The sequence below is a fragment of the Nomascus leucogenys genome, chromosome 13 (genome assembly GCF_006542625.1).
Source record: "Nomascus leucogenys isolate Asia chromosome 13, Asia_NLE_v1, whole genome shotgun sequence".
NCBI lineage: Eukaryota > Metazoa > Chordata > Mammalia > Primates > Hylobatidae > Nomascus > Nomascus leucogenys.
In genome coordinates, this window is record NC_044393.1 from 46,977,967 (window position 1) to 48,131,399 (window position 1,153,433).

General features: G+C 43.9%; 10 protein-coding genes, 4 non-coding genes and 4 pseudogenes across 27 annotated transcripts; 8 read left to right on the top strand and 10 right to left on the bottom strand.

The window, feature by feature from the left end:
• Nucleotides 1-252: 252 nt before the first annotated feature.
• Nucleotides 253-45,526, bottom strand: KAT14 (lysine acetyltransferase 14). Its single transcript, XM_030826136.1, has 10 exons — nucleotides 44,818-45,526; nucleotides 42,418-42,536; nucleotides 36,701-36,822; nucleotides 28,383-28,564; nucleotides 25,409-25,828; nucleotides 24,706-25,274; nucleotides 6,780-6,916; nucleotides 5,327-5,502; nucleotides 3,838-4,028; nucleotides 253-1,340 (listed from the first exon to the last, which is right to left on the bottom strand). Exons 1-10 carry the CDS (start codon nucleotides 45,074-45,076, stop codon nucleotides 1,167-1,169), a joined length of 2,349 nt encoding a protein of 782 aa, XP_030681996.1. The 5' UTR covers nucleotides 45,077-45,526; the 3' UTR covers nucleotides 253-1,166.
• Nucleotides 44,568-49,848, bottom strand: LOC100581935 (protein PET117 homolog, mitochondrial). Its single transcript, XM_003268216.3, has 2 exons — nucleotides 49,654-49,848; nucleotides 44,568-45,542 (listed from the first exon to the last, which is right to left on the bottom strand). The coding sequence occupies exons 1-2, from the start codon at nucleotides 49,747-49,749 to the stop codon at nucleotides 45,393-45,395; spliced, it is 246 nt and encodes an 81-aa protein (XP_003268264.1). The 5' UTR covers nucleotides 49,750-49,848; the 3' UTR covers nucleotides 44,568-45,392.
• Nucleotides 49,849-94,571: 44,723 nt separating this feature from the next.
• On the top strand, nucleotides 94,572-94,635 carry LOC115838121. The gene has a single exon (XR_004033165.1). It is a non-coding gene; the product is annotated as a U7 small nuclear RNA (small nuclear RNA).
• Nucleotides 94,636-96,041: 1,406 nt separating this feature from the next.
• LOC100603436 lies at nucleotides 96,042-100,054 on the top strand (annotated as a pseudogene).
• Nucleotides 100,055-130,972: 30,918 nt separating this feature from the next.
• On the top strand, nucleotides 130,973-166,448 carry OVOL2 (ovo like zinc finger 2). Of its 3 annotated transcripts, none has more exons than XM_030825430.1 (4): nucleotides 130,973-131,271; nucleotides 133,281-133,501; nucleotides 149,220-149,409; nucleotides 165,754-166,444. In XM_030825430.1, exons 3-4 carry the CDS (start codon nucleotides 149,295-149,297, stop codon nucleotides 166,068-166,070), a joined length of 432 nt encoding a protein of 143 aa, XP_030681290.1. In that variant the 5' UTR covers nucleotides 130,973-131,271; nucleotides 133,281-133,501; nucleotides 149,220-149,294; the 3' UTR covers nucleotides 166,071-166,444. The 3 variants fall into 3 exon arrangements, with proteins under 3 accessions (XP_030681290.1, XP_030681291.1, XP_030681289.1); XM_030825429.1 differs by lacking the exon at nucleotides 130,973-131,271 and adding an exon at nucleotides 132,183-132,623 and having other exon boundaries at nucleotides 165,754-166,448; XM_030825431.1 differs by lacking the exon at nucleotides 133,281-133,501 and having other exon boundaries at nucleotides 130,973-131,081.
• Nucleotides 166,449-178,179: 11,731 nt separating this feature from the next.
• LOC105740760 lies at nucleotides 178,180-178,508 on the bottom strand (annotated as a pseudogene).
• A 19,016-nt stretch (nucleotides 178,509-197,524) lies between these two features.
• MGME1 (mitochondrial genome maintenance exonuclease 1) lies at nucleotides 197,525-213,176 on the bottom strand. The gene is made up of 5 exons (XM_003268215.3): nucleotides 212,948-213,176; nucleotides 211,720-212,292; nucleotides 206,170-206,389; nucleotides 200,685-200,817; nucleotides 197,525-198,704 (listed from the first exon to the last, which is right to left on the bottom strand). Exons 2-5 carry the CDS (start codon nucleotides 212,231-212,233, stop codon nucleotides 198,543-198,545), a joined length of 1,029 nt encoding a protein of 342 aa, XP_003268263.1. The 5' UTR covers nucleotides 212,234-212,292; nucleotides 212,948-213,176; the 3' UTR covers nucleotides 197,525-198,542.
• Nucleotides 213,177-213,238: 62 nt separating this feature from the next.
• Nucleotides 213,239-240,917, top strand: SNX5 (sorting nexin 5). The gene is made up of 13 exons (XM_003268213.4): nucleotides 213,239-213,708; nucleotides 225,200-225,304; nucleotides 226,795-226,905; nucleotides 228,151-228,272; nucleotides 229,560-229,683; nucleotides 230,673-230,768; nucleotides 231,850-231,955; nucleotides 232,043-232,118; nucleotides 233,146-233,185; nucleotides 233,273-233,359; nucleotides 234,910-235,069; nucleotides 239,329-239,414; nucleotides 240,114-240,917. Exons 1-13 carry the CDS (start codon nucleotides 213,658-213,660, stop codon nucleotides 240,162-240,164), a joined length of 1,215 nt encoding a protein of 404 aa, XP_003268261.1. The 5' UTR covers nucleotides 213,239-213,657; the 3' UTR covers nucleotides 240,165-240,917.
• Nucleotides 219,249-219,486, top strand: LOC115838135. Its single transcript, XR_004033178.1, has one exon. It is a non-coding gene; the product is annotated as a small nucleolar RNA SNORD17 (small nucleolar RNA).
• A 37,998-nt stretch (nucleotides 240,918-278,915) lies between the features above and the next one.
• On the bottom strand, nucleotides 278,916-279,015 carry LOC115838082 (annotated as a pseudogene).
• Nucleotides 279,016-446,369: 167,354 nt separating this feature from the next.
• Nucleotides 446,370-482,608, bottom strand: BANF2 (barrier to autointegration factor 2). 2 transcript variants are annotated; one of them, XM_003268211.1, is made up of 4 exons: nucleotides 482,501-482,608; nucleotides 459,359-459,521; nucleotides 457,027-457,155; nucleotides 446,370-446,574 (listed from the first exon to the last, which is right to left on the bottom strand). In XM_003268211.1, exons 3-4 carry the CDS (start codon nucleotides 457,150-457,152, stop codon nucleotides 446,428-446,430), a joined length of 273 nt encoding a protein of 90 aa, XP_003268259.1. In that variant the 5' UTR covers nucleotides 457,153-457,155; nucleotides 459,359-459,521; nucleotides 482,501-482,608; the 3' UTR covers nucleotides 446,370-446,427. The 2 variants fall into 2 exon arrangements, with proteins under 2 accessions (XP_003268259.1, XP_003268258.1); XM_003268210.1 differs by lacking the exon at nucleotides 459,359-459,521 and having other exon boundaries at nucleotides 482,501-482,602.
• Nucleotides 482,609-489,350: 6,742 nt separating this feature from the next.
• RRBP1 (ribosome binding protein 1) lies at nucleotides 489,351-569,241 on the top strand. 6 transcript variants are annotated; one of them, XM_030825787.1, is made up of 25 exons: nucleotides 500,447-500,525; nucleotides 502,472-502,548; nucleotides 522,089-524,171; nucleotides 539,714-539,862; nucleotides 541,032-541,154; nucleotides 546,213-546,365; nucleotides 547,290-547,408; nucleotides 549,348-549,501; nucleotides 553,020-553,158; nucleotides 555,205-555,383; nucleotides 555,506-555,540; nucleotides 557,285-557,375; nucleotides 558,212-558,304; nucleotides 561,027-561,119; nucleotides 561,201-561,284; nucleotides 561,427-561,516; nucleotides 562,173-562,265; nucleotides 562,610-562,681; nucleotides 563,249-563,344; nucleotides 564,291-564,374; nucleotides 566,134-566,241; nucleotides 566,955-567,038; nucleotides 567,437-567,535; nucleotides 568,085-568,228; nucleotides 568,697-569,241. In XM_030825787.1, exons 3-25 carry the CDS (start codon nucleotides 522,110-522,112, stop codon nucleotides 568,733-568,735), a joined length of 4,383 nt encoding a protein of 1,460 aa, XP_030681647.1. In that variant the 5' UTR covers nucleotides 500,447-500,525; nucleotides 502,472-502,548; nucleotides 522,089-522,109; the 3' UTR covers nucleotides 568,736-569,241. The 6 variants fall into 6 exon arrangements, with proteins under 6 accessions (XP_030681648.1, XP_030681652.1, XP_030681647.1 ...); XM_030825791.1 differs by lacking the exon at nucleotides 502,472-502,548 and having other exon boundaries at nucleotides 500,449-500,525; nucleotides 522,089-523,132; nucleotides 523,253-524,171; XM_030825788.1 differs by lacking the exons at nucleotides 500,447-500,525; nucleotides 502,472-502,548 and adding an exon at nucleotides 489,351-489,375.
• Nucleotides 569,242-574,667: 5,426 nt separating this feature from the next.
• On the bottom strand, nucleotides 574,668-612,789 carry DSTN (destrin, actin depolymerizing factor). 2 transcript variants are annotated; one of them, XM_003268206.4, is made up of 5 exons: nucleotides 612,426-612,741; nucleotides 590,582-590,723; nucleotides 581,849-582,156; nucleotides 578,284-578,360; nucleotides 574,668-575,882 (listed from the first exon to the last, which is right to left on the bottom strand). In XM_003268206.4, the coding sequence occupies exons 2-5, from the start codon at nucleotides 590,642-590,644 to the stop codon at nucleotides 575,773-575,775; spliced, it is 558 nt and encodes a 185-aa protein (XP_003268254.1). In that variant the 5' UTR covers nucleotides 590,645-590,723; nucleotides 612,426-612,741; the 3' UTR covers nucleotides 574,668-575,772. The 2 variants fall into 2 exon arrangements, with proteins under 2 accessions (XP_003268254.1, XP_030681654.1); XM_030825794.1 differs by lacking the exon at nucleotides 590,582-590,723 and having other exon boundaries at nucleotides 612,426-612,789.
• A 564-nt stretch (nucleotides 612,790-613,353) lies between these two features.
• BFSP1 (beaded filament structural protein 1) lies at nucleotides 613,354-686,166 on the top strand. Of its 5 annotated transcripts, XM_003268208.3 has the most exons (10): nucleotides 613,354-613,522; nucleotides 619,617-619,739; nucleotides 622,075-622,296; nucleotides 657,842-657,902; nucleotides 665,727-665,822; nucleotides 668,482-668,574; nucleotides 671,555-671,662; nucleotides 681,285-681,505; nucleotides 683,048-683,133; nucleotides 685,042-686,166. In XM_003268208.3, the coding sequence occupies exons 4-10, from the start codon at nucleotides 657,882-657,884 to the stop codon at nucleotides 685,995-685,997; spliced, it is 1,581 nt and encodes a 526-aa protein (XP_003268256.1). In that variant the 5' UTR covers nucleotides 613,354-613,522; nucleotides 619,617-619,739; nucleotides 622,075-622,296; nucleotides 657,842-657,881; the 3' UTR covers nucleotides 685,998-686,166. The 5 variants fall into 5 exon arrangements, with proteins under 5 accessions (XP_003268256.1, XP_003268257.1, XP_003268255.1 ...); XM_003268209.3 differs by lacking the exons at nucleotides 613,354-613,522; nucleotides 619,617-619,739; nucleotides 622,075-622,296 and adding exons at nucleotides 623,560-623,954; nucleotides 641,550-641,684; XM_003268207.3 differs by lacking the exons at nucleotides 613,354-613,522; nucleotides 619,617-619,739; nucleotides 622,075-622,296 and adding an exon at nucleotides 623,560-623,954.
• Nucleotides 686,167-697,995: 11,829 nt separating this feature from the next.
• PCSK2 (proprotein convertase subtilisin/kexin type 2) lies at nucleotides 697,996-957,310 on the bottom strand. The gene is made up of 12 exons (XM_003268203.4): nucleotides 956,760-957,310; nucleotides 924,300-924,404; nucleotides 827,788-827,901; nucleotides 825,591-825,699; nucleotides 816,809-816,846; nucleotides 776,543-776,619; nucleotides 756,378-756,466; nucleotides 748,917-749,092; nucleotides 731,678-731,893; nucleotides 729,169-729,269; nucleotides 720,048-720,275; nucleotides 697,996-698,697 (listed from the first exon to the last, which is right to left on the bottom strand). The coding sequence occupies exons 1-12, from the start codon at nucleotides 956,934-956,936 to the stop codon at nucleotides 698,211-698,213; spliced, it is 1,917 nt and encodes a 638-aa protein (XP_003268251.1). The 5' UTR covers nucleotides 956,937-957,310; the 3' UTR covers nucleotides 697,996-698,210.
• On the top strand, nucleotides 700,793-701,154 carry LOC100607022 (annotated as a pseudogene).
• Nucleotides 957,311-975,298: 17,988 nt separating the features above from the next.
• On the bottom strand, nucleotides 975,299-975,462 carry LOC115838170. The gene has a single exon (XR_004033209.1). It is a non-coding gene; the product is annotated as a U1 spliceosomal RNA (small nuclear RNA).
• A 23,946-nt stretch (nucleotides 975,463-999,408) lies between these two features.
• LOC115838191 lies at nucleotides 999,409-999,515 on the bottom strand. The gene has a single exon (XR_004033220.1). It is a non-coding gene; the product is annotated as a U6 spliceosomal RNA (small nuclear RNA).
• Between the last annotated feature and the right edge of the window lie 153,918 nt (nucleotides 999,516-1,153,433).

Below are 1,153,433 nucleotides of genomic sequence, written 5' to 3' on the forward strand. Positions count from 1 at the left end.
GAGCTCAACACATTCTCTCTCACACAAAGGAATCTGAGCTGGCTGCAAGTACAGCTTCTAGAACAGATGTTCTTAATTTGTGGTCGACAGATCCCTGATGCAAAATTTTAAACGTGCATGACAGTTTTCTAGAGAGTATTCAGCTTTCTTTGTATTCTCAAAGTGATCCATGTCCCAAAAAGTTAAGAACCACTGATCTTAATTAAAGAGGGTTTGAAAGCAAACTGACTAGATTGAAGCTCTGGCCATGGGTTGTGCAAAGAAAGCTTTTTATTTGAGAACACCTAGATACTTTTGGAAATGTTCTTGTTGGATCACAAACAACCTGATTGACAGTCTATCTCCAACAGCCACAAACACAGCAAACAGTCCTGTCCTGCAGACCATACAGGGTACATCTAGAGGGTTCTACTTGCATCACCCACACTTCCAGTCCTGTGAAACAACTGTCTTGGGCATGAGAAGGGCCAGGATAGGCCAGGTGAATGTCAGGCTGCCCAGCAACCCCCATCCCAAACCAACCTCCCAGGCCATGGGCCCAAGTCCCTGCAGGAAAATGCTAATAGGTAGAACAGGTAGAACATGTAGACACAAACATCTAGTTTATTTTTTCTGACGGTAACCAAAGTCAGCAAAAGAAACAACAAAACTTCAGTGCCCTAGAAATCCTCCTGGATTCAATGACAACACATCAATGGCCGGGCACAGGGTTGGATTCCTTTTATGAAATCACCTCATAATCTCTCATCATCCCAGGACAGGACAGTGCCTTTTGGGACTGCCTGAATCTTTAATAGCTACACCACATTTTCTCATCCTTTAAGTCATGACAGACAGGTTATCTCTCTCCAAGAGCATCAGGTTAGATGCTCTTTCCCTCTTACAAACTGTCAGGTGGAGCGAGAATCACGACATCGTTCATTTAACTGTGGAGTCTGGGATGCTGGCTGAAGGCATTCCAGGAAGGACTGGAGGGTGATTGTGCTAAAGGGCTGCTCACTGCTCATTTCACTGCATGCCGCTTTTCTCACTTTGGTTGGGAGTCTGAAGGACCATGTAATCACAGAGAAGATTAGAGCCCCCTGTGAAATCAATCACTGCCTTTAGATCTCCACAAAGACCTGTTCTCCAATAGCGCATGCGTTTCTCTGTGAGCTGTATTCACATCAGCGCCGGAGCCTCAGAAAGAATGCGTGTTTACACTCTGTACTCTCCAATGGGTAATATTTATCATAGAAATCTAATACATATTCTTCAGTCTTGAATCCAAACTTCTGGTACAGTAGCATAGCGGGGTTGCTTGCTGAGACGTGAAGGGTTACGTCCTTGCCCATGCAGGTCTGCCAAAAGAGTGGAAAAATACAAGATAAAAATGGAAAGTCCTGAGGGAAAATGAGTAGGTAAAGAAACGCTTTTAAGTGTAGGCAGTTAGTTATGGAAACTGGAGAAATCAGAGACTGAGGCTGAGACATTGCAACACCTAGCAACAGCTGGAAACAGAATGACATTTTGCTGCTGATCAAAACATTCACAAGACCAAGGAAACTGATAGTATTCTGGGTGTTTTTTATTTTTCTTTGAAGCAAAGGGTCAATGGAGATATTGTTATTGTCAGCTTTATTATTTACAACTCAATTACCTTTAAATACGTCAAACATTTCAATACCCAACACTATGAAAACCTTGAATAAATACAGAACAAAATACGTTTTGCTTTTTAAAACTAGATGTTATCTTGTACCTCCCCAAAACCTGTAAAAATTCCTTTACTAGGCCTGCTAAATTACATGCACAAACATGAAATATTAAGAATGTAATTATAAAACCTGAGGCCCTTGTATAGACCTTCTGAATCCCAAAGTCCACCTTCTGTCTCTCTAAAACTGACAGAATTAGCTTCTTAGAACTGAGATTTCTACATTCAGCTTTGACCTAATCTTAGGGGAAAAGAGTAACAATCATTCTATCAACACAAGGCAAGTCCTTAGATTCTTTAATCAGCTACACAGAGTAAGGTGTCCCAAAAGTCATACCATTTAAGAACTTACTTTTTAATAAAGAAGGCACTGAAATACTGAAGTTGATAGAGCCCTTGAGATTTATAACCCATGGTTCTCTCAGGCCTCTAAGAACTCCTCTGTTGACAGTCATCTGATAGCTACCTGCTTTCTCTGCTTAACTTCCATGTGTATCCACAGGCATTTTTAGGACAAGAGAACACTTACCAGTATGCCAGGGACAAGAGCACCTTGTGAGTTTTTAAAGCAAATTTTGTGGGGTCATGTTAGTGTTTGCTAGATTGCAAATATACGTGATCTCACCATGGCCATCATTGAGTGCCAGCGACTGTGTGCCACCTATGTTTGGGCCCTCAGGTGTATGGTCTGGCTGGAGGGGAAGCTGTCCACCTGCAAAGATGAACCACTCCCCCAGTGGCCTCGCAAACACTCAGCAGGGACTGACTCTGTACCAGCCCTCATGTTGGGCACCAAGGACACACACACACAAGGACAGAGTACTATTCCTGCCCTGTCTTCAGGCCCTTACCAGTGACAGGTAAGGCAGCAAATCCTCTAAGTGCTCTCCTAGGTTAAAAAGATGCATACTGAGAGATCAACTCTTGTGCATGAGAATGGGGCAGAGAAAGGGAGTGCTGTAGAAATAACTGAGAAACTCTCAAGAGAAAACCACCACCCAAAGTAGCACATATTAATTACTCAGTGAGTGATTTACATAGTCACTGCCTAAGGAGAGAAGGAAAGCAATTTCTAGGAAAATGGTTCTCAAGGTTCCTGCCAACATTTGGGAATTATTAAGCAAGTTTCATTAAAAATTGGAGAAACAACTTTTATCATCTTCATCTCCTTTTTAAAAGGAATCTTGCCTGCATAACATATAATCCGCCATACCAAATGGTTTCTAAGTAAAAGTTGACTAAAAAAAATTCTAGGGGAAAAAAATCCTTGCATGTTTTTTGATGTTGGTGTATGGTGTATTTTCTTCAAAGGTGATATAAATATATCAAAGGATGAATTATAATTCAATAGTAGAATCAAATCTTAGAAGGTTCATATCAGCCTTATACAGTGATAGTAAAATTAAAAACTATCAGCAAAAATAAAATACGTAGCTAGGCACGGTAGCTCATGACCATAATCCCAGCACTTGGGAGGCTGAGGTGGGAGGATTGCTTGAACCCAGGAGTTCAAGCACAGACCAGGCAACACAGTGAGACCCTGTCCCTACAAAAAATAAGCCAGGCATGGCAGTGTGCACCTGTGGTCCTGGCTACCCAGAAGGCTGAGGTGGGAAAATCACTTGAGCCCAGGAGGTTGAGGCTGCAGTGAGCTATGATTGTGCAACTCCAGCCTGGGTGACAGAATGAGACCCTGTCTCAAAAAAACATACATACATTCTAACTGATACAATTGTGCTAAAATGTTTACAAATATTTAAAAAAATAAAAATAATAGTCCTACCCTCACTTCTCTGAGCTGCGAAGGTGATGATCCTAAGAGCAGTAGCTATTACTAATATGAATAGTCCACCCTAAAGCTCTTGCTTTTGGTATTTTCTCATTTTATTTACTACACATGTTCACAAACTGGTATCTATGAAACCTGAGTCTGAATAATAATCTTATTTTAGAGGGTCGGAGATTTTTGTCTGTGTGCTTTGGTAATCTCATGAATGCTGATGACTGGCTTTCTTCACTTGGTTTCCAAGGAAACCATTCCATTGGGCCATGCTGGGAAGGGCTAGCTCAGCTTCATTCCTCCTCCAGTTGTTCAGGGGAGCCCAGACGCAGGTGATAAATCATAAACACAGACAACTTACCTGAATCAGATGATAGATCATGAAAGTTGCAATCCCTGCTCTTCTCCATTCAGGGTGGACAAACAGAAATGAAATGTAAGCTTCATTGTATTTCACATCAGGAACCATGAAGCCAAAGGCAATGATGACTTTTTTATAAAGAACAACAACACTGAAGTCTGGGTACTGCAGACACTCAGACAGGTCAATGCCTAAAGAAAAGAAACCATCGGAGACTCAAACCACATGCCTTTGAGACTTAAGGAACACCAAGCTGTTCAGCATGTACATATAGCTACACCTGCATGCTAAAAAAAAAAAACCACCAAAACTGGAGGTAACATAGAGACCACACATCCAGATCATAAAAATAAGAGTGAATTTTAGAAAATATTGAAATTACATAGTATTTTCTAAAAGAAGAGTGGCAGAATAGGGTAGGTAGCAGTGCACGGGTTCAGAATTGGACACAGCTGGCTTTGAACTCAGCCTCCTCTACCATGTGTGGCTTGGCACATTTCAAACTGTCTCACAGACTCCGTTTCTGCAATGTGTAAGATGAAGAGCATATCTAGACCTGACAGGGTTAAGTAAAGATCCCCCGAGAGTGTTCTATCACATCCGTTACCCCACACACATATAATTTATAAGCTCTTTTGTACAAATGCTACCTTTCACAATAAATAAGTAAAATACGGTTCTGTGCATAATGTATGGAAGGCACCCAACATAAGGGCAGGAAGCAGGAGATGCTCTCAGAATGTTACTTTTGGCTCAATATGACTCCCAAAAGAATGAGTGCAGCTCTGCCACCACATTCACGGTTTTGGGACTTTGTGACAATAAAGACGACACAGCTCTATCTTGATGAAATCATATCTAACATCTGAAAGACATGTATTATTTCCTTTAGGTTTCAAGGCAGCGTGGGAAAGCAGATCCACAAAGAACAGTTTATATTTAGCAATGAAAATGTGTTCCTTTAATTAATGACTTTGATCTTCAGAGGCAATTTTGTTAAGGCTGATAAAATGACAAATTATATTGGGTTTACCCTTATTCTCACAGTCTGTGATCAGGTTATTTAGCTTTTAAAAAACACCTTCTGGCTGTACTAATACTCTCTAAGGAACAGCTAAATAAACAAAACAAAGAATTATTAAGTCAAAAACAAAAGTGTCCAAACACGCCCAAGCTACCAGTCTGTGTATCTTTGATAGACATTACCTGGTATCTAAATATATGCAGAAGCAAAACAGGATGAATCTTTTACTCTGGAAGCAGAGACAAACAGGGAAGAGAAACAAACAAAAACACTGTTTATTGCTGGCTTCTTCTAGATTTTAGGAAAGCAAGAGGTATTTGTATTTTAATATTTCCATGTTAGCAGAGACAAACTAAATGAAATCATAAATAAAAATCTTAAGGATATCACATAAACTAATTTTAAAAATTGCTAGAATGGACCGTACAGAAAAATGACCTGCCTGGTTTGGGAGGGGGAACATACCAGGCCAAAAAAACTCCTGACACATGGAGTTGATCGTTGGGATGTGATTTGGCCGCACATAACAGTAATCGAGAGGTGCGTCGGGCTCCGGTGTCCAGTGAGGGTCGCTCCTGTGCAGGTGGGAACGAATCTGTGACAGGAGCTGCAGTTTGGGTGGCTTTGTTTCATAATCACGCCTCCGGTACCACAGAAGATAAACAAATTCAAGTCAAGAAAAATACCTGGTATTATTCCTAGCTTTTTGACTCATATAAACTCTTTGATCTGCTTGAAACTTTAAAGTAACCTACACTGTTTTACACGAAGCTGGCTTGATTATGGCTATACTTTTATGTATGAAATCTAAAATTCACTCTGAACATTCATCAGGCCAAAGCCCTCTGTACCCACCAGGGACTGGGCTAGGTGCCTTCATGAACAAAGTGAGGAAACAGATACAGCATCAGATTCACCCCGAGGAGTCAGACATGAGGATGCATCTCCAGTGCCTTGGAGGCCAGAAGAGGGAACACTCAACTTCGTGGGGCATTTGGGGAACACCAGAGACAAAGTGAGCTTGGAGCAGGCTCACAAACTGCTTCTCACTGTGCCTGCCCAGGAATGTGGTGCTGGCATGGAGGGTCAGGGTGATCATGGAGCTGCAGGGCAACTGTAGTGCAATGAGTGCAATAATGTGCTCTCATTTACAGTGCCAGACACTGCTGGGACCTCTCTAGCAAGCTCAGCTTCCATTTCATTGCCTGGACAATGACATTCATTATTGGAAACTGTTTCATATACATCCAGTCCAGATGGAGGCTCAACTGAGATGTCTTTCACATTTTTTCATTTCAGACTACTAAAAATATACATCTTTAGTATTTAAAATAACATAATGAGGGCCAGGCCCAGTGGCTCATGCCTGTAATCCCAGCACTTTGGGAGGCCAAGCTGGGCGGATCACTTGAGGTCAGGAGTTCAAGACCAGCTTGGCCAACATGGTGAAACTCTGTCTCTGCTAAAAATACAAAAATTAGCTGGGCTTGGTGGTGCAGCCTGTAATCCCAGCTACTTGAGAGGCTGAGGCAAGAGAATTCCCTGAACCCCGGAGGCGAAGGTTACAGTGAGCCAAGATTGCACCACTGCACCCCAGCATGGGTGGCAGGGCGAAGAGTCTGTCTCAAAAAATAATAATAATAATAAATAAAATAATGATTATGATCATCACAAAGCAATCTTTCAGTTAATTTATTTTTGCTTTTTAAGTTTCTTTCAAAGGACCATGTTCTCTGCAAAAAAGTAGAGTTGAAACAAGCAAAGGACAAAACTGGAGGTGAAGCACAGAACTCAGTCCTTGCCAATGTTGCTCACAGTTTGTGATCTTTATTCTCTCCAACAGGAGAACAGGGCACAGAAACCACAATCATTATCCCTCATGACACACCTGACATCACACCTCTAGTTCTCCATATACCTGATATAAGGTTTCAAGATCCGAGAGGTATAAGGGCTGACAATACTCTGGTCCACAGCCATATCTTCTGATCCCACCAAGCGATACAAAAATTTGGTGGTCTGGTGTCGAAATCCCTTCCTGGACGGCAAGGAAGTCTATGAGAAAGAAACACTGGTTATATAGAAATACTCAGGCTGGGCACAGTGGCTCATGCCTGTAATCCCAACACTTTGGGAGGCTGAGGCGGGCAGATCATAAGGTCAGAAGATCGAGACCATCCTGGCTAACACGGTAAAACCCCGTCTCTACTAAAAATACAAAAATTAGCCGGCCGTGGTGGCAGGTGCGCCTGTAGTCCCAGCTACTTGGGAGGCTGGGGCAGGAGAATGGCGTGAACCCAGGAGGTGGAGCTTGCAGTGAGCCGAGATCGCACCACTGCACTCCAGCCTGGGCGACAAAACAAGACTCCATCTCAAAAAAAAAAAAAAAGAAAGAAAGAAAGAAAAAGAAAAAAAGAAAGAAAGAAAATTACTCTGAGGATTGGTTAATTTCCATATATAATTAGTATCATATTTTTATGTGTCAAAAAGTAGGTCTTTTTGTATTACTTATTTGGAAAGCTCAAATTTCAATACAAAGTTTGTAGACACCTTTGCATAAAACTAGACACAAAAAACCCCAGCTGTTTAAAATCAAAATAATAATTTTAAAATTATGAAGCCATTAAAAAATTTTTTTAACTCATTAGAGTGAGTGAGAAGCAGGATTGAACACTGGATTTGCAGCTTCTCTAGGCTTCACTTTGTCTATATTATGCCTTCAACCCATTCACTAAATATTAACCAGCACTAGTATCAAGTAGGTAACACACACATGAGTCATATTATATGATCGCTCTGTTATCCAAAGAGCCACTGGGGCCAACTACTACTGTATATAGAATTTTTGAAATACATCTCTGATATGGTTTGGCTCTGTGTTCCCAGACAAATCTCATCTGGAATTGTATTCCCTTAATTGCTTTGTGCTATGGGAGGGACCTCGTGGGAGATAATTTGAATCATGGGGGCAGTTTCCACCATACTGTTCTCACAATAGTCAATAAGTCTCACAAGATCTGATGTGTTTTTTTTAATCAGGGATTTCTGCTTTTGCATCTTCCTCATTTGTTTCTTGCCACTGCCCACTAAGAAGTGTCTTTTGCCTCCTGCCATGATTCTGAGGCCTACCCAGCCATGTGGAACTGTAAGTCCAATTCAACCTCTTTTTCTTCCCAGTCTTGGGTATGTCTTTATTAGCAGCATGAAAATGGGCTAATATAATAAATTGGTACCAGGAGTGGGGTGTTGCTGAAAAGATATCTGAAAATGTGGAAATGACTTTGGAACTGGGTATTAGGCAGAGGCTGAAACAGTTTGTAGGGCTCATAAGAAGACAGGAAAATGTGGGAAAGTTTGGAACTTCCTAGAGACCTGTTGAATGGCTTTGACAAAAATGCTGATAGTGATATGAACAATAAGGTCCAGGCTGAGGTGGTCTCAGATGGAGAAGAGGAACTTGTTGGGAATTGGAGAAAAGGTGACTCTTACTATGTTTTATCAAACAGACTGGCAGCATTTTGCCACTGCCCTAGAGATCTGTGGAACTCTGAAATTGAGAGAGATGATTTAGGGTATCTAGTGGAAGAAATTTCTAAGCAGCAGAGCATTCAAGAGGGGACTTGAAAGCCAGGCATGGTGGCTCATGCCTGTAATCCTAGCACTATGGGAGACTGAGGTGGGCGGATCACCTGAGGTTAGGAGTTCAAGACCAGCCTGGCCCAACATGGTGAAACCCTGTCTCTACTAAAAATACAAAAAGTAGCCAGGCATAGTGGCACACACCTGTAATCCCAGCTACTTGGGAGGCTGAGGCAGGAGAATCACTTGAACCTGGGAGGCAGAGGTTGCAGTGAGCCGAGATCACAACACTGCACTCCAGCCTGGACAACAGAGCAAGACTCTGTCTCAAAAAAAAAAAAAAGTGACTTGGGTGCTATTAAAAGCATTCCATTTTAAAACGGAAACAGAACATAAAAGTTCAGAAAATTTGCAGCCTGACAATGCAGCAGAAAAGAAAAACCTATTTTTTGAGGAGAAATTCAAGCTGGCCACAGAAATTTACATAAGTAACAAGGAGCCGAATGTTAATCCCCAAGACAATCTCCAGGGCATGCTATAGGTATTCATGGCAGCCCCTCCCATCACAGACCTGGAAGCCTAGAAGGCAGCCTGGGGACTTGCTGCCCTGTGCCCCAGCCGCTCCAGTCATTGCTAAAAGGGGCCAAGGTACAGCTTGGCCCATGGTTTCAGAGGGTGCAAGCCCCAAACCTTGGCAGCTTCCACTTTGTGTTAAGCCTGAGGGTGCACAGAAGTCCAGAATTGAGGTTTGGGAACCTCCACCTAGATTTCAGAAGACGTATGGAAACACCTGGATGCCCAGGCAAAAGTTTGCTGTCAGGGCAGGGCCCTCATGGAAAATCTCTGCTAGGGCAGTGCAGAGGGGAAATGTGGGGTTGGAGCCCCCACACAGAGTCCCTACTGGGGCACTGCCTAGTGGAGCTGTGAGAAGAGGGCCACTGTCCTCCAGACCCCAGAATGACAGATCCACCAATAGCTTGCACTGTGCAACTGGAAAAGTTGGACACTCAATGCCAGCCCATGAAAGCAGCCAGGAAGGGGGCTATACCCTGCAAAGCCACAGGGGTGGAGCTGCCTAAGACTTTGGGAACCTACCTCTTGCATCAGTGTGACCTGGATGTAAGATAAGGAGTCAAACAAATTAGTTTGTTTTCAGCAGCGTGAAAACAAACTAATACAATCTCTTTTCCAGTGAATAAATTTGACAAAAATGGGAGTGATGTAGAATATCATCCCTAAAATAAATCTCAGTAGCAGAGAGGTCTCATCAGGGGTTCAATGAGGAAGAGGCCTCTGTTCCCTAGGAAGGTATCCTAACAGACTTGGTAGATTTTATATGTTTCATTTCAAACCCCAAGAGCTGGCCTGGAAATACGTTGTTCTTCAATGACTGCCGCTCCAGGGCTCTCAGTCATGTACTAACAGAACATGTGCAATTAGCGCTTTATAGCAAAGAAATTGGATGGAAGATTAAAGGCACATTTATAAAGTTGTTTGCAAAGGGTTGGATGAAGTTTAAAAACTTGTTTTTGTAGAATCAGTTTGCTCTTAACCTAGAAAATAACTTTGTTAAAAGGAAAGAGCAAGATTCCTTCCATTATAATTTGCTTTCATACCTTCCCAAACTGGACACCAAAATTTTCAAAGGCCAACTTTGAATTCTTCCAAGGCTTAAAGTCAGTTTCAAGGTAAAACTGAAAAGTGTGGTATGTAATTTCTAAATACAGCCACTAACAATTCCTCCACCCCTACTAAGTGGCTCCTCATACCAAAAGGCAGGATAAATTTCCCCACCCCCTGAAGCTGGGTGGACCTTATGAATGGCTCTGACCAATCAGAAAGTAGCAGAAATAACTTTCTGGGACTTTTGAGTCTAGGTCTTAAGACAACTGGTAGCTTGCTTCCACTTTTTCCCTCTTGGAGTCCAGCTAGACCAGTTAATAACTAGAGGCCACAGGGAGATTGACTCTGGAGGAAGAGAGGCTCTCCTGGTCATTCCAATCCCAAACTAGCTCCCAGGTTAATGCAGCACATGAGCGACCCCAGCCTTCAGCCCACTAAGTAAAGAACCACCCAGCAGTGCCCAGTCAATCCACAGAATCAGAAAAAAGATACAGGGATCAAAAGCCACTAAGTTTTGGAGTGGTTTATAATGCAGCAACAAATAACTGAAACACCAGCCACTGAACTACTTACTGCACACAGAATACTCTCATTATCTGGTTAATGTCTCAAGGTAAGTTCTGGGAAGCTCCATCAAAGTTATACAGCTCCCTAACTTCTTCCCACTCTAGTGTAAACCACTCCCAATGCTGCCTGGATCCACTACCTCCCACTGGTCTCTCTGCTCCCACTCTTACACCCATACTATCCACTCTCGACACAGAAGCCAGAGTCTTCTAAAAACATAAATTCACTTCTCTCGATCAAAACTCTGACATGGCTTCCTACCATATGTTCAGAATGCAGTTCAAACTCCTTACTTACAACCTGCAGGATACTGCAGGATCTGGCCCCTGTCACCCTAGCAGCCTCATTAGCCACCAACCCCTTCCCTCTGCCATCACTAGGTTCCAGCCACATACACCAACCCAACTCCTGCCTTAGGGCCTGTGCCTGGGCCTTCCACCCTGGCCCTTCATCACCCTGGCTCCTGTTGTGGACTTAGTTCACGTGCAGCCTCCTCAGAGAGGCCGTCCTGAACCCCCATAGAGCAGTGCTCCTGCCCACTACTCCTCCACTGTCCCCACGTTCACTCTGCATGACGTAATCTTATTTGCCTGGTGAGCTAGTTAATGTCAGCTCCCTGCTCAAGGATGTCCCCTGCCTAAGGACAGGGACCTACTCTGTCTTAGTTCACAGCAGATCCCCTGCTAGAATAGCGCTTGGCACTCTTTTTTTTTTTTGAGACAAAGTCTCACTCTGTTGCCCAAGCTGGAATGCAGAGGTGTCATCTCAGCTCACTGCAACCTCCACCTCCCGGATTCAAGTGATTCTCCTGCCTCAGCCTCTTGAGTAGCTGGGACTACAGGCACGCGCCACCATGCCTGGCTAATTTTTGTATTTTTTTGGTAGAGATGAGGTTTCCTCATGTTGCCCAGGCTGGTCTCAAACTCCTGAGCTCAAGTGATCTGCCTCCCTTGGCCTCCCAAAGTGCTGGGATTACAGGTTTGAGCCATGTTACGGCTCTTGGTGTATGTTATGTACTTGACTTACATTTGCTGAATGGTAAAGTGTGGGAAAAAAAGCATCCCGAGGTCAAATAAGTGAGAAAAAATGTTAAATGAGTTTCTTTAAACTTCTAGTTCTAAACAAAATGGAGAGCTAGGTGGGCTGCTTGGTCCCTTTCCAAGCCCATCTGAAAGATGCTACAGACAGGAGAGGGAAGGCAAAACACAAGGCTGGGAGAAAGCCCGGGGAGGCGACGGGTGGCTGGGTATGAGTGAGGCAGCAGAGTAGAGAGGGCAGAAAAAGACTCTGCCCCGCAGATGGGTCAGGGGCTGCTTGGTTAAGCCATCTCCTCCCCCGAGCACTTCTCTGGGAGAGGTAGATCGCTGCCAATCAACACCAGAGCGGCACTAGAACCTTCCTGGGTGAGGGTGGACACCACTCTGGGCAGCCCCTGAGCATCCCACAGTCCTAGGAAGCAACACCAGAGGGAGATCAAAAGCAGCACCTGGGCGTGAGGTCCTGGGAGGTTCCCTGAGAGAAGAGGGTGGCTGATTGTGGGAAAAAGAGAGGATGAGAAATGGTTTTGCCCAGAATCTCCCATTTTGCTAAACTTGCTGACAGGATCAAAAGCTAGGAACCAGGCTTTTGCTCTCTCCCCCAGGTGTAAACTTCCAGCAAAGGTAGCTGAAAACACTAAGGGGGTATGAGCTCACAGGGGAAAAAAAAATCAACACCCATAAATAAAAAGTGCAAGAAAATCGTCGGGCACGGTGGCTCATGCCTGTAATCCCAACACTCTGGGAGGCCAAGGTTGGTGGATCACCTGAGGTCAGGAGTTCGAGACCAGCCTGGCCAACATGATGAAACCCCCATCTCTAATAAAAATACAAAAATTAGCTGGGTGTGGTGGCGGGCGCCTGTAATCCCAGCTACTTGGGTGTCTGAGGCAGAAGAACTGCTTGAACCCAGGAGGCAGAGGTTGCAGTGAGCCGAGATCGCATCACTATACTCCAGCCTGGGTGACAACAGTAAAAATCCACCTCAAAAAAAAAAAAAAATTCAAGAAAACAAAAGGATAACAAACTAAACAAGCTATTACAGGAAAAGGCACACTTAATTTACCAAACAGACAAGAATTTTAAAGTATAATAGTCATCAAAGAAATGCTAATCAAAACTGCAGTGAGGTACTACACTTCCTACTCACTAGGATGGCTATAATACAAAAGACAGACAACAACAATATGGCAAGCATGTGTGGAGAAATCAGAATCTTCATACCCTGCTTGGTGGGAATGTAAAATGGCACAGCCACTTTGGAAGACAGTCTAGCAATTCTTCAAAAAGTTAAACATAGAGTTACATTTGACCCAGCAATTCCACTCCTAGATCTACACCCAGAGAAATAAAAATGTGTCCACACAAAAACTTGTATACATATGTTCAAAGCAGTATTTATGTTCATAGTCGAAAGGTAGAAACAACCCAAAAGTCCATCAACTGATGAATGGATAAACCAAATGTGGTCTATCCATACAACGGAATATTAAGCCATATTTAGGAATACTAATATATGTTACAATATGGATGAATCTTGAAAACATTATGCTAAGTGAAAGAAAGTGTTCACCAAAGGCCACATATTATATGACTCCATTTATGTGAAATGTCCAGAGTACATAAATCTACAGAGGCAGAAAGTCAATTGATGGGCAGTAGGAATAGGGAGTTTTGGGTAGTAACAGCTAAAGGGTTCAGGGCTTCTTTCTGGGTTAACAAAATGTTCTAAAATTGATTATGGTTCAACTTTGTGAATATATTAGGAACCCGTCAACTGTACACTTTAAATAGGTGAATTGTAAGGTATAAGGTATAAGCTTAATAAAGCTGTTACGGAAGTAAAAGCATAAGAAATAGCCTCCAAGGTAATGGAGGAGCCTGGAAGCAGGAATGAGTAGTTATGAAGCATCTCTTATTCATTACCAGATATTAAACACATGATCACTGAAATAAAGCACTCAACAAATGATGTCAGGGACCGGCTAAGGATTTTGTTTAAAAAGCAAAAGAAAAGAAAAAAAAAAAAAAGAAGTAATGGTGTTAACATCCATATTCAGAGTCCAGAAGAGGAAAAGATAAAGGAGGAACATATTTAAAGAACCAATAATGGGGAATTCCTAGATCACAGCAGCATATCCAAGGACTTCTGGTTTCCAGTCTGGCAGGCAAGAAGCTTAGAAGTCATTCCTCCAGTCTAACAAGTAAACCACTGAACAAAGTGAAAAATCAAGAACTCTTGTAGATCTGTAAAAGACATGAGATAACAAGGCAAACCACTGCCCTCAAATCTGGAGAGAAAGAGAATCACAGCACATGGGAGCAGAGCCTCTGTGGGAACCAGCATCAGGGCGGGAAAGCCCTGAAGAACTGAAAATTGCTGAAGGCTCAATGCGGACAAGTCTAAGGATAAAAACTCCACTCCACAAGGTTTACCTCCAGAAGTTGGACCAGGTTCTCACAGTGAATATCAAAGAAAACTCCCCTCTTGATTCCAGATGGAGAAGGGGAAAAGGAACCATCTTAAAATAAAACACAGCATTGTGTTCTTAGTAACACCTGCCCTCAGGAGAAGTTATTTTTATCAGAGCCTAACCTATTGGGATTTAATCAGAGCCTAACTCACCTGGGGGAAGAGAAATACCTAACTTCACACCCTCTAGCCATCCTGTCCCAGCTGACCAGACAGAAAACTGAGAAGCACTTTTAGTCCACAGCCCAGAGCACAGGCTCAAAAAAGACTGAGAACTACTCACAGAGCTATAGAGGGCTTTCCCTGCCCACACCTCCCACATTTCCAACAGCCTACTTATCACAGCTCCTCTTACCCAGAACATCATCTTTGGCTTTCAACAAAAAATTACAAGGTATAAAGGCAAAAAAACACAGCTTGAAGAAACAGAACAAACATCAGAACCAGACTGAGATATGGCAAAGATGTTACAACTACTGGACTGGGAATTTAAAATATACGCACACCTCAGAGACGTTGCAGGATCAGTGCCAGACCACTGCAGTAAAGTGAATGTCATAATAAAGCAAGCTGCACAAGTTTTTGGTGTCCCAGTGCATATAAAAATTATGTTTAAGGCCGGGTGTGGTGGCTCATGCCTGTAATACCAGCACATTGGGAGGCCGAAGTGGGAGGACTGCATGAGCCCAGGAAGTCAACTGACAGCCACAGTGAGCCATGATTGTGCCACTACACTCCAGTCTGGGTGACAGCGAGACACTGTCTCAAAAAAAAAAAAAAAAAAAAAAAAAAGGGGGCCAGGCGTAGTGGCTCACACCTGTAATCCCAGCACTTTGGGAGGCCGAGGCGGGCGGATCACAAGGTCAGGAGTTCAAGACCAGCCTGGCCAATGTGGTGAAATCCCATCTCTACTAAAAATACAAAAATTAGCTGGGCGTGGTGGCATGCACCTTTAGTCCCAGCTACTCAGGAGGCTGAGGCAGAAGAATCGCTTGAACCCAGGAGGCGGAGGCTGCAGTGAGCCGAGATCACACCACTGCACTCCAGCCTGGGTGACAGAGTGAGACTCTATCTCAAATAAAAAAAAAAAAAGTTGACACTATATTGTTGTTGTGTGCAATAACAGCATTATGTCTAAGAAAAAAATGTATGACTTAATTTTAAATACTTTATTGTTAAAAAATGCCAATTATCATCTGAGCCTTCAGTGAGTCAATCATTTTATTGGTAGAGGCTCTTGCCTCAATATTGATGGTTGCCAACTGATCAGGGTGGTGGTGGCTGCTGAAGGTTGGGATGGCTGGGGTAATTTCTTAAAATAAGACAACAATGAAGTATGCCACATTGACCTGCTCTTCCTTTCACAAAAGATATTGGTTTTTTTTGAGACAGAGTCTTGCCCTGTTGCCTAGGCTGGAGTGCAGGGGTACGATCGCAGCTAACTGAAACCTCCACCTCCCAGATTCAAGCGATTCTCCTGCCTCAGCCTCCCAAGTAGCTGGGACTACAGCCTGGCTAATTTTTGTATTTTCAGTAGAGACAGGGTTTCACTATGTTGGCCAGGCTGGTCTCAAACTCCTGACCTCAGGTGATCTGCCTGCCTCGGCCTCCCAAAGTGCTGGGATTACAGGCGTGAGCCACTGTGCCTGGCCATGTGATACTGTTTGATAGCATTTCACCCACAACATAACTTCTTTCAAAATCTGAGTCACTGTGCCACTAACTTATCAACTAAGTTTATGCAATATTCTAAATCTTTTGTTGTGAAATTTCAACAATTTTCATAGCATCTTTAGCAGGAGTAGATAGCATCTCAAAAAACCACTTCCTTTGCTCATCCATAAGAAGCAACCCTTATCCATTCAAGTTTTATCATGACATTTATCGGTCACATCTTCAGGCTCCACTTCTAATTCTAGTTCTCTTGCTCTTTCCACATCCACAGTGACTTCTTCCACTGAAGTCTTGAACCCCTCAAAAGTCATCCATGAGGCTTGGAATCAACTTCTTCCAAACTCCTGTAAATGTTGAAATTTTGATTCCTCCCATGAATCACAAATGTTCTTAATGCATCTAGAATGGTGAATCCTTTCCAGAAGGTTTTCAATGTCTTTGCCCAGATCCATCAGAGGAATCACTATATCTAAAATAGCAATAGCCTTACAAAAAGTCTTAAGTGGTAAGACTTGAAAGTCAAAATTACTCCTTGATCCATGGGTTACAGAATGGATGTTGTTTTAGCAGGCATGAAAATAATACTAATCTTATACCTCTCCATCAGAACTCTTGGGTGACCAGGTACATTGTCAATGAGCAGTAATTGTTTGAAAATAATCTTTCTCAGGCTGGGCGCAGTGGCTCACGCCTGTAATCCCAGCACTTTGGGAGGCCGAGGCGGGTGGATCACAAGGTCAGGAGATCGAGGCCCTCCTGGCTAACACGGTGAAACCCTGTCTCTACTAAAAAAAATACAAAAAATAAGCTGGGCGTGGTGGCGGGCGCCTGTAGTCCCAGCTACTCGGGAGGCTGAGGCAGGAGAATGGCGTGAACCCGGGAGGTAGAGCTTGCAGTGAGCCGAGATCGCACCACTGCACTCTAGCCTGGGCGACAGAGTGAGACTCCGTCTCAAAAAAAAAAAAAAAAAAAAAAAAAAAAGAAAATAATCTTTTTCTCTGAGTAGTAGCTTTCAATAGTGGGCTTAGAATATTCAGTAAACCATGCTGTAAACAGATATGCTATCATCCAAGCTTTGCTGCTATATTTATAGAGCACAGCCAGGGTAGATTCAGGGTAATTTATAAGGGCCCTAACATTTTTGGAAGAGTAAATAATCATTGGCTCCAACTGAAAGTCACCAGTTGCATTAGCCCCTAACAAGACAGTTGGCTTGCCCTTTGAAGCTCTGAAGCTAGGCACTGACTTCTCTCTAACTACGAAAGTCCTAGGTGGCATCTTCTTCAAATAGAAGGCTGTTTGTTTCATCTACAGTGAACCTCTTGCTTAGTGTAGCCACTTCCATCAATGATCTTAGCTAGGTCTTCTAGATAACGTGTTGCTGCTTCTACATTAGCAAATGCTGCTTTAACTTGCACTCTTTTGTGTTATAGAGCTGACTTCTTTCCTAAACCTCATGAACCAACCTCTGCTAGCTTCCAACTTTTCTTCCGTAGCTTCCTCCCTTCTCCAAGCCTTTACAGAATTCAAGAGTTAAGGCCTTACTCTGGATTAGGCTTTGGCTTAAGGGAATACTGTGGCTGGTTTGATCTTCTATCCAGACCACTCAAACTTTCTCCATATCAGCAATAAGGCTACTTCGATTTTTTATCAGTCGTGCACTCACTGGAGTAGCACCTTTAATGACCTTCAAGAACTTTTCCTTTGCATTCACACCTTGGCTAACTGTTTGGCACAAGAGGCCTAGCTTTCGGCCTACCTCTGCTTTTGAAATGCTTTCCTCCCTAAACTTAATCATTTCTAGTTTTTTATTTAAAGTGAGAGAAGTATAACTCTTCCTTTTACTTGAACACTTAAAGGCCATTATAGGGTTAACTGACCTAATTCCAATATTGTTGTCTCAGGGAACAGGGAGCCCCAAGGAGAGGGAGAAACATGGGGAACAGCTGGTTAGTGCAACAGTCAGAAAACACACATTTACCGTTAAGTTCATTGTCTCATACGGGTGTGGTTCATGGTGCTCCAAAACAATTACAATAGTAACATCAAAGTTCACTGATCACAGATCACCATAAGATATAATAATAATGAAAAAGTTGGGAAGTAATGCAAAAACTACCAAAACGTGAGACACAGAAAGTAAGCACACACTGCTAGAAAAATGGTGCCAACAGACTTGCTCAACATAAGATTGTCACAAACCTTCCATTTGTACAAAATGCAGTATCTGTGAAGTGCAATACAGCAATGTGAATAAAACAAGGTATGCCTATAATATGTTTAATATGTTAAGGGCTTAATGGACAAAGTACACAATATGCAAGAACAGATGGGCAATTAAAGAGATGAAAACTCTGAAAATGAATCAAAAAGAAATGCTGGAGATAAAAAACACTGTAACCAATATAAAGGTTGCCTTTGATGATGGGCTTATTTGTAGACTGGACAAGGCTGAGTAAAGAATCTCTGAACTTGAGGATTTGTCAGTAAAAACTTCCAAAACTGAAAAGCGACGACAAAAAAGATGAAAAAAAGAAAAAACAGACTATCCGAGAACTGTGGAAAACTACAAAAGGTGTAATAAACACACACTGCGAATACCAGAAGACAGAAAGGAACAGAAGAAATATTTGAAGCAATAATGACTGAGAATATCCCCAATTTAATGTCAGACACCAAACCACACATTCAGGAAGCTCAGCAAACACCAAGCAGAATAAATGCCAAGAAGCACATAAAATACCTCTGACCAAAAGAACAAGAGTTGTGAAGTAAGACAAATGAGAACAAACACAATTTCTATGTTTTGGATATGCTGGAAAATAAAAAAATAGAAAAAAGAAAACAAAGCTTTAAAAAGAGAAAATAAAAGACAGTTAACATGCATTAATTAAAGATAAAAAACAAAGAGAAAATTCTGAAAGTTTTAGGAGATGGGAGAATAAAACAAGGAGGCCACTTAATTGATGAGAAACAAATTTTTTTTTTTTTTTTTTTTTTTTTTTTTGAGAGAGAATCTCGCCCAATCACCCAGGCTGGAGTGCAGTGGCATGATCTCAGCTCACTGTAACCTCCACCTCCCTGATTCAAGTGATTCTCAAGCCTCAGCCTCCCAAGCAGCTGGGATTATAGGCATGCGCCATCAGGCCTGGCTAATTTTTTTATTTTTAGTAGAGACTGGGTTTCACCATATTGTCCAGGCTGGTCTCAAATTCCTGGCCTCAAGTGATCTGCCTGCCTCGGCCTCCCAAAGTGCTTACAGGCATGAGCCACTGCGCCCAGTCAAAAATTTCTATTTCTTATCAATACCGGGGTTCTCAGGAGTGACACTGTATGTAAGATGATAATGAAGTCATAATTTCAAAATATCAACGGAAAAAACAAAATAACAATTTTATATGACTGCTATCATTTAAATGAAAAAGTGAAATGAAGATATTCTTAGTCGTATAAGTTTTCAAAATTAACCTCAAAAAGCCCATATTTTTAAAGAACTGTTAGAGAAAGCAGTCCAGCAAGAAATTAACCTAGAAAGAAACAATAGGACGAGTGAATAATTTAGTAAAGATTTATGTTATTTAAATAAGCAATGCAAAAGAAAAAAGAGATGAGTGCATGAAAATGTACTTTTTTGTTTGGGGGGACAACCACATGATATTAAAAAAAGAATAAGGAAAAATAAATGTATCAAGTTAGGACTTGTAAAAAGAATAAAAATAGAATGTATAACTTTCTTTATGGTACAGAATCAACATCACATAGACTATTTTGTCTGATCATAATACAACATTAGAAATCACATCAATTACCAAAACATAGCTTAAAATTCTCATATATCTGAAAACTAAAAAACAGAACTAAATAACCTTTGGGTTATAGAGGAAATAATGAGAAAAATAACAAAATGCCAAGTACTGATTGGAAATAAAATCACATCATTTCAAAAGTCAAGAATCACAGCTAAAGCAGCACTTATTGAGAAATTTATAGCTACGAATACATTCAAAGAATAAATATAAAACAAGAATATGGATTGAATAAATGCATTTACAGCCACTCCCTGTGTAAATACATTAAAATTTATACTAAAATTCCAAGTTAAGACCGGGTTAAAACACAAGCATATAAAGCTTTACTACTTTCCGAAATCCCACTAAAACTACAGAAGCTGACTTAATTAGAATAGTAACTGGTAAACAGATGGACAAATAGTAATTGATTTAACACCAAAATCCCGAAGTGGCTTTGGGTAGGCTAAATGAGAACTAACCCAATCTATACTGCAGAACCCGCTAAAATCCAGGCAGCAGCAGCAGATTCCTCTGGAACTGGGACCAAATGGGACAATAAAATAAGGAGCAGGCAAACACCATGTGGAAAGCAGTATAATCCCCAGATCCTTCCACTCCCTCTTGCCGGGTGGCTGCCCTCCCCCAGAAGCCAGGAGGTCTGATCTCTAGAGAAGTAACAGGAGATCCAGATGGAGGGCTGAGGTGTGAGTGCCTGACAAGCTGAATGCTAAGGTCCCTCTTCCCCAACTTGGCAACCAGCATCCTGAGCCCAGAAGATTATTCTCTGGGGACTCTGACTAGCTTCAAAGAAAAGACCTAAAGGAAGTGCAGTGGTCCTCAACAGAGGTCTCACCTAGACAATGTGGCTGTGTATGGAATTCCAGGTTCAACCTCACTTAATCAAGGTCTTTTCAGTATGTTGGTCTCAAATTTTACTTCCCATGCAGCTTTTCTCAGGAAGCCATTAAGAACAAGGGAATAAACCTATAACAAGGTAAAGATGGGCCACAGGAAACAGGAGATCAAATACAGAGGAGGGCAAAAGAATCTCCAGTGAGGGGAGATCCCAGCACCTCTGCTGAGTTTCACAACAAAAGGGTGAACAAGTGTGACCCAAGGGGCAGACATACTGTAGAAAGTAGAAAGTTTCCTCTTCGAAGTTTTCCTTCTTGTTAAAGAATAAATCATAAGTGTTGAAAATAATAGTTTCTTTTAAAGACTTTCTTCAAGCCTCCTTGCCTTGTGCTAATAACTCTTTGTTAAGCCCTATCCTATGTAACCGTTGGACATGCTCACAGGCACATTCCAGCCCACAGTCTATGCCCCTTCCTTATTTGGAAATGTTATTGCTTCCTTAAACCTTTTGTAAGCAACTTCTTTGTTCTTCCCTGCACTTACCTATTTAGGAAAGTTTTAGGCTGTTAGCAAATCGGGTATCAGTTTAAGATTGTGAGGTCCCGCTCCAGCCAATGGATGCAGGACACAGCAGTAAGGGATAAATATGTCTGCTTTTCCTTTGTTCAAGTGTGCTCTCGCCTTTGTTCCATCTGTGATTGAGCACCCTTTCTACAGAAAGTAAAGATGGCCTTGCTGAGATACCTTTTGTCTCTGTGCTGACTTTTCTTCGCAGCACCGATTATCTATTTCTAACAATTTTGGTATTTCTAACACATACTGAGGCTATCATCCTTAAGTCCTTGCTGCCACTGACCATCTTTTAAACCTAGGGTGTCGTGGCCCAGAATCTTATCTATGCTCAGCTTGTCTTTACCACGTACGGGTGAGCCTCCTGTACACCACCCATGCCCACCCCAAGGACCAGCTGATGATGCTCACTCCACAAATAACTGCTTTGACCTTCTGCAAGCTGGAAGAAAGCTGTCAGCTCAGGCAGGAAATACAGAGGATCCCACTTCCTCTGCCCAGATTCTGCCGCATCTCTGGTATACATCACAGCCCTGGCTGATGCATACACTATGGTGAGCCTCATGTTTCCCAGGATTCCCTAGTGACCTTGGCCAGTGACTTCCCCAGAAGGGGTTCATGGTAGCTGAAGCCAGAACATCACTGTAAGTATTAGTTTCCCAGGGCTGTAGGAACAAAGCACCACAAACTGGGTGGCTTAAAACAACAGGAATTTATTGTCTCACAGTTCTAGAAGTCACAGTGTGGGCAGGGCTATGTTCTCTTGGGTACGCACTAGGGAAGAATTTCTTCTGTGCCCTTCTCTTAGCTCCTGGTGCTGCCGACAATCCTTGGTGGTCCTGGCTAATTATTATCTGTAAAGGGCCTATTTCCAGATAAGGTTGCATTCATAGGTACCAGGGTTGGGACTTCAACATATGCTTTAGGGGGACACAATTCAGTCCACAACAATGACCCAGAATAACCATTTAGCTTATCCTCTCCAGGAAACCTCATCTAATAGTGGCAGTTTCCTTACACAGCTAGATTTATGCTTGCTACTCAGTATTTTTTTAAACTGAAAGTATATCGTTTAGAGACATATACATTTAAAAAGCAAATGAATAATTAACACTATAAGTCAAAGTGGCTTCCTCTGGGGGAACAGAAAGTACACAAGAGACTTCTAAGGAGTTTACAGTACTCTTTATCCAGGAGATGAATACATGGGCATTTATTTTATTAATATCTAAACTATACCATATTTCTATGCTGCCTTCTATCTGTATGACACATCTTACAATTTGAAAAATTAAGTATAGGCACTAAACAGACAGGCCCACAAGAATAAGAACAAAGAACAGGTGAATATTGGCCAGGCGCAGTGGCTCATGCCTGTAATCCCAGCACTTTGGGAGGCTGAGGCGATCACTTGAGCCCAGGAGTTCGAGACCAGTCTGGGCAAGATAGTAAGACCCTGTCTCTACTAAAAATAAAAATTAAAAAAAAAAAAAAAATTAGCCGAGTGTGGTAGTGTGTGCCTACAGTACCAGCTACTTGGGAAGCTGAGGTGGGAGAATTGCTTGAGCCTGAGAGTTCGGGGCTGCAGTGAGCTGTGGTTGTGCCACTACATGCCAACCTGCGTGACAGAGACAGACCATGTCTCAAAAAAAAAAAAAAAAAAAGAACAAGTGAATAGATGACTAACAAAAGCATATGAACAAGCAGCAAATGACTTAACAGACCAAAGAAAGCCAATACCTAAGCCAGTGGTGAAGCTAAGCAGGGTGATTTACAAAACACAGCCTCAGGGAAGTGCAGTCACCTAAGGCATCAGGCTTAGAGCCTGGGGGCTATGACTATGGATTGAGAGGCTCTTTAAGAGGTTAAAGCCTCCAATTATACCCCTATAGTAATTATATTGCCCACATCTAGGAAATGATCTTTCCCTTCACAGGCAGAAGACTGGAGAGGCTCAAGAGGGAGATTCTGGACACAGGAAGCCAAGGGTGGGAGTACTGTACCGAAGACAGGGAGAGTCAGTTTACCTCCTAAACGATGGGCTCCTGGGCCCTCCCGACTTGGCTCCTGGTATGCAGGCCAGTTAATACTGTGCTTCCCAGGAAAGATGGGAATTAGGAGAAAAAAGAAAAGAGGATCTATCTGGAGTAGGGATCTTGGTAAACTATAGCCCCCAGGCTAAATCCAGCCCACTGCCCATTTCAGTAGATAAAGTTTTACTGGAACACAGCCACACTCATTCACTATGGCTCTCCAATCACAACAGCAGAGTTGAGGAGTTCCGAATGAGATTTTGTGGCCGGCAAAGCCTAAAATAATTACTATCTGGCAGAAATAGTTATTTCTTTACAGACAAAGTTTGCCAACTTTTTTTCTACAGGGTCCAATATCCAAATAATGGGGAGTTCTAAAATGAGAGAACAGAAAAAATAGAAGATAGGAAATCAAGACTTTTCCATACTCAGGAAAGAAAGTTTCAAATTGAAAGGGCCCACACACCACATGTCCAGCACAAGGAAAGACATAAGCCCTACATATGGCACATCACTGAATAATACCAGAACACCAGCAAAGAGCAGATCCCACTAGCTTCCAGAGAAGAAGAGAGAAAAACATGCAGACTCCAAACAGGCAATTCACAAAGAAACAACCAGGAAATTTAACCTCACCTGTAACCAAAGAAATGTAAATAAAAAACAAGATTTCACTTTACAGCCAGCCAATTAGCAAAACTTAAAGGCTGGTTAGTGTGAAGTGCTGGCAAAGATATAGGGAAATAAGGCCTCTTGTTCCTCCCAGTGGGAGAGTATATGCAGGTAGTTCTAAGTGGAATTAATTGTTCCCAGAAGCATCCACAAAATTAGAGTTCCACCGACCATCCTTTGAGCAACACTGATACCACGCTGATACCACACTGATCCCTTGGCTGCTATTTCTTCATTTTGTCCTATGCAGATGTCTACACACCTTCAGATCCTGTGCAGCACAGTGTCCGAGACACTGTCATGGCCTCAACAAATTTGTCAAAGCTATGACACAAACCAGGTATAGCTATCCTCAGAGAGAGAGAGAGAGAGGGACGGATGAAGAAAACTTATAGGTTATGTTTGAATGCCCAAAGGAAAAGAAAAACTCAGATGTATTCAGGTGTACTTATAATGAACAATTCTGAAAAATAAAGCCCAGGGATTTTTGTATTTTTTTCCCTTGCACTTTACTTTTCTCTTCCCAAATGACTCAGGATTTAAAAGATCACAGCATAGGCCGGGCGCGGTGGCTCACGCCTGTAATCCCAGCACTTTGGGAGGCCAAGGCGGGCGGATCACGAGGTCAGGAGATCGAGACCATCCTGGCTAACACGGTGAAATCCCATCTCTACTAAAAAATACAAAAAATTAGCTGGGCGAGGTGGCGGGCGCCTGTAGTCCCAGCTACTCCGGAGGCTGAGGCAGGAGAATGGCGTGAAACCCGGGGGGCGGAGCCTGCAGTGAGCCGAGATCGCGCCACTGCACTCCAGCCTGGGCGACAGCTAGACTCTGTCTCAAAAAAAAAAAATTAAAAAAATAAAAAAAATAAAAAAAAAGATCACAGCATAACCATGTCCAATGCCTGGTGCTGCCTGCCCCACCTCCACTCCTGCCCCCCACTGGCTTTACAGCAAGTGCTTGCATTCACCTGGTATCGGTCAAGGATTCTGAAGTCCTGACAGGTAGTTCTGTACGTGGCTTGTCCAGCTGGAAGTCTGGAAACTCCTCCTTCTTTGGCTCCATAAATCCCATCAACTAACAGAAGAGCAGCATTAACAACTTGATCCAAGTCAAAAAGTGGTAATCCCCTATCCCTTTTCGCTTGTCTGACAATCAGTTTGCGTTTCAGTCTCCGAGCTTCCGGAGTCATGGCAACAGCACCGGGACAAGCTTCTAGCCTCTTGAGCAGCAGCTTTTCCTCGTAGATGCTCACGGGAGTATACTTGGGCTCTTTCAGCTTTGTGTCCTTCTCCAGCTGAGGCTTCCTCTTTTCTCTAGCCCTTGTTTGCAAAGACGTGTTTGAATCTGTGTCTTCACTGTCAATATCCATCCTGTCGGGTTTTTCCTCCTCACTCTCTACCTCCTGCTTTATCTGTTCAGGGCCTCTGACCTTCTTTCTGCCCCCAATCACTGGCCCAGAAGCTACTGACCCAGCAGGGGGTGGGACGTACTCCATCCCTGGGTCTATGACTCCATCGCCTTCCATCTCATCATCATCTGTGCAGAGTACAAAACAGTGTCATCAAGACATAGGAAGGAAGAAATGCAGAGCACACAGCCCACGGGGTGAGAACTTGTACATTTATACCATGGCCCATAAAAATAAAAGAGCAAAGCAAACAAAGTCTTACCATGAAACAAGGCTTGTGGGGGCATCACATCTGGAATCAGATCTGCTTCTGAAAGCAAGCTAGGTGTGGCAGAATGAGAGGCAGGTGTCCCAGGGGCAGAGAAATCCAGAGAAGGAGAAGGAGACGGGCTTGTCAGCGGGGTGCGGTCAGAGGAGCTCAAGGAGGAAAAGTCAATCACTTCGCCTTTTTCCAGAATCACATCTGGCCTGCGGCCTCGGCTTATGAATTTTACAGGGGTAGAAGACGTGCTCCTGTCAAGAAAGCCAGCGGCCTCCTTCTGGGCTCTTCTAATGTCTTTTGCTTCCTGAGTTCGAGACCTTTTCTCTTTTAATTCCATGGCAGATTCCACAGGATTCCGACTTGCTCGTTTTCTAAGTCCCTCAACAGTAATGATGGGATCTAAAGTTGGTTTTGAGGCTGCTAAGAAAGAATAAATACAGGCTGAGTATCCCTCATCTGAAATGCTTGGGCACAAGCATGTTTTGGATTTCAGATGTTTTCGGCTTTTGGAATATTTGCATTATACTTATTGGCTGAGTATCCCAAACCCAGAAATCCAAAATCTGAAACGCTGCAAACGAGCATTTCCTTTGAGCGTTATGTCGGTGCTCAAAAAGTTTCAGATTTTGGAGTGTTTTTGATTTTGGATTTTCAGATTTGGATTGCTCAACCCATATCTACATTTTAAAATAACTACTCAACTTTAGTTTCTTTTGCTAATTTATTATTATGAATAATATCATGTTCAATAAAGAGAAATGTTCAATGAATGCCCTAAACTAAAAAAGACTTAGATATCTCTTGAGAAAAAATAAGTTATACTGCAAATTTAAACAAATAAATACTATCTTTCACCTACTGGAACTGGCAAACATTAAAAGTTTAGGCAGGCGTGGTGGTGCACGCCTCTTAATCCCAGCACTTTGGGAGGATGAGGTGGGCAGATTTTGAGCCTGGGAGATGGTGGCTGCAGTGAGCCAAAAAAAGTTTGATAAAGCTCAGTAAATGTATGGGGAAATGGGCATTTTCATGGGCATTTCAATGGGCACTTTTTTTTTTTTTTTGAGACAGGGTCTTGCTCTGTCACCCAGGCTGGAATGTAGTGGTGTCATCTCGGCTCACTGCAACCTCTGCCTCCTGGGTTCAAGCAATTCTCCTGCCTCAGCTTCCTGAGAAGCTGGGATTACAGGCATGGGCCATCACGCCCGGCTGATTTTTGTATTTTTGTACAAATGGGGTTTCATCATGTTGGCCAGGCTGGTCTCGAACTCCTGACCTCAGACGATCCACCTGCCTTGGCTTCCCAAAGTACTGGGATTATAGGCATGAGCGACCATGCCTGGCCTTATTACAGTTTCTTGGAGGATAATTTGGCAATCCTGACTAAAATTTTGACTGAATATGCCTTTTGAATGTAGAAACTCCAGGAATTTATCACATTTTCACATGTACACAAATTTGTAGAATTGTAGCACTGTTTAAAGTAACAAAAGGTCAGGCATGATGGCTCACGCCTGTAATCCCAGCACTTTTGGAGGCAGAGGCTGGAGGATCACTTGAGCCCAACAGTTCAAGACCAGCCCAGGAAACACAGTAAGACCCTATCTCTATTACTTTTTTTAAATGTTTTAATTAAAAAATAAATAAATAACAACAAAAAGGTAGAAACAACCAAAATGTCCATCAACAGGAGAATGGTTTAACAAATTATCACATAATTACATAATGGATGTAATGAAATAAAATAGGGTAAATCTACATGTACTGTCATGGAAAGATGTCCAAGACATACTGGTAAGTGTGGCAAAAATGGAAAACTCGTAATAGTACGAGTCCATTTTACTTTTTTAAAAAAGTAAGAAAATGCTTAAATCTGCAGAGATCATTTCTGAAAGTATTCACAAAAGACAACAGTGGTTACTCTGGGAAGTGAAATTGTAGGCAATAGGCAGGAGGGGGAACTTTCATACTTTACACCCTTAAGTACTATTTGATTTTCTTCCCAATTATATTTTAAAAATTTTAAAAGCTCATCAGCCTGGTCTGGTGGCTCACCCTATAATCCCAGCACTTTGTGAGGCCAAGGCGGGTGGATCGCCTGAGGTCAGGAGTTTGAGACCAGCCTGGCCAACATGGCAAAAACCCGTCTCTAATAAAAATACAAAAATATTAGCTGGGCATGGTGGCATGTTATTTGGGAGGCTGAGGCATAAGAATCATTTGAACCTAGGAGGCAGAGGTTACAGTAAGCCAAGATTGCACCACTGCACTCCAGCCTGGGCAACAAAGCGAGACTGTACCTCAAATAAATAAATAAACAAACAAGCAAACAAATAAATATAAAAATTTAAAAGCTCATTAAAAGCTTTTTAGATTATAAAACCAGATCAATATGTGATAGTAAGAAGTCACTGTTAACATCTTTTTAAATATGAAAATGGCATTATGGTCAGGCTGCAAAAAGGAAAGAATCCTGATCTCTTAGAGATACATACTAAGATACTTAGGAATGAAATGTTGATTCCTGCGATTTGTTTCTAAATAATCCAATTGTAAGAATGGGGAAGGTTGGGGAAAAGTACTGAGGATTTAGATAAAATGAGACTGTCAGGAGTCAATGTCAAAGTGAGGTGGAAGGTACATGGGAATTCATCATGTTATTTATTAATGGGAATTTTAAAACATCTCTTCACCTTTGTGAGAAGTTTAAAAACAAAAACCAGATGGAAAACATTGAACCTTTCAGATATCCTGGGAAATCTATAAAACTGATAACTTGATTAGGAAGTGATAAAATGTTTTTACGTGGCATTTATCTCTAGCACACACACAAGTGTCATCACAGAAGTGTTAAACAGAGTAGCTTCAGAGAGGCCTGAGCGCCATGCCCAGTGGAAGCAGGAGCATCTCCTGGACTCACACCAGCTTGGCTCTGGTCTGACTAGCATCTTTTGGACTGTTCTCACAACAGTACCTTTTATTTTCAAAGTAGAGGCAGACAACTTCTCTCCTTCAGGTTTCATCGTTGGGGGCTTGTTATGAACAAGTTTCCACCATCCCGGCTCTCCAAATTCCTGAGCACCTGAACGGAAGTACATGGGACTTCCCACGCTGAGGCAGCCTGCCACGGTGCTCCACCAGGTAGACGTCTTTTTCCTAAACAGTCCACGAATTTAAAAATGATTGGCACTTCAATTTGCTCATTATATAGAAAAGACAGTCTGTGTATACTGTGACTCCTGGCCTGCAACATGCAATGGCACCTCCGGCTACTGAAGGAGCAGAGCACGAGAGGCAGGAGAGAGGCTCTGGAGTCCGCCTGCTTCAAACTCTGGCGCTACCAACTTCTAGTAGCCTCGGTTTGTTCATCTGTAAAATCAGGATAATAGAACTTACCTCACAGGGTTGCTGTGAGGATTAAATGAAATAATTCAAACAAAGCACGTAAAATACTTCTCATCACAATCATCACGATTATGGAATTCTACAGGCTAATTTTAATTAAGTTGCTTTGTTATGTGAATTAAGCACAGCTCCCAAGAATAAAGCATACAAAAAGCGTAACTGCAAGGCTGGGCATTTTGTGATAGAATTAATAACTGGCTCCAGTAAATAGCTCATTTTACCTGAGGAGTCGCACACATCTCTCAATCTGATCCTATCTGCCTTGATGCACTAGAGTGGTAACAAAACTATGTGGTATACTCCACAAACACAGAGAGCACCTACTGCACAGCAAAATAACAAAACATGCAAAATGTCAACTATCCGGGTTCCCTATTGAAAATTCTTTTAAGGCGACTGTTCTATTTCCACCTTGAAAACATAAATCAATTGCCGGAAATCCTAAAAGACAGTCTTTCACAAGAAGACCAGTCTAACAGTTGGAAGGTATTGCTGGGAAGGCAAAGGAAAAGCATTCTGAGGAACAGAGATGTAATATTAATAGAAAACTCAGAAAATAAAACAAATAAGCTAAGCTATAGTAGGCATAAGCACTATCTGAGGCTGGGCGCAGTGGCTCGCGCCTGTGATCCCAGCACTTTGGGAGGCCGAGGCGGGCGGATCACCTGAGGTCAGGAGTTTGAGACCAGCTTGGCTGACATGGTGAAACCCTGTCTCTACTAAAAATACAAAATTAGCTGGGTGTGGTGGCACATGCCTGTAATCCTAGCTACTCGGGAGGGTAAGGCAGGAGAATCTTTGAACCCGAGAGGCGGAGGTTGCAGTGAGCCAAGACTGCGCCATTGCACTCCAGCCTGGGCGACAAGAATGAAACTGGGTCTCAAAAAAAGCACTGAAATGGAGAGAATGAAACCCCCAAGCTTTTGGTCCCAAAGTACCTCTCCTACATTCTTATCTTTTCCTAATCTTTCCAAACCCTCTCTAATACAAAATGTAGCATAAGCACATACAATAGAATACTATTCAGTCTTAAAAATAAAGGAAATCCTATCATATACTGCAATGTGGATAACACTTGAGGACATTATGCTAAGTGAAATAAGCCAGTTTCAAAAAGACAAATACTGTATGGCTCTACATATATGAAGTATTTAGAGTAGTCGAATTCATAGACACAGAAAGTAGAATGGTGACTGCCTAGAGCTGTGGGGAGGGGAGAATGGAGAGTTATTTAACAGGGATAGAGTTTCAGATCTGCAAGTTGAGAAGAGTTCTGGCCATCTGTGAATCTATATTCAAATATGTGAACATACTTAACACCACTGAACTGTACACTTAGAACTGGTTAAGACGGTAAATTTTCACTGTTTTTACTGCAATAAACAAACAGAAGTCTGGGCAACATAGTGAGACCTCACTTTTACAAAAAAATAAAAATAAAAAATTAGCTGGGTGTGATGGCACGTGCCTGTGGTCCCAGCTACTTGGGAGGCTGAGGTGGGAGGATCACTGGTGCCTGGGAGGTCAAGGCTGCAGTGAGCCATGATTGTGCCACTGCACTCCAGCCTGGGTGACAGGGTGAAACCCTATCTCAAACAAACAAAAACAATAAAAAAGACTGACAAAGACTCAAAAGATTTTAAAAACCAATGTGTTATTTACTGTGTGGAAAACGAGTGCGTACTTGTACATTGGCAGTGGGACTATAAACGGGCATATACTTTCTGGAGGTTACTTTCATAATGTACAGCAAAATTGTGTGTGTCCTCTGACTTCACAAATCTACTTCTAATCACAAAAACACAAAGGATATATATACAAGAATATGCCCCACAAGGATAACTTAAACACAGAAAAGCTGGAAATAACATAAATGTTTATAAAATTATCGGCCAGTGTTACAGATTTCATTGTGTCCTCCCAAAAGATGTTGAAGTCCCAGTACTTGTGAATGTGACCTTATGTGCAAACAGTGATCATGAGGTCATTAAGTTGAACACTAATCCAATATGACTGGTGTCCTTACACAAAGGGGAAACTTGGACACAGAGACAGACGTGTAGAGAGGGAAGATGCATGAAGACACAGGGAGAACATCATCTACAAGCCAAGGAAGGCCTGTGGCTAACAGAAGCTAGGGGAGAGGCATAGAATACTCTCTCCCTCACAGCCTTCAAAAGCAACCAACCCTATCAACACCTGGATTTCAGATTTCCAGCCTCTAGAACTAGAATACATTTCTGTTGTTTAAGCCATCCAGTTTGTGTTACAGCATCATTAGCAAACTAATATAGCCAGCTAAATCACAGCACAACACATAATGAGATATTTGTATGGAATGGAATAAATTTGTTGTCAGGACATATACAAACACAGTATTTATGAATGGCCTCAACAGTTTTCCCCCAAAACTATTATTGTGGTAAAATATACATAACATTTACTATCTTAACAATTTTTAAGACTAGAGTTCAGTGGTATTAAGTACATCCATATGGTACAATCACCACCACCATCTACCTTCAGAACACTTTTCACAGGGCAAAACTGAAGCTCTATATCCGTTAAACAACTCCCAATTCCACCCTCCCCGCCAAGTGCTGACAACCACCGTTCTACGTTCTGTATCTGTGATTTTCACTACCCTAGGTATCTCAGATAAGTAGAACCACACAGTATTTGTTTTCTTGTGATTGGTTTGTTTCACACAGCATAATGTCCTCAAGGTTCATCTACACTGCAGCATGTACCAGAATGTCCTTCCTTTTTAAGATTGAATGATACCCACTGCATGTATATGCCACATTTTGCTTATCCATTTATCTACTGATGGACACTTCAGTTGCTTCCACATCTCAGTTATTGTGAATAATGCTGCTAAAAACATGGATATACAAGTATCTCTGAGACCCTGCTTTCAATCCTTTTGAGTATATACCCAGAAGTGAAATTGCCAGATCATATGATCATTATATTTTTAACTATTTGAGGAAACACCACACCATTTTCCACAATGATTGTACAATTTTACATTCCCACCAACACTGCAAAAGGGTTCTCATTTCTCCACATTCTTGCCCACAGTTGTTGTTTTGTTTCTTTGATAATTGTCATCCTAAGAGGCGTGAGGTGGTATTGTGTTATAGATTTGATTTGCATTTCCCTAATGATTAGTGATGCTGAGCATCTTTTGATGTGCTTATTGGCCATTTTAATATCTTTGAAGAAATGTCTATTAAATTCCTTTACCCATTTTTGCAATGGGGGGAGCTATAACAACAATGGCTGCCATCTCTTTTCACCTCTATGATTAGAAGCAGCAATCAGTGATCAGAGCACAAATACCCAGTATTTGGAAAACAGGCTTATTTTTGCCCACCCTGGATGCTACAAGCTGTGTGTAAGCCACTCCAGGAACACACACACACAGCTTTCTTCCTAGTGGCTGGAGAAGGGGGATGGGTAGCTGCTACTGCATTAAGAACTAAAATTGACCAGTATTAACCGCAATCTACTGTCTATGCCTTCCCTTGGAAACCACAAGCCTTTATTAGACTCCAGAGTTCCAAAATAGTTCCATCAGTCAGATTCTGCCAGTGCAACTGCTGTCCAGGCAGGAAAGCAAATGCTTCCTATCTGCCACCTTCCCAGAAACCTCCTTGTAAAGTTGATTGAAGTATAGATACTACGAATGTGTACTATCATATTTCATCAATTTGAAGATCCATTAACTTTAAGATACACTATTTTATGTACAAATAAGAGCTAACTACCAATTAAATTGACATATCATTAACTATAAGATGTATCTAGCTGTCAGAGATGTCAAAATTTGCAAAATTACGTATCTTAAAATCAGTAAAATATGGTAATAGAAGAAAATATTCAAGCTATTCTTCACTAATCGAAACTAAACCTTCTGGAAGAATTCAAGGTCAGGACTGTAAAAGCAGATTAAATGAACAAATACTAGGCAATTATTCAGTAATAACTAAGTTTTCATATACTTTTTAACTTGTTTCTACAATGGTACATAAAATTATTTAGGTTAGCACTAAAAAAAAAAACCACCTTTCTAAATTTACACTTTAATAACATATTAAAGGCATAAAAGAAAAACCTGTAAACACCTGAAAGAAAATTCAGAACTTCATTACACTGTATAGTATTCTCTTAGATCTTGTAACAAATGAGAAATGGTTACAATTTTCAAGAATTTAAAGTATGTCCTGGCCAGGTGCAGTGGTTCACGCCTACAATCTCAGCATTTTGGGAGGCCAGGCGGGTGGATCACCTGAGGTCAGGAGTTCAAGACCAGCCTGACCAATAAGGTGATACCCTGTCCCTACTAAAAATACAAAAATTAGTCGTGCATGGTGGGGTGTGCCTGTAGTCCCAGCTACTCCGCAGGCTGAGACGGGAGAATTGCTTGAACCTGGGAGGCGGAGGTTGCAGTGAGCTGAGATCGCGCCGCTGCACTCCAGCCTGGACGACAGGGCAGGACTCCGTCTCAAAAAAATAAGTAAGTAAGTAAATCAATAATGTACGTCCTATGGATAGCAGAATGAAAATCTTTAGTAGCTATGAAAAAAGTGTACCTTAAATATAAATGCTCTTTACAGACAGCTTCTCTGGGGTATGGTAATCTTGTTAACATTCACACACAGAAATGTCTGAGCAAGTGGTAACTACCCAGGGGTAGTGGTTTCAGGGGACTTCTCCAATCACTGATGTTTCAAGTGCAGTTCGCAAAGTGAAGAGCAGCACTGTAGCATGAAACCGGGTGGCAAGAATCATAGAGTGATTTCTAATTCTCTTTTGCTTCTTCTGGTTAGATCAAGAGAAAGTTTACTGCTTTAAATTCTCATTAACACTTGTAGCAGCCTCCCTTTTTGACTGGAAAAGAAAGTCATGGCTTGCCATTATATGCCATGGGATCCAGCTACAATTTAACAGCATTGTTTTATTTTTATTGTTACATTCTATTTATGACAATTTATATAGGTTTCCCACTTACTATGGTGATGTTTTCTTTTTAAAATTAAGTGACTTGATTTAAATAGGAAGATCAAATAAATAATAATTCCAGTGATATACCAATATGACCAACACACTAAATAAACTACACAGAAACTGGAGAGTAATTAATGCCTTTCATTGGTATGTTAAAAAGAAATAAGGCTCAGCTGATTCCTCTCAGAACATGCTCTAGAAATGAACAAATGAAGCAATTAAACAACTTCTGTTAAAATCCAGCAATATTCTTAAAAACAGGCCATCTAAATCTAATTTCTTCCAGGAAATAACCCACTAAATAGAACAGCACTCAAAGATCATGAAAACATTCCAAGATCCAATTTTATCAGTTTTTTCCCTTTCTTATCCCTTATAAATGGGGTACATTAAGGTCCATAAATAGTGCTAAATCATTAAACTAAACAACAGATTTCTTTTCCTTATGAGAAAGAACGAGTTATAGTGTCGATTCTTTTCTTAGCACCAATAAATAGCTCAAGAACTAAAATAACCCCTTTTGCAAAAATGTAGGGAGTCTATTCCATTTTCTCACAGCAGCCTGCCGGTCACCCTCCTTCTGACTGCCCTCCTGCACTCTCAGTAATACGAGCAAAGCTGTGATTCCTCAGCGTCTGAAGAAACAGAGGCTGCAGTGAACCCCAAGTGAGGAAAGGCATGAACTCCCTGCCCTGACTTGAAGTGATCAAAGACTTTGTCATGTCTAAACTAACCTCATTATGTAAGATTCATGAATCTCACACAGGACTTCGGACAGCAACTAACAATCAGAATCTCAAACAAAAATTCACCAATGTGGTAGCAAACTCACAAGTACCCAAGAGCAATAAAAGTCTTGACAGATCCACGTGGACATTTAGTGAAAATATATGGTCGCAAGGTCTGTGCATCGGCATCCCTGAGTCTAATGAACCAAAGCAGCCACTGGGGAGAGCACACAGCAGCAAACTCAAAGCTCAATGATAAACACAGTGACCAATGAACAGGCCATATGCAGATGTGCCCAGACTTTGCTAAGCACTATGAAAAATAGTTAAAAATATAAAAGAGTGTCTACTTTACAGAGTTAAAAACAAATACTAGTAATACAAAACTCTATTAACTAAGGGCAACCTAAATAGATGCAGTCAGTAACTGCCATTATTTTTCCTCTCTTGTCCTCCTAGAAGGCACTGCTCTGTTTGGTTTTTTTTTTTTGGTTGGTTGGTTGTTTGAGACAGAGTCTTGCTCAGTCACCCAGGCTGGAGTGAAGTGGCACCATCTCAGCTCACTGTAACCTCCGCCTCCCAGGTTCAAGCGATTCTCCTGCTTCAGCCTCCCGAGTAGCTGGGATTATGGGCACCCGCCACCAAGCCCAGCTAATTTCTGTATTTTTAGTAGAGATGGGGTTTCACCATGTTGGCCAGGCTGGTCTCGAATTCCTGACCTCAGGTGATCCGCCCGCCTCGGCCTCCCAAAATGCTGGGATTACAGGCCTGAGCTACCAGGCCCGGCCTGGTTGGTGTTTTCTAAGAGATGGGGGTCTCACTATACTGTCCAGACTGGCCTCAAACTCCTGGGCTCAAGTGATCCTCCAACCTTGGTCTCCTGAGTAGCTGGGACAACAGGCATGCCCCACCACACACAGCTTAAAAGAATATAATAACCCTATCTCCTCAAGTGAAATATTGACTTATCCAACTCTTGAACAGTCTCATGTAATACAACTCTTATTTTTAAACATTCTAAGAATTTCTTCAAAAAACATCATGTTCAGTTGAAATAAACATCTTTTTTTTGTTTGGTTTTTTTTTGAGACAGAGTCTTACTCTGTTGCCCAGGCTGGAGTGCAATGGCGCAATCTTGACTCACTGCAACCTCCACCTCCTGGGTTCAAGCAATTCTCCTGCCTCAGCCTCCTCAGTAGCTGGGATTATAGTTGCCTGCCACCATGCCCAGCTAATTTTTGTATTTTAGTAGAGATGGGGTTTCACCATGTTGGCGAGGCTGGTTTTGAACTCCTGACCTCAGGTGATCCACCCGCCTTGGCCTCCCAAAGTGCTGGGATTACAGGCGTGAGCCACTGCACCTGGCCAAGTTTTTTTTTTTGGTCAAGTTTTTTTTTTTTAATTTTAAAAAAGTAAAAACATTCTCTGGAATTCAAAAATTTTTGTAATTGCCACAGGTAAACACTCTAAATCTCTAACAAGGTAAGGAACGGTGGCTCACACCCATAATCCCAGCACTTTGGAAGGCTGAGGCAGGAGAGCTGTTTGAGCCCAGGAGTTTGAGACCAGCCTGAGACAACACGAGACCCCAGTCTCTACAAAAAAATAAAAAAATAAGGCCAGGCGCAGTGGCTCACGTCTGTAATCCCAGCACTTTGGGAGGCCGAGGCAGACGGATCACTTGTGGTCAGGAGTTCAAGACCAGCCTGGCCAACATGGTGAAACCCTGTCTCTGCTAAAAACACAAAAATTAGCTGGGCATGGTGGCAGGTGCCTGTAATCCCAGCTACTCAGGAGGCTAAGGCAGGAGAATCGCTCGAACCCGGGAGGTGGAGGTTGCAGTGTGCTGAGATCACGCCACTGCACTCCAGCCTAGGGGATAGAGCAAGACTCTGCCTCCAAAAAATAAATAAATAAATAAGCCAGGCATGTTGGTGCACACCTGTAATCCCAGCTACTCAGGAGGCTGATGCAGGAGGACTACTTGAGCCCAGGAGGTTGAGGATGCAGTGAGCTATGGTCATGCCACTGCACTCAAAAAAATTAAAATAAATCTCTAACAAGTCTACATTAGGCTGCCTCAAATCTTGTATACTTCATTCTTTACATATTCCTTCAAGTATAAGATTTTTTAAAAACACATTACCTATTCCCTAGTAAAAAAGTCCAATGTTTCTCAATAAAAGCACAGATATCTTCTTTCCACCTGAAATAACCTTGACGTCCACTTCCTTCCAGAGACAAGTTGTACATTGCCAACATGACGACCTGAAACACAATTGAAACAAGAGGTGGGAGAACAGCACAGTTAGGGATGTTAATCTTGAGGGGGGAAAAGTTTCTTCTCTTTTATATTCTGAGTAGGAATGGTGGGGAACAGAGGGAACAAAGGAAGGACGGTATCTTGGAATATTCCCAGGGTAGAATTTACTTCCTTTTTTACTTTCAAGATATCACTAATCCACTTAATTATGTGCAGAAACTAGGCATCTAATCCTTAGATGCCACACATGCAGGGCTAATATTGTGGCTGAACTGATGGCTACAACAAAGCTGTCCCTGAATCAGTTGATAAACAGGCATTGTCCCAAGGATCCCGCACCCTACACAGTGTAGTCCTAAATCAAGGGCTACCTTCTGGCCAGCAGGAGGCCTCCAGGTGCCTACTCCAGCCAGCATTTTCTGACCAACGGCACTACCTTTTATCAAATATCTTGAAAATCACCCTTGTATATACTTCTCTAAGCTCTTAGATGGCAAAAACAAGACTCAGAATTTCAGAACTAAAAATAATGCTACATGCCATCTACTCGGTGACTTAGCCGTTTTTACCTGTCAAACTCCTCCTTCAAATGAAATCAGCATTAGGAAAGAAACAGCGAACTGAAAGGCCTGGCCACTCAGCCCATTCTCAGAGGGCTCCAAGACACCTCCAGAGCTCAGGATGCAAACTCCTAATCTAGTCTACTCTTATTTTGCAGATGAGGAATTCATGGCCCCAAATGGGGAGGTATTTTCCAGAAATATAAGTAACATATGTTCATTATAAAACACTCAGTAATACAGTAATACAGAATGTATTACTGCATTCAGTAATACAGAAAAGAGCAAAGGAGGAAGTAAAAATCACTTGAAATCCACCATCAGGAAATAATCCCATCCTTTCAGACATTTTTCTTTGAATCTATACTCAGATACTCATATAGATGTTTTTTTGTGTTTGTTTGTTTGGTTTTTTTGAGACAAAGAGTCCCACTGTGATACCCAGGCTGGAATGTGATGGTGTGATCTCGGCTCACTGCAACCTCCGATTCCTGGGTTCAAGCAATTTTCCTGCCTCAGCCTCCCAAGTAGCTGGGACCTCAGATGCGCACCACCACTCCCGGCTAATTTTTGTATTTTCAGTAGAGACAGGGTTTCAAACTCCTGACCTCAAGTGATCTGCCCGCCTCAGCCTCCAAAAGTGCTGGGATTACAGATGTGAGCCACTGCGCCCAGCCTAACCCTTATTTCTATAAAGAGCATCCTGTGGCTGTAAGGAGTGTAGTAAATTGCAGTTAATGTCCCCAACATCTGTATTCACAGCATTAAATCCCCAACAGTCTTATGGAAAGACCAATATCTACACCACTCAAAGGGGCCCAGTAATTCTGACCCTTCACTAACCAAGTTTCAATTTCCCCCATTCTTAAACTTGCAATACTTGCAGACAGTCTAAAAACAATTAACCCCATGAACAGATTTTTAAAAATGTCTTCCAGTTATATCTGCATCTGGTCTACATCAGCCAACAAATATCTTCCTTTAAACAATCAATATTCATGGGAAGTTAGTGTTTAATGGGCACGGAGTTTCATTTTGTAAAGATAAATTCTGGAGGTAGATGGTGGTGGTGATTATACAGCAATGTCAATGTACTTAATTCCACTGAACTGTACACTAAAAAATGGTAAACTATATGTTATGCATATTTCATCACAATTTTAAAAAATAATTATTGCTCAATAAATAATTTAAGAAAATCATAGAACAAGCTTTGCCCACTCTTAAGAGTATCTCAGAACTATGTATTTGCTGATAATCTCAGTGATAAAGTATTTCTATGACTTTTTTGTATAATTGAGACATTTTATGACCCTAAAAAGTTAAAGTTTACATATTTACTTGAAAATAACCTTTTCTCTTATCACTTAATCTTTACTGGGCAAACTATAAACTAATATATAAAGGACCTGTTTTTCCTTCTCTCCTGGAATTTATGATCTAAAAGAATGAATCCCAGGCCAGGCATGGTGGCTCACGCCTGTAATCCCAGCACTTTGGGAGGCTGAGGTGGATGAATCACCTGAGGTCAGGAGTTCAAGACCAGCCTGGCCAACATGGTGAAACCCCGTCTCTACTAAAAATACAAAAATTAGCCAGGCATGGTGGTGCACACCTGTAGTTCCAGCTACTCGGGAGGCTGAGGCAGGAGAATCGTTTGAACGTGGGAGGCGGTGGTTGCAGTGAGCTGAGATCACGCCATTGCACTCCAGCCTGGGCAACAAGAGTGAAACTCCATCTCAAAAAAAAAACCACAAAAAAATGAACCCCAGTTTAGTTTTCCGCTCTCATGTTACCAGACCAAGCTCATCAGTAACGAAGCTGATCTTGTGGACCAATGTATCCACAGGGCCTAGCTCAGAGCTGGCAGGTACTCAGTATATGCCGAAGAACACTAGAAAAATAACGAGCAAAGATCAATCATGGTATCTTTACTTGTGCCATAAGAATGAGTCTCCAGGAAAAGAATGCAAAAACTTCCCTATCCTTCCCAAATGTTTGATAAAGTTTCTCCTATGTATGGAACTGCTATTCACAGGAGTCACCAAGGAAGAGGAAAGGACACAGAAAGGGAGTGTGGCAGGAAGGGGCTTTTTAATCAGGAGATCAGACCTCTTTACTGTAAGTATTTTATAACACAAACAAAATGCTGTTTGTGTTACAAGCATTTCTACATATTTCTTTGGTAAATCTTTCAAAGTTTAAGATTTAAAGACAGAAAACCCACATTTCAATATACTAAGAATGTGGCTACATCAATGGAGTCTATTCAAGACCAACTGATTCTCTTTCAGGTCTTCAATGAGAGATGGGCTTTTTCAGATGCAACTAGAAATACTGGTCAGTTGTTTGCTAAGAACCAGATATGTGCAACCTAAGTTATCACTTCACCCTACCAGGTTAGTATCCACCATCAATATGTCTTTTGGAAGTGAAAAAATAATCTGCAAGTTATGTTAGTCTAATTAAATATGCAAAGTGGCCGGGCACGGTGGCTCACGCCTGTAATCCCAGCACTTTGGGAGGCCGAGGTGGGTGGATCACCTGAGGTCAGGAGTTCGAGACCAGCCTGGCCAACATGGCAAAACCCCACCTCTACTAAAAATACAAAAAATTAGCCAGGCATGGTGGCACGTGCCTGTAATCCCAGCTACTAGAGGGGCTGAGGCAGGAGGATTGCTTGAACCTGGGAGGCGGAGGTTGCAGTGAGCCAAGATCGTGCCACCGTACTCCAGCCTGAGCAACAGAGTGAGACTGTGCCTCAAAAGATTTAAAAATTTTTTTAAAAAAGAATAAATATGCAAAGTGAGCCAATATTACATATTCTGAGCAAAATAAGCAAAAGCCAGCTTTTCTTTTAAAAAGAACCACTACAAAAAACTCACATTTTTGAAAATAACAAATTACATATATTTGCTCTTCTTCCATTTTACAGCTTTTGAGAAACCACTTGCAGGACAAATACAAATCTACCTGTGTGCACATATCACAATAATCTATTAATAAGATCTTGCCTACACACAGTATCCCATGTACACTTGAGAAAAATGTCCCAATTATAATATTCATAAAGCTCTATCCTCAATACAAACTTCTCTTCATTTTCTACTTACATTTTTTTCAGGCAAGTCAAAGAAAAGACTTCCTAATTCAGCGCTGACAGATTTCATCAGATGTCCTAATAAAGCACTGATAATTAAGATAATAGACGAAGGCTATTAAGGCAACTACAATTTACAAGGAACACCGTAAGTGGCTAAAATGGTGTAATTTAAAATCTTTCTCATCACTCTATTTCCTTCAAAGTAAAAAGTGCTGTGGGTAATTATCTTGTTGATCTGTTTATTATCAAAATTAAGTATAGAAACGTCAGCTGTCTTGGGGCAGAGGCCTTAGCTGTCTCGTTCACCACAGTAGTCTCAGGTCTAGAACAGCACCTAGTTCATAATAGGTACTCAGTATCTGTTGAATGAATGAATGAACATAAAAACTAAGTAATATATAATTTTTTTTTTTTTTTTTTGAGATGGAGTCTCACTCTGTCACCACCCAGGCTGGAGTACAGTGGCTCGATCACAGCTCATTGCAGCCTCAACCTCACAGGCTCAAGCAACCCTCCCACCTCAGTCTCCTGAGAAGCTGGGACCACAAGAGTGCACCACCACCACACTTAGCTAATTTTTGTATTGTTTTGTTTTGTTTTTTTGGTTTTTTTGAGATGGACTTTCACTCTTGTTGCCCAGGCTGTAGTGCAGTGGCGCAATCTCGGCTCACTGCAAACTCCACCTCCTGGGTTCAAGTGATTCTCCTGCCTCAGCCTCCCAAGTAGCTGGGATTACAGGCATGCGCCACCGCGCCCAGCTAATTTTGTATTTTTAGTAGAGACAGTGTTTCTCCATGTTGGTCAGGCTGGTCTCGAACTCCCAACCTCAGGTGATCTGCCTCCCTCAGCCTCCCAGAGTGCTGGGATTACAGGCATGAGCCACCGCGCCTGGCCTGTTTTTTATAGAGACAGGGTTTCACCATGTTGCCCAGGCTTGTCTCCTGAGCTCAGGCGATCTGGCCGCCTCCACCTCCCAAAGTGCTGTGATTACAGATGTGAGCCACCATGTCTGGCTTCATTTGGTTTTTGAACTAAAAAGTATACACTGATGCCTTATTATTATTCATATTATACATTAACATATTGATATAGAAACAAAACCAAAACAATTTAATACAACCTGGAGATCAGTAAAAAGCTACTGTTTAGGATACAGCTGGCTTAGATTAGGGTGTTGGTATTAGAGACGGTTAAAAATGAACAAGTATTTCAGCAAACAAAAATTCAAACATCTCCGAGTTCAAATGCAGAAAAGCTGGGTTATGTTGGTTTTTGCAATCAGTCACCTTCCTTCTTCCAAATCTATTTTCAACATAGCCATCTTTCCACTTTAAAAAAATAGTTTTATTGTTCTTAAAATGGCTGCCAGGAAAATGAGAATTTCATTTTCAATTCTAATCAGAGCTTGGTATGACATATAAATGAAATCATGAGATTCTCAAGCCTCTCAAGCCCAATTCATCAAGTCAGCAGTGAATATTTTTCTTTTCTTTTTTTTTTTTGAAAAGGAGTCACACTTTGTCGCCCAAGCTGGAGTAGGAGTACAGTGGCGCGGTGTGGGCTCACTGCAGCCTCCGCCTCCCAGGTTCAAGCGATTCTCCTGCCTTAGTCTCCCAGGTAGCTGGGATTACAGGGGCCCACCACCATAGCCAGCTAATTTTTGTATTTTCAATAGAGATGGGGTTTCACCATGTTGGCCAGGCTGGTCTCGAAGTCCTGACCTCAGGTGATCTGCCTGCCTTGGCCTCCCAAAGTGCTGGCATTACAGCGAGTATTTTTCACTCCCTTCTCCACATATTTGGTATCTAATTTCATTGCGAAATAAAAAGTGCCCCTCCAAACAACTCAAAAGCTCATCCCTACGTTTCTAGATATTCGTTCCAACAAACTCCTGGGGGAACCACCCTCATGGACTTGGGGAAGGGCTTTTTACTCACTTGCTGCCATGTCAGCTTCAGCCTTTCATACTGCTCCTTGCCATCTGCTGAGCAATCCGAACAAGTAAACCTAAAAAAATTATCACCCTTAAGGTAACTGAGCTGTTCCCTTAGCTGACCTAGGAGAAAAACAAAAAGTCACATCATGGGTTTATCTAGAGCAGCGGTAACCTAAAGGCTTAATCAGTTAATCACCCAGATTTTCCTTTCCCATGTTGTCTTCTTTTCTTCAGCCAACCCACAATTGCAAGATGGGGAAAAGGAAGGGAATAAGAAAGATTTCTATTCTTTTAACACCAAGTATACGCCCACTAAGATCTGTAGGATCCAGTAACTTTTAGGAGAAAGGTACTGGAAAAGCAGGTATTGTTGATGGATTTCCCAACTGTCACATTCCTGACTCCCAGAGGCAGGTCTCTTCACACATTCTTTCAAAAAATATGAGCTCCTGCTGCATACCAGGCACTGGGCTAGGAACTGGGAATACAAAGTCCAAGACAGATAATGGTGCCTGCTGTCACAGGTTTGCACTTCCCTGAGAGCTGCATAGAAAATAGGTGATCACAACAGCACAGTGGTTCTCCACGCTCACAGTGCATTGGAATCACCCAAGTTGTTCTTGGTTTTCTAAATATGCTTGGTTCTAGCCCAGATAAAATGAATCAATTTCTGAAGCAGAGCCTAGGAGTTACATTTCTTAGTCCCTCAGGTGATGCTGATGCTCTGTGACACGTAAGGAATGGAATGTGATGTGTACCACAGGGCAGTGTGAGGGTAAATAAAAGGGGAGCCCAACCTATATTAGGGGGAGGCTTAGGATTAGAAATTGGCCAGGTGAAAAGGGGTGTCTTTGTGTAAAGGGAGAATGGAGGCTGTGGAGATGCATATTCCAGAGGAAAAAAACTGTGCAAAGCCCTAAGGATAAGAATTGATTGTGAAGAGTAAGTTCACCCTAACTGCAAAGTTGTGTGGGGATCAAAGAAGCTACAGTTAGCAGGGTCCTGACCACAAAGGGCAACAGGACAAAGGGAAAGCCACTGAGAATTCAGGCAGAACCTGAAATTAATAAGCAGAGACTGCTCAGAAGCAAAAACCAGCTAACTAGTAAATTCTACGTTTCCTGTGAAAATGTTACTATTAATTTGTTAACAGTGACTAAATTTGAAGTTGAACCCATTTTAAGAAAACCATTTCCACATGCCAGAAAATGACCCTCTTCACAATTATATATGTATTTCTCTGACTTGGTTACAAATTATATTACACAAAGGCATTCCTCAAGTACCTATGTCTTTACTAGTCTCTTGCCTAATGGGAAAATCCTGTTTCGGTATGAACCATAGGATGGCTGGCAAGCCACGCTCCTCAGGTGCCAGGAAGCTGGCCACTGAAAATCTCAAGATCAGGGCCAAGCACAGTGGCACATGCCTGTAATCTCAGCACTTTGGGAGGCTGAGGCGGACGGATCACCTGAGGTCAGGAGTTCGAGACCAGCCTGACCAACATGGAGAAACCTCATCTCTACCAAAAATACAAAATTGGCCAGGCATGGGGGCACATGCCTGTAATCCCAGCTACTCGGGAGCCCAAGGCCGGAGAATCACTTGAACCTGGGAGATGGAGGTTGCAGTGAGCCAAGATCATGCCATTGCACTCCAGCCTGGGCAACAAGAGGAAAACTCCGTCTGCAAAAAAAAAAAAAATTAGCCAGGTGTGCTGGCAAACGCTATAATCCCAGCTACTTGGGAGGCTGAGGCAGGAGAATCACTTGAACCCAGGAGCCAAGATCATGCCACTGCACTCTAGCCTGGGCAACAAAGGCAAAACTCCATCTCAAAAAAAAAGAAAGAAAGAAAAGAAAATCTCAAGATTGAGGCAATCAGGGAGTGTGTATGAGGTATCTCTTGCCAGCAGAAAAAAAGGAAAATGGAAAAAAAGACTGGTCCTAGAAAAAGGGCAAAAAACATCTTCAATCTGCTAATTCTAACCTCTTTTCAGTATACAATAGCAGGAGTTCTCCACGTAAGTTAAATATTAACAAAGTAATTTTTATAAACTTGAACATGAATTCAACACTGGGACTGGAATTTGGCCCTATATCTCTATGATCTTGTTAGAAAAATATGGCTAATTCTTTAAGTAACACAGGATTTCCAATTTTCTCAATTTTATTGAGTTACCACCAAAAGTGTTAATTTAACAATGTGATAGAGGTTGACAGTAAGTTTCATTAGTACAAACATGCCTATGTTTTATATAAATTTATAGCTGATGAACTAGAGAATAAATATAATTATCCTTTTATTTAGGTCTCTTTTACATTCACGTTTCTTTCACAGGTTGGGAAAACAAACCTTCACACAGGAATTGACAAATCAAAGGAATTGAGAAGCTCCTTACTGGCTGGTATCCATTTTTGGCACTTGTCACAGAAGTAGGACAGCTGCTCCTCTATCCACGACACATCTCCTTCATCGCTGTTGAGGGAATCCCCACTCTGGTCGTGCGATAAGTCCACTGATGCCTGATCCTCGGATTCGACAATCAGGAGCGTCTCTCCCTCCACTTCACCTTCCTCCAGTCCTTCTGAGGTCGATGTTCTCGTGGCTTCGTCATCATGCCGACTGATCAGACTACTCAGGTGGATGCTACTATCCATCCCTTCCTTCTCTCCCTTCTCACAAGCTCAGCAGTGCTTCTCAGTAACAACCCTAAGCTCTGGACAGTGACCCTAATGGGGCTTCTACCAGGATCACCCAGACAGAGACTCTTCCAAAGAGTGTCTGCCCACACTCCTTTATTCAGATATAAGGGACCCTGAAAGCAGTAATTTACAATATATGACCCACTGTCCTTTATTTGATCAAGTTTAAAAGGACAGTGACCAAAAAAAAGATGAAGATACTACTAAGCTACTCTCCATCAACACACACACAAACTCGTGTTGTCTGTCCAACAGATATTTCACATTCAAGTCATGATTTTTGAGATCCTTTTGCCAATAACATCTTCTCTCTTTCTGCTTCGAGTTGCTCAGTCAAAATAATCTGTTCTCCCAAAAGACGAATGTTTTCTTTTTTCCGAATTTGCCTCTCAATGTCTCTGATAACTCCGTCACGAAGCCTCTAAAAACGTAAGAAACAGATTTCAGTAACATCCCGAACAGGTGGTCTCCATCCTTGTGCCATTCAAATCCAAATAACAGTGTTACCAAAATACACTTAAAACTTTCAGATTCCAAATATCCAGTTACTATTTTAATTTTCTGTACAAATGTAAAATGTAATAAATGATCAAATAAATTTGGTAGTGTGCTAAATGTTATTACTGAAATGATTTCTTATCATATTTTAAGAAATTCCTGAGTGTTTAGTACAGAAAATTTAATGGGAAATAACAGAAAAAAAAAACTGGCACTATGTTAAATTTTTTTTTTTAATTTATTTTTTGAGACAAGAGTCTCACTCTGTTGCCCAGGCTGGAGTGCAGTAGCGTGACCTCAGCTCACCGCAACCTCCACCTCCTGGGTTCAAGTGATTCTCTGGCCTCAGCCTCTCGAGTAGCTGAGACTACAGGCGCGCACCACCATGCCCAGCTAATTTTTGTATTTTTAGTAGAGACAGGGTTTCACTATGTCATCCAAGCTGGTCTCAAACTCCTGATCTCAAGTAATCCACCTGCCTCGGCCTCCCAAAGTGCTGGATTACAGGTGTGAGCCACTGCACCCGGCCAATGTTAAATTTTTAAAGTTTAATTGATATGTAATGCTTTAAAAACTTGGCGAGTTACTACAGTAACACTCTAAACTACTCTTCTGTTAGCAGTTATCCTAGCTGAACAATAAACATCAAGAGAAAAAAATGCAGATTACTAAATTCTGAACTTGGCTTCTAGCATGTAAAGTTAAAAATGTAAAAATCATGCAGAATTATTATTAATTATATAACAGAGAAAGAAGAAAAAGAAGAATGCTACTACCAGAGGAAAAAATAAGTGCTCATCAATGGTAGTTACCTTAGTAAGCATTAAAAAACCACAGCATTTCAGAACGTGGACCTGGCACCCAAGACGAGACTTTTAAAAACATCAATTCAGTCATTACTAATAACTAACATTTTATAGTTTATTGCTCACAAAATACTCTAAAGGTTTTAGGCCAGGCATGGTGGCTCACTCCTGTAATCCCAGCACTCCTGTAATCTTAGGCCAAGGCAGGCCGACTGCTTGAGCTCAGAAGTTCTAGACCAGCCTGGGCAACATGGCAAAATCCCATCTCTAGCAAAAATACAAAAAAAAAAAAAAAAAAATTGCAGGGAGTGGTGGTGTGTGCCTGTGGTCCCAGCTACTCCGGAGGCTGAGGTGATAGGATCACCTGAGCCTGGGAGGCACAGGCTGCAGTGAGCTGAGATTGTGCCACTTCACTCCCACCTGGGTGACAGAATGAGCCCCCATCTCAAAATAAATAAATAGGGTTTTTTTTTTGAGAAGGAGTCTCATTCTGTCGCCCAGGCTGGAGATCTTGGCTCCATGGCATGATCTTGGCTCACTGCAATCTCCACCTTCTGAGTTCAAGCGATTCTTGTGCCTCAGCCTCCCCAGTAGCTGAGATTACAGGCGTGCGCCACCAGGCCTGGCTAATTTTTTTGTATTTTTAGTAGAGACGGGGTTTCACCACGTTGGCCAGGCTGGTCTCGAACTCCTGACCTCAAATGATCTGCCTGCCTCAGCCCCCCAATCCCTCATGCCTGCTGGGATTACAGGCATGAGCTACCGTGCCTGGCCAATAAATAGTTTTTAATAGTGGCTATATAGAGTAGAATTAATGGGAGTGGGGCCCAGGGCTTGCGTATGTCTGTGGGTTTTTTTCCAAATTATTTTACCTATTTTTAAAACTCACCTAATATAATACCTACTTGCTGGACCTCCTCCAGGCCTACAGCTTCATTACGAGAGATTTGAAGGAGTCCCGGGATTCATATAACTCAAATGAAACACAACTGTCTTGAACCATGCACCCTTGGCAAGATCCCGACTGAGACAAAAACAGAGGTGCTTATTCCACTCCCCCAACCGCAGGTCTTCCTATCCTGTGCTTCTTACACCATGACACACCGATACCCACCCTCCCAAGCCCACACCATTCACCAGAATCATTCCTTCCACACCTGCCTCCCAGATCCTACCCTTCCTTCTCAGAGATGTCATGTGTGCTTATGATCTGGCTCTCCATCCCATCATTTGCTATCTTCCTCTAGGTTTCAAGGTCTATGCTGATTGCCTCACACATCCTTCCTGTGACCCTTACTGAACTACCTTTCTAACCACTTTCCTTACTAACCACTAAAGACCTCTTTATTCTTCCAACCCTAACACCTAGAACTCTGGCTCCTTATGTAGCACTGCTTAATTTTTGCTAGGTTACTGTGAGGATTACAGATGATATACGTAAAGTGCTTAATACACTGCCTGGTATGTGGTAGATGGTCAGGAAACAATATTCATTATTTAATTTCTTGCTTCCTTGAACCTTCCGACACATCCACTGTGCTAATCATTTGTCCTAGTCTTTCCCACTGCTATTAATACAATGTAAGCCCCTAATAAAGAACCGGACGTAAAAGGGAAAAAAAAGAAACACACACACACACGTTATTCTTGTCAACCGTTTCTTCATCTCTAACTTCCAAATAACCACTTTTCCACTCTGTAACATAATGGTGCTTAGCCCTGTGTTAAAATTCTCAGGGTTACTTGCTGAACCAAGTCCCCATCCCCAGGAGATTCTGGTTTAAATGGTCTGGGGTGGGGACCAAACCTTAGTCACATTGTAAAAACTTTCCGGGAACATTTCATGTTCAGCTAGGGTCCAAGGCCAAGCTCTAATCCATCCCTACCCAAACCCTTCAAACATCACTTCACTGACGTCAGAACAACATCTGTCATACTAAATTTTACTCCATCTCAAGTTTTCCCAGGATCAACATCTTTTACTTTTCCTTCTAAGAGGCGGGAGTCTTCTGCCTCTATTCCAAAAGCTAGCCCCTTAGGACCACATTTTAATCCCAAATCTCTGATCTCTCCTGTGCCCTTTCATTGTTAAGTCATCTCATCCCCCTGTCAAAATTCTTGTACCATCACATGCTTCCTCTCTTCTAATTTCCACAGTCTGTGAACACCAAGAACAAAGACCTCATCCACTTCATCTCTGTATATCAAGCACATAGCACAGTCCAAAGCTCTGGGTAGGCAAATCAAGAAAAGACTGTTTACTCTTGATTCATCCAGTCCATTATTTTCACCCTTGGTGAACTAGGTTCAACCCCAATCACTGCCAAGTTGTTTTCTGAAAATTCACCAACGACCCAATTCCCTGTTCTCAGCACGGTCGTGAATCACTGATAGACTCTGGAAGAGCGGAGTTTCCTTATCTTTGTATTCCCAAGGTGCTTAGTGAGGTAAATTCCACAGTTATCAGCCATTAAAGGTCTGTCAACTTGAATAAGAAAGAAAATATGAACTGAGAGGAAAGAATAGATAGTCACTGCTGATCAGCAGGTCACGGATATTTCCTGAAATAAAAGTACCAAAAAGAAAATCTGGAGGCTGTTATCTCTATCGTTCCCAGATTCTAGTTTCCATAGCAAACTGTTCATTTAAACGAGAAGTGCAAATATCTCACCAAATTATCTTGGTCAAAGGCATGGAGAGTGAGTATGGGGAGGGGGGCTCCCTTACCATGGGATAAAATCAATAGCACTTAAAACACATTAGGCTTCAATCCCAACCTTGGGCCAGGAGGGAGGCTGGTAGCTTGCAAAATGCACCCCAAGAAATTCCTTCCCCGCCTTCTATTTTCTAGCGGCCCAAGTGAGATGTGGAAAGGTCCGCACCCTGGGGGCCGGCTGTGACTTGAAAACAGAGCCGCTGCGCACCCCAAAAGCGTGCGTGCCGTGCCTGTGCGGAGCAAGGCCCCTTCAGCGCGGAGCTCCCAAGGCGCTAAGCCTGGCAGCCGGGTCGTCCTGAACCTGCGGGCTGCACACGCCCGCCGGGAGCTGCAGCGCCCGGAGCCCAGTAGGGCGGCCGCCGGCCGCAGCCGCAAACGCGTGGGGTGCAGGGCCGCGCCACCGCGGGGGAAAGACACCAGGAGGAGCTGAGGAACCGAACGGGCAGAGACCACGAGAGGCCCCAGGTCGCCGCCGCGCGCGGGCCCGGAAGAAACGGTCACGTGACACCGACCTGCTGGTCCCACTGCTGCTTCACATGTACGCCGGCCACTGTGGCCGCCGTCAGCAGCACCGAGAGGCCCAGCACCACCTTCGAGCTCCTCGACATCCCCACGCTGGCCGCCGCGGCCTCTCTCTCCCGCCCGCCCGGGGCAAAGAGGCCGCCGCAGAGTGCGCACCTCGGCCTGTTCGGCCCAGGCTCGACCCCTCGAGCGCAGAGCCCCAGCCGTCGCGTGCGCCGCCCGCCGCTGCCAGGCGCGAGCAATCGAGAGCCGAGCATAGAGCGGCGCCCCGGCTCTGCAAACTCTTGGCTTCGCTAGGGGCCTCCTGCACACCCCGCAGGCGACAGCGTTAGACCACCCCCAATTCAAATTCTAGGAGTCCCGGCCCAAACTGGCCCCGGCACCTTACCAGGGTGGAGGGTAGGGGTTCCATGCCTCAGTCAGTTCACTACCAACCTCACCCCGGGTGGAGTCTGGCTACCGTACTGACCCCTCTCCCACAGAAGTCCCTTCTGAGCCCCTGACTGATCCAGAAGCTTTGCCCAATACCGGCTTCGCCTAAACGCAGCCCCTCATTGCTCCTTTGGCAGGGCAGGCGCCACCAGGAGACCGCCTCGTTGGGCAGCTTCAGAGGCGCGGGGTTCCTATCCATGGAGTTTTTGTCTGAGGACCCATTATTAAACGCTGTAGTCGCGGTCACCTGGTTTCACCTTGACGCTGTGGGGCAACTGGTCAGGCTCGGATTTTTATTATTATTATTATTATTATTTTGATACAGAGTCTCTGTCTATCGCCCAGGCTGGAGTGCAGTGGCGCGATCTCGGCTCACTGCAACCTTACCAGATTCAAGCGATTCTCCTGCCTCAGCCTCCTGAGAGGATTACAGGCGTGAGCCACCGCTTCTGGCCCCATGTAATCTTTGTGATCACTTTTACACCCAAGTTTCTGGGCCAGTAATACAGGATTCCTTCTGCCCACATTACTAGGGAAATAAATGATAGAATGAAGTCTTGCGTTGGGAATAGTTAAGCAATTGTGCAAGACGCATTTTCACTTCTTCCTTGGGTAAAAAAGGCAACACCTCCCAGAAACTGTAAGTATCTGATAGAGCAGCCAGTGAAGACGTGTTCATCATTCAATCATTCTTTCCCACTAGAATTCACAGAGAACCAGCTTCTTCCGGTGGACACGGCTATAGGCAGTATTGGTTAAGCCTCACCAGGGACTTTTACAACATTCATCACCGTTCATAGTGCTTTGCTATTCCAGTCTCTTATGTGAGCGTAAATGGCATAAGGGGACTATTGCTCTTAAAGATATCTTTAAAGATACCTTTTTCAAATGTCATTTTGTCCACTGCATTTTTTGCAGCCTAGAGAGAATGTACCACTGAATTAGAAAATGGAGTTCTTGCCGTAATGAACTTTGGAGTGAGAAGAAATTCAATTCATGGTGTATTTGCATATTTCTCTTTAAAAATTATATTAGACTTCTTTTTATTCGTAGTATATCCTAGATATTTTCCCCTTTAAATCAGTGAGCCTTCAACAGAGCTGTATGTCTTTAGAATGTACATCAGGGAATTAGATCAATCGCCTTTCATTTTATTGTGACTAATTTTTCAACTTGTTTTCTCGAAATGTACTCTTTTCTTTATTTTCAGGATACCAGAAGCAAAAAAAAAATTCTACTTTTAAGAAATCATTTATTATTAATTGTGTCAAATAAAAAAGTGGGTTGGGGGACTGAGGGAGGTCTTGCAAAAAAAAAATATGTTTATCTGTTTAAATATTTATAAACCTAAGCAGTATATTTTCCGTGATTATTGTCGCATAAATTACTGATTTGTGAGAGTGACTGCATATCATCAAACTGAGAAGCAACTATTTTTTACTTTTTCTTTTATTTTCTTTTTTCTTTTTAATTGAGACAGGGTCTCGCTCTGTCACCCAGGCTGGAGTGCTGTGACGTGATCTCACTGCAACCTTTGCCTCCCAGATTCAAGTGATTGTTGTGTCTCAGCCTCTGGAGTAGTTGGGGTTACAGGCCTGAGCCACCAGGCTGCGCTAATTTTTGTATTTTTAGTAGAGATGGGGTTTCGCCATGTTGGCTAGGCTGATCTAGAACTCCTGGCCTCAAGTGATCCACCTGCCTCAGCCTCCCAAAGAGCCGACATTATAGGTGTGAGCCACCTTCCTGGCCATGAATACATTTTCAAAAAGAAAAGTTCAGATTTGCTGATCGCCTCTTTTCTGGTGTTGATTACATTCATTCTTTCAACAAATCTTGAATGTGTCAGAACAATGTATTCAAGGTACCCCTCCTGCCATCCCTCAAGCATGTCAGTGCCCGGAAGGAAAAGAGACTGGTATACAAAATTATCACAGCAAAAAAGGGGAGATAGTTGACAAGAAGTAAATGTTACATTTGTGTCCCCTCAAATTCCTATGTTGAAACCCTAACCCCCAAGGGAATCTATTAGGAGGTGGGGTGTTTGGGAAGTAATTAGGGTTAGATGAGGTCATGAAGGTGGAGGCCCCGTGATGGGATTAGCGCCCTTATAAGAAGAGAAAGAGGCTAGTGCTCACTCTCCACCATGTGAGGACACAGCTGGAAGATGGTTGTCTGCAAACCAGGAAGAGGGCCCTCACCAGAACCCAATCATGCCAGTACTGTGATCTTGAACTTTCCAGCCTCCAAAACTGTGAGAAATAAATTGTTGTTTAAACCATGTAGTCTATGGTATTTTTGTTACAGCAGCCCAAACTGACTAAAACAGCAATTAACTGTTTCCCAAAGTTAAGTGTGGGTGTGGGCCTACCCCAACGGAGGAGAAGATTCCAGACTCAGTTCTCTGTCAGAAACTTCCAGCAACTCTCCTTCAGAAACTGAGTCCTGGTTGTCTTGAACTCCTCCCTCACTTCCTCTCTGTGCTGAATCATCACTAATGCCCAGTAAATGAAAAAGTCTTGCTTTGCCATTGATGACTCCTGGTGACAGGGACACCTGAAAAAATCCCAGAGGTAAGTATAGGTAAGACTTCCACTCCAAGGTAGAAGACAAAATTGAGGCCCTCTCCCACACAGGGAGGGTAAAAACATCACTTCATGTTAGCAAACAGCACACTGAGGTGCAGGGCACATTTTAAACTGTTTATTATACCAAATTATTTCATCTTTGAGATGACCCTGTGACGTAGGTGCTGTTATTATCTCCATTTTACAGGTGTGGAAGTGGAAGCACATTTTGTAATGTGTCCACAGCTAGGAAGTTACAGAGCTGGGCAACCTAACTGGCTTTTAGGTTTGTTTTCAAAAGATTAAATTCACTTGGTTTAATAAAAGTTTAAGACACGTAACATGTCTTTAGTTAATAAATACAAGGGGAATGTGTATATATCTAGAATGTTCCAATTCCATATTTTCAAAGAGCTTTGAAATCCTTTTTCAAGTTTTCCATTCCTCCCTTTGAACAGAGGAGCCGCTGTCACCCTCCAGTGACATGTTACTGGAAGCTGGCCTCTGTGAGCAAAGTTCTGCAGCAGAAAGTGGTGGGAAGTAAGGCTCTGCCTTCATGCAGCAGCTCATTTGCTGCGTGACTTGGGGACAGTCTCTTACTTTGCTGGGCCTCAGTTGCCTCCTCTGTACTATTGAGATAATAACATGTCTTCTACCTCATTGGTGTACTATTTGAGAGGATTAGTTAATAGTATGGCTTTGCCAAAGTCAGCTGTGTGGCGATCATACGTGCTGGAGCATTCCACCCAGTGACCTCCAGTGGTCCCCTGTGAGTCCTAAGACTCAGACACTCGGTAGCCCTGAAGGGTGGGAAGGGAAGAAGACCGGGAGGTGCAGAATCCTTGTCTTTAAATATTTGGAAAATGTCTGTTTGCAGCTGAGTGGGCCTTGTGGTGACATCCCAGCTGACAGCAGCACTTCTAACAGTGCTTGCCCAAGCTGTGAATTAGAGCTTCATTGTTTCACAATACTTGGTGTGACTAAGTTATTTAGATTCAGGATTCATTTACATTATCAGGAGGAAAAAAATGTCAATACTGTATTGCCATTATGAATAGAAGAAAAGAGCCGTCAGATCTTTTGAATACTATTTCAGCTGCTACAAATGTATGAATCACTGTTTTTTTGTTTTTTTAATGGCTTTAACTGACAATACCATGTGTTGGCAAAGATGTGGAACAGCTCTGCACTCCTGGTAGGAGCGTCAGCTGGAATCATCTGTACCCCACGACCTGGCAACTTCACCCCCATGTGCATATCCAGCAGAACCGTATGCATATGTGCACAAAGAAACATACGGAAGAGTGTTCACAGCCACACAACCACAACAGAAAAACTGGAAACTACCCAAAGGTCCATCAGCAGGAGTGTGGACAGTAAATTCTGATATTTTCATACAATAAAATCCTATGCAGTCTTGAGAATGAGCGAACTGTTGTCACACTAAGTGATTTGTGGATGAATCTCACAAACATAACATTGAAAGAAAGAAGCCAGGCGCGAAACAAATTATTCATATAAATTCCACATACAGAAGTCAGTATGGTAGTTACCTTATTGGAAGAGAAGGAGTATTTGCTGGGAGAGGCATGAATGGGGCTTCCGGGATGCTGGTACCATTCTGTTTCTTGATCTGGGTGCTGGTACCGGGTGTTTGTGAAAATTGGTCCAGTGGCACACCAAGGCTGTGTGGTCACACATACATGCATGATACATTTCTATACAAAATCTTACATAACTATAGGAACAGAAAAAAAAATGGCTCTTTTTTGTTTCTTTTATTGTCTTTATTTCCTTTTGATTTTTTATTGTTTTTTTTTTTCCATTGGTTCATAGACGATGGCTTTACATTTTATCATCACTTCTTGTATCAAATAGCTTTTTGGCTGGGAACGGTGGTTCATACCTGTAATCCAGGCACTTTGGGAGGCCAAGGCAGGTGGATCAGCTGAGGTCAGGAGTTCAAGACCAGCCTGGTCAACATGGTGAAACCCCGTCTCTACTGAAAATACAAAAATTCGCCAAATGTGGCAGCGCATGCCTGTAATCCCAGCTACTTGGGAGGCTGAGGCAGGAGAATCGCTTGAACCCGAGAGGCGGAGGTTGCAGCGAGCCACTGCACTCCAGCCTCAGTGACAGAGTGAGACTCCAACTAAAAAAAAAAAAAGAAAAAGTTTTTTCTCCATGGTAACTATCAAAAATTAAAGAGATGATCATTTAAAAACATTTTGATGGGCCGGGCGTGGTGGCTCACACCTTTAATCCTAGCACTTTGGGAGGCCAAGGAGGGTGGATCACTTGAGGTCAGGGGTTCGAGACCAGCCTGGCCAACATGGTGAAACCCCGTCTCTACTAAAAATACAAAAATTAGCCAAGTGTGGTGGTGGATGCCTGTAATTCCAGCTACTTGGGAGACTGAGGCAAGAGAATCACTTGAGCCCGGGAGGTGGAGGTTGCAGTGAGCTGAGATTGCACCACTGCACTCCAGCCTGGGTGACAGAGTGAGACTCCATCTCAAAAAAAGAAAAGAAAAAAAGAATCTTGATCAAGAACTATGTGCAGGAACAATGATCAGCAACTATTTTTAACACAAAACTTGATATTTAAAAAAGACTCCAAGAAGAATGTAATCAGGAAATTTTACCCAAAGTTGATATTTAAATCTACCCCAAGATTTGCTTTTATTTTTCTTCTCATAATTATATGTCATTTATTTTTTTGTTTTTTTTTCTTTTTTATAAGAGTACCATATAAAGGAAATGTAAATAATTATTATCCATGAAGCTCCTTTTAGAATTATCCAAGCTCACTCAAGTTGATCCCAGTGAGTTATACAAATATCCTTATTTTTTTATGTTTACCAAGGTGGGACGAAGCTTAGGAAGCATGGCTGATTTAATACAATTTGCTTGTAAGGCCAGAACATCTGAACCTTGTGTATCTGGCTATATTCAGTGTCTCGGCATCCTAACATCACATCAGTTCCTGCCCCTCTCCGCTTTGGATTGACTTAGATGTGCCCAGAATGGCCACTGCTTTCCTGGAGAGGACAGTGGGTGCCTTGCCCTGCCATTGGCTGGCCTTCAGAGTGAACTTATCTCCAAAGACAAAAATATGAAGCTGACCACCTTAAAAACCTCTCAGTGGCTCCCCATGCCTACAGGATAAAGTCCCATACTCTTTAGAACAGCATGCTACCCTGTCCTTCCCTTCAGAATCCTCTAAGCAAGAGGCAGCATCAAAAAAGAAGTACAGTTGGAAGTCAGGGCTTGGAGAAGAATCAACAAATGAAAACTAAGGGGAGGGAATGCAGTCATTTTCCTGTGTTTGAACAACGTGGTCACACAATCTTTGTTCCATCTTCACTCACACGAGGGTGGGGACTTGAAAAAAATGCCTTCCCCACTGAGTGTGTAATTTGGCTTATGTTATTTGGGCTTGAATCATGGCCAGGTCCTGGCAGCTATCCTGGGAGAGCTGGGTTTCAGGTCACTTCTGTCTTAAAGAGTAGTAAATCACTAGTACCCTAGCAGGAGGTATCAGTAGGAGGCATGGGTTTAAACTGGACTTGTTGGTGGGCATGAATGTAATAGGTCAAGGCAGAGGCTTCAGGCAATGATCAGAAGCTTGTAATCACTGGGGCTGAGAGAGAAAGAGGAGGTGGGGAGGAGGAGGTTTGTTTGGGAAGAAGGTGGAGGGTGTCAGCTGAACTGGCACCAGTGACTGATAAATTTATCAGTCTCAGCACTAAATGATTACAGAAACATCACACCACATGACACCACATAAAGCACCATTATGACTATTTTAAATGCAAGCAAGAAGGCTTGCCTTGTGTATGGCCCTGGAGTGGGCTCTATAGGCAGACAAGGCAATGAAATCCCACCTTCTTCAGGCCGAGGCTCTGAAATCAGCATAGAAGGAAAAAATCAAAAACAGTTAAAACTACCCTTGAAAAACGTCTTAGGAAGGTGACATGTTGAAGAAAATAGATATTTTCTCATCCAGTTTTTCTTCTAGCACTGGAATTAATCACCATGAATTCAACACAGTATCTATATAACTAATCTGAAATTCTGCACAGGTTTGTCTCTTCTCTCCCATTTAGTAACTGATTCAATCATTTGTTTATATCAGTGTGGACTGGTGGTATTTTGTACTTTGGGTTATAATCTAATACTACTTTATTTTGTTGCTCAGATGGCTTCAGCTTTGGCCATTGGGAGATCTTTCAGCTCCTCTGCTTCTCTGACAGATCCTCATCAATGTGAGTTTCCCTTGTTTAACACTTGTCTATTTTCTGACACTGCACAATATTCTGAGCTAATCTTGTATATTTCCTGCCCAAGTCTCAGAATCCGCCATTTCTCCAAGAAGCCAAGGTTCTTTTTATTGTAGAATAATATTGGAATCCAAGATATAGGTCCTGGCATGTTTATTGCTACTGGAGCTTTGTTTCTTTTGGGCCCTCTCAGCTGACAAAGCACATAAATATGTGTGTGTATACTTATCTGTATATGTTACATATCTGCAAATATTTCTATATGTAATCACCTGAATCTATATTGACTAAAATGTGAGATATTGCTGATGTCTCCAACACTAGTCCATTACCACATGGATTGTTCTAACCTCCTTTGTTTATTGGTAAATTCCTGCTCCATCAGTGAGAACTCAGGCTCCCATTTTCCGCCATCCACTTGTGCAATTGTTTGATTCCAGTGTACATGTATAGCAGTCTCAGGATTGCTTACCTCACAATTATATGTCATTTATTTTTTTGTGGGAAACAACTTTACCTACTAGAGCACCATGATTTTTTGCAGTTCCTATTGCTTTTGGCTTTATAGATCTCATTTATTCCAAAGTTACCAAATCAGCATCTTTGCCCTCCACCCCTTCAGTGATACCATTTCATATGTTTGCAATACAGTTAGATGCTCTTGTCATGGTTTGCACTTTTTCCTAGGATCTTCCTGAGAGTATTTTTTAACTTCTTTCTTTCTTTCCTTTCTTTTCTTTCCTTCCTTCCTTCTTTTCTTTTCTTTCTTTTTTGTGACAGGATCTCACTCATCCAGGCTGGCGTGCAGTAGCACGATCTTGGCTCACTGCAACTTCTGCCTCCTGGGTTCAAGTGATTATCTCACCTCAACCTCCCGAGTAGCTGGGAGTGCAGGTGCATGCCACCATGCCCGGCTAATTTTTGTATTTTTAGCAGAGACACGGTTTCACCATGTTGGCCAGGCTGGTCTTGAACTCCTGACCTCAAGTGATCCACCTGCCTCAGCCTCCCAAAGAGCATGGATTACATGTGCGCCCGGCCTTTTTTACTCCTTTCCATAAACATGATGGAATCAGCATATATCCTCTCTTCATACCACCCAACTTAGGGATTATATTGTTTTTAAGCTTTACCTTTATGCCTTTAAATATATTTAGACCTCTGTGCTTGATTTACCAGCTTTAAATAATATATTCTGGCCACCAGCTCTAAACATTCAGGAAACCAGCTGTATTAGTTTGTTCTGACATTGCTATAAAGAACTACCTGAGCCTAGGTAGTTTACAAAGAAAAGAGGTTTAACTGACTTACAGTTCCATGGGCTGTACAGGAAGCTTGGTTGGCGAGGCCTCAGGAAACTTACAATCATGGCAGAAGGTGAAGGAGAAGCAAGTACATCTTCACATGGCTGGCAGCAGAGAGAGAGAGAAAGGGGAGGTGTTACACACTTTCAAACAACCAGATCTTGTGAGAACTCTACTATGAGGCAGCACGTGGGGGGTGGTGCTAAACCATTAGAAACCACCCCCATGATCAAATTACCTCTCACGAGGCTCCACCTCCAACACTGGGGACTACAATTCAACATGATATTTGGGTGGGGACACACAGCCAAACTATATCACCAGCATACTTGACCTATTTCCTATCTTCTGCTCTTTCTCATTCAACTTTTGTTGGTTATATCACTCCTTCACTGTCAGAGTTTATAATATATATATTTTTCTCTCTTTTTTTTTTTTGAGACATGGTCTCACTCTGTCACCCAGGCTGGAGTGCAGTGGCTCAATCTCGACTTACCGCAACCTCCATCTCCCAGGTTCAAATGATTCTCCTGCCTCAGCCTCCCAAGTAGCTGGGATTACAGGCATGCCACCATGCCCAGCTAATTTTTGTATTTTTAGTAGAGATGGGCTTTCTCCATGTTGGCCAGGCTGGTCTCGAACTCCTGACCTCATGTGATCCACCTGCCTCAGCCTCCCAAAGTGCTGGGATTACAGGCATGAGCCACCATGCCTGGCCTACATTTTGTTCTTTAACCATAATTGCCATGTTTGTTTTCATCTTAGTTGCATCTTTAAATGGATTTGATGGTCATCACCAGTCCCTTCTGTGTCTTTTCTCCATTTACCCTCTATTAGAATCTTTTAAAAAGTGTTGTAGAAACTATATTTCCTGAATTCTTGCACATTAAAAAACATGTTTGTGTTGCCTTTGTCCCTGAAGTACAGTTCAGCTGAGTAAAAATTTCTTGGGTCACACTTTCTTTGCATGAAGACTATATAGGCTTTACCCATCTGTCCTCAAATATCAAATATAGCTGTGGCAACTTGGAGGCCAGTCTAATTTTCTCCTTTTAGTTAATTACTTTGCATAGTTGCTTAAAGCATACTTTCTTTATCTTTGAAGTCCAATCACTTTACAAGAATATATTTTTGAGTCTATTTTCCTTGGACATGAAGTACCCATTCAATTTTTAGATTCATACTTTTAACTCTGGAAAATTTTTAAAATTACATCTGTAAATACATTTTCTGTTCTATTCAAATTTCTCCTTCAGGGACATGAATTATGTGCCTATTGGATCTCCTGTGCCTGCCTGTCACATTTATTACTTTCTGTCTAATCCTTTTTAAACTCTGGTCATTTTAATTTCATTTGCCTTCCTATCTCTATTCTAATTGATGGGTCTCTCTTACTTCAATGGTATCTAGTCTACTCTGGAAAAGTACACTTGGAAATAATTTTTTAAATGCTTTTTTGAAATTCTACTTATTTACCCAATGCTTTTAACTCATAGTTCATCTTTTTAAAATTGTGTAAAATACACATAGCATAAAATTTACTATGTTAACCATGTTTAAGTGTACAACTCAGGGGTATTAAGTACACTCACACTGTTGTGCAACCAGCACCACTATTCATCTCCATAACTTTTTCATCTATCCAAACAGAAACTGTGTCCGTTAAAACTAACTCCCTATTTCCCCTCCCTCTAGCCCCTGGTAAGCGCTATTCTACTTTCTGCTTCTATGAATTTGCCTATGTTAGGTATAAGTGGAATTATGCAATATTTGTCCTTTCGTGTGTGACTTATTTCACTTAGCAATAATGCCTTTGAGGTTCATTCACGTTGTAGCACATGTCAGAACTTCCTTCCTCTTTAAGGCTTAATAATATTCCATTGTAAGTATATACAACATTTTGTTCATCCATTCATCTGCTGATAGACATTTGAGATGTTTCTACCTTTTGGCATTTGTGAATAATGCTGCTGTGAATCTTGGTGTGCCAGATTCTGATCCTTGCTTTCAATTTTTTCAGATATACAGATAGTTCCAGAGTTATGACGGCTTGACTTATGATTTTTCCACTTTACAATGGTGCGGAAGTGATAGACATTCAGTATGCTTCTCAACTTATGATGGGGCTGTGTCCAGATAAATCCATCATAAGTTGAAAATATCAAAAGTCAAAAACTCTGGCGGGGCACGGTGGCTCATGCCTGTAATTCTAACACTTTGGGAGGCTGAGGCAGGCAGATCACCTGAGGTCAGGAGTTCGAGACCAGCCTGGCCAACATGGTGAAACCCCGTCTCTGTTAAAAATACAAAAATTAGCCAGGCATGATGGAGCGTGCCTGTAATCTCAGCTACCCGGGAGGCTGAGGTAGGAGAATCCCTGGAACCTGGGAGGTGGATGTTGCAGTGAGCCGAGATCGTGCCACTGCACTCCAGCCTGGGTGACAGAACGAGACTCTGTCTCAGAAAAACAAAACAAATTCTGGGCGCAGTGGCTCATGCCTGCAATCCCAGAACCTTGGGAGCCAGAGGCGGGCAGATCACTTGAGGTCAGGGGTTTGAGACCAGCCTGGCCAACATGGTGAAACCCTGTCTCTATTAAAAATACAAAAATTAGCCGGGCACGGTGGCACACGCTTGTAATTCCAGCTACTTAGGAGCCTGAGGCAGGAGAATCGCTTGAACCCGGGAGGCGGAGGTTGCAGTGAGCCGAGATAACACCACTGCACTCTAGCCTGGGCGAAAGAGTGAGACTCTGTCTCAAAAAAAAAAAAGTCAAAAACTCATTTTCAATTTATGATATTGTCAACCTTTTTTCCCTTATGGGTTCACTGGGATGTAAACTGGGGAGTGGAATTGCTAGATCATAAGGAAATTCCATATCTAACTTTTTAAGGAACTGCCATCCTGTTTTCCACAGAGGGTGTATCATTTTACATTCCCACCAGCAAGGCACAAGGGTTCTAATTTCTAGATATCCTTGCTGATATGGTTTAGGTCTGTGTCCCTGCCCAAATCTCATGTCTAGTTGTAATCTCCAGTGTTGGAGGTGGGGCTTGGTGGGAGGTGACTGGATTATTGGGGTGGAGTTCTCATGAATGGCTCAGCACCATCCCCACTTGGTACTGTATAGTGAGTAAGTTCTCATGAGATCTGGTTGTTTAAAAGTGTGTAGCACCACCCCACTTCCTCTCTTCCTCCTGCTCCCACCATGAAAGACATGCTTACTTCCCCCTCCCCTTCTGTCATGATTGTGAGTTTCCTGAGGCCTCCCCAGAAGCAGATGCTGCTATGCTTCCTGTACAGCCCGCAGAACCATGAGCCAATTAAACCTCTTTTCTTCATAAATTACCCGGTCTCAGGTATTTATTTATAGCAGTGCAAGAACGGACTAATACACTTGCCAACGCTATTTTCTTTTTCTTTCATCTTCTTTTTTGTATAAAAGTAGTTATCCCAACAAGTGTGAAATGGTATCACATTGAGGTTTTTATTTGCATTTCCCTAATGATTAGTGGATGTTGAACATCTTTTCATTTGCTTATTGGCCATTCATATATCTTATTTAGAGAATGTTTGAGTTTTTTGCTTTTTTTTTTTTTTGAGGCAGAGTTTTGTTCTTGTTGCCCAGGCTGGAGTGCAATGGCACAATCTTGGCTCACTGCAACCTCCGTTTCCTGGGGTTCAAGCGATTCTCCTGCCTCAGCCTCCCAAGTAGCTGAGATTTCAGGCATGTGCCACCACACCCAGCTAATTTTGTGTTTTTAGTAGAGACCGGGTTTCTCCATGTTGGTCAGCCTGGTCTCAAACTCCCGACCTCAGGTGATCTGCCAACCTCAGCCTCCCAAAGTCCTGGGATTACAGGTGTGAGCCACCGCACCCGGCCTTTTGTTTTTTAAATTGAATTGCTTGATTTTTTGTTGTTGAGTTGTAGGCATTCTTTATATATTCTGGATATTAACCTCTTATCAAATATATGACTTGCAAATATGTTTTCCCATCCCATAGGTTGCATTTTCACTCTACTGATAGAGTCTTTATGTATACAAAAGGTTTTAATTTTGATAAAGTCCAATTTATTTGTTTTTTCCTTTTATTGTCTGTGCTTTTGGCGTCGTACTGAAGAAATTATTGTGTTTTTTTTATTTTACTTCAAGTTCTAGGGTACATGTGCACAATGTGCAGGTTTGTTACATATGTATACATGTGCCATGTTGGTGTGTTGCACCCATTAACTTGTCGTTTAGCATTAGATATATCTCCTAATGCTATCCTCCCCCTTCCTCCCATGACAGGCCCCCAGGTGTGATGTTCCCCACCCTGTGTCCAAGTGTTCTCATTGTTCAATTCCCACCTACAAGAGAACATGTGGTGTTTGGTTTTCCATCCTTGTGATAGTTTGCTCAGAATGATGGTTTCTAGCTTCATCCATGTCTCTACAAAGGACATGAACTCATCCTTTTTCATGGCTGCATAGTATTCCATGGTGTATATGTGCCACATTTTCTTAATCCAGTCTGTCATTGATGGACATTTGGGTTGGTTCCAAGTCTTTGCTATTGTGAATAGCGCCGCTATAAACATACATGTGCGTATGTCTTTATAGCAGCATAGCAGCATGATTTATAATCCTTTGGGTATATGCCCAGTAATGGGATGGCTGGGTCAAATGGTATTTCTAGTTCTAGATCCTTGAGGAATTGCTACACTGTCTTCCACAATGGTTGAACTAGTTTACAGTCCCACCAACTGTGTAAAAGTGTTTCTATTTCTCCACATACTCTCCAGCACCTGTTGTTTCCTGACTTTTTAATGATGGCCATTCTAACTGGTGTGAGATGGTATCTCATTGTGGTTTTGATTTGCATTTCTCTGATGGCCAGTGATGATGAGCATTTTTTCATGTGTCCGTTGGCTGCATAAATGTCTTCTTTTGAGAAGTGCCTGTTCGTATCCTTTGCCCATTTTTTGATGAGGTTGTTTGATTTTTTCTTGTAAATTTGTTTAAGTTCTTTGTAGATTCTGGATATTAGCCCTTTGTCAGATGGGTAAATTGTAAAAATTTTCTCCCATTCTGTAGGTTGCCTGTTCACTCTGATGGTAGTTTCTTTTGCTGTGCAGAAGCTCTTTAGTTTAATTAGATCCCATTTGTCAATTTTGGCTTTTGTTGCCATTGCTTTTGGTGTTTTAGTCATGAAGTCCTTGCCCGTGCCTACGGCCTGCATGGTATTGCCTAGGTTTTCTTCTAGGGTTTTTATGGTTTTAGGTCTGACATTTAAGTCTTTAATCCATCTTGAATTAATTTTTGCATAAGGTGTAAGGAAGGGATCCAGTTTCAGCTTTCTAAGTATGGCTAGCCAGTTTTCCCAGCACCATTTATTAAATAGGGAATCTTTTCCCCATTTCTTGTTTTTGTCAGGTTTGTCAAAGATCAGATGGTTGTAGATGTGTGGTACTATTTCTGAGGGCTCTATTCTGTTCCATTGTCTATATCTCTGTTTTGATACCAGTACCATGCTGTTTTGGTTATTGTAGCCTTGTAGTATAGTTTGAAGTCAGGTAGTGTGATGCCTCCAGCTTTGTTCTTTTGGCTTAGGATTGACTTGGCAATGCAGGCTCTTTTTTGGTTCCATATGAACTTTAAAGTAGTTTTTACCAATTCTGTGAAGAAAGTCATTGGCAGCTTGATGGGGATGGCATTGAACCTATAAATTACTTTGCGCAGTATGGCCATTTTCACAATATTGATTCTTCCTATCCATGAGCATGGAATGTTCTTCCATTTGCTTGTGTCCTCTTTTATTTCACTGAGCAGTAGTTTGTAGTTCTCCTTGAAGAGGTCCTTCACATCTCTTGTAAGTTGGATTCCTAGGTATTTTATTCTGTTTGAAGCAATTGTGAATGGGAGTTCACTCATGATTTGGCTCTCTGTTTGCCTGTTATTGGTGTATAGGAATATTTGTGATTTTTGCATATTGATTTTGTATCCTGAGACTTTGCTGAAGTTGCTTATCAGCTTAAGGAGATTTTGGGCTGAGACGATGGGGTTTTCTAAATATACAATCATGTCATCTGCAAACAGGGACAATTTGACTTCCTCTTTTCCTAATTGAATACCCTTTATTTCCTTCTCCTGCCTGATTGTCCTGGCCAGAACTTCCAACACTATGTTGAATAGGAGTAGTGAGAGAGGGCATCCCTGTCTTGTGCCAGTTTTCAAAGGGAATGCTTCCAGTTTTTGCCCATTCAGTATGATATTGGCTGTGGGTTTGTCATAAATAGCTCTTATTATTTTAAGGTAAGTCCCATCAATACCTAGTTTATTGAGAGTTTTAAGCATGAAGCATTGTTGAATTTTGTCAAAGGCCTTTTCTGCATCTATTGAGATAATCATGTGGTTTTTGTCTTTGGTTCTGTTTATATGCTGGATTACATTTATTGATTTGCATATGTTGAACCAGCCTTGCTTCCCAGGGATGAAGCCAACTTGATCATGTTGGATAAGCTTTTTGATGTGCTGCTGGATTCGGTTTGCCAGTATTTTATTGAGGATTTTTGCATCGATGTTCATCAGGGATATTGGTGTAAAATTCTCTTTTTTTGTTGTGTCTCTGCCAGGCTTTGGTATCAGGATGATGCTGGCCTCATAAAATGAATTAGGGAGGATTCCCTCTTTTTCTATTGATTGGAATAGTTTCAGAAGGAATGGTACCAGCTCCTCCTTGTACCTCTGGTAGAATTCGGCTGTGAAATAAAGATGTTCTTTGAAACCAATGAGAACAAAGACACAACATACCAGAATCTCCAGGACACATTTAAAGCAGTGTGTAGAGGGAAATTTATAGCACTAAATGCCCAGAAGAGAAAGCAGGAGAGATCTAAAATTGACACCCTAACATCACAATTAAAAGAACTAGAGAAGCAAGAGCAAACACATTCAAAAGCAAGCAGAAGGCAAAAAATAACTAAGATCAGAGCAGAACTGAAGGAGATAGAGACACAAAAAGCCCTTCAAAAAATCAATGAATCCAGGAGCTGTTTTTTTGAAAAGATCAACAAAGTTGATAGACCACTAGCAAGACTAGTAAAGAAGAAAAGAGAGAAGAATCAAATAGACACATTAAAAAATGATAAAGAGGATATCACCACCAATCCCACAGAAATACAACTACCATCAGAGAATACTATAAACACCTCTAAGCAAATAAACAGAAAATCTAGAAGAAATGGATAAGTTCCTCGACACATACACCCTCACAAGACTAAACCAGGAAGAAGTTGAATCCCTGAACAAACCAATAACAGGTTCTGAAATTGAGGCAATAATTAATAGCTTACCAACCAAAAAAAGTCCAGGACCAGATGGATTCACAGCCAAATTCTACCAGAAATTATTGTTAAATTGAATGTCATGAGGCTTTTTCCCTGTGTTTTCTTCTAACAGTTTTGTAACTTTAACTCTTTGTTTAGGTCTTTGATCCACTTTGAGTTAATTTGTGTGTATTCTGTAAGGTAAGGTCCAACTTCATTCCTTTGCATTTAGATATACAATTGTCCCCCTGAAAATTTGAAGACTGTCCTTTCCCAATTGAATGATCTTAGTACCCTTGTTGAAAATCAATTAATCATGTATAGGTTTATTTCTACACTTTATTGTCCTGTAGTGACCTATATGTCTGTCCTTATTGCCAGTCAGAACCACACTGTTTTGATTACTACAGCTTTGTAGTAAGTTTTGCAACAAAAAAGCATGAGTCCTCCAACTTTGTTCTTTTTAAGATTGTTTTGGAGGCTGGGTGTGATGGCTGACTCCTGTAATCCCAGCACTTTGGGAGGCTGAGGCAGGTGGACCACTTGAGGTCAAGAGTTCGAGAACAGCCTGACCAACGTGGTCTGTCTCTACTAAAACTGCAAAAATTAGCTGGGCATGGTGGTGCGTGCCTGTAGTCCCAGTTACCCAGGAGGCTGAGGCATGAGAATCACTTGAACCCAGGAGGCAGAGCTTTCAGTGAGCCAAGATTGCGCCACTGCACTCCAGCCTGGGTGACACAGCGAGACTCTATCTCAAAAAAAAAAAGATTGTTTTGGCAATTAAGGGTCACTTAATATTCCCTATCGATTTTATAATGGGTTTTCTTTTTATGAAAAACAATCATGTTGGATTTTGATGGAGATGGAGATTATGCAGAATGTAGATAGCTTTGGATGATATTGTCATGTTGTCAATATTAAGTCTTCCACTCTATGAATTAGAGATGACTTTACATTTAATAATGTCTGTTCAAATTTCTTTCAGAAACGTTGTATAGTTTTCTATGTAAAGTCTTTTTCTTCCTGTGGTAATTTCCAAATATTCTATTTTTTTTTTTTTTTTTTGAGATGGAGTCTCGCTCTGTCACCCAGGCTGGAGTGCAGTGGCGAAATCTCGGCTCACTGCAACCTCTGCCTCCTGGGTTCAAGTGATTCTCCTGTCTCAGCATCCCAAGTAGCTGGGATTACAGGTGCCTGCCACCATATCTGGCTAATTTTTGTATTTTTAGTAGAGATGGATTTTTGCCATGTTGGCCAGGCTGGTCTTGAACTCCTGACCTCAGGTGATCCACCCGCCTTGGCCTCCCAAAGTGCTAGGATTACAAGCATGAGCCACTGAGCCCGGCTCTTTTTTTTTTTTTTTTTTTTTTTTTTTTTTTTTTGAGATGGAGTATCACTCTGTCACCCAGGCTGGACTGCAGTGGCATGATCTCGGCTCACTGCAACCTCTGCCTCTCAGGTTCAAGGGATTCTCCTGCATCAGCCTCCCGAGTAGCTGGGATTACAGGCATGCACAACCATGCTTGGCTAATTTTTGTATTTTTAGTAGAGACAGGGTTTCACCATGTTGCCCAGGCTGGTCTCCACCTCCTGACCTCAAGTGATTCTCCTGCCTCGGCCTCCCAGAGTGTTGGGATTACAGGTGTGAGCCACCGTGCCCAGCCCTGAATGGATTGTTCAGCTCTAAAAGTTTCTTTGAATGAAACCAATCTTTAGAGTTTTCTACATATAAGACCAAGTAATCTTCAAACAGAAATGATTTCATTTCTTCCTTTCCAATTGGTTGCCTCATTTTTTTTTTTTTAATGGGGTCTTGCCCTGTTGCCCAGGCTGGAGTGCAATGGCGTGATCTTGGCTCACTGCAACCTCCACCTCCTGAGTTCAAACAATTCTCCTGCTTCAGCTTCCAGAGTAGCTAGGATTACAGGTGCCCGTCACCATGCCCAACTAATTTTTGTTATTTTTAGTAGAGACGGGGTTTCTCCGTTTTGGCCAGGCTGGTTTCAAACTCCTGACCTCGTGATCCACCTGCCTCAGCCTCGCAAAGTGCTGGGATAACAGGAATGAGCCACTGAGCCCTGCTGGATGCCTCATTTATTTTCCTTGCCTAATTGCTCTGGCTAGAACTTTCAATACGATGTTAAATAGACATGGCAAGAGTGTGGCCGGGCATGGTGGCTTACGCCTCTAATCCCAGCACTTTGGGAGTCCAAGGCAGGTCGATCACTTGAGGTCAGGAGTTCGAGACCAGCCTGGCCAACATGGTGAAACCCCATCTCTACTGAAAATACAAAAATTAGCTGGGCGTGGTGATGCAGCCTATGATCCCGGCTACTTGGGAGGCTGAGGCAGGAGAATCACTTGAACACGGGAAGCAGAGGTTGCAGTTCCAAGATTGCACCACTGCACTCTAGCCTGGGCAACAGCAGAGTTTGACTCTTTTAAGTCTCAAAAAAAAAAAAGTTGCCAAAAGTAGGTATCCTTGTTTTATTGCTGATCTTAGGGGGAAAGTTTTCAATCATCCTCCAATGATGTTAGTCATAGATTTTTCTTATATGGCTGTCTTAGTCCATTTGTGCTGCTATAACAAAATACTTTAGACTGGGTACTTTATAAAGAATAGAAATTTATTTTTTACAGTTCTGGAGCTAGGAAGTCCAAGATCAAGGCACTACCACTGGTGTCTGGTGAGGGCTGCTCTCTCCAAGATAGCATCCTGTTGCTGTATCCTCACATCCTGGAAGGTGGAAAGGCAAGAGACTGCTCCCTTCGTACTTCAGCCCTTTTATAAGGATGCCAGTCTCATTTATGTGGACAGAGCCCTAGTGATTTAGTCACCTTCAAAAAGCTACACCTCTTATAATTGCACTGGGGATTAAGTTTCAACATGAATTTGGGAAGGGACATCATCGTTAAAATCATAGCAATGGTTTTTATCATGTTGTGGTAGTTTCCTTCTATTCTTACTTTGTTAAATGGTTTTATCACAAAAGAGGATTGGATTTTGCCACATGCTTTTTCTGCATCAATTGAGATGACCATGTGTTTTTTTCTTTTTGTCTATTAATGTGTATTCATTTCATCTTCATATATTGAAACATTCTTGTATTTTAGGAATACATTTTACTTGTTAAAGGTATATAATCTTTTTTAAAATGCCACTGATTCCAGTTTGCTATTATTTTATTGAGGATTTGACATCAATATTGATAAGGAATACTTGTCTACTCCTTTTTTGTAGTGTGTTTTCTGGTTTTGGTATTAGGTTGATGCTGGCCTCGTAGAGTGAGTTAGGAAGTACTCCATTCTCTTCAAATTTTTAGAACTGTTTGAGAAAGATCGGTGTTAATTCTCTTTAAAATATTTGGTAGAATCAGTGAGTAAAGAAATGTGGTCCAGGCATTTCTTTGTTTGGGAGATTTTGGATTACCAAATCAATCTCCTTATTAGTTACAGGTTTACTCAGATTCTCTATTTCTTCACGATTCAGTCTTTGTAGATTGTGTGCTTCTAGAAATGTGAGGATTTTGTCTACTTATTTAATTTCTTGACATACAAATGTTCATAGTATTCTCCTTTATTTCTTTAAATTGGTAGTAATGTATATACTTTTATTTCTGATTTTAGTAATTTGAGTCTTCTCTCTTTTTTTACCTCATCAATTTAGCTAATCATTTGTCAATTATATTGATCTTTTTGAAGAGCTAACTTTCAGTTTTGCTAATTTTCTCTTATTTTTCTACTTTTGATTTTATCTTTGTTCTGGTCTTTATTATTTCCTTTCTTCTGCTAGATTTGTGTTTTATTTGCTTTTCCTTAAAGTGTAAAATGCAGTTATTGATTTGAGATCTTTCTTCATTTTCAATCTGTGTAGGTTTTAGCTACAAATTTCTCTCTCTGCACTGCTTTCACTGTATTCCGTAAGTTTTGCTATGTTGTGCTTTTATTTTCATTTGCTTCTTGGCATTTTATAAGTTCCCTTGTGATTTCTTCCTTGGCCTATTGGTTGTTTAAAATTGTATTGTTTAATTTTCATCTATTTCTACATTTCCAGCTTTCCTTCTGTTACTGATTTCTAGCTTTATTCTATTGTGATCTGAAAATACATTTTGTATGACTTCAGTCTTTTAAAATTCATTAAGAATTGCTTTGTGGTCTACACATTGTGTATCCTGGAGAAAGTTCCATGTACACTTGATAAAAAATTCTATTCTGCTGTTGTTGGGTGGAGTGTTTTGAATATGACTTATTTGTTCTACTTGGTTTATTACTTGTTCGAGTCCTCTATTTTCTTATTAATATTCTCTCTGGTTGTTCTATCCATTATTGAAAGTGGTGTTGAAACCTCCAACTATTATTTTAGAACTGTTTCTCCCTTCACTTCTATCAATGTTTCCTTCAAATATTTTGCAGTTCTAATATTTGGTGCACATGTTTATCATTGTTTTATGCCTTGGTGAATTCACCCTATATCTTTATGTAATGTCCCCTTTGATCTCCTGTAGCAGTCGTTTCCTTAATTCTATTTGGTTATATTAGTATAGCCATTTCATCTCTCTTTTGGTCACTATTTGCATAGAATATCTTTTTCCATTACAGGCATACCACAGAGATATTGTGGATATGGTTCCAGACCACTGCAATAAAATGAATATCACAATTTAAAAAGTCACATTTTTTTTTTTTTGAGACGGAGTCTCACTATGTCCACATTTTTTTTAGTTTCCCAGTGCATATAAAACTTCTGCTTTGGGCCAGGTGCAGTGGCTCACTTCTGTAATCCCAGCACTTTGGGAAGCCAAGGCGGGTGGATTACCTGAGGTCAGGAGTTCAAAACCAGCCTGGCCAACATGGCAAAACCCCGTGTCTACTAAAAATACAAAAATTAGCTGGGCATGGTGGCGGGCGCTTGTAATCCCAGCTACTCGGAAGGCTGAGACAGGAGAATCACTTGATCCCGGGAGGCGGAGGTTGCAGTAAGCCAAGATCGCACCATTGCACTCCAGCCTGGGCAACAAGAGTGAAACTCTGTCTCAAAAAAAAAAAAAGTTGTGCTTATACTATACTGTAGTCTTTTAAGTGTACAAAAGCATTATGTCTTTAAAAATGTACATATCTTAATTTAAAAACAAGTTGTAATTTTTTGCCGGTGGGGAGTCTTGCCACAGCATTGATGGCTGCTTACTGATTAGGGTGGTAGTTCCTGAATGTTAGAGCTGCTGTGGCAATTGCTTGAAATAAAATAATAGTGAAGTTTGCTATATCAATTCTTTTTTTAAATTTTTTTTGAGATGGAGTCTCACTCTGTCGCCCAGGCTGGAGTGCTGTTGTGCAGTCTCGGCTCACTGCAATCTTCGCCTCCCACTTTCAAGCAATTCTCCTGCCTCAGCCTCCCAAGTAGCTGGAATTACAGGCACGTGCCCCCATGCTCAGCTAATTTTTGTATTTTTGGTAGAGACGAGGTTTCACCATGTTAGTCAGGATGGTCTCGAACTCCTGACCTCAAGTGATCTGCCTGCCTCAGCCTCCCAAAGTGCTGGGATTACAGATGTGAGCCACCATGCCCAGCCTGATTATTTTATGTATAAAAAATTGGATTTATTCATTTTGTAGGTTGGGGATGTTCTTTTAAATATCCCAGTGTAGGTAAAAGCTGAGCAAACTGAAACATCAACAACTCTTCTTAGATCTGTTAAAAAAAAAAAAAAAGGGAGGTCACAAGGTAAAATGTTGCCCCCCACAACTGGAGAGACAATTAGGTAGGTGAATACAGAGAATCACAATATACTGGGGCAAAAACCTGCACTGGAACCAGTGCTAGGGAAGGAAATCCTGAACCATAATTGATTATTTGCCAGAGGTCGATTGTGGAAAACTCTGAGAGTTAAAAACTCCAGAGTCATGGGGAGGGGAGGGGGGTCCCCACACTTTTGTGAGTGTTACCTCTAGGAGCAGAACCAGGTTCTCACAGTAAATGTATATCAGAGAATATTAGTAAAGAAAACCCCTTCATGCTTCCTGCAGGGGTGGGGAGAAGGAACAATTTTGAAATTCCTCAGAGCACTCTGTTCTTCTTAACAAGATTTGCTCTCAGGAGAAGCTAGTTAACCAGAACAAAGACTGGAAAAAAGCAGAACAGCATATACAAGAACTGTGGAACAGTTATAAAAGATGTCACATATGCATACTGTGAACACTAGAAAGAAAAAAAGAAACAGAAGAAATATTTGAAACAATAATGACTGAGAATTTCCCCAAATCAATGTCAGACACCAAATCACAGATCTAGGAAACTTAGAGAACACCAAGCAGGATAAATCCCAAACAAAAAACAAAAAGACAGAAAAATCCACCAAAAGCCTATACTAGGCATATCATTTTTCAAGCTACAAAAAATAAAAGATAAGGAAAAAATTCTGAAAGAAGCCAGAGGGAAAAAACCACTATCTATAAGGGATCAAAGATAAGAATTACATCCAACTTCTACTCTGAACCCACATAAGCAAGAAGAAAGTAGAGTGAAATATTTAAAGTGAGAGGAAAATACCAACACGTAGAATTCTGCAAAATTGTCCTTTAAAAGTGAAGGAAAAAGACTTTCTCAGACAAAGAAAAATTGGGGTAATCTGTTGTCAGTAGGTCTGCCTCGCAAGAAATAGTCTTTCCCTGTCTCCCTCCCTCCCTCTCTCTCTCTCTCTGTCTGTCTTTCTCTCCTTCTTTCTTTCTTTTGAGACAGAGTCTCTTGCTCTGTCACCCAGGCTGGAGTGCACTGGTGTGATCTCAGCTCACTGCAATTTCTGCTTCCCGGTTGCAAGTGATTCTGGTATCTCAGCCTCCCAAGTAGCTGGGATTGCAGGCGTGCACCACCACACTTGGCTAATTTTTGTATTTTTATTACAGAAGGGGTTTCACCATGTTGGCCAGGCTGGGCTCGAACTCCTGGCCTCAAGCAATCTGGTCTGCCTCAGCCTCCTAAAGTACTGGGATTACAGGTGTTAGCCACCATACTAAAAAAGGTGTCTAGAGACAAAGAAAAAAATATAGGTCAGAAAATCAGCTCTACGTAAAGAAAGGAAGTACATTGAACAAGGAATAAACAAAAGCAAAATGAAAACTTCTATTTTTCCTTTTTTTTTGAGATGGAGTCTCACTCTGTTGCCCAGGCTGGAGTGCAGTGGTATGATCTCGGCTCACTGCAACCTCCGCCTCCCGGGTTCAAGGAATTCGCCTGCCTCAGCCTCCTGAAGAGCTGGGACTATAGGCACCCGCCACCATGCCTGGCTAATTTTTTTGTATATTTAGTAGAGACGGGGTTTCACGATGTTGGCCAGGTTGGTCTCGAATGCCTGACCTCAGATGATCCACCCACCTCAGCTTCCCAAAGTGCTGAGATTACAGGCGTGAGCCACCACACCTGGCTGAAAACTTCTATTTTTCTTATTCTTGATTGTTCTATCAGATAACAGTTCATTCAAAATAATAGCAACAATTGTATTTGATCATGTAGATTTCTGTGTATACCTCGTGTGTGTGTATGTTTATATGTATTTATATAGAAGTATAACGAATGACAGCAATGCTAGAAGGGACAGGAAGGAAGAATTAGGATACTTTGTTTTTTTTTTGAGACGGAGTCTCACTTTGCCACCCAGGCTGGAGTGCTGTGGCATGGGCTTGGCTCGCTGCAACCTCCACCTCCCAGGTTTAAGTGATTCTCTTCCCTCAGCCTCCCCAGTAGCTGGAATGACAGGTGCATGCCACCACACCTGGCTGATTTTTGTATTTTTAATAGAGATGGGGTTCGCCATGTTGGCCAGGCTTGTCTTAAACTCCTGACCTCAGGTGATCCACCCGCCTCAGCCTCTCAAAGGGCTGGGATTACAGGCATGAGCCAGAATTAGGATTATTTTATTACAAGGTACTCACACCACTGGTGAAGTGGTATAGTATTATTTAAAAGTAGGTTTTAATTAGTTGTAAGTGTATATTGCAAACTCTAAGGCAATCACTGAAAAAAGTAAAAAGAAAAAAGAAGTATAACTAATATGCTTAGAAAGGAGAAAAAATTGAAATCATATAAATGCTCAATTAAGACCAGAAAAGGGGGAAAAAAAAAAAAAGAGTGGAGGGCAAAAATAGGGAAAAAGAGCAAGGGCAACATATAGAAAGCAGTAGCAAATTTTGTAGGCAGTAATCCAATTATATCAATAATTACATTGAATGTCAATGGTTCAGATACATCAATTAAAAGAGCTTTGGATGTTGGCCGGGTGCAGTGGCTCACACCTTTAATCCCAGCACTTTGGGATGCTGAGGTGGGCGGATCATCTGAGGTTAGGAGTTCGAGACCAGCCTGGCCAATATGGTGAAACCCCGTTTCTACTAAAAATACAAAAGTTAGCGTGGTGGTGGGCACCTTTAATTCCAGCTACTCAGGAGGCTGAGGCAGGAGAATCACTTGAACCCAGGAGGTGCAGTTTGCAGTGAGCTGAGATTGCACCACTGCAGTCTAGCCTGGGCAACAAGAGCGAAACTCCATCTCAAAAAAAAAAAGAAATGATCATGTGGATCAAAAAACAGGACCCAACTACATGTTGTCTACAAGAAACCCATTTCACATATAAAGACACATACTGATTAAAAAGTAAATAAATGGAGAAAGATATACCACGTTTACATAAATCAAAATAAAGGAGGAGGCCGGGTGTGGTGGCTCACGCTTGTAATCTCAGCACTTTGGGAGGCCGAGGCGGGCGGATCACGAGGTCAGGAGATCGAGACCACGGTGAAACCCTGTCTCTACTAAAAATACAAAAAATTAGCCGGGCGTGGTGGCGGGCGCCTGCAGTCCCAGCTACCCGGAGAGGCTGAGGCAGGAGAATGGCGTGAACCCGGGAGGCGGAGCTTGCAGTGAGCCGAGATTGCGCCACTGCACTCCAGCCTGGGCGACAGAGCAAGACTCCGTCTCAAAAAAAAAATAAATAAATAAAAAAACAAAGGAGGAGTGGCTATGTTAATATCAGACAGAGCAGACTTCAAAGTAAAGAAAGTTATAAAGGATAAAGAGGGGCATTACATAATGATAAATGGATCAGTTATCCAAGAAGACATAACAATCCTTAATGTGTACACACATAACAACAGAGCATCAAACCACATGAGGAAAAATCAGATAGAACTGCAAGAAGAAATAGATAAATCCACTATTACAGTTGGAGATTTCAACACCCCTCTATCAGAAATGGACAGACCTAGCAGGCGGAAAGTCAGTAAAGACATAGTCGGTGATACACAACACCATCAATCAATTGGACATAATTGACATCTATAGACTACTTCACCCAATGACAGCAGAATACACATTCTGTCCACCACATAGAAATTTACTGAGATAGGGACCACATTTGGGGCCATAAAACACACTTTAACAAATTTGAAAGAGTAAACTATGAACTGTAAGAAAACACTGAGGAAAGACTCCAGGACATCAATCTGGGCAAAAATTTCTGGAGCAATGCCCCATAAGCACAGGCAACAAAAGAAAAAATGGACAAATGGGATCATATCAGGCTAAAAGGTTCTGCAGAGCAAAGGAAACAATCAACAAAATGGAGAGACAACCCAGAGAATGGGAGAAAATATTTGCAAACTATCCATCTGACAAGGGATCAACGAGAATATATAAGGATCTCAAACAACTCTATAGGGAAAAAAAATCTAATAATCTCATCAAAAAATGGCCAAAATATTTGAATAGACATTTCTCAAAAGAAGACATACAAGTGGCAAACAGGTATACGAAAAGGTGCTCTACATCATTGATTATCAGATAAATGCAAATTAAAACTACAACGAGGTATCATCTCACCCCAGTTAAAATGGCTTTTATTCAAAAGACAGACAATAACAAATGTTGGCAAGGATGTGGAGAAAGGGGAGCCCTTGTACACTGTTGGTGGGAATGTAAATTAGTACAACCATTATGGAGAAGAGTTTGGAGATTCCTTAACAAACTAAAAATGGAGCTACCGTATGATCCAGCAATCCCACTGCCGGGTATATTTCCAATAGAAAGAAAATCAATATATTGAAGAGATAGCTGCACTCCCTTGTTTGTTGCAGCTCTGTTCACAACAGCCAAGATTTGGAAGCAACCTAAGCGTCCAACAACAGATGACTAGATAAAGAAAATGTGCTACTTATACCCAATGGAGTACTATTCAGCCATAAAGAAAGAACAAGATTCAGTCGTTTATAACGACATGGATGAAACTGGAGGTCATTATGTTAAATGAATTAAGCCAGGCACAGAAAGATAAACATTGTATGTTCTCACTTATTTGTGGGGTCTAAAAATCAAAACAATTGAACCCACGGAGGTAGATAGTAGATGGATGGAAGGGTAGTGGGGGTTATGAGGGGAAGGTAGAGATGATTGATGGGCACGCAAAAAAAGAATGAATGACTAGGGGCTAGTATTTGGTAGCACAACGGGTGACTACCGTCAATAATAATTTAACCGTACTTTTAAAGATAACTAAAGAAGTATAATTGGATTGTAACACAAAGGATAAATGCTTGAGGGGATGGATACGCCATCTTCCATGATGTGACTATTATGCATCACATCCCTGTATCAAAACATCTCATTACCCCATAAATATATACGCTTACCATGTACTCACAAAAATTAAAAATTAAAAAAAAATTTAAAAAGTAGAAAGTATACAATGTCTCTTCTCAGACCACAATGGAATTTAACTAGAAATCAATAACAAAAAAATAACCAGAAAGTCTTCAAATATGTGGAGATTAACTGCTTCTACATAACACATGGCTCAAAGAAGAAATCTCAAAAGAAATTTACTAAATAAAAGTGAAAATATAGCATTAATATTTATGAGATGCAGTGAAAGTAGTACTTACAAGAAAATTTATAGCATTGAATGCATTCATTTGAAAAGAAGAAAGTTAAAAAATCAATCATCTAGGCTGGTCTGAAGGTAGTGAGTTATCTCAATTGATTGTTCACAGTCAGTTACAGATCAAACTCCTTGTTCTACTCTTCCTCCCCTTCTCACCACTGCACTTGACTAGTCTTATAGAAAAAAAAAACGGAATAGAAAAATCAATCATCTAAACTTCCACCTTAGGAAATTAGAAAAAGAAGAGCAAATTAAATTAAAGTAAACAGAGAGAAATAAACAATAAAAATTATAGCTGAGGCTGGGCACGGCAGCTCATGCCTGTAATCTCACCACTTTGGGAGGCTGAGGTGAGTGGATCACCTAAGGTCAGGAGTTGGAGACCAGCCTGACCGACATAGTGAAACCCCATCTCTACAAAAAATACAAAATTAGCCAGCCGTGGTGGTGCATGCCTGTCATCTCAGCTACTTGGGAGGCTGAGGCAGGAGAATTGCTTGAACCTGGGAGACAGAGGTTGCAGTGAGCCAAGATTGCACCATTGCACTCCAGCCTGGGCAACAAGAGCAAAACTCCATCTCAAAAAAAAAAAAAAAAAAAAAAAAAATTACAGCCAAAGTCAAAGAAATTGAAAATAGGAAGTCAGCCAGGTGCGGTGGCTCAAACCTGTAATCCCAACACTTTGGGAGGCCAAAGCAGGTGCATCACCTTAGGTCAGGAGTTCAAGACCAGCTTGGCCAACATGGTGAAACCCTGCCTCTACTAAAAAATTAAAAAATTAGCCAGGTGTGGTGGTGGGTGCCAGTAATCCCTTAAGCTACTTGGGAGGCTGAGGCAGAAGAATCGCTTGAACCCAGGAGGGGGAGGTCGCAGTGAGCCAAGATTGTGTCACTGCACTCCAACCTAGGCAACAGAGTGAGGCTCCATCTCAAAAAATTAAAAAATATATAAGAAAATAAGAAGTCAACAGAAAAAAAATCAATGAAACCAAAAGCTGGTTTTTGGAAAGATAAATAAAATGGATAAGACTCTAACCAGGCTGACCACAGGGAAAAAAAAGAGAAAGAGGACACAAATTGCTAATATCATAATGAAAAAAGGATCATCACTACAGATCCCATAGATAGCAAAAGGATATAAAGGAATACTATGAAAAACTCTATGCCCACAAATCTGATAACTAGATGAAATGGACCAGTTCAATAAAATACACTTCTGCCAAAATTTCCACAAAAAGAAATAGGCAATCTGCACATATATATATATATATATATATATATATATATATGTTCAGATTATATATTCATTCATATATATTCTATATATAAATATATACATTCATATATATATTCATTATATATAATATTAAACTGGATCAGTAATTAACAACTGTCCAAAATTGAAAACACCAGACCCAGATGAGTTGAATGATGGGCTCTACCAAACATTTAAGGGATAAATTTTTATTTTTTGAGACAGAATCTCACTCTGTTGCCCAGGCTGGAGTGCAGTGGCTCGATCTCAGTTCACTGCAACCTCTGCCTCTTGAGTTCAAGTGATTCTCCTGTCCCAGCCTCCTGAGTAGCTGGGATTACAGGCACGCGCCACCACACCTGGCTAATTTTTGTATTTTTAGTAGAGATGAGGTTTCACCATGTTGGCCAGTCTGGTCTTGAACTCCTGACCTCAGGTGATCTGCCCACCTTGGCTTCCCAAAGTCCTGAGATTACAGGAGTGAGCTGCTGTGCAGCCTTAAGGAAGAAATTATATCAATCCTTTATAATCTCTTTCAGAAGCTAGAAGCTGAGGGAATACGTTCTAACTCACCCTATGAGGCCAACATTACCATAATAACAAAACCAGACAAAGACATTATAAGGAAAAGAAACTGGTCGGGTGTGGAGGCTCACACCTGTAATCCCAGCACTTTGGGAGGCCGAGGTGGGCAGATCACTTGAGGTGAGGAGTTCAAGACCAGCCTGGCCAGCATGGGGAAACCCCATCTCTACCAAAAATATAAAAATTAGCTGGGTGTGGTGACACACGCTTGTAATCCCAGCTACTTAGGAGGCCGAGGCATGAGAATCACTTGAACCCAGGAGGAGGAGGTTGCAGGGAGCCGAGATCACGCCACTGCATTCCAGCCTGGGTGACAGAATGAGACTCTGTCTGAAAAAAACAAACAGCAACAACAACAAAAAAAAAATAGGAAAGGAAATTACAGGCCAGTATCTATTATGACTGTAGACACAAAATACTCAACAAAATATTAACAAATCACTCAAATTCAATAATGTATAAAAAAATTATACATCACAATCAAGTGGGATTTATTCTAGGTATTTAAAGCTAGTCCAACATTTGAAAACCAGTTCATGTAATTAACTACATCAACATGCTAAGGAAGAAAAATCACATATCAATAGATGCAGAAAAAGCATTTGACAAAATTCAATATACCTAGTCATAATAATTACTCTCAGTAAACTAACAATAGAGAGAACTTCAACTTGATAAAGAATATCAAGCTAACATTATACTTAATGTTGGGAAACTAGAAGCTTTCTCATTAGGAGCAGGAGCAAGGCAAAAGTGGCCCATTTTACCACTCCTTTTCAACATTATACTGAAAGTCCTAGATAACACTACAAGGCAAGAGAAGAAAATAAAAAGTATACAGATTGTGGAGGAAAAAATAAATCTGTCTTTATTCACAGACGGCATGATTGTTTATACAGAAAATCTGAAAGAATAGACAAAACCAAAACAAACAAACAAAAACAAAAACAACCCTCCTGGAACTAAGAAGCAATTTTAACAAGGTTGCAGGATGTAAGGTTAATATACAAAAGTCAATGCCATTCCTGTATACCAGCAAGGAACAAGTGAAATTTGAAATGAAAAACTCAATACCTTTTATATTAGCAGCCCCCAAAATGAATTAGGTACAAATCTAACAAATTATGTATAAGATCTATATAAGGAATATGACATAACTCTAATGAAATAAATCAAAGAACTAAATAAATAAAGAGAAATTCCATGTTCATTACTAGAAAGACTCAGTATCACCAGGACGCCACTTCTTCGCTGTTTGGCCTATAGATTCAATGCAACCCCAGTCAAGCTCCCAGCAAGTTCTATTTTATAGATATTGATGGCTGTGCACAGTGGTGGCTCACACCTGTAATCCCAGCACTTTGGGAGGCCAAGGTGGGAGGATTGCTTAAGCCCAGGAGTTCAAGACCAACCAGCCTGGGCAACACAGTGAGACTTGTCTCTACAAAAAATAAATAAATAATTAGGTCGGGAGTGGTGGCTTATGCCTGTAATCCCAGCACTTTGGGAGGCCAAGGTGGGTGGATTGCTTGAGGTCAGGAGTTTGAGACCAGCCTGGGCAACATGGCAAAACCCCATCTCTACAAAAAAATACAAAAATTGGCCAGGCATAGTGGCATGCACCTGTAGTCCCAGCTACTCAGGAGGCTGAGGTGAGACAATGGTTTCAGCCCCAGAGGCAGAGATTGCAGTGAGTGACCTAAGATTGTGCCATTGCACTCCAGCCTGAGCAACACAGCCAGACCCTGTCAAAAAAAAAAAAAAAATTAGCTAGGTGTGGTGTCATGCACCTGTAGTCCCAGCTACTTGAGAGGCTGAAGTGGGAGGATCACCTGAGCTTGGGAAGTCAAGGCTGCAGTAAGCCAAGATCGCACCACTGCACTCCAGCCTGGGAAGCAGAGCAAGACCCTGTCTCAAAAAAAAAATTTTTTTTTTTTACAAAAAGATATTGACAAACTGATTCTAAAGTTTACATGGTGAGGCAAAAGACCCAGGAAAGCCAGCTTAATATTGAAGGAGAAAACGAAGTTGGAAGACTGACATGCCTGACTTCAAGACTTACTAAAAGGCTATGCAGTAATCAAGACAGTGTGATATTGGTGAAAGAATAAACAAGTAGATCAATGGGACAGAATAGTAAGCCCAGAAGTAGACCCACATAAACACAGTCAACTGAGCTTTGACAAAGGAGCAAAAATAGTCTCTACAGCAAATGGTGCTGGAACAATTGGACATCCACATGAAAAATAAAAAGAAGAATCTGGACAGACATTAAAAGTTAACTAAAATGCATCATAGACCTGCCAGGTAGGATGGCACCCACCTGTTGTCCCAGCTGCTCAGGAGGCTGAGGTGGGAGGATCCCTTGAACCCAGGAGTTCAAGGTCAGCCTGGATAACACAGCAAGACTCTATCTCTTAAGAAAAGAAAAATCACAGACCTAAATGTAAAATGCAAAACTATAAAATTGCTAGACAATAATATAGAAAAAAATCTAGATGACCTTGGGTTTGGCAATGACTTTTTAGATACAACACTGAAGGTACAATCCATAAAAAAAGAATTGATAAGCTGGACTTCATTAAAATTTAAAACTTCTGATCTGCAAAAGACACTACAAGAGAGTAAAAAGCCAAGTCACAGACTGGGAGAAAACATGTGCGAGAACATGACTGGTAGAAGACTGGTATCCAAAATAGACAAAGAATTCTTAAAACTCAACAGTAAGAAAACAAACAATCCAATTTAAAAATGAGCAAAAGACCTTAACAGACACCTCACCAAAGAAGATATACAGATGGCAAATAAGCATATGAAAAGATGCTCCACATATGTCATCAGGGAAATGCAAATTGAAACAACAATTTACCACTACACATGTATTAGAATGGCCAAAATCCAGAACACTGACAATGCCAAATGCTAACAAGGATGTGGAGAAACAGGAACTCTCATTCATTGCTAGTGAGAATACAAAATCGTACAGCAACTTTGGAAGACAGTTTTACAGTTTCTTACACAGCTAAATATACTCTTACCATTCAATAGAGCAATCATCTTCCTTGGTATTTACCCAAAAGAGTTGAATACTTACATCCACACAAAAATCTGTTTAGTAGGTTTATTCATAATTGTCAAAACTTGGGAGCAACCAAGATATCCTTCAGCAGGTGAATGGATGAATAAACTGTGAGCTAAAAAGAAATGAGCTATCAAGCCATAAAAGATATGAAGGAAACATAAATGCATATTACTAAGTAATAAGCCAATCAGAAAAGGCTGCTTACTCTATGATTCCAACTATATGACATTCTGGAAATGGCAAAACTGTGGCGACTGTAAAAAGATCAGTTGTTGCCTGGACTTAAAGGGAGAGAAGTATAATTATGCAGAGCATAGAGGATTTTTGAAGCAGTGAAAATACTCTGCATAATTCTATAGTGGTGGATATATGTCATTGTGCATTTGTCCACATCCACAAAATGTTCAACATCAAGAGTGAATAGAGGCTGGGTGCAGTGGCTCACGCCTGTAATCCCAGCACTTTGGGAGGCCAAGGCGGGTGGATCACCTGAGGTCAGGAGTTCGAGACCAGCCTGACTGGTATGGTGAAATCCATCTCTACTAAAAGCACAAAAACTAGCTGGGCTTGGTGGCATGCGTCTGTAATCCCAGCTGCTTGGGAGGCTGAAGGCAGGAGAATTGCTTGAACCCAGGAGGCGGAGGTTGCAGTGAGCCAAGATCGCACCACTGTACTCCAGCCTGGGCAACAGAGTGAGACTTCGTCTCAAAAACGAAACAAAACAAAAAAAAGAGTGAATAAACTATGGACTTTGGGTGATGATGAGGTGTCAGTGTAGATCCATCAACTGCAACAAATATACTACTTTGGTAGGGGCTGTTGATAAAGGGGAAGGCAATGTGTGTATATGGACAGGAAATATATAGGATAACTCTGTATCTTCCTCTCGAATTTTGCTGTGAACCTAACACTGCTCTAAAGAAAAACAGTCTTTTTTTATTTTAAGTAACAAACAACAAAAACTGGTGTTGGAGCTGTGTGTGTGCTGTTTCGTGTGTGGTGGTGGCTGACTGGTGGGATTCCCTTTAGTGGACTGGGCAAGGATTGACTGTTTCTTTGGGGAACCCTGCATATTTATATGTGTAAGTCTTTTCTTTCTTTCTTTCTTTCTTTCTTTCTTTCTTTCTTTCTTTCTTTCTTTCTTTCTTTCTTTCTTTCTTTCTTTCTTTCTTTCTTTCTTTCTTTCTCTCTGTCTCTCTCTTTCTTTCTTTCTTTCTTTTTTTTTTACATTTTCTGGAAGCCACATTAAGAAGGAAATAAACAGTCTGGGCATAGTAGCTCACACCTGTAATCCCAGCACTCTGGGAGACCGACGTCAGGAGTTTGAGAACAGCCTGGCCAACATGGTGAAACCCTGTCTCTACTAAAAATATAAAAATTAGCCTAGTGTGGTGGCACACACCTGTAGTCCCAGCTACTTGGGAGGCTGAGGCAGGAGAATTACTTGAACCCAGGAGGCAGAGGTTGCAGTGAGCTGAGATCACGCCACTGCACTCCAGCCTGAACGACAGAGGGAGACTCCATCTCAAAATTAAAAAAAAATATTTTGGCCGGGCACGGTGGTTCAAGCCTGTAATCCTAGCACTTTGGGAGGCCGAGGTGGGCGGATCACGAGGTCAGGAGTTCGAGACCATCCTGGTCAACATAGTCAAACCCTGTCTGTACTAAAAATACAAAAAAATTAGCAGGGCGTGGTGGGGGGCGCCTGTAGTCCCAGCTACTCGGGAGGCTGAGGCAGGAAAATGGCATGAACCTGGGAGGCGGAGCTTGCAGTGAGCCGAGATGGTGCCACTGCACTCCAGCCTGGGGGACAGAGCTAGACTCTGTCTCAAAAAAAAAAAAAAAAAAAAAAAAAAATTTTAAATTAAAAAAAGGTGAAATAATTTCCATATATTTATATGACCCAATATATCCAAAATATTATCCTTTCAGCATGTAATCAATATAAAAATGTATTAATGAGATGTTTTACCCCTTTTGTGTACTGTCTTTAGAATCTGGTGTGTAATTTACACTTACAGTACATTTCAATTCAAACTAGCCACAGTTCAAGTGCTCAGCAGCCACACGTGGTTAATGGCTGCCATGTCAGACATTCAGATAGGGAAAATAATTATTATTGCCCTTGAAGGAACGAAGCTCCAGAAATTTTTTGCCTGTGTTTCTTCTGTTCCAAGTATCAGATTTTCAGGAGGGAGCATCTCGTTGGGTAGGCCCAGTTTTGCCTTGGGCCTGTCCTGGACCAAGGCCAGATGCCATCATATCATATTGAAGGGAGCCATCTTGGGTGTCTGAGAAGTTGGAGCTGTAAATCAGGCAGCCACCCCATGAAGGAGCACATAAACGCTCCTGTCAATATTTAATCACTTCACATGCAATATTATATCAATTGTGGTTTTTATTTTCTGTATTTCTTGATGCTTTAACATCCTGAGGGCCTTGCTGACTTGGAGATGCTGCCCCTCCTAGGGCTAGCCAATTCCTAAAGGTAGTAAGGGGCTCATCTGTGAGTGCACCTTTCCAGTACAAACTAACTGATCTGAAGCCCATACCCCAACCACCTCCTTTATCAGACTCTCATACCTGGCCCAGACTCTCATATTCCCCTGCCCTATTCACTCCAAGGCCAGGTACCGGGAAAGCAGGGACAGCTCCTGTAGCCTAGAGCCCACTGAGATTACTCAAAGTAGCCAATCTCAAGCCCACTTACCCTGCCTCACCCATTCCCTCCCATGGAATCCACAATAAAGACTTCTGCCCACACTCACTCCCTCTGCCTCCTGACCGACTCTGGTGCTGCCCTGCATGGCGCTGCATGGCGTGCTGTGCCTCCAGTTTCTGGTATCTGTGAACATAACAAACTTCTTCCTTCATGATAGTCATTTCCATGTCTGCAGGTCTTCTCATACCTGAATACAACAATGCTGGGTACCGTTTAAAACAGATATTAGACATTTCACAGGGTTTCTAAGGACACGATGGAACTTAGCAAAAACTCTCCTGTCCCTTTGCACAGTTCTTCTCCCATGCCCCATGGATAACCTCTGTCTTGGTTTTTCATGGATCTTTCCAGAGTTTCTTTAAGTGTATTTAGGCAAATACAAACCTTTTCACCAAAAAGGCAGTACAATATACCCACTGCAAATGCTTTTAATCATCTCATGGCCACCAGTATCACTTCTCTTATTCTTGGTATCCTTGTAGTAATTTTTTAAAATTCTTTTTGTTTTGTTTTGTTTCTGTTTTTGTTTTGAAAAGGAGTCTCGCTCTTGTTGCCCAGGCTGGAGTGCAATGGCACCATCTCAGCTTACTGCAACCTCCGCCTCTTGGGTTCAAGCCATTCTCCTGCCTCAGTCTGCCAAGTAGCTGGGATTACAGGTGCCCGCCACCATGCCCAACTAATTTTTGTATTTTCGGTAGACACGGGGTTTCACCATGTTGACCAGTCTAGTCTGGAACTCCTGACCTCAGGTGATCCACCTGCTTCAGCCTCCCAAAGTGCTGGGATTACAGCCGTGAGCCACCTTGCCTGGCCATTTTTACAAATTCTTATATGGTCATATGTGGTTTATATATTCTTGTATTGTTATTTGACAAAAGGTGTGTCTTATCTTTTACAGAGCTTCATCTACTACAGTGCTTCCCATGTTGTCAGTAAAAGTGAGCTAAATTGTAAAAGATAGTGAGCAGATCTTTGTGGAATAAATGAGTTAATATTGGGAAAGTATATGCAGCACCCATTCTTTTCCAATAGTAATTGATTTTATGACTACTGTGCTTCTTAAATCCTATTTTTAAAAAGTATAGTTGTCTCAGTTAATGTTTGGAATTCATTTTGCATTTTAAGGAAAAGCAGATAGTATCTAGGAAGCTTGGAAAAAGCTAAGTGTAGAAATCATATCAGAACTTTATTCAAACCTAACATAGTAAATAACCTCCTCAAATAAATGAGTCAAGGTTCAGTATTTGTCTTACAAGGAATGGACTTAGGTTTTTAATATGGCAACTCTGTCATGAGTTAAGCGTAGGACAAAAGAAGCATAAATCAGACGAAAATGGAGACAAAAGAAGTACAGTATGTTCCCAGAAAGCGCTATGAGAAGTTAAATGGCACATAGAAAAATCCCTGCTCCTCGAATCATTCTGGTATGGATTCTGATCCATGCTTTCTTACAGTTCAAAAGCAAGTATTTCCTTTATAAGGGGCCTGTAGTAAAATCTAAATCCTCTCCCAATCCCAAAGTGGTAGTTTAGGCACTTATGATTATTATTATTTTTTTTTTTTTCGAGACAGGGTCTGATTCTGTTGCCCAGGATGGAGTGCAGTGGCACCATCTCAGCTCTCTGCAACCTCTGCCTCCCAGGCTCAAACTGTCCTCCTACCTCAGCCTCCTGAGTAGCTGGGACCACAGGTGCATAGCACCACTCCTGGCTAATTTGCGTATTTTTGGTAGAGACAGGGCCTTGCCATGTTACCCAGGCTGGTTTCGAACTCCTAGGCTCAAGCAATCCTCCTGCTTCAGCCTCCCAAAGTGCTGGAATTACAGGCATGAGCCACTGTACCCAGCCTAGTTTAGGCACTTTTTTTTTTTAAACGGAGTCTCCCTGTTGCCCAGGTTGGAGTGCAGTGGCACAATCTCGGCTCACTGCAACCTCTGCCTCCAAGGTTCAAACGATTCTCCTGCCTCAGCCTCCCAAGTAACTGGGATTACAGGTGCCCACCACCACGCCTGGCTAATTTTTGTATCTTTAGTAGAGGCAGGGTATACCACATTGGCCAGGCTGGTCTCGAACTCCTGACCTCACGTGATCCACCCACCTCAGCCTCCCAAAGTGCTGGGATTACAGGCATGAGCCACAGCACCCAGCCTAGTTTAGGCACTTTTAAAAAGTGTTCTCCTTTTGAGGAAAATGGTTATTTGTCCTCATATAGCTTCATTTTCACCCAGCAGGAGGAAACATAATCCTGAATTTGATGGATTCCAAATATCATCATCCCCTTTGTTATCGAAAGCAAATATTTATCAAGGGTAGGGACTACTTCTTTGTTCTCCTGTGACCCTGGAGCCAGCACAGTGCCCTGTGTTTGCTGAGTTGAGATAAGGAGTCAGCTGTCAAAGAACTAACAATCGACAATAAATTTTGGCCCCTCGCATAACACCTATAACACCTAGACAGGTATAAATCAGTTGAAAATAATTTACATTTTTAAACACTGAGGTACTATTTTTAAAAGCAAAAGTACAAATCTTTTTTTTTTTTTTTAAGTACAAACCTTAAGTGTATATGGCTGGGTGCAGTGGCTCACACCTGTAATCCCAGCACTTTGGGAGGCTGAGGCGAGTGGATCACTTGAGGCCAGGAGTTTGAGATTAGCCTGGCCAACAGGCAAAACCCCATCTCTACTAAAAATTTAAAAATTAGCTGAGCATGGTGGTGCACGCCTGTACTCCCAGCTACTCAGGAGGCTGAAGCATGAGAATTGCTTGAGCCCGAGAGGTGGAGGTTACAGTGAGCCAAGATCTCGCCACTGCATTCCAGCCTGGGTGACAGAATGAGACTCTGTCTCAAATAATTAATAATAATAATAATAATAATAATAAAATAATTGTAGAGCATGACGAAGTTTAACAAATGAATACTTTCATGAAGTTGCCACCCAGATCACAATATATTTCTAGCACCCCCAGAAGGCTCCTTTATGTCCCCTTCCAGTCCTGTCCTGACTGTATCATCTCAATTTGGCCCATTTTGAACATTATGCAGATGGAATCATACAGTGTGCTCTCTTTTGTGTCTGTCCTCTTTCACTTAATATTACATCTGAGACTCATCTGTGCTATTGCATGTTCCAGTAGTTTGTTCTTTTCCAGTGCTGGGTAGTGTTCCCCAGTGTGAACCAACATACCACAATTTGCATGCCTGCTCTGCTCATAATGGACTTTTGGGAGGCTACCTGTTTAGGCTGTTATAAATACACCTCTATGAACATTCTTATGCATATTTTTTTAAATTATTTTTGTTCATTTGATTGACTTTTTGGTGTGCAGTTCTATGGATTTCAACATGTGTATAGATTTATATAACTACCACAATATCAAGATATAGTTGGTTCTATCACCCCAAAAACTCTCTCCTGCTGTCCCCTTAGAATCACAATCCCCTCCCCTTTCCCCAGTCCCTTACAGCTACTGATCTGTCTTCCATTACTATGGCTTTTGTCTTCTTGAAAATGCCATATAGATGGAATCATAGAGCATGTAACCGTTGGAGACTGGATTCCTTCACCAAGATAATTCCTGTGGTATTCACCAATACAACAGGCGTGCACCACCATAAGGTCGTCTCTGTCAACAACAGATCACATATATGATGGTGGTCCCATAAGATTATAAAACCTTATTTTTCCTGTACCTTCTCTGGTTTAGGTATGTTTAGATATACACAAATACTTATTTATCAGAACCCATCCCTGTCACTACACAGCGCATGGCTGTACATTCCTTTTTATTGCTGACATTACTACAAGTCTTTGATGGACAAATTTCTACTGGTATAGTCAAGGGAGTGGAATTGCTTGATCATAGGGTCTTCATATGTTTCACTTTAGCAGGTACAGCCAAATCGTCTTCCAAAATGGTTGAACCTGCAACGTAAAAGAGTTCTGATTGCTCTCTGCCTTCTTCACCATTTAGGAAGTATTCTGGTCAGTGTGTAGGTAACATTTTAGCTATTTTTGTAGATGTGCATATAAATTATCTTTTAAGATTTGCCATATATCACACAAAGAATTAGCCATCCTCTGCAGCAGATGCTGTTGGTGCCTGCGTGGACCCCCTGGGATCCTTTTTACTGCCCCCAGCTGCTGCAGATGCGCTTGCTAAGGCTCACACCTTCAGCTTTATCCAGTGCTGCTCAGCAGTTGGGGCTGCCACACAATTTTCATCCTACCCCCCCATCTCCCAAACACACACACACACACACACACACACACACACACACACACACGAGGCAGACAGATTCACAATGTTGCAACTTATACTTCAGAGCTCCTGTGGGATCAGGCTGAGACAGGACTTCACCTGAATCCACATGCCTGGCTGGCTTTTCCTCCCGGCCCAGACTGCTTCCCTCACTCCCTTACAACACTTCCCTGTGAGCACTCTCCCAGTAAAGCCTTTGCACAAGCATCCCCATTTTCAGCTCTGTTGCTAGGGAACCTGGCCCAGGACACCTTTGCAGCATCCACTTCTCCATCCTCCTTCTCCAAAGGCCCCATTTTCCACCTACAGACTGTCTAGTTAGAAAAACATTTGACTGCAACTAACAGAAAACCTGATAAGCAATAGCTTAAACAAACAACTGTTTGTTTTTTTTCCCGCAAACAGCTATAGCCTCACCATGACAAGTGCCAATTCAGTTACAGGTTTCCAGGCAGAAGCATGAGATAAATGAAATCACTCTCGATCCTCCCCTTGCCCTTCCAGCACTTGCCGCCCCTGTCAGTCCCTCCTAGTTTCTCCCGCTTCCCAGGCCCCCAGCCCTGAGGCCCAGTGACCTCTGAATGCTCACGCCAGTCATTTCCAAACAGTGTCCCCTGAGAATGTTCAGGTTCCTGGGATGCTTCAATGACTCAGCATGCATAAATTAATATTTTATGCCAAATAGTAGAAAATTTTAAATCCTGACTAGTAATTTTTATCGCTAGTCAAGTTAGTAACTGGGCAGTTAATTTCATTAAATTTTTCTTTTTCTTTCTTTTTTTTTTTTGAGACAGAGTTTCACTCTTGTTGCCCAGGCTGGAGTGCAATGGCGTGGTCTCGGCTCACTGCAACCTCCACCTCCCGGGTTCAAGCTATTCTCCTGCCTCAGCCTCCCGAGTAGCTGGGATTACAGGCATGCGCCACCATGCCCAGCTAATTTTGTATTTTTAGTAGTGACGAGGTTTTCCCATGTTGGTCAGGCTGGTCTCAAACTCCCAACTTCAGGTGATCGCCTGCCCCAGCCTCCAAAGTGCTGGGATTACAGGCGTGAGCTACAGCGCCCGGCCTATTGTCATTAAATTTTTCAAGACATCTTTCTAGTTTTGTCTCCTCATAAGAAATGCTCAGGCCGGCACAATGGCTCTTACCTGTAATCCCAGCACTTTGGGATGCCGAGTTGGGCAGATCACCTGAGGTCGGGAGTTTGAGACCAGCCTGGCCAACATGGTGAAACTCTGTTTCTACTAAAAATACAACAATTAGCTGGGCATGGTGGTGCACACCTGTAATCCCAGCTACTGAGGAGGTTGAGGCAGGAGAGTCACTTGAACCCCGGGGGCAGAGGTTACAGTGAGCCAAAATCGAGCCATTGCACTCCAGCCTGGGCAACAGAGTGAGGCTCCGTGTAAAAAAAAAAAAGAAAAGAAAAGAAAAAGAAAAGAAATGCCCAGATAAACTCATTCATTCTCAGGTATTAATGACATTTACTAATTCTTTGGTTCAATTTGTGTTTATAGAGGGCATGACCTAGGATCTGAATCAGGTGTGGGGTTTACAAATATGGATAATATATTGGCCTCTTTTAAAAGGCCCTGTGTGCACCTGTATACATGCATTTTCCACTCTTTATTGTAGCTGTCAATTTATTTTGTCCAGTAGATTGTAAGCTTCTTGAGGTCAAGAGCTACGTTTTATCTCTGTGCTACTAACTAGCATAGTGCTTGGAACATATCATACATGTTTCTGGAAAACAGCATAGCCAGGCAAGGTGGCTCATGCCTGTAATTCCAGCACTTTGGGAGGCCAAGGTGGGTGGATCACCTGAGGTCAGGAGTTCAAGACCAGCGTGACCAACATAGTGAAATCCCATCTCTACTAAAAATACAAAATTAGCCGGGCATGGTAGCACATGTCTGTAATCCCAGCTACTTGGTAGGCTGAGGCAGGAGAATCATTTGATCCCAGAGTGGGCGGAGGTTGCAGTCAGCAGGGATCAGGCCACTGTACTCCAGCCTGGGCAAAAAGAGTGAAACTGTGTCTCAAAAAAAAAAAAAAAAAAAAAAAACAACCCCAGGATGGCAGGGAGGATAGAAAGGAAAGACAGGCAGAAAGTGGAGAAGCTGCAGTAGATTAAAGATGGCCACCAAGGCTGGGCGTTGTGTTTCATGCCTGTAATCCCAGCACTTTGGGAGGCTGAGGTGGGGAGATCACCTGAGATCTGGAGTTTGAGACCAGACTGACCAACATGGGGAAACCCCATCACTACTAAAAATACAAAAATTAGCTGGATGTGGTGGTGCACGCCTATAATCCCAGCTACTTGGGAGGCTGAGGCAGGAGAATCACTTGAACCCAGGAGGCGGAAGTTACAGTGAGCCGAGATCACGCTATTGCACTCCAGCCTGGGAAACAGGAGTGAAACTCCGTCTCAAAAAAAAAAAAAAGATGGCCACCAATTCCTTGTAGTTTTCTCCACTGAGAAGTGGAGGCTATCTTTGCTCACCTTGAATCTGAGCTTACCTTTTGACTTGCTTTGATAATGAAATACGGTGTGCATGATGATGTGCCAGCTCCAGACCTATGCCTGAAAAAGGTCTGGCAGCCTCAGGGAACTACCCTGAGACTACCATGCTGTGAGGAAGCCCCAGATAATAACCTCGTGGAGAAGCCATGTAGAGAGAACTGAGGAACCCAGACAATAGCAAGGGTGAGGCCTAGACATACCCTAGTAGAATTGTTCCAGCCAGACCTCGGCTATCTGAGCCATTCCAGCTGAGACCCCAGACATCATGGAACAGAGATGAGCTATTCCCACTGTGCTGTGGTCAAGTTACTGACCCACAAAATCATGTTCCAATAAAATGTTGTTTTAAGCCACTGAGTTTTGGGATGGTGTGTTCCACAGGAAAAAAGAAAATCTGAAATTGGAGATATTCACCATCAAAAGAACAACGTACTGTCTCATCATTTCCAGTAGTCTTTATTCTACTTGAGATATGCCTGCAGGAAGAGAGCAATTCTTTTCCTTTCTTTCTTTTTTTTTTTTATTTTGAGATGAAGTTTCGCTCTTGTCACCCAGGCTGGAGTGAAGTGGCGTGGCTCAGCTCACTGCAACCTCTCCCTCCTGGGTTCAAGAGATTCTCCTGCCTCAGCCTCCAGAGTAGCTGGGTCTACAGGCATGCGCCACCACACCCAGCTAATTTTTGTATTTTTAGTAGAGATGAGGTTTCACCATGTTGGTCAGGATGTTCTCAATCTCCTGATCTCGTGATCTGACCACCTCAGCCTCCCAAAGTGCTGGAATTACAGGCGTGAGCCACTGCACCCGGCCAAGAGCAATTCTTAATATAAAGAAAAAGTTGTACTAGTGGAGATATCTGGGGGCAGAGAAAATATTTCCAACACATTTCTCATATCCTACCAAGGGTTGATACCACTACCAACCCTTGGTAGGATATAAGAATTGTATTGGAAATATTTGCTTGGTTATGTTGGGCGTCTTGATCTGGGCTGAAGGAAGGCTGGAGTCCACTGCAGGAAACTCAAGTATCTACTACGGTCTGGGAGCAAAGGTCAATGAGTGAAGTGGATCGGGAAATGGTGACAGTGGATGGACTGGCAGACACCAACACTCAACTCTGGCCATTTATGGTCATGAGGGAACTTGGGCCCTCTATTGCTGGATCCTTCATTTTTTTTTTTCAGAAGTAAAATAGCCAGATTTTTATATAAAATCTCCAAATTTTATATCTGGACCGTTGGGTTGCTCATTTGAGCTCCCTGGTCCAATGAGAGCCCTGGGTGAGGTGTCATACTCGTCGCACATTGCATGTGTGTCTCTCCAGGCAGCCTGTGGCTTTGCAAAATGAAAGTTGTCTATGTGTTTTCTGGCAGAATCCAGCTGGATCAGATCCGGTGCGTGAAGTTCTAAGTGCTGGCAGGGATGTGCAACAACTGGAACTCTCAGACATTGCTAATGAGCCTGTGAATTGGTACATTTTAGAGAAGTTTGGCAATAACTACTAAGGCTGAACATATACCTCCCCTAGCACTATGACCCAGTAGTGCCACTGCAAGGCTTGGTGAACACATAGCTGCAAGAGAAATGCAAATACATGTTCACCAAAAGACATCTATTAAAAAGTTCATAGAAACACTATTAGTACTAGTCAAATACTAGAAATAAATACATCCATCATCTGTAGAATGGATGAACAAAGCATCTATTTATGGAATATTACACAGCAATGCAAAAAAAAAACCACAATAGAAATTTGTTGCATGTTTGCTGCATGCAACAACACAGATAAAACTCACAAACAAACTGTTGAGTGAAAGAATCAGTTACAGGAGAGTCCCTACAGCACGATGTATGGTGCGTGAAAGTTCTGGCTGCATCACATCTGTGTATACCGACGCTTAGTATATAAAGTTCAAAACAGGAAAACTCATCTGTGGCATGATGTTGGTTACCCTTTTTTTAATTTTTAAATTATTTTTTAATATTTTGAGACAGGGTCTCACTGTGTCACTCAGACTGGAGTGCAGTGGCAAGAGCATAGCTCTGTAACCTCAAACCCCTGGCCTCAAGTGATCCTCCAGCCTTGGTGTCCCAAAATGCTGAGATTACAGGTGTGAGCCACTGCACCTGGCCAACAGTAGTATTATAGGAAAGAGGTCATCATCCAGACCCAAGAGAGGATTCTCAGATCTCGTGCAAGAAAGAATTCAGGGAGAGTCTGCAATGCAAAGTGAAAGCAAGTTTATTAAGAAAGTAAAGGAATAAAAGAATGGTTATTCCATAGACAGGGCAGCCCTGAGGGCTGCTGGTTGCCCATTTTTGTGGTTAGTCCTTGATGATCTGCTAAACAAGGGGTGGATTATTCATGCCTCCCCTTTTTAGACCATATAAGGTAACTTCCTGACATTGCCATGGCATTTGTAAACTGTCATGGCGCTGGTGGGAATGCAGCAGTGAGGACAACCAGAGGTCACTGCTGTCGCCATTTTGGTTTTGGTGGGTTATGGCCGGCTCCTTTACTGCAATCTGTTTTATCAGCAAGGTCTTTATGACCCGTATTTTGTGCTGACCTCCTATCTCATCCTGTGACTTAGGATGCCTTAACCATCTGGGAATGCAGCCCAGTAGGTTTCAGCCTCATTTTACCCAGCTCCTATTTAAGATGGAGTTTTCTGGTTTACACACCTCTGACAGTAGCAACCCTTGAAAGTGAGATGGTGACTAGATGGGGGTGAGGGGACTTTTGGCGCAGTGGTCCTGTTCTGTTTCTTGTCTGTGCATTGGTTACATGGGTGTGTTCACTTTGTGAAAGCCACTGAGCTATACACTTCTGATTTCTGCACTTTTCTGTATACATGTTGTATTTCAATACAAAGGTTTTTTTGTTTTTGTTTTTTGTTTTTTTCTTTAGACGGACTCTCACTCTGTTGCCGAGGCTGTAGTGCAGTGGCATGTAGTGCAGTGGTGTGATCTCGGCTCACTGCAACCTCCGCCTCCTGGGTTCAAGTGATCTCCTGCCTCAGCCTCCCAAGTAGCTGGGATTACAGGAGTGCACCACCACATCCAGCAAATTTTTGTATTTTTAGTAGAGACAGGGTTTTATCATGTTGGCCAGGCTGGTCTCGAACTCCTGACATCATGTGATCTGTCTGCCTCGACCTCCCAAAGTGCTGGGATAACAGGTATGAGCCACCGCACCCAGCCAATACAAAATTTTTAAAAGCAGCATTTGAAAAATGTAGCACTTGCTCCTTCAACCTGGGTTGTAAAGTGAGGACAAGAGCAACCTGGAACAAGCCTCTAGCCTCTAGCTTACCTAAGCTGAACATGTAGTAGGAGAGGGAACTAAGCCTTTGTGTGTGTGTGTGTGTGTGTGTGTGTGTGTGTGTGTGTGTGTGTGTGTGTTTTAAGTCCCTAGAAAATAATGCAGCACTCTAGTCCTCCTAGTTGTCCTCTCAAATCTATTTTCCAACTTCCTGGAGACATGGCTGTCTAACCAGAGGCTACATTTCCCAGCCTCTAATATTGGGCTAATGAGAAGTAGGCAGGAGGTAATGACCGGAGCCACTTCTGGCTATTTTGCTTTTGCCCTTTCTCAGGTGCGTCAATGTGGAGATGGCAAGGACAGCAGCAGCAACAGCACCTGGGAGCTCGTTAGAAAGGGAAATTAAGGTTATAGCTCTTTTAGAATTTGTCTAACAGGTTTTCCTGTCTTCACCAGAACTCGCCAACTTCCAACAAAAAAGAAATGGACATTCAGTTGACTCTTGAACAATGAGGGAGGGGCTGGGGCACCACCACCTGCACAGTCCAAAATCTGAATTAACTTTTTTTTTTTTTTTGAGACAGGGACTCACTCTGTTGCCCAGGCTGGAGTGCAGTGGTGCGATCGCGGCTCACTGCAACCTTCACCTCCTAGGTTCAAGCGATCCTCCCATCTCAGCCTCCCAAGTAGCTAGGATTACAAGCATGCACCACCACACCTGGCTAATCCTTGTGTTTTTAGTACAGACAGGGTTTCACCATGTTGGCCAGGCTGGTCTCAAACTCCTGACCTCAAGTGATACACCTGCCTTGGCCTCCCAAAGTGTTCAAATAACAGGCATGAGCCACCGTGCCAGGCCTGCATTAACTTTTGATTCCCCAAATACTTAACTACTAATACCCTACTGTTGACTGGAAGCCTTATAGATAACACAGTTGATTAACACATATTTTGTATATTATATAAATTATTACTATATTCTTACAATAAAGTTAGCTAGAGAAAACAAAATGTTATTAAGAAAATCAAAAGGAAGAGAAAATACATTTACTATTCATTAAGTGGAAGTGGATCACCACAAAGGTCTTCATTCCTCACCATGTTCACATTGAGTAGGCCGAGGAGGAGGAGGAAGGGCTTGGTCTTGCTGTATCAAGGGTGATGGAGGCAAAAGAAATCTATGTATATGTGGATCCGCACAGTTCAAACTCGTGTTGTTCAAGGGTCAACTGTTCTTGGTTCCCACCTGAGACCTAATGAATCAGAGACCCTGCGATGGAGCTCAGCAATTTGTGTGTAAACAAGCCCTTGGGGGGATTCTAACACACTCAAGTTTGAGGACCACTGATTTAGAGGAGTCAACACACGTTTTCTGTAATGGGACAGAGAGCAAATATTTTAGATTGCAGGCCGTACAGTCTCCGAGGCAACTACTTACCTCTGCCATTGTAGTGCACAAGTAGCCAGAAGACAATCTGTAAATGAATGGGTTAGCCGGATTTGGCCTAAGGTGGGACTCAGAGAATCAGGTATATGCTTAGAGTACAAGTAAACACCAGGCAAACCGTTTTCTTATCTTTGAGCAGAAGAATGTCCTCTGAGTCTCCCTCATGCCTTTTATCAGTCTTAACATCTACTCTGAGCATATTGGAGTGACCAGTGCTGAATCCTTTATCCTCTGTGGCTGAGCCCTCCCCTTCAGGTTCCTTACTTCTTGCACCCTGCAAAATCTGCTCTGTGAAATTCTATAATAACCCTGCGTAAGTATTAAAGTCTACTAATAGCCAATAATGCCACTTTGGTTGGAGGCATTGGCATTTTAATTTGGGGCAATCCTCATTGGGCAGGGGGAGGATTGTGTCCCAATACCGTCATGGGCCAACTGGTGGATCTATGGAGTAGGAAGGGCCTCCAATTTCCCCAAAGTCGCTTTCAGGAGAGAGATTGCTTTCGTGTAATTCCTGATTTGTCTGTTTTGAGTTCAGATTTTTGCCGATTTTTTTTTTCTAGACTGAGTCTCGCTCTATTGCCCAGGCTGGAGTGCAGTGGTGCGATCTCAGCTCACTACAACCTCAGCCTCTAGGGCTCAAGCGATTCTCCTACCTCACCCTCCCAAGTAGCTGGAATTACAAGCATGTGCTTCTATTTTTAGTAGAGACGGGGTTTCACCATGTTGGCCAGGCTGGTCTCAAACTCCTGACCTCATGTGCTGTGCCCGCCTCGGCTTCCCAAAGTACTGGGATTACAGGCATGACCCACTGCGCTCGGCCAGATCTGCCAATTTTTAATCCCACCTGGGTTTAGAGTGCGTGCAGTGTTCGTACGGCGCTGTTTGCAGTTTGTTCCGTTCTGGCTTCAGCGTTCCTACAGGGAGCCACAGCTGAACATACCGCCAGTCCCTCTTTCCCCTGGGCCTGACCCCCTGGGCTGGGAATGCCTGGCACCCCCTAGGGACGGGAGCAGCCCAGATGGGTTTCCCTTCCTACGCAAGCAGAGATCACTTCCCACCACGTCTGTCTGAACTGCACCTGCTCGGCCACAGAGCCAAGGCAGCAATCACCTCTCTCTCTGTTTCTCATAAGAGAGACCCAGGAGAAGGCCCTTTCTCTGTCTTGTATCCATTAGGTATCTTAGTCACAACTCAAAATGGGTTTAATAGAGAATTTCCTGACTCGTTTCACTGAAAACTCTCGGGATAATTCTGGCTTGAAGCACAGCTTGATTCAGGGGCTCAAACACTACCACAGGCCTGGTTTCTCACTCCATCCAGCAGCCCTCCTTGTTGGCTCCATCTTCAGACAGGCTGGCAGGTGATGGCGGCGGATCGAGGCTTCATTCTTCCAGGTGCACAGGGAGCAGGGCGGGCCTCTCTACTGGCTAAAGGCTCCTCACACCTCATTGGCTCTGAACCGATCACAAGCTGCCCCTAAGCCATTCTCTGTGGCTGGTAAAAGATCAATGCTGATTGGCTAGGTGTGACCCATGTGCCCTGCCCTGGGGTTGGGATGGAGCCACTGGAAGCACACAGAGGGAAAGTGAACGAGGGGTGTGTCAAGGAAATCAGAACCCAGCGGCCCTTACTGAGAGAGTGGAACTGGATGAACCTTCATGTGAGGTCTCCCAGACTCTGTAGTATTCAATTCCAAGTAGTTTGAGAGATGATTTCAGGGAGTAGGGAAGCAAGAAAAGGAAGAGAGCCAATAAAGAAAGCTGCGTTATCGGCCGGGCGCGGTGGCTCACGCCTGTAATCCCAGCACTTTGGGAGGCCGAGGCGGGCGGATCACGAGGTCAGGAGATCGAGACCGTCCTGTCTAACACGTTGAAACCCCGTCTCTACTGAAAATACAAAAAATTAGCCGGGCGCGGTGGCGGGCGCCTGTAGTCCCAGCTACTCGGAAGCCTGAGGCAGGAGAATGGCGGGAACCCTGGAGGCGGAGCTTGCAGTGAGCCGAGATAGCGCCACTGCAGTCCAGTCTGGGCGACAGAACGAGACTCCGTCTCAAAAAAAAAGAAAAAAGAAAAAAGAAAGCTGCGTTATCAAGCAAGTTATCTCTGTGGGCACCCGGAGCCCACTCCCCCTGGAGAGCTTGGGAGACGGTGTAGAAGATGCTTCAGAGTTCTCCCAACGGAGGGGCGAGAAAGCTGCAGTGCGAATCCGACAGCTCCTTGTCTATCATTGATACAGAACTTTCAGCTTGCCCTATTTGCCAGCCTAGCTTGCTCTAAAGGAGGGGGGTGGGGGGCAGGGAAGAGGAGGGGGTAGAGAGAGGGAGAGAGAGAACCTTCCGGCAGAGGAGGACTTGGAGGTGTTTGCAGTAGGCAGCCCTCATTGTGTAGGGGTGCATGCCACGGGGCTGTGCATGGCATATGGACAGTGTCTGCCGCAGGGTGCAGACAACAAATGTCCCGTTCCTTTCCCGCATTCCATCCACCAGGAGTCTTTTCCCATAGCAAGGACTAGGGCCTTCTCTGGCCCATCTAAGCAAGACGCCATTCCTTCTTCTGATAAATGAAGGAGAATATCAAGCCCATAAACACAGAAATAAAACAGTACCCAAAGCTCTCCTTAACATTAAACATACCCTATTTCACAGGGACGGCTCCTGCAAAAGTAAGAAAGGTTTTGCAGGTGCAGAGTCCTGGGCCAGAGGCTAAAGCTCTTAAACGGCGTGGTTGACTCATTGGGCAGGAACAGATAAGCTGAATCCGAGACAACTCCACCCAGACCATGTGGAACAGGGTTGGGAAAGGGTAGATATCCAAACAGAACTCCGAGCTGTCACTGGGAGTGGAATGGCTGGACGCTGCACGAAAATTCCCCACAGATGTTGGCTGCAATGGCAGCTCTTTTATTTGTTGATGTACAAATATGCAACATCCGTGAGTTCCCCGAGTATGACAATTTAACCTCTTTACATTCCCTACTTCTCTACTCTATTTCTCCCATTATTTTATTCTTAAATTCTATTAGTTACCTTTGTAACTTTAAAAAGAAGACCTTTATTTCTTTTTCTTGATGCATTAACCATATTTTTAAAAATATATTTTATTTTAAGAAGTATTTTATGGTCTATTTGCTTGGCTCTTGATGTCTGGCTCTTCTGATTTTGTTTTCTTTTTCTCTTTCTTTCCTTCTCTCCTTCCTTCCTTTCTTTCCTTCCTTCCTTCCTTCTTTCTTTCTTTCAGACAGAATCTGACTCTGTTACCTGGGCTGAAGTGCAGTAGTGCAATTTTGGCTCACTGCAACCTCCGCCTCCTGGGTTCAAGCGATTCTCTTGCCTCAGCCTCCTGAGTAGCTGCAACTACAGGTGCGTGCCACCACACCCAGCTAATTTTTATATTTTTAGTAGAGACAGGGTTTTGCCATGTTGGCCAGGCTGGTCTGGAACTCCTGACCTCAAGTGATCCACCCGCCTTGGCCTCCCAAAGTGCTGGGATTACAGCCATGAGCCACCGTGCCTGGCTTCTGATTTTGTTTTCTTTCAGAAAATATTTTGGCTGGGTGTGGTGGCTCACGCCTGTAATACTAGCACTTTGGGGAGGCTAAGGTGAGTAGATTGCTTGAGACCAGCCTGTACAACATAGTGAGACCCTGTCTCTACAAAAAATACAAAAATTAGTCAGGCATGGTGGTGCACGCCTGTAGTCCCAGCTACTCGGGAGACTTAGGCTTGAGCCCAGGAGGTCGAGGCTGCAGTGAGCCATGATCACGTCTCTGCACTCCAGCTTGGGCAAAAGAGTGAGACCCCGCCTTTCTGTCTGGCAGCAGCCATCAGGTAAGCCACGGTGGGTGCATACTAGTACATCCAGGAGCTATGGAGGGAGAAGCAGTCTGATCTCATGTGCTTTCTTCTCAGGGTCCGCTGCTGGCAGTACTGCCAGCTCTCTGCTCTCCACAGGGCTCCCCAATCCACTCGGCCCCATAAAGTGCGCCGACCGAACTACAAGGCTACATTATATATAGGATTCGTGTGTGCGGTGATGGCCAAAAACACCCAGTTCCTAAGGGTGCAACTTATGGCAAGCCGGAACATCATGGTGTTAACCAGCTAAACTTTGCTTGAACCCTCAGTCCATTGCAGAGGAGCAAGCTGGACACCACTGTGGGGCTCTAAGGGTCCTGAATTCTTACTGAGTTGAAGATTCCACATACAAATTTTTTGAGGTTATCCTCATTGATGCATTCCATAAAGCTGTCAGAAGAAATCCTGACACCCAGTGGATCACCAATCAGTCTACAAGCCCAGGGAGACACGTGGGCTGACATCTGCAGGCCGAAAGAGCCATGGCCTTGGAAAGGGCCTTAAGTTCCACCACACTATTGGTGGGTCTCGTCATGCAGCTTGGAGAAAATGTGATACTCTCCAGTTCCACTGTTGCCACTGACATAAGTAAAGTTTGTAAAATTCATACCTAATAAACAATTCAGGACAGTCAAAAAATAAAAATAAAAAATAATGAGACCCTGTCTCAAACAAAACAAACATGTTTTGAAAAGTTTTTTATTCTTATTTTATACAGTAGAGATATACACTACATAATAATTAGCTGATCCTTAATAACTTGGACACTTGAAGGAGTTCACTGGTAAACTGGACCTAAATCCTTTTTTTCTGTCTTTTTAAAATTGATGTATCATAGTTACACATATTTTGAGAGTACATGTGATATTTTGATACATACAATGTATAATGATTAAGTTAGGGTAATGAGGATATCCATTACCTGAAACGTTGATCTTTTCTTCGTGTTGGGAATGTTACAATTATCTTCTAGCTATTTTGAGATATACACTAAATTATTGTTAACTATGATTTCCCTACTGTACTATTGGACTAGAACTTATTCCTTCTATCAAATTATATTTTTGTGCATATTATCCAACTTCTCTTCAACCCTACTTCCCCCTCCTAAGTCATTCTTAGAAGGTAATTTTTCAAACTTTGTTTTCACTTTATTTTAGATGTGTCTTTGTGTAAGTTTATCATTGAGTTTTTGTTTGTTTGTTTGTTTGTTTGAGACCGAATCTCACTCTGTTGCCCAGGCTGGAATGCAGTGGTGTGATCTCAGCTGACTGCAACCTCCACCTCCCAGGTTCAAGCAATTCTCAGGCCTCAGCCTCCGGAGTAGCTAGGACTACAGGTATGAGGCACCATGCCTGGCCAATTTTTGTATTTTTATAGAAATGGGGTTTTTCCATGTTGGCCAGGCTAGTCTCAAACTCCCGACCTCAGGTGATCTGCCTGTCTTGTCTTCCCAAAGTGTTGGGATTACAGGCATGAGCCATCGCGCCTGTACTGTTTGTTTTTAGATGAAGTTTTGCTCTTGTTGCCCAGGCTGGAGTGCAATGGCGTGATCTCAGCTCACTGCAACCTCCTCCTCCTGTTTAATCAATTCTCCTGCCTCAACCTCCCAAGTAGTTGGGATTACATGCACGTGAGCCACATCACCCAGCTAATTAACTGATTTTTAAAATAGGGAGATTATCCTGGAATATCCAGGCAGACCGAATGTGTTCATAAGGATTCTTAAAAGTGGAAGACAGCCTGGGCAACATGGCGAGACCCCGTCTCTACAAAAAAATACAAAAATCAGCCAGGGGTGGTGGTACCTGCCTGTAGTCCCAGCTACTTGGGTGGCTGGGGCAGGAGAATCACCTGAACCAGGAGACGGAGGTTGCGGTGAGCCAAGATTGCATCACTACACTCCAGCCTGGGCAACAGAGCAAGAAGAAAGAAAGAAAGAGAGAGAGAGAGAGAGAGAAAGAAGGGAGGGAGGGAGGGAGGGAGGAAGGAAGGAAGGAAGGAAGGAAGGAAGGAAGGAAGGAAGGAAGGAAGGAGAGAGAGAAAGAAAGAAAGAAAGAGAGAAAGAAGGAAAGAAAGAAAGGAAGGAAGGAAGGAGGGAAGGAGAGGAGGGAGAGAAGGAGAGGAGGGAGGGAGGAAGGAAGGAAGGGAGGGAGGGAGGGAGGGAAAGAAGGAAAAAACAAAACAAAACAGGGCTCAGTGGCTCATGCCTGTAATCCTAGCACTTTGGGAGACCTAGGCGGGCGGATCACCTGAGGTCAGGAGTTCAAGACCAGCCTAGACAACATGGTGAAACCCCCTCTCTACTAAAAATACAAAAATTAGCCGGGCATGGTGGTGGGCACCTGTAATCCCAGCTACTCAGGAGGCTGAGGCAGGGAGAATTGCTTGAATCCAGAAGGCAGAGGTTGCAGTGAGCCAAGATTGTGCCACTGCACTGCAACCTGGGCGACAGAGTGAGATTTCTTCTCAAAAAAAAAAAAAAAAAAAAAAAAAAAAGGTGAGAGAGGGAGGCAGAAGAGGAGGTTGGAGTGATGGACATGAGAATTCAACTTGCCATTGCCGACTTTGAAGATGGAAGGGACCATGGGCTGAAGAAAGTGGGCAGCCTCTAAAATCTGGAAAAGAGAAGGGTATGGATCCTCCCTTAGAGCCTGCAGAGAGGAATATAGCCTGCTGACCCTTTGATTTTATCCCACTGAGGCGCGTGTCAGACCTCTGACTCCAGAACTTTAAGATAAGAAGTTTGTATCGTGTTCAGCCGTGACATTTGTGGTAATTTGTTACAGCAGCAATACAAATCTAATAGAAGCAAAGTATCTACATAATATTTTGGATTTCTTCTGCATAGGAAAGTTAGTTGTCTTTTCTCACTCATGTCTTCTGATCTTTAGGAAAGTTGTATTTTTGTTCTGGTGAATATATGTAAATGTATGCAATATACTCAGACTCAATTCTCGATTCCTTTAGACATTAGATTAGATGTTCGCTTCCTGCTATGAACAATGGTAAAATTAGTATGCTTTTCTTCCTTTCCTTTCCTCTATCATCTAATGCTAGCAATAAAATTATCTTTGCAAATCTTAATTTTATACTATAAAATATGCTGTATTGCATTCAACATACATACCTTCCCGACTTGACTGAGCTGTGTATTCCCAGGTCCCCTCCGAGCAACAGCCAGTGATTCTAGAAGTATTCTGGCCTTCCTTGGGCTTCCACCATGTAGTGGACCCCTGGGTCAGCAGCTGCCTCCTGGAAACTGGGTCAATGGTGGCCCCCCACCTTCACCATCAGCCTTAGCTTTCCATCCGAGTTGAGCAACCCCTACTTCTTTGGCCCCTCCCATTGTTAATGGGCTCAGCTGAAGCACAGCCTTGCGGGGCACAGGCTCTGACTTCTCCAGAAGATGCTAGGGGGAACCACAGAGCGTAGCTAACACAACAAAAGTTTACTACAAGTTCCTTGCAAGGGCTTTTGTTAATAAGCTGTCTTGAAGTCATGAAACTCCAGAGTCAAAACTGTATATGGACTCCCCAATGATTTCTCTAAATTGAAAAAGAAAATTAGTGTGAGTAAAGAGGTGTGTTATTAGACCAGAGGTAAGTATGAGATTGTATTAAGCCATCATGGTTCATAGTTATGGGCTAGTGGGAAAGATACTCAATTATAGCTAGGCGGTTTTGGTTCTTTAAAATTGTCTCCATTATGTAATTAGCACCTTTTAGTCAGCTCTCATGGACAATAACAGAAATTGCTGTATTCCTAAATCCTTTCATATGTTATCGTTGGAAATCACTCAATAGATTTTTTTTTCCTAAGTGTTTTATTTTCCTCTTCTGCTTTATTTGTTTGTTGATAGAGACAGAATACAAAAATAGCAAAACATACCTAAATAACTCGTGAGCCAAGGAAAGATTCACAACAGAAATGAAAACTGAATGACAATGAAGATATGACATAGCATAATGTGTGGAATATAGCTAACACAGTACTTACAGGGAAATTTATAGCTTAATAAATACATTAGAAAAGAAGAAATGGTTCTATCTCAAGAAGCTATAGGCCAGGCATGGTGGCTTATGCCTGTAATCCCAGCATTTGAGGAGGCTGAGGCAGCAGGATCATTTGAGGTCAAGTTCAAGAACAGCCTTGGCAACATAGTGAGATCCCATCACTATAAAAATTTTTTCAAAAACATTAACAGGCCAGGCATGGTGGCTCACACCTGTAATCCTAGCACTTTGGGAGGCCAAGGCAGGCAGATCACCTGAGGTCAGGAGTTTGAGACCCGCCTAGCCAACATGGTGAAATCCCGTCTCTACTAAGAATACAAAAATTAGCTGGGCCTGGTGGTGGGTGCCTGTAATCCCAGCTACTCGGGACGCTAAGGCAGGAAAGTCTCTTGAACCCAGGAGGCGGAGGTTTCAGTAAGCTGAGATCACATCACTGCACTCCAGCCTGGGTGACAAAACGAGACCCTATCTCAAAAAAAAAAAAAAAAAAAAACCCAGGCAAAGTGGTGCATGCCTATAGTCCTAGCTACTCAGGAGGCTGAGGTGCTCGAGCCCAGGAGTTACAGGCTGCAGTGACCTATGATGGTGTCACCACACTCTAGCCTGAGCAACAGAGCAAGACCCTGCCTCTTAAAAAAAAAAAAAAAAAAGGAAAAGAAAAGAAACTTTTTTTTTCTTTTTTCTGGTAAAAAGAATACCAGATAAAACCCAAAGAAAGCTGAAGAAAGGACATAATGAAGACAAGAGGCATGGCAGCTGCTGGGTTGAAACCAGCAGCTTGGGGTCCACATATCAAGAGAATCTGAAGAGGCTCTACTAGATGTAGCCAATACACCTTTGTCTTAGTCATTCACGCTGCTGTAACAAAATGCCACAGACTAGGTAATTTTAAAAGAACAGAAATTTATTTCTTTTGGTTCTGGAGGCTTGGGAGTCCAAGGTCTGGGTCAGCACTGGTGTCCAGTGGGGGCTGCTCTTTACTTCCAAGATGGTGCCTTGTTGCTGCATCCTCACCGGGTGGAATAGAGGGGTAAACTCTCTCCGCACCCTTGTTTATAAAGGGATTAATCCATTCATGACAGTGGGGCTCTCCTGACTTAATGACTTAATCATCTCCCAAAATGCCCACCTCTTAATCCCACCACAATGGGCATTATGTCTCAACATGAAATTTGGAGGGGACACCAGGACACCACATTTAAACCATAGCACCTTGTTTCTTTTCTTTTGTTTTTTTTATTTTTTTATTTTTTGAGACAGAGTCTCACTCTGTCTCCCAGATTGGAGTGAAGTGGCGTGATCTCGGCTCACTGCAAACTCTACCTCCCAGGTTCAAGCGATTCTCCTGCCTCAGCCTCCTAAGTAGTTGGGACTACAGGCGTGCGCCATCACACCCTACTAATTTTTGTATTTTTAGCAGAGACGGTGTTTCACCATGTTGAGCAGGCTGGTCTTGAACTCCTGACCTCAGGTGATCCGCCCGCATCGGCCTCCAAAAGTGCTGGGATTACAGGTGTGAGCCACTGTGCCCGGCCCTTGTTTCATCTTTTACCCTGTTTCAGAATTATCTTTCTATTGTAGATATGACCATCTACCCTCCTGCTTAAAGCTTTTCATGGCTTTTTATTGCTCATAGAACGAAGTCCGAGTAATTTTGCATGTTCAGGACTTTCAAAACCTTGCCTACCCTATCTTCCCAGCCATATTTCCTGTCCTTTTATTATCCCTGCAGGTGTCAGAGATGACTGGTGCTCCTCCAAAAATTTGTGCTGCTCATTCCATAGCATGGAGCTGCCTCTTAAAGATGGATTCTCATGCAAGGACTCCATTTCCCACCATCCTCAGGTCTATGTGTGGCCAGATGGCTAATGCTTTGCAATAGAATGAGAACAGAAATGACATGTATCACTTCTAGGCTGGAATTTTTAAAGCGGTTGGAGAATCCTCATTTTTGTTCTTCTGCTTCTTGCTACAGCCAAAGAGAACCAAGGTCCTACAGATGGCAGAGCCACCCAAGGGAAGTAGTCTGGGTCCCCAAGTCATTCCACAAAGAAAAGTTGCCTTGCTCGCCTCTGAGTTGGCTTCCTTTTTACCGTTTTTTTTTTTTTTTCCATGCAGAGACAAAAATAATCTGCTGCAGATTCTAGCTCACATTCTGCTAGTTTATTAACTGCAGCTCAAAGAGAACTCAGGCCAGGCGCCATGGCTCATGCCTGTAATTTCAGCACTTTGGGAGGCTGAGGGGGGCAGATCACTTGAGGCTACGAGTTCGAGACCAGCCTGGCCAACATGATGAAACCCTCTCTCTACTAAAAATACAAAAAAATAGCCAGGCATGGTGGCACACACCTGTAATTCCCAACTACTCAGGAGACTGAGGCAGGAGAATCACTTGAACCCAGGAGGCGGAGGTTGCAGTGAGCCAAGATCACACCACTGCACTCCAGCCTGGGCAACACAGTGAGACTCCATCTCAAAAAAACAAAAACAAACAAAAAAAAAAGAAAAGGAAAAAAGAGAACTAATGTTTATCATGAATCTAGCAAAAGTCATAGGCTTGATTCTCATGGGGATACTTCGGGTCACATGTGAATCCCTGAGCCATTCTCATGTCTCAGATGTTTTGGCCTGGCCTAGGTCACTGACCCACTTCTGCAGTTGAAGGTTGGAAAACACATAGCCTGGGCTTGGAGGAGACGTGTTTCCCCCAATAGCTATCGAGTATGCAAAAAGAAACACACCCATTCAGTGGGCTCAGGACTTAAAGAGAAAGTGTCGTCCTAAGGTTGTCTCAGGCCTTCTTCCAGGCACAGGGGCTAAATCCCCACACCACTCCTCCAGCAAAAGACTGGCTCTTGGCCTGGCGCTGTGGCTCATGCCTGTAATCCCAGCACTTTGGGAGGCCGAGGCGGGTGGATCACGAGGTCAGGAGATCGAGACCATCCTGGCTAAAACGGTGAAACCCCGTCTCTACTAAAAATACAAAAAATTAGCTGGGCGTGGTTGCGGGCTCCTGTAGTCCCAGCTACTCAGAAGGCTGAGGCAGGAGAATGGCGTGAACCTGGGAGGCGGAGCTTGCAGTGAGCCAAGATCGCCACTGCACTCCAGCCTGGGCGACAGAGCAAGACTCCGTCTCAAAAAAAAAAAAAAAAAAAAAAAAGACTGTGGCTCTTTTCTTCTCTGAGGGACAAGGAGAGAATCCATCTCTTGACCACGTACTCTTCATTTTTCCTCGATGCCCTTCTATGGAAATCAATGATGTCAGAGAGAGGTGGCCAGAGTTGCTGCTTCTTCCACCTTCATTTCCCTTCCACACCAGGCTGAGGCCCGACATTCTTCAAGAGGGTGGAAAGAACTCTGCGGCATAACATTTGATCTAAAACCTGAGGGATGACAAAGGAGCCGTGGGGAGACCATTGATAACCAAGGCACCGAGGTGAGAAGAAACACTGGATGTTGGAGGAAGGGAAGGAGGTCATTGTGGATGGATCAAGGGAGGCCAGGGAGTGGTCGGAAGGAGACAGGCTCAGAGAGGGAGGCAGAGGCCTGATCAGCAGGACCTTGTGGGCTGGGGCAGGAGTCTAGATTATTTTCTACTCGTGGTGGAAAGTTGTTGAAGAATTTTTAAATAGCATGATTTATTCTAGCTTTCCAGAAGTTCCCCTTTCTTACTATGGAGAGAATGGATTGGAAGGCACAAGACAGGAGTTAGGAGACCAGCTAGGAGACAAGCAATGCCAGAGGGTGGAGACTAGGATGGTGGCATCGGAGTGAAGACATGGTGGGCTGGCGTGGTTAGAGTTGAGAGCGTGTGACAGCGTGTGGAGGGGTGGTGAGAGAAAGGAAGGATCAAGCGTGACTCGGAGGTTTCTTGCTGCGGCTGCTGAATGAACGCTATTTATTGAAATGGGGAAGCCTGGGGCAGGGACATGGGGAAGGAGAGATTGAGGGGAAACATCCAGGCCTTTTCAGACTTACTGGGCTGTTTGTGAGACATTCAGATGAAGATACCAACAACTGGATCCGTAAGAATCTGGAACTCTAAGAAAATTTTGGGTTGCATTTATGACTTTGAATTCATGGGATTTAACACTAAGAAATGGGTGAGAGCTCCTTGGGACAGAACAAAGATGGAGAAGATGAAAAGGCCAGGGCCAAGCTCTGAGGAGGAGTTGAGGATGAAAATCAAAGGGGGAAGGAGTTCCACAGAAGGAAGAGTAAAGGAAAAAGTGAAAAGCGTGGCACGTATTGTAGAATATATTGAGGCTCTCAAACAAAGATCAGAATCACCTGTTGAGCTTGTAAAGCCCAGATTTCTGGGCCCAGAGTTTCTGACTCAGTGAGTCTGGGGTGGTACCCAGGAATTTGAATTTCTAACTAATTCCCAGGTGATGCTGATGCTGAGAGCCTGAGGACCACACTTTGAGAACCACTGACAGAGTGACACTTTCAGCATGTTTATTTATGAATGGGGACCAGAGAAGTAGAAGGGAGTGGGGATACAGGAGGATTCTTTAAGATGAAAGACAGAACACCTGCTTGCTGATGGAAGTGTTCCAGTAGAGTAGGGGAGATGAATGATGCGGAAGGGAAGGGGATAGGTGAAGGGACAGAGTCCTTGATAATTCAAAAGGGACCTGGGCTTGCATCATCATAAAGGCTTTGGCTTCTATAGGAGGATGGACATTCCTCCACAGTGGCAAGTGTGTACAGGTTTAGAGGAGTTGAGGTTGGAGACTGGGCCAGCTTCCATTAGGAGCTTCTATATTATCAGTAAAGAATGGAGAGCTCACCTGGAAGCTTTTATATTCTTTATTCTCAAGGAAGAATGAAGGAAGAGTGGAGAAAATGGTTGGGGAGATTTAAGGCAAGGGGGAAAGGCTATGAACTGGTTATCTTGGGGAGTGGGAAGTCAAGTTTCCTAACCTAGTGTAACAGAACTTTCTGGAATCATGGAAATGTTCCATAACCTGCATTAGTCACATGGGGCTGCTTGTATTTAACTTAATTAAAATTAAATAAGAATTTAGCAACAAGAATGTAGTTGCTTGGTCTCACTAGTTGCATCTCAAGCAGCTATGGTCTCACAGAGCACACAGTTGGCCCAGGAGCTGTGTTGGGTGTGTGCTGGAGGTCCTTGAAACCAGCCAGCCATGCTTTGCAATTTTCTTCCAGCAGTGCTCACCAGCTCTGCAGCAGGCCCAGAGAAGGTGAGAGATATAGGCCCCTCAGGGTGAGGTTTTTCCAGACAAGCAGGACAAAAGTAGAGAGGCCCAGAGCAGCAAGGGTATTGGGGAAGGAGAGATTATAATGCTGGGCTGGAAAACCTACACTAGGAAAGAACAGTGAGGTTGCAAGGGGTCTATCTCATGTAAGATTATCTTACTTTTATCTTCACTTTTTCTATAAACTCTATCTCAGGGATTAAATTGTTGATAAGGGGGAGTTTCATTTTATGCAAGTATTCCAGCTAGTGAAGAAGGAATGATAGAACCAGAGGATCAACACTCTATAAATTCTGGCCAGGTGTGGTGGCTCACGCCTGTAATCCCAGTACTTTGGGAGGCCGAGGCGGGCAGATCACCTGAGGTTGGGAGTTTGAGAGCAGCCTGACCAACACGGAGAAACCCTGTCTCTAGAAAAATACAAAAATTAGCCGGGCATGTCGGTGCATGCCTGTAATCCCAGCTACTCTGGAAGCTGAGGCAGGAGAATTGCTTGAAACCGGGAGGTGGAGGTTGCGGTGAGCTGAGATCACACCATTGCACTCCAGCCTGGGCAACAAGAGCGAGACTCCATCTCAAAAAAAAAAAAATCAATTTTGGAAAACACAAGGGACTAAGGGACTAAGGAACATGTTAGCATCAGACATATAGAATCAGTAAAATCCAGACTGGAAAATTCTTCTGAATAAACAACCTGCTTTCTTTCTTCCTTCCTTCCTTCCCTTCCCTGCCCTCCCCTCCCCTCTCCTCCCCTCCCCTCCCATTCCCTTTCCTTTCTTTTTTGGATGGAGTCTCACTCTGTTGCCCAGGCTGGAGCGCAGTGGCACGACCTCAGCCCACTGCAACCTTGGACTCCCAGGTTCAAGGGATTCTCCTGCCTCAGCCTCCTGAGTAGCTGGGATTACAGGTGCATACCACCATGCCCGGCTAATGTTTTTTATATTTTTAGTAGAGACAGGGTTTCACCATGTTGGCCAGACTGGTCTTGAACAACCTGCTTTCTTCAACAAATAAGTTGCAATGGAAAAAGAGATGGAGGGGGAACCTAAAAGAGATTCATGACACACATCAACAATAATTGTATTGTGGCTATATATTTTTAGAATACAAACTGAAATAGTAACAGATAAAATTATGCACCTGGGATATACTTCAGGATAATCCCAATGGATGCAGATATTTGCTGACTATCACAGCTGGTGGATGGGTACCTGGGGCTTCATTATACTATTCTACTTTATGTATATTTGAAATTTTTCATAATAAAAAGGTTAAATAGAAATAGCACTTCCTACACTAGATACCGTATCCAGATGGTAGGCTGCCTCTCTCCTTCCTTTCACAACCAAGCTTCCTGAAGGAATGATCTCTGCCACTTTTTCATGTCCTTACCTTCCATTCGGGGCTTTAGCCACTGCAGTCTTGAGTGCCTCCACCAGAACTAAGTTCTCCAGAACCTCTAAGCCAGGGGACACGTTTCTTTTCTTTTCTTTTTTTTTTTTTGAGACGGAGTCTTGCTCTGTTGCCCAGGCTGGAATGCAATGGCACAATCTCAGCTCACTTCAACCTTCGCCTCCCAGGTTCAAACGATTCTTGTGCCTCAGCCTCAGGAATAGCTGGGACTACAAGCACCTGCCATCATGCCTGGCTAATTTTTGTATTTTTGTAGAGATGGGGTTTCACCGTGTTAGTCAGGCTGGTCGTGAACTCCTGACCTCGGATGGTCTGCCCGCCTTGGCCTCCCCGAGTACCAGGATTACAGGCATGAGCCACTGCACCCGGCCCAGGGGACCCTTTTCTAATCTCAACTCCCTCACTACACCTTCCCTTCCAAACGCTCTCCAAACCAGGACAGCTGGAATCGGACAGCATAGGACTCACATGTCAGCTGGCCACACTCTGGCTTGATGTTCTCATTGGAGAGCCTCTCTAAGCCTCCATCTCCCCATTTCTAAAATGATGATAATAACTGTGTTTCCCTGTCCTGAGTATCAATTCCTGTGTAACAATCTACCCCAAAACTTATGGGCCTAAAACACTATTTATGATGATCTTTCATGGTTCTGGGGGTGAATGGTCTCAGCTGGGAAGCTATCCCTTGCCTCATGCAGTTACAGGCAGATGGTGCCAGAGGCTTGTGTCATCTTCACTTACATCCCTGGCCCTAGACTAGGGCGGCTGGAGCAGCTAGAGCTGGTCAGGCATCACTGTCTCCATGAGACCTCTCCCTGCAGCTGGCTTGCGCTTCCTTTCAGGATACTTGGACCTCTTATATGACAACTGGCTTCCCCCAGAGTGAGCACTCAGGGAGACAGGAGGCAGAAACTTCTGATTTTTTATAGCCCACAATGTGGTACAGCATCCCTTTTACTATATTCAGTTGGTCAAAGCTGTCACAGAAACTGCCAAAGTTCAAAAGGAGGGGACAGTGAAGTCCCAGGGAAAAAGTCTCAAAGTCATTCCGCCTTGAAATAAACCCCACCTTCTATTGTAAAAAGCTCTCTCTCTCTTTCTCTCCTCTCTTTCTTTTTTTTTTTTTTTAGATGGAGTCTCACTCTGTCACCCAGGCTAGAGTGCAGTGGCACAATCTCAGCTCACTGCAAGCTCCGCTTCCTGGGTTCACACCATTCTCCTGCCTCAGCCGCCCGAGTAGCTGGGACTACAGGCGCCCACCACCACACCCAACTAATGTTTTGTGTGTTTAGTAGAGACGGGGTTTCACTGTGTTAGCCAGGATGGTCTCGATCTCCTGACCTCGTGATCCACCTGCCTCGGCCTCCCAAAGTGCTGGGATTACAGGCGTGAGCCACTGCACCCGGCTCTCTCCTCTCTTTCACTCACTCTCTCTCTCTGCCAACATCCTTTAGATCAGAGTTTATCAAAATATGAATGTGTTAGATACTCATTTGGCTGCAAGAAGCAGCACTGGCTTAAACAATAGAAGGTATTTTCCCCTCATTATAAGCCTCTCATTATCACACCTCAGCCTCCCAAGTAGCTAGGACTACAGGTGCACACCACCACGCCCTGTTAGTTTTTGTATTTTTGGTAGAGATAGGGTTTCGCCATCTTGCCCAGGCTGCTCTCAAACTCCTGGGCTCAAGCAATCCTCCTGCCTTGGCCTCCTAAAATGTGATTATAGGCATGAGCCACTGCACCCACGTAATGTGATGTTTCAATACAGTATATAATGTGTAATGCTCGCATCAGGTAATTGGCATGCTCGTCATCTCATTTGTCATGTATTTATATTGGGAACATTTAAAATCCACTTTTCTAGCTATTTGAAAATATACGATAAATTATTGTTTATTATAGCCGCTCTATAGTGCTGTAGAACATTGGAACTTATTCCTCTTATCTAGCTGTGGTTTTGTATTCGGCAACCAGCCTCTAGGCATCGCCCCCTTCCTCTGCTTCCCAGCATCTAGTAGCTATTGATCTACCCTCTACTTCTATCAGATCAACTTTTTAAGCCTCCATACATGAGTGACAACATGGAATATTTATCTTTCTGTGCCTGGATTATTTCGCTTTTTTTTGAGACAGAGTTTCATTCTTGTCGCCCAGACTGGAGTGCGATGGCACGGTCTTGGCTCACTGCAACTTCCACCTCCCGGGTTCAAGTGATTCTCCTGACTCAGCCTCCTGAGTAGCTGGGATTACAGGTGCCCACCACCATGCCCGGCTAATTTTTGTATTTTTAGTAGAGACGGGGTTTCACCATGTTGGCCAGGCTGGTCTTGAACTCCTGCCCTCAGGTGATCTGCCAGCCTCAGCCTCTAAAAGTGCTGGGATTACAGATGGGAGCCACCACGCCCAGCCTGGCTTATTTCACTTAACAGAATGTCCTCCAAGCTTACTAATTTGCCACAAATGACAGAATTTTGTTCTTTTTTAATTGCTAAATAGTATTCCATTGTGTATATATACCTGGTCTCTCTCTTATAAGGATATTTATGTTGGCATTTAGAGCATCCCCTCCCAGATGATCCTGGATAATCTCCTCATCTCAAAATCCTTAATCCAATGACATCTGCAAAGACCCTTGTTCCAAATAAGGTAATATTCACAGTTTCCAGGAATCAGTGAATGGATATCTTTTGCCGGGAGAGAATGCATTTTTCAGCCTACCACAGTGGGAGTGAGCAAGGCGGAAGAGGATCAGCCTCTCTCACAGACAAAGCCATCTTCCTTTACAAGATATGTCGTTACAACACAAGAGTGTTGCCCCCAAATCCTTTTTCTGACACCATCTGTAGGATTTTAGCTCCATGGATGTAACTCCCATTCCATCACATGGCGGCCGTGAGAATGTGCCACTCACATCTCTGACTGCAGAAAATGCGATGGACCCAGGGCCTTGGCCACTGCACTCTGAACTGCCTCACTGCAGTGGGGGTGAGGCTGTGCTTTCCACGGGCTCCTCCAGCCAGTGCCTGAGCACAGTAGGGTAGTAAGGTAGGCCCATTATGGGATCCTCTGACAGATGGCCGGCTGAGGACTCCTCAAAGGCCTTGCTGAACCTGTCTTAGAACTGTCCTGCAGACTAAGATGCTGCCACCCAGACTCCCTTCCTTCCTTCCTTCCTGCTCTTCGCTGCTCCCTGGGGTCAGCCCTGAATCCCAGTCTGACCACTCACAAAACCTTCTTCTGGCTCCCTTCTCATTTCTCTCACAGACATTCCCCCTAGTACATTTCTTGCATGTTTAATCCCTTCTTGGCATCTGCTTCTTAGACGATCTACTTATACTTAACTTTTCATTAAATAAATGTATTTAAGAAGGAATTTTATATCGCTACTGTAGATAGGAAGCCAAAATCACTTGCCATAAATAGAGGGAAAGCTGAAAATGCATAGATATAGACCAACAAAATAATGTTATTAAATTTTAGCCAGTTACTCATTGCTTACTTGTCAGAGGGTCAAAGTCCGAGATTGGATTGCTCTTTAAAGGGAGTTTAGCCAGTGTTAGGAAGGTGTTAAAGACCTATTCACAGCTGGGTGCAATGACTCATGCCTGTAATCCCAACATTTCAGGAGGTAGAAGTGGATGGATTGCTTGAGATCAGGAGTTCAAGACCAGCCTGGGCAACATGGCGAAACCCTGTCTCTACTAAAAATACAAAAATTAGCCAGGTGTGGTGGCATGCACCTGTGGTCCCAGCTACTTGGGAGGCTGAGGCAGGAGGGTCACTTGAGCCCAGAAGGTTGAGACTGTAGTGAGCCATGCTCATGCCACTGCCTTTCAGCATGGGTGGCAGAGCAAGGCCCTGTCTCACTCAATAAATAAATAAATAAACCACAAAAAAAAAACCGTATTCACACCAAACTAAGACTTTCCCCCGAATCGAATCAGAAGTATCAACAGAGAATTAAGGAGAGAATAATTTTCTCATTTGGGGTTCCATGTTAACATTTACCATAGACCAGTAAATACTCCTCAAACAGACACATAGCCACACACGTTCAGTAAAGATGAGTTAATTGTTGAGGAAACCTTGTGGCAGGAAAACTATTGAAATATTAATTTGTGTTTTGTTCTAGTAGTAAGTTTTCCTCCATCAGCACCAATCAGGTAGCCGTTCTTCATGCTTTCTTGTCTTTGGGGGTCTGTGTGGAGAGAGCAGGGTCTTTTGAAGGCGCTTCTCTTGCAGTCTTCAAAGCAAGCTAAATTCATGAGTGGGGAAGAGAGGTGTGTGGACACAGGACCATGGAAGGACAGAAGGAGGTTGCTCAAGCTAGGGAGGAGGACAGAGGCTTGGGATCCAGAGAGCAGTGAGGATGCCCATTCCCCTCCTTGGGGACAGAGTCCAAGGTGGAGAGGGAAGAAGGTGGCTGCATGGCAAACCCACCACATCGGGACGGAGCCTTGGAGTAAAATTGAAGAAAACAAAATCAAATGACATTATCCACACACTTGAGTTTGTGCACCTGGATCCCTACATCTTAAATAATTCTTTTCTTCTTTTTTTGGGGGGGATGGAGTCTCCCTGTGTCTCCCAGGCTGGAGTGCAGTGGCGCAATCTCGGCTCACCACAACCTCCTCCTCCTGGGTTCAGGTGATTCTCCTGCCTCAGCCTCCCGAGTAGCTGAGATTAGAGGTATATGCCATGACGCCCAGCTGATTTTTGTATTTTTAGTAGAGACAGAGTTTCACCATGTTGGCCAGGATGATCTTGAACTCCTGACTTTGTGATCCACCCGCCTTGGTCTCCCCAAGTGCTAGGATTACAGGTGTGAGCCACTGCGCCCGGCCAATAATTCTTTCTTTTTCTTTGTTTGAGATGGAGTCTTGCTCTGTTGCCCAAGCAGGAGTGCAATGGCATGATCTTGGCTCACTGCAACCTCCGCCTCCCTGGTTCAAGCGATTCTCCCACCTCAGCCTCCCAAGTAGCTAGGATTACAGGCGTGCGCCACCATGCCCGGCTAATTTTTGTATTTTTAGTAGACATGGGGTTTTCACCATGTTGGCCTGGCTGATCTTGAACTCCTGACCTCAGGTGATCCCCCCCCAGCCTCCCAAAGTGCTGGGATTACAGGCCTGAGCCACTGCACCCGGCCAATAATTCTTATAATGACAATCAACTCACTCCCAAGCCATCTATTTACATTTATATTTTTATGGTGCCCCAAATGATGGCGATCTGTTGTTTTACATGTATATCTTCGATCTACAGAACCATACCCTCTGCCTCATGAGGGTCAGCTAAAACGTTATTGTGGCCTGGTGGCCTTTGGAGAACCAACTTGTGGTTTGTTGGGAAAGGACACACTGTGTTTTCCATGAGTCACTAGGAGAGCAGAGAAATAACAGGCTCCAACACAGTCTTGTGGACCCAGCCTTGCACTCTCCACTTTCCTCTGTTGGCATCATCTGCAGGCAATTGCTGGTGGCAGAGGTGGCTGCCAACCCTAAGCTTATATCACATCCTCTCCTCAACCTCAGAGGGATGGGAGTCTCCACAGCAGCTCACCTACACAACTGGCTCTGTTTGGATATCACATCTGTCCTTGAAACAATCGCCATGGCCAAGATGGTGGAGGGTTCTAATTAGCTGGGTTAAATTCCCACCTCTGCTAGGAGGGGTGGAACCGGCCTGTCCAGAACAGCATGAGAATAGGGAAGAAGCAATTTCCCAAGAAAATGAGAGTTCAGTTACTGGAAGATGAGGGATGAATGCCGGAGGGATGGGAAAACACCAGATATCTTTCTCATGTAAACTTCAGGCCGGTAGACCCTTCCTTTCCCACCCTTCCCCAGAAACAATCGTGCCCAGAGCATGCAGAGCTTGTTCACGTGGAGAAGACACTGATACCTTGTTCTTGGAAAATTCTGAGTGTGTTTACAAATTGAGGAGCCTCAGGAAAGGGGGTCCCCCACCTGGCATGACTGGGGGCCCTGATGGACACGCTGCCAGTTCCTGCTAAACTCAGAATGCACATTCTTAGAATCCTGTGTATTGGCTGGGCGTGGTGGCTCATGTGTGTAATCCCAGCATTTTGGGAAGCTGAGGAGGGAGGATCACTTTAGCTCAGGAGTTCGAGACCAGCCTGGCCAACACGGTGAAACCCCATCTCTACTAAAAATACAAAAGTTAGCCAGGCATAGTGGCCCGAACCTGTAATCCCAGCTAATGGGGAGGCTGAGGTGGGAGAATCACTTGAACCCGAGAGGCAGAGGTTGCAGTAAGCCAAGATCATGCCACTGCACTACAGCCTGGGTGGCAGAGTGAGAGTCTGTCTCAAAATTAATAAATAAATAAAAGATATTTGTATATCTCTAATGAGGGGCTTAAAAGCAGGGGCTCTTGACCTTTCTAAGCCTTTTTTTCTCACTTGTGAAATGGGTATGAAAAGAGTATTTCTCAGGCTGGGAGCGGTGGCTCAAGCCTGTAATCCCAGCACTTTGGGAGGCCAAGGCGGCCGGATCACGAGGTCAGGAGATCGAGACCATCCTGGCTAACACGGTGAAACCCCGTCTCTACTAAAAATACAAAAAATTAGCCGGGCGTGTTGGCGGGCACCTGTAGTCCCAGCTACTCGGAGGCTGAGGCAGGAGAATGGCGTGAACCCGGGAGGCGGAGCTTGCAGTGAGTCTAGATCGCACCACTGCACTCCAGCCTGGGGGACAGAGAAAGAGTCCGTCTCAAAAAAAAAGAAAAAAGAAAAGAGTATTTCTCTCCCACAAGGGCTGCTTAGGGAACAATATGCCCAGAGCATATTACCTAGTAGCTAGGTCACAGGGGCACTTGATTAACATTGGTCATTGTCTTTTTTTCTCTTTTTTGGAGACGGAGGCTTGTTGCAATGGTGCAATCGTGCCATTTCAGCTCACTGCAACCTTCACCTCCTGGGTTCAAGTGATTCTCCTACCTCAGCCCCCTGAGTAGATGGGATTACAGGTGCATGACACCACACCACCACACCTGGCTAATTTTTGTATTTTTAATAGAGACTGGGTCTCACCATGTTGGCCAAGCTGGTCTCAAACTCCTGACCTCAAATGATCCAACTGCCTTGGCCTCCCAAAGTGTTGGGATTACAGGCGTGAGCCACTGCGCCCAGTCTTGTTATCTGACAGTAGCATAATTCTTCATACAAGCACATACACAAATACGATACCATTTGATTTTCCTAGTGTGATGGTTAATATCAGATGTTGGCTTGATTGGATTGAAGGATGCCTAGATGGCTGGTAAAGTACTGTTTCTGGGTGTGTCTGTGAGGAGGTTGCCAGAGGAGACTGACATTGAGTCAGCTGACTGGGAGAGGAAGAACTCACCCTTGGCATGGGTGGGCACCATCTAATGGGCTGCCAGCAGGGCTAAAACAAAGCAGGTGGAGGAAGGTGGGATAAGCTGGCTTGCTGAGGCTTCTGGCTTTCATATTCCTCCCGTGCTGGATCCTCCCTTCCACTCCTCCTGCCCTTGGGCATCAGACTCCAGGTTCCTCGGCCTTTGAACTCTTGGACGTGCACCAGTGATTTGCCAGGGGCTCTCAGGCCTTTGGCCATAGACTGAAGGCTGCACTGTCAGCTTCTCTGCTTTTGAGGCTTTCAGACTGACTGAGCCACTATATCCCTAGAGCTTATCAGTAGCAGAGCCAGGTTTCAAAGCCAAGTCACTGGCCTTTCAATGCAATCTCCTTCTCATCCCCCACTCAATCGAATGCTGATCAGGAATATTGGAGGACTACCTGAAGTGAGCCTTCCAGAACAATACGGGCTCTTCATGCCAGTCTAAATAGTCTAGAACCACTGTCCAGTACAAATACAATGTGAACAGCCAGGCGCAGTGGCTCACACCTGTAACCTCAGCACTTCCGGAGACCAAGGCGGGCGGATGATGAGGTTAGGAGTTTGAGAGCAGCCTGGCCGACATGGTGAAACCCTGTCTCTACTAAAAATACAAAAAATTAGCCTTGGTGGAGGGCGCCTGTAATCCCAGCTAACTGGGAATCTGAGGCCAGAGAATCACTGGAACCCAGGAAGCAGAGGTTGCAGTGAGCTATTGCACCACTGCACTCCAGCCTGGGTGACAGCATGAGACTCCATCTCAAAAGAAAGGAAAAAAGGAAGGAAGGAAGGGAGGAAGGAAGGAAGGAAGGAAGGAAGGAGGGAGGGAGGGAGGGAGGGAGGGAGGGAAGAGAAAAGAAAAAAGAAGGAAGGAAGGAAGGGAGGGAGGGAGGAAGGAAGGAAGGAGGGAGAGAGGGAGGGAGGGAGGAAGGAAGGAAGGGAGGAAGGAAGGAGGGAAGGAGGGAAGGAAGGAAGGAAGGAAGGAAGGAAGGAAGGAAGGAAGGAAGGAAGGGACTATGTGAACCACAGGTGTAATATGAAATTTCCTAGTATCCGCATAAAAAGTTTTTTAAAGAGCCACACATGGTGGCATGGCCCTGTAGTCCCAGCTACTAGAGAGGCTGAAACAAGAGGATCCCTTGAGCCTAGGAGCTCGAGGTTGCAGTGAGCTGTGACTATGCCCGTGAATAGCCACTGGACTCCAACCTGGGCAACATAGTGAGATTCCCATCTCTTAAGAAAATTTAAAATAAATAAAACTTTAAAACATTGATTTTAATAATATATTTTATTTACCCTGATATATCCAAAACACTATCATTTCAACATGTAAATGAATATACAAACAGTTAATGTTTTACATTTTTTTCATATTAAATACTTGGAATCTGGTGTGTATTTTACCCTTATAGCACATCTCATTTCAGACTACCCACCTGTCAAGTGCTCAATAGCCAGTAACCACATATAACCAACTGCAGTTCCTATTTGGACAGTGCAAGACTAGAGGCAGATTAGGCATAAATTTAGGACACCAGAAAAACAGGAGGAAAAGGAGAGGGGCTGAGAAAGAGAGAGAGACAAAGAGAGAGATTCTGCTTTGATGAGTTTAACCAGAACCTTGCAAAATAGCCTAGAAAGTGGAGATTTAAGATAAGCATAGGCTGGGCACAGTGGCTCACATCTGTAATCCCAGCACTTTGGGAGGCTGATGTGGGCAGGTCACCTAAGGTCAGGAGTTCGAGACCAGCCTGGCCAACATGGTGAAACCCTGTGTCTACTAAAAATACAAAAATTAGCCAGGTGTGGTGGCACACGCCTCTGATAGGGGAGACTGAGGCAGGAGAATCGCTTGAACCCAGGAGGTGGAGGTTGCAGTGAGCTGAGATCGCCCAGGCTGGGTGACAAGAGTGAGATTCCATCTAAAAAAAAGACAAGTACATATTTTGTGGTTTAGCATTGTTTTTATTTTGAATTACGATGGGGTAGGGACGATGAGACACCATGATCTTGTCCTCGATCGGAAGACAGCTGAAGGTCTTAATGCTGTCCTAGGACACCAATGGCAGAATCGATGACCCAAGATGTGGCAGCAGAACCCACTGTAGCCAGCTCAATCAGAAAAGGAAGGTGTTAAACACTGCTAGGTAGCTCATGGAATCTCGGGAGATGGAGACTCCATCCTGGAAGGAAGCGTCCTGAATCGATGCTCAAATTAAAGTGCAGGCCACTCCTGCGAGGGCGTCTGTTTCTGCCATCTCTGGCCAGGATGCCTGAGTAACTAACTACCATTCTTGCTGAGTACAGGGCTCGACCACCAGGAACCTGGCCACAGCACCCTCCAAGCTTCGGAGGTCTCTCTCCATCACCCTTGCCCCAGCAGACACTGGCAGCTCATCTTGGTTCATGTTGTTTATGTTGCTTGTTTTTAACTGGAGTCTATGGGAAAATCCCAGTCATAGAACCTGGGTCACGTGCTTGCACTCAGTAGCATGGAGTCTGGGAAAGTAATTTGCAGACTCTGTTGTGAGGAAGTTAACTCATAAGTGGGAAATTGCCCAAGCATAAAGGTGTGCAGCAGGTTCCTATAAGCATGATGCATGCCCACTAGGCTAACTGATTGGGTTTTCTCTTTTAAAAATTATTGTGACAGCCGGGCACAGTGGCTCACGCCTGTAATCCCAGCACTTTGGGAGGCTGAGCTGGGTGGATCACCTGAGGCCAGGAGTTCGAGACCAGCCTGGCCAAAATAGTGAAACCCTGTCTCTACTAAAAATACAAAAATTAACCCGGTGTGGTGGTGGGCGCCTATAATCCCAGCTACTCGGGAGGCTGAGGCAGGAGAATCTCTTGAACCCGGGAGGTGGAAGTTGCAGTGAGCCAAGATCATGCCATTGCACTCCAGCCTGGGCAACAGAGTGAGACCTTGTCTCAAAAAAAAAAAAAAAAAAAATTATTGTGACAATACACAAAAAGAGAAAGTAACCTATGGAATAGGAGAAAATGTTTACAAATCATATATTCAGTATGAGCATACCCAAAATAAATAAGGAAGTCATGCAACTCAATAACAAAAAAACCCCAAATAACCCAATTAAAAAATGGGCAAAGGACATGAATAGACATTTTTCCAAAGAAGACATACAAACTGGCTTGACAGGTACATGAAAATGTAGCCAATATCACTAATCATCAGGTAAATGCAGATCAAAACCACCATGAGATATCACCTCACAACTGTTATGGTGACTATTATCAAAAAGGCAAAAAATAACAAGTGTTGGCAAGGATGTGGAGAAAATTGTTGGTGGGAATGTAAATTGGTACAGCCATTGTGGAAAACAGTAGGGAGGTTTCTCAAAAAAATAAAAATAGAACTACCATATGATCCAGCAGTCTTACTTCTGGGTATATATCCAAAGGAAATGAAATCAGTATCTCGAAGAGATATCCCCACTCCTGTGCTCACTGCAACATTATTCACAGTAGCCAAGATATGGAAACAACTGAAGTGTTCATCCACAGATGAATGGATAAAGAACATGTGTATATATTATATAGTGTATATATATATATATTTTTAATTAATTAATTTTTTTTGAGATGGAGTCTCACTCTATCTCCCAGCCTGGAGTGCAATTGCGTGATCTCCACTCACTGCAACCTCTGCCTCCTGGGTTCAAGCCATTCTCCTGCCTCAGCCTCCCGAGTAGCTGGGATTACAGGCATGAGCCACCACTCCTGGCTATATTGTATTTATTATATATAATATGTATTTCCTTTGGATATATACCTTTCTTTTGTTAATATATAATATATAAATGTAAAATATATATATATATAATATACATATCTAACGGGATGTTATTCAGCCTTAAAAAAGAAGGAAATTCTGCCATTTTCTACAACATGGATGAACCTGGAGGACAAGAAATACAGATATTGCATGATCTCACTTACATGTGGAATCTTAAAAAGTCAAATTCATAGAAGCAGAAAGTAGAAGCGTGGTTACCGGGGGATGGGGTGGGGGAAAAGGGGTGATGTTGGCCAAAGGTTACAAACTTTCAGTAATTAGATGAATAAGCTCTAGAGATCTAATGTACAGCGTAGTGACTATAGTAAATAATACTGTATTGTATACTTGAAATTTGCTAATGGAGGAGATCTTAAGTATTCTCACCACACACATACACACATACACATTTACCTCTGTGAGGTGATGAATATGTTAATTAGCTTGACTAAAGTAATCATTTCACAATGTATATGTATAGCAAAACATCACCTATACCTTGAATATATACAATTTTTGTCAATTATACCTCAATAAAAATTGTCATAAAATATGTCTTACAGACAAGAGTATATATTATATATAGGTATATATTTTATATATATATACATATATATATAGTGAAATAATAATAATTATTCTGGCTGGGCACAGTGGCTCATGCCTGTAATCCCAGCACTTTGGGAGGCTGAGGTGGATGGATCACCTGAGGTCAGGAGTTTGAGACCAGCCTGACCAACCTGGTGAAACCCCGTCTCTACTAAAAATACAAAAAATTAGCCTGTAATCCCAGCTACTTGGGAAGCTGAGGGTAGGAGAATCCCTTGAACATGGGAGGCAGAGGTTTCAGTGAGCTGAGATCACGCCATTGCACTCCAGCCTGGGCAACAAGAGCCAAACTCCATCTCAAAATAATAATATTAATATTAATAATAATAATAATAATTGTTCTTACTTTCCTGGTTTAGAAATCCAACATTATCAGCCTGAAACCATAGCCTCTCTTTTTCTTTCCTTGGGATTTTTGTTGAACTTTTTTGGAAACCCAGCCTGTCTTTGTCTTTCCTTGGGATTTTTGTTGGTTTTTTTTTTTTTTTTTTGTGAAAGTAATGATTCTTATTGTCAAAACAAGAGATCATAATAGAAAACACAAATAAATTAATGGTTTTCATAATTTTAGACTCCAGGTCCTCTCTGTGGAAAGTTCAGCTTCTTATTCAGAGAAGATACTATCCACAACAAAAAACAAGTATTTGAGACAGTGTTCAAGACAATGACTGAACTTATACATGGTAAGGAGAAATAAAAAGGCAGTTTCAGCCAGGCATGGTGGCTCACGCCTGTAATCCCAACACTTTGGGAGACTGAGGCGGGCAGATCTCTTGAACTCAGGAGGTTGGGACCAGCCTGGCCAATATGGTGAAACTCCATCTCTACTAAAAATACAAAAATTAGCTGGGCGTGGTGGTGTGTACCTATAGTCCCAGCTACTTGGGAGGCAGAAGCAGGAGAATTGCTTGAATCCGGGAGACGGAGGTTGCAGTGAGCCAAGATGGCACCACTGCACTCCAGCCTGGGCAACAGAATGAGACTCCATCTCAAAAAATAAATAAATAAAATAAAAAGGCTGTTTCCCTATTTCCTTTAGTGTGTGTGTTTTGCATAAAGGGATGAGGTTCATTTTGGTGAAAAATGCTTTCATACAGAAAATTTTGAATTCTTTCGCCTCCCCCACCGCAGACTTTTCAGGCCCTGAACTGATCAAGGAAGTAAAAATAAGGTAACACTGGTTTCACACAAACCTCAAGACTATAATCTAACTGTACCTACCAACTTCTTTACTTTAAAGGAAGTTTAAAGTCCATTTACCTATATCAAATCAGTAGACTAAATTATCTCCTTTAGGAAGTTTTTAACCGAACTGGAATTAACTTAATCTCACTTTAAAGTGAAAGACAGGCTTTGCAAGACTGACCAGTGTTTGTTCTGTGGCAAAGAAAGAGAAGCATGCCTCCTCCAGGACTGGCCTAACAGGTACCACATGAAGAACTGGCTGCAGAACAGTAATCCATTAGATATACCAAAAAGCAATGGGACTCAAGGTTCAGCCTAGAAAGAGGGGTTGCTGCCAAGTCTGGCTCTTACCAGACAACCCAGGTCCCAAACAGACCTTAGGTCCCCTAACTGAGAAGCCTGGAGCACAGCGTCAGCAGTCAACAGGGCCAGAGTCGTCTCAACGAGTCAGTGAGCTTTGTTGAATTTATTTTTAATTTTTTTTAGTAGAGACAGGGTTTCGCCATGTTGGTGAACTCCTGGCCTCAAGTAATCCACCCACCTTGACCTCCCAAAGTGCTGGGATTACAAGCGTGAGTCACCGCACCTGGCCATTTTGTTGAATTTTTTTATTGACATATGATAGTCGTACATATTTTGGGGATACCTGTGATATTTTGATAGATGTATACAATGTGTGCTGATCAAATCAGGGTAATTGGGAAATTCATCACATCAAACATTTATCTTTTCTTTGTGTTGGGACACTCCTTGTGTATACCCTTTCCTCTCCCCCTGGTGGTCACTACTATCCTGACTTTTGTTATTAGTCATTTTCCTACTGTAACTAATGATGATTTAAATTATTAATTTTGAGATACTACAAATTCATTTGTATTTTTAGTAGAGTTGGGGTTTCACCGTGTTAGCCAGGATGATCTCGATCTCCTCACCTTGTGATCCACCTGCCTCGGCCTCCCAAAGTGCTGGGATTACAGGCGTGAGCCACCATGCCCAGCCTTTTTTTTTTTTTTTTTTTTTTTTTTTTTTTTTTTTTTTGAGATGGAGTCTTGCTCTGTTGCACAGGCTGGAGTGCAGTGGCGGGATCTCGGTTCACTGCAACCTCTGACTCCCGGGTTCAAGCAATTCTCTTGCCTGAGCCTCCTGAGTAGCTGGGATTACAGGTGTGCACCACCATGCCTGGCTAATTTTTGTATTTTTGTAGAAATCGGGTTTCACCATGTTGGCCAGGCTGGTCTTGAACTCCTGATCTTGAGGGATCTGCCCACCTTGACCTCCCTAAGTGCTGGTATTAGAGGCCTGAGCCACCGCGTTTGGCCTGTTGCTTAATGGTTTTAACACATATGTTTGTATTCCTAAATAGCCTATTGTTCACTTTTATGTGTTTAAAAAATAGTTTGAATATTATAATTTTTTTGTAATTTACTTTTTTCATTCAACTATATATTTGATTGTGTGGCTTTATTGATGTGTGTGGCTGTGGGGCCATTTATTTTTATTGCATAAATTTATCACAATGTATTCATCCAATTAGTTATTGACAGATATTTGGGTTGTGTCTTTTATTTTTAGGTTGAGTTTTTATTTTTCAGAATATTATGAATGATGATATTATGAATATTCTTGCCTGTGACTCTTGGTTCACTAATGTATGACTTTTTCTAGATTAAAAATGTGGATTGGAATTTCTGGCTCAATTTTACTAAATAAAATCAAACCTATTGCTTGGTGCCCTCACCAATACTTGGTATTTTCAGACTTCTGGATTTTGTCAGTCTGATATAAAACAGTATTTCATTGTTATTTTAATTTGCATTTTCTTGTTTATGAATGAGATTGAGCATCTTTTATATGTATGTTTATATATTCATGTTTTCCTGGGAATGCCCGTTCATGTCTTTTGCCATTTTTCTATTGAGTTTGTCTTTTTTAAAAAAATTGATTCATAAGAGTTCTTTATATATTCTGGATTCTAATCATTTGTAAGAGAAATGTGTTGAAAAAGTTTTCTCAGCTTATTGTTTAGCATATCATTCCCCTTATTGTGTGTTTTGATAAAGACATTCTTAATTTGTCTACAGTTAAATTTATCAACTTTTTCTTTTCTTTTCTTTTGAGACAGAGTATAGCTCTGTCGCCTAGGCTGGGGTGCAGTGACATTATCTTGGCTCACTGCAGCCTCCGCCTCCCGGGTTCAAGCAATTCGCTTGTCTCAGCCTCCTAAGTAACTGCGACTACTGGTGCGCGCCACCACTCCCGGCTAACTTTTTGTATTTTTAGTAGAGACGGGGTTTCACCATGTTGGCCAGGATGGTCGCGATCTCCTGACGTTGTGATCTGCCCGCCTTGGCCTCCCAAAGTGCTGGGATTACAGGTGTGAGCCACTGTGCCCGGCCCCAAGCTTTTTCTTTTCTTTTTTAAGTTCACAATTCTTCAAGGTGGAAACACTTTTTCTTTTGTGGTTTATTTTTTGGGTCTTATTTAAGAAATTCTTTCTTATCCTGTGGTCATAAACATATTCCTCTACATTGTCTATATACATATATGTGTATATGTATTCACACACATCTAAATGTTTAATCCACCAGAAACTGATATGTGTGTTATTCAGTTTCCTTTATTTTTCCCAAACGGATAACCACTTGTTCCAATTCCATGTATTGAATATGACATCTTTCCCAGCTGCACTGCATACCCTGTCTCATAAATCAATGCACACACATGTGTGGGGCTGTTTCCAGGCTCTCTCTCAGGTACCAGTGGTCCCTCTGTGAATGAAAACCACATCATTTTAATTACTATTGATATCTGATTGATCGAGCCTACACACCTTGTCCTTCAGGAGTGTTTCGACTCTCCTTTCACATAAATTTTGAAAGAAATTTATCGTGTCCCACAAAAAGACTGTCAAGTATTTTTTTTTAATTGTATTACATCTATAGATGAATTTGGAGATTTTGGGCCTCTTTGATTCTGAATCTTCCAATCCATTAATATGGTAAAACTTTCCATTGATTAGTGTCTTCTTTAATGTCTTCCAATAAAGTTTTGTTGTTGTTGTTGTTTGTTTTTTAGATGGGGTCTTCTTTTCCGTGGCCCAGGCTGGAGTGCAGTGGCGCCATATGGGCTCACTGCAACCTCCACGTCCTGGGCTCAGGTGATCCTCCCACCTCTATCTCCCGAGTCTCTGGGACTACAGGTGCACACCGCCATGCCCGGCTACCAATAAAGTTTTCTAATTTTATATACAAAGAGCTTGCACAATATTTTTAAAAAATCAATTGCAAGGGACTTTGTATTTTTGTTGTGTTTTAAATCATTTTTTCATTAGACTTTTTATTTTTCTGACTGTTGCTGGCATGTAGAAATTTAATTGACACTCAAACCTTACACACTCAGATTCTTTCTTTTTTTCTGTTTTTTTGTTTTGAGACCTAGTCTCACTCTATCGCCAGGCTGCAGTGCAGTGGTGTGATCTCAGCTCACTGCAACCTCCACCTCCCAGGTTCAAGTGATTCTCCTGCCTCAGCCTCCCGAGTAGCTGGGACTACAGGCATGCTCCACCACGCTCAGCTAATTTTCGTATTTTTTAGTAGAGACGGGGTTTCGCCATGTTGGCCTGGATGGTCTCGATCTCTTGACTTCGTGATCTGTCCACCTTGGCCTCCCAAAATGCTGGAATTACAAGCATGAGCCACTGTGCCCAGCCCACACTCCCATTTTCTACACTGCAACCTTGCTAAACTCTCTTATTAATCCTAGTAATTTATCTATAGATTCTTTTGGGCTTTCCATAGACAATGATACTGACTATAAACAATAGTAGTTTTGTTGTTTTCCCTTATAATCCTTATACTCTTATTTCTTCTTTTTTGCCTTGCTGTACCTGCAAGGAAGCAATCTAATGTGAGTGGGGTGGTGAGAGCAGGCACCCTTGGCTTGTGCTTGGGTGCTTTTTCCACTGGTGAGTTCAGTGGGTAAAAATACATCATTTTCCTAATATTGTACTATACTTCAATTAAAAGTTTAGGGTGGGCGCGGTGGCTCACGCTTGTAATCCCAGCACTTTGGGAGGCCAAGGCAGGCGGATCATCTGAGGCAGGGAGTTTGAGATCAGCCTGACCAACATGGAGAAACCCCGTCTCTACTAAAAATACAAAAAATTAGCCAGACGTGGTGGTGCATACCTGTAAATCCAGCTACTCGGGAGGCTGAGGCAGGAGAATCGCTTGAACTCAGGAGACAGAGATTGCGGTGTGCCGAGATCGTGCCATTGCACTCCAGCCTGGGGAACAAGAGCAAAACTCTGTCTAAAAAAAAAAAAAAAAAAAGTTTAAATAAAGTTTCCTTAGGAATATTTTCGCAACACCTTACCCTCTCCTTATTGCTGTGTGCTCCAGGGATGCCACTGAGCAGGTTTGTACCTGCCTCCTTTCAACCTGACTATATATTACTGGAGAAAAGAAGTCTTAAGTGAGGGTGCAGATGGCTGCGTTGAAGAATTTGAAGAACTACCAGGGGGAGGGAGTACAGAGGGAGTCTCAGCAGCCCTGGATGACAGAATAAAAGGGGAGATGGAAGGGCAGGAAAGCAGATTTCCACAAGCAGAAAGAAAAGCTTTCTAGCATCACTGTTGTCTAACCGGAGAATAGGTTGCTTTTTGAGGCAGTGAGCTTCCCAGCACTGGAAGTATTCAAGCAGGACTAGATACACACCTACCAATGATGCCGTACAGACCCCTCACCCTCAATATTGGGTGGGATATGGACCACATTATGTCTCTGTCTCTTCCAACTTCAGTCTTGAGATTTGTAAAGAATTGGATTCATTTCTTCTTTTTTTAAAATTGAAATTGTTTTTATTAACATCTTGTGTGTGTTTTTAAGTTCTGATATTCAACTTTGACTATGACCAAAATGTCTATACTTAAAGAGGTAACAAGGTATTTAACACATTGTGTAATATGAGCCAGATAAATTGCTTTCATAATGAGGGCTCCGTCCAAATAAGGCAGAGGCCACGATCCCAGGTGGAAGGAATGGAAATGAATCTATTTCAAGGCCAATAGCTACACCCAGAATTCACTCAACTCTACCAAACGTACCTGCACTGTCTCAGCAACACATCTCTACAGTTTGACAAGACAATCGAAAGTACATTTTGTACTTCATGTAATAAGAGGCTCAGATATAAATGTCTACTTTTATATATTTTTAACTTATGCACATCGTTTGCTATTTAATAAATAGGTTAAACTGACTTTGTTGCAAATGAGATATGAGGATGTGCATATGAAGAATAATTGGGCTGGGAGCAGTGGCTCACACCTGTAATCCCGGCACTTCGGGACGCTGAGGCAGGTGGATCATGAGGTCAGGAATTCGAGACCAGGCTGGCCAACATGGTGAAACCCCGTCTCTACAAAAAATACAAAAATTAGCCAGGTATGGTGGCAGGCGCCTGTAATCCCATCTACTCGGGAGGCTGAGGCAGGACAATCACTTGAATCCAGGAGGCAGAGGTTGCAGTGAGCTGAGATCGTGCCATTGCACTCCAGCCTGGGCAACACAGTGAGACTTTTTTTAGACAGAGTCTTGCTCTGTCACCCAGGCTGGGATGTAGTGGGGCAATCTTGGCTCACTGCAACCTCCGCTTCCTAGGTACAAGTGATTCTTCTGCCTCAGCCTCCCGAGTAGCTGGGATTACAGGCGTGCACCACCATGCCCAGCAAATTTTTGTATTTTTAGTAGAGATGGGGTTTCACCATGTTGGCCAGGCTGGTCTGGAACTCCTGACCTCAGGTGATCCGCCTGCCTCGGCCTCCCAAAGTGCCGGGATTACAGACGTGAGCCACAGCGCCCAGCGGAACTTGAATGGTACTTAGTTTCTCATAGCCTATTTTCCCTCCTTCTTAAAAAATGGGACAAATGATATTACCAAATGAATGTAAATAAAGGTATTTAGGAAATAATGTGAAAAAGCTTTAAAGCATTATTTACTTTTTCTTTTATTTTTTAATTTTAGATTTGGGGGTACATGCTCAGGTTTGTTACATGGGTAAATTGCATGATGCTGAAGTGTGGGCTTCTAATGATCCTATCTCCCGAATAGTGAACACAGGCCGGTTGTGGTGGCTCATGTCTATAATCCCAACACTTTGGGAGGGCGAGGTGGGCGGATCACTTGAGTTCAGGAGTTCGAGGCCAGCCTGGCTAACGTGGCAAAACCCCATCTCTACTAAAAATACAAAAATTAGCCAGGTGTGGTGGTGCATGCCCGTAGTCCTCGCTACTTGGGAGGCTGAGGCACGAGAATTGCTTGAGCCCAGGAGGCAGAGGTTGCAGTGAGCTGAGATCTCACCATTGCACTCCAGCCTGGGGACAGAGGGAAACTCTGTCTCAAAAATAAAATGAAAATAAAAACAAATAGTGAACATAGTACCTGACAGGTAGTTTCTCAAGCCTTTCCCCCTTTCTCCCACCCCACTTTTGAAATCCCCCGTGTTAACTGTTCCCATCTTTGAATCTGTGTGTACCCAATGTTTAGCTCCCACTTCTAATTGAGAACCTACAGTATTAGATTTTCTGTCTCTGAGTTAATTTGCACCAGATAATGGCCTCCAGGTGCATCCATGTTGCTGCAAATATGTGATTTCATTCTTTTTGTGGCAGCATAGTATTCCATGGTGTATATGTACCATATTTTCTTTATTCAGTCCACCACTGATGGGCACCTGGGTTGATACTATGTCTTTCCTACTGTGAATAATGCTGCCATAAACACACAAGTGTTTATTGGTAAAGCGATTTATTTTCCTTTGGTTGTATACCCAGTCACTGGATTGGTGGGTCCAATGGTAATTCTATTCTTAGTTCTTTGAGAAATCTCCAAACTGCTTTCCACAGGGGCTGAATTAATTTGCATTCTCACCAACAGCGTATAAGCTTATAATAGCAGTGCAAGAAAAGGAGAATCGGGTTCATTTCTCATCCTGCTTTCTGGGATACTCTATCAACTCCTCTCATAATACTTAGAAAACCAACCTTACAATGGAGACAAGTTAGCCAAGATAAAAGCTGGTTCTTTGTATATGTTAATAATTTTGATAGACCCCATCACGTCTGATCAAGAAAAAAGAGAGAAATAAAACACATTAAAATTCCTTTCTCCTCAAGAAGCACCCAGCAAATATAGTAGGTGTGCATCCAACGATCATAGAATAAAAGTGTTGTTATCCTGTTAAGTCTTCATCCCCAAACCTATAAAGGTTGCATTGCTTTGGAGGTTTCTAGCCTTATACCTCATCATCCTATAATCTTTTAAAATAATACAAATAGGCAAAGTAGTCAAGGCACTCACTGGTTTGAAATCCAGTGAAAGAAAAAAAAAGCTTTGTTAATGGAGTTGACAGCCTCTTCTGTATAATTGGGAGTGCTGAACGAAGTTCTGAAGATTTTTAAAGACTAGGAATAGTTCTGTAACTTCATAGTTGTACTTTATTTTTACTCTTCCATTCACCCAAGCTCCTTCTTTCTAGCAAATCCCGTTTGTTGGCGGATACAAATACATCTGCAGAGTCTCCCGGAAGCTGCCCCATCAGCCTCATAGACAAGAAGCCTTGTTTTCCTGCACCGCTACAGAAATGTCTTCCTCCTCCTCCTCCTCCCGCTCACCGGGATCAAAGTCTTTTTCGTCCTTAGCTGGTTTTTCTTAGAGAAAAGCTGGAGTTCAGAGTTCAGTCCGGAGAGGGTGACTCCTTGAGGGCAGACCTAGAGGCGCCGCGCACCGGTCCCGCCCGCAGCCCCGGCAGAGCTGCGCCCCGGCTCCCTGCGCCGCGCGAGTCCGCCAGTAGCGCCGAGAAATCCGTTACCAGGCGGTTGTGTCCCCAAGGGCCATTCAGGGCGGAAGGGAACAGGGAACACCGCTGTATTGATTCCCGGGCCCTGTAGGCTGGGAGCTCGGAGGGTCAGGTTACAGACAGGTGAGGCTGGCTGTTGGGTGAGCCGTGGGCTCCAGGGCATCCCTGACCAGACGCGCCCCCGCAGCACCCGGCAGCTGGCACACGTCTGACGACCTCCTGGAGGAGGGCGACCGCAGCGACACAGGAGGCTGTGCCGGTTGTCCTGGGCGCACCCGAACAAGGCCTTGGGAAGGGCAGCGCGCCCCGCAACGTGAGCACAACTGCCTTAGAAACTTGGCATATTTTACCAACTCCCCCTCCTTCTCCCCCCTCCCCTCCAGGCATAAAGGTTGATAGGAACAAACAGATATAATAATAAATGCAAAGCTTTCCTACCTCCCCATTAGGGGCGGCGAGAAGAGGTAGCCAATGTTCACTATGCTAGCTTCCTGGAAAGGTATTTCCCAGTCTCAGAATTTGGGGATCGGGTGGTCAGGGGAGGCAATGGTGGGAGTGGGCGAGGATTGGGGGCTTGTTTTGAAGCTGCATTTGCATAATATGCTCCTGGCTTTTGTTTCTATTGTGTGTTTACTTGGGGTGAGGGGGCTCTCGGGGGTGCAACGTCTTGTGAGGAGAAGCTGCTTTGGCGGGGCAAGCCTTGTTTTTCTTAGATTCTATGATACTAGTCAGAAAAATAGCATGTTCTAAAGATGCCGAATTTTAAAATTTATTTTTACTGCTTATGGGGGGGGTGTTGTAGTTGATGGATAGCTTAAGCCCCTAAGCCCCCAGCCCCCCATTATTAATAATCAGAGTTCTTGGAAGTCTCCCGCCGCCTCCCCCTTCTGACCGCCCAGATTTCATCAAGCCCCAGGAAGGCTCCACAAGGTTCAGAGGAACTGAGCCATTTTCTGGCTCGTCGAAGACAAATCCACCGGGCGGGGGAGGGGGGCAACTCGCGGGAGGCCCCAGCTCACCGGAGGGGTGCCCTGGGAGGCGAACCTGGGGTTTATCTCGAAGAGCTCACCTCGAGGTGCAGGTGATGGGGGAATGGTGCGGGGGTTGATTAAAAAATGTTCTTCCTTTCTTAAAAAGAGGAGGGGGAAGAACAGACTTTAAATTCTTTTGCAAACATTCATGCCTAAGGAAGGGCTGGAACAGGCAGCCCCGGCCGCCGGAACCGGTCGGACAGGTAGCGAGCTTGTTGACACCGTTATGTTGCAGGGCGCATGCTCACTCCCAAGTTTCCTGGTGCCTTTTCTATTCCACCTTATGAAACTTTTTCCCCGGCGTGGTCTCGCTCGCGATTTAAAGCATAGGTGTCGCCGAGCCGGGAGGCTGGGAGTCGCCAGGCGTGCGGGGGAGAGGCCTGGGCCGCGCCGCGGCGGGGGGTGGAGGAAGAGGGCAGGCGAGGCGGGAAGGTGGGCTCTGGCCGCCGGGAGCCGGGGACCGAGCCGCCGCCGTCGCCCCTAGCGGGGAGCAGCCGGGAGGAGGGGGCCGCAGTCGGGAGAGGGGACCCCACCATGCCCAAAGTCTTCCTGGTGAAGAGGAGGAGCCTGGGGGTCTCGGTCCGCAGCTGGGATGAGCTCCCGGATGAGAAAAGGGCAGACACCTACATCCCAGGTGAGCGCGCGCGGGGGCCGGGCCTGGGCGCTGGGCTCCCGGGGTGGGGGAAGGGGTGGCGGGTCTTCTCTGCTCATCGGCAGGGGCGGGCTCCCCACCTCATCCCCCTCTTCCGGGGGGCACGCGGGGGTCTTCTAGGCGGGGTAGGGTGGGCAATGAGGGACTGGGATGCCCTGGACTCTAGGCGCCCCCTTCCCCGTAGTGGGATCCTCTAATTGCCCGGCGGCGGGACCGTTGGCTGCAGCGCGGGCCGAGGTCGCCCAGGAAAGGGATTGAAAGCCAGCAGAGGCTACCCCCAATCTCACGTCCTCATGGGGGTGCACAAAGGCCCGCCAACCCTTCTGGTGCTAGCTGGTGAGAGGTCAGACCCGCCTCCCCCGCCCCGAGAGGAAACTTGGCGCGCGGGGTCCTCCGCCGCGTGTGGCCGCCTGGTTCCTCGTGGGCGCCGGGGCTGGGACCGGGAAGAGGCCCCGAGCACCCCAAGCTAGCTCTATGGGCCGATTCGGGGCTTTCTCGCCACCCCCGCGACGTTGCCCACTTGGCGAGGTGCCCAGGTCCGGGGCGGGGCGGCGGCAACACCGCCCGCAGGTCAAACTGCCGCGGGCGTGGGGGCTGACGCCGAGTGTGTGTGTCGGGGTGCGGCCCCTCCCTCCACAGTGGGCCTGGGCCGCCTGCTCCACGACCCCCCCGAGGACTGCCGCAGCGACGGCGGCAGCAGCAGCGGCAGCGGCAGCAGCAGCGCGGGGGAGCCTGGAGGAGCTGAGAGCAGCTCGTCCCCGCACGCCCCCGAGCGCGAAACCCCCGAGCCCGGCGACGCCGAGGGCCCCGATGGACACCTGGCGGCCAAGCAGCGCCCGGTCGCCAGATCGAAAATCAAGGTACTGTGTCGACTCTGCCCCCGCCGCCACCTGCACCACGCCCTGGCGTCGGGCTCCCGGGGCCGGCGCCCCTCCCTGCCGCGCCCGCCCGCGCAACCCGGCACCCGCGCCCCGAGCGCGCCCGCAGCGCGGATCCTGCACCTGCCCCTGGGCGGCGGCCAGGGCGCCTCGGCGCGTCCTCCCGCCCGCAGGGTAGCTGCTGCGCGGGGGCGGCCGGTTCCCGGAGTGGGGTCCGTCCTCCTGGTGGCCCCGCCTGATGCCGAGTGCTGCCTCTGGAACTGCCGAAAAGGCACAGGCATCGCTGCCTTCCGCCAGCAGCCCGTTCTGTGCGCTAGGCCTGTAGAATAACCAAGGCCGTCGGAGTTCCGGAGGTCGGAAAGGAAGCCTCAGCGCTCTCAGAAATTCCACCCTCTGGGACGGAGTTCCTGGCGCCGCGATTCTGAGAGTTCACCCCCCATGCTTATGTTCTGGACATGGGAGGCAGCTTGACACGTAGTGGGCCTCTCCCAAAATAAGCGGTTCCCAGTGTCTGTCAGACAGGAGGCTTATGCGCGGCACTTTAGATCTGTCATCTTTCCAATCTTGAATTAAATTGATGGGTAAAAGGGTTCAACTACAGACTTCTCGAGCGCCTCTACTCCAGTGGATTGGAGTGTTTCCTCTCATCTATGGTCGCGCTTCGGGGCCCCCTCGAACATTCTGGACGCCCACCTGCGCTTTCGGGCAGAACTTCCATGATGGTCTGCTCAAAGGTATCCGCTACCCACCAAGATTTAGGAATCCCATTCCACTGACTCAGCCAGCTGGAGCTAGGGGCCGGTGATTTATGATCACTTGACCCCACTTTCTAGCCTGGTGGGCCGCAGTGCTACACTGTGCACCCACCCCCTAGACCTCCGGTGCAGGTGGTAATTCCGGGGCTCTCCGGTGCCCTCTCGCCACCCAGACCGGGAGTAGAGGGCAGTGGGGAGGGAGAGCCTGGGCTTTGCTGTGGATTGAGAAAGCAGCCCTCATTTTCCTGGGAGAGGCCACCCCTCCCCTGTGCACATTCCATATTCCCAGGGTTTGACTCCGGGGTGGGCTGAGGCGCATTTGGTTTTGAATTGAGGTTTGAGGCTTCAGCTGGGATCCAAAGGAAAGACCTCTTTAAAGAAGAAGCTGCCGATACCGTGCGGGCCGGCAGCTTTAGCGGTAAGTGTGAGGGTGAGGTTCAAAGTCAGCTGGCCTGAGGCTCTTCCGGGCCAGGTGGGGTTAAGTGGGAGGGAGCAATTTGCCTGAGGCTGGTAGCTCTGCCCTTCGGGAAATTCTACAAAGTGTCCCACTTGCATATTTATCACCAGGCTGGAAGGACAATTGTAACGTTGTTTTGGGAGCCTCTGCAGCTAGTTTGCCCCTCTGTCCCCCAATTGCCCAGATTCCGCTAGAGAGAAAGTGACAGATTCTCATCCAGTCTCTTAACCAATATTTTAGGCAATCTCTTCTGCCTCAGGCACACAGGGCCGTTGGAATCCTGGATTAAAGGAAGACGTAAACCAATCTGATTTCCTAGATTAGTTGCCTGTGCGCTGGGGGAAGGGGGGCGGGGAGGCACAGTTCACTCCTGAACCGTTAAGAGTCTTCTTTCCATAGTTTCCAGGGGAGTTTTTATTTACTGGGGATGTTTAGGTTCCTTCTTTCTGCCTCTACCCCCAGCAAGGAGACATTTTGGTGTTAATATGCTCCAAGCCTCCAGAATTATTATCAGCCATGGCATTGGCGGTTTTCAAATGACTGACCAAATTGCCTGTGACTTCGCATGTTGTATAATTATAAAGCTCTTTCCAAGGCATGCTGAACTCACAGTTTCTCTAAGAATTAGTTTCTTTTCTTTTCTTTTTTTTTTTTTTTTTTTTTGAGGTGGAGTTTCGCTGTTCTTGCCCAGGCTGGAGTGCAATGGCTCAATCTCAGCTCACTGCAACCTCTGCCTCCTGGGTTCGAGTGATTCTCCTGCCTCAGCCTTCCAAGCAGCTGGGATTAGCTGGCTACTAGCCACCACCGCTGGCTAATTTTGTAATTTTGGTAGAGATGGGGTTTCTCCATGTTGGTCAGACTGGTCTTGAACTCCCGACCTCAGGTGATCTGCCCGCCTCGGCCTCCCAAAGTGCTGGGATTACAGGCGTGAGCCACCACGTCTAGCCAAGAATTAGTTTCTTAGGCAGCGGGCTCCCAGGACAACAAGAAGGGCAGGTTTGAGCCATCGCCTGGCACAGAGAAGCAACACTCTGCCCATCTAACACCTGGGGTGTGCAAGGCAGCAAGAGGTAAAAATGCTCCCACCCTGGTGTTCCTTCCAGAATCATCTGGCAGTAGCAGTTAATCATGTAAGCTCTGGTTTTGTCACTTCTTAGATGTGGACCTTGAGTGGCTCACCCACTGGGCTCACTCACCCCTCTGGGCCTCGGCTTCCTTATCTGTAAGATGATAATAATGATACCTACTTGAGAGCATTGTGAGGATAAATGAGTGAAGGGTAGAACATGGTATGTGCCCAATAACCGTAGATAGTATTCAGGTTAATAGGGAGACACAAACATTATTAACTCTGCTGCAGGACAGTGAATGTGAAACCAGAATTCCAAACACAGAGGTGACCGATTTGAGTGAGGAAAGTGTCCTGATATGGATTTGAAGGCCGGGGAGAAGGGAGGGGGTGGGCCTGAGGGCAGTGTGGGCTGAGTCCCGCAGCTGGAGCATAGAAAAGACGAAGCTCTGGTGGCTGAAGATAGGAAACAGGGCTTGCTGGGGTCAGGGAGAGAGCTGGTGGTAAAGAGCTGGAAATGTAACCAGGACAGGGTGAGATGGTGAAGGGGCCAAGCCGAGAAGTGTGGGTGCTCCTGCTGGGCAGAGGAGAAGCTCTGGATGATGTAAGAAGGAAAACCTCAATCGGGTTCCTCTTTATTTATTTATTTTTATTTATTTTTTGAGACAGAGTCTCGCTCTGTCGCCCGGAGCTGGAGTGCAGTGGCGCAATCTCGGCTCACTGCAAACTCTGCCTCCTGGGTTCAAGTGATTCTCCTGCCTCAGCCTCCCAAGTAGCTGGGATTACAGGCACCTACCACAAAGCCTGGCTGATTTTTGTATTTTAAATTGAGACAGAGTTTTGCCCTGTTGTCCAGGCTGGTCTTGAACTCCTGACCTTAGGTGATCCGCCCACCTCAGCCTCTTAATGTGCTGGGATTACAGGTGTGAGCCACCGTGCCCTGCCATTTGGGTCCCTCTTAACAGCTGTGGTCATGGATACATTATCTCCTCTGAGCCTCAGTTCCTTCATCTGTAAAGTGGAGGACTCAAAGAATCAGCCTCCTAGAAGAGTTGCATAGATTAAATGAGATAGTGGGTGTAACGTGTTTAGCTTTCTGCGCATGTGTAAACTGCCCAAGAGGAAGTTAGCTGACAGTGACATACAGCAAGTTTTAATGCCCAACATTTTGGTGGCTGCAGTAAGGACATGGGATTCACTAACCTGATTTTGTTGATGGATGGATCTGGAAAAGGAGTCCGAGGTGCAGATTAGGAAATGTGGCTGGCCCTTCCCAGCCTATCTGCCTTTTGACGGTGTGCCTCAGGGCAGATTGTGAAATTGTCTCTTTACTACTGAGAACTCTGTAATTTGCCAAACAAATAGGGGTGAGAAGATGATGTACATTCCAGAGAGTGTGCATGGCAGGTCTCTTTTCTGCTGGATCCATCTGCAGGTCTTCAGCTGCGGGGTAGAGAAACCCAGGAAATACTAATCACCGTTGTCCTTTGGAGGCTTATTAAAAACTAAGTAACTCTGAAGTTAACCCAGTTGACTGATAGTATTCATTTGTGATTCTCTGGCTGGTAGGATCCAGGTCCAAGTAGGGAGTACCAAGTGAATTTGTCCTCTCACCTTGTCCTATTCTGTTCTTTCTTTTTGCCCTCTCCCGTGGGTTCTTCAAAATAAATAAAATTTAGATTCTTTCAAAAGTATTCTTGGCCTTTTACCTGGCTCTCTAACGAGTCTTGTGGTGGTGGAGATGTGTGTTTATGGGGTAGTCCCCATATCCCCATCACTTTGTATTATTTAGAATCTCAAAAGCATAGTCATATGTATCTGCCACCCAGCCCCAACAACCATTAACCCATGGCCAGTCCTGCCCAGCCACACCCCCACCCCTTGCCCCACACACGATTTTGAAGCAAATCTAGGACATCATACCATTTCAACCATAAATAGTTCAGAATGTGCGTTTAGTGGATAAAGACCAAAATTCATGATCACACCCACATTACCAATTGTGTTCACATTACTAATTGTCTCATAAATTCATACTTTTCCCCTCCAGTTTGCCTAATTAGGTCCACATAATGTCCACACATTGTAATTGATTGGCATGTCTTTTGAGCCTCTTTTAATTTCATACATTTTCCCTCCATCAAGTTAATTGTTGAAGAAATGGGTGATTTGTTTTGTAGAGTTCCCAACAGTCTGGATTTTGCTGAGCACATCACCACGTGCCTAACATTCCTCAGTCCCCTAGGTTTTCTCTAAATGGGTAGTTGGATCTGCAGCTGCAGCATCCAATATCATGTGTGACTATCACAGCCATAGTCAATTAAGAATTAACAATTAGACCAGGCGCCGTGGCTCATGCCTGTAATCCCAGCACTTTGGGAGGCCGAGGCGGGTGGATCACCTGAGGTCAGGAGTTCGAGACCAGCCTGGCCAACATGGTGAAACCCCAACTCTATTAAAAAAATACAAAAAAAATTAGTGGGGCTTGGTGGCATGCGCTTGTAATTCCAGCTACTAAGGGTGCTGAGGCAAGAGAATCGCTTGAACCCAGGAGGCAGAGGTTGCAGTGAGCCAAGATTGCACCACTGCACTCCAACCTGGGTAACAGAGCGAGACCCCATCTCAAAATAACAATTAAGTTCCTCAGTCCCACTAGCAACATTTCAAGTGCTCAGTAGCCATGTGTGACTAGTGGCGAATGTACTGGACAGTACAGAATATAATTTTTCTGTCACCACAGAAAGTTCTATTGGACAATGCAACTCTCCCTGCTTGGTCAGCTCTATTTTATTTTAGCTAGAATATGTCACAGTCAGGGACACCTGTCTTCATCAGGAGGTACTGAATATTTGGTTATCTCTCTTTTTCTGATGTTAGCAGCTGTTGATGCTCAGGACCTAAATATTTTGGCTTTTTAGGTGTTCTAAAACAGCAATAATCTAATTCTCCCCTCTGTTTATTAACTGATGTATTTCTATAGAGACACACTTTGCCTCATCTACTGCTTGGTTTCCCAGTGGCACAGTTCACTTATGAAAGACAGAATAATGCCAGATTCACTTTACCTTTATTTGTAAATGAAGATAATCAGTTGTTAACCAGAATTCTCCTTTGATGGCTAATTAGTTCTTTCTTTTCTTTCTCTTTATTTATTTTTCCTTTTGAGACAGGGCCTCACTATGTTGCCCAAGCTGGTCTCAAACTCCTGGGCTGAAGTGATCCTCCTGTCTCAGCCTTCCAAAGTGCTAGGACTACAGGCACATGCCGCTGAGCCTGGCTCTCAATCCGTTATTTCATTCATTTTGTTGTGAATTATGGATTTAAGCCGTTTTTAAAAAACAATTCATTTGATATTTGGAAGGGAATATAAGTTTCATCCCTGACTCCTTTCCTCTTGTTTTTTGTCTCTCAAGACAGACTTGAATACTCCTCCCCCTGCCCCACTGTAACCTGCTGCCCATTTTCCTGGCTGCACATTTGGCCAACTGACTTCTCTTTTCCACTCTAGATCCATCAGAGCCAGGGAACACTTCCTACTGGGCTCGTATTCCCCAGCAACCAGCGCAGTAGTGCCTGGGTCATAGAAGGACATAAGTCAACACAGAACAAGAATATAGGCAGGGGAAGAAGTCAACAGTTCCCAGACATGAGTGGTAGCATTTGAAGGAAAGCACAGAAAGCAGGAAGAAAAGGGATACTGGAAAAATGCTTGGAATGGATTCTTGATGAAGGTTAAATTAATTAAAAGGGGGAAAAGGAGGAACATGAGAACAATGTGTATTAATTGCCTGGTTTTAAACTTGTATATAGGTGAAGTAGGTTTTTATTGTTGGAAAGGACTACATAGGCTTAGTTACGCACATCAGAATCCACTGTAGCTAGTTTAAGCAGAGAAAGGTATTAAATGGACTAAAGAAGGACCAAGCTGAGCTCCTAGGAATGACTCAGAGCCACAGAGCAGAACTGGGCCATCTAGGAGCTGCGGCTGCTGCCCAATCAGGAAGCTGCCACCTCGATGGCCGCCCCTCCCTGCGTCTGCCATCGCAGAGTGTAAAACAATTGCCTCTTGCCTGCCTCTGTCCAGTTAACTCAGGGCTGAATTCAGATCTCCTGATAGTGCATGTAACTGGTGGAACCCAAGTTACTTCCCAAATCCTCATGGCAAGGGAGTCAGGGAAGCGTAATTTTCACTTCTCTAGCTTCGGCAGTACAGGAAGGCCCACCAGAAGGAGTTGGGATAGATACTGAGTCCTTCCATAGGATCGACTACAGGAACCTTTAAAGCATGTATGGCCCCAAATCTCCTTACTTTCAGGGTGAGAAAAATTAAGCCCAGCAAGTTTTTGTTGAGTTCCTCAAAGTTGTTAGTGGCAAAACTCAACCCAAGGATCCTCAACCTTTCAGCATTGTTCCATTGCATTGTGGGACAACTGCACTGTCCAGTATGTCAGCCGTAGTCAACATGTGGCTTTGATGCTTTAGCCCTTAGTGTTGATAGTCTGCCATTAAGGACTCATGATGATATGAGACAAACAATGGGGTTCATGCCCCCTCCTCCTGCCCCAGAGACCTGCAGGCCTGTCCTGAGGGAACTGTAGGCACAAGTTTTGCAGATGACGGACCACATTCAAAATTCTCAGGGTGGGCCACTACAAGTCACGTGGCCGTGGGCAAGTCAAATCTCTTTGGGCCTCAGTTTCTTCTTCGGTTTTATAAAGATATATATTCCCTTCATCCTCTCTGCATTTGAGAAGGCTCTCCACTCTGCCATGTAGGGGAGTTGTGAAGTCTAAGGAAATGGTACGTAGGACCAGGAGGGGAATCTGAATGCCAAACGAATTGGGGAAATATGCTTAGCATGCTTTTAGCATTCAAGCATCGCAACGTGTCGGTGGAAATTGGTTCAAATGGCCACCAGAAGGTAGCCTTGGGCTCAGAATATCCTCCCATAGGAAACAGGACCATTAACTAAATGAACTTATCTGCTAGAAACATCAACAGAAAATAAAGGTTGTTCTTTTTTTGTTGTTGTTTTCACCTTTAGAAGTTTGACAGGTGAATGATCTGAGCCAGCTTTGAAGCTGGTCAGAGGGCCAGCCGAAGGCCCTGACTCCCTGGATGTTCCTGCAGTTTTCAGCAGTGCGGAGACAATGATTGGTTTGTTCTGCCGCCGAGTCCTGTTTTCTAGAAGAAGAACTTGAGGAGAATTTTGCACATTTTTTGAAATGAAAGCTGAGATCCTGCAGAAAACAGGACAGTGCTCAGAAAAGCGCCAGGCCATGGGGTTGGAGAGCTATTCATTGTCTCTTCGTCTTCGTGCCCTGAATTAATTTCAAGACCAATGTCATTTCCCTCCCTCTATGGTAGTTTCCCCACCTCATTAATAAGCCTTTTGCAAAGTGTTAATTTTGGATTAAGGGTGAGACGATTAAGCTTTTCCAGAAGGTAGCATGGTGTAAAAACCACCCCTGGCAGGCCTGGAGCTGTACCTTATAATTAAATATATTAATAATTTCTGTATTAAAACGTGAATATTGACACTAAATGGGATAAAGTCGGCACATATTTTTAAATCAGCTCAGGTCAGATTTCACTGTCATGGGAGATAGGACAGAATGTTGGTTGGCAGAGCTTTTTGTCATATATTTTATTTTATTTTTTGAGACAAGGTCTGTCTCTGTCACTCAGGCTGGAGTGCAGTGGTGCTATCTTGGCTTACTGTAACCACCGCCCCCTACCTCAGCCTCCTGAGTAGCTGGGATTACAGGTGTGTGCCACCATGCCCAGCTAATTTTTGTATTTTAGTAGAGTCAGGGTTTTACCATGTTGGCCAGGCTCATCTTGAACTCCTGACCTCAAGTGATCCTCCTGCCTACACCTCTCAAAGTGCTGGGATTACAGGCATGAGCCACTATACCCAGCTGTTTTTCAGAGCTTTTTGAATTACAGAGTTGCAGATGAAGGACTGGGGGCTAGTGGCTCCCTTTTTAGTTTAGTTTTTTTTTTTTAGTTCCTCTTTTCTTCCATCAAAGAGAGAAAAATTCAAAAGCAAATTGAGAAACAAATTTTTTTTTCTTTTTTTGAGACAGAGTCTTGCTCTATGGCTGAGGCTGGAATGCAGTGGCATGATCTCGGCTCACTGCAACCTCTGCCTCCCGGGTTCAAGTGATTCTCATGCCTCAGCCTCCTGAGTAGCTGGGACTACAAGCGTGCACCACCACACCCGGCCAATTTTTGTATTTTTAGTAGAGACAGAGTTTCACCATGTTGGCCAGGAAGGTCTCAAACTCCTGAACTTCAGTGATCTGCCTGCCTTAGCCTCCCAAAGTGCTGGGATTACAGGCGGGAGCCACCATACCTGGCCGAGAAACAATAAATTTTGACCAATTACCTTTTGTTTAGGACCACAGAATTTTGGAGTTGGTCTAACTATAATAGGACTTACAAAGCACCAGGTTAATTAAATTAAAATTTAATTTCTTCATTTCTTTCTTTTTTTTTTTTTTTTTTTTTTTTTTTTGAGATGGAGTCTCACTCTGTTGCCCGGGCTGGAGTGCAATGGCACTATCTCAGCTCACTGCAACCTCCACCTCCCGGATTCAAGTGATTCTCCTGCCTCAGCCTCCCAAGTAGTTGGGATTATAGGCACCTACCACCATGCCTGGCTAATTTTTGTATTTTTAATAGAGGTGGGGTTTCACCATGTTGGTCAGGCTGGTCTCGAACTCCTGACCTCAGATGATCCACCGGCCTTGGCCTCCCAAAGTACTAGGATTACAGGTGTGAGCCACTGTGCCCTGCCAATTTCTTCATTTATTTCTAAGAGGCAAATATTATTATTATTATATTTATTTATTTTGTGACAGAGTTATGGTCTTGTTGCCCAGGCTGGAGTGCAATGGCACGATTTCGGCTCACTGCAACCTCCGCCTCCCGGGTTCAAACCATTCTCTTGTCTCAGCCTCCCGAGTAGCTAGGATTATGAGTAGCCACCATGCCCGGCTAATTTTTGTATTTTTAGTAGAGACGGGGTTTCATCATATTGGTCAGGCTGGTCTCGAACTCCTGACCTCAGGTGATCCGCCCACCTTGGCCTCCCGAAGTGCTGGGATTACAGGCATAAGCCACCACGCCCGGCCATGCAAATATTATTATTCACATTTTACAGGTGATGAAATTAAGGCTTAGAGAAGTTAGGTAACTTGCCTACAACTAAGTTAGGTAACTTGCCACAAACTAAGTGGTGGAGCAGGAATTGAAGGAATTTAGGAAACTGGAAAACAGACCCTGCTCTTAGCTTCTTATACTGCTGAAGAGATCATCTAATACCATTTTATTGTTTTACATGTGGGGAAATTGTGACATAGGGATGTTAAATGACATTCCATATCACACCCGTAGCCAGATCTAGGCTTTTTTTTTTTGATCCTTCAGATTTATTGTCTCTCTGTTCCACTATTGTTTTGTAACTAACATGACTAAGATGTAATTAAGTTTAGTCTACTACTTGTAGAGGAACAAGGTAAGATTGATTAACTCTTTTTTAACTTTTAGGAGGTAGAGTGTTAGGTGTAAACCTATGTAAACATAATAAAGGTGCTCCAGTGAGCAGAGCTGTGATCCTGATCCAGGCAGGGTCAACTGGTCCTCTGGCCCATGAGACATCAGTCCAGGAGTCAGATGTGTCTTCTGTACCATGCAGTCCTGGGAGAGACACTTAGAAATGTGGCAGGTCTGGCGTCTGGAGAGAATAATACGTTTATTACTGTTCCAGTTAACCTATTTCTGCTTCACAAGTATCTCCAAATTTAATAGCTGAAATAATGTAGTATTGTATCATCCACCTCTGTGGGATGAATAGGCTTAGCAGGGCAGTTCTTGCCTTGTGGTTGCAGTCAGATGGCGGCTGAGGCTGGAGTCTTCTGGGGGTTTGACTGGGATGGACATCCACAAGGGCTCACTCACATGGCTGGCAGGTGGCACTTGAACTGCTTCTAGCCTCTTACCTTTGTCCAGTGCATTAATTGTAAAGTTCTGCCACCATTTTTTAACAAGTTCCTATTGATAGACATATATTTAGTTTCCAGTCCTTTGCTATTACAAACCAAATTTCAAGCACAAGGCATATTAAATATACTTTTAGGGATAAATTTCATGTTTAGGAATTTACAAAGATCCCTTCCTTTCTGAGAAGTGAAATAGTCTGGCAGAAGCTAGCTTTGTCAGCCATGATTTTTTGCCATTAAATAACCTCACATCTTCTTTCAACAAGGCTCCTGAAGACTTTGAGTGTAATTTGTTAATATCTGATGGCTGGATTGGTCATAAGGGTGGTAAGCAGCACTTAATGGATTGGAGGGTGTGCCACAGGGTGAATTCCCTACATGAGCTACTTCTTGGTGACTCAGCTTTCCATGCTGTGAAATGGGGAGAAATGGAAAAATTGCCTTTGCTGAGGGATACGTGGAGAATTTCCATTTTTGCTCTAAGAAAACCAGAGGAAACGTCCCCTTGAGAATTAGGTGTGCCCTCAGTCTCCAACCCCTTCTCTCCACTCCCATTTTCTCCCCTGTTTTATAAAGCTTCCTGGCAAGTCATGGTGGCTCACGCCTGCAATCCCAGCACTTTGGGAGGCTGAGGCAGGAGAATCCCTTGAGGATAAGAGTTGAAGACCAGCCTGGGCAACATAGTGAGATTCTATCTCTAAAAAAAATTAAAAACAAACAAAAATAAATAAAACACTTTTCTATGTCTTGATCAGATGATCTACTGGCCCTCTACTCCCTTAAATTGTCACTGATCTCCCTTCCCTGTGCCCTTCAAGATCTTATTCTTTTCAAACAAAATAATACCGATGATTTGAGATTTTCATCCTAGACTGCAATAGAAGGCATCTGTATTGCATTCAGAGCATTTTTTTTCTTTTTTTTAAATTATTTATTATTATTATTATTATTATTATACTTTAAGTTTTAGGGTACATGTGCACAATGTGCAGATTTGTTACATATGTATCCATGTGCCATGTTGGTGTGCTGCACCCATTAACTCGTCGTTTAGCATTAGGTGTATCTCCTAATGCTGTCCCTCCCCCCTCCCCCCACCCCACAACAGTCCCCGGGGTGTGATGTTCCCCTTCCTGTGTCCATGTGTTCTCATTGTTCAATTCCCACCTATGAGTGAGAGCATGCGGTGTTTGGTTTTTTGTCCTTGCGATAGTTTGCTGAGAATGATGATTTCCAGTTTCATCCATGTCCCTACAAAGGACATGAACTCATCATTTTTTATGGCTGCATAGTATTCCATGGTGTATGTGTGCCACATTTTCTTAATCCAGTCTGTCGTTGTTGGACATTTGGGTTGGTTCCAAGTCTTTGCTATTTTAAAAATAGGAATTTGTCAAAAAGATTAAACAAGAGTTCATGTTTGAACTATGGTTGGTGAGTCCTTAGGCACATTCTACAAGACTTTAAAAAGACAGTTGCAGGTTTTTACTAATTTTAATTGGAATTACCAGAGTAATTGTCTTTGTTCTATTTCATTAGCCCCTCACTACCACTCAAATGTCTTTGTGCACACTTGATCTTTAGAAGCTCAAAGTACTTAGTGGAGCATATTTAGTCTTTTCAAATCCCTTCAAGGGTGGCAGTGAGCAGGATGGGGACTGCCAGGCAAGGAGGAGAATGTGATCTGCCCGGGTGATAGGAAAGCCTTGGGCAAAGGTGGGCAGCTGCAGTTCTCGGGAGTGAGGTAGTTGATGAGGATCCAGGACAGCCACCCAACTGGGTCATCGAACTCAGCCCCTGTGATGGTCCCCCTTTGTCTTCCAATGGCTCCCTCTTGCCCTTTGACTACATTCCAGCTCCAGTAGGGCCCTCAAGGTAGACTCCTAAGGGGATCTTGCTCTTCTCAGCTACCACTGCTCTCTTCATTAACTGCTCTCCCAGGCTCAGGCTAGCCATGCTGAACCACACACAGTTCCCTCTTTCCCACCGTCCTCTCCTGGAATGTTCTTTGCTGTGCGCCCCTTTTCTTCCTCATCTTTGCCTGGCTAAGGAGCTCACTTCCTCTGGAAGCATCTTCCCTGGTGCTGTAGGTCTGGGGTAGGTGCCCCCTTGGACCCCTGGGCCTCTCAGATGTCAATGGCTGTTGACTTGCCTGCACCCCCACTAGACTCGACAGCTTCCTAGGGACTGGAGATTAAGTCATCTCTAACTGTATTGCCTCCAGCTCTAAGCACAGGGCTTGTCACAGATCAGGGACTTATCAATGTTAGCTGGGGCAAATTAAGCTCCAAGCAAAGGAAAATGAACTAGTGGAGGAGGCTGACTGGAATACCCTGTTCTGGGGTCTTGTGCCTCCTTGAGACTCTCTGCATCCTGCTACCTGCTCCCAGCTGCCAGTCAGCACATACTGATTGTGCACTGGCCCTAGACTAGGCTTGGAGCAGCGGGTAGGGAGGCAGGAGTGGGACTGAATGCTTGCTGACCATCCTCAAGGTGTTGAGTTGAGAAAACCAGATGAACTGTGTGCATAGTGAAACTTGGGAATGAGATGGAATATAGCATGACTTCTTGGGGCTAGTGTGGCGTGTGCACCAGTTGCAGTGGCATCTCCTGGGCTCCAGTTAGAAATGCAGCACATCAGACCCTACCAGACCTCGTGAATCAGAACCTGCATTTTAACAAGACCCCAGGGGAGGCATAGGTATGCTGGAGTCTGACAGGCACTGGTTTAAGTGGGACAGTGAGCAGTTTAGTCATGGGCTGCAGTATTTGGAGAAGGCTGCATTGGCAAAGGAGCAACTGAGCTCCCTTGAGTCCTGGGAGGGCAATACCCAGGGTGGATGAAAGAGGAGAGTATTTGAAGCTGGGAGAGTGTGGAGCCAGGAAAGGACCAGTCTTCTTGCTAGTGATGGATTTTGGCAGACCAATGGGATCCATCTTCTAAAGGATCTCATTTGGTAACATTCACGTCACATGTTCAAAAGTTACCAAATCAGATACTAAAATTGAACACATCATTTTTATCACCCAGATGTAGATTCTATGTTCTTCCTTAGCAGCAGTGAAGGTGGTAGAAAGCACTGGGCAGGGAGTCCAGACCCAGGTCTGGTTGTGGTTTTGCTGATAACAAAGCTGTGGGTACCGACCAAGCTGCTTTACAAAATGATAATTTTATGCGTTTATGATTTTGTGGGTCAAGACAAAAGCCGTAGGCATGGCTCTGCTAGGCAGTTCTACTCTGGGTAGCGTTAGCGGGGGCCATTCATTCAGCTGGTGGCAGCCCTGAGTTGGGCTGGAAAGTCCAATCAGGCTTTATTCATATCTGGCTCCTCCATGCTCCCCCATGTGGCCTTTGGCTGTCCGCATGGCTAGCTTGGGCTTCCTTACAGCATGGTAGCCTCAGGCTTCTTATGTGGCAGCTGGCTTATCAGAGGGAAGAAGTGGAAGCTGCAAGGTCTCTTAAAACCTGGAACTGACACATCTTCATTGCATTCTGTTGATCCAACTGGTCATAAGCCCTGCCCAGATTCAAGGGGAGGGAAAACAGTCTCCGTCTCTTGATAAATGGAGCAGGATGCAGGCACAAGGAGGACAGAATTGAGTGTGGCTTTCTTTGGGTACTGTCTGTAATATAACATACCAGGCTCCATGACGTCATCAGGACCCAGACTGCTTTCTGCTCCTCCATCCTCAGCACGCACTTCCGCCTCATGGTCCAAGGTGGCTGTTGGTGCTCTAGTCAGCAGGAAGGAGCGAAGGAGGAAGAGGGCACCGTTTGCTCCCCTTCAAGGAGATTTCTATTTCATTGGCCAGGTAGTCCATGGCCATGCTGTCTTAGTCCATTTTGTGTTGCCATAAAGAATACCTGGGACTGGCTAATTTATAGAGAAGAGGTTTATGGCTCATGGTTTTGCAGGCTATACAAGAAGCATAGTGCTGGTGTCTTCTTCTGGTGAGGCCCTCAAGAGGCTTCCACTCATAGAAGGCGGAAGGGGAACAAGTGTGTCACGTGGTGAGGGAGGAAGCTCTTTTTTTTTTTTTTTTTCAGACAGAGTTTTGCTCTTGTTGCCCAGGCTGGATGCAATGGCACGATCTTGGCTCACCGCAACCTTTGCCTCCCGGGTTCAAGCAATTCTCCTGCCTCTGCCTCCCGAGTAGCTGGGATTACAGGCATGCACCACCATGCCCGGCTAATTTTATATTTTTAGTAGAGATGAGGTTTCTCCACGTTGGTCACGCTGATCTCAAATTCCCGACCTCAGGTGATCCACCCGCCTCAGCCTCCCAAAGTGCTGGGATTACAGGCATGAGACGCCGCGCCTGGCCGCCAGGCTCTTTTAAACAGCCAGCTCTCCTGTGAACTGAGGAGAGTAAGAACTCGCTCTTTACTACGGGGGCGGCACCAGGCCATTCATGAGGGATCTGCGCCTGTAACCTCCCACCAGGCCCCACTTCCAACTCTGGGGATCACATTTCAACATGACATTTGGAGGGGCCTAACATTCATACCCCATCATATGCCTGTAGGATGCTATAAGACAGTATGCCCAGCTAGAAGTCAGAGGTTTGTTCTAAGGAAGAAGGGGAGAATAAAAAGTGAGAGCAACTGGCCGGGTGCGGTGGCTCATGCCTGTAATCCCAGCACTTTGCGAGGCTGAGGCGGATGGATCACTTGAGGTCAGGAGTTTGAGACCAGCCTGGCCAACATGGTGAAACCCTGTCTCTACTAAAAATACAAAAATTAGCCAGGCGTGGTTGTATGTGCCCCTGTAGTCCCAGCTACTTGGGAAGCTGAGGCAGGAGAATTACTTGAAACCAAGAGGTGGAGGTTACAGTGAGCTGAGATCGAGCCACCGCACTCCAGCCTGGGCAAAAAAGTGAGACTCCATCTCAAATAAAAAAAAAAAAAAAAAGTGGGAGGAACTGCCAGTTGTTACTTCACCTTTCCCAAAGCCAAGACCTGCTTGAAAATTTTAGGGAGGCCGGGCGCCGTGGCTCACGCCTGTAATCCCAGCACTTTGGGAGGCCGAGACGGGCGGATCACGAGGTCAGGAGATCGAGACCATCCTGGCTAACACAGTGAAACCCCGTCTCTACTAAAAATACAAAAAATTAGCCGAGCGTGGTGGCGGGCGCCTGTGGTCCCAGCTACTCGGGAGGCTGAGGAAGGAGAATGGCGTGAACCCAGGAGGCGGAGCTTGCAGTGAGCGGAGATCGCGCCACTGCACTCCAGGCTGGGCAAGAAAAGCAAGACTCTGCCTCAAAAAAAAAAAAAAAAGAAAAAAAAAGAAAATTTTAGGGGCAGAAGCTGCAGACAGGGCAGCCTCAAGACACAGGGAGGTGGGTCTCTTGAGTGAGCCTACTGGATGTGCCTGCCTGCCCGGGGATCCTCATGGCCTCTCTCTGCCCTCAGTTCACCACAGGCACATGCAGCGACTCGGTGGTTCACAGCTGTGACCTGTGTGGCAAGGGCTTCCGTCTGCAGCGCATGCTGAACCGTCACCTCAAGTGCCACAACCAGGTGAAAAGACACCTGTGCACCTTCTGCGGCAAGGGCTTCAACGACACCTTCGACCTGAAGAGGCACGTCCGCACGCACACAGGTGAGCAGGGAGCACGTGCTTTGTTCTCTGTTTTGTTATTCTGGCCAAGAGCTCCTGTTTCTTTCCCACCAAAGAACCAGGTCGAGACCGTGGAACAATGTTGTGTTCCTAGAAAGACCACAAGATGCGGATCACGAGGCTAGGAGTTTGAGACCCGTCTGGCCAACATAGTGAAACCCTGTCTCTATTAAAAATACAAAAAAATTAGCTGGGCGTGGTGGTGGGTGCCTGTAATCCCAGCTACTTGGGAGGCTGAGGCAGGAGAATCACTTGAACCTGGGAGGCGGAGGTTGCAGTGAGCCAAGATCACACCACTGCACTCCAGCCTGGGTGACACTGCAAGACTCCATCTCAAAAAAAGAAAAAAAAAGAAAGATCACAAGATGATGGGGCATTAGGGCCAGCCCTTCTGGGTTCACCTCCTGACTCTGCCACCTGCCAGCTGTGTCACCTTGGGCCAGGTGAACCACCTTTGGTAGCCTGCCTTTCACCCCTGTAAAATGGAGATACTGATGTGAGTTCTAGCGAGGCTCAAAACGGATCCCTGGCTGGAAGTATTCTGAGAATCACGATGCATGGCACACACGCGGGGCCTGCCATAGCTCAGTCCCTTGGTTCTGGCTGCTGGAATGTGGTTCTTGTGGCCCCACAATGAGTATTTTATGCTTGTCTCTTGGGACATAAGCCTGTCTCTGGATAGCGTCGTGTTCCTCCTGAGAGACAAAAAGGAGCTCATTGCCTTTAAAGCTGACCCGAGCCTCGCACTGGAGCCTGGCACGCAGCTTCCTCTTCTGGGACCTGCCTCAGTTTTCTGACTTAGGAAGTGGGAATCCAGGTTCTCCCCAGTTCCAGTTCTTCACAGAGTCCTGGGGGTGCCCTTGGCCTCTTGTCTCGGCCTCACTGCTTCTATCTGAGAAACACCTGGCCTCCATGCTTTCTCGCCTGAGCTCCATTGTCCACACCTCTGCCAGAGTGATCCCTCCAGGAGAATTCTAAGGACTCTACTTCCCTGCTAAGAAATCTCCAACTCTGAACAGAATTGAAATCCAGACTCCTCATCTCTCATCTTGATGGGCTTCTTGTAAAGGCCTGTACAATGTGGGTTCCATCTTCAAATCCCCATCCTATCTCAGCCCATCCCAGCCTATCACATCCTATCCCATCTCATCCTATCACAGCCCACCTCAGATCAGCCCATCTCACTCCAACCCATTTCAGCTCATCCTATCCCATCCCATCTTAACCCATTCAACCCTATCCAGGCTACCACCCACCCTCCCAACAGACTTATAGAATTTACTATCTGCAGGCCGGGTGCAGTGGCTCCTGCTCATAATCCTTGCACTTAAGGAGGCCAAGGTGGGAGGATTGCTTGAGGCCAAGAGTTGGAGACCAGCCTGAGCAACATCGAAAGTCTGTCTCCCCAAGAAAATTTAAAAATTAGCCAGGCGTGGTGGTGCATGCCTATAGTCCTAGCTACTTGGGAGACTGAGGCTGGAGGATCGCTTGAACGTAGGAGTTTGAGGCTGCAGTGAGCTATGATTGTGCCACTGCACTCCAGCCTGGACAAGAGAGCAAGACCCAGGCTCAAGGGAAAAAAAAAAGGGTTTATTATCTATAGTCCTCGAGCCCTTTCAGTCCTTGGTATTTTGGTAGGGAAGGGAAGACACTTTTTCCTCCCTCCAGATGGGGCTCCCAGCTACTCAGCCTTCACACAGGTTCCTTCTTAGGCCTCTGCATCCTATTTTCCAGTTCATATCATGCGTGTTTGCTCTTAGAGGACTGGCCGTGAGCTGCCTACCTGGTCTGGAAAGAGTTTCTGTCACCTTAGAGAGTGGCTGGAATCCTAACATATTTCTTTTCTGTTTTCCTTTTTTAAAACTTTTTCTTTTCTTTCTTTTTTTTTTTTTTTTTTTTGAGACAGCGTCTTGCTCTCACCCAGGCTGGAGTGCAGCCACCAACTCCTGGGCTCAACTGATACTCCCACTTCAGCCCCCCTAGTAGCTGGGACTATAGGTGCATGCCACCACTCCCAGCTAATTTTTTTTGTATTTTGTATTTTTTGTAGAGATGGGATTTCGTCATGTTGCCCAGGCTGGTCTCAAACTCCTGGGCTCAAGCCATCCACCCGCCTTGGCCTCCCAAAATGCTGGAATTACAGACATAAGCCACCACACCCGGCCAAAAACTTTTTCTGAAGAGGCTTTTCATTTCAGTGTAACATACATCTAGAAAAGTGCACAGATCGTAAGTGCGGACCTCAGCGAATTTAGGAAGTTTTACAAAGTGAACACACTTGTGCAACTAGCAGTCAGACCAAGAAACAGATTATTTCCAGCCACTAGAAGTCACTACCCCTCCCAGTCTGCCTCTTTCTCTCCAAGGAAAACCACTGTTGCAAATTCTAACAGCTTAAGTTACTGTTGCCTGTTTTTGAGCTTGATGTAAATGGAATCCCATTGTGTGCTCTTTGGGTCTGGTTATATGGCTTCTTTTCCTAGCACCAGTGAATCAGTAAAAGTTTGACCTCTGTGAGGCTAAGCTGGCCATCGGGTGGGGGTGAGGAGAATGCTTAGGGAGTGGTGGAGGATCCATAGGGCAGTAGAGGGTCTTATAAGAGGCCTAGGGAAGGTCTCGTGGTTGTCAAGGGACCCATCCAGCAGCAGCAAAGCTGGGCTTTCCTCCTGACCCCAGGGGCAGGAAATCGGGACCACTCCTGAAGTCGCTGGCCATTGGTGGCCCTGGAGGGTGTCTCAGCCCCTCCTTGAGGGTGTCTCAAGGACATCATCTCTGAGGATGTCCTTGAGGGCATTCCCTGCCTGGATAGACTCTGTGGTCACTCCCCCAACCCTGGCTTCTAGGACACAGTGCAGGGGGCCCAGGAAGCATGGCTGGCTGTTGGTACCTTCAGCTGGAGTAAACACTGAGCTGATGGCATTGCCTCACCTGTGATTGAGTTAATTCTCCATTGCTGGAGACTAAGGGAAATATTAGGGACTGGCAGCTTCTCAGAGAAGAGTTTACAAGTTGAGGCAGTCACATAGTAGTTAAGAACTCCTGATCTGAGTTAGCTGACTGTGAGACTTGGTCTAAATTATTCATCTTTCACCTTAGTTTTTCCATCTCTAGAATGGGTGTGATCATTTTAATACTTGCCACTTAAAGTGATGGTTGTGAGGTTTTGGGGCCAGAATTACATAAAAGTGCTTTTTACATTGTAAGTGCTTAGTAAATATTAGCTATTATTAGTAGTAAAATTGCAACAGTTGGCAGAGGCTTCCTGAGGACCTGATGTGGAACAGACCCTAGGATTCACCTCTGTGCTCATGGAGCTCTCAGCCAACACAGGGAGGAATGACTCAGACATCTGACTGTGAGACAAGGGAAACAGCAGATATGCCAGACAGAAGAAAAAGTGGCACATGCCAAAGGGAAGTCCTGGGAGGTGCCTTGTTTCTAACTGTATGTCAGGGAGGCGCCTTGTTTCTAACTGTATGTCAGGGAGGCTTCTTAGAAAAGTAGTCTCTCAGCTGGGCCTTGAAGGATGAGCAAGCTTTCTACAGCAGGACAGAAGGAGGAAGAGCGTTGCTGATGAGGAGTGTCTTAGTTTGGGTTGCCCAAGAAGCAGACACTGACACAAGGATTTGGATGTGAGTAGTGTATTTGGGAGGTGAACCCAGAAGACACAGTAGAGGAGGGAGGGGAGGTCAGGGGGGAAGACAGCCAATTAGGGCTCAATAATAATGAGTGGGTTATCACTATGGGCAATGGAGGCTCAATCCCCCTGGAGATCCTCTGAAGAACCATATAGAATGCACCCCAGGTTGCTCAATCAACCCCCATCCCTCCTTGGGTGTCCATCCTGGACCTCCTGACTCCTAGGCAGTTCTCCCTACCCACTGCCCACCTCAGCCCTTTGCAGGCCTGAAGAGCATCCTTAGGCAGAGAGATGCAGGAACCATCTGAGATGCCTGGCGATCTGCTAAGGGGATATGAATGGGGCATCCACCCTGGGAGGCAGAAGATTTAGCAAGTGAGGAGGGTGGCTCGGCAGAGACTGGGAGACCCTTCAGAGAGTAACACAGCTCCTGCAGGCAGAAGCAAGCCACACACGGTCACTCTCCTTCATGCCAGGCCCCCAGCCTTTATCCTGTCATCTCAAATTACCCAAAGCAGTCGGTGCTGTTGTTCCCCACCTCTTGCAGAGGAGGAAACCAGGCTCAGGGAGCTGGCTTCAGGGCCAGCTGGGAACCAGAACTGGCTGGCCCTGAAGTTCATGGTCTTTTATCCTCTGTAGGGTCTCCTTCTCTGCCCTCTTTGCCTCCCAGTGCCTTCCTCAGCATTCTTCTCCCTGAGGCAGGGGCCTCACCAGCCTGCCCTGTTGCAGTTTCTAGAAGCCTGCTTGCTTCTAGAGGAAGGTGAGATAAAGGGAAACTCAGACCCATTAGTAGCACAAACTGCACACTTCAGCTTGGGGTTTAGCAGGTTGTAGAGGAGTCTGTGAGCGTGTGAGTTCAGTCGTGCCAAGATGTCCTCTGCCCACAGAGGAAACAAGAAAGGGGGTACCTGTACCCCCTCGGACTCCCAACCTGAGGTTCTCAGATTTTCTCCACCTCCTACTCTTCTAGTGACTCCTGTGAGGGTGCTGAAAATCATTTAAGTTAGTGAATGAAAATACCTTCCACCTGACGTTTTCCCAAAGGGCTTCACAGTTATCGCCTTAGAGGAAAGGCTAGGGCTTAGGAGGCAGCTAGGAGTGAAAAACCCAGAGGTGTGCTGGCTGGTCCGGCGGCCACTGGCTGTGTGTGGCTCCTGAGTCTCAGAGGAGTGGCTGGTCCAGATTGAGATGTGTTGTATGCGCAAAAGAGACACTAAGTTTCAAGTTGTAATGCAAAAAAAGAAGGTGTAAAAATCTCAATTTTTTTATTTTTTTCTTTTTTGAGACAGAGTTTTGCTCTTGTTGCCGAGGCTGGAGTGCAATGGCTTGATCTTGGCTCACTGCAACCTCTGCCTCCCGGGTTCAAGTGATTCTCCTGCCTCAGCCTCCTGAGTAGCTGGGATTACAGGGATGCACCACCATGCCTGGCTAATTTTGTATTTTTAGTAGAGATGGAGTTTCTCCATGTTGGTCAGTCTGGTTTCGAACTCCTGACCTCAGGTGATCTGCCTGCCTCGGCCTCCCAAAGTGCTGGGATTACAGACGTGAGGCACTGCACTCGGCCAAAAATCTCAATTTTTAATATGGATTTTACATTGAAATGGTAGTAGTTTGGGCATAATAAGTTAAACAAAATATAGCATTAAAATTCATTTCACCTGTTTCTTCCTATTTGTTTGAGGCTTCTACAAAATGTTAACTTATAAAGCAGCTTGCATTTTAATTTCTTAGATGGCACTAAGATAACCTTTAAAAATTTTAATCATCATTTTGACACTTAAAGTGATGAACAAATGGAACTATGGAAGTGTTTTAGACCTATTTACCCCATCCTGACCTATTGTCTGATGAAGGTGTGTCTCCATGTAATAAAAGACCAGAAAGAGCAGCCGGGGGCTTCCTGACACATCTGCTGGTGGCAAGCTCAGAGGAACGGGCTTGCCGAGCCATCTCTTCAGCTCTGTCCAAAGGAGACAGTTGGTACAAAGTGCAAAAATGTGGGTTTCTCAGATGATGTTTTAGTTCATGTGAATAAACTTCACCAGCTCCAAAAGACCTTACTGGAATTCAGTGAGAATTTGGTCTTACCTTTGTTGTTTGTTGGTTGGTTTTGTTTTAGACGGAGTCTTGCTCTGTTGCCCAGGCTGGAGTACAGTGGCTCCCATCTTGGCTCACTGCAGCCTCTGCCTCCTGGGTTCCCGCGATTCTCTTCCCTCAGCCTCCCAGGTAGCTGTAGCTGGGATTACAGGCACATGCCACCACGCCTGGCTAATTTTTGTGTTTTTAGTAGAGATGGGGTTTCACCATGTTGGCCAGACTGGTCTCGACTTCCTGACCTCAGATGATCAGCCTGCCTTACCCTTCCAAAGTGCTAGGATTACAGGCATGAGCCACTGCACCCGCCTGGCCTGGTCTTGCCTTTGATTGAGCTGTGAGTGTTGTATTTTTGCTACTGGTTCTTATAAGTAAATGTTGTATTTAGGCCAGAAACAAAGATATAGACACTTAACATAAATACGACAGATAGTTAAATGAGGGATATGTTTGTTTGCAGTCCAATTAGACCAGGCCATGGCCTAGACCCAGGACCCAGGACCCAGGGCCCAGGACCCTTTGTTGGAGAATTGTAGCTATAATATTGATGAGGTGGGCAAAGACAGTGAGGTAGAGAATTAGGGTTAATCTGCACCATCCCCCACTCCCCCATCTCTTCCTATCCCCTGCAACTACTGAGCAAACAGGATATCTAAGGAAAGACTCAAAACACAAAGAAATATCTTGGAAAAGATCCAGGGAAACTAGAACCTGAAAATGTCTTACATTAATATCCAAGTAGATGAAAGAAAAGATTAGGACTTCTTCTTTGGCTGTGAGTTCACCCAAGAAAGGTAAATCGGAGCAGTGTGTGTGTGTGTGTGTGTGTGTGTGTGGTGTGTGTGTGAGAGAGAGAGAGAGAGAGAGAAAGAGGGGAAGGGAGTGTTAGTTAAATGGTGTCTTACTGAAGACTGGAAGAAAGAAACTGACCTGTGCAGAAAAACTCCGTAATATTTTGTGAAAAGAAGTGGCTATTTTCAATCCAAATTATCTTAGGTGGGGTTTGGAAGCGGCTTCCCATCAAATGGTTTATTGAGGGAGGGCTGTTAAGAGGAGCCTGTGAGGGCAGAGGATGAGCATGGGTTTTGCTGTTAGCTGGAGTGCAGCCTCGACCTCATCCCAGCAGGCATCGGGAGTGGGAATGGACTCCAGGATGGATCTGCTACAGGCAAGGTGGGGGCAGGGACTTTTTTACCCCCATTTCAGTCTGACGTTGGCTGAGGGCTGTGTCTGCCCTGGGCGAGGTCAGGCAGACACTCCTGAGCATCTGGAAGGTCACTTGCCCAGTGCTGATTCCTTAAAGAAGGGGACAGCCAGAAGCCACACGACACCTGGGACATGCACTGACCCAGAAAAGCAGTCTGGATGGGAAGCCAGCAGCAGCCACTATATAACTGAGGGACTTGCTGTACTTCAGTGAAGTTGACAGGATCACTGAGGCCAACATGGGAAATTCTGCCTGCTGACCAGCTCAAAATAGAGAGAGGGGTCATGAGCTTCCAGGAAATGAATGTGTATTCAGTTCACAGCCTGTGAAAAACATGGGCCTTTATATTTATAGGACATATATAGTATTTATAGGATATTCTTTTGGATTTATTTAAGTGTTTTAGGTTGAACAGGCTAGGATGCTTCCTAAGAATGGCTCTCTGTTGAAGTAAACGATTTGCTTTGGGAGGAGAGGGAGGAGATCTGTATTTTAGAGGAAAAAATAATAACCAGCCCTTGCAAGCACAAGACTTTGCACTGAGTGTCCACACCCTCCCTACTCAAAGGGTGGTCCGCGGACCGGCAGTGCCAGAGTCCCCAGGAGCGAGCATGCGGGAAATGCAGACTACTGCTTTGGAAGTGCCCGATGTGCCCGGCCCATCATTTAAGTCCCGCATTTATGGGAAGTGTTTCATTTTGCTCATTTGTAAAATGACTACGTATTCTGTAAAAGATTTCAGACAATATAAAAAGCTGCAGAGAAGACAGTGTAAAGGGCCATAAACAGGTGAGAGGGGCACACACATCCGTGGGGCTCCCGGCTAAGGCTTTGCAGGGAGCCATGTGGCCCAGGGAGGTCATAAACCCGTGCTGGTTATAACTTAACAACGCTAGCTGGAATAAAGGAGGCAGTTCAGGGCTCATGCCATTCCTGGGGAAGCTGCTGAGTTCCACAGGGTGAAGCCGAGGAATTCCAATTCTGAGCTCAGGGAGGTGGAGGGGGGTGGGGGGGCACCGGCCCCACCCTCTAGGGCGCCTTCTGTCCTTATCTTCCATCGGGGGCTACATTCAGAGGGAGGAGAAGGCACACAAATCCCGTCTTGATTAAAGAAGAGAAAACAATGGTGTCTTTGTTTGGAGCCCAAAGGGAAGAATTGACTCGATTGGGAAAAATGCAGATTGGGAGATGTTTGGAGTGGGGCAGATGGAGAAGAAAGAATCAAGTCACCTCCACCCCTAGTGGCCTGAATGCTGTCATGCGGAATTGCCTGGTCCAGTTAACAAACCCTCGCTTCATTGTTTTATTTTTAATTTGTATTTTATCTTAATTTACTTTTTAGCTAAAAAGGTAATATGTTCATTAGGAGATAAAAGGAAAGAAAAAATGTAAACTCCCTTCACATGCCCCAAGCCCCAGTTCCACCATTTAATTTTTTTCCCAAAAGTTTTTAATGTATATTGCTTTTTCATATAATATATATCTTGGAGCCAGGCGCAGTGGCTCACACCTGTAATCCCTGCACTTTGGGAGGCTGAGGGGGGCTAATCACTTGAGGTGAAGAGTTTGAGACCGGCCTGGCCAGCATGGTGAAACCCTGTCTCTACTAAAAACACAAAAATTAGCTGGGCATGTTGGCTGGCACCTGTAATCCCAGCTACTCAGGAGGCTGAGGCAGGAGAATCGCTTGAACTTGAGAGGCAGAGCCTGCAGTGAGCTGAGATGGTGCCACTGCACCCCAGCCTGGGCAACAGAGTGAGACTCCATCTGAAAATAATGATGATGATGATAATAATAATAATAATAATAATAATAATAAAAGAAATCATGACAAAATTTCCAATATTGAGGGACTGTGCTTTTCCTATTCCTCAATTGATGACATTTGTTTCCATTTGCAGATTTCCTTCCTTCCTCCCTTCCTTCCTTCCTCCCTCCCTTCCTTCTTTTTTCTTTTCTTTCCTTTCTCTTTCTTTCTTTCTTTCTTTCTTTCTCTCTTTCTCTCTTTCTCTCTCTCCTTCCTTCCTTCTTTCCTTCCTTCATTTCCTTTCCTTTCCTTTCTTTCTCTCTCTCTCTTCTTTCCTTCCCTTCTTCCTCCCTTCCTTTCTTTCTTCTTTCCTTCCTTCTTTCCTTTCTTTCATTTCAGGCAATCCTACCATGAGTATATCTTGTATATCCTTCGCCTCCCTGTGTGAGTCTTCCTGTAGGATAATTTCCCTGATGTGAAATTGCTGGGCCAAAGGATAGATACACTGTGATTTTTTTTTTTATGGCCATTGCCAAATTGCCTTCCAGGGAGGCTGCCGTAAATGTCCACTCCCACAAGCATGCCTCTAAAAATCTTCTCGCTGAAGTTCACCTTCGGATAAAGTTCAGTAAAGGAGCAGTTGAGCTACAGCAAGGAAAGCAACTAGAAAGTTCCAAAGTGAAGAATTTTCCTTGAGGATGTATGCACGAAGCTTGATTTGCTATTAGGGGTAAAAAAATTGAAAACAACAAACCCTTTTTGATAACCCAATAAACAATATTTTTTGGACTAGGTAGGACAGGCTGATGGTACAAAATTCAAAAGGGCAGACGGGAAAGCAGTCCCCCCTCTCCTCCACCAGCCACATTTAAAAAAATTATCCTTTTGTTGTGAAATAAGTAACACATACGAAAGTATACATATAAGTACAGTTTAAAGACAAATCTGTAAAATACTCATATGCCCAGCAGCCAGCTTATGTTTTTTGTTTTTTTTTTCTGAGACAGAGTCTCACTCTGCTACCCAGGTTGGAGTGCAGTGGCGCCATCTCAGCTCACTGCAACCTCTGCCTCCCGGATTCCAGCGAGTCTCCTGCCTTGGCCTCCCAAGTAGCTGGGATTACAGGCACTCGCCACCATGCCTGGCTAAACTTTTTTTGTATTTTTTAGTAGAGGCGGGGTTTCACCACATTGGCCAGGCTGGTCAGCAGCCAGCTTATGAATGAGGCTTACCTGCATTATGTTGAGCTGTATCCCATTGAGAACTTAGTCTATCTCGGCTAATCCTCACAGCAGCCATGCAAGAGCTATGACACCCCTGTGACAGGTGAGGAAACAGCCTTTTGGGCTGGAGCAGCCTGCCCCTGTTTCAGTTAATGAGCAGCAGATCTGCAGCCTGGCTCTTCAGTGGCCTTGGACTCACAGTCGTGTGGATGTCAGTAGGTTAATGACGTCTAGTGCATGGGTGGTGCTCTTCGGTTCCCATGTCCTGCTTTAGACACAGGCATGGTTGGCCTTTGCATGAGAGCACCAAGATGGGTGAGCCTCAGTGGTGGGAGGGGCCTTGGCATCAGTCCCTCTTGCCCAGGGCTCCTCTCTGGCCACCTTTGTCCCCCTGAATGTGTGGGTGATGGGGGTGCTCTGGGAGGGAGGTGCTTGTTCCCAAGCCTAGAAAGGGTCACCAAGGGGCTGCCGCATGGCAGTGCCTGCACCAGTGAATGAGGGGTGAATGGTGGCATTTACACTAGAAAATGGGGAAGCAGAAGTGCTGGGGCACAGAGCAGTGCATTTGGCAAAAGTCAGAAGTGCCGTAACTGGAGATTTCTGGGCCTATGTCTCCTTCCAATCTCTGCCTGCGAGTCACTCATCTTCCAAGCCAGGCTCTAATTCTACCTGCTCCCTGGAAAAAAAGCCCCCACTGCCATCATCTCTGTTGTTTGCATGATGCAGGGCTTCGGAATCTTCTAGCCTTTGCTATCCAGGCCTTGCTGGGTATTCTGCTAATAGAAGATGCTCAGAGGATGTGTTGACTGAAGAGAGGAAGGAGATGTGGCCCTGTGCACACGGGGCTGAGTGGTGGCCTGGCTGGCCTCTCCTAGGGGGCAGATCACCTTTGAGGATGGGAACCTCCGGGAGTTTGTTGCATCCAGGTTAAAGCCTGATGTAAGTGTGCCAGCTTCCCCATATTTTTAGTTTGGATGTTTTAAAACAGCAGTCGGTTATTTCTACTAACTAGTGAAAGGAGCAACTAACCTCTGGGTGGATTTCTGCTCTGATGAGCTGAAGGTTTGAAATCAGGTTTGCCGCTTGATCTGCTGGGTAGTGGGAGCCAGCTGCTCACTGCTGCATGGGCCCAGAAGGCCGGGAAAACACAAAGTCTGCAGCAAACATGAAAGCTAGAGCGGGCGCATTCCTTAGGAGAGAAGTCTGTAGTCCTTGCCTATGTGGAAAACTAGTCCCAAAGATGTGGCCTTTCTTTCCTGGAACCAACATAGTTCATCCATTCATTCAATATTTTGATTTTTAAAATATTGCCTTAAAACTTTCTTAACCTTGATTGGTGAGGGTTTGTTTGTTTGTTTTTTGTTTTTTTGAGACAAGGTCTCACTCTGTCGCCCAGGCTGGAGTGCAGTGGTGCGATCATGGCTCACTGTAGCCTTGAACTCCTGGGTTCCAGTGATTTCTCCCACCTTAGCCTCCTGAGTAGCTGGGACCACAGGGGCATGCCACCATGCCCAGACAATTTTTTACTTTTTTGTAAAGACGGGGATCTCCCCATGTTCGCCAGGCTAGTCTCGAACTCCTGGACTCAAGAGATCCTCCTGCCTTGGCCTCCCGAAGTGCTGGGATTACAGGTGTGAGCCATGCACCCATCCTAGAATAGTTTTAAGAAAAAAGGTGGGAGATTCATTGTCATTACACTGCCCAGAAGGAACCACAGTTAATACGAAAATTATTATTATTAATACTGGCAGGTGGTTGGAGATGGGAAGTAGTACAGACAGGGATGCAATGGCAAGTGTAAGCCTTCACCACCCTCCAGACCTTCTCTCCAGAACCCCAGGTTTATGTTTCAGAAAAATGTACATCCGTGCATATGCCAGTGTGAATGTGCATTTATTTAGAACTCTCGTTTTCATACTTGGCTGCACACTAGAGCCTCCTGGGGAAGCTTTAAAAAATTCTCCTGCTCAGGCAACACCCAGAGATGACATATATTTATTAATCTTAAAATATATATGTAGGCCGGGCGTGGTGGCTCATGCCTGTAATCCCAGCACTTTGGGAGGCCGAGGCAGGTGGATCTCCGAGGTCAGGAGTTCAAGATCAGCCTGGTCAACATGGTGAAACCCGGTCTCTACTAAAAAAATGCAAAAGTTAGCCAGGCATTGTAGCAGACACCTGTGGTCCCAGCTACTCGGGAGGCTGAGGCAGGATACTCGCTTGAACCCAGGAGGCAGAGGTTGCAGTGAGCCGAGATTGTGCCACTGCACTGCAGCCTGGGAGACAGAGTGAGACTCCTTCTCAAAAAATAAAGTAAAATATAAAATAAAATAAAATAGTACATACATATAATTTGTAGAAAACATGAAGGATCACAAGAAACTTGCAAGTTAGGACTAGGGAAGGAGAGGTGCATGGGGTGACAAAGGGATCTTTTCTGTTTTTTTTTTTAATTTACTGCTGTTTTTCACCATAAAACTGGGGGTATATTACTTTTAAATTTAAACAACTATTAATAGTAACCTTTTGTTATTTATTTTGTTTGTTTGTTTGTTTATTTATTTGCGACAGGGTCTTGCTCTATTGCCCAGGCTGGAGTGCGGTGGCACTATCTCAGCTCACTGCAACCTCTGCCTGCTGGGTTCAAGCAATTTTCGTGCCTCATTATCCCAGGTAGCTGAGATTACAGATGTGGGCCACCACACCAGGCTAATTTTTGTATTTTTAGTAGAGACGGTGTTTCACCGTATTGGCCAGGCAGGTCTCAAACTCCCGACCTCTGGCGATCCACCCAGCTTGGCCTCCCAAAATGCTAGGATTACAGGCGTGAGCCACCGCACCCAGCCTATTTTTTATATTTTAATAAAAGGTAACTATTAGGGCCAGGCGCAGTGGTTCATGCCTGTAATCCCAGTACTTTGAGAGGCCAAGGCAGGTGGATCACCTGAGATTGGGAGTTTGACACCAGCCTGGCCAACACAGTGAAACCCCTGCTCTACTAAAAATACAAAAATTAGACGGCTGTGGTGGCGGGCACCTGTAGTCACAGCTACTCGGGAGGCTGAGGCAGGAGAATTGCTTGAACTAGGGAAGCAGAGGTTGCAGTGAGCCGAGATCATGCCACTGCACTTCAGCCTGAGTGATAGAGCAAGACTCAGTCTCAAAAAAATAAAATATTAAAAATAAAACTGCAGCTTCCTAGTCCCAGCCCCTGATCTAGTGCCTGGGGTCCCTGAGGCAGGCCTGGGAATCTGTACAGGGTCTGCAGGTTTCTCCAGTTGGCATCCCTCCTGTCTCTAGGTTCTAGGATGGTCTCGTGGCTGTGGCAGTGGCCCCTTCATGCTCCATGCACCCCCAGTACCATATTCACCCTCGCTCAGCTTCCATGCTTTTGTGACGTGTCTCCTTCACAGCCATAACCTCTCTTTGAGAGCCTAAGTTAGACCTTACTATGGTGATTTCTTAATTTCATTTATTTATTTATTTACTTATTTATTTTTTTGGAGACAGTCTCGCTCTGTCGCCCAGGCTGGAGTGCAGTGGCACAGTCTCGACTCACTGCAACTTCTGCCTCCTGGGTTCAAGCATTTCTCCTGCCTCAGCCTCCCCAGTAGCTGGGATTACAGGCATGTGCCACCATGCCCAGCTAATTTTTGTATCTTTAGTAGAGACGGGGTTTCGCCATATTGGCCAGGCTGGTCTCAAACTCCTGACCTCAGGTGATCTGCCCACCTCAGCCTCCCAAAGTGCTAGGATCACAGGTGTGAGTCACTGTGCAGCATCCAGCCAATTCGTTTCTTAAAGCCCAGTAAAACTTGCTGATATGACCTACGGGAATTTCCTAGAATCTGTCATGTGAGATTTCTGCTTAGTGTGCTTGCTTCTGTCACATACCAGTCTCAACCTTTTAAAAAAAAAAATTCAACTTTGATTTTAGATTCAGGGGGTGCATGTGCAGGTTTGTTTATACGGGTACATTGCATGACGCTGAGATTTGAGGTCCAGATGATCCCCCCACCCAGGTAGTGCGCGTAGTACCCAATGGGGAGTTTGTCAGCCCTGGCCCCTCCCTCTGTCCGCCCTCTGGTAGTCCCCAGTGTCTGTTGTTCCACCTTTAAGTCCCAACCTTCTTTTTGAGTGTGAGCCTCCTATTCAGCCACTGGCTCGAGGGGTGACCTTTGCCGGTGTAGGGTACTGAGCTGGGTGTGCTCTGAGGTCTTTGCCCTGCCACTACCTTACCTGACCTCAGGCAAGACCACAGCCAGAATCTTAAAGACCCTAATCAGTGGCTCTTGAAAGCCAAGTTGAGGCCGGGCGCGGTGGCTCAAGCCTGTAATCCCAGCACTTTGGGAGGCCGAGGCGGGTGGATCACGAGGTCAGGAGATCGAGACCATCCTGGCTAACACGGTGAAACCCCGTCTCTACTAAAAAATACAAAAAAATTAGCCGGGCGTGTTGGCGGGCGCCTGTGGTCCCAGCTACTCGGGAGGCTGAGGCAGGAGAATGGCATGAACCCAGGAGGTGGAGGTTGCGGTGAGCCGAGATCGTGCCACCGCATTCCAGCCTGGGGGACAGAGAAAGACTCCGTCTCAAAAAAAAAAAAAAAAAAAAAAAAGAAAGCCAAGTTGAACACTGGAATATCCAGCGACGTTTGTTAAAAATAAATTCCTGGGCCCGGCGCGGTGGCTCATGCCTGTAATCCCAGCACTTCGGGAGGCTGAGGCGGGCGGATCACAAGGTCAGGAGATCAAGACCATCCCGGCTAACATGGTGAAACCCCGTCTCTACTAAAGATACAAAAAATTAGCTGGGCGTGGTGGCAGGCCCCTATAGTCCCAGGTACTCGGGAGGCTGAGGCAGGAGAATAGCGTGAACCTGGGAGGTGGAGCTTGCAGTGAGCTGAGATTGCGCCACTGCACTCCAGCCTGGGTGACAGAGCCAGACTCCGTCTCAAAAAAAAAAAAAAAAAAAAAAAAAAAACATAGATTCCTGATTCCTACCCCAGATCCACTGAGTTGGTCTTAGGAGAAGTGAGTTAAGATTTTCAAAAGCTCTCCAGGTGATTCTGAGGCTCTGGCAAGTATGTAAAATACTGTACTGTCCAAGCTCATCTAAATAGTCTGTTACACACACACAGAGTCCATGTTTATATTCTTTATCTGACATTCTGCCATACACATCAGGGTGAGTACCAATCATGGAGGTAGGAGCAGCAGTGCTTTGATGAGGCTGAGCTCACTGCTCTATATTGTACCTGTGATATCTCAGCTAGAAGGCAGGTCCAATGTTAGCCCAGTTCTAACGCCAGCATGAGATCTTGTTTGGAAATGATTTTCATAACTGCCACAAATGCCTCAGTGTCCTGCCAATGGCCTGGGCATCTGCCATTTCTGAGCACACCTATCCAAGTGGCAACGGCCCACCCCTGCACCTCTGCCTGAGGAGTTTCCTGTTGGAGCCCAGTCTGTCTGCACAAGGCAGGCAGAAGTGCTGGGGATGGAGAATCAAAGCTACCCAGGAGCAGCCGGCAGCCAGTGACTGACCTCAGCTCCTGGAGGGGCGGGATGATGCCAAGGTGTGTGCCACATTGCCTGCCTGCATTGCACAGCAGGACTGGACCCTGGTTGTCCACCGCATAACTGGCTGGGTAGCTTCTCCTGTACTGGATCCTACCCCTCCCTGCCTCACATCTTTGTTGCCCTGTAGGTTCTTCCCAGGATCACCTCTCAAATAAACTACTTGTACTGGAGTCTTTGTCCCAGGCTCTGTTTCTGGGAAAACCCAAAATTAATTTTTTTTTTTTAATGGAGTCTCACTCTGTTGCCCAGACTGGAGTGCAGTGGCTCGATCTCAGCTCACTGCAACCTCCACCTCCTGGGTTCCAGTGATTCTCCTTCCTCAGCCTCCCGAGTTGCTGGGACTATGGGTGCGCGCCACCATGCCTGGCTAGTTTTTTGTATTTTCAGTAGAGACGGGGTTTCACTATGTTGGCCAGGCTGGTCTCGAACTCCTGACCTCAAGTCATCTGCCCGCCTTGGCCTCCCAAAGTGCTGGGATTACAGGCATGAGCCACTGCATCTGGCCCGAATTAATTTTTTTTTTAAAGTTTACTTTGCTCACAATAATATGAAAACATTAAGGTATGCGAGTTGGAAGAATAAAAATCTTCCTCCCTAAAGCAGGTGGTGGTTTTGTTTGTTTGTTTGTTTGTTTGTTTTCTATGTTGGCATCTGTTTGTGTTAGGTTTGCTCAGGTGGATGCTATGATTTTTTGAAGACAGTTTTATCTCCTGCTGTAACCATTGTCCTCATGCTGCCATGAATCCTTGGTCAGGATGACTTTTACTGGCTTCATATTGGGTGGTTCTGGCTTGGCCATGACCAGTCGATGCTGTGTCTGTCCCTCGTCCTTGCAGGCATTCGTCCCTACAAATGCAACGTTTGCAATAAAGCCTTCACCCAGCGCTGCTCTCTGGAGTCCCACCTGAAGAAAATCCACGGGGTGCAGCAGCAGTACGCCTATAAGCAGCGGCGGGACAAGCTCTATGTCTGCGAGGATTGCGGCTACACGGGCCCCACCCAGGAGGACCTGTACCTGCACGTGAACAGTGCCCATCCGGGCAGCTCGTTTCTCAAAAAGACATCTAAAAAACTGGCAGCCCTTTTGCAGGGCAAGCTGACATCCACACACCAGGAGAACACCAGCCTGAGTGAGGAGGAGGAGAGGAAGTGAGGAGAAGGAAGGGGAGGACAGACGTTCACACTGCCACGTATGTCTACGTGGATTTTTGGTTTTCAGCGTCCCCCAGCCCACTGGCTCTTCTTAATCAGAAGTGACCAGTTCACCTCTGTGTCCTTTTGAAACATCAGCAGTAGGGTCCATTCCAAGATTGTCAGTTACCGTAGTGACGTCAGGCCGTGTAACCTGTGTCCTGTCTGGCGCGCTTGCTTGCATTCACCAAAGTTTGTTTTCCACGATCCTGATGGCCAAGAACACCGTGTGGGATTTTTTTTTTCCTCAAGGATTTTCACACATGGAACGAGAGGTATTTCTTAGAGAGATCATCATTTTATGGTGCCTTGAAATAAAAATACTTCTACTTGAAATGCTGTTTAAGCAAGGAAAATGAATTTTGTTATTCTGAAAGAGTTTACAGAAATTATTTTAATAAACAAAATGTTCTTGTGAAGCTTTTAAAAGCAAAATGGAATATTGACCTATAGCTTTCTGTTCAGGGCTTATTGTGTGATGTTTAATTTTAGGTTACTGAGGTGGGGAGGTTGATTACTTTGTATTAGTTGTATGGGTTTGAAGAAGCAGATCTTCCTCTCTTTTTTTGTTTCTGAGACAAGTTCTCACTCTGTCGCCCAGGCTGGAGTGCAGTGGCACGATCATAGCTCACTGCAACCTTGACCTCCCAGGCTCAGGTAATCCTCCCACTTCAGCCTCCCGAGTAGCTGGGACTACAGGTGTGTGCCACTATGTCCAGCTAATTTTTGTATTTTTTGTAGAGATGGGGTTTTGCTATGTTGTCCAGGCTGAGAAGCAAATCTTGACTGTTGGGTGGAAGAACAAACAGCCAATTGGAAAAACCTGCATTGAGGGGCTGGCTCACGCAGGCTGGTGGGCAGAGATGCCTGGGGGGTGGCATGGCAGGAAACTCAACTCTTAGATCTCTTTTTATGGGCCTGGTCTCTTTTTCTGCAGAGGTCTTGGCTTTCTGCGGTTAGGATGTGCTGGCCGAAGGCTCTTCTCCCTCCCTTGAATGGGCTCTGGGGCCAACCCTGGAGCATGAGAAATGCTGGCTCCTCACTTGCAGGTGGGATAACAGTGCCAGGAGTTCCCTCAGGGTGTGTGACAGCTGAGTGCAGTGACCTCTGCTACCGCCATCTCCTCACCTTGGAGGCCTGCGTCAGAGCCATCGGAGGTGAGACCCTGATGGGGTAAAACGTGGGCAGCTGGCCATGTGGGGCAGGGGAGGAGGTTTCTTCATCCTGACTGCCTGGGGGGGTATTTGCCTCAGGCTGGGAGCTGTTGCCTGAATTGAGTAGGAAGTTCGGATCACCTACACCCTGATCACCTACACCCCGGTCAGCAACACCCCATCACCTACACCCTGATCACCTACACCCTGGTTGCCAACATCCCATGACCTACACCTCAATCACCTTGACCCCATCACCTACATCCCATCACCTACACCCTGATCACCTACACCCCGATCACCTATACCCTGGTCACCTACACCCCGATGACCTACACCCCAATCACCTACACCCTGATCACCTCCACCCAATCACCAACACCCCATCACCTACACCTCTATCACCTTGACCCCGATCACCTACATCCCATTGCCTACACCCCGATCACCTATACCCCATCACCTACACCTCAATCATCTACACTCCATCGCCTACACCTCACCACCCTATCACCTACCCCATCACCTATACCCCATCACTTACACCCTGATCACCTACACCCCAATCACCAACACCCCATCACCTACACCTTGATCACCTTGACCCCCGTCACCTATACCTCAAATCATCTATACCCCATCACCTACACCCCATCACCTACACCTGATCATCTACACTCCACCACCTATACCCCTTCACTTACACCCTGATCACCTACACCCTGATCATCTATACCCCATCACCTATACCCATCACCTATACCCCATCACCTATACCACGATCATCTACACCCCACCACCTATACCCCATCACTTACACCCTGATCACCTACACCCCAATCACCAACACCCCATCACCGACACCTTGATCACCTTGACCCCCATCACCTACATGCCATCACCTACACCTCGATCATCTATACCCCATCACCTATACCTCGATCATCTATACCCCAATCATCTACACCCCATCACCTACATCCTGATCACCTATACCCCGATCACCTACACCCTATCACCTACATCCCATTGTCTTTTATTACCCACTCCCTGTCCCCTGGGTACCACCTGGGCCACTTCTTGATCTAGGGAAACATCCAGATGAGGAGGCCCTTGTCTTATTTTCTCTCTCCTTGCTTCCTCCCTTCCCTTTCCCCTCCCTCCTTTCCTTCCACCTTCTTCTCTCCTTCTCTCCCACACTGTGCGCCAGGCATTATGCCAAGATCTGGACATTTTAAGTGGCATGTCCTATAGCTTGAGTCAACATTTCTCTTACAATTAAGCGCTTTTGTTTCAGAAGGAAAGGAAATAAACCCTTTTTGGGCAGTGAGCTAGGTAGTCCTCACTGGGCAGATGTTTTCTGGAAGAATCCTCAGAGCACCGCTGGGGTCACAGCCCTGTTTCCATGAGTAGACGAGGCAACTGCAGAGGCTGTCCTCTGGTGGTCAGAGGCAGAGGCCAGGAATCCTAAGTCTGGTTAGAACACCTCTATTTTCCCCCTCTCTCCTCACCCTCCCTACAAAAAAGAAAGCAGGCCGGGTGCGGTGGTTCACGCCTGTAATCCCAGCACTTTGGGAGGCTGGGGTGGGCAGATCACAAGGTCAGGAGATCGAGACCATCCTGGCGAACACGACGAAACCCCATCTCTACTAAAAATACAAAAAAATTAGCCGGGCGTGGTGGCGGGTGCCTGTAGTCCCAGCTACTTGGGAGGCTGAGGCAGGAGAATGGCATGAACCCAGGAGGCGGAGCTTGCAGTGAGCCGAGATTGCGCCACTGTACTCCAGCCTGGGCGACAGAGCGAGACTCCGTCTCCAAAAAAAAAAAGAAAGAAAGAAAGCAAAGGCCTCAGGCTGGACTGGGACCATGCAGAGGCAGGTATGAGACCAGGGCTGACTGGGGGATCCTCACCCCTCCGCTGTTTAAACTGGCAAGTTTCAGGGACCCTGGGGCCCTGCTCTGCCTCGTCTGAAGCTCCAGGTTCCTGGGCTTAGGCTGTAGAACTCAACAGTCTAAATGGCCCCATTCAGGCAGCAGCAGCAGCAGCAGCAGTAGGGGTTGAACCTGGCACTGAAGTGTCACAGGTGCAGCCTCCCAGGACAGCAAGCACTGAGGATCAACCCTGACTCCAGAGGGCAGAGTAGTAACATTGTGTTCCTCTTAGCACCTGCTGCCGAGGAAGGTGCCGCTGGAAGGCAGTTGATTTGCTTTCTCCTTGGTTATCTGGGTCATGTAGACAACAAAAGTGAGCGTTCTTAGAAAGGAATATCCAAATGACAGGCTGTTTTGCACAGGGAATTGTGAACCAGCCAACGTTCTCTTTAGGGTCAGGTTTTTATTTAACAGAGCTCTTGGTTGCAAGAGACAGAAACCCAGTGTAAAACAACTTCAGCAGAAAAGGGAATGTAGTAGCTGAAAAGCCTAGGGTTGTTCCAGTTTCAGGGGTGGCCAGATCTGGTGCTTATGTGATGTCATCCTCTCTTACCTCCCTCTCTGTCTTTTAGCTCGATTTCCCCCATGGTGGCTTCCTTCTCAGGCAGGCGCAAATGGAGGCTGGATGGCCACCCACAGCTCTGGAGTTCTGCCTCACAGTGCAGCCACTCAGTAGGAGGGTTTCTCTTGCAGGCTAAGATCTTGGGCAGATTTGGCTCTGGGACCCGCCCTCAACTAATCACCGTGCCCTGGGCAATGCGCGGCTCTCTTAGCTCAGGCCTAGGCCCCTCCCTCCCCTGAATTGAGTGGAGAGAGCGCAGGTCAGCTACACCCCTGGTCTGGGAGCAGTGGGAAAGGGATTCTCCAGCAGAATCAGGACACCATGGCCAAAAGAAGTGGACGTTGGACGGCTGTGCTAGTTAAGATAAGGCATGGCTGGGCCAGGTGCGGTGGCTCACACCTGTAATCCCAGCACTTTGGGAGACCAAGGCGGGAGGATCACTTGAGGTCAGGAATTCGAAACCAGCCTGACCAACATGGTGAAACTCCGTCTCTACTAAAACTACAAAAATCAGCTGGGCGTGGTGGTGGGTGCCTGTAATCCCAGCTACTTAGGAGGCTGAAGCATGAGAATCACTTGAACCCAGGAGGCAGAGGTTGCAGTGAGCCAAGATCGCACCACTGCACTCCAGCCTGGCGAAAGAGCAAGACTCCATCTCTAAAACAAAACAAAACAAAACAAAAGATCAGGCGTGGCTGCTGTAACAAAGACTCCCAACACACCTATGGCTTAAAGAAGAGAGAGCGTTGTTTCTCATGTAGTAGTTCTGGGTTGGGAGTTCTCCTCCGTGCCATCACTTGGGGGCCCAGAGTTTTCCCTTGTGTTGCTCTGCCATGCCCTAGGATAATGCCATCATATGTGTGGTAGAAGCTGGGTTTCTATGGGTCTCAGCTGATCGGAGAGCTGTCTTGAAGAAGCAAATCTTGAGTGTTGGGTGGAAGAACAAATGACTGATTGGAAAAACCTGCACTGAAGGTCTGGCTCATGCAAGCTGGTGGGCAGAGACACCTGGGGCTGACTTGGCAGGGAGCTCAACAATTTGGGCTCTTTTTAAGGCCCTGGTCTCTCTTTTTTAAATATATTTTTGGTTTCCCCAGAAGCCAATTCTGAGGCAAGGATTAAAGTTCAAGTGGGGCTGGGCACAGCGGCTCACGCCTGTAATCACAGCACTTTGGGAGGCCGAGACGGGTGGATCACAAGGTCAGGAGTTTGAGACCAGCGTGGCCAACGTGGTGAAACCCCATGTCTACTGAAAATACAAAAATTAGCCGGGCGTGGTGGTAGGCTCCTGTAATCCCAGCTACTCAGGAGGCTGAGGCAGGAGAATCGCTTGAACCCAGGAAGCAGAAGTTGCAGTGAGCCAAGATTGTGCCATTGCACTCCAACCTGGGCAACAAGAGCAAGACTCCATCTCAAAAAAAAAAAAAAAAAAAAAAAAAAAAAAAAAAAAAAAGTTCAAGTGGATTGTTTAGGAAGCAATCCCAGAAAGTATCTGCAGGGGATTAGGGAAGCGTGACAGGAAGAAAAATGCCCATGTGGGGAACAGAATCAAGGAAGTTACTGCTGTGGGTAACTGGTGCTTAATCGCCCTGGGCCCTCTGGGAGACAGTACAGCACATGTCTCAGAGTTATCCCACTGCAGATGCATAGGACACTGTCCACAACTTTCCATCCATCATTGGTTGAAGGCTGCTGACATTAGGGCCCTTCCAACTTGCCCTGTGCACTGGCCAAGCATGCTTCCTGTGCCAGGAAAATCTCCAGAGGTTAGCTGTAAGCAGCTTTCAGCACATAGACCTGAAAGCCAGCAAAACCCAGTGAGATGATGAATGTGTCTGGTACAGGTGTGGAAGAGTCACAGCCCCTACCTGAAGACACTGGCCTGGGTATGGCCCTTCCATTCCCATTCCATAGGGAGAATTTAGTCACATTAACTAGAGGGGTGGAGAAAAGCAGGCGTCTCAGCCACAATACTGTGCAGCAGAATGGGGATGGATTACGGTGGATGACTGAAAGTCTCTACCATGACAGGCAAAGTCAACTGACGTCCACTCTAACCTTTTTTGCTCCCTCCTCCTCCCAACTCTATTTACCTGTCCTGCTCTCAGCCAGTTGCTAGGAAATCCAGCCAAAGTGCCCAAAACCATGACTTAGGGTTCTCAGGCTGGCAGCCCTGGAGCCTTGGGTCTGAAGGTGTTGGGGATGGAGACCCATGAGCTATTAACCTGTACCGAGTCCAGCCAGCACTATCTGCTTTGGGTTGGTGTTAGTTTAGCACCATGTGGATATGCTGATGCTTGTGCTAGTCAGAAGTGCCTACTGGTTATTCATTTTGGAGAATGGGATCTGTTTTCAATCAATGTGATTTATTTTGTGAATGTCTTAAGTTGGGTCCTAGAAGCGGAGTCTGAGACAAGGATTCTGGGGTAAGTGATTTATTGAGGGAGGCTCTCAGGAGAAACCAAGAAGGAGGTGAGGGAAGCAAGGGAGGTACAGCAGAGGAAGAAACTCAGCAAAGATGCGGGGTCGGCTGATGTCCAGCCTCAGCCTGATTCCAGGCAGCTCTGGGTATGAATGGCACCACCGAAGTTGTCCCACCTTGAGGCAAGGGGGCCCGTCGTCAGCTGTGAGCTACCCCTGGTCGGGGAAGGCATAACCACCGGGCATTTTCAGCAATAGCAACTGTGAGCTGTTTAGTAGTCAATGCTCTGAGCAGCTGTAGGCTGGCTCTCTAAAGGTCTCCAAGCAGGGGAAGAGAAATCATAGGGATGGATTCTTAGGGGTGAAAAAGACTGTGGCCCACAGAATCTGGCTACATCCCTCTGGAACATTTGCATTTTGATAAAGGACTTGCTTTTGGAGCTAAGGAGTGAATCATTTATTGCAAATTATGTGGCATTTTCAGAAGAAGTAAGATAATATATAGAAATGTACACAAAGGAAAGTCATATCTGCAAACGAGTCCCTTATCTGCCAAGCCTCTCCTCTACCATTGTAATTAACCACTGTTATTAGCTCCTCCTGTAACTTTCCTGAGTTTCTTTACCCATATATAAGCAAACATGAATGTGTGTATTCTTGCTGTTCACTGTTTCTTCTTCTTTTAGCATTTTAATTAGCAGATAGCATATTATACATACTGTTTGGCACTTTGCATTTTTCTTTTTTCTTCTTTTAAATTTTAAATTTTAATTGTTATGGGTACATAGTAGGTGTATATGCATTTTTCTTTTAATAGTACATCTAGTAGTTCTTTCCAAAATAGTACAAAAAAGTGTTCTCATACAAAAAAATTAGCCGGGCATGGTGGTGTGTACCTGTAATCCCAGCTACTCGGGAGGCTGAGGCAAGAGAATCGCTTGAACCTGGGAGGCAGACGTTGCAGTGAGCCAAGATTGTGTCACTGCACTCCAGCCTGGGGGACAGAGTGGACTCCATCTCAAAAAAAAAAAAAAAAAAAGTGTTCTCATTCTTCTTTACAGCTATCTGGTATTGTATTATATGGATGTGCCATAATTTAGGCTATCAGTCTTCTATTGATAGGCAGTAACATTATTTCCAATGTTTTGCTACTATGGAGAATGCTACGATGAGTAACTTTATACATATGTCATTTCATATAGGTGCAAATACATCTGTGGGATAAATTCCCAGAAATGCAATGGTTAGAGCTAACAATTTCATACAATTAAGGGTCATTTGTAGTTCCTTCTTCTGTGAACTGCTTTAATGCCCCTTTTTCCACTGGGGTGTTGGTCTTTTTCTCTGCCTAACTTCTGGAAGTTTTAGGTTTTTTTCAAAATGTATCAGGAAGTTTGGCCCATTATGATGTAAGCTGCTGGTTTTTATAATGTTGATAGATATGGCCCAATTACCCTACCTGAAGGTTGTACTGTTTGTGATGTGTGAGAGTGCCCATGACCTCACCACCCTGCCAGTGTTGTCTTGCTATGGTTTGGGATGTCTGCCAATCTGATATGGAAGAAATAGGTTTTCGGTGTAGTTTTATTTTATATTTTGTTATATTTGAGAGTGAATGTTTTTTCATATGATTAAGGGCCATTTGTACAGTCTCTGTGCGTGGGATTGGTTCCAGGACCCCTACAGATACCAAAATCCACAGATGCTCAAGTCCCTGATGTAAAATTGTGTAGTATTGGCTGGGCACCGTGGCTCACACCTGTAATACCAGCACTTTGGGAGGCCAAGGTTGGTAGATCACTTGAGCTCAGGAGTTCAAGACCAGCCTGGGCAACATGGGAAAACCCTACCTCTACCAAAAATACAAAAAATTTTCCAGGCTGGTGGCACAGGCCTGTCGTCCCAGCTACTCGGGAGGCTGAGGTGGGAGGATCGCTTGAGCCTGGGAGGCAGAGGTTGCAGTGAGCTGAGATCGCTCCACTGTACTCCAGCCTGGGTGACAGAGTGAGACCCCATCTCAAAAAAAAAAAAAAGTATAGTATTTGCATATAACCTATGCACATCCTTCCATATATATATATGTGTGTGTGTATATATATATGTCCATATATATATATATATATATATAAAACTTCTAGGAGTTCTGGGGATCTTTTCAAAATATATCAGGAAGTTTGGCCCATTATGATGTAAGTTGCTGGTTTTTACAATGTTGATAGATATGGCCCGATTATAGATAGATATAGATATAGATATAGATACACACACACACACACACACACACACATATATATGTGTTTTTAAAGATGAGGTCTCACTATGTGGTCCAGGCTTGTCTTAAACTCCTGAACTCAAGTGATCCTCTCGCCCCAGCCTCCCAAAGTGCTAGGATTACAGGCATAAGCCACCACTCCCAGCCATTCCATATACTTTAAATCATCTCTAGATTACTTATAATACCTAATACTATGTAAATGCTATACAAATAGTAGTTATGCTTTGTTGTTTTTTATTTATATTATTTTTATTAGGTTTTTTCCTTTTTTTTTTTTTTTTTTTTTTTTGAGACAGGGTCTCATTCTGTTGTCCAGGCTGGAGTGTAGTGGCGTAATCTTGGCTCACTGCAGCCTTGACCTCCCAGGCTCAGGTGATCCTCCTGCCTCAGCCTCCTGAGAAGTTGGGACTACAAGCATGTGCCATTATGCCCAGTTAATATTTTGTAGAGACAGGGTCTCACTATGTTACCCAGGCTGGTCTCAAGCAGTTCTCCGACCTCAGCCTCCCAAAGTGCTAGGATTACAGGCATAAGCCACTCCTCCTGGCCCCAAATACTTTCAACCTGTCGTTGGTTGAATCCACAATGTAGAACTCTTGGATACAGAGGGCTGACTTTATAGTCCCCTTTTCTGTGAACTGCCTGCCTGAATGTCCATTTTCGCACTGGGTTTCTGCCTAGCTTGGTCTTTTTTTCTGCCTAATCTCCAGAAGTTTTTTGTTTCTTTGGTTTCTCTGTTTTTGTTTTTGTTATGTTTTGTTTTTGAGACAGAGTCTCCTTCTGTCGCCCAGGGTGGAGTGCAATGGCGTGGTCTCAGCTCACTGCAACCTCCGCCTCCCAGGTTCAAGCAATTCTCCTGCCTCTGTCTCCCGAGCAGCTGGGATTACAGGCACCCGCCACCACACCTGGCTAATTTTTGTATTTTTAGTAGAGACGGAGTTTCACCCTGTTGGCCAGGCTGGTCTCAAACTCCTGACCTCGTGATCCGCCCGCCTCGGCCTCCCAAAGTGCTGGGATTACAGGCATGAGCCACCGCACCCAGCCTGATTTTGCTTATTCTGTTTTGTTGTTGTTGTTTTCGTGACCAAGCAGAAGTTTTTGATTTTTATGTACTTTGAGTTGATTCATCTTTCTCTTTCTTTCTTCCTTTTTTTTTTTTTTTTTTTCTTTGAGTAGAGATGAGGGCTTGCTATGTTGCCCAGGTTGGTCTCGAACTCCTGAGCTTGAGCAATCTGCCTGCCTCGGCCTCCCAAAGGGCTGGGGTGACAGGTGTGAGCCACTGCACCCGGCCCATCTTTTTCTTTAATGGCTGCTGGAGACTGAGTCGTAGCTAGAAAGGCTTTCCTACTCCAAGGCGACATCAGAATGCTACGGGGCTTTTTTCTAGGACTTGAATGGCTTCATTTTACCATGTATAAATCTTTGATCCGCTTGGACTATTTCCTGGTGTATAGTGGGAGGTATGGATCCAACTTTATCATTTTCCAGATGGCTGACAAGAGATATTTTTTAGCAGGGAGCTGGTCCAAAACACACCAGAGAACACTTTCTTCAGGAAAAGGTCACATGCCTCAGCAGAAGGTGTTGCGAATTATAGTAAGGAGCAGTTTTCTTTAATTAGCAGTTTTCTTTAATTCATTTGTTCAACAAATATTTTTCAAGTGCCCACTGTGTGCTAGGTACTTTTCTAGATACTGAGGCTAGAAAAAATAGACAAAAGTTTCTGCCTTCAAGGAACTCACGTTCTCTTGGTGGGGGGTGTGGATAGACAATGGAGAAGCAAGTAAATACACATTATGTTAGACACTATAGAGAAAAATTAAATGAGGTGTTCTGGTTACTATGGCTGTGCAACTAAATGGGCCCAAACTTATGGATTCTGTGGGTCAAAGATTTGGACAGGGCCTAGCATAGGGGCACAGGAGCAGCTTTCCCTGCCCCACCATGGCTGGGACCTCAGCTGAAAGACTCAAAGGCTGGGGCCTGGGCTTCATCTGAAGGCCCATTCTCTCGTGCACCTGGTAGTTCATGCTGGTGGTTGGCTAGGGGCCTTGATTCCTCTCCACACGGACCTCTCCTTATGGTCTCCTCTCTGTGTGGGCTGGTTTGGGTTCCAAGGACATGGTAGGTTCCAAAGGAGAAGGTCCTAAGAGGAAGAGTCAGGTGGAGGCTGTGTCACAAATTAAGAGCTGGCCTCAAAAGTCCTGCAGCGTTGCTTCTGTCACAGTTTGCTTATTAGAAGCCAGTTACTAAAGGCCGGTTCATATTCAAGGGGAGAGAAAGAAAACTCTCCTGGCCAGGTGTGGTGGCTCATGCCTGTAATCCCAGCACTTTGGGAGGCCAAGGCAGGTGGATGACTTGAGGCCAGGATTCGAGACCAGCCTGGCCAACATGGTGAAACCTCGTCTCTACTAAAAATACAAAACTTAGCTGGGTGTGGTGGTACGTGCCTGTAGTCCCAGCTACTCAGAAGGCTGAGGCATGAGAATTGCTTGAACCGGAAGGTGGAGGTTGCAGTGAAATGAGATTGTGCCACTGCACTCCAGCCTGGGTGACAGAGTGAGACCCTGTCTCAAAAAAAGAAGAAAAAAAGAAAACTCTCTTGATGGGAGGAGTGGTTCTAGAAGAACTTGTGGGAACATATGTAACTGTTAGAAAATTTAATTTACCACGTAAAAGAAGGAGAACTGGGATGAGGTGGAGGTGATGTCGATAGAGATTGGTGTCATTTTGTTTTGATTGTTTTGAGACGGGGTCTTGCTCTGTTGCCCAGGCTGGAGTGCAGTGGTGCAAACATAGCTCACTGCAGCTTTCAACTCCTGGGCTCAAAGGATCCTCCTGCCTCAGCCTCCCGAGTGGCTAGAACTACAGGTATGCACCACCATGCCCAGCTAATTTGTATGTATTTTTTGGAGAGATGGGGTCTTGATATATAGTCTAGACTGGTCTTGAATTGTTGGCCTCAGGCAATCCTCTTGCCACAGCCTCCTAAAGTGCTGTGATTACAGGCATGGGCCACCACGCCCAGCTGATGTCATTTTTGTTGTTGTTGTTAGAACAACTCAGGAAAATAAAATTCCTGTTTATTGTTGGACAACATTGTTTCACACGTACCTCAAATAGGCAATAAATAAATAAATAAATAAACAGCAACTTCATAGACAAAAAAGGAAGAAAAAGAAACCTTTTATCTTTGGCCCTTTTAACCATCTCATACAAACCAACCACTTATAGTACAGCTAAGCACGTACACAAAAAAGTTACCGGAATGCTCGGAATAAGATTGTTTTTCTGTTGTTGTTTTTGCTTTTCTTACAAGGTTTTTTTTCTCCTTTGAGATTATAACGAACATGGTCACACCACAAGTGAAGTTAGAAGCAGGACAGAGAACGCTGTGAAGGCTGGTTTGGTCATCTGAGATCATTAAAAATGGCTGACCCTAACAATATGTACAAAAATATAAAATGTAAATTAAAAAATACAGACAAATTTCCTTTTTAAAGTATTTTTAATGAAAAAAGCAGGACCTTGGGAAGTTTTGGTTCTTTTTTCCTCCCCTGTTGCAAATTCTCATGGTCTGGGTTGGGTGGTGGAGAGCGCGTGTCATCTGCGGGTGGCAAGGCCCGCGGTGGGTGGGCCTCAATACTCATAGGTGACCACAGGTAGATTCTCAGACGGGAAGTGGAGGGTGAATAGGTCACCCTCCTAACTTTTCCTTTTTTGCTGTCTAGTCATCCTCGTCGGTCTTCTGCTTCTTGGTATCGGCATTGTCATCCTCATCATCTTCAGCTGCCCACTTGACCTAGCAGACTCAGCTTCCTCGTCTTCATCTCCATCCTCTTCCTCACCATCACCTTCTTCTTCCTCCTCGTCTTCCTCCCCACCTTCTTCCTCTTCTTCATCTACTTCATTGTCAGCCTCCTGCTTCCCATTTTCCTCATTGGCCTTCCCATTAGCAGGGGCGTCTCTTCCATTTTCCGCTTCTTCCACAACTTCCTTCTTCTGCAAGTCCTTGGTGGTGATTTTGGAGCTGGTGTCTACGGCTGCGTCTGACATGGTCCGGTACGCCAGTGATCCGATGCAGGGGATTAAAAAGAAAGCGAGAGTTCAGGGACTCTGGCGATAAAGTGGCCGGAGTCCACGGCGGCAAAGGCGGCTGCGGCGAGCAAGGAGCCGTACAAGGAACAATGCAAAGATGGCTTTTCAGAGCAGCCAGTGGGTGATGTCATTTTTTTATACGGGAGTCAGGGACGTGTGACCAGAAAGGAGTGAAAGAAGAAGCCCTGTCGTTATGTGGGGAGCGTTCCAGGCAGAGGGAAGAGCAAAGTCGAAGGCCAGGCTGAAGTGGGAGTGTGCTTGACTTACCTGGAGAGCGTGAGAACTGGTGTAGCTTACGTGGAGTGAGAAGACATGGGGAACATGTGGATGAGGTCACAGCAGTTGCAGGGAACAGATTGCTGCTGTAGGCCATTTTAAAGACTTTAGCTTTTCCTCTGAACGGCCGAGTATTTTCAGCAGAGGAGTAACACGATCTCACTTATTTTTAAAGGGCTTACTCTGGCTGCTGTGAAAACAGATTTAGGGCTAAGAGGCAAGTCTAGAAGTGGGGGATCAACTAGGAGGCCATTGCAAAGATAAAGGCAGGACACGATGAATGCTTGGACCAGGATGATAGTGGAAGAGGTGAGAAATGGCCGGATGCTGGATATGTCTCTTATAATAGAGCTAACTGGATTTGCTGATGGATTGGATGTGGGTTAATGGAGAGACCATACAACTCATTTGTCTGGGGAAGTTCAGGTTTATATAATGAATTATACAGTCACCCTAGTACTGAGAAAAAGAGAGGAGCCAAGAATGACTCCAGACCGGCATGGTGGTTCACACCAGTAATCCCAGCACTTTGGGAGGCCAAGGCAGGAGGATTGCTTGAGGCCAAGAATTTGAGGCCAGCCTGGGCAATATAGCAAGACCCCGTCTCTACAAAATAGTTTTAAAATTAGCCAGGCACCTGTCAATAACCTGTAGTCCCAGCTACTCGGGAGGCTGAGGCTGTAGGATCACTTGAGCCCTGGAGTTCGAGTCTAGCCTGGGCAACATATCAGACCCTGTTTCTTGAAAAAAAAAAAAAAAAAAAGAAAGAAAAGTGCTGTAAGCATTGTTACAGATATCGCCTGTTGTCAGGTGTTTGCTGGCACAGCTTGGAGAGCTGCTGAGGCCCACGGGCCAGCTTGTCCCTGCCATGCAGCCCTAGATGGCTCTGCTCTGAAACATCACCCTGCTGACCCAACCACATTTGCATTTTGAGTTTTCTGTCCTCCCCTCACTGATAGCTGGCATTTTCCTTCTTGTCCCAGGCCTCTCCTCCTTTAATCCAGGGCTCACCAGGCTATGACTGCTTGGTAACTGACTTACCGAGCACACCAGCATCATAGGTGAATGAGAGGCTGTCCTGTGACTGTCGGTCATGGCATGGGCTACTTTGAAGGCTTTTTTTTTCTTCTTCATTTTCCCTGGATAATTGCTTACTTGAAAGCAACTTTTGGGTAAGTTGACTGGATCTATAAAAATTATTTTTTTGGCTGGGCGCGGTGGCTCACGCCTGTAATCTCAGCACTTTGGGAGGCCGAGGGGGGCGGATCACGAGGTCAGGAGATCGAGACCATCCTGGCTAACATGGTGAAACCCCGTCTCTACTAAAAATACAAAAATTAGCTGGGTGTGGTAGCGGGTGCCTGTAGTCCCAGCTACTTGGGAGGCTGAGGCAGGAGAATGGCGTGAATCCAGGAGGCGGAGCTTGCAGTGAGCCGAGATCGCGCCACTGTACTCCAGCCTGGGCGACAAAGAGAGACTCCATCTCTTTAAAAAAAAAAAAAAAATATATATATATATAAATATATTTGTTGTTGTTGTTGCTGTTGTTGCATTAATTCAGTCATGCAGTTTTTGCTACAGGCCCCATATAGTGTTAGCACCAGCTGGGGTTGCAGAGATGGGCTGGTTAGTTCATTGGTACAACAAATACTATTTAATGGTTGTGGGCCTACAGATGAAACAGACAGACATCCCTGTATGTTTCAGGTTTACATTCTAGAGTGAGACGGTAAACAAGACAATAGGGACATCAGCAAAATATCAGGCATTCAGTGGTGCCGAGTGCCACAGAGAGACCATCAGGCAGAGAGGCAGCCGGAGGGTGCTGGGAGCAGGGGCTGCAGTTGAAACAGGGCCATTCTGGGCAGCATGCGAACCCGGCAGTGGGGATGGGGCGGGGATCTGTCCCCGGCTTTGGAACCCACCAGTTATGGATCAAGGCAGGTCCAGTGCTTCTCATCCCACTAGGAATAACTCCTGAATCCCTCTCCGTGGCCTGTAGCTGGGACAGTCTGGCCCCTGGCTGCCTCCTGACCTCGTCGCTTTTCTCTCCTCTCTGCTGTTCAGCTCCCGCCACAGTGGCCTGTTTCTTTCCTTGCTGCTCCCACAGCACAGCCCTGACTCGGGGCCTTTGCGTGTCCCCTCAGCTCTGCAGGGCCCACTCCTTCCTCTGTCCTGGTCTCTGCTTAGCCGGCACACGGTCAGGGAGGCCTGCGTGGCCAGCTCGCAAGGAGCCAGGCCTCCCAGCACCCCTTCCCTTGTGTAGCCTACTCCCACGCAGGATCTCAGCCGGTCCTGGCTTCAACTAAACAGGACGTGGCAGGCGTGATGCCCTGCCAATTCCAGGCCTAAGCCTTGACACAGCCTGGCAGCTTCTGCTTCTGAATTTCAGGAGTCCTGAGCTGTCATGTAAAGAAGTCTGGCTGCTTTGCTGGAAAGGCCAAATGGAGAGACCACGTGAGAGGCCACATAGGCAGGCCTTGTGGAGAGGGAAAGGTGCTGAGACTACCTGGAGAGGGAGCCCAGTTGACCAAACACCCCCACTGAGCCCATCCCCCCAGCCATCCTTGCCAGGACACCAGACATGTAAGTGAGGCATCCCGGCCGCTCCAGCCTGGCCAAGCGCCAGTGGACTGTAGCTGCAGAGAAAATCTGCATAGAATAAAAGAACTGCCGAGCTGAGCCCAGTTAGTCCACAGAATCATGAGAGATAAGCAAATGATTGTTGTTTCAAGTCACTTAGTCTTGAGGTGGCTTAGCATGCAGCAAGAGATGACTGGAACACCTTCCCTGGCCACCCAAACTCAAATACTCAAATTGCATTTTCTTTCCTTTGCTTTTCTTCTTCCTGTTTTTTTTTTTTTTTTTTTTTTTTTTTTTTTTTTTTTTTTTTTTGACAGAGCCTGGCTCTGTTGCCAGGCTGGAGTGCAATGGTGCAATCTTGGCTCACTGCAACCTCCGCCTCCCAGGTTCAAACCATTCTCCTGCCTCACTCTTCCAAGTAGTTGGGACTACAGGCATCCGCCACCATGCTCGGCTAATTTTTATATTTTTTGGTAGAGATGGGGTTTTGCCATGTTGGCCAGGCTGGTCTCGAACTCCTGACCTCAGGTGATCCACCCGCCTTGGCCTCCCAAAGTGCTAGGATTACAGGTGTGAGCTACCGCACCTGGCCCCTGTGCTTTTCTTCACACTTAAAATCTCCTGACATTTGTACATATATTTGTTTACTGTCCAGCCCTCCCACTGGTTTGTAATCTCGACAAGGTGGGGAATTTTGTTGAATTTGCTCACTGCTTTCTTCCTGGAGCTCAAGACAGTGCCTAGATCAACAGAGGCACTCAATAAATATTTGTAGAATTAATGTATAAGTATCCATGGCCATGTGTGGTGGCTCACACCTATAATCTGAGCACTTTTGGAGGCCAAGGCGGGCAGATCATTTGAGCCCAGGAGTATGAGAACAGCCTGGGCAACATAGGGAGACCTTCTCTCTAAAATAAATTAAAAAAAATAGACCGGGCACGGTGGCTCATGCCTGTAATCCTAGCACTTTGGGAGGTCGAGATGGGTGGATCACTTGAGGTCAAAAGTTCGAGACCAGCCTGGCCAACAAAGTGAAACCCCATCTCTACTAAATATACAAAAAATTAGCCACGCATGGTGGCGCACGCCTGTAATCCCAGCTGGTTGGGGAGGCTGAGACAGGAGAATCACTTGAACTGGGGAGGCGGAGGTTGCAGTGAGCTGAGATCATCCCATTGCACTCCAGCCTGGTTGACAGAGCAAGACTTCATCTCAAAAAAAAAAAAAAAAAAAAGAAAGAAAAAAATTTAAATAATAAATAAATATCCAATCTTCTAAGATCCAAACAGTCCTGCTTTTAGAATGACCCCTTTACTCTGAGAAAACAAAACAGAACAAAACACCCAATCCCCAGCTCATAGGGGCACACGCTGTTCTGCGAGGTACATCCTGCAACTGATCTCAGGCATGAAAATCCACACATTTTTCTTGAACTGCACCATAGAAGATTGATTGGAAAACGAACTGAACATTTAAAAATAAACAACGACTTTAAACAAACTGAATTCTAAGTTTGGACAATCCCCTCTGTTCTGGGAGGAAGGGGTGAAGAGTGCTCAGGGCAGAGGGCCCTGCTCCAGCTGCCCCGAGTCCCAGGGCCCCCTCCCTGCAGCCTTCGCCACATACCAGTTCCCCCGTGAGAGGCCTCCTGAGCTCTGGGAGTCCTGCCTTCTACGCAAAGGGGCAGATTTGTGTCGCCACCACCGTCCACACAGTTGCTATTTCAGTTCTCTCCCCTGTTCTGTCAGCCTGACATTTCCCCAGCCGATTCCAAGCCCAGTGCACCATTTTAGCTGACGTGGGTGAGCGTTTCGTGGGGACAGCAGATGGATGGAATGACAAATAGCAGGATGGTGGGGACAGCTGAGAAGTGCTTTTTCCTGTGTCGGATCTGTTGGCTGTGCACGTGCCCCGACGTAGTCTAGACACACTGTGGGGGCAGCGCGTGTGCCAGGGCCCAGCCGGCGCGCGGGCTTCCATTTCTTTCTTTGCTGCTAATCGTGCCCATTCACACAGCCAATCAGCCAACTAGCCAGTTGTCTTGGTTTGAGCTCCACCAGAAGCAGACCCCAAGATAGTAGTTTCTTTGACCCAGAAAGCATGAGATGGTAGAGGGGAAGTGAGACTGGAAGAGAAGGCAGAGTAGTTACGAGCAGTCACTGCTGTGGACAGCCGGGGCTCAGTGCTGCTGGGTCCTGCCTGGTGACTGTGCAGAACCTGCCCCAGGGTTGTCTCGTGCTGGGCTATTCATCCACTAACTTTTGGTTTTCATTGGTTAAGTGTTGCCCCAGGGTGTTAACACCATGGAACTTTGGCCTGATCTGCACCCAGACAAAACCCGCAGGCAGAAATTCTCAGGTTCTTAGTAAGCAGCCATCATTTGGAACAGCGAGTGTGAGGGTATGGTCATTTGTAACGCTGACCTGTGTGTCTGCCACATATCAGGCACTGAGTTAGACCAGGGGCAGAGGAAACATAAAATGGGAGGTTTAGGCCGGGGAACCGTGGCTCATGCATGTAATCTCAGCACTTTGGAAGGCTGAGTCGGATGGATCACTTGAGGTCAAAAGTTCGAGACCAGCCTGGGCAGCATTGCAAGACCCCTGTCTCTACAAAAAATGTTAAAATCAGCCAGGCATAGTAGCACATGCCTACAGTCCCAGCTACTTGAGAGGCTGAGGTGGGAGGATCACTGGAGTCCAGGAGTTCGAGGCTGCAGTGAGCCATGTTGGCACCAGTGTTGCACTCCAGCCTGGGCAACAGAGCAAGTCACTGTCTCAAAAAAATAATTAAAAAATAATAATAATTTAAAAGTTGGAGGCTTGCTCAGAGTCTAGTGTGGAGATGGATATACAAGCAGATGTGGTGAATACCTTGGCAGAGCCCCGTGTCAAATGCAACAGGAGGCAGAACAACCACGGAGCATTCCTGGGAAGCTTCGCAGCGCAGGGAACATGAACTGGGTCTTGTGAGCAAGACTCGAGTTCAGGGTTACGTAAGTGTAGTTCACAGTTCACAGTCTCTCCACACATATGGTGGCTGCCTTCCATGATGAGACAGCTGGGACTCCCTGTCAGTTAGAGAAGTTCTTGGAATTCCTAACCAGGGAGCTGTTTCTTGAGCATTCAGCAAAGAAACCTACCAAAGGAAGGGGCAGAGGCCTCTCGATCAATTCCATGTCCTGGGGTGACACCTGAGCTGCCGTGCAGGGAGTGAGGGCTGCCTGGTCGTCCTGGTGACAAGCTGGAGGTCCTGGAACTGGAAAGCAGTTGGAGAGGTCACCAGTCCTCTCATCTCTAGGCCCTACCACTGGCTGGCTCCTTGATTTTAGAGGCCCCCATGGAGGGGAGGGACGCCATTACACTGTCATTTGTTCCCCTGGTTAATGAGCTGGTTCTCCCTTCTTCACAGCTCACCTCTTCATGCCTAGCCTCAGGGAATAGCCTTACAATCTGCTCTATTTATTCAGCATTTTACAGACTATGAGGCCTTGTGACATGTGGGCTCACAATTGGTTCTTACAAGGACCCTGTGAGGCAGGCAAGCTGTCATTAACTGCGTTTTTCTTGAGAATCCCCAGGCCTCCAAATGTCGACAGGTGAGTTCAAGGTTACACAGCTAGGAGGTGGAAAGTCCCTGAGCCACACCAGGTCTTTGCCCCATGTCCTATACATGTCTCGAGCTTCATGAAGGGGAAAGTTGTTAAACAGGCAGTTTTCTCCCTCTTGTTTCTGGTCTAGCCTCAGCGTTTCCTAAACGACTTGAGACAATTTTATGTACTGTGCTGTGCTGCTCTAAATAACACTGGAGTACACCGTAAAAAAGTGTATCCATTTTCTGTATTTCTGATTATATTTGGAAGAAAATCTCTGTAGATAACACAGCCTTTGTCACCGGCCTTTTGTTCTAATATCTTCTTTTTATAAAAGAGAGAGCAGCCCTCAGATTCTGCTTTTGGAAAGCAGAAGTGAGTTAGAATTAATAGACCTGGTTTGTTGTTGTTTTTGAAACAGAGTCTCACTCTGTTGCCCGGGCTGGAATGCAGTGGCACGATCTCAGCTCACTGCAACCTCCACCTCCTGGGTTCCAGCAATTCTTGTGCCTCAGCCTCCCGAGTAGCTGGGATTATAGGCATGTGCCACCATGCCCGACTAATTTTTGTATTTTTAGTAGAGACCATGTTGGCCAGGCTGGTCTCGAACTCCTGACCTCAAGTGATCCGCCCACCTCGGCCTCCCAAAGTGCTGGGATTACAGGTGTGAGTCATCATGCTCGGCCACTGCTTTGTGTTTACTGTATTTATTTTACAATAAATAAATTTATTTATTGCCTTCTATTTAGGGCAGGTGATAGTCACTTCCCATTGTCGTAGTTAACATGCTTCATGCTTCTTTTTGAAATTAATTTCTTTTTCTTTTTTTTGGTTTTTTTTTTTTGAGACAGTTTCGCCCTTGTTGCCCAGGCTGGAGTGTAATGGTGTGATCTCACCCCATAGCAACCTCCGCCTCCCAGGTTCAAGCAATTCTCCTGCCTCGGCCTCCTGAGTAGCTGGGATTACAGGCATGTGCCACCACTCCCAGCTAATTTTGTATTTTTAGTAGAGACGAGGGTTGTCCATGTTGGTCAGGCTGGTCTCGAACTCCCGACCTCGGGTGATCTGCCCTCCTCGGCCTCCCAAAGTGCTGGGATTACAGGTGTGAGCCACTGCGCCCAGCCTGAAATTAATTTCTTTAAATAAAAAGAGTGGGGCTGGGCATGGTGGCTCACACCTGTAATCCCAGTACTTTGGGAGGCCGAGGCAGGCAGATCATGAGGTCAGGAGATCGAGACCATTCTGGCTAACATGGTGAAACCCCGTCTCTACTAGAAATACAAAAAAATTAGCAGGGCATGGTGGTGTGCACCTACTTAGGAGGCTGAGGCAGGAGAATCGCTTGAAACCAGGAGGCGGAGGTTGCAGTGAGCCGAGATCATGCTACTGCTCTCCAGCCTGGCAACAGAGCAAGACTCTGTCTCAAAAAAAAAAGAAAGTGAACCTGTTTAATAGTCTTAAGTGGTCCTCAGATATGGCAAAAACAAAGTTTTTTTGTGGCACAGGAGTGACTGGAGTTTGGGAAATATGAGTTTGCCCAATAGGGACTGAACTTTTTCATTATGATGATAACAATAAAACAGCTACTATTACGTTATGTGCCAGCTACTTCTAGTCTTTACGAATACCCTATGAAGTAGTTATTATTTTACCCATTTACAGATGAGGACACTGAGGCTCAAAAGCTTTAGATAACTTGCCTGGGTCATGCTGTTAGCGTGGTGGGTTGTAAAAATGGTCCCATTGTTCCCTTTCCTGTCCCATAGCCCTTTGCCATGTGAGTTTTTGACTCCTCTCTGCAAGAGGTGGAATTTATTTCTCCATCCTTTGACTCTTGCCTTGGCCACGTGACCTGCTTTGGCAAACGAGACGTTAGTAAGCACGGCCCAAGCCGAGGCTTGTGAAGTGCTGTGTGCTGGGGCTTGTTCTGCTGCTGTCCGGAATCCTTCTGCTGCTGTTGCATGAACGCGAGCCCAGATTAGCCCTCTGGAGGATGAGAGTCACCAGGCCCAGGCATCTCCATGGCCCCAGCTGACACCAGGCCAACCCTCAGACATCTAAGTGATGACATCCTAAATCATCTAGCCCCACCTGAGCCAGCACAGACCAGAAATGCCCAGCTTGACCTCCGAATCATGAGAAATCAGTTGTAAACCATTGAATTTGGGGGTGATTTTTACTTACTTGTTTTTGAGACAAGGTCTCACTCTGTCACCCAGACTGGAGTGTGGTGACACAAACACGACTCACTGCAACCTCTATCTCCCAGGCTCAAGCGATCCTCCCGCCTCAGCCTCCCAAGTAGCTGGGACCACAGGCCTGTGCCACCACACCTAGCTAGTTGGTTTTGTTTTGTTTTTTTCTGTTTTTTCTAGAGGCGAGTCTCACCATGTTGCCCAGGCTGGGTGATTTATTGCACAGCAAAGGTAACCGATAGTGCTAGTGAGGAGAAGAGCTAGGGTTGGACCTGGATTGTTCTCCCTCCAGCCTTTCCCATGTCAGCAAATAACACGCATGCCCCAAACCTACAACTTACCTTCCATTTATACATCTTCCTCACTCTTCTCATCCAAACCCTCAGGCAAGGCTCCCAAAATACATCTCGAATCTTCCTTCCCAGCACCTCCTCTGCCATTTCTCTAGACCAGCCTACCTCTTCTCTCATCTAGACTGAGAGTCGGCAGACTTACTCTATAGAAGTCCAGATAGTAAATACTTGAGGCTTTGCAGGCCGTACAGCCTCTGTTACCTACTTAACCTGCCGCTACAGAAGGAAAGCAGCCAGAGACAAAAGCAAATGGGTGATGCTGTGTTCCAGGAAACCTTGACTTACAGATACTGGAATTCGAATCTTTATAATTTTATAAAAATTATATATGCCATAAAAGATTCTACTTTTGATTTTTTTTCCAAACATTTAAAAATGTAAAAGCAACTCTTTGCTCACAGGCCATATAAAGACTGTATCAGGCAGCAAGCCGGGTTTGGTGGATGAGCCAGTGTGCTGACTCCTATTATAATAGCTCTGTCTATAATAGTCCAGCCAGGCTGTGCTTCAGCACTTGCCTCCTCCATTCTGCTCTCCAAACAATGCTGAACTGCTTCTGCTGCTTCTCCTCCCCCTCCCCCTCCCCCTCCCCTCCCCCTCCCCCTCCCCTTCCTCTTCCTCTTCTTCTTCCTCTTCTTCTTCCTCTTCTTCTTCTTTCTTCTTCTTCCTCTTCTTCTTCTTTCTTCTCCTTCCTCTTCAATAATTTTAATTAAATTAGGCCAGGTATGGTGGCTCATGCCTGTAATCCCAGCACTTTGGGAGGCGGAGGCAGGTGGATCATTTGAGGTCAGGAGTTCGAGATCAGCCTGGTGAAACCCCATCTCTACTAAAAATACAAAAATTAGCCAGGCATGGTGGCATTGGCATGCACCTGTAATCCCAGCTACTCGGGAGGCTGAGGCAGGAGAATCACTCGAACCTGGGAGGCAGATGTTGCAGTGAGTCGAGGTGGCGCCATTGCATTCCAGCCTGGGCAACAAGAGCGAAACTCCATCTCAAAATAAATAAAATAAAATAGAAAAGATAAAATAAAAAAAAATAGAGGTGGAGGTCTCACTATGTTGCCCAGGCTGGTTTCGAACTCCTGGGCTCAAGTGATCTCCTGCCTTGGCCTCCCAAAGTGCTGAGATTACCAGTGAGAGCCACTCACTCAGCCCCGATCTTCTTAAAAGGCAATGGAATGGCTTTATTCCCCTGCTTATCCCTCCTTTCCATCTCAGAGTAAAATCTAAACTCCTTACCATGGCATATTGAGTTTGACATCACCTGGCTCCCCCGCCCACTTCTGCAGCCTGCAATTCCTTTCCTTTCTCCACTGCCTTCTGGCCACTCCTGTGTTCTTATAGCTCCTGTAACATGTTGTTCTTTCCTATCTTGGGGCCTTTGAACATGCTGATCCTTCTGCTGGAATATTCTTCCTGTGGCTCTCTGCAGTGCTGGCCACGTTTCCTCCTTTCCTCCTTCAAGTATCATGTTATGTGTCACTCCTCAGAGGAGCCCTCTCTGACCACACAATCCAAAGTTGCAATTCCCCTCCTGGCTCAGTGATCCTCCGTTTCTTCATGGCACTGTCAATCTGTAATTTTCATACTAACTTTCTCACTTATTAATTGTTTGCCCCTTCTCTAGACTGTCAACTCCATGCATTTTGCAAAAAACTAGCACAAGGCAGACATGAATATTCAATAAGACATTTGTTGGGTAAAGGAATGAATTACCACCTATGATGGTCAATCTTAGGAGTCAGCGTAACTGGATTAATGATACCCAGAGAGCTGGCGAAGCATTATTTCGAGATGTCTGTGAGGTGTTTCTGGAAGAAACTGGCATTTGAATCAGTGGACTGAGTAAGGAAGATCCATCCTCACTCAATGTCAGGGGGCACCGTCCATCAGCTGAGGGCCAGGATAACAAAAAGGCAGAGGAAAGGAGGATGTACTCTGTTTTCTGGAGCTGGAACACCCTTCTTCTCCTGCCCTTGGACATCAGAACTCCAGCTTCTCCAGCCTTTGGACTCTGGGACACCAGTGGCCTCCTGGATTCTCAGGCTTTCAGCCTAAGACTGAGTGCTCTCAGGTTCTCTGGTTCTGAGGCTCTTGAACTTGGACTGAGCCACGCTACCAGCTTCCTTGGTTTTCCAGCCTGCAGACAGCAGACCGTAGGACTTCTCAGCCTCCATAATTGTGTGAGCCCATTCCCCTAATAAATCCCCTGTCATATACCTATATCTACAAGCCCTATTGGTTTTAGCTCTCTGATTTATACACCATCTAACTACAATCCCATGACTTTCTTCAGCATCACATCCTTATCTGTACTGCCTCATTAATCCTATTTTGCAAGTCTTGTTTCACGCGAGACTCCCCTAGTTCTACACAAAGCTTTCATTTCTTTTTTTTTTCATATACTCAAAACTTTCAAATCACTGAGCTCACAAGTCAATCCACAGCCTCTTATCAAAGGGGTGACCAGCACTAACCAAATTTCTCTGGTGAGCCATTCTGATACCCAGCTCTTTTTCTGCTGCTCTAGGAAATGGCAGTTTCCTCTGTTGTTTGTCTCTTTACTCATCTCTCTCTTAAAACACTATTCTGGGCCAGTCATGGTGGCTCACGCCTATAATCACAGCACTTTGGGAGGCCAAGGTGGATGGATCACCTGAAGTCAGGAGTTTGAGACCAGCCAGCCAACATGATGAAACCCCATCTCTACTAAAAATACAAAAAATGAGCCAGGTGCGGTGGTAATGACCTGTAATCCCAGCTACTCAGGAGGCTGAGGCAAGAGAATCGCTTGAACCCAGGAGGCAGAGGTTGTAGTGAGCCAAGATTGTGCCACTGCACTCCAGTCTCGGCGACAGAATGAGACCCTGTCTCAAAAAAATAAATGAATAAAAAGATGTTTTGGGTTCAGATTTGAGAGGTTTTTTTTTGTTTTGTTTTTCATTTTACTTAAGAAATAGATATAAAATAAGTAGTGTTTTTTTGTTTGTTTGTTTGTTTGTTTGTTTTGAGACGGAGTCTCGCTCTGCTGCCCAGGCTGGAGTGTAGTGGCGCAATCTCTGCTCCCTGCAACCTCCCCCTCCCGGGTTCAAGCGATTCTCCTGCCTCAGCTTCCTGAGTAGCTGGGACTACAGGTAGGTGCCACCACTCCCGGCTAATTTTTTATATTTTTAGTAGAGATGGGGTTTCACTGTGTTTGTTACATATACATCTGAAATAGTGAAGTAACAGAAAAAGGTAGAATATGAACAAGACTCAAAGTGGGTGGTAAAAACAAAGGCATCACAAGAGTTCAGTGAAGGGTAGAGTCGGTTCCAAGGAGGAAGTAGCTGATCTTTGCCCAGTGCCTATTCCTCGTTCAGCATTTGTCACACATTTCCTATGTTAATCCTTCCAGCAACACTGAGGTTAATACTCTTCCCCAAATTACTAGTGAGGAAAAAGGCATGGAGAGCTGAAGTGACTGTTAGCATTGCACAGCAGGATTTGAACTCACCCCTGCCCAATTCTGAGGCTCTTGCTTCCTGCCCTATACCATTTTGTTTCCTGTGGAGCAGGTAAGACTTGGGCAGATCATCAGTGGGATTGCGGTTCAGGCCCAAGCTCTTACGCAAGATATGGCTGAACAAAGGGAGGAAGGGAAGTTATTTTATGCAAAGGTGTCAGCACAAAAAACAGCTTAGAAATGGGTGAGACTGGTGCTGTGGGACAGTCTAGACTTGCCTGAATGAATGCTTCTAATCACAGTTGACCTTAGCTTGCTGTTCTTTAGAATTTGTTTTCTTTTTTTAACTTTTTTTTTTTTGAGACAGGGTCTCACTCTGTCCCCCAGGCTGGAGTGAAGTGGTGTGATCTTGGCTCACTGTAGCCTCTGCCTCCCGGCACAAGTGGTCCTCCCACCTCAGCCTCCTGAGTAGCTGGGCCTGACTACAGGTGTGCACCACCATGCCTGGCTAATTTTTGTATATTTTTGTAGAGACAGGATTTTGCCATGTTGCCCAGGCTGGTCTTAAACTCCTGGGCTCAAGCAATCTGCTGGCCTCAGCCTCCGAAAATGTTGGGATTACATGCACAAGCCACCGCACACGGCTTGTTTTAAAAACTTTTTTTTTTTTTTTTTTTTTTGAGATGGAGTCTCGCTCTTTCACCCAGGCTGGAGTGCAGTGGCGCGATCTCGGCTCACTGCAGGCTCCGCCCCCCGGGGTTCACGCCATTCTCCTGCCTCAGCCTCCCGCGTAGCTGGGACTACAGGCGCCTGCCACCTCGCCCGGCTAATTTTTTGTATTTTTAGTAGAGACGGGGTTTCACGGTGTTAGCCAGGATGGTCTCGATCTCCTGACCTTGTGATCCACCCGCCTCGGCCTCCCAAAGTGCTGGGATTACAGGCGTGAGCCACCGCGCCCGGCCTAAAAACTTTCAATATGCCATTAATTTAGTGACACTCTTACTTAAAGACACATTAGGTTACATTTCAGCAACATTGCTTTTTTTACACTGTTACATTTAATGAACATTTTTGTTCATTACAAAATTGTAGCATGTTACCTAACCTGTTAGATAATATTTGTTATCTAACAGATCTTTAAAACTATATCTATGTCTCTGATGATTAACATCTAATATTTTCATACACTTTTCAATCCTTTTAGAAGTCCTCACAGAGAATGGCTGAGGCTGATTGAGACGCACTAACTGGGGCTCTGGTGAGTCGACTGAGCTGAGTCCCCTGCAGCGCCTGTGTGACCTGCACCAACGTGGGCATTGCCATCTCTCCTGCTGGAAAGTCAGTGCTGCCTGTGGGAAACCCGCCCTGGTTGGAGCTGCAGTTTCCTGTCAGTTTGGTAAATAGCCTCATTTCTAATTTATCTCACTCCACTTTTCTGAACCAGTGACCCAGATGCATTTGGTAGCAAGGGGCCTCACTGGGCTGTGTAGCCAGGCTTCCATATTATTGTAGTAGAAAAAGTGAGAAGAAGTACAAGCTGCCCGAAAATAGAGAGGTAATGGAAGAACGCTCATGTAGTTGATTTTATTCAAAACAGACCTGTGTTGGTGACTAAAATGCCCAAATTACCCAGAGATAGATGTAGGTCCGCCCATTTTTGGCTTCTGCCCCATAATTGCAGTGTACTCCTTTCACCACTAGATGACAGTCGCGTTTTAAAGCAGATTTTATTCCCGCATTAATGCTGTTCCAAAAAAGAAAAAATGGTTTTCATCCCATCAGAAGAGGGGATCACAACTCTTGTGTTAGTGAATATGCGAGAAATCAGGAAATTTCAGACACCACTGGTGGGACGGTAAGTCAATGTCACTGTTTTGGAGAGGAATTTGGTGGTAATGTTCAAGCTTTGACCCAGCAGAGACACATCCAGGTCTGATCATTTGATAGGAGGATGGCTAACATTTTGTTCCCACCATGTGTCAGGCACTTTTCTGAGTGCTTCTCTCATTGAATCCTCACAATTTCAAGAAGCAGGTACTATTATTTCCCCCCAAATTACAGATGAGGAAATCAAGCACAAAAAGGTCAAGTAACAGGCTGGGCGCGGTGGCTCACGCCTGTAATCCCAGCACTTTGGGAGGCCGAGGCGGGCAGATCACGAGGTCAGGAGATCAAGACCATCCTGGCTAACATGGTGAAACCCCATCTCTACTAAAAATACAAAAAAAATTAGCCGGGCATGGTGGCGGGCGCCTGTAGTCCCAGCTACTCAGGAGGCTGAGGCACGAGAAATGGCGTTAACCCTGGAGGCTGAGCTTGCAGTGAGCCGAGATCGCGCCACTGCACTCCAGCCTGGGTGACAGAGCGAGACTCCCTCTCAAAAAAAAAAAAAAAAAAAGTCAAGGTCAAGTAACTAGTCCGAGGTCACAGAGCTAGTAAGTGGCAGAGTCACAATCCATACTGCACTTTCCACTATATTGCATGTGTCTTGTGTGCACCAGAAAACGCGTGCAAAGGTGTTCACTGCTGCATCGCCTGGAGTGGCAAAGCACTGTTAACCGAACAGTCCATTAGCGTGATAATAAAACAGGAGGGAGAACTGCAGAGGAGTCAAAAGCAGTTATGAAAGATCTAGAATTGGTGAACCTGGAGACATCTCAAAAACAAAGTTGAGATAAAGCAAGTAAATCTAAAAACACAGAAAGCAAAACTATATTATACATGGAAACCAGTACACACAGTAAAACTATACAAAAAAAACCCACATCAAATTTATGACGGCATTTGTCTCAGGGGAGAGGGAAATGGGGTTAAGAAAACAAGGCAACAGCTTTTATCTGTAATGCTTTTTTTTTTTTTTTTTTGAAGACTGAGTCTCGCTCGCTCTGTTGCCCAGGCTGGAGTGGAGTGGCATGGTCTTGGCTCACTGCAACCTCTGTCTCCCGGGTTCAAGCAATTCTCGTGCCTTAGCCTCCCGAATGGCTGGAATTACAGGTGCCCACCACCACGCCCGGCTAATTTTTGTATTTTTAGTAGAGACGGGGTTTCACCATGTTGGCCAGGCTGGTCTCGAACTCCTGACCTCAGGAGATCCACCCGCCTCAGCCTCCCAAAGTGCTGGGATTACAGGCATGAGACACCGTGCTGGCCTGGTCTATTTGTTGTTGTTGTTGTTTGTTTTTAGAGACAAGGTCTCACCCAGGCTGGAGTGCAGTGGTGTGATCATAGCTCTCTGCAGCCTTGGACACCTGGACTCAAGTGATCCTCTTGTCTCAGCCTTCCAAGTAGCTAGGACTATCAGCATGACCCCCATGCCCGATGACTTTTTTTTTTTTTTTCCGAGACGGAGTCTCGCTCTGTCGCCCAGGCTGGAGTGCAGTGGCGTGATCTTGGCTCACTGCAAGCTCCGCCTCCCAGGTTCATGCCATTCTCCTGCCTCAGTCTCCCGAGTAGCTTGGACTATAGGCGCCCACCACCACGCCTGGCTAATTTTTTGTATTTTTAGTAGAGACAGGGTTTCACTGTGTTAGCCAGGACGGTCTCAATCTCCTGACCTCGTGATCCGCCTGCCTCGACCTCCCGAAGTGCTGGGATTACACGACTTTCTACTTTTTAGAGATGGGAGTCTTTCTATGTTGCCCAGCCTGGTCTCCAGCTCCTGGCCTCAAGCCATCTTCTAGCCTTGGCCTCCCAAAGCATTGGGTTCAAGGTGTGAACCACTGCACCTGGCCTGTAACAATCTACTTATTTTATATCTATTTCTTAAGTAAAATGGAAAAAAACCCTCAAATCTGAACCCAAAACATTATTTATTTATTTATTTGAGACAGGGTCTCATTCTGTTGCTGAGGCTGGAGTGCAGTGGTACAATCTTGGCTCACTACAACCACCACCTCCTAGGCTCAAGTGATCCTCCCTCAGCCTCCCAAGTAGCTAGGACCACAGGTGCATGCCACCACACCTGGCTACTTTTTTGTATTTTTGGTAGAGACGGGGTTTTGCCATGTTGCCCAGGCTGGTCTCAAACTCCTGAGCTCAAATGATCCGCCTGCCTCAGCCTCCCAAAGTGCTGAGATTACAGTCATGAGCCACTGTGCCTGGCCATCTTTTTATGATCGGATCTTCACAAATGCATTACTCAACCTGACAATTGTTATTGTCATGGCAACATACAAGCCTTTTGCTCATTCAGGGGTCTCTCCCCAGAGATTCTCTCTAGTTCCCTTCAATAGTATAAATAACTGAAGTGGATCAGTAGGTTAGACTTCCAGCAGAAGCACGTATCTGCTTAACTTTTAGGCCTCTGCTGGCTGGAAGGGAGGGACGAAGGAAAAGTCAGTTCTACCTTTTACTTAGCATTGAGTGATTTAACACATAGCTCCAAACAACTTATTGTTTCTTTAAACATGGAAGTTTCAACTATTCTCTATTTTGTTTCTTAATTTTTTTTTCTCCAGTGATTCCCTTCCTTCACTTTTTTGTTGAGGGGTGGGCAGGAACACAGGGTAGGTTATAATCAAATATTTAATTGCTCAGGTGGAAAGCCTCAGTGATTAAAACAAATTACCCTTCTCCAATTCCTTTTAAAGCCAGTAGGCAAACTGGTTACCTAGAAACACACTGACTTATGACTAACCCCCTTCCTATATTTACCAAGGTCAACACATATGAAACCATAGGTCGTACACTGATGAGTTTTCCTAGAATTATAATAGGGTTATAGAGGCTAATGTTCTCAGATTATCAGGCTCCGAGGAAGAGGTCAGGTGTAAGGGGGAAAAAGGCCATGTATGTGTGTGTGTGTATATATATATATATATATATATATTTTTTTTTTTTTTTTTTGAAAAAACAAAATTGGCTTTTGTGTCAGCATGGAACTTCTGTCAGTTGCTGACTGCATTGGTAAGAATGAGTAGAACTGTGGAGGAAAAGGAAATGCAGTTAGCTTTGAAGCCAACGGATTTTCTCAAAACTAACACTGGAAGGCAACATTCCGTACTTCTGAGAAAGCCTCCTCAGAAAAGCAATACACACACACCTCCTTTAAAAAAATGCAAATTATCCTTGAGCGTCTCTCCTTATTTTGAATGCTGTTTCATTTCACTGGAGTTTCATGTGCAGTATATCACTTAGGCAAAGAGATGGCAATCAACAATTCCTAACATACGTGTTAATTCTTTTTTTTTTCTTGAGACAGAGTCTCGCTCTGCTACCCAGGCTGGAGTGCAGTGGCGTGGCCTTAGCTCACTGCGACCTCTGCCTCCTGGGTTCAAACGATTCTCCCGTCTTAGTTTCCCAAGTAGATGGGACTACACCAGGCCCAGCTAGTTTAATTTTTAGTAGAGAAGCAGAGTTTCACCATGTTGGCCAGGCTGGTCTTGAACTCCTGACCTCAAGTGATTCACCCACCTCGGCCTCCCAAAGTGCTGAGTTTACAGGCGTAAGCCACTGCGCCCAGCCTCATACATGTTAATTCTTGAAAAACTGCGACTCATTTAGAAACTCAAATTTGACTTTCTCCTCCTATGCTTTCATAGTAACAATAACTTTTTCCATTGACATTAACATCTCAGGAGATGTGACCCCCAAGTATCATGATTGTCAGGAGAAACTGGTAAGCCCTTGAGCTCAAGAAAACCTGCCCAGGGATTTACCTTCTCTGTTCTTATACCAACCACATCCTCCTGGTCACACTCTTCTGAGGGGCTCCCTCATAGAACTTTTCAGGCCACCATTATCTTGGGAGACTCCTAGTACAAAGTGACAGGTCTGAGACAAATTTCTATTTACATAACAGAACACCTGCATTAAAATGAAATTTTGCAGCTGGCCATAGTGACTCACGCCTGTAATCCCAGCACTTTGGGAGGCTGAGGCAGGCGGATCACCTGAGGTCAGGAGTTCGAGACTAGCCTGGTCAACATGACAAAGCCCTGTCTCTACTAAAAATACAAAACTTAGCAGGGCATGGTGGTGCATGCCTATAATCCCAGCTACTTGGGAAGCTGAGGCAGGAGAATTGCCTAAGCCTGGGAGGCGGAGGCTGCAGTGAGCCCACCACACTCCAGCCTGGCTGACAGAGCCAGACTGTCTCAAAAAAAAAAGAAAAAGAAAAAGAAATTTTGCTAGGTCTAGCCTCCTAAATTCTAGGTTGAGGCTTATTAGAGCAGTGGCAAACTCTGCTGGCACAACTTTTAATTGCCTCACTTCATTTTTGACTGGAAATTACAGGCTACAGAAATATGTATCTGCAGCTTGAGAAAAACCCACATGAATGCAGAAGTGTATAGAGATAATACAAAGGTCCCCCTTGATCCTCCCATCTCCTACCTGAATCTTGCTTTCCTTGCCAGGTGACCATGGCTGAGGGCTTAGTGAGGACGCTTTCTTTTATGCACTTACATAGAACTCTCACCAAAGCTATTAGGCTGGTGGTAAAATTCTGAATTATAAACAAAGTGCAAACAATTTCCAGGTTTATAAAATTATCCTATAAACACACAAAGTAAACAAAACCAAAGCTTCATTACTCATATCTTGTATTTTATTTCTTATGAAAATGGCTACCCAAAGAAGTCACTGTAGCAGGCTACTATTTTAAGGCAGAAACTATAACTTAAATGCTAACAGACTCACTCCATAAGACAGAAAACCCTTCCCCAGGGCTGTAATGGGCATTTAAGTTTCCCAAACCCAGGGACAACTAATTTTTATTACCTGTTGAATAGAAACAAATGGATTTTAATAGTTCCCCTCCCCTATAGCTGAAAAACTCCACAAACAATAATTGACTCTATCTACATGATCTGTTGACTCACGCCAGAAATAGCTACTAAAACACTTACAACTGTGATGTTCATACTGGCCTCTGGCTACTTCTGGGGGTTATTTGGTGTTATGCAATGGCATATTGCCAGCAACATGGTGAATATACTCTGTCTTTATAGTCAGCAATGTTTAGTTGAGGCTAATCATGTATTTATTTTTTTAAAAGGTTAAATGTAAGCTTTTCCCAACTGAAATATATAGAAAACCCCAATGTATGAAACAAGTTTTAGGCATTGGTGCTGGCAGCGGTAGTGGGCTGATGTGTCCTCCCTGCACATAGCTGGGGGCGTGTAGCCCCTTCCCCTCTGGGTGAACCCTGGGGAAATCTTGGCACCCTCAGCCTCACTGCCTTCCAATCTCAGCTCAAAGACTGGGCATCCTGCCTGGGACACCCACCCCCTCCCCGAAAAAAACATCCCTCCAGGGAGTCCAAGAGTCACCAGCGTGACTGCCCATCCTGCGTGTCCTCCTTTCAGGTAAATAAGAGGTAGCATAGCTGGGATTTCGCGTGCCGAAGTCTAGCTCTTTATATCCAGACTTTGGGGCTTTTCAGTCTTTTTGGTAACAATACATTTCAACAAATTAATACTTCTACTTGTGTTCGTGTAGCACTCAGATCCAGTGGCACCTCATTTTTACACTGGAGTAAATGGCAATATATGTTCCCAAACTGTGAGAAGGTGCTGAATGTTCCCAAATAGCATCCTGTTCCCTATTCTGGTTTCTGAATATTCTGGTTCTTTTTCTTTTCCGTATATTCTTCTAGTCGAAGAAGCCACTTGGCCCAGTACTGGGAACAGAGCTCCGCATCCATGAAATGTGGGTGGGCAGGTGATCCGTCTTTGTAGGCCACCACAATTAAGCCACATTGAACCTAGGAAGAAATACAGGGCAATTCTCGTTTCACTACAGTAGGTCCAGAGTTTAGGTTCATTTCCTTCTTACTCCAGGGCAAACTCAGTATAAAACAATCTACAGGATATCTCCAATTTCTAAGGTGGGTTGATCAAAGACTGCACCAGGACACAAGAACACAAAGATGACACATAAAACACTGAAGACTGGGCTGTGATCATTACAGAGCCATTAAAAAAAAAAAAAAAGGCCCAAGAAGAGGGTGGAAAAGTGCTTTGTTTTTTCTTTTTCTTTTTTGAGATAGGATCCCACTCCCATTGTCTAGGCTGGAGTGCAGTGGCACAATCTCGGCTCACCGCACCCTCGAAGCTGAGGCGGGCACCACTTCCGGCTGATTTTTCTATTTTTAGTAGTGATGGGGTTTTGTCACGTTGCCCAGGCTGGTCTTGAACTCCTGGGCTCAAGCAATCCACCCACCTCGGCCTCCTTCAAAGTGCTGGGATTACAGGCATGAGCCACCACACCTGGCCAAAAAGTGCTATTTATTTATTTGGAGAGACAGTCTTGCTCTGTTGCCCAGGCTGGAGTACAGTGGCACAACCTTGGCTCACCGCAACCTCCGCCTCCTGGGTTCAAGCAGTTCTCCTGCCTCAGCCTCCCAAGTAGCTGGGACTAGAGGCACACACCACCACGCCCAGCTAATTTTTGTATTTTTATTTATTTATTTATTTATTTTTGAGACGGAGTCTCGCTCTTTCACCCAGGCTGGAGTGCAGTGGTGCGATCTCGGCTCACTGCAGGCTCCGCCCCCCAGGGTTCACGCCATTCTCCTGCCTCAGCCTCCCGCGTAGCTGGGACTACAGGTGCCCGCCACCTCGCCCGGCTAATTTTTTGTATTTTTAGTAGAGATGGGGTTTCACCGTGTTAGCCAGGATGGTCTCGATCTCCTGACCTCGTGATCCGCCTGCCTCGGCCTCCCAAAGTGCTGAGATCACAGGCGTGAGCCACCGCGCCCAGCCAATTTTTGTATTTTTAGTAGAGACGGGGTTTTGCCACATCAGCCAAGCTGGTCTTGAACTCCTGACATCAGGTGATCTGCCCACCTTGGCCTCCCAAAGTGCTGGGATTACAGGCTTGAGCCACCGCGCCCGGCCTATTTATTTATTTTTGAGACAGGGTTTTGCTCTGTTGGCCAGGCTAGAGTGCAGTGGTACAATCTCAGCTCACTGGAACCTCCACTTCCTGGGCTCAAGCAATCCTCCCACCTCAGCCTCCCAAGTAGCTGGCACCATAAGTGCACGCCACCATGTCCAGCTAATTTTTGTATTTTTTTTGTAGATACGGGGTTTCACTATGTTGCCCAGGCTGGACTCGAACTCCTGAGCTCAAGCAATCTGCCTGCCTTGGCCTCCCAAAGTGCGTGAGCCACTGTGCCCAGCCAAAAAGTGCTTTTTTAAGTGGGAGAGGAACAAGGAAGACATTAAGCAATGGGATAAAAATAGAGATTTAAAAAAAAAAAAAAAAAAAAAAAGGAAAAACCTCAAGGAGTTCTATTTTTTAACTTTTTTTTTTTTTTTTAAATACAATTTTTCTCCTCCTACCCCCCTGACCGAGAAGTTTTTTTTTTTTTTTTTTTTTTTTTTTTGAGACAGATTTGAGATGGAGTCTCACTCTCTTGCCCAGGCTGGAGTGTAGTGGCGTGATCTTGGCTCATTACAACCTCCACCTCCCGGGTTCAAGAAATTCTCCTGCCTCAGCTACTAGAATAGCTGGGATTACAGGCATGAGCCACCATGCCCAGCTAGTTTTTGTATTTTTGGTAAAGATGGGGTTTCACCATATTGGCCAGGCTGGTCTCAAACTCCTGACCTCAAGTGATCCACCAGCCTCGGCCTCCCAAAGTGCTGGGATTACAGGCATGAGCCACTGCACCTGGCCCGGAGTTACAGTTTTAAGTAAGCATTGAGCAAAGCTTTAAGTAGAGGCTCAGTGTCCTGACCTGAAAGCTGTAGTTGGTGTCATGGTTCATGGCACCCATGTATGCCACAACTTGCAGTGGGTTGTCAAATGTACTTTGAATAAAAGGCTTTGGTTTCTCTGATGTCTTCCAATCGATCACACACAGCTTGCCCCTAAAGAGAAACCACAGGAAGACTTTGTAGGTAATAGATCACACTGAAAATCTCTACTAGGTTAACAGTTCTCTTATGTATAGTTTGTTATTTGTCAGCCAACGACCATTGCTCCTATTCACCATTTTTTTCCTTTTTTTAAAAAGAGATGAGGTTTCATATGTTGCCCAGGCTAGACGCATACTCCTGGGCTCAAGTGATCCTCCCACCTCAGCCTCCCAAGTAGCTGGGACTATAAGTGCACCGCACCACTTTTTCCCTTTTTTTTTTTTTTTTTTTTTTGCATCAAATAACCAGTGGATTTCTCCCCCCATCCCCTATCCTGGTGGGGTTTATACTTGCCAAATGCAAATATCAAAAGGATACAGAGAGTGGACCAGTAACTGGTGACTCTCAAAGGACTCTATCGGTTCAATCTGTCTTTCATGACTTCAATTTCAAAATCAGCAGTTTATAGGGAGATTTTGTACAAAGCATGTATATTACTTACATGTCACTATAGCTCTAGACAGAGTTACACCTCATGCAAACTCAGTCTAGAGCAGCACTGGCTAAAAGAAATAAAATGTGAGCCATGTGTCATTTTAAATTTTCTTTTTTTTCTTTTTTTTGAGATGGAGTCTCGCTCTGTCACCCAGGCTAGAGTGCAGTGGCGCAATCTCGGCTCACTGCAAGCTCCGTCTCCCGGGTTCACGCCATTCTCCTGCCTCAGCCTCTCCGAGTAGCTGGGACTACAGGCACCCGCCACCACGCCCGGCTAATTTTTTTGTGTTTTTAGTAGAGACGGGGTTTCACCATGGTCTCGATCTCCTGACCTCATGATCCACCCGCCTCGGCCTCCCAAACTGCTGGGATTACAGGTGTGAGCCACCATGCTATATTTCTGCCACAGACCACTGTTTGCAGCAATGTACTGTAAGTCTAGAATAAATGTAAATTAAAAAAAACCTTAATAGCATTCTGAAAACTATAAAACTGTAAAGAAACTGAAAATGATACAAATAAATGGTAAGATATCCTCTGTTTATGGACTGGAAGAATTAATATTGTTAAAATGTCCATAGTATCCAAAGCAATCTATAGGGTCCACGCAATCTTTATCAAAATTCCAATGGCAGGCCGGGTGTGGTGGCTCACACCTGTAATCCCCAACACTTTGGGAGGCCAAGGCAGGCGGATTGCTTGAGCTCAGGAGCCCGAGACCAGCCTGGGCAACGTGGTGAAACCCTGTCTCTACAAAAAATACCAAAAAATCAGCCAGGTGTTGTGGCTGGAGCCTGTTGTCCCAGCTACTCAGGAGGCTGAGCTCAGGAGGTGGAGTTTGCAGTGAGCCGAGATTGCATCACTGTACAACAGTGTGGGTAACAAAGCCAGCCTCTGTCTCAGGAAAAAAAAAAAGAAAAGAAAAATTCTGCCGTGCACGCTGGCTTACACCTGTAATCCCAGCACTTTGGAAGGCCAAGGTGGGCAGATCACCTGAGGTCAGGAGTTCCAGACCAGCCTGGCCAACATGGTGAAACCTCGTCTCTACTAAAAATACAAAAATTAACCAGGCGTGGTGATGTGCGCCTGTAATCCCAGCTACTCGGGAGTCTGAGGCAGGAGAATTGCTTGAACCTGGGAGGCAGAGGTTGCAGTGAGCTGAGACTGTGCCATTGCACTGCAGCCTGGGTGACATGGGTGAAACTCTGTCTCAAAAACAAACAAACAAAAAATTCCAACATCATTTTTCACAGAAATAGAAAAAAAAAAATCCTAAAATTCACATGGAACCACAAAAGACCCTGAATAGCCAAAGCAATCTTGAGTGAAAAGAACGAAGTCGGAGGCATCACACTGCCTGATTTCAAAGTACAGTCACGTGTAGCTTAATGACAGGGATATGTCCTGAGAAATGTGTGGTTAGGCAATTTTGTCATTGTGCAAACATAGAGTATATTCACAAACCTAGGTAGGATAGCCTACTACACACCCAGATCTTCACTCCTAGGCTACAAACCTGTACAGCATGTTACCGTACTGAATACTGCTGGCAACTGTAACACAACGGTAAGCATTAGTGCATCTAAACACAGAAAAGGTACAGTAAAAATATGGTATAAAAGATAAAAAATGGTATACTTGTATAGGGCACCTACCATGAATGCAGCTTGCAGGACTAGAAGTTGCTCTGGGTGACTGAGTGAGTGAGTGAGTGGTGAGTGAATGTGAGGGCCTGGGACATTACTGTATACTACTAAAGACTTTATAAACACTGTACACTTATGCTACACTAAATTTATAAAAAACGTTTTTCTTTCTTCAATAATACATTAACTTTAGCTTACTGTAACTTTTTTACTGTATAAACTTATTTAATTAATTATTTTGAGATGGCGTTTCACTCTTGTTGCCCAGGCTGGAGTGCAATGGCACAATTTTGGCTCACTGCAACCTCTACCTCCCAGGTTCAAGCGATTCTCCTGCCTCAGCCTCCCAAATAGCTGGGATTACAGGCATGCACCACCATGCTTGGCTAATTTTGTATTTTTAGCAGAGATGGGGTTTCACCATGTTGGCCAGGCTGGTTTCAAACCCCTGACCTCAGGTGATCCACCTACCTTGGCCTCCCAAAGTGCTGGGATTCCAGGTGTAAGCCACCATGCCCGGCCACTTCTTTAATTTATTGACTCTTGTAATAATACTTATCTTAAAACAAACACATTGTACAACTATACAGAAATATTTTCTTTTTTTTTTTGAGACAAACTCTTGCTCTGTCACCCAGGCTGGAGTGCAGTGGCGCAATCTTGGCTCACTGCAACCCCCACCTTCCGGGTTCAAGCCATCTTCCTACCTCAGCCTCCTGACTAGCTGGGATTACAGGCATGTGCCACCACACCCGGGTAATTTTTTGCATTTTTAGCAAAGACGGAGTTTCATCATGTTGCCTAGGCTGGTCTCGAACTCCTGACCTCAAGTGGTCCACCTGTCTCGGTTTCCCAAAGTGCTGGGATTACAGGTGTGAGCCACCATGCCCCAGCCTCTTTTTTGATATCTTTATTCTACATGCTTTTTCTATTATTAAAATTATTTTTTACCCTTTAAACCTTTGTTAAAAACTAAGACACAAACATACACGTTAGCCTAGGCCTACACAGGGTCAGAATCATAGTAAATACATAAGCCAGTAATAGTTGTTTATTGCCATTGTCAATTATATACTGCAGTGTACATAATGGTATGTGTTGTTTTTATATGACTGAATAGGAGGTTAGTTTATACCAGCATAACCACGAACACGAGTAGTACGTTGCACTATAACATAACATCACTAGATGATAGGAGTTTTTCAGCTCCATTACAATCTTATGGGACCACTGTTTACATGCAGTCTGTTGTTGACTGAGATATTGTTATGTGGAACATGGCTGTATAAAGTAAAGCTGTTATAATCAAACAGCATGATAATAGCATAAAAACAGACACCTTAAACCAATGGAACAGGACAGATAGCCCAGAAACAAAACCATGAATTTACAGTCAATTGATTTTCAGTAAAGGTACCAAGAACGAACAATGGGGAATGTCTTGTCAATTTTGTTAGGAAAACTGGGTATCGACTTGCATAAGAATGAAATTGTACCCTATCTCATACCACATACAAAAATCAACTTAAAATTTAAGACCCTTGCAGTAGAGCACATCTCCCCAAGATCTTTTTTTATCTTATATATATGAGCACTATACTTAGGGTGGAAGTGTTCCTCCTCTTACTTTCAGGAACGCCCTGCTGTGTCTATGGAGTAGCTATACTTTCACTACTTTACTTTATTAATAAACCTGCTTTTACTTTGCACTGCAGACTCATCCTGGATGCTTTTTCTTTTCTTTTTTTTTTTTTTTTGAGACAGTCTTGCCTGTTGCTCAGGCTGGAGTGCAGTGGCACCATCTCAGTTCACTGCAACTTCTGCCTCCTGGATTAAAGTGATTCTCCTGCCTCAGCCTCCCGAGTAGCTGGGACTATAGGCGCACACCACTGCGCCTGGCTAATTTTTGTATTTTTAGTAGAGACGGAATTTTGCCATGTTGGCTAGGCTGGTCTCGAACTCCTGACCTCAGGTGATCTGCCCACCTCGGCCTCCCAAAGTGCTGGGATTACAGGTGTGAGCCACTGTTCCTGGCTTCACCCTAAATTCTTCCTTGCCCGAGATCTAAGAACCCTCTCGGGGTCTGGATCCGGACCCCTTTCCTGTAACACTTGGCCTCTGAAGTACCTGAATAAAACAGTAAGACAGCTACGATATAAAAACCACAGGGACCGGGCGTGGTGGCTCACGCCTATAATCCTAGCACTTTGGGGGGCTGAGGCAGGCGGATCACCTAAGGTCAGAAGTTCGAGACCAGCCTGACCAACATGGAGAAACCCCATCTCTACTAAAAATACAAAATTAGCCACGCATGGTGGTGCATGCCTGTAATCTCAGCTACTCAGGAGGCTGAGGCAAGATAATTGCTTGAATCCAGGAGACGGAGGTTGCAGTGAGCTGAGATCGCACCATTGCACTCCAGCCTGGGCAACAAGAGCAAAACTCCGTCTCAAAAAACAAAACGAAACGAAACAAAACAACCACGGGAAGCTTTAGAAAGTTCAGAGCTCCGATCCATGTCAAGCACTGCCTGCAAGCCAGGAAGAGAGTTGATTTTCAGAACCAACAGATCATGGTGCTATCTTTAGGAAAACAGGAAAGAAAACACAGGAATGAAATTGGATCTTATGGCAGGTACCTTGCTTTGGGGGAGGGGAAGGAGAGGCTGGCAAACAGGCCATGTTAGGGATATTGAAAAATCTCGGCCAGGCGTGGCGGCTCACGCCTGTAATCTCAGCACTTTGGGAAACCAAGGTGGATGCATCACTTGAGGTCGGGAGTTTGAGACCAGCCTGGCCAACATGGTGAAACCCTGTCTCTACTAAAAATACAAAAATTATCCTGGTGTGGTGGTGCATGCCTGTAGTCCCAGCTACTCAGGAGGCTGAGGCAGGAGAACCACTTGAACCTGGGAGACGGAGGTTGCAGTGAGCCAAGATTGCGCCACCGCACTCCAGCCTGGGTGACACTCCGTCTCAAAACAAAACAAACAAAGAAAGAGTATACCTTTCTCCAGCAAACAATTTGATTTTGGAGCACTGGATGACAAAGGTTACGTGGCTCTTCTCCTTGTACCTGTTCTCAACCCTGCCCCACCCAATTCTTTTACCTAGCACAAAGGTTTGGACATTAAACAGACAGAGGCAACAGTACCTACAGGCACACCTTTGACAGGCACCATCTGTCCTACCCTGTATTAATTCACCTCCAATCTCATACTTACTGATATTCAGCCACACAGTCTAGCAGACCTATATAGTTTAAGGTTTCATGTTGAACAGCACTTTCAAGAGCTCGCACTCCACTGACATCTTTCAGAATATGCTGGACACTTTCGATGTAACCAGACTTGAGGAGATTTTCATCTCTCTCTTTTAAGGTTTCCTGGGGTGAAAGTATGCTTTCCAAGGCTTCGTGGAACCGTTTCCCTTGTAAAAAGATGTCTGAAAAGAAAATCAGGGAAAAGGGGAGGGGGGAAACACAAAGCTAACACTAAAAAACAAGTACTCTAAAATGCTCTGAAACAATACAATTAAAAATGACATTTTTTTCTTTTTTTTTTTTTTTAGATGGAGTCTCCCTCTGTTGCCCAGGCTGGAGTGCAGTGGGCGATACTGGCTCACTGCAACCTCTGCCTCCTGGGGTCAAGCGATTCTCCTGCCTCAGCCTCCCGAATAGCTGGGATTACAGGCGCCCGCGACCGTGCCTGGCTAATTTTTGTATTTTTAGTAGAGATGGGGTTTCACCATGTTGGTGAGGCTGGTCTTGAACTCCTGACCTCGTGATCTGCCCGCCTTGGCCTCCCAAAGTGCTGGGACTACAGGCATGAGCCACCGTGCCCAGCCAAAAATTACATTAGTTATTTTTAAGTGACAACCCCTAAGACCAAATTTCAGCCTCTTGTGAAACCTAAGAATATACTTTGAAACCAACGGGATTATTAATAGAACGTTAGGCAATAAAATGAATTAAAATTAAGTACTTCTAGGAAAATTGGGCCAAAGTCAAAACTGAAGATCTGGCAGCTACAGGACCACACCCAGTTTACGGTACTATCTGTTTAAGTATCCAATTTAATAAGTTAACTGGCTGTGATAAAATTAAAAAAAATTAGAAATCTAGGGAACCGTGCTTCTGTTTATAGTTCTTTTTAGACCAAAACTTAATTATGAACATAGGTGGGGGAATCCTTTTACTAACAGTATTAGTGACAAACAACGAAAGGAAAATAAGGCACGCACAAATGAAAAGTAATGAATTCGATATGGAATCTGGAGGGGGAGGAAGAGGAAAATATGTGACATTCTTCTCCTGTATTTTTTTTTTTAGTGCTGGAACAGCCTGAAAAATTCAGCTGTGTCTGAATTTTTTTCCCTCATATATTTTTCTATTCTGATATTTAATATTTAACATGTAATATTTTTCTAATTAGCTTTAGATTATTAGAATTCTGATTCATGGCTTGTAGGAGGATACATTTTCCCTCTTCCTAACATTTTATAACGTGAATACTAGAGAAATTTCATTAGGACACATTATTTTTCCTGTAAGTTCATTTTCTGAGGTCAAAGCCTTACTTTTCATCCCCAGGTTTCTCTGAAAGAACTGTAGTGTCTGGATTTGTTGGTGTATCCCAGATCTAACTTGATTTTTGAACTCTCTCCTCATTTTCAGTGCTCCTTGGCCTCCAAGTGCTTGCATAGTAAGCCACTTCCTCATACACATTTTAAAAAAGGGAACATGGCCAGGCATGGTGGCTTATGCCTATAATCCCAGCACTTTAGGCAGCCGAGGCAGGTGGATTACCTGAGGTCGAGAGTTCAAGACCAGCCTGGCCAACATGGTGAAACCCAGTCTCTACTCAAAATACAAAAATTAGCCAGGTGTGGTGGCGCACACCTGTAATTCCAGCTACTCTGGAGGCTGAGGCAGGAGAATTGCTTGATCCCAGGAGGCAGAGGTTGCAGTGAGCCAAGATCGTGCCACTGCACTCCAGCCTGGGTGACAGAGCAAGACTGTATCTCAAAAAAAAAACCAAAAAACAACAAAAAAAACCACAGAGACTCAACAAACACAAGAAATATTGTATATTCACTTGTTTCTTAGTAAGAGGAGAGAAAGAGGGGGGACTGTTATGCTAAGCAATGGCCTTGGGGCTTTCAAAACATTATTTAATTTTCAAACCCAACAACCCAGCAAAATAAGCATCGTAAGTTACCCCCATTTTAATGAATGAGGCCCTGTCCCACTAGGCAGTGCTGTTAATTTGCCCCAAAGCAAAAAGCTGGGGACAGGCAGCCTGGCACCAGAATCTGTGTTTCCAATCTACCACACAGTAGAGCAAAGGAGGCAATCCTGGAAATCACCAATTAGATACTCAGAGAAACAGAGCAGGAAATACACGTGCTTGGAACATGCTTGCAGAGAGACCCACAGAAAAGGAGGAAAACAACTTTACATTTGTCAAGTTTTTTGGTTTTTTTTTTTGAGACAGGGTCTCACTTGTCACCCAGGATGGAGTGTACTGGCTCGATCACTGCTCACTGTAACCTCGAACACCTGGCCTTAAGCAATCCTCCTGTCTCAGCTTCCTTTACAGGCATGTGCCACCACACCTGGCTAATTCAAAAAAAAATTTTTTTTTTGTAGAGATGCAATCTCTCTATGTTGCCTAGGCTGGTCTTAAACACCTGGCCTCAAGCAATCCTCCCACCTTGGTCTCCCAAAGTGCTGGGATTACAGGCATGAGCCACCGCATTGGGCCTTCAACTATTTTTTACAAAGATGGAAATTTACAAAGATGGAAATGTCAATTTTTTTTTTTTTCCAGGCTGGAGTGCAGTGGTGTGATCTCGGCTCACTGCAATCTCCACCTCCCAGGTTCAAGTGATTCTCCTGCCTCAGCCTCCCTAGTAGCTGGGATTACAAGCGATCGCTGTGCCCAGCTGATGTTTTTGTATTTTTAGTAGAGATGGGGTTTCGCCATGTTGGCCAGGCTGGTTTTGAACTCCTGACCTCAAGTGATCCACCCGATTCAGCCTCCCAAAGTGCTAGGATTACAGGCATGAGCCACCACGCCTGGCTGGAAATGTCAATTCTATCATTAGCAAAAAATGGAATCCCTTCTGAAAAATTATTTGGAGAGTTAAATGAAATTCAACTTAGGAACTAAGTTATTCTACTCCAAATTTACTTGGCTCAATTGGAATTATTAACACGTGAAAGACCTACAAGAAATTTATGACTGATGGAATTAAAGCCTAGGAAAAAGAAGTGTAGCATTCATCTACACACTAGGTTAATGAAGCAGAAGACAAACATGTTAAAAACGGGAAGAAAAAAACTTAGCAAATGCCATGCCAATCGACCATACATTTCTCGCTGCAAACTTACCCCTGGCTAGGTTCTTCACATACACATGATCACAAACATGAAAACCTAGATTACAGGATCCTTTAGATACTTAAGGCTCAGAACGTTCAACATGATTCAATTTATAAAAATAAAAAATGATCCAAGAATATTTACTGCATGTAGCATCAAGTCTGCTTATTCACTCAAAGTAATAAAAGTGAAATGTTTTCAAGTCCTTGTATATGAAGTGCACTAAAAACACCTTCATGCATCTCCAGTATTCTCATGATGGAACTGGCAGGATGGCTAATACTTCAGGATTAAATCAGCATAGCAAAAACAAAAAAAAAACTAAAACCTAAACCCCAGCCCTTTGTGTGTACTTATACACAAAATATAAATCAGAGTAAGTCAGACTTTCTCATTCCTGCCAGTCTTCAAAAGGTGAACTGATGCTTGGGAAACTGCTCAGGTATTTGGAAGAATGCCAGACACATTTCTATGCTCTCACCTTTGAGAAGACTGGGTAGAAATTATTGATCCAATATTTCTCATTAAAAACATCTTTTTAATTTTTAAAATGTAATTCTTCTTGGGTGCCACCTTCTTGGGTTTGGGATCCAGTATCCTCCAGACCCATTAATCAATTTAGTGAGCCCTTTTTCTTTTATTCACCATGACACTAATTGTCCCTTTATTTCAGAACCCACTACTTACTAATACTTATTTTCTAAAAAGAGTGATTCTGCCTGGGCGCAGTGGGTCACACCTGTAATCTCAATATTTTGGGAGGCCTAGGTGGGAGCACCGCTTGAAGACAGGAGTTGGAGACTAGCCTGGGCAACATAGGGAGACCCTTGTCTCTACAAAAAATAAAAAAATTAGCCAGGCATGGTGGTGCACGCCTGTGGTCTCAGCTACTCAGCAGGCTGAGATGGGAGAATCACTTGGGTCCAAGCGGTCAAGTCTGGGCGGGGTGCGGGGGGAAGCGATTCTGCTCATTTCTTAAGGTTGCTACTGAGTTAACTGAGAAACACAGCTGAGTGCTAATCTAGATCAACAAAGCTGACTCTATGAAAAAAAAAAAAAAACAACCAGTCTTCTCTCTGCCTGGGCTATTGGGGCTCATTCACATTCCAAACAGAAATTCCTCTCTGGTGCACTTCCTTACTTTGTGCCAAGAGCTACAAGCCCTAGGGTCCCACGTGTTCCAGCAGGTTTCTGCCTTTTAATAATATATTTCTTATTAGTAATTTCAGCTGTGACATACCTGGTTTAAGGAAAGTAACTTCTCATGAGAAAACTATCAATTCTAAATTTTAGTGATACAAATACAAAACTGTAAGATGCCATTAGAAGATTTTTATGTTGCTTGCTTGGAAAGCAGACAATAGTTTGGTGGTTGCTACTAATTATCTTAGGAAGGCAGTTAGCTCTTGCATATATAATCCTAGCCCCACACAGCTGAGGAATGTTATAAGGAGCTAAGGCCTTGACCATTTGGTACATATCCAGTACCACCTATATATACTTAGTATTTTTCTTTAGAACATGTGACATGTTTAATGTGTTACACACATAGTTTTTAGCGTCTGGATTAGGGAAAAGACGACTTAAATAGAAGCCCAGGCTACAGCAAGGGTCAATACACTATTCTTAAAATAAAAGTGAAAGAGTCTGTGTACTACTAAGAGTACATGTACTGCACTTTGGGAAGCTTGGATAAAGGAATGATTGATGTAAAACTTTCCTTTAACAAAAGACCCCTATATAATTTATGGGACTAGCTAATTCACCAGTGCCAATGGTCTTTGTTTTTGAATGGAATATTAAATTTAAGGAAGCTATTCTCCTCACTTGTCCAAGTTAGTAAATTAGAAGTTGAAGGTTAAAGTGTATTTATTCTCAGATCCTTATGAAGAACCTCTGATTATCTCAGTTTACCAAGGTCTAAATATAGGTCATGGGTTCTGGTCTGCTTCAGGGTCTTTAACTTTACGAGTCAGTTTACACTAATAAGTAGGGCAGTGGGTATTTACTGGATTCTGAACAGAATATCTAGCAAACAACTAGAATTCTGTTACCAGGTGACTTTTTTCCATAATCAAAGAAAACAAGCAATTCTAATATTGTTGGTAGCTCATAAAACAAGTGAATTTTATGTATTATTTAGTTAAATTATTTGATCTACTTTAGTTTCATCTGTAAAATGTGGATAACAGTATCTATACTTCACAGGACTACCATGAGGATCAAGTGAGTTAATACACACTAAGTGCTATTTAATGTTAATTACTATTGGAAGGGAGTTCCTTGCTAGTAAGTTAAAAAAACAAAACCAAACCTCATTCTTTTGACACCATTGCTCTCTATTATAGAAAACATAGCAAACATATAGAACCAGAATTAAGATAATTACTTGAAGTATATTCTTTAAAGCCATCTTCTCCCAGTTCCAGAATCATCCGCTGTTTCCACCTCTCTAACCAGAAAACCTGTTGTTTTGTCATGGTCTGCTGAAGGACTCGGGTCACACTTGGTATCACATTCCTTTGCAAGGGGATTTTCAAAGGAACTGAAGGATCACTTGCATTTGGTTTATCACTTCTCTCTGGATTGAAGATAGGAAACCAGTTTTGTGGCACTCGTCTGTCCTCATCTTGGTTTGGCGGCTTATGCTTGCTCGCAGGTCCACAGGGCAAAGCATCTTCCTCCACCGATCCTGGGGTGTGGGCGACGCCTCTGGATGACAAGACAGACTGAACTAAATTAGAGTATTTTTCTTGGTCCACTTCTTCATATGGGTTCACTTTTTTCTTCCGACCACATGAGTAAGAGGAAGTAGAGAAAGCCACAAGGGCGGCTGATTCCACAGAAAACCCCTTTGAACTCCTGAGCTGCCTGCAAATGGTCTGAAATAACTTCATCTTCATTCAGATTTGTTTTCACTTTAGTCTATTTGCAACGGTCGAGGGCCTTTATGTTTGTATTCCTATTAGAGAGAAAACAACCACCAAAGCGAAAGCTGCATCAGAATGATATTGCACATCAAAATTGTGAACTTTTTCGACATGTTTGGACAGAGCCCTTTCTTAAGAAAGTCGACAGAGCCAGACCCTGCCTTCAAAAAAAAATTTATAAATTAAGACTCTCAATACCCGAAGGACCCACACATACTAAACGCGAATTAACAGACAGCTTGGGGCAAGACGTCCCAGTCTCTAATCTGCAGGAATGTGACGCTCAGGAAGGGAGGCGTGTGCAAGACACGGAAAAACACAAAGATGGAGCCCGTCCCATGGCGGCCACACAGTCCTAGGTGACAGACAACGACTAATTCCTAGACACCAGGCTCTCTGCTAAGTGTTCTGTGTGGATACTTCTCATTGGTTCTCACACCCTCTACCGTGGATCTAGAATGAACCCGTCGCACAGACGTGGAAATCGGGTTGGAGGGTCCCGTCGCTCGCTGGTCAGAGCTGGTGGCGGCGCTGAGGTCCCATTACTGGGACCGCAAAAAGGCGCCTCCCGCTCTGCCGTGGGTGCGGACCACTGGCGGGGCCGGGACGGCGGTGGCCCCTGTGGCAGGAGTCTGGATTAGAGAAAAGACGACTTAAATAAAAGCCTACTACGGCAAGTGTCGGTACCTTGGAAGCCACCACACTTCGCTTAACTCTCAAGGCGCGAACAACCTCTCGCGACCCGTACTTTCATCCGTCCCGCGCTTTGGTTTCGAATTAGGCACAGCCTAAGGCAAAGCAGGTCCAGAATGCCCCGCGGCGCTCACGCCCCACCCGAGGCTCTCGTCGGCCCCCGCCGACGCGCCACCAGTTAGAGGCAAGGAGTACCTCTCCGAGCGGAAGGGCCGTCGTCTCCGAAGCGCGGGAGCCTCCAAATCGCGCCCTTCTGCTCTCACGAGATTTGGTGACGTCAGCGCTCGCCGCCATCTTGGACTGGGGCTGAGTAATAAATTCCTCCCGCGCCGAAACGCAGTCTTTTTCTAGACGCGTCTTGCTGAGACAGTGTCCGTAGCTTCGCGTCAGTGTCGCGGCCCTGCGGTCGGCGGCCTCCTTGTGGAGCGGAGCAAGGGTAGGCCCCGCGTGGCGTCTTTGCCCGGCTCCAAGATGGACGGCAGCGGGGACTGGGAGGCCGCTCTGGGGGAGCACGTGGCGTCCTGCTCGCCTGCTCCTGGGGCAGCTGGGATGGTGGCGGACTCCGGAGGCCTCCTGCCGCTGTCGGGCAGGGAGGCCGGCGGAGGCGGGGCCGTGGCCGCCCCCGAGAGGCGCCCAGGCGGCGGCGGCCCAGTCTCTTCTTTCCTCGCACAGCCAGGCGGCCCCTGCTCGAGTCCCGCGTCGCCATGGCCGCGGTTCCCGAGTTGCTGCAGCAGCAGGAGGAGGACCGCAGCAAGGTGAGGTCCTTCCCGGCTCAGATTCCTGGGCGGGCGGCCCTGCGAGTTCTGGGGTTGCTGCATTCTTTGCGCGTCCATAGGCCCCGGCTGCTCGCCGCCATCCCCAGCGCGGGAAGCACCCGTGAGACCCGGGCAGCCCCTCTCCCTCGTCTTCCCTGAAGGCTGCCCCGGGGAATCCCTGTGGATATCCCGGATTCTATCAGAACAGAACCAGAGACGCGGGATCTTAGCCCCGGCTCAGGTGCCGGTGCCCAGCGGACTTGGAGAGATGATCTCTGGAGACCCCGGAATGTTCTTTTTAAAACTTTCCTCGGCTTCGTGGTGACCAGTAGGTGAACGTGAAATTGACTTAACATGCGACAGACCAGTTTGGTTTGTGCCCCTAAAATGCCCCCCTTTTCCTCCCCCGCTTTTTCTGAGAAGACCTGTTTTTTTGGGGGGGGGGGCCCAAACAACTGGGGAAATTCCATTAAGCGTCCTAACATGCTTCTTACAACTTTAGAGACGCAAAATGCGTTGTTATGGGAGTTGTGTAATTTTTAGTAGGTGCTCAAATACTTGATGAACTTGGTGTCTATTTTTAAGTCTTGTCCATTGATGTAAACTGTTCCTAGGTCACGTGTATCTTGAGGTCTAAAAGATTATTAATGCAATAAATTGAGATTCCCATAGCCAATTAAAGATTCAGACGAGCCTCCACTCTTTTTCATTGGTTCTTTAAATTTGCCTCGTTAGCTTTGCGATGCATGGTTTGTGAGCAACCTTGCATGCAGAATCGTCAACGTAAGTTTTTCTGACCGATGAAAAAGAACCTCTAAAAATACAAGGCTCTCTTAAAATGTAACTTGGAGCCGTCTTAACTTACACATCTCTTGAGAAGTTAAAGGCACCTCCATAGAGAAACTTGCTCATCTAGTAAGTAAATACCAGAGTTTCAAAGCGGCTGGATTGTTCCAACAAGGGTATCATTGCATTAATTATTGAAATAGAGCTTTGTATACAGGAGGGTGTTGTTTAGAGTGTTTTTTTTTTTTTTTTTGAAAGTTCTTTATTACTAAAACAGTGGAAACTTGAGACCACGATTCTTTGTAAAACATTATAAAGGTAACTTTTCTCCATAAAGGGTAGATACTGGATTGGGATTTTGGTAGCATTTTATTTTTTCTTTTTTTCTGGTGCATTCTTTTAGCTGTGTTGATTCAGAGTCAGCTAGGTAAAAGGACTCCGTTGCTTCACCCCACTCTCTGATAGTACAGTATATTGCAACTGGTTTTTAAAATGATTTTTCCACCACCCTGATCCTCCAGCAAAATTGGAGAATGGTTATGAAGGCCATTTCCTGCCTGTTTTAGAGGCTACAGAAACTGTCCGTATCTGTGAAGAGAGTTACATGACATTGTTTTCCTTTTTACATTACAGGAATAAAGAGACAATAAAACTAAATAATTACCCTGACGCGTGGCTTTATTTTTGTTTTCTGATCTCTGCTGATACTGATAACCTGCTGTGGTCTGGCCTAGATGGTGTTATAGTTAACTGAAAGGGAGTTTGCGGCAAGTATGAAATAATGAGAAACTAAGTCTTGGGCAACTTCTTGCCATAATACAATTTCAGTAATCAACTGAAATGTTTTGTGTGTTAGCTAAATTGTGTGTTACTTAAAATGTTTAAAATGCCCCCCTGATAATTTACTTTGGTTTGGAATTCCCCTGAGGGTGGAGTTAAGACCCACTAAGGTAGGGGGACATACTTGATTCTTCAGGATTTTGAATTATAGCCTAATACTCATTTTGGCCAATTCAGCAAAACTGAAAGGGAATACTGTGTCAGTCGTGTCTGGTAGCCAGACACTGGCATTTTGTTACATTATTTAGCCGAGGGTGTTGGGGTTTGCCTTCTTCCTCAGAAAATAGTTCAGGGGAAGAGATGCATGGTTACTTTGGTTTCCTAACTGGTCCTCTACTAATTGGTTTTTGATTTTCTTTTTTTTCTTTTTTTTTTTGAGACGGAGTCTCGCTCTGTTGTCCAGGCTGGAGCGCAATGGCGCGATCTCAGCTCACTGCAACCTCCGCTTTCTGGGTTCAAGCGATTCTCCTGCCTCAGCCTCTCGAGTAGCTGGGATTACAGTCGCTCACCACCATGCCCGGCTAATTTTTGTATTTTTGTGGAGACCGGGTTTCACCATGTTGGCCAGGCTGGTATTTGAACTCGACCTCCCCAGCCTAGTGCTATTTTTAACTAGGGGGTTCTCGACAGTAACAACTTGGCCTTAACTTACTGCTTGGTTACAGGGACGTTGGTGAATGATATCTGTCCTCTTACCTAGTCAAGAGTGTAGACTAAGTACTGCTGCTCTGGTTTCGTGTTTAACTGGTATGGAAGCTGCCTCTAGGGATATTTTTGTTCTCCATTAGCTAGGATGGAGTGCAGTTTGTTAGTTTAGGAACAATCCTGAACTTTGACCAATACCATAGCAAATCCAAACTTACAAACTTCGTGGACTGAAGCTTTATGCTACCCTTGCAACTATTTCCTAAGTTGAGGAAGTATAACATATCAAGCTGCCCACGCCTTAGTTCTAGTTCAGTAACTTGTACTCGGTGTCCTAAGATCCCCATTTGTGAATACTCTAAAAGGTCATTATCTGTTCACATTATTTTGGCCATAGGTAGAAATGGCCAAGAGGCTTTTTTTTTTTTTTTTGAAACAGGGTCTGGCTCTGTCACCCAGGCGGGAGTGCAGTGTGCAGTGGCACCATCACAACTCACTGCAGCCTCGACCTGGGGAGCTCAGGTGATCGCCCCCACTTCAGCCTCCTGAGTAGCTGGGGCTACAGGCATGCACCACCATGCCCGCTTAATTTTTGTATTTTTTGGTAGACGGGGTTTCACCATCCAGTTCAACATGCCGGGATTACAGGCATGAGCCATTGTGCCTGGCCAAGGCTGTTTTCTAGGTTTGTTTCTGAGCTGTAAACTCATTCGGTGAGACTTAGTGGTCATCTAAACTAGAGGTTTAGTTTAAAATTCAGTTTCTCAACCTGGGGAGCACTGTTGACATTTTAGCCTGATCACTTTTGTTGAAGAGTGCCCTCTGTGTTATGGGATGTTAAGCAACTGTTCTTGGCCTCTGCTAGGACGCGGCCTCCTCCCTCCCATGGTGATAGTAAGAAGTCAAAATTGCCTGTTTGAGAATCACTGGTTTAAACGGACTTCCTTCTAAAATGGTGTGATATGAGTGGGGTCAGGTTGTGTTACAGAAGCTAGTCTTTGTGTGCTTGTTGCGAATTTTTCAGGTTTTCTATTAATCTTGCCCAAGGAAATAACATGCCATGTAAAAATTAGCATTGTTGGATATCTTTGTGAGAATTAAGCTTTTCCACTAATACTGAGGAACCTTATCAAAAGGTGGTGAAAGATGGTTTTCTTCAGCAGGTTCTGGGTACTTGAGGGTTACAAAGGGAGGACTTCGTGTTTGTGTTTGTGAGTGCAGGCTTTGGACACTGGAAACTTACCTGAGTTTCTTGTGCTGCAGAGGGGAACTTGGTTTAAAATCCTGCTGTTTCAACATTTTGCTGTCTTTATTATCAGGGTCTTGATGCTTGAGCAAATTAGGTGAGAACAGATCTATAGGTTAGTACCCTGAATGTCTTAGCCCGTGGTCACAACAGTGTGTAGTGAAGTTAAATAGTATTTAAGGAAACAATCTAACTTTTAATGATCCCAATAGTGAGAAATGACTATTTCAGAGCTTGGTAAGTTCTGTCTTGTCTTACTGAAATTGTAAAGGAAGATGGCCATAGGATAGCTCTCATCTCACGTGAATGTGGTAAATTTGATTTTTTAAAGTGTAAATTAAGTTTCTCTGCATGATTTAACTTTCCAAAAAGTGGCTTCTTCACCCTTAATACCTGCTTTCTGATTGGCCATTGAGGTACTCTGACAAGATCTCCTAAAAGAGATCTTCACACCTTCACATGCTGCCTAAAGGCAAACCATAGTACCCCAGGAGGAGTGTGTAAGTTGCAGTTTGAGGGGCAGCCAAGACTTCAGTTTAGAAATGGGGGTCCTTGGCTTGACTCTTCGCCTTTTTACATTTTGGCATAACTTTTTAAGGCACTCCTATATGGTCTGGAGAGAAAAGTATAATTTTCTGCCTGAAAAGCTCAGTTTCTGAAGGGCACACGCCTAAGCATTCTAGTCATGGTAAATGATGAGGAATGCAAATCCAGATGGCTCCCTTTGCAGGGTTTTCACTTTTTCTTCCAAGAGCACCGCAAAGCTAGGACGTTGTGCTGTTAGATACTTGGTAGCTGGTGGGTGATAAAATGTTGGACTTCTTCCCTCACCCTTCCTATATCTTTCATGAATTTTGTTTTGAATTCTTGTTTTTATTTTGCTTAGAATTCTTTTTCTCAAGACAGTCTTGCTGTGTTGCCCAAGCTGGTATTGAACTCCTGGGCTCAGGCCATCTTCCCGCACTCAGCCTCCCGAATGGGCCCCTGGCTTGAGTATTGGAATATTTACATCTGAATGATTTGGGAAATTTGTTGTACCTCAAACTCAGTGAAAGAAATGTCCAACCAAAAAGCGGGCAGCCTGCTCTCCATGCTGCCATTTGTGTTTCAAAGTGAGATGACCAAGTTTAAGTTCACACAGGCAGCTCTACCACTGTTGCTGAATCGTCTTTCTTGGTAAAGGTAAATTGTCAAACCTATTTCCTGTGCATCTTGGTTTGATCATGAAGTGAGACCATGAAGGAAGGCAGTAAATGTCCTTCAACACCCTCATCCACATGAGTAATATGGACCATCTTAGCTTTGTTGAAGAGGGCTTGTTCCAGCCTTGGCAACAGAGTGAGACCCTGCTACAAAAAAAAGGGGGCTTACTGACTGGATATGGTATGCCAGTGAACTTTTGGGAGGGAGCCTTGATGGGACTGGGTAGTAGGTGAAGGCCTTTAGCTCTGAATAAAGGAAATTGGCATTTCTTTTTTTTACATTTTGAGACAGGGTCTCAGGGTCTCAGCCTGCTCCCAGGCTGCAGTTCAGTGGTCTGATCATAGTTCACTGTAGACTCAAAATCCTGAGCTCAAGTGATCTTCCCACCTTAACCTCCCAGAGTCTTGGGAGTACAGGCATAGGCCCCTGAGCCTAGCTGATTTTTTTTTTTTTTTTTTAAGGCTTTGCTGTGTTGCCCAGGCTTGTCTCAAACTCCTGGCCGCGGGCGATCCTCCTGCCTCAGCCTCCCAAAGTGCTGGGATTACAGACAAGAACCTCTCTGCCTGGCTGGGTTTCTGTTATTCATTTGTTGGAACTGTTTTCTTGGTAGCAATGGTGTATTGATTCCCAGTAGGATTTATCTGCCAGGAGATCTTACAGATCATGTAGTTCAACCGTTTTGCTTTGTGAATTCATTTGAAAGTATTATAATTTTGGTACTTAGTAATTAGATGGATTTCTTGACATGCATTAGATATTTAAGGCAGTAATTTAACTCTGGTTCCATGTTGATTCCATTAGTACATGGGCTTGCAGCCTTGTGAAATGATGATTCAGTTTATCCATTCGCTGAGCACGCTGCACTGACCTCCTTCCAAGCCTCAGTTCCTGTTCTAGGAACTTGAGGCTATGTAGCCTGCAAATGCCCTGCAGTCTGCAGTGTTCTACTGTGAACTGCCTGTGTGTTGGCAGGCTACCGGTAAGAATGGTTGGTGTCAGCAGGGATGGGGGCCCTCTGAGACCCATCTCACAAAGATGAGTGGTGAAAATCTGATCACTTGCTGCAGCCCTTTAGTTTTTTATTAAGCCGATGCCTGAGTAGCTTTAATAGCTATTAGCTATGTTAGTAGACTGAGATCTTCTATTAGAAGTCTTTAGTTCTGTTTTCCTTGGGGGACTAAGAAATTATATTGCAGGCCTGAATTACACGAAGGGGAGAACCAGTGGCTAGGGAATGAGAGCCAATACCTGTGAAAGCAGAGTTGGGCTGGGCGCGGTGGCTCACACCTGTAATCCCATGACTTTGGGAGGCTGAGGCGGGCAGATCACGAGGTCAGGAGTTAGAGACCAGCCTGACTAACATGGTGAAACCCCGTCTCTACTAAAAATACAAAAATTAGCTGGGTGGGGTGGCGTGCGCCTGTAATCCCAGCTACTCAGAAGGCTGAGGCCAGGAGTATCTGGGAGAATTTAACCCGGGGGGGCGGAGGTTGCGGTGAGCTGAGACCGTGCCACTGCACTCCAGCCTGGGCAACAGAGTGAGACTCCGTCTCAAAAAAAAAAAAAAAAAAAAGCAAAGTTAATATATTGCTTATATATTATATATTATATAATATATTGCTTATATAGTTGAACCAGTTGTTTTTCACACACCAGTGCCATAATCTAAAGCTGAGATTGAACACAGATAGGTAGGTATTAGTTATCTTCAGGATGGAAAAGAATAGTAACAATTTGGAGCACCAATGGGAACATTGTTTCCTGAGAGTTCAAACAGTAACAAAGTAGCATATGTTTCCTAAATATGTATCATGTGAATCTTTAATGTTTGTGGATATTAATACAAATCTAGAGTGTGACAGAACATCTTCGAATTTTATGTTCTCACTTAACGAATATTGGACTAGGCAAGGTGTGGATACCTTTCCAGCTGAAAATCTGATCAAGGAGGCAGGCTTCTTGGGTCCATGCTAAGAATCATGGATGATTTGTCACATTGGCCCACTTCCTGGCAAAATCTTAGTTTCTTAGGCAGTGGAATGAAGCATAACAAAACAAAATCCCTAGAGGCTAGGAACAAAGAGTTTGAAAGAGAAGACACTGTAGCATGTGCTGCTTAAGTACGTATCTTCTGCTTTTGGAATGGAAACTAGGAAGTCATTTAAATAGATATGTGTCTTTTTTATTCTATCTGTAGTAATTTATGTGGGATATTCAAATAGGAAGATACGGGCTAGCACTGCATATTGTATCCATGTCTTACATTGTATACAAATGACTATTAGATTTAGATGACTAATTAGATTTAAATGACTGTTCAACTAGCCCCAATCTAACAGATCAGGGATTGTGGAGTTTCACTTCTTTGGACTGTGTCTTTTTCATTTTGGCGCTGAGTCTGCACTCACCATAACCACTTAGAAAAAACTGTATTTTTTCTGTTCTCCTCGTGGGTTCTGAGTTTTAGAGTCTTGCCTTTTGTGTTGTTCAGTCATCCAGGTGCCCTTTGCCCTCTGTAAGCCATTAAACCTTTTGAAGAGGCAGCTTTGCTGGTAGAGTCGTAAGTGAAATTTGGACCCAAAGTGAGTAGTCTATGAAGACTGGTGGCAGGAGCTCAAGAGCTGCAGGGTTGTCTTGCAGGCAGTGTCTGATGTGCCCCAGCTGGGAAGCTGATGAATAGGTGAGGAAATGCACAGGGATTCCGTAACTACTTTTCTCCTTTTAGAAAAGTGCCTTGGTTCTCTTACCAAAAGCATTGCAATTTTTTAAAACAGTTGAAAATGTGCTTTCCAAATGAAGCTGTGCTTGTTTACCATGAAGGCTGATTATAATCCATATTGTAAGGATTGACCTGGTAGGGAAGTACATCATGAACTGAAACTTCACCTAAAACTTCGAATACGTGAGCCATTAGTTTCAAGGGAAATCTACAAAAATAAGGTTTTTAAAAATTCTGAAATAGAGATGAGGTCTCACCATATTGCTCAGGCTGGGTTGTTGGGTTTGTTTTGTGTGTGTGTGTGTGTGTGTGTGTGTGTGTGTGTGTGTGTTTGAAGGCTCGCTCTGTTGTCCAGGCTGAAGTGCAGTGGTGTGATCTCGGCTCACTGCAACCTGTGTCTCCCGGGTTCAAGCAGTTCTGCCTCAGCCTCCTGAGTAGCTGGGATTACAGGCGCACGCCACCATGCCAGGCTAATTTGTGTGTGTTTTTTTTGTTTGTTTGTTTTTTAAGACATAGTTTCGCTCTCATTGCCCAGGCTGGAGTGCAATGGTGTGATGTCGGCTCACTGCAACCTCTGCCTCCTGGGTTCAAGCGATTCTCCTACCTCAGCCTCCTGAGTAACTGGGATTACAGATGCGTGCTACCACGGCCAGCTAATTTTTGTACTTTTGGTAGAGACGGGGTTTCACCATGTTGGCCAAGATGTTCTCGATCTCCTGACCTTGTGATCCACCTGCCTCCACCTCCCAAAGTGCTGGGATTACAGGCGTGAGCCACCGTGCCTGGTCACTTTTTGTATTTTTAGTAGAGATGGGGTTTCACCATGTTGGTCAGGCTGGTCTCGATCTCCTGACCTCAAGTGATCTGCCTGTCTTGGCCTCCCAAAGTGCTGGGATTACAGGCGTGAGCCACCACACCCAGCCAGAAGTCAGTTTTAAAACTTAAATTATTCGAGAGTAGGTATGTTTTCAATTTGATTCTTATAAGTGACCTAAGGGATCTGGAAAAGAGGTAAAACTTTGCATGGTAAAGGTCCAGCATGCCCAAGGCCGGACTTGGTTCTGAAGCCTGCTTTGTCAACTGTTGTAAACGGCCACTGTAAGCATTGTAACATCTGTGGGCTAAGGAGTACTCTGAGCGCTTCAAGCTTAGGGGGATGGAGGCAGAGGCAAATGAGAGGGGAAGAGTGGACCCTGGCAATTATTTAGCAAGTTCTGTAGCACTGTGGAGTGGGTTTGTTGACTAAGCAGAAGGAGTGCTGAACTTTTAGTCACACTTGATGCTACCCGAGTGAGAGTACAAATGCTGACTTGGAAGCTCTAGTCATTTCACAAGTTTCTACCCATGTTTGTCTCATCTGGAGGGTTATATGCTATAATATGAGAAAGTTCATTTAACTTGTGCCTGGGGGACATTGAGTTAGTGATGGCCTGGATGCTGAGGGATTTTGCCAATACTCTCTTTTTGACAGTTCTTTAAGGCCCAAATACAACATTGCATTATTTGCTTATTTGGTGGTTAGGGCTATCATGTCAAGTGATTGGATTTTTGCTTGAATCCCTTCCTAGGGCGAAATGTCTGGGCAAAAATGGCTGCTAGTGAAGCTTGAATGTTTGATATGCTATGGTTGCAGTCACTTATAACCTAGTGGTTTTCTTCTTCTTGTCTTCATCACGTTCTGAAACAAAAGATACCTTTCTATACTAACCAGAAAGGAAGACAGGTATAGTCGGGGGTATTACCTCTACATGGGAAAAGGGACGAAAACAGAAGATAATTACTCAGTGGAACGAAAAGCAGCGAAAGCAGCTGGTAGCATCCATTGTAGCTTTAACTGTGGTGCATAAATGAGCTCCATTTACTTGATTACATCCCCCTTGGGTCCTCCTATTCTAATTCCAAGGGTATCCCATGTGGAGTTCACAGGCTCACTGAGTTTGCTGGGCTTGTGAGCGAAAATGGAACTGCCAGCATATTCATTTGAGCAGTGCTAGAAGTCAGGGTTTGTGACTTTAGGAAATGGAATCTTAGGAAATGTGGCAGTTTTTGAGCTCTGGGAAAAGCACCTTAGACCTGTCCTGTCAGCTGTCCTATGTCTCCTCCAGAGATCATGGCTACTACTTATGCCTGGCTCTGTTTATTCCTGTTCTTGGGCCTGCCTGACCTTGACAGATAAGCCTAAGATCAGTAGAGTCATTGGTATTCCTCTGCAATCACATCTCAGTTAATGGTTTGAGGTATTTTTAAAGGCTGTATTTGCCCAGTGTTAACTTAGCAGAAGGAAGTAAGCTCTTATCAGAAAATATGCCAGAGCTGGAGTCACAGTTATGATCAAATGAAGTCTCTGACCTTGAAGCTTTATTTTTCTTTGCAGAGATCTCACAAATGGACGTGTGAAAATTAAGCCAGACACAAGCAGGTATTTCATAGGAGTTATCAAGAATTCATTTGGAAGAAAAGTACTTAGGTTGAGATGTGAGGACTCAAAAGTATCTGTTTTGATCTTACTAATAGTTGATGTTAAAATCAACTTCTGGTGACTACTTGAGCTTAATTTCTTGGAGGAAAGCCATTGTAATAGGCTCCCTCTGGCTTTCAGAATTATAAATATACAGTGCTTAAGGAAAAAGGGAAGTACTTGAAACTTTTAAGTAATCCATGTGCTTTTAGTGAATATATTTAGTCTTTTTGTAGCTGATTGACCAGCTTTTCACGTTTTAGAGGTTAAGTACATAAGTTTTTAGTCTTGAACTTTTTATTTTGAAGAAAGGGACCCAAAGGGAAATTTGGAGCGAAATACCTCATCTTAATTCTAGTCTTCACTTGGCATTCCCTGCTTTGGATAATCCAGTGTTATGACAACTTTACTGTAGCACTCCTTACAGTAAAAGGAATGGGGCAATGAGATGCTTACTCTATGAGTTCCTCGTGCCTTGTGTGTCAGGTTTTCAGATTGACCACCACCTTGTCTGCTTTAATTTATCTTTATTTAAGTCACTTTTCCCTAATAGGCCAGTTCCTATTAGTGCTGCCACTGTTCTCTCCTCTCTCTTTTTTTTTTTTTTTTGACGGGCAGAAATGGAGTTAGTTTTTTCCTCTCAATTTCCAGCTCACAAAATCAGTTAATTGAGTATTCAGAGTGGTGCTCACACTTGTTGCTCATGTGTAACCACAGTGGGATTGTGCTAATTAAGGCCTTGATTGGTTTTTCTAATTCACCCCTCCTGTCTAGATTCCTTGGCTATTTGAAACAGTCCCAGGTTTACTCTGAACTCTCCACCCAGGATCCTATTCCACATGACTGTTCTCTGTGCCATCTCCCAGGTTTTCCTTTCAGATCTTTGTGTGGCCTGGTTAATGCCTCTTGAATGTTCATTGTACTTTGGCATTTATGTAAGAATTCAAGATTTTGTTCTGTTTAGTTCAGGCCTTAGTGTACAGTCAGGTATTTGGCCAAATGTATTGTACATGACATATGTAATGTACATGACATTGTAGCAGTTGTTTTGTTTATATTACAGGAATACTTTGGATATATTCACATGCTTGTGAAGAATGGGTTTCCCCTCAGTTTCAAATAAACTTAGAAATGTCTCAACTGACATTTTTTCTTTTTTTTTTTAATTTTTAATTTTTAATTTTTAATTTTTTTTTTTTGAGACAGTTTCGCTCTGTCACCCAGGCTAGAGTGCAGTGGCGTGATCTCAGCTCACTGCAAGTTCCGCCTTCTGAGTTCACGCCATTCTCCTGCCTCAGCCTCCCGAGTAGCTGGGACTACAGGTGCCCGCCACCACGCCCAGCTAATTTTTTGTATTTTTAGTAGAGACGGGGTTTCACCGTGTTAGCCAGGATGGTCTCCATCTCCTGACCCTGTGAACCACCTGCCTCGGCCTCCCAAAGTGCTGGGATTACAGGGGTGAGCCGCCGCACCCGGCTTAACTGACATTCCTAAATGATCTATGTATAAACTGCTTTTTAGTAACTACTCATTTTTGGAATAATTTTTTAGGGCCAAATGAGTTTGAAATTAATATGCAAAAAATGTATTTCAGCTGAGATCTGTATCTGTGGACCTGAATGTTGATCCCTCGCTTCAGATTGACATACCTGATGCGCTCAGTGAGAGAGATAAAGTCAAATTTACCGTGCACACAAAGGTAAGTAACATGCAGGGGTAATACATACAGTGCTAGGTTGCAGCCTTGTTATTCACAGTGGATGTGAGAAGAGATTCCCTGGGCTTCAAACAGTTGCTATTCATAGGGTAGCACTATTAAGTGAGAACCTCCCCAATCTATCTCACAGTAAGCATCAGGTGAGTGCCACTGTGGCAGCAGCATTCTGCTGTGGCAGAGCCCTGGGCTGTGGGGCATTTTTTTTTTCCTTTTTTTTTTTTTGAGACAGTCTCATTGTGTTGCCCAGGCTGGAATGAAGTGGTGCCATCTTGGCTCACTGCAACCCCCGCCTCCCGGGTTCAAGCAATTCTAGTACCTCAGCCACCAGAGTATCTGGGATTATGGGCCTGAGCCACCACACCCGGCTAATTTTTATATTTTTAGTAGAGATAGAGTTTCACTGTGTTAGCCAGGCTGGTCTCAAACTCTTGACTACAGGTGATGCACATGCCTCAGCTTCCCAAAGTGCTGGGATTCAAGGCGTGAGCCAGAGCCATCACACTGGACCCCACCTTTGTTTTTAATTTGCATCCAAGAGAAGTTTCTCTCTGTAGCTTGCTTTTTTTCAGCATTTACTAAATTGGGAAAGACCTTTCCCATGTGGTTTTTTCTTAATGCCTGGGCGGCTTGAATAGCACACTTCAGTTATTCCGGAGGCAGTGTAAAAAGACTGGTGACATAATTCTCTGCCTGAGCTTACCAGATCAAAGGAGGTAAAATCAGCATTCACTGGAGTGAAAAGGAAGGAAGCCAGGGACAATTTTTAGAACCATAGTAAGTTACAGCTAAGAGGTTTTTTTAAAATTTATTTTTCTTTTTTGTCATAAGTTGGGTGTGGGGGGTAAATTCAGACTTACAAAGGTAGAATTTGGGGTTGGATTGGGTGGCTCACATCTGTAATCCTAGCACTTCGGGAGGACAAGATGGGCAGATCGCTTGAGCCTGGGCAACATGGCAAAAACCTGTCTCTTCCAAAAATATAAAAATTAGCCAGATGTGGTAGCACACACCTGTAGTTCCAGTTACTCAGGAGGCTGAGGTGGGAGGATGGCGTAAGAGCCTGGAAGGCAGAGGTTGCAGTGAGCCAAGAAGCCAAGATCAGTCCACTGCACTCCAGCCTGGGTGACAGCCAGACCCTGTCCCAAAAATGTATATAAACAAAAAAAAAGTACACAGAAACAAAAAAAAATAGAATTAGGGTTGTGGCTTCTTGGAACTGAACTTCTACCAGTAGATTCTGATTGGGTATTCATTACAGGCTTCAGAAAGGTGGAGTTTGGGGAGAAATCCTTAGAGTTCAGGTTGAATCTTAGCTATGACTTTCATGACAGGAGATCATGTGTTACTGCTTTGTTCTTTACTGGATCATATTATGATGTATTATGCAGAATTTTCCCACTGCGTAGCCTAGGAAACCCAAATCACTTATCTAAAAGTTGTGGTTACCAGTTAACTTCTTTCTTTCTTTACAGACCACACTGCCCACGTTTCAGAGCCCAGAGTTTTCTGTTACAAGGCAACATGAAGACTTTGTGTGGCTACATGATACTCTTATTGAAACAACAGACTATGCTGGGCTTATTGTGAGTCTTTTAGAAAATCAAATAAGCTAGTTCTTTCTGCCTTGCTATGCATTAGTTTAAAAGAGACTTATATCCACTTTTTGTAATGGATTGTGAAAAGTTAGATTTCATCTACCTACTGGAGTATTTGCTAACTGTCAAGTGGAAAGTATGTGAAGGAATAGTGTTACAGCTTTGAGGTGGTGCATACAGGCTTACATTATTTACATTGTAAAGGGGTGTGAACAGTGTAATGACTTTAGTCTTACCTACCTTTAGATTTGTTTTTTCTCTGGTATGTTTTTTCCAATGTCAGTAGAATTGATTTCTAGGAAACATTAGTATTGGTAATAGTTTGTGATAAGATTTCTCAAAAGTTGCTGAAGGAGGCCATGCCTGTAATCCTAGCACTTTGGGAGGCTGAGGTGGGTGGATCATCCGAGCTTAGAATTTTAAGACGTGCCTGGGCAACATGATGAGACCCTGTCTCTACTAAAAATACAAAAAATTTGCTGGGCGTGGTGGTGCATACCTGTAGTCCCAGCCACTGGGGAGGCTGAGGCATGAGAATCGCTTGAACTTGGGAGGCAGAGGTTGCGGTAAGCTGAGGCCATGCCACGTCGCTCCAGCCTGGGTGACAGAGCGAGACTCTTTCTCCCAAAAACAAAGTGCTCAAGGATGCAGTTTTCAGCCCTTGATTGTTATTTCTTGGCTGCAGGAACAGACTTAACTGATTTTAAAGGAGATTTCCATGCATTTTGTCCTGCCAGGCAGACTGAAGAAGCTCTCCAAATGATGATTTCTTAATCATTAAACAAAATTAGTACCGAAGCTTATATTTAGATAGGTCTGTTCATTCAAAATTAAGAGTCCTTGATTATCCCTTGGGATTAGGAAAAAATTCCTTTGGAATACTGGACACTTTATAATCTTGATGGCTAATCGTTGGTGTTTAGCATTCGTTGTACTAGTTTTAGGCCAACATTGAAGCAGTATAGACACTGTTGTGCTCTGAACAATTGTCTATAATGGATAAACTGAACAAATGATTGCCATCAAAGTGAATATGCAACTCTCAGGAAGACACCTCATTTTAAATGTCCAGAAGAGTTAAGGAAGGTTAAGAAAAAACAGGAGTTGACTTTTAAATAGCCCCACAGGAGTGGAGTGGTTGTCTCCTGTGGACCAGCAAGAGTAGAATGAGGCACCAACTAGAAAACATCGCTGCTGGGACAAGAGGCTCATGAGTTCCTGCCTCTGCTGCAGATTCCACCTGCTCCTACGAAGCCCGACTTTGATGGTCCTCGAGAGAAGATGCAGAAACTGGGAGAAGGTGAAGGGTCTATGACCAAAGAAGAATTTGCCAAGATGAAACAAGAACTGGAAGCGTAAGTGGATTTTCCTGGTGGGCTCTGTCTTTTGAGAAGTAGAAAAGTGGTGCTGTGTACAAAAATAAGTAGAAGAACCTGACTTAATTTTGTTTTAAGTGCAGCTGTTTAATTAGGTCCCTAGCGTCGTTTTCTAAAACTAGTAATACATCTTGCATAGTGTGGGACGTGGTCTTTGTACTTCACACATTGATTCATTGGAGGCCATTGACACTAATACCCGATAGACTAGTTGTTTTTTCCCATATGTAGAGCATACTTATTAGGGATGCTGGTCTGGCACAGTGAGGAAATAAACTTCTGTGCCTTTATAAATTGCTCATAATGTACAAAGCTTTTCTTTCGGAAGCTTGGTTACTAGATGTTGAGAAGAAATTAGAGAGATGGGGTTTCGTCATGTTGCCCAGGCTGGTCTCGAACTCCTGAGCTCAGGTGATCAGCTCACCTTTGCCTCCCATAGTGCTGAGATTATAGTGAGCCGCCCCGGGGCCAGGCCAAATAATGAGTGCTGTTATAGAGTAGCATTCTCAGTAACCATCACATTGATGATTTGAAAGAGGAAGTCCAGGTCTACAGGCAGCAAGTATACTTTAATCTGGTTGTCATTTAATTTTTTCAAACAAAAATAGATTTTTGGAAAGTTTCTTACGAATCCATCCTTGCACTTCCTCATCTTAGCTGAAAAGTACTCATTCCTCCCCTCTTCCCCCATCAGCTCCCCCTCTCCAAACCCCTGTGTCATCTAGGGCAGCACTCAAACCTCCAGGCCCTGAAAGCATTTAGCACACACTTGAGTGGCTCTCGGGACCAGCTCTGGGGAATGAGGCACTGAACACAACAGACCCAAGTTTCTACCATTAGGAGTTTTAAGGTGACCTTTAATGTCTACGTTGAGATAAAGCTGCTTTGTAATTTTTGTTAACTTTTAGCTTCATTAGACTCATGCTGTATACTCGGGCTGCGGAGTTAAAGGTTCTCATTGCTTCAAAGAAACAAATGTTCTGTGGCTACTAAGTAACAGTAATTGCATGTAGATTTAGGAGCTCATGGACTTGATCCATCAAATCCAATTACAACATTGCTTTCCTCCATGGGCTTATTCCACAGATTCAAAAATGGCAACTGCCTTATTATCTAACTAGACACCAGTTTATACTGAAACACTGTTTGGTCCAGTTGCAGTGTTTTATGTGGTGGCATGAGCAGAGCCATAGAATTAATCAGGAGTGGTACTGGTCAGGTAGTTGAGCTGTGTCAACTGAATGCCATGTGTGCATCTCTTTTCAGTGAGTATCTCGCTGTTTTTAAGAAGACTGTGTCCTCCCATGAAGTCTTCCTTCAGCGGCTTTCTTCTCACCCTGTTCTCAGTAAAGATCGCAACTTTCATGTTTTCCTGGAATATGATCAGGATGTAAGGCATTTTTATTCCGTTTTGATAATCCACTTCAAATGTTTATACTTTCAAAATGTACTTGATAGTTTCTACTGCTTTAAAATTTTGAATTTCTTACACAGTGGAAACCTTTTTAGATGCTGCTTTTCCTTCATTGTTTAAGTCATTTTTTGTAAAACTCTGCTTAAAGGAAATTTTGACTCTTTCCCCTTCCAAAACCTAGGTTTCTTTTTAAGAAACTAACAGTCCCAAACATCCCTTAGTTAATTTATTAACAATTCCAAACTTAACTAAGTTCATTTTAAGGAAATTAAAATTTGTGTAATTTATTTTCTTCCCAGCTACCCTTTTTGTTGAATTATGCCTTTTTTCTTTCCCTTTTTGAGGCGGAGTCTTGCTCTGTTGCCCAGGCTGGAGTGCAGTGGCGCGATCTCGGCTCACTGCAAGCTCCACCTTCTGGGTTCACACCATTCTGCCTCAGCCTCTTGAGTAGCTGGGATTACAGGCGCCCACCACGACACCCGGCTTATTTTTTGTATTTTTCGTAGAGACGGGGTTTCACCGCGTTAGCCAAGATGGTCTTGATCTCCTGACCTCGTGATCCGCCTGCCTTGGCCTCCCAAAGTGCTGGGATTACAGGCGTGAGCCACTGTGCCTGGCCGCGAATTATGACTTTTATGCTATTTTTCTTTTTAACATGTTTTGGTTTTTGCTACTTAATATGGATAGAAGAGAACAGTAATTTTCCCAAGGATTTCAGAGCCACTAAGACTTAGCTTCTAGTCCGTCTTTCAAAATCTCTTAAGCTTTTTAGAATGAGATGACCTACCTATGTTTGGGTTTAGCCATTAGGTGTTTTAAGCTTGGAGGTTAAGGCAGAATTAAAGATACTTTATGCATTTGCCTGTACTGATAAAGAGGATTACTTATAATGTTACTCAGAACTTTAAGAGAATCTAGAAAAATACATACCATATAAATTGTTCTTTGGAATTTTCTTCTTTTAGCTAAGTGTTAGGCGGAAAAATACTAAAGAGATGTTTGGTGGCTTCTTCAAAAGTGTGGTGAAAAGCGCTGATGAAGTCCTTTTTACTGGAGTTAAGGTAAGTGGCCTTTGGCTGTTGGAGAAAATTTTTGATTTCATCGGGAATAGGTGACCTTTTGTTTCTTTGAAAGAGATACTTGTGAAACAAATGGTTAACTTTTAAGAAATGTAAGTTTTCTTCAAATTTTGGTAATTTTCATCTACTTACTCAATTTTCACTTATTTCCCAAAGCACCTTGTTCTCTCCCAGGAGAAGCAACTTGAACCTTTCCACACTTGGCTTCATTTTCTCCTTTTCTGTAAGGAGGGAGATTACTCAGTTAATTTCTAAAATAAAGTACAAGATCAGTATTTTATCCCACTCTCAGAACTACACTGTCCAGTTTGGTCACCAACTACAGGTGATAGAGAAGCACTTGACATGTAACCTAGCTGGCACAACTAAGGAACCAAACTTTAGATTTTATTTACATACTGGATTTCAAGGCGTTAGCACAAAGATAAGAATACAAAATAACATTTCCATTACCCTTAGAGGTATAATTTACTTTCCTACTTCTCAGGCCTCATTCCTTTGTAACTGAGTTAACCTTACAGTTACTATCTGGTGTCTGGCTTTGCCGCTCCAGGGAGCCCAGAATACAGGTGCTAAGTAGAGAGGGCATCATCAGGAATTAGGAAACTCGGACTTGGTCCTGTTTAAAGTGTATGGGACTGTCCTATATCCACGCATTATGGGATATTTGGCATTGGCATCCTTGGCCAATGCCTACCAGATACCAGGATTTCCTCCCAGTCTGAAACCAATCAAGAGAAAAAAAAAACCTCATTGACACACAGATAGGTATTCAAACCATTGTACTAGTGTAAAATTGCTGGGTCTTCGGATGCCAGTTTTACTGGTGGTTGTTAAGTGATTCTTCTGTAGACATTTTCTGCCAGCCCTTGATTTTTGCCAGCCTTGGTTAAGAAATAGTATCGTAAATTTGTAATTCCCTGATGTGAAGAGGTTAAACTTTACTCATATTTATTTGCCATGTTCTAAGCAATATATTTTTATATTGATAAATACAAAAGGCTGCAGGGATAGTATATTTTCACATTCATGAAATGTCTGGTTCTTTTTTTCTTCCTTCTAGGAGGTAGATGACTTCTTTGAGCAAGAGAAGAACTTCCTTATTAACTATTACAATAGGATCAAAGATTCTTGTGTGAAAGCTGACAAAATGACCAGATCTCATAAAAGTAAATATCATTTACCACTAGTCACTTACAGCTTTGCTGATGAGCCTGGCTGTGTTTGGATAAAAAGACATGTCCTTGTTTCTGCAGATGTTGCCGATGACTATATCCACACTGCAGCCTGCTTACATAGCCTGGCTTTAGAAGAGCCCACAGTCATCAAAAAGTAAGGTTTTTTTGGAAAAGCATTTCCCCTAACCCAATTGAAGAGTGCTGAGTGGTATAATTAAAAGCATAAATGAGTAGTGACTACATGGTCCTGCTCTGGAATTACAAGCTCAGTAAGACAAGTCTCCAGCACTCATCTTACATGTTCTCTGGACATAAGACACTTGTAAGACAATTGTAGGGGACTGGGGCTCTTCTATATGTAAACAAATACAGTAAATGTCAAAGCAGTAGTTTCTGTCACACTTAAAAGCCTATTTTCTTTAGTTTTGGAGTTTGTGAGAGTTTATCTTGAATCTTCCCCTGGCAATTGGTGCTTGCCATTTTGCCTGGTAATGCCCTAGACCTTCTTTTTTTTTGGCCTGTGATGCAGCCCCAGGAGATCCTAAGAACATGTGCCCCTGCCCTGGACCTTGAAGAGATTTGGTTATAGTGGTCATGAGAATAATTTAATGACCCCAGTCTGACAGACAGCTGTTTTGATGTACAGTTTTCTGAAATTACCTTCATTCATTGAATTAAAAACCCTTCCATTTTCACTCTGCACTTATGTATGTGTTTCAGTTTCTCCATCCTGGGCATTTCTGGTGTAAGACAATATTTTACTTAACATCCAGGCTTGGCAAAACAGGTGATTCTACTTCTGACTTGAAATTGAAAGGCTAATGGCAGAACCATGACGAATTAAGTAGCATATTTACTGCTTTGTGATGCCCATAGCAGAGCTCATTAGAACCCGACCTTGGTTAACAGAGCATTGGCATTTAATAAGAATATTTGAGCGCATGGCAGGATGACTGAAGGGTCACCAAGAGGCTGAGTGTGGTGCTGTACATGTGTGTAATTTTGTGACCATTTTCTCTACTATTTGGGGTCAGTTGAAGTGAGAGCACTACTTTTAAATTAATGCTAAATCACCAAAGGCTAGGACTCCTGAGTTGACCCATTCCTGTCTTGCACACTGGTAAGATCATGTTTTATAGATGATTTAAGACCTTAAACCAAAATTATACGTACATTTCCAGGTACCTATTGAAGGTTGCTGAGCTATTTGAAAAACTAAGGGTAAGGATTTTTGTGTTGGTCTTCATAATATATATTTCATAATCTGTAGCTTTCTGCCTTGATGGTGACCTTTCCTTTTCTATATAGAAAGTAGAGGGTCGAGTTTCATCAGATGAAGATTTGAAGCTAACAGAGCTCCTCCGATACTACATGCTCAACATTGAAGCTGCTAAGGTAGGAAGAGAGTTGCTCAGCTTCTCAGAGCAGTGCAGGACCAGAAGTCTGTTTAAAAAGTTTCTTTATACAAAGAGGCAGAATAAGAATTTATCAGACTTGTTTTTATAAATGACATGCCTTTCTGGCATTGTATCCATAAAGCTTGTGTATCTGACAGCACTGTAGGGGTTGTGTGAAGTAGACAGGTAATAGTTTGGGGAATTATAGGTCATTGATGTGGGACATAACATGCAGAAAGGGCTGTTTCTGGGGCAGAGAAGATTTGGGAGTTTTTATTGAATTGCAAGTATCCCTGCAGCCTTTGAGCCGTAAAGCATTATATGTATATGTGGACAAAATGGTAAGCATATTTCATTCCTTTGGGAACGAAACATGCGTTGTCTGCATTGCCCTGAACAAATATGTTTTAATTTTATGTGAAATGTATTAAATCGGGCAAAATAAAATTAGATAGGATTGTATGCCCTCTAAGGCTGAAATGTCATCAGAAAGTAAAAGGGTAAAAATTTTTTCCCCCATCATGTAATTTTATTTTAGTTAATTTGCCCTTTGGCATGTTTTCTGAATCTGGGAGTTTTTAAAAACATACTTTTTTAATAGCCTATTTTTTGCTTTCATGTAATTAAGAGCTCATTTAACGATTATTTGAGTATATACAAAAATAGGCCGAGTAGTTTCACCCATCAGTTATTATTTCACCTAGTTTTAAATGTGTAATCTATACATCATAATTGCTGATTTCAGATACTAAAGTAACTTCTACTCTGTTGTAAGATTGCAAAGAACCTTTATATCTGACTAAGTGGATCTCCAGGGTAGATTACCAGAAGCAGGATTTGCAGGGTAGGGTTATGTTTCTTACTACTTCATTGCCCAGTTGTATTTTAGCAGCACTGGACTTACCCAGCAGTGACTGTATATTTCAAGTTATCTCTGATAACACAATAGTTAATTTTTTTTTTTTTTTTTTTTTTTTTTTGAGACAGAGTCTCGCTCTGCCACCCAGGCTGGAGTGCACTGGCGCAATCTTGGCTCAGTGCATGCTCCGCCTCCCGGGTTCACGCCATTCTCCTGCCTCGGCCTCTCCGAGTAGCTGGGACTACAGGCGCCCGCCACCATGCCCGGCTAATTTTTTGTATTTTTAGTAGAGACGGGGTTTCACCGTGGTCTCGATCTCCTGACCTCGTGATCCGCCCGCCTCGGCCTCCCAAAGTACTGGGATTACAAGCGTGAGCCACCGCGCCCGGCCCCACAATAGTTAATTTTTAAAGTTAACCTTATTTACTGAATTACTGGGGAAAAAAAAAGTCCGGTTTTCACTCTTGAGTAATCACTTGATTCGTATAAGGAATTCTAAAAAAAGCTCTCAACAAAGCTATCAGCATTGCTCATCCCTGCTGAAGCTGGATATTTAAAAATACTCTGGGAGAGGGAAGGTGTAGAGACAAATTATTGCCACTAATATCTCAGGTGGTACATTGGCACTTGGGCTATTTTTTAGACTGGTTTAGATATTTAGTATGTATACCTGTTAATTTTTTTCCCAGGATCTCTTATACAGACGCACCAAAGCCCTCATTGACTATGAGAACTCAAACAAAGCTCTGGATAAGGCCCGGTTAAAGAGCAGAGACGTCAAGTTGGCTGAGGCACACCAGCAGGAGTGCTGCCAGAAATTTGAACAACTTTCTGAATCTGCAAAAGAAGGTTGAGCAGGGACATTCTTCTTTCTATAATTTGAAAATAATTTCAAACTTAGAAAAGTTCCACAAATAGTGCAAAAAACACCCATGTGTCCTTCACCCAGTGTCAGCACTTCACCCCCTCTGCCTTATCACTTGCACATGCACAGTCCCCCTCATGGCTTTGTGTGCTTACAAACGTTACACACCTGGTTTTTGTGTACCATTGGAGATTAAGTTGCATACGTCATGCTCCTTTTAGCCCTAAAAACGTTGTGCTTTGTTTCCTAAGACTGAAGACATTCTCTTGTGTGGTTACAATATGGTTGTTTGCTATGATAAACTTAACTTTGGGACTACAATCTGCTGTCTGTATTCTCATGTTTGTCTTGATGTCCTCTACAAGATCCAGTCTAGGATTGCATCTGGTTGTCTTAGCTGTTAGTCTCCTTTACTCTGGAATAGTTCTTAGTTTTTAACGATATCAGTCTTTTTAGAGAATCTCTTTACAAATCCTGTATTTCTGACTTTTGGTAGGTTTCCTCATGTTTAGATCTGGTTATGGGCTCCTGGCAGAATAGAAGTAATATGCCCTTATTGGGGTGTCACTTCTGATTGGACAGTGTGTCTCTCCTTCATTTGTGGTGGTAATTTTGATTACTCAATTAGATAGTATCCAAATCCAATTTCTCTACTGTGTAGTTACTATTTTAACCCCCATCAATCTGTGGTGAGGCTATTTAAGACCACGCAAATACCTTGGTCTTCATCAAACTTCCTCCCTAGGTTTAGCATGTATTAATGATTCTTGCCTAAACCAGCTGTTACTCTGATGATTGCAGAAAGACGATTTCCCTCATCTCCAGCTCTAGCTTTCCTACCCAAGTTGGCACTTGTCATCCTACTACAAAAAAGCCTTCCATTTTCTCAGAAATTTCCTTTATCTTTATTAGAGTCATGGACTCCCAGTTTTTAAAATGGTTTAGAATTCATTATTGTATTACCAAGTTACTTTTGATGCTTGTCCAGACTTTTCCAATAGGAGCACCTTTAAGCTGGCATGTGGTTGTAACACCCTAACCCCTCTTTTTTAGAGCAACAGGCCATGCTAATCTTACTCTCTACTCCAGCCTTGAAACTGGCCATTTCTTCAAGGAGCCAGGATTCTTTCTCTTTGGGAACAGTTACCAGCATCTGAGTATGCTCATTGTTTCGGGGTATCTCTGCTTCTGTGCACTTCAGTGGACTGAGCTAGGAAATGTATGTGTGTATGCACAAGCATGCCGTTGGACACACATGCAGTTTTCAGGGATCACAAGTCCGGTCCATGTCCACGTCCACAGGGTTCTTTCTTGCCTTATCTATTTCACCTCTTAGAGCAGAGGACTTTCACCATTTCCATTGAACATGAGTGTAATATGTAGTCCTTACCTAAGAGGATTATGTGGATCTTCTCTGGGGTTCTCAGGGGCCATGGAACATGCCAGAGCAAATGTTGGAATGGATTACCCAGAATGTGAGTGGTTGTAGTGGGGCACTGTTGGACTCAATCCCAACCCCCTAACGCATGTTTCCATGAAAAATTCATGTTTCCCAGTGGTAGTGTAATCTAGACATAGGGAAATGATCTGTTCATCAGCATGCTTGAAGCTACCTGGGGGAAACCTAAACTTTATAGATTTCTAATCATTTGTCTGTTTGTCTATTCAGGATTATAATACAATGCCTTAACTGTAAGGCACAAAGGCACAGAGCTTCCTGGCAAATGTCATGTAGACAGACTTTGAGGCTGTCCTGGGTTCTTCCAAAATAACCTTCATGCTACCCTGTTCCTGAAACAGCTTTTTTTTTTTTTTTTTTTTTTTTAACTAAAATTTTCAAGGAAACGTACACACTTCAAAACTACTGAGTTGAAATCTTATAGGCCAGTTTCATGGCTCTGGAAATTTTAGAGGAGATTGAAGAAAAAACAAAACTTCAAAAATGATGCCAATTCAGGTCTACCTTTACTGCCTGAAGTTTTTGCCCACATTGATTATATCCTATATTCAAAATGCAAGACAGGTACACTATCTAAAAATACAGTATTCTGTGGAATGGTGAGATTGGTGGGTCTTAACCTGTTTGCCTTTGGTCTAAGTGCTTTCTGAGACTTGCAGCTGAGCTGACAACTAGAGTTGAGTCAGTGGCTAAGGGCTGGTTTCACAGGAGGTGAATAGTTAGCGTATGGACCCCTGGTACTGTGTGTAGGTCCAGAGGAAGGCAGAGAGCTTATCTTCACCCAGGATATCCAAGGGACTGATAAATATCACCTTGTAGTGCAAGCACTATAGACTTGACATATCACTATGAAATTTGTGACTTTTTAACTTGGATGTGGCTGCTTGTATTGTTCTTTTGGACAGCACTGCAGAGACAGGAGGGAGGGTGAGTCTGCTCTGAACACTTGAGCACCAGCAGAAGGTTGGGTGATGGTCAAAGTTTTACCCAAGTAAAACTGCAAGACAGAACTTGATGTCACAAATTCAATGAAGGAATTAGGGCGAGAGATGCATATTCTTGGTTTGATGACCCAATTTCCAATGGGTCATTAATGCTGAATTCTGATGGCAATAGGAGTAGATGAAAAAGGGCCAGGCATGGTGGCTTACGCCTGTAATCCCAGCACTTTGGGAGGCTGAGGCAGGTGGATCATGAGGTCAGGAGATCAAGACCATCCTGGCTAACACGGGGAAACCCTGTCTCTACTAAAAATACAAAAAATTAGCTGGGCGTGGTGGTGGGCTCCTGTGGTCCCAGCTACTCGGGAGGCTGAGGCAGGAGAATGGCATGAACCCAGGAGTCGGAGCTTGCAGTGAGCTGAGATCCCGCCACTGCACTCTAGCCTGGGCAACAGAGCAAGACTCTGTCTCAAGAAAAAAAAAAAAAGAAAAAGCAGTAGATGAAAAGGAAGCATGCCCTAAAGATCATCAAGTAAACCTGTCTTGAATGCATGTAGCAGTTTTCACTGTTTTGGATTTAAAAATGTTTTAAGTTTTATTTTTAATCGACAAGTCATTGTATTGCATTTATGGAATACAGTGTGATGCTTTGATACAGGTATATAATGTGAAATTATTAGATCAAGCTAATTAACATCTTTCATTTTTTTCAGTGGTAATACATTTGAAATTTGCTGTTTCAATATATATTATTGACTGTAGTCACCCTGTCGCGCAGTAGATCTCAAAATTTATTCCTTGAGTTTAGCTGCAACCTTCTACCCATTCTTACTCCCACCTTCCCCAGCACCCCACCGTCATCCTCTGATAACCATCATTCTGTTCTCTGCTTCTAGGAGTTCAACTTAAGATTTTACCTATAAGTGAGATCATGTAATGTTTGTCTTTCTGTGCCTGGTTTATTTTCTTTGGCATAGTGTCCTCTAGGATCCATCCACCTTGTCCCATATGACAGAATTTGGTTCTTTTTAAAGGCCAGATAGTATTATGTGTCTATACTACATTGTCTTCATCCACTGATGGATACTTCTCAACTGATTTTGTATTTTGGCTCTTGTAAATAATGCTGCAGTGAACATGGAAGTACAGATATCCCATTGAGATACTGATTTCAGTTCCTTTTGTTATATTCCCAGAAGTGGGTTTGCTGGATCATATGGTAATTCTATTTTTAGTTATTTGAGGAACCTCTATACCATTTTCCATGGTGGCTGTACTAATTTACATTCCCAGCAACGGTGTAGAAGAGTTCCCTTTTCTCTGCATTGTTGCCAACACTGATCTTTCATTTATTTGAGAAAATCCATTCTAGCAGGTGTGAGGTAATCTCATTGTGGTTTTAATTTGTATTTCCCTAATGGTTAGTGATGCTGAACATTGTTTGCACGAACCTGGTATGTCTTCTTTTGAGAAGCATTTTCGCAAGCCATTGGTGAAGTACGTGGCTCACCACCACCCATACTCCAGCCCTGTTCCCAGTCACTGGCACCTAGAGGGTGAGAGTGAGGCTGCTCATCACATGTTCTCCAAGTCATAAGCTGCTGCTCTCCCACTCACGATGCTTGGTGATTCAGTGATGTTTTCCACTTAAAGACAGTGATAGCTGTATCACCACAGTTAATAGATGTCTGGTGTGTCCCAGTCACAGCGATAATACAAATGTGAGGAAATAATGCTGGTGCATGAAAGCATTGGAGACCATTTGTAAGAATGCCATTTGGTAAAGTGAACATGAAAATTGTTTAGTTTTTCTTGGTTTCATAAACATTTTTTCTTCCTGTAGAACTGATAAATTTCAAACGGAAGAGAGTGGCAGCATTTAGAAAGAATCTAATTGAAATGTCTGAACTGGAAATAAAACATGCCAGGGTAAGTGTTTTCTACAAATGAAGCCAACATCTTTTATGGTTTTTTTCAAAGTTATTTCCCAATTTACTAACCCATTGTCATCAGGCAGTTGGGGTGGCCTTGTGGTATTAATCCTCTGTAGTACTTAGTTGATGGGAGCCACTCATTGTTTATTTGTAGTCTTGTTTATAATGTCACCCATGACTAATTTTTAGCAACTTTTTTTTTTTTTTAATAGAGATGGGGTTTCACCATTTTGGCCAGGCTGGACTTGAACTCCTGACCTCAGGCGATCCACCTGCCTTGGCCTCCCAAAGTGCTGGGATTACAGGTGTGAGCTACGGCTCCCAGCCCCAATTTCTAGCAACTTTTATTCAATCTTTCCAAGGCCCTCGCCTTCATAGAACAATGCACCGATAGTGTCTAAGAAGTTACAGTAAGCAGGATCACATTTAGGAGCAAGCAGGTGAGGGCAGAGGTGCTGGGGTGAACGTCAGCTCTTTGGCTGGTAGCCTTGCCCACTGAGGGAGAGGAGCTGAAACATGAAATTGGGATGCATGGTACGTTGCAGTTCACCTGGGATTTAATGAAGAGAAGGGCCAGCTTGTTCTGGCTGACTTTAAATCTCCCGTGAGAAGCTATGTTGGTGGACTTGAGTCATTACAGGTATATGGCAAGTTTTAATAATTCATTGGTCTGCCTTGACTTTTTTCCCCACAGAACAATGTCTCCCTTTTGCAGAGCTGTATTGACTTGTTCAAGAATAACTGATATGCCTTCACTCAGAAGAAAAGAAAAGAATGTGAAAGAAAGCCAAGCATCACTTGCACTTAAATCATTACCACGGAAGATATATTAGCTTCAACCTTAGTTTAAAATTATGTGAATAAATATTTTGATTTCTACAAATCTTAACATTTAACCATGTTGGTTTAAAAATATTGCTTGCTATTTGGACATAACTAATTTTTCCTTGCGCATTTAATACCTCTGGGCAGAATCTAAATACTGGATTCTCCCGTAGTTTGTCTTCAGTTACTAAGAAAGGGTGTAGGAGACATTTGCCTTCTGGAAACAAGTAGAAGCAATCACCTGGCCCATGTCCCTACAAACCCATGATTGTCAGGGAGGTGCCAGTTACAGCAGGTGATTCAGCTATTTGAGGCCGGTAACAGACCTTCTATTCCTCGCTGAAGGTGGGGTTTGTGTTTTTGTTTTGCTTGATTACTCCACTGATAGTCATCTGGTGTTTGTACTACAACAACAGCAAGAAAATCTCATTTATCTTTATATACTCTTTGCACCTCCTTTTTTTAGTTGAGATATAAATATTTGAGGGGAGAGAAATATCTACGGGTATATATGGAAACAAATAATGTGGTCTGCTTTATAAGATGGCCAGGTCTACATTAGGAAAAGTATGAGCCCCCTCCCTAGTGGCCGTTGGGGGGCGAGGGGGTTGTGTTGTATGTCTTTGGGCATTTGTTTTTTATAAAGCATATAATAAAATAATCATGCTACTAATGTACGGCCTGTTTTTGTGGAAACCAAAGCCAGGGTGTGTCCCAGGAATGCAGGTGGTGCTAGGCTTTGCCTGTGGTTACAGGGTTTTCAGGGTCTGCCCAGAGTCCTGGGGGTGGTCAGGGGAAATTTGTCCTAGTCTTTTTTTTTTTTTCTTTTTTTTGAGACAGAGTCTCCCTCTGTCGCCCAGGCTGGAGTGCAGTGGCGCAATCTCGGCTCACTACAAGCTCCGCCTCCCGGGTTCACGCCATTCTCCTGCCTCAGCCTCTCTGAGTAGCTGGGACTACAGGCACCCGCCACCACGCCCAGCTCATTTTTTATATTTTTAGTAGAGACGGGGTTTCACCGTGGTCTCGATCTCCTGACCTCGTGATCCACCCGCCTCGGCCTCCCAAAGTGCTGGGATTACAAGGGTGAGCCACTGCGCCCGGCCTGTCCTAGTCTTAACATTCTTAAATACTCCAGGCCTTTTTTTTTAGATGGTCTCTAAATCTGGGTTTGTCTGTTTGCTCCTGACCTGATGGAGGTTTGCATTTTGGCTAGGGGCTTTACCACAGGGCAGTGGTCCCCAACCTTAGGTCCATGGCTTGTTAGGAAGAGGTGAGCTAGCGTCGCTGTCTGAGCTTCACCTCCTGTCAGATGAGCAGCAGCATTAGATTCTCATGGGAGTGCAAACCAGTATTGTGAACTGGGCATGCAACAGGTCTAGGTTGTGCGCTCTTTAGGAGAATCAAATGCCTGATGATCTGATGTGGGATGGTTTCATCTGGAAGCCATCCTTTTCCACGCCCCACCTTGTCCATGGAAAAATTGTCTTCCACGAAACCACTCCCTGGTGCCAATGCCATGTCTTCAGGAGGTGTGTGTCTATTCCTTTGTTGATGACTGAGCACTTAGGGTGGTAATCTGCTTTACCTTTCTAATAAGTAATTCATGGAAAGACCATGAGGCTAAAAACATTTTACCCACCACATTTAGCATCTGTTACAACCAACTGGTATGAGGGTTGCAAAACTGATTTCAATACATACAGGGAGCATGTTTCTTAACATTCATCTGGTCTTCATGTCTTGCATTCCCAGCTGTTTACAGGTGGCCACAGTGCCTTCTGCCTTCACAGTACATACTTGGGAAACGGTGCACAAAATGAGTGAATTTAAACTTGGCAGTTGTAATGTAACTTCAGTCTGGGCTCCTAACCACATCTGTCCTTCCTACCCATCTCCCCCATAATGTCCACAGCAGCCACCCACACATGCCCAGCATTCTGTTAGTGTAGAGCCAGCACTCTGCAGTCAGGTTCCTGGGCCGCAGTGCTTGAGCACCAGTGTGATCAGCCCTGATTGGAGGAGCTCTGGCTGTTGGCCTTGGGGCCTTGGTGCATTTTCTTCAGACTAAACCTTGTGAAATGGCCAGTGGAGGCATGAATCTGAGTCCTGGGTCTGCTGCTCACCAAGTGATCTGGGCTTCCTTTCTCAGCTGACTGATCTGTGAGCTGGAGTCAGCACTTAAGAGGCCCCTCAAATTAGTTTCATGCCAGCAATCTATAATACAGCCTTAATCGATGGCATGATTGTAGATGTTTTTACCTGCTGTATTTGTTTCAAGGCTTTTCATTAAATTGCACCTGACAGTCACTTAGGAAGTTTGAGGCACTCTGGGTCAGGGATGTAGTCAACCTTTCCCCTTCTGTCAGTCACCTGATGAGTTGCTACCTTTACCTGTATGTGAGGGTGCATTCATAGTGGTCTGGGGTGGGGGGATGGGTTTAGATGCTGACTGCAACCTACGTGATGTGCTGAGACCTGGAAAGGCAGGCAGGCACTTGTCAGCAGGAGGAACAGCACCAGATCAGAATCCACAGCTATCTTGCTGGAGTGCAGGAGAGCGTAAGTCCCACACTGAGAAATGGGAATTTGGGTCACTTCAGGGTGATGTGTGGAGAGGCTTTTGCTGTGCTTGTATGGTTTGTTTTGAGAACTAGTGATCCTCCAGGAAAACCCATGTGGGTGCACAATTCATATTGAGCCCTTGAGGGTTTCTAGGAATGATGGGAATGGGAAGTGGTTTCAGATGGGCTGCCGTAAGGCATCCAGGCGGAAAAGGCTGTGACTTGCCCAAGTCACAGCTGAGAAAGTTGCCTTGTGGGCCGGGCGCGGTGGCTTACTCTTGTAATCCCAGCACTTTGGGAGGCCGAGGCGGGCGGATCACGAGGTCAGGAGATGGAGACTATCTTGGCTACATGGTGAAACCCCGTCTCTACTAAAAATACAAAAAATTAGCCGAGCGTGGTGGCGGGCTCCTGTAGTCCCAGCTACAGGACTGCTGAGGCTGAGGCAGGAGAATGGCGTGAACCTGGGAGGCGGAGCTTGCAGTGAGCCGAGATCGTGCCACTGCACTCTAGCCTGGGTGAGAACGCGAGACTCCGTCTAAAAAAAAAAAAAAAAAAAATTTGCCTTGTGGCACACGCAAAACTGCACAGTTCACAGTTTTTTATACGATTTCATTAATCGTATGATTAATGAAACCGCAACCCTGTCTATAAAAAATGTTAACCTAGAGTGGTGGCATACACCTGGAGGGCTGAGGTGGGAGGACTGCTTGTGCCCAGGAGTTCAAGGCTGTAGTAAGTTATGATCGCACCACTGTACTCCAGACTAGACAACAGGGACAACTGCCATCCACCTCCCCTCTCCCCACCCTCCCCCACTCTGAAAAACAAAATGAGATAGTCACCAGGAAGGAAAGCACACCCCTGGTCTGTGAAGCCGTTGAGGTCATGTCAGACCACTGGGGTCGTTTGTGGTGACAGCACAAGCATTTGGCCAGTTCACCACCCAACACATTCACTTGTGCCATCTCAGGGTTTGGGGTCTGTTTTTCTGAACGTTTGCCTTGCGCGCCTTTTATTTACAGCTGTGAGCTTTCTTTGTGGTAATTCCCAGGTTCAGCTCTGTGAAGGGCGATTTCCGTTTGGAAGGAAACCTTGCACCATCCGCTTTCTGCCTGTAGGCGGCAGGGGCGACCCAGCACAGCCACCTGCCCACCCGCAGCTGAGCAGGAGCCTGGCATCCCTGCAGAGCTGCTCAGATTATCAGTTTATAGCTAAGGTAGCAGGAAGAGAAATGTCAGGCTACCTGAGAGTTAAGTAGTTCTGGATGGTGTCTTCCCAGACCAGCAGTCCCCTCCAGGATTCCTGCGGGCGTCAGGTTTCTGGTTACCCAAGACACAACCTCCATTCCTGAGGCCATTCTGTTCCAGGAACTCCCCATCTGAGCCTGGTGTCAAAACAGTTCTGACGTTGATGGGGGTTCACAGCCGAGCCACGTGATGTGCCTGGAAGGAAGTTGTTGGGGGTGGTGGACAACATTTGGGCAGTGACCAGTTATGTCCTTTAGACACAGCTGGTCTGCAAGTTCCAGGGGACCCCCTTCCCCATCCACTCCACACACACACACGAGGTGCCCCTTGCCTGGGTGAGCTGCCCACAGTGATTTCTTATTGGAGGTTTGGTTTGTCACCATTCAAAACCATTGACTCTTTTGGTTTTAATCTTTATTTCTAACTTTATTACATGTAGGGATTTAATGAAGTCCCCACATCTTGTAAAACTAAAAATAACAGTAAAATACCACATCTCATGAATAAGTTATTAAATGTTTCTAGATTTTTTTCCTATCCGAATAGGAATTGTTTACAAAAAATGATTCAGGATGCCAGCATTGGGGTTGGATTCTGGAGGTTTTCTGCTGTTGGTTCTCTCCGTGGAGATCCATGGAGGAGTTTTCCTGAGGCCCCAAAACAGCTCTTTTGCATCTTTGTCCTTCCACTGCCTGCTTCCCATGAGGAAGAGGTGAGGGCCCCCTGCAGACAAGCATGGAGGCCCTGACCCTCCCAGCCTCTTCCCTGCCTTCAGCAACCACCCCACCCAACCAAAGTCTTCATTAGCTAGAAGGCGTGAATGGTTTAGGTAGCTGTTTAGTAGGATTTTAATTTTTAATTGAGCCTTTCTTTTTTTTTGATTGGTTGTTTCTGAGACAGGGTCTCACTCTTGCCCAGGCTGGAGTGCAGTGGTGCAGTCATGGCTCATGACAGCCTCCAGCTCCTGGGCTGAAGCCATCTTCCCACCTCAGCCTCCCAGGTAGCTGGGATTACAGGCACTCACCACCATGCCTGAGTAATTTTTTAAAAAAATCTTTGTAGAGATGGGTCTTGTTATATTGCCCTGGCTGGTCTTGAACTGCGGGCCTCAAACTGCCCTCCCACCTCAGCCTCCCAAAACGGGATTACAGGCATGAGCCACTGCCCAACTGGGCCTGCCTTATTTTTTAATACATGCTTTACAAAACTCCTTTTAAAGCTTCTTAAGTTGTGGGACCTGTAATATTCAGGTCAGGAAAATAATAGCCTGTAATCCTAGTCCACAGCCACTTCTGATAGTTGCCTTCCAGCTCTTATCCACATTCATTAATTCATTTGGTGTGTCCTCAGCTAAAGGAACAGTGGCCTATTTGGGGGGATTTTTAGCATCAGTCAAAGGGTAGGGATTTGGGGGTTTGGGGTATAAGAGTTTCCACTGAAACTTGCTGCAAGGATAATGTAGCAGGAGACTGGCCAGCTGCTTAGGTTTCAGGAACTGTTTATGAATGGCCTTACTTTCTAACTGTTACATTGCAGATCCTTTCCAGTCATTCTGATGGGGTTTGGAGAGGGAATGGAGGTCATGTGTTTGTTGTTTACCCCATCCTCTCTACGTTGCAAAAAGACAGGGAGGGGATGACCCATGCTCTGGACGGTCAACCTAAGACAGGGCAAAGCCAAGGAACAGTTAATAAGAACAGTGCTGTGTGGGTGTTAGACTGTGTATCAGTTACCCCTAAATCAGGCCAGATACCCACAGCAATTCTTGACATAGCTTCCCATTGCTCTGCCCTGCTGAAGTTAGGAGGTTTCTGCGAAGCAGTTGGTGCACTTCGCATGAGGGTGGAAACCTGTAGCTAGAGCCAGCCTTCAAGATTCCAGCTGGATCCAGCTGCAGCTCCTGGGGCCTCTCAGCTCCTTGGATTTGTTGATTGTATCATGATACCATGATTCAGTCCTGTTGGGAGGCAGGTGGCCGGACATTTATCTGGGGGCAGAAAAAGTGTCAGAAATAGGAGAAAGAATACACAAAAAAGACCCCAAGGGGAGGAGAGGAAAGGAGCCAGAGAGCGCCTGCAGACAGCAATGTAGGAAGCCCCATTCCTGCCTTCCCGTGAAGCTGATCTTGGCCTGCTCAGCGAATGCCTCAGAAGACAGGAAATCCCTAGCTTGCAGTCTGGAGAAAAACATTGGAAAGGCCTGCTGCGAATCCCAACAGGGCTCGCACTATGTGGTTTTCTAAAGTCTGGTTCGTGTCTGCAGTGCTTCTGACCCCTTTTGCACTCTGTTAAAGCACTTGTCGCCGTAGGAGGGGGCGGGGGAGTGAAACTGACCAGATGTGACTTGCCTCAGAATTAGGGGCAAGAGGTGAAGCTGGTGTGAGGGGAGGGGCTACTTGCAAGGGTCCTTGTTGCGGGGAAGAGGGAAGTAGGGTCCAGAAGCTGGGATTGTCATGCCAACTCCACCACCAAGTACTGGGCTGCGGTCTGATTTCAGTTTAGTTTAGGGCTAGGTACAACCTAAGGAAACTCCCAGACTCTGCCTTCACCCCCTACATTTTATTCACTTGCAACAGCCAAAGGGATCTTCCTAGCACGTGAGTCATTGTGACCCTGCTCTGCAAATACCCTTCATGACTCCCTGTTTGACTCAAAGCCCCAGTCCTTCCAACAACTACAAAGCCCGACATGATTTGATGTCCCCAACTCCAACATCGTATTTTCCAACAATATTTCCAGTCCCGTATACTCTTCTGTAATGTGATCTTGCAGCTTTCCCTGCAGAAGGAATCGGATACCCCTCCTCTCGAACCTGGGTTGGCTGGAATGGCACATGTGTAACCCGCAGAACAGGACAGAAGTGACGCTGGCGGGTAACCTCCAGGTACAGAGCGGAGGAAGCCTTGCTCTTGGGCCACTCTCCTGGAATGTGGTTGCCATCTGTGAGGACCCATGCAGATACAGAGGTCCCACATCCCAGTGAAGCCCCGTCTTCACGTCCTCCCAGTCCGGGAAGCAGACGGATGAGTGAAGACCTCTCCAGAGCAGGAGTGTCCATAAGGACTTTCTGTGTGACGGGAATGTTCGGTATCTGTGCTGTCCAGCCTAGTGGTCGTTAGCCACATGTTAGCTGGGATTTAGATAAAACATGGAACACTGCCAAATTTGAATTCCAGACAACAAATAATATAGTGTAATACATACCATGCAATGTTTGGGACATAGTTATTCTAAAAAAAAAATTTATTGATTATTTAAAATTCAAATTTCACTGGGGGTCCTGTATTTTTATCTGCCAAGTATGGCAATTCTCTCTTTTGGAAAAATTATTTTAATTTTTTATTTTTTACAGAGACGGGGTCTACCTATATTGCCCAGGCTGGTCTCGAACTCCTGAGCTCAAGGGATCTTCTCACCTCGGCCTCCCAAAGTGCTGGGATTGCAGGCATGAGCCACTGCGCCCAGCCAAGTCTGGCATTTCTCTGTTAAGCACCTGGAATGTGGCTGGTGCAATTGAGGAAGCTAAGTTTTTAATTTTGCTTAATTTTAATTAATTTCTGTTTAAATAGTCACATGAGCCTAGAGGCTACTGTATTAGACAGTTGTCTCCGCAAGACATTCACGTCTTCCTAGCTGAAGCCCCAGACGAGTCATTCCCACTAAGGCCTGTCCAGACTCTAGCCCCCCAGAAGCCCAAGCACAATAAAATGGCGGTGGGTTTATTGTGGTTGTTTCCTGCATGAAATGTGGGGTGGTTTGTGATCTGCAAGTGTAGCTGAGTTCCCCTAACCTCTGTGAACTTCCCTCCTGTGCCATCCCTCTCCTTCATCCCTGTCCAGCCACACCTGTTCCAGGACACCCCAGGCTCTCCCGCGCAGGCCCTCTGTTCCAATTGTCCCTGTGCTTGGGATGTTCCCACCCAACCCTCCCCACCCCCCACCAAAGATTCTGATATCAATAGTACAGGGTACAGCCTAAATATTGGAGGTTTAACACGTCTTCACCTGGTGGTCCTGATGTACAGCTAGGGTTGAGAACCAACTACTTGTTTAATTCAGTCACAGTTGCATCCTGTGAGCCGGGGCTGTTTTACAGATGAGGAGAATGAGACTCCAGGAGATTCAGCCAGGCCCCAAAGTCAAAGGGTGAGAAATGGTGCATCCTGGTAAAATGTTGGGTCCTCCCCCTATTGTGCAAGGACAGGTTTGACCTGAAGGCAGAAGCCTGGGCTGAGGCCCCTGAACTTTGGAGGGGCAATCCCCCAGGAGGTAGCCGGCGACCTCCCCCGGCCTTCCTCCCCCATGGCTGGGCCTCTTTCCTTAGCTGATCAGGCTGATGAAAGGCTCTGCTGCCCGCCCACTCCCTCTCTGTAATTTGCTCGTCCTTCTCTCTAATTTTATTGCCTCCTCAGCAGTTTCCCAAGGATCAAGGGCTCAGTTTCCACTGGAAGCCCCTCCCTGGCTTAATGAAAGGGGCTGCTTTGCAGCCACTGACTGGCTAAGGGTGGGGGTCATTCGCAAAGCCCTAGGGGATGGGAAGATGTGTTGGCAAATGTTTTAGAGCAGGGGCCAACAACCCCTTTTGTCCACCAAGTGCTATCCTAAGTCCCTTTTTAGCAACTTCTTGAGAAAGGCCCTTATGAGAAGAAGCGGCTGGGAGGCGGTGAGGCCGACTGCTGGGTGTGGAATGTCCGGCTCTGGGTGGTAGCCTCCTTGTATTATTGCCTTGTGTTGCGGTTTAACTTCTCTTGCTCATTTTCCTCAGGATCTTATTTCCCCAGCTGGATTGCGGCTCCCTTAGGGTAAGGACTCTGTGATGTGTTTGAATCACCCAGGCCTCCCAGGGTTCTGCCTCTGTCTCACTCCCTGGCACCAGTGACTATGGCCAAGCTCCTGAAGCCCATCCCTTTCCACATTAGTAAAATGGGAGGGGGGTTACTCTGAGCACAAAAGGAGAGTCCAGTTAGTGAAGGGGCTGCCACCCCTGCCTGCCCTGGAGAGGTGTTTGGAATACCAGTCCTACCTCAGAGGAGAGTCATAGTTGCCACTAGGAGGAGGGGCTGTGAGCGCTGAGGGAGGCCATGCATAGCCTCAGTCAATGCTTAATGAACGTGACCTTGGTGTTCTCTTATGGGCCCCTGCCCATCTCCTGGCTGCAGCTATGCATACAGTAGGCTTTCAGTCTATGCTGTCTGTGCCTTTGCATGCAGAGCCATTGGTCTGGGGACTAATTCTAGGGGTTTCATTTCTGTAAAAGAGCTCCTGTCTTAGGGCTTCCCTGGTGTAGCCAGGCCGGGCTAGCAGCTCTCCTGCGGCAGTGCAGAGCCTGCTCTCCTGGCTCTGGCTGGGGCTGGCCCTTTGCTCAAGTGCCTCTGGGGGCAAAGCCCTTAGCCAGGTGGGCTTGGAAAATTCAATACCCAGCCTGAAGATGGAGGGTCCTCCCCTTCTCATTGGTCTCCTCTGCTGAAATGCCTCCCTAGAGTCACTCTTTGCTCTCCATCCCCTCCCCTGGGATCAGCAATGCTGTTCTCAGTTTTCCCCAGGGCCCTGGACCCCCAAAGTCACCTGCAGTTCCTTCCTGCACACCCAGTGGCGTCCTGCCTCAGGACCTGCCTGCCTGTCTGCTCAAGGGCACCCCTGATGGCAGGGGCACACTCCACCAAGCTGGGAATGCCCAGAGTTAGCACACGCTCCTACTGGAGCTTCCTGGGGCCACCTCCCCACAAAATGCTTCTGCTTGAATCTTCCTTTTGGGTCAGCTCTTGGGGAAAGCTGGGCTAAGGCAACAATTCCAAGCAGTCACATGTGAATTCCAGAGACTCTCGCTCTGTGGTTTTCATCCCAAGTTGCAGAGGATTTCCCCTGAGTGCCCAGGAGGGCGGGAGGGCTTCTGACCAGGGCAGGAGGTGCCGTGGGAGACGGCTGGGTGAGGCTAGCCAGAGGCTGCCGGGGACCCTCCCCCTCACCCCTCTTCCTCAGCCTTCCCGACACTCTGAGAGTTGAGGGGACCCCTGGCCAAGGTCTGACAGCCCCTGATGTTTTCTTTCCTTTGGTAGCTTTACATGAAATGATGAAAGTCTATTTAATGAGGTGCTGGGATTGTCAGAGGCTTCGCACTGTAGAGAAGTTTTTTTGTCTCCCTGTTAGGGGCCGTTCAGGTCTCAACGCAAGTTAGGAGAAGAAAAGGCTCAGACCAGGGGTCCCTGATGCCTGGCCCAGCTCTTGGTGGCGGGAGGAGGTGCCTCTGTCCAGTGGCCTGAGGGAGCACCAGGCAAGATGTGCCACAAGATATCTGTGTCCCTACACCTGCACTAGTCTCTCTGTCTGTTATCTCACCTGAAAAATAGGGCTGGAGAGGGGTCTGCAGACCCCACTAGTGGGTTGCAGGAAAGGAGGACCAAGTAGGTAAGGGTGGAAGTCCCTTTACACTCTAGAGGGTTATTCAAGTGCAGTGACCACTGTCATTCAGGGATCGAGGGCCCAGAGCCAGGCCGGCAGCTGGGAGGTGCCCAGAATACGTCTTCTTAGTGAGAGCGCCGTGGCCAGCTGGATGGGAGCCCCTAAGGCAAAAGATGAACTTGTTTATTCCACAAATATCTGAACCCCTACCAGGTGCTGGGTGCTAATAGTAGTAGACAAAATAGAGAATCTCCTTGCCCCCATGGCACTCATATTCCATGGTGTGTGGTTGGGGGAAGAGATACAATAAACAAATAAACAAGGAAATACATAAAGAAGCGAGGTGGTAAGTGCTATGGCAAGATATATATGAGGGAGAGTGATGGGAGAGAGGCTGTTATTTTATATGGACTGGCCAGGGGAGACCTCACTGAGCAGAGACCTGAAGGCAGTGAGAGAGAAAAGGCCCACGGAATTTGCAGGGAGTGGGGTTTCAGGCAGAGGAAAGAGCAAGGGCAAAGGTCATAAGTTAGGGGCATGTTCAGTGTGTTTGTCAGTTAGCTGTTGTTAGCTACATAACAAACTACCCCCAAACTGTTTATTTTATTTATTTATTTGTTTTTGAGAAGGAGTTTCACTCTGTTGCCCAGGCTGCAGTGCAGTGGCATGATCTTGGCTCACTGCAAGCTCCGCCTTCTGGGTTCACACCATTCCCACCTCAGCCTCCCGAGTAGCTGGGACTACAGGTGCCCACTCCATGCCCGGCTAATTTTTTTTTTTTTTTTAGTAGAGATGGGGTTTCACCATTCACAGGATGGTCTTGGTCTCCTGACCTTGTGATCCACCTGCCTCGGCCTCCCAAAGTGCTGAGATTACAGGCATGAGCCACCACACCCGGCCCAAACTGTTTATTTTTAATGGCTGTGCTCAGCTGGGCAGTTCTTCTGGTAGCTGGGCTCACTCAGTTGTCAGAGGTCAACTTCCAGGTCTGCTGGGGCCAGCTGGCTGGCTCAGAATGGGGTCAACTGAGATAGCTGGTCTCAGTTCGGTGTGGGCTGTCATCCTCCAGTGGGCTAGCCCAGGCTGTTCTCATGGCAGCTGGGTGGGGTTCCGAGAGAGTTAGTAGAAGCTGCAAGGCCCTTGAGGTCTGCTTGGAACAAGCACACCATCCCTTCTCCTGCATTTCACTAACCAAAACAACTTACAAGGGCAGCCTAGATTCAGGGGGAGGGAAAACAAACTATCTTTTGATGGGAGAAGTGGCAAAGATTACAGCCACTTTTGCCATTTACTATATAATCCCCCATTTTGGGGGGTGAGAAACCAGGGTTCAGAGAGGCAAAGGCACAAGCCACTTGCCCAAGACCACACACTGCTGAGATTCACATCCATGCCTATGGGTTTACCTTCATGATTTGTGCCTTTTCCAATATCGACTGTCTTTTGTTTATCCATTAAGTTTCTTAAATTGATTTTTTAATTTCCCCTAAATTACATGTTAAGGTAGAAAATACAGAAAAGCAAATAAATCACTGCAATGGCAAGACCCAGAGGTGAGGTGCCAAAGCAACCCTCCAGGCTTGTTTCCCACACGCATGTGTGACTCCATACTCCAGCTACACACACACACACACACACACACACTCAAATACTTTCTCAGGTGGTGTCTTTATCTCATGTGAAAATAAAGTAAGAGTGGCCACAGGCTTGGTGCCATGTCTCACACCTGTAGTCACAGCATTTTGGGAGGCTAAGGCAGGAGGATAGCTTGAGGCCAGGAGTTCAAGCTCAGCCTGGGCAGCATGGAGAGACTCCATCTCAAAAAAAAAAAAAAAAAAGAACAGCAGCCACAGGGAGATTTCATCTCTAGGAGGGTCAGAGAATTTGGAGATATTTACGTTTTTAAAATCATGCAGCCTGGGCAACACAGGGAGACCCTGTCTCTACCAAAAAATAAAAAAATTAGCTGGGCATGGTGGTGTGTGCCTGTGGTCCCAGCTACTTGGGAGGCTGAGGTGGGAGGATCATCTGAGCCCAGAAAATCAAGGCTGCAGTGAGCTGTGATTGCACCATTGCACTCCAGCCTGGGTGACAGAGCAAGACCCTGTCTCAAATAAAATAAAATAACAAATAATCAGAAAAGGCTTATGGAATAGTGCCTAAATGCCAGTAGCATTTTGGGGTCCAGGTTTAGATGAGTCTTCAACACCAGAGTGACTTTTTGGATGACGGGTGATGAGGATTGGGCAGGTGGCGGCCCAGGCGTGGGGAGGTACCCACGGCAGGTGTTCTTGGCTGGACAGGCAGCCAGCAGGGCCGGGGTCTGGAATCCACGACATGAAGACTGAGCATAGATGAGAAGGTGAGGGGGAACCAGGGATACCCCGAGGGCAGGGGAGTAGGGTTTGGGGTGGTTGGTGGGGAACGTGACAGCAGCCAGCCAGCCTTTCAGGGCCACTAAGGGAACAAAGGAAGAGGCAGAGCCAGGTGTGTGGGGTAGGAGAAACAGATTTAACTGGCTTCTGAAGAACCTTCTGGTCATCAGAGCAGCCATTGTGGGAGGTCAGGAGGGCAGGTGGGCTGGAGTGGATGGTGCTGGTTTCCGCCTGCCCAGCCTCCTGCCCTTGGTAGAGCCCCGGTTTTCCTGTGGGGCGCCTCCCCACTTCCCAGTCTTGCCCTTTCTGGTGGGCTGCCCCCACCCTGCATGCAGCTGTGGCCAGAGCACTGGGGCCTCATCTCCCTGCCTCCAGTCACAGAGACTGGCTCACACACTGGCACCCGACCCCTGGCAGGCCAAGGACAGGGAGTCCCGGGACTGTGGCTGGGCTGATAGTTGGGAATGCACTCCCATTCTGTTGGAGCTGCAGGGCAAACTGGGGTTAGTGGGGACTGCAGGGGGCCATAGAAGGGAAGGCAGGACTGAGATGATGGGAGAGATTCCTGATGGCATGGCTCAAGCACCTGCATCCCGGCCGCATCCACTACATGCCAGGCACCATGCTGGTGGGGGCATTCAAGGGTCGGTGGTCATTTGCATTCCAGTGTGCCCAGTGCCAGGGGAGCAGGAAGCCCAGGGGCTGAGGAGCCCAGGGGACAGGCAGGGGCACCTCCCTGGACTGGAGGTGAGGGGTCAGAGAAGCCTTCTGGCGGGAAGTGATTTGAGCTCCCATGGCCCAGGGGGTCATCTGGACAATTAGGCCGTTTCCAGCCAAGGGACAGAGCAACTGTGACCATTTCACTCTGCCCTGGATGCTCCTCCCTCGCTGCCCCTCACTCCCTGTGCTGCCAAAGAGTGCTGCTCCCTCTCTGAGACTTCGCTTCCTCTTCTGTTAGGTGGCTCTAATGAGCCCTCTGCCTAAAATCACTAGGGAAGGTGGTGAACATGCACATTCCTGAGCTTCGACCTGCAGTGTCCTGGAGGGGTAGGTGTGGGCTCAGGAATGTGCCTCTTACCCAGTGCCCAGGGGCCTCTATTGAGAGCCCTGCACCCACACTTTGAGAGGCTCACTGAAGAACGCCAGCAGGCCCTTTGGTTTGGGGGATCCGCTGAGTGCACTGTTGAAGTGGGACAGGTGTTTGGCCAGGGCCTTCCAGCCGTGGCACCGTCAGAGGCTATGGGTGGCCCCTCTGGGACACACCTTTGGCAAACACGAGCAACTGAGCCCGTGGCTTGGCTCCTCATCCTGACAGCCTGAGTCCAAGCCCTCAAGGTGCCGCAGCATCTGCCGAGACACGGGAAGGACCTCTGTAGAGGCAGCCTCACCAAGGTCCCCTGGGGAGGGGGGCTCGGGGCTGAGGCTTCCTCACAGTCATCCCAGGAGACCCTATCTAGGCCACGCTCCCTCTGGGGCCTCGGCCACCTGGCCTTCCTGCCGCTCCGCACCTTTGTCAATATTTATTTCTTCTCTGGCCTCGAACAGCCTGGTATTTGTTTAAAGGGCAGGAGCAGATGTGGCTGTTCCTGCCTCCTTGCCTTGCGCCCTGCTTCCTGGCACCTCCCCAGGGCTGCCTCTTCCCTGCAGGTGGGCTCACCAGGCAGGCCCACCTCTGTCCCTGGCCCTGCCACTGGGGCCAAAGGTCTCACAAGAGCTTTCTCACTTCACCATCGACTCCAATTTCCCTCGAGACACCTTGACCTGGGCCTCTGGCCCAACGCACATCATATGTGGCCTACAGGCGTAGAACTGAGATGCTCAGAGCATTAGCAATGTTCCGAAAATACTCCTGGCTTCTGATCCAATAGAACAAGCCACAAGGAGGTTGTGGCAAAAGGTCATGTGGTTTGAAACAGATGTGCGCATCATTTTCTGAGAAATCAGATTCTGTCCTGGGCTGAAGCTAGGGCGTGGGAGACTTGCACAGGGAATGTGGAGCTGCTAATACTCCTGGTAAATGTGTGACTGGCCCTCGGACAGGTCATTGGACGTTTTTCTGCCAAACAGATTCAGATGTGATTTGTCATTTTTGCCTCCTCCCAGCCTCGGGGGCATGCTTCAGAGGAGGCTTCAGCCTTTACCTCCCCACTCCCACATGTCAAAATATTTTGAGATCTGTTGCCTCAGTTTTGAGTACTGCTCACATCAACACAATGTGGGGATTGTTCCTTTTCTAATAAAGATACTGCTGAAAAACTGGACATTTGATGCTTTTTTAAAAAACCTTTGTATTTTGACCTACTTTTAGAAAACTAGTAGTAAAAGTAGCAGAAAATTTGCAAGCCTGGTGCAGGGAACTTCTGTATGTCCCTCCAGCAGTTGACCCCAATCTTGCAAAACCATAGCACAATTTGCAAAGCCATAGCACAGTAATCAGAACCAGGAAATTAACCTCAGTACAACAGCCTTAATCGAACCAAAAATCCCGTGTGAACTTCACTGGTTTTCCCATTAACATCTTTTTCTTGCTCCAGAATCCCATTCAGGATCCCGCATTTGCATATAGTTGTTTTTTTCTCTCCAGTATTCTGGACTCTACAACAGTTCCTTGGTCATTCCTTGTCTTTCAGGACCTAGATACCCATGAAGAGTATTGATCAGTTACTTTGCAGAAGTCTCTTAGTTCAGGCCTGTCTGAACCTGGGCTCAGGTTGTGCATCCCAGGCAAGAGCGCCAGAGGCCTGGGGCTGCATCCTGCTCAGTGCACGTGTCACGGGGGCGTGGCGTTGACGGCTTACGTCTGTGATGATGGCCCTGATCACCTGGTCAAGTGGTCTCTGGTGGGCTTTTCCTCGGTAATGTTTTTTCTGTCCCCAAACCCCACCCTTGTCAACAAACCTCCTGGAAGAGATACTTAAGGCTTTGCAAACCCCTCTTTTCCTCAAACCTTCCACCTCTTCTGTTATCTATTAGCAGCTCTTGTCTGCAACAGTTGCCACTGTGGTGTTGACCTAATGCTGATTTCTCCTTTGCTCCTTCCTTCCGCATGGATTGACTGGATTTTCATTGCAAGGAAGAGCCGTCACTTCTCTATTGATTTATTTAATCAAATATTTATATCAGTGTGGACTCGTGGACATTTATTTAACTCTATGGGTTATTGTCCTAAACTATCATTATTTTTCTTATTGTTTAAATTCTTCCAACCTTGACCATTTAGAGCTCCTTCAGGGCTCCTGTGTTCTTTCAACAAACCACCATCTTCTTCTAGTTCCACACGATGTTCCAGGATTTGATGCTGGTTTTGCTCAGTTAATTGTTACATATTCTCTTTGGGTTCTGCATAGATTGTGAGCTATGAGAACCACAGATCACATCTTCTGCTTGATAATCAACTACGGGCCAGATTATGCTCAAAACATATTTCTGAGTCGTTGGCAGAGCCAGTTCTTTGGAACTTGGAGATTGGCAGTTGTGATTGTTGTGTTGGGAGCGGTTAAAACCAGGCGGAGCCCAGTAGGCTCCAACTCTGCTGTCTTTTACGGCTTGTGTTCATCCTACCTTAAAGTCTCCATGTGACCAGCTAGAGTTCAAACGCCCCAGAATACCCCACTCAGACTAACCTGTGGCTCCCTTTGCCTGGCACACCGAATAGTGCCACGGTTTCACGCTAATAACCTTGATCTTTGTCCGAGAGCTGCACCTGATCTTACCAACAACACTGTGAGAAAGTTGGAAAGTTTCTTAATTTGGGTTCCCCCAGAAGCTGACTCTGTTGCATGGATTCCTGTGCAAGTGTTTTATATGGAGAGTGATCCCAAGGGGGTGTAGGGAAGTGAAAGAGGGAGAGGAAGGCGACTGATTTAGGGTATATTGTCAAGCACCTCATTGCTATGGGTAGCTGGAGCTTGATCTCATGGGGGATCCCTGGGAGACAGTGTAGAACTCATACCTAAGAATGATTCTGCCCCTCAGGAGTTGGGGTGTTAGGCTATTTTGGGGGGTTGCTCCTGGGAGTGTGAATTCTCTAACACTTCTAAGCACATAGGCAAAGTTGTACACAGGGATGACCAGGGTCTGTGGGATACAGGTGCAGCCCCAACGTCACCCACTGCAGGCAGAGCCCCATTTTACAGATGAGTAAACTGAGGTTCAGGGAAGCTAAGTAATGTCTAGAAATGGTGCAGAGACCTGGTACTTGAACCTATGAATGTGGGTAAGGATTAGGTTAGATGGTTCTAAGTCTCCACCCAACTCTGAGATCTTCTCTCTTTGCACCCACTTCTCATGGCATGTTCCTTCTCTGCTACCTGCTTGCCTGCCATGAGGCAGACCGGCCATTATAACCCGCCACCTGTGGTTTCTGGAAATGGCCTCCCAGACTTGGCAGGGTGAGTATTTGCACAAAGTCACGCCTGAGCAAAATGAGTGATGGTTTGGCCTGATGTCTTAGTAGTTGCAAGTTCATTGCTTGAGTTGGACAGGATAAGCCCCATGTTGTTTTAGGAGGTTTGAGTTACATCGACCCCACCGATAAGCAGTGTTAAAAGATTAGGTGAATTGACAGAAAGAACTCCTGGCTTCTTCTTTGCTTAGACTGTTGGGCTGACAGATAATCTACTTATCTCCTCGCACAGCGCCAGAAGATAGACATTCCCAGCACTGAGATATACGCTGTGCTGTGTCCCAGTTTCTCACTGTTTCTCCTTTCCCTCCCTGACCTCCCAGATCTAATTCTTGGCCCTAATTCTGACTCCCCCCTTCCCCCATCATGTAGCCTCAGCCTGTCCTCCTGGTGAACTTTTGGACCCGGGCCATGGGTGTTAGTGTTTGGACTCTCATGAATCTTTGGAGGGAATTCTAGGCTAGGAGACCTGGTCTCCGGCCCAGCCTTGCCAATAAATACATATGCATGTGGCCTGGGTGCAGCCTCAGCCTCAATGTCCCACAGGAGGAACTGGAATGTTTAAAGAGCAAATTATCCCTGCCTGGTCCACCTCCTAGGACTTCTGGGAAGTTCAAACCAGATGAGGCTGCAGGAGGATTATCACAACCCAGGATTTGGCTGACTTCCTGGACTTGAGGCTGGCTTCAAAAGACATATATATGGATAATACACATGTAAAAAGAAGCTCCGTCTCACTGGTATTCAGGAACATGTGAGTTACAACAAGATACCAATGGTGACGGGGATCTAGCCTTTTGAGGGGCAAGTTGCCGCTCTCGATTACAATAAATGACGTCTAAATCCTGTGCCCCAGAGAATCACTTCTTTAGATTTATGGCAGAGAGATGCTGACGTGAGAATAAGAAGGTAGGCATGCATTAAGCTGTCCACAAAAGCAGCTCTTCTCAATAATCTGGGAATCTGGGGGCAAGGTCTATTGTTTTGTTTTGTTTTGTTTTGTTATGTTTTTCTTGAGATGGAGTCTTGCTCTGTCGCCCAGGCTGGAGTGCAGTGATGTGATCTCGGCTCACTGCAACCTCCACCTCCCGGGTTCAAGCGATTCTCGTGCCTCAGCTTCCCAAGTAGCTGGGACTACAGGTGTATGCCACCACGCCTGGCTAATTTTTGTATTTTTTGTAGAGACGGGGTTTCACCATGTTGGCCACGCTGGTCTTGAACTCCTAATCTTAAGTGATCACCCGCCTCGGCCTCCCAAAGTGCTGGGATTATAGGCTTGAGCCACTGTGCTCGGAGTGTGGTCTAGTTTTTATTTCCGATCTGTCATAAACACATACATTTTTACTTTTGTAGTAAAAATGAATTACTAGAGAAGTGAAAATTTAAAAAATAAAGACTTAGAAAATATAAGCCTCCAATTTTTACTGGGAGATTCAATATAACATTACCTTGCCAAGTTGCTATAAAAGTTTCTCAACACCTATCCCAAATTTCTGTTCTTATCTTGTGGTAGACGGCTAATAAACTGCACCTATGGGCCAGCACGGGGCTTTGGACCACAGACTGTGAGTAGCACTGTGCAGCCCCATCACTTGCAAAAATCCTGGAAAAAACAGAAACATCTATCACAAGCAGAATGGCTATAAAATGTGTCATCCTTACTATAAACTCCATGTAATAGTAAAATATAAAGATGGGAGATTTGTAAGTCCTGACGTGGGAAGGTGGCTGACATACATTATTGAGTGAAAAAGAAAAAAAAAGCAAACTGCAATATGACATACAGTTTTCTCATGTGTTAAAGGGAAAAAAAATCCACACTAAAGCAGCACAATATATTTCTTATGGATACATAAACATCTAGGAAAATGTATACAAAAAGGACTGGAAATTTATGCCTCTGGTATTGGAAATGGCAAGTATAGGAGGAATCTTTTGTAATGGTTTAATTTTTGTGATATTATTCAAATATTATTTGTGTAATTAAAAAAATAACATCTTAGCAAGGTTGATCTAAGTCAGGCAAAAGCCTCTCCCCACCCCTCGAGTTGCAGTAGGAACTAATTTTCTCAGCATCCATCTATCTCCTAACAGAGGGACACCATCACCCACTTGCTAAACAGGTGACATATGGACTTAGATGAACAACGTGCATCAAGGGCAAAGTCATGTGAAAAGAGCCGCCCTGGCCAGGTTGCAGCCTGAGAGGCAGGGGAGGCATCGCCGATGCTTGGTTGCACGTGAGTCCCTTGTGAGGTGGCCAGAGGCAGAAGCAAAAATTTGGATTTCAGAATCTAACGTAGGGTAACATTCTAGCGCCCGACTTCTGAGTTGAGAGGGTAGACTGAGCCCAGGTATTAGGCTCAGCTCTCTCCTGAATCTTGGCTAAACTGACAGTAAGATGAGGCAAGCCCCCCAGAGACTGGAGCTGGGAGGCAGATGGAGGAGTGGTCATTGACTTCACAGATGGGGGACTACTGCATCCTCAGTCAGCGGTGGGGGGCGGGGGCGGGGGCGGGCGGGGGAGCGAAAAGTGATATGGCTTATACCACAGAACCCCCAGAAGACGCTTTTCCTTTTTCCTCTCTGTGTTCTTTGACCCTAGAGTTCTGACATTTTGTGATGATTTACCTTTATATGGATCTTGCAATGTGGGAAATAAGTTGCTTTCATTCTGGTGGTTTTTTTGTATTAGTTCCTTGATAATCTCCTTCCCCACTGTTTTCTCTGTTCTTTCTTGGAACTCTTCTTAGTTGGATGTCTGTATTGTATTAGTCAGGGTTCTCCAGAGAAAAAGAACCAACGTGACATTCATGCTCTCTTGCTCTCTGAGAGAGAGAAAGATTAAGGTTTCTTTTGTTGTTGTGTTTCTTTTTTTGAGACGGAGTCTCGCCCTGTTGCCAGGGCTGGAGTGCAGTGGCACGATCTCGGCTCACTGCAACTTCTGCCTCCCAGGTTCAAGCAATTCTCCTGCCTCAGCCTCCCAAGTAGCTGGGATTATAGGCGTGTGCCACCACACCCGGCTAATTGTATTTTTAGTAGAGACAGGGTTTCACCATGTTGGCCAGGCTGATCTTGAACTCCTGACCTCAGGTGATCCATCTGCCTCAGCCTCCCAAAGTGCTGAGATTACAGGCATGAGCCACCGTGCCCGGCTGAGATTTCTTATGGAATTCACTTGTGTGGTTATGGAAGCTGAGGAATCCCATGATCTGCCATCTGCAAGCTGAGACCCAGGAAAGCTGGTGGTGGAGATCAGTGGAAGTCAGAAGGCCTGAGAATCAGGAGGCTGGTGGCATCCTAGCTTGAGTATAAAAGCATGAGAACCAGGGGTGCTGATGTCCAACAGCAGGAGAAGATGGATGTTTCAGCTCAAACAGAGCAAATTTGTTCTTTTTTGCTGTTTTGTTTTATTCAGGTTCTCAATGAATTGGAGGATGGCCACCCACATGAGGGAGGCCATTCGCTTTATTCACTTCACCAAATCCAATGTGGATCTCCTCTGGAACAGCCTCACAGACATGCTCAGAAATAATGTTTAGCCATGGGCATCCCTCAGCCCAGTCAAGTTGACATAAAATTAGCCTTCACAATTTCAGACCACCTGAATGAATGCCGTCTCTTTCTCGTGGTTTGTTTCCTACTTTCCATCTTATTTTTTATTGCTGTTCTACTTTTGGAAAACGTCACTGACCCTATCTTTTAATGTATCTGTTTGATTGTTTTCAATTAAACTTCCTATTTTGAGATAAATATACTAGATTCACGTGTAACTGTACAAAATAATCTAGAGGTCCTGTGTATCCTTGGCTGCTATGGTAACATCTTGCAAAACTACAGGACAATATTACAACCAGGATGTGGACATCGACATAACACATCAGATACACATATTTCTGTCCCTACCAGGATCTTGCATGTTGCTGTCTTATAGCCACACCCACTTGCCTCCTGCAGCCACTCCCTCCTTAACCCATTTCTCTAACTTTCCCATTTCAAGAACGGAATCATATAATATACAACCTTTTATAACTGGCTTTCTTTCACTTAGCATAATTTTCTGCCAGTTCTACCAGGTTATTATTTGTATCAATAGTTTATTCCATTTATTTATTTATTTATTTATTTATTTTTGAGACAGTGTCTCACTCTGTCACCCAGGCTGGAGTGCAGTGGTGCGATCATGCAGCCTCACTACAGCCTCAACTTCCCAAGTTCAAGCGACCCTCCCATCTCAGCCTCTGGAGTAGCTGGAACTGTAGGCTGCATTACCATGCCCAGCTAATTTTTTTTTTTTTTTAAATAGAGACAGGGTCTCACTATGTTGCCTAGGCTGGTCTCGAACTCCTGGGTTCAGTGATTCTCCTGCTTCAGCCTCCCAAAGTGCTGGGATTACAGGTGTGAGCCACTGTGCCTGGCCAGTTTATTCCTTTTTAGTGCTGAATAGTAGTCCATGATATAAAAGTACTATCTTTTTTAGAACCATTTCCCATTAAAGGAATTAGGTTTCTTTCTAGTTTGGGCTGTTGAGAATAAGGCTGCTATAATCATTCATGTATAAGTTCATATCTGAACTTAAGTTTTTATTCTCTGGGATAATTACCCAAGAGTGAAATTGTTGGGTCATATTGGAGTTGCATGTTTAAGATTTTTTTTTTTTTTCAAGAAACTGTCAAACTGTTTTCCAGGGGGCTATTTCATTTTACATTCCCACCTGCAATGTTTGAGGGATCCGTTTTTTCCACATCCTCACCAGTATTTGATGTTGTCCCTATTCTATTTTGTATTTTAGCCATTCTGATAGATGTGTATAATATCGCATAGTGGTTTCAATTTGCATCTCCCTGATGGCTGACAGTGTTGAGCATCTTTTCATATATTTATTTGTTATCTGTACATCCTCTTCAGAGAAATAGCTCTTCATATTTTTTGCCCATTTTATTCTAACTGGATTGCTTATTTTCATACCGTTGAGTTTTAGGGATTCCTTTTTTTTTTTTTTTTTTTTTTTTTGAGACGGAGTCTTGCTCTGTCACCCAGGCTGGAGTGCAGTGGCCCGATCTCGGCTCACTGCAAGCTCCGCCTCCCGGGTTCACGCCATTCTCCTGCCTCAGCCTCTCCGAGTAGCTGGGACTACAGGCGCCCGCCACCACGCCCGGCTAATTTTTTTGTATTTTTAGTAGAGACAGGGTTTCACTGTGGTCTCGATCTCCTGACCTCGTGATCCGCCCGCCTCGGCCTCCCAAAGTGCTGGGATTACAAGCGTGAGCCACCGCGCCCGGCCCGGGATTCCTTATGTTTTCTAAATACTTGTCCTTTGTTGAACAAGTGATTCACAAATATTATCTCCTAGTTTATAGTTTGGCCTTTCACCCTCTCAACAGTGTCTTTCACAGAGCAAAATAACAATAATAATAATAATAATAATAATGGTTTTCTGAGACAGGGTCTCACTTTACCACCCAGACTGGAGTGCAGTGGTGTGATCACCGCTCACTGCAGCCTCAGACTCCTGGGATCAGGCGATCCACCCACCTCGGCTTTCCATGTAGTTGGGGCTACAGGCACATGCCAGCATGCCTGGTTAATTTTAAAATTTTTTGTAGAGATGGGATTTTGCCATGTTGCCCAGGCTGGTCTTGAACTCCTAGCCTCAAGTGATCCCCCTGCTTTGGCCTCCCAAAGTGCTGGGATACAGGTATAAGCCACTGCACCCAGCCCAGAGCAAAAAGTTTAAATTTTGATAAAGTTCAATCTACAGTTTTTTTCCTTTTACAGATAGTGCTTTTGCTATCAAGTGTAAGCCCTAAACTCTAGAGATGTTCTTTGTTTACTTCTAAAAGTATTATAGTTTTACATTTTTCATTTAGGTCTGCAATTCATTTTGAGTTAATTTTTGTAGAAGGTGTGGGGTTTAGGTGGGTCATTTTTTGCCTCTGGCTATCCAGTTGTCCCAGTATCACTTGATGAAAAGGCCAATTTTTCTTCATTGAATTGTTTCTGTGACTTTGTCAAAAATCAGTCGTGCATATTTTTGTGCATCTAATTCTGGATACTCTACTCTGTTCCATTGATCTATGTGTCTCATCCTCCACCAGCACAACACAGTCTTGATTACTGTGGCTGTATTGTAAGTCTTGAAATTGGGTCGGCTGATTACTCCCATTTTATTTCTCTTTCTCAAAATTGTATTAGCTATTCTAGTTCTTTTGCCTTTCTGGATACATTTTAAAATAATATTGTCTATATCTACAAAAAACTCTGCTGGGATTTTGATGGGTATTTCTTTAAACCTATGCAATTTTTATGGAGACTTGACATCTTTTCTGTGATGAGTCTTCCAATTCATGAACATGTGATGACTCTCCACTTATTTAGATCTTTGATTTCTTTCACTGGCATTTTGTAGTTTCAGCATACAGATCCTGTGCAAGTTTTTCAAAATTTCTCCTTTGAGACAGGGTCTTGCTCTGTTGCCTAGGCCGGAGTGCAGTGGCACGAACACGGCTCACAGAGCCACCGTGGCAGCCAGAAAGTTTTGATAGATGCACATCTGAGTATTTTACTTTCTTTTTGTGCGATCTGTGTTATCAAGTTTATATGTGTAGAGCTGTTTGTAATATTTTCTTGTTATTCTTTCGATGTCTGCAATGTCTACTGATAGCCTCTGTTTTATTCCCGATATTGGTAATTTGTGTTTTCCTTTTTTCTTTCTCAGTCTTGGTAAAGTTTTGACAATTTTGTTGATTTTCTCCAAGAATCAATTCCTTGTTTTATTGGCTTTAGTTTTTTTGGTTTTGTTTCCATTAAGTTCTGCTTTTATTATTTTCTTTCCTCTATTTGCTTTGAGTTTATTTTGCTCTTCTTTTTTTAAGTTCTTGAGGTGGGAGCTTACATTGTTCCTTTGAGACTTTTGATCTTTTTTTTTTTTTTTTTTTTTGAGACAGAGTCTCACTCTGTCGCCCAGGCTGGAGTGCAGTGGTGCGATCTCGGCTCACTGCAAGCTCCGCCTCCCAGGTTCACGCCATTCTCCTGCCTCAGCCTCCCGAGTAGCTGGGACTACAGGCACCCGCCAACACGCCCAGCTAATTTTTTGTATTTTTAGTAGAGACAGGGTTTCACCATGTTAGCCAGGATGGTCTCGATTTCTTGACCTCGTGATCCGCCTGCCTCGGCCTCCCAAAGTGCTGGGATTACAGGCGTGAGCCACCGCGCCTGTCATGATCTTTTTTTAAGAACACTTTTTTTTTTTTTTTAACAGTTTAGACAAAACTGAAGGGAAAGTACAGCTACTATATACCTCCTTCCTCCAACCCGCAACACGCAGTCTCCTGCATCAGCAATACCCTGTACCAGGGTGGTAGATTTGTGACAATTGTTGAACCTACGTTGACACATCATTATCACCCAAAGTCCAAGTTTACATTAGGGCTCACTGTTGGTATTATACATTCTTTGGGCTTTGACAAATGTATAATGACATACATTCATCATTATAGTATCACACAGAATAGCTTCACTGCCCTAAAAATCCTCTATGCTCTGCCTGTTTCCCCCTCCCTAGCCTTCCCAAACCCTGGAGACCATTGAACTTTCTAGTGTCTCCATAGTTTGGCCTTTTTCTGAATGCCATATAGTTAGAATCATATAGTATGTGGCCTTTTCGGGTTGGCTTATTTCACTAAATAATAAGCATTGAAGATTCCCCTATGTATTTTCAGAGCTGGAGAGTACATTTCTTTTTAGTCCTGAATAATATTCCATTCTCTGGATGTACCGGTTTATTTACCCATTCACCTACTGAAGAACATCTTGGTTGCTTCCAACTTTTGGCAATTATAAATAAAGCTGCTATAAACGTCAATATGCAGGTTTTTGCACGGACATATTTTCAACTCCTTTGAGTAAATACTAAGGAGTGTGATTGATGAAAATGGTATGGTAGGAGAATGGTTAGCTTTGTAAGAAACTGCATAAGGGGGTTTTTCTCCAGTCTTTACTGTGAGAAACCAGTAGAACTCCTGAAGGTAAAACTCACGAAAGTATGGCATGTGGCTGGGCATGGTGGCTCATGCCTGTAATCCTGGCACTTTGGGAGGCCGAGGTGGGTGGATCACTTGAGATCAGGAGTTTGAAACCAGCCTGATCAACATGGTGAAACCCCATCTCTACTAAACATACAAAAATTGGCTGGGCGTGGTGGCACACGCCTGTTATCCCAGCTACTCAGGAGGTTGAGATGAGAGGATCGCTTGAACCTGGGAGGTGGAGGTTGCAGTGAGCCGAGATTGTGCCACCGCACTCCAGCCTGGGTAACAGGGGGAGACCCTGTCTCAAAACAAACAAACAAAAAAAACCCCAAGAAACCCAAAGTATGGGCATGCCCTTCAAGACTGGCCCCATCCCTGGAGTTTTAAACTCTTAGACTTGTCCACACTGAGCCTCCAGCAATTTGTAAATTGCAGTTCAGGCTTTCCTTTCCCTGTACTTGTTCCTGGCGAGGTCTCTGCACCTGTGACTCTGCAGTGATAAGTTGTGATTCTCTGTACGATCTGTCTTGTTACTCCAATTTTGGAGGCAGTGGTTTGCCCTGTGACCTCAATTCTGTGACAGATCTAAGAAGTTTTTTTTTTTTTTTTTGAGACAGTCTCACTCTGTCACCCAGTCAATCTCGGCTTATTGCAGGTTTGACCCCCTCAGACTCAAGCAATCTTCCCACTTCAGCCTCCTGAGTAGCTGGGACTACAGGCAGACGTCACCACACCCAGCTTATTTTTATTTTTTATTTTTGTAGAGACGGGGGTCTCCCTATGTTTCCCAGGCTGGTCTCGAACTCCTGGGCTCAAGCAATCTTTCCACCTCAGCCTCCCAAAGTGCTGGGATTACAGGCATGAACCACTGCAACCGGCCAAGAGTTGTTGATTTTTAGTTTGTTCAGTTTTTTTAACTTATTAAGATGGAGGCATGACTTCCAAGTCCCTCATATGTCGGACTGAAAACTGGAAGGAAGTTTCTTTTCCTGTTTTTAAAGTTTTGGTTCCTGTATTGGTTATCTACTGGCACAATGACGCTGCCTAATACACAACTACAAAGTCTTAGTGACATAAAAGTATCATCTGTTTTTAGTCACAAGTCTACCAGTTGGTTGGTTGGTTGATTTGTTCTGCTGATTTATATTGGGCTCTGCTGACTTTGCCTGGGATCATTCACTTGTAGAAAGGCAGCTGGTGGTTAGTTTGGGCTGGTGGAGCTTTTAGGACTCAGCTGGTATTACTTGGCTCTGCTTCATGTGGTCTCTTACCCTCCATCAGGCAGGCCAGATTGGGCTGTTCTCAGGATGGCTGGGCAGGGTTCTGCAACACAGCAGAAACCCCAGGCCTCCTGAGACCCAGGATCAGAACTGTATCATGTCACTTCTGCCTCATTTTGTTGGACAAAGCATGTCACAAGATCATCTCAGTGGTGGTGAAATTATTATTATTATTTTGAGACAGAGTCTCACTTTGTCACCCAGGCTGGAGTGCAGTGGCATGATCTCAGCTGCTCACTACAACCTCTGCCTCCCATGTTCAAGGGATTCTTGTGCTTCAGCCTCACCAAGTAGCTGGGATTACAGGTGCATGCCACCACGCCCAGCTGAATTTTGTATTTTTTTTTTTTTTTTTTTTAGTAGAGACGGGGTTTCGCCATGTTGGCCAGGCTGGTCTTGAACTCTTGACCTCAAGTGATCTGCCTGCCTCGACCTCCCAAAGTGCTGGGATTACAGGCATCAGCCACTCTACCCGGCTGTGGTGAAATTATTAATTCAACCTCCTGGTAGAAGAAACTGGGGTTATCTTAGCAATACCTCACAGTTTCTGTCCTTGATTTTTAGAGGCTTTGTTCAAATAGCCACTAATCTTTTGTTATTTTTTGTTTGATTTTTAAAATCCATATGCATATCGTGCTGGGGTCAAAATACAAATTTAAAAGTATTTATACCTTGTATTTGGAATTTATATACAATATTTCCTGCAATGTTATTTCATTTTATTTCCTGCAATACAATGAAAACATGGAAAATTCTAAGTGTCCCAATAATGAAAGAACCATTCAGTAAATTATGTTATTTATTAAATAGAATATTCAGCCATCGAGAATAATATCCTTGAAGTTCTAAATGCTCAAGCTCTCTCTCTCTGTCTCTCTTTTTTTTTTTTTTTTTTGAGATGGAGTCTTGCTCTGTTGCCCAGGCTGGAGTGCAATGGCACGATCTCAGTTCACTGCAACCTCTGCCTCCTGGTTGAAGTGATTCTCCTGCCTCAGCCTCCCAAGTAGCTGGAATTACAGGCGCCCGCCACCACACCCGGCTAATTTTTTATATTTTTAGTAGAGATGGGGTTTCACCATGTTGGCCAGGCTGGTCTGAAACTCCTGACCTCAAGTGACCTGCCAGCCTCGGCCTCCCAGAGTGCTGGGATTACAGGTGTGAGGCACTGCGCCTGGCCGAATGCTCAAGATCTCTTGTCGAGGGAGAGAAACAGGGTACAAAACTCCATACACAGTGAAATCCATCTGACGAAGCCCCCAAATCTCAGTGGCTTACCCAGCACAGCGTCCTTCCTACCAAGAGTCCCACTGGTCTGGTGCTCAACAACTGGGCTTGGTGCTCGGAGGTCTGTTATTCTAGGACTGCAGTGAAGGAGCCGTGGCTGGCTGGGGCAAACTCTTTCCATGGCAGATGGCAGGAGCATGAGAGAAGGAGGGGAACATGCAAGACTTCCTAAGGCCCAGCTTTGGGACAGGCACCCTGACACTTCTGCCAGCCTATTGGTCAAAACAAGTCACATGGTCAAGCCCAAGGGCAATGTGGGCAGGGAACCCTTTTGCATACCCTGGGTTGGGGTCAGGGAAGGCAGGAGGAGAAAATACTTATTGGACAGTAAGACAATCTACCACACTTCTTCACAAACTCCTTCAGCTCCCTGGCCCCTCTCTCTTTGTAGAACCCAATCCTGAATGAACACAAATATTTCCCTTCTCTACCTACATACCTGAGCAGCAGAATATTGCAGGAGAAAAGTTTGCAACTTAGCTAATCGGCTGATTTCTCTATAAATGAATTATCTCAAGCATCAACTGGATACTAAACACAGCCTGCCTAACTTCTTTTCCCTCCGTGGGTGTATGTATATTTGTGCGTGTTTGTTTGTTTATGGTGGCAAGAAAACATACAACACAAATTTTACCTGAGCCAGTTCTAAGTGTACAATTCAGTAGTGTTAAGTACATTCACATTGTTGTTCGACCAAGCTGCAGAATTTTTTCATCTTTCCAAGCCGAAACTCTATTCCCATTAAAAAACTCCCCATTGCCCACTCCTCCACAAAGCCCCTGCTAATCACCATTCTACTTTCTTCTTCTATGAATTTTATTACTCTAGAGATGTCACATACATGGAACCATACAGTATTTGTCTTTTTGTGGCTGGCTAATATCACTTAGCATAATGTCCTCAAAGTTCATTCATGATAGAGCATGTGTCAGAATGTCTTTCCTTTTTTTCCTTTTTCTTTCTTTCTTTCTTTTTTTTTTTGAGATGGGGTCTCATCTGTCATCTAGGCTGGAGTGTGTTGGCACAATCTCGGCTCACTGCAACCTCCACCTCCCAGGTTCAAGTGATTCTCCTGTCTTAGCCTCCTGAGTAGCTGGGATTAAAGGCATGCACCACCACGCCTGGCTAATTTTTGTATTTTTAGTAGAGACAGGGTTTTACCATGTTGGCCAGGCTGGTCTTGAACTCCTGACCTCAGGTGATCCGCCTGCCTCAGCCTTGCAAAGTGCTGGGATAACAGGCGTGAGCCACCACACCCGACCGTCCTTCCTTTTTAAGGCTGAATAATATTCCATTGTGTATTCTATATTTTGTTTATTCGTCCATCAACAGACAATTGAGTTGCTTCCAGCTCTTGGCTATTGTGAATAGTGCTGCTGTGAACCAGGGTGTATGAATGTCTCTTAAAAGTTCTGATTTCAATTCTTTTGAGTATAAACCCAGAAGTGAACTTGGTGGATCATATGGTAATTCTATTTTAATTTTTTGAGGAACCACAATACTGTTTTCCACAGTTTACATTCCCACTAACAGTGTGCCTAGCTTTTTCTATTTCTCCAGGAAGCCTACTTTGCCACTGCCACCAATGACTTTGTCATACTTTCTCTTCCTCTAAACTCCCCTCCACTCTTCTACTCTTACAGTCAGTTTCACCTGCAGATGCTGCCTTATTCTACTGAGAAGAAGACCAACCATCAAATCCAAAAAGAAGCCATCAAATCCAAACACACTCCTTCTCCCGATTTCAGACCATATTCATTGTCACCATCTTTTCCTTCTTGTCTGTTATGACCAACGAAATGCATCTGCTCCCCATCAGGGCAAATCCCTTTGCCTGTGCTCTGACTCCACCTCTCTTGCCAACTCAAGACTTCATTACTTCATTCATTTTTCTAATTTCCTTCCCCGTCATCCAAATTTCCTTCCAATTTCTATCACCCATCTACTGGATCATTTTTGTCAGTATTTAAGTAGGCTGAGTGTTGTCCACCTTTAACAGAGATTCACCCTTAAGAATTCACATCATCTCTGTGATATTCTTGCCAAGAATGTTTAACCTGAATCCAATCATGACAAAAAAATCAGGACAATCCAGAATGTGGGACATGCTACGTGACAACCAGCCCAAACTCTCCAATGTCAGTGGCATGAAAGACAGAAAAATACAGGGGACTGTTTCTGATTAAAGGAGACTACAGAGATGTGGCAACCAAATGGAATGCATGACTCTTGATCAGATCCTGGACCAGAAAAAAAGCTACAAAGGACATTTTTAAACAGTTGGGGAAATGTGAATATGGTCTGTTTGTTTATTAGATAACTTTGATGCTAAATTTCTTTAGTGGGATATATATATGAGGTCATGTGGGAGAATGAGCTCATTCTTAAGAAAAGCATGCTGATATACAGGGGGGTCTGCAACTTTATTTCCAATGATTTACCCCAAAGCGAGTACATGTATGTGCATGGGAATTAAATGTGACAAAGGGTTGACAAATGATTAGTTAAAGTGAAGGGTACAGAAGTGTTCATTGTTCTATCCTTTCAACTTTTCTGCAGGTTTTTCATTTTTCAAAATAAAAAGTTGAGCAAAAAACGTTTCTTTTCTTTCTTCTTCTTTTTTTTTTTTTTTTAAGATGGAGTCTCGTTCTGTCACCCAGGCTGGAGTGCAGTGGCACGATCTCGGCTTACTGCAAGCTCTGCCTCCCAGGTTCAAGCAATTTTGTATTTTTAGTAGAGACAGGGTTTCACCACGTTGGCCAGGATGGTCTCAAACTCCTGACCTCAGGTAATCTGCTCCCCTCGGCCTTCCAAAGTGTTAGGATTACAGGTGTGAGCCACTGCGCCTGGCTAAGAACTTTTCTTTGACCTATATCTGCCTATAGCTACATCCAATTTATCTGCTGGTCTTCTCAGTTAAACTTCTGAAGTCATTGACACTCAGTGCTCCCACTGCCTCACCTCCCATCCACCAGTGGTTTCTGCCCCCACCGCTGCCTTGAAACTGCTCTCATCAGGGCCCAGACAATCTCCACGCTGGCAATTCCAATGGTGGTGTTCCACATAGGTGGCTGCTTCCTCATTCTTGAGACAGTTTTGTCTCTTAGCCTCTGGGATAACTTATCTCTTGGATTTCCTTCTAACTCACTGATCTCTTTCACTCTTTGCTTGTTCCCTTTTCTCCACCAAACCTGTAAATTTTGGGCTCCTTGGAACTCAGACTCTTCCTTCTTTAAATTCTCCTTTGCTAATGTCATCAATTTTTATCAATTTTAAAAAAACGGAGTTTGTTCCAGTAATACCCAAATATGTACCTCTAGGTTGGATCTTTCCCACACTTGACTACTTGACAACTCTCTTCTTGACACCACTCCTTGGATATTTCACAGACATCTCAAGTTTAACTTTTAGTCATTTTTTCATTAACTGAGCCTATATTGATTGAACACCTGCTGTGTACTGAGTAACTGTTCTAAACACTGGGGACATAGGGAGAAAAAAACAATATGACTGTACCGTGAGAACACATTCCAGCTGGAAGAGAAGGATGATAAGCAAATAAGTAAGAATTCGTTTGTGGTCAGTGCTATGAAGAGAATAAAATAGGAAATATGTTAGATACACTGGATGGACAGTATATTTTGGATGATCAGAGAAGGCCTCTTTGAGCCTGATGCAGGTGAACCCCAAAATTGGGGCTTAGCCTAGGGGGGTTATTGGCTTTGCTCAAGAAAGAATTCAAGAGTGAGCTGACAGTGAAAGAAAGCAAGTTTATTAGAGCAATAGTGTATAGCAAAATGGTGGCTCCATAGACAGGGCAGGGCTATCCCACAGACAGAGTAGCCCAGAGGAGCCCAGCGGAGCAGCGTACAGCAAAGTGGCTGCTCCACAGAGCAGTCCTGAGCAACAGCAGCAATGTGAGGCAGCCATAGCAATGTGGAGGAGGAGTCAGAGCAGGAGCTGCTGCTTGGATTGCTGGAGTTCTATTTATACCCACTCTTAATTATATGCGAATTAAGGGGTGAGAATTTTCTAGAAAAAGGGTGGAGAGTTCCTGGAACCATATAAGGTAACTTCTGGGTCATTGCCACGGTACATTGCCATGGTATTTGTAAACTGTCATGGCACTGGTGGGAGTCTATTTAGTAATGAAAAATGAGGGCAGCCAGAGGTCACTTTGGCGGCCATGTACTGGTTTCAGCTGGCTTCTTTACTGCATCCTGTTTTTGTGTGTGCGAGTGTGTGCACGTATGACGGAGTCTCTTTCTTTCACTCAGGCTCACTGCAAACTCCTCCTCCTGGGTTCAAGCAATTCTCCAGCCTCAGCCTCCTGAGTAGCTGGGATTACAGGCATGCGCATTGCACCTGGCTAATTTTTGTATTTTTAGTAGAGATGGGGTTTCGCTATGTTGGCCGGGCTGGTCTGGAACTCCTGACCTCAAGTGATCCACCCGCCTTGGCCTCCCAAAGTGCTGGGATCACAGATGAGAGCCACCACGCCTGGCCCTGCATCCTGGTTTTGATCAGCAGGGGCCTTACAGGTGCTCAGAAAATAAGTCCTATTGATTTTCTACCTCAAAGAGACCAAGATGAGACCAAGATGAGAAGACAGGGCCAGAATAAGCAGGTTTAGAGAGGAGGGCTCTAGGCTGAGGGGAAGCTAGTTTCGACATGCTGAGGGAGGAATTGCTTGGCTCCAGAACTGAGATGTGTCCAGATCTAGTTTTTAATGTGTCCCCAGGACAAGAGCTTTGATGTCTTCTTTCTCTGGTTTGTATCTTTGAATTTCAGGCCATCTAAGACCTGCTCACCAACTCTGTCTGAAAAACCTTTGGTTGACCTTGAATTTCTATTCTGGAATCTTCTTCAAATTAGCAGCAGCTTTTTCTCTGAGCTAGAAAGCACTTTGATTCTTTTATTGGAAACAAGTCAGGAATTTTAGAACAAGATGCAGGCATTTGTCAGAGTTTTATAGTCCTTCTTTTCCACATGCAAAGTGCAAATAATAATCCTGACGTCTGCTTGAAGGGGAAAGGTTTCCATTGTCCAGTGAGTCTTGGGTCCCACCCCCAGCCCATCCTCTACCCTCCACAGCTGCCTTTGTTTTTCTGGAGGCTGGAGAAGATTGGGGAGACAGAGGTCTTGGGACTGACAGCTGACACACGCTGTAAGCATCCCTCCAAGCAAAGTAGAAAGGGCAACCTGACCCTGTTCTGTAACCTTCTCTGTAAAAAGTGCAGTGATGCTGACAAAGATGATGATAAAATCTCCTGCACCTCCCTCAGGGCTGAATCCCACTAGGCCTTGCTAATGAGGCATGATCCATCTTTTCCTAAATAGGAGGAACCACTCCTTAAATAAATTAGAATCACTCTTAGAACCTAGGGTTTTTTGTTTGTTTTTGAATGGGCAATATATTCATATCTTTCTAAAATTTAAAAAATAAAGATAAAAACATTTCTAAAAACATCTTCCCAAGTCCCTGTTCACAACTCGGTTTTCATTCACCTCTATCCCCTGCCCTCCAAATGTGTAACCACTATTATCAGTTTCTCGTGTATCCTTGTGTGCGGCCCACTTGGAACTGAAGACTGCCATACATTCTGACTTTGGGGCAGCTTCCACTTCCAGGAGAGGGATCAAGAATATACCTACCACAAATCTTCTATTCAGGGGAGTTTCATGTCCATGAAGAAGACACAGAGACTATTTGCACCTGCATAAATAAACCTCATCACAAACTTCTAAAATATCCTGTTTCTTCTCCTAAAAACCCATTTGTAAACCTATTTGTTCTTCCCATGGTAGCCCTCCTATTCTCCTTCTAAGGCATATAAGTCCCCGGTTCTAACCACTCCGTCATGAGCACTTCTATGTGTCTGTGCATTGCCTGGGTAATTAAACTCTTTTTTCTTGCTAATCTGTCTTTTCACAGTTTAATTTGCAGTCCCCCAGTATTGAACCTGAGAGTAAAGTTTTTTAAATTATTTATTTATTTATTTATTTATTTATTTATTTATTTATTTATTTTGAGACGGAGTCTCGCTCTGTTGCCCAGGCTGGAATGCAGTGGCATCATCTCGGCTCACTGCAAGCTCCACCTCCTGGGTTCACTCCCCAACACCTGCAAAGACTTTATGGGGGAGGGTGTATATAAACAAATATATTCTTTTACACCCTACCCCATACACCTTTTTAAAAATTTTGAGACAAGATATTGCTCTGTCGCCTGTGCTGGAACACAGTGGCACAATGACAGCTCACTGCAGCCTCAACCTCCTGGGCTCAAGCGACCTGCACACCTCGGCCTCCTGAGTAGCTGGGACTGCAGGCACGCACCACCACACCTGACTTGTTTTTGTATTTTTCGTAGAGATGGGATTTCGCCATGTTGGCCAGGCTGGTCTCAAACTCCTGAGCTCAAGCAATACTCCTGCCTCGGCCTCCCAAAGTGCTGGGAGGTGTAAGCCTCCCACATCTAGCTTCCATACACTTACCTTGAAAAAAAACCCCACAAATGATTTTGTACTGTAGGCCAGGTGCGGTGGCTAACACCTGTAATCCCAGTACTTTGGGAGGCCAAGGCAGGAAGATCACTTGAGGTCAGGAGTTTGAGACCAGCCTGGCCAACATGGCAAAACCCTGTCTCTACTAAAAATACAAAAATTAGCCGGGTGTGATGGTGCGTGCCTATAGTCCCAGCTGCTTGGGAGGCTGAGGCACGAGAATCACTTACACCTGGGAGGCAGAGATTGCAGTGAGCCAAGATTGTGTCGCCGTACTCCAGCCTGGGTGACAGAGCGAGACTCTGTCTCAAAAAAAAAAAAAAAAAAAAAGAAAAAGGAAAAAGATTTCGTACTATATAACTGTTATGCATCTTTCTTTTCTTTTCACTTGATAACTTGGAAGACTTTTGATGTCTGTATATAGAGAGAATCCTGTTTTTCATGCCTGAATAGTATCCATTGCATGCATGTGGCTATAATTTTTAAAATAAATATTAAATTATGCATAAAGTACAATAAATATGCAATCCCCTCCAAAATTCCTGTTGAAATGAAATCCCCAATGTACCAGTAGTAAGAGGTATAGCCTTTGGGAGGTGATTAAGTCATGAGAGCTCTGCTCTTATGACTGGGATTAACAGCCTTGTGAAAGGGCTGGAGGTTGAAGGGAGCAGTCTCTCATCCTTGCACCTTCTGCCATGTGAGCACACGGTGGCAAGGTGCCATCTTGGAAGCAAAGAGCATCCCTCACCAGGCAGCAATGATGGAGCCTCAATCTTGGACTTCCCAGTCAACAGAGCTGTAATAAATACAATGAGTTTCAAGGCTGGGCCCGGTGGCTCATGCCTGTAACCCCAGCACTTTGGGAGGCCGAGGCAGGCAGATCACCTGAGCTCAGCAGTTTGAGACCAACCTGGGCAACATGGTGAAACCCTCTTTACCAAAAACACAAAAAATTAGCTGGGTGTGGTGGTGCTCGCCTGTGGTCCCAGCTATTTGGGAGGCTGAGGTGGGAGGATTGCCTGAGCCTGGAAGATGAAGGTAGCAGTGAGACCCTGTCTCTAAATAAATAAATAAATTTCAAAATACCCAGTCTAAGGTATTTTCTTATAGCAACACAAATGGACTAAGATGAATATACATACTTAATACATATTAAGGCCGGGCATGGTGGCTTATGCCTGTACTCCCAGCACTTTGGGATGCTGAGGCCGATCACCTGAGGTCGGGAGTTCGAGACCAGCCTGGCCAACATGGTGAAGCCCCATCTCTACTGAAAATACAAAAATTAGCTGGGCACAGTGGTGCACGTCTGTAATCCCAGCTACTTGGGAGGCTGAGACACGAGAATTGCTTGAACCCGGGAGGTGGAGGTCACAGTGGGCCGAGATTGTGCCACTGCACTTCAACTTGGGTGACAGAACAAGACTCTGTCTCAAAAAAAAAAAAAAAAAAAATATGGCCAGGTGAGGTGGCTCACGCCTGTAATTTCAGCACGTCAGGAGGCCGAGGTGGGTGGTGGATCACCTGAGGTGAGGAGCTCAAGATCAGCCTGGCCAACATGGCGAAACCCTGTCTCTATTAAAAATACAAAAATTAGCTGGGTGTTGTGATGGGCGCCTGTAATCCCAGCTACTCGAGAGGCTGAGGCAGGAGAACCACTTGAACCTAGGAGGCAGAGGTTGCAGTGAGCCGAGATCACACCATTGCCCTCCAGCCTGGGCAAAAAGACTGAAACCCCACTTCAAACAAAACAAAACAAAACAAAACATGTTAGTATTTATCTAATGGCCTTGTTGGGGGCATTTGGGTCTGTTTTGATCAAACAGCATCACAACGAGGCAACAAATAACCAAGTACATACATGGTTTCATCCGTGTGCAAGTTTATCTGTAGAATAAATATCTCCTGTTGTATTTGTACCTCCAGTGTGCATTTGTAGTTTTGATAGTTTTTGCCAAACCGACTCCTATGCAAGTTGAACCAAAGTACATTCCCACCAGCGATGCAGGCAGGTGGGAAAGACCGATTTGGTGGGGCAAGCCAGCGGCATCCCTAGGAATTTGGGGTGGGGAATTCACCTAGCTTATTTAGCTTTCCTCAGTGCAAACATACAATACACTTCTTATGGGAAAGGGGCATGGGGACTTTTGGCACACCTTGTGCAGGGGCAGTGGTCAAATAGCAATATCTATCCCCGTGTAGGAATGAAGACGTGAAAGACAGTGTCAGGAGATTCAGGCCACCAGGTGGGTTTTCCCGGGGGTTCTCCTAGCAGCCTCCTGTTGGAGCCCACTCTCCTTCCCCAAGCTCCCTGACAAAGCTGCCGAAGGCTTCCTCTCTGCTCCCTCAGCCCAAGTTATCATCCCTCAACCCACCTTCAGAACTGGCCTCTCAGGAGTGACTTCTCCACTTGGACCCCATCCTACAGCCCTCTCCAGGCGTTAATCTTACTGGCTGGCCCCCTTGGCTCTTTTGACTCTCTGCTGTCTGTGGCCGCCAAGCTTCTTACTTCTTTGACTCCCAGGGGACTTCATTCTGACCTCTGCCTGTGCATCTCTACTCATTCTTCCTTTTCTATTCTTCAAGTTCGACAGCTCTTCACGGTTTTCACCTTGGTCCAGTTCTCTTCCCATTCTGTGTGCTCTTCCTATTTTACTGTTTTATTATTTTTACCACAAAGTCTCTTATTTTTTCTTTATTTTTATTTTATTCTTGTCCTTTTTTTCCTTTTTGCTATTTTTTTATATTTTTATTTTTGATTCATTTTATTTATTTATTTTTGAGACAGAATCTTGCCCTGTTGCTCAGGCTGGAGTGCAATGGCACGATCTCGGCTCACTGTAACCTCCGCCTCCTGGGTTCAAGCGATTCTCCTTCCTCAGCCTCCCGAGTAGCTGGGATTACAGGTGCCTGCCACCACGCCTAGCTAATTTTTTTTTTTTTTTTTGTATTTTTAGTAGAGACAGGGTTTCACCATGTTGGCCAGGCTGGTCTCGAACTCCTGACCTCAGGTGATCCACCCGCCTCAGCGTCCCAAAGTGCTGTTCTGGGGTTGCAGATGTAAGCCCGTGCCGGCCAATTCATTTTAAATAAACGTTATTGAGGTATTATTTACATGCAATAAAACTCATTCATACATTTTAAGTATTCAGTCAGATGACTTTTGACAAAGGCATGCACCTAAACAAGATATAACACCTGTCCATCACCCCAGAAAGTGTTTTAGTCCCCCACTTGCAGTCCCCTCAGTCCCAGTTCATCATTGATCTGCTTTCTGTAACTATAAATTAGTTCTCTTTCTTTAAAAATTTTATATAAATGAATCATATGGTAGTCACTCTTGCATCCAGCTTTTATTTTACACAGTAATTTTAAGACTCATCCATGTTGTTGCATCTATTAGTAATTTCAATCTTTTTATTACTATCCCTTTCTATGAAGAGACCAAATTTTGTTTACCCATTTCCTAGTTGATGGATTACTTGAATTGTTTCCAATTTTTAGCAATCGTGAATAAAGCTGTTATGCACATTTGGATACAAGCCTTTTAAAAAGACAACCTATTATTCCAATGTAGACTTCCACAAGCTTTTAGGCAATCAAATCAAACAGCACTATGGCGGCCACTAGCTACTTATGCCTATTCACATTTGTGTACAAGTCTTTTTGTGGGCCTGTTTTTACAGCACTTCAGTAAATATATAACAGTAGAATTGCTGGGTCAAATGGTGGGTATTTGTTTAGATTTAAAATAAACTCCAGTAGTTCTCCCAAGCAGTTGTACTATTTTATTTTATTTGTATTTGTATTTTTTTGAGACAGGGCCTCACTCTATCACCCAGGCTGGAGAGCAGTAGCGTGATCATGGCTCACTGCAGCCTTGACCTCCCTGGATCAGGTGATTCTCCCACCTCAGCCTTCTGGGGTAGTTGGTATTACAGATGCGTGCCATCACACCCAGCTAATTTTTTGTATTTTTAGTAGAGATGGGGTTTTGCCACGTTGCCCAGGCTGGTCTCAAACTCCTGGGCTCAAGCAGTCTGCCCGGCTTGGCCTCCCAAAGTGCTGGGATTACAGACGTGAGCCACTGCATCCAACCTGTACTATTTTAAGTTCTTGCCAGTGAGCTAGGAGAGTTTCAGCTGCCCTACATTCTAACTAACACTGGTATTACACATCTTTTTAATTTCAGCCACGCTTGTGGGTGTGAGGTAGCATCTTACTGTGGTTTTATTCTGCATCTCCCTGAAGACTACTGAGGATGAGCATCTCTTCCTGTGCGTGCTGGCCGTTTGCATGTCCTTTGTGAAGTGTCTGTTCATGTCTTTTGCTCAGTTTTCACTGTTTGCCTTCCCATTAGTGAGTTGTATGGGTTCTTTATGTATCTGGAATGCAAATCCTCTTTCAGATACAGGTGCTGTGAACATTTTCTCCCAGTCTGTAGTGTGGCTTTTCAGAGCAGGAAGTTCTCACCCTGATGAAGTCTGACTCTCTGCCATGGTGGGCCTGGACTCCAGCCCCGCTCACTCCTTTGGGTCTCCTTTAACTCATTCTTTTAAAAAAATTTTAAAATAATTTTTATTGATATGGAACTTTTAATGAATTTGCATGTCATCCTTTCAGGGGCCATGCTAATCTTCTCTGTATTGTTCCAGTTTTATTTATTTATTTAGAGACAGAGTGTCACTCTGTTACCCAGGCTGGAGTACAGTGGCGTGATCTCGGCTCATTGAAACCTGTGCCTCCTGGGTTCCTGCTTCAGCCTCCCGGGTAGCTGGAATTACAGGCATGTACCACCACGCCCGGCTAGTTTTCATAGTTTTAGTAGAAACGGGTTTCATCATGTTGGCCAGACTGGTCTCGAACTCCTGGCCTCAAGTGATCCGCCCACTACAGCCTCTCAAAGTGCTGGGATTACAGACATGAGCCACGGTGCCCGGCCTTCATTCCAATTTTATACATGTGCTGCCAAAGAGAGCACTTTGACTGCTTTCAATCCTTTGCTTTCCTGCTTTGCACATCAGCTTGCCCAGCTCTTGCACCCAGTCTTGCATAAAAGCCTTCTCAGTGCTCAATTTAAAAAAAAAGAGAGGAGGTGGATGCTCCTTGGAAAGGAGAGACGATCTTTCACTCCTCCTCTCACAGTTCTTTCTCTTCCCCGCCATTTGCTCTCTCCTCCCCAGCCCGGCACATCATCTCTTCTTTTCATTCTCTTTACTCCTCCTTTACTTCCTCTCCCCTTCTAAATCTCATCTATCTTGGGCAAAAAATTAACTTTTTAAGGTAAAATCAGGTCCCCCTCCCCATAGAGGCTTTTATGCAAAGTGTTCTAACAAAAACAATCTCCAGCTTCAATATTGCCAGAACAAATTCTCACGGCTAGGCACCTAGAACCTAAATTCTGCTGTACCAGGAACCCCAAATTGCAGTGTTATAGAAATGAAAAGAGACCCCAGACAGGTCAAATTGTTCTCCTGTAACACTCTCACCTGTGTGAGCTCCCTCTCCAGGTGTGTACCTCTTGTCAGATGTGATGATGAGAGTCTATGGCAATGCTAATTACTCTCACCTGCATCAGAGCCACTCACCTGGGTAGCTTTTAATTTCCCCCACTCTCTCCCAGAGCTTGGCTCTACCCATTAGACAGTTAGACTCTGGTGGTTTTCAGAGTGTAGTCCCCAGAGCAGCCACATCTGCACTGCCTGGAAACTTTCTAGAAATGCAGTTTCTAATTAGGTCCCACACTTCCACATGCATCAGAACCCCTGGCAGGGACTGTTAGAACAGTCAGAACAAAGATTGCTGGGGCTGGCCACAGAATTCAGTGGGTCTGAAGTGGGGCCTGAGAATGTGCATTTCTAACAGGTTCCCAGGTGATGATGTTGCTGTGGCTCCAGGGGGCCCTCTGAGAAACACTGCATTAAAGATTCTGATTCAGTCGGTGTGGGTCAGACGGTCCGGGCATCCCATGTTCCACTGCTCCCCCGTGCTGTGCAGCTGAGGTTGGGAGCTCCTGGTCCGTGGTCTGTGTTGCAGCATGGCTAGAGCTGCACATCTGCAGGAGACAAGAAAGACCCTCCTAAAGGGCTTCTTCCTTCATCTAAGTTTTCATCACAGGCAAACTCTGTGTGTCCAGTGTACTTGGGGCTTGTAATTTTCCTCGAAGGACCTGTAGGACCCTCTCCAAGTTTGAGCAGGTCTAGCATCCCAGGGTGCTGGGGCCTGCTGGCAGCTCACGTGCTTGGCCCCAGGTGCTCTGGGAGCCGTGGGAGTTCGACCCAGAAAGGTAGATCCCTTGAGAGCTCTGGGCAGGGCCACAGCCCCCTTGGTTGGAAAGGGACACGTCCCTTTTGGTGCTGGTGAGCGGTAAGCAACAAAGCTGTTGCCAAGGGCCTCTGGAATATGACTGTTTCTGAGGCTGTTACAAAATTATATTAAATTCCCAAGTGACTGTATTCATTGTAATATATGCAAGCTTTTTATGTATCAGCCATGCTTATATCAGGTGTGGTCACCTAAGAGTTTTGATTGTTTTTACTCTTTTATTGATGCATAATTTGCATGTAGTAAAATGCACAAATCTTAACTGGATGCTCAGTGAATTTTTACCTATGTGTACACCCATGTAACCACCACCAAGATCAGGACAGAGAACATTTCCATCATTCTAGTAAGTTCCTTCAGGCCCTTTCTCACTCAATCCCCATCTCCCACTGCCCTAAACAAGTAGACACTATTCTGACTTCTCTCATCATATGTAGATAAGTTTTGCCTTTTTTTTTTAATTTTTAATTTTTATTTTTTAAAAAGGGGTCTTGCTCTTCTGTCACTCAGGCTGGAGTGCATTGGTGTGACCATAGCTCACTGCAGCCTTGAACTCCTGGGTTCAAGCAGTGCCCCCACTCCAGCCTCCCGAGGAACTGGGACTACAGGTGCACACTACCACACCCAGCTAATTTTTAAAAAAATTGTTGTAAAGATGGGGTTACCCTATGTTGCCCAGGCTGGTCTTAAATTCCTAGACTCAAGGGATCCTCTGGCCTCAGCCTCTCAAGGTTCTGGGATTACAGGTGTGAGCCACTGTGCCTGGCTTATTTGATATCTTGTGATCAATATTGTGTTTTTGAGATTCACTCATATTTCATGTAAGAGCAACTCATTCATTTTTCTTGCTGTGCTGTACACCACAATGTATTTATCTATTCTTCTATTGATGGGCATTTGGGTTGTATTTAGTTTTTGGCTGTTATCAATTTAGCGGCAATGTGTATTTTTGTACATGTTTTTTGGTGTGCGTATGCACTCATTTCTTTCACGGTATATACCCAGGAGTGGAACTGCTTGGTCACATGGTGAGTGTATGTTTAATTTTAGAAGAAACTGCCAAATGGTTCTCCAAAGTGCTTGTACTGGTTTATACTTCCACCAGCAGCATATTAAGAGTTCACTTCCTCCACATCCTCACCAATGCTTGATATTTTCAGAGATTTAATTTTAGCCATTCTAGTGAGTGTATAGTCACAGCATATTGTGGGTCTAATTTGCATTTCCCTGTAACCATTGAGGTTGAGGATCTTTTTTTTTTTTTTTTTTTTTTTGAGACGGAGTCTCACTCTGTTGCCTAGGCTGGAGTGTGCTGGCGCAATCTCGGCTCTCTGCATCCTTCGCTTCCTGGGTTCAAGGGATTCTCCTGCCTCAGCCTCCCAAGTAGCTGGGATTGCAGGCATGTGCTACCATGTCTGCCTAATTTTTTGTGTTTTTAGTAGAGACAGGGTTTCACCATGTTGGCCAAGCTGGTCTCAAGCTCCTGACCTCAAGTGATCCACTCACCTCGACCTCCCAAAGTTCTGGAATTACAGGCATGAGCCACCGCGCCTGGCTGATGTTGAACATCTTTTTATAAACTTACTGGCCATTTTGATATCCTTTTGTGTGAATGCCTTTTAAATTCATTTGCGCGTTTTTTTTCCTATTGGATACCCGACACCTTTAATAAAGGTAAAAGGGTTATGAAATAGCACCTTACTCATGCCAGGAGTTAAGAGGAAACAGAAGTGGGTTTGTGAAGAAAGTGATGAGGGAGAGAAGGACCCTACCTCTCAGGTCTCTGAAGCTTATTGGTCTCTGTCTCCCCAGAACCTAGCACACAGCTCGGCACAAGACAGGAACCCAACAAAAGTTCATCAAATAAGGGGAACGTCCTTGTTTTGGGGGGCTGTTGTGGACTTTGCAATGCATGATCCTCTTTACTATTCCATCTCTCTGAAGCTACACCAGACCCTGGGACCCCTCCAATTCTGGACAGGTGGCCCATAAGTAGCCTAAGGCCACGGCTCACTGAGACAGCCCAGATTCAGTCTTGCTGACTAGCCTGCTTGAATCCCATGGAAAACCTCTCCAGTCACTGGAGTACTCCATGAGCCCCAGAGAGTGCATCATTATTTACATCCCAATTTCTTTAAATTCAAGATTTGTATCCAATAGCATTGGTCTCCCTGAACCTGGATCCCCAGGTTCTCAGAAGAGTCAGGGACCACAAGCTGCCCTCACCAGCCCAGATCTCTGCTGAGCACTTGTTCTACCCAGGATGAGTTCCTGGAGATAAACCTTGTGTGCATTGTGTTATTTTGTGTACACAATTCAGCTAAGCGGCCTCCAGCGCTACTCATCATCCCGCCACCTGGCTACCAAGAGGCCCAATCAGTATCTGTGGAACGAGTGGATAAAGAATGATTTAGGGTCCAATCCATTTCCCAATCCAGTAAGCCATTTTTCATTTCTACCATCTTGGGCCAAAGGAAAAAAAAATGGGAACATCTTTCTTTCTTTTTTTTTTTTTTTAGACAGAGTCTCACTCTGTCGCCCAGGCTGGAGTGCAGTGGGATGATCTCAGCTCACTGCAACCTCTGCATCCCAGGTTCAAGCGATTCTCGTGCGTCAGCCTCTCGAGTAGCTGAGATCACAGATGTACACCACAATGCCTGGCTACTTTTTTGTATTTTTAGTAGAGACGGGGTTTCACCATGTTGGTCAGGCTGGTCTCAAACTCCTGGACTCAAGCGATCTGTCCTCCTTGGCCTCCCAAAGTTCTGGGATTACAGGTGTGAGCCACCGTGCCTAGCCAGGAACATCTTTTTATGCTTTACCAGAAACTCAAACATCTTGATGTTTTCTTGTTCTTGATGATTTTGTTAAAGTCCAGACGTTCCTTGATCATTGAACACTTCTGTGTCAGCTAAGTTGTTTGAAGCAGTAAATCCCAGCTCTACATTACCTTCATAATATGTGTCCAACTGAAAAAGAATGTTAAAGAAGACAATAAAATGCTCAATGGTAGAGTTCTGAAATAATCAGAATTAATCAATCAATCATTTATTCAAATGACTGACACTTATTATTATGTATCTCCGTGCAGCCATGCATGGCTTGAGGGATGTGACACTGGAGATTTATGTCTGATGGTGGATGGGCTTTTGTCTCGAACTCCTGACCTCAAGTGATCTGCTCGCCTCGGCCTCCGAAAGTGCTAGGATTACAGGCGTGAGCCACTGTGCTCGGCCTTGGATGGGCTTTTGTAACCTAGTATGTCTTCCTGGTGCCTTATCCATGATTGTTTCTTGGTATGGGATTTTTCTCCCACTCTTGTGAATCCCCTGGTATTCCACCAATGGCTGCTGAAACCCAGTCCCTGGCTGGTTCGTGTCTGATTGTGCTAGGTTGTAATTCCATGTGCTGCCAGGAGGTGTCTCTCTCTAACACCTGATGCTGCCGAGGCTGAAAAGTTGGTTTCTGTGTGACAAGTGAGAACAGTGTTAAAGTCAATTTTGTGTTTGAAGTTTTATCTTAAAAATAAGTTAACTTTGAATAAAAAGTTGTCTTGGTCAGTGAAGGGCATGTAAATTTTTTTTGTTTATTTTTCATTTTTTGTATCTTCATGAACACGTGTAAAAGTTTTTGGAACGGCATTGTCCAATAGAACTTTTTGCTGTGTTAGAAATGTTTTACAATCTGCGCTGTCCAATAATTGTAGCCACAAGCCACATGGAGCTAATCAGCAGTTGAAATGTGGCTAGTGAGACTGAGGAACTGAATTCCAGATTTTACTTAATTCTAATTAATTAATTAACTGATTAACTTTTAGAGACAGAGCTCAGCTTGGTTGCCCAGGCTGGAGTGCAGTGGCACGCCATAGCTCACTGCAGCTTCAAACTCCCAGTCAAGCTAGGACTATAGGCAAGCATTACCACGCCCAGCTAATTTTAAAATAATTTTTTCTAGGGATGGATCTCACTGTGTTGCCCAGGCTGGTCTTGAACACATGGCCTCAGGCAATTCTCTGCTTTGATTTCCCAAAGTGCTGGGATAGCAGGCATGAGCCATCATGCCCAGCTGTATTAAATTTAAACAGCTACATGTGGTCACTCTATGGAGCAGCATAGCTTTATAATAATTTTTAAAAATTAATTAGTTTAAATAATTGACACATTACCATTGTACATAGGTATGGGGTGCAGTTTGATATTTTAATACATATATTGTATAATGGTCAAATCAGGGTAGTTAGCATATCAATCACCTTATGCATTTATCATTTCCTTGTGGTGAGAACGTTCAAAAGCCTCTCTTCTAGCTATTTTGTAATATACAATATCTTACTGTTAACCATAGCCACCCTACTGTGTAACAGAACCCTAGAATTTATGCCTCCCATCTAATTGTAATTTGTACCTGTCGACCGACCTCTCCTGGTCCTCCCCTCTCCCCTGCCCTTGCCAGGCTCTGGTAACCACTGTTGGACTCTCTGACTCTTCTTCTATGAGATCAATTTTTTTTTTTTTTTAGATTCCACATATGAGTGAGATCATGCAGTATTTGTCTCTCTGTGTCTGGCTTATTTCACTTAATATTATGTCCTCCAAGTTCATCCATGTTGTTGAAAATGACAGGATTTCATTTTTTTATGGCTGATACAATCATTTTTGTTTCTATTATTTCAGCAAAGGAGAATCAAGAGAGAAAATGTCAGAACAGAGTACAGCCAGTCAGTCTCCTTACCAGTGTCAGGGCAGATTAGTATAAGACTGTGGAGTTCTAGAGATTTGTGGGTCAATTCTGGCCTTGCCACTTAATAGCTGCTGTGATGTTAGGTAGGTGAGTTCATCTCTCTGAGCCTCAGTTTCTTCATCTGTAGATTGGGGATTGTAATGTCAACCTCAGAAGACTACTGTGAGGACTGAGTGAAGTACTGTGTACAGCACTCAGGGTATGGGAGCATTGACTTACATAGTGAGGGCTCAGCAAAAGTCCCTCTGCCCCTGCTGGTGGTGATGGTGGCAGTGACAGCGGATTTATTATTCACCAAACTGGTCTTCCTGCTTACTGTCTCTACAGGGGCTAAATCGGGGGAGGACACAGTCCAAGGTCAAGAGCATCAGGCAAAGAATTAGTCAGCAGTCAGCCTAGGAGTCAGGCTGTTGGGTCAACTGCATTAACCCAGAGGTCAGAAGCAAAGGGGCTTACAGAAAAATTCTAAGAACAGAACAAAGGGATTTTTTTTTTTAAACTCTTCATCAGGATTCCCCAAATATTAACATTTTACCACATTTGGCTTACTGTTTTCTCTGTCTATGTGTACAAATATATATATGTTTTCCGAATCACAGGAGAGTAAATTGCAGATGTGATGCCCTCTATCTCCCAAAGCTTCAGTGTATAATTCCTAAAAAGTAAAAGACATTCTGCTACACAGCCACAGTGCAATGACTAAGTCAGGAAATGAACACTGATTCAATACAATTAGCTAATCTACAGACCGTATTCAGATTTAGATGTCACCAACTGTCCCAGTAATGTCCTTTATAGCAACACAATATCCCAGATCACGTGCTGCAGTTAGTTGCCCTGTCTCTAATCTCCTCCAATTGGCGACAGTTCCTTGGGCTTTCTTTGTTTTTCCTGACATTGACATTTTTGAAGAGTCCACACAGTTTTCTTGCAGAATGTCCCTCCGTTTGGGTCTGCCTGATGTTTCCTCATGATAAGACTCAGGTTGTGTATTTTTGGCAAGAATACTGGGAAAATGATGGTGTGTTCAGATCAGCGGGGACATGAGGTCCCTTTCTTAGTTTGGGAGAATAAATTCTGATGAAAAATATTCCCAGTGAGAAGGAAAATCGAGAGGACCTAAGGAGGCTAGTGTGGTTTGCACAAGCAACTGTGCTTCGCTCGCATTTTCAAAGGACAGAAGCAAAGGGTGGAAGGCAGAGAACCCCACTCAGAGAGCGAGAGAATGGAGAGAAGAGCGGCTGAAAAGTGGGCTCCAGAAACGAGCTGAGGCCCTGAAAAATGCTGAAGGCAACCAAACAGGCTCCTAAATTGCTTACTTAAAAAACACTCATTTGTGGCCGGGCGCGGTGGCTCACGCTTGTAATCCCAGCACTTTGGGAGGCCAAGGCGGGTGGATCACAAGGTCAGGAGATCGACACCACGGTGAAACCCCGTCGCTACTAAAAGTACAAAAAAAAAATTAGCCGGGCGTGGTGGTGGGCGCCTGTAGTCCCAGCTACGCGGGAGGCTGAGGCAGGAGAATGGCGTGAACCCGGGAGGCGGAGCTTGCAGTGAGCCGAGATCACGCCACTGCACTCCAGCCTGGGCGACAGAGGGAGACTCCGCCTCAAAAAAAAAAAAACAAAAAAACCCACTCATTTGTTTTCCTGACGATAAAAAATAGAATGTGGTCATTGTGGAAAATACAAACGTATAAAGAAGGAAATAGTAACTTCCTAAATCCTACACCCAGCTGTAGCCACGGCTAATATTTTGGGTATTTTCCCTCCCCACCTCCGGGAAAGGTTTTTAAAGCTGCGCTTGGAGCATAAAAAAAATGAGAGACTTCAGCTTCTCTGCGTGGGGAAGGTGATGACATGCCAGCGGGGGCGGCGGAAAGGGCTGCCTGTGCTTCCCCTTCACTCTCGGGACGCGGCTGTGGGCTGGGCAGGAGGAAGCCAAGTCTAGGGTGCATTGGGGAGCCCAGAACCACTGCTATGCTCTGCAGAACTCTGAGGTGCTTCCAAAAGTTTGGAGCTGGGCACGTATTTTACTGATTTCTAAAAATCGTAAGCAGTTGTTGGTGGGGGAGGAGAAGGGTGTTGGGGTGACGGGGTGTCCGCGCTGGAGACTCAGCTGTGTGCGCCCTGATTCAGACGAGGGAGGCCTTCCAGGTGGGGGTGGGCAGGGAGCTTCTGGGGAAAAATGCATCCTGAGGATGGAGAGCTACAGGGTAAGGGGGCCAGGCTCTCGGCATTAGAGGGGTGTCTGTCTGCGTTTGATTGCAGCCCAGCCCCCAGGCTCCACAGTCTGGGAGCCGCGAAGGAGCCGCCCTTCTATCAGGCAGTAGGGAGAGCTGCCCCAGGGGACAGTCTCCGTGCTGGGGGCATTCCTCGGCCTGGGTCGTGGCGCCTACTAGCAGGGGCTTCCAGGATTCCCAGGGCAGATCTGTCTGGTGTGAGGTGTCCAGCTGGCTTGAGGCCTGTGGCCCTGAAGGCCGGGGAGGCTGAGAGGCAGCCATCTTTAGAGGGAGCCAGAGCAGGGAGGGAAACGGAGCTCTTCCCCTGCCGTCCCGGAGCTGTTCCTGCCAACAGACAAGGCAGACGTGTACAATGATTATAGTCTTTTTGTTTGTTTTAAGAGACAGCCTTGCTGTGTTGCCCAGGCTGGAGTGAGTGCAGTGGCTTGTTCATAGCTCACTGCAGCCTCGAACTCCTGGGCTTAGGGGATCCTCCCACTTCAGCTTCCCAAGTAACTGGGACTACAGGTGTGTGCCACCATGACCTAATTTTTTTGTTTTTTTGAAACGGAGTTTCGCTCTTGTTGCCCAGGCCGGAGTGCCATGGCGCGATCTCAGCTCACCGCAATCTCTGCCTCTCGGGTTCAAGCAATTCTCCTGCCTCTTGGCCTCCCGAGTAGCTGGGATTACAGGCATGTGCCACCATTCCTGGCTAATTTTGTATTTTTAGTAAAGACGGGGTTTCTCCATGTTGGTCAGGCTGGTCTTGAACTCCCGACCTCAGGTGATCCGCCTGTCTCGGCCTCCCAAAGTGCTGGGATTACAGGTGTTAGCCACTGTGCCCAGCCGCCCCACTAATTTTTAAATTATTTATTTATTTAGAGACAGAATCTCACTCTGTCACCCAGGTTGGAGTGCAGTGGCACCATCATAGCTCACTGCAGCCTCAACCTCCAGGGTTCCAGGGATTCTCCTGCTTCAGCCTCCCAAGCAGCTGGGACTATAGGCACGGGCCAGCCCATCAGACTAATTTTTTTTTCAAGTCCTCACATCTCAGATGAACGTCCAGCTAATTTTAAAAAGTTTTGTAGAGATGGGGTCTTGCTATGTTGACCAGGCTGGTCTCGAACTCCTGGGCTCAAGCAACTCTCCTACCTTAGCCTCCCAAAGTGTTAGGATTACAGGTGGGAGCCATCACACCACCCAGCCTGATTATAACATTTTAACTGTGGGTCAGGCACTGTGCTAAGTCTAAGTCTGCATATGTTCAAAAAGTGCTATCGAGGTAGGTATTTATCATCCCTGTTTTACAGAGGACTTAAAGGTAAATGATATTGCAGATGTGGTCAGTGCCCCAGTGTCCCCTGGGCACTGGGAGGTGACCTCAGACCATTCCGTGTGTGCCTGTGGCTCCCTGTGTCTCTCTACAGGGCATGCTCTATGGCCCTTGGAGTGTGGGGAGTTAACACCTCAAGAGCGATTCTCAGCTGGTGGGCGAGGGATGGGAGTCGTATGAAAACCCCAGGGTGCTTGCTCCTTGATGAGACAGTTTTATTTTTAATTGTGGTAAAAAAACACATAGCATAAAATTTACCATCTGAACCATTTATAAGTGTATAGTACAGTAGTATTAACTGTTTGCACCTTGTTGTGTAATAGAACTTTTCATCTTGCAAAACTGAAACTCTATACCCAATAAACAACTCCCCATTCCCTCTCTCTGCAGGCCCTGGCAACCACATTCTACTTTCTGTCTGTGAATTTGACACTTTAGGTACCTTGTATGCAGTATGTGTCCTTCTGTGACTGGCTTATTTCACTGAGCATAATAATGTCCTCAAGGTTCATCCATGTTGTAGCGTGTGTCTGAATTTTCCTTTTTTTTTTTTTTAATTGAGGTGGAGTCTCACTCTGTTGCCCAGGCTGGAGTGCAGTGGTGCAATCTTGGCTCACTGCAACCGCAGCCTCCTAGGTTCAAGTAATTCTCCTGCCTTAGCTTCCCAGACAGCTGGGATTACAGGCGTCTGCCACCACACCTGGCTATTTTTTTTTTTTTTTTTGTATTTTTTAGTAGAGATGGGGTTTCACCATGTTGGCCAGGCTGGTCTCAAACTCTTGACCTCAGGTGATCTACCTGCCTTGGCCGCCCCAAGTGTTGGGATTACAGGCATGAGCCACTGCACCCAGTCAAGTTCCTTCTTTTTAAGTCTGAAAAATGTTCCATTGTATGTGTATACCACATTTTCTTTAATCATCTGTTGATGGATATATTTTTTAATTTTTAATTTTCATGGGTACATAGTAGGTGTATATATTTATGGGGTACATGAGATATTTTGATGCTAGCATACAATGCATAATGATCACATCAGGGTAAATGGGGTATCCATCACTTGAAGCATTTATCTTTTTTTTTTATTTTGAGACAGAGTCTCGCACTGTTGCCCAGGCTGGAGTGCTGTGGCACGATGTCGGCTCACTGCAACCTCTACCTCCCAGGTTCAAGGGATTCTCCTGCCTCAGCCTCCCAAGTAGCTGGGATTACAAGCATGCGCCACCATGCCCGGCTAATTTTTTTTTTTTTTTTGTATTTTTAGTAGAGATGGGGTTTCACTATGTTGGCCAGGCTGGTCTTGAACACCTGACCTCATGATCCACCCACCTCAGCCTCCCAAAGTGCTGGGATTACAGGCATGAGCCACCATGTCCAGCCAGCATTTATCCTTTCTTTGTGTTACAAACAATCCAATTATACTCTTAGTTGTCTTTAAATGTATAATAAACTATTGTTGACTGTTGTCACTTTGTTGTGCTATCAAATATTAGATCTTATTTATTCTATCTAACTATATTTTTGTACCCATTAACCATCCCCACTCTACCCCCACCCCACTACTCTTCCCAGCCTCTGGTAACCATCCTTCTACTCTCTATCACCATGATTTCAATTGTAATATTTAGCTCCCACAAATAAGTGAGGACATGTGAAGTTTGTCTTTCTGTGCATGGCTTATTTCACTTAACACAAGAACCTCCAGTTCCATTCATGGTGTTGCAAATGACAGGATCTCATTCTTTTTTATGGCAGAATAGTACTCCATTGTGTATATGTACCACATTTTCTTTATCCATTCATCTGTTGATGGATACTTAGGTTGCTTCCAAATCTTGGCTATTGTGAACAGAGCTGCAACAAACATGGAAGTGCAGATATCCTTTCATTATGCTGATTTCCTTTTTTGGGGGTATATTTTTAGCAGTGGAATTGCTGGATCATATGGTAGTTCTATTTTTAGTTTTTTGAGGAACCTCCAAGCTGTTCTCCCTAAGTGGCTGTATTAATTTACATTCCCACCAACAGTGTACAAGGGTTCCCTTTTCTCCACATCCCTGACAGCATTTGTTATTGCCTGTCCAAAAGACAAAAGCCATTTTAACTGGGGTGAGATGACCTCTCATTGTAGTTTTGATTTGCATCTCTCTGATGACCGATGATGTTGAGCACTTTTTCATATGCCTGTTTGCCATCCGTATGTTTTCTTTTGAGAAATGTCTATTCAGATCTTTTGCCCATTTTTGGTTGGATTATTAGATTTTTTTCTATAGACTGGTTTGAGCTCCTTATATGTCCTGGCTATTAATTCCTTGTCAGAGGGATAGTTTGCAGATATTTTCTCCTATTCTGTGGGTTGTTTCTTTACTTCGTTGATTGTTTCCTTTGCTGTGCAGAAGCTTTTTAACTTGATATGATTTGTCCATGTTTGCTTTAGTTGTCTGTGCTTGTGGGGTATTATTCAAGAAATCTTTGCTCAGTCCAATGGCCTGGAGAGATTTTTTCCCAATGTTTTCTTTTAATAGTGTCATAGTTTCAGGTCTTAGATTTAAGTCTTTAATACGTTTTGATTTGATTGTTGTATATGGCAAGAGATAGGGGTCTAGTTTCATTCTGCATATGGATATCCAGTTTTCCCAGCACCATTTATTGAAGAGACTGTCCTTTCCTCAAATGTATGTTCTTGGTACCTTTGTAAAAAATGAGTTCACTGTAGATGTATGGGTTTATTCCTGGGTTCTCCATTGTTTTCCGTTGGTCTATGTGTCAGTTTTTATGCCAGTGCTGTGCTGTTTTGGTTACTATAGCTCTGTAATATAACTGGAAGTCAGGTTATGTGATTCCTCCAGTTTTGTTCTTTTTGCTCAGGATATCTTTGGCTACTCTGGGTCTTTGTGGTTCCATATACATTTTAGGATTTTTTTTTCTATTTCTGTGAAGAATGTCATTGGTATTTTGATAGGGATTGTATTGAATCTGTAGATTGCTTGGGATAGTATGAACATTTTAACAATATTGGTTATTTCAATTCATGAACATGTAATATCTTTTCATTTTTTGGTGTCTTCTTCAATTTCTTTCATTAAGATTTTGTAGTTTTCATTGTAGAGCTCTTTTACTTCTTTGGTTAAGTTATTTCCTAGGTATTTTATTTCATTGGTAACTATTGTAAATGGAATTACTCTCTGGATTTCTTCTACAGATTGTTTGCTGTTGGCATATAGAAATGCTACTGATTTTTGTATGTTGATTTTGTATCCTGCAACTTTACTGAATTTATCAATTCTAATAGTTTTTGTTGATGGTTATTTTTTGTTTGTTTGTTTCTTGTTTTTTGTTTGAGACAGAGTTTTGCTCTTGTTGCCCAGGCTGGAGTGCAATAGCGCCATATTGGCTCACTGCAACCTCCGCCTCCAGGTTCAAGCAATTCTCCTGCCTCAGCCTCTCAAGCAGCTGGGATTACAGGCACCCGCCACCACACCCAGCCCATTCTTTGTATGTTTAGTAGAGATGGGGTTTCACCATGTTGGCCAGACTGGTCTTGAACTCCTGATCTCAGGTGATCCACCCACCTCATCCTCTCAAAATGCTGGGATTACAGGTGTGAGCCACCATGCCTGGCCGGTATTTATTTTTTTAAACATTTAATTATTATTATTTTTTAAATAGAGATGGGGTCTCACTGTATTGCCCAGGCTGGTCTTCAATTCCTGAGCTAGAGTGATCCTCCAGCCTTGGCCTCCCAAAGTGCTGGGATTACAGGTGTGAGCCACCACATCTGACCTGTTGATGGATATTTAGTTTGCTTTCACCTCGTGACTATTGTGAATAATGCTGCAGTGAACATAGGTATGGAAATATCTCTTCAAAATCCTATTTTTAATTCTTTTAGTTATATACCTAGAAATGGGATTGCTGGATCATACAGTAGTTTCAGTTTTAATCCCCTACCTGTATTTCCTGGAATCACCACCCAAATAAACTATATGCACCAAGCCTTGGTCTCAGTATGTGCTTCTGGCAGGAACCTAAGCTTAAGCTTGTCACTTGCTTCAGGTTACTCAGTCAATAAGTGGCTTTTCTGAATATCTATTGCTGTAAAATGAACTGCCCCCAAATCCAGTGGCTTAAAACAACACTTTGCAATTACTTCTGCTTCTGTGAATTGCCTGGGCTCAGCTGGGTGGCTTTCACTTGGGGTCTGCCATGGCTGCAGTCAGGTGTTGGCTGGGGCTGGAGGGTCTGAAGGCTCGACTGGTCTGGAGGCCTACAGTGGCTCACTTGCACACTGGCCATTGATGGCAGGAAGCTCAGCTGAGGCAGTCTGCCAGAACTTCTGTAAGGGGCCTCTTCATGTGGTGAGGGCTTCCTCACAACATGGTGGCTGAGTTCTGAGTGTAGAGTCTCAAGAACAAACATTCCAAGAGACAGGAACAGGAAACTGTTAAGGGCCTTGTCTTTAAATGGCAGTGTCACTTGTGCCATATGCATTTTAGAGGGGGGTGAAGAAATGGACCCCCTGGTGGGGTGCAGCAAGGCCATGCTGCAGAAGAGCATGTGGGAAGGGAGAGATTTTTGTGGCCATCTTTGGAAAACACAGTTGGCCATGGTAACAGAGGCAGTATTCAGACCCAGGCAGTCTGACTTGAGAAGCTGACTGCAACCTCTATGCTGCCTCCACTTAAGAACACATTCTGAGAATTCTTGACATTTCGAAGGGATTGGAGAGCCAGCAATAATGGCAAACCTAAGAAATGCTATTTTTGTTTATTATGACCTCTTTTTAATGTCCAGACTGATGTGGCTGGGTGAATTACAGGTCTCAAGCAGATTCCAAAATGTAGAGACAGTAACCTTGATGTTGACTTTTGGAAAATTATAGAGCAGAGCATGACATAAACTCATTTGTGAACAGCAGGGAAAAAAAATGCAGTGATGGTGAGGTGGGAGAGTTTGGTGGGGATGAGCTGTGCCCAGCTGTGGTGGGTGGCATAATGGCCCCCTAGAGATATCAGGTCCTAACCCTTGGAGACTATAAATGTTACCCTGTAAGGAAAATGGGTCTCTGCAGAAGTGAATAAGAATCTTGAGATGAGAGATTATCCTGGACTGTCCAGTGGGCCCTAAATGCCATCACAAGTGTCCATATAAGACAGAGGTAGACTTGACTCACGCTCAGAGAAGAAAGCCATGTGAATACAGAGCAGAGAAGGATTTGAAGACACTGGATGTGAGAATTAGAGTGATGTGGCCATAAGCCAAGGAATGCTGTAGCTCCCAGAAGCTGGAAGAGGCAAGGAACAGTTTCTCTCCTAAAGCCTCCAGAGGAAGCACAGTCCCACTGATGGATTGATTTCAGTTAGGTGGCACTGATTTCAGACTTCTGGTCTCCAGGACTGTGAGATAATAAATTTATGTTGTTTTAAGACCAAAAGTTCATGGTAATTATAGCAACCACAGGAAACGAATACACAAACCAACTTTCTTTTTAGACAGTACTGGATAATGGGGTAAATAAATTTGTGTTCGGCCAGCATTTTATGTTACTGTTTTGGTTTTTTTGTGAGACAGGGTCTTGCTATGTTGTTTATGCCGATCTCGAACACCTGGGCCCCAGTGACCCTCCAGTCTCAGCCTCCTGAGTAGCTGGGACTACAGGCATAGGCCACCACCCCCGGCCAGCATTTTAATAAAGGATTGGCAACTCACTGGTAATGATGGTGTTTTCTGGTGGGATTTATGGCAGGTTGCACATCTATCTGCAAAGTATTTGCCATCAAGGAGTCTGTTGCCCTGGTGGTCATGGAGTACCAAAGGGCTCTGTGGTGAGCTCTGCCCTAGCCAATCAATATTCAGTCCACTTTCTGGATGAAGATGGCAGAAAGTACAGCATCAGATGTGCAAGTGACACATACTGGAGGGAACAGTGAAAGTGACAGTCAAGGGCGGGAGCGGTGGCTCACGCTTGTAATCCCAGCACTTTGGGAGGCCAAGGCGGGCGGATCACGAGGTCAGGAGATTGAGACCATGGTGAAACCCCGTCTCTACTAAAAATAAAAAAAAAAAATTAGCCGGGCGTGGTGGCGGGTGCCTGTAGTCCCAGCTACTCAGAGAGGCTGAGGCAGGAGAATGGCGTGAACCCGGGAGGCGGAGCTTGCAGTGAGCTGAGATTGCGCCACTGCACTCCAGCCTGGGTGACAGAGTGAGACTCCGTCTCAAAAAAAAAAAAAAAAAAAGGAAAGTGACAGTCAAACGGAGATGAAAGTGATTTTGATAGATTGGAACTTTGGAGTAAGGCCAAGATCAATTGATATCAGAGAAAGTTAGGTTTTAAAGAGAAATCTGGTGCCCAAGCATAGAACCAGTTGAGGAGGTCTGGGCGGTCTGGGCGGTGTGTGTGGTCTGAGTGGTCTGGGTGGTCTGGGCGGTCTGGGTGGTCTGGGCGGTGTGTGTGAAAAGCAGCTTAGGGTTTCAGTTGTCACCAGCGTGGTGCTGTTTTTGTAAGGGGAACCTAATTTGGGGCACTGTGAGACGATAGTGTCCAGTTCATAGAAGCAGATGGTCCCGGGGTGATCACGGCTGGTTGGAGCATACTGAACTACTTTGCTTCATTGTTAGTACCCCTCCCCTTTTTGAAAATGTGTAGCAGGACAATATGGGATCAGGAAGCCAAGTGTTCTGACTCTGTCGTTGGCTGCCCCTCCGTGTTCATTCTCTGACCTCCTCTACTCTGACCCCAGGAGGCTGACCTCTCTGGACATGATCACCCAGAATATTAGCTAGCGAATGCTGTGGAACAAATCATCCTGTGGAAGAAAACATAGTGGCCTAAAGCAACAATAACCATTTAATGTCTCACAGTTTCTGTGGGTTGGGAATCCAGGAGTGGCTTCTGACTCATGAGGTTGGCATCAAGATGCAGCTGGGTTTGTAGTCACCTGAAGGCGTGGCTGGGGCTGGAGATGGCTCCCCACCATGGATGATGAGTTCGTGTGGCTGTTGGCAGGAGGCCTCAGTTTTTCACCTTCTGGACCCCTGCACAGGGCTGCTTAAGCAGCCTCACAACATGGCAGCTGACTCTCCCCATAGTGAGTGATTCAAGAGAGAGCAAGATGGAAGCCACAATATCTATTATGACCTGGTCACAGTCTGTCGTTTCCACAGCTGATGACACAGGTCAGCCCTATTTAATCTGGGAGGGGACTACATGAGGGCAGGATTGCCAGGAAGTGGGGTGCATCTGGAAGGCTGGCTGCCACAGGAACAGTGGGAGGGGATGTGCTGTAGCCAGAAGAAAATCAGGACAGACCAGAGCTGGAGGGTGTGATCTGCCCCAACTCAGGTTGTCCAAGTTCAAGCCTCAGTTCCGGGATGGGGAGCTCCATGCCTTGGCCCTGCCAGTGGGACTTCTGCATGTGCTGGGAGAGAAGAAAGGTTTCCTTTGAGCCCTGCCAGGATCTTGTTACAGTCTCCACAGAGCAAGACTTCAGGGTCAGGGTGATGCATTATGAAGACAGGAGCCGTGGAGCCTCCAGCAGGAGACAATGGCTTCCATTGAGATAATATGACATAACGAGGCCACAAGTCCACAGCCACCACTCAGGAAACAATAACCATTTCAAGAGGGCACAGGAGGTGTTACGGAGAGGCGCGGAGACACACCCTATCCACCGTGGCCTCAGAGATGGTGCTAAGAGAGAAAGTTTGCTGGGATTTGTCTGAAAAGGTCAGTTATTAAAAACAGCTTCTGGCTGGGCGCGGTGGCTCACGCCTATAATCCTACCACTTTGGGAGGCCAAGGTGGGCGGATCACTTGTGGCCAGGAGTTCAAGACCACGCTGGCCAACATGGTGAAACCCTGTTTCTAATAAAAATACAAAAATTAGCTGGGTGTGGTGGCATGTGCCTGTAATCCCAGCTACTCAGGAGGCTGAGGCAGGAGAATCGCTTGAACCCGGAAGGCAGAGGTTGCGGTGAGCCAAGATCATACCACTGCACTCCAGCCTGGGCGAAAGGGCAAGACTCTGTCTATAAATAAATAAATAAATAAATAAATAAATAAATAAAACAGCTTCTTAAAAACACAGCAGCTTCTGACCTTCATGCACTTTGTTACTGCTCAGGCCAGGGTGATGCTTTCCTGATCCCTTTTCTGAGTTTATAAAGGCACCGTTACTGCTTAGCATCAGGTGAGAAGAGAGGGGTATATTAGGAATTAGAAGCAGATTTGAGCATGACTTGTTTGAAACAGTCATGTGGGTCTCTGTTTCCATGATGTCTGTCTTTGAGATGTTGTATCCAGCAGAGCGCTGGCTGACATCCTGTCCCAGGAGCAGAGAGCGCTATGTGTGGGTCCAGCCATTTGTCTGCTGGCAGGGGACTGGGGATGGGCTTGGGCCTTGCAGTTGAGCAGAATCCCACCCTCCACCACTGGGCCCTGGGGCTGGGCTTCTTGGTGTCATACCTGGAATTATTATCAGTGAAGTACTACTCTGCCACGATGTCTCACAGCCAGGACGTGGAGAGCACAGAAAAATCCCCAAAGAAGGACCTCCCTTGGAAGATGCTTGCCAACTACCAGGTCCCCCAAGACAGAAGGCACACGTGGGTAGACCTGGGTGTTCCTGATGGGAGTGCCCAGAAAGAACCTCTCTTGGAAAGAAGGACCCAGCTGAACCAGGGCTTACAGATCATAGTTCCATGTGGAAGGCCCTCTGGAATATTTGTGAAGGCCATTGGGGAGGACAGGCTGGAATTTCCACCTGAGCTTAGCCACTTACAGATGGTATGACCTTTGTGAATTAATGCGTGTCTTCGTGGAATGGCTGTCTAGCATTCTGTGGCCTTCCAGTGCCTCTTTCCCCTTCCAGCAGCCCTCCAATTTTCTTTTGGGGAACTACTTGTCCTCTCCCTGGCTTGGACGTCATCAAGGAGGTTGCTGGAGGGGATGTCTGTTGGAGATGCAGTTGACTCAAAGCCAACACAAGCTTGCTCCATACCTTTATTTACCTGAATGTCTGGGGTCTGGAACAGCTCTGAGTGAGTAGAATTTCATGTAAGTGAAATCATATTTTAATTGCAGGGGGATGTTTGCTTTTTAAAGGGAACTTGTTGAAAATATTTATAAAACAACAACAAAAAAATTTAGCTGTGCATGTAGTTGCTCCCCAATTTCTGCAGTAAATTCGTACTTTCTAATTGGGTTGTAAACTCTCAAAGCATCTGCACTGGGCTTGCCTTCGGTTTGCTTCTCCTCCCTGCTCCCCTCCCAGCCTTGCCTGTTCCCTGTCTGCTCTGTGTCCTGGGATTCAGGGCTCTGGAGCCTGGAGCAGTGGGCTCCCATGATGTCTAGTTTCCAGCTGAGTTCACTCCATGGGATAGTGTGTGGAAGACAGGAAGGGGAGGGAGTCTGGGTATCCACCTCCCCAGCCCTTCCTTGTGGATTCCCTGTGGGTCGAGTACTTCCTCTTCCTAAAGGTCCTGGCTTCTGTCCAGGGAGCTCTCATTGCCACTACCCTCTTGGCTTCCTGTAATTAATTCTTCACTTTTAGGAATTGTCCCCTGATGTTGCTGGCCACAGGATTCTGAATTCGCCTGCACTGATTTCCTAAATCCTATCTGCGCCTTTGTAAATAGTCTCTTTATTAAACTCCCCTCAAACTGCCCGGTCTGGGTGTGCCATCTGCATCTCCAGGGACCCTGGAAGATGTGATATTCAAAATTTGATTTTGTACAATATTTTTAAAAGCTCCGTGGTGTTCTCTTTCTCTTTTGAAGGCCTCAGGAAAGATTTAGAATCTGTGTATTCAATTGAATTGCTATTGTTTGAACTTAAAAACCAGAGCTGACCTTTGGAGAAGAGGAGAAGGGTAGCTTTGTGTCTTTCTTCAGTGCAAGACTCAACTGAGTTTTAAAAGTCACGGCTGCTGGACCAAATTGAAGATGGTTTCATCCCCAAGGGGGATAGCTCCGGAAAGCTCAGAGTAAGTTACAACAGGACTGGAGAGAGATGGCGCCATGTCTGCTGCTGTTTTCACTACTGTGAGCCTTACATGAAAGCCAGATCAAGGGTTGGGGGCTGGAGGAAAGAAATCAGGACAGTAGGATAGCAAGCTCCCTGCTTTCAGAGGGGTCCTGGGATAGGGTTCTGAAGAGGGGAATGCATTCCAGAATCCACTGATAGTTACTAAGAAAAGACACAAGTCAATAAGATAAATATTGATAGAACATCCAGTGGGTTTTTCGTGGCTGCTCATTGGGACGCTGTCATCCTCAGTGTAGAAGGTATGCAGGGACGGGAAGAGGTTCCTGAGGATGGGTGGATAGCAGTGGGTTGCGGTACAGTATGCAAGTATGAGCTTGCCTTTGTGGAAGGGGGAATGGAGTCTGTATCTATTTAGAGCATGTAAACTCATGAGCTGGAGGGGAGCTGTATACCTCACATGCGAGGTATAGCAGAGAGCAGGGACAAGGGAGAGAAGAAGAGAGCAGGGACAAGGGAGAGAAGCAGATACCTAGAGACAAAGAGAACCAGTCATGATAACCTGCATGGAGTCCGTTGTTCTCATCAGGGGTCCCACAGCCCTTCGGTAAATCCCTCTTTGTCTCCTGGGCTGGCCCGAAGTGGGGTCAGTTATTTGCCACATTGAGAATTCTGAGACATTTAGCACTGCTGTGATCACGCCCATTTTCCAGATGCAGAAACAAAGGCTGAGAGAAGCCACGCAACTTGGAAGTAAATGGTGAAGTTGAGATTCAAACCCAGGTCATCTGAGCTGAATACTGATATTTGCCACGTTGCTGGAGCCAGGTGCTTCCAGGATTTACTTGGAGGTGACTCTGAGGCACCTGACTCTGTCAGGGCATCAACAGGAAACAGTGGTACCTCAAGGGATTTCAAAAGAGATTTTCTTAATGGAGGGTCTGCTCCTGGTCTGAGTTTAGGGAAACAAGGGATGTTGAGGCACGCAGGCACTAGCAGCAGTGGGCAGCTGTTATGCCTTCCAATGGAAGGCCATGGAAGAGTGTTTCCAGCTGCTGGGGAGAAGGGCAGCGTGGAGGAGGGCCACTGACTGGAGCCCCTGCCAGAACCATGGGGAGGGAGGGAGAGAGAATGTGGGGGATAAATATCCTACACTTTGCCTCCCCACTGCCCCGCACCCCACCAACCCCCATCTCCTGCCACTGTCGGCTAGTGGCTGGATCAACCAGGAAGTGGAGGACCAGGGATCCCAGACAGTGCGGTCCCTAGGGCTCAGCCTTCTAGGGGGCAGGGCCAGGCAGGGAATGTTCGGGAAGCAGATGGAAATACCCTAACCAGCACACCACTCACCCTGTGGAGTCCAGCTGAGTCCTAAATGCCTTTGTGAGCAGGACTCAGGGGAGCCAGGTTGGATAAAGGGGCTTCCTGGAGAAGCAGCTGAGTGGAGGGAGGGAGGGGCTGCCCCAAGGGAGGTGTCCTCCTGGCTTGTCCCCTGGAGGTGGTGTCCCTCTATGCTACCCACCCCTTCTCCCTCCCCTTGCCCCTTTCTCCCATTTTTTCATCTCCATAGATTCTACTTTCTTTCTCTTTTCCCATAAAATGAAACCCACGGAGGAAAAGGGCAGCAGGGGCCATTGCAGGGATCTCCCTTCACCCAAATTCCCCCTCCACACACACCTAACAGGCATGGGACACATGTGCGTTGCAGCTATGATTATTTATTTATTTATTTTTGGAGACAGGGTCTTGCTCTGTCACCCAGGCTGGAGTGCAGTGGCACAGTCATAGCTCACTGCAGCCTTGAACTCCTGTGCTCTGCCTCAGCCTCCTGATTAGCTGGGACTACAAGTGTATGCCACTGCACCTGGTTAATTTGTCTATTTTATTGTAGAGACAGGGTTTCGCGATGTTGTCTAGGCTGGTGTTGAACTCCTGGGCTCAAGTGGTTCTTCTGCCTCAGTCTGCCAAAGCGCTGCGATTACAGGCATGAGCCACCATGCCCAGCCTTTGCACATATGAGTGAAGCAGGGGGGTGAGATCAAGGCTGGGAGAGACTTGGAATGGCAGTTCTGAGACAAGGATCTGGATGCAGGAGGTTTATGTGTCAGGTGATTCCCAGAGGCACAAGGGAGGGGAGGGGGAAGGGGGACAGGAGATGGGGAGCCAACAGTGGCTGCATTAAAAGCCTGCTACTAGTGTGGGCGCCTGGATTCCATTCTGTTGGAATCATCTGAGGACATAAACCAAACTCTTATTGGTGAGGTTTGCTGTGGACAGCATTAAACCCTCATCAGTTCTGGGCTGTTCTACAGACAATGGGAGTGATGGCACCTCTTTGTACCCATCACTGGTGGGTTGCAGGGTGGGGAAAGGCTGGTGGCAGGGGCCCTGATTAGGGGAGAGCCTGAATAAGCCCTTCAGCTGAACTTAGAGGGGTGAGGAGCCTTCAGAGAGGCTGGAGGCTGTGCACACATCGCCAGTGAGTGCCCGTGAGCCTGGAAGTGGCTGCCGCTTGCTGGACACATTGGAGTCTGGCAGGGTCAGCTGCGCAGCTCTTGTCTTCTCGGCTGTCCAGCCAGCCTGGCAGTCTCCTGGGACCTTTGATGACTTGATCCCAGTGCCTGGTGGAGGAAGGGAGGCGGTGGGCCCTCCAGGCCAGGCCACACAGACCAGCCTTTGTGCCATGTGGCCTACGGGAGGTGTAGGCTGTCTGCACGCTCAGCGCGGCTGGGCCTCAACACAGGCTCTCTTTGTGGTGCCCAGGAACCAGGAGGTGCGGGGGTGGGACATGGTGGTTGGAGGCGCAGGAGCAGGTTTCCCCGGGAGCAGCCACGTTGTGACGTGTTGGGGTGACCACCCCAACAGAGACTTGGGGGAAGGTAGCAGGCTGGGCCAAGGGGCACCAGCAGCTTCCGGGGGGTGGAGGTAGAAGGTTCCTGGAGGAGGTTCCCTCTGGCCAGCCCCAGGATTCTACACAGCAGGCAGAAGCCACCTCCTGCAAGCAGCCCTCCAGGCCAACCTGCCTGGCCTGAGCTTAAGCCCCTCCTGACTCTAATTCTTGCTAATTAAAGCTGCCCAATGACTCAAGGCCCTTGGAACCTGCCACTGGGCCTTTAACATCGCAGGAGCCAGGGTTTCAAATGCACAAGCATGAATGTTTATAAGGTTTGTTCTAGCAAGATTCCTGGTCAACTGAAAGAGTCTGTGTGGGTCCATGGCGTCTTAAGGCCCAGACCAGCTCCTCCTTGACCATTTTCCTGGCCTCATCCCCTGCTGTGTAATTTGCTTACATGGTCCTGCCAGGAGGGCCAGCCTCATGGGCTTGTGACCTGTGGAGTCACACGGGGTCCCATGCCCAGATGAGCCCTTGCACTTGGCTTCATACTCTGCTGTCACTGTCTTGGAATTCTTAATACCTTTTGAACAAGGGGCCCACATTTTCATTTTGCACTGAACCCCACAAAAATATAGCCAGTCCTGCCTCAGGGCTCAGGGAGGGGACAGGAGAGCTCTCAGTCATAGCTCAAGAGAGTCCTTAGCCCACCTCGCCAACCTCTCCCTGACTCAGGCTTCCACCACCATGCGGGGGCTAAGTGACAATCTCTCTTTTTTTTTGAGACAGAGTCTCACTCTTTTTGCCCAGGCTGGAGTGCAATGGTGCAATCTCGGCTCACTCTAACCTCCACCTCCCAGGTTCAAGTAATTTTCCTGCCTCAGCCTCCCGAGTAGCTAAGATTACAGGTTCTCACCACCATGCCCAGCTAATTTTTGTATTTTTAGTAGAGATGGGGGTTCACCATGTTGGCCAGGCTGGTCTCAAACTCCTGACCTCAGGTGATCCTCCTGCCTTGGCCTCCCAAAGTGCTGGGATTACAGGCATGAGCCACTGTGCCTGGCCAAAGTGACAGTCTCTTAAGCACTTTGTGGACATCAACTTACACTGAAACCTCTTGCACAATTATTTTTTTTTAAATAATTGCTTCATTAAAATTATATACGCTTATTGTAAAATTTTAAACAATGTAGAAAAATACCAAGAAGAAAGTGAAGAAAAAATGATTCAAATTCCATTATGAAGAGATCACTGTTATTAGCATTTTGGTGGACTTTATTATGGTGCTCTGTGTGTGTATTTATATATATTTATATTCACACCCATATATATGTATCTATACACATTTACCTACATATAGTTTTATGTAAATGGGATCATAATGTATATATTATATGTCTGTGTGTGTATATATATTTTATTTAACAATATATTAAGTTTTGGGCAGTTCAAAGTCAGGACCTATAGATTTATTTCACTAATTCTGACAGTTGCATGGAGTTCCATTGCACTTTAAACCATCATAAATGACTGACCCAGTCCCCTGTAGCTGCATGTGGCAGCGGCTGCCACATGTTCACTCTTAAAAACAAGGCCATGGTGTCTGGGCGTGGTGGCTCACGCCTGTAATCCTAGCACTATGAGAGGCTGAGACAGGCATATCACCTGAGGTCAGGAGTTCCAGACCAGCCTGGCCAAGATGTCAAAACCCCATCTCTACTAAAAATACAAAAATTAGCCAAGTGTCGTGGCGGACACCTGTAATCCCAGCTACTCAAGAGGCTGAGGCTGGAGAATCGCTTGAACCCGAGAGACAGAGGTTTTAGTGAGCCAAGATTGTGCCACTGCACTCCAGCCTGGGTGACAGAGAGAGACTCTGTCTCAAAAACAAAACAAACCAACAAAAAAACAACAAAAAAAAACAAGGCTATGGTGAACATTCCTACAGATACAGCTTTGGTGGGGAGGGCAGTCCTGGGTTTCCTGTTCCCTTGTTTATAATGGAGGGGCTGAAACGTTCAGAAGCCCCAAGCAGTGGGCAGTTAGATGGGGGCATATTTCAACCCCTGGGGCTGAAGTGGTTGTTCCCAAACCCGACTGTGTTTTCACTATCCGAGGCATGTGTTGAATATCCCAACCCAAATCTCCAGGGGCCCAGTCTCCCTGCTGCCCTCTACACAGGCCCCAGAGACTTGTTCTTTTTTTTTTAATTTTTTTTGTAGAGATAGGGTCTTGCCGTGCTGCCCAGGCTGGCCTTGAACTCCTGGGCTCGTGATCCTCCTGCCTTGGCCTCCCAAAGTGCTGGGAGTATAGGTGTGAGCCACCTAGCCCAGCTGACTTGCTTCTTTAAATTAGTTCCTAGCAGACCTACTTGTGCTTTCCTCCTTCGCCTCTGGCCCTGGGTGTCCTCTCTGAGAAGGGACAATGACAGTGCTCTGCTCTGAGGAGCTGGCTCAGTTGCCTGTCACTTGGATGACGCCTCGTGCCGTAGCTTTGGACATCTCCATCAGCATTGCGTCCCCTGCCTTGCAGCATCTGACATAATGGTAGGTGCCCAACAAGTATCTTTGCATTGGATGAAAAGTCGTCTTGGCCAGGCGCCGTGGCTCACACCTGTAATCCCAGCACTTTGGGAGGCCGAGGTGGGCAGTTCACCTGAGGTCAGGAGTTCAAGACCAGCCTGGCCAACATGGCGAAACCCTGTCTCTACTAAAAATACAAAAATTAGCTGGGTGTGGTGGTGGGTGCCTGTAATCCCAGCTACTTGGGAAGCTGAGACAGGAGAATCGCTTGAACCCAGGAGGCGGAGGTTTTAGTGAGCCGAGATCATGCCACTGCACTCCAGCCTGGGCAAGAAAGAGCGAAACTCTGTCTCAAAAAAAAAAAAAAAGAAAAGAAAAGAGAAGAAAAGTAGTTTCACATCTTTTTTTTCTTTATTTCCCCTCAACATTTTATTATAAACATTTTCGAACACACAGAAAAGTTGAATGCATTTTCCAGTGAACACCCACATATGCACCCCCTGGATGGCATTTTACTGTATCTCTTCATCACACAGCTCTCCATCTACCCATTACTTCATCTTATTGTTTTCCACCTTTCAAGGGGAGCCGCAAACCTCAGTACACTTCACTCCCAAAGGCTTCCACATGTATATCATTAAGTAGCATTCAGGAATGCCTTTATAGTTCATTTTAGGTAAAATTTACATAGAGTGAAATGTTCCAATCTTAAGTGCACCATTTGCTGGATTGTGACAAATGCAGACATCTGTCAAATCAGACGCCTCCCAAGGGAAAGATGTTCCCGTCCCCCCAGAAGTTTCCTTCGTGTCCCTTGCCAGTCAGGCCACCCCCACACTGCCCCCTGCGGCAACCCCTGTTCAGGTTTTTATTTCATTATAGATGAGTGTTTCCTGTTCTAAAACTTCTTAGAACTGATTTGTACTGCAGGTGCCCTTCTGAGTTCTGGCTTCTTTCCCTCCCTGTAGTGATTCTGAAATCTGTCCTCATTGCCGTGGGTTTCAGTAGCTTGTCCCCTGCTGTTGCTGAGCGGGGCTCCCCTGTGTGCATGTACCTACCATGGGGTGTTCATCCCTCCCACTCTGTATCACTCAACACACATTAAAACACCCTTATATACTATCTCTCACTTGACTCAATTTGCCTGAGGTCCCACTGCCAATTCAAGGGCAGTCAGGATTTGTCTCTATGTTTCCAGGCAGGGAACCCATCCAAAGGTCACCGATGGAGACCTGCCCAATCTCACTGGCCCTCCAGTGGCCTCTGCTCCATCCGCCCCCAGCCCCAGCCAGCACTGCAGGACTTCCTGACGGTGGTGGGTACGTTGGCTGCCTCGGCTTCCTCTCCTCATGTTCCCCATTCAATTCACTGCAGGCTGGCTTTGGCAGCCCCTTCCCGTCTTATCAGTCCTCCTAGTAACATCTAACGCAATCACCCCCGCTCCTCACAGAAACCTCCCCTCTGTTGCCCTCTGTGCCCACCCGCCTGCCTCCACAGCTGCTGCGACTCAGTTTCCTTGGCTGTCCCTCCTCTTGGTGACCTTCAGCATTGAGGAGTCTTCAAGGCCTAGTTCTGGACAGTCGTCTCTGCTCTCTGAACTCTCACTTCCTACAAGATTGCATCCAGAACCATGGCTTTAAATTTCACCCAGGTGCTGGTAACGCCACAGCCAGACCTTCCCTTAATACCGGAATCTCCAGGCTTGCATAACCGTAATCTCCATTTCGGGCTCAAATAATCCTCCCAAATTTAACAGCACCAGAAATGGAAGGCTTGGTTCCCCCCTCTAATCTGATCCTGCCCTGCTCTCCCATCCCCAGTAAGTGGTCCCATGAACCCAGAGGTAGCTGAAACCTGAAGCCTGGGGGTTGTTCTTGATTTCTCCCATGTCCTTGTCTCCTACATCCAATTTATTACCAATCCACAGAGCATCCATCTCCAAATCACATGTTTTTTTAAAACCATATTATGGAGGTATATACGATTGACACACAAAAAGCTGCAGGTTTTTTTTTTTTTTTTTGAGACAGAATTTCGCTCTGTCTTCCAGGCTGGAGTGCAGTGGTGCAATCTCAGCTCACTGCAACCTCTGCCTCCCAAGTTCAAGTGATTCTCATACCTCAGCCTCCCGAGTAGCTGGGATTACAGGCATGAGCCAACATGCCTGGCTAATTTTTGCATTTTTAGTAGAGATGGGGTTTTACCATGTTGCCCAGGTGGTCTCAAACTCCTGACCTCAAGTGAGCCACCCGCCATGGCCTCCCAAAGTGCTGGGATTACAGGCATGGGCCACCACGCCCGGCCTGTAGATATTTAATGTATACAACCTGATGTAATGGAGATATGTACACACCTGCGAAAACATTCATCAAGGCCATAAACTTATCCATCACTGTAAGTGACCTTCCGTCTCCTCTGTTTCTTTTTCATTTCCTTATGTGGTAAGAGGACTAAACATGAGATCTACTCTCTTAGCAAATTTGTAAGTGTACAGTACAGTATTGTTAATCACAGGCCCTAGTTGTACGGTAGATCTCCAGAGTGTATTCATCCTGCGTAACTGAGACATTGTACCCTTTGACCAACATCACCCTGTTTCCCCTGCTTCCCAGTCCCTGGCAACCATCATTCTACCTTCTGCTTCTATCAGTTTGGCTGTTTTCCGTTCCATGTATAAGAGAGAAAGTGCAGTATTTGATTTTCTCTGTCTGAGTTGCTTTAGTATCTCATCACGTCCTCCAGGTCCATCCATGTTGTCACAAATGGCAGGATTGATCCCTCCCTCCCTTCCTTCCTTCCCTCCTTTCTTCTTTCTTTCTCCTTTTTTAGAGACAAGGTCTCGCTCTGTTGCCAGGCTGGAATGCAACAGTGCTGTCATAGCTCAGTGCAGCCTCCAGCTCCTGGGCTCAAGTGATCCTCATGCATCATCCTCCTGAGCAGCTGAAACTCCAGGCATGCGCTGTGATACCCGACTAAGTTTTAAATTTTTTGTAGAGACAGGATCTTGCTTTGTTGCCCAGGCTGGTCTCAAACTTCTGGTTTCAAGTGATTGATTCTCCTGCCTTCGTCTCCCAAAGTGCTGTGATTACAGGTGTGACCAACCACCCTGGCCCTGGATTTCCTTCTTTTTAAATGTTGAATAATATTCCCTCATGGGTGTATACCACAATTTCTTTATCCATTTTTCCACTGACGGACATTTAGGTTGTTTCCAGATCTTGGCCATTGTGAATAACACCACCATGAACCTGGGTGCTCAGATATCATCTCTTCAAGATCCTGATTTCAGTTCCTTCAAATACAACCTTAAACCTGTCCCCTTCTTTACCCCCATTGCCACTGCCCTAGTCCATGGGCCATGCTTAAACTACAAGTATTTCTGATTTTATCTGTAATTCAAATGTAACTGGCTGCCCTGCCTGTGAGGGGCCGCAGCCGGCCAGCACCTCCTACTCTAACCTCGTCCCCACTAAGGAGTTCCTGTTCCTGCTACCCGGGCCAGGTGGGCTCAGAGTGAGCCAGGACAGCCCTCTGCCTCCCCTTCTTTCCCCCTGCAGCATCTGAGGGGGAAGCAGTTCCTCTGCCACCCCGAGATCTGAGATGTCTCCGCTGCTCAGGCAGAGCTGGGTCTCTGTCCTACTGCTCAGACACAGGCGCTCCACTTGGCTTGCTGTCAAGAGACTGACTCCAGTGCTCTGATTTTAAGGATCAAGGAGACTGACATCTGTGAGGATCCGAGCAGAGGGCGTGGCTCACTCGGGGCCAGTACATGGCTGTGCCCCCTTGGTCCTCCTCATGCCTGCTTCCCCCTGGGCACAGACAGGGGCTGGGCTGGTGAGGAAGCCATTCTCCAGGGGGAGCAGATCTGACAAGACTCGTGTCTCCTCTCCCTGAGCAGGCTTCTTTTAAAACCACTGCATATTTGGCCAGGTACCGTGGTTCATGCCTGTAATCTCAGAACTTTGGGAGGCTGAGGCGGGTGGATCAGCCTGGGCAATATGGTAAAACCCCGTCTTTACAAAAAATATGGAAAAAATTAGCCTGGCATGGTGGCAAGTGCCTGTAGTCTCAGCTACTCAGGATGCTGAGATGGGAGGATCACCTGAGCCCGGGAGGTTGAGGCTGTGGTGAGCCATGATCATGCCACTGTACTCCAGCCTGGGTGACAGAGTGAGACCCCGTATCAAAACAAACGAAAAAACTTCCCAAAACCCCCCACTGCATTTTAAACCACGCACAGTAGTGAGCAGTCCTGTTTCAGGGCAGTTCTGGGAATTACAAGGACAAAATCTGGCCTTGTGCCTGGTGGAGCAACGTGGGGGTGTGGACGCCTGTGTGTGAACGCCCCTCACCCACGCGGGACAAAGTCCATCCTCCATGCCAGGCCCTGGGCAAGCCAGCCCGGCTGATCCACCTTGCTCCTCCCCCTCTCTTCTTTGTCTTCCCTGCAAACTCCTGCCAAGTTTGGAAGCAGAAAGAGCTGACGGTTTGGGGTTGTGGAGAACATTCCTTTCTAGAATAGAAGTCAGCTGGTGGGGAAGCAGATGCCCCTTACTCTCGGTGCCTCGACTTCCTCATTGGCCTAATTGGGCTTAGGAATTCTGCCTGCTTCTCCTGGACAGCACATGGGACCCACCAGGCCCCCAGTGTTCAGTAAGAGCAGTGCCTTCTGTCCATGCAAGTGGCCCTCCTTTGAGACCCAGCACCCGACTGCCCAACAACTTGGAGCTGTTTCCTCCTTGTTCATAGCACTTTCTGGCCTCTTCCCTTGCTGTCTTCTGTGTGTGGCATGGTGGCCCTTTCTCTTTAATCTTTTTCTGGCACTAGAATCAGAGCTCCTTGATCTGCAGGGATTGTGGTTTCCCCACACAGTGCCTGGCACACAGATAGTGCTCAATAAATGCTCACCATGGCAGAATTTAACTGTCTTTGAGGTATCCAGAATATAGAGACAGGTTCCTCCAGCCTCCTCCTCCCTCAGGCTTATTCTAAAATAAAACCTTAATTTCTGTCCCTGAAGGCAGGTCCTCCTTCAGCCAACTGCAGGTCTCCTTAGGCAGAGTAAGATTCCAAGTCCTAATTCGTCCTTTTTATACCTAACATGGACCAGCCCTGATTATATGCTGGGCCCTTTACTTGTACTATTTTATTTAATCCTCATGATAGCCCTATGAAGTAGGTACTGTTAATATCGTCCCCATTTTACAGATGCAAAAACTGAGGACCAGAGAGATTAAGCAACTTGCCCAAAGTCACACAGCCAGCAAGCAGTGCACAAGGGATTTGAACCCAGACCCTTCTGATGCCAGAGCGAATGCCACTGAACCTCTGGGTTACACTGCCTGAGGGCTGCAGGGCTCTAAAGGGATAAGGAAGGAAGCTTGGAGGGACTCAGTGCCGGGGGAGTGAGAGGGGTGTGTGTATGAGTGTGTGGGTGAGTGGGGCTGTCCAGGGAGGCGGTTGCTATAGAGGGACAGGGGAGGGGGGTGCTGGGAAGGTAGGGGAGGTAGAGAGAGGAGCCCCAGAAGTCGTCAGCTGTGCTGACGATTGATGGGGCAGGAGAAGAGAAACCCCAGGCAAGGGAGGTGAAGCTCTGTGAGCGGTCACACCAAGCTCTCCCTCCTGCCCAGGGCACAGCGCCAGGCCTCACTTTTGAAGCTAACGAGAAGCAGATGGAGGAGTGGGATGGGCTAGAGGCGGAGACTGCCTCTGCTACGTGGCACCCCTCAGCAAGCCTGGAGCTTCTGCCAGCGGCCAAGAGTGGGGCAGGGCCTTGCAGCTGGACTGTGGGTCTCCCTCAGGGTTTACTACAGCTTGGACTTGCCCGTTCAAGAGGTGGATCTTATTCAAAGATAGGTTCAAACATTAGCAGCCTCAGTGAATGATGCAGCCTGGGCTCGATGGAGTTGCTACCACCCATAAGAGGGTGCCCCTCCTGCTATGGGCTTCCCTTTCCTTCCCTGACACATGGACTATCCGGCCCACAGGTCTGAGCTCCCAGAGCAGCTGGCTCCCAGGCTGCGCCATCCCTTCCAGGGAGGGGTGGGAGTGGGTAGCGCAGGTGCTTGGAAGCCAGAGGGGTGGCTTGGAAGGGATAGCTAGGAATCAGGCTCCAGGGAGAGCACTGGGGGCTGGGGTGGCAGCCCCATGTGGGCCAGGACTGGGTGTGCTGGTGACAGCAGCATCCCCAGCACCTTGCATGGTGTGCCTAGTAGATGCATAATCAATACTTTGATTACGTCACATAACGGCTCTGTAAACAGGATCTGGAATCAGCCATGGGCTTGAACCTCAGTCCCACTATTACTAGCTCAGGAGAGGGCTTGACCCCCTCCCCAACTTTTTTAGTGACAGGGTCTTGCTCTGTCACCCAGGCTGGAGTGCAGTGGCATGATCATAGCTCACTGCAGCCTTGAACTCGTGGGCTCAGGGGATATTCCAGCTTCAGCCTCTGGAGTAGCTGGGATTATAGGCGTGTGCCACCACACCTGGCTAATTTTTAAATGTTTTGTAGAAATGAGGTTTCACTTTGTTGCCCAGGCTAGTCTTGAACTTCTGGGCCCACGTGATCCTCCCGCCTTGGCCTCCCAAAGTGCTGGGATTCCAGGCATGAGCTACTGTGCTTGGCCAGGGCTTAACCTCTTTAAGCTTCCGTTTTCCTATGCGAGGCTTCCAACTCAGGCAGCTCTGAGCCAGCTCTGAACCAGTCACCACTTGCTGCCTCTTAAAGGTGCAGAGCTCAGCGCAGTGCCTGGCACATAGTGAGTGCTTAGTAAAAGCCATCATTGACATTTAATTCACAAACAGGTGGAGGATGCAGCAGAGTATCCTGGGTCTTCCTGAAAGAAGTGAAGTGATGGCATTTTGTACTTTTCATCATTCATTCATTCAATCTTCATTCAACTCTCCTACAAACCTGGCCTAAAACGCAGGTAGAGTTGGTGTTGGGGAAGGAGATGGCTCTGGGTCCATTATACTCCATGAAGCCTGTTTGAGGGAAAGAAACAGAGAGCCCTTCAAGTGAACTGGAGGGAGACGGGTTCCTATTAGGAAACGCTGGACTCAGGGAACCGATTACCAGAGGAGCCTCACAGCAGCCTCCTGGGAACAGAAGTTTACCAGGCAACCTGGGGCTGGGTCACTTCTCTGCCGACCTGTGCTAGTCTCCCTGCGGACTGACTATCCCCCCGAGACTCTTCTGCTCCCCTAAACTCAGCATGCAACAGACTACGGGTTGCCGTGGTAACAACCAGGGCTCCAGTTTTATATGTTCTTACCACTTCCGGGTCAATACCACTTCCGGGTCAATACCACTCCCGGGTCAATACTACCTGAATGTGATTGGGTCTTTCTCAGTTCAAATTCTGTCCCCCTCTCATAAGTGGGGGGGCTATCTGTCTCAAACCTGATTGTTTGCTTCTTCCTCCTCAGCAAGAAGGGGGATCACACTTCCAAAAAAGGTAGGGTCACTAGGAAGGCACCCAAAATTGTGTACTATGAACAGAACAAAAGACCAGCACCTCCCAGCAGCCTTTTCAGATAATTATCTTCACACCATTTACACCATCTTTATTTGTCCTCTTACCTCTCTTTCTCCAGGACTGTTAAGAAGCTGAGAGCCACAGTAAAAAACCACAAGGATGTCCCAATTTACATTTCCAACCTTGTCACCTGCTTCCTTCACAAACCCACTTTTCTGGGCAGACAAGTGCACCCTGCCAGCAGAACATGCCTGGTTCCTTCCTCCCTCTGAACTTCCACCCACACTCGCCTCTGTAGCCTCTGTAGCCAGATGTGCTCCTCTTCATATCTTTCTTTCTTTTTTTTTTCTTGAGAAAGTTTCTTGCTGTGTTGCTCAGGCTGGAGTACAGTGACATGATCATGGCTCACTGCCACCTTGACCTCCTGGGCTCAGGCGATTCTCCCACTTCAGTCTCTGGAGTAGCTGGGACCACAGGTGCACACCACCATGCCCAACTAATTAAAAAAATTTTTTTTTTGTACAGACAAGCCCTCACCATGTTTCCCAGACTGGTCTAGAATGCCTAGGTTCAAGTGATCCTCCCTCCTCAGCCTCCCAAAGTGGTGATATTACAGGCGTGATACCTAATTCAAGAGTTAAATAACATGAAAGAATAATTTGGAGGCTCCCTCCCAGCCTCCAAATCTTCACCAGCCCTCAAAATTAAGCTCAACTTCTGTCTCCTCCAAGAATTTTCCACAGGATTCCAATCTGGAGGAACCAGTTTCCTCCAAATGTAGCCTTTATTGACTCTTCCACCATTTGGTCTCCTATATTACCATCAGGAAAAATTAGTGAAAGACTTTCAAATAGACAAAAAAGAGCAAATGTCACTGAATGTCCAGCCTAGAGCACTCTTCCAGTTTATCACTGCCTTCCATTGCCTTTGAGCCATTTACAACTCTGTAAGTCTTAGAGAACTGATAATAGTGCAAATGACTTGAGTTCATAGAAATGCAAATTCCTTGTGTCCCGTGGAATGCACTCGATGGTTGCCCTGTGGATAAACTTCCTCTGCAAGTTCATTTCAGCCTCCTGTTGACTTACATGTGTGTGGTTCTTGGAATTCTCCTTTTAACCAGTTAGAACATCTTAACTACTTCCCATTAATTAATGAGTTAAATAAAATCTTTATATTTTAATGAGAGTCATAGTTTTGTCTTTTTTCCAAAAATTGTTCTTTAATGTTATCTGACTCTTGAATTAGAAAAGATAATGGCTTGGCACCCTGTATGCGTCACTGTTTTGGGGAGTAGGCAATAGAAAGGGGAAAGGGGCTGCCAAAAAATAACTGTCTACCCATCTTTCCTTGACAACTAAATTGTGCACTCTGGGCGGGGTGTAGTGGCTCACACCTGTTATCCCAGCACTTTGGGAGGCCATGGTGGAAGGATTGCTTGAGGCCAGTAGTTCAAGACCAGCCTGGACTCTGTCTCTACAAAAAAATAATAATACCTAAGAAATTAGCCAGCTGTGGTGGTGCACACCTGTATTCCCAGTTACTCAGGAGGCTGAGGTAGAAGGATCGCTTGAACTCAGGAGTTTGAGGCTGCCGTGAGCTATGACTGCACCACTGCACTCCAGCCTGGGTGACAGAGCAAGACCCTGTTGCTGAATTTTTTTAAATTGTGAGTTGTATGAGTGCTGTATCTAGAAAGTTCACATATTCCTTTTCTTTCTTTTTTACATAATGAGGGATTACTAAGGGGACTAGTGTACTAGACTCTGTGGAATTATTCTAAAGGAGGTCCAGGGAAAATACGAAATCAGAGAATGTCTGAACTGGAGAGAAGCCGCCTTGAGCAAGTCTCTCATTTTTCTCCTGAGGACCCCGGGCTGCCTGAGCTGGGGGGCCTGTGTGGCCCGTCAGAGAGTAGGATTTGGGGATTCTCTGACAACTGTTCATGAAATGGGGCATGCTCACTTACCCCAAATCTGGTTATGGTAACGAGTTGGGGGGAACGGCCACCAGCTAATTGGAAACAGATCCTCCCGAGGCGCACTGGGCTTCCGGGCTGTTTCCCAGCCTCCTTGGCAGCGGACTCCTCTCCTGAGGTATGTTTTGCTGACGTGGCTGGCCGCGGGAAGCTGGGAGGCACACTTTTCTGAAGATCCATTTGCGAAATTGAAACCCTGCCTTTGAGAACCCTTCACAGTTCGCAGCTGTGAAGAGATGGGAGCGCGAGGCCAGGCGCAGCCTTCCAGCAGCTCTGAGACCCACCAGCGTAACCCAGGATGCTCTCGGCTTGGTCTGGGCCTTCAGCAGCCCTGTCTCCAGCGTGTGCCCCTCAGGGGCCCTTTTGGGGAGAACACCCCGTCTTCTCTTTGCTGGGGCTGTTGACCTCTCTTCTCCCGCTCGGTTTCCTCCACTTTAGCTCCCATACCTGGTTTCTGGAAGGCAGGGATGCAGCTGCAGCTATGGGGCTTCCATCCACTCACCTCACCTTGGGGAGACGAGGGTCCCAAACACGGCTGTGGCCACAGGCAGGACTGGGGTGGTCTGGGGTTGGGTGGAGGGCTTTCTGGCAGACAGGCTGCGTGGTCTTCTCCCAGTGGGAAGAGGTGCCTGAGAAAGGCAAGAGCAGGAAGCCAGGCATCCAGGTCTCCACTCCTCGTTATGGTAACTCTCTCTCCCAATTCCAGAGGGACCCAGTCTGTCCCATTGTAGCACCCCCACCCCTATAACCTGTCTAGAAACAGAAGAGGAAAGGAGGGACGGTGCAGGATGGGATTGACACTATCGATTTCTGACTTATGTTGACTGCTGCATTCTACTTAATCTCCATCACCATCACTGCACTGCGAGGTAGGGATTATTACCCATCTTACAGGTGGTGAAACTGAGGCTGAGAGAGCCTGAAGGCAGTGAGATCAGTCCTGCCAGCTCCCAAAGCCCAGTCTCCCTATGATACCAGGCTGAATCTTCTCCCTCACAGCCCTCGCCAGTTCTTCAGTTCTGTTAATCAGTAAATACCCAAAGTGTCATGGACGGATTAGCAAGAGAGACAAGAAAGGGGGAGTCAAGATTTTTCCATTTTGTCTTGTTTTAAAAACTCTTGCACACTTTTGCTTTCCTATTTGAAATGGTCTTGGGTGTAGGTTTTGGAAGCAACTCCAGATCCCTAAGAGGGGACTTTTCTTTGCATTTTCTTGCAGAGGTTTTCAGCAGGAAGGGTGAAAGTTGCCCTTTTCTTTCCTTACTCAGGAAAGTGGAGGGAACTGAGTGAGGACCTCACCATGGCTGCTGGGCCAGCTGGGGCTTTTTGCTCCTTAGGGTTTGCTGGTTGGCCCAGGAGTCTACCAGGTACGCCCATGGGCACAGCTCTCCCCCATCAGGGGTGGCCATATGGTGGGGGAAGGTGTGCATATCCCCAAGTAACATCCACCACTGTCACTCCACTGCTTATTGAGCCACTCAGGCCTCAATTTCTCCAGTTGTTAAATGGGAATAATGATAGAACCCACCTCCTGGGGTGGTTGTGAAGATTAAGGTGGGTTTATGCAAGTGACTGTCAAAACCACTATCAGAATTGGATACTCACCAAAGATCCCCCCTCCCCAGATGATCTCTGGAATGAGACTTTCTATTTTCAAGGAAGACTCACACAGTCTTTCATGTTGTGGGGTGCTCCAAACTACGTTACTTTAAACAACCAAGTGCTGTTTAGGCGAGATGTTATCTGAAACAACCTCGATTGGTGGTTTTTTTTGGCTATTTACTAAGGTTATCATGAAGGAGTTGCTAAAAAGGAAGCTAGGAAATGTAACCCAGATTTGGAACAAATTTCCAAGGGTGTGGCATCACAGTGTTGCACTGTGAGAGTGAGCGAGTCCTTTAAGGACACTTAAGAAAGCCATACCATCCGTGGTTACATTATGGAGAGCACGCATTGGCACCTCCGAGATGAATGGAACAGCCAGCTGCCCTAATGTTATGCAAATAGGTGCTCAAGGCTTGGGATAAAAATTTCAGTGAAAGCATCCTACAGATTCCAAAAATGCTGTATCGCCAAGAACCCAGAGGGGAGGAAAGAAGATGTGCTTGGGAAACTAAGATGATTCAAAAGGTGGCTTTGATGATGAGAAAGACCATGAGAGCAATGACGAATTGGAAGAGCTGGAATAAAACTGAGTCATGGAATGAGGGCAGAGATAGCAACTTTTCTAAATTAATATATCATTAACATATAATATGTGATTATGAGCATGTAGGGTAAATTAAATGGTATAAATAGATATTTAACTCTTTTATCTACTTATAAAAAAATTATATATTCAATTAGGTCACAAATCCCCTGGGTCTTTTGAGTGGAGAAGTGGGCAGTGATCATATTTTGGGGTTGTGTCATATTTGGGTGCTGGAGGGATGCTGCTGGTACCTTTGCAGAAGGCCTGACTTGTGGCTCCTTTGCCCCAGGGCCCCGTTCTTTGGGCTGCCTGCAGTGGGGATGGCTGGAAGTGCCAGGGAATTAATACAGCCTAGGAACAGCCCTCAACCAATGGCTGATGGGATCTGGGGCATAAATTCCCCAGTGCCCTCATCCCTGGATGAGATGATGATGAAGTGTGCGTGCTGCACTGGCTCCCAGAGTCCCCAGGGGGCTTGAGCTCCAGCGGCCCCAGCCATAACTTGCTTCCCTGGCTGTCTTCCATTCTCTGTCTTTCTTCCTTGTGCTTCCAGGATTCCCTCCAAAGAAAGTCAATGGACTCAAATCCTTGTCTCAGAGTTCACTTTTGGGGAATTCCAACCTACAAGCACATATGATAAAGGACAGCGATTGTTATGATCACTCTTGTTATTATTTTGATAAAGATCAGGAAAATGAAGTGAATGCTTCGTGCTCTCTGTCCGCAGAGCTTGTGGGAGTCAGGCTAGGAGAATCTTTGAGATCTGGTCAGGAGCGGGGATGTCTGACTGTATATTCATCTCAAAGCAATCTCAAAGTGATATTCTTTTTCCCTCTCATTCAATTATATGCTTGAGCAGCTAAGCCAAAAATCGGTCCATCCAGAGCAATTAAAAGCTTCCTCTGCCAGACCTTGGGGATTTCTCTCTGATCAATGGGAAAAACACTGCAGCTGGAAAACAGCTGAAACCAAGAACAGAGCAGTCAGGTCTTAGCTGTTCAGACGGGCTAAAATTTGTTTTTAAAAGATCCACTAAAATTTGTTTTTAAAAGATCCTTTTATATTTTCAATATGGGATGGTGGGAGGAGGGATGTTATATAAATGATCAGATATTTCGTAGTTTTCCAGCCCTGTTGCCTCCAAACTGGACTTTATTTGTGAAAATTTCTATGGGGCCCCACATACCAGCTCATGAGCCACAGTAAGGTAGCTGTTATTGTATTTACGCTTAATAATAAAATAACAGCAGGAATCATGTAACATGTAGTTACAATGTGCTGGTCTCTGTGCTAAGAACTTCACTTGCATTATCTCAGCTGACTGATGATACTATAGAGTGGTCACTGTTATTATCTCTGTCGTATACATGCAGCTACTCAGGCTCAGAGAGGTTGAGTAACTTGTCTGAGATCACACAGCCAGGAAGTCACAGAATGGGGTTACAATCCCAGGCAGTTTGGCTTTAAAGCCTAGGTTCTTTGATATCTGACTTTTTCTAACCCAGTGGAAGGAATGTCTTGGCTGACTTCATTGCCCAAGGCTGGACTCACCCTGAGCTGCCTTCCTTAAGGAGTTGAAACAAGGTGGGTTTTAGTTCTCATGCTATTTCTCCCTGCCACTGTCACTTATCTAGATGTCAGAGAGTTTTGTAAACTGGGTTTCCCTGGGTCTCGGCTGCCTGTAGCTGCAGAAGGTGGCACAGCCTAATGGTGGTGGACGTTTCCTGGGCCTGTGGTGTGCAGCTGCGGATGCGACCCTCCAGCCCCTAGGAGACACCTGTGTGCAGCCACTGTGGTGTTTGGAAACAGTGGAGTGATTCTTTATCTGGAAATACAGGGTAAATGCAGAAAATATACGATGCTAGTCATGAGCCATCTTAGGTGACCCCCTTTCAAGAAGCGGGCACCAGGAGACTTGGGGGTGTCCATGGAGCCAGGGAGTGGATAAAGAACAAGGAAAGTCTCCCAGGACGTGTTGGGATGCTACAGGGAATAGAGCCGTCCCAGCTTCTCCTAGCCGTCATTCACTCTGTGACTGGGGCCACATCACCTGTCTGCTCCACCTCCTTCTCTGTGAAATGGGCAGATGTGGGCCAGGTGCATTGGCTCACGCCTGTAATCCCAGCACTTTGGGAGGCTGAGGCAGGCAGATCACAAGTTCAGGAGATTGAGACCATCCTGGCTAACACGGTGAAACCCCATCTCTAAAAATACAAAAAATTAGCCTGGCGTGGTGGTGGGTGTCTGTAGTCCCAGCTACTCAGGGGGCTGAGGCAGGAGAATGGCGTGAACCCAGGAGGTGGAGCTTGCAGTCAGCCGAGACTGCGCCACTGCACTGTACTCCAGCCTGGGCGACAGAGCGAGACTCAAAAAAAAGAAATGAGCAGATGTTTTAGGGGAGCCCAAGAGGCCCCTTTCTATGCTCAGTAATCTGTGGGCAACGTTTCCTGCAGGAGACATTCTCCCCCTACCCTTGGCTCCATGCAGTGTCTGCTGTCTCCGTGTCCTTAGTCCTTTGGCCCAGGGCATGGCCTGTCTGTGGGTCCGTGTCTCCCTGAGGATCCAGCTGGGCCATAGGTCCCTGAGGTCAGTGAGTGGGGACTTCTTTGTGTTTAGATTTTCATAGAGTAAATCTAGCACGGTGGTTCCCAACCAGGGATGTTTTTGCTCCCCATAGGACATCTGGAAATGTCTGGAGATATTTTGGGTTGTTGAAATGGGGAAGACAGTGCCACTGGCATCTGGGGAGGGAGAGGCCAGGATGCTGCTGAACATCCTGTAATGTATATGATGGTCCCTGCAGGAAAGAACCGACTGGGCCACCATGCACTGGTGCCAGGCGGGGACACTCTGGTGTAGAGGAAGACTAGGTGGATTCAGGACTGTGGGTCCCAGGTACTGTGGCAGGCCCTTGCTTTTCCTCCTCTTTAAATTCCTTCCCCCAGCAATCAAGAGAAGACCACTAAATAATTATGGCTCAGTCAAGTCACAGTTATTCTTTTCTAAAAATAAGTAATACATGCACTTCATAAGAGACTCTACAAAATGCCCTTCCTCACAAGGGCACACAAGGAAAACTAATGGTTTTGCATACCCATGCACACTGGCCTCCTAGTCCCTGCAATAGGGGTGTTCACTATGAACTCGTTTCTTCTGTATCCTTTTAGAGTTTCTTAATCTCAGTACGAATGACACTTTGGACCAGAGAAGTCTTTGCTGTATTGCAGGGGCTGTCCTGTGTATTGCAGGATGTTTTGTGGCATCCCTGGCCTCTCCCCACTCGATTTTAGTAGCACCTTCCTAGTTGTGACAGCTAAAAATGCCTCCAGATATTGACAATCGTTCCCTGGCAGCCCTGGTTCAGAACCACTATTCTAGAGACATCCTTTGCATATTCATGCACGTATGTATTTATGAAAATATATCTATGGTGCTGGGCACATCATAGGTGCTCAAGAAATATTTATTAAGATAAATTGAGAATAAGACAATAAAGCAGGTCTTACTTTAAATGCTCCAGAGGTACAGATTATGTGTATCTTTTTTTTTTTTTTTTTTGGAGTTTTGCTCTTGTTGCCTAGGCTGGAGTGCAATGGCGCGATCTTGGCTCACCGCAACCTCCGCCTCCCGGGTTCAAGCAATTCTCCTGCCTCAGCTTCCCAAGTAGCTGGGATTACAGGCATGTGCCACCACGCGTGGCTAATTTTGTATTTTTAGTAGACAGGGTTTCTCCATGTTGGTAAGGTTGTTCTCGAACTTCCGACCCTCAGGTGATCCGCCCGCCTCGGCCTCCCAACGTGCTGGGATTACAGGCATGAGCCACCATGCCCAGCCACAGATTACATGTATCCTAACACAAATACAAGATAGGAAATAATTCTTCCCTGATTTGTACTTATATGTTTTGCTTTCAGGGAGCACAGCTTGTTGTGCCCCCCAACCTCGATTTTTCCCCATTGCTAAAGGCAGGGATGAGGGGGCTGAATCCCAGGGGCCTCGGAGGTCCACCTTCAGGAGCAGTCAGCTGCCTGTAGTAATAGGGTGATGATAATCCTTACACATGGGGTCTCCTTCACTCCCTGCACCCTGCCTGCCTGGGCTGATAGGGTGCGAGAGGCATCAAGTGTGTGCCTCCTACACCCTGGCAACCCCTCCCACCTGGCATGTCCTGCTCTACTGACATCTGGCTTTTGTTCCAGGCTATGGCCTTGGTTCCGGAAAGAGTGCCCTTTCTAAGAAGGTGGGGGCAGTAGTCCAGCTTGGGCAATCGGCCCAAAGTCCATTGTGTGTAATTCTTGGCAGCACGCCTGGTTTCTTCCTGGAGCTCAGCTGGGCCTGGGATGGTCCCTGGATTTTCCATGTTTCTGGAGTAGGGTGGGTGTGGAGCTGGGAGCTGGGCAGGTGACCTGTGCAGACACTGTTAAGGCCTGCTCAGGAGGTGCTGTACCCAGGGCCTGTTTGTTGATCCCCGCTGGGCCCAGGTAGGTGTATGGGGGGGCAGTGAAGCTAGCCTTCCCAGGGAGCACACAGCAGGGATGGGGAGCAGGGCCTTGGGGAACCCTAGAGAGCAAGGCAGATTGTGGCCATCATGAGTGCTGTGGCCTGGATGTGATTTGCTAGGAGCTCAGGTGGGGCTAGGGGCTGGGGCTGGTGGCCTCAGTTTCTCTCCATATGGGCCTCTCTGTGTGGTGGCTTTGGGATAACTTATTACATGATGGCTCAGGGCTTCGAAGGCACATGTGCCAAGAAAGAGAAACCTGCAGAAGCTGTGTGGCCTTGTCCAACCGTGAGGATGAGGTTACCTGACATGGTTTATGGTGGACTCCACCAGCCAAGGAGGTCACAGAGGCCTGCCCAGGCTCGAGATGAAGGATCACTGACTTTACCCCTCAATAGGGGTGTGCCAAGGTCACTTGTATAAGAGCAAGTGGGATGGGAGATACTGTGGTGGCTGTTTTTAGAAAATGCCGTCTGCCACAGGCTGTAAGGGGTTCCAGTCCAGGAGAACAATGAGAACCAGGATCTGCCATGTGCAACAGAGTAGCCCCCAGGGCTCCCCTAAGTTCCCACTGAGTACCTCCTTGCAAGTTTTTCTTGGTAGCTAGGACAAGCCCAAGGTTGGAGCAGGTTCAACGGACCCAGATGTTCTTGAGCGTGTGCTCAAGTCTCTCTTCTGTTTCTCCCACATCCCACTGACAGGAGGGCGGGGCACAGCAGGGGAGGGGATACTCAGGGTGAGTTTGCTGAGCTGCTTATTTAGGCTAGCACCTTCTGTCCATCCCAGAATCTCCTTCTCTCACTCCTGGATCCATCCTCTTCCCTCCCTCCTTCCTTCCTCTCTTCCTCACCATAAAATCTGTTCTTTTTTTTTTTTTTTTTTTTTTTTTTTTGAGACAGAGTCTCGCTCTGTCGCCCAGGCTGGAGTGCAGTGGCACAATCTCGGCTCACTGCAAGCTCCGCCTCCCGGGTTCACGCCATTCTCCTGCCTCAGCCTCTCCGAGTAGCTGGGACTACAGGCGCCCACCACTACGCCCGGCTAATTTTTTGTATTTTTAGTAGTGACGGGGTTTCACTGTGGTCTCGATCTCCTGACCTCGTGATCCGCCCGCCTTGGCCTCCCAAAGTGCTGGGATTACAAGCGTGAGCCACCGCGCCTGGCCATAAAATCTGTTCTTGCCACTGCCTCGTGTTCCTTCTTTCTCAGCCTCTCACTGACCCGGAAGCCTCCACTTCTCTGAGATTCTCTCCCTGTGGTCACCAGTCACCCTCTAATCACCAAATCCTTTCACATCTCACCTTGTTTGCTTGCCCTCTCCGTAGTTTGAACAGGACCTGCCTTCCTTCTTGGAACTCTTTCTTGGGGACCCGAGAGTCTCCTCCTACCTTGCAGACTGGCTGCTTCTTTCCCAGCATATGTCCTTGGTTCTCCTCTCTCTTATTGAACCCCACGACTTCATCTGTTAGCACTGACTACATAATCTACTCCCTTCTCTCCTACTTACCCCATGAGCTCTGGATCTCACATTTCTAACACCCCCCTTTCTCTCCTGACCTGGCTGCTACCTGGATGTCTCAGGTCCACTAGACCAAAGTTCAATCCAGATCTGCTTCCCACTGTGACCTATTTCTTCCCATGTCACCGAGCATCACCTTCCAATCTGTCAAGGCAGAAAGCTTAGAGCATCACTAATGGCTTACTTCTTCCTCTACCGCCTTTTAATTATGGGAAATTCTAGCAAGTCTACTGCCAGAAGATCTTTTGAATACATACATTCATTCATTCGTTTAGTTGGCAAATATTGATTGAGTAGGTACAATACCCCAGGCACTGTTGCAGTGGCTGGAGATATAGCAGTCAGCCAAACAAACTCCTTCTATTCTACAAGGGAGAGAAAGACAATAAACAGATAAAGAAGCAAACACATGGTATGACACGTGCTGGTAAGCTGTGAGACAGTAAGGCTGGGTGAGGGTTTGAGAGAGGAGGTGGGCGGGTGTTTTATGTCGGGTGGACAGGGAGAGCCTTACTGATCAGGTGACACTTGCATAGAGACCAAGAGGAAATGCAGGTCAGTGAGGTAGACACTGGGTCTTTCTTCACCATCCCATGGCCATGGCTCCTCATCCTTTCCCCTACCAACCATAAAAAGTACCTTCAGGCTGGGCGCTGTGGCTCACGCTTTTAATCCCAGCACTTTGGGAGGCCAAGGCAGGCAGATCACCTGAAGTCAGGAGTTTGAGACCAGCCTGACCAACATGGCAAAATCCCGTCTCTGCTAAAAATACAAAAATTAGTTGGGCATGGTGGCATGCACCAGTAATCACAGCTACTCAGGAGGCTGAGGTGGGAGAATTGCTTGAACCCAGGAGGCAGAGGTTGCAGTGAGGCGAGATTGCACCACTACACTACAGCCTGGGCAACAGAGAAAGACTCTGTCAAAAAAAAAAAAAAAGAAAGAAAGAAAAAGAAGAAAAGAAGAAAAGAAAAGAAAAAAGATAAGAAACTACTTTCCCCTTGAACTTTTGGTCTCTAATCCCATCCTTCCCTCCTCATCCCCTTTCTGTGACTCCCTGTCTCCCATACATTTCAAACCGGCATGCAAGGACATTCAGAACTCTCTCCAAGCCTCTTTTCCAGCAAAGTCTTCCCTCAGCCGACAGAACTTGAAATGGCCCTGTGAGCTCCACTCTTCGCTGTTACGCCCCATAGAATCCCCACTTCTTGAGTGCAGGTAAAACCTGTGACTTGCTCCTAGCAAGAAGCAAGAATATGGGCTATCACTCTTTATGTGATAGAAGGTTTGGTCTTAGCAGACTTTATAGAGATTCTGCTGGCCTTGAAAAGGCAGCAGCTGTGTTGGGAGCTGCCCATGGAGAGGGCCCATAGCAGGGAACTGTGGTGGCTTCTAGGAGCTGAGGGCAGCTTCCAGTCGCCAGCCAGTAGGAAGGTGGGGCTCTCAGTTCTAGAGTCACAGGAGATGAATCCTGCTAAAATCCTGAATGAACTCAGGTGCAGATTCCTTCCTGTCCAGGTCCCTGTGACCCCTGGCACAGCCTGGAGAGCCCCCGAGCAGAGGACCTACCCTAGCTGGGTGGACCCCTGGCCCGCAGAAGCTGAGATAATAAGTGTGTGTTGTGCCTAGCCTCTCAGTTTGTGGTAGACTGTTACACAGCAACAGAAAATGAATCCACTCAGCCTGCGTATCCCCTGCAAACCCTCAGGCCTGCCCTGCTTCCAAACAGGTTTTTTCTTTTTCATGCCCTGCTAGGAGCACAAATTCTATGTACACAAATTCTCTAACCCTACAGTTTCTCCCTGGTAAGATCACGTTTGTCCTTCAAAGCCCCATTCAAATGCACCCTTTTCTCCATATTCTAGTTACACCCTGGTCCATCTTCCCCCCCGCCCCACCCCCGCAGCCCTGAGGCCCTGGTTCTCACCTGTCTTTAAACATGCCCATAACATTGGTGGCATTTGCATGCCTGGCAGTTCCCCCACTTCCTCATCTCTAAGTCTCAGGGTCTAGCTCAGTGCCTGGCTTCCAGCAAATCAAGCGTTCTGAACTCAGAGTGTGCGCATGTGTGGATGGGGTTCATGATGTCCATTTCCCCAAAACCCAGTTCCCTAAAATTGCTTGGCAATTGCTGCTTAGGAGCATTTTTTTTTTTTCTGACTCCCTGTCTTTCTTCAGACTCTCAAAGAGGCTTGAGGTCCTGGAAAGATTAAGGCCTATAGAAGCAGGGTGTCAATGCACATTTCTTGAATTTAAGAAATTCACAAACTGGGTTGTGGCCCACTAAAAGGATTTTCATTTTCAGCTTTACGGCGAATGGTAGCTTCGCTGGAGGAATTGGAAGCATTCTCGGTGTTTTGCGGGAGAGCTGCTGTTTTGACATCTGCAAAAGCGCAGTCACGTAGGCAGCCCCAGGCTCCAACCAGGGATGCAGATGGCCCAGCCGGGGGAAACAGTGGGCAGGGGTGGAGCAGGGTGCAGGGAAGCCCGGACTCGGCTGCAGGAAGAGTGAACTGAGTGCAGAGTAAGGACGACGGGCGCAGGCAGGGCCCAGGGGGTTGGCTAATCCTGCGATGCTCCTTTAATAGTGCCAGGTGTTAGGATAGCTATTCCCCACTGCCAACTCCCCTGGGCTCTCAAGGACTGCCTTTGGCTGTGCCAGTGTATTTTTAGCCCTCCAGCAAGTGGAACAAAGTGCTCGGAGAGGCGCTGTTTCCCTCTCGGCTGCAGGCAACGCTCCGCACCTTTCTGAGCCGGTGCAAGGCCCCCCTCCAGCCGCAGAGGGGATGTGGGTCTGACTCCCACCTTCCTCCCATGCCCTCCCTCAGGGGCCAGGGAGAGGGACGTCCTTATCTGTTGGAGAGAGGCGAGGTATGTGTGCCCCCGGTTGTTTGGGGGAGAGCGAGTGGGCTGGCCTTTCCCTAGGAGAGGACCCAGCACAGGGCAGGAGGCTCCCCTGGTGAGATCTGGCCTCTGACAACCACTCACTCTGAGGAAAAAATGATGTGTCCCAAACCACCTCCAGTTAGGTGGGTAAGGCAGGGCGCTCTAGGCCAGGGGGCTAGGTGGACGGGTGAGCGCCTGACCACAGCCAGAAAAGGCCCCATCCCTGAAGGCTGCCATGAGGGGAGGCGTGGGTGAGAGTGGCAAGAAGCCACTTCCTGGTGACCCAGTGGTAAACACTTGAGGTCAACCTTGAGCATTGATCTGCCAAATATTTGCCTGGGTCACTGACCTAACATACTTCCTGCCTTCACCTCCTCCCCAGCAGCAACCCGACTGCCCTACCCCTTGATCCTGGAGGGGTAGACAGCATTTCCCAGAGAGGCCCTTTCCAGGCACAGTCCCCTCTCATGGGGCGTGGGCTGTGGGTGAGGGTGGATGGCCTGGGGACTGGGGCAGGCATCCTCACGGGCCCTTTGAAGTGGCTACCTCAGTGAAGCTGGTCTGAAGTGGTCAAGGTTCACGCAGCTGCCCACGCAGAACCAAACTCCACAAGGGCCAGGCTGCCAGGGCTCCGTCCCCAACAGCTCCATCACTCAAGCCTGGGAAAAAGAGAGACCTTGCCTCTCCCAGCAGGCAGGAGGAGGCCAAGGGGTCTCTGGCCAGGGCCTGGAGAGGCTCTCTGTCTCTCTTTCATCATACACATACACACACACACACACACACACGCACGCACACACACACACACACACACCCTACTTCCCCTGAGTGCCCACCCTGGGTCGGCCACCATGCTAAGTTCTGCACAGACACTATACCCCACATTGTTGTAACCCTCTGTGAGTTACGTTGCTCCATTTTACCGAGTTGGAAACCAGGATTCAGAAACGTTAGGCAACCTTTCTGAGCTCACACAGCTGCGAGTGGGGAAATTGGATTCAGATCCCAGGCTGCCGGATGGCCTGCAGCACCCAAGAAGGAGAGAGAAGGACAAGAAGACCATGCACCTGTTCTGGGAGATTCTGGGACAAGAGGAGATGTGAGGGCTGGTCGGAGGCAGAGCCGCTGTGCCTGCAGAGCACCGATCATTCACGATCATTTCCCAAAATCGCTTATAGGAAGAGAATTAAACCAACTTGCTTAAGTTATTGTTGTTTGGGATTTTCTGTCACTTGAAGCAAAAGTGGTACTAAATAAAACACCTGTGGTCTAAGCCCCTTCCACTAGGCTGGCTGCCTGCTCTCTGAAGGCACCTCTGCCTGTGCCTGGCTGTTCTGCAGGCTGCAGCCTTCCCTCTGGCTGTGGCTATATCTGTATTTCCTTCAAGGCCCAGCTGAAAAGACCACCTCCTCCATGATGCCTTACGTAATTTCTACACTCCAGAAATGATGAGTTCCTTTCCCTGCTGCCTCCAGTCTCTCAGTTTATTTCTTGTATTGAAGTCATCATGCCTGATTGGCATGTGATAATCTTTCATTGTGTATCTGTCTTACTCCTTAGGTTGGAAGAGACAGTATTTCCTTCAGCTTAACGGGGATGGTGTGTGGGTAAACCAGCTCTCCAGGAGAAAAAGCACCCTGATTTGTAGTGCTAGCCAATTCCCATGGTGTAAATGCTCCCACCATGGTCAGTTTCAAGCTATGATGGTTTAACAACTGGCTCACAAAGTTCCTGAGCATTTAACAGTTGGCTTTCATGAGTCAGTGCTAGCAGGCTCCAGCTTGCTACTGCTTAGGGTCTGCCCACTGCAGAGGCTTAAGGTTTGCACTTAGTAGGTGTACAACAGGCTGGTGCCACAAACTCTTACTTGGGTGTATTATTTGATTCAACACTTTTTCTTTTCCTGAAACTCCTACTTTGTTCCTAGAAGAATTTTGAATGGATATAGGGGAAGATCATTTGCAAACATGGTGACAATCCTTCTCCCTCCCTAAATCTATGCCCCTTTTCAATGTGACTTTGTAGCTTCTGGGGCTGATTTCCAGTCCTTGAGTCAGGGATGGCCTTTTGACTTGACTTAGCCATTGGTATATGTTGGGAGTCACCTTATGACAGTTCCAAGCCTGGGCCTCAAGAGGCCCTGAGTACTGCTGCTCTTGTCTTGGGAGCCTGTTGGTTACCATGGATAAAGCCCAGTCAACTGTGCATAAAGCTCAGGCTATGCTGCTGAGGATGAGACCACGTGGAGCAGAGGCATACCGTCTCAGCTGAGCCATCTCAGATCCCACAGGCCCAGCAAACCCAGCAGCTGGCCAAAGACATACGAATGAGCCCGGCTGGGCACAACCCAAATGGCTAATATGAGGACTCATGAGCTAAATAAACAATAGTTATTTTAACCACTACATTTTGGAGTGGTTTGTTATGCAGCAAAAGCTGATACACCATCTTTGCATTCAGAAGTAGCTTAGCTTTTGACTGGAATGTCCATCTCTATCTCAGTCAGATATAGATAGCTTCATGTTCCCTGTTATCCATCAACCAAGAGCAAGAAGACCATGATGTCAGCACTGTTGGCCCTCCCAACACATAAGTTCCAGTAGAGTCTTACATCTCTCCCTAAACACAGCCTACAGGAACCCGGAAGATGTGGACGTTCTGGCTCCCTGATGGAAGAGTTGGACAAGAGGCATGGAGTCTGTGTCTACACACCAGAGTTAAGGTGAACTCTCCTCGCCTTTGACTTTGCCTGTGCCGTGAAGTCACGGGGCTGAAGCTGCCGTTTTCCTATTAGTCATTTGTGGGAAATGTCCAGCCAAGAATGGGAAACTCACAAATTCTTCTCTTTTCTGCCGCATAGAATTATTATTATTACTTTTTTTTTTTGATAGGACAAGAGGATCCTAATATATCTGGGTTGGGGAAGAGAGAAAGAGTCGTGTGTTAAAGCTAACAATAGTTTTCTACTTTCAGTTCAGGAGTAAAATCTCACCTGTAATCTGTGAAGGAGTGTGTGAAAAACCAAACAAAACCCAACCTGCCCTCCAGGTTTGAACTGTAGAAACTCTGTGGTAGAAAAAAAAGGCATTCTAGGGAAGAAGAGAGGAAGCAGGCCATGAAACAGATTTGCAGCTGCACGCGGTGATGGTGTGTGGTTCCCCTCTAACCAGCTGTGTGACCTTGAGCAAATCTCCTGGCCCCACTGGGACTGCTTATCACATGGGGCTGGACTAGAGAACCCCACTCCCTAGAGGATACAGTATTTTTTATGAGGGAGAGCTGGAGACGATCCTGACTTTTGACTGTTCACCCCTGGAGGTGTGTACAACCACATGCCATTGACAAACAATGTACCCATTGTATGACAGGGAGGTAGTGGTGACTTCCCCAAGTTATAACTGGCCTTGGGACACAGTCAGTACATACACACCCAACATTAGACATTCCATCACTGAGCAACTCAGTGCCTCTCATTGACAAGCTGTGTGATCCTAGGCAGGTTACTCCACTTCTCTGATCTTCCATTTCTTTCTGTCCCTCCCTCCCTCCCTGTCTCTCTCTTTCTTTCTTTTTCTTTCTTTCTCTCTCTCTTTCTTTTCCTTTTCTTTCTTTCTTTTCTCTCTTTCTCTCTTTCTTTCAACAGGGTCTCACTCTGTCACCCAGGCTGGAGTGCAGTGGCATGATCTCATTACATCCTCAACTTCCTGGGCTCAAGCGACCCTCCCACCTCAGCCTCCGGAGTATCTGGGACTACAGGCGTGCGCCACCGTGCTTGGATAATTTTTTTTTATTATTTGTAGAAGTGGGGTTTCACCATGTTGCCCAGGCTGGTCTTAAACTCCTGGGCTCAAGGGATCCTCTCGCCTTGGCCTCCCAAAGTGCTGGGATTACAAGCATGAGCCACCACATCCAACCTGATCTTTCATTTCTTCCTCTAAAGTGTTATGTCATGTGAAACTTTTACAACGCTGGATTGTAAGAAATATTGAATGAAAAAACATATATAGTGATACCGTATGATTCAGTACATAGAACATATACAGAAGCTTGTTTTTATCTATTCACTTACAGGAAATCATGTTGACCAGAAGGTCTAATTTGGCCTCAAGCAGCCACACTACACTCAGACCTTCTGGGATTTTTCATTTTTCAGTTTCAGGACTTTTTTGTTCAGTTATATGTGGACTGGAACAATCTTTTTTTTTTTGGCTATAATTTTTTCTAGGTTTTATGGAACACTCTTGGTGCTTATCTCAAAGGGTTATTAAAAGGATTACATGAGGCCAGGCACAGTGGCTCACGCCTGTAATCCCAGCACTTTGGGAGGCCGAGGTGGGCGGATCACGAGGTCAGGAGATCGAGACCATCCTGGCTAACATGGTGAAACCCCATCTCTACTAAAAATACAAAAAATTAGCCGGGCATGGTGGCAGGCGCCTGTAGTCCCAGCTACTTGGGAGGCTGAGGCAGGAGAATGGCGTGAATGTGGGAGGAGGAGCTTGCAGTGAGCCGAGATGGTGCCACTGCACTCCAGCCTGGGTGAAACAGCGAGACTCCGTCTCAAATAAATAAATAAATAAATAAAATAAAAAAGGATTACATGAAATAATCCACCTAAAGCATGAAGGTTAGTTCCTGGACCAGTGGATGCTTCATCTATGGCAGCTACTATAGTGACTTCCCCACAGTGCTGGATGTTTGCTCCTGCTAATACGGGGATTGATCTCCGGCTCTGGCCGGCAGGGCCACTCAAGAACCCAGCCATCCTGGTTCCCCAGACCACAGGTCATCTCCCCACCTAAGATCATTCTCCCACAGTCCCCTCCTGTTGGGGGCAGGGTGACAAAGACTTCTCCCTTGCTGCTCATGCTTTCCATTTCTGTAGGAATCAGAAAAGATGCAAAGCTGTCAGCTGAGGCAATCTCCTGCCTTCAGGTAGGCACAGGGCCCTTCTCATCCCCATCACACAGCTCAGGCAGTGGAGACTGTCACTTTCCTGTTTGTCCTCAGATCCATCCCTCATCCTTCTCTGCTGTGCTGTGTTGCATGGCCCTGACCTCTGTGGACTACATTTCCCAGGCTCCCCTGCACCCTGGCTTCCTGACAAGTTCAGTCAATGGGAAGCAGTGGCAGGAGATTGAGCTTGGTAGGAAGAGAGAAGCCAGGATAATTCTCTCTCCAGCCCTTTCTGTTTCAGGTGATGCCTCCAGCAGTGGCCAAGTCTCCTCTGTAACTTCAGCTCCTAATAATACCCTCTCTTCCCTTGTCCCTCCAGCCCTGGGGAAGTAGCAGTTTCTACTTTCTGGGTTGTTCTACCCTCCCGTTCAGGTTTTCAGCTTTTCCATCACCTTTGCAACTACAGGTGACCCTTGAACAACATGGGTTTGAACTGCACAGGTCCACTTCTACATGGATTTTTTCAATAAACATTTTTTGGAGATTGGTGATAATTTTAAAAAGCTTGCAGCATGGTCTAGAAATATTAAGAAAATTCAGGAAAAGTTAGGTATGTCATGAATGCATAAAATATATGTAGATATGAGTCTATTTTATCATTTACTACCATAAAATACACACAAATCTATTCTAAAAAGTTAAAATTTATCAAAACTTACACATACGAACACAGACCATACATGGTGATTTTCAGTCAAGATAAATGGAAACAAATGAAGATACAGTATTAAATCATAACTGCATCAAATTAACTGTACTGATATCATACTACTGTCCTAATTTCATAGCCACCTCTTGTTGCTATTGTGGCAAGCTCCTGTTGCAAGTATCCACTTAAACACCATATGATGCTGATCATCTCCCTGTGAGCAGTTTGTCTCTAATGATACACTGCATATTGCAGTGAAAAGTGATCTCTTCTGGTTCTTGTGTATTTTTCTTTGTGTTCAGTGCAATACCATAAACCTTGAATAGCACCATGGGACCCACATGAAGTGCCACTAGTGGTGCTGGGGGTGCTCCCAAGAAGCAGAAGAAAGCCGTGACATTATAAGAAAGTTGAATTGCTTGATGTTTACCATAGATTGAGGTCTGCAGCTGAGGTTGCCTGCTATTTTAAAAACAAATGAACCAGCCTAACAACCGTTGTAAAAAGCAAAAGGAAATTTGTGAGGCCATTGCTGGGCCAGCAGGCACAAAAACTTTGCACTTTTTTTGCAAAATTCCTTTCATATTGAAAATGCAGCTTTCATGTGGGTGCAGGATTGCATACCTAGAGACTCTAATATGATTTACGAAAAAGCAGTCATTTTATGACAACTTAAAGCAAAAGCGTGCTGGAGGATCTAAAGCTGGAGCATTTAATGATAGCAAAGGATGGTTTGATAATTTTAGAAAGAGGTTTGGCTTAAAAAATGTCAAGATAACAGGAGAAGCAGCTCCTGCTGACCAAGAGGCAGCAGATGAGTTCCCAGATGCCATTAAGAAATGATTTAAGGGCCGGGCATGGTGGCTCATGCCTGTAATCCCAGCACTTTGGGAGGTCAAGGCAGGCGGATCACGAGGTCAGGAGATCGAGACTGCGGTGAAACCCCATCTCTACCAAAAATACAAAAAATTAGCCAGGCGCGGTGGCGGGTGCCTGTAGTCCCAGCTACTTGGGAGGCTGAGGTAGGAGAATGGCTGAACCCGGAAGGCGGAGCTTGCAGTGAGCCGAGATCACACCATTGCACTCTAGCCTGGGCGACAGAGCGAGACTCCATCTCAAAATAAAAAAAAAAAGAAATGATTTAAGAAAATCATTGAGGAGAAAGGATGTCTACCTGAACAGGTTTTTAAATGCAGATGAAGGTACTCAATTCTGGAAATAAAAATGGACAAAGAACATCTATTAGTAAGGAAGAGAAGTAAGCACCAGGATTTAAGGCAAGAAGGGATGGGCTAACTCTATTGTTTTGTGCAAATGCAGTAGGTTTGTGATTGGGACTGCTCTTATCTATAAAGCTGCTAAACCCTGATCCTTGAAGGGAAAAGATAAGCACCAGTTGCCAGTCTTTTGGTTGTGCAAGAAGGCCTGGATAAGGAGAGCTCTTTTTCTATACTGGTTCCTTCGATGCTTTGTTCCTGAAGTCAGAAAGTACCTTGTGAGGTAGGGACTGCCTTTTAAAGTTCTCTTGACCCTGGACCATGCCCCTCGCCACCCAGAACCCCATGAGTTCAACAGCGAAGGTGTCAAAGTGGTCTCCTTTCCCCCAAACACAATGTCTTCAATTCAGCCTCTAGATCAGGGTCATAAGGACCTTTAAGGTTCAATACACTCAGTATTCCATGGAAAGAATTGTCAGTGCTATGAGAGAGAACCCCAACAGAGAAAACATCATGAAAGTCTGGTGGGATTACACCATCGAAGATGCCGTTGTTGTTATAGAAAAAGCTGTGAAAACCATCAAGTCTGAAACATTAAATTCCTGCTAGAGAAAACTGTGTCTAGATGTGCATGACTTCACAGGATTTATGACAGAGCCAATCAAGAAAAGAGATTGTGAATATGGCAACAAGGTCAGGGAGTGACGGGTTTCAAGATACGGATTTTGGAGAAATTCAAGAGCTAACAGACACCACACAAAGGAATTAACAGAAGACAACTTGATAGAGATAAATGCTTCTGAACCAGAGCCAGACAATGAGAAACAAGACATGGTAGTGGATTATCAGAACTTATTAACGTTAGTGTCACTGAAGTTGGTATACAACCCCCACTGCTAAATTTGTCTGGCTTAGAAGAAAAAAGAACATAGAAGAGGCAGCGTGAGAAAAGAGACTGACATTAGACAATCTGGCAGAAGGGTTCCAATGACTTAAGACTGTTGACCAGGCGCAGTGGCTCACACCTGTAATCCTAGCACTTTGGGAGGCTGAGGCAGGTGGATCACCTGAGGTCAGGAGTTCGAGACCAGCCTGACCATTATGGTGAAACTCCATCTCTACTAAAAGTACAAAAATTAGCCAGGCTTGGTGACATTGCCTGTAGTCCTAGCTAGTTGTGAGGTTGAGACAGGAGAATTGCTTGAACCTGGGAGGTGGAGGTTGCAGTGAGCCAAGGTCGCGCCACTTCACTCCAGCCTGGGTGACAGCAGGACTCCATCCCAAAAAAAAAAAAAGTAAGTTTTGACTTCTTTTACCACATGGACCCTTCTATGGTTTGGGCACTGAAACTAAAGCAAATGGTGGAAGAAGAATTGGTGCTGCACAGAAACATTTTCAGAGAAATGAGAAAGGGAAAAAGTCAGACAGAAATTATGATATATTTCCATAAAGTTACACCGAGTGTGCCTGCCTCTCCCGCTGGCCCTTCCACCTTCTCATCCTCTTCTGCCTCTGCCACGCTGAGACAGCAGGACCAATCCCTCCCCTTCCTCCTCCTCCTCAGCCTACTCAACATAGAGACAATGAGGATGAAGATCTTTATGATGATCCACTTCCACTTAATGAGTAATAAATTTATTTTTTCTTCATATGATTTTCTTAATAACATTTTCTTTTCTCTAGCTTACTTTATTGTAAGAATACAGTAATAATATTTATAACATATAAAATATGCATTAGTCAACTGTTTGTGTTATCAATAAGCCTTCCGGTCAACAGTAGGCTATTACTAAACTTTTTGGGGAGTCGAAAGTTATATGTGGATTTTCAATTACGCGAGGAGTTGATGACCCTGACTTCCTCATTGTTCAAAGGTCAAGCTGTAGTTTCTAGTACTAATTCCTGTTGAACTACTTGGCTGGGGCTCTCTTTCTGGTGGGGCCCTGAGTGCTGCAGCTACCATGGTCAGATATCTACATATATCTGAATGTTCTCACCACGTAACCTCCAAATGGCCATAAGTTTGCATAAGAATTTTCATAGGAATTTTTCCAGGGCAGCTTGCATGCTGACTCTGTGCTGGAAGACAAATGGCCACACTTCCTGTAGTAGGCTGTTTGTAAGCAAAAATAGCCATAGTTATTCCCTCCCCTATCATATCCCTTCACGATGTGCCTTTGTTGCTCCTCCCATGAACAGATGGAGTCTATTTCTCCACCCCTTGAATCCACGCTGGTCTTGCGACTTGGCCAATAGAATGTGGTGCAACCAAGTCCAGGCCTCAAGAGGCCCAGCACACTTCCATTGCTCCCTTGGAAACCCATCCAACCTGTGCTGTGAGCGTGCCTGGGCCAGCCTCCCAGAGGAGGTGAGAATGCAAAGCAGAAGGAGCCGTTCCCGCTGAGACCATCGGGACCAGCTCGTGCCCAGATGAGCCAGCAGCTCACTCCAGATGCAGGGGTGAGGCCCATTTGAGGCTAGCTGAGCCCAGTCCAGATCCAAAGAACCATTCAGACCATCCACAGACTTGTGAGTTAGAGTAAACTGTTGTTATCTTTAACTACTACATTCTTGGGATGATTTGTTATACAGCAGTAGTGGATACGCCCCACGTGTGGGTGACAGCAGGAAGTAGAGAATTCCACATTTGCTTCTGACTCATAACACATTCTGTGTCCAGGAGTCTCCAGTGCCAACAGGGATCTCCAGGGCAGCAGCAGGAAGTCCGGTCTGGCTGGCTCTGACTTCAGTGGCTGGCTGAGGAAAATGTGAGTGGATGGTTGAGTAATTGCATCTGGTCAAGTTTAAGGTGTGGGTGCTGGATATAGTCCTCAGCTCCTGGAGTGATCCTGGGTGCTAAGGGGGTCTGCTCTGTGGTAGGGACTCTCTGGGGTGGGGCTACCCTCTCCCCTCTGCTGCATTTAGTAGAAAAGTGAAGCACAGAAGGGCTGCCAGCTGCCTGCCCTCAATCGTCTTTCCTGATCTTACCAGTTACAGAGCCTCTATTATTAAGCATAGCACAGTCACCTTTCCTGGCCTCCTTTATGACAAGGGTGGCCAGTCTAAGCAGAAATCACTGGGTGGGGATTTTAGCCTGGGTAGGAGGCCTCCCTTTTCCCTCTCCTTCCCTTCCCACCTCCCAGTCCCCTTCACGCTGAGGTGCCCTGGGCACACACATCTGGCCAACCACACTCTATCATTCTCTTGCAGACAGCGGCCCCTTGGCCACCCTCAGGACAAGGGGTACCTTCTAGAAGGGGGTGTGTGTGATCATCTAGCTGGGCATGTCCCCTGGCCTCACCAGCTCCTTACTCTGGGGAGGACTATGGCCCAGAAGAGCCAGGATGGAGCTCGGCAGGGCCTGAAGCCCGGGGCAGGGGCCTCACCCAGCAGGTCAAAGCCCAGCACGATTGCAGGGCTTCCTGGTGTCATTGCAGACCTGGCTCTCTGGGGACACCAGAGTTACCCTGCTTCCCAGTGGACTCATTCCTGATTCCTTGGACCATTGGAAGCTCATTGCCCTTTTCCAAGGAATGACAATTCATGTCTTTCCAAGTTAACTTCCTATTCCCACCCATTCTGTGATGTAGCTGAAAATGTCTTTCTCTAAAGAAGCAAAAACCCTAAGTTGGATCTCTGCTAGGCACCCCCTTTGGAAGGTGACAGAGGGACATTTCAGCCCATCCTGAGCATGTCCCCCTCTTTGGTCCTCAAAAGTCACAGGCCCACGACTTGCCTACCTGATTCATGCGACCCTGTCCCCGCACCTGCAGGCATAGCGCCTGCCATCCCTTCCTGTTTGAGACCATCCTGGAGGCCCTCAGCTCCCAGCTGCCCCTCCCATCCTGGGCCTCTGCTGCTCAGTATGTTATCCCGGAAGCATGGGGCAGATGTTTTTGCCAAACCACTGGGCTGTGGCTAACCTGTGGGGGTGGTGGGGGTGACTGCACAGGTGTGTGCGGTTCCCCTCGTCCTCCCAGCCATCTGGGCTCTCTGGGGGGAGCAAGTTACGTATATATTTATACCAGCAGGGACTGTGGAACCCCCAGCAATAAACACTGATGGCTAAGGACTTTGGGTGCATGTTATTCTCTGAATTAAACTCCTTTCCAGTTGCCTTGAAGGTTGAGAGGCTCGGTCAATAGTATTAGCTACAAGCCCTTGATGAGAGCTCAAAGGTCTGTTCCATTACTGATGAGAAAACCAAGCCTCAGAGAGGAGCAGGGACTGCGTCCAAGCATTCTGACTCCAGGGGCCTTTCTGAGGGCCCAGGTGGGTCTGGCTTCATAGGCTTCCTCCAGGGAAGTGTGAACTCTGCAAACTGCAGCCTCTCCTTAGGGTGTGGAGCTGCTTCTGAGGTTTTGAAGGGAGCTTCTGGAAGCCTTCCTGAGTGCTGAGCTCCTCCTGGGTGCTGACGGGTTGCCCAGTGCTCAAGGGGATGGGCTGGGCCTCCCAGCCTGTGGTTACACAGGAAAATGCTCTCTGGAGCCCACCCTGAGACGACACCTGCAATGCATGTTCTGGGGCCCAGAGAGAAGGCACCCCTGCTCCTGGAAAGCATTATCGGGAGCTGCTCAGAGGAGGAGGCCAGAGACACCCTTGTGAGATGGTTGTGCCAGGAAAGTTTTGCCAAATCCCATTTTCAAAGTGAAGCAGTGAGCCTGTGTGTATGATGTGCATAATAGTTGTGTGTGTACATACACGTATGTGATGTGTACATGTGTAGGTGCACGTGTGGATATGTGAGTGTGTGTGCATGAGAGGTGTGTTTATATGTGTGTGAATGTGTGAGCAAATATGTGTGTGTATGTATGCACGTGCATCATGGGCAGGCATGCTTGTGAGGGCATGTGTGTGTGTTTGTGTGTGTATATTTATGTGTGTCATATTGTGTAAGTGCATGTGTCTATTTTTGCACCTGAGGTTTGTGTGCATATGTGTGAGCGTATGCTAAGAATAGCCCAGACCATGGCATGTGAATGGTGCCTGGTTTTGTCCCCTTCCAGGGAAGGAGGGAGCAGGACGGTGACACGCCATCTGTATTGGCCAGTCCTCTTTCCTGCCACCATTCTTTTGCCCCAACTTTCTTTCTGCTAAGCCTTCATCTGGGGCCTGCTACCATGTAATATTGCCTAAAGATGGTCTGTCCTTCCCAGTAACAAAGCAGTGCATGCTCCTTGTAAAAACTGGAAAATAGGCCAGGTGCAGTGGCTCATACCTGTAATCCCAGCACTTTGGGAGGCCAAGGCAGGAGGATCGCTTGAGTCCAGGAGTTCCAGACCAGCCTGGGCAACGTGGCGAAACAAAAAATACAAAATTAGCTAGTGGGATGGCATGCACCTGTAGTCCCAGCTACTCAGGAGGCTGAAGTGGGAGGATGGTTTGAGCCCCGGAAGCGGAGGTTACAGTGAGCCAAGATCACATCACTGCACTCCAGCCTGGGCGACAGAGCCAGACCCTGTCTCAAAACAAGCAAACAAAAACCCCTCAAAAATGACAACAATAAAACCTTTTGAAAAATAGAGAAGAGCACAAAGAAGGAAATAAAAATTGCCTTTAGTCCCCAAAACCAGAGTGCTGGCTGTGGCTTAATAGAATGTTCTTCTGCAGCTGGGACTTAGGGAGCTGAGGAGGAGAGGGAAACATGAGCACCATCGTCATCCGAGGGTGCTTGACCCCTGGCCCCACACGGGCTAAGCCTTTGGAACTTCAAGGCTCCTTACATCGTTATGTTGTTGTTGTTGTTGCTGTTGTTTTGTTGTTGGATTCTTCATGATTCACAAAGTCCTGGAGGTGACCAGTTTGGCCTGAGCTGTGAAAACTGATATAGTGACCTGGGTTTAAATTAGGTCTCCACCAACCTAAAAGTTGCCTCATCTTGGTTGGCTCAGTCATTTAACCTCTTCAAAATGAAGCAGTGAGCCTGTGTGTATGATGTGCATAATGGTTGTGTGTGTACGTATGTGTATGTGATGTGTACATGTGTAGGTGCACCTGTGGAGATGTGAGTGTTTCCTCAGTTTCCTCATCTCTACAATAGGGTAAAAACAATGACCTTGAAGGGCAGTTGCTGGGGTAGACATTGTGCCTGGCCTCCTCCTGTTTTCTCTCAGACCCTTTTCTCTCCTTTCCGCTTTCTGTTCTACAGTGTGGAGACGGTCCCTTCCAGGGCCCCTGCCCTCGGGCTTCAGATAGGCTTGGACAAATGAATAGAAGCCTGGAGGGCAGAGGCGGGGAGAGGTCAGGGTGTGTCTCCCCGCTCTGCTTCTGGGGGTGTGTCAGGCAGTGTCTGCCTCTCTGCTGTGGCTCCAGCTCCTGCCAGAGGCCCCAGAACCATCAACTCTGATGACCCCACCTTGTCCCTTTGTCCTTTCCTGTCCTAGCCTTAGTGATGGTAGCAGTGGCTTCCTGTTGTTACTAAACTCTGGGTGACCGCGACATCCTCATACGGCTGTTCATCAATTCAAAGCTGCAAAACAAGTTGCCTCTATTAAACTCCCTGGGTTGGAAGATCTAGCATGGTTTTGGTTTTGTGCTGGGACCCTGATCCATACAGAAACGACAAGCAGGGCAGTGTCTGGTGCCAAGAGGAGGGTCAAAGTGTAACACTCAGGTCTACAGCTGTGGCCCCTCCTGGGCTTATGACAACATCACCAGCTAACCCCTTCTCTCAAGCGAAGAGCTCAACCCTGTCTTCTCCCCTCTCTTGATCAAAGCCCTGACTTAGCTCTTTGGCAGTTTTTTTTTTTTTTTTTTTTTTTTTTTGAGATAGAGTCTTGCTCTGTCATCAGGCTGGAGTGCAATGGTGCGATTTTGGCTCACTACAATCTCCACCTCCTGGATTCAAGCAATTCTTCTGCTTCAGCCTCCCGAGTAGCTGGGACTATAGGCCCGTGCCACCACACCCAGCTAATTTTTATATTTTTTGTTTGTTTGTTTGTTTTCTGGTTTTTTTTGAGACGGAGTCTCGCTCTGTCACCCAGGCTGGAGTGCAGTGGCATGATCTTGGCTCACTGCAAGCTCTGCCTCCCAGGTTCACGCCATTCTCCTGCCTCAGCCTCCCGAGTAGCTGGGACTACAGGCACCCGCCACCACGCCTGGCTAATTTTTTGTATTTTTAGTACAGACAGGGTTTCACCATGTGGGCCAGGACGGTCTTGATCTCTTGACCTTGTGATCCACTCGTCTTGGCCTCCCTAAGTGCTGGGATTACATGCATGAGCCACTGCGCCCGGCTTCTTTTGGCATTTTTAGTAACATGACCCAGTGTAAGGGAATGGGCTCTGGCAGCCCTGGGTTTGAACCTAGATTCTCTACTAGTAGCTGGGTGACCTTCAGCAGGCCGCGTCAACTCAGCTGCATTATCTAAGCTCAGGGGATAAGAATACCTAATTCACAGAGTTGGTGTTTGTAAAGTACTCAATAGAGAGGAAACAGTCAGGTGTGAGGGCTCATGCCTGTAATCCTAACACTTTGGGAGAATGAAGCGGGAAGATTGCTTGAGCCCAGGAGTTAGAGACCAGCCTGGGCAACATAGCAAGATCCCATCCCTAAAGAAAGAGGGAAAGAGAGACAGAGAGAAGGAAGGAAGGAAGGAAGGAAAGGAGGAAGGGAGGGAAGAAAGAAAGAAAGAGAGAGAAAGAAAGAGAGAGAGAAAGAAAGAGAGAGAGAGAGAAAGAAAGAAAGAGGGAGAGAAAGAAAGAAAGAAAAGAAAAGAAAAGAAAGAAAAGAAAAAATTAGCCAGGTGTGGTGGTGCATGCTTGTCCTGCTCAAGGTCACCCAGCTAGTAATAGTGAATCTAGGTTCAAACCCAGGGCTGCCCTACTGCAGAGCCCAGTAATCCCAGCTACTTCGGAGGCTGAGGTGGGAAGATGGCTGTAGCCTAGAAGTTGGAGGCTGCAGTGAGCTGTGATTGCACAATTGTACTCCAGCCTGGGCAAGAGAGTGAGACCCTGTTCTCAAAAAAGAAAAAAGGAAAAGAAAAAAAAGGAAGGTGTCATGTTTGTTGACGGTTATGATCAATGTTATCACCACAGACCCTTCCTTCAAGAACGCGGGATTGTTTCACCTGGTTGTGCGCCAGTGGACGTTGAAATGGCTCACTCCTGGTCTTTCTAATATCTCTTGATATGAAGAGTGCAAAGACTGCTGGGAAAGGTGGGAACATTTGCACAGGGGCTAAGAATCATGGGAAAAAAAGGGTAGAGACCCAGAACCTTCCCTTTCAATGTTGGCTTGAAAACATCTTGAGGAGATTGAGATCATCACCAAAAGGCTGGGGACCATGATGGAGAGCTGAGCCTGGTCGAGTTGAATTTGCCCACACTGGGCCCACAGGTTTGCTTCTACCTGGCATGTCTTTTCATTTCTTGTCCATCCAGCAAACTTCTATACATCCTTCAAGACCCAGCTGAGTTAAGGCCTATGGTGACCTTTGGTGACATCTCCAGTAGAATTAAACCCCATCACTCCTTGTGCTCTCAGCATTTGCACATACTTCAGTGGTGGTGCCTACACATCCTCTTCTGTGAACTCTTAACGGCTCACACATCCTCCTGTCACCATGCCTGTCACATCCCTGCAGGAGTAGGAGGAGCCATGAGGGTAGTTGGTAACTGCTGAGCACTCACTGCATGTCAGGCACTGTGCTGTGTGTGTGATGTGTGTCACCCCACTGGCCCTCACCACTTCCTATGGGGTGTCACCACTTTACAGATGAGGGGACAGACAGGTGTACAGACCCATCGCTACCTGGCTCTGGAAGCTGCATTCTCAACGTCCCTCATTTTGCTTGTGAACCCCAGAGAAAAGGGATCGGCTTATACCCTCCTTTGTGTACCCAGTAGCTGGCAGGATGCCTGTCACCAAGTGGTCACTTAAATGTCGGGTGAAATAAAGGAACATTCCACGGTGCTGACATGCCAAGGTTTGTGAAACCACTTCCCTTATGTTGCTGTGAATACTTCTGAGCACAGCTCTCTTTCTTGGGCTGGATTATTTTCTTTGGGTCAGTTCCTGGGAGTGGAATGACTGGGCCACATCATCTTCCACCTCCCAGAGCCACTGGCAGTGAAGGAGTGAAGCTGTTCTTTGCTGCCTTGCAGGCCAGGCCCTCTTCTCACCTTGACGTGGCTCCAATGCAGGCGTCTTGGCAGGCCTGAGACAGCTACACTGAGTCCTCTGGAGCCAGCAGTGGGGCCCTGTGCGGTCAGCGAGCCAGGATCCCCAGCACCACCCAGCACCCACAGCCCCTCCTCCAAACCCTCCCCAGCTGCCTCGTTGGCAACTGGATTCTGCCTGGGGGCGGGGACCAGACCTGCAGGCATCCTCCCTGACCACGCCACTGCCTCTGGCTTCCTTATTTGGAGGGTAAGAGATGAGGAGGGAGGAGAAGAGAAGAGGGTGGATGGAGGCAGCACAGGGAGGAAAGGATTGGGCAAAGGAGGGCAGGCCATGGGGAAGGGGTGGCCCCGAGTACGTGCATGGGGGTTAAACCTCCAGCGCCCCATCTCATTTCTCCAGGGCTGGGGCAGACAGCCCTCCCGATTTCTGCAGAACTTCCTCCAAATCCTCAGCTCACAGAGGGAAAGGCGGATTCTCACTCTTGACAGGGACTCTGACCTCAGGTCCCTCAGCTATGCTGAGAGCTCAGGGGCGGGAGAAAGCAGGCAGAGGGATGCTGGTGCCCCTGCCCTTCCCGTGAAGACCCCCTTTTTCTCTGTCTCCTCTCCTTTCCATCTATTTATTTCCTTATCTTCCTTTATGGGTATTTCCACTACAGTTACAAATGGGAGAAGGCCAGGGATGCCCAGTTAAGACCAGAGACATCTCCTTTAGCACAGAGGCACCCAATTTAACTCAGAGACACCTGGTTAAGGGTGTCCTGACCAGTTGAGACCAATTTTTGTATGTTTTAGGGTTGCCAGATAAAATCCAGGATGCCCAGTTCAATTTGAATTTCAGATGGGCAATGAATAATATTTTTAGTGTAAGTATGTCCCAAATATTGCACAGGACACACACTAAAAAAAAATTCATTGTTTATCTGAAATTCAAATTGAACTAGGCATCCCATATTTTTATTTGCTAAATCTGGCAAAGACAGTGCATTTCTCTTCTTTTCCTGAATTTTAAACTCTTGGGATTCGGCATCTGCCTCCCATCCTACTCCACCAACTAGCTTCCCTCTTCCACCTTTTTGGTGGAGATTTGACTTCTCTTAAACCCATGCTCTTTTTAATTTCTCTCCTTCCCTGGGTTTTATTTACTTGAGCAAAGTCACACTGGGTCTCCATTTCAAAGTGTTTGATGTTATTACTGGAGACTGGGGTTGAGGCAGTCTAATCTTTTCGAAAGGTTTCTTCAGGACATTGGAGGGAAATTAAACCTCGGAAAATATGCTTGACATTTTTTTTTTCTTTCTAAAAAGAAAGTCTGTGCGTTGAGTTCCCTTATGGTCACGGGAGCACAAACAGTGGAGTTAAGGCCAAAAAGCTCATTTCTCAAGCCGCCACCAGCTGCAGCCCCGGCCAATGAATGATTTATCTCCAGCTGCACGGGCCACTTTCTCAGGGTTTCCATCCTCAGCTGAGCTTGTTCAAAGAGGCCTTGAACTTGTAGGCTCAGAGGGATCTGAGGAACCGGCTAGACCAGAGCTTCCCAAACTACCACGTCCAACAGGTCATTGGGGGAGCTTTCACCAGTCCCATGCTCAGGCTGACACAGCCTCATCAACTCAAAATCACTGGAGGTGAGACCCAGGCATCACAAAACAAAACAAAAACAAAAACAAAAACAAAAAAACACAAAACTTGGCCAGGCGCAGTGACTCATAATCCTAGAACTTTGGGAGGCCGAGGCAGGTGGATCACTTGAGGTCAGGAGTTCCGAGATCAGCCTGGCCAACATGGTGAACCCCCATCTCTACTAAAAGTACAAAATTTAACCGAGCGTGGTGGCACACACCTGTAATCCAAGCTACTCTGGAGGCAGAGGTAGGAAAATTGTTGAACCTGGGAGGTGAAGGTAGGTTGCAGTGAGCCAAGATCACGCCACTGCACTCCAGCCTGGGTGACAGAGTGAGACACTGTCTCAACAACAACAGCAACAACAACAACAACAGCAACAACAACAACAACGACAACAAACTCCCAGATGATTTTAGATTGAGACCCAGTGAACCAGACTGGTGCTTCTCAATGGCTCCTGGAAGTTGATGGACAAGGACCCCAGCTCCCTGCCTGTTGGTTGCAGCAACTCTGAAGTGTGTGACCCTCTTCTGTTGGTCACCCCTGTTCTCAATAGCCCATCCTCCCACAGCAGTAACTGGCTCCAGTAAGCCCCCTTTCTTGGCTTCTCTTCCCTGTTTCTCTTCCACATTTTTCTATGGTGCTTCTTGAGATCACCTCCCAAATCACCTACTTGTACTCAAATCCTTCTCTCTGATTTTGACCATGGTTTATGATAGGTCACTGTTGCCCACAGATGGATGGTTTAAAATGCAAATTCTCAATTTAACAGGCTGCCTAGAATGGCAGAAGACCCCAGTTTTTGGAGCCAGGCAGACAAGGCACAAATCTTAGTTTGGCGGCTTAGACATTCTAAATTACTGTGGCATTTTCCGAGCCTGGGTTTTTAAAATCTCTACATTGGGGTTAATAATGGCTGCCTGTTGGGGTTGTTGAAGAGGATAGAATAAAACAGCTTCTGTAGAAGGTAGAATAATAATTTCCTCTTTTCACTTCCCTGTAGTAGCATTAATATTAGATGTCCACACTCTTGCTATGGCCTCGGGTGGCAGAGTATACTTAATGTCCCTTAGCTTTGGTCTTAGCCACGTGACTTGCTATGGTCAAGGATGTTGACAGACATGATGTAAGTGAAGGCTTGAATGGGCTTTTGCTGTTAAGCTGGCTCCTGCACTTTTTTACCATCATTGTAGAAAATAATTTTTTAGGTAGCTGCTGGTTCCAGAAGTATAAGAAACATACTAAGCGGAATTGAACCCATCCCACGGCCAGGAGTCAGGTCCAGCTGAGCCCCGCTTAGACCAGCCAAATTCCATGTAACCTGAAGATGTTGTATGCTGTGAATTTTGTTACACAGCTTTATTGTGGGAATAGCTGACAGATACACTATTTATAAAAAGACCTACACAGGGCCTGGTACATTGTAGAGGTCCAGTAAATGTCAGTTCCTGTCTCTTTTCATCACATACACTAACGTGGGAGCCAAGACATTTCCCCGATTCTTATCCCTCAAATCAGACTTCTGGGTAAAGACCTTGGAATGAAAGCCATGTTGGGATTGAAGCTCAAATTGGTGATGGAATCCTGCCCATGCACACCCTCTTTCCTCATGTGGCTCCCACCACTTCTCTGATCAGAGGTGGAGACCCTTGTAACAGCATTAGTTCCCCCACCCCCTCTTTTAAAGCAGGCACAAGCCTGTCTCTTCCTAAGCTTTCCTAGAAAGACCTCCCCCCTTGTCTGTGTCTCTCAGGGCACAGCATAAGCTGTTTCTTACCATTTCACTTTTCACCTGCCTTCATTAATGATAACTCTAATATAATAGTCAATATTTTAAAATATTAATTGCTCATCAGGCATGATGCTGGGTACTTGACATAAATATGTTTAAAAGTCAGCACATCTAAGGAAGATCAAATTAATGCTTCATTTACAAAATGTCTAATGATTTTGAATTATATGCGAGTCAAGGTTTCAAAGCCTGATTAATTATAAAAATATATTTTTCAAAAGTCAACACATCCTTATGGTGTAGATAATGGTATTATCTCTCATTTACGTATAAGGAACTTGAGGCCCACAGAGATTTGGTGCTACCCAGACCCAAGTCCATCTGATCCCCAAACCATGCCCTTACCCCCACCCTATGCAGCCAATGTGGTCCCTCTAACTAGATTGCAAGGTCCTTGAATTCACAAGCTGTATCGGATGCACTTGGTGAGCCCATCATGCACAGTAGTCACATGGCTGTCATTTAGTGACTGGCTGGAGCTGCAGGGATCAGGCAAGGAGTTTTCATGTTTGTGGCAGGGCTGGCCCTTCTGCAGAAGCACCCAACACCCTGGGCAGATCCTGTGCTTCCCACCGTCAGCATCTACCAGCCACACTGGACCAGTGTCTACCTCCTCTGTATTTCTGCCCAGTCTTAGGTGCTCTGTGAATTTCCAAAACACACAACAAGTCTCTGGCAGTCCTGGGAATTGTCACAGTGCTTTTGTTGGCAAGCAACAGAAGCCAGGTTTGGGCTCTGGTGTCCTTTCCTTTCATTTTTCTTGTCTGCCCATTTCTGTAGATCCACTTGATTTTCTGCTGGCTTTCCCCATGTTCCAAGCCTGTACACCCTTGAGACTGAATTTGTGTTCCCAGCCTCTGGGCCACTCCCTGTGGTGTTCCATGGGAATCTCATATGCGAAGTGACTTCAGTCTGCGTTATTTGTACCAACCACTATGACAAGGTAGCTAGGACTTACTCCAGTCAGGACTCTGGAGCTGGGGCAGGGTCAGACACACACCATCTTCGTGGTAGCCAGGGCAGCGGGAGGGGTGGAAGGATGCTTGGCAGCAACGACATATCTATATGCAGGGGTGATGTATGGAGGAAGGGGTGGGGTGGGAGAGCAGAGAGGCTGCAGGAGGGGCCCCAGCATGCTACTTGGTTCTCAGAGAAAGCAATGTCCTTTTATAACCTATGTCCCCCAAGGCTCTCAAACAATTGTACCAGCCCCTGGCAGGGTGATTCTTTCTCTCCTGTAAGGGGAGTTGCCCACTAGCCTTGGCTGTGCTTAAGTGTGGATTTTTCCAGAACAGATCTGGGACAAGGACTCGTGTGCCTGTGATTTATTAAGGAAGTGCTCCCAGGGCAAACTGGGAAGGGGCTGAAGGAAGCAGGTTGGGGTAGAGAGGAAGCCAAGCCAGGGGTGATCACAGGTGACGTCCTACAGATGACGGCTTTTCAGCCTGATCCTGAGGGGGAGCTCTGAGTGCAGGGGACACTTCAGTTATCTTAACCCAAGTCAAGGGAGCTGGACTTTCAAATTCTTGTGCCCACTAGTCATTGGACAAGGATTGCAGGTGTGGGAGGAGAATGCAAATTTCTAGGCACCTTGGGCTCTCTGTCCCTCCAAGCAAGGTGAAGGGAGCCCTCTGAAGAAGACCCCCAGGAAATGCTGCTTATAAGCTGTGGTCAGATGTTTTTGGGCCTCACTTTCCTTATACATAAAATGTGAATAGGCCGGGCGCGGTGGCTCACACCTGTAATCCCAGCACTTTGGGAAGCTGAGGCAGGTGGATCACGAGATCAGGAGTTCAAGACCAGCCTGGTCAACATAGTGAAACGCAGTCTCTACTGAAAATACAAAAAATTAGCCGGGTATGGTGACAGGCACCTATAATCCTAGCTATTCGGGAGGCTGAGGCAGGAGAATCGCTTGAACCTAGGAGGCAGAGATTGCAGTGAGCCAAGATCGCGCCATTACCCTCCAGCCTGGGTGACAGTGCCAGACTCCGTCTGAAAAAAAAAAAAAAAGTGAATAATCCCATTACCTGCATCATAAGGATGTGGATATGTTAACTTTATATATATATAAATTGATTAGGCTTTTGAAACCTTGCCTTACAACTCAAAAACCATTAGACATTTAGTAAATGAAGCATTAATGTGACCTCCCTTAGATGTGTTGATTTTAAACAAATATTTATGTCAAGCACCGAGCATCGTGCCTGATAAGCCACTGATATTTTAAAATACTCTTATGATAGGCTGGGCACAGTGGCTCACACCTGTAATCTCAGCACTTTGGGAGGCCAAGGCAGGCGAATCACTTGAGGTCAGGAGTTCAAAACTAGCCTGGCCAACATGGCAAAACCCCATTTCTACTAAAAATACAAAACATTAGCTGGGTGTAGTGGTGGGCGCCTTAGTCCCAGTTACTCGGGAGGCTGAGGCAGGAGAATTGCTTGAACCCAGGAGGTGGAGGTTGCAGCAAGCTGAGATCGTAGCACTGCACTCCAGCCTGGGCGACAGTGAGACTCTGTCTCAACAAACAAACAAACAAACAAACAAAAAACAACTATTATATTAGAGTTATCATTGAGGAAGCAGGTGAAAAGTGGAATGGTAAGAAACAGGTTATACCATGAGGTAAGTCAGGTGCATACTGCAGGAAGCGAAAGCCCTTCGGAGCTGGACACAAAAAAGGGAGGAAGGGATTTGGGGGATGGGTAGAGTGCCGACAATGCCTGCTCCTGGCTGGGGTACACGTGTCAGTTCTCACCCATAAAGGAGGATTCAAACTCCAGCCCTCAGCCCCAACTCTACCCACAGACATGTTTTGCTTGGCCCACAATGTACTACTGACTGCTCAACACTGTAAAGCTTCTGAATTAGTTGCCAATTATTAAATCTCAGGTAATTTTTACATAAAAATCCAGATCCCTGGCTCCTCTTGAAAAATCATAGTTGTTATCAGAGGCCCACATAGCCACATGGCCACAGTTGCAAGATGCCACAGAGTCCACCCAACCTGAGCAATTTTACCTGGAGGCCTTGATGCCACAGGCCCCACCACTCTCTATTGTATCCCAAGCACATGCACTATAATTATTCTTATAGGAGAACTAAGGGGAAAGAGAAATCTTTTTTTTTTTTTTTTTTTTTTTTTGTGCCTACCTCTCTAAAATGGAGAAAATCTCTACAGCCCTAGGATGGTTAATGTGGACACCAGATGTGACTATATCTGAAGAATATGGCGCAAGGTGCCATTGGCAAGCAAGCCCTTGAGCTGCTGCCGCTGGGCCCCTCTAGGTGTGTGTGTTTGTCTCTCCTGCTGTGAGCTGTACGTTCCCACCAGATTCTGGCTTTCCCACCAAGAACCAGCTGTGCTGCTCCCCTTCCCCCGCCCTAGCCCATTTTGTGAAAAGCAGCTGTTTTCCCTTTCCGGCTCTCCAAGTGCTGATTTCATCTCTTTCCCGACAAAAGTTTGAAGCCAGGAGGGAAATGGTTTGGCAGAAAGTCAGAGTGCAGAGGGAGCAAGAAGACTACGTGGAGGAGGCTGATGGCGGGTAGCGGTCCAGGATGAGGGGTCTGGACGCCAGCTCTGCAGACTCCATGAGACAAGAAGCCCCAGGAATCTAGGCTGGGCATAGGGCTCTGTGGAATTCACTCCTCTGAGCTGTTTTCAGCAACTTTAGCTAGAAGTGATGTCAAAGAGTTCTATTTCTCAATAGCTTTTCTGGAAGAGGGGTGGAGACAGCCATGGGGAAACCGTGATGAGACACCAGGGCTCACCGGGGCTGACAGCCCCTCAACTCAGTGCTACAGGCCAACTTTTGAGCACTTACATTGTGTGTGGACTGTGCTGGGGATGGAAGGAGGCTCGAGAGAACATGCGATGGTTAGGGGGTGAACAGGGACTGAAAACCGGTCACCAAGGCAACCAGGCTCAAAACTCATGGCACTGGGGAGGGACGGCCAGGTCAGGAGGAGCCAGAACTGCCCACCCCAGTGCCGTGTGCGGTCCCACTTCCTGGGGGGGGTGTCACACATTGTCCCCACCACCACCCCCAGCCTTATTAAAATCACCCTTCCCTCCCAATCAAGCTGAGCCAACATCTTTGACTGAGTCTGGAAAAATTCCTTTCTCCTTAACTAGGCCAAGAAAAGGTTGAACATTTCCCAAAGGAACACTGAGGCACAAAGGGAAACCCCAGTCACGGAGAAACTGGTGAGTTTACACAGTGCAGATATCTGAGCCCAGTGTGACCAAACGTCTCACGGAAACCCTGGAAGGTCGGCTTGGTGGGCATGGGAAGAGGTGGCTGTTCCTTGGAATTCCTTGACTCAGCTGGGCCTGAGGTGGAGGCCAGCAAATGCCAGCAAACTGTGGTTGTGGCCAGGGCAGGGGCAGGAAGGGCTCTGCTTCCAGCCTGGTGGGTGCCTCAGTGCTTCTCAGGGACTAGGCCCAGGTGTTTGTCTGGGAAGGGGCTCTCCATGCTCCTGCCAGGCCCCTCAGCCAGGCCCCCCAGCCAGGCCCCTTCAGCATCCCCCTGGCCTCCTTGAATGTTGTCCCGGCTCTGCCTCCTTTCATGAGGAAAGCGTTGAATTTTCTCCTCACTCTTCTCCTGGAAGTCACTGGCTCCCTGGCTCAGGGTGTCCCCCACCCCCACCCCATCTCACTCTGACCGTCTGGTTGGCCTAAAGCACGTTCACAGGGTTTCAGGCTGGCTCTGCCTTGGAGCTGCCACGTTCCACTCGGTCCTCCAATGGGTCAGCACAGATTCCTGCGGGCTGTTTCCAAACCTGAATCACGGTTGGAGTCCCTTTGGCATTTGGCTCCTGAATCAAGGGACTAACCTTATCCTTAGGGAAGCCATGGCCGACCTACCCAAGTGTAATAACTATAGAAATGTTATTTTTAAAAATAGGTAATACATGTGCATGTTAATGCAATCAAACATGAACATAAGTGGCCTCTCTGCCTGCCTCCATTTCCCCCCCTGCAGAGGCAACCAGTGCCCTGTGCATTTTCCAGAGATATTTTATGCAAGCAAGAGCATATATATATGTTAATATATTTTGAAGATAATTTCATATCAGCACATAAAGTACTGCTTCATTTTAAAAAATGGTTGCTAGTATTCCCTTGCAGGATGGTACACTTATTTAACCAATTTCTTATTGCCAAGCACTTGGGTTGCTTCCAATGTTGCTATCTCAGAAAGCTTTGTCACTAGATTGTTTGGCATGTGTGCCCACGTGTCTGTAGGATAAATCCCAGAAGTGGGATTGCTTAGCCAAAAGATATGTTTATTTTAAATTTTTATAAATATTGTCAAAATGCCCTCTCGAGTAATAGTACTACTTTTTTACTCCCGGTAATAATATTTGAGAATGTCTGTCTCTCTATACTCTCATCAACACACGGTGCTATGAAACTTTTTGCCAGTCTATTAGCTAAAAGTAATTGGTATACCATCATAATTATAATTTTTGCTTTTAATACTAGTGTGGTCAAGCATCTTCTCCTATGTTTAAAAGTCAGTTGTGGGGCCGGGCAAGGTGGCTCACTCCTATAATCCCAGCACTTTGAGAGGCCCAGGTGGGCGGATCACCTGAGGTCAAGAGTTCGAGACCAGCCTGGCCAACATGATGAAACCCGTCTACTAAAATACAAAAATTAGCCGGGTGTGGTGGCGTGCACCTCTAATCCCAGCTACTCGGGAGGCTGAGGCAGGAGAATTGCTTGAGCCCAGGAGGTGGAGGTTGCAGCGAGCCAAGATTGTGCCATTGCACTCCAGCCTGGGCAACAGAGTGAGACTCGATCTCAAAAAAAAAAAAAAAAAATGGTCAGTTGTGGGTCAATTTCTATGAGCTTTGCTCTATCCTTTGCCATTTCTTTCCTATTGGGTTGTTGTTCTTTTTCTTATTATTCTAAAAGCGCTTTATATATTAAGGAAACTGGCCTTTGCCAACTGCATATGTTGTAAACACTTTTTTTGCTTTGTTGGTTGTGTTTCGACTTTTATTTGACATTTGAATTACATTTTTTTATATAATCAAATTTATTATTATCTTTTAAAATGTATTCCAGATTTTGTGTTATGTTAAGAAAGATCTTTCTCACTTTGAGGTTTTTTTTTTAAAGTATTCTATTTTTAATGCTTTTATGGTTTTAGTTTTAGGGATTAAATTTCTGATCCATCTGGAATTTATTTTTCCCAGATGACCACTTGGTTATCCCAGTCAATTGGGATCTTTTATTTGTTTGTTTGTTTTGAGATGGAGTCTCACTCTGTTGCCCAGGCTGGAGTGCAGTGGTGCGATCTCAGCTCACTGCGACCTCCACCTCCCGGGTTCAAGTGACTCTCCTGTCTCACCCTCCCAAGTAGCTGGGATTGCAGGTATGTGCCACCACATCTGGCTAATTTTTGTATTTTTAGTAAAGATGGGATTTCACCATGTTGGTCAGGCTGGTCTTGAACTCTTGGCCTCAAGTGATTCTCTTGCCTCGGCCTCCTAAAGTGCTGGGATTACAGGCGTGAGCCACTGCACCTGGCTGAATTGGGATCTTTTGAATACTCATTCTTTTCTCCACTGATGTAAATTTTGAAGTGGATGCTCCTTAAATGTTTCCTTGGCATGTACAGTCATGTGTCCCTTTAATGGGGGGATGTGTTCTGGGAAATGCATTATTAGGCAATTTCCTTGTTGTGTGAACATCACAGAGTGACTTACACAAACCTAGATTGTACAGCCTGCTACACACCTAGGCTGTGTGGTGTAGTCTGTTGCTCTCAGGTTACAAACTTGCACAGTATGTCTTTGTCCTGAATACTGCAAGCAGTTGTAACACAATGTAAGTGTTTTTATATCTACACAGAGAAAAGGTGCGGTGAGAATATGGTATAAAAGATAAAAAGTGTCCACTTCTATGGAGCACTTACCACGAATGGAGCTCGCAGGACTGGAAGTTGCTCTGGGTGAGTCAGTGGTGAGTGAATGTGAAGGCCTCGGACACTGCTGTACACCACTATAGACTTCAGAAACACTGTACACTGAGGCTAATTTAGAAAATATGTTTTTCTTTTGTCAATAATAAATTAACCTTAGCTTACTGTAACTTTTTCATTTTATAAACTTTTTAATTTGCTTTAACTTTTTGGCTCTTTTGTAATAACCCTTACCTTAAAACACAAGCACATGCATACAGCTGTACAAAAGTACTTTCTTTACATCCTTATTCTATGAGTTTTTTCTGTTTTTAATTGTTTTAACTGTTTGAACTTTTTTGTTAAAAACAAAGACAAAAACGCACACATTAGCCTAGGTCTAGGGTCAGGGTTGTCAATATCACTGTCTTCCACCTCCACATCTTGTCCCACTGGAAGGGCTTCCGGTGCAGTAACATGCATGGAGCTGTCATCTCCTAGGATAACAATGCCTTCCTTCTTCTGGAACAACTCCCAAAGGACCTGCCTGAGGCTGTTTTACAATTAACTTTTTTTTTTTTTAATTAGTGGAAGGTATATGCTCTAAAATAATGATTAAAATTATAGCAAATACATAAACCAGTAACATAGTAGTTTATTAATCATTATCAAGTATCATGCACCGCACATACAGTATTTATATGTGCTAGACTTTTATATGACTGGCAGTGCAGTAGGTTTGTTTACACCAGCATCCCCACAAACACACAAGTAATGCATTGTACAACATGATGACAGCTATGACGTCACCAGGCAACAGGAATTTTTTTTTTTTTTTTTTTTTTTTTTGAGACAGGGTCTCGCCCTGTTGCTCAGGCTGGAGTGCAGGGATGCAAACATGGCTGACTGCAGCCTCGACTTCCTTGGCAGGAATTTTTCAGCTCCATGGTCATCTTATGGGACCACCATAGTGTATGCAGCGCCTGATGTTATTTAGAAGGGAGGCGGAGAGGAGGGGAACGGCTGGATGCGCCTTTGCCTCAGCATTATCTTCTCAGATGGTTCAGTTCAGAATCCAAACTTGGAAACTCTACTCAGAAAAGGAAGGGCCCTCCATTTACAGAGTCCTTCTTTCCCCAGAAGGCAGCCTAGTGATGCTCGGTACTACTCCGCCCCACCTTCATCCCCACAGATGGACAAAGTGCTCCTTCCAATCTCTGGGGAGTGTGATTTGCTCCATCTTGTCATATTTCCAGGTTGCTGCCCTGGTCAGCTTCCTGGCTGGGCTACCACCTGTGGGGCACCCGCTGGGGGCTCCGATCTGCACCATGTATGAGAGTAAGAAGCTTCATCTCGTTTAATCATCAGCGCACTCCTCCTTCTACCCCATCTCAGGGATGAGGAAGACAGGCTTGGAGAAGTTCAGCCTTCCCAAGTCCCAGTCTGCAGGTAACAAGTGTAGAATTTGAACCAGCTCTCAACTCCAGAGCCTGAGCTCTTGGCTCCCTAGGATGCTGTCATCAGAAAGCAGAACGTGCACGTGTCTCAGATGCTCCGGCAGCACTAAGAGCAGTCGGGTGGCCTGAGAGGGTGGGATCAAGAGCATTGTCAGTGTCCCCCATTCTCATTGCATCTCAGGGCTCCCCTGGAAGCCATGGCTGCGTGCACACCCACTGCAGGCCCTATCAGCCAACCAGAACGCCACTCCCTGGGCCACTGTCTTCCTTTGGGTTCTTAGGAGCACCGTCAAAATGCTCCTCTCCCAAGACCCATGCCCACATGGCACACTCGATGTTGGGCACCTACAGATGTAATGAGTTCTAGTTTTCATTATCTCCAGTTCTAAGAGTAAAGGCAACACAGTGGCCGGTCCAGGCTCTGATTCCCGGATGAGGCTGACTGCTGCTGCACGTGACGGGAGCAGCATCATTGGAGCCCATGTGACCCAGGCCACCAGCCCTCACCTTGGCCCCCAGCCCCAGTGCGGGGAATGCCCTTTATAACATTCACTCTTTAAAGGCCACCGGGATCATTGTTTTCTTTTTCTAAATCTCAGCTTATTCAAAGAAAAATGACTTTAGCTTGGCATGTGAGAAAGGTCAGGACATGACACTGTTGGAAATGTCTATGTGCTTGAACAGAGCCGAGAGTCCTCTGAATATGTAGCTCCCCCAGCCTCTTCACAGTGGGGTGTTTCACCCATTTTGTGGAGTCCAAAGTAAGTGATTTTTACATCCTGTCATCCGTAGGGGTGGGGATAGATCACCCAGCCATGAGGCTAAATGGGAGAGATTTGTTTTTTCTTAAAATATGAAGAGTTGCAGTGGTCCTGGAATCTGTCAACAGTCAGATTCTTTTTTTCCAATCATAGACAATTGTTTAAAAAGTGTTTTTATTTTATGTTCGTCTTAATTTTCCCAGACTTTTCATCTTGAAAAATTTTAAGCCATAGAAAACTTGCAAGAATAATAACTATGAAATTTACCAGCAGTTAATATTTTGCCACATTTGCTATATCTCTCTCTATATAAACATATTCATTGGTCAAAAAAAATCAGTATCTTTCCTTCCCTTCTCTCCTTTCCCCCATTACTCTTCTTCTCTTTCTTTTTTTATTTCCTTTCTTCTTTCTCTTTCTCTCCCTACCCCACCTTCTTTCTTTCCTTTTTTTATCATTTCCCTCTCTTTTTATTTATTTATATTTTTAGAGACAGGGTCTCACTCTTTCCCAGGCTGGAGTATGGTGGCATGATCATAGCTCACTGCAACCTTGAACTCCTGGCTCAAGTGATCCTCCTGCCTCAGCCTCCTGAGTAGCCGGGACTACAGATGTGCACTACCACCGCTGGCTAATTTTTTTATTCTTTATAGAGACGGGGTCTCACTATGTTGCCTATGCTGGTCTCAAACTCCTGGCCTCAAGCAATCGCCCTGTCTTGGCCTCCCAAAGCGCTGGGATGACATGTGTGAGCCCCTGCACCAGGCCTTTTTGTTTCTTTATATATTTGAGAATAGTTGCAGAGATATCTTGAGATTTTATCCAGATATTTCCACATGTCTCTTCTAAGACAGTGAGCGTTTTCTCACATAAGAACAAAACCATGACCACCCTCAATGAATTTAATGTAGATACAAGCCTGGTCTCTTTACATGGCCCATGTCCAAATGTTGCAAGTTGTCCTTGTCATGTCCATGTCCCTTTTTATCCAGCCAAGGCCCGCCTCCCTCCATTGTGCCTCCGCTCAACCTCCTCTCGCCTGGAGCCACCTTTGGGCCTGTCTTGTCTTTCATGACCCTGATATTTCAAAGCATTCAGTCATTTGTTTGGCAGACGGTGCCTCAATTTGGATTTGACTGATTGCTCTTCAGGAAGAGATTCGGGCTTGTATTAGTCTGTTTTCTGTTGCTATAACTGAATATCTGAGACTGGGTAATTTGTAAAGAAATGAAATTTATTTCTTACAGTTCTGGAGCTGGGAAGTTCAAGGCTGAGAAGCTGCATCTGGTGAGGGCCTTCTTGCTGGTGGCCTTCTTCTGCAGAGTCCTGAGGTGCTGCAGGGGATCTTGTGGCAGAGGTAGGAGCAAGAGTCAAGCTGGCTTTCTAATGACCGACCGCCATGATAACCCAAGAACCTATTAATACACGAATGGCCCTCATGATCCAGTCCCTTTTTAAAGGCCCCACCTCTCAGTGCTGCCATATTAGGAATTAAGTTTTAAGATGAATTTCAAAGGAGACAAACCTTCAAACTATAGCAAATTTAAGCGTTTTTGAAGGGACAGGATTAATCATAATTTTTATTCTATTTGTGTGCATGTGTGTCCTTTTTAGAGATGGGTCTCACTCTGTCCTCTAGGCTGGAGTGCAGTAGCTCAATCATAGTTCACTGCAGCCTTGAATTCCTGGGCTCAAGTGATCCTCTTACCTCAGCCTCCTGAGTACCTGGGAGTACAGATGTGTGCCAATGCACTCAGCTAATTGTTTTTTATTTTTTTAGAGGTGGGATCTCACTATGTTGCCCAGGCTAGTTTTGAACTCCTGGCCTCAAGCAATCCTTCTATCTCAGCCACTCAAAGCAGTGGAATTACAGGAGTAAGCCACCATGCCTGGCCAAGAAGCTGTACAAACATACACATACTAGAGTCTTTCTTCTTCTCTTGCCCCCCAGTGGGTGACCCAGTTCCCACCCTGGTAGGCAAATCACATTCCCAGTGTCTGTCTCCTTCCACAGATGATACAAGGGGAGTGTTTAATGGTGGCTCCTGCATCTGTAGCTGGATAGTTTGGTCGGTGCGTGTGTCTGATTGTGTCACCCTCTTGCCTAGAACCCGTGGAAGGGTCTTGGAAGGCCAGCTAAGTTCTTGCTTGGCCCACAGGATCTGGTGCTCTGGCCTGGCCACCTCACAGCCTCACCGGGTTCTACTCTCTGGCTTGGGGAGACCCCACCACGATGGCCTCCCTCCAGCCTCCACACGGACCCTCAGATGTGCCATTCCCTCTCTCTGGAAGGCTTTTGCTCCCTTACCCCATCAGCTTCTCATCATCCTGCATGTCTCAGCTCCCAGCCCCTTTTCCTCTGGGAAGCGGTCTCCGAATCCCAGGCAGGGTCCTATCACCTGGTAACGCCCCTCTCAGGGACAATGTATTCGCTGTCTGCTCCAGGAGGGAGGAACCTCTTCTAATGTGGGCACCAAGTGCCATGCCTCGTGCATAATTGGCTTTCAGTAAACATTTGTGGAGAGAGCAAATGCACTCGAGAATCCCTCACATCACAGAAGGTGGGGCCAGAGCCAGGGTGGAGGTGGGAGTAGAGGAACCCCAGGGCTGGCTGCTGAGGAAGATTTTCTCTGATGGTGCAGCAATAGCAGGTCAAGCCCAGGGTCAAGATAAGGAGCCAAATGTCCCAAAGGTGGTAGGTGGTCAGCGATGGGGCCAGCTGGATGTTGCCAGTGGGTAACGCTCCTGCTCTGCCAGGTCTGAGGCTCAGAGTTCCCAAAGGAGCAAGCAAGTTCCTAGGAGAGGAAGAGGAGAACCAGACCAGGCATCCGGTCAGGAACAAGGGACCCAACCAAATGAGGTGGGAGACCTGGGGCTGGGGTGCGGGCAGTTGCTCCAGATAATGACAGAATGGATGTGCAGCGGCCTGGCCATCAGCCAGGGTCCTGCACTGGAGATGCCCCATGGAGAGGGCAGGGCCGAGGCCCAGCAAGGCTAATACAATTCTCTCTCCAATGTCCGGAGCCAGCTTAGGCCACAGAAGCTATAGACCATGACATTGACCCAACTAAGTCCTACAGTGTCCGTTGGGCCAGGAAAGATTGTTTAAGGGAGGAACAGGACAATCTCTGCAAACAAAAAAGTTTCATATTTTTGGCCTAAGGCCAGAGGGAAAAGCAAAGTTCACCAACAACAGCCCCACGCTCCCTCCCTACTTCCCACCTGAAGTGAGAGGTAGGGTGAAGCCCAGCAAAGCTTTCTGCACTGTGTGACTGCAGGGGGCAAAGGATATTCACAGAGAAAAGAAAGAAAAACCCCAACAGGGTTTTTCTTCAGTGCATGGAACTGGTTTTGTTTTATTTTGTTTTTTAGAGTTTCCTGCAACTTTCTATTTTTTTTTCTATACATGAATGCCAATTATTTTTACACTTTTACCAAAGACAAAACCCTTTTCAAGGATTCTGTATGCATCCCCTGAGAGTACTGGTTCTAAACCTTGACTACATGTTAAAATCACCTAGGGAACTTTAAACACGCCGATGCCTGGGTCCCACCATGAGGTGATTCAGATTTAAGTGCTTGGCAGTGTGGCCTGCCCAGGTGATTATAATGTGCAGATTGAGAGCCACTGCCCTAAAATGAGTATGCATTAGAGAGGTGGAATAAAAGATATGCTCTTACCAAACATCCATATCCAGGAAGGCCATGTTCAGTTGTATGAGCTGCGTACTGCATACCTCCAGGGGACACCATTTGCATAGCCTATAACATAAAAGTGCCTCCCTGGAGTTATGCAATGTGGCAGCCTTGTAAGTATGGATATATAAATTACATATTCATAGATACATAATTTAAACATTGATTGCATCTGTTCACTATAATTCTCAGTGGGAGGGATGGAAATGATGTTCACTAGGATATACAGAGTATTTTAGAAGACTTAGTTTATATCATCTGGGATTTTAAAATCTGGTGACTCATTCTCAAAGAAGATGATTATAAATTAAAAAAAATAAATAAATAATAAAATCTGATGAAGGCTAAGATAACAACAAAAACACCGAAAGCCAAGGTGACCATATCAGTCTAGAACCATGGGTTGCACTGGACAGAGAAGACTGAGAGAGAGGATGCGTCTGAGAGGGCTGGGACGTGTGCAGAAGCACAAGTTTGGATGGGAAGTCTCCAGTAGGCAGTCCGTGGAGGTGTGGCTGGTGGGAAAATTGTTGGAGCAATGGGAGGGTCATGTGGAGTATTTTCCCTCTGCCATGAAGCCTTCCTGTTTCTGCCACTGCTGTCATTCAGAGATTGAATCTAATTCCCTGCTCTTGGACCTGAGGTGACCCTTGACTTCTTTTGATGAGTAGAATGCAGTGCAAGTGATGCTATGTAAGTATCACAGTTTCAGTCATTTTCAACTTCTGCCTTTACTTCTTTAATGGCTCCTTCTTGGACCCTCACTGCCATTCTGTGAGGAAGCCCAAGCAGCCAAGTGGAGAGGCCCACACAGAGAGGAACCAAGGCTGCCAGTCAACAGCTCCGCAATTCCCCAGCCAGTAGCCCGGAGGAGCCATGTGAGTGAGGCCATTCTGTAACCTTCCAGCCATCCCAGGGTCCCAGCTGACACTAGGCAAAGCAAAGGAACCACCTGGTCAACCCACAGAATGGAGAGAAATGATACATTTTTGTTGTTTTGAGTCACCAAGTTTCAGGGTATTTTGTGACTCAGAAATAGGTGGCTGAAGCAGGGCCACTTCTGCTCTGCAGGTGGGCACAGGCCAGTCTGCTGGAAGGGTATGTGGGTTGAACTGGCTCTGAGGCCTTGTGAGGTTAGACGTGCTGGAAGATCCTAATAGGGAAAGGTTTCTTTACAAAAATTATACTTATCAAAGTTATATATATATACACGCACAGACACGTGTGTGTGTGTGTGTGTGTGTGTGTGTGTGTGTGTGTTATATAGTGATAAAAACTCAGTTACATCAGAAAGGCTTACAATGAAAAGCAATCGTGTCTCTCCTGCTGTACTTGCCCCTGTTTACTCCCAGTCCTACTCCCCCAAGACATCTTTTGCCAGTTGCTGTTTATGGATTTTCTCCACACTCCAAATCACATACGTATACCTCCATCCCTCAGTTACCATCTTTAGACAACAGCTATTCACTCCCCAATATCTAAGATGAGCATTTAGCTCACTACTCCCAATGTCTGAACTTTCATGACTATTTTTGACTCCTGCATGAGCATTTCCTCTTCTGACAGCAGTTGCTGATTCCCAGCTCTGTAAGATGAGGACATCAGTGCCCCTCCCTTTCTGTTTTTCTCTTCCCTTCAATCACCTATGTTTTGTGCCTCTGCTTCTACCACTTCATAGCACTGCGGTGTTTAATCTCAGGTGCCTGGGCTTCCTGGGAGAGCAGCCATGAATTCCTTAAAATTAAGTGTAAAATTGTGTGTGTGTATTTATGATCCATTTCCTGGGGAGAGTCCAGAGCTTTCATCAGATACTCCCAGAGGGGTCAAGCTCGGGTGCTGTATGGGACTCTGTACTGAGGTCTTCTGTCCACCACCAGAGCCACCCTCATCCTTCTTCAGACTTTCAGCTGGGTGTGGCCAATGGCGGGCCCAGGCAGGAGTGGCGGGAAGGGGATGAGGAGAGTGAGGAAAGGCATTTGTTTATTCCTGTGGCTCCGTCTCTGCTGGGTCATCTGGGGCTGGCTGAGTCTCAGCTGAAGGATCTTACTCCACCAATGGTTGCCTTCTCCACGCGGCTATCTCCTTTGGTAAAGGCTTAATTGTTCTTAGCCCCAGGTCACTGCATCGTTCTTGGTGGTCTTACTACACCCCGCCCATACCTTTGTAGACAGTCCTTTTAATAAGTCATCTGGAATGCTCTTAATTTGATTGTGACATTTGTTTCCGCTGGGACTCTGTAATGACCATGTTCCTCGGACACAAACTCTGAGACAGAGGTTATGTGCAGGAAGTTTTCGGAGAGTGCTCTTGGGCAGAGGGGGGAGTTGAACTGCGATGTTGTCACCATGAGGGCTGGAGCTGGCCCTGTGGGAGATCTGAAGCTGGGATAGTCTTTGGAGTTATTCCAGTCCAGGCAAGGGGACCCAACTGACATTGGATGCCAGGAGGGGACACAAGCTTGGTCAAAGTGGGTCTCTTCAGGTGAGGGCAGTTCTCAGAAAGGGCCCCCTGGCAGCAGTGACAGCCTGGCCTCTAGGGCAAGGAGAGCCTGGGTCTCAAAGCAGGAGGGATTAGGGGTTATGGGGAGGCCCCTGGAATGCACTGCAGACCCAACCTTGGTCTGGTCGCTAGGCCGGGCCTTTTGTTCCCTGCATCCTGACACCTAGCACAGTGTCCCATACAGGGCAGGCGCTCAGCCAGTATTTGTTGAATGAATGAATGGAGTAACAACAAGCTCCTTTAATTGATTAAAATTCATAAAACTCAGAGCGCTTATGTATTGCTGCTTTTTTCAATTTTTATTTTTTAACTTTTTGTTTTGAAATACTTTCACACTTAGAAAAAGACTTACAAAAACGAGACAAAAATCATCCAGATTTCCCAACTTGTAACATTTGCCTCTCTCTCATATATGTGTATATATACACACATTCACATATATATACGCAAACTGTTACTAATTTCTGAAACACTTTAGAAAGTTGGAGACCTCCTGCCCCTTTATCGTTAAATATTTCAGCATCTATCTCCTAAACATGAAGGCATCTTCTTACATACCCGCGGAGCAATTTATCAAATTCAAGAGATAGAACACTGACTCATAGCTACTATCTGATGTACAATCCCTTATAGAAACTCCCTCCCCAAGTCAAGGATTCGATCCCAGATTACACCTTGCCCTCCACTGTCTTGTCTCTTGGTCTTTCTTCTTTGTCCTTCATGACCCTGGCATTTTAAAGGACCCATTGTTTCGGGAAATGCTCTCAAGTTCAGGTCTGTTTGTTTCCTTATGATCAGATTAAGGCTGTGCCATTGGCAGGAACCACTTTTCATCTCCAAACCCAGGGGGTTCAAAGTTCACAGCGTCTGTCTTCCCTGTACTCTCCTTAGGGAGGAGCCACTATACCCAGTTTCTATTCTTAGGTCCAAGGGTGAAATCACCTACTCAAGGTGGCACACTTAATGACTGAGCTAAGTCCAGGTACCCTTAGCTGCCGCTCAGCATCTTTTTCACCACACCTGGTAAAAGAAGGGACTTCCACAAACACTTCCTCTCTCCCTTGGCCTCTGGAGGACTCTGCACCCACTTCCTAACCCAGCCCTTCGTTGTGCTAACTGGGGTAATGGGCTACCTCGATTTTCAAAATAAAGCCTCTAGAGCTGCTCTCAGAAGGGAAACCTCTGGAAGAGGGCTTGTAGTGGGGGAGGAGGGAGAAGGGGGAGTGAGACAGGACACTAGCAGGGCAGAGAGTTTGAGGGTGAGAGGGAGGGCTGGGCGAGCCCCTGCCCTGTGGCGCGGGCTTTGGAGACAGAGACGGACAGGACTCTGTAAGAAGTTTGCAGTGGGCAGCGTTGGGTTTGGCACATGGCTCCCCACCCGCAACTCTTTCCTCTCCTGCTATGTTTGCCTGCTCAAGAGACTTGAGAAAAAAAAGGTTTTCAGGGCTTTGGGAGAGATCTGTGTTTATTCAAAGGCCGCTGTGTTTAGATGGGCCCCAGCATGGCCCAGTTATATCCTAGTTACATATGAATGGCAGTGATTTCATTTGGATCAAGGATAAGAGATATGTTTGTGTAATGAACACTTATAGATGAAACAGGTTGTCCTGGCAGGGTTCCCCAAGGGGCTTTTCTAGAGCCAGGGTTGTCAGGGTTGTTGAGTTGGAAAAGACCCCAGAAAGAGTTCTTCTTTATTTCCCTCCAGTTATTTTGTGAGTGCAAGTTTTGTGTCCCCAGATAGGCTGAACCTTCTGAGGCACAAGCGTTAGGCCCTGTGAGCCCTCGTTCTGCCACATACTGCCTGTTGAAGTCCCTCACCTCTTTGGGCCTCAGCTCCTTCACCTATGAAATGGGCTTCTAAATAGCGACTCTCAGACAGGATGTGCATGGATTAAATGGGATGCTGCCTCCCGACGCACTAGATGGGCTGTAGAGCATGGCATGTGTGTAAGGAACACACATGTCATTCAGGACAGTGCCAGGGGGTGGTGGAATACTACAGGATGGGGGAACAAAGCACTGATCTGCCAGCCCCAGCCACCTCAATTTCAAACTCACCCTCAGCTTTCCCTGTCCTGGCTTCCCCTTGTCACAGTGCAGACGGGCCCAAGAGGGACCTGAGGCCTGAGGGGGTCTGTGCGGTGGCTGCAGGGGGCTGCTTACTGGAAAGAAGGCCTTGGGGAAGTCCCCAGCTTCCAGATTCTCCCCAGTAGCTGCCACTGGAAACCTTTGTCTGGAGACCAAAATTTTTCAAGACTTGACCATGAAGATTTCTGATTTCCCTGGAGAACAGCTCCTCGGGGCAAATCATCCCCTATCCTGGCTTTCAGCCTCGCAGCCCACACCTTTGACATCTCCATGGTAGAGCCAATCTATGCAGCTGGGCCCACTCTCCCCTGCTCCATCGGCAGTCCCATCTCCTTGTCTCCTCTCAGGAGGTCCCACTTTCCAAGTTCACCCCACTTCCAATGCACCCTCCAGATCATGTCAATCCCTGCTCAAAAGCCTTCTGACACCCTCCCTAGTAAATGAAGTATGTTAGGTTTGGCCTAAAGCAGCATCTTGTAAGTTGGGCCTAAAGGTTTCTCCAGACACAGTCAACTGTAACCTAGCTGGATGTGTAAACAGACTGCAACCTACTCTTGTGTCAATCACCCAGCTTCAGCCAATCACAAGTGGCCAACTGTTAAATAGGGCAAACTCCCAGTTGTAACCAGTCCAGCTGTTTCTGTACCACACTTCCTTCTTCTGGCTACAGCTTTCTTTTTTCTGTCCACAAATCCTTTCTGACCATGTGGCAGCACTGGAGTCACTCTGAACCTATTCTGGTTTGGGGGCTGCCCAATTCAACAATTCTTCCTTGCTCAATTAAACTTTGTTAAATGTGTCTAAAGTTTTTCTTTTAACCATGTTAACCCCCCAGCTTTGCTCTCAAGTCCCTTCATCATTAGAGCCCACCTCACCTTTTCCAGCAAGATCTTTTTTTCTTCCCCCTCTGTCACCCAGGCTGGAGTGCAGTGGCAAGATCTCAGCTCACTACAACCTCTGCCTCTTGGTTCAAGTGATTCTCCTGCCTCAGCCTCCTTAGTAGCTGAGATTACAGGTGCCTGCCATGACACCAGCTAATTTTTTGTATTTTTAGTAGAGCCAGGTTTTGCCATGTTGGCCAGGCTGGTCTAGAACTCCTGGCCTCAAGTGATTTGCTCGCCTTGGCCTCCCACAGTGCTGGGATTACAGGCGTGAGCCACGACGCCTGGCCTTCTACCCAGATCTTTAACCATCCTTCATGTGCTGTCCACTACAAACCCTGCCCCTCGATGTTCTTTGGTATACCTTGGGTTTTCCTGCCTCTGGGTCTGTTTTTTTTTTTCTTTTTTCTTTTCTTTTTTTTTTTTCTGAGATGGAGACTTGCTCTGTCACCGAGGCTGGAGTGCAGTGGTGCGATCTTGGCTCACTGCAACCTCTGCCTCCCAGGTTCAAGCGATTCTCCTGCCTCAGCCTCCCAAGTAGCTGGGACTACAGGCACACACCACCACGCCCAGCTAATTTTTTGTATTTTTAGTAGAGACAAGATTTCACCTTGTTAGCCAGGATGGTCTCAATCTCCTGACCTCATGATCTGCCCGCATTGGCCTCCCAAAGTGCTGGGAATACAGGCGTGAGCCACCGTGCCCAGCCCCCTTTAGATCTTTTTTAAAGCTGTTCCTCCTGCTTGGAATTTCCTCCTTCAGTCATTTCTACCCATTCTCCAAGCCTCATCCCGAATGCCTCATCCCCGTCATCCTACCCCCAACTGGACCTGCTCTTTCCTGCAGTTTATGCTTGGCATTCACCAGACCCTGCGTTGTTTCCGTCTTTGGAACAAGCACGCATCAGCTTGCAAGAGCCAGTTTTGGGAATCTCTTCTCAACTCTGGGTTCATCAAAGTCATTTTGGCAGTTTGAAATCAGTCCTGGTTTACTTATGCTAGGGAAATCAGCAAATGTTACAAGTCAGGGTCCTCCCATCCCCTAGAAAGCTGACTACCAGCATAGCACTGCTTATCTTCCTATTCCCTGGGCTGGATGCGAGCTTCATGAGGGAGGGCGGGGCAGCTCTGCAAGCCCATGTGTCTCCCACCAGCAGCTCTTGACAGGCACCACACTCAACAGGAACTTTAAGTTGAAGTTTAACTCGTGTGATGCAAGGGTCCCTGAAACTGGACGTGAGATGGGTAAGGTAGTGGAGTCATGAGAGAGGGGAGAGGCTCTGAACATTAAAAGTACCAAAAACTAACCCTTTTCTATTCCAGGTGTCAAAGACCACCAAGGACTCCACCACTCTTGTGGCCTCCCGTTTTTTACCTTCCATGTTTGAAAAATGATAATAGTTAATACTTCCTGGATGCTGTGGTAGGTTAAAGATGGCCACACGTTCTTTACTACTCTTCTTGTTGGGATGTGGGGTCTGTGTCCCTTCTTTTTGAATTTGGAGAGGCTCTGTGGGCACTTGGCCAGTAGAAAATGGTGGAAGTGCTGCCATACTAGTTTCTGGGCTCAGGCCTTAGGTGTCTATGTCTGGCAGCTTCCACTTCCACTGTTGGGACTCCTGCTCTGGGAGCCTTGACCTTTGTAAGAAGTTTGACCACCCTGGGCTGGTCATCCTGAAGAGGCCACGTGTGGGTACTCTGATCAATATCCCAGCTAAGATCAGCCTTCCAGCTGTCCCCACCAATGCACCAGACATGTAAGTGAAGCTCCTTCAAACCAGCCGACTTACTTTCTAGACACAAAGGGACTGTCCTACAAACATGAGGAGCAGAACAGTTGCCCAACCCAGCCCTGCCCAGATTCCTAATCCATAAAATTGTGAGAGATAGTAGAATGGGGGTTGTCTTGGGTCACTAAGCCTTGGAGTCATTTGTTACACAGCAGTGCTTACTTAACTTACTATGTTTCAGAGACTGGGCTGGGCATTTTACTTGCTTTATTCCAATTAATCTTTATACCATCTTCATGGAGCAAGCCTTATTATCATCTCCTTTTTACAGATGAGGCAACTAAGGCTTAGAGAATTTGAGTGCTATGGAATGAATTGTGTCTCCCCCAGAATATGTATGCTGGAGCCCTCACCCCCAAATATGACTATATTTAGAGGTAAGGTCTTTAAAGAAGTAATTAAGGTTAAATGAGTCATAGGCCATAAGGGTGGGGCCCTAATCTGATATAATTAGTGTCCTTAGAAGAAGAGGAAAAGAGCAGAAGTTCATATGCACAGAGAAAAGGCCATGAAGACAGTAAGAAGGCAAGCCAAAGAGAGAGGGCGCAGGATAAACCAGCCCTGCTGACACCTTGATCTTGAACTTCCAGCCTCCAGAACTATGAGAATACATTTCTGTTTAAGCCGCCCAGTCTGTGATGTTTGTGATGGCAGCCTGAGCAGACTCACACACTGAGAGCATCCCAAGGTCATACCAATACAGCCCTAGACCCTCACAAGTAGGGGGCCCTACCCTGTACCCAGTACTGTAGAGGGCCCTTCTCTGGCCCTCCTCTGGCCTTGTCCCTCCCTACAGACTGAGGAGTCTGGTTGCTGTGGGATCATGTCTACTCAGGGCCTGAGACCTTCTGGGCTATATTTCATGTACCTGGGGCCCTAGATTTTTTTTTTTTTTTAAGACACAGTCTTGTTCTGTTGCCTGTGCTGGAGTGCAGTGGTGTGATCATAGCTCACTTCAGCCTTGACCTCCTGGGCTCAGGCGATCCTCCCACTTCAACCTCCTGAGTAGCTGGGACCACGGGCACATGTCACCACGCCCAGCTAATTTAAAAGAATTTTTTTGTAGAGATAAGGTCCTGTTATGTTGCCCAGGCTGGTCTGGAACCCCTGGACTAAAGTAATCCTCCTGCCTTGGCCTCACAAAGCTCTGGGATTATAGTCAGGAGCCTCCACGCCCAGCCCGACCCTGGATTTTCTGCCCAAATGGTATGGAGCCTCCTCCCAGGACCCATGTTGGTCTCGTTTCTAGGTGTGTCCCCCGAAAAGTGACCTGAGACTAAAGCATGTAGGTGCAGGAGCTATCAAGTGGTAGCTCTTCGTGGACGTGTGGATGGGACTTGGATTTCGGCCTGAGTATCTGTGTGCATGCACACAAGACCCCCTGCGATGCCAGACAGAATTGTTGTGGGACAGGCAAGAGGCCAGGCCATGGTCAGGTGAACTCTTCTTAGACTGCTACACCCTGGAGTAGAACTGTGCAGAGTCCTAGAATCCTGAACTCAAATCCAGCCTCATGGGTCATATATGTCAAAGTAGGAGCATGGAATATATTTTATGGAACAGTTTGTTTGCTTGATTTAGTGTCTAAATACTCAGACATATGGTACATGGGCCACCATTTGGACCCGTGAGCTAGGCCTGCCTGCACAGCTGCCATGACTGAGCCAGGGCTGGAGCCCAGGGCCACCACACGGGATCCCTCCAAGCTTATTGCCCAGAGAAGAGTAGGGATAGTGGGGTGGATGGGCTAAGAGGAGATGCAAATACTAGTGCTTTTAAGTCCACTATTGGCCAGGCGTGGTGGTGCACACCTGTATTCCCAGCTACTTGGGAGGCTGAAGCAGGAGGATCACTTGAGTCCAGGAGTTCCAGGCTACAGTGAGCTATGATTGCACCACTGCAGAGTGAGACCCTGTCTCAAAACAAAAAATAGAAAAATAAGAGTTCTGCTACCAGTGCTGTAGTATCTCAAACTCATTTCTAACTTGGACCTAAGACAAGTGGCTGCAGAGCCTGGAGACCGCTAGGATGCTGGATTTAGGGACTCCAGCTGCTCATGGGACCATCCAGGTGGGAGAGAGCGTGCCTTCAGGGCCCCCTCCTGACCTCCTTCATGAGGAGCCACTGACAGGTTGCGACAAGTGACAGGAGGAGGAGACGAGATGCCTGCCTTGGGCATATCCATGACTTTCTCTGATCCAAGAACCACATCTCACACCGCAGGCTGCAGCTTCAAGTCCATGCCTGGGGGATCTATTTGCCCCCTTGCTGGCTGACAAAGGGTGTGGATGGCACTGGCTGGGGCACAGGCCAGGGGGCCGGATATTGGTGGGTGCTTCCCTGGGAGGCACGTGTCTCCCAGTCAAATAATAAATGCAAAAGATATTTGGTTAAAGTGTAAAGAATCAAAGAGAGACAGAAACTCTGGGGATAGGAAATTCTTTTCAAAATCAGTGGGGTTTTGATTTTTGTTTTCAGGTGGGGGCTGTGGATTTAGAGCCCAGAGTTTCCCTTGCCTCCTGGGGACCACATGGCAGGAGCCTGGTCCTCTCAGACTGTTGCCTCTGTGGCCAGAGATCATGTTTCCTGAGATGGGCTTGGGATGACTTTTTCCTCTTCATAGGAAATGCTGGGCGCATGAGGTAACCGCGTCTGGGCAAGAAGGAATGTGTGGCGTCGCCAAGGCATCATCCCACCAGGAGGTTGGGGAAAGGGCCTGTTGTTTGCCCATTTGTTTGTGGACAGGGCCTCCTTGGGGAGTGGAGAATGGGGCATTTGTGAGCAGTTTGGGGTTCATTCTTCCTGATTTTCTGGTCATTGTGAGTATCCAATTAGACGTGGGCCCTGGGGCCCTTTCTAATTCAGAGGGGGCGGTTCAGCTGGATTAGCCTGGAGAAGACCAATCCCGCGTTGGCTTAGCTGTGGAGACCCTGGTTCGTGCCTGGAGGAGGGCAGAGACTGGCAGGATGCTGGGGAGACCTGCTGGCACTGCAGCCAAGAGCGGCAGAGAGCAGTGCTGGACTTCTTGCTCTTGGCCTTGGAGGGAAGCCTCTGTTAGACCCCAGCCGGGCAGGGCAGGGCCGCTCATTTCAGCAGGGCAAATCCTGTTTCCTGCAGGGGAGCTGGGGTGTCCCTTACTGCCATCACTTGACTTCCATTTGGGTTGGGTGGGCCAGTGGAGGCAGGACTTCACCCCACTGTGATCGCACAGGAATTCTGTAGGATTTTCCACTCTTTTTCCTGTGGGTGTCACGGAGCCCACCCAGGGTGGGTTGGGGATTTCAGCTTCAGCCTCTTAGGGGCCTGGGGTGGTATATATGGGGCAGCTGCTTGGAGGTAAGAGTCGTGCTCCCTGCTGGCTTTCCAGCGAGCCATGTGGAGGTCGAGTCAAGTGACTTGGGGGCGAAGGTTTGGAGGAGTGTCAAGATGACACCCTGGGAATACAGTGACTCTCTTGCCATTGTTGGAGAGGCCAGCTTTGGTTTGAGAAGCCCAGACAGGATGAGTCTATTTCCATAGTACTTGCCATCTCCACCAGCACCTTCCAGTACCAGCAACATCAGTACCTCCTGGGTGCTTGTTAGAAAAGCAGATTTTCTGTGCCCACCCCCTACCCACTGAATCAGAGATGAGGGTGAGGTGTGGTGGCTGTTTCACAGCCCTCCCGGGATTCTGATCCATGCTAAAGAGTGGGAAGCACTGCTCCGGATCTGCAGAGAAATCCTGCTTTCAAAGAACTCACCAACGCCCCTACAAAACTACAATTTTTATGACTAGAAGCTCTGTGAATACCTAAAACAAGGAAGCTGACAGATTTAGTAAGATCGTGTAGGTCATGATTGCAAATGGGCTGCCCAAGGGCACGTCTTTCCCTTGGGTTTGTGCGTTTGTCCTGCACACATTTAAAAACATTTAACTAGTTGACAATATTAAAGAAATAGAAACTTTCACCTAGAAATTCAGATTTTGGCATTATTTGAAATAATACTGTCCGGCAGTCCTGATATGTCTTGGCCTAGGTCCAAGCATGGGCCACCATGACTTGATGCAGGGACTGCCAGGCAGTCCAAGTCCCCCTGTGCCCCAAGGCAAGTACGCCTGGTAAGCCCATCCCCCCTCCCCATTTTTATCTGCACTGACTGCTGTAGGGCTTTCCAGTTGTCAACCTCTGTATGCAAAGGGGGACCACAAACTGTAGCCCTCTGTGATGGTTAATGTTATATGTCAGCTTGGCTAGGCCACGGCATCCAAAATATTTGGTCAAACACTAGTCTAGATGTTGTGAAGGTTCTTTTAGGTGAGAGTAACAGTTATATCAGTGGACTTTGATGAAAGCAGATTGCCCTCCATAATGTGGGTGGGCCTCATCCAATCAGTTGAAGGCCTTCAGAGAAAAGAGACTGACTCCCTGCAGAAAGAGGGAGTTCTGCCAGCCTCCACAGTCACATGAGCCAATTCCGTAAAACAAGCCCCTCTCTCTCTCTCCTCCTCCTCTCTCCACACATGCATACACACACACACACACACAAATGGTTCTATGTCTCTGTAGAATCCTGACGAACACCCCATGCTGTGAATATTATTATTTGTTGGTGACCCTGGACCATTCAGGTACCAAGAGGTGTAGGGACTATTCTTCTGTTTGCTGGCAGCTCTTAGGATACATGCTCATTCAAACCATGCCCTCAGAGATGGAGGCTGCAAAGCTAATGAGCAGTATTATAATATTAATAACAAGAAATAAATAATCCACAAAAGTCAACAATGATGTTTATTTATTTATTTATTTATTTATTTTTGAGATGGAGTTTCACTCTTGTTGCCCAGGTTGGAGTGCAATGGCGCAATCTCGGCTCACTGCAACCTCCGCCTCCCAGGTTCAAGTGATTCTCCTGCCTCAGACTCCCGAGTAGCTGGGATTATAGGCCTGCGCCACCATGCCCAGCTAATTTTGTGTTTTTAGTAGAGATGGAGTTTCTCCATGTTGGTCAAGTTGGTCTCGAACTGCTGACCTCAGGTGATCCGCCTGCCTCGGCCTCCCAAAGTGCTGGGATTATAGCCATGAGCCACCGTGCCTGGCCAACAATGATGTTTATTAGCAATAACGCTATTAACATGTTGAGTGTTTATTCTATGCCAGACACCATGCTAAATGCTTTCTTTCTTTCTTTCTTTCTTTTTTTGAGATGGAGTCTTGCTCTGTCGCCCAGACTGGAGTGCAATGGCGCAATCTCGGCTCACTGCAACCTCCACCTCCGAGGTTCAAGCAATTCTCCTGCCTCAGCCTCCTGAGTAGCTAGGATTACAGGTGCCTGCCACCACGTCCAGCTATTTTTGTATTTTTAGTAGAGCTGGGGTTTCACCATGTTGGCCAGGCTGGTCTCAAACTCCTGACCTTGGGTGATCCACCTGCCTCAGCCTCCCAAAGTGCTGGGATTACAGGCATGAGCCACTGAACCTGGCCAAGGCTTTTTTAAAATTAAATTAAATTTAATCCTTGGAGTAGCCTATGGCACAGGGACTATCATCACTAAACCTATTTTACTGACGGAACAGTCACAGAGAGGAAGTAACTTGCTCAAGGTCACCTAGCTCATGAGTGGCAAGAACAAGATTTGAACCCAGAGCCAGACTTCAGGGCTCATGTTCATTAACCACTTTACCATGCTGCCATGCTAGAATGTGGACTTTACCCTGAGTTTCCCAAATGACGGCATGCAATAGGATCAATTCTCTGGGGGTAAAGAAATCTGAGAACTTGCATTGTGATTCAGGCAGTCCTTGGATTCCAGCTTGCCGTGTTTAGCTGCACTCGTTGTGCACCATATAATTGTACTCAGTGGTACCAATGCGAATACTGCTGTAGGCAATGGAGAGAAAGATGCTGATGTTCCTCACCTGTGCTGGAGGTGAGAGAGGTGCTGGTATAGTCACACAATGGAACACTTTACAGCAATAAAAAGGAACAAACAATACACGCAACATTATGGATGAATGAATCTAAAAACTATTATTGAGAAAAAAGGCACCAAACAGTACATATTATATTAGTCCATTTATAGTGGAGAAACCTGGTAGATACCAAGTTAGCCACACGATCGGGTTAACATCATTAGTAACAAGACATATTAACATAGTGAGCTCTTTGATATAAGGACATACGTCATTTTAATGGTATTCTTGCCAAAAATGCATACTCTCACTCCAATCATGAGAAAACATTGAACAAACCCAAACTGAGGGATATTCTACAAAATTACTGACCAGTACTCTTCAAAAGTGTCAAAGTCATTAGAGACAAGAAAAGACTGAGGAACTGTCACAGACCACAGGAGACAAAGAAAAAATAACAACGAATGCAGTATGGGATCATGAATAAAATTCTGCAACAGAAAAAGGACATTTTTAGAACAATTGGTAAAATTTAAGTAAGGCCTGCTATTTAGTTAACTAACATTAACTTCAATTCACTGGTGATAATTTTCTTGTAATCATGCTGTGGTTATATGTCAGATGCTAGGGGAAGCAGGCTGGAGAATATAAGGGAACTCTCTGTACTATTTTTTGCAGCTTTTCTCTAAATCTAAAATTAAACTAATTTAAACTTAAAAGTTAAAAGCCAAAACAACACAATAAGCCAGGCAACGAGCTACCTGGCTCCATTTCCTCTGTGCTCAGTGGACTCTGGAAAGGCGGGAGCAGGGTCCGGGGCCAGGCAGGCAAACACAGGTAGGACTTGCTTCTCTGACCACACCTAGCCCCTTTCCCAGACACCAAGCAACTCACCTGACTCTTCCAGCTCAAAGACAGTCGGTGCTGTCAGCCAGCTGCCTCCCACGGGCCGCCAGTGCCACCACACTGAAGGAGCCGCGGAGCCACCTGGAAAAGTCAACCGAGAATTAGACATAACAATTTGGTTCTGCAAGGAGAGGAAAGAAACCCTTGGTCCTGGGATTCAGGCTTCAGGCTGTTATTAGCATTTTTGGATGAAAGCTTCCTCTCAAGCATGAGTTGGTTGTGAATACTTTTCCAGAGACATTGAAATGCAGCCAATGAGGACATTTTTAAGTTCTCACTTTTCCACCAGAGGACGGCTGCGCTCCCTGGTTTCAGGAGGGCACTGGGCTGGGGTGTGGATGTGCCCAGGAGCTGTGGCCTCTTTGTGAGTTGCCTTCCTGGTATGCTGTAGGGATGAAGGGATGTGGGGGGGTGCTCTGACTGAGCCCAGGGAGGGTGTCAGCCTCGCCAAAAAGAGGAAGAAGGCAGAAAGAGGACCATCTCTCTGTGGCGAAGAGATGGGGTGATGGCAGCCTGCTGTCTCCTCCTGCACAGGGACTAGTGATGGACTTGATGCACCTGCCTCTTCCCTCCCTGTGACCCCCATTCCCCCATCCCCACCTGGGACCACAGTGTCTTGTGTTTGGCGCCCAAGCCTTCTGGTTTCCAGTGAGTTCTGGGTGCTCACTAGGCCTCTGGCCTCCCTTGCTTGACACAAGGCAGAGGAGCAATGACTGGACCTGGGGCCCAAGGGCTGGGCACTCCCCTGGGCCGGGCACCCCTGTTGGCTGGGCACCCCTGTCAGCTTGGCACCCCCCTGGGCTTGGCACCACTGTGAGCTGAGCCTCTGCTAGGAGTCCAGGCCTCTCTTAGGTGAGGGCTTGAAACTGACCTCACAGGGGAGAAGTCTGTGCCCCTTTCTTGTTCCTTTCAACCCCCCAGGACTATTATTTGGAAGAAGTATAGGCAGATTCCACTACATGGTTACCAGTCTGAGTGTCTAGAAGAGCATATTTGAAACTTGGGGATCCTCTTGAATCTTCGGGATCCCTGGATAAGCGGCTCCAAACTCCACAGAGAAGCAGCTGGTCTCCTTCACTGAGAAATCCCTCAGATCCTCTTCTCTGTGGATTTCAAAAGACAGGTCATCTCCTCCCATTTCAATCACGCATTTCTCACTTGATTCTAGAACTTTCTTGTGCACTTCAGTCTTAGCTTCTCCCAGAACCCAACCTAAGGTTAATTGGAGCTTTAGTGGTCGGTGAGGTTTTCCCAGAAGCAGGCCCTACAAGAATGTTGAAGATAAACATTTGATTTGGGAAGTGATCCCAGGAAGTAATGGTATAAAGACCGGGATTGATCACGTGACCACCGTGGGCGACTAAGGCTCCAGTGCTGCGGACTCTGGGGCAATGCCTGAGTTATTCCTCTAAGGGGTGACAGGGTAGCCACATGTGTTATCATCCACGGTTGCACACAATTTGGACACCCCTGGATGGCCACATCTGCTTGTGGGTGAGGTGAGCTCAGGAGAAGAGACACAGGTGCTGGCAGCCAAGGTGAGTTCATGCTCCCTGAAGTGGCATGGCCTGAGGGCATGGGTAGGCACTGCCGGCAGCCCCTACACCTCCTGGGGGAGGAACACAGCCCATCTAAGGCTGGAATAGATTGTTCAAACTGTTCCATGTGGCAGGAGCCAGGGCTGCAATCGAAAAGAAGATTCCAAAAGGCTCTCTAGAGAAGGCTGGGCAAGCAGAGCTGGATGCGAAGTGAGAGAAGGTTTATTATAACTCAGCGCAAGCCCGTCCCATCCACATTCCAGACAAATCCACCCCGTGGAGACAGGTTGTCCTGCCACGCGGCCAAGCCACAGCAGGCCTCTGGGCGCCAAGAGCCTGGGCTGGAGCGTAGAGGATGTGGAGCCCCACTCTGTAGGTTCTGGGGCTCCTGAGTTTGTTTCGGCCCCCACAGAGCTGTCCTGGCTATGGTTCCCAGAGAGCCTCACTGCATAAGGCTGCCCTTTTTCTTTCCTTCCTGTGAATAGCACCAAGCCATTTTGAAACAAGAATTCCTTAAAATAGTTTTTGTTTAAAGAAACAAGAAGCACCATCTCTTTATCGACTGTATTTTAACAGCAGTCAGCCAGTGAGCAGAAGCTTCTTTCAGCTTCAGGGCCTGAGGCTTGCAGGGGGACCCCCAGACCTCACCCACCCAGGGAGCTGCTTTCTCATAGGCACATCCCCCGCAAATACTCCAAACACTAGATGACATTTTTATAGGTTTCTGTTTCCCTATATAGTGAAGTTGTTATTGCAGAAATGAGAGGACACTTTTGCAAATGACCAGAAGTCTGCACTTTCTAGGGGTGTCTTCTGGAGCTGCACTGAGCCATTGAGCAGCGCTGTCTGATAGAACCTTCTGCAACGATGGCAATGTTCTTGCACATCTACACTGTTCACTACAGCAGCCACGTGTGGTCGCTGAGCACGCAACATGTGGGTACTGTGACCGATAAATTAAATGTTTAATTTCATTTAAATCAAATTAATTTAAATATTGACACATAGCCACATATGGCTACTGACCTGGGCAGTGCAGCTTATGAGCAAAGGACACCCTGAACTTGGGCTGCCTCTGGTTGGGGCTGAGTTTGGGACGTAGGTATATGCACAGTTACATGGGTGCCCCTGGTGTGTGTCACACACGGCTGGAGTCCAGAAAGAAAGCAGCAATGGTTTCTTCTCCAGCCGGTCTTTTCTAGGATTGAGCCCAAGTTGCAGAGGTTTATGCCCTGCCCTTGGCCTGGGGTGATGACCTTGACCCTGGTCATCAGAGCAGCCAGGAAGAGCTCATGATTTAATGTCTGCTAGTGTCGAGAGCTTTCATGCAAGCAGTCTTCTTCACCTCTGGGACACTCGGCTTGGGGGTTGTGTGTTTACCACCCCCCAACCTTATCTTGAGGAGGAAACTGAGGCTCAGCAAATGTCAGTGCTCTGCCTCAGCTTCTCAGTGAAAAAGTGGTCAAGCCAGGATTCGAACCCAGGTCCACTGAGGCCCATGATCCCCAGCACTCAGAGTTGTGCTTTTTCCTTGGCAGTAAGTGCTGCTGCCGTGAACTTTCTCCCACACTTTTTCTCGCAGTTCCTGAATAAACGGACATATACTGGGCTCTGGTTGCTGGGACACCAGAGTTGAAAGGTCAGCGTAGGAGGCTCTGCTCGCTTTGGTCCCGTGATGATGGACCCATGACCATTCATGACATCTCCAGCCTTGATCCCCCCACCCCCACTACTGCCCATGAGTCTTGTGTTAAAAATAACAATGAATGACAAGAACTGGGGTTCTGCAGTCAGAAGGACAACATATGTTTTCCATTTTCTTCTTTCTCTTCCCTGCTTCTCTAAAAGTGGATTAAATATGAAAAAACACTTCCCGAACGCTTGGGAGACACTGGGAAGGATTGTCCAATGGAGAAATTATTCTCCAGAGAATTTCTTAAAAGCCACTTATTTTTAAGAAAACACATAAAACTCTTAATTATAAAATTCGCACATATTCCCTAAAGAAAACTTGGAAAACACAGATGAACATAAAGAAAGAAAAATGCATTGACATTCTACTCAAAGAATATTCACTAAACGTTTGCTATAGTCCTTTTCAATTCTTTTTTCCTATGCACAAAAAAATGTATATTTTTGTTTGCCTGCTGTAGTTATAACTATATATTTTAGGGTGATTGTATGATCGTGGTGGGAATATTCAAACCCTCTCTGGGGTCAAAGGAATGATTTGAGATCCCTACTTTTCAAACCTTCTGGGATAAAGGACCTGTTTTTTAAAATTTCCAGCCCATCACTGACCACATATGAAGCAGCATGCTATGTGTCACTGACCTTGTGGGTTCACTGTCGCCCCACCTGGGTCATGTTGAGTCCAGCAGACACTTGATTGGGTGCCAGAGCAATTTCAGATTGCTCTAAAAGTTTCTAAGCAATCACTCTGCTTCCACACTGATTTCTTTATGGCAGAACTGGCCTGATCATAATCACCAAAGTACAGCCCTTGGGCCAAATCCTGCCTACCACTAGATGTGAGCTAAGGATGGTTTTTATGTTTTAAATGGTTGGGGGAAAAAAATCCGAACAATGTTTAATGACATGAAAATTCCAAGAAATTCAAATTTAAAAAATTCAAATTTCAAAAATCGATGAAATTCAATTTTGAAAAGTTTCTGCGAGATAGAGCCATGCTCATTCGTTTGCACATATGTGGCTGCTTTCTTAGTACAACGACGGAATCAAGTCGCCAAGACAGGGACCGACCATCCTGGCCTGCAATGCCTGAAATATTTACCATCTGGCTCTTTACAGAAAAGTTTTGCTGACCCTGATCCAGTTCAATGGTTCCCACATTTGCTGCTTTTTATAATCATTGGAAACTTAAAAAAACAGTACAGCTCGCCAGTCCCCTCTCCGCCCCAGGTGACTGTGACGTCAGCAGCTCTGGGACGCAGCAGCCAGGTGTGCCCTCAAGCGGCTTTCCCAGGACGGGGCCCGCGGCTCTGTTCAGAGTCTCCTTTGGGACAAAACCCCTTGTGTCCCGAGCTGCTCCAAATGTGGTCCCCGCCACAACATTCCCCGTGGGTCCAGCCCTTTCCGGGCACCCTGTAGCTGGGGTTCACTTCCTCCTCAGCCCTCTGCACCATGACCTCGGCCTCCTTCTTCCTCGCAGCCTGCAGCAGGCCCCCTGGGCTTTCCCGATGTCACCCCAGCCAGGGCCTCCTCGGGCTCTCCCCAGCAGAGGGTTTCTAGAATTCTTGGCCTGCACCCCGGGGCGGCTGGGAGGAGCAGCCTGGCCCCATGTCCTGAGGGCCCAGCCACAGGGCTCGCCTCGTCTGGGCCCCACGCAGCTCCCACCCTCTGGTTTATGCTTCTGGCACCAGAGCTGGAGTCCTGAGCCAAATGCACACATGGCCTGAGCAGTTCTGTGGGGGAGTGGAGAGGAGTGAGCTGGAAGGGAGAGAGCTGATAAAGCCGCGTCTCTGCCTATGCCGATTCCTTGTCTTTCCTGAATTCCTTCCTCACTCCTCCATTTTTATATTTCTCATTCCTTTCCTCCTCCCTCCATCCCCTCTTCTCTCTTTCTTTCTCCTCCTTACCCTGCTACTTCTGTCTCTGGCATTCTTACCCCTCCTGCCTTGAGTTTTTGAGTCAGATCTGCTACTTCTAGGCCAACCCTCTCTTTCTGAATGGGATGTGGAACAGCGGCTCAGGCTTTGGGGCTGGAAATGTGCTCACTTTATTCAGGGAAAATGTGTTCAGGTCCTGTCCTCAGAGAGCTCACAGTTTATGAGAGAGCCAGACAAGCCGCAGGCAATTTTATGGGTACATATGTGCTATTTGTTTGTTTGTTTGAGACAGGGTCTTGCTCTGTCACTCAGGCTGGAGTGCAGTGGCAATCTTAGCTCACTGTAGCCTCGACATCCTGGGCTCAAGCGACCCTCCTGCTTCAGCCTCTCAAGTAGCTGGGACAACAGGCACCCCTCACCACACCCAGCTAATTTCTAAAATTTTTTTGTTGAGATGGGGTCTCGCTATGTTGCCCAGGCAGGTTTTGAACTCCTGGCCTTGAGCAGTCTCCCTGCTTCGGCCTCCCATAGTGCTAGGATTACAGGTGTGAGCCCCTGCACCTGGCCATGTGTTGTTTTTAAAATTTTTCTTTAATTGAAAAACAATAATTGTATATATTTATGGATTGTGATGTGATGTTTTGATATGTGTATACACTGTGGAATGATTATATCGAGCTAATTAGCATATCTATCACCTCACATATTTATCATTTTTTTGTAGTGAAAACATTTAAAATCTATTATTTTAGCAATTTTGAAACACACAATCCTTTATTATTAACTGTGGTCATCATGCTGTGCAATAGCTCTTAAAAACTTATTCCTGGCCGGGCGCGGTGGCTCACGCCTATAATCCCAGCACTTTGGGAGGCCGAGGCGGGTGGATCACGAGGTCAGGAGATCGAGACCATCGTGGCTGACACAGTGAAACCCCGTCTCTACTAAAAATACAAAAAATTAGCTGGGCATGATGGTGGGCACCTGTAGTCCCAGCTACTCGGGAGGCTGAGGCAGGAGAATGGCATAAGCCCGGGAGGCGGAGCTAGCAGTGACCCGAGATCGCGCCACTGCACTCCAGCCTGGGTGACAGAGCAAGACTCCATCTCAAAAAAACAAAACAAAACAGAACAAAAAACTTATTCCTTCAGTCTAACTAGAAATTCATATTATTTGGTCAACACCCTCCCGCCTTGTCCCCAGCTCCTGGTAACCACCATTCCATGCTCTACTGTTATAAATTCAACCTTTTTAGATCCTCAGATGAGTGAAATCTTGTGCTATTTGTCTCCCTGTGCCTGGCTTATTTCACTAAGCACAGTGTCTTCCAGGTTCACTCATGTTGTCACAAATAACAGGATTTTATTCTATTTAAAGGGTTAATAGTGCTCCATTGTGCATATAAACACCTTTTCTTTATCTCTTCCTCTGTCGATAGACACAGGTTGGTTCCATATATTGGCTATTGGGAATAGTGCTCAATGAGCATGGGAGCGCAGACATCTCAGACACACTGACTTCATTTCCTTTGGCTATATGCTCAGTGGTGGGACTGCTGGATATGGTAATTCTATCTTTCAGTGTTTTTTTTTTGGTTTGTTTGTTTTGAGACAGAGTCTTGCTCTTTCAGCCAGGCTGGAGTGCAGTGGCACGAACTCGGCTCACTGCAAGCTCCACCTCCCAGGTTCATGCCATTCTCCTGCCTCAGCCTCCCGAGTAGCTGGGACTACAGGCACCCACCACCATGCCCGGGTAACTTTTTTTTTTTTTTTTGCATTTTTAGTAGAGACGGGGTTTCACCGTGTTAGCCAGGATGCTCTTGATCTCCTGACCTCATCATCCGCCCGCCTCGGCCTCCCAAAGTGCTGGGATTACAGGCGTGAGCCACCACGCCCGGCCTTTCAGTTTTTTAAGCAACCTTCAGACTGTTCTCTGTAATGACTGTCCTAATTTAATTCCCACCAATAGAACCATAGGCTATTTAAATAGTGCCCTAAGGGGCGGCCTAGGGGTAAGAACAGGGCACTTGGTCAGGTAGCACCCAGCAAGAGCCCATCCCGGCTGTGTGTTATATAAGGGGGAAAAGGTGATCAACTCGGTGCAGGGAATGCTGGAGCTAAGTCATGTTCAGGGTGGAGAGTGGCATCTGCCCATGGAAGCCGTGGACATGCCCCTTCTTAAGACCCATGGACGCTCCCCTCACTGAAACCCACAACATGGTCTTAAGTAAGGGAGGCTCAGGATCAGATTTATACTTCAGAAAACTCATCCTGGCTACAGTGGGGAAAGTAGAACTGGGGGGTACCAGTCTAAAGTCAGGAAGGCCATTCTAATCCAGAGAGATGAGGCAGGCCTGAACTCGAGCTGGAGAGGAGGGAGCGGCTTTGAGGGATATTTAGGATTTGGGGGTTGGAAGTGAGGCATGAGAGAAAGTCATGACGAGGAAAGGATGACATCCAGTTTCTAGTGTGGTTCTCTCAATGGATGGTGTTCTGTCAGTTACCTCTGTGATGATGCTGCATAACCAATAAGCCCACAGTCTCAGTGGTTCACATCAACAAAGATTTTATTTCACATCCATGAGACTGAAGGCTGGCTGCCGTTGGCTGGTCTTGAATGGACTTATCTGGGCTTGTCTGGGCCAGACTTCTGATTGGGTTCAGGATGTTCCACATGACCTCATTCTGGAGCCTAAGCCAAAGGGCAGTAACTATCTGGTGGAAAATCACGGGAGGGAAGATCATGAAAGCATCTTTAAAATCTCGTCTTGCATCACATCCAGGACAGAGGTAAATCAAGGCCACCAGAGGAAAGAGGAGATAAGGTCACTAGGGGCTGAGGGCTGGGGCTGCTGGCTGGAATATCTGTCTGGGTTTCCTCTTATCCCTAGGCCAACTGAGGTCACAGTTGTGATGTATTTCTCAAGTCTTTAAAAGGATGCCAGGGAACAGAAATGTGGTTATCAGAAATAGGTACAATAAAAGTCTTTGTCCCTCCAATAAATATTGGATGCACATCCACTATGTGCCAGATGAACCATTTCCTCCTGTGAGGTAGGCATGGCAGCTGGAATCAAGGCCTAAGTTTAAAGCTGTGTCATGGAAAATAGGTTTCTGGTGTCCTAAGGGTTAGTTGTACCATCAAATAGAATTTCCATGGGAATTTCAGAATAATCAATTATGTACACTTTATGAATTTAAAATTGTAGTTGGCTAAAATAGAGACCTGAAAAATAGTGGCTTAAATCCCCAAGTATTTATTCTCTAATTTGTTAGGAAGTTTGGAAATAGGCAATCCAGGGCAGGACCCAAGCTTGTTATGTCTTTCTGCTCCATTGTCTGCAGCTTGTAGCTTCTACCCTCAGACTGACCTTGTGGTCCAATATAGCTGCTGGAGCTCCAGCCATTCGATGAGATATAGGCTAGAAGAAGGAGGTAAGGCAAAAGGGGTATTTTTCTCAATTGAGACAGGTTTCTCTAAAGCAGGCTTCCTGGCAACCCCACACAACATTAAGACTTACATCTCACTAGTCACATGCCCACACTAGCTGCAAGAGAGATTGGGAAAATTGGTTTTAGCTAGATACATTGCTTCCCTGAGTAAAGTCAACTTTCTGTTATCAAGCCACAAAGGGAAAATAAATATTAAGGGGCAGCCAGTAGTTTCTACCACACCCTCTGTGTGTGAGTGTGTGTGTGTGTGTGTGTGTGTCTGTGTGTGTTCCCTCAGAGGGACAGAATTTAGCAGAAAGAACCCTGTATTAAACTCAAGACCCATGGACTTATTTTCCTATTTCTCTATTACTGGCAACATCAACAGGGCAAAGTCATATAATCTCTCTGAGGCTTCAGGTTCCTCTTCTGCAAAATGTACTATTGATCATCTTTCTTTCCAGTGTTATCAAAATAACCAAATAGGACCAAGAACTCTATGAATTTTAACATGATATTAAAAAATTAATAATAAATACCTGTTTGGACTAGAAGAGCCCTTTGACCCACTGCTGTCCCCACCAAGCAGGCTGTTGTGCTCTCCCGGAGCATAGCTGGAGGGTAGGAGTGGGGCAAGACTAAGTATGTGGATGGAGTTGGCCCTGTTGAGGCAGATGGTATCCTAATTCCTTATGGACAGTAAGTACCTTAGGAGAATGTTTACTTGTGGATGGTTAGTCTTGATCCAGTGGTTTCCAACTGCTCCAGTTGACTATGCTGTATAATAGGCACTAACCCCAAAGCCTACTGGCTTAAAACAATGATTTGTCATCTTTCTGGTTGACTGGGCTCAGCAGGGCAGTTTTCACTTAGAGTCTCTCATATATTTACCGTTGGATGTCAGTGGGGGTTGCAGTCATCTGAAGGCTCAACTGGGCTGGACCTTCAGGGAGGGCCTCCCAACATGGTCAGCAGTTGATGCTAGGAGAGTAGCTGAGCTATACACTCAACCCCTCTTCATGTGGTCTCTGCACATGGCTTTGGCTTCATTGCATAACAGCTGGGGTCTGAGCAGGAATGTTCCAAGAGCAAATCTTTCAAAAGGAAGAGAGCAGAAACTGTCTCTTCTCTTATAAGCTAGACTAGAACTGGCACTTGTCACTTCTGCCCAGATTCAAGAAGGTAGAAAACACACTCCCTTTCTTTATGGGGCAATAGCATGCCTGTTGGGAAGGGTGGGAACTGATGGCAACATCTTAGAGACTGGCTACCACATCTACCTTGGCTGAACATTGAAATCCCCTGAGTGATTTCACCTGAGTGATAAAACAAAGGCCAGGTGCATCCCCAGAGACTGCAGCGATTGATGATCTGGAGTGTGGCCTGGTTATTATGATGTCTCAAAGCTCCAAAGGTGATTCCAATGTGCAGTCAAGGTTTAGATCCACTGGCTTACCCCAATACCACCCTCTCCCCCGCCCCCTGCAAAAAAGACCCAGACCCAGGAAGGGAAAGAACTCAAGGCTTAGTCCATGAGACCCAGGAGGTTCTTAATCAGACATTCAGTATGCTCTGCTCCACCCCGTCCCCTTGCTGGTTTGGTCCCATGGGACTTTCTGCATCTAGATAGCTCCTGTGGTTGGGGAATAGAACAACGTGGAAGCCAAGGTGGAAAGAGTTATTAAATGTGGGTGGGGACGGTAGAGTTCATAAAACTGCCTGGATGTCTCCTTAATCCCAGGCTTTTGATCTGTAGTTGCTAGTTTGGCCAGTTTTTCCCATTGCTTTGACCAGGAATTTTGTGTCAGAACACAAGTTCCAACAAAAATGCCAGAAATCCCATTTTAAGAGCATTTTGAATCAATCAGACTACAAATAGTTAACATACCTTTCCCCCAAATGGGCAATACCTAAAGGAAGGTTTCAAATACCTTCATTTCAGGAGCATGCTTATGAATATTCATGTTCTGCCTGCTGGCGGTTTCACACATTAGAAAATACTATTTATTCCTAAGGCTAATGAGCTCTTAAATTTCCTTTGTGCTGGGGAAAGAGGTTTTATTTTTCTGGGTAGTTTATTTTCGGTGTCTGTCCATTTTCTGGAAGGGCCCTTTCCTTTAAAACTCTGGGCACATTTCAAGAGCAGAGTGGAATTGTAAATAATTTCCCACACAGAGAAGCCCATCAGCCTGGTGATAACATTAACGAAGGCTGCACAAAGTGGTTGGGAGGCAAGAGGATGAGAAGTTAGCTGTGAGCTCAGTTCCCAGGAAGATTCATGTCTAATGGGGCAACATAATCAACACCCCTGTGAAATGCATAAAACCATGCAACGAAAGACAGTTGCAGAAAAGTGAATGTGGACAGTACATAATTGTCATCTAAGGCTCTCGGGCATTAAATGAACCTTATAAAATATCTTGTCTAGTTACCTATCATACATTGGAGCTTCCCTGTTACACTTCTGCTGAAATGGCTCAGAAGAGGGGAACTGTTTCCTCTCTCTCATCTTTGTCCAGTCTGGTGGTTTGATAGGCCTTCCTTACATTTCCATCCACATACTCTCTCTACACCTGCCACCCTGTACCATGAACAACTCACTCATTGGCTTTTGGCTCCATTCCTGTCCTCAGCGATCTGCTCTCCACCAAAGGGGCTGGAACCCTGCATTTCCCAGGTTATCTTGCCAGCTGGCTTCTGCTTAGGCTTAGCCAATGGGAGGCACTGGAGAGATACTGGAAGGCAGAAGAAGGGGAAGCTAATCTTGTTCTCTCTGTTTCAGACTGACCCTCCAGCAGAAGCAGCAATGAATACAAGTCCCTGGGTTCCTGCTCTGGCAGCTCCAGCAGTCTAGTGACTGATGGCTCTGCATATTCTATTTTTCCTGTTGCTCTTCTAGCCCCAAGGTTCACTGTGACTTCCTACAGTTATTAATCTTTGGGTATCCTTACCTTTCCAACTCTCTCAATACTTTTGTAACCAGTTCCCTACATTCAATTCCTTCTATTTGAGGTATCTAAGAGGTTCCTATTTCCCTGACGGGACACTGATTGACATACTATTAGGGAATTTCTAGAGTTGTATAAAGATTTATATATCTTCCAGGTAACAGCAAATATTTGAGCATGGCTATACTGTTCTCTTCCAGTTTTATCTTTATCACATCACATTTCCTCAGCCCTGCATCAAATGTCTCTTCTCTTATCTTGTGGCTTCCAGGTCTGCCTCCATCCCAGCTACTTTCTTCTGAGCTCACTTCATCTGGCTACTGCTTGTTTCAAGTGGCACCCACAGTTGGATGGGCCCCAGCCATGATCGATCCAGGATAAGGACAAGGGAACTTTCACCTTCCTCCACCTTCACACTAGCCTTCTGGGATTAACCTATTGTCTTAGTTCATTTGGGACTTCCATGCCATGGGCTAGGTGGCTTAAACCACAGACATTTATTTTTTTGTGGTTCTGGAGGATGGGAAGTCCAAGATCAAGCTGCCAGTCAACTTGGTTGAGGGCTCCCTTAGTTTACAGAGGGACCACCTTCTTGCTGTGTCCTCACATGGTGGAGAGAGAGATCTCTTGTCTCCTCTTCTTTTTATAATGGTATGACCTAATCTAACCCAAATGACTTCCTAAAGGCCTTACCTCCAAGTATCATTGCATTGGGGATTAGGAATCAACATATGAATTTGGAGGGACACAGATATTTAGTACATAGCACCTGTGATGCTGCTGGAAGTCAGCAGGCACACCACATTGCTGACACTTGAAGCTACCCCATATGTCTTTGTCAGTGTTTTTTGTTGTTGTTGTTTTGTTTTGTTTTGTTTTGAGAAAGAGTTTTGCTCTGTCACCCAAGTTGGGGTGCAGTGGCGCCATCTTGGCTCATGAGTAGTTGGGATTACAGGTGCCTGCCACCACGCTTGGCTAATTTTTGTATTTTCAGTAGAGATGGGGTTTCACCATGTTGGCCAGGCTGGTCTCAGACTCTTGACCTCAAGCAATCTGCCTGCCTTGGCTTCCCAAAGTGCTGGGATTACAGGCGTTAGCCACTAATCCAGCCCATCAGTGTGTCAGTGTGTTCTTGATAAGCCTTTGCTTGTCCATCTTATGCTTGTGTTGTTGTTTTTGTTTTCCTTTTGGGCCCTAGCTCCAGGCTGTTACACTAACTCCCACTGGCCTGCAGCAGGATCCTTCAGTTCACTGCTCTGCAGAGTTTATTGAGGCTCTTCATTCTGTTGCTCAGCACACTTGCTACTCTCCGTGGTTTCCTGTCTACTGCATATTTGCCGAGAACGACCTTTACCTTATTATCTCAGTCACTGATTTAAAATGATTGAACAGAACCTGGCATTCCATAAGTTGCCCACTCAACATTCATTGCCCATTTCATTCACTTCGCTGACTAAACCCTGATTTGGGGGTGGGGGAGTGGGCAGTGAGCTCAACTTCCAAAGATGTAACTGCCCTGCTGCACTTTGCAGATGCTCACTGTTTCAACTCCTCCAGGGCAGCTGGAGGCAGGGGTGGGGCAGGTAACTCAGGTGTGGTCAAGAGGAAGTCTCCTGGGGAATTTCTGGCAAGATTTTCCCTCCTTGATAAAAAGAAGAGCTGTCTTACTTTGTACCCACCCAAGCATTCCCTGAAACAAGAATTATAGGGTAAGTAGTTTTCTGGGAACATAATCCCAGGAAAACACTAGCAAGGGAGTAGGGAAGTGAGACAGGGAAGGAAAAATATTTAACAAAGCGTGCATTATAGAGCAGGTTTTACTGTGGAGAACTAATCTTAATAATGCAGGGACATTTTTGGAAAAGGTGTAAGTCACATGCCTTGTGGTTATCCCTTGGAGCAATGACGGAACTAAGGTACTTTTATAGCTACTCCCCCTCAATCATTGGTTAGGACTTTCCCTGGAGGGATATGAATTTTGGGGGACACTTCTGACCTGATGTTCATGGGCAGAGCAGTTTTCTGAGGTTTTAGGGAAAAGCCCTCAGGTTAAGGCAGTTTGGAATTGACTGGAGCCTACTGAAATAATAAAATGGAGGGATAGGGGATGAGCTCCAATAGTGTCTGCTATAATGCCCCTGCCCCACTATGCTTCCTGACCTTCTATGTGGTTGTGATGTCGGGGGCTGCAGCAGCCATCTTGTGACCAGAATGTGATAAGCAAGAGGCTGACAAACCAACACACTGAGGTTGGCAGTGGAGAAATGATGGAAAAACCCAGGGTCCTTTCCCTTGTCGTTGGGCTGCTACTACAAAATCTCCTCCCACAGCCTTCTTATTTTATGAAAGAATTGTGTTTTCATTTTTTTTCAGCCAGTGTTACTTGGGCGTCCTGTTCTTTGTAGTTAAGTAAATTTCATCTGGAACAGCTCTACGGGATGAATGGATGAGAAGGTCCCAGGCAGAGTCTGCCTGAGCAGCTCACTACTCTCATAACTGAATCCTTGCACCAGGGTTTGTTTTGAGGGAACACAAATTAAAACACACGCTTGATAAGACCTTTAAATAAGAAACAGATGGATGGGTCCCTGAATGGAAACCCGGATGGGTAAAGCTTCAATCTCTCCATGTTAAGTAATTGATTAAATTCTTATCCCTTGAGGCTAGTATCTATTTTGGGTTTTCCTAGATTCCCTTCTTTTACCTTCTGACTCCACATTAGAAAGCCACTTGACACTAATTGTTGACTTCTCAGCTCTTCTGTCTGCTGTTCTGCAAATGTTCAAAGGTCACTAATACAGTCTGGGCTAATTTATTAATAGTTGTAGCTATTTTTGCTTCTACTAGCTGCTGCTTAGCTCTGTGCAGTCCTGGAAATTAAGTGACATTGTTTTCCTTTCCTGCCCATCAGTAGAGAGCTGGTGCAGGACGAAAGCAGTTATGCCGAACAGCGTGGCTTTTTCAGGAAAAGAAATAATTCCAAGTAGGCACAACTGAAATGTCTTTTTTTGGTCAGGACCCTTTTGGTTGCAAGTGACAGAAATGCAACTCAAATAAGCATAAAGGGAATGTGTTTGTGTTGACTCTAGTAACCCACCAGATTCCAAAGTCATAGCTGGATTCAGTGGCTCTGGTGATATGGGCTCTCTCTCTCATCTCATCTTACCTCTATTTACCTTCATTCTGCATGCAAGCTCTGTTCACGTGGCAGACAAAATGCCAGGCATTCGCACTCCCACCCTCCCAGTGAATAACCCAGGTGTACAAGCTTCATTTACGGTCTCTCCCATATCGACATCAGTGTTTGATGTGGTGGAGTTGGGTGTCATGATTTTCAAACCCACCAGGACTGTGTCATGAATGGGAGCTCCCCAGAGGAACCAGCAGAAGAGGAATAGAAAAGCAGCCTGGAAAGACAGTTGCTTGGCTGCTATTAGCCCTGTCAGCTTCCTGCTCATTGACAGGGATAGTTCCTGTATTGCATTATTGGATGCCCCGTAGCTGCTGGCAGCTTTAACCTTCTCATCCTCTTCCATGGTGTTGGGATGGGGGACACACGCATGTTCTTGCTTCCTTTCCAGCCACTCCCTTTCCTAAATCTAAATGTATCTCTGACCTAGATGCAGTGGTACATGCCTGTGATCCCAGCAACTTGAGAGGCTGACGCAAGAAGATCACTGGAGGCTAGGAATTCAAGACCTGACAGGGCAACATAGTGAGGCCCCATCTCTAAAAAATAAAAATTACAATTAAACGTATCTCAGGATGCCCCTGACACAAAGACTTGAGCTGAGGTCATTTATTTGAGAGATGACCCCAGGATGCACTGGGAGGGAAGAAGTGGGGCAGGGAAGGAAAGAAAATCAAGAAAGGGGTGTGTTAGTGAGAGAGGAAATAGGGCTCAGGTATCCCTGTGGGCCTTCTAAGACACTGTATAAAGTTTTATCAAACCAAACTATCCCTCAAAACTGCACACAGAAAGGCAAGGACACAAGAGTCCTTTTCACCACTTCCTAGCAGCCCTCCTTGCTTGGAGCATGACCCTAGGAGCAGTCTTGGCCTGGTTTCTCTAGCCTGTGCTGAGTGTGAGCTGAACACTCTGGGGTGGGAGGTACTGGGGCAGGGGCATAGAGAACACCTAAGAGATAGATGTAGGTGCTGGAAAGAGCCCTTGGCATGGCCTGGACTGCCAACTGCAGCTGTAAGTGACCTCCAGAGTGGGCCTGGGCATGTGGGCTTTGGCTGTCATCTGTTATTTAACTGAGTGTTGCAACAGCCCATGAGGTAAGCATTACTCCATTTAAGAGCTAAGTAACTGACGCCCAAGCAATTTCAAAGCTCTGCTACCAGACGTACTCTAACAGTAGAAAGTCTGATTTTTTAAAATGACCTAGTTTACAGAGTCCAGGGTTTTAAAAGTTTCTTCCAAAACCTCAACCTGCATCCTGTTTTCAGAGTTGTTACTGCAGTTGCTTATTAACCAAGATTAATAAAGACCATGGCAGTTATTATCTGATAGTCACAACTGTTGAGAATCTTAGGAAATAGACACATGGGTGAGAAATACCAGAGCTTGATGCTTGATTGGCATTAGCCTTATGGGGCTCATGAGATAGTGACCGTGGTGTTTGCAAAGCATTTCTTGCTGAAAAAGGGAAGCTAGAGCTTAATGCTGGGGCTACTTCATGCCCGACCATGACCAGGATCTGTCAGGCAGTTCTCTCTGAAGCCAGTCTCCTAATTTTTCAGACATCACAAATGTGACCTTTTTTTTTTTTATAGTTGTGAAAGCCCCCAAAACATCAGTTCTCCCAGATCAAGGACTGGCTGGGGCCCTGGCTTCTGGTCCTTTGCTCTCCAGGGACCATGGTGAATTATTTGGCTTAGATGTGTGGCGATGAGGCAATGGAATAAATGCAACTTTCCATTTTGCCGCAGAGTATCATGAACAAGCCAGCTGACAAGCAACTCCCTGGCCAGTTCTGTGGCCTTGGGCAAATCGCTTAACCTCTCTGGGATCCAGCTGTTTGTATGTGAAATGAAAGTGTTTGGTTAATCAAGCAGGTAATCTGGGGCACTGGTGCTGCCACTCCTCTCTCCCTGCCCACGGCATAGGGTACTATTATGGCACTTCCCGTCCAAACTAGACGTTGGCCTCAGAATCCTCAGCACAGCAAATCAGGGAATCATCACTGAGCACTCAGAGTTGGCAGGTGGGTTTGAAACCTGTCTGCCCTCCCTGGCCTGGATGATCTCTGAAGTTCCTTTAATTCTAACTTGTTGGATTCTGGGAACATGTAAACCAGGGGTCTGCAAACTACACCCAAAGGTCAAAGCTGGCCCTCTGCCTGTTTGTGTAAATAAAGTTTTATTAGAACACTGCCATTCAAAGGCCCATTCATTTATGCATTGTCTATGGCTGCTTTCATGCTGCAATGGTGGAATTGGGTAGTTGTAATAGAGACCATATGGCCTGTAAGGTCTAAAATATTTTCTTTCAGGTCCTTAATAGAAAAGGTTTTGCCACCTTGTGATTAAATTTCCCTCCTTCCCTCCGTCTTGTCTTCCAGGTCATGAGGGAAATTCCTCTTTGTCCCTGAGGGGCCTGTGTGGCTGAGCAATGCTCCAAGTGCCTGTGGGCCTTCTGCATCCCTAAGTCAGGAGAAAAGCAGGAGAAAAGCCAGTAGGAAAATACAAGGAATGAAGACATTGTGACAGAGATAGAGGTAGGGGGAGGCAGACGGGTGGGGAGCCAGGGTTCTCAAAGAAAAGGTCAAGGGGCACCCAGAGGAGAGGACCAAGGCATCCTTTTGTGCTGTCACTGAATGGCCACAGTGGTACTTAGAGACCTCCGCCAGCCAGCCTATCCTGGCATCCAGTTGGGGGCTGAGCCACCTTGTTTGGTTCTGTGCTCCAAGAACCCTGGCATGGCTGGCTGCCTGCTGGCTTCCACCAGTAGTTTGGCATGAAAAGTGCTGGCTTGGGGCCTTTTTTCGTGAAGAACAATTGCCTTTTCCTGGTCTGTGGACAACCACTGCTGCCTGCCTGGACATTGGCAGGAATGTTAAATTGCACCCTTGATGGCTGCCCTAGAAGCTGGGGTCTAGGCAATGTCCCTACAGCTATGTATGCTGGGCTACCACATCCATTTTCTCTCTGTGGGGTCAAAATCCAGTGCCTCAGCAATGAATGCTGCAGTGTCTTATATGAATTATTGGTGAATGTAATGAACTGTACACCCTCATCTCTTCTCCCACTTCCAGGTCCACTGGGGTCTTTTTCCAAGGTCTGTGTGCTTTGCTGTGAATGGCTCACCCCCGAGACCTTCAGGGACCTGCCCTTGGGCACTGGGGCTTCCGGGCAGCCCGTGGCCACAACTAGTGGTCATGTGGACAAAGGCCCAGCTCCTTTGCTGTCACGCCCTCCAGGGCTCCCTGCAGGATTAGGCACTGGGACTTTGTCAAGCTCAGGTGCATATAATTCAGGGCAACTCCAAGCCCTGATTCAGGGGCTTTATTTATAATAGATTCAGACTGTGTATTACTTACATAGACAATGACGAGTAAGCCAAAGGTACCAGTGCCCCAGGTCCTCATTGGGCATATCAGAAAGGAGGGCACCCAAACAAGAGAGGCCGGGTGACTGTCATGTGAGCTGGGGGATGCCACTTGGCTGAGATGCCAATTCTAGACAGGCTGAGTGGAGGCGGGACAGGGAGCCCCATCACTCAGCAGAACCCAGAAGGGATGACAAACAGACCCACGGCGGCTCTCTAGGGGCTGGGAGGCGATGGGGAGATGGCCTGGAACTCTGCAGCCTCTGCCTCTCACCCACTTCTGATCCAGGAGGACCACAAAGCATTCCTCCAGCACTCAGCGTATTCAATTCCTGTTGCTGCTGCAACCAACCATCACAGATTAGTGGCTTAACACAAAGTTATCTTACAGTGCTGGAGGTCAGAAGTCCAAAATGGGCTTCCCTGGGCTAAAATCAACGTGTCAGCAAGGCTGGTTCCTTCTGAAGGCTCTAGGGGAGAATCCTTTTTTTGCCTTTTCCAGTTTCTAGAGGACGCCTGCATTCCTTGGCTCATGGCCCCAGCAAGCGCGTCCCTCCAACCTCTGCTTCTGTCTTCACATCTCCCTCTCACTGCCCCTTGTGATTATATTGGGCCCATCTGGGAAATCCAGGAAAATCTCCCCATCTCAACATCTTTAATTTACTCACATCCTTTTTGCTTATAAGGTAACATATTCACAGATTCCATGGATTAAGACACAGATGTAGGGGTGAGGGGCATTATTTCACTCACCACATTCAGATTGGCCGTGGGTCAAGCTCAGCTGAAACGGACGCCTCTTTAACCCCTTCCCTCTCCCCGTCCTGCTTCTCTCCTGCCCAAACTGGTTTCCCTTGAGGGTGCTTCCTTCATAAACATCCGCATGGAGTCTTAGGAACCTGCCCTGAGACAGTGGGGGTCCCCATGTGCAGGAAAGGATAACTTAAGTGGCTGGTGCTTCCTCTACGCCCCTTACCTAGGATTGCAGGCTACGAGTCCAGCTCCTCCCTTAATTACGGAGAAGCCTGGATGAAATTTCTGAGGGTTTAGGTAAGGCTGACTCTGAGGGAGGGGAGGTTGAGTGGAAGTGTCTCAGACCCCTGTGCAGTCTAAGGAAGACTCAGCAGGGCTTTCGGGGAGCTCCATGTCTCCCAGAAGTGAGCCTGCCTTAGTATCCCCACCATGTTTGGTCACTGGCAGGTGCAGCATGTGGCACAGCCTCTGTGCAAATGTGGTGTCCTTACACTCCCTGAACTTGGAAGCCTCATGGCTTCTGCAGAATGGTGGGGTAAATAGGACATAGAATTTGAACTTCATCACTGGTAGGCTGGGAAACTCCTAAGAGGATTTAAGCAGAGGGATGACATGACACAGCCGGATTGACCATATTGAATGGTCACTCTGGTTGCAGAGGGGAGAATGGATGTGGTGGGGCCTGAGAGGGGGCAGGAAGGCCAGAGGGGAGGCTAAGCCATTGTCCAGGGGACAGGTGAAGGTAATGGGCCTGCACCACTCGTGTTCTCAGGATCCCAGAAGGAATGCTCTCGGGGAGCAGAGCAGAGATCTCAGCTCAGCTGCCCGCCTCACCTCCTGGGTTCCCAAATCCCACAGGGTCTGCCGTTTCCTACCCCTCCCACCTCCTTCCCCATGTCCTTCCCCCTTGACCACGCCCTTCATGCTTCACCCGAGGCACACCCTGCCCTGGCATTTCCTAAATCCTTCCATACTCTGCGTTTCTACTCCCAGTTCTCTCCCCAAAGAACAGATTGCCCCTGTTTTCCAAAACTCTCCTGCATCACTTGTTAGAAGTGCAGATTCTGTTAGCCAGGCATGGTGGTGCATACCTGTAGTTTCACTTACTCCAGAAGCTGAGGTGAGAGAATCACTTAGCCCAGGAGTTGGAGGCTGCAGTGAGCTGTCACCATGCCACTGCAATCCAGCCTGGGCAACAGAGTGGGACATTGTCTCTTAAAAACACACACACACAGAAAAACCCCAAAGCATGGATTCTGGAGTCCCACTGCTGATCTACTGAATCAGATACTCTGGGCAGAGGTTGGAGGAGCAGCAATTTGTGTTTTAAAAAGCCCCTCCTCCACCTCCCGCCGGGCCCAAGGGATCCTGATGCGGCTCAAGTTTGAGAACTCCTGTTGTACACATCCTGGAATCATCTGGGTAATTCTTCTAAAAATCTCATTACCTGGGTCCCAACCCAGACCAATCCAATCAGGATCTCTGGTAGGACCCGGCTTCAATGCTTTTTCGAGCTTCTCAAGTGATTCCGATGTGCAGCCAAGATTGAGAGCTGCTGTATCTGTGGCGAGTGGCCCGTGTGTGTGGCCCACACACAATCCATTCCACAGACATCCGTCGAGCCCTGACAACATGCTCCACATGGAGTCAGGTGGGCCATGCGAATGCAGAGCTGTGCCTCCCTGGGGTTTTGGTGTGCAGACAAGGGACTGCAACTCTGTGTGCATTGCCATCTGTGCGGAGGGAGAAAAGGTGTGGGAGGAGAACAGTACCCAAGACAGGCTTTTAAGAGAAGCCATTAAAAGTTGAGGAAGTTGGGCTGGGCGAGGTGGTTCATGCCTGTAATCCCAGCACTTTGGGAGGCCGAGGCCGGCAGATCAAGAGGTCAGGAGTTCGAGACTAGCCTGACCAACATGGTGAAACCCCTTCTCTACTAAAAATACAAAAAATTAGCCGGGCATGGTGTCACTCCCCTGTAATACCAGCTACTCAAGAGACTGAGGCAGAAGAATCGCTTGAACCTGGGAGGCGGAGGTTGCAGTGAGCTGAGATTGTGCCATTGCACTCCAGCTTGGGTGACAGAGTGACACTCCATCTAAAAGAAAAAAAAAAATTGAGGAAGTTGCAGCTTCTGAGAGGTCGGCATCCTCACGTCCTGCCTTCCCATTTGGGAATGCAGGATGTCAGCCTGACTCTGAGTGCTTAGGATGGGTCCAGTAACTATCTGGATAACCCCAAATCATGAACCTGAATGTGGCTCTCTGGTTCATAACCTACAATCACACTGTCCCCTGACCACTTGCATGCTGAGCACACTTCTAAGAGTTGGGGATTAGGGCCTGGGAGATACGTCAGGAATTTGCTATCATGCCCACTAGAGGGGAATCCCCTGTGCCCTGTGCCACTGGCAGAGAGGGGAGCATGGTGGGTGACCACTCACATCTCCAGGCTATCGGAAGGCTGCTGTGGGACTCTCCTGATTTCTGGAGGCAGAGCTCAGAGTAGTCTCTTTGTCCAAGTCCCTCTATTAGGAAAGGTCATTTATATCTGGAAAAACTGTGAGGCAATGAAACTCTGGAACAAAAATTATGCAGGCCCCTGGGCACTTGTGTTCTCCCAGTTCCTTCCTAATGGCTTCGTTTTTGCCAGGAGGCTTTTCCAGGGAGGGTGCCGGGTGGCCGAATCTTGAGTGCTGAGAGCTATGATTTTGTGGGGAAGCCCAGCTGTGCATGTGTTCTTGAAAAAAGAAGCGCGTTGAGGCAGAATTCTTGTTTGGGTTTTGGCAACATCAGCCCAAACAGGATTTGCATCCTTTCTTGTAGAGGAGCTCAGAGCTGTGGTAAAATTACTCCTTGTGGCCTCCAGGTCAGATATGGCGTCAGCAGGAGCTGTGGCCTGGGCTGGGCAACAGAGGCCTCCTGTTTGGTGGCCAGGCTGAGGCTTGGAGTGCTCTGATGGAAGGGGAGTTGGCAAGGGTCGGAGGCCTTTCCTGCAAATTTGGGTGGGTACCTTAGTTGGATTCCTCAAAAGCGGAGCTGAGCAAGAACTTAGATGCAGGTGGTTTATCTGGGTGGGATCCCAGAAGGCAAGGGTGCGGTGTGGGAAGGCTGAGAGGGGGAGGATGCTTCCTTGAGATGCTTCATGAGGTGGGCATGGCAGCTCCATCCACAGAGGAATCATGTAGAATTCTCCCACTAGAAGGGTGTCACCTCCCAGAATTGTGCCTGTGTGTGGACTTTGCTGCCTCTCAAGGCTGCAGGAAAACCCCACAATGGGAGAGCAGAGAGATGCTCCAGCACAGCTGAGAAGGGATGTGGGCCGTGCACACGCACTCACCCCCCACAGCCAGGCCGAAATCAGGGGGTGAAAGGGCCAGGGCCAGGTGCCAGAGCATCAATCACAATGGTCAGATATGCTGGTTCTTACTCAGGCCCAAGACCAAATCTCAGTGGTACCATGTGCTATCTCTGTGGCTCTGGGCAGCTTTTTTACCTTGGAAAACCTCAGTTTCCCCATCTGTAAAATGGAGTTGATAACACTGCTTCTCTCCTGGGGTTGATGTGGGAAGTCAAAGAGAATATTCAGACAGTTGTATATCTACATACAAAAGAATAAAGCTGCACCCCTACCTCACACCATGTGCAAAAAAAATTTACTCAAAATGAACCAACCATAAGACTCTCAGAAGAAAACATAGGAAATCTTTGACCTTAGATTTAGCAATAAATTCTTAGATATGACACTAAAGCACGTGTGACAAAAGAAAAGCTGGATAAATTGGGCTTCAAAATTAAACATTTTTGTGCATCAAAGGACATTCTCTAGAAATTGAAAAGACAGCTTACAACATAAGAGAGAGTATTTGCAAGTCATATTTTTGATAAGAGTCTGGTATTCAGAATACGTAAAGAATTCTTTTTTTTTTTCTTTTTTCTTTTGAGACAGAGTCTCTCTCACTCTGTTGCCCAGGCTGGAGTGCAGTGGCATGATCTTGGCTCACAGCAACCTCCGCCTCCCGGGTTCACGCCATTCTCCTGCCTCAGCCTCCCGAGTAGCTGGAACTACAGGTGCACACCACCACGCCCAGCTAATTTTTTTTTGTTGTTGTATTTTTAGTAGAGACGGGGTTTCACCATGTTAGCCAGGTTGATATCCTGACCTCGTGATCCACCTGCCTCGGCCCCCCAAAGTGCTGGGATTGCAGGCATGAGCCACTGTACCCAGCCCAGAATATGTAAAGAACTCTTACAACTCAATAACAAAAGGACAAACAGCCTGATTTCGAAAAGGGCTTAGGTAAACTAATCAAATAGACATTTCTCCAGAGAAGATATAGAAATGGCCAGCAAGCACATGAAAAGATGCTCAAGATTATTCATTATTAGGGAAATCCAAATCAAAACCACAGTAAGTTAGCACTTCACACCCACTAAAATGATGTTTAAAAAAAAACAGAAAACAACAAGTGTTAGCAAGGGTGTGGAGAAATTGGACCTTTTGTGTATCACTGGGGGGAGTATAGGTTAGGGCTAGTTGGAACCCAGCCTCATGGTTCCTCAAAAAGTTAAACATAGAATTATCATATGACCCAGTGATTCCAGCCTTGCGTATATACTCGAAAGAATTGAAAACTGGTGCTCAAACAAATACACCCACATGTGTGCTTATAGCAGGACTACTCACAATAGCTAAAAGGTAGAAATAGCCTAAATGTCCCTCAGTGGATGATTGGATAAACTAATTGTGGTATATCTAGAATGTTATTCAGTCATGAAAAAGAAATGAAGTACTGATACGTGCTAACATGGATGAACCTTGAAAACATTATGCTCAGTGAAAGAAGCCAGTCACATATCATACAACTTTATTTACCAAAAAAAAAAAAAAAAATGCAGAATAGGTAAAATCCATAGAGACAGAAGGCAGATTGGTGGGTCCCAGGGGCTGGAAGAGGGGGGATGGGGAAGAACTGCTTTATGGGGTACAGGGTTCCAACTAGCCCTAACTTGCTGGGAAGGCACACAGAATTGCACATTTGCCAAGCCTTACGAAAATATGAGGGTGGGGAGGGGGCAAGGTGGAGTTCTGGAATGGGGAACTTCCGGAGGGCAATGTCCCAGCTGGATGGAGATCACCTGCCGGGTTGGAATTCCTGAGAGAAAAAGTGGCAGCTTGCACCATCCCAGGGTCCTGCATTCTTCAGAAATCAGGGGAGAGTAGAAACCAGTAGGCAGCCTTCATGTGGGCTCTTAAGGGCAATGAAAATGGATTCCTAATGCCACCACTGATCGGCATTTTACGGGGAAGAGAGAGGAGCTTCTTCCCTCTTCCTGAGCTTTCTGTGCTCCTGCTGTGTGTCAGACACGGTGTCAGGCCACAGGCCCACGGAACAATACTTGTTCCTGCCAACAAGAAGTTTCCTAGAGGAGAAAAAAACATAAAGAAATGTGAACCCAATGTGTTCTGTGCAGTGATGGAGAGAAGCCAAGGACATTGGGTGTGGAGGGAGGCAAGCAGGTGTCAGTGAGAAGCATCGCAGGTTAAGGGAGCCTCGGTGGGGTGGGGTGGAGGGAAGAGGCCCTGGAAGCAGGTGGAGAGTGCGGCCCCAGGAGCAGGAGGAGAAGCCCAGGAGCTGGCTGTCATGGAGGCCATGTCCAGAAGACAGGCTGGTCTCATCCTCAGGGCCACACCGGCTGCAGCTGCGGTATGGACCGTTCCTGTGCACACGGATGGCTTCCCACCTTAAGCACCCCTGTGGCTGTCTGTTTTTCTGCCTCAGGAGTTAATATCCCTGGGAAGTGACCTTTAACTCATGGGCTCCAGACCAGTGCCTCTGCCCTGCAGCCTTTGGAGGGACAGTTCTAAGGTGCACTCTATACAGCCCCTCGGAGGGTCCCAGCAGGCTTCCAACCCCGGATGCCCACAGCAGTGCCCAGCCCAGTAACACACACTTTTTCCTGGGCTCGCTTTCCTGGCATCTTCCCAGGATCACCTCCTAAATACACTGGCTGCATGCAGGGCTTTGTCTCAGGTCTCTGCTTTAGGAGAATACAATACAAATACAAATACATCATGAAAGTAGAGGGTTTTAAGTGAAAGAGAGTGAGGGGTTGTTTCCTACAGGATGGAGCAGACGGTGAGATCAGTTCTGGAACATGGCCATTGAATTGAGTGGTGAAGAGGCCCTCAGTGGAAATTTGTTGGAGTGCTTGTGGGGTGGGCAGCCCCAGAGGGCCGAGGTGCCAGTGCAGACCCAAGAGGTGTTTTGAGAACCTTAAAGGAGAAGGGGAGGAGAGGGTCCCTGCAGTATCAGATTGTCCCTTCCCCCATGTCCCCATACCAGTTCCCATCACACACTGCCTCCTCCCCTCCACTGAGCTCTCAAGTCTCCTTTGGGGGATGCTGTTGCTTTGTACTTTTTTCCTGGAATTTTCCACGATGAGTGTTCTAGCACCCCAGAGTCTGGCATCCTGGAGAGGCTGGGTCTCTGCCTTTCTGTCGGTGCTATGGAACCATGGGCCACGGGCCCAGCTCTGTGTTTGGAAAGATTGTTGGCCCCTTTTCGAGGCCGTCTCAGACATCCACTCAGCCATCCCCAGCAGTGAAGTTTGCAGCAGCTGATGGTGGAAAAAGAGGCACAGAAAAAAAAAACAAAACTGTTTGTCCAAGGTCAGCCAGGAAGTCTGTGGTGGCCTTGAGTCTGGGATGCAGAAAACAGATCTCCCTAACTAAGCCCCACTGTGATGATCTAAGCCCACTCGCTTTCAGACAAGGAGGAGGAAAAGGAAACTCTCATTCCTTTCTGTCTGCAGGGAAATCGCATGTGGGTGCTGGCAGGGCCTGTGGAGACACCTGCGAGGAGCCAGCAGCTGCTCTGTCACGAGAGGGTGGGAAGTATCTCTGACCAGGCCTGGGCCCACTGTCAAGAGCAGACCCTGAGAACCTCTGTTCCAGGTCCCAGGGCCTCACCAATCAGCTGCAAGTTCTGGTTTTCTCCTCACCCAATGCCCATTTCAATTCCAAGTCAGGGCAGGCCATGGATTTGAAAGGAGAAGGGGAAAGGGAAGAAGAGGGATGGGAGAGGAGGAGGCCTTCCACCTGGAGGACTAGTGCCAGACTTGACACAGGGCCACACTGACTTGAGAAGGGCTGCGTGCGCACGCGTATGTGTGTGTGTGTGGAGCGTGATGTAAAAATCCCAGAGGACCAACGAGATACATCTTCCAGAAGTTATGAAGGTAAAATTTTATATTTTGAGTGTATGAGGAAGCAAGACACGCAGGCACATTAAGGTGTAGAAGGTTAAATTAACTGTAGATTTAAAAACTACAATAGGAGATTTTTTTTCTTTTTTCTTTTTTTTTTTGAGATAGAGTGTTGCTCTGTCACCCAGCCTCAAGTACAGTGATCCAATCTCAGCTCACTGCAAACTCTGCCTCCCGGGTTCAGGGGATTCTCATGCCTCAGCCTCCTGAGTAGCTGAGATTACAAGCGTGTGCCACCACATCTGGTTAATTTTTGTATTTTTAGTAGAGATGGGATTTCACCATATTGGCCAGGCTGGTCTTGAACTTCTGACCTCCAGTGATCCGCCTGCCTTGACTGGGATTATAGGCGTGAGTCACTGTGCCTGACCTACAGTAGGAGAGTCTAAGGAAGATTCTAAAATGCTGAGATCCCAGGCCTCTGGGGTTATGTATCAGCTGTCCTCTGCCACTAGGAAACGTTAGCAAAAGCGTTTGAGAAGCACCCATCTAGTCCAGTGGTGTGCTGGTAAATATTTAGCAACTAACTCTCAAAAAAAAAAAACAAAATTTCGGATTGGTGGCATTTGCCACTTCCCATAGTATAACTGCTTCCACTATGGCCAGTTTCCACCTACCAAGGTGACATCACCAAATATGGAGCTGGGAGGAGACACGCACAGTCTGCTGTCACAGGCTGGGGTGTGCCGGTCCAGCCTGTCATTGATTCCGCCCAACCTCTGCATCCTGCAGCAGGAAACACAGAGGCCCAGGGAGAGAAAACAGCCACTCCAAGGTCACTTGGGGGAACTGGTGGCAAAGTTGAGCTCCTAACTGATGCCCTACAGTTTATTCCATGTTCTCATATTGTTTGTTTTATTTGCTCTGCTCTAGAATATGAATATGTGCACATGTGTGTTTCTACTTCTTTTAGCTTTTCATTTGGCCACCCCTCTGTCAGGAGGACACTTTCTCATCTGCCCAAAGCTGGCATCTTTCTGTTTTTCAGGTCTCATTCACACATTCCCATATCATCTCCTAAAGAGGACTTCCTTGGCCTCCCTATACATCCAGTCACTCCCCATCACAGAGCCCTGTTCATTCACGGCACTTAGTGTCTAAAGTCATCTGAATGGCTTGCTTATTGCCGTCTCCTCCCTAAAGAGCAATCTCCTCCCTACCCCCCCGCCAACCCCACCATGAACAAGGAACTGTGTCTGCTTCATTGTCCTGTCAGCTCCTAGGACGGCCTGGAATAACTTCCTTTATTTCCCAAAGATTTATTGAGCACCTATTGTATGCCAGGCACTACCTTGAAACCTGGCTCCCAGAGAGGGGCTGGGTTCCACTGCTCTGGAAAGGGATGCATTTAGAGTTTCTTTCTGTAACTGTGTGTGGAGCTTGGATTGCGCTGCCTGATTCAGGAACAAGGCAGAGCAGAGAGAAGGAGCAGAGCAGAGCGAAGGGGCAGACCTGGGATAGAGAACCGCATCTATCTGGCTGCGGAGATGCCTGGGGCAGGTTACCTGGTGTTCCAATTATCTATTGTTGTGCAGCAAATCATCCCCAAAACCTGGTGGCTTAAAACCCTGCATTGTTATTTTATTTATTTTTAATATTATCTCTTGCTGTTCTGGAAAGTATTATCTGCCACACTAAGCCTGTCAGTTTTCAGCTTCTCCATAGAATTATTGTGAGGATTATATGTATGTGTGAAAGTGTGAATTTTAAAAGATGAGCTAAAGTGACGAGCTGGTTGTCTGACAGGCAGGAGGCCCCAGAGGGTGGCCATCTTCTTCCCACCCTACACACCCAAAGGCTGATAGCTTTTGCTTCCTTTTTTAACTGTTCATAAAGATCTCAGAATAAAAAAATGTTCAGGAAGTGATTGCCAAGCTTTTTTGTTAAAGTCGAGTTTTATTGAGGTGTAATTTACATATGGTAATTGCATAGTTCTGTGAGTTTTGACAAATGCTGACAGTCATGTAACCACTGCCACTATCAGGATATGAAACATCCCTGTTAACACAGAACCCCGCGACCCTTTATGGTCAACTCTTCCTTCCCAGATCCTGGCAACTGCTGAGCTGCTTTCTGTCCCCATAGTTTTGTCTTTGCTAGAATATTGCGTCGATGGAATCACATAGTATGTAGCCTTTCGGGCCTGGCATCTTTCATTTAGCATTACCCATTTTGGATTCATCCGTGTTGTTGCTGAGTAGTATTCCATGCATTCTGAACAATGCATTTATCCCAAGCTTGCTTTTCAGATATGGAAAAGCAATGATATCCAGTGTGGAACCTCAAAACATAAAACAGATGAGGACTGAGATCTGGTGAGGCCAGGAGGAGTGGAGGTCAGGTGGGGAAACATGGCCCCATGTCACAGCTCCAGAAACCTCTATAAGTCATTCAGGGGATTCCTTGAAATGTAGTTTGAAGTCCCTTGGTCTAGCCACTTGTGAATAAAGCAGGCTGTTCTCCAGCCTCTCTCAAGTTTTGAGGCCTGGTTGAGTTTTATTTTGCTGAAAGTTGTTTTCCATCCTAAGGAGACAGAGCTCAGTGAGTGAGGGAGTGTGAGGCAATGGGAGGACACGAGCATGGAGGTCAGATTGCCTTGACCTAAGCATGACATGGGCAGGTTCTGGCTCCCTTTGGGTCTCTATCTCCCCATGTGCAGAATGAGGGTTGCATTAAACTAGACTCATGTGGGGAACCCTAGGGATGGGGTGAGAAGTTGAGGACGCTGACTCTAGACCCCCATCCCATACCTCGTTTCATCCAGCCATGAGAAGGGCTCAGTCTTGTTGTCTCCAGAGCCACCATCTTGTCTAGCAATGCTGGACCAGATAAAGGACAGGGATGAGTAGCAAACAGAATGCAGGTGTGGTGCAGAAGTGAGAGGAGAGGCTATTTTTACCTTCTCCGACTGCTTAGAAGTGAAACCACCTCTGGGCCTTGCCCACTCTGGCCAGGACAATTGGAGATCATCTTATTTATTGAGTCCGGGAGTCATAACTTGTTCATCTTGCCGATGCCCCACACACGCCTATGCCTGTGAGGGCCACCAAGCAATACCGCCTTGTCCCCTGCACTTGGCAGAGTCTCTAACTGTTGAGTTTCTGTTCTTGGCCCTGGTCAGGGACGTTTGTGCATATAAAACATAGGTGTCTGGTAAGGGTGATAGCGTTCTTACTGGAATAAATAATAAATAGTGACGCCGTACAATTTAATAGCCAGTAGTATCATTTTCTCTAAAGCCCAGGGACTATCAGATTTACATCCTGTTCAGTGAGAGAAGGAACATTTAAGTTGATCTCAGACTTTTCTTGTTCGGATATCTTTTAAAAATACTCCCCACGTCATACATACTTGACACACTTGGGGTTGGGACTGCCTTCAACAAATTGTCTTCTCCTATTGTCACCCTAACCACTGATAATAACGCAATTGTCATTATACTTCCAGGTTATCCAGGTAAGAAAAACGGTGCCCTCTCTCCCTGGCTCCCACCCTGCTCAGCCCATCTCCAGATTCAAGAGCTGCAGCGTGTTTAATGCCATTCAGTGGGGCTGGTCCTGACCTCCTCATGCACTAGGCTGGTGACCCACCAGGGAAGCCTGGCTTGGTGCGGCCCCCAGAATCTCTGCCACAGATGAGAGGTTTCCACTGCTGCTGAGACATCTACCCATGCAAGACAACCCACATGACCCTTCCAGGGCCCTTCTCTGGGAAAGGCCTTTGGTCAAGTCTCATGAAGAGACATGAAGAAAGCACTTAGATGCAGCAATTCCAATAAGCGACAAAAACCCACCTGAAAAGCTGCTTTGTTTTCCCTGGATACATCTGAGATCTTCATGCTGTCATTTAGCACTGACAGTTCCCTATGCCTGGGACACTTTCCCCCCAGATTTCAGCAGGGGTCACTCCCTCAGCTCCTTCACATCTTTGCTGAGCTTCACCTCCTCATGGGGCTGACCCCGACCCCCCTATGTAATACTGCAAACTGACCACCCTTCACTTCCAATCCCCCTTACCCTGGTCTATTTATTTTCTTATAGCATGGAGCCCTTCTTTTTTTTTTTTTTTTTTTGAGACGGAGTCTCGCTCTGTCACCCAGGCTGGAGTACAGTGGCGCGATCTCGGCTCACTGCAAGCTCCGCCTCCCATGTTCACGCCATTCTCCTGCCTCAGCCTCTCCTAGTAGCTGGGACTACAGGCGCCCGCCACCACGCCTGGCTAATTTTTTGTATTTTTAGTAGAGACAGGGTTTCACTGTGATCTCGATCTCCTGACCTCGTGATCTGCCCTCCTCGGCCTCCCAAAGTGCTGGGATTACAAGCGTGAGCCACCGCGCCCGGCCAGCATGGAGCCTTTCTAACATACCAAAAGAAGTACCTATTCATTATGTTTATTATTTAATGTCTGTCTTTCCCTGCTGTAATGTAAGCTCCACAAGGCAGGGATCTGTGTTTGGTTTATCTACCTAACTGAAATGCTGAGAGCAGTGCCTGGCAAACTGTAGGTGCTCAATAAATCATGTTAAATGAACAAATGAGCAATGGAAATGTCATCCACACAACCAGCAGGTTCAGTTGCTTGGCAGATATCAACCCAATGACTACAACCAAGGAGGACTTAGCAAGGGGATGTTATTACTTGTAAGAAGTAAGGAGAACACCAGGGATAGTTCCCAAAGCAGCATCTCCCTGAGTTAGGGGCTGGGTAAGGTTTTATAAGCATAGAGTAATGAGGTGAGATCTGATTGGATCCTGCAAAGAGGTGATGCCAGGAGGCGTGATATGACTGGGTCCTGCCACGGGGTGACGCCAGAGCTCGATCTGATTGGATCCTCCATCCCAGCACTTAGGATCCCCCCTCTTCCTGAAGCCATCTGGGCATGCTCATGTTACGTGACCTGAGGGTCCCTGGCTACTGAAAAACACCTCACAACTTTGTTACATAAAAGTGAAACCAATAGGTTGGATGCAGTTCCAGAAAGAACACGGAGGTCTGAAGAGGGGTGTCTGAATTTGTATCTGTCTCCTGGGGTCTTTGTCACCTTTACACGCACCATTTGGCCTCTCTGAGTCTTGGCTTCCTCCTCTGGAAAGAGGAAATCATGGTGTGTGTACTTCACGAGGTTCTGGTAGCCACGTTAAATAAGTAAAACGAAACAGGGTATGTTCCTTTCCTAGGGCTGCTGTCACAATATGCCACAAAGCGGGTGGCCTAAGACCACAGACGTTTATGGTCTCGCAGCTCTGGAGACCAGAAGGACAAAAATCAGGGCGCCCGCAGAGCCGTGGCCTGTGTGATGCCTGTAGAGGAGAATCCTTTCCTGCCTCTCCCCGCACACGGTGCTTGCTGGCAATCGTGGGATTCCTTGGCTGGCAGCTGCATCACTCCAATCTCTGTCTCCATCGCCACATGGCTATGTTTTTGCTGTGTCTGTATCTTCTTTTTTTTATAAGAACACCAATCATATTGGATCGAGGGCCCACCCTATTCCAGTATGACCTTTGTATGAGTCTGCCTTCACACTGCTATAAAGAAATACCTGAGACTGGGTAATTTATAAAGACAAGATGTCTCATTGGCTCACAGTTCTGCAGGCTGTACGGGAAGCATGGTGGCTTCTGCTTCTGGGGAGGCCTCAGGAAACTTATAATTATAGCAGAAAGTGAAGGGGAAGCAGGCCCATCTTATGTGGCCAGAGGGAAGAGAAGAAGGGGAGAGGTGCTACACACTTTTAAACAACCAGATCTCATGATAACTCATTCACTCACTATCACAAGAGCAGCACCAAAGGGATGATGCTAAACCATTCATAAGAAACCACCCTCATGATCCAGTCACCTCCCACCAGGCCCAACCTCCTACATCGGGGATTCCAATTAGACATGATATTTGGGCAGGAACACAGACCAAACCATATCAACCTTATCTCAACTAATTGCATCTGCAACAACCCTATTTTCAAATAAGGTAGCATTCTGAGGTACTAGCGGTTAGCACTCCAACATATCTTTTTGGGGACCACAATTCAACCATAAAACAGTGAGATAAATTTTAATAATATATTTCATTTAACCCAATCTATCTGAAATATCATTTCAATGTGCAATTGATATAAAACTATTAATAAGATACTGTATCTTTTTTTTCCTTCCAGGTCTTGTAGTCAGTGTGTGTTCCACCCTCACAGCACATGGCAGTTGGACCAGCTGCATTTCACATGCCCACTGGTCACATGTGTATTGGATGGCACCGGTATCAATGGAGTTAATACAGCCATGCAAATCGGTGCAAGCTAAGACCAGTTAACAGCAGCCCAAAGAGCTACCTCAAAGCAGATGTTTCCAATCTCTGACCCTAGGCACCCCTCTACTCTCCTCAGTAGTTTCTCTGCCCACCTCTTCTCCATACTTAGGGATTTCTTTTGGGGTCCAGGGCAGTGTAAATATCCGGCCAATTCAACGTGACTTGTAGTTAGTTATTTAAATAGATGTCTGGAAAGCCCAACTGAAGGGTCACCAGACCTATGACTGAACCAGGGACGCTGAGCCAATGGGGTGAGCGCAGATCCCACTCTGGTCTCCTAAGGCCTCATTCAGGGCTTGGGCCCAAATCCTGTAGCCTGTGGGTGTGGGGAAGGCATGCTAGAAGGACATGCTTCTTAGACTCCCAGCCTCCATTGCTGGTATTCCTGGTGCCCACCTCTCATCCTCATCAGCCATACATGCCCACCCACCCACCTCTGATGCCAGGGGGCATCTTTAACTTGGGATCCCAGATGTGCAAGTTCAGACCTTGGTCCCATCTTCAAATAGAGGTGGCCCGCTGGCTGTCGGAAGCTTGGATCCTCCAGCTGGGAACCTGGGAAGGTCCACCCAGGGTCCCTTATCCCTTATACATCTCTATCAAGTCTCTCAGGGCTTCTAGTGCTTTCTAGGGCATTGCTTCATGCTTTACTGGCACCTCGTAGGATTCCTGGGCCTTCAGAGGCTGGAATGGAGGGAGGTACACAGGCAGTGAGCTTCACTTAACCTACAGAACCCAGGGCAGAAGCCCAGTCCCCTCCAGGCACACATGGAGCCTCTGTTGAAGGTGTTGCATTTCCAACCTTAATTTCTGTGTCAGCCACTCTTTACCGTGTCCCTGTGGCCTCCTATTTTCCTTTATCCCCAGCATCCTGGCTGCTCCTCTCAGTTTGGCAGGCACTGCCTTTCCTTTCCCAAGTCCTCACTGGCCTGTGTCCATCTGATCCCCGCCCTGTGTGTGCTGTAGAGGATGCCCGGCAAGGGGCCTGGGCCAAAATGCCCACATGCAGCTTAGGGCCAGATAGGGAATGGACAAGGGAAGCCTTCTATTGGATACAGGGCCCCAGAAGTGGTTCCTGAAGCAAGGATTCAAGGGCAAGGTGTTTATTTGGGATGTGGCCCTCGGAGATATTGATAGGAGTGAGACGAGGAAGGGAAAGAGGTGTCTTAGGAAGTAGGTGTTGGGGCTCAGAAACCAGTACCCCAAAATACGGCATTTTGACATGCTCAACTGAATGTTGGAAATAATGTTTAAAATTTTAAGGAAATGAACATTTATTTATTTATTTATTTTGAGACGGACTCTCGCTCTGTCTCCCAGGCTGGAGTGCAGTGGCACGATTTCTGCTCACTGCAAGCTCCGCCTCCCGCGTTCACGCCATTCTCCTGCCTCAGCCTCTCCGAGTAGCTGGGACTACAGGCGCCCGCCACTATGCCCGGCTAATTTTTTCTTTTTTTGAATTTTTTAGTAGAGACGAGGTTTCACCGTGTTAGCCAGAATGGTCTCTATCTCCTGACCTCGTGATCTGCCCGCCTCGGCCTCCCAAAGTGCTGGGGATACAGGCGTGAGCCACCGCGCCCGGCGGAAATTGAACATTTAAAACAATATGAAGAAGCCTCAAGTTCTCTCTGACCTTCCCCCTACGCCCACTGTCTCTCAAAGAAGCTGAAGTCCGTTTATCTGCCTAAGACCCAGACCCACCAATGAGAACAATTATTTTTTCCTTCCCCTCCCTCTGAGGCTTGTTCATTCTCCCTAGAAATCTCCTCAGAAGAATTCCCCATTGCCCCTCCCGCTCTGGCAGGACAGCGTATAAGCCTCTGAGCCGCCGTGGGGCTGGGGTCTCATTCTGAAGGCTCTCGTGTATATGTGTTAAATCATTTTGTCTTTTTTTTTTTTTTTTTGGAGACAGAGTCTCACACTGTTGCCCAGGCTGAAGTGCAGTGGTGTCATCTCGGCTCACTGCAGCCTCTGCCACCCGGGTTCAAGTGATCCTCTCCTGAGTAGCTGGGATTTCAGGCACACGCCACCACGCCCTGCTAATTTTTTTGTATTTTTTATAGAAACAGGGTTCTGCCATGTTGGCCAGGCTGATCTCAAACTCCTAACCTCAAGTGATCAGCCCACCTCACCCTCCCAAAGTGTTGGGCTTACAGGCATGAGCCACAGTGCCTGGCCCCTGTTCTATTATTAATCAATCTGCCTCGTGTCAGTGATTTTTCAGCAAAAAAAATCTTCAGCAAGCCTTTCGGGGGCCCAGGGTCGTGGTCCCCACACAGGTTACCACTGTGTCAAGCAGAGCTCAACTGCAGGGTAAACTCAGGGAAGCAGTGGAGCCCTCCCTCAGAATTACCCCCAAGGAGAGGGAGCTGAGGTGTTTATACACCAACTCCCATCAGTCGTGGGCTGAGGGTTGGGGGTGCAGAGCTTGATTCCCCGGCCCTTTCACTGTGCCTTGGGCATGGGCAGAGCAGCCTTCTGAGGCTTCAAAGAAAGCTTTTATGTAAAAAGACACAGACCCCAGTAGATGGAGTGCCACACCTGCCATAGCCACCTTCCAAGGAGCTCTACACACCCATCCATTGTGACCACATGTTGGGTATATCCTTGTGTTGGACCGAGTGCTAGTGGCTGGGGCTCTGATGGTGAGCAAGACAGGCAGTCCCTGCCTTCTTGGGGCTAGATCTGGCAGGAGATGAAGATACTTATACAGGTGATTGCACAACAGCACCATGGATGCTCTGAGGAGGGTGCTAGAGGAGCACCCAGGTGGAAGCAGGAAAGGCTTCTCAGAGGAAGAGATGTTGCAGCTGAGAGGTGAAGGGTGAGCTGGGAGAAGTGACGGGCAGTTGCAGGGGTTGGCTGGTGTGTTGGGAAGAGTACTGTTCCCGGTAGGGGAAATGATCTATGCAAAGGTGAGAGAGATCCCACGTGACCTATTTAGGGACCTGAAGTGGATTCTATTGGGGAGAGTGAGGTGTGGAAAAGAGGAAGGGTGGTGACAGAGGAGGCTGCAGTCAGCTCCGGAGAGGTCCTGTAAACCCTATTAAAGCATTGAGATTTTTAGCCTGAGGACAAAGGTAAGATGTTGAAGAATCCATCATGTGGGTGGCTTCCCCAGATTCATGTGTTGGAAAGATCTCTCTAATGGCCATGTAGACACTGAGGTGGGTAGGGGATGGGTGCAACAGGGGTAGTGGGGAGACCCAGCAGGAGCTGGAGGTGATGGTGGCTTGGATTGGGGACGGTAGCAGAGGCTGGAGAAAAAACGACCTTTGCCTCTCGATGGCATTTAGGGGATCCCTAATAGAGCGAGAAAAGCAGGCAGCTCTGGGCTACCTCTTCCCCTTTTCCAACCTTTACTTTTATGTTGTTTTGTTTGTTTGTTTGTTTTTTGAGACGGAGTCTCGCTCTGTCGTCAGGCTGGACTGCAGTGGTGTGATTTTGGCTCACTGCAACCTCCGCCTCCCGGGTTCAAGCAATTCTCCTGCCTCAGCCTCCCGAGTAGCTGGGATTACAGGCACACGCCACCACACCAGGCTAATTTTTGTATTTCTAGTAGAGACAGGGTTTCACCTTGTTGGCCAGGATGGACTCAATCTCTTGACCTTGTGATCCGCCCACCTCAGCCTCCCAAAGTGTACTTTTATGAGTGTACTTTTATGTTTTTACTTAACTTGTTGACTTCTTTATTGGCATATAACTTAGGGTAAAGGGCATGAATTATAAGTGGGCAGCTTGCTGGATTTTTGCATATTTTCAGCTTCCAGCAGGTTCTCTCGCGCTGCCCCCTAAACTAGCCATCGTTCTGACCTTTGTCATCATGGGGCAGTCTTGCTCGTCTTTGACCTTCAAACAAAGGAATCCCTTTGTTTGAAGGTTCCTCCGTGCTGCTGTGTGTGGCGGTAGTTTATGCTTTTTCTCATTGTGTTGTGTTCCATTGTATGAACACACACACATAATTTATGTCTCCTCCTGCTGATGGATATTTGGGTTGTTTCCTGTTTGGGGGCATGATGAGCAGTGCTGCCATGTGTATTCTTGTACATGTCTTAGGAAGCTTCTGTGCAGCACAAGCACTGGTTTCTGGTAGGCATATACCTAGGAAGAGAATTTCCAGGCTTCATTTCTAGGAAGTTCTCTTTCACCTTCCCCTATTCTTAGGCAATAGGGAAGGTTTAGGGGCAGTGGGGGATGGGCCATTCTTACGCTGAATGTGGTCTCACAGCTGGACAGTTGCCCACTTACCGGGCACGGGGTCTGTCCACAGCTGAGATGCCCACTCGCTGTCCATAAGGGGACACAGGCATTCCACTGAACTGGAAATAGCACGCTCTTGTTATTTTTAAGGCTTACCTTCTTTTTGGTTTTTCCTTTTTTCTTTTTTGGGTAACAGTCTTGAAAGAGATTCTTACAGGGAAAATAACAGAAAGCAAAGACTTCTGTTTTTGATTCATAAAATGATTTCTCCAGGGATGAATCCACTGAAACCTCCTAATTCAATGTCACTCAGAGGAGTTCATGGACATTTGTGTCCAGGAATATTAATAGCAGTAACTTAAAAAAAAAAAGCTTCTTTCATCAGGGAAGTTTGGGAGACACCCAGTTCAACAAAGTGAGTTAGGTTTTCTTACTCAGGACTTGTTGGAGCTTCGGTCAGTCTCCAAGAGGCCCCCTAGAAGCCACTTTCTCTCGGCACAGCGTTTCGTGGGCTGGAAAACCCACACTGGGAAAGCCCGTGAGGAGGAATATTTTTGAAGCATTCTTGGAACATGTATTATTGTTTTAGTCTCTGGGGCCTATTTCCTCCAAACCTGAGCCTGCAGTGGAGGTCGGGCCGGCGGGGCGTTGTTCTCTGCATGAGCTACGCAGCCCTGGGTCTCTTTTTGCATTTGGCTCCACCTGATTCCGAGCATGGGGCTGACTGATCCAAGTTCAGAGAAACCAAGTTCATACAAAACCAGGCCTCAGGGGAGTTCCCAGGAGCTGCTGGGCACCCAGACCCCTCTACAAACTGTGGAGGAGCTTCGTCCCTGCACTTGCTGTCCTTCCAGCTCCTCCCCCAGATATCTCCAGAGCCACTGCCTCACCTCCTCAGGCCTTGACCTTCTCTGTGAGGATTCTGCTGACCACCTTGAAGTCACGGCCTTGCCCCCACCCCCACCACTTTGAATTCACTTTCCCTGCTGTTTCCCCTCCTGAGCCCTTACCTGGATTTAACATACTCCATCTACTTATTTATTTATTTATTTATTTGTTTATTTATTTATTTATTTACTTGAGACAGGGTCTCACTCTGTCACTCAGGCTGGCATGCAGTGGCATGATCACGGCTCACACACAGCCTGGACCTCCCAGGCTCAGGTGATCCTCCTACCTCAGCCTCCTGAGTGGCTAGGACTACAGGTGCCCCCAACCACGCCCAGCTCAGTTTTGTATTTTTTGTAGAGATGGGGTTTTGCCATGTTGCCCAGGCTGGTCTCGAACTCCTGGGCTCAAGACATCCACCTGCCTTGGCCTCCCAAAGTGCTGGGATTACAGGCGTGAGCCACCGCGCCCAGCCTCCGTCTATTTACTTAACTTGTTGATTGCCCCCTCCTCCTCCAGCTAGAAGGCAAGAAGGGCAGGGTTTTTATCCGTCTTGCTCTGTCATACCCCAGAGCCTGGAACACTGTGCGGCACACAGTAGGTGCTCAGCAGATGCATCCAGTGTGAACGAAGTTGTGTCCACTGTGCTCTTGTGAGAATGCTTTCTTCTAATTTGTGATATTTCTGCCTAAAGAAGGTCAAGTTGCCAGCCTGACTTTGGTAGATGGGAACCACTGGTGAGGACTCCACCTGCTTCACTCAAGACAGACCTATCTGTTATGTATTCTGAGGCAGGCACTTTGCTGGGGGTGCACACAGGAAAACCACTGTGAAAATGCACACCCCAGTGAGTGCATTCAGACTGGAAAGCAGACTCTTTTATCTTTCTTTTTATTGATATTGCATTTGAAAAATACATACATACAATCAATAAAATATACAAAGTGAAGTTTCTTTCTCACCTCGAACCCCTACATTCCACTTCTCCTCTCCAGAAGCAACCTCTATTAGTTTCTTTTTTAGCTTTCCTGAGGTATTTCATGCATTTGTAAGCATTTTTTTCTTTTTTCACAGGTGATAACACACCATACATGCTCTTCAGCATGTGGCTTCTTTCGCTTAACAATATGTCTGGGAGGCACCTCCACCTCAGAGCATAAAGAGCTCTCTTTGAAAAGGCCACAGAATATTCCATTAGGTGGATATACAAGACTTAACCTGCCATTGTCCATGGGCACAAAGGTTGAATCCAGTTTTTTGTGTATTACAAGCAATGACATGTGTATACTTTTGAAAGGAGGGAAAGAAAGGAAGGAAGGAGGGAAGGCAAAGAGAAGGGAAGAAAGACAGGAAGGAAGAAAGAGAAAAAGAAGGAAGGAAGGGAAAGAAAAAAAGAGATAGAAAAGGGAGGAGGGAGGGAGGGAAAGCAAGCCACCAACGTGGTTCAGAATTTGACAAATGTTTATTGGCACATATTTTAAGTGCCAGGCCTGTGGTTAAACTCTGGGCAGCTCCTGCCCTTGGAGCCAGTCTGACAGTGAATCTCGAAGTCCTGCCGCTTTTTTCTCTCCACAGAAATTCCTCATGGCTTCTCCTGGGGAGGGGGGCGGCGAAGGGGAAAGTAGGGAAGAGGCTCTGCTTAGCTTTGAACTGCACTCAGGGCACGGTTTTATGTGGACGCACTCAACCGCAAGCACGGTGGCTGACTATCACAAATGTACATTCGGGCAGCCTGAGGGTTATGAGTTTGTCATGATGTATTTAGAACGAGCCCTTTAGTGGTGCCCCGAGCCAGAGAGTAAATAGCTGCTTACACGGGCATTTAAAGCCAACATAGAAAGAGGCTGTAATTGCAGTGCTCAGGAAATGCCATACTTGAGAGCTTTTCTAAAATGACATGCTATTTGACCCAATATTTTCCAGAATGCAGAGGCTTCTTTGATCTTTACAGTACTGCTCCCTTGTACAATGACTGGCTCACAGCAGCACTCCGGATGAACACGCCCTGCCAGGGATAGAGCTGGTAACTGGGAGGACTTGGGCTGAGAGCTGGTGGACCAGATCTTGGGTTGAATTCTCCCAGAAGTAGAGAAGGATGGAGTTCAGAAGACTGTTTGGAAACCCACTTCTGAAAGCTCCCCTGGGGAGTGGGGAAGGGAGACAAACCTGTTCAGAGTATTGATGGGCAGTTAGCACCATGGACAAGCAGGACTCAACACTGTGGGGGCCCTGGGAGACGGCAGGGACATGCGTCACTGCAGCCCACCTGAGGGGCAAGGAAGCTGGAGTATTTATTCCACCAACATCCATTCCTCATTGGCCAGAGTTGTCTTGGGAGGGAGTAGGGGGTTGAGTCTCCAGTCAGCCCTGCTTAAAGCTGGGGAGAGAAGCTGTTGGGTTGGCCTCCACAGAATTTCTATAGAAAAATCTCCCAATTGCTAAGTGTTGGCAGATGATCCCCAATTTTCTTTTCCTTTTTTTTTTTTTTCTTTTTTTTTGAGCTCACTCTGTCACCCAGGCTGGAGTGCAGTGGTGTGATCATGGCTCACTGCAGCCTCAACTTCCTGGCCCAAGCAATCCTCCTGCCTCAGCCTCCTAAGTAGCTGGGACCACAGGCATACACCACCACGCCCAGCTAATTTTTAAATTTTTTGTTGAGATGGGGTCTCCATATGTTGCCCAGGCTGGTCTCTAATTCCTGGACTCAATCAAGCACTCCTCCTGCCGTGGCCAAGGTGGGCAGATCGCTTGAGGCCAGGAGTTCGAGACTAGCCTAGCTAACATGTCAAAGTCTCTTATCTACTAAAGACACAAAATATTAACTAGGTGTGGTGGCGCACGCCTGTAATCCCAGCTACTCGGGAGACTGAGGCATAAGAGTTGCTTGAAACCAGGAGGCAGAGGTTGCAGTGAGCAGAAACCAAGCCACTGCATTCCAGCCTAGGTGACAGAGTGAGACTCTGTCTCAAAAATAAAAATAAAAACTCCACGAAGTCAGAGAGAGCTGACAATTTACTCCTCCTCAGGTGATTATACCTTAGCTTACTTTTTTCTTTTTTTTATTATACTGAAAAGTTGCAAAATACCTCAGTTTATATGAGTTTTCCAAATTAAAATATTACTGCTTTTTAGTGAAATCTTTATAGATGAAATGATGTTTGGGATTTGTTTCAAGGTAATATAGGAGGTGAAAAGTGGGTCAACTATAGATATGGAAAGATTGGTCATGGATTGATAAGAATTAAATTGGGTCACAATAGTCGTATACTATTTTTTATTATTTTTTATTTTTTGAGATGGAGTGTCACTCTGTTGCCCAGGCTGGAGTGTAGTGGCACGACCTCGGCTCAGTGCAACCTCTGCCTCCTGGGTTCAAGCAATTCTTGTGCTTCAGCCTCCTGAGTAGCTGGGATTACAGGCGTGGGCCACCACACCCAGCTAATTTTCGTATTTTTTGTAGAGACGAGATTTCGCCATGTTAGCCAGGCTGATCTTAGACTCCTGACCTCAAGTCATCCGCCCATCTCAGCCTCCCAAAGTGCTGGGATTACAGGCATGAGCCACCATGCCCAGCCTAGTCATATACTATTTTTATAAATGCTAAACATTTTCTGTAATAAAATTCTGAGGGAAAGCTTTGAAAGTTGTTATTGTCAATGAGTGGACTGAATGTGCACAACAGAATAAGAGCGGAACCGAGTGGCGTGCTGAAGGCAGGCAATACCTGGAAGTAAATTTTACAATGTCAGGTGACATCTCTTCCTGCACATTTCACTCTAGAGCCTGAAGTAGCATTAATCTTGATTTTGGAAGTGGCTCTAAGTTCTAGAAGAGAATTTAGGTTTCTGTCTTGGATTGTCAGCAAGTGTTCTTGAGTGACTTGGTAAAACAATCTTGAAGAAAATTCTGATGTGGTTCTAGGGTCACATGGGAAACAAAATGTACTCGAAGGCTGTGTCGTGCTGGAGCCAGCTCATGTCAGGTCTCAAGAGCCAATTATGTGCATCTTTTCTCAACTCTGCTTTTATCGAGATCAGGTTGATAGTTTGAAACCAACCATGGTAGGAGCACGTACATCATGGAAATTGGCAGATGCTATAAATAGAACTTTTTGTTTTTTTTTTGAGAGCTGCTTGTTGCACATGTACCACCACAACATGGCTGTAAGGTCTTCCCTGGGACTCTGAGGGTACAGAGACAGCTGCCATTTTAAACGTGTGCAAACATACTCTTGAAACAGATGCTGTCAACACTTATCAGAGCTTAGGCAAAGGTAAGATTGACAGGGAAAGGGATGCAGTGGCAAATAGCTTTCCATTAGAAAGCTGATGGTGTTCAAATGTGCCTGTCACAGGGTGTGGACCATGGTGGATACCTTGTCCGTGTCAACAAGCTTTTGTTGAGCACTTGCTAGGGGACTGGGGCAGGTTCTGAGGGGAGGTGATGCGTTTGAAAAGGATGGCAGTTAGTTTCATCTAGAGTGCTGTGTTGAGAAGGATTCTGAGGCTGGTCCGGACTCAGCAGGGAAGAGAACAGCTATCTCCTGGTCATATCTTCCATGTGAATGGCAGGCATTAGTTGCCCTGGATCTGATATCGTGCCAAGCCCTGGGCTAGGCCCTGGAAAATGCATCCCTCTGGCTCTCAAGTAGCTTAAAATATTGTGACCAATAAATATTTGTTCCCTTTTTCATCTATTTATTTATTGATCCATCCATTCTTCTTAGGCTGCCTGAAATGATTTATCAGCAACTTTCCTGAAAGGAAAGCATAAGACCACCTGATATTTTGTTTTTTTCTAGCCACCTCTTTCACACCATATTTTTATTTACTTATTTATTTTTAATTTTTAAAATCTGCTGTTTTGGGCTGTTCATTTACCACTTCTCCTTTGTCTGGAAACAGCACCCAGTTTCCTTTGGGGGAACCCCTCCTTCTCTCTTAGTGCACCCTCTGACTACCGGGTGGCAACTCAGCACATCACTGCCCTCAGCCACAGTGATTGTCTCAGGCTGAGCATACAACCCAGGTTAGACTAAGGGAAGCCACTCCTGGGAACTGCTTGGGAAAGAAGCCCTTCCCTTTCCACCGGTATTAATAAGCAGGCAAGACATACTTGTACTGTTGGTGGCCATGCCTTTTATCACATGGAGAAAAGTAGCTTGAAAGTGTAGCCAAAAGAGATAAAAGAAGAGATGAAAATGAAGAGAGTAGGAGCTTTCTGATATTTTTGAGGACCTGGAGCCTGCTATTCCTGAAGCCCACACCCCTGGGTTTCCTGGGTATAGAAACCAACACATTTATTGTGTTGCTGTTTACACCAGTTAGAACTGGATTTCTGGCCCTCTCATAGAAAGCCCTGATAATACCCTGCACTGACAGCTCCAGAGGATCCAAAGGGTAAGAAAGAACAAGACACATAGAAAGACATTCCTACTACGTAATGAGCAGTAAAGGCAGTCCATTTCCATATTGGTCTCTATGTTAGGAGGATTTTGACCAGGCCCTAGAGGAAGCCCACATGTTGTTGGACTCCCAGGCTCTGTGCATTGAGGACAGAGGAGGACTACCCTGCCCCACCCTACACCTGGCTGCTCACAGGTGCCAGAAAAGAACCCAGGAGATGGCCTCCCTTCCCAGTGTGCAGCACGTGCCCTTGGTGCACAGTGTGAACAGCACTTAAGGAAACCATGAGTGTTTGCTACTGGGATCCCAACCCCAGAGAGAGCCCAGGGGCAGCCAAGGAGATGGGGCATTTTGGGAGCTGAGCAGGGGCTATCCGTAAATGTGTAAAGCTGAGTGCGGTGCCTCATACCTATAAACACAGCACTTATGGAGTCCGAGGCGGGTGGATCACTTGAGATCAGGAGTTCAAGACCAGCCTGGCCAACTTCGCAAAACCCTGTCTCTTACTGAAAATACAAAAATTAGCCGGCTGTAGTGGCAGGCGCCTGTAATCCCAGGTACTCAGGCGGCTGAGGCAGGAGAATTGCTTGAATCTGGGAGGTCGAGGCTGCAGTGAGCCAGATAGCGCCACTGTACTCCGTCCTGGGTGAGGGAGCAAGACTTTGTCTCAAAAGAAAAAATGTGTAAAAACAAGTGGACTTTCAAGTGACTTCCAGGCTTGGGGGGAAAGAGAGGTTTGCTTGTCTCCAGTAGGTCTTTTATTCTCTCTGAAGCTTCCTATACCAGCTCTGTGAGCCCTGGGGGCTGCCATCCCATAGTTAAAAGAGTTTTAGAGAGGAGACAGGACCCTGAACCCAAGAGAGACCTGTGGAGAGGAATGCTGGGTTATGCTAGAATCCCTGGGTTCAAGGACTGGTTTTGTGCTCGGCCTTGTGGGCAAGTGAGCTTATCCCTATGTCCTTCTTATTGAAGGGCAGGTGACATCTTTTCTTCCTTTCATTGCTACCAACCACGGTTGTGCCTCCATCATGGCTTACCCAGACCCTTTCATCACCTCCTAGCTGGTCCTCACCTCCACTCTGATCGCCTTGCAGCTCTTCTCTACCAAGTGCCAAGCTGATCTTCCCTAAATATAAATCAAGTCATACCAGGCTCCCACTGGGAACTCTCCATCAAATTCTCAAACCACTCTGGAATACTCTTTAGCAGAATCTACTAAGGTCACTGTAAATCTATGGCCTAGCAGTTCCACTCCTGGCTATATACCCCACAGAGACGGCACTGTGACCACCCGCAGACTTATCCAAGAATACTCATAGCCACGTCTTTCACTATGGCCCCCAACTGGGAACAACCCAACCGCCTATCAACAGGAGATTGGATAAATACATTGGGATATATTCACACAACAGGATGTATACATAGCACTTAAGAGATATGACATGTACATTTCCATGATGTACATGCTGCTACATGTGGTAAAATGGGTGACTTACAGATACTATGTTGAGAGAAAGAAGCCAGATGTAAGAGAGCACATAGCCACATGTTTCCATTTATACAAAGGCTAAAAACAGGCAAAGCAAGCCTTCGATGATAGATACTGGAATAGTGGTTACACTAGAGGCGTGTAACCACTATTCCACTAAGAGGGGGCATAGGGAGCCCTTGGGGGGACTGAAGATGTTCTGTCTTGCTCTGGTGGTGCTTTCATGGGTGTATACATATGTAAAATGTGTTGATCTGCACACTTAAGTCTGGTGCATTTTATTGTGTGTTAATTATACCTCAATATGGAAGAAACCAAAACCCATCCAGTAGGACCCCACTTCTCTGAAAATAAAACCTTCGTTTCTCTAAGAACTGCATAATCTTCCCTGCTTACCCCACTGTGCTCCAGCCACACTGGCCGTCTTTCTATAAACTCCATCCTGCCTCAGGGTCTTGGCACCTGCCATTTCATCCTCTTGGAATGTTCTTCCTCTGGGTCTTTGCATAGCTGGCACCTACCTGGCATTTCTCCTCCCCCAGGTAGTCCCTATCCTAGTTAATATAATCATTTCTGCCATTAAAACCACGAGCCCTACTCCTGCCCTCTCGGCCATTCCCTTCCCCACCAGGGAAGGAACAAATGGGGCTGATGGGAGATTTTCACCCAGATCCCATGCTCCATCTGGTCACAGCCTGGAGACCTGGGACCCTAACTTGACCCAGACCACCCAGCCCTGCCCGCAGGGCTGCACAGGGCTTTTTTCTCTGGGTCTGTTCTCCCATGGGCAGATTGCAACACAGGCATGTGTGCCTGTGGAAGGGAGGGTGGTGGGAGGTGGCTCTGTACTTGGGTTGTATTAAAGCCCCTTCAGACACAGTTCGGAGCATAGAAGGGGTGTGGGCTTTGGACCAGTAACCTCCATTGGATCTCTTGTCTATCACCCACAGATATTAGGGGTGTATCTATTATTATCCTGTTAAATTGTCACAACTTGTCATCGTCTTATTTATTCATTTGCTTTTTATATGTCAGCACTGTGAGGAGAGGGGTGGATTGCAGCATCTGGTACAGTTTCTGGGACCTACTGGCCTCTCCGGAGGCTGTGAGGACTGTGGCATGGAGAAACAGGGCTGAGCTGAGCCAGTCAGAGGAGTGACATTGGCCTCAGAGCATGGCAGCCCTGGCAGGCTGGTGACAGCCGGCCTGTCTCAGCTCCTCCTCAGGGACCTATGACCCATTCCCTGGAGGGGCAGGGCTCACCCACCCCGCCTTGGCTGGGCCTGGCCTAGAGTCCAGTGCAGCATGTGCCTGGGCTAGACTGTGGCTGGGGAAATGTTTGAGTCCTGGAGACAAGAACAGTGCCCCATCGGATGTGACTCAGCTACTCTGGTATGGGACAGGTCAGGGAGGTGGGTCATCTTCGAGGCTGCCCCTGCCCTGGGGGACATTCAGGAGGCTTGGGGGTTGCTGTAGAGCCTGATGGACCTGCACTCTTCCCACACCTTCTCACCTTTCATGACGTCCAAGAGGCCAGGCAGTAGCTGCTATGGTTTGGATTGGTGTTGTTTGGCCCCACCAAGTCTCATGTTGAAATGTGATCCCCAGTGTTGGAGCTGGGGCCTGGTGGAAGATGATTGGGTCATGGGGGCAGATCCCTCATGAATGGCTTGGTGAGATTGAGTGAGTTCTTACTCTTAGTTCCCAAGAGAGAGCTGGTTGTTGAAAAGAGCCTGGCATGTCCTCCTCCCCTCTCTTGCCCCCTCTCGCCACGTGATCTGCACACGCCAGCTCCCCTTCACCTTCTGCTACGATTGGAAGCAGCCTGAAGCATATGCATGCCATAGTATAAAGCTTGACAGATTCTCACCAACTGAACACACTTAGGTAACCAGGACCTGGGTCAAGAACCACTGTGATCCCAGCCCCCAGAAGCCCATCACGCCCTGTCTGGTCTGTGCCCTGCTGAGGCAGTGCCGCCATTGGACAGCAGAGATTCACTTTGCCTTTTGCACTTTATAAATGTGGCAGCACCCAGCAAATGCGCTCTGTGTTTGGCTTCCTTTGCTCATCACGATGTCTTTGTGTAGAGTTTTAGGTTGTTTATTCTCATTACTGGAGAACATTCCATCAAATGAGATGGATTACCTGTTTATTTATTATGATTATGATTATTTTTTGAGATGGAGTCTCGTTCTGTTGCCCAGGCTGGAGTGCAGTGGTGCGATCTCAGCTCACTGAAACCTCCACCCCTCCAGGGTTCAAGAGATTCTCCTGCCTCAGCCTCCCGAGTAACTGGGATTACAGGCACCTGCCACCACACCCGGCTAATTTTTGTATTTTTAGTAGAGACGGGGTTTTACCATCTTGGCCAGGCTGGTCTTGAACTCTTGATCACATGATCTACCTGTCTTAGCCTCCCAAAGTGCTGGGATTATGGGCGTGAGCCACTGCGCCCAGCCAAAATGCTTTCCCCTTAATTATGTCCAGAAGAGAAGTGCAGGGGCATGGGGTAAGTGCATGTGGTAGGTCAACTTCCATTAACTCATAGAACATGGTTTGTTTTTTCTGGGGGAAAGGGCAGCCTGTGGTTTTCTAAGGCTTTCGGTCCTTCTCATTTGGGGTACAAGGTGTATGGTTTGGTTGGAAAATGTTTTTATTTTCAAATTAAAGAAAGTTGCCACTTCCTCTTCTCCCCATGACCTTCACAGATTGGACTGCCAGAGCCTGGATCCTGCAGGACCACATTCCTTCTTCCTCCCTGGCGCTGTAAGGAGGGGAAGGAAATGGGATCATGGTGGTGGGAGGAGACAGAACCCTGAGGTCCTACTTGGTGCCTTGTTGTCTGCACCACCCAAACTTAGCAAGAGAGATAGACAGAGAGAGGCAGAGACAGAGATGAAAGAGCGAGACCGAGAGAGAGGCCAAGACAGAGATGAAAGATGGAGAAGGTGGAGAGAGATAATGGCTGTTAGAAATGCAGAATGAGAGAAAGAAAGGGAAGAGGAAGAGAAGGAGGGAGGGAGAAAGATAAAGAGGGAGAGAGGAGAGTAAAGACTGGGAGAGAGATTAAGAGAGGAGCAGACATACTGCGAAAGACAAAGACAGAAAGAGGGAGAGAGAGAGAACCACAGAGACAAATTCAGCTACAAAGCAAAAAGGAATGAAACCTGGGGCCTGCGAAGTGAAACCAAATAGCTCTGGGAAAAAATCTGTATCTTCAAATAGGTGACAATTGTGTTTTTCTACCAAATAACTGTGAGATGTGACTTCAATTTGAAAGGTTCACAGAGCTCAACTCAACATAACTCCAAGGAAATGAGATAAGTGAGGCCTCTGGCTACTCAGAGGCAGCAGGAGCCTTGGAAGGAGGAGGGAGGCCTCCTAGGAGCCAACCAGGACCTTTCCACTGCAGTCCTCAAACAGCCAAGGCCTTCTGGTCCTGCTGGCCAAGCGCAGTGAAGGGACTGGGTGAAAGGAGGCTACAGGAGAGTAATTCTTCTCCAGAACAAGCAACAGGCCCATGGTGGGTTTCTCAGCAGCCTCTGGCCCAGCCCCTCCCCTCAGGCACCTGCCCTGCACCTGTGATGGCCTGTGCCCTCCTCCTGCTTGTAAAGCAGCAGACTCTTTTTACTGCACCAGCCTCACTCAGACAGAGCTGGGCACATTTCCAAATGCCAGGCATTCAGAGTAGGAAACCGTGATGGGAGGGTGAAGCCAGGACTGGGTAAGGCAAGAGGCCTTGGTGCAGCATTGAATGGGGCACCAAGAAACTTGGTAATCAAGATAAATAACATTTTTAGTAATATTTTAAAAAATCAAAATGAATGCAAAAAATAAATCCATAATGAGCAAAATGTTAAAATTTTAAATAAAGATGGGATTGGATCCTGTACTGGCCTGACCCTGCCTCACTCACCTCACCCTCATCTTCGCCCTGGTTCCAATAAATCCTAATTTACAAAACTAAGCAGCTGGCCTGCAGGCCGTAGCTTGCCAATTTGGTTTTTAAAAGGTATTGGGTTAGGCCAATCATCTTCTTTCTTGAATCCATTGGCCTGCTGGGTCTCTGGGTATGACAAGAGGCAAAGACTCCGGGTGTCTTGGACACTGAGACTAGCAGGCAGGGACAGAGGTCCAGGCACTTCTCCATCCAGAGTGACTGTTGGACAACCTTGGGGAGTGGTAGAACCAAGGAAGGTCTATCTCAGGAGGTGATATTTGGGCTGAAACTTTAAGATCTTCTCCATCTCTTGCTTTCTCGTCCATGGATAGCTGACTGTGTGGGCAGGAGTTAGGGTGGCAAGTCAGCCAACAGTCCACCAAAACATACATTCCTCCTTATGTGGTATAACATCATGGCTGGGAAGCAGTTGTGCACCAGGAACTACATTTCCCATCACCCCTTGCACCCTGCATGGCCATGTGACCAGCTCCCACCAATAGAATGTGAATGGGAGTGAGGTGGTTAAGAAAGGGTCTTCTCCACTGTCTTTCCCCATTTTCCTTGCTAAATGCAGAAGCCTCTGAGATGGGGAAATGTGGAGCCACAAGGTCAGAGGAGAATTTTCATCCCTGGATTAACTTCAAACACACATGTCAGACTTTTAAGTGAGTCAGGAAAATACTTGCATTGCATTAACCCACTGCAAGGGAGGGGCTTATTTGTTACAGCAGATAGTGTTATTCTGATTCACAGAGGACGTTATGGAGAGTTAGACCCCAGGAAGGGGGTCACAGAGGAGGCTGACCTGAATGGCTCCTTGAAACTTGGGTAAGATTTGGGCTGGAGTCAAGCAGACTTTCCAGATTGGGAGAGAGCTTCATGTGCCTTCCAAGGGTCTCACTGGAACCTTCAATGTTTGCAGTAAACTCGGAGCCAACAGCTGTGGTTGAGTCTGCAAGGCCTGCCCACTTTGAGGACCTCTTGCTCTCCCACCCCCACTATTTGATAAACTGTCCATCATGGTGCCTCACCCCTTTGCCACTACTGAGCCTGTCCTTGCTCTCCCCAGGACTTTAAATACTGGAACAGGGTCCGGCCCTCTGTTTCTGGGAGGCTCCAGGGCTGGTGGCACCATGTTCCTTGCATTGTGGAATTGGCAATCTGCAGTCACAGAGCATAAAAGCTGATGAGCAGAGGACAGAGATGAGAAACAGAGAGAGTAGCGGCTGGGTTGGATTGCAGATTCCAGCTGCCTGAGACCCAGGCTTGCTCCTGTCCTTCCCACACTGACTTAATATATCTCAGAAATGACTCTTTCTGACAAATTCTGCCTCTGGACCAGGCAACCTCCAACTGGATTTCTGTGATACCACACCAAGAATTCCAACTAAACTCTATCCACCAAACCCAAATATTTATGGAGAATCTACTATGTGCAATACAATGGGGTCAGCTTTTGTGACTTTGAGAGGGGCTGTGGGAAAGGATGCCCAAGGAAGATATTGAAGGGATGGGAACCAACAACTGGGCTAGGAGCCTCTGTTTACCATCAGAAAATGAGGAATGGCATAGAGAGAGAGAGAGAGAGAGGATAAATCTTATCCACAGGCCTCTGCTTAAGGACACCAGAAAGTCTTCCTGCTCTCTCTTCTCTTCCTGGCCATCCTCACTGACCTGAGGGTGATTTAGACTCAAAATCATCTCCTGAACCCTAGGGCAAAATGCCCTGACTGTGGCAGCCTCACTGGAAGAAGACAGAGAGACTACAAATGTGAAGGTTTGTAGGATACATATCTATTAGAATTGTATATGTTGTTTTCCTTTACAAAAACAAAGCTCAGAAACTAACAGACACTTAACCAAAGAGGATATACAGATGGCAAATGAGCACATGAAAAAATGCTCAATATTTTTAGCTATTAGACAAATGCAAATTAAAGTCATGAGAAGATATCATTACACACCTATAAGAAAGGCTAAAACAGAAATTAGTAACAAACACCAAATGTTGGTGAGGATACAAGAAACTGGATCACTCATTCATGATTGGCCGTCTTTACAATGGTACAACCACTCTGGAAAATAATTTGGCAATTTCTTTAAAAAACCAAGCATGCAACTACCATGTGACTCAGCAATTGCACTCCTAGGTATTTATTCCAGAGAAATGAAAACTTATGCTCACCCAAAAACCTGGACACGAATGTTCATGGCAGCTTTATTTATAGTAGCCAAAAGCTGAAGTCAGCCCAGAGGGACTTCATCCAGTGAATGGTTAAACTGTGGCACATCCATGCCATGAAATAAAGGAAAGAACCATTGATACATGCAACTTCAATGAATCTCCAGAAAATTATGCTAAGAAAAAAGCAACCACGAAAATTCCCCAAAAGGTTACATACTGTATGATTCCATTTATATAACATTTTTGAAATAATAAAACTTTAGAAATGGATAACATATTAGTGGTTACAAGGAGTTAAAGGAAGAGTAATGTGGGAGGAAAGTGGGTGTGGCTGTGTAAGGGCAACATGAGGGGTCCCTGTGGAGATGGAAGTGTTCTGTATCTGGACTACGTCAGTGTCAATATCCTGTGGTGATGTTGTACTATAGTTTGGCAAGATGTTGCCACTGGGCGAAACTGAATTAAGAGTGCAGGGAGTATCTCTGTGTTATTTCTTACAATTGCATGTGATTATGTAATTATCTCAAAATAAACATAACAACTGCCCAAAGGCATTACAGAGTGAACAAAAGCAGGCAGAAACAGGAGGAGGCTCTGCACTTGGAAGAAAGGAATGGCATAGAAAGAGATTGCTGGTTTTGTTTTTATGACTTTTAGCCTAAAAGCAGTTCTCAGCCTGAACTATGCAGGGTGGTTAAAATTCCAAGAGAAAACCTGCCGTCTGTTGGGCTCAGTGACTCACATCTGTAATCCCAGTACTTTGAGATGCTGAGGCCAGCAGACCACTTGAGGTCAGGAGTTCAAGACCAGCCTGGCCAACATGGTGAAACTCCGTCTCTACTAAAAATTTGAAAATTGGCCGGGCATGGTGGTGGGCGCCTGTAATCCCAGCTACTTGGGAGGCTGAGGCAGGATGTGGAGTTTGCAGTGAGCCAAGACCATGCCATTGCACTCCAGCCTGAGCAACAAGAACAAAACTCCATCTCCAAAAAAAAAGAAAAGAAAAAAGAAAACCTGCCATCTTTCTGGCTCGGAGAGCCAAAAGTTAGAGTCTGGGCAACAACAGCTGCTAGAAAGTGAGAAGGGAGCCCCAGAAAGGTGAGGACCAGTGAGGAGAAGCCCTGAATTCTGTGTGTTTTCTCTTTCCAAATCTCTGGCTGATCCCTCAACTGTGTATGTGTGTGGAAGACTTCCAATAGCCCGGCCAAGACTGGGCTGAGCTGAGGTTCAGTTTGCTGCCTGAGAGGCAGGGTTGGCAGCTGGAGTGGAGAGAACAAAGTTTATGGCTTTATAAAACAAGTAAACAGACAAACAAATATCAGTGCTCTTCAGAAATATAATAGAATCCAGAGTCACTGCAAAATAGCATCCACAATGCCCAGAATACAATCCAAAATTATTAGACATAGGAAAACCTAGGAGCTGTCCTTGATTCTTCTCCGTCTCTTGCTTTCTGCAGTCAATCCATTCATGAGAGCTGTCAGCTCCACCTGAACACAGTGTCACTTCATCATTTTCCTGTCTCTACTGTGACCTCGTCCCAGCCACCACTGTCTGTGACCTGGATTACTATCCGAGGCTCCTTACCAGTGTCCCTGCTTCCACCCTCACTCATCCTCCGCACATCAGCCAGGACCATCTCTTTAAAGTACAGGCCTCCTTGCCTGGCCCACAGGCCCTGCAGGGTATCCCACCTGCCTCTCCAGCTTCATCTCATTTCACTCAGGCCCTTCCTCACCACTCTCCACTTTCCCCAACTGCTGTCTGCTCCTCCAGCGTCCTTAGCACCTTTGTTCTTGCTGTTCTGTCTGATCCTCCTGCTCTTGTTAAGGTTTCAGCCCAAATATCACCTCCTGAGATAGACCTTCCTTGATTCTATCACTCCCCGAGGTTGTCCAACAGTCACTCTCATGGTCTCTGGTTTTATTTTTCTAAAGCATTGAGTCACTGCTTCCATGTTTGTTTTCATTATCTGTCTTCCCCAGTGAGAGTGTTAGCCCCACACAGGGAGGGACTGTGCTACCTTGCTTATTGCTTATCTGCAGGGCCTGGAGTAGCACCTAATGACAGTAGGTCCTTATTTCAGCCATCTATTATGCATAATGGCCTTTTCAAATGTAGAGGCCTAAAACAACAAGCATTTTATTATGCCTGCAGATTCAGGCAGGGCCCAGGAGGAATAGCACGTTTCTGTTTCATGATGTCTGAGACCTCATGAAAACTGGACTGGCTGGAGGTGACTTGAAGAGCTGGGCCTGGAGGGTCTACTTCCAAGAAGTCTACCTCCCTCTCTTGGCTGGGCCCTGGGCTGGAATGGTTGAGACACTGGGCTCAGTTGGGAATGTGGACTGGGACCTGTAGGTGGCCCCAGCCTGACAACCTCAGGATAGTCAGATGGCTTACAACGTGGCGTAACCTCTCAGGGAACTAGGCTAAAGCTGTGTAGCCCTGGACACAAAGCAGAACTTCCACAATCCTCTGTTGGCCACAGTAGTTACTAGGGAATCTATACCTCAGTTACTTATGGGAAGAGTCAAATAATTTGTAGCCACTGAAAAAAGTCTGCGATAGATCTCAACAAAGGTTTGTTGGAGGAATGAATGAATCTGTATGAAGATATCCCTAGACAATTGGTTTAAAGTGTCAGCTACTGAGGTACTGAGGACTATCCTAAAAGGAAGGACTTAGATAAATCCACCTTCCCCCATACCAGCCCGATTATAGGGTCCCGCCTGTCATCGGCTCTACTTCTTGTTTTTCCTGCACTCATGAACAAAACAGCAAATGACAGCAGTCACTGCATTACATTTTCTAACACCTTAGCTTCCTTCTCAAGCCAATGACAGTGGCTGCTGGGTCAGGCATGAGCAGTGCAGCAGGTGGCAGCAGCCTTTCCCAGGCCGGATGTGCAGGTGTCCTGCCAATCTCGTGAGGCAGTCTACGATGGAGGATGGCAAGGCTCCATGACTCTAGCAGGTGGGTACTGATGATCAGTGCATATGTGCCACTCTAGATTACTTACCTGAAGGGAGAAGCAGAAAGATACAGGTCCTACCCACCCCCGTCATCTCTAATGAAGGTTTAAAATCATCTAAGGACTCAAAGGGATCAAGAGCGGACACTCACTTCCTAAGCAGGTGTAAGCACTTTCCAAGAGAGAGAAAGTCAAAGAAGAGTAAAAGGAGAGAAGGTGTTCTCCCAAAACTTAGCCAAGCAAAGGAAGTGTTGACACACAAACACAAATTTTCTTTTCTTTTTTTTTTTTTGTTTACCTACTGGAATTAGAAAGCAGAAATACATGTTTTTAAATACCCATTGCACACGCAACATTGCACAAGTGAACTGAAGCCTGAACGGCCTTGGAGCCTGCCTAGGTCTCTCCCTGGGTGAGGCGGCCTGTAGAATCATTTCTACTCTCACCGTCTCCACACCCCTGCCTCCTATTCACTCCTTACCTCACCCCAATCTGCCTCTGTCCCCACTGAAGTAACCCTTGCTAAGGTCACCAATGGCTTCCTTGTTGCCAAATCTCATGGACACTTTCAGCCATTTTCTTGCTTGATCTTGGAAGAATTTGATGCTGCCTTTTGGGAACTCTCCTCTCTCAGTGGCCCATGGAACTGCTCTCTTCTGGTCCCCTTCTGCTTCTCTGGCTGTTACTTTTTGGTGTTCTTTGCGCATTTTTCTACATCCTTTCACCCTGAAACCTTGCAACTCCCCAGGATTCTGTCTCAGCGACTTTTCACTTCCCACCTTCCTTGATGGAAACATCACCCACAGCCATGTCTTCTGCCTGTGTCCTGATGACTCCGAGTCCCTTCCTGCCTTCTAGACCCATAGAACCATCTGCTTACAGAGAGTTGACCCTGAGATGCTGCAGAGCTACCTCCAGCTCGATGTGTCCAAAATAGAACATATTAGCATCCCCTGCACCTGAACCTCTCTCCTTGATTTCATTCCCCAATACTGACTTAGCTGAGACCCCACCATTTCTGACCTTGATTCATGCAATCGCCCCCCAGTTCTGCCTCCCACCCTCTGCCTTCCCCCTGCTGTGGTCATAGTGATATTACCCTCCCTGCTTAAATTCTCCAGGGTCTCCCTGCCATGGTTGGAATAAAATTTGAAGATCTGAGAGTAATACATGAGGTGTTGAATGCTCTGGCCCTATTCCACCTAAGCATAAGAAGGCTCTGATCCAGCCCAGGTTCCTCCATTGACTGACTGTGTGACCTTGAGCAAATAACCTCTCTATGTCTCAGTTTTTCCATATGTAAAGTGAACAATAATAATTTCAACTCCTGTTAGGAAGATGCAATGAAAAATGCACGTAAGTGCTTAATACCATGCCTGGCATCTAGTGGACTGTTACTCATCTCTCTCATCTTTCTGGACAATCCATGGTCTCTCTCCTCATCCCTCAGAGCTCCGAGCCCCTTTTTAATTCTCCACATGTTGCTCATGCCATTTTCTCTTCCCTGTCTATGTTCCCTTCCTGCCCTTTCCCATCTTATTCCCCTAGCTATCTCCTTCTCAAGACCCCACTCAAATATCAAACCCTTCAGGAAGCTTCCCCTACCTACTCTCTTGCTGGGTAAGTCTGGGTTGGAGTCACCATGATCCCTCTACACATCTTGATTGAGCTCACCAGGGGCAGCAAATTTATGGTCTGTATGGCAGATTATAGCTATTGATGTGCTTTCTTTGCCCTGTATAGTATTTTGAATTTATTTTGACATTAAAAAGTTGAGAGATACCACGTGAAAATCTGGATGCAACTCTTGAAAAACTGAAGGAGATGGCAACCTGGCCACCACCAGCCAGGAGCTGAGTGTCAGCTGCTACCTTTCAGGGAGCACAGAAGTTCACCACAGTCCCCACCATTCCCTATTGTATGACACCCAGCTGCTTCACACTGCCTTAGTGTGAATTCCTCCCAAACCAGACCCTGAGATGAGAACTTGGCTGCAAGTAGTTTATTTGGGAGGTGAATCCAGGAAGCACAAGGGAGGGGTTGGAGAAGTGAGACAGGGAGGAGAGAAAGCCCGTAAACAGGATGCTAATGGACCAGTTACCCCATAGGCAAGTGGGGCTCAATGCTACTGGGCACCTCTGAGAAACATCATAGAACATGCCTCACAATGGTCCCACTGGGGTGGGGGGCTGGGGTATTTATCGCCAGCTGCCATCTCTTGTTGGCTGCAGGCCACCCCTGGGGTCATCCATCCTTGGTCCTCTCAGCTTGCCAACTGTGCAAGTACAGCAAGCCCTTAGAGAAGCGGAGAGCTGCAGTGCATCTGAGGATGTTCACTGCATCCTCAGGCGAGCCCTGAGATGGGTGAGGGGACACAGCACCTGCCTGGCTCCCGCAGACACTCACGTTTGCAACCTCTGAACCCAATAGCATTGCCCTTGTCTGGTTATTTTTCTTCCCCAACCCTAAACTGTGAGCATCTTCAGGATAGGGATTGTGAACTTTCTCTCTTTAACTCTGGTGCCTAGCACTGTGCCTGGCACGTAGGCACTCAATTTTTTTTTTTTTTTAAAGTGTGTGTGCCTCAGTTTGCTTATATCAACACAAAGGCAGTTCAGCTTTGTGATGGACACAGATCCACACCCTCTGCAGGAGTGGAACAGATCCCCTCAATTCGCTGCCCAAATATGTGAGTAGGGACAGCTCACCTTCCTGGTACTGCTACAGCTGAGGTAGGAAAAGCTAGTGGCTTGCGAGCCATGGTATGGATTCAACCACAAGTTGTTGGAACCAGAGAAAGGGAGGAGACCCGTAGGATCAGCCCCTGCCGCTACTGGAAGCATGTTAGAATTCATCCAGCAAATACCTATGGGTTTCCTGCAGAATGCTGGCCAAACTTAAGGGTGCTGGGGATATACCACTTTACGTTCTAGAGATGGGGAAACAGACATTTTAGAAGCAAATCAAGATCTTTTTAGAGGGTGATAAGCACTTGAAGAAAATAAAGAGGGTGATATGACAGAGTAGCCAGAGGAGGAGATGACTGGAGGTTGAGTGGTCAGGAAGGGCCTTTTTGAAGAGACAACATTTGAACTTTATGCAGATACCAGTGGAAAAGGCATTGCAGGTGGAGAGAACAGAATGTGCAAAGACCCCGAGGCAGGAATTAACTGGCTACCTCAAGGATCAGAAAGAAGTCTTGAAGATGAGGGGACAGGCGTAAAAGACAAGGTCTGAGAAAGAGACAGGCACAGGTCACATGGGACCCAGGGAAGCCCCAGAGAGCTTGAATTTTACTCCAAGTGCAATGAAAGGGCATTGCAGTTTTAAAGATGTGACTGCATCATCTAATTTGGTTTTTAAATAATTCTTCTGGCTGCTGGGCAGCGGACCAAAGGCCTAGGGTAGGGAGGGGAATAGAAGGGAAAGTGTGGAAAGAGGGCTGGTGGAGAAGAGTTGTCCTCTTCCAACTAGAAGTAGTGTGTGGCATGAGCTATGGAAGTGGGAAGATGGTCGGTACCTTCTGGAGTTGGTGTGGACAGGACTAATGTTGAACAGGACATGGGTGGGAGAGGAGGGGAGACTACACCTTTAGGGTTGACAAACATAATCACTTCGGGGCTGAGCTATTGGTAATTCTCCAAAAAGGGGCTGTCACTTGTCACCACTTCATCCTCCATGGCCTGCCTGGGATATTAGGACAGTGCCTTGAGACCTTCCTGGGGAGGCAGCACCCTCACCATCACACAGACTTTTTGGAACAGGGGCCAAGCTTCTCTCCACGGGCACCCCAGATTCTTGAGTTTGAGGGAGAGATAGGTAGTGTGAGAGATTATTTCTGGGGATTCTGTGTGCCTGCATGAGCAGAGTACTCCATGGTCCCTCCCCAGTCCCCAGCCCCTGGAGAAGCACTGCATTCTGCAGCCCAGGTGTCTGCAAATCCTGGGAAAGGGAACTTCAACAGACCTCAGAATTGTCCTTTTTTTGTATGTCTCTGAAAGCCCCTGGATGATTGGAATTTTTGAAGCAAGCTTAGATGGTACAGGACTGATGTATTAGTAGTGATATCAGACCTTCTGCTCCCAGGTGAGTGGACCAGTTGGGCACTTACTGGCATAGTGCTGCCCTGATTCCAGGTACTGGGGCTATCTTCAGAGCCCCATTACAAACCCAACATGGTAAGTAAGTACCCCCATTTTTCTAAGAGATGGCTTAAGTATTTTTTTTCTCTGTCTTTTCTCATTCCCCTGGTTCCCCGCTTCCTACTTAGCCCTTTAGAAATGCAAATATATCCTTTTTCCTCCCCTTCACCAGACTCCCTACAGGGCAAATTCATCTACATGCGTCAAGACAGAACTCTTGAGAGTTAACAGTCAATTTACAAACCAAAACATGCCCCTTAAGAAACTCTCACCCTCCAGGAGGTTGCCTCAAAAGAGAACAGCCTGCCCATTAGGGCACCAGCAGTCACCAGCTCAACCACCTGGTACCACGACCAGCTCAACCACCTAGACACCAAGCTAACACTCGGACCCCTCACCTTGCCTGCTTCCTCCTCTGCCTTTAAAATAATTTTTTTTTTTTTTTTGAGACAGGGTCTCACTCTGTCACCCAGGCTGGAGTGCCCTGGTGCAATCTCCACTTACTGCAACCTCCACCTCCTAGGCTCAAGCAATCTTGCAACCTCAACCTTGCAAATAGCTGGGACTACAGGTGCACGCCACCACACTCGGCTAATTTTTTGTATTTTTTGTAGAGATGGGGTTCCATCATGTTGCCCAGGCTGGTCTCAAACTCCTGAGCTCAAGCAATCTGCCTGCTTCAGCATCCCAAAGTGCTGGGATTACAGGTGTGAGCCACCATGCCCAGCCCCTCCCCTGCCTTTTAAAAGTGCCCACTTTCTGCTCCAAAAATGAAGTGATACATTCAAAGGCAAGGTGGACACCAGTGCTTCTTCCCGTAAGCTAGCTTTGAAAATAAATCAATTTCTTTATAGCGGACCTCGCTCTTATTCAGTGGACTCTGCAGGCAGTAAGCGACTGTCCCACCAGCCTTTTAGTTACAATGTGGTCGTCCCTTTCCTTCTTTTACAGCCACACGCTAAGATTTTTAACAACGAAGACCATATTTCTAAATGCAAATTAAAACTGAAAAATGTGGGTGTGGTGGCACACACCTATAATCCCGGCTACTCTAGAGGCTGAGGCGGAAGGATCACTTGAGCCCAGGAGTTTGAAGCTGCAGTGAGCCATGATTGCATCACTGAGCCTGGGGTCACAGAGCAAGACTCTGCCTCTAAAAACATTAAAATGTAACTTTAAAAATACTGAAAAATTTAATGCTATTACACCTCCCCCAGAATTGATAAGACTAAAAAACTGACCCACCAAGTGTCGGCGAGTTGGGGCAAGCAGACTTCCCGTACATGGCTGGCAGGAGTATAAATCGGTCCAACCATATTGGGCATCTGTTTGGCAGTGTCCAATAAAATTAACATACATATGCTTTGTTACCCAGCAATCCCACTTTGAAGTATGCCCAAGAGAAACGAGAGCATACGTTTACCAAAAGACACATACAAGAATATGCTTAGCAGCACTATCTGTCCTAGCCAATAAGTAGTCTATTCATACAATGGAATACTATACAGCCACGAGAAAGAATGAATTATTACTGCACACACTATCATGGATGAATCACACCAACATAACACTGAAAGGAGCCAGACACAGAACTGCACATATTTTACGCACCCATTTATATAAAGTTCAAAAATAGACTAAACTGTCTCTGCTGCTAGATGTCAGCTGTGGGAAGGTGGACCTGTCTGAGACGGGGCACGAGGGGCCTGCCAGTAATGTCCTGTTCTTTACCTGGGTGGTAGTTAAGTGGCTGTGTTCACTTCTGAAAATTAATCGCACTGTTCGCCAATAATTTGTGCATCTTCCTGTGGGTATTACACTTCAACAGAGTTTTGTAAGAGACCATATTCCATAACTCAGTCACTCAAATGGATCTTCAGAAGACTCGTTGAGAATGGATCAAATGGGTCGTCACCATGTTGAGAATAGTATAGAGAACCACTTGGGGCTCTAGTGGCCATTCCAAAGGAGGAAATCCAGAATGTTCTGAGCCAGGAGTGGATAACCTCAGCAGTGGCTGGGTCCCCCAGGGGACTGGGTGGACAACATCCTTATGGGGAATGAGAGAGAAGCCCTTTGGCTCTAAGGAGGGGCCTGCTTGCCAGCGGGTGACCCAGAGCAGCTCTGATTTTGCTTCCTTTGCTGAGGGCCCAACCCTGAGGCCATTAGTTATGGGGCATTGTTTGTCCATTGACTTATGGACACTTTAAAAGCATCACTGTATTAGGTTTGGGAATTTTGATCCTGTGCCTGCCCTGGAAGCCCAAGGAGACAGGCCGGAAGTGTTACACAATGGGGAGGTTCCCGAGAGGTCCCTGCGGCTTTGCCAGACTCAGCCAGCCAAGGGATTTCCCTGCTTCCCGTGGGTTCTTCCTCTCCCGCCACGTTGCCTGGGTCACATTGTGGCTGTTCAGGAAACTGCCTGCTTTCAGGAGCACCAGGGGGCTGCTGTCCTCGTTTGGTCATGAGAGTTTGATCCCTGGCAGGTCCTGGTGAGGTCACAGCACCTGAGTCTGTCCCATGGGCAGTCAGGGTCTGGAAGTTGGGTGGGCCACTGGGGGTCCCCGGAGGGCTCCACTCTGTGTGAGCCTTGGGAAGCTTTGCACGCCTCCCAGAAACAAACTTTTGCTCACCCCAGTCACGAGCGAATTTTTCTCTCAGGGTCAACCTCTTCCAGGTTTCACCACAAGGCAGAACAAACAACCCTTGAGGCAGTTGTCTTTCTAGTTTGCTCCAGAGCTGAGTCAAGAAAGAACAGCTGACGAGGACTTAGTAGAAGAGCAGAGCTCCCACTGATGGCCGGGGAAGAGGGTCGGATGGCTGGGCAGTAGAGGCCCCCAGCTCTCAGCGCTGGCCATTGGCTTGATTCAACACTTACTTATTGGGTGCCTACTCATACTAGGCACAGGGCCAGGCCCTACTGATTAATATGAATGGGTTGACATAATGAAATAACTACATTTTAAAATTATATTAGAAGATGATAGGGGCTACTGTGAAGAAAAAAACAAAAAGCTGGTAGAGGAGATAGGGTGGTGTTTTTAATGAGAGGGCCTCCTGAGAAAGTGTAAGCAGGGTCTTAAAGAGGTGAGTGAGCTGGGTGGAGGCTGGGAAAGGCTGTTCCAGGCACAGGAGGAGCCGTGCAGAGGCTGGGAGGCCTCCCTGCCAACAAGCGGGTCTGGTGTGGTTAAGGACCAACAAGGGGCCGGTATGGCCAGGCTGGAGAGGAGATGAGAGAAGGAATAGGCCCAGATCGTGCAGGGTCTTCCAGGCCATCTTAAGAAATTTGGTTTTACTCTGAGATGGGGTAGGATGTCATCAGACTAACATGAAGCCAGTCCCCAGGTTGGTGACTAGAAAAACCAGCTGCAGTAAGAATCAAAAGTCTTAAAAATGTCTCTGCCTTTTTATTCAGTTAAATGCATTCTTAGGCATCTTCCTTAAAAGAAGAATGGGAAATATTGCAAAGATTTCTATTTAAGAATTCATTCATTCATATTTTAAAGAATACATATATAGCGGCTCATAAAAGCTTTGATTGTAATGGTGAAAAAACTGAAAGCCTAAAAGTCAAAAATAGAAGGCACAAATCAACCCATTATTGCACGCAAATTTGATGGATTGTTATACATATAGCTGTTAAAAACCATTTTTCAGGCTGGGTGAGGTGGCTCATGCCTGTAATCCCAGCACTTTGGGAGGCCGAGGTGGGCAGATCACCTGAGGTCAGGAGTTCAAGATCAGCCTGGCCAAATGGTGAAACCTCGTCTATACTAAAAATACAAAAATAAGCCTGGCATGGTGGTGTGTGCCTGAAGTCCCAGCTACTCGGGAAGCTGAGGCAGGAGTATCACTTGAACTCTGGAGGCAGAAGTTGCAGTGAGCCGAGATTAGGCCACTGCACTCCAGCCTGGGTGACAGAGGGAGACTCCGTCTTAAAAACAAAACGAAACAAAACAAAACAAAACAAAACACCTTTTTTCCAAAAAGATTTAATGATGAGGGAAAATGTTTAAAGCATACAAATGAAAGAAACAGGATAACTTATGTTTGATATGATCATTTTTAAAATTTTAAAATTTTATTTATTTATTAAATTATTTTTTTGAGACATCTCTCTGTCCCCCAGGCTGGAGTGCTTCCGGTGTTTCTTCCTCTCCCACCCCTTTGCCTGGGTCACATTGTGACTGTTCAGGAAACTGCCTGCTTTCAGGAGCACCAGGGGGCTGCTGTCCTTGTTTGGGCATGAGAGTTTGATCCCTGGTAGGTCCTGGCAGGGATGCATGATCTTGGCTCACTGCATCCTCTGCCTCCTGGGTTCAAGCGATTCTCCTGCCTCAGCCTCCTAAACAGCTGGGATTACAGGCATGTGCCACCATGCCCAGCTAATTTTTTTTTGCATTTTTTAGTAGAGACAGGATTTCACCATATTGGCCAGGCTGGTCTGGAACTCCTAGCTTCAAGTGATCCGCCCGCCTTGGCCTCCCAAGTGTTGGGATTACAGGCATGAGCCACCGCGCCCAGCCTTTCAATTTGCTTTTGAAAATATACAGCATACATGTGACATTGATTTGCCTTGAAAACATGATGCTAAGTGAAAGAAGCCAGTCACAGAAGACTACACAGCATGTGATTCCATTTACATGAAAGGTCCAGAACAGGCAAATCCATAGAAACACAAAGTCAATTTGTGATCGCCAGGGGCTGGGTGGGGCTGGGGGAGGGGAGCAACTGCTAGGGGGATATCTTTTTGGGGTGATGTAAATATTCTAAAATCAAATAGTGGCGAGAGTTGTATCGACTCTGTGAATATACTAAAAACCACCAAGTTGTACACTTTAGAAGAATAAATTTTATGGTATACAAATTTTATTGAAATAAAGCTATTATTTAAAAATGTTCCTATAGGCAATTGAAAAAAGCCTGGAAAGAAATCCCGTAAAATATTAGATGGTAGGGTTTATTTCCTAACTTACTCATTTTCTTCTATACATTCCCCTATATTTTCCGAAGTTTTCACAATGTAAATCCACTATTTATTCATCATACCCACACACATTGGTTAAGAAACTCAGTCACTGTTATAAATCTGTAAAAAGACAAAAAAAGGGCAAACATTGCCTATAACAGAGCCTTCTCAGGGACTTCCTGTGACTCTCACCCCCACTCCCAAGATAGGTTCACATGGTAGTGATTTGTGATGTTCACCCCAATTTTCCATTCTCTCCTCTCCCAGCAGACAGCACTACCTGGTCCCCTTGGGGCTGGATGGGGCCATTTGACTGGTGCTGACCAGTCGTTTGTTAGTGAAAGTGACATGTCACTTCTGAGCCAGAGCATTTAATGACTAGTGTGAGACACTTCTTTCTGCTGAAGTATCCTGCATACATTCAAGATGAGGTTGCTGTGTCAGCTCAGGTTGTGGAGACAGGACAACACAGAGCTGTCCCATGGGCACGGAATGGGCATGAGATAGAAAGCTTTGCTGTCCTAAGCCACTGAGCTCCTGGGGGTGGTTGTTGCTATCACAGCACAGCGTAGCCTGCACTGTCTCATGCACACAGACGGTGAGGTCTGAGGAGCTGCCACCGATGTTAGTCATCTGCAGCTGCTGTCCAAAGTAAAATATATCAATAAGTGCATGTTCCATTGCTGCACAGCACCTCACTTCCTTTGCTTTTTTGTTGTTGTTGTTTTGTTTTGTTTTGAGACGGAGTCTTGCTCTGTCATCCAGGCTGGAGTACGGTGGTGCGATCTTGGCTCACTGCAACCTCTTCCTCCTGGGTTCAAGCAATTATCCTGTCTCAGCCTCCTGAATAGCTGGGATTACAGGCACGTGCCACCATGCCCAGCTAATTTTTGTCTTTTTAGTAGAGATGGGGTTTCACCTGTTGGTCAGGCTGGTCTCGAACTCCTGACCTTGTGATCCACCCACCTCAGCCTCTCAAAGTGCTGGGATTACAGGTGTGAGCCACAGGACTTGGCCACCTCATTTCCTTTTCTATTTAAAGTGTCTTCATGTCTACTTTTGAGCTTTCTTCAAAACAAAGCTAGGAGGTAAGAAAATCAGATATTTTTCTCATTTAACAGTCCAAGAAACAGCAACTCAGGCAAATTACGTGTTTTGTTTTTGCCCCCACCCACTTAGTGGCATTATCCGGCCCTCTAACTTTCTGCCCAGTGCCCTGGCTACAGTGGCTTCTCAATCTGGTCCAAGAAGAATCAATCACCAGGCCAAGCACTAAAGCAGTATAGTTTATGCAGTTAAAGATTATCCTTAAAATAAACCAGAGACTTTACTATTAAGGGGGCACCAGTGCACAGCTATGAAGAATCTGCTGGAAACAGGCACAAAGAAATGAGTCAAGAAAGAAAGACAGCCACCCTGCATTTCTCCAAGGTGACCTTGGCCTTGGGAAAGTAAGCAGAGAATTAAAATTGGAAGGTGTAAGGAGATCCAAAAGTCTCCAAGACAGAGAAATGTAGAAGGCGCTCTCTTCGGCTTAGAAAGAGAGCTCCTGATATGAGACAGTGACACAGAGGGAGAAGGGTGGGTGTGGGCCCATAGAACGCTGTCCCAGGACCTCGTCCCCCTGCTCTCTACAGCTCCAATGCTTTGTGTTCCAAAATGGAAATGTCTGTCTTGCTTTTTTCTGATCTGTAAAAGCAATACTTATTGCAAAAATTTAAATACTGGACTACTGCATAGAGTGGAGCGTGAAAGGGCCCTTTAATCACATCCCTCAAGGATAACCACTGCTGACAGTTCAGTATCTCTCTTTCCACAGTTTTTTTCTATGCATGTATCATAGAATAGCCAGGATCTATGCTATGGATAATGGATATCTATCTATCTATCCATCTATCATCCAATCCATCTATATCTGTCATCTATCTATCTATCTATCTATCATCTATCTATCTATCATCTATTATCTATTTATCTACTTGGCTAATCTATATTATTTATACTGTACTGTTATAGTATATATATATATATGTCTATATTGTTATACCTTCTCTTTATAAAAATGCATCCACCTTTCCACTGTCCTAGACAACTAGCTCACACTTCATCTTTACTCCCTATTCGCATTCATAGCCTGCCATCTTGCTTCCTGTTGCACTGAGAAAACAGAAGCCACCAGAAGAGAAATTCCTTAAACTCCCACTACCACAACACCTTCTTCTCTGCGTCAGAGCTGCCTGCTCTGCCTTCCCTCCTATGACCCACTGTGGGTGTCCTCCTAGTCAATGCCAGTCTTTCCTTCTGTTTGGATCCCAAACCTGTTGTCTACTCGAGGACACGCTGCAGCAGCTCTTCCGTCTCTCTCCCACATCTCCAAAGTTCCCCTCCTCACTCCCCGCACCCCCACCCTGGGATCTTTTGCACAGCATCCAAAAACACTGTCCTTCATCGATTCTCAGTCCTCCCCTCATCTGACCCATCGGCAGCATTTGACACAGTTGCTCACTCCCTCCTCCTGGAAACACCTTCTTCGCACGGCATTTAGGAACCCCCGCTCCTCCTCGGTCATCTCTCTGCCCTCTAAACATTGGTATGTGCAGGACTCAGGCCTTGACCTCTACTTTTTTCTTCCTACACTCACTCCAGGGCCCTACCTTCAAAATAGATGCAGAATCTGAGGACCTTCACCAGGACATCACTCTCATCCTGGCCTAACCCAGCCTCACCTCTGCCCTGGGTTCATGCTGTAGCCTCCTAACTGGTCTCTCTTCTCATGCTTGCTCCTCCAGAGTGTTCTAAACACCATAGAGTAATACTTCAAAAATGTGTGTCTGACCTTGTGGCCCTCCAGTGGATTTCAGGCTCAGCTGGAGTAAAAGCCAATGTCTTGTTGATGACCCTCAAGGCCCCATGCAATCTGATCCCACCCATTTTCTCTTCGACTGGCTCACTCCACTCCTTGGGCCCATCCCACCCCAGAGCCTTCGTGTGAGCTGCTCCCTCAGCCTGGAATGGTCTTCTCCCAGCTGCCCCACTGCTCTCAGCCTCACTGCTTACTTGACTCTAATTAACCCTGGCAGTGAGGCCTTCTGTGACTACTCTACTTAAAATCCCCACTCTCCTTAGCCTTCTTGACCTCCTTCCTTTGCTTTATTTTCCTCATAGCACTCTTCATGAAACTAACATAGTATCATGTTGAACCATATGAAATTGCCTATATTCAGCTATTTTCCTTTTTTTTTTTTTTTTGAGATGGAGTTTCGGTCTTGTTGCCCAGGCTAGAGTGCAATGGCGTGATCTCGGCTCACCACAACCTCCACCTCCCGGGTTCAAGCGATTCTCATGCCTCAGCCTCCCTAGTAGCTGGGATTACAGGCATGCACCACCACACCCAGCTAATTTTGTATTTTTAGTAGAGATGGGGTTTCTCCATGTTGGTCAGGCTAGTCTTGAACTTCAGACCTCAGGTAATCCGCCTGCCTTGGCCTCCCAAAGTGTTGGGATTACAGGCATGAGCCACCAGACCCGGCCCTATTCAGCTACTTTCAACCAAAAAAGTGCCAATTTCATGATTCATATTAATACTTATTTTATTTAACCCTTCTTTTCTGCCTCATCCATAGAATGTCAGCTCCTAAGGAATGATGGTTTTGTCTGCCCTGTTCTCTGTTGCACCTAGAACTGTGCCAGGTGCATAGTAGGTGCTCAGTAAACATTTGCAGATTGATTCTTTTTTAGTGAATTGCTTCCCCCTTAATGCATCATGGTCCTCTTTCCATGACCATTCCAACAAGTCTTCCTCATCCCTGTGATGCCTGTCTGTCCTTGGTCAGTGCTCCCTTCGAGATCCTGAGAGCATCTCGGAATCACCAGATCTGCTCCCCACCACCAATGGGGGTTCTGCAGACAGCAGGCACAGCTTCAGCGCCAGACAGACTTAGAGTGAAATCACCAGCCAAATCACTGTGGCTGTGTTAACCTCTTTGGTTAAGTTTCTCCGCTTTTGAGACAGAGAAAATACCCCTCATCTCAGTCCTGGGAGGCTTTGGGGGTGTTAGTAAAGTGTTAGCACCCCCAAAGCCTCCTGGGGCTAAAGTGAATTAACCATGGTGCAGAATAAAACATTCACATTCATGTAGAACACCAAACATTCAAAACTTATATATCTATTTCCAGACACACTTGCTAAAGGTTTATCTCCATGAGCCAGCTTTCTTTCCGAGGTTTCCAGGAATAAATCACCCAGGCCACCCACAGCTGGTCACACCATTGATAAGTCTTGTGTCACCTTCTGAGATTCAGTCACGGTTTTGTCCTACCTCCTTCTCAGAGTTGCGCTTTTTAAAAATGACTCTGTTCAGTGCTTAGCTTTTATTGCTCCCCCCACTCCATGCCCATTATAGTCGCTTGGTTTCTGCATGTGAGTGGTGGTGATCCTTCTATTATCATATGCCTGGATACCACTCAGGGTGCTCTCTAAAAGATAAAATAGGAGGTTCCTTTTGATATCAGGAGATACTCCACACTCTAAGACTTCACATGGGACTTGTATCAGTTAGCTCTAGCTGTATAACAAAACACCCCCAAAATGTAGTGGCTTAAAACATTGGTTCGTGTATGAGTGTGTGGGTTAGTTAGATGGTTTTTCTGGTCTGAGCCAGGTATGGCTGATCTTGGCTGGGTTCTTTCATGGATCTGAGGTCAGCTGATGTGTTGGCTAGTCTAGAATGTTCTCACTCACATATCTGGAGGTTGGCTAACTGCTGACACAGGCCATGGAGACAACTGGGCTATGTGTCTCCCATCCTCCAGCAAGCTGGCCCCGGCTTGTTCACATGGTGGTTGCAGGGGTACAAGAGCACAAGCAGGACCCCAGGTTGACAACTGTCACAGCATCTCACCCGCCATATTCTTTTGGACAAAGCAAGTTGCAAGGTTAGTCCAGGTTCAATAATAGGGAGTTAGACTCCCAGATTCAATAGTAGGGAGTTAGACTCCACTTCTTGGCTTGAGGAGCTGAGAAGTTGGGTAAAGGGTGTGGTCAAGGAGGATTGAAGGATTGTATTTTTAGGATCCGTTACTACAGGATCTTCCTCAGGCACGAGGAGCAGGTCTGCCATGTTCTGGGTTGTCAGCACAGATGGAATCTCTGATCCCCTCTGACAGCTGATAGCTACAGAACACGAACATTTCCCCAGGATGGCAATCCTGCAATGACTGACTTCTCAGACTGGGCCGGCTACCAGCTCACCTGCCACTTCTGTCAGGGGGATGTGGGAGGAAGCCTCTTGGCCCTACAGGATTCAGCCCCACCCCTAACCTGTTCCTCGGTTCCCGCAACTCACTCCCTCTAGGCCCGTTGGGTTTGTCTTCCCTCTCACAGACCCTTCTCTGTCCCTTCTCCCCCTCCTTCTTCTCTATCTGCAGCTTATTCAACCCTGACCTCTCCTTGCTATGTTGCCTAGGCTGGTCTCAAATTCCTGGCCTTAAGCAATAACCCTGCCTTGGCCTCCCATAGTGCTGGCATTACAGGCATGAGCCGTCACCCGGCCCCTGAGCTCCCCTTTTAACAGCAAGCTTAAATGTCATTTCCAACAAGGAGCCTCCCCTGACCATTCTAGTCTGCATCAACCTCTCCTTTCTTTAAATAACAATACACAATCAGTGCCGCACATGTTTAAAGATTATTTTTTATTGACACATAATAGACATACACATTTTCAGGGCATATGTGATATTTTGATACATTCATATAATGTATAATAATCAAATCCCCTGATTGATTACCCTTAATTGAAATATCCTTTTTTTTTTTTTTTTTTTTTTTTTTTTGAGACGGAGTCTCGCTCTGTCGCCCAGGCTGGAGTGCAGTGGTGCAATCTCGGCTCACTGCAAGCTCCGCCTCCCGGGTTCACGCCATTCTCCTGCCTCAGCCTCTCCGAGTAGCTGGGACTACAGGCACCCGCCACCACGCCCGGCTAATTTTTTTGTATTTTTAGTAGAGACGGGGTTTCACCGTGGTCTCGATCTCCTGACCTCGTGATCCGCCCGCCTCGGCCTCCCAAAGTGCTGGGATTACAAGCGTGAGCCACCGCGCCCGGCCGAAATATCCTTAAACATTTGTCTTTTTCTATGCTGGGAACATTTGAATTCTTCACTACCAGCTACCTTGAAATATACAGAAGATTATTGTTTACTGTATTCACTCTACTGACTTAGGTCTCATTCCTTCTAACTGTATTTTTGTACTCATGCATCAACCTCTTTTCATCCCCACCACCCCACATCCCTTTCCCAGCCTCTGGTAACCATCATTCTATTCTCCCCCTCTATGAGATCCATGTTCTTAGCTCCCACATATGAGTGAGAATGTGCAATATTTGTCATTCTGTGCTTGGCTTATTTCACTTAGCATAATGACCTCCGTTTCCATCCATGTTGCTGCAGTGACAGGATTTCATCCTTTTTGACGACTGAATAATATTTCGTGGTGTATCTATACCACGTTTTCTCCATTCATCCACTAGTGGGCACTAAAGTTGGTCCCATATTTGGCTAAAAGTAGTGCGTCACCTTTTAATACATAGGTTTTTAGATATACTGTGCATAAAGATTTTACTGGTGCAAGATTTTAATCTGCCTAACACTTGAGCAGGAACTATTATAACCATTCTACAGTTGCATAGCTGGGCTGAGAAGGTGGCTTTCCAAAGGTCTTATCATGGGAGGGAAGGAGTGGATTCTGTTTTCAAAGCCAGGCCTGTCCTATTCCAAAACCCATCTGTGGCAGGGGCTGGCAGTGCCTGCCCCGTCCCTCAGAGCCCCTTGCTACTTCAGGACAGGGGCCGGTCCACCTTCCGCTGCCAGGGCCTGCATTTCTTTGCCTGAGCACTTGCTCACAGGTTCATTTCCCAGGTAGTAGGCTCAGGAGCTGAGGAATAAACTTCCTGCAGGAGCACCCTTCCACAAATGACTGATAAGACTGGTGCTTAGACACCCAAGGGTGGGGTAGCTTCAAATGCTTGTTCTACACTGGCTCCCAGGACTGCCAGCAGGACTGGGCGCCAGTTGCCTGCTGTGATGAGTGGTGATATCACCTTTCTTGGCTGCCTCCCCTCTCTGCCATGCTCCCCTGCCTGCCCTTTCCTGGAAGCAGCTCCCAAATCAACCACCTTCACTCAGATCTTTGTCTCAGGGTCTGCTTCTGGGAAAGCCCAAAGGAAGACACACCTCTCAACACCTTTGCCATGTGACCCTGCATTCTCACAATCAATCACCCCTGGAAGCCAGAGACTCATACTTATTACCCCTCCCTCTCCCACAGCACCTGTGGATACTTACACATTCCATAAATCCTAATCAAAATCATTTATTGATTCATGGATACCTCAGAACTACAGAGAGCAGACAAGGAAGAGGCATCCAATCCCTCTTCCTTGTAGACATTTCACCTATAGTTTAAGAAGCTGGTTAAATCTGTGACAATCAAGAAATGTTTTCAGGCACTAACCCTTTCCCAAATAATCGATGGCCCTGAGAAGCAGAAGAGGTGCCACTGCAGGACTGGGGGTGTACATGCAAGCCCACTCCTCTTGTGCACACTTTAAAATGTATTTGGGGATCAGTGGGCTAGTGGGACCCTACAAGACCACAGTCAAAATCTGAGATAACTTGATTTTCATCTGTTATTTCTTACCTACCCATTAAAGAGTGTGTAATCTCTAAGTTATACAGTGTCCAGTACTCATATGGTGGGACAAAATTGGACTAGTTTGGATAAGTTGATATCTCGGCTCCCTTTCAACTCGCAGCTGTGAATTCTCTCCCAAGGGCCATGAGACAGACCAAGAGTGCAAGAGGCAAGGACTGGAAGGAGAGCTCTAAGAAAACAGCCATCATTCATCATGTTCCTATTCACCTCATCCTTTACATGTGCTTTCTTTTTCTTTCTCTCTTTCTTTCTTTCTTCTTTCTTCTTTCTTTCTTTCTTTCTTTCTTTCTTTCTTTCTTTCTTTCTTTTCTTTCTTCTTTCTTTCTTTCTTTTTCTTTCTTTCTCTTTCTTTCTTTGTTTTTCTTTCTTTCTCTTTCTTTCTTTCTCTCTCTTTCTTTCTCTCTCTCTCTTTCTTTCTTTCTTTCCTTCTTTTTTTTTTTTTGAGACAGAGTCTTGCTTTGTCACCCAGGCTGGAATGCAGTGGCATGATTTCGGCTCCCTGCAACCTCCATCTCCTGGGTTCAAGCGATTCTCCTGCCTCAGCCTCCTGAGTAGCTGGGATTACAGGCACGTGCCACCACACTCGGCTAATTTTTGTATTTTTAGTAGAGACAGGGTTTTGCCACATTGGCCAGGCTGGTCTCGAACTCCTGGCCTCAAGTGATTCACCCGCCTCGGCCTCCCAAAGTGCTGGGATTATAGGTGTGAGCCACTGTGCCCAGCCTACATGTGCATTTTCATTGATCTACCCTGCAAGGCAGGGTTGTTACCTTCTTGACTCATTTTACAGGTGAGAAGACAGAGGCTCAGCAAGGTTGAAGTAGCTCACCCGGGATAAGGTAGGGACTGGCAGAATTGGAATTCACACCCATGCCTGGCTGGCTCCAGCAGCAAAGTTTTTCACCCCACCCTAGGCTGCTTCTCCCTAGGCTGCTTCTCCATCTAAAGGTGGGTTGGCCTTCATTGTGGCACACTTTGGCAGGGTAAGGACATTTTAGACTACAAAGAATGTATCAGTTAGATATTGTTGCATAACCAACTGTCCCAAACATCAGTGGCTTTAAATAGCAAACCTTTGTTCTCCTTCACAAACCTATGAGTTGGCTGGGGGTTGGCTGATGTAGGCTGGGCTCAGTTGGGCGGCTTTGCATCAAGCTGCAGGGCTGGCTGGCCTTGGGTCCCGGCAGCAGGTTGGCTCAGGTCAGTTTCACCCGGTTTCATTCTGAAGCCCAGGCTGAAGGGGCAGCAGTTATACAAGGGAGTAGCTCTCCTCTTGGAGGCACAAGAGAGCAAGTAGAAATGAGTGATGTGGCTCAGAACTAGCACACTTTCACTTCGGCCACATACCATTGGCCAAAGCAAGTCCTATGGCCAAGTCTAAGTCAAGGAGCTGGGAATTACACTCTGCCTCTAGTGGGAGGAACTGCAAAGTCACATGACAAACATGGGGAATGCAGGGAGAAGGGAAGAATTTAGACCAATAATTTTATCTACAAGGATGACAAAAATCAACACCAGGGAATGAATGACTGATGGGGAAAGTTCCTAGTGCCTTTGGGAAGATTTTTACACTAAATAGGGAACAGCTACTCTTGTCTTCAATATCTGTGATAGGGTCCCTCTTATAAAGGCTTTTCAGTCTTGGGGGCCCCATGTCTTCCAGGTTTCTCAGCTCCCTGGCCCTCCTACATGATCCTGGACATCAACCCAGCTAGAAGGATGAATTTCAACAATGTTGGAGGCATGTGGAAACAGACTGAGAGATGAAGGTACCTCTCTCTTTCCTTTCCCTAGAGCCATCCAGCTCCTGTCTTAGAAAATTAGTTACCTCTAAATACCATGACTGTTTCAGTGAAGAATTAGTCCAAGGGTGGGCCATGCAAGAAGGAGGAAAGGAAAGCTTCTGGCTATTGAGCCCTGGAGCTCTCAGAAGATGAAGCTATTTAAATCTTTGGGCCAACCCACTGGCTCTCCTGGAATTCTTGATTGTTTGGTTTCTCCTTGGAGAGAGCAAGAAAAGCAGAGCTAGAAAGAGCTAACAGACTCCAGCAGAAATATTCCAATCACTTTACAAATTTAGGAAATATTCATCACCTTAAACGTAATACCTGCAAGGCTTTCAGGGGAAAAATAATAAACTTTGGTTGGTTTCTGTTTTTTCAAGAAAGCATTAGCAAGTAAAAAAGTTATAAACTTAATTGATGACAGTGGTCTTGATTAGTGCTGCCACTAAATGTTCCCACTTCTGCATTCAGAAGGGACCTTGCCCATTTGGAGTTAGGTGTGGCCATATGATTTCCTTTGACCAATGAAACGTGAGTGCAAATAGAATGTATTACTTTGAGAAAGAGGCTTTTACAGACAGTATGTAATTCAGCATGGCTCCTTCCCACCATCGTGGTAATCATGGAAGTGTGTGTTGAGAGGGTGTCTCCATTAACCAAAACACCTCAGAGTGACTACAAGAGACATAGCTCCCTGATGACATGTACTGGACACGTAGCAAGACAGAGAAGTCAATCTGTGTTGGATAAATCACTGAGATGTGGGAAGGATGTTTGTTATAGAAGCAGAACCTGGCCTATTCTGACAGATAGATACACTGATGCAAGTCAACCAATAAAGACATTTTCAAAATAAATAATTCAGGAATGACAAAGATATGATCTTTAAAATAATGATACTAACAAGGATTAGTGATAAGCTCTTAGATACACAACTAGGACTAACCAATTGTGGGAAGAATGTAAATGCTATAAACCTTGACAAATTAAAATAATAAAGCCAATAAAAGTGGGAGGGAAGTAGAGAAGAATCATGAATATCAATTTCTTTTTAGTTTTATAGCAGGAATTCATACCATCTGTATTAGTCAGGGTTCTCTAGAGGGACAGAAAGGGGAGTTTATTAAGTATTAACTCACATCATCACAAGGTCCCACAATAAACTGTCTGCAAGCTGAGGAGCAAGGAGAATCAGTCTGAGTCCCAAAACTGAAGAACTTGGAATCCGATGTTCGAGGGCAGGAAGCCAGCATGGGAGAAAGATGTAGGCTGGGAGCCTAAGCCAGTCTAGCCTTTTCAAGTTTTTCTGCCTGCTTTATATTCTAGCCGCGCTGGCAGCTGATTAGATGGTGCCCACCCAAATTAAGGGTGGGTCTGCCTTTCCCAGCCCACTGACTCAAATGTAATTTCCTTTGGCAATGCCCTCACAAACACACACAGGATCAATACTTTGCACCCTTCAATCCAATCAAGTTGACACTCAGTATTAGCCATCACACCATCTTTCACTGAAAACCTGAGTTTAAAATAAACCTAATGATATTAACCTCTTACTCTTTTCCTCCATATTATTCTGAAATTCAGAGGAAATTGAATTAATAATTTATGACTATATCCAGAGATGAAGAAAAAATTCATCAAATTTCAGCAATTCTTTACATTTCAATTTTTTCTTTCATTAAAATAAAACTAAATTCCAACACTTTTGTCTTAGGTTGGGTTCTCCCAGAAGCAGAACCTGAATCTAAAATTGGAGTATTTTCTAGGGAGTAGGAGTAGGGGGATGATCCCAGGAAACACTGGTAGTGGAGTGGGGAAACAAGACAAGGAAGGGGAGAAGTATGAGCTGTTCAAGAGCAGGTGACCACTGTGGGAAACTAGGGCTGAATACCACTAGGGAGCTCAAACAGACTGTCTCAGAGTTTGTCCTATCTGCAGGGTAAGCTAGGACATTTATCCATCACTGTTCACCCATCACTGTGGGCCCTACTAGGCATTAACTGCTTGCCACTTCCCCTCTGCCCTGTGTGTGGGCTGATCCCACTCTTATAGCCAGAGAGACCCTCAGGCAGAAGACATTCAAGTGTTTGCTAGGAGAAGTCACTGGGCTCTACTAGAACAGCAAATACCGACAGGATGTGGGCTGGGCACCAATAGCATCTAATAAACCTTTTTTTGAGTTTAAAAAGCCTGTATAATAGACTAATCTCAGATGAATTATGCTAAGTGAAAGAAGCCCACCTGAAAAGGCTACATATTATACAATTCCATTTATATGACTTTCTGGAAAAATCTAAGCTATAAGGATGGAAAACAGATTCATGGTTGCCAGGGGTTGGGAAGGCAGAAGTGATGACTACAGAGATGCATGAGGGAACTCCCTGGGGTAATGAAAGTGTCTTACATCTTGATTATGCTGGTGAATTTGTCAAAATTTATAGAATGCACACCTGAAAAGGGTAAGTTTTACTATATGTAAATCAGGCCTCAAGAAACTGACTGTGATTTTTAAAATGTGTATGCATATCGTTTCAAGAATGTTTCATTATCCTCCCTTGAGAACTTAGTGACTTGCTTCTAACAAATAGAGTAAGGCAGAAGTGATATTGCATGTGTCAGAGATGAGGTCATAAAAGGCACCGTGGCTTCCTGCTTGCTCGCTCTCTCTCGGGTCACCAGCTTTGGGGGAAGCCAGATGCCATGCCACGAGGAGCCCGATGGGAAGGCCCATGTGGTGAGGAACCAAGGTGTCTTGCCAGCAGCCATGCGAGGCAGCCATCTTGGAGGTGGGTCCTCCAGCCCTGGTCCAGCCTTCAGATGACTGCTGCTGGGCCAACAGTGAGTAATCTCATGAGAGACCCTGAGACAGAACCAGCTGGCTAAACAACTCTCAGGTTCCTGACCCTCAGAAACCCTGTGAGATAGCATCATTTTTTGTTTTGAGAAGCTGCTACATGTTGGGACTATTTGTTATGCAGCAATAGATCACTAATACACTGACTTAAAATTCAATTCCTGTTTTTAAATAAAATTATCCATTCTTTCATATAAATTGTTTGCTGAGAGATATCTGACATGGTATTCATCTAAGGGGAGTGACTATGGTTTCTGGGTGGTGGGTTTGGGAGTCATTTCTCTTGTGTTTTTCCTGTTTTATGTTCTTGAACTGCTGTTTATAATGGGCGTGTATCGTTAAAATTAAAAACACACATGAGGACTCGGAGCCTGGGCATAGGTGGAGAGGGTGTCATTTTCCCCAGGGGGTGGGGAGCAGCGATGAGGTTTGTGTCTACAGGAAGCAGGCACACCACTCCTTCAGGCAGTGAGAACTCTGCTGGGCCTCACACTCAGTGGCACCAAAACAGCAAATGAGCCACCTCTGAAACTCGGCTTCATTCTTGTGCATCAGAAGGAACTGTCCCAGCAGGATGTAGGCCTGGGGAGGGGATGAGACAGGGAGGAAAGTGGGAAAGGTTATCATAAGCCAGCTCAGATGCGCTCTTCCTCCCCAACCACCAGGGCTCACGTGACAATCAAAGGAGGGGGAGCAGAGCCGATTCAAGGGAGCCTGTCAGTCCTTGAAGACCTGACATGGGTCTTAGCCCTGGTGAGAGCTAAGGCCAAGTTAAAAGCCCATCTCTCAGGGCTGGTTTGAGGGCCATCCACCCTGGAATGAATCAGACCCTGCCCTCTTCAAACTTTAACAAGCACATGAATCATGTGGGAGCTTGTTAAAATGCAGGTTCTGAAAGTCTAAGTCCAGGGAGAGGCCTGCATTTCTAACATGCTCCCGGCTGCTGCTGATCCAGGGACAACAGTTTGAGTAGCCGGGGCCTAGCACACTCCTGAAGCTCGCTTCAGACTTCCAGTGAAGCATTTCTCTTGGAAACACACACATAGCCTAGACAGAGTAAGAGACATTCCCGCCCCAATACTTCTGCAATTGTTGTAGCACGGGATTTTTCTTTTCTTCTCTTTTCTTTTCTTTCTTTTATTGATTTTTTTTTTGAGACAGAATCTTGCTCTGTCGCCCAGGCTGGAGTGCAATGGCGAGATCTCGGCTCACTGCAACCTCCACCTCAAGCGATTCTCCTGCCTCAGCTTCCCAAGTAGCTGGGATTACAGGTGCCTGCCACCATGCCTGGCTAATTTTCATATTTTTAGTAGAGATGGGGTTTTGCCATGTTGTCCAGGCTGGTCTCGAACTCCTGACCTTGGGTGATCCACCTGCCTTGGCCTCCCAAAGTGCTGGGATTACAGGCGTGAGCCACTGTGCCCATAGCACGGGGTTTCTAAACCTCGGCACTATTGATATTTTGGACAATGCTTGAAATGTTATGGGGGGCTGTCCTGCACATTGCAGGATGTTCAGCAGCACCCCTGATCTCTACCCATGCCAGTGGCACCCTCCCTCCCCGACCCAAGCAGTGACAATCATAACCATCTCCAAACGTAGCCAAATGTCCCCTTGGGGGCAAAATCTCCCTGGGCTGAGAACCACTGCACATGGGGCTGACAGATAAATGGCATCTTAGCATTTATTTGTTTTTGCAAACCACCCGTGTGATCTCAGGCAACTCATGTAACCTGAAGTAAGAACCCACAGAACCTGGATCTCAGTTTCTGCACCTTCCTAAGGCACATGGTGTGCTCTGCAAATTAAATTAAGTGAATTAAGTGGGAAGGTATTCAAAAAATGTAAATTCCTCTCTCGTACTGGGAGCTGTAGTCCTGTAGGAGGAGCATAGAAGGTTTAAAACATGCTAAACCTTGTCCACATTCCCCTTCCTCAGTTTCTGTGGATAAAAAATACATGGAAGATAAGCACTCAGTGCACCATGATTTATATTTCTATGGCATTCTCAAGCTTTCTAGCTATTAATACTTGCCTCGAGGCTTTTAATTCATCGTTTATAGTTTTATTACACCCTTATTGACAAGGCACAAGGACTACATCGAGGAAGGGAATTCCCAAGGCCACATAGCCAGAAACTAGCCAAGCCACTAAATGGTGGAGGCTGGAGATCTCAGGTCACATTAAACGCCCATCTCTCAGGGCTGGTTTTGGGGGCTCTCCAGCCTGGAACCAATAAGAACCAGCATCCACCCATGCCTCAAGTTCTGGGCCCTTTCCAGGAAAACCTGATGGTGTCTGTTTACTTTTAGTTATGTAAAATAAAGCAAACTTCATCTTAACCAAAGACAGCATACTTTTTAAGAAGAGAAATCAAATAAAAGCTGAATCCCAGTCATAAAATATACCCAAGCATTGAATTTTGGGGGTTTTATTTTTAGTTATGGTCCAGTTGTTGACAAGAGAAAAAAGCCAGGATTTTGTGGTGATTCTGAACTGCTACTTTAATCTTTTTTTAAAAAAGCAATTTAGTTGCTTGGTGTGATCTCATCTTACTTTATCAGTATCTTCCCATTTTGAATGGTGGATTTTACTGAGATGTATTTAAATTAATGTTTTTGAAAAATAACATTTATTAAGTGTTAATTGAGCCAGTAGACGTAGGTGTGGGAGGTGCCAAGGTGAAGGTAACAGAAACAAGAGACACAGAGCTGTGTCCAAGGAGAGAGAACATTAATAATAATTAACAATAATTAATAGTAAGTGGCTTACACAAAGCTTTCTCCATAAAGAGAAATGTTCATGATAATACTTAATAATAATGATTAATGCTAAGTAGCACTTTTTAGCACTTCTGTCGGCCACGTGCTGCTAGACACCTGACACGTTTTAATCCACCTGATCCTCACATGTACTCACCCCTCCCGTTCCCCAGGTGGAGGTACTAAGTCTCCTGTTTTCCTCTGCACTATTCCTGCACGTCCCAACTGTCTGCAGTCTGGCCTGGAGGCTAATACATCCCCTGCCTGTTTTAGAAGTGGCATTGCCGGCATCAGCTGGCCTGTTAGTGAAAGCCTCCACATACCCACAGGCTCAGCAGCCAGGATGCCTGGGAACATGTGGACCCTGGGCAAACTTTCCAGGAATGCTACAGGAAGCCCCATCTTGCAGCCTCTGGAGCCAAGTGGCAACCTGACACTCCCTCCTCAGTTTTCCCTCCTGTCTCCCTGTGGCATCTTCCAGGAGGGAAAGTTGGCTTCCCTTCTCCCTTCATCTCTGAGCACTTCACCCTGCTCCCCAGGGAAGCTGAAGTCGTGGGATCCCATCACGGCCCTGCCAGATGCCTGCTTGGTTTCTCCCCCGGCTCCAGAAAGCCCCCTAATCAAGGAGAAAAGATGCTGCCCCTTTCCCTCCTTGGGCCAGAGCTCCCCAGAATTCAGCTACTGGGGTGGGAGGGGTGACACAGAAACACAGAAACCCTGAGCAGATGTCCCTGTCCTCCTACCACCCTGGACAGTGGCTGTGGCTGTGGCCATGGCCATGGCCAAGCCAGGGAATTACATTCCTTCCTGCAGCAGTAAGAGCGGGGCTCGGCCAGGTGTGGTGGCTCACGCCTGTAATCCCAGCACTTTGGGAGGCTGAGCGGGCAGATCACCTGAGGTCAGGAGTTCGAGACCAGCCTGGCCAACATAGTGAAACCCCGTCTCTACTAAAAATACAAAAATTAGCCTGGTATGGTGGCAGGCGCCTGTAATCCCAGCTACCTGGGAGGCTGAGGCAGGAGAACTCAGGAGGTGGAGGTTGCAGCGAGCCGAGATTGTGCCACTGCACTCCAGCCTGGGCAAGAGTGTGACTCTGTCTCGAAACAAACAAACAAACAAAAGGATGGGGGCTCAAGGGCAGAATGCCCCTCAACTCCAAGTGCAAACAGTGAGGTTCCTCCAGGGGCCGGCCCCCAAGCAGGGGAGGAATCACCCTCCAGTTTGCGGTGCCCACTTCTTGCTAAACAGCGGCAGTTTGAGCCTATGCCAGGGTTGGGTTCCCTTGCATCTGAGCCGTGTTTTCACACAGTGCCTGGTGCTAAGAGCACCCTGAGCTGGTTTAACATTCGGCTCTTGTCATCTGGAAATTCTTACTAAATATCTTTTTTTTTTTTATTACTTTTTCTTTTTTTCTTTTTTTTTTGACGACATCTCCCTCTGTCGCCCAGGCTGGAGTGCAGTGGCACGGTCTTGGCTCACTGCAACCTCTGCCTCCCAGGTTCAGGCGATTCTCCTGCCTCAGCCTCCCAAGTAGCTGGGACTACGGGTGCGTGCCACTACACTTGGATAATTTTTTGTAGAGACAGGGTTTCACCATGTTAGCCAGGATGGTCTCGATCCCCTGACCTCGTGATCTGCCCGCCTCAGCCTCCCAAAGTGCTGGGATTACAGGCATGAGCCACCGCGCCCGGCCTACTTTTTAATTTTTTTCTAAGAGACGGGATCTCATTCCGTCACCCAGGCTAGAGTTCAGTAGCAGGCAGTAGCTCTTTGCAACCATAAATTCCTGGGCTCAAATGATCCTCCCACCTCAGCCTCCTGAGTAGCTGGAACTACAAGCTCGTGCCATCACACCCCCTAATAAATTTGAACTAGAGGTCTCGCATTTTCCTTTTACAGTGGGCTCCAAAAATTAAATGGCTGGCTGAGATCCACCCTCATTAAAATGCTCAGTCCTCACCATAATGCCAGGCCTTGTAAAGCAGAGATAAGCTGTCTCGGCCCTCTCTTATTCTCTGGCTGCTTACAGTGCTCTCTGCCCAAGTCCGCAGGTCCTGAGCACCTGTGCTGAACGGACTTCAAACACCACAAGACTCCGTGGTGCAGTGACACGACTTTCTCTGATTCTCTCTCGCCAGTTGCCTAAGTCTTCATGTCATTTCAGATTTAAACTTGTGGGTTTTTTTTTTTTCTTCTTCTTCTTTTTTGAGATGGAGTCTTACTCTATAGCCCAGGCTGGAGTGCAGTGGCACAATTGCGGCTCACTGCAACCTCCACCTTCCGGGTTCAAGTGATTCTCCCGCCTCAGCCTCCCAAGTAGCTGGGACTACAGGCAGGTACCACCACACCCAGTTAATTTCTGTAGTTTTAGTGGAGATGGGGTTTCACCACCTTGGCCAGGCTGGTCTCGAACTCCTAACCTCAAGTGATCCTCCCAAAGTGCTGGGATTACAGGCAAGAGCTACCACGCCCGGCTTAAACTCTGTGTGTTTGGTGTGAATCCTCACTTCAGGGAATGTTTACCCCTTCTTCCTCCTCCCTGTCTTTTAATTTTACACTAAGAAAATTATTTGCTTATCTGAAACGTAAATTGTGATCTGGCAACCCTAGGCAGAAAAACCCCAAACTTAGGTGACTGGCCCCTTGTGGGGCTCGGGCATCAGGCAGTGGAGCGCAGCGTCTCACCGCCCACCCAGCAGAGTGGACAGAGACGAGTTGGAGCTTTCAGAGGCTTCGCTGTGGAGACCTGGGGACATGATGGAGGCAGGGCCTGGCCACACTGGGGCCTTCTGGTCCTGAACTCAGTCTCGCTCCTGTCCACCAATGGCCACGAAGTAACGGAGGGAGGAGATGGGAAACCCCGAGCATGGAGAGTCTAGAGGTAGGGCTATGGTTGGCTGCAGGCAGACATGCGAGAGAGAGCAGAGCCGCGCCTGTAAGGAGGGAGCAGAACCTCGCGGTAAGGAGGTGAGGGCGAGGGAGAGCAGAGCGAGCCTCGCCGGTAAGGAGGTAAGAGCAGCCACGCGAGAAGCACCTTCCTCACAGCTTCAGTTTTAGGGGCAGACGGCACAATGGCTTAGTTTCCAGACCCTGCAGCCTATCCGCCCAGATTCAAATTTCATCTCTGTCACCCCACGTGATCTTGAGCAATTCACACGTGGTCTCTATGCGCCTCCACTTTCCAATCAGGAAAATGGAAATGAAATAGTGTACTTTGTAGGACTGTTTTTTACAATTAAATGAGATAAATATACGTAATGCACTTAGAGGTGCTTGACATGAAGCAAATGCCAAGTGTTGCTTCTATTTCCTCCAGTCCTATCCTCCAGGCAGCTCTTAGGAGGAATATTTAGGCTCAAGGATATGGCTTTATGGCATCTGCAAAGGGCATTGAACCGAACCAGATTCTCTGCAATGCTAAACTTACTTTTGCACTGTGGGAGAACTCAAGCACACCCACCCCACAGGGCCCTGCCCCCACAGTTCTGCATTCAGGGAATGTCTGGAAATTCACCTACCACTAGGCGGGGTTTTCACAGGGAGAAGAGAACAAAGAACACAGACCTATCCCCTGCCTCCAAGCAACTTAGGGAGAAAAGCACAGGCAAGCCGTGCGTCTAACATTGTGAGTGTGGACTCTTGGGGCACGTGCAGAAAAACTAGAGTCAACCTTTTTTTTTTTTTTTTTTGAGACGGAGTCTCCCTCTGTCACCCAGACTGGAGTTCAGTGGTGCAATCTTGGCTCACTGCAACCTCTGCGTCCCGGGTTCAAGTGATCCTCCCACCTCAGCCTCCCAAGTAGCTGGGACTACAGGCATGTACCACCACACCCAGTTAATTTCTGTAGTTTTAGTGGAGATGGGGTTTCACCACCTTGGCCAGGCTGGTCTCGAACTCCTAACCTCAAGTGATCTGCCGGACTTGGCCTCCAAAGTGCTGGGATTACAGGCGTGAGCCACCATGTCCAGCTAGAGTCGACCTTTTGTCAGATATCACAACACGGGGCTCCCACCAAAAACCCAAACTGCTCAGAAAAAGGAGCCTGTTGGGTGGGGTGGCAGAAAGAAGGCTTCCCAGGGGAGGTGGGCTGTGAGTAGGGTCTTGAAGGGGGATCAAAACTCGTTTCAAGAGAGGCTCCAGGTTGGCAGGAGGGTAGTTGGCGGACAGTCTGGCTGTAGTATAGGGGTCAGGGATGGGGCGGGGGTCAGAGAAGACAAGACAGAGCCAGAGCGAAGCACAGAGAGCCTCACTGGCATGTGCACCACGAATTTTCTGTTTCCACAGTTCCTTTCTCCCTTACAGCTCTTTCGCCCTTACATCTAGACCAGTGCTGTCCAGCAGAAATAAGTGAGCTAGCCACATATGTGATTTTGATTTTCCTAGTAGCCACAGTAAAAAAGGGGGAAGGAAACAGGTGAAATTCATTCTAATAATATATTTTATCTCATAGTTCCAAAATATTATCATTTCAACATGTAATCAATAAAATAATTACGGATGAGCTATTTTACGTTCCTTTTTTGGGCGAAGTCTTTAACACTGCAGGGTGTGTTTTATATTTCTAGTACGTCTCAGTTCGGACAAGGGCACAGGTACCTGCGGCCGCTGTCTGGATCTAGATCCTCAGGCCATAGCTGACGCTGATTGCTCCTGGGAAGGGCAGATAAAAAACACCCAGAAGACGGCTATCACATATGGCTTTTAAGCTCCCGCAGAGACTTAGGCAGATCCATGGCAGAATCAATAGTTTTGAAAGTCCTGACTTAAACCAGGAGCCGGAGACCAGTTCACACCAAAAGCCAAAGCTCTGGGGAAAATGGGGACAGGCAATAAGAACAATCCCCTCCCAGCACCCCACATCTTCCATTAAAAAAAGCTGAAAGACCTGTGTGAGAGGAGGAATGGAGGAGAAGGTACTCGATGTAGGGGCTGGTAAGAGTTTGAGAAGGGGACTCCCAGAGAGGTAATAGAACATCCAGATAAACCGGCAGGGTGGAGTGGGGGGTGCTGGTGTCTCATCTCCCCCAGGGCATCCAGCATCCTGGGGTCTCTATAGAGAGAGCCGATAGCTGAGTGCGGAGCCCAGGGAGGTAAGTGTGAGGGTGGCCCACAGGCCTGCATTCCAGCAGGTGCACAGAGAGGGTGCAGAAAGGGCTGAGAGAGCAGAGCCCATGGGACGAGGCCAGGAACGCTATCACAAGCAAGGGTGGAACCCAACGTGGCTTTGTGCACAGCAAAGAAACTGAAGCTGAGCCCCAGCCTGGGGTGGGACAGGGAGCAGGGGAGGGTGATGGCTGCACCTTGGCAGAAGCCAGCAAAGACAGGAGGTCGCATGAGGTCCAGAAAGATGTCCCTCCCTGTGCCAGGATTAGGTATCCTGCAGGCAAGGTATGAAAATACAAGAGGCTGGCGTGGTGGCTCATGCCTGTAATCCCAGCACTTTGGGAGGATCACTTGAGCCCAGGAGCTGAGACCAGCCTGGACAACATGGCAAAACCGTGTCTCTACAAAAAAACCACAAAAGATTAGCTGGGCATAGTGGTGCATGCCTCTAGTCCTAGCTACTCGGGAGGCTGAGGTGGAGGCTGCGCTCAGGATGAGGAGGTTGCAGTGAGCTGAGATCATGTCACTGCACCCCAGTCTGGGCAGTATGATGAGACTGTCTTAAAACAAAAACAAAACCAAAAACAAAACAAAATAAAAACCACCAAGAGTCGGCATCTTTATTGGCTAAATCTGAGAACCCTGTCCTGCCAGGATCTGCCCGCCCGGGATGCTGTCATTGCTGACCCTGACTTCAGATGGGTCGTCACCCTGAAGCACTTGCCCATCTTGGAGAGGCCGCATCTGGGTCTCCTCCTGGGTCTCACTACAGGCCCAACTAGACTCCAGACCCTGATACAGGGTCTCACCGCCAAATTTAGCCTAAGCCTCCTCCCTGCCGGGCATAACCGCCTGGCCATAGATCTTCTTGTGCAATTTGTGACAGTACAATCCACGGCTGCTCCAGTCCTCACCTGGGAGCGGACAAGGCACTACTCCTCGGAGCCCTTGTCTCCTCATTGGTAAAGTGGAGAGAATGACCCTCATCTCAATCACAAGTGTGGGCGGCTCAAAGCAAAGGATACAGGTGACAGCCCCAGTGCCAGTGCCTAAAATTAGCAGCTCTAGGAAAGTGCTCACTGCACTGGCCAGGAGGTCATGGACACAAGAGGAGCACATCTCCAGGGACCTGGCTGCACACAGACAAACCGTCCCCGCAGCCCTGACTCAACAGGCAAGTTTTCAGATGCCTGACATTTTTCCATTATTCATTCATTTTTTGTTCTAAAACCCACCCACCTATAATCCTCATTTAAAACACAGTTAAGCTGTTCAAACACACAGACTTAAACTGGAAAAGGCAACACTACAGAGACAGAAAATAAATCAGTGGTTGCCAGGGACTGAGGCTGGCGAATATGAAGAGCACAAGGAAATATTTTGAGTAATGGGATTGCTCTGTGGCTTGACTATGGTAGCGGCTGCATCACTGCATGCATGTGTCAAAACTCATAGAACTACGTACTAAAAAGGGTGAAATTTACTGTATGTATGTCAATTCTACCTTAATAAAAACATTTTTAAAATAATGAGTATAGCTGAACAACAACCACAAAACCCCACAATTATGGACACATTTAATCAATGGTGTTCGACATCAGGAGAGTGGTTACCTCTAAGGGTAGGGGATAGTCTTGGCCAAGAAGAGGCACAAGAGAACCATTTGGAATTTTGGAGACATCTGATTGCTGGATCTGGGTAGTGGGTACGTAGGTGTACATATGTGTGTAAAAATTCATTGATCTGTACCCTTTATATCAACACATATTCTCCTAGGTATGTTACATCACAATAGGAAAGTAAAAGGAAGAATGATTTCTTTTTTTAAAAAAGGAATTTTTTGTCAGGTGTGATGGCTTGCACCTATAATCCCAGCACTTTGGGAGGCTGAGGTACGTGGATCACTTGAGTCCAGGAGTTTGAGACCATCCTGAGCAACATGCCAAAACCCTGTCTCTACAAAAAATATGAAAAATTAACCAGGCGTGGTGGCATACACCTGTAGTCCCAGCTACACGGGAGGCTGAGGTGAGAGGATCGCTTGAGCCTGGGAGGCAGAGGTTGCAGTGAGCCGAGATGGCACCACTGCACTCCAGCCTGAGCAACAGAGTGAGACCCTGTCTCAAATAAATAAATAAATAATAAAAGTACAAAAATTTTTTCATTTAAAATTTGTTCCCTAGAGAATGGTTCTCCCTCCTTCATCTGGGAGGAAAGAATCCAATCTACCCAATGGGGCGCTTCTGTTTCTGACGATACATCTACCAGACATTAAACTGGCTCACAGATTGGGGTGTTATTCTGAATATTTACCGGCTAGTGCAGAGCAATGGGGTAATCAGAAAACCACGGCTCTCATGGTTCAGATGTAGATGCAAGCCAAACTAGTCATCAGCCATGTGTGCAGCAGTTCCCAGCCTCTTTGGGTGTTTCTGTAACACTGTCTCGCCTGGTAGACTGACTTGGGGCACTGAGGAGAATGAACAGCAGCAGCTCTAGCTGGTGCCTCTCCTGACTGGGCGTGCCATGTTCTGTGAGCTCACAGTCTGCCTTGTCTGTGCTCACTCTCTTTGCATTGTCTTTGGGACTATCTCATCCTCTCCTGAGGCCCTAAGCAGCTTTTTAAAAGCCCCATAAAAACAAACAATGACATAGAAAAGAATATTCCAATTCCACTGGATATCCTTGAGGTCATTCTTGGGCTGAGAGTGACATCATAGAAAAACTCGCTCTGGTGTAGACCCCAGGCTCCTGTTTCTTCACCTGCCATTGCCAGGCTGGTGCCCTGGCAGTGGCAAGCGAGATGCCATGGGTCCCTTCATGGGGGCGTGGAGTGCACCTAAATCATCCATCCTGACAGCTCCTCTCAGACCCCGGCGGCTGAGCTACTTCTGTTGACCCCTGAGTGTTTGAACACCAAGTAAATCATGCCCAGCCCAGCTGCTCTGAACTGAAGCCATTCCACGTGTATGTGCCCATCATCTGCAGGCCCTTGAGGCTGCCTGAGCACGTGGGGTCAATAGCACAAAAGCATGTGGCACCCCGCCAAGTGGCAGCTTTGCTCTCTGATGGCCCTTCACAGGGACACGTGGCAGGAACTGCCATCTGGCAGGACTGGGGGAAGAAAGGTAGGGAAGAGAAGTCAGAGAAGTAAGAAAAAATGAATTACCTTGTTGATACCTTTGGTGGCCAAATTGATCGCGAGCTCATGGCTGACGCCATCCACCCAGCAGACATCCTTTTCTCCAATGGGTTCGGAGAGGAAGGCTCTCAGCCTGGGAGACATGTGGTCCATCTCCTGTGACAGCAGTGGGGAGAGAGGAGGATTAGCAGATATCTGACTGCTCCCAGTGTGCATGGACACTGGGGAACTCCCTCAGCCCACGAAGGGACTGGGGCAACAGATGGCAGAATTCCTTCCATCATCCAGCATTTCCTGGGGTCTGCTAAATGCAGGTGCACTGGCCTCCACTAAGGCCTTCACACATCCATTCCTACCTGGATGGACCAAGAGAAGCCTAATGATGGCCACAGATGAGTCGAATAAATTTCCACGACCACAGATGAGTCGAATAAATTTCCACGAAAAGAGTGTGCTTAATATTAAGAACTGCAGTGGGTTCTTTCCAACTCACCCCATTCTAAATGCCTAAAGCAACAACTTACTTCTCTTAGCTAATTAACCCACCTTCTCTCTTAACCACCCAACACTTTAGTCATACTTTTATTTCAGTGTTCATCACACTGTATAATAGTGTAAACTCTCTAGAAACCCTTCAAACTGGCTCAAATCATAAAGAACACATTATAGAAATCCAAAGCTTGCAGGTGGGAATGGGTCACAGCGCCATTCCTTGGGGATTGTCCAGCTTTCCCTCTTTGTGTTGGCTTTATTCTTGCTTGGCTTCCCTCACGGTAGTGAAAGGGCTGCTCCAGCACTCGTCGGCCTCACCAACTCCACCTCAAAAGAAGGAAGAGAAGGTGGCTTTTGCTTAAGTCACCTCATTTGTTGCCTGTGCTCCAACTTTAGCCAGATAAATCAGCTCTCCCAAACAGCAGGACTTGCTCATCAATTTCCTGCAACTTTAGATTGCAGGCCCCAGGCAAAAAGACTCTCTCTTAGCAGAACTATTTTCATCCCTCTCCACTTTTTAATGAACCACCATCTCCCAGGAGTTGGGTCTCCTAGGACCTTAATGAAGACTGCCAGAGGTAGCCAACATCCTGAATATTTCCTGGAAGATCTCGAAATATCATGGGCTCCATAAGCATTAGGTCTGCATCCCAGCAAAACTGGCCGTTTTGTTAAATGAGGGTTGCCATCTTCCAGTTTTTTGTTTTGTTTTGTTTTGTTTTGTTTTGTTTTGTTTTGTTTTTGTGATGAAGTTTCGCTCTTGTTGCCCAGGCTGGAGTGCAATGGCATGATCTCGGCTCACTGCAACCACTGCCTCCTGGGTTCAAGCGATTCTCCTGCCTCAGCCTCCCGAGTAGCTGGGATTACAGGTGTACGCCACCATGCCAAGCTAATTTTTGTATTTTTAGTAGAGATGAGGTTTCACCATGTTGACCAGGCTGGTCCTGAACTCCTGATCTCAAGTGATCCACCCACCTCAGTCTCCCAAAGTGCTGGGATTACAGGCATGAGCCGCTGCGCCCGGCCGCCATCTTCCAAGTTTGATAGAGACATCTTTGCTGCTCTCCGCCTGAATGTCTCTTCTCAACCAATCCACATTTAAGGTTTGTTCATTGTAGCATTCCCTTCCTGGTACAAAATTCTGTGCCAGTTTGGACAGTTTATGACGAAAGTAACAGAAAACTCAGTGTAAATCAGTTTACACAATAAGGAGGTGTTATTAGCACATGCTACTGAAAAGTCCAGAGGTAGATCAGACGTAGGTTGAGCAAGGCTTCAGCTTGATTTCCTGGCAGCTCTGTCGACTCAGTCTTTCTTTGTGAATGGGCTCAATCCTCAGCTTAACTCCTTTGTGGAAGAACTGGGCTGCAGCATTGCTTTTGCAAGCCACAGCCCTCTCCCCCAAAGAAACACAAAGTTGTCTTTTCCTAGAGGCCCCCAACAAATGCCCTCTCTGGTTCAAACTGTAATATGCCAACCCCTAAAACAAAAATTATGGCCTGATATGTGTGTTCTACCTCTGGACTCAGCAAGGAAGTCAGTGTCCCTCAAAGCCCATGGGCTGCAGGGGTGGGGCTGGGGGGACCAAAATCAAGATAGTTACCCTGTTCCTGGGGATGGTTACCCCTTACAATATGGGACTATGTTACAGGAATGACCCAATGTCCTCCACACATTCCCCAGTAGATCATGAAGCCCCGAAGGGCTGCAGCTGCCTCCTAATGGCCTTTGCTCCCCACTCCACACCAGCCCCTCTGCCGAGGACATGGTAAGCATTCGATGACGTAAATGATCAGGTGCATCCAACGCCTCCCTTTCACAGCCCCATCCCCTCTCCTGTCCCCATCCTCCCCATTCTCCTCCAGACCTTTCTATAAAGTTGAGCTCTGCGTGTCCGCCTTCTTGCCCCGAAGGACGTTTTGTAACACTTCAGAAGACACTGAACTCTCCTGGAAGAGATGAATCCAAAGGCACTGATTTGGGAAGTCAGGAGGCTCCTAAGAAAAGTGGCCTTGATGTGTTAGCAGATTCTAGGAAGGGGAGCAAAAGACATGAGAGGTTGTTCAGGGTCCCCTGACTCTGTGGCTCTTATATCCACAGATGTGTGAGCTGAGGGCATCGACCTCTCTTTAGCAGCTAAATAGGAATCTCACTCTTCATCTGTGAAAATATGTTTCGTAAGTACAAGATGGTGTTTAATGCAGGTGTTAACAGGAGAACGCCTCAGCACCCATAGCTTTATGGGATGATGAATTGGGATTGAGAATTGGGATTGATGAATTGGGTGAGAATCCAGAATTTCTGAGCAAGGAAAAGCCTGAAAGTCTCATGAGCCGCTCTGCCTTTGCTGAGGGAAAATTCCATTCACTATCCATGCTGGCCATCTGTTAAGTTAAACATCTCTGCCTATGAAATCTAAGAATAAATGGAAACTACAACATTGCTATCAATGCATCAGCAGCATCAAAGACGGGTAATGGTTAGTAACACCTTGTGTGTGTTTGCTTTTCTCACACACCTGAGCTCACTTTGATCCTTGCAACACCCCTGGGGCGGGGACATAGGCAGTGATTTTTGCCCTCCTGGGGCTCTCCAGCAACGTTGGAGGTCAGAATCAAAAGGTCTTCACATTCTTTACAACACCTTCGGCTGCAACAGTGGTGCTCAACTGGGGGCCATTGGCCCCCCTCCCCAGGGAACACTGGTAATGTCCAGAGACACTCAAGTTGTCACACCTGGGAGAGGGGGAAGGACCATTGGCTCTAGTGGGCAGAGGCCAGAGACGCTGCTAAGCATCCTGCCATGCACACGACTGCCCCACAGCAAAGAATTATCTGGCCCTCGCTGTCGATAGCATCGAGGTTAAGAAACCCTGGGCTATAAGTAATGAAAAATCCTGCCTCATGTGGTCTGAAACAATAAATACATTTCTAATCTCATATAACAAGAAATCCTTTGATGAGGTGGACCCAGGATCTTATCAGTCAATGACTCTGTGTGAACAAGGGTCCAGAATTTGCTCGGGTCCTATTCCAATATGCAAACTTCCAAAGGTGCCGGGTGTGGTGGCTCACACCTGTAATCGCAGCACTTTGGGAGGCTGAGGCAGGCAGATCACTTGAGGTCAGGAGTGGGAGACCAGCCTGGCCAACATGGTGAAACCTTGTCTCTACTAAAAACACAAAAATTAGCCAGGTGTAGTGGCGTGCACCTGTAATCCCAACTACTCGGGAGGCTGAGGCAGGAGAATTGCTTGAACCTGGGAGGTGGAGGGTGCAGTGAGCCAAGATTGCCACCACTGCACTCCAGCCTGGGCAACAGAGTGAGACTCCATCTCAAAAAAAAAAAAAAAAAAAAAAAAAAAAAAAAAAAAAAAAAAAAGAAAAGGAAAGAAAAGAAAAAGAAAAAAAACTTCCAAACGAAGGAGAGGCCTTTTCTTCTTGGGTGTCCTTAAGGGAGGCAACCTCCCGCAGAAACTCTCCAGTGGAACTTCCTTTAGTTTCATTGGCCAGAACCAGGCAACATGCCAACCTGTAAAGCAGCCACTGGCCAGGGGAGTGGGACCGCTATGGGGCTATGGGGGTGTGGATGAGATGAGCCCCCTCTGAAACATGAGGCTACTCAGAGAATGTCAGTTTCTGTAAGAAGGAAAGAAGGGAGGAAGAGAGGAAATGAATGCTGGGTAGGCAAACAACAATGTCTGCTACATCTTCTGACCTTCTAAACCCTGGTCTAATGTTTGGTTCATACAACTAGCACTTCTCAAAGTTGAGTGAGTGCACGAACCACCTGGGGGTTTTTTGTTAAAAAATGCAGGTGCTGACTCAGCAGGTCCGGGACGGGCCTCAGATACTGCATGTGTGACCAGCTCCAAGCAGATGTGACGCTGCTGGCCCACAGACCTCACTTCTACCAGCAAGACATTCATGATGCCACTTACTCTTTTTATGTTATCGCATTAATTGTGGTAAAATATACCTAACATAAAATGTCCCATTACAATCATTTTTAAGTGCATGGTTCAGTAATGTTAAGTGCATTCCCATTGTTGTGCAACCTATCTCCAGAACTCTTTTCAACTTGCAAAATTGAAACTCCATACCCATTGAACAGCAAGTCTCCATCTTTCCCTGCAACCCCTGGCAACCACTATTCTACTTTCTGTTTCTATTAAAATGACTTCTCTAGATACCTCATGTAAGTGGAAGTTACATATAAGTGGAACTGTGTAGAACTTGCCTTGCAGAGAATCTAAAAAGAAAAAAAATTTTAAGTGGAATTATATAATATCTGTCTTTTTGTGTCTGGCTTATTTCACTTAGCATAATGTTCTCAAGGTTTATCCCTGCTGCAGCATGTCTCAGAATGTCCTGCCTCTTTAAGGCTGAACTATATTCTATTGTATGTACACAACACATTCTGTTTATTCTTCATCTATTGATAGACGTTTGGGTTGCTCCCACCTTATGGCTATTGTGAATAATACTGCTATGAACATGGGTACACAAATATCTCTTTGAGAACGTGTATTCAATTCTTTTGGGTATATACCCAGAAGTGAAATTGCTGGATCATATGGTAATTCTATTTTTAATTTTTTGAGGAATCGCCATACTGTTTTCCAAGCGGCTGTACCAGTGGCACTTATTCTTAAACTTGACAGCACATTAGGCCTCACATGGGGCGAGTTACAAATTACCGATGCTTGGATCCCACCTCCAGAGTTTGATTTCGTTAGCATAGGGTATGCCCTGGACATAGAAGTTTTAAAAACTCACCAAGTGACTCAAGTATGTTGCAAAATTGGAGAATCACGTCTTGTCCTTTGCTTCTATCTGATAAAATTCCAAGCAGATTTGCTGGGATGATGGGGTTCCAGCTAAATGGACCGTTGTGGTGGGATCTGCAGCGTCTGTGCTGCCATATGGCGCACGCTCGCAGCTCCCAGGCAGCGTCTACCCCCAAATCACCAGGCGTACCATGTCCTCATTAGCCATCAATAGGAAGACAACTATGACCCCAATGGCTTTGAAGTCAGAGAACTTCAGAGCAGACAGACCTCAATAACAAGCTGCTCCTCTTTTTTTTTTTTTAATTAAAAAAAGGATCTTTACTTAAAGGAAATTTTACCTGGAATTCCTTTATATAAAATAGATCAAAGCAGAATTACTCTCTGTTGGCTTGGGAATGAGAAGAGGACACTAGAGCCCCCCAGTACATGATGCCATCCCCATGCCCTTCTTGGGCTGCCCGAAATCCTTCTCTAATCTAGCCTAAACCCCTCATTTCTCCCATAAGAAAACCAAGGCCCAAGAATATAAGTGACCTTCTCAAGACGATGCACCTGGCCCAGGTGTGGTGGTTCACACCTATAATCCCAGCACTTTGGGAGGCTGAAGCAGGCAGATCACCTGAGGTCAGGAGTTCAAGATCAGCCTGGCCAACATGGTGAAACCCTGTCTCTACTAAAAATACAAAAAAAAAAAAAAAAAAAATTAGCTGGGCGTGGGGGTGGGCACCTGTAATTCCAGCTACTCAGAAGGCTGAGATGGGAGACTCACTTGAACCCGGGAGGCGGAGGTTGCAGTGAGCTGAGATCAAGCCATTGCACTCCAGCCTGGGTGACAAGAGTGAAACTCCATCTCAAAAAACAAAACAAAACAGAACAACAACAACATCCATGCACCTGGCAAAGCACACCAGCTCTCCATCTTCCAGGGGAGCGCTCTTCTTCTAAGGCATCCCTCTTGTAACCCCGGGCGAGCTGCAGCATTGGGTCCATTATGGACAGCTTAAGCACTTGGCCATCATACAACAGAACTAAGCAGATGCCTCAACATAATCCTGCCCTGTAAAAGTCCTTGTATTACAGGGTGTTCTGTCAATGACCCTACTGTATTTTGAACCACAAAGTCCTGTTTGGGGAGGACACAATGCAGGGAATGACCACAAACAATTCTGGTTTTAGATGCTTAGAGCGTCACCTTTTTAAATAAGGAATAAAGGAATCAGTAGAATTTAATCTCACTTCCCAAAGGAATGACCTCCCAGTTGCAAATGTTTGACATCCTTTAAGGTTATTTTTAAAAGCTGTATGACAGGTCTTCATAAGGAGGTGATCACAAATATGCCCCCTCTATCAGATAAATGGGGATGGGGAACTGCTCCAATGCCATACAAATGGCTATTTGGGGCTTGGGATACAATTTCCGGTGGGGACACTATACATGGATTCAAAAAGGGACATCTCTTCCACCATTGGCTGGAAGTGAAGTTGTTATTCTCTAAAAATTCTACAATGCAGGCCGGGCACGGTAGCTCATGCCTGTAATCCCAGCACTTCGGGAGGCTGAGGCGGGTGGATCACCTTAGGTCAGCAGCCATGCCTCTACTAAAAATACAAAAATTAGCCAGGCGTGGTGGAGGGCGTCTGTAATCCCAGCTACTCGGGAGGCTGAGGCAGGAGAACTGCTTGAACCTGGGAGGCAGAGGTTGCAGTGAGCTGAGATCTCACCATTGCACTTCAGCCTGGGCAACAGAGCAAGACTCCACCTCGAAAAAATAAAAACAAAAACAAACAAACAAAAACCTCTACAACACAAAAAGTGACTCCCATTAGAATACCATTGTTTTTGCAAAAGGTCAATGGGAAAAGTGCGATATTTTCATGTATTATTTTGCCATTAACAGATTGCTACATGAATATTTATAAATATTATTTTATGTAATATGTGATTTCAATTGTATGTAATTAAATTATGAAATCAAATGGTACCCGTAAGACTATTTTATCTATATCCCTAAAAGTTTATATATTCAAGTGGCCAAAAAGCATTTTTGGAATTTTCTTGCTGAGAAACTGAGATTATCTTATTTTCCATGTTTGCTTTATATTTAGACACATGTGATATTGCCTACCCCAGGGAAGTGGGATGTTAATACTTAAAATTAGTGTTTTTCCCTCACCTATTATAGAGGGTAGTCACAAGGTATATTACAGGGGTTGGGCAGGGGAATCTGCATCTGTGGGAATGTGGTTGAGACTGTTGCTGCTCACATTTTGTTTTATCAATTAGCCCACATGATATATTTCTTTTGGAACTTAATGCCAAGAAAAAAGTATGCCTTTCAAAATTGGTATATTTCTACCTTTACGAGAAAAAGAATTTGTAAAGATCTTGTTTCCTTTTTTACTTGGCCTACTAGGAAGCTCTGAGCTAACCCTAATGACCGTATAGGGAAACTAGCCTAGATGAATAGCTCTTTCACTTTGTAGTTAAATTTGCTTCTTTTGCTCAGTGCCTTCATTTTCTGTTTCTACTTTTATTTTAAAATGTAGATTCGTATATTCAAAGCACTGACATCCTTCGTTAAAAGCTACTTTATTACATAGTTAACACCTCACAGATATGGAGAATATAAGTATCTCCCAAACCAAGCAGATTTATAGGAAAACAGAGCATCCACCCCTATGCCCTGAGAACATTCCAGTCTTGTAGCACCAAGCAGCGGGGAGAGCATGAGGGTGAGAATGACGCCAGGGTTGTTCCTTGGAGGCCTGCTGTGCCTTCGGCCTACAGTGAGAGGATGATGGGACCTCCGCACTGATGGAGTCAAGCCCGAGGGAGCCCGGATGCTCACCCCTCAGAATCTGAGGGAATACTGTCAATGCTGCTTCCTGGCTCTCTGTACCTCTACCCACACTCCCCAGAGCTGCAGTTTCTCCCTTCAAATGACCAGTGTTTCGTAGAGAAAGAATGAAAATGAGGGTGGCTGGCCTGGTGCTGTCACTCACTCCTGTAATCCCAACAATTTGGGAGGCCAAGGCAGGAGGATGATCACTTGAGGCCAGGAGTTCAAGACCAGCCTGGGCAACCGAGTGAGAACCCGTCTCTCTTTTCTTCTTCTTTTTTCTTTCTTTTTTTTTTTTTTTTTTGAGATGGGGTCTTGCTCTGTCACTCAAGCTGAAGTGCAGTGTCGCAATCTTGGCTCACTGCAACCTCTGCCTCCTGGGCTCAAGAGATTCTCCCGCCTCAGCCTCTTGAATAGCTGGGACCACAGATGCGTGCCACACCACCTGGCTAATTTTTGGTAGAGACAGGGTTTCACCATGTTGCCCAGGCTGACCTTGACCTCCTGAGCTCGAGTGGTCCACCCTCCTCGGCCTCCCAAAGTGCTGGGATTACAGGTGTGAGCCACTGCACCTGACCTGTCTCTTTCTTTACAAAAAAAAAAGAAAGGAAAGACGGGTGAGCCTGGGCAACATGCCACAACCTTGTCTTTACAAAAATTAGCCAGGAATGGTGGCACACACCTGTGGTCCCAGCTACTTGGGCGGCTGAGGTGGGAGAATTGCTTGGGCCTGGAGAGGTCGAGGCTGCAGTGAGCCGTGATCGTACCACTGCACTCCAGCCTGGGGGAGACCCTGTCTCAAAAAAGAAAAGAAAAGAAGGGGGGTAACCTTCCTATAACACTAAAGGTCAGACTCTGAGGAGCCCTCTCCCACCTAGGCTGTTTAGGGTCTGAGGAGACCCTGTCAGGCTGTACTCATACACTGGAGGGAGAAATGCCTCCATTTTGGATGGAAGCTCATGGCCTCAAGAGCTTCCACAGGGCTCCATTTTGTACAGTCCACTCAGGAGCTACTTTCCAGGGTGTAACACGCTCACCACAGTATCCTGGGGCGGGCAAGTGACCACCCCTCACCTTCTTGGGCCACATGAGTCACTTTCTGTGAGGGCTGCTCGGCGGGTGGGACCTGAGCCTGCTGTGGTCATGGTCACCACACTTGTGGAGAGCTCACCTGAGAAAGAAGCCAGGGTGGAGGAAAGCAGCTCTGAGAGAAGGGAAGAGACAGATTCCCCAATAATCATTTGCAGGCCTGGATTTAGACATGCCTGAAGGCGCCTACCCTTGGAATTTTCAATTATGTCGGGCAAAAATAAACAAAATAGGCATTTTTGCTTACTTCAGTTTAAGTTAGAATTGTGCCTTTTATAACAGAGTTCTAACTGATGACCCCGATACTCATTCACTCACTCACTCATCCAACAAGTGTTTGTGGCGCACCTTTTGTGTACTGAGCACTGTGCTGGGCACAAAGGCCTCCCCGTTCCACCTAGAGGGCTGGGGCGGGGTCAGACCCATGGCTTAGGCATCAGGACTGAAAGAAATCAGTTTCTAATGACCATTAATGCTCGTTGTTCAAAAATAAAGTAATATTTGCCTTCCTTGCCGTTAGCTCCGATTCTGCAATGGGGAGCAAGATCTTTTCTTTCTCTGCTCCTTGTTGGCTGTCTTACATATGGCCCTTTGATTATACATCCTTATCTTGATGGGTCTACAGGTGATGAATAACCAAATACATTCAACAGTTCCTCAGACATTCACTGAGTGCCATCTGTATGCAAGGCCTTGAGCTAAGTGCATGAACCCTCAGGACGATGTCTTCTGCAGATACCTCTCCCAGAGAAAACAGAACCAGCACACGGCAGGGCACACCACACACGGTGTACTACCCATAAGGAGGCATTCCCAAAGTTAGGGCTCACCTTTTCAGGGAACTAGGAAGGAGGGGGTGGCTCAGCTTCATGGACCCTGGGTCTGGAGGTTCCTGTTAACTCCTGCTGGAGGAGCTGGGCTGAGGGTAGGAGATCCTTGCCTGACCTTAGCTCCACCAATGACCAGCAGAGCAACATTGGGCCTGTCACCTCCATTTCTTATTTATAAGATCAGCGTTAAATTCACTGACCTCATCCTTCTGGTTCCTTCCTATGTTTTATCTCTGTTCATTTACAGTCTCTAGATAGTATAAAATTCATACAGGTCCACAATCCCTAAGCTACCATTTTCATATCCAAATGGCTCTGAAATCCAGAAATTCTTTTTGGGGGCACAGGGCGGGGAGACTTACTTGGCAGCAAATGCTGGCCTGAACTGACATGAGGCTATTTATAGTCTATTATCCCAGTTAGTGTGAATATTTATACACTCCACCACAGGAATATTAATGGGTTTACAGGGTGCTGAGCCAGGCTCCACTAGGAATGTTCTGTAATATACAAAAGAGGCATTACATTGCCCATTTTTTAAAAAAAATTTTTGAATTCCCTAGAACTTCCGGCCCCAGCAATTCTAAGTAAGGTTTCATGGATGTGTGCTAAGATCACCATGCCTGCAGCCAAGGCAAACTGCAAGGATCCATGAAGAAGCCAGCTTGTCTCCCAGCTTGTCCAGCCTCCACTTTTCTTGTCCCATGACTCTGTCTCCCAACCTTTGTGAATAGAATTGTCCCTTGTCTATAAAATTCCATGTAGGCTGGACATACTTGTCTGGTAGTGGTTCTAGCTAGGACTATTTCTGGTTGCATTTTTCCCTCATGAAAATATTCCCTTCCCTTTGGGGTCCTGTTATCTGCAAAGGATCAGGAGCTGATGAAATAGAATAAAGAATGGACAAGCATATTAGTTCACCCTCCATGGATGAGATATCTGCATTTGTAATAGATGTATTTTTTTCACCTTTTATTCTTCTTTTTTCTTTCTTTCTTTTTTTTTTTTTTTTTTTTTTGACAGAGTCTCACTCTGTCGCCCAGGCTGCTGGAGTGCAGTGGTACCATCTCGGCTCACTGCAATCTCTGCCTCCCGGGTTCTTGTACCTAAGCCTCCCGAGTAGCTAGGATTATAGGCACCTGTCACCATGCCTGGCTAATTTTTTGTAGAGACGGGCTTTCACCATGTTGGCCAGGCTGGTCTTGAACTCCTGACCTCAGGTGATCTGCCTGCCTCGGCCTCCCAAAATGTTGGGATTACAGGCATGAGCCACTGCGCCCAGACTGCTTTTTATTCTTAATTGTGGTAAAATACACAACTTAAATTTTTACCATCTTAACATTTATTTATTTATTTATTTATTTATTTACTTATTTTTGAGATGGAATCTCACTCTGTCACCCAGGCTGGAGTGCAGTGGCCTGATTACAGCTCACTGCAGTCTCGAACTCCCAGGTTCAAGCAATCCTGTTGCTTCAGCCTGGTGAGTAGCTGGGACTACAGGCACAAGCCACCACACCCGGGTAATTTTTTAATATTTTTGTAAAGATGAGGTCTTGCTATGTTGCCCAGGCTGGTCTGAAACTCCTGGCCTCAAGCAATCCTCCTGCCTCTGCCTTCCAAAGTGCTGGGATTATTACAGCCATAAGCCACTGCGCCTGGACTGTCTTAGTCATCTGTAAGTGTACGGTGCAGTAGTGTTCAATGTATTCACGTTGTCGTGCCAATCTTCAGAACATTCTCATACCCAATAAACAACTCCTAATTTCCCCCTCCTCATTTCCCCCTCCTCATAGTCCCTGACAAACACCATTCTACTTTCTGTCTTTATGAAGCTGACTACTCTAGATGCCTCATGGAAGTGGAATCACACAGGAGTTGTCTTTTGGTGACTGGCCTATTTTACTCAGCTTGATGTCCTTGAGGTGCATCCATGCAACAGGATCTCTCTCTCTCTCTCTCTCTCATTTTTTCTTTTTAAAATGGAGTCTTGCTCGTCACCAGGCTGGAGTGCAATCATAGCTCACTGCAGCCTTGAACTCCGGGGTCAAGTGATCCTCCATCCTCCCGCCTCAGCCTCCTGAATAGCTGGGTCTACAAATGTACACCACCATGTTCAGCTAATTTTTAAATTTTTTTGTAGAGATTGGGGGTCTCCCTAAGTTGCCAGGCTGGTCTTGAACTCCTTTCCTCAAGAAATCCTCCCTCCTTGATCTCCCAAAATATTAGGATTACAGGCATGAGCCACCGTGCTCAGCCAGGATTTTTCCTCTTTCTAAGACTAAACAACATTCCACTGTATACACTACATTTTGCTCCTCCATTCATCCATCATGGGAACCTGGGGTGCTTCCACCATCTGGCCATTGTGACTAATGCTGCTATAAACATAGGGGCACTGTAACATATTTCTAAACCTCTCAATGTACACCCCCTTATGAGTAGAACATTTTGATCCCACCTCTCTCTGCCATTATTACCCCACAGAGAAGGGGAAAGCAATGTTGTCTCGGGAGGGAGAAGGAGTTTCCCCAGAAGACAGGAAGGGAGAATCTACCTTCTCCGCCCCATGGATTCTAGAAAGAGGAAGAAGGGTCACCTCATTATCCGCACTACCCTCCCAGGGAAGGTGGAAGAGAAAAGAAAGATGAAGTTTCATGGGCACGGGGCTTGAACTCCCCTACCTGAACAAACATCCAGAAGTGGGCAGACTCTTTAGATTCCAGGAAGGTTGTCGGGCTGTGGGAATGGTGCATGGGACTTGGTGGCTTGCCTTCCAGGAGTTGGCAAGAGATGACAATAACGGTCACTTCTGAAGTGTCTTGGGCAGCAGTGTAGCAGCAGTAAACAGTGGCTGGGAAGATAAGCTTGAGGCAGTGCCCTTGGCTTTTTGCAGCAAAAAGTTCAGGGCAAGATAGGGCAGAAGATGCTTTAAGGCCTGATGGGTGAACTGAAGCCTGGAGTCAGGAGGAAGAAGTCCCCTGCATGGGGACCTCACAACCATGGGCAAATGTCCAGGCCACAGGCTGCAGCAGTGGAAACTAAGATAGCCCTAAAAGACAAAATGGGGCTGGTCACCCCTCCACGGCAAGGAGCAGATTCCAGCAGCCACACTGCCACAGGCTCAGGCCATCATCCTGCAGATTCCATGGGTATTCAAAGTCCCCTCTCCCCACTGCCTTGAAGACACAGTCAGCACCTGTCTCCACACACACCTGGCAGCCATCACTCTTTAGGAAGGACGGAGGAGGGGCAGAGCAGTCCCTAAGGAGACCGCACCTCCCAACAGGGACTCTCTAACACGGCCTGGAGAGAATCTGACTTTTCCATTGCGAGGAGACAGAGCGTAGTAGGTGTCGTTGGTGCCATTCCCAGGTCTCCTTGACCAGCTGGTGCACCCAGCTGCTACAAGTGTTGCAGGGAACTTCAATGCGTGGTCATGGCTTTCTCTGGACTGTCACCTCTGCCATGGAAGCTGCTACACCTGGAGACACCTGGGAGGTTGCAAGGCCCAGCCCTCTGCCTGAGGGCAACTAATGGCCTGAGGATGCGGAAGCACAAAACCCTAACCCCCTTGTCTCAAGGTGGAGCCAACTCCCTGGTACCATTCCTGCTCCAGAGCCCCCCAGGGGGTCAGGTAGAAGCTGAGTGCCCCTGGTGCACACCTCTCAGCTCCTCCCCTGCCCTCTCCTGCTTCCTTCACCAGGTCAGGGGCACCGGAACCCGGGTCTCAGGCTCTGCTTCCAGGGAACCCCACCCGACACATACACAATTTGCAGCTACTCTGTTCTTACCACATTGTGTGGATATATCTAAGAATAAAGAATCATATTTTCTTTATACGGGTAAGTGTGGTGAGAGTGAATCTGTAACTGACTCCACTGTGTAGTTAAACAATGTCTTCAGGCAAAAGTGACTCTCATGAGGGCTTTACAGGCCCTGGAGGGGGCCCCGGGGGAGGCCATCTGGGGGCAGGCAGTGGCTCCACACTGGCCTTTGCCTGCAGGAGGATTGCTGTGCTCATCTCTAACCCAGACCTCCCAGGAGGTTTGTTCTCCATTCCCACCAGAGTAATGTTGCCACATTTAGGTAATAAAAATGTCAGAGGCCCAGTGAAATTTGAATTTCAGATAAACACTACATAACTTTTTAGTATAAGTATGGCCCAAGTATTTCACAGACTGCACTTATACAGAAGGGGCTTTTTCTTGTTTATCTGAAATGTAAATTTCACTGGGCATCCTGATTTCATCTGGCGGCGCCCCCGCCCCCGCCCCAACACTCCCACACGGTCTGACTCAGCAGAAGCCCCCAGATCTGCCCACACACCCAGCCCTGGGCTGCCGCGGGAGCTGCAAGGGTCCGAAGTTCTTCCTGCTGGGATTCCACTCCTGGCTCAGCCGCCGTTAGGCCGGCCAGTTATTCTACCCTCTGGATATGATGAAAGCCACAGACTGACGAGGCTTGAAGCTAAAGGGGAAACAAGATGATAATACACAGCTTGGGAGATCACTGCAGCAGCCTGTCACTCAGAAGTCACCTCGGAGGCAAGCGCTAGTCTGGATGTCAGCTTGTCCCTGCTCACATGGAAAGAAGGTCTGGTGCCAGCCTGGGCTCACTCCGGGACTAGAAACAGAATAAGGATCACAGGCAAGCGGGAGAAATGGAACCAAATCGAGCTGGCGAGTAAGGGGGCTCATGGTGGCCAAGCACCTACTACGTGCCTGCCTCTGTATGGCCATTGTCACACATAGTCCTCAAAACGAATTCTGCAACATTAGAGAATTGTTCCTATTTTAAGAGATGTGAAAATGGAGCCCCAAAGAGGCAAAGGGGGCCACCTACCTAGTAAAAGGCAGCGATGAGCTACAGGCTGAGGTCTGGGTAGTTCCAAAGACCAGCTCTTCCCTCTCCAGGACAGGAGTCAGAACAACAAGGACAGTTTTAGCAGATGCTGTCCCTGCCCTGCCCATGTCCCCCCAGGGCTCTTCACGGTTTCCATGGTGGCTCTTCGCCCTGCAAGTGGGCAGGGCTGGGGACGAGACACCCTGGGAGCAGCCCTTGGCCAGGATGTGAGTAGGTGGGTAAGTATCCAGCCCCACACCCCTCAGGTGGCACAGCTCTGGGGCCTGTCCCACATTAGGTGATATCCAGACATCCCTAGTGGGAGGGAGCCCCCAGTGCTCATGGCAGTAACTGCTCAAGGCCACCTTCCCTTCCGGTCTCACATCCTCATTCCCTTCCTCATGGGACCAGGAACCCTTTCCATATCAACTACTTGCACTGCAATTAGATGATCAGGTCAGCAGCTGGGAAACCCACCCAAGACAGCAGCTCATGCTTATCCAGGCTTCCCAAGGCACCGTGCTAAGCTCCACACCAAGATCATCTCATTTCATCCGCCCACCCGCCTTTGGGATGAGATAGGTTCTATGATTATCCTGTTTCACAGATAAGATAAATTAACTGACCTAGGACATTGCCAGGCCTCAAACCGAGTGGGCCTCAGCCTAATATCTGTGTTCTCAACAACTGAGGTATTAAGCAAGGATTCCATTGAGCTTCTGGGCAATCATTTTCTCTCCTTCTAGCTTTGGACTGACTTCCCCTGCTTGGGTGCAAATATAAACAGGAGATGCAGCAGTTGGCTGCCCCAAAACAAGGGGGCATCTTGTGTACAGGTGTAGCTGTGCAGTGGTGCAGTGTTTTAAGCATTGCCTTCATTCTACTCATAGGATATTGAAGGCCCACGTGCCATGTATTTACCTCCCGTTCTTTGCTGGACAGAATGCCTCACCCAAGATTTAATTTTCCTTCGTTCCTCTGCTCTCACATTTTGTGTGTCCTGCCCTTGCCTGCTAGGCCTCAGCACGGTGGTTCTGGATCCTTCTAAGGACCAAGGCGTTCTGAGTTCCTCCAGCCCTCCAAGTCCACATGTCTCCGGATACGAGGGTGTGAGTATGTGCATCTGTGAGTCTCAGTTCAGAAATCGGCTCTAAGTGACTTGCCTGGTCTTCCCAAATGCAAAGACCTACTTAAGACCCTTTCAAAAGAAAATCACTAGGCTTGCTGGCTCTGGCTTCAGAAAAGGGGCCTGAGCAAGAGTTCTATCTGTTTGATTTGTCTCCATTCAAAGCCAAATTCTCAAGGTTATAAAGAAAGGATTTCCCAGATTGTCATTGCTTTCATTGATTGCATTATCACCTGAGCAGTATCTTGCAGAGACTATAGATAGGAGTTTCAGTAATTTCTAAATAGCTTTTGGTGTTTTATAACATCAGCAGATAAGCTTGCCATTTGTAAACATGCCCTTGGACAAACAGCATACACGCATTCCTTAGGAGGAAAAGAATCTGTTTCTGGGCCTGGGAAGGGTGGTATTCTGCCTCTACTAAGGGTCAGTTTCAACACTGGATTGTTGGGAAAGAGTTTAAGCTGGAAAAAAGATCTCAGTTTCAATGATCTTCTTAACATCAGCCACCCTTTGAGCATCTATTAAAAGTTCAAATCACGGGCTGCAAATGAAAAAGCCAGAGGGACAAGGCAAATTAAAAAAATAAAGCAGTGAAGAAAACAGTGCAAGGGTGCTGACAAAAGAGGACCAACATTGGACATCCACTGGGGAGGTCACAAAAGTGCTATGGACTGTGTAGCTGACTGGGGTCCCACACCCCATCTAAAGGAGGCCACCTCTTTCTGGAATGTGGGTCCCATGTGACTGGATCTTGTGAGTCTTTTCAAGAGAAGCCCAACATTAAGATTTTTATGTAGTAGTACCCAATTTTTGAATGTTGGGAAATCATTCAAATATTCATAATGCTATGTGGACCCAACAAAACAAAGCCATGCCACAGTTTGCCTCTCCTGCTATGGACCTTCCTTCAAGAAAAATGCCCCCGTGCACATATAAATACAATTTGACATCATATTTCAGGCTTTTGTGGATCAGGGATCTCAGGTTTTTTTCTGTTTGTTTTTGTTTTTTTTCGAGACATATCACTTTGTTGCCCAGGCTGGAGTGCAGTGGCATGATCTCAGCTCACCACAACCTCCGCATCCTGGGTTCAAGTGATTCTTGTGTCTCAGCCTCCCGAGTAGCTGGGATTACAGGCATGCACCGCAACACCTGGCTAATTCTTTTTTTTTTTTTTTTTTTTTTTTTTGTATTTTTAGTAGAGACAGGGTTTCACCATGTTGGCCAGGCTGGTCTCAGACTCCTGACCTCAAGTGATCCACCTGTCTTGGCCTCCCAAAATGCTAGGATTACAGGTGTGAGACACCATGTCCAGCCTGTAGTCAAGTTTTGATTCTTAGAAAACAATCTTGGCTGGGGCTGGGTGCAGTGGCACACACCTATAATCCCAGCACTTTGGGAGGCCAAGGTGGGTGGATCATCTGAGGTCAGAAGTTCTAGACCAGCCTGACCAACATGGTGAAACTTCATCTCTACTAAATACAAAAACATTAGCTGGGTGTGGTGGCGCCTGCCTGTAATCCCAGCTACTCGGGAAGCTGAGGCAGGAGAATCACGGAAACCCAGGAGGTGGATGTGGCAGTGAGCCGAGATCATGCCATTGCACTCCAGCCTGGGCAATAAGAGCAAAACTCCATCTCAAAAAAAAAAAAAAAAAAAAAAAAAAATAATATATATATATATATAGGATCAGGTCATTCTCATCCTGAATCTTGGACGTGGTTTCCCTGGGACATGTTCTGACCTTCCCTGTGAAAAATATCTACAAACAGGGACTGCCATTCTTGCCTCTGCTGTACTTCCATCTTCCTACTCAGGGGCCACATGCTACTCCCAGCATCTTCCCTTAAATCCCTACTGGGATTTTCATCTTTTTTTTTTTTTTTTCTTTTGAGACAGAGTCTCGCTCTGTTGCCCAGGCTAGAGTGCAGTGGTGCAATCTCGGCTCACTGCAAGCTCCGCCTCCTGGGTTCACACCATTCTCCTGCCTCAGCCTCAGTAGCTGGGACTGCACCCACCACCATGCCCGGTTAATTTTTTGTATATATTTTTTTTTATTAGAGACAGGGTTTCACCATGTTAGCCAGGATGGTCTCAATCTCCTGACCTCGTGATCCGCCCACCTCGGCCGCCCAAAGTGCTGGGATTACAGGCGTGAGCCACTACGCCTGGCCAGGATTTTCATCTTTAAAGCATCCCTGGTGAAGCTTTGATTTCCAGTGCTTGCAAACCCATCTGAAAGTGCCAAGATGTGGTTCCCAGTCTCTTCCCTCTGCATGGCCCTTGGGTGTTGGTGGCATTTAGATGTTGATCAAGTCATGCCTAGCCCTGGCTCTGCTCTAGAGGTTTGGATCTGTATATTCCATCCTGCTCACAGCCTCTACTTTCCTGCACGGACTTTGGATAGAGTCACCTGGAAATGACCAAAGATACACATATGCCACCCCTCCATCTTTGCAGTGAAGACGAGAAAGCCCTTTGCACTGATCTGCACTCTGAGCCACTGCCATCTGCTCATCGAATGCTAACCCTCTCTTAGTGGCAGTGAAGAGGCAGAAGGAGCCACAGCTGGCTGGACCTGTGTTTGATCTTGGCTTTACCCTTTACTTGGTGGATCTGTTTCTACCTCTCCATTCCTCCATTCCCGCCATCATTTAAGGATCCCCTACTACGGATGGGCTAAGTGTCTTGCTAATTCACAGACATCTTATTTAATCCTCACAACAAAGCTATGATGTGGGAACGTATCTGAGCCCCATTTGCCAGATGAGGCAATGGAGGCTTAGACAGTTTAGTAACATGCCCAAGATCATATGCTTGGCGAGGAGAAGAGCCAGAGCTTGAATCTTTCATGTTAACCTCATACCTGTGAGTTCAGTCAACTAACCAACAGCTACTTTTTTCTTCTTGATCTATATGGGTCATGATAATCCCCAAGCCGGATCACTGAGTGGCTTAGAATGAGCTCATATGAAGTGTCCAGATGAACGAGGGTCTCAAAGGTGATGTTGCTATAACAGTCGCCCTCACGTCAGCACACCCCAGCCCTGACCCACAATCTCTCCCTGGATTTAAAGTGTGCACTTGGCTCTAGGAACCTTCCTTTCCCTTCACCCTTCAGCCTGGCACACTTGGTGTCTGTCTGTGCTGACTCTCTGGATTTGGCCAACCTTCAAGCCCCTTCAACCTCATCTATGCCATCACCTTGCCAGTTGGGTGGCTGTGTTTTCCTAAGTACAGACCCATGTGGTTTTCTGCACCTCTCAATAGTTCCCTCAGGCATGCAGCAATGAAGGGCATGTCCCAGGCAGGGGTTGGGCACTCTGGGTGCCCATGGGCCCTCACAGGAGCAGTGCCATAGAAGCCCATAAACCCTTATGCACAGACTCCAGACAGCAGGAACACAACCAGGAGGACAGGGCTACCCTGAGGTACAAAGAGATGCTTCTGCACAGCATGAAGTATGTCTCAACACCGCATCTGGGGTAATCCCAGCATGAACTAGTTGCATAACCTTGCCCAAATCACTTTCCCTTCTTGGCCTTAGTTGCTTCATCTATGAAATGGGGAGGAACAGAGTTAGGTTACTAGTTTTCCAAACAATAGTTCCTAGGCCTCCCCCCATTCTCGGGGATTCACAATGTACACCAGCCTATTTACGGCTTTGAAAAGTCCTGTAAAGCAAGGAAACTGCTGACCTGGCCTAGCCCATTATATTTTACCTTTCCTAGACCAGACAGCCTTTCAAGTAACATCGTTTAGCTTCCCTTGAACCAGTGTCCTGTGGAACATGCGTTGGCTAATTTTCAAGATTCTTCTGGTGCTAAAGATCTTTAATTCGACAGCCTCTGAGTCTGTGCTAGGGGTTGGGAGGCCTGGTTAGCTGTGGGCCCTCTGGAATTCATGAGGCTCCTGCCCTCTGTTTTCTCAGCCATCACACAAGGACTCCAACACCTGTTCTCATGATCAGTTGGGACAATTTTTTAGCTTCCTAACTGCTCTCCCTTCTCTCCAATTTTACATGGACAATCACCTCTTCCTGCTTTCATCCAATGTGGCTTGGGTGGGGCCAGTCTCCCACCCGGCTCCAGGGACACATACATGACCAGGCCTGGCCAATGAGGTAACAACACACATGACCAGGCCTGGCCAGTGAGGTAACAACACACATGACCAGGCCTGGCCAATGAGGTAACACGTCCTCCTGGCCACAGTGACTGCATCATTGTGGACACACGACCTCAGCTGGGCCAGCCAGAGAGAATCCTGGCACTTTTGCCAGAAAGATTAGGCAAGAAGTGGTGCCCCCTTCTTGCTGGGGTTGCTAAGTGAGAGTTCGTCTCTTCTTCCACTTGTGGGGGATCCTGTCAGAGAGATCTTGGTGATGCAGAACTGGAGATGGTGACAAATAGTTTCTTGCCAACATCATTTGAGGGCCTAGATACAGCTAGTCCTGAAGCCATACGTGCTCCAATCAATCCTTTGCCTTTTAACTAGTTTGAGTTTAGTTTCTAATCCTAACCGAAAGAGCCCCATTCCACCAATTTTACAAGGGACACAATGATAATTAAATGTTAAAGAAGGAAGGGGCCTTAAAGGCTGGTAAAGCAATGCATGAGAAGTGCTTGGGAGGTAGGATGGGACAGTTACCCCATGTGGGCACAAGCCCAGATGCCAGGGAAGAAGGGACCGATCATGTAGACCTCAGCAACAGTGGGTAATGCTTAACCCAAAGAAGTGATGTCCACTCTAGAAGTGGAATTGTCAAATCTTAGCACAGGCTCAGTCCTGATAGGATGCGTTCTAATACAGCCTTGCTACTCCACGTGCAGCCTGTGGGCCTGCAGCTTTGATGTCTCTTGGAGTCTGTTAGGAATGCAGAATCTCAGGCTCCACTCCAGACCTGCTAAATCTGCATCTTAACCAGACCCCAGATGGCCCATGTGCATGATCAAAGTTGAGAAGCCCCACCACAGCATTGTTGAAGTGACTGTGTAGCGTGTCCATAGATCCCTTCCTGCTGGTATGAACATCCTGCCCGCCCACCAGGAAGTAGACAGTTTTCCCTCCCCTTTTAACTGGGCTTTCGCCCTATGGCTTAGTTAGCCCGGTAGAAGGTGATGAAAATGGTGCTGCCAGTTCTGGGCCTGGCAGCCTCTGCTTCCTCTCTCAGAAGCCAGCTGGGTACGGTGGCTCACACCTGTAATCCCAGCACTTTGTGAGGCCGAGGCAGAGGCTTGAGGTCAGGAGTTCGAGATCAGCCTGGCCAACATGGTGAAATCCCATCTCTACTAAAAACACAAAAACTAGCTGGGCATTGTGGCGGGCACCTGCAATCCCAGCTACTCAGGAGGCGGAGGCAGGAGAATTGCTCGAACCCAGGATTGGGAGGCGGAGGTAGTGGTGAGCCAAGATCTCACCACTGCACTCCAGCCTGGGCAACAGAGCAAGACACTGTCTGAAAAAAAAAAAAAATCAGGCTACTTGCCCTGAGACCTCCATGCTGTAAGAAAATCCAGACAAATCACATAGAGATGTTTCCTGGAGAGCCCAAAAGTCCCAGCTGTGTGAGTGAGGCCTTCTTAGGCCACCCTGTCCAGCCTAGCCCCTAGCTGAGTGACCCTCACTGACACAATGTGGAACTGAGTCCTGCTCACATTCCAGACCCAGAGAATTGGAAGAAATACGAATCTTTGCTGTTCTAGGCCACTATGCTCATGTTATTTTGTCACACAGCAGAAGTTACTGGGGCCATGACTGCCTTTCCTCCTCACTGAAGGAGGGGGCTGTCCTGCAGAATGTTCACGCACTCTCAACGCCACACTGAGCACTTTCTGCCTGTCAGGCGCTGTTCCAGGCACAGAGATGGAGTGGGAGAGGGCAGACCACATCCCTGCTCTGGTGAAACTGGGATTTTTATCCAGGGAGAGGGCAGTAGACAAGAAAACACACAAACGTAACTTCAGAGAGATAAGGAGCAATTGGAATGGGGCCGGGGACACAATTAGATAGAATAGGGAAGGCCTTTCTGAAGACACACACTTGATCCGCGGCCCCCCTGTTGAACAGGGGCAAACCATAAAATGATCAGAAGAAGAAGTGATGCTGGCAGAGAGAACAGCAAATGCAAAAATCAAAAAGTGCAGGAGGCCTGGGAGTGAAGGCAGAGGGAAAGGGAAAGCCAGGAGAGGGGAATGAGATCAGAGATGAAGTCACAAAAGTCAGCAGGGGCCAGAGCAGCAGCATCTAGCACACCAGCCACCAGCCACCCACGGCTACGTAATCTAAGCTTCCATTTAAACAACAAGCGCAGCTCCTCAGTCCCACTGGCCACATCACAAGTGCCCAGTGGCCCTGTGTGGCTAGTGGCTATCATATCAGACAACACAGAGATAGAATATTCCCAGGATGGTTCTGTTGGCTGAGATGGCTACAGAATAACTCAGAAGCACATCAGAACCAGAGTTCAAGGTCAGACCGTGTGTTCTTGGGCTTAGTATTCCATTAAATTTCTGAAGGTTCCCGTTTTCCCCAGGGTTAAATGAGGCTTTTCCAGCCCAATAGCGAGTCCAAATTATCCACAGCAAGAAGCCAAGTCCACAAACAGTTGCACACGGGTCCTATCCAAGGAGCATCAGCAAGGCCTCATCCATGGAAACTGGCAGCAGAGGTCTGTGTAACTGACTTCTTTGCAACCTCATTTAAGTTGCCAATTGGGGCTCCCTGATGTGAAAAAAGAACAGAGCGTGGCTACTATTTCAGGGCACCACGCAGAAAGGAAAGTGCCACAATTAGCTGAAGCTGCTTTCGATTAGCAGATTTTCTTCCTTGGCGCATAACATCTGTCCGTGTATAGACATCGCTCCATCTTGCTCCATCAGAGCGAGTAGCCAGGCCAGTGAAACAGGTGGGCCCACAGGGAGTTCAGCATCCATCAGGGCAACGTCCAAGAGGGGCTGGAAATAGGCACTGCAGAACTTGACATATCGATGGCAGTTTGTCTTAGGGAAAAGCTAAGAAAGGAGACCCTGCTTCCTCACACAAGCTGGGAGGTGGCAGATGGAGGCATAAGTTTTCCTTGGGGTTAGAAAGACCTGCTTCGTCATTTAGTATTTATGACATCTCCACAAGTACCTGAACCTCTGCTGTGGTTACCTAACCATGCTCATCTGAGAAATGGGGCCGATGACACCCACCTCGTGGAGTTGGGGAGGAGAAGGTGAAATAATTTCTGGAAACACACTTGGCATGCGGCAGGCATTCTGTAAATGGTGGCTGAATCATTATCTTGATAGGAAAGAACCAGGTGAACGAGAGAGATGGGCATGGGGACGTTGGATCAGCACTCAGAACTGGCTCCTCCATTTGTTCAGTCAACACAGGTTAACTCTGCAAATTGGCTCTGGAGCCTTGGAAAACTCCCTCAACCGGCCGGGCGCGGTGGCTCACGCTTGTAATCCCAGCACTTTGGGAGGCCGAGGCGGGTGGATCACGAGGTCAGGAGATCGAGACCACAGTGAAACCCCGTCTCTACTAAAAATACAAAAAAATTAGCCGGGCATGGTGGCGGGCGCCTGTAGTCCCAGCTACTCGGGGAGGCTGAGGCAGGAGAATGGCGTGAACCCGGGAGGCGGAGCTTGCAGTGAGCCGAGATTGCGCCACTGCACTCCAGCCTGGGCAACACAGCGAGACTCCGTCTCAAAAAAAAAGAAAAAAGAAAAAAGAAAAAGGAAAACTCCCTCAACCAGCCTGGGTTCCTCTTTCCTACCTGGGGCCCGTAGCTGATCTCTATGGTTCTTCCCAGTTCTCCTTGCCTAACAGAAAGTTTGCAGCCGCCCTTAAGGCGTGACCCACCTGAGTTCAATCACAGAGGGTGGGCAAAGTACTAAGACCCAGAATCCTACAATCTTGGATTTGGAAACAGCCTTTAAAGATCTTTTGGTCCAGCTCCCAGCTGATCACAAGAATCCCGTTTCCTTCCATGCTGACGGAAGAGCCGTGGCCTGCACACTCTTGCTGCCTTGCAAAGCAGCCCATTCTCTTTTCAGAGAGCTCTAATGTTGAGGATAGTCGATAGAGAGTGAATGCATGCTCCAGGTTAATGGCCCTCTTTAGACGTGGCACCAGCACAGAACAGTCTTCAGTTTCTGTGTCTATAGAATGAACCTGAGAACACCTGCTTCACAGAGGTCAGAATTAAGAGCAATAACATAGGTGGCGGGTCTGGCACGGGAGGTTCAGCGTTTGCTCCCTTTCTCCTCTCCAAATTAAACCTGCTGCAGCACGGGGACCACAGGTTGCTCTAGCGCTGGCCCCTCTACTCTCTTTTTTCCTTTTCCAGTGGGGCCTAACATTGGCTAAAATGTTCTTAGCATGCTTGGTGAACCATTGGCATCTTGGACTTGTGTGTGAAGCAGAGGTTGGCTTCCGCCCATCACATATAAAACGAAGGAGGGACGGCAAAGCCTAAGGGTAAAATATTTCTCTGATCCACCCCCCACCACCTCCCTTTCTACCTTACACAGTCAGGGAGAGCCAGGAGCCTTCTCAAAATCATGGGGTCCCTATAGAAGTCACTCCTTCATGGGAGAAGGGACGCAGCTGCAGCTGTGTGGACGTGTTGGCACTCACAGATGGTGAATGGACCGTGGACAGACTGTGGGAAAACACGAATGGGCCATGGTAGGGAAGGCGGCTGTGCCTCCTGGGGCCCAGAATGGGTCGCCACTGTTTGTTGTAGAAGGCCTTGGGTCTCAAACCACCCTCGACCGAGTGCAGGTGGCCCGTATGGAAAGAGCCAGCATCCTCTTTGAGAGATGGCTTTGGCCTCTGTCCCCGTCCCCCCTACCTTAGATTTTGCCTACTTTCCTGGTGTTCTAATCCATCTTCTCATTTTCCGTCACCATCCTAAAGCTCTCTTACTGTCCCAAAAGGAAAGGAAGCGATTTGATATACCAGCAGGTCACCAGGAGGTGGATTTAAAAACAGCCAAAGCAGGAAGGCCTCTTACAGAAAGGAAGGACCATCGTACACATTTTGGACGGGAGGTGGCTGTGTCAGCTACCTCTGCTCATCCTGCTATGTGGTGTGTCATTTGGCCAATGGCTGTCCCTGACCTCAATTAGGGCTGGAAGTGATGATGCTCTAGTGAATTTGCCATCTAAAAGCCTGGCCTCTCTGCTCTGTCTATTAAGAACACAGGTGACCTTTGCCCAGGGAGCTGGTGCAGATGGCAAGCCGAGTCTTAGGGGAGACTAGAGTGCCACCTCCCACAGATGGTGACACAGCAGGAAGAGGCTGGGAAGGGGTGTGTGCATCAGGTGAGTCAGCTTTCCTAGGAAGAGTTTGGGGCTTACCTGGTGAACTCCCGTCCACCGGTTTGGCCCATTTAAACCTGTGTGAGAATGAGACCCTAAAGTGCTAAGACAGCCAGCTGTTGGCTGTATCTCCTTCCATGCTGCTTGGGGAAGTTCTGAATACTCACCAGGTGCTCCTGATAAGCCAGTGGCAGCTGGCAGTTTGTCTCAGTCACCTTGGATCTGGAACTGCAGGCCAGAGGTTCAGCTTCTGTCTTAGGCCCATGGGGCAAATCAGTCTCAAGATCCTGAATGGACTATATTGTGATGTCACACCACAGGTCGGGGGTGAGCACAGAAAGGGCTGCAGTGGCTGCTGGCATCAGGGCACAGGGCAGGGCAGGAGCAAGAGCCTCAGGCCTCTCCAGAAGAAATCGGCATGTCTAGGTGCTGTTCTCACCTGGGGTTGCTGGGAAGGAGTGAGGGATGTCTGCTGTACAGAAAACATCAGCCTGGAAGACTGCTTATGAATCCACCTGATGCCACTTGCTGCCACGGTTCTTATTCTCATCTGGCCTGGGTCAATTCAGTTAAACCAGGTCCATCCTTCATACAGTTTTCCTGCACAAAGTGACTTCCGTGGGTATCCCCAGCTCCTTGCACATCTTCTGTGGTGGACTTAAAATTCCAGAGCAGCTTTTTCTTCTACTGGTATACCCGTGACTTTCCCCCTACTGCCTACCTGGTAGGGACTCAAGGAAAGAGAAGTAACTTAAATATTAGCTCAGGAAAACAAGCAGAAATATAAATCCTCCCACCTTCAAGTTAAATTCAACACAGGTGTCTTTTAGGTTATCTTCTATAGCATATATGCCTGGGCTACTTTCCGTTGTTGGTAATTGGTAACTTGGTACAATGTATATTTACTAAGCCTAGAAAGAAAAGAAAAACTCAAAAAAGGGGGCAAAGTATAAAATGTTTCTGGAGGTTCCATTCCCTTTTGCCGCTGGTGCTTGGGATTGGGGGTGGAGGAGTTCTAACCAAGAGCAAACGGCTTTGCTTTGGAAACTGTTGGGTGGCCCTAAATTTTAGAGTCCAAAACAGTGGGTCTTAAACTTTAGGTTGCATTAGAATGACCTGGAAGACTTGTTAAAATACAGATTCCTGGGCCCCACTCCCAGAGTTTCTGACTCAGTAGTTCTGGGGGAGAACCCAATAATTCACATTTCTTACACGTTCCCACATGACATTGAGGCTGCTTGCTCTGAGACTACACACTTTAAGAACATGTAAGGGTGCTGGCATCTTAGGTTTGATCCTGAAATAGTATTGCCAGCTGCTGGCAGTATTCAGGGGTTGCTGGAGAATAATCAGGAGCTGTAGCTTTGGGGCCAAAGCTGGCTGAGCTCTCTGGGTTCAACCAGCACGCTTTATTGAGGATCTATTCATTGCCAGAACTGAGCCATGTTTTGGGGAAGCACAACTGACATTGTCAGTGCCCTGCCCATAGCCTCTTGGCCTTACAACTTCATTGGACAAAGGTAGTCTGACTCTCAGCTGCCAGCACCTGCATATCTTTGCTTGGGGGCTTTTGCCAGCTGCTGGAGTCCACCCTGCCTACAAGCGGGCAGCTGCAAGTTCCAGAATGTCCTCATTCAATGACTATTATCAGTTGGTAGATAAATACCCCAGCTCCCTCCCTGCTCAGGTGGAATAACTTGGAGTCATGTTCTGTACCATATCCCAGAGGACCCACAGGACCCACCCGTAGGTACCTATGCTAGGCCATTCTCTTGCTATAAAGAAATATCTGAGCCTGGGTAATTTCCAAAGAAAAGAGGTTTAATTGGCTCACAGTTCTGCAGGCTGTTCAAGAAGCATGGTGCCAGCACCTGCTTTGCTTCCAGTGAGGCCTTAAGGAGCTGACAATTATGTCTGAAGGCAAACAGGGAGCCAGTGTATTACATGGCAAGAGTGGGAACAAGGCAAGGGAGGTACCACACACTTTTTTTATTATTTTTTTTTATTTTTGAGACAGAGTCTCACTCTTGTTGCCCAGGTTGGAATTCGATGGCGTGATCTCGGCTCACTGCAACCTCCGCCTCCCGGGTTCAAGCAATTCTCCTGCCTCAACCTCCAAAGTAACTGAGATTACAGGCACCCACCACCACTCCCAGCTAATTTTTTTGTATTTTTAGTAGAGATGGGGTTTCACTTTTTTGGCCAGGTTGGTCTCAAACTCCTGACCTCAGATGATCCGCCCATCCCAGCCTCCCAAAGTGCTGGGATTACAGGCATGAGCCACCATACCCGGCCGGGTACCACACACTTTTAAACAACCAGTTCTCACAATAACTCACTATCATGAGTACAGCACCAAGATATTCACAAGGGATCTGCCCCCAGGACCCAAACACTGCCCACCAGGCCCCACTTCCAACATTGCAATCACTTTTCTACGTGAGATTTGGAGGGGATGAATATTCAAACCATATCAATGCCCACAGTGGCAACTGGCTTGCTAATGTACCCCACATTGCTGCCCCCATCCCCTGCCTCACTTCCCCACTCCCCTACCTATGTTTCCTGGGATCAAATTGCAAATAAACTACTTCCACTCAAATCCTTGTTTCAGGGTCTGCTTCAGGGGGATCCCAAACTAAGACTTTATAAATAAGAAATGGTGTCTGTTCTTTATAAGTTCACACTTAGATGGAGAAACTACATAAATTGGCTTGGTACAATTCAGAATGTCTGGGAACTGGTGAATGTCAGGTCTCAGGGCAGATGGAGGTGTTCTGCTGGTTGGCCTTTGGAGTATCATTAGGAATGTCTTGAGGAAACACATGAGCTGATATGCTCAGGGGGAGGCCTGGCAACCTGGCCCAAAGGTCTTTTCTTCTGCACAGGGAGGCCTGAATGTGCTACCCCCAGGGGACTGATTTGCTATACAAATTCCACCTGCTTTCCACCTCCCTGGACAATTCCTCCTGGAATAAGAATATGGAGGTGGAGTTAGCACCATATAGAATATGGCTCTTGTTCATGCTTTTGGGGGAGTTTCAGGTGCTTAGAGAAGGCTCGCTCAGGATATCTGCTGGCCTGTTAGGATTAATATGCTCTCCTAGGTGCTCTGCTCAATACCATGCTATGCCCAGCCTCACACCTGCACTATTGTAGGATTAATCCAACTCTGCCATTGCTTTTGCAGGGGGCCTTAGTTTCCACCCTAACTCCTTCCATATTCTCCTCCCCATCATCGTCATCATCACCATCATCATCATCACCATCAGATCTCTTAGAGATCCTGCTAACACACTACAATCCAAATGAAAACACCATATGGCAAGAAAGTACTCTTCAAGTCCAGTTCTCATTCTTCAAATCAGACATGGCATGTACTAAAATTCTGGAATTGCCACTGAAAAGATCCAGTCGCGGCTTGGCTGGTCATTCACACAAATCATTCTTGGGCAACATGGCAACCAGAGTTATTTTCCTCCACATTTCAACTTGGCTAGAGGAAGAATGAAGCCTACTGTACCAGAGCATTGCATCAATAACAATATCGATATTTTCAGCATTACCCAGGACTCAAAAAATATCCTCAAACAGTCTTTAGCTCTGCCTCCAGACAAAGAATTACAACTATAAAAACACCTGTGAAAAAATGTTCAACATTATTAGCGATAACGGAAATGAAAATTAAAACCTCTACATGCCCACCAGAATGGCTAATATTAAAAACAGCAACAATACTAACTGTTGAGAAAGATGTGGGGCAACTGGAACTCTCACATAATGTAATATAATATAACCACTTTGGAAAATTGTCTGGTAGTTTCCTGTAAAATTAAACATAAAGACCTACCCTATGAGCTAGGATTCTACTCCTGGGTATTTACCCAAGACAAATGAAAACACATCTACAAGCTGGGTGTGGTGGCTCATGCCTGTAATCTCTGTACTTTGGGAGGCCAAAGTAGGAGGATCATTTGAGGCCAGGAGCTCAAGACCAGCCTGGGCAATATAGAAAGACCCTATCTCTACAATAAAGAAGAAAAAAGAAAACATGTCCACAAAAAGATTTGTGCAGGAATGGTCATAACCACTTTACTCATCATAGCCCCAAACCAAAAACACCCAAATGTCCATTAACAGGTGAATGTCTATTAACAGGCGAATGTATATTCTTATAATGAAATATTAATCAGCAACAAAAGGACAAGCTATTGATGCATATATGATAACATGATAAACCTTGAAAATATTATGCTGAGCAACAGAGGCCAGACATAAAAGAGTACACACATGGTTCCCCTTACATGAAGTCCTGGAATAGACAAAACTGATCTGAGGCTACAGAGATAAGGTCAATGATTGCCTGGAGTGGGGGATGGGGGAACAGGCTAAACGGCACAGGTGACTCCGTGGGATGAAGGGAATATTCCAGATCTCCATCATGGCAATGATTACTCGAGTGTACACATTTGTCAAAATTCATCAACTTGTACAATTAATGTGTGAATTTTAGAGCATGTAAATTACACCTAAATAAAGGTGACTATATACACATATATGTATGTGTGGTGTGTGTATATGTAATGTGTAATACACACACACACACACACACACACACCCTAGGTTTTCCTAGGGGAAAAAACCAGAAAGAATACACTAAAATGTGCAAGTTGTTATGTTTCACAGATGAGATTATAGGTAATTTTTGTATCTTCTTAAATTCACCAGAATTTTACCTATGCAATTCTACTTTTTTTTTTTTTTTTTTTTTTTTTGAGACAGGGTCTTGCTCTGTACTCCAGGCTGGAGTGCAGGGTTGTGAACATGGCTTATTGCAGCCTTGACCTCCCAGGCTCAAGCAATCCTCCTGCCTCAGCCTCCCGAGTAATTACAGGCATGCACCACCATGCCCAGCTAATTTTTTTTTAAATTATTGTTTGTAGAGGTGGGGTCTTCCCTTTGTTGACCAGGCTGGTCTCAAACCCCTGGGCTCAAGCAATCCTCTGGTCTCAGCCTCCCAAAGTGCTGGCATTACACCACCACACCCAGCCTTACTTTTTAAATAACAGAATGAAAAATGTTCATTTTTTTTAAATTTCAAGCTGCTAAAGGCAAGTGCTTATGGTGGTCTATAACAACTCTGGAGTTGTGCAAACAGAGTCCTTGGTCAAAGTCCCTGTCCCACTACTTCCTCGTTTTATGACCTAAAGGAAGTTACTTCCTGAGCCTCAGTTTTCTTATCTATATAATCGGTTTGTTGGGATGATTGAATTAGGATAGTGTATGTTCAAAGCCCTCTGCAGGCAGGGTGCGGTGGCTCATACCATAAGCCCAGCACTTTGGGAGGCTGAGGCAGGAAGATTGCTTGAGTCCAGGAGTTCAAGACCAACCTGGACAACCAAGTGAGACCCTGTCTCTACAGAAAAATTTTAAAAAATTATCCAGGCCTGGTGGCACGAACCTCTATTTCTAGCTACTTGGGAGTCTAAGGGAGGAGAATCACTTGAGCCTGGGAAGTCAAGGCTACAGTGAGCTGTGATGGCATGACTGCACTCCAGCCTGGGCAACAAAGCAAGACCCTGTCTCAAAAAAAAAAAAAAAAAAAAAAAGAGAGAGAAAAGAAAAATAGCCCTCTGCAAACTATAAAACACTACAATGTTAGATGTAATGTTTCACACAATATATTAATAAATCCAGGCCTTACCTTTGTTTCTGACCTCTTAACTCCTTGCTCATGAGCACTACTTCCTCACCAGCTTCCACTCAGTTCCTAAGATTGTCGAACACCCTCCTGCCTCAGGGCCTTTGCACATGCTGATCCCTGCACCTAGAAGACCTCTGCTCCTGCATCTTCGACAGCTGGTTCCCTCAGGTGATTCAGATTTCAGCTCCAGTGTCTCTTGGGGCTTTACCTAACCATCCCAAAATAGCCTCCTCCCACTCTGTCCCATCACTCTGTTTTGTGAGTGCTTGAAATTGTCTTGGTTTTGTGCTGACTGTCCATCTCCCATCCCATACCTCCTTGTGGAGAGGGTTTGCATTGGCTTTGTTCACTGCTGTATGTCCAGCCCCTGGAGCACAGTAGGTGCTCAAAAATCATTTACTGAATGAACGAACAAGTACTTATTGACAATTAGGCCACACGTTGTATGTATTCAGTTCAATCTGCCAATTCATTGCAACAAGGAGAGACTGTGAGGCAAACGCTGCTTGTTCCCACCCCAGTGGCTGAAGGAATCCATCCAAGACGTGCCCGTCGGCCACAGATCTGAACGCTTGCCACTGCCCGTCAGGCTGCAAGTCAGCCACCGTGGTGTGAAGATGGGTGAATAAGGAGGGCATTGTGCTGCCTGCAGAGACACGTTCCGAAAAGAATTCAGAATTCGGGAAAGCACCTCCTCCAACTGCACACACCTCTCCTAGCCAGGTGATTTGTCCTTGCCTCCTTCCCCCCCACCCCCTGCCGCCCCCCGTCTCTTCCCCACTGTGAGCAAGGAAGTCAGACCAATCTGCCTTACCTTTGTTCTCGCAGCGTTCAGTGCAGGGTTGCTTTAAAGTTCTGGTGCTGCATAAACCCTGCCAATGTCACAGTGGAATTTTCTAGCCCATGCCAAAGACGGAGCTCATTAATTTTCGTGCCTGAAAGAAAGAAAACACTTCTTTAGAAATTGGCGTGTTTAGCGCTCTGCTGAAGGAGGGTGAAGCCTCCCTGCGAGGAAGATTAATCTAGGTTTGTAGGTAGGTCATTCAGGGAAACACCAGCACACTGCAAAAGACCTTGTCCATGCCAATGACTGCCCGCTGCCTGTGGGTGACTTGAGCAAAGGCAGGAAAGCACCCACTCCTCTCAAAAGTGCCCATCCAGTACATTTCCAGAAAGTTCTTCTGCTCTGTCTCTTCCCCCTCTTCTGAAATGTCCGTGGTTCCTGGAGAGATCACACCTGAGTGCCAGCTTTTCAAAGTGGAAATCAGGCTGGGCCAACTCCCCAGGGCCTGGACCTGATGCTACCACAAAGATAAGCCAGAATCTCTTCATGCAGTGGTAAGTAATTTAAAACTTTTTTTATATTAAAACAAGGAATGTGTCTTAGAAAATAGTGTAGAAGGGAAAAAAATTAAACTATGACATCAGGGGGTTGGGACTTCTGGTGATTTTTACATTATTCTTGATATCTTGCCCTGTATTATCTGTATTATGCATTCAAATGTATTACTCTTATGTCATAAAAAAACACTGATACTATTTCCATTTTTAGAAAACCAGCTTATGTGGAAATAGCTTGAAGAAGAGTAAAAAATCACATAGGGCCGGACACAGTGGCTCACACCTGTAATCCCGGCACTTTGGGGGGCTGAGGCGGGTGATCACTTGATGTCAGGAGTTTGAGGCCAGCCCAGCCAACATGGTGAAACCCCGCCTCTACTAATAATACAAAAGTTAGCAGGGCGTGGTGGCGCATCCCTGTAATCCCAGCTACTCGGGAGGCTGAGGCACAAGAATTGCTTGAATCCAGGAAGCAGAGGTTGCAGTGAGCTGAGATCGCACCACTGCACTCCACGCTGGGCGACAGTGAAACTGTGTCTCAGAAAAAGGGAAAAAAATCATATGGGTGTTTAATGGTAACTTCAACGTCTTCTTGGACAGACGGCTTAAAGGCCACGCCCCTCCTTGGTGTCCACATTCACTCTTGTGTGACATTAGAGGTATTATGGCAAAAATGCTTGAAAGGCATTGCATGGTAAGTCAGTAAAACTTTAGTGCAAATTAGTCTATCTGAGGTAATCTCTCTCTCTCTCTCTCTCACACACACACACACACACATACACACACACACACACACACACAGAAACACACACACAGAGCACCTAAAATTTCATGAGAATCTGCGGATTCACCAGGAAATGGCACTGAAAGGAAGAATGAAAAGTTGCCTAAATTCAACCACCTAAGTAAGTTTTGCCCTGGCCTGGAGTTTTCTGACCACAGTGACGAGTAGCATTCTGAAGAAGAGTACCAATGGGGCTGCAGGCTATGCTCTCATCTCTCCAAATCTAGTTTTTCTGCAGTGCACATTCAGATCAGAGGCTGGGACGATTGTGCTGAGCTGGGACAGTTGGCCTGATCTATTAGCTGGCAGAAGGGCCTGCAGGGCTAAAGACAGGGAGCTGAATTCAATTGCCCTGGTAGACCCTTTCCGAATTCTACTATATTTTCTTTTTTTGCCCCTGGTTTAAGGGCCTTCTTTAAAACTCTCACTAATCATTTAAAAATAAAGAAAAAAATGCTGATTAACAGAATTTGAGAAGTGTCACATGATGATTAAGTGGCTGGGGAAGAAAGGTTTAAGAAGCTGCAGATTTTAAGTCTGGAGGGAAGAACCTGGAGAAGGGAATCAAATAATGATTTTTAAGTACCAGGCACTTACTAATCAAGTGACAGGCACTTTGTGAACACTTAGCAGAGACCCAGCATTGAGCAGAGTGCCAAAGCTCTGCCCTAAAGCCATGAAGAATAAGACTTTAAGAAATAAGTGCACAGTGATGTAGAAGTGATTTAAGGTAGACATAAGAAAGGACTTCCTGAAGCTAAAACTAACTCATTGCAGAACTGAAATCACAGGGAGTTCAGAAGGAAAAAACAAGGATGACTCAGGCCTTTTATAAGCTTTTTTGCTGAAGAGTCAGGATTGCTATGTACAGAATCTAGCAGTGAACTCAGGTGCCCAGTTGTGTTGTGGTGGTCTCCAAAGGGAGTTGGTGGGGCAGAGGAAAAGAGTGGTAGCTATGTATTCAGGAGTCCTGTGGAGGAATCAGCTCCATAGGCTCTTCAAGGGCAGAGAATAACCAAGTTCAATCCAACTTTGCACCCCTATCAACAGGAGGGTCTCCATTCTGTTTTAAAACCTGGCAAACTTAGCACCAACTACAGGATGAATGACCAAAGACAGCTCTTGAAAGATGAGAGGGCAAGAATGGCATGCAAGGCTACAGGGAGTGTGCTTTGGGCAGGGGCACATGGGGTACAAACGGGAAGAGGAGGAGCTTGGTGAATGTCAGGGGCACTGGTATATGGAGGTCCACAAAAGTCAGGCAGAGAAACAGAGACTTGACATGGTGGGTACAATTTTAGGCTCCTGAAGGGGAGACAAGAATAGATAGAAGTAGTGGTTTTGGAATGTTAAGTTTCCTAAATGTGAGCAGGATGGATTGGAAAGAGAAAGCAGGGGGGAAAAAGACAGCTGGGTCCTTCACAGTTTCCATATACCACTTCACCCTGTGAATTTACTTTGGAGCGCTTACCACAAATTAAGCATCCATCTATTGAAATACTGATTGCCTCCCCCCATCCCCCATCACCACTAGACTATCAACCCACTGAGGGTAGGGGTCCTATTTGTCTTGTTCTCTGCTGAATTCTTAGCAGCTCATATAGACTGTAGTGTGCAGCAGTGCTCTATAAATATTTATTGAATGAATGAGTTTACTAAACCAGGAATGGTAGATGAAGTTCTAGACTACACGTCAAAGTCCTGAGCTCTTCATCTCTGGTAATCTTAGAGAAGAGCCAAGTTGTCCAACTAGCTGGACTAGTTAAGAATGCCTTCTGCTCAGGGATGGATAGATGAAGCCCTATTGTGCCTTCCAACTCAGTGGACCTTGGATTTTATCCCAAGATGTCCAATGTGAGGCACCTAGTCAAGCCAGGCACACCTCAGGGCCATGAAATGTTTCTTCCAACTGGTACTTCCCATCTGAGATAGGGAGTTGTGAATCCAGAATTCTTAAGGCACCATAGCTGGACAGCACAGCTAGACAGTGTCATTGGTTCAATGAAAACATTTTTGACAGCTTACTAAGTGCTTGCTACTATTCAATGAGTGCACTGAAGGGAAGATGCATGGCGTCCTAGAAGGACAATAGAAAGGAGAAAGGTTTCGTTAACTCACGTAGGGTCTGTTATACCTGCTCATTTCTCCATTGGCATTTCTGTGGGAGAGGCAGAGAGATGTATCCTACAAAGGTGCCATTTCTGGAGTCTTCAGGGCTTATTTAACTTTGTTATCTATCAATGTGAAGGCTTCAGCAAGCAACTGTACTTCTCTAAACCTCAACTCCTCACCTGTGAAGTGAGGGTAATAATAATAATGGTTATAGTAACAATTATTACAAAGCACTTTACAAACAGAAAAGTGTCAGATAAATATCATTCATCTATTATTTTGGTTTTTCTTGTTTTCTCTGGGGACTCACCACCAGCCACTAAGTCAATCATTGTCATTTTTTGCAAAAACTCCTATCTGTAAGCTCACTTCTAACATCACTCACAGAACAAACCAAATATTCTTCTCCCAAGTTCTCCTTTACTACCACTTTCAGCCACAAAAATTGGCAACTTGGGTTCACACTTACATCTATTTCCTTTGAGTATACTTTATTTTTGTTTTAACAATTGCTATAGTCTATAGAGATTTTTGTTGTGTAACTACATTGCTCCGGTTTTGAGTAAAACTATTGCAGAATTTTAATTGTCTGGGATATCACATAGGTCCTCTGATCTAAATTTTGCAAAAGTGCATGATACATGTGCTGACTATGGAATGGAAGGCTCTCCATTCTGGTTTTTGCTTTTTGGGTTTTTTTAGACGGAGTCTCACTCTGTTGCCTAGGCTGGAGTACAATGGTGCGATCTCAGATCACTGCAACCTCTGCCTCCCGAGTTCAAGTTATTCTCCTGCCTCAGCCTCCTGAGTAGCTGAGATTACAGGCTCCCGCCACAATGCCTAGCTAATTTTCTGTATTTTTAGTAGAGAGGGGGTTTCACCATATTGGCCAGGCCAGTCTGGAGCTCCTAACCTCAGGTGATCCGCCCACCTTGACCCCCCAAAGTGCTGGGATTACAGGGGTGAGTCACCATGCCCAGCCTCCATTCTGTTTTAAAACTCTAAGTCAGTGTTTAAAGAAGCTCAAACGGTCCTACACTCATTCATTTATTTGTTCATTCATTAAATAAATATTTATGAGTTTTGGAGCAGACACTGTTGGCACCTTGCCCACATCCCCTCTGCCATTCTTGTGCATATCAACAGCCTGTGATTGCAAACACCAGCAACCTTCTTCCTAAGTGCTTTCTCTGAGGTGTGGGCTGGAAATACCAGAGAGCTAATGCCTCCAGGAGCAGCCTTCAACCAGTGATGAATAGGAATTGGTGAATAAGTACTCTGCTTCCTTCCTTCTCAGTTTGGAAGCAAGAGAGTTCCTCAATGGGATTACACGTCAGCTGTTCACAGTGGTAACTTGCTGTTGATGCACTGTTCACTGACTTTCTTACATTCCCTGTCTTTCTTCCCCACTTCTCTACTGGTGATTCCTGGGATCACCTTCCAACTGCTTTCACTCCAACCCTTTTTCTCAGGGTCCGCTTCTGGGGAGACCTAAACTAGGTAGGGCGAATTCTTACCAGGACAAAGGCATTGGACTAGGTGTTCATAATTAAACACTGGGTAGAGCCACTGACCCTAATGAATCCACAGTTCAGACAGGGAGATGATATGTGTGCAGAAATGCCAACATGAACATGCACATCTCATTTTTCTAACATTTAAAAATCCTGCTGGGTCTCTCTCTCTCTTTCTCATGCACTCAGGCGTGCATGTGTGCATGCACACACACACACACACACAGATACACACACACACACACATTCCACTCTGATCCACATGACTATTGTATTTAGTGGTATGGTAGAGCCAGCCTGCTTATGACAGCTGATTGTTACATTTTTAGGAATTTTTCCAGCAGTTGGTTAAACATGGTCATTATTAAAAATTAAATTATATAAACTTAAAATGAAATAGATCATATTAAAAACAAAGGTAATAAATACTCAAAACCATCACTTCCTAATTACTACATTTTACTATTATCTATACTCTTGGAATGATTTGTGTCTCTCATATTTTTATGGTAGAAATAGTAGACAGTGGTGTACTACTGCAAATTTCTTCCCATCTTTGCCTTCAATGACTCCATAGCTTGAAATCAATTGGCTCTGATGGGAATATTTACACCACAGAAATTGGCAGATGCTGTAAATCAGGGAGTGCCCTCATCCCCATCTGCACCCAAGAGCCAGTTGTTAAATATTTACCAGCACATCATCAACCATGTCTTGCCTGGAATCTTGGAACAGTCTCCTAATTTGAGTCCTGAATCCTCCATTACACTGTCCAACCTATCCTGCATATTGCTGCTAAAGTGATCTTTGAAAATGCACATCAGATTGCATCATTCTTCTGCTTAAAGCTCCCACCCAACCTCAGCTTCCCATGGTATCCTTAGGCCTCCACGGTCTGGGACCTTCCTGCCTGCAGACCCCCTTCCTTTCTCTCCCTTCCACTTGCCCATGAGCTCCAGCCACACAACCTTCTTTCTGTTCCCTGAACCAGCTGCTAAGATCCTTCCTGACCCAGGATTTTTCAACTTACCCTTCCTTTTCCCAAGACAAGATCAGCTTCTTTTCATCATTTAAGTCTCAGCTCAACCATCACCTCCTCAGAGAGGCTTTCTCTGTCCATCTTCTTCACATCCACTGCACTCCCCCTCTCCAAATCCCCGTCCCTCTCCATCACCTGAGCCCATTCTCATTTCCTTGTAGCCCATTGCACCACTTCAATTCATCTTACTTATTTATTGGTTGCTTTGTCTACTGTCTCTCTTTCCACTAGAATGTGAGCTCCGTGAGAGAAGACCCTTCCTTTGTTCGTGGCTCTTTCCCCAGCACCTAGAACAGTGACTGACATGGAGTGGGTCCTCAGCTGGATTCATCTGTCAGATGAATGGATGTACACTCCTTCTATCTTCTCCACTCCCATTCATTTCTTAGCCCTCCACGATCTGGTGGTATGCTTACCAAACACCCCTCCTCTAAAGCTGTTTCCCCAAGGTCCCTGGTGACTCCTGAGTTGCCATATGCCCCGGTCTTCATCTTGCTGGATTTTCAGGCTACATTTAACAGTGCTTACCATCCCCCATTCTTGAAACTCTCTTCCTTTGCTGAGGCCATCCTCACCTGATTTACCTTTCCCATCTCTCCTTCTTGGACTCAGTAGTTGACTGCATCACTGGTGCCATTGCTTTACCCTTCCCTGTATTTCCCCACCCCTTGAATCTGGGCTTACCCATCCAATACACCTTGTGTATTTATTTCTGCTTATTTTCTTTTCCTTCAACCATCACCATGAGAAGGGAATGCCCCTTACAGCTTGCTGATCACAGGAAGAGGGGGTGAGCCAGGTACAGCAGAGCTTGTAAGGTGCCCCAGCCAAGCCCAGGCTGGAGGTGAGCTCCCAGGCCACCCAGAGACCTATGAGTGAGCCGACCAAGATCAGCCAAGCCTCAGCTGACCCACAGATGTGTGAGCTCTAATAAGAAACCACACTTGTTTTAAGCCACTGAGTTTGGGAGTGGTTTGTTACATAGCAAAAGCTGATTGATACATACTCTTTTGTGGGTTTTTTCCTTTCTCTATTCAGGAGTCAAGCATTTTCTCCTGTTCCCATCCACATGCAACTCCCACCCTATCCACTGGTTATGGTCATTGCTGTCCTTGGGTCTGAACCACCAAGGGTATGCTTAGGTTTCCTAATTGCATCACTGACCCTGACATCAACCCCTGAGCCTCAGACCTACGGAAACACTGTCTCCACCTGGACTTTCTTCAGGCTCCTGAAATCCAACATGTCAAAATACAATACAACATTTCCCCCAGCTTCTGTCCCTGACCTGCTCATTCTTTTGTGTGCCTTGCCCCAGCAGTGACACCACCATGCTCCCTATCACTCAGGCCAGAAACAGGGGCTCATGGGTAACCCCTCTCTCCTTCACACCTGCTGATCTCCAAGCCTCACTTGCTACTACTTCATGTCCTAATACCCCTCCTGAAGGACCTTGCACCTCCTACCCCTGCCACTGCCCCATTCCAGCCCTTGTCACCTCTCACCTGAGCTATTGTGGGTCTTACAACCTTGTGGGCCCCAAACCTAGCATCCACCCAAAATATAGAATGTCAAAGGAGTCATCGCAGCTGTCATCAGTCACAAACCCTTCCTTGAGTTGCCACTCTCAAAGGATTAGGCTCAAACCTTGCCCCTTCTACAGGCACAGCACACCTTCCATGACCTGGCACTGAATGCAAAAGTTATGCCATGAGCCTTGGGGATCAACGTTCCTCCTCCGACGAGCCCTGTGACATGGGCAGGTTCCTTGCTCTCTCTGTGCCTCAGTTTCCTCATCTCTAAAATGGAAATAATAACTCTAACTCCCTTATAGGGTTGTACTGAGGGTTAAATAACTTTACATATTTGTAGCGTGTCTCAAATGGTACCTGGCACAAGAGACCTAAACATGTTCTGTATTATCACAGCGGCTTTTACTTTCACATGATATTTTATTGTACTTGTCATTTGTCATCCTTTCATAGTTGTTTGACAAGGCAAAATCTCTTTTTAAACTGTAAGATATAATATATTCCCATCTTCCTGTCTACTCTTTCAGATAATATTTGCAATTTATTGTCATGAGTTAATGGACCATATTAGGTAATTATTCTTGTATGTTTAATTTTTTTCTAATAATAATGCTTTATTTGTTTTTAATACACAACTAAAACCAAATACATCCTTTTTTTGAGTCAGGTTGATTGAAGCATAATTTGCTTCCAAACCAAATGTACCCTTTTTAAGAGTGTACAATCTGATGAGTTTTACCACAGCCATGTAACTATCACTATAATCAAGATATGAAACATCTGCACCACCCCAGGGAAGTTCCCTGTTTCCCTTATGATCACCTGTGTAGAATCAGCTCTTCCCAGCCTGTCCCTCACCCTTCAGGCTTTGCCAACAACTGAGTTGTTCAACAGATAAACTGAGATGATGTGATCTCAGATCATCCTCTCCCCCCGCCCCTTCTCCTTCTCCTTCTCTTTCTCCTTCTCCTTCTTTTCTTCTTCTTCCAACCTGGAACTCCTGGGCTCAAGCAATCCTGCTGCTAGCTGGAGCTGCAGGTGCACACCACCACACCTGGCTAACATCATGCCTTATTTGCCCATGCTGTTCCACGCCAGTGTGCCCTTTTTGGCCTGGCTACCTCCCACTTCTTCACACCTCTGCCGTCAGCCTCTGCTCCCCTCAGGGTGGGGTAACTCCCCCCACTTGGGGGTTCCCAGACTGCTGACTTTGCGTTGAAATGACCTGTTCCCATCTGAGAGCCCCAGCCTGGAGGCTGGACTGTGGGATGGGCTTTCTCGTGCTGCTGGCGTGCTGCATGATTTAGCAGAAGACTTGAGCCTAGGGGGATGCCTCTCACTCCCACCACAGGAAACCCTTGTCCATCTAGTCCTAGGGATGGATCTGGTTTTTCCCAGATATGCCTTGGGAGAGCTGAGGAGGCTGCACGGGGTTAAAGATGGGTGTCCACAGGCACAGCAGTGGTTGTCAAAGTCGTGCCACCCTGAGGGTGGGCAGATCAGCCCTGACAGAGCCCGGTGCAGTGGGACTGATTTCTTTGCTCACCGGGCATGAGGATGATGAGGCTGGAAGTCTTCACAGCACGTTGGGGCTGGCTGTGGGCAGATGAGGGGCAGGGAGAGAGGAAATGCAAAGGCTCAGACAGAGCTGCTCTTCCATCCCGAAACAAATGTTGTGTTGAGGCCAAATCAAATGTTAAGTTATGTAAGGGAACAAACAGGGAGCCCCTTTTCTGTAAACACTCCTCACTCCTAAGGACTTTGTAATGTTATTGCTCATGGGACAGTATTTGCAGAACACATATATACACAAGCCTCTCTTCTGTGCAGGTGCTGTGTCGGACGCTGGTTCACAGTGTGGCAGACACTGCCGTGGCCCCCGACATGCCTCCGGGCACTCTTCTGCCAAGGGCTTCTTGCTGCAAGGCTTTCTCCAGCCTGATGTGACGCGGGGGTTAAAGTCCCCCCAGAAGTGCCATTAACCACTGAGGACTAGGAGTGGGTGGATAACCAGGTCCTCACCCCTCAGCTGGGACGTCTCTGGGGCGTGTTCTACACAGTTTCACAGCATCCCCAGAGATGCCGAGCCCTGTGTGCCCACACCAGTCACAGGCTTGATATTGGTCCCCTTATTGGCTCTGGCTCATCCCACTTCTCCACCAATGTTTCTTATGATTATCCCCCAAATGAATGATTGAACAAACCCTACTGCCAGGATCTGCTTCTGGAAAAAGATAAACAGTGAACAGGATAAAGGAGGTCCCTGCCCCTGGACAGGCCCTTGAGGGCAGCTGGGTCTTCTCTGGACCTATGTGTCATTCTAGGCTGCTTGTCCAGCTTAGCACTGTATACCGGGCATTCCATAAACACTGGTGAATGAACGAATGAATGAATGAATGAATGAATTTCCTCCCTAAAACCCAGAGGAAGGAGTGATTGTCCTAAGGGAGTATACCCATGTTCAGAAAGGTTAGATGGCCCAGCCCTGGTCAAGTAGGACTCACTGGTAGCAATTGCCAGCCAGAAGCTGGGATTCTTGACTTTCATCTGAAGCAGGGTCTCACTGCTGGAAAATGACTGAGTGTTCCAGAGTTAATCCAGGTTAATTCCTGTTGATTAATCATTAATGGGCTAAGAAACCGCCAAGATTAAAAATAGGAATGAACGGTTTAATTTCAACCCAATCCCTCTTTATTCCCCATGAAGGCTTGTATTTTTCACATCTTTCTAACAACAGCTAGTACACTACCAGTGACAAATGGGGGCAGGGAAGATTGAAAATTGTCCGAGAAATAGATGTTAAGCACAGGATTCTGCAGCAACGGGAGCTAGGGAAGTGATGTGGTGCAGTCTAGGCAGCCTTTGGTCACTCAGAATCCAAAATTCCAAAGAAGCTGGCTTTGGCTCAAGTTCAAAGGGTTGGCTTTAAGAGACGCTGACATAATGGTTAAAAATCAAGCCTAAAATTATTTTAATTTAAAGACTTGATTGATTATGAAGACTGAGTGTCGGCTGATATTGGGGAGAAAGTCAGGGAATGAGGAAGTACCAGTTGCTCCGTTTTGTGGGACACGATGGGTTTTCTTAGGTCAGAACCTCTCACCTTCCCCATCCCATGGAATAAAACGCCACAGAGTGGATTGTAATTATTGCTCTGCCGGCTGCGATTTGGTTGAGTATCTTAAATAGACCGTGCCTCAGTTGTACCCTCCCTAACAACGAGGGCGATGACATCCGCTTCAATTCCTCGTGCACCTTCTGGCTCTTCCACCCCAATTCCTCCATTTACTCAAGGAAATTCTGGTGCTAATTGCAATCTCTTTGATGTTAAGAACTTGCTCTTCCTGGGCTGACCCCCAGCAGAGCTTGTCCTCATACCCGGCGGCCCGAGAGGGCGCTGCTTCGGGCGAAGTTAGTTGGGTTTAAATAAAGCAGCTTCCTTGGCTGTTCGCGGTTGCGCAACCCTGTTCAGCCACCGCCATGTCAGCCCAGCGGTATCCAGAGGCGCAGGCCCGGGGCCGCCGGGACCCGAACCTTGTGCTTCCCGCCTAGGCAGAGCCGGATCCTAGTCAGAGACTGCTGGGAGCTCCGCGGGCCCATTGTGGGCGGAGCTGGCCGGAGACCCCCTCCCCTCGGCGGGCGGGGCGTTCCTGCTCCGCCCCGCCCCGCGCACGGCCGAGCGCCGCGCCGCTCGGCCCCGCCCCTCCCCGGCCCTGCCCCCTTCACCTCCCCGCAGCTCCTCCCCTCTCCCATTGGCCGAGGTGGAGACCCTCCTCTCTGCCCAATGGCCGCCGCCGCGGCTCGGCCGCCCGCGTCCTGACTGGCCAGCGACCGGCAGAGTGGCGGGGTGCGGACCAATGGGAAGAGGCGGCTCGATGAATGGCTGGCCCGGGTGGGGAAGGCAGGAGGCGGCGATCCCGGCGGAGGGGGCCGTTCGCCAGCTCCCAGGCAGAAAGTGCCACGACTCCACACGCGCGCACGCAGCCAGCGAGCGGCCGGAGCGGACGGCAGACGGGGCGGGCGGCGTCAGGGTCGCGGCGTCTACAGCTGCTCGGGGGCGGTTTCTTGGCGGAGGCTTGGCCGGCTCCTCTCTCCCGGCTCCGCGGCGGCGGCGAAGGCGGCGGCTCCTGCCCTCTCTCTTTCCCTCTCGCGTCTCTGGCTGCCAGGTAAGAAACTTGGCCGGGCCCTGCAGCGGCCGCGCGCGGGCCAGGCCGTCGGGGGGCCGGGGCCGGCCGCGCTGCGAGTGACACGTCTCCTCTGCGGCCCCTCCCCCGGCCCGCCCGCCGCCCGCCGCCGCGGCGGTGCACCATCGGGGTCGGGGTCGGACTCGGGGCGGGGGTGCCGGGTGAGTGCAGTGTAGGGGCGTAGGCAGGGCGCGCCCCGTGGTGTGGACCCCGCGGCCCTCGCCGTCGGGGGACCTGCGGCGGCCGGCGGGCGCGACGTGGCGACCGCTCCCTGCCTTCCTCCCTCCCGGCAGGGCCGTCGGGCCGGCCAGCGCGCTCCGAAGTTGGGCGAAGAAAGTTGGCGGCGGGGCGGGGCGGCGCACAGCTGGCGGAGGAAGGGGTTAAGTTTCGGGAAGCCGCCGGATGACGTTGCCGGGCTGGAGTCCGGGCCGGAGGGGTGGGGGTGCGGGCGGAAGGCGGCGGAGGCCGGCCGAGGGGAGGAGGGCGGGATTGAATGGGGGCCCACGGGCCGAGCGCGCCGGTCCCGGGCCGCGGCCCGCTGGCTCTTCGCGGGGCTGGGACGGCCCCCGACGGGGCGGGCCGGGGCCGCAGGGCTCGCGGCGCAGGGACCGGGTCTGTCCACTGCACGGACGCCGGGCGGCCGCGGTGGCAACTTCCCGGAGTGCGGGAGGCGGCTCCCTGCTCCCCCTGGCGGCGGGGCCGGGGCCACCGTTTCCCCAGCTGGGCTGCGCGGAGCCTGGCTCGAGGGCTCCCGGCGGGGGGACGAGGGCGCCCGGGGCCCGGCCCGCCCCGCCCGCGGCCACGATGAATGGGCCGGCGGTGCCAGCCCCGGGCGGAAGCGGACACCTCCGGGCCGGCCAAGCGCGCTGGCACCCGGCCTGGTGCCCGCCCCGGCCCGCCCGGCTCTCCAGGCTCTCCCGCTGCGCTCTGATTAGGGGAGGCAGGCCGGGGTCTGCGCTTCCAGTGGGGCGCCCGCGATGCTTCAGGGACCCCTCCCCTAATAATAAGTCGCGAGTTTTAGCTCTAGAGTGTCCTGGCCGGCGAGGGTGACCCCGATCAAGTTGTTTCGTTCGGGGTCTCCATTTCCCTATCTGCAAATCGGGGCTCCTGTTAGCTTCGATTTGCGAGAAAAGCTGTGGAGACCCAGCACTTGTAGGAAGGAGCCACAAGTGTTGGCTGTTCAATTGGGATGCGTTTGTAGGGGCGTGCGGGACACGGGAGGACGGTGGGGCCTGGCTCCGGCACTGCGGCGGGCGCGGGGCTGCAGAAGTTGCACAGCCAGGGTTCTACACCCCGGGCCACGTACTTGCCGCCTACTCGCAGGTCCCATAGCCCCTCTGAACCCTAGTTTCTTATCTGCGGCCTGGAGACAGCACCACCCACTCACAGGGTCGGGAGCCACGCCGGGAAATGCTGGGACCTTGTACAAACAGAAGGCAATTTGGCAATTACTCTGGGAGGTCAGAGGTTAGGAGAGACTGGGAAGCACCAAGGAAATGAAACTCTGAGGGACCTGAGGAGCCTCCCACGTCACTGCTCAGCTGTTCACTCTGCGTGCTGGAACCTTCAGGGTAGGGGCCATCTGGATGGCATTTTCAGGAATTTGGAGACATGGGCCTGGTAGGGCCTTATATCTCACATTAGATACCTCTTCAGAACTGGGTGTCCCCAGAGACCCAGGACGTCTGTCTGGCACTCCCAGGAAGAACAACTGCGAATGTTAGCCCTCCCTGTGCAGCTGGGGGGCATTCTCCCACTGCCCCTGCCTCCTTCCTCACACTCCATGTTTGATTTAACTTCCTGTTAATCCGACACCTAGAGAAATCTGTGACCCTGCAGCATGTCACTTACTGTGTGATGTCTTGACTCGTTTATGAACTTGCCAAAGGTCACTCCCACTATGATCTGCCAACCACTTTCCCTTCCAGAAAGAAGCTTCCGGTTCTGAGGTCCTGGAGGTGCCATTTCCCTCTCTGTTGAAGCAAAGGCCGGGGCAGACCTCCTAGTAGGTGAAGTTTTCCTTTTGCATGGAGCACCGCAAAGCCGGCTTGCAGGGATCTTGGGCCAGTGGAGGCCTGGAGGAGGCTAAGGTTGGGGGAGGGGAAATCAAAAAGGGATCTTGGGGTTTAGAAGCAGAGGGTTTAGAGCTCTAGGCACTATAACAACTCTTACCTTTCATACTTAGGAATCTGCCTCTGAACATTTACAGAGAGATTAAGAAGTTACAGTGGTATCATGGTGTATGAATATTTTTTGGTGATGGGAGAGTTTTAAATAAATCTTAAATTAAGTCACATTTGAGCAATTATGCTCTTTAATGCAATGAGCCCTAACTCAACAGGCTGCAATAATTACATAGCAGCAAACTCAGTTTAAATGGTTGAATGCCAGTGATTGAATTGGAGTATTGGTTTATTATGTAGCAGGGACACCTTTTAAAAGTGTCGGGACTCCAGACTCTTCTTGTCTTTTTAGCCCTGGGAATTTTAACTAATAGATGAATGACACATAGAGGATCAACAGTTCTGTTGAGACAGCAAGTTTTTCTTTGCTAAAATCTTGTTTCAGGAGAAACAAAAATAATGGTCAAGTCAGAATGATGAAGGCAGGGACTGTGCTGTCCGTCTGTGCATGCTGGGCCTGCAGTGGTTAAGGCCTGGCCTATAACATGATAAATACTGGTTACACCAGGCGGACAGCCCCCACATACTTGTTAAAACTATTCCCAGCTGTCGCATTGGATAAATGAAGCTGAGCCCAACTTGGTTTTTAAGGTTCACTTTTTAGAATCAGATTCCACAACTGTGGTTTACATTTAGGCCTTAAAATAGCCCTGTTGTAGAGGGTGGGAATGGTTGTCACCCATTCAGTGGATGAGAACGTGGAGGTCCAGCTGGTCAGAAGGTTGTCAGGCCAGTTCCTGTTGACCAGTTGCTAGGCGATGCGGGCCAGGCCTTCCAAGTGTTCCCTCCTGGCCATATACCTCCACCTTCCTGGGGCAGTAATTACCCAAGGGAGGACACAGAACTTGAAGATCAAAATTAAGAGCTTCAGTGGCAGGAAGGTGGGGAGACATTTTGAAAATCTGGCAGTGCTGAAGGTATTTTTCATTTCATTTTTTTCACCAAGGGTCTCCTGTGTGATGGGCCTTCAAACACTGCAAGTGAGACCTAGTTCTTGCCTGAAAAAGCCGCTGTCTAGAACTGTGTTGTCCAATACAGTAGCCACAAGTAGCAATTTAAGTTTAAAACAATTCAAATTAAGTAAAATTAAAAATTCAATTTCCGAGTCAAATTAGCCACATTTCAGGTGCTCCGTAGTCGCAAGTTGGTCAGCGTGGCTGTAGATGGTTTCCACCATCACAGAAGGTTCTGGACAGTGCTGATCTAGAGGCAGCTGGTGTTCTCTAAACATTCATGTCCCTGTTCCTGTTGATCATGTGGTAATATGTTGAACCACATGAAATTGCCCTCTGTAGGTCAAAACCAGTTGACTAGTGGCAGTTGATACACTTCACCTGATAAGATCTCACCCTGAGAAAGCATTAGTCCCGCCTCTTTGTGTGCATTGTAAACTGCATTCCAAGAAAAAGGAGTGGGAGGGGGGCCGCACAGATAGTGGCCCTGTCCTGGAGAGATTTTTTACCCAATGCCCTCAGCATCAAAATAGTGACTTGTAACAAAGACAGAAAATAAATAGATATTAGGTAGAAAGTGATGGCTTGTAAGGGAAGGTAAATATTTAATTTTATGTAACAGTGCCTAGGCAAGGAGGCACTCTCACTTAGCATATAGAAAATTAGTTCATGGGCCTCCTAGGAGAATGTTCTCTTAGGCAGACAAATTCTGGCTGAGTCTCCTGAAGCAGACAACCAGACTCCCCCCAAAACCAGACATATCTGTGTGTCCTTTATGTGCATTCAGTAACATATGTCTTCCACCTGTCAACAATGGGCAGTAAATTTAACTTACCAAGAACATTTTGTGATTTCTAACTTAGATTTTTTTTGGCAAGACTAGAATACCTGCCCAGTCCCGAAACCTTTTGAGTTCCGAAGTATTGGAGTTCCAGTGTTCTTGGGTGGCATAAATTGGTTCCTATACCGGTGACTATTTACACAGCTCTGTTATTCTCCATATAACTTTTTTTTCTTTTTTCTTTTTTTTTTTTTTTTTTTTTTTTTTTGAGACAAAGTTTCATCTTGTTGCCCGGGCTGGAGTCCAGTGGCGTGATCTCGGTTTACCACAACCTCTACCTCCTGGGTTCAAGCGATTCTCCTGCCTCAGCCTCCCAAGTAGCTGGGATTACAGGCATGCGCCACCACGCCTGGCTAATTTTGTATTTTTAGTAGAGATGGGGTTTCACCATGTTAGTCAGGCTGGTCTAGAAGTCTGACCTCAGGTGATCTGCCTTCCTCAGCCTCCCAAAGTGCTGGGATTATAGGCATGAGCCACCGTGCCTGGCCTCCATATAACTTTGAAAGGATCATTGGGCAGTACTGGGGAAGAATTTTTGAATTCTTGGTAGTACTTGTGGGCTCCTCTTAGTATTAGTACTCTGTAAAGAATAACATAAAACCAAAGTTTAACTTTAAAGGAAGAAGCTGAATGATGGACAGCTACTTGATCTCTTTCTGGTCAGAAAGGAGGCCCACTAAGACTACTGGAAGTTACAGACTATTTATAGTGATAATGAATATCATCTGCTGACTCAAAAGTTGGAATGAAAGACCATCTTGAATTCAAATCTTTAATTCTGTATCCTGGGCAAGGTATAAGCAAACAAGGTCTGTTAGGCTGTCTTGAGAGGAATTCCAAACTGGTGCCTTGTGTGAACTGAACCTGGCCTTCACATGGAATTTGTTTCACTGACCTCATGTTATTAAGCAATTGAGTCACCTTTTAAAAATGGAAATTTTTTTTTTTTCATTAAAATCTAGATTTTTTGGGCTGGGCACAGTGGCTAATCCCTGTAATCCCAGCACTTTGGGAGGCCAAGGCGGGTGGATCGCTTGAGCCCAGGAGTTTGAGACCAGCCTGGGCAACATGGCAAAACCCCATCTCTATAAAGCATACAAAAACTAGCCAGGCATGGTGGCATGTGCCTGTAGTCCTGGCTATTCAGGTGGCTGAGGTGGGAGGATCATTTGAACCTGGAAGGTGGAGGTTGCAGTGAGCCAAGATCACACTACTACATTCCAGCCTAGGCGACAGAGTGAGACTCTGTCTCATAATAAAAAACAAAAACAAAATCTAGATTTTTGGGTTCTCTAGGGGAAAATGGGAATTTCCGGCTACACCAGGTTGACTTTCTTGTGTGGCAGCCGTGTACTGTGGTTGTCCTCTCTGGGCGGGGCCTGTGCTGTCAGTACCCAGCATCCTACCCCAATTTATGTTATGTGCTTGGGTATTGGCAGTCCCTCAGGGTGCTGGGGGCTGTCCGGTGTGACCGGACTAGTCATCAGCATGTCCCATGGAGCTGCTGTGTGGAGCAGTGGGGGAAGTACTGGTTGGGTGTTCTAATCCCTGGAATAAGTGAGTAACTTTGGACATGACTTCTCCTCCCTGGGCTTCAGTTTCCTCCTCTTATAAAATGAAACTAGGCCAGCTAGCTCCACCTTTCAGGCCACAAACCTCAGTTTATCCTTAACTCCTCGCCGTCTCATACCTGTACCCTGTACGCAGCAGGTCCCATGAGCCCTACCTTCCAGACAGAGCCAGAGTGACCGTTCTCACCACTTCTGCCTTCTCCCTGGTCCAAATAGCTCTTACCTTTTGATTTTTTATTTCTGAGAGGGTCTTGTTCTATCACCCAGGCTGGAGTACAGTGGCGCAATCCCTGCTCACTGCAGTTACAACATTGCAGGCTCAGTTAATCCTCCTGCCTCAGCCTCCTGGGTAGCTGGTACCACAAGTGCCTGCTACCACACCCAGTGAATTTTTAAGTTTTTTTGTAGAAATGGTGTCTCGCCACGTTGCCCAGGCTAGTCTTGAACTCCTGGGCTAAAGGAGTCCTCCTGCCTTGGCCTCCCAAAGTGTCAGGGTTGTAGGCGTGAGCCAGCATGCCCAGCCTGCTCTCACCTCTGCCTTGGGTTATTTCCCCAGCCTCCGGTGGGCTCCCTGCCTTTGCCTATACCCCGTGCCTTCTAGTCTGTTGCCAGAGCAGACCATGTCACTCCTCTGTTCAAGACCCTCCTTGGCCAAGGTCTCCAGTGGCCTGTCAGGGCACTTTTGCTCTGGCTTCACTCCTACCGTCTCCCTGTCCTCTGCTGCAGCCACGGTGGCCTCTGTTCCTCAGGCGTGCTTCTGCCTCAGGGCCTTTGCGTCTACTTTGGCCTGTCCCTAAGAGCTTTTCCTTAGGTGGCACATGGCTGGCTCCCTCGTCTCCTTCAGGCCTGTTGGCTACCCTGTGTGGAGTGACAGCCTCTGATGCTCCCCCACCCCCACTCCCTGCCGCACTTCTCTGCATCACTTTCTCTTCATCACCCCCTGACATGTCCCGTATTTGACTGACTTTGTCATCTCCCCCTCTGAAGCGTAAGCTCTACCAGTGCAGGGATGTAGCTTTTGTTTCCTGAGGTATATCCAGTGTCGAGGGCAGTGACTAGCACGCGGTAGGTGCCCATTCTTGCTCAGCTGATGGAGATGATTTTGTAGCGCCGGCGTTCTGTGAGTATATCATGTAGCCCGAAGGAGTCTGGATTCCTAGAGCATCACATATAAATACAAAAACATATTCCAGAGCCAAATGCAAGTGAAGTTGGGATTACCTCCAGCCTGCCTCCAGTTGAGAAATTGACAGTCACATGCAGAGGGCACTGTTAAATGTGGACATCCTGCCCTGCCAGCGGAGGCTGGGGTTTGAAGTGAACCTTAGGAGACAATGTGGATGCTGGCTGTCTCCTGGGAGCCCTCAGTCTCCAGCCTGGTTAGATTCATCCCAGTGTCTCTGGGAGTCCATCATGCATGGCACCTTGACAGAACTGGGCCCTTCCCAGGTGCTTGCACCAGTTCTGGGGAGGAGACTTGGCTGTGAGCATCCTTTAATTCCTTGTATAACCAACGAGTGTGAGTTGGGCCTTGCAGAGTCACTGAGCATTTCAGTGACAACACACTCACCAGGAAACAGAACGTTTGTTTTGGGTGTGAACAGTGTGCTGGCTTGCTCTGAAAAGAGGTAGATTTTGTGTTTAGTGGGCAAAAGTGTTCCTTAGGTTCCTTAGGGGGAGAAGGGAGAAATCTGTTTCTTTTTTTTTTTTTTTGAGAGGGAGTCTCACTCTGTCTCCCAGGCTGGAGTGCAGTGGCGCATCTCAGCTCACTGCAAGCTCTGCCCTCAGGTTCACGCCATTCTCCTGCCTCAGCCTTGTGCCGGACTACAGGCGCCCACCACCACGCCCAGCTAATTTTTTGTATTTTTTTTAGTAGAGACGGGGTTTCACCATGTTAGCCAGGATGGTCTCGATCTCCTGACCTCGTGATCCGCCCGCCTCGGCCTCCCAAAGTGCTGGGATTACAGGCGTGCGCCACCCAGCCCAGCCGGGAGAATTCTCATAGTTGGCATTACATTTTATTTCCTCTTGGTCAGTCCTCATCCTGCTAGGAAGTGAGGGAGGGAACAAGGTTCCTCGAGAGCTGCCTCATCTCATGGTGTTTTTCTTTTCTCAGAGGAGTTTTGTGTGGCAGTCTGCTAAGTAGGAGGAGCAATGGCTGAGGCAGGGTGGTCTGGTTGGGAAGAGGCAATACTAGGTCCAGCCCCATCCTTTGTTTCTCCTCTCCTGTTGATTTTAGGTGAAGAAGAGTAGATACTAGATTTCTAGCCCTTTCTAATGGGAATGTCTGACCTACTCATTTTACTTGGAAAGGTGAAAGACCCTTGTTCAAACCCAGGTGGTGTTTTTTTTGAAGTTCTCATTCAGTGATTAAAGTGTACAACTCAACTGCATTAAATTGGTTTTTAATTAAGTCTGATCCTGAATAGGAATTAGATGTAGCTTTAGTTTTATGAATGCATTTTTATTTCCTTGGTAGTTCTAGGTATTTGTAGTAATTAGAAAGGAAAGTCTTAATTTTCAGAATAGTAATCACAGTGATTGAGGGGAGGAAGGAGTCAAGGCTGAAGAATAAATGAATTATTGAAACTCTTAATGAAAAGTCTTATTGGTGATGTGTCAAAGGACTCTTAAAAGGTCAACTTTAGCCACTGCTCTGAAGCTCAGTCTTTTCTGTCTTAAGTCATATCCCTCTTAAGTTGGAAGATCTGGAGACTTATTCTATACAGTTTGATTTTAAAAAGACTGCAGGTGGGCTGGGCATGGTGGCTCAGCCTGTAGTCCCAGCATTTTGGGGGGCTAAGGCAGGCAGATCACCTGAGGTCAGGAGTTCGAGACCAGCCTGGCCAACATGGTGAAACCCTGTCTCTACTAAAAATACAAAAACTAGCTGGGCATGGTGGTGCATGCCTGTAATCCCAGCTACTCGGGAGGCTGAGGCAGGAGAATTGCTTGAACCTGAGAGGCGGAGGTTGCAGTGAGCCGAGATCACACCACTGCACTCCAACCTGGGCGACAGAGTGAGACTCCATCTCAAAAAAAAAAAAAAAGAAAAAGAAAAGAAAAAAGAAAGACTTAAGGACAGCAAGGTGGCATGGCCTCAGGACTATAAAGGGCTGTGGGTCCCACTGAGTCACTGCCCTGTCAGGTCAGGAGGTGACTGCCTGCCTTGACCCTGGCCTCAGTTACTTCCTGTCTGTGAAGGGAGCAATTATGTGTGGGTGTGAGCACTGGGAAGTGGTAGTAGTAACAGGGCTCCGTAACAGATTCTTCAGGCCTTAAAGATGCTCTTCCTGCAGGATCTGTGGGGCACGTTTTCTAAGGAAATATGACACACATTTTAAACTCTTTATTAAAGTAAAATATATACAGAAAAATGCACTATCATGAGTCTACACAATAAGTATCCACAAGCTAAACACGCTTGTTTAACCAGCAGATCAAGAAATAGATTATTCCCGACCTCCCCAACCTCCTTTTGTGCCCCCCTTCCAGCTGCTGCCCATCCGTGGGCAGGGAATACCTGCTCTCTTCTTAATAATACCAGTGATTGATTTTGCTTGTGTTTGAACTTGATGTAAATGGACTCCAACGGCATATGCTCTTTTGTGTCTTTCACTCACCGTTACGTGTAAGACTTGTCAGGTTGTTGGGGTAATTGTAGTTTGTTCATTTTCATTGTTCACTATTCCAGCATGTGAATATATGAGTTTATTCACATTACTGTAGGTGGGTACTTGGAGAGTTTCCAGTTTGGGGCTATTAATGCCGCAGACTTTTGGTGAATATCTATACACATTTTCATTGGGTCTGTACACCTAGGAGTGGAATTGCAGGACCAGAAGGAGGTAGGTGCTTGGCTTTAAAAGAAAGTGCCAGACTTTTTGTCTGAAGTGCTTGTACTAATTTATACTCCCACCAACAGTATATGAATGAGACCTTGGAATATATTATAAAGTGGCTGATTCTAAAAGGAACCAAAATGAATTTTGAGTTACCGGTGATAATAAATAAGAAATGACTCACTCAGGCTGAAGTTCTCTGCTATCACAGAGATAGGATGTTTGGTTGGCAGTATTTGTTAATCAAAGGTGGGCCTTGGGAAAAGAGCTTGTGAGAGGGTCAGATTTTATTGCCGATGAGCAGGTGATATTTCCTAATATAAACCTGAGTGGAAATGCAGCTCTTCTCGAAGGAGTTAATGGAAGGGAGTTCAGCAAAGCTCATATCTTGAGATTGAATTCTTCATCGGAACTCTTCCCCCACAGAGTGAATTTCTTAAAAACAAAAGAACCAATAGTTGGGTACCAGACCTCGTTTAGCTCTGGCCCACGCGTTTCTAATTAGAAGCTCTGCCCACCTCCAGGGGTTGGCGGTGTCGGGATACTCCTGCAGGAGCCCTTCCTCCCTGGCCCACCTAGTAATGAAGGATGGTATATCCAGGTCCAGAGTTGGTAATAGTCTCCCTGGCACAGCCAGCCTCCTGGCACATGGCAGCCACGTGCTCCCTTTTCTTTGAAGAGCATGGTTGGCTGGGATTTGGTTCGGCTGTTGGGGGCGACAACACTGGGTTTCTGGTGATAGAATAGGCTGGGTGGCCTGAACCAGTCTTCTAACTTGCTGGATGGCCTGGACAAGAGGTAAGTGACATTAAAAATACCTTCTGACAAACCTAGAATGGAAGACACTGAGGCAGGCCGTGAAAGGAGTGACCCAAGAGGATAAGGACAACCCTGGGGGCCTTTGGCAAAATGGGCAAACTCTCAAGTTCTGATAGCATCTCCAGGCACAGGGGGCAGAGATTAATGCTGGCAGCATGATAGGACACAGGCTCCCTGAGTTGGAACCACAAGGGGCCATGACACCTTCATGGAGAAGGGGTGTCAGAGGTAAGCCCATTCTCACCCTACAGGCAGGGTAGGGAGGGGCATATTCTGAGAAGTGGGTATCACAAGTTGTCCCTCATACGGATCCCATGACCTGAGTAGTGGGAGACTCCAAACTGATTTGAAGATTCTTTATTTGAGAGTGGACCTGCACAGCTAGTGTTCCTGGGCCAGTCCAGGGGCGAGCAGATCTTTGAAGGACTGCACCTTTATCCTAGGCTCACCGAATTCCCAGGTGTAATTATCAAACGAAAGAGAACAGTCCATAGTTAGGAACAACTAAATGCAAAGGATGAAAGCACTGAATGAGGACCAGCAGGAACAGATCTCAGAAAACATAAGATAATGGACTTGTTGACATAGATTTTAAAGGCCTTACTCAAACTAATAGGCAAGATTGAAAATACCTGTGAGGAAGAGGAACCTATACAATGACCTAGCAAATTTGAAAAAGGAGCCAGGAACAACTTGTAGACATGAAAAGTTCATGTCTTTATAATAAAAATCTAACAGATGGGTTTACTAGCAGATTACATACAACTGAAGAGAGTGAATGACCTGGAAAGTAGAGAAGAAGAAATGTCATTTAGAGAACCACATAGATGAATAATTTGTAAGACCGATTAAGATTCAGGAAGAGTAGATTCAGAAGTGTCTCTAATTGGGGTTCCAGGAGAGGAGCGAGGGAGGACGGTGCCAGTACTTGAAAAGCTAATGACTGAGAATTTTGCGGAATGCGTAAGACACCCAACCAAAACCCAAGCAGGGTAAATAAAAATAAATCCACATGTAGACATTTAGTGATACAGCAACTCAAGGGAAAAATTCAACAATGAGAGTGAAAAGATCGTTTTAAGACAAAAACCCAAGATAGCTACTGACATATCTTTGCTAAAGGAACTTCTGAAGGAAATTCTTGGAAGGAAGGTGATGGCAAGTGGAAAAAGACATAACAAGCAGTGATGAGTAAAGAAAGTGGTAAATATTTGGACAGTTCTAAATACATGTAAAAGAATAATGTTGGAGAGGCTGGAACAAGGATAAGATTAAATACATGAAAACAGTAATGTCTAAGTTGGAAGGGATAATAGAATTAATTTGGGGGGTAAAGATTTGTTTAAGTTTGAATTTTGTGAGTGCTGTGTTACGTTTTTTTGTTTTAAAGGTAATTGCTAAAGAGTAGAAACAATGAAAAAAAAAAAAGAAAAGAATCCTACACTACTCATTTTGATGCCAGCCAACCTTGTTACAAAACTTGACAAGAATGGTAGGAGGGAAGAAAACCATCAGTCAGATCTCACACCTGAAAAGATAAACCAAATCCAGCAGTATGTATGACTAAATCGTTTTATCCTAGGAATTCAAACTTGGTTTAACGTTTAAAAATAAATTTATATTCACCTTCCACACCTACGGGTTATAGGAGTAGAACAGTATGATTATCTTAATAGATATGAAGTATTTGATAAAATTCAACATCTATTTATGTAAACTAGGAATAAGAAAGCAACCTCTTTAGCCTGATAAAGGATGTCTACAAACAGGCTTTAGCAAATCTCACACTAAAGAGAGACACCTAAATCTTTCCCTTTGATATGAGAAAAACAGAATACTTGCTGTCATTCCTTCTCTTTAGCATTGTGTTGAAGGTCCTGCCCTGTGCAGAAATTCAAGAAAAATTAAGCAGATGATAGGAAATTGGGAAGAAAGAAACAAAACTGTGATTCATATGCTTATATATGTAGAATTTTTTTTTTTTTTAATCGACAGATGTGTTACTAGAATTAGGCAAGTTGCTGTGGGGGAAAAAATCACCCTACCGTAATCAGTTACGTTTCCGTATACCAGCAACAAGCAGAAAACGAAACTTCGGAGCTACCGTTTGTAAGAGTGTGAAAACTATGAAAAACTAAGAAGTAACTCTGAAAACGTGTAAGACTCCATCGTGTGTATTATGTTCCATCTGATACTTGGGTTGTTCTGTTTAGATTTGATCCTTATAATCGTATGCATTAGCACATATGATCCTGATATGATATTGAGTAGACGATTGATTCATCACTTACCATATTTGATGTGGTGAGGTTTGATTTGATACAGTATAGATGAAACTGACCCCTGCTTTGGGGAGACAAATGTTTACCCCACTAAGAACTCCCTTGTGGGCTCTAGTTTATCTTAACTGTTCGTGTCCATTTTGAGACATCAGTTCTTGATTCTTACCGCGTAGGCATGCTGTCTTCCTCAGTAAGGTGAAGCCTGTAGGCTTCTTGGAAGTTCATAGAAGATTTAGGTCTGTTTAAATACCTACTTTCCAAAGACTGTTATTTGGAGAGACACCAAAAATTGTCAATTCTTTATTTTTTTTCCCCCCTCAGGCAGAGAAATTGAATCTGAAATGGCTGATGAATAAGCAAAGGCTTATAATAGAGTACATTTCTATTTTTAGTGTTTCAATTCTTCTTTAAAATGAGTAACATTGTTTCTTTAAAATAGGAAGTCCATTATATGTATCCTCTTAGAAATTAAATAAATTTTTTCAGACTCTTTGTTACTGCATTTTCTCTTAGTTTCTTTGGGTTAAAAAAAAATCAGAGATTGCACTTAAAATTTTAGGTCAACTGATGTGAAACCCACTTCTGCAACACTTAGAAACATTACATAGTTAGTAAGCAGTCTTTAAAATGCGTAGTAGTGCATTCACAAGGTAGGGAAAGAGATGACCAGAGTTCATAAGCCAAGGTTGCAGCGAGTGACTGGGACCTGCAGTGAGCTGACCCTGGGACAGGGGTAGGGGTGCGGTATTATCGGTCGAAGTCATCTGAGTCTTTAGCTTTAATGTCCAGGGGGAATGGGATTTTATCTGAGACCAGGAATGGGAACTGAGCCTTCTCTCACATCCCCCTGTAAGACTTGAACCCTTGAAGGGCTGTACCCTCCATGGGAGGACAGACTAGAAAGAACACCTGCCCAGCAGTAGCAAGGGGAGATGACAGGTAAGAATTTATCTGTTTTGTCCTGGGCAAGGGAGACACAGTCTCCTGATAATTTGTAAGAGGAGACCATGCCTCTTGTAAAAGTTAGTCCCTGGCTGGTCTTCCCTGAGGGCCTAGTTGAAGCAAAGATAAAACAGCTCATTAGAGGCAGGCCCACAACTCAGCCCATTAAGGGTTACCAGTGATAAAGCCCCACCAAAGATATAATATAAAATCACTATTAAAGGTAGAAAAGAAGACAATGAAAAATAGAAAAGCCAGTCAGACTTAAAAAACAAATGGAATAACTCGAAGGACTGATTATAGAGCTGGTGAGATCCAGCTGAAGATTGGAGTGTAGGTCTAACGAGTTCTCCAAATGGTAGCACAGAGAGATTGAGGTCTCAGTAGGAGCTCTACCAGGAAGGAATAGGGAGCAGACCATTTTCAAAGAACTGAGTGGCCAAGGATTTTCCAGAATTGAAGAATAACATAACTCCTCACATTCAGCACAGTGAGCCTGAATAAGTTAAATATACACTTAAAAACATTTTGCTGAATCCTTAGAACCCCAGAAATGGATCTTAAAAGTAATGAGAGATTAAAAAGATAAAGGAATGACAAATAGACTGACAGTGTCTTTCTAAACGTCTCATCAAGAAAAGGCCGGAAGACAAGTGAAATAACATCTTCAACATGGTGAGAGAAAACTGTCAGCATGGAATTCTGTCCTCAGTTAATCCATGAAGGTGAAGTAAATTTTCTCAGGGCTTTAAGGACTGAGAAAGTTTATGAAGGAGAGATCCTTGCTGAAAGAACTACTCAAGGGTGTACTTTGGCAAGACCATAAAAAAAGGAATGAGATGCATGTAGCAGTGATGAGCAGATGGCCAGCATTTGGGTCAACAAGCAACTATCAGCTGTCCGCAACCGAACAACACTGACCAGTCCAAATGTGTGTGTGATGGGGGCTTGTCATGGGGAAGGGCAGCAGACCTAAGACCTTGTAGGTAGTTTGACCACTGTGGAAGCAGCTGGAGACATTCATGAAATTCGGTCATGTATGGATGTTAGGAAGATGTGTTAGCATCACAGCTTGTAGGATGAAGCCATAGCAGTACTTAGGGGGAAATTTATTGCCTTAAATATTTGCTGCAAGAAAAGAGAAAGGACTGGAAGTTGATACATGGCCATGTCAGGAAGTTAGAAAAGACAGAATAAACCAGTGGAAGATGGAGGAAGGAATAATGAATATTAATTTTATAGATTGGATCACAAACCCAGCAGCTGGTCCTAGAATCATCATTGAAATTGACGTTGTTAAATTGTATTGAAATTGTTAAAAATCAGCACTCTAGCCACCGTTCCCCCTTTAAGAAAAGATCTCAGAACACTAATCCTGACGGTTTTATGGGCAAGTTCTTCCAGATCTACAAAGAACAGAAAACCCTACCTTTACACAAGCTATCCCAAAGAATAGGGGAAAAGGAATGATTTTTAGCTCATTCTATGAGACTCAGGAGACCCTAATACCAAGATCAGAGAACAGTCTGAGAATCACCTCTGATTTTTCTCATTTTAAAATACACGTAGAAATCTCACATAAAAATATGAACAAATCACATCTAGTGATGTGTTAGAAAAGAATCTCCATCGAGAAACATTTATACCATAGAAACTTTCTGTGAACTGGCATTATTAGACTGTGCGTTACTGTAATTCCACATATTTCAGATTAAAGGAGAAAATATCAACTGGTAAAGACAAAGCAATTGGTAAAATCCAATACTCAATTATATTAAAAAGATAACTAGGAATATAAGACATGCTACTTAACCTGAGGAAAGATTTCTGCCAGAAACCTGCAGTTGGTACGACACTGGTAGTAAAACATTAGAAGTAGTAACTTGTGAATGCTACGAGGCAGCTTATTGCACAGACTCTGCTCAGCACTGCATCAGAGTTCTCAGCCAGCTCTGTTAAGCCAAGAAAAAGAAATGAGATCATATGGTTTTGAAAGCAAGAAACAATACTGTCTTTTTTTCCACAGCTTACTTTTTATTAAAAAAAATCGGAAAGAATCTACGAACTCCTAGATTTGACAAGAACATAGATGATAGCTGGGTAAATGATACATGTGCAGAAATGAATTACTTTGCTGGTTGTCTGTAGCTGAGGAGTAGAAGAAGTAATTTACAAAAGATATTCTAACCATCAGCAAAACAACATGTAAGACATTTATGGAGAAAATCATTAAAATCTTATAGAAGTATGGAAGAAAAGTTTTTTGTTTTTTTTTTTTTTTAAGAGACAGGGTCTTGCTGTGATGCTCAGGCTGGTGTTCACCTCCAAGGCTCAAGTGATCTCCTGCCTCAGCCCCCCAAGTAGCTCGGACTAGAGACATGAACCACTGTGCCTGGCTTCGAAGAAAACATTTAAATCAGTGCAGTGCTCTAGCATACCATATTCATTGACAGATAGCTTCTATAGTTAGAAATATCAATCCTTCCTAGGTTCATGTATAAACTCAGTGTGATTCAAATACAAATTCCAGTAGAAATTTTGTAGGGGATGCTTAAGCTGAAAATGTGGCATTGATGCAGGGCATAAATATAACAGTGGAACAAAGTGTAGAATCTAGAAACAGATCCACTGAATGGCACAGAGATGGCCATCTGAGTCTGTGGGGGAAGGAAAAGACCAGTCAGGAAATGGTGCTGGGTAATTAAACTGATGGGGAAAGTTTTATCACTGTTTCCTGTCACATACCAAAGTAAATTCCTGGTGATTGAAAACCTGACTTTGAAATGCATTATCAAAGTCTTTTGAAGAAAATAACTTATAAACAGTAAAACGACTTCTGTCACAATGGTTGTCTCCAGGAAGTGACCCTGGATGGCTGGCTTCAGGGGTATAAAGGAGATTTTTCACTCTGTATGGTAGACATGTCACACTACAATTTTGTGTGATAGCATAAATTTTTAAAACCTAAAAGCATAGGAGTATGGATAATAATTTGTGGTTCAGCTATGTAATATAGGAGTGAAAATAAATAAGCCCCAGCCTGGCCAATATGGTGAGACCCCGTCTCTACTAAAAACTACAAAAATTAGCTGGGCATGGTGGCACACGCCTGTAATCCCATCTACTCAGGAGGCTGAGGCACAAGAATGGCTTGAACCTGAGAGGCAGAGGTTGCAGTGAGCCAGGATCATGCCACTGAGCTCCAGCCTGGGCAACAGAGAGAGACTTTGTCTCAAAAAAACAAAAAGAATAAACCAAGGCTATGTGTATCTATATGAATATTCTCACAAAGTTTAGTCAAAAAATGTTACCAAATAGCACCCAGAACAATGTCACTTACACAGCAATTACCAACACACAAAGCAACGGCTGTATTTTGTTTGTAGAAATACATGTAATAGAAGCAAAAGCAGGTGGAAGTGGTAAGTGACCCATTCAGGGTGTTGTACCCCTCTAGAAGGGAGATGACATATATATACATAGACACGTGTGTCCCTCCCCCCCCCACATATATATATATATATATATATATATATATATATATATATATACACACACACAGGCACATACATATATATATAAATATCTGAAGTACATATGGCAAAATGTTAGGGTTTGGTAAACCTGGGTGGTAGGCTAATGGATGTTCATATTTTTCTTCTTAGTCTTTTGTATGAGTCATTTCATAATATTTTAAAAATTAGGAGCTGTTGATTCTGATGTAGCCATGTCTACTAGGCATTTTATTGTCGTTCTGTTTTAGTTCTGTACCTTCCTAGCAGGTCACCTTATGCCCAGGAAATGGATCTGGGGGTTTGTTTTCTTTGTCCACCCCTACCCCACAGCTTCTCCAAGCTTCCACACACGGTCCCCCATGGAGCTGCTGCTTAGTAATGAGACAGAGTCCTGGGAGCTGTTGAGGGTCTTTTCACAAAACCTACCAAAATCCCAGCTGCCAAATTGGACCCAACTGGCTTGGCTGGGCCATGTGAATTAGCAAATATCTTCTGTGTCTAAAGAGTTTGGGGCTTCCTCTTACTTTTGTTCCCCGAATCTTAAGAACAGAGGAAGAGCCATTCTCTTGAGATCTTAGAGGCGGGCCAGTGAGTTCAGTCTGTCCAGCCTCTGCGCAGCCTCCTACATCCTTCCCTCTTGGGGCCTTCATCTTTTTGTCTTACAGTCTGAGTGTGTTAGCAATATCGTAGTCGCCCTTTATCTATGGTTTCACTCTTTGTGGTTTCAGTTACCAGCAGAAAGCTGTGGTCTGAAAATATTAAATGGAAAATTTCAGAAAGAAACTCTTCCTGAGTTTTAAGTTGCATGCCATTCTGAGTAGCGTCTTGCCCGGGATGTGAACCATCCCGTGTGCAGTGGATTCACGCTGTCTATGTTACCTGCCTGTGCGTCACTTGGTGGCCCTCCCGGCTTTCAGATCCACTGTCTGGTATCACAGTGCGTATGTTTGAGTCACCCTTACTTTACTTAATCGTGGCCCCAAAGTGCAAGCGTGGTGATGCTAGCATAATGTTATAATTGTTCTATTTTATTATTGTTAATCTCGTACTGTGGCTAATTTCTAAATTAAATTTTATCATAGGTATGTAGGTATAGGAAAAAAAATAGTGTATATAGGGTTCAGTATTACTGCAGTTTCAGACCCACTGGGGGTGTTGGGAAGTTTCCCAGAGGATAAGGGAGGACTACTGCAGTGAGTAAAAGTACATATTTGACAGAAGTTTCTGGAATTGACAGAATATAGATCACTGTGGTCAGACCCTACAAGGTATGGGTGGGCACACATCTGCCCTAACTCTTTGGTGCAGTGGAGGAAGCCCTAGAAGAGGTTTCTGTTGGGGGCCTCTTATCACGGTGTGGATTTCAGGAGCAAAGCTCCCGGAATGCTGATTGTGAGAACCGAATTTGAGAGGCATCCCTGGCTTCATCATTTCTGTGAATCAGGGATCTCCCAGCATGATGTTTATGCCCCACTGAAGCTGACTCTGCAAAGCAGCAGAAAGGTTGTTTTTCATTTCGATTTCTTTGCTGTCTGTGGTGGTATTGCCTTAGCCTTAAATGTTTCAGTGTATTACTACTTAAGACTAGGGCTTTTCATTTTCTTGTGAAAGATTTCTTTTAAAAAATTCTAACTTGGGAATTAGTGGTGGGGATGTAATTTCTTTTTCTGCAAAAGTTGGGAAGACACATTTGTGCTGCTATAAAACATACATTTGTGTGCGTTGCAAAGGGAAAATATTCTCCCGAGTTTGCTTTTCTCGATTCTGGGTTCCAACAGAGAATATATTTTTGTATTCTTTGTTTGCCTATGTTGAGTAAGATTAAAAGTTCATTTTCCAGCCTTGGCTTTTCTGCCGGAGTTTAGAAGTTGGAAACCACAAGGCTGCACAGAGCCCCACAGTCCTCGGCTGTGAACAGGCCCCGCTTTGTGCATGGCTGTTCACTGTGTCACGGTCTGCAACCCGTGCCAATCGCGACTCGGTGGAGACCACCACCCCTCGAGCACATGGTTGTTGGGAAACCATTCGGGGTTTATGGAGCCTTGGTGAGGGTGACCCAGGCCCCAAATGTTCGTTTCTCTAGAGAAGGGGAGTGTTTTAGAGGATTTTTTTTTTTTTTTTTAAATAGAGATGTGGTCTCACTATGTTGCCTGGGTTGGCCTTGAACTCCAGATCTCAAGTGATCCTCCTGCCTCAGCTTCCCAAAGTGCTAGGATCACAGGCTTGTACCACCATGCCTGGCCGTAGGATTTTTGAATGTAGTGATTATAATGTGGTGTCCATTTTGGCAGAGTTCTGAGAAATCTTGTAAGTACCCAGAGGAGTTTCAGTTGGTGGGTACCTGCCAAAAAGTGAGGGTTGACTGTACCATGTTCCAGACCTTCTTGTCCCCATCCTCCTACCCACTGAATCCATCCATGGCTGAGCAGGGTGCGATTCCCTTTTTAACACCCAGCTTGAGAGTGTGTTCTCAGAAGTACAGTTCCTGGTACCCTCCCTCAATGATCAAACGTGAGAGTGCCCTGGCTGTGGATCACGCTGTCACTGCCCACGGCCAGAGGTCAGAACCCATTTGGAAATATAAATGCTGCCTTACCCAGGATTCAAAGGCCTCCATGAGCTTCCCTAAGACTTTGTAGAGGTTAAGACTGGAATGAAAAGTGTGACTCAGTCCCACTCAACGCAGAGTGACAGTGTGGGAGAAGTGTGTTGCCACAGCAGCTGATAGAGTTGTCCCCAGGGAGAGCATATGCTGGGAAGTTTTTTTGTCATGAGTGTTTTAAACCCTTTTCCTGCAAAGGTCTTAGAAAGGCTAAAGTAATGTGTTTCTTCTGTGATGAGAGTGATTTTTTTTTTTTGAAAATTTTTTTTTGAGACGGAGTCTCGCTCTGTCGCCCACGCTAGAGTACAGTGGTGCGATCTTGGCTCACTGCAAGCTCCGCCTCCCGGGTTCACCCCATTCTCATGCCTCAGCCTCCCAAGTAGCCTGGACTACAGGCGCCCGCCACCATGCCTGGCTAAGTTTTTTGTGTTTTTAGTAGAGTCAGGGTTTCACCGTGTTAGCCAGGATGGTCTCGATCTCCTGACCTCGTGATCTGCCTGCCTCGGCCTCCCAAAGTGCTGGGATTACAGGTGTCAGCCACTGTGCCTGGCCAAGAGTGATTTTTCTTAGAACACAATGCCAAGACATTGAAAACAGTCTCCCTTCTCAGTCCCTTCTTTAAAATGCCCTCATGTCAAAATTTATATTTGATTCCTACTGTATTTCCCTCCTCTGTATCCACTCAAGAGGAGTGGGGATCTCAATTTCTTAGGAGAAGAATCTCAGTATCTGAGCCTCTAAGCAGCCTGGACCCAGCCTCCCACAGCATGTAGAGGTTTTGCAGGGCAGTGTTGGGGGATGCCTGTCTACTTCCCCTCCTCTCTTCTTCCACCTCCTTCTATCTCCTCTTACCCACCCCTTCTTACCCTTGTGTTCTCTTTGCTCATTCCATCGATCTTCTTCAGAGAGACTCAGGACTGGGTTGAATGTATCCAAATAAGTACACCTCCTGGAGTTCCTCAGTGAAGTCAAACTTAGCCTGGGCTATGGCAGGAAGGTGTATGAACCTGGTTGCCTCTGACCCATTGGACTTTGGTCCATAGGCAGTGAGGACGGTGTTGTTCATCCTCATGGTTTGGGGAGCATTGTCTGACAGAGGGGCCTGCTGACACTGTCTCCTCACCCTCTGTGCAGCTTCTGGATGTGAAATTCCAAACCCAGCATCTTCTGGGCCTCCCAAGACCGATTCTTCCTGTTTCCCAACATGCAAATTGCAGGCTCCATAACTCCTCAGGAGCTATTGCTGGCAAAAGGCTATTTTCTCTCACTGAATTTTTGAACACGTTTCAGGATTGTAATGCAGTTTTTATCTCTGATCCTGGGTAGCGGCATTTATTGGCACTGGGGAAGAGGGAAGCAACAGAGTGGAGATGGCACACTGTGGGCCTGCTGGCCAAAATGCTTGTGGCTGAAAGCCTGCAGATGTGTTTGGTTTGGTTCACATGTTTTTGAAATCAGTCAATTTCACGTTGAGAGAAAAATTTTTTTAAAGTGTCTGGCCTAACATGAAAAATCAAAACATCTTCCAACTTAGCAATCACATTTCTAGGGCAGTCGGCCATGACAGAGTGTCACTGCCTAATTTTAGGTGGGGACGGGTGTTTTTGCTACAGTCTCCACCGCTCCCCACGGTCTCACACCTGGCCTGCGTTTGAGCTCCTGTGCATCTTTGACCTTGTGGTGGGGAATATCTTGCATCGGGGTCATGGCTGCTGAGGCTCCTGGGCGTGTGTGCTCCAGAGATAGGCCTGCACTCTGCTCTGACTCTACTGTTGCTTTGTATGGGGACTGCTCATGCCTTGGGTACGAATCACTCACTCCTACAGAGGAGCAGGTGAGAATGTGGGACATCAGAGAGTGCCTGGGTTTGTTTCTTCTCTGAATTTATTAACCTGAAGAAACAATTAGTGAAACCTGAAGTTTGGTGGTGGGGTAGAGAAAGAAACTGTTGAAGCCTCGATTTCTGTAAATAGTAACTCCATGTATGTTTGACAGGTGAAAGGAAAGCAAGCCAGGATGGATATTTACGACACTCAAACCTTGGGGGTTGTGGTCTTTGGAGGATTCATGGTTGTTTCTGCCATTGGCATCTTCCTGGTGTCGACTTTCTCCATGAAGGAAACGTCATATGAAGAAGCCCTAGCCAACCAGCGCAAGGAGATGGCGAAAACTCACCACCAGAAAGTAGAGAAGAAAAAGAAGGAGAAAACAGTGGAGAAGAAAGGAAAGACCAAGAAAAAGGAAGAGAAACCTAATGGGAAGATACCTGATCACGATCCGGCCCCCAATGTGACTGTCCTCCTCCGAGAACCAGTGCGGGCTCCTGCTGTGGCTGTGGCTCCAACCCCAGTCCAGCCCCCCATTATCGTTGCTCCTGTTGCCACAGTTCCAGCCGTGCCCCAGGAGAAGCTGGCCTCCTCCCCCAAGGACAAAAAGAAGAAGGAGAAAAAAGTGGCAAAAGTGGAACCAGCTGTCAGCTCTGTAGTGAATTCCATCCAGGTTCTCACTTCCAAGGCTGCCATCTTGGAAACTGCTCCCAAGGAGGTGCCGATGGTGGTGGTGCCCCCAGTGGGTGCCAAGGGCAACACACCAGCCACTGGCACTGCTCAGGGCAAAAAGGCGGAGGGGACTCAGAATCAAAGCAAAAAGGCTGAAGGAGCCCCAAACCAGGGCAGAAAGGCAGAGGGAACCCCAAACCAAGGCAAAAAGGCAGAGGGAACCCCAAACCAAGGCAAAAAGGCAGAGGGAACCCCAAACCAAGGCAAAAAGGCGGAGGGGGCCCAGAACCAGGGTAAAAAGGTAGATACAACCCCAAACCAGGGGAAAAAGGTGGAGGGGGCCCCAACCCAGGGCAGAAAGGCCGAGGGGGCTCAGAACCAGGCCAAAAAGGTAGAAGGGGCCCAGAACCAGGGCAAAAAGGCAGAGGGGGCCCAGAATCAGGGCAAAAAGGGAGAGGGGGCCCAGAACCAGGGCAAGAAGGCTGAGGGGGCCCAGAATCAGGGCAAAAAGGCAGAGGGGGCCCAGAACCAGGGCAAGAAGGCCGAGGGGGCCCAGAATCAGGGCAAAAAGGCCGAGGGGGCCCAGAACCAGGGCAAAAAAGCAGAGGGGTCCCAGAACCAGGGCAAAAAAGCAGAGGGGTCCCAGAACCAGGGCAAGAAGGCCGAGGGTGCCCAGAACCAGGGCAAAAAGGCTGAGGGGGCTCAGAACCAGGGCAGGAAGGCCGAGGGGGCTCAGAACCAGGGCAAGAAGGCCGAGGGGGCTCAGAACCAGGGCAAGAAGGCCGAGGGGGCTCAGAACCAGGGCAAGAAGGCCGAGGGGGCCCAGAACCAGGGCAAGAAGGCCGAGGGGGCCCAGAACCAGGGCAAGAAGGCCGAGGGGGCTCAGAACCAGGGCAAGAAGGCCGAAGGTGCTCAGAACCAGGGCAAAAAAGTAGAAGGGGCCCAGAACCAGGGCAAAAAGGCTGAGGGGGCCCAAAACCAGGGCAAAAAGGCTGAGGGGGCTCAGAACCAGGGCAAAAAGGCTGAGGGAGCCCAGAACCAGGGCAAAAAGGCTGAGGGAGCCCAGAACCAGGGCAAAAAGGCTGAGGGAGCCCAGAACCAGGGCAAAAAGGCTGAGGGAGCCCAGAACCAGGGCAAAAAGGCTGAGGGAGCCCAGAACCAGGGCAAAAAGGCTGAGGGAGCCCAGAACCAGGGCCAAAAAGGAGAGGGAGCCCAGAATCAGGGTAAAAAGACAGAAGGGGCCCAGGGCAAAAAGGCAGAAGGGAGTCTCAACCAAGGCAAAAAAGGAGAGGGAGCTCCCAACCAGGGCAAAAAAGCAGATTCGGTTGCTAATCAGGGCACAAAGGTAGAGGGTGTTACACACCAGGGGAAAAAAGCAGAAAGGTCACCCAGTCAAGGCAAAAAGGCAGAAGGGTCCCCCAACCAGGGCAAAAAGGCAGACGCAGCTGCCAATCAGGGTAAAAAGACAGAGTCAGCTTCTGTCCAGGGCAGAAGTACAGATGTGGCCCAGAGCCCAGAGGCACCAAAGCAAGAGGCTCCTGCCAAGAAGAAGTCTGGTTCAAAGAAAAAAGGTGAGCCTGGTAAGTAACTGATTTCTTTATGAACTTAGAAGGAAAGGCTGTGTTTAAATGACTTATGGATATTCTCGGGGCTTGCCACCTGTATCAGTCAGCTATTGTCATAATAAGGCTGCGTAACAAACATTCAAAAAGAATTCAGTGGCCCTCAGCAGCAGTCATTTAGTGTTGCTCGTGCTTCTGGAGGTTGGCAGATGTGAGCATTCTCGGTTGGTGGCTCCGCCTCAATGTGGTTTTAACTGGGTTGGTGACTCTTTGCTACAGGTTGAGCTCAGGTCAGTTCCATGTGTGGTCCTTCTGGCGCCCTCCAGGGCAGAGGCCCTTCATGGTTACAACAGAGGCACAAAAGGGCATTTCAAGCCAGCATTTCATTGACCAGAACGAGTGATGTGTCTGAGCCTGAGTCAAGGGGCAGGGAGTCCACTGTGTCCAGGGAGAAGGGGCTGCAAGGTGATGTGAGAAAGGAGAGGTGAGGAGTGAGCAATAGGTCCGCGTCTTGGCATGTCTTAAACATATGGGAGCACAAGGAGAGGTGAGGAATTAGAAGCAGTAATTCCATCCACCACACAGTGTAGAAGACTTCTGCGTGTTGGCGAGTCTTTCTTAACTGTCTGGCTGTGTTCCGTCAGCCTGTTCTATGTTCTTGCCTCACCTGATGCTTTTGTGCAGCCTGACTCGTGTATCTGTGCTTGTTGAGTGAATGACGGTAGGAAGGTGTTTTTAAGGAGCAGTTGCATTCTTTCCTCTTCTGCCTTCTCCTTCCCCCTGCGCCACCCTAGTCATTTAGTAAAGCATTATAGAGCATTAACATAGACACTGGATTACATAGATAGATATGTGATCATATGAAGCACTGGTTTACCTTTATCTTTTTAGCGTATATTACTGTAGAAATTGGTCCAGGGAGTTCCTGTTTCATGTTTGTCATTCATTCGGTTTCACTTATGTTTTCTTTCTCTCCTCTCCCTTCCCTTCCCTTCCCTTTCCTTTCCTTTCCTTTCCTTTCCTTTCCTTTCCTTTCCTTTCCTTTTTTCCTTTCTTTTCTTTTCTTGTTTTTAAATAGCCATTAGCTGATTTGGAAAAATAATTGCATTTGTGTTGACAAAGGGTATCTTAGGAGGTGTGAAATGTTTGGACCTGTGTCGGGTTGCACAGGGCCTGTGTCTTTAGCTGGGCTTCCCTATCTTGCCTCTGTCAGGCTATTACCTTCGTGGGGTTTCCTCCTTCTCCTGCTGTTTTTGATGGGCCATTTGCTAGGGCAGCAGCCCCCTGCTCCGTGTGAGAGGCCCTGTCCCTTGGGAGCGGCTGCAGGCTCCTGTGGGAAGCCAGGGACCAGCTGCCCAGCCCAGATCAGGTGGCCTCGAAAGCCCTTTGAAAACCCAGATGCTCTGGCCTCAGCCCTACTTCCAGAGGCTGGCAGGCGACACACTGCCCTTTCTTTAACATGATGTTCCACTTGATTCAAAGCTGGGGATGGAGCTGAGAATCGGCTTTTACTTGGTTCTTCCACATCAGGCATGTCCACAGCTTCCTGCATCCCATAGTCATTGTTATTTCGTGTGGTTTTAGAGATTTGAAACGAGATACGAAACAGAAGTGTGATGATAATATTGGAAAGGAAGACAGAATTGTTCTAATTTGCAGGTAATAAAGAACGTTGTTAGGGATGAGACCTATGTGTGACCTCTGTGAACCTAACACAACAGCTTAAGTGGGGTGATAAAGTTGGAACCAAGAAAACAAACCCCATATTCCAGGAGAAGAAGATGAAATAGTATCCATGAAAGGATAGTAATTGTCAAGTTAATTTAGTGGTCCACCATTATTCCAGCCAAACTTTCTTGAGAAGATTTTCCCCCTAACTTGACGGATTATTCCAAAAGTCCCATCTGAGGGAAAAATAGGTGAGAATAATTTAACAGATTTTTTTACAGTGGATTTTAGAAGGCCAGTCCTGTCAATGTGTGAATGTCTCCCAACTGTTGTAATTACAAGTAGGGGAATAGAAGGCTCTGAAACTGACTGAGAACTTGAATGAGAGAAGCATCATATTGCAGTAGGGAAGGAAACGTTCAGCAGATGATCTAGGGCAGTGTGTTCATATATTCATAATTTGGAAAAGTCTACTTAGACCCGCCAAGCACTTGCCTCTATAAAAATTTAAGGTTTGGATGAAATATATTTAATTTGAAAAGAAATGAATATGGATTAGCGCAGATGGTGGAAGATGGCCACTCTGACATTGTCATGAGAAGAAGTCACCAAGGCTGACATGGGGGAGCTTGACACACAGCCACGCACGGCTGTGCAACCACAAGGAAGAGGCAGAGGCAGGGCCACACGTGCCACCGACACGCCGCCCGCAAGGTGGTTTCTTTCTTCTTCACAGTGTCGGGAGTCTGGAAAACATGGGGAAAGTTCTTTCTTGGACTTTATATTTTCGTTTCTTGAATTAGCACTGAGGAATCTCAGGCCTGTTTTCCCATGGTTGATGTACAAAGGCATCTTCAGGGCCATCTGCGGTGGATTTGGGCCACTCCCCAGACACCGTGAGGATCCTGGAGACGTCCCCTCCTGAAGTGCTTCTTAAACTTTGGTATGCAGATGAATCACCCAGCATCTTGCTACGATAGTGACGGTGACTCAGCAGCTCCCAGGTGGGGCCTGAGATTCTGCATTTCTAAGCAGTTCCTGGGAGCCGCTGATGCTGTGGGTCCTAGGTCTCACACGTGGGGCCAGTCAGGATCCAGGAGACATCATCATTTAACTAGCAATTTTGAAAACTCACATTAAAGCCAGTAAGCTTTATTTAAAAACTGTTAATATAAATACATAATGTATATTTTTAAATGCTGGCATTGTAAATTGTGTGACCATTTTGAAAAGCAATTTTGTGAAATGTATCAAGAGCCTCAAAGGGGCTAGTAGTTTTTCTTCTCCTGGACTCCCCTCAGGAAACAGTGTAAACTGTGGCAGCCAGGTCTGTGGGTTAGTGGCCGGAGTGTCCCTCGGACCACCCCGAGGGCCTCGGTGCATGCAGCTCACCCAGACACAGTGCAGCCACTAACAGTGGTGCCTGTGAAGATCCCATGGTAACCGGCAAAGACGTGGTCACGTGGTACAGTGTGACTTTTCATTGGAGAAGTCGGGTGCCAAATTCTTTAGATGCCTCAAGAACAATGGAAGGTGGAGACATTAAATAAGTGATAACAAGATAAACCAGAACTGTAGGAAATACAGTACAATTCCTTTCTGATTTTTTTCTTCAATGTAGTAGTTGTTTTCTCTTCAAAAGTCAAAAAGCAGCTGGGTGTGGTGGCCCACTCCTGTTAATCCTCAGACCCTGGGAGACCGAGGCGGGAAGATCACTTGAGCTCAGGAGTTCCAGCCTGGGCAACATAGTGAGACCTGGTTTCTACATGAAATTTTAAAAAGAAAAAAATAAAAGTCAAAAAGCAATGCTGAAGACCCTAGATCTTGTGTTTGTGACAGCGCCCCCTGGAGCTGGGAACGCCCTTTGGAAAGCCTTCAGTAATGCTACTGGGACAGGAATTCCAATGAACTGATGAAGCGAAGAATTTCCTATTAAAACTTTACTGATATAATGCCCTTCAGAAATTATTTTAGGGAGATAAAATTGGGTCTTGATATATTATCTTAAATACTCTCTTTGCCATTGCGAAAAATAAAGGAATAATGATACTTCCTTAATTCCAGATGTTAAAACAACTGAGAAAGATCCCTGGAAGGCAGGGGCTGCTGGAACTGCTGCTCCTGCGTGCTGTCTCTGGACGTAGCTCAGCACCGCAGGCCTCTGCCTGTGGGTTCATCTCAGTAGTTTGGGGGTGAAGTGCAGAGAAGGACCCGAGAGCCACAGTGGACAGACCTTAGGGGCTGAGGGTGGTTTATATAATGGCAGAGGCTATAGAGTCACCCAGGATTGTTGATAGGGGAGCGTGGACTTGGTGACGGGTCCAGAGCTCCAGCCACAGTGAACAGACCCTCCATGATTCCATGACGCTCAAGCAGCAAAAGCTCAGGACAGATGAAAGGAGGCATTTATGAACATGGAAGGGAGTCACTAGCAAACACACATGTGATTGAGTGGTAAGGCCCGAAATTCAAGGTATTTGAAATCCCAGTTAACAAGCAATGTATTCAGTCTACTTCTTTTCCACAGAATCAGTAGTGCATATTGGTAAGGCTCCAAGTTTATCCACAGAAAACCCGTAAGTCCTTAGTGTGTCTGGAGTTCCGTGGTCCCAGGTGGAGATCTTCTCACTGGGGGAGCAGCATCTGTACAAGAAGAAGCATTTAGAACTCCGGCTTAAGATGATTCAGACTCAGCACCGGCTGCCACCAGTTCCATGATGGGGTCACACTCAGGATGTAGGGGACATTTGAGTCCTGGAATGACAAAGGCTCTCCTGCAGGGAGATGGTGAAGGGAGGGTGCCTGCCCTGGGATGTGAGGAGGTCAGGTCTATGTTACGTGGACGGCCCACGCCAGTCTGCGCAGCTAGCGATTGGGGTGGAGAGCCCTGTCCTTTTGTTGTGTCCTTTAGTGCAGTGGTCAGACCCTGCATGGCCATTATCAAACCAAAACAAACAAAAACGGGTTCATGCATTACTGTTAACCGTACAGTGTGCTTTTCTCTAGTCTGTGCTGGTGGGTATCTAATATTAATGTCCTGATCAGCATAGGCCTTTGGTGGCTGGGGGTTGTGAGGCATGCATGTGTGGCTCTTTCTGTCCACCTTGGGACCAGGAGGCTGTTCTTTTTTTTTCTTTTTTTGAGACAGAGTCTCGCCGTGTCACCCAGGCTGGCAAGTAATGGCATGATCTCAGCTCACTGCAACCTCTGCCTCTTGGGTTTAAGCGATTCTCCTGCCTCAGCCTCTCAAGTAGCCGGGATTACAGGCACCCACCACCACGCCCAGCTGATTTTTGTATTTTTAGTAGAGATTCGGTTTCACCATGTTGGCAGCTGGTCTTGAACTTCTGACCTCAGGTGATCCACCCACCTCGGCCTCCCAAAGTGCTGGGATTACAGGCGTGAGCCACCGCGCCTGGCCAGGGCCAGGCTGTTCTTGGCCTGTGATCTGTGTGTATTGGTCTCCTCTGGACTCTGTCACAGTCTGCTTGTTCGTTAGCACACGTGTATTTTCTGCTCTTTGCAGCTGACGGGCTCCAGGGACATTCTTTGATTCATTTGTGGCTACCATCTTCTTGCTAACAAACCCCTAAGCCACTGCCAGGTGGCATGTGCAAGAAGGTCTGTCTGCATAGCGCCCAGCTCCCAGCTGCTTTGCAGCTCTGACTGTAAAAGAGAGAGGCCCTGGGTGGGCTCAGTGAAGTGTGCACCTCTCCTCACAGTTAGTCTGCTTTTCCCACACACGAATAACACGAACACAGGGGAGAGCCCGAGGGTGCACTGGGCATGGTGGGCATGTTGCTGCATCTGGCAGAATTCCCACCACTGCAGAGTCAGTTGTCGGTGGCGCTCTCTGGATGCTTGGCCGTTTTGCCTTGCAAAGGCCCTTCTCTGCTCCAGGCACGCGCCATCACTCGCAGCGATTTCCCACCTTGTCTCTGCGCCCTCGGACGATTTTCTTGGCTTTCAGTTAGCCATGAGCTGGGGTGCCCGAGGCTATGAGGCAGAAATCTGTGAGTCCACAACATGGGTTTTCACCAGTGGCTTATGGAATTGGTTTCACCCTTGCTACGTCTTATATGTGGAGTTTTCATGTTCCAGAATTATTTGGATTTCCACTTAACATTGGCGGCTGTGACCATGTTGCCGGGTGAGCAGGCCCGGATGAGACATGTTAGACCGTGGGTTCCTCCCTTTGTTGGAAAGGCTGCAGTGGCCCCCACTGGCCGCCCTGCACCTCGTTGCCCCTCTGCTGGGGCTGAGTTTCCTGTCAGTCTGGGGCTTGCCCACTCCAGCTTCTCTGGGGGTCATGTGTGCTCAACCTGAGGCAACCGTAGGCAGAACTCTGGGTGGGCTGACTGTCCCTGGGCATCTAGAAACACAGGGACCTGTGGGTGTGAGTGTGTTGGGTGGGAGGGGTGAGGTGGCATGAGGGCTGTGCTGCGGGGATCTGGGAGGTGCTTGGCAGTGGGTTCTGGATCACCGGTGTGGAGCAGGCCGGGACGGGAGCTCCTCCCGTGAGTCCAGGAGGCCTTGACTTGGGCAGGGGAGGTGTAGGGCCTAGGGCTGTGCTGTCCCATATGGGAGGCACTGGTCACATGGGCGCATTTAAATTATTAGCTAAATCAGTCAGAAGTAAAGAAAGATTCCATTCCTCAGTCACACTAGCCACATTCCAAGTGCCTGCTAGTCACACGTGGCTAGTGGCTCCCCTTACACAGTGCAGAGACAGATCATCTCTGCCAGAGCAAAAAGTTTTGCACAGCAGTGCTCTAAACAGGACCATCTGAAAGGAGGTGGCCTCTTGAATCACTGGCCGGTCTTTGCAGACCTGTGTTGGTGTTGCACACTGCTCCTTCCTGCTTTGTTCTGGCTGCTGTGTCCTGAGTACAGGGCGGGGTGAGCTGTCTGACCTCTATATCGCAGTAGGATGCTGCGAGGGGTCACGGAGGCTGTGGCTGGCCCATAGCACAGGACAGATCAGCAGCAAAACCAGTACTGGAGCTGGGCTCCACCAGAGACTTGAATTGCTTCTTCAGTCTTCCTGGCCTTACCTGTTACCTGGTTGGTCCAGCAGGGCCCCCTGCTGACAGGTGCCCCAGAGGGAGACCCAGCAGGAGTGGTAGGCCCAGGACATGCTTTTGCAGACCCAGGCTGGAGCTCTTCCAGAACTTCTGCTCTGATTTTCCTCCAAGAGCAGATGGGGGCCCTGCAGCAGGTTTTTACCACTTGTCCATGGCTGTATTTGACAGAGAACACCTGCCTTCCTAATCCTTGCCTTTTACAATTTATTATTATATAAATATGTGTTTCCAGCAAACAAAATTCACAGTATGGAAGCATGGAAGGTGAAAATAGAAAGTCTTTTTGCTCCATCCCAATCACCATCCACTTCCTGGGGGAGGGGGGCAAATTCACTGTGCTCTTCACATGGGCACCCACAAACGGGAGCTGCAATGCACACTGCTATCTGCTTAACAGTGTGTTGGTGACATCTTTCCGTATTGCACCTGAGAAGCTGCCACATTCAGCTGCATAATATTCCCTAGCATGAATATATTGTAATTTATTTAAATGACATTTAAGTAGTATGCAGTGCAGCTAAAATTAATGCTGCAATGATGTACATACACTGTTGTGTGTCTCTACAAAGTAAAGTCCTAGATAAGTAATTATCAAGTCAAAAGGTGAGTAAGTTTTTAATTTAGGAAGACAGTGCTGCATTGCTTTCCAGAAACGTTTCACAATTTATGATGAGAGGTCCACAAGATTGTTTTCTGACTCAGCACTCCTCACACAGTGCTGCTGTGCTACTCTGGGAATGACTCTAACTTCAGGAAGTTTGGGTGGGGGGAGCATTATAAACCCAGACGTGGGATAAGGAGAAAACCTCTTTCTTTGGAAATGAAAGGCACAAATTATTTACTACATGTTTGGAGAGGAGGAAATTGATGGGATCCTGGAGAAGTGGAAATTCCCCGGAACGGAAGCTTCCCCATGTTCCGGGTACTGTCAGCTGACGCACGTGTCCAGGCTTTAGCTGGTTTGTTCTCTGATAGTTAACTGAGCACTTATGCACGGTGTCTATTAGGAAAGTCAAGTTTCTAGCACAAGACGTATGTGTATGCAGTGGTGTTGGTTTTTTAAAAAAATCTATTTTTATCCTCAGATTGAGTCTTTGTTTGCAGGATTATGCTGGTTTGCCTCCCACCCTGGGCTGCGCTGATCTTGTAGTAATCACCATCTGGGTGTTACACTGGCAGGAGAGCTGTCCCACCCAGCACCTGGAATCGAGTCTGGATCCTGCAGTGTGGGCGTAGATTGAGGAAGTACATATGTACATTCTGAAGACCCCACAGTTAGCGTGAGCTCCAGAACAGTGTGCTTTTAACTGGAGCTTGCTTCATTCATTGTTGCTGCTGGGTGGAAACAGGTGTTTCCTCCTTACCTCTGCTAGCACGTCACTCAGGGGATGCGGGGATGCAGGGTACTTGTTGCACTCTTGGGGAGTCTGGAGCTCACCCAAGGACCTGTAACCTTTCTGCCTAATGGAAGGGGGTGGGTAATCCTGGGGGCATGGCACTTCTCTCTTGGCTGTGGGCCTGCTTTCTGCGGGGCCCTCTTTCCCCAGCCTGCTGATGCAAGCCAGTTTTACTCTGTGGCCAGAGGGACCATTGTTTCATGGCCCAGGAGAACCCACCCAACCTCCATGAGGTGGCAAACACTCAAACAGGCATTTCGGAGGCCCATTCTTGCCACGTTGTCAGATAAGTCCATATGGGAAAAAGAGGCCACTGCTGGGAGGTAGGATTATGGGTAAATGTTAGTATCTCCCTTTCACCCTGCTGCGTTTTCCAATAACTTTTTTTTTTTTTTAATGGAGAAGAAACAACTCCATTATTTGTCTCTAAGTCAAATAAACAGGCCCTCATTATACCAAAGCTGATGGAACTCTCATCCTTCTGGGTGTTTTGAGGCAGCCCTGTGTCCTCTGAGGAGCAGCAAGGAGCACCTTGCTCCTTTTGGGGTCTGGAATGAGGAAAGATAGTGCCAGCTCTTCTGAGGCCTCCAGAAGGAGGCCAGTTCCTGTCCCAGCCCTGGCACACAGGTGCCCGGGAGGCATTCATGAACTGAGGCAAGGTGGAAAGTTAAAGGCAGTTCCCACATTCTGGAGCCTGGCAGTTCCCTGGTGGGAGGGGGCCTGTGAGCTCCGTGTCATGTGCAGTCTCGCTGAGCCCCCATTCTACCTCCACGATAGGAAATGCAACCTAAAATCCCAAGTCGTGTTCTGTAATCTAATGGGGCTGGGGTCACAGGTCAGGGGGTATGGGGAAGAGTTGTCAAGCCCCCAGGAAACGGTATTCAAGGTGTCTAGAGTAGCGGGGCCCTCATCTTAAACAATTTGACTTGGTGATGGGAACACCCCTTGCTCCCAGCTCCTCACCCACCCACGCCTGTTCTCCCCATGTGTGGCCTGCTGTGCTCCAGACCCAGCGCTGCTTAGCATAGCAGGTGTGACGCCACTGCGCTCCCCAGCCAGGTGTTTGTTCAGATGTGCAGTTTAGGAGGCTGGTTTCCATGCCTTTATCCCTCGTGCAATTCTCTAAGGTGGATTTGAATTTTTACCTGTTTGACAGAAGCAGAAAGCAAAGCTCAGACTTCCCAGAAGTCATGCAGATGACCAGCAGATGGCAGAGCAGCCGGTGTGGGCAGCCCCTCCCGAGGCCCCCGCCCTGCCCCGCAGGTGCCCCTGTGCCCTTCTCGCCGGCAGTTGCACAGAGAGGTGTACACGGAGATCAAGTCAGATACTTTTTCTTTTTGAACTTAACTCAGTTTCTCAGGGTCTGAAGCTCTGAAGAAAACTCTCTGGGGCTTATGAGCCTTTATTCACTTTCTGTGGAAGTTCTTCAAACCCAACTTTTTCTTTTCTTCTTCTTTTTTTAAAGAAGAACAAAAACATCCCCTAGGGAAGCGAGCCAAGTATCAGTGTGAGAAGCTGCTAGATGATACTCTTCCAGAAATCTCTTTTCAGCCACTTGAAAACATGGTGAGGCTGGGACTCCAGTCACTGCCCCCAGACGGCTGTGGTCAGACAGCCTGGGATTAAAAATCCCCTGCTGTTTTCTGCAGGCATTAGGTAGAGTCCTAACTGCTGTTTAAACTGTATCCCCCTTGGGCCAGCCTGTGTGCCTTGGGAAGGGCCTTGCCCAGAGGTCCTCCAGGATTGTCCTTCTTTTAAAAATATTGTGATGTGAGTTTTTTTTAACTCCAGGTATAAAATAGGTTTTGTTGAAATTTGGAGAAAAAAACAAAACTTTAAAGAGGAAAACAGTTCTTCAATCCATAGGATATTTTAAATTCCATTAGATACCATTAAATATACAACTCCCTAAGTTTGTAGCTGATTATGTTTTTCTCCAACCAAAGGAAAAGGACTAAAGGAAAAGGGCTGATTAAAAGGCCCTGAATTGGGTTGTTCTTGACATTATTTGTATTTAGCTCCATTGCCCTTCAAGCTACAGATGTGACTGTTCATGGCATTCGGGGTCAAGTGCAGCTGTGCCTCCTTGGCCTGCTTCCTGTCAGGAGCGCTGACCAGCGCTTGGGCAAGGCTGGGCTCTGTGGCCTGAGCTGGGCCTGGAGTCCACTGTTGGTGCACTGCCCAGGGCCTGCCTCAGCTGTGGGCAGATGAGCAATGAGTGAGAGCAGGAGTTGCAGTTTGCCTCCAGGAGCATTTGGTAGATCTTCATTTCCTCCAGGGTTTTATAAAGCTCACTTCCCCCACAGGCTCAGGAGGAGCCTTCACGGCCACAGTCCAGGAAGGAGCAGTTAGAGAGAGGCCAGCAGTGATGTTGGCTGGAGCTCCTCCCTAGAGCGTGTCTTGCGTCCCACCTCGGGGTGGGACCCTGAACGGAGCCGGCTCCTCAGGTTGAGCGAGCGAGAGATGCCCTGGACTTTGGGTCAGCAGGAATGGGGAGCTTGTCCTCAGCCTCTGAGTCTTGGTCTGCAGAGGCTGATGACTGCTTGTGTGGTGCTGGGCTTCCAGGAGGCACGTGGGAGCCCTTTCCTGGGGCCCCAGGGTCTTCACCTTCTTACAGCAGACCTGAGTTTGGGTTGGGTGACTGGGGACTGCAGGGCGTGGAAGGCACGCCAAGATTGTGATCTGGCTTGGGCAGCCATGCTGGGTCCCTTGGTCTGCACTGTCTGGAGTTGCCCCTGTGCAGGCCCGGAGGCAGCAGCTATTCAGACTGCATCTGTGTGTCTGAGGGAGGCACCCTCAGAACTGATCTGGACAGTCTCTTAGGAAATGAGAGTTTTTGCCAATGGAGTTCTTCCAAGCCCTCAAGTCCATGCTGTTTCAGGTTCCACTGTCAGAGTCCCTGGGTTGACACCTGGGCCTCTCCCACCAGCTCAGCTTCCTGAATACTCGGGCCTGGATCCTGGTCCTGGGCTCTTAGGACCAGGATCCAGGCAGCTGGTCTGCCTGCTTCTAGCCGCATCCCCCTGGGCATCCTGAAATCTTTTTCTCAAATTCAAACATTCCTTTCTAGGCATCGCTTGTTGCCTACAGAATAAAATCCAGATTCCCAGGGCCTATGAAGACTTGGAGCTAGTCCAAGCTCGGGTGCAAGTCTGACACGCTAGGGCCCAAAGCCCCTCACCGTGTCCTTACCCAGCTATGCTTGGCCCAAGGCCTTAAAGCCTTTCTCGGCATTGCTGCCACAGTCGTTCTCCAGGTCCCCCTTGTGTCACTCTTCTGCCTTATGGCCCTGTGTCCTCTGCTTCTGTTGGCCACAGCCCAACCTATAACTTAACTTTCCAGGCCCAGCAATTTACAAACTGCTGGGTATGCAGGTGGTACATACTTTGTGTCTAGAGACCACCTGGCCCTGCCTGCCCTGGTCAGGGCTGCTGGGCTGTAGCAGCAGCTGGAGCTGAGCTGGAGCCTTTTGTGGGGCCCATCCCAGGGCCGAGGCGATAATCCCCTCCTATTAACCACCAGCTGTTGCCAGGGCTTAGGCGGCAGTTCCTGGAGTGGTTCTGATACCCTCCCCGTGGACTGAGAGAGCCAGGCGTGCACAGTGCAGGGGTGCTCCAGCAGCTGATGTGGGGGGCTGGCCGCTGAGTCTCATGAGGCCCCTTAGGGCTGAGATCCTCCTTCTATGCCTGAGCCCTGGCCATGGGGGATCCTGGAAATTATACAGAGAGAAAAGCCTCATCCAAGAACGCCACAGTTGACAGTGAGAGAGAACACTAAGTGCCTCTTTGCCAGATGAGTTTAATTTTAGGTGCCTGAGCCTCCCAGCGTGGTTGCAGAAGGGAGAGTCGTTTTGAAATTTGGGTTGTGAGGTGCATTATCTGAGCTGCTGTGAGCTGCTTGAAGGCCGGCCATGCTGATTTATTTTGCTGTGCGTTACCCTGTGCCAGGCATGGTTCCAAGCATGTTGCAACTTACTCTTTCCAGCCACGCTGTGAGGGGAACAATGATCATCCCGATTTTGTAGGCAAGGAAACAGAAGCAAAGGAAGATTAAGCCACTTGTCCAAGAACACAGGTGGGAAGGAGCTGAGCTGGGATTCGACCCCAGGCCACCTGGTCCCAGAGGCCTTGCTCTAACCTTGGTGCCCCACTGCCCAAGGACAGAGGTGACCTGCAGGCTGGACGTGGCCCACGGATGTGTTTGTTCACTTGTACAGTGGTTTCATTCATTTATTTATTTTTTATTGAGTTAGCTGTCAGCAGTAAAGATGAGAAGATAGCACTTAAAAATCTCGTTTCCAGGCTCTCGGGCAGGCCTGTGGCTCAGGGTTCTGGCTCAGATTCCCCTATTGCAGCCATCACCTGGAGGTGAAGTGCCGTGCCCAGGGCCACCCAGCTCAGGAGAGGCCACCCCCCTGAGCCCAGGCCTGTGTGGTTGTCACAGTACCTGTCCCATTCCTGCAGGGCCTGGCACCTGGAGTGTTGCTGTGTCCCCTGCCAGACAGAGGTCTGGATTATCCATCAAAGTGAGACACTGACCTGCGTCTCTACTTTTGGGTCTCCTGCTCCCTGGTCACTCTCCAGGCCTCCTGGCCTGTCCTTTCCTGGTATTTCAGACCCACCAAGATGGGCAAAGCGTTAGCCACAGGAGCAAGCCCTCAGTGAGCCGAGCTGTTCCAGCGTTCACTGCACCCTGGGCCTTTTGAAGTCTGTGATTTCACAGACTAGGTGTTGAGTCTGACAGACTTAGTTTAGTGTGTTAAGATTTCACAATTTGGAAGGTTACTGGTGTCTTCAAGTATTTGCTGGAGCCCTAAGTGATGTGCTGGGCACGCCTTAGGCTCCCGTTAGTACGTTATCTAAATGCAACTCATCTGGAGGCCCAGAAATCCTGCCTCTGCTTCCGAAGGCTTTCCTTTCTTCTTTCAGTTGTGCTGCCCTTGATGTGGGGACAATTGAGACAGCACAGTTTTTACCTAAAAGATTTAATGAAAAATGTTTTGTAAGGTTATAGCTCTCTAAAAACAGTATAAAAGGTGGTGTTTGTATGAGTGTGGCAAAGGCTGTGAAAGTTTCTGGGGGGCCATGAGGGATGGCAGAGGAAAACGTTAAATTTTGCTGTATGAAGCTTTGCGTTTGTTTTACTTGCTGCAAGTTTTTATTTTTCTGTTAAAACATCTAATAGAATGGAATTACATTTGAAAGTTTTAATAAAGATTTATGAGAATGCCGCTCCGAGAACACTCTCGGGAGCACTCTGTGGACTGAGCCTGTGGGGGGTGAGCATGTGGCCACGCTGACCCCTGTGCAGGAAGCGGCGTCCTAGAGCGTGTGCTCTCCAGCGGCCTTATCCAGATGTTTCCCCACCCGGCAGTGCAGTAGGGGCCGTGGGGCCTGGAAAGGTGGTCTTTCAGGAGAGAGTTCAAGAGAGGCCAGAGCTCTTGGGTCACTCTGGAACCTCTGCAGGACCAGGGGCTGCGAGGAATTCAGCAGGGGGTGCTCTGGGGGTCCCCAGTTCTAGAAAGGAATAGGCCAGCCAGTCCAGGAGAAACAGAACGTGAGCCACACACGTGTGAGCCATGGATGTGATGTAAATGTCCTTAGCCACATTTAAAAAGGCAAGCAAGAAACAAATGGACTGAATGATAACGATACATTTTATTTGACCCAGTTTATCCAAAATGTTTATTTCAACATATAATCCATATATAAAATTATTACAGATACTTCACATTCTTTTTTTTTTCATACCAAATCTTCTAAATTCCATGTGTACTTTCCACTCATAGCACATCTCGAGTCAGGCCAGCCACGTTGCAGGTGCCCAGTAGCCACACGTGGCTGGTGCCCAGCACATCGGACGGCGCAGGAGACTTTTCTGAGTCAGGAGGGGGAAATGTCTTTGCAGCCAGCAGCTAGACGCCGGCTGAAGCAGCTGCCCTGCCCAGTCTGTAACTACAGAGGTGTCTTTGAAACAAGTGGCCTCTGTCTCCTGAAAAGTGCTGGCAGTAGACACGCACCTGCAGGCTGTGGGGGAAGACAGGAAGGCTGGGAACCGAAATGTGAACTAACACGGGGGTTTCTCCCGAGAGTGAGCCATGCATGTTTTTATTTTCTTTTGGCTTTTGGGTTAGAATTTTCTCTTGTGTGTGCATTAAAATTACGTTATATACATACACATACTTCAGTAAAAAGAAGGTTGAAAGGGCATGCTTTTGCCAGGACCCGTTTTCATGGCACCCATGACCTCTTAGGCCTTTGTGTCAACATGGTTATTTTTAAACTCCCGAGCCTCACCAGGGTAAGAAGTTATGAAATAAAGGTGCTCATAGCAACCAGCTCGCCCACATCCCATGTTCCCCTCATTAAGGTATCGTGCCAAATGCTTTGACTTGTAATGAAAATATTGTGACTAGTAAGTGAAAATATTGTGACAAGCCAGAGAATTGAGGGTTGCTATGGAAACCAGCCCTCTCCTTTGTCCTCCCAAGGTGGGCTCAGCTGAGGGGGCTGCTGTAGGCCGGTCCGCTCTCTGATTTGGCTCATTTTTAGTGCTGTCATTTGGCTGTGGAAGAGTCCAGGCACTCAGGCGTGGCATCTTGGTTCACCCTTTCTTGCTTCCAAGGCTGCATTCAAGCCCCAATGAGAGCAAAACCGTGTGTGTGTGGTGGGGGGTGGGGGGTGTCGGCAGTTTTCGTTTTTCAGAAGTGACGGTTGTTGGCAGGTGGCTCCCTGCCCTCCAGGCAGTCACTCATGGACTGGCGAATGGACAGGCCCTTTCTGTAAGAACCCAGCCAGCCTTCCCGCTCCCGAACCCTGTTGCTGCCTAAGCTTCATCCAGGGAGCTAGAAATAGAGGGTTTGCACTGATGTGTGGAAGCAGCCTCTCCTTGCCTTCTGTGCTCCTCCCGTGGCTGCAGGAGTGTGGCTCTGGGTGTCTGTGTGTGGTGGACGGTGGATTCGCTGCCCAGTCAGGTCCCACAAGGCCGTGGGGCTCAGTCACGGCCAGTGGGGAGAACCTTGGTGAGCCATGCAGGTTGAGAACAGGACCGGTGCATTTGCGAGAAAAAAAGGAAGGGAGAAAAGCCTATGGGAAAAGTACGCCTTGCTTAATTTTGTTGCAGGCCATCTTGATGGTAGAAAAAAAAAAAAAGAGGAGCTCTACTTCCACCCCAGGCTGGGACTTCCTATGGGCGAGTTAGGACGGTGCAGGGACCCATCGTTGAGTCAGTTTCTCGGTGTCCTGAAAGAGCAGGAGACACTGGAGCAGACCCACCATGCTCAGCCTGCCGACCCCAGGCAGTCGGAGAGCTCTTCTTGGCTGTGAATGGAACCTTGGTGTGATGGGCTTTGTGGCCACGTGTGTTGTGGCGTATGGGCCTAAGTCTCAGCTCTTTCCCTCTCTCTGCACAGGGCCCCCAGATGCCGACGGCCCTCTCTACCTCCCCTACAAGACACTGGTCTCCACGGTTGGGAGCATGGTATTCAACGAGGGCGAGGCCCAGCGGCTCATCGAGATCCTGTCTGAAAAGGCTGGCATCATTCAGGACACCTGGCACAAGGTGGGCCCACCCTCCTGCTGGCCATGCTCAGAGGCCACTGCAGCTGGCTAGGGCGGTTTCGCCCTTCCCTCTGCCTCTCCCCGTCAGGGGCCAGTGAGTTGCAGTGGTTACCTGGGTTCTGGGGCCCCCATGCCTCCCACCACCCGAGATGCCCGTCAGGATGGCCACATGCACCCTGCCACGCCACAGAGAGGACATTCATAGAACAGCCTCCACTTCTCTTTCCTGGCAGAATTCTGCCACCCCGAGGGATCGCTTGCAGGTGCTTTGGCTTCTGTCAAGCCACCCATGGCCTGGCTCCTGAGATGGTTAGGGCTGGGGCAGAGCTCTGTATTGGCAGGGGATGGGATCTAGGGAGCAGGGGCCTAGCCAGTTTGTGGCCACAGCTCAGGGTGCAGAAAGGAAGGTATAGGGACACACTGTGTGGGGCCCTGTGAGGTTCCCCATCTCAGAAGCGCCTCTGGTTTCCGTCGTGCTGCCAGGGGCAGGTTCAGAGGCTAAGAGCTCTGAGCTATCTCGTGCCTCTGGCCAAGAGGTGTCCCCAAGAAGTGCTGCATGGCACATTCCTTCACTGGAGTCAGAGTTCAGGGTAACTTTGCTGGAGAATTTAGTGGTTAGAGATGCTCAGGTGTGCCCTGAGGCCAGTAGGGTCACTCCCTTCCTGGCCATACACATCCTGCAGTCTCAGTGGCACCGAGAGCTTGTCACTCGTCACTGGGGGCTCTACTGGGTATGAGTGGCCAGAGGAGATTCAGATGACCAGGGAGAGGCCTGGCTCTGCTCAGGTCACTGTCCCCAGAGTACCCGGCCCCCATACTGCACCCAGAGGCCTACGGGCTGCACGCCTGGCTCGGGTAGGCTCCAGGCCAGAAATGGTGGCCAGCTGCCCCTCAGAGGAGCTGGCAACACCACACTCCTCAATGCCACTCCAGGGATCCAAAGCCTTTGGCCTTGACAGTCCCAACACACACTGGGTCAGGGGCCCCGGCAGGCTGATGGCTGAGGCAGGGCCGCCTTTCCCCACAAGTATCTAGAGTCCCAGTGGAACCCTTGACTCGAAGCCCCTGCTCCACTTCATCAAGCCCTCAGGCCTCTGCTCTTGTCCGGGGTCGGGGGATGAGCCAAGTCCCATTTGTCCCCTCTGTTAACGCATCTCTGGGTACTTCTAGGCCACTCAGAAGGGTGACCCTGTGGCGATTCTGAAGCGCCAGCTGGAAGAGAAGGAAAAACTGCTGGCCACAGAACAGGAAGATGCGGCTGTTGCCAAGAGCAAACTGAGGGAGCTTAACAAGGTACAGCCTGAGTGGGCTCAGAGATGGCTTGTTCTCTCCCGTCCTCAGAGGACCCCCGCCCCATCCACGGTGGATCCCGGGCTCCGAGATGCTGGGGCCTGCCTGGAACGTAGCTGGCTGTCAGGCCACTGAGTAGGGACTGCTGCTTATCTGCTGCCTAAAGAGCCGAGGGCCGGCGGCTCACCCTTGGCAGTGCTCATGGCTCTACGGTGTGGTGGCTTCCTTCGTGGCTGTAAGAACGCAGGGAAGTGAAGCAAGGGTTTAGAAGTTAAGCAGCATCAGTTTGTGATGGGGATGGACCAGACCTGGCTTTCACTAGACAGGTCCTGCAGTCACAGGCCACCTTTCTAGGGGCTGTGCCTGGAAAGGAGGGTGGCCACAGTAGATCCAAGGTTGTTTTCTTGAGAATTATGCAAAACCTTGTGAGGAGGGGACTGGAGGGGCTGCTCTTCTCCCTTCTTCTGATGTCAGAGGAGGGACGTGCAGGGAAACCCTGGCTCCCCGCATCAGCAGATGGCGTGGCAGGTAGCATTTGCACTCTGAACAGCAGTCAGTGGTGGGTTGGTGCTGCCGTAGGACGGGGCTGGTGGCACGTTGAGATTGTGTTGGGATCCATGGCATAGGGGCTGTTCTTCCCACTGCAGAATTCACCGGGGTCTTTCCCCACCTCTGCTTCTGAGAGTGAGCCCTGGTGCCCCAGCCTTCCTGGAGGAAGGGCAGAGTGAGGGGCCCCCTGGCCCTCTGGGAGTGTTCAGGCCCTGTTGAAAGCCGTCTTTGCCCCATGCAGCACTACAGGCTTGCTCTTGCCCTCTCCCTGCCTCCCTGCCTTCTCCGTCCTGGGCAGCGGGCGCAGGGAGAGGGCCTGGATGGTGGACTGTCCGACAGTGTCTGGGCTACAGCCCTTCCTCCGGGTGGCTTTGTCTGCTCGAGCACAAAGAATTGGAAGTAAGGCAGCCTTACTTTTTGTCACAAATTCAGGGTCACAGCTCTGAGCCAGATGGGAAGTTCACTGGGTGGGGGATGGGGCAGGACCAGAAGACACACCTTAGATGGCCGCTCTTTGATGCTGCCCCCCACCCTGCTGGGGTGGTAGAATATCTCCCTGGCTGCATACTCAGGGCAGCCTGTGGTCCTCATTCAGTACCCAGCCTCCTCGGAGACCACCGGCCTTGCCTCTTAGGTGAGGAGAAGGTTAACGGTGCATGGCCTCCCTCCCACCCACACTCTGCTCCCTAAGCCTGAAGAGGTCCTGTTGGGCTCCCAAATGCTCATCTGTGAGGACCCCCTTCAAGCTCTGCCAGAGGCCCCTAATCTTCAGACCTAAGTCTGCCCCCCAAGCCCCAGCTCAGCCACTCACCCTGCCTCTGGCCTCACCTCTTCCCTTTCCCTACCTGTGCGCAGACATGCTGTGCCCTTTCGTGACTCCTCTGGGGCTCTCCTCTTGCTCTTCCCTTGGCCTATAATGACCTTCCGTGCTTGCATGTCTGGACATTGTCTTCTTACTCTGGAAGACTCAATTTGGTTTCTCTCCCTCAGGAGCCTTCTGGAGCTCCCATGTTCCTATTCTGCACGGAGGTCATTGGTACAGTTAGGCATCACCCGGCTGCATCTGGCTCCTGCCAGACCTCAAGCCTGGCAGCGCAGATGCACTCTGCTGGTCTCGCCTGGCTCAGCCTAGCAGGCCGCCAGTGAACAAGTGGCCACCGAGGGCCAGGCCACCTCGCAGCTGAGGGGAAGCCCGGAAGCATTTCTGAGTATTTTACATTGTCTTCTTGTAAATAGTTAAATGTTTGTAGTCGATGCCTTTGGCCGTTTCTCTCCCTGTGCTTGTGCTGTCTGTTGAGAGTCCTGAGCAGAGCCTATGTGTTTACCTTATTCTTTTTTTTTTTTTTTTTTTGAGACTGGAGTTTCACTGTTGTTGCCCAGGCTGGAGTGCAATGGCATGATCTTGGCTCACTGCAACCTCCGCCTCCCGGGTTCAAGCGATTCTCCCGTCTCAGCCTCCCGAGTAGCTGGGATTACAGGCAAGCGCCACCATACCTGGCTAATTTTGTATTTTTAGTAGAGATGGGGTTTCTCCATGTTGGTCGGGCTGGTCTCAAACTCCCGACCTCAGGTGATCTGCCCACCTCGGCCTCCCAAAGTGCTGGAATTGCAGCCATGAGCCACCGTCCCTGGCCTGTTTACCTCATTCTTACAGTAACACTGCAACTTCCCAGCACTGCTGAGGGAAATGTTACGAGACAGTAAATTCCAGAGAGTGTGGCAGTTCCTCTTACCTTAATCCCCCTCAGGAGCTGGGGAGATGGATGGAACCTATGTTTCTTGTTCTAGTCCCTTCGATATGTTTTCTTTGTCCTTGTAGAGAAGTTTTTATAGTTGAAAAGGGTTTTCATTAATTCTGTTTCTTGGGGTCTGATGCTGAAGGCATGATCTGGACACACTGAGAAAGAAAATTTGGATCATCTGCTGTATCCAGGTCTCCCAAATGTGCGAAGTCCCAGCAGAGTTGGGTACAAGGACCAGTCCACATGCCGTCTGCAGGAGTTGATGGGCTCAGATGCCCTTGAGAACTCTGTCCTGGCTGTCTGAGAATCTTTGGGGGGTTTGAGGAGTCCAGGCAGAGCTCCAGTGATGTAACCAAGAAGGCACAACCTTCTGGAAAAACATTCCAGCTGTCATCTTCCCGGGCACCAGAACCTCTGTCCTGAAGCCACGCCTCGGACTGGTCCCGTCCTGGGCTTGGTCCCGTGTTCTGGCTTTAGGGCCCAGAAGGAGATGGGGCTGTGAAACAGAAGGAGCCCCAAGGCCCTCTGGGACCCTCAGAGGGTTTACCTGGGGGTGGGATCATGGGAGGAGTTCTGTTACCAGGCCTTCTTGGTGGAGGTTGCTTCCTTGCTTGGCTGGGGAAGCAGGTTGGAGGGCTCTCTACAGTCCTCGAAGCTTACACCATGAGGGGCCCCACTACTCCTGGGGAACAGTGCCCGGAAGAAGTAGGGACAGAGAGTCACTTCTGAGCCGATGCTGGTGATGGTGCCAAGCCTTGTCTTCTTGTGTGCCGGAACCCCCCGCCACCATCAGGAATGCTTTTCAAGAAAATAAATCTGACTCTTGCAACTGAATTAAGAATTTGACAAGCAGTAGGAACCCTGGGACTCTGAGCTCTTTGAAGAAAAAGAAACCATAGAGAGCTAAACAGCTGCACTGAGGACAAGTGACTTTTCTCTGCTCTTTAAAAAGCCTAGAGGCAAAGGAGGGGGAAGATCCCATTGAATCCTGGCGGCCCTGGGACCCTGACCCCCAGGAGATAGGGGTCTGCAGACCCTGAGCGGGGTGGACCTTGGAACTGCATGAGGCCTGCCCAGGGCTGGGAAGGGTGTCTTCAGGTGGCAGAGGAGGGCTGAGGATGACCCAAGTGTGGCTTCCCAACCTGCCATCCATGTGGCTGTGGGAATGCCTGGTCTCCCTGAGCTTTGGTTTCTTTGCAAGGCTGGACCATCTACTTGGAAGGGCTGTTGTGTGGGAAACTCAGCAAAGAGAGCGGCCTCCTCTCTGCTGAGTTTAGAGGCTTCTAGCCATCCCCACCACACCCGTCTGCCAGCAGAGGGCCGGTGGGGCCACGTGTGTTAGAGGAGGAGGTGCGGAGGGGTCCTTCAATCACCGCTGAGCTGCCCTCCCTTTACCCAGGGGCTTCCCAGCCCACACAGAAGGGCAGGTGTCCTCATTCCTCCCCTTTCTGGGAACCCCTTGGTCTTGTACAGTCCTAGGTTCGGGCCCCACTCCTGCCTCTTAGAGCTGCTCCCCAACCTTGAACAAGTGTGTCCTCTCCAAGGCTCTGTGACCTCAGCTTGGATGGGGATTGTAATCCTCGTCTTCCAGAGAAAATTGAATGGGACAGTGCTGGGGCGCAGTGTCAGCTCCTCCCACCCCCAACTTCTGTAGCTAATCAGTGAAGCAGACCTGCAGGCTCCTGTGGGCCTCTCACCCCGGGCAGAGCCAAAAAGGTGATTGTCTTTGAAAAGTGAGGCCAAGAGTCCCAGGAGGTCCCAGAGAGTGCCAGGAGCACGGAACAGCACCAGCACCCAGTGGCTCCTCCTCAGGATTCTTTCCCATCTTAGTCAAGAGGGACACTCTGGCCTTTGGGATGGGCCTCCCTACAGCCCTGGTCTGGGGAGGGGGTGGACTTCCCCACTCCTGGCCCACTGCCCACGGAGCAGCCTTGACGCTCGTGGGATGCTTGTGCCCTGGTCACCCAGGCCTGCTGTGTTTATGATATGTATTCACATCACATCAGTGCTGGTCTGTCCAGGCCTGCTAGACAGGGAGCACCCCCACCCCAGGGGCTCATTGTGTCAACCTTTCCTTGAGTTGTCATCCTGCCTCCCTGTGGCTTCTGGTTGAGGCTGTCCCTCTGGGATGACACAGACCATGACCAGCCTTCCCATCCTGCTCTGTCCCTGCTGGAGACTCCAGACCCCCCAGACTCGGCATTCATGTTCACCTGTGGGTATCTGGCACTGATTGGAGCCGATGTCCCGCTGGGTGGAGGACAGAGTGACTGCCTGCAGAGACCCATGCCCTACCCCCAGCCACGGCAGAACTGGCAGCTGGCCCCACCCCCACCTTAGCCATCAGGGCTTGCCGCCTTTCAGTCCTGACGAAGGCACTTGAGTAGAAGTAGGTGTCCCAGGGGCCTGGATGTTGGTGACTGAGTCAAGCTGGGGTGTTTTCATCACAGCAGGGCCGAGCCAGTGCCCTGGAGAGCCAGGGACAGCACCGCATGTCTCTGCTGTTCCTGTCGCATCTGCCACCTCCACTGTGGCCAAGGCCTGACATTGAGCCCACAACCAGCCAGGGCCAGCAGGGTTTCCAGGGATCCCTTGTTGTCTGTTGGTGTTCCCGCTGCCGCTGGCTTGAGTCTAGCTCAGAACTCGGCCAGCAGGAGGGGTCTGTGCTCTGCTCTCCAGCCTCCCAGCCCGGGTGATGCTCTTGCTCCCTTCTGATAGGCTCCTGCCCTGCAAGGCTCACCAGCCCCTCTCTCTGCTACTTTCCCCCCAGGAGATGGCAGCGGAAAAGGCCAAAGCAGCAGCCGGGGAGGCCAAAGTGAAAAAGCAGCTGGTGGCCCGCGAGCAGGAGATCACGGCTGTGCAGGCGCGCATGCAGGCCAGCTACCGGGAGCACGTGAAGGAGGTGCAGCAGCTGCAGGGCAAGGTGGGCAGTGGCTGGCGGCATGGGAAGGGACAGGACCCAGTCCCAGTCCAGGACGGAGGGAGCCAGAGAGGCCCAAAGGGCGAGGCACGAGGAGGGGGTTGAGGATGCCCACAGGGGTCTGTAAGGTCTGGTCAGGTTTAGGGGTCCAGGGGCTGTTGCATTTGGCTGGACAGGGTCTGGCAGTCCAAGTGTGTGTATAATGTTAAAAGCCACGGAGGTATGAAATACATTTTAAAGAACACTTTTCAAAACAGTCTAGTCTCAGGTGGCCAGCCCTGTTTCCCTACCTCCTGGGTGTCTGTGAAGTTCTCACCCTTCGTGTGAACCTGGAGAAACGCTGGCTCTATCTTCTTTCCACATGGTTGGGAGGATCCCGTAATACCAGAGGCCTGAAAATCACACAGCTCCAGCGCGGGGCTCCAGGCCAGCCCTGGGCGGCTGCCCAGACTGGCCTCGTAGTCAAAGTCTGAAGCCTGCACCCTGCTCATAGTGGGCTGCGACCTCCTCCCTGCTGCATGTCTGAGGACGTGCTGAAGGTCAGAGGGCAGGAATCGAGGCTTCCTCAGGGGGGTTAGAGGTGGTGGCCACGTGCTTTGTCTTAGAACAGTCAACCATGTGACCTTGGAGGCAGATGTTCATGGCGCGTGTCAGAGACCCTGGGCTGAGTGTTCAGCCTCGGGCAGGCCGTGAGCAGTGAGGAGGGAGAGAGGTGTCACTGGGTGTGGGGGTCATGCTTGGCCGCTTCAGCCTCGCAATTTTCAGGCCTGTTGTTTTATGGGATCCCCTTAACTTCCACGTGGAAAAGGTGGTGGAGGCTTTTGGGAGTTTTCTTTTGTGGGCTGTGTCTTCACTAACCACGGCTCAGAAGTCAGTTCTGTGTGTGAGGCCGAGCTGCCTCTGATGCCCTTGCCCGTGACTTTCCAGATCCGGACTCTTCAGGAGCAGCTGGAGAATGGCCCCAACACGCAGCTGGCCCGCCTGCAGCAGGAGAACTCCATCCTGCGGGATGCCTTGAACCAGGCCACGAGCCAGGTGGAGAGCAAGTAAGCTGAGCTTTCCTGCCTCAGCACCTCCCCAAGGGCTCTGGAGCGAGGAAGGCTTCACGAGGCTGTGGCCAGGGCAGCTGGCACAAGAGCCAGGCATGGGCCCTACTTGTGTGTGGAGCCGTCCTGACCTTCCATCTCCCATCTGGGTTCTGGGCCCCTGAGTCTTCTAACAGGTGGCCCAGCATCCCTGCGGTGGCTGGTGGTGGGTCTTGACGGTGCCCTGGAGCACAGCCTCCTGCTCTGCAACACCCTTGCTTCAGATGCACTGGTACTAGGGAGGGTTTCCAGCACACAGGCCCCACCTGCCTAGCGGGGTTCTCATCTCAGTGTTGTCTCTGAGTTGCTGAAGCACTGCAGCCCACAGCAAGTGGGCCGGAGGGTGCACTTCCCCTCCGGAGTTAAGTATAGCCGCACTTCTGCTTCCCTGATTTGAGCATTACACCCTCAGCAGCGGCCCTCGAGAAACCCACTGCAGTGTCTTTAGTTGCACATTTCTTTGCCTTCTCTGGTCCGAAGTGTCCTGCAGGGACTTGGCAGAGCTCTGTGTTATCCCCAAAGCCTCTGCTCTCACCAAGGCAGGGGCTGACCACAGCAGAGCACGCTGGCACCCTTAGTCCTTGTGCTGGGAGTCGGGTCAGGGGAAGTCCAGTGTGGGAGCTGGACAGGGAGGGGAGCCGGGCCAAGTGTCTGTTTTGACTGTGGCTCCCTCTGACATGGAGTGAGACCCAGCAGCTGCCTTCCCCTCTGCCTGTCCCCTCTGGGTCCCCTTCCTGAGCCATTGGCTGGTTGGAGGTTTGTGGCTGCTATTTCCTCAAAAGCCACAGCAGAAGGCAAATGTGGGGCTGAGAAATTCTCTGGCGTCTCCCTACATAGGATCTGCTGTGGCCTCCTTACTGGGTAGGGCTCTAAAGCCAGGAGACTTGTCAGGCTGAGGCAGTGGCCCTGCCAGTCCAGAAGCTCTGGCTGGTGGGTGGCTCTCAGCAGCGGGATGTGTTTTCCCAGGCCCACTTCAGAGCTCCCAGTCCATCTTGAGGGCACCACACGATCTTCCGCCTCCCTCCCAGGTCTCTTGAACTTTGGCCTTGTGAAGCATGCAGCTGATGGCCCTATAGTGGGCTTTGGTGTGGCCTCCCCAGTACAGACGAGGCAGCCCCCAAGTCAGAGAGGTGGGACCTGCCACCCCGCAGGCAGCAGAGCAAAGCTAGCCTCAGCCCAGTTTCCCAGCTCCACCTGGCCTGGTCCTGCGTCCCAGGGTTTGGGACAGTCTTGTCTGGTGGTGTCCCTTGGCTGGACAGTCAGTCCTTGGCCTTGAGGCAGCGTCTGCTAGTGAGGGAGTGGTATCCTGATCACATGCCTCGCGCTGGAAGGGCAGGCCTCCAGCTGCCCTCTTTTCCTTTAAGTCTCCTTCTGTAACTCCGGAACATTCCTCCCAGCTCCTGAGACCCAGCTTTTGAAGTGCAGTCCTGAAGGGTCTGTTTTGTAAGCACCTCAGGCTCTGGCTTTGGGCAGCCTCCCCAGCCTGGCCCTGGTCCAGCTGGCCAGTGAGGGGGCGCATGGACTCCGTGGGCTCCTGCCCACAGGCCTACAGGGGGTCAAGGCGGGCGGATCTTCATCTCAGGGCTGGTTTGCACCCAGAACTGTGTTGCCGTTTTCTGTGAATTGCTGGCTGTTTTTGGGAGGGGCTCCCGTGGGGTGCTTTAGTGCACATTTCCTCTATGCTGTCTCTGGTTCATGCACTATATGGGTAAAACAATGTCTTCAGCAAAACACATGCTGAACCCCACACAGCTGATAATGGAGAAGTGTCTTTGGTAATGGCTTCACGACTTGGGCAACTGCTTACTTACAAGAGAGCTGGAGTCCTGGAGGGAGGGCTTGGACCACCGATCCCATCACCCTTTTCTTTCCGTTAGTCGGGCTGGTGACTGTCTTGCAGGCAGAACGCAGAGCTGGCCAAGCTCCGGCAGGAACTCAGCAAGGTCAGCAAAGAGCTGGTGGAGAAGTCAGAGGCTGCGCGGCAAGATGAGCAGCAGCGGAAAGCTCTGGAAGCCAAGGCAGCTGCCTTCGAGAAGCAGGTCCTGCAGCTGCAGGTGAGTCGGGGTGGTGGCCGCCTCAGTGCCCTGTTCACTGCCCAGCAAGACTGTCTGCATAGCAGGGATGGGCCCAGGCTGGCCCTGCCACACTGGGCACCTGTTTCTAGCCTTGACTGGGACAGATGATGGTGTCTGCAGGGCTGGGGCTCAAACTCTTCACCTTAGTCTCCTTGGTAGTAGTAGTGATAGCTGGCATCAAGCGGGAGCTTTCTGTATACCAAGCACTGTTCTGAGCATTTTCAAGCATTAACCACTTTTCCTTGTAACCCTATGAGGTAGGCATTGGTAGTGTCTGCATTTTTACCCATAAGGGAGTTTGAGGTGCAGAGAAGTTCAGCAACTACCTCAAGTGCACCCAGCCAGGACATGGCAGAAGCAGAATTTGAACCCCGAGTCTCGCTCTGGAGCCGTGTTTTTCCTCCCATGCTTGCCCCCACTGTGGTACTGCAGCTCTGGGGCAGCCAGATGAGCCCACAGGCTGTGGACGCAGCCTCTGGCTTCAAGGCCAGTTGGGGTTTCTTCTTTCTCAGCCTCTGGGTGTGGCCTGGAGGTCTGTTTTCCCAGGAGGGTGCCTGTTCTCCTTCAGAGGGAGGAAGATTGTCCCCCTGTTCCCAGGGGAACACGGGCAGCATGCAGCGTGTTTTCCCAGCTCAGAGGCCTTGCGTGATGAATTCCCATCCCTCTGCTGGCCTGTGTTGGGCAGGTGGACCCCGCATAGGGCTGTTACCCAAGGCATGAGGCAGCTTGATGTCATGCCCACTTGGGTTTAACTTTTCTGGATAATGAGACCCCAGTGACCCCAGGGGCTTAGGGCCCTTTTTCTGTCCCATCATTGAAACCAGGCTGTAGTGCGTGGGGGCATTAGTGCTGCCTCTTGGAAGGAACTAGAACAGACACGAAATTTTAAGAGTGATGTTTGAGCGTGTACAAGGACTAAAAGAGAACGTGGACAAAGAAACAGTTTGAATTGGGGTGGAATTGAGATGGATAATTTGGTGTTTTCTGATGTTCATGTGAAGCAGACCCACTCAGAACAGTGAGTTGAGAAGCTGTGGGGTGGGCCTGCCTATGGTTGTGTTTTAAAGGCTCCCGGATGGTTGTGGTCCATCTGGGCCTGGAACTGGACTTGGTTTGTCACCATCACGTGTCATTCCTACAAAGGATCTAGCCAGGGCCCACAGGCTCCCAGTATCTCCTGTCCTCTCCAGACTCAGGGTCCTTGTCCACAGCCTGGGGCTGGGCAGAGGATTCCCCGCTCTCCAGTCTGACACCAAAGATTCTGTGCCTGTCAAGTCTGTGATTGACAGTGAGGCCTTTGGTGCCAGCTGTTGGGTTCATGTCCTGGCTCTGCCACCTCCTAGCAAGTTATTTCAGAGCCTCAGTTTCCCCATCTGTACTATGGGCAGGATAGTAGGAGCTGTCCTGCAGGGTGACTGTGGGAGATAACCATGCTGTTACACCCAGAATGCCTAGGACTAGATCAGTGCTTTTCAGAAAAAGAGCTCAATGTGAACTCTACAAAATTTCATTCAAGGTATCTCCAAGTCAGACTGGCGGTTGAGGTTGTAGAAAGTGTCTCTTTTTTGCTGAGGTGAAAATGGGGCTCTTTCCATATTGTGACTGTCCTTCCTTCACCTGAGGCCCCTTCGCCGCCAGCCAGCTCTGCAGGAATGAGGGCGGGGGTGGCCTGTGCTGACCTTCGGTCCTGGAGCACTGGCATCAGGGAGATGCCCTGCCCCTCATTGCCTGTCTCTCCCCGGACGGCCTCTTGGGGCCTGCTTAGAAGAAAGTACCCACTGAAGGTGCTGATGACATCCTTCTAGAAGAATTGAATTTTAGAAATCCGGGAGGGTCTTATGAAAGTCCCCAGCTGGCCCGCCCAGCCGTGGGACCCGCTTCTGAAATTGTTGGGTGTGATTGGCTGTGCTAACAACATTCTCTTCAAGGCAGAGACAGTTGTCATCTCAGGTCTTAAGATGGAGGCCCGTGGTTTCCATGAAAGATTTTAAGTTTAGGGTTCCTGAAGGTGGGTTGGTTTTTGTTTGCTTGTTGCTGGAATCAGAGTTCTAATCAATGTTGGTAACAAACCGAAAAACATGTGCGGTCAGTCTCCCTGCAGTCTGAGCTGGAGTCCCTTTTCTTAAAGAAAAAAGGCAGCAGCAGCTGGTGTGTTTTCTTCCAGTCGTGCAGTGACCCTGCCCTATGTATCTTGGTCGAGGCAGAGGTGTGAGGGTGTTGGAGCCGGTGGGTGCAAGGCAGGCTCCTTCCCGGGACGCTTGGCAGAGGAGAAGCAGGTGTGCATTCTGGGAGCAGCTTGCAGTCACTCCTTTCTTTCGTTTCCTCCCTAGGAGTTGGTACTGAGTAATCCCCTGCTACGTTCTAATGCAGAAAGCACTGCCCATCCTAAAGCTGCCCCCAGTTTTCACTGCACAGTACACGTGAACCACGGCCTAGTGGCCACATCCTCGGCAATGGCTTCACTGGCTCCAGCCACGCCTCTGCCCGGATGGTGCTCATCTGAGCAGTTACCTCAGCTCCAGGCTGTGCAGCCATTGCCCTAAAAGAAAATGAAAACAGATGTGGATGGGATCAGCTTGGTAAAGGCATTGACGAGGGATAACTCACAGCCTGTTATTCAAACAGCAGTCATCTGTTGATGACCTTCTTACCTGGTTCTGCCCCCAGACAAGCTTGTTAATGAATAATCAGTGGTCGGGCTCTTTGGAGAACTGAGTTCTCCAAAGGGCTGGTTAAATGGAGGCCTTGGCCAGCACTTCTGCTCCAGTGTGTGGGAATCCTTTACAGGTGAACGAGGGTGTCCTTGGAGCACCGATTGGGACTGCCAGAGCCTGCCTGACGCTGAGCCGGGAACTGGGCAAACACTGAAGCTCTGTGTGGCTCCGTGTGGCTCCTAAACAAGGGTGTGGTGGGCCTGTCTGTCCTGAGTGAGGAAATGTCTCTGAGATACTTTTGAACCGTGTGAAATTGCCATTTTTATAGGCAAAAATCGTCAAACACTGACAATTTCATGTGGTTCAACCTAATATTAAGAACTAAGAGCACTTCCCTGTAGCGTGATCGCAGTGGTGCACCGTGCGTGTGTGTGTGTAATGCATGGAGCTGCAGGTGGGAGATCTGCCAAGCTGTCCCCCACCCGGGAGAGGAATCGAGGACTGGATTGGGAAATGTCACTAGTTTACTCTGAATCAGTATCTTTGGACTCTTGCAGTAACCATGTCTTCATGAACCACTTGAGAATGTAAAAATAGGGACTCAGAAAAGAACTGGGAAGTGAGTGTGGGTCCCTGGCAGCTGCCTTCTCCCCATGAAAGGGTTCTGGCCGAAGTGAAGCCTGTGCGGGTTCTAGAGCCTTGAGGGATGCATTTCCTTCCCGCATGGACCAGAGACTGCACGGGGCTTTGGTGGGGTAAAGAGCTCTGTCCGCCTCCACCGCAGAGCCGCTGAGGGCCCGGTCCTTCCACGTCCTCACTGCCCTATCCCCTGCCTGTCCCCAGGCGTCCCACAGGGAGAGTGAGGAGGCCCTGCAAAAGCGCCTGGACGAGGTCAGCCGGGAGCTGTGCCGCGCGCAGAGCAGCCACGCCAGCCTCCGGGCGGATGCCGAGAAGGCCCAGGAGCAACAGCAGCAGATGGCCGGTGAGGGCGGCCGCAGTGGGGCTGGGGATTTAGTGCAGGGTGCTGGGTCTGCATGTCGGCCCAGCCCCACTGCCAGTGCCAGAACTCAGTGGGTTAGGCCTGCTGGAGTGAGAGCAGCACAGATCCCTTGACTGCCCCTCAGAAAGTCTAAGAGCGGGGGATTATGCCCAGTCAGGGGCTGGCAGGGGGCACAGTCAGCCTATAGGCGCAGTCTAGAGGTGCGGGGGTGGAGCTGCGAGGATGGGACCTACAGGGGCTAGAAGTAGGGGGCAAGGCCTGTAAGGGCCTGGTGTGCATGGGGGCAGGGCATATGGGGGCAGAGGGCACTGCTTCCCTCCTAAGCCTGGGTCCACAGTGGCTGTGGGTGAGCCAGGGAGATCCTGAGGCGTCTCGGCTAAATGTGTGTTCTGGGCCTTTCTACCCTCCCAGCTCAGTCAGCCCAGGAGGCCAGGCGGCATTTACAAGCCCGTGGTTCCCTTGCTCCAGTCGATCATGGAAAGGGTGACAGGGATGGAGGGCCAAGAGCCCTTGGAGAAAGGGAGCTGAAGGTGCAGTGAGAGGCCCGTGGCCCTTGGCTCACTGGTGCTTCCCGAGCCACTCCCCAGGCCGAGCACTGCCGCGGGTGCCGGGCTGGGCTGGGCTGGGGGTTACACGGCAGAGTCACCTGCAACGACGGGGTTGCACAGCAGGGCCCTCTACACAGGGACTTTGTTCAGGGCAGGGTTGGCAACTGTTGCTGTGAGGGCTGGATGGTGAATGCTTCTGGCCAGTCTCTGTCACAACTGCTCAGCTCTGCCACAGTGGGCAAAAGTGCCCATTAATATCGGGTGAACAGAGGCGCCCAGCTGTGTTCGAAGAAAGCTTCATTGATATCACTTGGAAAAATGGAGATTGGGAGGCACGGCCCCAGCTTGCCGGCCCCTGCTCCAGAGGGCTGGGCATGGCTTTAGATTGCGTGGTCCTGGAGACTCTCTCAGGCAGGAGGGGATGCATGGCAGAGGCCAGCACAGGGCCCGGAGTTGGGAATGAACTGACTTGGCCTGTGTGAGAAATGAGCTAACAAGTGTAGCTGGAAGGAGAAGGCTGGTGGCAGGGCAGGGCCAGGTCACCCTCCCTCTGAGGAGCATGGGCACTGTGGAAAGTGTGACAGAAGTGCTTGGGGCAGGAGATGAAGTGGTCTCATTGGCGCTTCTGGACGCTGGCACCAGGTGGAGAACAGACCAGAGGGGCAGGAGTGGCCCATGGAGACCAGGGATGAGGCCTTGCAGTTGTCGAGGCCCAAGGCAACAGGGCAGGGCCCAGGTGGCCGCAGAGGTGCTAGTGAAGAGGGCAGCTTGACAGATGGCGGGTGTGGGCTCGTAGGCTTCGGCAGTGGGCGAGGGAGGAAGATGAGGAGTCCTGGGAGGTCAGGATGTGGGGTTTGCGTTGTCTAACTAGAGCTTCATTTAGAAGTGGCAGATGGCAGAGCCTGGGGTTGGGGAGAGTGCAGCCTCACAGGCACGAAGATGACACTTAGACCCACGGGACTGTCGGAGGTCACCTGGGGAGGAGGACGCCTCAAGGGGAGAAAGGGGCCCAGGGCAGAAAAGTCACCTCCTGGCCTTTTTCGACTGTGAAGAGGTCTTGGGGGTTGGGGGAGACCCAGCCAGGGAGGTGGGGGAGGTGTGGCAGTGGGGTCCACTTAGCCACTTTCTAAGGAACTTCTGGTCTCAGTAAGAAAAAGAGTCTTCTAGAAGATGAATCTTTAAAAGCCTCAGCTGGAGTCCATTTCCACTCTCTATCATTTTCTCATGAGTGTCCTGAGAGCATTGTATTCTACCCTGACGGTTCTCAGAAGTGATTGATGCCAGAGTGGCACTTTCCTCAACAGCTAACAAGAGGCCCCAGTGGTCAGTAGTATGTCTTAAGAGCCCCAGACACGCAGAGGAGGCAGGAGGAAGCCCTCGGTGCCCCACGTGTGCTAAGAGGGCAGCAGTGAGGGCATCCTCCCCACCCCCCGGGGTTTGCAGTCTCTTAACTTCTCTCGTTTCCCTTCCTCTGCACCAGAGCTGCACAGCAAATTACAGTCCTCCGAGGCGGAGGTGCGCAGCAAATGCGAGGAGCTGAGTGGTCTCCGCGGGCAGCTCCAGGAGGCCAAGGCGGAGAACTCCCAGCTCACAGAGAGAATCCGTTCCATCGAGGCCCTGCTGGAGGCGGGCCAGGCGCGGGACGCCCAGGACGCCCAGGTCAGCCTCCTGCCTGGGGCCACGGGGAGGAAAGGGAACTCCATCCAGCAGGTGGGTGGACTAGCCCCGCTGCGTGAGATGAGTCTCCTGGAGACCAAGGAGCTTTTTGTCTCTCATTCCAGGCCAGCCAGGCAGAGGCTGACCAGCAGCAGACTCGGTAAGCTGGGGAAGCACCCTGCCTACTCACTTGAGCCTCAGCCCGGGGGACCAAAGACCCTTGGGGGCCAGGGTTTTCAGGAGGGTGCTCAGGTCCTCTGCAGAAGAGCCCCTTTCAGAGGCTCCCTTCCCTCCCCCATCCTCCGGTGATTTAGAGGACGGGGGACAGGCCTGGGCGGGAAAGAAGGCGGCTTTGCAGAGAGCTTCATGATCACATCATTCGAGTGGCCTCAGCCAGGCGGGAGCACCCCCTGCCGCCTGCCGTCCGTCCATCCACCCGTCCATCTCTCTGTGGGAAGGGACTGACTGGTCAGAGGTTCTGTGTGTACGAGTAAGGGATTTTAGGGGCTGAGGTCAGGAACTCTTAACAGGAAAAATGGTTGCACAACCCAGAATGGCGAACCCAGGCTTGATGCTGGAGCACAGGTTCGAGGCGTCGGGGCAGAGCTGGCAGCATCTCAGGGTTGTTTTCCTCCATCTGTGAGGTGACTTCACTGCTGGCCAGACCTTGTTTTCCCTCCGTGTCAGCAGCACCAGCGCCAGGCCATGCGCGGGGAGTGTTTGTTTGCTGTTGCTAAGGCCGGAGCCAACACCTGGGTGGGGTGGCTCGAGTCGGGGCCGGGGTCCTTGTGACCGTCACTTCTGGGGCTCGCCTCCTGTAGCACAATGCCCACAGTCTCGGGAGACAGGTCCTGGCCGCCATGGCTAGGGGTCCATGCAGCAGCAGGTGGGGGAGGCATGGAGGGTGTCCTGCATTCCCTCGCACACAGTCAGATGCCATCAGTTCACAAAGTTCCCTTGTCCTGGCCCTCGTCACCAAAGAAGCACCGCCCCTGTGTGCCTCTCAGCAGAGTCAGCTCCCCAGGCCACAGTCCATGTCCCCTGGCACTGGGCTCTGCGGCTTGGGGACTGGGAAAGGAAGCCAGCCACCCTGAGGGCCCAGAATGACCCACAACCAAACCTTGTCCACCTTCCCTTCCCAAAAAGCATGGGCAAACTTTGTTTCTCCTGGTGGTGTTTGTTGGGGTAGAGAGGTTATTGTTTTGCTCTTGTGTTTCAAGATCAGATTCTTGGGCCACACAGCATATTACTAGGATAATTAACTCATGTTGTAGTTAGGATCAATTTGAATTTTCTTGCATCATGTTGATGTGTCTGGCAGAAATTGGTGCTTTTATTTCCTTCTCAAACAGTTGATCTGAAACTTGTGTGTAGGCTGGGCCATGCTGCTCTGGAGTAGAGAGGAGTGATTCAGCCCCAGATATTCTGGAACTCGGGCAGTGGCTGCCAAGGGCGTGATTGTCAGTGTGTCCTTGCCACTGGCCTGCTGACGCCTCTTCCTTGGGGTCTCATTCTTTTGGGGACGCTCTTGGGGTGATTTGCTGGCGGAGGCTGTCACATGATGTGGGGATTGGAGGGAAAAGCTGTGAGGGCCCCAGGAGAGCTCTGAGGGCAGGGTCACGATTCCACCTCTCCTGAAAACCCAACTCTCCGGTGTCACCAACTGGGACTCTGATGACAGCTCTGGGGTCAGTGCTCTGGATCGGGGGGAGGGGAGGGGGTTGGGGGCTGCTCAGGCTTCCCTGGGAGCTCACACTGCGTGAGGTGGGGGCAGCCAGAGGGGACTGTCCCTGGCCAGATGGTTCAGCCTCAAAGGTGCTCCTCCCTGGATGGGGCCTCAGGTGGGATCTGTGGGGGCTGTAGCCCCTTGGAGCCTGGGCGGTGACCTCTCTGTGTCCCTTCAGCCTCAAAGAGCTGGAGTCCCAGGTGTCGGGTCTGGAGAAGGAGGCCACCGAGCTCAGGGAGGCCGTCGAGCAGCAGAAAGTGAAGAACAATGTGAGTGCGGCAGGCACAGGCGGGGACGGACGGGCCAGGGCAGCATAGGTGGGGCCGGGAAAGGTTCTGCTGTGTGGCATCCACCCCGGACTCGGGAAGGCCAAGCTTGTGTTTCTACACCCCATTGTGCTGTGGGGGTCCAGGGTCTGGGGGGTGCTTCTGCTCACCCCGGAGTTCCACCAAAGACCCAGGGCTGACTGCCTGTGGATCAGCCTGTGCCACTCGCTCAAGCGTAGAGTCATCCCTGGGGTGGGGACAGTGTGCCGTTGGCCTAGCCTGAGTCACAGGGTCACCCTAAGTGGGGATCCTGGTCCCAGGAGAAGGGGATGTAGAAGCTGGGCAGGTGGCATGACTGCTGTCCTGGTGTGGCCTCGGCCACACCCTGCTGCCCCCTTCTCACAGAACCGGGCTTGCTGGCTGGCCCGGTTGCTCCCTGCAGAGGCTGCAGCTTCCCAAGGCAGGCCCTGACCTTGGCCTCCCTGTGCCAGGCTCCGCCAGAGCTGGCCCGAGGGATCAGCACTAACCATTTGGTGGCAGGAACCTCTTCCCTCTGAGGACGCAGGCTGGCCCTCCCTCCTCCCTCTGGCTGGTGGTGTCTTCACCCTGTGCCATGCTGCCCACCTCTGGCTACGGCACCCAGGCCTTATGTGCAGGCACCATGGTCATGGGCCAAGGAAAGGGCCTTTTGTCCCGTGGCGGGTCCTCTGTGGGCCAGGGTGGCATCAGGGAGCGTCTCTGGGCCCTGTCCTTTCTGACACCAGCTTAGGCAGCTCGTGGGGGATGTGTCAGCGACTGACCAGCTCAGGCTGCTGACCTTTCACCTGTGTCCCCTCCAGGACCTCCGGGAGAAGAACTGGAAGGCCATGGAGGCACTGGCCACGGCCGAGCAGGCCTGCAAGGAGAAGCTGCACTCCCTGACCCAGGCCAAGGTCAGAGCCCAACCACACTCACACCCTTACCATGCAAAGTGCACTAGGATGCACAAATGCACTAAGACGTACAGACGCACTAGGACACCAGATGCACTAGGACGCACAGATGCACTAGGACAAACACACAGAGGCACTGGGAACGCATAGAAGCACTAGGACGCACAGACGCACTAGGACTCACAGATGCACTAGGACACACAGGCACTAGGACAGACACAGGCACTAGGACGTACAGACGCACTAGGACGCACAGACGCACTAGGATGCACAGAAGCACTAGGACGCACAGACGCACTAGGACTCACAGATGCACTAGGACAGACACAGGCACTAGGACGTACAGACGCACTAGGACACACAGATGCACAGGTGCACTAGGACGTACAAAGTGCACTAAGTGCACACAGAGTGGCCTTGACCTCAGAGCTCCTGAGTCCACACCAGACCACGGCTCTACATCTGCCTCCCGCTCCCACCTCTTTCCCTGCCCTCCTTCCCTTCTTCACTTGCTCCTTTCCGAGAGAGGGATGGGGGTGCCCCCTTGATGGGCTTCTCCATGCCGGTCCCTCTGGCGGAGGGTACAGAGCTGCTTGGGTGGGACTGGAGGCAGTGAGCCTGAGGCTGCACTCTTTGTGACCTTTTTTGGTGTTATTTCTGTTGTGTGTCCTTTTGTCGGGGTAATCCTGCTGCTTGGGCCTCTGAAGTCATGGCTGGGGGGCTCTGTGAAGAGTCTTCTTTTTGGGACGGCGTCTTGCTCTGTCGCCCAGGCTGGAGTGCAGTGGCGTGATCTCAGGTCACTCCAACCCCTGCCTCCTGGGTTCAAGCGATTCTCCTGCCTCAGCCTCTCAAGCAGCTGGGATTACAGGTGTGCACCACCACGCCCGGCTAAGTTTTGCATGTTTTGTAGAGATGGGGTTTTGCCATGTTGGCCAGGTTGGTCTCCAACTCCTGACCTCAAGGGATCTGCCTGCCTTGGCCTCCCAAAGTGTGGGGATTACAGGCGTGAGCCACCACTCCCAGTCCCATGAGGAGTCTGTAAGTCACAGAGGGGAGGACATTGTTTGCAGCGAGCACTCGGGGAACAGAGGCTGCATTGGCCCCGCGCTCCGTGCTGTCCAGGTGGGGCATGTGCAGGCGTCTCCCAGTGTCTGAGCCCACGGGTTGCCTCTGGGGTGCTGGGCTGTCCAGGAGCCAGTGAGGAGGCTCTGGCCAGGGGACATGGCCAGCAGCAGCTGCGACTAAAGGCCCTGCCCACACTTTGAGGTCACACACATTTTCCTACCTCATGAAAGGGCCTCCCCTCCCAGCCTCCCTCACAGAGAGTATCTGCCCCAATGGCAGGAGCTTTGCAGTGACTCCCCGGAAGCCTGAGGGTTGCATCAGATGAGGACCACTAGCTAGGGCAGGAGGTGAAGGATGGCTTGAGGCCGCCCTGTGAGAGCTATGGTTAGACTCCTAGAATCTTGGCCTTGTAGCCCCCAGTGACCTCAGAGACTGTCTGGCTACCATGTGGTAAATGAAGCTGTGACCAGAGATGTCACCTGACTTGATTGTGGTCACACATCCAGATAGAAGGTGGCCTCTGGGTCTCCAGCTTGCCTCACAACTAGAGGCCTCGGTGGTCATGAGGTCAAGGGTCCGCATGGGTCACAGGCCCTACCTGTGGATAACTTGGCCAGCCAGGAAGGGCCCGCTTCTCAGGTGTGCGTCAGGCCAGAGGGCGCTGCGCTCAGGCTGGGTGTCCGATGGTCAGCATCCTTCACGCACATTCCAGGACTCTGCTTGGGGGAGTTACACTCCATCGGCTCTGATCCAGATGGAGTTCCTGGGGCCTCCCTGGGTCTTAGGCCAGGTCTGTCCAGGTGGTGGCAGGGCCAGACACAGGCTGTTACTCCAGCAGCCATCCCCTCGGGGTGTGGGAGGGCCCAGCTCTCTCCCCGGGGACACTGGTCCTAGGCTTTGCTTCATGATTCCCTCGGGCCCCCTTTGTTTCCTTTTGTTTCCTTTTCTTTGCTGTGCTTTGAATGGGGGCCGCTGGCTCTTCGCTGAGGACCGAGGGGGTGTCCGACCCAGCATGGCACAAGGTGCAAAGTCCCTGTCTCCTCTGAATGAGTGGGCTTCTCCCTCTGCAGAGGGGGAATGCTGATCCTCCCTCTCCAGGGTGGCTGGAGATGAGCCTCTCTGGGTTGCCCCTTCCTGGCTGCCACTAGCCCCTAACCATGGTGCCGCCAGCAGACGCACCGCTTCCCTGCCTTCACCCCCATCCCCATCACAGCTCTGGATTCCAAAACACTGGGGGCCATGAGTGTCCTCCCATCCCTTCTTCCTCCCCTGGTGCCCACATATCAACTGGGGCCCCCCCAAATTCCCCCACACATGCACACATGCCCAGAGAGCTCGGGAAGTGAGAGCTGGTGGAGACTGTCCCTGCTGGGAGATGTCCCGGGAGCTGGCACCTGCCATCTTGGCCTGACCCAGTATGCTCCTTTCATCAGAGCTTAGTCTGTTTGAAAATGGACCAGACACAGGCTGGGTAACCCCTCTGCTTACAGTCAGCCCCATGGAGCCTCATCTTCTCCTTTGATTCTTGTCGCTTCCCTGAAGAGCTGAGGATGTGCCCTTTCTGGGGCAGAGACCTGGGCATATCAGTAAAGACCTGGGGAGGTGCCCCACACCTCCACAGCTGAACACCTTCCGCTCTTCCCCACCCACCCACTAGGAGGAATCAGAGAAGCAGCTCAGTCTGATGGAGGCGCAGACCATGGAGGCCCTGCTGGCTCTGCTCCCAGAACTCTCTGTCTTGGCACAACAGGTAGGAGGGGAGGGTGGTTCCCGGGGACCTCACAGTTCCCAGGGAACGTCCCCGGGTCTCACCGAATGTGTTTCGTTGCAGAATTACACCGAGTGGCTACAGGATCTCAAAGAGAAAGGCCCCACGCTGCTGAAGCACCCGCCAGCTCCCACGGAGCCCTCCTTGGTAAGTGTGGCTGCCTGGCAAGGGTCCTCTGTCGGGCTCCCGTGTCCCCAGGAAGAGGGGCTGCCCCAAGTCATTTCAATGGGAAGCCAAGAGAAGAACCTTTGTGTGTGGCTAACTAAATGCCTGTTCTTCCCTCTCTCAGGACCTGGCCTCCAAGTTGAGGGAGGCCGAGGAGACGCAGAGCACACTGCAGGCCGAGTGTGACCAGTACCGCAGCATCCTGGCGGAGACGGTGAGCACTGGGAACCTGTCAGCTGGGCATCCCGGGAGGCTGCAGGGAAGGAGAGCTTCGGGGCCTATGGGGCAGGAGGTGGCCTGGTGTTTTGGAAAAGCCCACTGGCCTTGTGACTCTGGGCCCCGTTCTTCGGCTGCATGGTAAAGGGAATGGATGGTGCCCTCTGAGGTCGTCATTGTGTCTAAGCTGAAGAGAGGGCCAAGGTGAAGGTTTTGGGCCGGTCTCTAAGCTGGGGAAGGGGAAGGACGGGGTAAGCAGCTGGTGACTGCCAGGTTGAACCCCCTTTGTGACTCTAAGAGCAATGCCAGGTCCAGCCCTGCCATTCTCTGGCCGGCCCATCCTGTGCTCCTCATCCTGGGCTGCTGGCACACTTGGTGCTGATGGCAAACCCCGGCAGTAACAAGCGTCCTAGTGGTCCTGTGCAGGTCACAGACCTCATTTCCTTGCGTGGCACTGCAGCCACACTGGCCCACTGGCCAGAGGACCTCCCTCCCAGGACAGTGGCTGCCTTCCCTCCCCACCTAATGCTGGCGCTCATGAAGTCAGCAGGGGGAGCATGGCAGGTCACCAGGGCTGCAGGGACAGGAAGATGCAGTTGTGTGGTGCGGGTCCCGGGAGGGAGAGGGCCCTGCCTCACCTCGGTTTCCCCCCAGGAGGGCATGCTCAGAGACCTGCAGAAGAGCGTGGAGGAGGAGGAGCAGGTGTGGAGGGCCAAGGTGGGCGCCGCAGAGGAGGAGCTCCAGAAGGTATATGCAGCCCTGCCTGCCTCCTGGCGCCATGGAGCACATGAAGCCCAGGGGAGAGTTGACAGGATTGTCTCTGTCACCTGTGAGACTCGTGTGTCTCGGTGGGGCTTTTCCACGACACCCTATGAAGCACAGTTGCGGGATGACAGCTCAGTCTGTCCTCCAGGAGGCCCCCGCCTAGGAAGACACTGCCAGATGGCGCCAGGGTGACCGTCCCAGCTGGGCGGAGTGGGCATCCCTGGGGCTTCCTAAGTTGGGTCAGTCCTGTTCGGGTCCCAATATGGCCTCGGAAGGAGGCACCCCCAGGTGCTCGTGTCTGACGGAGCCTTTCCCTTGCTTTGTAGTCACGGGTCACAGTGAAACATCTCGAAGAGATTGTAGAGAAGCTAAAGGGAGAACTTGAAAGTTCGGACCAGGTCTGTGCTCTGCTCAGAGAACTCTGTCTCTTGTCCCGGGAGCCTATTTGGAAGTGACATTAATGCAGAGGGCACTTCACTTATTTCTTCCTCATGGACCGTGTGCCTTAAGAGAGGCATTCTCTCTCAAGCCAAGGGATCTTGTCCTTCCTGTTTTTCCTTAATGAGACATTTACTACCTCAGAGGACCCTGAGACCCAGCCACGGGCCCTGTGCAGACCTGCCCAGCCCTGGTGAACAGGGCTCCTGCCACGGCCTTCACAGTCAAGGTGGCCCCACTGCCCCCTTCAGACGCCACAGGGAGCCCTGGAGAAGGTACCCTTGGTACCTACCTTTGCAAGTAAATCTAAGAGCATGTCAGTCCCCAGGAGTGCCCGGGTGCAGCCTGCCACTTTCAGTAAGGGGCTCCCTTGCCGCGAACTAGTTTCTCGTTGCTTGGTAGCTGGTGGGCCTCAGGGATCTCCCGAGAGCCCTCACCTATCCCAGGGCCATCCTGCTCCCTGAGGTTAGTGCCCTTTGAGCAGAGGCTGCTGGCGCATGCGTGTGCATGTCTGTGTGTCTGTCCAGGTGAGGGAGCACACGTCACATTTGGAGGCAGAGCTGGAAAAGCACATGGCAGCCGCCAGCGCCGAGTGCCAGAACTACGCCAAGGAGGTGGCAGGGGTGAGTCTGCCCCGCAAGGAGTGCAGCCCCTGCCCAGCAGAGCTGCGGTCCTCCCTTAGCTGCTCCTCAGCCCTGTGCTAGCAGCTGTCGTTGACATAAGCCTTGAAGTCCGAGTCCTCAGGCATTTGCCCAAAGCCTCGCAGGCCCCTCATTGGGCTGGCAGGCCTGAGGTGTGTCTCAGGGCAGGTTTCAAAAAGGCAGCCTCCCAGCCAGGACAGGGGCAGAGCCAGGCAGCCCTGCCCTGAGGGAGGCGTTTGACATTCTAGGCTATTCCTCCGCAAGGGGACTCTCTGCCTGGCTTGCTGATGTCATATCTGGTGGGGAGTGGATTTAGATCTGATACTTTTTCTGCTCTTCAGAAGCAGAAGCACAAGCCCAGTATCCCAATTCTGGTTTAATCTCAAACTTTTGGGCCAGGCACAGCAGCTCATGCCTGTAATCCCAGCACTTTGAAAGGCTGAGGTGGATTGCTCGAGGCCAGAAATTCGAGACCGGCCTGGGCAACATAGCAAGACCCTATCTCTACCAAAAAAAAAAAAAAAAAAAAAGCCAAGCACAGTGGTGGGCACCTCCAGTCCCAGCTGCTTAGGAGGCTGACGCAGGAGGATTGCCCAAGAGTTCAAGACCGGCATGAACGACAGATTGAGACCATCTCTGAAAAAAAAATCATCTCAAACTTTTGGCCCTTTTTTGCCGGAGATAATCAGTAAACATTTGTGAAGGCCTAAAAGAGATATGCAGTGAACACCATTCTTCCTAAGTCCTCAAAAAAGAAATTGTAGCTGTAGGAAGCCTGGCGAGCCCTGTGCCGGCCTGATGCTGTGACCCTCCTCAGGGTTTTGGTTAAGTGGATGTATTAGGTTCTGTTTTGGCGCTAACTCATGGTGACTGGTTTTCTCCTTTTCTCTCCTTTTTTCCCATCACCTGCCTCTGTTTTCTCCCCAAGCTGAGGCAGCTTCTCCTAGAATCTCAATCTCAGCTCGATGCCGCCAAGAGCGAAGCCCAGAAACAGAGCGATGAGCTTGCCCTGGTAGGTGGCCTCCATGTCCCCATGCCAGGAGTGGGACCTGGGGCGTTGCATGTGTGAGATGCATTTGCCAGTCATGCATTTGTGTCCACTCAAAGATAAACAAAGCCTAGGGAAGGGACAGTGTCACCCGTTGAGAAGCATGGGGCCAGCTTCTGTGGGCCTTCCTGCACATTTGCCCAAAACTCTGAGCTGGGCCTGTGGCTGTTGGGACCAGGGTGCTCCCACTCCATCTCTCGTCCCCTGGCCATCTGGTCCCTTGTTGAAGGTAGTGAGAGCTCTGGGCGTCTGCATTCCCCGTGAGCCCATTGTAGTCACCTGGGGGCATCAGGGACATTGCAGTCCGTGGCATCACAAGACCGAGAAGCCTGGGGGTTCCTCCTGGCTTGGCCACCCATCGCCCTGGGGCTCTCAGCAAGTCCCGTGCCTTCTGTGGGTTTTCTCACCTCAGTGACAGCTCAGATCAATTCAGTCACAGGCATGCAGGGAAGACCTGCTCCACGCCCGGCCCCTGTACCAGCTGCCGGCTGCAGAGAGCAGCCCCATTGGCAGACCACAGGAGCTCTGCCTGTGCAGGCGGCCTCTTGAGTCCCTCCTGGTGTTTAGCTCAGGTGTCTGATGCCAAGTCCCAGCTCCTTGGCAGGTTCCACCCAGCCTCACCAGATCTGGTACCGCCCCAAGGCTGGTGTTGTGAGCAGCACCCTGTGAGGCCGCAGACATGTTCTGTTTGATCTGCGGTGTTTTTTTAAATCTTGAATTAGTTGTCAACAGGGAGAAATTGGGAAATTTTAAATAAAAATGGGCTGGCATTCCCCCTGCAGCAGCCAGTGAGTCTGGCACACACTCCCAACACCCTCGGTCCCCCTTGGTCATTCAGGTCTTCCCCGGGCCAGAACACCAGAGGGCAGTGCTGCCCAGGCAGGTCTCCTCCTGTGTCTAGGGGCCACTCACTGAAGCCTTGGCTGAGCGAAGTCTGGGTAACAGGCCCCGGGGGCGTGGCCCGGGCGGGGGCGTGCAGAGCAAACCTCCTGGAGTTTCTGTTGTCTTCCAGCTGTGCAGTTTGGCATTTGCATTGGGAGGGGCTGTTCAGAGGGAGGGAAGAATGTCTGGGGTTCCCATGTACCTGGGGTGGCCCCTCAGCACAGGCTCTGAGACCACCCATGTTCCCTGGAGGGCTTATGCCAAGGGCCCCACCCAGGTCTCCAATTGGAACCTCTCCCTGAGCCTCTCGAGTGACACCTGCCTTTCAAATTGCAGGCCCAGTGGTTTGGGGGCAACCAGATATGTCACCCACCCCCAGTGATGGAGCTCAGGGGTGGGGGACCTTGTTAGGCAAGAATGTCATCTCATAATCTTTTCTAGACCCCAGAAAGGGCTCTGAGCAGTGGACTGTGTCCTTGAAGGAGAAACGAGGGGTGTAGACAGGGTGGCGGCCACCCCCTCGTTCCATTCGGATTCATTTACTCTGTGGGCCATGCCCATCAGGGGTCACCTCACTCCCAGGGAGGGCTCCCCTCCAGTTGGGCTTGGAGCAGAGCACATGGGTCTCATTAGCCCAGATGCTTGGTGGCCTTGGTTTGGCTCAGGTTGGCGGGGGGCCGGGAGGGGACCCAGCCATAGGTCACAATTACCAAGCCAGGTCCCCTGAAGGGACTTTGGCTGTTGAGAGCAGCCATGGTCCTCCGAGGGGGTCCCTGCAGGAGTGAGCATGGTGGGTGTGCGACTGGCCGTGCATTTGCAAACACACCCCTTCCTGTTCCAGGTCAGGCAGCAGTTGAGTGAAATGAAGAGCCACGTAGAGGATGGTGACATAGCTGGGGCCCCAGCTTCCTCCCCAGAGGCCCCCCAAGCCGAGCAGGACCCCGTTCAGGTTAGGGTGGTGAGCTGGTCCCCAGACACATCGCTAACCCTAGGAAGAGTGCAGGCCCTGCTGCCTCTGTTCTGACTAAACCCCGCACCGGCTGCTCCAGCCTCCACTGCTTCCCCACCCCACCCTGCTTTGCCCCATGTGGGTCGTCCAGGTTCGGAGAAAGCCCCAGAGCACGGGGCAGGAAGGTGGCCAGGTGGAGAGCCTGGAGGAGTGGGGGGAGGTGGGACTCGAAGAGGGAGTCGGCAATTTGGGGTCTGCACCTACAGGGCTGGGGAGCAGCCCTGGGCAGGGTCTGCCGCCACCAAAGGGGATTGTCTCCCACTGCAACCCCAGCTGGGACATCGTTAGCAGGATATTCGCTCTTTAGAGAGGCGATAGCCACCAAGAGCCCTCACCAAGAGGCAGGGCCTGTCCCTAGGGTGGCCATGGTGTGGCTGCTAAGGGGATTGTCGTGGGGCCAGGGCTCGGAGGCATCTTTCTTGTCCTGTGAGTCTCATTAAAGGCCCCTGAGGTTGTAGAGGCCCCATCAGCTGCTCCTGAGCCACACCCAAGTCTGTACCAGAGGCTGAGGTTCCCTCTCCCCAGCAAGGGGAGCGTTGGGGCAGGGAAAGGGGAAGCTAGAAGCAGCTAGAGAGTGGGGCCTGTGCTGGATCCCTGGGCCCCTGGAGGGTTCCTCACCGGGCTGCCGGGTTATGTTTGTGGTGTTTGCACAGCTGAAGACGCAGCTGGAGCGGACAGAAGCCATCCTGGAGGATGAGCAGACGCAGCGGCAGAAGCTCACGGCCGAGTTTGAGGAGGTCAGGCCCTGCCTGGTGGCTCTCAGCCCCCATCAGCCCCTGGGCCCTGAGTCTCCAGGGAATGAGTGGGTCAGCCCTGCCCCGCTCGGCTGTGCCCAGCAGCACCTGGGCTGGACCTGGGCCTTCTGGGCAGCAGTGGGTGGGGCCCGGGCAGGTGGAGCACAGGCTGGAGGCACCTTGGGAGCCCTGTGGGTGGTCTGTATCCCTAAGGAGCCTTGAGGGCCTGGGGCTGGGTCAGAACTTGTGGGTCCGGCCCACTCATTCCATCCAGCTACAGGATGGAGCTGTTGCTCCATCAGGCTGGGGGTGCCCCGGTCCCCAGGCGTGCTCGGTAGGGTCTTGACAGCACAGCCATTTATAAGACGTCTCACCCAGACCCCACTTCCCTCTCTGGCAAGGCTCAGACCTCGGCATGTCGGTTACAAGAAGAATTGGAGAAACTCCGCACAGCCGGCCCCCTAGAGTCTTCAGAAACAGAGGAGGCCTTACAGCTGAAGGCAGGCAGGGGCTGGGGTGGGGGTCACCCTGTAGGGTCGGCTCTGGGGCTGGGGCCACTCTTGGCCTTGGAAAGGGGCCAGGAAGGGGAGAGCTGACCCCACCGGGGCCTGCCCTCGGCACTGGTTCCCCTTGTCACTACCCGGGGCTGGGTTGGGGACTGCTAGCCCTGCAGTGTCACATGGTCACATGGCAGCCATTGGTCCTGGTGGCTGTTGAAATGTGAATCATGTAGAACGTGAAGTGTGTTCCTCAGCCACATGTCTGGCGCTCAGTAGTCAGGTGTGTCTCCTGTGCTGCCTTGGACAGTGCGGAGTAGAATGCTCCTGCCCCAGGAAGTTCTGGCAGTGCTGAGAACACAGGACCCAGCCCTCACGGTCAGCATGGGCGGTTTCCTCCCTGTTGTCACCACCTGTCTCCGGGTGACCAGGAGTTGCCTTCCTTGTGTCCCCACAGGGCTCCAGCCCCTGGCATGAGGGTCCTGTGGGCATAGCTGGGGTGGCCCTCCTGCTGGTGCAAGGGCTGACGCCCGTCAACCTTCTGACCATCAGGAAAGACTAGAAAAAGAGAAGAAGTTAACAAGTGACCTGGGGTGTGCTGCCACAAAACTGCAGGAGCTTCTGAAGACAACCCAGGAGCAGCTGGCAAGGGAGAAGGACACGGTGAAGAAGCTGCAGGAACAGCTGGAAAAGACAGTGCGTGCCTGGCGCCAAAGCAGGGCGGGAGGAGTCGAGCTGCCGGGAGCGCTGGGCCGGGAGCCCCGGGGAGGCAGGACCGGGAGAGGTAGAGCTGGGCGGAGGTAGTGGGGACGGAGACTTCTTAACGGCTTTAGCCCACCCTGCCCAGCACCCACCCTTCTGGGGCTCCCTTGCTGGGAAGCGAGTGTCTGATCCCCCTGCTGGCCCAGGTCCTCACTTTGCACCTGCGTGGGCCCCTTAGCCAGTGCCCCAGCCCCTGGGCTGCAGGCTGATGGTTTCCCTCAGCTCCCACCAAGTCCTTCCTGTCCCCCAGCCCCAGGGGTCTGTGGCTCCTTTTCTCTGGGGGACTGGAGTGACTTGAGGGGGTCAATCCAGGGAGGGACCGAAGGCCCAGGGTGGAGGGCAGGTGGTTCTGCCGTGGCTCATGGCCCAGCCCCCCCTCACGCCACCTGCCTTCGTTCACAGGAGGACGGCTGCAGCTCGAAGGAGGGCACCTCTGTCTGAGTCTCCTCTGTGGAAAAAGAAGTTACTGTTCAACTTACCAAAATGCCTTACACATTCCTTACAAATCAACCAACCAACCTACACAGCGTTACCCAGGCCCAACTTCCGGTAGCTCCGAGAGAAGCCATGAGAGACAAGAGTCTCTTAGAGCCACAGAAGTAGACCTTCCAGAGCCCCAGTTTGTAAATGAACCTGTGTCACATTTGATAAACACTATCCTGGGCGCAGCCCCGGGCCACCGCCGAGTGACGCCAAAGCCCTGGTTGACTCTGACAGCCCCGTGGGGGTGTGGGAGGCCGGGCGCTCTGGGGTCTGTCTGCCAGTGCAATCGTTTCGTGTTTTTTCAGTGGGGCGGGGCGGGAAGCGGGTGGGACCGGGCAGCCAGTTCTCAAAGGCTGTGGGGCCAACTGGAGGCCACAGCCCCTCACCCCTAGACATTGCCAACCAGAACTGACGTGCGACCTCCTGGGTGTTGATGCCATTAAAACCAATGTTGGTGCCCGGTGCTGCGGTCTCGTCTGGTCTTCTGCTGGGGCTCCCCCACCCACTGCTGAGCCCAAGATGAAGAACCAAGGGGTGGGGGCGCACTCGGGAAGAGAGCAAGCATGGGCCTCGGCTGCTTTGAAGGCAGAGGCTCTGCAGCTCCGCATAGCGTGGGGCTGAGACTCGCTGCTTCCGGGGCCCCCAGCAGTTTTCCTTGTCACCTCCCAGACCTCAGTGCCTTCCAGGCAGGATAAGGGAGCAGGGCCTCAGACACCTGAGAGCCAGACACATTGACTGCTGCTGCGCATCCCAGAGGGGCTGAGGTTTGTGAGCGCGGCTGGTGGCCTGGGTTATTGTGTGATGGAGGTCCGGGAATGAACAAGGGGTCTCTGTCCTGGCTGGGGCTTGAACAGATACCCACACCCCAGGAGGGTGGGCCAGGGCTGGAGCAGCCCACTGCCCGCCCTCGGGAGGTGGAGTTTTCAGTTGCAGAAGCCAGCTGAGGTTTGCCACGACCCTCAGACCCAGTGTCCTCAGCGGCCCCTGGCAGCATGGTCTTTGGCCCCAAGAAGTGTGTCTCTTCGAGTGTAAACAATAGGAACCTGGAGCTTAGTCCGCAAAGAGACGTTCAGAGGCTCAGAGTCACAGTAGGGCCCCGACCAAGCCCGGAATGGAAGGCGGGTCTGCCTTGACCAAGGACTGTTGACTCTTATCTCCCTGCCAAGCCTCAGAATCTTGGGAGAGGGTCTGCATGGCCGAACTTGGCTGAGGGACAACTGGGCTCTTGGATGGCAGGTCCTGCAGGACGACATTGTGAGAAGGGTGCTGTCAAGGACAGTGGCAGCAAGAACGAGGGTCTCCACAGGCCTATGAGCATGGCAGGTGGCCTGCTCTGGGATCTCTGTCATGCATGGCCCCTTCAGGTGGTGGCAGTGACTTAGGTGGTTTTCACAACCTCAAGACCTAGGGAAGCCCTGCGGGGTGCGTCTGTCTGCCTCCCTTCCTCAGCCCCCCACACGGCCTCTGCCTGCAGCCTTGAACTGCTTAGCCTCAAACTGCTCGGCCCAGCCCTGGTGTCAGCTCCCAGGAAGTGCCTGTGGGCCACCCAGCCGTGGTGTGTGGCACGGTGCATCATGGCTGTTCTGGGTGCTGGGAGTCCTGGGAAGGCCCCTGGAGAAGTGGGCTTAAGCTGAGCTCCCAGGAAGAGCAGATGTGTGTGAGGTGAGGGGGGCTGGCACTCGGGCAGCAGCGTAGAGGCGTGGAGGGTGGGGTGAGGCACGGCCTGTTGTGGAGCCAGGTTACCAAGGCTGGAGGGTGCTGGACTGAGGAGGCAGTACAGCCACTGAGGTTTCTGAGCAGGGAGAGCCAAGCCTGCCTGTTTTAGAATTCTCTAGAGGCGGCTGAAGCAGAAAAGGATCCCGTGGTCTTGGGACACTGACATCCTGGCTTCTGGCTGGGAGACTGAGTAGCAGGAAGTGCCCGCAAGGACACCTGATGGCTGCCCGTTTCCAGCCCTGTGCCTGGCAGTCAGCGAGCCCTTGGTCCTCCCGGTGAGGTGCATCCCGCCCCATGGAAGTGAAGGTACGCCCCCAGGCTAAAGGCTGGGCAGGTTCAAACCCACCTCTGACACGTGGCTAGGCCCCACAGCCTGGGAGGTCAGTGCTTGCGGGGCAAGGCTGGGCTCTGGAATGTGGGGAGCCCGGGGAAGAGCACCCTGGGCTGAGCGCCCCACAACAGCCACTGGGCCCCCTGCATCTGTGCCCCATGCATCTGGTACAGGGGTCTGAGTGGGAGCACAGGTTCTGGGTGAGGGAGGTCGCCTGCAGGAGGCAGAACTCTGCACGTGGGTGGCCGTAGGTCAGGTCAGTGGTGTGGGCCCTGGTGAGTGTGGGGAACGGGCAGACCTGTGCCAGGGCTGCCACCGAATTGCCCCCTTGACCTGCCACACTGCGAGACTGAGCGCCCCATGCTGGGTTGATGCCCTCTGAAGGCACAGGAATGGGGCAGGGGTACCCATTTTGAGCAAAGGGGAGACCTTGGGGAAAGAGACAAGGGATGCTGGGGCGCCACGCTGCTGCCTCTGGGTTGTGAGGGGCAGTGGCCGCCTCCTGGACTCTGGCTAAAAGCCTGCTCCCTCAGGCCACCTGCTGGGAGCCCCAGGTCTGTGCATGCAGAAGGGAGGAAGCCGAAGGCAGGTAGCACAGGGTGTGGGACTCCTGTGCAGCTGGCCTGGGAGTTCAGGAAAATGCCACTTGGGAGCTTTTCTCCTGCAGCTCCAGTTCTAAGGGCCCATCATCTGTTGTCCCCACCTGCCCCAGCAGGGCCAGAGCAGTCCTCAGGCCCGGCAGTGGTACCTCCCAGGTGGGCAGAGGGAGCATGAGTCTGCCAGGCCGCCAGCTGGGCCCTGCCTCAGGTGGGCCAGGCCTCCTCAGCTGTCCCAGGCCAGGTTCCATGTCAGAATCCAGGGAAGCCAGCTGAGGCGCAGCCCTCGCAAACTTCCTGCAGAAGGGGCTAGCAGCCCTCCCCAGCCCCACAGCATTCCCCAGCGTGGCACAGGTCACTGGCCTGGCCATTCGCAGCCCCGTCCTCCAGCTGTAGCCGAACTCAGGCAGCACCAGAGGACGGGCTTGTGCTGTTCTTGGAATGAAGTTCACTGTGGAGGCAGGACTCACCCAGCTGCCGCCCGACAGAGGAACCACTGCTCCTCCCTGGCCCAGCTTCACAAAGCCAGACCCTGGGTTTGGGCCGCTGGGTGAGGATGACCAGAGCCCACAGAGTAGATGTGAAGTTCCAGGTTAACGTGGCTCATAGACAGCACGAGACCTGAAGCCCCTCACAGACAGCTGCGCCCTGACGAGCCTCCTCAGGTGTCTCCATGTGATATTCTGGAACACGCAGGCACCACAATGCTGCGCCTGCAGGCCGCACCTACGGCACCCGGACAAGGAAGCGGTGCAGTGAAGGCAGGGAGCCAGCGAGGCCTGAGGGACAGGTGTGGGGAAAGCAAGGTTTTGTTCTAGAAGCCACTCCACACCCTCCACAGATGCCATCACTGCACTTCCTTCAGGGCTGGGTCTGACGAGAGCTCCGAGCCCAAAAGAAATGCTTTCCTTCTTGGCCCTTTCAAATCCCACCCCTAGCACTGAACAAGGTCTAACCTTTGAATTTCAGATGTTAGAAATGTGGAAAGATGATCCAATTATAATAAGACAAATGAATTGAATTCTCCTGAGGTGGTGGAAATAGCTCAGGAACAGAAATCAAGAGGTCTGAGTTTTTGTCCCAGTTCTGCCACTCCGTGAGTCGATTAACCTTAGGCAAGTTACTTCACGTCTGGGCTGGTTACTGAGGGTACTGGCCAGAGGCTCCATAAGTCCCTTCCCCAGTGCCCTTTTGGGACTGTGCAGAGCCCAGAGAGCCCTCAATAACAAAACAGGGTACTCAAGCCTTCCTTCCCCTGAAACCCTGGCTCCTGGAATACTCCCCTCACCAGCCATAATGCCATTACTGTCCCTTCCAGCTGCAGTCCAGCTGGAACCCAGTCTAGAGCCCGTTCTCAATTTCAGAAATGCCCCAAATCACTAAGAAGTGATGCGTGTTGGGCATATTCAGTCTCTGGTGGTCCGAAGGGCAATTCTAGTCAAGAAACAAGTTGCACTTGCTGTGCCTGCAGCAGCCAGTACTCTGCAGAAAGGAAACCACCAAACCAAACCTATTATCCAAGTCACTGTGTCCGCTCTTTTTGCAGAGTGATATTATCTGAGATAACTTAAGTCAAGCTCTGAATTCTGTTAGCAATGGCTTTATTTGCTGCTTTGTCAGGGCAAGATAGTAACCGCTAGATGAGACTAAGTCAGCTTTCCACAAATATATTTTTGCAGTGTGTTAGCATTTGTGAAGAGGTAAACGTATTTTCTGGAAACAGAGTATACTTGCAGTTTTGTTCCTGACCAACAGCAGACCGATCAGCTGAGGTCTGAACCCCAGTTATGTACCAGAATTGCCCTGAGTGCTTGTTAGCACAATTCTTGGGCCTCAGGAATCCACTAAGACTTTCTCAAAAGTTCCCCTAGAGACTAACTACTAGCATTTTATTCAATTTCTGGAATGAGTTCTAGATGCTTACATCACATCTCTTTATACTGTTCGAAATCCTTCCCACAGAACGCACCTCACACATGCACAACAGTGCTACACTTAAGCCGACACCACAGGAAAAATTTCCTCCTTCTAAAACTCTTTGACCAAATATCTTGCTTTACCTACATGGCTGACTTTTGAGTACGGCAATCTTGGGCTTATGTATGGCACTTCTCTGGAGGCCTGTTAATCACAATCACTAGCAGGACACAGTGGCTCACACCTGTAATCACAGCACTTTAGGAGGCCAAGGCAGGAGGCTTGCTGGAGCCCAAGAGTTCAAGGATGCAGTGAGTTATGACTACACCACTGCACTCTAGCCTGGGGGAAAGAGACCCTGTCTCAAAAAACAAAACCCACACTAAAAGCACTGCTACACAGTAAAGAAACAAGAAATTCAGGATGAATGACAAGCAGCCAGCACTATTTTCTAGACAATTCCGAAATATTTTGATTAAAGCATAACCTTGTCTCACAAAAACCTGGCACGTGGATCAACATTAAAATGTTCCCCACCCTAGAATGCACTTAAACCTAGATGGCATAGCCGACTACACACCCAGGCTGTATGGTAGAGCCTATTACTCCTAGACTACAAACCTGGACAGCATGTTACTATACTGAATGCTGTCGGCAACTGCAACACAATGGTATTTGTGTATCCAATTACAGTAGAAAATACATTGTAATTGTATGGGACCACCACAGTATATGCGGTCTTTGACATGTAATAATGCACAGCTGGGTATCAAAATGCTAACCATGTGATGGTGTGTGGTAGGACAATGTATAATTTCCCTTTTCTCTATTTTCTAAATTTTAAATGTGAATTTATAATTTTGTATAATATTTATTACTTACAGTGTAATAAACATTAAAAAAGTTCCCAACTTTTACACCAACTTTCTTCTTCACCAGAGGGAGTTGTGACTTTTTTTTTTGAGACAAGGTCTTGCTCTGTCATCCAGGCTGGAGTACAGTGGCAGGATCTCAGCTCACTTCCTGGGCTCAAGTGATCCTCCCACCTCAGCATCCAAAGTAGCTGGGACTACTGACATGCACCACCACACCCAGCTAATTTTGTTTATTTTTAGTAGATGAGATCCCACTATGTTGCCCACACTGATTGTCAAACTCATGGCCTCAAACTATCCTCTTGCCTCGGCCTCCCAAAATGCTGGGATTACAGGAGTGAGCCACCACACTCAGCCAACCTTAATTACTGGAAATACCCAAACCTCAATGACTTACCCCATATGAAAGGCAAAATCCTATATTCCCAACTCACACAGGAAAAGTACACGAGAGATAAGTCAAAAATGCTTCGTTTATTACATAAAGCCAAAACTGCTACTTCTAAGTTCAACTGTTTGTGCATCTCTATATTGTTCAAAGTGTTACTTACGCCCGTGATATTAACAATGACCGCTTCCAAGTGCCAGTGAACAGTGGCTCCCTGTGTCATCATGGTACCTCTTCCCATTGCACACAAGTCAACAAACTGCTCTAGAAAATTAAGTTCTCCCAGGCCCAGAGTAAACATATACTCAATATTCTTCCATACTTTATTATACCGTAAGAAGCAAACTTCTGAAGGAGATACAATTAAAGATACCACAGGTGTCCTAGCTTGTCAATATTGTTTTATCATTTTCATTAACAAAGCAGATTACAATGTAGCCCTAATTTGCATTATAATTAGTTGTTACAAGATGCTGCACATTCTCCTGAAGACACACAATGATTTCCAAGATGCCAGGTCACTCTTCCAATCAGTGAATGGCGAGCTCACCGGCAGGTGCAGCGCTACTTCCTGTATTCCAATGATGTGCTTGAAATAGCGCTTTGCAAGATCAGCGTGGATTATGTGGACACAATTTTGAGGCAATCTCCATTACACATTTGGTAGGAGTAGAAGACTGCCTGACTTAATCTTACTATTAGTGTATTAGTGTTGTTATATTATGAAGACATATTATATTCCATTATTCTGCTTAGCTCAAGAAAGAATAAAGAATTTGGACCAAAACTATAACCAGATTATGAGCAATTTTCTAGGCAAAAGAAACAAAGTAAATACTGAGGTTAATAAAGATGTAATAATTCTCTTCACATGGCCTTTACTGTTTTGTGAACTGCGTAATTTAAAATCCTGAGCTTAACAAAAATCTTCATAAATCAACTCATCAAAACAGGCATTTGGCCAATAAGAATTTAATTTCACATGAATAAAACTTTAGACGTTAGATTTATTTAGGGCTGTTTGCATATGTTTATAGAATATTTAGTTTACTCTAAAAGATGACAAGACAGCTCCCCCTCAGTGAGACCCTGGCCTAAATATATTTGCTGTATTTATATAGCAAGAGGATAACATTAAACATGGAAGCTTTCAATTTGTGGCACTGAATAATCTACACAGGGCATCCTTCAAAGGCTACAATTAAGGATCCACCTAACTTTTCAGCAATACAAGCCCGATTGAGATCTTCTGGTCCATTTGCTTGACATTCATGTTTTATGCCTAGAGAGGAAAAACAACACTTCTATTTAGAATTATGGCAGCAGTTTACCTCTTTCTCTAAGATACCAAACTTTTAAAAGACCAGTTCTAATCTGGATAAACTGGGGTATATACAAACACGGAATACTACACAGTAACGAGAATAAATAATTGTAACTACATGCAACAAGATAGATGGGCCTCACAAACAGCATTCACTGGAAGAATCCAGATTTAAAATGCATATATTCTATTATATATATAGGTATAGCATACAAAATCAGCCCACGCTAACTTATGCTGTTAGAAGCCAGGGTGCTGGCTACCTTGAGGAGGAAGGGGCAGGCAGAAGTGCTAGGAATTGAAGGGAACAGCACCAGGGAGGCTTCTGGGGTGCTGGTCATTAGATTAAGAAATAACCATTATGTTCACTCTGAAAAATTCAACACATTCTACAATAATTTGTGACATACACTTTTCTAAAGATATGTTGTACTTTGCTAAAAAGCTAAAAGGCAGGTCTAGCAAAAAAATTTGCTTAGTTTTTAAGACATAAAAATACAAATAATTTTTGATTGCACAGTTGATTTTGTCAACTGTATTGAAAAGTAAACAGCTGGCTCTTCAATGGTATTACACTACACATTTATGAAATCGATCACAATGAAAACTATGTGAAATACGTTACTGATTGCTTTCTTAGAACAATTACACTACCACAATGCAAAAACGAGCTCAATTATGGATTACATAGAGTAGCTTCTCTGTAAATGGCCACTGTCTTTTAAATAGCTGCATGGTTATTCCCATCATTTAAAGACCATTATTTCTCAAGCTGCTGAAAGCACAGCAGGTCAGCTTTTGAGCTACTCAGGACTGATCTAAGAAAGCCAGTGGATGCTTTCATTAGAAAAAATGTAGCATGGTCACTTTTTTTTTTTTTTTTTAGACAGAGTTTTGCTCTTGTTGCCCTGGCTGGAGTGCAATGGTGCGATCTCAGCTCACTGCAACCTCTGCCTCTTGGGTTCAAGCATTCTTCCTGCCTCAGCCTCCCAAGCAGCTGGGATCACAGGCACGTGCCACCACGCCCGGCTAAATTTTTTTTGGATTTTTAGTAGAGACAGGGTTTCACCATGTTGGTCAGGCTGGTCTTGAACTCCTGACCTCAGGTGATCCACATGCCTTGGCCTCCCAAAGTGCTGGGATTACAGGCATGAGCCACCACACCCGGCCGGCCACAATCTTTTCGTATCACCAAATCAAGTGTGCAAAACAATTCCCTTTACTGAAAGGCAATGCAGAATAAAGATAATAAGGAATCCACTGTGAACCTTTTGGTCGGGCTGGGAAAGTGTTGAAGCTAAAGGATTTAAAAGTGTCAGTTAGCAACCCAGTGACACACTTCTGGGGGGTGCCAAACATCAAACCAAATGCACGAAGAACCTGACCCGGCAATAAACTATGCAGCAGCAAGGCTCGGGAAAGGAAGCAAGAATTTTTTTTTTCCGAACTAAGTAAAACAGGCTAGGGCAAACCTGTTCTACCATGAGAATATAAAAACCAGTGACAGTAAAACAAACAAAACAAAATCAACATCAGGCCAAGCCCTTGTGACCTTGGCTCACTCAGCTGTTTGGAAATAGCCATGGCAGGAAGGTGGCAGGGCAAACTCTTAAACTAAAACTCACACATGAGACCAAGTCTCCCCTTCTACAGCTGAGAGAATCAAGGCCCATGGAGGTTAAGCAGTTCTGGCCAAGGCCACACAGCAGTTAGACAGGCTTCGCCCTCAGTGCAGGCCTTTGGGCACTTGCCCCATGCACATTCTTTCCATCATACCAACATTTTCTCCTGGCTGAAGTCTGGCCAGGCCATCTCATCAGGATCCCAATCACCCAGTGGCAAGTCAAATACAACTGACCAGCTCAGGAGTGGGTGCACTTTCCTTGGGACACAGATGAATTAATTACCTAAAATCATGCCATTCAACAGTAAAGTTGGAGAAAAGAGCATCCTTTCTCATTTAGGTACATTTCCTTTTTGCAACTTTATTATAACAACTACATTCAAAGGCAAGAGCAAATTTACTATCATGTCCGATGTTAAACAATCAGTCTCCACCTCCTACATGAGAAAAATGGCAGCACCTCAAACCAGTTGAAAACCAGCCTGAATAAACGATGTATGTAGACAATGTCAAGGTAGAGTTATTAAACACAGGCTGGGCAGACCCAGAGCAACCAGCACAAAGCAGAAGATACATGGAAAGCCAAATTCAGTCTTCTGCTTTTCTCAAAACAAGTAACACTTCTCCCTTGTACCCGAAGCTCTGCAAAAAAATAAGGTGCTTCTCAGAAAAGGTGCTGCCCCATTCTGAGTGTTCACCATACCTCTACATATTCGGAGGTCATCTAGAACATACCTTGAAATTTCTTTTTAATTGCATCCTTGGAGCTTGCATAGATCATTTTACTTTTCAGAGGTGCTAGTTCTGGTGCCCTAGATAGAAAGATGCCAAAAATGAAAAAAGCGGTTTAGAGAAAGTACAAGTTGCAACTTGTTAAACATTTGCTTGTGTCAAGGGGAGAATCCTCAGACTCTCCTATTTTTTCTTAACTGCACATTTTTTCTACCTCCCCAGCAGCTCAGAGAGGAAATGCTACAGACAGGCGTATGCAGAATCACTCAGGTTGACCAGGGTGGGGAAAAAAGAAGAGAACCACTGGTGGCAAAAGACAATCACCAATTAAAAATCAGATTACAGTGGCCATAATGAAAGAACCAACACTGAGTACTTCACTGTATAACCCAATTCTTTTTCTTCAGAATATTTTTCATTATTATTAATAAAGGATTGGATTCAGGCTAATATTTACACAAGGTTTTTGACAGTTTTTCTAGTTGGAAAAAAGTTTTAAAATACATAAAAATACAGAGAATAATCTGTAAGTACATGTGACCCAGAATTAAATGCTAATATTTTGGCACCTTTGCTTCAGACTGTTTTCTAAAAAAGAATAAATCAAAAATTAAAAAAAAGGAAAAAAAAGAATAAATTACAAATAAAAGTCCTTTTCTTAGACTTCCCCAGTCCCTTCATCTATTCCAATAGCAGATTTTGATCCCACAGGTACTTGTTTTCTTAGTCTAACATAACAATACATGTTTAATTATAGATCTGGGTGTCCATGTTTCAATAATTCTCTGGAAAAAAATATTAAATCCACTTGTATAATCTCATGATTCTAAAGATTTCTAAATGGCAACTCACCAATAATTATGTCTTAAGTGTCAATATTATTACTATCTTTTTATATTTATAAAATTTGAGCACGTTCTCCCTCTTGAAGGGAAGCGTGTTAGAGGCACAGCATATGCGTCACAACACCTTCAGCAGCAACACTGAAGAATAAGTATGATTAGTAATGGACAGAAACCCCTGTCCCACTCAGACTGCTTGCACGTGAGTCCTTCTTTCCTCTGTACGCCAACCCATAGGCCCACCTCCATGCCACACTGCTAAAATACCACAGAGATGATGCAGTACAGTAAGTCCACACTTAACATTGTCAATCGGTTCTTGGAGCCTGTGACTTAAAACAAAATGACATATACCAAAACCAGTATTTTTCTTCTCAATGTTGTAACAAAACTACATTGAAAGAAATGAAGTTATTTGAGGACCTGGTGTATGTTGTTTTGCTTAAAGTTGCAGTTTCCAAGAGCCTACTGGGAGGTCATTAAGATACTACTGTATAGCTAAATACTTCTCAGCATTTAATAATTCCATTTAGCTGCCATATTTCCAGGACATTCAACAGCCATGAGCACTGGCATGTGGACCTCACCTAGTGTACCCCTTACCCTACTGAGCAGAGATTCCATTCTTGGGAAAAAGGGCAGTCTGTCTCTCAGAGGCTTATTCCTCCCAATCCTAAGGTCCAGTGAAGGAGGCAAAGCCATCACAACCTCAGGACTGGCAGATGTTTGAGCTACAGAGTGGGTACTTTTTTTTTTTTTTTTGGGAGAGAGTCTCGCTCTTTCGCCCGGGCTGGAGTGCAGTGGCGCGATCTCAGCTCACTGCAACCTCTGCCTCCCAGGTTCAAGCGATTCTCCTGCCTCAGCCTCCTGAGTAGCTGGGACTACAGGCGTGTGCCACTATGCCCAGTTAATTTTAGTAGAGATGGGGTTTCACCATGTTGGTTGGCCAGGATGGTCTCGATCTCTTGCTCTCATGATCCGCCCACCTCCACCTCCCAAACTGCTGAGATTACAGGCATGAGTCACTGTGCCCAGCAGAGTGGGTACTTTTCTTATGAAAATAGGTCAGAAACATAAAAAAGCATCAGCTGTTCTGATTTTATTCTAACCAAATTGTTAAACTACTTTAAAAGCTGCTCCCTGGGCCCTGGGCGGAGCTTGTTATAGAAAATACCTTTAATAAGGTTCTACCTTTTCTTAAGTAATAGTGTAATAGTGCAAAATAAACCACTGCACTAACACTAAATTTCCTTTTCTTCTATTATTTTCCACATTTAAAAAAATAAGAATGTATACTTTTCATAATTACAAAATACATAAAAAGCATAAAAAAATACCTGCAAATTAAGGAAATACCGACCAATTTAAAGGCTAAACCATTAGCTGGCCTATCTGCCACTCAGCTGTGAATGCCAGAAGAGCAGGGACTTAACCTGTTTTATTCACAGCTGTTTTCCCAGGCCCCTAACACAATAGCTGGATGTATTAGAAATAAAATTCAGTAAATGCACCTTCATTCAAATCCTTGTTAATTTTCAGTCTTATGTACCAGCTTCAATGGACTCTAAGCTGCCTGAATACGTGCACCCTGACCTCATATTTGCATTCCTCACAGTAACTTGGTTTAATCAAGTGCAGTAAAAGCTTACTGAAATAGAAGTGAGGTGTGACCTCGAGTTATCTTCCTTGTTAAACCTCAATCCTCTGCATCTCCTACTCCCATATCCCTTACACTCCAAGCTATTGATGGCACACAGCTAAAAGCTAAGTCCCTCCCTGCCTTGCCCTTACTCAGGCCAAAGTATCAAGAGAATCCCTGCCCCTCTAAAAAAAAAAAAAAAAAAAAAATCAGGTTGGTGTTACCATTTCTCCCTCCCCTTGGAAACTAAAGAATTCTATTCCTGGCCATATCAAGGAATGTAGTATAATATTCAATAAATGAGGGATCCAGGTGTAACTTTTTTCTAAAGCTTCATCTCGAATACCGACTTGCCTGAAAAGACCAGAATAACTAAACAACATTTCAAGAAAAAGGCCATAAAAATAACTTTATAGCACTGTTTCACTATCTAGAGTAACACTGCCCAACAGTTTTCTGCAATGATGGAAATGTTCTGTATCTGTGCTACTCAATAAGGTGGCCACTAGTCAGATGTGGCTACTGAGCATTTGAAATGTGGTAATTCGTTCAGCTAACAAACTGAATGTTTAATTTTAAATAAATAGCCACATGTGGCTAGTGACTACACTACTAAACAGTGCAATTGTACAGCAAATTACAGCAGGAAGGGAATGGTACCAATTTCTTCAAAAGTAGCAGACCACAGGGGCACAAGTAAGGGGTGTATCTTTAAAAGAGTAGAAGGCTGGTTCCTGGCATGGCTTGTTGGAAAAGTAGGGTTTTGGCTTATAAGTAAGAAAGTTAAAAGAAGTAGGAAATTTTGGCTTATAAAAGCAGTACATTCAGAGGATGCCTCCTGTCCTTTCCCCATAAAAAAAAAAAAAATCAATTACTGAGAGTCACATAACAAGTAGATAGAAAATAGTCACAATTTAGTTTTGGTCCCATAAACATCAGCCCTGGTAACATTATGAAACCTGTAAATAAAAATTAAATGACAACAACTGCAAATAGTCTGAATAAAAATTACTTTGGTGCTGAACTGGTTTTCCCGAGTGCTAACAAAATGAGTTTTACAGAGGCTCAATATTTCTCACACGCTTACCACAAAAAAAACATCAACTCTTCTTTTCTGGATTCTTTTGTTTCAAAGCTTGCATCATACAAAGCATAGCGACAATCTTTTTCAGGAAGCATTCCCACAAAATGCTTGAAAGGATCAGTTATGGTTACACCAACATCTCCAACCAAGATCTCTTTGCCTTCTTCTACAATGATGCACTTTTTGTCTGCACTGAGACAAAAAATGACAGCCTTCTTTCTTTTCTTGATTTCTTCTGGTGTGGAGCATTTACGAACTTTCATGTCATAAAAAATGCGACATACTTCATCAGCTACTTGCACTCCTGAGGCCTATGATGAGAAAATACATGAGAAAAAGACACAATTTTTATTGTGCCAAACATAAAATAATAAATTCTGCTTATAGATTGGCATATATTTAACATTTTAAAGGTATATCATCTAATTAAAAAACTAGAAATTTGAGCTGTAATCACTACTAATTTTGGACATGAAACTTTTTAAAAGATCACAAATATATGCCATTCCTCACTACTGCACAGGGGTAAGGAAACATCCAACTATAGCAGCCTCTCCTACCCTAGAACCTTAAAAGAAGTGTTTCCTAAGGTGCTGGGTTATTTTCTTCTTATACAGGTTGCTTAGAGTCTTGACCACAGGCAGATCATCTTCCCAGTCTGTATATTCACGATACCTAAAATTCCTTTTGCAATACACAGTAGCTGGTCATAGCTGCTAGATTGGGAAATTTTCATCCCTACAGCATCTCTTTCTCTAATAAAAAAAAAGATTAAGAGGTCTTTGCTCTACTCACATTTCAAAATTATGTGATCAATATTCAGTATTAGTCACTTGCTATTAAAATTTCACTTAAAAATTCCAAATTTTAAACTAAGATTAGAATAAATAAGAAAATGTCTACTGCTATAATAAAGAGGGTAGCTTAATTAGGGATTATACTGACCAGAAAAATAACCTTTCACTATGTTATACTTGCTATTCTGGGCTAAAGGACAGTTAAACAAAATCTTGATAGCACAAGATCTTAAACCAGTTTTTAATTTTTTCACCTTGAGGAATGTGCTATTTATTTTATTAACTTTACTATACCCATAATTTTTAATGCCTCATTAACTGCTTTGTTTTGCATGTTAGCTTTTCTAAAGCAAGAATTATAAAGCCCAACAAGAGATGCCCAGGAGGCTCTGCCAGTCATGGTTGAACAGCACTGGAGGATGATCAGACTAAGGGAAGAATGTAGACAATCAAATGTGTGATTGTAGGAGATGTGCCTGTAGGCAAAGCCTGCCTCCCCATCAGTTATACAACAAATGCCTTTCCTAAGGAGTATATGCCTAATGTCTTTGACAACTACAGCACCCAGACATCTGCAGATGGCCAAATCATCAGCCTGAACCTGTGGGACACCACTGGCCAAGAGGGGGAATATGACCAACTGCGACTGTTCTATCCCCAGACCAATATCTTTGTCATTTGTTTTTCCATTGGCAACCCATCCTCTTATGCCAATGTGAGGCATAAGTGGTACCCAAAGGTCTCCCATCATTGCCTCAATGTATCTGTTATGCTGGTAGGCATCAAAAGGGACCTGTGGAGTGACCGTGAGACAGTGAAGAAGCTGAAGGAGCAGAGCCGAGTGCCAATGACTCCTCAGCAAGGCCCTTCCCTGGCTAAGCAGGTGGGAGCTGTGAAGTATGTGGAATGTTCAGCCGTGATGCAAGATGCGGTGCATGAGAAATGGGGTCTCGTTATGTTGCCCAGGCTGGTGCCTAGTGGCTATTAACAGGAATGATCATAGCACACTACAGCCTTGAACTCCTAAAATTGGGCAGTCCTCCTGCCTTGGCCTCCCAGATAGCCAGGGCTGCAGGTGCATGACAAAGCGCCTGGTTACTTCATTCTTTTTACCGTTGAATAATGTTCCATTGTTTGGATATCCCACATTTTCCTTATCTATTCATCAGCTGATAGACATTTGGGTTGTTTCCACTTTTTGACTATTAACACTGCTATAAACACTCACGTACAAGGTTTTGTGTGGACATGTTTTTAATTCTCTTGGGTAGAAAACTAGGAGTGGAATTGTTGGGTCATATGGTCAATTTATGTAAAACCATGCTTTGGGTCAAGAATGGTATCTTTAGGCTGGGTAGTGGCTATGCCTGTAGTCTCAGCAGTTTAGAGGGAGAGGGCAGGAAGATCACTTGAGTTCAGGGATTTGAGACCAGTGTGGGCAACATAGGGAGACCGTGCCTCTAAAATTTTTTTAATAAAAAGGGAAAAATGAATCATAAGCAATAGAATTTAAATACTAAACAATAGAAAAATATTAATGATATCCAAATTAATGTCAAATCATTTAAGAAATAAAAATGCACATAAGATGAAGGTAACCAACAGAATGAGAGAAAACATCCGAAAATCCTACAAGGAACTTGTCAGAATAAAGAACTCTTACAACTCAATTATAAAAAAAGGCAAATACTTCAATTAAAAAACAGTTTTAAAGGATTTAAATAGACAGTTCTCCAAAGATGTATAAATGGTTAATAAGGACATGGAAAAAATGCTCAACATCAGTAGTGATTAGGGAAAAGCAAATCAAAACCATAATGAGATACCTCTTCACTTCAAAACATAATGAGTCACCCACTAGGAGGGCTAAAATAAAAAAGATGGACAATAGCAAATGTTTGTGGGGCCATGGAGAGCTTGGAATCCTGATATGCTACTACAGAACTGTAAAATGGTACAGCCGCTTTGGCAAACAGTTTGGCAGTTTTTCAAAAAGTTAAACATACAGTTAACACCTGACCTAGGAATTCCACTCTTAGGTACATATACTCAAGAGAAATGAAAATGTGTCCATACCAACACTTGTACACAAATGTTCATAGCAACATTATTCAAAATAGACCAAAAGTGAAAACGATCCTAAAGTCCATTTAGTGATGAATAGATGTTTAAGATGTAGTATATCCACACAATGGAATTGTTTCTTGGCCATTAAAAAAATGAGGTACTGATACATGCTACAATAAGGATAAACCTTGACAAACACTGTGCTAAGTGAAAGAAGCCAGACAGAAAAGGGCACCTATTGCATGATTCTATTTATATGCAATGTTCAAATTGGGTAAAATCAACAAATGGAAGGTAGATTAGTGGTTTCCTGGGGTTGAGAAAAAAGAGGAATGGCGAGTGACTGCTAATGAGTATGGGGTTCCTAATGGGGGGAGAAATTAATGGGCAGAATCTATGTCATTTGGGTGATGGATACCTAAAAGATCTGGCTTCACTACTACCATCCATGCATGTAGCAAAATTACACTTGTGCCCCCATAAATTTATACAAACAAATAAAAATAAAGTTGTCACTTTAAAACACATGCAAGAATTCTGGGAGAAAGATACACTAAGATCCTAGCATTTACTTAATATTAAGGTAACTGGGCTATTTCATCATCTCATTCATTAAAGATCTCTAAATAACATACTCCAATGCCATCTACTCCACATTTTCTGTTCATAAATGAACATTCACTCTAATAAAGTGGCAGAAACAGAAAATTAGGACTAGAAAACTCGTAAGTACACAATATTATCACATTCCTCATTTTAAAAAGCACTTTTCTTAAACCTTTTACTGCTTTAGGAGTAGTATATTTCTGATCTTTACAACGTATCTTATGTTAAGCAAGTTAAGAATCTTCATTTTGCAACGGATGAATAAAATGTTCAAAGCAACAAAAATTGAAGAACTAGAAACAGACCCCAATCCCTCTTAACTCCCTAGTCCATAATGTTGAAGTCACATTTGACCAAACAAGCAATTTCTAAAAGCATGAAGGCAACATCTAAAGCCTTATATTCAATCAACCAATCTTTAAATACATCAATCAATATCTAAGCATCTCAAACATTCTAAATTCTGATTTGTAAATTAGCTCAATGATGTACTAGTAATCAAAAACAAAGTAAATGTGTATTCTGCAATTATAAAACAGATAAATCTCAGCCAAATCTGGCTGTAATTTACAAGCTCCTTAAAAGCCTCAGTAAGGAAGAATTTTGTCTTTTTTTTTTTTTTTATCAGAAATGATGTCTGGAGGTTTCTTATACCATTAGACACTTGTGCTTGAGGAAATTAACACTGAATACTGTGAAGAAGAAACTGGCACAGAAACTGGAAGCAGAAAAGCAATTTTGAGACAATTACAAATATTCAGAGAAGAAAGCTCTGAACTACAGCAGTGAGGTTAAAAACAGAAAAATTCAAGGACATGTCAAAGTCAAACCAGTATAGCTGAATGAGACACAAAAGAGTGGTATCAGAGAAGCCCTGGGATTCTCTTGATTAGTGACTAGACTGCGATATATGAACAGAAAAGGAAATATGGCACAGTACGACACATCCACTCTGATGACTGTGCAAGACATCTAGGTGGAGATGACCAGGCAGCGGCAGAAATATGAGCACGGATCTCGCTGGAAGGCTTCACCTAATCCATATTTTGGACTAGCCGACATCATGGGGTCACCAACATTAAACAGCAAAAGAAAAACCAATCTAGTTTCTCACCATTGAGTATGTAAAAATTAAAAAGAGAAACACATCAAGGACACTAAAAAGAGGTAATCAGAAAACTAAGAAGAAAAAGTAAGAAGGAAGAAAGCATCTTAGAAGCAAGGGAGAATATTTTGAGGAGGAAAGTCATCAACATCCAATTCTGCAGTATTTGAGAGAATGAAAACAGACCGCTGGGCTTGGCAATTGGGCCTCTGAACATTTCAACAGATGGGAGAAATGGGGCAGAAGTCAACCATAATGGACTGGGGACCCATGGGGAATTGAAGAGATAAAGACAGAAAACGTAAGATGGTTAACAATGAAGAAAAAAGGGAAGACTGAATGCTACTTCATGCAAGTTGTCTTATGAATGGGGAGATGTTAACTGTTCTAGATATTTAAGAACTTGAAGGAATAAGAGGAAGAGCCAAAACGTTAAAAAAAAAATTAAAACACACACTGAGTACTATTGCTGACACTTCTAAATCAAAACAATTCTATGAGACAGCTACTATCACTACTTGCATCTTAAAGATGCAAATTTTTACTGAAGCATAGCAAAATTAAATAACTTGCTCAGGGTCACAGAGTAAACAATAGAGGAACTGGGATTTGAACTCTGGTAATTTGGCTCCAGAGGAGATACTTTTTTTTTTTTTTGAGACGGACATTTGCTCTTGTCACCCAGGCTGGAGTGCAATGGCACAATCTCGGCTCACTGCAACCTCTGCCTCCTGGGTTCAAGCAATTCCAGAGGAGATAATCTTAATCACTCATACAATTAACAGTATCAGAGATCTAAAGAAATAGGTAAGATCCACAGCACAGATGGGAGAGTTAGCCTAAGAAAAAGATACACATTTTTTTCTCTGAAATAGGGAGGAAGGGAAAATGACAGTTTTGAGGTGGAAGATACACTGCCAAAAATTGAGTCTGAAAGATTCTATTTTCTCTGTGAAGTATAAGGCAGGAGGAGTAGGATGGGTTTGAGGGCACTCCTCCAATCTACTACTACTAACAATTCAGAATAGCTATGACAGGGAGTTCCAAAAGGAACTACCTAAGGACACGAAAAAGGGCTCTGGGGACCTCCAAAAGGTCAGCTGCGGTCAAGGGGTGGGGGTGGTAGGACAAAGCGGCAGAAAGCAGAGGCTGATGGCAGTGTGGAAGGAAAGGACCAACTCTGCATTCTTCCTCAGAGAGTTTACCCAAGCTCAAGCTTTCAATCATCTAAGCCAAAACTTACATGTTGTTCAGATTTCTGCTCTTCTGAGCTTCTAGTCTTTACATTCAATTTTCTATCTCACATCTCCAGTTGTGTGTCTCAAAGGCATGTGATGCACAACATGTCTAAAATAAAAAACAAGCTGGTCCATTTCTAACCAGTCTTCCTTTCTCAGTAGCTGTCATCACTCTTCTAGTCACATAAGGCTCCAAGCCTAAGAGATGTTCTTAGCAACTCCTCCATTATCTTACTCTTTGGATTTTCATCTTTCTCTGATACATTCATCTCATTTCACCCTAAGTCCAAGCTCCCATTGCGTCTTACCTGGACTGCAGTAACTTCTCAAGTGGCTGCAGAGGAGGGAGATTAGGATATGCATACATCATACTGTTTTCTCTTCTTGGCTGAACAGGAAAGACTGCATTCCCCAGCGTTCCTGGCAAACTGAGTTGGCTATATGACTGAGTTCTGCACAGCCAAGCTGGGCCCAGTTATGTAAACTACTTCCAGTCCTGGCCCTTTAAAAGTGATCTTTAAATACACTAAATACAGCTTTTTAGATGTGAATCCTACCACAATAAAATGATTTTTAAAACATCAAAAATTAAATAAAACTTAAATAAAAATGATCTTAAAGCTCTGTTTTCTCCCACCAAGATGACCTTGGTAGGCATACTTCATGATAGGAGAAGGCTGCCCAACCCTTCTGGACTCTGCGTGACAGAGACAAATCTTTACTGTGTTAAGTCACTGAGATTTTGAATTTAATTTGTTATTGCGGTTCTAATACAACAAGACTGCTGATACCAACTGCCCATCACTTTTACCCTCCAATTCATCCTCTACATAAACATGAATCTGATCACCATACTTAAAACAGTCCAGTGGCTTTCCATTGATCTGAAGGTAAAAAATAGCTATTTATTTATTTATTTATTTTTGAGATAGGGTGTCACTTTGTCACCCAGGCTGGACTGCAGTGGCATGATCATAGCAAACTGCAGCCTTGCACTCCTGGGCTCAAGTGATCCTCCCACCTCAGCTTCCTGAGTACTGGGACTATAAGCACATGCCACCATGCCCAGCTAATTTTTAAAATTTTTTTTGTAGAGACAAGGTCCCACTATGTTGTCCAAGCTGGTCTCAAACTTCTGGCCTCAAACTATTGTCCAGCCTTGGCCTCCCAAAGTGCTAAGATTACAGGTATTAGCCACCACCCCCAGCCCAATAATGGGCTCCATTTGGCTGTACCTATCTCTTTAGCCTTATCTTGCAGACCACACACTCTACAATTTCACTACCCTGGCTTTCTTTCAGTCATTTGTATTTGCCATACTCCGGCCCACTTCAGGGCCTTTGCTCATACTATACACCCTGCCTAGATAGCACTTCCCTACAGTTCTTTGGCTAATACTCTTTAGATGTCAGATCAATTCTCACTATGCAGAAAAGTCTTCCGCATCAAAACCAGTATCACATGCTCCCATAAGATCATGTATGTCTACCACACAACACCTCCTACCACTTCAATGCTCTATCTTTAAAATTACTTAATATCCTCTCCTTAAGGCTACAAGTTCTTAAAGACTGTAAGTTCCTTAAGATAAACTGTGTCTGTCTTATTCATTATTGTGTTACCCTGGAAAAAAAAAAATCAAAGATCAGTCAGATGAATCATTAGTTTGACTTATGGTGAAGATAAGGACAGCACATACAAAGCTTCAATACTTGGTAGAATATACATTATTCCTTGACAAACTCCAGTAGAAGGGAATTTAAAGAAAGTGGCTTAAACAGAAAGACAGGTCATCAGGTAGAGTTTCACGCTGACTTAAAAGCACTCTAAAACAAGGGGACTGAAAGGATGAAAAGACTGCTCCTGACAAAGAGAACCCAGCAAATACAACATGAGAGGAGGATAAGGGAGAAGGAAACTGGAGACTCGCACCAGGCTGAGATGGAAATGGCCTCCAACAGAAGGTTCAGGGGTTTGGAGACTGGATATTTTTAAAAAGAGTAAGAGGAACAGAGTTGTGCTTTGGGAAAATATATGAAGCCATGCATAAGAGAACAAGAAAAGGAAGAGAATTATAGTAGGCACTCCAGCTAAAAGACTAATTCAGCAACCAAGGCAAGAGGTGCAAAAGGCTTCACTAGGGTAGTGGCAGCAGTACTAAGGAGGAAGTGATGGGTGCTGACACTGCATAGGTGCAATCAATTGTAGTTGACAATCATTGGACTGGGAAAGGGGAGGTGGAAAGGAAGGAGTCGGTATGGTGATCAGGAGGCTAATTAATAATGCCAAATGCTCACTTTCCTTAATTTCTCCACTGTGGTGGCTTTGATATTAGAGTAGTATGGCTCTTCATGACTAGTAACACTATATACTAAATTTTGCCTGCAAAAATAATAAACCCACAAGGTATAGTATATGTTAGATTTAGTGAATATACTTAAATTTATTATACCATGGTTTACTTACCACATCCTTGAAATATGGTGAATATTAAAACTGAGATAAAAGAAATAAAGATTAAATAACCGGTTCCCAGATTCTTTTTTTTTTTTTTTTTTTTGAGGCAAGGTCTCTCTGTCACCCAGGCTGGAGTGCAGTGATGTGATCATGGCTCACTGCAGCCCTGACCTCCTGAGCTCAAGCGATCCTCCCACCTCAGCCTCCTGAGTAGCTGGGACTAGAGGTGCATGCCACCACACCCAGCTAATTTTTGTATTTTTTTATAAAGATGGGGTTTTGCCATGTTGCCCAGACTGGTCTCGAACTCCTGGGCTCAAGTCATCTGCCTGCCTTGGCCTCCCAAAGTGCTGGGATTACAGGCATGAGCCACCATGCCTGGCTGTAGTTCCTAAGTTCTTGATAATGATTTTTATACAATAAAACTAAAACCATGAGGCAGACTGAGAGAGCATGGAATACTAACCCTAAAGCCTGCCCAGGGCCTGTCCAACACTGCCCAGGGCTCTGACCTTCTTCTAAACTCCATTCTCGTAGTGCCTGTGTATCTCCTCTCAATAAGCTGGTAGCTCTGTTACGTCTTTGCCTCTAGTGGGTAAACTGAAAATCTGGGGTAAAGATTAGTAGGATGGAAAGAAGATAATGATTAAAGTAACTGCAATTTATTAACATCTCAGAGACCAAAAGAAGATATCTTAAAGCACTAAAATCATAAGAGTAACAATTCATCTCCATTCCTCTGCTAACTAGCTATGTCACCTTAGGCAAGTCATTATCTCTGAATTATGTTCCTTTAACTGTACTTAGGGGAGTGGACTAGATCAGTTGTTATCTAACTTTAATGTGCACAGGAATCACCTGTAGATTTTAAAGATTCTGATTCAGAATATCTGGGGTAGAGTCTGAATTTACACTAAGCTTCAGGTGATGACCACTAAGATTGCTCTGAAATTTCATGAAATAGAATAAAATTGTAGCTCATTGCTATATGGGCTTCTTTGCCTACAGGCATAATTTTTATAATGAAGCAGTAGTGATAAGAGTACTTTATTTTACCAATATTAGTAGGTCCAAAGTCAAAGCATTTTTTGGGTGTGCCACGGACTCCTGGCAAAGCCTATGGGCCCTTTCTGGAAATAGTGTTTCAAATAAAATAAAATATACAAGATTGCCTAAAAAAAAAAAAAAAGCCAATTATACTAAATAATAGTTTATGATAATAGTTGAGAGTTCTTGTACTAATTTTGGATGATTTGTTATCACAAAGCAACATCATGGTGAATATTAAAACAAAAGTGGTTGTAACACCAATATACAGAATTATCTGCTTTACAGTATTTATCTTTTTACCTAAAAGAGCCTTTCCCATCAGTCTCATTCTTTTAGTATTTCTGTGTTTTTTTTTTTTTTTTTTTTTTGGGAAGGGGGACAGGGTCTTGCTCTGTTGCCCTAGCTGGAGTGCAGAGGCACAATCATGGCTCACTGCAGCCACAATCTCCTGGGCTCAAGCGATCCTCTTACCTCAGCATCCAGAGTAGCTGGGACTACAGGCAAACACCACCACACCTGGCTAATTTTTAAATTTTTTTGTAGAAACAGGGGCTCATTATGTTGGGCAGGTTGGTCTCGACCTCCTGGCCTCAAGTGACCCTCCTGCCTCAGCCTCCCAAAGTGTTGGGATTACAGGTGTGAGCCACCATGCCCAGCCCTAGTATTTCTCTAAAATGTTAGGTTATTAGATTTAATTGCTCATTTGTCAAGAAACCTAAACTTTATTTTTAAAAAAGCAAAATCAAATTGTTTTTACTTAAAAATTTTTCTAAGAGTTACTGATACTCAAGTACACAGTTTTAACAATAAAGACCATTAAAGGATACTCTGAACATAGCACCAAGTTTGCTGCACAAATGGGAAGGAAAATCTTGAGAGCAAAAATAGACTGCTATCATAACAAGAGCTTTGTGATTACCTTAAAAAGATATGTTATCCACAACTTCAGTTTCTCCATGTACCAGTGACCACTGGAGAACAGTTGCTCTTAGAGCTCCACCCCCATGTCAAAAAGTAGCTGTTAAAAATATACTTCACTGCATTTGATCTCGCTTGACTACCAGTTTTTAACTTGTTCTCAAACCTGTCTGAGTCTCCTCTGGCACAGCTTTTGTGAAATAATGATTCAGAGATTAAATCAATACATCTGAGGCCCTGCCTGTATACTTAAGAATCACTCAGTGTAAGCTTCTTTAAAAATGTTACTACTCACTCACAGAGGGAAGTAAATGTTACAAAGAATATGGAACACTGGGTATTTTACAGTTGCAAAGTACAGAACACAACTTAAAATAACAATGCTCTCAATTCTAGCATAAGCATAGTAACCTTTGAAACGTGAGCATTAAATTTTTCTAATTTGATTTTTGTAAACAACTGAACCAGTCCAAAAGCTAAATGCAATGATAGCTTACAGCAGTCCCTCCTAAACCAAAAAAAATCAAAAACGGTGGTCTTTTTCCATACTACTAAACTCAAGACAGACACCTGACCTTGGCTACACAACTAATGCCAACTAAACTTCACATGATCCTTATTAATAGAGAAAACAGGATGAAAGCTATTTTAACTACCTCAGAAAATTATTAATTAAAAAATATTTTTCTAAGGTAAAGTCTGAAATATTTGAATGTAAGATACTGCAGACAAATACAAATTTTCAAACTGGCAAAAATGTCATCAGCGTCTTAATCTACCTACTTCTACCAACTTCTCAAAGGAGTTAGGGAGTTAAAAACTGGGTTCACGATTCTACTTTATTTATACCATGCCTTGCACAAGGGCCAATAGAAACAGAATGAATACTGACAAAATATTTGGGCTTTTGGCTGCTATAACTGATGCCTCTGAACAATAACGCTGAGACAACAAACAAAATGAGAGTGACAAGTTCTTCAGCACATTTCTGCTTCATACAAGTGTTCAGGGCCTCACAGGTCCTATATTAAGATGCGGAACTTGGCTAGGTGCTGCGGCTCATGCCTGTAATCCCAAAACTTTGAGAGCCTGAGGTAGGCAGATCACCTGAGGTCAGGAGAGCAGCCTGGCTAACATGGTGAAACCCCGTGTCTACTAAAAATACAAAAATTAGCCGGGCATGGTGGTGTGTGCCTGTAATCCCAGCTACTCAGGAGGCAGAGGCAGGAGAATCACTTGAACCTGGGAGGCGAAGGTTGCAGTGAGCAGAGAGCACCCCACTGCACTCCAGCCTGGGCGACAGAGCAAGACTGCCTCAAAAAAAAGTAGGGGGAGGGAGGTTTGGGGGTTGAATATATACATCTCCCTACCAAAACTCTACTTAAAGTATAAAAATGGGATGAAAAAGAACATAAATCCACCAGGACAAGAAGAGAAGAAATATGGAAGTTCAAATAAGGAAGAATGAGTGAAATTGGTCTGAGAAGCAGAGATCCCTAGACTCCCTCCTGAATGCCATCCTGCTGGCAGCCCCTTACCCCTGGAATTCTGGAGTTTATTCTCTGGAGAGGGTAAACAGTAGTTCTGGACTAGTCACTATACTGAAAAAGAGGATACAGGTGACCATATGTAAATGAGTGCTAAAACACTCTCCCCACCACCACATCTTGAAGTCATGCCTTACTAAATCCTCCGTCCCACTGTTCCAGAGAGCCGTGCTGTCCAACAGGACTTTCTGTGATGATACAAATGTTCCTTTTTTTTGAGACAGAGTCTTGCTCTGTTGCCCAGGCTGGAGTGCAGCGGCGTGATCTCGGCTCACTGCAAGCTCCGCCTCCCAGGTTCACGCCATTCTCCCGCCTCAGCCTCCCAAGTAGCTGGGACTACAGGCGCCCGCCACCACGCCCGGCTAATTTTTTTTGTATTTTTGGTAGAGACGGGGTTTCACCATGTTAGCCAGAATGGTCTTGATCTCCTGACCTTGTGATCCGCCCGCCTCAGCCTCCCAAAGTGCTGGGATTACAGGCGTGAGCAACCGCGCCCGGCCAAATGTTCCTTTTTACTCCCCTCAATTTAGAGTTTATTTTGCCAAGCTTAAGGACATGCTGATGACATAGCCTTAGGCAGTCCTGAGAACATGTGCCCAAGGTGGTTGTGTGACAGACTGATTTCACACATTTTAGAGGGGGCAGAAGTTACAAGCAGACATCAATCAATAGAGGTAAAGTGTACATTGGTTAAGTCTGGAAAGGTGGGATAACTCACAGGGGATTCCAGGACATAGGTGAATTCTGTAAACCAAAAGTATCTGAGGTCTCAATCAAGTTAGAAATTTATTTTGCCAAGGTTTAGGACATGCCTAGAAGAAAAGAACCCAGAAGCACAGAAACAGTATGTGGCCTATGCCTTTCTCCAAAGATGATTTTGAGGTCTTCAATATCGAAAGGGGAAATGTGGCTGGAGGGGAAAGAAGGACGGTATGGTCATACACAGTGTGAGAGAAAAAAAGCAAGTAGGGAACAGTACATTATGTACTACTGGTCTCGTGCTCAGTAAATCAGCATTTTACATAACGTGAAGATGTCCCTTTTCTGCACTGTCTAATATGGTAATCACTACCAACTGTGGCTACTGAATACTTGATGTGTGGCTAATAAAGCTGAAGAAATTTTAAATTTTATTTTAAATAGTTTGATATAAAGTAACACATAAAATTAACTCAATACCAAAGTAGTATGTCTGGAGTAAACAAATTTATTGACCATATTTCATAGTTTTCTGCCTCAGAAAACAATATATTATTTAGCTTTACTGATGCCTGCTGTCATTAGGAAACTCAGTTATCACGTACACAATGACAGACTAATGCCTCTAATATCAAAGTCACCAGAGGAAAAAAGAAAAAAAAAAAAGAATAATGCCTCCAAAGGTAAAGACTTCAATTCTAGTTTACTACAATTAACTATAGTTAACTATTTCTGAGGGCAAGGAAGAAATCTTGGGAGAAATTCAGATAAAATCTTTTTTTTTTTTAAAGTACCTATTCTGAGTGTCAATTTGGAAAGAGTCAAAACAACCAAAATGAAGGATCATCATAAAGTTTCATACAAGAGGGCTTGACTTAATCAGGTGTGGTGGCACATGCCTGTAGTCCCAGCTACTCAGGTGATGAGGGAGGATCACTTGGGCCCAGGAGGTGGAGAATGCAGTGAGCCAAGATCACACCACTGCACTCCAGCCTGGGCAACAGAGCAAGACCCTGTCTCAAAAAAATAAAAAGGACTTGACTTTAAGCAAAGACCTTAATTCTTACAGATGGCATAACAAGAGTTTTTTTTTATTATTATTATTCCTTGAGAAACAAAAGCCTAGTTATTGGGGAAGAAGTGAAATAATGGATTTAAAATATAAGGTTTATGTAACAGCAATAAAGATAACTTCATTGTATGTAACAATACTACACACAGGGCTATTTCTGATTTTACAATTAACTGGGAAAACTGAGCAAGTCAAATACTGAATATATATATATTTTTAAACTGGCTGTGTTCTTCTCAAAAACAGAATTTGGAACATTTAACCTTAGAAGACCTTTTTAACTAGAGGAGAAAGTGTACCACAGGGTTGAATCAGACTTACTAAAATCTTGTAACTTGGGCAAGTCAGCTAACTTCTTTAATCCTCAGCTTCATCATCTGTAAAATGTGAATTATCATACTGCCAACTCAAGAGGACTGATTAAAACAACACACATAAGGCCTTCCAGGCACTAAGCAAAGACTCTTACATTATTAACCAGAAAATCTGGTTAGAGCTTCTTCGACTCTTTCTAGTTACCAATGTGGCCAATTTTTATTGAAATCTTTGGGTAACAGAATGTTATGGATAAAGAAACCAGATGGCTTAAGACTGATTTGAAACAGTAATTTCCATTTGTTCTCTGATAATCAAAACTACGAATTAAAAACAAACCTAACAATTTAATGTATATCTCTTCTTTCTCCACATGACTATTAAGTGGTTAAACAGCAAAGCCATACCAACAGCAAAGAGAAGGGTAACAGTTCTCTTAAGATGGTAAGATTCAATTACAATACCTCGTACCATTCTCCTAGGCACAACCATCACCTGCAGCCATAAATCAAAACCTGCAGTGATGAAACTGGGGCCTATGAGGCAACCCGTAGGTTTCGTCCTAAAATATGTCCCTTTTCCTAGTATATACAGGCATACCTTGGAGACACTGCAAGTTCAATTCTAGACCATAGCAATAAAGCAAGTCACACAAATTTTTTGGTTTCCCCGTGCAAATAAAGGTTATGTTTATACTATACTGTAGTCTATCAAGTGTGCAATAGTAAGTTGTATCTATTAGTTTTATCTAAGGTAGAGAAAGTGACTGTTTCAAGGATTTATGAGCATTAGAAGGAGGAAAAAAATCCTTCTAATATTCTGCCCCATCCTTCACTGAGACAAGAAAAAATTAAAATATACCTCTCCAGGGAGACCCTCTCTTGGGCAACCTGTTTTCTCAGCATAAGGAAGCTTTCTCTCTCTCTTGTCTATTAAGCTTTCTGCTCCTTAACTCAGAAAAATAAATACATAAATAAATAATAAAATAAAATATACCTCTCCATTGGGGAATGGAATAAAATTCAGCAATAAAATAGAATTGCTGAGGCACAAATGCCTTATGCTGAGTGAAAAGAAGCTAGACTCAAAGTGTATCAATGTACAGTTCCATTTACATGGCAAAGGTAAAACTACAGAGACAAAAAACAGATCAGTGGTTGTTGGGGACAGGAGGAGGGATTAATGAGGAATTTTTTTGTGTGAAGGAATTATTCTATATTTTGACTGTGGCTGTAGTTACACAACCATGTATGTGTGTGTATATATTTGTGTGTGTGTATATATGTGTGTGTACATATATATATGTGTCAAAGCTTCCAGAACTTACACCAGAAAGGGTGAATTTCACTTTAGGTAAATTATACTAAATTATATATCTAATTTTTATTTCAAGGTGAAGAATACTTTTAGTATTCTACTCTTTGAGAAACAGCATATTAACCAAACAATAAGCTAAATGTGAAAAATTTCTCCTTGGTTTAACAAGCTGTCTTAGTTCTTTCTGGATGGTTAACTGGCAAATCAATGAATATGAAACAGATTTGATATTGCTGGTTAACTGATCTACCTGTTTCTCAGTCACACCTAGTTTTCTAAGCCCTGCCAATTCCTCCTTAAATGTGTATTTCAAATCTATTCCCTCTCATTTACTCTCAAAATCTCCACTACTCCCAAGATGAAGTCTTTAACAATTCCCAAGCACCCACAAGATAAAGTCCTTATTTATTAACAGAGCATAAAAAGCCCTTTATTGTCTAAACCAACCTACTTTTCCAGATTTGTCTTCCACCACAGGCAACCCTATTTATTACTCATTAATACCTTTTAGAAAGCAATTTGGCCATTTATATCACACAGCCTTACAATAATCCATACCCACTGACCCTTTAACCCAGTAACCTCACTTCTAGGAATTTATTCTAGGAAAATAATCTACATAATACTAAAAAAACAGACAGCCCAAATAAATAAAAACAGGAGAACTGCAAAGTAAATGATAGCATATCCACAGGATAGTTCCTGATGCAGCTGTTAAAATCATGTTTATGCAAAGTTTTTAATAGCATGTGGGAAATACTTATGACTTACTTTCAGTGAATGAAGAAGCTGGATATAAAGTTACAAGTACAGTATAATCTCAATTATGAAAAACAGTACAGAAGAAGAAGAAGTTCCACAATTTTATCTCTAAAAGTGAGACTATAACAGATTTTTATCTTCTCTCTAGTTTTCTTTATTTTCTAAGTTTTCTCTGGTAAGCCTTTTTTTTTTTTTTTTTTGAGACAGAGTTTCGTTCTTGTTGCCCAGGCTGGAGTGCAATGGCGCGACCTCGGCTCACTGCAACTTTCGCCTCCTGGGTTCAGGCGGTTCTCCTGCCTCAGCCTCTTGAGTAGCTGGGATTACAGGCATGCGCCAACACGCCCGGCTAATTTTTTTGTATTTTTAGTAGAGATGGGGTTTCTCCATGTTGGTCAGGCTGGTCTCGGACTCCCAACCTCAGGTGATCCGCCTGCCTCAGCCTCCCAAAGTGCAGGGATTACAGGAGTGAGCCACTGTGCCCTGCAGGTAAGCGTATTTTTTTATATTAGAAATACACACACCTTTTTGATTCAGTGATTTCATACCTAGGACTCTCTTTTGAAGAAATGCAAGATTTATGCACAAGATGACAGAGTATTTCTTATAAAAATAAATTTAACGTGAGGGTGATGTACATGCATGATATTATTAAACAATTTAAATAGTTTTTACAGATATATTTTATATACCATGAAATTTACCCGTTTAAAGTGTAGTAAATTCAGTGGGTTTTCAGTATAGTCACAAAGTTGTGCATCCATCACCACCACTTCCTAATCTTAGACCATTTTGAACACCACAAAAAGAAACCCTGGGCTGGGTGTAATGGCTCATGCCTGTAATCTCAGCAATTTCGGAAGTTGAGGCAGGAGGATCACTTGAGTCCAGGAGTTCCAGACCAACCTCGGCAAAATAGTGAGACGTCATCTTGACAAAAAAACTTTTTAAAATTGCCAGGGATGGTGGTATGGGCCTGTAGTTCCAGCTATTCAGGAGGCTGAAGTGGGAGGATCGCTTGAGCCAGGGTGGTAGAGGCTGCAGTGCACTATGCTCATGCCACTGCACTCCAACCTGGGTGACAGAGACCTTGTCTCAAAAAAAAAAAAAAAGAAACTCCAAACCCATTAGCAGTCATTCCTCATTCCCACTCCCACCCAACCCAGTCCTTGCTAACCACTAATGTACTTTCTGTCTCTATGGATCAGTGTATTCTGGACATTTTGTATAAATGGAATCACACAATATGTCATTTTTTGGGACTGGCTTCTTTCACTTAGCATATTTTCAATGTTCATCCACGCTGTAGCATGTATCAGTATTTCATTTCTTTTTATTGCCAAATAATATTCCCTTCCCTTGTATGGATATACTACATTTATCCATCTATCCATCAACTGATGAACACTGGGTTATTTTCACTTTTGACAACTATGAATAATACTGCTATGCACATTTGTGTACAAGTTTTTGTGTGAACATACATTTTCATTTTGCTTGGATGTGTAGGTAGGAGTAAAACTGCTGAGTCACACGGTAGCTCCCAAGTTTAATTTTTTCAGGCACTGCCAAACTATTTTCCAAAATTACTGCACCATTTTACATTCCCACCAGCAATGTATGGGTGCTCCAACTTCATAGCCTGGCCATTTGCTACAATAATCTTTTCATTATAGCTGTCTTAGCAGGTACGAAGCAGTATATCGTTGCGGTTTTGATCTGCATTTCCCTAATGGCTAATGATGTTCCGCATTTTTTTCCATTGGCTTATTAGTTATTTGTACATCTTTAGAGAAACATCTATTCAAATCCTTTGCCCAACGAGTGGGTTTTTTATTGTTGAGTTGCAAGTCCTTTAATATATTCTATACACAAGCTCCTTGTCAGGTATATGATTTGCAAACATCTTTTCCTATTCTGTGGGTTGTGTTTTCATTTCCTTGATGGTGTTCTTTGATGAACATTTTTTAATACAGTGAGGTCCAATGTATCTATTTTTGTCACTTGTGCTCTTGGTGTCATTGCCTAGAAAGGCCAGGAAAACTACCGACAAAAATTGCCTAACACAAGTTCACAGAGATTTATACCTATGTGTTCTTCTAGGAGTTCATAGCTTTAGTGCTCACATTTAGATTTATGATCCATTTTAAGTTAAATACAAAATACAGTATGAAGCAGGGATCCAAATATGTTGTTTTGCATGTGGATATCCAATTGTCCCAGCACTATTTGTTGAAAACACTATTTTCCCCGCAGCTGAATTATCCTGGCACTCATGTCACAGTGGGAAATGGGAAATACAGTTTTATCCTTTATAGATTAACTCAAGTGTGTGAGAAAAATCTATATTGGCAGTCTCCAGATAGTCACTCTCTCATTCCCTTATTTTCATCATAATATCTATAAAATCTATAATTATCTTATTTGTTTACTTATTTCTTAACTGTCTCTCCCATTAGAATGTATACTTCAGGGCCGAGTGCGGTGGTTCACACCTGTAATCCCAGCACTTTGGGAGGCTGAGGCAGGCAGATCATGAGGTCAGGAGTTCGAGACCAGCCTGGCCAACATGGTTGAAAACCCATCTCTACTAAAGATATAAAAAATTAGCCAGGCGTGGTGGCATGCACCTGTAATCCTAGTAGTCAGGAGACTGAGGCAGGAGAATCGCTTGAACGTGGGAGGCAGAGGTTGCAGTGAGCTCAGATCGCGCTATTGCACTCCAGCGGCAACAGGGTGAGACTCAGTCTCAAAAAAAAAAAAAAAAAAAAAAAACAAAAAAAAAAAAAAAGAATGTATACTTCGTAGAGACAGGGACTTTTTCTTGTATATTATTGAATCTCTAGAGCCTACAACAACAGTGCAGGTTCCTAGAAGGTAGCTAATAATTACTTCTTGAAAAAATGAGAATATATATTAAATGGCTTAAAAGAAAATGTCCCAAATGTTAATACTTTGGTTGGAACTATCATTACAGCTAAATTTTTCTTAAGGTTCTACAATGAACATATACTACTTTTATATAATCAACTATGAAATTATGGTATTTTAAAGATTTATAAAACTTTTGAATCAATTTTTTTATTCCTCAAAATTCTAAGAACCTCAATTTTTGCTAAACTATTTTGTTTTAGCTTCTTTTATAGGACCTCAAGCATAATGACACCATCAAATATCTGTTAGATCAGGTTTAAGCCTTACGAGCCATCTTTGATAGTCTTCTTTCCCTTATGCCACACATCCAAATTATCATTAAGTCCTTTCAGCTCTACTCCCAAAATATATATCCAATCTTACCACCTCTCATTAACTCCACTATTAACAAATTTTAATTCAAGCTACCACCATCTACCATCTGAATAAAGCAATAGTTGGTTGTGGTGTTGTTTGTTTGTTTACGGACAGGGTCTCGCTTTGTCCCCCAGGCTGGAGGGCAATGGCGTGAACTTGGCTCACCATAGCCTCGACCTCCTGGGGTCAAGTAATCTTCCTGCTTCAGCTTCCTAAGTAGCTAGGACTACAGGTACGTGCCACCATGCCTGGTTATTTATGTTTTATTTTTTGGTAGAGACAGGGTCTCTCTATGTTGCCCAGGGTAGTCTTTAACTCCTGGCCTCAAGTGATCCTCTCACCTTGGCCCCCCAAAGCACTGGGATTACAAGCATGGGTCACCATACCCAGCCAGCAATAGTTTCTTAATTGGTCTTTGTCCCTATTTGTATGTCTCTACACATCAACCACAGGGATAAATCATATCTCACTCCACTACACTACTTAACACCTCCCACCATCACACACCCAATGGCTTCCTGGTGCCATCAGAATAAAATTCAAATTCCTCACCTTTGACCTAATGGCCCTTTCTGGTGTAGTTCTTGCCTATAATCTATTTCTTACTTATTTCCCCCTTGTTGACTGAATGCTAACCACACAAGCCTTTTTTCTGTCCCTGGCAAATGTCAAGCTCATTCTCTTCTACAGGCCCTTCTACTTGAGTTCCTTCTGCCCTAAATGCTCTTCACATAGCTAGCTCTTTATTGCCATGTAAGTCTCACCTCAAAAGAGGCCTTCTCTAAATTCTAGCTAAAGTAGCCCATCTCTTCTAGTACTTCCCCCCCCACTTTTTTTTTTGAGACCGAGTTTCACTCTGGTCCCCCACGCTGGAGTGCAGTGGCGTAATCTCAGCTCACTGCAACCTCTGCTTCCCAGGTTCAAGTGATTCTCCTGCCTCAGCCTCCCAGAGTAGCTGGGATTACAGGTGCGCGCCATCACGCCTGGCTAATTTTTCTATTTTTAGTAGAGACAGGGTTTCACCATGTTGGCCAGGCTGGTCTCAAACTCCTGACCTCAGGTGATCCACCCACCTCAGCCTCTCAAAGTGCTGGATTACAAGCGTGAGTCACCATGCCTGGCTTTAGTACTCCCTATTCATTACCTTATTTTCTTCATACTATTTATCACCAGCTGAAATGATCTTGTCTTTTCTATCTCTTCCTCTATATTAGATTGTAACTTCCATGAGGAAAGAACTTGTTTCCCTAGTGCTTGGACCAGTTCTTGACATACAACAATCTCTCAAATATTTGTTGAATAAATGATTGTTATTCTAAACATTGAGGGCAATGCAAAACTGATTAGTTCTCCATTAATTACTCCAGGAAAAATATAACTAAGAGTGTAAAATGGTATTTTTACATCAAGAATCAAGTCACCTCAAAATTCAAATTAAAAAGTTGATTATATATAATGATTCCAAGTAAAATAATATTAAAGAAATAATGAAACTATTGAAACATATTCTAATGCACTCCTCCAACTCTTTCCATTTGCTCTACAACTACTGAGGCACACACTGGTGCCATTAGAATATAAAGACGAATACAGGATATAAAGATGAATAAAACTTTGAACGATTCTAAAGATATATCCAGTTGGGTAGAGAGAACAGATATAAGAAAGAATCCTATATATGATTAATGCTGCACCAGCAGCAAGCTCCCCATGCACTGACAACCCAGGAAATGAGTGATCCTGTACGAGACATGATGACAAGAGGGATGTGTCGTGTCAGGCAGGTCTCCCTAGAGCTGGCCCTTGAAGGATAAACTGCCTTTTGATTAGTCAGGCAGGAATCCCTTTTTAATGAGTTAAATAAATGATTCTGGCTTCTTCCACTTAGATAGCAAGTAATAACAAAAGACTATGAACCTAATTAGGTCTAAGGTTGCCACTATTTATTTTAGCTAACACTGATAAATTGATAAGCACTTTACTACGTGCCACTGCTTTTTTTTTGGGATCAGGGTCTTGCTCTGTCGTCCAGGCTGAGGTGCAGTGGTGCAATATTGGTTCACTGCAGCCTGAAGCTCCTGGGCTCAAGCAATCCTCTCACCTCAGCCTCCCAAGTAGCTGGGACCACAGGCATGCGCTGCCGCACCCAGCTTTCCCTTTTTTTTTTTTTTTTTTTGTATTTTATGTAGAGACTGGGTTTTGTCATGTTGCTCACGAACTCATAAGCTCAAGTGATCTGCCTGCTTTGGCCTCCCAATGTGCTAGGATTACAGGCATGAGCCTCCACACCTGGCCTGTGCCACTGCTTTAAACTAGTTATATGCATCATTCATACTGTTGTGGTGGTAGGTGCTATTATTATTCCCACTTGAAAGAATGGTGAAATTGAGGCACAGAATGCGTCAGGAACTTACCAAAGGTCATATAGTTAGTGCAAGTGGCAAAGTCAAGATTTAAAAAAACCCAGCAGCCAGACACTGAGCACATGCTTTTAACGTGGCAGTATAGTTTAACACAAATAATATCTATCTCAATGAGTTGCTATAAGGGTTGAATGAGATAAGGTAAATACTTGTAAGTTATGTAAGACAGCATTACTTCTTGCTTATTTTTTTTTTTTTTTTTTTTTTTTTTTTTTTTGAGATAGAGTTTTGCTCTTGTTGTCCAGGCTGGAGTGCAATGGTGGGATCTTGGCTCACTGCAACCTCCACCTCCCAGGTCCAAGTGATTCTCCTGCCTCAGCCTCCCAAGTAGCTGGGATTACAGGCATGCACCACCATGCCTGGCTAATTTTTTATTTTTAGTAGAGGAGGGATTTCACCACATTGGTCAGGCTGGTCTCGAACTCCTGACCTCAAGCGAACCACCCACCTTGGCCTCCCGAAGTGCTGGGATAACAGGCGTGAGCCACTGCGCCCGGGCACTTCTTGCTCTTTCATTTGTTAGGCTTTTGAGTGCTTTTCTATGGTTCAGGATGCCTCAATGAGCATCAAATTCCACTGTTTCATTTTTAAGGAAAGAAAGGAAACTGGCATTTATTGAGGACTTTCCATATGCCACGATCACTTTGAAGGTATTACTCTAATAACAGCCTTATTTTGAAGGATTTTTACTTCTAAGACTCAAAGTAAATTGTCATGCAGTATACAAAGGGGAGGTACTATTCAATTAATTCCATACTTAAAACCCAATTTCCATTGCATTAAAAAAGGTATGTGGGAATAGAAGGTATAAAAATTAAAGGAACCCACCTCCATGGGAACCTGTCCTTTGTCATAATTAAGAATACCCTCTTCCATTCACTCATTCATGTTCATTCAGTAACATCTATGTGGGCCTACTATGAGAGTGGTATCTTGCTACTGGAATGTACGATCCCCAACTTAAAAGAGCTCAACAGTCTAGTTTCATAAAACATCTTAAGTCCTATAAAGAAATTCATATGCTACCTCAGCATTGTTTCTTGGACATGTGCAGAAATGCAGAGAATTTAGTTGGTACGCATACTAACTAACTTTCCATTACAAATTAAGTAGGCCAACTCACAAAGTCTTAGGTTGGTCCAATAAAGTGGCCACTAGCCACGTGTGACTTAATGAGTCCTTTAAATGTGGCTAGTGTGACTGAGGAACTGTATTTTCATTTAATTTTAATTAACTTAAATTCTAAAAATTTATTCTTATCCATTACTGGAAAACTTTTAAGTAGGTCTGGAGCAACTTGAGTATATGAATCTACTTTTTCAAATGTAAATTTTATCATATCTAAATACAGATCAAATATTTCCAATGACAATTTAGCATCTGAATTGAGACATGCTTTCAGTGTAAAATATATACTGGATTTCAAACAATTTATATGTAAAATTTCTCAATTTTTATACTGATTAAAAATATTACTAGAAAAGTTAAAAGTATATACATAGCTTGTATTTTCTTTCCATTTGACAACACTGGCCTAAAAATGAAATATTCTTATAACTAGAGTATTCCTCTAAAGATTTTTTTTCTTTGAGACAGAGTCTTGCTTTGTTGCCCAGGCTGGAGTGCAGTGGCGCGATCTCGGTTCACCACAACCTCCGCCTCCCAGGTTCAAGCAATTCTCCTGCCTCAACCTCTCAAGTAGCTGGGACTACATGCGCCTGCCACCACGCCTGGCTAATTTTGTATTTTTAGTAGAGATGGGGTTTCTCCATGTTGGTCAGGCTGCAGATTCTTACGTGATTTGAGAATTCCTCAAAACTCCTGAGCTTCAACAACTGACTTCAAAGATTGCTCCAGAGCAAGTTGGAGAAGCCTTACCTGTATTTGCCTGTGCTGTGCTTTAACGTTAGTTCTATTACTACAGGTTAAGTACCTTCTGGTACCAAGCATTTCAGATTTCAGATATTTTCAAATTTTGGAATATTTGCATATACATAATGAGATAGCTTGGGAATAGGACCCAAGTCCAAACACACCTGTGTTTCATATACGCTTTATACCCATAGCCTGAAAATTATTTTATATGATAGTTTAAATAATTCTGTGTGTGAAAGTTTTGTCTGCATTTTGACTTGACTTGTCACATGAGGTGAGATGTAGAATTTTCCACTTGTGGCAATATGTTGGTGTTCAAAAAGTTTGGGATTTTAGAGAATTTTGGATTTTTAGATTAGGGATGCTCCACCTGTACATGAAAATAGCAACAGAAAAGTTGTGAAACCATTTTAAAATACACACTAATTACATTTACAAGCTATTTTCTGAAAGCAAGCCAAGATAGAAACAAGGGTAGGAAATTCATCTTTGCTTTTCTGTGATAAGGCAAACAGAAATAACAACCTATGAAGTAATGTAAAAATGTTCAAAGGAGTAAACAATCTTCCTTTGATGTGATCCAAAAGCACAAATACAATGACAAATGACCTTCCAGGTGTAGTATGAACTTAAGTTTCTATCTTTCAAGCACTCATCTATGCCTTGCTGCAACAGACGTTCTCAGTCTTTTCACACCTTCAACTAGAGATTACATTAATTTTAAAACTTTAATTGCATTTTTTACTGAAATCAATTTTTTAAAAAAAATCTACGTAGGATGTGAGTGCGATCTGGCTGCAACATCTGTCACCCTATTGATCACCAGGGTTGATTCGGCTGATCTGGCTGGCTAGGCAGGTGTCCCCTTCCTCCCTCACCACTCCATGTGCGTCCCTCTCAAAGCTATGCACTCAGTCGAAGAGGATGACCATTCCCGATAGAGGAGAACCGGTCTTTGGTCAAGGTTATATAGCAGCTGCGCTCCCCTGCTAGAACCTCCAAACAAAAAATCTACGTAAAACATAACAAAGCAAAACATGGAATAGTGTTGGCAGCATGTAAGCATTACAGTATCAGCTACTAGAAGACTAATCTTGGAGCTAAGAATCACTCTAAATATTCACCTCAATGGGGGTCTTAGTACAGCAGATTCAACGATGAATATAACATTTTGGCCCAAAGTATTACTGAGATGAATAAACCCGATGTTTATTTGTCTAAGTCTATGCCTCTCCCAATTGTAAAATTTCAAGAAAAATGAGCAGGAGGTAATTCAGAAGCACAATTCCAAGTGAAAACTTCTCACTTCGAACATCAATGAAAGGAGGCATGAACAGAAGAAAAGCTGTGGTTACAATATCGCTGAAGTGTTAGGTGTAAATCTTTGTGTATGACTTTCATGGACAATCTAGACAGAAATGTTATGCCACAAGGGAAGTAAGCTCAAGATACTTTCACGGCTGGGCGCAGTGGCTAATGCCTGCAATCCCAGCACTTTGGGAGGCCAAAGTGGGTGGATCACTTGAGCCCAGGAGTTCATGACCAGCCTGGGCAACATGGTGAAACCCCATCTTTATAAACCCCGTCTTTATATACAAATTTATATTTATAAATCCCATCTTTATATATATAAAGCTTTTAAAATACAAAGCTTAGCTGGGAGTGGTTGTGCGTGCCTATAGTCCCAGCTACTCAGGAGGCTGAGGTAGAGGAGTGACTGAGCGTGAGGGTGGACGATGCAGTGAGTTGTGTTCACGCCCCTGCACTCCAGCCTGGGTAACAGAATGAGACCCTGCCTCCAAAAAAAAAAAAAGAAAACATGCTTTCACAATATTCTACTTATTTATTATGCTCTGTGGTTTACATATGCAAATGACAGTACAATGAAGAGACTAGCTCTAGTTACTCAGAGACTAGAGTGTTGTTCTGTGGACAAAAACAACGCATTTATATGTTAAAATCAGTTTTTCAAGACTTGCAAGTTTTTTTTTTCAAATTTCAAATATAGTGTGCTTCATCTCAAAGTATTACTGAAAGAAAATATAAAGTTATATTAACATAAAAACTCAAAAGTTTGAAGTCTTCCTGTATACTAAGTTAAACACAATTTTGATTTAAACAAATTCTATTTATGAAAAACAGTCACTAGGCACGATGGCTCATGACTGTAATCCCAACACTTTGGGAGGCCAAAGCGGGAAGACTGTTTGAGACCAGTCTGGGCAACGTAGCAAAATCTCATTTCTATAAAAAATTTTAAAAAGTTAGCTGGGTGTGGTGGTGCACATCTGTAGTCCCAGCTACTCCGCAGGCTGAGGTGGGAGGATCATTTGAACCCAGGAGATCAAGGCTGCAGTGAGCTCCAGCCTGGGTGGCTGCAAGAGAGTCTGTCTCAAAAAAAAAAAAAGAAAAAGAAAAGAAAGAAAAAAGAAAGGAAAAAAAGGAAAGGAGAAAGAAGGAAAGTCAGTCATGTTTACTTGTTTTGCATGTTTGTTTTTTAGACTTCTTTTTCTTTTTTTTTTTTTTTTTGAGACGGAGTCTCGCTGTCACCCAGGCTGGGGTGCAATGGTGTGATCTTAGCTCACTGCAATCTCCACCTCCCAGGTTTAAGCGATTCTCCTGCCTCAGCCTCCTGAGTAGCTGGGATTACAGGCACGTGCCACCACATCCGGCTATAGACTTTTAATTTTTTAGAGAAGTTTTAGGTACACAGCAAATTTTAGCAGAAAGTGCACTGTTCCCATATATCTACTGTGTGTGTTTTTACGTTTTGGCTAGAGGAACTGCCAGGAAAGAGAGGGCTAAGTGTAAAGAGAAGGATGTTAATCTCCACAGCCCTTGGCAAAGAAGGAAAGAACTCTGTCCTAAGTCACTCTACATTCTACCACTACCAGGGGGCCTAAAAATGGCAGGTGGATAGAATTAAGAGAGAGTATTGAACTTCTGGTAATTAGCTGGGTAAGGGGCCCGGAAAGAAATTTATGTGCCAGAAGAGAGAAATATTACTCCTCAGTATGAGGTTCTGGTATTGACAATCATGTTCTTGTTTTTTGAGACAGGGTCTCCCTCTGTGGCCAGGCTGGAGTGCAGTAGTACAATCATAGCTCACAGAAGCCCCTAACACTCAGGCTCAAGCAATCCTCCCACCTCAGCCTCCCGAATAGCTAGGAGTATAGGCACATGCCAGCATGCCCAGTTAATTTTTATTTAATTTTTTTCTTCAGACGAGGTCTCACTATATTGCCCAGGCTGGTCTCCAACTCCTGGCTTCAAGCAATCCTCCTGCCTCAACCTCCCAAAGTGCTGGGATGACAGGTATGGGCCACTGTGTCCAGCTGAATTTTTTTTTTTTTTTTTTTTTTTTAACTGCTACATTTACTTTACGGCTCTGCAAATAAGCTTAGGTGAAGATGATACGTATTTACAGAATGGTCAGATTTGCAGGATGCAGCATGCGTGTAAAAACCTAAGATGCAATAAACATACGAAAAGAATCAGCTCACTAGTAATCAGAGAAATGCAAAATAAAATAATGAGAAACCATTTCACAACCATCAGACTGGCAAAGGTTTCAAGTCTCTTCTTAAGTGGTGAAAGGCAATGTAGAAACAAGCTGTTGATGATGAGATACAACCAGAACGAACCAGTAGTAGAGTAGAAAATATGTATGTTCCAATCCAGGGCTTCCACTTCTAGATATATACCATGGAGAGATACACACTGGGGCTAGAGAAGTAATATATAGCAATATATGACATGGAAATTGCCTATTATAAAAACTTTAAATAGACCAAAAAAAAAAGGCAAAAAATTAGGAAATGGCTGAATGTCTATCAACAGGGGAATGGATAAACTTGCACAATCATACAAAAGAACACAATTCAGCAGTTGAAGAACCAAAGCTACAAATAAATCCAAAAGCTGCCCTCCCCTGCAAAAAAAAAAAACACCCCACAAAGTTTAATTTTTTCTCACAGAGCTGCAAAAGGATACATGAAGCACAGTAAAAGCACATCGAGGCAATACATATGAATGATTAAGTAGCTAAAAGTATGGAACTATCAATGAATATCAATTTCAGGTGACTACTGTGAACTTTACCTGAGTTCTGTGTTCTCAGAAAGCAGTGATGGTTAGTCCACCCCATCGTTTTGTGTTCTGGGAAACAGGTAACTGCAAAGAACTGGCCTGTTGCATATTTTCAAATAAGGCAATCAGGAATGCTCTCCTAATTGCAATAGCCTGAATAAAATCATCTCCTTAACCAGCCAGGATATTATGTCTTTGACACAGGAATGGTTATAACTCTAGGGAGGGAAGGGAGTGGGATGAGGAAGATGATGCATATTTAGCTGTAATGGTAACATAAAAACCTGAAATACGGCAATAAGATAGCCCTTTTTCTTTCCGTACAAAAGGATCTGTTATTCTGTGTGCTTTTCTGCTTAAAATGTTTCAAAATTATTATTTTAAAACTTATTTTAAAAGGTGATTTGTCTCAAGTCAATTAATCCTTTACAATCTGTTTTCTCATATGTTAAACAGGCATGTGAATACATGCCCAACCTATTTCACTGGGTTGTAGTGTTTTTGCTAATCACCAAGTATTAGAATACTTGAATACTGCGCCAATTAGTTCAGTCTGTGAGACCACAGTTCAGATTAGGATAAGGTTAAGGGTTAGATTATCGTGCAAACCTTTTAACTCTACTTCAGGGGCAAGACTACACTCTTAACTTTCCAAGAAGCATAAAAGATACTCTTTGGTTACAAGAGGAGCTAGGCAAGTCTAGGTGTGATGTCTCAATCCATATCCAGTAGAACTACTGAGCAAATAACTTTAGTAACTTGATGAGGGGCTACTAAACAATCTCTGTATAAGGAGGCTGGCACACTCAGTACACACACACACACGTTTTGTTTGGGGTCTGTAATTGTGGTTCATGTGGAGGCAGACGTTGTTTTTTTTTTGTTGGGGGAGACATCTGAAAACATCTCATCTCATCCTGAAGTGCCCAGCTGGTTTCAAACTGCTTTATTTCAGGTGCTTCTAAAAGACTTGGTGAGTACAAGGAAGTGATTCTGCTAATTTAGAACAAACCCATCGGTAGTTAAAATTTAATCTTAAAAGAAACTTGGAACCAAGCATCTAACCAAAAGAGCTAAAAGGCAAGTGTTAGACTCTGGGATAATACCCACAATATTCTCTAATCACTGAACTAAACAAAGATGCTCCTGCACTCATAAGGCTAAAAACAAAAATAACCTTTAAAAATGGGGGGTCTATAATCTGAACTCTAAGAGTAACTTCTAAGGTCTTCTTGATCTCCCTAAAGCCAACAATTTTGAAGCGTATTTGGAAATCGCTCATTTCTAATTTTTATTTCTCCCACTCCTCACAAGAACCAGGAAATATAACTCTTCCTTCCTTGAATTTAGTTAAGCTTTAACTAAAACTAAGCATTTAACTTAAGCATTTAACTAAAAGTAAAATGTTTGGTCTCTTATTTTCAAACAGAAAAATAAAGTCTGTATTAGCCATTCAATAAAAAAGTATAATGTCAAATCACAAGTCTCTAGAGCAGACCCTAGTCAGCTTCAAAGCACTTTAACAGAGTGAATGCTCTTAAGCGTACCACAACTCAAAGCCCCTAGATTAAGTCTTTTAGTATAAAGTGCATATACATTTAAAATGTTATTAAATTTTTAATAATTAGATATTAAAAAGACTCAAGATGCTGATACTTTGTAGCTTACAGCATTAAACCAAAGAACCAAAAACTGAACAGTATCAAATCCCTATTACATACATATCTACAGTCATCAAGAAACTACCGGTTAATCTTTTCTTTCACTAAGGGGCCGCCTGCATGTTCACGGAAGTTGCAATAACTTAAGAAAACCAAAACTGTTACACAGTGAAAACAGTTTGTATGCAGATAAGCTGGTACCAACTGCTTCTAGACAGATGCAATTACAGTGTAATATTTCTAGCAAAGTCTGGTAAGGCTATGCCTGCAAATCACTGACCAAAAATGGTAACAGTGTGTGCAGACTAACGAAAATGACAAAATGTTCCATCTGATAGTTCAGTTGAGAATACGTTTTTAAATAGCTAATTAGAGTGACAGTGTAAAGGGGGAAATACGTAAATTAAGCAAAATGTCCATCATATAGAATATACTAATGAGCACCTGTTTACTTTTTGATGACTCCAGTATTTTAATGGTTTTTAAAGCTCTTAAATTTGGTTGTATCAGCATCCCAGCATCATGCCCACACCTTGCGCACCAAGTTCTGGCAGAGTCCAACTGTCTACAGGTCAGAAAAAAAATTCTAACCATACATGGACAGATCGGGCAGGGAAGGGTTAAAATACACACTGCCAAGCTTGACAAGCACGACGAGAGTGCTGCTGGAAGCCGATTGCCAGATAAAAAGAAAAAAACAAAGGGGCTGCAAGGCCACCCCGTTCTAAATCATGCCAGGATCCTGCTCGTTAGCGATCATTCCGTGCTCTAGGACTGTTCCATAAAGGCTTTATCTTCCTTACTGAGATAGACCTCAAGGGCTGCTCGAACGCGCACAAGTCACCAAGCGCCTCAGCGCCAGCTCTGGGGAAACCCACGCCAACAAGGACGGTGGCTGGATTCCGACGCCCCCCGCCCCCCACTCCCCGGCCTCGACGTGCAGACCCCCGGATGGATTTCACAGAGCGGGTGGGGGCGCTCAACCCCGGCCAGTTGTTGCAAGGCCGGGTCCGGAGGCACCTCAGAGGCCACGCTCAGGGCGGCGACCTCGCCCCAGCTGGGAGCTGCGCAACGGCCGCGGATCCGCCCCGGGGCGCGGGGGCCCAGCCAGGACGGCGGGCGACGGAGGCCCAGAGACACCCGCCCCCGGCCCTGCGGCCCGGATACTGCAGCCGGACCGGGTCCCTCCCCGGGCTGAGGCACGGCTCACCCCCTTAGCCCCGACTCCGCGGCGCCCCAGAGATGCACTGCTCCCGGCCGCCTCGGCCCACGCCTCGGCCTCCCTCCCACTCACCATCTTCGCCGCGGCGGTCGCAGGGACGCGGGGGAGGGAGCCGGCGGGCAGCGAGTCTGCAGAGCGTCCTCCTCGCGGCTGCGGGACCGAGAGACCGAGCGCTGAGCTGACGCGGCGGCGCGAGCCTACCCTGGGGCGGGCGCGCCTCGGGACGGAACGCGGCTGCGCACGTCACGCAGCGCCCGCCGTTGCTACGCAACCAGCCCGCCCGGCAACGCCCCGCCCGGCAGCTATCCAGACTGTCGGAGGGGAGCTTCCCTCATCTGCTTAAGGCTGCGGGGCAGGGTCCCCCTAAACCAGAAAGTGTTTAGGGGTGGGGGTGCGTCCTCTCTCGTCTGCAGGAGGCTAGAAGGCGGACTGGGCTGGCTCCTGATGGCAAGGGGCGGGCAAAAGATGATGGGGGATGGGTGGCCTTCCTTCGCCTCCTCGGCGGGTCCACCTGACGCCCCACCCACCGCGCAGGCACGGCCCGCGCGGGGAGGCAGCCACCTGGCCAGGTGTGCCTGCCGCAGGGGGAGGGGCGAGGCCGTGGAGGGGAAAAGGAGGGGAGAGCCGGGGGAGAGGGGGACAGTGTGGGAAGGAGGGGGATTTGGAGGGGAGAGGCGAGGGGCACATAGTTGGGGAAGGAGGGAGATGGAGAGGGGAGGGAAGAGGTGAGGGAGAGGGGACAGAGTGGGGAGAGGAGGAGTATGTGGGGGGAGGGGGGAGGGGCGAGGAGGCACTTAGTGGGGGAAGGGTGAGGGAAGGGGAGAGGTGAGGGAGAGGGGACAGAGTGGGGAGAGGAGGGGGATCTGGGAGAGGTGAGGGAGAGGGACACAATAGTGGAAGGAGAGAGATGTTGGGGGTGGGGAGGGCAGGGCCCGAGGAGGGGGAACGCGCTGGGGGAGGACCCACGGGAGCGGAGTCGCGGGCTGCGGCAGCGGGGACGCCTCCCGCATTTTTTACCTACTTTGGTGCGATTCCCGCCGCCCTCCCCTGATTGGCCCAGTCTGGCTTGTCCTGCCCTCGCATGAGGGGAAAAAAGTCTGCACATTTTTCCTCCTTCCCGAGGCGACCGTGGCCATGCAGAGTGCTCTGTGAGTCACCGTTAATTTCAGGTCTGGAAAAACAAGGAGGATTTATTTATCTTTGGGAACTGCCGGGGAAGGAGGCAGGCGGCGCGCAGGGGTGTGGCTGGGAAAGCCCGCGCTGTCCCAGGACAGTGGCGCCAGTCCCGCCGCTCAGTTCTCCGGGTTTTTAATTTGGAATTGTGTTTTTCTAATGGGCGGTTGCGTCGGAAACACGGTTTTCAGAGGGCCCAGATGAATCCCAGCGTTTTTGCTGCGGATGTTTTTGTGGGAAATACAGGGAACAGGAAGAATTTTATAAATTAATTTAGGTTACCGAGATCATGGCCTCGACCAAAACTATTTTAATTCTCCAAATATGAGACTTTTGGACAAGATGGTATTTTTTTTTTCTGGCACTATGTAAAATCTAGGTTGTATGTGGCTTTTGTTCTGCCTCACTCAACATAGAAACCCATTTCTCATTACCCTCGTTCTTTTTAGAAAAGACAGTAAGCAAGTTGTGCAGTTTTAAGCCTTTACCACCTGATACATGATTTTTGGCGGGCTAGAGCAGTGGTTCTTAACTTTAGCATGCATCAGAATCACCTGGAAAAGTTGTTCAAAGCTAGACTTGTGTGCCCCATCCCCAAGGTTCCCTCACTGCTTCTAAGATGATGCTTGAGAATGGGCATTTCTAACAACAACTAGGTGATGCTGAAGATGCCAGTCCGAGACCACACTCCTGGGCTGAGAAGGAACCCCCCTCTATCCTCCTGCAGCTGGAACCCACTGCTTTTCTGTCTGCCTAGGACCCTGTGGCCCCCACACTTCTTAATATTCAGACTTCCTTTCTAGTCCAAAAGTGAATGGTGCTCATTTAAGGATACATGCCTGCCTGCCTGCTCCAGCCTCTCCTGCATTTCGTCCTCCACTCTGCCACCAGAGTTAGGTCCAAACATAAGACTGGTCTTGTTACGTTCTTGCTTAAAATTTGCTGTGGCTTCCTCCATAATCCTCAGCGGGTCAGTCTGGCCCGTCTGCCTCTGGCCTCAGCCTACTTTTTCTGCCCTATCTCCCATATCTTCCTAAGTGCCCACTGCCCCCCCCAGACGAAACTTCTCATTCCAGAACACCTCTTACTAGTTCTAACTACCTTGATCATGGGCCTGCTTATTTTTTCAGCCTGGAATGTTCCTATCACCCTTCGCATCTGAAGACTTCTCTTACCACTTCCCAAGGATCAATAGTAGTTCCTTCTTTTTTTTTTTCCTGCCCCCTACCCCTTCCAACTCCTTCACCCCCCTAGTTCCTTCTGTAATCCCAGAGTTCATCACTTCTCAAATCTTTTTTTTTTTTTTTTTTTTTTTTTGAGACTGAGTTTTACTCTTGTTGCCCAGACTGGAATGCAATGGTGTGATCTCGGCTCACTGCAACCTCCGCCTCTCAGGTTCAAGCGATTCTCCTGCTTCAGCCTCCCAAGTAGCTGGGATTACAGGTATGCGCCACCACACCCGGCTAATTTTGTATTTTTAGTAGAGATAGGGTGTCTCCGTGTTGGTCAGGCTGGTCTCGAACTCCCAACCTCAGGTGATCCGGCCACCTTGGCCTCCCAAAGTGCTGAGATTACAGGAGTGAGACACCGAGTGCCTGGCCACTTCTCAAATCTTAATAAAGATCCAAATCACCTGGGATCCTTGTTAAACTGCAGATTCTGGAGTTGAGGGGTGGAGTCTTAGATGGCCCCAGGAGATGCAGATGCTATACTTTGAGTTAGGAGGTTTTATGGTTTTTCCCTATAATTACTGTAGCTCTGTAATTATGTGCATTTGCCATTACTACCAGATTAGCTGGGAGTTCCTTGAGGTCATGGGATATTTAAGATGCATATGTATGAACTGGCATAGCCCATGATACATAGTAGGTGTTTAATAAGTGTTGAGTAAGTGAACCAGTATCTGAAGATGTTTTACAATTTATCAAACTTCTGTATCAGTTTATCACAACTTAAGATGGGCCCCCATTTTTTTTAGGTCCCACTGAACTTCAGCCTCTGCGTTTAACACCCAGGTTTTCTAGACATTGACATTCCTCCTCCCCACACAGAGGGAAAGAGTTTTCATACAATGCTATAGACTAATAAAGATTTATGCCCTCCGGAAGTTGAAAGGTAATCCCCAATGTGATGGTATTTGAAGTTGGGGCCTTTGGACAGTGATTAGGGCATGAGGGCAGAGCCCCCTTTAATAGGATTAGTGCCCTTATAAAAGAGGTCCTAGGCTGGGCGCCGTGGCTCATACCTGTAATCCCAGCACTTTGCAGGGCCAAAGCAGGTGGATCACGAGGTCAGGAGTTCAAGACCAGCCTGGCCAAGATGGTGAAACCCCGTCTCTACCAAAAATACAAAAATTAGCCAGGCGTGGTGGCAGGCATCTGTAATCTCAGCTACTCAGGAGGCTGAGGCAGGGAATTGCTTGAACCGAGGAGGCAGAGGTTGCAGTGAGCTGAGATTGTGCCACTGCACTCCATCCTGGGCAACAGAGCTAGATTCTGTCTCAAAAAAAAAAAAAAAAAAAAAAAAAGAGGTCCTAGACTGCTGCTTGCCACTTCCACCATTGTGAGAACACAGCTAAAATGTTCATCTATGAACCAGGAAGTGGGCTCTCACCAGACACTGAATCTGCTGGTGACTTGGTTTTGGACTTCACAGCCTTTAGAACTATGAGAAGTAAATTGTTGTTGTTTGTTTATGGTATTCTGCTATAGCAGCCTGAACAGACTAAGACACATAAGGTCTCTCCTTAAATATGAGATTGGTATATTTCAATTTTCGTTTAGAAAACATTTTGCATGCTTAATCTGTGAACATATAGGCACTTTCATTTAAAACCATTAATATAAGTGGCAGGGAAGAAGAAGTGATACATTAACGAGGAGCCTGAAGAGAGATGTGTATTAATAGATAGGCTGGGGAAAGCTCCTTTGCTAGGAGACATAGCACTGTCAATATACAGCATAGAAAAAAACTTTAGTTTCTCTCCTCCCTCTCCACAAATTCACCTATTTCCTATCTCCTATCCCTATTTATGTCAGTAGTCTTTTTTTTTTTTTTTTTTTTTTTTTTGAGACGGAGTCTTGCTCTGTCACCCAGGCTGGAGTCAGCTCACTGCAACCTCCGCCTCCTGAGTTCAAGCGATTCTCTTGCCTCAGCCTCCCGAGTAGCTGGGATTACAGGCACCCGCCACCATGCGCAACTAATTTTTGTACTTTTAGTAGAGATGGGGGTTTCACCATATTGGCCAGGCTGGTCTCGAACTCCTGACCTCAAGTGATCCGTCCGCCTCGGCCTCCCACAGTGCTGGGATTACAGGCGTGAACCACCATGCCCGGCCGTCAGTAGTCTTTTTTTAAAAATAACTTAATCCTCTAAGACACAAGTGTAGTTTTATTGTAAAAGATTCAAACAATACAACAAAGGAAAAACCCTTCTCTCTTTTACCATAATTCCAGTCCTCTCCTCAGAGGTAACCACTGATGTCAGTTTGCTGTGTGGACTAACAGAAATACACCTTGGGCATATGTTTTGTGTTTCGTTTTGTTTTCATTGGTGTTCTGTGTAATGGTTTTATGTTGGGTATGTAGCATCTTGTAACTTGCTTTTGTGCACTTAATGATTGTCTTGGCAATCTTGCCATTATCAGTAAATCATTTCTTATAATTGCTGCAAGGTGTGACTGTTCATTCATTTAACTTTTCCCCTACTGATGGGCATTTAGGTTATTTCCAATCCTTTGCTTTCACAAACAGTTCTTCAGTGAATAGCCTTGGGACTGGCTTCTTTGCATACATGAGCTGGTAGACTTCTCAGAAAATTCCTCCCATAAAATTACTAAGTCAAAAGGAATGCATAAATTTTATTTTACTAATTACATATTACCAGATAGCCTTCTAAAAAGGATATACCAATTTATAATCCCTCCTACAGTAATTAAGAATATCTGCTTACTCTCCACTGACAGTTTATTAAAAGTTTGAGGAATTTTAGAACAGGCAAAACTACAGTGAAAAAAATCAGAATAAGTGTTAAATAGGGTGGGAGTGGAGATTGACTGCAGAGGGGTCTGACAGAGCTTTCAGGGGTGATGGTCATTTTTTTTTCTTACTTTGTTAGGGGTTCAAGTTACATGGGTATACAGGAGGCAGAGGTTGCAGTGAGCCAAGATCACACCACTGCACTCCAGCCTGGGCAACAAAGTGAGACTCCATCTCAAAAAAAAAAAAAGTTATATGGGTATATACATTTGTCAAAACTTAAGATTTGTGCATTTTGCTGGACATGGTGGCTCACACCTGTAATCCCAGCACTTTGGGAGGCTGAGATGGGCGGATCGCCTAAGGTCAGGAGTTCAGGACCAGCCTGACTAACATGGTGAAACCCTGTCTCTACTAAAAATACAAAAATCAGCCAGACGCAGTAGTGGGTGCCTATAATTCCAGCTACTCAGGTAGCTGAGTCAGATGAATCGCTTGAACCCGGGAGGCGGAGGTTGCAGTGAGCCAAGATGGCGCCACTGCACTCTAGCCTAGGTGACAGAGCAAGACTCCTTCTCAAAAAAAAAAAAAAAGAAGTAGTAGTTTAAATGAATCAAATAAGGGGTAGTTTAATAAGGGTTGTGTTTGGTTACAAGTAACAAAGACTTAAAGAATAATGGCTTAAGGCTTTATTACATTTGTGTGTGTATATGTGTATATGGTTTACTTCACACATAGAAGTACAGTGGCAAACAATTCAGATTTGTTATATTGACTTGGTGGTGCTCAAAACCCAATTTCTTCTTTCATTTTTTAATTTTTTATTTTTTATTTTTTAGCCAGGGTCTCACTCTCACCCAGGCTGGAGTGCAGTTGTACAAACATGGCTCACTGCAGCCTTGAGCTCCTGGGCTCAAGCAATCCTCCAATCTCAGCCTCTTGAGTAGCTGGGACCACAAGCTCACACCGCCACCATGCCCAGCTAATTTGTGTGTCTGTGTGTGTCTGTGTGTGTGTGTGTCTGTGTATGTAAAGAGAGTCTTGCCATGTTGCCCAGCCTGGTCTGGAACGCTTGGACTCAAGTGATCCTCCTGCCTCCGCCTCCCAAAGTATTGGAATTACAGGCATGAGCCACCACACCTGGCCCCAATTTCTATGCTGTTGCTTTGTTGTGCATAGATTGTCTTCTTAAGATTACCTCATAGTCCAGGATAACTGCTAGAGTACCAGCTATTACTTCCACATTTTAGGCAGTAAGAAGGAGGAAAAAAAGATAAAAAGGGTATCCTTTTTTTTTTTGGAGACACGGTCTCACTCTATCACCCAGGCTGGAGTACAGTGGCACAATCATGGCTCACTTCAGCCTCAACCTCCCAGGCTCAAGCAGTCTTCCCACCTCAGCCTCTCAAGTAGCTAGAACCACAGGTGCACACCACTGCCCCCAACTAATTTTTAAACGTTTTGTGTGTAGAAACAAGATCTCCCTATGTTGCCCAGCATAAGCATCCCCTTTTTTATAGAAAGATCCCAGAAACTGGTGGGGTGGTGGGGAGGAGGTGACTCACACCTATAATTCCAGCACTTTGGGAGGCTGAGGAGGGTGGATCACCTGAGGTCAGAAGTTTGAGACCAGCCTGTCCAACATGGTGAAACCCTCTCTAGTAAAAATACAAAAATTAGCCGGGCATGTGCCTGTAGTCCTAGCTACTCAGGAGGCTGAGGCAGGAAAATTGTTTGACCCGGGAGGCAACAGAACGAGACTCTGTCAGGAAGGAAGGAAGGGAGGGAGGGAAGGAGGGAGGAAGGAAAGGTAGGAAGGAAGGAAGGGAGGGAGGGAGGGAGGGTTCCAGAAACTTATATCATAGAAACTTTTATACCATATTTCTAGACCACATACCCTGTACTATATGGGATTTCTCCTTTTATCTCATTGACCAGAACTTAGTCATATGGCTGCAAGGGAAGCTGGGAAACATGGTCTGTTCTCTGACTAGCAGTGTGCTCAGCTAAGACACTGTTGTTCCTTTACTAAGGAAGAAGGGGAAAATGGATATTGGGAGATAACCAGTAGTGACTGCCACAGGTAGATATTATCACTGGCCTCATCCCACAGATGGGGTAAGGTGAAGAGATGTTCCTTGGGAGCCCAGAGGGAGTATAGGATCTGATCCCAAGCCCTTTACCATCAGGCCGCTTGACACAGCACTTGTGAATAAGGCTGAACAAGAGAAATGAGGTATGTCTTGTTGCTTGCTTAACACCACAGAGGAGGTTAATTGGCAAAGTAAAACAAATAGAAGCTGTAGAAAATACATTCTGAACATTCCTTACTGCCCATAGCCTGGTGCTGATGGGTCAGACAGCCCCAAGGGCCCTGGCATCTATTTTAGGAAAAGGCTAAATATGTTTAAGTATATTCGTGGGAAGGATACAGTACCACATGCTAACATTATTGATTTCTCTATTAGTCCTTATGGTAGAGTAAAAATCATATACCACTATTTTATAACATTAAAGATTGACCAATTATGTATGTTTTTCGGATAATAGCATGCTTAAGTAGTACAATTGTCTCGACCAGTGGTTCTTAGTCCCTCTTAGGCCATATATATACCCTTTGGGATTCTTTTTTTTTGGAGACAGAGTCTCGCTCTGTTGCCCAGGCTGGAGTGCAGTGGCACGATCTCAGCTCACTGCAACCTCCACCTCCCGGGCTTAAGTAATTCTCTTGCCTCAGCCTCCCGAGTAGCTGGGATTACAGGCATGCACCACTCCGCCTGGCTAAGTTTTTGTATTTTTTAGTAGAGATGGGGTTTCACCATGCTGGCCAGGCTGGTCTCAAACTCCTGACCTTGTGACTCACCTGCCTTGGCCTCCCAAAGTGCTGGGATTACAGGTGTGAGCCATCGCTCCTGGTCTGGGATTCTTATAAAAAGTATAAATCCTCCGGGCGCGGTGGCTCATGCCTGTAATCCCAGCACTTTGGGAGACCGAGGTGGACTGATCACGAGGTTAGGAGCTCGAGACCAGTATGGCCAACATAGTGAAACTCCGTCTCTACTAAAAATACAAAAAATTAGCCAGATGTGGTAGTGTGCGCTTGTAATCCCAGCTACCTGGGAAGCTGAGGCAGGATAATTGCATGAACCCAGGAGGCAGAGGTTGCAGTGAGCCGAGATCACACCATTATACTCCAGCCTGGGTGACAGTGCGAGACTCCATCTCAAAAAAAAAAAAAAAAAAAAGTATAAACCTTCTCTCTAGAAAGACGGACATTTGTTTCTACTCACAAAGCTTGGCCTATAACCTTAGGGAGCTCATGAACTGCCCTGAAGCCTATCTAATAAATATTTCAAGAAAGTTTTTGGGAAATGTTCTAAAAAGCAAATCCAGTGCAAGGATAAATGAACAATCCCACAGTTCCTTGCATACATACATCAAGGTCAGAGTGGGCATCACAGCTCTCATCAACACAGCCTTTCAGAACTTTATAATATAGAGCATTTTATAAAATACAAACGATCTGAACAATACGTGCAGGAATGCAGCTTGTTTTTATTCATTCGTTCAGCACTCTATCCTGGGGATCTCTCCAAGTTGTCTTCCATTTTTCATAAGCTTGATACATTCTTTTTTTTTTTTTTTTTTTTGAGGCGGAGTTTCGCTCTGTTGCCTGGGCTGGAGTGCAGTGCTGCGATCTGGGCTCACTGCAACCTCTACCTCCCAGGTCCAAGCGATTCTCCTGCCTCAGCCTCCCGAGTAGCTGGGATTACAGGCACCTGCCACCATGCCTGGCTAATTTTTTTGTATTTTTAGTACAGATGGGGTTTCACTGTGTTAGCCAGGATGGCCTCCATCTCCTCACCTCGTGATCCGCCTGCCTCGGCCTCCCAAAGTCCTGGGATTACAGGCATGAGCCACCATGCCCAGCCTCCATGATACATTCTTTTTACACTTCTGATCTGGTTGTTGTATTTCCAGAGAAAGAAAAATGAACCACAAAATATTCAGAAAGGGGCAAACAAGGAAATCAAGCATTTTTTTAAGGATAGATGAAATGAGTTCAGACTCTTCAGCATGTAGGATTGAGTGTAATCACAAGTCATAAAATCATGAAGGATAGGAATGAAGAGACTAGAAATTTCACAGTAAACCTTAACATATAAAAACAAGAGAGCTTTTCTAAAAGCTCAGAATAAGTCACTTTAGAAAAAATGAAAGGACTGTTTCACATGGTGGTTAAGAAAAGGAGGAAAGTGACAGTCAGAGGAGGAAAAAGCATGTCACAGACAGCAATGGGCTGGTCGTGGCAAGCTCTCTGGTTGGGACTCATTTTTCCCCAGCTCGTCCCATTATTCCCTGCAGACTGCTGCCTCACCCATTGGTACTGCAGGGCAGGAAAAACTCAGAACCAGCAAAGCGCCCACCCCAGAGGCTGCCAGGTAATGTCAGGGCAGTGCTGAAGCCCTGCTGGGATATGGAGGTGATACCAACACATGCACGTGGGCATCTTGTTTATATTCACAATGAGAAGCCACTGTCAAATCTAACTGAACATTTTTTTCATTTAGATTTGAGGATGTTTCCTGAGGTCCTACTGTGTGCCAGCTGTGGCCATGTTCGCTACCAGGAATATGAAGATGAATAAGGAGATCACAAGCAAAAACAGAAATGCCAAGATAAACTTGGCCCAGGTTCCCTTGGGAATTCTCAGGATCCTACCTGGTGCAGCAGATTACACCAGGAAGAAGTTACTGGATCTTTGATGAGTGGAGCATCCACAGAGGAAGGAAGTGAGTGTTTGTTAATGACATCATTCCTCACTTATGTTGGCAAATATGAATATGGAAGAGATGGCTGGAGGGTTTATTCAAAGTTGGATATTTGGAGGAAGAGAATGCCTGATGTTCCTACCAAAAAAAATTAGACCCTATGGACCAAGATACATAAGATAGATGTAGATATGTAATGGGTTTCCTTTCTGTTTTTTAATTTTCTTTGGAGTCTGCTCTGGCTTACCTCCCAATTTTCCTGTCTTCTGGGGGGTAGGAGGAGGGATGTCAAATGATGGTTCAGCCAAAGAAACCCAGCTCTTCCTGATGAGGGAACTCTGAGTTGTATTCAAGGAAAACAAACACCAAAAACAGATAGCCAAAGGCCAATGGTCATGATTTGAAATTTGAGTGCCTTTTACTGTAACAGTTTTGCTCCAATATTTCCATTACCAGTCCTTGGGTGAGGTATTTGACTCTACATCAGAGGTCCCCAACATTTTTGGCATCAGGGACTGGTTTTGTGGAAGACAATTTTTCCACAGACAGGGCAGCAGGGGGATGGTGTGGGGGGGTGGTTTCAGGATGAAACTGTTCCATCTCAGATCATCTGGCATTAGTTAGATTCTCAGAAGGAGCGTGCAACCTAGATTCATTGCATGCATGGTCCACAATAGGGTTCCCACTCCTATGAAAATCTAGTGCCGCTGCTGATCTGACAGGAGGTGAAGCTCAGGTGGTCATGCTCACTCGCCGCATTCCTAACAGGCCACGGACCAATACTGGTTCATGGCCCAGGGTTTGGGGACCCCTGCTCTAGATGACACAAATTCTAGTCTTGCCTAGCCCTACTGTTGACTAGCCATAGGACCTCTGCAAGGTGCACCCCTTTGGGACTCCTTGTCCCCACCTGTAAACTCAAGATGTTGACTAATTTGACCCTTTTAACTCTAAAAGGTGATGCTTGCACTCCACAGAAGAGATACTGAGTGCCTGGCACAGTCTTAGCAATTTGTGAAGTATCCTGTTCTAGTAATACTAAGGCAGGCTCTTAAATTTTGATTTCTAAACTCTAGGCCGTGGGCTCTAGATAAAACAGGGCTCTAGAGGGCTTTTTTTTTTTTTTTTTTTTTAAATGGCAAAAGCAATAAATTGCTGTAGTTTTCTAGATTGTAGACTTAATGTGGTTCTCCCAGCTATCCATGTCTGGGGAAAGGAAGCTGATTGACACAAGAGATCAAACAGCATTAGCTTCAACATCCTTATGTGTAAATGAGGCAAACACGTCACATCTTGCAATTGGTCCTGCTTTTTTTTTTTTTCTTTACTTTTCTTTTTGGAAGGGGGAGTGGAGGTGAGTGGTCACTAAATTCAGGCCCAGTCATTAAGAGGTGGTCCCTTACTAAAATTTTCCACGCTGGAGGTGGAAGGAATTGCTTGCTCATTTATATTCTCTATCCTGTGGAAAGCCTTCCCTCCCACCCCCTGAGCCAGTGAGTCACTTCCTCTCTGCAAACCTCTAAAGCCTCCTTTCTTTCTCAGCCCAGACCTGGCCCTCTGGAGAGGGTTTTGGAGTCCTGGGGAGTCAGGGTATCTCAGGCAGCAGGCAGCACACCTTGGATGTGAGCTGAATGGATTTTCAAATTTCAGAGAAGGAGCCTCCACGCAGGAGAAAGTGTGTAAGTGTTCTGATAAACGCCAAGTGTTGGATTCTAGGTTCAGCATTTTTTCTTTTTACTTTAAACAACTCTAGGAAAGAAACACCCGTAGAAGGTACAGCAAGCGGGTTGCAGGTTTGTTTTATGACTCATGGAAATTTCTAAAATGATAAATATTGGCTCAGCAGTAGTCTGACATAAGATACACTCAACTAAAGCACCATGGTTACAAGAAACAAGAAGTGCATATTCGGTAAATAAAGTGTGGCTCCACTTCCAAAAGCTTTCAGAGAAAAAAGAGCAGCACGCAAGGCCTGGATTCTTGAGGTTCCCTTCTTGAACGGCCAAAGTTCCATTTGTTTTTCCCAAGGCCAGAAACTTCCCTGAGATGACTGCAGTGTCTTCCCAGCCAGGAAGCCATTTTAAATGGTTTGGGTGCTATACTTTATTCAGTCCAGAGTCTTTTTGGCTAATATAATGAAAAAATTTTATGCATCATAAAAATTAATGAGGTTGAAGAGACAAGTATTTTTCTCCTAAAAAGAAAAAGGAAAGTAAATATTTTTCTTGCTGAGTAAAACCGCCCCCATCTTTGTGTGTATAAGATGCTAGGCATCTTGGAGAGATGTAAGCAATCTGGAATATCAACTTTTCAGATGAAATTTAGAGAATGTGAGCCACAAATAATGGCTGGGGTCCTCCTGAGTCGAGTTTTTATTTTTTATGAAACAAAGTCAGCATTACTTTAACTTCTCATCAGCTCATTTTAGTTTCTAAAGAAAATATAATAGACTAAAATTCATACCCAATGAAAGGCCATTGTATCCACTTACTGACAGCTGGGAGTGAGCAGCTCGGATCTGCCTTTCAGCTGGGTTTTCCTGCATAACAGGTTTATTAACAGAGCAGCGTGACTCACAAGCAGTGTTCTTTAGAATCACCCCCCAACACACACACTGGAACCACGATAAACACTTGGTAAGGAGGATCAATCACAAAATAAACTGAGGAAAGACTCAGGCTACAATTCTATGCTTCAAATAAAGCAGCAAAAGAGACTGTTAGGCGCATGAAGGTCCCAGACAAGAGACCTGGAAGAAGGCACCAAATCTGAAAAGGTGATTCAGTAAGTTGGCTGCGTCATGCTAGCGACCCTCCTACAACCACTCATCGATATATGGACTTCCCTTGAGCCAGGAGGGCCCAGGACTGAGTCACTAGAATACGTCGTAGAGGACATGGAGGGCAGAGAAAGCTAAAGCCATTCTGTAAGCTCCTGCAGAGAAGCCCCCTTGAGGTAGGGGAGAGATGAGGTGCCCCGCATGGTCTGCAACACCAGTGCAGGTGGGAAGGGATATGCAATGAGGCGCTGTATCCAAAGGCCCTTTGACCCAGCTGCTGGGAAACGTATCTCAAATTTCTCCAAAGAGAAACTGCGAGGGCCAGATTATTCAGAGAGATTCTCTCTGGAACCTGGTATCAATGCTGCAGAAACGGACTTCTCCTTAGCACGGCCTGGCCCTCTGTATTTGCCCTCCCTTTGCTTTTCCACTCATCTTATATTAATCAGTGTTGCAATAGAGGGAGGGAGCTCTCCTCACCAGCGAGGCAGTGGCAGGAGTGTCTCTGCAGGTAGCCAAGGTGATGCTGGCAGCCAGGGAGCAGCAGTTGGGATAGCTCTGGCAAGATCACCTCGCTGGCTGCCAGGGAGAGAGCCTGGGCCCTGAGCCAGGACATGGATGGGCCTGGATCATTCTGCTGGTTGAGCCAAACACCATTAAAAATAATTTCAGAAGGGAAACCACTTTGGTGCATTTTTTCTGGCTATTAAAAAAAATACAGATTTAGGCCGGGCGCGGTGGCTCAAGCCTGTAATCCCAGCACTTTGGGAGGCTGAGGCGGGTGGATCACGAGGTCAGGAGATCGAGACCATCCTGGCTAACACGGTGAAACCCCATCTCTACTAAAAATACAAAAAATTAGCTGGCCGCGGTGGTGGGCGCCTGTAGTCCCAGCTACTCAGGAGGCTGGGGCAGGAGAATGGCGTGAACCCTGGGAGGCGGAGCTTGCAGTGAGCCAAGATCACGCCACTGCACTCCAGCCTGGGGGACAGAGCAAGACTCCGTCTCAGAAAAAACAAACAAACAAAAAAAAAACAGATTTATCAGGGGAAAAAAAATGCTGAAAATGTCTAAGAAAGAAAATAAATGTTCTCTATTAATTTTCCTGCCACATATTTATATAATAATAAAGAGGTCATTTTAAAAAATTTAATTATATAAATTATCTGGGAATGTCTTCTTATTAAAAAAAAACTCTGGATAGAAAAATGTCACCTTCACTCCCCTGCAATTCTTTTCCCCCTCACCAAATTTAAGCTCTACTATTGGTCTAAAATGTACAGAACAAAGTCTGTCCTTCCAGGTTTTGCTTATTTACACACACGATAGATAGATAGATCAATAGATATTAATAGATAATTTTGTGTTCCTGTGATTTTTTTAAATTATTTTAATTTTTTTCTTTTTTAGAGACAGGCTGTCAGTCTGTCACCCAAGCTGGAGTGCAGTGGTGTGATCATAACTCACTGCATCCTCAAACTCCTGGGTTCAAGAGATTCTCCCACCTCAGTCTCCCACATAGATGGGAGTACAGGCACACACCACCATGCCCAGCTAACTATTGTATTTTTTTGTAGAGTCTTGCTATGTTGCCCAGGCTGGTCTCAAACTCCTGGGCTCAAGCAGTCCTCCTGCCTCGGCCTCCGAAAGTGCTGGGGTTACAGGCATGAGCCACTGCACCCAGCTGATGATTGTATTTTAAATTCTGCTTAAGAAAGTCTTTCTACCACCAAGATTTCATTTGGAATTAGTTTTATATATTGTGAGACACCTAGCTTTATTTTTTCTCAAATATATATCCATTTTCCCCAAAACTTTTTGTCTAACTAGCCTATCCTTTCCCATTGGTAGAAAATGTCATTTTTATCATCTATTCCATTCCCATGTAGAAATGGACCAACATGGGTCTGTTGCTTGCTCTATTCTTTCTACTGATTTCTTCATTCTTATACAAATATCACCTTTTTCATTACTCTGGCTTTATTGTGTATTTTAAATATTTGATGGGCCCTTGTTCTTCTTGTAAAAACTGTCCTTAGTTATCCTTATACATTTTCTCTCATATGAATTTGACAATCTTCTTGTGAAGTTCTATTTAAAAATCTTGATGGTATTTGATTGGTATTGCACAGTTTTTAATCATCAATTTGTGGGGAATCCATTATCTTTACAATATTGATTCTTTTCACCTGTGAACATGGCATGTTTCTGTAATTATTATTTTGTTTGTTTATTTTGTTTTGTTTTTTGAGACAGGGTCTCGTTCTGTCGCCCAGGCTGGAGTGCAGTGGCACAATCTCAGCTCACTGCAACCTCTGCCTCTGGGGTTCAAGCGATTCTCATGCCTCAGCCTCCCAAGTAGCTGGGATTACTGGTGTGGGCCACCATGCCTGGCTAATTTTTCTATTTTTAGTAGAGACAGGACATCACAATGTTGGTCAGGCTGGTCTCCAACTCCTGACCTCAGGTGATCTGCCCGCCTCGGCCTCCTACAGTGCTGGGATTACAGGCGTGAACCACCACTGCCGACCATGTTTCTGTAATTGTTTAGGCATTCCTTTGTGACTGTCAGTAAAACTTTGTACTATTCTTTTTTTTTTTTTTTTTTTTTGAGACAGGATCTCACTCTGTCACACAGGCTGGAGCGCAACGGCACGAACACAGCTCACTGCCGCCTCAAGCGATCCTCCTGCTGCAGCCTCCCATGTAGCTGGGACCACAGTCATGCACCACCATGCCTGGCTAATTTGTTTCATTTTTTTGTAGAGACAGGGTCTCACTTTGTTGCCCAGGCTGGTTTTGAACTCCTGGGCTGATGTGATTCTTCCACCTCAGCCTCCCAAAGTGCTGGGATTACAGGCATGACCCACTGCACCTGGCCTACTTTTCTTCATGTAGAGTCTATGCATGGCTTAATTGGATTATTTCAAGGTATTTGTGATTTTAATTAATTATATTTTATAATTCATTATTGTTTATTAAAGATAAACATTTGATTTTTGTTTATTAGTCTTATAGCCAGCCATCTTACTGAGCCCTCATTAATTCTAATACTTTTCCACTTAATTTTCTTAGACGTTTTCGGAATGAGATATAAGCAACAAACGAGAGTTCTATTTCTTTGTTTCTAATTTTTATAACTAATTTCTAATTCTTGTCATTGCATGGGTTAGGTTTGGAAGCATAATGCTGACTGGTGGCGATCCTTATCTTGTTCCTGACTTAGGTGGAAAAGCTTCTAATAGTCCATCATCTCTTCTGCTCTTTCTGTTAGGCTTCTGGCAGATATCCTTTAATATGTCAAATAAATTTCTTGTCTTATTTTTGTAAGAGTTTTCGTCAGTGGTGGGTGTTTAGTTTCATTAACTAGGTGTTCCCCTCCTTTAATTTGTTAATGTAGTAAATTATATTAATGGATTTGCTAATGCCAAACCATTGTGGCCTTCTATGATACGTTGTGCTCGGGCTTGAGGTATGTTCTCTGGAACTGCTGCTAGATATGGTTTATTAGTCATTTACTTAGGATCTTTACATTTATTTTCACGAAGAAGGCCTATGTTTTATTTTGGTTTTGTGTTTGTGAAAACACAAAATAAAGAATAAATTGGGACTATTTCCTTCTTTGCCTTTTCTCTGAACAAGTTATATAAGGCAAGACTTACCTGTACCTTAAAGCTTTGATAGTATTGGCCTGAGAAACCAGCAGGTCCTTAGACCTGATCTTAAACATAAATCTAACAAACTCAGCCTTAAACTAATTTTTATATTTTCTTTTGTTCTTCTCAAGTTTTCTATTTCTTGAGTCAACTTTGGCACTTTGTCTTTTTTTCTAGAAAATCATGCATTTTATGTAGATTTTAAATTTGGGGGACATAATACTGTACATAATAGTTTCTATTCCCTAATGCTAAAAATATGCCATCTGCAACTGTAGTTTAATTATTTTTCTGCCAAAGATAATTAAATTGTGACTTCTCTTGTATTTACTCAGACTTGCCATCAGAAATATATATATATATATTTATATATTTTTAACAAGTCTTTTCAAAGATCCCAATTCTAACTGATATAAGATGAGCTCTCTACTAATAAATCCAAAAGGCCTTGATGATCACCTTATCTAAAGTAGTTTGCTGCCTCCACTGTCTATCCTCTTTCTGTTCTGTATGATTTTTGAAGCACTTATCAGCAACTGACACATTGTATATTTGTTTAGTTGTTTATTGTCTCTTTAACCCTTAATAGAATATCTGCTCCATAAGTGTAGGTACTTTGTTTTCTTCATCACTGAATTGCCAATGAAGTTTTCCAATATCACTTGGCACATAGATGATAAACACTAAATATTTGTTGAAGTTGTTGATTAAAGTAATTGTTCTTTCATTGAGGATTTTTGTTTTTGTTTTTGTTTTTTGTCTACCCTGTGAATTTTATTCCATAGATTTTAGTTGTTCTTGTTGAGTTTGGCATTTCATCCTCATAGTTTCTTCCCCACCACTTTCCTGAAACTGCTTTTACCCACGTGACCATGGAACCTCACACTGCTAAATCCAATGGCCAATTCTTAGTCCTCATCTCATACAACATAGTCAGTCATATCTTCCCTTCACTTTGAAACACCTTACTTACTTGGCTTCTAGAATCCCACACACTCTTCCTGATTTTCCACCTACCTATCTGGTCCTTTTCAGGCCCCTTTGCTGGTTCCTCTTAATCTCCTGACCGCTGATCTCCAGAGTCCCCATGTATACTAAGTTCTTAGACTTCTTCTCTTTACTCTCTGCAGAGAGTTTTCTGATTCAGTTTCATGACTTTAAATATCTTCTCTCTGCTGTTGGTTCCCAAATTTATGTCTATCCTTGACCTCTCTCCAGATTTCTGACTTGTAGATGCAACTGTCTATTCAACACTTGCCCTTGGATGTTTCGTAGACATCTCAACTTCTCATAATTAAAACAGAAATCTTGATATTTTTCCCCAAAATCTGCTTCACCTCCAGTCTTCTCCATCTTGTAAATGTCAGTTTCATCCTTCCAGCTTCAGATTTATCCTTGTCTCTTCCCTTTCATATCCCACATCAGTAAATTCTGTTGGTTCTGCCCTCAAAATATACCCAGAATTCTATCACTCCTCATTACCTCCATTGCTGTCACCCTGGTCTAACTCACCATCACCTCTAAACTGGATTATTGCAATGGTCTCTTGGCTGGTCTCTCTGCTTCTGCTATTCTCAGCACAGCCATGAAAGCCATTCTGTTAAGCTGTAGGTCAGTTTATGCCACTTCCTTGCCAAAATTCTCAAAGGCTTCCCTTTACTTTCACAGTGAACCCAAATCCTTATGGAGGATTTGTAGAAATCCTGTGGGGTCTGTCCTCTGGTTGCCCTTCCTGACCTCATCTGACCTGCACTGTATCCTCACCTGCTCCACTCTTGCCATGATGGCCTCTGCACCCTTCTTTGAACAAACCAGGCACATCCTATTACATTTATTCTTCCCCATGTTTAGAACACTCTTTCTTCAAGAATCCAAATGGCTTTCCCATCACTTCCTTCAGTTCTCTACTCAGACGTAACCTCCTCAGTGAGGTCTTCTCTGACCACCCTGTCTAAAATTACCAGATGCCCCACCATCCTCCCAGTTCCCTTTTCTTTATTTTTCTCTGTAACACTTATCACCACTTATCATACTCTATTTTTCAGTTGTTTGTCTTATTTACTTTCTGTTTTCTCCAATTGAATATAAGCTCCACAAGAACAGGGATCAGGGATTTTTATTTTCTCCTTTTTTTTTCTTTTTGCAACAGTCTTGCTGTTGTCTCCCAGGCTGGAGTGCAATGGTGTGATCTCAGCTCACTACAACCTCTGCCTCCTGGGTTCAAACAATTCTCCTGCCTCAGCCTCCTGAATAGCTGGGATTACAGGTGCCCGCCACCATGCCGAGCTAATGTTTTTGTATTTTTAGTAGAGATGGGGTTTCACCATGTTGGTCAGGCTGGTCTTGAACTCCCGACCTCAGGTGATCTGCCTGCCTCAGCCTCTCAAAGTGCTGGGATTACAGGTGTGAGCCATCACACCCAGCCTTATTTTATTTTTTTCGCTTCTGTATTCCAAGGCCCAGAAGAGTGTTGGCACAGAGTAGGTTGTCAATACATATTTGTTGAATAAATAAATGAATAATATTGGTGGTGTAGATGTACAAGTGATTTCAGGTACAGATGTGATGCCTAAGGGTAGCAGCCATCTGTGAGCTTGAGCATTGATATAGTTTGGATGTTGTCACCTCTAAATTTCAAGTTGAATTGTAATCCCAATGTTAGAAGAGGGGCCTGGTTGGAGGTGATTGGATCGTGGGTGTGGATCACTCATTAATGGCTTAGCACCATCTCCCTGGTGCTGTCTTTGTGACAGTGAATGAACTCTTGCGAGATCTGGTCATTTAAAAGTGTGTGGCACCTCCCTGCCTTCCTCCCACTCTCACCGTGTGACCTGACAGCTCCCCCTTTGCCTTCTACCATGAGTAAAAACTCTCTGAGGCCTCCCCAGAAGCCGAGCAGATGCTGGTGCCATGCTTCCTGTACAGCCTGCAGAACCGTGAGCCAAATAAACCTCTTTTCTTTATAAATTACCCAGTCTAAGGTATTTACAGCAATGCAAGTATGGCCTAATAACAGGCGCTAAGCCACATACTAAAGCCAGCAGAGTGAAGAGTTGGAATGAACCTGGGACTGAAGGCTCCACCATACTCGCCCTGAACTGCCTACTTCTGGACTGCATGTCATCATGTTAGGGAAGCAGGAGCATAGGAGAGCCAGAGTGGCACCATTTTAAAATCAACTCCATCTTAAAACTGGCAAGGCACATTTCTTGTCTATCATGACCTGTGGTTATATGATGTTTACAGCTGAGGAAACAGCTTAACAATGCCTGCAAGGATAAACTATGACAGAAAAAATGTCCAAATGTCCTGTTATTGCATAATAATACATGCTTTTAAAATGATTATAGTTGGCCAGGTGCAGTGGCTCACGCCTGTAATCCCAGCACTTTGGGAGGCTGAGGCGGATGGATCACCTGAGGTCAGGAGTTTAAGACCAGCCTGGCCAACATGGTGAAACCCCATCTCTACTAAAAATACAAAAATTAGCCGGGTGTGGTGGTGGGCAGATGGGCACCTGTAATTCCATCTACCCAGGAAGCTGAGGCAGGAGAATAGCTTGAACCCAGGTGGCAGACGTTGCAGTGAGCTGAGATCACGCCATTGCTCTCTAGCCTGGGAGATGAGAGCAAAACTCCATCTCAAAAAAAAAAAAAAAAAAAAAAGATTGTAGTCATGCTTTGATGTACTTATGCACTAAAATGCCAAGAATAGTTTTCTTTAAGTCAACAAACTAATAAATTTTGTGACACTGTCAGCCCCCCAACAGGTAGATATAGCTTAACTTTTATATAGGTAAGACCCTATATAAGAAAAATGTAAAACAAAGATGAGACATTTCTCCTCTTGCTTTCTGAGGACACCCTACTCTGTAACTAAGTAGCTTTTAATAAACTTTCTCTTCTCACTGTACTCTGTGACTTGCCTTGACTTCTTTCCTGCACAAAGTCCAGGAACCCACTCTTGGTGTCTGGGTCAGGACCCCTTTTCTGGCAACAATTAGAGAAAAATAATCCTTATGTGGTTAAGCCTGTTGTGTGCATCTGAAAGCAATCCTGAGTGGTACTACCTCATGGCCTGGAGAGGTTGAGAACTATTCTGAGGGTAAATAGAGAAGTGGGCTTGGGACAGATCACATAGTGATATGGTTTGGATCTATGTCCCCACCCAAATTTCATGTCTAATTGTAATCCCCAGTGTTGCAGATGGGACCTGGTGAGAGGTGATTGGATCATAAGGGTAGATCCTTTATGAGTGGTTTACTTTTTATTTAATTAATTAATTTATTTTTGAGACAGGGTCTTGCCCTCTTTCCCAGGCTGGAGTGCAGTGGCACGATCGTGGCTCACTGCAACTTCTGCCCCCCGGATTTAAGTGATTCTCGTGCCTCAGCCTCCTGAGTAGCTGGGATTACAGGTGTGTGCTACCACACCTGGCTAGTTTTTGTATTTTTAGTAGAGACGGGGTTTCACCATGTTTCCCAGGCTGGTCTCGAACTTCCGACCTCAAGTGATTCACCCTCCTTGGCCTCCCAAAGTGCTGGGATTACAGGCATGAGCCACTGTGCCTGGACTGTGAATGGTTTAGCACCATCCCTTTGGTGCTGTTCTCATGATAGAGTTCTCGTGAGATCTGCTTGTTTCAAAGTGTGAAGCACCTCCCCACTCTCTCTCTTGCTCCTGCCCTGGTGATATAAAACGTGCTTGCCCCTGCTTGCCTTCTGCCATGATTGTGAGTTTCTTGAGGCTTCCCCAGAAGCAGAACCTGCCATGCTTCTTGTACAGCCTATGGAACCATGAGCCAATTAAACCTCTGTTCTTTATAGATTACTCAGTCTTGGTATTTCTTTATAGCAGTGCAAGTGCAGACTAATACAACCAGGAACCCCAGTAATTCAAAGATGTGATATTTAAGAGGATCCTTTCTAGCAGCTGAGAAGGAATAACAAACATGACAAAACACAGAAGCAACTGGATTCATGAAGCCAAGATCAAGTGCTGCAAAAGGGAAATATGGGCCTGGCATAGTGGCTCACACCTATAATCCCAACACTTTGGAAGGCGAAGGCAGGAGAATCACTTGAGACAAAGAGTTTGAGACCAGCCTGGGCAGCATAGTGAGACTCTATCTCTACAAAAAATAATTTAAAAATTAGCCTGATGTGGTGGCATGTGCTTGTAGTCCCAGCTATTTGGGAGGCAAGGGCAGGAGGACCCCTTGAGCCCAGGAGTTTGAGGCTATAGTGAGCTATGATCACACCACTGCACTCCAGCCTGGGTGACAGAGCAAGACCTCATCTAAAAACAAACAAAACCACCACCACCAAAAAACAATAAGTATAAGAATCTGTTTTCATTTGTAACAATACACGGTTGGAGGCTGATTATTTTACCAAGGCTTTGACTGAAATGTTATGCTTTTAGACTGATTTTTAAAAAATTGAGGCTGACTCCAAGAACTGATAAAAGCCCCTTGGGGAAGACTGGCATCAGACTCAGTCTATGCAGTCTCCATACCTGGTAAGAAAAGAATGTCACTTTCTAATGGCCCAAGAACCCCAAGTTATCTTGGGACCTCCAGAGGAGAGGAATTCACCCAATTCATACAGGTATTTGCAGGAACAGATAAATTTGTGGCTGGGCTTGAGTCTTTAAAAAGTCTGAATCTGAGATTCCTTATGTAAAAGGTTTCAGCAAAGCCAGTTTAAGAGAGCCTATAAGGCAAATAATTATTATTGGTGAGCTTTATGCAAATAATCAGGCCAAGAATAGTAAGACTAGAACTTATTTTGTAAATAAATTGATCCTACCATAATTTGTTTTTAATGAAAACGAGAGACTAGAGAGAAAAACATTATCATACACCTGCTATTAGATTCTAGCCTTGTCTGTCGTTTTTGAGGGTTTTTCTTTTTTTTGCATTATTTTCTGCAATTTGGACTAGAGATCTTAAATTCTTTCCAGGCTACAACTCCAAACTAACATTCTCTGGATAGATTATGCCCACTATTAATATTTGTTTTTCCCCCGTTTCCATAAAAATGCCTCTATTGGCTGGGTGCAGTGGCTCACACTTGTAATCCCAGCACTGTGGGAGGCTGAGGCAGGCAGATCCCCTGAGGTCAGGAGTTTGAGACCAGCCTGGCTAAGATGGTGAAACCTCTGTCTCTACTAAAAAAAAAAAAAAAAAATTGGCAGGGCATGGTGGCATAAGCCTGTAATCCCAGCTACTTGAGAGGCTGAGGCAGAAGAATTGATTGAGCCTGTGAGGCAGAGGTTGCAGTGAGCTGAGATTGGGCCACTGCACTCCAGCCTGGGCAACAGAATGAGACCTTGTTTCAAAAAAAAAAAAAAAGAAAAAGAAAAAGAAAAAAACATGTCTCTTATTAAAAATCCACTTGCTTTATGTTTTAGACAGCAGGAGGCTGGTTTTCCAACCAATTCACTTAGATTCCAAATGCCATCAAATTTCTTTTTACAAGCATTGTTAAACTGGGCTTAAGCATTTTATTAATTATCATTGGGTGCTGTTTGATTTTTAAAATAATTATTTGTTATATTCAACGGGGGTGCAGATGGTTAAAGTTTATGTCTTCTAGGCTTCAACAGTTCTGAATCAAGCTAATAATGGCCCAAATATTCCAATCCACACCATCCCAGGAGAAGCCCAGTTTTTACAGGTCTTTAAAACAGTAAGCGAGAGATTTCAATGCCCTCAAAATTAGGCAAGGATGACAACCCTGTTCAGCAGGAAGCAGCTTCGGAAGATGAGATCTTTGGCCCTGTCTCCTTAAGAATAAGAAGGATGAAATCTCTCTGGGGGAATCGAGATACAATAGGAATGGGACAGAATTCCTCCCTCATATATATCTTACTATTTTTTCCTTAATTATATTTAATTTTTTACAGAGAGAAAGTCTTACCATGTTTCCCTGACTAGTCTCAAACTCCCGGACTCAAGGAATACTCCTGCCTCTGTTACTGGAAAAAGGAGTTGATATGGTTTGGCTCTGTGTCCTCACCCAAATCTTTTTTTTTTTTTTTTTGAGATGGAGTCTTGCTCTGTCACACAGGCTGGAGTGCAGCAGTGGCATGATCTCAGCTCACTGCAACCTCTGCCTCCTGGGTTCAAGCAATTCTCCTGCCTCAGCCTCCCAAGTAGCTGGAACTACAGGTACCTGCCACCACACCCGGCTAATTTTTGTATTTTTAGTAGAGACAAGGTTTCACCGTGTTGGCCAGGCTGGTCTCAAACTCCTGACCTCGTGATCCACCCACCTCGGCCTCCCAAAGTATTGGGATTACAGGTGTGAGCCACTGCTCCTAGCTGAAACAAAGAGCTGCTTTCTTCTTTGTTTTTTTTTGTTTTTTAAATGGAGTCTCACTCTGTCGCCCAGGCTGGAATGCACTGTGGCGTGATCTTGGCTCACTGCAACCTCCACCTCCTGGGTTCAAGGGATCCTCCTGCCTCAGCCTCCAGAGTAGCGGGGACTACAGGTGTGTGCCACCACACCCAGCTAATTTTTATATTTTTAGTAGAAACGGGGTTTCACCATGTTGGCCCAGGCTGGTCTCAAACTCCTGTCCTCAGGTGATCCACCTGCCTTGGCCTCACAGAATGCTGGGATTACAGGCATGAGCCACTTCGCCCAGCCCCAAATCTTATCTTTAATTGTAATTTCCACATGTTGAGAGAGGGACCTGTAATCCCCACGTGATTGGATTATGGGGGCAGTTTCTCCCATGCTGTTCTCATGATAGTGAGTGAATTCTCATCAGATTTGATGGTTTTATAAATGGTAGTTCTTCCCGCAGTCTCACGTGCTCTCCCTCTCTCTCACCTGTCACAATGTAAGACATGCCTGCTTCCCCTTCTGCCATGATTGTAAGTTTTCTTAGGCCTCCCCAGCCATGCGAAGCTGAAAATCAATTAAGCCTCTTTCCTTTATAAATTACCCAGCCTTGGGAAGTTCTTTATAGCAGTGTGAAAATGGACTAATACAGGGGTCTTGATCCAGACCCCAGGAGGGGATTCTTGGATCTCGCACAGGAAAGAATTCAAGGTAAGTGGTAAAGTGTGATGAAAGACGAGTTAGTTTATTGGAAGCCACTCTGTCACAGAGTAGCACATTTTCAGAAACAAGAGGAAGAACACACCATTTTTGTTTCAAGTTTTTCTCATATGGGGTCTTGTCTATGTAAAGACTAAACTAAGCTGTGCCAATGTGCAGGTGGGCTGACAGCATAACAAAATTTATTACTCTGTTGATTTAAAGAAAACTATCTTTGGCATTTTAGTGTGCAAGTACATCAAAGCACAAGTATAATGATCTTGAAAGCATATCTTATTGTTGGTATTGGGACATCTAGGCTTTCTGTTGTTGTAGGAGTTTGCCCTTGCAGGCATTACCAAGTTGCCTCCTAGGTTGTAAACACCTTAGGACCATGGGTTGTGACTGGAAAAGAGTGTGCCTTGCTAGTTTTGAGATGGAGTTGATTTTAAAATGTTTTGACTCTGGCTGTCTTAGGCTCCTGCTTCCCTAACACCTTGGCCTTTCAAAGTGTTGGGATTACAGGCATGAGCCACCGTGCCCGGCCCCCTCCTTCATAATGTTTAACCATGCCTTTTACTTAAAGAAATCCAGGAACTGGCCTTAGGAAATCTAAATATCAAACCAAGGAAGGAATGCTGAACAATTGATTTACAGCCTTGTTGATGCTGGCCGGACCATCAGATGGCCCATTACTCAAGATAACCATCACAACCAGTTACGCCACCTGCATACCCTACCTCTCTTGTGCTTCGTCCAGCCCAGCCCACAAACCCTACTCCCGGTGTCAATGCTCATGCTTTGCCTAATAAAAAAGCCCTACCTGCTCTTTTTGGAAAGTCAGGCAATTCTCGTTTTCTCTTGTGCTATCTCCCTTTTGCCTGGGCATAAGCTCCATTGAAGCCTCGCCTGGGAAAACTCTTTTGTCCTCATGTCAATTTCTATTGCATTGAGAGCCCAAGAATGAAAGGTTAGTAAAATATTGACTTTCCCCTTTTCACATGACAAGAACACAAACGATCAGATTATGTAACAGATACATTTCTCAGCTTGAGAATGCAGTTTGTAGGTGTTAATGATCACTTTAGTATTTGAACATTTGTCTGGATGCATGAGAAAGTCTTAAAATGTTATTTGTCCTAAAAATTTGATTGGTTTCAGTTACTGGGGAAGCCTGTTATCACAGCTGCTAAAAGCTTGGTGATTTTTGGAAAAAGAGGGATGTTTTACTTTTTTCATGAAGGCTTGGCTATTCCACAGCACTGTGAAAAATATCAGATACATCTGTATCTTAAGTGATGGATATTGAGGAAGTGGTAAGAGGTTCAAAACAGAATTGTGGTTTTAACTCCATATATTATTCCTAACTCTGTGTTGATTTAATGGGAACTCTCATACTGATTTTTTTAAGTTAGGTAATTTATTTCTTGTCTTAGTACTTCCATTAAAACTAACATAGAATAGACACAGCTCTTTTGTTTTGTTACATTATTATCTCTAGAGAGCTGATCTATTAAAATAACTATGTAGAGGTACTTCAGCTAATTTGATTACCTGAAAACAATAATGTGGGGCTGTAGCAGTGGCTGTGTGGCACCCCTGTACCCCCTCAGCACTCACCTCTATGTGCTAAAGGCTGCTTACTCTAAACCATCTGCCACTTTCTGTTCCACAAGTGCTGCACAATTGGGAGTTGGGGCTGTGTAGGGAGCAGCCCTCAACCAATGATGGATAGGGGATTGGTGGATAAGTACACAGCTTCGCATCCCTTGCCTGGGATATCTCTGTGATGCATTCTACTCTGTCTCCTAGAACCCTTAGATACATTGAGATCCAGTTGCCCCCATGGTGATGGTGGTAGCCCTGCCATCACTGGCTTCTTTCCCTTCCCCATCTCACTTCCCCACTCTTCTACTGGTGTCCTGGGATCATGTCCAAAATACACTACTTGTATTCAAATCCTTGCCACGGAGTTGGCTTCTGGGGGACTTCAAGCTAAGACAGATGCTTAAAATAAACACAGACCATGGGCAAAAAATAAAGGCAGATATTTGTTAAGCACTTACCATATGCCAGACAACACTTAAGTCTCACAACAACTCTTTTGGGAACTTCTATCACCTCCAGTTTATATATGAAGCATGTGAGGCTTAGAGAGGTTCAGTGTCTTGTGTAAGTCATGTAGCTAATGGGTCATGAAGGATTTAAATCCAGGCTGTTTAACTTAAGCGGACATAGTTTTCATGACCACATGTCCTACAACAGCATATCAAGTTGCTTCACATATCTTCATGGTACATATTTCATAAGCTTTTGAGGGCATTTTGCTGGTGGATTTTTCTGATAGATGAGCTGATAGATTTTTTTGTAACCTATCAACAATAATAATGTTGCATAACTTGGATGAGTCTGCATTCACCCAGTGGAAATCCGAGTCACATGCCAGAAGGTTTTTTTTTTTCAGCCACATCAAGAAGTTCAATAATGTTTTATTTTCTCCTGGCTCTTCTAAAATGTTTTTGCAGCTAACCACTGTTCCTGCTGCTTTTCTTAAAACTGGCTGCCCAGCTTAAAATTCATTGTGTGATAAATAAAGGTCACTATTTATGCCCTAATAACAAGCTAGATTGATCCAGGGTTTTAGTTGGTTGTGACGCTGTGTGAGACATATTCATTCCTGATGTGAAAGACAACATTTCATGGGCTCTGGATGACCCTTCTTTGAACTGAAATGCTCTTCTGGTTACTGACTTTATCAAGTTTTTTCTTTGTTACACGGCAAAATACACTCTGCTTACCGCCACTATTGGTCTTCAGAAAGAGTAAAACAAATGATTTGTGGTTCCTAGAAAATGTTATAAAATTGTTTCCCAAGTTAGGTCACTGCAGTTACAAAATTTTTGTTTCAGTAGAGGAGCTGGCCAAAAACAACAGAGCCAATGGTCAGCCATTATTCCAGGGGAAAAAAAATATTGAGATTAGCTAGGAGTAACTGCCTCCTTTTCCACTGAAACAGAGACAGATTCCTCTAGTGGTGCCAAAAATATTTTGAGATAAATCTCTTTCTCTATTTACTGGCTGACTTCCCTAGTTTTTGAAATTGACTTATAAAATTTTGGAAGGCATTTTAACTTTATAAGGCAATTTATTATAAATTATTTTTCAGAAACATCTTGAGCCAACTAGAAATGAAAACAAACCATGTTCTCAGGCTATATACTCTAATTCTAGTCTAATTTTTTTAAACTTAGCATTTAAATTTAGGGTTCCATATTAAACAATACACTTAGGAAGACTCTCTTTGAGCTTAATGAGACTGAGGAAGGAATGCCAAAATTTCCATCACCAGAGATATGGTATTATTCATAGGTAATGTGAGGTTAGTAAATGTTTAACAGCTGACTTTTTTTTTTTTAAGACACCACAGCGGGCATGCAATGGTGCGATCACAGCTTACTGCAGCCCTGACCTTTTGGGCTCTAGTGGTCCTCCCACCTCAGCCTCCTGAGTAGCACAGACTACAGGCGCATGGCACCGCACCTGGTGAATTTTTTTTTTTTTGGTAGAGATGAGGTCTCTCTATGTTGCCTAGGCTGGTCTCGAATTCCTGGGCTCAAGCAGTCCTCCCATCTCGGCCTCCTAAAGTGCAGGGATTATAGGCATGAGCCACGATGCTTGGCCAACAGCTGACTTTCTAGGAGAGAAATGTCTTCATTTGTAGTGTTTATCATTCCTGTGGTGTAGATACTCTCACCGTTTCCAACTTCAAGCTACCGATGAGGTGTCAACCAGCTTGCAAAATTCCTGAAAATTTAGCAGCTGGTTCTCATGAGCTCCTAAGAGGCAACTCCAGAACACTCCTTCAGGTGACTCAGCCAGCAAGTGCCGCAAATGCAGGCAGGAGAACATTGATGTGTTGACTCTGCAATGCCCTGAAATTGATTTTGGAGGTTCCGAGGACATCAGTTAGCAAACCCTCACAAAGTGGCACTTTTGGTTACGCTGTGTGTGTCACCCCAAAACTCAGGTTACCTTGAAAAAATAATGTATTCTGAGAGAATTTGGTCCAAAATATCCTATTTAATTGTTGTTCTTGCCAAGTCATACAATTAGGGTCACTGAGGACAGTCCAAGTGCATTTTAGAGACAAGGACCACTCACAGCTCTGTGGCTCTGGTTTAGACTGCTGTGTTCAGCAAAGGCTGACCACAGAACAAAATAAGCAACCCATATCCAACTTGGATGCTACCCTTTGTAATGGATTTTGTTTTCGGTTGACATCTGAAAAGCCACAGCCATTGAGGGTGCCTGGGAAGTGTCTTCATTAGCTATCACTTAAAGACATCTCTTATTTTGTTCATCTTCTTAAAATAGAAAGCTCTTTTCCAAGGAATTAATTTTTTCTTTTCATATGTCTTATAACTATAGTCTTTCTGCTAACTGGTGCACTGTTCTCTTTCTTAATAAATGTATTTTTGTTCTGTCCCTATATATTTCCTCTAATGATGAAAGACAATGTAAACCTAGCCATCATAGCAGAGAGCAAAGTAAATTTCAATTTTGGACTGCTACTAAATTTGACCATGCCCCTTGACACAGCCCAGTCAGCGAATGTGGAATGAGAGGGCCTGGAACTGCTGGTAAGATCCCTTGTAATGATCCATCTTTGGCCAAGCACTATTCAGCTTTCCCATTTAAGAGTTTCAAGACAAACCTCCCAACATGCAAAAACTTTATCTTTTATTTCAAGTTTCTACCTAATATTTACTAATTATTATTATTTTTTTAGAGACAGGGTCTCACTATGTTGCCCAGAATGGGGTGCAGTGGCTATTCACAGGAATGATCATTGCTCACTGCAGCCTTGAACTCCCTGTCTCCAGTGATCTTCCTGCTTCAGCCTCTCAAGTAGCTGGGATTACAGGTGCGTGCTACAGCTCCTGGCTCTAATATTCACTCACTCTTTAATTCATTTTATTGGGCATCCACTTTGTGTCAGAAGCTTTAACTAGTTGTTGAATGAGATTTTGTAGCTCTCAGGGTTCCTAGTATCTAACCAGCCAAATGAATCAACAAAGCATGGTGAAGTGCCCATGGTGTAGTAGCAATAGTGGGAAACTATTAGTACCTGTAGGCTTTAAGGGAGCAGGAGGAAAGGATCTTGGAGGAGAGATTATGCTCAGAGCAGAAGGGAAGCAGGAAGAGAGTCTTTTTGATCTCCTGACAGCGACTCCCATTTGCCAAACCCTACAGGAAGCTAGAGGACATGAGAGGCACCCGGAGGTGATGCAGTCTGGGAGGGCCAGGCTTTCAGTGTTTTAGAGAGGCATGGAGAAGGATGGAGGGTGGGCCCCTGGGGGGATCCTCAGGTGGAGAATGGCCACTGAGGAATGCCCAGCATTGCTATCAGCCCTGCCCTCAAAGAGCTGCAGTCTAGTGAAGATACTCATACAGCAGGTCTGCCAGGTAAACAGCGGGGGACCTTAACTGGAATGGTGTCTTGGGGTATGGGGGTGTGGGTGTGTAGAACTGAAGACCACTTTAGACATCTTCCTGCATACATTAATATACAAGAGGGGTTGGGTGGGAGGTGTAAAGGAGTAGGGAAGATGTTGGTGTCAAAGCTGAGGGTGACAGGCAAATGGAGAAAAGGATGATGTATGCTGGGTGAGAAGTAAAGCCTGATGACATAAATTTCAAATAAATGAAGGCATGGAAGTCAGTAGGAGTTGATCATGAGCAGGCAGGTGGTAGAGGGTGGAATAGCAGGAAATATTCACATCACTTGTAGCTCCTTACCAAATGAACTAACAAGTCAGATGGTTGGAATAGGTCATTCTTCGAATTTTGGGCAGACCCTGCTAAACAATGGCGATCTTCTGTAAACCGACTATTTTTAGAATTTCATTAGAAAACTTCATGTGGAGTTTAGGTCTGAGGGGGCATTGAGGGGCTTAAAATGTATAGTATACTCCTAAACTGTACCTTACTATACTCCTAAACTGTATGCACAATATGAAAATAGTTCATAAACTAGCTTGCACTATTGTCCCCCCTAATTTCAGGTCAACGCTGGGAAGCTAGTAAACTTTGGAAGATAGAACATGTTCTCTTGTGTTCAATCAGTCCCTACTGATATCAATAGGAAAGTAGACCTGGACCTACAAAACAATGGACAGCCCACATGTATGTTTCTTTTTTTTTCTTTTTGTATTTTTTTTTTGAGATAGAGTTCTGCTCTGTGGCCCATGCTGGAGTGTGGTGACACAATCATGGCTCACTGCAGCCTTGACCTGCCAGGCTTAGTTTATCCTCCCACCCCAGCCTCCTGAGTAGCTAGGACTACAGGGGCACACCACCATGCTCAGCTAATTTTTTGTATTATTATTATTATTTTTTGTATATAGCAACAGGGTTTCACCATGTTGCCCAGCCTGGTTTCAAATTCTTGTGCTCAATCAATCCACCTGCCTCAGCCTCCCAAAGTGCTGGGCGAGAGCCCATGCCCAGCTCCCAAATGTATGTTTCAATCTATGACTATATGAATGTATATTTCTATCAGAAATATATTCATGGGCTGGGCATGGCGTCTCACACGTGTAATCCCAATACTTGGGGAGGCTGAGTCAGGAGGATCACTTGAGGCCAGGAGTTTAAAAATTAGCTGCGCATGGTAGTGTGCACCTGTAGTCCCAGCTAGTTTGGCAGCTGAGGTGGGAGGGTCGCTTGAGCCCAGGAGGTTGAGGCTGCAGTGAGCTGAGATTGTACCACTGCACTTCAGCCTGGGCTGAGCAAGACCCCACTGCAAAAAAAAAAAAAAAAAAAAAAAAAAAAAAAAAAAAAAAAAAGAAGAAATATATTCATGGATGCATGTGCCCAATTCCTTGGGATCTATCTCCTAACTGATACAAAGCAGGGCTGGAACATCCTTCTTTTTAGGATAGAGTGGGCATGCCAGTTGGACAACTGTGGCTTGGTAATATATGAAACCACTTGACAATCTATTCCCAGAAGGAAACGGGCTGTGGTTCAGATGTAGACTGACCCAACTTGAAAGTGGTGGTAGGTTTGTTTAATGATATCTTAGAGAGAAATATAGAGCAGAAATATGAATACCATGGCAGAAATATGAATACCATGGCTAGATTTATAGCCACAGAAATTATAACCGTAAAAGACACTTCTCCAAACTCAGTCCTGAGGATGGCACCCGCTGGGACAATGACTCATTTCTGCATTTCTGAGGTCATGGGAAGGGCTGCTTTTCCTGCATAACCAGAATGACGATGAGTTGGTACGACATTCTGAGACTGTGCAGAGAAGGCAAGTCCAGATGTGTCTGAAAATCTGTACCATCATTTCGGTAGGTGTAAAACTCCTGCTGTGGTTGTCAGTGAAATTCTGGTTGCTGAGATCATGATACCATTTGGTGAGTCAAAGGAAGATTTTTGCGTTTTCTTGCTATCATTAAGAAACACCGGCTCTCAGCACAATTTTCCTGGAGGTGTTGGGATTTTGAGAGGTAAATTTTTCTTTTGTTACAATTTCAAACTTATGGAAAAGTTGCAGGAGGAGTAAAAGGAACTTCTATACCTCTTACCTAAATCCACCAATCATTTTCTTTATTATTTTATGTATTTATTTATATATGTTTATATCAACATAAATGCATATCTATTATTTATTTTTTGAACCATTGAGAGTAAGTTGGACATCATGCCTCCTATCCGCAAACCAGTTTCCTATGAATGAGGTCATTTTCTTTCCTTCCTTCCCTTCCCTTTCTTCCTCCTTTCCTTTCCTTTCCTTTCCTTTCCTTTCCTTTCCTTTCCTTTCCTTTCCTTTCCTTTCCTTTCTCTCTTTCTTTCTCTCTCTCTTTTTCTTTTTTCTTTTGAGACAGAGTGTCCTTCTGTCACCCAGGCTGGAGTGCAGTGGCACAGTCTTGGCTCACGGCAACCTCTGCCTCCCAGGCTCAAGTGATTCTCTCATCTCAGCCTCCCAAGTAGCTGGAACTACAGACGTGTGCCACCATGCCCGGCCAATTTTTGTATTTTTGGGGCTAGAGATGGGGTCTCATTATATTGCCCAGGCTGGTCTTGGATTCCTGGGCTCAAGTAATCCTCCTGCCTCGACCTCCCAAAGTGCTGGGATTACAGGGGTGAGCCACAGCACCCAGCCAAGGTCATTTTCTTATATGTTATAATACAATGTTTAAAATTAGACATTTTAACTCTGTTACAATATTTTTATCAATCCCCATTCCACATTCAAATTTCATCAATTGTCATAACAATGTCCCTTATAGATTTTATTTTTGCAGTCTAGGGTCCAGTTTAGGATCCTGCATTACATTTGGTAATCCTGCCTTTTGTTGGTGCCTGTCAGTCAAAGCACCAGGCATACACTTGCTGTCACACAAATTTTTTTTTTTTTTTTTTTTTTTGGTGCTTCAGTTTTTGAATTAGACCCTGAGAAAAGCAGGTTGGATGCTTAGTGCTCTCTTTGATAGTGTTTGAATCTCGGGCTTCATTTTCCAGCAACTCTTCAGAGTCAACTGTGTGTGTGCAGTTGGAGAGAGAGCCTTGCTTCTGAGTGTGTTTCTCCATCTGCTGTGACCCTTCCTGCAGACTCATCACTTCCAGGAGCAGTGAGCATACTTCACAGGGTCGTCTTTAGAGACTGGGGCCTCATGGAGAGGCCTGGCTACAGGGAGCAGGGATAGCAGGGATCCGGGAGCCAGGTGTCTGCCTGCCCTTTTACTCCTGGGCTGTCACTTTCCATGGCTGACTTACCTTTTGAGTTGGTCCAGTTTGGTGGAAAGGCTTCAAGCTGTGCACCCTGGTGGGACCATGTGGCAGGGCATTCAATTTTAGTACAGGGTGTCCCTCTTGTGGCAGACATTTGCATGTTCTGGGAAAAGGACGGATGGTAAAAGGTGCAGAGTCAGTGTTAGAGCAGTGTATTCGTTTGCTAGGGCTTCCAGAACAAAGCACCACAGACAGGTCCACCCTAACAGCCTCAATTTACTTTAATTACCTCTTTACAGGCCCCATCTCTGAAGGCAGCCACATTTTGAGGGAGTTAGGACTTCAACATGTGAGATTTGGAGGAAGACAATTCTGTTCATAATAAGCAGAAAGGAACCTTAGATATTCTTTAGCTTAAGTCCATCATTTGAGAAAACAGATTGACCTGTTCAAGGTCACACAATAGTAGACAGCAGAGACCTAACCCACCTCTAAGGAATATATGATTACCTCCATTACCTTTTGTTTCTGTAAAATGTCCAAAGCAAACTCAGAACGTATCTTAACTGAAAGGGATGGCTCAAAATGCTAGAGTATGAAATTGACTAAAAGGCAAAGCATCTAAGCCTATTTTAATCAGGCTTTTAGATATTTGTTAGTGAAGAAAAATGTTAATTAAAAAATTTTAAAACTTTATTTTACATTTAAATAACTTCATTTTGTTTATTTTTTGAGACAGAGTCTCATTCTGTCACCTAGACTGGAGAGCAGTGGTGCAATCCCAGCTCACTGCAGTCTCTGCCTCCCAGGCTCCAGCGATCCTCCTACCTCAGCCTCCTGAGTATCTGAGACTACAAACATGCTCCTGTATTTTTTGTAGACATGGGGTTTCACGATGTTGCCCAGGCTGGTCTTGAACTTCCGGGCTCAAGCAGTCCACCCGCCTTGGCCTCCCAAAGTGCTGGGATTGTAGGTATAAGCCACTTCACCCAGCCTTAAACAACTTTAAATGGAATAAAAGATATGATGAACATTAAACCTGGCATATTTCAGTACTTTTTGATATTTTTACACTGCTAAAATCACCATGCATCTGGTATTTTGCTTTTCTTTTCTCCTTCAAGTTTGTTATAAGCATTTTTATTTATATCATAGTATATTCCACAAGGATAAAATTGTTCGGTGGGGCCGGGTGTGCTAACTGACACCTGTGATAACAGCACTTTGGGAGGCTGCGGCAGGAGGATTGCTTGAGGGCAGGGAGTTTGAGACCAGTGTGGGTAACATAGCAAGACCCTGTTTTTTAAAAAAATAAGTACATAAATAAAATAAATAAGTAAAATTGTTCAATGGTTATAGCCCATTTTCTCCTATTGTTACTGCAGTTTGCTAAGCCATTCTCCTCTCTGCACCTCTCCCTCTCTTAGCCATTATACATATATATAGTTGTAACATAAAGCAAGTAATATTTATTAAATGTCTATACTGCAAAGGTGATCACACTTTTTGCAGGTGTTTTGGAAAATAATTTCAAACTTTCTAGGAAAAATGGCAAGAATAGTACTAACAACCCAGATTCACCTCTTAATATTTTGTCTAATTTCCTTTCTATCTCTCATATTTATGTTTATATTTATACATGTCATTTTATTCAGAATCATTTGGGAATAAGTTGCATACATCATGGGTCTTTGCTCCTAGATAGTTCAGAGTATATTTTCCTTTTTTTTGAGATGAAGTCTCGCTCTGTTGCCAGGCTGGAGTGCATTGGCATTATCTTGACTCACTGCAACCTCTACCTCCTGCGTTCAAGTGATTCTCCTGCCTCAGCCTCCCAAGTAGCTGGGACTACAGGTGTGCACCACCACGCCCTGCTAATTTTTTTGTATTTTTAGTAGAGATGAGGTTTCACCATGTTGGCCAGGATGGTCTTGAACTCCTGACCTCGTGATCCACCCACCTTGGCCTCCCAAAGTGCTGGGATTACAGGCGTGAGCCACCGTGCCCAGCCTGAGCCCTCAGAGTATATTTTCTAAGAATAATGATATTATTTTACATAACTGTAACATAGTCATAAACTTCAGTAAATTTAATCTTGATACAATTTTATGGTCTAATCTACTATTTATATTCTAATTTTGTTAATGAACCTAGTGATAACCTTTATAGCAGTTTTTCTCCTCCAATACAAGATCCAGTCTAGGATCTGTATTGCATTTATTTATTTTTATTTTTGAGATGGAGTTTCACTCTGTCACCTAGGCTGGAGTGCAGTGGCGTGATATTGGCTTACTGCAACCTCTGCCCCCCCGGATTCGAGGAATTCTCATGTCTCAGCCTCCCAAGTAGCTGGGACTACAGGCACAAGCCATGACGTCCGGCTAATTTTTTGTATTATTAGTAGAGACGGGGTTTCGCCATGTTGGCCAGGCTGGTCTCGAACTCCTGACCTCAGATGATCCACCCACCTCAGCCTCCAAAGTGCTAGGATTACAGGCATGAGCCACCACACTCGGCCCTATATTGCATTTAGATGTCCTGTCTCTTCAGTTTCCTTTAATCTGGAACATTTTCATAGCTTCTCTTTGTCTTTTATGATGTTAACATTTTTATAGAATACCATCCCCCTTCTGTTTTTATTAATAGAATGTTCCTTCTTTGGGATTTATCTGGATGATTCCTTATGATCAGATATAGGCTATATATTCAGGTTATGCAGGCCAGATAAAAGACGTGTATTTCTCAGACAAACCAAGATATCCTTGAGAGTGAAAGATGATGCTTGCTATATTTACGCTGAGATAGTGGGTGTAAATGTGTCTTAGGCAAACTGGGATGTGTGGTTACCCTACTTATATAAGTGATTATTCTCATTTTACCAGTCTCCATACTGGGAATAGATAGGTTAAATCACTTACTGAAGTGATGGGACCAGAACTTAACCTCAGATCTTTCTTATTCTAAAACATCCATTTCCTGTCCCTGCCCCCAAACTAGTGCCATTCAACTGTATTTAGAGTAACTCTTCCATAGGTGACCTTTCATCAAGTCCTGTGGAATCTATCTCTACAAACATGTCTCTTGAATTAACAAATTCATTCAGCAATGATTTCTTCCTTATGCATATGATCTCTACTCCTACTGAATAGTCTCCCACCAGTGATGTGGTCTTTAGGGCTGTTGACAAATATTGCACACTCCTTCTAAGCACATAGCAGGATGGCATTTCCCAGCGCACCTGAAGTTAGACAATGCAACCACAGCATTTTGCTAAGATCTTTATTTTAGAAGTTGTCCAGATTATCTTGTGTTTTCATTAGTCAGTATGGATTTGCCTCCTGCACCCTGAGGGCAGAGACTTGATTTTGTGCAATATTTAACTCTGAGGCTACGCTTTGTGAGGAGATATTTTCTGAGTGTTTATTTCACTGGATTAAATTGAAATAATTTTTTGTTATGTTTCTAGAATATATTTTTCTCAAATGGTATTCCCATGTGTGGTCGATTGAGTTGTGGGTCCTGATTCTCCACTCCAGCATGATGGGATTATCCACCCACACCCTTGCCAGGGCCTCAGGCTGAGCACCGCCTCCTCCTTGCTTCCTCTTGGCTTTATTTGTGGCCATGTGATTTGCTTTGACCAATGGGATGTCAGCAGACATGATGCAAACAAAGGCCTGGGATGAGCTTGTGTGGCTGGGCTTGCTCTTGTGCTTTTGTCATTGCTAGTTCAGAAGCTTGAGGGACATTGGGAGCAGAGCTGCCCCCGCTGAAAGGAGACCTACAGCTGGAAGACAGCTGAGCTCCCAGCCCCAGGAAATGCAATGATAAATACTTCTATTTTGTTCTGTAGCAATATCTGACTGATACATGGTATCAAAGGGAACAAATGATTTTATAACTCTTGCTATATGTTGGTTTTGCTCTTGTGAGGAAGCCTGAAGTCAATTTACCATGCTATCAGCATGGTATATGTGCACCTACAAAAATATTCATGTGGTTATCCTCAATTTGACCATACAATTACATTTTATGTATTTTTATTTATTATTTTTATTTTTATAAATAAAATAAATGGGGGTCTCACTATGTTGCCAAGGCTTGTCTTGAACTCCTGGCCTCAAGAGATCCTCCCACTTTGGCCTCCCAAAGTTCTGGATTAGAGGTGTGGTCCACTGCACCTGGCCAAATCTAATTTTAAATGGTTTAAGAAAATAGAACAATAACCATGCCACCAGCACAGTTTAGGGCCTTACAGAGCTTTATTCCAGATGGAATCTATTATCTTAAGGTAATAATTTGGGGTAATAATAAACTCCACAAAGATCTGTGTAATTTTCTTTCTCTATCTTTGATAACTATGACTTTAATTTGTAGTATAATCACACACAATCCATATAGTTAGTAATTATATGGTACTACTAATCCTTTTAAGAAAACAACCCTTTTGATAATTATTTTTAAAGTTGGAGATATGACAAAATATTTATATTCAGAAACATTCTCATCAAGTGGTATTAATTTCTTTCAACACCCACAATTTACTTTTAAATTTGTCAAAGTCTAGCTATTAATTATTTATATGTTTCAAAACTTGTCCTTAAAATCCAACTATTAGTTCCATAATAAAAATTAAAATGAAACATAATGGCACAAAATCCTTTATTATTCTCGAATTGAGGGTTGGCCAATTAATGGCGGATCACTTGAGCCCAGGAGTTTGAGTCCTGCCTGGGCAACATAGCAAGACCCAGTCTCATTTTTTATTAAAATTTTTTGTATTAAATTTTATGTTAAAAAAAGAAAAGAAAAAAGCAATCTTTTTTTCTTTTCTTTTTCTTTTCTTTTCTTTTGAGACGGAGTCTCACTCTGTCACCCAGGCTGGAGTGCAGTGGGGCGATCTCGGCTCACTGCAGCCTCCACCCAGGTTCCAGCGATTCTCCTGCCTCAGCCTCCCGGGTAGCTGGGATTACTGGCACACGCCACCACGCCCGGCTAATTTTGGTATTTTTGGCAGAGATGGAGTTTCACCATGTTGGCCAGGCTGGCCTCGAACTCCTGACCTCAGGTGATCCGCCCGCCTCGGCCTCCCAAAGTGCTAGGATTACAGGCGTGAACCACCTGTTACAGCCCCATGGGTGGGGCTCTATTTGTTTTTTCCATTCAAGAAAGCATGTCAAACTCCATCAGAGCATGGGTGAATTATAAAAACATAACCGTGCATGTCTCCTAAGTTATTGTAGGCTTTTCACAAATATGCACGGGTATTACTAAGACATTACTTGCGCCACAACTCACTACTTAATGGACACATGCCATTTTATTTTGCATCCATGGTTAAGAAACTCTGCTATAGAGAAGGCTCCTAAACGTCATGTTATGATTATGAAAAAGAATTGCTGCATGCATAACCGAGCAATTGGAAATAAAAAAGACCAAAAGAAAAAAAAAAAGAATTGCTTAAGTAATCAGAAAAAAAATGGCATTGTTAAAGAGTTCTACAATTGAGTTTGAATGAGAGAGGAGACAAAGTGACAAGCCCTGGGCTCTTGAGCTAGTCCAAGTTTAAAGAGTTCGCCTGGGGATTCCTTCACAGTCCCCAGTGGAACCAGTCAAAAGAGCGTCATGCCTCCCGTGTCCCCTGACCCTCCATTCAATCAAAAGCAACAGGCCTGAACAATCACGGAACAAAAACCTCATTGCCCAGCGTAACCTTCCAACCCCGGAGCTGTATGGGCCGCTAATCCGCCGCACAAAGCCGGCCGCTGCTCTTTTCTTCTCCCGCGCTCGGGCCCAGCGTGGCGCCCAACTGCTGATCGGCTCTGGAACGTCCCAGCAGCGCGCCGGGGGCCTCCGGTGTTTATTTAGCGGGCTGCGGGCTGCGCCGGGGGCCTCCTGGAGAGCCGGCTCGGCGCCGCCCGCGCGCCCGCGCCAGAGCAGCCATGTACCGGCGCAGCTACGTCTTCCAGACCCGCAAGGAGCAGTACGAGCACGCCGACGAGGCTTCGCGCGCCGCCGAGCCCGAGCGCCCGGCCGACGAGGGCTGGGCTGGGGCCACGAGCCTGGCGGCGCTGCAGGGGCTCGGCGAGCGCGTGGCCGCCCACGTCCAGCGGGCCCGCGCGCTCGAGCAGCGCCACGCCGGGCTCCGGAGGCAGCTGGATGCCTTCCAGCGCCTGGGCGAGCTGGCCGGGCCCGAGGACGCCCTTGCCCGCCAAGTCGAGAGCAACCGCCAGCGCGTCCGGGACCTGGCAGCCGAGCGCGCCCGGCTGGAGCGCCAGGGCACCGAGGCGCAGCGCGCGCTCGACGAGTTCCGGAGCAAGTAAGCGGCGGCCATCGGGGGAAACCGAGGCAGGGCGTGGGCCGTCCCGGCGGCGTGGGGCTGGGAGCACGCTGCTACCACGCAGGGGTGGAGCGTCGTCTCTGGTCCCCTGTCGATCGATGACCTAATCCCTGCACGCAGGTGGCACATTTCCTTAAGCTAAGACTAGCTTCTATTTTGATGGCACGTCACAGTTTACACGAAGTTGTATCATTTACTTTTCATCTATTTTAAATTTAGGTATAACTTACATGTTATAAAATGCACAGATTTGAAGTGCATAGTTCAGTGAGTTTTGACAAATGTATATACCCGTGTTACCACGAAAACAAGTGAGATATTTCCACTACCCCTGAAAGTTCCCTCCTCCCCTTTCCCAGTCAGTCCCCTTTGCCCCAGACCAGAGGCACCTGTTCTGATTTCTATCACCATAGATTGACTTTGCCTATTCTACAGTTCCACAAAAATAGAATCTTACGGGATGTACTCTATTGTCTGGCTTCTTTTGCTCAGCACATTGTTTTTGAGATGTACCGATGTTATTTAATCCTTACAGACTTATCTTTACCGCACCTGTTTTACAGATGAGGCGACTGAGGCTCAGAAAATGTAGGGATTTGGGGCAAGGCCCCTCAGCTGGCGAATTGCTGTCCTGGGACTGGAATTTAGGTCCCGGGCGTGCTAAGTCTAATCGCCTTCATGGCATAGCAGCTGACACCTGGGAATTATGCTCAGTATGTGTCCTCTAGTGTCTTGATACTCAAAGTGCGGTCCATGGACCAGCAGTATTGGCATCACCCGGGAGCTTGCTAGAAATACAGATTCTTGGGCCCACCCTGGAACTCCAGAATCAGAATCTGCATTTTAACAAGCTCCCCAGGTGATTTGCAGTTTAAAAAGTTAAATGTTGAAGACTAAGAAGCACTGGTCCAGGGCATGGTCTTCCCTCCCACAGATTGAGTGATGCGTTAAAATCACATACGAGCTGTTAAAAAAAAGATGCAATTTGTCAACATTTTTTCAAGTTATAAATGTGTGTGCTCTTTGACTCAGAAGGCCACTTCGAGGAATTTATTATAGGATGCACTCTAGCAGGTATGAAATGGCATGCCTGCACAGATACTCACTGCAGCAGGTACACTCCAGCAGGTGTGCAATGGCATGCCTGCAAATATACTCACTGCAGCAGGATCTGCAATAAGCCTGGAACCAAATAAATGCCCATTAAAAGGAGACAGGTGCTTCTTCCATGTAATGGAATACTGTGCAGTGGAAAAAAGTATGTTATTGTCATTTAGTCTTTTAAAAGGGGAGAAGAGTAGAGTTTTTTTTGCTTGCATTAAAAGAATTTCAGGACACACACAAAGACACACACACACACAGACACACACACAGACACACACACAGGCACATGCCCCAATGACACTGGCTACCTGAGGGGGACAAGTGAGTATGTACTGGGCAATTGGGAGACAGAGGTGGGAAGGAGACTTTTAACAGAACACCTTTTTATATCTTTAAAAAAATTATTTAACTATGGGCTGGGTGCAGTGGCTCACGCCTGTAATCCCAGCACTTTGGGAGGCCAAGGCAGGCAGAACACTTGAGGTCAGGAGTTCCAGACCAGCCTGGCCAACACTGTGAAACCCTGTGTCTACTTAAAAAAATACAAAAATTAGCTAGGTGTAGTGGCACGCACCTGTAGTTCCAGCTACTCAGGAGGCTGAGGCAGGAGAATCACTTGAATCTGGGCGGCGGAGGCTGCAGTGAGCTGAGATTACGCCACTGCACTCCAGCCTGGGTGACAGAGCGAGACTCTGTCACACACACACACACACACACACACACACACACACACAATTATTTAACCATGTAAGAGATTCATCCATTTAAAATTACATAAATGAATTTTAAAATACAGATGTCCAGGCCCTACCCTGGACCTCAAGTGGGGCCCAGAAGCTTAAACATTTTTAATGAGTGCCACTGGTCATTCCAGCCAGATTTGGGAACCTTTGGCATAGGGTAGTCAGAGGATTTCTCTAAACCTGCTCTCTGTTTGAGTTCCAGTTTCTCAATCTGAATCTTGGGCAGGTTATTCAATGTTGTGTTCTGAACACATTTATCAAATCACATTTATTGATTCAATTCCTGTCAGCTCTTTTGTCTTGGGGTGTCATCTGTAGAAACAGACTTGGAGCTGGTAGAAGGGATCTGAAAATCCACTTGTTACAGAACTTCATGGGGAAACTGAGCCTGGGAGAGGGCCTGTGGGTGGCAGAACTTGAACCTGGGTTTTCTTACCCTGGGCCTGTGCTCTTTCGGGAACACTGTATCTTGAGAGAATCCGTTCTTGGACTCCTGAAGCGTAAGGCCCAGAAATAGGACCTCATTCAGATGAAGCTCAATGTTCTCCAAAGCAAAGGGAGAAAGTGCCCTGTGGCTCAGACATCCAGGGCAGCTTGATGGACCATCAGGATTCCCTGGATGGCCTTTGTGTTGGCATTAGACCATAGTCTACTGTACTTTGGCTGGTAAGCATGACATCCATGAGTCCTAGTTGAAGGAAATGCTGTGTTGGGTTTTCCTGGTCTTTACTGATTGCACTTGGTTCTGAGTTATATGCCCATCATGAAGCAGTTCCTTCAGGCTCTGTGTTTTATTTAAAATTCATATTAATTTATTCCCTCCCTTTGCCCCCTTGGAGAAGTTTTGACATTTGGATTGTGGTAGTGGGAACTGAAAATCATTACAGAAATCATGCTTATCCACATCAATAGGCACACACACATACACATACACGCCAGACTGGAGTTTACATTCCAGAGGTGAGTTGATGGCTACCTAAAGCCAGGAGAAAATAATGCAGCAATGGGTTAGTATGTGCAGGCTTGGTTCCATGCCAGCGCGAGGCATAGTCTCTACCTGGCAGTTGAATAATTTCAAAATCAGGTCTTTAACAGGTCAAAGACTAAACAAAACACTAAATAAAACAAGAACGAAATAAAAACAAAACTATCAAAATACAACGACAGAGTCAATTATCCAAATTGTTGAAAACTAAAAATAATTTATGTAAAATAATCAGTTAATTGAAGCCAGTTTTTTCACTTTATGAATATACTTATATGAATATACACATTATCATGAATTCTTTGTAGTGAAATCACTCTCTCTCTCTCTCTCTTATTTTTTTTATATGGAGTCTCGCTCTGTCACCCAGGCTGGAGTTCAGTGGCGCGATCTCAGCTTACTGCAAGCTCCGCCTCCTGGGTTCATGCCATTCTCCTGCCTCAGCCTCCCAAGTAGCTGGGACTACAGGCGCCCGCTACCACATCCTGCTAATTTTTTTGTATTTTTAGTAGAGACAGGGTTTCACCGTGTTAGCCAGGATGGTCTCAATCTCCTGACCTCGTGATCCGCCCGCCTCGGCCTCCTAAAGTGCTGGGATTACAGGCGTGAGCCACCGCGCCCGGAAATCACTTCTCTTTAATATGATATCTAGACTTGTCTTTACAGCATGAAAATTACTCACAATATCAGGTTAATATGTTGATCCTCAAACATGTTCTTAAGCTATGGAAACTCTTAGATATTTCCAGCAGGAAGGAGCAATAAGAAAATTAGATTTTATTAACAGTTTTATTCTCAAAGCTAATTATACATTTAAAAACTAATTTCTGGCTCTGTTAGGGCAACACACAAAATAAACTACTAAATATAACATCCTGGTATGAAATGTAAAACTTATGCAGAGATGTTTAGTTTCCTAGATAGAACTTAGCTTCGCAGATGGTTTTAGATCTGGGAATGCGTGTACACTGCACATACTCATAATTGTTCTTCCTTCAGTTCACGACTTTTCCTTCTGAGAACATGGTGGTGTGGTTTTCTAGCACCTTTCATGGTTGCAGAATACTTGACTTGAACCCATGGCATGGGCATGCAAGGGCACAGAAAACTGTGCTTTGTGGATTGGGCTCAGTGTTAATTAGGATTGCTTTCAACTATAAATGACATAAACTCCAAACTGACATTGGCCCACTTCAGACCAATTAGGATGGCAACTATAAACAACAACAACAAAAAAAAACAACAGAAAATAAGTGTTTGTTAGGATGTGGAGAAATTATGGACTGTTGATGGGACCATAAAATGGTACAGCCATTGTGGAAAACAGTATGGCAGTTCCTCAAAAAATTAAAAAATAGAGTTACCATATGATGCAACAATTCCATTTCTGTGCATATACCCAAAAGAATTGAAAGAGGGTTTTGAATAGCTACTTGTATATACATGTTCATAACAGCACTGTTCACAATAGCTAAAATGTAGAAGCAACCCAAGTGTCCACTGACAAAGGAATACGTAAACAAAATGTGGTAGATACACAGAATATTATACACCCTTAAAAAGGAAGGTAATTCTGACATATGCTACAATATGGTTGAAACTTGAAGACATTATGCTAAGTGAAACAAGCCAGTCTCAAAAAGAAAAATATTGTATGATTCTACTTACATAAGGTAGTTGGGCTTGTCAAATTCATAGAGACAGAAAGTACAATGGTGGTTGTCAGGGCTGGGGATGGGGAGAATGGGGAGTTAGTATTTAATGGGTACGGAGTTTCCACTTTGCAAGATGAGGAGTTACAGAGATGGATGTTGGTGGTGATTTCACAGCATTATGAATGTATTTACTATCACAAACTGTATACTTAAAATGGTTAAGATGGTAAATTTTATGTTATGCATATTTTACCACCCCCCCCACACACACACATACATACAGAAAAAAACAGAAAAAGTGATATTGGCTTATCCAAAATGTCATTGGCTTATCCAAAATGTTTCTCGCTTGTGTAAGGTCTGGTTAAGCAGTTTGGTATGATACTGTACGGTATTTGGGACACAGAAGATTCTGTGTGGCCTTCAGGAAGGCAGCATTCATATTTCTGGCTGGCGGATGGAGGGAGGGATGGAAAATGAGAAGCAAAGGGCACACATACACCATTACTTACTAAAGGTATCTGAAAACTGCCATGCAGACTTATGCTTCCATCCCATTGGTCAGGACTTAGTCACATGGCCACACCTGGCTGCAAGGAATGCTGGAAAATGTAGTCTCCCTTCTAGGCAGTCCTGTGCTTGCCAAGCATCAAGGGCTCTAACTCCTGAAGATGGCAGGAATGGGCATTTGGGGGTCACCTTATAGGGAACAAGGGGAGGGGTCATTTAGGAAGGAATCTTCTCTCTTCAGGGTTAAAATTCCCCCAGAGGGACGTGCCTCAGTTGTCCCAGCTGAGCAGAAAAGGAGCTGGGGTACTTATGCTCCAATTTGCCTCCTTCAGAGTTTGGGGGCTGCTCCCAGAGGCCCTGACTCCCTGGTACATCCAGCCTGCCCCACCCACTTTCCCAGAGGAGGCCGTCGCTGTGTGGGGAGTGATGCTGCTGGGAGGAGGGCGAAGCATTGGGAGCATCTGCCTGAGTTTCCTCATCTTTAATGCAGCACTAACAATAGCTGCTTTCTTCTAGGGTGATGTAAGGACTAAATGACATAATCCAGAAAAACTGACAAATTACATGTGTCAGCAAATAAAATAGTGTAGGAAATCCAAGTATGGTCAGGTTAATGGTGGTGTAGATTGTGCAGGGCAGTCTCGCATCTCTGCCACTGCTGCACTTGGGTTATAGATATGCCAGGGTATAATTCCCTCATCCTTGGGGTGGCTGGGAATAAGGCTGTAGGGGCTGGGTTTGGGGCCTTCAGGCTGGGAGACTCCCATTCCGCTAACTGCCCCTGGTTACCCCACGCAGTGTGCAAATGTTACCACTTTCTGACTGGGAGGCAGTCAGCTAGGAAATGCTAGCATTCATTAGCTGCTACTTTAAAATTAAGACCCTCTCCTTAAAGGAGAGGGCATCGTACCCAGGTTGAATTTAATGCTGATTATGTGATCCATACATATGAAAGCATGGTAGTTACCCAACTCTCACTTATGTGTCCAATTTGCAGGTATGAAAATGAGTGCGAATGTCAACTCCTGCTAAAAGAAATGCTTGAACGGCTTAACAAGGTGAGCGGAACACATCTTTGGGTTTATGTAGCTTAATTACAGTGTTGAATGGAATGGTGGAAGTGTAGGTTTTACATGCTTCCTCTTTGTGTTACTTTAGTGGTCACTACTTCTTTTGCAGTCACTCTCTCTCTTGACTTGTTAATTTCAACTGAGTCTTTGTGAGTGAACTCACACACCCAAACACACACCCCTCTCTCATGAGAGAAACACAGACTATGAAGCTTGTTGGTTATGCTAGGCTAGCAAAACCTGCCGGCATTACAATGACAAGCTGCTGTTTTACTTGTCAGACATACTGATCCCCAACACCAAATTTAGGAAGGACCTTGCTTTGGGCAGTGGTTATTTGGACACAGTGATACCTCTGTCCTGTTGGCTAAGAGTTTTGAGATTGCTGCTCCACAGGAGAAGTCTCAAGAGAACAGAGGAAGAAATTTCTACTTCCTCTAGAGTTCCCTCTTATAGCGTGACCAATAGCCCCAGGGGAGATGCCAGGGGTTCTTAGCCACTTGACTTTCCTGCAGGGTTATGTGGAGTTGCTCTTTACAGAACAGTGGTGATTTCCTTCTTGGGATTCTTCATCATCATTCTAACTAACTGATTGGATTTTCTGCTTTTGCTGGGAGAATCCCACCACCAAAAAGCAGAATGATTCTGGACCACCAGGGTTGTACAGAACCAGGGATGGCAGACAGCTTTAAGCATGGCCCTTTTCTGATTGTTTTTGAGCTCAAATGACAGAGCAGAACAACCCATGGAGACTATATAGTGGGAGGGCTGCTTGATTAGGGCACATGGGCTGCCCTTCCTCGCCCCTTCCATGCCTACAACTCATCAAAATTGCTGACAAAACCGCAGACTCTTCCCTGCCATGACCAGGTATGCTTTAGGCTTCTTGGCCACATGGAACTCCAGGCAGCCTCTTTGGACAGTCAGGGTTAGCGCCGGATGTTTGCCATCCCTTCACTTTGTCCAGCCTTTGCTGTCTAGGATTACTCTGCTTGTTGAGGGGAAAATCAGAACTAGAATCTAGGGAAACCCAATTTTGCTTTGTCTATGTTACCTGGCCCTCTGCGTGTGAGCACGTATGATATATTCACACCAGGACAGTGTGCAAAAGAGGGTGCAGTTTGTAATTACACAGGTCAGTCAGTGTAGGCTGGGACTCTCAGGCCAGCTAGTAGGACACTTGGGCACTCTAGATAGAAACACAGAGATGACAGTGAGAATGCGCTTCAGGAAGGCCCTGAGGACACACGCTCAATAGTTGGCCTGGAGAACGATGGCCTCGAGCCTGTTGGACGTCTGAGCTGGGAGTTGGGCCTTATTAGTGTTTGACATCACTCTGCTATTCTGCTGACACCTGTAGCTCATCCCCATTCTTCTGTTTGGTGGCAACCTCGGACCGCCAGAACATGGCCTTCAGACACGGGGACCCAGCACCCTTTACAGCACCCCTCAGGCCCTCCCAGGCCCTCTCCCCAACACTTCCACATGTTGCTTTGTGAGCATCTGTCCTCACTTGTCACTCACGCAGTGCCATCCTGGGTACTCTTCAAATAAAGGGGAGAAAGAATGGGGTTCCTCTTTTACCCTTGATGGAAAATGACAGTGAATTTAAAAAACAAGCTTAAACTTTGTTGTTTTTCTCTTTTTACAAAAGCAATCCGTATTCTCAATAGAAAAAATAAGGCAACATAGATAACGAAAAATAAGGAAAAGGCATCACCTAATACACCTTCATGTATATTGTGACATAGAGTGTGGACATTTGAAATATCAGCCCTGTAAGAATATTATGAAGGTTCTGGGGAAAGATGCTACCAAGAATGTGGGCGAGGCCAGCACAGGGAATTGGCATGACTGGCCCCTGGGTCCAGCTAAGACAGTACTGCCCACAGGTGAGCTGCAGAGCCCCAGCGAGGAGTGTAGCCTGTGACTAGGAACCTCCTGCTATGGCTGAGCATCTGTGAGACTGTGCGCCAATTGCCTCGTCCCTCTTAGCCTTGGTTTCTTCATCTGTGAAATGGAATCACAATACTCCTCACCCACCATAGGAGTGAAAGTCAATGTGCCTAGTGAGAACTAAATGATGTAATAATGTATATGACTTGCCCATCACCTGGTGACGCTCAATCCCTGATCACTGTTATTACAGAGCACTTGATGTGACAGACACCAGCTTGATTTTCCCCACAGCGTGAGTGCAGAACTCTGGTGAAATGAGAGGCGACTTTAGAAAGTGCATAGAGGAGTGATATTTAATAGTTGTGAATTTTTTATGATTACCTGTTATTTACAGCAGATGACATAAAATATTCCTTTCCAAATAAATCTATGTAAAAATGAGTACATTTAAAGACACATACAGAGTGAGTAAGATGCAGGTAGTCCTTGGATAATAGTAGAAATCATAAACACAGCAGGCAGATGCAGGGAGCTGGGGAGGGCCTTGTGCAAGCCTGTGGAGCCTCAGAACAGCCTGTGGTTATTGGAGTGGGCAGGTTTTATTCTCAGAAATGACCTAGTCCAAATCCTTCTCTGGGCCAGTGAGGAAACTCACCCTTGGTGAGGTTAAATGACTTCAGAGCCTCCCAGCTCAGCCATGGTAAGTGTAGACAGGAGTTGGGGTCTTTTGTATTTGTGGTTCATTCTCTACCTCCAAAGAATAGTCAGGGAACTGGTGTTACTCAGAGGCCAGACACGAAGCCAGAGAGTTCTCGGCTATAGGTGGCCCCATGGACCTTGATGTTGGTGTCCTGTCCACACACCCTGGGCCATCCCAGTGGTCACTCAGACACGCTGAACACCCTGATCACTGCCTGCATCTTGGGCTCTGGGAACATGCATGGCCCACATAAGTATAGTCTAGAAGCGCTGGGTGTTAACACCCCAGGAACAACCCTCAGTTGCTGTGGACCGGGATAGTTGGATAAGTTCCTCACCCCTCATAGCGACGGTTCAGAGCCACGTTCCACATGGTCCCTTAGAGGGACCCCAGCAGGACTGAGCTGTCTACAATGGCAACCTGCTCGTCACACTCCTTCACTGGTTTTGTTCCTTTCTCTGGCTCACTTCCCTCCCTTACCTGTGCTTCCTGGGATCACCTCCCAAATAAGCCACAGGTACCCAGTCTTTGCCTTGGGGTCCACTTCTGGAGAACCCAAATAGTCCCTCAAGGGCAGAGCCAGGTGAACACTGGACCTTTTTGTTCTCTGCTGAGATCATGACATGAAAGAGGCTAAAATTCACATCGCATCAGCTGGTCGTGTGAGTGATTTTGGCCTGCAGGTTTTGGGTATTTTCTTACATCAGATCAATGAGGTTTTAGCTCAGTCTCAGTGGCCATTTCCTTTGGTCTCACTTGTGGAAGGGATTCATCCCTGGGTGTGGCCGTGGGACATCACTGACCCAGTCTTTGCATCCTACTTGGAAGATATCGCAGTCTATGTGAAAGGACTGATGGCCCCTGCCTTCACAAAACCACCATGCATTTCTTCATGCTGCCCGTGTAATCAAGCCTACGGAAAGAGCTCCTGTAGTTTTATCAGCCAGATAAGCTATAGCAGGCCACTCTTTGCTGTGCACTTGGAAGTGAAATAAACTCCTCAACACGTTACCTACAACTTGTGGCCAAAGTTATTCAACTTCTCAGCCTTTTGATGTAGTAGGAATTCCAGGCGACTTTAAAATATTTGGGTTTGCTAACTTCTAGAATTCATGGTCACCAAATATATACACATGAGGTTACTGGTCTGCTATGATGCCTGATGTGCTTATCTTAAGGAAACTGTAAGCAGCAGACTTTAAAATCTCCCTCTCCTTTTCTCTTTAAAATTCCCAGAATTTTAAAATGATGTGGCTTCTAGTCAAATGCTTTCACTTAAAAACAATTTTAAAAATATTTAAAGGCTGACATATGTGCTTTTTCATGTAATTCATGTGTCTCTTAAACGTGCCTGCAGAAAGCAGCAAGAGGCCAGGGAGTTTAGGGGATAAAATGGTGCAGGCATGAAGCCCTACCTTCAGGACTATACCTTTATATGCCCAAGAATTCCTCTAAGCCCGGAAATGAACTTCCAGAGAAGAGAAGGAGAGGAAACTGGGAAGGAAGAGGAGGAGTCTGGGGGTGGAGAGGCAAGAGGAGCGGAGGAAGAGTCAGGATGAATGCAAAGGGAGAGAGAGCAAAGTTGAGGAGACTGAGACAGAGGCAAGAGAGAGGGTGGAGAGATATAGAACTTGCCCAGTGCCCTCCTTCAGGCCAGCATTAGCACCTGGAAGAACAACCTTAACATTTTTGGAAAGGTTTTTGACATCCAGAGTTGGAGAAAAAGTGTTTTTTAATTAAATTCCAGCTAACTAGAAATCTTAATGAACTTAAATACCCATTCTTTAGCAGTCGGGGTTTTAATGGAGTTTCTGGGATCCCTGTGAATAGGTCAGCAAGGCTGTTTTTTTTTCCCCCTTTTTAATCCCAGCCATTTGAGTTAAAAAGGGCTGATTTTCAATAATGCTCCAAATTCTAGCTATTTCTCCAGCTCCTTTCTAAAAACATGGCTGTAAATAGTCTAGATTAGTGGTTCTAAAACTTCAGTGTGCATCAGTGTTATCTGGGGTGGGGGGTGGGGGGCGAGGGCACGTTAAAACCCAGACTCCTGGGCCCCAGCCCCAGAAATTCTAAGCCAGTAGGTCTGGCATCTGCTGGAGTATTTGCATTTCTGATCCGTTCCCAGGTGTTGTGATCCAGGGACCACACTTTGAGGACCACTGGTCTAGATCTAGGACACAGGCAATATCAGAGTTGGAATGTTTTGTAAAATTAGACTATTGACCCATAATCTCAATTCAGAAAAATCTAGATGATTCTGCTGGTGAAGCTTTTGAAAATTCAGCTGACAATATCCACAGCATAATAGAAACACAAGCGTCTACACATTTCTGAGTTCTGGCGCAAACAAAAGAAAACACTTCCAAAACAAATTTTCCTCAACGTATCAGCAGCTGTACATTCCAGTGGGCCCTACTCACCTTTGGGGATTTTGGGGTCAGCTTATCGGGTGATTATCTTCAAAGCAGGACAGTGTGCTTGCAGAAACATCTGCTTAATCCCTATTTTAAGAATAAATATTGACTGGCCTTTTACTACCACTATGAGCAGTTTTAAAGATTTAACTGATGGGACCCAGTGCTGGTGGTTTTGGCACAATCCTAGGAGGGAGGTGGGAAAGAATGACAGGCACCTCGAAGGATGGAGTCAGGGCTTAGCACTCAGCTCTTGGCTAGTAGAAGCCCATGGCAGGTTCCAGGCCCGTTATCTTCCACTAACTTCCATTCACGAGCTCAATGACGCAATGCATCAGTCTGGCCTCAACCCCGCATACATGGAGGGAGGCTCTGGACTTCAGGGTGCATTTGGCAGAGCCCTCATGTTGCATGGAGTTGCTTGAAGGGTCCCTGAGAGAAGAGGGCAGCTGAGCAAGGGGGATGCCTGTGGCCCCTTGGCTTTGCTTCAGTATGGTGGCTTCCATGGACTGCTTTGTTCGAAGGATGGCACATGTGGCTTAACAAATATTTGAGGAACAGTGACCCCAGGGTCCCTTCTATTTCTAAAATTTGGAATGTTTGATTCCTTATAAATAATCACACAAAGGGTTCTTGAAGCGCTTTTTCCAGTCATTCAGCTTTGTGGCTCAATCATGGATACATTTTGGGAAGAGTGATTGAGAATTCTGTGCCCCGCCCCATCCTCAGCAGTCTTAAGAAGGGCAGAGGGAAGATAGAACAACATCCACCCAATAGTCCTGTACCTCCGGCCCAGATTTAGCCAGGCCTCTCTGAGAGTGTGGTCCCATCCCCGGGGCTGAGAATCACTCCACAAGGAACCACTGCCTTTGAAGGGAGTGGGGATGTGTCCGGGAACACTGATTTTCCTTCCCATCGTGTGGTCCAGCTGTCATTCAAGATGGTGGTCATGTGACCCGTGCTGGCCAATCACAGCTCTCCTGAGGGAGGGCTGCAGGGATGAACTGATTCAGAGCTGGGTCACTCTGAGGACAGGTCCTTGACTCCTGCTACTTAGATTCCTGGGACTGCCTTGGTTTCCGTCTTCCCTGAGGTCTGGCTGGTATTTTACAAATTAACCAGGGTTTTTCTGACTCCTCCACCCTTTTCTGTTGCTGGAAAGATTCAGGCTTCCCTTTCCACTATTTCTCTTATGAAAGGGCTTCACAGGCTTGTGAAATACTTCTGGGTATTTCAGAAGACCAGACACCAGGATCTCCAAGGGGCCTGCCCACTTCCCCTGGGGTAGGAATTCCTTGATTTGCAGGAGTGCATCAGTCAGGGTCTGATCGCCCCGGGCTGGGTAGCGCACGCCTTCTGGAAGAAGAAACGCTGCAGCTGAGTTTTCATTAGACCCTCCCTGACTGTCCCTGGGTCGCAGGATGTGAGGACTCATCATTAAGGGCCCAGAATGGTAACCCCCTGAAGGCAGAGCTCGTTAAAGGTCAATGGCTAATTAATTAAACACATGAATGAGCTCAGAAGCTAAGTCCCTTAGTTAGATTTCATATTCGTGTAGTTTGGACAGTTCAGTGTCCCAGATCTGGAAAAATGTGACCCTTTTTGTAATTTGGTTCATTCTTTTATTTCTGATTTAAAACGAAAAACCCCCAAAACTTCAGACCATGTGTAGATTTATTGAAGGGAGCGGAGCAGTTTTCCCAGGAGCTCTTGCTTCTTCCAGTGGGCAGCAGTGCTGGTGGCAGCAGGAGCCTGGTGCCAGGGCCAGGAGTCAGGAGGAGCCTTGGAGAGAGTAGGCAGGAGAGTCCAGGGGCCGGGGTGAGGAATGACTCTGGACACTGGTATCCTTCCCTCTTCTGTCCAGGGTTCCTTACCTGGGGATTCACCCTGGAGCAGAAACCCGGAGGAGCACTGCGGAGGAACAAGATGTTCCATTGCCGAAAATTGCTCCCATAGAGCCGTGCCATGCAGTGTGGCAGCCACCAGCCACATGTGGCTGTGGAGCACCTGCAATGTGGGGAGTTCAAATTGAGATGTGTTATGAGTGTAAAATACACAGCAGTTTCAAAGACCTCATCTGAAAACAAGAATGGAAGATATCTCACTACTAACTTATTGATTACCTGATGACATGATAATATTTTGGGTATACTGTGTAAAATAAATTATTAAAATGAATTTCACCTGTTTCTTTTTATTTTATTTAATGTGGCTACTTCTAGAAAGTTTAAAGTTGGCCAGGCACGGTGGCTCACGCCTGTAATCCCAGCACTTTGGGAGGCCAAGGTGGGTGGGTCACCTGAGGTCAGGAGTTCAAGACCAGCCTGACCAGTATGGTATGTAAATATACCTAGCGCTCTGATCTTTCTAGATCAAGGTTACTTAACCCTGGCCATATTGACCCTTTAGGCAGGAGAATTCCTTGTGTGCAGGGTTGTGGGGGGATGCTGTCCTGTGTATTGTAGGGTATTTAGCAGCATCCCTGGCCTCTACCCACTAGTTGCCAATAGAAGGACCCTACCACTAAAGTGGTGACAACTAAAAATGTCTCTAGACACTGTCAAATGTCCCCTTGGGGGCAAAATCAACCTCTGTTGAGAACTGCTCTTCTAGAACAGGTTCAATGGGCTAAGCCATTGCCTTGCTAGAATGCATAATCTCAGACCCCTCCCAGACCTACTGAACCACAGTCTGCATTTCAGTAAGCTCCCAGGTGGTCTGTGTGCTCATATACCTGGCCAGCTTTACCCCTTATGCTCCATGGTGCCTGTGGCCAGGGATATGTGGCTCTCATTGCAGGAAGCTGATGAAGCCTTGCTGCATAACCTACGCCTTCAGCTGGAAGCCCAATTTCTGCAAGATGATATCAGTGCGGCAAAGGACAGGCACAAGAAGGTAACCATGACCCCTTGAAGCCCTTCCTCTAGAAAACCCAGTTTGGGTTTGATCAGGTAAGCCCAGGGCACTGTGGCTGAAAACAGATTGCTAGAGTGGCATACCTTTGTGCATGTTCCCTCAACCAAATAGGGGTGAATTGGTCACTGGACAGTGCTTAATGAGCCAGACATGCTTTTAAGAGTGGGCAGTAGTGGGTGTGTTTTGAGGGCCCTGGTGTTGGGAACTAGTATCTGTATTGTACAGTATAATTTACAAGTGATTGTATATAGATCTGTCTTCACTAAGCTACAGTCCATCAACTGTTTCTGCTCAGAAAATACATTAGAAAGTCTTGTTTTTAGCTCTGCTTCTGAGCCCGTTAACTGCAGCAGCATATTACTCAGGAGCTTCCTCTCCTGCAGTGCTCAGACTCCCCCAGCCTCCAACAGTTCCTCACAGGCCTGATTCTGGGGGGCCCTGGCATAATTGAAAGATCAGATCCTGAAGCTGTTTGACCATGGGTGAGTGGCCTAACCTCTCTGAGCTGCTTTTTCATCTTCAAAATGCAAATGCTGGCTCTCCTTCCCAGCAGTGGTGTGGGTGAAGTAGTGTAGCCGACCCATGGGTGCCTCAGGGCTTCCCTCTCCAGGGGCTCTGGCCTCCTCCCACTGCCATCCCTGCAGCTTTGCCTAAGCACTTTCTCCAAGCAGCTGGAGGCTGCTCCGCCTGTAGTGGGGTGTTGGGGAACTTCTGTCCCCAGGAGCAGGGAGCAGCCTCAACCAGAACTGATGGGAGTTGGTGTATAAACACCCCAGCTCCCTCTCGCCTTTGTAGACCAACTCTGAGGCTTTTGTTCTGCACTGGCACCCAGAGATACTCACCAGGATTGAGCTCCAGGTGCCCACAGTGGTGATCCATTGGTAATAGCCCTCGCTGACTGCCCTCCCTTCCTCCCTCACTTTCCCACTCCACCCGTCATGTTTCCTGGCATCATTGCCCAGTCAACTGTTTGCACTCAGATCCCTCTCTCAGGGTCTGCTTCTGGGGAAACTCAAACTAAGGCAATGTGCTAACATGCATACAACCTGGAGCTTGGCAAGTGCTCAGTGAACCTCCAGTTCCCTTCCCACCTCAGTGTGTACCTGCATCAGTACACCAGGCCTGTCTGCTCCAATCAGGGTCCCTCCAACTTTCCATCAGGCCCAGCCATTTCCTCCTCCCCACCTACCTCCTTGCTTCTGCTCTACTTGATGGAATCCTGGGAACAATGCCTGGGCCAGTTTTGAATCAGCTCAAAGAATTCTTCCAGGCCATTTAGGATGATGATGATGATGATGACAGTGATGATGATAGCTCACACTGTGAGGCTTCCCTGCAGTATCTCACTGGATCCCAAGAGCAGCCTTGTGAAATAGTGCTCAGGTCAGGCAGGCTCCCTCTAAGCAGAGCTCTAGGTAGTGATTTTTTGTCACTGATGTCTTAGTGGAGGGCTCTGAGGAGGAGGGGAGGAAAAGGGCAGGACAGGGCAGGGAGCAGAGCAAGGATGTGTCCTCAGCCGGAGTCCAGCTGTGGCCTTCTCATGATCCCACAGGAAGCTCTGGAGTGTGAATGTGAATTACACCACAGCCGGGTCCCTCAAGGAGTCGAGAGAGTTGGTCTTTTGTACTCCTGTGCTGTCAGTCATTGGCCTGGGTTGGGGATGAGGCAGGGCCTGGTAGCTTCCTGGACAAGATGACCATTTGTTGGCCAAGGGCTGCTTTCTGGAGAGGGCCGTGTTATCTGTTGTTACTCACAGAGCTGGGGATGGGCACTGGCCGGTAAAGGGGATCAGGCATCCCTACAGATAGTTATCCCAGTTTTATAGAAGATCTTGCATTTTAGGAGGTTTAAATAGCTTGCCTGAGGTCACACATAGCCAGTAAGTCTTTTAGTCCAGGCCTGATTGACCAAAGCCCATTCTTTGAAACACTGCTGGTGTTGGAAAGGGTCCTTTGTGCCCTCCAGGGCCTTTTAACTTATTTATTTTTGACACAGGGTCTCATTCTGTCACTCAGGCTGGAGTACCGTGGGGTGATCACAGCTTGCTGCAGCCTCCACCCATCCCCAGGTTCAAGTGATCCTTCTACCTCAGCCTCCTAAGTAGCTGGGACCACAGGTGCACACCACAACACATAGCTAATTTTCAAACTTTTTGTAGAAATGGGGTCTTACTATGTTTCCCAGGCTGGTCTGCAACTCCTGGGCTCAAGCAATCCACCTGCCTTGGCCTCCCAAAGTGCTGGGATTACAGGTGTGAGCCACCATGTCTGGTGAGGGCTGGTTTTTTTCTCTTTTTTTTTTTGTGCCTCCACCACCCAGGGCTTTGTGAAGACCAATGCACCAATGTAACTGAAGAGAAACGGTGAAATAAAGCAAGTCTTAGTTTATTCATCTGCCCCATTGTTCTTATAAAGATAAAGGAGACTGAGGGGCCAGGAATGAGCATGGTGCACATGTGGGCAGGCCCACCCATGGCAGCAAATGCATCAGTCTCTTCTTCCTCCTGAACCTGGTCATGGTCTATACTGTCTGTGATGAGGGAGCATGTGGAAGTGTCCATTCCTGTGCTCATCTAGTACTAGAAGGAAAACCCAGTGCAGCTCAACTTATAATGAGAATGCTTTCCCTCCCCCAACAGAATCTTCTGGAAGTTCAGACCTATATCAGCATCCTGCAGCAGATCATCCACACCGCTCCTCCAGCATCCATTGTGACGAGTGGGATGAGGGAGGTAAGAATTGGAGCAGGAAAAGGCAAACCAGCCCTGGAGGAAAGCCATACCTGGAGACTCTCAGGGAAGGGCTCACAGGTTGGACTGTGAGGGTGGCCACCAGGGTCCACTCCCCACTCTTGCCTTGTATCCTTATCTGAAGTTTGTTCTTCTGATATTTTACTTGTACTGTAAATGCCAATATTTAGACATGTGAGGATGTAAACCGTGTCCTTGACCGTTTTCTTCGGTATTTTTCTCTTGAGAATTATGAGCTGTTCTTCCTTGCATACTTTATAAGAAATGACCAAGCTGCTTTCCAAAGCAATGTGCCATTGTTGCATCTCCACCCACAATGCGCGAGGGTTTCTGTGGCTCCCTGTCCTTGCCAGCACTTGGTATGTCAGCTTCTTAGTGTGTCTTCGCTCTTCTAATGGTGGTGGTTTTAATTTGCATCCCCTAATGACTAAGGAAGCTGAGCATCCTTTTGTGCACTCATCTGCCATCCAGATAGCTTCTTTGTGCAAGTATCTGCTCAAGCCTCTTGCCCATTTAAAAAATTGGTTTGTTTCCTTATTCTCCCTGTCAATCTGATAATGAATTTCAAATACAGAGAATCTCAGATAATTAGTGAATATATTTTCAAGACGGAGCTCTGCTAATGATTATGTGAGCCTGTGGCGTGGAAACTAGTGGGAAAGGATAGAGATTGTTGAAGCCGATTTGTAAAAACTAAAGATTTGGATATGAAAAATTATTTCCGATATTATGTTCCAAACTCCTTCTTCATTTAGCTCTCTAGCTGCTCAACAGGATAGTAATGTTTTTTCCTAATATGCTTTATGGAATTTTGTGATGCATAGCATGATACATATATATAGACTGGTGCCGAGTGAGGTGGCTCATGCTTGTAATCCCAGCTACTCAGGATGCTGAGGTGGGAGGATCATTTGAGGCTAGGAGTTTAATACCAGCTTGAACAACATAGCAAGACCCCGTCTCTAAACAAACAAAGAAACAAGAAACAAACAAACCCCACAAACACTGGAAATGATGCAAATTAAAATAAAAATGTTACAGTGTCCCTTCTCCAGAGGTTGTGGTAGGCTAGTACAAGGTTTGGTGGATTGGTCAAGAGAGTTTCTGGGTCTTTTTGCAAGGATGACCTGGGATGGTGTCTCTCAACCCTGGTGACACTTGCAATTGCCTAGATGTGTGCTCAGGCCATGCTCTGAGTCAATGAATGGGCTGCCCAGGAGGTGGGGCTTGCCCAGGACCAGCATGCAGACAAGCTGCTGCAGAACCCATGGGCTGGGGTCACTGGCTGCCTGAACTTTTTCATCTGAATTATTTTATACAAAGCTAAAGAAATCCCCAAATTTGCTTTAGAAGACACTTTTAAACCCTGCAAAGTATCATCTAAGAGACAGGAAAGTTACTTTTTTTGGCATTCATGAGGATAGTCTTGTCCGAATTGCCCACCAGTTACCATTTCAGGACCCTGTTCTCCTTAGTGGATGTAACTGAGGTTGCTACAAAGGCCTAAAAAAGCTTTTCCTGAAGCCTTAATTTTCTTTCCCAGAGATTCCTTTCCAGAGATGTTACTTTTATTTTTCAAACCCAACTCTATCTCAAAGGTGTTTTACATCTGAGCATACCTTTTGAATTGTATCATCTATTCCCTTGTAATAAGACCCTTCTAAGTCATAAGTATACAGACACTAAACTGACTTTGATGTCATCCATCAGCATCATCTGGGCTTGTGAGACGTGCAGAGTGTCCAGTCCAGCCTCAGACCCACTGAGGCAGAATCTGCATCTTAGCCAGATCTGCAGGGATTCGTGTACATGCTCAGGATGGAGAAGCACCGATTGAGAAAGCATCACATCTTTATGAGTCTTAGCTTAGCAATTCTACAATCAAGTTAGACAGTCACTTTCCTGTATGTCTGTGTCATTGCTGCAGCCACTTTGTAAGGTGTTTGAAGCAGAGTCTGCCTTCCATGCAGCCTCTGGACACAGAAACCCTCGGTGTAGACTTGGTGTTTGATTTTGTGTGGCTTCGAGTCAATGTGCTCTGTGTCAGAATGCATGGCTCTTGAGCAGTCAGGTCTTTGTGAAACAATTTGAATATTTTTGAATAGATGTGGAAAGGCAGGTCAGGAGAGAAGCACCTGCTTGGCAGAGTGTGGAAAGGTCGGAGGATTTCCTTCCAGCCATTCCCTGAAGCATCACTTCCCTTTCACCCACTGGGACTGATGGCTCCTGCTTTGTGCTGCGCTGACATCCGAGCACAGCGTGTGGCTCGCGGCTCCAACCAACCTTCATTTTCTTAGAGAGTGTGCATTCCAGGTTTTCCTTTTCACAGAAGGGAAAACAGAGGTTTTGAGAGTCAAATGCCTTTTCTAGAGTCTCTTAGTAGGTTCATGGCACAGCCAGGTCTAAGCTCTGGTCTCCTGGTACTTGGTCCCGGCGTTTCACACTCCCAAGGAGGTTCAGACTTTGAAGACAAAGCAAAAGGCATTGACGGCTGCGCTGTGGGCCTGGCTTAGTCTTCTCAGGCTACTATAACAGGACACTATAGATGGGAGGGCTGACAGGCAGACATTTACTTCTCACTGTCCTGGGTGCTGGAAGTCCAAGATCAAGGTGCCAGCAGAATTGGTGTCTGGCGAGGGCTCTCTTTCTGGCTTGAAGACGGCTGCCTTCTTGCTGTGTCTCACATGACAGACAGACAGGGGCTGGGGGTGGGGGCTCTGGGGTCTCTTCTTGTTCTTACAAAGACCCTAATCACATCATGGGGCCCCCCATCCTCATGACCTCATCTAACCCTAACACCTTCCAAAGGTCCCACCTCCTAAAACCTTCATCTTGGGAGTTAGGGCTTCAACACAGAATTCAGGGGGACACGGATATTCCATCCATACCGAGGCCCCACACCTTCTCTGCCCTTTTCCTCTCTGCATGTCCTGTGAGTCTGACTCTGGCCTTCTCTGTGCAGGAGAAGCTCCTGACGGAGCGGGAGGTGGCCGCCCTGCGGAGCCAGCTGGAGGAGGGCCGGGAGGTGCTCTCCCACCTGCAGGCACAGAGAGTGGAGCTGCAGTCCCAGGTACGCTCGAGTCTGCCGCGTGTGCATTGGGGCTTCCCACATGTTTTATGGAGGCGTTATACGCAGGCACATGCATGCAGCTTGAGGAGCTGTCACACGCTGAACATATCCTATGTTCCTGGCAGAAACGGGGTTTTCTGAGTGGGTGACCAAGTGCTCTGCTCTGCCCTGGACTGAGGAGTTTTCCAGGACACAGGGAGAGTCCTGAGCCAGAGGACACAGGCGCCACGCTCATTCCTGGCCCCTCAGAGGTGCCCCTTGGGACTCCTTCGAGTCATGCCCTCCCCACCGAGGCTTAGGGTTAGGCTGCCCCAGTGTCTACATCATGCATTCATTTTGCCCAGGTCAGGCTTCGTAAGAATAAGGAGAAACGGACACCCCTTTTGGGTGAAGCTTAATTTGAAAACAAAACAGAAAAGCCCCACGCTGTCCTGTGGCCTGTGCCTTCTTGGCTACTTCCCGGCTCATCTTCCTTTGTTCCTTCCAGTTCTGTCTCTTTCTCATTACCCTACAGCAGGTCATTCAACAGGGACGGTTGGGTTAAAATACTGCACCTTTGTATGGCTCTCTAACCACATTTCCCAAACCAAAAAGTAAGTTGACATTTGGTTTGACAAGTACACATGGGGACAAGAGAGCAAAACGTGTAAAAATCGGACGTTTCAGAAAGCCTGGACCATTTGGATGTTATGTGTTACTCTGTCTAAAAATGTGAAGCCACAACTAGATGTAGCGCTTTTTATTGATTTCCAGTGCCCCCATGTCTGCTCAGGATTTCATTTTGGGACCTTCGAGTTCACATCCTAATTCCCATCCCAGCATGCACCACACAAAACTCACAGTGCAGCAGCTCTCAGGGGCTGCTGGAAAGCAAACCCAGGTCTGTGGTGGTCCCCTGAGCTGACGATCGCAGCAGGAGAAACCAGCTGAGGCCCTTAAAACTCCTCCTCCTTGCGAGACAAACCCTGGCTCAGGGACCATATGCCTCATCCTGGTGACTGGGGCTTGTGTGGTTTCTTCTGAGGCTCTGACAGGATAGAATAAGGGTTGTATGTGTTTGTGTATGTGGGATGTGTGTGTGTGATATACATGGTATGTGTGATATATGTGGGATGTGTATGTGAAGTATGTGTGGTGTGTGTGTGTCATGTGTATGTGTGTGTGTGCTGTATATGTGAATAGGGATGTGGATACAAGCCCAGTTGTGGTCCTAGAGACCAGCGTTTCCCAAATGGCTAGTGACAACTCATTTTTGGATGTAAAATGAACTCAGTAGAATTGATTGGCATGTAAAAGGAAGTCAACAAAATGCTAGACTAAAATATAATAAGAAAAACAGAACGTACAGCAAGCGAAAGGGAGGATTTGTTTTGTGAAGCCCTTGTTTTATCTCTCTATATCCATATGGATATGTTAAAATACACACACACACACACACACATCTATCTGATGTGTATGGCTCGCAATGAGAAATGTGGTTTTTCCTGGGGCGGTGGTGATAAAGTTGAAAACCACCATAGAGATACTGAGAAAGATGAAGGAGCCCAGCCGAGATGGCAAATTCCAGTTCCAGGACAAAAAGAATGTTCCTCTCTTTATGTACAGATATGTATTTGTTGAATATCAAAATAAGAAATTTCACAACAGATTAACCTGGTTTCTGAGAACATGAAATGAAACCTCTGGTTGGCTGCCTGTTTCTATCCTGAGTGGCTGCAGGAGGACCTCCTGGCTTTTCCCTGATGCCCTCGTCTCTAAAGCAGGGTCTCAAACACCTCTTCTGTGCTGGCTCCTCCACTCCCACCCTTGGCAGTCTGATGGAGACCCCTTCTCAGAAAAATGATGGTAAAGGCATAAAATAAAGTACAGATAATTTAAAGGAAACCAGGCTGGGTGTAGTGGCTCACGCCTGTAATGCCAGCACTTTGGGAGGCCAAGGTGAGTGGATTGCTTGAGTCCAGGAATTTGAGACCAGCCTGGGCCACATGATGAAACCCCACCTCTACAAAAAATACAAAAATTAGCTGGGCGTGGTGGTGCATGCCTGTGGTTCCAGCTCCTCAGGAAGCTGACATGGGAGGACTGCCTGAGCCTGGGGAGGTTGAGGCTGCAGTGAGCTGAGATTGAGCCACTGCACTCCAGCCTGGGCAACAGAATGAGACCCCGTTTCCAAAAAAAAAAAAAAAAGAAAGAAACTAATTATATTAAAACAGTTATCAAAATATTACTGAATCATTTTAAATAAAATGACAGATGTGCTTATACTCACTCAGTAACAAGCTGTAGCATGGAGCTGATGACACATGGCTGTGTCCATTTTCTGTTGCTGCCTTGATGAGTCACCACTAACAGGGGCTTTGAACAGCACCCGTCTCATCGCAGTTGTGTAGGTGGGAAGTCTGGGTGGGTCCTATCAGTTTCTCTGCTCTGGGTCTCAAAAGGTAGAAAGAAGGATGTTGGCCAGCCTGGGCCCTTGTCCAGAGGCTGTTAGGGAAGAATTTGCTTCCAGTCTCATTCAAGTTCTTGGCAGGAGTGAGGACCCTGTTTCTTTGCCGCTGCTGGCCAGGAGTGGCTGTCAGGGCTGCCCATGCTCCTTGGCTTCAGGCCCCTCCACGTTCAGAGCCGGCAGCGAACTCTGAACCCTCTTCCTGTGTCTCATCTCATTGACTTGGACTTATGCGTTTCTCTGACTTCTGTTTTTAGGGGATAATCTTGAATAAACTCCTTTCCTTAAAAAAGGGTAACTGGTTAAGAACTTTAATTATATCTGCAAAGTCCCTTTTTGCCATGTAACATATTCAAGGGTGTAGCACCAAGGGGAAAAGGTCATGGGCGCCAAAATTCTGCCTCCTTAGCTCTGATGAAAACCCAGATGTGGCTGGGCACACCCGGGAGCTCCTGACTTAGTGGGTCTGGGGTGTGTCCCGGGATGCTGCATGTTCAGGTGTCCCGGTGATGGTACTGCTGCCGGTCCAGGAGCCACACTGAGAACCACAGGGTAGGGGCGGGTCCCAGGGAGGGGGCGAATGTTCCACCCGGTCCCCCTATGTCCCAGGCTTGGGCCTTATTTCAAATATTTGTGGCTGGGTTTTTGCTGGTTTTAAAGGTTTTAGTGGCTTCCCAATGTAGCAGCGAAGCTAGAGCTGAAGGAAGATGTGGCCGCACACCTCCGGGCAGGGCCCGCACTGTGGCCGAACTCGGTGGAGGGCGAGCCAAGGGAGAGCGTCTGGTAGCCCCAGGGCCGTGGCAGCGGGTTCCCCCTATGGTTAGGACGTCCGAAGCTTCCCGAACTCTCCACAGCAGGGGTCCTCAGGGTGAGGTCCCCGTCCCAGCAGCGGGGGCACCACCTGGGAACTTGTCAGAAATGCAAATTCACAGGCACCCCAGACCACTGACCCAGGAGCTCTGGGGCGGGCCGGTGCGCCTTGTTTTCACAAGCCCTCCACGTGGCTCTGCGGGCTCAGTCTGGGAGACGCTGGGCGGAGGATGGGACAATAGTGCCTGGGCTTGGAGCTGGAAGCCTCTCCTTCAAATAAGTGCACATATACCCGTAAGAGCCCTGGAGGAAGCACTTCGGACAGGTGGAGAGGAAAGGACAGGTAATTTTAGTTCCCTAAATTGCATGGACTGAGAGTTTCTGTGAAAGGGAAGTAAAGAAAGTCACTTTTTAAAATTGCAAAGTGGGAACCGCCCATGTCTCATTTCTCATTAAAGTCACTTAGCACCATCTAGTGGTTTAGTTTGTGTAAGCCAGTATGTAATGAGTTTCCTTTTTTTTTTTTTAAGGGGGGAAAAAAAAAGACCTTGCACCTGAAGTTGTCTGGGGTCCTAAGGACTGAGGTGGGAGCTCGCCCCTCCAGATGGGGCTCGCGTCAGGCTCCTGCCTGTGTCCTGCCCTCAGCAGCTCACAGCCCAGTGGTGAGACAGATATAAACCAGGCAATCTAACGGTCCAGGCAGAAATAGCAGTCACCTGGCTCCGGATAAAGTTCAGGTTGCCGCATGGCCCCACCCTTGGAGGAACCCTGGGCCAACCTCTCTTCGTCTCCTGACACCTCCTGCAGTTTCTGGGGCCTCCCCTTTGTTCATTCCTTCTCTCCTTTCTGGAAGTCCCTTTCCTTCCTCGGTTCCCAGGACTGGTCCTGCCTCCTCTGGAAGCCTCTTTCTCCCTCCGAGATGCCCTGGGCGTGCCTCCTCTGCTAGACTTCGGCCTTCTAGAGGAGGGTCTGTGTCTCCTTCTCCTCGGCCAGGCTGGTGCTGGGTGGCAGTGGATGCCATGCCACAGTGGCTCTCGTCACAGGCATCTCCATTCGTGTTGAGCTCCTGAGACAGGAGCTCTTACTGGTTTTCCTGAACACCCTTCCTTCTGATGAAAGGTTTAAATTATGGAGCTATAAAAACCACGTCGATATAGACATCAGTCCAGTTTTATAAACCAAGTCATCACTTCACTGGACTCAGCAGAATCCCGTAGAGCATCTGCGACCAGTGCGGGGTTGGAGGGCTCAGGGCCTCATGGTCCAGTGGGGGATGGGGGCTGTGGGGGCGCCCAGGACAGGAGCTCCTCCCGCAGTGCTGCAGCAGAGGATCTCCAACCTTTAAAACATGCAGCCTTCTTCAAACAAACACAAATGCACACCCAAGAAAACACCCCATCCCTCCACCCCCTACCACTACCACAAAAACAACAATCACCACTTCATGAGACATAAAAAGATTGCACTCCACTCGTAGGGTAGAAAGATCACAGGTGACTTTCCTGGGCTCTCATTTCCCATTTTGTGACGCTTTGTGATTCTATTTACAGTTTAAAACTTTGCTAATTGAAAACCTGCAAAGAGAGGTCTCTGCATGGCTCACACTGACTTTCCCACGTCTTCAGAGAGAACAGGCTGGTGTTGGCCTGTTGCTGTGTGGGAATGGGGAGTTTGCAGGGGCCCTGGAGAGAGAGTGTGTGTGTAGGCGCGCACGTGTGTGCTTGCATATTGTTGCCTGCAGCAGGGAGGAGGCTGAGGTGCGGGGCAAGGGTGGCCTGGCTCTGGGAGGTGTTTCAGACCGTGTACAGGTAGATTCAAATCCTGCTGTGGTATTTATGGGCAAGCCACTTTGCCAGTGTGCCTCAGTTTCCTCATCTGTAAAGTGGAAAGAATGACAGCCCTTCCCTGATAAGGCTGACCCAGCTTAGGACTTATCAGCATGAGCCACTACCCCCACTCTGGGCTGGGGAACCCACACCCAAAAGGGACGGCCACCCCAGAGCTCCTGGGTCAGTGATCTGGGGTACATTCTCTTCATATGTAATTTTTTCTTTTACTCTTTATTATGGAAGATTTCAAACATAGAAAAGGTGCTATAGGTGCTATGGCTCACGCCTGTAATCCCAGTACTTTGGGAGGCCAAGGTGGGAGGATCACTTCAGCCCAGAAGTTCAAGACCAGCCTAGGCAACATAATTAGACCTTGTCTCTACAATTTTTTTTTTTTTTAAATTGGCTGGATATGGTGGCATTCACCTGTGATCTCAGCTACTGAGGAGACAAAGGTGTGGGGATTGCTTGAGCCCAGGATGTGAAGGCTTCAGTGAGCCCTGATGGCAGCACTGCACTCCAGCCTGGGCAATAGAGTGAGACCCTGTCTCAAAAGATAAAAGTGAGAATAGCCTGTCTCATGAGCCCTCCCGCCCCATCCCCCAACACATGGCCCCTCTATGTTCTCTACAGCCCCACACACTTCCCTCACCATGTAATTCCAATGCTTCTTTGAGATTTGGGCCTCAAAGGGGTCTTTTAAATCCCCATATTCCTTGGAAGTGTTTCTTAGAGTGTCTGAACACTCTGGTGTGGGTGAGGTTTGGCTGCACCAGGCATTAGTGTGTCTGACTTGTATTTGCTATTACAGGTGACTGTTTGAATCCAGATTTCTTGGGAGAAACAGAAACTGGATCACACTAGCTGAAACAGGAAGGGGACTCTTGTTTTATTCAGAAGTAATTTTAGATTTTTGAAAAGTTGCAAAAACAGCACGGTAGTTTCCACTACATACCCCTCACCCAGCTTCCACAAAACCACGGGCCAATGATAAAAACCTGGAAATTAACAATGATCTTGTCCTATTAATAGAGTGCACTAAAATCTCACCAGTTTCTCCACTCATGTTTTTTCCTGGTCTAGATCCTACTCACATTTAGGTGTCATGTCTTGTTTGTCTCCCCCAGACTGGGATGGTCCCCAGTCTTTCTCTGTCTTCCATGACCGTGATGCTTTGGAAGAACCCAGGCCAGTGGCTTTGTGGCACATCTCTCCTTTTGGGTTTCCCTGATGTTTTCTCAGGATTAGATGGAGGTTCTGCATTCTTGGCAAGACCCCCATGGAGTGACGCTGTGTCCTGAGTATTTCATTATGTGGCTGTGTCCTCATACAGGTGACATTAACCTGATCACTTGGTTCAGGTGCTGTCTGCCAGGTTTCTCCACTGGAAAGGTACTATTTTTTTTTTTTTTTCAAAGGAGCAGGGTATAAAAGGCAGGGCATGAAATCTGAGAACAGGTGTGCATCAGGGATTAGGAACCAGGAACTGGGAGCTGAGGCAGCTGATCTCTGTCTCCTTTTCTATCTCTTCCTTCTCTTGCCATGGCTCTCTAATTTTTGTTTGTCTTTGCCTTTCGGCTTCATTTCTTTTCCTCTCCAAATAATTACCTTTCTCAACTTTGCCATGCATGTGAAAGCTCGCCACTCCAGAGCGGCAGCCTCAGACCTGTTCATGTGTCCCTGTTGTCTAGAACCTGCCACCAACTCTGAGATTTCTGAGACCCCTTTCCAGATTCCCAGGAGAGAAGGCATGTGACAGGCCAGCCTGGGTCAGGCCCACCCCTGGTCCTATAACTCTGTACAGGAGAGTGGGGTCACCTTGTTGCTGGGACCCTGCCTGTGGATGGGTGGGGCTGACATGAGACACAGGGACAACGTGGACTGGACAGACATCTCCCCAGAGTGCTTAGCATGTGTACCTTTTCTTCCCTTCCTCCTCCCTCCTGATGCAACAGATCTATGGCTGCTTTTTTTTTTTTTTTTTTTTTTTGGACAGAGTCTTGCTCTGTTACCCAGTCTGGGGTGCAGTGGCACGATCTCGGCTCACTGCAACCTCCGCCTCCTGGGTTCAAGTGCCTCAGCCTCCCGAGTAGCTGGGATTACAGGCACCAGCCACCACGCCCGGCTAATTTTTGTATTTTTAGTAGAGATGGGGTTTCACCATGTTGGCCAGGCTGGTCTTGAACTCCTGACCTCAAGTGATCTTCCCGCCTTGGCCTCCCTAAGTGCTGGGATTACAGATGTGAGCCACCACACCCAGCCATTTGCCGAACACCTTTGAAAGCTACACTTTCACCTAAGGAATTTCATGATCCAAGGGCATAAAGTGTATAAAGTGAAGAATTGGGTTTTGATGGCAATGATCATCTTCCAGGGTGTCCAGTAGGTACATTTAGGTCTGGATGTAGGAAATGCCTGTAGTGGACATAATGAAGTTGAATATAGATGCGTGTCTCACCCCTCGTGGCTCGAAGTGTGGCCCATGGACCGGCAGCATCAACATCACGTGGGAGCTGGTGAGCAAGGCGGAGTCTCCGGCCCCCATCCCTGCTGAGTCAGACTCTTAACACCCGCAGGTGGTTCCAGTGCACACTGAGTTCCAGAAGGGCTGCGTGAGGTAGAAGTGTGGTTTTGTTTGTTTTGTTTTGTTTTTGAGGACCATGCGTGTCAAATTCTTTCCTACTCAAGAACGAGATTGGAAAAGAATCACGACCATCTCGGCCTCTACTTTATAAAGTTTAAATATTTTTTTAAGCTTCTTGACTCTTTTGTAATAACACTTGATCAAGCACAAGAGAAAATATTGCAATCAAGAGATGTGGGAAACGTGAGCTGCAGGAGGCTGCGGCTGGGGTAACGCGGCGTCACTGTCTTATCAGAAACATCTCGTTAAAAGTAGGACTACACGCCAAAATAATGAGACAAAGTGTAGTATCAAAAATACATAAACCAGTAACATAGTTGTTTATTATCGTTGTCAAGTATTATGTGTTGTACATAATTGCATGTGCTAGACTTTTTTTATGCAACTGGCAGCACGTCTGTTTACGCCGGCGTCCCCACAGACATGTGAGTGAACGTGTGGCTCCACGGCCCTAGGATGGCTGTGGTTGTCACTAGGCAACAAGAGTTGTCCAGCTCCATTATACGCTTATGGGACCACCATCCTACATGCAGTCCATTGTTGACGGCAGTACTGTTATGTGGCCCATGACTGAGCATTTATGGGTCTTTATGTATCATCACAAGCTCTTACACTGAATATAAACCTATCTCTTTCTATTTTCCGGCCTTAATTTTTACTTGCTCTGATTAATGTACTGTATTTCTCTGACATTATTTTATGTGTACACAAGGGCACACACACACACCTTAGCTACCAAAACATAAATGTAACTCTGCTGATCCAAACTCGGGAGAAAATCAAAGCTGAATGAGAACAAGGAAACTTTTCTCCCACTCAGTATTTCAAGAAAGGTAGCATCTTATCTATTCAGTATGCTCTTCTTTTTACTTATTTTTTTGCTATCAGATTTATGCTAATTCATTAAAGTCTGAAGAACGTACTTTATTTGAATTATAAATATTATTCCACCAATAGCAGGTTTTTTTTCTTTTTTAGACAGAGTCTCGCTCTGTTGCCCAGGCTGGAGTGCAGTGGTTTGATCTCGGCTCACTGCAGCCTCTGCCTCCCAGGTTCAAGTGATTCTCCTGCCTCAGCCTCCCAAGTATCTGGGATTACGGCGTGTGCCACCACACCTGGCTAATTTTTGTATTTTTAGTAGAGATGGGGTTTCACTATGTTGGCCAGGCTGGTCTCAAACTCCTGACCTCAAGTGATCTGCTGGCCTCGGCCTCCCAAAGTTCTGGGATTACAGGTGTGAGCCACCTGGTCTAGTTTTCATCTTATTTTCTAGGTTTGTCTTCAGACTGCCTTTGGGATGGGCCTCCTTATGGGCTAATTGCAGAGGGTGCTGATATTAGTGCAAGAAGGGCTAGGTGCAGTGACTCATGCCTGTAATTCCAGCACTTTGGGAGGCTGAGGTGGGAGGATCACTTGAAGCCAGGAGTTTGAAATCAACCTGGGCAACAAGGTGGGACCCTATCTCTACCAAAAAAACAAAAACAAAAACAAAAACAAAAAACAGCCCAGCGTGTTGGTGCTTGCCTATAGTCACAGCTACTCAGGAGGCTGAGGTGGAAGGATCACTTTAGCCTGAGAGGTCGAGGATGCAGTGAGCCGTGATTGCATCCCTGCATTCCAGCCTGGTGACAAAGTGAGATCCTCTATCAAAAAAAAAAAAAAAAAAAAAAAAAAAAAAAAAAAAAAAAAAATTGTGTAAGGACACAGGAGCTCAGTTTTCACATTGCTTTTTAGCTTAAGGATTCCAAAGTGATTCATTGCTAATCTCGAATGGACAGAGAAACACACAAACAAAATAAAACATTCACCGAGTCCAGGTTCCTTTTCCTGGTGAGGTCTGTCTCTTAGGGAAGAAGGGGGATGGATTTTCTTACAGCGTGTCCTTGCCCGCAGACAGCAACTCTGGAACAAGCTATTAAAAGTGCCCATGAGTGTTATGACGATGAGATTCAGCTTTATAACGAGCAGATTGAGACACTGCGCAAGGAGATTGAGGAGACAGAGCGGGTCCTAGAGAAGTCTTCTTACGACTGCCGGCAGCTGGCGGTCGCCCAGCAAACCCTGAAGAATGAGCTGGACCGGTATCATCGTATCATCGAGATTGAAGGCAACAGGTGAGCGTGTGCCCTCCCCATCCAGGCCACTTATTCCTTCCAGAACTCTTCATTGAGTGCCTATTGTGTGCCAGGCACAGTTTTAGGCAGTGGGCATGTGTCAGGGAAGGAAACACAACAATTCCTGACCCCATGGGTGCTGGATAACTAGTAGGGGAGACAGAGGATGAAGGTACGACCAGTGCTGAGGAGGAAGTTCTAGCAGGGAGGAGGGTGGTGGTGATAGGGGTGATGGGGGAATGCTTGAAGTTTTAAGTAGGGTGGTCAGAAGAGGCCTCACTGAGAAGCCTGTGTTTTGCTCATAGGCCTCTGGGGACATGTGTCCCAGCAGGTGGGATGCCCAGGAGTATTTAATGAGGTGCTGCAGGTGAGCTACCTGGCACGGAGCCTGGCACTTGAGGGCACTCAGAGGTGTTGGTGATGCTCCTGCTGCCATCCTTACAATTCTTAGCACCTCGCTGGGTTAGTCTGTTGCTGTCACTATGTGTCTGTCTGGTCTCCTCCATAATGGAGCTGTGACTCGATCCCTACTCACTTTAAGAAAGCTGGGAAATTCTCTCTTTCTCTCCAGCTATGCCAGTATTCATAGCTACCATGATTTTCCAGAGAACAGGTTGGGAATTAATTTGTGATTCTTCACTTCAGTCTTGCTAAATTCCTGGGTTTTGACTGAATGAAAAGAGAAGCCCCCCACAACTGAGGTCCCTACCAGGAGCAGCTCCACCCTTCGCGCTGGGTGCTCTGTCTTGGCTGTGAGCACTCGAATGCTTGGCAGGAGAAGCAGGATTTTATTTTTCTTTCTCCAGTGCTGGTCAGTGTATCTGGCATGATTCCACATATTTGTGTCACAGTGAACACTTTGTGCACACATCTGCAAGAATAAGTCTGGAGCTGGCATTTCAGTGACTTTGTAAACATTTTTGTTTTGGGACAGGTCTTCACAGAAAGGTGACTGGATACCTCTTTTATTTATCTATAAGTTCTGATTTTGGTCTAATTTTAAATTGATAGAAATGTTGCAAGAATAGAACAAGGAACTCCTGAATACTCCAGATTCACCAGTTGTTTATATTTTATCTCAATTGCTTTATCATTTTTTCTCTATTTATATATGATATGTGTGTGTGTATATATATATGTATATATACATATATCTTAAGTAGGAGATATCATACCCTGTTTGCCCTAAATACTTCAGCCTGGGTTGGCTACTCTAATTAAAAAAATCAAAAAGGCAAAAAAATCAAAAAGGCACTGTCTCATGGAGAAGTGGCATTTTTAGGTTATAAACAATCCCCACTTTACAATTTTTTATAGGTATGTTTCACAATTTATGACTCTTGAGCTCAAAGAAATGATCACTTTCTTTATGTCCTCATCCAGTATGTAAATGTGTGTATGGCTGTCTGTTTAAAACGATATCTAATTTGTGAGCAATTTGGTCTAGAGAAAGCTTTTTTTTCATTTTTGCTCAACATTAACGAGAGTCACTCTTGCCCCTGACCATCTGTTTGGCTTGTTCTTTCTGGTTCTTTCTGCCAGGCTGAGCTCTGCCTTCATTGAAACTCCCATTCCCCTGTTCACCCAGAGCCATGGAGTCTGTCTCAGCACTGGATCCGGTGGGAAAGGTAACGCTCCCCAACCCTGGACTTCTGTTTTTTTCTGTCTTGAAAAAAACCAAGCGGCTCTCTTCCTGACTTTAACATTCATGCTTGCTTCAGATCCATCTGGAAATTAAATGCTTTTTTGTGAGGGAGGACTCCTTCCCACCCTCTGCCCTCTCTGGCTTGCTAAGTGACTGAGCTGAGAAGTTTATAAGGAGAAAAATCGACTAGGGGGCTAGGCTACCCTGGGCATGCCATCCCTAATGTGAGGCATTTATTTTGTATTTTTATGTTTGTTTTATGGTTTGACAGCAATAACTTTTGCAACACAAGGCATTTAATTGGGTGAAAAGTACAACTCAATATTCACTTCTTGCTCCCTCCGCTCAGCAGTAAGTGAACACTGGATCACATCCCACCGGCTCCCCACATTGAATCAAAGGGTTTGTGCCAACGCATGTCACATGGTGTCCAGTGCAGAGTAGCTGCTCAGTCATCGCTCATTCTCCCCTCCCTCAAACCAGGCAGAAACAGCTTGGCTGGTAAATGTGGCATCTGCTTTCAACATTTGGTCTATAAGACCTCACCTCACATCGAAATCTCCCAGTTCTGAACAAGCCCAGCATTTGGGGAGAAAAGAGAAGGTGGTAATATGGATGCTCATGCATATAGGGCCTTTAAATCCTTATTTCCAGATAGCTCAGAGGGTTTTGTGGAAATGGCATTCCAGAGTCAACATGGTTGGAAAGGGAACAGCCTTGCAGCCGGACACCCAGGGACAGGTCGGCAGGCGTGCGGCCCTGCGCGCATGCGGCCCTCAGGGTCCCAGCTTGGCTGAATGCTCTGCTAATACTGTTCTGAAATTCTTAATAATTTGAAACAAGGGGTCTTGTGGGTTTTTTTGGCACCAGGCCCTGAGATTCTGTGTAGTCCTGTAAGCACCTCCTCCTCGCATACCAGCTCCCAGCAGTTTTCCTGTGCCCTGTCCCTCTCTGCATCCCTTGCACCTGTAGCTTTGTGACCCATGTCTGCTGTTGCCGGCTCACCTGGCTCTCTGTTTATTGTGAATCAGCCATGCTTGATGCCAGTGCTTGGTCGGTCTTGCCCTGTGGTTACCAGTGGGAAGGGATGCAGGGGGTGACTTTTGGGCTGAAAAAGCTCAAAATTCACTATGTGGATGGAGGCATGAAGCCTCATAGATTATACCAGGTGAGAATTTTGTGTGTTTTCTTCAACTTTTAGTTTTTCCTTTCAGCTAGTCTGGAAGCAGGAGGGTGGACTTGGGGCAGGGGATTCCTGTCATTTCTGAATTTCATAGCATCACTTCCTCTCTTGGCCTGGGAGGAAGGGGAGGCTGATCACAGCTGGGTGGCATTTATCTAGCTTGAGCTAAATATGGAATGAGGCAAATCCACCATGAACGGGTTCCATCTCCAGGCCCAAGGCCATCTGGGCATGTCAGAAGCCCCCAGGTAGCTCTGTCATCTCTCCTTTGAGGAAGTCAGAGGAGAGAATAACTTTGAGGAATGGGCTTCTGTGGATCCAAGTGTCTGCTGTGAGCTCAGTGGGGCTGCAGTGGGAACAGGGGCTAGGGCTCCCATTGAGTGTCAGGACAATGGCCTTGCATACCTTTGTAGGTTCTGCCTGGTGTGGTGGTGAACTGTGGGTGTCAGAACAGGGAGCACCTTCCCTCTGGAAGCCCGAAGGCATCCAGTGACTTGTCCAGAGTTGCCCAGCTGGACCTCAGCCTGGGCCATGGAGCAACAAAGCCAAGGCCTTTCTTCCATTGCTTCTGCTCCAGATGAAGGAAGCCCCACCCTAGTACTATAGGTATAGGCGTTTGTTTCCAAGTTAGCCTATTTTCCAACCAGCATATTTTCTTTCTCTCTCAATGACAATTATACTTAAATTTCTGCCTGTGTGTTTTTCCAGATCTTACCAGGGCTCTGCAGGATATAACAGCAGCAAAACCAAGACAAAAAGGCCTCCCCAAGAATGTTCCAAGGAGAAAAGAGATTATAGCAAAAGACAAAACGAACGCAGCTCTGGAAGATGCACCATTAAAAGGTTTGGAAGACACAAAGCTGGTACAGGTGGTACTTAAAGAGGAAAGTGAATCTAAATTTGAATCAGAAAGTAAAGAAGTAAGTCCCCTGACACAAGAAGGGGCTTCAGAGGATGTGCCAGATGGAGGGCAGATAAGCAAAGGCTTTGGGAAACTATACAGGAAGGTCAAGGAGAAAGTGAGAAGCCCCAAAGAGCCTGAGACCCCCACTGAGCTCTACACCAAAGAGCGGCACGTGCTGGTCACAGGGGATGCTAATTATGTGGACCCTAGGTTCTATGTCTCCTCCATCACAGCCAAAGGTGGGGTGGCTGTTTCTGTTGAAGAAGACTCTGTGCTTTATGATGGCCAGGTGGAGCCCTCTCCTGAGTTACCCAAGCCCCCTTTAGAGAATGGGCAGGTAGGTCTGCAGGAGAAAGAAGATGAACAACCAATTGACCAGCAGCCTATAGACAAGGAGATTGAGCCAGATGGCGCAGAGCTGGAAGGCCCTGAGGAGAAACGTGAGGGTGAGGAGCAGGACGAGGGGTCCGGGAGACCCTGTCCCACAGTCACACCTGGTGCAGAGGAACCATCTATACCCGAGCCTCCAAAGCCTGCGGCTGGTGAGGATGGAGCTGAGGTGCTTGGGATTAGGAGCAGAAGCCTGCCAGAAAAAGGCCCTCCCAAGGCTTTGGCCTATAAGACAGTGGAAGTGGTGGAATCTATCGAGAAGATTTCCACGGAGAGCATTCAGACGTATGAAGAAACCGCTGTGATCGTGGAGACCATGATTGGAAAGACAAAGTCAGACAAGAAGAAATCAGGAGAGAAGAGCTCTTAAAATGCCCAGGCTTAATGGGATAAAATGTCTTTGGGGCCACTGTAGGTGTAATGCTTTGATATTTTAGAGCAAATGATAAAAGGGTGAGGGTTCCTGTTTGGATTAGACCATAGTTGACCCATCTGGCATTGCCAACGAAGCCTTCATTAAAATGTTTTCTTTGCTTGCACATCCTTTGTCTAATTAATAGGGACCTTGGGAATGTAGGTGGGTCAGCTTCATGAGGACAAGGATGCTCTGTTAAATGGCCACCACACCATCCTCATTTAGGAAAGAGACATGCTCTTCGTCCTGGTTCATAAGTCTCATTAGAGACTCAGATAGCATCTGAATTTCACACAGAAACATGCTGGTTGATGACATCGGCTCATCTTCATTCCATTTCAAGCACAAGTGCATGCTTATGTGGATGAGTGTTTTGCTAGAGGTGAAATTATTAAAGGCATCTCTCTTAGCGTGGATTCCCCCAGAAGCTGATCCCAAAGCAGAGAATGTGAAGTTTCATTGGAAGATGAATTTAGGATGCACAAGTAGGAGAGTGGAGAAGGCAGGGAAGAGAAGGGAACCAATAAGGAGGACGTTACCACCAAATCAGCTCACACCAGGGGCCACTGAGGAGCTCTGGGAGACAGCATAGATCACGTGCCTCAGAGTCAGCCTCCCTGAGGGGTGAGGGAGCTGGGGTATTAATCCACCAGCTCCTGGCAGTCAGTGGGAGGTGTGCTCTCTGGGGGCCAAGAAAGCTCTCAGGCAAAGATGTCTAGGTGCTGGCATTTGGAAGTCAGGCCTGGAAATACAAGGAAGTACTAAGGGTCAAGGGGTCATAGGCAGTGCACCAGTGTCATCTGCCACCATATGTGTACCAAATGTACTTGGTATGAGATACTTAAAATTTTCTCACTCAGAGATTGCAACCTAGGTCAGGTTTCAAGAAGTAAAGTCAAGTGTCACTGTGTAAGTTGCTTGTTTAGAAGTGAGTTAATTAGTGCAGCAAGCATTTATTGAACATGTACAATGTGCCTGGCAGTGTGCTGTGCCATTAAGGGGCGATTTTTCAGACTTATCAATGCTCTCAATTACCATAATATAGCACTGGCCATGTGAGTGTGCATGTTCTTGCGTGTGTACACACACACATGCACACAGGTACTTACTGTATCACATCCTAAAACACAGAAATCACTCAAAATCAGAATCTTTACACAAATGTCTATGTTGCCCTCCAGTATCTATCTTTGTACTCACAGTCCAAAAATAAGTTATGCCAATTAAAAAAAGTCTCCTTCCCTGTGTAGCTTCTCCAAAGTACATTAAGGGAACTGAGTAAATGTGTTTAAATGGGTTATAGTATCGGCCTACAAAAAGCATCTGGTGAGACAAGTACACATTATTAGAAGAAATTGACAGAATCACAAATTACATTCTGTTATTTCTTGGTTACAGATAATAGAATACTAAATGGAGTCACCTTTCCTTTCTATTTAGAGCTTGATGAACAATCTTGTTCCAAATTCATTTGAGGTTTGGATTTCAAGAAAGAATTAGGCTTTTGTTGTTTTTTCTAAAAGATGAATGGGGAACCCATTCCACTGAGTTTTCAAATATTTATAACTTAAAAGCTTAAGGGAGAATGACAGAAACCATTAGCTGGAGCCCAGGATGTACTAGGCCTTGGGCCTGTGTGTCTATTATCTTCAGCTTCAACAGCCACTGCAAAGCCTTTCTTTGCCTCCTTGGGTCTTTTTATTTTCTGAACTATGTGTTGAGTTTATATTATTTTAAAAGGCAGGGAGTATTGCTTTGGAAAGGTCATTTTTATATTATATTCAATCAGTCAAGAAAAATGGATTGGGATCTCTTCTGTGCTAGGCATGGTCCTGGTCACTGGGAGACAGCAAGGAACAGTGGGACATGGTCCTGCTCTCACAGACATGATGTTCTAGTGGGGGAGGAAGGAAACACCATGCAAGCAGGTAGCGAAGAGAAAGTCAGAGACTGTACCATGAAGGGACTCAACTAGCATGACCTGCTAGAATGACTGGGGGTCTAGTTTGGATTGGGTGGTAAGGGAAGACCCTGTGTAGGGGTGACGTGGGACCTGAATGACAACACGGGGTATCACATACAGAGCTGAGGGCAGAGCATTTCAGACAGAGAGAGCTGCAAGTGTAAAGGCCCTGGGGCAGGAGTGAACTCGGCCTGTTCAAGGAGACATAAAGGGGACTGCAGGGGGACAATGGAAGGAGGTGAGGTGAGGGTGGGAGGCAGGGACCAGGTAAGCACCATTTCCTGGCAGATGCACCTCAGCCTGAAGGTTGAGTCCATACTGTGAAATGCGGGGCTGGCTGCGTGCACACTTTGGAGCCTAGTCGGGCTCTGATTGTGCAAGGGTCCCAGGGATTTGACTCACTTGCTCATTTTCTTGACACTCTACTGTCCCAATATGGTTCTGTTTTCTCCTGTAGAGCTGCAGAATGGGTTCATTTCTGGGCTTTCTCTCTTCCCAGGGTCTCTGAAACATGCACGAAATCTTCGGTTTCATAAAGAGTTTCTTGTTAGTAACCTGGAGTCAGAGCAGGCCTCCCGATGGCGTCCATGCAGGGTCTCGGTCTCCTCTTCCCTGAGGCAGCTTTGGGTCTGTTGGGAGCAAGACTCTCCCAGAGTGCCTGCTCCATACAGCAGCTGTGTGGGAGCCCCTGTCCCACTCATCTTCCCAGCACTTGAGTCAATGACCCATCACTGCTGTTGTATCAGCCACCTGGGGTGTCTAGCCAGATCCCCCAACTCTCCCTGTTCTGGTTCATGACTGCACTCAAGCTTCTCACGGCAGGCACATGTGACTCTGCCTTAGAGTTTCCTGTGGCCACAGGCACATGCTTGGTCCATATGCTGGGCAGATTGGTTGTCCTGGGGAGTTCATGCTCCTGGGAGCAGCCCTCAATAAGGGTGGACGGGACCTGGAGGAGCAGGTCTCTTCTGCCCAGCCCTCTCACTCTGCTGTTAGGGTAACTTTTAGGCATATTCTACATAGTCTCTTGGAGCTCCCCAGTGGGTTTGAGCCTCAGATGCCTATGAAGAAATGCACTGATCAGTGCCTCCAGTATTGGCCTCCTCCTTTTCCTGTCTCACTTTCCTTCTCAAGATATAGATGCTTCCTTTCACATAAATGACTTGCCCTTCACTCCTTGTCTCAGGGTTGCCTTCTGGGAGGACCCAACCTGAGACAGCGGACTAACATCTGCCATTCCTACCTCCCGTCCCTCAGGTGACAGCCCCGATTTTGTATTGAGTAGCTGCTCCTCCCGCACTGGATACAGCCCTAATGTATCAAGATATTCTGCCTTCCTCTGGCCTCAGGGTGGGCCAGTGACCCAGACCAGCCCAATCAGATTCACCCTCAATGAAATTAGAAATCTGAGTCCAGCATAGCTCAGGCTGCAAGGCTGGCACTTGACCCCTGAGACCCCGGCAAGGTTGCCTGCCAATCCTTGCTGTGTTTCTGGGTCCCCAGCCTTGCTCCAATCACTGTCTTTTTTTCTAGGATGGTGTTGGCTGGTTCTTCAGGCCTGAGGGCTACGCCACATGTTTTTGACATACTACTTACTTGTTTCCGCTAGTTAGAGTTGGTTTTCTTTGCTTGTAACCCCAAAGATAACTGCTAAGTAATAAGGCTAGGTATCAACAGATAAGGAGGTTTAGATTAAGTTGGGTTGCCCCCAAAGCAGACCCGAGAAAGGTCTTGGATGCAGGCCGTTTGTTAGGGTGGTGTTGCAGGAAGGGTAGTAAGCTCCTGTCTCTTGCTTCAAACCTGCCCCTCTCTACCCAGTGTTGCTGGGGCTGGGACTCTGCAGCCAGGTCCTGCTTAGCCAGTTGCTCCCTGGGAGGTGCTGTTAGAGGGGAGCTGGGGGAAGACTGGAAATCTGGAGGAGGGAGAAGGCACTCACTGGCTTTTGTTTGCTTTCTGCTCTTGTCCACACCACTCCAGCAATCCTTCTGTGGTCTGAATGTTTATGTACCCTGCAAATTCATATGTTGAAGGCCTTACCCCAAGGTGAAGGTATTAGGAAGTGGGGCCTTTGGGAGGTGATTAGGTCATAGGGCAGAGCCCTCATGAACCAGATTAGTGCCCTTATGAAAGAGACCTCAGAGACCCCCTCATCCCTTCTAGCATGTGAGTTCGGAGTGAGGAGGTGCCATCTATGAACCAGGAAGTGGGCCTTTGCCAGACACTGAATTTGCTAGCACCTTGATCTTGGATCTCCCAGCCCCCAGAACAGTGAGAAATAAATTTGTGTTGTTTATAAGGTACCCAGTCTATGACATTCTGTTACAGCAGCCCAAATGGACTGAGAGAGCTTCTTCGCCCTGGCAGTGGCAGTTCCTTCCTGTAGCAGCAGCTGAGTCCAGTTCTCCATTTTCCCAGCATTTGCAGGACCAGCCTCATTGCAGTCTCTGCGGAGATACCTGCACTAACCTGCTGATGTCCCTCCTTGGTCTGGGTCCCAGCACACTCCCACCTCTGAGACTTCCAAGTTGTATTAATTCCAACCTCTCCTCTTAGGTGGTAGCTAGCTGCTTCTTGAAGTTCTGCTGAAAAGAAGTGGCCCCCTAGGCACTTGTATTCCATAACCAGCCCCATACCACCTGCTGGGCTTCTCCCTAAGGCCTGTAAGCGTTGGTTTTACAAGAAAAAATCTGCATGGGTTTCTGTGAGAGAGTGCCAGTGGTCCTGAGGGAAATCTTGGCGTGAACCAGCTGCTGGGTGGTTTCTCTAGTCTTTTGCCCTCATGCACCTGTACCCAGGTCAGATGACCAATTTGCACATTGGGACCACTACAGACTTCCACCTGAGCTTCCTCCGGCTTCACTCTGCCAGGTCTAACTCCCCATCTTTCAGGTCCTAACACGTGCACTTGTGCTCCACCTCCGGGCACTGTGGGTGGGTAAGGCAGGCTGGGGTGCCACGGATGCTTTAGGATCCTGCCCGGGCCAGGAGGGCATCTTCATTGTGTGAGCCCCTGACTCCCACAAATGTTGGACTTTTTGGTCCATATGATACTTGTGTTTTCTTTTGCTTTTTGAGTTAACTAGGTAACAATTCACTATACTAATTGTATGGTACTTTGTATTAAATTCTCTCTGTTAAAACCACTGGTGTGGTTTCTGTCTCCTGACCGGAGAAAGAGGAGGCATGAGATGGGGAATGGATGTGTCCACGCAGGGGGCATTAATGAGGTGGCCACCATTGTGGGCAGCTGGGGCTCCATCCCACTGGGGACCCTTCAAGAGAGTGGGTAGAACGTCTTCAAATTGTCCCAAGCAGGAGGTGAGGAAGCTGAGCTATCTGTCCACCAGCTCTCCATCCCATTTCTCCTCAGGAGAGGGTGGCCCTAGGGCACTGATGCCTTATTACCTCTGGCTTGCTCCACACAAGGTCTGGTGCATCTCTGCAGCTGGGCAGAGAGATAGAATGGCCTTTGGCATGCATGGAAACTGTCTACAGATAACCTTTAGGTGGGCCAAGGAAATATAGGGCAGAGGTTGGCAAACCTTTTCTGTAAAGGGCCAGATTGTAGGCCGCACAGCCTCTGCTGTAACTGCTCAGCTCTCTTGTGGTAGCATGAAATCAGCCACAGACAATACAACAACAAACAAGCACAGTTGTCTCCAACAAAACTGTATTTACAAAAGCAGGCCATGTACTGGGTTTGGCTATAGTTTGCAGACTCCCTGATACAGAGGATGCACCAACAGTCTGCCGCAAAATTCAGTTAACATCTCAGAAGACACTTCTAAACCTGGCATTGGAACCTGTCTCTTCCTTCCACTTTCATGTTGGGAAATTCCATTTAGTTCTCTCCTCGACTTGAAGCTTGTATTATAAGAAAGATCTGGCCGGTCATGGTGGCTTACTCCTGTAGTCCCAGCACTTTGGGAGGCTGAGGCAGGTGGATTACCTGAGGTCAGGAGTTCGACACCAGCCTGGCCAACATGGTGAAACCCCATCTCTACTAAAAATATTTTAAAAATTAGCCAGGCATGGTCGCACACGCCTGTAATCCCAGGGGAGGCCGAGGCAGGAGAGTCGCTTGAACCTGGGAGGCGGAGGTTGCAGTGAGCCTGAGATCATGCCACTGCACTCCAGCCTGGGAGACAGAACAAGACTGTCTCAAAAACAAACAAACAAACAAACAAAACCCAAATGAAAAAAAAAAAACGAAAAAACAAAATCTTCAAGCAGCCATTACTATCAAGTTTATCCTAAGATTTTTCTAACATATATTTGTGGTTAGGACACTGCTGGTGAGTGAAGTCACCCCAAAACTCACATGGCATTTGGCACATTGATGATTGGTATCTTGACTGGTACAATACCTGACTCCATTTACTCAGGCATGGATAAAAGCAAGCAAACAACATAAAAAGCCACACTGACTTATGTTGTATTCAAACAAACAGAGTTTTTGAGTTGAAACTTATTTTATCAGAAGATACATTCCTGGTCAATGACTCCACTGGGCTGGTACCCTCACCAGCCGTACCTGCCCCTTTACCCTCATGCTTGCATCCTTGTGACCAGGAGCTTGCCTGTCACCTGTGGCCCATCAGTGGTCCTGGGACACGGCGCCAGAAAAGAAAAAGACAAATTTTAGCTTCTTCCCTCCATCCAGTTTGAGTAGCTCATGGGATGTCCTCTCGGATTCAGAGGGACATCTTTGAGGGTGTTGTGAGGTGGCACACCCCATCTTGGGATGGGGAAGGCAGGTTGGCCCAAAGCCTCCTGGGTGGAAATCAGTAACAGTGACCTTAGGCCTAAGGAATTGCCAGCCTCATTTGACTCTTCTGGCACCTGAAACTCTGAGCTGAGATTTCTAGTTGCCTTCCCACCGCATCCCACCCCAAACCATGCATGGATGAGCATTAAAAATTTAGCAACACAGAATCTTCATCTTTTTAGGCTGAGTGCATCCCTCACCTGAGATTCTGTTCCCAGGTTCACAAACGTGAGTCTCAGTTCTGAGAGAAACATGAAGCCAGGACATTGGCTTGGAGAATTTACCCCAGGTTCTCAGACTTTGATTCCAGGTCCCTTGTACTTCTTCTTCTTCTTTTTTTTTGAGACGGAGTCTCGCTCTGTCACCCAGGCTGGAGTGCAGTGGCGCAATCTTGGCTCACTGCAAGCTCCGCCTCCCGGGTTCACGCCATTCTCCTGCTTCAGCCTCTCCGAGTAGCTGGGACTCTGGGACTACAGGCGCCCGCCACCACACCTGGCTAATTTTTTGTATTTTTAGTAGAGACGGGGTTTCACCATGGTCTGGATCTCCTGACCTCGTGATCTGCCCACCTCGGCCTCCCAAAGTGCTGGGATTACAAGCGTGAGCCACCGCGCCCGGCCCCTTATACTTCTTAAACCAAATTTGATCAGGGTTTTTTGAAGCCAAGGAAAGGGTTCAACTAAATGCACAAGAGACTAATGGAAAAACTCAAGTACTAGCTGATAAGTTTACAATGCAAAGAGAGGGTGTTGTTTTCTATAGATCTAGCTGCTTGTATCGTTTATGCTGGTGTTAATATTCTTGGGAAGCTGCATAAGGCATGAGGAGGCTGTGGGTGAGCATGCAATGGGACCATTGGCAAGTGATGGTGTTTTAATGCAGTCTCTCTGAGGTGGCTTTGCCAACGTATTGGCCTGTATCCCTCGATAGACTTCAGCTCTTCAGGGACCGGAATTCTCCCTTATGTCAGGCTTCATGTTTCCCTACCCTGAATGCTGCCAGACACTGTCTTCCAGCTTTGGTCACCCTGACTCTCGTTTATTCTAAGCTCCCATGTGCTGAGTGCCCTCCATCCTCCTACCCTTTCTCTTGACTTATTCTTTGGAGACAAAGAACCACCCTGCTGGCCACAACTGAACCACCTACGTTAGCCTAGGAGACATTTTGTCTCTGGCATTTCACACTACCAGAGTTTTAAGGATCCCCTAACTCTCTTCCACAACCGCTGTCCTTTATCTTTGCATTTTGCTTTTTAGAAATTTCTACCAAATTAGACGCTTTGCATCTAAACACTTTAACTGTGACATCACCATTTCCCCTACTTCAGCACTTCTTTCTGTAACTATAAAATACTTACGTGTCCTGAAGGTCTTACACTGTGTGGTTTTCATATAATCACTCCAAGCAAATGCGCTGATCACACGAAAGCCGTGCATTAACTTATAAGTGATAGGAATGAAGACACAGAGTAGTAACTCTATCAGAGTTTTTAAAAATCATTTTTTAAACTTAATCTTTTGGAAATCAATCTTTAAACCTAAGTATTGAAAAGGAGTGTCTCAGGATCACAAGATCAAACCTTGGACCTTATATCCGCCAATATCTATTTTTAGTAACAGACTCTGTTTATATTTATTTATTTATTTTTGGGACAGTGTCTTGCTCTTCACCTAGGTTGGAGTGCAGTGGTGTGATCACGGCTCACTGCAGCTTCCACCTCCTGAGCTGAAGCTATCCTCCCACCTCAGCCTCCTGAGTAGCTGATACTACAGGCACATGCCACCATGCCCAGCTAATAAGATTTTAATAATTGAGTTTAAGTGTTATATCAGAGGACAGAATTATAAATTGTTTTTATAATTAACTTTGGTAAATATAGTATATTAATATTTTATGAATAATTATTAAAATCCTTTTCTAGAATAGTCTGTGGTCTATGGGGTAAGATGCAGCCAGTTTGTAATGTTCGTGGTACCATCCATGAAGAGTGATTGCCATGTTAAATCGGTTCTTAAGAACATGTTTTAAGGGAATGTCAAGCACTCTCTGTGGTAGAGACTCTAATGCTCACCAAATATTCCCTTAGTTGTCACACATTTCCCAGTTGCTTTGCATTTAGCCAGGGCTATTGCCCAATACTGGCCAGTGGGCAATGGGCAGAAGCGATGCATGTGTCTCCTTCAGGCTAAACACAGAAGAGCGGATGAATGTCCTCCTTGGGTTCTCTTCTGCATGGTGATTGTAGCAGCCTTGTGTTACGATTACAAACCATACGGTGAAGCAGCCTGGATCCTGAGTCACTGCATGGAGGTCTGTGGCCTTGGGGAGTCACCCGAACCTTCACTGGAATTTGTGTGGATGATAAATAAACCTTTGTTGTATTAAACCACTGAGATTTTGAGATTGTCTCTTACTATAGCATAACTTAGTCTAGCCTGATTAATATATTTTAGAATAGTGTTTCTAAAAGATTTTTGACCATCACTCACAACAAAAAATATGTTTTCCACTGTGATCCAGTACACACACTCAGACACACACACGTGTGCACACACACATCTGAAACAAATATTTCAGGAAACAATACTTATCCTTATTATGCATGATTATTCTATTCTATTCTATTCTATTCTATTCTATTCTATTCTATTCTATTCTATCCTATCCTATCCTATCCTATGATTTTCTTCTCTCCTACTGTATTCTAAATTATTCTATTTTATTAAAAACTGACTTCCTAAATTGATTTTACAACCCACTAATGGATGTAACTAGAGTTTGAAAAATACTGCTGTAGATAATAATTTGTGTATGATTTCTATGCTAATTATAAGTGTTTCATGCATTCTTATTAAAGCAGGCTCTTTAGATCGTTCTTTGGCAATTTTTAAATTATCTGTTCCTAGAATGGATGAAAGTATTTTCATGTATGATATAGCACATCTCACATAATTTCTGGAATGTAATGTTTTATTGTTGAGCCTCCTAATTTACAACATGTCTTTTGAAATTTACTTATAAAATTTTGTCACAGGGAGCAACAATGTTAACCTAATCATTATTCGTTTATTTTCATTTTTTAAAATAAACGAGTATAAATAACTGTCTCTTGAGTTAGGATCAGGGATATCATAAAAACATCACTAGTGAGACATATTTTAGTATTAATACTGATGCAAAAATGAAATAAGAGACCAAATATTTATATATAGCACTATATATATTTTTATATATTGTATACTCATATCAAAACTTGCCATTTCTCTTAAGAAGCTGATAAGTTGCTTTCTAATTTTATAAATTACACCACACCTGTGAAAATATGGACAACTATTTTATATTTTTGCTGCTATATAAGACATTTAATGTTTATACAGAGAGCTGAAAAATTACAGAGGTGATGCAATGGGAATTGATGAACATTTTCACCTGAATTTCCACTGGCCTTTTTCAGCCAGAATCATCTTGATATTCTCTGAATATTCTTTTAGAAATGAATATGGTATCTGTTTCTTCAATAAATACACATACACACATTATAGGTATATGTGTATATACATTTATACAAGTGTATGTATATATACACATATATACACACATGTATATAGTCTACATATGTATATATATTTCTGTGTGCACTTATACACACATGCACACATAATGTCCTTTGGTTTATTTTTAGACCATTAATGTGAAATTAATTTTCAATGATTTCCATTTATTTTTTCTTGAAATCTAAACTGGTTTAAAAAGACCTTTGCAACAAGTAATAAATTTCTTTTAAAAAATCATATTATTACACTTTAAAGCATGATATAGAGAAGGTCACAATGTGTTAGAGAAGACAGAAATCCATGCCAATATGGGAGAAAAGAAAGCAAATGGGGTTTTCAGATTTCTCTCTTAAAGTGGCCACCTTCAGGGACTTGAACCTAGTGCTCTGTGTTGCTGGCTTGAAGGAAAGGTGCTCCAGGCTAAGCTCTGTGCTCCCACAGGAAGGGAGATGGTGCCTGGAGAGGCTGAAGACAAAGCATTTCTTGGGAATGGATGTGCATTGGGACTGGGGATGAGAAGCCAATTCTGGGTAGGTCACTTTGGTAATGTCTAGTTGGGAATGGAGTGGTGACTTTTGGGATTGACTGTAACCTCTGGGTTGCATGTTAAACGGTCTCAGGGACTGCTTAGTTGCCGAGAAGGTAACTGTGTACTTTCCTAACAGAGGTCTTCTCTCACCTCCTTCGGCCTCAGGTTCCTCTGGGATGAATTGCTTGGTCCTCTCTTGGCAGAAGAGGCTCCATACAACTGGAGAACTATGTGAAGATAGCGCTCGCATCTTTTTTTTTCCCAACACATTAATGACATCAAACTGTGGGGGAGTATGAGATTTCTCTTCCATTATATTACTTGGAAATCAAAGCCCACATCTATGTGTGTAAAGCTGTAAAAAAAAAAAAAATACTCCTGTCGCCTCTCACTCAGATCAGATTGAGAAACCTCAAAGTGACTTAGGAAAAGGGACATTCTTGTTCTAAAAGCTAGTAAACTACTCCTCACCAGATGTGTTGCCAGGCTTCTCTTAATTCTTTTTCTCTTTTGCATAGCTATGTGAGGAGCCCTAGACAATTGGGGCTGGGATGAACTCTATACAAACTGAGAAAAATTTGGGCTGCTCTAGCGGATTTTAACATAACTCAGAGCAGCAGCTGGTGAGAGCACAGCCACGCTCTAAGTTTTATATTTGCCACGCTGGCTGAGTAGAGTGAATTATCTTGGCATTGGTAGTAAAATATCCAGCACTCATGCTTCCTGGATCTCTTTCCCCATGCAGTAACTAGGGCTGTCTATGAATGGCATCTTTTGAATCACACCACCTTAATCTACATCCCTGGCAAATCTTGCTAAATTCAAAACATTGCTCCCCAAAGGATTTACAGCACAGTGTCTCCTGTGCTTTCAGAGATGTGGTGCTCACCCCCTGTCCTCAGCTTTGATTTTCTTGTTAGGTAACAGCCCCTCGTTTGAGACCGTGGACAATTGTTCTTGGAGTCACTCTATGTGGCTTTTAAAATACGTTCTTTTCTCTTCTCAGAAATAAAAAAAAACAACTGAGGCGAAAGCTGTCCCAGTTTTGTTTTTTGTTTTTTGTTTTGTTTTGTTTTGTTTTGCAGGATATCACCCATTTGAATGACAGAAATAAAGAATTTAGAGTCACACATAGGACATGGATGTTGTTGGGAACGCTATATTTGGGGCATAGAGTAAAAAAGGTTGTTTCCATTGTAATGAAAATAATCATTGACAGTGAGCAAAGCTTCAGATTAAGAAGACGGAATTGCCTGTACAGGTGATGGAATTGCTAGGTGCCTGCCTGAAACGTGGAGCGAGGACAGAGGCGGAGCCGGGGAGGGAGGGCGGCGGGGAAGGCGGATGTGCAGCGCTAGTTCTTGTTAAGGATGCTTTTCAGGCTTCTCTCCACGGCTTCATCCAGCTCTTCCTCCAGCTCCTCTTTCTTGGACATGGCCAGCTTGGACTGGTAATCCCGCACCACTTGGTCGATGTACGGGGCGCTCTGAGTGCCATGCAGCATCAGGGTCCACTCCTTCAGCACCCCCTTCTGCTGGGCGCTGCCGACAAATCCCAGCTCCAGGGTCCAGGTGCCTCGGGCGTCTTCCCCCCACGTGTGAGTGGTCATGAAAGGCCACTTGTCAAAGCCCACCTTGGAGTCGTCATCCCTTGGACGCCGGCTCAGCAAAATGGACTTGGTGCCCATAGGGGAAGTCATGTTGATGTTCAGATCTCCTCTCCTGGTTGCGTTGACCGTGATGACAGCCTGGACATGCTCCAGGTAGCGGACAAAATTTTCCTTCCCCTCACAGGCGTCGGTTGTGAGTGTCAGCACCAACTTGCCAGTGGATGGTATTTTCCTGAGGGCAGAGTGAAGAGGAGATAGGATAAGCAGTGGTGGCTGCACCTTACAGGGGATTTTGAGGGCAGCTTCAGGTAGCAGAAAGGGCAAGCGCTTTGGGGTTGATCAGACAGACCTGGATTTAGTCCCACACTGGCTGTGGGAGCCTGAGTAAGTTACTTATCTCTTTTTTTTTGTCTTTTGAGACAGGGTCCCACTCTGTTGCCCAGGCTGGAGTGCAGTGGTGTGATCTCAGCTCACTGCAACCTCCAGCTCCTGGGTTCAAGTGATTCTCATGCCTCAGCCTCCCCAGTAGCCAGGGTTACAGGCATGTGCCACCAAGCCTGGCTAATTTTTTGTATTTTTAGTAGAGACAGAGTTTCACCATGTTGGCCAGGCTGGTCTTGAACTCCTGGCCTCAAGTGATCCAGCTGCCTTGGCCTCCCAAAATGCTGGGATTACAGGTGTGAGCCACCATGCCTGGCTGTGAGCAAGTTACTTATGCTTAGAACCTTCCGTGTGGAAGGAGAAAGTAGCAGATGCTGTGACGTCCCTCCTGAGTCTCCTAAGTCCCTTCTGAGTTCACCTGCAGCTGACGCTCCCTTGCACCTCCACTGCTTCCCACCCCAGACACGAGAATCTCCCCGCGTTCCCCTGGGCTTCCTCCCACCTCCACGGAAGCCTGCACAGCCTGTGTGCAGGGTGGCCCAAAGGTGGCAGGGTTTTAACCTTTGAGGGGTAACGCTCTCCCAATGACTGACAGGTTTTTACCTCGCCTTCTCTATTCCTCAGCGTGACAACTCAGTGTCCCTAGTGGGACTGAGCTCAGCTGCCCACAGTGGCAACTCGCTCATTAATGCACTCTTCATTGGCTTTTCTCCCCTTCCTTATTTTACATCCCCACTTCCTCACTTGTGTTACCTGGGATCATTTCTCAAAAAACTGTCAGCACCCAAGTCTTGTCTCAGGTTGGACTTTTGGGACAACCCAGACTGAGGCAGGAACTCATAATGCCTTTCTTTCAAAGTACTTTGATAAATAGAAGCTGTTGCTAATATGACTGCCATTACTACCATTAAGAAAAGCTGGGCCGGGCGCGGTGGCTCACGCCTGTAATCCCAGCACTTTGGGAGGCTGAGGCGGGTGGATCACGAGGTCAGGAAATCGAGACCATCATGGCTAACATGGTGAAACCCCGTCTCTACTAAAAATACGAAAAATTAGCCAGGCTTGGTGGTGGGCGCCTGTAGTCCCAGCTACTCGGGAGGCTGAGGCAGGAGAATGGCGTGAACCTGGCAGGCGGAGCTTGCAGTGAGCCGAGATCGCGCCACTACACTCCAGCCTGGGTGACAGAGCGAGACTCCGCCTCAAAAAAAAAAAAGAAAAGAAAAGCTGAAAATGGGTAAATTAATTCCAGCGAAAGCCAGTCCAATGAACGATCAGGAGACTTTGGGGCACTCTGGCGAGAGTTGGAGCGAGGTTAAGCCTAAGTACTCTCTAGGCTGTCCTTACAGGCAATCTCCTTTCTGGAGATGGCCTTCTTGGAGTGGGAGAAGCTCAAAGGTTCTTGCACTAGAAGGAAGGAAAAAACGAAACCGCATTTGAGGATTGCATGGTGTAACAGAAAGACTTCAGACTTTGAGAATAAACCCATTTAGATTAGAAGTCTGCTTCTATGTTTACTGCTCCTGAGAGCTTGGGCAGGTTATTTAATTATTCGAAGTTTCACTGTCATTGTGGATGTTTCTTTTTTTTTTTTGAGACGGAGTCTTGCTCTGTCGCCCAGGCCGGACTGCAGTGGCGCCATCTCGGCTCACTGCAAGCTCCGCCTCCCGGGTTCACGCCATTCTCCTGCCTCAGCCTCCCGAGTAGCTGGGACTACAGGCGCCCTCCACCGTGCCTGGCTAATTTTTTATGTTTTTAGTAGACACGGGGTTTCACTGTGTTAGCCATGATGGTCTCAATCTCCTGACCTTGTGATCCACCCGCCTCGGCCTCCCAAAGTGCTGGGATTACAAGCGTGAGCCACGGCGCATGGCCGGATGGTTCTTGTGTGGTTAAATAAGACCATGTATAAAATACCAGGCACAGGGGTCACTCCGCCCCCAGGGAGAGCAGGCGCTACCATGGAGGAGTACCATCGCCACTGCGACGAGGTTGGCGTCAATGCTGAGGAAGCCCACAATATTGTCAAAGAGTGTGCAGATGGGGTTTTAGGTGGTGAAGATTATAATTACAACAACATCAACCAGTGGACCGCAAGCATAGTGGAATAATCGTTAACACATCTGGTTAAGTTGGGAAAAGCTTATAAATGTATTGCGAACTGTGCAGTGGTCCAGAAGAGCGCATATGGCTTTTGCACAGCAGCTCCTGTTTTTGGGATACCACATCTGATGGAACCTGTACCGTAAGATGGGAGAACTGGACCATGAACTGTATTGTCAATGTTTTTGCCATTGCTGTTGTTCTTTAACTGACTAAAAATGTTGGGTTAAAGCCATTAAACATTTATCAGGTGCCTATTATAGGCATATGTCTCTGCTAAGCATTATAGTTATCAATGTGCTGTGCAAATGCTAAGTTCCTTTTAGCAATTGTTCAGTTGGAAGACAAGCATTAATATTTGGGGAAGGAAAAAAAAACAGTTGTTTTACAAGGGAGGAAAAAAGTGAGTCTGGTTACACATATAGAAGTAAGCAAAATGAAAAGCACTTATTGCTTTCTGACAGAATGATAGATGTAATTTTAAGAGTTGCTCCTAGCAAGTTAAAAGTACATATAAAATATGCAACTGTTAGTTAAAGGCCTTATTATCAGTCTTATCTATACAAGTAGTAAATTTTGTCATTGCTTTAATTACAACCATCTGTAAATAATTTTGAAAACTTATTATGTGGGGTTCAAATTGAGTGGAATAAAGTATAGATTAAAAGTATACAATCATTAGCAGGTTATCTCAGGGCTTATGAAATGTAACTAAATTTATTAAGAAAATAGATAAAAATTAGGGTACACAGCTGGCCACCAAATGCGAAGTCAATCTGCTACTTAACCCTGCAAACAAAATCAGTTTTGCATATTACCACTAACACTAATATGTACAGAGCGTGGAACCATAACTCATTGAATTTTGGAGAGGAATAAATTTAGTGTTAATATTGACGATATTAAGGCAATATTCTTGTAGGAATACCATGTACATGTTTGATATTTTGCCAAATAACAATAATTAATACCTGTTAAATGTTTAATAATAATATTAACAAAATAAAGGAGTTTAATGCAGTGATCTTTGTTTTTAGCACATCAAAACTTCTCAGTCATTATTCATGTTTCTTTATGCTGCTGGCTTTTGTGCCCTTGAAGATTATAATAGTGACCAACATATATATACAGACTTGTTTTTTATTAATGTTGTTTAAGCCTGATTTAAGAAAAAAAAATTCATACCTCATGAACTTGCTATCTGCTCTGTTTCTAGTTAAAATATAATAAATATTATCTTCCTATGCTGAAAAATAAATAAATAAATAAATAAAACAAAATGCCAGGCACAATGCTTGGCACATGTACTGGCCCATTGCCTATGCAAATATCCTTCTGGGAGGAGCCAAGATGGCCGAATAGGAGCAGCTCTGGTCTACAGCTCCCAGCGTGAGCGACGCAGAAGACAAGTGATTTCTGCATTTCCAACTGAGGTACCGGGTTCATCTCGCTGGGGAGTGCCAGTCAGTAGGTGCAAGACAGTGGGTGCAGTGCACCGTGCGTGAGCCGAAGCAGGGCGAGGCATCGCCTCACCTGGGAAGCGCAAGGGGTCACAGAATTCCCTTTCCTGGTCAAAGACAGTGGTGACAGATGGCACCTGGAAAATTGGGTCACTCCTATCCTAATACTGTGCTTTTCCAATGGGCTTAAAACACAGCACACCAGGAGATTATATCCTGCCCCTGGCTCAGAGGGTCCTACGCCCACGGAGTCTTGCTCATTGCTAGCACAGTAGTCCAAGATCAAACTGCAAGGTGGCAGTGAGGCTGGGGGAGGGGTGCCCACCATTGCCGAGTTAGTTGTTTGATTAGGTAAACAAAGCAGCCGGGAAGCTCGAACTAGGTGGAGCCCATCACAGCTCAAGGAGGCCTGCCTGCCTCTGTAGGCTCCACCTCTGGGGGCAGGGCACAGTCAAACAAAAAGACAGCAGTAACCTCTGCAGACTTAAATGTCCCTCTCTGACAGCTTTGAAGAGAGTAGTGGTCCTCCCAGCATGCAGCTTGAGATCTGAGATCCAGCAGACTGCCTCCTCAAGTGGGTCCCTGACCCCCGAGTAGCTGAACTGGGAGGCACCCCTGAGTAGGGGGGCACTGACACCTCACACGGCTGGGTACTCATCTGAGACAAAACTTTCAGAGGAATGATCAGGCAGCAGCATCTGCGGTTCACCAATATCCGTTGTTCTGCAGCCACCACTGCTGATACCCAGGCAAACAGGGTCTGGAGTGGACCTCTAGCAATCTCCAACAGACCTGCAGCTGAGGGTCCTATCTGTTAGAAGGAAAACTAACAAACAGAAAGGATATCCATACCAAAAACCCATCTGTACGTCACCATCATCAAAGACCAAAGGTAGATAAAACCACAAAGATGGGAAAAAAACAGAGCAGAAAAACTGGAAACTCTAAAAATCAGAGTGCCTCTCCTCCTCCAAAGGAACGCAGCTCCTCACCAGCAATGGAACACAGCTGGATGGAGAATGACTTTGACGAGTTGAGAGAAGAAGGCTTCAGACGATCAAACTACTCTGAGCTACAGGCGGAAATTCGAACCAATGGCAAAGAAGTTAAAAGCTTTGAAAAATAATTAGACGAATGGATAACTACAATAACCAATGCAGAGAAGTCCTTAAAAGACCTGATGGAGCTGAACACCAAGGCACAAGAGCTACGTGACGAATGCAGAAGCCTCAGTAGCCAATGCAATCAACTGGAAGAAAGGGTATTAGTGATGGAAGATGAAATGAAGCGAGAAGAGAAGTTTAGAGAAAAAAGAATAAAAAGAAACGAACAAAGCCTCCAAGAAATATGGGACTATGTAAAAAGACCAAATCTACATCTGATTGATGTACGTGAAAGTGACGGGGAGAATGGAACCAAGTTGGAAACCACTCTGCAGGTTATTATCCAGGAGAACTTCCCCAATCTAGCAAGGCAGGCCAACATTCAAATTCAGGAAATACAGAGAACACCACAAAGATACTCCTCAAGAGAAGCAACTCCAAGACACATAATTGTCAGATTCACCAAAGCTGAAATGAAGGAAAAAATGTTAAGGGCAGCCAGAGAGAAAGGTTGGGTTACCCACAAAGGGAAGCCCATCAGACTAACAGCTGATCTCTCAGCAGAAACTCTACAAGCCAGAAGAAAGTGGGGACCAATATTCAACATTCTTAAAGAAAAGAATTTTCAACCCAGAATCTCATATCTAGCCAAACTAAGCTTCATGAGTGAAGGAGAAATAAAATACTTTACAGACAAGCAAATTCTGAGAGATTTTGTCACCACCAGGCCTGCCCTAAAAGAGCTCCTGAAGGAAGCACTAAACATGGAAAGGAAAAACCGGTACCAGCCACTGCAAAATCATGCCAAATTGTAAAGACCATCAAGGCTAGGAAGAAACTGCATCAACTAATGAGCAAAATAACCAGCTAACATCATAATGACAGGATCAAATTCACACATAACAATATTAACTTTAAATGTAAATGGGCTAAATGCTCCAATTAAAAGACACAGACAGGCAAATTGGATAAAGAGTCAAGACTCATCAGTGTGCTGTATTCAGGAAACCCATCTCACGTGCAGAGACACACATAGGCTCAAAATAAAGGGATGGAGGAAGATCTACCAAGCAAATGGAAAACAAAAAAAGGCAGGGGTTGCAATCCTAGTCTCTGATAAAACAGACTTTAAACCAACAAAGATCAAAAGAGACAAAGAAGGCCATTACATAATGGTAAAGGTATCAATTCAACAAGAAGACCTAACTATCCTAAATATATATGCACCCAATACAGGAGCACCCAGATTCATAAAGCAAGTCCTTAGTGACCTACAAAGAGACTTAGACTCCCCCACAATAATAATGGGAGACTTTAACACCCCACTGTCAACATTGGACAGATGAACGAGACAGAAAGTTAACAGGGATACCCAGGAATTGAACTCAGCTCTGCACCAAGCGGACCTAATAGACATCTGTAGAACTCTTCACCCCAAATCAACAGAATATACATTCTTTTCAGCACCACACCACACCTACTCCAAAACTGACCACATAGTTGGAAGTAAAGCTCTCCTCAGCAAATGTAAAAGAACAGAAATTATAATAAACTGTCTCTCAGACCACAGTGCAATCAAACTAGAACTCAGGATTCAGAAACTCACTCAAAACCACTCAACTACATGGAAACTGAACAACCTGCTCCTGAATGACTACTGGGTACATAATGAAATGAAGGCGAAAATAAAGATGTTCTTTGAAGCCAACGAGAACAAAGACACAGCATACCAGAATCTCTGGGACACATTCAAAGCAGTGTGGAGAGGGAAATTTATATAGAGGGAAATGCCCACAAGAGAAAGCAGGAAAGATCCAAAATTGACACCCTAACATCACAATTAAAAGAACAAGAAAAGCAAGAGCAAACACATTCAAAAGCTAGCAGAAGACAAGAAATAGCCAAGATCAGAGCAGAACTGAAGGAAACAGAGACACAAAAAACCCTTCAAAAAATTAATGAATCCAGGAGCTGGTTTTTTGAAAAGATCAACAAAATTGATAGACTGCTAGCAAGACTAATAAAGAAGAAAAGAGAGAAGAATCAAATAGATGCAATAAAAAATGATAAAGGGGATATCACCACTGATCCCACAGAAATACAAACTACCGTCAGAGAATACTATAAACACCTCTACACAAATAAACTAGAAAATCTAGAAGAAATGGATAAATTCCTCAACACGTACATCCTTCCAAGACTAAACCAGGAAGAAGTTGAATCTCTGAATAGACCAATAACAGGCTCTGAAATTGAGGCAATAATCAATAGCTTACCAACCAAAAAAAATCCAGGACCAGATGGATTCACAGCCGAATTCTATCAGAGGTACAAAGAGGAGCTGGTACCATTCCTTCTGAAATTATTCCAATCAATAGAAAAAGAGGGAACCCTCCCTAACTCATTTTATGAGGCCAGCATCATCCTGATACCAAAGTCTGGCAGAGACACAATCAAAAAAGAGAATTTTAGACCAATATCCTTGATGAACATCGATGCAAAAATCCTCAGTAAAATACTGGCAAACTGAATCCAGCAGCACATCAAAAAGCTTATCCACCATGATCAAGTGGGCTTCATCCCTGGGATGCAAGGCTGGTTCAACATACTCAAATCAATAAATGTAATCCAACACATAAACAGAACCAAAGACAAAAACCACATGATTTCTCAATAGATGCGGAAAAGGCCTTTGACAAAATTCAACAACCCTTCATGCTAAAAACTCTCAATAGATTAGGTATTGATGGGATGTATCTCAAAATAATAAGCGCTATCTATAACAAACCCACAGCCAATATCATACTGAATGGGCAAAAACTGGAAGCATTCCCTTTGAAAACGGGCACAAGACAGGGATGCCCTCTCTCACCACTCCTATTCAACATAGTGTTGGAAGTGCTGGCCAGGGCAATCAGGCAGGAGAAAGAAATAAAGGGTATTCAATTAGGAAAAGAAGAAGTCAAATTGTCCCTGTTTGCAGATGACATGATTGTATATCTAGAAAACCCCATCATCTCAGCCCAAAATCTCCTCAAGCTGATAAGCAACTTCAGCAAAATCTCAGGATACAAAATCAATATACAAAAATCACAAGCATTCTTATACACCAATAACAGACAAACAGAGAGCCAAATCATGAGTGAACTCCCATTCACAATTGCTTCAAAGAGAATAAAATACCTAGGAATCCAACTTACAAGGGATGTGAAGGACCTCTTCAAGGAGAACTACAAACCACTGCTCAATGAAATAAAAGAGGATACAAACAAATGGAAGAACATTCCATGCTCATGGGTTGGAAGAATCAATATCGTGAAAATGGCCATACTGCCCAAGGTAATTTATAGATTCAATGCCATCCCCATCAAGCTACCAATGACTTTCTTCACAGAATTGGAAAAAAACTCCTTTAAAGTTCATATGGAACCAAAAAAGAGCCTGCATCGCCAAGTCAATCCTAAGCCAAAAGAACAAAGCTGGAGGCATCACGCTACCTGACTTCAAACTATACTACAAGGCTACAGTAACCAAAACAGTGTGGTACTGGTACCAAAACAGAGATATAGACCAATGGAACAGAACAGAGCCCTCAGAAATAATACCACAAATCTACAACCATCTGATCTTTGACAAACCTGACAAAAACAAGCAATGGGGAAAGGATTCCCTATTTAATAAATGGTGCTGGGAAAACTGGCTAGCCATATGTAGAAAGCTGAAAGTGGATCCCTTCCTTACACCTTATACAAAAATTAATTCAAGATGATTAAAGACTTAAATGTTAGACCTAAAACCATAAAAACCCTAGAAGAAAACCTAGGCAATACCATTCAGGACATAGGCATGGGCAAGGACTTCATGTCTAAAACACCAAAAGCAATGGCAACAAAAGCCAAAATTGACAAATGGGATCTAATTAAACTAAAGAGCTTCTGCACAGCAAAAGAAACTACCATCAGAGTGAACAGGCAACCTACAGAATGGGAGAAAATTTTTGCAACATACTCATCTGACAAAGGGCTAATATCCAGAATCTACAATGAACACAAACAAATTTACAAGAAAAAAACAAACAACCCCATCAAAAAGAGGGCAAAGGATATGAACAGACACTTCTCAAAAGAAGACGTTTATGCAGCCAAAAAACACATGAAAAAATGCTCATCATCACTGACCATCAGAGAAATGCAAATCAAAACCACCACAATGAGATACCATCTCACACCAGTTAGAATGGCCATCATTAAAAAGTCAGGAAACAACAGGTGCTGGAGAGGATGTGGAGAAATAGGAACACTTTTACCCTGTTGGTGGGACTGTAAACTAGTTCAACCATTGTGGAAGACAGTGTGGCAATTCCTCAGGGATCTAGAACTAGAAATACCATTTGATCCAGCCATCCCATTACTAGGTATATACCCAAAAGATTATAAATCATGCTGCTATAAAGACACATGCACACGTATGTTTATTGCGGCACTATTCACAATCGCAAAGACTTGGAACCAACCTAAATGTCCAACAACGATAGACTGGATTAAGAAAATGTGGCACATACACACCATGGAATACTATGCAGCCATAAAAAATGATGAGTTCATGTCCTTTGTAGAGACATGGATGAAACTGGAAACCATCATTCTCAGCAAACTATCGCAAGGACAAAAAACCAAACACCACATGTTCTCACTCATAGGTGGGAATTGAACAATGAGAACACATGGACACAGGAAGGGGAACATCACACACGGGGGACTGTTGTGGGGTGGGGGGAGGGGGAGGGATAGCATTAGGAGATATACCTTATGCTAAATCATGAGTTAATGGGTGCAGCACACCAACATGGCACATGGATACATATGTAACAAACCTGCACATTGTGCACATGTACCCTAAAACTTAAAGTATAATAATAATAAAATTAAAAAAAAATCCTCCCTCAACATGGCTTTTATTTGGGAGTATAAATAAAATATTTTTAAACACACATCTTGTAAAGCACATTTATAAAAAGACAGTGGTCGCACGCCCAATTGGAGTCAAGCCTTGGTTCTGCATTGCCCTAGGAACCAAGGCCATGAACCTGGGAGGGCTTGCTGAAACATACAGTGCAGTTCATTAATACTCTCTGGAGGAACTTCACAAATATAGACTTAAATGTTTTCATGGAGTACTGCTGTGTTCCCCTCTCCCACCCCCGGATACTGATGCTGAATTATGTATGGAGTGTCCATCAGCTATGGGGATCCAGTGACGGTGGGGGTGGTCTTTCTGTTCCCAGGATCTGGGGAAACCATCCATTTGGTGGAAAGCAGGCACTAAGCCAACTTTGGAGGCCGGGGTAATGAGGGCCATAACCTGGATTTCTCAAAGAAGGTGCTATTTATTCAGAACAAGATCAGAAACACAACAGGTAAGGTGATAAATAACTAAAGATTGGGCTCTAGCCCAGCAGTGGACAGCTGTGTAGGGTAGCACAAAGAGTCTCAGAGTACAAGTCCAGTTGTGGGCAAGTATTTGCACTATCTGAGCTATTAATTCCTGCCCTGAACAGTTGCTGGCAAGATAAATTATCCTACATATACATTATATACGTACATATATATAATGTGTCTATATGTGTATATACATGTATACTCATATACATAGTATATTTACAAATGTCTAGACCACCACTGGCCAATGGACACTCTACGATGATGGAAATATTCTATATATATAATCTCTAGTATGGTAGCCACTGGCTACATGTGGCTAGTGAGCAATTGAAACATAGATCATGTGAGTGCAGAAATGAATGTTCAATTTATTTTATTCAATTTTAGTTAATCTAATATGTTATTATATAACCACGTGTGGCTGGTTGCTTCTGTACTGGACAGTGCGGGTCTAAATTGTTTATGTATGTTGAATTTGAATCTGATAAGAAGAACAACAACAACAGGCAGAGAGTCTCTTGGCCTTCTGGTTCAAGGGCATTCAGTTTTTTTTCCTGGCTCACAGGCTCTAGGAAAAGCAGTTGGGGAAACTGCAGCTTTGTTTTGCAGGTTTTCTGGCCATCTCTCTGGAGGTCTCTGAAATATTCATCCAGAACCTCAAGGTATGAGGGAAATGACACATTCTATTACAGGGTTTCTATGCAGACAAGCAGTCAGGCCCAGAATCGGGCTTTCCTTCTAGAGTTGAGCCAGAGGGGCTTTGGGAATCTTTGAAAAGCACAGTTGCAGGAAGCAGAGAATGATAACAGGAAGAGAGACCCTGGCTCTGAGTTCTGTGTTGAATTTGAGCTCTCTTTTCTACCCTGTAGTCTAGCGCTTCTTGAAAAGTTTCAAGAAGGAAATTCACAAGCCAACAACCAAAGACTGTAACTGAGTGGCAATCATTATAGATATTATAAAACATCACTTATCGTTTGTCAAGTGCAGTAGTCACTATTATCTTAAGAATTCAGAACACCAGCTGAATTCTAAGAAAATTTGTTTTCTGTCCCAATTTGCACCCAGGACCCTCGTGGACTGGAGTCATAGTGATAGACCCTTTACAAGTCAATTTGTAGAAACTCTGGCAGAAAAATGGCGTTGCTTCCCTTGTGGAAAACTGAAAATATTTCTTCAATTGGCTAAGAATCAGAGGTGAAACAGCCACTTTTGCTAGAAATAAGACCACAGCCCACCATACACAAAGTTTCTGTGAATTAACTATAAGGTCCTTCACTACGTGAAAAGAGTTGTTCTAGTGCTGGGATGACCTCTTATGATGGAAGGAGAGAAATATGGATTAGACTAAACCTGAGATGACCTTCAGGCACACCATAGCTAAGGGTGTTTTGGTAGATGGTGATAGTGCTTGTTCAGATCCCCTCCCCTGGGCTGTGCACCACCCCAGCTGCTGTGGGCATTGGCTGCTAACTGTGGTCTTCTGCCTGGGTCTCTGAAGAATCACCCTCAGGAGCTATGGAAACCTGGCTGAAATAAGAATACATAAAACCAGTGCTCCTGCCCCCAAGCGGGACAACTGTGTGGTGGCGTTGGTGCTCCAAAGCCCCCCATGGATCAGGCCATGTGCATATACCTGGTTCCACATCCTTTCTTGGCTACTTCTGCCCCTCCCAAATCCCTCACTCTCTTACAGTTCTCCCTGAAAAGCCCTCCCTCAATAAACCACATGTACTCAAACCCAATCTCAGGCTCTGCTTCCAGGCAACCCAACCTAAAACAGGTGTTATCTGTCTCTAGAGAAGAGCAATTGGAAACTGATTACCACATCCCTCTGCACAGTGTCTGAGGCCTATTGACTATATTCATGTCATCGTTGGTTTACAGAATATGGGCTTCATTCCATCTGTGGGCTCAGTCACTCTCACTTCTTTTTCTTTCTTTAAAAAGCCCTTAAGAAATTACTGTAAAGATAGTTCTAGGCTGGGGACCACTTTGATATTAAGGGCATGTCAGAGGAGCCTGGAATTTGAGTCCCAAGAAGGAGCCTCACTGGCAGAACAGCAAGGGCTGGTGTGTTCCTGTCTGTGTGAATCTTCCATGGCAGCTGTCATATCTGTTTCTCCCGGGAGCCCCACGCTCATGGGGAAGGCCTTAGTGACTAAGACCAAGGGAGGGAAAATGACAGCGAGGCCGAGAAGGGGAAACTAGAACACAGGCCACTGATTGTCCAGGCTAAAGGTCTTATTTGAGAGTGAGTGGTGTGCATTCATGATAGCGGGTGCAAGGGAGAGATGGAGGGAAACTGAAAGACATATTCCATGCACCTTGGAAAGCCAAAAGACAGGTGGGAGTAGGGACAAACACACAAACTTGTGTTAAGAATCACACATTTTCCTAGAAGCCCTGGACACTGGGGTGTGCCTGGGGGTCACAGGCCATGCTGGCTTTGGAGCATCAACGCCACCACGCAGTTGTCCCGCTTGGGGGCAGGAGCACTGGTTTTATGTATTCTTATTTCAGCCAGGTTTCCATAGCTCCTGAGGGTCATTCTTCAGAGACACGGGCAGAAGACCACAGTTAGCAGCCAATGCCCACAGCAGCTGGGGTGGTGCACAGCCCAGTGAAGGGGACCTGAATGAGAGGCACTGTCGCCATCTACCGAAACCCCCTTAGCCATGGTGTGCCTGAAGGTCATCTCAGGTTTGGTCCAATCTATATTTCTCTCCTTCCATCATAAGAGATCATCCCAGCACTAGAACAATTCTTTTCATGTTGGTTGGGGAATCTGGCTTTTTTAGCACCACGGAGAGACTGCCAGCTAGAAAAACTCCCCGATCCTGCCCTGCCATGTGAACTGCTTCCTGCACAGGAGCTGGGTCCCCTAAGAGAGGAGACATGTGGCTGGACTCTTCTGAGAATGTTAAGTTACTATGAAATTAAATTAAAAGCATGCTGTGAATTCCAGAGGCAGCGAACTTGGTAGGGAAAGAACACCATTCTCCCCTCACAGGTCAGGTTTTTGGCTGGCATTGTGGCACTGGGAGAGCCTAGGAACGGTATTTTCCAGATGTTTCTTATTTCTCTCTTTTTTTGCTCACTCGTGTTTTCTGATTTTCTTACAGTGACCATGTATTGCTTTTGTGAGAAGAAAAGGAATAAAACATTCTTATTTTAAAGCAAAAAGGAGATATATGCTCAGGAATTGTCAATTTATAAGAAGGTTAAATAGGAAGAGGTTGGTGGTGGAACAAAAAGAGGCTCTGCAGAAATATCTTAAATAGTCACAGGGTGTTAGTTTCCAGGCCATGATCTGCAGCTCATTTGCTGCAGAAAATGAAGCATGTTTTCTGGAGGTTTAAGAGTTCTTAGGTCGGGTGTGGTGGCTCACGCCTGTAATCCCAGCACTCTGGGAGGCCGAGGCGGGTGGATCATGAGGTCAGGAGTTCAAGACCAGCCTGATCAACATGGAGAAACCGCGTCTCTACTAAAAATACAAAAATTAGTCAGGCATGGTGGTGTGTACCTGTAATCCCAGCTACTCAGGAGGTTGAGGCAGGAGAATCGCTTGAACGTGGGAAGCGGAGGTTGCAGTGAGCTGAGATCACGCTACTGCACTCCAGCCTGGGCAACACAGCAAGACTCAATCTCAAAAAAAAAAAAAAAAGAGTTCTTCTTTGACCTATTAGAGATAATATGTGCAAAAGCCTAGTGTTCAAGTCCTATAAAAGACAAACTTGGTGGTGTGGGGGTGGCTTGTATCCTTATTTTATTGCATATCGTTGCAAGTAAGTGTTTAAACTGCCTTGTGTCAAGAAATAGGTGTTGCTTCCCAGGAGGCCCTGGGGAATGCTTCTTGTGTTATGAATCTTCAACTGCATGATAAAGTCATGAAGCTGTGGCCTGGTGTGGTGACTCATGCCTGAAATCCCAACACTTTGGGAGGCCAAGGCAGGCAGATCACCTGAGGTCAGGAGTTCAACACCAGCCTGGCCAACATGGTGAAACCCCGGCTCTACTAAACATACAAAAATTAGCCGAGTGTGGCGGTGGGTGCCTGTAGTCCCAGCTACTCGGGAGGCTGAGGCAGGAGAATCGCTTGAACCTGGGCAGTGGCGGTTGCAGTGAGCCAAGATCGTGCCACTGCACTCCAGCCTGGGTGACAGAGCAAGACTCTGTCTCAAAAAAAAAAAGTTATAAAGCTGTGATTGTTTCCATAGAATAATCATAATAGTAACAATGACAGCCACTCTTTCTCAAGTGCCCAAGATGCCTGCTTTTGTGGCAGTCACATGAGGACATTCAGCAGGTGGCCACGGTGAGGTTTTCTCCTCCCCCTGTAGCAGAGTCAGGTGGGCATGAACTTGTGCAGGAAGCCTCTGCAGCTCGGGAGTGCTGGTCCACAGTCCCCCAGGTGGCGCAGGGCCGAGCACACGCTGACCTCTCACTCCCATGCTGCGTCCGGCATTGATACCAGGTTTTAACACTTATTTCCAAATTCACTTAAACTTCAGAGCTAGATCACATATTCTGGCACGGCCTTAAAGGAGCTCAGTGAACAGTCCCCTCAGAGTGCCCAGAGGGGCTATGGGCAGCTGTGTTGGACAGGTCACTCCGAGCTGGCTGATGGGGCCGGCCTGGGCTGGCTCCACTCATTCCACACACAGCTGGTGCAGCTGGTCACAGCCAGGTGTATTTTCCCCTTTGATTGTAGCTGAGCATCCTTCACTGACTCTCTTGATAAAGCCTCTTTAGAAAATTGCTTTTCAAATTGACTCCATCTCTGGGAAGATTAATGCCGAGGAAACCCACAAACCTGACAATCACCACTCACTCTACCTTGGAAGCTGTTTCTGTGCAGCCCTGCACATTATGGAGAGTGGCGATTGCCACGGCAGTTGATTCCTCTACCCCACCGCTCCACGAGTGTGCTTCGTGGTCATAAGGGCCTCTTCTGCCAAGCGGCGCAGCCAGCCCTGGGGCTGCTCTCCAAATCTCCCTGTGTAGCCTCTGCATTCTTCAACAAGTGTATTTGCCCTAGACCTAACTCATCTGCATCTGATAATAAGTTCCAGTGAGGGGGTGGACGAGGGACCGGAGGGCAGTGAGAGGAGGCAGAGCCCTTCCAACCAAGGCAGAACCTCCTTCCCACGTTTGCCTTGCTGGCCCGCCGGTCCTATTGCCACCAGCCAGACATCTCCCTTGTGTCCAGCTGATGCTGGCTGAATATTTTCATTCCCTCATTCATTTAAAAAATATTTATCACCTGTCTGTTAAATGCCCGGTACTATTGTAGGCACTAGGGGTACACCAGTGAATACGACAGATGAGGGCCCAGTCCTTTGGGAGGACCCAACTGAGTTAGTGCTGAAATATAATGCTCTCCCATTTCTCTTCATTGAAAACACTGCATTGATCTTGCATAAAGTTCCTGGATAGTTGTGAGATGTTGGGATGATCACGTCTCCAGACCTCAGATTCCTTACAGGGACTTGGACAACATTATTTCCAGTGTCGCCTCTGGCCTTAAATTCCACATGTATGCAGATTATGATGGAATGCTAAGCATATTCAGAAACTGGGAGATAAACTGCCATTCATCTCAGCATGCACCCTCATTCCCTCTCTCTCCTTCTCTCCTGCGGTGCTCCCCTCCTGCCCTCTCTCATAATCACATGGTGCTTGACGATCATTAGAGGTCTGTCCTGCTTATCCAGTGCAATCTCAGAAAATAAAGCCTGGTATTGACACGTAGCTTGACTAAGAGGGCCGCAGTATATTCCAAGCTAACTCTTCCCCTAAATACTGCAATGGTGCCGCCTTTTTGTTAATTGTAAATATTGCTTATATGCAACTAAGTGTAGATATTGTGCCAGTTGCACTGTCTGTGGGGGACATTCCAGCCCCCAGCCACTGCTTGCAGAGTGTCTGTAAAGGAACAGACATTGTAAGTCTTTCTACTTTTGCAATAAGGGAATGCGGAACCAGGCCCCAGGGCCTTGTGGAATGGATAAGGACATTGGAGCTAAGGCCATTTGCTTTATTTGTCTGACCCTGTTTTCTCACCTAAATTAAGACTAGGGATGCCAACCTCCTGTAATTAAATGAGATAGTGGAAGTAAAGTGCTATCCCAGTGACTTTCCAAGAGAAGTTCTTAGCAGCAGTTCTTACTAGCACCCTCCCAAGGCCGCCTTTAGGCTTCTAGGATGCTGCAATTGGATGTCATGCTGGCAGAAGGCATGAGGCTATAAAATGGACCAGCAAGCCTTTCTTGCAGTCTCATCTTCTTGACACCCCTTCATAGAGTTTATGTTATTACATCTCCACTTCCCATTCGGTTTGCACAATTCAGCATCCCTCCTGCTAAGATGTAACTACCAGATGTGCCTTAGACATGGCTGTCCAAGTTGGTAGCCACTAGCCACATGTTGCTATTTAAATTTAAATTAATTAGAATGAAATAAAATGAAAACTTTTGTTTCTTAATCACAGTCATCCACTTTCTTTCTAGCACTCAGTAGCCACAAGCTATTGTATTGGACCGTGCAGAACATTTTCACCACTGCAGAAAGTCACTGCACTTCCAAATTTCTCAAGAAATTATTCTGAACTCTAACAAGGGAAACACTTGTCAAGGCCCATTTAATGTTGACTTTGGGTAAAGTTAGTTATGATGAGTAAGGTTTAGCCTTAAATCCCCCATTTGGACAGTGGTTCCCAGTCTTGTCTCTTTGTTCATTCCCAAAAGACACTGTAAACCTTGGCACTGTAGACCAGTGAGAGGGCCTCTGGAATGCCAGTGATGGGGTTTGGGAGATGGGAGCACCCACTAGGTGGGTGTTTCAGAATCCCCAGGTGAATGTTTACTGAAACTCCCTCCCCCAGCCAAGCCTCACCTTCTCCAGGGGGAGTCACTGAGATACCTGAGAGCCCACCGTGAGGGGTCAAAGTGACTGGGCTCAGATCCCAGTTTGGCTGCTTAGTAGCTGGATGACATTTGGCATGCCCTTGACCTTTCTCAACCTTGTCTTATCAGTAATGGCACTGTGAGCTCACAGCAGGGCTGCTCTCACATACGGCCTAATGTAGGACCTGTGTGCATGGGAGCTGGTTAAGGTCAAGGTCATGTAGTGAAAACAGCCTGGGGTTTGGGTTTAGATGGGCTTTGCTTCAAGTCCTGCTCCGCCTTTTGTGACTCTGAGCACATTTTTTTTTTTATCCTTTCTGGATCTCAGCTTCCTTGTGTATAAAAAGAAATAATGATAGGACACACCTCTTGGGCTTACAAGGATTAAATACAGTAATGCAAATGGGCCTAGCATATACCACATCTAGTCGGTGCTTCACCCTGACACACAGCATGGGACCAGTTTGTTGTTAAGGCTGCAACATATTCACTCCCGCTCCCACCTGGACTGTGTGAGTGTAAGGCACACCCTCAACAATAGGGTGGCTGTGAAGCCACCTATTATGTATGAAAGCACATAGCATGCAGTTGGCACTCAATAAAAGTGACTTCCAGTCTTCACTTACACTTACAGCCTCTGTGGCCTTGACTGTGTCAATCAACTTGTTTAGAGCTCAGAGAAGTCTGTCTTGCCAAGAGGAGGGATACGGGAGTGAACAGAGATGATGTGTGGACACAGCAGTTTGGAAAATGGTGAGGAACTGTGCAGAGTAGCTATTTTTATTATAGGACATTTATAACATCACTAGGGACTTGGGCAGCTCTGTGTTTTTAGATTATTATAGGGCTTGGGCTGAAGCTTTATTTTTTCCATGTGGTGCTGATTAGAGTGAGGCCTTCTTAAATCATGGACTGTTTCATGGAAAAAAATACTCAGCTTGGCAGTAATCCACTTGGTGCCACTTTCTAGGGGCTCAATGAGTAAACAATGAGGATGCTCACTCATGGGAAGATGCTTGTCCATGGGAGGATGCTGGCCTGTGGGAGGATGCTGACCTATGGTGGGCTGCCCATCTAAGAGAGGACACTGGCCGGTGGAGGATGCTCACCTATGGTGGCTGCCCATTCATAGCAGGATGCTGGTCCATGTGAGGATGCTGACCTATGGTGGGCTGCCTGTCTACAGCAGGACGCTGGCCCATGGAGAGTGCTGACCTATGGTGGGCTGCCAATCTACAGGATGACACTGGCCCATGGGAGGATGCTCATCTATGGTGGGCTGCCCTTCTACGGGAGGACACTGGCCCGTGGGAGGGTGCTGACCTATGGTAGGCTGCCCGTCTACAGCAGGACGCTGGCCTGTGGGCGGATGTTGGCCTATGGCGGGCTGCCCGTCTACAGCAGGACGCTGGCCCGTGGGAGGATGATGGCCTATGGTGGGCTGCCCGTCTACGGCAGGATGCTGGCCTGTGGGAGGATGCTGACCTATGGTTGGCTGCCTGTCTACGGCAGGATGCTGGCCTGTGGGAGGATGCTGACCTATGGTTGGCTGCCTGTCTACGGCAGGATGCTGGCCTGTGGGAGGATGCTCACCTATGGTGGGCTGCCCATCTATGGGAGGACACTGGCCCATGGGAGGATGCTCACCTATGGTGGGCTGCCCATCTATGGGAGGACACTGGCCCATGGGAGGATGCTCACCTATGGTAGGCTGCCTGTCTATGGCAGGCTGCTGGCCCATGGGAGAATGGGCATCCCAGGGCACAAGCTTGTCCATTGGAGGATATTTTAGGCTGAAAGGATACATGATTTGGAATTTGCATAAAAATCAGACAATTATTTCACCAAAAATTCTAGGAGATTACTATCTTTTTTATTCTACAGGTGTGAGCTAGAAGTGTTCACGTCTAGTCATGAATGAGAAGGAGAGGCAACGTTACATTTACTGTGTGCCTGCTGTAGACTTGTGTGTTGCTAAAGTCTCCCAGCAGCATGCGGAGGAAAGATATTAGCTCCATTTTACTGGTGAGGAAGGAGAAAAAAGTCTCTTATTTTGGGGCCCATTAGTATAGAATTCAGGGGGTCTAATAATTTCAATGGAAAAAACCCCACATCTTAATTTTCACTAGATTATAACAGAAACTTTTCTTCTCTTTCGATTACAAATGCAGGCCACAAAGCAGAGTGGCATTAGCTCCTCCTCAGACTTTATCATCAAAGAGCTGGCAGATTTTCATGTCCCACCACAGCCACTGCATGGATCTTGCAGCAGCAATTAGTCATCACTGCTGCTCTGAAATTATTGTGGCCATTAGACTTGCCACTAGGGCTTTTTACTTAATGTGCTGACAAGGGGACATATATTTCAGCATGAATTTGTTTTCTAATTGGTTTCAACATAATTGCTTTCCTTTGCAATCCCGTGTATTTTATCTAATGAATTTGGAAAACATTAGACTGAGATGGGGCCCATAGACGTCACCATGCTCTCAAAGGGAGAGGGGCACAAAGGTTGAGAATTGCTAAAGCAGAGGGTCAGAAATGTCAAAAGTAGTGTCTAAGTTGGTGAAGTCAAGATCAGAATTCAGGTCTGGGTAACTGAGTAGAAGAGATGCAGCGAGTCTAGGACCAATGAAGAGTGGCGAGGAGGATAAAGTCTGTGAGGGGTTGGACTCTGGCCAGGCTTGATGGTCCTCAGAAATCTGGCCCTGGCAGGGAATGAATTTTACCACCATTTAAATGACGTAAGCCATGGAGGTGTATTCTCAAGATAGAATGAGAATGAATGAGCTACAGCTACACACGGTGACCTGGACGAATCTCACAAGCCTCATGCTGAGAAAAAGAAACTGGACACAGTCCAGTCTGAAAACTGGTGAAACGAATCTACAGAGAAAGAAGCAAAAACAAAGGGTGCCTGTGGAGCGTGTGGACGAGCTGGAAGCAGGTATGAGGAATCTTCCTGGGTTGATGGAATGTCTCATCTCTTGATTCAGTGGTAGTTACCAGGGTGTATACATTTATCAACACTCGAATGATACACTTAAGTTCTGTGTATTTGATGATATGTAAATAATACCTCAGTGATAATAATAAAAATTACCATCTTCATTTTAGTAATGCATCAAGGAGGACAGAGAGAAATTAAGTATCCTTACTGACCAATCCACTTGCCAAGGTGGGGCGGTTGGAAGGGAAGTGGGTGCAGTTGACTAACGCTGTGGTTTCTGTGTAGGGAACCCCTTACACAAATCCCTCCAAGTGGCAAAATCCACCTCGCTCAGAGGAAAATCAAGTCCTTAGATTGTCCCACAGGTAGAATGAATAAATAAATTGTGTTATAGTCATACACTGGAACACTCTTCAGCAATGAGTAAAAGCTATAAGTACACATTAAACATGATTGGATCTCACAAACGTAACTCCAAGCGAAATAATCTAGTTGTAAAACAGGACATAGTGTATGATTCTAGTAAGTGTGGAACAGGCAAATTAAGCTATGGAGTTAGAAGTAAGAATATGGCTACGCTGGCATGGGGATGTTAATGGCAGTGGTCATGGGGGGCCTTTGGGGATGTTGGTCATGTTCTCCTTATTGAGCTGAGTGATGCTTATAGTGGTTGATTTGTGCCCTTAGAAATAATGGCATACATCACTGAAACAGTTAAGGCTCACAACCAAAAGCAGGGGTTCTGTGTTCTATGTAAATGGTGCCTCCTGGATTTATGCAAACCTGCAGCTTTGCTTGGAAGCTGGTTGTCCCTGAGTCAAATCCAGGCTGAGGATTGTGGCTCACACCTGTAATCCCAGTACTTTGGGAGGCCAGGGCAGAAGGATCACTTGAACCCAGGAGTTTGAGACCAGCTTGGACAACATAGTGAGGCTTTGTCTCTACAAAAAATAAAAAAAAATTAGCCGGGTGTGGTGGCGCATGCCTGTGGCCCTAGCTACTTGGAAGTCTGAGGCAGGAGGATTATTGAGACCAGGAGTTCAAGGCTGCAGTGAGCTGTGATCATGCCACTGTACTCCAGCCTGGGTGACAAAGTGAGGCCTTGTCTCAAAAAAACAAACAAACAAACAAAAAATATAGTTGACCCAAACATGAAGAGGGAATGTGATATTACACCAATGCCATGGAGCCATCTCAGGGGCACTTTCCACATGCAGCAGATGGACCACTGCCCCCACTTACTCAGGGTCCTGCGCGGAGCCTCCCACACAGTGGAATCTCTCAGGCACGGTTCTCCAGTCTTTAGCCATTTTCACCATGGCGCCTGCATCAAGGACCCCGTAGCCAAAGAGGTGATTAAATTCCAGGCCGACCCCGTTGCGCCGCCACTGATGGACCTCGTCGTGAAGCTGGTTCCGTTTGGAGGTGAGCACAGTCAGATGCTGCATGTCCCGCCAGGTCAGACCCAGGCTGGATACAGGAAGCAGAGAGCAAGAGGGCAAGGGCAAAAGGCAGGGTGAGAGAGGGAGAGAGGCACAATGATTAAGAGAAATATCACTCAGGACACAGACCTCTCATACGATTTTGGAATCTCTGTGAACTCTCAAATTCAAGGGAGGGTGTCCATGCACTATTCAGAACCATTATATAAGTCAATTAAAGAAATATTCTTGCTTTTCTTGCTTAAATAAATTGATTTCAAAAGTCTATTCTAACACACACACCGGAATGGCTAAAATGAAAAAAACTGACAATGTTAAGTGTTGAAGATGTGGAGCAACTGGAACACATGTACTTTGTGGATGAGTGTACAAGTAATTCCAACCAAACTGGAAAACTGTTTGGCTGTATCTTCTAAAGTTAAGCTTAAGCTATGGCCTGGAAATTCTTTTCTTAGGCATATACCTGACCAAATGTGTACATATTCACCAGACCTGTGTACAGGAATGCCCCTTGCCCCAAACTGTGAAACCCCTACATGCCATCCAAAAAACAGTGAGTAAACTAACTGAGGTGTAACTTACAGAATGTGGGGTACTATACAGGAGTGAGAATGAATGAACTCCACGTACTCTGAACAATATGGAAAAATCTCACAAATACCATGTTGGCCTAAAGAAGCCAGGCAGAAAAGAGAACATAAAGTATGATTCCATCTGTTTAAAATACGAAAACAAGAATGACTAATCTATGCTGTTGGAGGTCATATTAGTGGTCAGTCTCGTGGGGCAGTGACTGGAAGGGGATACAGGGAGCTTCTGAGTGCTGGTCTTGCTGTCCCTTCATCTGGGAACTGGCACGTGGGTGTGTTCCATTTTTGAAAAGGAGGGTACCAGTTCTTCAAGGGTAGAGAAATTATATTCAGCATATTTATATCCTTAGTGTCCAGGATGGTCCTTGGCACATTGTTTGTTCAGTGAATAAACTAGTCTTCTCGTAAATTTATTGTTTTTGGAAATTAGTGTCTATTACTACTCATTGTCTATGCTTTTCAAATTGCAAATCAAGATTTGTTTTTGGGCCAGGTTATCGCACAGGTTGTCTATCTGGACTGCACATGAACATTTTCTCCTAGGGCCATTGAAAATCTCACGGCGAGGGCCTCACCCCAAACCAAGTAAATTAGAATCTCTGGGAGTGAGACCCAGGCATTGGAAACTGTTAAAACTTCTCAGACCATTCCAACAGGCAGCCAATGTTGAGAACCAGTGATTTAATGGTTGGTGTTATTATTTAAAAAAATGAATGGAACAAAATAGAAAAGAATAGCAGTGTGCACTGCACATAATACAGGAAGCTATTTTTTCATGAAATAGTTGGAGGGTAGGTGTGTGTGTGTGCTGACCTGCAGTGCAAAATTTATTACTCACTGAGGGTTCTGGTCAAAAAGTTGGCAAAACCTTGCACTACAGTTCTCTTCAGAAGTCAAACAATTCAAAGGACCAGGAGCAACATAACTCATTTGATAAAATTTTAACATATGCAAAGTTCATTGGTTGGAAGATCTGAATCAGAACCAATAGTTCAAATGATCCATGTGCTCTTGAATGCAGACCTTCTTCTATTAACAAGCAAGTTCCACACTTGGACACAGGGAGGGGAACATCACACACCGGGGCCTGCCGTGGGGTGGGGGAATGGGGGAGGGATAGCATTAGGAGAAATACCTCATGTAAATGATGAGTTATTGGGTGCAGCACACCAACATGGCACATGTATACATATGTAACAAACCTGCACATTGTGCACATGTACCCTAGAACGTAAAAGTATAATTAAAAAAAAGAAGAAAAAAAGAAAAGAAGCAAGTTCCAAGGAAGGTCAATGCTTATTTGAGGAGATTCAGAACATGTCTTGGACATATGGTGTAAAATGATGTAAATGGTGTAAAATGGTGTAAATGATGTAAAATGGTGTAAAAGTTCCTTAAATTGATTATGGCTAAAAACTGAGTGTTTTGCTGGAAGGGGATTCTGAGTTTACTAATCTCAGAAGTGTTGACAAACGAGGAACTAAATGACCAGAGGGCTGGCTAGCACGTTTCTCGTTTCTCGTCTTTGCTGTAAAAATGTGCTGTACTTGTGATGCCTGGAGAAGGGCTCCCTTAAATGTTTCTCTACAGATTTATTCTCATGGGGTGCATTTTAGAAAGAGAGAGAGAGAGTGAGAGAGAGAGAAATAATGTTTCAGAACAAGGAACTTTTCACTTTTGAGATAAATCAGAGTATAGTCCACTCCCCAGTGTAATTGAGTCTGTGACACTGTTTGACCTGCTATTTGCATATGTCTGAAGAGTAAAACCAGGTTCCTTCTAGTATCCCTTCTGAACGATTTAGGAATTGACAGACTACAATATTCTGTAAAGTAGGTATTTATTTCATCAACCTGCTTTAATTGTACCATAGCAGCCCAAGAATTACAGGTGATAGTTATTAAATAATTAAAAAATAAATTTATGGAGTATCTGCAATATACACGTCACTGTTTTGGAGACTGTAGGACAAGAAATGTGACATGTTCTTCCCTGTTCTCAAATGTTTTATATGAATTGGGAAAATAAGATGCAGATATATGAGAAGGTACTGCGCAATGAAGTGATTTTATGGATGTCTGTTGAGTGTCTGCCACATTCAGGCATCGTGCTAACTCTGGGCATGTCGGATGGATGTCCCTGTCCCCACAAGCTGATAGCCTCGGGGGACAGAGGGACAACTCAGTATTGAAAATGTGAGGGCTGCCATGACAGGGGGAGCTCAGGATGCTGAGGCAGCCATCAGTGGAGCCCCCGTGTTATCCTAGTCAGGAGTTCTCATTGTGATCCTCAATCCCTCTGTGTCACGACCCTTAGGGACATATGTGAATTTCCAACTCTGCTGAATCAGCATCTTGGAGGTTGTGGGCCTGAGAATTTGCATTGAACCCAAATGATTCTTCTGTACGGTGATGTTTGAGAACATTGGTAGTCTGGGACAGTGGTTCTCAACCTTGTCTGCACATTGGAATCATCTGGGGATGATTTTTTAAAAAAATGATGTCCAGCCTCAGAGGTTTTGATTCCATGGATTCCTCAAAACATTCAGTATTTTCAGTATGCAGCAAACCTCGTTCAGGGGAGAGCTTCCTAACTTCCTGGACAGCACCAGTCGGGGTGGGGGCGCTCGTGAAAAATACAACTTTCCAGGGGCTCCCCTGGAGATTCTGATTCTATGGATCTCCAGTGGGCTTAGGGTATCTGTGTTTTTAACCAGCACTCCAGGATTCTGATCATCAGGAAATTTGAGAAGCTTGGGTCCAGGGGTCAGCAAGGATCTCTTAGGAAGTGGCTGACCAGGAGACTGACTTTTTGTTTAATGTTTAATTTTTAATTTTTGTGCGTACACAGTGGATGTATATATTTATGGGGTACATGAGATATTTGGATACAGGCATGCAATGCATAATAATCACATCAGGGTAAATGGGGTATCCATCACCTCAAGCATTTATCCTTTGTAGGAACCTGACTTATAACAGAATGGATTGTTTTTCTCATGTGCAAGGCTGTTCCCTCACCATTCTCTTTCAGAGCATAGTACTTCTATTTACAGCATCAAGTTCCCCTGAACCCAATTAACATTTTCCTCCTAATGATCAAGGCAGCAAAAGTAATTTAAAGTCAGCACATGCATCTCTAGAGAAATTGAAAATGGAAATGTTTTAAAGATGATGCTGTAGTCTTAAGGTTGGAGGAATCACTTCTACTAACATCTGGTAAATTCTGAAAGTCAACAGGAGAATTTTAATCCCTTTACTTGTTGGATCTGATGTTTATCTGAACAATGTAAACTGTGTGACCTGGAGTAAGTTGTTTCACTTCTCTGGGTCTTGTTCTCTTCATCCATAAGAAATGTTTGGAGTTGTGAAAGATCCAATCATTTTCTTTCATTTTTAAAATTCTGAGTCTATCCTCTAAATTTTGATAGGATTAAAAAATAATTTCAAAGGTTGCATTATTTCCAGTCTGAGAAAAATAATGCATTTGTGAGTCAAGCTGGCATTTTCTCCATAGCCTTTGTTTGCTCACCTCCTACGAACGTGAGAGAAAATTCAGTTTTCATGACTCCCTGGTGTAGTTGTGGTGTGGAAAATCTCATCTCAAAGAAAGTGAAACCTGATTTTGTGCGTCATGTTTGAGGAAGAGCTAACTCATTCACTGCAGCCCATTGCCATGGCAGAATGAGTGGTGAGCCCCACAGGCAAGACAGTGTCAGGGCCTTTTCTATGTTCCATAGAGAGCCCAGTGGAACAGGCATCCTAAAGCTTAAAGCCAACTGTGTGAACTTGGATAAGTTACTTCAACAATTCGAGCTCTAGCCTTTACATCTTTAAAATGGGCATAAGGCCTTATAGGTTTGTTGCAGGATGTAAATGTAAATTATGTATGTAAAGTACCTAGCACAGTGCTGGACACTGAATAAAAAGACTTCACTATTATTAATGATAACATATATCACACGTATCAGAAGTTAAAGTAAGTTAGATTACTATTTCCTAAGTATTGACCACAATATTTAAAAGTATGTAAATGAACGTTTTTCAGCTTTAAGGCATATTCAACCTTAAAAATCACCAGATATCCAATTAAAATATAAACTTCCCTATTTCAGAAGCAGAGCTAAAATATTCCAGGAAGTCATTTGAACCTGATTTATGATCTAACTTGCTACCTTTTGTTGATAAGACAACAGAGATCCAGAGATGAGTGATTGTCCACTTAGATGTCAGAAGACATTAGCAGTTGTCTTTCCCTCCATATCTATCTTTTCTCCTTCCTTATTAAGAAAACTTCAGTTTTATTCAGAACAGCAATGCATTCAGCCATAAAATTACATTTCCCAGCTTGCCTTGAAGTGTGTTGGTGGTCACGTGACAGTTCTAGCCAATGAGAAATAAGCAGAAGCCACTGGGTGGGGCTCCTTGGAAAACCCCTTCAACATGGCTGACTCAGCTGGTTTCTTTCTTTTCTTTCTTTCTTTCTTTTTTTTATTTTTTGCTTTCTTTCTGTCTCTCCTTCTCTCTCTCTCTTTTATTTACTTATTTATTTTTTGCCCTTTGTGCTTCTCCTTTTCCTGCCTGAAATGTAAACATGATGGCTGGAGTTCCAGCACATCTAGAGAACATGGAAGTGGCAGAGCAAAGGAGCAGAAAGCTAGAAAGAGCTGGATTCCCTGATTCACAGTGGTACCCCGGTACCCTAAACCAGCCCTGGGTTCCTTATCTCTGTATTTTCTTTCACATGACAGAAAAATAAACCCTTGTCTGTGTTATTATTTGGATATTATTATTTGGATTTGTTGTTTCATGCAGAAACATTAAGTCTTGACTGAATACCAACACCTAATCAGAGGCAGAAGCCAGCTACCCACACTCTGCACCCAGAGTCATACATTCACAGAGCTATTGCCTTACTGATCATCCTCACACCCTAGTCCACAGATCAGCGACAGGCTGGCGGTTTAAGTATTCCCGGGGAACAGGCATTGAAAAGTCAGGTTCCTGGGCCACCCACCCCTAGGGATTTGTATTCTATGAGGCTTGGGTGGGGCTTGGGAGTGTATTTTTTAAAAAACTTTACCCAGTGTGCTCAATTTCACTAGCTATGAGGGAAATGCAAATTAAAACTACAATGTGACTCTACTGCACATCCATAAGAATGCTAAAATGTAGAAGACTAATAATACCACATTTTGGCAAGGATGTGGAGCAACTGTAATTCTCATATACTGCTCAAGGTAGGGTCAGTGGGTACACCTGCTTCAGGAAACTATTTGACGGTATCTACTAGAATTGCACATATGTATATTAATGACCCAACATTTTGACTCCCTAGTAGACGCTCAACAGAAATGCATCTGTATGTTCACCAAAAGGCATGTACAAGAATGTTTTAACAATATCACTCATAGTAGCCCCAAATGGAAACAATCCAAATATCCATTTATACAATGGAGTGATATTCAACAATGAGAATGAACGACCTATAACTACATGCAGCAACATAGAGGAAACTCTTGCTCTGCTGAGCAACAGGGCACATAAATAGTCTGTTTCTTGATTTGGGTGCTGGTTACATGGGTGTGTTCATTTAGTTAAAATGTCATGGAGCCACACCTAATGAATTTCTTTGTAGACACTATACTTGTTAAAGAGTTTACATTAAAAATCCATCCCCTGGAAGGTCAGTTTTGGAAACATTGTTCCAGTCCGGCATGCGGACCACTTTACTCCAGATGATTTTCTTGAGTCAAAAATTGATCTTATGACATCTCCCCCTCGAGCCTAGCTCACCCTCTAGGACCACAGAGAAAGCACCAGGTCATATGAGAGAAACCTAAATATTCGAAGGTGGCAGTCATCCCCCACTAAAATTCTTTGAAATTTCTCTGATATTGGTGATACTGGGAGATGGGAGCAATATTTCCTGTGACTCCAGTAGGCATTTTCAAGCATTCGGCCGAAGAGTACATTATGATATTAAACTACAAAGTGACAGCTGGTTAGGAGAGAGATGGTTTTCTTTTTCTCCCCTACAGTCATGATGGGGGAAGTGTTATTCTCTCTCTTTCAAGGTCCTGATGGACATGCATTTAGATAATTTGTTGTTATGCATGAGGACTTCCTGTAACCTTATCTCACGATAAGAGAGAGATGAGCTGTGGGACTGCTCTGTGGAGGCCCTATTCCTCATCCCTCTGGGCTCTCATTTGGAGTATCTCATCCTGACCAGTGGTTTTCACTTTTGGCTATTGGAGCCGCTTTGCCTAAAGCTAGAGATGCCTTGGAGTTTACTTCTCCAGAGTAGCTCTTAGCCGATGACTGACTCATATAAGAATTGACCGTCCTGCTTCCTTGCCTGGAGGTAGAACAAACTCTGAGGCCTACTTTACACTCGGGATTAGACTGAGGCCAGAACTTTTGAAGTTGAACCTTTGCTTGGATTCTTCCCCATCCCTAACTTGCTTCCCCTACTCCCTTACTGTCATTCCTGGGATCTCTTCCTTAATAAATCACTTGCACCAAAATCTCATCTCAGGGTCTGCTTCCAACCTCAGAAAGTTGGTATTTTGAAGAATTTTAGGACGGGCTCCCGTGATGGACTTACCCACAAGCTGCCAGGTGTTATATTTTTTTCCTCGTTATGCCAGCAGAGAATATTAAGTTCATGATCATTGCTTCAAAACAAAGCATGCCTAAATGGTGACTGCCTTCTTTTCTGTAGGGTATCTGGACGTACGTGCTAAAAGAATGGTGACTAATCAAGGCAGAGCCATGAATCTCTAGGAGTCCAGCAGCCTCACTCCTCCACTTTGATTTATTTAGGTCTTCCATTTGTGTGCCTATGGATCTAGGCATAGGTATAGGATTTTGTTTGTCAAAAATCCCAGAAGACTGTGTGTCTTAAGTCCTGACCTCTGAGGTTGAAAGGGCAACCGGAAACCCTTCTCGCTTTTGGAGCACTCCTGTTCCCTGGCCCTGCGCAACTCAGCTACAAGCAGCAGGCTCTGCTAATTGTCTCCTTGCAGATGCAGTGAGCAAAGCCGGCTCAGGCTCCAGGGCCCACTCAGACCCTGAGATGAACAGTTTTATCTTCAGGAAATGTACATTGGATATGAGTAAATTTTGGTTTCTGTGCCTGATAGGGCAGAGGTCTCTGTGCCTAATAGTTGAGCTTTGACCAGTGTCTTGGCATCATAAATTTTCTACCTGACTTTTGTTAGAAGAGTCAAAGTTTAGACTTGTCCAAAAAGAGGAGTCACTCTCAATTTGGGGTCTTATCTGTAAAGGGAGGATAATTATGCCTTTTCTTGTGAAGGTAGAGGGTTGAACTAGGTAATCTGTTGAAGCCTCTTTCTATTCTAGGAACCAACTCCTGCCTCCTTTGCAAATCAGAACATGCACTGCATATGTGGAGAGAGACAAGCAGGGCTGCCTAGAGATTGATGCTGGGAGCCCTGGTTGCCTAGCAACTCTACTCTCCTTCCCCAGGAGACTGAATCCAACTTCTCACAAGTTGCTGGGAACTGCATTCTCTGACAATTCCCTACACAGCCGGCACTTACACTCATACTATGTGTGTGGTGTCTGAAGCCCATGTGTTCATTCTGTGAACATAAGGCCAGTCTCAGGTATCATTAAAAGAATGCAGAGTAGCAGGTGGGCAGGTACCTCCACTGCTACTCAAATGCAAGGTGTGTCCAGCAGTAGCAATATGTGGCCTCTCTATAGGATGGTGAGGACATAGGAGATGGTCTCCTCTTACCTTTAGCTTGGAAGGTTTCCCAGGAAAGCCCATATCTTGGTCTACACTGCGTGACTTTGCCTATCTTGTTTCAGTGTTAAAAAGGGAATCCACTTCACAAATTAACAAATCTTGAGTGGGACCACCTTGTTTGCCACATGTTCTGAAACACCAGCTTGGCAATTTGATTTGTCTTCAAGTAGCTGATTGTGAATATCATTAGAGTAGAAGAGCCCAGGGATACACAGAGGATAGAGGGGTAAACTTGATGAAGAAAGAAATATCTCTATGCCCTCACGGGGTATCTGAGTAAGTTGCTGATATGTGCTGCTGGGTGTTGTGCGCTCCCAGGAATGTGGTTTTATGGTGTGTGCGTGTGTGTGTGTGTGTGTGTGTGTGTATGCACACGCAGTGTGCTGGTGGGCACATGGGCCACTTAGAAATGCACAGCAGAGTTCACTGGCCCTGACTATTCATAGCCTCTCACGTCCACTTTTCCTTCCATGGACACCTGGCATGTGGGCAGAGAGACACGTGTTAGTCCACCCTGCAGAGCTGGCCCTGGACCCAGAGCTATGAACATACTTAGCCTCCAGAGCCAGTGCAAACACGCCAGCTGCTTCGGGGGCAGCTGCAGATGTCCCAGAATGCCTCAGAGTGCAGTTGCCATACAAATCTGTGGTTGCCTGAAAGGGAAGATAATGAGTAATGAGTGAATAAATCACGCTATTTTGAACCCCCGCACAATGTGGAGCAGGGGATTATCTACTCCTTTTATTTATTTATTTATTTATTTATTGAGACAGCCTGACTCTGTTGCCCAGGCTGGAGTGCAGTGGCATGATCTCGGCTCGTGGCAACCTCCGCCTCTCAGGTTCAAGCAATTCTCCTGCCTCAGCCTCCCAAATAGCTGGGATTACAGGCACGTGCCACCATGCCCGGCTAATTTTTGTAATTTTAGTAGACACAGGGTTTCGCCATGTTGACCAAGCTGGTCTCGAACTCCTGACCTCAGGTGATCCACCTGCCTCGGCCTTCCAAAGTGCTGGGATTACAGGCATGAGTCACTGCCCCCAGCCTACTCCTTTTATTTAACCTACGCTTTGTTCCCAAGAAGATTAAGATGAAACTAAGGATAAACTTGGCATCCATATGCCTCTCTTTTGCCCTAGGTTTTATCTGAGCTTCCTAGTAGCCCATGTAAAATGGACACATAGTCAGTTATAGCTACAGTGTCCGCAAGATAAATGAGTTGTTCAAAGAAGCATATCTGTGGCTATTCCAGAGACTACAGACAGATTTATTTCCTGAAACCTAAAAGGAAACATTATGAAGTGGAAAGTGATGTCAATACCGCCACCCTTGTTTTGTTGCATCGGGACTGGCCCTTGGAAAGGCCAAAGGCCATTTCATCAGCATTTCTTTTTCCCTCATGGGGGAAAGAAGGCATTCCCGAAGAGGAAAGAATCAACATGCTCAGCTAAAGTCTCTCTAGAAGGGCAGGCTATTAAAACATGTTTCTCTACATCTAAAATCCATGGAGAGATTCTGAGACGTGTTGAGTCAAGGCAACCCAATATGTGGGTATCACCCCCACAACTCTTATTTAGAGGGGAGACTGGTAAACAGATTTTTAAAGGACTTTCACAAAGTGAAAAACCTCATTTTCAATGTTTGTGAGAGCCAAGGTGTTCATTAAAATCACGTATAAACGACAGGAATTCTTCCTCTGTCTGTAGGATCCTCAAGAAAGCCTATTATTTTGAGGAAGAAATTACCAGGGAGGTTTAAGGGCATCTATTGAGCAAAATTATAGTACTCAGAGGAAACTCAATGCCTTTAGCCAGCCCAAGTAGAAAGAGTCATAAATACGGGTTGAGGATGAAGTTACACCACTGAGAGGCCGTTGGGGTAGGGAGTGGAGCTTTCAGGCATGACAGTGAAATGTCACCTCACCTGTCCCTGTCTGCCCTGCCCTTCTCCCTTTCTGTCCATACAGCTTACAGGATAAGAGGGGTCAAAGCCCCCTTCTGTTTGGGAGGAGCTGGCACATTCTTCATCCTCCCCAAGATGAAGGGGGAATGCAGGAGGGCTTATGGGCTCATGGGAAGGACAGGCTTTTAAAGTCTGCATCCCTTCCAGGTAAAGGGCTTCTCCTGGCTCACACAGGGGCATGGCCATCTTGCCAAGTTGGGATCCCACGTGGGAGCATGGGATCGAAACACTGGATGGTGCTAATGATTTTGTCCTGAGCTCTTGTCCTCCTCTCTCGAGAAGCCTCCGTGGAGATGGGTGCAGCCAGTCAGGATATAACTCATGTATGACTACTGAACCACCTACTAAATCCTGGTTTGGAGGTGTGAGAAAAGGCTGATCTGTGAGCAAAATCTCCAGAGAGGAAAAGATCCAAAAAGGCTTATTATGCTTTACAGATTACGTATTTCCCAGGGGCTTGGAAAATTCACCGTTATATCTAGTTGCCAAGAAAGGAAGATTTTTTTTTCTTTGCTCAGAAAAGAGCAACAAACAATAAATCTACGATTATTAATCTTTTTTGTTCTAAAAATCATGTCTCCATTTTAAAATATGATGAAAATCACAACTCTTTCCCTGAGAAAATAACAGATGTGTGTGCAATTTTAGGGGGTTTATGGATCCAGGAAAGTCCATCCGTGAATGTTGTTTTTTAGATTGCTATAAATAAACAGATGGGTTCTTGTTTCGGACAGGGTTACAGTGTGATGCCTTGGTTCTTACAATGAGTTAGTTATTCTTGTAAGTGATGGAATGGGGCAACTGATTGGTAAACCAGACTTCATCATTACTTGTAAGCCAGAAACACTAAACAAGAAAATCTATGGAAAATGATCCAGAAAGGAGTCGTCACTGATCATGCTACTAGCTCGCAGATGGGAGGTCTGTGCTTTGTTAGAAAGCAGGGCTGGGCATAGAGAAAAGGGGTCTTCCCCTCAGAGCCTTAGTTCAGGCTCTGAGGGAGGGGACAGGAAGGGAACAAGCCAGTGTCCCAGCATCCCACCCTGACACAGAGGTGCAGTGGCCCTCAGGAAACAAGGACAGAAGGGGACGCACTCACCACACCGGCCTCGGGGTTCCTTTTCCTCCCGTTGCTGAAGGTGGAAGCCAGGGTGGAAGAGCAGCTCTCGTCGTACAGGGCGGTCCTGCCATCGTTGATGGCTGAGTTAATGGAGATGGTCCACATGCTGGAGGCGTAGCCGTCGCAGTTGCAGTCGTCATAGCTGCCGCCGTCCCCGGAGGCCCACACGTAGATGCTGCCTTTGCCGCCGCGGCCCTGGGGAGAGCGGGGGAGACGCTGCTGCTACCCACAGCCTGGGCTGCGAGGGGGCAGGGGAGGTCTCCAGCCCAGGGGTTGGGCTTCTTCAGCGGTTGAACCTAAAGACTGGGTGTACTTTTTAAACTGGGTTGGACACCATATCCTTCTGGCAGGGCATCGTGGGAAACTTTTTTTTTCCAGGAAGAAGTCAATCTAAAAAGTCAACTGAATTTACAATTTAAGCTGGGGATAATGAGGTAAGAAAAGTGGGAAGAATTGTCTTAAAATTTACAAATAAACTGCTTTTTAAAAAAGCTATAAAGGTGGTACATGCTCACGATGAAAAGTCTAACTGTATGGAAAGGAAAATTTAAAAAAACTCTCTAGAGGTAATTATTATCTCATTCTTACATCTCCTTATGTATTAGACATTTTTCAGTGAAAATGCAAGTATATGGACGTATAATTTTTCTTAGCTACATAAGCTATACAAAACATTTATAGAAGATATATACCTTTTATTTTAAATAGCTATATGTCAATATACAAATTTAAATATGATATGTAAACATTATAAATATAAAGCATACATTTACTCCACAATATATAAAAATCTTACGTGTATGTGTGCATATGTATATATTTTTTCTTTTTTATTCAATTGGATACTAGAATCCTTTTAAACACATAATATATGACATTTTACTTGCGCAAGGGAACTCCAAATGTAGGAGGAAAGTCTAATATGATCAAGTAAAACACACAGTGAATAAAACCTTAAACACACAGTAGTATGCCCAGTATTATTGCCACATGCTAATTAGTTTAAATGGCAAACTTTGCATAAATCCCTACAGTTAGCATGGCTCTTCTCCTCAAACCATGTTTTAGAGGTTCTTAAAAATCCTTTTCCTTGTCTTCTGAGTATTTTCCTCTCTACCTAAACAACCCAGGATTGGACCATTAGTTTCTTGCTTCCCACTTTCTTACCCCAAGGCAATGGGGCTTGGGGCTGCTAAGTGTTCACCTGTGGGCTGGGAGGGTGGATAGGAGTGCAGCCGTGCAGTGCGGGAGGCAAGGGGCAGGTGCACCCTCCAGCCACTCCACAGCCTGGCCCAGGGTGGCTTGGTTACCCTCTAGAGGGAGAAGACAGAAGAGATTATCAGGGAAAGTCTCTCCCTGTGTGGTCACCAGGTGTCCATGGTCCTTACGCTTGAAACTGACACAGAATCAGTGGTTTAAGGGTGGAGAAGCCAGAAGGAAGAGAGATGACTGGATTACCTCCAAGCTCTCTCTGCCCCCTGACAATCAGACGTGACATTTTCAATTGCTTCTAACAGCACTGGGAATTAATTAGCCTGTGATTGATTGAATTGACAAGTGAACAAATATTTATTTAACCACTAGCTGGGAACTATTCTCAGCATCTTGGTAAATCTATGCTGGAAAACTCCAACCAAAACAAGGAACTGCTCTCAGAAACCAGGACAGCGAGGGAAATAGATGATCCCTACAGTTGGTGTGGAGGATCACACTCTCAAACAGACTCAGATTTGGGCTCGGTATCAAGAAATAGCAAAAGTGAGGCCGGGCGTGGTGGTTCACGCCTGTAATCCCAGAACTTTGGGAGGCTTGAGGTGGGTGAATCACCTGGGGTCGGGAGTTCGAGACCAGCCTGACCAACATGGTGAAACCCTGTCTCTACTAAAGATACAAAAATTAACTGGGTGTGGTGATGCATGTCTGTAATCCCAGCTATTCGGGAGGTGCAGTGAGCCGAGATTGCGCCACTGCACTACAGCCTGGGTGACAGAGCGAGACCCCATCTGAAAAAAAAAGCAAAGTGCAACTGATGTGTTTCACAATAAATGGGTGAGTGAGGTTGACCATCTGCAGAACTTTCTCTTGAATCAGTCCATATGTAGACTGCTAGTGAGATGAAGCAATGTTTGCTAAAATGAAGGAAATCGATGCTAAATATTCTCTTCTTGGTGTGGGGAGTGTGGTAGATTGATTGTGACCCTAATTATTCATGATTCCCTGTATTTATGCCCTGTGCACTATGCCTTTGCAGCCCCATCCATCAAGAGGAGGGGTCTATTTCCTACCCCTAGAATCCAAGCTGGCTTTATGTCTTGCTTTGGCCAATAGAATGTAGGGGAAAGTGATTCTGTATCAGTTCCAAGCATCATTACCAAGAACGCCTATGTTCTCTGATCTCTCCCAGAACTCCGTTGCACTGTGAAGATAAGCCTAGGTTAGCCTCCTGATTGATAAGAGACAAGTATTCCAGTCAAATTCACTGCCCCTGCTGCCAGCTGCCAGACACAGGAGGAAAGCCATCCTCGATCCGCCAGTCTTTAGCTCACTCTCCTGAGATTAGCCTAGCCTTGTCCAGATCAGCAGAACAACGCAGCTGACCTGTAGACCCAAGAGCAAAATTAAATGATTGTTATTTTAAGCTACTGAGTTTTGGGGCAGTTTGTTATGCAGCCAGCTCACTGTTACACAGACAGCAACTGTCAGCCTGTTTCTGAACAGTGAACAGTAAACAGCAAATGTTAATTTTGTTTTAAACCATCAGACTTGCCCACAAGAATGCTTTGTTTTCTAGGAATACTAAACTTTGTTTTCTTAAGCTAGATAGGACACATGAAGCAATAATAATTGTGTCCTTGCTTCTGGTGATTGGGTTTCAGCACCAAATAGTCCCTGGCTTCTGGGGAAGATGGGCCAGTGAGGAAAAAACTCTAGTTCTGGGGGCAGAAATGAGTGGAGAAGGGACCTCCATAAGAGGACTGAGAGCTGGTTATGGGATGGGGCTGTTGCTGGCATGCCACCCTACTTCGGCTTGAACTTATATGTCCCCACCAAATTCATATGTTAGAACCTAAGACACAAAGTGATAGTCTTAAGAGGTGGGACCTTTAGGAGCTAGTTAAGTCATGAGAGTTCGGTCCTCATGAATGGGATTACTGCCCTTATAAAAGGGCTCCAGGGAAATAGCTAGGCCCCTTTTGGCCCTTCCACCATGGGAAGACCTAGTGTTTGTCCCCTCTACGAGATACAGCAACAAGGCACCATCTTGGAAGCAGAGAGTGAGCCTTGGCAAGACACTGAACCTGCCAGTGCCTTGATCTTGGGCACCTGCTTAAGGCTTGATCCATTTCTGCCTCTCAGCTTCAGCTGAACAGGAGCTAGGCAGAAATCGAGACAGAACAACTATGGCTCACATCTAAACCATAACCCGTTAGAGGAAGAAGTGCAGAAAACAAAGGTTGACTATCACAGCAAGCATTTCTATAGCACTTACTGCATGCCAGGGACTTGTTAAGTACTTTACATATTATCCTGTTCAGTCCGCACAACCACCCTACAGGCAGCCCCATTTGCACTGGCCACACAAAGGATAAAATACTTAGGAAGAAATTCAACAAACTTAAAAAAAAGAAAGCTAAGGAAGTGCTAAATAAGGCTTTGAAACTCTCTGAACTCTATGGAAGGAGGGACGAAGATGAAGATTTGATCCCATGGAAAGATATTGGCCATATTCTCGAATAGAAAGACAGGATCACAGAGATGTCAATTTTCCCTATATTAATATATAAATGTGCCAGGTGCAGTGGCTCATACCTGTAATCCCAGCATTTTGGGAGGCCAAGGCAGGTGGACCCCCTGAGGTCGGGAGTCCAAGACTAGCCTGACCAACATGGAGAAACTGTGTCTCTATTAAAAACACAAAATTAGCTGAGCGTGGTGGCGCATGCCTGTAATCCCAGCTACTTGGGAGGCTGAGTCAGAATTGCTTGAACCCGGGAGGCGGAGGTTGCGGTGAGCTGAGATTGTGCCATTGCACTCCAGCCTGGGCAACAAGAGTAAAACTCAGTCTCAAATATACATATATATATAAAATATATATTATATATATTATAATATATATTATATATAATTATATATTTAATTATATATTATATTTAATTATATTATATTTAATTATATATAATTTTATATATATAATTATATTATATAATATATATTATATATATTATATATTATAATATTATATATAATATATATATAATGTATATATTATAATATATATTATAATATGATATAATATATATATTATATTATATATTATATATTATATATTATAATTATATATTATATATAATATATATATTATATTATATATATGATATAATATATATTATATATTATAATTATATATGATATATAATATATTGTATGTATTATATAATATATGATATATATTATATAATATATTATATATTATATATATTATATATTATATATTATATTATAATTATATATATAATATATATTATATTATTATTATATATATATAATTATATATATATATATAATATATATTATAATTATATATTATATATTATATTATAATTATATATATAATATATAATATATATTATATTATATTATAATTATATAATATATAATATATATGTAACATTATCCCAAAAAATATACAATATATCAATTGAGATTCAGCCAGGCAAATATTGCCACACTTGGCAGGTCAACAGAGGGAATTTTATCCAGGGAATAGGTGTTAAAGGAAAGCCTAAAACCCAAAAGGGAAATGGGAAGTCACCCATGGATTAGAGGATGACCCTGGAGCTGGAGGACAAAGGGAGGCCATGACTCAAGAGCCAGCACTGTGGGTGGGGCATCTGCTGGAGGGCAGGGTCTCCACCCTAATCCTGCAGCTCATGCTCAGTGAGTGGAATGGCTGTTAGCTGCCTGAGCCAAGTAGGCCAGCCTGGTGGCTCATGCCTGTAATCCCAGTGCTCTGGGAAGTGGAGGCTTGAGGAGAGAGGAGCATTTGAGGCCAAGAGTTTGAGGCCTGCCTGGGCAAAGTAGCAAGAGGCCCACTCACCCCCATCTGCACAAAATGAAAAATTAGCTTGGCGTGGTGGGGCACACCTGTAGTCTTAGCTACTCGGGAGGAGCCCAGGAGTTTGAGGAGTTGGGTCTGCAGTGAGCTGTAATCACACCACTGCACTCCAGCCTGGGTGACAGAAAAAAAAAAAAAAAAAAGGCAAGTGCATTTAGGTGAAATTAAATGAGTGGTGCAACTCCACTTTGAATTCTGCCAGTCTTTTGGAGTTTAGTGAGATTACAGTGTTTCTCAAAAGTTTTTACCAAATGGAAACTTTTAACCTAGGCACTATGGAGTGTACTTAACCACCCTGGTTCTCAACTAATGTGGACTTTTGCTCCAGGATGCAGTGATGGACACATTTTTGGTGGTCACAACCATGTGTGTTTTACTAGCATCTAGTTGATAAAGGCCAGGGAGACTACTAAACTTCTATGCAAAGGATAACCTACTCACCACGGACAAAACAGTATTTTGCCCACAATGTCCGTATGTCCAGGCTGAGAAACCCTGCTCAGTGAGGGCAGTGAGTTGGAACTTGCTGGGCCTTAAGTAGCCTCTCACAAGCCCAAAATTTCTGAAACGTTCAAGCAAATTTTTGATGTTGCTCATAATATAAAAAGAATGTTACAAATTGCTTACCGTCAGCTAAGGTGACATTCCAGCTAGAGACTGGTGCAGTGGCTTGCTGTGTACCCAGGGCATTGCCTACGTTTGAGGAGGTGGAAATCTCACTTTGAGAAACTTGTGGCTAAAGTGAGTCAGTCCCTCCACCCTAACCAATGGGTAGCCACTGGGGTTAATGACCAGAATAGGTGCTGGTCTGGGGTTGGTATGGGTGCAGGGTGCAGACCCCTGGTGAGGCAAGCCTGGGAGAGATTATCTTTTTGTAAACAATTATAGTAATTTTTATTTTCCAGTCACCTTGATTTCTTAATACAACATTAGCACACCTTGGAAAAAGTTATTGTATTTTTTACTATGAAAATAATATTTATTATAGAATAATTGGAATATAGAAGATGAAGGAAATAAAAATCCTTTGTAATCTTACATGAATAGATAATCACTGGTGATATTTTGTGGATTCTTGCCAACTTTACATATAAATGCAAAGTATAAGAATGGGCTTGAAAGTGAAATTGGGATAATAAAAATTGATCAACTTTCTTGGCCTGCTTAAAATGTATTCCTCACAATTTATATAATTAACATTTTTTATGTGATTAAATACTCTTCTACACCATAATTTTTTATTAGTTTTATGAAATAGCCATTCCGCAATTTATTTACACCTCTTCTTGAATGTACATGGAATGTTGTCTCTAGTTTTTAAAAAAGTACTTCATGTTTAAAATGAACATAATCTCATATATGTCTTTGTATGTTTATTTTCTTAGGCAGTGTTTCTAAAAGAGGAAATTTTGGGTGAAAAAAATGAATGACGATTCTTAGTCCATCTGCCATATTATTACTCTTGATAAAGTTTGTTAGCAGTTTATATGTTTACCAGCAGTGCATGAGAACTCTATATTCAGCTCATATGCGTCATAATTTAGAATTGTCATTTCTTAAAAATAGTTTTGCCAATTTGGTGGGTAAAAATAGTACCTCATTGTTTTGAGTTATATATTTTTTCACTAAAGTTGAATTTATCTTTTTGTGTCTTTCCTGCTCATTTGTATTCTTGTTTTATTATTTAGCAAAGCCCCAAGCCCCAAATGATAATATCCTTTGCCTATTTTTTTTTCTTTCATAGAATTTTTTTTTTTTTTTTTTGAGACGGAGGATAGCTCTGTCACCCAGGCTGGAGTGCAATGGTGTGATCTCGACTCATTGCAGTCTTTGCCTCCTGGCTTCAAGATATTCTCCTGCCTCAGCCTCCTGAGTAGCTGGGATTACAGGCACATAGCACTGTGCCCGGCCAATTTTTATTTTTATTTATTTATTTTTTTTAGTAGAGACGACGGAGTTTCACCCTGTTGGCCAGGCTGGTCCCAAACTCCTGACCTCGAGGGATCTGCCCACTGCAGCCCCCCAAAGTGCTGGGATTACAGGTGTGAGCCACCTCGCCTGACCTCATAATATTCTTTTTATTGGTTTGTAAGAGCTCTTCCTGTATTAAGAAACTGAGCTAGATTTTTATTATCTATATGCATATATATTTACTCAGTTTTTCCTTTTTCTTTGATGTGTTGGATTTAGACTTGCAGACACTTTTTCATTATATTACTTTAATCTGTTATTAAAATATGAATTTTAAAACAAACACATATTTTAAATTGCACATGAAACCATGTATTGATTTATGAATATTGCCTTTCTGCACTCATGGTTCACGAAAAATTTTATTCAAATTATTCATGAACATCTTTGGCAAATTGTATTCAAACAATTCACAAACATCTTCGACATTTGCACATTTGTCCTCACTAGGTCAACTGGTTACCTCTTGAGTTACCTGTTTCAGTGCACACCGTGGTAGTCATTGCTACTGCTTGCTAAATATTGCAAACTGTCCATGGTCTGAGCCCATGACCAGGCCTCTTTGTGGTTGGGTGAGGTCTTATAAGCCATTTAAATCAATGAGTTGTGAGTAGGAGTGATGACAGATGGTATCCTTTGTAGTTTGGAACTTTTACTGGTCAGTTCGAGACTCTGCAGAGCCCCTGTGGGTTCTGTGGTAGTTCAACGGGAGTAGGGTATCAAGTTCTCTGGAAAAGCCAAGCTAAGGATGATGCAGTTGCCCTGGCCTCTGATTCAAATCCTCACCTCGATTCAGTGTTTGATGGCGCCTTTGGTTGTCTTTAGTTATTGTGTGGTTTTCGTGTAACCACCCTGGAGGTCAGAATCCTGTGTTATTCTGTCTCACTGCTCAAAGGATCCAGCCACTGTAGTGATGAATCTTTCTGATGTCAGAGGTGCTGCTGAGTTCACATTCATGTCAGCTTCTAACCTCGGGTGAATTTCTCACTGGGCCCAGGTGGGCCAACGCTACTAATAATGCCAAAGGGTGGGTGACCAACTCTCTTGGTTTGCCCAGGATTGAGGGGTTTCCTGAGATGTAGGACTTTTCAGTGCTAAAAACAGGAAAGTTGCTGGCAAAACGAGACGGCTAGTCACAAGGATCACCCGAAACCCACCAGACTTTTCTCGTAGTTCTCTTTGAAAGGAGGGACGGTAACGGCACCAGCTAAGTTTCCAAGGCTGAGCTACAGATTCCTCGCTGCAGCAGTTCTGCTCAGTTGCGACCTTCATCTGGCTGCAGAGCATAAATCTGGGCTCAAGGAGTATTCGTGAGAGCTCCTTGGCAGGAGGCATTCATCGTCTGCCAGAGGCCCTGGCACTCACTGCCACGGTGTACGACCCATGGCTCTGATTAAATTTCAGCAGGCGGCACTGTGGCCTCCCCTCGCCCATGCCTAATTTATCACTGTCTCCCCAGGCAGCTTTCTGTCCCCTGCTTTCCTGGCTGGTGGTTTTCTTGTAAGTGGTCCCAGTCCATACATTCCAGCTAGAAGAAGAGCTGAGATCTGTGCTTTGCCCTTTGCAGCCCCTTAGGGAGTAAACAATCAATGCGCTGTCTCATCTGTACCTTAGAGAATTTTTGTGGCCTTGTCTTTAAATATTCCTAAAATATTCCCTCCAGCAGCAACTCTGAAGAGTGATTAAGAAGAAGTTGGGATGTAGTCATCAGAGCCAGCAATAGGTGTACCAGGGTTGCCCTGGGTGGCTGCATTTCCTCAAGTTGTGGAAAGAAGTTCATGAATCAGTTGTCACTTTCAAGACCTTCTAGCGTCACCCGAATTCCCCTTCTGGTTGTCAGAGCAAAATAAGATGCTGTGTCCCACAATGGCTGGTTTTTGTAGCTCCCTCTTTGTAAGGGCTACCTCCTTTTCCTGAACAGTAAACACATCACCTTGCCAGTGCTTTATTTATCCAGAGAGTGATGACTCTAAGTCTCAGGTTAGGTTTTGCTTAAGCTGCACTTTGGGAGTTGTGTGTGAGCCCATATGCCTTGGACTTTAGAATTCCCTGTGCCTGGGAGTTTCCAAATGTCAACATATGCATCTTTTGGTCTAAGGGCTTCCTCCCAAGAGGCTGAAAGGCTGCTCTGTGCATCTGTTCTCAGGCTGAAAGCACTGGGGCATTTACAAGTTTTGGGAACAAACCTCATCAATGGGTTTTATTCCAGCTCCTTTCCCACAGGGTGGGATACCTTTGGAGTGTGTTCTCAAGTTTCGGTGTGGTTTTCTGAAGTTTCCCAGTGGCCTTAAGCTCCAGTTGCTGACAGTAATGACTGGCAGGGTAACATACCCTTAACCGGTCCTGTCTCTTTCCTGCCACACTTCCCGTTCATCACTGGTATTCTCTTTACCTCCCCAATAAACTACTTGATCCCAAATCTTGCGTCAGGATCTGCTTCCAGGAGATCGAAAACTAAGACAGAAGTCAATTATTGAACCCTCTGGTAATTCAGGGGTCTCTGACTGTCACCCTCTTCCCATATACAGTGTGAAAAATGCTGTAACTGTAAACCCAACACATAGACTACAAAGCTAAAGATTAAAATAAGCAAAAGAAAAAGAGGATTTCCTTCTTGCCCACTCCTCACTGCTTCTCTCAAGTATTTACTAAGCAAATGTAGGAGGTGCAAACTTCAAATCCCTAAGGAGCCAGGTAGGTGATGTTCGTGCGAAGCAGCCATCAGACAACTGGGAATGGTGGGATCTATGGCAAACAGTGTGTGCCCCGATAAAAGTCTCTTATCCATCTCCTCTTTGTTCTCTTCCTTTTAATCATTACTATGTTGGTCAAACAAAACACACGTACAGGATGATAAAATTGAAAGACAAACATGAGAAGTGCCTTGTGTAACAGGTAATTCTCTGATTCCTTTGTTTATGTGAAGATTGCCTTTCAGAAGTGGATTTTCCCTTAGAGTAGACCAGGCAGTGGAAGTCACTGGGAGAGAAACTTCGCTAATGCACAATGCACCCTCACTTCCAAAACGCGACAATGTTGTCCAAAAAATGTCACCTTGAGACGAGGAAAGATTTATTCCCACTGCTTGGGGAAATTTATTCCCATTGCTTGGGGAAAAGTCAAATGAGAAATCATATATTTTTCATCATACTCACTCCACTTTCTAAAAGATGTACATGCTGTCATCTGAAGATCGGTCATAACAATTTTTCTCTTAAGCTTCAGCGGGCTCGGCATGCTTTGCAGGACAATCATACTTGAAAGGGCCTTTTCACCTGCAGCCAGGGAGGCTACAGATGGAGGAGAGAGAAATATCCTGCTTTGAGAGGCAGTGGAGCAGTGCAGAAGTCCGTGGAAAATGACAGGGGCACCCAGGGATGACAGTCTGGAGAGAGGGCAGACATCGCCTACCTTCCCGACTCTCTTTTGGCCTCAGGTGTTAAAAAAAGTGCCTCTCAGGGAAAATCCATGTCTGCTGAGGAAAGGGGGAATCTGCCAACGGTTCCCCTGGGCACCTGCTGTCACCTGGTCTGGGGCTTGGATGTGTAACCATTTCTCTCCAGTCACACAACGAATAATGCAATAAGGAAACAGGCTGTTTGTGCATCAAAAATTTCATCCTAAATGCTTCTTAAGGAGACCAGGCATTGAAACAGGGTAGGGACGTCACTTTCCTGCCACCCGATCCTGTTGGCAGACATTCTCTGTAAGCCGCACTGTGTCACTCAAATGTCGGGCTCCCGTTGCTGTTTCAGATGGGTTGAATTTCCACAGCAGACTGCCATAACCTTGTAATAAAGCATCTTCACTATTTCCTAAACAGTGTAGCAATGGACATTTAGCTGCTGTCACCGTGATGTTCACTTCGAGGACTCTGTTTCCCATCTCATAATTGTGTTTCTGGGATCCTTGTATTTAATGTAAAAGTGATGAATTCGTTAAAGTGTGAGATCTTTCCTTGACTTAGAAAAGTTGTCCTCCACAGTCTTGGGGTAACTTAGGACTCTGGTTGGGAAACTTGTCGTTTTGGGGAAACGTAAAACCTTGGGGTTTCAGGTGTTTTTCCTCCAGTTTTTCCACTTCCCAAAGGGAACTTCCAGACTCATGAAGGCAAGGGTGGCTGTTACTTGCAGGGAGAACACATAGGTATGTAAGTGCTATAATTTAAGGGAAGTCAGAAGAGTCCTCTAACGAAGGGTGTGCTGTTGAATGTTTAACAACCAGCTCTCTGAAGGGGGCATAAAAGGGCTTTATTTTTAGTGTTTGTCAATTTCCATGTTGAATTTCAAGCTCCCAGTGTGATGTTATTGGGAGCATTTCAGCACAGCACTGTCCCTAACTTGGAAACATGTTTCTCTCCTAGGACTGCATCGTGAGCATTTTCGCATGCTCATTCCTTTGAGGAAGCTATGTCAGAGAAGGGAGGGAGGGAGACTTCTCAAGGTCCTGAACTAGAAGAAAAAAGTCACAATTGGATCAACTATTGACCATCTTGGCTGTAAAGGAGAGGGCCAGGTGACATCAAGGTGACCTTGAACAGTGACCAGGTCATTCCCACACTGCCAAACCTCTTTTTTGATGATCCATTCTAAGACTGGAAGGCGCATGAGTTTGCCAGGGCTGCTACCAAAGGACCACAACCAAAGGACCAAAGTAACAACCAAAAGACCACAAACTGGGTGGGTTAAACAACAGAAATTTCTTGCCTAGAAGTCCTGGAGACAGAAATGTCAGCCAACGCTGCTGACACTTCCATCTCCAGAACTTCTAGGAATAGAATCCATCTCTAGAAGTTCTGGAGACATAATAGATTCAGTTCCATTCCTGGAAGTTCTGGAGACGGAATCTATCCCATTTCTCTCTCAGCTCCCGGTGGGCTGTTGGCCATCTCTGGCTTTCCTGGGCTTGTGGATGCATCCCCAGCCCCTCTGCCTTCATCTTCACACACTGTTCTCCCTGTGTGCATATCTGTGCCCAGATGTTCCTGTTCTTTTTTTTGTCTTTTAAATAAGGACACCAATCATATTGGATTAGAGGCCCATCCTACTCCAATATGACCTCATCTTAATTAATTATATCTGCAATGACCCTATTTCCAAATAAGGTCACATTATGAGGTATTGGGGATTAGGACCCCAACATATGAATATTTGGGGACACAATTGAACCCACAACAGAAGAGGTGCTGATAGGGTTTGGCTGTGTCCCCACCCAAATCTCATCTTGAATTTCCACATGTTGTAGGAAGGACCCAGTGGGAGGTAAGTGAATCATGGGGGCGGGCCTTCCCCATGCTGTTCTCTTGATAGTGAATAAGTCTCATGAGATCCGATGGTTTTAAAAAGGGGAGTTTCCCTACAGAAGCTCTCTTCTCTTGTCTGCCACCATGTAAGACATGCCTTTCACCTTCCACCATGATTATGAGGTCTCCCCAGCTATGTGGAACTGTAAGACCAATAAACCTCTTTCTTTTATAAATTGCCCAGCCTTAGGTATGTCTTTACCAACAGCATGAAAACAGATTAATACAGGTGCATACAGTCTTATATTTCTGTTCAGACCTTTGAAAGAATTCAACAGCTCAGAAGAAACTACTCCATCAGATGCCTAAGAAGACTGTGAATATAGACAACTACGCTTTGATATCCTCACAGGAGAAAGAAAGGGGTTTTGTTAGAAACCTTCTGACTGGCCTCTGACCCTGCAAGTTCTGAACCTTCCCAACAGAACATTTCTTGGTTTTGGAGGCTCATCTTGGGGTGTTTCCCCTAATTTTTAACCAAAATTTCCCTGAAAGCATCGAGGGCAGGTGTCAGCTGGAGCAGAGGCTGACAGGTTCTAACAAGCAAGGGTGCCAATGGGGTGGTGTCCAAGTGGAAACACCTCTAAGCATAAGCCTCAAGGAAGGGGAAGGGTTAGTTGGAGAGTGGGAGCCACGGAGCCGGGCAGAAGCAGACAGGGTGAGTGTGGCCTAGCCCCATGACTGCAGAGCCCTCCTGTGGCTCTCCACACATTCTTGGGGCTGGCATCCTGCAGCCACCTTGGATCAGGATATCTGTCTGTTCCCAGGCACTATGAGGTCTTGCCTGAATCTATCTCATTGCCCTGATCCCTCTTGGCGCTTTTTTTTCTTTTTTTTTTTTGAGATGAGAGTTTTACTCTTGATGCCCAGGCTGGAGTGCAATGGCATGATCTCAGCTCACTGCAACGTCTGCCTCCCGGGTTCAAGTGATTCTCTTGCCTCAGCCTCTTGAGTAACTGAGATTACAGGTGTCCACCACTACACATGGCTAATTTTTTGTATCTTTAGTAGAGACGGGGTTTCACCATGTTGGTCAGGCTGGTCTTGAACTCCTGACCTCAGGTGATCCACCCGCCTCAGCCCCACAAAGTGTTGGAATTACAGGCATGAGCCACTATGCCCAGCCCCTCCTGGTGCATTCTTACGAGAAACCAATTTATTTGGGCTACCTAGGTCTCTGTTCCTTCAACACAGAGACAAATGGTGTGTGGCTCAGTCATCACACAGCCCACCCGTCCAACCCATCGTCCTGATGAGGAAATACAGGGCTGTTCCTTTCTGGAAATGCGTCACCCCTGCTGCCCTTTTCTATTCATTGTAGGTTTTAAGAAACCATATGTTAGGGTCTTAGGATCTCAGGGTTAGATGATTTGGATCCTCAAGATCATGTAGAGCAACACTTTGCAAACTTCAATGAGATCTTGTTAAAATGCGGCATCTGTGGGAGGGGAGGAGGCACTGAGGTTTTGCATTTTTCACTCTCCCAGGTGGGCTGTGGCCACACTTTAAGAAGCACTGACTCAGACCATTTTGCAGAAAGTGAGGAATGGAGACACCAACTAGTCAGTCTGAAGTTCCCCAGCCAATGAGGGGCAGGACTGAGGTTAAAACTCAGCTCTCACCACTGTCAAGAGGAGCTCTCCACCTGCTGAAATATCCCTGCAACAGGACGGACCTGCTGCTGTGCAGTGTTGGCTCTCCAGTGAAGACAAAGATGTTGACCAGCACCAGAAAAGCCTGATTCTGAGAGATGAGCCCCTTCATTTGGTAGCCTATGTGCTTCCTTCCCCTGGGGCCTGTGACAGCTGTGGTTGGAGGTGCCCAGAGTGTCACAAAGGCCTGGAAGGGCCTGGCTGTGTCCCAAGGAAATTGTCTTTGCAAAGCCAGTCTGGGGGTTAGATCCAGCCTGTGTGCCAAAGTTGGCCACCCACTGCGCTGAAGGGTTCCACTTTGTTTGAAATATTGTTTACTATTGTTTAGGGCTGAGACTCTGGGGAAGTTACATGTGAACTTGCCAATTTTTGTCCAGCGAGATGCTTTAGTCTGGTAAGACTAGGAATGTGTGTAAGCAAGCAACAATTTAGTAAGGATCCAAAGTTAGATTTCTCATGGCTAAATATAATCTAATCAGACTGAGCTCATTTCATCAATTCTTTTACAAATTTTACATTGCCTAGCATTCAGAGGCTTAGACTCACTAGGAATACAAACACGGACACAGGGACAGAAGCTAAGGGATGATTTTGGAGGCTGTGAGTGGTGAAGAGATGGAGAAAAACGGAGTGGAAGAGGCCGGGTGTGGTGGCGCATGCTTGTAATCCAAGGCCAAGGTGGGAGGATCTCTTGAGTCCCAGAGTTTGAAACCAGCCTGGGCAACATGGTGAAACATGTCTACAAAAAGTTAGCTGGGCATGGTATCATGCGCCTGTAGTCCCAGCCACTCTGGAGGCTGAGGCAGGAGAATCACTTGAGCCCAGGAGGTTGAGGCTGCAGTGAGCTGAGATTGTGCACTGCGTTCCAGCCTGGGTGATGCAGTGAGACCCTATCTCAAAAGAAAAAAAAAGAAAGAAGGTAGAAGAAAACCTAATCTAAAAAACCACTGGTAATAGGCACACACTTAGTTCTAAGCTTCCTGGCAGCCAAAGGAAAAAGGGAAACCTAGTGGGGTAAATTTTGAGGTAGTGTTTGTGGGAGGCGTTCCCTAGAAGCAGAGCCTGAGAGAGAGATTCAGCTGCCCCAGACTCATTGAGGGAGAGCTCTCAGGAGCAACCTGTGAGCAAGGGAGTGAAGGAAGATACAGAGGGGAAGGAACCCCAAAGCTATGTAGCCTTGGGTAAAGCCTACCCTTGGCCTGGCCCACAGGGGGCTCTGGACCATAAATGACATTGAAGACTCCTCCCTGTTGGAGGCAAGCAGGCTCCTGCGTTAGTCATCGGCTGTGGGCTGTGCCCTGGGTGTGGGGGGCATAACTTTCTGGGAGAGATTCTATCTGTCAGGGCAATGCTTCGTGAGAGGGGCTGCTGTGAGCCATCAGCAGCCAACACTCACAGCAGCTGGGGTGGCCCCCAGGCCTGCCTGGTAAAGGGGATTTTGGTGGGCACCAATGGCATCCATTGTAGTCATAGATTTCAATGAGACTTTCAGCCTCTCCACCATAACATTTCGTGTCTGCATTAATTCCATATCCACCCCCTGAACAGCTCATCCACTATGTTCTCAAGCCCCGGGCCAGTTCCTGAGGATGGTCTGGGCAGGAAAACACATGTTTTCTGACCTCAAAAAATGTATGGAAAAGCAGCCTTCAATTGCCCACTCTTATTTTCTTCAATGTTCTCTTTTTCATGCCCTCGTTAAACATACAGTGTTCTGTACATTCACTTATATTAGTGTTATCTACGTATAAGTAATGAATTTATGCATTTTCCATAAACAGACTGTATATAACTTAAATGTGTACGTGGAACGGATGCATTTTATAATTTATTTATAATAGTGCTGGTTCCTATAGCCATTTCATCTATTTGAAATTTACCAAAATCTAAGAAGCAAATTTAAAAATATTCCCAAAATGGAGTTCCAAAAGCCACACCCAAAATCTCACGCACTGTCCTTTCCGTCACTTAGCACCACACCATTTACTCCACACACGGCAGTGACCTTGCGGTGTGAGTCCCACATCCAGGCTGATTACAGAGAGTCCTCTGGGAGCACAGGGAGGGGACCACTGCTGGCCTGGCAGCCAGAACAGGCCTGAAAGACTGCATAAGCCAAGGGATGGGAGGTGCGCCACGCATGACAAGTAGATGGATGCATCGGAACAGCTCATGAAGACACAAGTTTGGTAACAGATGCTCAAGTAACGAATCTATTGGCCGAGGCCCCAGGAATCGTGGAGGAGAGACGAGCCATCCCCAGTGTGCCCGGTCCAAATTCCTGACCGAGAGCATCCCAAGCATAGTAAAGGAGTTGTGTTCTGTGCTATGAAGTTTTGGGGTGGTTGCTTAAGTGGCAGTCAAGACTGGGACAAATGCTGACCCTTTGCAGGCACTTCTCAGTGCCCAGCAGTTGCATCTTTTATCTCATTTACACATCACAGTGACCCCGTGACCCCTCATTATCACCGTTTTATAGGCGAGGCGAAGTCACTTCCTGATAGACTGGAGCCCAGAAATCCTCTGGTCCCTGAGGCTGGGGTCGTGTCTCTTCTGGGGTGGCTCCAGCCCCAGCGTCTCAGAGAAGGGGCCCCCTTCCCCTCCCTATGCAGCACTGACCTGCATCTCATCCCTTTGGAGGCTCTGCCCGGCTTCCTTCTCCTCGGCTCTGTCCAAGCCTGGGCTAATCTTGAAGGAGCGGCTGTGAGGATGCATGCTCAGACCCCCTGCCCCACGAGCGTCATGGTCATAGTCCTGGCTGCTGCCTCCTGGATCTATCGCCCCATGTACGCGGAGACCCCACATCCTGTGTGCTACTGCCAGCCAACGACTGAGTGGGTGGTGGGGGTGCCGGTGCAGGCCCCTTTCTGACTGTGATGGGCAGCTTTGGCGTGGGGACTGCTGTCTGAGACCCTCCCTCCCCAGCCCCTTCCTTCCCACTGTTGTTTGCAGGAGCCAGGTAGGCATCGTGTCTGAGGCTCTTCTGCCCTCTCTCCTTATCCTTCACAGGCCTCCCCGCAGTCAGCCTCCTGCATGGCTAAGCCCCTGTGCTGTCTGATTCCTGCGGGACCTGGACTCACACACAGGGTGACAGTGGTTCACCCAGTTGCCTCTACCCCTCCACCCACTTTGTCCCACCTTGTGAGTGGCCAGGGCCTAGGGGGCCGGCCCCCTTACCTTGTTCACGCCATCGGCCATGGCCTGCAGCGTGAGCTCCCGGGGCCCATCCACTGTCTTGCCGTTGTCTGTGGGGCCCCAGCTGGCGCTGTAGATGTCGATCAGCTGCGGCATATGGCTGATGGAGGAGGCCTCGATGATGTCCGTCATGAATGGCTGGTCCAGCATCCGGATGCCTGTGGACACGTTGAGCAGAGGACACCAGGTTTGGGTTCCCCAGTTCGCAGGAGACAAGGAGGTGGAGGAGGGCTTGGGCCCTGGGTACTTGGAAGGGTTGGAGATCTCAGGTGCTCTGGGGCCACTGTGCAGTCCAGGGATCAAGGAGGAGGCACAGACGGTCCTACTGGCTCCTTTCTGCATCCCACCCACATCTTTGCTGATGTAATGATTTAAAGACAATTTTATTCCCCTAGCAAAACTTACTAGAATTCATAATGGGAGAGACCACCTTTGCTGAAGCGATTCTTTGATAAGCTTATTTCTAAGTAGAAGCTCGGCCTCAGAGAACTGGGTGTCGGCTGCAGCCAAGTTTTAAGGGAGAAAAAAAGCTACTACACATGATAAATGGGGGAGGCAATCGATATTTGGGGAGAAATTCCAGCAGGCAGAGGGCAGGGGACAGAGAGAGGGGCAGGGGCAGTGCAGGAGTGGGTGGGGTCAGGAAAGAGGAACTCCCATTTGCACTGTAGCTGAGAGGGACTTTGGAGAGGACAGAAAGGCAGAGATGGCCATTCTAAACTGTATCAGTGATTCTGTGTCAGACGGCCGCCTCTCCTTTCTTCCCTATAGCATCGCTGTAAAGTTTGTGTTCCTCTCTGATGCTTCCTGGGAGTGATTTCTTGCAGGATGTTGGGAAGGAGCAAAGTCCTGCAGTCCAGGATAGTGTGGTACACACAATCCTAAGACACAGGGGCACAGGGTGAAGGTGCCTGCGCTGCCCCTGCTGAGCTGGCGCTCCTAGGTCTCCAGTCCCCGTCTGGCCATCCACAAAGGCCTCTCCAGGGGGGAACTCAGCAGCCACCATTGGGTTGGGTGTGCTGTCTCCCCATCACTACCCTCAAAACTTCGCTGACAGGGTCACATGCCTCTCTCCAGGCTTTGTCATCTGGACGGTCAGTGGGTTCACGATCCTGTGGCATGGAGCTTAGAGTGCTAGTGAAGCTGACCTAAGTCTTTCCACCCACTGTGATTATGGAATGAAGGGGTTGAGCCGTGCACAGGCAAAACCTGGGCCCCAGAACTCCTTCCTTGTCCCCGGTGGCCAATGGACGTTGTGCCTCAAGGACACTATTTCACAAGCCTCACTCTCTAACATGGCGAGCACGTCAATAGAATTAAAAGCCACCCAGGTTCTTGCCAGACACCTGAAATGGACATGAAATTGCTTTCTTTGCTGAGGGTCTACTACTTTCAGGCCCCAGGAGACTCAACGATCTCACTTTCCTTTTCAGTGCTCATAGCCCTCTTCTTGTGTACCTTTAATCTTCTATTGCAACAGCTTATTTGTGTGTTTCATACACCACCAGAAGGCATGGTCTTTGAGTATAGGGCATGTGTCTATTTTGTTCACTTCCGTGTCCTTGAGGATCAACATGATACTTGGTATTTATTTTAAGCTTGACAAATATTTGGTGAATAAATATCTGGCATTATTACCTTATTTAGTTGATTTCCTCCCCAACACAAATAACAGGTCCAGAAGAATGAATAACAGGCTCTGCTCATCCATCTTCTACTGTTAACTCATAAGTGTAATCACCATTTTTGCCAACAAACATCCAGTTATCAGTTAGCATTCTTTCCCCTGGAGGAAGCTTATCTAGAATAAGCCTAGTCTTTGGTTTGAACTTTCCAGATGTTAAATTTTATGGTTCATTTTATAAGGAGATGGGAAATTTAAGACTGTATTTTGCTTTTGACCAACCTATATTTTTATTTATTTAAAAACTTGATTTAATGCAGGTGATCAATAAGCCATCGAATAAACTGGTCAGTGCAGCTTCTTCTTGTGCAAAGTCACGCCCACTCTGTGGGTGGGAAATAAACAGAGAGAGGCTGGTATTCACTTGCTCAGATGCTCTTGAACTTGCCTAGTGCCCAGATGACCAGAACCGAATGGCCCACTCAACTGGAAGGTGAGAAATTCAACCCTGGCCAAAGCAGGCTTCTGCTGCCCCACACACCAACCAATGTCAGCCCTGGATTTTGCCAGGGCTGGTGCATGGCACTTCCAGCTGTGCCTTGAACCCTCTTCCTCTTTGCAGCTCTTATCACCTTCATGGGCTCCCTCTGTGCTGCACAAGAACCTCAGAGAGGATGTGTATTAATCTTCTGACTGTTTTAACATTATAGGGTGGCCACAGGCTGAGAGCAAGTCTCTCATTCATATTCAGGGACCAGGCGCCCGACATTCTTTTAATCTTGTTAAGCTCAAGAGGAATGAGGCATGCATTAATTGAATGAGATACAGTATTAATTTTGCAAGCAACTGCACCATTAGCAGCCGAGACAGAGGCTCAGCGTGACCCAAGGGTTTTTAGGGAGGGCCTCTCCTCTGCCCCTGGATGCTCTAGGAGCTACAGGGGAATGTGGGGTGGAGACAGAGAGTAGACTGAGTGAGAGAGAGGGAGAGAAGGAGAGAGAGAGAGAGAGAGGCAGACAGACTGTGAGAGAGTGAGAGAGGGTAGATAGAGTGAGAGAGAGAATGGGAGAGAGAGAGGCAGAGGGAGAACAGGTAGAGAGAAAGGGAGAGGAGAAGGAGAGAGTGGGAGAGAGAGAAGGTAGAGAGAGAAGGAGAGGACAGAGAGGAGAGGGAGAGAGGGAGAGTGTGGGAGAGAGGGAGAGTGTAGGAGAGAGAGAGAAGGTAGGGAGAGAAGGAGAGGACAGAGAGAGAGAGGAGAGGGAGAGAGGGAGAGTGTAGGAGAGAGAAGGTAGAGAGAGAGGGAGAGGACAGAGAGAGAGGAGAGGGAGAGAGTGAGAGTGTAGGAGAGGGTAGAGAGAGAGGGAGAGGAGAGGGAGAGAGAGGGAGAGGAGAGGGAAAGGAGAGGAAAGGGAGAGAAGTAGGAAGGGGGGAGGAGGAGGAGGGGAGGAAGGGAGGAAGGGAGGGAGAGAGAGAGAGGAGAGGGAGAGGGGGAGAAGGGGGGAGGAGGAGAGGAGGAAGAGAGGGAGGGAGGGAGAGGGGGAGAGAGAGAGAGAGAGAAATCAAAGGAGTCAGTGTCTTCACATCCCTAACAATGCTGATGTGTGTATTTGATGGGCAAGAACAGACACAGGCACACATCAAGTGTTTCTATCTGACCCCAGGCAGGCCTGCACAGCACATTAATGAGTAGAGGTGACTCTGTGGGTCTCTTCCATTCATTTAGAGCCTTCCCCGTCTGCCTGTGCAGCATGCACTGTGGCTAGCCCTAGTGCCCTGGGGGCTGCATGTCCAGGGGATTTGAGCTGCACCCTCTCTGCCTCTGCTCCTGTTGCACACGGTGTGCCTGTCCCTGCCTCCAGTAAATGCTACATCTGCCGACAAACTTTGGTGCTCATCAATGCCACTTTTTGTGCTCATGAATATTAGCTCTGGATGGTAAGGAGGAAGTTCATGCTCATCCAGGTTTTAGGTTCTGAAAACTCATGTTAGTCATTGTACTTACAGTGATTTTTACTTGTTTATTGAAAAGCTCAGATAAAATATGTTTATCTGCAGTGTTATGAGATTCATTGGCCAATAATAATAATGATAATAATATGTGAAAGCAATTCATAGCTGGTAGAGAAATTTCACAGCATTTTCACAATGGTCAACAGTGTGGTTTTTAAATATTTTTCAAAATCTTCAATCAAAGGTGATCTCATCCCGAAGCCCAGTGTATAAATCTGTGTCCTTTGGTTTAAAAAGGAAGGTGAATAGGACCAAACCCACCTGGCCTGGCCCCTTCTTGGGGCTGCTCTGAGAGTCTCTGCAGAAATCCAGAACAGTGAGGAACTGTAGAGCCCCACCCTCAGGCGCCTCTTGTCCCTGAGCCCTGGTTACTCTCTCTGTCCTCTTTCATGGGTTGCTATCTGATTTTTTTTATTTGCTCCCTGTCTTTGTCTCCTCCTAGACTGTGAGCTATACGGGGCAGGGGACCTGTCCGCCAGCTTCCATCCCCTGCAACGGGAAGGTGCCCACAGTAACTACGGACCACACGAAAGGCCTGAAGGCAGGAGACAGTGTTATGACTCCTTGATGCAGTCTCAGAAATATACATTTGACCAGTTTGCAAAAACCATCATTTGGAAGGTCATTGTTTGTGGTACATTTGCTTGGTTTTGTGGATTTTGAATAACACATTTAATTTTAATTTTTGACTCAATCTTTTTGATTGACGATGTTGTTTACTTAAAAATTAAAATGAAAACAGAAAGGAGGAAAGAATGGGGTCCTTTTTAAAAAGACAGTTACTTGAATAAAGGCATTTTCAAAATAAAAAAATGTAATATTTTTCTTCAAAATTTATACAATTAAATCAGTGAAAATGGAAATGTAAATAAACTTTCAAATAATGTTTCTGGGTTATTAAAGCTTGAAGACTGCAGGATGACTTTTGGGACATCCCGTATGTGCAGGTCTACACGTCACAGAATTTGAAATGAAGACAGACACGAAGAGAAATGAAGGAGAAGATCTTTGCACTGATTAAAATGGGTTAGGGGCTAACCTCTGGGACACACCAAGAATGCCTACAAATCAACGAGAAAAAGACAGGCGCCTTGATGGAAAAATGAGAAAAATTTATGAACAGAAAAGGAACTCAGGCAGATGCAGAGATGCTCAATGCTCTTTTCTGTTCAGAGGACTCAAATTACAATCTCATCTCCACTCTTCTTTTTTGAATCCTTGGGTTAAGATTCAACCACATTTTAACTTTGGGCTTTTTCTGGAGACAGCGTGGAGGGGTGCTGGGGAAGGACCTCAGACATCACAGGGGCGCCCCCCTAACCTGCAATGAACGAACACCTCGACTTTGAGACCAGCAACGATCCGAGTTGGCCACCAGGTGGCGCTTTAGACCTCCTTAGCCCAGAAGGCTCCCGAATGGGAAGATTCTCTGGAGGGTTTGGCTCATTTTTAGCAAATAATTAAAAACCAGCCAACTTTTGGAATTGCCAGCCAGGATGAATAAAATGTTTTCCTTAAATTTGTAAGATAAACTCTGCTGTTTTTGCAATCCATGAGTAATTCCCCAGTGCTTCCTAGAGAATTCATGCTGACGCCCCAGAGAGCCAGAGGACACTGGGTTCCCTAAGGCACAGGCATGGGACTGGAGCCTCGCAGCCCTTGTAGTTAGAACCAGAGCACGTGGTCACAGGGGAGCCAACCTGGGGCTAAGGGAGTGGGAAAAGAAAGAAGGGAGCCTCCCTTGCTCAAAATCTTTGGGTGGCCGTTCTTGGTTTCTGGAACCTCAAAGCGTTGCTGTGATGCCCTAGCTGTCCTTGGGCTTCACAGAAGCCCAGTCGCGTCTTTGAGGTGTCAGGCTGCCTTCAGCAGGCGAGGCAGAGGCTGCTGCACCTGCCGGGTCCTCTGGCCTGCTCCCTGGCTTTTTGCCTGGGGGCGTCCTCTGCTCAAGGAGCTCCACTCGGTTCAAGCGAGCTGGGCAGGCTGGACAGGCCCGACGGCACCCCCAAACAATGAACAATGGGAACGGTGAGATTAATGCCACAGCCTCCTCAGGTTAGCGGGGTCAATTCTGAGGGGTGTTCTCCACACTCCTTCAGAGAATTACCTGCAGGACGGGGTCCCTGTTGTCCATGAGACTCACTTTGTTGGCCTTCATTCCTTTCCTTTCTTCTTCCCCCACTCCCTCACTCTGGCTTCCGGGGACCACCTCCCACATTAACTGCTTGCCCGGAATCCTTGTCTCAGGTTTTGCTTTTAGGAAGAGCAAACTAAGACAGCAGGAGAATTAGATACATTTGATGAGCACTCAATGCTCAGATGTTTTCAGAGTGCAAAAAATAAGAGAAGAGGAAAAAAGGAAAAGAAGGAGATGGAAAATGAAGCTCCCAGGAACCTCCAGAAAGCTGTGAGCTCCCCCTAACTCTTTTAACTTTTGCAGGTGGTCATTGTACTTTGTTCAAAAAACCAGTTACCTTGGGTGTGTGAATAAGAAATTCAGGTCTGAATTTTTCAGTTGCTTCCAGTTCTGTCCTGTGAGTAGAGAACCCGCCTCCCTTCGATTCCATCCCAGGTCTGAGCCTGGCTTATAAAATATTAACCGAGTGATATTCTTTCCCCTGAGCTCATAATGGCTCCTGACATTTTAATGCCAGCATTTTGGATGCACACAAAGTAAAGAAAGCTGAAACCCAGGGGCTAAGCCTCCTCTATTTACATTTTAGAAACCTCCAGATGTATTCTTTTGTGACATTCAGCACCCAGTTCAGGCAAGCCTCTTAGCAAACAGTGTTGAAAAGAGGTTAATAGTCGGTTTGTATAGGTTACTTTTGCTTTATTTAGTTCCACGGAAATGGGGTGTCAGCAGAAAGTAGGTTTATGGTTCCATTAAATTGCCAGGAAAAGAAAATATCAGGACAGTTGTAAACAAAAAAAAGAAAAGAAAAAAGAAAAACAAGGTTGGGTGACTAAGCCTGAATAAATTAAGAACCAATTTGATGCAAAACTTGGAACAAGACTGGAGCCACTCCATTCTCAGACATCTCGTTGGAAGCTTATGAATCTCTCAGTCTCTGTCTCTGTCTGTCTCTCTCTCTCTTTTTTTTTTTTTCTGAGAGGGGAGGGGTGTTGGTTTCTAAATTTCCAGTGACTTGCCACTCTTATTTCTAAAGGCTCCATAAAAAGGAAATTGTTAAATATCCTACCCTACCCAATGAAATGTAAGAAAAAGGTTCTAGGTAGAATTTCTCTTTTTAAAGATGAGTTCCATTGTGCAAAACATTTTGAAGAGCTCTGAGTATGTTTACAAATAATTTGTACACACCACCTTGTATTCTATAGTCTATATTTGAGTCTCATTAAAATGTTATTGACACTGATACAGAAGAGTAGTGACTGACAATTCTATTTATATAAAGTTCAAAAACTGGCAATAACCATTTTTTTTTGCTGTTAAAAAACAGGATCATGGTTATTCTTGAGTGTCTGAGTAGTAACTGGAAGGTGACATGAAGGGCTTTGGGGTGCTGGTTACGTTTTGTTTCCTGATCACTATATGGGTATGGCCAGTTTGGGAAAAGTCATTAGCTTATTTATGATTTCTTAACTTTTTTGAATTTATATTATGTTTAAATTAAAAATGTAAAACTATATTGATATTGCTATGCAGGTTAAAAGAAAAAAATTTTTTTCACTTGTGCCAAATCTGTGGATCCTAGCTTTTCTGCACCAGTGGGATTTTTTGCTGGGCCATGGTCAGCCTTGAGATCAGTGTGATACCTAGTGGGGGCCTCTGTTTGGCAGGGATGACTTACCTGCTACCTTGGAGTTGTATGCTACTCCAACTCCACAGATATTGTTGTTGGCGGCAGCAGAAACTTCTCCTGCACATCGGGTCCCATGGCTTTGGAAAAATATAAAGACACATTAGATACACAGTGAAACGAATTTGGCTACATCTCTTATGGGCTCAAAATTCTCTTTGGAACAAGAATGAAATCTGTGTATCATATACAAGTAAACCCTGTGTCACTGAAGAGGTCAGCCCTTGTGTTAAAGTTCTGTGAAGACTTAAAGTGCTGAGCAAACCATTATCTACCTGTCTTTTAGTTTTCTGTAAAGTGCCCCATTTTGGGGTGGTTTGTAAAGCCGCAATAGTGAAATAAAACAAGTATAACCTGAATCACTCAGAAGGCTGTGTTTTCAGACTCAAACAGCATTCAAGATGCAAAAGATTCCAATGGTACAAATCATCTGGAACTACCAGATCCAGCCATGAAAAGTCCACTTTATATATATTTATTTATTCATTTATTTTTTTTTTGAGACAGAGTCTCCTCGGTCACCCAGGCTGGAGTGCAGTGGTGCAATCTTGGCTTACTGCAGCTTCGACTTCCTGGGCTCAGGTGATTCTCTTGCCTCAGCCTCTTGAGTAGCTGGGACCACAGGTGGGTTCATCACGCCTGGCTAATTTTTTTGTATTTTTTGTAGAGAAGGGAGTTTCCCATGTTGCCCAGGCTGGTCTCAAACTCCTGGGCTCAAGCGATCCTCCCATCTAAGCCTCCCACATTGCTGGGATTACAGCTGTGAGCCGCTGCGCCTGGCTAGAAAAGTCCATTTTAATGATGGGTGAATCAAATGGGCACATATCCAGGTCTGCTGGGATAGTGCGAGTATGGCCTGCCGAATTCACAAGGTCTTTCCACTCACTGTTCAAACTGTGGCAATCAGGAAATGTGGGTGAAGGGGTTCATTGGCTACATATCCCTAGGAATTTTCCATTTCTGCAGCATCAACTAGTGCACTGTCCGGGACATCCTCTTGGGGCAAGCAAAGCTGTCACACCAGCCCTTAGAAAAAAATCACATCCAAGGGTTGAAAACACACACACACACACACACACACACACACACACACACATTTTCTTTCTCTATATGAGTCAAAGTAAATCCTGCTTCCATAAAGGCTACATATTTCATGCCTCAAAATTCTCTTTGGAACAAGAATGAAACCTGCCTATCATGTACCCAGATATGTAAACCCAGTGTCACTGCAGAGGTCCGCCCTTGTGTTAAACCTGTCCCTGTCCTGAAACAGTTCACCAAAGGCTGGAGGACAAGTGCATGTGAACCAGCTTGAACAAAGCAAAGATATTAAATAAGTCTTCTGTGTCCTTAATTTTGGCCCTTCAGCGGGGGAGAGGAATGCCATGGGCTCTCCAGAGGAACATATGGGAAGAAACATTTCATTGCCAAATTAGGCGACACTAATTAGGAATCAGCCATAAATAGAGGTTTCTTACCATTGTTCCTAACATCAAGCCTTCTCACAACCCTGGGCTTTTGAATCTGGACTTCTCTTGTCATTTATTTTGACTGAAAGAATGTGGCAGAAGTGATGAGCCTGGGGCTCAGGAGACCATGTGGCTTTTCTGCTTTCTCTTGCCACCCTGTCTAGGCTCCATGTGAGCAAGCCCAGGCTAGCCTATTGGATGATGAAAGACACATAACCTGTAATGCCTGACACCCCAGCCAACAGTAACCCATTGACATGTGACTGAGGTCATCCTAAACCGATCAGCCCCCAGCAACCTGCCAGCTGACCAGGGAGACAAGGGTGAGCTCAGCCAAGACAAGCCTAGCCTGGTCCAGATCAATAGAACTTTCCAGCCAACCTATAGACTTGGGAGCAATAATCAATGCTTATTGTTTCAAGCTACTGAATTCTGGAATAATTCGTTATGCAGCATTATCGTGGCAGTAGATTACTGGTACAATGAATGAACAAGGCTAGAGGGACACCATGGCTCACGTGTGGGGAGTCAGGGTTCACACCTGGACTGTCACGATGACTGTATTGCGGCTTTTGTGAGTAGCCTGTATTGAGGGGATGCTGGGGTGTCCAAATGAAAACCTGAGGTCCTGTGCCCAACCTTGTGGATTTCCTGAGAGAAAGAACAGGCACATCCTTTCCATCCACACTGCTGGCTTTTGCACCGGATCATCTCACTTAGCTTTTCCAGCCAAAAGCATGTATTTATATATGTACTACACTTAGGAAATAGTGTTAGATATATACAGCAATATGAATAAAACAACCTCTTTTACCAACACCTACTATGAGATGGGCCCTGTGCTGAGAGTGTTACATGTATTATTCTATTAAATCCTCACAACAGCCTATTATTATCCCCATTTTAAAGATGAGAAAACTGAAGCTTAGAAAGATGTGAAGTCACTTCTCAAACAGGAGGCAGGACAAGAATTCAAACTCAGGTCTGCTGCTTCCAAAGCCCTGCCCTTAACCATGATCTTTAACTATCATGTAATCCTATCAGAAACATGCAGATTAAAATTGTAATGGTTAATTTCACTTGTCAATATGGCTGGGCCACGAGGTCTCCAGATATTCGGTCAGACATTATTCTAGGTGTTTCTGCAAGGGTATTTTGGATGAGACATTTCAATTTGTGGACATTGACTAGAGCAGCTTGTCCTCTATAATGTGCGTGGGCCTCACCCAATCACTTGAAGGTTTAAATAGACAAAAGATCTGGCCTCCTCTGAGAAGAGAGAATTCTCTGGAAGACTGTCTTTGGACTTCACCTGTAACGTTGGATCTTCCTGGTTCTATAGCAGGCTACCGTTGGACTTGAGCTGGACCATTGGCTCTCAGGGTCTCCAGCCTGCTGGCTTACCCTGCAGATTTTGGACTTGCCAGTCTCCAGACTTAGGTGAGCCAATTCCTTATAATGAACCTCTTTTTATATGTATACGCATTCTACTGGTTCTGTTCTCTGGAGAACCATGACTAAAACAAAAAGTAACTAAGTAATTAAATCTGCTTTTGCTGGTTTCTTAGTTCAGTCATTTGCTAATACCCATATTAGTCTGTTTTCACACTGCTATGAAGAAATACCAGAGACTGGGTAATTTATAAAGGAAAGAGGTTTAATTGACTCACAGTTCAGCATTGCTTGGGAGGCCTTAGGAAACTTACTATCATGGTGGAAGGCACCTCTTCACAGGGTGGCAGGAAGGAGAAAATGAGTGCCAGCAGGGGAAATGCCAGATGCTTATAAAACCATCAGATCTTGTGAGACTCACTAATTATCATGAGAACAGCACGGGGGAAACTGACCCCATGATTCAATTACCTCCACCTGGTCTTGCCCTTGACACGTGGGGATTATGGCAATTACAATTCAAGGTGAGATTTCGGTGGGGACACAGAGTCAAACCATATCACCATTCACCTAGGTATTCTGGTACAGTATTGTCTCTCACTCTGTAACATGGTTTTTGTTGGTGGCACAAAATGCTAAATGGTCACCAGTCATTCTCTTTTCTCCCCAGGCTGCAGTAAGGCTCCCATCCTCCCTTGCACTTGTATGTGGCCATGTGACAGAGTTATGGCAAATATGTGAGCAGACGGGTAAATGTATTTGTAAACCTGGCCCATAAAAATTATCCTTGGGCAATTAATTATTCATGCTCTTTCCCCTCAAGCAGTTTGATGCAAAAAAGCCCAGGAACACTGGAAACCTATGCCAAAGATGAAAGGAGCCTGCATCCCCGAATCACGGCTTAGAGGAGAGCTGCTCCACCAGGAACACAGAGATGGACTGGTGGGTGAGTGATAAATACACTTTTTTTGTGGTGCTAAGCCACTAAACCACTAATATTTCAGGGCCAAGATTTATTTGTTACAGCTACTAGGATAACCTGAACTAGCACATTTTAATCTTATTTCTATTGATTATTCCTATAATTTTATTAGCTGCTACTCGATAAACTGTTTTGGAAGGATAAATTCTAATAATAAGTGACATAAACTAATTTGAAGGAGCCCACAAAAAGAGATGTTGAGTGACAAGGATCAGTACAAAGCAGTCTTTGATGAACAGAAAAAAAATGGCTGCGTCTAGTGGTCGAATTCCCCTGCCCTCTCACTAGGTGTGTGCAGGGTGCATGATGGACTTTTGGCATTCCTTTATTTAATGCACACTTTGAGGCTGGTGTGTAGAAGTGGGTCTTTTAATGGTGAATGGGCCTGTCTGACACTTTGGGGTTTCCATTTTGGCTCAGGCTTATTATTTAAATATGTGAAATTGTGAAATATTTTAAAAATATAGACTATTTCAGTGAATAGTACGATGACTCTCATATAGCCACCATCCAAGTCTATCAAAGCCAAACATTTTTCATACTTTGGATTATTTTTAGAAAAACATAATTCTTTACAGGCTGGGTGTGGTGGCTCACTCCTGTAATCCCAGCACTTTGGGAGGCCAAGGTGGGCATATCGCTTGAGGTCAGGAGTTCAAGACCAGCCTGGAAACCCCGTCTCTACTAAAAATACAAAAAAATTAGCCAGGCATGGTGGCCTGTGTCTGTAGTTCTAGCTATTTGGGAGGCTGAGACATGAGAATTGCTTGAACCTAGGAGTTGGAGGTTGCAGTGTGCCAAGATTACGCCACTGCACTCCAGCCTGGGTGACAGAATGAGACTGTCTCAAATAAAAAAAAGGCTGGGCGCTGCGGCTCATGCCTGTAATCCCAGCACTTTGGGAGGCTGAGGCGGGTAGAACACGAGGTCAGGAGTTTGAGATCAGCCTGACCAACATGGTGAAACCCCATCTCTACTAAAAATACAAAAATTAGCCAGGCGTGGTGGTGCGTGCCTGTAATCCCAGCTACTCAGGAGGCTGAGGCAGGAGAATTGCATGAACCAGAGAGGCGGAGGTTTCAGTGAGCTGAGACGGAGCCACTGCACTCCAGCCTGGGTGACAGAGCGAGACTCTGTCTCAAAAACAAAAAACAAACCCCTGCCCAAGAAACAACATAAATCTTTACAGATGCAATTGAGGCCCTCTCTGATGCCATTCCTTCCCCTCTTTGCTTCCTCAGAGGTAACAACTGTACTAAGTTTGCTGTTCAGAATGTTTTTATGAACTTAGGTATGCATAAGCATATATGCCACTCTTTACATGTTTCACACTCTATATAAAAATTTCCTAGTATATGATCTACGTAAAATTGGCTTTATTTGCTACACTTTCTAAAGTTAACTTGTGAATTCTGGTTCATCCATTTTTAGTGCTGTGTAGTAGTCCATTATAAATATGCTGTGATTTATTTATTTATACTTCTAATGATAGGTATTTAATTTGTTTGCAATTTGCTTGCTATTACAAATAATTTGAAAAGAAACATTCTTGTTTATTATTTCCATGTACACATAAGGAAGAGTTTCTCTGAGGTCTTCTTGTAGGACTTAAAGCAGGTTATATGGCTATGTAGTACCTCCTTCAAGGTGCGAGCAATCCTGTTGCTCGATCCTTTTCAACATTGATCATTGTCGAATGTTACCATTTTTGCTAGTCCAGTTGGTGTGAAATGGTATGTTATTGTTTCATTTTGCATTTCCTCGTCACTAGCAAGGTAATCTTTTCATAGGTTATTTGGCTTAGATTTTCTTTTCTGTGAATTGCCTGTTAATAACCTTGGCCCATTTCCTCGATTAAGGTATTTATTTATTTTTCATTGATTTGTAGCTGTTCTTTACAAATTTTGTATATTAAGCCTTTTTTCCATAAAATTTGCTGCACGTCTTCTAGTCTGTGGCTTGTCTTCCAAATTTATTTATTGTGACTTTTTTTTTGAAGAAAAGTGTTTAATTTTAATGTAGCCAGCTTTATCAATCATTTATTTTTCCAAGTGGTTTAGTGGCTTGTTTAAGAATTCCATCCCTAATTTACATTCTGTAGAGAATCCTCTGCCCTTTCCAGATCTTTTTACAATCCTGAAGAGATTAGCTGAGAGTCTAGCACCTTTTAAAGGTCTGAACAGGAATCATCTGTCATCTATTGCCTCTAAGAGTGGCCACTTAGGAGATTTCATCTACATAAAAAGAACCCCAGTCTCCAAAAACCCTTATCTTAACCCAGACACAACTTTCTATTGATTCCAGGTCTTTAGGTAACAATTCTTTCAACCAATTGCCAATCAGAAAATCTTTGAATCTACCTATAACCTGGAAGCCCCTGCTTCAAGATGTCCTGCCTTTCCAGACCAAGCCAATGTCTGCTTCACATGTATTGACTAAGGTCTTATGTCTCCCTAACACATATAAAATCAAGCTCTAACTCAACCACCTTGGGCACCTGTTCTCAGGACCTCCTGAGGCTGTGTCATGGGTCATCACCCTTAACTTTGGCAAAATAAACTTCTAAATCAATTGGGGAAAAAAGGAAAGAAATCAATCCCTATGTCATGATCATAAAGATGTTTTTCTTTATTTTTTCTAAAAGATTTATATTCATTTAGGTCTTTAATTCTCCTGGAATTTATTTACGCTCAGTATGTGGTGTGGGTGCCTATTTCTCCCCATGTGCATAGTTATCACATTTATTGAATACCTTCACTCCATCCTTTCCTTATTGTTTTTAATCATATATTAGGGTTCCTTTTATGTGGTGTCTGTTTTTGCCCTCTGTATTCTATTTCTTGATCTTTTTGTCTCTCTCTATGCTAATCGTGCAATCTCATATTATTATGGTTGTGTAATGTTTTGGTATCCAGTCGGCAAAGCTTCCCATCTTGCTGTTGTTCTGTTGTTGTTGAACTTCTACCTCATCATCTTCTTCTTTATCTTCATTCTCTTCCTCTTTTTTCTCCTTTTTTCCTCCTCCTTGTTTGTCTTCTTCTATTTTGGCCACTTGTTTTTCCATATCAATTTTAAAACAATTTTGTCTAGTTCCACTGAATAATCTATTGAAACTTTAATTGAAATTGCAATGAATTAATATATTAATTTGATATGATATCTTTATATTGTTCCATCTTCTTATCCATGAACTTAGTATGCCACTCTATTTATTTAGGACTCCTTTAAGTCTTTTGTAAATTTTGTAATTTTCTTCTTAATGATCTCACACCTTTTCTTAGATTTATAACTATTTGATTGGCTATGAAATGTAGCATAGTGTTGAATTAAAGAGATGACAGGGAGAACCCACATCTTGTCCCAGACTTGGAGAATGCTATCAAAGCTTCACCATGAAGAATAATGTTTGCTGTAGGTTTTTGATAAACAGGCTGTTATCTTCAGTTCGATAATTATCTCCTCAAGTGCATCCAGGCTAGATTTTATCCCATTTATTGAGATTTTATTCCACAGGCTGTATTTTTCAGCTGCAATTGGTTCTTTTCATGTCCATGCTTTTGTTTTTGCCTATGTTTCCACCATCATTTAGTTTTCTTTAAAATAGATGTCATCCATGCGTTTATCACTCTGAACAAACTAAAAATAACTTATTATAAAGTCTTTTTCAAGACTGCTTCATAGAACCGATTTCATATAGTACAAATTAATATCCTGATTTTTAGTTTTTTTAGGTGTATTTTTTTCAGATATTTTGGAATATTGGATTTTAGGATAACTTTGATGTGGAGATATTTTTTCCTCTTTTTTTTTTTTTTATATCTCTTTCTTTCCTGGCTACTGGTCCTATGGTTGTTTCAACTGACTCCTTAGTTCTGTTTCTGACAGCCAGTTTCTACAACAGTGTTTCAGGGATCTGCATTCACAGAGATGAGGAGATAAGACAGATTAGTCAGCAAGCCAGTGTGCAACTTGGCCAAGTTCATGCACATGAAGCTGTCTTTGTCTTCTGGTCTCCAGTCTCTCTGCATTTACAGATTCTTAGACAACAGAAGACCCATGGTGGCCAGCTGCAGTCTTTTCACCCTTGGATTTGGAGAAAGAAGCTCCAGTGTTAGACATATTAGAACTGAAATGCAGAGACTTCCTGGCTGGTTTGGCATCGACCACGTTTGGTGGCTAATGTCCAATGAGCTCTACAGGGTAAGACTTTGGGGTTTCAAGAGCCTACTTGATAGAATAGATGAGAAATGAATAGCTCAGGCAGAATAGGTTAGAATAGGTGATAGGTGAGAATGAGCAAAGCCGCCTCTGGGGAAGTCCCTGAGTCTGCTGGCAAGCACCCATTGCTCTCTGGAGAAGTGAGCAGACTCTTCGTCTTTCTGAAGCCAGATGCTAGACATTTCAATTTTCCTAAGAGATCAACTTTGTCTCATGCATACAAGGTATCTTTGGCTATAACTCCTTTTTCAACCAGCAATACAGAAACACAGGCACTAGAATCTTGACAGAAAGTTTAACCTTGAGCTGACTGTTATCTAGTTTCTGTCAAAAGCTTAAATGAGACAGCAGATGTCTGAGAAAGGTGGGTGAATGGCGGAGCCATCCATTTACTCTTGTAGCATAAATTCTCCTACTTTTCTTTGTCGTTGAATAATCTTTGACTTAGCTCCTGTAGGAATCCCTTTGCTGAATTTCACAACTCTATTGGTTGCCGGTTAGGGAGTGCGTACCATGTGCCATGCTCTGTACCAAGCACTCTATACCTGTTTTGAATCCCCAGTACAAGCCTTCAAGGTGGGAGCTTTAGTCCCTGTTTATAGATAAGGGAACTGATTCAGGGATCACTCATTCCATACCAAGCAATTAACATAATATTACATTTGTCTACATAATGTGCTGTATTTCTCTCTCTTAAGAAAAGAGTTATTGCCGTCTGAGGACCGTAAAATCTCTATATGGCTCTACACATTAGCTTACAAAGTAGAACTAATTATACCCAAATATAGGTCTTTCTTTTACAATCTTTATAATTTTCTCCATAACCCCTAAATCTATATTACATCTATCCTTTTAGCTGAAGGAAAAATTTAAATAATAAATACTTTTCTAATCCAGGTAGGGGACTAGAAATTTACAAATTAAATGCTGTTGGATTGCACTGTGCTCTGGTTTGGATGTAGAAAGGGTTAGTTACAAGCAGTCACGTTTGAGCTAATATAGACTGATGAGGTAGTCCTAAAGCTCACATGAAAAAGACTGTCTTTGAAAACAGTTTGCATTTTATTATCCAGGAGGTGTTTCAGAATTAGTTCAAAAAGACATAAGGGAAAGATGTTCATCTACTCCGAAACTGTTAAGTATCACCAGGGTAAGGTATCAGCTTACATCAGTGTGAAAATAGCCAACCAGAGAGGGCCTTTTTTCTCACACTGTTTTGTGGCCTGTTGCTTGGTGTTCTTCAGAATGAAGTATGACTTTTAATAAGAAAATAAAAGTTAATCCCAGAAAACCTTTCTTATTTGAAGGTTTAACTAATGCTATCAATCACATTGGCTCACAAAGAGATAAATGTTCTTCAGCCTCAATTTATCCATCTTCCTTCCCTCCATTTTGTTTGCTTGAGTAATAAATGTCTTGTCTCTTCCTGAATTTATAGTCAACTTTTTGCAGCCAAGAATTGCATCTAACCCAGAATCTCTCACTATTTAGGGTTTAATAGATAGAGTATGCTGCATCCCTTGATGCTTCATAAATATCGTCAATGGCAGGGATGACATTTCAGTGGTGAACGCCTGTCAAAGAAATGCTATGCAAGAGAGATTTTTATGGACAACAGCACAGTAATGGAATACAGATCTGCAATGCATCACCAAACATTGACCTAAAACGAGCAGGGCTGCAAGATTATTGACAAAACGTGGGCTGCAGACCTTGAGAGCAGCGGGTAGCTTGAAAATGGACAGATGTCAAGGCCACTCAACATCTTGGCATGGTTGAAAAGGTATGTCACTCATCCATCAACCAGCCAGTCAATATTTTTTGAGTGCCAGCAAGGAAAAAAATGTAATGCTAAATCCTGATACCTCCCAGCAAATCAATTATATCTGTTTTGCACATTACCGATGCTCATTAAATGTGTATTTTCTACCTTTTTGCAATTTGAGTTACTATTATTATTATTTTGTTTGGTCAAATGTATTTTCCTCATTGCAAGCTAAGAGAAAATTACAATCTTTTTGAAAATGTCTTAACTGTGTTTCAAGTACATCCCTGGAGCTCAGATACTGCATGTAATTATTAAATGGTTCACAGTAGAATAAATACAGTTGCTCTGCTTAAACAGGAATAATCCAACAAAAGCAAATCAAGCACAAGGCAAGCTATTCTAATATACACATTCCCTAAAAGCAGTTCTGCATATGTATGAAGTTTGTTTTCCTAAAGCACCCTTGGCTTGGAGTTTAATAAAGGAAAACAATGAGTATGTGCAGCGGGTATGAGATGATGGTTTAAAGTGTCAAGAAAACCTAGGAGAGATGTGTTGCGATTGAACTCAGTCTCCCAACCAAGGGGAACATTTTACTTCTTTGTTTGAGTGTCCCTTATAGTGCATTTTATTTTCTACTTGCACAGCAGTGAGAATCTCGTGCTGGACAGCCACTGCCTTTTCCTGTGAAGCAATTGCTCCTGCATTGTAACTAGCCTTTGTGGCAGTCAGTGTGGCTGGAATAGTTAATAGCAACAAGCCTATCGCTGGTCAGCATGTCAGCCCTATACTGGAGTTTCAGGGCATGATGACACCAGCATTTCTCAAGAGCACCAAGTCTGCTGAACAGAGATGGGGCATCGGATTTGGTGCCTATGCCCAGAAAACACCTGAAGAACCTGTGGGATGCCTTGGTGTCTGCACAGCTGGTGGGAGGCTCATGCTGGGTCCTGTGCCAGCCAAGAACAAGTGCCAGGCTCCAGGCTATTGGGGCTTCTGAGAGTAGCAGCATATCTTGAGTGTAATGAGAGAAGGAGCCTCATCTATGCCCCTGGCCCAGTTTCTGACCTAACCACAAAATTTATTTTTTTCTCCTAGCAACTTTTCCAACCCTTTTATGCGCCACCTCACTTGCGGATCCTTCTTAGAAGGCTGGCTTCTGCACCAGCCTCCAAATCCCACAGCAGTTATCCAGACCACCTCCTGAACATATCCTGCACCTCCCCGCCAGCCTATCTTTGTCCAGATTGTATCCTTGCCCTGGGATACGTTTGTTCCCTACTCCCAACTCTACCTATTGCCTTAGATAAAATCCCAGACCAATGACCCACTGGCATCAAATCCTGCCTCCACTTCTTATTAGCCCTGTAAACTTGCACAAGTAACTTAACTTCTCTGTGCCTCAGTTTCCAAAATGGGGAAATCATAATACCTATTTCAGAGGGTTATGACGAGAATTAGTTGAAAGAATACATGCAAAACACAGAACAGTGCCTTAAATACAGTAACTGTTCACCTTGCATTAGCTCTCCTTGTGTTAGTTTAGTCTGGGCTACATTTTTGCATTGTAGTAACTTGGGCATCTGTTGCCCGATCATTTGACATTGCAAGCTCCTTGGAAGCTTGCATACCAAAACAGTTTCATGATACCAAACTGAAGTCCTCGTTCTGTTATTATCTCTTTTTATGCCCTATGCTAGTTAAATTTACTTCTTGTTATTAGAAAAAATCAAAAACATACAAAGATAGAGTAAAATCCCATGTACTCATCACAGAGCTTTAACAATGATTAACTCATAACCAATTTTATTGCCTCTATACTCCAATCATTCTCTTCCCTCCTGCCTCAAACCATAAGTAATATTGAAGAAAACATCAGATATAATATCATTTCATCCCAGAGGGGTTTTTAAATAAACATATCCTACACTCATGGAAGGGACACTTTATTCAAATTCTCCTTCACTCAAGGAGGAATCATCTCCAGGATAATGGTGATGTTTTGAACTAAGGATTTTCCTGGTGCTGTGGACTTGAGCTTCACCTCGCCAGCCTCCCATAATCATTTACAATGGTAGTTATGTATTGAAAGTAGTTGTGATTTGAGTGGTGGCATCATCCAGTCTTTGTAATAACAAGCCATAGTGGGTGAGGATCTTTGAAAATGACTTGATAATTGAAAAGAACCCATTTACTGGTCAAAGTGGACACTCTGTCTTAGTCATTGGCTCCCTAAGGCATGGGGATCATGCTTGCCTGAGTCACTATGACTGTGTCTCGGGTAATAGGACACTTGGGAATTCTTACTGCTGACAATGATGAGTTTTATTGCCCTAAGCACTAATTAGTCCTAATTGGAGGTTTTTAGCTGGTTTAAAATTATACTTTTGAGAACAAGTTTGCAAATGAAATATTTAAGAGAGAAGACATTTCCTTAGTGTTTATAGTTTTTTTTAAACTTTCTTTTTTTTACACTTTTAAGTTCTAGGGTACACGTGCACAACATGCAGGTTTCTTACATGGGTATACATGTGCCATGTTGATTTGCTGCACCCATCAACTTGTCATTTACATGAGGTATTTCTCCTAATGCTATCCCTTCCCCAGTCCCCCATCCCCCTGACAGGCCCTGGTGTGTGATGTTCCCCGCCCTGTGTCCAAGTGTTCTCATTATTCAGCTCCCACCTATGAGTGAGAACATGCAGTGTTTGGTTTTCTGTCCTTGTGATGGTGTGCTGAGAATGATGATTTCCAGCTTCATCCATGTCCCTGCAAAGGACATGAACTCATCCTTTTTTATGGCTGCATAGTATTCTATGATGTATATGTGCCACATTTTCTTAATCCAGTCTATCATTGGTGGACATTTGGGTTGGTTCCAAGTCTTTGCTATTGTCAATAGTGCCGCAATAAACATATGTGTGCATGTGTCTTTATAGTAGCATGATTTATAATCCTTTGAGTATATATCCAGTAATGGGATTGCTGGGTCAAATGATATTTCTAGTTCTAGATCCTTGAGGAATTGCCATACTGTCTTCCACAATGGTTGAACCAATTTACACTCCCACCAACAGTGTAAAAGTGTTCCTATTTCTCCACATCCTCTCCAGCATTTGTTGTTTCCTGACTTTTTAATGATCACCATTCTAACTGGCGTGAGATGGTATCTCATTGTGGTTTTGATTTGCATTTCTCTGTTGACCAATGATGATGAGTATTTTTTCATGTGTCTGTTGGCTGCATAAATGTCTTCTTTTGAGAAGTGTCTGTTCATATCCTTTGCCCACTTTTTGATGGGGTTGTTTTTTTCTTGTAAATTTGTTTAAGTTCTTTGTAGATTCTGGATATTAGCCCTTTGTCAGATGGGTAGATTGCAAAAATTTTCTCCCATTCTGTAGGCTGCGTGTTCACTCTGATGGTAGTTTCTTTTGCCACGCAGAAGCTGTTTAGTTTAATTAGATCCCATTTGTCTATTTTGGCTTTTGTTGCCATTGCTTTTGGTGTTTTAGTCATGAAGTCCTTGCCCATGCCTATGTCCTGAGTGGTATTGCCAAGATTTTCTTCTAGGGTTTTTATGGTTTTAGGTCTAACATGTAAGTCTTTAATCCATCTTGAATTAATTTTTGTATAAGGTGTAAGGAAGGGATCCAGTTTCAGCTTTCTACATATGACTAGCCACTTTGCCCAGCACCATTTATTAAATAGGGAATCCTTTCCCCATTTCTTGTTCTTGTCAGGTTTGTCAAAGATCAGGTGGTTGTAGATGTGTGGTGTTATTTCTGAGGCCTCTGTTATGTTCTATGAATCTGTTGTGGTATTGGTACCATGCTGTTTTGGTTACTGTAGCCTTGTAGTATAGTTTGAAGTCAGGTAGCGTGATGCTTCCAGCTTTGTTCTTTTGGCTTAGGATTGTTTTGGCAATGCAGGCTCTTTTTTGGTTCCATATGAACTTTAAAGTAGTTTTTTTCTAATTCTGTAAAGAAAGTCATTGGTAGCTTGATGGGAATGGCATTGAATCTATAAATTACCTTGGGCAGTATGGCCATTTCCATGATATTCATTCTTCCTATCCATGAGCATGGAGTGTTCTTCCATTTGTTTGAGTCATCTTTTGTTGAGCAGCAGTTTGTTGGTCCCCTTGAAGAGGTCCTTCACATCCCTTGTAAGTTGGATTCCTAGGTATTTTATTCTCTTTGTAGCAATTGTGAATGGGAGTTCACTCATGATTTGACTTTCTGTTTGTCTGTTATTGGTGTATAGAAATGCTTGTGATTTTTGCACATTGATTTTTGTATCCTGAGACTTTGCTGAAGTTGCTTATCAGCTTAAGGAGATTTTGGGCTGAGATGATGGGGTTTTCTAAATATACAATCATGTCATCTGAAAACAGGGACAATTTGACTTCCTCTTTTCCTATTTGAATACCGTTATTTCTTTTTCTTGCCTGATTGCCCTGGCCAGAACCTCCAACACTATGTTGAACAGGAGTGGTGACAGAGGGCATCCTCGTCTTGTGCTGGTTTTCAAAGGGAATGCTTCCAGTTTTTGCCCATTCAGTATGATATTGGCTGTGGGTTCATCATAAATAGCTCTTATTATTTTGAGATACATTCCATCAATACCTAGTTTATTGAGAGTTTTTAGCATGAAGCGCTGTTGAATTTTGCCGAAGGCCTTTTCTGCATCTGTTGAGATAATCATGTGGTTTTTGTCATTGGTTCTGTTTATGTGATGGATTACATTTACTGATTTGCATATGTTGAACCAGCCTTTCATTCCAGGGATGAAGCCCACTTGATCATGGTGGATAAGCTTTTTGATGTGCTGCTAGATTTGGTTTGCCAGTATTTTATTGAGGATTTTTGCATCGATGTTCATCAGGGACAGTGGTCTAAAATTCTCTTTTTTTGTTGTGTCTCTGCCAGGCTTTGGTATCAGGATGATGCTGGCCTCATAAAATGAGTTAGGGAGGATTCCCTCTTTTTCTATTGACTGGAATAGTTTCACAAGGAATGGTACCAGCTCCTCTTTGTACCTCTGGTAGAATTTGGCTGTGAATCCATCTGGTCCTGGACTTTTTTTGGTTGGTAAGCTATTAATTATTGCCTCAATTTCAGAGCCTGTTATTGGTCTATTCAGAGATTCAACTTCTTCCTGGTTAGTCTTGGGAGGGTGTTTGTGTTCAGGAATTTATCCATTTCTTCTAGATTTTCTAGTTTATTTGCGTAGAGGTGTTTATAGCATTCTCTGATGGTAGTTTGTATTTCTGTGGGATCAGTGGTGATATCCCCTTTATCATTTTTTAATGTGTCTATTTGATTTTTCTCTCTTTTCATCTTTATTGGTCTTGCTAGTGGTCTATCAATTTTGTTGATCTTTTCAAAAAACCAGCTCCTGGATTCACTGATTTTTTTTGAAGAGTTTTTTTTTGTCTCTGTCTCCTTCAGTTCTGCTCTGATCTTAGTTATTTCTTGCCTTCTACTAGCTTTTGAATTTGTTCACTTTTGCTTCTCTAGTTCTTTTAATTGTGATGTTAGGGTGTCAATTTTAGATCTCTCCTGCTTTCTCTTGTGGGCATTTAGTGCTATAAGTTTCCATCTACACATTGCTTTAAATATGTCCCAGAGATTCTGGTATGTTGTGTCTTTGTTTGCATTGGTTTCAAAGAACGCCTTTATTTCTGTCTTCATTTCGTTATGTACCCAGTAGTCATTCAGGAGCAGGTTGTTCAGTTTCCATGTAGTTGTGTGGTTTTGAGTGAGTTTCTTAATCCTGAGTTCTAATTTGATTGCACTGTGGTCTGAGAGACAGTTTGTTGTGATTTCTGTTCTTTTACATTTGCTGAGGAGTGCTTTACTTCCAATTATGTGGTCAATTTTGGAATAAGTGCGATGTGATGCTGAGAAGAATGTATATTCTGTTGATTTGGGGTGGAGAGTTCTGTAGATGTCTGTTAGGTCCGCTTGGTCCGGAGCTGAGTTCAAGCCCTGGATATCCTTGTTAACCTTCTGTCTTGTTGATCTGTCTAATATTGACAGTGGGGTGTTAAAGTCACCCATTATTATTGTGTGGGAGTCTAAGTCTCTTTGTAGGTCTCTAAGGACTTGCTTTATGAATCTGGGTGCTCCTGTATTGGGTGTATATCTATTTAGGATAGTTAGCTCTTCTTGCTGAATTGATCCCTTTACCATTATGTAATGGCCTTCTTTGTCTCTTTTGATCTGTGTTGGTTTAAAATCTGTTTTATCAGAGACTAGGATTGCAACCCTTGCTTTTTTTTGCTTTCCATTTGCTTGGTAGATCTTCCTCCATCCCTTTATTTTGACCCTATGTGTGTCTCTGCACATGAGATGGGTCTCCTGAATACAGCACACTGATGGGTCTTAACTCTTTATCCAATTTGCCAGTCTGCATCTTTAAATGGGGCATTTAGCCCATTTACATTTAAGGTTAATATTTTTATGTGTGAATTTGATTCTGTCATTATGATGTTAGCTGGTTATTTTGCCTTTTAGTTGATGCAGTTTCTTCCTAGCATTGATGGTCTTTACAATTTGGCATGTTTTTGCAGTGGCTGGTACCAGTTGTTCCTTTCCATGTTTAGTGCTTCCTTCAGGAGTTCTTTTAAGGCAGGCCTGGTGGTGACAAAATCTCTCAGCATTTGCTTGTCTGTAAAGGATTTTATTTCTCCTTCACTTATGAAGCTTAGTTTGGCTGGATATGAAATTTGGGATTGAAAATTCTTTTCTTTAAGAATGTTGAATATTGGCCCCCACTCTCTTCTGGCTCGTAGGGTTTCTGCTGAGATATCCACTGTTAGTCTGATGGGCTTCCCTTTGTGGGTAACCCGACCTTTCTCTCTGGCTGCCCTTAACATTTTTTCCTTCATTTCAACTTTGGTGAATCTGACAATTATGTGTCTTGGGGTTCCTCTTCTTGAGGAGTATCTTTGTGGTGTTCTCTGTATTTCCTGAATTTGAATGTTGGCCTGCCTTGCTAGGTAGGGGAAGTTCTCCTGGATAATATCCTGAAGAGTGTTTTCCAACTTGGTTCCATTCTCTCTGTCACTTTCAGGTACACTAATCAAATGTAGATTTGATCTTTTCACATAGTCCCATATTTCTTGGAGGGTTTGTTCATTTCTTTTTACTCTTTTTTCTCTAACCTTGTCTTCTTGCTTTATTTCATTAGTTTGATCTTCAATCACTGTTACCCTTTCTTCCACTTGATCAAATTGGCTATTGAAGCTTTTGCATGCGTCATGAAGTTCTCATGCCATGGTTTTCAGCTCCATCAGGTCATTTAAGGTCTTCTCTACACTGTTTATTCTAGTTAGCCATTCATCTAACCTTTTTTCAAGGTTTTTAGCTTCCTTGCAATGGGTTAGAATATGCTCCTTTAGCTTGGAGAAGTTTGTTATTACTGACCTTCTGAAGCCTAGTTCTGTCAACTCGTCAAAGTCATTTTCCATGCAGCTTTGTTCTGTTGCTGGTGAGGAGCTGCGATCCTTTGGAGGAGAAGAGGCATTCATTTTTTAGAATTTTCAGCTTTACTGCTCTGGTTTCTCCCCATATTTGTGGTTTTATCTACCTTTGGTCTTTGATGTTGGTGACCTACAGGTGGGGTTTTTGTGTGGATGTCCTTTTTGTTGATGTTGATGCTATTCCTTTCTGTTTGTTAGTTTTCCTTCTAACAGTCAGGTCCCTCAGCTGCAGGTCTGTTGGAGTTTGCTGGAGGTCCACTCCAGACCCTGTTTGTCTGGGTATCACCAGCAGAGGCTGCAGAACAGCAAATATTGCAGAACAGCAAATATTGCTGCCTTATCCTTCCTCTTGAAGCTTTGTCCTAGAGGGGCACCCATCTGTATGAGCTGTCTGTTGGCCCCTACTGGGAGGTGTCTCCCAGTTAGGCTACAATGGGGGTCAGGGACCCACTTGAGGAGGCAGTCTGTCCATTCTCAGAGCTCAAATGCCATGCTGGGAGAACCACTGCTCTCTTCAGAGCTGTCAGACAGGGATGTTTAAGTCTGCAGAAGCTTCTGCTCCTTTTGTCCAGCTATGCCCTGCCCACAGAGGTGGAGTCTATAGAGGCAGTAGACCTTGCTGAGCTGTGGTGGGCTCTGCCCAGTTTGAGCTTCCCGGCTGCTTTGTTTACCTACTCAAGCCTCAGCAATGGCGGACACCCCTCCCTCCACCAGGCTGCTGCCTCACAGATCAATCTCAGACTGCTGCACTAGCAGTGAGCAAAGCTCCATGGGTGTGGGACCCGTCAAGCTAGACATGGGAGAGAATCTCCTGGTGTGCTGTTTGCTAAGACCATGGGAAAAGCGCAGTATTTGGACAGAAGTGTCCCATTTTTCCAGGTACAGTCTGTCATGGCTTCCCTTGGCTAGGAAAGGGAAATCCCCTGACCCCTTGCACCCACTGTCCAACCAGTCCCAATGAGATGAACCAGGAACCTCAGTTGGAAATACAGAAATTGCCTGTCTTCTGCATCAATCATGCTGGGAGCTGCAGACGAGAGCTGTTCTTATTTGGCCATCTTGGAGTGGAAGCTTTTAGTTTTTTTAAGGAGTGTTTTTACAGCACATTGCCTAGGAAGATTTGACTAGGGGAGATTTTGTTTGGGTGCAGAAAATGAGATTGGGGGAAAATCTTTCCATTGGTTATATTTTTGTGCTTATATCAGTCCATCAAAGACTAATTTAGTACCTACTAGCTACAGAAAGACAGCAAGTATCCAGTGGATATGTTGCCACTGTGCTTTCTGATATTCATGCGGACAGTTGATAATCAATCCTGCTGAAGCCAGACCCTCTCATGGCCCTTCTCAGCACCATGCCCTGGAGGGCCATTGCCAATTCTGTCTAAACCCCAGCTTAATGTCACACATTTGGTAACTTCACATTCTTGTGTCTGAAATGGTTTATTTGCTAAATATATGCTAAGACCTAGGGTTAGAAGTCACAGAGGTAAAACACACTTCATACCGAAAGTTTTCAGACCTTTTTTTATACATTCTCATCCTCCAAACACACACTTCCAAGCATTGCATGTCATTTGCAGGTTGCAGGTGATGTGGATAGAGAACGAATTGTGCTATCCGACATCAGCAATGATCTTTACAAAATATTACAAAATTAAATTTTATTTATTTTTTCTTATTTTCTGCATTTGTACTCAGAACCTGTGTACCCTGTGTCAACCCTTGATGAGACTGAGGGGTCTCCGGGCAACTTGCTAACTTTAGAGACAGAATCTAAGCTTCCTGTCCACCGAGGCTGTACCCTTGAACATATTCTGGTCATCATGCTTCCTGTATCACATAATACAAATGATACTCAGCAAAGAATAGTACAAATGTGGATTTGGAAACAATTTGAAGCATGGGGCTAATCTTGGCTTTCACTTGAATTTTAATTGTTTGACCAAAGAAGCCCTTCAACCCTTCTGAGCCTGTTTCCTTATCACTAAACTGAAAATGACAACATTTGTTTTATCTACTACTTAAAGTGCCATGAGAAATAATAAAAAAAATGGATAAAGTGCTCTGCACATCATGTATTTTTATACAACTAATTGAAGTTCATATGTTTTTATTAACTTCACCCAAGGACATCAATAACAGGGAAACACTAGGTTTAAAAATTATAGTATTCTTTCATTGAGCAAGCCACACATCTTTATTTCTTCATATCTCTTATACGTAATTAACCATTTAAGCAAAATGTTTACTTGAAGAAAAAAGAGACCACATTTCCATGTTTAGTGGCAAAACAAGCTGAAAGAAAATTACACTCTTGGAAGGACTGTTTGGGTAGTTTGACATGATAGGATCTTTGTCCCAAGCAATACTTCAAACCTCTGACAATCACACTTACTGTTTTGCTGAAAGGGACTCCATGAGCTGTTATGGGGTTATAGCAGAAAACGTACAGAATGCTTTTCAAAAACACATAGACACAGACCCATGGGGCAAAATATTCTCTACAATAGTTTCAACACATAAAGCAAAATCAGCATGTTTTAAATCACCTCATAATGGGTTGAGAAAGAACTTCTTATTTCTATTTCCTTTTCTCTTTAATGGATTAAAGTAGCAAATAATTTCAAGTTCAGCAGAACAAAACAGTCAAAAGATTATTCTAGAGGAAGATTGTAATATTAAAAATTTCACTTTAGAGAATGTAGCCACCAAGAAGAAAAATCACATTATAATTTAATGAAGCATGGGGATTATTTTGCTGGTGGTAGTCAAGCCTGAAACAAAGTAAAATAAAACCCCAAAGCCTAAAGTCAAAGAGACCTTCCAAGGCCCAGTTTACCTGTTAAACCAGTCATCTGTGTACCGAGGGTAAGGATAAGGGTCGTTGCTGCTGAAGTCGTAACTTGCTTCGGCATTCTGAAAAACACAAGGCATCTCATTAGGTCCGCACAGCCAGAGGTGCAGTAAAGGGAAAGTGCTGGGAGACGTTAAATGCTTCTAGTCTTCCCTGGAGTGCTGGGTTAGTGTGCTGCACTGGACCAACCCTTACAAAATTGTGTTGGAGCCAAAGCATGTCTTTGGAGTTTTCTATCCTCTCTTGATATTCTCTTTCAGGCTTCCCCATTTCATCCTATTTCAAGCCTTCAAGGGGTTAGCAAATTTAAGCCCTGTGTTCTCCAGGACTGTCTTCCTTTCAAGTTGATGTATCCCATGTGGGTTAATGGATTTCACCTGGAACCCAGGGTGTAGGGTAAGCTTCCTTGATGCTTCCTTGGACAGATGGCCAGATGTTCTAGTTCTCACATCACGAGTGAGATGGCCTCTAGAGTTTCTTTGCTTTACAGAGAAGGCTCACATCCAGCTTCTTCCTTTAGAATAGCATAGGCTGGTTTCCTTTCCCCTTATGGGTTTTAAACCCCTGCCCAAGGCCCTGACGTTGTCCACAATTGACCTTATTTATTCACTCAACAAATATCATTAAGAGTCCAATATATGTCAGAGACTTTGCTAAGTATGGGAATATAATGGTGGCATTCCTGCCCTTATGTAACTTATAGCCTAGTTGTGGGAACAGACATCAATCGAAAGATCAAACAAAGAAATATACCATTACAAACTTCAATAAGTATCTGTATGAACTCTTATGCCCTACAGCATATGGTCAAAAGTGTACTATTCTCTGTCATCCAGCACCTTCCTTTTTCCCATTGAGAATCTTTTCCCCCACATAAATCAATTATGTAGCCACTAAAACTGTCTAAGCAATTTTGTGGGTTTTTTTTTTTTTTTTAACAGGTCTTTAGTTGGTCTGCCTTTTATTCTGGTCTATGACGGGAGATGACCCACCATTGTTTAGTGAATAACCCATTCCTTCCCCATTCCCTTCTCTGCTTGCCTGGAGAAGCTGATCTCTCTCGAGTTCCTTTTTTCCTCATCTCATTCTCCTCTCCATTGTTTTGGGGGTCTGAAATGAAGACCCCAAATGGCTTCTTGGTTCACAGTATACATTGGGCCAGGAAACACTGGGTTAGAGGCACATTCCAGCTTTGGCATTTCTTGATGTTATGGGTCCTGAGACATATTTAGGAACTGTGCTTTATCATAAGGTGACACTAGTTTTGTGACACACTTGAGTTTGTGACACACACTTGAGTTTGTGACACACACTTGAGTTTGTGACACACACTTGAGTTTGTGACACACACTTGAGTTTGTGACACACTTGAGTTTGTGACACACACTTGAGTTTGTGACACACTGGAGTTTGTGACACACCGGAGTTTGTGACACACACTTGAGTTTGTGACACACACTTGAGTTTGGGACACACTGGAGTTTGTGACACACACTTGAGTTTGGGACACACTTGAGTTTGTGACACACTGGAGTTTGTGACACACACTGGAGTTTGTGACACACTGGAGTTTGTGACAAGCCTAATGTAGTGGCATAATGCTTTTAAGAGCAACTCCACTAATTCCATTAATTTTTGTTTTATTGTTTAGATGACAAAATCACCTATAGTTGTAATAATCAGAATTGTAATGCTAATTTATTGAAACCACTGCTGTACTTGGGCAGGAGTCACCCTGAAATTTGGCCCAGTCATTTGCCTGGAGTCTTAAGCATGTCGATCCTTTATTCCAGGATCTAGGTCTTCATTCAACATTTGGCTTTCAGAGAGGAGGAAGTCTTCTCATCTCCACTGACCATAATTACTAGCAAGTCGCCAGTTTTTCGACTTCTTCCCCGCTTAGACCCCAGATTGCTTTCATTCACTTTTAAAGTTTAATTCTGTATCTGGCCCACAATCCTTGTTCCTGGGAGACCCTTGTTCCTGGGAGAAAGTGGCCTTTCTCCCACTGACTTCCCATGTGATATTTGGATTTCCGTTTTCTTCAGAGATACTATTTTGAAATAGTAACTTGTCTTCCCCAAGTGTGTTCTGTTCTCCTAACCTCTGAATTTTTCAGAGATAAGAGCATTCTTAGGTATAGTTAGTGGGGTAGGAATATCGAGAGAAACACAAGTTAATACTTTTTTTTCTGGGCTTCAAAGCTGAGATTGAAACTTAAGCAGTAGATTTGGAAGAGTATCTGCCCAATCTGGTTTGTTTCTCTTTAGAAAAAATTAAAATTCCCTAAGGTGAGGTGGGTGGAAATCCAGCACGAGTGGCCACTCAGCAGGCCCCTGAGGCTGCCTCTTCCTTCTGAGCTGTGCTGTTGGAGTGGGAAGGGGCACGCTGGGATGTCCAACCTCAGAGTGGCCTGGGACTCAGCTCACAATAGGGGCATAGTGTTGCAGATCAGAAATGCTCCTGTGAAGCATCTGAGCTACAGGCTTGGGGCAGCTCCACCCTGCATTCCCTTGATCCCCAGTGCAGAGCAGGGAGTGGAGGTTGGTGAGGATGTGACACTGAGAACTAGCTGGCCTAGGACATTTGGGTGGTCAGGACAATAAGCATCCAGGGTTTAGGTAGGATCTGGGTGAACTGACCGCTGAGGCCAATGGGAATGTTGTTATTGCAGAAGCTGGAGTGGACAGATGATGAAAACCAGCACTAGGCCCCCGTCTCCCTCTCTGGAAGGCTGTATGAATCTTTTGAAGCTTGAGAGCGCTTCTGGAGACAGGGAGGACAGGGGCAAAACATGAGCAGACTGAGACCATGTTTCTGTCAGGCTGGCAGAGGGAAATGAAGTCAGTGAGGGAAAACTAGAGAGTGTCTATCCCTTTGTAGCTGCTGCCTGAGTGACTGGCTTCTCAAACTTTCCACTCGGGCTTATCTTTTGGGCTGATAATTATCACTGGGTTCTGTCTGGGTGAGGCTCTTGGCTCTGCTCCTGACTCTGGGAAGATAGTTTGGCTGGACATGGCAGGGGTTGGAAGGAGGACCTGGAGAGTTCTGAGAGCAGAGCTCACAGCAGAGAACCCTCAGAACTCCGCAACCACTTTTATAACAAGAAGAAAGACCGTGTATTCTCTGGTGTCAAATTGGCCTCTGAATGTTGAAATGGATGATAACTCAGGAACCCCAATTATTTTGTTGCCTTTGCAATTAAGTTTTGATGACTAATGCTTAATTCCTTGGGTAACAGTCTACACTGAACATTAAGGAAGGCAAACAGTTGTTATTCTTGTTTGGCTGTGGGTTTTCTGGCTAAAAATCAAATGGTTTCTAGCAAGGAGGAACAATAATTTGCAAGAGTTCTGTTTACGCTTTTACAGCCAAACCGAGTCATTTATTGATTTGAATTACAATGCTGTCTCCCATAAAGTTATTTGTGTACTGAGTAAGTTAAACTGGCCTTGAATGATACTGGAGTTTTCTATAATTGCCATTAACATGGACATTTGGAGCAGGTGGTGTTTGGTGAATTTAATGTTCTGGTCACTGAGGCTTGCCAGATGCTCGCTTTGTTTGGACTTCTCTAACTTTTTACTGAAATCCTTTAATCGATTTTCCTGCTTTAGAAAATACTAGCTGTTTGGTGAAAATAATTTAATCTCTGATGATTCAGGATAGAGATGATTCAGAGTCATCATTAAGAACTTGAATTATCATTGTACCATCACACTGAAAGTGAGAAGGTTGGGTTGATTCCAAGCTGACCTCAGGGCTTCTCTGGGAGTTATTTCTGGGAGAAACTTCTGATGATGGCTCATGTTCTCTTCTAAAAGTTTAATGCGTGGGGGGAAAAATCCCATCCCTGATATATAATAATTCTAAGGCTTAATTTCTGAATATTTGAATATACAATTAGAAAGAAAGATGAGACTTGCTCTCAGCTAGAAAGCTTAATAATTACAACTTGGCATTTTTTGCAGTGTGTACTTTTCAAACAGATGGACTGCACCACGCTAAGAAAGGACAGTCACTTATTATATTCACAGATTCCTCTGGCTTTTTATATATGAGGTGCTGTAATTGCCTGGCTATCAAAGACGCAGGCCCACAGATGACACCTTTCAGATTTGGGGCTTGTCTATCTGAACGGCTGGTGATGAGAGAGGTGAGAGCTCCTGCAGTCAATGGTGGCTATGCCTATTGCTTTTACATCCACAGAGAAGCTTCTGAGGCTCCTGAGATTGCACCTGGCCCTGGCACTGCCCATCCATACCCCAAATCTGGAATTTAATGCCTCTGTGATCAGTGGGCTTCCCTGGCTGGGCTGCCCTAGACAAATAGGTCTGTAGGTACCAGCTTGATGTAGGGGAAGGAAGAGAGGCATTCAAGTCAAACAGACTTGGTTTTGAAATAAGGCTGTTTTTGACCTTGGAAATTTTCCTATTTTTTAGAAACTGCAGTTTCCTCATCTTCAAAATGTAGGTGGTAAAACTGTTACTAGTTGGTTGCTGTGAGGATAAAATGGAACAAGGGATGTAAGGTGGCAAGCACGTTGCCCCACGCAGTATGGGCAATGCCTCACCTGACTTCTCCTGTTGTGTCCTCTTTCTTTGATCACCTACAGCAAAGGTCACAAAATATGGCCCACCAGCTAAATCAGCCCATGGCCTGTTTTTGTGAGTAAAGTTGTATCGGAACACAGCCACATCCATTTATTTATGAATTGCCAGTCGCTGCTTTTGCACTCTAACAGCAGAGATAAGTCGTTGTGACAAAACCCCACAAAGCCTAAAGTATTTACCAAGTGGCCTTTTATCAGAAAGAGTTTGCCAATCCCTGACCAATGTCCTAGGCCTATTGGGCTCCCAGGTTGCCCTCTGATAGCCCACACTACAGCATCTCATTCAGTCTTTGTCTTTCTGGGCAGATCTCTTTGCTCTGAGACGTACATGCCCCGTACCTCGTTCTCTCCTGGGCTACAGCCACTGAATCTGGTATGAACTAGTCTGACTACCTTGTTGGGAGTTTGAAGCTTGCTCCTCCTGTGTCTTATGCTAGTCAAAGGTGGGTTATCAGGCAGATACTCAGCCTCAGCTCACCGGGTACTGATGGAGGCTGAGGAGAGCACTACACTGCGACGGTGAAGAGGTGCCACCATGGTTTCCACCACTCCACTGCCCACCATTGGTCAAGCCCCTAGGGGTCACCCTCCTCTAGTTCTTCTGTTTCTCCACCTACGAGTGTCCTGTTTGTTTCCCAGGTTAGAGCACTGCCCTTGGCAGAGAGTGGCAGTGCCATAAGAAAGAAGGCTAATGTATTTAATATGGACATCCACTGATGTGATTGAACAGATATTTTTAGAGTACTGAGGGGCAAACTCTGTGGTCCAACTACAAAATTGTGAAAATGGATTTTGTAATCAGGGCTGTCGTGTACAGTTGTGCAGGCTGTGCACCAGGGGTTCCTGCCCACAGGGAGCAACTAGGGTCTGCATTGGACTTACCAAGCCATGTGCGCCACCCCCACACCCCAAGGTGGAGGAGGCTTTAAAAAAGAACTGGTCAGCCCGGAGGGGCTGCTTTTTGCTCATTTGTCCACCCAGAAGGGGACATCTTTTCTAATTTGCCCAGAGAGAGGGTGCTGTTTCCCAGTTCACCCACCAGTAGGGAATGTCATTTTCAATTTCACACAAGTGGCACTATATACCTACTAGCATGTCCATGAACCACAAGAAACAGGTCTCTATAGTTATAGTTGTGCACAAACCCGACCTCGAGGAAACTGCGCCACAGAAGACAAGATGTTTCTTGTGAGACTTGAATAACATCTTAAATAATAGGAGTTTATGATCACGAATACAACGTGGCAATGATTAACTGCCAATGTAATTCCACAGCTACAGGAACTCAGAACAAGAAACCACATCGCATTTGTCCTTTTATTCTGTCTTGCTACTTTCCCTGAAGGCGTTTAACCAAATAACCCAGCTAGGAGCTGTGTAACAGTATTAGCTGAAATTGCACTGTGCTCATGGACTAATGAAAGAGAAATGAGCTCCTCCAGATAGACTCTCAAACTGCAACCATATTGCCCCAGAACAAAGCTCATCTGTATGGAAACTGAGAAGCAAAATAGCCCAGTCCATTAGCGCCTAAACAATTTTGCTATTGCGCCTACTTGCATCTAACATGGCCATGGCTTAATGTTCCCGACTGTACCTATTTTGATTTTCCTCAAATAATTCTCCCACATGCACTGGTTTAATGATAATGTTCAGCTCACTTTTGACTGAAACAAACATTAAAGGGATTTATGTCTATATTAAACCTGGTTGTAAAACTTAATGAAATTTAACATTTCTTCAGCATTCAAAAAATTTAGAAAAAGACACATAGTCAGAAATTTGTTTGAAATCTTTCTTCCATAATCCTAAGGTTGCCAGGGTCATATAATTTTCTAGTGGCACAGGGTTCTTCCACTGTGGATTTGACACTTTTTCCCATCACTCTCTTCTTGCTTCTGGAAATTCTAGCAACTTCTGTAGTCACTGGAGCACTTTCCAGATAAGAGGTGTGATACAATTGAACCGTCAGGCCACACAGTTGTGTCCTGGGTGGCTGGACATTTTACGTTTTCTTTTCTTCTTTTCTTTTTTTTTGAGACGGAGTCTCACTCTGTTGCCCAGGCTGGAGTGCAGTGGCGTGATCTTGGCTCACTGCAAGCTCTGCCTCCCAGGTTCATGCCATTCTACCGCCTCAGCCTCCTGAGTAGCTGGGACTACAGGAGCCCACCACCACGCCCGGCCAATTTTGTTTTTGTACTTTTAGTAGAGACAGGGTTCACCGTGTTAGCCAGGATGGTCTTGATCTCCTAACCTCGTGTTCCACCTGCCTTGGCCTCCCAAAGTGCTGGGATTACAGGCATGAGCCACCATGCCCGGCCTTTTCTTTCTTTCTTTTTTTTTCCTGAGACAGCGTCTCATTCTGTTGCCCAGGCTTGAGTGCGGGGGCATAATCTCAGCTCACTGCAACCTCTGTCCCTAGGGTTCAAGTGATTCTCCCGCCTCAGCCTCCTGAGTAGCTGGGATTACAGGTGTGCCACCATGCCTGGCTAATTTTTGTATTTTTTTAGTAGAGATGGGGTTTTGCCATGTTGGCCAGGCCAGGCTGGTCTCGAACTCCAGACCTCAAGTGATCTGCCTGCCTCAGCCTCCCAAAGTGCTGGGATTACAGGCATGAGCCTCTGTGCCTGGCCAGTATTTTCCAGAGCTAAGCAGCTCCATCCTTTGGCCCTCATTGACACCATTATCAGCAGACTTGGGTGAGGTTCTAAGCACTAAAGAGACAAGGAGATAATAACATTAATTCTTAATGGCTAATAGGGTGCCCCAAATTAAAAAGATCCCTTTATCTTTTTCAAAGTTGTTTAAAATATATTATTTAATTGATGTTTTCCAAAACCCTGTGGTGGAGGAGCGCAGCTGTATTGCAGGAAGGAGCGAACAGTTGCTCTAAGTAACAGCCGAGGCAGACACCTCCGGAGGGCGTCTTTAGAGTGGCCTTTGCCTATCTATGTCTTCTTGCTTGGCTTGCTATTTTAGAAGGCCAGTGAAGCATGTATTAGGCTAGATGGAGGCTGATTCCCACACATGAATTTTAAGAGCTTCCCTAAAAGCGTACATTCCTGGAGCTGACCTGATATATTAAAAATAAGCTGCCATTCATTGGAATGAAGCTCTAAGAGCTGGCTCCAAGATAGGCTCTAAAACTTGGGTGGAAAAATTTACATCATTATTTGCACTAGCCACCACCTCAAATCAAGCATTTCCTTCAGTTATGAATGGGAAGTACAAACAACAGTATTATTAGCAGTACCTGTGAGCATATCATCAATATGTATCTTCATTCCACATTAGGGTTGTTGCCAGTATGCTAAAAAGTATCTTTTCAGCACACCCCTACCTGCCACTAGATGTTGTTATTTGATGCATTAATAAAGGGCATATGTTAGCATTTCACAGATGTGTAATTTCAATCTTTTGATAACTGTTTCAATATAATAGCATTCCTCGGTGCCATAGTCTGAATGTTGGTGTCCCTCCAAAATTCATATGTTGAAATATAACCCCCTGTGTGTTTGTATTAAGAGGTGGGGTCCTTGGGAGGTAATTAGGTCATGAGGGTGGAGCCCTCATGAATGGGATTAGTGCCCTTATAAAAGAGGCCTGAGGGAGCCTGTTTAACCTTTCCACTATGTGAAGATGTGGCAGGAAGTTCTTGTGTATGAGGAACAGGCCTTCACCAGACACCAAATCTGCTGGCACTTTGGTCTGGAATTCTGGTCTCCAGAACTGTAGCCAATAGATTTCTGTTGCTTATAAATTACTCAGTCTAAGATATTTTGTTATATCAGCTCAAGCAGACTAAAAAACTTGATTATCTTGTATATCTTGTTAATGTATTTAAAATATTATTTTGAGAATGAGGGGACACAAATATTTCTGTATGTGGTTGGTTGGTGTGGAAGTTGGCACAATCTCTTTGAAGAGAAACTTGGCAATATCTATCAAAATAAACATGAATGGACTGTTTGACCGAGCAATTCCACCTCTAAGACTCTACCCTAAAGACATACTTCCATATAAATGAAAGATGTATATTTAAATATATTCATTCTGGCGGTGACTGTAATAATGAAATATTAGAAACAACCTAAATCTCCAACACTGGGGATGAGTTAAAGAAATTCTGGTGCACCCATATGATGCAAAACTCTGCAGCTCTGGCAAAGAATGAGATATGAAACTGGCAATGAACTCCTTCCCAAGGAATGTTGTTAAGCAAAAAAGGCAGTATGTAGAATACAGTGTATAGTGGGCTCCCATTTGCATAGAAGAGAGGGATGAACTTGATGGTAAGTACAGGTAGCTCTGAGAAGCACAACAGTCTTTTTATAGTGCTTTGCCTGGGGAGAGGCGTGGGGTCTAGGGTGGAAGGAAGACTTAGTTTTCATTGTATAACATTTTGTGTAATTTTTTTTTTTACCATAATGATATCAGGTAGCACATATTGAGTGCATATTTTGTATAGGGGACTCTTAGATATTTTGTATGCATTACTCATCCTCATGATGTCCTTATGTGGGTAATACCCTTATTGTCATCCTCATCCCATAAGCAGGGCAGTGTAGGCACAGAGAGATTGAATAATTTGCCCAAGGTCACACAGATGATGAAGGGCAGAGCAGGGATTTAGACCAGGCAGTCAGGCTCCAGAGGCCTCTCTCCTAAGTGTGCAATCTTGCTTTTCTGCATCAGAATTATATGAATCATATTCTACTGCATGCATTGTTTAAAAGAAAAACAAATACCTGGCAAATAAAAAAGAATAAGTTAGTGCATTTACTTCCTAGAACATCAGTGGATCATTCTGTTTAAATCCAAGTATACACATTTAGCTAACAATTTAACCTCCCACAGAGGGCCATACTTCACTAAAGGGCTAGGGGAGCACATGAAATGTATTATTTTGTATGGTCCATTCATTTTTTTAATAACATGGTTTTATTTAGTAAATTGTCTCATCCAAGGTTGATGTAATGCCTTTGAGGCCTAAACCAGCAAGTATGCCTCCAATGAGAAGGTTAATTCTCCTGATTTCAACAGCAGGGTTCAACCTGTTTCTTTGTTCTCTGTTGATTATGCTGTTCCTTATAGAAGTAGGATTTTTTTTAAAAAATAAAAATCATACTCTCTATAAGACAATTAACACTGATGAATGAATTCCTCAGAATCTGAAATACTTCCTCTTTTTTCTAGAGCCTCTTCAACACTACCTGGTGGCCCCTGGGTTTCTGAGTACAACTTGACAATCATTGACTGAAAATGCCATGAGATGCTTACACGTGGTGCCTGCTTTCCATGTTAAATAACATGGCATCGCACGGCAGGACTGTGGCTCCTTGCAAAACGCTCCTGCTATCCTTCTTATTACACCGTGACAAAGTCTCTGCTAAGTGCCCCCATGGCTTTAACACCTCCCTATACTTGTTAATCCTTCTTCTTATCTGACAGAGGCAAGCATTGGCAGGCAGAAACACCCTGCTTCAGTTGCTTACATTGCATTTATTTTGACAGTCAATTTTACTGATGTCATGGAATATTAGTTGCTTTTCTATTTGAAATAGTGATTCATAGTTTCCCTTTAAAATACACTTGTTTATGTTAAAAAGTGAGTCAATTTAAAGAAACATACTAGGTAAATAATAACACCAGTAGCAAAAGTGTATAGTGACTGTTGGTTGGTTTGGGAAACACTGGAATAAAGTAATGGCATGGAAAATTTGTGGCTTTGACTCCTCCAATTATTAACAAAGTCAGGCTTAAAAGTGGGCCAAGATTTAAGTACTTCTATGGGGTATTTGAAAGAGTGATGGAAAAGATGATCTGTCTTTAAATACTCATCCTGCCACTTGTCATTTTGATAATAGGACTGTAATCCTTTTCATTCTATAGACTGTTGACTTCAAACATTTCCATTCATTCATGCATTCAGCCAATCACTTATTTTTTTCATTGAACAAATTTATTGAGCACCAACTGTTTGCCCCCATTGTACAATAGCAAGTTGCTATTGCAGAGGAAGATGCCCTTAGCTGGGGTGTCTCATTAGCCTTCATGAGCTAATATATTATTATGGAATTTTTAATGGCACCTTCAGTTATCAACTAACAGTGGTTCCTAACTCAAGCTGCACAAGAGAATCACCTGGAGAGCTTTTAGAAATACAAATACTTGAGCAATTCCTAGATTCTGATTTAATTAATCTGGGGTGGGGCTTGAGCATCAGGAGCTTAAAAAAAAAAACAAAAACCACCAACAAACCCAACAAAACCTCTTTTGGTGGTTCTGATGTATAGTCCAGGTTGAGAACCACTGAGCTAACACCTTTGTTCATACCTCATATCCTAGCCTTCTTGTGGCTTAAAATGTGATATGTGTACCAGCAGCACTGACATTACTTGAGAACTTGTCAGAAATCCAGAATCTCAGGCCCCAGCCCAGACTGACTGAATCTGCATTTTTTTTTTTTTTTTTTTGGAGACAGGATCTCACTCTGTAACCCAGGCTGGAGTGCAGTGGCACAATCATTCCTCCCTGCAGCCTCCAACTCCTGGGCTCAAGTGATCTTCCTGCCTCAGTCTTCTGAGTAGCTGAAACTACAGGTGTGTGCCATCATGCCTGGCTAATTAAAAAAAATTGTAAAGACAGAGTTTCACTGTGTTGCCCAGGCTGGTCTTGAACTCCTGGCCTCAAGCGACCCTCCCACCTTGGCCTCCTAAAGTATTGGGATTACAGGCATGAGACACTGCATCCAGCCCATACTGATTCTTTTATTTGTGAAATGGGTGGCAGGTTTGCCTTTGATTCCCTGCTTTTCCTTTCTGCATCCATAGCCTCCCTGTTATAATCGTCTCTCGATTTCTCTCCTCCCCTTCCACCTAAACTCTTCCACAGGAAGAAATTGATTTTGATAAACCATTCACATCTTGGCCGAAATACATTCAGACATTGCCTTTCCCAATATTATCTGCTTTAACAGAAGAGAATGGGCATTGAAACAAGTTAATCTCTAATAGTAAAGACAGAAAGGTGTTAATTTTGGGAGCGTCAAGAACTTCTTGGCATGTCTCAGACTGAAGTTCTTTCTATGGAAAAAGTCAGCTCTGAGAACAGAGTTGTCACAATGGATTTCTTTGGTTCTGAAGGAGAGTTCTAATGAGCCAAAGAAAGCAAAAGAAAACAAGAGAAAGTGTGTGAGTACTAAGCATAATATTATTGAATTTGGCCGGGGGCAGTGGCTCACGCCTGTAATCCCAGCACTTTGGGAGGCCGAGGCGGGTGGATCATGAGGTCAGGAGTTCAAGACCAGCCTGGCCAAGATGGTGAAACCCTGTCTCTACTAAAAATACAAAAATTAGCTGGGCATGGTGGCGGGCACCTGTAATCTCAGCTACTTGGGAGGCTGAAGCAGAGAATTGCTTGAACCTAGGAGGTGGAGGTTGCAGTGAGCCGAGATCATGCCACTGCACTCCAGCCTGGGCGACAGAGTGAGACTCCATCTCAAAAAAAAAAAATTGAATTTTTGTGCTTCTGGTAGTTGAGGGCTGCTGGAGGGATTGATTCTGCAAGAAAGAGGAGTAAAACTTCAGAGTGGAGGGTTTCCTGCTATTAAACAAGTTTTGATGAATATTACGGTCTGAATTATTTTTGACTCCTGCCGCTTAAAGTTTCTTTCAAATTGGGTGTATTTAAAAATTAAAAATTTTAAATACACCCAATTATAGACAAACTCAATGCCAAGCTGCAGGAACGAGAATAGGAGCTAATTTTTTTTTAATGTGCTTATATTTCAATACACACTTATTTTTATACCCTGACTTTTTCCTGGAAAGAAACAATGTATGTTTTCTAGATTCTAACAAATGATATAGACAAATAAAAGTTAACAGTATGGTAAGGTGTAATTTGGATTTAGCAAAAATGGAGATGCACATAGGTAACTCTAAGTGTGCTTTGATTCTGTGCTCAAGTCTTTGCTTGGCCTCATTGTCCAAATTTGACCTGAGTATCGCTTGAAGCAGATCCGAATTCATGACCCATTCTACTTAGGCAACTGCCCTAGAACTGGCCGATTCTCCCAGCCTTGTTCCAGCCTGGTTCGATTTCTCCCATTTCCTAGTGGCCTTCACTGCTGAGGTCTCTCTGTGCCCCCCATGATGACAAAATTGACCTTGACGCAGCCTGGGCAACATGGCAAGACCCCATGTCTAAAAAAGTATAAAAAATATTAACCAGGCATGGTGGTACGCACCTGTAGTCCCAGCTACTCAGGAGGCTGAGGTGGGAGGATCTCTTGAACCTGGGAGTTGAGGCTGCAGCAAGCTATGATTGTGCAACTGTATCATCCTAGCTTGGGCAACACAGTGAGACCCTGTTTCAAAAAAAAAAAAATAAGTTGACTTTGAGTGAGCTTCTTGTAAAAGCAGCCCCAACAGTGCTGTGAGCCATCATCACTTCATTCCCTATCATGTCATGAGAAGATGGTGTGGAAACAATGGCTAATTTGAAGTTGAAGGAAATAGAAAATACGTGGGTTTAAGAAAAGCAGTGGAATGTAGCTTTGATAGCTTAATGAGAGGTTAAGGCCAGCGATCACACAGGGATGCCCTCCGGGATTCAGGACAGGAGGAGGGCAGCCTGCAGATGGGCTTACCACAGCTGCAGTTACGGACTTGCCTGGAGAGAAGGCTGAGGGTTGAAGGGGCCCAGTGTAGCTGGCTCAAAGGACAATTGAAGCCTGATTCTTGGAGTTTCACAAAGACTGGGTGTACAGTCAAGGGTCTACAATAGCAACCGTGTGAATCAGCCCAAGGAGAGCAGCTCTGGAAAAGGAACCAGAAGATAATGTAGCAACCAGAGTCTAAATTTGTGTTGTCAAGGTGACGAGGTACAAGTCAATTTGTGTTTCCCTCTCTTTTGACTGGGTGTTCTCTGATGCTGTGGAGATGCTCAAAGCTTCTCCGCCCTTGCCTCCTCTGTGAGCGTTCTGCTTGTCTTTGAATGGCTGGTGAGGTTGAGGCCACTACCTTTGAGTCCAGATGTCCTGAGAGAGACAGAGACACTAGTTTATAGCCCTCCCCCTGAGACTGATTACACAACTTCAGTATCACCTGCTTCTCCTTTTTCAGCTCTAAAAATAGCAAAGATGAGTTCACTGATAGCTGAGTCACCTCATCGAAGGGGTTGTTGTGTCCAAATATCATTGATTGGAAACACTGTCTTAAACACATCTTAGATGATGTTTTTTCCTTCCGTCAAAAGGACAGGTATATGAATAATAAATACTGTATCAGGGGTCTGTTGCTATTATACGTATACATATAAGTTTCATGTATAAATTACAAATATGTGTAATTCAGCACAAATTAATTTTATGTGAGCCCCACAGCAGTTTTGAGAATTAAATATTATAACCCCCATTCTACAGATAAGAAAACTGAGTCTCCATGAGTTTATGTAATTTGCTCAAGCTTTTCCAGCTATAAGTGGTTGAGTACAAAAAATGTGACCTTCTGACTCAGAAAGCATTCTCGTCTCTCTGCACTGCATGACATCTGCAGCTCATTTTTATGATAAAAAGTAAAGAAAAAAATGTACAAGACTGTGAACACCTTGCTTATCCCAGCACACTCAGCACTGAGTGAGAACATTAAGACTTACGTTGTATTAAATGATAGCAAGATCAGGACTATCGTCATGAAAGGTGGACTCAGGGACTTGAGTTTCTACTCATTTTTGCATCCATAATAAACCAACCCCCAAAACTTGTCAGCAATCTTCTCGCTTATTTGTTTTTTCTTGTAACAGTTAATCTTAGCTTTGATGATTCTTTTTAGGATAACATTGCTAAGAGGAGAAGATGGAAATAGAGTGTCGTGACCTTAGGAGATAAGCAGAAAGGAAGTACAAGGCACTTTGTGTTTATAATAGCTGGGGAAAAAAAAGTTAAGTAGATTGGTTCTCTTTCATGAAGAAGTAGTTTGAATCTTACCTTTGAACAAGACCAATTTTATGTTCCCAGCTAATGTGAAATGTGACAAAAAAGGACTGATCCCCAACTGTTCTGAAGAAAGATTAAATGCACTTCTGGTTCTTTTCACAGCGATTCATCATTTTAATTGGTTTTGAAGCCAAAAAACTTGGACGGCATTTGGGATGGGAATCCAACTTCATAATTCATAAACTATGGAAAAATGATTATAGCCTTCATTTGGAAGCTGGGCACATACCTTATTAAGTTGCTACAAGATGAAACACCAAAGTCTACATTAATCACACAATCCCTTTGTGCACAGGGGTTCCAGCAGGTGAATTATGGGACACTGGTTTCTTGGGAAGGAAATACTCTGCCCTAGACCTTTTGGAGATGACACGTCCCTAACTCATGGTGCTCTTTGCCATTCCTGCTACCACCATCATTCATGGCACTTTCAAGAACCAGGAAGAGAGCTCATCCAACCCCCGTGCCTCCCTGTTCCTTGTCCTCACATGACACTCTGCAGTGAATAGATGTCCCTCACTTTTCCATCCCCTCCAGTTCACTCCAAGTGGTTCAAGGACATGTCCTCTCCCCACATGACACTCTGCTGTGAACAGATGTCCCTCGCTTTTCCATCCCCTCCAGTTCACTCCAAGTGGTTCAAGGATACGCACTGGGTTTTTTACTTGATACCATTTGCACATAATAGACTCTCAACAAATGTATCAGATAAACAAATAAGCAAATTTCAAGAATTGTCTAAGTTGTTTTGCTGACATCAGTATCATTTGACATTATAAGAGTTGTCAGGTGGAGCTCACTCATGCTCTGAACATTAACAAAATTATTATTATTTTGTTATTATTATAGACAAAACTATAGGTACAAAAAACAGATTCGGGGTCTTGCTATGTTGCCCAGGCTGGATTCAAGTTCCTGGGCTCAAGTGATCCTCCTGTCTCCACCTCCCAAGTTGTTGGGACTACAGACACATGTCACCATGCCCAGCTAACAAAATTATTAAAATAAAACTGTTTGCCTTTGGAATTCGGTAGAGCAACATAAGCATGCTTCCAAGAGTTTCCAAATCTTTAAACATTCAGCTTTCCATTACTGTACTTGTACTTTTTTATATTAAATGTTGATATTTCAAGCCTCCTTTTTTAATGTGCTAGTGCCACTTTTATTTATACCACATTTAGCTATGGAGGTGTTGTAAGCAGCATTATTTACACATTTTAATTGCATTTTGTTTTTATTTTAGGAAAACAAGTGGAAAATGGAAATGAAATAAACTGACACTAGAGATAAAATAGAGGTCTCATAAATTTAATACAATTGAAACAAGAGAGAAATCATTACGTGTGCTTTGAACAGAAAATCTTTAGCCCCAACAGAATACTTACTGGATTTAACTCAACTGTGCTCAATAGTGATTGAAAAAAAAGAAAAAAAATTTAAAAATATTCATCTTTTTGAAGTTAAATGATTAAAAATTATGTGTAAGAGTTGAAGTATAATAAGGATTATGTAATTATGATAATTCTAACTTTTTTTTAGCTTTCTGGGAGCATAATCTTACATTATAAATGCACATTTATTGTTCAAATTTGGGAACTGCATATATTTTCCAAAAAATCAAATGGAAAAATACTCAGAATTTTATTTAAATTTATTTCATTCAGTTAAAAATCTCGAGATATACTTGCTTATATATCTTTTTGAAACTTTTAAGATACAAAATTTGATGGGAAAAGAAAAAGGAATGAAGTATCTTAGCTTAGCTTGACACGAGACCTAAAATAAAAATGGGCAAGTGATATTTTGGTCTCATTGGACTGAAGGCATCAGAGTTCACAGCCTGAGTCCTTATATGATTCTGGGGACAGAGCTAGGATGAATGGCTACACAATGCCTATCATAGCCCATTTACTCACAGACCAAGGCTATCCAAGTAAGAATGATATTTACAGAGTAAAGCATTCTGAACTCCAGGGACAACCGCACTGTTTCTAGGCTCCATGACTCTGAGGACTGTCACATTTTCTAGACATTAAATAGCAGTTGGTTTACCATAGAGCCCCTCAATCCCAAGACAGAGGACATCTAAATTCTATACAAAAATCTGTGTGTGGATGTATATAACAATTTTATTTATAATTGTCCAAACTGAAAGTTATCCAAATGTTCCCAGACTGGAAAACAGATAAACACATTGTGGTACATCACACAAGGGAGTGCTATGCAACAATAAAAAAGAACATGTTATTGATATACGCAACCACATTAATAAAGAATAAATGCTTGAAAAAGCCAAACTCAAAGGCTGTATACTGTATGATTCCATTTGTATAACATTCTAGAAGAGACAAAACTGTAGGAATAAAAAGCAGATCTGTGGTTGCCAGGACTGCGAGTGGGAAAAGGGGCAGCAGGAGGAAAGTTTTTTGGGTGATGGGGATTTTCTGCCTCTTGACTGTATGAACTTTTGTCAAAACTCATGGAACAGTGCACCAAAAGGAATACATTGTACTTCCTGTAAATAAAAGTTAACATAAAATATAGCAATTGGCTATTGGACTAGAGTAATTTTAAGTAATAATAAAGTGCTCTTCTCCTGGTAGAGAATTACAGATGATTTCTAATCACAGCTTTGGAATGTACTAACTTTTCTTTCAAGCCTTTTTTAGGGGGTCTGTTCAAAAGAACTGTTTCCCCCTAAAATTGACTAAAATGACCACTGGGCGGGTTGTGAGTTCTTCCTGACTTGTCAGCAAGATGCCGAGTGCTTTTCCTGTTAGGTCATTTCATCACAGGAACAGGCGTAGTTTCTTTCAGGGCCATATTCTCTAGAGTTTGGAAAGAGTTTGACTCCATTCAAGGAAAAACATAATACCTTGGGGGATATAGCCTAACTGTGTTAGTTGGAAGGTGTCCTATTTCCTGAAGGATGAGCTACATGAGACAGGGGATATTTGGGACTACTTGATAGGATGGCTTCTCTTTCCATTCCTTCCTTTCCTTCCTTCCCTTCCTTCCCTTCCCTTCCTTCCTTTCCTTCCTTTCTTCCCTTCCCTTCCCTTCCTTTCCCTCCTCCTTCCTTCCTTCCTTCCTTCCTTCCTTCCTTCCTTCCTTCCTTCCTTCCTTCCTTTCTTCCTTCCTTCCTCTCCCTCTCTCTTTCTTTTTTTCTTTCTTTCACATGGTATCGCTCTGTCACTCAGGCTGGAGTGCAGTGGTGCAATCATAGCTCACTGCAGCCTTAATCCCCGGGCTCAACTAATCCTCTTACCTCAGTCTCCTGAGTAGCGGGGACTACAGACACCTGTCACCATACATAGCTAATGTTTAAATTTTTATTTTTGTAGAGAAGGGGTCCCTCTGTCTCTGTTTCTGAGCACCAAGCACACATTTGGGAGAATAAGAGCTACTTCCTTTTCCCAGCACTAGCCCAGGTCTTGGCCTTCCAGCCTCCACCAGTAGCTCATGACTCAGCATTTAAGTTGAAGCTTGGCCGGCAGAAGAGGCTCCCTTCCATTCGTCTTCATTTCTGGTTAATTACAGTAATTGGCACAACACTGTTTCCATCCCTACATCTATTAACCAGCAAATGTTCAAGTCATAGGCTCTCAACTCTCATTAATCTCACTGATGAGTTTTTTTATTTTTTTAAAATCATGCGTTTTATTTCCTCATTATGGAAGTTTCAAGTCAGCAGTGAAAATAAGGCCATGTTGATGTCAGCTCTGCTTCTGCTTTTCGAGGGCATCAGAGAATCTTTGAATATTTCAACATTCTCTCAACTTTATTTTTCCTGTCTTTGAGATCAAAATGAGAAGGGATTCTCCTGGGAGGACTATGCATTGATTCAATCTTTTCAGAGAATAATTTGATAAGGTTTATTAAATTTAATATTGCATGTACTACTTGACTCAGAAATTCCACTTCTAAGAACTTATTCTAAAGGGATATTCACACAAGGATTTGAAGAAGATCAAGGAAACACATTCATCTTGTAGTTTATAATAGCAAAACTTTAGGGGAAACCCAAAATGTCAATCATTAGGGGCTTAGTTAAATAAATGACGGCGTATCCACACTGTTGGAGAGAATATGTTGTTAAATAAAAGAGCAGGTTGCATGATACGGTGTACTGTATGATTGCAGTTGGGGGAGAAAAAAAATCTGGAAAGATCCACGCAGAACTGCCACGTCACCAAAATTGGAAAGTGAGTGGGTTGTATAGAGGAGGAAAAGGAGAGGAGAGAGAAGGGAAATTGCAGTTTTTATTTTATCTACGCTTCTGCAATGTTTGAATCTTTTTCATGATGAGCAAGCCTTGATTCTATATTAAAAAGGCAAATAAGGAAAAAAAGTGATGCATTTCTAAGAAATTGGTACAAATGATTAAACTATACCCCTTTTAGAGTGTACAGCGATTGGATAATTTCTAAGTGCCTTGACATCTATCATCTTCATTTACGCTTGAGACAACCAAGGGAGGTGAGCAGGTGGGCAGTGAAAATTCTGAGGCAAGACATGGGTAGGCTTCTGCACTCATTCTTCCCACATTCGCAGGGCATTTTTGGTGGTAACCGATTTCTAAACTGGCTCTTTTGCTTATAGGTTGTGCTTTAAATCATGTTTTTTAATTGAGGTATAATTTACAGTAGCATATGTGATCTTAAGCATGCATGCTGCATCTTAGCAGGATGTAAACCTGAGTCACCATCATACCAATCAAGATAGTGGACACTGTCATCACCCTGGGGAGTTGTCTCACCATACGATGCCCTTCTCAGTTAATCTTCACCTACCTTAGGCAACCACTGTTCTGATCTCTATCCCTATATCTTAATTCTGCCAGCTTTACAGCTTCATGTAAATGGAACCAGAGAGTATGTACTCTTGCATTTGTCTTTGTTGGTAGCTAACAACATTTGGAGATTTGCCTATTGTACTGCATGCAGCAGCAGTTTGTTTTGTTGTGGGATAGTATTCCACTATAGAAACACATCACAGTTTTATTTATCCATTCACTTGTTGACGGGCATTGGAATTATTTCCAAGTTTTGCAAATACAAAGCTGCTATGTGTATGCCATTTTATAAACACATGTTTTTGTTTCTCTTGAGTACATACTTAGGAGTGGGATTACTGGTTGTGTGCTAAGTGTGTGTTTAACATTACAAGAAACTGCCAAACTTTTTCCAAAGGGATTGCACCATTTGACATTTGCACTAACAGTGTAAGAGGTTGCAGGTAGGTTTCACCCTCACAAATACCTATCTTTAGGTATATCCATAGGATTTTCCTATAAAGGAAATGCTACAGGGACCTTTCAGCAGCTGTAAACCCTGTACTGAACCCTTACCCATTCTAGTCCTTACAGCTCCCCAGATTAGAGACAGAAGCTAAATGAGCCCTGGTCCCCACCCCAGGCAGTAAGTCCAGAAGACAAGTCTCTTAGCTGATGGTCCCTGAAGCTGCAAAGTCTGAGCAGTGTTCAGGCCTGAGCATCTGTTCACACCCTTTCCATGAACCAAAGAGCATCTGTTTCTTCAGGATCAGTCGATATTCATTGTTGTTAATTTGAGAGATCTCCCTTTCTCTCTCCACCATTCTCTCCCTATATTGATATTGAAATGTGTGGACATATACCCTATATCATATATGCCCTATGTCACATAAGGGCATATTCCCTGTATCCTGGCTGTGTGAACTGATGACCATGGCTGTTCCTTCCAAGACCCTTGACTACAAGCACATCCAGGTCCAGCAGTTCTCAGGGTGTGCTGTGCCCATCCTGAGCTGTACATGGCGGATTTTAGGGGTGGACAGTATCTATTTTTATGATTGTCTTATTTATATGGCAAGTGAGATTTTCCATTTATGGTGGTAATGTACAGTTAACTTTTAAAACTACCTATTAAAGTAGTGAATCACTTAAGTAAAAATGATTAAATACATAAAAGCACAGTGGGTCATGAGAATCGCAGTTTGATTTCATATTTAGAAAACCCCAACTCTGGTACAATTTCTCATTATCTATTAAAGACACTCTGAGTGACTTAGTTGATCATCATAATCAAAGGAGTTTTACTAAGCACCCGTTGTCACTCAGAATATAATGAGCCCCAGAGTAGATACAGGCCCCTGCTTGAGACTGAACATCAGTGATACTGTTACTAAATATATTCCTGTCAAAATCTTTGTAACATCTAACTCTCCATGATGTGCGAAAAATCCGAGCATCCAATTAATTTCCAGATCAACGCTGCATGCTTTCTGATTAAGCATCGTAAATGCTATTCAGCGCTCTCTGTGGGTCAGTCCGGGTTCCTGCTGGTGGTGGAGCGAGGCTTTAAGCTCACTGCTGACTCCCTTCCTGAATTTCCTGTGCACAAGACTCCTTCAGGACCCCAGTGCCTGAACTTATGAGGTGCCTAATGAGGCCCGTGCTAAGTGATTGTGTTTTTGTCTGCTTTTTTTAGAGACATATGTTTTGCAGATGTCATCTTATTTTAGGTGTCCCTGAAGGTTTCTGTTTTAAGAGGAAGAGAGAAAGACTATTTTGGGAGCACCTCTGAAGTTCAGGGTGCTTTAACTACATTCTCTCTCTCTCTCTCTGTCTTTCTTTTAATCATAACAGCTCTTTGGCAAATAATCTTTCTCCTAGAAAAGCCCCCATCTGCTCTCACTGCCTCCTTTCTTGTTCACTCCCAATCTGTCTCCCTAGCAGGCAAATCTTTGAAAAATGCCAAATCCAGGCATGTTATTCCCCCTCCCCGCCACCCTGAAGCTTCCGTTTGCTCCTAGGATGAAATTATGAATCCTCATGGCTCATTAAGTTTATACAGTCGGTTCTCTTTCTACTTCTCCAATGTCATCTCATGCCATATTTTTCCTTCCCATACTGATATACTTCTTTCCCCCAGCACACACACACTGGCCTTCTTCAGATCCTTGAAAGGGCTGAGCATGTTCCTGCCTCAGGGCCTTTGCACAAGTTGTTCCTTCTGCTTCCAGATTCCTGGCTAACTCCTCCTCATTCTTAAGGTATCAGCATAGGGATAGCTTCTCTAGGGAAACCTTCCCTTAACTGGCAGCTCCGATCTGGTTCTCCATATTAAACACATTTATAGCACCAAGTACTCTTCCACTGTAGCAAAGCACCTAGATCATAACTATTTCTGTAGTTATTTCTTTGGAGTCTATTTTACCTTCTAGTTGCTAAGGTCCTTGAGGGTAGAAATTTTGTCTGCTCTATTCAGCCACTTGTCCCCGCCTCCCAGTTGGGATCCTAGTGATTCTTGCTTCCTGATATTCATGACCTTGTATACAGTCCCCTACAATGAACAAGGCTGACCCATATAACCAATAGGACATTTCAAAATTGTGGTGTGTGACTTCTGAGGCTAGATTGTAAACGATATTGTAGCTTCCATTTTGGTCCCTCTCTGAGATTGCTTGCTCTGGGTGAAGTCAGCTGTCATGTCGTGAGGATGCTCAAGCAGTTTGTGGAGAGCCACGTGCAAGGAGGAACAGAGGCCTCCTGCCAACAGCCACCACGTGAATCATCTTGGAAGTGGATCCTCCAGCCCTGGTTGAGCCTTCAGTTGACTGCAGTCATGGCCAACATGCTGACTGCAACCTCACGAGAAACACGGTGCCACCCAGCCAAACTGCCCTTGACTTTCTGACCCATAAAAACGGTGTGAAACTATATATATTTTGTTTTATGCTGCCATGTTTTTGGGGTAATCTGCGATGCAGCAATAGGTAACATACTATAGTTCCTGGTGCAGCATAGCACTCAATAACTAGGTGTTGAATGAAAACATGAAGGCATATTTCTATCCTTCTTTTATATCTCAGGAATGTACAACGTGTACAACAGAGAGGTTAACTAGTTTCAAATCACAGTAACTAAATATAGAGGCAGGATTGGACCCAGATCTACCTGTCTGCGTGATCCTTATTGGTGCCATTCCTATTATTCTGTTTTATCTCCCTTAAAGACAGAAATCTTAACATCTAGCTGGACAGAGGATTTTATGTTTTAATACAGAATCTTTTGCCGATTACACTGAGGACAGGGCTACAGATTAAGTATTTAGTGCAAAGCTCTCAAAAGTGGATTGTGCTCACTTGGGAGGATGTGCTGGATGATCCACTGGAATGTTGGGAGGAAATATTTTAAGCCTTGTTTTGCCTTGATTTAAAAAACGATGTATTCATTGTAATAGTGGTAAAAAATATGTAACATAAAATTCATCATCTAAGCCATTTTTAACTGTAAGTTCAGTAATGTTAAGTACCTGTGCAAACAATCTCCAGAACTTTTTCATCTTGCAAAACTAAAACTCTGTACCCATTAAACAATAACTCCCTAATTTCCCCCTCAACCCAGACCCTGGCAACCACCTTTCCACCTTTTGTCTCTATGAGTCTGATTACTCTAGATAACTCATATAAGTGGGATCAGAAGAATATTTGTCTTTTTATGACTAGCTTATATCATTTAGTGTAATGTCCTCAAAGTTCATCCCTGTTGCTGCAAGTAACAGAATTTCCCTCCTGAAATTCTGAATAAATAATCTTAGGACCTTAGGATCTTAAGGTGATAAAAAGGCTGAATAATATTCCATTATATGTATGTAATACATTTTGCTTCTCCATTCATTCATCCATTGATTGATTGATATTTGGGTTGCTTATACTTCTTGGCTATTGTGAATAATGCCACCATGAACATGAGTGTGCATTTTAACTTTTAATATTTATTTATATTTTATCCTTTAAAATTTTCTTTCTTGGATATGCTTTATAATGTACATAGCCCATTGATAGTAGTAAATACATATACTGTCTGAATAAATAGCTATACAAGTATTAGGAGAGCCAACTTAAAATTTTTTTTACAAATAGGGATGTGTGATTGGAGACCTCTGATTTTGTAAGTGTCCTAGATGCTATTAGATGTCCCATCAATAATAACTCCTTGCTTTGAGCATGTCAATGCACACTGACACAACTTCCATCTGTCAGCATTTTATCTCTTTATCTCTGGAGTCAAATTCACCAATGATATGGCAGCTTAGAAGTATAGGAAATTGTTCCTCTCTCCATCCTAACATTAATCATCAACCAATGATGGATAGGAGTTGGTGTGTTCATACTCGTACTCTTTCTCTCTCATGTGTTCTAACTCATGTTCTAGGGGTGCTTAGCAGAACTGAGCTCCTGTTGCCCACAGTGGGACTCACTTGTGCACACCCTGTATTGACTTCCTTCCCTTTTTCACTCCCCTGCTCCCCTACCTGTGCTTCCTGGGACCAAATTCCAAATAAAAGGCTGGTTTGTAGATCCATGTCTCACAGTCAGCTTTTGGAGGAATCCCAGCTAAGATAGTAAATGAATGCAACACTCTTTGAAATCACTCAGCCCCAGTGATTAGTGTATACAGCATCATGCATGGAAAAGGAGCATCACTTTGACTGAATGTCTGTCATTCTCAAAAGCAAATTAACTAGATTCAAACTACTTGACGATTCCATTTCCTTAACAAAACTAGTTCAGCTTTTGTTTCTTAATCAGGGATTTTATTGGAAGGGAGGAGAGTGTCATAAGAATTTAGAGTTACAACAGACAAGAGTTCAATTTTCTCAGCTCTCAAATGAGGGTGATATGCCCCCAAGACATTTAGCAGTTTTCCAGATGTCACACAGCTAGAAGGTGCTACAGCGGTCACTGGAGTCTTTTTTGAAGCTCTCTGGACTTAAGTTTCTAACAAAACCATTTTCCTCCATCTTGATACACAACTAATTAGGCCAGGGGATTTCAGCAGACCTATCCGTAAAGGATCAAATAGTAAAAATTTTAGGCTTTGCAGGCCATATGGTCTTTGTTACAACTACTCCACCCTTCCCTTAGAGCACGCAGGCAACCATAGATATCAAGTAAAAAAGTGAATGTGGCTGCGTTCTGATAAAACTTTATTTACAAAAACAGGTGGCCGGAACCTGTGCAGTTAGCCAACCCTTACGTTAAGTACAGAGGAGAAAAAGGTCCTCTTTGCCTTTGCATTTAAGAGAAATATTTTTTCTTATTTTTTTGAGTCAGGGTCGCGCTCTGTCACCCAGGCTGGAGCGCAGTGGTGTGCTTGTGGCTCACTGTTGCTTCGACTTAAGCTCAATAGATCCTCCTGTCTCAGTCTCCTGAGTAAGTGGGACTACAGATGCACCACCATGCCCAGATAATTTTTCATTTTTTTGTAGTGACAGGGTTTTGCCATGTTACTCAGTCTCCTGGCTCAAGCAATAATCCCACCCTAGTCTCCCAAAGTGCTGGGATTATAGAGATGGGCCGCTGTGTTCGGCCTATGAAAAATATTTTAATTTTTAACACTCAAATTGTTGATTGATTGATTGATTGAGACAGAGTTTCACTCTTGTTGTGGAGGCTGGACTGCAATGGCACGATCTCGGCTCACTGCAACCTCCACCTCCTGGGTTCAAGCAGTTCTCCTGCCTCAGCCTCCCAAGTAGCTGGGATTACAGGTATGTGACACCATGCCTGGCTAATTTTGTATTTTTTTTTTTTTTAAGTAGATATGGAGTTTCACCATGTTGGTCAGGCTGGTCTCAAACTCCTGACTTCAGGTGATCCACCCACCTCGGCCTCCCAAAGTGCTGGAATTACAGGTGTGAGCCACCAGGCTCGGCCTCAAATAGTTTACTTTTAAATAGTGTGTAGTCACTTAAATACAGATTTAAGTGCTTTTCCTCAGACCCAAAGAATAGATTACTGGATCCTAAGATGTATCATTGCCATTTGTCCTCCCTCTCAGATTTTTGCTGTGTTAATCCTGCATGATTACTAGCCCTGAGGGTATTGTGTTCTAGTTGTTGCTTATAGGACACAACGGCACATGCACAGACAAGACTTTCTTCCCCAGATATCAAAATGAGTGTGTATACTTTTCACTGTGTCAATATTAATTACTTGTAATTTTGTGTTCGATGTTATTTTCTATATTAATTTCAACACAATGGGATGAGTCTAATTTGGAATGATAAGATCCATTTGCATTTAAATTGATATTTTAAGAATTCCCTGTGAGGAACAGATAGAATCCATGATTATAATTATAAGCATTGTTTCCAGGGCAGGTTTGTTTCCCTTTGGAAGGATTTGTAAATATGGTGCATCAAGTTTAATATTAATAATGGTGACACTATAACACCACGTTTCTCAAGAGAGACTTGTGAATAGAGTGTCCATATTTTGAAAATTCTCTTCTAGTGGAACAGTGGATAAGCACAGCTCATTAGTTAAGATCATGCTCATGTTGGTTTTTTTCCTCTTTCTTTTTCTCTTTTTTTATTTTTCAAAATCTTTTTGATAACTGAGTGGAAAATAACCTAGATTAATTTTTCAGCTTGAAACTGCATGCTTTGAGAAATCAGATGGCCTATTGTTAATTGCATATAACACAAATGAATGAATTAAAAGCATCAAGGGAATCATTCCTGCTGCTTTCTGTAGTTCTCTGTTTTCTTGGGATGGACAAGGCAGTCTTGGATAGAGAGGCTTTCTGTTTTTTGGTTGTGGCTATGAAGAAATATAGCATTTCTCCCCAGAAGCTACTAAAGAAGTACTGAAGTGTTCATTTCCTGAGGAAATTGTCTTCTCTGTGGCACTGACCTATAGCTTTTCTTTCATAACAAAATGCTGGTGTTGACTGAGGTATAAATAAGGAGAAGCATAGCAAAAAGACAGAGATAGGAGCTATATGAGGGGAAAGCATGGCTAGAAGAAATTAAAGGGTGAAGGCAAAAGAAAAGGAGGAAAGCCAAGTGTTCAATCCTCAGCCAGTCAGCCATCTCACAGATACCTACTGACTACTTACTCTGTTCCAGCCATGGTGCTGTGCTGAGGATAAAGAGGCGAACAAGACAGGTCAGATCCCCGTGGCCTCATCCTCCTGGGGCTGACATTCTAATGGGGGAACACATGCAACAAAACAAAAATACAGAACCACAGACTATCTTAAGAACTGGGAAGTGGCTACACAGGGTGTGCAATATAAGTTGAGATGGACTCAATTGTGGGAAGAGCCAGTGTAACAGTCTTCTAAGCCTTTAATTAGGGAGAATCCTGGATTGTAGAGTCTGGCTCATCATGAGCAAGCAGGACAAAGGCAAGACATGCTAAGTCTCACAGGGAAAGGGGAGAGCCACCTGTTGGTTTTAAGCATGGAAGTGATATGGCTTCCACTACTTTGTTCTTTGTAACAACCTTTCTGCTTGTTTTGGGGAGAATGCATTGCAGAGGGTAAGAGTGGAAGCAGGAAACTTCTCTGGGGTCCAGGAGGGAAGTGATGCTGGCTTCGTCCAGGATGCTAGTGGTGGGAACAGAGAGGCAGATGTGTTGCCTAGCAGAGCTGGCAGATGGGGTGGCCGAGGGGAAAAAGAAGGGAGGAGCAGTCAAGGATGGTAACGTTTAGCATATTAGTCATTGTGACCATGGCGATGCCATTTGGCGAGATGTGGGAGACTGGAGGGTGCCAGGTGAAATGAAGGCAGCATGACAGATGGTGAACTTCACATTTTGCTACCCACTGTCTGTGTGAGCTAAGGCAAATCACTAGCCTCTCTGATCTTCAGTTTCCCATCTGTGACAGGTGGGTAAGAAAGTACCCACTTCACTGGCTTAACATGCTCATTAAATGTGATCATGCATATAAAATACAAGGCCAAGCACACAGTAAATACTCAACAAATTCTGGGAACTAACACTCCTGCTATTCCGCAGAAATCAATGGAGAAATATCAGAACCACGGCAGGGAGAAGAGGTGGGAGACAACACATGGTTCTCATACATCGTTAGCCAACAATCAACTCTCTATGGGAGGAGAGATGGATTTGCGAGTTATTAATAATCAAGCAAGCAACAAATCAAAACTCCCCAATAAAGCTGCCATGTAGTATAGGATCATTGTGACCGCTTGTGAGTGATTAATTGAAGTGGTTATGAGCCTTGGCCATGGTTTTATTCACAGATAATATATTTTTTGTTGGTAAAGTGCCTGGTAAGAATTCCTGCAAGGTGCTGACGGTATCAAATGACTCAGTGCCCATCTGTCACCACACAGGCCTCTACACAGGGACTGGCTCCTTTCCACCGAGTGTTCTGGAACATTCTTTACATGTTAGAGAAAGAATATGTGTGTGTATGCTTGTGGGGTCTTATGGAGAAAAAGAGGGAGGGTGGTCCAACATCCATACCAGAATAGCTTCAACGCCTTGAACACTCTCAGAAGTTCCATTTAATTTCTATTTTTTGATTGATCAACAAAGACCCAGTGTTCATATCAGCCATATGAATAATCATTATACCCCTTTGATTCTGGAGAAAATGAGAATCTTGTTGTGGATGACAATTATAGATGGGGAAACTGAGGACCATAAAGATCAAACAACGCATTTTTTTTTTGGCTTGCAGTACCTCAATGGGAGTCCGTGAACTAGTGCTCTTTGAGTAGCTTAGATTTACACTGAACTCCTTATTTAAAAAATTGGCAATGCTTGAGTTATAAAACATAATCCATCTCTTTCCATGCTTTAATGAAAACATCTCCTACACACTGTAATACATCTTATTCTCCTGCCTAGCAGAACATTTATTGTGGAGAGGTTGTGTGCATGCCACATGGAAAGTGCAGACCTCACCATAATACTCCCGGTGATGTTAAGGAACATTGCTAAGAGCGAAAGTCTGGCTTCCTGTTCTTGGCTTCAGGTTTTAATTATTGGTTAGTAATTAAGGATTCTTTCTTTGTGAAAAATAATTTCCCGTAGGTTGGGAGTCAGCAGCAGGGTTACCATGGTGGAGAAGCTAATCTTATTTCTATGTCAGAGATTCTCTCTGCCTTGGCCACGTAGGATGGAAAATTCTGCTTTGCCTAAAGCTCCAGACTGCTCTAATGTAAGATCAGGATTCCTGGGAGCCAACCCTGTGATGAAAGCTTGTAGCAAGTGATTTGTTAAGGATGTGCTCCCAGGGGAATCCAGTAAAGTATTCTGGGAGGCAGGACATGGAGGGCTGGGGAAGGAAGAAAGTGGAAAGAAAACTTAGAATAACACACTAATTGTTAGCAGGAACGTGGAAAGAAAACTTAGAATAACACAATAATTGCCCCTTTTAATTTCATTTAAAAAATGCTTTCGGCAAATTCATATGTGTCCTTAAGGCAGGAAGGGAGGGGGAGGCTAAGAGAACGGACTTTGAGGTCTGACCACCTTAGGCTTGTGTTCTTCCCTGCTGAATTCTAGCTGTGCAATCTTGGGCAGGGGGCTTAACAACATCGAATGTTTATTGAGGGTGTCCTATGAGCCAGAGGCAGTTCTAAGGGCCTTGTGTGCACTATTGAATTGAATTATCACAATCACCAGTAAGATCAGTATTATTATTAACCCATTTTACAGATGAGGAAATTGAGACACAGAGAGATTAACTTGCCTAGGGCACATAGTGAAGAAGCAGTTGGACATGAGATTTGAATTCAGCGAGGCTGGCCCAAAAGCTCTTCTTAACTTTCTCACTAAATTTCTCTGAGCCTCTCGTTGCAGCAGAATTATTATTTATGAAAGGGCCCCATGTGGCTGGCAATAGGCAGAGTATACTTATTTTTGAGATAAAAGCAAACATATTAAGAAAAAGTAAAAACTGAAGAGCCGTCTATTTTTATTAATCCAGAGAGGCAGCAAGTCATTCAGTTTGTGCTCAAATATCCACTATAATCAAGAGGGTTGTATTAGTTTTTTATTGCTATATAGCAAATTACTACAAACATAGTGGCTTAAAACAACACAAATTTATCTCAGAGTTTCTGGACATGGGTTAACTGGGGCTTTTGCTCAAGGTCTCACCTGGCTGAAATCAAGGTGTCACTGGAGCTATCTCATCTAGGGCTTGGGGTCCTCTTTCAAGTTCATTCAGTTGTTTGTGGCTGTAGGAGTGAGGCCTCAGCTCCCAGGGAGTCCACCATTCCTTGCCATGTGGCCCTGTTCACATTATGGCAGTGGCGTCTTCAAGGCCCACAGGTGAAAGCCTCCACTGCTTAGAATCTGTCTGACTTCTTCCTTCTCTGACCTGTAGATTACCTTTTAAAGGGCTCACCTGATTAGTTCAGGCCCACCCAGGATAATCTTTCCTTTGATTAGCTTAAAGTCAACTGATTAGGAGCCTTGATGACATCTGAAAAAAATCTCTAACTCTGCCCTACAATGCAATCTAATAATCTAATTGTAAGAGTGATATCTCATCATATTCACAGGTCCTGCCATAATCAGGAGAGGGACTATACAGAGTGTTTACAGCAGAGGGTGGAAATCTTAGGGGGGCATTTTACAATTCTGCCTACCATCAAGTCTTTGTCTTCAAGGAAAAATGATTAAGAGCTTCTAAAGGTAAGAATGGGCTCTAGCCAAAATGAAAGTTATAGTGCTCATGATTCTTTGACACAACCACCAAATTTATCTTCTATCATATTTTAGAAGACTCCATGGCTTCAGAGTCTGATCCTTCTTAATTGAGGCCTGGGCATTGTTTCTTGGTCTTTGTTGCTGCTTCAGAAAACTGGAATTGGATGATGGATCAGACGTTTGGTCTGCATCAGATCCACATTTGCCCAGGTAATGATCCCATGTAGGTGTGGCTCCAGTGGACACACCCGCTTGGGCTCTGTTCCTTGGCAACAAGATACGGGCAAGCAGTGTGGATGACTGCCCACTTTGCTGTGGCATCAACCCACTACTCCCCTCCTGGGTGGGGGACATGGGTTCAGAAATCTGGTCAGGCCCACCTCAGACACCCAGAACTGTGGCTTTAAGACAGTATGATTGGGAAACAGGCACATGAGGAGAGGGACAATGTGAAAACGGATGTCAGCTCAGCAGGAGCAGCATTTTGAATCACAGCTGCAGCCAGGGGTTATTGCCAAGTTAATTATTTGTAAGGCTTGGTCACCTAAAGGTTTTTGGTTCTATGAGATAGAAACCCGAATAAAAAAACCAGTAAAATATTTCACATTTTAGGAATTCAGTGTGTAATACTGATAGTGAAGACAAAGAGAGGAACAAAGGCAGTTGAGAATAGTAATCTTTCAATTTTCTTATATTTGCGTAAATGACTTTCTTGTGGTTTATCAGTAAACATTGCTACACTTTTTCTGAACAGGTGTGTTTAGTGATAAATGGAATAAAATCCCAATAGTCTCATTAGCATCCTCCCATCTTTTCATCCATCCATTCCATCCAACTATCCATCCATCTATCCATCCATCCATCCATTCATCCATCCATCCATCTATCCATCCATAATTCAGTCTTTTATTTATGAAGTCTCTCTTAATGATCTCTGTGGGGAATGAGGCCTCCAGTTCATTCTCTCATGAGTAAAAGAGTTGGAAGACATTACCCTGGTCTTTAAGCCACTTAAATTTAGTCAAAGAGATGAGAATCTGTCAAAGGGCTTTAGGGAATTTGGGGTAAGGAAATGATGTGGGCTACTTTTTAAGTCTAGGCTTCTAGGTGGAAGCAAACCTCCAGATGAAATCCAATTACCCATTCGTCTAGTATCATATTGATGAAGCTTCTAGATGAATTCATATGCTGTATCGACCCAAGAAAACAAGTTCATCCCCCGTGTGGTGAGCTGCATTCTTTAAATGCATTTAAGTATCTTTCTTTCTCTAATTTTTTAGGGCCGACTTGCTTTTTCTAGCTGTTGCATTCCTATGTGGGTGGTGTTTTATTTCCAGGCTAGCACTAAGCATATTATAATGTAATTATATACTTACATGTGAACCCCCCCCAGGTCAGGGACTGGATTTTTCACACTTCATAATTCAGGCCCCTAGTATAGCATTTTGCACACAGTGGGAACAATACAGATTTCTTGAATGCTGACTAAATTCAATAAAACAAATATTAGTCAATTGAACAATTAAAAAAAATAGAATGACCAGATATTTTCTTTGCTTTCAGCTATAGCTGCAAGTTTAGGTCCATACAAGTAGTTTCATTTTGTTAAACAAGGTTTCATTTCTTCCCCATTTTTAAAGCAAAGTATGTTCCTGTAAAAATAAATAGTTTCCTCTAGTACATGAGTTGCATTAAGTGATAGTCATTTGACTGACGGTCTATCAAAGTGATTTTTAAAAAGTCCCCATTCTCAGTATTCAGTGATAAAGTGCTCATCATGATCCAGCCAGCATTCAAGAGCACATTGAAAATGCCAGCCCTTCCTTTCAATAAGAAACAAAGGTTATTTAAGCCTCAATTTCATATGCAATATTAATGTGCTTATTTAAATATTCATAAGCCTAAAAGCCAGAAGCAATGTATGTGATCAATACTTCATAACATCTGAGTCATTCGGGGCTGAGTACTGTGCCGGTTTCTTGCTGCCGCCCTTTTATCATGGAGGCCACATGCCCCCTGGGGCCCAATGTGCACACTTCTGTCAAGCTCAAGGTACTTCCTGTGCTGGCAGCTCTTCTGAGCTCTCAGCAGGCACCCACTTCAGAGACAGTCACCTGTCAGGACCCATCTAAAGAATGGAAAAGTGCAGGAATGTAGGGGTGGGCATTTTTCTCTCACAATCACTTCTGTTGGTGAAATAGCAACCCTGGAGCATAAATAGTGTTCCAAATTTTGAACCGAACCAAAAAACATAATCTGTTCTCTCCTATCTAGGAACCTAATTGCATTTCCAGCAACCTGAGGGATTCTAGACAGTAAAGAAAAGAAACAGCTTGTAGTTATTTGCATGTGGATTATTCACCTCTCGAATCATATTCTCTCCAGGCTTGCAGCCATAGGACCTCAGTTAGGTTCCAGGGTCCTCTCTTTCCTTAGTATCATGCATGATGAAGGATGCAATGGTGGCATCCACCTATGAGGTGGTTAAGAACTAGGAATTACATAGAGGGTTGTGCATGCTACAGTTTCTGATCATCATCGATAGAGGGTCATCATATAATTTAGTTCCTGGTATAACTTGCAATAATATTGGTGAGTTAACATTTAATGCAATTTAACAAATATGTATTAAATGCTTGCTTAACACTGTGATAAGTGTTAAGAGGGACACAAAACACATACAAAGTACACACTTCCTTACAAAGAGCTTATGATCTAGCTGTGATGTAGTCAAACATTATAGGTGAACTGCACTGTTGAATGAATGAATGATTGAATGCATGAATGAAGTGCCAAAATGAATGAGTAGGTTAACCATCAGAATCTTGGAGTGCTTTAAAAGAAATACACACTATGAGGCTTATCCCTAAAGATTTTGATTCAGCAGGTCTAGGATAGGCCTAGAAGCCAATATTCTAAAAGAAATACACACTATGAGGCTTATCTCTAAAGATTTTGATTCAGTAGGTCTAGGATAGGCCTAGAAGCCAATATTCTCTCCAGACTGGGGTACACGTCAAGTACTATAGGAGGATGGAGAAGGGGGTCTAGCATGGGCAGCTGTAACAGTTACTGCATAAAAACAGCTGTAATATGTCAGCAGCATATAACAGCAGGTGTTTATATAGCTTACGAGTCCACAGTTCAGCTGGCAGCCAGGTGCTCTGGGCTGGGCTCAGCTAGGCAGCTCTGTTGAGCTTGGCTGGCTTGCTTGTTTCTGTGGGTTGGCTGAGGTTTGGTGATTTTGGTGGGGCTCAGCTAGGCAGCTCTGCTTCTTACTGCAGCTCTGTAGGCCAATGTGGGTGGTGGTGCTTCAGGCTGTGGCAGCAGGGCAGCTCTTCTCCATGTCTCTCCTCTCCTCTAGGGTACAGCAGGTGAGCCTGGGAATGTCCTTCTAATGGTGATGGCAGAGGCGTGGGAAGGCAGTTTGGAGCACACAAGGCCTCTTCAGGCCTAGGCTCCAAACAGGCACAGTCAGTTCTAGATTATTCTATTGCTCAAAACACGTCACAGGGCCCAATCCAAAGTCAAGGGGTAGGAAATACACTTCACCTATTTAAAGGGAGATTCTGCAGAGTCCCATGGCAGAAGCAGTGGTCTAGGGAAGTTGGAGTCAATGCAAACTTCTGTATTTGTTGCACTCAAGAATTCTTGGAAAAGCTCATGAAGTGTCATGAATCTGGACAGATTCTCAGCACAGTATCTTGGAGCTGCTCAGAGCATGACTCACAGGTTCCAAGCTAGAAGATGCAGTACAAGAAGTGGCCCATCCTCCCAGCCATCAGAACAGGAGCTGATGTCCCACCCTGCAATGGCTTAAATACCTGGAGATTTCCCTGGCTTGGAGAAAACCTCACTTGGGGTAGTTGCTACCTTATAATCCCTTTGCCCACCTTAGGGATTAACCGTCCCTTATGACTTTCCTTGAATATTCATCTAGTTCTAAGGTATGTGACAGGGAAGAAGATGCAGGTCAGAAATGCCGCTTCCTCGGGGGCATCCTTCATTACATCCCTCGCCACGAGCAATGGATCTTCTCCCTGCCTTTACCTTCTCTTTTCTGGGATGTTGTTTTTCAAAGCCTTTGAGATATATGTTGGTATCCTCTGCTTTTTGCCCTTAACTTTGCAAGCCTCACAATCTTATACTTAGCCTGGATCAGTTGCCCTTTCTTCTTTTAATGACCCTAAGCTCACTGGGAGGTCCAATGAACAACTGCACTGGTTTCTTGAGGCACACCCTTGCTTCTCCATCAGGACAACTCGAAATTGTGCAAAGTTGTAACCTCAACTCTTCTGAGATGGAAGGAAATGAATGCTTATTGAGCATCTATTATGTGCCAGGCCTGATATGCATATTATCTCAACGATACCTTGCAACAAACCTGACAAGACATCCATTTTGTCCATTTCATGGATGAAAAAATTAAGGTTCAAAGATGTTTGATATGCTCCTCTAAGGCTGCACCATGAGGTAAGGAGCCAGGAGTCATCTCAGCTTTGACTCAGTTTCCACTACTGCCAACTGTCAGAACCCTACCCTTGCAAGCTGGCTGTTTTCCAACTGTCAGCGCATGCAACTCTGCTGAAGACTCTGCCTGCAGGGCCCTATTTTTCTTGTCTAGAGTGAATCCTTCTATCTCCCCACCTCATCTCTACTCCTGGGTAGTGGCCTTCACCCAGTGGTCAACAGGAGTTGGTGGGTAACTCTGAGGCCCTCTTGGTCCACACTGTTTCCCAGAGTTCCCCAGGGAGATTGAGCTCCCATTGCCCTAAGGGGTAATTTGCTCTCTGGGCCACTCTCCCTTTCTGGCATCAATTTCCTCCTTCCCAGCTGGTGCTTCCTGGGATCTCCTCTCAAATGAATGACTTGCTTTCAAATCCTTGCTTCAGGGTCTGCTTCTGAGAAAACCCAGTACACAGCAAGAAGGCTCTCCTTGGATTCTACAGACCCACCAGCCATTTCTTCACCTTTGTAGCTTCAGCAAAGCTACAAAGCAGGAGACGTTCTACCCCACCCACCTCCACGCCCTGAAAGCTGCCACCTAAGTCACACTCCATATGTTCTTGAAGAAGTCTTCCTTTGTTCCATAGACCTAACAGAACCTCTGAGCTTGGGCCAGTACTGTGAATCCAGCCTGCAATCCTCACTGGATTGGGAGCTCAGAGGAAAGAGACCGTGACCTCCCTGTCTGCCTGCCCCTCACCTGACAGTCACGTCTCACGTGCCTGCATCTTTACTGACCTGCCGACTTCTCTAGAGAGTGCCTGTGTCTTACTTATCTCTCTTCCTCTGGGGCTTGCACATAGCAGGTTCAATCCACAGCCATTGTATTGACTTAGAGAAAATACCCAGTTAGCATAGCGAAGAAGGGTAAAGGAGGTTGTAATTTTAACTTGGTCTAAAATAATCTCTTGGCTAATACTCATTTCGTGTCATGACTATTGGGATAGAAAAAGAAAAATTTTAATTATTTGGGATAGTGAACTTTTACCAGTGGCACTGGATCCCTCCGATGAAATTTAATCATAGAACAATAGAGTAATAATCCAAGTGGCCGTTATTATCCTTTACTCCCAACACTCAGCAGGCTCCGTGTAGATTTTTTGAATTAGATTAACACTAACAACTTACATTTATATATTGATTTGCAATTTTCCAAGTATTTTATTCTTAGTTTAATGGAAATAAGCTGGACTACCAGCATACACTGTTTCCTCTCTTAATATACAGAATAACCAAGCGTTGAAAATAATTCCGCTTTCAGAAACATTTTGGCTGGTTTGATTATAAAGTAATTTTTTTGAAGAGCCTTGGGTAGAGTTTTCAGTTGTCATTGAAAATAAATCAGTAACCACAAGTTTTTTCAACATAGAACGTGTCTATTTATTTTAACCTTTAATGAATTTCCAAGGCATCTCTGGGGCAGACGTTGCTACATCCCCCTTCAGCCTGACACCCTCATGTCCCTGGTGAGCTGCAGCTGTCTGTACCCACACCTTTGCCCAGGGCTTTTCCCCAGGCTGTGGGGAGGTAGGAACATCTTTTGGGACAAGCCCTCAACCAATGACTGATGAAGTTGGCACATAAATACCCCAGCTTCTTGAAGCATCACATCCCAAGGGGGATCACTCTGGTTCACATATTCTGTACTGTCTCCCAGAGTTCCCCAGTGAGATTAAGCCTCAGTGCCCACAGTGCTGTCCTGTTTGATAACTGTCCTGTTTACGAGCTACCTTTCCTTCCCGGACTCATTCCCTCTCCTCTACCCCTGCTTCCTAGAATCCTCTTCTAAATAACCTACTTGTACTCAAACCCTTGCTTCAGAGTCTGCTTCTAGGGAAACCCAAGCAAAGACTCCACCAAGTACCTCTCTCTCAAAGGGCACACCAGGCTGGCTCATCCCTCCAAGCCATTAGGTCACTTAACAAGGTGTGAAGCTGCCTGTTAATTCTCTGCTCAAACAATTTTCGAGCCTATCGCTGTCTACTGGTTTCATTGCTCTCCTGGGCTGGTCTACTCTATTTGCTGTCCTCATTGTGTTAATGAGAGTGTAAAATTTTTAATTAAAAATAAAGAAGATTAATGTGGTTAGTAGCTCCGAAGTTGCCACTCTGAACTCTACACAGGGTGAGAGAGACACTGTGCTGTTAAAATCCAGCCAGGTTGGGCCCTCTGCTGAGGAATCAAGCATGAGATATTTAGGTGTTCAGTTTTCTCATCTATACCAAAGAGGCAGAACATTTTCACAGTCATATGTAAATATATATAATTTCATTGTCAGCTTCCAAGTGTTTGATACAAGTTGAAGACTCAGATTTGCTCTGAATGAAAGTTATCAAGATGTGCAGTTTTGTACAGAAATCACATTTTCTGTTCAATTCTTAGGTCTCATCTAGTTTAAGTTCAGCACAGACATTGTCATCTCTTCAATAACATCCCACCAGTGGCCATCAATCTTCCTCTTGAATATTTTCAGGTATGAAGAATTTGTTACTTTCATTAATTTACTAATCTTTTATATTTATTTATTTATTTATTACTATTTTTTGAGACGGAGTCTCCCTCTGTCGCCCAGGCGGGAGTGCAGTGGCACGATCTCAGCTCACTGCAACCTCCACCTCCCAGGTTCAAGCGGTTCTCCTGCCTCAGCCTCCCGAGTAGCTGGGACTATAGGCACGTGCCACCACGCCCGGCTAATTTCTTGTATTTTTAGTAGAGACGGGGTTTCACCATGTTAGCCAGTATGGTCTCGATCCCCTGACCTCGTGATCTGCCCGCCTTGGGCTCCCAATAATTTACTAATCTTAATCACTAGACAGTTCTTCCTTTGACTGAATTAAAATCTTCCTTCTGTGGTTACCACCCATTGGTGGGAATTTTCTTGGGAGAAATTACTGAACAAGTGGAATGCCTCATTCTACCAGGAGAATTTGAAATATTTGAAAACATACTCAATGTGCCTGTTTTCTTTTTTCCAGGAAAAGCTTTTCCAGTTCTTTCAGTTCTCCTTAGCATGGCATGGCTTGGAGTCCACCCATGTTACCGTCTGCCATCTCATCTCCCTCTTACAGTGAAACACCGATTGGAAACAACCTAACTGTTCAGCAATTGGAGATCAGAATGTTTAAATAAATTACAACATGAGCTAATGCCATGTAGCCCTTAAAATTATATTTTGGAGAATATTTAATAACATAAACATGTTTATGGTACATCAAGCAGAAGGGAAGAATATGCAATAAGAGCCCAATTTCATTAAAAATAGACACATAGAAATTAAAGGCCCAAAACATGTCAAAATATTAAGAATGGTGGTATTATGGCTAGTTTTGAATCTGTTTTATGCTTTTTCATATTTTTTGACAGATAACATGCATTGATTTTTTAATCAGAAAAAATGTTCTTAAGAAAGAAAAGAAGAAAAAAGAACTTGAGACTCACAGAACCGATGGAGTTCTTCAGTTATATTCTGGTATTGCAGATCTCAGAGGAGCTGACACGGCTCAATACGGAGGCTTCGCATTCCAATTTCAGATGAAGGTTTTGGCAGATGGATCACACCATCCACTAACATTGTACTTGCAGCTCACCGGAACCCCAGAGGATTCTTGCCCCAAATGAATGACTATCTTTTTCGAATCTGGCAGCTGGAGTTGGGAACAGCCTGACAGGAACTGCCTGGGCTAGGCAGGGAGAAGGGAAGGATGCAGAGGTCGGTCTCCATGTCTTAGGCCTTTGTGGGGTTATGCTATGCACAAGAGACAGGCCATGTGCCCTCAGCTCTGCAGCCCAATGGGTGCCACCCCACCTTGAAGTCCTCCAAGTGGCAAGATGATTGTTTTCCCAAGCATGGTTTGGGAAAGTGAGCAGAACTCCACGTGGCTGCCCTGTGAGGCACTGGGTCCTGGAGATGGAGGGAACCGTGGAGAATATCAATGCTTCTGTCTGCAGAGGGTGGAGTGGGGACAGCCCTCGGAGGGAGGACCACCGACCCTGCAGGCCATGATCCCTGCCACACTTGCTCTCTGTAAGGAACAGCCCCACATACATCAAAGCCTTGGAGAAAATGCAATGCAGCTCTTCTCAATCCCCTGCCTGACACATCTCCAGGGCCCTGCAGTTATGGAGGAGGCAGGGAAAGGTGGAGGCACTAGCGGAGTCAGCCAAAGTCAGGCGGAGGAAGCAAGGACTGTGTCCAGGGCAGTCCATTTAAGGATGTACATGAGAAGACCAGCAGACAGCTCCACTCGTGTTCAGTAGGGAAGGCACCATGAGGAGACAGGGAGAAGGGCTGTTTCCTTAGACTCCATACACAGGACCGCTGGCACAGGCAGTTTACAATGGTCTTCTCCGTAGACATGGATTATTATCATTGCTGGGAATATAGCTTTGGTTTAATTTCTGTCATTTCTCTCTGGGGCCACATTGGCTGGACTCTGTCAATGATTCATTTAATAGTTTTTCCAAATATTAAAAAAGATGCTCCTTTCAATTTATGCTCTTCTAGATTTATAAGATCCCTTCAATGCCCTGTTTCTTGTTGCCCAGTGCACGAAACACATGGAATATTCCCACTTTTTTTGCGCAACATAGATACACTTGCCTTCCAGGACAAATGACCCAGACTGGTGACCTCTAAACACTTTTTGCTGGGTAACCATCCTTTCTCTTATGCAAGCCCTTGTTCTCTAAATATGAGTCTCTTCAATGACTAAGATAACATTTTTTACACCTAGATCTGGAGGTCTCAGACGTATAGCTTGGAAATAGTTTGGATAATTTTAAGTGAACACACCAATGCTTGAATCTTGTACTCCCTGGGGTTAAAATAACTGATCGATTCTGTTTAAAGGGCTTGTGGGCTTCATCAGGAAAGCAGCGTGTGACTTGCGGAGTTAAAAATTAGAGTGTGTGGTTCTAGCCCAGCAGGGCTTTCGGTGATTCTCTGCTAACATTGCTTGTTTGTCAAGGGATAGAAATGCTCAATGTTATGGGGGAAAGTCAGTGGAGTGGTCATAAGTGACACAAATAATCGAAAAGGATAATGTCTTACTTTCATAAAGCTAGGGCTGCAATGTGAGTCACTGCAGTTTTTGGCTTTTTGCCTTTGGTTTTGTCCAACAAGAACCCAAATGGCTCATTTCCACCCTTCAATTCAATATCATCAGGTAGAGTTGATTTAAACCTTGCCAAGTCTCTCTCTTCTTCCCCCTCCCCGTACCTACTTTCTTGGCACTCTGCTCTTTCAGACGTCAGGTTTCTTTCTTCTCTCGAAGCCACTGCTATTGCCTGTTGCCAGGCCACATGCCTTGTCCATTTGCTTGTGGCCTGAGCTGTGCCTCCAATGGGATGGACAGTTCCCGCGTGGCTGCCCATGTGGCTGGCTGTGTGTGCATGCGTGTGTGCCTATGAGTGCACGTGCATCTTCTTTTATGCTTATGCATGTGTGGGTATGTTCCTGTGTGTGTGTGTTCCTCCATGTGTGTGTGCATATGTTCCGGCAGGTGTACTCCTGTGTGTGTGTGTGTGTGCGTGTGTGTGTGTGTGCATGTTCCTCTACTTGCATGCATGTGTATAGACACGTAGACACATGCATGTTCCTAATAGCCAGGGACCCCAGGACATTTAAGATGCATCTGTTTCCCCACCAAAGTTTGCTTGTACTTACGTAGTTGGAGGCCAGGTCCGGGTGGAGATAGTCAATCCCTGTGAAAAGACAACAATAACACAGGAACCAAAGGTTAATACCTGCCACTGTGTCCTCAGGAAAGCTGCCCAAGAAAGTGCCCTCTTTAAGGGGCTGGTGCCAGAAGGCTTGCCATGGGGGTGAGTGCCCCGTCACGAAGCTCGCAGCCTTGCACCTCCCTTCTGTGTGGAGGTGTGAAGGTGGGCTGCACTGCCAGCCTGGAGAGACAGCTGCCCCAGACACACTTGGGAGTGAAGCCAATTAGAGTCTGAGGCCCAAGGATAACACTTCTGACATAAACGTCAGCACTAAGGGGCTTTGTGACAGTGAGATGGATGGCTCATCAGAGCACTAATCTAAAAGAGATTTGTAGAAATCTTGACATTTTTAAAGCATCAACTGGCATTTCTCTGAAATGAAACTGGCCCTGGGGAGGAAAAGTGATTATTATTTAACAGGGCATGGACAGCAATGGATTAGGAGAATGTACTCTGGCATGGAAATAATAACAGAACATGGCTGGGCGAGAAAAGCCATTAGGTAAAGGGCAAATGGTTTCCAGCGAGGTGTTGCTGGTTGGGAGCTGAGGCTTGTCTCCTCAGAATGTGGCTTTCCAGGAAGCTTGAGCCTTGAATGTCTCAGCAGGAGCCCTGCTTTCTCCTGAATGGTGGCCTGTCTTGTTGCCCAGTGGTCGTTCCAAGGGTAAAATCATGGGCTATGAGCACTGCTGAGTTCCATCAGACCCTTGGACCTCAGAAAGCATCAAGAAACTTCGAGGGCAATTGAAAAGCTCTCATTTGGGTTTGCAAAACCACATAATCTTTGCAGCATTTACACCTGAGCATCTAGCCCTCCAAGAAACAGGGCAGGTTCTTGACACCATCTAGCATAATGGTTACAAACATAGGTTTTTGGAGTCAAAGACAGGCATTTGAGTCTCAACCACCCTGATAACTGCCTGCAAGACTTCAGGCAAGTTGCCTGGACTCTCTGTGCTAGTTTTCCTTTTTGACCAACTGGGGGTGAGAACAATGTAAGGACTAAAGAAATGAATGCATGTGGTGTGCTTGGCCCAGCAGCTGGTGCATTTAATAACTATGTGGGGATGCAATATCTAAAAGCCAGAAGTATCATTAAATCTGTCCCAAGGCTGCTATCTTCACTGCATGCTTACTAAGGCTAGGCCGCCATTAGAGATTTGCCTTCCCCAAAAGAGCTTGTATTAGGATGCATATTTCTAAAAAGAAATTTTTCTTTTTTTTTTCTGGTCATACAATTAGTAACTGGACTGAGAGTCACTAATCTACAGTACGTGTGTTAGGTTTTACTGTTGATTTTGATGAGTGAAGCAATTGCTGTCACTATGGCTGCTTTCTATAGCTTGGGAGACTATAGTCCCCACCCCAAATCATTATGCCTTCTCCTCCCACTTGCCTCCCGAGGTCTTCAGAGGGAAAGGCATCAGAATACTTAAAGACAAATATTTTTAAAAGTTGTTAACCCTTGTTCTGGATTCTAATTCAAAGATGGTCAATTTTGGTCAGGCATGGTAGCTCACGCCTGTAATCCCGGTGCTTTGGGAGGCTGAGGCAGGAGGATTGCTTGAGGCCAGGAGTTCAAGACCAGCCTGGGCAACATAGTGAGACCCTGTCTCTACAAAAAATAGGGACATCACTGCACACTAACCTGGGAGACACAGCAAGACCCTGTCTCTAAAAGAAAACAACAAACAAATCTCAAAAAGCAAACCAAGAAACATCCTCCCAGCAAAATGGTCAGTTTAGGCTGTAGGGTGAAGTTGGGGATGAGCATAGGCTTTGAAATCAGCAGATCCAGTTCCACTCCGGTCTCAGACACTAACACTTGTGTGGCTTTAGCCAAGTGACACAATCTCTCCGAGCTTTGGTTTTTCCTGTATTTGAAATGGGACTATTATTTACTTTGCAAAGCAGTTTTCAAGATTAGAGACAATTCATTCAATTCATTGAAAGTCTTCAGCTTACAGTAAACACTCAATACATTCTATTTCTTATCATCATTAGTCCTATCATCTACCACATCTCTGGAGTAGTGTGCATATGCAGAAGAACAGAAACATTAAAAAATATCCACTTGGTTTCAGCATATTGTGTTGAAATTAAATTGCTTCTATTTGTTAAGATAGCTTAAATTTTGTGAACTCGTTGGGTGAAAAATTTTGATAATTTGTACCTAAATATAAATTATCAAAACTATAATTTATATTTTAAATATTTATATTTTAAAATATATTCTCTGGGTGTGTCTTTTTTACACTTAGCTAGATCAAACAAACTTATCTAAATAAGTGTAAAAAAAGACAACCCAGAGAATATATTTTCCAACAGGAAGTCAATTTTTAAAACATGGCTTCACGTTCTGAGAATGGAAGCTGTTTAGGAGAAAAATGTTCCAATAAATAGCAGTGTCTTCTCTGTCAAGGGAAAATACTGGAGCAAGGAGATAATTTGAGACCAGAAGGAAATTAGAATTAAAACAAGATAAATTTAGCCTAATTAAAATAAACGATCTTAAATTAGGTTAAGAGGAATACTAAGTGTTAAGTTAGAACAGATACAGACTTTGGTCTGAGAAAGAGAATGATTGATATGACTGTGAAGGACAACAAACACGATTCAGAAAAAGTAATAATGGACTGAAGAATGGAAAATAGTAATTTGGTAACTAGATAGTACTTTTATATTTTTGTATATTTGATTATCTTTTAAGGTGGGAGGTACTGAACACATCTTCTTAATTGGCTTATTTTTAATTCTTACAATATTCTCATATTCATTCTTATACTTCATGCTTTTGTTTATTTCTCAGCAGTGAATGCTAGGCACAGTGTCAGTCCTGGAAAACTGCAGGTGATTTAGACGTAGAACCTGAGCTGTACAACTATCTATGGCTCACACCCTATGGGGGTACCGACTGGTCACCAGCCAATCATAATAAATGTGGCACAGAAATGACAAATACTTGGTTATAATTTTGTTCATAAATCATTAGTATCCTATCATCAATTTGAAACTTTTTGGAAAGTCTAATCCACAATAGTCCCAATTCTCAGGAAGCGGTGACAGTCCTGGAGACCTCAAGGAACTAGGAAGGAGTTCCATGTGCATATTCCTAGGTAGAATGTTAATAGTTCACTTGAGATGTGTAGCATGTCAGAATCCTGGCCCTGAGCTCCAGTTCTTTAACTGTAACCCTAACCCTAACCCTACAGCCTCGGGGCCCAGGCAGATAACTGCCATGGGCTGGGGCTACCATAGAAAACCCCCACTAAGACAATGCCCAGTGGAGCTGTGGGGGTGGGACTGCCCTGAGACCCCAGAACTACAGACCCACTAACATGTGATTCCAGTGTGGGAGAATGGCAGGCATGAGACTCCGCCCCATGAGAGCTGCTGCATGGGCTGTGCCCAGTGAAGCCATGGGGGAGGGGTCATTAGGAGCCTTGGAGGCCCAGCTCCCACCCCAGTGTGTTCAGAAGGTGGGACATAGAGTCAGAAAAGATTACTCTCAAGCCTCAGAATTTATGTTTGCCTTTTTGGATTTTGGACTTACTTGAGACCTGTTACTCCTTTCTTCTTTCCTATTTCTCCCTTTGGGAATGGGAATGTATGTTCTATGCCTGTCTCACCATTGTATTTTGGAAACACGTAACTTGTTTGATTTTACAAGTTCACAGCTGGAGAGCAATTTGCCTCAGGATGAATCGTACCTTGAGTTTCACTGATCTCTGATTCAGATGATATTTAGATGAGACTCTGGGCTTTAGACTTTGATGTTGGTGCTGGAACAAATCAAGACTTTTGGGGCTACTGGGCTAGAATAAGTGTATTTGTATGTGAAGGACACAAATTTTCGGCGGGGGGGCTTGCGGGCAGGGTGAAATGCTGAGATTTGAGTGTTTGTGTCCCTCTAAAATATATGTTGAAACTTAATCACTAGTTGCAATAGTATTTTGAAGTGGGGCCTTTAGGAGGTGATTAGGTCTTGAGGGCTGTGCCTTCATGAATGGGGTTCGTGCTCTTATAAAAGTTCTTGAGGGAGAGAGTTCATCCTTTTGTTACCCCTTCTGCCAGGGCAGGATGCAGTGTTTGTCCCCTCCACAGGATGCAGCAACAAAGGGCCATCTTGGAAGCAGACAGCAAGCCTTTATCAGATACTGAATTTGCTATTTCTCAGCCTCCAGAAGTGTGAGAAATACATTTCTGTGATTTATAAATGACCTAGTCTAAGGTATTTTGTTATAGCATCAGGAACGGACTAAGACAGGCACATTGTAAACATCTACAGCCAATTCCCTGGCGTCCTGTTGGGGCAGGATAGTTTATAGCCACTGTGGTGAGTAAGACCTCAAGACCAAATTATAGTAAAGCACAACATGTGGGCACTCTTTTTGATGGTCCCAGATGAGCTCCAGTGGCAGCCAACAACAACCCCCAGCCATGGGAATGCACCGTCATGGATATGCAGCCCAGCGGGGCCTTCAGAAGACTGCAGCCTAGCTAACATCGTAACTGCATGAGCCACGCTGAGTGAGCAGTGCCCAGCCAGGCTCTTCCCAGATTCCTGTGCCACAAAATCGTGATTAAAGATAAATAGCAACTTTAAGCTGCTAAGTGTTGGGGTTGGATAGGGTTTGGCTGTGTCCTCCCCCAAATCTCATCTTGAATTGTAGCTCCCATAATGCCCACGTGTTGTTGGGGGGACCCGGTGGGGGATAATTAAATCATGGGGGCGGGTTCCCCCATACTGTTTTCATGGTAGTGAATAAGTCTCATGAGATCTGATGGTTTTATAAAGGGAAAACTCCTTTCACCTGGCTCTCACTCTCTCTCCTGCCTGCTGCTATGTAAGACATGCTTTTCATCTCCTGCCATGATCGTGGGGCCTCCCCAGCCAATGGAACTGTGAGTCCATTAAACCTCTTTTTCTTTATAAATTACCCAGTCTGAGTATGTCTTTATCAGCAACGTGAAAATGGACTAATACAAGATTATTTGTTATGCAGCAAAAGTAACTGGAGCAGTCACCCTGCTGGACCTTCCTACTGCTTTTCTATGTGACGCAGAGTTCTAAATCTCTCAGAAGGGTGTGGGTGACTATCTGGTCCTCAGGCTTGAATCTTTTATTTATTTATTTATTTGAGTTTATTGAAAAAACTATGTCTTTCGTCCTGGAGAATTTCCACATCCTGGTGATGTCATTTTTTTTTTTTTATACTTTAAGTTTTAGGGTACATGTGCACAACGTGCAGGTTAGTTACATATGTATACATGTGCCATGTTGGTGTGCTGCACCCATTAACTCATCATTTAACATTAGGTATATCTCCTAATGCTATTTTGAATGAGGCCCCCATTCACAAAGTCTCACCAGGAAGGCAGAGCAAAGGATTAGGTTTCAAGTACCAAGAATGGTGGTTAGAATTAGTTGTGAGACTTTGGGCAGTTTCTTGCCTCCCTAAACCTCAGTTTCTTCATCTGTAAAATGGGGATTATATTAATACCAACCTTAGGGAATAACTGTGGTTGTATTTCCAAAATGCTAAGCAGTGTCTAGCACATAGTGATTACTCAATAAATGTTAGTCGTTTTTACTGTTAGTTGTTTATTCTTACTTCAGCTTGAAGCTCCCTCTGACCTTACCTCACTGGCCTTCCATCTCACTTCCTTGGCTCCATCTGATAATGGCTAAGGGCCTTGACCCATGCCTTCTCTGATCTTGTGTGATCTTGAGAACCAGCCATCTTCCCTGAATTATTCTTGGCCTGGATGACTCTTGTCCATCACTGTATCTTGTCATGATCACATTCCATTTTCCAGGTCAAGTTCCCAACTCTAAACAATTCCATTACAGTAAAAGGGATGATGTTGTCATCATTAAGTGGGGTTCTTGCTAACATCTACATAAGTGAAATATCCTAGTAGACCCTTAAGAAATAATTTCTGCCCCTTTGGACAGCAGCTAACCATGGAGGTCCTCTCCTAGTGATTTGTATCATGTGGAAATGACATTGCTTTGTACCTAAGTGAAGACAGCAGATATTTATTGAGCATCCATTGAGTCACTGGATCCAGCAGGGGGGATGATGGCTGAGTTTGGAGTTGGGCAACCAGAGATGGGAGGGCAGTGATTAAACCTGGCTGTCCACAAATTGAAACTTCTGCACACAGATGATTGAACATTTGCCACACAGGCCAACATATGGAGAGACAGCGTTGATAGAATATGACATTAGTTTTGCCCTTAGGTATCAGGTTTGGCATCTGTGTCTGTCTTTAACCTTATTTTGGAATATCTTGCCAAGAAAATATCTGGGACATGGCACCATACCATTCATGCGTGCAGGACATTAAGAGAGAGAATGCAGTACTGGTGTTGCCAGCCTTCCCGGTTCTAGCTGTGAGGGCAGAGATGGCCAATTACATGTCAAGAGCATCTGTCCTCGTCCTCACCATGTGGGGAGCTGCCCTTGTCCCAAATGTGCTCATTTTGCTATTCAACAGTGGACTTGGAGAATGGCTTGGTCATCATACTTTTCTTCAGTTATCATATGGAATAGCATGTGATGCATTAAAAATGGCCACAAATTCAGAGTTTATTTCCTTTCCACTTGAATCTGGATTGGCCCTGGGACCATTCATCCAACATAAGTGGCAGAGTTACCGGTGCCCATTCCAGGTCTAGCCTTTAAGAGGACTGGCAGCTTCTGCTTCGTCTCTTTTGGAATGCCTACTCTTGGGAGTCCTGAGCCACCTATAAGAAATCCATCTACCTTGCTGGGGGCCTTATGTGAGAGGAGAGGTCCTCAGACTCCATGGAAAGGGAGGGAGGCTGAGCCATTTCAGCCTCCCAGTGGAGCCTCTAGTTGAATCCAGCCTCAACTGCCTTCTGACTCCACCTGCATGATAGACCCCAGTGGAACTTGCAGAACTGTCCAGCTGAACTCCAACAACCCACAGAACTGTGAGAGATAGTAACATGGTTTTTTTTTTTTAATCCACTCAATGTTGGGATGCTTCGTTCTGCAGCAGTAATTGACTAAAACAAAGAAGAAACCAGGAATTGTAATTGGGGGTCAGAGTTTACTTTTTTGGGAACCCAAAGGCCACTAATCAGCTGAAGAAAGACCATCAAATGAGAAATTCTGCTGAGACTTTCTAAAGGGCTTGCCTCTCCATGTGGAAATGAGTCAGGAGCCAATGACTTTAGGAGTCAGTCAAGGAGCTTTCAGTTGAAGTATTCTGAAATGAGCATCTACAGTACTCTTGGAGGTTTCCTAAGAGCAGAGCAATGTGCATCTGTTGGCACTTTAGTGCCACTTTTAGGGTGGCTTCTCTGATCCCCAGCTGGGGATACCCAGTAGGATATGCTGTTAGAAATGGTCATTACAATATCTCTAGGTAGGTTTCCCCCAAACCCTGATGCATTGTTTTCCTGGGTGAGCTGGCCTGAACCCCTTTGGAACAGTTTCCAAGAACAAGTGTGAGAAAAGAAGAAACATTTATAAACTCCTGACATCTGAGCACACACACTCTCATGCAGGGCTCCTTTCTTCTTGTGAGAGCCCTTGGCCTTTGGAGGAAGGTTTTACATCCACTTAAAAATGTCTCACACATCAAAAAACATTGAGGCATTGTTTTTATGTTGATATTTAATGAGCCCACACAAGACAACTCAGGTTTTAAGCAGGCTGGCTCCTCTTGGTTTCCTCTGTCATTTCTGCTTCAAAGCCTTACTTTAAGGAACATAGTGTTCTGTTCTTTGAGGATCTTCAGATGGGAAAGGCTCAACTGTTTCATCTCTGTGTAGCCTTTGTATATAATTGGGTCAATAATGCACAGTGGAGCTTTTTGCTGGCAGACCCAGATGGGTGATGGAGGGCAACAACACGTCCCCAGTGAAACAACCACAGGCGGTGATTCTCCACAGTCTTGGCAGGGCCAAGGACGTGTGTAGTTGGAAAAATGCCAATTCGTCAAGCCCATTGGTTTTCATATCACAAACTACAGAAAATGAAGCTCTGCTAAGTCTTTGGTAGGCACGCAGGATGAATAACATGTAAGGGATGTCTGTAATAAAAGGTTATCAAAGGCTACTTTACAAGGGTTTATTCTGAAAGCAGCAATAAAGTCAAATTTCCCCAAGCCCCAATCCTGTTACTGAAAAGCTGTTTTATGGATGTAGAGTCACGCTAATGTAACTTTCTGTGATGATGAAAATGGAATTGAATTTCAGCAGCTGCTAGCCCCATGTGGATATCAAGAACTTGAGGCTAGTGTGATTGAGGAATTGAAATAAAATTTTACATTTTATTTAACTTTAATTAATTAAAATGTAAAGTTAAATAGGCACATATGGCTAGTGGTGACTACATTGGATAGTGTGGGTCTAGAGAAATTGTTGGTAAATACAAAGAGGTTTAGAAGACATTTTAAGGTAAAGTGTAAACAGTAAGAAATTATGGTTGAGTGACAGGCAGCTTTCATTTATTCATGTTTAGCTTATTATTTATTAACTCAAAAAATATTTGTTAAGTGCAACCTCAAGTTTGAGGACCACTGATTGGAAGAAAGGTGAAGATTTGGGCACAGTGTAGTGTGGCCATCAGGCCCAGTATCTTGCTGTTCCATCTCTGGTTAGCATCTCCAAAACAATACAACTTTTATCGAAAGGCAAGCAAAGGCACGCTTATTTCCAAATGAGGCACAGGCTTCAAAATACTCACCATCATCCATAATTCCAATGGTAACACCTTTCCCTGTGTATCCCAGCTCCCAGGCTTCAGCCACATTCAAATCAAGGCCAGGAGTGCCATCAGCTTGCCCAGTATTGATCTGGTACAGGAATTTCAAAGCAGATAATGGTATTAGTTTGGTGTTGTAAAGCACTGATGTACAGATTTACTTGACATGCTCTATAGCCATCTAATATTTCAGGACCAGCTCAAAGGCCACATCTTCCATGAAACAGTACTTTTGGGTGTCCCTCCCAACCTACCTATAGTGTTTCCTCTCCATTTTTTTTTTGGTATAAACACTTTGTGTTTTCTGTTTTCTGTAAATATGCAAACATAGTTTCAATCCCCTAATATCTTATAACTAGATCACTATCTTTAAACTTTTTCTATAAAAGAGCTGCTATTGCAGGAAACCCTCCCTGATTTAGAATTAAATGCTCACTTTCATATCTCTTTGTTTATACCTCATGTTTTGGATTTATAGCATATTGTTTTGGATTATTCTTATTTGAATATAACTTCTTACTAAATAACAATATCTTTTGCAGGAGGTAACATGTCCTAGTTAATCTTTGTAATTTCAGTGCCACCACACTAAGTCTTGTTCAAAAGTATTTGTTGAACTGAATTAAAGAAAACTGGCTCACCTTTAGTGCATGTTCTAATGCAGAAAAATAAATCCTAAGGCCCCTCATCCTGGTCCCCAAAAATATTTCAGAAAAGAAAGAAAGGAAAACAAAGAACAATTCCACAGTAATATGTCCACTCCCATCTTTTCATGCATCTTTGTACTATGTAGGTTCTCTCCAGGATGGATTGTAAAAAAAATAATGAAGTCAGAGCTTGTACTGGCGAAAGCCTGCAGTGATCAGTGGCTGTTACGATATTGCTAAAACATTGTGTGATTGTCATTAGGGCTCTTTAAAAAATTTACTATGCTCTTTCTTCTAGAGATGTGTTAAGACTACATTCCTCTCCACCTACTCTGAAGTTAGAATGGCGGATGACTGATTTTGGCCAATGACATGTGATCTCATGTGCCATTTTTTCACATCCAGCAGAAGCTTTAAGAGTTTCTTTTAAAAATTCTACAATTTGCCCCTTTTCCTTGCTGAGGGGCTTATGAAAGCCGTGTGGGAATGGAGCTCAGATGGAGGTTGGTCAGCCTGTGTTTTTGAGCAATTATGAAGCATTAGTCATGTAGCAAAAGTGAGAAACAAGCCTTGATTTTGATAAGCTACTGTGATCTGAGGGTTGTTCATTATTGCAACAAACCTGGCCTATCCTGACTAACACAAATACACTCATTCAATTACCCATATTGGATTTTCGGACTTCCATGCCAAAAAGCATAAGTCAGAGTCAAGCTCTGAAGCCCTAGAAGGGAAATTGTGATGAATTCCTGTAATGTAGCTGTTCACAAGGCTGTAATTTAGTTCTCTCTCTTGTTCATCACTTTTTTATCTTAAATAAAATAAAGCTTCATTCACATTTACAAATTAGTCACTCCCTTTCTGTCAATATGCCCTGCAGTTCAGGTTGGTTTGGAGTCACTGATCCCTTTTTAAACATAGCTTGGCCAATCCAAATGGATCATGATGAACTGTTGGTGACCCACAAAATGCTCACTTCACCAGACAAAATGGGTTTTAGTGCCTCCAGGCCTGCATCAGTTAAGCCCCATGGAATTGATTTCCTGCCATTGTTTTAGGAAGCATTAATAGATGCTCTTTTTGCTACTTTAGTCTCCAAGCTTTCTTGATAGCCCCTTGCGAAGTCATTGCATCCTTTCTTTTAGGCCTCTGACTTCATTATGTCCCCTGTTACTGTGTCTGTTGAGACCCCTGCATTACTGTTCCCAGACCTCTGATTTGACTTTTATATAGTTTTGCAAGTCTTCAGTCATACACTGGTACACTTTTTCAGAACTGAAGAGAATTCTGTCAGTTGTTGGTCATAGCCTCCACCTTAGGAGACCAGGGCTACTTAGCAGTTCCAGAAGAAAGCAGATTAGAGAACTAGATGCACAGGTGGTGACAGAAAATCAATACATATGGAAGGGGACAGAGAGGGTCACTGAGTTGGATACTGGCTAACATCCTAGTGAATAATGAGGATGCAGGAATACATCTTTTATCCAGAGTCTCAAGATGAGAAATGTCCAAAAGGACATAACGACACTCACCAGATACCATTGCTTTGTAAAAAGAGGATCGTTCATGTTGATGTCAATCTCATTGATGTCTCTGTAACCTCGCTTTTTTCGGTCAAATCCTTCCTGCTGCAAAGCCATCTTTACCTGGAATGACAATGCTGACATATTACCTGAATATAATCTGAACATTCCCTCTTCTGGAATTTGTTTCCATGAATCCAAATTTCATTTGTATATCAGGTGCATTTTTTTCTTTGGCAAAAGCAAGTTCATCTCATATACGTGCTCACCTTACCATTATTATTATTATTATTTTGTATTTTTTTGTAGAGATGGGGGGTGGTCTCACTATGTTTCCCAGGCTGGTCTCGAACTCCCGAGCTCAAGCCATCTGCCTGCCTCGGCCTCCAAAAGAGCTGGGATTACAGGCATGAGCCACTGTGCCTGACCCGTTACCATTATTTTATGAGAGCATTTACTTATGGTTGCACTGAACAGATAGGCTTTGGTGATGGCTCAAAATGAGTTTCCCTAAAGTAAGAATTAGATAGAAAAAGTATTCCTTTTTTTTTTTTTTGAGACAGAGTTTTGCTCTTGTTGCCCAGGCCAGAGGGCAATGGCGTGATCTTGGCTCACTGCAACCTTGGCCTCCCAGGTTCAAGTGATTCTCCTGCCTCAGGCTCCTGAGTAGCTAGGATTACAGGCATGAGCCACCACACCCAGCTAATTTTGTATTTTTAGTGGAGACAGGGCTTCTCCATGTTGGTCAATCTGGTCTTGAACTCCCAACCTCAGGAGATCCACCAGCCTTGGCCTCCCAAAATGCTGGGATTACAGGCATGAGCCACCGCAGCTGGCTGAGTAAAGTATTCTTAAAGAAGGTAATGTAGTAGGGGTCATTAAGTGAAATAAAACAATGGAACATTTCTATTAAGGAGAGAGGATTGATGTGGATTCAGAAAGGGAGAGAGTGAAAACAGCATGGATAATTTTTCTGGATGGCTTCCCAGTCTTTAATTTGTTGACAGTGCTATCACATTTGAGAATCTGCTGAAAAAGAAAACTTCCCCAAGACAAGAACAAACAGACAAACAATGAAGCCTGCCTGGAGAGCCAACAAAAGTCATAGCAAAGTCCTAGAAGGTAAGAGAGGAACCTCTGACAAGAAATTGATGGATGGTGTTGTGTCCTTGCACTGACAACATTTCAATTTTGGACAGTCAGAAAGAACCCCAAGCTCTCGGATGGAAATGCAACTTAGGAGCTGAGTTAGTTCAAGTGGGCTTCTGGCAATGGCTAGGCTTTGTCTTAATCAGGAAACTTGCTTTCACTTGGACAAAGACTAATTCATCATGCAACAGTTGTGGCCAGTCCCCAAACAAGTACAAACTCAAGGATTATGCACATATATAAAAGGGTGCTGCTGGATATTACTATTATATTTTGTAGCCCAACATTTGTTTTTCCTCTTCCCAAATCTCCCCAGTGTATTTGGGGGAATTACTTCCCATCCATCAGGTTCTGTGTTGGTGGAGTGAAGTGCTAGGTGCCCCCCTGCTACAGGCACTAGAGTCTCCCTCTGCCTTAGAGGTGCCTCTGTGGGTATCTCTCTCCCAGGATTTGAATCTTGGGAAGGTGAAGCAAGGACCAGGATCCCCTGGAGCCCATTTATCATGGAGGTTCACTCACCAGGCTCTCCTAGTAAAAGATCCTCGCTATGTTCCTGCAACCCAGCCCCAGAGCTTTCAAGACTGATCCTCCAGCCGCCCATTGATTGTGAGCCCCCGATATCTTCCTGACAACTTCTCTCTGGTTGAAGTGAAGCAGAATCCATTTCTGTTGCTTGTAATCGAGAACTCTAATGGATACCAGATGAGAGAAGGACAGCAGGGCCCAGGTCAAGAATGACGGCAGGAAGAGAAGAACGAAGAGACCACAGACATGGCAGAAAACCCTTCCCCTCCTTACTGCACTGCCTTGCAGAGGATCCTGTGAAAGGCTAGTTCCTCACTTCTTTACTCTACACACCGACACGAGAAGGCCTGAAGCTCATTTGCCAGAGAAATCGTAGCCACACCAGAAAATCTATACATGTGGAAAACAAGTGTTAAGTGTGGCATTGGCTCTGGGAGTTCTTTGGAGGTATTCCAACAAAGGACAGTCACAGTCACTGTGGCAAGCTTAAAAAAATCTCCCCAAAGAAATGTGAAATAATTAGAAAAATGGGATAGATGGGTATTTTTATAATGGCAAAAATTTGGACCTTACTAATGCCCATCAAATGGAGATAAATTGTGATTCAAAGGTACATATACATATATATATATACTTATGCACATGTATGTGTGTACATATGTGTGTGTCATACTGTCACATATGTACATGTATATGCACACACATGTATATCATCTAGGAAGCCATTGCCAAGATGGTATTAAATGTGCAAGTATTTTATGAGAGAAAAATACAAGAAACTGTGATGTAAGTCTGAACCTAAGTAAAGAACAGTGAACAAAGTTGGGCGAAACCAATTCCCCTGTAATCTAAGGATGGTTTGGTAAAACTGTTGGGGATTAAATTTGAGGAGCCCTGTGTCTCCCAGAAATGGGCCTGCCTGAGTTCCCCTGCTGCTCGCAGTCACTGGGGGGAGTGTGGCCTTGTTGGCACAGTGACAGATTTCAGAGTGCAGCAGCTGGGGGCCTTGGTCAATTATTTTCCCTGAAGTCAGAGATTTGTGCAGCATATTCCCATAGCTCTGTGTGTGTGTGTGTGTGTGTGTGCGTGCGTGTGCACGTGTGCATATTCATTAACAGAATGTTTAAAATGTTGAAGTAAATGTATAGTTCTCCACCTGGAAACATAACCATCAGATACACCCATCTCGTAACCTTCTTTTACTATGGAAGCAAGAATGCCTCTTGCACTTGGGAAAGAAGGTGTCTCACTTTGGCCATTGCCTCTTCCCATTTTGGTCCCACAATGAGAGGCCTTTATCTGCTCTACTCATTGATCAGAGGCCTTGGTTGACTTTCACTGAGGGATTCCCATTCTATTGGACTACTTGTCATAAATAACTTCCCTGAGAGGATCTTCGGGGAGCAAGAGCAACTATCACATGGAAGTTTGAAAACTCTAAGCAATATGTTGTTTCTCGGTAGCGTAAGAACAAAAATACTCACATCAGATTTCACCTTTATAAATAACAGTGCAGGAATGGCTATTACCATCACTCCAAACTCATTTAGACGAAGTGCGCTTTAATGAAAAGACTGCTCAAATTCATTTCCATGAAATTAATTTTTAATTCCATAAATTAGGTTTTAATGGAAGCTAGTGATGCTTAGGAATGCTGGGCACTGCCTCCTTGCAACTCAGAAATTTAGGAGTCTTGAGACTGAAGGGGGCTTTCTGAATCTGTCAGTTTATCTTCTTGTCCACAGTTACACTTTGAAAGAGATGAACACCTTTAACAGTATATGCTTTCACTTGTTACACACAAATAACTGGAAAACTTTTTTCCCCCCAATGATACCGTGTAACCCTATTAATCATGTTTATTGTTCTGGGTTCTCATTCAATCTTAATTCATATTCATGCCTAATTTTTAAAGAGTAGTAATCATACTATAAAGTTGTGGGTTCTTTTTTCACTGAGTGTCCTACCATAAGAATTGTAATATGCTGCTACTTAGCTATCAGATTTTAATTACTAATGGCTACCTAAATGTTCCAGAGTCATATACCACAATTTATCCATTTCCCTCTTATTAGTCATTTAGATTGTTTTCCATTATAAATAAAATTACCATGACCAGACAGATTAGGTTATAAACTATTTTAGAAGACCTCTGGGAAAGACTGCAGTGTTACAATTCCATGTATGATAAAGCCCTTAATGTCAGAGAAATATTTCCGAGTGTCTAAACTGTATTTTCACATTATTACTAAAAGGTCACTGACTTATTCTCTCTTCCTCCTTCTCTGAATTTTAACCTTCCACACACTATACCTTTTATTACCATTTAGATGTGATACCAATAACATGCATACAACTTAATTATTCCCTTTCTCAGAAAATAATGTATAGTTCACTTCTGTATTTAGTTTTAGAATGCTTCCTCAAATAGGACCTTTGGCCTACACGTTTTTGTACAAATAAAAATCATAAGAAAGTAGAAGTCTTTGTTACTGGGTATCGTTATTATTTCTATGAGAATATCTTTTAAACATTTTAAAAAAATTTTTGTTGTAATTTCAACTTTATTTTAGATTCAAGGGGCACATGGATATATGGCATGATGCTCGAGTTTGGGGTATGAATGATCCCATCACCCAGACAGTACGCATAGTACCCAATAGGCAGTTTTTCAGTCCTTGTATTCCCTGCTTTCTCTCTTTTCTAGTAGTCCCCATTGTCTACTTTTCCCATCTTTATACCCATGTGTACCTAATGTTTAGTTCCCACTTATAAGTGAGGACATCTGGTATTTGGCTTTCTGTTCAGGTGTTAATTTGCTTAGGATAATGGACTCCATCTGCCTCCAAGTTGCTGGAAAGGACATGATTTTGGTCTTCTTTATGGCTGCATAGCATTCTATGGTGTATATGAGGTGTACCACATTTTCTTTATCCAGTCCACCTTTGGTGGGTACCTAGGTTGATTTCATGTCTTTGCAATTGTGAATAGTGTAGTAATGAACAGAAAAGTGCATGTGTCTTTTTGGTAGAATGATTTATTTTTCTTTGGGTATATAGCCAGTAATAGTATTGCTGGACTGAATGATAATTTTGTTTTAGGTTCTTTGAGAAATCTCCAAAATGCTTTTCACAGTGGCTGAATTAATTTACATTCTGATCAACAGCATATAAGTGTTCTTTTCTCCACAGTCTCGCCAACATTTACTATTTTTTGACTTTCTTTTTTGTGTGTGATGGAGTCTTGCTCTGTCACCAGGCTGGAGTGCAATGGCATGATCTTGGCTCACTGCAACCTCCACCTCCTGGGTTCAAGCGATTCTCCTGCCTCAGCCTCCCGAGTAGCTGGGACTACAGGCATGCACCACCACACCCAGCTAGTCTTTTTTTGTATTTTTTGAGAGACAGGGTTTCACAATGTTGGCCAGGATGGTCTCAATCTCCTGACCTCGTGATCTGCTTACCTTGGCCTCCCAAAGTGCTGGGATTACAGGCATGAGCCACAGCGCCCAGGCTATTTTTTGACTTTTAATCATAGCAATTCTGACTGTTGTGAGGTGGTATCTCATTGTGGTTTTTGATTTGCATTTCTGTGATGATTAGTGATGCTGAATATTTTTCATATGTTTGTTGGCCACTTGTATGTCTTCTTTTGAGAAGTATCTGTTGATGTCCTTCGCCCATTTTAAAATGGGGATTTTTTTTTTTGTTGATTTGTTTAAGTTTCTTATAGATTCTAGGTATTAGACTTTTGTCAGATGCATAGTTTGCAATTTTTTTCTCCCTTTCTCTATGTTGCCTGTTTACTCTGTTGATAGTTTCTTTTGCTATGCAGAAGCACCTTAATTAGGTCAGCTTGTCAATTCTTGTTCTGTTGTGATTGCTTTTGGTGTCTTCATCATGAAATCTTTACCAAGACCTATGTCCGGAATGGTATTTCCTAGGTTTTCTTCTAGGGTTTTTATTGTTTGATGTCTTACTTTCAAATCTTCAATCCGTATTGAGTTCATTCTTGTATATGGTGAAAGAAAGGGGTCCAGTTTTTTTCTTCTGCATATGGCTAGACAGTTATCCTAGCATCATTTATTGAATAAAAAGCCCTTTTCCTATTGCTTACTTTTGTTGACTTTCTTGAAGATCAGATGGTTGTAGGTGTGTGGCTTTATTTCTGAGTTCTCTTTTCTGTTCCATTGTTCTATGTGTCTGTTTTTGTACCACTACCATGCTGCTTTGATTACTGTAGGCTTATAATAGAATATGACATTGGGTAATGCAATGCCTCCAGCTTTGTTCTTTTTGCTTAGGATTGCTTTGGCTATTCAGGCTCTTTTTGGTTTCATAGAATTTTAGAATTGTTTCTTCTAATTCTATGAAAAATGACATTGGTAGTCTGATAGGAAAAGTGTTGAATCTGTAGATTGCTTTGGGCAGCATGACCATTTTAATGATACTGATTCTTCAAATCCATGAGCATAGACTGCTTTCCCACTTGTTTGTGTCATCTATGACTTTTTTCAGCAGTGTTTTGTAGTTCTCCTTGTAGAGATCTTTTTTACCTCTTTCGTTAGATGTATTCTTAGGTATTTATTCTTCTTATAGCATTATATGTGGGATTGTGTTCTTGATTTGGCTCTCAGCTTGAACGTTATTGGTGTGTAGAAATGCTACTGATTTTTGCACATTGATTTTGTAAACTAAATGTTACTGAAGTTTTTTTTATTGGTTCTAGGAGCCTTTTGGTTGAGTCTTTAGGGTTTTCTAGGTATAGAATCATATCATAAATGAAGAGATATAATTTGACTTCTTCTTTTCCTACCTGGATGCCTTTTATTTCTTTCTCTTGCCCGATTCCTGTGGCTGGGACTTCCAGTACTATGTTGAATAGGGATGGTGAGAGTAGGCAACTTTGTCTTGTTCCTGTCCTTAAGGGGAATCCTTCCAGCTTTTGCCCATTCAGTATGATGCTGACTATGGGTTTGTCATAGCTGGCTCTTATTATTATTTTGAGGTATGTTTCTTCAATGCCTAGTTTGTTGAGGGTTTTTTTCTTGAAGTCATGATGGATTTTATTAAAAGTTTTTTCTGCATTTATTGAGATGATAATATGGTTTTTGTTTTTCATTCTGTTTATGTGATGATCACATATATTGATTTGCATATGTTGAACTAACTGCATCCTAGGAATAAAGCCTACTTAATTGTGATGAATTGACTTTTTGATGTGCTGCTGGATTTGGTTTGCTAGTATTTTGTTGAGAATTTTTACATCTATGTTCATCAGGGATATTGGCCTGTAGTTTTCATTTTTCACTGTGTCTTCACCAGATTTTGGTATTGTGGTGATGCTGGCTTTGTAGAATAAGTTAGAGAGGAGTCTCCTTGATTTTTTGGAATAGTTTCAGTAGAATTGGTACTAGTTAATGTTTTATTTAAAATGAACAGATGGCTATTTCACAATTCCAGTTCCACTTTTGAACCTTAATTTGACATTTGTGCACAAATGTTACCCAAGCAACTCTACCCATCCCTTACCCGCCTCTAGTCTCTCTACGATGTGCCAGTTATGACCAAGCTAGGATGAAGCAGAAAACATCCCTGTGCACTTGCACATGATTCTACAATTAACAAGGTACTTTTACTACATTAGTCTTTTTTTTTTTTTGAGATGAAGTCTTGCTGTGTCACCCAGGCTGTAGTGCAGTGGCACCATCTTGGCTTACCTCAACCTGACTCCCAGGTTCAAGCGATTCTCCTACCTCAGCCTCCCGAGTAGTTGGGATTATGGGCATTCGCCACCATGCCTGGCTAATTTTTATTTTAATAGAGACAGGGTTTCACCATCTTGGCCAGGCTGGTCTCAAATTCCTGACCTCAGGTGACCTACCCGCCTTGGCCTCCCAAAGTGCTGGGATTACAGGCATAAGCCACCACGCCCGGCCTTAATCTTCCCAACAAAACTGTGGGGTAGGTATTGTTACAGTTGAGGAAAAGAAGGTTTGGAAGCCATTGTCCAACAGTTAAAACATGGCAGAGTCATCAGGTTGATGGATTCTCAATGCTATGAACTTTCGACTAAGCCACATTACCTCTCCCTGTGGGCACATAACACAGTCAACCTTCCAGTATCTGGGACAACTTAACCGTGCATATAACTCTCTGAGTACCTGGGCCATGATCACTTTCCTGCTGGGCTGATAATTAAACAGCTGTTAATTAGCATTGACTGTGCTGGGGAGGGAGGGGCCAGGAGAAAGGGGAGCAAAGGGGAGACCTGCCTCCAAAGATGGTGAGGGACGTCTTTGCTTGAATTGAGAGCAAGAAAAGGAGCATAAAACACTAAACTAACATGTTGCTGAAAATACTGGTTTATTAATCTATGATGTCCTTGATTGTGTAAAATTATTTCTTATGCCACTGAGAATTATTTTATTTACCACTGTGATGGGTTGGATTGTGCTGTCCTGAAAGATATATTAAGGAGCTAACCTCCAGTACCTCAGAATGTGACCTTATTTGGAAATAGGGTCACTGCAGGTGTAATTAGTTAAGATGAGGTCATGCTAGATTAGGATGGGTTCTCAATCCAATACAACTGGTGTCATTATACTAAGAGGGTCTAGAAACAAGGAGAATGCCATGTGAAGACATACAGACACACAGAGTGAAGGCATGTGGAGATGGAGGAGGCAGAGACTGGAGTTAACATCACCACAAGACAACAAGGTGTCCTCGCGAAGCAGAGGTCCCCAGCATTGACTGCACAGTGCAATCACCTGGGAAGGTGGCAAAAGCCCTATGCTCAGGCCAACCACCAGAGCAGCGAAATGAGAGTTGCTAGGGATGGGCCTTGGGCTCAGCGGTGTTTAAAACTTTCCAGGTAATTCATATGAGCAGCTAGTGTAGTAAGCCAGTGTGCTGGGGGAAGTATTAAAAATGTAGCAAAAGTACCCAAAGAGCATGAATCTTTTATTTATTAAAAACCTCTTAATTTGCATGGTAAGTTACCTTGCCTTTATTATAGGCTGAGGATTTTTTTTTTTTTTTCTTGATAGGTTAAAACACTTTAGCTCTAATACCCATTGATGGGCCTGAGGACACATCCATATGGGACACAGGATTAGGGCTGAAGGTAGAAATTACCTCTGGGCCCTGGTCTGGCCATCCTTGGCATTGTTATCTTCCTGGGGAGGATAGAGGATCTGAGGCATTTCTGGGGTGTGCTCACAGAGCTGGGCACCAGATAGGGAGAGGGTAAGTTCTTCCTCCCACAAGGTGTTAGAGGCAGGGCTGGGAACTTTTGTTTCATGCTTTGGGAAGCTGGTAAGAATTGAAGTGGATTGGGTTGTGTATCCTTCATTTCACAGAAAGGGGAACATAGCTTGACTTCTTTGTAGGCACACAGCCGCCTTCTGTGTAATATTGTGAAGCAGGCAGCATAGGATTGTGGATGACAGCTTGGTCTTGGGGACAGGCAGACATGAGTTACAGGCCCTGCTGTACCTGTTGTTCTCTGGCTGTGGGATCTCCAGCAAGCTGTGGAGCTCATTTAAGACTCAGTTTGCTCACCTGTAAAATAAGGATAAGCCCTAGTGATGGCTGACATTTACTGAGGGCTGACTGTTGCACTGGGCAGTGCCCTGAGTACTCATGTACATTGTCTCAGTTATTTTCCCTGACAGCCACATGAGAGGTTAGGAATGAAGGCATGAAGACACCAAGTGGCTGGTTAAAGGTCCTATGGTTAGCCAAGGGCAGAGCCGCAGGTCATGCCTGTTGTGGGCTGGACTCTGTTCCCTCTAAGTTCAAATGTTGAAGTCCTTACCCCTAGTACCTCAGAATGGGATTGTATTTGAAGATAGTGTCTTTAAAGAGGTCATTAATTAAAGCCATTAGGGTGGGGTCTCATCCAATATAACTGGTGTCATCATAGTCAGGCACTGTTACCAACAGAGGGAACGGTGTGAGGACACAGGGAAAAGACGGCCATCTACAAGCCAAGGAAAGAGCCTGGAACAGGTCCTTCCCTCATGGCCCTGATGAAACCAACCCTGATGACACCTTCATCTCAGACTTTTACCTCCATACATTTCTGTTGTTTAAGCCACCCTGGTTGTGGACCCCCATATGAGAGCCTTCACAAACTGACATGACACTGCAGCAGTCTAGCTATGCACCTCTCTAGCATACTGTGTTGCTCCTCTGCTCCCACATGTACTTTGGTTGTGGTGAGGATCAAAAGTAATGGTGCATGTAAGCACCTGGCCCACAGTGTGAACTCAAGAAATGCCAGCACTTACTTCTATAATCTTTGCTAAATGTTTTTGTAATGTAGAAAGGCAGTGGAGTAGTGACTTCCCTTGTTCCAAAATACCTCAAGCCAGGCTCATCTCACTCCAAAGTGGCCCAGATGCCTGGACTTTAATCTTCTTGCTCTTAGCTAACTGAAGACAAAGCAAATCAAATGTGGGAAGAGAAGCCAGCTGGAGTCCATTCCTAAGTGTGTCCTAAATGCAACACAAGTCCCCAACTTCACGAGGGGCATGTCTCCACATCTTTTTGGTAGACTTTCTTTTCTTCTTTTCTTTTCTTTTCTTTTCTTTTTTCTTTCTTTTTCTTTCTTTCTTTCTTTCTTTCTTTTCTTTCTTTCTTCCTTTTTTCCTTTCTTTCTCTCTCTCTCTTTCTTTCTTTCTTTCATCTGTGTGTCTTTCAGCAGTTTTAGGTTCACAGCAAATTGAGAGGAAGGCACAGAGAGTTCCACATATCCTCTGTCTCCTCACATGCACGGCCTTCCCACTATTATCAACATCCCTGCTGGAGCACAGCATGCATTTGTTACACGTGCTGAACTGACACTGACACATCGTCATCACCCATGGTCCATGGTTTACATGAGGGTTCACTGTTGCTGCTCTAGCTTTTCTGCCTTTGCCTTTGCAACGTGGTGTGTTATCTCAGAGTTTGAACTGATGAGCTGGACACAGCTCATCAAGCGAGAAACCCCCAAAAGCCATTGCTGGAAGTGATGTGGGAGATTATGGAAGAAAAAGGCCTCTCCAAGACTCAGATGTTCTAGTTCATCTGCTTTGCCACCAACTGCTGGCTTCGGTTCTTGAGATCCAAACAGGGATCTGGAGAGGGGAGAGGGCTGTGGAGGGAAGACTTGACCCATGGCAGTCAGATGCCAGGAGGGAGGCAGCAGGCAGCAGACAGGGAGTCTGCCGGCTTAATTGCCTCCTTGAGCAGGAGGTATGACTTTTTGGAAAGCCCAATTAGAGGCAAATTACACAGCTTAAGTTTTCAAAGAATACCAAGTTAAGCCACGATTATGGCTGAATGCACAGTATTGATTGCCCTCATTTAGAGAGGTTGGCCCATCTTGCAAGAATAAAGGTGATCAATTGAGGAGGGAGGATACGGCTGCATGCCTCTGACCACAGTTCCAGTCACTGAGTCTTAGTGACAGGTATTAATGAATTGCTATCTATCATCTAAAGCTCTGGATGCAAGGTATACCATGAGATAAATCAATGTAATTAGGGAGGGATTGAAGATGTTTCTCGTGGAGCGAGGTGCCAACACAGCCAATGAGAACCCTGAGAAAGTGAAATCTCAGCTTCTATGTTGGTTGGAACATGTGCATTGCAGCCAGGGCTGTGCTTGTTCCCAGGGTGGTGGGGGAATGTTAGGAGATGGATTTAGGAAATTATATTAAGGAAAATGATATTAAAAGATGGAGGCTGTATGCCAGATGTTAAGGCAGGGATGGTTAGATTGGGGTGTGCTTGACAGGACAATTTTCCAGAGAAGCTAGAAAGTCCCTAAATGCTGTTCTTGGCCAAAATGACATGTTCCTCTCAATGAGTGTCTCCTGAGATGTGAGTGCAGTAAAGAAGCAAAGCTAGCTAAGCCTCTTTAATACATGAATGGCTTTGGCCGTGCACATTGTAGCACCCCAAAGAGCCTGCCTGGTCCAGGTGAATGGCTCTGTTTCCCATTGCAGGTGGGCTAAAGGGCCACAGTCTAACAAGGAGAGATCCTGGGAGGACAAATGGGAGGAGGAACAGAAGGATGGTAAGGGGGATGAGAAGAAGTCTCTGTCCCTCTTCACTCCAGGTGTGACCAGTCAGTGTCCCCACATCTGAACAGTGCACTCAGCACTACACCTCCCTGGAAAGGCATTTGGGGATGAGAGGTTAAGGGGAGCCAACAGGACCCACAGAGAAAGTGCTCATGGCAACTGGCTAGGAATGAATGGCTCCAGCATCACCCAGGAATACAGGTTCCAAAAGCTTTTTCTTGCAAACCTCCTTCATTTTGTTGATTCATGATCCAGTTCTGCTAGTGAACCAGAAAGAGATGCTGGGTGGGGACGTGTCTGGATTGCCTAGTTCCCATTCTGTGCCAGAGGGAGGCCTCATTAATGTGCTTCTGGAAGGCACAGGTGGATCTGACAGAAGAAGTTCTGCAGTTTCATTCAATTATGCTATATATGTCCAGCAAGCTTGAATGGAAAGAGCTAATAGCATCAAGGTCATGTGTCTTGGTCCTGTGGGTCAGTTACCTTGACTCTGTTTCCGTGGCCACAGGCTAATGATGGTACCCCAGCCCCAGCTGCTGTCTTACAGGTGTGTGTGATGAAAACGGGGGAGGTGGGTGGGTGGAGGGTATTGTTGATTTGATCCAAAGTCATGACTCTCCTGAATGCTAAAGACTATGCCCCATATAGTGTGGTTCAGTGAACGAGCACTGAATTTCAAGTAAGAAAGAACTGGGTTTGGGTTCTGAGGTGGTTTGCTTCTGATTTGTGCATGTTCTGAGGTAGGTCCTCAAATTCTCCAAGTTCTGCTTTCTTCATCCAGACCATGGGTTTGGCAAGTGTAGTCTGCTGACTGCTTTTGTAAATAAACTTTTTTGGAACACAGCTCTGCCCATTTGTTTATACACTGCCTATGGCTGCTTTCGCACTGCAGCCGTAGAGTTGAGTAATTGCAACAGAGACCATATGGCCTCAAAACCTGAAATATTTGCTCTCTGGCCCTTTACAGAAAGTTTGTTGATTTCTGGTGTATAGCATGGAGATGATGGAATTCTTGACCTCACAGGCTTACTGGTGAGGATGACATGAAATAAACTTTTCTTGTTGAGAATAATGAAACATACTATAAATGTCACTGGCTATAATTATAATGGTCAATATGTTCATGAAATAATTTCATCGTCAGGGTGGAAGCAGGGGCAGCATTTGGGTAGTGGTACAATCATGTGATTTGGGGGGTACAAAGAAAGCCTCCAATGACCCATATCATGTCCCCTGAGCACACGCACACTGACCGCACTCCTGCCAAGAAGGGTTAAGCTTTAATTTTGAGCACTCATTATCCAGGCTGATTATGTCTCTATTTGAAAAGATTTGGAAAACAAGTCCTCTGGGAAGGGCAACACATCCAGGTGTTATCACTTACCCACACTTGTGCATGAAGTCATTAATTAGGCAGCTTTTTGCAAAGATGCTGGTTCAGATTGGTTCGAGGAAGGAACAGGAGTTTATGGAAAAGGTAATTTTGAAAGCCTTGGGCAGTTTCCTGCAAGTCAGGGAGAAATGCTACTGAAATCAACAGCAAAGGATCCAGGGCTTAGGTTGGGCACCATCACAAAAAGAAGGACTAAGACAAAGGAAGTAAGAAGGCACTTGGAAAAGAGCCTTCCAAAGTTATTTGTTTTTCTAGGCACGTTTTTTATGCTTGGCATGTCTTTGGCATGGAGGGATACACCCACCAGTTATTTGCTGTAACAAAGGTTGCAGTATTGTTTCTTGTAAGTTTTCAATGGGGAACAAACAAACAAGCTGTCTGCTACAGAATACAAATGAATTCTTGAAAATTTCTGATCTCCTTAAACCTTCTTCAGAGTGTGTTAGTTTAATTTTTGGATGACAACAATGAACTAAAGAGTTAAGAGGAGAGAAGATTCACTTCCTCAGTTCTTTCTTCTTCAAGGACATCTGTTTTTAATCTTCCTCAAAGGTTAGCCCCTTAGTCAACAGCGGTGCCTTGTCAATTATTTCCTCTTATTCATATTTCATGCGTTGCCAATGGAACAGTTCCAGGGTGACGGTAGAAAGAAAATGTGTGTTGAAATTGCAATTGGCATATGTCTGAAATATTTGGGGGCTGGTGACTGTGCCTCCCCAGCACCAGGCAGCTGGAGAGTAATTCATATGTCAAGCCAAGCAGCCCACGAATGACAAAACACCAACAGGGAATAAAGGTCAGAGCGATTGATTCTTAACACACTTCTGCTTACGCACAGAGCACCCGATGACAGGGCGTTAATGAGCCCCAGCATGGTGATGTGGAACAAATGAAAAAAGTAATGAATCGACTTTGCAATAGTGCTCCTGGAAGGTACAGAACAATCCATGCTCTTAGATTAGTCTTTGAGAAATACCAGGAGAAAGTGGCTTTTCATCCTGCGGTGGGCAGTTTTCTGTGGCTGCTGTAATAGATGGTCACCAACTTAGTGGCTTAAAACAACATAAATTCATTCTCTTACAGTTCTAGAAATCAGAGGTCTAAAATCAGGGTGTCAGCAGGACTGTGCTCCCTCTAGAGGCTCTTGTGGGGGGAGGGGATTCTTTTTTTGCCTTTTCCAGCTTCTGGAGTCTTCCTCATTCCTTGGCTCGTGATCCCATTTCTCCATCATCAACGGCCGCAACAGTGGATGAAATATTTCTTGTATGATATCACCTTGACTTTCTCTTCTGCCTTCCTCTTGTAAGGATACTTGTGATTACATTGGGGCTATTCAGATAATCCAGGATAATCTCCCTGTCTCAAAGCCAGCTTATTAGCAAGTTTAATTTCGTCTACAACCTTAACCCCACCTTGCCATGTGGCATAACATATTCACAAGTTCTAGGGCTTAGAATGTGGGCATCTTTGAGAAGGTCATTATTCTGCCTCCCACATGCAGAAAGAGAGCTAATATTCATGCTGGAGAAGTGAGGTTGATTGCTCACAAGTTCTACTGAAGATATCTGTGCAGGGATGAAGGAGCCCTGTTTCATGGCTGGCAGATAGTGAAAACAGAGGCCACCCTCTATACTATTTTCTTAGATGAGTCAAATTGAAACTACTAAAACCATCTAATTCCATTCATTTCCACAAACATTTAAGATGGGCTTATTAACTATCAGATGTTGTGGTGGCCACCGGGAATTTGTAAATAAATGAATCTGTCTCCCAAATGTAGTTGGTGTGAGTTGTATGAAGTTCAGCTACAGATGCAACATGTATTTTTTCTCATGCAATACAGAGAATATATCCCTGAATAAAGGGATAGTGAGAGTCAGTCTCTGGAGAAGGACCGTCTAGGCCTGTATACTGAATCTACCACTTGCTAGTTGTTTGGCCTTAGTCAAGTTTTTTAAGCTTTCTGTACATTTGTTTTCTCACCTGTAAAATTGGGATAATTATAGCAGGAACCTCACTGTGTTGTGATAAAAAATAAATGTTTGCAAGGTGCATGGCTTATGCCTGTAGTTCCAGCACCTTTGGAGGTTGAGGTGGAAGGATCCCTTGAAGCCAGGAGTTCAAGACCAGCCTGGGCAATAGAGCAAGACCCTATCTCTACCAAAAAAAAAGAAAAAAAAAGAAAAGAAAAAGAAAACAATTAGCCAGGTGTGGTGGTGCACACCTGTAGTCCCAGGTGCTCAAGAGGCTGAGGTGGGGATCACTAGAGCTCAGGAGGTCAAGGTTGCAGTGAGCCATGATCGTGCCACTGTACTCCAGTCTGAGCAACAGAGCACAACCCTGTCTCAAAAAAAAAAAGTTTATTAACGAGCTGTATAGGCTAGGCCTAGTGGCTCATGCCTGTAATCCCAGCACTTTGGAAGGCTGAGGCAGGTGGAACACTTGAGTCCAGGAGTTGAGACCAGCCTGGGCAACATGGTGAAACCCCGTCTCTGCAAAAAAATACACAATTTAGCCAGGCATGTTGACACATGCCTGTAGTCCCAGCTACCGGGGAGGCTGAGGTAGGAGGATTGGGTGACCTCAGTGGGGTGGAGGGTGCAGTGAGCGGAGATTATGCCACTGCACTCCAGTCTGGATGACAGAGCAGGACTCTGTCACAAACAAACAAACAAGCAAACAAACAAACAAGAGCTTTATAGGTTGCTTAACACTAAATGCATTCTAAATAAGTAAGCATGGAATAATAACACCATCCCAACAATGTTTCTTGGAATGTGTGGGAAGAACTTCTGAACGATGCTAATTTTGCTGTATGTGTGTGTATGTGTAATTTGCTGGTGCTGGGTGTGACACACGGCTTATCACTCAAGAACATTTACAGTATATAGTCCACTCCTTAAACTGTCTACTCCAATTCTCCTTCTTGTAAAATGGGACTGGATAGTGCTTTATACAAACAAATCAAAGAAAATCAATTACCCCTATGGCCAGGCTAAACTTACACTTTTAGGAACACATGGTTCTCACCGAACAGCAGCTGAAGCAGGCTGGACGGGATTGGAAAGATGCAAAAATGCATATTGCACATGTGAGTGTTGAGAGGTGGCCCTGGAGCATGTTCATGGAACACTGTGAAAAAACAGTTGTGGAGATAGGTTTTTCTGTAAACAAGTCTCACTTTTGAGAGCACATGTGGTTATTCTACTCTTGTGTCTGTCCCTCTTAAAAACAGTTTTCTGCCAGAATCATTTGTCTAAAAGAGGCTTCTGGATACTAACTCCTTGCCTAGTGCTCTTGAGTTTCTCACTGAAGTACTCAAGACATGCCATGAAAAGCAGAACTCATAGTCCATCTGCTGCTAGAATTCAAAAGAATTGCTGCTAAGTAGTGTAGCTATTCAGTGCAGCTGAATAGATAAACATATTTGACGGTCCATCTCTGTAGGGTTCCTGAAAACAAGAGAATTTTTCAGCAAGAACCCTTCTTTGAAAGGGTAAACATAAAATAATATGTAGACACATACATTTCCAAAATACACAATTTATGGAAAGGAGGTAAATACTTGTGGCGGCCCGCTTCACTTCGGGAGCTGTAAATCACAACTTTCAAGTGTGTGAGTGGAAACATAAGAACCCTGGTGGATTGTCATTTTTTAATCACTTCTTTGTTCAGAATGTCAGAGAAATACGCAGTAAGGGTAGGAAGAGATTCAATTTAAACCCTGCAATCTTTTATTTTATTTATTTATTTTTGAGACAGTCCTGCTCTGCCTTCCAGGCTGGAGTACAGTGGTGCAGTCTCGGCTCACTGCAACCTCTGTCTCCTGGGTTCAAGTGATTCCGCTGCTTCAGCCTCCCAAGTTGCCGAGATTATAGGCATGCACCACCATACCCAGCTAATTTTTGTATTTTTAGTAGAGACATGTTGGCCAGGTTGCTCTCGAACTCCTAACCTCAAAGTGATCCACCCTCCTCAGCCTCCCAAAGTGCTGGGATTACAGGTGTGAGCCACTGTGCCCGGCCAATCCTTTAAACATTGGGAATTTGGCAAAGAACTGTGCTGTTTCAATGCTATCCCTCAGGAGGTGACTTAGTTAATGGACAGATCAGGGACAACCCAGCAGTGAGTCTGGTGGTGAATTCTGGGTTTGGGTAAAGCTTATCTCATTTAAAAACAAGTAAGCCAGAAAAAAGAAGCCCGCATAGGAGAGCTGGAATGAAAAATGCAAAGAACAGGGGAGGGGAACATTCTGCTGAAGATTCAGGGAAAAACACTGCACTGCAAAATAACTAAGCGTAAGAACCAGAAGAAATTCCTTGGTGTATTAATTAGGATGTACATCAAGATTTTAACAAAATAGGAGCCCAAATCCGTAAGATGGAGAGGAAAAAAACACAAGATAAGCAGTAAAATTGAAGAATTTTACCTTTTTAAACAAAAGATACAGAAGGTAAAAAGGAACAAAAGGTAAACTGAAGAATCATAGACACAAGAAGAGGATGCCCAGCACAAAAGCCAAATTAAATCTGGTTTGAAAGCAGCAAAGAGCAGAATTCACAATGCAGAAATGGACTGGTAATGACAGGTGAATTTTAGCAGTTTTACCAGAAAGAGATAGAAATGTTGAAAGGGAAAATTATGGGTGTGTAGGACACAGAACAGAGAAACAGAGATTCAACAATAAAGTTATAGTTAGTTTGGGGGATGGGAATACTTCTGAATGCTTTCTCAACAGCAAATGCTACTGCTATCAAATGAGAGTGATCTCAAGTCAGATATCTTTTCATGGGGACCTGCATGACTCTTCCTCCATGCTGCCTGTGTGTTTACTCTAGAAGCGTCAATATCTCCTTACTGAGGAGCCTCCGGAGGTGGAAATAAAGGGTGGGTTTTCTTGTCCCATTTGTTCGTATTGGTCCCAGCATTTGGGGTAGACCCCATGCTTAGGGATTTATAGCCAGAGAGTTATATAAACTTAGACCTGAGCGGGGGAATGCATCACATAACAGGCAGGGGTGGGTTGCATGGATGTTATAAAAGGCAAATGTTGAGCCTTAGGTCCTAAAATCCCAAGGTCAAAGCATTAACTCATGACATGTCCATTGCTAGTGTTCACTGCAACCTACAGTAAACTGAGCCCACAGTCTATGCATAGTTAGGAGGCCACTCTACTCTTTTCCATTGCTGGTCCTTAGACCGGGGCAGCAATGACAGGGGAGCTGGGCAGTAGAAGGGCACAGCTTGAATTCAAAGTTCCAGATTTATCAGTGTGTACCAGCTCCTCAGCTTGGGAATGTTCCTGACAATATTCCTGGAAAACAAACAAACAAATAAACGGAACCATTGGAAAAGCCACGAAGCAAAACACTTCAGTGTAGAGACTGAAAGGCTCACTTCACTCTAGGCAAGATTAATAACGTGAGATCTATATTTAGCCATATTCCAGGGAATATTTAAATTGCAGTGATAGAGACAAAATTCCAGAAGCCTTCAAGCAGAAACAACAACAACAAAAACAACCAAAACATTTTAACTGTAAAGGAATAAAAAAATCAAACTGGGCTGGGCCTGCAATGCTAAATGGCCAAAGCCAATAGGAAATGTCGGCGGATCACGAGCTCAATGTTTGTGTTCCAGCTACTGTTGCTGCAAAACAAAGAAACTCAGGACGTGGTGGCTCACAGCAGCTTGTGAACAAGCCTACCATGGTTCTCTGACGGAGTTCACTGATTTCTGTTCACTTTGTTCACTTGTCTCCTCCACTTCAAAACATGCTCAGGTCATACTGTGGTCAAAAAGCAAATGAAAGCCACCAGCTTGTTCATGCCTCACCAGCATTTTAAAAAGCTGCACTGTGTCTCGTTTCACAATGTGAAATTTGATCACTTTTATGGAACTATTGTATGGGGTCTGAAAAGTGCTGTGTATCCCTAAGAAGCTTTCTAGGGGAGGGTCTTGTTATAGTAATTGTTGAATAAATCTCCCTAAAAATGTGTGCTGTTCTTAATGAAAACTAGACGGGATTCCTTGATGAGGCCACAAAAGCAAGATGCTATGTGAACATTCCTGTATCCTTTCTAAGAGTTCTATCTTGAATTTTAAGGAGGGTCGATATGCTGGAAGTTCTGTTATCAATTTGGACTCACCCATCGCACTAGTGTGTTGAGATTGTCTTCCCTTTGAATTGCCAGTGTCTCCTAATCATTCCAGGAATGACATGTATTTGTTTGCCCTCCCAATAGCACTCAGAGCTCTAGGAAGGTCCCAGTCCTGTCTCATCTCCTAGTACCATCCCTCTCCTTGGGAATGAGCCCTCTCTCACTCTGTGTCTGAGTTCCCGGAAGTGCCAGGTGCAAAGCAGTAACTCACTAAGTATTTATTTAATTTTTTAAAAATAAGTTTTATGTCAAAGAAAAAGAGAGTTTTCTTTGGGGTTGCTACTCTCCTGAAATGATCCTGGCAGAACAGGCAAAAAGTTCACTTGAAAACAAAACCAGCAACAACAATTTTAAAAACATAAGGTTAGCTGGGCACCGTGGCTCACGACGGTAATCTCAGCACTTTGGGAGGCCGAGGTGGGTGGATCACAAGGTCAGGAGTTCAAGACCAGCCTGACTAACATGATGAAACCCCGTCTCTACTAAAAATACAAAAAGTAGCCAGGCTTGGTGGTGCCCACCTGTAATCCCAGCTACTCAGGAGGCTGAGGCAGGAGAACTGCTTGAACCCGGGAGGCGGAGGTTGCAGTGAGCTGAGATGGAGCCACTGCACTCCGGCCTGGGCGACAGAGTGAGACTCCGTCTCAAAAAAACAAAAAACAAAAAACAAAAAACAAAAACACAACTCCCCCCCCAAAAAAAATGTAAGATTTCTTCTCAGAAGAAAGAACCTGAGTCTGGAGGGAACGCAGGTGTGGAAGTACCTGAGCTCAGGGACAGATAAGAGCAACTGGCCCAAGTTCCAGTGCCTGCCTGACCTGAACCCAGGCACATTGTATGCAGAAAGGGGACATTTAGACCTTATTTCCCTCTTTCTCTTTTCCTAATGCTTTTTTTTTTTTGAGATGGGTTTTTGCTTTGTCACCCAGGCTGGAATACAGTGGCATGATCACAGCTCACTGCAGCCTCAACCTCCCAGGCTCAAGAAATTCTCCTGCCTCAGCCTCCTGAGTAGCAGGGACTATAGGCATGCACCACCATACCCAGCTAATTAAAAAAACATTTTTTTTTAAAAAGAGTCAGCTCTCCCTATATTGCCCAGGCTAGTCTCCAACTCCTGAGCTCAAGTGATCCTGCTGCATCGGACTCCCAAAGTGTTGTGATACGGGCCTGAGCCACCGCACACCTCTCCCAGTGCTTTTAAATGATTATTATTTATTTCAGGGAAAACAAAAGAATTATCTTTATAAGGTGAGATAAGGCAGATTTTTCTTTATTTCCTTCTTGGATAGAAAAGCCAATTTTATTTTCTGGTTTGCAGTAAAATTGCTGCATCCTGTTCTCATCTACAGCTGAGGGTTAAATGAATGTTCTTCCAACCAAGTGCTGAAAATGTGCTCCAAGGACAGAGCCTGGCAAACCTGACCCAGTAAGGCCTTTTCCCTAAGAACATCGCAAAAACTGAAAAACAAGCCCAAGAATGCCCCACTGTGGTTTTCATCATGTTCTGTTGAAAGCAGTAATCTACTTAAATTCACAGTATCTGACAAAATCATGAAAAAGTATCACTCTCCGGGGATTCTCCTTTGTTGTTCTTTAAGGCAAGTTCTCTGGAACTGTATCCTTTAGGAAACACATATTGGAAACAGGGCTCTTCTCCATCCTCCATCATTGCTTTCCTTCCAATGGTGTGAATTGAAAGTGATTTCCAATCTGCTGCCCTTTGGCTCCCTGAGGGAACCCCTGGCTTTTTCTTTGGGAGAAGTTAACCACACATCAGTTTCCTTGGGTGTCAATAGCAACCTAATGTTGATGCGTGGTTTCTTGGATGTCCTCTATATCAAAGAAACCCAGAAATTTCTTAACCTGTGTTTATCTGTCATCTCTGACATAGACTAAGACAGGACATTGTTGTCATTTCCAAGGGTATAACCGATTTTGCACATGGACACCTAGGATGCAGACCCCAGCCTCTGAAATGCACCGCATTACCCTGTCACTGGCCCTCAGTTCATCTCAGCTTTCAGTCAACCCTCTTCAGACAGGGATGGAGCTGTTTCCATAGATTGGTTGGAAATATTTTCCACTATGCTACCTAGTGCCACATGGGTGAGCTGCATTATCAATTAGCAAATGACAAAGTGTGAACAATGATGTGTAGTTTTGAATCTAAAACCATAGTGTGTAGTGGGGGCACCTGCTGCTTAACCAGCTTCACATTCAGAAGCCATAACTGCCACTGTTGCTCCTCACATCATCTATTTCTATGTGGGTTGCCATTTGCCTGATGTTTGCTCAGCACCTGGTACGCAAAGAGCTTTCAAAAAGGTAGAAAAGAAAATCAATATTTCTACCCATTTAAACAGCCTCCCACCATTCAGTGACATTCTCACAGTGCTGGGGAGGAAAGCAGGAGATCAATGCATCTTAGGGACCCAGAGAAAGTATTTGGTTAATTCGTCTAAGCAATCAATGGCATTCGACTAGTTGCTAGCCTGGGTTCGAGTGACTAGGTTTTTATAAAGCTGTGGCTTAAAGAAAGGATGGCATATACCTGTGTTTGTCTCTTAAAACCTGCATCTTTCCAGCTCAGAGGCAGCAACCTGTTTCCCTGCTATATGCAAATATAAAAATCTTAACAATAGCACCAAATTCAAAACACTTTACAATGATTATAGATCTAATTCTTTCAACAATACTATAAGGTGGTATTATAATTGTGACAGTGTTAAAACATATCTGTAAGTTCTTTGATATTCTTCTCATCAAGAGGCAGAACCTATGTTCCTCTCTTTGACCTGGATGAGCATGTCAACCACTGATTTATTGTGAAATAAGTGATGCTGTGATGAGCAGCACAATTCAAAATTGCAAAAATATGGAACCAGCCCAAATGTCCATCAATCAATGCGTGGATAAAGAAAATATGATACACACACACGCACACACACCATGGACTACTACTCAGCCAGAAAAAGGAAAAAAATAATGGCATTTACAGCAACGCAGATGCGACTGGAGACCGTTATTCTAAGTAAAGCAACTCAGGAATGGAACACCAAACATCGTATGTTCTCACTTATATGTGGGAGCTAAGCTATGAGGACACAAAGGCACACAAACGATACAATGGACTTTGGGGGACTTAGGGGGAAGGATGGGAGGGGGCAAGAGATAAAAGACTACACACTGGGGACAATGTACAATGCTCGGGTGATGGGGGGGCCAAATCTCAGAAATCACCATTAAAGAACTTCTTCATGTAAACAAACACCACCTGTTTCCCCAAAACCTATTGAAATAAATAAAAGAGCCCACAAGCAAACAAAAACTAGACAAGGAAAACACACACACATACACACACACACACACACACGAAGTGATGCTATGATGCTGTCTGACTTCCAAGAATATGTCAGAAAAGGACATCTTGCGTTTTGACCTAGGGAAAGCCAGTCAGCCTGTAAAGAAGTCTGAGCCCCCTGATGGTTCTGGAGAGGCTGAGCTTTGGTCCTATGGTTGATCCTCAGCTGGGCTCCCAGCCTGTAACCATGTGGTGGGACATCTTGGACTTCCAGCCCTGTTGAGTCTTCAGACAACCCTCTCAACCTCCGCTGCCGTCTGACTGCAAGTATATGGCATCCCAAGTGGAAACCGCAAGCCCTTCCCAAATTCCTGAACCACAAAATTGTGAGCCAAAAAACTGTGGTTTCCTTTCTTCTCTAGGCTCTGGGGTAATTTGCTACACAGCAATAGTAACTGAACAATTATCCTCCATTCTACGAATGAAGAAATTGAGCTTCATAAACTCTGAGTAACTGCCCAAAGTCACACAATTTCCAAGTTGCCGGTTTTACACCAGATTTGCCTCAGTCTGAAACCAATGCCTTTGGTTGTATATGATAACGCCTTTGTAAAGAGCCAGTTAATTGCAGGGGAAACCCAACATGACTGAGAGAATGTGTAATTAGAAATGAAATACCACTATTTTATGTGCTTGCTTGAAGATTCAGTTGGTGGCGCAGGTCTCCATCCCAGGCCCATACAATAGATGTGTGGGTGAGAAGTACTGGTCCTGTGGTTCCAAGTCCTCTACTTCTCTCAGAGCAGGAACATTTTCTTCCAGGTGTTGTTCTCCACCCCTCATGGCCCCTTCCTGTTGGCCCTCCCCAGCCTCAACTTTACCACCAGTTTCTCTGCCCCAAAGTCAGCCATCACCTTTTTTGAAGCAAAGAACACTTTTTGGCCATCCATGGCCCTGGACTCATTGCCCCCCGTAAGAATCCGGTCTGATCGCTGTCACCACACTGAGAGAGAAGCACCACTAACTGCACTTTGTGGATGCAGAGAATGCGGCTTGTGGGAATTATGTGGCATACCCAAGTTAATTGGTAAATTTTAACTCACTGTTTTCTGATTCTCATTGTACCATGCTCATTTCCAGTGTCCTCAACTTACCACACATTTGAAAAATAAAGTACAATTCAGTGTGCCTGTGGTACCCGGTAATTTCTCATTCCAGTGACTCTGATGACTCTAGTGAGAGGCATTCCTACTTCAGGAGGTTTCTGGCTTCCTCCAGGCAAAACTGTTTTCTATATAAAGACCTTCTCTGGAAAATCAGAGTGCCCACACCACTGCTCTTTCAGATCCCCAATCTGGAGAGTATGCTGGGAGAAATGATTCCAGGCACAAGTGACTTGAGCTGGTAAGTAACACTGACAAGCTGTGTTACTTGGACAAGTTACTTAACCTTTCTGGGTCTCCGTTTCTTCAGGTGTGAAGTGAGAGAATGGGCCAGATGAACTGAACATGTTGTGAACAAACTATGAATACACAACTATCTAGATTTGAAACCATATATATATATATATATATATATACATATATATATATGCACAGTGACTTAGAAGGAAGAAATGTATGGAAATAATAGCAACAGTGAAGACTTACTGAATAACTTCCATGTGCTAGCATGGTTCTTAGCCCTTTACACTTATTTAATCCTTGTTACAATTATCATCTCCATTTTACAGATGAGGACACAGGGGCTTGCCTGAAGTCGCACAGGTAGAAAGTGGATGAGGCAGAATTTGAACCCTGACTGTTTGAAGCCATAAATACATGAAGTGGCCCCAGAGGCTGCTCTCTTAAACTACTTCTTGGTACTAACAAATGAGCAATAATATCCCAGGGCAGATAATACTGTCAGAGAAATTCTGAAGGAAGGGGGACATTCCCAGCTGTGAAGATCATCAGGTTGGGAGGCCTCAAGAAGCTTGTGTTCCTATGCTGCTCCGTGCCTGGTGACCACTCTCGCTCCATCAGCATTTCCATAGGTGTCTGTTGTTTCCTTTGGAGGGAGGAAAGTTATGCTCCAAAACAGGATAGAGTATGAAGCATGAGATTCTGCAAAGTCAGTTGCATACATTTGGAGCAAAGTCATGGTGGATCTACTTGCTTTTTCTTTGTAAACTTTTAATTTGGAAATAATATACAAAATTTGGGAAAAGAGTATTTAGAATTCCTACATACTCCTCATTTAGATTTTCTAAATATAACATTTTACAATATTTGCTTTATCATTCTTTTTCTACACATACGACACATGCAAAATCATTGTTTTCTGAACTGTTTGAAAGTTGCAAACAGTATGCTCCCTGAAGTTAAAAAACTTCAATATATGTTTCTTAGAAACAGTCACTTTCTCTTACATAGCCACACTTGAGTTGTGAACATTGGGAAATTAACATTGATACAATACTATTATCTAATCTATACCTTATTCAAATTTGATCAATTGTCCCAGTGATGTTCTTTATGCCCCCATCAAAAAACAACCCAGGATCCAATCTAGGGTGACTTGTGTGCTTTTCAAAACTTTTCATTTTTAGAGCAGCCAAAGCCCAAAATAAGGTAGGATTCTCTTGGTATGACAGGGACTTCAAAGACTATATTGCATACATAGTAGAATAAAGGCAGGGTGCATACAACCAAGATTACGAATGCTACGGTGAAAACCATCCATCTTCTAGCAGGTCAGCAATGGTGAATGCTGTGCACAGCTCAGTTTCTTGGTGTCCTTCTAGAGCAGTGGTGCTCACATTTAGAAGCAGCATCAGAATCCTCTGGAAAGCTTATTAAAACAAAAATTGCTGGGCCCCACTTTCAGAGTTTGTGATTCAGTAAGTCTGGAGTGGGGTCTTGGAAAATCCTAACCAATTCCCAAGTGACACTGGTGCTGCTGGTTCAGGGGACACAATTTGAGAACTGTTGCCCTAGAGAAACCTGTGCTTGATGGTGTCCCTCCCAGATTTCAGGTGACGGCTTCATCAGTGACCTCTTTCTTATCAAATCCAATGCCCTATTTTCAACTCCACTTGGCTTTTTGATAGAGGTGGCTATCAGGGCATTTCTCTACTTGTCAGAATCCTCCCATTTCCACCAAGACCCTCCAACTCCCAGTCAGGAGGACTAAGAAAATAGTATTTGTGTGTGAGGTCCATTGAGTGAAATTTACAAGCAAGTTATTATTTGTATTAATCAGAAGTAAACTTTAACACAGTCCTTGGGCTCAAAGCCATCCCAAGCTGAGTCCACCCTAGATCAGCCAAACCTCAACTAGTCATTTAGTAGATGTTAATGAGAAGTAACTGTCTATATTGCTGTGAATGCCTGCAAGTTTCATTAGTTTGTTATGAAGACATAGCACTGATGCACAACTTTATAGGATTCTTGTGAAATTAAATAAGTTAACAAATGTAAAAGGTTCAGAAGAGTGCTTAGCATGTAATAAATGCTCTGTAAGTGTGAGCTATAATTATTATTATAACCAGTGCCTAAACCACTGAGAAAGTTTTGATAATAGAAGAGCCTCTAATGACTTCTGATATCCATTTTTCTCATAGTTCCTAGCATCCAAGACCAGGGTCCTAGCCTACAGGTTTGATTTTGACCCAATTACTTTACTTTTCTGAGTCTTAGTTACCATTTATCAAATAAGTTTGCACACTTCTGCCAACCTCAGAGGTTTTTTTTTTTTCATCACATGAGATGATGGGCATAAAAATACTTTGAAGATGATGAACCACCATTGCTATCATTATTTTAACCTTCTCTTCAAGAATAAAAGCAATTCTGAGTGGTTCACAGTAGAGAGATCATTTAAGTGCCCCAAGATCTGTTTTTCTGGTGGTCAGTCACAGACTGGGTGTTTGGATTTTTATAAATGCTAGAGCTTATCCTGGGAAGGGACTTACATTGGGTTTTCAAACTTGTCATAAAATTCAACTTGAGATTCTTTAATTACACTTTCAATTTTCATGAAGTATTCTTTACTTGTCAGGTGGATTGCAGCTGAGAATGGAAAAAGCAGTGAGTTTGTAGACAGAAGGCCTGGGTTTAATGGATGGTTCGTGACTCAGGGTCTTCTTGGCTGTGATCTCAGAAAGTTATTTAACTTCTGGTTAAAATGAAGGTGATACTCATGAAAGTGTAAACTGTACAGGGTTATTTGAGAATCTAATAATGTCCAACGTGCTGCAGATGTGCTGAAACATTCTTTTACATACTTTATGAAGGAGGTGTGATCAGCACGGCCCACATGGAGTGTGTTGGAAGAATCCATCCTGCTCTGAAGTAGGAACGCTGTTTGAGTCAGGAACGCTACCCTTAGATCTACCCATGTCAGTTCTTTGGGTGCTTACCTTTTAAACATTCTCAGTCCCCATTTTCTATGACTGCTTCTCACTGTGGAGACTAAAAGAGCCAGACACCTGCTTACCCAGCTTCCCTTGTAACCTGGGAAGGCCATGTGATCTGTTCTGAGCAAAAGCTATAAAGGGGGCATCTGACAAAGATTTTTTCCCGTTCATGAATGAAGAAAGAGCTCTTTCTCATTTTCTCAGCTATGCTTCTGCTTCCTGTCTTTGGAAGCTGGAGTAGGAAGATGTGCTCTCTGGACCCGCAGTAACCATCTTACAACCACAGCAGATGGTTGAGACAATTGCAGAGAGCAGCCTGAGGCCTGGATTGTTAGCTGCTGGTCCAGCCTCAGACCTGGCCACTTGTAGACTTCCTGTTACATAGGCTGATTGAAGCCTTTATTATTTAAGTCATTGTTACTTCTGTTCTTGGCAGCAAAAGAATTCTTTATTTTATTTTAATTTATGTATTTTTATTTGAGATGAAGTCTCACTCTGTCGCCCAGGCTGGAGTGCAGTGGTGCGATCTCGGCTCACTGCAACCTCTGCCTCCCTGATTCTGCAATCTCTACCTCCCTGGTTCAAGCGATTCTCCTGCCTCAGCCTCCTGAGTAGCTGGGATTAAAGACACGCGCCACCATGCCTGACTAATTTTTTTTATTTTTAGTAGAGACAGGGTTTCGCCATGTTGGTCAGGCTGGTCTTGAACTCCTGACCTCGTAATCCGCCCTCCTCGGCCTCCCAAAGTGCTGGGACTACAGGTGTGAGCCACTGTGCCCGGCCAAGAATTCTTAGGTGATATACTATCTCACAGTCTCTCTCTCACATAGAAAGGAAGGTCTAGAGCTGTATTGTCCCATAGGTAGTCACTGCCCTGTGTGGCTGCTGAGTACTTGAAACTGGGCAGTCTGAATTGATTTGTGCTCTAAGTATAACACACACACTGGTGTTTGAAGACTTAGCACAAGAAAACAACGTAAAATATCTCATTATAATTTTATACTGATTACATGTTGAAATGGTAATACTTTGGATATACTATATTACATAAATATATTATTATTAAATTAATTTCTCTCATTTCCTTTGCTTTTATTATAGAAATGTGGCTACTTCATATTATGTACACAGTTGTGGCTCACATTACATTTCTATTGGCCAGTACTGTTATAAAAAGATAGATACCAAACTAATGATAATAATGATTACCTCTGGGGTGTGGAGATGAAAGAGGGGCTCAATATAGAGGGAGATTTCTTTTTTTCCTTCATATACTTCTTGAATTTTCTACACTGACCATATATTTACATAACAGATTATCTTCTGTGACTTTTAGGAACATAGGACAAGATCAAAATAAATGAGTTAATACGTGCAAACATGCTTCACTTTGTCAATTGTTTTTCTTTTTTAATTTTCATTTTGTGTAACAATCCTGCATATGTAATTTGTCAATTGTTAAAGATATGCACTTGTTAACTGAGAGAGCAAAGTTTTTAAACTTGGTAGCCGTCTATTTTGGAACATTATATGCACTTCAATATGTGTAATAAGTCTTTCAATTTAAATATTAGACAAAGCATATGGAGAAACACGTAGGGTTTGCAGTAATAAAACAGAGTTTTTAACAGTAGAACTCTATATAAAATGATCTTGCTTCTGAATAATTGGGAACATTTTTATAAGTTTAAAAATAAAAGGTGACTTGTAAGGAAATTAAGATGTTTTGAGGTTAGCTCATATATAACTAACAATATTTATGATAACCCTCTTTTTAGTGGTAGAACACAGCAGCTTGTAAAACAGCCCAGACTTATTTTGGCTCCTGCCTTTTTGTGATGCACTGCTAGGTTTCTTTCTCTCCAAAAACTCTCGAGTCATTAAATTTTGGATTTAACATTGATTTACTCCTTTTGAAGTTTTGCCAAATACAAAGATAAATTACTAAGCCTAAGTGATTAAGGAAGAATAACGGTTTGTTTTTAGTCAATACTGTGTTTAGTATTTTAATTATTATTATTTTTAATTAAAAAGCCAGCGTGCCATTCCCAACCTGCTAATGAAGCTGGAGAAGAAAATAGCAACCATGTCCTGAAAACCAAAGAACTCTAATTCATCAGGTCAGGCTGCGGGGAGGGAAGATCACCCACAGGATGTCTTAGCTCTGCTGTTTGCTGTGTTCTGGCAAAGTTTAGATACTAATTGACATTTAGTTGAATGCACTGGAGTCTTTGAGTGTAATTTCATGACTGTCGACAACTCCCATGCAGAAATCCAAGCGATTTTGCTTCAGTTTCATCATTTAACTCACAGCTCAGCCACAAGTTGACTGTGTGTTGTTAGACAAGTCGGTTTTTCCTCTGGTCCTCATCTTCTAGGCCAGTAAAATAGGGCATTAGGTTGGAAGATAATCTCCAAAACCTTTTTCAGCTTTGAACTTGCCTCCTCTCCTCTTCTGTTTACCATACATAGCACCCTTTCTCAGCAAACATACAGTGTATCAGTAAAACTGACATTTAAAGCTGCAGGTAATTATCTGCATTACAAATATCCCCACTGCTAATAAATATGTACTAAATTATGGTTGTCTATGTATTTTAATCTATATAAAATTATATATGATTCTATAATTATATATAATTCTACAATATATAAAATTATGTATAATTTTATAATATATGTAATTGCATAATATATAATTATGTAATATATGTTAGGTAATATTTATATATTACATATGATATGTGTAACATACAATTATATATATATTAAAATACACACACACATACATGGGAAGGAAACCTCATTGTGGAAAACCTACACATAAAATTCCCAAATCCCAAAAACTTTTCTGGGAGAAGTCAGAGAAAAAAAAATATATTTCCAAATCTTTAATGAAACTTAAATTTAAAAATGCTTTGTAACTACTGTTTGGAAATTTAACATTGGTGAATGCATGATGAGCTTGCTTCCTTTTATCCTCTTTGTTCATTTTCCTACCACTCTTTAAAGGAGGAAGTAAGAAATCTTTGCAAGCATTCATTTCATTTCATGGTGAGATTGTTCTAGGTGCAGAGGCAGGCTCAGGATTCAACAAACACAGCCGCTTAGCAAATTTCTTCTCAACATGGGCATCGCGTGCGTGTATAAAAGCATGATTTACTTGGGTTTTTTGAGGCAGCAGTAAATAAATTTGGAAGCACTGAATTGTATTAGAAAAACATGACTGAGCATTTAAAGCTTTTTCTCAGTGAAATTAATGGTATGTTTGCTGGCAATCTCTTTCCCATGCATTAACAGGGAAAAAGTGATTTACCAAAAAATGGTAATAGAAACCAGCAAATACCTTAATTTGTTGTATTATCCTGGCCAATTTAAAATTCGAGGAAGCAGAAATGGCACTGGTGGAGACACAGCGGTAGCAGCTGCTCCGTGACTTCGTGGAGCTTGGACGGTCTATGGGAAGGAGCGCCGCGTTGCCATGACAGCGAGCAGGTCCGGGCGCCGCTCTGCCCCAGGGAGGAGAGGGGAAGGGGCAGAGAGCGTCTTCCTTCCTTGGTATTTGCAGGTGGGGTCGGGGTAGGGCACACGACCTAGCATTTTGCTAAATCTTCGGAGGATACAGGATGTATTCATGTTGGCCCCTGCCTTCAGGAGACTTACAGTTAGGCTGGGCGCCCTCGCAAAATGCATCTGCTTATGTCCTGTGTCCTGAGGACTTCAGGGGTGAGCCAAAGTTGACACAGCTCCAACCCACAGGGAGCTGACATCTTGGGAGGAATGTGATTAACACAGCAATTACAAGGGAGATGGATTTCTCAAAGGAAAGCTGTTGTGCATGCATTTGTGGGGGATCTGATCTGTTTGTGGTCTCAGGATACCTTCCTTGAGGTGAACAGTGCTTTCTTTGAATGGAGCTGTGACTTCAATTAGATTTTGAAAAATAAACGATCTTGTTGCTGTGGACTTTTAAGTTAGCCTGTTTACATTGTGTTACTGCAAACGTATAGAAGCTTAGAGTTGGATTTAGAATTCATCCAGTCTTTTTACACAGATGAGGAGACAGAAGAAGGGGGAGGATGAGAAGACGACAGATATGCTGAGAAGAGTAAGATCACAGTGGAGTGAGGCTGGAAGGAGCCCAAAGGGAGGCCGCATAGGGACTAAGGGCAGGCAGCCCCACATCCTAGGCAGCTGGCCTCCCCCGGACTGAAGATTCTGACAGGAGCCCTCTCCGTGCACCTCCAGTCCCTCTCTGAGCACATGTGTCAGGTGGGTACAAATAAATCCTTGGTCTCAGAGTCCCAGAAGAGGGCTGTTTCTTCCCTAGATAACAAATCAGTCATTTGTAAGACTGTAATAAGGTTAAGAACTTGTTGAGTCTAGACAAGCAATAATTCTTGCTGTCATAAACCACATCCAATCTGACTGCTGCATTTGTTAAAATCATTTTATTTTTATTTTGGAATAGTTTCAGATTTATAAAAAAGTTGAAGGCCGGGCGCGGTGGTACACGCTTGTAATCCCAGCACTTTGGGAGGCCGAGGCAGGCGGATCACAAGGTAAGGAGATCAAGACCATGGTGAAACCCCGTCTCTACTAAAAATACAAAAAATTAGCCGGACGTGGTGGCGGGCGCCTGCAGTCCCAGCTACTCGGAGAGGCTGAGGCAGGAGAATGGCGTGAACCCAGGAGGCGGAGCTTGCAGTGAGCCGAGATTGCACCACTGCACTCCAGCCTGGGTGACAGAGCGAGACTCCGTCTCAAATAAAAACAAAGAAATGTTGAAAGTACAGAGTCGTCATATACTCCTTACCCAATTTCCGGTTATTAACATCTGCCATTAGTATGGTACGTTTCTCACAACTAATGACCTGATGCTGATATATTATTATTAAAACCCATATGTTATTCAGATTTAATTAGTTTTTAACTAATGTCTTATTTCTGACCTATAATCTCATCTAGGATTCCATATTACTTTTATTCATCATAGTTCCTTAGGTTCTTCTTGGCTGTGACAATTTGCAGACTTTTCTTGCTTTTGATGACTTTGACAGTTTTGACGAGTACTGTCTCTGAGAGCTTTTCAAAGGCATACAAACATACACCCTGATGGAGGACTTGATTGCCATTTGGCCATTTGCTTTTCTAAATGCTTCTTATCATTTACCTGACCTCTAATACTGAGGTAGATTGCTTGTTGGCTTTGAATTTTCATGCAATTTACAGCAAATGGCTTTGCTGTACCCATTGTGGGTGGAGGTACTAATCTACTCTTGACTTTGGACTTGATCATGTTGAGTTGTGTTGGCCAATGGCATGGGGCAGAAGAGACAGTGGGCCATGACTAAGCCTAGGCCTTAAGACGACTCCTGTGATTCCACTTGACCTCTTTTGCTTCTGTCATTGCAGTGAGAGGAATATGCCTGGGCTAGGCCCTTCGTGGCTTGAGAAAAACATACTTGGGCTAGCCCACTGGTGGCTTGAGAAGAATATGCCTGGGCTAGCCCACTGGTGGCTTGAGAATAATACGTCTGGGATAGCCCACTGGTGGCTTGAGAAGAACAAGCCTGGGATAGCCCATTAGTAGTTAAGAAAGATGAGAGGCACGTGGAGCATAGTCACTTTCTGCTGAGCCTCATCTAGAACAGTTCACCCCAGCCCACCTCTAGATGAATGGACAATAACCAGTGATTGTTGTTTTTAGCCTCTGAGCTTTGGAGACACTTGTTACACTTGTTATGTAGCAATAGTTAATTGAGATATGACCTACCATTGAGTAGATGGAACGCTTTGTAAAAACTTTGAAAAATATTTGGTATTAAAAAAGTATTTCTTTGGGAACATGTAATCAAGGTGATCACATGCCCCATTGGGTTATTTTAGTGTCTGTCATGAGAGAACATGTTTCTTATTGAAAATATGAGCTGCCTCACCTCTGAGCCAAAAAGACAATGTCTTTTGCTATTTACAGACTGTGTAGTGATTTGTGAAAAATCAAAATTGAGCTGCTTATAAATGTATTCATTCACTTATTCATCTCTTCAACAGCTATTTATTTGGTACCTAATATGTGCTGGGCCTTCTGCTTGGTGCTGAGCACATGGGGTGAGTAAAAGTGGAGACAGCCTGGACCCACAGGGAGCTGACTTCTTGGGAGGGAGGCAAATGACATGCAATTACAAGGGAAATGAATTTCTCAAAGGAAAGCTGTTGTGCATGCATTTGTGGGGGATCTGACCTGTTTGTGGTCTCAGGAAATCTTCCATGAGGAAGGCTGACCTGAATTCTGCAGCCAAGGGGAGTTGACTGGGCAGAAGAGGGGAGCCTTCTATGCACACTGTGCAGCAAGGAGAAGCATGGTGGCCTCGTGACACTGCACAAAGCCTGGTAGGGCTGGACTTCAGGATGAGGAGGGGGCTGTGAGGCAGTAGGAGGTCTGTCTTCTGGCAACCCAGTATTTGAACACCCTGATGATTTGGGTGGAGTCCATTTCCTTCTGCAGATGCTGAAGTAGGGGAAGAGACCTTTCTCCATGCACTGTGGGAGCATGCTTTTTAAGCATATCAGGCCCACAGCTCCTTCTCAGGCTGTAACTCTTTCGGGAGGGCCAGGAAGGTACACACTGGTTAGAGACTTCCATGGGGGCTACTGGTAGCTGAACATTCAGCAGTAGGGGGAGTATCTGGGTTGTGGAATCTGGCAGCAGGAAGAGGGTGATCAGGACCAAGGTGGGCTAGGGTCTGCAGGAGTGTCCTAAGTCGATGGTTCTTATGGTAGGGCCTTGGCTACTCATCTCAAAATCAGCCTGGTTCCCATCTTGCTAATCTGATTCTGTGAGAGATGCCCTTCTAATAAATTCATTTTCTGCATTAGTTACCCAGATTCTACTTCTGTTGTTAAACCTAAGAACCCTGATAAGAATAGGTAGGTAGGTGCCAGATCATCCCAGCTCTTCCAGGTCATGTTAAAGAAAGTGGCCTCTTGCTTAAGAAACGTAGATATCCATACAGAGGTGTTGGAGATGGGAGGTGACTGTCAGATTGGAGCCAGTGGTTATAGCCTGGTGTCATTTGAGCTTCTCCAGAAGACCCCAAGACAAGGACTTGAGTATAGTTTATCTAAGAGGCAATCCCAAAAAGCACCAATGGGGAGAAAAGGCAGCCAATACAAGGTATGTTATCAGGCTTGTTACTACTGTCCACAACTAGGCATCAATCCCACTGGGGAATTCTGGGAATAGTACAGAAAACATGTCTCAGAGTCATCCCATTGTGAGGGAGGTGGGAACTGGGGTATTTGTCCACCAACTGCCATCAATCATTGGTTGAGGGCTTCTCTGGTGGGGAGCATTCACTACTCAGAACTTCCAATCTGCCCTGAACAAGGGCCAAGTGGGAACTGCCTAAGATGAAGACTTGCAGGTATTGGCAGTTGGAAATCACAGAATCTCTGCTCCCAGAAATGGTCAGGCCTGAGGACAGTGGGTGGGACACAAGAGTGTCAGCTCACCTGGATAAAACACTAGCTGGCTTTTATACCTTATAAACTAAAAATGCTGTCCCAGGCTGGAGGCTGTAGAAACGAAACAGCAATGAGTGCCCTGTGCTGCCCATGGAAAACTGAGCAATTGAAGAAAGATTATAACAAAGCTTTAGTTACTTTCTATTTAGTCCCTATTTATAATTTGTTTCTGCTTCAGAGGAAAGTTTAAAATATGCAGAACTTGGTTTTGCAGTTCAGTAGACTGAAGTTAGAACCCTGGCTCCACATTAATAGCTTTGTAATCTTGGGTATGTTACTTAATCTCCTGTTCCTGGAAGTACCAACAAGATGACTGTGAACCAATTATATTAGTTTGCTAGGGCTGTGAGAACAGGTGGCTATAAATAACAGAAATTTATTTGCCCACAGTTCTGGAGGCTGGAAGTCCGAGATCAAGGTGTTGGCATGTTTTGTTTCCTCTGAGGCACCTCTCCTTGGCTTGCAGATGGCTGTCTTCTCCCTGTGTTTCCACACATGGTCATCCCTCTGTGTGTGTCTGTGTCCTAATCTCCTCTTCTTACAAGGACACTATTTGCTATGGTCTGAATGTCCCTCAGAATTCATGTGTTGTAACTTAATTCCCATTATGGTGGTATTAAGAAGTGGGGCCTTGGCCAGGTGTGGTGGCTCACACCTGTAATCCCAGCATTTTGGGAGGCCAAGGTGGGCAGATCACCTAAGGTCAGGAGTTTGGCACCAGCCTGGCCAACATGGTGAAGCCCAGTCTCTACTAATAATACAAAAATTAGCCAGGCGTGGTGCACCCACCTCTAATCCCAGCTACTCTGGGAGAGTGAGGCAGGAGAATCACTTGAACCCAGGAGGCGGAGATTGTAGTGAGCCGAGATCGTGCCATTGGACTCCAGCCTGGGCGACAGAGCGAACTCCATCTCAAAAAAAAAAAAAAAAAAAAAAAAACCAAACCAAAACAAAAAAGAACTGGGCCCTTTTGGAAAGTGATTAAGTCATGAAGGTGCCACTTCCATGAATAAATTAATGCCCTTATAAAGAAGCATCAGAGAGAGTTCACCTTTCTTGTCCTTCCATCACTTCTACCATGTGAGGACACAGTGTTCCTTCCCTCTGGAAGATGCAGCAACAAGGTGCCATCTTGGAAGGAGAGACTGGGCTCCTGACAGACCCCATAACTGCTGGCCTTGATCTTAGACCTACCAGCCTCCAGAACTGTGAGAAATACATTTCTGTTCTTTATAAATTATTCAGTTGATGGCATTTTGTTATAGCACCACAAATGAACTAAGACACAAGTCTTATTGGATCAGGGCTCAACCATATGACATTGTTTAACCTTAATTACCCCCCTTAAAGGCCTATCTCCAAATACAGTCTCATTCTGAGGAAGGGGAGTTGGGCCTTCAACCTATGAATTTTAGAGGCGCACAGTTTATCCCATAACACCAATGAAACAGCTTACTTATCAAGATTGATGGCTTACTCATCAATACTCCTTTCAAGACACTTACCTCCATATGCTTACCAACCCAAAGAAACTTTTCATAAACTTTTCCAGTCCCAACAAGTGCCCTGCCTTGCAAGACCAACTTCAGAATCACCCAGCTCAGGCCCTAAAACCATTCTCCATTAAGACAATGTTCTCTCTTATTGCAGTAAGTATGATAAGCTTTGCTTGATCAACAGGTTTCTTTTGTGGGCTTTGAAGAGTAGATAAGATTGAATAAAACAGTGAATGAGGACTCTGTTATAGTACCTGGCATTTAGAGGTGTTTAACCTGTGTTAGTTTTCTTCCCTAACATTGGTTAAACACCTCTAAATGCCAGGTACTGTAACAGAGAGTTACATCACAAGACAGATTTTCAAAGCACGAACAATAATTTTTATTTTTCTTCCTGTGTCATGCCCAATTGACAAAACAATCTCACTTCAAAAACCTTCTGTCTCTCTGTTTTGTCTGAATAAATCTATGCCTGATACAAGTCAGCAGTTTCTAGATTATTTTCAACTCTTTTTAATAGTTCTTGGAATGTCGGAATCAATTAGAGGTTAGTCAAAGGTTTTTTCATGTGTAATACAATTCTGTTGAAGATGGCAGTTGGTAGGAATCTTGCAGACTCTAGCAGTTGAGTGTGAATTATGGAATCAACTACTGTTATGTAAATTACAAGAAAATAGAAGATAATTTGTTTCTCCCTGTAGGATCAGAGCATGATGCTCTTGACATTGAAAGAAGTACTTATCATTACCTGATTTTGTTAGAGCTTTATATGCCTGTCTTTCCCCAAAATGGAAAGCTATTAGAAAGAAAGGGTTATTAGCTCTATACTTGCTATGTAATCCAAGACAGAGTCTACACACAGTAAAACTTCAACATAAATTGATTAAGTAGAATTGAATTTAGTCCTCAGCAGTGAGGAGAGTATTGGAGAGTGGGGAAGAAGGAGGACAACATTTGTGTGCCTTTCATGGATGGGCTGCTTACATACTTCTTTCACTGCAATCCTATGTGGTCAGAATTGCTATTGTCTTTTAACAGATAAGGAAACTGAAGTTGAGAGAGGATAACTTGGCCAAGGTCACAGTTTTGAGAGACGACAGGGACAGAATGAAATCCAAATCTAACTAATATTGCTTCCTAATGGAAAACAAGGAAAAAATCTTTGCTTTCCTGTTGAGTAACTTGGGTGAATAATGTTGAAAACAAATACTTTATTTAAGGCAGCTGAGACATTATTGGTTGGCATAACAACAACAACATAACCCAACCAGTCAATAGAAGGGGGAAAAAGCAGAAATAATCTGTTTTTCAAACCCCTGTTAGGGCTGTTTGATGCCTAACATTTTTCTTGTTTTCATAATGTGTTGCTTTTCGTGTGCTTGCCTTGGTTTTAGTCACAGCCATTACACATTTAAGCTAGTCCTGACTTTCTAGTTAGTTCTCCCAGGATGGTTAAGGCAGAGGACTCTAGCCTTGCCCATATTCCTTCTGCATTCTCCTCTACAAACTGGAAGCTGCCTTTAGAAACCCCAAAAGACTCTCTGCCTGAAGGCTTTTCTCTGACTCACTAGCTGTGTGCCTAAGGAAGAGTGATGTGCTGGAGAACTAATCCTCCCCAAGCACCCTCCAGCGGTCTCTGACAGGGAGTTCGTGGATAAACACCCAACTTTCTTCCCATTGGGTGGATGACTGAGTCATATTCTCCACAGTTTCCCAGAGGTGCTCAGCAAGCCTGAGCCCCAGCTGTCCACACTGGTAATTTCCTTGAAAACACACACTTTATGGTGTTTCTTCCCTTTCCTGTCTCACTTCCTCACTCTCACATTGGTGCTTCCTGAGGAACTTGACCTGGGTACAAAACACTTTTAGACCTAGTGGGCTGGCTAGGGAGGGGAGACATGAGAATTCAGCTCTTCTCTGCTGCAGTGGATAACTGCAGTTATGAAAAGAAGACACTGATTCCAGGAGGATGTGTCTTCGGACCGAGAGAAGGAGTCTCCCTAAGGTGCACTGTAGGAGGAGGAATTCAAGTTTCAGAATATGTCCTATGAGTTCTATATGATTTCTTGGAACAACATGGATGAGAGCTAAGTGTCTCCTGAGCATATACCTTTTGCAGTAGGAGAGCTGTCTCTGGAAAGGCAGTTCATACACACATTGAAGTTTGAGAAGTACTGCCTTATGAATCTGAAAACAATATGAGAAAAACATAACACCTTGAGCTTCAGTTGGTTTTCCCTCATTACATCTGTTTGTTTACTTGCCCACCTGACCTCTGTCTTTTCTTTCCGAAAATATTTCCTAGACTCTTTAGTCCTGATAGATTGTTCCCCTTATAAATAAATTTTCCTATCCTAAAAATTAAGTGAAATTACTATATCAGTGATTCCAGATGCTTGCCAATACCTTCATAATTAATGTAGTAGCAAGTTAGTCATGTGACTTTGGGCCCAAAAAAGTCACCTTTCTGAATTTAAGTTGTCCAAACAAGGGTTTGAAGATAGCTGAGGTCCATTTTGGCACATGCTTACATGATTCAAAGTCCCTAGAGTTTTGGTCTGGTGATACGGATAAAAGCATTTTCAAGAATACGTCTGTGGTAGGTTGTTGCAGTAAACCTCCCTCCCAGTGTTCACCCTCTTGAGATTTCCTGCCCATACTGGCCCTAGGCCTGGCCATGTGATTTGCTTTTGCCAGTGGAATATAGTAAACATGCTATAAGCAGATGCTTGAAAAATATTTCTGCACTGGGGCTTGTTCTGTCTTGCTGCATCTTGGAACACTGTGACCACCAGCATGTGAATAAACTTGGGCTACCCTGTTGGAGACATACAGGGCCCACTCCCTTGCACCTCCCACACAACAGCCAGCATTAAAACCAGAAATGTGAGTGAGGCCGTTCAAGACCAATCAGCTCCTACTTACACCATCAGCTGATTGCCTCTACATGAGGAACCCCAGGCAAGACAAGCAGAAGATCCACCCAGCGGAACTCATCCTAAATGCCTGACCCAGATTATAGTGAACTAATAAATACTTTTTGTGGTAATCTATTATGTCTTAATGGTTTGTTACATAGCCAAAGCTAACTTATTGCAACTTTTTTGTCTTTATCTTGTTGGGACGTAGCTTGGTAACTATTTAAAATGGGGAATTATAGGAGCCCAGGTATTTAAAAAAAGTCATTTTAATAATCAGAAATTAGTTACAATTTACAATTAATTATTTAATGACTCACTAATGATTAATTCTTGGTTGATTACATCCTATCTGATGAAAAAAATACGTTTTTCTCACAAAGCATGCTCTGTCTTCAAACACTGGCTCAGAAATGAGCATTACACATAACGAGACGGGGCTCTTCTTCTCTCTCTTATTCCCCCATTTCTGATTGCAGCTGAATTGAGTAATCCTGCTCTGGCTGTTCTGATTGTGTGTGTACTCTTCCCATGGGCTTCTTGTCTAAAGTGGCAGATGTATTTCTCTCTATCCCCCTGAAGAAATGACAATAGAAGTAAATTGTGGCCCTGTAGCTTATTCAAAGCTGCTGAAAGCAGAAGCAGGCTTCAGAGAAACCTAGCAGAACTTTGACATTCATAGGCGTCCCTGGCAGATGGTTGTTGTTGGGTGGAATGCCCCGTGGAGATGAAAGACCACCAGCCACAAGTGGTTTTGGACCATATTGTTTGGAAAATGACAAATATACTTATTGTTTCCTGACTTAAGTCAAAATAAAACAGACCAAAACAACTCCCACGCTGCAATCACAGACACTTGACATTACCCAACTCATATACAATGCAGAATGCATTTTGCCTTTGAAACAGGGGCTGGTGATGTTGTTTTTCATCTATATGAAATGATGAAAAACATCATTTTTTTTTTTTGGATATAGGACTTGGGCAAATGGAAAACGTGATGACAACTCGACCTCAATACATTTTGGATCTCAAATGTCCATTCATCAGGAGCCTGTAGCATCCTTCATCTCTCATAGAGGGCAGGCATAAAGCCCCTGCAGAATCTCTAAACAGTGCATAAAAGACTAGAACACAAGTTCAAGGACTGGAGTTTTCTTTGACCACTTTATAGATGGAAATTGAGCTGGAAATGTTCTGTCTTTGGTTTTCTTTGGCATTCAGAACTATGTTCCAGCTAGGAGCTCACTGTAAGCAAGTAAATCAGAATATAACCTGCATGGCAGATCTTAAAACACATCCAGTCGTGCAACTAAGTAGCATCCAAAGCCCAGGATGAATGCTGGAGATGACTGACACATCAAAACAAATTTGAATGACACATACATTTTAAGAGACTGTCTGTAAAATACAGTTGGGCAAACGTTTTTTCTATTCTGATTTATTCTCTTCATCTCTGCTGCAGGCAACCCTCAAGCTATTTGGTTATTATTAATCTTTCCAGCCATTCCATAATTGTCCTTCTTGCGTCTACATCTTTTTTAAAAAAATTATTTTCTTTGTTATTTTCCAACCTTTCATGTGTTGTTTATGTGTTCCCTTTTGAAAAAAGAAACTCTTCCCATGTCTCTTTTATTTTGGGGGTAGTACTTTATTATTATTTCTATTTTCTGTTACTTCTTATTTCTACTCTTTCAAAAACTGTCTGGCAATTGAATGTGCACATGAATAAAGAGGAACTGGAATGAAAATGTCCAAAAAGGATGCTGGAGGGATTGGGGGAGTTGTATTGAGGTGGAGAGGAACAGATGGCAGCTGTTAGTAAAAGAAAAACACGTCTAATAAATGAAGATTTAGTTGCCCATTTTTCAAATCCAAGTTTGTCAAGAGGGACACTAATGGACACAGCCAGAATTGGCGGCAGCACAGTAGGAAATGGCAGGAAATTATGCCCACTCCAGTGAGAAAAGGAAAGAAAAGATGGGTCAACTGGGTCTGGAAGGAGCTTTGGATAATTCAAATGAATATCTGACTATGAATATCTTTGTGAATCTGCAGAATTCACAAAGATGTTCCAAGGAATAAAGTTTAATAGGGGGAAAATTATGTATAAGTAATTCACATTTCTCTCCCTCATGCCCACCACTTTGTACTGGGGGACAGTTGACTCAACTCTCAAGTTCTTGTTTATTAGGGAGAGTTTGGGAGCTGAGAGATAATTAGTGCATTTAGAGAGGCTAAGTTGATTTACCTAACTAAGAGCTAGCAGGAGCATCTGTTGGGAGAGAAGAAAAGACTGAGTCAGAAAGTTTGGGAAGCTGGGAGATGTCAGGGCAAGAAGAGAGAATGTGACATGCTCAAAAAGCTGAGAAAACAAGGAAGGAAAGAAAAGTGAACTTTAGGACATGCTCCCATTAGCATTCTCTGAGAGAGAAAATACTAGCATTAATTTTTAATGACTTTTGGCTGCTGAACCAGATTTTTTTAAAGCCTGCACTTCATAGGGCCTGAGAATTACTTATGTCACAGGAAATCTCCTGGCGCATTCAACTCTTATAATCTATCTGCCACATCACAATATTACATTTCACAACCACAACATCACACATCACACTATCAGAAACATGGGGGTGGTGGAGAAAGGAGGCATTATTAGCTTAATGATCAAGCACAAATTGATGCTGCATTATTATTCTAACTTTTTATAGGACTGTGTATCCCCTGTAAGATTCCATCCTGAATCCTGGAAAAGGATGCTCGGCTGCCAGCACTCTACATTCACTTAGAATCAGACTCTGACACTGGGATTTGAGAGCAAGTAGTTTATTTGGAGATGGTCCAGAAAGCTCTGGTAGGGGAGAAAGGAAGGGAGACAAGGAAGGGAAGGAAACCAGTAGAGGCTGTGTTTTCAAGCTCGTTATCTGAAGAAAATTGTACAAGTGCTTGCTGACATGGTATTTCACCTCTATGTGCCCAGAGGCTGGTATATATATTCATATGTACATAGACATAGAATTTTAAAGCATTTGCATGACTTAGATAACAGACGGCACCCGTGGTGTTTTTCACTTGTATCAGCCAACCCTGGGTCAGTAACAATGGAGAAGGAAACGAGAACAGAAACGTGTGAGGGCAGCAAAAAGAGAGGCATGTCCCGTGAGTCGGCAGTTAATATTTACTGAGCAGGCACAACTTGCCCACACCAGGTGCCGTGTGCCTTCCATGCCTGAGCAACCCTTTGCGATCAGGACGACTCACAGCCATCTGACCTATGAAGAACGAGCCTTAAAGAGGGTAAGGCTTAGGAGTAGAACCCAGGCGGCCTGACTTGAGAGGCAGAGTTAATCTCTGTGGCGCACTCGCTCCCAGCAGGAATGATCGCGTTAACAGAGATGCCAGCGAGGCCGGGCGGTTAATCCTTAACCCTAGGGAGTGGACGCAGCTAGAGCCCCTTGCTCCTGTGCCTGCCTGGCAGGTGTGTCCGCGCGGACCATGGATTCACACCGGCCGGGGATGAAGCACCGGGACAGAATGACAGCCACAGGCCAGGACGCCACAGCCCTGCAGGAGGCCGTGTCGGTGATTCACATTCACCCAGCGCCAGACTCATCCCCAAGCCAAGCTTCTCTTTTTCTCACTTAATCACTGCCTAGAGAACGGGAGCCTGTCGTGTGCGAAAGGATGGGTGCGCCCCTGGCTGCAGGCACCTCTCTCATTCTCTGCCCCGTTTGGGGCGGAGGGAGCTGTGTGGGCCCCTCAGCTCCGCCCCTGCCCGTGGAGGGCGTGGAGGGCACCAGAAAGGCGCCGGGAGTCGCGGGCCCGACGGAGACCCTGGAGCTGCGCGCTATGCATCCCGCTGCTTTCCGAGCAGGAGGGAGGCCCCCTCTGGAGGGCCAGAGAATGATCGGCCCCCCGCGGGTTCCCTTCTAGCGCAGAAAAGCATCCAGGGTCAACCAAGTTCACGGTTCATCTCTGTGAATAAGTGTTCAAATCCTTGGTTGTGCAGTTCTGAAAAATCTAATTCCTTTTTTTTTTCCTCCTCTTTGTTCAACTCTCTGGCCCAACCCCTCCCAGCACATCCCCAACCAACACACTCAGGAAGACACACACCGTCATCACCACCACACTACACTGAGAGAGTCAGGCAGTTAGGATAAATTCATGCTGGGCGTTAGAGCGGGAATTAGCCCTGGGAGGGACTCCAGAAGTCCCAGGCCCTGGCTCCGGGGTGTTGGGCTGGAGGAATCCACAGAGAAGGCCGCAGGGTCTTTTCAGGGAGACTTCGACAGAGTGGGCTAAGTGCTTGTGGCCCTGGCTTATTTCAGAAAGGAATTGAAAGCCTTTTCAGCATTTAATATCCTGTATTGTAGGGAAGTCCTTCATTATGTCTATCCTAAATCTCTATTTCTGCAAGTTAGCCATCAGCACATTCCCAAAGAGCAATTGTGCTAACACAAAAATAACATTAGACACAGCAAGCATAAAAGGAGTCATACTTCTATTAGTAAACATTCAAGAAGCTTCTGATAATGTTAAGTGGCAAAGACAACATGTGAAAATTCAATTTTCAAGGGCAGTGACTAGCAGACACTAAAGAATTAGAAAGGATCTTAAAAAATCAATAAAATAAATCAATATTCCCTACTAGAGATGTAATTTTTAAAATCATTCAAAAGTAACAACTTGTGTCTTTGGGTTCATCTGGCTTAATGTGTAGTAAAAGCAGAAAAAACAAACCCAGTTTCACAGACAAGCTAGGCACCAGCTCACACCTCACTTTAGGCCACTGCACAGACTTGTCCCTCCCCAAATCGTTCACATCCGAGGCAGTAACTGTAAGCTATTCAGAGCATAACTCAGGCCATACCCTATTAGCTCACAATTGCCAAACCAATGAGGTTTCTACATGGGTGATAAACATTGCCTGGAGCAGAAGAATTTCACTTCCTGTAGATTTGGAAAAATCCGCCCGGCTTGATTCATTCCCACTTGTGTCCCGGGTTTGAGTCTAGATGTCTCAGCATTATTTTCAAGCCTGGCTCTGGTTTTTCCTGATATTGCAAAGTTGATGCCTGCTGAAACACAAAATAAAAAGCTACCTAGAGAGGAAATCAAAGCAGGTTGGAAATCCTGAAAATTGCTAAATGGTAGGTCCATTTATCCAGTGAGTTGCTATTTCAAGACAGGGTTTAAATGGCTAACATTGCTCAGTTTTTGGTCGCCTGCCTATTTGTTTGACAATGTATATTAATACTCAGGGTAATGCAATCTCTTTGGGGCGGGGGTAGGGACGTGGCGGGTGGGGAGGTGAGGTTGAGGTCTATTTTCTCCTGGAAAGGAGCACTTAGTCTTTGGGAGAAACAAAGCGCATCATTAATGGAGTGCTATCCTGGCTGAGAAATGGAGTTTTTAGAGTTTGCTTTGTGCATATGAGCTATTCATTCACAGTCAGGTACACATGATTTGTGTCTCATTATCTGTTAGGAAATGTTCTTCAAATGGGTTTGGGGCTGGATTTTTCAATGGGCTGAGGGAACAAACAACTACTCTTATCTTCCAGCCTGTCAGCCTCAACATTCATGTCGTCCTGCCATTAGCAAGAGTTGACTTGCAGAGAAAAACCTTGTAAATTATAGCCTATTGTTGGGTGAATCACCCCGCAGTGACCCAGAAAGCAACTTTGGAGGCCTCTGCCCTCTTCAGGATGCAAACAAGTTGGGGAATGAGGTTGATGAGGGGGAGAAAAATGAGCTTATGTTTTTCTTGTTTGCCAGCCTCTCTCTGCTTTTCCTACGAAGTGAGTCACTCGAAGGTCTTAAATCAACTGCTTCCTCCTGGGTTTTAGTGTTGTCAGTGGGCCCTCTTGGAAACCAAAATATGATTTGCTCTTGGGGTCTCTTCTGGTGATAGAGGTCAGGAGCAGCAAGAGTGGGAGAGGGAAGGTGAGCACAACCCTGAAGAGAGAGTTTTATAAAATCTGAGGACTAGCTTACTCATAGGAGCTAGACCGTCAGCTTCTGGCCAGGTGTGGACTTTGAGGCCCTGGAAACGTGGCTGGTCTGAGTTGAGGTGTGCTGTGAGTGGAAAATACACACTGGATTTTGAAGACTAAGGATGAAAATAGGAGTGTAACTATCTCACTAATGTAGTTTAGAATATTGATCATGTGTTGAAATGGTAATATTTTGGATATGTTGGGTTAAGTGAAATATATTATTAAAATTATATTTTAATTGCCTTGTCTTTCTTTTTAAAATGTGCCCACTAGAAAATGTAAGATCACCTATGTGGCTTCCTTTATATTTCTAGTGGATAGCATTCGTCTTGATGGTGAATTCAGAGGGGAAGATGCTTTCACTAGATTAGTGACCCAAATTCTCCTCTTCAGAAGTAATGTCAGTACTTGTGGGAACAGCCTGAAAAGAGACGGGAAAGACTTGGGTTTAGGACATATAAATCTAAGAAGTTTAGAATTCTAGACACAGAGTTTATCTGCTCTATTTCCTAGTTTAATTGTAGTTTCTTTAGGGCTAACTTGGTGGCTATACCTAAAATATTCTTGGGAACACACACACTCGCTGCTCCACCACTACGGCACCTCTCTTCTCATAGTCTAGAAGAGAAGAATGTTATCAGGATAACAAAAAAATCACCTGACCTGACCCCTAATTGGGAAATTTCCTACTGTATGCAGAACAGTGCATAGGACAGTGGGAAATTTCCCAATTGGGGGTCAGGTCAGGTGATTTTTTTGTTATCCTGATAATATCCAGGGTTTCAGTTTGTTGTCGGGTTAAGTTTTTTGAACATTTCGTGCTTGGCTTTCTTGTTTGCTACAAATATTAATATTTGGCCTACTGACTTCATAGAATTGATACATGGATCAAATGAGTTAATGGTTTTGGAAGTATTTTTGGAAAATGTTAAATGGTTCTTAATGAGTAGGTTGTTATTGGCCCTCAAAAAAGAAGAGTGCCAGTCAAGGAAAAGAGGATTTACTTCTTGAGAAATTACAAGGAATCAGAAGTCCCTTGTTTCTCTGACTCTGAGATGGATGTCACCCCCTGATTGCTCCCACACTGATTTCAGAATTTGGGCTTGGCAGGAGGACTATGCCAGAATGGTGAGCTGACTTCCAAGTTTCGAAGTCCATAAAAATCTAGTCTCTAAACCTAAAAAATGTGAGGCTGCTTTTCAATGTCATCTGCTTTGTAAAGAAACTTTGGTGAAATGATGTGTTCGCAGTCAAAATAGATAATTCTCAATAATTAGAAGTTGCAGAGTAAAGCAGTCAGGCTATAAAATCTGAATGGAATATCTTCTATTTATTTGGTCCCTGTGTTCAGTTAGGCCTGACAGGGGGCACATACTGAATGAGGGAGAGCGAGAAATACTATCCCTACAGATCTTTAGAGCAAGCTGGGTCTAATGGCATTTAGAGTATATACCAATTACAGAGGGAGGGAAAGGGAAAGAGAATTATTCCCTGGAGATATTACTAAACCTGTAAAATCAAGTTTGCAGCCATTGTTTGATGTCTTGTAAAACTCACAGCCTCCTATTTCACTCCAGTGTAGGCTCCTTGTAGGGTCATCTATGGGGGTTGTGCTTCCTAAAAATGTACTGTACTAGGATCACAAGATGTAGGTTCTTGGCCCAGCCCTGATCTATCCATAATAAACTACATAATGAAGACACATCCATCATTGTCAACGTGCACGTTATTGGCCTAAGTTACATCCTAAAAACTGAGAACTTCTTCACGTTCTCCCAGAATGACATGATAAATCACCCACTTTTGGATTCAGTCATCTGCTTGCTGGGTCACCTTGGAAGGCCAACAGCTTACTACTTCACTCAAAGGTGATACCACCACCTGCCCCTTCATTGCTTCTATTGGGATAAGAATAAGGTTATAGGTGCCTAAATTTTTAAAGAAATATATACATATGAGATATTCCTGTAATATTTATCAGGAAATAAATTAGTCAACTTAAGTGAACTTTTTTCAGAAACAGGAACTTACAAATTTAGCACCAAATGTTAAAAAGTAGATGTTTTCAATGGAAATCTTTCTAAAATCTACTACAGTGCAGAATAGAAACTAACATTTTTTCTTATAAGCAGCAGGTTTCATTATCTTGTTCAGCTAATACACAGTCATGAAAATGGACGGTGTCCAAGGCGGTTTGCTCTATGTTTAATGGGCTCAAACTACTCTAGTTGTTGATCTTTCTAATTAAAAAAATTTTTTTACCCTTTCTATCCCTGAGGAAGACCATTTATTCACTTTTTCCATGATTTTTTTTTTTTTTTTTGAGATGGAGTCTCGCTCTGTAGCCCAGGCTGGAGTGCAGTGGCACAATCTCGGCTCACTGCAACCTCCGCCCCTCCAGGTTTAAGCAATTCTCTGCCTCAGCCTCCAGAGTAGCTGGGATTACAGGTGTGTGCCACCATGCCCATAATACAAAAATAAAAATTTTTGTATTTTTAGTAGAGATGGGGTTTCACCATCTTGGCCGGGCCGGTCTTGAACTCCCGACCTCGTGATCTACCCACATTGGCCTCCCAAAGTGCTGGGATTACAGGTGTCAGCCACTGTGCCCAGCCTCCAGGAATATTTTTTGGTGGCCTACTTGGTGCAGGATGCTATATGACCTACTAGGTACATAAAGATAAATGAAACCTACTCTCAAATCTCAAGGAAATCAATCTGTGGTGAGGGAACAGACTGGTTTTAAGACTTACATTTCAATTCAAGAAAATATAGCTTGAATAACTGCACATGCATGGATTGGCAACATTCATTTTTGGCATCTCAGAGGTCAAGATAAGAGGAACAAGGAAAGTTCTCAACCCGTGTTGGCTATTAATATATTATTATTTTCATTAGCTCTTTTAAATGTTGCAAATACCAGGTAATAAAATTTCCACATAAGAAAATATTATCACGTTTGTTTATTATCATCAATGTTTTTTACCTTGTGATAGCAACCCAACCTCCAGACAGAACCTGGGGGAAAGGGTCAAATTTCATCTTTAGAGGTGTACTTTTGCATTTCCAAGCCAATTAGGTATCAGCAAATGTCTCAGCAAGTCTTATCAAGGGGACAGTGTGGTGGTTGGAATGACTCGTGTATGGAAATGGCACTCCTTGGTGCCATTTTCATGATAGTGAGTGAGTTCTCATGTGATATGATTGTTTAAAAGTGTGTTTTAGCACCTCCCTCCTTGCTCTTTCTCTTGCTCCTGCTCCTGATTTGGAAGATGCCTGCTCCTCCTTTGCCTTCCATCATGATTGGAAGCTTCCAGAGGCCTCCCCAGAAGCAGAAACCACTATGCTTCCTGTATAGCCTGCAAAACTATGAGCCAATTAAACCTCTCTCCTCCTCCTCCTCCTTTCCCTTCCCCTTCTTCTTCCCCTTCCCCTTCCCCTTCCCCTCCTTCTCCTTCTCCTTCTCCTTCTCCTTCTCCTTCTCCTTCTTCTTCTTCTTCTCTCCTTTTGATGGGGTCTCCCTCTGTCACCCAGGCTGGAGTGTAGTGGCATGATATTGGCTCACTGCAACCTCCTCCTCCCAAGTTCAAGTGATGCTCCTGCCTCATCCTCCTGAGTAGCTGGGATTACAGGCACCTGCCACCAGGCCTGGCTAATTTTTGTATTTTTAGTAGAGATGGGGTTTCACCATGTTGGCCAGGCTGGTCTTGAACTCCTAACCTCAAGTGACCTGCCCACTTTGGTGACCCAAAGTGCTGGGATTACAGGCATGAGCCACCATGACCAGCATCTCTTTTCTTTATAATGTACCCAGTCTCAGGTATTTCCTTATAGCAATGTGAGAACACACTAATATACTATGGTTTAGTAGTCTGCAGAGTATTTATTATTTCTTGACATATATATTTTTATTCATTGCTTTTAAAATAAATTTTGGAGACTGTTTTTGAATTTCAGCTTTTCTATTAACTTTCAGGAACACAGTAAGGATGAGAAGATTGCATTTGGATCAACAAAGTCTCTCCCAGCTCATCAATTGTCTAACACTCATCACTACAGCTTTTGTTTCCTCTTTGCTGTCATAGCCCTCACTATTATTTTATGGCCGTGTGAAAAGAGAAACTCTCTTCATTGACTCACTTCTCTTCTGATCCATGGCTTCATCAATACAGATTGTCAAGCCCTCCATGATCTGTCTCTGGTCAATCTTTTCAATTTTATGGTGGACTGTGCAAAAATGGCCACAATACTTCACTGCTCCCTGTCTATTTCATTCACTCCCTCTGCAATGTGACTTTTCAGATTCTTCCATCAAGAGTCAGAGTCTGTTTCCCCTCCCCTTAAATCTGGGCTGGCCTTTGATTTCCTTTGATATTTACTCTGTGATAGAGTTTGGCAGAAGTGGTGGTGTGTGAGTTCTGAGATTAGGCCTCAAGAAGCCTGGGAGCCTCTGCTCTCCTTGGGATCCTACGTAGTCACCAAGCTGGGCTAGCCTCCTGGAAGATGGGAGACCACATGGGGCAGAGTTGAGTCAGTTCAAATGCCCCAACGAAAATCCCAGAAATGCTAGAGGTCCTGGCTAAGATCAGCAAAGTTGCCTCCATGACCCACAGCTGTCCATAGACGTATGAGACAGCCACCTAGCTGAACTTCGTTTAAATTAATGACATGCAAGAATACTTAGCTAAATAAACCATTGTTGTTTTAAGCCATTAAGTTGTGCAATGGCTTACTATGCAACAATAGCTACTTGATACATGTACAAAACTCCCTTCACTACAGCCACTCAGCTTTCTTTCTAGTCCTAAAACACAGGGAATTTGTTCTGTCCTCGGGACCTTTGCATTTCCGCCTGGAATTCTCTTCCCTCAGATCTTTGCATGTTTAGTTCCTTTTTGGGGGGATTCAAGTCTTAGCCCAAATGTAGGCTCTTTGGAGAGGCCTCCTCTAACCATCTTTTCTAATTGTATCACCTATTTATCTTCTATCACATTATCATGTAATATGATTTGGATCTGTGTCGCCACCCAAATCTCATGTGGAATTGTAATCCCCAATGTTGGAGGTGGGGCCTGGTGGGAGGTGGTTGGGTCAAGGGGGTGGATTTCCCATGAATAGTTTAGCACCATCCCCTTGGTGCCATTCTCTTGACAGTGAGTGAGTTCTTGTGAGATCTGGTTGTTGGAAAGTGTGTAGCACCTTCGCCCTCCCTCTTTCTTTTGCTTCTGCTCCTGCCATGGAAGATGCCTCCTCCCCTTTTACCTTCTGCCATGATTGGAATCTTCCAGAAGCCTCCCCAGAAGCAGAAGCCACTATGCTTCCTGTACAGCCTGCAGAACCATGAGCCAATTAAACCTCTTTTCTTTATAATTTACCCAGTCTGAGGTGTTTTTATAGCAAAATGAGAAAAGACTAATATTCCATGCTTTAGTACTCTGCAGAGTATTTATTTCTTGATATATAGATTTTTATTTATTGCTTTTTAAATTAATTATGTCATACCTAATTAGAATGTAAACTCTATGAAATCAGGGAGTGTGTTGAATCCTCAGAGCCTAGAACACTGCTGGTAGGTATATGGAAGCGGATTCAATACAATCTTGGTGAAGGGATAGAAGGCATTCATCAGCTCACTCAAATTTACCAAAGCAACATGTAAAAACGTGGATAGTTGAAGCCCATCTGTATTAATAGAAATCCTAATGGCTCCTGTTCTGGCCCTAGCCATCTCTCAGGATGCTTCTCTTCTGCCACTGCCACCGCCACCCTTTGGCCACACCAGGCTGTGTGTCATACTCCCTATGGCTCATTCTTATGACCTTGTTATTCACTTCAGAATGGGCTTTGACAAACTCTCTTTCATCCCTCTAGGGCTCTCAGCTCAAATTCAACTCTTCTTTCTATTTATCTCTGGTCACAAAGGAGAATTAATTATTCTTCATCTATGATTTTAGAGCTCATAACAACTGTTTCTACGATAGACTTTTCCATTAGTCTGAAAATTGATTGAGATTAGAGACTATTCCTTATCCAACTTTATATTCTCAGTGCTTGGCAAGTAAGGTCTCTAAAAAATCGGCCAAATTAAAAAGATAAAGTCTGTGAAATAACTCTGCATGGTATAGGGAATTATAATCTATAAATTGGATAATCTTACAATTTAACATGGTTGACACTCTTATTTCTAGGTTGACCTGGCTGATAAGACATTAACATATCATTCCACTTTTAGTGGAATGAATGAATGAGCCAATAGCATCCAGACTATTTTCCCTAACAAATTATCTACCTAAATGAGAGATGCATGACATTTAGATTCAAAGCTTTTTCTAAATACCAATATAGTTTCAAGAGAAACTTTCCCCTAAGACTTATGGCAAGAGAGTTGTGATTAGGTCTGACATCTATTTCCTCAGGAAAATTATCAAGGCCGAAAGAGTTTGTGTGCAGTTCATCATGTATTGCTCTGAACTCTTTACATAGGGCATTAAAATGATTCTGGAGTCATTGGAAGTTCTTCTGTTAGTGAACCCAGTGGTTTAACCCAATCTTGCATAGATGGAGCAATAATGAGAAATCAGGGAAGGGTACTGCTAGGCACTGTGTCACTGTTCCTATGAGAACAGTGTCTTCCCTTCAGTGAGTCCTCCCATTTCTCATTAGCACTCCACTTGTGCAAGGCCTGGTCAAACATTTACATGTTATACTTTTAAACTTGGAGAAAAACAGTTTCACTTTATAAATCTAACGCCCACTAGACACAAGCAGTTATTGCCTGCCTGGGGCCATCTTCTGTTTGAGAATTCAAACAGTCCTCTGTGGGAAGCTTCAGCCTTTTGTCTGTATGCAGGTTCAGTCACCAAAGGGCTTATTTTTATGCATTTTTTGGGGGGGCATAATTTACTTGTTTGGTGTCAAGTAAACAAGTAAGAAAACAAATCAAAATGCCAAGTTGAAAACAAAGAATCTACTTAACATAATAATTTATCTACAAACCAAGAAACAACTGAGGAACTACCACATAAACTTTGCACAAATTGCATTGCCAATACTCTTTGACTAAAGGGAGATAAGATTGTATTGTCCATCTTTATGTCCATATACTTGTGTTTTAGAAAGCCCTATAAAAACAGTTCATCCTAATAAATACAGTGTTTAGTACCAAAACGTTATTCATGCAAATTCTGCCCTCATTTTGGAAGTAACACATTTGCAGAAAAATGTCAGGCTAAGAAAAGACTGTAGCACTCACAATGTGAATGCCTAACAGTAGCAAAATGCATCCTGTTCAACTTAATTACAATGATAATATTTTGTTTAGTTTTTGTGTATATGGCATAGTGCTAAACCTGCAAAGATTTGATTAATTACCTATTCAGTGAATTGATAAAGCTTTTTTGGTCATTTATTTATTCAGCAAAAGTTTAATGAGTGCCTACTATGATTGATGCCATTGCAAATGCTAGGAATGCAAATAATACATAAGGAAAATAAGACATTTTTCTGTGTTTATGTTTTTTCTTGTCTTGAAAGCATACTTACTAGGCTATGTGCTTCATTTTTCTAATTAAATTCTCATAATGACCTTTTGAGAGATGTAGTATTATACCCATTTAAAAAATGAGAAAACAGCTTGTAAAAGAATTAAAGTGACCAGTTTCAATCACATGGCTGGGAAGTGGCAGAGAGCTGAGATTTGCGGCCAAGCCTGGGGTTTTGATGGTGTTGCTCTTGTCACCAGATTACACATGATTCCTTCCCTTCTTCCCTCCAATCCTCCCTCTTGTCTTACTATCCTCTTTGGATTTAGCTCCAACAGAACTTTTCCCAACATGTGCCTTTCATAAAAGTAGTTCTCCAGATGCCTCAAAAAAACATTTTCATGTCGCAAGTGACTTACCCTGTCCCCTTTTTCAGAAATGCGACAGAATCTTCTGATATTTAAAATGCCAAATAGTCAAGATAAAGACATCTCTTTAATATTATTTATACAAGTGTTTCCCTAAATTCCTGGGCCATAGAAACATTTTCTTGCTTAACATTTATTAGTAAACATATTTTGGAAAATGCTGCTTTGTCATAATTATTTTTCAATGGAGCAGAAACTGAACTCCCTTTTAAAACGTCCTGAATCTCAACCTGTAAGAAACAAAAAAATGGTAACAGGAGGAGGCAATGGAAGTGTTACTAGGCTTGTGAAATGAGATTGAAAGGAGAGAGAGCTGGGAGGAGCTGCAGCCTGCTGAGGCGGGCTTCACCGTAGCAGATGATTCAGTCAGAAACAAAACAAAATAAAACACAATAGGAGGCCAGGTGGAATTGCTTTTAACTATATTCTTGTCATAGCTTCTGGGTACTGCAAATTCTCTCCCAACTATGGCTTCTTTTTGAAAACAATAAGCAAAAACTTTTGCTGTCTATTATTATCTGCATTTTACATGTGGGGAGACTGAATCATAAGCTCAATTGTACATGGTCACACAATTAAGAATTGAGCTGCAATGAAAACTCAGAAGGAGTGACTTCAAAATCAATTGTCCCATCAGGCTCACAGATTTAAAAAAAATGCGCAAGTTGCCTTATGGAAATTACACAACACAGAATAGTTTCTAAGTAGAGAAAATAGGTAAACAAGAAAAAGTGAGGAAAAGTTAATCTTCTACCCAGATTGCTAGTCCAGTGTCCCTACAATAGCTTCCAGTGCTTCGTTTCAGAAAATTCTATTTATTAACCAGTAATTGGCTCTTAAAAAGATAAGAAATCATGGATTGAAAAGCTGATTAAAGAATGTTAGCTGAAATTCCATCTCCCCAACTCAAAATATACTGTTATTTTCTCTTTTTTAGGCTTTTGAGCTGTTGCTGCTATTAATTCCTTCATAAGTATTTAGCGAATGACTATTATGTGGCAGAAATATATCTAGACACTAGGAGCATAATGTGAATAAAAACACAAAAACTTACAATAGGTCATAATAAAATAACTAATGTTTATTTAGTGTTCACTTTGTGCTAAGCACTTTCCTTACCAAGTATCATTAATTCTCCAAAACCACCTTAAGAAATTGTTATGCTTATTATCTCCATTTTGTAGATGAAAAACCTGAGGCTTAGAGAGGTGAAGTAACTTTCCCAAAAGACTCCCAGTTGGATAATCATGAATTGAGAGGTCTCATTCCAGAACCATATATAGATATGTAATAGCTATATATGGTTATAATATATATTTTATATATAATATAATATACATTATATATAAAATATATATTATATATTAAATATATAATATATATTATGTATATTTTATATATATTATATATTAAATATATAATATATATTATGTATATTTTATATATATTATATATTAAATATATAATATATATTATGTATATTTTATATATATTATATATTAAATATATAATATATATTATGTATATTTTATATATTATATATTAAATATATAATATATATTATGTATATTTTATATATATTATATATTAAATATATAATATATATTATGTATATTTTATATATATTATATATTATGTATATTATATATATATAATATATATATGGTTCTGGAATGAGACCTCCAATACATATAGTCATAAATTGAGAGGTCTCATTTAAAAATATATATATAGGCCAGGCATTGTGGTTCACACCTGTAATCCCAGCACTTTGGGAGGGCGGGGGGGGGTGGATCACCTGAGGTCAGGAGTTCAAGACCAACCTGGACAACATGGCGAAAACTCCTCTCAACTAAAAATACAAAAATTAGGTGGGTGAGGTGGCATGCGCCTGTAGTCCCAGCTATTCAGGAAGCTGAGGCAAGGGAATCTCTTGAGCTCGGGAGGCAGAGGTTGGAGTGAGCTGAGATGGCACCACTGCACTCCAGCTTGGGTGACAGAGTGAGACTCCATCTCAAAAAAAAAAATATATATATTTATATTATTATATTATAACCTTATATTATAAATATATAACCATACATATCTATTACATATATTACATATTATATTAATATATAATCATATATCATATATTGTATGTTTATATTATATATTATATGTAATAGATATATATGGTTATAATATAGTAATATAATATATAATATACATGTAATAGATATATATGGTTATACTAATATATATTATATATGGTTATATATAATATATGAAATAGATATATGATTATATTATAATAATATAAATATATATGTTATATATATATATTTTTAAATCACTGAGCTATACCCATCCCTTTGCCTGGCAAGAGACTGAACAATATAGGAAAAAGCAACTTGACATTAGAGATGTGGGGAAATTCAAATGAGAAAACATGAGAATTTATAGAAAAAAGTTTAGGAGAAAAATGGATTATAGATTTATTAAATTTTTTCAAGTTCTCTGGTTCAAGATGTCACAGTGAGCTCACACTGAGCCTTCTTCTCATTCCAAACATAGATCAAATACAAAAGGGTAATATTAAATATATCTCCATGTTCAAAAACAAGGAAGGGAGATCTTCTTCAACCAGAAACAGGAGACAAGAATAACAACACCAACAACATATTGGGAAAAGGGTGAGATCTGAAGCTTTCCATGCTATTTGTAACCAGTACTGAATAACAACATCATAGTGGGTTCCTCAAAGCTTTTCTGATAACTGGGGTCAAACAAATCTCATCCACAGCACAGGCTGGATCCTGGTTCTCTGTGTGAATTCAAGAGTTGAAACAGGGCTCTCTACGCATGAAGATAAAGAGAATAGCTCCACTGTTTCTTGAGGTAAAGGAGGTGAACTTAGAATTTTATTACCAACTAATACATTAATCAAGAGTGAACATGATGTGAAGAACATTTTTGGACATAAAGGGCTCCAAAAGTGTTTTCAGTACAGATCCTTACTGAAAGAACTACCAAAGGGGGTGCTTCAGTAAGAAGAAAAATGAGGCCTGGAGGTGAGGAATGGGACCCAAGAAGCAATAGTAAACAACAGCAACAAAACAACCTGAAAAAATTGTTGGTAAATTTAAACATGCTTAGGGCAAATGATAAAGAATAATTGATAGAAACTGACATGGGTTGGTGGAGGGAGTTGTTGAGTGGATATAGGGTCATGGAATTCAAAGATTAAGAAAAATTTAGTATCAGCTGTTTTGACTTGAGCACAAAACTCCTACTGTAACCCAATAAGAATATTCTTGTTTTCTCAAGGCCTGGGTTTGCCCGAAGTTCTGGGTTAGGCAGGGATAGCCTATGGACAGACATTAGACAAAACGTGTGATTTTTTTACTTGCCTACATCCTAAACCTTGGTATTTCTGGGTTCACACTTTGACTTGGTGTGAAGGTCAAGGCTGCTGTACCAAGTATGTAAATTGTAGAGGAGAAAAAAATATAATAATATAATATATATACATATATATATAAAATATAATAATATATACATATATATATATATTTGAGATGGAGTCTTGCTCTGTCGCCAGGCTGAAGTGCAATGGCATGATCTCAGCTCACTTCAACCTCTGCCTCCCTGTTTCAAGCAATTCTCCTGCCTCAGCCTCCTGAGAAGCTGGGATTACAGGTGTGTGCCACCATGTCTGGTTAATTTTTGAATTTTTAGTAGACACTGGGTTTCACCATGTTGGCCAGGCTGGTCTTGAATTCCTGACCTCATGATCTGCCTGCCTTGGACTCCCAAAGTGCTGGGATTACAGGCATGAGCCACCGTGCCTGGTCATAATATATGTATTTTTATATAAATAAAAATCCAAGTAAAAGGTGATCTCCAATCTCTAATATAAGGTGATATCCCATTTTCTCCAAGAAGACTATCCAAAAAATATTTTATAGGCAACTTAAATATCAAAGTTCTTTGGACTGTAGATGAATCAGTCAAATGTCTCCTTATGGAAATTAATTTATTTGTTTACTCACACACATTTAAAATTATGTATATGGAATATTGATTTCAAACCACTGCTTTTTCACTCTCACAGTTCTTGACACTATTTTATCCTAACTCCTCCAGGGGGCCTTTGACATCAGAGCCCTCCTCCACCTCCAGCTGCTTTTTGAGTCTCACACAGAGTTGTCAGAGCAGAGCTGTTAGCAATGTCTCCTCCACCAAAATGATGAGATACAGAACTCTTGGCATCCACATCCAGCCAGTGCTGGAAATTTTATCCTAAGACCTAAGTTCACATTCCCAAATTTCTAACGTCAAATACATTTGCTCTCTTTGCTTATCCTGTAGATGATGGTCTGCAATCTTAGTGTCTTGCTTTCTAAATTGATTTTAGAAGGCTTTTTAACAACGACACCCCACTCTTGAAGTGCAAGGCCCTTTCCCAAGCAATAGTCACTACGTCTTCATTAAGTTTCTTTTCATCCTTTTTATACTTATTTCATTGGGTCATTTCTCTAAGAGCTCAATTAGCATTGATTAAGGTTAAGGCAAATTATGCCTCTCCTAAATACAAATTTATTTTATAAGTAATATAATTTTGAGAGCACTTACTAATACATACTATTATAAGAGGCTTTGTGAGGACTTCGCCTGAAGGCAACTTGCTCTTTTTGAGGGTAATTTTGGTAAAACCTCAACTCACATTAGGAAAAATTCAGTATTTTAGGAATTATCTTGGACTTTATTGTTTAAAACCTTTCTATTTTTATTAACTAAAAAATATGAAAATGAGAAATGAGAAAAAGAAAAATATTCTCACTGTAAAAACGGAGACATAAATAAAGTTCAACTTTCCCTTGACCACCTTTCTACTTCTTAAATATCCAGAGAGACAGTGGGTTGGACACAGATGTCACTGTCATCCTCCTAAACTGCAGAAGGAACTAAAAGGGATGCAAAAACTGAAACCGATACCCGGGCTGTAAATCAGACAACATGCATAATTTAAGTTAGCTAGCATTTCTTCCATATTTCATGCAGATAGGCTGGGCAAGGACCTCTGGGGAATGGGCAAGGATCTCTGGGGAACCCATCTATGCCCCGTCACTCAGCCGGCCAGGCCTTGGGGAGATGCATTTTAATTCCATCAATGCCACTGGGTAACAGGCGCCCACTGCAGTGCACACACTGGGTTCAATAGACACAGATAGCTCTGTTGGGAGGGCAGGGCTGTGGACTTCTAATGAGGGCAGGTGTAGCCAGTGAACTGTGGAGACTCTGCTGGGGCTAACTCATGGCTGCCTCAGCAAAAGGGGTGGGAGTCAGGCTGGATGCTGTGACCATCCCTTGAGCTCTGACACTTTCCCCTGGGTCTCTGAACAGGTGAAATAAAACCAGAGCAAATCTCAGCATTTCACTCCTTCCTTTTCTGGGCCTGAAGTATGTGGACAGCAATCTCTCAACTGTGAGCAAGGGGGCTAAATACAGACCTGCCTCTGTGAGGAAAAACAGAGGCATCCCTAGACTCTAAGAAGGCTAGGTTGTTCATTCCAAAGAGTTAGTCAATGCTTTTCACCAAAACAGATACAGCAAGGGATAGGGGAAAGAGTGTTTTTCTACTTCCCAAAGTTATGAAAATAGACCTGAAAGTCCCCAAAATGAAATGATTTGATATCAGTAAGGATCACATAAAGAACAGAAATAGGATTACTAAATTCAAAACCCCTGCACCAGAAGAATGGCAGATTATGTGAAAAATTGGATTAGTGAAGGAAAAGGTAAACTTAAGAAAAGTTTCCAGAAATCAGAGGAAACAATAAAGAAATAAAAATCATAGAAGAAAAGAGAAATGGAAGATGGGCTGAGGATATCTAGTATTGCAATAATTCTTCCGGTATTTGGAAATGTAATACAATTCTAACCAAAAGTCCCAAGGGCTATTTTTTGAAACTGGATTAAATTGCTCCAGAATTCTTCTGAAAGAATAAATGGGCAAGGAAAATTAAAAATATGGTTGTTAAAAGTAATTGTAATGAAGGAAAACTGGCAAATATAGAAACATTATACAGCCAAAATAATTGCCATAAAATTTAGGGTAAGAAAAGATAGATTTGATGAAACATGACAGAAACTCCAGAAACAGGCCCTTGTGTTTGGTACACGATAAAAGTAGCATTTCAAATTAGAGAGGAAAGGATGAATTATTTAATAAACCAAATTGTGAGAATTGCTTAACAATTTGAGGGTATTTTCAAACACCAAAATAAATCCTTATGGCTTAAAATGATCGCATGTGAAAACTAATAAATGAGGCACTTAGGAAAATGTTGATCTCAGAATAGACAAGACCTTTCTAGCAAAAAAGTGAAGGAAGAGACAGTGAGGTAAATTAAAAAAAATAAACTTTTAAACTTTCTGTACATTAAACATTAGAAATATTAAGTATCAGTGATATCTTAAATATTATAGGTTAAATATTTGTAACACATATATTATGCAAGAGCTAAAATGCATAAAAGTACTGCATCATAGACTATAGGAATAGGTAAACAGGTAAGATAAGGACAGGCGATTAACAAATGGAAGTGTAAAATGTGCAAATACATAAGGGAAAACATCTACAAGAAAAATATTCCTTCTCAGAGGCTGGGGAATGACTGACTAATAGCTTCATCTGCTTCCAGTGAGTATGTCTGAGAGTGTTAGAAAGATTTGCTTGAATACTGGCAGCTTAGGGAAGTATAATTCCTCCTTTCTATAGAGTCTACTTGAAAAAAAAATTACCTAAAAATATTTTCTAGCCCGTCAAGGGATAAACAGGAATTTAAAAATTTAGGAGCGAGGATATGAAAGTACTGGTGGTAAAAATAATTTAAATACAATTAGTAACATTAACTTACAATTATCATAAGAGCCACAAAACCTCTAAAATGGAATTTTCCTGTCTCAACACTATTGGCATTTTGGGCTGGATAATTCTTTGTTATGGACTCTGTCCTGTGCATTGTAGAATGTTGAACAGCGTTCCTGGTCTCTTCCCTCTAAATGCCAGTAACAAACACCCACCCCACCAGTGACAATCATAACTGTCTTCCAACATTGCCAAGTGTCCCCTGGGGCCAAAATCACCCCGTTTCTATGTGGTGAGAACCGTTCCTTTCAAGCTGAGTCATAAAATGTAGACTGTGGAGGAGGGCGGCTGAAAGCAAAGTATAAAACCGCCACCTCTATCAATTAAAACTGAAAAGTAGTCAAGTAGAGAGGAAGTAACAGTGTGCTAAAATTTAGTATCTTACTCAGGATTGATACAATAAATATTGTTTGATAGTTGACATTTTATAATTAGAGAAAATGGGTTAAAATATGTTTACATTTTATGACAACCATGAGAAGAATAAAAAGATAGATTACAGTTTTCAAAGCATAAGAAGGAAAAGAGCAATAAAAATATAATGCATAAAATAAAAGGCAGAAAAAGGAGCTAGTCTAGAAGTTATAACAGCAAATGTATTTGTTTTGATAATAAATAAAAAATATCTTAAAGAGCTTTACTAAAGGAAAAATACTTTTAGTTTAAATCAAAACGCAAAATCCAACTGTATGTTATTTTTAAAAATTAGCTTAAAAATAACTGACATAGGAAGGCAAAAAATGAAGGAATTAGCAAAGGTGTATCAGGCTGATGAAATAATAAGATAGCAAGGGTGGCAGTATTTATCAGTATTTATACTGGACGAAGTAGACTCAAAGGCAAAAAGCATTAAATGATATGATTTTATATTGATAAGGAAGGACATTCACAAAGAGGACAACCCTGATGACTCTGAACCAAATAATATCCTGTCAAAGTATATACTCTTGCCATTGCCATGTAATGAGCAAGCTCCAGGGAGGGGCTAGTCCTGAAAAGAGACCCATGGCAACCCCCTGAGCCTGAAGTGCACAGTCCAGTCAACCTGAGCTAGTGCTGCTTCAGACCACAGTGTTGAATCTGGATCCATTCATGATAAGTCCATTCCCAGTTTCCCCAGACGATGCTCGAGGATGCATAGCTCTCTCTGCCCAGGCAACTCCACCATAGCACCTGACACTCACCAACACCACCTCAATGGAGTCACCAAACTACTCTCCCAAATCCCAAATCTTCTCACTTCCCTCTTCAAAGGAAATGCGAGCTTACTGCCACGGCTTACAAGGCCCAACAGGATCTGGACTCCACATCTCTGTCTGGCACTGTTCTGTATCGCTCTCTGCTTCCCTCCCCTCTTGCTACCTGGGACTCTTTGCTATTTCTCTAATGTAAACAGCTCCTTTTTTGACTTTGAACTTGGCTGTCCCCACTGCATACAATACCCTGTTTACTAACTTCTCTGCTTAAATGTCAGCTCTTTTAATTAATGAAGGTTATACAATTATAATTGTATTCTTATGTCATGGATACATTAATCCTTTTAAATGCCCTTAAAAATAAATATATAAAGGGGCCACTCTGAAGCTCATTTAACCTTAGCTTACTCTCTAGATATGCTGCTCTCTGGTCTGCAATGAAATATGATATTTAACAAAAATAAATATCTTTGAGTTCAACGAATGGAGGATCTTTAGACATACATTGTCTTACTGTGAAGAGCTGTCATAAGTGGGCTTGTGGCTTACCTTTCACAGTAGCAGTGAATTCACCCAAACTTTAAGGGTTGAAGTGACTTCACCGAGAAAAATCCTTCTCACACTTTCTTCTGATAAAAAAATTATGATAATTAATTTAAAAATATGCAGCATAAAATCTGCCAGAAATACAAGACTCATTTTTAAGGTGATTTGAGCTCAGGTGCTCTCTTTCCCTCCCTACCAAACTTCTGCTGAAATAACCGAAGGGATGTTCGTTTAGGATAAAATATGCAACAGAGCTGGAAAACCCAGAAGGCTGAGTTTGACAGGCCAGGTTGGAAGAATTTCTGGAAGACAGGAAACAGATGGCGTCAAGGTGAGCACAGGTGAAGTGCTGAGGGGGGCGCGAGTGTTTTGGCAGTGTCAGCAGTAGGGATGTCTACAAAAGGTCATCTTATTTAATGTTTATCTTTAAAAACTGGTAATTCTTTATAATTTTAGACAACTTATTTTTCATGATTTATGTAGCTAATTAACTCAATTTATGTAGCTGATTAACTCTGTCTTGTTCTGGGATGTTGGGAGTTTTTGAGACGCTGAGCTGTGCAGCGGACCCTGTCTGCGTCCTGCTCAGAGGCCCTTGGCACTCACCATTGCCAAGCCACCTCTCTGGCCCAAGGGAGCCTGCTTTGCTTAGGCTGTCTTGTTGCTTTACACTGGCAGTCACATTTCTGCTCACTGGCCATCAGAGGCTGGAGCAGTAAAATCGGACAGACACCAGATTCTGGGGCTTTGAAACACATCAGAGTCCTGCACCCTCTGAGGTTATGGGATTATAACTTTGTGTACCCTTAGAAGTTGGCATGGCTTGAACCCCAGGTCTGTGCCTCCCCTCACACAAGCACTTTTGTGGTTGCCCTGCTATCAGCTTGCTTGAGGAGGGGCTGGGTGCAGGCCACAGTGGTTATCAATATGGATACATTATTTTTATTTATAAAAGTGAGAGGCCAGACACAGCGGCTCACACATGTAATCCCAGCACTTTGAAATCCCAGCACTTCTCTGCCACCCTGGGGCAGAAAGATCACTTGAGGCCAAGAGTTCCAGAACAGCCTGGGCAACATAGTAAGACCCCCATCTCTACAAAAATAAAGTTAAAAACATTAACTGGGCATGGTGGCACACACCTGTAGTCCCAGCTACTTGGAAGGCTGAGGCAGGAGGGTGGCTTGAGCCCAGGAGTTGGGCTGCAGTGAGCCATGATCACACCACTGCGCTCCACCCTTGGTGACAGAGCAAGACTCTGTCTCTAAAATAAAAAATATAGTGAGGCAGGTAGAAAAATTATGGACAAATCTGTAGAAGTAGCAGCTTGAAATAGGAGACCCAGCTGAGCGTAAAGAACAAATGCTGGTATTGCACGGTGGTAGAGTGTTCCTGGCTCTGAATCAGACTGTCTGGGTTGGCTTCCAGGCTCTGCCCAGTCTCCTTGCTTGGGAAGTGGTAGTAATGGCATTTAAAACAATATCTGGCGTGCATTAAACTCTTGAGAGAGATGTGTGTGTGTGTGTGTGTGTGTGTGTGTGTATGTGTTAACTGGATATAAATGCAGACCTCACTGAAACAACTGAAAATGCAGGGAAGATTATTACAATTTTGAATGTCAGTGAAATGTGAGGGATGCTTCTATCACTATGATATGAACAATTTGCTATGAGAAAAACAAGAGATAGGAAAAAGAGAGCTCTCCAAGCAATTAAAAACTATTAAAATTCCAGATTTAATTTAGCAATAAAATGGACATTGCTAAACACCAAACTAATAAATAAGAAAATGAATTCAAGGAATTATCCCAGAGAACAGAGCAAAGAGAAAGAAGTAAAGGGAGGGAAGGTAAGAAGTGTTGAGAGACCTAGAGTGTCTTATACCTATGTAATAAGAGTTTGAGAAGAAGAGAACAGAGGTGATGGAGGAAAACAGGCAAACATATTTTTGATTTGCAGAAAAGTTTCAGTGTTCAGATTGTTAACTGTCACTGAATGACAGACAAGATTATTGAAAATAAATCACATCTAGTGAAATTTCTGAATTTATAGGATAAAGGAAAAGTCCTATAAACTTTTAGACAAGGGGGAAAAACATTATGAAGGAAGGAGGATCAAATGGAGCTTCCCAGGTACCAGACTTTCCAATGGAAACAACAAATGCTAAGAGAACATGTAATATGTTTTACAGAGTTCAGAGGAAAATGGATTGTGACTTCTGAATTCAATTTGAAACTGTCTAACCTTCCTGTGAGGGCAGGAGAAATAAAGTAAAGTTGGTTATTCCAGCAGAAGACTGGAAAGGGAAAAAGGAAAGCACTGGAGAAGTATAAAATACGCAGGCCTCAAAATGAGGACTATAAGGGACACGTAATCAGTGACACATTCCTACTGAATGTGAATGACTTGGATGCCTCATAAAAGGCAAGTGTCGTCAAACTCAATAAACCAAAGCAAGCGCCTGTTATAAATTGTTAACCCAGACACACCTATGAGAGAAAGGATGAATAGGAATGGGTGATGGAAAGTCTGCTAAATAAATAGAAAACAACAACCAACTCAGAAACAGGGCTGGTAATGTTAACATTAGGAGAAACAGAGCAACATGAAAAGTACTCAAAGCAACAAAGAGAAATATTTCACACTGTTAAAAGGAGTATCTACTAAGAGAAGCAACAGTCACTAACCTTTAAGTGGTCAACATACCTTTAGAATACATAACGCAACACTTTTAGAAATAAAAGGAGAAATCAACTGGACTTCAATTATAGTGGAGACATTACCTACTTTTTTAGAAACTGGCAGACCAGGAAAAGCAAAAAACATAAGGATATAGAGGATTTATGCAGCACAACGAATGTGCTGGATTAATAGTTATGTGGAAAACTGCAATTGCCAAGCAGATACCCATTTTCTTTAAATACTCATCTTAAAAATAATTATAGACTACTTAGAGAGAAATAAAAATGAAAGACTTTATTTCAAAGCTTGTGAGGTGAATCCAAACCTTGACTCAAAAAGAGAAATTTTTAATAAACATTATTTATTAAGAAAACATATATAGCTCTTATTACAAATAAAACAACAATAGCATTAACTCAAGAAACAACAAAAATTTCAAAGGAAATAATAATTTCACAGAAAAGAGGTATTTTGAAGATAAAAGCAGAAACACAATCTACCCCACCCCACCCCAAAGAGACTAATATTGGTTAATAAAGCCAAGTTTTGATTTTTTGAAAAGGCAAATATAATAGACCCATGTCTATTAAAGCTATAATCAGAAAGAGAGAGAGAAAATAGCAGTACATTACATTAGGAATGAAAGCATATAAGTACGGATACTGAAACAATTTTTTAATAAGAAAATACTTTATACAAGTTTACAACAACAAATTTCATAATTGAGGTGAATAAGTACCTTCAAGGAACATGTAAATTACCAAAAATGACTAACAAAATGGTAGAAACCTAAATAGACAGTAAGCTTAAAAGAAATTGCAACCCCAAAGATACACTTCCAAAAAGGGACTGGACCAGCCCAGTTTAAAAATGAGTTATATTGACCATCAAGAGGCATGTTTTCTTTGCCATTGAAACTGTCTAGAAGCACAGAAAAACACGGAGGTTCCAGTTCATTTGTTGGGCTGAACAATTCCTGAGAAGAAGGCTGCCAGAAGAGGAAACTACAGACAAATACATCTTAGGAATATAGATTTTTAAAGTTCTAAATAAAATATCAACAAATCGAATTCAAAGAACAATAAAAGATAATCTCATGACAAAGTAAAATCTAATCTAGTCATTTCAAAATGATTTTATATTAAGAAATCTATTCATATAATACACTTTATTAAATTAATTCGTTAAAAGAAAATGCAATGTGATCATGTGTATACATGTTTCAAGTATACTTGGTATAGTTCATAACATTTCCATGTCTGGTTAATCTCTGTATAAATTGAAAACATAAAAAATGTTTTGAAACATGATAATGGGAATTTGTTAGAAACCAAAGGACATAAAAACAAAATAGAGGCATTCTTATTAAAATCTTAAACAAGACAAGGATGGCCACACTGACAGCTGTTATTCATTTGCCTGGAGGTTGTAGCCAAAACAATGGCAAGAAAGATGTGTGAGATATAAATATTATAAAACACAAGTTAAATAATTATTATTTATTCTTTATGTGAGTTTCTTCTTAGAAAATTTGAGAGAATCATTTTATAGGCTGCCTTAATTAGTAAGAGTTCAGCAAGCTGGAGAAAATCAACATGTAAAAACTTCATAGCTTTTCTATGTACTAACAACAGAGTTTTAGGAAATGCAATAAGGGCTGGGTGTGGTGGCTCATGCCTGTAATTCCAGCACTTGAGAGGCCGAGGCGGGTGGATCCTTTAAAGCTAGGAGTTCAAGACCAGTCTGGCCAACATGGAGAAACCCTGTCTCTACTAAAAATACAAAAATTAGCCAGGCGTGATGGTGCACGCCTGTAGTCCCAGCTACTCAGGAGGCTGAGGCAGAAGAATTGCTTGAACCCAGGAGGCAGGGGCTGCAGTGAGCTGAGATAGCACCACTGCACTCCAGCCTGGGCCCCAAAGCTAGACACTCTCAAACAAAAATAAAAAAAGAACACCCTAGAAAACTTAATAAGAAAAAGTATTCACAATAATAACCCAGCTATAAAAGCCTTGAGAATAGACCTACAGGAAATATATAAGACCTAAATAAAGAAAATGATGATATTCTGCTGAAGAACCCACCAGATGTGAATAAATTGAGATATGCCATATTCTTGAAGGGTATGACCCAACATTGTAAAGGTATCAATTTCTCCTCTTCCTAATAATCAATAAGCTTAATGGAAACTGAATCCAAATATTTGATTTTAAACCACTTGTATATAATAAATTCAAACAATCAGGTATAGATAAATTAATCAGTAAGTGATATTGAGTCAATTAGCTAACTACAAAAGAAATTCCTGTATCACACCATACACAAAAATAAATTCCAAATAGATTAACCATGTAGATGCATATTGTTAATTAATTTGCCTAATAATTTTATCTTATAAATATAGAAGTATTTTTTCTTACTTTCTTTTGGAAATCTGGGGGCAGATCTTTCTATAAGGCCTTTCTTTTCTTTCTAAAACAAGAAAAAACGCTTTAAAATACTACATACTAAAATAAATTCAAAATGAATTAGAGTTAAAATTGAGGCCATGAAAAAAATAAAAAGAAATGCAGGTAATATGTATTTGATTTTGGAATGAGGACTCTATGAATAAAAAGATCAAGATATGGGACACATTTAGAGGTTGCTGCTTATCTACTCAATATCCATATGCTGTATTCGACCTTCCTAATATAACCCTTATATTATTGAGGACCACAATGTGCTCAGTCACAAAATTATACTTCCCAGTATTTCTTGCCAAAAGGCGTGGGCAATGATATTTTTGGACTCCTATGAAAGGCACTTTTTACCCCTAGATTTTTCTTGATTTTCTTGTCTGGAACAGGGATGTGACAGTAGAGTTTCAGCAGCCATTTTATGATCTTGAGATTGGAAGTTATATGTTCAGAATGACAGAGCCAAAAAAAATAAAGGAGCCTAGGTTCCTTATGACTTTGTGGAACTCTCATATCAGCTCTATACTGCCTGCCTCCAGATTCCATTTCCGTGAGAAAATAAAGCTCTTATCTGTTTATGCTGCTGTGGTTAGGTCTCTATTCCTAGCAGCCAAACACAATTTCTAACTGATAAAATCAAAATCTTCTATACTTCAGAAGTACCACAAATATAAGTACTGCAATTGCTGTGGAGGACAATTGGTAGCATCTATCAAAATTACAAATATATATACCCTTTGCTGTAACCATTCTATTTCTGGGAATTTATCTTACAGATATATCTGCATATGTGGTCAACAATAAAGGTAACACTGTGTGTTATACCAAAAGATTGATAGAACCCAAATGTTAAGTAACATTTGAACTGGTTAGCTAAAATGTAATCAATTCATACAATGAAATATCATTTATCTGTAAACAAAAAAACAAAACAAAACCAAAAACAAAATAAAACAAAAACAAGGAAGCTGCTCATGTACTAATAAGAAAGGTCTAAACAGCAGATACACAATGGTGTTTATAGTGTGCTGCCATCTGTGTAAAAAGAGGGGAGAAGAATATATATGCATATTTTGCATATACATAAAAGAGTCTCAAGAAGGTTGTGTGTACAACATTAGTAATAGTGGTTATTTAAAGTAAGTAGGGGTAAAAATGAGCAAATGAGGGAAGGAGTTTTTTTCTTTTTAAGCTTTACACCTATATATGTTATTTTTGATGCAGGTGAATATATTATTGCTATGGTTTGAGTGTCCCCTCCTAAACTCAGGTTGAAATTTAATTGCCACTGTAACAATATTAAGAGGTGGGAACTTTAAGAGGTGATTGGGTCATGAGGGTGGAGCCTTCATGAATAGATAAATGTCATTATTGAGGGCATGGTTTAGGTACCGTGGGGGTGGGCTCCTCAAGAAAGGATAGTTTGGCCCCCGTTTCCTCTCACTATCTCACATGCTTGCTTGCCCTTCCACCATGGGTTAATGCAAGAAGGTCCTCAACAGATGCCAGCACCATGCTCTTGGACTTCCAAGCCTCCAGAGCTGTAGGCCAAACAAACTTCTTTTCTTTGTTTTCTTTATTACATAGTCTTTGATATTCTGCCATAGTAGCAGAAAATAGACAAAGACAATTACATCCTTCAAAAATCCCACATAAATATAATTGAAAAGGAAGTAATATAGCACTATAGGTGAAGGCTTATGGAATATCAGACAGAACTAGGCGCTACCGTTTCTTGAGAGTATGACCAGGGCCAGTTATTTAACCTCTAGGAGTAGTCTTAATATTTCCATTAGTAAACAGGATGATAACATCCACCTCCTAGGGTGGTGGTAAGAATTAAACAAGATAAAATATGTAGAGTACACACTCCAGGCTGGGCACATGGTGATAATTAGCAGGGACAAATATGATTATTAGAAGTTTAAATGAGAAAAGAGAACAAACCATTTTCCATATGAATGGTAGAAAATGGGCTAATATTCTTATGACAAAATGGGATCATACAGATCCTTAAGGAAAAATGGAGCACTTCCCAAAAGATGACAAGAACACAAAGGTACTTCAGTCACTAATTGAAGACCTACTGTGTGCCAGGCAGTGATCTGTGATAGATGCTGTAAACCATACACTCAAGGTACCTGTCTTCTCACCAAAGAAAACTATAAATGATTGAGAAATATGTGGAAAAAAATCGCTTTCACTAAAAATCAAGTACATGCAAATTAAAATAAAATAAGATGCCATCTCTGGCCTGCCAAATTGATGACAGAGGAAAAATGGTAATAATACCCTCTTGACAGAGATGTATTAAAAAACCCAAACAATGAGCAAACTGATGAATGCACCAATTCTACTTCTAGAAATTTATCTTCTGCAAATAGTCAGATGTACATTAAAGAGTACAAAAGAGAATTTATTTTGACACTGTTTTTTGAAGCTCATTTACTAAAAAAATTAGAAATGGCCATTTATCCAAAATAGAGGAATTGTCAAATAAATGATGCTATAACCATACAATGAAAAACATTGCAGCTTTCAAAAGCTATATTATAAAGGAAAGTAAAACAAACATTGATTTTACAATAGAATGTCACCTTTGTAAAATAAAAAAAATAGAGAGCTACAAAACACTGAAAGGATATAAACAAAAAACGTTAAGAGATGTTTAGCTTTGGGTGTGGGTAATTTTTATTTTTAAAATGATACTCTCTAAAAATATATATTGATAGATACAGACTAATTGATGTGTTGGTTTTTTGAATAGTAAAAGTATTTTTAAATAGCTACTATTCTCAGTTTTTAAAAATTAATAAACTATATTTTTTAGAATAGTTTTAGGTTTACAGCAAAAACGAGTGGAAAGTACAGAGGGTTCTCATATACCCCTTCTCCACACAACCTCTCCCATTACTGACACTCAGAACCACAGTGGCGCAATTATTAAAATCAGTGTTAGTTGTTAAACCAGGAGCTTCATAGTGACCCTCAAATATGCATATGTGACTTGCTTTTTTTTTTTTAATGCAAAACTAATTTGGCTTGTTTTAGGTACACAAATCTGACTTTGAAAAGGCCATTTCCAACTCTCACTTTGCTCTTCAACCTAGATATTGACTAATCTAACAAGGCTAAGTGATTGAGCAAAGTTTGAGAGGTAATATCACTGCATTGATTTATATCCATAATGATAAGATATTTGATCACTTGCTTATTCAGCACCGTCTGGGCCTTTGCTGCTGTCCTTCGGGTTGAGAGAAAGGAAATGTTTCCTTCTAGGCACAAGGTGGTTTCCAGTAACATCTGTCATCCTTATTTCCTTCTATAATCTATTAATAGTACTGCGCAAGAATGCAGCTTTCCTTTGCCGATAGCCTTTTGGGATAGCTTCACGCAGTCGTTTGAAATTGCTGACTACAAGTTGATTTAGATTGAAGCCAGTATATTTGTTTGCTACGGCTGCTGTAACAAAGTACCATAGACTGGAGGGCTTAAACAACAGAAATTTATTTTCTCGTGATTCTGGAGACTAGAAGTTCAAGATCAAGGTGTCATCTGGGTTGGTTTCTTCTCACACTGCTGTCTGTGGCTTGCAGATGGCCTTCCTCTCCTATGTCTTCACGTGGTCTTTCTTCTGTGTGTCTGTGTCCAAATTTGCCCTTCTCATAAAAACACCCATTATATTGGATTAAGACTCACCCTAGTGACTTCATTTTAGTTATCCTTTTAAAGGCCCAATCTCCAATTACAGTCTAATTTTGAGGTACTGGGGTTTAGGACTTCAACACATGAATCTGGGGGGAAACAATTCAGCCCAGAACTGCTGCAGCCATTAGTGGTGGAGCAGGTGAGTAGGGACTCACTGCCATTGCCTTTCTCCAGCATCCAGAGCTGTCTTTGCACCCTTGGAATTGCACCTGCTCTGGTCTTGCTATTGCTGTCCATCGAAGCCACCCTCCTCTGTGACAGACCATGTTGCGGAATCCCTGGCCTCTCCCCTTCTTGAAGTGCTGTCCTGGATTTCTGCTGGTTTTGGGAGCATCCTCATGTGCCCTAGGGTAGCAGACACCTACTGAGGTGGAGGTTAGATGGAAGCTGCATGAAAGGACATGCCGAGTCATCCTCCACGAGAAGGGATCTCCTCAGAGCAGAGTTGTCCGTTCCTGGAAGGGCCTGGTGAAGGAGTCAAGCTTGATCAGGTGGATTTAGAATAGGAAGTGGGGAAGGACACATACAGCTGCATGATCCAGCCTGCAAAGCCAGCCCTTGGGTGAGAGCTCATCACCTTGCATGAGGAAGACAGGGAGTTCTGGGACAGAAAGGAAAAACACCCCAACCCCAGATTCCCAGTCAGGCTGCTCTTTCAGGGTGAGCTGGGGAAGGGTACATCAAGGTCAGGTGCAACGAGGCCCCCAGAGTAAAGCTATCTGGAGCATAAAGGCAGGTAAGCCTTATGGCCAGGTGTGACACAAAGCCCAGGGGCTTAGGAAGGCTCCCCAGGCCTCCCACTAGGATGGCTTGTGGGAATACTGGCTGGCCAGGGTTATAATCTTAACCGAAGGAGTTGTAGGATTGGTGCTCTCCTGAGAAAGGACAGTGCCACCTATGGCTGCTAATGGCACTGCTGACTCTGAAGCACCAGGGTTCTTGGAGAATTGACGACCTCCTTCCGTAAGGTAAGTGGATGCTTAAGCCACTAGTTATAAAATAAAGTTGCATGACCCCACTTGCTCCTATGCTTGAGCAGACAAGAAAGAATCCACCCTCCCCTCCTTGAACTGTTTACTTCCTCAGCTTCATTTGTATCATTCTCTTATTTCCTCCCCATTTTAACACACACACACATACACACACACACAGACATGCATACGCTGGTGCAAGATCCTTGAAATGCCTCCTGACCTCATGAATAAATATTTGCAAGTATTTTTCACTGTGCTTTCCTCTCCTTCACCCTTGTAGACTCCCTACTTTCTCTTAGTCCCCCCCAATAGCCTTCTATGTCTATTGTGACTTTGTCTGTCTTGCCCACTGGATGTGTGGCTAATTTTATGTATCAACTTGGCTAGGCCATGAGGCTTAGATGTTTGGTCGAACACCAGTTTAGATGTTGCTGTGAAGGTATTTTTTTTTTTTTTAGATGTGATTAACATGTAAGTGAGCAGAGCTGAGTAAAGCAGATTGCCCTCAAAATATGGGTGGGTCTCATCTTATGGTTTTAGGAGAAAAGACTATGGTCCCCTTAAAGAAGAGGGAATTCTGCCTTCACACAGCCGTGGACTCAAGCTGCAGCATCAATTCTTGCTGGCATTTCCAAACTGCCGGCCTGCCCTGCAGATTTTGGACTTGCCAGCCTTCACAATTACATAAGCCAATTCCTTAAAATAAATCTCTCTCTTTATACATACAACCTGTGTATACACACCCTATTGCCTCTGTTTCTCTGGAGAACCCTGACTGATTCTGATGCAGACTGTGAGTACAACCCCTTTCACTGGGATGGAGACCAGGGCAGAGGGTGCTGTGGAGGGAGGCATGAGCTGTTCTGCAATTCATGAGCAAAGTAGGTGGGCTTTTAAAAACACTGCAAATTCTTACTGGATTCCTGACCAAACCAGGATTTATATATAAACATCTACCAAAATATGGCAGAAAGGTAATATCCAAAGCATTGCATTGCAAGAATTGCTACATTTTTCTTCCTCCAAGTACATCTTAATAGATTGTACTCTGAAGATTAAGCTCCTGGAAAAGTATTTAGTGCCTTTCTTATAAAGCATCTGACACATTCTAGGTGTTAAAGAAAAGTTTAATTTCCTAAAAAAAAAAAAAAAAAAGAGATCCTGTGCAGAGAGCTTGCTCTTCCAAGTCATACAGAGGCTGCACCTAATTTCTTCATTTATCTCTAACATTCTTCCTCCTGCCTTTGAAACTCTTTCGTTTAACATTAGCATTTGATTAACCTTTTATTCAAGAGACATCTGGGTTTTGTTATACACTATTATGTTGATTCTGGCTTGTTTTTATTTCAGATAATTTTCAAGTAGCCACATGTGTTAGGTAGTAAGGTCTTCCTTTATTGCTAGTTTTTGGCAATGGGGCTCCAGGAAGAGCTGTTACTTCATTACCCAAACCTTGTTCATGTGGAGAAAACAAGAACAATCCAGTAATGACAGCAAGATTTTGTTTCCCAGGCAGAGTTATTTGGAGGAATGTCCTGGCCATTTCTGCCTTACATTTATGCATTTTTTGCAGGCTTTGAAAATTATATTTTGTGTCAATTAAAACTCACATAAAATACAATTTAACTGAAAAAAACTAAAGGTAACTCTGTAGTTAGGGTTACATAGGATCATCTCAGCAGTTCTGGTGGGGTCTGGTAAGTAAGAATTTTTCTTCAAGTGTCCTTTGAGGCCACCAGTACTGCCATTAGTACTGACTCATAGGTGGGTTTGTGATGTGCTGGGGCCTGGATGTAGTTGATTGTGGCCTTGAAATCTGGAGCAAGGAAAATTCCACTACTCCACTCCTAATTCCTTAACAGTAATGATGGATCATGATTGCCAGGGCCAGAATCCATCCAGGGTTTGTACGTGTTTTGGCACTTCCTCTGAGCTTTGGTCTGAAGGTTACTGCTCTTGTGTGGCCAATCTGTCTGCAGTTGTCTGTAGCAGGAGCTCAAAATACAGTCTACTGAAGAATTCAGGGCTATTGAGAGATTTACAGTGTTAAAAATTATAGGAGGTGGTTGTTTTGGACTAAACTCTTGCACTAGACTTCAACAGACCAGACTAAAAATCAAAATGGAGTCACCCATGCTAAAGTTCTACATCACAAACCTAAACTATGATGTTATCCAGCCTTCTGAGAAATCAGGAGAGAGAAATAACAGCCAATTTCCAAGCAGGTCAGTTTTAATTGTCAATCGACATGGTAATAAAGTTCCCTCTGCTGTATTCCTTGCACAAAAGAAGTAGCCTGACGTGACCTGATGTTAACTAATCAGTTATTTTTCTATTGTTCTATTTCCCTGTCCCCACCCTACAAGAAAAAGAAACTTTGAAAAATAATGAATACATCCTTTGTTCTTTGTTTCTGGTTTCTTAGACCCTTCTTGAAGCCATCCTCACAGGGTTAAGAAGAATTCTGGATGGAAATATAGTTATAAATAAGAGTAAATAATCAGCCTGCACTTTTACCCACTTCCTTGAACCTGATAGTCACACAGCACTGATACCACTGGCATCCCCATTGTTCCTATAGATAGGATCTCTGACATTGGAATCACAAGACTTTTGTTTAAGAATTGCTTAAGGTGTTTTCCAGATCCTGAATTCCAGCAAAACAGCTGATGCCAACCAGTTTGAAATCCCCCACAGAGTAATGAAATCAGCGTGAGAATACAGTTTCTTTATCTCCCTGTCCCATGACTTCACTCTGTACTCTTCACCCCGTCGACAATCTCCATACTTCAGCCCACTCCATAACCCTTAAAAACTCTATCCCCAAACTCCTTGGGGAGACAGATTTGATTTTCCCTCCCTTTTCCTCATTTGGTGGCCCTATGATTAAATCTCTTCTCTGTCTCAATCCAGTGTCTTGGCATATTGACTTGCCATGCACATCGGGCAACAAACCTAGTACATTACATTCTCTGTCTAGAAAGCCAACCTCTTCTGCTAGGCTCATTGGAACACTTATTCTATTTTATGGAATTAAGTGTTGACCAATTCTAAAACTGCTATAAAGCCCAGCGAGATCTTTAAACTAAATTTGTTGTAATTTGTCCTTTGACAATAGCTTGTGCATGTCTGCTCTCCCTCACAAGGAAACAACAGGGAAAATGGAGCAGATAACTCCTGCAAAGTAGAGCCAGTGGTGATGGTGGATGGAGTGGATGAAAGGCATTTCTAATAGTGTGCTGTATCTCACAGTTAGCAAAGCACAAGGCGCAGTTCCAGATTAGATGAGCCTTGTTAGTGACAGAGCAGTCAGAGTTCATGTATACGAAGCCAAGCCTGGTGCTGCTGAAGACATGGATGTGACTGTTACTCTTTGACTGTTAGCTCCATAAACCTCTATCTCTCCATTTAGTGGGAACAATGTTCCCAAGTGAGAACAATGATATCTTTCTGGGCCATCTCACACAGGACTCAGAAGATGACAGAGCTTTGTTAACTCCCAAACCAGGTGAGATGGCAATGGTGGGGGTGGAGTTGATATAACAGAATGCCCACGAGAGTCAGGGCTACATGGATTCCTGTCAACAATATAAATGTAAATGAAGAACATGGCTGAAGTCACACTCATTAGATACGGGAAACGTGGATTCTGGCCATGGCTCCTGCAATGATAAACTGTCATTTGGCAGGCTTGTTTTCCTTATCTGTACTCATAAAGAGAGGTTTGTGTAGAAGAGAAGTGGATAAGTAATTCCTACCCTAGCTGATCTGGGGCTGAGCAAGCGTGCTAGTTGGATTTAGGCAGGGTAAGCAACGTGAAGTGATGACACCTGACATGGAATTGTCCCCTGCCTCTTTCTCTAGCATGACAAGTTGCCAGTGACTTAGTTCTTTAGTGCAGGAAACTGAAGTCTTAACTGCCTTTCAAAAAAATGCTCACTCTTGAACTCATACAGTGGCCATATGCTGGCTTGAGTGAGAGATGATTAGAAATTAGGCCTGGCCTAAGAAATCTTTTAATCACTCACATGAGTCATAGGTACTTAAGGTATGGAAGCCCAGCCTCAGCGCCCCATCCACTTGCTCTAGCTCTATGTGTACTCATCAAATTCGACAGTTCCTTCTGGAGAGTCTGAGGCCGTTTCTGTGTGTAACCTTCATTATGCGGTGTTGGTAAAATGTGCTCCAAGTAAGATCCCAGTTTACCATGCAAATCCTAGACATCACTCCATGTCTCTTTGAAATCTCCTTAAAGATTCAAACTCACCCTGAGTGCCCCCACTTGTGAATATCTTTTTTCCTTTTAGGTCTTTCTACAGAATTTAGCTAATTATTCTGTAGTCTCTTTACCTACCTATTCGTTTATCTACATATTTATTTATATCTCTGTCTATCATCTTTCCATCATGTTTGTTTATCTGTGTATCCACCTATCTCTCCATCTAGCTATTACAGCATCTTTTGCCTTTCTGTTTGAATGTAGTATTTGAGGTGATGGAGTTCCCTGCCCAGTTGCTAAATGGAGCATGACCTACCAAAGGTGTTCACGGCGAATGGTTCATCAGTTAACTGGGATAATGGAGTCTAAGCCATCGCTCTTAAGCCTAACTCCCTAAGATCCCCAATCCTAACCATTCTTTAGACAAGGCCATGAACAATGAAGAAAAGTCTTACCCCAGAAGATAGAGAAATAAGAAACTCAAGATCTGATTAATCTTCAAATCATGCCAGCTTATCTACAAGCCTCCCTCAGACTCATTCTCCCCAGCCTGTGTTATTAAAAGAAAAAAGATAAAAGGTGTCACTTTATTTAAAAAGAGAAAAGCCTGGCATAACCCTTTCTTTCTTTCTTTTTTTTTTTTTTTCACAGCGTGTGTGCCCTTTCAAACAAAATACTTCCACTAATGAGTCTCCTTTGCTTGTCTGTTAGTTATTAGGCACTTCTTAGGAAAAAAAAAAATCTCTTTCCTTTAATTAATGTGGCTGTTTTTTAGGCCTCCTTTGGAGATTATCTTTTTATCCTGAGCTACAGAAATAAGATGAGGAGGAGGTATTATGTTGGCATGAACTTATCTGTATTCGACGTGACAATGGGGAGCTTTCCTCTTTCTTTGCTTGAGTAAGCTTGTCTTAGAAAAGATCAGGCCATGGGCTAAAGTGAACATTTGGGTCAAAAACAAGCGCAGCCAATGAAATAAATTGATATTTCTTCTTAAAGCTACTTAGGACTCAGTGCAAATGGCAGACTAAGAGCCACTTCCCGTATCTTCTCCCGTCTTCGAATCCTTTGATATTACATATATATGTATCATCCTATAATATGATATACAGAATATACATATACATACATATGTGTGTATGTGTGTGTGTGTGTGTGTTTATGTGTATGTGCATGGAGAGAGAGGTAGGGATTTTCTGTCTGCCATTTGTGCAGACACACAGCTATATAAACATAAATCCATATATATATATGTAAATATATACATGCCTATATAGACATCCTTAACTGCATTAGAAAGCAAAAAGGGTGCCCCCAGTGGAGCATACACCATGAGAAATTCCTGAAAGGTGGAGTCAGACTAATAGAGAATATTCCAGGGTAGGAGATAACTGTTATGGATTGCATGAATGGCACTGGGAAGGTCAAAGATTAAGAATAATATGGGGAAGGGGAGGTACCTAAGGGCAACAGTCAAGTGGCTTACTGGGACATCATATTAGGAATGGCAGCTTCCCTGCAATTCCCAGAGAGAATCTTTATCCACAGGTGGGAGCAGTAAGCATGAGAATCAGGTGAGAGTGGCAGGGCAATGTCCAGAGGGTTCAGAAACATTCCCATTCCTACAAGAAAAGGTATTAGAACACCTGGCTTGCTGCATAGGCTGGCCATGGCCTGCAATTGCTTGGCTAACATACAGCATTCACTGGCATTCACAGCAACCAACAGGGGGCAGCAAACATAAAGGTGAGACTATGATAAAAGGTGGGCCAGGGATGAGAAACCGTACCGGCCAAGTTAAGTGGGCAGATTAATTAGAATAAAGAGAAACAAAACATTTATATATGGTCATTGGCATGCCCAGACCAAGCAGCCTGAACTGATACAACAGCTGAGTGAAAGGTCCTTGAGACATTCGCAGCATCACCATGGGAACATTGGTAACATAGTAAAGGGTGGAACTAGTTGTATATAGCACCCACATTCGGGATCTAGTCTTTACTGAGGTTGCTCCCAAGGGACAGGAGCACCTGACCTCAAAGTTCACTGGCTTTCCTTCTGGACTGCATTCTTCTTCAGGACCAGGAGAAGTGTTCAGATAAAAAGGGAGTTCCAGGAAGGCTGAAGTTAGGTATGGGGTCATTGTAGATAAGGGAGAAGCCTCATTCCATTGCGCAGTTAGGAGGACAAAGAGGTTGCCTCCAAAATCTGCCTAATAGATGGGTAGTCAACGTGCATGGTAAATCAGCTGAGAAGTGTCACACGCCCAGTTTGACCTCAGATGGAGAGTCTTGAAGGTGAACCTCACCTGGGTTACTATACTTTCAAGTAAAAATATTTGCTTTTAAAGGGAGAGGAGAGAAGTCTCCAGGAAAAAGAAGGAGAAAGCAAAGATGGCAGGAGATCAGATTTGCTTGCAAATTATAGTCATATTGCTTGAAAGACCTTCCAGACAAGGGAAAATGCACGGGATATAAAGGAACAATCCACTGAGGTTGCTGAAAAGCAAATCGGAACAACCTATTTTTGCAGCAGATACAGGCCTCCAAATGGTTGGTGTGGGAGTTTATCACTTGCCACACACTGGCAGATATGCTTATTTGGCCAGCTAGAAAGCCAAAAGGCATACGGAAAGTGCCAATTAATTACTCAGGTATCATTTTGATCTTAAACACCCAGGCACTAGGTATACCTCATTATCACTTCCTGACTTGGGGAATTAATGGAGAATCATCTTCTATTTGTCTTAGGTAGAGCTAATAGACGTTAGAGCATTTTCCTACCTAAAGAATTCTGGAACAAAACTACCTTCTTATTAGACATGGCCCACTATATGTAGCCATAGGTCCCTTCTGACTTTTATAACTTCCTCTGGGTGACTCTGAAGTTGAGAAGGCTCTGCCACACTTTCTAAAACACAAGGGCCTGTGTCTAACTTCCACATGGCATCATTCTGGGATAAGGCATAATTCCAAGACCAAAACACAACTTTGACCCACCAATTTCACTTCTGACAGCTATCCTTAAGAAACAAATATATTTGTGCACAAAGAAGCATGCAATGTTGTTTATGTAGTGAAAAGTTTGAAAGAAATTTCCACCATAGAATAGCTACATTTTGGAATCTTATGCAGTCATTAACAAGAAAAATTCAGTATGTGTGTACTTATAAGTCAAATTCTCTAAGATATACTACTAAATGGAAAAAGGGAATTTGCAAAATAGTGTATACAATACGATTCAATTTTGGTTAAAAAATTCTTACCACAAAAATTAAACTCTCTATTTCCACATGTGCATGTATAACTGTGTTGATATATAATAAAATGTCTGAAAGCTACACATTAAACTGATAATAGTGTTCTCTTCTGAGGAGGATATGAGCTTGATTTGGAACAAGTGTGTTTTTTTCTTTATCTTCTACATTTGTTTGGATGTTTAGCATAAAAATGCATTTATGCATTACTTTCGTAATTAAAAATAACAAAATAACAAAATAAAAAAGTATTGTTTAAAAACACTTATTGAATCAACACTTCAAGAATAGAATCAGCAATTTTATCAGAGAAACAAGGATATTTGCATGTGGATGGGCCACACACATTTGTTTTTGTTTTTTTTTTTTGTTTTTTTAATTTTTTTTTTGAGGTGGAGTTTTGCTCTTGTTGCCCAGGCTGGAGTGCAGTGGTGCGATCTCGGCTCACAGCAACCACCACCTCCCGGGTTCAAGCCATTCTCCTGCCTCAGCCTCCGGAGTAGCTGGGATTACAGGCATGCATCACCATGCCTGGATAATTTTGTATTTTTAGTAAAGACGGGGTTTCTCTGTGTTGGTCAGGCTGGTCTCGAACTCCGGACCTCAGGTGATCTGCCCGCCTTGGCCTCCCAAAGTGCTGGGATTACAGGCATGAGCCACGGCACCTGGCCGGGCCACACACATTTTAAAGCTTTGCAATGAATATTCAAATGTCATGTCAATAGAAACATAGCTTTCATGGAAAAAATGAACTTAAAACAAATGAAAAAATCAAATAAGAGAAACAAATTTCACTACAAAATGCAGAGAACTAAGAGCAAATTCTAGAGAGAAAGAGGAATACCAGGAAATGGGAATTAGAATGATCTTGACCTCCCAATGGCACCATTGTAGGCAAAGATAACAGAGAAACACTTGCAAATTTCTGAGAGATGTTTATTCCCAACCTAATAATTGATAATCTGTCAAACTATTAATTGATTTGAACGCAGGTTAAAAATCCAAAAAGTCACCTCTCATGAAGGACATTCTCCATCGGAATGAGGAAATAATCTGAGATAGGGTAATGAAGGGGTTCCAGGAAAGAGGAATCCAACACTATCTAGCCAACAGGGAATTCCTGGGATAATAGTGAAGGAAGTGCTAGGGTAAGAGGTGTGAGCTGGTCCAGAAAGCAACCACTACATCGTGAAGCCAAAGGATGGTGGCTCTAGGATGGATGACAACCACATAAAGCAATGAATCGTTTAGGGGATGCGTTTGACCATACTGAAAAAATTTAGGAAACTATTAGACAATGTAGGGGGAAAAATTAGACATAAGGAGATAGGAAAGTGAGCAAATTTAAAAAAAAAAAGGCAACAGAGGTCTTGCTCTGTTGCCCAGGCTGGTCTTGAACTCCTAGACTCAAGCAATCTACATCTCGGCCTCCCAAAGTGTTGGGATTACAGGGCCATTATTAACTACAGGGAAACAAAAAAGCTGTTTGAGAGAGGAGGGGATGTTATTGGTATAAGTGGCTCAACTGTAAATAGTACTTAAGGACTCACAATAATATGAACACTGAATATTAACTTAGCCCCATCTTGTGATACATCTATATTCAAAAGCCAGAAAAAATATAAACATGGTATATATGTGTGTGTGTGTGTGTGGGTGTTGCATTTAAAAGTTAAATACTCATCTTCCATAGAAGAAAGCCAATAGACAACATCTGAAATGAAGTAAATCCACACGTTTCAGCATACACATATTATTTTAAAATGTGGAGTTAATTAGCACAAGGAACACTTAAAGAATTGGTGAATAATGCCTCTGAGGGATTTGGGAAAGCTGGAGCAAAATGCTTCTGTTTTTAATTATAAGCCTTGCATTTGATTTTTAAAACTGTAAACTATCATTTTGGTAAAATGAAAATAAAACCACCATGCATAACTAATGTTTTTATGATATGTAAAATTGCTAAAGGACAGCAGTGAACAAAAATGCTACTACATAGGCAAGTTTCAGAGATCAGTATCAGTCACCACGTAATCAAATGCTGAGAACAAAATATTATTGGTCATGGCTATCATCTTTTGAACGTTTACCCTAGCATCATTTCATTTAATGCTCACATCAACCCTTGAAATAAGTAATATTATTATTACCCACACTTTATAGATGTGGTTGTGAGATGTTAAATAACAATGTAAACTTATGTAACTGGCAAGTGAGTGGGTGGTGGACCTGAGATTAACACTAGAATTTATCCAAAGCTCAAAATCTTGGCCACAAGTTTACACTCCAGAGAGACTAGGAGGTTACAGGAATTTAGAGAGGAACAAGAGTTCTGAATTCACCCTCTTCTTTTTCCAGACCAAGCAGTGTGATGGATCCCAGCAGACTGCACGTTTCCTTATACTTCAAAGAAAAATGTAAATCCAATGTATTTCCTACTTAATCTTACACTGGTTTGAATTTTTAAAGATAATTTTATTTGAGGTTCTTTTAAATTCAGCTGCTACACATTTTTAGTCAGGCTACTTTTAGATTTGTCAGCACAAAACTTAAGACTCTGGCCTGAATCTCTATGAACAATAGTAAAAGTCCACAGTTTTCAGAGAACCTTTCTTTCTATCATATTTGATTGCCAGAGTAACCCCATGAAATAAGCACAGATAATGTCATTAATCATTTCACAGAAGGGGACATTGAGGACCATAAAAGCTAAATGGTTACCTGGAGCCCACATAGACAATAAATGGCTGAGCTGTGATTAGAACTCGCAATTCCTGATTCTTCCTTTGATTCTCCTCTCACTACGTATGCTGTTACCTGCTGATATCACTGCACCAAAAGGGATGCATTGCTTTTGTTTCATGCCAAAGTTTATACTTTGGAAAAGCCTACTTCTTTTAGATCTTTTTCAAATGCATTGATTGCTTAAACTCGAATAAACTTAAACAAGAAATGGACTCTTTTATAAGGAAAACCATTTTTCATTAGTCTTCCAACATTATATATGTATATATATATATAATATGCACAAAATAAAATAGAGTAACAACTCCTAATGATTTTGTTTCCTATACAACTATAAAACTAAGACAAGTTTACAAGTTAAATATAAACACCACAAAAACAATAATAGCCAAAGAAACAATACTGATTAAAACACAATGTGACTACGCTGTAGACTGCTGGGGTGTAGTGTCTCGGGGTTCATTTTAATGTGCTCTATGCCATGACTCAGTTCTCCACCACTCATCCCCTCTGCACTGGTGGGAAAATTCGTTTGTCTTCTTGTTATCTCTTGCTGCATAATAAATTACACCACACATTAATGGCTTAAAACAACCAGTTTATTTGGCTCAAGATTTTTTGGGTCAGGAATTCAGGAAAGACATGACTGGGTAGTTCGTCTCCAGGTAGCAGCAGTTGGGACTGGGGCTAAAAGATCCACTTCTGAGATGGCTTCTTCACTCATAGGTCTGGTATCTTGGTGCTCCTTGGCCTCTCTCTCTCTCCCCACGGTATATCAATCTCTCCACCTGGCTTGGCCTACTCACAGCATGGAGTTCTCAGGGTAGTCACACTTCTTTAGCTTCCGAGAGGAAGGAGTGGAAGCTACCAGGTCAAGTAGGGGCTGGCTATGCCCAGAATTGGCCCAGTATCACTCCCACCGCGTTCTACCAGATAAAATGTTACAGAGCCTTCACATGGGTGAAGAAATAGACTCTACCTATTGATAGAGGAGGAGCCAGGCCCTATTGCAGAAGGTCACACATGAAGAGAGATGTTCCAATCATTTTAGGACAATAGAAGCATCCCAGGGTGTATCCCACCCTTTCTCAATAGTTGGAGACTGGAGGGTAGTATTGCTGCCAATACAATTATAAACATGAGTGCTGAACTTATGGGAAAGTCTCAATCCCAAGGATCACCCAGAGTAATAGAATATGGGCTTTTATTCGCATGTTTATTATTGTTTTGAATAAAAAATACACTATGCAAGGGACTTCTACTGCTCCCCAAATCCAGTTTGTCTCTCCTTCCTGAGCACATGGGAGAACCACACTTCTTAGCTTCTTTTCATTAAGACATTCATTGTGCCTAGTTCTGGCTAATGGGTGGTGAGCAGAGTGATATGTAACATTTTCAAGCTAAGGCATTTACAAGTGGGTAGAGCTTATTATGCTTTCACTTCCTCTTTCTCTTCCAGTGTCCCGAAAGTCATGTGCTAGGATAGTGGCATTTCAAGATGGTGAAACTTTCAACAGCATTATATTAATCAAAGCCTTGATCCAGCTCATGCTGGACTTGTGACTTATAGCATAGTGAAAAGGAAACATTTGTATATTAAACCATTGGGAGTTAAAAGTTAATTTGTTACTGCAGCATAATCTAGTTTATCCTAACTAATATCTTTATTATTCACAACGTTCTGGTAGAAAACCCAAGGACTCCAGCATAACACAGTTTAAGGAACACTGTTTTAATTCACACCCATATTTTTCATGGAGTAGGGGCAGGCAAGGAAAACAAGTAGAGAACTAAGAAGATGCGAAAGGAGTAGATGACGCTATCACTTTTTCTGCTTTGGCAAAGTTATAATGTATTTGTGAAATTAACATGTACTTTAGATGGAGTCATATTTCCAGCTTTGAAGTCTTTGGCATGTATCGGCAGACATTTGCACTTTCATTGTAATTCCATGATAGGGATTAAAAATTAAGGCAATTTATTTCCAGACATTTGGACTTCCATTGTTATTTAATGGTAGAGATGATAAAATGAAGACAATTAGTGAAGGTTAAATGACTTGCCCATGTCACATGAATAAGTGTTAGAATAATTATTTTGGAAGCACTGATAGGAGTTCAATGATAGTTAATATTTCAGCTGTGCAGAATACGATCCTTAGCTGAATTAGTCTATGTCTGAGGTATCTTGACTTACTCATTTAAAGGAAATCACTTTATTAAGTTTTATAAAAATTTGGTTTGGTTGACACTTGAGTGCCACCTGGCACCCTTGAACTTAACAATCACCCATTGATTTTGGTTCTCTGATTAAAATTTTCATGATGAAACATCAATCAGTAGCAGGTGTGTGGACAAGTTATCAACAGAATTCAAATTGCCTCAAGGGACTGGATTGAAAACATGTTGGTCTGGTACTTTTGGTCATGTGAATGACCAAATTAGATTGTTCCATGGCAAATAAACTGATTTCTCAGAGAGCCATATACACACACAAATCAACCAGATTCAGAGTGATGGAGTTAAGCTGTATAAACAGTCTTCAAATAGCCTCCCTGGTGAGACACTGTTTTTTCGTTTAACTTGAATGATTTTTTGGAACTTTGGGTGCTTTAGAATATTAAAAGATATGGGGTCAGTGTGAAATACTCCTTAGAGTCTTTATTAATAGATTCATATCACCTTGGACAGAGGGTTCTGAACTTTGTCATTTTTCTTTGTACTATTTAACTTTTTTCTTAAGAGCTGTTGAAGATATTGATGCTGATCAAAATCGTAGATGACAAGAAAGTGGAAAGGAGACTGAATCCAAATCTAATAAAATCTTGACAGGTCAGAATGAACTCTAATAAGATGAAAATTCAAAAAATAAATCCTTTTTAAAGGTGCCTTGTTTTAGAACCAATACCTCGATCCTTCAAGGATGGATTATGAGTGTACTTTAGAAGAACCTAGAAATTTTAGCTAATTGTAGGTTCACTATTAATGAATGTGAGATCTGTGACTTCCAAAAAATGCTAAAATGATTTTAAGATGTGCTAATAGAAGAATAGCTTTTGAAGTATGGGAGATATGGGAAGTGAGCATGCAATACTACTCTGAAATAATCAGAGCAGACCTGGATGTTATAATGTATTGTTCTCCACTAATGTTCAGAGAGGTGTAATCAGGATGGCATGGGAAAGAAGTGCCAAATTCAATGAAAACATCTGAAAGGTCTGAAAGAACTAAGAATGCTTACTCTAGGAAGGTCCAGGGGACATAATAACTATTTTCAAATGTTTGAAGGGTTCTCACATGGAAGATAGATTAATTTGGCCTCAGAAAGGAGAACGTGGATTATGAACCAACGCTACAAGGAAGTGGCTTTGGAATTCCCTTAAGGAAGGACTTTTATGGGGACTACCTTGGCAAATAGTGAAGTCAAGGGCTAGTCATAGAGGTGTTCTATCAGGGGTCATCCTGTCCTGGGGTGTTGTAGAGTAGGGACTGCAAAATGGTAGTGCATGGAAAAATTTGTTCTGCTGATGTATTTTCTTTAGACTGGACAGTGTGTTAAGAAATTTTAATTTAATCACTAATATTTTTTAAAGATAAAAGAATTTTTACAAAGATTGGTAGTTGCTACTTTTCTTCAAAATTGTAGATGTGGCAACCAGGGCATCCATTATTGGAGGTAACAATTAGCTGAGAATAAGAATCCGCTTCCTCCTTTTAAGAGGGTGTGTACACTCAGGTTCACCACAGTCCCCACCACTCTCTGTTGTGTTCCTCACACAGAGGAGAAGATCATTTTGTCGTTTATTCTCTTGCTTGAGTAGCTGTTTTGCTTACAACTGACCCACCTCAATTTGTAATTTATTTGCATGGCCTGTCTAGGCATCCAGCTTGTTATCCCTGTTGGACACACTGATTGACTAGGCTAAAGAATCGAACTTGTTTGGTGATTAAAGATAAAAATTTTCAAACATTATTTTTTATTTTAAGGACCCCCACTCCTTCACACCCATGATACCAGGGAAATCTTAAACCAAATCCAATTTATAAAACATGATAGAGGAGCTATTATCTTTGAAGTGGATGAATAACCTCTATCTCATAATCTAGTATTTCCCCCAAGACAAGAAATGGAATTTTAGGGTACTATTGAATTGGTTTGAACAGTACAGGATTTGAAATTGTCTTCTATAAGTTGAGGATACCAACGTATAAATGCTAGTTCTTGCAAACACTTTAGAGCATTGGTTTAAAGAAAAAGCCCTATTTCTCAGACGAAAAGAAAGACGTAAAGGAAGGATCACAAACTGGTTAGAATTGCTGGGTTTTTAGTCTTGGCTTTGATATTAACTAGCTGGAGAGGCTTCAGGTTTGTCCCTGGAATCTCAGATTTAGGACCTCAGAGGGCATTTTAAAGACTAACTAGTCGACACTCCTCATTGTATAGACAAGAGAACTGAAGACTGGGGGAAACAACGGTTTGTTCAAGGAGAGCACAGTTAATTGGTGTCAGTGTAAGTCCTGGAACTCAAGAATGACCTCAGATTGGACTCTATCATGTTCCTTTTCTCCCTCATAGACAATTATCTGGGTCTCTTTCCACACAATAGGTTTTAACTGCTTTGCTTTGCTTCTGCTGGGAGAAGAAACTTTCTCATGTTGATTCTCCAAGGTGTCCTTAAAAATTAACATCCATTAAACTATTCTTTACTTTGGATGGGCTGCTCTCCCTTTTCAGGGGGAATGGAAAATGGTTTTGTCTTACCTGTTTTCTCTCAGGCAATAAGTTCTTTATTGCTAAATGGGACATGCTCATCATAGAGAAGATGAAAAACACAATGTTTTCGGTACAGATAATGGCAAACCAATTAGATAAACTCCAGCAACTGGGTTGTTATTCAGACATGAATCTCTTTGCCTAACTGCTGTTTACTCATTTCTAGACCTGGCTGCACTGTTATCCTCTCCTGAACCCATAAGGCTTTGAAATTACTGGAAATGGCAGGAATTCAATTCCACTCATTTTCAAAATTCCCTTGGTTTGGCTTTAAGATCGCGAAACCCGTTTATAGATGGAGATGTGATCACAAACATGTCAATAGGCGTCAAAAAGGAAAAATAGCGAAACCAATTTTAAAATACCCAGAGAGAGTTCTAAAGAATATTAAAACAATTTTTTTGAGGCATCTCCAACTTCAAACCAATTTTGCCTCACAAAACATTATCTTAGAAATATTCAGTAGCTAGATAGACATACGATTATAACTGTTCATTTATGTCACCATTAAGGAACTTTATGGTCTCCTTAAGCTAAATATTGAATAAAATTTATTTTGAAGCAGAGGTTTGAGGAGTGAGAAATTATATTCTAGAAAAATTTTTGAATCTTAACAGGAAATTCTTTTAAAAACTCTTTCCAAAATCTATGAAAATATGATCAGAATTAAATCAACAACAACTTAGAATTTTATTTTCCTTAATTGGAGGGTAAGGCTTTTTCTTTTTGGTTTACAGTCAAACGTGATCTTTCTCATGGCTTTTATAGTTTCTCAAAATTAAAAAGAGGTGCCCAATTCAGGTTCTTCCCTTGACATGTCAAACAGAGGCTGTTTCCTGGTAAGTTCACCTGGCAGCTTGCAGAATGAGGTCTTGGCTCTGAGTTAGTGCCTAGTTGGGATTGCAGGTTTAAGAGCTAGATTCTCATCATTCTGAGTCAAATGTGACCTCCTGCTGCTTTAAAGCACACTACCCAGCCCAGACGCATCAGTATCCTTTAATTTCATAAGTTCATGTGTGAACCATATATTTCAATATCCGTTGAGAAAGCATTTGCAAAATAGATCAGAGAGGGGAAAAGTGAAGAAACATTGATACCTTTAATAAGAAATAATTATAGAGATGGCCAATGTACTATGGTAAAATGTAGACAAGCTAGAACACAATGGCTAAAGTTGGTCTTCTCTTGACCTCTGATCCTCTTTCTAGATTACTTGCTGCTTTTCTGTCTCCTTTGCTGGTCCCCAGTTATCTCCTTGACTTCTAAATCTTAGAGTACCCTAGGGCTCAGTCCCACAAATCTTCTCTTCTATGTCTATACTCATTTCGTAGGTAAGCTCAACTAGTCTCCTGGCATTGAACGCTAACAATAGATGGATGCCTCTCAATTTGTATCTCCAACTCTGACCTCTCTCCTAGATCCTTAAGTCCATCTGTTCATTTCACATCATCTCCACTTGCTTACTTAATACAAATCTCAAATGTTAACGTGCTTAAAACTAAACTCTTAATTCCCTAACCACTCCCCATCAACCTCCTCCTCTTACCATCTTGTCCATGTGCATAAGTGCCATTTCATTCCATAGTAACGCAGGCCAACAACTTAGGAGTCATCTTTGCCTTCTCGCTTCCTCTCCCATTCCTCATCTAATCCATCAGCAAATGCATCAACGAATTTGAAGACTACCTTCACAACATACTCCCAGATCTGATTTGTTTCTCACTGCCTCCACCACTTCTACCCTGGCCTATGCCACTGGCTTTTCTCTTCTGGAATATTGCAATCACCTTGCATGGATCTCTCTAGTCCAATTGTCCCTCATCCACACCTCTACCCCATTGTCTATTATTTGCCCATAGGCAGAGAAGCCACATCTCATTCAGTGTCAATTCAAAGTTCTTTCCCTGGCTTATTGTGTCACCCATGCTCTTGCTTTCTTTTTCCTCTCTGACTTCATCTCCTTCCCCACTGTCCTTGGCTCATTGCTTTGCAGCTTTCCTCGCATTCTTGCTGTTCCTGGAACACACTGTGTCCTGGATTCCAGGCCTTTTTCCTTGGTGGTTCCTCTGTCTGGGGTGCCCTTTCTCCAGATATCCACATGAATACCTTCCTCATCTCCTTCAGGTCTATATTTAAATGCCACTTTCCCAGACTAGCCAACCCTGGATGCTTTTTATAAAACAGAAACACCCCTCTATGGCTCTCTCTCTTCCCATACTCTGCTGTACTCATTCTCATAGCATTTTGACCACCAGTCATACAATTGCTTGGTCATCTGTTTTTTGTTTCTCTCCTTCATCACCACTAGCATACAAGCCCCCTGGGAGGAGGACTTTGTCTTGTTCACTGTTATATTTCAGCATGCAGAAAAGTGCCCAGTATATAGTTTAGGCTTGATAACTATTTGCTGAATGAATGCTGGTTTGCTAGCCAACAACTAGAAAAGAGAGTTACATTGTGAATTTAATAAGCATACACATATAATCATTTTTAGAAGATATAATAGAGGTATTTTGGATATATAAATGCATTTCCTTTTGCATCTTGGGGAAGGTTGGGGAGGGAATCAGGTGAGGCAGATCAGGAGAATTTTGCCCTTCAAATCTAAGATTTTCCCAGAAGTCCTAAAGGTTTGCTAGCCCACCATTAGAGACTCTTCACCTTTTGAATTGTAAAGATGATGCGGAGCCATCAATTTTCTCCCTGTTAACTTTTCTCTATACCAAGGCTTGTAAGAATTCTCCCAAAGAAAGTTAAAACTCCCAAGAGATCTCTGGCTTTGCTAGCATGATGCCTCCCAGAGAGTTCCTGCTTTTCCTTTAGGAAGCATGACAGCACGAACAGTACCCATCATTTAAAAATGAACATCTAGAAAAAAACAGCATCTAGAAAAAAACCAGGCTTACTCATTAGCAGCTTTCCCTGTGCCTTTCTGTAGCTGTAGTAAATAATTCTCCCCTGTTCCCCACAAATAGTTAATTATAGCACCAGCAGCAGCTCTTTGAGGCGGGAAGCCAGGCATATCTGCAATGCCCAGAGGAGATGCTGGAAGTCCTCCCTGCTGCATTCTGAAAGCAGAGGATTAGAACAGATGAATTTTTCCCACAGGTTGGGGCACCCATGAAGATACCTCTGCCCTGCTTCTTATGCATACCTCCCCCATTGCATTTCTCCTTTTCCTGATGCTGTCAAGTAACTCTCAACATGCATCACTCATGAATGGTTTACACCCGCTGACCTCTTGGCATGTTATCTAGAAAATGAATTTGGCCACAGATGGGAGGCTAAGTCAGAAACTGCTTTACTTGGGTCTCTTGGATTCACTATTTGGGTTCAAAATATGGTCCAGCTCACGTGCCTACAGATTCATGTTTTCTCCTCTTAGTTCAGTGCAATCTCTGGAAAAGGGCAGCAGGGGTGGGTAGGGAGCTGGATTGTGCAGGGAGAGCTCCTGATCTGGGAAGCCATGTCCACTCTTCCAGAAAGGTCAAAGATCCCAGAAAATGCCTCTTGAATCAAAAGTGAATTTACAGACAAGTTGAGTGAAGTGGGTATGGCAGGTGTAATGAAAACTGTGGTGCACTCCCCATATTTCCTCTTTAGGGCCCTCACAGATTTCCTCCAGCTGCTAAATGTGGCTCTGAGTTTCTTTCACTGAGAATTGCCTTTGGTAGCAGGACGTGATTTACCTAAGACTATGTTTCCTTTGAGGGAGTGCCCATGCCAATAACTGGTCATTACAGGGGCACAAAAGCCTGATCCCTTTGCCTCATGCTGGGGTAACTCTGAAGGGCCACCCCTGTTTCTGAGTTTCCTGTAAAATTGATTGAGGCCCCTGTTGCAAGCACATTTGCTCAGCTTCTCCCTTTGCCCAATGTCCTGTTCCTTGTTCTCCAAGAAGTCTCTGGCACACAACTCTGCATCTCAGGGTCTGTTTCTGGGAAATCCAAAATGAAGACCCCATCTTTGTTTAATTTTTCCTAGAAGAATCACACCTTAGGGAGTGAATTCTAAAGTGTGCAAAGTGGAACTTATGCATGGCTAAAATTAACTTTGAAAACTCCTTAAGGGTTAGAAACTGATGCTGTGTCTCAATACATCACAAGGGTGGAACTTCCCTTTCACAATGGAACCTGGTAGTGTCCCATTGTTCTCACAGCAGATGAAGAAGTCAGCTTGTGTTTAGGAAATATTTTGTATCAAAAGTATTATCTTTAAATGCTACAGGCTCGCCCCCAGAAAGGTAAAATGCTTCCACTGTGAGGGTCACCAGGGAACCGAGGCCAACTGCATACTCAGCTGCCTTCAGTTCAAGGCCACTCCGGGGCATAAGCAAATTGAGCAGAACAGTGAGCTCAAGTGCCACCCTTTTTATTTCCCTCTTCTTTTTCACTTTTCCATTTGTAGCTGAGCTCATTGAATTCACATAAGTGACATAAACTCAGGATGTAACTTCACTTCTTTTCACCACATTATTTTTAATTGAGAAAATTCAGTGACTAATTAGTGCAAACAATTGTTTAAAGAACGAAAAGTTCATAAGCAATATCAATTCTCACTTAGTTTTTACTTAAATCAGATTTCATATTGAGAGGAGTCACGAGTTTTATTTTCTTCCTATCAGTTATAGCTGTATGGCTCCAGGGATGTCACCTGCTCTCTCTCTGGGTCTATTTTGCCTCAATAGTAAAATTATATTTTAATGCTTCAAGGTCAAGGGCTGAATCAGTGTTTCCTTAAGACTCTTCCTCCTCTATAATTCTCTTTGTGCAGAGGAGCAGGGAAAATTATGGAATACAAATCAGTGTAGAGCAGCACCATGGAGTGGTTAAGTCTCCTTACAAACCATGAGAATTTGGGGAACTCAGAATCCACCCTTTGTCCAATTTATGCTACGAGGAAATGAGAATATGAAGAAATAGCAGCCACAAATGCCCTCTAGAATAAAAAGTTCCAGAAAAATACAAAATGCTATTTTCCCTTTTGTGTTTCTCATAACATTAATAAACTTACCATGACTAAGTTTCTTAATAAGTAAAATATAATCAAATGTATATGCTTTATTTTTTTCTTTCAATAAAACATTTCGAAGATAAATTGGAAAATTTCTATATGTTTCTCAGAGCAGCACCTCACAACCTCAGACCTCATGATCTTAGAGTTAACAAGTATAAGGATAGAAAACAGCCTATTCTTTGGGTATAAATCCCTTAAAAAGGCACTAAAACTATCTAATTTCTATTTTTACCCAGCCCCCAGGCTGTGAGGCTTTCATGCAGTCATGGTGATGGTAAGTAGAGGTCACCTCAAATTCCATTAGTTATCCACTGGAGGAAGGTGTGGTCAGGACAAAAGAGGGGGAGGAGATTTTTCTCCATGACATTTTCAATTTGAAAGTAGACTTTCCAGCACTTTGGGAGGCCAAGGTGGGTGGATCACCCGATGTCAGGAGTTCAAGACCAGCCTGGCCAACATGTTGAAACCGTGTCTCTACTAAAAATACAAAAATTAGCCAGGTGTGGTGTCGCGCACCTGTAATCCCAGCTACTCAGGAGGCTGAGGCACGAGAATCACTTGAACCCAGGACGCAGAGCTTGCAGTGAGCCAAGATCATGCCACTGCACTCCAGCCTGGGCAACAGAATGAGACTCTGTCTCAGGAAAAAAAAAAAAGAAAGAAAAGAAAATAGACTTTCCAAAAGGTAACAGCATTTTCCCTTCTCTTCCCTTTTAATTTATAATAAATAATCAAATAGTTAAGTACTATAATTGAAAGGAAAGAGTTTGGCCACAATACACACAAATCATATAAATCATGTCCAGTTAATTTTAAAGAATAGGGAACTTTTCTTTTGCTCCAGTGGTACTATGAGATTTCTGAAGTGATTATATTATCCAGTGAAGCTAACTTTTGTGGGTTATTGGCAGTATCTTGAAAACTCCACAGATATATTCAAGAATAGACCCTTAAAGACCAAAAACAGATCACTACCAGAACGTGTGGCTGCCTTTTATGGTTATTAAACATGTGGATACATTTGGATAAGAAAGAAGCTAGAAAGATACAGCTTCCAAATATAGAACACAAAGGAAATATCATCCATCCTTTGAGATGAGGGAAGCAAGGAAAATTTTTATTGGACTGATAGAAGTTGCTGACTTGTAAAACTGAAACATGTTTAAAAATGAGGAATAATTGTATGGTCTAGTAAAATTGCTTAGTAAAGGAAATAAATGTTTTTAATTCTCAAATCAAATATAACCTCTCTCAAGAAATGAAGCTCAGGTTATTTTTTTATTAAATTATTTTGCTTCCATAAGACTAGTGTGTGTTACTCATAGAATTATGAGTCCTCCATGTTTTTAAAATATATTTCACTTTACTGTTCTATTTCAGATGTGCGAGTATGGTTTGACAGAGCTGGGAAGCAAATATTATCTTAAATAAATCTACTCTTCAGAAGCTTTTCAAGTACTTGTAGAATTTACGAGGTTTTGATATGTTGACCAGGGGCTGAAGATAGGTTTGGCTTTAAGATTTGTTGGTGTTGTTCTAGCTAATGTTTAACAGATCTTACAGAGCTTTTGGGCATAAAATATTTGTTTTTGACCCTGATGTTGAGAAGGTATTTTTAGTTTCATTATTTCATTCCAGTGTTGAATTGATTTATTACCTTTTCAAATTATTTTCATTATCAAAACCTTCCAGATACATTGTCCTGCTTTGGTGCCTGTACCACGACTGTGAATATGATTAGGAAGAAGGTAGATTGGGCTTTGGAAATTAAGAACTGGTGCTTCATGGGATTCTTTGTGATAAAACTTGGAAGTAATGAAACAGTCATTGGTTTCTGTTACCCACAATTAAGAATGTATGTAAAAGAGGTGCTAGGGAGAAGACTATATAGTACTTTTATTTCCTGATGGAGACAAATTTTGGGATATGGAGGAAAATATAAGATGAGAAAGGCAATACTATTCCATGGATTAAAACCCTGAAGAAAAAATAATAATCATTCATTTGACATGCTCAGTCATTTCCTGAACATCTAATATATACTCAGAACTGCACTGTGCAAAGATATTACAGAAATAAACAAGACACAACTTTTGCTTTTTAGCATCTAAATGATGATACTCAGCAGTCAGCTAATCTTTTAGCAGGAAGAATTGGGAACAGAAGAGAACATCTTTAACACAGTCTACATCAGAATCTGTTTTCTTAGCTATTGTCTGCATATTGATGAACAAAGATGAACACATGGAAAGTAGCATTTTAGCTCTTTCTAGACTTTATTTCTGTTTTCCTTTAAACATAAAAATTAGTTGTTACATGAGAGACAAACATCATTGAAATTTCTGGTCTGAAGTCAAAAAAACCCAAAAAGCACCTTGGGTTTCTACCTTTTTCTTTTTTATTTCTTGGGTTGGTAGCAGAGCTTGGAGGTTTCTTTGGTCAAAAAGCTACCTCAGTAGATGAAGCCTGAAAGTGCGTAGCAGCTCAGACCAACCTCCCTGGGCTTTGTGTTCCTTACCACAAGCCTGTAGACAGTGAGTGAGAGAGGCTGGGAAGTGGTGCAGGGACAGGAAGCAGAAGGAAGCTGGGGGCTGGGGCTGCAACCGTAGTTAACGTTAGCAGTTCTAGGAGACAGTACATTTCAGGGAATGAAAAAACAACTTACTCTTAAATTCTGTGTTTATAAAGCGTAACTTGCAACATCTGTGTAGGACATAAAAGCCTGGACCTCCTTCTGGCTACTTGGTCTCTCCCTTTTTCTTTCATTTACTTTTCTTTTTGCAACCTGTTTGAATGTGTTTGAGAACCCCCAAATTGGGGTATTCCTACACTAGACTTATTTACCCTTTTGTTTAACAGCTATAAACCCACAAGGCAGAAGCTTCAGTTTACTATCCTTGCGCTGTTCATAGTCAATGATTTTTTTTTTCAGAATAGTTGCCACTCTATTTTTCTATCAGCAGATGCCAAAATTAGACAACTACAAGAACATCATGCAGGAAAGACTCAGACCTTAATCTAATATTTCGGAAAAAGGCATTCATCATTAGCAGTTTTCTTTTCGTTTTGAAAAAATTATGAGATTTTTGTGCTTTATTTCTTCTCCTAGAATGAGTTTATTATTGACAACATCCCCAGAATTTAACCTTGATGAGAAGATAGGGAAAAGATATAGGAAACTTGATCTTCTTTAGTTTTTCTGCTATTTTCTGTTGGTCTTCATGGGCAGGGCAGATGGTTACAACTACCAGAGGGAATTGGCTACCTGGATCCTTATAATAGATAATGAAGGGGAAATAGACACCCCTTTTGGTGATAATAGATAATATTTTTGAAGAGAAAGACAAACGATTAGAATCACCAGTGCCTGATCTCTTCTTTTTATTACCCAATTAGTCCCATGTTATATTTTAAAAGTGTCACTGTACACTTCAAGAATCAGCATTTCCGAGATCATATGTGTTAGAATGGGAAAAGCTCAGGTCAGTGGTGCTAAATACTCTCTGACCAAACAGGGACTTTTTAGTTCTACTGCGCCTCAGTTCTCTTTCCCAGTCCAAGCCTTTTAAATATCTCTTTCATTCTGCCCCCAGTTTATATGTTTCTGAGTAATCTTGGAGCAATGCCTTTAATCATGGAAGAAGAGTAGCCAATGGGACTTTTAAGAAAATACATAACTAAAAGGAAAATAACTGGCCATAAATGGCAAGGTTATGGCACAGGGTTGAAGTGTAGGGAAGACTAATGTCACGGTGCACCAGGGTGATCTTTGTCTGCTAGTGCCCACCTTGGGTTCAGGGCAAGATCCCTGTCCATATGGCTGCCCAAGGGTATCCCCAGGCAATGAATTGGTATAGCCAAGGCCAAGGTTGTTATCACATAGAGTAGAGAGCTTCTGCCTTAGGTCTTGGTGCCAGCTTCTATGACAGATCCTTTAAGAATACTTGACCTTGGCTGGCAGCACAGGCAGCTTAATTGTTACTGCAAAAGTAAAGTTAAAGTGGCTTCCTAGAGCAGAAAGTCCTCTTTAGGGAAGGTGGGAACTCTTGAGAAGTTAAAGAAAAAATTGCCTGTGGCCTGTCATTTGGTGATCTGCTGAGAGACTGTTTTATCTGAATTCCTAATTGAAGCCCAAATTAAACCCAGGGAAATGTTCACATGAAAAGCCCCACAAGAATGAGTTTTCAGATTCTATCAGCTCAAAAGAAATCTCCTGTGAAAATCCTTAACTCAAACATCTGACACGCTTTTCATCAGCTGGTCCTTGAGAGTCCTGAGAAAGAGGTTACGCTGCCTTCAATGTACAGAGAGCAACTTGTCTGAGTTATTACATACTTTCCTTCTTAGTGATTCATGTAACAGAAATCAGAATCTACCCAACTGGATGAGTGTGTAGGTACGGGGGACGGTGGAAAATATGATTACTAAAGGTCCTATTCTGAGAGGCAAGAAATGGGAACACTGGGAGAGAAGCCACTTTGTTGCTAAGATGATATGTTTCATTGGGGGAAAGTTGAATTTGAGCCATCACAGGGAGTAGAAAATGGGGCCTGGAGTCCAAGAGTAAGGTAAAGACTGAAGATTAAAAAAATGGGGGTGATGAACATCAAGTAACAGCTGAGACATGAAGGCAAATTAGATCAGTGCTAGAAGATATAGGATAAAAAGAAAGGCTGAGATAGTCTCATGGCCACAGTCATGCATGGATACTGAGAAGTCCACTGCCTGCTGTGAGCTACTCACTGACTGGCTCCCTCATTCTTTCCGTTCACAACGTGGGGCATGGCAACCTCCTCTGAGCATGTGGATTCACCAGTAGAAAACTTCCATAAAATGACTCACTAAACTGCTTGTTGTCTTCCCATCCATCACAGGCCAAAACATGTTCCCACGCAACCCGAAGTCCTCACCCAATAATAACTCAGGAGAAGATAGCCAGTAAAAGGGTGGTATCACAATTTCCTCTTCCTCCAGCCATACAAAGGGGCCTGTGATTATTTATTATGCAGAGATAGAGGAGCAGAGAGTCCCTGGTATGACTCTGCAAAGCATTCATTTGCCCTATCATAGTACATTAAGTGCCTTTACTTCAAAATCCCCTGCCAGCCCCTCCACACCCCCTCGGTGGGCTCAGCCATGGCAGCAGAGATTAGGAGGCAGGTGTCTGGGGAAAACTCACCCTGGGGTCTCTCTCCAGCTGCTGCTTGTGGTGTAGGCTGCGTCTTCTCTTGGCCTTTGCAAGGCCATTGTGATAAAAGTGGTACAGACCTTCAGCAAAGGGAAGCTGTGGAAATTCAAGCAGACACAGTCATAGTTAACTTCTAGGGTTGGCCCAGGAACAGGGACACCAAAGCTGGGGCTGCTTGCAGGGGCTCCATGGGGTAGGGAAGTATGCAAGGAAAGCACTGGCAAACCTCCTGTCAGACCTGGTCCTCTATTTCCCTATCAATGTCCTCCTTTCCTTCTCCTTGCCTTTGTTCATGTGGTGTCCACTCTCCTCCTGCTCCCCAAATACTTTCTATTCTTTCCCCCATTTTTTAACTTTCTGCACATCCTTTGATTCCCTTTCCTTTTCCATGGAGCCTTGCCTTTGCATTCACACCCGCATCAGATTCTCCTTGCCTTCCTTGGTCTAGTGTGCATACTCCAGGTATCACCTGGTTGCTCCAGAATTATGCCATGATGTTTTGTAGTCATGTCTTCATAGCTGTCTGTGACAGACCTTCAACTGTCTGTCTCTGTCTTGGGCTTTTTCTGTGACCCCTTGGTGCCTTTTATCAGGCTGAGCACAGTGTGAACATCTAAATTTAGTAAATACCAGTTAGATGGCAGGTCTGGTTTCCCTCTACCTTCCTATCTCAATGATCCTTGAAATCAGGTCAGAACCAGTCAGAGAAGTCACAGTAATGAGAGGTTGTCTTTGGCACAGGGCCTCTAAGAGTCTTGGAGAACCTAAACAGGCCAGTCATTCGTTCTATGATTCAAGGTAACTTGGTGGGAAGAGCCTTGACCTGGGAGTTTGGAGGCCTCGATGTGGCTCATGTCTGTTACTATCAGTATGATTGTGGGCAAGTGGTTTCCTCTCTGGGCATCTTTTTCTCTTCTGTATAAATATAGGGCCTTGAAGTTCCCAGATCTCTCCCTTTTCTCCACATGTCTTCACATTGATGAAGACATGGTGTTTGCAATTCTTAACCTGATTAATTAATTTAATTGAATGCTTACAAATTATAGACAAATAATGTAAATACGTACTTTTTTTGGAAATAGGACACATGATTTCATCAGATTCTCAAAAGAGTCCCTAAATCAGAAAGCATTCCACTACTCAAAGTATTTGCTATTGAAAGTTTTGGTGTGTGTGTTGCCATCCAGTGTTTGGAACAAAAGGGAAGCAGATGTGGTTGATTTGATAGAAAAATTTTCTAACATAGATGGGGCCAATCTGAGATTTTTAGATCACATAGAACCTCAGTGTGGCTCAAATATTTCTTAAAGAATATTTATTATTATTATTTTATTTTTAATATAAAGGAAATATAGAGTAAATTTAGAAAACCGAAAAACACAAATAACAAAGTAAAAATTCTTCATGTTTTCTTTTTTGGCAGTATTGGAGTTAGGTTACCTTTTTGTTTTTTCCCTCTAGGCCTACCTACTTGTAAGAGCAAATGATTATTTCCTTAATAGTCAAATGAGTGAGTTTTAGATCTTCTTCTTTGCTTAAACACACACACACACACACACTCCATATTATGCAAAGTGGTTCTTCTCTTGTCACTCAGATGCTATCACAGACTTCTACTTACTACCTCCTTTTTTCAAATTTTTATTTTGGGTTTGGGGGTACATGTGAAGGTTTGTTACATACGTAAACACGTGTCATGGGGTTTATGGTACATATTACTTTGTCACCCAGACTACTTCCTTCTTTTGAATGGCTGCATATTATTCCATTACATGGGATATACCATGACTTATTTAGCCTTTCCATTATTAATGCATATTAAGATGCTTCCATTTTTTTTACATTCAAAGATAATGCTGTGCGTTGGGGTGGGGGAACTTCAGGTATGATAGAATAAGAACCTTCAAAAATCTACTTTTATAGAAAAGCAAACAGAACTCTGAAAAAAATTGCCAAATCAACTTATTCAGAACACAGGAAATTAACAAGAGGTTTGCAGCAACCCAAAGGGTGTTTGTTCAATAAAAAAGTTGAATCTCAGTGATAATGGCAAACTCTGTGCTGTTTTAGACTGCCCTATGACCATCCTCTTCTTCATAGCTCTGCAGCATCTTTGAACATGAACATCCTCACAATACAGCAGCTGTGAAAACCAGTAGCCAAATAGATACTAGAGGGTGCAGACTGGGTTTAGAGTTATTTAAAAAGCTCCATCCCTAAATAATTGCCTGGAAGCTATCTGGAAAAGTTCCATTTATAGGATTTGTTGTTATTTGATCTGTCCCAGGGTTTGCTCAGTTGGAAAAGCCCTACTCCCCAGGGAATTTGTCAAAAATAATCAGTGGAAAATTTTTAAGGTTGCAATTTCCTGAAGTAGCAATATGAACTGGGGCAAATAAAAGGCTGGACAAAAACCTTTGTAAAAGAATCTAGGGAATAAGATGTCCACAGAAGGCTTTACAAAGCTCTAATATATCCCTGGACACTTAGAAGGCCCTACACATGGGCAGAGCTGTACACACAACCAGGAAATATCTAAGAAGGCCCTAAGTGCTCACCTTTAGTTGACTTGATGTCTCTTTAAAAACAAGAGGTGAAGGCCATAGCAGAGTTTCAAACTGCCTGCTTGAGAATTGAGGATATGTCCCAATATACACAACAGAGCCCCTCAGCAAAGGGTAAAAACAAAAACAAAGCCTTATTGATTCAAGGTCTTTAAGGAAACCTCTGTCCTATCATTGGCTAGCTATTAAGTTAACCAAGCAGATTCAATGGCACATTATAGAAATTACAGACTTTACAGAATTAGTCCAGAAAGACATTAAATAAACAAATAGCAATAAACATATGTGTACATGTGTCTTTAGAGTAGAATGATTTATAATCCTTTGGGTATATACCCAGTAATGGGATTGCTGGGTCAAATGGTATTTCTGGTTCTAGATCCTTGAGGAATTGCCACACCATCTTCCACAATGGTTGAACTAATTTACACTCCCACCAACAGTGTAAAAGCATTCCTATTTCTCCACATCCTCTCCAGCATCTGTTGTTTCCTGGCTTTTTAATGATCGCTGTTCTCACTGGCGTGAGATGGTATCTCATTGTGGTTTTGATTTGCACTTCTCTAATGACCAGTGATGGTGCACTTTTTTTCATATGTTTGTTGGCTGCGTAAGTATCTTCCTTTGAGAAGTGTCTGTTCATATCCTTTGCCCACTCTTCGATGGGTTTTTTTCTCTTGTGAATTTATTTAAGTTCCACAATAGCAAAGACTTGGAACCAACTCAAATGCCCATCAATGATAGACTGGATAAAGAAAATGTGGCATATATACACCAAGGAATACTGTGCAGCCATCAAAAAGGATGAGTTCATGTCCTTTGCAGGGACATGGATGAAGCAGGAAAACTTCATTCTCAGTCAACTAACACAGGAACAAAAAGCCAAGCACTTCATGTTTTTACTCATAAGTGGGCATTGAACAATGAGAACACATGGAAACAGAAAGGGGAATATCACACACTGGGGCCTGTGGGGTTGCAGAGCTAGGGGAGAGATAGCATTAGGAGAAATACCTAATGTAGATCATGGGTTGATGGGTGCAGCAAACCACCATGGCATGTGTATACCTATGTAACAAACCTCCACGTTTTGCACATGTATCGCAGAACTTAAAGTGTAATTAAAAAAAAAAAAAGAAAGAAAAAAAAACGTGGGTGGGGGTGCAGGAAAACAAATAGCAATAGTAAAGACAACAAAACCTAGAAACAACAACAAACAACCTGGGGAGAGGTAACTCTGGTTTCCAAACTGTCATATCACAGTATTTAAAATGTCAAATTTTCAAGAAAAATTGTGACACAAAAAGAAATAAGTACATATGCTCCACACATAGAGGAAAAAATAATAAAATCTCTCTGAGGAAGCCCAGATGTTGGACTTAATAGACAAAAACTAAACTACATAACTATAAATATTCACGTTATATTATATATAGATATAACTATATCCAGACATATGTTCAAAGAAATCATATCTAAAGAACTAAAGGAAAGCATGAGAATGGTGAATCATCAAATAAAGAATATCAATAAAGAGATAAAAATAATAAGAAGAAAGAACCAAACAGAAATTCTGGAGCTAAAAAGTACAATAACAGAATTTAAAAATTTACCAGAGAGCCTCAATAGCAGTAAAGAGATTGAATTAGTAATTTTAAAAATTTCTGCAAAATAAATACTGATGAATTCTACTAATCCTGATTGATTCTACTAATGTTTAAATAAATAATTCCAGTCCTTCAGAAACTCTTCCAAAAAATGGAAGATGAAGAATCACTTCCCAACTCATTCACTGAGGCCTGTGTCACCCTGACATGAAGAAAAGACAGAGATACCACAGGAAAAGAAAACTACAGACTATGATCCCTTACAGATATGGCAACAAAATGCTCATCAAAATAGTAGCAAACTGAATCCAGTCACATATAAAAAGGATTTTTATCATAACCAAGTAGGATTTTCCCCAGGAATGCAAAGTTGTTTTAACATCTGAAAATCAATTACTATAATAACTACATCAATAGAATAAATAACAAAAACCACATGAACATCCCAATGCAGAAAAACATGTGACAAAATACAACATTCTTTTATAATAAATATGTTTTAAAAAATTAGGAATGAAGGCTGGGTGCGGTGGCTCATGCCTGTAATCCCAGTACTTTGGGAGGCTGAGGTGGGCAGATATCAAGGTCAGGAGATCAAGACCTTCCTGGCTATCATGGTGAAACCTCGTCTCTACTAAAAATACAAAAAATTAGCTGGGCGTGGTGGCGGGCTCCTGTAGTCCCAGCTACTCAGGAGGCTGAGGCAGGAGAATGGCATGAACCTGGGAGGCGGAGCTTGCAGTGAGCCGAGATTGTGCCACTGCACTCCAGCCTGGACTACAGAGCGAGACTCCGTCTCAAAAAAAAAAAAAAAAATCAGGAATGAAAGGGAACTTTCTCAATCTGATAAATCTATCTATGAAAAACCCACAGCTAACACCATACTTAATGGTGAAAGGCTGAATGCTTTTCTTAAGATCAGAACAAGACAAAGTTTTCTGCTCTTGCCGCTTCTATTCAAGAGTGTACTGGAGATTTTAGCTAATGCCATCAGGCAAGATAAAGAAATAAAGACATCAAGATTGGAAAGAAAGAAGAAAAACTATCTCTATTTGCAGAAGACATATCTTGTACATAGAAATTTATAATGAATCCAGAAAAATTATTAGAATTGATAAAAGAGTCAGCAAGGTTGCAGAATATAAGATTAACATGCAAAATCAATTATATTTCTATACACAAGCAATGAACAATCCAAGCATAAAGTTAAGAATGCAAGTCGATTTAAAATAATATCAAATAAGTAAAATACTGGAGAATAAATTTAACAACAGAAGTGCAAGATGTATACACTGAAAAGTACAAAACATCACTGAAAGAAATTAAAGATCTAAATAAATGGAAAAGCATCTCATGTTCACGGATTTTTTAAAATGGCAATGCTTCCTAACTTATTTGTAAATTCTATACAATTACTTTCAAAATGTCAGCTGTCATTTTTGCTTATCCTAAAGTTCAAATGTAAACTCGAAAGACCAAGAATAGCCAAAATAATCTTAATAAAGAAGAACAAAGTTGGAAGACTCACATTTTTCAATTTCAACACTTCTTCAAAGCTAAAGTCATCAAAGTAGTATGGTACTGGCATAGGAGAGACATATAGTAGTTTAATAGAATAAAACTGAACCCAGAAATAATTTATGATAATCACCTTATGGTCAATTGATTTTCAACACGGATGCTAGAACAATGCAATGAGAATGAATAGTCTGTTCAAGCACAGTTTTGTGCTCGGACAGTTAGATATTCACATGAAAAAAATGAATTTGGATTCCTATCTCATACCACATTCAAAATTTAACTTAAAATGATTTGTAGTCCCAAATGTAAGAGCTAATATTATACAACTCTTAGAATAAAACATATAAATAAACCTCCATGGCTTTAGGTTAGGCAATGTTTTCTTAGATACAACACCAAAAGTATAAGAACATAAATTGTACTTCATTAAAGTTAAGAATGTTTGTACTTCAAAAGAAATAATGAAGGAAACAAAAAGACAACCCACAGATTGGAGAAAAATTTTGAAAATCATATCTCTGATAAGGATCTTGCCCAGGAATGTTTTAAAAATATTTACTATTTAACAATAAATTCAAGAAATCCAATTAAAAAATGTGCAGATTTGAGGAACCATTTCTTCAAAGAAGAAGTAAAAATGGTCTAAAACATACAGAAAGATGTTCAACATTATTAGACATCAGAGAATGCAAGTTAAATCCATGAGATATCACTTTACACACACTAGAATGGGTAAAAGCAAACAACCCCTGCCCAACTGCACCCAAACCAGCAAGTGTTGACCTGGATAGGGAGAAATTTGAATCCTCATTCATACACTGTTGGTGGGATAGTAAAATGGTACAGCCTATTTGGAAAGCTCTTTGGCAGTTACTTAAAATGTTAAACATACAGACTTGTCATATGACGCAGCAATTCCATGTATGGGTGCATATAAGAGAAATGAAAACATACATTTACACAAATTCTTGTATATAAATGTTCATAGCAACATTATTCATGATAGTCAAAAACTAGAAACAACCCACATTTCTATCAATTGATAAAACAGTAAACAAAATGATGTATATGTACAATGGAATATTATTTTTAAATGGAGAGGAATTAAGCAATGATACGTGGTAAAACACGGATGAACCTTGAAAACTTAATGCTAAGTTGAAGAAGCCAGACAGCAAGGTCATATAGTGTATCACTTCCTTTATATGAAATGTCCAGAACAGACAAATCTGTAGAGCTGGAAATTAGATTAGTGGTTGCCTGGGGCTGAGAGGGGACAGAAATGAAGAGTGATTGTTAATGGTCCCGGATTTATTTTAAGGGTGGTAAAAATATTCTAAAATTAGATATTGGTAATGATTGCACAACTTTGCAACTATACCAAAGATCACTGAATTGCAAATTTTTAGAGGATAAATTTTATGGCATGTGAACTGTATCTTAATCAATTGGCTATTAAAAATGCTATGATGAATAGCTTTGTGATTATCACTATTTGTATAGATGAGAGTTTTCCTGTAGGATATATCCTAGGAATTCAATCTCTAAGTCATAGATTATGAACATTTATCATTTTGATAAATACTTCAGAAAAGTTTCCCTATAAGGTTGTATATTCCAAAATCCACCAAAAAGTAAATAAGAATAAAAATATACATTTTCCCATTCTCTAAGTAACACTGGATTGATATTTATTAATGATATTTTAACTTTAGCCAATTTATAGGCAAAATATCATCTTATTTGAATATTTTTAATTATTTTGAAAGTTTGAGCATCTCTTCATATGTTTATTGACATTTTAGTGTCTTCTCTTTTGTGCATTTTTCTATTGTGTATTTTTGTGATCCTTGTCATAAGCCAGGCACTGTGTTTGGTGCTGGAGAGACAAAGGTAATGATGATATGGTCTCAGCCTACAAATAGCTCACAAAATTTACAGGGAAGGAAGATTTGCACACAGGAATCTATTAACAGTACTCTGTGGTGGAGTGGTTTCAGAACGTGAGTTCTGAAGCCAGATTGCCTTGGTTTAAATTCTCGCTCTTCCTCATAATAGCAATATGACCTTTGGCAAGTTAGTTAACCCTTGTGGGCCTCAGGTTTTTTACTTATAATATGTTTTTGTTATGGGAATTAAGTGAGGTAATGCATGAAAAGTGCCTGGAATAATATCTTGCACTCAAGCATAAGTTACTCCTTTTATTGTTAGAGTAGAATGTGCTGTAGCAGAGTTAATTGACAAGCTGCTATGGGAACCCAAAGGAGAGATTATTTCAGTCAAAGGGATACTTGGGAAATGTTTCTTAGACTTTTTGGAGAAAGGGAAGGGCATTCAGCTTAAGAGACTCTTTTCCACTTTTGTTAAAAATTATGTTTTCTAGTGTTTTAATTTTGAAGAGTGTGGCTGTTCAAAGCCACACCTTTTTTAAAACACTCCTCATATCAAGAAATGAGGTCCATGATTCCAGCGCTTGCATCTGGGGAACATGATCGCTTTAATTAGGAGTATGGTGGAACTGATGCCATGTGACTTCTGAATCTAAGTCGTAAGAGGCCATTTGACTTGTGCCTTGTTCCCTGGAACACACTTGCTCTTAAAGTCCTGAGTACAATTTAAGAAGTCCAACTCCTCTCAGGCTGCCATGTTATGAGGAAGCCTAGGCAACATTGAGAAGCGTGTGTAGTGCTTTGCATGACAATCCTGGAAGAGTGCAGCTTTCAAGTCATCCCATTTAGGGTGTTAAATACACACATTAAGAAGCTTTCAGATGATTCTAACTCCAGCCATACCAGTCATCCTCTAGCTGTTGAGTCTTCCCAACTGAGCCTCCACACATCGTGGACCACAGACAAACCATTTCCACTGTGCCCTGCCTGGATTACAAGTTCCCACATTCATGAGTACAATAAAATTGTTGTTTTATACCACCAAATTTTGGGTTGGTTTGTTAAGCAGCAATGGACTACAGAAACAAGTAGCTAGCTGAAAAAACAGCTTTATTTCTTCCGCTTTCATGGCTGTGTTAACATAAAACTCTACAACAGTATTGGTTCTGTCTGTCAGCTGATGACACCGTCTTGGAGCAGCTCAGATAAATGCTGTCAAGGGACATGCCTGGCACAGGGGGACAGGCCTGGACTCAGAGCAGCAGATACTGGATGATCTTCAAGGCATAGCCAACTTAACCAGGGGTCTTTTCTGTGAATAAAAATTTTTTAGAACATGGTAGCTTTTGTGATTTAGTTCCTGTTCATTAAAAACCACATTCCCCATGGCAAATTTAACATAAATATTTCGTGTGATAATTCCAGGCTCAATGGTTCTTAAATGTTTTCTCTACTTAACCCTACTGTTATACTCTGGATAATATTAAGATTTAATAAAATAAAAAAAATGAGGGGAGAGGAAGAAAATGTATGTGTGCTGTATTTTGCTTTCCAAAAACTTTCTACTTTGAACACTATCAGGTAGTATGAACTTGACCTTTTGTTTCTTATTGCAGGAAGCATTATGGATCTGATAATTTTTTTTTTTACTTTTAATTTTTTGGAGTCTCACTCTTTTGTCCAGGCTGGGGTGCAGTGGTGCGATCTTGGCTCACTGCAACCTCCACCTCTTGGATTCAAGCAATTCCCCTGCCTCAGCCTCCCGAGTAGCTGGGATTACAGGCACCTACTTCCACACCTGGCTAATTTTTGTATTTTTAGTAGAGATCAGGTTTTGCTGTTTTGGCCAGGCTGAGCTTGAACTCCTGACCCCAAGTGATCTGCCCTCCTTGACCTCCTAAAGTGCTGGGATTACAGGTGTGAGCCACTGCATCTGGCCTAGAACTTAGAATTTTTAACACTAGAAATAAAATTTGGAGTTGTTAAGTGCAAGTGGGTATCAGAGGAACATATCTTACCATGATTCTGACTTGTTTTAGTGTTTTTTTTTAAATAAGAAATTAAATGTAAATTGAGGTGCAGGGAAAACTCTTCCTTACAGTGGAATTCCCATTAATAAATGTAGAAGAAATGATGGCCGTTGAATATCATCATTCAGAAAATGTCATAGTAATAGTAATTGTGGCCGGCAAACATCTCCAATAGGTGCTAAAATTAATAGGTGAGATACAATAATAAACAATGGGAAATGTATCTTTATAGTGGAGAAACCTGGCAGAGACCACTTTACCCAAGCGATCTAAGTTAACTTCACCAGTGATGAGTCATGCTATGATGCACTAAGAAGGGCACATTGTTCATGTGATTTTCTCGCCAAAAATACATAACGTGTATTCAATCAGGTAGAACCATCAGACAAACTCATAACTGGCCAGTACTCTTTAAAGTCATCATGTTCATAAACGACAAAGAAGAGCTGCAGAACTTTTCCAAATTAGAGGAAACTAAGGAGCCATAACTATTAAATATAATCATATTTTAGATTGAATCCTGGATCAGAAAAAAGGACACTAGTGGGACAGCTGGAACATTTTGAATAAGGCCTGTAGATTAGCTAATAGTATTATATCAATGTTTATTTCCTGCCTTTGGTAATTTTGCTATGTTTACCTAAGACATTAATTTTGGGGAAGCTGAAGAAAGAAGGGTATATGGAAACTCTGCTTTTTTAAAAAGTAATGTTTTTATTGTGATAAATATATATAACATCAACTTTTCAGTTTTAATGATTTTTAAGTGAATATTCAGTGATATTAAGTACACTCACATTGTGCAACTATCACTATTATCCATTACCAGAACTTTTTAATCATCTCAAACTGAAACTCTGTACCTACTGCACAGTAACTCTCCAGTCCCCACTCCCCAGCCCTGGAATCCACCTTTCTACTTTCTGTCTTTATGAATTTGATTTCTCGAATTAGGTTATATAAGTGGAATCATACAGTATTTGACTGTTTGTGCCTGGCTTATTTTACTTAAGCACAATGTCTTCAAGGTTCATCATGTTGTGGCATGTGTCAGAATTTCCTTCCTTTTTAAGATTAAATATCCCACCCTGTATACCACATTTTGTTTATCCATTCATCTGTTGATGGACACTTGATTTGCTTCCACCTTTTGGCTATTGTGAACAATGCCGCCATGAACATACGTGTACCTGTGTGCTATTTATGCAACATTTTTAAAGTCTAAATTTATTTCCAAGATGCAAGTTAAAAGTGTAAAAATATTTTAAAATTTAAATTTGAATGACCTCAGAAGGGTCATGTATTTCCTAGTTTCAAATCAGAACCTACCTACCCCTCCAATTCCTATGGTCACCCACTAAGCTCCCTTTCCATGGTTGTGTTACCTTAGGCAACTGAGTTGCATACCTGGCTTGGTCTAGCTGCCTCACTTTTTTAGAGAAGACACTGTGGCTCAGGGGGTGCCAGGGCCTGACCAGATGAATAGGAGCTCTCTGCAGAAATCCCAGCTCTCCTGAGTGTAAATCCAGCATCCTTCCTACCACACTGCTTGTGTTGTGGTCCTACTCTACATCCCAGCCCCTTTGTAACCATGACTAGGAATCCATGAGATTTTGGGCTGGAATTCCTGTTGGAGATGAGTGGGACTCAAGGACAGCCAGGCTGATGGGTGACATCCCCACTGCTGTGATCTTGGGACCCACGATTCTGGATTCTTTGGGATTCTTTCTTGGCTATGAAAGAAAATGAAGCTAATTGGTCTCATAAAGCTAAAATTTGAACCTCTGACGAGCTTACTGTTATGCAATAAACAGGTAAATTGGCTGATCATGAACCTAACAAAAGACTAGCCTGTAGGCATTGGTTATTTTTCTGGGCCTTTTTTTGTCTCTTGCTTTTGGAGTGCAGACCCAAGATCCACTGTCTTCTGAGCATCTGAGAAGCAGCTGCTTAAGAGCTTTGTGCAAGCATAAGCTCCACCGCAGGGAGAGAAAGACAGATGCTATGTGACTTACAGTAGTATAAGGTACTTGCTGCCCACACAGACCTCAAGGATGTAAGGCTGATTGTTGCATTCCTGAGATTCTTAAGTAGACTGCAAATCTCGCAAATAGCAAAGACATATTGAACACAGTGGTAGATTCCCAAACATTCACCTGAGTTACCTAGTAAGAAGCCTCTCACACTGCGGGCATTTAGTATGTTTTGAAATGTTTTCTTCATTGAAACACACACACACACACACACACCCTTTTTTATATAATCACTTTGTTCCCTTAAGGCGAAATAAGCATGGTTCTAGAAGGAAGGAGAAAAAGAAGTGAAAGAACTCGCAGCAAATTGTCAGCTTGAAGATTCAGGCTGGGTGACAGTATAATAATGCTGCTAAGTCAGACTTGCAGAGTTTTTAGAAATTCTCATTATGCCTTAAAAATGTATGGATCTCAGCAACACTTCTCATTGTCTTCTTTCTTTTCCTCTTACTTCCTTTTTCCCACTGAAAACTATGGCTCCAAGCTATAGCACCTCTCTGAACCCACACACTCCACTTTCCCAGCAGTAGGGAACTCCAGGGAACTGGCAACCAATTGTGAACAGATAAAAAGAAGTGTTAAATTCTCATGGAGCCTATTTCCTGCTTCTTTTAAACACCAGAGTTCTCTTCCCTTAGGGAATCTGTAGATGCTCCAGAGGGTCTGTGACCTTGGCATGGCTTCCATTCCAAATTTTGTGCATCTGTGCATTCGCTTGTTCTCAGGAGAGTCTATTGCTTATTACAGATTCTCAAATGGATTCAGAACCCTCAGAACAGTTAAGACTTCCCGGATCAGACTCTTCGCTTTACCTTTGGCTGCCTTCTTTGTGTTTATCCACTGTGCTGGTTTTCATGGTCCTCAGTCAGGCTTGGTCGGGATCTAGTTTGGTAGAACACTGGACATCATTTGCTATATAGGATTTTTATAATTTTATTTGTAAGAGGGACTGCTGTCAAGAGGTTTAAGAAACAAAAACTGGCAGACAAAACAATCATCAAGGATTGAAAACTGGCTCAGCTGATAATTGCTTGTTCATTTCATTTGGGGACCTGAATTTTACCAACAGGGATAAGCTCTGCATTTTACTGACTTTCTCAGAGACCGTTCTTTATTTCCTTCAATTGCATGCAATCTCTTATAGGCAGAACATGATGCCCAGCAGTAGGGATGGGAAAGAAAGGGAAGCTCGTTTGAATTTAGGTCTGGGGTAGGCTGCTGGAGGATGAGAGACCATGTGGAGAAGAACTGATGTGCTCTTTTTCCCATTCATTTTTCACTCTTCCTAACATTTCTTTTTCCTTCCAAGTCAAGTAGGAAATGGGTTTTGCACATTACTGATATCTTCCCAGAGATGATTACTGATTTCCCTGGATTGTGTGCAAGGTAAACTGATCTCAGTGAGAATTCTGAAGGTACCTAATAGACAGGCCTGAGTTTCAACTTCAGAGCAAAGGGAGAGAGAAGAATAACTTCCAGAGTGATTTTATTTCTTAATTATCAACAACATAAGAGTGACTGTGTCTAATCTAAAGCACAAAGTAAGTATCTATTTCCATCACTAAAGAGAAACCACTTTTTTTTTTTCAAGCAGAATTATTTATCATCAGTGAAACCACAGCTGCTGCCCCAGGCAAGGATGGGATAGTCTGATTGACAGCCTAGGACCACTAGGGGACAGACCACACTCTTCATGTCCACTTTGGACCACGTCCCCCGTGGAATGCATTGGACCCAACTAACTTCCATAGCACAGAGTAGAGGGACCATTCATTCAGGCATTTTCTCGAGGATATACTGCATTTACTATTCCACTGTTAAACCAGGAACATGAAACCTCTCTTAGTTCATACTTTTACATTCTCCTTTTTAAGTTTGTGACTTACATTCTCCTTTTTAATTTTGTGACTTACTATCGAAGACTGATTGTGAGTAATTACTGTAATTTCTCTAATCATCTGCCTTGTCGTGTTCTCATTGTCAACCTCCAACTGAATATCCCCAGTCAATTCTAATAGAGCTGCTCCAACCCACAGCCAAGTGGATTGTACACACTTTACAGTAAGGAAATGCTTCTTGCTTATAGGAAGAGCCATCCACTACGCTGGTTTTGAATATAGTAATAGGGAACAGAAGAATCTTAAATGAAAAAGAAAATTGAGGTACTGACATGTTGCCTAAATATTCATCTTTCAAAATTATCTTGGTATGCTGGAAAGAATTATCTCTCAGAACAGAGTCCTCGGAATGTCTGGATTGCAAGCTTTATGGGGACAACACCTGTTTTGCTCATGTCCTAGGTGCAGAGTATCATGTCATACATACCTATTGAGTAAATTAAAAGATCAGGAGGTTCTAGATTCTAGAAAGAGTTATTAAGTAGTTGTGTTATTCAGTGTGGATGACTAAGATTATGGAGTTCTTTGGGCATTGGTAAGACATTTAATATATTGGGGGTCAAGCAGGTCATCTAACTAAGCTAATCAGGTAAAAGACAATAGAAAGTGGTGAGGATTGTGGTAAACTGGAGGGTACATGCTCCTCCACAAGTCAAACAGATTGAAAGCATTGTGCTGGCCAAACTCAATTTGTGATCCAATGAGTGATGCACATTGCACTTGTTAGCTCTGAGCTGTCTAGGACTCTACTAAGCACAAGACAGAAGGCACATCATAAGAGATATGGAATGAAAAGAAACTCATGAGATTGAATATGAGGTAAAAATACTCTTAGGTATTCTAGCAAAAAAAAAAATCCTATCAATTACAGATGAGGCTAGCATTCTCTGTTACTTTGGTCTGTAGTCAGGTTCAAGCTCTTTGGAGCAGCCATAGAAGACAAGAGAAGAAGTTAACTACTCCCAAACATCAGCTTTGGGGTCAGAGTTATTTCTAAATAAAGGAGAAAAAGGGGTGAAAAGTAGATGTCTAAGCTAGAAAATTACATGCTAGTATCTTCACAAGCAAGATATCCCTTTAAAAGCTGGAATAACCCACAAGAATGCTTCATTTGGCAAGGTCAGTATAAAATATAATTTGTTAGTGAAACTTTATTGGCACCCTATTAAATTCCACATAGATAACAAGGATAGAGGAAAGGAACTTGTGTTTGATATCTGTCTGCTTGAAAAAGTAATTTCCATTTTGTCAAATTAAAGCAGGTGCACTTCATAGAATCTCAGCATATTTACACTGGAGATGACCTCCACGAGTACCTAGCACTATGTCTCACTTTACAGAGACTCTGAGGGTGAGAATGTAATCATCTGAGCTCCTCTCAGGGAAGAAACTGCATTTGGGATAATTCTGTAATGGTTGGTGGGTACCTGAGGTCATGGGTGCCTAGAGAGCAAGGAGATCTGACCTGCTCTCCCTGGGAAGAATCTGCCCACACCCATGAGAGGAGGAGATACTAAAGAAACCAAGGGGCAGATAAAAGAAAGTGGGGAGGATCTGGCAAGAAATGTGAGGCTGGGCAGGAAGAGGCCACTGCTCATGCCCAGTGATGAGGGGATGAAACGACTCTTCAAAGCAGGTGCTTACTTTAAAGTTCTTTGTGTTTTCAACATAAATCCCCTCCTGGCACCTGTGACATCTTCAGGAAAATACATTCTGGTCACAGATGCCTTGGGTGAATGATAAGAGTTTTTTGGTGAAGGGAAATCAAGGGAGTTGGCTGAATTTCACACTTGAGTCACCATTGTGAAGAATGATTGTTTGGGTAGGAAGGAGACATAATTTATTAACTGGAAAGTTTTGGTGGAAGTAGAAAACTGTATCCAGAAGTAAAATGAAAATCTAGCTCCACTCCCAGAATTTATAGGAATATTGGGAAGGGTTAAGACTTCTACAGGGCACATTATGGGGATTTGAGTGGATCTTATCTACATCTCAAGGGTCCAGGTATTTCTAGTTGACACCTGCATTACATAGATGAGAAAAATGAGGTTCAAAAATTTGAATGATGTGGATATGGTCACTCCGCTCTATAGTAGCAGAGCTGGGACAGAAACCCATTGTTGGTGACAAAGTTTAACCCAGCTCAATTTCATAGAGGGAGAGACCTCAATGTTAGTTTTGCATCAACGTACACATTTTTTCTTTTAGCAGTAATTTTTTACTTTTGAAGTAAGTTCAGACTTATAGAAAAGTTGCAAGAATAGTGAAAATAACTCATACAGCCATGTCACCCAGAGTCCCCAATTGTTAACGTTTTACTGCATTTAAAAAATTATTTTCCTACATATGCATATTACTTTGGTGAATCATTTGAGAATAAGCTGTAGATGGTGTGTGTATGTTTTCTGAGAACAAGGCAATATAAGTGTTAACATCAGAAAGTTAACTCTAATATGATATCATTTTCTAATTTACAGACATCGTCGATATGTTGCCAACTGTCTTAATAATATCCTTTATAGCAAAAAAATAAAAAATCTGGCCCAAAGTTCAATCCATGATCACATGTTGCATGTGGTTGTCATTTCCTGTTTTAATTTGGAAGAGTTTCTTAGTCTATCTGTCTTTGTCTTTTATGACATTAATACTTTTGAAGAGTACAGGCCAGTTATTTTGCAGACTGTCTCTCAATTGGGATCATCTGCTTTCTCATCATTAGATTGAAGTGATGCATCATGGCAGGGGCATTACACATGTCGTGGTGTGTGCTTCTTGATGCACTGTTCACAGTCTTAAATGCAGTTACCTCAACTTCAGAGTAACTGCTCTGGTCTCACCTACCTAATAGTGACTTACAAACTGAGCACAAGACATAATTGTGGGTACATTCAGTGCTATTTACTCACATGTTTCTGAGCATCCAAGTGTGAGAATGCCAAATAACTAAAAAACACAACTTATTTCGGTGGACTCCTATTGCTATAGTTATCCAGACAAGGCCAGGTATGGTGGCCTGTAATTCCAGCACTTTGGGAGGCTGAGACAGGAGGATCATTTGAGCCCAGGAGTTCGAGACCAGCCTGGGAAACATTGCCAGGCCTTGTCTTTAGAAAAAATAAAAACCTAGTCAGATATGGTGGTGTGTGCTTGTAGTCTTAGCTACTTGGGAGGCTGAGGTGAGAGGATCACTAGAGCCCAGGAGTTGGAGGCTGCTGTGAACTATGATCATACCACTGTACTCCAGCCTGGGTGACAGAGTGAGACCCTGTCTCTAATACAACAAAAAATTACCCGAACAAGAAGCAACTCATTGGAAATGAAATACAGAGTACATGACTTTTATTTATTTATTTTTATTATTCCTTTTTAAAAATTTTTCAGGGGGGCATGGCTGGGCCATAGAGAAAAAAATGAGAATGAGGAGCTGGACATTTTGAGTAAACCCAATGACTCATAAACTATAAAGGGCTATAATAATCAAAACTACTGAACAAGAAGCCATTCCATTCCCAGAGGTACAGTGGCATATGGATGCACAGAAAATCATATGCTGTCCCATAAAACCCACCAATGAGAAACAGTGCAAGACAATTTCACACAGAAGGCAAACAAGCCACATTATTTAGATGAATAAAGCAAATATGATTTCACTAGAGAAGTGGACAGCTTGACAGCTCCTTAAACAGATGCTTTTCATGCAGTGGAGGAGCCTAAATTACTTATGTGTGACTTCAGCTCCTCTCTCAACAGCACAAGGCCTGTGGAGTGAGGACATCATGTCTTTGAGTAACCGGATGTGACAAAAGATCTCATTCAGCCTCAACTTATTAGGGTGTGTCACCAGGTTAGCATGGTCTGAGAACGTCCTTTGCATTTAGAACGAGAGACCAATTGCTAAAACAGTTTGCCACACCCAAACACATAAAGTAGGCATTTGCAAGAGCAAAATAGAGACCTCAGATTATATGAATTCTTATAAACTAGACTACAGAACTATAGAACTATAAGTATGCTTTTCCTTGGGCGTAAACTTGAACATGTTATCTTTCTGTCTGTAGAATCAACCCCTTTCAATGTGCCTCATCTTCATAGGGCTCAACACACACTTGTTAATAAAATAAGAACTCATGTATGAATGTTATTCTGTAATTAGCTGATTTGTAAGAGGCTGTGTGGAAGGGAAACTAGGGGAGAGAGGGGGTAAGTCATTGACTTAGCACTCAGTACACTTGGCTGTAAGCCAGCCCTGCCTACTCCTATGCCATTCCTAAGCATTTGTTCTCCACGGATAAGGCTCATTCTCTTCTGTAATTCCAGGATCCACTCTTCCCCATAAGCATGAGCACAGTATGAAGCAGCTTGTGTTGTCCATGGTTATTCACTATTCTAGGGCTGAGCTTACAGTCCATAGTGGGATTCAAACTATGATGTACCCCCTAAGAACTGAACAACTAATTTATATCAAGTCTAGAATGACACCCAGGTAATGAGACAGGTGGTGGTTATCTGACATACAGCCTCACTCACAAACTTTCTTTCTAGCCTCAGGCAACATTTCCATATATCATCCCAGAAAGAAAAAATTAAAAATGAGCATTATTTCTTTGGAATATCAGGGAGTAATGTGCCTATTAGGTGAGCTAGGATCATGGTGATACACCACTGTTTTTCTTTTCTTCTTGGCTTCTAAGTTAGGGGATTTGTTCTGCACTCATATATTTTGTATGTCAGGGGAGGTGCATTTAATTGTTTTGTTCTTAGCTGGACTAAACTTCATGGATAGAACTGGCTGCTGTACTAGCTGTTCAGTGTGACTACAAGGACAATAATTAATCAAGCCATTAGTATCACTGATGCCATCATCCAGTGGCAATGGGATCAAAGACATATAACCTGACTTCCTAGTGGCATCATCTATTAAATGATGTGCTACTTGTTGCCAGAATGAGTGATTCCATAGGACAAAGAAACCAGGCAGAGATCAAGGCTTCTCCAAGTCACTATTAGCTCAACTTGTTATCCTAGGATGTCCTGTATGTGGCCATCCTGCCACACTTCACAGGTACCCTTCGATGCCTCCTTCCACCTACCTGCAAAATCCAAATTCCTCAGCATAGTATGGGTGACTGGTCATGAACTTGCCCCAGGTCACTTCTTTGGCCTCATCTCCCAGTCTCTTGTCATCTAGACAGACAAAACTACTTGCAATCCTCCTAAAAACCATGCCCATTTCATTACACAGCCTGTGGTTTTCTTTATAAACCTCTTCCTTTAAACCTCTTGAAATTATAAACCTCATTGTAAATTTACCTCAATGTATTATTGCCTGCTTTGTGAAGACTTTCCTTCTGCTGACAGTCATGGCCTCACATGCACTACATATTCAATCTATCACAAAAACTTTCCAGACTTGTTTACATGGAGCACTCCCATTTGTCTGTAATCAGTGCGAATGGATCCTAGAAAGACATTCGTTTAACCCTTCATTTTATACATGAGGGAAAGCAGATCAAACACTACGTTTATGTGCCTAACAACTATTGCAAAAAGCATTTGAGCCTTGTTGCTTACTGGCTGTGGTTTAGACAATGCATTGTTGATACAATTGAACCAGCTTTCCAGACTGAATGAGACAGACAACTAGATTGTGTGACACTCCTATGAGGGATTAGCCACAAACACTAACTATTCTAGGGCTGGGCTAACAGTCCACAGTGGGATTCAAACTATGATGTACCCCCTAAAGACTGAACAACTGATTTATATCAAGTCTAGAATGACACCTAGGTAATGAGACAGGTAGAGGGTATCTGACATACAGCCTCACTCACAAACTGTTTCTTTCTAGCCTTTGACGAACCTGAATTTTATGTAACTTTAGGTCCTCTGTGTAGCACATGATATTGATGCACTGCCTGCCTTCCCTTGGTCCACCCTGGAGGTCACCTGTAGAGAGTACCTACAGATGCCAATGTCCTTCAGGCACCGCTCTCCTAAGGGTGTTCTCTGGCAGGGGAAGCATGCTTGGTCTACATACAGCAGGCAGAAGTATCAGAGATTTGATGTTCTCCAGGAACAACCATCAACCAAGAAGAAATGGTAGCCGGAGGTTAAACATCCCAGCCTCCTCACCCTTTGATGGGACAACACAGATAAGTTGTAACTGTCAGAGGGGCCTGTAGTAGGAAATTGGATCCACGTTTTTTTCATATCTCCCTGTATCCATTCCCTTGGTTAGTCTCCTCCCACACTGACTCTAAATTTGGCCATGTGACTTGCTTTGGCCAATGATACTTAGTAAATGCAACACAAGCAGAGACTTCAAAAGTGTTTTCATGGGCCAGGTGCAGTGGCTCATGCCTGTAATCCCAGCACTTTGAGAGGCCGAGGCAGGTGGATCACGAGGTCAAGAGATCGAGACCATCCTGGCCAACATGGTAAAACCCCGTCTCTACTAAAAATACAAAATTTAACTGGGTATGGTGGTGTGCGCCTGCACTCCCAGCTACTTGGGAGGCTGAGGCAGGAGAATCACTTCAACCTGGGAGGCAGAGGTTGCAGTGAGCCGAGATCGTGCCATTGCACTCCAGCCTGGCAACAGAGTGAGACTGTCTCACAAAAAAAAAAAAGAGTTTTCACCTCGGGGTTTGATTTTTTTGTCTATCTATTGGAATCATCTTAGGCCAGTAAGATTGAATCCCAGTTGCTTACTTGTTCCCAAATCCATGTTTTAGTGTGTTGCATTATGTTTGTTTACTGAACTTACTCAGTATATGTTTGTTGAATGACCTTAAAAATCTTCTCCTTCTATATGTCCCTGTGGTATGACTGTAGCTCTTGTGAATTTCTTGGTCCATTGGTTTGAAACTCTCATAACTCTTCTTTGGTCCTTTCCTCATTTTCTAGTTTATGGCCAGAATGGTTTGTTTCTGGCTTCAGCTGCTGGGTCCAAATTTGGGTTAATGACAAACCTCATTTAAGACACAACTCTCCAAGGATCCCTGTCCCTTCTCCTCTGCCTAAAGTGCTGCTACTGGACTTCAAGAGATCACAAATGGCTTGTTTCCCATCCTTCTTCCCACATTTTCGGTTCTTCAAGGTCTCTCTTGGTCTCCCATTCTTGGCTGACAGTTCCTAGAAACATAGTCAGCTGGAACTGACTAGAATTGACTCTTGGATGTCAACTACCTTCTTGTGTTTGAGCTTCCATCATCACTGAAGAGAATTGGTGGTGACCTGATAAAACTGATATATTGTTTTTCTTCCCACAGAAGTAGAGGAGAAGCTAAAGGCAAAGAGGAATAGGATTTGTGGATCACCTTATTCTCCTCTGTCACTGGATTCTTAATGATTAAGTCACAAAATTTTAGGCTATTAAGGGCAATTAATGAAATCCACTTAACACGGGCACTAAATAGGATGATGCTAAGCCTTTAAATTTTTTTCTCATTATTTATTTTGGTATTTATTGAGTGCTTACTAAATATATAGCACTGTCTAGTCACTAAGGGAGTAGTCAAGGAAGTATAAATTCCTATTCTGTCTTTTACAAAGTGTACACCCAATAGTTGTTGGTGTGGAATCCTTGAGTCTATGAATAGCTTTGTTTGGAAAATCAGAATGTATAAAAATTCTAGGGATAAAATGGTAAAAAAACAAACATAAAAGCAGATCAGGAGGACCTGAAATGAATTAGTATGGTCAGACCAAGTTGGTGTATGTGGCTAATCACTTATAGGAGTCTCACCCCGTCTAGTTGTCTGTCTCATCCAGTCTGGAAAGGTGTTTCAGTGGTATCAGTAATGCATTGTCTAAACCACCACCAATGAGCAACAAGGCTCAAATGCTTTTTGGAATAGTTAAGCATACAAACATAGTGTTTGATACCCTTTCCCTCATTTATTTCCTTCATTTATTAAATGAAGGGTTAAATTAACGTCTTTCTAGGGTCCCTTCTTGTTCTGAAAGGCTATAATTTCGTAATTATAATTATCATTTGTAAAAATGTAAATGACTGGAAAAACCAGTTAGAGTAATGCAGACTTGATTGGCTAGGTATGTCACAATATTCTGGTGGGATAGCAATCTCCAAGTGGTCTGACAAGTGCTAAGAAATCATTAATTCATAAATACCTTTAAAACCACATCAAGTGACTGTAACACTACTTTTCTATTTTAACCACTATACCTCTTGAAGGGATGGTCTATATTTGGTACCTCCACTTCATCACACTTGATGCTTCCCTTCATGATTGGGCTTTTTTCCTGTAACAGACATGGTTACTTTCATGCTCAGATCCTCTTGGATAGGCCTTACCATTTCGTGGGTGCCAGCCTCTGCATCTGTTTGTGAGTTTTTTTCTGGATGGCCAAATTCTGCTCTGTCTGAGCATATGCCAGGACAAAATGCTGGAGTGTTAACATCAGCCTGGAGTAACTCTCAATCATCAATTAATATGTCAATGCAATGGGTGTATAAATACCCCAACTTCCTCACCCCTCAGGCAGGATAACTCTGAAGCACATATTCTATACCAGCTCCCAGTTTTCCAGTGGGATTGAGTTCCAATTACCCACAGTGACAACTTGCTTTATGATGTACCCTTTATTCCTGCCTTCCTTTCCTTATCTCAATTCCCCACTCTTCTACCAGTATTTTGTAGAATCACTCTTTGAGTAAACTACTTGCATTTAAATCCTTATGCCAGGGCCTACATCTGGGGACCCAAATTAACACTTGTCTCCTCTTCCACTGTGCCAGGGTGACTCCTCCTATTTCAACAATGACTTTGTCTCTAAAACCAGTAGCTAAGGTTGCTTCATTCTTTCCTTCTTAACTCTCTCCTCCTTTCCTTTCACAGGCCTGTGTGCTCTTGATTCTCTTTCTGTATCGCCAACAGTCCAAATTCTGACTCCTCATTCCTCTTTCTCCTTTCATGTCCAAAGTTCTCCAACATTTTGTCCTAGGACTTCACTTTGTTTTCTCTCAACAGTCTTCCTTGACAATCCTATTTCTTGCCATGGCATGAATGAGGTGTATGTGAACAAATCCTTGTGCATGTTACTTTTAGTGTCTTGATCACCTTCATCTCCTTTTTACTTTGATAACTCACTTCCATGAACTTCATCATTATCTGGAAGTGCTCAATTTTTGGAGCCTTGAGCTTCAATATCCCACTCACCAACCATAGCTCTCTCCCTTTCATCTCTCTCACTGTTATTTCCAATTTACCTATTCTTCTATTTCATTGACACTCTATTCTTTGGAAGATTCCATTTCTCTCACCTCTGAACCGTAATCTGAATGTTGCTTAAGACATTCTTAAGATGTCTGCTGGTGCCACCATAAATCCGTTCTTTCCCACTTGCCTCTGCAGTACTGCCCAGAAATCATGATCTGTCCTCTGTCCACTCCCTCTCTCATGTCTACTAGCAGTGTCCGAACTTCCATCTCCTTGAAGCCCCCATCCTAACACCTCCTCCCTCCCTCTGAACATTGACCTTGCCTCTTAATCCTCCGAAACAATTGTGACTCCTAAGTGGATATTATCACCACATTCTCCTCTGTGACCTACAAACAGGACTTCCCCTGCCAATTTTTTCCCCTTTAATCTGAAATTGAGATAGCTCCTTTTTCATGCTTAGGCTAATTTCTTCATTTTTCAGTAAAACCTAGCTACTCAAAAGATGAATAAAAATGAATTTGTAATTGAAGTTCTGATAAAAGTACTTGTGGTAACATTAGAATTTTAAGAAAGAACTAATATAAGCAATACTATAAATTATGCTTATTAGTAGAAGGTTAATATTTATATGCAACATGATTCAAAAATAATGATATACCTAACAAACATTGGAATGTGGAAGTGGGGAAGTTGAGAGAAAATGTCAGGATGCTAATTTCCCCATTTTACAAAGCACTGAGTCCATAACTCACAAAAGTTTAAATATGTGATTAAATAAGTAAACATGTAATTAAATATGTGTAATCTATCTACCATGTATGTATAAAATATGTAACTACAAACTCCTAAATATTAGACACAATAATTTCTTATTAATTTTAGGGAGGTATATTAGGAAATAATATCTCCTTTGTATAAGATATTTATCTGAAGTTTAACAATTTCCATAGTTTTCTTTTGATTTTCTCTTCTGTTACATTTTATAATAATTAAATTGAATGATTTAAAACTTAAGATAGCACATATGATGAGATCTCAGCTCTATAAAACAATTTATATATCTCTCTTCTCTCTATACTTATTCATACAGAAGTATCTGCAACAGAGTTTATCTAATGCTGGTGATGGTTATTTCTGAATAATGAGATTTGAGATAATTAAAAAAGACCTTCTTGTATTTTTTTATTACTTGGAATTTTTTAAAATAATGATGATGTGTGATTCTGACAAAAATATCAAAGTTATTACATTTTTCATATTATCGAGGTTCTTAACTTATCTCGTGATTTAATTTGATTATGTCCACTCATGGTATTCATGAATACTGCAATGTGTAAAAATATTGTCTTGACATTGAGATGTTTACCATCTCGCAAACGGAAGGATTCACTTTTTTGTTTGTGTGTGTGATTATTTAAATCTTAAGAGGAAAGATACTCAATTGTCTACTACATCTAATACCAACATTAATTAAGTCATTCATTCAACAAATATTTCTTGTAGACTTAGTTTTGCCAGACACTGTGTTTACACAGAAAGCAAGGCTGACAATCTCTTTGCCCTCTACTTAAAACTTTAGAAGAGTGAAACCCAAATATTCCAGGTCAAAACGTTTTTCTCTAATGACTTACAACACTTTGCAAATGTTTTAAACCTAAGTTATTATCTTTATGTTCTTGATGCTTCCAATAGTGATTCTGTATATTGTTCACTTTTCTTTGGACTCTTTTGCCTTTGATACAAAATGAGCATGAAATGAATCTATTTAGGAAAAACTAGGAGAACAATTGGATATTTATGGAAGTTAATGTCAAATTTAAAGTTATAAACAAAGAGAGACCCCAGGATCCTACAGTTTTCTTCCCATTCTTGTCAATTTTCTAATGGAGAAACTGCCAGTACCCTATAACAGTCTTAAGTCTACTTCACTCTATGTCAGGAAATTAAGAGTGTGTCATTGTTCTACTTTCAATGTAAGAACTTGTTTTATTCAATTATTTTTATCAGACAATCTCAGCATATCACAACAATTTCCAAAAAGTTGTGGTCAAATTAGCTTCAGTGACAAAAAATTGTTAAGGTAGTTAAATTATTTTCATATGTGTCTCGCATAGAAACCATCCATTAATACACAACTATATATTTCAGACTGAAGTGTTGACTCAGATGTAATTTCTTGGCTTCTTAATCACTTGTGGACTTTAGCTAAATAAATACACCTTAATAAGGAAAGTCAAACAGAAATGTCAGTTTTTGAGCTGTCCTGTGATTATTTGTATCTCAAATAATAATTCACAAATTCAGCACAGAGTTTCTTTTTGAAACGTTGGATCTGAACTGAATGAAAAATTGAACTTCAGATTTCATGTTTTATTCTTAAAGCCAGACCTCTTTGAGCAGTTAGTTTGAGCGGAATATATAATTATTGTGAACTTAACTATAGCATCACTCTCTGATGTGCTATAACATTATGATCTATAGCTAATAAGATCTTCTGAAATAGAAATTGATTTCCAGATATTCATTCAATTGAGAAAAAAAGGTGTATTTCCCCTCTTTCCCTTCTTTTGTATTTTGATCAGGTTGTAACTGCAGACTTTACTTTCTTTGTTCAAAGAGCTCATCTGTTCTACTACTGATAATATTGAAGTTGGGGAATTTTAGAGAAACAAAGAAGCATGCCAGTTGCCCACTTGCTGGTTGCCACTTAATTCTATTTCCTAGCTGAATGGCTGCCTATAGAGAAATGGATTCTACAGGAATAGTTTCTTAAAAAATAGTTTTTCCAGCACCTTCGACCTGAGATTATGGACAAATCACCACCTTGTGGTCCAACTGTAGTCGTAGTGAAGGGGCACATATTAAACACCTATTATGAGTAAGGCACATTGGTTGCCAGCAGGAAGAACAGTGTGTAGAATGGGTTCTATTTCTTGCTGGAGAAGACAAATCACAAATATTTGAAAAGTTGTTTGGTAATATATGGTGAAAATATGTGTGCTGTCACAAAACTTTGGAACAGTTTTTATTGTGATTTGGCTCGGTTTGCCTTCAAGGTTTAGAGATTCACTCTAGCAACTTAAGCAAAGGGATATTTACTGACAGCATATTAGTTTGGGCAGTATTCCCAAATCTCAGTGCCTTAATGTAATAGCAGTTTATTTCTCACTCATATAAGGTCTTCTAATTCACAGACCAGGGACCTGGGCTCCTTTCATCTTGTGATGCTGCTTTGGCATTTGGTGTCGAAATTTACTGTTCTCAATTACATCAAGCCCCAGAGGAGAGCAGAACACAGAGAAACAATCGATAGAGAATTCTTACGCATCAGGCATGGAAGAAGTACACGTGACTTCTGCTTGCATTACACAGGCTGGAATTGTCACATGATCATGCTTATTTACAAGGCAGGCTGGGAAATGCGGTCTTGCTGCAGCCCATGAAGAAGGAGCAATGAATTTGGTGCTTAGCTCTTCAGCCTGTTACAGGTGCCTTTTGCTGGAAACTGTGGTTGGAAAGCTATTAGAAACTTAGATAAAATGTCTGAGTTTCCCATGGCCTGAATGGGCTTTCTCATGGTAATTGTACTGCATTCTCCTCTCTAGAGCAACTAGCCAGTCAGATTTCCTGAGGAATCTAGTATAATTGGCTGAGATAATTACCATGGTCTATAATGAATTACATTTACTGAATTTGGGCCAGGTCATCTCATGGGTCATGACTAGCCCATGGATGGATTGCTGCTGGGCTGGGTTCCTATTCCTCACTTAGTCAGTTGTCACTCCCTCACAAGTATAACCCACAGCTACTTTTTTGAGGAAAATAGTGTCACTAGGGCACAACCTGCTGATTGTTACTACTTCAGTAATAGCTATTTTATCCTATGCACTCAGTGCTGTGCCCAGAACTTTACATGCACTAACTACATTATTTATTTTTCACCACCACCATGTTTTATTAACCACTTTCAGAAGACAATGAGCCTCTGAGAGATTTAGTAATCTAGCCAAGTTTCCAGTGCTACCTGACTCCAAATCCTGTCATCTTTACCTTTCAACATTATTGTTCCTGGTTTTCTTCGGCCACAAGAGGGGTATTGGGGACGTTGAGTGTTCTGATGGCTATGACTGGTATCAGGGAAAGGAATTGATTATACGTCATCAAAGCTCCAAATGGATAGAGAACACCGTGGTCTAGGTCAACCAGAGAGGTCTTGAGGGATGAGCTTGGATTCGATCTAAGGCACAACATGAATGGCAGCCATGTCTAGGGAAGCAAGGTTACAGGTTGCTATTTTCCCTTAGCTACTGTGGTAAATCTTTTAGTTCCAGAAGAACTGTCCCTTAAAGTCTTCTTAGATTGAAATCTTTTAGGGAATGCTTAGGATCAAATCCATATGCTGTTTTTATTTTTTTCCTCCAAATATTGTCAATTTTGATCTAAAGAACTTTGGGATAGGGGATGTGGAAATACTGCAAGATAATTCTTCCTTTGACTTACAATTGGTTGCATGATGAAGTAGAAGTAAAAGCGTATAATCTGGATTCAGCATTGTTGTGACATTAAGATACCATTAATTGGGTGGTATCAAATATTCAAAATACGTATATCTGACCAAAAATTTCTATCCATAACAGGTAAAGAAATCCCACAAATAAAAAGTGAAGATGGACAACCCAAAAGAAAAACTTTTCAGGGCAAAGCATTTGAAACAAATGTGTTTAAAAGAGGATATCCAAATCATCAATAAGCACATGAAGAGGTGTTTAACTTTAGTTGATAATCAGGGAAATTCAAATTAAAGTCACAATGAGACAGTACTACATACCACCAGAATGGCTGAAAGAAAACAGATGTAAAATATCTAGTGTTGGTGAGAATGTGGAGCGGCTGGAACTCTCACATACTGCGGGTGGGAATGTAAATTGGTATAACTACTTAGGAAAGCCATGTGGCTGTTTGTCTGTAGCCGGCAGAATTCTGAGGTGGCCCCCAAGATTTCTGCTCCCTGGTGTACGTGCCCTATGTAATCATCTTCCTTTTGAGTGTGGACAGCCTAGGTGGGACAGTGAAGATGATAGATTTCACTTCTGTGATTAGATTACACAAAGGTGAAGAGATTTATCAAATGTTATTAAAGTCCTAAATCAGTTGACTCTGAGTTCATCAGAAGAATCAAAAGGAAAACAATCCTGGTGGGCTTGAATGAATCAGGTTAACCTTGTAAGGAGAGTGGGCTCTTCCTGAAGGCAGATGTTTGAAGGGTGAGGTGTGAGAGGGCTATGGGAGGTCTCCAGGGGATGAGAGTGGTCCTGGCTCAGCAGCCAGCAAGAAAATAAAGACTTCAGGCCTAAAACCACAAGAAACTCAATTCCTCTAAAGGCGTGAATATGCTCAGAAGAGGGTTGTTTCTTGGTCATGACTCTAGATGGGACACGGCAGGATATACCTTGATTTCAGCCTGTGAAGACTTGAGCAGAGGACCCAACCAAAATGTGCCAGACTCCTTACCCATGCAAACTGTGAAATAACAAACTTGTGTGGTTTCAGGCCACTAAACTTTTTAGTGGTACACAGCAATAGAAAACCGATGGTCTCGTAAAGCTGTATGTATGCGTATCCTTTTACTCAACAATTCCATTTCTAGGAATTCCCAGTAGAAGGCCATATATGTGTTTGCCAAAATACATAGACTTTAATATCCACAAAAGCTATATTTATAATAGCCAAAACCTGAAAACAAAGCAAGTGAGTGAGAAAAGGACTTAGGGATACTGGTAATATTTTGTTTCTTGATTTGGGTGCTGGTTACACATGTGTGCTCAGTTTGTGAAAATTCCCTAAGCTGTGTTCTTTCCTAAATTATACTTCAATAAAAGTGAAGTGACCAGAAATTTATTAATTTTTTACTGCCTGGCAGCATAATGATTATTAGGTTGTTTTTAAAATTAAAAAAACTCACACATTATAAAAATGGTCACATGATTTTACTTGTGTAATCATTTCAGCATCTGTCCTCTGTGGATAAAACATAAAACACACCATAATAAAATGAAACCCCTAGGATAATATCAGGTTCTTTTTAAACCCTAACTCTCACTTGATTTTTGGTTAATCTTCAACAGATTGCTTCAATAAATAATTTTTGTTTTCTGTTTCAAATGAATTAAAATTAGTACCATTTTGAGAATTTTAAGGCACTCTTTGGAATAACGCCTTTGTCATTACTGTAAACTCATTCACTCTCCTAGACATAGTATCTTTTCTGATGGACATAGGTCTTTGGGCCAGGGCCAGGTCATGATAAAATAGAAAGCTTTAATCTCCATAACCTTTTCAGAGGTAAAGTTATAGGTGTTTTTATTTCATTTTAGAGAGAAAACAAATGTTTGTTCGTGGTCTTATAAGAATCAATCAAATAATTGACAAACAATTAAATATTCATATATAGGCCACCATGCTAGATATGGAGACTATATAAAGATATAGTATATCATTTCTCCTCTTGGAAGATTTATTGTCTACCTGAAGACATAAATACATGTACCCATTAGTTAATGACATATGTTCATGTGTTAATAGAAAATAAATGATAAATATAAAAAAAGTAAAAAGAAAAGGGAAAATATCAGAACTCTAAAACTGTGTCTCAAGGGAAGAGTTCTTGGCAGTCAGGGAAGGCTTCCTGGAGGCAGCATGATGTAGAAAAGCAATTATTTTTCAGTTGAGCAAATTTGGTTTTAAGTCTGAGTTCTTTTACTTCTCAGATATAAGCAGATACTTAACTTCTCAACGCCTTAAGGTTTTCATCTGAGAATTACAGCTGATGCCAGTAATTTCTCTCATAGATTTGTGAGGTTAGAATGAGATAATTTAATAAGAAAGCATGTTCTTCTAGTCTCCATTGCTGACCTTTCATATGGATGAATAAATAACCACTGAGAATCTTCTGTGTCTGTCACTGAGCCTCGGAGCAGAGAGCAGTAGGGAGTAGGGAAGCATGCTAAGCGTCAGAGCAAGGAAGGAGAAGGACATAAGGGCCTCTAAGATGCACAATAACAAATGTTGGCAAAAGTACAAAACAGTATGATGAAAGCAAGATAGGATGGTGTCTGGGAAACCTGGGATAACAAATACAGCCAAGGAAGTTTCCTTCAAGGCTGGCAAAACAGTAATGTGCTGGTTACAGGGAGGAAATGAGAAATATAGGAGGTATCATCCCTGAATATTTACCTTTTAAGTAGAAATACAACAACTAAACCCATATTTACTTATATACATGAAATAATGAGGACAAGTGATGGCATTTATTAGCTTATGTAGTGCAGTATTTGCCTATCAGTTGCATAAAAATTTGGAGGAGGGAAAGCTCACTGTGGTCTGTAGCATCAGGAAAGGTTTGAATTTAGGTCTTGAAGAATGGACAAGACATGGATCCAAAAGGAGGTTTATTCTAGGCAGATGTTGCACCAGGCAGTCCCTGTTACTTAAATGTGTAAAAGAGAAAAAAAAATCACTGGATTTGGTTGTGGGGTACTACCTGAGAGGCTATGGAGAAGTAAGGAGAGAGGTCTCTCAGATGGGAACTGCAGGTTTCAGGTTGTGACGCAAAATCAGTGCGCTCCTCTCCAAGAAAGAATGAAGGACAAAGAGGCCTAGTTATCTGATCTCTGATCCTAAGGGCACATTTTCAAAGGGAGCAGCAAAGAGAAGAGAAAACCACTGAGAGCAATGGTTTTCAGAAACCTATGGCTCCCTCCCACTCCCCTGCACCCATGAAAAGGTGTGGGGGAGGGGGAGGGAGCCACAGGTTTCCGCAGCAAGATCACACTCAAGAATTAAAATCCCTTTTCAGCTTATCTCAGTGCCCCACATCCCCTGAAAGCACCTAGCTTGCTTGGGTGGGTACTAAGGAGTAAAGAGCATGGGTTCACTTCTGAAAGATCTGGATTGAAGCCCTCGCGTGTTTTTATCTCGCACCCCTTTCTGAACCAATTTCCTCAACGGGGCCATAGGCTCAATACTGATAGCAGCCTCCTCAGAGATGTTGAGAAGATTAAGTGAAAATCTATGTAAGGACTCCAGCACGTAAGCTTCCGTATAACTGATAATAATCACTATTATATTTTATAATGGCGTTTGGGTCCTGGGTCTTGCCAAGTTTGGGGTGGGGGGGTGTGTGAAGAAGGAAGGTCGGCTTCTTTATTGTGTTGGTGTCTCTCAAAACAGCCGGCAGGCCACGGGCCAAAATCACAGCGGGGTGCTCCCCCGGCCGGCGCCTTCTTTCCCCTGCTCCACCCACGCTTTCCAGTGCAACAAGTTCCTTCCCGCAAGACCCGCCCGCGCGCCACCGGCGGACCCGGAGCCTCTTCCCAGACCTCTGTCAAACTCGTCGCCAGACCCATCTGGGGTCGAAATCTCGGTACTGCCTACGCCATTAGGAGGAGGGAGAGCCCCCCATACCTGGAGGAGCCCTGGCGGTGGCTGGGAGAGAGGCGGGAGGCTTGGGAAGTCAGGACAGAAGAGACTAATAAGAGCTTCGGTCTGCGCGGTCCTTCAAGGCAAAACCAGTAACCAAAAGCACCCACCGCTCATCTCACTCCTCTCTCTTCCTGGGATCAGGAGCGAGATGGAGCCCAAAATCTCACTGACCTCCACCCAGCCCTCTGGTAGCCACATCTCTGTCCTTTGGGTTCCCCTCGCCCCAGCTTCTGTCTGCACCCACACTCCACCCCAGCCTGCGCCAGGTCCCCTAAGGACACTGGAGAACCCTGATACATCTTTTGCAGGAGAGACACGCAGGTCAGCCACAGCCCCCACCCAGCGCCCTTCTCTCTTCTGTCCTCCCAGGATGAGTACCCTGGAGTCTCCAAAGGAGATCCAAGGTGTCCAAAGCTGGGAGGCTCACCTATATGCCCAAACTGTCCAACTCTGGCAACTTCTTGGAATGGGGATCCCCACGCTCTAGTGGGAAAGCCAGGCTGGCCGCCCACGCATCAGGAGAGGACACCTCGACTTCTCCGTAGGGAATCCCCCTCAAAATCCACCTCTCCAGCTCCTGTAGCCGGGAGTTGAGAACTAGGGAGCCAACCAGAAGTGCGCTCCAAGGGTGGGCGGTCGTGGGCGGGGGTGAGGGCGCAGAAGTTCCGCCCCGATTTTAGAGACCAGTTTCTTTCCAAATCTCCTAGAGTCAGGAAGCCGTTGTTCCCAGAGAGGAGCAGGGACTGAAGTCACTGGGAGGGAAGTCCTCCCGGTGCGGGGTGGGAGAAACACCGAGGTGAATTGCAGTGTCCAAACGTCCAGCCCCGTCTGTAGGAAACTATTCTTTCTCCGGGGGATGGGGGTGGGGGAGACGTCCCTGGCCAAGCAGCCAACGCCAGGCTCAGCTGTTCAGGGCTTCATCCCTCCATCCCCAGGCAGCCTAGAGAACTTGGTACCTCGGACAGCATCCCGGGAGCATGGCATCCTGTGAAAGGTGTTATCCTATTTTCGCCATCAAGTCAAAGAGCAGTAAATTATTTTGATGACCTTACTAGTACAGATGAAGGACATTTTAATTACATAACCGGTGAAAGATCACCGGAGGCAATATCGTGTTAAAGAGCCCATGGCGGAATATCTGCATCGCACGAGAAAGAGAGAAAACTTGCAAATCTGCAATGAGATTGCGCAGGGCTGCCCCCCCCGTTTTGAAACAACATGCGAAATGCATGGGAGAGCTTACCTTTCGGACTCCAAAGCCGTGTTCTGCTGCAACTTGGCGAGCTGCGTCCTCTCCCCCTTTATGCAACTCCACAAGAAAATGATTCGTGAAGACCGGTCGCTCAGCAGATGCAAAAACCATGACACAGAAGAGGAACCCAGCGGCCGCCTTCCACTGGGAGACACAACCACCCTTCATCCTTCTTTGGGAGTGAAAAGTGGTGCTAGGAGGCGCGCAGGCTGGCGGAGCAGGGGACTCGGAGGGAGGGTGCAAAAAAAAATTTTATATATAGTTTTTAAAAAAATCTTTGTATAGAGAAAGAGACTGAATAGGGTCTTGGAAAGCAGCGAATCAGTGTGTGTTCTCCAGCATCTGGCTGGAGGGGAAGCCGTGCAGTCAGGCGGCCCGGCGCGCGGGCAGGGGTGCGAATGTGGGGTGCTGTGTGTACCGGAGAGAAAGAGCGAGTGTAGGTCTGTGCTTGATGCTAAATCTGCATTTTCAGCTCCTCCTCAGCTCCAATTCCCCAGGGGCTGGAGGAGAGCACCAGCTCGGGTGACGTGAGTCCGCCAGCGGCCAATGAGGGCGGGGGAAGCGGCGGGCCCCGCCCTGGGCCGCCCCGGGCCCGCCCCCGCCCACCCCCGGCCCGGCCCGGCCCGGCCGCCTCCGCCTTCTGGGGGCGCAGCACAGCGCAGCGAGCCGGCGCCCCGGCCCCTTTCAGCACCGGAGAGCTCCCCCATCTCAGCCTGGCCCGCCGCGCGCCCAGGAAAATCCCCCCAGCTGTAATCAGGGCAGCGGCGGCGGAGTGATGTCATTGTTTGTGGGAATCTGTAGGCTCTGGGAAGGGAATTACGGTGTGTGCCGCTCTCGGAGGCCCTGAGGGGAGCTGGGGCGCCGGCTTCTGTGCCTCTTCCTGCTTGTTTCCCGCTGCAGAAACACCTCTCTTTCTCTCTTTCTCTCTCTCTCAAACACACACACAAACACACCCAAGGCATACTTGCCTCCCCTTATCCCAATAACAAAGCAAATATTAACCGTCCTCCCACCACTTTGGGCAAATCCCCGGGGAGGTTTGCTCTCCTTGGCAGCAGGAGGGTTGGGGAAAGCACCTTCTAGGGGTGATCCATGGGGGGCGAGAGTGCAAGGACGAGCCCTTGTTTTTTGTAGGCTCCAGGCAGGTCCGGAGCGAAGCGGCTGGGAAGCCTAGAAGGAGACCGGGCTCGCCCCACCCGCGATGGTGACTGGAGGAGGCTCCTCTAGAAGTCCTGGCTGCACCTCCAAGATCTGCCTTCAGGAGAGACGCGGCCGGGGTGGACACGCCGGGAGGTGCATTCTCAGACCTGGGGACGTTCCACTGCACAAGGACAGCGAGGGTGCTAGTTGGGGAACGCATAGCCACCGATCCCAGGCGCCGGGCCAAGTCGCCCGCTGAACGTCTTCTTCTGGAGGCAAATTCAGGCACAGCGACGGGGGGCGGGGGCAACTAAGTTATCCAGTTAAGAAACGTGCACTCGCACTGGACTCTGCTAACTGCTGACGACGGACTCCGCTTCTTGCCTGAGAGGGAGGAAGAACGAACGTTCTGTATGTAACGAAATGAGGACGACTGTTTCAAAGCAACTTAAATATTGTTGTATTAAAGAGTATTTACACTGATCTCGTTGTATCATTTAGCTTCAAAGCTCAAAATTCTGCTTTACTTAGATAAGAGGTAAGAGATCTTTTCTTAGGGGCTTAAGTGCATGCAATTCAGAGAGGAAGAGACTATTTATACCATCGACACGTTACACACACTCTCTCATGTATATACAGATTCCTCTCTTTTTATTTTAGCATGAGGTCCAAATCTACACAAGTCAGAACCTACGCAAGAAAAGCACCATCGGTAGAAATGAATACACTTTGAATGCCATGGACCACCCTGTCTTCAGAGAGTGTCTGTTTGCTGACATAGTTGGCTCCCTCAGAGCCCTTTAAAAAATTGTCAAATAAAAATGTGGGCATTGCTGAAGGTTTCTATTAAAACATTAGAAGTCTGTATGACATTATTTATTATTGTTATTTGAATTCCTCTAAGAAAATTAAGCTATCTGTTAGGACTTACGGCCGTGGTGGAGGCAAGGTTTCTGGAGAAGTATTAAGATGGTGAAAGTATTAATAATGGGAAACAGATCAACTCTGGGCCCCTCAGCTCACTACTGCTCAGAGGCTCGTTTCTGCCTTTGTTCCCCCTTTCTATCACTCTATCTTGTTTAACAGCTTACCCCCTCATAGTCCATCCATTTGAGTATAACACAAGGTTTTCATATTTCACTGTGTTAGCCAGGATGGTCTCTATCTCCTGACCTTGTGATCCACCCCCCTTGGCCTCCCAAAGTGCTGGGATTACAGGCGTGAGCCACTGCGCCTGGCCACTTCATTTCTTAAATAATTTCCAAATATGAAATGCGGGTAAATGTTGAATCTCACATAGCTACATTTTAAGTAACTAAAACTGTGTAAAATTGGCCACAAATGATATAAAACCTGAATGGCTAATTAAAATAAGTCCTCTTTAGTGGTTTACATAAAATACAGCTCATCATAATGTTGTCAGGACAGAATAGCAAATGGAAAGATAATTTTTTTGGTTATTCAAATACTAAATTTCCATACACAACAATGTAGTAAGCAAGTGGAAGAGGAAATGTATTTATCCTTTGGATATCTATTGATACATTGTTTTTTGAAATGCTAATACACACCCATGTGTGCACACAAATTGCTTTTTTGACAACTATTTCTCAAACTCCTTTTTCCAATAACAAGAGTCAAGGTGAACAGTAGAGAGAATGGCAGCAGCACGTTTTGAGGATAGACCTAGAAGCCTGTTGCCAGGAACCCTATTGCAGGCTCTGCTAGTACTAGGTATGTATACCACTTGGCTGTGGGCCAACCTATTGCACCTCTCAAAGCTTCTATCTTTTATCTGTAAAAAGAGACTGTTGGATTAGATACCTCAGAGCCAAAAGTCTATAATTTCAAAGAGTTGTGAAAACATGCGCTGTAATGTAGGAAGCATCATCAATAGTTTGAGAAATGCTGAGGACTACAATACTATTTAATAATATATTGTGGCCGACAGGCATACTTATTTTTGTGTAACCTCCCCCAAATGGTCTCATATTTATCAGTTTTGTGTACTTGAAAAAATAATGACACAAACAGATTGACAGCATGAGATATAAAAATCACTGATACCTGGAGCTGCTTTTCATTTATTTACTTTTGTATCTGTAGCAATGACGTTGGGTGTTTGGTTCTGGCTCAGATGTGCCACAGACCCTTATAGTCTCTTTGAAGATGTTGTCCTGCAAAACAAGACTAGAATGCTCCCATTTATGGCTTAATACTAGAAATCAAGAGATCTTGGGTGATTTTTTAAAAAACCGAAACCACCTGAGGCATGATTGGGATACTCACATTTACATGTACTTCTAAAAGGAGAACTTTGGATTCACAGAGCATCATACCAAGGAAAACCTACCACTGAGGGGACAGAGCAAGCCAGAATCAGCCATAGGAGAGTCCCCCAAACCTTTGAATATTCTTTGGACTACTGGAGAAAGATCTAATTTTTCTGTTGATTTCTCTTCAATTGTGTGGGGTGTGTAATCTGGAGAGAAATAGGGTATATACCACTGAAAATCACAATTTAAAATACAGCCTTGTTAAAATTCAGGTTGGGCTTTGCTATTTTTGCTGCATTCATTGCAAACATTTTAAATGCAGTAATGGTACATTAATCAGGTAGGAACAATTCTCTACTGTCATATTGTACTGTTGTATTCGTTTGTTTTCACATTGCTGATAAAGACATACGTGAGACTGGGCAATTTATAACAGAAAGAGGTTTATTGGACTTACAGTTCCACATGGCTAGGGAGGCTTCACAATCATGGCAGAAAGCAAGGAGTGGCAAGTCAGGTCTTACATGGATGGCAGCAGGCAAAAAAAGAGAGCTTGTGCAGGAAAAGTCCCCCTTATAATAACCATCAGATCTCATGAGACGTATTCATTATCACGAGAACAGTATGGGGAAACTGCCCTCATGATTCAATTATCTCCCACTTGGTCCCTCCCACAACATGTGGGAATTATGGGAGTAGAATTCAAGATGAGATTTGGGTGGGGACACAGAGCCAAACCATATCAACTCTCAACTCTTTCAGTGGATTATTCCTAAAGACCCTGCCCTGTCTGTTCCCTCCATTCCAGCCCATACTCAGGCTTTCTGAAATATCGTTACCACTTTACAGATCATTGCCCAATTTTGAACTCAGCATTGATCAAGTCTTTTTTTTCCTCCAGAATATTCTTATTTTCCAAGATCTCACCTCATTTTCCTCTAGTATTTACATATACTCTCACATTTGCTATAACTAAAAATTCAGATACTTGGGAAATTTTAGTTTCTCAGTATACACCCACTTCTAAATCACTGTGATTCAGTTGGTCCTACCTCCAATTCCTATAGCTTTCACCAACTTGTATCTTTTCCTTAAATAACCTATCTCTGTTTTTCCTTCAGTTGAAAATGCTCAGCTGTCTTTTATTATTTAAGCCGTCTTAAATTAATATAGTGAAGAGAATTCATACGGCTTCAAGGATTTATTATCATCAAAGCATTGAATCTACAGTGCTTTGGGTTATATTCCTTTTGTAATTTCATCAAAGTCATCTAATTTATTCAGACCAATCAACTCTTCACAAACAAAAGCTACTTCTTGCTTCCTTATTTTCCAGGACAGTGAAAATTTGCTTCTTTTGCTAATTTAGGTTCTATTATTTTGATAGGATTTGAAGGAGCTAAACAATGAGGACTAAGGGCCCTTTTAATCTCCTTTTGAAAATTAGGAACACATTGCTATTCACTATATTTAGATTCCTTTTCAGGTCTACGGGACTACAGAATAATGTTTGCTCACTTGGAAAAGTAATTAGTTATTTCTCAGGGTTTATTGGAACATTGCTTATTGTCTGCAGAAAGTGATTACCTATTCATGAATTCTCTACCTTGTGTTATTTCTCTTTCCTTTTTGATGATCCTTTAAAAACCATAGTAAATCTTTCTCAATTTACTTTTTAAATAATTATGGAAATTATCTTCAACAAGGAGTTTTTTTGTACTTCTCAAACTACTTATAATTCAGAAATAATTCAGAGAGAACAAAGTATATGCCTTGTTAGCAAATATAAACAGGAATTTTAAAAGATAAAAATTTTATGTGTAAAATAAAATTTAACACATTCAAAGGTGTACACTAATTTTATAAGGTAAACTCTGCCCATTATAATGAAACATAAGATTCTAGGAAACTACTTACTTTGATCTGAATGCTTTGGATAATTATACATTATTTAGTATCAGTTTGCACAACCTACCCCAAGCAGATAAATTGATGTATAATATTACTTAACATGCTAGAGGAACAGTTATAAATTTATGGCTGTGCTCTCAGATATTTTCCACTCTTCTGAAAATATTCTATCCTTTCATAGATGTTTTGGCAAAATATGGCATTGTCTATTTTTAGGGAATTTCACTATACGATATTTACTTTATTGTCTTATGATACGGGAGTGAGCCAAAAAGTACACCCTTACAAACAGATATTTCTAGAATTAGTCACTCAATCCTAGTTTGTAGATTTATTTTCTCTTTTAAAATCCTACAATCCAGATATTATAATTAATATAGGCCGTAGTTAGGTTATTTTAAAGTTCTAATAACACATTCACTATGCATTTATTTCTTTTTAATTTTTCAAAACAGCTTTGTTAAGGTATAATTAACATAGAGTAAACTGTGAAGTTTGACTAGTTTTGCAATTTGGCTAGTTTTGATACATGTATGCACCTGTGAAATAATCCCTGCAGTCGGATAATGAATATATCCATCTTCTCCAAAAGATTTCTCATGCCGCTTTCCTATGCCTCCCTCCAACACTTCTCCCACCCCTTCACACCACCCATCCTCAGTCTGCCACTGCTTTGCTTTATACCAGTATAGATGAGGTTGCATATTTCTTGAGTGTTATATAAAGGGAATAACATAATGTGTACTTGTTTTTGGTCTAGATTCTGTCACTCAGCACAGTTATTTTGAAATTTTCCATGGTGTAATGTGTAACAATATTTTATTCCTTTTTATTGTTGGTTAGTATTCATCGCATGACCGATAGCACTAACGGTTTGCTTGTCCACTAACCTGTTGATGGACATAAAACAGACACAAAGACCAATGGAACAGAATACAGAACCCACAAATAAATTCATGCACTCATAGCCAAACCGTTTTTTATAAAGGTGCCAAGAACACATGTTGGGGAAAGGATAGTTTCTTCAATAAACGATGCTGGGAAAACTGGATATCCACATGTAGAAGAATGAAACTAGTCTCCAATCTCTCAGCATCTAAAAAAATCAACTCTAAATGTATTAAAGATGTAATTCTAAGACCTGAAACTACTAGAAGAAAATATAGGTGGAATGCATCTTGAAATTGGGCTAGACAAGAATTTTTTAAATAAAAACTCAAAAGCACAGGCAAGAAAAGCAAAAACAGACAAAAGAAATTACATTGAACTAAAAAGCTTCTGCACAGCAAAAGAAACAATAGAGTGAAGAAACAACCTATAGAATGGGAGAAAATATTTTCAAACTGTGTCTGACAAAGGGTTAATATTCTGAATATATAAGGAACTCAATTGCAAAAAATCAAATAAACTAATTTAAAAATGGACAAAAGGACTGAACAGGCATTTCTCAAAAGAAGACATATATATGGCCAACAGATGTAGGAAAAAATGCTCAACATCACTAACATCACAGAAATGCAAATTAAAACCATGGTAAAATACCATCTTATCCCAGTGAGAATGGTAAATGTTAAAAAGACAAAAAATAGGCCGGGCGCGGTGGCTCACGCTTGTAATCCCAGCACTTTGGGAGGCCGAGGCAGGCGGATCACGAGGTCAGGAGATCGAGACCACGGTGAAACCCCGTCTCTACTAAAAATACAAAAAAAAATTAGCTGGGTGTGGTGGCGGGCGCCTGTAGTCCCAGCTACTCGGAGAGGCTGAGGCAGGAGAATGGCGTGAACCCAGGAGGCGGAGCTTGCAGTGAGCCGAGATTGCGCCACTGCACTCCAGCCTGGGCGACAGAGCGAGACTCTGTCTCAAAAAAAAAAAAAAAACAAAGACAAAAAATAACAATTGCTAGCAAGGATGTAGAGAAACAAGTATTCATACACATTGTTGGTAGGAATGTAAATTAGTACAGGTATTATGGAAAACAGTATGGACACTCCCCAAAATATTAAAAATATACATTGTTGGCAGGAATGTAAATTAGTACAGCTATTATGGAAAACAATATGCAGGTTCCCCAAAATATTAAAAATAAAACGTCCCTGTGATCCAGCAATCCAATTACTGGGTATATATATTCAAAGAAAATGAAACTAGTATGTTGAGGAGACATCTGAACATCCATGTTTATTGCAGTGCTATTCCCTGTACATTAATTTATGCCAGAAGTTACATACCAGTGACATCCAGTTCACAGGTATGTTTTATAGGAAATGTAGTGTCAATAAAAATGGTCACAATCCTTTAAAAATTTATTATTTCCTATAAAAATTCAGAGATGTGACTTCTTTTGGAATAACCAAAGATTTGGCAACTTGGTCACAATTAGCTAGTTAGTAGCTGTTGTTTTCCCCACCCCATGTAACAGGGCCTGATATGCTCAGTTCACAAGAATCCTCATCCCGCCTCCTGACTCACGTGTTTTACTTTTCTCACCCTAAAGTCATCTGAGTTTATGACTTCTGGTTTCAACAGTCTACAGTGTCTCAGTTCATTTTGCTATAGAGATTTTTTTTTCACCCTAAAGTCATCTGAGTTTATGACTTCCGGTTTAAACAATCTACAGGGTCTCAGCTCATTTTGCTATAGAGATTTTTTTCAATTATTGTTATTATTTTATTTTAACTTTTATTTCAGGTTCGGGGTACATGTGAAAGTTTGTTGTATAGGTAAACTAGTGTCATGGAGGTTTGCTGTACAGATTATTTCATCACCAAGGTATTAAACCTAGTACCCAATAGTTCTTTTTTCTTCTAAAAATAATGTATTTAATAGAACACATTCAAAAAGATGAAAATAGAAGTATATTCTCTAAATAATTATTAGCATAGATGTAAAAAAATAAACTCAGACATTCAGAATACAGGCTGGCAAGAAATGGAAGCGGTCTTCGCCAAAGCTACTCTTTGCCTACCGCTGAGGACAAGGAATAGACAAATTGGCATTACCTCCCTTCTCTGGTAGTGAAAATCTTTGCAAACGTCCAATATCATTAGTTTTTATGTTCTGTATTTTGCTATAAACTAGTCCTTAGAGGAACCAGCATTATCAATGCAAGGACAGTGAGATGTTAAAGTAGAGCAGGAATTTATCTATACATGCCCAAGAGAGGTTAGAGTGGCATTATGGGAAGATCGTCAGGCTGGAAGTAAAGATTCTTTTGTGTGACGTCAGATCTATGTCATTTTAGTCATGTAACCTGAGGGAAGTCATTTTACCCTCTTGGTCTCAATGTAAATTGGGATGGGGATTATTTGCTTAGACTGTGTCCAAGATCAAATTAAGGGCTGACATTCAATGATAATATTTTAGATCAAGTGCATCAAGGAGATCTTGTGCATCTCCTATCTCTTAAGGAATACTGGCTGCATGAGCTATACAACAGCACATGAAGCATGGAAGTGCATTTATACGAAGTATAGCAGTCAAATAGTGCCCCTGTAGTGCTGTGGAAAAAATCATCCCAACTGTAATAGCTTACAATAAGTATTTTATTCTCACATTACAGTTTTCTGTGGTTTGGCTGATCTAGAATGGGATTGGCTGAGTAGTTTTACTTCATGCTACAGGTTGGCTCAGCTAGGTTCCAGGCTGTGTTTGGTTTTTGTCTGTTCCACACGTATTTTTTTCTGTAACCCAGGCTAAAGTGGTAGCAGCTACCTACCCAAGATGTGCTCTTATCATGGCTTAATACTGGAGCTTAAAATCCAAGCCAAGCCATGCAAAAACAATAAGGCTTTTATTGCATCATGTTTACTAATGTATTGGCCAAAGCAAATCACATGGCCAAGCATAACACTGTTTATAGGGAGGGTGAAGGAAGAGAATATTTGCTGAATAGTAATCTAAACAACATACCAAGCAAGGTCCACTATCTACAGATATTTTTATTAAAAAGGGTATTTTCACAAGTTAGTATAATTTAAACAATTGGCTCAGGAACCATTTTAAAGGGTTGATTTTTTTAAGATTAATATCTATAATACATGTGGTGATTGTTGTTCTAAAATGTTGAGAAAAAACTTTTAGTAATCTCATTTGTGCATGGAAAAATGAACCACTCTCCCCCTAGAGAACTGGAGGATTAGAGTGGGCATGCTTTTGGATATTTTCTTAAGAATGGCTAAGTAAGCATTGCTGGGGGCTGAATCTGACACAGATGGCAATGTTCAAGGTGATGACAACAGAAGTAAGGCTTATCTTTTTCAAAATTGGATCAGCTCAGACTCAACTATAATAGAAATGTATGAAACCCTGAGTATAAGTAACGAAATTTAGTTATGTTATCCTTAGATTTTTGGACACATTCCAGATTGTAGTTTTCCGCTTGCATTAATCAGAATTCTTTCTTTTGGTTATCAGGGATAGAACTACAACTCTAACTGGCTTTAGCAATGAAGAAAATTTCTGGTTTCACATCCTTCAAGTGTCCAGAGGTGGCTACAGATTCAGGTATGGCTGGATGCAGAGATTTCACCATCTTCACTTGTACGGTCCATTACCCTCTTTGATGGCTTAACCCCAAAGGAAAGTTTCTTTTCCCCTGTAATGTTTATAAAATTTTGGAATAGCAGTTCACTAATTTGGCTTGTAGCATGTCACCAATTCTTTCCCAATTGGGTTCAAGTATTGAAATCAGCTACCTGGCCAGGCCTGTGTGTTGTGCCTTCTGGAGCTGACATGGGATGTTAGACCAAGCTAAACCACGTGGACTAAGAAAGGAGAAGTTTTTATTAGACAGAGGAAAATACGGGGGCTCTTTTCTAGAGAAAGGTGCGAGGATGTTGGACAGATAAAAACAACAGATGTCTATTACAATATCTGTTCATCAAAATGAACAATGCGTTAGGGTGAGGGACAATTTTTGAAGCAGGAGTATATTGAAAGGTGTTAACTAAAAAGCTAAAATGTTGTAAATGGTATGGTGCTACACTAACATATCCTCTAAATGCCAGGTGGAGAGAGTGACATTTGATGAATTGGTTACTTATTTGTAGATGTTAAGAAGGACCTTTCATCCATTTGGGCCCAACAGCAATGTTAACTATTAGCCAATAGCATAAACATGTCACTAATTTGTATCTGGTGACTTGTTGATGATGGGTTGACTCAGCTTATTAGAGTATGGGGGTGACATAGCCAAATCACGGGTTCAGCCTTCATGAGGGAAGTCAGTCATTTTACCATGTAGCTGTATATAAATGCCAGGATTAAAATGGTGATTAAAAGTAAATATTTAAAAAGATACATATCTATGCCAGAATGTGTCTTCATATCTTTTTTCCACTGTCAGGGAAAGGAGGGCTCTTGTTCTTAGTTCCACATGAGATGGCAAAATCATCTAAACTTTCATCATTGCCTACAGTACTTTATGTATAATTACATTGTTTCTTCAAGGTGTCCTTATTATTTCTCCTCTCATTTTTCCCAGGAGACATGCACCAGGAGGAGCTGGCAAGCTTCCTTGGCAAGAACAGATGAATAAATAAGAAGCATGAGCTTGCGACTTTTAGCTGGGGTGATTCGTCAAAAACCACAGCACTGTGGCTGTTTTCACATTTTAAGGGTTATGTTCAACCTCAATCAAGGGGAGTTTTGAAAGCTGTTATAAATCATCGAATAAATTGAGGAAAAGATTTTGGTAGAACATGATGTTACTTGTTCACGTATGGCTGAATATATTCACCTGAAGGTTTTTCCAAGCTATGCTAGTGTTAGACAATGATGATTACCTATTCATGTTTGTCTAATGTTTTGAGTGGTGAGTGGCATTGAGTGAGGAATCTCATGATGAATAATTGGCTTTAATACTCAAGAGAGGACAAAGTATCTGAGCAAGATACCCCTGAAGATCAGTCACTTGTTATAAGTAACAAGTGGTCAATATGGATAAATTTGGTTCTACAATATAGATCATATCGGGTTTATAATGCCTCTGCAATTTTTCAACATTATTTTGTAGATCCAGCAATGCATACTATATGTGTCTGGTTATTTCTGTTTTCCCTTCAGATCTCCTCTCCATGGTTCTCCACTCTGTGTTGTGCCTGGAAATTGGCTTTTATGGACCACATCAATGAGATTCATTGCTTTATGGCCTCCCACTGGATTAGGCCAACAGGAAGTGCTGTTTAAAAACTTGAAGAGTTGGGTGGGAGAGTCATCTCAGGATTTTCACTTTCCAGGCTCCCTTCCTGCTGGCTCATTGCATACTAACTTCATTCCTGTCCCAAATGCTGTATCTCCCATTAGAAAGCCCTCTCCAGATTCCATTAACCTCGCCACTCCCTTGTCTCTTTAGGCCTAACAGGATAATGACTCCAGTCTGTTGCTAGTCCCAGGGACTTCACTATGCTTCATTTGCTTTATTCTTCCATACATTTATAAGTAGTCCCTCAATAAACTCCTCAATTACTCCATCTGTGTAAACCACCTCTTTCGTGCTGACATCCAGACTGACATATCACCTATGTAAAATATGACACATGCTATACATGGAATACATTTACTTTCAAATTATGACATATTTAAGTATAGCATTTGTGATGAATATAACGAAAACAGCCTTCTGAGAGGCTGGCTGGGTGAACACAGTAGCCAACATTAATAAAACAAAACAAAAGAATACAACTTAGAAGAACAAAAATGTGACATATATTTGGGCAAAAGAAATAATACAAAGAAAAGTCATATTAAGAGGCAAGGAAAAAATTGCAAAATCTTTTAGCAATTTTGGGAAAAGTCCTCAGGGCCAAACGACTAGAATTCAAATTGTAAACAACCAGGAAATCCTAACATCTAAGGGCTAGGAAATTACAAAAAAGGAAAAGGTGGAAGAGGAGGAGGAGGAGAACAAGGAGGAGGAGGAAGAGGAGAAGGACTTACTGAAGGAGAAAAATATAAAGACTTAGGAAGGCAGGATAGAGGTTTCAGGACCCTTCTCCATGACAGTACTCTCAGAACCACCATCTGGTACAGTAGTATGGAGGATCTGTCCATGGTTTTGGCCAATTCACAGAGATGAACCTTCCTGCCTCTGCAGATCAGGTGGGCTGAAAGAATTCTTAGTGCCTAACTGATGTGTTTTCAGACTTCCCAGGAAATTACTTTGTAGTAAAGACATCTTTCAGAAGAGCAAATTGTACCTGGCTAAAAGAAGAAGGGGAGGTGGATCTCATTTGTCTCCCAGCTATTACGTGTTTGTACATGATTGATACTAACATTACTACCACCGGCAATTGATCTGAGAATATTGCTATGCTAAAAATAATTCACCATGAAGACAGGCACAAACGTGATGACTCTGAGAAGCAATTTCAAAATAAGAGGCCAGGGTGAAAATAAATCTGAAGTTCACAAGACGGAAAGACTCCAAATGTTTGTGCATAAATTTTGGGCTAAGTTTCTTCTAATTCTTTTATTACTTTATCCTGGGCAAAAGATGATTATTTTATGTAATGACGTGTTCCAAGTATGAGAAAAAATTATTAAAATGAATAGGATGAGAATAAATTAGCTGATACCACAAAGAATATTTTTTTGCTTGTGGAAGAAATCACAACTTAAAAATAAGGTTTTACTTTGTTATTATAAGAACACTAACCAAAGAAATAGGTCTTCAAAATGTCTTATTTTTTATTTTCATGGATTCAGGGGTACATGTGCAAGTTTGTTACATGAATGTATTGCATAGTGGTGGAATTTGGGCTTTTTTTTCTTTAAGCTATCTTCAATCCAATCATTCTTAACAGAAATAAACATGTAGTTTCTCGTAAAATTATTAAATATATAATCAATAAGAAAAATCTATCCATTTGGCAGTTTCACAGCTTTGATATTAAATATCTTAAATTTAAAGTGTAAGATTTAATACTAATGGGAGCATTGCAGTGGTTTTTGAAATCTTTTCCCTGCATTGGAATGAATGGTGTGAAGATAGGAAAGGGAAACTGGAATACATTGCCAACATTGAGGAGAATGGTAATCTAATGAGACCACCAAGCAGAGGCAGGAAGTGTCTTTCCAGCTTCACAATCAAGTTATTAAAAAGCACAGTACAGACTTACAGTCACATTTCCAACCATCATCACTTGTAAATGCAAGCACTTGAAAGTCACCTTGTGTTCTACCTCTTGTTTTTCATATTCTGATTTTGGAAAAGTCTCTGGGTTTGATGACAAGAATATTAAAGGATCTTGGGACACAGATTGTCACCCTTATCAAAATGGTGATAGATGAACTGCATAACCTTTTGGTACTCAGGTTTTTATCGAAAATAATACATGAGCTATCTGGTCCACAGGATTATTTTGGGTTTCAAATAAGCATGCATGAATATATATATATATATATATATATATATATAAATAAAAAGAACCCAGAGATCAGAAGATTTTATTGAAGTCCTTGGGACCTGAATTGAGTTGTTCCAAACGCTAATTGGGCTTGGCCTGGAGAAACCTTAATCCTCCCCGTGGCATCTGAAAGTTTCTGGAGATTAGTCATTTTTACTTGCCTTCATTGCTGGGCTTTCTGTGTGCTAATTGGCTAGTCTGGAAAGAATTTCATTAACTGAGACATGGAACTCAAGACCCCCTCAAATTTCCAGTCCCAAACCTACATATCAAACCCATAAAGATACTCAGGAGTACTTTTGCTCTGGAGTTAGTAGGAGGCACTCTTTAGGGAAAGCAGGTGAGTTAGTTATAAAAAGTAAAAATACTTTTCCAGCTACATTGGTTTTAATGAGCATCAATAAATTGACCACACAACAATGGAACTACGGAAATTTCCTTAAAGTGGTCCCAGAATAAATACTTATAATACACAGACCACACTCAAATAATGTGGTATAAATATTAATTGGTACAGTTTAGTGAAATGCTAGAGGGAAAAAACATGGAAGACTAGAGATAGAATTATTCCATCTCTGTGATGGTTTGTTCATGTAGTAGAGGTGAATTAGAACAAACCTGTGATGTAGCCATCCTTAAATATTCACCAGATATTTTAAAGCAAAGGTAGGTTCAAAGTACTTGGCACAGGCTTTGGACTTAACACATATGTTGCTTTTAGCCAACAGATGCCCCTCCCCTACCAGAAGTTTGACTTATTAGATGCTTCTTTACTCACACACAAAATAAAGCAAAATGCATCTGACAGATTTTATTTTGAAAATTGATCTGTCTTTAGGAGTTCTTGGAATCTTTGCTAAGGGTCTATTTTGATGATTTTGGTCATCATTTTTGGATAATGGTGCTATGGAGGATGCAAAACAAAAACTATGCCTCTTTTAACCTGCTTCAGACCAGATCATTGGTAGTTTGAACCTATTAGTAGAAAAAGAGGCTATACTTTCACAATCAGGAAAAAATTCTAGGCTGAGAGTAGTGGCTCATGGCTGTAATCCCAGTACTTTGGGAGGCCAAGGTGGGCAGATCATGAGGTCAGGAGTTCGAGACCAGCCTGACCAACATGGTGAAACCCTGTCTCTGCTAAAAATACAAAAATTAGCTGGGCATGGTGGCACACGCCTATAATCCCAGCTACTCAGGAGGCTGAGGCAGGAGAATCGCTTGAACACAGGAGGCGGAGGTTGCAGTGAGCCAGGATTGTGCCATTTCACTTCAGCCTGGGTGACAGAGCGAGACTCCATCTCAAAAAAAAAAAAAAAAAAAATCTACCTGTTCACCAGAGCCTAATACATGAACAATGAAACACAGACCTTAAGGTACAAAATTTTAGTTAGATAGGAGGAATAAGTTCAGGAGATCTATTGTATAATATGGTGACTATAATTAATCATGTTGTATCCTTTTTTTAAACTTTTAAGTTCAGGGGTACATGTGCAAGTTTGTTATATAGGCAAACTCCTGTCATGGGGGTTCGTTGTACAAATTATTTGATCACCTAGGTATTAAGCCTAATACCCATTAGTTATGTTTCCTGATCCTCTCCCTCCTGTCACCCTCCACCCTCCAATAGGTCCCAGTGTGTGTAGTTCCCCTCTGTGTCATGTGTTCTCTTTAGCTCCCACTTGTAAGTGAGAACATGTGACATTTGGATTTCTTTTCCGGCATTAGTTTGCTAAAGATAATGGCCTCCAGCTCCCTCTAGCAGCTCCATCCATGTTCCTGCAAAGGACATAATCTTTTTTGTTGTCGTTGTTGTTTTTGATTTTGTGGTTTTATCTTTGGCTGCTTGTATTCCTTGGTGTATATATACCACATTTTCTTTGTCCTGTCTATCATTGATGGGCATTTAGGTTGAGTCCATGTTTTTACTATGGTGAATAGTGCTGCAATTAACATACACATGCATGTGTCCTCATAATAGAATGATTTATATTCCTTTGGGTATATACCCAGTAATGAGATTACTGGGTCCAATGGTAGTTCTGTTTTTAGGTCTTTGAGGAATTGCCACACTGTCTTCCACAATGGTTCAACTCATTTACACTCCCACCAACAGTGTATAAGTGTTCCTTTTTCTGCACAACCTCACCAGCCTCTGTTATTTAAAAATTTTGTAGTCATAGTCATTCTGACTGGTGTGAGATCGTACCTCTTTGTGGTTTTGACTTGCATTTCTCTAACAATCAATGATATTGAGCTTTTTTATATGCTCAATGGCTGCATGTATGTTTTGTTTTGAAAAGTATCTGTTCATGTCCTTTGTGAAAATTGTTAAATGAGTAGATTTTAAGCACTCTCAACACATGCAAAAATGGTAATTATGTGAAATAATGCATCTGTTAAATAGCTAGATTTAATTATTCTACATTACACACATATTTCAAAAATGATATAAAATATATAGCATTTTAATTTGTCAATTAAAGTTTCAATTTGTCTATTGAAATAATAAATAAATAAACAATTGAAAAACAAAGACCGCAATTACCCAACAGTATTAGGAACAATATATTAACAAAGATGTCTTTAAGTGGCTAGCTCAATAGGTATATAAGGTCCTGGCCAAAAGACCAGCTCTCATGGACTGGGTTTATGGTTTATGTGACTTTGAAGGAGGAGCACTTCAAGTGTTCAGCCTCACAGGCAAACTGACATGAATTCTGAAACTCAGGATGTTATTTGCAACATGTGTGGGAGCTCCAAGCAAATTACTCATCTTACTATTATGCAACCCTGGAAGAGTGAGGAAGTGGGGAGGGTGATGTCACCTGCATTAGCTGAGAGCTGTTGCTGATGGCTGGAGCCAGAGCAGAAATCTTGAACCATGAGATAATCTCTGGAATGGAGTTAATACACAACTTGCACATTATAGCTACACACCAGGTAAAAGCCAGTATTGATGATATAGTTGGGCAAATTGCGAATACCTTTAAGAGTTAAAATTTGCATAATACCTCTCCTTCATGCTAAGCACTTTGCTCTGTTGCTTTTCTAAATATCATTGTGGGAGGAGACAAGGAAAATGAGGGTAGGTGTGATAGAGTCAGACAGGTCAGAGTTCAAGACCCAGATTGGTCCTTGTTAGCAATCTAAGTGTGACTTAGAGCAAGATTTTAAACTTATGGTGCCTCCATATAGTCTTTTGTGAACCTTTTAGTATTGTGGGAATTAAATAGGATAAAACATCCACAGTGCCTTGTATAGAGTAAATCTTCAGTAAAATTATCATGTTATTATAAGCATAATCATATTACTGACTAGAAGACCAAGTATTTCAGCCCCACCTAGTATTATCACCCTCTCATTAGAAGCCTCATTTTGGGCTGGGTTGCCATTGTGTTAGTCACTTTTATTCAAGTATATTTTTTGACTTGGCTAGATCCAGACAGGCCACGGAAGGTGAATCAGTTTCAATGCAGTCCAGAGGTTTTGGTTAGGTCAAGCATTAAAGCATGCAGTTATCTGGGGCTTCTTTGCCACGTCCTGGAATTTTACCTGAAAACCAGGATGATATATGGTCACAGAATGATTTAACTGCTGGCCATTGAAATGAGAGAAGAAATGCCATGAGCAGCTTCCAAAAACCATCCTATGAGAAAGGAGGAAGGCACCCTTAGATCATTACTTCACTTTTTTCTCTTTATTCCTTTTCGCTGGCTGGAATGTAGTTCTGTATGGCTTTTGTTCAGGAAACACTTGGCTCATCTGTTACTAAGTTTGCCAGAATCCTTTTCTTTGTGTGTTTCTAGACTGCAGTTGGCCAAAGAGAACTTTGTGGTGGTTTGGAGAAGCAATGCGAGGACACAGCCACAATGTCTGAAGGTCATGGTTGTCATTTGCAGAGAGAGACAGGTGCACAGGTGGGTTCTGGTTTACCACTGCCTCTCCCAACCTCATGTCCAACTCTCCCTATTAATTCCTAGCCCTGTTGACCAAGAGCAACTCCAGGCTGACCACTGGATTCTTGGCTGCAAACTCACAAAGGCGCTATCTGTGAAGTGGCAAGAGCTTCCATGAACTCTTCCACCAGCCTGGCTAGGGGCCCACTCTGGTTGTTAGGCATGCTTGGCTTCTAAGTTCTCCTGGAACCTCTGACGTGTCCATTGGTGTCAGTGCTCCAGGAGGCCTGGCTGATGACTTTCCCCTGATTCTCCAACTCCTGTTTTTCTCTAGCACCTTCCACAATTGTGTAAAGTTGAATTCCCATAATAAATTTCTTATTCCATAGCACTCAGAGTGGTTATGCTTTCCTGATTCTGCACTTGTATTATGTTTGATTACTGTCAGGCATCATTCTGAGACCATATCAGCTTAATCCCCTCCAGAATCACTTGAACTGAAATGGATTTTGATGTTAACCTCTCAGTTGTTATCCAAGTTCCTTATTAAAGCATCCAAGTAAAAATCTGGCCTGCATTTTTTAAATGAAACTGATGTCAGAAGACCTATCTATCATGGCACTCAATGTTACCCTTATAAGGTTTTACATGAGAAATATTTCGTTATCTGTTGTCAGTTTAGACTTTATTTCTTTTGAAGCATTGGTATACTTCTTCCTTTTGGAGAAACTCTTTTATTTCCATTTTTGCCCTCACTTCCAGGAGGCTCAGAGTCATGAATATTGCCTAATTATAGGAACTAGCTTAGCTCTCAAAGTATTTCGTTATTCCTCTCTTTTGTGCATTTAGTTAATTCTATTCTACTTTTCTGAATTGTGCTTGTCTTCTTTTTTTAAAATTAGGGGAAAGTGCAAATGCAGTCCCCCATGACAACAAATGATGCAGTCGAGTTTCCCATATTTGGGGAAATTGCAAGAGTTTGTACATCCAGAGTGCAATGGATAAGCCTTACCCTGGGAAAACCACCTTTGTGATGATGGTGTTTGCCCTGCCAGGTAAGCATCACGTTTGTCTTTTATTGTAACTTGTGCCAAATTAGAAATGGTTGGGTCACAGTAAGGGACTAGAGCCTTCTGAGCTAGATATGCTACCTACATTTTCTATTTTTTAAAATTCTATTTTACATATGAGCAAACTGAGGTTCAGTGATATTATGGGATGCTAAGTGGTCAGTGACAAGACCTGCAGGTGGATGCATTTGACCTTTGACTCGTGCTTTCTCCATGTGTCAGGCTGTCTCCCTGGTTGAAAGAATCACGTATAAACACATAGACAGTGAAATAAGCATCTCTGTCCATCTTAACCTGATTTGAGGATGTAGATCTCAACATGGGTCCCTTTCTTGTCTATCAAAGAAGTTTGTGACTGTAAGTGAGACATGAAGCAAATGTGTTATGAAATGGAATTGGTGGTGAAGCTAATGAAAATGAGGTGGTGATGGAGATGATGGGAACGCATCATTCTTGTGCAAAAGAAGATCGTGATGATTTTCAGTCACTGTCCTCTACTCTCTCATTGTGCATTATATTTTCAAGAGATCCAGCACGTAACAACTTATAATGTAAATTGAAGGTTTTATTACTGGATGAAATATATTCCCTGACTCCAATAATCATGTAAAATAGCTAAAGTGATCCACTGAGTGCTCAATATGTATCAGGCACTGTTTTAGTTCCTTACACATGTTAACTCCTTTAATACTTGAAATGAGGCTTTGAAGTAGATACTTTTCTTATCCCCATTTTACATATGCTAAAATTAAGGCACAAAGAGATTGGGTTGTTTTCTTGAGCAAGATCACTGAGCTACTAAGTTGTGAACCCAGAATTCAAACGCATGGAGTCTGCCACACCGAAACTTCCCTTGAGCCCGTGCTCTTAACCATGATATTGTGCCCCTATTAGTCCTATCTCCACAATCAGGAGAAAGAGCGTGTGCTTCTTAAACACATGTGGATTCAAACCTGGATTCCATAACTTCCCAGCTATATGCCCTTGAGATGGTTACTTAACCTCTTTAAGCATCAGTTTCTCTGAGAGTTCTTTTAAGTCCAAGTGGTACGATTCTTTTGAATTAATCATTTACTTATTTTTTGAGTGCCTATGAGCTTAGAATTAAGCTAGGTGCTATTAATTAAAACACCTATGGGCAGAGAATTTTACCACCATTCAAAGGTTTTGCTCGCAGACATAAGCATAAAGATGCTAAAAAAGACTTGCTTAATTGGAATAAATTTTCCTGCAGCTGGCCCTGAGGCATTCCAGCTTCCCTTAAGAAGACAAGAAAGGCTGTTATTGGAGAAACCCATCTTTTTTGCTTTTCACTTTTTCTCTGTGTCCCATTGTATCCTTTTTAAATGGAATTTTCTTTATTATATTTCTTTGGCAAAGGCAACTCCTTTGAAAATCTGCCATCCGGAGTTACCTCTGCAAATCACGAATGTACCACATGACACTCCCTGAAACCTAGACACTGAATATTCAGTGGCCTAGTGGATTACTAATGCATGGCAGGGCAGGAAATTTGCTTTTTCATATCACTACATTGGTACCACTGGGAAAAGAGCATTCTGATGATACCTATGGGCTGGACAAGGTCCCCAGATGTCAGTGCAACCTCAACCTTAGCTGGTGTCCAGGCTCTTAGTTGAGAAGGAGTTCAAGATAACGCCTGAAAATAGTGAAAGAACTGAGATTAATAGCAAAGCAAAAAGTACACACCCAATAAAGGGGAGCACGCACTTGAATATCAAGAGAGTGAGTCACGCTGCAGGGTTTGGGGCTTGTATCTTTATGGCACTGGTGGGTTTGTGATTCAATATGTTCACGAGCATATAATGAGGTCCTATATCAAATCCAGTGCCATGGTGCGTCCAGTTGGTCTTAGCCGGTTTGGCCCACACCCTGGTTTTTCAGGGTCTTATCAGTCCCTAGCTTCTGAACCTATTTCAATAGTTTCCTTTTGCTAGTCATGTGAAACTGCTGCCTGGAGTTTTCTATTCTCCTGCATCCACCCTGCATTATTCCTGTCTCATTGGCTGTGAGTTGGTTGCCTGTGTTAGCATGGAAGACCAATTCCTGGAAGACGGGAGAAGCTATGTGCTGGCTCTGGGCAAGGGAAAGGCAACAGTTCCAACAGACAGATTGTGACTGTTCTTTTTTCTGTCGTCCTTGAGTTTGATGGTAATAAAGCACATGACATGCATCACCCACTCAGATCACATTCTCAGGTTGCTAAACAATCTTTGGGATTTATAAAGGCAACACACACATCTAATGAAGAGAAGCCACAGAACAAAGAACACAATTCTTTCTGGTGACAAAATTCTGTCTCAATCTGTGTAATCACCAAAGCTTTTCAGATCAAGGGAGGGAAAATTGAAAAAGAGAGGCTTAAACAAATATGCAGTCTGAGGCTTCTGGGTTCATGATCAGTGGACACAAACTGAACAGCAGAAAGTTTGCATTGAGGCTGAACATCCTTCAGCATGGCTTAAATCAAGGCCGGTTGCTTTTCCTTTAAATAACAAACCATTTTTTCAATACTATGGTTTCCATCCTTCTGTTTTTCCAGCAGTGGAAACTCCTCTCTACTATGTGGGTGGAATCCTCATAATGGAATCTGAAAATTGAGGAAAGTCAACTTTAACTCCCTTCTTCCCCTTAAAGCTTCTTCTCTCCCATCCACATCGCCCCTGCCTTTGCATGAGGTTTAACATAGACCACGTGGTGGTCTGGACTGGATTGGCACTTCCATCGGATGCTGTAGGAGGAAAACAGGAGGACCTAGTAATGCCTTCAGAGGAGGTCAAGCCCAAAAGCTGGTGTTAATTGGCAGGTAGAAAAGCAAGTACTTTAATCGAATGTGGGGTAGAATTTAAAGGGAGGCAGAGGAGAGAGTGTGGGTTGCCTGGTTTGGGGGAGAGGCGAAGGCAAAAACCAGTGATTTCTAAATTTTGTAATTGCTAGACAAATGATTGTAGAATTGGATTGAGACCCTAAACTTCATTTTTCTCATTAGAATACAAAAGCGACTAACTAAGGGGCATAAGGGACTTATGGTTTACTTTTCATAGTGACAGAGGGAACTTCTCTCTGCAACCATTTAGGTCTGCTGGACACCAAAGTAGAATTGCTCTCTAATCTCCAGGAAATTCATATAATGCAAACCATTGTTATCTTGAGTTTTGGTTAAAGGTTGGTAACAGAAGCTGCTTTGGAGATGAACATAGAGTAACAACAAAGACCTATTAAGCATCTTTATTATATTTTTTTTTTCATTTAATCCTTACAACTGCATGCGTTGGTCATTATTATCTCATTTGTTGGTGAGAAAACAGGCTTTGTGGACTTTAACAGCAGCAGACTATGACTCAAAACAAGGTCTCCAGATCTCCAAACTCTTATATTATGTTTTGCCTTAAAGCCCCAATTTCCGTAGGGTGTAGTTAGCAATACACACATGGGAAAAGTGAAGGATGAGGCCCATTACATCCTCTGGATAAACTGACCACAAGCCGGTTTTTCATTAACGAATATTTATTTACGGTTCTATAGTGTGTCCCTTTCCGCATGGGGGAAGCACTCAGAAGGGCAGCAGCCATGGTCTGTCCATACCCCTGGGAGCTCAATATTTAGTTGGGAGGACAAAGTTTGGATACATGACAAGGTAACCATTGGCTGAAATTTGAAAGTGCTGTAGATTAAATCAGTGTAGAGAGGACATTGCTTTTGCAATCATGAATCATACCTTTGCAAATCACGAATGTACCATAAGACCCTCCCTGGAACCTAGACACTGAATATTCAGTGGCCTAGTGGGTTACTAATGCATGGCAGGGCAAGGAGGGCTTCGTGAGGGAGGGAAACCTTGATAGGAGCCAGGAAGGGAAGAAAGGCCCCAGACGTGAGAAGATTGATGCAGGGAATATCAATGCAGGGGTAATGATAAGATGCCCAAGGAGATGTCTCAGTTAGAACTGAGGTGTCAGTGAATGAAAAAGATGGTCATCAGGCTGGAAATGGATTTTTGGCCAGAATATGAAGGGGCTCTAAATGCCAAGGAGAGAAAGGTGGCCTTTATCCTGTACACTACATTTTCTTGCTCACATATTCTATCTGTAAAATACTTTGACTTGCGCCTACGGTGTGTGTATATGAGATATATGTAGTAATACATTATATATATTATGAAACATACCCCAAGATAATAGTTGAAAGTAACAAATTAAGATGAAATAGTTTTAAATGTCTTGAAAATCAAGGTGACCACCACATACTTCAGCTAAGGCTCATTGTTATGAAATAAAGGATTTAAATGCCTATGTCAAATAGTCTTGTATTTGAACCTTTTTTCTTTTTTAAAAATAATTTTAATGCTATGCTATTGATTTGAAAATGCAACACTATTTTTATTCTTTAGGGGCTTTCTCCTAACATGTTAAGACTAACCAAGCTGATTTGTCTCTATCAGTGTCTGAAGCTTGTCAATAACTGTGTCATTGCTCTGGAGGAAAAAAGAACACTGACTTCCACAATGGTTGAACTAGTTTACAGTCCCACCAACTACCATTTGACCCAGCCATCCCATTACTGGGTATATACCCAAAGGATTATAAATCATGCTGCTATAAAGACACATGCACACGTATGTTTATTGCGGCACTATTCACAATAGCAAAGAGTTGGAACCAACCCAAATGTCCAACAACGATAGACTGGATTAAGAAAATGTGGCACATATACACCATGGAATACTATGCAGCCATAAAAAATGATGAGTTCATGTCATTTGTAGGGACATGGATGAAACTGGAAAACATCATTCTCAGTAAACTATTGCAAGGACAAAAAATCAAACACAGCATGTTCTCACTCATAGGTGGGAATTGAACAATGAGAACTCATGGACACAGGAAGGGGAACATCACACTCCGGGGACTGTTGTGGGGTGGGGGGAGGGGGGAGGGACAGCATTAGGAGATATACCTAATGCTAAATGATGAGTTAATGGGTGCAGGAAATCAACATGGCACATGGATGCATATGTAACAAACCTGCACATTGTGCACATGTACCCTAAAACCTAAAGTATAATAAAAAATAAAAATAAATAAAAAAAAAGAACAATAGTAATTTCTTGTTTTGTTCCTCACTTCACCTCCAGCCACATTGGGATTATTTGAAGTTTTGATTGAATATTCTTATAGATATACTCATTTATTACCTTTTAGTTAGAAATAAACATTGCACACTCTTTCTTCCCATAGACCGTTGCCTTCTGTTGGATTAATTTCTCTCTTCTGGAGAATGTCTCAGTGCTTTTGTAGCATGCTATTCTCCCTGAGACCTCATGTACCTGAGAATATTGATATTTTGTTTTGCAATTAAATTTTAGTTTTAGTGGATATAAGCATCTAGGTTTTAAGTTTCAAAATGATATTTCATCTTCTTACTAGATTTTTAGGCAAAATTTTTCTATGATACAAAACTTGGGCTCATATTTACCAAATTACTTGTATTTTAAAAACGGCCTTAGAAAATCAGTTGTTTACCATAATTGAGGGAAGTTACTTATAATATGACTTGCCAAAGTCTTTCAGCATACTAAGATATTCTTCAACAGCCTAAGACAATTTTCACTTTTCGATATTCTTCCTGTTTCTATTCTCTTCGAATAAAAAAGACTTAAAATTATATTATCTGTGAGAATACTGTTTTCAGTTCTGATATACCTCCAACTGAACAGATCACTAAAATAAAACAAATAGCCCACAGCGCTTAAGCACAAAGTAGAAACTCCTGAGATTTAATTTACTTACTGATTTTTGCAGTCATTACCAAATGTATCTGAAATATCACTGGATATAAAGAACTCAACTAAGTTATTTTTGAAAAATGTGTTATGATTTTACTACTGTTTCTGTTACGAGTAGCTTCATAAATATCTGTTAGCCCAATTATGTATCTCTGCATTTGTAAATTACAGTGGAATTTGTTAATTGATGTAGCTTGTGATGTTAAAGAATTTTTTTTATTTTGGGATATGGGAAAATAACACAATTGTAAACGTGACCCTATTTATCTCTTTGTTTGTAAGAAGTAACATATCTGATCCCCAAATCCAAGAAATGATAGATCCTGATTTACATAGTAACATCTCACCTCTAATGTCTTCGTTAAAATGGTTTTTGTTCTGTTTTGTCTCTTGGCCGTTATATCCTGTCTAATGCCTAAATATAGCTAGTTGCATAGTGAGATTTACACCACTCATTACTGTTTAGTTGGATATGTCATGAAGGATGCACACACACACACCAAAACCTTCTCAGCTCTGAAACAAAAGTTTGTTTTACTTGTAAAAATGTGTTAAATTTTTGCAGGAAAAATGTAGCTTTTTCTTTTTTTTTGTTGCTTACAGTAGACATTATTTTTTAATGGAAACATATAGCTCTTAATAAAGTAAGCCAGTTCCGATAAATGTGTGGATGTTTTAGTACAGACTCTTAGAAGTAGACCAAAAGAGAAGGATTCACATGTGATTTATGAATGAGTGCTCCCAGAAACTCTAAGGGAGTGGAGAAAGCAGGACAAGGAAAGGAAAGAAGCAAAGCAATTGTGTGATTTCGGGAAAAATCCTCACTTCAGCCTGGTCCTGCAGGGCGGCTCTGGAGTGTCAATTACATCCTAGAATTTGCCTCTCAGGGAGCTGCCATTGGCTGAGGACCAAATCACGGGAGTACAAACCCCAGGTTCGCTGTATAAGCAAAGCAGCTCTAATACCCTTGGGGCAGTCACTGTAAGCGGCACCACTGCAGCTTTTAGAAGTAAAAGAACACAAAAGCTGGGAAGCGGCACACAGAAATGATAAAAACGGATTCCCGAGGGCTCTGGGCAGAAAGCACAGACATTGTCCACTTCACCATTCCTTAGCATTCTTATTTCCATCCCCTACGCCTTTGTGTTTCTTCTCAGAATGCACACAAGTTCTAATTCCTTCTGAATTTTGGACCTCAGTTCTGGAGGGGATCAGGATGTGAATTCTCTTACGCACTTCTGTAATGAAACTTTTATTTTTATTTCCTGTTCACTGTCTATTATGATAAAGCTGTGGTTCAGGTAAATCAGGTATTTTTTAATCTAAAATTCACAAATGAGAAAGACTCTCCAAGAGAGGTTGAGCAATTCACTTAGGTTTCTATAGTTTAACTAGTGGCAACTCCAATCTGATTCCCCTATCATTGTTCATCCCACTGACTGTAGCATTCTCTTCAGAACCTGCAATCAGATGTTGACCTCTCTGTTTCTGATGTAAATTCATTCTTCCATATGACACATACCTCTGAAATCAGTGACCATTTGCTCACTGGTAAGTGGAAACTGTTAAGAGAAACTACAGGTGTCCCTGAAACTGGTAACCTTCCATGGTTTACCCTTTCCTGTTTATTAAACCCTAAAGTGGTTTTTCATTCTTAGTTAAAGCTCTCACATTAGCGGCCCCAGATGTGTTTCCATGATTTTGAGTTGTCAAATTTATAAATTTATAATTTGCATCAATTTTTGGATTTCTGGCATCTCTGCAGAAGTGAGTTGAGCTAGTTATATTATGTCTTCATTCTCCCCTGCCCCCAGCTTGTAAGAGCTAGGCAGAGGCTATTTCCTTTCCATATACTTCACAATTTGCCAGTCTCTACTGAATCCATATTGCTCATTTCTGTTATCTGCTTGGCCTTGCAAGACTTAAACTGTTGGAGGAAAGACAGGTAATTTTGAGGGCCTTGCACTTTAGTTAGTACTGTTAATGAACTTAAACTGATGAATAACTTTATGAACTAAGCAAGGATTGGAGAAATCTTTGTTGTCAGTTCATGAAACTGTCCTGAATTCTCCATTATGCAAAGTGGGCTCCTTGCTTGATGACTACCTTGTATAACCGAATGAGTTTTTTTCTGCCACTCCTTTGGCCTACATATTTCTTAAGCATTTCATTGCCAGTTAGCATACTCTATGAGAGATGGAAGAGAACCACACAACAAAAAAAAATTTTGTCTAGAAGTAAATCTGAAACTAACTACAGACAGTCCCTGACTTACGATGGTTGAATTTATAATGTTGAGAAAGTGATATGCTTTCAGCAGAAATCATACTTCAAGTACTCATTCAACAATTCTGTTTTTACTTTCAGCACTGTGTTCAATAAATTACATGAGATATATGATACTTTATTAAATAGGCTTTTTGTTCAATGATTTTGCTCAACTATAGGCTAATGTAAGTGTTCTGAGCGTGTTTAAGTCTAGTGAAGCTATGATGTTTGGAAGGTTACGTGTGTTAAACGCATTTTCAACTTGAGATGGATTTATCTGGCTATAACCCCATCATAAGTCATGAAGCATCTATAGTTAAATCAAATCTTCACTTTGTAACATTTGTTTTTTCCTGTCATTCTTCCATTTTATTAGCACATATTAAGAGTTTATTCTCTGAGTATTAACTATTTTTATGAAAACACACACATACACAAACACATCAGATTTTTCCATGTCCCATGCTCAGTGTGGGTGTAGTCCTTGTATTTTCTCTGTGATGAAACAAGAAGAAACCCTAATTAAATATCTAGAGAACGACTACATTGCCTTTAAACCTGTGACCATGACTCACTAAATTTCCCAAGGTTTTGGTTTCTTATTTGATAAAATAACTAGTGTAGGAAGTTGGGCAAGATTCTTAGTTAAGTTCTTCCTGGATTTAAAAACTATTGCCCAATTCTTCCAGGATCACTTGAAAACTTAGCAATTTATCTATGCATTTTTTTCTATATCTTGTTGTTAAGATGCTCAGATTCCAGGCAGCTAACTCCGACTGAGAGCATCCTTTAGTGTAGCTTGTTGTAGTTTTGGCAATAGTCTCAAAGAGGGGCTACAAAGGACTAGAAATTCTATTCCATGACTGTACCTTTAGTAGATACCTTCTTGTGGTGTAGCTTCTTCAACAAGATCCCATGTTATCATGGTGTTATCACATGAAGAAGGATTAAAATGTCACTTAAATATATGCATCATACTCTAAAATATCAACTTCATCCTCAGGCTCTTCCTAATTCAGGTATGGATCTTGTATATTGTGTCATGAGACATCCACACATTTGCCATGCCAAATTCAGTTCATCAATCTCATCTAACCAGAGCATAAGCAAAAAGAAAAAAGAATAACTTAACTGCAAAAAATAATGAATCTAAAATGATGTTTTAAAAGAGGAAAATAAAATCAATTTGGTGTTGCTTTAATTTTTGATGATTTACAGTGGGAGTTCTAATGCCCAGCAGGTACCTTTTGACATTTTCATCTCCAGTGCTGTGAAGAGATTAGCACTTACTGCTATTGGTTTAAACTAGGATTTATACCAGGGCTGTCATTTTTATGGAAAGCACAATAAAAGAGATTAGAAAGAAATTGCCAGGCAGCCTGGGTCTAATCAATTGTAGAATGCTTTCATTGGGAATTTGCAATTTTACCAAGCAGAAAGTTAATACGCACAGGATAAGCAATAGGAAATGAAAATCACGTCAAGCCTTAAGAATTGTGGCCAGGCCAAAACCAGACCACATCACACAATTGGTAGCATCACTCTGCTAACTTTCCATGAAACTTCCAAGGCGAAATATCTGTGAAAGACAGCATTTTGGTGCCCACTGAAATAGAACAAGCCCCTGCTGAAGGACCGAAGGGAAACACATGATGTATTTCAAGACAGAACATGTAAGGCTGCATTTGGTGAGATTTTCTTAAGGCTGCAGTCAAGTCGACTCATCTAGGGTATATAACTTTTATTTGGTTTTGATTGAGAGGGAGGAGTTACTCTATGATTGACTGGAGGTCAAGAAGTCTGATGTCAGAGAACTCAAAGTTCACTACTCGAATTGAACTCAAAGCCCAGAAGAGACAGACTGTGGAGAGAAAAGTAATGTGAGGAGCATTTATAGCTAAATTCAGAATCAGAGCTCACGTAGCAACTGGCAGTTGACACATGAACATTGAGATAAAAGTATCAAAAGAGATGTCAACAGACATTTTTGACATCCTAGCAAAGACGTAGCAAACAACCTGAGGTAATCTGCTTTACTTGAAAAAATTAACCAGAAAGAAGATTCTATTTACTATTGCATTAAATTAGTTACAAGTTAAACACATACCCTATGCCAGTTATTGTGCAAAAGGCCCAAGATAGAAAAACTTAAAATCTGGGAGTACTGCACATAAGAATGCTCACAACCTACAGGATGAAAGGTTGGAAATGAAGGTGGTTCATTACAGGACACAGTGATAATTGTGATAATAGTTTTATGGCATAGAGGGCAGAGACAGCTCAGAGGAGAAAGCAGTTCAGTCTTTTGGGAAGAGCAGAGAGAATGGGATCAAGGATGGCTTCTAAGGGGAGCTCAAAGAAGAGTAGAGTTTTGAAGAATAGGTGGAAAGACAAGGGAGGGAAGAGCATTCCAGGTGGAGGGAACAGAGGTGTGAAGGCACAGAATCATGACTGAATGTAGGACATGAGTTAGGAGAGGGGTCCAGAGTCTGGACTTTATTCCACAGGCCAGGGAAAACTCTGGCTGGTTTTAAGTGTGTGTGTGTGTGTGTTGTGTGCATGGGCCAGGTAGGGAGAGCGACCTGATCAGAATCGTGTCTTAGAATGACCACCTGTTACCATCCTAGTCTTCACTACCTGGACCCACGCGATGCTCTTTTACCTGGTCTTTTTGCTTTCAATCTTGCCTCCAGAGAGTGATGCTCCAAAAATGTCACCTTTCTGCTGAAACCTGTCAATGGCTCCTCATGGAACCCAGAGAAGGCCTGTTACATAGAACCACATCTCCTAGTACTCAACAAGGATTCTCTGCTTCCTTTCTGGTCCTCAAACTCATCGGTCTCAGGGCCTTTGTGCACATCATTTTCTCTTCCTAGAATAGTTTTTCTCTGGAAATCTCCATGCTTGTTCCTTCAGCTGATCCAGGTGCTCAGATGTCACCTCTTCCAAGAAGTCTTCTCCAGCTACTCTGCACTCAATATAATAGTGGGGGAAGGAACGAATCGATGGATGAGTAAATAGAGGGGACAGTAAAGGCGGTAAGTGTCCCACAAGAGGTTTGGGAGATTCTGAGGAGAGCTAATACAAATATGTGTGAGTAAAGGTTCTTGGATGGGACTTGGTGGATAGGGCAGAGATGGGTGTGGGGAGTCTGAAGGATTAGAAGGTGCAGAGGGTCACTCCTGGGGTCTGAACTGGAGGACTGAATGGATGCAGGACATATTTTCGGAGGGAAGCAGGAATGGTCAGAGAATAAATAATAAGAGCATTATCTAATGTTTCAGGCACTGTGCATTAAGTGTGTTTCTCACTTCATTCTATATGATAGATACTTACCCTTATCATTATCATCATCACTTTTTTCCAGGATGAAGAATATGAGGCTCAAGGAGGTTAAGCAACTTGCTGAAGCTCACACATCAGTAAAAGACAGAGTCTCAACCTAAACCTAGATCTATCTAATGCAGTTTATGTAAACATAAGTTACTGTGGTTACTGCTATTAGATTTAAGTGTGAAAATCAACTCCAACAATCTGTATGGAAGTTTAGGAGGTACATGAATCAGATGTAGCTTTGCATTATGAACAGCACTGCAAATGCCCTGCTCCTTCTTTTTAGAGCAAGAAGTTAATTTGTTGTTTAACTGGAATCCTCTATGCAATGGACTTAACCCATTCCCTTTTACCCTAAACCCGTAGAAATCTGAATCCCAACTCCTTCAAGCAGTGCTGGCCAGGCTGCTGCCTGTGTTATATGCGTTGGGCACTCCACAACTAGAAGAAGTTGCCATGATGTGAATGCCCCTGCTGGAGCTGTGCAATATGGCAGCTCCACAATTTTTGTGACACATGTTCTAAAAAATTGTCATTCGCTATACTTATCACTTGTTAGGGAAGAAAAGGTAAGTGGAATATTTTCAGAGAAAAAGAGGAGATAGAAAAAGAATGAAAGCCTTGACAACCATGGAAAAAAGGCTCAATTCTTTGGGAGAGGATGTGGTGAAAATACCCCTGAAAGGCACTAAGACCAGCATGGGCAAGGTAGGTCATTAACACATTGCAAGGTGGGGTGTCTGGGCACAGGTGGGGAAACAAAGAAAGAAAAGCCACGGCTACTTTCATAAATATTTTATTCACAGCAAGAATGTTGACCTTTTCTTTAAGCCAAGTCCTTTAAAAACATACAAATGGGCAGTCTGTTCCTGTAAAATTACCTATCGAATCAAGAGGTCATTGAAAATATTGCTTAACATTTTTTACTTTTCATTTAGATGAAGAACATAGATCTTGCCTGGTGGACCAAATTTTACAGAACTTCTTCCCCTCCCCTCCCCTTTCTCCCTCCCTCCCCTCCTCCCCTCCCACCCTCCCTTCTCCCCTCCTCCCCTCCTCCCCCTCCCTCGTCCTCTCTCCCCTCCTCCCTCCCTCCCTTTCTTCCTTCTTTCCTTCCCACCCTCCCTCCTCCTGCCCTCCCTCCTCCCTCCTTCCCTTCTTCCCTCCTTCCTTCCCTCCTTTCCTCCACTTTTAAAAAAATTGGATAAAGTTTAACTTTTAAACCCCTCTTATTTTGAAATGGAATACAGATACAGAAAGAATGCACAAAATATAAATATACATTTTAAAAAATTATTGTAAGCACTGAAGTAACAGCCATGCAGATTAAAGCATAGATCATTGCCACTACTCTAAAGCTCACTTCCCCACCTGCCCCTTCCCCAATTACATTCCCTTCTCTCACCTAGATGTGTCGTTCTCCTGATATTTATGGTAACCATTTCCTTGTTTTCTTTAATACTTTCACCACCAAAGAGTGGATCCTCAAACTATAACTTTGTCTGCTTTCAAAACTTATGCCAGTGGAATCATACTGGAGATTTTTCTTTTGGTTTTGCTCTTTTTGGCTTAGTGATATGTGTGGAAGATCCAACCGTGTTGTTGTTGTGTGTCGTTGCAGTTCATTCATTGTCATTTCTCCGTAGCAAGGGCCACACTTACTCTGTAAAGGACCAGAAAGTAAATGCATATGTCTTTACAGAACATATAAAGTCTATCGCATATTTTTCTTTCCCTTTTTTGTAAAATAAGCCTTGAAAAATGTAAAAAACACACACTCTTAGATTGCTTGACATAAAAAAGAGCAAGCCACAGGCCAGACGTGGCTCATGGGCCGTGGCTGGCTGCCCCTTGGTCCTGTAGTATCTACCATATGATTCAACACTTAACTCTAGAGTTGAAGGACATTTTCATTGCTCTCAATTTATTCTTTGTGATGTACATAATATTATTACAATAATATTATCATCATTACTGCCTTATACAGTCAATTGTTACTTAGAATTACCCACATATTGATCGCTTTCTTCAATATTCATGTATTTTTGCTTATTCCTGTTTATTGTTTCTGCTGATCCTTACTTGTAGTGTCTTGTCTTTTTGTGTATTTGTTTATCTGTCTTTGACTATGTGCTGGATATTGCATTTTAAAAATTATTTGTAGAAATAACTTGCAGTATAGGATTTATTTTTTTTCTCCAAAGATTTTCCATGGATTTTTCTAGGTACTTATAGGTACTAGCAATCAGGGATAATCTTAATCGTTTTAGGGGCTGGAATTTCCTGGATTACCCAGAAGAGTTACAGCCAGTCTGCAGTCTATGTAAGAGCTAGTTTACTTTCATTTCACCTTGACTCCTGGAATCTTAGACCGAAACCAAGGGGGTTACCTTGACAGGCCCAGGACCTTGGCATGTGTTCTCCTAACCTGATGAGGTTGTCATCAGCTCTGTTTTCAGGATTGGCAATTGCCTTCAGGATGTAAGTGGCCTGGGAGGCAGGACTCACAAGTTACCCTCTTTGAGCCCCAATTTCCTCATCTATAAAGTGGAGATAATGAGTCCTATCCTATAGGGCTGCTTTTGGAATTACAGAGGTTATTTCTGAAAGATTAGGATGGGACGTGACTCAAGTAAGCCTAAGATACACACAACAGTTGCTGTAGTTGTTGTTATTGTTCATGTCATTATATTATTATTTAGGCACTTGAACCAGAAGTATAACAATCAAAATAAGACAATGAATGTAGATGCTTGAGGAGAAGTACAGAAGAAAGATGGCATCTGAGACCAGAACTGTCTTTATCCATACAGCTTAAGGAATTCCTCAATGTGACTTCACTATTCCACTATCTTCAACAATATGCCATCACTCTTCTAGGCAACTCTTGCCAGGAAGTTGCAAATAACTTGATTAGTCATTCCAGAAACTTCCTGAAAGATCTATCACCTCTTCAGTAGAAAGCACCACCTTACAGTTTATACCCCAAGTCTTTGAACATGTCATCACAAATTCACCTATCCCAAGTGATTTTGACATGATTATTACCCATTCCTAACCAAGCCCACAACCCCCAACCCCACTGAAAGACGCACCTTAAACCAGACTTCAAAATCTCCTAAGTATCCCTATTTTGCCTTGCCCCTCTGTGAAGTGCTAGTATGACTCTCAAAGTAGTGCTTTCACTTACTGCAGAAGGGTAAACTGAGGTTTATCTTTTCAACAGATTGTTTTGGAGATATTTTCAGGAACCAGCATTCTACTCAGTGGAAGAGAAAATGGGGAGAGAAATGATTATTGTATTTGTAACAGTGAGCACTGTCTTATTCCTGGGAAGTGCTCAGTAATGACTGCATGAACACTTGAGATGACTGCACACTTGAGGGTATCCTTAGAGCACACCTTCCCCAGATGAACTTAAAGTGTAACTCGAGTCATTTTAAATATTAATACAATTAATGTAGTAAGAGCTAATATTTATTATTTATTACTGGCCAAGCACATTTAAATTTCCTGTTAAGGAATAATTTTAAAAAAGGATAAAATGATCCTTATACAGATAAAAATGAGCACCTGTCAAAAATTTAACTCACTAATTATTGAGGATCTGGTAACATGTTACAACTAGTTCAAACACATTTATAGTTACATGAAAAATACTGAAATAAATTTACAACCAAATGCAAAACTGGCCAATATTGCTTACATTCCCAGGGCAATAATCAGTTACATTCCCTGGAACTCAATTTGTATTTCATGGGTAAAAACGATTCACATTATTGTCAGTTTTCTACAACTTCAGAATTGTGAAATAACTCAAAGATCAGGAAAGTTGGAGATTAACCCAGATAAATAAGGAAGTCAGGATCCCACTAATCCTTTTACTCATTTTAAAGTCTTTTATACATCAAGTATTGACGATTAAAAACACACAAACAAACAAAAACACTAAGCAAAGTAGCAATAGAGGAAACTTCTTTAATCAGAGACGTATCTATACCAAAAACCTGCAGCAGAAATCAGCCTGTCTGGCGAAGGACTGGAAATTTTCCTTTCGAGATGAAGATCAGAACATGGATGTTCACATTTGCTGCTTTCACTTACTATTGTAGTAAGAGAGGTCTTAAGTGGATACGGCAGAAAGAAAGAATGAATGAATGAAAAATAAAAAGGAATGAACTACTGATGCATGAAACAGCTTGGATATATCTCAAATCATTATGCTAAGTGAAAAGAGCTAGACAAAAAAGGCTCCATAATGTGTGATTTCATTTTTATGGCACCCCTGGAGAAAGCAAAAGTGTGAGAACAGAAACCAGATTAGTGGTTCCAGGGACTGGTGTGGGGAAAGGAGCTGATTACAGAGGGGGACAAGAGAATTTATGGGGTCATGAGCTTTTAAAAATCTCCACTGTGGTGATAGTTATATGATGTTATGCATTTGCCAAAACTCGTAAAACTGTACACCAACAGAGGTGAATTTTACTGTATTTAAATTATATGTCAATAAATATGACTAAAAGCAAGGGCCTAATCCAGGAGGTATGTATGTGAATGCTCTGTGAACTAGGGTAAAGGAGAAATGAAAGTCAGCTGCAGGTGTGGTCAGAAAATTTCAGGATTTCAGGGAGGCCTAGAATTAATAAGATACCATAGAAACAGAGGTATAAAACAGGCAGAGAGTGAGAAGCTGGATGTCATCGATGCCTACTGCCGTGAGAATTTAGGCCAAGTGACATCATCATGGTGGGGCGGGGAGACTTGATGCTACGAAAGCATCCACTAAAATCGTGAAAGTTAGAGACATGCTTAACGAAAAAGAGAAAATCCCTTCCTCACCAAGAGAATGAAGAAAAATGGAGAATGAAGAAAACTTGAGAAGGTGCAGAGGAAGCAAACTCTCTACCATAGCTATTTTATGTTAACATTTTTTCAACTACTACTTTTTTTTTTTTAGGGTTTTTTTGTCTGTTTGTTTGTTTTTAGTAGAGATGGGGTCTCTTCATATTGCCCAGGCTGGTCTTGAATTCCTGGGCTCAAGCAATCATCCTGTCTCAGCCTTACAAAGTATTGGAACTACAGGTGTGAGCCACTGAGCTGGGTCTCAACTAATATACTGAGGTATAAATGCCATACAACAAAATATTTAAAGTGCACAATTTCATAAATTTTGATAGAAGTGTACACTGTGAAACTGTCACCACAATCAAGGGACATATCTGTAAATCCAAAACATTTCTTCATGTCCCTTGGTAATACTTTCTTCCCTTCCTGGGCAACCACCAATCGGTATAATAAGTTTGCATTTTCTAGAATATTATATAAATTGAATTATACTTTATGTGATTTTTTTTGTCTAGCTTCTTTCACTCAGTATAATTATTTTGATCCATCCATGTTGCTGCATGTATCAATAGTTCTTTGCTTTTTATTGATGTATTTTTTCAATGAATATTTGATGTAATTCACTGGGGAAACTATCTGGGCCTGGAGTTTCATTTGTGAGAACAGTTTTATTTTATTTTTACAGACAGGGCCCTGTCATCCAGACTGGAGTGCGGTGGCGCGATCACAGCTCACTGCAGAGTCAAACTCCTGGGCTCAGGTGATCCCCCTGTTTCAGCTTTCCGAGCAGCTGGGACCACAGGCACCTGTCACTATGCCGAGCTAATTTTTAAAAATTATTTGTACAGACAGGGTCTTGCAACATTGCCCAGGCTGGTCTCAAACTCCTGGTCTGAAGCCATCCCCCTGCCTCAGCCTCCCAAAGTGCTGGGATTACAGACATGAGCACCATGTCCAGCTGAGAATGGTTTTTAAATATAAACTCAATTTGTTTGATAGATCATAGTGCTATTCAGGTTATCTACTTCTCTTTGAGTGAGACTTGGTGGTTTGTGCCATTCAAAGAATTTGTCCTTTTCAACTAAGTTTTCTAATTTATTGGCATAACATTTTTCATATTACTTTTCTTTTTAATATTCATTGACTAAATGTGCCTCAGCTGCAGTATCTGTGGTCTAGGTCTAGCTTCTCTCATTGCTGTATGATGCCACTTCACTCATTTCTGACGTTAATCGACTTTATTGATCTTATTATCAATGAACCAACTTTTGGTTTCATCGATTTTCTTTATTGTTTAGATTTCAAATATTTAAGTATTTTTCTCAATATCTTTCTCTTATTGATTTCTAATTTATTTCTTTGGACAGAGAATATACTTTCCATGACTTAGTATTTTTGTTTGTTTTTCCTATCAAGTATTAAGAAAGAAGTATTGAAATCTCTATAATTGTGGATTTGCCTGTTTCTTTTTGCAGTTCTATCATTTTTTGCTCCGTGCATTTTGAAGCTTTCTTACTAAGTGCGTAAATATATAGGATTGTTATATCTCTTTGACGAATTGATCCTCTTGACATTATGAACTGACCATTTTTATCTCTGATAATATTCTTGGCTTTGAGATCTACTTTGTCTTATATTAATCAGGCCACATCTGTTTTTTTTGTTTGTTTGTTTTGTTTTGTTTTTTTGAGAAGGAGTCTCTCTCTGTCGTCCATGCTGGAGTGCAGTGGCACGATCTCTGCTCACTGCAAGCTCCGCCTCCCGGGTTCATGCCATTCTCCTGCCTCAGCCTCCCGAGTAGCTGGGACTACAGGCACCCGCCACCACGCCTGGCTAATTTTTTGTATTTTTAGTAGAGACAGGTTTCACCGTGTTAGCCAGGATGGTCTCGATCTCCTGACCTCGTGATCCGCCCACCTCTGCCTCTCAAAGTGCTGGGATTACAGGCGTGAGCCACCATGCCTGGCCCACATCTGTTTTTTTAAATAGTGTGATTGACCCACCCAAGGAGATCCCCATTGTCATGCCCTTGTATGATGCCATCCCATGAGTGCAGGTGAAACTTATGACTTGCTTCTACCCAACAGAATATGAGAAAGTTGATTTTTTCTTTGTTTTATTTTGGATAGCTTCTATTGCTATGTTTTCAAGTTTATCAATCTTTTCTTCTGCAAGGTCTAATCTGCCATTAATTCCACCCAGTGTATTTTTTATCTCAGATATTATAGTTTTTGTCCCCAGAAAATTGGACTGGGATTAAAAAAAACTTCTATGTCTTTACTTAACTTCTGAACATATGAAATACCATTATAATAATTATTTCGTTGTTCTCGAATGCTGATTTTAGCATTGGGTCAGGTCTGGGTCACTTTCAATTGATTGATTTTTCTCTCTTTGTTGTAGATTATATTTTCCAGGATTTATCCATGGCTTGTTATCAATGATTGAATGTCAGGCATTATCTGGTTTTATGATAGATATTTTTTATTTCTACAAATTTTCTTGAGCTGCTTTTTCTAGGATGCAGTTCATTTACTCGGAAATACTTTTATTCTTTTGGATCTTACTTTTAAAATTTGTTAGGCAAGACAAGAACAGTTAATTTTTCTCCATGACCAATGCAGAATCCTCCTGAACACACTACAGAATGATTTTCTTTATTGTTTAGATTCCAAATATTTAAGTATTTTATCAATATCTTTCTCTTTTGATTTCTAATTTATTATCATTGATTTTCTTTATTATTTACATTCCAAATATTTAAGTATTTTTCTCAATATCTTTCTCTTATTGATTTCTAATTTATTTCTTTGTGGACAGAAAACACATAAATTATGAGGTACTTGTAAATTACGAGACTGCAAAGTCTGGCTGGGGGAAAGGCACTATTCCTGGCTTCTGAGTCCTTTTCCCTTTTCTCCTTTTGGAATGCTTCTTTCCCTGGCCTCAGGAAATCTCATGTATGTGCTTATCGGTACTTTGCTGAATATTTGAGTGGGACCCTCTGCAGATCTCTCCCCTCTTTGGTGTTCTGTCCTGAGAACTCTGTTGCCTTGTCCTTCCCAGGCCCTCAACTCCATCCTTTAAACTGAGGAAGGCTGCTGGCCTCTACCTTGGTTCTTTATTACTGTGCCAAGGATGGGAACTCTCTCAAGGTAGTAGCTGAGGTTACTGTAGATGTGACTTTTTTTTTTTCCTCATCTCTCAGGGGTCACTGTCCTTCATTGCCTGATGTCCAATATCTTGAAAATCATTGTTCTACAAATTTTACTTTTTGGGGGTTGTTTTAAGCAGAAAAATAAATCCAGTACCTGTTATTTCATCTTTACCTCTTGCAGTTTTAACATGTGATGCTTAAAAGAGAGATCAGTAAATAAAAGCAAATTGCATTGTGTCTGGTAATACAGCTAGATAAGAAGGAATCTGTATCAATGAGAAACACTTAGTAAGCTTCTTTGTTTCTCTGTTACCTTGATCATTTTTCCTAATAATCAAAGTCTGCAAGATTGAATGTGTAGATGTATCAGTGCTTTGGGCACTTTATTATGCTTTGATGTTATCTTCACACTTTTTTCTTCATCTTCCTGTGAAAGCATATGACTTATCTTTGCTCTAATAAAAGAAAAGAAGGCCGGACAGCTCGGAATTCTTATATGGAACGGATTGTAATTGCAAAGTACTCTCCAACTCAATCAGTTCTTGATTATGCAAGATACAGAGTGGAGAAAAGGTACTCTCCATGTATGCACATGTACATGTAGGAACACATCACTAGGACTGTGTATTTTCAGATTACAAGTTGTAGAGTTTCCCATCTTGCCTGCAGCTTTTATTCCAGATGTCCAAAGCCCTCCGGCTCACATTCCTCACATCTTTATCAAAACCTATATAATCTCTTAAAGGAAGAGTTACTAGCTCAGTGTGAAGTGCTGTCAGGGATGAAAAATGTTGCTATGGGAAGTTGCTCTTTCTAGGTCTGAGACTTGACTGAATGAGCCTCAGCTGCAGCATCTGTGGTCTCGATCTAGCTTCTCTCATTGCTTTCTTCTTCCTCCCTCAGCCAGCCACAGGCAGCCCTTCCTGTCACGCAGTTCCCTGGGAGCTGTACCATTCCGAATCCAGTGGATAATTCATTCTGCTTTAAAGAGGGAGAAGGAGGAAAAGTTTATCTTTTGTTTCCTTCTTAGCTAATTTTAATTTTAATAAGGCTTTCTGCTGCTGGGGCTCCCCTTGAGATGGGGGCCCATCTAGAATAACTAGAAGGGTGATGACTTTCTGCTCATGAGCTCTGAAGGTTTATCTTTCAGCCTGCACAGGTCCTGCAATACCTGGGTGTCTCCGTGTGGAGCCTCTAGTGTCTGAGGCAATGCTGAAGACTGATGCTATCACAATGTTGACTGACAGGAACTTCTTCTACCACGAATATGATGAGAGAAAAGCTGGCCTCTCTGGCCTTTCTGCTCTTGCCTGCCACTGGCATCTACTTCACTGACTTTATTTTACTTTTTAGAACCGGAAGACCTGCTGGTGGTGCATTTAAAAAGGCTTAAAGAAATGAATAAACAAAGATGAAAATACTTTAAGAGAGCTGCACACAGCATGCAAATGTGGCAAAATCTGTGAATAATCACAGGAAAGGGATATGTCAGATAAAATTCTTTACATCTCCTCTCTCACGTTTGGATCTGTGGGAAGCAGGGGGCAGTGCGTCTGCTGCTGTTCTGAACACAATTCCTGTCTTTGATGCTGGGTGCTCGTGACCCTATGTGCCAGCTTATTTTTCACTCCCTGGATGGCTTCAGAGATTTCACGGTTTCTGTGACGGGAAGCTTAGAGGATTCCTGAGACATCCTGCAGCTCTGCTTGTTCTGGGTCACCAGCCCAAACTGTAACTTTGCATCTACGTAACCATTTTGGCAAAAACGTGATGGTTTTTATTCATTTCCATCACAAGTGCCCTGCATTGTCCTGACATATCTTCCTCCTGAGCCCTTCAATGGCAGTCTTTTTCCCTGGTTCTAGTGGGGTGTCTTTTAGTTGCCCCCACTAACAGGCCCGCCAGTTGTGTTTTACCCTCACGTGGAAGACAGGCAGGAGCAGGAGATGGGTGTTAGGCTGTAGTGTGGGGATTCTGTTGTGGGGTTCCAAGGCTATAGTTCCCACAGTGTCCTTTACATCTGGCCTGGAGTCAGGAGACTCAGTGGACACAAGAACCAGATTTACTTTTTATTTTGTATAGTTATGCAATTTTTATTTATCAGAAGAATCATATCACACAAACACAGATGTACAGTAGGTCCTCACCTGATGTTCAAAAGAGGTTCTTGAAAACTGCAACTTTAAATGAAACAATATTGCTATACACTAAACGTAACTCTTGTTTGTATCAATTAAACTCCGGTAAAACTAGTTTACTTTTTTCTTTTTTTCTTTTTTTGTTTTTTTTGAGACGGAGTCTCACTCTTCGCCCAGACTGGAGTGCAATGGTGCGATCTTGGCTCACTGCAACCTCTACTCCCCTGCTGAAGTTGTAATTAAACTATTCCCTGCATTCTTTTCCACACACACTTTACTTACTATGTCAGTATTGGGGTTCAAGTGATTCTTCTGCATCGGTCTCCCGAGTAGCTGGATTACAGGTACCCACCACCATGCCCAGCTAATTTTTTGTATTTTTAGTAGGGACAGGGTTTTGCCATGTTGGCCAGGCTGGTCTCGAACTCCTGACCTCCTGATCCACCCACTTTGGGCTCCCAAAGTGCTGGGATTACAGGCGTGAGCCACCCTGCCCAGCCCTAAAATTAATTTTCTTAAATTATATATTGCTTCACTTATAGTATCCAAGAATCTATCAACAATGTTAAGAATTTACTATACACATATATAACTTATATAGATGTGTGTGTGTGTGTGTGTGACAGCCATTTTATACAGATATAGGTAGATATATCTCGATGACAGAATCTCAGTTAGTCTTCCTACTAAATAAGACAAAATTATAAGATAATAGTTATTAAGAAATAAGGTAACGATTGAGAGCATAATATACACTTAGCAATGTTCTAAGCTGGTTAACGACATAGTGCACTTAAGAAATCTCGAAGGTGAGTAGATACTTTAATCCGGTGACCAACCCTTTGAATGCAAGGACTTTTTTGCTTATCTATGGTGGTGTATATCACAAAAATTATCCATGAACCTTCGTTTTAAGCTTATCAGCTATTATTAGTGTTAGTGTATTTTATGTGTGGCTCAAGACAATTCTTCCCATGTGGCCCAGGGAAGCCAAAACGTTGGAAACCTGTGCTTTATGCTATATTTAATGTGAGAATTTGCACCTATAGAGTTTAAATCACAAATCTGTTTATACTAAAACAATAACATTTTGAAATAACAGTACATTTTTTAATATTTAGAAAAACGTTTATTGCTCTGATAAAATTGCTGAGTAAGAATTTTTGTAGAATTATATTTGTAACCTCTATAGGATTAAAAATCACTAAGCAGAAGAGATGCAACATCTGTCCGTAGTGTTCCTGGGATTTCTGAACTAAATTCCAATATGTCCACTACTCACCTTACACATTTTAGACATCATCCAAAACGAATATTTGAAGAAAATACTTCGACATAGAGCTCCTCAATATACAAATATTCCTGTGTCTCCAAAAGCAATGGAACCGCAGTCAGATCATGCAGCCCCGTACAAATGATAAAGTGGACATTGGTTTTCCCTGTAAACTTGAAGGGAGATCACTAAAGAAAAAAGAGGATACTTAGAAGATTTAACAGCATGAGACAGAAGATGCCCCGTGGGTGTATATGAGAAAAAAAATGCAGCCTTTTCAGAAATTATTTTCATTGGAGCAGAGCTTCTCAAACTACATTTTAAGGCCTGGCTTCCTCCTTGACCTTAGTCCCCTTGCCTGTGTCCTCTATTTCATTCACTGTCACCTACCTGGGGATTTGGCTACTGTCTCATGTATCTTCACATTGTAGGGCTCTTTTCTTTGCTCCAGGCAGGTGATCAGGTCTGGGTTACAGATAGCAACACCCAGGTTTCTGTAGTTCTGCAACATCACATCTCTATATCAATTCTGCTGGGCAGGGTCCAGGCATTTCCATTCTTCTGCAGAGAATTCTATGGCCACATCCTTGAATGCTAATAGTTCCTCTCATTAAAGTATCTGGAAGTCCTCATGCTTGACCTTGGCCTCACTGTAATATGCGAGGAACTTAATTTAAAAAACAGAAGTGTTTCCACCCAGAACAATAAACAGGATCTGTGGGGAGGGCACAGGTGATGATTTATCTTCAAATTGTCCATGTGATCCTATTGGACGACTGGGCTGACAGTCACTTAGCTAAGCTCTGCCTCTCAAGCTTCAATGTGCATATAAATTGTTTGATATTCTAGGCCTCACTGTAATAAAATTTTGCAGGTTTGAAAAGAGTCCATGAATTGGCTTCTTATAGCAAGTCTCCTGTTAATGCTGATGTTTTTCCTCCTAGACTCATTATAGAACCACTCAGCTAGAGAAAAGGCACAGCACACAGAGTCCCTTACCCCAACACCCTTATCACAACACAAATACTTTTCATCTGAAGACAAGATCACCAATCATCATCCAGAAGCATGGCATTCTCTGCAGGCCCTTTAAAGTTTACAGAGGCTGGAGATGATGTCAAAAATATGGAACACTTCACGAATTTGCACGTCGTCCTTGCGCAGGGGCCATGCTAATCTTCTCTGCAACGTTCCAATTTTAGTATATGTGCTGCCGAGGGGAGCACCAGATTCACTTTTTAAAAAAACACTTTTATTTTAGGTTCAGAGGTGCATGTGCAGGTAGGTTTGTTATGTAGGTAAATTGCGGATCACGGGGGTTTGGTGTACAGATCATTTAATCACCAAGGTGATAAGCATAGTACCTGATAGGTAGTTTTTGATCGTCTCCCTCCTCTCACCCTCCACCCTCAAGTAGATCCAGATGTCTGTTGTTCTCTTCTTTGTGTCCATGTGTACTCAGTGTTTAGCTCCAACTCACAAGTGAGAACATGCAGTGTTTGATTTCCTGCTCCTATGTTAGTTGACTTAGGATTATGATCTCCAGCTCCATCCATGCGTCTTCAAAGGTCATGATCTCATTCATTTTTATGGCTGTGTAGTATTCCATGATGTATATGTGCCACATATTCTTTATCCAGTCTACCCTTGATGGGCATTTAGGTTGATTCCCTGACTTTGCTATTGTGTAGTGCTGTGATGAACACATACATGCATGTGTCTTTATGGTAGAATGATTTATACTCCTCTGATTATATTCTCAGTAATGGGCTTGCTGGGTAGAGTGGTACTTCTGTTTTTTTAATTTTTATTAATTTATTTTTATTATTATACTTTAAGTTCTAGGGTACATGTGCAGTACTTACAGGTTTGTTACATATGTATACCTGTGCCATGTTGGTTTGCTGCACCCATTAACTCGTCATTTACATTAGGTGTTTCTCCAATGCTATCTCTCCCCCTTCACCCCACCCCACAGCAGGCTCCAGTGTGTGATGTTCCCTGCCCTGTGTCCAAGTGTTCTCATTGTTCAATTCCCACCTATGAGTGAGAACATGCGGTGTTTGTTTTTCTTGTGATAGTTTGCTGAGAATGATGGTTTCCAGCTTCATCCACGTCCCTACAAAGGACATGAATCATCCTTTTTTATGGCTGCATAGTATTCCATGGTGTGTATGCACCACATTTTCTTAATCCAGTCTATCATTGATGGACACTTGAGTTGGTTGCAAGTCTTTACTATTGTGAATAGTGCTGCAATAAACATAGGTGTGCATGTGTCTTTGTAGGAGCATGATTTATAATCCTTTGGGTATATACCCAGTAATGGGATTGCTGGGTCAAATGGTATTTCTAGTTCTAGATCCCTGAGGAATCACCACACTGTTTTCCACAATGGTTGAACTAGTTTACACTCCCACCAACAGTGTAAAAGTGTTCCTATTTCTCCACATCCTCTCCAGCGCCTGTTGTTTCCTGACTTTTTAATGATCGCCATTCTAACTGGCGTGAGATGGTATCTCATTGTGGTTTTGATTTGCATTTCTCTGATGGCCAGTGATGATGAGTATTTTTTGATGTGTTTGTTGGCTGCATAAATGTCTTCTTTTGAGAAGTGTCTGTTTATATCCTTTGCCCACTTTTTGATGGGGTTGTTTGATTTTTTCTTGTATATTTGTTCAAGTTCTTTGTAGATTCTGGATATTAGCCCTTTGTCAGATGTGTAGACTGCACAAATTTTCTTCCATTATGTAGGTTGCCTGTTCACTCTGATGGCAGTTTCTTTTGCTGTGCAGAAGCTGTTTAGTTTAATTAGATCCCATTTGTCTATTTTGGCCTTTGTTGCCATTGCTTTTGGTGTTTTAGTCATGAAGTCCTTGCCCATGCCTATGTCCTGAATGGTTTTGCCTAGGTTTTCTTCTAGGGTTTTGATGATTTGAGGTCTAACATTTACATTTTTAATCCAGCTTGAATTAATTTTTGTATAAGGCATAAGGAAGGGATCCAATTTCAGCTTTCTATGTATGACTAGCCAGTTTCCCCAGCACCATTTATTAAATAGGGAATCCTTCCCCTATTTCTTGTTTTTGTCAGGTTTGTCAGAGATTGGATGGTTGTAGATGTGTGGTGTTACTTCTGAGGCCTCTGTTCTGTTCCATTTGTTTATATCTCTGTTTTGGTACTAGTACCATGCTGTTTTGGTTACTGCAGCCTTGTAGTATAGTTTGAAGTCAGGAGGTGTGATGCCTCCAGTTTTGTTCTTTTTGCTTAGGATTGTCTTGGCAATGTGGGCTGTTTTTTGGTTCCATGTGAACTTTAAAGTAGTATTTTCCAATTCTGTGAAGAAAGTCAATGGTAGCTTGATGGGGATGGCATTGAATCTATAAATTACCTTGGACAGTATGGACATTTTCACAATATTGATTCTTCCTATCCATGAGCGTGGAATGTTCTTCCATTTGTTTGTGTCCTCTTTTATTTTGTTGAGCAGTGGTTTGTAGTTCTCTTGAAGAGGTCCTTCACATCCCTTGTAAGTTGGATTCCTACGTATTTTATTCTCTTTGTAGCAATTGTGAATGGGAGTTCACTCATGATTTGGCTCTCTGTTTGTCTGTTATTGGTGTATAGGAATGCTTGTGATTTTTGCACATTGATTTTGTATCCTGAGACTTTGCTGAAGTTGCTTATTAGCTTAAGGACATTTTGGGCTGAGATGATGGGGTTTTCTAAATATACAATCATGTCATCTGCAAACAGGGGCAATTTGACTTCCTCTTTTCCTAACTGAATACGCTTTATTTCTTTCTCTTGCCTGATTGCCCTGGCCAGAACTTCCAACACTATGTTGAATATGAGTTATGAGAGAGACCATCCTTGTCTTGTGCCCATTTTCAAAGGGAATGCTTCCATTTTTTGCGCATTAAGTATGATTTTGGCTGTGGGTTTGTCATAAATAGCTCTTATTATTTTAAGATACATCCCATCAATACCTAGTTTATTAAGAGTTTTTAGCATGGAGGTCTGTTGAATTTTGTTGAAGGCCTTTTCTGCATCTATTGAGATAATCATGTGGTTTTTATCTTTGGTTCTGTTTATGTGATGGATTACGTTTATTGATTTGTGTATGTTGAACCAGCCTTTCATCCCAGGGATGAAGCCAACTTAATCGTGGTGGATAAGCTTTTTGATGTGCTGCTGGCTTCAGTTTGCCAGTATTTATTGAAGATTTTCACATCGATGTTCATCAGGGATATTGGTCTAAAATTCTCTTTTTTTGTTGTGTCTCTGCCAGGCTTTGGTATCAGGATGATGCTGGCCTCATAAAATGCATTATGGAGGATTCCCTCTTTTTCTATTGATTGGAATAGTTGCACAAGGAATGGTACCAGCTCCTCTTTATATCTGTGGTAGAATTTGGCTATGAATCCGTCTGGTCCTGGACTTTTTTTGGTTGGTAGGCTATTAATTATTGCCTCAATTTCAGAGCCTGTTAGTAGTCTATTCAGGAATTCAGCATCTTCCTGGTTCAGTCTTGGAAGGGTGTATGTGTCCAGGAATTTATCCATTTCTTCTAGATTTTCTAGTTTATTTGCATAGAGGTGTTTATGGTATTCTCTGATGGTAGTTTGTATTTCTCTGGGATCAGTGATGATATCTCCTTTATCATTTTTTATTGCATCTATTTGATTCTTCGCTCTTTACTTCTGTATTAGCCTTGCCAGTGGACTACCTATTTTGTTGATCATTTCAAAAAACCAGCTCCTGGATTCATTGATTTTTTGAAGGGTTTTTTGTGTCTCTATCTCCTTCAGTTCTGCTCTGATCTTAGTTATTTCTGCCCTTCTGTGAGCTTTTGAATTTGTTTGCTTTTGCTTCTCTAGTTCTTTTAATTGTGATGTTAGGGTGTCGATTTTAGATCTTTCCTGCTTTCTCTTGTGGGCACTTAGTGCTATAAATTTCCCTCTACACACTGCTTTAAATGTGTCCCAGAGATTCTGGTGTGTTGTGTCTTTGTTCTCATTGTTTTCAAAGAACATCTTTATTTCTGCCTTCATTTCATTATTTACCCAGTAGTCATTCAGGAGCAGATTGTTCAATTTCCATAGTTGTGTGGTTTTGAGTGAGTTTCTTAATCCTGAGTTCTAATTTGATTGCACTGTGGTCTGAGAGACAGTTTGTTATAATTTCTGTTCTTTTACATTTGCTGAGGAGTGCTTTACTTCCAACTATGTGGTCAATTTTGGAATAAGTGTGATGTGGTGCTGAGAAGAATGTATATTCTGTTGATTTGGGGTGGAGAGTTCTGTAGATGTCTATTAGATCTGCTTGGTGGAGAGCTGAGTTCAAGTCCTGGATATCATTGTTAACTTTCTGTCTCAGTGATCTGTCTAATATTGATAGTAGGGTGTTAAAGTCTCCCATTATTATTGTCTGAGAGTCTAAGTCTCCTTGTAGGTCTCTAAGGACTTGCTTTATGACTCTGGGTGCTCCTGTATTGGGTGTATATTTATTTAGGATAGTTAGCTCTTCTTGTTGAATTGATCCCTTTACCATTTTGTAATGATTTTCTTTGTCTCTTTTGATCTTTGTTGGTTTAAAGTCTGTTTTATCAGAGACTAGGATTGCAACCCCTGCTTTTTTTTTGCTTTCCATTCACTTGGTAGATCTTCCTCCATCCCTTAATTTTGAGCCTATGTGTGTTTGTGTACATGAGATGGGTCTCCTGAATACAGCACACTGATAGGTCTTGACTCTTTATCCAGTTTGCCCATCTATGTCTTTTAATTGGGGCACTTAGCTGATTTACATTTAAGGTTAATATTGTTATGTGTGAATTTGATCCTGTCATTATGATGTTAGCTGGTTATTTTGCCCATTAGTTGATGCAGTTTCTTCCTAGCATCGAAAGTCTTTACAATTTGGCAGGTTTTTGTAGTGGCTGGTACCAGTTGCTCCTTTCCATGTTTAGTGCTTCCTTTAGGAGCTCTTGTAAGGGAAGCCTGGTGGTGACAAAATCTCTTTGCATTTTCTTGTCTATCTCTTCTGCCTTGTAGAGTTTCTGCTGAGAGATCCACTGTTAGTCTGATGGGCTTCCCTTTGTGGGTAACTTGACCTTTCTTGCTGGCTGCGATTAACATTTTTTCCTTCATTTCAACCTTGGTAAACCTGACACTTATGTGTCTTGGGGTTGCTCTTCTCAAGGAGTATCTTTGTGGTGTCCTCTGTATTTCCTGATTTTGAATGTGGGCCTGCCTTGCTAGGTTGGGAAAGTTCTTCTGCATGATATCTTGAAGAGTGTTTTCCAGCTTGGTTCCATTCTCCCCGTCACTTTCAGGTACACCAATCAAATGTAGATTTGGTCTTTTCACATAATCCCATATTTCTTGAAGGCTTTGTCCTCTTTTTTCTCTAAACTTCTCTTCTTGCTTCATTTCATTAATTTGATCCACAGTCACTGATACCCTTTCTTCCACTTGATCAAATCGGCTACTGAAGCTCGTGCATGTGTCACATCATTCTCCTGCCATGGTTTTCAACTCCATCAGGTCACTTAAGGTCTTCTCTACGCTATTGATTCTAGTTAGCCATTCATCTAATCTTTTTTCAAGGTTTTTAGCTTCCTTGCAATGGGTTCAAACATCCTCCTTTAGCTCAGAGAAGTTTGTTATTACTGACCTTCTGAAGCCTACTTGGGTCAACTCGTCAAAATCAGTCTCCTTCCAGCTTTGTAACATTGCTGGCAATGAGCTGCAATCCTTTGGAGAAGAGGTGCTCTGGTTTTTAGAATTTTCAGCTTTTCTGCTCTGGTTTCGCCCCATCTTTGTGGTTTTATCTACCTTTGGTCTTTGATGATGGTGACCTACAGATGGGGTTTTGGTGTGGATGTCCTTTTTGTTGATGTTGATGCTATTCCTTTCTGCTTGTTAGTTTTCCTTCTAACAGTCAGATCCCTCAGCTGCAGGTCTACTGAAGTTTGCTGGAGGTCCACTCCAGACCCTGTTTGCCTGGGTAACACCAGTGGAGGCTGCAGAACAGCAGATATTGCAGAACAGCAATTATTGCTGCCTGATCCTTCCTCTGGTTGCTTTGTCTCAGAGGGGCACCTGCCGCTATGAGGTGTCAGTCGGCCCCTACTGGGAGGTGTCTTCCAGTTAGACTACACGGGAGTCAGGGACCCACTTGAGAAGGCACCCTGTCCGTTCTCAGAGCTCAAACACCGTGTAGGGAGAACCACTGCTCTCTTCAGAACTGTCAGACAGGGACGTTTAAGTCTGCAGAAGTTTCTGCTGCCTTTTGTTCAGCTATGCCCTGCCCCCAGAGGTAGAGTCTATAGAGGCAGGAAGGCCTCCTTGAGCTGCGGTGGGCTGCACCCAGTTGGAGCTTCACAGCAGCTTTGTTTACCTACTCAAGCCTGAGCAATGGCAGACGCCCCTCCCCCAGCCTGGTTGCTGCCTCACAGTTTGATCTTGGACTGCTGTGCTAGCAGTGAGCAAGGCTCCATGGATGTGGGACCTGCTGAGCCAGGCATGGGATATAATCTTCTGCTGTGCTAAGACCATTGGAAAAGCACAGTATTAAGGTGGGAGTGTCCCGATTTTCCCAGTACCGTCTGTCTTGGCTTCCCTTGGCTAGGAAAGGGAAATCCCCTGACCCCTTGCACTTCTCAGTTGAGGTGATGCCCTGCCCTGCTTTGGCTCACCCTCTGTGGGCTGCACCCACTGTCCAACCGGTCCAAATGAGATGAACCACCTACCTCAGTTGGAAATGCAGAAATCAGCCGTCTTCTGCGTCGATCATGCTGGGAGCTGCAGACTGGAGCTGTTCCTATTCAGCCATCTTGGAATGGACCCGGTTCTTCTGTTTTAAGATCTTTAAGAAATTGCCACACTGCTTTCCATAATGGTTGAACTAATTTACATTCCTTACCAGCAGTGTATAAGCATTCCCTTTTTTCCACAACTTTGACAGCATCTGTTATTTTTTGACTTTTTAGTAATAGCCATTCTGACTGGTGTGAGATGGCATCTCATTTTGGTTTTGATTTGGATTTCTCTAATGATTAGTGATGTTGATAATTTTTTCATATGCTTGTTAGCCATGTGTGTGTTTTCTTTCCTTCCTTCCTTCCTTCCTTCCTTCCTTCCTTCCTTCCTTCCTCTCTTTCTTTCTTTCTTTCTTTCTTTCTTTCTTTCTTTTTTTCTTTTCTTTCCTCTCTGTCTCTCTCTCTCTTTTTTTCTTTCTTTCTTCCTTTTTTTTTTTCTGACACAGAGTCTCGCTTTGTCACTCAGGCTAGAGTGGAGTGGTGTGATCTTGGCTCACTGTAACCTCCACTTACCAGTTCAAGCGATTCTCCTGCCTCAGCCTCCTGAGTAGCTGGGATTACAGGCACATGCCACCATGCCTGGTAAAATTTTGTATTTTTAGTAGAGACAGGGTTTCAGCATGTTGGTCAGGCTGGTCTTGAACTCCTGACCTTGTGATCTGCCAACCCCAGCCTCCCAAAGTGTTGGGATTGCAGGCATGAGCCACTGCATCTGGCCTGTTTTCTTTTGAAAATTGTGTGTTCATGTGCTTTGCCCCCTTTTTAATGGGGTTGTTTGTTTTTTGCTTGTTAATTTGTTTAAGTTCCTTATAGATACTGGATATTAGACCTTTGTCAGATGCAGTTTGTGAATGTTTTCTCCCATTCTGTGTGTTGTCTGTTTATTTTGTTGATAGTTTCTTTTGCTGTTCAGAAGTGCTTTAGTTTAATTAGTTGTTTATCACTTCTAGGAGCTTTCAGGCAGAAAGTCAACTTTTGTCTCTGTCATAACTGCTTTTGGTGTATTTGTCATTAAATCTTTGCCAGGCTCCTAGGTTATCTTCCAGGGTTTTATAGTTTTAGGTTTTACACTTAAGTCTTTACTTGATCTTGAGTTAGTTTTTATACAGGGTGTAAGGAAGAAGTCTAGCTTCAATCTTCTGCATATGGCTAACTTCTTACCCCAGCACCATTTGTTGAATAGAAAATCATTTCCCCATTGCTCTTTTTGGTTAACTTTGACAAAGATCAGAAGGTTGTAGGTGTGTAGGTTTATTTCTGGGTTCTCTATTCTGTTCCATTGGTCTATGTGACTGTTTTTGCACCAGCACTATGCTGTTTTGATTACTGTAGCCTTGTAATATAGTTTGAAGTTGGGTAACATGATTCTTCCAGCTTTTTTTGTTGTTGTTGTTAGAATTACCTTAACTATTCAAGCCTTTTTTGGTTTCCTGTGAATTTTAAAATAGTTTTTTTTTTCTAATTCTGCGAGGAATGTCTTTGGTAGTTTGATAGGAATAGCACTAAATCTGTAAATTGCTTTGAGCAATGTGGTCATTTTAAAAATACTGATTCTTCCTATCTGTGAGCATGAAATATTTTTCTATTTGTTGTGCCATCTCTGATTTCTTTCAGCAGTGTTTTACGGTTCTTGTTGTAGAGATCTTTAACCTCCCTGGTTAGCTATATTCCTAGTTATTTTATTCTTTTTGTGGCTATTGTGAAAGGGATTGAATTGTGAAAGGGATTGAATTGTGAAAGGGATTGAACGTCAGCTGGAATGTTGTTAATATATAGAAATGCTACTGTTTTTTGTGCATTGACTTTGTATCCTGAAACCTTAAGTTGTTTATCACTTCTAGGAGCCTTCAGGCAGAGACTATGGGGTTTTCTAGGTACAGAATCATATCATATGCAAATAGAGATAGTTCGACTTCCTCCCTTCCTATTTGGATTCTTTTCATTTCTTCTTTTATTTCTCTCTCTTACCTGGTTGCTCTGGTTAAGACTCCCAGTACTATGTTAAATAGGAGTGGTGAGAGTGGGCATCCTTGTCTTATTCCTGTTCTCAAGGGGAATGCTTCCAGATTTTGTCCATTCAGTATGATGTTGGCTGTAGATTTTTCATTGATTGCTCTTATTATTTTGAAGCATGTTCCTTCAATGCCTAGTTTGTTGAGGATTTTTAATATGAAGAGATGTTGAATTTTATCGAAAGCTTTTTCTGAATCTATTGAGACGGTTATTGGCTTTTGGTTTTAGTTCTGTTTATGTGGTGAATCACATTTATTGATTTGCGTATGTTGAACCAAACTTGCATCCCAGTGATAAAGCCTACTTGATGGTGGTGGATTAGCTTTTCAATGTATTGCTGGATTTAATTTGCTAGTGTTTTTTGAGGATTTTTGCATCTACGTTCATCAAGGATATTGGCCTGAAGCTTTCTTTTTTTCTTGTGTCTCTGCCAGGTTTTGGTATCAGGATGATGCTGGTCTTATATAGTAAGTTAGGGAGGAGATTCTGCTCCTTAATTTTTGGGAATGGTTTCAGTAGAAATTGTACCAACTCCTTTTTATATATCTGGTAAAATATGGCTGTAAATCTCTCTGGTTCTGGGCTTTTTCTGTCTGGCAGGCTTTTTATTACTGATTCAATTTCAGAACTTGTTATTGGTCTGTTCAGGTATTCAGTTTTTTCTGGTTCAATCTTGAAAGACTGTATGTTTCCAGGAATTTATCCATTTTTTCTGGGTTTTCCAGTTTGTGTGCATAAGGTGTTCATAGTAGTTTCTGAAGACTTTTTTTTTATTTCTATGGTGTCAATAGTAATGTCCCCTTTGTTGTTTCTGAATGTGTTTATTTGGATCTTCTCTCTTTTATTGTTTGTTTGTTTGTTTTTGAGACAGATTCTTGCTCTGTCACCCAGGATGGTGCGTAGTAGTGCAATCTTGGCACACTGCAACCTCTGCCTCCCGCTTTCAAGTGATTCTCCTTCCTCAGCCTTCCAAGTACCTGGGACTACAGGCATGTGCCACCACATCCAGCTAATTTTTGTATTTTTAGTAGAGATGGGGTTTCACCATATTGGCTAGACTGGTCTTGAACTCCTGATCTTGTGATCCACCCACCTCGGGCTCCCAAAGTGCTGGGATTACAGGCATGAGCCACCATGCCCAGCCTCTTTTATTTTTTATTAGTCTAGCTAGGACCCTGTCAATCTTATTTATTCTTTAAAATAATCATCTCCTGGATTTGTTGATCTTTTGTATGGTTTTTGACATCTCAATTTCCTTCAGTTAAGCTTTGATTTTTGTTATTTCTTTTCTTCTACTAGCTTTCAGTTGGTTTGCTCTTATTTTTCTAGTTCCTCTAGATGTGACATTAGGTTGTTAAATTGAGACCTTTCTAACTTTTTGATGTGGGCTTTTAGCACTATGAACTTTACTCATAACTTGCTTTATCTGTGTCCCAGAGATTCTGGTATGTTGTATCATCATTATTCTTATCAGTTTCAAAGAATTTCTTGATTTCTACCTTAATTTTATTGCTTACCCAAAAGTCATTCAGGAGCAGGTTGTTTAATTTTCATTTACTTGTATGGTTTTGAGTGCTTTTCTTAGTATTGATTTCTATTTGTGTTGCACTGTGTTCTGAGAGTGTTTAGTATGATTTCAGTTTTTTGGAGTTTGCTGAGGATTGTTTTATGGCCGATTTTGTGGTCTATTTTATAGCACGTGCCATGTACAGATGAGAAGAATGTATACTCTGTTGTTTTTGGCTGGAGAGTTCTGTAGATATCTGTTGGGCTCATTTGGTCAAATGTTGAGCTCATGTCCTGAATATCTTCATCAGTTTTCTGCCTTGATGATCTGCCTCATATTATCAGTGGGTTGCTGAAGTCTCTCACTATTATTATGTAGTTATCTAATTCTCTTTGTAGGTCTCTTAAGAATTTGCTTTCTGAATCTGAGTGCTGTAGTGTTGGGTGGATATATATTTAGGATAGTTAGATCTTCTTGTTGAATTGAACTCTTTACCATTATGTAATGCCATTCTTTGTCTGTATCAATCATTTTGGCTTGAAGTCTGTTTTGTCTGAAATTAGAAGAGAAAACCCTGCTTCTTTTTGATTTCCATTTACTTGGTAGATTTTTCTCCATCTCTTTACTTTGAGCCTATGGATATCATTGTGTGTGAGATGAGTCTCTTTAGAGAGCATACAGTTGGGTCTTGCTTCTTTATCAAACTTGCCACTCTGTGCCTTTTAATTGGGGGAATTTAGCCCATTTACATTCAAGGTTAATATTGATATGTGTGGGTTTGATCCTGTCTTCATGTTGTTAGCTGGTTATTCGGCCGATTTTATTGTGTGTTTGTGTGTGTTTATGGTGTCAATGCTGTATGTATTTAAGTATGTTTTTGCAGTTACTGGTATCAATCATTCCTTTCCACATTTAGCACTCCCTTAAGGACTTCTTGTCAGGCAGTCTGCTGGTAACAAATTCTCTTAGCATTTACTTGTCTAAAAAGAATTTTATTACTCATTTGCTTATGAAGCTTAGTTTGTCTAGATATGAAATTCTTGGTTGGAATTTCTTTTCCTTAGAAATACTGAATATAGGCCCCAAATTTCTTCCAGCTTGTAGAGTTTCTGCTGAAAGATCTGCTGTTAGTCTGATGAGGTTCCTTTTGTAGGTGACCTAACCCTTCTCTCTAGCTGCCTTTAACAATTTTTCTTTCGTTTTGACCTTGGAGGATCTGAGGACTATTTGTCTTGGGGATGGTCATCTTGTGTAGTATCTTACAGGGGTTCTCTGCATTTCTTGAATTTAAATGTTGGCTTCTCTAGTGAGATTGGGGAAATTTTCATGTATAATATCTTCAAATATGCTTTCCAAGTTGCTTGCTTTCTCTCCCTCTCAAAGACACCAGTGAGTCATAAATTTGGTCTCTTCACATAATCCCATATTTCTCAGAGGTTTTGTTCATTCTTCTTTATTATTTTATTTTATTTTTCTGACTTAGTTATTTTGGAGACCAATCTTCAAGCTCTGAGATTCTTTCCTCAGCTTGGCCAATTTTGCTGTTAATACTTGCAATGTGTTATGAAACTCTTACAGTGAATTTTTCAACTCTCTCAGTCAATTTTTCAGCTCTCTGGGTTTAATCTGGTTCTTTCTTAAAATGGCCATTTTATCTTTTATCTCTTGTATCATTTTATTTTACCCCTTAGATTTCTTGGATTAGGTTTCAACTTTCTCTTGAATGTTAATGATCTTTATTCCTATCCATAATCTGAATTCTGTTTCTAACATTTCAGCTTGGTTAAGAACCATTGCTGGGAACAAGTGCGGTTGTTTGGAAATAAGAAGAGTCTCTGGCTTTTTGAATTCCTTGACTTCTTGCACTGGTTATTTCTCATCTGTGTGGGCTGATGTTCCTTCAGTCTTTGAAGTTGCTGTCTTTTGGATTTTTTTTTGTTTTTATTGTTTTCGATGTCCTTGGGGATTTGATTGTGGTATAAGGTGGGACTCAATTGGCTTTTATTACATATAAATATAATTAAAAAAGCCACTCAACTGGCTTTTATTCTAGTCTGCTCCTGGGTCTTGAAGGTGCTCCATTCAATTACTGTCTCTGTACCCATGTTTCTTTTGTTGGGTGTTCTGGGCCACAGGGCTTCCTCAGGCAAGGACTGTAGTTGGCAGACAGGCTGTATCTTAGCCAGGTTGGTCCTAATCTACTGTCTGAATGCTTCCCAAGGGAACACGGGGTTGCACCTGCTGCAGAGTTCAGGCAGAAGTGGGACCCCTGGGCTTAAGGCTCTAGTAGGTGTTGCCTATCTGGCTAAGAGAGGTGGGGTGGGTGGGGTTACCTGCCCTGCCATCCTGGTGTTTCTGGGGCAACAGGAGGCTGCATCCCTTAGCAAACTCAGGAAGAAACAGGACTGCTGGGCTGGAAGCTCTAGCAGGCATTGGGCTCCTGGCTGCCAGTGCTGAGGTTGGGTGTGGTGGTCTTTCCTGCTGTCTGGGTGTTTCCCAGAACAACAGAGGCTGTGCCTGCCAGTTGAGTTCAGGTAGAAGTGGGACTGCTGGACCAGCAATGCTAGCAGGCATGCCCATCTGGGTATCAGTGACAGGGGTGGGTGGAGTCACCTGCTTTGCCATCCAGATACTTCCCAGGACAGCAGGAAGCTGCAGCTGCTGGTTGAGTTCAGGCAGAAGCAGGATTGCTGGACCAGAAGCCTGGCAGTAAGCCCTGTTCAGTGAGGGGTGGTAGAGCAACCCTACTGATCCCGGGTACCATGACTGTGGCCTCTATTGGGGCTTGGTGCTGGTGCTGGTCTGCTGTGGGGCCCAAGGCTTGTAGAGGTCCCCTTTGTCTTGAGAGTTGCCCCTGCACAATGTCTAGGTGGCTCTCTGCCTCAGTCTAGAAGCGCGTGTGGTGGTGGGGGCTGTGGAAGGGCCAGGGGATTCTCCCATTCCCAGTCTTGCACTAGTCCCCGTGGAGAGCGCGAATCCCCCAGGGGCACTCACTCACTCAGTCACTCACTCACTCACTCGGAGAAGTTCTTTTCACTCTGTGCTGAGCTCAGACAAGCTGCTCCCAGGCTTGGCTCCTCTCTGCTGTGGCCCCCACTGCCTTGATGGATCCCGACATGGTTTCTCAGATGATCGGCTGCAGAGTCAGTGTTCACCAGTTCTTTTGTTTCCTTTCCGTGAGAGTAGCACACAGGAACTCAGAATTCATGTTTTACAGCATGATTTATTTTATTATTTGAAAACGTGTAGACAGAAAGATCTCTTTGGCTGAAGAGAAAGTTTAGAAATAGATCCAAATACATATATGAATTTCATACATAAAAAGGTAAAAAAGATGAATCATTTTGAATAGTATTAGGATACCAGGATAGATGTGTGGAAAAACAATTACATTTAATTCACCTCTTACATCTTACACCAAAATGAATTTTCAAAGCATCAAAGGTTTAGATATGAAAACTGAGGCTGGGCGCAGTGGCTCACGCTTGTAATCCCACACTTTGGGAGGCTGAGGCGGGCGGATCACGAGGTCAGGAGATCGAGACCACGGTGAAACCCCGTCTCCACTAAAAATACAAAAAATTAGCCGGGCGTGGTGGCGGGCGCCTGTAGTCCCAGCTATTCGGAGAGGCTGAGGCAGGAGAATGGCGTGAACCCGGGAGGCGGAGCTTGCAGTGAGCAGAGATCGTGCCACTGCACTCCAGCCTGGGTGACAGAGCAAGACTCCATCGCCAAAAAAAAAAAAAAAAAAGAAAAAGAAAACTGAAAACATGAATAATTAGAAAAAAATACTTAAAATCTTGATGTAGGGAAGACTTTCAAATCATGACCCCACAGCTAGCACTATGAACTATTAATTTAACTACATAAAAATTTTAAAATCTTGTGTGGTAAAAATTATGACAAGCAAAGTCAAAAGACAAATGATAAATAAAAACAAATTGTCCTGTAATCCCAGCACTTTGGGAGGCCGAGGTGGGTGGATCACCTGTGGTCAGGAGTTCGAGACCAGCCTGGCCAACATGGTGAAACCCCGTTTCTACTAAAAATACAAAAAGTTTGCTGGCTTGGTGGTGGATGCCTGTAATCCCAGCTACTCGAGAGGCTGAGGCAGGTGAATCTCTTGAACCCAGGAGGTGGAGGTTGTGGTGAGCCGAGATCATGCCACTGCATTCCAGCTTGGGAAATGAGAGGAAAACTTCGTCTCAAAAAAAAAAAAAAAAAAAAAAAGACACAAAACAAACAACAAAAAAATTGCAACTAAGATGCAAAGAGTTAGTTACCCGAACATATGACCATTCCTATAAATTGATTAGACAAAGTATCAAAACCACAACAGACAAATGGCAATGGATGCAAGTGGATATTTGAATGAAATGGAATCAATGAAATGGAATCAATGAAACGGAAGTCTGAAACTAGCATCACTGGGTCAAAACCAAGGTGTCAGCATGGCCACGTGTCATCTGGAGACTCTGGGGGAGAATCTGTGCCTTGCCTCTTCCCACTTCTGGGGGTTTCTGGCATCTGTGGCCTTGAGGCAATAGCATCGTCAAATCTCTTCTCACTCTGCTCCCACATCTCCTTCTCCCATGTATTCCCCTCTGTCTCTCTCTTATAAGGATACATGTGATTGCATAGGGCCAACCTGGGTAATACAGAGTAATTGCCTCCTCAAGAACTTCAATTTAATCACAGCTGCAAAATCTTTGTCATATCCAGTAACATTCATACGATCCAGGGATCGGGACTATTATCTGCGGGGGATCATTTTTCAGCCTATCACATCAAGGTTATACATGGCAGCATTGCTTGTCATAATTCAAGACTGGAAATGACCCAAATACCCATCAATGGAGAGCTGATTAAATAAATTATGGCATAACCATAAAATGGGATATTATGTATTTTCTGATACATAAAGGTTGACAAGATGTTGCTGTAAATGAAAAATGCGAAGTACTAAACGTGTGAGGTATGCTACCACTGGTAAAAAGTACAGACTCCCTCATATCTCACATACTTACTTATATTATGCATATGCCTGAGGATATTTTGAATATTTCTGAAAAGATGCACAAGAAGTTAGTGACAGTATTTGCCTATTGAAAGGGGACTTGGGGAACTGGATGGTTGGGGATGGGGTAGAAGGCAGGACTTATTTTTCATACTATTCCCTTTATAAACTTTTAAATTTAAAACCATGTAGATTTGTTTCTTATTTAAAAACAAAGGGTTTGAAGATCTCAGTAAAAAAGTCAGTGCGTGTTCAAGGAAAAATACTTCTGCTGCTAGTACTGACTGGCTCTTGTCCACCGCATGGTCTACGTCTCCCCTGCTGTGTTGTCCTTCACAGAGGGCTCCCTGCCCGGCTCAGTTTCTCTGTACCTGCTCAGATCTTGCCACTGGTAGCCGTACACTGCAGGCGGCAGCCTTCTTGTAGACCAGTTACTTTCTTTACTGTCCACTTGACTGTTAGGAAATCTGCTTCTTGCTGACACAGCAACCAGTGGGAGGGAGACTGCCCTTCTGTCCTCTCATCTCTCTCCAATTCTGTTCTTTCCCAGCTCTAGTAAGTAAGTGACAGATCTGCTACACAACCAGACTGCAACTCAGGCATGCAATGCCATCTCCCTGAATCTTGAGAGAAGCTCACACCCCTGCCTTGCCTTGGGGCAGGAGGAACAGAGCCCCCTTGGAATGGGAAGGGATCCCCGTCACTGCCCGCACTGTCCTCTCCACAAAGCTGAAACTCTAAGGGCTATGGACTAACATCCCTTCTTCAGGCATGGAGGTGCATGTAAGGAACTGCTTGTCTGGAATATTCTTTTATAGATCATTGCACTTCATGGCAAATCCTTAGTAGTACAGCGATCACGTACCTCACACCTTCTAGCTAGAACACAGTTGGAAACTTGTAATGAGCATACAAAAGGCATTTTGAATATACACAGTAGATATGAGAATGTTTATTATCTAAATCTCCTGCCTTTAATTTACAAGAGAACACAGATTTCCTAATTCTGAGTCTTTTATCCCTCACTTTATTCATGTTTATAACAGTCCCTATGACCTAACTTCCACACTTAGCAGATTAGAAGCAGCAAGTTATAACTGGGAAGAGGCAAATCTAGTAACTGTATAAAGACAATGAAAGCAGCAAGAAAGTTACAACTCCCAGCAAAAGGAAAGGCACAGAAACCATTTTAAAAAGAACAATAATAACAACAAACCCAGTGAAGGAGCAAATTCTTTATTTCCCTTGAGGTCATCATTTTAATTTAGCAAGGTACAATTTTTTGCACATTGACTCTCAGTTTTCAAATATTTAATGTGTCATGTTTTAGAAGGCAGAGAAGTGTATAAGACATATTTGAGATGTCTTTATCCTCATGTGTTTAGACTTCTTTTAATGAAAAATTGATATAAACATCATTTTTCTATAGCAGCCCACTCGTCTCTGCAGTTAGGCATTTGATATAGTGATACTGGGAACAGCTATACACTATTCAAATATGCAGCTTGGTGGTCTCATAACATAGAAACGGAACCAACTAATATGCCTGAAAACAAAATTTCCATTATGCACTATATACATGTAACAAAATTTCTCATGTACACCATAAATATTACAAATTAAAAAAAAGAAAAAGGAGTTTTTACATTGGACCTCCTCAAGTCTGCTTCTAGATTCAGTGTTAACACTGACATGCACTTATTGTACATAATTCTCCCAGTTCACTTTTTTGTAGTACCAAACGTGTTTGTTCCATGACCTCATGTCACTTCCCGCCTTGTGTAACTCCACAGGATTTCATGGCAGGGTCCAGGTCTATGTAATTTTTTTGTTGAGATTAATATACCTTGAATAAATGCTCATTTTATGTATGAATGAATGATCGTTGACTGAATTAAATATTCAAGTTTGCATGGCTTCTAACAAACAGCGTTTTAAGGGATTTTGTTAAACATGCCCATAGACACAGATAATTGACTAGGGATGGAGACAGACACAAGGAAGGACCAGGCTTGGTCTTCCCATAATTGGATTAGAAAACACAGAGGGAAATTTGATTGATGCCAGGTGTCGGACCTGAAGAGTTGTGTAGAGTTGGCCAGGTGGTCACACTGGACTATGTTCAAAACAATTAAGCAGAAGTGTTCTAGAATGACCAGTTGTGAGGACTACAACATTTAGGAGGATGTGCTTGGAACTTGTAGATCTGAAAGCATAACAAGTATAGTTTCATGAACATTTCAGCTGCCTAAGCATCTCTCTTTCACAAACTTCTGATTCATTATCCAAATCTAAGGTCAAGATAACCAGTTGGGGGCCATCAACTGTTGAGAAAGAAGGCAATAAGACATTGATTTCACAACAACATCTTGAAACTTGGGCCAGAATTCTCCTGTTTGAAGAGTCGTGGTTTTGTAGGAGAACCCCAGCAAGAATCAAATGCAGATATTTAGACCCAGGGGTGAAGGACCACAGGACCAGATATTCCTCCATAGCTCTCTGGTGCTGGGTTTTGTAATATTTTAATGAAGCAAGGATTGAGTCTGCTAAAAGTTAGAACACTTCTGTGTCTCACTTCTTCTCATTAGGGACTGTGGTCTCTTCAGCAGGTTTGGGTGGGTGTGGAAAGGGAGCATTTTCACAGTGGGGCCCTCTCCACTTGGACACAAAAAGGCTGTTTCTTGCAGTTAGGGATGTTCTTCTAACCAGGGGAGGCTGGTGTGCTGTGTAGCTGTGAGTCAGGAAGGCTCAACCAGAGAACAAGTTGGAGACAGACACTGTGGCCCTGGGAGACGTTTCTGGCTCATGGCTTCAGTTGTTCCCACCCTCCACGTTCCTTGCCTTGGTCCCCGTGGGGCCCAGGTGGGTTTCTTGTCCCTGAACATTTTCACTTATTTTTTATTTAAGCTACTTTAAGTGAGTTTCTCTTTCTTGCAATCTAAAGAGACCTCACTGGAACATGGGTTAATTTGTTGACATTTCTTTTTCAAATAAATAGTATGCACATCACATAATCTGAAATCAATGCTTATAACATCTAGGCGGGATCAATAATGTTGTTGTGCAAATGCAAAATTGTGATTGTAATGATGTAAATTGCCAAATAGTAATAGGAGAGTGTGAAGAAGCCAGTTTAGACTCAGACTCACCTGTATTTTAATCTAGACTTAATTATTTGTTTGCTGTGTGGCTTTGGGCAAATAACTCAAGCTTTCTGAAACTATTTTTTAGTCTGTATGTGGAGAAAACGCACTTATTGTACTGTTTTGCTGAGAAAATTAGAGATAATATATGTACAGTACTGAGCAATGAACCTGGCACTTAGATGTTTGATAAAAAGTGACTGATCACATGACTGTGAGTACACAGGCAAGGAATCAGTTGATCAATCACGACTGTCATGGCAAACATAAGAATGAAATGAAAAACCTGTTTTATGAATAGAATAACCAGATATTGGCAAATGTAGGCTTGTCAATGAGCAGGTATGTAAGAAAGTTTGAAGTGTCTGTGGAGATGTAAGCAGATTCTGACTGAATGAGGAAACTGCCTAACAAAAGGTAAGAATTGCAAGGAATTAACTTACAAAATGTACTTTGTGTCACATGGAAAACCTATGAATAAACTCAACTCATGTGGCATGTCATGACAGCTGACAGAGAGCAGTAAAAGACCGAAATTCCCATATGCTGGATAAAGGAAAGATACTATCCATGGTTACTACAGTAACTATGGAAATTATGAAGGAGATTTGCAGAACAAATGGGCTAACCTCCAGATGCACTTCAGGGATTAACAAATCACCTGAAAAATCAGAATCCCATGTCTTTGGATTATTTCATCTAAACTTCTATGCCCATGTGATCTGGAGTCACAAAATATACTGTTTCTCTTAAAAAAGTTGAAGTGCTTTCCTCTAGACTTCAAAGTGCATAATATTCACCTGGGGATGCCAATCCTGTTCCAATGCAGATCCTGAGGCAGCAGATCTGGAGTGGGGCCTGCGATGTCGCATGTCTAACAAACTCCAGGTGATGCTGATGCCCATGGTCCAAAGACCACAACTTTAAGTAGCGAGGCTCTACGAGTCAGAAAAAATTCATTGGTGAAAATAATTTTAAGCATTATTCTAGTTTTTCTACTTCAGTAGTGCAGTGTTTGCATAAAGGAGTTGAGAATGGAATAGATCTCTGGACAGTGTATTCCTCAAGCCTACTTGCAAAATCTTGGGCACTGGAGAAGAGCTTTGAGCTCGAAACCTGCAGGCATTAGCCTCAGTATTTCATTTGCTGTCAAACTGACAGGCCGTTGCTTGCTGTCTGATTCTCCACACCTGGGCACTTGTGACAACTTTGCCCTGCTTTTTAATATCGGTGCCATAGGTAGAAAGTGGATCGATAGGATATGGGGGCAATGACAGGAAGCGGCCTATGAAATCATGTCACAGTAAGATCTGTAATCCTTTCAACTGTGACAGTTCATTGTCACTTAGCAGAAATCGTTGGTTATGAATACTTAACAAATTTGCAATTAGCTCATCTACCAACGTGATTACTGAGATGGAATAAACCATTGAATAAAGCTGCTAGGATTATGTACATAATGCCTTTCTGATTATACATGCTTACACATCTGTTTTTGCTTTACCCTCTCCTCTGACACTCTTTCTATTAATTTTTATAAAACCGCATGCCACACCTCACTGCCTTCTGTAGTCTCATACTGTGCTAAGTAAATAAAGGCATTTTTCAGATTCTGGGTAGAAAATTTAGTCTTAAGCTTCTGAGGTGACACCATCTAATGCATGGTATCCAGCAGCAAGAATGCCTGGAATCTTTTGCTAATTTATTACCAAATCCATCTGTGGTCTAATTACCAAATTGCCCCAATTTTTTTCTGCTCCAAAAAGGCATTACATATTATCTGCTTGATTCATTCTAATTGGGTCGTAATGCAGATTAATTAAAAAATCCACAGAGGAGGGGATAGATCACTTGATTTAAGGTCAGGAAAGCTTGCAGCTCACTGGCCATGTGATCTTGTGTCTAATCTCTTCACCTTTCTGGGCTCCAGATTCTCCTGTGTAAAGATAATAGTTAGTCATTACTTCCTGGTATTTAATTTTTAAGATCATAGGTTGTTTTACTTGCACTGCTGGAATTAGCATCTTGCTACTTCTTCAGAGAAATAAAAAGAAAAAAAAAACAAAGAAAAGTAGAGGAGATACTACATAATAGTAAGTGGTAGAACGGGGAAGAGAATCATCTTGCTGACTCCTATTCTGCGGAAGCTTTTTCCTCTCTTGGTGAAAACAACTTGTAGCAATAACATGAAACTACTTGTGCTTGATCCAGAAAACAAAAAGAAAATGTTGCACCACTCAAAACAGACACTATCTATATGCTTTCACTAATAATCAGTATTGCTGTTAAAAGGTTTTCATTTTTCCTAAGTGCATTTCAAACTGTCATCGAGGTGGGGCAGGCAGGTCATATTATCTTTGAGCTCTTTGCTGAATTGTGCTGTCTGCTTTATTGATAGATCCATACTCTGTTTTTCTTCATGTGTTTAGGAAATGATCTTGATTATTTCTCCCATGCAGCTTGGATTTCTAAAAAGCTACTGTTTTGGAAATGCAAAAGGCAATGAGGAATATTGTAAGAGTCACCAGAAGTTGCCATTAATAATAGTTTTGCTATGTTACTTTGTATAGGAGTGTAGGGCTTTTATGTTTGCAAAACGCTTTCACATGCATTAGTTAACATATTTGGCTGATATTCCCAGACACACTACTTTTTAGGATGGGCTTTTTCCCGTCCTTCTGCTGATGGAATCTGGGTCTTAGCATCTGGAATCATCCCAGCACTGATTAGACTTTAAGGGCCAAATTTATGAGTCAGCAACCTGCTTCTTTCTTCATTTTTTTCCTATTGATTTATCATGAGCCCTAAAAGAATATTTAAGCATTTACTCATACTTATTTACTTATCCAGTTTGTCTTTTGTCCAGTAGTCATAAGGCGCCACTGTCTATAATTTGCTAGATTATGGATAAACAAATATACATGACAACATTCCTACTCTCAGGGAGCTCAGTGTAACGGCAAAAACAGACAGAAAAATCCAGGCCCAAGATACACTGGGATAAAAGCCTTGTTGGGCCGGGCGCGGTGGCTCACGCTTATAATCCCAGCACTTTGGGAGGCCGAGGCGGGCGGATCACGAGGTCAGGAGATCGAGACCACAGTGAAACCCTGTCTCTACTAAAAATACAAAAAAAATTAGCCGGGCGTGGTGGCGGGCGCCTGTGGTCCCAGCTACTCGGGAGGCTGAGGCAGGAGAATGGCATGAACCTGGGAGGTGGAGCTTGCAGTGAGCCGAGATCACGCCACTGCGCTCCAGCCTGGGTGAGAGAGCGAGACTCCGTCTCAAAAAAAAAAAAAAAAAAAAAAAAAAAGCCTTGTTGGAGGGAGACATGGATAAAGGCCACCCAGCCAGTGCAGCCTGAGGGCGGTCAGCAAATGCTCTCAATGGGTCAGTCATTAGGGCTGAATGTCATTAGCCAGGAGAACGGGCGGTGGATGAGAAGAAGACACCCTTTTTTCAAAGAGAAGAACCAAAAAACAGAGATTTGGAGGCCCCAAGCACCATGACCTATAAGAAACTGCAACACAGCAATACATTTGATACTTTACTAATATAGTTACCTGTTTGCTTAACTCTTTATTGTAGAAATTAACAAATGTACACTCAAGTAAAGGGGGATAGTAAAAGAAGGTCTTGCAGGCCCATAACCCAGCTTTTGTGATTTTGTATTAGGAAAATAAATAAAAGTCAGATCTACTATCAGCTTTATGGCTTCAGGAGACCACATGATGGGACAGAAGAGAGGACTCAGGTCCACTCAGACGTGGGAACAACAAATGGCAGAGCTGGCATTGCAAATCTATGGAGGAAGGATGAAATATTCAACAGTGGTGAGATCATTACTTAACTATATGAAAAAAATTAATTTGGATCCCTCCTTCACAATCTATGTTGTAAATATAAATTCCAGGTTGGATTAAAGACCTGAACATAAACAGTAAATCATTAAATTTTTTTGAAGAAACTATAGAAGAATATCTTTATGAACTTGGAGTAGGAAAGAATTTCTCACAGTTAAAAATCACAAAACTTAAAGTAATATATTTAAATTTACTAGAAAAAAACCCTATGTTTCTTGTAGGCCAAAATGATAAATTAAAAAGACAAGCCACAGTCTGGAAAAAAAACCACACACATATATATATATATATATGTATATATATATATATACACATATATACACATGTATATATATATACACATATATACACATATATACACATGTATATATATATACACATATATACACATATATACACATGTATATATATATACACATATATACACATATATACACATGTATATATATATACACATATATATACACATATATGTGTATATATGTGTATATATATATACACATGTATATATGTATATATATATACACATATGTATATATATACACGTGTATATGTGTATATATATATACACATGTATATGTGTATATATATACACACATACTGTATATATATAATCAGTGTATATGATCAGGATTCATTTCCAGAAAATATAAAGAACTCTAACAAAGATGAACAGTCCAATAGAAAAATAGGCTAGTTACATGATCAATTTTTAGAAGAGAAAACATGAATAGTCAATTTACATATAAAAATGCATTCAACCAGCCAGGTGCGGTGGCTCAAGCCTGTAATCCCAGCACTTTGGGAGTCTGAGGCAGGAGGATCACAAGGTCAGGAGATCAAGACCATCCTGGCTAACACGGTGAAACCTCGTCTCTACTAAAAATACAAAAAAATTAGCAGGACGTGGTGGTGGAGACCTGTAGTCCCAGCTACTTGGGAGGCTGAGGGAGGAGAATGGCATGAACCCGGGAGGCAGAGCTTGCAGTGAGCTGAGATTGTGCCACTGCACTCCAGTCTGGGCGACAGAGCGAGACTCCGTCTCAAAGAAAAAAAAAATGCATTCAACCTTAAGGGTAATTAGGAAATTCATATTAAAGTCATAATGCTCTAAGGTGGGTTAAATAGAAGGATTCACCAGTATATTGAATGTTTTACATCTTAAACTGGATGGTGGGTGCACAGTGTTTCTTATATTATTCTGCATGCCTTATATATCTGAAGCTTCACAGCGATATCTTCATGTATGTATGTATATATAATATATGTACATATATTATATAAGTATATATAATGCATATATACATATGTAAACATGCATTTGTGTATATATGTAAGCATACTATATAAGTTGGATTTTATTAAATAAATTAGTATAAACTCTTTGCAGGGTTTAATTATCTACACAAGTACCTTACTTAAGAATTGCATTGTATAGGAATGATGCAATTGAATTTCATTCTTCGCCAGATATCAACATTGGCATAATTAACTAGGTGGCCTGGATCAGTAGGCCAACACATGGAGTGTGCTCTATGGTAACTGGATGGGTGATTCTGGCTTTTCACTAAACCTCTCTAGACCTCAGTTCCCTCACTTGCAAATGGAGGGACTCCTACAAAAGACCAAGCAGTACTGCCTCACACTTTACGATTCTATGTTATGCCAGCATTTCTCAAAGTGTGTTGGAAAAAATCCATGAGATTCTAATTGGGATTCCTTGAGAACAGAGCTCTGCTATCAAACAAGTTGGGAATCATTTATCTTTGTAACGTGCTGTCTTCTTGAGAGTGTGGATATGCAGTAAGAAGGTGGGGAAGGAACAGAAACTGGGAGAAAGAAACCAGGCATGAGGATCTGTGCGCCTCAGGCATGTTCCCTCTTGCTGTCCCACTTCTGGCTCCAGGGGCATGGGAGTTGTTTACTTGACAGATATTTATTGAATCCCTTTGTGTGGCCAAAGATAATGAGAGACAGGAGGAGGGGAAGGGACACCTTCTGTTCTATGGCTTCCCCAGTCCCTTCTTTGAAAGCATGCTTAGGTCAAGGCCATATATTGCTTTGGCTTATGAGACAACAAAGCCAGCTGGCTGCACCTGCTTCCTGCTCAGAGCTTTCCAGATGCAATTGAAATCAGGAGAGGCTCACACGCAGCATGGGTGCCTTCCTTTGTGAGGCTGGTAAACAGCTTCAGCCGGGGTTTTTATTTTTTTTGCCAAAGCAACTGTGCAATGAATAGCTGTGTGTTCTTAGGGACTTCACTCAGCCCACCCTGGGTTTCAGATTCCCATCTTTAAAAAGAAGGGCCTTTATAAGATTATTTTTGAGCTTCTTCATGTTCCTTTATTACCTAAGACATTTATAAATGTGTCCATTCAGAAGTTCTTCGGACTTGGCTGAAAACATTAGCGTAGAAGTATTCAACAAGGGAATGGGTTAGTAAGACATCCATTCAACATGTTTGTTGTTGAGGACCTACACTATCTGCAATGCTGGATAAATAGCAGTGAACAAAAACAGACCATGTCTCTTCTCTCGTAAAGGCTAAAATTTCATGGGAGGAGACAGATAACAAATAAAGAATATGCCTGAACATCAGGTAGCGTTAAGTGCTAAGAATAAAAAAGCAGGCTATGTGCCTACAGAGTGCCGGCAGGGGACTATTTTGTGTTAGAAGTTTAGAGAAGGCCTCTCTATTAAGGTGCCATTCAAGCTGAAACTTATGTGAGGGGTAAGCCACTGATGTAAGCTGGGAAGAAGGGTGGTGGGAAGAAGGTTCTAGGTGGAGGAAATGCCAAGGCCCCGAGGTCAGATTGTGCCCGGCATGTACAGGGAACATCATGGCAGCAAGAGGAGAGTGGCTGGAAATGAAGTGAGGGAGCTCGTGGGAAATGATGAAAATTCTGCATTTCATCCAGAGTGAGATGACAAGTCAAAAGAGAGAATCGAGAAGATAATTGACACGATCTGAATATAGTTTTGGAGAAACTGACTGAGACTAGTCTGTGGGAGGTCAGGAGGGGGAAGGAAACAGGGCATCTAACTGGAGGCTATTCAACAGCACCTGAGAGAGACAATGGAGGCTTGTAGTAGCTTTGGGGTAAGATTCTGAAAAGTCCCAGGGAAGGACTCCAGTTCACTTAGCTATAGCCAAAAGGTCAGGGTTCTGTGATGGCAGCTCCGCCTTGAAATGTGACCCAGAGAGGAGAGGCTTTGCCCCAGAGGAAGGGGATAAAGCATGAACAGCGGATGTGAACCACACTGTTGCCAAGATAAAATGTGACAACTCTAAAACAAAACAAAATGCACCACGGGAACGAAGAGTAGAAGAGAAGGTATTGAGACTAAAAGTTGTGCTCAAAATTATTTTCTCACATAATCACTGTGGCATTACAACAAAGAACACAGGGTTATAATACGTTTTCTTCTTGGGACACAATCAACATACATGCATTGATTACTTCTTATGTCCTAGATGCTGGGTGAGGGGAGGAAGGTTCCCAGCCTGGAAGGAAATTAATAGCACCATGCTGCTTTTTCCTTCCTTCCTTCCTTCCTTCCTTCCTTCCTTCCTTCCTTCCTTCCTTCCTTCCTTCTTTCTTTCAACTTTCTTTTTCTTTCAAAAACAAATGCAAAAAACCAGACAGACATTTTTCTCCATCACCTAAAATATATGCAGTGTTGAGATACTGAGCCTGTTAAGACATCTCACGATCATTACAGACTCAGGTTTTCTATTTTGCAGTTCTGCCCTTACTATGTTGCCAGACTTCTTATTTGCAAAGGATGTATTTGATAAAGGACTATTTCCAAATATATAAGGAACTCTTGAAGAGTTTTGAAAACAACCCTGTTAAAAAAGGGCAGAAGATCTGAACACACACCTCACCAAAGAAGATATACAGATGGTAAATAAATATGAAAAGATGCTTATCATCCGGGAAATGCAAATTAAAACAATGAGATAACACTGCATACCTATTAAAATGCCCTGAATCCAGAACACTGACAACACCAAATGCTGGTGAGGATATGAAGAAACTGGAGCTTTCGTTTAATACGGGTGGGAATGCAAAATGGTACAACCACTTTGAAAGACAGTTTGGTGGTTTCTTACAAAGCTAAGCATACTCTTACCATATGACCCAGTGATCACACTCCTGAGTATTTACCCAAAGAAGCTGAAAACTCATGACCCCACAAAAACCTGCACATATGTTTTTATAGCAGCTTTATTTATAATTGCTAAGACTTGGAAGTAAGCAAGGTGGTTTTCAGTAGGTGAATGCATGAATAAACTATGGTACATCCACACAATGGAATGCTATTCGGTCCTGACAAAAATGAGCTGTCAAACCATGAAAAGACATAGGAGAACCTTAAATGCATATTACTAAGTGAAAAAGTCCAATCTAAAAAGGCTACATACTGCACGATTCCAACTATATGACATTCTAGAAAGGCAAAACTATAAAGCCAAGACTGCAATGGCCGTAAGTTTGATTTGTGACTTAGTTTACAGCCTTACCTGTAAAAGTTATTTAAGACTCCAGAAGCTGCTGAATACAGCTTGTTTGAAAGAAAAGCCAGTCCGCTCATATTTAGATTAAAAACACAGGTGGCTTATGCCTGTAATCCCAGCACTTTGGGAGGCTGAGGCAGGAGGATCACGAGGTCAGGAGATCGAGACCATCCTGGCTAACATGGTGAAACCCCGTCTCTACTAAAAATACAAAAAATTAGCCTGGCGCGGTGGTGGGCGCCTGTAGTCCCAGCTACTCGGGAGGCTGAGGCAGGAGAATGGCGTGAATCCAGGAGGCGGAGCTTGCAGTGAGCCGAGATAGCGCCACTGCAGTCCTGCCTGGGGGACAGAGCGAGACTCAAAAAACAAACCAAACCAAAACAAACCAAAACAAAACAAAAACACCTGCATTTAGAGAAGCATAAATAAACAGCAGGTGCTTTTCTGCTTCCTGAAAACAAAGTGCAAACCTTGCCTTCATTAGATGTTTTTGCAGGTTTTAGCCTCTACACCTGCTTAGACTAGAGGTGGTGCTTTGTCACCCAAATTTGCTATTTAGTTCAACTTCTGGATATTTCATAAATGTTTATTATTCCTGTCATTTCTCCAGATCCACCAAAACCCAGAGTTTATATTCCTGGGATTCAAAGAGATTTGAATCTGATCTTAGATGCAAAATGAAGAAAAGAAAAACAAGACTTGCTCCACTCTGTGCATTTCCCCAACAAGCTAGACTATAAGGCAATTAGCTTGTGGGAGAGAAAAATTCTGTAAGTAAGAAAAGAAATTTTAAGAGATCCAAATTTTACCCTCTTCTTACTACCTACTACCTACTACCATACCCAACACAACACTGCTCAAAACAGTGGCATTTAGAATGTTTGCTTCTTCCCAACTCCTGCAGTCGCTGTAGAAGGGAACAAAGACTCCCCTCTCTTAATCAGTACCTCAGCCCTGTCTGGGCATTAAAATCACCCATGTGGCCTCAAGAGTCCGACACTCAGATCTTGCCCCAGCTCTATTCAATCTGTATCTCAGTGCATGAGGTCCAGGTATAACAGTGAAACAGCAAAAAGACTAACATAACTAACTCCATTTTTGTTTAAGGGCCTTACCTATTCCTGCACATAAGCTAGGATAGTTTAGAGCACTGAGATAATATGTAAAACAGCAGTTATGTAGTTTTTTAAACTCTAAGATTAAAGAAATATGTAAACAACTAACTATGTTTTGTTAAAGATTTATAGGAACATTGTGACCTGACCAAGGATAAAGAAGTTCCCAACCTACTCAGACCCTCACTGGCACACAGCTGTCCATGTTCATGGATTACCCATTGATCCCAATCCCCTCCTTTTCCCCCTGCCCTTAACATAATAAGAGCCTGCAACTTATATTAACTTAAAATGGTGCTTTAAGACAATAGTCCACCATCCTCTCAGTTTGCTGGCTCTCCAAATAAACCTACTTTTCCTCCCACCAAGCTTTGTCTCTCAAATCTGGTTTTCGAGGGGCAAGCAGTCGAACCTGGGTTTTGTTACACAGGCAGGTTATCTTCAAATATCCCCAGGTGATTGCTGTGGACACTCTGAGTCAGCGTTACTCTCTCTTGACTTGGAAGAGGAGGCCCTGACTAATAACTGGGCTTCCCCTTTATTCATATTTTGGTTTTGCTTTTTAATTAAATTAATCCTATTGAACATGTCTTTTCTATTGAGCCACATGAAACTCTATTCTTTCTTAGATCTTAATATATTTAAGCATTTTAGTGAAGAAAGAGGAATTATCTGTAGGTTTTAGATTTGACTTTGTGGAATCTGGCAAATCTGAAAACAGAGATGAGATGCAGAAGCAAGTAGTGATTCTTTCCTGGAAATGTTAATAAACAAGAAAATTACTATTGTTCCTGGGCTTTGAGGGCACGAAGTGTTGTAAAAGTGTCAGGAAGGCTGCGAACACTTGCATCTTCCAAAAGCTTTATATTTTGTTTGTAAATTCTGAGGAGAGAAAATCTTAGACACCAAATTTAGAAGTAAGTTGCTGAAAAAAGTTTTCTTAATATTAATTGAGTATTAGAAAACCATAAAGAGAGAGTAAAAAGAGAATGGAACTTTTGCATTGGGATCCATCAATACCATGGCTTTAAATGGAGAGATGAATAAAGGAGAAGCAGACTGTTATGATTCTGTCTCCCTCTTCAGCCCATTTTCTCTAAAGTTCATGTACCTCTATCCCTGAGAAAAGACAGTTAAACAAGAGAGTTACATAGCAGGTATCTTGCAACACAGTAACGACATAGTTGATTGTCCTGTTTAATAATTGTATGTTTATTATACTGTATTTGGGAAATGCAACCTGCCACAGAGTTATAGTTCATTCTGATATTTTTTTACTAGTCTTTAGAGCTATAATAACTTTTTAAGTTTTTATATTTTTTGTTGTTTCAAAGATGGTCTTCCCTGTAGGTAAGTGGAGTGGACAATGAGGTCACAAATCTAAGCTACTCTTAGATTTGCAGTCTTTTTGAAACCAGAGTTGCTTGGAACTCATTAAGTTTTTGAAGCAGCTAAAATCCACACACAGAACTAATATATATATATTATGTATATATATTTCTGTAATATATATATTATATATATTTTTCTGTAATATATATTATATATATTTCTGTAATATATATTACATATTTATGTAATATATATTATATATTTCTGCAATATATATTATATATATTTCTGTAATATATTTATATATATTTCTGTAAACGAATTTTTTCCATGTTCTTTTCAACTCTTGTAATTTTTCCATTTCCCATATTAATGAGAAGGGAAAAGAAACAGAATAACATTACATGCATGAACAAATGATATGAAAATGAAATCCATTTCTAATTAGTTTACCAATTGGTCTGCATTTTGCTTAAATACAATGTAATTAGGTGTTTTGTCATTTCAAAATTAAGCTTCAGCTATAATTGTGCCTTTGATGTGCCTTGGTAGGTCATTAAAAAAAGGCATTTTCTCTATTTTTCTAAAATATGCTGAGTTTGAATTATACTTTCATTTTCACCGTTTTGCTTTTTATTGTGTGCCTGCTCATTCAGTGATGTGTGGTTAGCAATTACACACTGTGTTTTAAGAGTTTTTTCACCTTTTATTTCAAACACACCTATTACTTTAATTTTACTACAGTGACTAGAAACTGTAAGTCTGGACTTCTAACACCGTTAAATTACCTGTAACAGCCTCATATTTAATGATTCAATTATCCTGAAAGCCTGATATTAAAGTCATAATGAATGATAGAAAGCTCCATCATCTTTTATTAGTTATGTATTGCTGCCCAATAGATATCTATTGTTATCTAACAAATTACCCCAAAATGTAGTGACAAAAAACACCCATTTTGTTATGATTATGGGTTCTGTCAGTAAGGGGTTTGGCCAGGGCATAGGTTTGGCAAGGTGGCTTCTGTTCCTGGATGTCAGGAAGCTCAGCTGAAAAGACTGGAAGGAGAGGCACATCTTGGTGACGGGACTGGAATCCTCTGGACGTGTCTCCACTCGCAGGTCTGATGCTGGATACTGGCTGTTGGTTGGAGCACCTAGGCAGAGCTTTATCACGCGATTTCTTTCATCCGGCAGGTTTGATGGTTGGGTTCCAATAGGAACATCCTGAGAGACCCTGTGGGAACTGTGTCACCTTTTGTGACCTAGCCCTGTAAGTCATGCAGTGGCACTTCTGCTAAAGTCACAAAACCTGCCCAGCACCAGGCAGGACATAGACCCATCTTTCTATAGGAGGAGTGTCGAGTCGCCTTGTAAGAGGAGCATATGCGAAGGATTTACCGACGTGGCTGTTTTGGGGAAATGCAACCAGCCACACACCTACACTTCATTCTGATTTTTTTTTTCACTAGTCTTTGGAACTAGAATAATTTTTTAAGTTTTTATATTTTTTGTTTGTTTCGAAGATAGTCTTGCCTGCAGGTAAGTGGAGAGGACCATGAGGTCAGCCACTATAAATCAATGTTTCCACAATCTGCAGAGGGTTGGAACCCATGAAATTAGGAATAAGGTGTGGATTTTTGAAAAAGATAACATTGTTTCTTCCTTGTGGCTTCTAAAACAATTGGTTTCTCAGAAGCCCTGAACACATTTGCATTTGTCATAGGAAGATGCTGGGTACTTTGTGAGAGAAGGAAAAAAAAATGGTGAGTTTAGCCTTAAAAATGTGCCTGAACAGACACAAGTAATGTGGTCACTTCAAGTAAGCCAACTTTTCATCACAGTGTGAGGGGAAAAGTACTTGGCCAGATCTGGATCCTGAACTCTGTTACTTTCTAGCTGTGTGATCTTGAGAAAGTTACTTAACCTCTTGGAGTCTTGGTTTCCTTGTGTGCAAAAGGAAGATAATTTACCCCATGGGCTGTTGTGAGGATCAAATAAGATAATTTGTGGGAATATGTTTGGGAATCTGTAGAGTGTTATGCAGAATAATCTGGGAATCATGGCAGCATCTCATAGAGCTGCTGGGAGGTTTAAATGGTAGAAAAATGTAAAATGCTGAGTATAAGATAAGTATCATCTGTTGTGCAAAGATGAGATGTGATTCTTTCTATAGGTTGTATGCCAGAAGTGGGGGCACCTCTGGTTCACATTTGCATTTCTCCTATGAACAGCCCAGTGTTTTATATATAGTAAATGTTCACATTCCTTTCACATGTTCAATGTCTGAAAGATTTCTGCACTTGATTTGCTCAATGAATCCCATATTTGTGCAAATCTTTGCTGGTTTGGTAATAAGCTCTGATTCAGTCATTCCAACAGCTATATCAAATTCAACACTTCTAATTTTTGATGTGGAATTTGATATTTAAGTTGTTCTTTGCATTCTCAAAGATCCTCTCCAGAAAGGGTTAGCCTTCCTCCCGCCCTCCTCCACACCAGGCCTCTTATCTCATCAAGGCATTGAACATTTACACAGATGAAACTTATTACCAAACCAGCTCTCTGCAGAACACGACATCTGGCTCTCAATCCATGTGCTATTTTTACAGCTCCAGGAGCTGAATTTGGAGGATTGGAGTAAGTTTAACACATGGACTCTGTTCTCAAATGAATGGCTTGTTCATCGTGTCAGAGTTTTTAGAGTTGATTTATTGTATAAGGCAAGTCTTGTGGAAATAATGGTGTCAATGATATGATCTATTCAAGAAGGATCCTCAATCAACAGTTTAACTTTATAAGTAAAGAGAAGAGAATGGAGAAGAAGAACTGGGAAACCATTCTGAGGACAAAAACCAAACAACATATTTTAGCAGAAGTTTATAGGCAGGGTGCCTTAACATATGTTGATTGTCGGATGCCAAGTTTAATATATAACCTTCCAGGGAAGTGGCTTTCAGCTTCAGTTGCACAGTGCACTTTCCTGGAAATCACTGCAGCTGGGTCCAGAAGATTAAGTCCTGGGAGCAGCATTCTGACTGAGGCGGTGCAGGCACAATGAGATACATGCATGTGCATCTCACAGTGTGGTGAGATCCTGGCCTTGGTACTGGCTATTCAAGATGTCTTCCCTGGACTAGCAGCATCAGGATCATCTGAAAGCTTGGTAGAAATGCAGAACCTTGCACATCAGTGCTGCAGACCTAGTGAACTAGAATCTGCATTTCGCAGTATCCTCAGGTGATAGTGTATACAGTATAGTTTGAGAAATGTTGTTTTAATGCAGTAATTCTCAAGCTCATCTGTGTATTGGAGTTATTTGTGAAAATTTTAAAAATCCAGATGCATGTATCTCATTGTGCCTACACCACCTAAATCAGAATCTCTGGGCATAGGATTCAGAAAGAGTCTTACAAATGGATGAGTTAACAATCCCCAGTGGTCAGGAATGCTTAATGTCTCTTGCATAAACTATCCTCTGACTCACCTATGAGTTTTGATTTTTTAAAATTTCTTTAAAGAGAAACAATAATTAAATTACAATGACAGCAGTAGAAAAAACAAGGGGAAATAATTTGAATATAGAATCTTCCTACTTTTAACATTTTCCTCCCTAATCTTTTACAGTCATATCATTTTTAATTCATAGCATTTTTTTTGCCAATTTTTTTTTTTTTGAGACAGAGTCTTGCTCTGTCGCCCAGGCTGGAGTGCAGTGGCGCGATCTCAGCTCACTGCATGCTCCGCCTCCCGGGTTCATGCCGTTCTCCCGCCTCAGCCTCCTGAGTAGCTGGGACTACAGGTGCCCGCCACCGTGCCCGGCTAATTTTTTGTATTTTTAGTAGAGACGGGGTTTCACTGTCTTAGCCAGGATGGTCTTGATCTCCTGACCTCATGATCCGCCTGCCTCGGCCTCCCAAAGTGCTGGGATTACAGGAATAAATTTTTTTTTAAATTATACTTTAAGTTCTAGGATATATGTGCAGAACATGCAGGTTTGTTACATAGGTATACACGTGCCATGGTGGTTTGCTGCACCCATCAACCTGTCATCTACATTAGGTATTTCTCCTAAAGCTATCCCTTCCCCAGCCCCCAACCCCTGACAGGTTCCGGTGTGTGATGTTTCCCTCCCTATGTCCATGTGTTCATATTGTTCAACTCCCACTTATGAGTGAGAACATGCAGTGTTTGGCTTTCTGTTCCTGTGTTAGTTTGCCGAGAATGATGATTTCCAGCTTCATCCATGTCCCTGCAAAGGACATGAATTCATGAATTCATCCTTTTTGTGGCTGCATGGTATTCCATGGTGTATGTGCCACATTTCCTTTATCCAGTCTATCACTGACGGGCATTCGGGTTGGTTCCAAGTCTTTGCTATTGTGAATAGTCCTGCAATAAACGTATGTGTGCATGTGTCTTTATAGTAGAATGATTTATAATCCTTTGGGTATATACACAGTAATGGGATTGCTGCGTCAAAAGGTATTTCTGGTTCTAGATCTTCGAGGAATTGCCACACTGTCTTCCACAATGATTGCAGAAAACTGAAACTACCCCTTCCTTACACCTTATACAAAAATTAACTCAAGATGGATTAAAGACTTAAACGTAAGACCTAAAACCGCAAAAACCCTAGAAGAAAACCTAATGCAATAGCATTCAGGACATAGGCATGGGCAAGGACTTCATGACTAAAACACCAAAAGCAATGGCAACAAAAGCCAAACGTGGCAAATGGGTTCTAATTAAACTAAAGAGCTTCTGCACAGCAAAAGAAACTATCATCAGAGTGAACAGGCAACCAACAGAATGGGAGCAAATTTTTGCAATCTGTCCATCTGACAAATGGCTAATATCCAGAATCTATAAGGAACTTAAATAAGTTTACAAGAAAAAAACAACCCCATCAAAAATTGGGCAAAGGATATGAACAGACACTTCTCAAAAGAAGACATTTATGCAGCTGACAAACATATGAAAAAAAGCTCATCATCACTGGTCATTAGAGAAATGCAAATCAAAACCACAGTGAGATACCATCTTATGCCAGTTAGCATGGCAATCATTAAAAAGTCAGGAAACAACAGATGCTGGAGAGGATGTGGAGAAATAGGAACACTTTTACACTGTTGGGGGGAGTGTAAATTAATTCATAGCAAATTTTAAGTTATTCACCTTTATCGAGATTATCCAAAGTATTCAACTAAGTTTTATAAAAAAGAAATCTCTTTGCACTGATATTTCATTGTCTTCACATGACATTTAAAGAGTGCATAATTTCAGAAACTGGAAAGTGGTATAAACAAGTTTGGGAACAAACACCATTGCTTTTTATAAGGATAGGACTTAACTTTTAGGAGAAAAAAGAGACAGGCAACTTAGAAAATAGAAATGTAATTGTCTAGGCCAGCCAGGTTCAGCATTTCCCATTTCCATTTGTGAATTGCCTCCAAATAAAGACAAGTACTATCAGAAATTTCACCATCTATTATGCAAAGACAAAGTTGTCTGCTCACATTTTATGTATGAATGGATTGATGTGTTGGGTCATTAGCTCCCAACAAACACAAAGCCTTCCATTTTTCAGTCTTCTTATGTAACATTTGAAGGAAAATACATCTTTAAACTTGTAAAAAATTAACCTTCAGCTAGAAACTGAAGAAATAAGAAAAGGAGTTGGGAAGGACTCATCAGGTGTTGCTTGGATGCAAAGACTTCTCAGGAATCTGGTTTAAATGCAGTTAGCTATTTTCAGATTTAATTTGTTCCCCAAGCAAAATCTATGCAAAATCCAAAATTCCTCTCCAAACCTCTTTGGAAATAAAAGACTTGCATGTGTCCTGTTGTCTACAGTCCAAACCAACAATGTTGCTTCTGCCAATTGCTACGGTTTAAGCTATTATGGTGAGCAAATGAAACAGTGACGGAAATAGAAACTCCAATTAAAAGATAATGGTATACCAGATCATTCTTGCTGCACATTTACTCTATATCCATAAGCTCTATGATTCCCAAGGAAGACTGATTAAGAATGTATTGCACATATTATGCCCTGCTGTGTCTCTCTCCTCTCTCTTCAATGTGTAACATTAGCAGATAAATTTCCTCCTATGGGGCCTAGGAAGAATTGATATAAGTGAAGCATATAGTAATATTATAATGAATATAGAATATATATATTTCAATAAGCTTGCGGAATAGAAATCTGTATATATTATTGAAAACAGACACAATGCATATATCTAATATGGATAAGCAATCTATTTAGTTGGAACTTAAGCTGCCCAGTTCTTAAGGCTATTTTTCTATTGTGTGATTGGGAAAATGTTTGCAAATTTAAATTTCATACCTTTTTTTTGCATACAATTGGTTTACAACCACTGAATCAAAGAAATATGTATTAAATTATGAGACTATAAATAGACTTATTTACAAGTGGCTTGGCTCATCAATATTTTAAGAAATTTTTAAAGACATGCTTACATGCAAAGCCACCCAATTCAGAATTGAAACAAAATTATGGTTAATATGAAATATTCTTACTGCATTTTGTAACAGTAAACTCAAGCACAACCATGTTGATTGAAAGACTGCACATTTTTGAAATAAATATATTTTATTTCAATTAAAACATCGTTTTTCTTCTTACTATAAAAGATAAAAATATTCAATTTAAAAAAATGAAGTAATGCAGAAAAATGTAAACTAAAACTAAATTAAGTAAACGCTGAAAATTTCCTACAATTCTACCACTCAGAAATGACTTCTTAATATGTAAGTGTTAATTGTTTCAGACTTTTTTATGAGTATACAAGTACACTTACTAAAAGGCGTGCCATAAAAATGTTTGGTTAATTTTTATTTTTAACTGTACAGCACAATCAAAATTTCTTAATAATTGGAGATAATTCTCTCTAACTCATTCTATGAGGCCAGTATTACCCTGATACCAAAACCAGATAAGGGCACAACAAAAACAACAAAAACTACAGGTCAATATTCCTGATGAACATAGCCAAAAATCCTCAGCAAAATTCTAGCAAACTGAATCCAATAGCACATCTAAGAGATAATACACCATGATCAAGTGGGATTTATCTCAAGGATGCAAGAGTGGTTCAGCATACACAAATCAATAAACATGATACATCACACCAACAAAATGAAGGACAAAAACCATATGATCATCTTAGTAGACACAGGAAAAGCATTTGACAAAATTCATCACTCTTTATGATAACAGCTCTCAACAAACTAGGCATAGAATGACTATACTTCAAAATAATAAAGACCATATATGACAACTCATAGCTAACATCATACTGAGTTGGGAAAAGTTGAAAGCCTTTGCTTTAAGAACTAGAACAAGATAAGGACGCCCACTTTCACCACTTCTGTTCAACATAGTACTGGAAGTCCTAGCCAGAGAAATCAGGCAAGAAAAAAAAAAAGTGGCATCCAAATTGGAAAGGAAATCAAACTGTCCCTTTTGGCAGGTGGTATGATCTTATACCTAGAAAAACCAAAAGACTTCACCAAAAACCTTCCAGAGCTGATAAAAAAAAATGCAGTGAAGTTGCAGGATACAAAATCAATTTACGAAAGTCAGTAGCTTTTTTATACACCAATGAGGATGAAACAGCCAAAAAAGAAATCAAGAAGGCAATTCCACTTATAACACCTACAAGAAAAAGAAAATACCTAGGTATAAATTTAACCAAGGAGGTAAAAGATCGCTATTAAAAAATCTACAACACAAACACATGGAAAGACATCTTATGCTCATGGATTGGAAGAATTAATCTAGTCAAAATGACCACACTGCTCAGAGCAATCTACAGATTCAGTGTAATTCCTATCAAAATATCAATATCATTTTTCACAGCAGTAGAAAAAAAACCCTAAAATTTGTATGGAACCAAAAAAGAGCCCAAATAACCAAAGCTATCTGGAGCAAAAAGAACTAAGCTGGAAGGATTACGCTGTCTGATTTCAAAACATATCACCAGGCTGTAGTAATGAAAACCATATCTATAAAAGTAGATATGTAGACCAATGGAATAGAATAGAGAACATATAAATAAATCTGTGTATTTACAGCCGACTGGTATTTGCCAAAGCTGCCAAGAATATAAACGGGGAATGGATACCCTCTTAAATAAGTGGTGCTGGGCAAACTGGATAACCATATGCGAAAGAATGAAACTGGGTTCCTATGTCTCATGCACAAAAATCAACTCAAGATGGACTGAAGACTTAAATGTATGACCCAAAAGTATAAAACTATTAGAAGAAAGCATAGGAAAAACTTCCAAAATCACTCTAGGCAAAGATTTTATGGATAAGACTGCAAAAGCACAGAAAACAAAAATAAAAATAAATAAATGGAACTATATTAAGCCAGAAACCTTCTGTACATCAGAAGGAACAACAGAGTGAAGAGACAACCTATTAAATGGGAGAAAATATTTTCAAATTACTTATCAGACAGGGGACTGATATCCAAAAAAATGCAAGGAACTCATACAAGTAAACAGTGAAAAAAAAGTCACTTAAACATGGGCACAGGACATGAATAGACATTTCTCAAAAGACCACATACACAGGGCCAACAGGTTTATGAAAAAATGCCCAATATCACTAACCATCAGGGAAATGCAAATCAAAACCACAAGGAGATATTATTTCAGCCCAGTTAGAGTGGCTATTATAAAAAGAAAAAAATAACAGATTCCGGTGAGGATGTGGAGAAAAGGGAGCTCTTATACACTGTTGGAGGGAATATAAATTAATATAACCAATATGGAAAACAGTATGGAGATTTCTTTAAAACTAAAAATAGAACTATCATACAATCCATCAATCTCACTACTGGGTATTTTTCCAAAGGAAAAAAATATCACCCTGTCAAAGGGATACTTGCATTCACATGTTTATCATAGGATGATTCACAGTAGCAAAGTTATGGAGTCAACATAAGTGTCCATCAATGGATGAATAGATTAAAAAATGTGATGTATATACATAATGGAATGCTATTTGGCCATTAAAAAGAATGAAATAATGTCATTTGCAACAACATGGATAGAACTGGAGGCCATTATGTTAAGTGAAATAAGCAAGCAACAGAAAGACAAATACTGCACGTTTTCACTCATGCAGAGATCTTGAAGGGCTGTTGAGAACCTTTGGTGGTTGTCTGTGAGTGGCTTTTGCATATGGGAAGTGAGTACTTTTCCTGTCTGCCATGGGTCACGGCGTGTATGAGTGTCTCCCGTGGACCAGCCACTGACCCTGGAAAAAAGACAGCGTTCCTGGAGCTATTTCAGGGAGCACTTAAAACTTATCTCGTGAACATAGAGAATAGAGTGATAGATATGAGAGACTGAGAAGAGGGGCTGAGTGGGAGGGGAGATAAAGAGAGGCTGGTTATGAGTAGAAACATACAGTTAGATAGAAGGAATAAGTTCTAATGTTTAATACCGACTAGAGTGACTATACTTTGCAACAAGATTATGTATATTTCAAAGTAGTTAGAAGAGAGGACTTGAAATGATACTAACACACAAAAATGATAAATACTCAAGGTGATGACTTGATCAATACACATTCTATGCATGTAACAAACACATGCCATGCATAAATATGTAGAGTTATTTTATATGAATAAAAGAGAAAACAAGTTTATATCTAGATGATTATTTGTAATTACTGTCAAGTTATCCAAAATATAAACTACACTTATGTGTTTAATAAGCCACTTATTTTGAACATCTGGATTGTTTCTTAAAGTAGTTTTTAAAATTAATTATTTAAAAATGTTTTATCTCAAAAATTATTTTGGAATTTGGAATGCACTGTTTAAAACTTCAAAGAGGCACTTAAAATTTAACTTTGCTACTTTTATCTTTGCTCTGAGTCTTTTTTTTTTTTTTTTTTTTTTTTACATTTGCATGGGTCTTCTTTTTTTTCCTACATGATATATACATAGAAAATCAGGTCAGTACAGCGTCAAAGAGAAAAATCATACGGTGGTAGGCCTGTCCGATTTCTGGCATTCTTTATTAGAGAAAGGGTGTGCTAGCGTTTTTGCCCTTTAACACATGCCTTATTCTGACAGGATCTTAAAATTTCTAACGGGAACCAAGATATAATAGAAATGAAATTCCAAAGTGAGGCACCAGCTCATCACATGCAGCATCTACAAAGAAAGATCAGCTTCAAAACTTTTGAGCACCTCATCTAGAGGTTCAAGACAGTGAGATGTAGAAAGAGGAGTTTTTAATGAGTATTTAGAGAAAGTTGTGTGGCCGGGAGGTGTACAAACGTCACCTGTTCTTTCATCTGAATCTTAGTTTTTGGGGAGAAGAGCTCAATGGGGCCATTCGGAACTTGATATGCAGCCCCTCAAACTTTGGAGACCCAGGAGATGGTAATCTGTCTCCAAATCCAAGAAACTCAGAGGTCAGGGAAGGGCTGCTGACACCTTTTTGTGGTTGTCTGTGGGTGGGTTTGCATATGGGAAATGAGCGTGTTCCCTGTCCACCATGGGTCACAACGAGTATGAGTGTCTCCCGTGGACCAGCCACTGACCCTGGATGAAAGAGAGTGCCCCCGGAGCTATTTCAGTCCCTTGGCAAGGGGACTCCCTCAAAGGGGTGAAGAGACCCCCAACAGTGAGCATCTGACCATGAACTGGACACACTGTGACTAACCAAAGAAGAAACATGGTCTACATTATGGGGCCTGCATCTGGAAGAGCCCACAAGTGTATCCATAAGAGAAAGTGTTGATACCTGATACCAGAGAGTCATGACATAAGGTGAAGAACAGACCCAGTATGTCAGAAGGTGGCTTTTCCACAGCCCATGCTCTTTCCTGCAGTCAGCCGCTACAGGAGGAAGGAATATTGTAGGGAAAGAATGAAGGAGAAGCACCCCTGCCTCCACTGCCTGAAACTGACAGGCCACAGTGGGCCTAGCTAGAGAATGGGAGACGGGACACTAACTTTTGCCCAAACATTTCATTACTATCAAGAACTGGTCGTTCTAACTTCCAAATTGAGGCTTTATGTGCTAAAGTGACCATGTACTATCTAGCCTCACTCATTGGACCTATCTAAGATTTCACCCAGGAGCAGAGAATTTCTATTAAAGGGAAGATGTTAGGAAAAAATTACATTGTGCTTTGAGTATATCCTGTGTTTGGTAGTTGTTCAATGGGCTGCTTGCCTACCTTTTAGTGGCTTCCAACTGGAAACGTTGGGGTCCACAGACCTGGCTGGTAAGAACACTGGCAAATTGGATGTGTGTGCATAAGCATTTGAAGCCTTGTCATTGAAAAGCCTCTTAAAGGCAAGCGCAGAGCTTCCAAAAAAGCTAGAGTACATGGTATACCCCACTTGGATATTCCTTGTGAAGTATCATTTATGTGACAGAGACCAAAAAAAGTTTTTTATCAAAGAAAAATTCAGAGACGTTTGTAGTTATTTTGCAGCATGCTTATTAGTTTATTTTGCACTCATTTTGTTTACTCACATGAGGAGTCAGTTGGTAGAATGAGCCAGGAAACAAAGGCAAAAACGGGAGTCATAAGACAGGAGTAAAATAAAACTGTTGGTAGTCTGGAAACAGTGAATCTTGTTTGCACGATTTTTGCCTAAGCTCATAATCTGGAAGTGAGCAGAGAAGGGTCCACCTGGCAGTCTTTTTTTGAGTAGGCCAACCAGAGGTATCAAAAATAACAATTTTCTTTGTTCAGGAATTTACCAGAAAGCTTTGAGGTGTGAGCTTGGAACAAATAGTGGTACCATCTTCCTGGCATGTCTGCCATTGTCCTTCCTTCATAACTTCTTCCTTGGTTCAACCTGCACCACTTAGTTCAGCAGATTTTCTCATGATTGAAAACCTTCTACCATCCCTCCTTTTATCCATTCTAAGACAGTTTTAGTGTATTTGCATTAGGAGGGAAAACCAGAGAGTACCTAAAAGCTGAATTTTTCTAAGTTAGAAAGGGCAGATAGCTTTCCATTTTTCTATTAAAAAATGAATTTGGGAAGGTGGGAGGGGAGGAAGGGACAGAAGAGACAAGGTTAGCTCAGATTATATTTTGGAAGAAAGATTTGGGGAGGTTTTTTAAGCAGATAACTCTATAATTTGGGGGCAGCTGCTGCAAGGTGATCAGTTGTATTTGTGGGAATGGATAGGGATCTTGGGGGCGTTTTTACTGTACATAATGTAGTTTATTTTCCCTCTGGTTGAGAGTCCTGCAATACAGATTTAAATTGCTTTTCAATTCCTTTGTAGCTCTTGAAAGCAATGCTGTGCTGAGAAAGGCAATGAAAAGAGCCAAGTTTATTCTAGTCACACATGTTAAAGATTTGACAAGCCTTCAATAAAGACACTTAAAAAAAACCAGCCTTCATCAAACTTATTTGACCACATTATCCTACTTTTAGAGACTATGATTTTATGTGTAATTATTTGGAATACACTTTGGGAAATGTGACACCTAGCTCACGTGAGCTCAAGATAGGTCAAGAATTCCCAAAAAAATTATTCACTCCTTTCCTAACTTAATTCAACAGAGCCATATAACATTTCATGAAGTAGGATGACTGTCCGGGGTTGGATGCTGTCCCCTACAAATTCAAGTCCGTTCTGAAATCACAGAATGTGAACTTATTTGGAAATAGGACCACTGCAAATGTAATTAATTCAGATACGGTCATAATGGAATAGAGTGGGCCCTTAATCCAGTATGATTGGTATCATTTTAAGAAGAGGAGAAGAGACACAGAGACAGAGACAGTCAGGGGGGAACACCATAAACAATACAGACAGAGATGAGAGTGATGTGCCTGCATGCTAAGGAATACCCAGGACTGCCAGCAATACCAGAAGCTCAGAGAAGGGCACAATTTTCCCTGAGCCTTCCAAGGGAATGTGCTGACACTCTGATTTTGAAGTCTAGCTTCCGGAAATGCAAGACAATAAATTTCTGTTGTTTAAAGCCACCAGAAATTTAAACAAATTTCTGTTCTTTAAAGCTTGTGGTAATTAATTAAGGCAGCCCTAAGAAAATGATACAACGACCATGTCTCAAAATTAAAGAAATATTTGATTTTGTAATCTTGAAAACTTAAGACCACTCAGCAATGAAAAGTAATAAACTATTGATATGTAAAAAACCACAGATGAATCTCAAGATAATTCCAGATGATACAAAAAAGAGTATATGCTGCATGGCTGCATTTACATAAAATTCTACCAATGTAAACTAACCTATAGTGACAGAAAGCAAGTGGTTGTCTGTTTCAGAGTGCCTATAGGGGCAGGAGGGGCTGGAGGGTGGGTTTTCAAAAAACACAAAGAACCTTTTAGAATCATGGGTATATTCACTATCTTGATTGCAGTAGTGGTTTCATCATGTATGTATATGTCAAAACTTATCAAAATTGCATAGTTTAAGTATGTGCAACTTATTGTATGTTAATTATACCTTAACAAAGCTGCTTAAAATAAAACAACTTGGGGACTCATTAGTTTAAAATAACCAAGAAAATAATGTGCAAGTTTGCATGGAGGAATGGTGGGAGCATTAAAAAGTACTTCCACTGTTGTGCACTCTCTCTCTCTTTCTCTCACTCTATTCTTGTCCTTAATTGAAAGTGGTAAAGCAAACACATTACCAAAGCAACTCTAATTACTTTCTCTGAACTAGTCTCCAGCAAATTAGGAAAAAGGAGCTGAGAAAACCATTTCAGCTCTGAAATACCACTGTGGGATCTTTTCCTCTGAGACAGTCTCAGCATACAGCAAACAGCATTCATCTTGTGCTCCAGGACAGCCCCATGGCTGTGCCTAGAATGCACTTTTGGAGATACCCCTTCCCCTCATGCAATGGACATGGTCATTTTCCCTCTCGCTTTCCTTCTGGCTTTAATTAAATGTCAGAGCAGAAAGAGGTTACCAAAACAAATGATGCAAAGTGTTCTGCTAGCTCTGATCCATCCTTGAAGACATGGTCTCAGCCAGTCTTTCTCCATAAAGGCTTGCTCACCTCTGCCCTGCCCATTCCCCACAGCTCCTGCTCTTGTTCTTATGCCATGTAAATGAGCTTTTGGTACATACTGGTTTCTATTGCTATTGTTTTGCATACTAGTCATTGCACCCCAGTCACTATGATATTCTTGGCCTCTTGAACCTGATCTCTTTCTAGTTGAAACTCTCTTTTCCATTCTAGATTTATCCCTATCCAGACTGTGGGATATATTCTATTCCTCAAAGTGCAAAACAACAGCATGCATACTTTTCTCTTACTCTTCCCTTTCATTTCGCCCCAGGCCTGGATGCATCATTTGTTTGTCTAGAACGCTACTATGCCAGTGTGCAGCCGATAACTTTAGATGCCTGCCCTGCAACTCTGTGACAGGGGACTTTTTAACAAAGATGCTCTGCCCACACAAGCCAGAAGTGTTGGAGCATTAAACATTCCCCAGGAGGAAACTCAGCCAGTGAGTGACAGCAGACAGTGTGTGAGTTCCCCAGCTCCCTCGCCCCTCAGGTTAGCTAGCTCTGCAGTGTGTTCCACACTGCTTCTCCTGGCTCTCCCATGGGATGAAGCTTCAGTTGTCCACCACTTAGTTGATATAACAATGCATGCCTTCTAGGCTGCCTGCCTTCCTTATATAACATCCCAACTTCCCTGCTGGTATTGCAGGAAACATCCAGGTAAACTGCTTGCCTTTGAATTTTCCTCTCAATGTCTGCTTCTGGGGAAGCCCCCCACTGAGATTAAGACCTTGCGTTAGAGCGTATTGGATAGTTGAGTCTCTTCCCAGTCCCTGAGCCACAGCCCCCCCATTGCTGTTTCCCACTCTTTACACAGCCCCATTTCATGTGGTTGAGTCCTCACTTGCAACTCCACCTGTTGCCATGTACTTGAGCCCTTCAGGCTGACTTCCTGCATTTCTTCTCAGTGTGCATTTTTCATCTGGATAGAGGTGCATCTCCTCTACTAGAGAGCTGTAGGACAGAAATACACTGTAGGGAACACTGAAGAAACCACAAAAGCGTTCTTTAAGCATTGAATGCACTGGTATGCACTCAGATATCCCACAGCCCAGTTAAGAAGGACCGCTATGCCTTCTTGACTTTCCTCAGCCCATGGCTTGGATCCTGGCATCTAGACAGTGAAGGCAGGGGAGGGAGAGCAGGAAAAATGAAAGAACAGAGCCATCCTCTTTCCTTCCCCCACGCAAGGCTTTTCTGCAGCTTGAAGTGCTCACTTGGTTCCCAAACTGTGAGAACCAGACTGTGATAGAGCCGCCCCTCTTTCCACTGTGGTTAGCAGAAAAAGGTCCCCCCAAGATGTCCATGCCTTAATCCCTGGTATTCATAAATGTGTCACCTCACATGTGTGGCAAAAGGGACTTGGCATGTGATTAAGGTTACAGAACTTGAGATAGGGAAAAAATATCCTGGATTATCCACGTGAGCCCACTTTAATCACACAAGTCCTTAAAAGTGGAGAACCTTTCCCAGTTGGGGAGAGAGAGAGAAGCTGGAAGAAGGAGAAGAGAGTCGAAGCATGAGGAGAACTCAATCTGTCATTGCTGGCTTTGAATATGGAGAAAGGAGGCCACAATCAAGGAAGACGGGGGCCCCTAGAAGCTGGCGATGGCTCTCAGCTGGCAGGTCACAAGGAATCTTGGTCACAATCAAAAGGAACTGAATTCTGTCAAAAACCAAATGAGCAGGGAAACAGATGCCCCCCTAGAGCTACCAGAAAAGAACATAGCCCTGACAACACCTTGATTCTAGCCCAGTGAGATCCATGTTGCACATCTGACTTTGAAAACTTTAAGATAATGCATTTGTGTTCTATAAGCCACTCCATTAGCAGTTATCTGTTCTGGAAGTAATAAAAAATGAATACACTGGCCATCTAGAGAGTTTCTCTACATGCCTAGTAGTCCCGCAAAAGAAGAAAGCAAACCTTTTGAAAGTGCCTCCCTGTCAGGCTGCAAAATAACAAACACTTGGGCAAATCTCTTTTTGAGCTGCTGCTTATCAGGGAAAAAGGGAGAACATCAGGGCATGTGACTGGAAACCAATGCATCTACTTTCATTGTTGCCTCTAAATGGGCAACACCAGAACATACACCTCACTGTTCATCTTATCCCATTTTTCTCTTTTTCTTACTCTTGTGTACCCAAAAGCTTAAGGTATACCCACATTATTGCTCGGGGAGGGACACTGGAACGTTCCGATCAATTAAAACAGTATTTAAGTTTTATCCTGCTAATTAATCTACCGTCTCATTGGACAGAAAAAGCCATCTCTTTGTTGCAGCCTGAAACATCAATTAATACCTTGGCCTGGGTTTTTCCTCCATAATTTCAAACCAGTTATTTTTCAGGTATCAAAGCAGAGTGGAGAGGCCTAATTAATTGATAAAACTATGGTCACCTGTAGTGGATTTGACAAAGAGCATGACTCTTAGAACACAGACTCATTAAAAATGCTTCCTGCCTCACAATCGAGATTAAGGAGATCTAAGGAAGACCAAACACCTAACAGTGCATTTATTTATCTGAGATGTGTGATGATGAGAGTCATATCATACTTGAGATCTTGCAATTTTATATGAGCATTTTATATTGTTTTTGGAATCAGAAAAAATACAGGTTTTATTTTTGTTTAAAGAGCATTCTAAATGAATTCATCCAGAGATTTGAGGGTGTTTTTGCTATTTCAGGGGTTGAGGTCACATTTTAAAATGATTTTGTTTCTCCCAAGGATGATATACATATACATATATATATATATGTATATATAAATTATACTTTAAGTTCTGGGATGTATGTGCAGAATGTGCAGGTTTGTTACATAGGTATACACATGCCATGGTGGTTGGCTGCACCCATCAACCCGTCATCTGCATTATGTATTTCTCCTAATGCTATCCCTCCCCTAGTTCCCCAATGCCCAACAGGCCATGGTGTGTGATATTCCCTGTGTCCATGTTTTCTCATTGCTCAGCTCCCACTTATGAGTGAGAACATGCAGTGTTTGGCTTTCTGTTCCTGTGTTAGTTTGCTGAGAATGATGGTTTCCAGCTTCATCCATCATTAGAGAAATGCAAATCAATACCACAATGAGATACCATCTCATGCCAGTTAGAATGGAGATCATTAAAAAGTCAGGAAACAACAGATGCTGGAGAAGATGTGGAGAAATAGGAATGCTTTTACACTGCTGGTGGGAGTGTATTAGTTCAACCATTGTGGAAGACAGTGTGGTGATTTCTCAAGGATATAGAACCAGAAACACTCCCATTACTGGGTATATGCCCAAAGGACTATAAATTATTCTGCTATAAAGACACATGCACATGTATGTTTATTGCAGCACTATTCACAATAGCAAAGACTTGGAACCAACCCACATGCCCATCAATGATAGACTGGATAAAGAAAATGTGACACATATATACCATGGAATACTATGCAGCCATAAAAAACGATGAGTTCATGTCCTTTGGAGGGAGGATGGTATTTTTTAAAGAGGAAGTTTTGATTTCTGCTGTTGTTCAAATCTTTATCCTGTGCCTTTTAAAAAACCTTCTTTCACTCAATTACGGAGAAGGAAGAATTAAGTAGCTCCTACTAGAATGGTGGCTTTATCATTTTTTCCAGTCTTAGGGTGAATATATTTATTTTAGAAGCTATAATATCATTATTTTGAAATTTAGAATTCCTGTAATGCTTTTGTGCACTGAAACCTTTATCAGTTTTTAGTGCCTCACTTTAACACTTCTAATGCTGTGTCTAGAAAGTCTATTTTGCTTACTATTAATACCTGCACTAACTCTTCTTTAGTTAGTATTTGTATGGTTTCTCGTCATTTGTTTTAAGTATTTATTATACCATTTTCTTCACAATTGAAAAGATCCAGACTGTAAATTTGTGTCATTTAACAAATCTACATTGATTGTGATTGCAGATATATTTGGATACACTTTTACGTCTTTTTAAAATTTGGCTTTTTTTCATTTTTTCTTTTTGTATTTAACTTGACCTTTTAACTTATTAATTTTCTTTTGGATCTTGTGTCTGTTTCTCTAATTCACTTATTTCCTTTCCTGGTTTTGAAGTTGTATATCCTATTTATATACCCTGTATATAACAGTAAGTCCTGTTACTTCAGTCTGTTACTTAAATGGTCACCCTAATGATTTCATTTCTTTTTTATGTTTTGAATTTTTACTACAGTATAATTTACATATAGAAAAAATGCGTATCTTACAATTGTGCAGCTTACTGACTTTTCACAAATGAACACCCTCCTGTAGCCAGCATGTAGATCAAGACAGAGTACCCCCATTCTCAGAAGGCTTCTGCATGCCCCCTTGAAAATGCTACACCTATTGAATTTAAGTTTAACAAGATCTAAGATTCAGCATAATCTTTAGGCTTCTCACAAACAAAATAAGATTTTATTGTAGAATGTTTTACTTCCATTCACCAGCTCCTAGTTTCTGTACTATTGCTGTCAAGGATTTCAATTCAACTTTATTTTTTAACCCCAAACATTTACTATGACATGCTTATAATTTTCTTTGTTTACCATTCCTTCTTGTGTCTTAGATTTTCCAGGCATCATTTTCTTTCTTTTTGAGGTTTCTGTAGTAAAAATCTTTTGGCAAAATAGTCTCCATTTTGGTCGTCTGAAAATGTCTTTAACCTTATTTCCACTGCCCCCTGCAAGTTTATCTTTGCTAGCTGTACAATTCTATGCTCACAGTTATTTTTCTCTTAGCACTTTGAAATTGTATTCCACAGTCCTGTGCCTTTGGCTGCCATTGATACAGCAGCTCTCTTTCTAGTTTCATATATTTGTCTTTTTTTCTGGCTATTTCTAAGATTTTTTAAAAATAAAAATATGTTATTATATAATTTTACAGGGATATGTCTACTTCTGAGTTTCTTTTTATTTCTGCTGATTGGGTTCAATATGGTTTCTGCATCTGAGGATTAATGTAATCCTTTCAGCAGGCAGTTCTGGAAATTTCTCAGGCATTATCTCTTCAGTTATTGCTTCTGGCCCACTGCCTCTTGATTTTCTTTCTGAAACCTTGATTACACATGTTGGACTTCTTCATCCTATGCTCCTTCCTGTCATCTCTCTGCACTGCATTTTTCCATATATCTCCTTGTACTTTTTTTCAGATCCACTTTCCCATTCATGCATGAGCTCTCATCTCAGATGTCTCTAACCTGCTGCTTCCCCCACGCATGGAACTTCTGATGTTAATTGTGACAGTTTTCTTCAGAAGTTCTATTTGTTTCTTTTTCAAAAATACCTGGTCAATGTTGGGTGTTTTTTATTCCTTCATCATATTTCGAATGCTTTTATATCTGCCCGTGTATTAACCATAATTTTTTTGTGTTCTGTTAATTCCAATATCTGTAGTCATTGCCAGTATGATTGTCTTGTTGTTTTTCCTGTCACTCACGTTATCTTGTTTTCCGTGTGTGGTGATATTTGATTGTGAGCTCATTTTTCTTGGAGCTTTGTCTCTAGGAATGCTTTGGAGTTTTAAGTCAAGATGATAGTCCTCTAAAAAGGATGTGCAATTGTTTCTGCTGGTTTCTTACACATACTACTAACCCAGGAACACTTTAATTTACAGTCAGGGCTTGGATTATTTCAGAACTCATAGGTTAAGGAAATTCTGCCCCCAACCTGGTGATGGTAGTTATGGTCAGAGATCTCTAAGGAAGTTTATTTAAAAAGTTATTATTATTAATGTTTCTCCCATCACCAAGGCCAAGACATGAGACATGAATGGATCAACATCCTCTCTCCTCTTGGAAGGGTATTTTCTTTGTCTACACCTGAGAGCATTATCTCTTGAAGGTCCCAGCTTTATGTTGAATATTTTTTCAGGACTCCCACCCAGTTTGGGTCCAAGTTTTGTTTTCTGTTCCCCATCACATGTCTTACTAAAATTCAAGGTTGAGAGTGCCTGAGATCAGAGACACATAGAGAGAATGCTAGTTCCAGCATTGTTTACTTCTTTGAATTTGGCTTTTTCTTTATTTCTACTTTTCAAGGAATTATCTTATTTTTTCACCAGCTAGTTTGTCTATAGATTTTACAAAAAAAATTGCTTAAAAAATCCAGTATTGGTTGAGATGTGTATTATTAACTAGGATTTCTTCTGATATTTTATTATCTCATTACTGGAAAGGAAACTCTCACTATCTCATTCATCTCTGCTGCATTTGTAACAATGTGTATGGTTCCCAGCAGGTTCCCACTTTGGACAACTGGAGTGTAATTCAGTGGAGAACTCTGGGAGACAGTGTAGAACATGCCTAAGTAATCACAAATAAAGAATGAGGAAACTGAGATCGTTAGGACACAACTTCCTGTTCATCATTGGTTAGGGACTGCTTCTGGAGATAACTGACGCTTTGGTTTTCCTTATACACAGGCAAGAGAAACTTCTCAGGCAGAGAATCACTGGTATTTGCTTTCATTTTGTAAAGGTGAGTGCTGTGAGGTTATGAAAGGGATCCTGACAGTATCTGCCAGGACATCAGGTGGCACAAAGAATAATGCAAACCTTTATCTGGGAGAACTTCGGTTTTGAGTTTCTTGCCCTCAGCAATTCATGGACACATAGAAGTAGAAACATTTTTTTAAAAAATCAAACAGAATAGACTTCGAGATCACTAAAGCTCTGAAAAGCTGGCGGAGCTATCTAAAGGTATAATCTGTTTTTCTTACACTTCTAGCACAAGATATGAAAGTGTGGAAGACATCAAATTATGTGCTACAAGAATGATGATGTAAAGAAAGCAGACAAAGCCATGATAACTAGAGAAGGATAGCAACGGGCTTGATGCCCTGACTCATGGACAATCCTTTTGCAGAACGGAGCTGATAGCCATTGGCTGCAGCCGGTTGGATTCTTTCTTATAACAGGAGACCTAACGCTTTACACTTTAAAGTTCAGAACATGCTTGGAAAACATCCATGTGTGGCTATGAAAGGCATTAGGGAAGGCACTTGGCTCATTATCCCTAGGATGTAGCAAGGTTCTAAGTCCAGGGTTCCAGTCTCAGTTACTCAATCTCTATTTGCAGAACTTATTTGTCCAAGTCCCTGATGTCCAGTAATGAGCAGCAATTGAGAAGATTATGACAGTAACCTCCCCTCTGTTTTCAACCTCATTATTTGATTGGAGACCGGTGGGCTAATTTAGGGCTCAGGTCAAAAGGTTTGTTTATAAAAGGACAAATGCAAGTGTTGAACTGGAGAATCACAGTCTTATCCTCACATAGAAATTACCACTTTCTAGCTTTTATTAAACACTATTGAATTTGACCGATCTCCTTGATGAGGAAAGCAGCCACCCATAGGAGGGAAAAAAAGAGAAAGAAGAGAAAAGGCAGACTATTGTATAAACAACAAAAGCGACATGAGAAACACAACTTGCTTGCTGCTAATCAGTAGAGATTTGCCAAAATTTGAACCCAAGTTGCTGCGTGTTCAAGGATATCAGTTTCCATGGTGCCCAAGATTCTGGATGACAAAGGAGACTCTTGTGTATTCTTGAGATATTTAATGCATTTCTTATCTTACATAAATGGCAACACACTATGTGCATTATCCTGCTTTTCTACTTTTCCCACTTAACGTTAATTCTCGGAATTTGCCTTATATAAGTATGCGAAAGGCGACATTCTTTGTGGCTACATGGTTTTGCATTCTATGGACAAGCCCACCAATCCCCTATTTATGGGTATTTAAGATATTTTCAATCTTTCTTGATTAGAAACTGTGATGCAATCATTAACCTCAAGCACATATCATTTTACACTTTGGAAGATAAATATGAGTAATATTTCCTAGAATTAGAAAGATATTGCTGAATTGAAGGATGTTTGTATTTGTAATGTTAATAGATTTTGCTCAATTTCTCTCCATAGAGGCTGTATGGATTTTTTTTCCCACAGCAATACATAAGAGTGCTGATTTCCCCCCACGCTGCGTGCTCTCTCATACGATGTGTTGTCAGGCTTGTTGATCTTTTCCAATTTAATAAAAGAAAAATGGTAATTGCAATTTTAATATGCATTTCTCTTATAAACAGCACTGAGCAATTTTCCTGCTGTCTAAGAGCTGTGGGTTTCACTGTTTTTCCTTAGGCCGTGACTAAGACAGTTTTTCTCTTTTTGGATTCCAGGATTTACTAGAGTTGTGTCTGGAGCAAATCGAGGCTGACTTTTGGGCATAAAAAATTCAGGATAGGCCCGATTTGAGATTCAATTTCACTGAGTCTGCACGTGTAAAAGTTACTGCGATGGGAAATAAACTGCGTCAACAAGATGCTGCCACAAATGCAAGTTTAATGACATTGAACTCATATTTACAATAAAATATTAAAGGAAAAAAGTAGGTTAAAATACAGTACAATGTGATCTCTCTTCCTTTTTTAAAAATATAGGATCCATCTGTAGAAAGGTGCCTGGAAGGATGTATACGGAAAATTAACCTGGTTATTTATGGATGCAAGGACTACATGGTATTTTACTGTAATTTGTGCTTCTCTGTATTTCTGAAGTGTTGTCAATTACTAATTTCTACCTGAAATAACTAAAAATAATATTTTAAAAATATAGTCTGTCTCTTCGGTGGAGAGCTATAAAAAATACACAAAGTGATGAGAAGAACACTGGACCAAGAGTCAGGAAACCTAATTTTTAGTCCCACTTCCGCTGTTAATATGCCCTGAGATTATTGGGCTTATAATTTAATTTTTAGGCCCTGGCATCATTTATAAAATGGGGAAATTGGGCAAGCTTGTTGTTTTGAATCCTTAGAGCTCTAAAAACATATCTTAAATGTTAAGATGAGACACTTATAAATAATGCTGATTAAGTTCTTTTATAGATGTATGTTTATGCTCTGAATAGTTGCACTTCATAAAATCAAGGTGAATCTGTGTGTGTCGGTTGTTTCTTATGTAAATGATTGTCTGTGAACTGTATTGGTGTACCATGCGAAGCAAAAGTCTTCACACTGAGTAATTATCTTTTCAAGGCTCATTGAAAGAGGTTACCTTGGTAACAAGAAATCAAAACCCACCCACTTCATCTTAGGGGTCAGAACAAGGTTCTCCATGTAATTATCATTTCTGTTCTTCAGGTACAAACTGTGAAGAAGCCTCAGTGGGAATGTTCATATATTAGTAACAAGCAGTTTTGTACTCAAAGACACTGTTCATTGCATTGTTCTAGTTCAGGCCTGTTGTCTTGGTGGAAATATTAAGAGCACATCTTTTCATTTTCTGAAGTTTCCCTGTTTGCAAGATAAATTATTTTGGTTCCTCCAGCTCCTCAGCACCTTAGACAGCTCTTTTTTTTTTTAAAAAAAATTATACTTTAAGTTTCGGGATACATGTGCAGAATGTGCAGGTTTGTTACACAGGTATACACGTGCCATGGTGGTTTGCTGCACCTATCAACCTGTCATCTACATTAGGTATTTCTCCTAATGCTGTCCCTCCCCTAGCCCCCAACCCCTGACAGGCTCCAGTGTGTGATGTTTCCCTCCCTATGTCCATGTGTTTTCATTGTTCAACTCCTACTTATGAGTGAGAACATGCGGTGTTTGGTTTTCTGTTCCTGCATTAGTTTGCTGAGAATGATGGTTTCCAGCTTCATCCATGTCCCTGCAAAGGACATGAACTCATCCTTTTTTATGGCTGCATAGTATTCCATGGTGTGTATGTGCCAAATTTTCTTTATCCAGTCTATCATTGATGGGCCTTTGGGTTGGTTCCAAGTCTTTGCTATTGTTAATAGTGTTACAATAAACATACGTGTGCTTGTGTCTTTATAGTAGAATGATTTATAATCCTTTGGGTATATACCCAGTAATGGCATTGCCTGGTCAAATGGTATTTCTGGTACTAGATCCTTGAGGAATCGTCACACTGTCTTGCACAATGGTTTAACTAATTTACACTCCCACCAACAATGTAAAGGTGTTTCTATTTCTCCATATCCTCTCCAGCATCTGTTGTTTCCTGACTTTTTAATGATCACCGTTCTAACTGGTGTGAGATGGTATCTCACTGTGATTTTGATTTCAAATGAGATGGTATCTCATTTGATTTTGATTTTGATTTTCTCTAATGACCACTGATGATGAGCTTTTTTTCATGTTTGTTGATTGCATAAATGTCTTCTTTTGAGAAATGTCTGTTCATATCCTTTGCCTACTTTTTGATGGGGTTGTTTGTTTTGTTCTTATAAATTTGTTCAAGTTCTTATAGATTCTGGATATTAGCCCTTTGTCAGATATCCATCTGCAAAAATTTTCTCCCATTCTGTAGGTTGCCTGTTCACTCTGATGACAGTTTCTTTTGCTGTGCAGAAGCTCTTCAGTTTAATTAGATCCCATTTGTCACTTTTGGCTTTTATTGCCATTGCTTTTCATGTTTTAGTCATGAAGCCTTTGCCCATGCCTATGTCCTGAATGGTATTGCCTAGGTTTTCTTCTAGGGTTTTTATGGTGTTAGGTCTTGTGTTTAAGTCTTTAATCCATCTTGAGTTGATTTTTGTATAAGGTGTAAAGAAGGGGTCCAGTTTCAGTTTTCTGCATATGGCTAGCCAGTTTTCCCAATACCATTTATTAAATAGGGAATCCTTTCCCCATTGCTTGTTTTTGTCAAGTTGATCAAAGATCAGATGGTTGTAGATGTGTGGCATTCTGAGGCCTCTGTTCTGTTTCATTGGCCTATATATCTGTTTTGGTACTAGTACCACGCTCTTTTGGTTACTGTAGCCTTGTAGTATAGTTTGAAGTCCGGTGGCGTGATGCCTGCAGCTTTGTTCTTTTTGCTTAGGATTGTCTTGGCTATATGGGCTCTTTTTTTGTTCCATATGAAATTTAAAGTAGTTTTTTCTAATTCTGTGAAGAAAGTCAATGGTAGCTTGATGGGGATAGCAATGAATCTATAACTTACTTTGGCAGTATGGCCATTTTCACAATATTGATTCTTCCTATCCATGAGCATGATTAAAGCATGGAGGTAGAAGGACCCAAGGGCACTCATGTATTTCTCCCTTGGCTTCTGTGCTCACTTCACTGATCAAGAACGAGGACTATTAATTACTAGGGGTATGCTTCTAAAAATCTCAGACCTGTAAGAGGTAGTGGAGATTAAGTAACGTTTCTCCATGATTTTATAGATGAAGGAGCTGTGAAGTTGGAAGCAAAGCTTCTGAGTCCAGTGGTCTTTTCAGGCCAGCACTTCGATCAAGGGAAATTCCAGCCCTGAGGGCTCACTTGCATGTGAGCCCTGCCTTCCCTTAACACAGTCATCAAGGGTTAGCTTTGAAATCCCTGCAGAACTGTACAGAATCTCTCACTTCTTTCTCTTTTAAAGAAGAAGCACACAGTGTTCACCATAGAGCCTCCTACTCACTTCACGGAATTGACAAGGGAAAGCAGTGTTCTGGTGAGCCAAGTACAAAATGGGAAGGTGATTCAAAGAAGGGTGAAGTCTGGGACAAGACTGCCCTGGGAAACTTTCTGTCCTCCCTTAAGGTTCTTTGTCCACAAGATTCTGAAGGCTCAAGCCGGAGCTGACAACACTTGTCTGGAGAGACTCAGCCACAGTCTCCCACCTGCACCAGGGCAGCCCTGATGAATCAGTAAAGAGAATGTTATCAGTGTAGCACTTGCAGGCTGTTGCTGAATAGCTTTTAATCAGCAATCTAGGGATCCCCTCTCAGGGTTTGGGGAAAACAAAGTGAAGAGAAGCAGGTTGTATTCAAAGCACTGAGTAGGCATCAAAGGCAGCATAAATTCAGCCAACTGGAAATTCACTTTAAATAAAAACACAATTTTATACTACCAGCAAGCTTACCTTGGAAACACAGCCCCACGTTCCCCACAATACGGCTCATTTTATTTCCTCCACTAAAGGGAATTGCCAAAACAATGACTATTTCAGTGCTTGTGAATAATACAAATACAATTGATAAGTGTAGCTGTCTCTTAGTTAGCCCTGGGTTTGGAGGGGAGCTGTGGGGAGATGCTTCCCCAGCCTGATCATCTCTCAAGAATTCCAACAATATTCTCCCAGGAGGCAGCTGCCAGCTCACTCTCCTGGGAACTGGCTGACTTGGAGTGCTTGAGCTGGAAGTGATTAGTAAGGATTCTTGCTTAGCCTCCTTTCATAAATGTAGAAACGGAGACTCAAAAAAATTTAGGAGACTCACTGAAGTTACATTATTTGCTGTTTCATCATTTTACTGACTGTAAGGGCATCTCCTCAAGAATGGTTGAGATGTGGGATGAATGTCAGATCAAATGAGTTAGCAAGTAATTAGTGAGCACCCATAACATACCTGGCCCTCATTTCAGAGATGAGGACAGGTCCCAGGAGACTGGCTTTGTAGACACCTGCCACAGCACCATGTGTACTTAACAATGATATATCCACTAAAAATCCTTTCTTCCTGCCAGTTCTACCAACCAATGGGACTGTGACCCACCCTCTCCTCTCATCCTATATTCTGGCTCTTACCCTCTGACCTGGACACTCACATCACAACAGCTCTGTCTAGTGTTTTTGCCTCCATTACTGATCCATCGGGTCATTGTCGACACTGCTGCCCAAATGAGCTTCTATCAACATCATGGAGTCGTATCACTTCCCTGATTGAAGCCTTGATAGCTATTTAATTTCAAACTCCTACCTAACATATGAATTCCCCTTGAGGTGAACTTGGCCTATCTGTCCATCCTTATTTTTTTTTTTGAGTTGAGTTACTCTATTTTTTAGAGTAATGAACTAATTATAACTCCCCAACATGTGGCTCCATTCCCAGCCCCATGATTTAATTGCTGCTGCTTTGGCTGGGAATCCCTCTCCCTGCGTCTACCTGGTGAACATCTACTTTATTTCACAGAAAGGTGTTTCATCTCCTGTGAAGCCTTGGTTTGATAGTCAAGGTCAGGGAAGACCGAGAAGACAAACTTAGATTGGGAAGCAAACTTGGCCAGAGGGGAAGGTGGAATGCAATGGTCTTAGCTGTCCTTTGGTCACTCACTCTGACTGGTGAAATGCTCGTTTGGTTACTCATGGGTCTGCTCTCATTCTTTATTTCTCACAGTATGTCAGCATTCATTCCAGGCCACTCTAGGCATTAGACTTTAAAAAATCAATAACTCTATGAATGTGTGTGTACATGTGAGTGAATGTGAATGTGTGCACGCATGCTCAACGTTCCATAGCTTCATGGCCAGAATCCTCGAGTAGCAGGAAATCCCCTGAAATGCCTTGGTTTCAAGAACATACTGGCCGGGTGCGGTGGCTTACACCTGTAATCCCAGCACTTTGGGAGGCCTAGGTGGGTGGATCACCAGAGGCCAAGAGTTCAAGACCAGCCTGATCAACATGGTGAAACCCCCATCTCCACTAAAAATACAAGGATTAGCCGGGTGTCGTGGTGGGTGCCTGTAATCCCAGCTACTCGGGAGGCCGAGATCACATCACTGCACACTAGCCTGGGCAACAGAGTGAGACTCTGTCTCAAAAACAAAACAAAACAAACAAGAACATCCTGCAGCCATTTTCTAAAGGACTTTCTTTGACAGTGTTTATCATCAGGTTTTTTAAAGGACTATATTTCCCACTCTCCTGGTTACTTACTCGTACTGAAAAAAGCAGAAAGGTAATTAAAATAAGTTCATATATTACAAGAAGAAAAAAGAATATCTCACTCATTGAAGTGGATTTCCTGCTCCCAGTTCTCTTCAGGGGAAGCTCAGTGACACCCAGGGTTGAGTTATTTCAAGAAACATGAGGCTTCCACATGATAAGCAGACCTGCGCCATTTTGGTAATTACCTTTTGCAGTCACTGGGGGTTCTGGGAAGAGAGACATACCTCTCTAGCAACCTGCAATGATAATATAAATCAGCATGTGTGTAGATTAAATGCTAAATGGATCTTATTATTGTTAGAGCTGGCTTCTTCCTGTGCTCTCATTTTACAGTAAAGCATGCAGTTCAGCAAATGGCAGGCTGCTCCAAATTCTCATTCTGGGAGGTTTGAAGGAAAGGCAATATCCTTCCCTCAGGACATTGCAGCAAGGTTGACTCTTTTTGTGTGTGCCCATAGGAGACCAGAACTAGGTGTGATTCCAGAGCTCACACTTTCCTAACTCAGAAGTTTGCTTCTTAGTGATACCAAACAGAAAGGAGGCTCTTAATAGGCCACTTGATGATGCAAAAGCTTTAGGAAATGTTAGATGGTCTCCTCAAACTCTGAGTAGGGATTGACTTCAGGAAGAAAAAAACAATGCTTATCAAAGCCAACAAGGTACTATAAGAAAGGTTGCTTACTTAGGCCATAAGAAACAGAACTTTCCGTAAGAAACAGAACTCGAGATAAGAATTCATGTGCAATGTTTTATATATACTTAAAAAATCCCAGAAGGACACAGTAAGTGAGTGAATAAAGTCCCAACTGGAAATAAGGGCGCTGGGCTTCCATATTCCTGCACCATCAGTTAGTCAGTCATCAGCCAGGGCTACCGTGAGGAAGATAATTTCCATGGGACCCCCTGCTCTCTGTGCTTGCTGCCTTTCTGCTCCATGTGTGCAGTGTGGTGCCAGTAGTCCCAGGGAGTCCCTTGAAGAAAGGCACAGATGCAAGCCATTGGAATCCAAACACTTGGAAGCCAAGGGAAGGGCTCGCAAAACCAGTAAAAAGGGATCCAAAGAGTGTACTACACTTGCCCTCTGTGATAGTTTATGTGTCCACTTGGTTGAGCCATCATGCCCAGATATTTGGTAAACACTGTTCCAGGCATTTCTGTGAGGATGTTTTTGGGTATTACTCACATTTAAACCAGTAGATTGAGGAAAGGAGATTGTCCTCCCTCGTGTGGGTGGGTCTCATGCAATCAATTGAAAGCCTGAGTAGAACAAAAGCAGATCTTCTCCCAAGTAAGAGAAATTTTCCTGCTTCTGGACTTGAACTGAAACCTCAGCTCCTCCTGAGTCTTGAGCTTCCTGGCCTTCAGACTGGAACTAAACCTTTGACTCTCCAGGGTCTCCAGCTTTCCAACTCATACTGCAGATCTTGGGATTTGCCTGCGTTCATAATTACATAAACTCAATTGGCTTATGTAATACATATATATATATATATATATATACACACACACACATACACACACACACCTATATTATTATATAATTTGTATACACATATGTATATGTGTGAGAGAGAGAGACTTGACCTTCCAACTTGACTCTAAATGGATGAATATTTTGTTCTGAGAATTCAGATGCAATTGGTTTCTTTTTTTTTATTATTATGCAATTGGTTTCTTATATTGCCTGAACCTCCTGTTATTCTTTGGATGCAAACTGCATAGTGTAATGCTAGCACTCTTTAAATGAATGGAGACAGGGAACAGAATGAGATAACAAGTGGGACTGGTAAGATAGATTTGGTGACTAAAAGTAGCTGCATGGAATTCAATGCCTGGGACTGTGGAGATCATTCATTCGTTTCATGGGTTCTCACTGAGCTCCCATTTATTCAAGGTCACAGCCTTGGCTGGGGTCAGGGCACTCTGAGAGAAAGTGGAGGATCTGTCTCCCTGACCCGAGGAACACAGAAATGGCCATGACAGCGAGTACCTAAAGGAAGGTACAGATAAAGAGCCATTGATATTCCAAGGTGGGAGAGTTAATGCTCTTAAAGATGTGACATTTGATCTGGGCTTTTTTAGACAGATGGGGAGAATGCAGAAATAAAGGCAGCCTGGGAAGGAGGGTGTGCTTGGGAAACCTAAAAGAGTGCAGCCAGGTGGGAATACTGAAAAGGGAAGGGGACAGATGATCAGGCTAGAATAGAAAGATGATCCCCCCAAACCCCATGCTAATAATTGCTGGCTTAAATGTCTAGGAGATGGAGGAGCCAGTGATGACTTCTGAAGAGAGAGATGGTTTGATTATATTGCCTTTGAGTTATATCACTGTGGAGATACTTGGAAGTGTAGCAGAAGGGGCAATCCTGTGGACCAAGAGTGTTCTTTGGAGGAAGCCTCTGTAATTATTTAGGTGAGGAATGATTAAAGCAGAACAGTGAGAGAAGATGATTCAAAAGACATGATCTTAGCACCCAATTGGATGAGGGGAGTGGAGACAGTGTGGTTGTTGGCATGGACTCTGAGGTTTCTGGCTTGAGAAACTTGGCAGAGGGTGACATCATTCACTCACAGAGTGAATACAGTGATAGAGGCAGATCTAAAACAGAGATGACAAGTTCAGTTTTGATCTTGTAACATTTAAAGTGTCTTTGGAACTTCAAATTTGAGATGTTTATTAGGTGGTTGGATATGTAGGTCTAAAATGTAAGAGTGTTTTTGGCTGTAGCTGGAAATCTGGAAGTCATCAGTATTGGGCAACAGTTAGTTCATTCAACAAACATTTATTGAGCATATGCTATATACCAGACACTGTTCTAGGCTATGGGGACACAATAGTGGACAAAATAGATAAAACTCCCTGCCTTGTGGAACTTATATAGTAGCATGTGGAGTCAGGTAATAAACAAACAAATATGACATACAGACTGTCAGATGGTGGTTGGGACCCTTGAGAAAAGCAAAGTGGGGTTGGGGCATGGATAGGCTGGGCTGCAAGTGCAATTTCAGGAAGGATGGTTAAGAAAGGCCTCATTAAGAAGGTGATATTGAGCAAAGCCCTGAAGGTGATATTGAGCAAAGCCTTGAGGAGAAGATTTGATCCATGTGGATAAATGGGGAGACAGCATTCCTGGTTTGATGCATGTGGATACACGGGGAGAAAGCATTTCCGGTAGAGGAAAGAGCAAATGCAAAAGTTCTCAGGTGGAAAGCGGCAGAACATGTTTGAAGAGCAGCAAGAAGGTCAGTGTGGTTTCAGCATACTCTTCTAGAAAGAAAGTGGTAAGAGATAAGGTCAGAGGGAAAAAGATCATGTAATAACTTATTTGCCATTAAAAAGTCTTTAGCTTTAATCCTTGGTAAGGTAGGATTTGGTTGAAGAAATGTGATCAGACCACTGTGATGGAAATAGATCACAGTGTGGGGGGCAAAGATGAAGGCAAGGAGACCACTTGAGTGGCAATGTCAATAATCTAGGTGGGGGATGATAGTAGCTTGGGTCAGGATGGTGACCAAGAGGTTAGATTCTGAACATATTTTAAAGATAATGCTATGGAAGACTTTCTGGTAGCTTGGAGGTAGAGAGTATGAGTCTAGGATTTTCAATCTGGAAATATGGACTTGCCATTTACTGAGATGAGAAAGATTGAGAGAAACATTTTTGGGGTGGTAAGAGATCAAGAGGTCAGTTTTGGAGACTAAGTTTGAGATGTCCATTATTCATCTAGGTGTAGAGATCCAGTAAGCAGTATGGTTTGGGGTTCAGGGTAAGATTCAGGCTGGAGATAAAAATGTTACAGTCTACAGCATAAAAATGGTATTAAACCTATGTGACTGAGTGAAATCATCAAGGGAATGAGGATAAATAGAAAAGTTGTACTCAGGAATATGCATAAATTAATAAAATGGAGCACGAGAGAAGAACCCAGGCAAGGCTATAGATGGTGCCAGGTTTCATATATGGGCACAGGAGCCACAGGAATGAGTAGAGTCAACCAGCATATAAGACTGGTCCTCAGCAGGTATGAATATCCCATGTCAGAGAGTGGAAACCAAGAACCGTAGTAACTAGGAACATAAAGAATGAATAAAAAGATTCATGTAGTTGCATGGCAATGTTAGGCTCATCTGCTAATATTAGACAGGCTGCTTTCTGTCTGGTTGTCTATTGTCACATGAAAACCACCCCAAAACTTAGTGGCTTAAATCAGCAACAGCATTTATTTTTCTCATAAATCTGCAATTTGGCTATGGCTAGATGAGGACAGTTCGTCTGTTCTACTCTCCCCATCAGTTGGGTAGCCAGAAGCTTGGGGCTATAATCATCTGAAGACTCTTTCACTCACATGATTGGCAGTTGATGGTAACTGGTGGCTAGGATTTTAGTTGGGGCTCTCTTCCAGGACACCTACTCATATCCTTGTCCTGTACTTTCTTGTAACACGGTGACAGATTCAAAAGGTAAACATCCCAAAAGAGCGAGGGCCAAGTGGAAGCCATATTGCTTTCTAGCCTTTATTTAGACAGAATCACTTGTGCTGTACTCTATTCATGAAAGCAGTCATGAAAGCCCACACAGATTCAAGAGGAGAGGAAATGGACTCCCATTTCTTGATGGAGGAATGGAAAAGTTCTGGAAGACCATGTGGAACCAGAGAGCTTGCTGTGGCCATTTTTTTTTTTTTTTTTTGGAAAATGCAATCTTCTGTACAACTTGATAAATGTGTCATGGTCCAGAGTCTTGGCTCTCAGACATGCAGGCTGTGAAACTCACCACTGGCTGGCTTTTTGAATCAAGATACTGATGTATAAGGCTGGAATGCCCATTTATTATTTGCAGTGAGAAAAAAAAATGTCATTGACATAGAACTACTCAAATTCTCTATGCTTTCCAGATACTTGGTGAGCACAGAATCAGAACAAAGGAGTGAGAGATTTGAGTCGAGGACTTGAAGAGCAGCAGGTCAAAATGAGGTTTGAGTTTCTATCTTGTCAATTGGATGTGAATTAGTGATATTCGTTGACTGACACTTCTGGAGTCTCTGTCAGTGCATTCCTTCCTTATTCCCCTTTGCGTAGCTTCCAGTTGTAGGAACAACTGCTCCTTTGGAATGGTCTTTCTTTGGGTGTGCTCGTCCACTTAACCTCATCAGTCTGAGTTTGCTGAGGGAAGCCATTCTGCTCCTACAAGTGTGACTTTCCACTTTTCTTTTCTGATTGGTCTTATAGCTTATATCTCAGAAAGCAACCTTAATTCTTTTATTTCCTACTTCTTGTGGGAGGGAGGAGGAGTACAACTATTGATAAGAGAATGCACAGTAGTCAAGGTGGAGAAGCTGGTTTGGACTAAGGTGATGTTGGTGGGATGGAGGGTGGTTCAGTGAGAGAGAGAATGGAGTTCAGGATGGTACAGTCAGCTCTGTCAGGACTCCATGCAGGCCCCTTCACCACGCTGGTGCCTCTATCCCCAGTGGGTATGAGTGTTGCTTGCTAATGGCTCCCAGCGTCCTCCTTCTCTGACCTCAGGCAATGGAGCATTCTCATCTAGAAAAGTGGTGGGAGTGGGAAGCTTGTAACCAATGACTCACTGAGACCAGAGTAACAAAGCCCCGTTTTCTTGTCTCAAAGTAAGCCAACTCTTGTGTTGCTCATGCTCCACAGATGTCCGTGGCATCAGGCTGATGCTAGATTCCAGCTGCACCCATGTCTTTGCCACGTTCTCGCTTCGGCCTTGTCTGGCTTCGTGCATAGCCTGGTGTTTCCCGAGGGCTCCCTTGCAGTGCATCAACTGGACAGAAGTCCCCTTCTGAGCCTCTGTGTCTAAGAAACCCAACCTAAGACAGACTCCAAGGTTTCTGGTTTGAGTAACTAGGTAAATAATGAACATTTACCTAGAACATTTACTGAAATAGGGAACACCAGGGTATAAACAGGTGCGAGGGAGAAAAATGAAGGATTCAGTTTGTACTTGCTAAGTTTAAGATGTCTATGACACCTGATGGAGACATCAAACAGACAGCTGGATATCAGAGCAGGAAATTCAGATGAGAAGTTTGGGCTACAGATGTGAGGATCAAATCAAAGAATATAATTTAGACTGCAGAGTCAGGGCATAGTTCCCCGAAGAAGTGATATTCATTCACCACTTGAAGTCTGAGCAGGAAATAGTGAGGCCATGAGTGAAAGAAAGAGCTTTCCATGTAGAGGGAACAACAGGTGTGAAGGCTGAGCCTTTTCTTATTGATGTCAGAAGTGGGGAAGTTCTTAAGTCTTTGATTCCAGATGCATCGCTTAACTGTTGTCAGAGTGAGCAATATTTCTTTGAAGTTCATAATTTAGGGGGTATTTATTGCTAAGTGACATCCTCATCTTATTTTCCTGGTATTTTTCAGGCAGATTCTATGTCTAGCAATAGGCAAAAGTAAGTAGTCTTATTTAAAAAAAAAAAGACTTGAGTGTCAAAGAGCTTGTAATTTTGTGCTATCAGATGACATTGAAACATGCGGAGGCATTGTTAATAGGAAGCAAGGAGGATTCAGTCAGGGGCCAGCAGAAGGGACCCTGGGAGAAATATTAATAAATGGTAATTTGATTATGGGAAGTTTAAAAAAGAATTTAACAGTGAGAGAATTAAAAGGAAGTGAAAGTGAGCAAGAAAGGTAAAAATGAGGTAAATGCCGAGCAAGGGAATAGTGGTGATGCAGAAAGCAAATACTAACTGAGTTGGAGAGAGGATTGACTGCAGAGGGGAAAAATTTCCAGGATAAAAGCTGGACATATCCAAACCCATAAGGAGAAAGGTTCCACATGCAATAAACAGGGAAAGCCAGCTCCTGAACTGGGGTCCTGGGACAGGATCACCTGCGAGCTGGGAGCATCTTGATAGAGAGACTGCCTGACTGTCACCCCAGCCAAGGAGTGGTTAGTGCGGTCACTGTCTTGCCATAGAGCCTCAGAGCTCATCATGTCTGCAGAGGAAAGGGGCCTTGTTACATAAGCAGAATGTTGACACCTGGCCCATCACCAGGGGAAACGCTAACTCCCCACACAAAGAAGAAAAGCCCCAGGGAGAAAAAGTCCTTGCAGAGCGCAGGCCTGTGGCCTTTGCAGGTAGGACTGATGAAGAGATATAATCAAGTGTTCTTGCTGCAAATACGCATGTTAAGAACTTGGGTTATTTTTATGTGCCGTGTAATGGCAATTAAAGACCCAAAAGAAAAACAACACATGACTCAAAGGACAGCTTAACTGAAGAGAATACACTGAAATGAAAAGTGATTCAAGCTTCCCTCTAACCTCGCTCTTTGCCAATAAAATAAATCTAGAGGATCAGGCATGTCTACATAGATGCCATACAGTTCTGATCTGTCTTTTGGTTTGCTCTTCCTAAAGAAGATGACAGCAAAGAGAGAGGGTGTTAGCCTTCATCTGCTCTGGCTATGGGATCTTGGGCAGGTAATTTATCTCCTACAGAGCTTCAGCTTCTCCTTTGAGAAATGAGTAAGGGATTTTTTTTTCCCCAAATCTCTGAGGTCTTTTCTAGTTGAATAGTTAAATTCCAAAAATCATTTTACTTGATAATGCCACATTTTCCAGAGTCCAACCAGAGAAAGCAGAAGGTTTGTGATAAACGGATGCAAAGAAAAAGTGCCCGCAGAGGAGAAACCCAGGCGAGTGGACATGGGCTACGTTCATGGTTCATCTTCCTGAGGTGTCCTTCCCAACGTCTATTTCCCACAGGCTACCTTTTGCTTTTTTGATTTCTATTTCTGCTGAGACAGAGATTAAAAAAATTACATATCCATGTAACTTTCCCAATTTTCAGTGGCTCAAAGCCAATACATAGAATAGAAAATAAACAGCAATTTCAATTCCTCATTCCTTCCTTGAAGTCTTGGGAAGTTAAGTCAACAAGATGTCCATGGTTTTCTCATAGACAGCATTTCCAGGGTGTCATTTCATGTGCATATACAGAATAATTCCAAAGTTCCTACTCATTAGTAGGTTCAAAGAAAAATAAAATTTTCTGAAATGGAAAAGCGTTCTTTGTTATCACTTTTGATTTTATTATTGAGTGAAATGGCAATTAAAGGCACAATAAACTTAAAGCTAGTTTATTAAAGGGGGGCACCTTTCATATGTAACAGTGTATTATTTTTTCTTTTATAATTCAGCCTTGGAAATAATCAGGTAAGACTGGGTGCAGTGGCTCACACCTGTAATATCAGCACTTTGGGAGGCTAAGGCGAGCAGATCATGAGGTCAGGAGTTTGAGACAAGCTTGACCAGCATGGTGAAACCCTGTCTCTACTAAAAATACAAAAATCAGCTGGGCGCGGTGGTGCACACCTGTAATCCCAGATACTCAGGAGGCGGAAGCAGGAAAATCGCTTGAACCTGGGAGGCAGAGGTTGCAGTGAGCCGAGATTGTGCCACTGCACTCCAGCCAGGGCGACAGAGCGAGACTCTGTCTCAAAGAAAAAAAAAAAAGGAAAGAAAGAAATGATCAGGTAAGCCCTTTGGAAGTCATTTAGTTTATAGGATTCCCATGGTTTTTCTCAATGGAAACTGTATTCAGGCTTTGGTGAGTAATAAAACTTCTCTTAAAAGAATGTTGTCTCTGAGCACATTTAGATTTATTTAAATTGGATATACATCCATATGTTTTTATAGGAATTATGATTTTCCTACTAAATTTCTAAAAATAGTGCCTGAATAATATCTGCTTTAATGAACAGAAAAAAATTATTACAACAGTTTCTTGGTTAAGTTCACTGTATTGGTTGACACTGTAGATTTGTATATTCACAAGAGTTTCACTGCAGACTGACTTTTCCGGGCAAATTCACCACCCAAAAGTCTGTAGTGAAAGGTGAATACTGAGACTGAGAGTCACAGATGAGATCTGCTTACCTAGAGCAGAAGTTGAAAACTGTAAACTGGTTAAATGTTAAAAAAACACTTAAATGGTAAAATTGACAAATTTCTGGAGGCTGAGTATAAGACTAGCATGAGAAGAAGAAATTCCTGAGTCTTAAGGGGGCCCTTTCACTTTTGTGAACTTGACCTAGAGGAACCACACCAGGTTCTCATGGTGAAGAACTGAGAAAGATCCCCTCGTGGCTCTGGCAAGGGGAAAGAAATAGAAATCATGAGAAACTAAGGAATTTAAAGCTTCTGGCCCTGGAGCCATAGAGAACGTTGAACAAAACCCAACTCCTAATCAGAGTAACGTAAGTCTTCACACTACAGGGCTGTTTACCTCAGTTCCTATTACCTGATATGATATGTCCATCACTCAACAAAAAATTACAAGGCATACCAAAGAGAAAGAAAAACATTGTTTGAAAAAACAAAGCAAGCATCAGAACCAGACTCATGAGACATAGATTTTGGAATTATCAGACAGGGAATTTAAAATTACTATGATTAATATGTAAAGGTCTCTAATGGAAAAAGTAGACAAGATTAGATACAAGAACAGATGGATGGTAAAAGCAGAAAGATGGAAATTCTAAGAAAGAACTGAAAAGAAATGCTAGAAATAAAAACACTGTAACATAACTGAAGAATGCCTTTGATGGGCTCATGAATAAACGTAACAAGGTTAAGGAAATAATCAGTGAACTTTAAAATAGGTCAATACAAACCTTCCAAACTGAATTGCAAAGAGAAAAAAAGAATAATAAAAACAGAACATCCAAGAACTATAGGGCAATTTCACAAGATGTAATATGTATGTAATTGAAATACTAGAAGAATAAAGAGACAGCAGAAGAAAGATTTAAAGTAATAATATCTGAGAACTTTCCAAAGTTAATGGCATACATCAATCCAAGAAGCTCAGAGATCATCAGGCAGAATAAATAAAAACAAAACCCCAAAACCAAAGCTCTGCATTTAGGTGCATCATATTTAAGCTGCAGAAAATCAAAGACAAAGAAGAAAAATCTTAAAAGAAGCCAGAGAAAAATACCACCATATCAATAGAAGAGTAAAGATAAGAATTACATCACATTTATCATCAGAAGTCATGCAAGCAAGAAGAGAGTGGCATGCAATATTTAAATTATTGTTAATTAAAAAGCAAAGTATGCTGGGTGTGGTGGCTCATGCCTGTAATCCCAGCACTTTGGGAGGTCTAGGTGGGAGGATCACTTGAGCTCAGGGGTTCAAGACCAGCCTGGCCCACATAGCAAGACCCCATCTCTAAAAACAAAAAACAGATCAAAACAAACAAACAAACAAACAAAAATCTAGCATTCTATACCCAATGAAAATATCTTTTAAAACTGAAGGAGCAAATGCAACTTTCTCAGACAAACAAATATTGATGGAATTTATCCCCAGCAGACCTGTGCTTCAATAAATGTTAAAATAAGTTCTTAAGGGAGAAGGAAATAACATAGGTCAGAATCTTGAATCTACAGGCATGTACTGCATATGGATGTATCAGTCAAGGACAGACTGCATATACAGTGGTGGTCCCAGAAGCTTATAATGGAATTGAAAAATTCCTATTACCTAGTGAAGTCATAGCCATTCTAATGTTGTAGCACAATACATTTCTCATGTGTTTGTAGTGAAGCTAGTGTAAATAAGCATACTGTGTTGCCAGTTGTACTAAGGTCTATCATGTACAATTATGAACGGTACATAATACTTTCTTTTTTTTGAGACAGAGTCTTGCTGTGTTGCTAGGCTGGAGTACAGTGGCACGATCTCAGTTCACTGCAACCTCTGCCTGCCAGGTTCAAGTGATTCTCCTGCCTCAGCTTCCCGAGTAGCTGGGACTACAGGCGTGCACCACCATGTCCAGCTAATTTTTGTATTTTTGGCAGAGCGGGGTTTCACCGTATTGTCCAGGATGATCTCGATCTCTTGACCTCGTGATCCGCCTGCCTCGGCCTCCCAAAGTGCTGGGATTACAGGTGTGAGCCACCGCACCTGGCCACCAGTACATAATACTTGATAGTAGTAATAAAAGACTATGTTACTGGTTTATGTATTTATTACACTATACCTTTTATTGTTATTTTGGAGCATAGTCTGTCTACTTATTTTTTAAAAAGTTAACTTAAAAGAGCCTCAGGCAGGTCCTTCAGGAATTATCCAGAAGAAGTCATTGTTATCATAAGAGATGACAGCTCTATGCCTGTTATTGCCCCTAAAAACCTTCCAGTGGGGCAAGAGGTAGAAGACAGTGATATTGATGATATTGACCCTGTGTAGGCCTAGGATAATGTGTGTGCTTGTGTTTTAATTTTTAACAATAAAGCCTAAAAGGTAAAAGAATTAAAAATTTTGAAAATAGAAAAAAGGTTATAGAATAAGGATAAAGAGAAAGAAAATATTTTTGAACAGCTGTATAATATGTTCATGTTTTAAGTTACGTTATTATTATATGAACAGCCAAAAAGTTAAAAAAAAAACTAAAACTGTATCAAGTTAAAAAGCTACGGTAAGCTAAGATTTAGTTTACTATTGAAGAAAAAAAACTTTTTCATAAATTTAGTGTAGCCTAAGTGTACAGTGTTTATAAAGTGTGCAGTAGTATACAGTAATATCCAGGCCTTCACAATCGTGCACCACTCACTCACTGACTCACCCAGAGCAACTTCCAGTCCTGCAAACTCCATTTATGGTGAGTGTCCTGTACAGGTATACCATTTTTAAATCTTTTATACTGTATTTTCTTTTCAACTTATAGGTTCAGGAGGTACATGTGCAGGTTTGTTAGAGGGGTAAATTGTGTGTCACTGGGTTTTGGTGTACAAATGACTTCATCACCCAGGTGGAGAGCATAGTACTTGATAGGTAGCTTTTTGACCTTCACTCTTCCTGCCACCCTCCAACCTCAAGTAGACCCTAGTGTCTATTGTCCCCATCTTTGTGTCCATATGTACTCAGTGCAGCTCCTACTTATAAGTGAGAACATATAGTATTTGGTTTTCTGTTCCTGTGTTAATTCACTTAGGATAATGGCCTCCAGTTGCATCCATGTTGCTGCAAAGGACATGATTTCATTGTTTTTTATAGCTGTGTAGTATTCCACGATGTATATGTACCATATTTTCTTTATCTAGTCCACCAATGATGGACATCTAGGTTGATTCCATGTCTTTGCTTTGGGTATAGTGCTGCAATGAACATACATATGCTGGTGCCTTTTTGGTAGAATGATTTCTATTCCTTTGGGTATATATCAAGTAATGGGATTGCTGGGTCCCATTAAGTAATTGGGTCCAATGGTAGTTTTTGTACCATAGTTTCACTGTACTTTTTAAATGTTTATATATGTTTAGATACACAAACACCATTATGTTGTAATCGCCTACAGCATTCAGTACAGTAGCATACTGTGCAGATTTGTAGTCTAAGAACAATAGGCTGTATCCTACACCCTTGATGTGTAGTAGGTATAGTAGGTTATATCACCTAAGTTTAAGTACATTTTGTGATATTTCCACAACAAAGAAATTGCCTAAAGGTGAATTCCCCAGAATGCATCACTATCATTAAGCAACATATACATGAATATATAGAGAGAGATTGCCAGGTGTGGTGGCTCACACCTGTAACCCCAGCAATTTGGGAGGCCAAAGCAAGGATATTTCTTGAGACCAGGAGCTTGAGACCAGACTTGGCAACATAGCAAGACCCCATCTCTACAGATAATTTAAAAAAATTAGCTGGGCATGGTGACATGCACCTGTAGTCCCAGCTACTTGGGAGGCTGAGGTGGGAGGATCACTTGAGCCTGGGAGGTCAAGGCTGCAGTGAGCTATGATCACACCACTGCACTCTAGCCTAGGTGACAAAGTGAGACTTGTCTATTTAAAGAAAGAGAGATGAAGAATCTTGGAAAAAGGAATCAATGAAAGTGAAATGAAATATTTCATTTTTATTATTCTAAAATGTAACTGTATATTTAATAATAGTAAGAATGTACTGGGTGATTATAACATAGAATAAAAGAAACTAAATGACAGCAACATCACATGGGATGGAAGGGAGAAATTGGGAATATTTTTACAATGTACCTGCACTACTCATGAAGCAGAAGCATGTAATTTGAAGGTGGAATTAGATTAGCTAAAAATGTATATTGTAAGCTTTAGGGCAACCACAGTTTTTTTTTTTCTTTAAAGAAGTGAATAAGAGAGGAGATAAAATGAAACTATACAGAGATTTAATTAAAACCATGGAAAGCATAAAACAACTACAAACATTGTTGATGTTAAAGCAAATACATGAATAATCCCTTGGAATGAGTAGTCTAAATATACCAGCTAAAAGACAGAGATAGTCAGATAAAAATGCAAGACCCAAGTATATATTGTTTACGTAAAATTCACTTTAAATATAAAGACTCTGATAGGCTAAAATTGAAGAAATGGACAATGGAGAAATAGAAACCATATTAATCAAAAGAAAACTGGAATGAATATATTAATTTCAGGCAAAGCAGACTTCAAAACAAGGAGAATTGTCAGAGATAAAGAGTGGCACTGGATGATTATGAATGGGTAAATTTTTGAAGAAGATATAACAATTCTAAACATGTATGTATGTAAAAACAGATAATCAAAATACATGAGGCAATAACTCATATAACTGAAGGAGGGATAAATTCACTATTATGCTTGGAGAATTTAATACCCCTTGTCAGTAATTGAGAGATTAAGCAGGCAGAAATAGCAACAAAATATAGTTTACCTGAACAGCATTATAATCGACTTGCTCTAATTGAAATTTGTAGAATACTGCATCCAACCATAGTAGAATACACATTCTTCTTAAGCTCACATGGAACATTCTCAGACATAGACAACATTCTAAGCCATAAAACACACTTTAAAATTTAAAAGAGTAGAAAACATGCCAAGCATGTTCTCAGACCACAATAGAATTAAACTAGAAATCAATAATAGAAACATATTTGGAAAATCACCAAATAGTTGGAGATTAAACAACACAAATCTATATAACACATGAGTCAAGATGTCACAAGAAACATTTAAAAATATTTTAAATTAAAATAAAAATACAACTTATTAAAATGTGTGGGATGTACCTGGAGCAATGCTGAGAGGGAATTTGATAGCATTAAATACATATGGTAGAAAATAAAAAATATCTAAAGTGAATAACTTAATATTCAACCATAGGAAACAAGAAAAAAAGAGGAATTTAGACCTAAAGCAAGCAGAAGAAAGAAATAGAGCAGAAATCAATGTAATTGAAAACAGGAAAATAATAGAAAAAACTAACAAACCAAAAGCTGGTCCTTTGAACAAATCAATAAATTGGTAAACTTCTAGCCAGACTAACCAAGAAAAAAGAGAGAGAAGAGGAAAAGTGACCAATATCAGAAATAAAGGATGGACATTGAAAGGATAATAGAGGAATACTGCAAACAACACTGTGATTACAAATTTGACAATTTAGATAAAATGGACCAATTCCATCATAGACACTCCCAAGATTCACACAAGGAGATATAAATAATATAAATAGCCCTGTGTCTATTAAGTAAAGTGAATCAATAATCAGACCCAAATTGTTTCACTAGTGAATTTTACCAAATATTTAAGGGAGAAATGATATCAATTTTCCACAATAGCATTGAGAAAATTGAAGCAGAAGTAATACTTGTTACTTCACTCTAGGAGGCTATTGTTACCCTAACACCAAAACCACATATACCCCACATAAAAATTAACTCAAAATGGACAATAAATGTAATTGTACAATGCAAAATTGTAAAACTTCTTGAATAAAACGTAAGAAAAAATCTACATGACCTTAAGTTTGGATATGAGGTTTTAAATGCAATACTAATAGCATAATCCACACACAAAAAATGATACTTTGGACTTCATTAAAATTAAAAACTTATTTTCTGTGAAAAAGACTATTTTGAGAGAAAAAATACAAGCCACAGACTGGGAGAAAATGTTTATAAAACACTTATCTGATAAATAACTTGTGTCCAAAATATACAAAGATCTCTTGAAATTTAACAATAAAAAACAAACAATTCAAGTAAAAAAGTGGGCAAAATATCTGAACACACACCTCACCAAAGAAGATATATAGACGGCTAATTAGCATATGAAAAATGCTTAACTATTTATAATTAGGGAATTGCAAATTAACAAAATGATAAGTTATCACTACATACACACCCATTAGAATGGCAAAAACAAAAAGAAAACAAAGCAAAATGAAAAATGAAATGGCAATACCTACTACTGGCAAGGATGTGGAGCAACAGAAATTTCCATTCATTGGTGGGAATGCAAAAATGATATAGCCACTTTTCAAAATGGCTACAAAGATTACCAAACAATCTAGAAATAATGCTCCTATGTATTTAAGTTTGCAAACTTATGTCCACATAAAACCAGCATGTGAGTTTTTAAAACAGTTTTATCAAAATAGCCCAAAAGTGAAAGCAAAGAAAATGTCCTTCAAGAAGTAAATGATAAACATACTCTGGTACCTAGATACAATAGAATATTACAAAGCAATAAAAATAAGTGAGTGCTCAAACTACCAAAAGACAGATAAAGTTAAAATTCATATTACTAAGTGAAAGAAGCCAGTCTGAAAAAGCTATATACTGTGTGATTCCAGCTGGATGACAATGTGGAGAAGGCAAACTGTAGAGATAGCAAACAGAAAGGTAATTTCCAGGGATTTCAGAGGTTGCACAAGTGAAGAACAGGGGAATTTATAGGGGAGTCGAACTATTCTGTATGATACTGTAATGGTAAATACAAGGCATTAAGCATTTGAAAACTCATAGAACTTCACAGCATAATGACTAAATATTAACGTATACAAATTTTAAAAATAATTTAGGAGTTCAGGGGATCCCAGGATACAATGCAGAATGTCATAAAAATATCTAAGTATGAATATATGAAATCTCACTGAAAGAGGTTGGGTAAAATGATAAACCAAGGAAAACTGTGGAAATGATGGAGCCTGTAAAACTAAAGGCAAAAGGAACTGTACGTTAAAACTGTACTCTAATTGATAAAGTTATTTTCTGTAGAGGCATAGGTTAACAATTCTGAAACTGCTACGCATGTATACTAGAAGTAAACAATTAAGTAATGGATGGCAGATAATGGGATCTGTGTTTCTCATTATTGGTGTTAAAGATTATAGATAAGCAAGTAGAAAGAGACTAGAACAATCCATATGGTAATGGATTAGTATTGACATAAGTATGAAATTATGTTTAGGTTAATATAGATACAGATGGTTACATATAGAAATATTTATAGATATGTTTACATACATGGGTTAGTATATACACATATATCTCTTTCCACAGAGAGCAAGCAGAAGCAACGGCATCTCAGTAGTAATGAGCAAGTTAGTGTCCAGATTTTGGTTTCTAATATCGTTCTCCTGTAAAAAGAGCAAAGGGTTCATGGAGAAATAGCTGATTCTAGGACTGGGGAAGAAAATACACAAGATAACCCTAGAGCATCTTGCAGTGCAGAAAGTAAGGAAGTGATGAAAAAGAAACAAAGCAAAACAAAAAATTCAAACCTAAAATGATGGGGTATGCCAAGGTGCACAGTAGCCAACTGAAAGACCTCCCAATGGTCAAAGTTGCAAAAATTTGAGCAATCAATCAAGCAGCATTGGATTATAATCCAACATATAAAATAAAATAAAAGTCCTTGAATCCATATGAATATAAAGAAATGAATAAACAAATAAATGAGAGAGAATAAATACATTTCCTGCACCAAAGAATTCTAAATAATTTCTGTAAATATTCTTTCCATAAGAAGGTAAAGCATAGTTTACTAGTCCTTAAATGTGGCCTTTACATAGTGACTTTCTTCCAAAGAGTACAGTACGGAAAAGCAGGGAGATATAATGGGTAAGTTTACAGTGGAAAGACCTGGCAAAAGTATCTCGAGCCAGATGATCAAAGGTAATGTCAACAGTGATGAATCACACTGATAGTATGTTCCTTGATAGGATGTGATGAGAATAGCACTTCACCTCTGAGATTTTCCTCCCTGAAAACACATTATCCCAGTTTAATGATGAAAAATGCCAAGAGAGGAACATTTTACAAAATACCTGAACAATTTCAAGATCGTCAAAACAAGAAAAGTCTGAGAAACTGTCACAGCCAAGAAAAGCTAATGGAGATGTGAAGACTAAGTGTAATGTGGTATCCTGAAACAACAACAAGAAAGGACATTAGGTAAACACTAAGGAAATCAATAAAGAATAGACTTCAGATAATAAGTATCAATATTGATTCAATAATTGTGACAAATACACCATAATAATGTATGATGTTTATAAAAAGCTAAATTGATTGTAAGATATACAGAAACTCTCTGTACTATCTTTGCCCTAATTTTGTAAATCTAAAACTGTATGATACTGTAATAGTGGATATGTCTTTATGCATTTGTCAAAACCCCTAGACTGTACAACAAAAGACTAAACCATAACGTGAACTCTGGACTTTGGGTAATAATAATGAATAAAAATTGGCTCATCAGTTTAACACATGTACCACATTAATGCAAGATATTAAAAATATATTGGTGGAGATTGAGGGGTATATGGGATCTCTACTTCTCAATTTTTTTCTGCAAACTTAAAACTCTATCAAAAAGTCTATAATTAAAAAACAAATCAAAAAGAGCTAATAATATTTTTAACTTTTAAGTTCAGAGGTACAAGTGCAGGTTTGTTACATAGGTAAACTTGTGTCATAAGGGTTTGTTGATTATTTCATCACTCAGGTATTAAGCCTAGTATCAATTAGTTAATTTCCCTGATCTTCTCCCTCCTCCCAACTTCCACCCTCCCAAAGGCCCCAGTGTATGTTGTTCCCCTCTATGAGTCCATGTGTTCTCATCATTTAGTTCCCATTTACAAGTGAGAACATGCAGTATTTGGTTTTCTGTTCCTGTGTTAGTTTGCTAAGGATACTGGCCTTCAACTCCATTCATGTCCCTGCAAAAGACATCATCTCATTCTTTTTGTGGCCACATATTATTCCGTGGTATATATGTACCACATTTTCTTTATCCTGTCTATCAGTGATGGACATTTAAGTTGATTCCAAGTCTTTGCTATTGTGAAAATCACCAGCATTCCTATACACTAACAACAGACATGCCAAGAGCCAAATCAGAAAGGAACTCCCTTTCACACCTGCCACAAAAAGAATAAAATTCCTGGGAATATAGCTAATAAGGGAGGTGAAAGATCCCTACAAGGAGAACTACAAACCACTGCTCAAAGAAATCAGAGATGACAGGTATGGAAAAACATTCCATGCTCATGGATAGGAAGAATCAATATTATTAAAATGGCCATACTACCCAAAGCAATTTACAGATTCAATGCTGTTTCTATTAAACTATCAGTGACAGACATTCTTCACAGAACTAGGAAAAACTATTTTAATATTCATATGGAACTAGAAAAGAGCCTAAATAACGAAGACAATCCTAAGCAAAAAGAAAAAAAGCTGAAGGCGTCATGCTACCTGACTTCAAACTATATTACAGGGTCATAGTAACCAAAACAGCATGGTACTGGTACAAAAACAGACACATAGACCAATGGAACAGAATAGAGAACCCAGAAATAAGACCGCACACCTACAGCTATCTGATTTTCGACAAGACAGACAAAAACAAGCAATTGGGGAAAGGATTCTCTATTCAATAAATGGTGCTGGGGTAACTGGCTAGCCATATGCAGAAGATTGAAACTAGACCTCTTCCTTACACCATATACAAAAATTAACTCAAGATGAGTTAAAGTCTTAAATGTAAAATACAAAACTATGAAAAACCTGGAAGACAACCTAGGCATTACCATTCTGGACATCGGAATGGGCAAAGATTTCATGACGAAGACTCCAAAAGCAATTGCAACAAAAGCAAAAATTGACAAGTGCGATCTAATTAAACCAAAAAGCTTCTGCACATCAAAAGAAGCTATTAACAAAGTAAACAGACAACCTATAGAATGGGAGAAAATTTTTGCAAATTAGGCATCCAACAAAAGTCTAATATCCAGCATCTATAAGGAAGTTAAGTTTACAAGCAAAAAACAAGCAACACCATTAAAAATTGGGCCAAGGACATGAACGGACACTTTTCTTTCTTTCTTTTTTTTTGAGACAGAGTCTCACTCTCTCGCCCAGGCTGGAGTGCAGTGGCGCAATCTCGGCTCACTGCAAGCTCCCCCTCCTGGGTTCACGCCATTCTCCTGCCTCAGCCTCTACAGGTGCCCGCCACCACACCCAGCTAATTTTTTTTGTATTTTTAGTAGAGACGGTGTTTCACCATGTTAGCCAGGATGGTCTCAATCTCCTGACCTCATGATCCACCCGCCTTGGCCTCCCAAAGTGCTGGGATTACAGGTTGGAGCCACCGCGCCTGGCCATGAATGGACACTTTCCAAAAGAAGACATACATGCAGCCAACAATTGTATGAAGAAAAGCTCAATATCACTCAATATCACCGACCATTAGAGAAATGGAAATCAAACCCGCAAGGAGATATCATCCAACACCACTCAGAATGGCTATGATTAAAAAGTCACAGATGCTGGGAAGAATGAGGAGAAAAGGGAACGCTTATACAGTGTTGATGGGAGTGTAAATTAGTTCAGCCATTGTGGAAGACAGTGTGGTAATTCCTCAAAGATCTAAAAACAGAAATACCATTTGACCCAGCAACACATTACTGGGTATATAACCAAAAAAATATAAATCATTCTATTATAAAGACACATGCACATGTGTGTTTATTGCAGCGCTATTCACAATAGCAAACAGCTAATAAATTTTACAAGCCCCCAAAACTTGCAACTAGAAGGAATTACTCCCACAAATTAAGTAGAGAGAAAAAAACAATCTAGAAAGAACTATAAAAATAATTATAGCATAGGCTCAAGCTGGCCAAAATTCCTTTAGTTCCAAAACAAAGTCTAGCAATGAGGTTCTGCACTGCAAAACAGAGTGCATCACGGGGCATCCTAGGATAGAAGAAGGTTACTTACGGCCATCTGTGATGCTTTATCAGTTATTTCTACTCCCCAAATCCTGTTCTCAAGTGAAGTGGTGTTCTGCTGATTCATGCTTTTACAACACTGCTCAAAGAACGTTACCCACATTTCTGTCCAAACACACTCCACCTGGGATTTTAGATCCATTAAGCTCTTCCAAACAATTGGTAAAAGAGAGCCTCCACAGCTTCATTAGCAGAGGCAAATATTTGACTTTATGAAGGAGCAATGTCCTGCTGATTCCCACTAAAAGAGGCTCTCAGTCACAGGGTCAGCTGTTTTTGCCTGTAGCAGAAGGTCATGGATTTACACTTAACCACTCATAATTTTTGCATGAAAAGGAGAACTGCCATCTTTCTCAGAGGTCCTGGTGGCTCATCCCAGTTACCTATTTCTGTATAACAATCTACCCTGCACATAGCGGATAAACATCTTATTTTGCCCATGTTTTTGAGAGTTGGGAATTTAGGAAGAGTTTGGCTAAGTGCTTATTCTCTGGTTCATGTGACATCAGCTGGAGCTGCAGGGGCTAGAGGAATCAGATCACAGATGACTTCTTCATCCATATGTCTGGTGTGTTAGTATCCCTTGGCCTCTTTCTCTTTTCACATGGTGTTTCATCAAAGGCTTCTTTATGTGGCTTGGGCTTCTAATGGCATGGTGGCCTCAGGGCAGTCACACTTCTATTTCTTACATGACAGAAAGCTTTCCTTGGGAAGAGCAGTCTTAGACTGAGTGTTCCAGGAAACAGTAAGTGGAAGCTGCCAGTCTCTTATGGGCTGGGCCTGGGGGCATCTTGTGTCACTTCTGCTCTATTCTATTACTCAAAGGAGTCCCAGAGCTTGCCCAGATCAGAGAGAGGAGAACACAGACCCCATTTCCGCATGGGAGGAATGTCAGAGAATGAGTTGTCATCATAATTTGTCACACGGAATCCAATACCCTACATAGCTGTAAAGATGGCAGTGCCTGGTCTAAGCCAACACATATCCTATGTTAGAAACTGAAATAAATATCACCAGAAACCAAACTTCCAAGGAGATACTATTTTTCTTAGGTATATCTTACCAAAAAATCCACAAAGTCTGGTACAAAATGGGTAACAATTAAAATAATCTCGACCAAAATATTGGTGGGAAAAAAATTGCTACACCACAATGAGACCTGTATTCTATGTTTATTTTTGTTGTTTGTTTTTTGTTGTATTTATGTCTTATTTGGTAGAAAACAAATAGAATGTCATTATTATAATAAATCTCCAGAGTGAGTTGCCTTGTCATTAGTTTTGTCATCTTATGTCAAAGTGTGGGAAATTTTTTGAAATGTTCTCGAAACTTCCATTCACTACTATGTGGCATTTTGGATCTGTAAGCAATGTGTTTACCATTTAATATACATTCCCTTCTTTCGCACTTGAGAAAACTGTGGCCAAAGTGGTCAGTCATCCTGCCCAGGGTCCCACAGCATTGTAGTGTATTAGCTAGAACCAATATTTGGACAGCCAGTTCAGTGCTCTATAGTCACATCAGGTACTGTGGGAAAAGGTAGGACCAGTTTTATTTGGAGGTATGTGGAAGAGTTTTTAATCCTTCATTCCCCAAAACTACCATTGATGCCTGAAATTTTTCCAGTAGGGACTCATTTGATGCTACTCCTAATTGAGAATAATTACATAGAGATAATTTCATTGCATATGACAGGAAAGGAAAGGAATTCAAGCATACAATGACTGAGATTTGGTGTAGACTGGTTTGCCGAACCATCTTTCCTATCTGGGACAGCCTGGAACACCACAAAGACCATGGTAGATTTTGAGATGGAGATTATAACAGTAAACATCAAAAGGAAAATGTACAGAAGAAATGGGAGGGCTTGGAGAAGAATGGGCCCTGATGACCCTTTTGTGGCTTTTCTGCATGGCGGGGGCCACATTTTAAAGGCCATGTCCCTAGAGGAAATGAGAAAAATAAAACTATCATTTTAGCCTCAGATCAGAGTCCAGGAAGTCCAGGTTGACACAAAGATGTAAGTTTAAAACAAACAAACAAACAAAACCCAACAACTGGATGCAGCACACCAACATGGCACATGTATACATATGTAACAAACCTGCACGTTGTGCACATGTACCCTAAAACTTAAAGTATAATATTAATAAAATAAAAAAATAAAAATAAAAAAACCCAACAACTTAGAGAAAGCAGCCGGATAAGAAACTGGTAGCTGTCAAATAATGTTGAAAAATAATTCAAGCATAGATACAGCATAACTGTTACTGTATATGTCACTGTATCATGTGATTTTAAAAAATTAGCAGTGTCTTGTCTGCCTTCTTGTCAGTACGGAGGAAAATGCTACATGCCACAGATGTTCCCCATAGAAAGATGTCAAACCTGAAATGGCAGTGCTAGCAATCAAAGACATTGTACAACGGAGAATGCAAAATGCAACAAATCGCCATCTACCAGCAGTAAATTCCATCTGATTGCTGTGCCCAACCCGCTCCCTCCCAAACTGCCAAATCTTAGAAGATGTGACATCGTTTATCATAGGCGACCCAGTTTCCTGTGAGCTGAGTGCTGGACCCTCTGCCAGCCTGGGCCATCTGAAAGGCACACCTCTGAGAAAAGCAGGTGATTCAGCCTACCATCGCCATAAAATAAGTACTAATCCACAAAAATTAAACCTGATTGTGTGAAGCATCCACTTAGATTCATTAAAAAGAGATCCTGTTTGAGCTTTGCCAGGTTTACTGGGCTGTGTCGGTAACACAGATCTTGGCCTGTTGGTGACTCTGTTATATTGGGTAGAATTTGTATAACCCCACTTGCCTTACTTTACCTCATGTTGAGACATCTAAGGACAAATATCCAAAATGATGTCTGGAAACCCCCTGGGACAAAGGATTAGAGAACTGTGGAGCCAAGGAAGACTTTAGAAATCTATTCAATCAAATACCATGTTTAACATATTTAATTTGATTCAGTTTAACATGAATCCCCTGCTACCTCCTTAAGTGTCTTAGTCAAGCTCCAGATACACAAAAATAAATGAAATACAGCCTGACACCCTTAAGAAATTTCTAGTTTATTGAATGAGAGTGAGCAGTAAACAGGCAATTCAGATCGCATGTGATAATCTCTATATTAACCTCCACTTAGGATGGTACAGGGCTTGTTGAGTGCAGCTAATAAGGAGACTTAACATAAAAGGTGTCATTGGTTGGTCCTTTTTCTTTTTTTAAATTTTTTAATTTTTATTTTTTTTTTTTTATGATTCAGGGTCTTTTGTCCAGGCTGGAGTGCAGTGGTGTGTTGATGGCTCACTGTAGCTGTGAAAGCCTGGGCTCGAGCGATCCTCTTGCCTCAGCCTCCCTAGTAGCTGGGACTACAAGTGTGCACTGCCATGCTTGGCTAATTTTTATTTTTGTAGAGATGGGGTTCTCAGTATGTTGCCTATGCTGGTCTTGAACTTCTGGCCTCAGTCAACCCCCTACGTTGGCTCATTGGTTGTTCTTAAAGAACAAGTGGGTGTAAGCCAGATGGATGGGATGAGAGGTGGTGAGGGAATGGACCAGCTCAAGCACTGCATGACCCCCATATAGAATTGACAATATGCAAAAGGACTATACCAGAGGATTGGGTGTTTAAGTGGGGCTGGAAGGCAAGCCAGAGAGGTACCCATGCTTCAAAGTGCTCATCTAAAACTAAGAAGGTGGACATTATTTTGAAAGACAAAGAAAAGTGAATCCCAAAGTTATCAGTTAACTAAGGCAACGTCAGTTAGTTGAGGAAAAGGCTGTGGATCTGAGCCTTCAATGTGGGTAAAGTTTTATTAAACAAGGAAGGACATTGTACGAGTCACCGCCCCCCCCGCCACCCCGCCAGAATTCCCTTTTTTCTTTTGGCAAAATCTGTGGAGCCTGTAAAAAATGACTTTATTTTTTCTTTACCTTCTAATTCCTCTTTCCTCTCCCTGGCTCTGCTCATGCAAATGTCCTGTATTTACTTGGATATTTGCTCTCTTTCTGCTTACCTTATCAATTTCCCCATACCTGTTTTTTTCCATTGCGCATTTCCACAGCTAAAAATACCCATTTTGTACTTTTAAGCATTCAGCCCTACTTTTTATCTTGAGAACTTGAAAAATATGACATTTTAACATGTGCTTCTGTTCTGGGGCATCTAAAAATGCAGACTTCTCTCTCTTTGGTCATATTTTTCTTTAACTCCTTTTAAATGCATTTTTATTACAATATGAAACAGAGAATTTTGTTTTTATATCAAGGATCCAAGAGGTATTTGCTCATCATATCCCACTACCTAATTTTGATTCTTTTGGAAAACTGATTTCAGTTGCTACCACAGTATGATTGGAAAAAGCGGAACTTAGGACCTTTGGGTTCCATGACTTCTTCTTGCTCACGTGTGGGATTTTGTCAGTTTTATAGGGCAACAGAGAGTAGCGTGAAGGGGATTAGACAGCAGATCTGCAGGAGACAGGGAAGGTACCCAGCATGCCATGTACAGAATATTGTGATAATATAAGACTGTGGTCACCTTAACTGGGCAACCATGTATGCGTCATGCACAAAGCCGCAACCAAACTTACTTTGTTACAAATGAGCAAGAAACAAGAAAATTCCCCGTGAAGATGTAAAAATTGGAAAATCAGTTTAGTAAGAAAGAACTTGCAGGTTCTAGATGTTTGTGTCCATAAATCCATATCTGTGTGCCATCTCCACTGAAAAGTAACTCTTCTAATTTTATAAGGCAGTGTGGTGTAGTGAAAACCATCAGGTATATGTGAAACTGAATCCAGTTCTCCTACTTATTAGTGATACGATTTTGGGCAAGTTACTTGATTACTCTGTGTCTTGGTCCATTAGGGCTGCTATAACAGTATACCATAGGCAGAGTGGCTTATAAACAACAAAAGTTTATTGCTCACAGTTCTGGATGTTGAAGAGTGCTGGATCAAGGCTCTGGCAGATTCAGTGTCTTGCTTCTTGGTTCACAGACATCTGCCTTTTCACTGTGTCCCTACATGGAGGAATAGGGTAAGGGAGCTCTCTGGGGTCTCTTTTATAAGGACTCTAATCCCTTTCATGTGGGCTCCACCCTTAGGACTTAACTACCCACTAAATATTCTGCCTCCTAATACCATCACATTGTGGGTGAGGATTTCGACATTGAATCTGAGGGGAGCACATTCAGTCCACAGCACTTTGAGTCCTAGTCTCCTTGTCTATAAAATGGGAATAAAAATGGTTAATCAAAAGTGTATGAAGATTGTATTTTTTTTTTCTTCCTTCAGAAGCTCATCTCAAAACAAGGATTATCTGCAGGGAGATCTCAAGAAACTGGGAGAGTAGGGAGGTAGGAAGTGAGATGGAGGAGGAAGGAAGTCAATATAGAGTGCATGAGTGGACAGGATATGCTGAGGGCACTGGGACAAAAAGCCTGCTGAGACTTCTAGGAGACATTACAGAACACGCTCAAGATTTGTCCCACCTGAAAGGCCGGGAAGCTAGGATATTGTTCATCATGTACTGGCTATTACTGGCTGGGAGATGACCTCAAGGGTGGTAACTCTCCAGCACATCTGGTCTGATCTATGCATGGCTTATCATGCTCCTATGGCCAAAGAATTAAAAAAAAAAAAAACCAAATAGAGAGATGCGTGTGATTTTGATAGGAAGCTGACAGTGTGTAAAGGATGGTGGGTGTTTGGGGATATGCACAGGACACCGCAGCATCAGCTACGGAAATTAGATGAGACAACGCAAATAAAGCCATGGGGACAGTGCTTGGAACCTAGGAGGTGTTCAATAAGTAGTGGCTTAAAAAAATCATAGCGGGCATGGATTGATTTAAAAAAACTTAGGACTCAAGGGATTGGATCGCTTGAGGGTCCATGTGCTCCCACGTGCCCATGTCACATGCACTCTAGTTCTTTAGGAACAATGCTTCTACAAATACTGGCACATACTCTTTAATCACCCACTCAAGATAGGCTATCCTAGCACCCCAGAGACACATGATAACCCATCGTGCCAAGCAAACTGGTTATGCCTCTTAGTAGTCACTGGCAGCCACTTTCTTACCAAAGTCCTCTGAACACCAAGACTACATCTGAAAATGTGTCCAGGGGCAGTGCCCACTGTTATAAAGTTCTAATTGGGAAGGATCGGAGCTGGAGGTAAATAAGCAAAAAGAGCTAAAACTTTGGAAATTTTAATTTATAGTATCCTTTTTGATGTTATTTTGATGAAAATGTAAAGCTACAAGAGGGCAAGAGGAATTTCCATAGATGGAACAGAACAGAAACACAGTTTCTCAAACTCCTCAATTAACTGAACTTTTTGTTTAATCACTTACTTGGCTTTCGGGAAGCAGAAGCAAGTTCTGAGAAAACCAGATTCAGTTTCTTACATTTTGAGCTTAATTGGTGATAATTGAATCTAGAAGGCTGTACATCTGGAGTAGCAAAATAATTTTTTTCTACCAGAAAGAAAGGCTCATATTAATTATTTCAATACATAGTTGATTTTGGTAGACAATCTCCTATGTCCAATCGGCCAAAAATTTACAGTTCATGAGATAGCAAGCAAACTGCTTTATTATTATAATTAACTACTAGCACTATTTATTATTATAACATATGAACCTACCTTCAATTTGAATATCAGTACCTGAAGCTCTTGTCTTGATGCCTAAAGGCTAAAAATACTTAAGACCTACACAGGCTGTGTATCACACACATATGAAAATTAGTTAGGGCTTCTTACATAATAGCATGTAAACAGAGACTTGTGAGGAATAAAATAAAAACTAAAGATGAATCCATCAGCACTAGGTAGATACAGTCACCTATATCACATGTAACTGCAAGGAAGGGGAATCCCCTGGAGGAGGTGAGCTTATGGGCTTCTAAAATGAATGCCATGAACAGAGTGGGGGATATAAAATAGCTCATGTCGACTTGCTTTTGTAAGGTCATGTTTGAATGACTTTAAAGTAGAATTCACACTTGAGGAATTTTTGTAATATTTAGATGTGAATATTTGAAACCTAAGTAACTATTGTAACAGTCACCGAACATATGAATTTAGCTACATCAGTATGCAACAATTCTGCCTTAAATTTACAAAGTGCTCCTCCTATAAATACCATAGCCAACCATCCTCTCTCTAACCTAGTCCAAAGCATATAATAAGCCCTGATAAATGTTCTCTGCTTATATGAACAAAATCTTTAATTCTGTAAATAAGATTTTAAGATTAAAAAAGTTTAATTATTTTTATTTAGTTTTTGAGACAGGGTCTCACTCTGTCACCCAGGCTGGAGTGCGGTGGCACAAACACAGCTCACTGCAGCCTTGACCTCCTGGGCTCAAGTGAACCTCCCACCTCAGCCGCCCAAGTAGCTGGGACTACAGGCATGCGCCACCACACCCATCTAATTTTTGTATTTTTTGCAAAGATGAGGTCTTGCCATGTTGCCCAGGCTGGTCTCAAACTTCCAAGCTCAAGCCAACTGCCTGCCTCACCCTCCCAAAGTGCTGGGATTACAGGTATGAGCCCCCATGCCCCACCTAAAAACACATAGTTCAAAAACTCTTTTTGAAAATGAACATACATACAATAAAGTGCACAAATGTTAAGTATACAACTCAAAGTATTTCTACAAAACAAGCATACTATGTAATCACTACCCAGATCATGATACAGAACACTTCCAGCACCCCAGTGAGGTTTCTTGTGCCCCCTCCAAATCAATGCCCCTTCTAAAAGGTAGATCCAATTCTGACATTTCCCACAAAATGAGGCTTTTCTTGTTTTTGAACTTCATATGAACAAGATCATGCATTATGCACGCTGAGTCTGGCTTCCTTCATTAACACCATGTTGGTGAGCTTCATCCATGCTGTTTGTTTTGTTTCGTTGCTGTAAAGTATTCTGCTTTGTGACTACACTACCATTCTTGTATCCATGCTACTATTAACGAACATGCGGACAGTTTTCAGTTCGGGACTTGTATTCTTTCCTGGGGCTACTGCAACAAAGTCACCAACAGAGTTGATGGCTTAAAACAACAGAAATGTATTCTCTCACAGTTCTGGAGGCCAGGAGTCTGAAATTAAGGTGTTGACCAGGGCTGCACTCCTTCTGAAGGCTCTAGGGGAGAATCCTTCCTTGCCTCTTCTAGATTCTGGTGGTTCCATTCACTTCGTGGCTGCGCAACACTCCAATCTCTGCTTGTCTTGACAAGATCGTCTCCTCTTCATCCTCTTTATCACTGATCTCTTCTGTCTCTCATAAGAACACTAGTTATTGGATTTAGAGTTCATCCAGGTAATCCAGGATGATCTCATTTCAATATCCATAACTTAATTAACATCTTCAAGCATAAGTTAGGGCATATTCACGGGTTTGGGGGTTAAGATACAGGTATATCTTTTAGGGAGGGCATCATTCATCTCACTAATGAGCTATAATGAATAGTACTGCTGTGAATATTTTTATACATGTCTTTTGGTGGGCACATATATACATTTCTATTGGGCTTATACCTAAAAATAGTAATATAAGTCATACGGTGTTGGTTTGTCTTTTGCATATTCCCATCAAACAGTTGTCCAATGAGGTTGCAGTGTGCCTTGGAAATCACCAACACTGATTGCAGCATGTTACAAATGCAGAATTGGAAAAACAACAAAGCTTAAATATGTTAACTAATTTTCTGAAGTTTCATAAGAGATTAGTGGCAGAGCAGTAATACACATTTTTTTTAAATGGCACAGGACTGTGTTTAGCAATGCTAATATCCTCTAATTTTTCTTTGAATTTCACATTTCACGTGAAACATAATTAGCAGATCTGTTCATTAGCCCAGATGCCAATATGCTGACATTTCTTTTCCACATGCACAATGTTGGCTCCCCAGTGGGCTTCAGGGAAATGCCAAAGTGGGGAATCACAATCCAACCTTGGCATTTCAGGGATGAGAAACTCAAGCAACAAGATGAGAAGTGTCTTTCTTGTTGCTACTATACAGAGGCAAGTCTTACCTTATCTTACTAATTGCCATCATGATTTCAGTTAGGTACAGAATTAACTTTCCTTAGGAGCTTGAAAACAAAAGAAATGAGTTAAATGGTCTGTAGGAGAAAATGCAGTGGGGGTAGGTGGGCAGTTGTTCTTTAGAAGAGAAAGACGGGAGAAAAGAGGAGATAGGAGGGAGAAGCAAGTAGAGGGCCCAGCCCATAGTCAAAGGTAACGGCAGAGAGCCAAGAAGGCTTTAGGGGTGGTAGGTGATGAGAAAGACTTTACAGAGTGGGAACACCTGCCATGTCCTTCAACACTGCTTGCTACATGATGCATGGTGATCTTCCTCCTCCAAAATGCTTGATGAGAGTAGTTATTTTATGTGCATCTTGGAGAAGAGGCTGGGTTTTATCTTTGAGTTGGGAGGCTTCAGAAGAGACAACATGAATTGAAAGATGAACTCAAGTCAGAGGTACCATAAGAACATTGTTACATTCCAGAAATTCACAAAAAATCTGGTAGACTGTGAACTTCCCCAGTACGTGGAAAATTGAGATGAGGCAATTGAATAGAGGTCTCAGTGGACTAGAAGCCCTCAGTGGATACCAGGGTTCCATTGTATGGGGTTTTTGTGATAGAGTTGGTTTAGTACCAAAATATTCTTTTTTAGAAACTTTAATTTGCTTTGTATTTTAATTTTTACATTGACAGAAAAAATTGTATGTATTTAATTTGTACAACATAGTGTCCAGATGAGTTTGGAGGTATTCTCTGCTCTTTAATTATTTAGGAGAGTTTGAAAAAAATTGGTAATAGTTCTTCTTTAAATGTTTGATAGAATTTAGCAGTGAAGCCATCATGCCCTGGGCTTTGCTTTGATGAGAGACTCTATTACGGATTCAATCTCCTTACTCATTATTTGTCTGTTAGATTTTCTAGTTTTTCATAATTCAGTCTTGGTGGGTTGTATACCCAAGGAATTTCTCTGTTTCTTCTAGGTTATCCAATTTGTTGGTGTATAATTGTTCGTAATGTCTCTTATTAGCCTTCGTATTTCTGTTGTATCAGTTGTAATGACCATATTCTCATTTTTTACTTTATTTGTTTGAGTCTTCCTTGCTTTTTCCTTTTTTCTTAGTCTAGCTAAATATTTGTTGATTTTGTTCATCATTCCAAAAAACCAACTCTTAGTTCCATTGATATTTTCTATTATTTTTCTAGTGTCTATTTAATTTATTTCCTGCTCTGATCTTTGTTATTTCCTTCTTTCTATGAACTTTAGGCTTAGATAGTTCTCTTTTTTTTTGAGATGGAGTCTCTCTTTGTCACCCAGGCTGGAGTACAATGGCATAATCTTGGCTTACTGCAACCTCCACCTCCTGAGTTCAAGTGATTCTCCTGCCTCAGCCTCCCAAGTAGCTGGAACTACAGGCATGAACCACCACACTTGGCTAATTTTTGTATTTTTAGTAGAGAGGGGGTTTCACTATGTTGGCCAGTCTGGTCTCGAACTCCTGACCTCATGATCTGCTTGCCTCAGCCTCCCAAAGTGCTGGGATTACAGGCATGAGCCACAGTGAGTGGCTCTTAGTTTGTTCTTGTTTATCTAATTTCCTGAGGTGCAGCGTTAGGTTGCTTATTTGAAATCATTCTTTTTACAATATAGATGTTAATTGCTGGAAGCCCCCCTCTTAGAACTGCTTTTGTTATATTCCATAGGTTTTGGTATGTTGTATCTCCAGTTTCATTTGTCTCAAAAATTTTTTAAATTTTCCCTTTTAACTTTTCATTGACCCAATGATTGTTTGGGGGCATGCTGTTGTAATTTCATGTATTTGTAAATTTTCTGATGTTCCTCCTGTTATTGATTTCTAGCTCTATACCATTGTGGTCAAACAAGATACTTGATATGATTTTGATCTTCTTAAATTTGTTAGGAGTTGTTTCATGGCTCAACACATAATCTATCCTGGTGAATGCTCCATGTGCAATTGAAAAGAATAGGTATTCTGCAGTTGTTGGATGAAATGTTCTGCAAATCTCTATTTGGTCCATTTGATCCAGAATGTAGTTTAAAGCTCTCTCCAAGTACCAGAATATTGTGACAATTGGTGCAGTTCTCTTTTCTGTAAGTCAAACGTGGCTGAAAACGCCTAAGTATGACCCCAAAAGTGGATAAAATCTTTGGAAAAAGTAACTTTGCTGTTGTTGTAGACTGTAACATGTATAATATCTATAAACCCTTTGATAAGGATTTGGCTGAATTCAGATGGGACACTTGTAATCAATAACTAGCTTGGTAGCTAGTGATTTTGGGTTTTACTGCTGCTTATAGTTTTTTTCTCTCTTTGTCACAAATCATTCCTCGGCCTTTGAACATTTTTTTCTGCTTTTCCCAGGGCGACTTCTATCCATAATGCAGGGGTCTTTTCTGCTGCCACAGAAATCCTACATTTCATCAAATGTTTCCCTCCTGCTCTCAGGACAAGTTAATCCCCAGAGTGACCCTGTTTCAGGGCATGGCAGTTTGAGGGCCTTGCATCTGCTTTTTGCTTTGATTGCTTTCTCTCACTCCTGTGGATTAGAATCAAACTGTCATTCTTAGGAGTAAGTGTCTAGTTCCGAACAAGATGTGTTTTCGCTGTAGCCTGATGTAGGAGGAAATTATGTATTGTCTGTCCCCTCAGATTGATGAGGAAAGGAAATTGAAGAGGCCTTTGCCCTGTTTGGGTTGATAAGGGGCACTTGGGTGCGTGGGCATTGTTTACCACTGAACTCCACAGATGTGGACTTTGGGACAAGCTCCAGGAGTAGAGGCTGATCTGATCACCTGAATTAGTGACTTCTATTTTTTCCTTTTCAGATATGTTCATGGGGAAAGGTTCATGTCAGGAAGCTCCGTCAAGAGCAGAGCTTCGATGGCCCTGGGAAAAGGATGAATGCTCTTTCTGGTGACTATTTAAGCAATGAAACTGTGAATGCTATGAGTGGTCTCCAAAGCATTCGAGGCATTCAGTTAGTCTAAAATGTTAGTAAATCAGGCCAGGCACAGTGGCTCATGCCTGTAATCCCAGCACTTTGGGAGGCCGAGGCAGGTGAATGATTTGAGGTTAGAAGTTGGAGGCCAACCTGGCCAACATGGTGAAACCCCATCTCTACTAAAAATACAAAAATTAGTTTGGCATGGTGTTGCACGCCTATAGTCTCAGCTACTCAGGAGGCTGAGGCAAGATAATTGCTTGAACCCGGGAGGCAGAGATTATAGCGAGCTGTGATTGCGCCACTGCACTCCAGCCTGCACCCAGACAGAGCGAGACTCTGTCTCAAAATAAATAAACAAAATAAAATATTAGTGAATCATCTTCTGTGGGTCTGGATGAGAGCTTGTCTTCTGTAGATAGAGGAAGAGGAGTGGGAAAAAGTAGGAGAGGTCATCCTAAAGATAGAGGAGACCTTTCAAATTTGTATAAGGCAAGGAGGACATATCTCCCTCTTAAGGTTTTCCTGTAAGAGAATACAATCCTTTGAGGCATCAAAGGATTGAAAAATTGTTTTAAAAAAGGATAAAGTAGACTTTTATTTACTTTTTAAAATGTGTGCTTCAGAAAAGAGCCAAGTTCATCTTGAGCCACTTTGAGCTCATACAATCCCCAATTGGCTCTCACTGAAGCTTGCAAATTGTGGAAATTTGAGGGGTTTCGTGGGCTGTAGAATATCTCTCAAGTTAGAATATGATGTTCTGTTTCAGGGCTTGCAAGCAAGCCAAGTCTAAGCTTTGCCAGTGTTCCAGTTACTGTTGCTGTGTAACAAACTTCCCTAAAACCTAATAGCACAGAACAGCTATTTGATTCTGCTCATAGATTCTGTGGGTCAGGGGTTTGGATGGGGCACAGTGAGAATGGTTTATCTGCTTCTCTATGATGTCTGGGGCCAAGCTGTGGGATTTCAAGGAGAGTGACTAGATAGCTTGGGCTGGGATCATCATGTCTGGTGGGTTTTGCCAGCAGTTGACTGAGATCTCAGCTGGGCTGCTGGATGGAACACCTATACATGGAATCTCCCTGTAGCTTCTCTGTGTGGGTTAGTTTGTTTTTTCTGCATGGAGCTGGGTTCCAAGACCAAGTGTTCCAAAGACAGAAATGCATAGCATTTTTATGATATATTCTTGGATATCACATAGCATGTATACTATACTTTATTGGTCATGGCAATGAGAAGGTTCTGTCCATGTTCAAGGACAAGGCACATAAACTCTAACATTCAATGGGAGGAGTGTCAAAATTACAGTGTAAGATCACATAAAATGGGAGATATAAGTACAGTTATGTTTAGAAAATACAATCTGCCAGACACTAATGATTTTTGAATCACATGGGAGATAGAAAGATTGGTGATGGGTACAGAAATAGATAGAGCAGCCCAACTCTTCTCTGCATAAATAGCAAAGTTGAGGTAGACCAAGATCATGAAATCTACACCTATAGGCTTAAGGCCACAGTCTCTACCATGAGCACATTTACAAACGTGTATGGCTGGTCACAACTGGGACCAGGGAGGAAAATTCAGGTAGTGTCTTAGTTCAGACAGCTATAAGAAAGTACCATAGACTTATAAACAACAGAAATTTATTTTCAGTTTTAGAGACTGGAAGTCTAGATCAGGGTACCAGCAGAATCAGATTCTTGTAAAGACCCTTCTCTGGGTGGCAGACTGCTGTCTTCTTCTTGTATCTCACAAGGTAGAAAAAGAGTGAGCTAGCTCTCTGCTCTCTTCTTACTAGGTCACTAGTAACATTCATGAGGAACCCAACCTCATGGCCTAATTACCTCTCGAAGACCCCACCTTCAAATACCATCACAATGGGATTGGAATTCCAATGTATGAATTTTGGAGAGACACAAATAATTTGGTCTGTTGCAGATAGCTTAATGAAAATTAATCTCCACTGCTAGTCAAACAACTTAATACGCACATCTGCTGGTGACTTGGCAGTGTGCCCATCTTTATACAGAAAATGCAAAGTTGGTCCTAAAGATCTCCAGTTCCCTTCGCTTGTTGGTCTGTCATCTAGAGCGGGTGCCGCATGAAGAGTGTATAGCTTAATTGGCTGTGTAATGCTACCTTGTGTCTATTTGCTTAGATTATTGACTGGATGCTATTGTATTTTTAGAATAATTATTTTGGATCTGGTTCTTTGGGAGATTCAACTCACAGTTTGCACCTTCTGTAAGAATTACAAATGAACGCTATCACCCTTGAAAAATAAAAGAGCATTTAATTATCCTTGTTTTTCTTAACATTATATATAATTTCATATCTATATAGTCTCTTAAGAAAGGTTTAAAAGTCAGATGATTTATTTCAGGCACTAAAAGGGGCTTGTTCTGTTAGCTTAGTACTTAATAAAATCATTAGAAGGTGCAAAAGTTCTGCTTCTCAACAGTAATAAAGGTTTTCAGAGTGATAAAAGGCTTTTTTATGTCCTGGGGTCGTCTCTTTTATAAGAACTGCATGTGGGACTGATGATAGTAGCCCCTTCACTTTGTAGTGTGCTTGGGAACCTGTCAGCATGATCCCAAGACTGGGTATGCTGCTCTCCAAAGTATCAGAGGCCTGGCTCTGGTCATTTAAGTCAAGATCCCATGGCACTTTCATGTATGAAAGTATTGGTTCTGGAATTCTAACTTTTTTGTAAACAGTTAACTCTAAAACAAAACAGGTACCTATGTACTGAAATAGATCAAGGCTTACTGCTAGCCCACTTGGCAATTGCATTGGTGTTCTGAAAATAGTTGCCATGAGTTGTCAACCAAGTGGCTCTTGAAAATCTAACACAGTCTTAAACGTTTTCAGTATGCCTAAAAAATATGATAATGGTGACTCTGGACAAGAAGAAGATGGGAGAGAGAGCAAGAAGACTCACAGTGCCACAAAACCAACAGTCTCAATGCTGTTTTACAAGCCTCTGCCTGGAGAACTTTAAGAATGGACTAGATAACACAGTCAACCTTTTTGTTGACAGTAAAGTGGCATGGGAGTGCCATGCCTGGTTGGCTTCATGTGAACCTAGCACCTTTCCCCAGGTGCTTTCATAACAAAAGAAATAAACTGGGAAAAGACAGGACAGGTCTAATGGAAGGGAAAGAGTTTTAGGGATCCCAGAATTTAGCCCTTCAAAGGACAGAAATATTTGGGTTCTTCTTGGAAAGTATTATTTTTTTCCTGTTGCTTGTTCCTCAAGAGAGTGTTTCTGATCATATTTATTAACTTCCTTTTGAAAAAAGGGGATGAATAAAGTAAAGCTGGTTTCACACAGCTTTACACACTCACACATGTTTCCATATATTCCTTAAGTGTTTCTGTAACAGTTGTTCCTTCAGTAGGAATATAGAAATGACAACAGAAAAAGAAAATAGGCTTCTAAAGGAAAACCAGCAGGATCAACTCACATCCTCAACCTGTGCTGTCTGAGAAGCCATGGGTGTCACCATCTGCTTTCATATCCAGAAGTTAGCAGTGATGATTAATGTCAGCATCATCCTGCCTCTGCGTGCACAATGCTTCATTAAGTCTTCCCAGATACACAGCAAACATGACATTTTATAGCAAACACAGCTCAACTACTCCAGGAGCGTGAAAATCCAGAGATACATTGCTTGCCACTGTGTGCACATCCAGTCTGCAGGCTCAAAAGACCCTAAGGAGCTGGTGGACAGGAGCTTGAGTCCTGGACATTTCAATGCATGGGGTCAGTCTAGCCATCCTTTTTACAAAACAAGTGCATTTCAAAAAAGTGACCTTGCTTTGGCTAAGGCTAGTTCTCATGATAAGCTGAAGGAAATAACATTCCTTGCCTTCAAATAGTTTCTAGGACAGCTTATCATTACTCCTTTCTAAGATTCTGGAAAGTGGGGTAGTCTATTATTTTCCAAAACGAGATGGACCTTAATGACTCTTAAATCTACATCTCTAACTTCAAACCAGCTTCTCAACTTATTGGCAAAGTGGAGACAATAATACCTTGTCATGTAGTTGACAGAATTATATGCAGATATATCTGTAAACAATCTTTATATCAACTGATCATCACTGATCATCACTACTTAAATATGAGGCACTTCCAACATTGACTTCATAATCAGCGTTGATAGTTCATGATCTGCATTCATGAAAAGTATAGAGAGTCCAGCATTTTTGGCCTCACAAAGTGGCAAGACAAAGCTCACAAATATTCCAGCATGATTTCATACGACAGTGATTTGGAAGGTGCTGCTACACAAGTGGCCTGGGTGTTTTTCAGTCACATGTATTTGTTTATTGTACCATCAATTCCATAATCTTCAAATGTGCACCCATAAACTAACTACTAAACATCCTAGTTTATACATTACTATTTAAAGAATTGGACCAAGTTACAATGTTAAATCATGGGCCTATAAGAATGAATACTTAATGTTCTCCCATTGAAAAAGACATAATCTGGGAAAATTTTTAATTAAATTGAATTTAGGAAAGCAGTAATTGAGGATTATTGCCTTTGTATAACTCAAAGCATTCATTACCTATAAATAGGGCAAGTAGTGCCTTAATTGCTATGCTGCCAAAATGTCAGTGGTATGTACAGGAACATTGACTGATTAAACACTAGAATATAAAGCGATTGACTTAATCATCCCATGGCAATTAATTGAGTTTTTCATATTATCTGGTGGCAGAATACCAAATACAGAAATAAAGAACCAATTAGACTCCATCAACCATAAAGCTGTCCCATGACAAATCAACACTTATGTAATTGATTCATCTCTACAGGTATATTTCTAATTTAACCACTAGTCAAAACACAGTGAGCTAGGCTTCTTGCTACCTCTGGGTGTGAGGAGTAGAAGGTGGAGAGAGAAGAATGGGTAGAGAGAATTAAGAAGAGAAACTGGAAAAGGTCAATCTAACAAAAGCTCTACATTTCAGTACACTGATGTGGTCAGAACCAAGGCTTCTACAGGTAGTCATGACTGCTTCTTTGTGCAGCTACCGATCATAAACATTATGGGAATATGTGATGTTACATCTCAAAATCACAGTGCAGCACTCTTTACAATTATCCTCTAGATGAGTTTCACTCCATCCCCACAATAAACCATACCTCATATTAAGCAGAAGATCGTCATGAAAAGTAGAGGGAAATGAACCCTATTTCTGACTTGCCTTTGCACCTAGCTAATGAATCTTTATGATAAAACAGTTGTTTTAGTTTGTGATGTCATGAGCTCTTTATAGACACAGGCCAAAAAATACTTTAAAGTCATCATCTTGGTCCATGTAATTAGGACTTCTTGGTACCAGCATGGCAAAGCTGTGGTGGCTCTATCATTTAACATTCAAACCATGGCCTTTTCACAGGGAAAGGGGATGCTATTAACAAGTACTCCATGACAATAGACATAAGCCAACACCATTTTGGGCCAACCAGATGTATAGGTAAGATCCCAAGTAAAGCCTATTTTGCAAATAATGGGAAGGTAAAGAATTTCCACTCTAACTGTTCTAACACTACCCTACTCATGAAAGAAGGTGTGAAACATCCTAAGACTGACATGTCATCAATTAGATAAAGAGCATCAGGTACGTCATTGAGGGGATGGATGAAAATAGAACACAGTCCTAAAGGGGTAAATTGCTCTTATGTGTGTGAACATGTATGGACAATTATTTCGTTTTCTCACATGAAGAGCATGATCTCCCAGACAGCTCACCCTCATCCCTTATGAAAATATTCGTTTCCAACTTCCTCCCTCCATTTCTTTCCAAACTCCAGTCATAGTGTAAGAACTTAATTTTGGCCAGGCACGGTGGCTAACACCTGTAATCCCAGCACTTTGGGAGGCCAAGGCAGGCGGATCATGAGGTCAGGAGATCGAGACCATCCTGGCTAACACGGTGAAACCCCGTCTCCACTAAAAATACAAAAAATTAGCCAGGCGTGGTGGCAGGCGCCTGTAGTCCCAGCTACGCGGGAGGCTGAGGCAGGAGAATGGCATGAACCCCGGGGGGCAGAGCCTGCAGTGAGCAGAGATCGCACCACTGCACTCCAGCCTGGGTGAAAGAGCGAGACTCCATCTCAAAAAAAAAAAGAACTCAATTTCATAAATGGTATTTATGAGTAGACGGTTCAGAGCAAATGGATCCAATGGCCCTGCCCTGTACTCCAGGGATTCCAGCTGCAAGATTCTTTCCACCTGCCAAACTAATAAGGCAAGCATCTCAAGGGCATTCCTATTTTCAAATGTATTAGAGACCTGTGGTTAGTGCATAACATCATAAACAAATCCAGCCTCTGGCAGGAGCAAAAAGGGTTCAAGACAAGAAACCTATTCCTTCCCACGAGCCTGAAATGGCATTCACCAGCCTGAGGCTTACCATCTACAAGATAGCATTTCTTTTTGAAGCCTTCAAAGAAAGATAATAGAAATAACAGAAGATGAAGTCAGACATGTCACCTACAGTGGCCAGCAGTCTCACATTATTCCATTTCTAAGACAGACAACAATTTGAGGGAAGACAGAAGGGATATGCGTTCAATTAGAAAGGACACTGATCTAGGGGCTGAAAGAGAGTTAGAGCAATAGGCTTAAAGTCTTAAAAAGAAATGGCCTTATCATTCAGGTTATCATACACACAGGTATTCCATTGCTCTAGAGCTGACTATGGCAGGATTTTACAAAATTTATAGTATTTTTCTTGGAAAATACAAAAATCCATATATGCATTGAATAAGAAGCACTAGTGCCTTCAGGGTATGCTAAAGAGGTAAAACAAAAATTTCCATGGAACGATACAAGGTAGAGCCATATAAATTATAGATTTGCAGACAAGTAATAAAATTAGTCCCATTAAAACAACCCTTTATTCAACCATTAATGGAATCCATTTGGATATTCCAGAAGGCCCTCTCAACCTTGAAACACATTGATTCAGAATCCCAGCAAATGGCCACCCTTTTGGCAATCACTACAGTCCCGATTCTGGCACCTTCTCTTGAGTGCACAGGAGTAGTTCTACAATGTTACCTACTCCAGCTCTCTGCACTGTCTCACCATACCCAAAGTAGGACAACTAACCCGACGGTAGAATGTGACGCTCTACAGTCTGCGTGCTGAGGTTTCTAGATCTGTATAACACAAGGAAAAAGAAGCTCACACTCAGAATTCAGGTCTTCCATTTTATTGGCAAGCACTTACTATTATAGCATCATTATTCATTAGAACTAGAAAAGATAATTTTCTTTATTCAACTTCTCATTCCACAAATGAAGAAGCCAAGCCATAAAAAGATGACAAGGTCAGTCAAAGATCAAATGCCTCCAGAGAAGGTAAGTCAAGGACAAGAATCCAGGTTCCCTGACTCTCCATCCATGCTCTTTCCACTACAGCATACTGTTTTATGTATCATTACTCATATGCTTCCTCAGTGTTTTATTTAAAAATAGGAACATTGAATGAAACCTTGTTTAGGGCTTCTATGAAGGTCCTAGAGGCAGCCATAATGCCTTCTTGCTACTTTTCTTTGTTAGTGCACAGTCCAAGCACTTAGGTAGCCCACAAACTTCCCTAGAACCCACAGATTGACGTGTAAGACCCTGAACTTGAGACAATGACCTCTTTTTTCCAATTTGATGCTTAATTTTATTTTTTGTTTGTTCATTTTTTTTTTTTTTACTAAAAAGTCTATTGCTATCAGCAAACAAAAAATTTATATATCAGTGCCTTCAAGCCTGGTAAAGTTTAAATTCTATTTATTCATCATTCAGGGCTTCCTGCTAGCAGGAAATGTATTCTGGAGACAGCAAGAACAGATAAATAACAATCTCAAAGGGAAAAGAAATAAACAGTGCAATTAATGTGATCTGAAACCAACATAAGAAAATCTACTTTGAATAAGCAACACCACAAAGATATAGAAAATGTTTCTTTGGCGAAAAGAAGAATGTTTTGCATCTGATTTCTCTGACAATGAAGTTTTCAAGTTGAAAAATGCTAAGGGTTAAGAGATAAAGTCTGCTTCTCAGAACCTTATGTTTATGCATGTTTTGAGATATTTTTAGGAATCTGAAGGTAGACAAAGATTATAAGGAACAAATTTAGATGTTTTGTTTCACACAAAGAATAGAGTGATTAGAACTGAAATTAATTAGTATGGAGGTGGAAGAGGGGGTGTTTATCAAGGCATAGAAGTTTCCTGGTAGATTTTACTACTGTATAATCTTCCTATTAACTTTAGGAAAATGACTGATATGCTGGCATGCACAGAGGAGAAAAATAAGGCAAAACCAAAGTTATAATGCACTGGGATAAGACTGGTTCAAAGAAACCTGTCCCAAGCATGTGGAATAGAAACCAGAAAGTTGATCAGAATGGTTGCTGAATTTTCATTGCACAGTAAAAGAATTTCATTGTACTTGAGAAAAAAAACTCTCTAAAATGAATCGCATGTACTGTGTCTCTCTAATTTTGTAAACTCTAAGGAAGTCCTGTATATACAAGCAAAGAGAACCCCAAATGTTTAACAAATATGCATGGATTGAACTGGCCTATCCTGTTTTCCTCCCTCCCAACCCCTGATCACTGTTACCCCATGATGGCTTTCTTGGATATTTTCATTCTGTTAATAGCCTTTTTTATTTTCCTGGCATGTGCCTATTTAGAGACTATTCATGGTTCCAGTGAATTAGCTTGACTCAAGGCTGTGATATCTCTCACAACACTCAGCACCATACAGGGTTTCAGAGAAGTTGGTTTTCATTGTAAGTTCTGCCAAATGAACACAAATATAGATGGGTTCGAGTTGGTATATGTGGATCAGCTTTATAAATGGGAGACTTCTGTACTCTTTGGTAGCTATATATTATTTGTAGGGCTCACAGAAAACGTGCTAAGTCTTATGTTGAAGCAGGTTATTTTATCAAAGGACCTTAGCATAATTAAGAGATCAAAGGATGGTTAAATCACAAAGCAATAGAATGTTTTAGTTTCAGGATCTTCTATGATTGTGAGATTTACAAAGTAGTTAAGATGGAGGAACATTGCAAAGCACGTGCTTCTGCAGCTCAGACTGGTACATCAGCATTGGTAGAACATTGACCTTCATTTCTGTTCCTTTATCTGATGATAGCCACTCAGGTCTTTACATTGATCATTGTCTTCATGAATGGATTTGAAATAGACAAGAATCACAAGAAATGCATAATCAACATAAATACTGTGTCACCCTGGGATGCCTCTTGGAATAGTCTCAGTGCTCATTTCTGCCAATCAGATTTCTCCCCTTCAAGGTCAACTCTTTTCTTCTCAGAACACTTCAGCCTCAATGGAAAATGCCCACCCCTGAATTCTCAGCTCCTCCGGCTTTACCCTTCATGAAGTGATTGTGCAAAGGGCTACCTTATGACTTTTTTCTGCATTATTATTTTACAGAATTAGTCAACTTTCCCTATCTTCCTGTCTAATCTTCCCAGCTAAATACCAAGTTAAGTTCTCTATCAAACAGTGTAGTTATTTTCCTCCTCATCTTTCAGGCCACTGTTTGGACAAATAGTGGAATTATATATTTTAAAAACATACAAACAGCAAGATAAACATACAGAAAACATGCAATGCTTGCATAAACTCTGTCTTACTCAAGACTCAATGAGTCCACAAGGAGAAAAACACCCTAAGTCCACATAATTTACTGAGTTCACACAGCAGGAGAACCTATTTTCCTCTATGATTGTTTCAAAAGAACTTGCTGAAGATAGGTGTTATATAAATCTAAGAGATTCCTGGTATTGCAATGCAACCTAATGAAATTCTTAACTATTAAATACCTTATTGATTCCAAAGAATTCACCAGAGAGAAATGGAATAATAGGGTACATTAACACTTTCCATGATGCATGATCCTTTTCAGGAAGCTTTGATACCCTAAAGGCCCAGAGCTAAGAAAAATAATTTGTGTTCTAGTCTCCTGTGACTCTTCTCCAAGAAAGAAGGCAAGTTCTTTTAGCCAGGTTTGCATTTCACTGACTGTTTTTCATATCCAAGGTGTTATTATTATATTAATCTTCTGCTTGAAAATGGATGTGTAATATTTACAAGGGTTTATTTTTGTTGTTGTTCTTTAAATAATACATGTTGTTTCTTCAAAAAGCCTGAAATGAAAAGAAACTGTTTAGTTCTGGCTGCATTCAACAAACTAGGAGAACTTATATGCCCTATATTAATCCAATTCATATCAGTTCTCCCAGCACTGGGTCTAACCAGTTGCTCTTTACCTAGAAGTTTAGGATATAGAGATCACTAGGTACAAAAGAAGTTGAGAAGCTTGGAATTCCCTGGCCACGATAGCATTCCTGAACTGAAGATTAATAGAGGAGGCTATTTATCCATTTATTTATTTAGTCATGCAAATATTTTTTTGTTGTCTACCATATGCCATAGCCCTAAATATAGAAGTCAACAACCAAGACCTGGTCCTTGCCTTTATGATGCTAAGCACTCTAGTTGGGAAGAAATCATTAATTCATAACCCCATGCGTATGCATGCACTTATAGTGCACCACGGCAGGTCAAGGCAGAAGCAGAGGCTGAGAGAGTGTGTTCTTGTCCCTGTGTTCTCTCTCTAGGCCCTCTAACTTACACCTTAGGCACACTGGTCTTCTAAGACATCATGGTGAAAATCACGATAAAAGTTAGGCAGGAATAAGCTTGGAAAGGATACTTAGGTGTTACTATGGGCATGGGGAGATATTGAGTTGTGCAAGCTGGATATTTTTTACCCTAGCTCTGCCATCTTGGATAATTCATTCCTGTCTTGGGGTCTTGAATTTTGTCTCCTGTATAATCAATAAATCTGGCTGGGTGATTAAGGCTCCTTCCGGAGCTAAGTTTCTCTGTCTCAAACCACGATGTTTATATTTTAGACTTTCTCCTGAAATCCACCCTCCAAGTAAGGGTAATGAGTGACAGACTTTGAATAAGTCTTTTTTAGACGTTAGTGTGGGCTCAAGTTGACAAATACCAGGAGCTGTGCCAAACACTGTGGACCACGAGTAGGACATGAGACAGTTGTTGCCCTCAGCAAACTTCAGTTCAGCTGGCAAGACCGAGACAAATAGAAAGTATTTCAGGACAAAATGGCACATATTGTCATGAGGAAGGAACGTTCAAGGTCCATGAAGCACAAAGGAGGCCTGCCTGCTGCTTATTGGACTACTTTTCTGGGTTCCCACACCTCAACCAGGGGGCCACATGGACCCGGGTCATCCACTAAGTCTTACCTTTATCTTGGCCTGAAAACAGTAACATAATGACTATGGGATGATAATGTGGTGGCTGCGGTACAGTACCTCATCTGCTGTCCAAGCAGCACCATTAACACCAGGGCTGGAGATCCCTGGGCTTGTGTTGGTTAACCTCTCATTCATGTCCATGACATTCCACATTGCTTCCATCATGTAGATGAACTGCCTTCCCCTTTGCCTTTTCTCTTTCCACTGTGTTATGTCTTTCCTGGTCATGATCAGCCTCTTGGAGATGGCCAAGAACTATCACTCTCCTTGCAGATAGTTAATAGTCAAGATTTATCACCCTCCTTTGAGATGGTCAAGACCTATCACTTTCTTTGAAGATAGCCAAGAACTACAAACTTCCTTGCAGATGGCCAAGATCTATCACTTTCCTTGGAGTTAGTCAGGATATACCAGTTTTTTTTAAGATAGCCAAGACTTGTCACCCTCCTTGGAGATGGCCAAGACCTATTTCTCTCATTGGAAATCATCAAGACTTAGAATCCTCCTTGGCCCCTGCCCCACCCCATGCAGTCAGTTGCTAAATTCCAGCCAAGCTTCCTTCACAGTCCCTCTTTTCACCACTTTTCTTGGTATTTCCATTTCTTCCAGTCCTGCATTATTGCAATAGCTTACTCTGTCCCCTTCATTTCTCTCTTTTTAGTCCACCATTTGTGATGTGTATGGCATTATTCTTGGACTGCAGCAACTGCATATTTGCCTTAGTGCATTAATAAAAGAACCTGGAAATTCTCTGTGTCTCACCAGCTGATCACACGGTGCTGAGTACAAACCCTTGGGCCAGTGGATATCCATTAAGGGTCTGAAAGAGACCTCAGTGATCCCACCTGTGCCACCAACTTTTCTCTACTACATACCCCTCACCTCAAAAGGAAAACTTGGGTGATTTCTCCCTAGAGCCTTATGACATACCTTGGTACTAAAATAGAAAACTTACTGATTCTTTGTCCTTAGGTAAGTGACTTAACCTCATGAAGCCAAATAAATTAAGAATAATTTAATTAAAATGAGATAATATTGAGAAGTGCTTTATATGGAACCTGATTTGAAGTCAGGGCTTAGTAAATGTCAGCCACTGTATGTGGGCAGTCTGGCTTTCTTTCAGATCTTCTGGTGTTTTTCCTGCCTCCTGTGACAAGGTCAGGAGGCCATTCCTTCTTCATGGAATGATCCCCCTCTCCTCCACCTGACTAGCTCTAATCCACTATGCAAGTCTACCCTGAAGGGTCACTCTTCTGACCTCTTCATTTTAGCTTACATCATCTTATTGCATGACATCATAGCTGCCCTCACACCTACCACCTCTTCTTAATACAATAATTTTGTACTTGCCTATGTGTATATTTATCTAATGACCATCTCTCCAACAAAGCTGCAAGCTCCTCGAAGGCAGGGACCTTGCTATGGAGCTTATTGCTGTCTTTCTAGAACTTGGCACCTAGTAAGAGCTCAACAAATACTTGGTGACAGAATGGATGATGAGTCGAAAAGACCAATTTCTTCACATTAGCTCATTTTTATATTATGTTCTAAACATAATTTTCAGTTTTCACATGTATTTCCATTCTTTTTTTTTTTTTTTTTTTTTTTTTTTTAGATGGAGTCTCCCTCTGTCTCTCAGGCTGGAGTGCTGTGGCGGCATCTTAGCTCACTGCAACCTCCATCTCCCAGATTCAAATGATTCTACTGCCTCAGCCTCCTGAGTAGCTGGGATTATAGGCGCACGCCACCAGGCCTGGCTAATTTTTGTATTTTTAGTAGAGACGGGGTTTCAGCATGTTGGTCAGGCTGGTTTCAAAATCCTGACCTCATGATCTGCCTGCCTCAGACTCCCAAAGTGCTGGGATTACAGCGTGAGCCACCGCACCTGGTCCACATGTATTTCCATTTTAAGCTGAAATTCTTTGCTTCAGAAGACTCCAGGAAACCTTTCCCTCCCTCTTTTATCCCCATTTTTTAGTATTCTGCTGCTGTTTGAAGTAGTATTTTTCACAGCATCTCTTCCCCAAACTTGATCAATTACCAGTCACTTAGGAAGCTCTTCTTTAGCTTTTCCCCAAGTGCTTTATAAAAGATTAAAACAAACCTTTTCAAAAGATAAGCTTTTATTGGCAATTTATTTCTGTAATTGATGGAATTAAAATAAGAGTGGCAAATTAGCCGAGTTTGATCTCAGGTACAGAGATCGACATGAGTAATCCCTGTAGTGCAGTCCTAATTGCTATCTGCATGACTCTGATTAGAAACATTACATTATTTACTTAGCCTTTGATGCCAATCTCAGAACCAGAACCAACTAATAGCTTTTTAAATTTCCACTCTCAGATGGTGTCTGCTGTCTATAGATTTAGACTATTGCCAGGAAGCTATATGTGGAGTTTTCAAAACCTACTGGGGGCACCATTTCTTCTGCAGAGTAGGCTGAGAAGGAGGAGCAGTCCTGGGTTCTGAAATGGTGGGCAAAGTGAAGTTTATCAGAATAGCAGTGGGGCCAATGTGACTTTATATACGGCTGTTCTTTGATGTCTTGGATGAAGAGCCACCTGGCAAATCTGGAAGATTAACAAGCTTGACAGTGGGACTAGCCACAGACCAAATTGTGAGGTAGGCTTATTTCACCCATTGTGTCCCCTCACCAGGGGTCTAGGCTTGCTGCAGAATCTGCCCATGTCCACAATTAGGGGCCCCCTAGTGTGATCTGTTCTTCACTCGTCATCAAAATTGCTCTTGGAGGTGCCATTTTTAGAGCCTACTGAGTTCTCCATTAACTGATAAGGAAGCACATGCAGTGGTGGAAAGTGCAAGGGTTTTGTTGTCACAGGGACGTGGATTTAAATCCCAGTGACAACCATGAGGCCTTCAGCAATATTCAACGACCTTTTGTGCTGAACCAGTTTTCTCATCTGAGGATAACGAGAGCTACCTCACAGAGTTTTATGCAGTGCAGACTAGACTTAATATTACTTTCCTTTTATTTATAACTATTAAAGGCTTCATTTGTTAACTTCACGGTAAGATATTTGCATTTTAACAAGAGTTTTTTTTTTTATCAGAAATAATTTCTCATCCAAAGAAGTTGTTAAGCATTGGTGAAATTTCAGATGCTGGAAACCACTGTCGGGTGTGTGTGTGTGTGTGCGTGTGTGTGTGTGTGTGTGTGTGTGTGTGTGTGTTTTGGAGAATGAGGTAGTTTTGGCCCAATATGCTAGATTAAATTACTGGTCTCTGATTTTCATTTCTCTGCATGGAATGAAAAGTCGACCTTTTCCACGCCTGTAATCCCAGCACTTTGGGAGGCCGAGGCGGGTGGATCTTGAGGTCAGGAGATTGAGACCGTCCTGGCTAACACGGTGAAACCCCGTCTCTACTAAAAATAAAAAAATGTAAAAAAATTAGCCGGGCATGGTGGCGGGTGCCTGTAGTCCCAGCTACTTGGGAGACTGAGGCAGGAGAATGGCCTGAACCAGGGAGGCGGAGCTTGCAGTGAGCTGAGATTGCACCACTGCACTCCAGCCTGGGTGACAGAGCAAGACTCCGTCTCAAAAAAAAAAAAAAAGAAAAAGAAAAGTTGACCTTTTCATCTACTTTCTTGCCTTGCCTCGTGAAACCAGTAACTGGGCTCTTGGCGTTTTTCTCTAAACTGAGAATCCCCCTGTCTCTCGTATCTACTATTCCATCAAACAATCCCATCTCTTGGCTTCCACAGGTGGGGTCTACATTTAAACTCCAGGTGCCCATGCTCACCTGTGTGGTTCACTTTCATTATTTGCATATTTATATACACATCCTGTATCCTCCCAGGGAGTGGAGTGTGTGTGATTCTTGAATTCTTGTTATTGATGATCTAGTTCCTTCTATCGTTGCTTGAAGACAAGTTGTAGCAAGTGATTAGTTGTCGTTTTTTTACAAACTTCCAGTTGTATGAGGCCATGAGATCAGCACAGACATTCAGAAGGAGGCCCACTATGGAAACTGCATTTGGAGCCAACTATGTTTCTAGTCGGCTTACCTGCATGGAGGACTTCTTACTATTTTTCTGCTATGAGGCCTGGTAAAAGATTTGTAATTAATTCTTAAACCACTGAGTGGAGACTAAGAAAGGGAATAAACATTCAGAGTTTTTATAAAGTGGGTTAATCAAAAAATGGCGCCTTTGTCAGGGAGATTATATGTATGTGCTTAGGATCAGGTACATCGTTTCTAAACACTCAAGAGGTCATTTGAGAGAACTCACCAGACTCTGGTCAGCACTACAGAGGTGGCTGATTATTTATTTTGGAATTAAAGTTTAGGTGAGAAGAACTCTTGAGAGATCTCAATGCAAAGCTCTGCCAGGATACAATGAGAATGCAGCTAATAACTTCCAGGAGGTTTCCTCTGCTGGTTTTCATTGTAACTTAGAGTGTTACCTATTTTTCATCAGAATTAAAACAAATGCATTCACTGCATATTACCTGTGAGTACAGCACTGTGCTAAGGACTTTGGGAGAAACAAAAGTATATGATACAGTTCCTGCCATTTAGGTGACTATCACTTATGGGAAGGTAAATTTCTACAATGAAACAAGCAGGGATGAAATAAATTGAGAGCAATAATTGATTATGAATTTAATTAATGGCACAACTAACACACCATTCATATTTAACAAATATCAACATAGATTATTTCAGATTCTCTTTTTTTTCTTTTTTCTTAAGAAATAAAACATTCTGACTGGGTACAATGGCTCATGCCTGTAATCCCAACACTTTAGGAGACCAAGAAGGGTGGATTGCTTGAGCCCAGGAGTTCGAGACCAGCCTGGGCAACATGGTGAAACCCTTCTCTACTGAAAATACAAAAATTAGCCAGGCGTGATGGCACATACTTGTAGTCCCAGCTACTTGGGAGGCTGAGGTGGGAGGATTGGTTGAGTCTGGGAGGCAGAGGTTGAAGTAAGCCAAGATTACCCCATTGCACTCCAGCCTGGGCGACGGAGCCAGACCTTGTCATAATAAAATAAAATAATATTCCACATGGAGTTGATTCCTTTACCCATCACATTTCCTTCTGACCCAGAGGCAGTCATGATTCTCAATGTGGCGTGCATTTTTACCGGCCATAGTTTTATACTTTTACTACATAAAAGAATATTCATTGAAAAGTACACAGTCTCATTTTCTTTGTTTTAAAATTTTACACAGCATCATACGCTATATATTTCTTCCCAATCTTCATTTCTGAATCAATATTGTTTTAAATTCACACATATTTATACATATGTTTTGATTGCGGTATATTTTCCCATTTTATTTAAATTCTGTAATATATATGTGGCATATATATGTATATATACACACATACATACATTTCCTCTATTGATTGACAGTTAAGCTACTTGATTTTTATTTTTCCTTTATATACAGTTCTACAGTGAATATTCTAAATCATCTCTCAGTGTTCATTTCTGATAATTCTTCTAAGGTATATGCCTGGAAATAAAATTGCTGGAGTTACAGAGTAGTTGCAATTTCAACATCCTATCTATGAACATGCTATAATCTTTCCTTTTATTTAGATTTTTTGGTGTATATTTCACTAAAGTCTTACATTTTTCCCCATGAAGGTTTTATACTTATTTTGATATATAAATATTTCTTTTTTTCCTAACTTTTATTTTAGGTTCAGAGGTGCATGTAAAGTTTTGTTACATAGGTAAACTCATGTCTCGAGGTTTGTTGTACAGATTATTTCATCACCCAAGAATTAAGCCCAGTTCCCAATAGTTATCTCTTCTGCTCCTCTCCCTCCTCCCACCCTTTGCCCTTAAGTAGACCCCAGTGTCTGTTGTTTCCTTCTTTGTGTCCATATATTCTCATCATTTAGCTCCCACTTACAAGTGAGAACATGTGGTATTTAGTTTTCTGTTCTGTGTTAGTTTGCTGAGGATAATAGCCCCCAGTCCACTCATGTTCCCACAAAAGACATGACCTCTTCCTTTTGATAAATATTTCTTATCTCAAAGCATTTTTGTTGGTTTTGATTATCGGTTTATTACTGTTGTTATCATCATTATATTTTCTAATTAGCTGCTGATGCATATTGATCTGACATCTAGCAGTCTTTCAATCTTTCTGAATTTGTAGTAATAAATAGTTTGTATATTGGGAATTTTTCAATGTAGATAATCATATCATCAGTAAATAATGACTATTTTATTTCCTCCTCTTCAATGCTTGCAATAATTTCATTCACTTACAGCATTGACTATCAACAATTTAGGTGGAAATTACCGACATGGCTATCTTTATTTTATTCCTAGAGATATGCAAAATATTCAATGAAGATTGAATGCTACTAATCAATCACTTATAAGAAGCAAGGAGCGTAGTGACTGTATGTGAATGCCTTGTCCACATCCATGGAATTTCATACATCATTGCCTCTGATCAAGGAGTGAACTTCACAGCAATGGAGTGTCACAATGAGCCGATGCTTATGGAATTCACTGGTCTCGTCTCACCAAGTTTCCCACCATCTTGAAGCAGCTGGCTTGATAAAATGACAAAACGGCCTTTGGAGGATTTAATTACAGCACCAGCTAGTGGGCAAGGTACTCCAGAAGGCTACATATCCTCCAAATCAGCATCCAAAGTATGGTGCTATTTCTTTCATATTCAGGATGACTGGAACTACACCACCAACTTTCCTGATCCACAGCTTGCAGATAGTAGATCATGAGACTTTCTAGCTTCTGTAATTGTGGGAGCCAATTTATTTGTTTACACCAATCAATCAGTCAATCAATCTATCTCTCGATATCTGTGGATATATATATATATATTTTAAATAAAGAACTTTGTTTACATATGTGTGTGTATGTGTGTCCTGTTAGTTCTGTTTCTCTGAAGAATCCTGGCTAATATACCATATATGCCGTAAGCACATGGAGCCTACTTGATGTGAAGATCACTCCTTTGGCAGACCTTTCTAATGGTAAATGAGATCTTGCCTGTGTTTCTACTATCACACAAAGTATTCATATTACCATTTAAGGCGTTTATTATGAAAATTTAGCCCAGCTTATATTTTTGTATTTCCAAGTTTTTCCTAAAACACTAAAATATGCTCTGCTGAAATGGGCATTATTTTTTCTTTGTTTTCCAGGGAAATGGAAAAGAACTTGCTATGGCCCTAGAATGACAATTTGTCTTTCTAAAAATCAGAACCAATAGCAAACTCAAGATGGCTCAGATTTAGAGACTTTATCAAAGCCTCTGAGGGATTTTGAAAAACATAATTTCCAAGCTTCGGAGGAAGAATTTTTAATGTTTCTGTAATGTTCTCAATCGAATAGGTTTTTGTCACAAAGTAACTCCTCTGCAGAAGTCTGATGGAGGGTGTCTTTTTAAACATCATTTATCATCTATTCAGAGGATCAAATACTTAAAAGGGACTTTATTGGGAATGTTTTTCTTTATCTGTTGACAGTAAGCCAATCATTGAAGGAAAAGAAGACAAAGGCTAGCAGGAAAGCTATGCACTCAAAAACAAGCAGCCAAATGAAGTTCTCATCCTGACTGTACCTGCTTCTGAGCTCACAGGGTGTGTACCTGAGATGGAGGTGGTTATTAAACACAGTGCCCTGACCACTGCCATTTGGTGTGGCACTTCCTACTGACTGCATATCAGTGGTGTTGAGCAGATTAACTCATCAGGGTCTTAGTGAGGCACAAACCTTTTCTTAACACATAACTATGTGTAGCTACTTAAGAGTGCTTGGTACTGGAGGTCATTATGTTAAGTGAAATAAGCCAGGGACAGAAAAACAAACTTGGCATGTTCTTACTTATCTGTGGGGGCTGAAAATGAAAACTATTGAACTCATGGAGTTAGAGAATAGAACAATGGTTACCAGAGGTTGGGAGGGGTAGTTGGGGGAGGTCAGGGGGAGGTGGGGATGGTTAATGGGTACAAAAAATAGAAAAAATGAATCAAATTTAATATTTGATAGTACAATAGAGTGACTATAGTCAATAATAATTTAATCGTACACTTAAAAATAACTAAAAGAGTATAATTGGATTGTTTGTAACAAAAAGGATAAATGCTTGAGGTGATGGATATCTTATTTACCGTGATGTAATTATTAATCATTTTATGCCTGTATCAAAATATCCCTTATACCCCATAAATATATATACCTAGTATGTATCTACAAAAATTAAAAATTAAAAAAATCTAAAACAAAAGAATGTTTGGTGCTTTCTCTGTGGTGAGGTCCCACTCCAGCCACGGAGTCTCCACAGGAGGAGAGAGAATATCTGAAACCACTTGAGAATATTTGTGGTACCGAGTTAACAGGGCTGGGTCATCTGTACAAGTTTGCATTAAATTTGGACAACAACTTTCCTTTAGATTTCTTGTGTTGCTCACTTTAGGTGATTTCTGAGAATGAAAAAAATCTTCATGAGTGCAATATGTGAATACATTGGGTTTATTAGAATTACTATTACTTTTTCATAATATAAAGAACCATGTTTGGAAATAAAAGTTGTTTTGAGTGTTCCCTAGGAGTCCAGATCTCATTTAAAATTCCTGATTTATAAGTTGAGAGCTAGCTGACAGCTTCTAGAAAATCCCAGGCCCACCAGAGTCTCTTTCTAGAGTGTGCTTTTAAGTAGGACGGCTGCTAAAGTTACAAAGAATGAACACCACGGGATTCTCATTCTGTTTCTTCTTGAACCTGATCTTAGGGATGAAGGCAGTTTGCTTGGGGACTCTGACATGACCCTAAGCCCTTTCCTTCCAACAGAGCCAGTGCTGCAGTAGATGGGTCGGGAGAGAAACTCCATGCAAGATTTTTAGTGAGGCCACCAGCTACCAGGTCATGTGTGAAAGTCCTGAGTGCTGTTCATGAAGTGCCACACAAAGGCACTGTTCAGAAAGCCTGTAATAAAATATGTGCATCTGGCCCCTGTTGGCACAAATTAGTTTTATTGATTAGTTTATTGGATGGCACCCAGTACTGAGAAGGTTCCCAAGAAGATAACAGCTACACAGTGGCTGAATGTTTTAATTGGAGAGAAAGCATATAGACACACAAAGACACTATGAGGAAGCCAATAGCATAGGACAGGTCATGGAGAAGGTGCCATGAAGAGGGTGATAGAGCCTCAGTTGTAATGCCCACCTGCCCTTCATTTATGGCCTTGCTTTGCCACTTGTTATCTGTATGCCTTTGGGCACATTTCTTAACCTCTCTGAGCTGCTGTTTCCTTATTCATAAAATGAGCGAGATACTATTAGTACCCATCCTTAGAAGCTGAGTAAGACTTAAACAAATTAATGATGCCATCTGCTTCATTTCAGTAGCACAGAAATGGGCAGGTAGCACCTGTTTGGTTCATGCTTTTGCCCCCAGGACCTATTGCAGCTCCTGGGATTGGGGAATGTTCTATACATTTTGGTTGAATGGTTGAATAAAGAAATAACTGATGAAAGGAAAGAGCTGAGCACAATAAATTATAAACCAGTAGCAGCATTCCACACTTGTGATAGATTATTATTATGGTAGTTTGTGGGGGCAGCAGAGAAAAAGAATGGTGAAAGGAGCTTAGAAATGTCATCATGTGTTCAATGCTTTATAAACTGCAAAGGAGTTTAGTGCATCCCCCTACAAGTGCAAATGATGCCAGTGCCCTGCCCAGATTCCTGTGGTAGTCACCTACACACACTGAAGGCTGCTTGTTTCAAACACCTGAGGTTCTCTTCTGAAAGGGTTTTGTTTGTATGTTTTGTTTCTGGATATAGGAGCCCTTTCTACAATTACTCAGGACAAGCCAGAATTGCCACAAAGTTGGCACCCCTGGAAATAACCTTCAACCATTGACGGCCAGGGTTTGGAGGAAAATGCTCCAGCTTCCTCTCCCCTTATTGGTTTGCATCACTTTCTCATTTCCTACTGTTATTTCCTGGGATCACCTCACAAGCAAACCACTTGCATTTGATTTAAAAAATTTTTTTTTATTGTGTTTTAAGTTCTGGGATAAATGTGCAGAACATGCAGGTTTGTTATGTAGGTATACACGTGCCATGGTGATTTGCTGTACCCATCAACCTGTCATCTACATTAGGTATTTCTCCTAATGCTATCTCTCCACCAGCCCCCCACACCCTGACAGGCCCCGGTGTGTGATGCTCCCCTCCCTGTGTCCATGTGTTCTCATTCTTCAACTTCCACTTATGAGTGAGAACATGCTGTGTTTGGTTTTCTGTTCTTGTGTTAATTTGCTGAGAATGATGGTTTCCAGCTTCATCCATGTCCCTGCAAAGGACATGAACTCACCCTTTTTTGATGGCTGCATAGTATTCCATGGTATATATGGGCCACATGTTCTTTATCCAGTCTATCATTGACGGACATTTGGGTTGGTTCCAAGTCTTTGCTATTGTGAATAGTGTCACAATAAACATACATGTGCATGTGTCTTTGTAGTAGAATGATTTATAATCCTTTGGGTATATACCCAGTAATGGGATTGCTAGGTCAAATGACATTTATGGTTCTAGATCCTTGAGGAATTGCCACACTGTCTTCTACAATGGTTGAAGTAATTTACACTCCCACCAACAGTGAAAAAGCATTCCCATTTCTCCACATCCTCTCCAGTATCTGTCGTTTCCTGACTTTTTAATGATGGCCATTCTAACTGGTGTGAGATGGCATCTCATTGTGGTTTTGATTTGCATTTCTCTAATGACCAGTGATGATGAGCTTTTTTTTTATAGCCAGCAGTAAGAGAATTTTTAATATCTTGATAAAAATTTAAGAAGTCACAGAGCAATTGCAATTATGCATGCATGCTTTTGCAGCAATCACTTGGCTTAAAATGCCTCCCACCCAGCAATCTAATAGGCATATTTCACGACCAGTTTAAATGTGAAGATTGCTTTGCACAATTTCAGTTTGCATGATTTTTTTAAAATTTATTATTATTATACTTTAAGTATAATAATATATATTATACTTTAAGCATTATGCCACCTGACTTCAAACTATACTATAAGGCTACAGTAACCAAAACATGTGCACAACGATGAGCTTTTTTTCATATGTTTTTTGGCTGCATAAATGTCTTCTTTTGAGAAGTGTCTGTTCATATCCCTTGCCCACTTTTTGATGGGTTTTTTTTTCTTGTAAATTTGTTTAAGTTCTTTGTAGATTCTGGATATTAGCCCTTTGTCAGATGGATAGATTGCAAAAATTTTCTCCCATTCTGTAGGTTGTGTGTTCACTCAGATGATAGTTTTTGTTTTTGTTTTTGTTTTGTTTTGTTTTGTTTTTTGCTGTGCAGAAGCTCTGTAATTAGATCTCATTTGTCACCTCTTGCTTTTGTTGCCATTGTTTTTGGTAGTTTAGTCATGAAGTCTTTGCCCATGCCTATGTCCTGAATGTTATTGTCTAGGTTTTCTTCTAGGGTTTTTATGATTTTAGGTCTCACGTTTAAATCTTTAATCCATCTTGAGTTAATTTTTGTATAAAGTGTAAGGAAGGAGTCCAGTTTCAGTTTTCTGCATATGGCTGGCCAGTTTTCCCAACACCATTTATTAAATAGGGAATCCTTTCCCCATTGCTTGCTTTTGTCAGGTTTGTCAAAGATCAGAATACAACTTACAAGGGTTGTGAAGGATCTCTTCAAGGAGAACTACAAACCACTGCACAAGGACATAAAGGAGGACATAAACAAATGGAAAAACATTCCATGCTCAGGGATAGGAAGAATCAATATCATGAAAATGGCCATACTGCCCAAAGTAATTTATAGATTCAGTGGTATCCTTGTGAAGCTACTATTGACTGTTTTCACAGAATTAGAAAAAACTACTTTAAATTTCATGTGGAACCAAAAAAGAGCCCACATAGCAAAGACAATCCTAAGCAAAAAGAACAAAGATGGAGGTATTATGCCACCTGACTTCAAACTATACTATAAGGCTACAGTAACCAAAACAGCATGGTGCTGGTACCAAAACAGGCATATGGACCAATGGAACAGAACAGAGGCCTCATAAATAACATCACAGATCTACAGTCATCTGATCTTTGACAAACCTGGACTTGATTTTGTCTGTGCTTATACTCTGCTCCTGAGGATCCCATGTGATACCCACAATTTCACCGAGACAAGGGCAAATTTCAAGTTCATTATGATTTGGTCAAGAATTGTCCAGAGATCTAAGCTTGATCTCAACACATTTTACCTTACAGGACATACTTCAAGTCCTGGGATAGCCACTGTAGTTCCTGGTTGTGTTTCAGACCCAGATCTGAGGTGCAACATGTACCCCCTAAGGATGCTGTTTTAGAAGGAACTGCAGAGAGTGACTCAACTCCCTGAGAGGTGGGCAGACCCCCTCTACACAACCCAAACCCTGGAAGAACTGAGGAGTGCCTTTTCAGTGACATCAGCTTGTAAAAGCAAGAGTTAAAATAGGAGGAAATTTAGAAAATATTCTTGTTCAATCCCAGTGTGTCTCAGAGCTTCTTACTTACCTTCCTTTGGCTTTCAACACATCTTACGGAAAATGGTGACTTCCGCAGTGATTCAGTAATTCTCATATGAGTGAGTGTTGGTGTGTGCACAAACCTTGGTGGAAAGGAAGGATGAGGGCTATCGGATATTGGGGAGAGAATGGCATTCAAAAGGTCCACTTCCTGCAGCTGACTGTCCACCAGACTTATCAGATACAGAAACCAAGGTCCATTGAGTGCAGTAATTTTCCTCAATTATTTTCTTGTTAGCAGAACAGAAACTGAGCCCCTCACCTCCTTCCTCTACATCTAGACTTTCTCTCCATTCTTTGTTTTATCTTTCCTCTCCCAAGGACTATCTTCTGTAGTCTCTAATCAAAATATCCACCTGTGATCTGTAGCCAGCATCTATTTTTGTTTGGCACCTAAATCTCACATGAATGCATAATCGATTGCTAATCATATCTCAGTGTTTCCACTCTGGGTGGCCATTTTGCATTTTTTTTTACCAACAGTGGTCTTTCATGCATCACGTAAGAAGTGGTTGTTAAATTTCAAGCCACTTTGCTAATCCTGCCCTGTTGTCTTCTCTAGTCAGTTTCTCAACACTAAGCCAGAAGGAATTGAAATGGTGAATACATAACACCAACAGAAGGAAACAATGAACGGAACCACCTTACCCATTAGTTACGAAGCACTAAGAAGGACCCTGGGGATGCCAGCAAGACCCAAGCTAGGCCTCTGGGGAAATTGGATGAGGGACGATGGATCACACTTTTTGGCTGTCAATTCAGAGTCACTCCCTAGGAAGCTGATAACAGTGTTTCTTGTAGGCATTTTGGCATTTGATATCTTGATTAAAGACAAGTCTTCCCATGATAACTCCTGTGGTTTTCTTCAGAGCTCAAGTCCCTTCTCATCCAAGAATTCTCCCCAGGTGACATCCGAGCTTTATGCACTGAGGGCCTATTTCTCTCTTCTGTCAAAATTTCACTCTCTTTCTCTAGATCTCATCCAATATTATTGCTTGGTATTATATTCTTACAGTTATGCTCTCCATCTCTTCTCGTATTTATGCCTTGATACCCACATTAAGTATAATCTTTTTCCTAAAGCAAGTTATTCTATTCCATACTTGTACTGGTGAGGTTATTGGTTGCAAGGAATAGAAATGGACTTGGGCTAATTTAAGTGGAGAACCAACTTTAGTAGAAGGATATCAGCAACTCTCTAGAATCAAAGGGAAAACTGAAGAACCAGGTTCAGGTGATAGAAAAGCTCAAGGAACACTGGATGATGAGGAGTCTAGCAGCAGGCTGGTTATTATACTACTAATCACCATGGGCTCAGTACTCCCACCAAACGCTGCAGCCGTAAATTGATCATCAACCGGATTCAAGGTGCTGAGAGCATCCAACTGGTGACTGTCTCTCAGGTGGCCCAGATCCTGACCTTCTGCCAACAAGCCATTAATTTGCTGCTTTTGCTTAGATATTTCTAGTTCCTTCTGCAGCAAGGACACTCACTATATCAAATGCTGTTGGTGCTCTTCCTACATCCCTCTAACCTTACCATTTCTGTGAGCCCAGTGGATGACCAACTGTCAGCCTCTGCATTTCTATCTTTGAGGACTTCCTTTCCCTGACAGCAGCCCTGAGCCAATGGCTGATAGTAACAGGTGTATAAATGCCCCAGCTCCCTTGTCCTCCAACTAGGATGATTCTGAAATGTGTGTCTTACACAAGCTCCTAACTTTCCACAGAGGGGTCAGGTCCCAGTTGCCCAAAGAGGCAACTGGTACGTGAGTCCACCCTTTCTGAGCTTCTGCCCTTCTGTGTCCCCCTTCCCAGGTTCACTGCTCTTCCTCCACCTCCTGAATAAGTCACTTGCAACCAAATTCTTGTCTCTGGGTCTGTTTCTGGGCTAACTCAGGTTAAGATATCCACCTGAATGTGTCTTCTCCCATTAAAATTCTCCTCATCCTTTAAGATCAGGGTTAAATTCAGAAGCAATCAGAAACTTAAAGCTAACATTGACCTGGAAGTGAAGCAGACAACAGCTGAAGTTGACTGCTTACCCAACATCCCCCTGTATATGAATAAGCTTCCTGAAATATTCAGCCTGTTTTATGTTGCTTTCTCTATACTCTTGGTTTTTGCCTTCTGTTCCCTTGTACAACGGTTGCCTTGAATTATATCATGGCTGAGGAAGGAGGTGTTTGCACTGTACCCAATACCCACTGTTACACTTGGATAATTACTTCTAACAAAGTAGAGATCAACTTGGAAAAATCCATACACACGCTAAGTAGTGAATTAGAGCATCCAGTGTTAAAATGTTTGGCTTTTTTTATCTCTTCAGCTGACTACCCTCTGAAGTCAGAACATGGCCAAAATTCAGTCTTCAACTTTTGTTACTCACTATTGTGGTTATTTTTGCCATTGTTGTTCTTGTTGTAATATTTAAGTTATTCAAGTTATTTCTTACACAAGTTTGCTTAGAAATAACAGTGTAACCAAAGTAATGGTTGCCAAGATGCGCAATACGGTCAATCAAGCCTGTGGTTCAGAAAAGATATCTGATTTGACAACTTTTTTGAGACTTAAGCAGACTGGAGAGCACTCCCCTCGAAATCTCGTTATTCAAATGTGGCCCAGTCTAGCCATACACACTTTTAGACCCGGAGATACTTCAACAAAGGACATGACTCCCTGAAACAGGCCCATCCAGGCAGTGAAGGACAAAATCAGACTCACTAATTGATCTCCGATGTTTTCTGGAAAAAATATTGATCAAAAGAGAAAAATGTGAAAGAAAAGAATGTACTTAAGGCTGAGACTTTAAAGTGGAGTCCGGAGATGGTGAGAGGATTGCACCCACACCTGCTGAGTCAAACCACGGGATGTTCCAATAGACTTGGATAATAACCGAAGTCAGCATACTCCAGCTTTTAACATCTCTCAGCTGGGAGTACCTAATTAAATAATCAGAATGGGTTTGCAATTTAGGATTTCTGCATAGCCAATGAATTGTCTTTGAAAACAACTTTTTATGGAGGGCCCATATTAAAAAAAAAACAAACAAACAACTTTTCCTGAGCTTGTATAAGAGAATTTCAGAAGGCGGTAGAAGATTTCTTTAAGTGAGAAACATGAATAAAAGAGCCAATGCCTTTTAGTTTGGCAGCACTGGAATTGGTAAGAAGTATCTGAGAGGGACCTTTCCATCGAGGTTGCAGGAAATCCTGATGTAAATGTCTCTTCCAACAGAGAAAAATCACCAGGCTAAAGGTTGTGATGTTTTGTGTCTTTGCCTCCTGGGAGCACACTGTGGAAAGACTGTGCTACCAGAGTATGATTTTTGCCTTTAGCCTTAATTATTTCTTCATTATATTGGAGAATGTCTCCTTTAATTGACTGAATATCAAAGGCAGAGGAAGCTAAATGCATCTGCCATCCAGTGATTATTTCAAAAGTTAACAACTCATATTTTCCAAAAAAATGCAGACCTTTGATTTAACAGGACCAGAAGCAACTGTAAAGTTTCCACAAATTTCACCAGTTGAGTTTTGATAATGCCATTTTCTCTTTCCATTAATGTGCAAGATTGGAAATGGTAGGTGCAATAAAAAGTGTTGTCATATGGGGCATACTTCACAAATGTGTTTTATAACATGGCTAGTGAAATGAGTTCCTTGGTCATTATGTAACTCTGAAGGTATGCCCCATCTAGGAATAATCTTTTCTAATAACAGTTTTATAACAGCTGAGACAGTGGCATGTCAGCAAGTGAACCGTCTACCTAATGAGAAAACACAAATCATAACAAGAACATATTTATAACCTTGAATGGGAAGAAGCTGGATGAAATCCATTTGCCAAATCTCAAAGGTTTCACTAGACAGGTCAAGATGACATGTAACTGAATTGTCTTTCCTGGGTTGAATTTTGGACAAACAATACGAGACAACTGTGCCTCTTTGGAACCCTTGAAATGTTTTCCCCACCAACACTGTTTAATAAAACTTATAACTTTGTTGAAAAAAAAAAAAAGATCAGTGTTAAAAATCCACCCCTAATGTGCTTAACTGAAGTCAACAAGGTCATTTCTTTGGCCATCACATGTTAAAATTTTTAAATTTTGAATATCCCTGGGAGGAGTCTGGACACTTCAGCCTGGCAAAGTCTTCACCACGTCCTGCTGCTTTCTGCTGACAACACACGTACATGACTGTCCTGGCTTGCGAAGGCTCCTGAGCTTATAATCTTTGCTAAGACTCAGCTCAAATAGAAACTCTTAGTGAAAGTTTTCCTGACTACTAAGGCTGAATGAATCCCTGCCTCCTCTGGGTCTTCTCAGCAATATATAAGAAATGTGCAAGATTCCATTAGAATCCATCATTATGATGCAGTGGGGACACCTCCTTCACCTCTCCCTGCCTTCTCCTCCATATTTTATTTTCATTGAGATGAAATTTACATAACATAATCATTTTAAAGTGAACAGTTTAGTAGCACGTACTATATTCACAATGTTGTGTAGCAACCACCTCTGTCTAGTTCCAAAATATTTTCATCACCCCAGCAGAAAACCCTATAATCCATTAGGCAGTTCCTGTCTCTTCCCCCTCCAGGGCCTCAGCCCCTGGCAACCACCAATCTGCTTTCTGTCTCTATATTCTTAGCACTAGGTATGTAGTCAGTATTCAATCAATTTTTTTTGGGGGGTGGCAAGTAAACGATAATTGGATGTGAGAAGAGGCCGGGAATAGTATGGCAGCATCTTCACATCATGGGACCCCATGGGTGAGAGAATCACTCGATCCAGACTGCCTCAGTTTTGTCATCTGTATAGCTCAGCAAGATAGCTGAGCTCTTGTAACTCCATTTTCTCACCTACAAGATAAAAACAATAATAGTATCTACCTTTAGAAGTTGTTATGACAATTGAATGAGTTAATGTGTGGAAAACTCCCAGAACAGTGCCTAGCACGTAGAAAGCTGGTGTAGGGAGTGTTAAATGCAACTGACGCCATACTCCATTGATGTCGGAGTCTCCTGCGAGTTCATCTTCCAAGAGAGAATCAGAACAAAAATCTAGGACTAGAAAACTGCCATGCTGAGATGGAATGGCTCTTCATAAAAAAGAACATTCACGCTGTTTGCTCTTGAGTCATTGTCTGCTTCTGCTTCTACTCCCGACACCTGGCCACCCCACTCCACAGCCCTCCCCTCTCCCAACACCCAGACTCCTGTCCCAACCTCACTTTTGACCTTGAATTCAAGAGAATGTAAATTCTAGGAGGATAGAGACCATGTCTTCTTTGTGCATCTCTGTATTCTCTACCCTAGCACATAATCAAACTCAATGATTGGCTGTGGACTAAATTAATAAATTCCTATATAAAATGATCTACTATTACAACCATAAAACTTCAGAATGCATCACCCCCTGCCTCTCAGTGGCTCCCTGTGCCTCAAAAGAAAACCTGTCAGAATACAAAAGCTTATGCAAGGCCTGCTCCTCCCTTGACTTCCTGTCTGTACCTGTTCACACCTCCTTTCACAACCTCTGCCTTTAGTAGGGGATGGAGGCGGTGCAGACAGACAAGACCACTGATCCCTGGAGTGTTTTGCTGCTGAGCTCATCATACTGCTTTACATCCCAGCCAGGCCTCAGCCTTGACGTAAAACTCTCCAGTTCTTTGTAAATAATGGTCATAATTAATAATAAATGAACAGCCTGGGGAATTGCAGAGCAGAATTTAGTGGCTGGAGATTTATACAGCTGCATTTGGTGCCAGTGTAAGATGTGGATATGGAAAAAACCCATGGAGCTATCATTTCAGAGCCAGGGCACTGCTAATAAGCACTATGCACCCAGCAGCTCATAGCCTTGTAGAAAACCACACATTTTCCTGGGTGTAAAGGAGAGGAGGATATTTTTATCTTTTTGATCTCTGTTCCTCTAAATCAGGGTTAGGCCCCCAAAGTCCAGGCAATTTATATGGGGTAAGGCAGAAATCTGAACATGAAGAAGAGGCTGGAGAAAGAATTTGGACATACAGAAGAAAACTGAAATAAGGACATCATGTACTTTTAGGAGAATTGATGGAACCAGTGGGTCTTGAAGAGAAGATAAAGACCTACTTCTGCAGAAAGAAAACAAAAATGCATCATTCAATGCATAATTGGGGTACAAACCCTGCAAGCCTCTTAGCTCCAAATATTTTAGATGCTGTAACTGGGCACTCACTGAGTGCACATGTTGAGTTTTTTCATAACATACAATCCTTGCAGTCCACACACTTCTATATTTTTTAGTCCAATTCCTCTACCTTCTTCTAAATCTTGATTTCCTGAGTTGGAAGTTAGCAGCTGCAAACATTTTCAAGGTCACTTGATTAATCAACTGCTTATAGTTACAAGGAGGCAGGAGATGGAATAATATAAGGTTGTTGAAGGGATTTCTAGGCAACACAGGCAAGGGGCTGAGCATAGGGGCTGCCATGTAAGAAGTTCTTAATGAGTGAAAGCTATTGCCATAATGCTTCAGGCTCAGGTCTGCCTCGTAGTCTTGCGTCATCCCATTGGCTCCACGTGAAACAAACTTCAGATTCAGGCTACTACTAAAAAGTGCCAGACAACCAGTGGCTCACAGTCTTGTAGGAAATCAGAGTTGTTAATGCACATTATTTCTGGGTATAAAGGAGAACGTTCTTGTTCTTCAAGTATCATTGTCCTTAATTTATAGAAATTAAGGCTTATTGTTAACAAATTTGGCCAAAAAATAGCTTACAAACAGCAAAACCATGATTTGAACATAGATGGGTAATTTCCAGAGCCCAGGCTTACTTCATGCCCTTCTCCTTCCCTGAACATCAATCTCAACTCTCTTGGGGCTCCAGGTTAACATCTTCATATAAAGAAAAGGGAGAATGGGTGCTAGAAACTCTCAGAGCTCACCAGGTCAAAGCCCATCTGACCAGACACAATTCTTTCTAGTGATGAATAAGGAGGCACTACAGACATATGCATATCTTGTAAGATACTGGATAAGAAATCATGATGGCTATGTGGTCAAGTTGAAGTGACTATTTCAGATGACTGGGGCTATTGGAGTAGACCTTGAGGTGGTTTCTGGTGTCCATCCTAAATTTAAAAAAAATCTAAATTTTTATGTATTCCATGTATAGTTACAGTTTGTGACCTATGCAGGTTACAGGGAAGGTACTAAAAGAGACATCAAAAGATAGGTTAGTTTCCCTAGGAGCAGAGCCTGAGAAAAAGGACTTAGGTGCATGTGATTTTATGAGGACATCCTTTGGGAGAAAACTGCAGGGAATAAAAGAAGCAAGATAGAAAGGAGATAATCGAGAATGTGATGTCAAAGAAAATTTAGACTTGGCCTGATTCACAGGAGGCTCTAGAGCATAAATTATATTGCCAAATTACCCTCCCCTTGAGGCAAGGAGGCTGGCTTTTGTACCCCATATAAATCAATTATGTCTCTGGGCTGCCACTTCCAGGGTAGGATGTCCCATCAGTAGAAAAATGTTCCATCTGTTAATAACCCCAGAGAAGGGGAACACCATGAACCATTAACAGCCAACGCTCGCCCACAGCTGCTGGAGAATGGTTACATGACAGTGTGCACAGATCACTGACTACAAGCATTTTCCCCACAGGAATGAAAATGCCAGGACAAGTGAGGACAAATAAGTCCTATTTGACAGACCTATCCAGGTGCTACAGTTAGAATGTGTCTCCCAAAGCTCATGTGTTGGAACCTTTATCCGCATGCAACAGTGTTAAGAGGTGGAACATTTAAGAGGTGATTAGGTCATGAGGTACTTTTCCTTGTGATGAATTATTGAGGGAGGGGGTTAGTTGTCATGGAAGTGGGTTCCTGATAAAAGGATGAGTTCAGTTCCTATCCCCTACTTGTGCGTTAGACCTTCCGCCATGGGATGACACAGCATGAAGGTCCTTGACAGATGTTGGCCCCTTGATCTTGGAATTCCCAGCCTCTGGAGCTGTAAGTTATAAATTTTATTTCATTATAAATTGCCCAGTCTGTAGTATTCTCTTACAGCAGCACAAAACAGACGAAGACACCAGGCAATACTACAATGGTTAAAGAAAGGACAAGAGAGTGGGTATTATTAAGGCTCACATGGAAGATGATTTTGAGCACAAGAACGGTGTGGTGGGTAGCATTATTGCTCTCAATTTCTTACTCTGTCAGTGATAGAATTAAACATCCCTGCAGTTTCCATGGCTTCATGGTGGGCTTAGTGCACTTTTTCACTCCTTGATTTGGTCTTGATCCATGCCCACTTGCTTCGGCTAATGGGATATTAATGAACTCCATTGGAACAGAGACCCTAAATGTGCTTATGCACTTTGGCTTGCCTCTCCCACTGCTGTGAATCTCTGTGAGAAGAGCATATCCTCAGTAGCTGGTCAAAGAGAATCATGTGGAGTAGACATAAACCCAACTTGCAGCCATGAGCCAAGTCCAGCTGATTCTAACCAAGCCCAGATGAGACAAAGCCGATCCACAGAGTATAAACAAGAAGATAAATGTTGTTGTAAACCAACTGCTTTGTAGGCAGCAACATCTGACTAATAGTGATGGAGATTTTTAAAGGACAAGAGGAAAAGATTGTAACATTTCACTCTTATAAATGGAACTAAGATTTTATTAGGACAGCCATATTAAAGACACAAATTGAAGAAGAGGAGAGAGTTAGTGATTCTCCATCTCCTGATAATGCCATCCCTCCTTATAGGTGTTTGTTTAGTATACTTTTACCTGGCCTAGAAAAATAGTCCAATGACATCATTTCCCAAGTGGAAAGTTGGAGACTTAGAGAGAGTAGGTAGTTTTCCACCACTGCAAAGCTCATATCTGAACCACAGAGAGGAAGTCAAAACCCATGTTTGCTGATCCTCTGTCCTGGGTTTATTCATTAGGGCATGTTTTATGTAGCTGACGCTGTTGATGCCACACCTCACATCCCCCAGTTCCCCTGAGTTCACCTGCAGCTCTACCTGTCGCCACCTGCCTGAGGGCTCTGTCTGGCACCTTTGGAGCTTGTGGAGCTACAAGCAGGATCACACAAGAAGAGCAATGGAGTTCACACCTTTTGGGCAACCCTCACCCAACAGAGGATGGAAGGAAGTGGACAGAGGTCCAGCCTTTCTGCCCACTGGGATATTGACTCTGAGGCCGATTGTTCATCAGTGTAGAGCCCAGGGGTAACACCCATCAATATACTCTTTATTGGCTCTGCTCTCCTCCCTGTCACACTCTCCGCACTCCCTCCTTGTGTTTTGTGGGGCTATCTCCCAAATAAATGATTTACTCTCAAGTCCTTTTCTCAAAATTTGCTTCCGGGAGAACCCAAACTAAGCCAACTACACTTCTCTTCAGTGCTTGAGGCAAGAGGAATTGGTAAGATTTGAGAGGGCAAGGGGAAAAATGTCTGTATTAGTAATGGTTTAATCAGAGAAGCAGAACTACTATGCATGATATAAAATGAGGGCTTATGATGGGGATTAAACCTTCCTCAGTCTTGAGCAGTCTGTGTAAGTCTGTCACCTCTGGATCTTCTTCTCAAGGCAATCTCTTAAGCTGCTATTTTGGCATTTTATTTCAAAAAATTTACAATTTGATACAGCTCCTCCACAAAAAGAGGTCTGAGTAGTTTTTCTAGATGTACAATACATTTCTCCAAATAAAGGCATTAAATTAAGTGAACGAAATTTATATTGGGAAACCACTGGTCAAAATAGTTGAAGTAATTTGCTGACTTGGCATGTCAGTTGACATGCTTGGGCCTTCTCTGGGAGGAATGGGCATCATAAATGAAGATAGATGGCAACATCCCTGGTTGCCCAGTGGAAAAGCTAATAGACCATAGCTCTTTGCCACTCTTGTAGCATTATTGCCTCAAAATGATTTTCCCAAGTGTGCTTCAAAGAAGGTACAGGACTTATACATTCTAAGTGATGAATGCCATGTCCAATCAGTTTTAGTATCATTGCTTTTTCTAGCACAGAACATTGAGAAAATTGGCACAGGTAAAAATTATGTGTTCAGTTCGTTGTCATCCTTACTTGATTTTGTCTAAAGAGTATGATCTTGAATTATGAGAAATTAAAACTTGGCATAAGAGAAAGACTTCTCTATTTACCATACATGTGCACATGCATGCACACAAATCTACAGTGCAGGATCCAACTTCATAGTGATAAACATATTCTAGCCATTCAATGAAATGACCAAATGAGACCAAAAAGAAAAGTGAGAGGGGAAGACAGAGAGAAAGAGAGAGAGAGAGGGAAAGCAAATAGAGTTTAAAAAAGGCCAATAAAAAATAGAATACAGCTACAGAAGGAAAACATTTCAAGATAATAACTTCTAATGATATTTTGAAGAGTGATTTATACAATTTAAGCAGGCAGATGTATATTTATAAAAATATTTTTTAATTAAAAAATAGAATATACCTAATGTAATACATTGCAAAAATGGGCACAAGTTCTTTCCCTCTCCATAGCCATGCCATCATTTTCCTCCTACACTAACTCTGATTTTGGCCATGTGACTTGCTTTTGTTCATGAGGCAATAGTAAATGTGGCACAAGCAGAAACATGAAACGTGCTAGCACATTGGAGCTTTCCTCTCTTGCTGTTCTTGGAAATCTGCTAACTGTGTTTAAATGAGCCAGGGCTAGCCTGCTGGATGATGAGAGACAGGCAGCCCAGCCACCTCTTCACCCCAGTCAATAACTAGCCAGCTCAGAGAAGCAGAGCTGCCTAGATGACAAGAAACTAACCACAAATGCATGAATGAGCCCAGTGAAGGCCAGCAGAGCAGCCCAGCTGAGCCTAGCTCATGTTGACAATCCACAGAAGCATGAGCTAAAAAAAATACCATGGCTATTATTTTAAGTTACTAAGCTTTGGGATAGCTCGTTATGCAGCAAAACCTAACAGATATGGTTGACATTATGATATGAGATCCAGGAGAAGGAAGTGTACAACAAAATCCTTGCCAATAGGACCTACAATCTGGTTGAAAAACAAAGAATATAGAATAAAATATCTAGTCAGTGAGGCAGCATGACGTCTGTCACCATTGTATTCTGGCTTAATAAATTATAGAAAAGGTGCTAATTAGGAGGTATAAGCAGGAAGTGAGAAAGAAGTAAAAGGTGTCAGCTAATGATGTATCTTTTGAGAAGAAAGGTTTGAATTAGTGCAACCTAGGGAAGTACATGGCAGGGAGAGACACAGGAAACAGGCAGGTAAGTGAGGTGGAAGCAGGAGGCCTTGGGATCTTGGCCAAGGCACTTATCGTTAAAACAGAAAGCAATAAGCAACAGCTCAAATGTCCAGACATCATTTAATATTTGGTAAATTACATAATGTACTTGCCTTAGAGGGTGCACTGAGATGACGATGAAAGATAATGAAAATAAGAGTCATAGATATCTGGGGCTCCATCTTCCCTGCGACCTTTTTCTCTTGGGAACAGGATCAAGTGGCACTGAACTCCATGATCCAACGGGCAACTTTGAGCTGCCATGGTATTACTTTGGGCCCTCAATTAACCCAAGCTAGGACAGCAAATCCTTCCAGAAGGATAAAAAGAGAGGAAATTCAAAATCTCTCTTTGAAGCTGAGAAATACAAAACTTGGGAGCTGCCATCAGCCGTGGTTTCGTCCTCATGGGAGAGAAAACAACCCTATCACAGAGAAACAGACACAAAACCGAAGCACACACCAAATCCCCACATGAGGCTCCTGGGCTCTGGTGCGTCCTTGTCAGTTTCCTTCCCAGTTCCCTTCCCAGGGTCGTGCCACCCGTCTTTGGATGTGGCTTGGGCCAGGTTTGTGACCAAATTGTTGCACTGTGAAAACTGAGGTGCATAAATAACATGCAGACAAATCTTCCCCAAATGGAATCTGGGCTCTCTGTCTTTTTTTCGGGCACCTACCTGACTCAGAACAGAAAGTGTGCTGGGATAAGGATTTTTAACCAAAGCCAGGAAAAAGCATCCATTGTGGTTTTAGAGTGGCTAGAGAGGAAGAGAAGGATGATCTCAGAGTGGGAGAGATGAAGGGCACACCATGAGGAAAAGGGAAATATGTACTGATTGAAAAACTGGAGAAAACCCCCTTCACCTCCCACTGCTGTGTGTGCACAGATGGAGCTGGCCCCCGATGCCCTGCCATCTCTCAATACTGCCACCTCTGTGCATTTGCACATACCAAGCTTACCTCCTGGAGGCTTTTTCTGCCTCCCTGCCTCCTTCAAAGCCATGATGTGTCCTCAGATCCTCCTGTCAGAACAACTCTCCCTTTTCTGTGTCCTCTTAGCAATCTGGGTCACACCCAAAATACTTACTACATCCTGCCTTATATTATTGTTGATTGTCACATGCACAGTCTCCCCATCAGGTATTAACTCTGATAGTGTAGAGACAGAAGGCAGCGGAGTTGAGAATATGATCAACTCCACGTAGTTTGCATGGATGAGGACACCATTCAGGGTGATCCTTGCTTTGTCCTCTCCTAGGTGTGGGTAAATAAAGTCTCTAATCTTCCTAAGTCGGGAATTGGAGAACAGCAATTTTAGTAATATCAACTTTACCACAGGCACCCTCAGTGGCAATGGAGTCTGGCAAGCTGGTACCTGGTAACCAGGCACACTGAGCAAATCCAGGATCTGTTAGCAAGGGAAGCGGATAGCGGATGCCAGCCAGAGGCCTTCTGAAAAGTCATTCCGCTTCTCACACCAACTCAGGGAGCCCAGTAAGGAAAGTGTTTTCATCCATCCATTTGGACTTAAGATGTGATTTAGGCACAGGTTCCTCATCTTTCAAATGGGGATGGGAATCGTCCCTAGCTCACAGGGCAGGCCTGAGGATTACACAAGACAACATGAGCATGCTGAGAGCACTCAGTGTGCTCAGGAAGTGCGAGCTACTCCAGTGAACTGTGAAGAGCCAAGATACTGAGGCCAAAAAGGCCATGTGACCAACTTATAGACCAGAGCATGGGAAGAGCCTGCTGCGGTGTGTGTGAGTCACAGTTGGCCTCCTGCCATCATGAAGGCATGATACAGCAGCAGCCTTGTCACTGATCCCTGCCTACCTTCTAGATCCCCTCAAAGACAAAGGAGACAGGCTCCAGTGTCTCCGTGTCAGTTGTTCAGAGCAGGCATTGCAATAAGACAATTCAGCGGTTCCATAGGGTCTCCCTTGCTGTGTCACAAATCCTGCCAGGCCCATCAGGCCGCCAGCTCATTCGCAGGGCATTTTTGTCATGTAAGTGACAAAATTTTCAGCCAAGCACATTTGGGAAATGCTAGTCCAGAAACCATTGCTCTTCTTTCTTTTGTGTCTGCACAAAGCAGAGTCCAGGCAAAAAAGCAGCAGAGATAAAAGGCAAATAAATTCCCTCTGTGGTCAGCTTTAGACTACTTCTGCTGTAGACTACAATGAGGAAGAACTGAACAGGGAATGCCTACAAAAGACAGCAGAACTAAGAGGCCAGGTGTAGGAGACAGGGTATGCCCACTCTCAGGGGCAACCTGCTTGCCTGCTTCTGAAACTGCCTTTGCAAAATTATAACTAAGGAAATGATGACAGTGAAAGACATCAGACCTAACCAACTCCATCTTGCTTATAACTTTGAAACTGTCCTTAGCCACTCCCGGGCCTTGGGAGGGAATTGAGTTTATAGTTTAAATAATAGCCCTTCCCAAAAGCTAAAATGTTCCTGTAAAACGAATGAAAGGCCACTAGCCACCAAGTTAGAATAGGAGGGTATGGAATTCTAAATATTACCTGCCATTATTCTGGAGGTCATAAGATTTACAACTTCCCCAATTACTCTTAAAGGTAACATCACTATTGTGAACCTAAGATCGGCCTTTTGAGATGTCTTTTCAGGTTTTTGCATTTCTAACAATTAGATGGCCCCACCTGGACCTGCCAACCAGATCTGTGGCCCCCACCCAGGAGCTCAGCATAAGACAGCAGCTTCAACTCCCAGTGATTTCATCTCCAAGTCAACTAATCAGCACTCCCGATTCACTGGCCTTCTACCCACCAAATTATCCTTAAAGACTCTGATCCCCGAGTTATTTAATTCGCTACTCAAATCAGGGAGACTTCTTTGACTAATAATAAAACTACAGTTTCTTGCCTCTTGCACAGCCAGTTCTGCATGAATTATTATTATTATTTTTTTGAAATGGAGTCTCACTCTGTCACCCAGGCTGGAGTGCAATGGTGTGGTCTCAGCTCACTGCAACCTCTGCCTCCTGGATTCAAGCGATTCTCCCTTCTCAGCCTCCCAAGTCGCTGGGACTACAGGTGCATGCCACCATACCCGGCTAATTTTTTGTGTGTTTTTAGTAGAGACAGAGTTTCACTATGTTGGTCAGGCTGGTCTCAAACTCTTGATCTTGTGATCCACCCACCTCAGCCTCCCAAAGTTCTGGGATTACAGGTGTGAGCCACCACACCCAGCCGAATTACTCTTTCTCTATTGCAATTCTGCTGTCTTGATAAATTGGCTCTGTCTAGGCAGAGGGCAAGGTGAGCCCCTTGGGCAGTTACACTTCTTTCTGCCTGCCCTCCTCCCTTCCCTTCCTTCTTCCCCTCCTTTATTCAACCACTCCTCCATCATTCCTTTCTCATCTCCATGTCTTTTCTTTCTGACTTTTTTTCTCCTTAGCATGTATTTCCAGAGTGCTCAGTGTACTCCAGGCACCATGCCAGGTGCAGGAATGAGAATGGTGACGGAAAAACACATAATCCCTGCCCTATGGGCAAGAAGCTTTAGTGTGGAGCAGTATATATGGGGGTGATAATATATGTCTGCTAGCCAGTGGAAATGAGCCCAGAGCAGAAGACCTGTGGTCAAGTGACACGTGACTGATGTAGGGAAAGGGACCATGCTCCTGGAGGGTGGATTGTGTCTAAGTCAAAAGTACCAAGAATAGGATGACTTTCTCCTTTATTTTGTCACAAGACAAAATACAGCATCTGAACTCTGTAGTGCATGCTAGTTCATGTTCTTGTCATGTGAAAACCCTCCAAAAGGGGCTTCTTAGAATAGTGTTTAGGGCTCTAACTCTCAACCCCACCTGACACCTCTTCTGATGCTCTAGCCCCACCAGCCTCCTGGGATGCAGCAAACCTGTTCCCAGCTGGGACCCCTTTTCCTTGTGTCATCCCTTCTTCTTCCTCACACACCACTCCCTGGCCAGTAGGGCCATGGCTGGTTCATGCTCAGTCCCCCATCTCAGTGCAAACATGCCCACACCCAAGAAATTACCACCAACCTCCTCATTAATGTCCAGTTTAATTTCTTCATGACAACTATGACTCCTTCACTTCATGGCACTGTCACTCTGCAAGTGTCTTTTTTATATTTCCTTGTTTGCCTATTTCTTCTCTCTTTTAAATAGACAGCACAGACTAATAGTGAAGAGATTAGACTCTGCAACCAGACCACCTGGTTCTACTTCCAGCTCTGCCACTTTCTAGCTATGGGGTCCTGGGTAGGTTACTTTAGCTCCCTGTGCCCCAGTGTCCCCCTGTGTAAGATGGGTATGTGACAGTACCTACCTGATGGGCAGTTCTTCAGAGGCAGTGTGGATGCCTACAGTTGTGCTAGGATAATGTGTGGCACACAGCAGGTACCATGCAGCACTTGCTGTTAGAGCTCCTCCATATTGCCCACTGAACCGTGTGTATGCAGGTTGACCTGGTCTGTCTCTTTAACCCATGCATCTGCAAAGTGACTAGAGCATAGTAGTTGCACAATAAATGGCTCTTGAATTATTCAGACTAACAGGGATCACAACCAATGACAAGTCTTTCAGCTATGTATGACAGTTTTGCCAGGCTATCCTTTCCTGAGAAATTTATTATTTGGTAATAATAAATCTATAAGCACATTACTTAGTAAACATGCATAAAGGGTACTAAATGATTTGAAAGAAAATGGAGTCATTCTAGAGGAGAAAAATATAAAGATAGACCTCATGTATAAGTGCTTTGGAGAAAGAATTTTTTGTCTTCAGTGAGTGTGGATGTAGCACTGGCTTGTCATTTCTTTGAGGGGAATGAATGCTAGGGTTGCTCTCCAATCTTAAGAGTTTTGTTCTTCTAAATACAATGTTGAGGAACTTTAAACTTCATGAGAAAAAAGTTTATCTGAGAACCTATGAAATTTTTTTCATTTAAGCATTTTATTTTGCATTTGCTATAATATAGTAGTAAATAAAATACTTAATGGGAAAATATAGTGATATTTTGTATTAACCTGACTCCTGTTGACTCCTGTGGCTTCAACACATTTTGACATTTTACCTATTTGTGTATTGGTGTAACTCTTGTAAATTTCTTCTATTTCTCTAACCCTGTCCCCCTTCATTCTGCCTAGCCCATGGTGGGGAATCTAGGTAGTGAGCCATAATAATGGTAACTTCTAATACTTACTGGGCACTTACTGCATGCCAGGGACTCTGCCATGTTCCTTACGTATATTTACTAATTAAGCCTCATGAAAGTCTCTGTAGTAAATAGTATTATAATCCTATCTTACAATGAGAAATTAAGGATCAGAGAGGTAAAGTCACATGCCCAACATCACATAGCTATTAAGTGGCAGAGTAGAAATTTGAACACACTTCTTCAAACTCTAAAGCCTGTGCTCTTCACCACTACCTTACTACCTTAGATGATTGCTCTGGACAAAGAGAACCAAAGAACAAAACTTTGTGGTTATCCTACAGGGCCCTGGATGCCTCCAGACAAGAATCCTGGCCTTGGATTTGAAGGTTCCTCTTTTCAGCCCACTGCTTGTTGCCCTGAGCTAGTCCCCAAGGAAGCTTCCTAGGACAGCGCCAATATCTACTGCCCTAAGCTTGGACTTCCCAACCATCTATCACCCTTTATTGGCTTCAGAGTTAGTGGGAATTCTTAATTAGGTGTTTATCCTCTTACATCCTATTACAATGACATTTCACCAGCATCAGTATTTCAGAAAAGACACCCTTTTAAAAGTTCATGGCCCTTTGTTAATTAATTCAGAGATGTCCTCTCCCTAAATTAGAATCTTCCTATCTGGCTTGGAAATACTTTTACTATCTTTGCTGCCACAAACTGGCATGTTCTTTAACTCTTTCCTGTAACATATTTATCTGAAATAATATTTACAACAAATTTGCACAACTAAAAAAAGTTGGAGGAGGTCACCATGGCCAAGATGAACGACTAGAAGCAGCTAGTGTGTTTGGCCCTCACGAAGAGGAACGGAAGGGGTGAGTTAATACAGTACCTTCAACTGAAACATCCAGGTACTTGCACTGGGACTAATCAAAGAAATAACCTGACCTATGGAGAATGGAGAAAAGCAAGGCAGGGTGATGGCCCACTTGGGAGCAACACCAAGCCAAGGAAACATCCCCTGCCCAGGGAAGCTGTGACTGAATGTGTGACCCCAGGAACCCACGCTTCTCCCACAGATCTTTGCAACTCTCAGGTCAGGAGATCCCCTCATGAACTCACTCCACCGGGGTCTTCAGAGCTGCGTGGAATCTTGGCAGAGCAGCCATCTGGTACGTGTGGAGACCTGGGAGCCTTAGATACTCGGGCTTTCCGGGCTTCCCAGCAAAAGTAGCTGCAACTCCAACAAAGCAGGAGGTTAGACCCCCATAGATACCCCTAGGAAAGAGGCCGAATCCAGGGGACTGACCAGGGACTGTCTGCAGGCCTCACTTCCATAGCACCTCATAGGATAACACTCACTGGCTTGGAATTCTAGCCAGCCAGCAGTGGTAGCTTTGCACCTCCCTGGGATGGAGCTCCCCAGGAAAGGGATGGGCTGCCACCTTTGCTGTTTGGGTGACTTAGCAGTTCCAGTTTTCAGGGTTTGGAGAGTCCAAGCAACCAGGGCTGGAAGGGATCCCCCAGCACAGCACAGCTGTTCTGCGAAGATGTGACCAGATTGCTTTTTTTTTTATTTTAATTTTAATTTTTTTTTTTTGAGATGGAGTCTTGCTCTGTCACTCAGGTTGAAGTGCAATGGCGCAATCTACTGAAACCTCTACCTTCTGGGTTCAAGCAATTCTCATGCTTCAGCCTCCCAAGTAGCTAAGACAATAGGTACACACCACCACGTGCAGCTAATTTTTGTATTTGTGCTAGAGATGGAGTTTCACCATGTTGGCCAGGCTGGTCTTGAACTCCTCACCTCAGGTGATTCACCTGCCTTGGCCTCCTGAAGTGCTGGGATTACAGCCATGAGCCACCACACCCAGCTCAGACTGCTTTTTAAAGTGGATTCCCAATTCTGTTCCTCCTCAATGGGTGGGACCTCCCAACCAGGGTCCCTAGCCACCCCTACCAGTGCTCTCAGCCAACAGAGATTTGAAATCTCCCTGGACAGAGCTCCCAGAGGGATGGGGGATGGGCTGTTATCTTTGCTGTTTCGGTGACTTAGCTATTCCAGCCTTCAGACTTTGGAGAGTCCAAGGCAACCATAGGCTAAAGTGGACCCCCCAGCAGAGCTCCTCTGTGAAAATGTGGACAGACTGCTTTTTAAGGCGGGTCCCCAATCCTGTTCCTCAGTACCAGGTAGTGCCTCACAACCAGGGTCTCCAGCTACCTCCTACATGTACTTTTGGGTCAGCAACAGGTCCCTACAATGTAATTACATAGAAACTAAACAACATGCTTTTCAGTGACTTTGGAGTAAATAATGAAATTAAGGCAGAAATTAAGAAGTTCGTTGAAACTAATGAGAACAAATATATAAAATACCAGAATCTCTGAGACAGAGCTAATGCAGTGTTGAGGGAAAATCATAGCACTAAATGTTGTGTGTGTGTGTTTGTGTGTGTGTGTGTGTGTTGATTTCCTTCAGTTTAGTTCTGATTTTGGTTATTTCTTGTCTTCTGCTAAAGTTAGGGTTGATTTCATTTTGCTTCTGTATTTCTTTCAGTTGTGATGTTAGGTTGTTACTTTAAGATCTTTCTAACAAAAAAAAAAAATTCAAAAGATCAATGAATCCAGGAGTTGGTTTTTTTAAAAAAGTTAATAAGATAGATAGGCTGCTAGCTAGATTATTAAAGAAGAAAAGAGGGAAGATCCAAATAAACACAATTAGTAATGATGAAGGGAATGTTACCACTGACCCCACAGAGATGAAATCAACCATCAGAAACTGCTATGAACACCTTTATGCACATAAACTAGAAAATCCAGAAGAGATGGATAAATTCCTAGACACATTCCTTCCAAGAAAACCAGGAAGAAATTGATTTCCTGAACAGACCAATAATGAACTCTGAAATAGAATCAGTGATATGGTTTGGCTGTATCCCCACCCATTCTCATCTTGAATTGTAGTTCCCATAATTCCCACGTGTTGTAGGAGGGACCTGGTCAGAGATAACTGAATCATGGGGGTGGTTTTCCTCATACTGTTCTCTTGGTAGTGAATAAGTCTCATGAGATCTGATGGTTTTATAAGGGAAAACCCCTTTTACTCGGCTTTCATTCCCTCTTTGCCTGCTGTCATGTAAGATATGCCTTTTGTCTTCTGCCATGACTGTGAGGCCTCCCCAACCATGTGGAATTATGAGTCTATTAAACATCTTTTTCTTTATAAATTACTTAGTCTCGAGTATGTCTTTATCAGTAGTGTGGAAACAGACTACTACAATCAGTAATAAATAGCCTTCTACCCTCCCACCCCCAAAATTAAGAACTTATGGATTCGTAGCCAAATTCTCCCAGATGTACAAATAAGAGCTGGTACTATTCCTACTAAAACTATTTCAAAAAATTCAGGAGGAGGGACTCTTCACCAACTCATTCTATGAGGCCAGCATTATCCTGATACCAAAACCTGGCAGAAACACAGCAAAACAAAGAAAACTTCAGGGCAATATCCTTGATGAACATCGATGCAAAAATCCTCAACAAAATACTTGCAAACACATCAAAAAGTTAATCCACCACGATCAAGTAGGCCTCATCCTCTGGATGCAAGGTTGGTTCAACATATACAAATCAATAAATGTGATTCATCACATAAACAGAACTAAAGACAGAAACCACATGATTATCTCAATAGATGCAGAAAAAGGCTTTTGAAAAAATTCAAAACGCTTTCACATTAAAAACTCTCAATAAACTAGGTACTGAAGGAACATACCTCAAAATAATAAGACCCATCTATGACAAACCCACAGTCAACATCACATCTAATAGGCCAAAGCTAGCAGCATTTCTCTTGAAAACCAGTGCAAGACAAAGATATCCTTGCTCACCACTCCTATTCAACATAATATTGGAAGTCCTAGCCAGAACAATCAGGCAAGAAAAAGAAATAAAGAGCATCTAAATAGGAAGAGGGGAAGTCAAATGATGCCTGTTTGCATATGACATGATTCTATATCTAGAAAACCACATAGTCTCAGCCCAAAACCTCCTTCAGTTGATAAACAACTTCAGCAAATTTTCAGAGTACCAGCAAAGTTTCAGAGTACAAAATCAATGTACAAAAATCACTTGCATTCCTATACAACAACAGCCAAGTCAAGAGCCAAATCAGGAAGGCAATCCTGATAGGTTTTTAAATATAACATAAATTTTGTGGTTCCTCCTCTCCAAAAATACCAATGTTATTATTTTCTTAGGGAAAAGTAGCATGGATTTCCATGAAAGGAAATTCACAATTTCCAACCAGATGAACAATTTCTGTTCTTGAAGACAGAGCCTAGGAAGCAATACTCAGGGCCCTATAGCTTGCTGTTAAATTAACTGTGCACCGTGGCTCATTCCTGTAATCCCAGTGGTTTGGGAGGCTGAGATGGAAAGATTGCTTGAGCCCAACAGTTCAAGACTAGCCTGGGCAATATGGTGAGACCCCCAACCCTACAAAGAATTTTTCAAAATTAACTAGGTATAGTGGTGCGTGCCTGTAGTCCCAGCTACTTGGGAGGCTGAGTTAGGAGAATCATTGAGCCTAGGAGGTAGAGGTTGCAGTGAGCTCTGATCACAGCACTGCACTCCAGCCTGGGCAACAGAGTGAGACCCTGTCTCAAAAACCAAACAACAGCAACAACAACAATAAAAACCCTTATTCCACAAAGAATTCACAAATGTAAAATAGGACCAGTAGTACTCAACTCTTAAGAATATAGCAGGGATTAAAGGAAGTAAAAGCATTTAGAATATCATCTGGTACATAGTAGGTATTCAAAGTCACTTTCTATTTAGTAGTTCAGGAAGTTCTTGTAGGGAATCAAAGATGCACTTGCCTTGTTTTTAATTCTGGTCAATAGAGAAAGCTCATAGCTAGATTATACAGCCTTATGGTATTAATGCAAGATTGCTGAGGGCCTAGAAACATCCTAAACCTCTGTTCATTCCTAAATAAAATTACCAGGAGCTCCTCCAAATACTTTATTCAAGATCCCCCAATGAGATGTTTCCAAACCCTCAGTGAACATTTACACTCAATTGATTTCCCTCTGCCATTCTGAGTTCCAAATCTGTCTGAACATTGCTAGCTCTCACAGATAATAATGGCCCTCACATGGGCAGCATCAAAACATTTAACCGGCCAGACACAGGCAAAATTCTGTGGCATCTCTGCTCCAGAGGTCTGAGTGGGAGCGCCTACTCTAAGTGCAGAAGGGCAGTAAACATCCCCACGTCTCTTGACATAGTGCTTTAATATTGCCCTACTTCCGTTCAAGCTGACCAAAACATAATTCACTGCCGCCAAAACAAACAGCTTGTACCTTTTCATTCCATTTTATTAGATTATTTCTAAAGAGAGGTTTTAGCATGAGATAGAGCAAACCTATGTTTCCATTTTCAGCCACTGAAGTTTATTCCAGTAGGGCTCCATGGCCTCTTTAGGTCAGAAGAGGAAAGAAGAAGGAAGTAGGTTTGGTTTTCAGGTGTTCGTCCCTTATTTGGAGGCAGACTTTGTGGCTATCTTTAGAGTAGACCTGATGATGCAGCCAAATTCCTTATCCCGCTTTCTTTATTGGCACCCCTCTTTTCTCCTCTCTGCCTCTTGTATCATACAGCAATTTGGATAAATATCCGTTGCTAAATGCCTCTTAACATGTTGCTTCCAGTGAGATTCTGCTGTTGATTTGACTTCATCACCAGCACCTGCAGAGGTGGCCAGTAGCATCTACAAGGTTTGTTTGTTTGTTCCTTTGTTTTTTCATAACTGCCTGGCAGAAGGATAGAGCCTGTGTGTGCATGTTAGTGGTTTGGAAACATATCTGAGAAACAAACATCCCAGGAAGTAATTAATCTTAAAACCCTGACCCAAGCTCAAAACAAATGTGTTATCACAGAGAAAGATGAGCCTGTGCACCGCTGTGCAGGGAGAGTAGCGGGATGCTAGTGTCCAGTGCATGGGGTATATGACTCATGGCCAGAAGCTTTCAGTGGGTTGGTTTCGCCTGTCATTCTAGGTCGACTTCCCTCCAGGACACATCTGTTGAATGACATTGAAGGATGCTAAAGAAAAGACCAACTCATTCCAAACCAAAGCCAAAGTGATGAGTTTCCTCTGGCAATGCATTCCTCATAGATCTTAATCCAGTAGCCTTGGCATTTGGTATCTGCAACTTTCAATCGCCTTCAATCAGTGATTCTTCATCTTTATCTGCCATGATTCCTCTGGCAGTCTGAGGAAGCTGGTGGGTGTGCCCCTTTTCAGGATAACTTTTTTAAATCATAAAATACACAGGATTTCAAAGGAAAATAATTATATTGAAATACTTTACCAAAATATTATAAAAACATATGATAGGGTAATATGTGTGATTATTTTTTTTCAGTTCCCAAATGTAATACTTTAATTTTTAATTTTGAAATAAAAGTAGACTTATAGAAAAGTGGCAAAAATAATATAGAGTGCTTCAGTACACTCTTCACCCAGATTCTCCTGAGGTTAACAACCTAGATAACCATGGCGCATTTAGGGACTAGGAAATTAATGTTGAGGCAATACTCTGAACAAAACTGTACACTTTATTTGGATTTCAACAGTTTTTTCTACTAGTGTTCTTTCTCTGTCCCAGGATTCAATCCAGGGTTTGACACTGCATGTGGCTGTTGTGTCTCCTTAGTCTTTCACAAGCTTGTTACTTTTGAAGAATTCTGGTCTTAGAATGTCCTTCAATTTGGGTTTATGTGGCATTTTTCTTATGATTAGGTTGTAGTTATACATTTTTTGCAAAAATATGCTTCCTTATACATGCATTTAATAACTAGCTACCCTAATAAGTGCAGTAAATAGCTACCCATTTAAGGTATTAAATAACTGCCTACCCAGATATATAACCACTCTAATTTTGACGCGGTGATGGGTAAAAATGATACTTTGTGAACTGCAACAACTGAAACATGGTGTGAAAATATGACTTCTGTTGGTGACAAGTCAGGGATACTGCTAGTAGTGCTATAGACTGTGGCCTAGATTTAAATTGGAAGCAAATGGAAAATGTCAGCTGGGAAAACAAAGATTTTTAAGACTTTCTATCCAAGTCTACAGACTTCCCTGACAATTTCTATCTGTGGATGCCTTAGGGATCTGAAGACCCCTAGTTAAGAACCCTTCTCTATAGCTACTGATGGTTACAGATGGCTAAAATTAACAAATTATGTGTTAAAAGTTATTACTACAAATGATTTCATTTTCCCTAGAAACTTTGGAAAAATGACTCCAGTTAGATGATTTTTCATGGAATGCCCCCAGATTGTTCACATGTAAGTCCACGATAGAGCAGAGTGACTGAGACTATGAGGCTATGTCAGTGACTCACCTGTTGTTTGACTACTTCCGTGGGATATCCTCTTGTGTGTGTGTGTGTGGGTGGGTGCGTGTGTGTGTGTGTGTGTGTGTATCCATTTTTTTTCCTCATACAACTCACATTGACAAATATAGCTTCCATATTTTCATCCTCAGGACTTTATCGTCTATTTGGACAAAAAGCTATTGAAGCAATGGTTTCCTGACTCTAATTTTGAGACAGTCAATGGCCAGTGTCAGAAAGATCCAGGCACTAAGTCCTGCCATGACTAAGCTCTAGAAGACTGAGGTTGAGAGGAATGTGGCCTCCAACCCAAGTCAGGGCTGAAGTGGAACCAGCAGTAGTTGATGATGACTTCCTAAATGGCTCCTCATCTCTGTGTAAGAGCCACACAAGCATTCTCTAGTCAATTCTCTGTCCACCAGATGAGGTAGGCATCTCATTTTGCAGATAAGGAGACTGGAGAACAGAAAATAATTCCAATTTCTCAGGAAGAGACTTAGCACAAATGCAATGTTGTCTGACTCCAAGGCTCTTATTTATAACTCCTACACTATCTTGTGATGAGTAGGGTTTCTTACCCCACTCACCCAGGGCTTCACTTGTTGCAAATCTACCTGGTAGGATGGCCTTATCAGGGGATGTTTTATATTTTAAAGGCAATACAGTCACAAACTTAGTCAAAGGGCAGGGCCCTGGAGCAATGGCAGAAAAACAAACAAGGACATCAGGGTTAGGGAGTTTTATGAACCAAATCTTCCAGGTGTCAGACTGAGGCAGAAGGGTCAGACACGTATGTAAGGTCTAAACAAGGGCGAGCATCTGGAAGTTCTGAGAGCAGCCTGGATTCCAAGGAGGAAGACATAAAAGACTAAACTCCAGTGCAACCCTCCATTCCTTATCATCCTCTTTTGTGTTTCCTGCAGGGGACCTCTTTGGCTCACACTGGCTCCCAGGTGTGTGTCTAGAGCTCTAAGACATCACAGAGAACAGAGGTGCACCCTGCTCATAGTTGTGACTGGGACAGAGGTGCCTACAGCAGGAGAGAGAGAGCCTTTCCCTAGTAGACATGGGAAATGTAGGGAATCTTCTAAGGAAAAGTTCCCTGCCAAACAAATGTTTCCTTAAAAATAAAAGGGGCCAGGGACCACCTTAGACATTGGTGTGTGTGCCTATGTGTTCTTGTGCACATGTGTAAGAGAGGAGATATTGGCCGGGCGCGGTGGCTCACGCCTGCGATCCCTGCACTTTGGGAGGCTGAGGTGGGCGGATCACGAGGTCATGAGATCGAGACCATCCTGGCTAACATGGTGAAACCCCATCTCTACTAAAAATTCAAAAAAATTAGCATGGCATGGTGGTTGGTGCCTGTAGTCCCAGCTACTCAGGAGGCTGAGGCAGGAGAATGGCGTGAACCTGGGAGGCGGAGCTTGCAGTGCCACTGCACTCCAGCCTGGGCGACAGAGTGAGACTCCGTCTAAAAAAAAAAAAAAAAAAAAACAGAGGAGACTGTTCTATTGCTGTTTAACAAATTACCACAAATTCAGTAGCTTAAAACAAGACCCATTTATGATTTCACAGTTTCCATGGGTCAGGAGTCCAGGCACAGCTTAGCTGAATCCGCCACTTAGGTCTCAAAAAACTGCAGAGTGTCAGTCAAGACTGCCATGTGTAGGATCTTCTTCCAAGATCATTTAAGTTAACTGAATTCAGCTCCTTTTGCCTATAGAACTCCTGGCAGATTTCATCTTATTTAAGGCCAGCAAAAGCAGGTCTCCCGATTTCCTGTCTCTGACCTCTAACCTTGCTTTTAAGAGATCAGCTGATGATATCTGGTTTATCCTGGATGATTTTCCTTTGATTAACCCAAAGTCAGTTGATCGATGACCTTAGTTATATATTCTAAATTTCTCCACATTTGCCATAGAATATATCTATTTATAGGAGTAATATTTTACCATATTCACAGGTTCTGCCCACACTCAAGGCTGGGGAGATTATACAAGTTGTTTACACCAGGAATCAGGAATATTGGAGGCTATCTTAGAATTCTGCCTACCATGGGAGAACAGAAAAAAAAAACCCACAAAATTATTAACTTCCTAATAAAGATAATTGTTGAGTTCCAAGGGCTGTATTTAAATGTAATTGACATCTGGATCATAACGTTGTCATGTGACATTGTGATGTCTGCTCTGGATATAGTATAAAACATGAAATGGGCCATTCCCCTTCAACAGGGACTCAAATACACATGGATGCTGACTACAGTGAGTGTTTTATTCAGATCCACATAAGTATGGAGAAGGGTCAGTTAGAGTTAGAATTCTATTTACTGCTTTGGAAAATGCACAAGGAGAATCTTACTTGTAAATCCTGACCTGTAGACGACTGGGAGAACTTTGAAAATAATTGTCAAGACCATGGGCGGATCCTTTCAATGAGAAGAAAAAGAGCTGTAACTCCCACAGTACAGATGAAGTAAGACAAGTGAGGCCGGATCTCGTCTTGATCATAGAACTGGTGGCTCCCAAATTCCTAATAACCAGCCACAAAAGCTTATAGATCTGACCCTAGTATGTTTTATTCAGGTTACTCCTTTATCAGTAGCTCACATTTTCCTATTAATTGTATTTTCTTCATCTCTAGGAAACTAATTGCTCTAATTTATAAAATAATTAGTATATAACTTGATTTAATCATTTCACAACGTATACATAGATGAAAACATCATATTGTATACTGTAAATATATACAACTTTTGTCAACTATACCTTAATAAAGCTGAGGAAAATAAAAATTAATGAATAAATTGTTTTTAAAAACAGTTGTTTCACTTGTTTTGGAACATTATGGTAAAATTGTGGGCCTTGTTATCCGGCCTTCATCAACAGATCACCTTCAACTGGAGCAAAAACTGAGAAAAAAGACTATAAGAGATGCTGTATTTTTTGAAAATTGGAGGGATATGTAAAAACTCATTCTCTTCTCTTGGAATAAAAATTTTGTAATTGTCAGTGACAGAGACCACATGGAGGATCTTATTAAAATTTTAGTTAGTAGTTTTACCTGCAGCTTCATAGAAAGAAAGATCCAGGATGAATATAGGAAACTGTCACTCAGTTTCTAAAATGCTTTCTCTGTTCGGATTACAGCAAATAGCCCAAAGCCAGAGCATGCTATGATTAAATTACTTTTCCAGTAGGAAGGTTATCCATGCCTAGTGATTCTCTAACTGGCATCTCAGTGCAAAATTCCACTGTGCTCAAAGTTCCTGGTTCTAGGGGCTTTCCTGGAGCCAAGGAGATGTGTTTTTAGGAAAAACAAAACAGCTTGTTATATTGTCTTTTGTATTTATAATAATAAGCACATACTCATTATGGCTCATTTATGAGTGAAAGAAAAGGTGTGGAGAAAGACCACCTTGGTGCTGAGCACCGTAACTATTTTGCTCATACATTTGACAGATACTTGGGGAGCATCTTCCCCGCCTGTCTGTTGCCAGGCCTTGCTCTGGGTGCTGAGATACAACAGTGAAGAGTCCCCTGTGGTTGGGTTGCAGCTAGGGCTTGGGTATTGTGAGAGGTCAGACAGGTTTGTCTCTTGTCACGTCCAGGCCTTGGAGGTTCTTTTAGCCTGGTGGTGACACCAATGTGCACCACATGTTCCTGTTGGTGTCCTCATTTCGGGCACAGCTTTCCAACAGGGACAGGCCTCCTCCTCCCAGCTTCCTACCATGATGCTATCAGCTCACATTTCCTCAGCATGCTTGCTTGTCACATCCAGGAAAGTGTTGGTTTCCATAGTAACAGTGATCGTATATGCAGAAGATTTGGCTTTCTGACTTATTAGTGACTCTTTTTCCTTCATGTGATCTATTCCTACAGTCCCAGGGAAATTTAGCTGCAATACCTAAGAAAATTTACTAACGTGTTAACAAGAATTATCTGGGTTAGTGGTGATTCCTTTTTGCATTTATCTGTATTTTTTCAAATTTTATGCACGGATGATTTATCACTTCTGTCATTAGAAAAAAAATTAAACTTGTCAAGCAGTCACATAAAAAGCATCAAACACAACGGGCTAATTCTCTGCAGTTTTCTAAGGACACGTGCATTCAACTCAAGAGAGTGGCATGGGCAGAGCAAATATGATTCTTTTATGACTATTTACTCATGAAAGCTGTACCGTATACCCTTCAAAACAAGGCAAATCATGTAATGATTAATGTAATGATTAATGGTTTATGTACAGATGTTATTTTATTTGTAAAACATGTGTTTGAGATTCTGGCATTTGATAATATTCTAGGCCTCTGGGGGAAAAAAAATGAAAGAAATCAGAAAGCTGTCTTGGATTTCCTTGGTTAATTTAAAAAAAAACCTATCTTCGCAGGAGAAAAATCTCCCATCTTTCATAAGATGTTGGTACTATTTGCTCATTACTAGTTTGCTTTCTAAAAACAAATGTAACACAAAGTGAGAGAAATAACTTCAAACCCTTAGAAATGACCAGGCCCAATGTACCTTCCATAACAACTGGTGTGGTAAGGCATACCAGTGTACTGGAAACCTTCATGTGTACTGCCAAAAATTTTAAATTATAATTATAGCAATGCCATTGATGGAAAGTTGAGATCAATTGAGTTTTAGACAAGGTATGGAGTAGCATCAACCCAACGCTAGAGATAAATGAAGCTTTTACTAAAATACTACAACATGCTAAAAATTCACTTGTGAATACAGACGAGAGTCTCTTGTGACAATCAAAAGTTCAACACAGTACTAGAAGAAAAGTGAAGAGAGTAATATACAAACTGTGTCTAACTTTTATAGAGCTTTTGGGATATTACTGTGCCACAGTGATGATAGTACTATAATTATCACTGCTGTGTTTAAAGCTGTTTTGAGTCTTTTAATCTCTTCTGGGACTACCAAAAATTCTAGTTTTCAAAGTTTGTCATGAATACACAATTACATGTACACAACCTGGACACACACAGGTATTACAATTAAAAATAAATGCTAGTATTATAAAAATCCCTCTTCAGCCTCCCCCGAAGGCATTTACCCAATGTGTGCTTAACTTTGTCCATGACTGGAAGCTCATTATCTTACATGGAAGCTCTCTCCACTTTGAAAACAAGTTGAATTTTAAATATAGTTTTGTTAAGTTGATATGAAGTCCACCTCCCCACAGTATCTACCCACTTGTCCTAGTTCTGACCTCAGGAATAAGAGTGGGTAAGTGTAATTCCTCTCCTGTAGGGCAGACTCTGAAATATTTGAAGAGCAACATTGTGTTCTCCCCAAGTGTTCTCTGTATGCAACACGAATGTTTGCCTTAGAAAACAAGACTGTTTAAACATGTTTTGATCTAAGAATCATTTACGCAAAGTCATTTCACCGTGCAAGAGGATCTTACAATAGTTTCACATTTCAAGTATTTTTTGTTTAACTCTATCAAATCTGTCTACATCTAGAAATGTAACTAGTACACCCAGTGTGAGATTAAGCCATGCTTCTACTGATTCTGGTGTGTCCTATCTGAGGACGCCAGAAGTTGTTCGCTGCAACACTGACCATCCCTGACAATGCCATTACATTAACACCTTTATAAAAACCCATATTCAGGACTCTATCTGCTGAATTGATCCTTGGGAAGGAATTTTGCTCCTTTCTAGGGCTGTGTTTCTCAAAATATTTTGCTGTGCGGTAACCAGATATGATGAAAGATAAATTATCCAAAAGTTCAAGAGATGAAATTTCTGTCCTTGAATAAGGCCAGAATAGTTCAGAACTTTTGATTGTGCTCTCTCCTCCAACCCAACAGAAATTGACTATGGAGTCTTCTAATAAATCCATGGGTTTTCCTAAAAATCAATTGTCTTGAGGACTGCTGAACATGGATAATGGGGAAAGGTGTTTTTACTCTTCTACTATTGGGTGTTCTGACATTTTCAAAATAATTTTTTAATGGAAATCTCTGCATCTCCAAATCCCTGACAAGAGAGAAAAATGACATTAATGATATTAAAGAAGCCTGCTTCTTTACTCTTGTCAATCTGTAAAGGTTTTCTTTTTTAAAATGTAAATTTCATGAGGCAAAAGTGAACATCACAGAAGTCTGCAAGTATTGTTTGGTAGTGCTGAGCTGCTCATGCTATAAAGCAAGGCTTGCTTGAAGAAAAATACAGCAGAGCCAAAGTAAGAAGAGGGTTGAGCAGGAGGAGAGCTTGAGATCAAATGTATGTGGCTAGAAAAAATAAAAACTGCTTCCAGAGAGTTGCTGAAGAAAAAGTTAATGTCATATGTGAGAATCAAAGGAATATACTGAGGTTGAAAACCAATGTTGAGTGTAGTTGTAGAAATAAGGACAGATTGGGCAGAAGCAGAGATTAAGAGGTTAGAGTTCTCAAACTGTTTGTGGTAATGCTTGAATCCAATCTATATGACCAGTAGGCAGCACATGCCATGTGCAAATTGCCATGTGAGTTCTACTCCTGAACTAGTTTATACCGAGCTCAACAAGATGAATTTTGTCATCATGCACTTGGGTATCATGTTGTGGTAGCTAGTTTCCAAAGACAACCCTGATGAAGAACACTTTCTGATATTCCTATCCCTATATGTCCCCTTCTTCCTCTTACATCTGGACTGTGCCTGTGGGTGTGAGTGACAGAATGTGGTAGAAGTGATGCTGTGTGACTTCCAGGCTAGTTCACCAGAAGCCTTTCAGTTCCCAACCCTGGTCTCTTGCTGTGTGTTCACTAGGAGAAGCCACCTACCAGTTAAGAGGCAGGACTATTCTGAGACCACCGCAGTGAGAGGAAGCCCAAGCTATCCAAATAGAGAGGCTGCATGGAGACAGAAGCCCAGCCAGCCTCCAGCTGTTCTAGTCATTCCAGATGAGGTGCCCAGTGTGTGAATGAAGGAACCATTCTGGAGACCTTGTCCAACTGAGTCTTTAGTTAACTCCAGCTCCAGCTGCCTTCTAAAAGCAAACACAAGGCAGACACCACATGAGAAATGCCCAGCTGAGCCCAATCAACCCACATAACCATGAGATGTGATAATACATTTTTGTTTTAGACCACTTTGTTTTATTTTGGATGTTTGTTAAACAGCAATTATTAACCTGAACACATGGCAGTGGCAAATTTCCATAAAAATGTCAAAACACTCTCGGTTTTTGTACTTCTCTCACTGTGTGCCGTTAATAAGCACTGACTTCGACTTTGAGTGAGATCAGCTTATCTGCTTATACAGAATCCAGGCAAGACTTAGAAAAGGAGAGAGAGATGAGCCTTGCCTTTACCTGAGCTTGCTTTGGGCCTCTCTGTACTGAGCTTTGCATGTTATAAAAATGACTAGAATCTGCAGGGGGTATCCTCTATACTGTCAACTCAAAGGGGCTTCCTTTCTTTGCTTTCTGAAGTTTCACTCTAAGATTTGTTACTTGGGGAGGACTTCAGGACAAATTTGGCCTGTTTTAGTTTCTTTTTAGTGGTTTAGGTGGCCAAGAAGTAGCATTTTAAACTCAGCTAAGATCAAGGGGATTTTGATTAGGAAAACTGTGCCTGGCACATTAACTATTTTGGGAGAACACAGGCACAGGCTTACAGTTTCAAGAATGACCTCAGGTTTCCCTATGATGTATTTTAACCATTACAACTAAGATCTAATCCTTACAAATTCCCTAGGGTCGGAGATTGGCCTTGTCCTGAGTTGGTAGGGATTTCAGGATTCTAGATCTCATCCAGTTATCATTAAGTTACCTTGTTGGTGCTCCTATTCACGTTGTATTTCAGCTCGGGAAACTGGACTCTTACGTTGTTTTCCAAGTACATTCTTTGAGCAATCCTCCATTCAAAGCTTTTAAAGTAAGTTCTGAGTTCAAACCCTTTTATGGGAGTTGTATGATCTTACACATGCAATCAAACCCTTCCATGGCTCACTTTCTTTGCCTTATAGAGGTCAATAGAATATCTTTCCCTGGCTTTTGGGAAGGTATAACAAGTTTGTGTATGAAAGACGTTAGAGTATGCAGCATACGGTAACAGCTTAAATGGTAGCTGCGGCAGTGGTAGTAGTATTCCTGAGAGGATGGTGATTCTGAACACTTAACCACTTCAGAAACAAGAATCCTGCTTCTGAGCCAAGCCTTGTTGGTAGTCTTTTGCAGGTATCAGACTTTCCCCTCTCAGGAGATGAGCCAGTGGCCTCTTTCTGGACCTCTAAGGAGGGTACCAAATCATTGTCTTCTCCTGGAACCTACACTGATTATGTGCTGTGAGCCTAGGGGTCATTTTTACCTATTCTGCCACTGGTCAGGTTCTAAATTTAACAACAAGAAATGTTCTCCAACAAAAATTTTTCAAAGGAAACTGTTTTTCGTGATCTTGTTTTAAAATCCTGAGCAGGTAGCTCCTTAATCCACAAGAATAAAGGCAGGAATTAATCTATGGTTCCATTGATGTAAAGGAAGATTTTCATTTTAATAAAAAGCACATTGAAGCAAGGCTTATAGCTTAATCAGTGGACTGAGTTTTGCATTTGCTTTTAATGCCTGTCGAGTTTCACTGCGTTGCTGGCACCTAATGTGTTCTGCCCCATCACTCCATTTTCCCTTTTTCCATGTGGCCAATCTTTGATGCATCCTATTTCCACATATCCAATAGTTTAAAACAAAGGGGAAAATTGAAATCATTTAGAATCTCACTATAATATTGTTTTTGTCATAATCTTTTGAACACTTATCCTCAAACCATGTCCCTTGGCTTTCAAAATATGGAAGCATGTGTTTTATAAAAGTATATTGCTTGGTTAATCAATAGCAAAGGTTTTATTCTTTCTCCATTTTTCTCATTCTTATTTCCAGTCTTTTAAAATGATTTCACCAAGTTAAATGAGTCGCTGTAGTTTATTCACTATACTGAAAGTCCTGATGTAGAAAGGGAAAACCATTTCTCAGAATTGAATTTCAGTCTGCTTTCTCCAGTGGGTGGAAATATGTGAATACCATAAAAAAATTTTTATGTGAATAACTAAAAAAAATTTTATTTGGCCAGGTGTGGTGGCTCATGCCTGTAATCCCAGCACTTTGGGAGACTGAGGCAAGAGGATCATTTGAGGCCAGAAGTTCAAGACCAACCTGGGCAATATAGTGACCCTACCTTAAAAAAAATTAAAAAATTATTCAGGCTTGGTGGCATGCACTGGTGGTTCTAGATACTCAGGAGGCTGAGGTAGGAGGGCTGCTTGAGCCCAGGAGCTTAAGTCTGCAGTGAGCCATGATTGAGCCACTGCATTCCAGCCTGGGAGACAGAGTAAGACCCTGACTCAAAAAAGGAAGGAAGGAAGGAAGGAAGGAAGGGGAAAGAAAGAAAGAAAGAAAGAAAGAAGAGAGAAACATTATATTTGACTCAAGATGAATTGTATGATCTATTACTACAGACCTGTAAATCAGCATGTTTCTAAGTAGTATGTGGCAATAAATATCAAGAGCCTTACATTGTTCATTTCTTCTGAACAGCAATTTTGCTTCCAGCAATCTACCCTAATGAACATCAGAGATGTACCAAGATTTATTTCAAGTTCACTGCTATTCCCAGTGCCTCCCAGAGAGCTTGGGATATAGTGGGTGCTCAATAAGTAGTTCCTAAGGAAATGAATGAGTAAGAAAGGCTCATTGCCACATCATTTATAACAGGAAAATATCAGAATTCATAAAATTTCTAATAGTAAACAATAGTTAAGTACATCGTAATACAATCATATAATACTTTATCGTGTGGACATTAATAATAAGCATGTTATTATAATATTAATATTAGTTAAGCATTAACAGTATAAAAAGATCTAACTGGAAAAGGCTTATGACAATATTAAACAAAAAAATCAAAAGGCAAATCACATGTTAGGGCACCACAAATGTAAAAATATACAAATGTTGACTCTCATCTCCCATTCCTAAACCTCTAGGTAGAAAATAGAACACAATACATTTTCTAAAGTGTGGAGAATGTTATTGAAATAGAAAAAGCCCCCTCCCCTTGTTACTAATGCAAGCCGTTTCATAAACTCTGCAGGAAAACCCATTTGACCATATCTTAATCCTCAGGTTTCTTCCATGCAGCAATGGGCAAGCAATGCTTCAACACCTCAGCTTGTCTACACTAAGCACAGGATCAAGTCACTGTGGGATAATAATAGCTAATATTTATCCAGTTACTTTACTATGAGCCAAGTAAAGTGCTGTTTTAAGCATTCTACATCCTTTAATTCTCACAATCTTCACCACAGCCATTACCAGTCTCATTTTTCTATCAAGGAAACTAAGAGGCTAGGTTGCTTGCTCAACCACGATTTGAACCCAGGGAGTCTGAACTCAAAGCCCACCCATTTAAACACTGTCTGAATCTGCCTCTCCGACCTGAGGGCCCCATAACATTTTTTTCTACTTATAATCCCAGTCCATTCCCCTCATGATCTCTTCCTTTTCCCATTGAGCAAACCTCTCAAACTCCTTTCCTGACCTTCCCTTGGTATAGCTTTCTAGAACACACATACCTTTGTCCCTAATTACTGCTTACTTCAATTGCATGCAACATTTCTCATTGTATTAGGATGGTGCAAACATAATTGCAGCTTTTGCCATGGCAAAAGCTGCAATTATGTTTGCACCAGCCTAATAATATCATTACCCTAAGAAGCGGGCCCCCATATTTGGGACAAAAAGGAGTTGTTCCTACCCAGTTGCATCTTAGCAAGATCTCTGCTTTATTTGTCTGAACTCCAAAATGAATTCTTGGCTTACTTCTTTATTGTTTCAAAAATGTAAATATTGTGCAACCTCCTTTTGCCAGTCTGTTCCTCCCAGCGTGTCCTTTTCTTGACGTGTATTATTTCTAGTTGCACCACATTTAGAGCATATTCAAACATACCTGAAACCAATTCAATCTACCAGTTATACTTTATGTTTATTCTTAAGCAAATACATTACCCTCCCCTAACACAATGATTCCACGTCCAATTCTTACTACTACACCATAAGAAAAATAAAAATATTATCAGTGTTATCTTTAGAAGGGTGGATTTGTGAGTGATTTTTACTTAGAAACTTTTCCCAAAACCTAATAAATGATATTTTAAATAAATAAATAAAACATGTAGTTTTAAATGACAGATTCCCTTTTATTTCAAAAATTGTGATCTTATAAATGGTAGTAAAAGAGGCCAATAAATGAGTAATCTATTTTAAAGCTTGAATCAGGTTTATCTCTTTCTTTATGAAGGTGTCTACTGCCAACATGTGCATAAGCTGGCATGAGACAATAGGCTGGCCTCGTCTTACGGTCATAAAACTGTCTGGTCATGTGCAGTTTACGTGACATATGTTATACAATTTACAAAGTTAAAAATGATTTATGACAAAGACTTTACAAATATTTTTGGAGCCAGAAATTTTACAGCAACACTAAACCTTATAAATATGATGGCTTTATTCTAGAGTAAACATTCAAACCCAGTGCAAAGAACTTACAATGTGTGAAATAGACACAAATGACTTTTTGCATATAAAGCAGTCTGATATTTTTCTTTAGAAAATAATTGGCATATTAAAATTACAGCTCTGAGTCATTTTCACTGATCATGTTGGAGCTGAGTGCAAGTGGATGCATCTGGCTTCATTAAGAGACTGTGTATTGCAAGAACTCTAGAGAGAATAGAAGCAAAAGTCTTTACTCCCCTTTCCTGTGACTGGCTGCCTTGGACAAATGCTTGCCTTTATGTAGGAAAAGTATATATGAGTGTCCAAAAATACCTCTTCAGTTAAATACCACACATGATAGTCAATAATGGGGTCAATAAAATGACCAATCAAGTCCAAATGTTCTGAAGAATTCACCAGATCAAATGACAATGTGTATAAATACATGAGCTGGCTGTGGGATAATGAGCCAGTGAGTCACCAAGGAGGGTTGCTCAAGAGTGGTTTCCATCTGGTACCTGAAGGAAAGCCAGGAACATCAGCCCTACACAACAGAAGGGTGGGAGTGGGTTTGGCTCTACTTCGTGTGCCATCTGCAGATTTAATCCCAGTTGTGTTGGAAGAATCTCTCCTCTTATCAGCTTTTACAAATCCCAAGAGTTGCCTTTAATTAACAATAACAACAAAAAAGTTAAACTCTTTTGACCATGCAGACCCATGTAATTACTGCCCTTCTCGCCTTCACAACCAAGTTTCCAAGAAAAGCATTCATTCCTGTTTGATGATGGATTAGGTTAGTGCAGTCATTTACTTGCTGCATTTTCAGCCAGTTAAAATGTGAAATCACTGTTTCTTATTACCTGTTAATGCACATGGTTGATGTACCTGAATATCACTCTGTGCCCGTCTCTTACCCCAATCTTAACTCCAAATCCAAGTATAAGGACCTTTATTTATTCATTCCTGTACTGTTTAAATGATTTACAATTTGTGTTTTCTGTGATTAAAAAGATAAAGATCTATCCTGGAGCTGAGAATAAGAGATCCCACTGTGAACTAACTCCTCCAATGCCCTCACAGTCTAAAAATACTATACCAAATAAGGTTGGCATAACCAGAAAGTCTTTGAAAAGAATGTTATGTACACTCTGCAAACTTCAAGGGGAAAATGAAATGAGTTCAATTAATAATAAGTAGTTAAATCTATTTATTAGCAGAAATTAAATGAAGACACCTACTGTAGTTTCAAAAGAGATGCAGATCATTCAAGATTCTTGTAAATGCTCAGAGAATAAACAAACATGGCACTTGAGGACCATTCCTGAGACCATGAAGTGTGGTAAACAGATGACTCTACATCACACACTTTTTGGGTGCAACCTAATTCTGATGTAAGAGTTAAGATGAAATCTTAGGCAGATGGTGAAAGTATAGGAGTCCTCAGTAAGGTTTTCCTTTTCATGAAAAGCAGTCCCCAATCATTCTGTAACAAAGAGCAGCCTGTAAAATTGAGCTGCAGACATAGGCAAGCAAGCTAGAAGCTTGTAAGGGTGAATGATGGCAGTTGTGCCTATAGGAAAAGGCTACCTGGGGCTAGCCATATCAAACATGGCGGCTCCATCTTCCCTTCTTTGCCAGCCATGTGTACAGTAAAGAACAGACAAGATGGCACTGGCCAAGTGGAAAGCTCATTTGCATAATAGGATTAGGGCAGGTGGGCAGCCTTCCCTGCTGGCTGTGTAAACATCACACCTGGTCCAACCAATCTGTGGGTCTTACATAAATCAGACACCGCCTCCTCAAGCCTGCCTATATCTGGTTCTCTTGCCACAAGCCAGATCTCCTATTTGGGAGATCTTCTTTTAATCTTCTTGGAGTGAGACAATGAAACCCAGGTATTTACCCAAGGCAACGACACCACTTTAATTCCAACCTAATTCCATTTCTGAACTTTTACCCCAGTCCCTAAACAAAATCTGTACCATTCCCAACTCTGAGATTACACAGCCCTATCCCTAACACAAATCTAAGAGTCTGTGATAAGGAATAGTAAAAGTTTAAGGTTGGGGGGAGAGTTTGTTTAGCACATGACTTTGCATAATAGGATATTTCAAAGTATCCACTGATGCTCAATTTTCAACCTACATGGTGTAGCTATAGGTTCTCTCCTACTTGCCCTCTACAGAGAAGTAAGAGGTAGCTGCAGTTATAATTTATAGCTAATGCAGAGATACTACATTCATCTTTCAATGATCCATCATTCTCCCATGTAGGGTTGTGCAGATTTGCATGGTGATTTGAAATCCCTTCTACTGTAGGGCACAGTCTATTAGATAAAAGAGAGTTTCAAAGACAAAAGGAGAGGAAAGGCTTAGAAAAAGGAAGTGGGCAAAGTGAACTCACACCTTGATGCTGGGTGAAGCGAGAGTGGAAGAGAACCACTTCTCTGCTTCTGTTTCTTTTTTTTTTTTGAGACGGAGTCTCGCTCTGTCGCCCAGGATGGAGTGCAGTGGCGCAATCTCGGCTCACTGCAAGCTCCGCCTCCCGGGTTCACGCCATTCTCCTGCCTCAGCCTGTAGCTGGGACTACAGGCGCCCGCCACCGCGCCTGGCTAATTTTTTGTATTTTTTAGTAGAGACGGGGTTTCACCGTGGTCTCGATCTCCTGACCTCGTGATCCGCCCGCCTCGGCCTCCCAAAGTGCTGGGATTACAAGCGTGAGCCACCGCGCCCGGCCTCTGCTTCTGTTTCTTGTCTGGGCTTTTGGTGGATGGAAAAACTGCATTTTCTGCCCAATTCATCCTTATGAAGGAGGGCATTAGAGAGATGACATCATGGCACCTCTTGGTGTCAAAGACACCTCTGCTTCCCTTGGATTTGAGTGGTGTGCACAAGGATCCTGTAGTTTATCATGACCCCAAGTCTGGTATGAGGTTAGCAGAGAGAGGGAGAGAGAGAGAGAGAGAGCAAACAGCTGTGTGCCTGCTCCTGGGGTCATTTGGTTAAGCAACACAATATGTATTATTTCAACAAAAGTTCATGCTGCATATGTCATAATAGAAGCCAGGGGTAAATGTAATTAGAGTTCCAAGACTGAGTACAGCCAGAAGCCAGAGTGAGTGTGAAACTCTTCCTGAGAAAGACATGTGCAATACTGGCTTCAAGAAGATCACTTCAGCCAAGGAGCGGTGGACACAGTGCAGTCCTTACTGATGCCCCTGTTAATTTCCTTGGGATATTGGAGACATCTACGTGGCTAGAACTTCTGAGTTCTAGTCTGTGACTTGTACACAAAAGTAAGTGAAAAGAAATCACTGGATTCAACAAGGAGAGGATCAGGAATAGGCTAGATCAAATGGTACTAGAGAGAGGTGGAGAGCCACAAATTTTTTCAGTTACAAAATCAGAGAATACTACCTGTATGACACATCTGGGTTTGAGACTCTGGCTCACAATCCAGTGTATATTTTTAAATCTTTTAATTCTTTTGCACTTGTCACCATGTCCTCATGTTAAAAAACAAAACAAAACGACAACAACAAAAAAAACTTTTGACTTGGTGGCAGATGAAATTACTCATGTCAAAAAGTCACATGCCCGGGGCTTGAAGCTCACAGGGGCAGTTTGAGAGCAGGTTGCTAAAACTCTTTTTTTTTGCAACACAAAATAATAACAGTACTCCCAAGAATAAAAGAGTAAACATTATAATAACAAAGAGTATAGCATCATAAATTATTAAAGGGTCAAAACTATGGCAGTTTTGCGGAAAAAACTTCAGTGAATGAAAGAGCAAGAAATGTTTAAGAATCAGCACAACTTATTATAGCTAAAGCTTAATTCCTAACACACTTTAAAGTCTTAAATGCTATATAATCATTAAGAAATACAAAATTAAATAAATGTAGCATCTAAATAAAAAAGACAAAGAAGAATAAAATAATCTAAAGAAAACAGAAGAGAGGAAATAATGAAAATAGAATAAAATAAGGAGTTAGAAAATGTTGGTGCGGGGGTGTGGGAAGGAGAGATTATGCACAAAACCAAAACAAACTTGAAAGAAAAACTATATTTAAATAATGGCAATAATAAACTATGAAAATGAAAAACTTAACTAGGAAAAAAAGGGGCAAGAATGTGGAAACACACAAGAAGTAAAAAATTGTAAAAAAGGAAACACTAATTGATACAGACAAAATTAAAATAATCGCAAAACAGAACATATATAACAACTTTAGAAATAAAATCAAAAGCCTAGATTAAGATAACTGTTTTCTAGGAAAATGGTTACTAAAGTCAATATCTTAATGAAATATTAGCAAATAAACCTCAGGAGCATATTGTTAATAACAGGGAATTGTAATCAAATATTTATTCCAGGAATTCAAAAATCTAATATAATGCATAACTTGTTAACATAGTATAATGTAAATCAAATGATATAAAACATAATATTAGCTCATTAAATTTAAAAAGGCATTTGCAAATATCCTACATTACCCTCTCATTTAAAAGGAAAAACAGTATAATAAGAATAGATGGCATATGAGTCATGAAGTGGAATAATCACATATAGAATATGAATTACCATATTTAAAGGTAAAAATAGAAATATTTCTATTTTATAAATAGGACAAGAATGCTATTAAAACTTATTTAACATTATGCTGGAAGTACTAACCAAAGAAGTTAAACAAGAAAAATATACTAAGTATATATATATATATAGTGTGTGTGTGTGTGAAAGAAGCATGCAACATATATTATTTGCTCTGATATAAAACATATACCTAGATTACTCCAGCCAAATAAATTACAATTTAAAAAATAAACTAATTTAGTAAGATGACTAGTAACTAAGTTAATGTACAAAATATTATATTAAATATTAAGATTAAAAATCTTATCCTTATCTAAAAGCTAAAAATTTAGCTTGAAAATAAATTCTAAAAATCCAATTAATTATCAACCTAAAATATGCAATACCTATAAATAAACTTATCCAGAAAAACATATATTTAAAGATTCAAGGCTCTATTAAACTTTTCAGTTAAACTTAGTGGTTTGACCTCATGCGTTTTAATTCTCTCCTTCTCAAGACCTTACTAAAACGGCATTTTAAAAAAAGATGACTCTTTAAACCCACAAATTCAAAGAGAATGAGAGAGAAACAACATTCACTGGATGAGAAGTGTCCACTGAGTGCAGGAGGAAAGAAGCAAATGGGAGAGGAGCAGAAACGCTATCTACACTGTAGGGCATGGCCGAAAGGGCTTCAAGAGCTGCTCAGACTCTCAACAAAGAGGTATCTGGCACAGCAGGGAACAGGGCCGGACGCGGCTGAGCTCGTGGAGATGGGCTGAAGGTCTCCATAGAGAAAGCTGGGGTTTCCTGGCCCTCCCCATCATTGTGGGACTCCATGGCTAGTTCTTATTCACTTGCTGCCCTTCTGTTCGTTGCTTAGCTCCATCCTCCTCTGGCCCCAGGGAGACTGACCTCTAAGGGTGGCATCTCCTGGGCTTCTTTGCCCTCTGGCCTTAGTTGGGTTAGCCAGTGAGAGGGACCTTCCTCAGGAAACTGGAGGGTGGAGACAAAGAGAACAGTCCTAATATTCCTTCCCCCTATTTCCCTGTAGCTTCTTTGCGATTTGTCTGCATCCCTCTGTGGCCACTGCTCCTGTC

Excerpts from the sequence above, each read along its gene's own strand:
- KAT14 (XM_030826136.1), bottom strand. The coding sequence starts at position 45,076 with ATGGATAGTAGCATCCACCTGAGTAGTCTGATCAGTCGGCATGATGAC. Across the intron at positions 28,565-36,700 it reads ACTTTTTTACTAGGGAATAG|GAAAAAGACGTCTACCTGGT; the intron begins GTAATGTGTTTT and ends TGGACTGTTTAG. Across the intron at positions 4,029-5,326 it reads TCAGGAGTTTTTTTGGCCTG|GCATTGACCTGTCTGAGTGT; the intron begins GTATGTTCCCCC and ends TCTTTTCTTTAG.
- LOC100581935 (XM_003268216.3), bottom strand. The coding sequence starts at position 49,749 with ATGTCGAGGAGCTCGAAGGTGGTGCTGGGCCTCTCGGTGCTGCTGACG. Across the intron at positions 45,543-49,653 it reads AGCAGCAGTGGGACCAGCAG|AGGCTTCGTGACGGAGTTAT; the intron begins GTCGGTGTCACG and ends TTACGTTTTTAG.
- OVOL2 (XM_030825429.1), top strand. The coding sequence starts at position 132,524 with ATGCCCAAAGTCTTCCTGGTGAAGAGGAGGAGCCTGGGGGTCTCGGTC. Across the intron at positions 133,502-149,219 it reads TCGCCAGATCGAAAATCAAG|TTCACCACAGGCACATGCAG; the intron begins GTACTGTGTCGA and ends CTCTGCCCTCAG. Across the intron at positions 149,410-165,753 it reads GCACGTCCGCACGCACACAG|GCATTCGTCCCTACAAATGC; the intron begins GTGAGCAGGGAG and ends TCGTCCTTGCAG.
- MGME1 (XM_003268215.3), bottom strand. The coding sequence starts at position 212,233 with ATGAAGATGAAGTTATTTCAGACCATTTGCAGGCAGCTCAGGAGTTCA. Across the intron at positions 200,818-206,169 it reads GACTGTGTGGCTGAATATCA|GGGCAAGCTGTGTGTGATCG; the intron begins GTAAGTATGAGA and ends GTTTCTCTTTAG. Across the intron at positions 198,705-200,684 it reads ACACCAACTACAGCTTTCAG|GTTCAATGTGGCTTAATTGT; the intron begins GTCAGGACACTG and ends ATTTCTTCCTAG.
- SNX5 (XM_003268213.4), top strand. The coding sequence starts at position 213,658 with ATGGCCGCGGTTCCCGAGTTGCTGCAGCAGCAGGAGGAGGACCGCAGC. Across the intron at positions 213,709-225,199 it reads AGGAGGAGGACCGCAGCAAG|CTGAGATCTGTATCTGTGGA; the intron begins GTGAGGTCCTTC and ends AATGTATTTCAG. Across the intron at positions 233,360-234,909 it reads TCAACATTGAAGCTGCTAAG|GATCTCTTATACAGACGCAC; the intron begins GTAGGAAGAGAG and ends TTTTTTTCCCAG.
- BANF2 (XM_003268211.1), bottom strand. The coding sequence starts at position 457,152 with ATGGACCACATGTCTCCCAGGCTGAGAGCCTTCCTCTCCGAACCCATT. Across the intron at positions 446,575-457,026 it reads CCACCAAAGGTATCAACAAG|GCCTACATCCTGCTGGGACA; the intron begins GTAATTCATTTT and ends TCCCCTCCCCAG.
- RRBP1 (XM_030825788.1), top strand. The coding sequence starts at position 522,110 with ATGGATATTTACGACACTCAAACCTTGGGGGTTGTGGTCTTTGGAGGA. Across the intron at positions 541,155-546,212 it reads AACTGAGGGAGCTTAACAAG|GAGATGGCAGCGGAAAAGGC; the intron begins GTACAGCCTGAG and ends CTTTCCCCCCAG. Across the intron at positions 555,541-557,284 it reads GCTGACCAGCAGCAGACTCG|CCTCAAAGAGCTGGAGTCCC; the intron begins GTAAGCTGGGGA and ends GTGTCCCTTCAG.
- DSTN (XM_003268206.4), bottom strand. The coding sequence starts at position 590,644 with ATGGAGTTTAGAAGAAGGTCAGAGCCCTGGGCAGTGTTGGACAGGCCC. Across the intron at positions 582,157-590,581 it reads GGCCCTGGGCAGGCTTTAGG|GCCTCAGGAGTGCAAGTAGC; the intron begins GTTAGTATTCCA and ends TTCTCATCATAG. Across the intron at positions 575,883-578,283 it reads AATTAAAAAGAAATTTCAAG|GCATAAAACATGAATGTCAA; the intron begins GTATGTTCTAGA and ends TTTCCTCTCTAG.
- BFSP1 (XM_012512218.2), top strand. The coding sequence starts at position 651,450 with ATGTACCGGCGCAGCTACGTCTTCCAGACCCGCAAGGAGCAGTACGAG. Across the intron at positions 657,903-665,726 it reads TGCTTGAACGGCTTAACAAG|GAAGCTGATGAAGCCTTGCT; the intron begins GTGAGCGGAACA and ends CTCTCATTGCAG. Across the intron at positions 665,823-668,481 it reads CAAAGGACAGGCACAAGAAG|AATCTTCTGGAAGTTCAGAC; the intron begins GTAACCATGACC and ends CTCCCCCAACAG.
- PCSK2 (XM_003268203.4), bottom strand. The coding sequence starts at position 956,936 with ATGAAGGGTGGTTGTGTCTCCCAGTGGAAGGCGGCCGCTGGGTTCCTC. Across the intron at positions 816,847-825,590 it reads CATTGGAATTATGGATGATG|GGATTGACTATCTCCACCCG; the intron begins GTGAGTATTTTG and ends GTCTTTTCACAG. Across the intron at positions 756,467-776,542 it reads ACAGATGACTGGTTTAACAG|CCATGGGACCCGATGTGCAG; the intron begins GTAAACTGGGCC and ends ATTTTTCCAAAG.